Here is a 1,153,433-nt window from a genome sequence, read left to right on the forward strand (position 1 = left end):
AATAGCAAGACCGACGGATATCAGTGACGAGTAAACAGTGTTTTCAATATAAAAGCACAAAAATATCAATAGAAGTGACTCGTTGAACAAGCAAAAAATATGGAGATTATGAAGTCAACAGTGGGTACGAAATATTCTTAATGTTTCAAGAATAACTAATTATTTGATAGGATTGCCAATTCGGAGATAGTGAGTTAGATTTTTGGTCCGGTGTAGGATGTTTTCGGATGAGAAACAATCTCGACTTCCTAAGGCATCGATGTATCCATTGTGCTTGTCACACAACACATGATACATATCCATGCAGTGACATTCATAGAAAATCTTTTAATAAAAGGCTCCCCCAGACCTAAGTGATTTCATCGCCGCGACGGCTAGAACTAGTCGCCGCGATTCTATCGTTGGGTCGCTGCATGCAATATTGCAATGTTCCATTTACGCTTCCACATCAACGGCGACAGAATCGCAGTCGCCAAGCGATAGAATCGCGTCGCAATTGTCGTATCACGTGTGTTTGGGAGAACCTTAATATCTGTGCAAATGGTAGTAGAATACTCGATATATAGTAGAAGTCGAAATGCAGTAGAAGTTCCATATGGAATGTAAAGATATTGAAGTAGAAGAAGAAGAAGAAGAGTAAACTGTACAAGTCCGAAAAAAATCGGCCATTTGTCATGTGCAGAACCAATATTTCTTTAGGATATTGGAAATTTATTTGAGCAACTTTTCACGCTGGTGAGGGAGATACCGAAAACTTAGAATATCCTGTGCCTGTATTATGTGGATGAACACCCCTTTGGCTAGTATATTTATAAGTCATAAAAACTCGTATATGAGGATTGAGTGTCTTACTTAACACGAGTGATCAAATTTATATTCTACTAGGGTGAATATAGTTGGCAATTGTCGCCATAGTTAAGAACAACTATTTTCAAAAATATATAAAAGACATATGGGTGGTCCATCCATAATAGGAACCCATGTACCAGTTAAGGCACTATTCATCATTTTGGTTCCTATCCCATTGTTTTCTTATGTATGGGATTGGCCATAATAGGACCACTAGTGCGACAACTGGTGCAAAAGACGCTAAAAATTAGGCAAAATCATTTTTTTACAATTATGGTTTGTTTGATTTGGAGGAGATTAAGGGTTATTGTGTCATATGAATATGGTTCACTGATCAGAAAACGTTTTGTGGTGATGTGATGTGCCACTTGGTATATAATCCACTAGTGCGACAACTGTTGCTATAGTCACGACTAGTACATCTAGCCTAGCTTACCCGTCGAACGTCCAAAATTAATTAATAAATATAAACTTTTTTTTCACAATTTAAGTATGGACGTTTACCTTTCATTTGACTCTTTAGAAGCCGAGAAAACGTCAAAACTTCCTTTTTTCCACATATCAAATTTGGTGTCATTTGCTTAATAAGTTCTCAAGTTGTGCAAAAATGTGTGTATCATTTGTATGGAAGGCCGTTCAGAGAGAAGGGTTTCGACCCACCATATTCTTGTATAAACAACCAAACCATTCTTTTGTTTAAGTAAAATACTTCTGTGCTCTCGATAATGAGCGCGTCACAAAAAAAATAAAGACTTTAGTAGCTAATAAATTGTTCAATTCAAAACCTATTTTCACAAGAATTGATTATTTTAATCACGTTTTCATGGTTCTTCAAGTGTGGCCAGCAGGGACTATGTCCAAGGGCTTGACGACCTCTCCCCAGGACAACTGCGAGTTGTTGAGCCTGCCAAGGAGTTGGTAGGGTTGTACAGTGGGCTCTGTTAAACTTCTATATAAAGCTACATGCATCCGCTAGCAGGCTCCGCCAAAGCGACCGTGTGCTGCTCAAAGCACACAAGCTCAAGCCCTGGTGTTAGGTGGGACGTTAAACAGACATGACACGATGGCCCTCCGGCGAGACGTTTACGCATGCCCAATTAGCCACCTTTAAAAAGCAATCATTACGAACGGCATAAAAAATACGACTCGATACAATCGGAAACGACCAAGGCGACGAATAAAGGATCACGATTGGAAACTTGGAACATGGAACTGCAAGACGCTAGGTTTCGCAGGTTGCGACAGGATAATCTAAGATGCATTACATCCTCGCAACTTCGATGTAATCTGCAGGACAGAACAGAAAATGTGGAAAAGCAGGCATAGAGCTGTGGTACTACCTGAGAACCAGCTTCATAGTGCTGGACAAAATGCATGAAAGCGTGATTGACACAAGGAATTGCAAGCTGAGGGTAAAAGGCCCTTTCTTCCACTACATCATTGTTGCGATTGCGGAAGGTGCCGATAGACCTGATTCTTTCAGCAGACACAATGAGACACTTATTGGCCTGAGGGTTAGCTACAAAGCTTTAAAATATATGAATGTATTCATATTAAACCGTCTAAGACAAGTTTAGTATTTTCCTTTTAATTCCACTACGTTTTGTTATCTTTGCATTAAAGATAACAAAACGTAGTGGAATTAAATGGAAAGTAATAAACACGTCTCAGACGGTTTAAAAATATACCAAATTACAAAATAATGTATCATCAAATTTATGTCCAAATTGACGCGCATGATTATGCGCAACAAACATCATCAACGTGCACTGCCCACACGAAGGGAGACACGACGACGAGAAAGAAGCGTTATTTGCATAGCTGGAGTAGACATACGATGGATGCACAGTGCGGGACGTCAAAAACGTCATCGAACGACAACGGCCAACGATGCATCAAATTATACCGTGGAATGGTAGTCCGAAGCACTTTATTCCCCCACAAGAATATCCACAAGGCCTCATAGAAATCACCTAACCAAGAAAAGGAAAATCAAACGACGGTAATTTTTTCTCCGACATCACGAACGTCCGACCACAGGGCGAATATTGAATCCGACCACTACCTCGTTGCAGTATGCATGCGCTCAAAACTCTCGACGGTGTATAACACGCGTCATAGTCGTTCGCCGCGGCTAAACAATGGGCGGCTAAAAGACGGAAGACTAGCCCAAAGACTAACCGCAGCGGTTGAAAGTGGCACTCCCAACGGAATAGCAGCTAGGCGCTGCTTCTCTTGAAGATGGCTGGAAAGATATTCGATCCGCCATTGGAAGTGTATGGGCTCGTGGATCGAAAAAAAAAGACCAGCCGAATACGTTATGTAATGGTCTGGGACAAATCAGTGTCGTCCGTAATTAATCAGGGGAAAAACTTTGCAAACGTGTCATAGCCACAGTAACATTTTGGTTTTATAATGAAAATTTGTGCAATAGCCATTTGGAAAACATCACAAAAGCCGCACATTGTATCACATACAGAGAATCTGACAATAGATATCGGCAATGGATATTATGCATTGCATATTACACACTGCCAAACGAGAATTCAAATAACTATAAATTTATGGCACACAGGAATCACCATAACCGCTACACTAGGCACGGTGCCCCCCATTCAAAGAAACAACTAGTATGCCGGCGAATGTGAGCAGTTAGTTGAGGAGAGGAGAGTATGGGCAAGATTGCCACCGCACGAGGAAGAACGAGACACGATACAACCGGGCGCGGAACCGACAAAACTCGGTTTTTCGCCAGCAGGAAGATCGAGACCGTGAAGAGATGGAGCAACTGTACCGCGCTTATAACACACGAAAGCTCTATGAGAAGTTGAATCGTTCATGTAAGGGCCACGTGCCACAGCACGATATGTGAAAGGACATAAACGTGAACTTTCTTACGAACGAGCGTGAGATGATTCAAAGGTGGCCACACCACTACGAAGAGCACCAAATGGCGATATGGCAGACAAGGATGGTGGCATGGTGGTGAACCTGGGAGCATGCGCGCAGGACATACGAATCTCCATGAAATCCAGGATGATATTGGCCGGCTGAAAACAACAAAGCTCCTGGGGTTGACCAACTACCAGGAGAGGTATTTAAACTCTGGGTTGATTTTGGTTTTATACCAAGCAGAGTTGACCTGGTAGATTAATTGATCTGGGAGTTCAACAATTTAGAGAACCTAGAACTTCAACATCAAACTTTAGCTGGGTTTATTACGATTGGATACCAGGCGTAGTTTACCTGATAGACTAATCGATATGAATTCCAGGAAAATTTGGCAGTGGCGTCTGGTCGGCCTGTTCAACCTGTTCATTGCACAGGTAGGCAAACTAATGAAGATTATATTTTGATCTTGTGTTCAAAAATATAGTTGCACTGGTTGGCAGAAAATAGAGCTATTGCAATAGCTACGTTCAATTTAGTCTCTGAACCAGTCCACACATTTGAAACATAGGCAAATATGTAGCTTTCCTTTTTGTGTTCAGACGTTTGGTTGTTTGTATCATTCCAATTCACAAAAATAGACTCTTGCATCAAAACACGTGCTTTTTTGTCTCTGCCCGTCTACATGTAGAACACGAAGCAATGCAACAAACCTTGCAACGAAACGGCGTCGCAGTTCGTTCAAGTTTACGACGTGAACGAAGAAGCAAATATGAGAGAGAATTTTGAGTAAAATTTTCTCTCTGTTCGTCTGTTTGGGAACGAACCGCTGCAACACACTGCGAGCATAATACCGACGCCTTCTCACATTTTGTTCCAACTAGTTCAACTTCAAATTTGAACGAGCAAAAGACATATGCTTCTGTCGCTTCAACTAATATGGAATGCGCGGAATACAAAACTACACATGATACGGATGTCAGTAGTAACAACAGTACATATTTGACTTAGTTCGTGGAGAGCAGCTTGGTTCACCATAGTTATTTGAACGTAGTTAATTAAATTGTCTTCAGCATATTACGTGGCCGAGTTGTCACTACCACTGCTCTTCTATTTCAATATTGTTTGTTGAAGTTCATACATTTCGAGGATGTCTCTGGATGTGGAACATTGTTTTACTAATAATCTGCAATAAAATTGTATCTTGTTTAATATGTAGCTCAAATATAGCTGTAATTATCTGCATAACCTCACTTTTTCAATGACCGCGCACGTGCTGAAGGGTTAATAAGAATGTTATTTGATTATTGAACATTTTTGAACAGGTTCCCACTTATCCCACGCGACGCCCCTGAAATTTGGAGAGCCTAGAACAGTCGTATTGAATCAAACTGAACTGCATATAATACGCAACGGCTCTAGGGACTTGTACAGACTACATAACTTAATAAAACCATTTTTTTACAATGTTGTGAAAACTCATATGTGAATGTGTACATTATGTGGAAGATATTGATTTGGAAAATGTATTGGAGGTAACCACTTTCCCTTCGATGGGACTCGAACCCATCACCCTACAAGTACGCTAGACTGGTGCTTTAACCAACTAAGCTACTAAGGACCTCCGTCGGCCTTCGCAACCTAGCGGCTCCTGAATGAGCTCAAGATTCCCAAATTGGACGCATAGTCAAATCACTCGCAATCCATTTCTCAAGCCAACACTTCCACATGTGTATAGTACACTTTCACATAGAGCATGAGTATTCAGAATGTCTGGCGGCTATACACATTTTCATCGGCATCTGTGCTGAAGTTGTGTAAGCTATTTGCCAGTTGGTCGTCAAGCTCAGACCCGACCGCATTGCGTAGGCAAGAGCACGCAACTCAGGTTACAGCTACGTATTTCGAATGATCCAAGCATCCCAAAATAAATTATTTTTTCAAGTGATTTTTTGATTTTGGGGAAACAATTTGACACTTCCAAAGCGAAGCTAGGTCCAATCTGGGTGCTGGTATAGCGAATCTGCACCTGCGAAAGCACAATTGCTGGTTTTGGGGGAGTTGATAGTAACTATCAGTGCAGAACTGAGACCCATGTGGGCGAAAGCAGTGCGAGTCCGTACCTGCGGGAGCAAACAATGCTGGTTTTGGGGGAGTTGATAGTAACTGCTGGAGCTTTGAAAGACACTGTAGAAGTGTTCGGCCGTACGGCAAACTATTTTTGATTTACACGTTCACACATATCGCTCAGATAGATGAAAATATTTTTTTGCATTTGGTAAAAGCTTCTTAGTTGTCGACTAATCGTGACCAAGCAGGACGGCAGGACTGATTTTGACCTCAACAGTAAGACCGTCTTCAGTGTCTCGTGCTTGACTCGACTACGTAGGTATCTGTAAAGTTTAAATTAAATAAGATAGTATTATCTCGTCTTAGGACAATTGAAGACGTTCCACTAAAAAGCTCTATATAATTTTCTAATCAAATTTAATTTTCTTTCATAGCTGTTAGAGTGATAAAAAATTTCAATTATACCGAACAATAAAAATTGCAGAAAATGTTATAAATTACTAAATTTTCCTCAATAAACTATAATAGTTCTATTTCATCTGTTTTATTTTTTTATCTTTCCGAAATCCATTTTATGAGTTATCTTATAGTCTATATGAGCAACAATTGTACGAGAAACATATTTTCTACAATCGATAGTGTTGTTGTCATATATGCATATTTGTCCCATGTTTGCTGGGATTTCCTATGTACATGGGACAATTATGCGTATAACGGCAGTATGTATATAAACCGTCAATTCCTGCTTTAATTAAAATGCTTTTGATTATTTTAATAAAACGCGAATATACATTTGGTAACCCTAGACTAAAGGCTTGAAGGGCAAATATGGCGAAAAATTCTGAAACAAAATGCTCAAAGTTTATGCGATGATTTGATACATTCTAGTTGGCGCATGTAACATACAGTTCTATTATATATATGTTTACCAGAAATTCAAATCCGCAATAGATAATTTTTGTTATTCGAACTTATTATTTGAAATTATTAAATGAAAAAAAAAAAAATTATTATCACGATCTCTAATCCAACAGAAAAAAGATCCTGTTTAAAAAGGAGACGATTGTGACAGCTAAATTTCAAGTTTCCCTTAATACAAGTTGCTTGCACACTTGTCCATTTATTTAATTAAACGGATGTAATGAAATTATCATATAAAGTCACAAGTTTAGTCACAATATAAATTATCGCACAAATGTACCATGCGCCTCCATATGCTTTTTTGCTTATATTCTGCTGAACAGTTTTTAATATGCCTACCAATCGTTTCCCCTGGGAGACCAATTTTTGGCTGAAAAACACTCATGGGGACATTCAGAATCGTAATAGTTTAGATTATCGTAATTACTTGTAAACATGCAAGTAACTTCAACGCCATTAAAAGTAAAAACCCTTTCCTACTTTGTGACCTTTGTGAATAATCTCAGAATTTTTCTAATTTAACAACAAACGAGGTCGAGGTTGAAAACTACAAATACAACACATGACCAAAATGGCTGGTGTCGCCATTACCAAACTCTGGCTCTGTCAGTGAATACAGGATATGTTCATGGCGCATACCTACGCAATGATCAGACATCTGTATTCGAACTTTTTGTACACCATGTAGAATGTATATGAGTCATATACCTACGAATCCAAAATTTATGTTGAAAGTATCTTTAGAAATTAAACGCGAAATTCAGTTTTAAACAAAATATTATTTTTGCATTTTATTGATTTTTTTTCGTTAAATATGCAGTTGTTGAAATAAAAGACACTACACGTTTTAATGTTTTTATTGGGCATTTGAGCTCTTTGAAAGAAGCACCATACTAGACAAGGGACCAGCATGCAACGTCCATTGGCTCTGCCGAACATTTTTTCCTTATTAAAAGTTTTGCAACTGAGATGGGAATCGAACCCACACTCCGCAGCACAATGGGATCAAATGCCTTTCGTCACTAATCACACAACAATAAAGCCCGCAATTCATTCATTCGTAGCCACATTTCTTCTAATGAAATATTATCTTCTATCCCCGAATTCACTCACAAAATGGAATTACCACTTGTACATTGCAATTTCGCAGATAATAAAATTGTACTCGAGTGAATTTAATCAAGACCAAGAATAAATAAAATTGTCTAAGAGAAAGTAAAACCAGAAAGCGTGGGTGCTCTTTATTGTACGTGGTGCACGAAGCAAATACTGGCGCATCGTTCTCGGCATATGCCAAGAAGGGATAACAGTCGTCTTTTCTCACCATAATCAGAACGTCCCGTTCACACCCTCCCTCGACCGTTATTGAATATCAACCAAAGGGAAAACACGTCGGATTGTAATCAAACTAGAGACTACCCCAAGGCATATGAAATTCATTTGCTTCAATAACAAAGGAATCAGTGTTACTGCATGAAGTCTTGCACAAATATACCTTTATTGCATTGAGAAAAAGTAACAAAAAATTGTATTTTTAAATGGGGCATTTGTATTGGAAGGAGATATTTTTATCAATTCCTACTAAAATTTTTCTTTTGGTAAAAATAAAAATCAACAGATAGCAATATGGTTCAACAGATAGTTTAATGGTAACAATGGTTGCTAAAAGTGCAACACGACGGCCTCAAGAACATTTTTTTAATTTAAAATTTGAAGCAACCATTTTGAAACTAGATAGATAAAAGGCTATCACAACCTAATTTTGAGCGACCATAAAATGTTTAATCACTGACTTAAGGACATCGTAACCCTTGTTAGATATTCAGCCATCCTGTTCATCGCAACAATGCTCAGTAAAATTTTGTTTTTTTTTTGTCGCTGGAGCTCGCTAGTTTTGTTTTTATCCTTTGCCACTATATGGTTGGGGTTCTGCTAATCCGCATAAAGTGCCAATAAAGAGATCACCCAAGTGTACACACAGAATAACGTGCAGCGGTTCTAATAACCGTTTTGATTCATATTACGAACACTTATGCACATTTTTCACTTCTGAGGTCTTTATTTGATTAATTAAAATATATTATTAGATCTGTTGTTCCCATCGGGTAGCTTTCATATATGTGCTTGAAACACATTTTATTGATTGTAACTATCAATATTTTATGCTTGTCATAAGACGAGTTTGTACCTTCCCATTTAATTCCACCACTTGATTGTACCTTGACAGATAATTATTTCGACCTCAACAGTAAGGTCGTCTTCATTGTCTCGTACTTGACTCGACTTGTCGAAACTAAGACGAGTCAAGTACGAGACACTGAAGACTACCATACTGTTGAGGTCGAAATACGTATCTGTCAAGGTACAATCAAGTGGTTGAATTAAATGGGAAAGTACAAACTCGTTTTATGACAAGTGAAGACATTCCACTAAAAAGCTTAAAATAATTTTCTTAGCAAAATATTTTATGATTTTTGCCTTTCTCGTACAACTAAGTTGTACCGAAAGGCTATCATTTCACTCCGAAAAGGAACTTTTTATAGAAGCCTCTGAGACCCATAGTATTATATACCAATCGTCTCAGCTCGACGAGCTGTCCACATGTCTGTCTGTGTATGTGTTTGCACAAAAGCTATAAAAAACATTAAACAACTTTTCGTATAGTAATCCTTAACCGATTTTCTCGCAACAAGTTTCATTCAAAGCCTTGTTGATCACTATTGAATTTTATAACGATCCTTCATTGCGTTTAAAAGTTATGAAAAAAATGGTACAAATTCCGAACACCACATTAAATGCACTTAAATGCAAAATTTCAACGTTGTCTCATTGTTGGACTATTATGATGTCCTTGATCTATAATCCTGTTGATAAAATTTCTGTTGTGTATGTAGTAATAACGAACTGTTTCAGATCAATTTCCATGTAACGAGTGTTTGGAATATGAGTCTGTTCGGGATTTGAGTCAAAACGGTATCAACAAACCGTATCGAACATTTGTCGACTCAGTAATCGAGTATTTTCTTTATCAAATAAGCGCATACCTAAATGGGTATGAAAATACAGACTCTTGTACAGACTCTTTTTAGGTGAATAGATCACAAGACAGTTTAAAACCGCTTGGTGTGGTTTGGCAGAACCTCGACCATACGAGAAAAATCTTCCAAAATTAAAGAGACTCAATTAGATTTTCTAATAAATATGATTTTTGTATTTTCTACAGAAATTCCTTACAGATAATTATTACATATATTAACAATTTAGTTTTATTGTATTTTCTACTTTTACCCCACGATTCTTTCATCGTACCCATCTGAACGTTGATCCGACGAGTATCAGACTTACTAATATCACTAATCTATTTACAGCATTATCACAGCTACTGGAGCGTCCACTTCGCTCCCCCGTCAAACTTAGTGGCAGTTTATAGTTGTATTGTTCGTTGTACTTCTGCTTCACGGCATCGAGATCCTCCGGTAATGGTACGCACTGTGTGTCAAGGAAGTTGATCTCTTCGCTACTGCTCTTGGCCAACACACATAGCTCCAAAAGGGACGAACTCGGCGACTTGATGTCAACGCCCTTTATCGCCGTCAGACGACTACTGTAGGACACTACCCGCTCGAATATGATATTGTTCTGTTGGTCTCGAATGTAAACGTAGAAGTCACCAATGTCCTTCGTGGTGGCTACATACCAATGAACAATCAGTTGACCACGGAAGCTAAAACGATCAGATTAAAATTACGTCTGGAGAACTTTTCAGAATATGAGTTGAATCTTACTAAGAGACTTCGCGGAATCGTAGATCGGGCAGTGACTTATATATTTCCTTATCGGACGCAGGGACACAAACGAGGAGTTCATCACTGACGTTGGATAACGATGTACCGGAAACGGTGGCTGGCTCAGCACAGCGGATATTCTGATACTCTTCTGGGACTGATGGCAATGATCGTAAGTAGTTGAACATAGGACGAGTATAGCAATCGCATTGTAGAGGATTACCTGAAATAGATGAAAGTAGATTAATATTAATCAAATATGTATAGCCATATTTTAAGAAGAAGTTAGTATTTATGTTCCTTTTTTTATAAAGAAGTCCTATACCGAAACACAGTCACATTCTTTTGTCAGGCCAGGCAATATGCATGTACCGTTAATAGACCTTAAATTAAACCTTTTCGAACAGTTTTGTTTTGATCTGTAAATATGATAATAAATTCAAACTAACCTTCGAACAGCACCTTCAAATTAGACGTCTTTATTTTGTCCACCACTTCAGACTGAAAAGCCCGTATTTCATTGCCGCGCAAATCCAACATCGTCAAATGCTTTAGCTTCAGTAAGCTATCGTAGCTGACATTCCTTATCTTATTGTTGTGCACACTCAGTGCGGAGAAGTTTTCCGGCATGTTGAAAATGTTGCTCTCGAGCTTAACAAGCTCGTTGTGGGACATGTCCAGCGAGCGCAATGATGTCAAGTTTCCGAGCACTCCCTGACGGATGTCCTTGATGTTATTGTGCGACAAATCCAGATCCGTCACCGTTTTGGTGCCCACCTTCAAGTCGTTCGTCACGATCGACATTGTGTTGTAACTCAGATTGATCTTCTTCAGTCGATAGGGAATGTACGGGTTGGAGGGGAATGTCTTTTTAGTTATGAAACTGAAACGGTTGTGGCTTAGATTTACGTCTTCTAAACTTAAACAGTCGTCCAGTAATCCATTGGTTTTGTTATCCAAAGTGCTCAGCAGATTGTAGGAGACGTCCAACTTCCGTAGGGAAACCAACCCATGGAAAGCATCATTGGGAATCGATCTCAACAAGTTGTTCGACATGTTTAAATTCAATAGTTGCAAGAGGCCATCAAAAGCTCGTTCACTAACATGGTTTAATCCGTTGTTCATAATCTGTACTTCGAACAGAATTGGAAGGTTGCCGAAGGCCGCTTTCGGGAGAGTTGTGACGTTATTGTCTCTCATATAGAGATACTGCAAGGTTCCAACGTCGGCAAGACTATCGCGAGGAATTTCGGATATTTCGTTGGCCTCAAGGTTCAGGTGCTGGAGTGTGAGCAGACCGGAGAAGCTTCCGCGCTGCAGGTTGTTTTGAAGTTTGTTGTAACTGAGATCGATCGAGAGCAGTGAGTTCATGGTGGGCCACGTTTTGTCCGGAATTTCACTTATTTCATTATATGCTAGATTGAGGTGGTTTAGTGAGATCGGAATTTGGAAGATTTTTTCCAGTTTGTTGTGGGCCATGGTGAGGACTCGTAGTCCGCTAATTTTGGCAAGGGCTCCACGGGTAATGTCTTTGAGGTAGTTGTTGCTCAAGTCCATCTCAAGCATTGTATGCAGGGTTCCGAAAGTGGAGGGGCCTATCTTCTCCAACGCATTGTTACTAAGGTTCAGTATTCGCAAAGAAAATAGGTTTTGGAAAACAGCATTGTAAATGTGGGAGATGTTGTTGTGCGCAACATCGATTGTATGAAGTTCGTAGAGTTTGGGAAAAGTATTCTTTGGAATATCTATGATGTTATTGTATGAAGCGTTCAAAACTCGTAGGCCTGTCATGTTAGAAAGTGGAATCTGTGACATGTTCGTAAGAAGATTGTGTGTCAGAATCCATTCAGAAGCGTATGTTGTTTCGTCGAAAGCATTACGAGGAATGGATTTTATCAAATTGTGGGAGAAATCTAGCACAGTCATGTTCGCACAGTTAATAAAGGATTTCGATTCTATGGATTCCAATCGGTTGTGTGATATATTTATGTGTGTTAGATAAAGATCCTTGAAGGAATCTTTCTGTATTTCTACAATCTCGTTCTCAGCCAGGTTGACAATCTGTAATATAAAGATATGTTTATACTTATATTTTGCAGTTAAAAAAGTTTGTGTCTTTAATCAAATACTTTGGAACAATTATGAAGAATTTTATTTTGAATTTGGTTTGGAAGGAAGAATTTAATTTTTAGTTTACTTTAACATACTGGATACTATGTATCATTAAAACCAAATTATTAAAAATAATGCTCTTTCATTAAACATAACCTACGTAGCGTTAGCGTTGGCGTTGTTACGGTATACTTCGTAGATTGGACACTAGTGATACTCATGTTTCTTATGGAATCCTTATCCAGATTGCTATCGGAAATCAAGGTGGGGAGTTACCCTTGATTCCAATCTAAGATAAAAATGGCATAAGCATGAGGATTACTACTCCCGGCCACGCCCATCTTTACCGTAACTAGGGATAGGAAAGGAAATGTTGATTCATGATTGGAAAAATTATTCATTAAACATAACCTACGTAACGCTTAATTTGTAGGTATATAGGGGAAGCATTTTCATCACTGAAAACGTAACTTTCTTGCATCTTAGGATGCCCATAACAAGTAATTGTGACTAAGCAATCGAAAGTATTTTCGTAGACAATGAATACCAAGTAGATGCAGTTTTAAAGTTTGTTTACCTGACCGGATGTCTTTTCATGTAGTTATGGGTCTTGGGCTCAGGCTCGTAGAATCATAACAACTGAATCGATTCAATGGGATCTTAACAGTTTTGCTCCTTACAAATCTCCAGAGGAAGATGGCATCTATCCCGTTCTTCTTCAGAGGGGTTTCGAACATATCAAACATGTTTTGAAATTATTATTATTGTATTTATTTAAGAGGCTTTCAGCCCTTGGCTGGCTCACCTCTACAAAAAAAACTTTTAGTATGCAGTTTTGCTACTGGATAAATTTCCATATCCAGGTGGGATATTATCCAACAGTCGTACAACTTGCCCACAGACGGTCCGACTTCACTCCGACCGAACCAAATTTCGTGGAGGTGGAGTCAAAGTTGTACAACATGTCGGAGCGTGTATGGGGCCCCTAATGTTCCAAAGTCCCAAAAGGAGGACGTGCTTCGTATGGAGAAGCAAAGAGTTTTAGACCCATCAGTCTGACACCATTTCTTCTGAAATGCTTAGAACGTATTATCGACCATCATTTATGATGACTATTTGGCGAACATCTTAGATATTGATGGTGCTTTTGACAACGTGACTTTTGATGCAATATTGGAAGCCGCACGTCGTCATGGACTGCCTAATATAATAATTAAATGGATTCATCAGATGCTTAAAAATCGACATTTCTACTCGACATTACGTCAAGCAGCGATTAGGAAATTAAGTATCTGCGGACGCCCCCAAGGGGGAGTATTTGCTTTGTGGAACCTCGTTGCAGATACGCTATTGAGATTACTTAATAATGGCGGTTTTCCTACCTATGCATTTGCCGATGACTATCTAATATTGATAGTCGGTTTGTGTATTACTGCTTTATTCGACCTGATGCAAAAAGTTGGTGTCGCCAATATGGCCTTTCAGATAATCCGGATAAAACATCTATTGTACTTCTCACGGAAAAACGTAGTCGTCGTATTCGCCCATTACACCTTTTTGATTCTGAAATCAATGTAACGGATCAGGTTAAGTAAAATCTGAACTTTTGATTCGACGTCGGTCATACTGAGCATCACAGCGGTCAAATTTGTGAATGGGAAATCAAATCAAATTAGGATTTGCACAAAGCGATTTCTTCGAACTTCTCAAGAAAATAATATCCATCGACGAGCAGAAGGCGAAGGAGTTCAGACGTTCATGCCGATACGACAATGTTAGACTATGTTAGACGTCCTGAGGCAGATCGATGGTAAATCAATAATTATGTGGGCAAAAAGTATCTTGTCTTGTTTGTCTTAGCACATGCACAGCCAGTATTGAAAAGCATATCAAAGAATATTGTGGCCAAATTTCATAAAATTCGGTCGACAAAAACCCCCCTGCCAATAATAGAACAAGACTGCCAAAGCCGTCTGTTCCCCTATAACCGTTTGGAAAACTGGAAGCAAACTCGAAGGTAACATGAGATTGAAATTGATTTATTTTTAAATTTGAAGAATGAATATGGGAATCGCAATAAGAATTGGCATTTGGAGATTGGAATGGATTCGGATTGAATTTGGATTGGATTTGGATCTCTATTGGATAAAATTTGGATAGTGTTGGATTGAAATGGCTTCGGATTTGGATTCGATGGTAATAAGGTTTATGTTAAATTTGATGGAATTGGATTTGGATTGTATTAGGATTGTATTAGGATTGGACTTAGATTGGGTTTGGATTGGATTTGGATTGGATTTGGATTGGATTTGGATTGGATTTGGATTGGATTTGGATTGGATTTGGATTGGATTTGGATTGGATTTGGATTGGATTTGGATTGGATTTGGATTGGTTTGGATGGTTTGGATTGGATTTGGATTGGTTTGGATTGGTTTGGATTGGTTTGGATTGGTTTGGATTGGTTTGGATTGGTTGGTTGGTTTGGTTGGTTGGTTGGTTTGGTTGGTTTAGATTGGTTTGGTTGGTTTGGATTGGTTTGGATTGGTTTGGATTGGTTTGGTTGGTTTGGATTGGTTTGGTTGGTTTGGTTGGTTTGGATTGGTTTGGATTGGTTTGGATTGGTTTGGATTGGTTTGGTTGGTTTGGATTGGTTTGGATTGGTTTGGATTGGTTTGGATTGGTTTGGATTGGTTTGGATTGGTTTGGTTGGTTTGGTTGGTTTGGATTGGTTTGGTTGGTTTGGTTGGTTTGGTTGGTTTGGTTGGTTTGGTTGGTTTGGATTGGTTTGGATTGGTTTGGTTGGTTTGGATTGGTTTGGATTGGTTTGGATTGGTTTGGATTGGTTTGGATTGGTTTGGTTGGTTTGGTTGGTTTGGATTGGTTTGGATTGGTTTGGATTGGTTTGGATTGGTTTGGTTGGTTTGGATTGGTTTGGATTGGTTTGGATTGGTTTGGATTGGTTTGGGATTGGTTTGGTTGGTTTGGATTGGTTTGGATTGGTTTGGATTGGTTTGGTTGGTTTGGATTGGTTTGGATTGGTTTGGATTGGTTTGGATTGGTTTGGTTGGTTTGGATTGGTTTGGATTGGTTTGGTTTGATTGGTTGGATTGGTTGGTGGATTGGTTGGTTTGGATTGGTTTGGATTGGTTTGGATTGGTTTGGATTGGTTGGATTGGTTTGGATTGGTTTGGTTGGTTTGGTTGGTTTGGATTGGTTTGGTTGGTTTGGTTGGTTTGGTTGGTTTGGTTGGTTTGGTTGGTTTGGTTGGTTTGGTTGGTTTGGTTGGTTTGGTTGGTTTGGTTGGTTTGGTTGGTTTGGATTGGTTTGGTTGGTTTGGTTGGTTTGGTTTGGTTTGGTTGGTTTGGATTGGTTTGGTTGGTTTGGTTGGTTTGGATTGGTTTGGTTGGTTTGGTTGGTTTGGTTGGTTTGGATTGGTTGGTTGGTTTGGTTTGGTTTGGTTTGGATTGGTTTGGATTGGTTTGGTTGGTTTGGGTTGGTTTGGTTGGTTTGGTTGGTTTGGATTGGTTTGGTTGGTTTGGTTGGTTTGGTTGGTTTGGTTGGTTTGGATTGGTTTGGATTGGTTTGGTTGGTTTGGTTGGTTTGGTTGGTTTGGTTGGTTTGGTTGGTTTGGATTGGTTTGGATTGGTTTGGATTGGTTTGGTTGGTTTGGATTTGGATTTGGTTGGTTTGGATTGGTTGGTTTGGTTTGGTTTGGATTGGTTTGGTTGGTTTGGATTGGTTTGGATTGGTTTGGTTGGTTTGGTTGGTTTGGTTGGTTGGTTGGTTGGTTTGGTTGGTTTGGATTGGTTTGGTTTGGATTGGTTTGGTTTGGTTTGGTTTGGTTTGGTTGGTTTGGTTGGTTTGGATTGGTTTGGTTGGTTTGGATTGGTTTGGTTGGTTGGATTGGTTTGGATTGGTTTGGTTGGTTTGGTTGGTTTGGATTGGTTTGGATTGGTTTGGATTGGTTTGTTTGGATTGGTTTGGATTGGTTTGGTTGGTTTGGATTGGTTTGGTTGGTTTGGATTGGTTTGGATTGGTTTGGATTGGTTTGGATTGGTTTGGTTGGTTTGGATTGGTTTGGTTGGTTTGGGATTGGTTTGGTTGGTTGGATTGGTTTGGTTGGTTTGGTTGGTTTGGTTGGTTTGGATTGGTTTGGTTGGTTTGGTTGGTTTGGTTGGTTTGGTTGGTTTGGTTGGTTTGGTTGGTTTGGATTGGTTTGGTTGGTTTGGATTGGTTTGGTTGGTTTGGATTGGTTTGGTTGGTTTGGATTGGTTTGGATTGGTTTGGTTGGTTTGGTTGGTTTGGTTGGTTTGGTTGGTTTGGTTGGTTTGGATTGGTTTGGTTGGTTTGGATTGGTTTGGATTGGTTTGGTTGGTTTGGTTGGTTTGGTTGGTTTGGATTGGTTTGGATTGGTTGGATTGGTTTGGATTGGTTTGGTTGGTTTGGATTGGTTTGGTTGGTTTGGTTGGTTTGGATTGGATTGGTTGGATTGGTTTGGATTGGTTTGGATTGGTTTGGATTGGTTTGGTTGGTTTGGATTGGTTGGTTTGGTTGGTTGGATTGGTTTGGATTGGTTTGGTTGGTTTGGATTGGTTTGGTTGGTTTGGTTGGTTTGGTTGGTTTGGTTGGTTTGGTTGGTTTGGATTGGTTTGGTTGGTTGGGTTGGTTTGGTTGGTTTGGATTGGTTTGGTTGGTTTGGGTTGGTTTGGATTGGTTTGGATTGGTTTGGATTGGTTTGGTTGGTTTGGATTGGTTTGGATTGGTTTGGTTGGTTTGGATTGGTTTGGGTTGGTTTGGATTGGTTTGGATTGGTTTGGATTGGTTTGGTTGGTTTGGATTGGTTTGGTTGGTTTGGTTTGGTTTGGTTGGTTTGGTTGGTTTGGATTGGTTTGGATTGGTTGGATTGGTTTGGATTGGTTTGGTTGGTTTGGATTGGTTTGGATTTGGATTGGATTTGGATTGGATTTGGATTGGATTTGGATTGGATTTGGATTGGATTTGGATTGGATTTGGATTGGATTTGGATTGGATTTGGATTGGATTTGGATTGGATTTGGATTGGATTTAATTTGATTTGTATTGGATTTGCATTGGATTTTGATTGGATTTGTTTTGTTTTAAATTGGATTTGAATTGGATCTGGATTGGATTTGTATTGGGTTGAATTTGTTTTCGGCTTGGATTTTGATTTAATTGGATTGGGATACGATTAGGATTGACTCTGGATAGAATTTATTTTGGATTTTGATTGGATTTGGATGGGGTTTGGATTTGGAATAGTTTTGGAAAAAAATGCATTTGGATTGGCATTGCATAACATATCTCTTGAATTAAAAAAGAATTGAAAAAAGAGGAATAGATTGAAGTTGGATTGTATGTATAGTTTAAAATTGTTATTTATTTTACAAAAAAAAAAGAAAATGATTCAAGGACTTACAATATATAGCTATAAAGCCATTTTACGTCTATTACACATCGGAGAGTATAGGAGGAGAAGAATGTAGTAGATAAGATCAGGTCTATAAAATATCGAAAAAGTGGTCCACTTTACTCAGGCCTATGCTAAGAGCTCATGTTTAGCGTAGCCAACACCAACACCAACGCCGAGCAACGTACGTCAAATCTAAAAAAGCTTAACATCATAAAACATCCAAATTCAGCTTTCTTCAATATGCAACTTTAATTGGGAATATTCATTAAATATGACTAATGAGTTTAATTGATTCAAAACTTATCTACATGATCAATTTTGATTTTACTTACATGGGGAACAACAATTTGTCTTTTATTTCACCGTGAAAAGCTTGAGCAGAATTTAAAAATAAATCCTGCTCTTTTATTGATGTGGATATTTTTAATTATCAAGCTACAATCATTGGTGTTGTTGACGATTGTTGACATCTCATGCAACTGACATGGGACATGGTGGCTATTTTTAGGCTAAGGGAGTTAGATAGGGATGTTTATAGCCTGACTTTACTGCATTGTGATATTAGCAATCAGTAAATTTCTTATTATAGTATACTCTTTTGTTGTGTATTTATGTTTAATGTGTAGCGAGCTCCCTTGGTTTTAAGACATATTGATTCAATCTAACACGAAAACATTTTGGAATGATCGTGTCAAAAAAACGAAGTGAGAAACAGTTTGCTGAGTATTGTTGCGACGAACGGACGAGTCTAGAAACCTCATCTGGGACACGACACACGGGAGCACCAGTGCTTGCCAATACATTGACAGAGACACCGCCAATCCAATCATTCTTTCTAGGGAACATCATAGCGTCATCATGATAGTCGTTTCCCTTATCATAAGACTAGTTCGTACGATCCCATTTAATCCTACCACATGATTGTAACTTTTACAGATGCTTATTTTGACCTCAACAGTGAGGCCGTCTCAAGTCAAGAAAAGACACTAAAAACTGAACAAAAATCTAATCAAAATGCTCGTTGTGCTAGATGTCCATCAGAACCATAGTATCATAGTGATTTTACAAATCGATCCAGTCAAACTGCCAAGTTTGTAAGAACGAAAGAGCTCGTGTGCAACCACCGCTAATGGGTGACTTGCCACCGTCACGCCTCGTAGCTTACAGTCGGCCTTTCAGCCACAGGGGGGTGGATTATTTCGGACCAATGATGGTGACCGTTGACCGCCGAGTGCCTGCCGTACCTACCATACACTTGACAATATAGCACTCATAACTTACTCAAGAATCATGGCTCTGCGCAACATGATGAATAGAAGGGTCGTATCGTTACCATATGCAGCGTGGTAAAAATGTCGTGGGAGCCAATAAAGAACTGCTGAATGTCATTGAAGAATTTGAACAAACACGAAACTCGCAGTATTCACTTCACCACAAACAACATGGAGCTTCAATCCACTCCTATCGCCACATATAAGTGGATCTTGCATTCGTATGGTCAAGCAAAACTTAGGAATAATCCTAACAAGTTGTTTGCCTACTGACTTCCAACCACGTCATCATGGGACATGCTTCAAAAACAATACTGATCAACTTAACCAGTATTAACGCATGTTCCAGAGTATAACGAAACAATTCTGGAGGCAGAGCGAAATGGTTCACTAGGGTGAATCCTATTGAAGTCAACGACATCGTTGTCATAGCAGACTCAAAATCTCCACGCAACTACTGACCAGGTTAGCCCTGGATGGGAAAGTCCAGTGAGAAACAGAGCAAACTACTAATGGAATATGAGTGGTTAAGTTGGCGTTGACCGAAATGCGTCACAGGCAGATCATCGGCGCATTTAGCAGGGGGGGAAGGGGTGTTGAGTTTGAAACGTCGACCAGCCAATCTTGTCCTGAATCTGGTTAGATTAACTGCATATGCCAGCCACACCCAGTGACCCATTAGTCGTCAAGCTGCCATAGGATCAACTCTACTGCGGCTGAACGAGATTGAAATCCAAAGTATTATTCGTGTGAATTTCATATCCCTATTATTGTTAATCTCTAAATCTAGATTTCGATTATGAATGTTAAAATCAAATGCCTAGTTCTATGTCCATGGGACATACGGCTATATTGGAATTTCTTAAGAATCGTAACCTATTATTGTAACCTAAACATATAGGAAAAGGTTCCTCGATTTCCGAGAATTTGAATAGTATAATACAATGTAGACAATTTGCAAATTGTTAGTGATAGAAAACGGCACTTCAAAATTCGTGGAAACTCCATTTGTTTAGAATAAAATTTTAACGAACTTAGAAGTGTCGTTGTCTATCACCAACGACGTTTCAAAAGCATCGTACCTCAACATAGTTCAACTGGTAGAACATCTGGTAGTCAACCTTCTTGATTCGATTCCGGGCCAAGTCAATTGTTCCAATCCTCGTAACCGATCCAAACGTTCCCCGTCCAACGTCGGAAATCATGTTGTCGTTCAGGTACAACCGCCGCAGGAACCTCATCCCTCTGAAAGTGTTTGAGTCGATCTTCCTAATGCTGTTGTGTGCCATGTTCAACACCCGTAGCACCGCATTACGAGCGAAGGTGCCTCTCGTAATCTCCGTCAGAGCATTGTGCGAAACATTGATCCAGGTCATTTTGGTGAGGTCGGATACGTGCGACGCATCCAGCTTGGTAAGATTGTTATGACTCAGATCCAAGATTTCCGCTTCTCGAAGGCCTTTAAATTGTCCCTTTTTCAAGCTCACCAACCGATTTCCGCTAATATCCAAGGTTCTGATCTTTTTGAAGGACTGAAAAACAAAACAGTTAATGTCAGAAACATACAGAACTGTACATAAAATAAACTTACCATGAAAATTTCCTGACCCATTTCGCTTAACAGTCCATTGACGAAATGGAACTTCTCTAAGGAGCCATCGAAGGTCATCCCGCCGAACACACCCTTGGGTAAGTTCTCAATCTGGTGTCCATCGATGTTCAGCACTTTTAATTGCCCCAGAATTTTAAGTGCATCTCCGGGAAAGGCCGTCAACTCACTTTTTATCAAGTGCAACTCCATTAGCGTATCGTTGATTCCGTAAAATGCATGGTCTCTGATAGTGACAATCGGGGTATCAAGCACGTACAATCGTTTCACACTCAGTTTGTGAAGTAGAGTTCCGAAGAGATTTCCTGCAGAGGAAGTAAAGGAAAGCAATAAAAGATTGGCAATTGCTCATCGTGACAATAAACGATAGTAAACCACAGACATGCATCTTCAACTGGGGCATAAATAGAAACCATAAGACAACTGAAGCCAAAGGCGCACTCGAGCAAACGAAAGACAAAAGGAAAGCCTTGAACTTGAAAGTGAATTCAACTAATCAATTGAGCGGCGTGGATTTACAACTGCTGAACCAAATAGGTGTGCAAAGAGATGGGAAAAGCCGGCGATGTGTTATGCTCATACGCGGTTTAGCTTTTCCTGTACATATAGATATTGAGCAATTCCTTTGCGTAGCAATGCCGCCCGGAAATTAAATTTCATTTTTTCGTTTGTGGAATCTATAACAATTGATGTGTGAACTGGAGTAAGTTGCGGAACAAATCAATCAGCGGGGTGTGATGGTATGATTTATCATCATCATGTTTACCAACACAGTGTTTAGGTAGTGGTAATTACTAAAAACTGCTGCGGTAGGAAGTTGATGGATCCTTTATCAAGGTAATTTGTCCAAATCTGCGCATTTTTATCACTCCACGAGCAGGAGCGACGACCTCGATAACAGAAATTGCATAAGAGGTAAAATACCAAAAAATAATACCAAAAACTTATATGCAGAATACTTGAGGCATACCATGCTTAGGTATTCCAATACCAAACGAATAATAATTGGTTATGCATTTGGTATTATAATTCAATTTAATAACTGAGTTTGTTATGGCTTAAGTATTGTGCATATTAGTTTTTGGTATTATTCCTTTGGTATTTTACCTCTTATGCAGGGCTAGTTCATAACAGAGTATGGTATCAATAACAGAATTGAGTATTATTGAGCCAATTTCTCCTGCTCGGGTCGTGCTATCGTAGTCGTAGGGGCCCTCCTTAGCCGTGCGGCTACAAAGCAAGACCATGCTGAGGGTGGCTGGGTTCGATTTCCTGTGCCGGTCTAGACAATTTTCGGATTGAAAATTGTCTCGACTTCCCTGGGCATAAAAGTAGGTATCATCGTGTTAGCCTCATGATAAACGAATGCAAAAATGGTAACTTGGCTTAGAAACCTCGCAGTTAATAACTGTGGAAGTGCTTAATGAACACTAAGCTGCGAGGCGGCTCTGTCCCAGTGTGAGGATGTAATGCCAATAAGAAGAAGAAGAAGCTATCGTAGTCGTTGGCTATGTATCGCAATAAGGCTCCCCGAACACATGCGATGCGAGTCTATCGCTTGGCAAATGTGATTTTGTTGCCATTGGTATGGAAGCGTAAATGGAACATTATTGCCTGCAGCGACCCAACGATAGAATCGGGTGGCCACTAAAAAAACGGGAATTTCAATACTTTTCTATGAGAACATTAACGCTATCAGAGAAATATTTCCTTATGTGAATTTTAGAATATTCAGAAAATATCGGACTCACACTTTTACTCTTTACAGCTCAGTTGTTTGAAACATGCCGTCAAATCAGGAAGTACTGCCACACGTATTGCACATTTTTGCAAGCGATCAAATATCGTGAGGAAAAGTAAATGGTGCACAATTTTAAACGTGGAAATCTTTCGAAAACTGTTGCAGGTATGTTCCGTTTTTATCAACACGGTCCGTGAGTTTCAGTTGATAAAATCGGAACAGTGACAAAATCGGAATAATTTTCTTAGACGATTTTTTTAAGCTAAAATTTTAGCAAAAATGATTTATTGCTGGTAAAATGTGAGATTTTCAGGTTCTAACATTTTTAAATGCTAAAGGACTGTCCATAAACCACGTGAACATGCTAGTGGGTGGCAAGGGTTAGTGAAAAGACATAGGAAATATATATTTATCATCAATGGTGACTGGTTGAGGTTCCTGACAAGTAAGGAGTGCATCAAATCCCTCCTCCATTCGTTGTCCCACTTTTTGTATGAAATTTTATATAAATTGATATGAGTTGTCATACTTTTAGAAACCCTCTCCCTCCCTCTCCTCCGTGTGACGTAATTTATGAACGTTCCCTAAGATAAGGTTGCATCCATTGATAACTTTAAATTTGAAAATATTTGACCTCCTTAACCCTTTCAGGACGGATGTGTCATATATGCTCAGCGTTTGAGATTGGCAGTGAAAAACTACCGAAGAGAGCTAGGTCCCAGTTTCTTCAGCAAAAATGTTCATTAGGATGTCGGCTACCCAGGAAAAATATTGGAGGTCAAGTTTGACTTACCCTGAAGACCTAGATATCCAAAACCTTGGGAAGATTTTGCTTCTGACAGCTTGCAGATGAATCTGAAGTATTTGGATCCTATACCACATTGTTTAATAAATCAAGTTTAGTCATCTTGATCGTTGAGACAGTGATCAGTTTTCTAGAATACGAGATGTTCAAGATTCTCCTAAACGTTTTCGAATTCAGCTCACGGTATCTACCAAATCAACCAAGGCTTATGCAAAGTCATCATCGTCGTCATATACCCAATCCAGTCCAATAGGCACAAGCGCATAATTTAAATCCAGGTTCCTCAATGATGTTCAAGGTATTCCAAGACGTTCCCAAGTTCAACCCAAACTATCTACCGGACAACCAAGCCTTTAGGCAATGTCTTCAACATCGATATGTACCCAACTTGGTACAACAAGTATGTGCGTACCATGCAAACTCAATTCTCTTGAATTTGAGATGTTCAAGGTACTCCAAAACATTCTCGAGTTCAGCTCAAGGTATCTACCAGGTCAATCAATCAAAGTTTTTGCAATGTCTTTGGCATAAACTTAATATATCCAATAGGAATAATGTAAACACAATTTTCCGGAATCCGGTCCGGTCTAGAATATTTTTTGGGAAACATTCTAGATTCCCAGGGCATAGCGTTCCCTTTGTACTTGGCTTTGTACTAACTGAGGAAATGTTAATAAAATACTAGGTTGAAAAGACGGCCAAGCTCCAGTTGCAATGTAGAGCCATAGCAAAAGAAGAAGAAGAAGAAGAAGGTCCTCCAAAATGATCTTGAGTTAAGATCAAGATATCTATTAGAAGCACAATAACTAAGGAGGTGTTTGTGTTGAGCAACTTAGCTGCGGACTTTTTTGTTACAGGCGTATAACGGACTTGGATTATTACATAAAACAATACGACTGCCAGAATATATTAGCCAACCGTAAAGGCCTGCAATGGCTAGAACAAGGGATGATTGACGTCATATAAGCTAAATGGTTTCACTAGGGTATCATATCTAACATAATTCATAAGTTGGATCATTGGATAGGTCAAAGCCGTTTTGAAAATTCGATGTAATAAAGTCGGTATTGAAATGTGGAACAGAAATTCTTGGAAAATTTTTCGAAAAGACTATCAAAGTAACCGTGAAAATATTTTTGTATGGCATCATTTGTTCCAACGATTTGATATCGAGTCTTTGAACATCAACTGTAGCTGTCCTACCAGCTCGATGGAACTGCTGGAATGTTTGTGATGTTATGCACGGATATATCTTTTAGGACTTGGTTGAACGGGTAGATCACATGTTCGGAACTCCAGGACATTTTAGAGAACAGAAAAGACTTGTAGTAGCTTGTAAAAGTAATAAGTACCATTCTATCGGCTCGACGGACCTGCTGGGATGTTTAGCGATACACAGGTACATCTTTCAGGACTTGGTTGAGCAACATGTTCTGTACTCAAGGACGTTTCGAACAACCGAAAAGGCCTGTAGTAGCTTGTAAAAATAATGAGTGAAATACTATCGGCTAAATGAATCTGCTAGGATGTTCAACGATGCATGGATACATCGACCAGGGCTTGGTTGATCGGGTAGATCGCATGTTCTGAACTGATTTGAACTCAAGGATGTTTTGGAGAAACTAAAAGGCCTATAGTTGCGTGTAAAAGTAATGAGTGAAATCTTATTGGTTCAATGTACCTGCTAAGATGTTCAACGATGCATGAACACGTCGTTCAAGGTTGATCGGGTATATCACATGTTCTTAACTCCAGGGCGTTTTGGAGACCCTGAATTAGTTTACGTTTATTCAAAACTCGATCAATGTATGTCTTATGATCACATAAATATTTTTGGATATAAATTCCAGCTTAGGAGATTTTGTGTGTAGACATATTTCCTAATGCATTCGAGGATATGTACTCCAGAACAGTTTGGACGGCCTAGAACATCCGAAAAAGTTTCTCAACGATTTTTCGGTTATATCAGAACGCCAGATAACAATGTAATCATTCGTCCTGAAGTAATAAAGTGCAAACAAACCCGCATCTTGTCTCTTTTTTTCGATGGGGAGAAGTCGGTGAAAATAAACCTTGTCTTGTTAGTTACGGCTTTTTTATCGCTAGTGTTTGAAATACTATAAATACAACATTTGGCCAGACACTATACCAAGTTATTTAATTTTAAAAGCTAAATATCTAAAAAATGATTGAATTTTATTGTTGATAAAAACGGAATAATTTTGTTGACGAAATCGGAGCGTGATAAAATCAGAGCGTGACAAAATCGGAACGGGAGTATTGGTCAACTGAGCTCCGTTGTATACAAAGGTGCTTGAAACAATTCATCAATAGGATCAGAAGCATTATCCGGAAATGGCAGCCGTCCAGCGGTCATGTGATACCTGCAAGATTAAACTACGCCGCACGGACCACGGACCATATGCTATTATTCATTAATCTAAGTTTAAAGACTAAGCTAACTCTTTATATAACATATGTATATCAGATTGAACTGTACTGCTTTGTAGTTTTCTTCCCGAACCATTCTTTCCATTCTCGATTTTTAGTGGCCACCCATTATGAAATCGCTTAGGTCTGGGGAAGTCTATAATCCATTTCTTGACCTTAGCTGTAAAACCATTTTACCTCATCTTTTTACCTCTATTTGGAGCAAGGAGGACGTAGACTTTACCACCATTGTACTTTTGGAAAATTGGATCCCTTTATGCAAAAAAAAAACGTAGTAGTAGAGTGGTTTCAATACAGTACAAATCCTTAAGTAAGAAGATAAAAAGTACACTAATAGAATACACTAAAAAGCATTAAAAATCATCTACCTCGATGTTTTGCTAATTGTCCTCAGCCTTGTCACATCATTAGCATCGAACTAAGGCACATTCCTTTGTAATTTGTGTCGCCGCATTACAATCATCAAATTAACACTCACCAATGAGGCAAACTCAAATGACCGTTTTCCACAGTGACAGCCGCGAAAATACGTTCAACACCTTGAAAACACACCTACGGTTAATATAAAATTAACACCTCTATAAGTTTCGCTAAATTTGATCAAACACGCAAGAAATGAATATATTTCAATGAGGCGATCATCACGCTGCTCCAATGAAAGGGGTGTCCTCTATAAAATTAGAAAGGTGAATGTGCGCGGTCAGCAGCACACCTCCTTCGTTCACCTTAATTTGCCGCACATATGCATTTTTGCAGCAATTCAATTGGTGGTTTATTGCAAGTTAATGAAAAAGATAAATGTATCGTACACGAGTGCATATGAATCGTGCGTTTGAACCAATTCTACATGAAGTGACTTCAATGGTTTGCCAATTATAGTTGATCGTGAGTGAGCGATTGAAAAATTCTTAATATGTGCAAATGCTTTTTGCTAGCACGAATTGTTTGAATGAGTAAATCGCAGAAGGCATTTTTACAGAAGGTATCAAGCCAGTTACATTATCTTTTTCTTCTTCTAATTGGCATTACATCCCCCACTGGAGCATTGCCATCCTGCTGCTTAGTGTTCATTAAGCACTTCCATAGTTATTAATCGCGAAGTTTTTAAGCCAAGTTACCATTTTTTGCATACGTATATCATGAGGCTAACACGATGATGCTTTTATGCCCAGGGAAGTCGAGACAATTTCCAACCCGAAAATTGCCTAGACCGGCATCGGGAATCGAACCCGGCCACCCTCAGCATGTTCTTGCTTTGTAGCCGGCGACGAATGGCTGTTACTGATTCAAATCCTAAACTGAGTAAGGTTGGGCAGGTGAACCTGACCTGAAAAAGTCAAGCGTTGAAGTCCCGACACTAAATAAAGTATTTGAAATTCGCGGGAAGAACAAAAGAAGGTTGTCAACCCTAAGACGATGAATAGTGAGGTGTAAAAAGCCGCAAATCAGATGATCGATGAGGTGACTGCGGCCACCAAGGGGGGTTCTTGTAAGAACAAAAATGCTCCTACCAACTGAAGTACCAAACCAAAAGACTATGGTCATTGGCGTAACTAATGAAAAATTCTAGGGGGGGCTAACTTTTCAAAATGTTACTATTTTTACAGTCAAAGATGTTTTTAAACTTCATTCGAGTGATTTTTTTTAAGTTATAGTAAGTCTCTACAATCGACCTAGTAAAGCGTAGGTAAAAAACCAGTCTGTGGACTTTATAAATCCAACCGAAACAATTTCAAGTTCTGTCTAATTTAAATTAAGTTACCTTTTCTTAAAATTTTACGGTTTCGTCAAACATCTCTCGAGCCCCAAGAACTTTATCGTGTTTATTGGAAACTCAGAGTTTTAGGAAGACAGCATTTAAATCTCTTGACCACTTTAGCAGACAAATCTGCAGAAAGAACTTGACCATTTTATATTATTATTCTTCAATCAAATTATTCATTCAATCAAAATCACAGAAATAATATTTGGCTATTTGCCTGTAGCTTCAATTATTTATTCAATCAGCACCGAATAACAGATAGCTTCGCTTAGAATAAAGGGAGCGTAATAACCTTCGTGATTGGCATTCTTAGCATACGATATAACAATTATTCGAAGTTCGAAAACTTGATAAATATTTTCAACTTAGTGCTGTAGTGCTTCGAAGAAAGATGAAGAGAATCCATTCTCTGCAGTAAAGCCCACAAATGGTCAGAAAGCTAGATATGTATATTACTTAGGTAGAACAGCAAAACTTCTATGGGGGGCTAGATCGATCCTAGGAGGGGCTATAGTACCCCCTAGCCCACCTGTAGTTACGCCAATGACTATGGTGAAGCGATTATCGTCAAAGCTGACGGTAAGAACTACGCGAAAGTCATAAGGAATGACCATAAAGTCTCTGGTCTGGGAACGGACATAAACTGCATCAGACGAAGGGATCAGAAGGGCGAAACAAATAAAATGACTGGATCTGATGAAAATCGTACCCGGCTGTTAGACCCGGCTCTCCGCATGACTCATTCTAGCACAATGTTGAACAACAGGCACGAAAGTTCATCACCTTGTCTTAGTCCCTGGCGCGATTCGAACGAACTGGAGTGTTGGCCCGAGTTTTGCACACCATCCACCGTTGCTTTGATCAGTCTGGTAAGCTTCCCAGGTTCTCTCGTCCATAATTTTCCATAGCTCTACGCGGTCTATACTGTCATATACAGATGGTGCGTTGGGACTCGGTATTCACGGCATTTTTGAAGGATTTGCCGTACAGTAAAGATCTGGCCCGTTGTAGAGCGGCCATCAACGAAGCCGGCTTGATAACTTCCCACGAACTCATTCACTTTTGGGAACAGACGACGGAAGATGATCTGGGATATCACTTTGTAGGCGGCATTAAGGATGGCGATCGCTCGAAAGTTCTCACAATCCAGCTTGTCGCCTTTCTTGTAGATGGGGCATATAATTCCTTCCTTCCACTCCTCCGGTAGCTATTCAGTGTTCAGTTTCCCAGATTCTGACTATCAGTTTGTGCAGGCAAGTGACTAGCTTTTCCGGGCCCATCTTAATGAGCTCAGCTCCAATACCATCCTTACCTGCTGCTTTATTGGTTTCTAGCTGTTGGATGACATCCTCTACTACCCTAAAGGTGGGCGCTGGTTAGTTGCCAACTGACATAGTTCCCTCTTCCGCTGCCTTTACTTTCACTGCCTGTACTCTAAGTGCCATTTAAATGTTCCTTTTCACCTTCCACCTTTCGCTCACCCTACGCACGACCGTCAAGATGCTCCCATCCTTATCCCTGCACATCTCGGCTCGCGACACAAATTCTTCGCGGGATGCGTTGGGCTTCTTATAAAACTTGCGTGTTTCTTGAGAACGGCACAGCTGTTCCATCTCCTCGCACTCCGCTTCTTCCACACGGCGTTTCTTCTCCTGAAAAAGACGGGTCTGCTGTCTCCCCTTCCGTCTATAATGTTCCATGTTCTGCCGGGTACCTTGCTGCAGTGTGACCGCCCGCGCTGCGTCCTTGTCCTCCAAAATCTGTCTGCACTATTCGTCGAACCAATCGTACCGTCGACTTCATCCCACATCCCACATGGCTGCTTTAACTATATTCCAGCAGTCTTCAAGAGGGGCTTTGTTGGCTCTGAACTTACCAATAGTCGATCTAAACTTCTTCTCTTGGCCAACCTATGCGTTCAAATGTCCTATGTTGATTTTGACGCCATGGCTTGGGCAGCTGTCGTATTCACGTTCCAGCTGCGCGTAGAATCCGTCCTTATTATCATCCGTGTTTCCGGAGTGTGGGCTATAGACGTTGATTATGCTGAAGTTGAAGCACCGGCCTTTGATCCTCAACCGGCACATTTTCCCGGCCACCACCCGATCACGCGCCTTTGCATATCGCCCATCACTATGAAAGCTGTTCCCAGCTTGTGTGTGTTGCCGCAGCTCTGGTAGATGGTATGATTACCTCTAAACGTCCGCACCATTAATCCCTTCAAGCAAACCTCCTACAGCGCTACGATGTCGAATCCACGGTCCTTGAGCACATCGGCGAGTATGCGTATGCGTCCAAACGCTAGTCCCTTTTCGTCGTAGTGGTCTTCGCCGATGGTTCCGGTCCGTTCTCTCTTGTTGATTATTCGTTGTGTGACTTTTTTTTAAAGGCTGGCTTGCATGGCCTGACACAAAATCCCCTAATATTCCGGAGGACCAGTGCTCAAATCTTAATCATCAAACTGCGGGATTTGGTTTGGCGTGCAGTCATTAAATTAGAGGGAAACAGAAATTTTCTATTTTCCGACGTTTCGGCGCAATGTATTTTGCCTTCTTCTAGGGATCATAGATAACTGTTTTTTTGTCATTTGTACTTATCTATGATCCCTAGAAGAAGGCAAAATACATTGTGCCGAAACGTCGGAAATAGAAAATTTCTGTTTCCCTCTAATTTAATGACTGCACGCCAAACCAAATCCCGCAATAACACCTAACAGTCGATAAATTGAACTTAATCATCAAAGCCGCATGCGCGAGCTAACTTGTTGCGATTCTACAGGAGACCATCGCGCTTGAGTATTTCATGCTGAATCGCATCGTTTCGCTCATTCGCCAAAAAAATATTTTTCGCTCCAAAACGCGCCAAAACCTAATAGAAGCGATTTATTATCCATTGTTTTAAGCAAAGAAAGTAACAATTCGAATAATACAACGAAGAAAGCACGTAGAAATCATGCAATTATGCAAATCGTGAGTCGAATAATGAACGATTCTCTTGGCTTTATTCGGGTGGGGTTGAACTCGCGCTTTTTTTAATCGTGGGTGAGGTTTGAGAATTTCAGATTTCCCAACACTGAGCGGAATATGTACGTGGGTAGTGTTGCCATCAAATTTTTATTGTAAAATAATACCCCCTTTTTCAAAACTTCGGAATAGTAGAAACATAAGGGGAACTGTTTCGATCTCCATCTCACTGAAGATATAGTCATCGCATTGCGAAACAAAGAAATACAGCACCAATTTTGTCGCTTCTTTTTGTCAACATGCGTGCTCACTGCTGGAAAAAATCACAAAAATACGAAACAAATCAAATTGCTTTTGATGGGATGAATATCGGAGCCATGAGATGAATTCCAGGAGCAGTTACCCTACATGACAAGTTTGGATGGAAAAAAATATATTTCCGATACTTTACTTTTATTACAATTGAAAACAATTGGACAAACGAATTTTATGCATTATCAGATGGTTTAGGGTCATTTGGACGAATGCCGTTTGGCCGAATGCCATTTGGTCGAACGTCATTTGGCCGAATGCCGTTTGGCCGAAAAGTTAAAAATTGTTTCCTTATTATGTGACGTGAAAAGTAAGATATTTGAAGGAAGAAGAAAGGAGGAATGGAGAAGAAGGAAGAAGGATAAAGGAAGAAGGAAGAAGTAAGAAGGAAGAAGGGAGAAGGAAGAATGAAGCAAGAAGAAAGGAGAAGGAAGAAGGAATAAATAAGAAATAAGAAGGAAGAAGGAAAAAATAAAAATAAAGAAGAAAGAAGGATGAAGGAAGAAGGAAGAGAAAAGAGGAAGAAAGAAGGCAATAAGGAATAATTTCACAATTTTCACTTCTCACTTCTCGCTTCTCTACTCACTTTTCTTTACTCACAATCTAATAATTTTTTAAACAATTCGGCCAAACGGCATTCGGCCAAACGACATTCAGCTAAATGGCCGGACACCTATCAGATGTATTACATATAAGATTATTTCAATTCAAATCGTCAGTTCGGCAACGCGTTTCGACTGTAAACAAGGCGACGAAGAAAAAAAACGAAAGTTTAGAAAAACAGAATATTTTAAAGCTTGCCGGGAGTTTTTTTTTCGAATAATTGTCCACTCCATCAATGGGTATTGCTTTCATTTGGTGTTTAGTGGAAAAATAATGTGAACAAGTGTAGTGAAAGTGGGTGTATTGAATTGATTTTGATGACGATGCTACGTGCCTTTGCGAGAAGCAGAACATGATAGATTTTCTTAAAAAATATTTTAGTTACAAGATAAAGATTGTCGCTGTCGTCGCTGTCCGGAACATCTTTTGCTGGCGAGGATAGGGTGCTAAATGTCAATGAAGGAAAAATACATACGGTTTGATAGTTCAGTACCCAACATGTTTCAGACAGCAGAACAAAGGGAACCGAAACGACAATCTTTATCTTATAACTAAAATATCTTTTATTTTCTTTCGTCGTAGGGATAAAGCAGGAAATCGTGCAGATTATCTTAATCGAAAAGTTTGTTTGAAGTGCTTTTCAAGAAAATAACACTGGAATGTGATTTGATTAATTTCAGATCAAAGTATACGAATTTTTAAATCTCACCAGGTGATAAGTTCGTTGATTTAAATTATCATACGCGAGTATTTACCCAGTCAACACAAACTCGTATATAATGCAACATAAGATGCTAAAGTTGAGGCGATATACTCACATGTATGAGGAAGTACGTATATCACCTCCACTTTAACATCTTATACGACATCATTTACGATCTTGTGTTGACTGGGTAGTGAATTAGAATTTGATATGACGGGAATTAGCGCCATGGACGAATTAGCGCATGACCTAATCTGCCCTTCTACGCATAGTTGTCCCATGTTAGTTTTTGCGGATTTTGACTTTTCACCATAGAGCAGTCTATTTTGATGTATACTTTTAGAAAACGCTAACAGATTTCGAACTTTGTTCGGAAAATCATTGAAAACAATATCAAGTCTATTTGTCCCATTACTTAATTTCTACGCAAAATTGTCTCGCGGTGATTAAATTCATCATTATGGCGGATTCTGTTATTTTATGGAGCAACACACATTGAAACAACGTTTTCTGTTTAGATCTTGCAATCTTAGCCTGTTACACTGGTTTAATGGGGGCAATTTGTACAATACTCATTCTGAGCGACATAATCACTTCAACCACGTGGAAGGTTCACTTCCATAGATAAAGCAACCATAAAACATCTGCTCTATCTCTCGGCATAACTGTCCCGCCAAACTATTTGCATGATCGTTGTCGCAAATTCTATTTGTGAGTAAAAATAAGATTGATTTCAATGAAATTAAGACTTCTGAATGGTTCTGTGATGTAATAATCTTATATTGCGTTATGGTTATACTACAGCAATGAAAATTAGTGTTCAATTTCAAATGCCTTTTTCTCATTTGTCGTTTTTTGAATTTGGTACAAGCATGCGTAGAACGGCAGTAATGTCCATCAAACTATTTCATTTATTACACAACGCAGAGAACATACTATTTGAACACTTACTTAGGCTAATTCAGCAAAATGTAGTTATGTAACTACTGTTCTGATGTTTGTTTTTCATTATAGTTCCATTCAGTGTTATAATGGATTTTATGCAATTCCTGATCTTATGATCAGGTAACCTTATGATCACTGTAACCTGGTTTACAGTTGACGTTTGAGTGATAAAGCAGCCTACTTTTCCATACTAATGAAATGGGTACTTTAATGAACATTATGCAACTCAAATGGGTTGCATAATATCCATTATAGCACTCATTTGGGTGCTATAATGAAAAAACCAGCATAAGATCAATAGTTATATAACCAGATGTAGCTTAATTAACTTGGTTGAGTGTTCAAACAGTGTATTCTCTGTCTCACGTAATTAATGGAATAGTTATATGGACACGACATCAAATTCTCTAAACGCAGGTTTATCTATTGCTTTATGGTCTGTCGAGCATACAATGTGGCACGCAAGGATGTTATCGATCATTTAGTAATCTGCGTTCGATCATTTAGTAGTTTGTCAATAACTCATTCCAGAGGTCTAATTTCAAAATGTGTTGTATGGAGGACTTTTAGTGCTAAGGTTTTTCTCTAACTCTCCTTAACAGGTCGATGTTCGAATTCCACTATTAAAGGAGTTATGGTGCTAGTTGCTATACTTATACTAAATGATAACAAAATACGAAATCGTGATCATCGTCTTCGCCTATTGGCCCTTTTGATCTCGGCAAGCCTCGTTTGATAAACGTACAACTCGTGCTGAAAAAATCATCTTTTTGCAACTAGTTGCACAAACTACTATTATGCACCTGATTTGAGTTGCATAATGTTCATTAAACCACTCATTTCGTTTTATCATTCAAAGACGAACGTACATAAACCAGGTATTAAACCTTACAGTATCCTGACCTGATAGAGGCAAATATAGCTATATATTGTCAATCTGAACAATAGTTGTGCATCTGTTTTCAGAATATCAAGAGGCGAGTCGTACATCGATTTATAGTTTGGCAGCACGAAGGAAATGGAGCTAGAGTAGAGTGGGACAAGAGTGCGCGTGGGGTAAGCGTACGTTTTCCATTTTGTTAAGCCATAAAAAACAGATAAACTAGCAGCACCGCATCAGTTTGACAGGTATGCTGGCCAACTATTATCATGTGTAATTGTACACGAATTGAATAACAACAAGGAAGATATGGAGTTAGATAACTTTTGGTCATTTTGCTAAAAATAATTGGATTTCCGCAACTAGTATTTCATTACCATATATACGTTCAATCAGGTGAACATTATACCATTTCGATAACCTATTGTATAGAGTACTTTATGGTACAGAACACCAATCCGGTTGGTTTTCCAAGAAGTCAAAACCATTGCTTGAATCATTTTTGGGACTGTGGGGTAAAAGTACGCAGAAACCGGTGGGCAAGAGTACGCATATGAATCTTCAAGTTATGATGTCAAACCCGTATCTCCGGCCGAAATAAGACTTCTTCCAGAGTGTTAAGATCCACAACAGAATTCGAAATTATCACAAGTTTTTAGGATAAGTTGAAGTAATTCGGTGTTAGAAAAAACTTATCGAACGAAGCACTGAAGCGAAATAATGAAATTGTATTAGGACTTGTTGTACAGCTAAACATAGTACGAAAACACAATTTCATCTAAATGATAATTTCATTTAATCAAAAGAAACAATCATAAATTACGCAACGTTTAGCTGGGAGGAGTTGCGAGATGTGTGACGATCCATATAATTTTAGAGGATTCATACAAATAGTGTAAGATGAGGTGATGAAATAGCCAAATTTTACGTTACGTGATTGGTAGACTTTCTTTAAGAAAAATGCCTTTGTATACGCCACGCGAAACCTGATATATATTTTTACCTCTGTAGTTTTTTGTATATATAAAAAACAATGGTTTTTCGTATGAAAGTGCACATTTTTAGGACCCCCTCCCCCTTTGAGAGTTACGTAATCTTTAAACATTCCCTAATATATGCTCATTAAACATCAATTAAATGTTATTAAATCTTATTTGTGTTAATATATACTTAAAGCACATGATTGGATAAATGCGTACTCTTACCCCACCCAATGCGCATTTTTACCCCACCGGTGGGGTAAGAGTGCGTTTTTCACATATCTTGCGATAAGGGTTCTACTAAAACGAATCTCAATAATTTCAATATTTTTTCCACTGGGTAACATAAAGGAAGAGTATATGAATCATCGACATTGATTTGATATGCAGAAGCTTGCTTCATAAGGGCCACATGATCGATTGAAAACCAAGTGCGTACTCTTGCCCCACTCTACTCTACTGCTACTACTGGCAAACTACCGCCGCAGTAATTCTGGCCGTTAAGTCTACGACTATGTTTGCTCGCAGACGGCGGTAACATGCGCGGCAACAAAGCAAGACCATGCTGAGGGTGACTGGGTTCGATTCCCGGTGCCGGTCTAGGCAATTTTCGGTTTGGAAATTGTTTCGACTTCGCTGGGCATAAAAGTATCATCAAGATAGCCTGGCCGATGACATACTGACGCGTGTGCGTGCGCGAACGCGTCAATGACAAAATAATTTCTCTTGTCGATATTTTGCTTTACGAGTGCATGGACGCGTTCGCGCACTCACACGCGTCAGTATGTCATCGTCCTCATGCGTCGCGGTTGTTGCATGGGTGCTCTTATCCCAAGGGCCAAGATCAAAAGGGCCAATAGGCGAAGACGATGATCACTCACAATGCCCTGTTTTTTTTGACTTGAAGGAGCCATTCAATAGATTATAAAAAAAACCACATTATCTATGCAGCTTCCATTGGTTCAAGTGGAAGTTGTATAATAAGAATCATTCGCTAGTCATCACTTGTTTTTTCGTCAAAATTTCAATTAACTTAAGGTACACTAGCTAATTGCCAAAGTTAGCACTTCGAAATTCAATCACATTTCAACAAATCACCAGCTGCATTGTGGAGACAGATAATTTATGAGGCTTAACACTAGAAACATTTCCGTTAATTGTGTGTTGTGTTGTTGGAATGTTTCATTTAGCGTCATATTTTCGGTCATTAATTTTGAGCTATAAAAACTTATCGCTTTTACAGTAGACTGGCACCGGCCTATGTTACTTTTAATACGCGCATCCGTCTTGGGTAGAGGGTAAAACATTCTTCTCGATCACGAGCACCCTTTGCTCAAGTTCGTGAAGGTTTAATTGAATGAATGAAGTTAAGTATGCGTAACTAAAAGTAAGATAAATGGACTATCTATATTAATCAATACACACGCACGATACGTCATTACTCATTATGTAAGAGCATCGAATGTGTCCGATCTATCAATGCAAATAAAACGTATCGATTTAATATTCAGACCATGCAAACTACAAACCAATAGTTAGTGGCTCAGTGCTACCCACGATGGTATTATGTTTCTTTCTATTTTTCGTCTTGCTTGGATAGACTTGCTGTTGCGAATTAGATCATTTTTTCATCGCTGAGACGGACGGAGGCAATAAAGCTTCTTCGGAAAGTAGCAAGAGTAGCGGACTAATTCCCAACAGGTTGTACTTAAAAAAGATTATGTTGCATAAGCGAGCCGGAATTGGATACACTTTCGCTGCTGGGCCAAGCATAAGTTGGTACAAGTGGAGACAATTCCGGACGTGAATATATACGAAATTCGTTGTCGCCGTCAAGATCAGACGAGAACAGACTGCGGGGATAGTGATCTTATATGCTCTCTCAATGAGATTGAACAACGTAAATGAGCATTTACGCAATATCTCATGGACCAGTGCATAATTGGATCGACGAGTTTATTTTTCTCCATAATTGGACAATCATTGAAACTACACTCTTAAACACGCAATTAAATATCCACCGAAACCCAACATACATACACATATACACATAATCGTAATGCCAAATTTTAGCATACATTGACAGGATATTGAAAGCCGTCTTTTTATATTATAGAGTCTATCAATTTGACCTTTCAATAGTTATTGACAAAAACAGATAAGCATTTAAGATAAAGCATAACAGCATTTTTACCATCGTCCCCTACAACATGTTTCAATATCAAGCGAAAGTTTCGGCATTCAACAGGAAAAACATAAGCCAAAATTATGACGACTTCGCTTTTTATGTGAACAGGTTCTTCTGCAGGCTTTAATGAGTTGCGCTGCTCAGTGACCAAAAAAGTTGTTTTCATTTCGAAAAGGAGCCGCTCAGTTCATTTTGAAAAGAACTGCGCCCCGTAAAATTGCTTAAAGTGATAAAAACACGACACGACTTATTGTGAGAGCATTTTGTTAGCTGAAAAATACTCAGCTAGTTTGAGTGTTCGTTTTGTTCGAACCAATCAGTAATAAGTATACCTATATATACCTATATAACTATAGTTGTAATGACATGGCGGATTATTATTCAACTTTGGAAGCAAAATAACTCTTCATTAGACATAAAGAAAATTCCGCTTTATTTTTTATTTGTTTAGAATTACTAACATGAACCCATATTAATATCAACTTAAAACAAGGAATTGGAAAAGAAGAAATTGGGGCACAACTTGTTTTGTTTCTGATTTGGTAAAAAAAATCCATTGAAAAAATATAAACTTTCCGTCGTTTTCTAATTTCTGTTAAGGTTAAGAAAATGCTTAGATGTTACTTTTTGTTCCATTTTGATTATTCTGTTATCAATCTTTTAATTTTGTTTTAAACATGATTTATTTTCCATTAGTCTTTTTTTTCATTCAGACATATCAATTATGCTTCGTGGTAAAACATGCAACAACTACCTACTAAAATAATTCATCAACTTGTAGATGAAACAAAATTTTTGCAGTTCCACTTGCTCAGTAAAAAGGCCGCTGGTCCACAAGAGATACGCCTTTGAATCATTTCTCAATGGAAAAATGTCTGAATTGCTGCTCAAGTGTTTATTGGCATAAACAGAACTCGTATGTGAAAAGAAAAATTAAGCAACCGTACAAATGCGATGGGTCGCCTACATTATACTCACTGATCTTGCACCGCTTCAGATGTAGCTCTTCGATGGGCACATTCAGGTTGGCCAGATTGATAAACGCCACCGACAGGCTGGCCAGGTTGGAGTTTTCACAGTTGATGAAGATTCCATCATCCGTCCCTCGAGTGCATACGCATGGGTAGATGAGTTTGGGTCTGAAAGGTGTAAAAAAACAAAGGGGTAAGGAATTTGGGTTGTATTGTGTGCGATTAACAATTCATGTCAGTTTCGATATGAATGGGAAATAGAGATAACCGAATTCCGTCAAATTAAAATTGCCTTTACAAATAGTCAGATTGCTTTTACAAATAGTCAGATAGCTGCTTTGTTGTTTAAATTATACACAAATGGGCATTCAATTATGAAAGGATTAAATTCGTCTTTTTCTTCCAGAGTCTAGCTCATTTAACTTTTATGTTCAATTATTTCTGTCAGATTCAAAGTATTTTCAAGTCGATATTTTTTTTTGACTGCGTTAGCTGTTGGGAGAACATTTTTCACACCGCAAAAATCAGATAACTGTGGTGGACGGGGCACCTTACCTTACCTAATAATAACGTGCTCCATTATTCATCGCGCTGAATTGAAGTATCACAGTGTAATTAGAAATAAGTTAAATTAAATAACATTCATCACCCAATTAAATTACTAAACGACTAAGAAATCGGTAAGTTGACCAGCTATGTTTGAGCCGACTACAAACCGTAAAATAAAGAAGGAAGGGTAAATTTTGCTAGTATAGGGTAGAAGGTCTCGTAATTTGACACAGATCTGTTTGCCGAGGTTCTGAGGTGAAAACTAAATATTAGAGGTCCTATGTATATGTATATATATATATATATAGTTTGTGAAAACTATCTATCGATGGTCTTAACTCGTGCGTGCGACACGACGGTGGCACTAGGCAGTAGCTGATCTCAAGACAACTTGTCCAAGGGCTTAAAGAAGGATGCATCATTAGAAGATAAATTAGCTTTCATTATAAATTAGCGCAACTTGGCTGAAATAACAGCAGCTTCGTTGCTCAAATGGCAAAGAGCATGAGACACTGCAGTCAAATGTCGTTGGACCAACAGACTGATTCCGGAGGTATCGAATTGGATTAGTAGGAAGCATAGTCAGGTCAACTTCCACCTACCACAGGTCTTGTCTGAACATGGCTGCTTTAAAAAGTTCCTGCATAGGTTCGGGTTCGCAGATTCTGCGGAGTGCCCGCGATTCGATGTTGAACGCAATGCCATGCTGCTTGTCAGCGGCATTCATACAACTTCGGACAACCTCGTTCAGAGGATGTGTCGGGAAGAGGTTAAATGGAATGCGGTGAACACAGCGTCTCAACAGAACACCATGCTCGCTTACCCCAACAACAAAAACGTTGCGGGTGGGCTGCGGAGTCCTCCGTATATATATATATATATATATATATATATATATATATATATATATATGTCATTGCGGTTCACGCGTGGCGTTTGTTTTCGGGGTGCTCATCTTCTACGCGAGCTTATGATACAGACCGATAGGCTACTATCATAGCTTCCAATTGACGGGTGGTGAGGCTACCACCCTTGAAGTCGATATTGCGTAATAACGTCGAGTGCGTTAGCATAAGCGTGAGCGTTCTCAATAGTCCTCCCCTGATTTATTGCTTAATTGCGGGCCGGGGGATACGGACTGGCGAAAGGGTTTTGGTTTTAGTGGGCCTGGTAATCCCATCCCCACACTACCTGAGTTAACCTCCTCAGCTGGGTCTGTTTGCAGATTTCCGTTTACCCTTGCTCAAGAAAAAAAACAGTGATTGCATTGTATCTTGTATGGCCGTATTATCCATCGAAAGATACAATTTCTGCAAGAGGGGGCATGAAACAGTCAATTGCTTCAGATAACTTTCTACTGTTGGAATAAAGAGGTCAATAATTGGCCTCAATGAATCCGGAATATTGAATAGATTCAAAAAGCGGTCCACGAGGTCCTTAAAGGATATCAATCCTTTTTTTTCTTTTTTCGGAAGTGCGAGTAGCATTTTCCTTTTCATTGATAATCCTAGCAGGATGTTTCTTAAGAACTTCGTTTTTAGGCAATGGCGGGAATGTCTTAGTGCTGCAAGGATCTGAAGTGAAGACTGGTTGCTTTGGGATTTTAAATAATCCCCCATTACCTTCAGATTTTGCCAAGCCTTTATGGATGACTTTTGTTTTCTTACAACGCGATCCCGGGGAAGACGGTTGCTTCCTCTTTTCGGGCGCATGTACCTCCGAAGAATCATCCATATCGGCTGCGTCAGAGTCCGATTCATCAATGGAGCTGGAATCATAATAGTCACTTAATTGAACGGCAGCTGAAAAAGCAGTCTTTGCGGTGACAGTGGCGGATGTGTCTTGCACTTTAACCATTTCCGCATAAGACTGCTTGGAGCGCTGCGCTGTACCAACGAGCGCTTCACTTTTTGGGTGCGTCTTTTGTACACCGGGCAATCTTGCAAACCACAATAAGCACATTTTGTGGGTTGTCCCACAAAGTGGTTTGTTGTCACAAAACTAGGCAGTGTGACCTAATTGTTTGCAGTTGGTACAATTAAATACCCTTGGCGTTTGTTTGTAACGCACCGGAAACAACATATTCTCGATATCTACATATTTTGGGAGCATCGAACCAGCGAATGTCACCCGACGCGAGCCTGACTTAGCATATACCTTTTTGCCATCTACAGTGGTTGCTGTACGCTATTCCTTGCAGTCCAGAATAATCACGGAAGATTGCAGGGCATCCTTCAAGCGACCTTTTCCTGCAAGCATTTCATTTATTTAGTCTACATCTAAATAGATAACACTGAATCAACAAATTGACGCCACAATACACGGTTCGAGGCCGCATCTCTCCATCCTCGAATACGCCCCACGCTCGCCAAGTCGTTTTGCACCTGGTCTACCCACCTCGCTCGCTGCGCTCCACGCCATCTCGTACCTGGCGAATCGCATCTTTGCAAGGTTGCTGCCCGGCATTCTTGCAACATGTCCGCCCATCTGCCCTTCCGGCTTTAGCTACCTTCTGGATGACACATTTGGTGCGGTGGTGAATCGTTTTTGACCGCAGTTTCTTCTGGAGCCCGTATTAGGCCCGACTTCCACAGATGATGCCCCTTCGTATTTCATGACTAACATTGTTATCAGCCGTTAGCAAGGATCCAATGTAAACGAATTCCTCGACCATCTCTAAGGTATCCCCGTTTATCGTAACACTGCTTCCCAGGCGGGCCCTGTCGCGCTCGGTTTCGCCCACAAGCATGTACTTTGTCTTTGACGCATTCACCATCAGACCAATTTTTGTTGCTTCGCGTTTCACCTTTGCAAATGTTCGGCCGACAATGTCCATATCATCCGCGAAAAAAATCAATTGACTGGATCTGTTGAAAATCGTACCCCGGCTTTTCGCATGAAACTTTCTAGCGCAATGTTGAACAACAGGCACGAAAGTCCATCACCTTGTCTTAGTCCCCGGCGCGATTCGAACGAACTGGAGTGTTCGCCCGAAATCTTCTCACAGTTTTGCACACCATCCACCGTTGCAGTCTGGTATGCTTCCCAGGGAAGCTGCACTCGTCCATAATTTTCCATAGCTCTACGTGGTCTATACTGTCGTATGTCGCCTTGAAAACAATGAACAAATGGTGCGTTGGGACCTGATATTCACGGTATTTTTGAAGGATTTGCCGTACAGTAAAGATCTGGTCCGTTTTCGAGCGGCCGTTAACGAAGCCGGATTGATAACTTTCCATGAACTCATTCACTAATGGTGACAGACGTCGGAAGATGATCTGGGATATCATTTTGTAGACGGCATTAAGGATGACGATCGCTCGAAAGTTCTCACACTCCAGCTTGTCGCCTTTCTTGTAGATGGGGCATAAAACCCCTTTCATCCACTCCTCCGGTAGCTGTTCAGTATCCCAGATTCTGACTATCAGTTTGTGCAGGCAAGTGGCTATCTTTTCCAGGCCCATCTTGATAAGCTCAGCTCCGATACCATCCTTATCAGCTGCTTTATTGGTCTTTAGCTGTTGGATGACATCCTTAACTTCCCTCAAGGTGGGGGCTGGTTGGCTTCCATCGTCCACTGAACTGACGTAGTCATCTCCTCCGTTGCCCTGGAGAACAGACGCTAAGTAAAATTTGCACCCCCGGAGAGGAGCAAACCCTCCCTTCCCTGTCGACTATAGTTCCTACTGGGGTTGGTTACCCGATCTTCCCTAAGGTTGCTCGTATCCCGGCCAGTACCACGGGATAGGAGTTACTGGGTAAGAGGCCAAGGACCGCGAGATGGGGTCTATCTTATTCCTTCAGGTACGCGAAGTACCAATGGTATGCTTTACCCAGCATTTGCCGTGCCATCTGAACATCACTTTCTTCAAATGTCCAAAAATATTATAAATAAAAACGAACGAAACAATACTTCTTTTGTAATTTATTTTCTAGTATGCAGAGCCCCAACCTCCCCTGAAATAACCAAAATGTTACTTTTAAATATTTATTGTGTTCATTTTTAAAGTAATTGAAGCACAGAAAAAAATAATAATGAAAGCTAATCAGCACGTAAAAAATAAAGACGCGGAAAATTACAATATATGTGGGGCTTACATGGATCCTTTCCAACGAGTTCTCCCTAAATGTATGCAATTTCTACAGCATTATACCAGTGAATTGTATAAAAACCGACATAATACAATAGAAATTGCTTACAGCCAGGTGATAATATCGTTTAAATTTACGCTCATTCTGGCATTCCATTTAGGGTAGATCCATTAATTACGTAACGCAAAAATTGGCCATTTTTAACCCCCCTCTCCCCTATGTCACAGTTTTTGTATGAATCACTTAAAATTTTGGTATGAATTGTCACACTTCGGACAACCCCCCTCCCTCAAAGCGTTACGTGATTTGTGGACGCTCCCTATCTGTGTGGCTTGCTGCCTTGATATTTGTGTGATCGAATTGAAAGATGAAGTGACATACATAGATATAATATAAAACACGCGGATGAGGTAAGAAAAGAACCCCTTTTTTACAAGGTGCTTCTCCAAATTCATTGTTTTTCAAGGGTATAAATTTATTTAATTCGCCTACACAGATCAAACGTGCAGCGACACTAAAACAGTTTAAAAGACAATGTATTTCCCACATCAATGCTGCTTTTTGAATGGCTGCTCGGCATTTTTTATAATTGACAAATTTTAAATCTTGATGAAGTTGTGACTAACGGTCCGCGACGTTAGGCATACGTACGTTAGGTATAAGGACGTTAGGCATAAGTACGATAGGCATAATGGGCGTTAGGCATAACGGACGTTAGGCATAATGTACGATAGGCATAGTGGACGTTTGGCATAATTCTTATGCCTAACGTCTTTATGCCTAACGGGGTATATCCCCTACCTCACCATGTGTACCACTGCCCTCCTACGTATAATTGTCCCATGTTAGTTTTTGAAGATTTTGACTTTTTATCACAAAGCACTCTAGGGTAAGGGAGGTATTTTTGACCACTTTAGGAGATGGACGAACCATTTTTCGAATAAAAGTTAGATTTTGTAATAATTCTTGATAGTTCTTGATAAGTGATAAATGCTAGGTTGGATTTGTAGGTAAAATAAATGTTTCTAAATCCCACCGAAAGAACCAAAATGTCATAAATGCTGAAGATATGTAAGATTTAATTTTGGACCACCTATTTAACATATTTTGGACCACTCGAATAATTTTGAATTGCTTGCAAAGTTATGTTACTACATATTAGGTTAAATTAGTGATTTCCAGCATTTTTGGCGTTTCATCCTTAAAGTCTTTGTTAACCTATACATTTTTATAAGCACTCAAAAGCTTTGAACAATACCAATAGCTAAGGTATTGAAACTAATCAATTTCAGTACCACTCGGTACAGCATCATCAAAGCAAAACAAACGTGCGGCCCATGGCCGTGATGTAGGCACCTGGTCACTCCTACCCTGCCATAATTTTATGTAGTTTACCGATCTGTTCCATTTGCATCCTTGATAGTAGTGGGTTGCTCGGTTCTTCCTTGCTCCTTGCACATACTTTTTCCAATCGAAACATAATCGTAGAACACGGGACTCTGTTCCATTGGCAAGCAGAACGGACGGAGAGCTCTAGTAAAGTTTGGTTCTTGTCATGGAGCTTTCTTAACTATTTTCGTATGGAAATAATTAAAACAGTTACATGTTGGTTTAAACGACATTTTTCTAGGACTTACATCAATGAACGGTAATTTATAAATTCGGTATGAACTGTAATTAACCAATGGTTTGATATTAGAGAAATAAATGGTTGGTATAAACAAAAGTTATTATTATTATTATTTTCTTCATTTAAGATAAGAGGCCTTCAGCTCTTGGCTGGCTCACCTCTGGTAGCAAATAGGCAAAAATTTAAGAGATCTAGAACTTAAAAAGAAGATATGTCAAGGATATGTTCGGTTCAATGAATAATGAACCTATTTTGGACATGCCTCAAAATACTGTTTTTAAACTTGCAATGTTATGCTTCAGGTCTGAAACTGCTTCAATTAGGTTCTAATACGTCAACGACATCATTCACATGTTTTAAATCTATGTACAAATAAACTTACAGCTTTTGAAAGTTGAATTCCATTTTACAATATCGTCTTGGTTTTGCTCTAATCTAGCCGGAATGGATAAATACATGAAAATATTCTTAATAATGGCTATATTTTATAAGAAACAAATGTAGGAGATACCTTATGGATTGTTTCTTTTTGCAATAAAATTTAAATGTTGAATGTTTTATTTAGTTTTGTGTGATAAAAATGCAAAATTCAGCTAGGTATGGTTCAAAATATGAGCCCGATCCAAAATACAGCCGTTACCCTATTTCGAACGGCAAAGTAGATCTGTTCAAATTAAAAAAATTAAAATCGACCCGTCAACTGGTATAAATAAAAAATTTACAATCAAAATTTATGTTCAATTTCTATGGGATTCGATTCATGAGTTCAGTGCGTGTTGGCTCTTGTTTCGGACGGTAGAACGATCGCACGATTTGCCGAAATTTTGTGTTTTGCATTGCGCGGCCGGTATTAATAAAGTTAATCAATTCAGTGCGTGTTGGCTTTTGTTCGGACAGCAGAACGATCACGAGATTTGCCGAAATATTGTGTTTTGCATTGCGCGGCCGTCAGTGCCTGTTTTGTCGTGTTTCTGCTCAGTAAGCAGATAGTTCGCGCGGCCGAGTGAGTAAACAATTGGTGCGTGATCGGACGTGGTTCAGGTAGGATTTAGAACATTCGTAAAATCCGAGTTTTTGGTTCTGATTTTAATGTTCGGTGAATAATTGTGCGGTTGAACGTGTTTTGTTAATGCGAAACATTTGTAAAATCCAGGTTACTTTGTCCTCCTTTGGACGGTTCGTAAGTAAATTAATGAATATATTTTAATATTTTTTCAGCATGTACTATTATTGACAAACGCTCTATACTGTCGCATAGAGCTCCCCATTATTCAGCTTACACACTAACACAAATTTTCCTTCCCAAGACATCTATGAAGGTAGTATGAGGTCCCTGCATCTTCACTAATAGATGTTGAATTAACATTCCTTCTCTTCTTTCCGTGATTGTAAGGACGTGGCCAGGTATACAACTGCTATAGGAAACTGTATAGGAAAAGGTACTAATCCCAAGTACCAATTTGCGACAATATACAGTAGATTGCTCAATTGAGCATTGTATAGCCACCCACGATTTGTACAATCACATATGCTATGCTATGCTAATTTCTATTCGATTCGATTCATGGCGCTGTGTCTATTAGCCGAACTCCCTACCAACTGGCGAACTCTCTACCAACTGCACCAGATACGATTGCCGTTGCAGCATGATGTTACGGTTGAACGACATTCTACCAAGGCAGCAATGATTGCTTTGTCTCAACATCTCAGGTCTCAACCAAAAATATTTAACGACGATCATTGAAAAACAATGGTAACTTGTTCGATGGAAATGCTTGCCAGCGTGCAAGTCTTTAAAATAAGGCAATCAATTAAGGACAAACCTCACAGAATCCAAATTTAAAACTACTAGCGTTTTCAAGGGCACACCACTCAATACGGACGCAACGAACGACTGTCCTTTTTATTAGTTTAGCTTTGCTGCGTCGCAGCATGCGTGGAATATTAAAAATGACAGTTGTGCGTTGCTTTCGTATTTAGTGGTGTTCGCTAGAAAACGCGAGTATTGTTTTTGGATTCCGTGAGGATTGTTCTTAAGCAAATTAAAATGTGAATCCACTTCTAAATTTTCTACAAATTTTATTTGATACCCACTTAAGATTTATTACCGGACTAAAATGAATATGTAGCTGCAACTTCCCGACAAATTCAATCCAAAAAAAATATCTGGATGTAGATTTCATAGGCCTTTTATCAATGAAAAATATTGATAATCTGCTAAAACACATAGAAGATCTGTTCCGATTATAAAACAATGCAATGTTTTACAAAGTTTTCGAAGATAGGTATGGCTTTCATTTAGTTGTTGTTGCAATGAATTTTGTTCATCCCAAAATCATGCCGAAAACGCTAAATCGATTTGAATCACACCTAAATTTCAACCAATTGAGCAGAAATTTTCACCAGAAGTCTATCTAGGCATAAGAAATGTGAATACCAGTTGACCGGTTGATTTTAAGATATATTTTTTTGATTTGAACAAATCTAATTTGTAGCAATAACCACAATCTATGCACAACCTTCAGCCATGCCTCGGGGTGACCATATCGGTTACGCGCTACGACACTCCTTGCTCAGCACAGGCCGATCACTCACTCTTCTGTCGAAGCAGACCACGCGCTACCCTACCGAAGTAGGGGCGCTCCCCATGCACGAATTGTGCGTCACTGCGGGTGTGCGGATTCAATCCCCTACCACCCTGCCGCCGAAGCAGCTTCTCCAAATGGCACTCACCCTATATGAGACAAATTTTGGGTGCTCACTCTAACGCTCCACTGGAATGTCTCGAGGTGTTAATAGCGGTATTTAGGGACCAATCAACGATATTTACTACGCTACGACACTCCTTCCTCAGCATGCGCAGTTCACACCCAAACTTCTGCCGTGCTTCGAGTTGACAATAGTGGGGACGCCTCAAAACGAGCAGATCACTCGCTCTCTGCTGAAGCAGCATACGCATTACCCTACCAAAGTGGGGACACTCCCCATCCTTCTATGTCAAACTTTTTGTATGAAGCATCTGAAAATTTTGTATCGATCGTCACACTCCAGGCGACTCCCCTCCTTCATCTAAATGTTACGCAATTTATGGATGTTCCCTTACTGCTTCTTGAATTCATTACACTTGCCCATATCAATATCAATCAAAAACAAATAATTAGAGTGCACATTGCTTTGTTTCTCATATTTGTAATTTCTTCAGCAGTAAGCATGCATGACAGAGTTCAGTGCGTGATTTCTCTTGTTTCGGACTGCAGAACGATGACGCGATCGGCCGAAATATTTTGTTCTGCATTGCGCGGCCGGTAATAAAAATCAGTTCAGTGCGTGATTTCTCTTGTTTTTCGGATTGCAGAACGATGACGCGATCGGCCGAAATATTTTGTTCTGCATTGCGCGGCCGGTAATAAAAATCAGTTCAGTGCGTGATTTCTCTTGTTTCGGACTGCAGAACGATGACGCGATCGGCCGAAATATTTTGTTCTGCTCTGCGCGGCCGGTAATAAAAATCAGTTCAGTGCGAGATTTCTCTTGTTTCGGACTGCAGAACGATGACGCGATCGGCCGAAATATTTTGTTCTGCATTGCGCGGCCGGTAATAAAAATCAGTTCAGTGCGTGATTTCTCTTGTTTCGGACTGCAGAATGATGACGCGATCGGCCGAAATATTGTGCTCTGCATTGCGCGGCCGGTAATAAGAGTAGCTATCGAACAAGTAAGTGCAGTGCGTGTTTTAGTCGTCGGGAAAGAAATAAAATATCTATCTTGTGTTCTGTGGTTCATGCGCATATCACGCGCGGTCGAAAAAAGCGAGTTCTTCAATAGTTTGCTGTAGCCATCGAGCAAGTGAGTACAGAGTGCTGCGCTTCCGTGCGGTCGTCCAAAACGCGAATCTCCTTAGCTTTCATATGCCACCGGGCGTGCATGTTTTTTAGCTTTTAACTCGTAATAGTGTTATTTCCCATCCCATAGATCGCATCGCTTACCAAAGTGAATCCAGATAAATTATCCTTTGTAACTAAGACGATATCCTATCCCCAGACAATCGTGGAGATGCAGAGGTATACTCGGTCTCTAGTAGCAACGAGAGTCGGACTAACAATCCTTCCATTCCTATATGACCGTAAGGACGTGGCCGGCGCCGTTATTGACTTTGAATATTTGAGCTCCCGAAACGTGTACATTGAGAATGGGTAGCTAATCCCAAGCCCCATTCATTGTGTTCTCTGTACAATTTCGCAAGTTCAGTCAATCACGGAGTAGCAACTACGAATTGTGCGGTCATAATGCTCATGCTCATGCTCTTCAGCAGTAAGCATGCATGACACAGATCAAGTCGAAATCGTCCATTTTGCGAATGTATATCGTATATCATGAGGCTAGCCTGATGATACTTTATGCCCAGGGAAGCCGAGAAAATTTCCAACCGGATAATTTCCTAAACCGGACCGGGAGTCGAACCCAGCCAACTTCAGATTTTTCGGAGGGACGTTTTGATTAATTGTAACTAATTCATGTTCCTCATGTAAGTAGGAGAGGATGGAACCAAATCTGTATTTTATGGTGTTATTAAAGATGGATTTTTGTCCTGACAGAAGAATAAAAGGGCTGCTAAAAAATAGTTTTTCACCCTTTAAGCCACTATTCTATGCATTTATCTATTTCGCCAGATGCTATAGTTCCCATAAGCATAATATTTTATGTAAATATAGCGTTGTAGTATCATAACGATAAAAAATGTCGGCAATTAAATCTAATCATGGCGATACTCACTTTTCCGGGCATGTATACTTGGGTCCTGGTGGAATATACTCAGCACTGGTGAACCTCAGTACACCGATAAGGATGAAAACGATTGCTCCCAACAAACCCACAGCTTGTCGTCCGAGCATCTTGTACGACCAATTCAAGACACTCCGTTGCCGTCACCGTCCGCACAATTAGCCAGTTTCCTGCTGGTATTTTCCTTCCTTCTACTCTATCGTTAATTCACTTTTTATCCGTATTACTTTCATATAATAACACCACCACTTTGCACATTGATCAGCATGAGCAGCAACCGAAGCAACAACACACTGCTTAGGCGTAGTCTCTCATTTGAAGTCACTCTACGGTTCAACAGCAACCGGTCGTCGACGGGCGTCGTCAGTCATGCAGTAAATCGGTGTGGCGACCTTCAAGATCATGCTCGCAGAAGCAGCGACAGTCGCGCGCCGATGGGAAACGGCTCCCTGCCATGCGTCGCTACTCTGCTGCTGGCAGCGGAGAACAAAAACTCTTCCTAGTAGCACATTAACATGGTATGTAGTTTAACTACATGTAGGCACCATTCACTTCAGTTCCGAGAGGCACGTCGATTGGCGCTGAATTGAATCAAACCTCTTGCCCACGGTGACTATTGCGATGGATAATAACAACACGTATTTAGATACAGGTAAACGTTCCGTACAGAATTGAATGAAATTGAAAGTAACTAACCTTTTGTCGTACTATGTATGCGATACCAATAGTTATGGAAATAGTGAGAAACGGATTCTATACGTGGTAAAGTTTTATTCAAAATATGTACTGCAATTATGACGTGACTTAACAAAGCATTAAAACAAGTACTTTTCAACCATTTCCCATTTCTACGGAGGACTTGTTTTACGCATAATTGTCCAATATAAATTCTTCTGATTCAGTTTTCATAAAGAAACCAATTTCATTCAAACCAACGTTAGCTATGTAAGAAGTAAGTATGAATCTAACTCCACTCTATTAACATTGGCTGCCATCATAAATTAGATTACCGTCATAATCGGTCTATCGAACCAGTCGAGGGCGTTCACATGGCTTACTCAACGCTAGCTTTACAAAGGCGAGTACAGTTTGCAAATCATGTACTCCGCATGCCGCACTTCCGAACAAGCCGAACTACATCACAATTCCGACGCTTTCCTAGTGTGTAAGGCGTACTTTTACACAATTCCGTTTCGAAACGAGCCCATTTGCTCAATGGGTCGACTAAAAAACCACTAGGCGACTGTAAATGCATCTTGCTGAAAAGTGAAAATAAAATCTCCGTAAAGCTACTAGCATTTCTCGCTGCTTCCAAAATTAATCGTGCACCACATCGTAACAAGCCATGTAGTGTTTTAATTTTTAGCACCGAATCAATTTCGTTAAGGTCATATGTGCGAAACTACAAGAAGCGATTTTTTTCATCGCTTCCCTCTACATGCAAAATAATGTTGGGAATCAACTACTACATCGAAAATTAATTTGATAATATTCATCAACGATTTTTAGCTGATTATAATCATTTTATTACTAGTTGACCCGGCAGACGTTACTTTATAGTGGGCACAAATTCGCAATTTTAAGTTTTCACGATTAACTCAACTCAATAAAATATTATTAGACCCGTCGGAAACTATAAGTATAACGAACATATCTGTTGAACGAATGAAGAAAATCCATCCAGCCATTTTCGAGTTATACGGATACGAACACAGACCTTTTCATATTTCTTTATACATATATACAGATAATAACTATATGTTTTATTCCATCATATTTCCAGTTTAAACCACTATATGCCTTGTTCAAATTTTGTTGTGAAAGATGTCAAATACTGCTTTAACCAATCAGCTGTAACGCTTTTCGTGGAAATTTTTACCTCACGCAATAGTTAACAAATATAACAAGCTAACTGCAGAAAAACTCAATAATATATTGCTAATATTCACATTATGGGTAAATCGAATTATCATTGCGTTGCTCGGTTGCCAATGTTTTGGGTATGTTGGAGAAACAATTAGTGACTTAGTCAGCCTTTATCAAGCAGCCGCGTGTCTGTAGGGCGAGTTCCTCAAAACGTCACTATATTGGCTGCATATCCGATGACTGACGAGGGTTTGATGGAGGGACTAGGAATCCAGACCATGACCCAAATACGCTACAGGAGTCCTAAAAAATTCAATCTTGATACGGGAAGCTCTAATGCACGTATAAAGCATTGCCTACGATGAATGACCTCATATGTCCTAAGTACAAGAAAAGGTGCAGGTTATAATTCGCTTAAGGTATCGATTACAGAATACTTTCGTACATCCTAATAACTGAGGGAGACAATTTGAGGAGTTTTTCGTTGACGAAAGCCAACCCACGTAAAAAAATTTAATGTTGTTTATTATTAATATTTCTAATACTTTTTTGACAAAACTTATACATCGCATTAGTCACATACATTCGGAAACTTATACTTTTCATTAACATATGAATGTTATTAGCTTTTTGATATGGGATCATTCATTAGGTGGCATAATGAAGAGTATAAGTATTTTCGAATGGTTTTTTGTCATAATATATAAGGTTATTTTTTTACGTGCCGGCTTTCATAAGCAGATCATAAGTATAACACTATGGGTTGAAATCGAGTGTTGGGAAGCGCCTGTCTTGTTTGTGACTTTAGAGGGAATGAAGCAGGCTTTTAGGTTTTCTCTTGAACATTACACTCAACCCAGTCAACACAAAATCGTATATGATGCCGTACAAGATGCTAAAGTGGAGGCGATATACGTACATGTTGTATGGAGATGTGTACGATCTTGTGTTGACTGGGAAGGGTTTGATTAGCAGCGATTCTCAACATTTGTCTTTGATGGTACCCCTTTAGAAATTTGCATAGCTTGGGAGCTCTCTAGTTCATTTTTATTTACTTGGAAGAAGTGAGTTATCGCTTTCCATTGGTCTTCACGCTAACTTTCACCTTATTAGTGACTGAGTGAAATTGCCCACTCTTTCTTTCTCACGGAAATTTTACTCAATTTTTGTTGAAAGCAGGCCTACTCAAGTTTGAAAAATAGTTTAAACTATGAGTGAAATTTACAGTATCCCACCCAATTCAGTTCGAATAAATGCAGTTTAAAAATTTAGGGAGGCTTGATCCCCTTTCTATGATATCTTCGCAATAAATAATTTTTCCTGTCAACCCTTCATCATATCTGTCAAATCTACAAAGAATTAGAAGCTTGAGAACAGATTTATATTTCTTTGAATTTGTTCGCCAAATTCTTGTATGGATGACTAATGAGGGATCAAGTGTCCACATATTGAGGCAATAACTTCAAATCAAAATATCCTAAAACTTTGACCATTTGGTCATTGTTATGAAAAGTTGTTCAAATTTTGCGTGGCCAATAAAAAAATCTTTAGGAAGGTCAAAACATACAAACCGCCCTGCAGAATAAATAAGGTTGTCAATCCAAAAAAATAACTCACCACATAAAGGTCATTTGTCTAGAGCAGCGGTTCTCAACCTGGGGTACATGTACCCCTGGGGGTACCTTCGCTGGCCCTAGGGGGTACCTCGGACAAAAATGCGTAATGGCGGACGTATTATAAATTCAATCAAAACTCATTGGTACAGTTTTGATAATTGTGTATTTTTATTTCAAAAATTTATATTGTACATAATATGCAATGCGATCAATAAATTCCAATTGGATTCTGTCTTCTACAACCAGCACAATGTATGAAAGGCTGCGGAACAAAATATCGAACGTGCAAAACGTCGAATGAACAAAATAATTTTTTTTCACTAGTGTTCGGTTACTTCGTTGCAAGAGAAGCACCTTTCTACGCATCTTGGAAGCCTTCTTCCAAGCAGCTCGAAGGCCTCCTTTCAAGAGGCTCGGAAGCCTCCTGGGCACTTTAGAAGCCTCCTTTCAAGTGGATAGGTTGTCTCCTTTCAAGAGGCTCGTAAGACGCGGTAGTCTCCTTTCAAGACTTTTCAAGAGGCTCGGAAGCCTTCTCTCAAGAGGCTCGGAAGCCTATTTTCAAGAAGCTCGGAAGGCTTTTTTTAAGAGGCTCGGAAGCCCCCTTTCAAGAGGCTCGGAAGCCTCTTTTCAAGAGGTTCGGAAACCTCCTTTCAAGTGGTTACCCAATCAACACAAAATCGTTAATGATGCAAGATAAAATGCTTAAGTGGAAGCGATATACGTACATGTTGTATGGGGAAGTATCTATATCGCGTCCACTTTAGCATCTTATAAGGCATCATATACGATTTTGTGTTGACTGGGTAGGTTGCCTCCTTTCAAGAGGCTCGTAAGCCTTCTTTCAAGATGCTCAGAAGTCTACTTTCAAGTGGTTCGGAAGCCGCCATTCAAGAGGTTCGGAATTCTTCATTCAAGAAGCTTGGAAGCGTCCTTTTAAGATGAAAAGGAAGACTCCTTTAGAGTGGCTCAAAAACTGCCTTCCAGGCTCAGAAGCCTCCTTTCAAGAGGCTCGGAACACACTTAAAATAAATCACCGAATTCGGTAAAATTTTACCGAAATCTCAACAGCAGAACTGTTCGGTAAATAATTTTACTGATTTTTGGTGATTTTGACAGTTGAACAATGGAAAGAATTACAACAAATCTGTTAAATGATTACCCAACAGTTCTGATGCTGAGATTTCGGTAAAATTTACCGAATACTGTGAAATGAGTTAAGTGTGAAGTTTCCTTTCAAGAGACTCAAACGCATCCTTTCAAGAGGCTCGAAAGCCTCCTTTAAAAGGCTCGGAAGCGTCCTTTCAAGAGGCTCAGAAGTCTACTTTCAAGGGGCTCGGAAGCCTCTTCCTTTCAAGAGGCTCGGGAGCCTCCTTTCAAGAAGCTCAAACGCCTTCTTTTCTAGAGGCTCAAAAGCCTCCTTTTAAGATGCAAAGAAAGACTCCTTTTAAGTGGCTCAAAAACCTCCTTCCAGGCTCAGAAGCCTCCTTTCAAGATGTTCAAAAGCCTCCTTCTAAGAGCCCCAGAAGGCTCCTTCCAAAAGGCTCGGAAGGCTGCTTTCAAGAGGCTTGAAATCCTTCTTTCAAGAGGCTCGGAAGCTTCCTTCCAAGATGCTCGTAAGCCTCCTTTCAAGAGGCTCGGAAGCCTCCTTTCAAGAAGCGCAAAAGCCTTTATTTCTAGAGGCTCAAAAGCCACCTTTTCTAGAGACTCAAAAGAGGCTGCTTTCAAGAGGCTCAGAAGCTTCCTTTCAAGATCCTTTCATGAGGCTTCTTTCAAGAGGCTCCAATGCCCCCTTACAAGAGGCTCAGAAGCCTCCTTTCAAGAGGCTCGGAAGGCTCCTTTTGTGAGGCTTGGAAGCCTCCTTTCAAGAGGTTAGGTTGCCTCATTACAAAAGGCTCGTAAGCCTCCTTTTAAGAGGCTCGGAAGTCCCCTTTCAAGTGGTTCGGAAGCCTCCTTTCAAGAGGCTCGGAATTATTTTTTTAAGAGGCTTGGAAGCGTCCTTTTAAGATGCAAAGGAAGACTTTTTTTAAGTTGCTCGAAAACTGCCTTCAAGAGGCTCGGAAGCCTCTCTACAAGAGGCTCAAAAGCCTCTAATTAAGAGGCACGGAAGCCTACTTTAAAGGGATTCAAAAACTGAAAGGAGCTTCTTTTAAAAGGGCTCGGAATTATTCTTTCAAGAGGATTGGAAGCCTAATTTCGAGAGGGGGTACCTCAACTTATGCAAAAGTTCGAAGGGGTACCTCTCAAGAAAAAGGTTGAGAACCGCTGGTCTAGAGGATCTATACTAAAAAGTACGCTAGAACAAACCTGCTTTTTCGATAAAACAGGGGGTGATCAAGTCTCCCCAAATCTCCCCAACTTCCCCCTTGTAGATCCAGTCAGCTGTTTTGCTCGTGTTTATCTGCTTTAGCATTTACCGGGAGCCTGTTTGCTTCGCGTTGAACATTCCAATGTCGCATCATCAATTTTACCTGTTTATTTTTCGATTACTAGGGCTTAAAACAATTTTTTTCATATAATTTTCAATACATGTCGCTAGATTATTCATACTATTGCATTCCAAGCACAATATGCTGAAGAATACATGATTAAAAAGTAAAACGTCCGAACACATAACGTAGAATCCGTAGAATCATAACAAACCAAAACATTAAATGGCTTGTTGTTGAACAGGGTCCGTGATTGTTAGTGAAAATTTTGAAAGATTTTTATTATAAGACAAAATCCACGAAAATAGAAATAGAAAACATAAACGACAGTACGACACAAGACTACAGTGCAACAAAACAATATTGCGAGTGAATTGCGAGCCGTGGACCCCACGACCAACACTGCATTCAAGTATAACATCTATTTCAGCGGCGCAGAGAATGTAGTTGGTTTCGTAGTGATGGGCAAGCAGATGAAGCGAGTGATGCGGTGGAAACCCATTAGCGAACGAATCTGTATGTTGAGGATACGGGGCAAATTCTTCAATTACAGCCTAATCAACGTTTACGCACCGACAAACGATAAATCCGACGACGTGAAGGACACGTTTTATGAATGTCTTGACAAAGGCTATGGAGAGTGCCCAAAGCATGACGTGAAAATTGTTATCGGAGACGCTAACGCTCAGGTTGGTAGAGAGGACTTTTTCCGTCCCATAATCGGTAGGGAGAGCCTTCACCCGCTACCAGCGACAACGGCCTACGGCTAGTAAATTTCGCTGCTGCCAGAGGGATGGCCATCAGTAGCACCTACTTTGTACAAAAGAACATCCCAAAGCACACCTGGAGACACCCAAATGGTGAAACTTGCAACCAAATAGACCATGTTCTGGTGAATGGGCGCCATTTCTCGGATGTTATCGATGTGCGGACATTCAGAGGTCCGAACATTGACTCTGATCACTACCTCGTTGTCAGTAAAATTCGATCACGGTTGTCAACTGTATCGAACGAAAGATCGCAGCGAACTATGCGTTACAATATCCAGCGATTGTCGGCGGAAGGAGTATCGGCTGAGTACCGCCAGAAGCTCGACGAACGGATAAGTGCAATCAACGTTAGCGACAACATCAACGATCTATGGGAGTCGATCCATGGAGCGGTGAGCACAACAGCACGAGAAGTGGTAGGCACTGCACAGAGGCGACCCAGGACGGGTTGGTTCGATGTGGAGTATCAGAGAGTGACAGACGAGAAGAACGTTGCCAGAAGCCGGATGTTGGTGTTAGGTACCCGATCGAATAGAGATCGGTACAAGGAAGCAAGAGCAGCCGAAAAACGAACCCAGGGCAGGAAGAAAAAAGAGTACGAAGAACAAGTTATTAGTGAGGCGCAGGAAAAAATGGAGCCATATCCCGTCATGTGCAACGACCAACAAGGGAACTTGCTGACATATAAAACCGAAGTGGCTGGCAGATGGAAGCAACACTTCAAAATTTTGTTGAATTGTGGAAGGGACAGTGCATCGGTGAACAGAATAAATATTAGCGACGATGGACAAGCTGTGAAGTCACCTACACTAGATGAGGTTAAAAAGCTGTTAAAGAACTGAAAAACAATAAGGCTGCGGGGACGGACCAGCTCTCGGCTAAACTTCTCAAACATGGCAGTGAGCAGCTTAATGAAGTTCTGCACCATATTATGTCGACAATATGGGAAAACGAGGAAATGCCTGCTAGCTGGTTGGACGGCCTCATTTGCTCTCTCTTTAAGAAACGGCACAGACTGGAGTGCGCCAATCACCGAGGATTTACCCTCCTTAATTCGGCGTATAAAATTATGTCCCGTATTCTGTTCAACAAATTGAGACCGCTTGAAGAGTCCTTCGTCGGCGAATACCAAGCAGGTTTTCATGAGGGTCAACGATCAATGACGGATGTTTACCCTGAGACAAATCCTTGATAAATTCCGGGAGTATAACTTGCAGACACATCATCTGTTTATTGATTTCAAGGCGGCGTACGATTCAGTGAAACGGAATGAATTATGGCAAATTATACTTAAACATGGTCTACCGGCGAAACTGATACGGCTGATTCGTATAACGTTGGACGGATCGAAATCAAGTGTAAGGGTTGCGGATGATGGCTTAATGCAGGGTGATGCACTCTCGAATCTACTGTTCAATATAGCGCTCGAGGGAGCGATTAGGAGAGCTAGTATGCAAAATTAGCGATTTAACAAGATCGCATATACTCCTGGGCTTTGCGGACGATATCGATATTATCGGGATTAATCGTCAAGCCGTGGAAGTGGCTTTTGTGCCCTTTAAGAAGAAGACAACGAGGATTGGACTCACAATCAATACCAGCAAAACGAAGTACATGGTAGCTGGCAAGGGGGGAGATCCCCCAGCGCCGGACACTTCTTGTGTAGGGGTTATCACTCCTATCTAGAGAGTAGGAAGTTGAGGGTTCGAGTCCCTCCAAGACACGTGGATTCTTTTTCGCAAATTTCATATCAATTTGTCCATTTCGAAACATGTGCTGTGCATATGCACTTAAAAGATGACTTGACTTGAAAGATTATTATTCTTCCATTTACTTCCACTATTCATGGAAGAATAATAGTCTTTTAACCTTGTAGCATTTCCCCTAAGACGCTCTAAAATAATTAATCAAGGTGGGCTTGCTTGACTGTGGATATACAACAGTAAAGCACATGTGAAGATTGGACAAATCAAGCATCCGAAAGATATTCTATTTGCAAAGAAGAGCTAACCGCGGTGAAGGTTGGTACTCGGATTCTGATTGTTGGCTGATACCAAGACACGCTGGAATAGCATTTTATCCATGCTCAAACGATTTTATGAGTTGAAGGGGCCCGTTGAAAAAAACCTGATCGATTTGAAGCTTTAGCCCAAATTCAACATCAGTGATGATGAGCCCTCTCGTAGGCTGGCCCTCGAACCTGTTCAAGCTGCTGTGGAACTACTTTGCCGAGAGCTGCACTATGAAGCCGAAGTGCAGCTCCAATTTATGTTGGAGCATTTATCAAATTGAGATACAGAAATTGCCGTCAACTTATTCAAAGCTCTCAAACAACGAATCCAAGAATTGGAATCCAAAGAGCCGATCTTTTTGCTTTTCGAATAATCCTGCCGGTAAGCAATCGATCAGAAACGACATTTTCTTCAAGATATCCAGAGCTACATTGATTGAGCAAGCGGACGAGATCTTGAAGCGTCTAATCACTCCTGATGCGGTCTTTAATGCTAAAACAACGACCACACCTGACGATACGAAGAAGATGCCTCTATGTATGATTTTTCTGGCTTATCGGCTAAAGAACAACTCGTGAAGAGACTTCAGCAGATCAAAACACTTGCGTTTCCGGTGTCAACTACGTTGACGCCAGGACCCGTAAATCCGTAAATAATTCTGCTACAGTGAAACTGAAAGAATTAAGGGATGATACTGATTTTCGATGCTCTTGGAACCATTCCTCCAACTACGGTTGAACCAGAGCGAATTCCGATGCCAACAAAATTCGATGCGTATTGGGAGATAAATAGCTCAGTATACTGATTATTACATACAACTGTCAAAAATGCTTGTCATAAGACGAGTTTGTACAATCCATTTAATTCCACCACTTAATTGTATCTTGACAGATACGTATTTCGACCTCAACAGTAAGGTCATCTTCAGTGTCTCGTACTTGACTCGACTTCAAGTACGAGTCAAGTACGAGACATTCCACTAAAAAGCTCAAAATAATTCTTGTCAAAAATGGCCAATACCGGCCACCCTAGATACAACTCATTGCAAGTGCATCATATTACTACTCTGAATGATGTACATATCTACTAAAGTAATCGGAATTAGATCATATTTGAATATTTAAATATTTAAAGGGTTCACTTTTATGAACCATAAAATTTTGCACCAAAATTAAAAATGAAAATACTTCGTCAAAAAACTTGACCAATTGCTCAAATATGGTTCGTGTGAATCACAAACTTTCACATTTTATATTTGCGGTGTGCCAGTCAACATAACCCCGATAGATTAAGAGTTTTGCGTTATATGGCTCAGGTGTCCGTCACTGGGGGATCTCCCCCTAAAAGAAGAAAATCGTTCACGTGGCAGTCTGACATGTGTAGAGAGATAAACGGGAACATTCTTACGAACGAGCGTGAGGTGATCCAGAGATGTAGGCAGCACTACGAAGGATATATGAATTGTAATGTGGCATGCAACGATGGTTGTCTTGTGACGACCCTTGGAACACGAGCGCAGGACATACACGGTTAGCTTGACGTCAAGTTATGGTTACGTTGTGGTCGTTTCTATGTGCGGTGAATATTGTCTCATAATTAATGTTAATATCAAATGTTTAATGCAACTACAAGAAGCTCCAACTACCCAATAAGGTGGCTCAAAAAACACTTTTTCAAATTTTTTGATGGGCCGCCCTCTTTTTTTTTTTTTTTTACAAGGGAGAATGCATTTACACACTAACCCAGTACACGTGCATTGTAGTTGCCAAACTACCACACGGAAGTGTACTGGAGTGTCGGACTCGACCATACCGGTAATACCGACTAAACTCCCTTGGGCTCCACCATCGTTTCCCCCAGGAACTACCTCCCAGTACTACTTCTGGGGGATGGCAGTACTTAACGTACTCACTCGGTCTCGCTCACACAGGCACCCGTCCCGTGCAGAGACTGACTTGGGTGCTCGCTCTATCGCACCCTCAAACACACCCTACATACTCTGTTGCACCTCTGTCATGCCGTGCAGGTCTAACTTGTGTGCCCACCCTTCTCATGCCATGTGGGTCTAACTTGTATGCCCACCCAAACCCTTGATTCATGCTCATACACTCCATGCTTGCACACACGCTAACGCTCCTATGGGTCTGACTTGTGTGCCCACCCTTCTCATGCCGTGCGGGACTAACTTTTGTGCCCACCCTTCTCATGCCGTGTGGGATTAACTTGTATGCCCACCTTTATCGTACCATGTGAGACTGCTCACCTCTTTCATTCAGTTCGCGCTGACACATACTAATCGAGTCATTCGACCTAACACTCCCTCTAGCATCCCTTGTGGGACGTTTCGCTTAGGTTCCCACTTCTGACATACCATGTGAGTCTGACTCACCTCGTTCATGCCATATGAGACTAGTGAACGGCCTTGAGATCCTTCATCACTCCTCATATCGGATCACGGGATATATCGTAGGAATCTTTAAGCCAAACATAGAAGAAAGCGTAAAACTTAGAGACAGACTCAGCTGACCTATTTTCATGCGATCAGCTGATCCAAAACAAATTAAAATAAACGATCGGGCATACGAAATAATATACATACAAGAAGGCAGAAACATTGCCACTGGTTAGGGACCAACGCCCTGCGATTCACATACGGAGCATCATATTTCAATTTTATTAGTGGCAATTATTGTACGCAGGAAACGTTCATTACCTTTCTTAACGTAATGGAACGACAAGTACGTTATTAAGGGTCAATGTGACATAAAATCACTATTGACAGTATAATTCATGTTACTTTTGACCGTTAAATTGAAATGGTCGATATATTTACTCAGATTTTCCGGCGCAAACAATTGAGCATAATCTACTATATATGCTCAACTCGATGGGATGGAAGGATATGCACAGCCTTATGTGCCGACACCTTCCTAAAAACAATTTTAAATACTGATGGCAGTAAGATATTGTAAAAACAAGGCCGAATATATTCAATTACTCAACGCGAAGTAAGTAAGCAATCAATATAAATTAAAAAATGTTGCATGTAGCAATTGTTGGGTTAATTTACTTTTCATCAATTTAAAAGCTATGTGAAATATCGCATACCCTTATCACGGTTTGGCGAAACCGTCGAAAACAGCTTAGTCAGATTTACTTAACTGGAGCGCGGTGGATTGACATGTTCAAACGTGCTCACATATTGGACAGTGCACGATATAGCGGTACATAGCCGCGATCGTCATTGATGATGATGCATTGGCGCATATGTATAGGACACTAAGGAAAGAATTTGTTTGGGTGAGGAGCGCGGAATAATAACTTAGCCAAAATGATAGAGACAATAAGAGTCTTCATTGAATCTACATACACGTATACAGGTGTATTGATTTAAAGGGGTTTGTTGCCCAGTATGAAAACAGAGAGAACATGATTTTGTTCTTACCAATATAAACTTGAAAAGAAATATTGATATTGGGGTCTTAGTGGTTCGGGAAAAGGAAGAGCCGACCTGAAGGGGTAATGATTCTTTAGGGAAAGGGAATTTAATTCAAAGCTCAGTTGAAAGAAAGAAAAATATTGATTGATTGATTTTTAAGAGCATACTTAAAATCAAAGAGTAATACAAGCGGTAGCTGTTAATTGATCGGCGGTATGGTACGCTGTTTTACAAAGAACCCATGCTGGGTTCGAATACAGATTTTTAAGTGAATGTTTTCACAACTCCGTTGGTTTAGTAGTATCATGCATTATTAAACATTTGGGACTTGTTGAACATTACTCTGTGAGACAGCAATGTTCAAGTTTAAGTGTAAAGAAAGGGGCAGGACTTAGAGCTACTCATTTTTTACAAAAAATTATATGAATTAATACATTAGTAAATTGAAGTAGCCACTTGAATGTGTGCTCGAAATAAGTTTTAGAGAGTGAAAAGAGAACAGAATTTTTCCAAGAGAATTTCAAAGGGAACATCCAAAAAAGGGGGCAAAGTTTCGTAAAGGTTTCCCTAGCCGGCCTACCGAACACTCCAATTGAATCAGGGGGTCAGTCCCAAATATTCAGCAGCACCTTTATTGGAATTCGGCGCTTTCTAGGTTTCCCTAGCCGGCCTACCGAATACTCCAATTGAATCAGGGTTGTCCTTAGACACCTCGACACTCGTGACTAGTGCACGAATCGAGATCTAAGTTTAAATTAATTAACTTTGTGGAAAACATAATTGAACAGTTAAATGTCCGTCGCGGTAAAATCGAGAATCGGTGTTAGAGTCTCAGAATAAGTATCGATAAATAAAAGTGTTAGTATCTCTGGGAAAGACATTGTCATACGGGAAATAGTGCAAAAGTTTGAAAAACGAAAATATTCGAGTTTATAATTATACGAAGGTGTTAATTGTAATGAGTGTAATGAAAGTTTATAAATGTAAAGAAGTTTATAAATGTACAAACAAGTGATACATAAATAATAAAGTTTTATTCTAACTGCAATTGAGTGTTTGAACTAAAAACCCGAAAAACCAGTTCCGCGTCGTCGGCTTAGAACACTTCATATATCGTGGTAGAAGCGTCTTAATATTCCACTCCATTTCCACTCGCTTCATATGGTGACAGCGGAAAAGACTGTTTTCGCAACAGAGGAACGCTAATTTTGATTAAGTGAAAATCAGTGCCGAAGAAAATAAGAACAAACATCAGATAAGTAGAAGTGGTTTTGCGGAGAAAAATACAGAAAACGACCACAAGATCGAGCACCAGGTCTTAGATATGGAAACAACAATAATACATGGAATTTTAATATGGTAAGTAACAAACCTTTTTCTTTAATTTGAATGCCTTAAAACATGTTGGATATTATTTCTCATCATCAATAGTGAAAATATTTGCTGATTTTGACATTATTCAAATAAATGTCAAGTTTGGACGATTCATTTGAAAAGATTCTGAACAATTAGAACAAATTCAAGAATTCTTTTTAAGGAATTCGATAATTTAAACAAAAATAGAACCAGAACCAGGTCTTTACAGGGAATTTTCATAAAACAGAAATCTAAAAAGCGGCGTTAGAAGAATTCGAGAACATTGTCCAAAAATATGAACAATTAAACGAAACTGAAATTTGGAATGATTTAACAGATAAACTGGATATTGTGAAAAGAAATATGAAAATTGTATTCAAATATTAGAAAATACCAAAACAAAAAGAAATACGGAAAAGAACTCTGAAATTCAAGCAGGAAAATTTCATAATTTGAGGAATAGACGTGTGAGTGTTAGTGAAGATCATTTTCCAATTAGTATTGAGGATTTTTCGAATCTGAACGTGTCCATATCTGGCACAGATTTATATTTTGGACCAATACGTGATCCTAATCTTTTATCATCTACATTAAATAACGCTGATCAATCTGAAATCGATACCAAATCTTTGATATTAAACGAGCTACAAGAATTTAGTGTTAAATTTGAGCCGGTATACAAATCATTCTTGAACAAAATGGCTTACGAATTCCCCACAGAAAAAGCAATTAAATGCATTCCAGAATTTCGAGGAACAGCAGCTGAATTGGATGGCTTTTGTTCCAAGCAGACTATTTTGCAAAATTCATTCCACCAAGGAATGATCAGAATGAGATCCATGAAACCGAAACGGAACTCATTCATGTAATATTATCCAAATTGAAAGGACCAGCAGCATTGCATTTCAAACGAATACATGCCGATACTTGGGTAGAAATTAGAGATAATTTGCAAAGAGAATTCAAAGGAAAATTGAAATTAGAAGAATTGTTTCAAAAGATTGAAACGTTGGAACAAGGGAAAACAGAGACCTTTCAAAGTTACAAAGATAGGGTGCTTACTATGAAACAACACATTGATGAATATGAAGCGAACAGAGGGGGCGGCGAAAATTCATACGCTCTCAGAAACTTACGACTCCATTTCTTAGGAGGGCTTAAAAATAGAAACTTGAAAAACTTAGCCAAAGCACATAAGGAGGATAGTTTGGAAAACTTGATAACTTATCTGCAGGAGGAATGTATAGATGTGGAGCAGATAGAACAAATTGAGCATAGATTGCAGGATGCTCATAACAACCAAAGAAAAAACTTCGGAAATTTCAGAAACAGAAACAATTTTTACAGCAACAGAAACATTGACCATGACGACAGAAATGATCAAAGGAATAGAAATAATGACAGAAACCATTTCAATGGGCAATCTAATAACTACCAGCAAACTCAGAACTACGGATATCCGAATAATACTAGTTATCGAAATCGAAATGTTAACTATTCAAGAAATGACAGACATTACAATTCCCTCGCAACGAACGAAATAACTTTGAACAAAATTCTTACAGAAATAACGGTAACCAATATGACAACAATCATAGCCAAAACAATAGAAACAATTCGAATCAAAATTATAGGAATGAATCACCGCATCAAAACAACGGAAATAGAAATTACTTTAATACGAACGGAAATTCAAACTCTGAAAACAGAAGATTCGAACCATTACGTGAAGGAAACTGGAATAACCGAAATTTTAAATACAATCAGAAGCAAAAAACTAAACCATGGGGTTTGGATAGGAAAAAGATAGACGGATCCCACTGTTTTTATACACAAGTATATGATACTGATGCACAATACGAAGAAGAAGAAACAGGAAAATTATTTTGCAACAAGCCCTATGTATGGAGGCTTTTCAACCGGTTTTTATTGGAAACTGGCAACCGCAGAAAATCCACAATACAATGAGAGATACTACTTGGATACAAGTATCTGTTATAATTTCATTCATCAGAGCACCGCAATCAAAGTCGGAGCAACAAAAATAGACCGATTCAAACATGCATGGATATGCGTAAATGGTAAACAAGTGCCATCCATTGGAACAATATGGATTCATTTAACAATAGGAGAACTAATCATACCGACAAAATTCCACGTGGTGGATAAATTAGGAGTACCAGCCAAAATTGGGTACAAATTTGCTAAGGAGCATATCGAATCAACATACATGAATTTCGAGGAAACACGTTTTAAACTAAAAAGATCAGAGAACACTTCTCTAAATGTTTACGGATTTGTAAGCAAGGATTTAATAGAATATGAAGAAAGAGATAAGTACGAGAAAACATCGATTCGGTTATCCAACAGAATAAACAGAATTATGACTTTAAACGCGATATAGATTCCGAATCTATCACAACAGAATCTTCGAAACCCGAAACAACTGGATCATTCTCAGAAATAATTGAACCAATAATGGATGAATCAGGTAGATTTGAACTTTTTCCAAACAACAAGAATCAATTCGGAACCCACATAATGATGGTCTAGAAAATATCAACTTCAATGTCGACACAAAAGATAATACATGGAAAACATATCCTTACGAAGAGTTTGTAAAAGCAATGCCACAGCTTAGACAGAAATCAATAAGATTGACGACAAAAATACTTGAGGAATATGAAACAGATGCTACATTTTTAATAATTAACAGTCTATCAGCTTATAAAGAACTGAAGAATTTCATCGACCTTCCGTATGGTCTAAAACCACATTTAAATGGAAGAATTTTTTCATTTCCTAATAAAAGAACTTGGGGTATATTAATGAATGGTACTAAGGAAACAGATTTTAACTCGAAAGTATTTTCAAAGGACTCATAGATGGATTCCATAACGGTCCAGAATTTGCCAAGTTGGCGAAAATTATTCAAGTATTCTCCTTTAAAGATTTACTCGACACATTAAGTTTAGACATTTTAAGATACATAGCAGACACATTCAATAAGGAATTCATAGTGTACACTGCAGATAAAGACAACAATGGAGGCTATACTTACGACAGAAAATAAGCCAAACTAAACGAGGACATGGGATTTGTATTTGTAGCAAAATCAGATAAAACGTGTGGTCATATAGAAAAGCCACAAGACATTCAAAACTCAAACATTGCAGCTCAAGTTACAACGGAATTAACTTATGATAATGATAAATATTTCATGGAGTTGGCGTCAGTGGACAAGCCCATGAATAAAGTAAAATATTTAATAGATACAGGTTCTTCAGTAAACCTATTAAGATATGATTTATTAAGCTATGTAGGCGTTAAAAGTTTTAATACGGATGAGATAATTACACTAGTGGGTATAGAAAATGGTAGTAAAGTAACACTTGGGAGAGCAGACGTAGAATTACTTATCAATGGAATAAGATTTATAACTACTTTTCACTTAGTAGACAATTTAATAATGCCAGGTATCATTGGAATAGAGATCCTTAAACAATATGTATCAAACATTAGTGAAAACTTCAGAACAATTACTTTGAAAGCGGGTGCAAACCATTTCGATGTTTCGATATCAAGTAGAAACAACAATAGGTACGTGCATACTATTAACAAAATTCAAACAAGTACATTGATCAATCAAAACACGTATTTTAACCAATCCGAAAACGATTGGCAGCATAATAATGATGAGATATGTAAACCAAATCAAGTTATCAACAACATGAGTCCGGAATATGGATCGGATCATGCAGATGAACATTATTACGACGAAACTACAATGATTGAATCTTCAGAACAAAAATTGAATGATAATATGGGCGACAACGATATTGATGAATATGAAGAAAACGAATATCGGGAAGAGAATTCAGAAATACAATGGAAACCTGTGGATTTGGACTCCAACCAAGACTACAGCTTGGTAGAAAACAAGCATCGACTTCAAGCATTTAAAGAAACCTAACTTCAACGCGATAGAAGAAATTATGGCGAAATATAGCGACGTATTTTATTTGAAAGAAGATAAGCTTACAATTACGAATGCTGCAATGCATGAAATTGAAACCACAACAAATGTACCAATTAATAAACGACAATACAGATTTCCAGAATCTACCAAGAAGCATATTAATGAAGAAATTGATGAAATGTACAAGCAAGGCATTATAAGGCCAAGTAAAGTCCATGGAATGCACCTGTGTTATGCATTCCGAAGAAAGATTTTGATGAAGAAGGAACAAGAAATATCGAATTGTAGTAGATTTTAGAGCGTTAAACTTGATCACGAAACCATTTGTATACCCAATTCCATTAATAGATGAAATAATGGACAATTTGGGGATAGTGCATATTTTTCAACCATTGACTTAAAGTCAGGATTTTATCAGGTTCCAATTCACCCTAAAGATGCAGCCAAAACTGCTTTCTCAACACCAAGAGGACATTTTGAATTCACAAGGATGCCAATGGGACTAAGAAACAGTCCATCAACATTTCAAAGATTAATGAACACAATAATTTACGAGATTAAAGATGTCAAAGCTATTGTTTATTTAGACGACATCATTGTTTTTGGAAAAACAATAGAGGAACATAACGAAAATCTTATTAAAATACTTGAAGCTCTTAGAAGGCACAATTTGAAAATTGAGCCTACGAAATGTCAAATTCTGAAAACTCAGTTAAAATTCTTAGGACACATGGTAGATAAAAATGGAAAACGACCATTAAATGATAATATTAAAGTTATTAAAGAAATGTCTGTACCCAAGACAGTGAAAGGAGTAAGATCATTTTAGGAACTGTGAACTTCTATGGCAAATTCATACCTGAATAGCCGAGAAACGGAAACCCTTGAATGAATTATTGGGGAAAAATGTTAAATTTGTTTGGTCGGATGACTGCCAAAAAGCATTTGAGGAACTGAGAAACTTTTTAACATCGGACTCACTCTTATCCAGACCAAATTATAAAGACACGTTTGTTATTACTACCGACGCGAGCGAACATGGCATTGGTGCGGTACTATCGAATGAAAATCAATTGATAAACCCATAGCTTATGCTAGTAGGAGTCTTATAGGAGCAGAAAAAGGTATCATACAATCGAAAAAGAATTACTCGCAATAGTGTGGGCAGTTCAGCATTTCAGACATTACATATATCATCAGAGGTTTATTGTCTATACGGATCATAGACCGCTAATTTCATTATGGCATTTAAAAGAAACTTCGCCAATTGTCACACGCTTAAGATTGAAATTACAAGGATTAGAATGTGACATTAGATACAAACAGGGAAAAGAGAACATTGTAGCAGATTTTTATCTCGGCTTCCAACTGCCGAAAATCAATCTCTCAAAACACAGAATCAGAGGAACAAATTATTGCTGTTGTTACACGTCAGCAGCTTAAAAAACAGCAGGAACTCTACTTGTTTGAACCAGTAAATGCAATAAAAGATAATAATTCGCCTAATACAAACATAGACAACGACAAAAACTTGCCTATTGTAACGCATCAAAATCAAATTAATGATGATATGACTCAATCATATGATATAGACAAAATTGTGACGTTGAAGATTCCAATATGACCAACGCATACGAAGAATATTTGGAATCATCTAAAGAAAATTCAATTGACATAGAACAATTAGTAATTTCAAAATCACTAAAGGATGACTCAGCCGATATTAATATCGTTATTTTGAACAGTAGATCAAAATACAAATGAAATTTCACAAATCACCAATTTACCGCATGGAATAAAAGACTTTAGCGAAAACGGAATACTATCGATTCCACAGGAAAACATATTTGAATAATTGTTGACGGGAAAAGTAATTCAGCAATCAACAGCAGAAGGTTTTTCCAGAAATTAGATAAATGTTTAAGCGATAATGGAACTATGATTAAAGCTTCAAATAAAATTCATGTCACATCGTTTCGAAAAATAAAACAGTTTGATATATTAGAAATATTACAATTTCTAGCAACCAAATATGGCTTAGTTTTCAGCCTATATAACGCAGATTCCGAACGAATTCAAATTAATACTAATGAGATTGAAACAATACTTAGAGAATTTCATGATGCTCCCTTAGGAGGACACGTCGGGGCACGCCGGATGCGAAAAAGAATTGGATTAATTTTCGTGTGGCAAAACATGAGACGAGATATTGACAACTATGTTCGGCAGTGTGCCTCTTGTCAAAAGAATAAAATTGGTAAATCACACAAAATACCAATGAAAATTACTACCACTGCTTGTGAACCATTCGAAAAATTATACATGGATATTGTAGTTCTACCGGAATCGGAATGGGGGAACAGATATGGGCTTGTCATGCAAGATGACCTGACACGTTTTCTGGTGGTATCACCTATGAGCAACCAAGAAGCCGAAACTGTTGCAAGAACGTTTGTAGAAAATTTAATTTGCAAGTACGGGACACCCTTAGAATTGGTTACAGACCAAGGATCAAATTTTATGAGTAAATTTTTCAAACACATTTGCAAAATTTGGAAATTAGAAAGATTAATACTAGTGCTTATCACCCACAGGCAAATTTAGTAGAAAGATCTAACAGAGAATTGAAAATGTATCTTAGACAATTTGTAGGTGGTAATCTACAATTGGGATCAACACTTAAACTACTTCTCGTTTGAATATAATACGACAAACAACGGATCAACGAATTATACTCCGTTCGAAATTTAAAAATGGGGAAATGCAAGACAGAAAGAAGTCACAGACAAAAAGAAAAATTGATATATACTAATGACATAGAAACTGGGTTGAACAACCCAAAGAATACAACAACAATCGATGGAACGTTGAACAGAAAAGACACAATTAGCCAAATAAAAGAAGAAAATGAGCTCACTCAAATAGCAACAATAAACGAAGGTACCGACACTCAAATTATTTCGAACACTATGGATAATAAGTAGAGGAAAATTACGGAAAACAAACAGAAGACGAAACAATATTCATCAGCAAATATATACTGAATATGGGAAAAGGAAATGTATTAAGCAGTTTTCACAAATATGACGAAGTAATGTTACAGTTGCACAAAACCTTGAATGGACACCCATCAAAGCCTTAGCATGAAACAGAACGGAATTATTATCTTTGATTACTCTAAAAATATCATGGACTTTGAAAATGGAAAGTATTTCAGACATCTAATACGAAAAAATGGAAACATTAATTCAATTAAAGGTAATTGGTAATTATTGCTTTATTATGCAATAATCAAATAAATAAAAATAACCATAGGATAATTTACTAAATCATAACAAAATGAGTTAGGAACTTATAATTTTGCATACTAATATACATATGTTTATAGTACAACTAATAAATTTTCATTTGTTTTTTATTTTAAAATGTTTGTAAATACTATGAATTAATCGCAAGGATTGAGTATCATTTCAGAAGCACGCCTAGAGCCATGATCGATGAGGGGGGGGAGGTTGTAGCAATTTCACAACCAAAACCGCCCTAAATACTAAAGAAGTAAGTATAACACGATAGACGTAGCAACAAGTATTTTGCAGGAAGAAATTTTTATTGAATTTATACGTCCCCAAAAACCTGCAGAAGACATTCATTGCTACAACACAAAGATAAATTTAATGGGAATAATACTGGGAAAACAAAATAATCGAAAAAAATGATAATAATAGTAAGTAAGGTTCATAATAAAATGTGATAAATATAATCACTTAAGCATGTAAAAAGGTAGCAAGGAATTAATACCGAATCGAATAACTAAAGTATATATATAAAGTATATATATGACTGATTAGGCTCAAATTTGGCCTAAACATTCTTTGCAAATCAAAGAATATTGTGGCCAAATTTCATTAAATTCGGTCGACAAAAACCCCCCTGCCAATAATAGAACAAAACCTGCCAAAGCCGTCTTTCCCCTAAGTGAAAAGTAACAAAGACTGTAGGAGCAGGTCCTTATATTTGCAAAGTCTAATAAAAATTATAGGATAGTGAACTATTCACAATAATTTGAGAAAATTTAAATATGCACAACTTACTCGAGAGACGGCCGAGATAGCATCTATTGAAGACGAACAGACGACATCGGCAGAGAAGGAAGACATCAACGGCTCACGATATACATACCATAGTTAATTGGTATCACCGGAACGACGGGTCATACGGTGGGTTGAAGATCGAGAGTGTGGGGGATCAGGAGACGGAAGATGAAATATTCGGAGGTTATCAATGAAGGCGAACTCAACCAGGAAGTGAAAGTGTTAAATACATCATACGAAATCAACAATACGAATTAAAGTGACAAACAACAGACAAAGACGGATGTGCATCATACGAAAACAAAAAGGCGGATTCAACAAGGCGATTGGAGAAAAGTGAATGACAAGACATTATACAAAGCTGAAAGCAAGGACATATTCAGGATCAACATATACAATCGAAAGTGCAAGAAGAGATTTAAATTCAACCCCTGGAGATGATTTTGGAAGAGTTAAAGTAACACAATAATGACGGAACGAAGAGATACAAGTCGCCTCACAAAGATAAAAACAACGTTAAGACGAAATTTTAGAACAATCAACAATTCAACAGTGTTCATCAATTTAACCAGACGGCCCCAAAAAGTCAATTCAAAGCAGAGGTCCTAAAACTACAGCGGAGGCGGGTCTAACACAAAGGCAACTTATCAAGTAATCAAAATTTCCACAAGCTGAAGCCAATACACAGCAAAATTCAAAAAGCAAATACACTTCGAATCAAACACAAACAATGCGAACATCATGATAACGGTACAACATCTAAGAATCCATACATTTAAGCAGTGTGACGCACGTCAATTCATCACGACTTGCTAACTAGCAACTTATCTGAACGGAAGCAGCTTAAAACTATTGAAAAAGGCACTGTAATAACTTACAATGTTATGAAAACTCATATGTGAATATGTACGTTATGTGGAAGATATTGATTTGAAAAATGTATTGAGGTAACCACTTTCCCTTCGATGGGACTCGAACCCATGACCCTACAGTACGCTAGACTGGTGCTTTAACCAACTAAGCTACGAAGGACCTCCGTCGGCCTTCGCAACCTAGCGGCTACTGAACGAGCTCGAGATTCCCAAATTGGACGCATAGTCAAATCACTCGCAATCCATTTCTCAAGTCAATACTTCCACATGTGTATTGTACACGTCCACATTAGAGGAGCGTGAGTATTTAGAATGTCTGGCGGCTATACACATTCTTCATCAGCAACGGTACTGATCAAGTGAGGTTGTGTAAGCTATTTGCCAGTCGGTCGTCAAGCTCAGACCCGACCGCATTGCGTAGGCAAGAGCACGCAACTCAAGTTCAGTTCAATCAAAGGTAATTGCCTATTTCCGGGAATTAAACCACCCGACTTGGACGTTAATTTACAATGTTATGAAAACTCATATGTGAATATGTACGTTATGTGGAAGATATTGATTTGAAAATGTATTGAGGTAACCACTTTCCCTTCGATGGGACTCGAACCCATGACCCTACAGTACGCTAGACTGGTGCTTTAACCAACTAAGCTACGAAGGACCTCCGTCGGCCTTCGCAACCTAGCGGCTACTGAACGAGCTCGAGATTCCCAAATTGGACGCATAGTCAAATCACTCGCAATCCATTTCTCAAGTCAATACTTCCACATGTGTATTGTACACGTCCACATTAGAGGAGCGTGAGTATTTAGAATGTCTGGCGGCTATACACATTCTTCATCAGCAACGGTACTGATCAAGTGAGGTTGTGTAAGCTATTTGCCAGTCGGTCGTCAAGCTCAGACCCGACCGCATTGCGTAGGCAAGAGCACGCAACTCAAGTTCAGTTCAATCAAAGGTAATTGCCTATTTCCGGGGATTAAACCACCCGACTTGGACGTTAATTTACAATGTTATGAAAACTCATATGTGAATATGTACGTTATGTGGAAGATATTGATTTGAAAAATGTATTGAGGTAACCACTTTCCTTCGATGGGACTCGAACCCATGACCCTACAGTACGCTAGACTGGTGCTTTAACCAACTAAGCTACGAAGGACCTCCGTCGGCCTTCGCAACCTAGCGGCTACTGAACGAGCTCGAGATTCCCAAATTGGACGCATAGTCAAATCACTCGCAATCCATTTCTCAAGTCAATACTTCCACATGTGTATTGTACACGTCCACATTAGAGGAGCGTGAGTATTTAGAATGTCTGGCGGCTATACACATTCTTCATCAGCAACGGTACTGATCAAGTGAGGGAAAGTGGTTACCTCCAATACATTTTCCAAATCAATATCTTCCACATAACGTACATATTCACATATGAGTTTTCATAACATTGTAAATTAACGTCCAAGTCGGGTGGTTTAATCCCCGGAAATAGGCAATTACCTTTGATTGAACTGAACTTGAGTTGCGTGCTCTTGCCTACGCAATGCGGTCGGGTCTGAGCTTGACGACCGACTGGCAAATAGCTTACACAACCTCACTTGATCAGTACCGTTGCTGATGAAGAATGTGTATTCGCGACTACGAAGGTACGGTGTCGCCACCTACTTTAGTTTGGAATGTGCGTGACGAAAAAGTAAACAAACAAAGTTATTTTCGTAGCGTTTGAATTTGGTTTATTTTCAGTAAATTCAACTCGATCTAGTGGATTTTTGAGGTGATATCGATTATCTGAATAGTAAATTTACTGCCGGTAAGTAGAAACTTGTTCTATTTATTCGATTTGTGCATAGAAAAACCTTTCCAATTTGGGTATGTTTCAGTACCACAAAAAACTGTCTACTTTAGATAAAGCATTTTTTATTCTATTATCGATGATACGTTATGTTTAATAACTCTAGTGATAGAATTGGACTGAAAGAATAAATACCATAATCATTTTTTCGTTTGTACCTATTACAGAGGCCAAAATGAGCACCGAAAAGGCGAGTGTTTTTCCTGGAAATTTGGAGGTTAACAGTGTAGATGCCGGGAAAGCGAAGCACACTCAAGAAACAGCACCAGTTTTTCGTAACCGGACAATTTGCTGTGTTCCGGGTTGCAAGCAGCGATACAAGCCGGGAATATCTTTTCATGCTTTTCCCCCGATGAGTGATGAAAAGCGATATCGCGTTTGGACGAAGAACCTCAGTTTGAAGTATGAACCGACTAAGACGACTCGTGTTTGCAGTCTTCATTTCAGCATTAAAAACTTTATTTCGCCAAGTAAGTATAATGTTTATAATCAGCCTAATATAACATGAAATATATTCATTTTCATCCTTCTTTATTATAGCCGTTAATCGACAAACCGACCGCCTGATACTGAAACCATCTGCTGTTCCAGATTCGAGTTTACCCCACGTATCAGCTTCCAAGGAAGCAAGCATAAAGCGTCGCGCCGAGAGGGCTGAAAATCGATCGCTCCAAAAGGATTGTCACAAGAAGGATTTCGAAAATATTGAGACGTTCCAGTATTCCGTGCCCACTTTTATGGATGCCGGGATTCAGGTTGATACAACCGACATCGAGAAACGTCAAATGAAACGGTCATGTGCCATCTCTTTTGATGAGGATGAAGATGAACTGGTTGCTTGGACAGGATTGCAATCGAAGTCCATGTTGCATTTCATCGGCACTGTTATAAGTACATTGAAGGACTTTAAAAGAAAAAAGAATTCTACATTGACAATTGAAGAAGAAATTCTCATTGTATTTGTTAAGCTTAAAACTAATTTATCTTTTCGGTGTATATCGGTGCTGTTTCGTATCCATGTACAAACCGTATCTGCTTGCTTTCACCGTACGGTTCCAATTTTGTCCGCAGCCTTGAAGGCTTTGATATACTGGCCTACTACAGAACAAATTGCAAAAAACATTCCTCATTACTTCAAGCCAAAATTCGAAGATGTGGTTGTAGTTCTTGATTGCACCGAACTGCCAATCACGAAGCCCAAATGCTTGCATTGTCGCATAAATACTTACTCTCATTACAAGTCACGTGAAACAGCTAAATATTTGATTGGTGTTACGCCCGGTGGAAGTATTTCGTACGTAAGTTCTGGATATGGAGGAAAATCCTCTGATAAGCAGATCGTCATAGAAGAAGAAGTGTTGGATCGCTTAGCTCCAGGCGAAGCAGTGATGACCGACAAAGGATTCATGATAGATGAAGAATGTAAACGACGAAATGTGAAATTGGTACGTCCTCCATTCCTGAGAGCACCCCAGACACAGCTGAGCAAAGTGGAAGCAGCACAAAATGTATCTATTGCTGCAGCTCGAGTCCACGTCGAAAGAGCTATTCAACGAATTCGAATTTTTTCGTTCTTCAACAATAAAATTGATATTCGATTTTTGCCGATTCTCGACGATCTTATGATCATCGCTTGTGCCATTGTGAATATGTCCAGTCCAATTATTGCCAATAATAAATTTTAAGCAAAAGCGAAAAATTAAAAAAAATGAATTTCGAAAGTACTTCAATTCAAAATCACAGATCATATTCTCGAGATTATCACAGAAGTTGAAAACAAGGGTCCTTAATTATAAATAAATATATATTTTAAATTACAGAATAACAAGATAGATTTATTTCCAAAATGTCCTCAGTTTTTAAGTGTATACAGGTATTTCAAGTAAATGTTGAAATAAACTTCTTTGAGAGCGTTCAAAAGTTCGTACACGTACTCTTCTTCCAAATCAATCGTTGATATAAAACATTTATCCTCAAACTCTGAATATATGATGAAATCGGCTTTGGTACACTGAAGCACAAACATATTTATTTGTATTTGTGCAAAATACTGGTGTCTTCTTCGGAGTTGCTTAGATGATTTGGTCAGATACGGTAAATCCCCCAAGAAATCGTCGGTACTAGATGTTTTCCCTGCCAATGGACATTTCACTTCGATGATTTTTCGTTCGCTAATTATCACACCATCAGGAGAACATCCAATCCATGGTATTTGTGGTGGAATAACAAATCCACATCGCTCTACAGAGTATCCGGTTTGAGCTATGTAGGATTCGATCGCCATTTGCTCGCAGCGTCGTCCATGTTCAATGGCTGCTGTCTTAAGGTTTTCTGGCATTATCATCCTCACAACTTTGCGTTTCCAATCTTTAGACTTCTCCTTTCGGTCGCATAGTAAGTGAAGAGTGAGTATGCGTTTGAAGCCGTTATGCGCAAACTGCGTTCCTCAAGCCATTCATCCGAGTTTTGTGAAACCGTCCTTAAGCAAATGTCGGTGGATTCTTTCGCGGAAACGCATATTTTCATTTCATAATAAGTTGAAAGGTTTGTTTCCAAAGGACCAACAAAATATTTATAGGTAAGATCAAATTCAGGCCGAAATAGCTCTTGAACGAATAGTTTCAGAGTTTGCATAGAAAAATCTTCGAACGATATGATTGAGCATGACGAATTTAAAGACAACTTGCGTGTTGAAACTTCAATACATTGTAAATCAATGTTTGTTTCCGTTTCTGGGTTGATATCGTCTTGAACTGAAGGTCTGCCACAGAGTTCATATCCCAGTGCACTGTTCGGAAAACCTGTAACAAACGTGAAAATAACATACCGTTTATAGTTGATACTACTCTATATTTCAATAAGTGCTTAATTTTACACTTAGCACTTACTTTTTACAAATTGTTGCAGAATTTGCGATTGTTCTGTTTCCGACACCATGTATTGCTGATACTTGGTGTTTTTGATCGGTTTGTGGTTTTCAAATGGTTCTTCAACTTCAGATACGTTTAAACTATCCTGCATTGCTGAGCCCGATCTTTCACTGAAACACAGATCTTTCAGCCGCTTAGCTCTATACATGTCCGATGCGGTTTGAGCGGCAATTTTGCCCCATTTTTGTTGTAAATCGGTTACTGTAAGCAGAGGAACTGTTGCATCCCTTTTTGACGAAAAATCGAATTATTATATACATAAAATACAAATTGGATGAATACTCACTTCAACAAATGGTATAGTACGGCCATTTGATGTTTGCACTTTCCTTTCCCGGCTTTACAAGTACAAGAAAAAGTCCATTGCACTTGCGATTCATTTGTCCGGATCTTGATCACGTGTGGTGCAGAGCTAGGTGAAGATGACTGCAAACATGTTGCAAAAATGCTTACTCCATCCTCGTATATTTGTTCCACTCAACAATCAATAAATGGCCAGCGTTATACACTCTTTCCCCCTCACGGACTAGGCGACTTCCGCCAGCAGCAAAATCGAAGATGTAAGTTAGCTGCATGGGTACCTCATATGTTCCGCAGTCGAGGTTTGTCGAGTCGAGTTTTTCCTACAATCAATTAATTGAAACGATACAGTTTCTTCTCGATTCATAACAATTTTTCACCAAACAACTTTCACACCATATACAACTGATGTAAGGGAGATGTTCTATGCTTCAATAGATTATTTTCAATTAATTTTTCATTAATAATTTATCGTCACAAAAACGGTTACATTTGAGGTAAAAAAAAGTGGTACATTTTGTTGTGACGAAAAATCTATTTCACACTATTTCTATGGTTGATATGATGCAATATTTTGATAATTTATGAAATATTCTTGCACTCACTACTTACCATTGTTGATTAAAAACTCGTAAAATAACAAAATTGATTGAATCAAAAACTGTTTTTTTTTCTTACGTTTGTTTACTTTTCCGTTCACGCACACAAGCTGTCAAAATTTGCTTCGTAGTCGCGAATAGCCGCCAGACATTCTAAATACTCACGCTCCTCTAATGTGGACGTGTACAATACACATGTGGAAGTATTGACTTGAGAAATGGATTGCGAGTGATTTGACTATGCGTCCAATTTGGGAATCTCGAGCTCGTTCAGTAGCCGCTAGGTTGCGAAGGCCGACGGAGGTCCTTCGTAGCTTAGTTGGTTAAAGCACCAGTCTAGCGTACTGTAGGGTCATGGGTTCGAGTCCCATCGAAGGGAAAGTGGTTACCTCCAATACATTTTTCAAATCAATATCTTCCACATAACGTACATATTCACATATGAGTTTTCATAACATTGTAAATTAACGTCCAAGTCGGGTGGTTTAATCCCCGGAAATAGGCAATTACCTTTGATTGAACTGAACTTGAGTTGCGTGCTCTTGCCTACGCAATGCGGTCGGGTCTGAGCTTGACGACCGACTGGCAAATAGCTTACACAACCTCACTTGATCAGTACCGTTGCTGATGAAGAATGTGTATAGCCGCCAGACATTCTAAATACTCACGCTCCTCTAATGTGGACGTGTACAATACACATGTGGAAGTATTGACTTGAGAAATGGATTGCGAGTGATTTGACTATGCGTCCAATTTGGGAATCTCGAGCTCGTTCAGTAGCCGCTAGGTTGCGAAGGCCGACGGAGGTCCTTCGTAGCTTAGTTGGTTAAAGCACCAGTCTAGCGTACTGTAGGGTCATGGGTTCGAGTCCCATCGAAGGGAAAGTGGTTACCTCCGATACATTTTCCAAATCAATATCTTCCACATAACGTACATATTCACATATGAGTTTTCATAACATTGTAAATTAACGTCCAAGTCGGGTGGTTTAATTCCCGGAAATAGGCAATTACCTTTGATTGAACTGAACTTGAGTTGCGTGCTCTTGCCTACGCAATGCGGTCGGGTCTGAGCTTGACGACCGACTGGCAAATAGCTTACACAACCTCACTTGATCAGTACCGTTGCTGATGAAGAATGTGTATAGCCGCCAGACATTCTAAATACTCACGCTCCTCTAATGTGGACGTGTACAATACACATGTGGAAGTATTGACTTGAGAAATGGATTGCGAGTGATTTGACTATGCGTCCAATTTGGGAATCTCGAGCTCGTTCAGTAGCCGCTAGGTTGCGAAGGCCGACGGAGGTCCTTCGTAGCTTAGTTGGTTAAAGCACCAGTCTAGCGTACTGTAGGGTCATGGGTTCGAGTCCCATCGAAGGGAAAGTGGTTACCTCCAATACATTTTTCAAATCAATATCTTCCACATAACGTACATATTCACATATGAGTTTTCATAACATTGTAAATTAACGTCCAAGTCGGGTGGTTTAATCCCCGGAAATAGGCAATTACCTTTGATTGCACTGTAATAACGTCAAACTATTACAATGTTACATGCAGAAAATCATTGAAATACAACTAGAGCAGAGCTACTTCTACTCCGCTGGAGATATCACGTCAGATTAATACAAGTGGCCGGCACAACAGCAATATTTGCGCAGAACAAACAATAGACATCATTTACCAAAATATCATCATGGCTTGGCCAAAACAATTTCATCGAAGATTACCAATCTAGACGGCCGTACAAAGGACCCCACCCGAGAGGACCAGCTTAAGAGGCGAAACAAGTAAGGCATCAGAAAGCACAAGACGATACGGAAGAATCAAACAGCAGACTAGGAACACACCCTGCACTCGAGATCTACAAACAACCAAGTTATCAACAACACTAATGATTACGAGGACGCAAGAGCAACACCAAGTAAAGGCGAGGCGATTCGAGAAGGCATCATCAGGTAAGAAACTCTCGAGAAAGTTTATGTGCAAATATGAGAATACTTAAAAGATTGGAGGAAATAAAATGGTCACACGACGAAAGAAAAAAAAGGGATATAACAGGGTGATTTGATAGATTAGAAGAACACGTAATAGATGCAGTATGGTCAGAAAACAAACAGAAAACAATAATAATAAAATAAGTTGATATAACACTAAGATACGGGTGAAAAATAATTTTGAAATAATACAAAGAGTACGAATTAGGGCAAAATATTTGAAAAAATTGCCAAACGCATACAATTATATAGCATTAAAAGATTACAAGAAAAAAATGATTGTTATGATAAATTAGAAGAATAATAGGGAACATGAAAATTGCTGTGGAATAATTATATATATTAACTCAGAAACGTATCAATGTATTTAAATCTTGGTCAAGAGAAGTGTTGAAGAATAACAAAAAAAATGTTAGCTGAACCATATCAAAGATCCAAAAGTAAACTTTGTAAGAAATTATTATTAACAGAATTTATAAAACACATACAGAACGAATAACATCAAGAGATTCTAACACTAAACTCCACCGAAAGTAAAATTCAGATATGACAGATAATAGTTAATGATTGATAAACAACGGACCATTGAATGATTATATAATAGAAAAATATATATGTTTTTGGCCTACCCTAACAAGCGAAGGATCATTTTCTTAATGAACCTTCACCTCGTTTGTGTGGGAGGAGATGAACGGCCTTGAGATCCTTCATCACTCCTCATATCGGATCACGGGATATATCGTAGGAATCTTTAAGCCAAACATAGAAGAAAGCTATTTTCATGCGATCAGCTGATCCAAAACAAATTAAAATAAACGATCGGGCATACGAAATAATATACATACAAGAAGGCAGAAACATTGCCACTGGTTAGGGACCAACGCCCTGCGATTCACATACGGAGCATCATATTTCAATTTTATTAGTGGCAATTATTGTACGCAGGGAAACGTTCATTACCTTTCTTAACGTAATGGAACGACAAGTACGTTATTAAGGGTCAATGTGACATAAAATCACTATTGACAGTATAATTCATGTTACTTTTGACCGTTAAATTGAAATGGTCGATATATTTACTCGGATTTTCCGGCGCAAACAATTGAGCATAATCTACTATATATGCTCAACTCGATGGGATGGAAGGATATGCACAGCCTTATGTGCCGACACCTTCCTAAAACAATTTTAAATACCGATGGCAGTGAGATATTGTAAAAACAAGGCCGAATATATTCAATTACTCAACGCAAAGTAATTTAAGCAATCAACATAATTTAAAAATGTTGCATGTAGGAATTGTTGGGTTAATTTACTTTTCATCAATTTAAAAGCTATGTGAAATATCGCATACCCTTATCACGGTTTGGCGAAACCGTCGAAAACAGCTTAGTCAGATTTACTTAACTGGAGCGCGGTGGATTGACATGTTCAAACGTGCTCACATATTGGACAGTGCACGATATAGCGGTACATAGCCGCGATCGTCATTGATGATGATGCATTGGCGCATATGTATAGGACACTAAGGAAAGAATTTGTTTGGGTGAGGAGCGCGGAATAATAACTTAGCCAAAATGATAGAGACAATAAGAGTCTTCATTGAATCTACATACACGTATACAGGTGTATTGGTTTAAAGGGGTTTGTTGACCAGTATGAAAAACAGAGAGAACATGATTTTGTTCTTACCAATATAAACTTGAAAAGAAATATTGATATTGGGGTCTTAGTGGTTCGGGAAAAGGAAGAGCCGACCCGAAGGGGTAATGATTCTTTAGGGAAAGGGAATTTAATTCAAAGCCCAGTTGAAAGAAAGAGAAAATATTGATTGATTGATTTTTAAGAGCATACTTAAAATCAAAGAGTAATACAAGCGGTAGCTGTTAATTGATCGGCGGTATGGTACGCTGTTTTACAAAAGAACCCATGCTGGGTTCGAATACAGATTTTAAGTGAATGTTTTCACAACTCCGTTGGTTTAGTAGTATCATGCATTATTAAACATTTGGGACTTGTTGAACATTACTCTGTGAGACAGCAATGTTCAAGTTTAAGTGTAAAGAAAGGGCAGGACTTAGAGATACTCATTTTATACAAAAAATTATATGAATTAATACATTAGTAAATTGAAGTAGCCACTTGAATGTGTGCTCGAAATAAGTTTTAGAGAGTGAAAAGAGAACAGAATTTTTCCAAGAGAATTTCAAAGAGAACATCCAAAAAGGGGCAAAGTTTCGTAAAGTATGGAAGTCCAATATTAAGGCTGAATTGGGTAATCTATGACAAGAAATTAAATAACTGTTGAAAAATTTGAAATAAAAAGGAAGATGTTTCGGAATTTATGGATTTTTCAAATAAGTTGATTAAGCATTTCGTGAAAAAGAACTTTAGGGAGCATCCATAAAGAATGTAAAGTTGAGTAATCAATGGATGCTAAAAAAAAAAAATTGAGGATATTTACGAAGTTGAAATTAAAACCACATAGTCTGAACAGATAAATATGGGATGAAGAAAATGATTACGTTATTTAAGGATTCTTGGATCTTTCGTGGGGTCCAAAGTCCAGTCTGATGCAATTCATGAAATCATTATGAAATTCAGAACTCGGATTGACTATATATACCGTGCGCTTTTCCAAGCTCGGGGCCAGTCCCAAATATTCAGCAGCACCTTTATTGGAATTCGGCGCTTTCTAGGTTTCCCTAGCCGGCCTACCGAATACTCCAATTGAGTCAGGGTCAGTCCCAAATATTCAGCAGCACCTTTATTGGAATTCGGCGCTTTCTAGGTTTCCCTAGCCGGCCTACCGAACACTCCAATTGAATCGGGGTCAGTCCCAAATATTCAGCAGCACCTTTATTGGAATTCGGCGCTTTCTAGGTTTCCCTAGCCGGCCTACCGAATACTCCAATTGAATCAGGGTTGTCCCTTAGACACCTCGACACTCGTGACTAGTGCACGAATCGAGATCTAAGTTTAAATTAATTAACTTTGTGGAAAAACATAATTGAACAGTTAAATGTCCGTCGCGGTAAAATCGAGAATCGGTGTTAGAGTCTCAGAATAAGTATCGATAAATAAAAAGTGTTAGTATCTCTGGGAAAGACATTGTCATACGGGAAATAGTGCAAAAGTTTGAAAAACGAAAATATTCGAGTTTATAATTATACGAAGGTGTTAATTGTAATGAGTGTAATGAAAGTTTATAAATGTAAAAAACCCAGATTAATCCACCTAGCAGTGATGATGCCTTTCTCGTGCATTATAAAATATATTGAAAAAATCACATTAGAAAGGTCAAAAAAGCTCTTTGGGGGAATAGATCACATTTTTTCGATCATTTTTAATATTTTTGCCTTGCCACCATTCAAAAAAAATTGTTCTTTGAATTTTCAAGGGGGACCTTTGGGGAAAAACAATGATTTTTCAATAATTCCGAAAAGCAATGATCGGGCCCATTTCCAATAGCAAACAATTCCCCGTCGAATGCAACTTGTTGCGAGTAAATCGGATAATTCTAAGTTCTAAAAAGTGTGCCTACAAAATTTGTACACATACACAAAAAAACAGACGTCACCTCAGTTTGTCGAGCTGAGTCGATCGGTATATAACACTATGGGTCTCCGGGCCTTCTATCAAGTTTTTTTTTTTTTTTAGCAATCATATAGCCTTTCAAGCGGGCTTGGTAGTCATATGGCTACTGCTTCTGCCTCATACGCAGGAGGACGTGGGTTCAATCCCAGGTCCGTTCCATTTTCCTACTTTGTATCTTTCTCTATATTTCTCATGTTCTAACAATCGTTTCCATTACTATTCCAAACCGTTTCCATTACTATTCCTATACCTTCAACTTGACTATTCTAACAGTCATCTGCTAGAATTGGAAATGAACTTATAGAGCTCGTTTCCTACATCCAATTAGAAATTCCCATCAGTTGCTTTCTCCTATCTATCACATTGGCAGCTCGTTAACCAAGACGGACCTCTGCCTCTCGAACCTTACCCAAAAATTCTAACAAATTCCGCATGAACTCGTGGCAAGTGCAGAGGTATATTCGGCTTGTAGTGGGCGAGTGATTGCATCATCATTTCCTCCCCATTCCCTACATTGACTTGCATTCTGACGTGGCAGGCGCCAGTATGACCTAACAAATGAGATCACCAATACTTGTACATTGAAGATGTGTGCTAGTCCCAAGCAAACACCTGATGGTTCCCTGCGCAAGAACAGCTGATCTGGTCATAATGGAGTAGCAACTACGAGCAGTCAATCAAGCTCAAGCTCAAGCTCAAGCAATCATATAGCCTTTCGGTACAACTTTGTTGTACGAGAAAGGAAAAAATGCATATGTTACAAATATGCGATCGTGCGATAGTACAATGATTAGCGATAGTAAATACAATGATTAGCGCAACGGCGCGTTTTGAAAAATACATATGGATAAAAATTCGATATGTTTCCAACTTTCCTGATTCCCACGTAGTGTTTTTTCACCAATGTAATATTAAAGTTCAATAATACTAGTTGTATGTCATACATTGATTTTGCATCCCTTTGTGTAATAATTGTACAAGTACATTTGTGAAAATGAAACCAACAATTCACATAAATATAAATGAAAAAGCCGCATAATATGGAAATAAGGAGGTGTATGAAATCACCCATATGCCCAAACTACATCATCATTCCACCCAAACCAACCAAACCACCCAAACCAAAAAGCAGTGGCTAACTGCACGCCTCTTCTTTCCTTCCAAAGCATGAAACAAAATGGCAGCAAACGTAACGAGCGCACGAGAAAGCATGTACGTAGGTATGCGATTTTTATTTCCAACGATGAAACTTTTACAGCTGTGTTGATGCGAGCGGATGAAGTCATCGGCTTCGGGTCTCTAGCGCGTGTGTGGTCGTCCATTAGTTTTCGTGTTCAACATTTGAAGCTTTGGAAAACTTTGCATGAGAGGTTAGCATCATCAATAAAGCACGAAAGAAGCAACACAAACATTCATGCTGTCAGTTATATACACGGTGCGAAATTCATTCACCGCATGCAGAAATGCTACACCCTTAATTTGTTTTACTCAATATTGTGCGGCTACTTGCTAAGTTTTTTTTTAAACTTTATTAAAGTGTTATTTTAATCTCCAGATTATGTTCAACACCGTACTTGCTAAATGGACACGGTCGGTTAAAGTAGCTGTTCCTTAAATAGTTCGTTAAAGTAGTCGCTAGATTATTCGCTGTTGGTTTGAGCGAGACAGAGTATATGTCAAAAAAAATTAACCAGCAATCTGCGGTGTATTGTTCGAAATGAACGTTTATCAGCAATGGACTTTCTGTTGTACTATAGATCTCAGATAATTTATCAAAAGGACCTAAGTAACATTTTTTTCATGAATTAATTTGAGTACTGCAATCAACAGAACAACATGAAAGCTATTGATTGCAGTATTCAAATTAATTCATGAAAAAAAATGTTACTTACGTCCTTTTGAAAAGTTAAGCGAGAATTTATGATAAAAATTTACTTAGGTACTTTTGAAAAGTTATGCGGGAAATGTAATAAAATGCGTAAAGCCAAAATAGAACTTTTTGGGAACTTGCAAGTGTTCTGATTGTTTAAGTTGACTTTTTGTAAATTTATTGGTCAATATTTAAGAAGTGCAGTTAAAAGAAAAGTGCATACTTAGTTTTTTCAAATTTGATTCAGACTATCTTTTGAAAAGGGTCAAACTTGTTTTACCGATTTTTCAAATGGATATAATCGAAAACGACCCTTCCTACAAAAAGTTTTGTATGGGTGACTATCGCAAAATCAGTCAAACTTTCTAATAAAACTTTTGAAAAACTCAAAATTGAACCTTACACTAAAAAATCGATTTAAAAAATTAAAAGTCGATTTGCAAAAAACGCCCTTTTCGATTTGGACGAAATTTTGTCTCAAGATAGGTGATTAAGATCCCTACCAACCGTCCATACATCGCAAGCTGGGCACTTTGAAGGAAAAAATTCTTACAAAAACTTTTTCTTGACGGAATTGATTTTTCAGTGTCTTTAAGGGGTGGATTTAACATATGTATACAGTGTACCCCCGCTTATCCGGACCTCGCTAATCCGACGACTCGTTAGCCCGGATCTCGCTAATTCGGAATTTTCCGGATTAAAAAGTATCAACACCCATTTAAACACATTATGCTGTTAGTTTTCAAATTTGTGCTGTGATTTTGTTTTGATTCATTTGTATGGATTTGCCAGTCGGATTAACGAGAGCAACCCCGGTAGTCCGGCCATACATTTGTCGGATCAGCGGGGGTATACTGTACATAATATACTCATATTAAGTATTCATGTACAGTCAGGCAGAGTACAATGTTTTGGTCGTAACTGGTCGCAACTAGAAATACTAGAATAAGAGATCGGCGAAGACGCCATCTTGGTTCCAATCGAACCGTCAAAAGTGGTTCCATTTCGACTTGTTTACTTTTGCTTCCATAAGAAGCAAGCAAAAGTTCAAGTGCTGCCAGTATCATTGTCATGATTTCATGCATTTTCATACGTTGCCATTTCGACAGTTTTTCACTCCGCCGGTCTCTGGTTATAGGGTGGCTAGTCGCAACTAAAGAAGCTAATAATTGAATATAATATTTTTTTGAAGATATAAACCCTTCTTAATATTACTCTTAATTTAAAAACAAACTATATTTAGTGACTAAATTAGACAATGTATCATAAAAATAGATTTGCTTGGGGTTCTATAACGATGGCTTTCATTGGTTTAATTTCAGATGAAAATACACTGAAAATAATTCCGACAAGAAAAAGTTTTTGTTAGAAAACTTTTTTTCCTTAAAAGTGGGGAACATAATCACCTATCTTGAGACAAAATTTCATTTAAATAAAAAGGTCGTTTTTCGCAAATCGACTTTAAAATTTTTAAACTGATTTTTTTCAGTGTAGGGCTCAATTTGCATTGTTTCCGATATTTTCACTAGACATTTTGACTGATTTTGCGATGGTCACCCATACAACACTTTTTTTGTGGATGCTTCGTTTTTCTATTATATCCATTTGAAAATATTAGCAAAAAAATTTCAGCTCTTTTCAAAGGATAGTCTAGATTAAATTTGGAAAAACATTTTTGTTTTCATTTCGGATCATCTGGTGATTTTTCATTTCTCATTTTTTATTTCTTACTTCTTACTTTTCACTCCTCACTTCGCACTTCTCACGTCTCACTTTTCACTTCTCACTGCTCACATCGGCCCATAGGGGAAAGAAATGGCAGAAATGACGCTTAACTTTTAAAAAGAACATATGTCACCTTTTTCATGAATTAATTTGTGTACTGCAATCAAAAGCTATCATATTGGTCTGTTGATCGCAATATTAAAATTCATTCATGAAAATATGTTTCTTAGGTCATTTTGAAAAAATAAACGAGAATTTTCAGTGTATACATGAAATCTTAAAATAGGTACTTTTTAACTCATTAATGGGTTTCTATGTTTCTTTGTGAAGTTTTTTCTTCCGTGTAAGCTGTGTATTCTATGCTGTCAGTGTGCCGGTTTCGAATAAATTGTGTCTTGGGAGAACATAACCTAGAAAATCGATAGCTTATTTGTTACGAAATAATGATGTCTCATAACTCTTTGAATATTTACTATTTTTGAGAAGTGCCATCATTATGAAACTCAATAGTGAACAAGAAGAAAACATTCCCCATCGAATGCAACTTGTTGTAGCAAAATCCATTCAGGTTTAGTACTAGAAAAATTGGCTAATGTTTCAATGTGCACACACACACACGGACACACACACGGACAGACAGACATTTGCTCAGTTTGTCGAGCTGAATCGAATGGTATATAATACTATGGGTCTACAAGCGCTCTATAAAAAGTACGTTTTGGGAGTGAAATGAAAGCCTTTCTGGTACAACTTTGTTGTACGAGAAAGGCAAAAGTTTATAAATGTACAAACAAGTGATACATAAATAATAAAGTTTTATTCTAACCGTAATTGAGTGTTTGAACTAAAAACCCGAAAAACCAGTGCCGCGCCGTCGGCTTAGAACACTTCATATATCGTGGTAGAAGCGTCTTAATATTCCGCTCGGGACATTTCCACTCGCTTCACTAGCTCAACACGACTCAACTCATTCCTTTCGTACCATGTGAGACTAACTTGGATGCTCACCCACACTCCTCTGCCACGCCGCGGGGTATCAGTAGTCGTAGGAACCAACATTCCTGCGCTACTCCCAGCGCGGCGTGTGCAGTCCATACATACACCTATTCATTCACCCTTCTGCCATGCTTCGAGATGACGATCTCGGTTGCCACCCGCTGCGCCATTACCTCTGCATGGGCAGACCATCCACACACTTCTTCGCGTTCGGCACTTTCGCTCTAACTTACCAATCACAAGTTAGTCATGCTTGTCGATTGTTGCTCGGCGCGCCAGATTCTCTGCAAGCTGCAGGCAATCTGAGTGGTTGCAGTCGAGACTGCGTTCCACTTCTCCACCGCTTGACACATCCTTTGGATAAGATTATCCGGAGTTGTGTCCCGGCCGCAAACGTCTAGCATTGCTCTTCTTTCGACGTCGAAACGAGGACATACGAACAGTATGCGCTCTGCAGTTTCGTCAACACCTGGGCAGTCAGGGCAGACGGAGACCTCCGCGTGCCCAAACCTGTGGTGGTACTGTCGGAAACAGCCATGGCCTGACAGGAATTGTGTCAGATGGAAGTGAACCTCCCCATGGGGTCTCCCCACCCAGCTTGATATGTTAGGAATCAGCCGGTGGGTCCACCTACCTTTCGAGGAGTTATCCCACTCGCGCTGCCATCTGGCAACCGAAGTCACCCTGGTACGCTCGCGGGCTCCTCTGGTGCCACGTACGTCAAAACACTCCTCGTCCTCCCGGATGACCAGCCCGACTGGCATCATACTCGCTATCACGCAGGATGCGTCGCGCGATACCGTGCGGTAGGCCGATATCACCCTGAGACACATCAAGTGGTAGGTGCTCTCCAGTTTCTGCAGGTGACTGGTTACCCCCAGTGCTTTTGCCCAGGACGGGCCGCCGTACCTAAGAATAGATGCGGCAACGCCTGCCAGTAGCCTACGTCTACTGGCGCACACCTTGGAGCTGTTGGACATCATCCTCGATAATGCCGCCACAGCAGTCGAAGCCTTCTTGCACGCATATTCGACATGGCTACCGAAGGTAAGCTTGTCGTCTATGATGACCCCAAGAATCTTCAGACTCCGCTTTGAAGTGATCGCGACGTCTCCCACGTGTACAACTGCATGTTGTGCCGACTTACGGTTGCTGACGATAACCACCTCCGTCTTATGTTGAGCGAGCTCAAGGCCTCTCGCACTCATCCAGTCCGCCACAGTGCTGATCGCGTGTTCTGCGGTTAGCTCTACTTCGGGGATTGACTCCCCGTAGACCTCTAGGGTTACATCGTCAGCAAAGCCGACGATCTTCACACCAGGAGGGAACTTTAGCTTCAGAACCCCGTCATACATCAGGTTCCATAGTACCGGGCCCATCAGGTTCCATAGTGGGGGCAGCAGGGACAGCAGGAACAGCATGATGTCCAAGGGCTTGACGACCCTCCCCAGCTGTCTGCGAGTCAGGGAGAGCGGCCTAGGGCGTGGGGGGACTTCGCAGTGGGATCTGCTCAAATCCCTCCCAAAACCCCACACGTGCCCGTAAGCGGACTCTATCAAAGCGACTGTGTGCCGCTTCAAAAGCACAAGCCCAGGGAGGAGTGCCAACTGGCATGTGGAGTGTCCCTACTTCGGTAGGGTAGTGCGTGAGCTGCTTTGGCAGGAGTGAGTGATCTGTTTGTGCTGAGGCAGGAGTGTCATAGCGAGTCGCCGCCGCTATGGCCACCTCGAAGCGCAGCAGAAGTCTGAGTATGGACTGCACATGCTAAGGTAAGAGTGTCGTAGCGTAGTATCGTTGATTAGTCCCCACATACCGCTATCGACACCTCGAGGCATGGCAGTGGAGTGTTAGAATAAGTTGTGGAGTGTACCTACTTCGGTAGGGTAGCGCGTGAGCTGCTTCGGCAGGGAGTGAGTGATCTGGTTGTGCTGAGGCAGGAGTGTCATAGCGTGTCTCCGCCGCTATTGTCACCTCAAAGCGCAGCAGAAGTCTGAGTATGGACTGCACATGCTGAGGCAGGAGTCGAGGTATCCCATCGACACCTCGAGGCATTGCAGTGGAGTGTTAGAGTGAGCACCCGAAAAGGGTCACATGGAGCGAATGGTCTTTGGAGAAGCTGCTTCGGCGGCAGGGTAGCAGTGGGTTGTACCCACACACCTACAGTTGTGCACATGTGGTGCATGGGGAGTGTCCCTGCTTCGGCAGGGTAGCGTATGGTCTGCTTCGGCAGTGGTGTGATTGATCTGCTCGTGCTGAGGCAGAGTGTCGTAGCGCAATATCTGTAGGCCCAGGCAGTTACCGCTATTGACACCTCGAGGCATGGCAGCGGAGCGTCCGGGAGAGCATCCAAGTAAGACTCAAATGGAGTGAATGGGGTGCGAGCACCCAAGTCAGTCTCGCGTGGGACGAGTGCCTGTGTGAGCGATAATGAGTGAGTACGCTTAGTACTGCCGTCCCCCAGAAGTAGTACTGCGAGGTAGTTCCTGGGGAAACGATGGTGGAGCCCAAGGGAGTTTAGTCGGTATTACCGGTATGGTCGAGTCCGACACTCCAGTACACTTCCGTGTGGTAGTTTGGCAACTACAATGCACGTGTACTGTTTATAGTGTAAATGCATTCTCCCTTGTAAAAAAAAAAAAAAAAAAACAGTACCGGGCCCAGGATTGACCCTTGCGGGACTCCTGCGGTAATAGGAACACTTTTCTGACCGGCATCGGTCTCGTATAGCAGCACACGGTTCTGGAAGTAGCATTCCAAGATCCGGTACAGTCCCACCGGCAGGCTAAGCCGGTGTAACGAGAGCGCGATGGCATCCCAGCTTGCGCTGTTGAATGCGTTCTTCACGTCCAGTGTCACCAACGCACAGTATCGAATTCCTCGCCTTTTCCGTTGGATCGCTACCTCTGCAGTCTTGAGGACTGAATTGATAGCGTCCACCGTGGACTTACCCTTCCGAAAACCAAACTGGTTACTCGACAGGCCATCCGTACCCTCTGCATACAGGGTGAGCCTGTTGAGGATGATCCTCTCGAGCAGTTTACCCGTCGTGTCGATCAGGCAAATTGGTCTGTACGCCGATGGGTCACCCGGAGGCTTCCCGGCCTTCGGCAGCAGTACCAACTTCTGCCTTTTCCATCTCTCAGGGAAACAACACTCATCCAGGCATCTCTGCATAGCTAGCCTGAACATGTTCGGGTTCGCTATGATCGCTGCCTTAAGTGCACTGTTTGGAACTCCATCGGGGCCTGGAGCTTTGTTCATCGCAAGGGTGTTAGCAACTGCGAGTAACTCTTCGTTCGTCAACGGAGCCACCATTTCGGCCCCACTCCCAGCGCCTTGCAGCGCAGGAGGAGGCCAGGGACTTGTGGCTCAGGACGGGAAGAGTACTTCGATAATCCTCGCCAACCGGTCCGGTGACCGTTCGGGGGGTGAAGAGCCCCCTTTGGTCTTGGCCATCACGATCCTATAGGCGTCACCCCACGGATTCGCATTGGCACCCTCGCACAGGTTGTCGAAGCACGCTCTCTTGCTGCTCTTGATGGCCTTGTTAAGGGCCAGTCTCGCAGCTTGAAACACTTCCCGGCGGACCGCTCTTTCCTCCTCGGTGCGGGCTCGTTGCGTCCTACGTCTAGCCTTGAGGCAGGCTGATCGTAGGGCTGCAATTTCGGCACTCCACCAGTATACCGGGCGTCTGCCATTTCTTGGCAGGGCTTTCCTCGGCATAGTAGCGTCGCACGCGCGTGATAGGACAGCTATCAGCGCATCCCCGCTTAGACTGTCGGTGTTGGCCTCCAGTCCCAGGGCCGCGGTGAAAACTTCGCTGTCGAAGTGGTTGGTCTTCCACCCACGGACCTGACAGGGATCACCCGCCCTCGGACGCTGCACACTATAATTGATCTTGAAGCGAATTGCTAGGTGATCACTATGGGTGTAGCCCTCGTCTACCCTCCAGTCCAGGTCCGAGACCAGACTGGGGCTGACAAACGTTACATCTATCCATGACTCGACCCCATTCCTACGGAATGTGCTACTGGCTCCGTCATTGACAAGCACTGCGTCGAGTTTTGCAAGTGCTTCGAGTAACGCTTGTCCCCTCTGATTGGTGCAGCGGCTGCCCCATTCCACTGCCCAAGCATTAAAGTCTCCCGCTATAACGAACGGGCTCCGACCTACTAGGTCGGCCGATAGCCTGTCGATCATCTGGTTGAACTGTTCCATTGGCCACCTTGGTGGGGCGTAGCAGCTACAATAGAACACCCGTTGATCTTGGCTATCGCGACACCCTCCGCGGAGGAGTGTACAACCTCTTGAACGGGTACCTTCCCGTTGTGCAGGTTGCCGCCGACCCAGACCCGTCCGCCACCCAGTTGCCGTTGCCGGCAGGGACGTTGTACGGGTCAGACAGGAGGGCGACATCGATCTTCGACTCCGAGACCGCCTGCCACAGCAGTTGCTGGGCAGGTGCACAGTGATTCAGATTCAGCTGTGTTACTTGCACGGCTTTTTCCGATTGGCTTCTCCGAAGGGACACGCAGGCCCGCCCATAGCATGGTTCCGGGCCTGCTTCTTACTGGCGCAGATAAGGCATCTAGGTGCCTTGTCGCATTCCTGTGCTTTGTGTCCCTCCTCGCCGCAGCGACGACACATCTTGCTTCGGTCTGGGCCCTTGCAGTCATAAGACTTGTGCCCGGACTCAAGGCACCGGTAGCACCTGTCCACTGAAGGTGGCTGGAGCACGCTTACTGGGCATACTGACCAGCCGATCTTCAGCTTCCCTTTCTCGATGACCTTTTGGCGTCAGCCACCGGTAGTCTGAGATAGGCTACCTGCGTACCAAAGAATCCCCCTCTTAGACGTACAGAGGACCGCTCAACCTCTGTGCCGCACTGCTCTTTGACGGCAGAGACGACGTCTTCCGCGGTCGTGACCTCATCCAGCTGCTTACACTGGAGGGTCACTTCCGCACCCAACGACCTGACCTGAGCGCCGTCACCCAAGACCTCCTGGGCAAGCTTTTTGTAAGCCACCCCGCTGGATTGCGCGCCACGCTTCAGTACCAAGATCATTTCACCGTTCTTGGTACGTCTAACGCTGCGCACGTCCTGGCCCAGGGCCGATAGGCTATCGGCCGCTCGCAGCGATTTAAGGACATCGGCGTATTTGTCCTTGTCGGTTTCACCAACAAGGCCTCGCCTCTGTCTCTCACTTTCTTCATAGGTCGAGGGTGTTCGACTTCCGCGCCCTACTGACCAGTTGCTGGCGATTCGCATCCCTTCGGCGGGTACCGATGGCTGGCTGGGGCCAGCTTGTGGCTCAGCAACTTGTGCCTGTTTAGTGCCTTTCGCCTTCTTGGGCACACGCCCTTCAGGCTCCGGTGCACCATCCAGGCGACGCTTCGCCTTAATGGTAGCGCGTTTGGGTCGCTTCGTACTTGGCGTTTTCTTGCCCTCACTGGCCGTAAGGGCGGTCGCCTCTTTCGCCGCAGTAACACCGCTAGGGGAGGAGAGGGCCTTGGTCTGCGTACCTTTGGCTACCCTCTCTGCTTCCGCTACACGCCTGATATAAGCGACCTGTTCTTGTCTTGCGACACGAACAGCTCGCCGGAGCACCAACAGGCTCTGCTTAAGCTCCTTGTTGGTGTTCTGCCTGCCGCTTACGAACTCGATGATCTCATCGAGTTGCTCGGCCACCACCCGTATCCCTGGTAGTGGCTCGTCAGGCGTGCAGGCTTGGGCTACTCCCCACCACCACTGGAGACTCTTCGGTACTGCCAATGGCAGTAGCCGTCACTCCACTCGCCCCCTCTTTAATAGGGGACCTCGCTAGACCCCTTTTGGCAAAGGGGCATCTGAGCCTACTCCCACCCAGTAGGCAAAACTGGATGGCAGGATTGGGCAGCGTGCTACCAGGCCCGGCACGGGATTCTGGGACGGAAGCCAGCCCATCGATTAGCCCACTCGCTGTTTCGAGTCGGTGTCACCCGACCCTACTAAGAGAGTAGAATGTCAGACTGCCAGCCCTCACTTCACAATATAACAATATCCAAATACGAAACCAGTACACGCAACCAGTATGCCATAATCAGGGTCTTACTGATATCAATCCTGATGTGCCAGTGGCACTCCTTGGGCTTGTGCTTTTGAAGCGGCACACAGTCGCTTTGATAGAGTCTGCTTACGGGCACTTGTGGTTTTTTGGGAGGGATTTTAGCAGAGCCCACTGCTAAATCCCACCACGCCCTAGGCAGTTCTCCCTGACTCGCAGACAGCTGGGGAGGGGTCGTCAAGCCCTTGGACATGGTCCATGCTGTCCCTGCTGTCCCTGCTGCCCCTGGGCCTCCCTCTTATTCGGTTCTATTTGATGCCCTGATGCTCTGGACAAAATTTCAGCCAAATCGGTCAACGTTTGGGCAGTGCTAAACTCGTTGGAAGTTTATATGGAAAAATGTATGCAGAAACTGTACACCCGCCTGAAACGTGAAGCAACAAAAGTTGGACTGGTGGTGAATGCGTCAAAGACAAAGTACATGCTTGTGGGCGGAACCGAGCGCGACAGGGCCCGCCTGGGAAGCAGTGTTACGATAGACGGGGATACCTTCGAGGTGGTCGAGGAATTCGTCTACCTCGGATCCTTGCTAACGGCTGACAACAACGTTAGCCGTGAAATACGAAGGCGCATCATCAGTGGAAGTCGGGCCTACTACGGGCTCCAGAAGAAACTGCGGTCGAAAAAGATTCGCCACCGCACCAAATGTGTCATGTACAAGACGCTTATAAGACCGGTTGTCCTCTACGGACATGAAACATGGACAATGCTCGAGGAGGACTTGCAAGCACTCGGAGTATACGAGAGACGGGTGCTTAGGACCATCTTTGGCGGTGTGCAAGAAGACGGTGTGTGGCGGCGAAGAATGAACCATGAGCTCGCCCAACTCTACGGCGAACCCAGTATCCAGAAGGTAGCTAAAGCCGGAAGGGTACGATGGGCAGGACATGTTGCAAGAATGCCGGACAGCAACCCTGCAAAGATGGTGTTCGCTTCCGATCCGGCAGGTACGAGACGGCGTGGAGCGCAGCGAGCGAGATGGGCAGACCAGGTGCAGAACGACTTGGCGAGCGTGGGGCGTATCCGAGGATGGAGAGATGCAGCCTCGAACCGTGTATTGTGGCGTCAAATTGTTGATTCAGTGTTATCTGTTTAGATGTTAACTAAATAAATGAAATGAATGTATGCAGAAACATCCAAAAACAGTGATTTGCAGTTGGACGGGACAATTTACGATCAAGAACAATGATACTCATTTAATTCTTATAGCATTAAATACAGAATGTTATGCTGAAAACCGCGAGAAGATTCGAGTTTATTAGGCAAAGATATTAGCATTTTACTGGAGTGTTGTAGGGGTGAATTTATTTCTTTTCAAAGGTAAAAGAAACGAAATTTGCTCAAACCGCACTTCAGAGAAATGCTGATAACTAAGTCGGGCAAACTCTAATCTTCTCGCGGTTTTCTGCATAACATTCTGCATTAAATTCTTCATAATCTGAATGAGTATCGTAGTTCTTCTTCGTAAGTTGTGCCGTCCAACTGCAATTTACAGTTTTTGGATGTTTCTGCATACATTTTTGCATATAAACTTCCAACGAGTTTAGCACCGCCCAAACATTGACCGATTTGGCTGAAATTTTGTCCAGAGCATCAGGGCATCAAATAGAACCGAATAAGAGGGCGGCCCATCAAAAAAATTGGAAAAAGTTTTTCCCATACTAATTTGAGCCACCCTACTACCCAATTAAGGTATTTATTCTTTATTTAATAAGAGTCAGCCGACAGCGCTTCCCTTGAAAAAGGTCCAATACACGGGACTAAAACGTCGGGTAATGCCAAACTAGCTAAGGCGGCTTAAGGCGGCTAAGGCGGCTTAAATTAGATTGAGAAAGCCAATGTCAAAATATCAATTTTCAATAATTTTTCATGAATGTGTAGAATTTTTAAAATTTACTTTGAACCACATTTAAACATGCATTGAATTGCATGAATTATTATTCGACATCAAAAACTTTTCGAAATTTGAACAATTGAAAAATACAGAAAAAATCAGAGAACCCTGTCTAAAGGCGGTCTTGGGCGTTAGAGAGTTAAACTGCTGCTTTTATGTTTTGCAGTTGAACTAACGATGGGAATAAGTTACAAAAAATCTTCAAGCGAATCACCAAATAGTTCATTTATTGAGTGAAATTATCTTTTTTCGTTCGAGACTGCACTTTCATTCACGCACTTCAGTCTGCTGTTTAAATTTTCATTTCCCCGCTGTCTATGCTTGTCATTGCATAAGTTTTCATGTTGCACGGTAAGCGCAACAATACATGAATAACTAGTATTCTAGAATCTCTCCAACTCGAAAATATTCCAAACCGTATTGAGAATGTAACTCCGCTGTCTTCAGATTGGTAATCTAACGCTACTAGAAAAACTCAAGGTCGAATTTAAAACAATACAAAAACTTCACCCAAAATTTCGATCAGATCTCTTGTCTCTTCCTAACTATGCGAATAACAACACTATCGCATATTAAATACACCGCACATACTTCTACGCTACATTCAAGGTTCGTCGTCACTGAAGCTCAAGTCTCCCGTAATGTGCATGCGCACGCGTGGCTATTACCAATTCAGTCACCGAATCCGAACCGAACTATTTGATACCCCTACATGACTGATGTGATTCACATCTGCACTGACGGGGCTAAGTTACTGTGCAAACTTGGCTCCACCGTCGCAGCGTTGCAGCGTCGAAAACGAGCGAAAATTATTATTTGGATCGGCCTTTCCCTTTTGCTGATCGTCGACACAAATTATCCGTTTATGATCACCTAGCGTATATTTTCCTTCGCTCTAGCCACCATCGTCACGGAGCGCGAGTTTTCAAGTTGTCTTAGCATGATTTTCCAGTTTTACTTATGCTGTTTTTTGCAATTATTATGTACACAATTGAAACTTTAAACTAATTTATTCAAACAGTTTCGGTGGGTTCCTTTAATAAGTGGTAAAACCGATTATTACTATAAATTTGGATGAGAGGAATGCCCCCAGTTGAGCCTAAATCCGCCCAAAACAATCTAGAGATCGGTTCCAACACCTCCCATATATGCATCATGTATCGTGTCGGTATGCAATTTCCAATAAGTGGTCTCATTTATTAATGTCGTCCAAGTATTCGATCGCTACCAAGCTTCAGACATTCATATCCATTCGCTTGTTTCCCAATTTAGGTTAAAGGCACGCACGATCAATCCTTGGCCTTCTCCCACTATGCAATTATTAGAAACCCTAAATTTTGAAGCACATATTGTGTAATTGGGACCGTGCAATGATTGACCAGTGAGGCTAAGTACGCTGTCATATAAGTCACCCACCAACTAAGATGATCAACACCAAGAAACGAACACTCAAGAAACCGATCTGCGACTACTACCACTGTGAGTGGAACTAAGCAGAGCAGCTACCCCGGGAAAATCGACCGAACGCGACGAATGTGAAAGTAAGACTGAATATCTATGAATCAGTGGTCACTGAGCGAGTTTGGCTTCGAAGTCAAGAAGTTGTTATACCATTCCTATGGCTGTCTTTTAGACTCCACATTCATGGATCAGACGTGATGGTCTTGGTTTTTTAGCGTACACAAGCGTTATTTCTCGTTCATGCACACCTGAGTTTTATTGATGATCGCAATGTTACGAATGCAAGGAACAAAGCAGAGATCGCTCATGAGCATGGTTTTGGAGGATCACCGTTCGAGCGATAACATGTTGTCTCGATCATATTTCCTTCTTTTTCAAGTACCGTCGTCGGGGGTGACAATGGGTCAAATGGGGGTGAGAATGGGTCACTGTTTCAACCACTTAGAATGCTTGTTGAATAGATTGAATGTATCTGAGGGCAAGAAGGCTAAACTATAAGAGACCTTTATGAATGATTTTGCTCTACGATCTCCAGATTGCCGTTGAGAGCGATGACCCATTCTTACCCTCCAGACCCATTGTCACCCCCGATTGCGGTAACAGAAAATTTATTATTTAAATTTATTTATTAGATGACTGAAATTGAATCGAGACTTTGTTTTCATTTCAAATAATACACAATTGCTTTTCCCATTTCCTTCCACTACACATATTATATCATCAGATACATTTTTGGAGAACGTACAAACTTAATTTTTTTACCGGGATCTCAGCAACTTTTACCGAGTTCCGCACAGCCGAGCCCCAGCGAACATGTTTTCGCCTAGATATCTGTCAAAATTGTAGAAAATCAGCAAATAATTTGCCGAAACCCAGCTAACAAACCTCATTTTTGACGGGATATCAGTTTTTTTATTTTGCTGGGCACACAGCTGTGCGGAAGCTGCAGAGCTGCAGAAATAAAAACTCAGTGTGTAGGTATTTGTTGATACAAAAATTATGGTAGATGGAAGCTGGGTGCTGCGGATAGAACCACTTTTCTGCTCTTAAGCGAGTAGCGTAATACTTTGAAACCAATCTCATAAGCAAAATTATTTTGCAGTTACTTGGCTGTCAAACATTTCCCGCTCTTCGAATTTCTCTTTCCATGCTGCATGAAATGCGCGAGACTCTACATGACTTTACGATGGTTTACATACTTTTCTGCTCCAATCAGCTACTGAATCTCGTGAAATCTCGTAACGAATGTTATTTAAATGCATTCTTACTTATTTTCCACTCGAAATAGAATGTGAATATATTTGTTAAAAAGAATGCAAAACTCAAACTAAGTTAATTTTTATTTTTTCTATAAATAATAACAATACTTCCAAATATAAGATATAAAACGAACATAACCACAATCTTCAATGTTTGGCTCCGGCACAATAGAAAATTTTGGCTTCACTTTGACAACCGAATCGATTCTATCCGCACCACCCAGGATGGAAGTAAAAGAAGAAATTGTGATCTCATAAAAAATAGGGTAGAATACGGCATTGGCAGGGTGCGACAGTTGTTGGCACCCTCAACAATATTTGCATTTTCCAGAAAACATACACTATTTATGAACATAATTTTGATTCAATCACACAATTTCAAGTCTAAGCTTTCATTTAAATAAGTTGTTTGTCTAAAAGTAGCAAGATTTGATGAGTTAATCATCGAAACAAATTTGCACCTTCGAAATCCTTGCCATTATTGCATTGCCAAAGAAAGCAGCGCACGAATAGCAAACTGGTACTTACTTTTTGGATCGCCTGTTTCTCCTCTTTATTGCGTTTGACACGACAAATTAAGTACGTACACTACTTTTTACACTTTATCACCACTTGACTATTACCACAAAGAGCAAATTTATGCAATATTTGCTCTATGTTTCACTAAATAAAATCGGGACTGTTCGTTTTCTTTGACAGCAGCACACTTCGGAATAGAGCGAGAGAATGTGTTTGTGAGCATATCAAACACACGCTAAAAAGATTCCACGCACAATTCTATGTGATTTGATTTTAGCAAAAATACGAACAAAATATCCGGCGATGGCATTTATTTAAAAAAAAGTGTTAAAATACAAATGTTTCTATTCGGATTTTTACGCAGACCATGGATTATATTAAAAGTGATAGCAACACCGTAGTGTTTTAACCCTTATGTGGCTGACAGGACCGCTTTCCTTTTGCAACTTCAATACTTTCCAAGCTCATCAAAAAATTATAATCATTCCCGTTCCTACATAGCGCATTTCAACCATAAATAATTGCCTACTTTTAGGGTATTATCTATTATTCAACTGTGAAACGTAGTGTAAGAACGGGGTGGCTCCAGCGGCTGGATAGGACAGTGCTGTCAATTATTCAACATATGAAGACTCACGAGGTGGAATATATTGTTAATATACTATACTACCAGAATCGACGAGCTTCGTTTTACCTAAAATTGATTAAATATATACTTTTTACATTATTTAAAAGACGTTAAGTATTCGAAATTTGCAAATTTTGGATTCCATTTTTTAGATTAATTTTCGATTAAAGCAGCAATGTGTACTTCATTTGTATGAGAGTCCCTCTTCCAGAAGAGGAGGGGTCTAATATCATCATAAGAATCTTCATCGTTCGCTAAAACCTCTACATACAAATGTTCATGCCGTTTCCTAGTCTATAAGGGCAGACAGACAAATATTCATTCTTATGTGTATGGACTTGGTTTCACGTAGTTTACGTCAAGCGGTCGTGTCTTGTACACAACCACCATGATTTTTTTTATGAAACAAACATATCATGTAAGGACCGCAAAGAGCAAGTTGTATATTTGAAACAGGTTGATAGACTTTTGCTTACGTGACTCTAAGGCATTACAAAAGACAAAAGATGTAAATCTTGGCAGCGGACAAAAAGCATATAAGTTCCCTTCTCCTAAATGGCAAACATTATTCAAATAGGTTGAAAATGGTAAAAGTAATGAAAATTTCAATATCTGGGTACACGGGTACCCTATCTGCCATTCATGTCTGATTTTTGTTGGCTTCATAAGGGTTAAATTTGTTTTACAAAGTGTTTAAATGCTTTTGCCTATCTGTGTACATGACATAAAATTTATGCCAAGGCTAAAAATTAATGTTTTGTGTTAAGCCAGTTTTGATAAACAATAAAGTTTGTTCCAAAATTGAGTGAAGCGAGATGAGCGTGCGGCCGATTAATATGAATGAATTTTACTACTGGAGTATACAAACAACCAGCATTTGGCACCAATACATTGCCAGTTTTTCACTTCCATGTCTAGTTGCTAAAGGGAGCAAATCCATTGCTGATAATAAAATTGCTATGCCAATAGAAGAAATGTTGACCTGTTACTTTATAATAAATTTACTGAGTTTGTGGTAAAAGCTGTTATATTTGGTGAACACCAATCATCAAAGAAAGAGCATACAAATGTATACCAGTTAAGCTGTACCTGTGTTTTAGTGTAATTATTAATTATTTTTACCATTCAATTTGGCGAATGTCTTAGACTGCCAAGAATAGGTATTTTCCCCTAATTCAGAGATTACAATAATCAATAAAGAGATTTAATATAACGTGTACTAGGTGAATATGGCATCGATGTAAAAGAAACGTTTCAAAAACTGACATTTTCCTATTTTTGTTGAGGTAATGTGCCGTCTAGACTAGAAATGCTAGAATAAGAGATCAGCGAAGACGCCATCTTGTTTCCAATCGAACCTTCAAAAGCGGTTCCAATTCGACTTGTTTACATTTTGCATCCATAAGAAGCAAGCAAAAAGTTCAAGTGCTGCCAGTATTATTTTTACGATTTCATGCATTTTCATACGTTGCCATTTCGACAGTTTTTCTCTCCACTGGTCTCTGCATGGTTGTAGTGTTGCTAGTCCAGACTTGGTTCAGACCAGGGTTCTTATTTATATCAGGGTTCACTCACTTCAACAGTAACGCGGGGATGAAAAATTAATTTTCAGTGCAAAACATAAATAAGCTCAGTGGCTACACCATACAAAAATCCAAGATGGCTAAATCATGAAATTGGCATACTGCAACACCTGTTTGTATTAATCTTGATCCAGACTATAAGCTTGATTTGTTTATTTTGATCTTAATCAACAGGCTATGACAGCCCCAATGATTGTTTACTAATTCAAATAAAAACTAACAGCAAACAAGACATTTTTCATTTGTTTCCATGAAGGCAGAACAATAAACATCTTACACATTTACAAAAATACATTTACAAGTCAGCAATAAAACAGCAAATAATATGTTGTTTCACGGCACCCAATAATTATGTTCACGATTCACGAATTCTCTGAATAAAAAACCCTGTTGGCCACGTTGATTTCGCCAAAGCTTTGTCCTTATCTTCCCAAATTACACCAACTTTGAAAGAAATGTAACGCAGATCGTCCAGATTACTCCATCGCGGAACTATTTTAACGACTTCTGGTTGGTAGGTTGGTCTTAAAACATTCAAAACCATGCCATGCATTGCATCGGTGGAAACGTGTTTAGCGACTGGTAAAGTATACCCAACATTTCCTAGTACTGGTGGCGGCATTTTCCGAATTTGAGCCCCTCCACAGCGGATCCGAATCATTTGAATTAGTTGACCAATCATTGCAGTTGAGATTATTCTTAGGCGTAGAAGTGCACGGTTCTGCTATCACGTTGGGAATCGGTTGACGACCACTATTCACCGTTTGCTGCAGCTCTATAGATATGCATATTTTGTTCCAGGAAAACAGTTTGCTGGTTATAAACCAGCAATACAGTTGTTTGCTGAAATCCAGTAATCGTTCATAGAATTTACTGAAAATCAGCAATAGTCATATTATTGCTGGAAATCCAGCAAGCGTGTTCTTCTGTCAAAGAGAGGGGAGAGATAAACATTTGCGAAAATAGCACGTCCGTCATATTTTCTACGATTCCAAAAGTTCACGTGTAAGCAGCTATTTCTTTAAATTTGAAACATTTAAAATGGAGCCTGAACTGCAGTTTATTGTCCAGACGTTGAAATTTGAGAACTGTGATCTCGAAGAATTGTTTGGTAAGTAAAGTATTAATCACATTTTAAAGTGCTTTTTTGCAAACGGCTTGTGGAAGGATATGTTGACGGTTTTCGGCGACATATTAATTATCACAGCGACAGAAAAGACTTCAATAAAAATCTGGTACATTACACTTGCATGCAACCCGGGTGTAAGATGAGCTACAGGAAGTTTTTCAATCTAAAACATCATCTTATAACAAAACATCCTTTCCCTAGCTCATCAGAGCCAAGCCCCTCAAAGCTAGTTTCACAAGGAAATGTGGAAGCCTACGAAGCATACGACGAAGAAGCTAGCACTGGCCCTTTGTACAGACCCTGAAGAATACGAACCGGAAATAACTCGTTTGGAGTCATTGCGCCAGTTTGTTGCTATTTCCGTGTGCCGTATGAAACCTGACATTTCCCTAACTGAAACTAAAACCAGCCAAATTCTGTCCTTCTGTGAAGCGATAATAGGTCAAATAAACGAATATGTATCACACACGGTGACGGCATTCCTTGACCAATTTGCTACTCACATCGAATCAGAACAAGTTATCAAACTGCAGAACAACCTTATAATAGACAACATTTTACCGAGGTTTCTACTCCAGTAAAACAACAAGCTTATCTAAACAAAAAACAGTTGGATCAATTCCGGAGACAAGAACCATTATGCTGAAAGAACGGGAAGGGAAACGTTTTGTGAAAGGAAAAGAAGCTACCGTTAAGGTAAGGATATTTTAAATATAACCATAGTAAAAATAGTAATAACTTATTTTTTATATCTTTTTCAGATTTATGATACTTTTCAATACATCTCTATTATTGAATCGTTAAAACTGGCTCTGAGATTTCCTGAAAATCGCAATGTTTTGTCAAAGCAAGATGAAACTCTCCGTGAACCTGGCATTCCTCCAATATATGCAAGCTATACAGACGGATACGCCTATAGGAATAGTGCTTACTTTGAGAAACATCCGAATGCTTTGAGATTAATCATTTATGAGGACGACGTTGAGCCATGTAACGCATTGAGCTCCAGATCAGGAAAACAAAAGATTGCTCTAATTAATGATGTTGTGTGTGTTACTTCTACGTGAAGTTAAACGATTTACAATGATGTGGAAATGCTAATATCATCTTCCAAACTTAGACGTACATGTTCATGATAGAATTAGAGGCGAAAGTATAGAAAGTATCCCCTTCATACGGGAGCTTGACAGAAGAAAGGTAGGGCGATATGTGCCATCACAAATATTGCCCTCCGCTCGCTTTCAAATAGACTTCTATAAAAACATTCTTAATGCCTGCCGTATCCTAACGGAACTATCAATTCTATACTTTCGCCTCTAATTCTATCATGAACATGTACGTCTAAGTTTGGAAGATGATATTAGCATTTCCATATCATCAAAAGATTGCTGCTTTATATTTCAAAGTGCAGAACCTACCCACACAGTTTAATTCTTCGACGAGATCGGTATTCCCATTGATATATGCGAAGTCTGCGAATGCCAAACGTTATGGCTATAACAGAATCCTAGCACCGCTCATCGACGATTTAAAAAAAAACTAGAAGTTGGTTTGAAGGTATATTATGGTCAAGAGGAGTACTTCATGCGCGGAGCGGTCGTTGCTATAGCTGGCGATACATTAGCCATTCACGAGCTGTTCGGTTTATTGGGACCTTCCGCCAATATGTTCTGTCGAGAGTGTACCATAACCAGACCTGAATTCCATGAAGATCCAACCATGAACGCATACCCACCACGTGACGAGCAATGGTACAATACTAATCTTGATCTTCTTCGGCGAAAGAAAATTTCACCAAAAGAACCCGAGCACACGCAAAAAAAAGCGTTCCCGAATTCGTGAACCAGCAAAAATACACCGTGATTTAATTCATGGATTCGTAACACCAGTCACGTTTTCCAGAACGTTCCTGAAAACGTGACTGTATTCCCGAATCCGTGACTGTTGTTCACGAAAAAATACACCGTGAAATCGTTAGTTCACGAATTCATGAACGCTTTTTTTTGCGTGCAGGAGAAATTGGCTAAATAATACTTAATTCTGTTATGGATACTTTACTCTGTTATGAACTAGCCCTGCATAAGAGGTAAAATACCAAAGGAATAATACCAAAAATTAATATGCACAATACTTGAGCTATAACATACTCTGTTATTAAATTATATTTCAATACCAAATGCATAACCAATTATTATTCGTTTGGTATTGAAATACCAAATACCTAAACATGGTATGCCTCAAGTATTCTGCATATAAGTTTTTGGTATTATTTTTTGGTATTTAACCTCTTATGCAAGGCTAAATCATAACAATTTCTGTTATCGAGGTCGTCGCTCCTGCTCGGTAATGCGGACTGAAACCAGCAGAATGCATCTTAAATGAGCTTCAAGTTTTTCACATAGCTAAAAACCATTCATTCGATACCATGCTTGATCTGGCGGAAGGGGTGATACCAATCATGATACAGCTAGTTCTTTCTCGATACTATAAGGATAAGAATCTTGGATTTACTATAGATTTTATCAACCATCGACTAGCAACTTTCAATTATGGCTACCGCGATCGTAAAAATAAGCCATCATCCAACATAACAGCGCAAATGCTGCTTCAACCAAAAACTCACAGAATGCGACAAACGGCGTCTCAATATCTTTTTTTTTCTAAGAGCTTTTTCGTTTCTTTTTAAACACAAGGTAACAGATGATTGCCCATATATGCCTCTGATTAGTTACCTTATCAATATAACTCACACAGTGGCGCCGGGAGTGGGTGGGACAAGTAGGACATGTCCTACGCATGAGAATACCTGGGTAGGACAGTCGGAGCATTGTCCTACCCATGATTATGGTAAGAACATACCATGTGGATCACTAAAAGATCTAATGCTATCAATACCGTTTCAATTTATAGATCTAAAAACTATCATTATAACGGTTCAAAGAGAATCAGATGTTTGAGAGCTTATCAGAGGTTAAACTGACAATCGTGGAAGGTTCTGGGATTGTAAAGGAGAAATCTTTTCCGAAAGGCTTCTCAGAGTCTATGCGGAATTCTTTCCATTCCAAAAAGTGCTCAATGATGTATTGAGATTTTCCAAGAAGTCTTGAAGTTTCTTATAGATTCTGTTCTTTCATAAAATTGTTGAATATTTTCTGGAAGTACCTAATTATTTCTGCTAGTTCAGGAAGGCTCAGTGAATTTTAGACTGACGGTGAATTAATCAAAATTTGAATATCTAAACAAGGATACAGCTTAGCTTAATTTAACTTGTCAATAGTTACTTCTCTTGTCAAAACTGGTGTAAAAACTGTGTAGTTATTGTTGCCTCCTCCTCCCTATAATACCACGGAAAAGATATTTCGTTAACTCGGGAAGGTAGATGAACAGAAGTATAGATCGATGATTCGCTTAGAAAAGTGATGTAATCTATATCTATATTATATAATGTAGTCTTTGCCAGACTTCCTAGAAGCGGTAGTCACTAGACTGCCGAGATCATATTCAAACGTTGAGAAACTAAACAAGGATATGAGAGAACAATCGCTGAAATGTGAAGCAGTTTATGATGATGGTAGCATATCAGGATGTCTGGTAGCAATCCTATGAGAAGAAAAACTCTGAAAACTTCTAATAGTTTATTGAAATCTGTAGGAATTACAACTGGTCGGGGTTCAGCCAAACCGCACCGAGCGGCTTTTCGACTGACTTGTGATATTTTGATCGTACAAGGACAACGGAAATAGTTTCATATCAATTTAAGCGTACATTTGCAGTAGGATATCCTCAGTTATGGGGTTGAGGGATATCCGATACGATTTGCGTTCAATTAAATCTGCTAAACGAAACTTTTAGCAGAAAAATCGGTAATTTTTCGTTGGCGCTTGGTGCGATTTGGCTGAACCCCGAAATATACCTACGTTTGCATGGAATCTTAGAAGTTAAAATGAAAAATGTCTGAAATTCGGAATAACATTATTCTTGAGATTTCTGAAAAACCGTAAACAGTACTAAACACCCTTAAATAATCTTGGACGATCATAAGCTTTACTGGTAGATCGTAGCGATTGAAGATTTATAATGGTTCGAATTCCTAGAAGTTAGTGAAATTGCTTGAAACCATCCAATATTTTATAAATGATTTTTTGCAAATGTTCTATAAACACTAGAAATGTAATGATTGACTTAATAATCATAAGGAGTTTATAACTGATTTGAGGATGTCCGAAAAAAATATTTGAAACTCGAGAGGATTTCCAGAAAGTCTCTGAAATTCCATATAAGTATTCTATAGATTTGAAAATCCAGTTTTTGTCCTACCCACGTCCGGGAACGTGGCTGCGCCTCTGAACTCACATATCGTGTTCGTCAACAGTGCCGGATTTTATACTTGCGGAACTTGAAATTGAGATCAAAATATTTTACAACATGTTTTTTTGTTTGTTCAAACGACGACCGAACAAATTACACCATCTGTATCATTACGCACAATGCATAAAAGAAATGGGACCATTGCAACAGTACGATTGTCGTGTCTTTGAACAAAAAAAAACAAGAATTTTAAAACACAAATGAATATGTATACAATACTCGATAGGCGACTATCTAGCGCTCATTTTTTGTTGCCATTAAAAATAAGCGAACGAGTAGATTTTTTTATGAGCGGTAAAATACTAAACGCGTCTTATTACAGGTGAAGACATTCCGCACTAAAAGAGCTTACTATTTTTCTTTAGGTTATTTTATTGTGCCTTGCAACAAAATGACAACTTTCGTGATCATTTTCCAAGGCTCTCATAGATGTGAAAAATTTCTCCGCAGTACAAATAACAAATAGCACGTGCTATCCAAGCATTCACCGCCGGAATGCACCACGTCCAAATTTAAAAAAAAATCAGCTTTTTTTTGGAGGTATATTTTTCTTAGGCGACTATCTGGCGCGTATTTTTCGTTGAGACCAAAAATGAGCGAAGAGTAGATTTTTTAATGAGCGGTACTGCAGTAAATAATTTATTTTGACAGTCACCCTACTCTCTATGCAAACCCAACATAAATTTTCCATGTTTGTATCTGCCACCACCCACTACCCAAAACAAAAAAAGCCGTGCAGAAGTATTAGTGCAAGAAGTGCAAGAAACGAATGAGAAACCAGAAAACACATCAACACAATTACACAATCGTAGCTGTCAAACTACAATCATGTCAACAAAATGCTTTCGTTCCGTTCGTTTCATGCCGAATAAGTCCTCGTGTATTTCATCATTTAAGAAATTGAATTACATCCGAAATCCATAGGATTTATAAAAACTTAATCCCAAGGATGCAGTAGCAATACCCATCTGTTATGTTAATCGTGAAAAAAGTGCAGTTTGAATTATAAATCTAGTGAAAATGGGACTTGATGAAAAGCACTGGGAACCGGAGGGTAAGAACTTCAAAAAGGTCCAAAAGGCTCTGGAGGTAAATTTTGTTGGTTTTTAATTTAAGTCACATTTTTAATTAACCTGCCAACATTCGATTTCATATAATTATCCAATCATTTTGTCATCGCCAACAGGACAAATGGAAGCTGGTTCCGGCGTTTCTCCAGATCAAGGGTCTGGTCAAGCAGCACATCGATTCTTTCAACTATTTCATCAATGTGGACATCAAGAATATTGTCCGGGCGAATGATGAAGTGAAGAGCGATGCTGACCCGTGCTTCTACCTGAAATATTTGAATGTGAGCATCGGAATGCCAGATGTGGAAGAGGGTTTCAACAACACCAAGTCTACTACTCCGCATGAGTGCCGGCTGCGGGATATGACATATGCGGCTCCAATTACCGTCGATATCGAATATACGAGGGGAACCCAACGAGTGGTGCGGAATAATCTTCTGATTGGTCGTATGCCGATAATGCTACGGTCGTCCAATTGCGTGCTAACTGGGAAATCTGAATATGAGCTGTCGCAAGTTAATGAGTGTCCAATGGATCCGGGCGGTTATTTTGTTATCCGTGGCACGGAGAAAGTTATTTTGATTCAAGAGCAGGTCTCGTGGAACAAGATGATAACGGAGGACTATAACAATGTGATTCAGTGCCAGGTAACGAGTTCGACTCACGAGAAGAAGTCCCGAACGATTCTACTGTCCAAGCATGGCAAGTACTATTTGAAACACAATTCTATGACGGAGGAAATTCCAGTAGCCATCATATTCAAAGCAATGGGAATCGCCTCGGATCAAGAGATTATGCAACTTGTTGGTATTGATACGGAAACGCAAAAGCGATTTGCGCCTTCCCTGTTGGAGGCTGCCAATCATAAGGTTTATACTCAGCAACGAGCCCTGGAATACATGGGATCGAAGCTGATCGCGAAGCGTTTCACTACAGCGGCGACCAAGTACAGAACAACTGCGGATGAAGCAAGAGATTTACTAGCGACAACTATCTTGGCCCACGTCCCTGTACCGAATTTTAATTTTCAGGTAAGTAGCAGACACTATAAAAAAGATTTAATGTTTTAATGCTATACTCAAAATATGCTTCTTAATCTACTTTAGGTAAAGGCTATTTATGTAGCTCTTATGATTCGTCGCGTCATGGCTGCCGAAGTGGATAAATCAGCTGTTGATGATCGCGATTACTACGGTAACAAACGACTTGAGCTGGCAGGATCGCTGCTGTCCCTGATGTTCGAGGATCTGTTCAAGCGGTTCAATTGGGAGCTGAAGATGATCGCCGACAAGAACATTCCCAAGATAAAGGCCGCGCAATTCGATATAGTAAAACACATGAGAGCTGCTTTGATTTCAACTGGCTTGGAAACGGCAATCTCGACGGGAAATTGGACCATCAAGCGTTTCAAAATGGAACGTGCAGGGGTGACGCAAGTGCTTTCCCGATTGAGCTACATTTCTGCGCTCGGAATGATGACCAGGGTGAATTCCCAGTTTGAGAAGACGAGGAAGGTTTCGGGACCGCGTTCATTGCAGCCGAGTCAATGGGGAATGCTCTGCCCCTCGGATACCCCCGAAGGTGAGGCTTGCGGTTTGGTGAAGAATCTTGCATTAATGACGCACATTACGACGGAGGTAGACGAAGAACCGGTAATTCGCTTGGCTTACAATTCAGGGGTGGAGGACATTCGTCTGCTGGGAGGTGAAACCATAAATAATCCGAAGGTTTTCATGGTGTTCATCAACGGTAACATCTTGGGGGTGACGATCGGGTATAAGCGTTTGGTAGAGGTATTTCGGATGATGAGAAGAAGGGGCCTCATTGGATCGTTTGTTTCGATTCATACATCATTCACACAGCGTTGTGTTTATATCCACACGGATGGTGGTCGCTTATGTCGTCCATACATAATTGTGCAGAACGGAAAGCCCTTGGTGCAGCAGGACCACATCGAGCAGCTGAAGATTGGCTTGAGGAAGTTTGATGATTTTCTCCATGATGGTTTGATTGAATATTTGGATGTAAATGAAGAAAACGATTCATTCATTGCTTATCAAGAGACCGACATTGATCCGGAAAAGACTACTCATTTAGAGGTGGAACCTTTTACACTCTTGGGAGTTTGTGCTGGTTTAGTTCCGTATCCACACCACAATCAAAGTCCTCGTAATACCTACCAATGTGCTATGGGTAAACAAGCTATGGGGATTATCGGCTACAATCAAAAGAACCGCATTGATACACTTATGTATAACATTGTATACCCGCAGACTCCAATGGTCCGATCAAGAACCATCGAGCTGACTAATTTCGACAAACTTCCGGCTGGGCAGAATGCCACCGTAGCTGTTATGAGCTATTCGGGGTACGATATCGAAGATGCCCTGATTCTGAACAAAGCTTCCATCGATCGTGGCTACGGTCGTTGCCTCGTTTACAAAAACAGCAAATGCACCATCAAGCGCTACAGTAACCAAACATTCGATCGTATCATGGGCCCTATGAAAGATTCCTTGACCAACAAGATTATTTTCAAGCACGAATGTCTCGATACGGATGGAATCATTTCTCCAGGAGAAAAAGTCCTGTCCAAACAAACTATGGTCAACAAGGAGATGCCCGCAGTCAAATCGACAAATCCCATCGAGCAAAAAGAGGCCGGACAGCAACCCATTACGTATAGCCCGGTCCCGATAACCTACAAGGGAACCGAGCCCAGCTACATAGAGAAGGTCATGGTCTCCACCAACAACGAAGAGGAGTTCCTTGTCAAGATGTTGCTAAGACAAACTCGGCGCCCAGAAATCGGCGACAAGTTCAGTTCCCGTCACGGTCAGAAAGGTGTGACCGGTTTAATAGTCGATCAAGAGGATCTTCCTTTCAACGATTATGGCATGTCACCTGACATGGTCATGAACCCACACGGTTTTCCTTCGCGTATGACAGTCGGTAAGACCCTGGAGCTTCTGGGTAGTAAGGCAGGAGTTTTGGAGGGAAAATTCCACTACGGAACCGCATTTGGGGGATCCAAATGCCAAGACCTGCAGGATGAACTATTCAAGAATGGTTTCAACTTCCTCGGAAAAGATATCTTCTATTCGGGCATCACCGGTGAACCATTGGAAATGTATATCTACTCCGGTCCTGTCTACTACCAGAAGCTCAAGCACATGGTGCAGGATAAGATGCACGCTCGAGCTCGTGGCCCACGGGCTGTGCTCACCCGTCAACCGACGCAAGGTCGTAGTCGTGAGGGCGGTCTTCGTCTCGGCGAAATGGAACGGGACTGCTTGATTTCCTACGGAGCTTCCATGCTGATTATGGAACGGCTGATGATTTCTTCCGATGCGTTCGATGTGGACGTCTGCAATGTGTGCGGTCGGTTGGCTTACTCATCCTGGTGCCACAATTGTCGATCATCCGCCAGCGTATCGAAAATTTCCATGCCCTACGCTTGTAAGCTTTTGTTCCAAGAACTAACCAGTATGAACATTGTTCCCCGGCTTAAACTGAAGAACTACTAAGATAGATTAGAAGTTGTATGGATTGAATTCATTATTAATTAAAATACGCTGAAATATACTTTTCTTATCCTTTCATTTGTTCTAATTGGATTAGCAGTGCGTGATTTTCATCATCCGAAATAACCAAAAGCTACCAAGGGTCGCTTATGTCTCAGTGAATCGCTCCTTGGTTTCTTAATCAATCTTAAATGGTGCTCCCGCGTTTTCCATCGGAAACATGTGGAGAACATTTTCATAGTGCTGCTCTTTGCCATGCCATTTCCGTCGCTCTTAAACGAGGCGTGTTCAGAATTTCTTATTCATATATCATGGTGCTAGCACTGAAAAGTGTTCTACGAAAGGCAGAATAAGCGAAATGCGTAACTTCACAATCAAAGCAGAAACACGAAAGGTAGAATCACATCAGAAGACAGAGTTACATGGAGCTGGTTTAAGTCAGGCGGACATTTTGAGCCAGTAAAACAAACGGCCGGCCTATGCCTATCATATCATAAGATATCCTCTTACCTTAGACTGATCAGTTACATGCCTTTTTGTTTTATAGTGATCATGACATGAGACCTCCGCAATAAGATATAGGTATTGCTTTATGCGAAGCATGACATGCTGATGATGGCTGAGTTTGAATCTCCATGTGGTCTGAACAGTTTTTGGTTGGAAAATTTTCTCCAGTTTCAGAACAAAGAAACTCGCAGATGCGAGCTTTCAAAGAATAAAATTCCTCACTTCAAGCAGACGTCGGTCTAAGAAAAGAAGTAATAAAATTCTGCCCTTACAAATTCCGGCTTACGATATACATATTCTACATGTTGTGTAAGAAGGTTTTCCAAACTCTCATGAGGTTGAAAAAAAAGTTCTATACCGGATTTTTTTCTAAACTAAACCGGATTAAAGCTACGAATCTCACCGCCGAGCTGAAAAAAGGTTGCGCATGTAGAAATATTGTTGAAATAGTAAATATTAGTATTTTAGCCTGACACAGAAATGACTGTCTTTAAATAATAAAGAAATGTTAACCAATTTTTTATTCAATTGTGTTTCAATTTCATTTTTCTTCGTGCAATTGTGTTATTAATAATTCAACGAATAGCAGCCACCTTTGTAAAGTACTTCTCCTCAATATTTTTGCAAAATTTAGTTAAATTCTTAAACTGGTTTATCGTTACAGCCAGGACATTATTTGGGAGAGTCATAGTGAAAATGCTAAACAGATGTCCAAACACCAGAGCGTCCAATTCGGTTGGTCTGTAAAATATAACTGTAAGATAAATTTGCTCTTGTAGACTTTCTCCAAATAAGCTTACTCGTTGCCATAAAAGTACTGTTTATCATCCAACTGCATGCTCAAAGACGTGCACAGCTTCTGCACCTTTTCCACCACCTCTTCTAAAGTGATGTTTAGGAAGTCAGCCACACTGAGCTGTCGGCGAACAGCCATTTGCTTTCTCCAGTTCTGGATGTGATTCAGCGGGAAGGGATACACATATCCATTTCTCTGACGCGTGACCTTCTTCAGCACTTCCGGATCAACCCAGCTTATGTATTGCTAAAAAAAACATCAAAACTAATCTTAGAAGAAGAGCGCAGTCTCCGATGATGACATCATCATCCAGCTTCACACTCACCTCAGCGTTAGTGAAAATTTGCTCCACCAAACAGAGATAAGCCCTCATGTCATCTTTCTGTTCCGCTGTCAGGTTCTTGGTCAGCGAGAGCCCCTTCAACTCGACAAAGCTAAGGATGTGCTCGAACTCGGCATACGTGAAGTTCTCAACGCGTAGAACCGGTAGTTTTGTGCGCTTGCCTCCCGGCGACATAAACTCCGCATTCGCACGCTGATCAACCTTGAACGGTAGATTCAGCATGGTTAAATAGGTGCGTACGGCAAGACAACTTGCGTGCTCCGCCAGCAGAATTTGCTCCTCTTCGTATGGCTGGTAGAGATGGGCGACTTGGGGCCATGGCTGGGAAGCTACGTACGGAATTATTGGTTATTTATAGTTGCGTTAGACTGGCTTGAATAGCAGGCACTTACCAATAGTTTCATTCTTCAAATACTCGCTAGTGATTGCACTCATTTTGTTCTAATTACTGGTGAAATGCTGTTTTTAGTGAGCTGGTCAACAATCGAAATGAAGTTACATAAAGGAACTGCTTGCTTTAGAGATAAACAATAAACAAATAAAATTTAATAACAAACCTCGCACGAAATTCTGACAACATTAATGCTACACTTACACCAATAAAAATATATATAGCGCAAATAAAATCTTGCATGCAATTTTATAAGGGAAGATGGAGTTTTATGGAGTTCTCTGGTTTTACATCCATGGATTTGGCGGGGATAAACGAAAAACAAACCGTGCGTTTTTGCTTGAGCAAGAGTAAACGGAAATCTGACACCTGAGGAGGTTAACACAGGTAGTGTGGGGATGGGCTCACCCGACCCACTAAAACCAAAACCCTTTCACCCTTGCTTTCGCCAGTCCGCAATTAAGCAACCCGGATAAAAATGTACTATTGGTTCAATAGTGTAAACAATTGAATTACCATAAAATGTACGGTATACAATAGGATACATTGTTTCTTGATGGTTGCACAGATTGTATCAACACTGAGGATACAATACATCAACATATTTCTCTAATGTAACTATACTTGCAATTGTTTTTGGAACGTTCTTGTACATAAGTTTCATACATTGATAATTTTTGAAACGTTTCTTTACATTGGATATAAACTATATAAATAACAATATTTGCCTCATAGTGCCAAATATGCATTTTTTCCTTTTAAATTGCATTGTTGAACAGTAAAGCTGTCACAACTGAGAAATTTAAAATCGTATTGTTTTACTATTCAAATACAATACAATCCATTGTATTTTGAACAGTTTTGTTCGGATATTTCAACAATATATTAACCATACACTCTATTGTGTGACGAAAAAAATGTATGGAAAAATCTCAGATTTTGTATAGTTACGATACTTAACAACCCGTACATTCTATTGCGAAAACTTCATTTACATTTGAGTAAATGGTTCATAACAATGCATTCTAATGTATTTCTATGGTTACAATTACAATATAATCTATTGCCAATTTAATGTTATTAATAGTAGTGTTACAATAAATTGTATTGTTATTCTACTGTATTTTTTATTCGGGAATACATCAGGGGAGGACTATTGATAACGCTCACGCCCGAGCTCACGCCTATGCTAACGCACCCGACGTTAGAGCAAGATTACTGGTGGTGAATATAAGAGTGAAATCAGGAGCAGGGATGCCAGATTTGAAGACATGTCTTCAATTTGAAGACATTTGAATCTCTGTGAAGACATTTATTTCATGAAGACATTTTGAAGACTTTTCAAAATATTTGAAGACTTATCTTACTATTTAAAGGTACTTGAAGGCAATCAATAAGCTAGTGCTGAACCTAATTTTAAAATTCAAAAATCAGTTAAATAAAGGAGAAAAAAACAATCAAAAAGCTAGTGAATAGAAAATATAATTTCATTACTAACTTATAAATTCTGCGACTTCTATATGCAGAGAATATAAATATTACAAAAGTTATACATAATAAACTAATGTCCCGGGCTAAAAATCTTAAACGCCAAAACACATTTACACTAGCCCACAGGTTTATAACTGCAACACATTTTATAGACGTCAAACGTGCTTTTTTTAGTTGTGTGATGGTTCAAAAATTTGCGATTGCAGCATTCGTTTAAATTTTCCTAGGTAGCGGTGGCATTTTCGACGTGTATCTTAAAAAGGTATTTCGATCATTACATCAGAACGCAATGACCGATCTAATTTAATCTAAACGGCAAAAAGACAGAATTCTACAATCACTTGATTAAATCTATTCAACTGTTGAGCTAGAACATTTTTTTTTAATTTCTTCATAATTAATCTGATCTTTTCGGCACAGAGAAACAGACTCACATAGATCAAAATGCAATCAAAATCATCGTCACGGAAGCATTGCCTTTCAATGCTAAAATCACTGAGCGTGGTCAAGTCGCAACCAAATGGCGGTGGGGCGCAAAAGTCAAACACTTTCAAAATCCGTCGAAGTGCCATAGGGTGCCGATTAACCACCTACAAAAAAAATATCAACCGTTAAAAAGGTGAACGATGGAACGATGAGTAAGACGTATGTTTCTCTGTGTAATCGGTATTTCCAGAATACCCGTCGAGAATGAGAATAGATTTTGAAGAGCTCTTTGAATTTTCTGTGAGTCATAGAAATTATTTTTAGTGAAAATCGTTTTAAAAAATAATTTCTCGTGAAATAAGGAGAATTTCCCATGAAAGTCTGGGGAATTTCTCGTAAAAAGAAGAGAAACAAGAGAATTGAAATTGAAAATTCTTTTCAAATTGTTTTGGGAATTTATAATAATTTCCGTATGAGCAAATAAAGGAGCAAAATTTAAACGGAAGGTTCATCTCAATTTCCACAACATTTTGTCTAAAATCTTGCGGGGAAATCATCTGAACTCCCACAATGAATTCTTTTTCATTTCCACAATAAATTTATCTAAATTTTCGTGGGATGTACTCCGGATTTGTATTTGAAAATTTAGGGATGTCTCTTCGGATTTTCCATGTACCCACAGTTCTACAGAAAGTTGTAAATTTCAACAGAAAATTATTTTTTATTTTCTCAGTAATTTTTCTTCAGTTTCCAAGATCGAAAATTCTTACGAATGTCGACAAGAAATTGAAATTGTTCTGGTGTTGAATGGCTATTTCTCACAATTGCCACTTAAATAATTTGATGAAAAAAAAGAGAAATTTCATATAAAAAAAATCCGCCAGAGTTTTTTAAAGACTCAGTAGAAAGTTCAGGGGACACTCGTTACACTTTCTCGTTGAATTCTTCCTTGAATTCCTTTGGTATATAATCTAGAAATATCTTTGGAAACTTTCCAGATTTTTATCTGAGAATCCTTTTAAGAATTTCTCCAGTAAAGTCCTCTCTGGAATTCTTTCTGAAATTCATCCTGAAGTTCCTCCAGGAATTCGTCCGCAAATTCCTTCAGAGATTTTTCAGAAAAATTCTCCAGAAATTCGTTTAGAAATATTTCTAGGAGCTCCTCCATAAGTTCGTCCAGAAATTTCTCCGTAGGATCCTCGAAGAATTCCGTCGGAAATACCTTCAGTCGTTCCTCCTCAAATTGTTTGTTTCACCACTTCCTCCACTAGTTCTTCCAGAAATGCCTCTCGAAACTACTGTAGGCATTCGTTCAGAAATTCTTCAAAAAATCCCCTCGGAAGTTTCTCCAGGAATTCCTCTTGATGATTCTCCAAGAATGTTGCCAAAAGATTCTCCAATAATACCTCTGAAATTATACTCTGGAATTTCTCAGGTATTTCCTCCAGGAATTCTTTCGGAAATTCCTGCAACAATACCTCAGGAAGTTCCTCCTAAAAGTTGTCCAGAAGTTTCTTCAAAAATTTCTTCAGGAGCTCCACTGCAAATCCTTTCAGTAATTGCTCAGGAAAATCCTTCAGGAATTCCTTAGAAAAATCCTTCACGAATTCTTCGGGAATATCCTTCAGTAATTCCTCCAGAAAATCCCTCCAGAATTTTCACTCCTGCAATTCCTCCGCAAGTTCCATGCTTATGGAACTAGCATATCACCCGGAAGTTCCTTTAGAAGTTTTTCTGGAAGTTCCTTCAGAAAATCCTTTAGATGTTCCAGCAGCAATTGGGTTGTTTAGGGGTATATATATTTTTACATATTCTGAATCTGCATGAAAAACTAAGCCTAACCCCAATTTTTCAGAATTTTTGGAGTCCGGAACTATTTTTAATATGCATTTTAAATTTATATGTGACTAAACATTTGTTCTAATGCTGCATGGGCCAACTGTTATTTTCTAATGATTGAAATGGCTTATTGTTTGCTTTACAAACATGTAAATAAAAGGTATACAAACAAAATAAAAATATGTTGAAGATCAGAAAAGCATGCTTTTTATGTTAAACTATAAAAAAAAACCTAATATTTTTCTCTGCTCAACAACCCAATTCCTCCGTATCTTTTAGGAGTTTCTTTAGGAATTCTTCCGAAAAATCCATCAGGTATTTATCCTGAAGTTTCTTTACAAATTCTTCAGAAAATCTTGTGGAAGTTTCTTCAGGTATTTCACGGTAAATTCTTCCGAATCACTTCAGGGAATTCTTAAAAAAGAAACTCAGAAGAATTTCACATGGAAATTCAGTTAAAAAAATCCGCCCTTACTCGTGAAGATTTGAAGGAATATTCTCTTGAATTCTAACAATTTGCTCGACAATTTGAGTGTTAAAGAATAAATGCTTGAAATTACAAACCTGTTGGATTTTGAAATTTCTCACTGATAATCGTAATTTTGATATTGAAGACATTTGAAGACATTTTTACTCGACTGTGAAGACATTTGAAAATATCCCCTGGCATCCCTGATCAGGAGTGATTCAGTCCAGGGATGCCAGATAATATTTTCAAATGTCTTCACAGTCGATTAAACATGTCTTCAAATGTCTTCAATATTAAGATTATGATTATCAGCGAGAAATTTCAAAATCCAATAGTTTTGTAAATTCAATAATCTCCTTGTATTACTGATGTCGAATAATGTTTATTTTTTTAACATTCAAATTGTTAGAATTCAAGAGAATATTTTTTAAAATTCTTTTTTAAACGATTTTTATCTGGATTTTGTACTGAGTCGGATTTTTAAACTGAATTTCCACTTGGAACTCTTCCAAATTTCTTTTAAAAGAATACTCTGATGGTATTCAAAATTTACTGTGAAATACTTAAAAAAACATCTAGAGAATTTTCTGAAGGAACGTCCGGATAAATATCTAGATCAAGAAATTCCTGTTGGAATATCCAAAGGATTTTCTGAAGGAACTTCCGGAGGAATACTTGGAAGAACTTAAGAAGGAATTCCTGTAGAATCTTCAGGATGAAGGATTTTCTGGAGGAATACCTGAAGGATTTTCCTGATGAATTTCTGAAGGATATTATTGAGGAATTATTGAAACAATTTCCGGTGGAATTCCTGAAGAAACTACTGGAGAAATTCTTGGAGGTAGTTATGGATGAATTCTTGAAGGAGCCTCTTAAGGTATTGCTGCAGAAAATTCCGAAATACCAGGTAATACCAGATAAATTCCATAGTATACTTTCGGAGGCATTCTTGGAGAGTAATTCGGCACCATTCTTGAAGGATCTTCCAGAGGAGGAACTTCCGGAGGGATCCCTGGAGGAGAAATCCCGGGGGAAACTTTTGGAAGAATTCCTGGAAGAACTATTGGAGGAATTCGTGAAAGAACTACCGAAGACTTATCTACTTAGTTCTGGAGGAACTTCTGAAGGATCTACCAAATGAATTCCTGGAGGATTTTTAGAAAAAATTCCCTGAAACTTCCGGACAACTTCCTGGAGGAATTTCGGAATGAATACCAGAACGTATGTTTGTAGAAATTCTGAGAGGCATTCTCAGAGAAAATACTGGAAGAATTTCCAAAGATATTTCTAGAAGAATTACCAAAAGAATTCAAGGAAAAATTTAACGAAAGTGTGTAACAAGTTTCCTGTGATTTTTCTACTTAGTCTTTAATTAAAATTCCACCGATTTTTTGTGGAATTTCTCTGAATTTCTTTTAGGAAGATTTTCACGTAGAAATTTACCATGGAAATAATGAGAAATATTCATTTAACACCAGAACAATTTCAATTTCTTGTCGAAATTCGTAAAAATGTTCTATTTCTATTAAAATTAATTGAGACAATTTTCTTGTGGAAATTAAAATGGATTTTTTGTGGGAGTTCAGAAGAAGGAGAATTTTCAGTTTAAATTTTGGAGGATTTCCTTTATACCTTTTTATGGAAATTATTATCTCTTGAATTTAGACAATTCATAATTTTCATCCTTATTTTACACGAAAAATTCTTCGAAATTTTCACAGAAAATTCTTCTAAAAATTCACGAAAAATTTAAAGAGTTTCCCGACGGATGTTTAGAGAAAAATAACATGGAAATACCGAAAAGATCAAATGAATTCAGAAGGAATTTAGATAAAATTCAGGTTCTAGTTCAACGGTTTAATAGATTAAATCAAGTAATAGAAGAATTCAATCAATTTTTGCCGTTAATTTGATCGGTCATTGCGTTCCGATGTAATGATCGAAATACCTTTTTACATACACGTCAAAAACGCCGCCGCTGACAAGGAAAACTTAAACAAATTCTGCCATCGGGATTTTTTTAACCAGCGCAAAACTCAAAGTTAAGTGCGTATGAGGTCTGAAATGCGTTGCAGTTATCAGCCAGCTAGTGTGAAGGTATTTTTATGTTTGAGATTCAAAGCCCGAGACACAGACTTTAATAACATTTGTATTTTTTTTTGTATAATTTACATATAGAAGTCGCAGAATTTATAAGGAAAAAAATAAAATTCTATTTTCCACTCGCTGGCTTATTGATTGTCTTCAAGTATCTTCAAAAAAGTAGATAAGTCTTCAAATATTTTGAAAAGTCTTTAAAATGTCTTCAGGAAATAAATGTCTTCACAGAGATTCAAATGTCTTCAAATTGAAGACATGGCTTCGAATCTAGCATCTCTGATTTAGTTTCATTTCAAATTTTCGACCACTATTCTAGCACAGACAAACAGACGTAACACTAGAGAAATTACCATCGACCATCACTTCAACGATCAATTTGAATTTGATTGATTGCGAGTTTCACAACTAGAGGCGCTAGCGTCGTAATCCTTCGAGTTTGACATTTCACTTCAGCGCCTTCTGGTGACAATGTCATACGAAACATTGTTTCGTGTAACATGCTCGCAAGATGGTGGTAGAGGAGTTGAACGATGAATTTTTCAGAAAAATGTTCAAGCTGTTACGTCTGTTTGTCTGTGATTCTAGTTTGAATCTGCACAGAGCGAAAAAAAGTTGTGATTTCAATATTTTCTAATCTTATTTTGAAAGGTTGAAAAATTTGGTACTATTGAATGCTAAAATATTCAAATTAACAGAAAAATGGGTGATTCAACTATTTTTCTCTCATTGTAAAATTATTATTTTCACAGTGAGAACACTCAGATCAAAATTTGTAGAATAGTCAAACTTACCTTCATATTCCGTATTTCTGGTAACACGGACAACGAAAAATAAAGAAACTGGCAGCCGACAATGATCCGTCAAAATCGAAAATTAGAAATATGTATATGTTCTTGGCAATCCAAGAATTCCCTCGAGTTAAGGCTTTTGAGTCTATAAGCGTAACCGCCGATCCGTTGGACATTATTCGCGAGAAAGATTTTATCGCCAATGAAGCCATTTGGCATTGTTCGGACTACATTTTTTAGTATCGGAACCGTAATTTCAGCACCGACGAAGTTTCAGAGCAACTTTAACTAGAATGTATTTCGAGATTAGGTGTATGCTTAGCTCAAACAATGTGATTACACGGCGATTAATTAATTATTTTCTAATAGGCAATTCAGTTTACCTTACCCGTTCGTATATAGATTTTAGGTTATTAGTTTAGGAGAGCAGACACTCGTTGTTATCAACGTGCACTTAAGAAATCTGGAATTTCAATAGTTACAATAATTTAATTTAGCATATAAGGTATCTACTATAGGCACTATAGGGGTCGTACCAAGGGTCGTACACATATTACGTAAGCATTTTTTCTGGGTTTTTTTCACCCCCCCCCCCCTCTCCCTTTGTAAGATTTCATACAAATGATTTTTTCCTTATTTGGTGCCTTAAAAAAAGACCCCTAAAACCGGTGTTAACCTTAACACCCCTGCCCCTTCCGAGCAAGAAATCTCGCTTAACTTTTGAAAAGGACCCAAGTAACATTTTTTCTTGAATTAATTTGAGTACTGCAATCAAAAGCTTTCATGTTTTCCTGTTGATTGCGCTATTCAAATTAATTCATGAAAAAAATGTTACTTAGGTCCTTTTGAAAAGTTAAGCGAGAAATGGTTCGGCGTGAGAGACTCTTGATTTGCTGCCTCCAGTAGAGGTGTGCGCCGCCGCGCCACGCCGCCGCCGCCGACGGTTTTTGGCACGCCGCCGCCGCCGGTATTTTTGCATCGGCGCGCCGCCGGTTAAAATTTTGTCACGCCGCTGTCCTATATTTTTCCACGCCGATTCAAATTTGAAGAAGTCCGCAGAATATTCTGTGGAAATTTCGAAGATTCAGTCGAATTTCCGTAGAATAATCCGAATGATCCCCACATCAACACGTTGGAACCCCAGAGAATTTTTGTGAAAATACAAATGATTTCCTTGAGAATTACCGTTGAAATTCCGAAAACCTCTCCGTAAAACTTAAAAAACTGTGAGTGGTTTTCCGAAGATTTTCTCGCTGAAATAGAATTTTGTCGTTTGGCAGAAAGTAATTTGGCCGAAAGTTGTTAGGCCGAATATGTAGTTTGACCAAGCACATCATTTGATCGAAGTCCATCTAGCCCATAGTCATTTGGTCGAAAATGTCATTTGGTCGACGACCCTTTCCTGTTCTAAATGTTTTCAAATGGAACTTTTGAAGAATTTCTTATGGACAATACAAAGAACCGTAGAAATCCAAAATCCTTCCGGAAAAAGAATCGTTCAAATACTAAACATTTTCCGTGAAAATTCGAAAATTTCACTTATAAATTCTGAATTTTAGTGGAACAAGGTGCCCGACTAGAAGAGCATAACAGAAACTGAACACAATATTAACATATTGTGATATTTATAACTTATTTTGATACAAGTTTGTTTTTAATAGCTATAATCTTTCAAATGTTGTTACAGAATTTTATCATAATATGATTTAAAAATGCTTAACACCGAATTGCCCAACAGTAGGCAATTAAAATAGATGTAGCAAAGTCTCCCAGATATATAGATATCATAACGCTGATATAATTAGAAAATATTGCTTTATTTGTAATCTTGTTAGTTTCATTGCACAGAAACAATATGTTTTGTATTCAATTCTGTTATAAATTTCTAACAAAATATGTTATTTTTATGATAAAATTGTAACAAAATTTGATGGTTTTTTGTTTCCAGTAGTGTAATTTTTGATAGAAATTTTGATATTTTAACAACATCCTGCACCATGTTTTTAACAAATTTTGTTAGAAAAATTTAGTATAACATAATAACATAGGTTGATATAATTTCGATATGACCATCTAGTCGGGTGTCTACTCAACTGTAAAACAAAATTCCTGATTTTTCCAGTTTTTACAGGTACTCTAGATTTATTTTGTGGTAAAACATACGTGCCATATACAGATTTTTACAGCAAAATAATCAATTCAAACAAGTCAAACGAAACACGTTTCTCAAAAGAAATTATTGGTGGCCTCACAACATTTTTTTTTTCGTCATCTTTTTCTTCTTATTAGTAGAGGTTGCATATCCCACTAGCACATTGCCGCCTCGCAGTTTAGTGTTAAGTAAGCACTTCCACTGTTATTAAATGCACGGTTTATCTAAGCCGGGTTACCATTTTTCATTCATATATCGTGAGGCCAAAACGATGATAAATTTAAATGCCCAGGGATGTCAAAAAAATCCAACCCGAAAATTTTCTAGGCCTGATCGGGAATCGAACCCAGCCACCTTCTGCATGGTTTTTCTTTATGGCCCTGACTCGTAAATCAGTTCATCCAGAAATTGCTTCAATCATTCAATCAAAAATTCCTTCAGCTATTCCTTCGAAAATTCCTCCAGGAAATGAAATAGTAAATTCCTTCAAAGAGACATTCCAAGAATTGCTTCAAAAAAAAATTCCCTCAGGAATTCCTTCGGAACTTCCTACAGAATTTCATAAAAAAATCTTTTAGGGTATCCCTCGTAAAATACTTTGGAGATTTTTGCAGATATTCTTTTCAAATATCTTCGAAAATTCGATCGATTTTAATTATTAATTTATTTAGAGAAACTTTAGTTAACTTTTCCAAGAATTGTTCCGGAAATTTGTTTGGGACTTTCTTCAAGAATTACTTCAGAACTTCGTACGGATATTCCTTCAGAAAATCATTTGACGATTCGTTTGTAAACTCTTTTACGAGTTCCTTTAGCACATTCCTCGGAAATTTGATTGTCTTTATTAATATGGAACTATGACTTGGTATTTTTTGCACATACAATACAAAATCGCAGTTTTTATTATGATTTATGGAAGTACATAAGAAATAAACCCTATTCATTGGGCTCAAAAGTGACAAAAAGTCAAATGGGACTTTTATGCGATTGGGGGCAGTATTGTGCTCAAACATTGCAGCCAAAAAACCGGTGGTATAAGTATCAAACCGATGTTGTTGATGCAACTAATCATACACTACAACATGATAGATAGCATATGCCAAGTTAAATTTATTGAAGCGAAATAATTTTAAATGGCAACATAATCATAATGGTTACAGCGCTACTAGCTACGTACTGGGAATACATTCGGAAAATGCTTCGGATTTTTTTGAAATCCTTGCGGATTTTTAGGAATTCATTTGAAAATTTATTTACGAAAACTTTAGAAAACACCTTAAGGAATTGTTCTGGATATTCTTAGGAAAATTCCTTTAGAGGTTCCTTCGGAAATTCCTTTACGAATTTCTTTGAAAATTTTAATAAATTCCTTCAGGAATTTGTTTGGAAATTATTTCTAGAATTACTAGAGGAGATTATTTTCGGTATTTGTTTTGAGGAATTCCTCCAGTAACTTCTCCGTTAATTTTGTCCGTCATTTCTAGAGAGCTTCTCTTCTACAAATTCCTTTGAACATTCGGAAAATGTTTTCGAAATTCCTTCGGGAATCTATTTATAACTTCATTTTGGAATCCTTCTGAGAAATTCTTTATTTTTTTAAAGAATAAGTTCGAGAATACCTTTAGTAATTCTTTTGAAAATTCTTTTGGGAATTCCTTTGACAATCCTTTCGATATTCCATCCAAAACTTCCTCAAGCCGAAATCCTTCCCAATTTCCTTTAGTTTTTTTTCTTGATAATCTCTTTATGTTCTACCGCGGAATTCTTTTAAAAATCCTTTCAAAAATCCTCCTGAATTACCTTTAGAAATCCCTTCAGGAATTCATTCGGGGACTTATCTTGGAAATTCGATCCATACGTGTTCAATTCGTAAATTGTTAAATTTTTTTTTCATGTTCAAAAGTTCCCTTATTGTGTCAGAAATTCTCTGATAATTCCAGCATTTTTTCAGATTTTCCATGTAGTAGTCACCCTGTGGAAATTCTGGAAAATTCCGAAAAACTTAAAAAAAATCTAGTGCCAATTAGAATAAATTTCCTATGAAAACTCCTAACAATTTCCATTGAAATCAATTTTTTTTCTCATTTTGAAAAATTTCCCGCAGAAAATTTCTGGTGAAAACTCCAGCGAGTTTCCCGTAAAAACTTCTGAGCGTCTCCTGCTGACGTTCCGAAAAATGTTCAGTGTAAATTTGACAAAATATTTTGTTCAGTATTCTGGAGTACAGAATTTAGACCATTTTCACATGAAAATTATGAAAAGTTTCTCATGCAAATTTGTAATTATTTTCCCCTGAAATTCCAAACAATTTTCCTTGGGAATCACAAAGAGCTGCAAAGTAGTTCCTGTGGAAAATTTGAAAATAATTTACAATGAAAAAAAAATCTGGAAAAGATGCTTCCGTTGATGTCGAAATGATGATGATGAAGTCATCCCGAAAAAATGAAAAAAAAATCAGAAGGGTTATATACAAGATACGACCGCCTGACGTAAACTACGTAAAGCAGATCATAAGATAATAATTAATTTGCTAAGAGCTTAGAGTGATTGAAATTTTGACTTTTTCGCTCCCCTATGCTTGAACGATAACATTTGCTGTTTTGATGAACCTCCTAAATTTTCAACTGAATGAGTTGTAATTTAACTGAGTACGAGCAGTTTGAAGTTTGTATGGAAATCGCCCCGCATGTGAAAGATCGTTTCGTGCGGCGGCTCATTAACTATTTAGGGGGAGATCCCCCAGCGCAGAACACCTCCCAATACCGGACACTTCTTAAAACGATACTTACAGAGCTCCCTCATTCAACTTATTAAGTACAAAAGAAAGCTATCGAAAAGGCTTTTAACGGCTTGGGATATCAGATCTTCATGAGGTAAGCTTTGTACAAAATTTGAAATTGAATAAAAATGCTTAAAATTTTGATGTTTCGCGTTATTTTAGAAGGATTGAACCAACAATATTAAAATCAATCAAATGCATTCTGATTATGTGAAGATGGTCAATATTAGCCATATTTTAAATAATGATGAAGATTTGTTAGATGTTTTATGTAATTGTGGTGTTCGGACATTTAAATTTTTCATAGCAATTTTTTACACCTGTTTTGTTACACTTACTTTTACACTTATTTCAATTCAATTGTTTCTTCTTGCTGAGAAAACCACAGAAACAAAAATTGAAGCGGACATTCAAAAAGGTGAGAATTTGGATTAAGATGTAAAAAATTTAGCTGAAGAGTCAAATAAGCTCTACAAACAATTTTTAATATTTACAGCTTGAAGCACGTAAAAAATATGATTATTCTGAATGATGTCTTTACTCATGTAACAGGAACTTAGTCACATTTGAACAATTGAATATTTGATGCAATAGTGTCCGGTACTAGGAGACATTTTTCTGAACCGTGATTTTTTCTCCATTCATCGTCGTAAAACGTGTTCAAATGATCAAATATAGCTTGTATGAATCATCAATGGCCATATTTTATGTATAAGGTATAAAAGGAAACATAATCCGGATAGTTAGTTTTTTTTTGTCAAATGGCTTATGTGTCCGGCACTGGAGGATCTCCCCCTAAATATAATCAACCCGAAGACTTCGAAGAATATTTTCTAATCTGTAAGACGGTTGATGTGAACCGATCGATTTCGTAAGCAAAGTTATAATCAAAACAAACGTGCTCATTATTGAAATGTTATTTATTTACGTGCTCAATTGAATTTCCCACGATTTAGTATTTCCTTAATAATTTTTCTTGCAAGCAGCAAATTGTTTCGCAACAAAAATGATTTATTCGCTCGCTAAATTTCCCATGGTGCCAACGTACTCATATATTTTTATATATTAATGAGCAACATTGCATAACGGTTCTCCAAAAAAGTTATGTTTCGTTGTTGTCATAGTAATTCTCAAACTTCAAATCGCACGTGCTAAGTCAAATTACAACCAAATCTGCTAAAAATTAGGGAAGTTCTATAAAGACAACTGATGCCACCGTTTAAGCATAGGGGAGCGAAAAAGTCAAAATTTGAACCACTCTTATGAGCATGATTGACTGCCACGGTTGTTACTCTGTTTCTGCCAGGCCAGATGTAATTACAAAGAGAACCAGCAGATGATATTTGAGAATAATATAATTTCAATGTGTACAAACGGGTGACCCAAATTTAAGTAATACCGGCGCCGGCCGTGTCCGAATGCGGGCCCAATTAATGAATTATTAGGAATATGTTGACGTGATACTCTTATTAATAGAGGCCGACGAGTCATCTGCACTTCCACGAGTAACCATTGGGATGTTGGATATATGGGGTCGGGAGGTAGCAAGTTCGTTTTGGTAAACGTTTTGCCGCGTGTAATGTGTAGTTTTTCCGCAAATCATGTTCGATCTCACACCAATTCATTTGTGTTTCGAACAAAATTAGCGTAACTCAATATATGAAAATGGTTGGATATGACAATTTAAAATTTTCATTTAAAACCCCCAAATTTATTATTCCGCAGTGGTGCCTTTACTTTCTCCAACTGTTGTGTGACTTTTGAAGTGTTATTTTAAAGGGGTGCTGCCTAAATAGTAAGATAATATTGTTTATAGTTGATAATCAATTTGAATGATCACCTCTTGCTTACATCAACATATCCAGCATCTGTAGCACTTTTTCATAAACACTACTTTTTTGCTCCGACCGCGGTCATTGCTCTGGTTCTACTGTTGTACTTTTTGTGCGAATCACCGCACAAAAGTAGAGCGCAAGAACCAACGGCACCAGACGGCGGTCGTAACAAAATTTTACTGGGTTGGTAAAGAATTGGAATTTTCAATGTTTTTACATTGATAATCAATAGCTCCAATTAGCTTGAAAAATTGCTGGAGAGTTTCCGATTCCATTGATAATAAAATCTCGAAAATCCATTGAAAAATAAAGGAGCTATTAACGTTTGAAATCTTACATGATTTCGTGACGGTCTCGAATTTGGAAATTTTCATTTGTCACCCTGTATCCGAGTCTTCCCCATAGACGTAGTTTACGTCAAAAAAAAATTCGAGAACGTTATAAAAAAATCACCACGCCGATTCACGCCGCCGCCGCCGCCGGTTAAAATGGCTTTCGGCGTGACGCCGAAAACGCCGCCGCCGCCGACCAAAATTCTGACAAACGCCGCCGCCGTCGATTTTCGGACCGGCGCACACCTCTAGCCTCCAGTGGGATGTATGGTCAATGGTCGTGAATTTATTATTCCTTCTGCTTCAATTATTACGGTTTCTAGAGTCTCATCATCAGGCTTTCTGGTAGAGTCGAGAATTCCATCTATGGCTAGTTTTACTGAGCGAACCATTGGCGTAACTATAAGGAAAAATTCTAGGGGGGGCTATAATTTAAAAAAAATCCATATTTAAAAAAAAATTAGGCAAGTCACAGAAAAGTTATCGTTTTTGATCGATGCTCGACTAATGTATACTGTTCGCAAGTTTGCCTACGAGACACCTATTTCAATTCACTCATAATAGACTCGAATAAGTATTAAAAATGATGTTCATTGATTTCAGCCCTCATGATATAAAAAAAAAATCCCTGGAGTCTTGATAGGTTTGGAAAACAAGATGAGCTTAGCCAAACAAAAAAAAAGTCTGCAGCTTTATAAATCCATTCAATATAATTCAAAGTTCTCTTTTATTTAAAAGTAAGTCACCTCTTCTTGAAATTTCAGGATGAATAAAAGTTTCTAGAATATCAAGAAACCTAGCGATAATTGCATAATTTCTAGTACACTTGACCGGACAATTCTTTAGCAAGAAAATGCATTCAAAAGAAATGCTATGCATCTTTTCGAGAGATCGTATGGTTATTTGATACGCTTGTTTTAATTGAATTTCTTATATACGAGTCTCTGGAATAACTTAAAAACCCAAAAAATAAGGATTTGTTGGAAATTCTTCGGTAATCTAAACAATCTATGTCTATTTTAAACAAAAATAATTTTCCTTTACCTATAATTATTGTATCTCGTTTTATTGTCTCAGTCGATTCTTTGGTTTATTTAAGGTCATTTTTTCCAAAGAACCCATATTTTTTAAGCGTCTAACTATTTTTAAAATCGAAGACAAAAACCGAAAAAGTACTGCACGTGTGAACCGGCCTGAAAATTCATCCGATGTTCGTTCAAAATCGGGCAAATGTTAGGCCAATCTTAAAAAAACAGCACTTTTTCGATTTTTATTTTAAATTTTTATAATACGTAAAAAAACATGGGTTCTTTGGGAAAATTGATCTTAAATAAGTCAAAGAATCAACAGGGCGCATATTTTTTTTTGACGGAAAACGTCAATTTGTCCAAAACTCCATACTGCCTCAGTCTTTAGTATTTTAGTTGAATTTTCGTCTTATTATGGTCTGTTACTCTTATTGATCAGCAAGAAATCGCTGTTCCTACTTCAACTACTTTTAACAATGATACCTGGTGTTGAGAAACAAGGGAGCGTATTGTACTTCGTATTCAGCATTCTTATCGCAAGATATAACAATTGCTGTAGTGCTTCAAAAAGAGAAATGATTAAGAAAATTCATACACAAATGTGCAATGCTTATGCAAAGTAGCCAAAATTCTGGGGCCCTCCTTAGCCGTACGATAAGATGCGCGGCTACAAAGCAAGACAATGCTGAGGGTGGCTGGGTTCGATTCCCGGTACCGGTTTTGACAATTTTCGGATTGGAAATCGTCTCGACTTCCCTGGGCATAAAAGTATCATCGTGTTGGCCTCATGATATACGAATGCGAAAATGGTAACTTGGCTTTGAAACCTCGCAGTTAATAACTGTGGAAGTGCTTAATGAACACTAAGCTGCGAGGCGGCAATGTCCCAGTGCGGGATGTAATGCCAACGAAGAAGAAGAAGAAGCCAAAATTCTAGAGAGGGCTAATTTTATCCTAGGTGGGGCTAAAGCCCCCCCTAGCCCCCCTGTAGTTACGCCAATGGAGCGAACCATGCGTTCCCACGCCCCGCCCATGTGAGGACCATTTTGTATTACCATTGGTGAAAACTTCTGCTATCGTTTGATCACGTTTTTCTATTTGTTTTCTCAGTTCATAGTTGGCTCCGTGAAAGTTTGTCCCATTATCGCTGAATAACTCTGCTGGCGCTCCACGTCTCGTAACGAATCTGCGTATCGCCAATATGCATGACTCCGTCGAGAGGGTGTGCACTACTTCCATATGCACTGCACGAATGCTCAGGCAAGGGAACAGCGCGATCCATCTTTTGGCGTTGCTCCGACCTTGCTTCACGAGTATTGGACCAAAGTAGTCTACGCCAACGTACGTAAAAGGACGAATCAACGGGGTGAGACGTACCTTCGGTAACGGAGCCATTGCTGATGACTTAGGAGCAGCTTTCCATACTAGGCACCACATACACTGCCGCTAACCGCAAGTCAGACTTATCTGGATATGGGCGCCATATACAGATAAGTCTGACTTGCGATTAGCGGCAGTACATGTTTTTGACACTTTTGCTACCAATGCTCGCATTTTTGGGATTTTTACGCGCTTTCTCATCTCGTTAATATTTTTTCCCGATTTGCATGTTTATACCGACGATGATACCAATCTACCAGAAGAACCGTGATTGGAGATTGCTGTGGTAGTATTACTGGATGCTTTGCTTCGTATGGCACGTGTGTAGCTAACTCCAGGCTACTTCGCTACAGGCTACAGGCTACTTGTCCTGCATACAGTAGTAGACCCCTTCTCGTCGAGTTGTTCCTTTTCCGCAGTATAATATTCGTTTTGTGCTTGCTTCCAAAGGCTTCGCTCCGCAGTGACCAGTTCGTGTTTTGTAAGTGTTCCTAATTCTAGTGAGTATCCAAGCTTTTTCCGTTTGATGTTGTCGATAAACCGATGAACGTATCCTATCGTTCTAACGAGCCGCTCCCAGCGACTAAAACGAGTTGGCGCCACGAGGGGTTGGGAGATGGTGATATGAAAATTGCAGGTTCGAAATTCCTCTGTAGTTGAATGGAATGTTTGCTGTTGTGTTGGCCACATATTTTCCGGCTGACGCAGGAATTCTGGTCCACCATGTAAGGATTCGCTCGTACTATTAAAAGACGTCCTTTCAGATCCGGTGCAAAAGTCAAAGTGATTTATTACGCATATAAAAGTCTACTACGATCATCTACATATATTACAGCCTACTACATCTCTCCTTTACGTTAAAAATATTTTTATGATATTTTAATAGTTAAACACAATTTAACAAAATTATCTGTTTACATTAATTCATACGCTTGCATTTATAAAGAACATAATCTTTCAAGTATTCTGGTTTCCGATTCTTCCGACTACATCGATTCTCTCGAGTACACATTTGCTTCTGTTCCGATACTTCATGTTCTTGTGGTATTGGTTTTGGGTTGGATTTTGAATTCAAAATATCGTCGATAGGGGCTGTAAATCTTTGTGATTGTTCAAATGGGTTGCTGCATATTAACAGTTTTGTGTGATTTTGTCTGTCGGACCTTACACCGGTATCCATATTTTCCAATGTAAGGCGTGTTCCTTCTCTCTTCAAAACAACATGAGGTTGTGGATGAAAATTTGTAGTTAACTTATTACGTTTGATGAAATTTTTTACAATTACATGATCTCCGACATCAATTTTTGAATACTTGGTATTTCTCTTATGATCCGCATACTTCTTTCCTTTCTCCTTTCTTGAAAAATCTAGTTCTCTTACTGAATCGTTTCCTGCAGTGCCAACTATGTCTGGAAGTTTGTCTTTCAAATTTCGACCAAAAAACAACTTGGCTGGAGTTTCGTTAGTAGTAGAATGGGGAGTGCTCCGGTAAGCTAGAAGAAAATCTTGCAAGTCCGATTTCCAGTCACGGTTCATGGCAAAACTTATTTTTATTGTTTTAAGTAGTGTCCTGTTATATCGTTCTACCAGCCCATTTTGAAAAGGTGCATAAGGAATCGAATGTAAAATGATGATTCCATTAGTAGTACAAAATTCAGAGAATTCTTCAGATGCGAACGGTGGTCCATTGTCACACACTAACTCTTCTGGATATCCAAACCGTGCAAATATTATTCGTAACTTATAAATAGTAGCTTTTGCAGTTGTGGTAGTCATAACTTCTACTTCAGGATATCTGGAAAAATAATCGACGACTACCAACAAATGAATTCCATTAGTAACTTCCATAAAGTCCAACGCTAATTTTACCCAGGGCTTGCTTGGCATACAAATGCGTGTTATAGGTTCCACACTTGGTTCAGATACCAGTTGACATCCTTTGCATGTTTTCACATATTGTTCGACCATGGTGTCGATTCTAATCCACCAAACCTTTTCCCTGAGACGCCTTTTCATTGCTTGAATTCCCAAATGTGGTTCATGAGCAAGTTGTAAAATTTTGATTTGTAGGCTTCTTGGGATTATAATTTTTCTATTTTTCAAAATTATTTCACCATTCGACGAAAGATCATTTACAATCAATTTGTAGCGATTGAGAGTTTTTGGCCATCTCCTTGGTGGATATGGAATCCATTTCATCAGTTCTGTGAGTTCAATGTCTTTCTTTGTTGCGTCAATAATTTCCTGTAATGTGATAGCTATAGGCTTAATGTCATTAGATAATAATCGAATAATCCTTTCACATTCTTCATCATAACTTTCTGTACAGAGTGTCCCTTCCTGACATAATCGTGATAACGGATCTGCTATGTTGAATTTACCGGGCTTATATATCACACGGTAATCATATGACATTAACCTAAGCTTCCAACGTTCTATTCTTGTGCAAGGTTTGATTCTCCAAATCTCCAAATATTGTCACTAAAGGCTTGTGATCAGTGATCAACCAGAAGAACTTTCCATACAGGTAGAAATGGAACTTCTCTGGTGCCCAAACAACAGCTAAAGCTTCACGTTCTGTCTGTGCATATCTTCGTTCAATTTCAGATAATGTCTTGGAAGCATACGCGATTATTTTTACAATACCATCTTCATTTTTCTGAAATAATACTGCACCCAATCCTACTGGACTCGCATCGGTTACAACAAAAGTTTCCATGTTTGGATCAAAGAACGACAAGGTTTCATTGTTTGCTAGGGACGCTTTAAGTTTGTCGAAAGCTTCCTGGTGAACATTTGTCCATTTGAAATTTACACTCCTTTTTACTAATGCGTTCAGAGGGCTTGCTATGGTAGACAAGTTCGGTACACTCAGAAATAAATAAATACTAAATGGATTAAAAGTCATACTAACTGGCTATTCGCCTGGTTGACCCCGCATTAGTTTAAGCGTGAACAATGCGGAGATAGTATAAATTGAATTTATTAGCGCATAGTATAACATTCCAGTAAATGGAAATAGAATAACAGCGTTTTAATAATTTTGGTTTTGTTTTTGATCGGCCAGAAAAAAAAATTAAAAAAAATTGTTTCAATTTTTTCAAATCAAACTTTTATTATTTAACCTATTACATTAAATTAGATCAGAAGTTTACTGACTTTATAATTTTTAACGGGAATAATTTATATTGATCGGCAAATACGATTATTGTGTCCACGTCGAATTCCCGAAAAATCGATGATACCAATCCCATGCTGCATCTGTTACGCAACAAAGACATTTACCAGCACAATCAGGTCTACGGCATCTATCAAACGGTCTCAATTGACGACACCGTTAAACTTGGTTAAATCGTTTCAGATAACCAGAATCCTCGGGTCCTTCGTAGTGGACACATGTTGTACACTAGGTCTACTCCACTGAGAACCATGTCCCTCGAGTACAGCGCATTATCACCTAAAAATGTTCTCTTCTGGTCTGGCTCCAGTGCCGTCTGCTTGGGGGAAAACTCTGAGTTTCCTTTTGACCTCTGGCCGATCAGCTTAGGTTTTACGCTCCGCCACCTGATAGCTTTCTCGGTGGATTTTGCCACTTGTTTGAACCAGGTGCTAATTTTTGATTCGGCATCAATCCGCGTCGGTCACGGAAAAAACTCATAGTTTTGGTTTAACCAGCCTCGAATACAATGATTCCGGGTAAAGAATTCCGATTTTGTCCTGACATCCTGTGGTGACAATTTTTGCCTAGAAGCAACTGTAAAGGGAAATTACGCATGTTTAATTTACTCGATCAACTCACTCACCGAGTATTATTCGCACTAGAACTATATCGTTAAACTTACGTTCGAAAATTATGATACGCTGCAGAACTTCAATTTAATTGCAGCAATGAAAAACATGTCTCTTCAAACTATTCAGAGAAATTATAATGCAATTTTTAATAAACAAGCGCAAATCAGCCTTAGTATATATTTTGATATTTGACAGTATACTTTTTATACTAGGCTATGTTTAAATGAAACATATTACTAAAATGATTGAAATCTAAACTATTCTAGTTTATCTTCAATTCTGAGTGATCATGGGAGATACCCATTCCGATGCTTCGAACCTGAGATGAGATAAGACATCTCACTGTCCCTTTTTGAAACCATTTGCCTGTCAGAAAAGGCCAGTTTTGATTGGGAGATTTGACAGACGCCGGCAAGCGCAGCGTTGCTTTATTTTGCTGGTGGGTGCTTTGTTATTACTTTCGCGGTGTTGCTAGTAGTCGGAGATTTTCCAACTTCAGTTTCTAAAGAAACAAGTTAACACGAATAAACGTTTGTTTCATGAATTTCAACGTGAAATAGAATGGATAATAAAAATGTTGTAATCATAGTCAGAACTGCAATCTTGAAGTACAAATGAACAGCTCAGCATTCGGTAATTATTGATTGAACTTTATTCGTCTGGTTAATTTTCGGTTAGTTAAAAAAGTTGGTCACACTGAAGCTGCCCGTTGCGTGGATTGTGGATAATTTGTATGAGGGCATTCAGCTCTGAGATGTCTTATCTCATCTCAGCTTCGAACACCCGTTCAATTATGTCAAGATCTTCTAATTCTTTTAGTTTCAGTAATGTTAGCTCCTCTATAGAGGAATTGGAATTCGTCGATATGATTGTCTGACTGGTGGTATAGACTTATCTATTTTTATCGAAGCACACATATCTGGGTATTTTAATTAAACTATGCATTATACACGTCATATAAAGTTAAACAATACTAAATTTACCTTTGATGAAGGTCACCTCAGGAGTGAGCGTACGTAGGAACTTCACTATGCCTAGTTTTTCAGCTGTTTTTCCAGAGAGCAGCGAGCACCTGCCGTCCTTGATGACAAAAAACGTGCTAACACAGGATGCTCCGTCAATCGAAACTTCCATTTCTGCCTCTCCAAGCACCGTTAAAGGAGTTGTTGAACCATATGCCCGGAAAATTTTATCACTACCTTTCTTGATGGAGTACGCTCTGAAACCTAAGCGTTTCAATGTAGTCCAATCGTCCGTGCTCAATACGTCTTCGTCCGCTCCGGTGTCGATAATAAAGCGAAGAGTGACTCCACCGACATCAGCCATCACCGTTCGTTTGCCTTCTAGATGGAATAATTCTCGAATATCCACATTTTTGGTAACATCGTCGATCTCACGTACGAATTTCGGTTTCCTATCCGTATTCTGGTGTATTCCGTTGGCCACAGTTTTTACGTTGCTGAACCGGTGCTTTCGATTGTCTCTGCAACAACGTGCGAAGTGCCCAATTTTAATGCACTTATTGCAGCAAGAGGTTTTAGCGGGACAATGCTGATCGTTTGATATATGGTTCCCAAGACATCTGGTACACTTCGTGCTTGGTTTCTTGTTTTGATTGTTGGACATTTTATTGAAGGTGTTTAATTCGGCTGAAACATTTGATTTCCCACGGAACTCTTGAACCTTAATAACAATAGAAATATTTTTTTTTTTCAAAGAATTCCCTTTTTTATGTTTTTTTTTTAAGTTAATACCTGCTTGTTTACTGATTCATACGTCCTTCCGATGTTCAACATATCATCGAGGGAAGTATCAGCTTCGAGATACTTTGCTCTCAATTTATCATCAGTTGTAGCAAATATTATTTGATCCATGATCATATTCTCACTTTGGTCTCCAAAGTTACACAGCTCTGCTTGGGCCCGTAAGCGAATAAGGAATTGATCAAGCTTCTCGTTGGGGTTGAATTGGAGTTGTCTGAATTTGAATCGCTCGTACCGCAGTGACATACGAGGTGAATAGTAATTATCGAGCGCCTCTATTGTTACACGATACGGATTGTCCATCACAGTACTTTCATCCATCGACACTGTTTTGCCTATTTTCCGGACATCTGCACCTCCGAAACACATGAGGGCTTTATACATCTCATTATGGTCCTCAACTCCTTTCAATGAAAGATATGCTGTGAACTGATCCTTCCATTCTTCCCATCAAGAGCTTGTCGATCCATCACTTATCTCAACAAATGGCGATATGTTGAAACTCAGCTACGAAAATTGATTCATTAATGCATGAAACCACTTTTACATAAACAACTATGTATATTATTTTAGGAATATCGACTTGTTGATTGATTTGGACTCATTTTAATAATTTCAAAAATATTTCTTGGGTATCCATGACAACAGCTTTCTGTGAAAGGAATTTATCCCTTTTTCCAAACTGAGATTATTCATGATAATCTCCGCGATTCTTTCCACTATCATCAGAATTTGCAACTCATAATGGACTGAAAGCACTGGCAGTGTTCCCTACATTTTATACTTTTATTTATTTTCAGTAGACTGAGTTACCAAACTCCTATACTTATTAGAATCGACTGGAGCCACTCGTAGTGCTCCTACATTTTCCTCAGAAATTATACTGAATTTCTGAATCATTTCATTACATGCTTTAATGGGCTGGGATTACTCGAAGCATCCCCTACATTTCAGCATTCAATACTCAAAATGTCTGAATTTCCAACTACGTTACGGAATTCTTTAATGATCTATTTTTTTCCTTAGAATATTGTTAATAAAGCAATAGAAGTCATTAAGTTGACAATCAATCAACTTCTGATCTCGTAAAAAATAGAGATAGGGTAACCGTACCCTTAGTGGAGGTAGCACCAATAGTGGAGGTAGTGGGGTTTTAATGAGATTTATCATATTTATACACTTTACGATGGTTTCAGTTGATGCGTCGTGCTTTAAATATCCTGTTAAATGCAACTTATCTTAAGATTTCGCTTGAAAAACTATTGAAAACAATGATTTTCCTTAACAAAATTGACTTCCTTGCACCTATAGTGGTGCAACTGTACCAATAGTGGCGAGTCTCATAAGAAACCAATGGATAGCACCACTATGGGAACCAAAATTAATTTTTACCGCCACTAAAGGAACAGTGTACCCATAGTGGTGCAAGCAATGGTAATTGTTGATGTTAAATGACATCTATCTCATTTTTGTTAGCAAATTTATTAGTTTATCTATTGATTAAAATATCAAAGCTGTAAATTTCCCATAATTATCAATTTTTAAAAAATATTTTCTTTTGTCGATCTACTAATACCTCCACTATTGGTACCGTTACCCTATTTATTTTATTACCTTCGACATTTTAATAATTTCTTTTTTTTTCTATATTGTAATTTGTTGCTTCAAGTTTACTTCAGTTTCGCTAAGGATAACTTGAAAATTTACTCCCCGCTGATCTCCACGAAAAAAAATTTTTCCTCCCCGGTCCGTTTCGGCTCGTCGCCACTGTAAGGATTCGCTCGTACTATTAAAAGACGTCCTTTCAGATCCGGTTCAAAAGTCAAAGTGATTTATTACGCATATAAAAGTCTACTACGATCATCTACATATATTACAGCCTACTACACACCAAACCACACACTTTGTTCGCTAAAACAGGGACCCGATCCCCACTTCGTTGCGAAATCAGCTACATTTGATTTGGTAGGGATCCACCGTCATTCACTTACTTTCGTCGATGATAAGATTTCCGCTACACGGCAGTCTACGAATTGATGGTACTTGCGGTGGTCAGAGTTAATCCAGGCCAATACTGTTCGAGAGTCGATCCAGAGCACACGTTTGGTTACGAGAATACCATGTATACCGATGTCACTGTTCATGAATCGCGTGCCTAAAACAGCGACTTGGAGCTTTAAGCGTGGAATGGACTGCATTTTCAAGGGTGCTACTTTCGCTGGGGTTTCTACGCGAAAGTACACTACGCTTGCGTAGGCGGATTCGCTAGCGTTTACAAACACATGGACTTGTAGTGTCGTCGAAGTCCCTCGGTATCGATTCACCTTAACATGTGCTTGCGAGCCCATATAGCACAATAGCTTGGCAATGGCAGGCAAATCGGGATAAAGTGGACAAACCAAAACAACAACAGATAGATGTAGGTAGAGGAATAAACGCAATGAGTGGTTATTAAAACGTGCAGTTGGTGAGATTGCTCTAATCAGAATTATAATTATAATACCTATAATCCTAAATTTATCAAAACTAAATGCAATTTCGAATCGAAGGTAAAATTTACTATTCTATACTTACACACAAATCTGGCTTATGGCTAAAACATTAATTCAATCTAGATTCTATGAGTACACTTAACCTATAATTAGTACGGAGAGAAGAAATACGAAGCAGTACGGTAGATTGGGAAAAGGTGAGAAACAATAGAATACCTTAAGTAATAATTATTCATGCAAGTATAATATGACTAGGTTTGAGTGAATAGGCTGAATGCAGTAAACGGTGCTAAACTAAAGGAAGACACAAATGCACTAAAACGTAAGAAATTGAGTACAAACAGTAAAAAACATGCCTTAAACTTATCTATGTATACCATGCAGGAATTTAAAACGGCCAAACTTCGCACGAATAAAAAAGGTCGCTACGAAATCGGAAAATATAAGTCGTCTTTCTTGTTACCGCGTTACGCAAGTAACAAATTTTAAATTCGTTTTACCAAGGAAGGATGTCAGATCCAGGTATCGCAGCCGGCACTCAAGCCGATCCAGGTAAGAGCTTAGCTAATAATTTGTTAGGAGCGCAAGAAGACCCCCCTGTCGAACCCCTAAGAAAGAACCTAAATGAAGAACCCCTTCTCAAACCCTGCAAAAAGGTCCCCTCAATTAAGAGTAAATCGTCGCGCACACGAGAGCGTAAAGGTCAGAATTCGCGAACGAAAGAGCAGCAATCGGGCGGTTACAACTGTCGAACCTGTAAATCGGCCGACGACAGTCAAATGGTGCAGTGTGACGCCTGTGATAGTTGGCACCATTATAATTGCGTGGGCGTGGATGATCAAATCAAGAACAAACCGTGGCGGTGTGTGAAGTGCGAGAAGACTCTAAAACGACAAGTGTTGAAGCTAGCAAGAGAAGAAGAAATCAAAGGATTTGAAGGAAAATGTATCGAACGTTGGGACAAAGAAAAAGCAGCAAGATCTGGCGGAAAAACAACAGAATTCAGCAGCAAGCAACAGCTCTCTTGCCGGCAAAGCCCTCTAAGGCACAATCAGTGAAGTCGGCTACATCGAAGAAATCGTCAAGGATTCAACTAGAACTTCAACTGCAACAACTGGAGGCTGAGCGGACACTGTTGGACGACAAGAGGAAGCTTATCGAAAAACAATACAGCGTACTGCAGGAGCTTGCGAATCTTGAGGATGACGAAGACAAGGACATAGATAACGATGCAGTTGACGGTGATTCGATGGTGAAGGGTTGGCTGCTAGACGGAGTTAATCCAGATGAGGACGATAGTACGGACTCAAGCTACGAGTACTCAAGCACCGAAGATTCAGAAGAAGAAGAAGGCAGAACTGATGCATCAGAAGAGGAAGAGGAGGCAAATCCGCTAGCCAACACCAGTAATTTCAAACCAATACGACGGTCAACACCCAGGATTGATCTAGAAAGCCATCAGAGGAGAATCGTTACGCGCAGCAACCAGTTAACCTGTGGCCTGTCTCGTAATCAACTCGCGGCTCGTCAAGTTGTTGCAAGAGATCTTCCTATTTTCACTGGGAATCCGGAAGAATGGCCTATTTTCTTTTCCACTTACGAGAGCACGTCCCGGATGTGCGGCTACACCAGTGATGAAAATATGATTCGTCTAAGGAACTGCCTCAAGGGAGATGCATTCGCTGCTGTGAAAAGCTTCCTGTTCCATCCGTCTACGGTAAATAGAGCAATGGATGCTCTCAAGCTGAGATTTGGGCAGCCACGCTTTGTAATCCAGTCGCTGAAGAACAAAATACTCGGAATGCCTCCGCTGAAACCAGACTCAATCAACAAGATGATAGACTTCGCGTTAGCGGTACAAAATCTTGAAGCAACAATTGATGCCTGCGGTCAGAAGGAACTGATGCGCGATTCGTCTCTACTAAGTGATCTAATCGCCAAGCTTCCAGCTTCAACCAAGCTGGAATGGGCGCGCCATACTAGATGTCTGCGGAAGGTCAACTTGGCGGCCTTCAGCAAATGGATTTACGGCATGGCTGAAGATGCTTGTTTGGTAGCCGAGCCAGTCAAAAGTCAGGAAGTGCATCAGGAGGCACACAGAAGACCAAAAGTTTTCTTGAACACTCACACTGAGCAACACAAAACTTGGAGAAATGAGGATCAACAAGGTTCGTGGCGCAGCTCACCGAAATCAACTGGAGTGAAGAGAAAAGAGTCGCAATGTCGCAGAGGTGTTTGCGTTTCTCTTGCAAAATGCAAAAGGTTTCAGGAACTCTCATATGATGGAAAGTGGGCAGCGATTCGCGAAGCTCGAGGTTGTAGGAAATGTCTGAAGCAACACAAAGGAGGATGTGAATCGAAAGAATGTGGAGTAAACGGATGTACCTACAAACATCACCCCCTGTTACATAAGGAACTAAATGCAGAGACGTCGGCGACTGTGAAGCCTTGGCGGGACGTGCAGTACAGTAACACACATCAGTCAAGTTCAAGCTCCATTTTGTTTCGATATATTCCGGTCATAGTTTACGGAAGCGGAATCGTTGTACAATGCTACGCCTTTCTAGATGACGGATCCTCCAAAACATTCATGGACGAAGAGCTAGCGAAGGAATTGAATCTTTCCGGTGAGCGCTACCCGCTCTGCCTCAAATGGACTGGGGGTTTGCACCGTTCGGAGGATGAGTCATGTAGTGTGCAATTTGAAATGTCCGGATTGAAGGGGAAACGTTTTCACTTCGATGATGTCCGGACTGTGAAGGAGCTGCAACTGCCTTGTCAAACGCTCAACATGGAGCAATTGCAAACCGACTACTACTACTTGAAGGGAGTGCCTGTGCAGTCTTATCGAGATGTTCGGCCGCGTATCCTAATAGGCGTTCAGCACGCCAATGCTACCCTTGTAAGAAAGAGCCGTGAAGGAAAGCCTGGGCAACCGATCGCCATCAAAACCAATCTTGGTTGGACAATCTATGGAGGAGCGCCAACTGATCTATCCATAAACATGGTCCACTATACATACCACGTTTCCTGCTGTAATCATGAAGCGGGAATCAGCTCCGACATGGATTTGAATCACGCGGTAAAAGACTATTTTTCTCTAGAAAGCCTCGGTGTTGTATCGCCAGCAAAGCAGGTCCGTTCGCGTGAAGATGAGCGGGCCATGAACCTTTTACTAAAACACACCCATTACAACGGTTCCAAGTATGAATCGGGTTTACTGTGGAGACACGATGACGTGCATCTGCCAAACAACAAAGCGATGGCGCTGAAACGCTTCAACCACCTTGAACGCCGTATGGAACATGATTCCGATCTAGCTCGAACAGTGAAGGAGAAGTTGAAGGACTACATTGCGAAAGGCTATGTTCGTAAACTCACTACCGAAGAACTGTCAGAAAGTCATGAACGCATCTGGTACCTGCCGATCTTCTTAGTAACGAACCCCAACAAACCTGGGAAGTTGAGACTCGTCTGGGATGCAGCGGCGACGTTGAATGGAGTATCTCTGAATTCGGCATTGCTCACTGGACCAGATTTGTTGGAACCCTTGATACACGTTCTCTACAAATTCCGCGGGCGACGTTTTGCGATTTGTGGTGATATACGCGAGATGTTTCACCAGGTCGCAATCCGCAGGGAAGATCAGCACAGTCAACGATTCTTTCTGAGAGGACTCGTCTCATAATGAACCCAGCACGTACGTCATGCAGGTGATGACGTTTGGTGCATCCCACTCCCCAGCGACAGCTCAGTTCGTAAAAAACCAGAACGCAGAACGCTTCAACGAACAGTATCCCGAAGCTTCACGAGCAATTGTACGGTGCACCTATGTCGATGATATGCTGAGCAGCACAGAAACGGAGCAAGAAGCAATTGATCTGGCAAAATCCGTCTGGTTCGTGCACAATGAGGGAGGATTTGAAATTCAAAATTGGATGTCCAATTCTCCCAAAGTTCTTGAAGCGCTTCGTGGTGATTCAAGCACCGAGAAAAGTCTCGACCTGGCATCAACTCTTGCAACTGAAAAAGTGCTTGGTATGTGGTGGCGTACGCTAACCGATTCCTTCACGTACAAAATAAACTGGAGAAGACTCGGAGAGGACCTGCTAAGTGGCAAACGTTTTCCGACTTTTATACTTTTACTTAAGCGGAAACGATTAGCTAGAGTGGAAAAACGAGCGAAGAAGGTAGCAGACTACCTAAGGTTACCGTGATATTTAAAGATGACCAACTGCTAAGATTGAGGTTTCAAAGTGGACTGATCGTCCAGTGTAATCGTCGAATCATATGAGCCATTCGGCTATCCTTTCGTTTGTCTAATCGGCAAACGTCAAATGACACAGTGATAGGGATGTACATTTCAGATATAACAATTCTTCCCCCTTTAGGAGTTAAAACTACTCAGAACGCGAAAACTAATCGATCGCCAAAAAATAATACAACAAAAATAAACTATTGAAATAACAATTAAATCGATTTCAAATTTCATTGATTACCAAAACATGTTCGAAGATTTTAGAAATTCAATTGTAATAAAATTCATCACTGCGGTTAATTTTCTTCGGTCGTTTTGATCTACGTAGCTCCCCATGATTGCTGCCTGATTCTAGCCGCCTCCGTTTCGTCCCTCCCTTCGGAGCCCGCTCCGGTGTTCTATCGCCATTGGGCGGCTCGTCGGGAGTCCTCAAATCGTCATTCATCGTATCGCGCTGCTCATCTCTCGTCACCACAACGTTCGGTCGCTGCCACTGCGCTGCTTCCTTACAGACTCTCATCTGCTTTCTGTGAGCCATTGTGACCACGCTTCCAATACATATCTGGAAAACATTGTGAGAGTACTTTTTAATAAAAACGGCTTTAATCCATCTAGTCTGATGGTGGGGATTGTTATTCTTATACCACACTTCATCCCCAGCCATCAGATTGTCAATCGCATTGTTGGATTTCTGCAGAAATTTTCCATTACGATTTTCAACATGACCTTCATCATCTGACTGCGTTATGTTCATATGCTTTTTATAATTACTCTTTGGATTGATCAAATCTAACATAGTCTTTGGTTTGTAACAAAAGATTCTTTCAGAAGGATAATGTCCTTCTTTCGTCAAATTATTATTTCTAAAATTGAACAAAAACAAGTTTATCTGGTCTTCCAGATCCAACTCCGAGATTTCCGGATCTATTAGAAACTTTTTAAGGACTTCCTTTACTGTTCTAACCAAACGTTCAGCTTGGCCATTACTTGCGGGATTGTAAGGAGGACTTTTCATCACCTTAATGCCTTGCCTTTCCAAAAATCAACGAATACTCTGGAGTTGAAGGGGGACCATTGTCCGATACTAATATGTCTGGCAAACCGAAACGCGCAAAATATGCAATCATTTTCTTCAACACTTTATTACAGTCTGTACCCTGTTTCATCCACTCTACCTCAATCCATTTAGAAAACTATCAACAATCAACAAGTAAGTGCGATGTTCGAAGAAGAAAAAATCAATGTGGATCCGACTAAAAGGTCTCGTAGTAGGTGTCCATTTAAAAGATTCCTTGGATGTGTGTACAATTGCCATACTATTACAGGCTTCACATTGTGCAACATACCCTTCAATGTCAGCATTTATACCGAACCAATACACCGTGTTTCTTGCCAGTTGTTTCATTTTGATTATTCCCGAATGATTAGCATGGAGCAGTTTTAAAATTCTTTTTTGGAAAACTTTTGGTATGACCACTCTATCCATGAATAGAAGACAATCGTCCATCAGTTCTAAATCCAAATTATTAGAGAAAATGTCTGAAAATGGTTTTTCAAGCCTTTCAGGCCAGCCATTTAGCATGAAAGATTTCACTTTTTGTAATAACTCATCCTTTTTGGTTGCTTCAGCAATCAATGCTGCATCAATAGGTATACTCTTACTAAAATTAATACTTTTAATAACATCAGTATCAATCACTTCCGGAACACTTTGTTGTAGCGGGAATCTAGAGCAGAAATCTGCATTTCCTAATTTATGCGAGGGTCTATAAATTATGTCAAAATCATATATCGCTAGATCTAACACGAAACGCTGTAGCCTTGTTACATAAATCGCATTTTTGCCCTCCTTCCCAAAAATTCCAACCAAAGGCTTATGATCAGTGTAAACAGTGAACCGTTGTCCGTAAAGATATTTATGGAATTTTTGATGGTGCACACCAAAGCCAAAGCTTCCAAGTGTAAAATAGGGTATTTTTTTGTGCTGAGTTAAGTGAGAATGAAGTAAAACTAATCGGTTTTTCAACTTCACCTATAACATGCGCTATTAACCCCCAAGTCCGTAGCTTGAGGCGTCCGATATCACCACCAACGGCTTCTTTGGGTCAAAAACTCCAAAAGGTCTGTCTCCATCAGTAAATTTACTTTCCATAAAGGCTTTTTGACAGTTATCATCCCAAGCGAACTTCACATTATTCTTCAGTAGATTGTATAGAGGATATAATTTAGTCGACAGGTTTGGCAAGAATTTGTGATAGTAATTCAATAAGCCTAAGAAAGATTTCAACTCCGATTCATTCTTTGGGGCATTTGCCTTCTCTATGGTAGATATTTTGTCCGGACAAGGCCTCAATCCTTTATCGCTGATAATGTGCCCCAAATGTGTAAGCTCTGTAACAAAAAAATTGCATTTCTCAAAATTCACTTTTATGTTAGCTTTAGCTAATCGTTCTAAAACCAATAAAAGTTTGATCTTACAATCCTCGGTTGTTTTACCCGCTATCAGAACATCGTCTAAGTAGCATGAAACATTTTCAATTCCTTCCAATACTTTGTCCATTACCTGTTGAAAAATTGAGGCACTAGACGATGCCCCTTGGGGTAATCTATTATATTTATATAATCCTTTCATCGTATTAATAACCACAAACTTCTTGGATCTTTCCGTTAGTTCTAATTGGGTATATGCTCCCTCAAGATCAAGCGCACAAAAAACTTTACAGTCTGCTAAACTTGAAAAAATATCTTGTGATGTGGGTAATGGGTATGTATTAGGTATAATGGCCTTGTTTATAGACACCTTACAGTCGATAACTAAACGAATGTCATTGTTTTTCTTCATAACTATGATGATTGGTGAGGCCCATTCACTAGTACCAATTGGTGTAATAACTTTCTCCCGTTCTAACTTATCCAAATATTCTACTACCTTATCCTTTAATCTGTAAGGAACGTCATATGCCTTCTTGAAAATAGGCGTTTCATCCTTCATTACAAGCTCTGCTTTAAATCCTTCAATAGGTGACGAGAAATTTTTTGTAAATACTTTTTTAAAATCGCTTTTCAGTTCATCAACCACTTTTTTACCTGCTTCATTAACACTATTGATTTGCATAGAATTTGTGAAAAAATGTCTCCAATTGGGATAAAACACATCAAGCCAAGTTCGACCCAACAACGGATAAAAATCGTTTTCGCAATCAAGGACTAGTAGTTGCATTAACCCCTCTTTACCATTGAATTTGACGAAAACTTTTGCCTCTCCCTCAATTTTTAGTTTGGCTCCATTTACTACCATCAATGGCTCACTATATCTTCGTAAGGGTTTATTGAACATCGACAAATATCGCTTTTTACCAATAACAGACACAGACGCGCCACAATCAACTTCCATTTCCAAACAATTATTTTCAATTTCCACTTGTACTAAACAAGGATTACTTATTCTGTTGATCGATGCTACCAACATACATTGTAAATTACCTGAGTCTTCTTCTTCTTCGTCGTCGTCGTCGTCGTCGTCTCTTGTTCGCATTCGCTCCAATAGTTCAGTAATGCGTCTGTCTGATGAGGGCCCAGGTCTGTACGACTCCACCAGGTTCACTGCGTCCCGATTCAAGTTTATTTAGCTTATTCAGCTCAAATTGTTTGTTGGGAACTTGAAGCATTTCCTTCTTATATGGCCTTTTACCCCACAGAAATGGCAAATCATCTGAGAGTAATCCGGTTTCGGCCACTGTCGTTGTCCTCCCACTCTTCCTTCGTGTTGTCGAACATTCCTCATTTCGGATCCTTGTCCTCCTTTGTACACTTGTTGCCATCTCTCCAATGGCCTGAATCCTAACCGGTTTTTCACTGGCCTCCTATTACCCCCATCCCTTTCAGTACTGGCAAAAACCTGGTTTTTTTTTGAAAATTCATACACTTTAGCTAGTCTAGTGGCTGCTACTCCCAGAGGTTCGTTTGGTCTGTTGTTTATTGCAGCTATGAAACTTGAATGACCCGGAATCATATTCGGCTGATCAGCCGTACCTGCATTTGCCCGAGCCACTTCCCATGTAGCTATTAATTTTTCCGCATTAGCCAAAGTCAAATTATCTTCGCCTAGGAGTCTTTGCCGCAATTTCTTGTCGCTAATGCCGGCAATGAGACGATCAAGAATAGCGACTTCTTTGAAATTTTCAAAGCCGCAAAATTCGGCTTGAAGTTTTAAATTTAGAATAAAATCTTCCGTGCTTTCATCGAAAGTTCTGGTACTGAATTTATACCTCTGGACTAGATCCGGTTCTGTCTTGTCTAAACGATGTTTTAATTTAGACACGATGTCTTCCAGGGTTGCTTCCTCGAAATTTCCCGCCGGAAACAACAGCTTAATTTCAGAAAAAATTGCCTGGCCACTCATAGTAATAAAGTAGGCCATTTTGTCCTCTTCTTTTACCTTGTTCACCAAAAAGAAATATTTCAATCTGGTAAACCAGTCATTGAATGATGTACCCCTGCGGTATGGTTCCAATGAAAAGGCAACGCTGGTACTCATTGTCCAACTACGCAAAGAATAAGGCAATATATCACACAAAGGTATTCAATAATATAAAAAGGAATTAATTTTTTTTTTAAGCGGATCGAATATTTAGATAGAAGTATCGACACAATGCAATCAAAGGAATTATTTTAATAGTTGATGAAAAAAGAGCAAAGAAAAAAAAAGAACAAAGAATACTATGGATTAAATGAACCAGCAAAAAAAAAAACGTTTCGCTCACTTTCTGTAATTTTTTATGCATAAAAAAGGTAATATGTGACTCACCCTGATGTGCTGTGCTTTCGGAGATTTCTGGCAAACCGCCTTGGCAGCAAGTCTGATAATTTGCCGCTTTCGTTTGTTTAACTTTCGTACGACAAAGAAACTACGTCGCCGCCTGAATTCGGCCCTTTGATCTCCGTGGCACCACAGAATAGAAACGGTCTATTGACTTCCACACTTTGTGCTAAACCTTCATATAGTCCAATAAAGAAATGGTAATTATCAATACGATATACAATAAAGCAATATCAATGATTTGTTTTGTGATATATTAAAATAATAGTTTTGATACACCCTATTGTCTGTAAATGCTCAAAAGAGATGAAAAGGCCTTTTCAGTTTTCAACTGCAACTGCACCGCAATGACGCTTACCAACAAAATGGCGAAATCACGGTACTGCAACACTTTCTTTATCAATTCCTTTTCACTCGTTCTGTACTTACGATTTTCTGGTCACGCTGCTCAGTGACCTGATTATTCCCTGATACGGTCTTCAGCGAAACGGTGGATGTTGGATTTTCTTACTCCCTGATGTACACCATACGTCTCCAAAACGAACAGCTTTTGTGACTGCTGGAGTGATCGCTGCTCTACCGTAGACGTTGCTGGTGACCACAAAGAATGGACTTGGAGCAATGGATGAAAAAAAAATACACTCTTTTCACTTGCACGCGCGAAACCGATAAATCCGTTCCTCGTCGCCACTTTTATACTTTTACTTAAGCGGAAACGATTAGCTAGAGTGGAAAAACGAGCGAAGAAGGTAGCAGACTACCTAAGGTTATCGTGATATTTAAAGATGACCAACTGCTAAGATTGAGGTTTCAAAGTGGACTGATCGTCCAGTGTAATCGTCGAATCATATGAGCCATTCGGCTATCCTTTCGTTTGTCTAATCGGCAAACGTCAAATGACACAGTGATAGGGATGTACATTTCAGATATAACACCCACGAAGCGCGAAGTGATTCGCACTATGATGTCCATCTACGATTCATTAGGCTTAATTTCGCACTACCTCATCTTCCTGAAAGTGCTGCTGCAAGAAATTTGGCGAACAGGCGTAGGATGGGATGAGAAGGTGAGTCAGCAAATCTTCAACAAATGGCAAATGTGGCTGAAGCTTCTTCCTGGAATTGAGCGTTTACAAATTCCCAGGTGTTATCGACTTCAAACATCACTCGGACAGCACACACTAATACAGCTACACACTTTCGTCGACGCCAGCGAAAATGGAATGGCTGCTGTGGCGTACCTACGATTCGAAGAAGCCGGCACAGTCGAATGCTCGTTAGTTACCGCGAAGACCCGTGTTGCTCCACTTAAATATCTCACTATCCCCAGATTAGAGCTTCAAGCGGCACTTATAGGAGCTTAGGCTGGCGCAGTCCATCTTACGTGGTATAGATCTCGATGTGTCCCTGTTGTGTTTTTGGCCGGATTCAAGAAACGCACTCTCATGGATATGTGCAGATCACCGACGATACAGTCAGTTTGTGGCTGCACGAGTTAGCGAAATATTGGATCTGACGGCAGTTTCCGACTGGAAATGGGTTCCCACTAAGTGGAATGTAGCTGATGAAGGAACTAAATGGCAGCGACAACCATCTTTCACAAACGCTAGTAGGTGGTTTCAAGGGCCTGAATTCCTTTGGCAACAAGAAGCAGATTGGCCAATGATGCCTGTCCGTATTGCGGAGACTGCAGAGGAGCTACGTGCCAACGTTCACATTCATTATGAAACGACAAAGTTGGAGTTTCCATTCAACAATTTCCGGAATTGGAGAAAGCTGGCTCGTTCGACAGCATATATTTTTCGGTTTATCAGAAACACCCGTCCCAAGGAATTCTCTCGAATGGATGGTGGTCTGACAATGGAAGAAATCCAACATGCAGAGAACTTCCATATTCGCACCACCCAGCAAGATACGTTTCAGGAGGAGATATCAATTCTTCGTCGCAAAGGAAACGACGCTGCGCTTCCCAAACGAAGCCCTTTGTTCAAATTGGTTCCCTTCCTTGACGATCAAGGAATACTACGCATGAAAGGCAGGACAGGAGCATGCAAGTACGTTTCACCGGACGCAGTCAATCCCATCATCCTTCCGCGTGATCACCCGATAACGCACATTATCATACGGACTTACCACGATAAATTTCACCACCACAACCACGAATCTGTGATCAACGAGGTTCGTCAAAAGTTCTGCGTTGCACGGCTCCGTCAGATGTATGCCAAAGTTAGATCCGATTGCCCGCGGTGCAAATTGAGGGACGCTCGTCCTAACCCTCCAGCAATGGCAGATCTCCCTGCATGCCGAGTAGCCGCGTACAGCTGTCCGTTCACGCACACCGGCATAGATTATTTTGGTCCAATGGAAGTATCTGTAGGTAGAAGGGTCGAGAAGCGGTGGGGGGTTCTTCTAACTTGTCTGACAATACGCGCTGTCCATATTGAATTAGCTAGCTCTTTAACCACTAACTCATGCATTATGGCGATACGCAATTTCATTGCCCGTCGTGGAACTCCAGCTGCATTTTATAGCGACAGAGGCACCAACTTCATCGGCTCTGAACGTGAGCTAAAGCAGGCCCTAAAGACCATCAACCAGAACAAGCTGGCACAAGAGTTTGTGAGCTCAAATACTTCATGGAGTTTCAATCCCCCGGCTTCTCCCCATATGGGGGGAGTTGGGAACGGCTGGTACAGTCCGTTAAGCGAACATTGTATGAAGTTAAGCCATCATCAAGGCCGACCGACGAGGAACTGAAGAACGCGTTGATAGAAGTTGAAGCCATCCTAAATGCACGACCACTTACTCATGTTCCGCTCGAAGATGAAGCAGCTCCTGTACTCACTCCAAATCACTGGCTGTTGGGGTCATCCAATGGATTGAAAGCATGGTCTCTATTGAACAGCAACTCTATCGCATTAAGACGTGGTTGGCATCAATCACAAGCCTTTGTTAACCACTTCTGGAAGAGATGGATTCGGGAGTATCTACCGGACCTAACGAGGCGCAGCAAATGGTTTCAGAAAGTCGCACCCATCAAGGAAGGAGATATAGTTCTGATCGTTGATCCGGAACATCCAAGAAATTGCTGGCCAAAAGGACGGATCATTGGAACGGTTGACCGAGACAGTCAGGTACGTAAGGTTACCATTCGAACCGCGAAGGGCGTGTACGAGAGGGCAGCTGTAAACGTAGCGGTTCTTGATGTCCGAGGCAAGAAGTTAGCAGACTCAGAGGCGGAGTCAGCAAACTAAGGGGAGTGTCGTCGAAGTCCCTCGGTATCGATTCACCTTAACATCTGCTTGCGAGCCCATATAGCACAATTGATTGGCAAGAGCAGGCAAAGCGGGATAAAGGGGACAAACCAAAACAACAACAGATAGATGTAGGTAGAGGTGAGATAGCTCTAATCAGAATTATAATTTGGTCTTAAACCTATAATCCTAAATTTATTAAAACTTAATGCAATTTCGAATCGAAGGTAAAATTTACTATTCTATACTTACATACAAATCTGGCTTATGGCTAAAACATTAATTCAATCTAGATTCTATGAGTACACTTAACCTATAATTAGTACGGAGAGAAGAAATACGAAGCAGCACGGTTGATTGGGAAAAGGTGAGAAACAATAGAATACCTTAAGTAATAATTATTCATGCAAGTATAATATGACTAGGTTTGAGTGAATAGGCTGAATGCAGTAAACGGTGCTAAACTAAAGGAAGACACAAATGCACTAAAACGTAAGAAATTGAGTACAAACAGTAAAAACCCAGATTAATCCACCTAGCAGTGATGATGCCTTTCTCGTGCATTATAAAATATATTGAAAAAATCACATTAGAAAGGTCAAAAAAGCTCTTTGGGGGAATAGATCACATTTTTCGATCATTTTTAATATTTTTGCCTTGCCACCATTCAAAAAATTGTTCTTTGAATTTTCAAGGGGACCTTTGGGGAAAAACAATGATTTTTCAATAATTCCGAAAAGCAATGATCGGGCCCATTTCCAATAGCAAACAATTTCCCGTCGAATGCAACTTGTTGCGAGTAAATCGGATAATTCTAAGTTCTAAAAAGTGTGCCTACAAAATTTGTACACATACACAAAAAACAGACGTCACCTCAGTTTGTCGAGCTGAGTCGATCGGTATATAACACTATGGGTCTCCGGGCCTTCTATCAAGTTTTTTTTTTTTTTTTAGCAACCATTAACCCTTTCAAGCGGGCTTGGTAGTCATATGGCTACTGCTTCTGCCTCATACGCAGGAGGACGTGGGTTCAATCCCAGGTCCGTTCCATTTTGCTCTCACTTTGTATCTTTCTCTATATTTCTCATGTTCTAACAATCGCTAGAACTGGAAATTAACTTCAAACCGTTTCCATTACTATTCCTATACCTTCAACTTGACTATTCTAACAGTCATCTGCTAGAATTGGAAATGAACTTATAGAGCTCGTTTCCTACATCCAATTAGAAATTCCCATCAGTTGCTTTCTCCTATCTATCACATTGGCAGCTCGTTAACCAAGACGGACCTCTGCCTCTCGAACCTTACCCAAAAATTCCAACAAATTCCGCATGAACTCGTGGCAAGTGCAGAGGTATATTCGGCTTGTAGTGGGCGAGTGATTGCATCATCATTTCCTCCCCATTCCCTACATTGACTTGCATTCTGACGTGGCAGGCGCCAGTATGACCTAACAAATGAGATCACCAATACTTGTACATTGAAGATGGGTGCTAGTCCCAAGCATACATCTGATGGTTCCCTGCGCAAGAACAGCTGATCTGGTCATAATGGAGTAGCAACTACGAGCAGTCAATCAAGCTCAAGCTCAAGCTCAAGCAATCATATAGCCTTTCGGTACAACTTTGTTGTACGAGAAAGGAAAAATGCATATGTTACAAATATGCGATCGTGCGATAGTACAATGATTAGCGATAGTAAATACAATGAATAGCGCAACGGCGCGTTTTGAAAAATACATATGGATAAAAATTCGATATGTTTCCAACTTTCCTGATTTCCACGTAGTGTTTTTCACCAATGTAATATTAAAGTTCAATAATACTAGTTGTATGTCATACATTGATTTTGCATCCCTTTGTGTAATAATTGTACAAGTACATTTGTGAAAATGAAACCAACAATTCACATAAATATAAATGAAAAAGCCGCATAATATGGAAATAAGGAGGTGTATGAAATCACCCATATGCCCAAACTACATCATCATTCCACCCAAACCAACCAAACCACCCAAACCAAAAAGCAGTGGCTAACTGCACGCCTCTTCTTTCCTTCCAAAGCATGAAACAAAATGGCAGCAAACGTAACGAGCGCACGAGAAAGCATGTACGTAGGTATGCGATTTTTATTTCCAACGATGAAACTTTTACAGCTGTGTTGATGCGAGCGGATGAAGTCATCGGCTTCGGGTCTCTAGCGCGTGTGTGGTCGTCCATTAGTTTTCGTGTTCCACATTTGAAGCTTTGGAAAACTTTGCATGAGAGGTTAGCATCATCAATAAAGCACGAAAGAAGCAACACAAACATTCATGCTGTCAGTTATATACACGGTGCGAAATTCATTCACCGCATGCAGAAATGCTACACCTTAATTTGTTTTACTCAATATTGTGCGGCTACTTGCTAAGTTTTTTTTAAACTTTATTAAAGTGTTATTTTAATCTCCAGATTATGTTCAACACCGTACTTGCTAAATGGACACGGTCGGTTAAAGTAGCTGTTCCTTAAATAGTTCGTTAAAGTAGTCGCTAGATTATTCGCTGTTGGTTTGAGCGAGACAGAGTATATGTCAAAAAAAAAAATTAACCAGCAATCTGCGGTGTATTGTTCGAAATGAACGTTTATCAGCAATGGACTTTCTGCTGTACTATAGATCTCGCATAATTTATCAAAAGGACCTAAGTAACATTTTTTCATGAATTAATTTGAGTACTGCAATCAACAGAACAACACGAAAGCTATTGATTGCAGTATTCAAATTAATTCATGAAAAAATGTTACTTACGTCCTTTGAAAAGTTAAGCGAGAATTCATGAAAAAATTTACTTAGGTCCTTTTGAAAAGTTACGCGGGAAATGTAATAAAATGCGTAAAGCCAAAATAGAACTTTTGCAACACTTGCAAGTGTTCTGATTGTTTAAGTTGACTTTTTGTAAATTTATTGGTCAATATTTAAGAAGTGCAGTTAAAAGAAAAGTGCATACTTAGTTTTTTCAAATTTGATTCAGACTATCTTTTGAAAAGGGTCAAACTTGTTTTACCGATTTTTTCAAATGGATATAATCGAAAAACGACCCTTCCTACAAAAAAGTTTTGTATGGGTGACTATCGCAAAATCAGTCAAACTTTCTAATAAAACTTTTGAAAAACTCAAAATTGAACCCTACACTAAAAAATCGATTTAAAAAATTAAAAGTCGATTTGCAAAAAACGCCCTTTTCGATTTGGACGAAATTTTGTCTCAAGATAGGTGATTAAGATCCCTACCAACCGTCCATACATCGCAAGCTGGGCACTTTGAAGGGAAAAAAAAAAATTTTCTAACAAAAACTTTTTCTTGACGGAATTGATTTTTTCAGTGTCTTTAAGGGGTGGATTTAACATATGTATACAGTGTCCCCCCGCTTATCCGGACCTCGCTAATCCGACGACTCGTTAGTCCGGATCTCGCTAATTCGGAATTTTCCGGATTAAAAAGTATCAACACCCATTTAAACACATTATGCTGTTAGTTTTCAAATTTGTGCTGTGATTTTGTTTTGATTCATTTGTATGGATTTGACAGTCGGATTAACGAGAGCAACCCCGGTAGTCCGGCCATACATTTGTCGGATCAGCGGGGGTATACTGTACATAATATACTCATATTAAGTATTCATGTACAGTCAGGCAGAGTACAATGTTTTGGTCGTAACTGGTCGCAACTAGAAATACTAGAATAAGAGATCGGCGAAGACGCCATCTTGGTTCCAATCGAACCGTCAAAAGTGGTTCCATTTCGACTTGTTTACTTTTTGCTTCCATAAGAAGCAAGCAAAAAGTTCAAGTGCTGCCAGTATCATTGTCATGATTTCATGCATTTTCATACGTTGCCATTTCGACAGTTTTTCACTCCGCCGGTCTCTGGTTATAGGGTGGCTAGTCGCAACTAAAGAAGCTAATAATAAAATATAATATTTTTTTGAAGATATAAACCCTTCTTAATATTACTCTTAATTTAAAACAAACTATATTTAGTGACTAAATTAGACAATGTATCATAAAATAGATTTGCTTGGGGTTCTATAACGATGGCTTTCATTGGTTTAATTTCAGATGAAAATACACTGAAAATAATTCCGACAAGAAAAGTTTTTGTTAGAAAAACTTTTTTCCTTAAGAGTGCCCAGCTGGCGATGTATGGACGGTTGGTAGGGAACATAATCACCTATCTTGAGACAAAATTTCATTTAAATAAAAAGGTCGTTTTTCGCAAATCGACTTTAAAATTTTTAAACTGATTTTTTTCAGTGTAGGGCTCAATTTGGATTGTTTCCGATATTTTCACTAGAAAGTTTGACTGATTTTACGATGGTCACCCATACAACATTTTTTTGTGGGATGCTTCGTTTTTCTATTATATCCATTTGAAAATATTAGCAAAAAATTTCAGCTCTTTTCAAAGGATAGTCTAGATTAAATTTGGAAAACATTTTTGTTTTCATTTCGGATCATCTGGTGATTTTTCATTTCTCATTTTCATTTCTTACTTCTTACTTTTCACCTCACTTCGCACTTCTCACGTCTCACTTTTCACTTCTCACTGCTCACATCGGCCCATAGGGAAAGAAATGGCAGAAATGACGCTTAACTTTTAAAAGAACATATGTCACCTTTTTCATGAATTAATTTGTGTACTGCAATCAAAAGCTATCATATTGGTCTGTTGATCGCAATATTAAAATTCATTCATGAAAATATGTTTCTTAGGTCATTTTGAAAAATAAACGAGAATTTTCAGTGTATACATGAACTCATAAAATAGGTAATTTTTAACTCATTAATGGGTTTCTATGTTTCTTTGTGAAGTTTTTCTTCCGTGTAAGCTGTGTATTCTATGCTGTCAGTGTGCCGGTTTCGAATAAATTGTGTCTTGGGAGAACATAACCTAGAAAATCGATAGCTTATTTGTTACGAAATAATGATGTCTCATAACTCTTTGAATATTTACTATTTTTTGAGAAGTGCCATCATTATGAAACTCAATAGTGAACAAGAAGAAAACATTCCCCATCGAATGCAACTTGTTGTAGCAAAATCCATTCAGGTTTAGTACTAGAAAAATTGGCTAATGTTTCAATGTGCACACACATACGCACACACACACACACGGACACACACACGGACAGACAGACATTTGCTCAGTTTGTCGAGCTGAATCGAATGGTATATAATACTATGGGTCTACAAGCGCTCTATAAAAGTACGTTTTGGGAGTGAAATGAAAGCCTTTCTGGTACAACTTTGTTGTACGAGAAAGGCAAAAACATGCCTTAAACTTATCTATGTATACCATGCAGGAATTTAAAACGGCCAAACTTCGCACGAATAAAAAAGGTCGCTACGAATTCGGAAAATATAAGTCGTTTTTCTTGTTACCGCGTTACGCAAGTAACATGTAGCGTACAGTATGTTACTGATTCACCGCCAGCAAAATAGCAGCGAGGGATACGGTTTAATTAATGAAGATGTCCGCACCACATTTTCCATCGTCCATTGAGATCTTCACTGATGTTGTCGTTCCATTCGATGCTAGATGCCCATAAATCTTGCATAAGGATCCTTCCGTGGATTAAGAACGTGATCAGGCATAGCGGGTCGAAGAGACTCATGTCGACCCGAAGCACTTGCCGTTTTGTTGGAATGTGGGCATCGGATAAAACGTTCTGTAGATTATCTCGTGCCTCAAATGAAAAGGTAAAAGAATCACTAGCTGGTATCCATTTCATTCCCAGAACAGATTGGGAATACTCGTCCATTCCTGTTTGAACCAGCCTATCCATAGACGTTGATTGAGATCCGATACTATTTGCGATCTCACACTTATTTCACAGAAAATTGCATATTTCGAACCCTCCTCTTGCATCACTCAAGTAAAAAAGACCATTCGATTCATGTGCCCACCCACATGGATTTTTGCAATGGGTTTTACTCATGAAAGGTATGGATCTCTTTGACTTGTCGCCCGACCAGGATGGCTTCCTCCATCGAGCCAAAGCTGTCAAGATAGTCGTCGACATAATGATGACGAATAATTGCATCCGTTGCCTTTGGGTACATGTTCACGAACTCTCGTGCATTGAGATTTTTGACATATTGGACAACACTTGCTGTGTAGGTCCAAAGATCGCTACACCCATCACGAACGTCGAAGGCTTTAGTTCCGGGTGATCTCGCCATAGGAACCGTTCGAATTGTCGTTGAATAACGATTTTTTGAGCCTTTCGGTGCTTTTTGGAACGATTTCCTTAGGTGGCCCATATTGTCACTATCATATTTAGATCTCAAACAACGAGCTTCATCGTCGGTGTCACCAGATGCCGATAACAGATGGAATTCTAGAGCGAAAACGTGGCTGGGTCGGCCGAACTTCACATAGAGGCGGAAACGAAATTTGGACATAGGGGAACGGTTCGGCACTTCATCTCATAGCTCCCATTTCCATCCCATCAAAAACAAAGCAATGAAAAGGTATTTGATTTGTTATTTATTTTTGTGATTTTTTCAGCAGTGAGCACGAATGTTAGCAACAAGAAACGACAAAATTGGTGCTGTATTTCTCTGTTTTGCGATGAGATGAATATATGTACAGTGAGATGGAAAACGGAACAGTTCCCCTACCTAATATTGCGGAACTAGGAATTTCAAACTTTTGCACTATCTACAATTTTAAACTGATTTCTGTTTTGCCTTTCTCGTATACTAAGTAGGGGAAACTGGGGTAATATGCATCCCCGGGGAAAAACGACCCTTTGGCATTTTTGAGTACATTTTCGGCAGTTTTTCGAGAGTATTTACTACAGGGCATGTAGTTCGCATCTCGCAACTACCAGTCTAGTAGTAAAGATTTTTGGAAATGTCTCTGGAACACCGCTAAATATACTAAAAGGTCGTTTTGCCCCGGGGGTGCATATTACCCCAGTTTACCCTATACGTAAAGGCTACATGATCACTCCAAAAACAAGCTTTTGATAGAAGGCTCAGAGACCCATAGTGTTATATATATTTATAGAGATGATGTCTGTTTGTGTGTGTATGTGTGTGTGTGTGTGTTTTTTTTTTACAAGGGTTAAAGGCCATCAAAAATTTGCGCGACAGACACCTTAAAGGCAAACAGGGCTGGGCTCCTCCCGACCTGCTAAAAATGTGCCTCCCGGATGATTCCGGGTCCCTTATCCTCCTTGCCTCGATCCCCCCGGGACCACGGGATGCTGCGACTACTTCTGGGGAATGTGTGTGTGTGTATGTGTACAAAATTTTGTAGGCACACTTTTTGGAACTAAGCATTGGCCGAATCACAACAGGTTCCATTCGACTGAGAATCCTGTCCCATTGTTTGCTATTGAAAATTGGCCAGGACTATGGGATCAGAAGTTATGGCCAAAATACTATTTTCTATGCCCAACACACGCTAAAAAGCACAAATTCATATTTTTTAGATTTTTTCGCACGAGAAAGGCACCAACACCGCTAGGTGGATTAATCAGGGTTTTTGATGTGATTTTGATGGTATTAAGGATCATCCTTTAGGTAGCCTCACACCTTGGGAATTTGGTCCACGGATTTTCCCCATGGATTTTAACATATGCGATGTTTTTGGGATTTGGGCACGGAAAATCAAAATCCCCGCCCCATTTAAAACGCACGTGGACCAAAATTCGGTTCCCGATGTGTAAGGTAGCCTTTAGGGTGCTCGTCTTGCTCCGTCCTACCCTATACGTTTGTCGGCTGTCATCACAGAATGAATCAACGCAGTGTAATAATAAAACACCAACTCTATTTTTGTTCAAATTGTCCATTTACAAGTGTTTGCTTTTCAATAATAAATACCAGATTCTTACATATTGTTGGTTTCTCGATATTGGAAATGGGCTGTGTTTATCAATGAGGAATATCGCACACACATTCTATATATATTTCGTGTGGCTTATTCTTTCCATCTATTTTTTTTTTGTTCTTCATTGTGAGTACCAAGACAATGATGAACGATTCACAACACTCTGCCTACGCACCTCAGCTGCTTTTAGTGTTCGCAAAATTGTAAAAGTGATCTCCTCACTAAAATTAAACGATTTCCGATAATTTTCTCTGCAGTTTTGCATAGATATTTATAATTTATATACGTTTTTTCCGTAGAACAAATTAGTCTATATAATATGTATGGAGTGTATGCAGACGATATAATGGTTTATTCCCAAGCAAATATCAGGCATTCAAATCTCATTTAGCTACATATTATTTCTTGTATGGTTTTCTGTTCTTTTGTATGCTTAATTCCACCATTACTCCGCGCGAACGTTTACATTAAGTAGGTAAATCGAGGTATAAACTATTACGTAACTTTACTCTGAATTAAACCTAACAACAAAAGCATCGAAAAAATATCGAAGGGAAAATACCTAATTCTACGATTCTCTCTCTATTCGTTCCTCCGAGCAGATACTTATAAAGCAATCCGCTCGTGACGAACCAGGAAATTAACTTCGTTGGAACGTTCAGGTAATATTACCTGAGAGTTAGAGGCCGCACAAATGAGATACGTTTGCGTATCGCGGACATAAACGGAATATGGTGTGTTTAGATGGCTAGACGGTAGGCGGGTATCAAATATCAGTTTCCTTTTTCGATTCTGTTTTTTTTAATAGAAGATCAAAACACCGCATCTTCGCTTGTTTTAACTAATTCTTCCGTTTGATTTTATTTTCTTTACTGATATTTTTTTCTTTAGTTCTCTCATGTATTTTTGTCAATCTCACCATGCTAATCATACTCTTCCTTTCTAATTTAATTCCTGAACAGCTAACGTGTAGAAAGGATGTGGGTGGATGTTAAGTCCTTAAAATTTAATATCCCTTTACACAAAAAAAATGTAAATTGTTGTATTTTCAAAAAATGTTCTGCTGTTGCGGTGTTTTCTCAATCAGCTTAATTTCAAAATACCTTTAATCGTGTTTTGTTACTTTTATATTTTTGTTTCTGCATTTGAAATTTCTCATATGAACAAGCTAAATGTTTCAGGCTGTAGCTATATTCCGTCTTTATTTGCAAATTTCTGCTGACAATAATGAATATGTAGAAATATTGGCGGTTTTTGGCTGCTTGTTCATTTTTAGAGTATAGGTAGTTAAGTGTTGAAGTCATAAATGGAACGGTTCAATTACAGACAGCGTTTTAATCTTCTTCCTCGTATAACTCTGGAATCAGCGACACTGCATCGGCCGATGGATGATTTTCTGGTCCAATCTGCAATAAATGAACGACGAGATGTTGTTGAGAGCTACTATCAGAAAGACCTACTGCACTAATCACTTTCATGTTGGATATCGATAGGCAATATGTTGGAAAAGCTTTCAAAACCAGCCACACAAATAGACTCTATTATTTTTTTTTGGAAACAAGCTGCGATAACAAGCTTAGCGCAACCTGATACACGTGTGACAAAAATAGAATCGGAGAAGCAGTACTACCGATAAGCTATGATAAAACGCTTCGTTCTCGCTCATTTTCCGATGAGGATAATGTTTTTTTAAACAACTGTTGTAGTATAAAACTAAGAAAAATGCATCATCCGCACCGGCGACCACCGTAATTGGATTATTTTTCAAAGGAATTGATGATAAGTGAGATTTTTTTCCTTTCTTTACTTTTTGAAGCAAATTTATGATATGAAGCGAAGAACTAAAAAAATATTCCCTTTAGTAAAGGCTTAAAAACCATTTTATGACTAGAAATTTCATAGATCACCTTAGCATGAAGCTATTTCAGAATGGCTACTCACTAAACTGAACTTTAACGCATGATTTTATGATGGTGTCTTTGAGGAAAAAAAAAACTCGAGTAATTTCTCTCCATCTTAGAACTCAGAACACTTTTCCAAATCAATAGATGGGATATATTTTATGCTTCCAGGTTTCTTTAGCGTTATATGTACTTTCATCGTTTGTTTTTATCAAATTTAACAAGGTACAACTATGCGTAAAAGGGAAGCCAATTTAATGCCGTTGAAGTTAGAATTCCAAACAGTTATGTCTATGGGCGACTTTTACACAAATTGAATTCGGCCGCTCGAGCTATGATCGCATGATTTGACGCCATGGACTCGGGGAAATAGAGACAAAAATAGAGAGCTGCTCGCCGAATTCTGTCATATAGGGGTAGTAGGGGCAATATGAACATACGGGGCAATATGAGCCACCCTCATTTTGAGCTTATTGACTAGTTTTATCATGTAAAAGTTAAATGATCTTTAACAGGATGCTCCACATATGCATCAACGTGAAAACCGCATTAAAATTCAATCCAAACATGAAAATATACTTGAAAATGTAAATTTTCGCTGCATAGGCAAAATTATTATAAGATTTGAAGTTTATAAATAAGGTTTTGACACAAAACTGATTAAAATACAGGTCAAAAATACACCATAATCCAAAGATCTATTATAATTGAGTATTGTGCACACATGATACAAATATGAATTTATCATAAAACTTTTTTTTCTCAAAACCGATCTCTATGGGGCAATATGAACATTCCTGCACAGAGCAAGATATCAGGCCTTAAAATGCGAACAAGTTCAAATTTCAGTAGTCAAATACAAGAATACTATCATATATGTAAGATTCATTACGGAAAAATTACAACAGCGCATTACTGCGATTGAAACAGAAAAAATGACCATTGACCAATTGAAATGTGGCTGTTCAAACGGTGAAGAGTGACAAATCGGTTCAGTCCGCTGTTGTGCGGTTTTTTAATTTTATTTGGTATAGAATACTCACAACTATTGTAGGAATATCATAATCTTCCATATTACGATACTTTTTTCGCCTAAATAAAGGTTTTGGATGGGTGGCCCATACTGCCCCAAATGGTGGCTCATACTGCCCCGTATAGTCGGGAACACACATTGAAATCAATACATTTTCAAAAGTGCATTCCAACAATTTCCAAATGCATTTTTCGTCATTCATCGACGTAATATGAAAGGTAACATTCTCTAGTATAAGTCAACTACATTTAAACGATGTTTTTTTGAGTTTTTCGGCGCTTTTCGGAACGATTTCCTTAGGTGGCCCATATTGCCCCGATCACCCCGGTAGTAGGGGCAATATGAACATACGGGGCAATATGAGCCACCCTCATTTTGAGCTTATTGACTAGTTTTATCATGTAAAAGTTAAATGATCTTTAACAGGATGCTCCACATATGCATCAACGTGAAAACCGCATTAAAATTCAATCCAAACATGAAAATATACTTGAAAATGTAAATTTTCGCTGCATAGGCAAAATTATTATAAGATTTGAAGTTTATAAATAAGGTTTTGACACAAAACTGATTAAAATACAGGTCAAAAATACACCACAATCAAAAGATATATTAAAATTGAATATTGTGTACACATGTTTGAATTGATACAAATCTGAATTTATCATAAAACTTTTTTTTTCCCAAAACCGGTCTCTATGGGGCAATATGAACATACCTGCACAGAGCAAGATATCAGGCCTTAAAATGCGAACAAGTTCAAATTTCAGTAGTCAAATACAAGAATACTATCATATATGTAAGATTCATTACGGAAAAATTACAACAGCGCATTACTGCGATTGAAACAGAAAAAATGACCATTGACCAATTGAAATGTGGCTGTTCAAACGGTGAAGAGTGACAAATCGGTTCAGTCCGCTGTTGTGCGGTTTTTTAATTTTATTTGGTATAGAATACTCACAACTATTGTAGGAATATCATAATCTTCCATATTACGATACTTTTTTCGCCTAAATAAAGGTTTTGGATGGGTGGCCCATACTGCCCCAAATGGTGGCTCATACTGCCCCGTATAGTCGGGAACACACATTGAAATCAATACATTTTCAAAAGTGCATTCCAACAATTTCCAAATGCATTTTTCGTCATTCATCGACGTAATATGAAAGGTAACATTCTCTAGTATAAGTCAACTACATTTAAACGATGTTTTTTTGAGTTTTTCGGCGCTTTTCGGAACGATTTCCTTAGGTGGCCCATATTGCCCCGATCACCCCTACTATCCCATCTAATGCCACTTCCGAGCAAAGTCTGACATCATAATAAGGACAAATAGAAAATATATTTTGATATCGACATCAAATTGAAATCAAAATTTGTTTTCAAATTTTGGTCTTCGCGATTGATTACTTACCTATTTTAATTTCAGTTTGCTGCTGAATTCTAAAACATGTGATTTAATATCAAGCTGTTTATTTATTTCGTTATCAAAAACCAACATCGAAATCAATCTTTAATTTGCTATCATCGACATTAGAAATAGTTTTTAATTTGATGTCACAGTAAGATGTTTCTGCTGTAGATTTTGAATATCAATCTAAGTAATCAAAATCAGCGATTCCACAATATCAAAACAAGTTATCGATTTGATCTCAAGCTTTGCTCGGGTTGTCAGTACTTACTCTTTATATTTAACAAGTATTCGAAGCTGTTCGCGAAAAAATCAATGCTTAATCAATACCTACTATGCTGCGAGGCTGTAATATCCCAGTTGTGGGATGAGATCTGGATTAAAATTTGATGAATACATGCTTTGTTGGCTTACTACAAAGCAAAGTTGGCAAATGTCTCAGGGCATATTACACACTAGAGTTTGTGTAGTTCTTCTGGTTCAACTCAGAGTTTGGGTAGTTGAAACGGTTCTATGACACTAACCCGAATGTCACTATCCCGAACGCCAGTATCCCGAAAGGTCACTACCCTGAAACGTAATTTCTTGTTCTTCTTCTCATTGGCATTACATCACCTCACTGGAAAATTGCTACATCGCTGTTTAGTGTTCAATAAGCTCTTCCACAGTTATTAACAGTAAGGTTTCTAAGCCACGTTACCTTTTTTGCATTCGTATATCATGAGACTAACACGATGATACCGTTATGCCCAGAGAAGTCAACCCGACACGAAATTTTCTTAGACCAGAACGGGAATTTAACCCACCTTCAGCATGATTTTGCCTTGTAGTCGCGCATCTTACTTCACGGCTAAAGAAGGCCCCGCCTGCCCGGAATAACGTGGGAGAGTAATAGACACCTTTTAAAACACGCGCTTGCTCAGAATAAAATCCCGATACGTTGCGTTTGACACATTTCCCATAGGAAAACTGCCAAACGTATCCTATACTGCCGTTCTACGCATAATTGTCTCATGTACATAGGAAATCCCAGCAAACATGGGACAAATATGCGTATGACGGCAGTATACGCGGGTCTCAATACGAAATAGGGATTGCCTGCTCCTTTTAAAGCACGCATTTGCTAATGCGAAAGAGTAAATGACCCTTTTTTTAAGTACCTGCTTGTCCGGAATAATGCAAAAGAGTGAATAGGGTAACCGGCGGTAATGTTGGCCCTGGATGTAACATTGGCTCATCACGCAAATTAATCGATATTTCAACGATAATACGTCGATTTGTCGGGAGATATTTACCACTGCTTCTTTGAAAAAGTGTGCCAAATCCGTGCACTTCTTCAACTATTAAAAGCACTAGACTAGCGTGAAAAATCACTTTCTGCTTATGCAGAATACCAAGCAAATAATTGCCTAGGATACGTTTTATAATTAGCTTTCTTCAGTAGTGCGTTATACATCATCCCCACCTAAAGCATTGTTTACGTTGTGAAAAAAGTCTTTGAGAGTATCGCACTGCGAGAGCAACACAACTGCCATGGATTCAACTAGCATTAAATACTAGGTAGCCTTTTTGCAATTGCATTGCAGTTTTTAATTCAGTTTTCATTTTTCTGAACATCTTCACTTGCAACTATGGTAAATATTTGGAAAATAAATGAATCATATAATAGTATTTTCATCAGCATATCCCTGGTAAGCGTGCTATTCGGGGAATCTAGAACGCACTCTCACAGTCAGTGTGGTAGTATCTTACATGCAACCAATTAGATAGAATCCACGCTCAATAAGATGTTTTGATTTCCTCTATTTGTTTGCATGCTGCCTTTATTCAACGCAAGCAAAATGGCTTGTAATATAAACAGCAACCCATCTTTATCTTTCGTATGTTGGAAATCAACAATCACTCGTCCCAAGATGGTTGAAAAATCATCCACCAGATAGTGACAATGGTGTCCACATTTTGTCCATTTCGCTCGAGACTTTCGCTGGCGTGAATGAGATATTGGCCCGTTTGAATAAAAAGTAGTAAAATCTACAATATGTAGTTACTACTTTGAAGTAAGGTCCACATGTAGTAAAGTTGCTTTGGTATGAATAATAAACTTTTTCGAACATAGTAGTAAATACTAATTTCGAAAATAAAAAAGTAGTATTTACTACAAAATACATCTGTCAAAATTTGATTTGTTTATGTTTTGTTGTTGTAGTTGTTCCCTATATGTAGCATATTTATTAAAAGTTCAAATTTAAATTAAGTAAAAAAGCCTAGCATGATGAAAATTTTGATTCTGGGGCCAAGAATCTTGATATTTTTCATCGCATTGCTTGAGTTCGGGAATTGAATCCAACGATCAGTTTTTTCGGCAATTTTCCGACACGTTGACGCTTGCTCTGGTATGTGTATTACATTTACGCGTTTTATTAACGTAATTAATTTTTACGAAACTATTTTAAATTAGGGATCTTTGTGGGTTTTCACGCTGATTTTTTTGAAGTTATTTTACGCGGTTTTTTATTATAGTAAGGGTAAGTAAAAAACGCAAATAATCGATTATAGTTGAAGTCATTTCGACTGTGGTTTTTGGAATCTGCTGTTTTGTGTTACACGGATGTATAGATCGCATTTGCCGTTCGCCACTTCTCCTTGTGATTCGATTCAGTTTCGTCGAACATTTTACGTCCACTTCCAAAAATCGATACACTTAAGTCGGTTTTTACGTGGGGGACATTTTAAACAACCTCGTAAAAAAAACTTCAAGAAAATCCGTATAAAAACCCGCGTATGTCCCAAAATTTCGAAAATAATTCGTCGCATAAAAACGACCTGCGTAAAAAAAAACTAGTAGAAACCGACCCCATCGTATAAATTTTGATAAATAGCACTAATCGTATCGATAATTTAATTTGCGGTGGTTATTTCTATTCGTAAACATCTTTTACCATGTAGGCAAATTTAAATTCAGGCGATGGATTAACTTTGTAGCAAGCTCCTGAGCAGACTACAAATAATTTGAAGTATTTACTGCTTTTATTCATACCAATTGTCAAACAAGTTCCACAAAAGTAGTATGTTCGAAAATTGTAGCAAAGTACACGTGCTTTTATTCATACCGTTTTGCTACAAAAGTAGTAAATACTACATAATTTGTAGTAAAGTGAGGATTACTACTTTTTATTCATACGGGCCATTGCCGACATCCATCGTCGTTTTTTGCTGTTTGGCGTCAAAACCATATGGAGGCTGGTGGAATAATTCTTGTTGGAAATGCAATATACGAAGATTTATAACGATAAATGTACTCAACCGTAACATAAAAGGGCAAGGTTTGAGCCGTTAACCCTACTTCCTTCTTTTAAAGCACGCATTTGTCCGGGATGAGGCGAAAAGGTTTCCATCTTTTAAACCGCTTGGAATAAAACGGGATGGTAAGTGACTCGTACTTTAGTTATTTTGAATATGTTATTTTTGACAGATTAGTTTCCATTTTCAACTTCATTGTTGAAACGCAATCTAATAAAGTTATAAACTGCCGCGATTCTCATTAGTGTCCCATACCTTTTTTTTTACGATCATGATTTTCTTCCAGAAATAGGCATAACATAATCTCATCTTTAAGAAAAAATGTTAATATAATACTAATAGGATTTGTTCTAGAATTATGAAAATCAAAACACACTTGTGTTGTCCCATCTTGCTATTTACTCGCATAACAGTCACATTCCAAATTCTGATACAATTTCGCAAAAAAAATAACATAATTATGGTCTGTGTAATAGTTATATATCGCTTAACTTTTCAAAAGGACCTAAGTAACATTTTTTTCATGAATTAATTTGAGTACTGCAATCAAAAGCTTTCATGTTTTTCTGTTGATTGCGCTATTCAAATTAATTCATGAAAACAAATGTTACTTAGGTCCTTTTGAAAAGTTAAGCGAGATATATCCATGTTGTATACAGATAAAGAATTTTTTTTTTTATTTTTTTTTTTATTTTTTTATTAGCTTTATTAAGGAGACTTGCAGCCCCAGGCTGGCTCGCCTCCGACAGATAAAGAATATTATGCCGAATTTTCAGAAAGATTGCAGGTATTATCAATTTAATAGATTTTTTTTGTATTTCTCTATGTAAAACGAGTTTGAAAAATTCAACGACTTACTCAAGTTGAAGAAATTTAACATAGGACGCTTATGCGAATAGGGGCAGTAAAATAAGTACATGTTTTTTTTTAATTCGGGATGATGGCCATTCGGTGTAATGATAATTCGGGTAGTGACTATTCGGAGCAATAGCCTTTCGGGGTAGCAACATTTGGGGCAAAGTTATAGGATCGTTGAAACTTCAGTCAAAAAGCCAGCCCATGGCTGCAAGTCTCTCAAAGACAGAAAAAGTATTTAAGGTAGCCGTACCATTAGTAGAGGTAGCACCAATAGTGGAGGTAGTGGGGTTTTATTGAGATTTTTCATAATTATACACTTTACGCTGGTTTCAGTTGATGCGTCGTGCTTGAAATATCCTTTCAAATACAACTTATTCCAAGATTTCGCCCGAAAAACTATTGAAAACAATGATTTTCTTTAACAAAATTGACTCCCTTGCACCTATTATAGTGGTGCAACTGTACCAATAGTGGCGAGTCTCATAAGAAATCAATGGATAGCACCACTATGAGAATTAAAATTAATTTTTACTGCCACTAAAGGAATCGAATAGTGTACCCATTAGTGCTAGCGATATTTGGTAGTTGATGATGTTAAATGATCTCAATCTCATTTTTGTTAGCAAATTTATCAGTATATCTATTGGCAGAGGTATTAAAACTTTAAATTTCTCATAATTAAAATAAATACCGTGACCTGCCCTAATTCCGCGCATCGCCTAATACCGTGGTTTTCATAAAAAATCAGAACCTGGCTATCATGGACATCGTATTATTAGGTGAAATGTTCAAACATATTATGTATGAACATTTCACCAAATAATGTTATGTCCATGATATCCAGGTTCTGATTTTTTATGAAAACCACGGTATTAGGCGATGCGCGGAATTAGGGCAGGTCACGGTATTTCCTTTTGTTGATCTACTAATACCTCCACTATTGGTACCGTTACCCTATTACCTTTTCAAGTACCAATGAAGATGCAGATTCCAACTAAGAAATATGTAAAAAGCAATTCAAGGAGTATTGACCGGAGTCGAAGGTTACAAAGTAGTTAAATTTTCAACATTGCCCGATGTTCTCGCTTATGTTTTACTAACCACAGTTCAGCGAATCAGACAAAGTTTCCTAATTATAGAAAACCAATTGGCTAAATGGAATATAAATCAAAATTCGGTGCGAATGAGATCGATTCGGCCAAAGTAAGAGCTGCATGACAAAGCGTGAAGCAAGAGTAGTAGCGCAACTTTCGTATGAATCACTGAAAAATTCACAGATCCATAAAACTGTTTTCATACCCCGAACAGCATATTAGCAGGTTGAAAGGTCATTTTGCATGTCTTGGTAAGAGTAATCATCATGCTACTACCTACTCAAGTCAAGACGTTCCTAAACGTTAGATGAAATAACACTAATTTCAACAATGCTGTTCTTACGATTGACCCCATGCTAAAAAAGTAAAAATTTATTCGCTTCATTTGCTTGCTTCCGATATCTATCCAGCCTATTCTTCTTTACTTTGTTCCCTCCTACTTTGAGCAGTTCATATCGTACTCACCGATAAATGCCAATAAATCAATAATGATAGGATCAGACAATTGACTGCCAGTTTTGATGTCATGCATCAAATGAATTTTGAAAATAATAACGATTTCGACTGCAGCTATCTAAAAGCATTGTTCAGCAATTGAACTGTTCCATTTCACTTCTCTACTGCTTCTACCGCTCAATGATCACAATTACAAGCGTTTGACTCTACAATTTATTGTTTCATTAACAGTTATAGAATGACTTCCGTTCAATTCGTACGATTTGCGCCGTTTTTTTTTTCAGTACAATATAACCGTGGTAAGATCTATTACACTTTTTATACACAATGATTCGCTATACGAGACGTATTTCTCCAGAAAATGGAAACGTAAATTCGTGACAACCTATTAGCAGAAAACTCTGATTATGCTTGTGTACTGTTACATTTATATATAACTCTTAACCGTTACAACCCTGACCTTTTACGCACTGTTTCACTCTTGCTCGCGGAACAACGTTCATACTTCTTTTTCTAAGTTTTCTGTTTTGTTTTGCTTAAACATCTATACGCTCATTTGTTATTTCCGCTAAAAACTCGTCCGCCTCCCCAGGGAAGGCATACCACCTTTGCTGTTCCTGTCTCAACCTCGCCAGCCGCGCTACGGCAGCCGAGCGCGTTGTCCAGAAACCTCCGCTGCCTCAATAGCTACCCACCTCGCAAGTGTCCGCCAGTTTCGGGCACAGCTCCTTGAACACCTTCGACACGAATGAACACTTGGCATCGAGCCCACCGCCCGGTGGCAAGTCCGGGATGTGTTCCTCGCTCAATCGCTTCAACAGCAAACCGTACTCCACGTTGGGGCCCATTTCGGTGATCATCTCCTCGATCTTCTTGCGCAGTGCCGCTTCCAACTTTTCTTCTTTTTTGATAGCGTCTTCGTTGGGCACTGGAGCACCGGGGAATGCAATAATGATTATGCTCATATTGTCGCGACTGCCTTTGTGCAGACACGTGTCGATGACCTGGTTGGCGATGTCTTCCAAGCTATCGGTGATCTGCATTCGGCTGTGCACAAACTGGCAGATGTTGGCATTACTCATCACATCCCACACACCGTCGCAGGCAAGCACCAGAAACTCATCCGCTGGATCCCGATCTTGGCAGAAAATTTCAGGCTCGGGGGATACCAGCTGTTCACACTGGCCTAAATCCTTGGCATTTTTATAATCGTAATCACCTAACGCTCGTGACACTGCGAGACTTCCGTTTACCCTCTGGATCATGACGGACCCTCCGGCATTCTGGATTCGCTGCTTTTCACCCGGGAGTATCGGTTTGTGATCTTGGGTTGAGAATATCGGTGAACAGTTGCGACAGAGGATTGCCCGTGAATCACCACAATTTCCTATATAAACGTTTTGGCTGGAAATGAACGCACATACCGCCGTGGTGCCAGATTTATCCGCTCCGGATGCCAGCTCCGGAATGTCTCGCATGGATTCGTCTAATTTGAGGAACCCAGAGTGAATACCTTTTGTGATATCGTTATTGCTAAATTCCTGTGTCCGAACGATCGATTGGAGCAGATTCTTCGCACAATGATCTGCCACTTTGTGACCCGCATGTCCGTCGAACACGGCAAAATAATTCCAATCGTCCAATCCTTCGCCTAATCCAGTTTTAGCGTAGTGTGCATCTTCCATTTCACAGCGCCATCCCTGCATGGATCCTACACCGAAACGGAGTCCGTTGCCTTCGCCATGCTCGTTGTGCTTGGCCGTCATCGGTTTCTCCAGGAACGCACCCATCTCGCAGATTGTGAGTTGTTCAAAACCTTGCTGTTCGGAATTCACACCGCTAATACCATTGAATCAGACGACCGCGGTGTACGCAACACAAATGTCACACCTTCACGAAAATTGGGTTCCTCTACTGCCCGATACCGCGAATCTTAATCTGAAAGGAGAAAAAATAGAAAGAAGACACCGGTAAGAGACTGTTTGTACATTTTCTGATAAGAAGCTGAGAGGAGCTCCCAATTAATCCCATGTGCCTGTAGCCATCAATACAGCGTATCAGCATCGAGCGCCACCCCAATTGCCGCCTACCGGCCAGCATAGTGTTGTGTTGTGTGTTGTTTTGTTTCGCAAGCTCGTGGGAAGCGAACAGAAATAGAAATGACCTCATTGCGAACGCGAAAACCAATCACAATTCGCACCGCAGCACGGTGGTCCGGATAGATTATGGGAGGGGAAATTTTTCCGAGAACGAACTTAAGAGACGAGTTCCTGTAATTTTATTAATTCCACTGCTAGGAAGGTATCAAATATATCAACAGTTACCATTTAAAGCTGCAGTTCGAGATACTGACATTCAGTTGAGATTAAAACGCGTATCTGCTAAGAACTCGGGTTTTAGGCGTGTAGAAACGTGTCGTTAGATTTTCTGTGTTGGAGTTCGGCAGAAATATAAAGTATGTATGCATTTATTGAAATCAATTTCAATATACACTTTAAAAAAGTTCCGTTTTTGGCCTTTCTGGATCAAAGTGGCTTGTGTACTGAGTGACTTGCAAACAAGACTGATATCCGACGAAACTGCTCTGCTCACTGGCGAGCGTTTTGTTATTGTTTGATGCAACCCCATGATGTGTAGATATTAGGAACTAGAATTTAATTGAAAGTAGTTACAAAAAGTTACCGGTAAATTTGTCATTCACTTCAAGTCTTGAACTGGATGCCGAAAAAGTATAAACGCTGAATCGTATATTCTAATAAAATTAACATTTTTGGAACAATACTATAAGTCTATAACTGATAAAAAATCAATGTAAAATTGCTTAGTTTTATGTTATGTTTTTATTTGTACCATATGAATGGTACCGTGGTTCCACTTTCAAGTGTTTTGCTGGTTTTTAATAACCAGAAGTAGGGCAAGAACCCAAATATTGTGGCCCTTGTGAAACATTTAATTTCCTCCGAATACTACACATATCTAGGAACTTTTTTCAAATAGGCGTAACTGTATTTGACCTTGAAATTTGAAACGGTAAGTATTCTCTCAATTCAGCACATTTCGTTCAACAAACGTTACTACCAGATAGATCGGGATCTATTCTTTCTGTTAGGCACATAAGTTCACCAAAATAGTATTATTGAAGAGCACAGTCGCCGTTCCAAAAATCAAGGTCAGAATCATGTACGCCCATTTGAAAAAAGTTCCTAGATATGTTAATAAATTTATTTTTTCCTGGAAGTTTTTCCAAAGGTGCTCAATGAATTACCTTTAAATTCCCTTCTAAAAATTCTTGCAGAAAAAAGCATTAGGGGGAATGACGGCTTTGGCAGGTTTTGTTCTATTATTTTCAGAGGGGTTTTTTATGACTGATTATGCTCAAATTTGGCCTGAATATTCTTTGCATATCAGAGAATATTGTGGCCAAATTTCATTCCCCCCTGACAATAATAGAACAAAACCTCCCAAGCCGTATTTCCCCCTATGTAAAATGTTATTCTAAATCAGCGTCAGAAAATTATCAAGAATTTTTCAAGAAAGCGCCCAGGATTTATTTTTGCTACAGCCAATTCAGAAATAATTCAACATCTTCTTTTTTTCTTCTACAAATTGATTCAAAAATACATCTAGAATTTTGATCAGGAACTCTATTTTAGAAGTATATTATTTTTACAGAAATTCGGGGTTGTAATTCCTGGAAATTTTATTAGAACTTATTTATGGCACTCACTTTTATTCCTTTTGACATTTTGATTTATCATCAAATCTTTCCATCAAAAATTAGGTAGGGAACAGTTCGGCACTTCATCCCATAGCTCCTATCTCCATCCCATCAAAAACAAAGCAATGAAAAAGAAATTTGGTTTGTTTCTTATTTTTGTGATTTTTTTCACCAGTGAGTACGCGTGTTAGCAAAAAGAAGCGACGAGATTGGTGCTGTATTTCTTTGTTCTGCGATTAGATGAATGCCAGATTTGATTCCATTTGCTTGATTAATTCTCGAGTTATGACAAAATTGATGTTTCATTTGTATGGGATCCCCCCTTTCCAAAGGGGGAGGTGTCTTGAAAAATTTTAAGAACCTTCCCCGGCCCCAAAAACCTCGGCATACAAATTTTCACGTCGATCGGATCAGTAGTTTCCGAGTCTATAAGGTTCAGACAGACAGAAATTCATTTTTATGTATATAGAATTTATAGATATATAGTTTGTGAAAAAAGATTCGGCTACCGGTAGGACTTGAACCAACACTACTCCATTAAGTACATGTACTTATTACCAATCATACAACAGCTGCCCTTGAGAGAAGTTGTTCCATAACCGTATCCATCGAATCTGCATTGCACACCCTTTCTCTCATCCCAACTTTGTGTATCAGAATTGAATAACAGTCGGTGCTCCTATTTGTCGTATTAAGGTTCAAGTCCTACCGGCAGCCGAATCTTTTTTCGCAATATCTCATAAAAACACCTTAAATGGCAAACTCAGCTATGTGCATCAAAATAAACATTACAACTAATTTGAAAGCACCAGTCTAGTGTACTGAGGGTCATGGGTTCGAGTCCCATCGAAGGGAAGTGATTACCTCCAATACATTTTTCAAATCAAAAATTTACCCGAACAGAAGTTTTGCCTCTACTAGGACCAATACTTAGAAGAACTAGTCTATGTTGACCGCTTGAACACTATTTGTTTGAGTATTGTAGAAGGTAGTAGAATCTCAAAATTTCTGTTTTTGTATAGATTTCCCTTCTCCCTTCAGTCTATTTACCGTCAGCCTGTCAATAATTCACCAAACAAATAATGGAAGCTCTAAAGACATAACAAATGTTTTCTGAGAAGTAAAATGTTATATTTGTAGAGAATTTAAATATAAAATTGTGTTTAGAGTTTCTTGGAGCCGACATTCAATATCTAATAGCACTATTGATACTATTACCACATCCAAGTAACACTTAAGGGGCAGCAGGGACTATGTCCAAGGGCTTGACAATCCCTCCCCAGGCCATCTGCGAGTTGTGGCGCCTGCCTAGGATGTGGTGGGGTTTGACAGTGGGCCCTGTTAAACCTCTATAAAAAGCTGCATGTATCCGTAAGTAGGCTCCGTCAAAGCGACCTTGTGCCGCTTAAGTCAAGGTGTTAGGTGGGACGCTAAACAGCCCTCCGACGAGACAAGAGGTTTGCGCTGGTCCAATAAGCCGCCTTTAAAAACAACCATTACGAACGACATAGAAGATAATACGACTCGATACAATCGGCATCGACCTAGGCGACGAATAAAGGATCACGATTGGAAGCTTGGAACATGGAACTGCAAGTCGCTAGGCTTCGCAGGTTGCGACAGGATAATCTACGATGAATTACATCCCCGCAATTTCGATATCGCAGCGCTGCAGGAAATCTGCTGGACAGGACAGAAAGTATGGAAAAGCGGGCATCGAGCGGCTATCTTCTACCAAAGCTGTGGCACCACCAACGAGCTGGGAACCGGCTTCATAGTGCTGGGAAAGATGCGCCAACGCGTGATTGGGTGGCAGCCAATCAACGCAAGGATGTGCAAGCTGAGGATAAAAGGCCGTTTCTTCAACTATAGCATCATCAACGTGCTCTGCCCACACGAAGGGAGATCCGACGACGAGAAAGAAGCGTTCTATGCGCAGCTGAAGCAGACATACGATGGATGCCCACTGCTGGACGTCAAAATTGTCATCGGTGACATGAACGTTCAGGTAGGAAGGGAGGAAATGTATAGACCGGTCGGTCATCGGACCGGATAGTCTGAATACCGTATCGAACGACAACGGCCAACGATAACTTTGCCAAATAACTTTGCAGCCTCCCGCGGAATGGTAGTCCGAAGCACTTTCTTCCCCCGCAAGAATATCCGCAAGGCCACATGGAAATCACCTAATCAAGTAACGGAAAACCAAATCGACCACGTTCCAATCGACGGCAAATTCTTCTCCGACATCACGAACGTACGCACTTACCGCAGTGCGAATATTGAATCCGACCACTACCTCGTTGCAGTATGTCTGCGCTCAAAACTCTCGACGGTGTACAACGCGCGTCGGAGTCGTCCGCCGCGGCTAAACATTGGGCGGCTACAAGACGGTAGACTAGCCCAAGACTACGCGCAGCAGCTGGAAGTGGCACTCTCAACGGAAGAGCAGCTAGGCGCAGCATCTCTTGAAGATGGCTGGAGAGATATTCGATTCGCCACTGAAAGCACCACAACCGCTGCACTAAGCACGGTGGCTCCGGATCAGAGAAACGACTGGTATGACGGCGAATGTGAGAAGTTAGTTGAGGAGAAGATTGCAGCATGGGTGAGATTGCTGCAACATCGCACGAGAGCACGTTACAAACGGGCGCGGAACAGACAAAACTCGATTTCCGGAGGAAAAAGCGCCAGCAGGAAGGTCGAGACCGTGAAGAGACGGAGGAACTGTACCGCGCTAATAACGCACGAAAGTTCTATGAGAAGTTGAACCGTTCACGTAAGGGCAACGTGCCACAGCCCGATATGTGTAAGGACATAAACGGAACCTTCTTACAAACGAGCGTGAGGTGATCCAAAGGTGGCGGCAGCACTACGAAGAGCACCTGAATGGCGATATGGCAGACAACGGTGGCGGTATGGTAATGAACCTAGGAGCACGCGCGCAGGACATGCGACTTCCGGTTCCGAATCTCCAGGAAATCCAGGAGGAGATCGGCCGGCTGAAAAACAATAAAGCCCCTGGTGTTGACCAACTACCAGGAGAGCTGTTTAAACACGGTGGTGAGGCACTGGCTAGAGCGCTGCACTGGGTGATTACCAAGGTTAAAGGTTCCCGTACTCCGCCATACAAATACTGCCATAAAAAGTCTAGCTATAAATCATTTTTAAATGGAAAACACATTTTGAATACGAAAATTATTTTAAGCTTTTAGTGGAATGTATTTACTTGTTATAAGACGAGTTTGTACAATTTCATTTAATTCCACTACTTTATTGTACCTTTGACAGATACGTATTTCGACCTTACTGTTGAATTCGAAATACGTATCTGTCAAAGGTACAATAAAAAAGTGGAATTAAATGGAATTGTACAAACTCGTCTTATGACATTTTGAAACCATTAAGTAAGAGAGAAGTCTAATGAAGGCAGGCAGCCTTACTTTGTACCGTTAAATGCACAAAAACGATCCATAAATAACATCTGAATGTTCCATAAAACGCTACCTTAAATCCAAAAAATAGCTCAGGCGTATCCATAAAGATTAATTTTAAGATCCATAACTAAACATAACTAAGCTAAAAAATAAACCAAATAATTGGAAAATAAGTATGTACCTTTGAACATGATCAAGAAAAACAATATCATTCCTGCTATTTTCCCATCATCCATTTGGAAAATGATCCATAGAAAACTACATTTTGATCCATAAAAATACAATTTTGCGCAATTTTTATCGTGATTATAATCCAAAACTTCGGTAAAATGATCCATTGTTTTGGATATATGATCCATAATGTTGATCATTTGACAAACTTTCGAGTGTTTCTTGTTTTGAAGTCAGAATCCAGCTTAGGCTTCTGGCACCCATCAATAAGTTAGCCTTTTTAAAATTATTGTTTTGAATAGTATGATTCTTCATATAGATAAGAATTCATTTTTTGCTGATAGCAGTTCCGTTTTTGTCATTGACATTCAACCACTTTTAACTAAGATTTACGAATTTGATCCGACCTAATAAAATTTGAAGGGAATTCTACTATGGTTGCTTTTCTTCATATGGAGAGCATTTCGGAATGATTAACGGAAGGTTTTATTAAAATTGATTCATATTAATTTGTTTTTGTATATATTAAAATGAACTGATCTAAAATTATTTATCAGATCTCTCTTTACAGGTAAACTATCACTGTACAAAATCTGATAGATTACTCGTGACAGAGCTGGTGTTACCGAAATCAGCATACTTGGGCCAATAATGTCTAATACTTTATATCATACTGATTGCATACCTGATATTATTCTATCAGGAAATCAAAAATCGTTGATTGCCTTGAGTAATTTGTTATGGAATATAGCAAGGATGTTTTCGATCATTTAGTAATATAGGTTTGATAATTTAGTTCATTCATTTCATTTATTTAGTCTACATCTATACAGATAACACTGAATCAACAATTTGACGCCACAATACACGGTTCGAGGCCGCATCTCTCCATCCTCGAATACGCCCCACGCTCGCCAAGTCGTTCTGCACCTGGTCTGCCCATCTCGCTCGCTGCGCTCCACGTCGTCTCGTACCTGCCGGATCGGAAGCGAACACCATCTTTGCAGGGTTGCTGTCCGGCATTCTTGCAACATGCCCTGCCCATCGTACCCTTCCGGCTTTAGCTACCTTCTGGATACTGGGTTCGCCGTAGAGCTGGGCGAGCTCATGGTTCATTCTTCGCCGCCACACACCGTCTTCTTGTACACCGCCAAAGATGGTCCTAAGCACCCGTCTCTCGAATACTCCGAGTGCTTGCAAGTCCTCCTCGAGCATTGTCCATGTTTCATGTCCGTAGAGGACTACCGGTCTTATTAACGTCTTGTACATGACACATTTGGTGCGGTGGCGAATCTTTTTCGACCGCAGTTTCTTCTGGAGCCCGTAGTAGGCCCGACTTCCACAGATGATGCGCCTTCGTATTTCACGACTAACGTTGTTGTCAGCCGTTAGCAAGGATCCGAGGTAGACGAATTCCTCGACCACCTCGAAGGTATCCCCGTCTATCGTAACACTGCTTCCCAGGCGGACCCTGTCGCGCTCGGTTCCACCCACAAGCATGTACTTTGTCTTTGACGCATTCACCACCAGTCCAACTTTTGTTGCTTCACGTTTCAGGCGGGTGTACAGTTCGGCCACCTTTGCAAATGTTCGGCCGACAATGTCCATGTCATCCGCGAAGCAAATAAATTGACTGGATCTGTTGAAAATCGTACCCCGGCTGTTACACCCGGCTCTCCGCATGACACCTTCTAGCGCAATGTTGAACAACAGGCACGAAAGTCCATCACCTTGTCTTAGTCCCCGGCGCGATTCGAACGAACTGGAGTGTTCGCCCGAGATCTTCACACAGTTTTGCACACCATCCACCGTTGCTTTGATCAGTCTGGTAAGCTTTCCAGGGAAGCTGTTCTCGTCCATAATTTTCCATAGCTCTACGCGATCTATACTGTCGTATGCCGCCTTGAAATCAACGAACAGATGGTGCGTTTGGACCTGGTATTCACGGCATTTTTGAAGGATTTGCCGTACAGTAAAGATCTGGTCCGTTGTCGAGCGGCCGTCAACGAAGCCGGCTTGATAACTTCCCACGAACTCGTTCACAAATGGTGACAGACGACGGAAGATGATCTGGGATATCACTTTGTAGGCGGCATTAAGGATGGTGATCGCTCGAAAGTTCTCACACTCCAGTTTGTCGCCTTTCTTGTAGATGGGGCATATAACCCCTTCCTTCCACTCCTCCGGTAGCTGTTCGTTTTCCCAGATTCTGACTATCAGTTTGTGCAGGCAAGTGGCCAGCTTTTCCGGGCCCATCTTGATGAGCTCAGCTCCGATACCATCCTTACCAGCTGCTTTATTGGTCTTTAGCTGTTGAATGGCATCCTTAACTTCCCTCAAGGTGGGGCTGGTTGGCTTCCATCGTCCGCTGAACTGACGTAGTCATCTCCTCCGCTGCCTTGACTTTCATTGCCTGTACTCTCAGCGCCATTCAGATGTTCCTCGTAGTGCTGCTTCCACCTTTCGATCACCACACGTTCGTCCGTCAAGATGCTCCCATCCTTATCCCGGCACATTTCGGCTCGCGGCACGAAGCCTTTGCGGGATGCGTTGAGCTTCTGATAGAACTTGCGTGTATCTTGAGAACGGCACAGCTGTTCCATCTCCTCGCACTCCGCTTCTTCCAGGCGGCGTTTCTTCTCCTGAAAAAGGCGGGTCTGCTGTCTCCGCTTCCGTCTATAACGTTCCACGTTCTGCCGGGTACCTTGCTGCAGCGCGACCGCCCGCGCTGCGTCCTTCTCCTCCAGAATCTGTCTGCACTCTTCGTCGAACCAATCGTTCCGTCGACTTCGACCCATATACCCGACGTTGTTCTCCGCTGCGTCGTTAATGGCTGCTTTGACTGTATTCCAGCAGTCCTCAAGAGGGGCCCCATCGAGCTCACCCTCTTCCGGCAACGCTGCCTCGAGATGCTGCGCGTATGCAGTGGCGACATCAGGTTGCTTCAGTCGCTCTAGGTCGTACCGCGGCGGTCGTCGGTACCGAACATTGTTGATGACGGATAGTTTTGGGCGCAGTTTAACCATCACCAGATAGTGGTCAGAGTCGATGTTAGCGCCACGATATGTCCTGACGTCGATAATGTCGGAGAAGTGCCGTCCATCAATCAGAACGTGGTCGATTTGTGATTCTGTCTGCAGTGGCGATCTCCAGGTGTACCGATACGGGAGGCTGTGTTGGAAGTAGGTGCTGCGAATGGCCATATTCTTGGAGGCGGCGAAATCAATTAGTCGTAGGCCGTTTTCGTTCGTCAGCCGGTGAGCGCTGAACTTTCCAATAGTCGGTCTAAACTCCTCCTCTTGGCCAACCTGAGCGTTCAAATCTCCTATGATGATTTTGACGTCGTGGCTTGGGCAGCTGTCGTACTCACGTTCCAGCTGCGCGTAGAATGCGTCCTTATCATCATCAGTGCTTCCGGAGTGTGGGCTATGGACGTTGATTATGCTGAAGTTGAAGAACCGGCCTTTGATCCTCAACCTGCACATTCTCTCGTTGATCGGCCACCATCCGATCACGCGCCTTTGCATGTCGCCCATCACTATGAAAGCTGTTCCCAGCTCGTGTGTGCTGCCGCAGCTCTGGTAGATGGTATGATTACCTCTAAACGTTCGCACCATTGATCCCTTCCAACAAACCTCCTGCAGCGCTACGATGCCGAATCCACGGTCCTTGAGCACATCGGCGAGTATGCGTGTGCTCCCGATGAAGTTGAGAGATTTGCAGTTCCACGAACCGAGTTTCCAATCGCTAGTCCCTTTTCGTCGCAGTGGTCTTCGCCGATGGTTCCGGTCCGTACTCTCTTGTTGATTGTTCGTTGCTTATGATTTTTTAAAGGCTGGCTTGCAGGGCCTGACACCAAACCCCCTAAATTTCCGGAGGACCATTCCTCCTTATTTCCGGTGGACCATGGTGCACAGTTTCACTTAGAGTCCCTCGCTGGCACTCGGACGATGATCAGCCGCCCCTAACATGGGGAACAGACGCTGTTGTGAGCCGATCCTGACATGGAGAACAGACGCTCAATAAGATTTGCACCTCCGGAGAGGAGCAAACGCCCCCTTCCCTGTCAGCATACGACCATAGTTCCCACCGGGGTTGGTTACCCGATCTTCCCTAAGGTTGCTCGTATCCCGGCCAGCACCGCGGGAGGTAGAGATAGGAGTTGCTGGGTAAGAGGCTAAGGACCGCGAGATGGGGTCTATTTTATTCCTTCAGGTACGCGAAGTACCAATGGTACGCTTTACCCAGCATTTGCCGTGCCGTGATACTTTAGTAGTTTGTCAATAACTCATTCCAGAGGATAAATGTCGAAAAATATTCGCACCAGAAGTCCACCATAAAACACGTTTAAAATTTAACTTCTGGTATGAGTAATCGACAAACTAAATGATCGAACTTAGATTACTACATGATCCAAAACATGCTTGGATTGTAGAAAAGTTTGGATACATTTTCCATTGACTTGCCAAAAAGAAAATTTTTCTTCAAATCCTATCGAATCTCAGCTTCTCCCACATAATCCGAGTGCTATTTGAAATCTTCAAACAGATGTGTTGTCACTATGAATGGGGTTCCAATTGGTCTAGCGAAGTCCAAGATTTGGGACTTAAGTATAGCATGAATTAATTAACAATCAAAAACCACACCGAAGGTATGCAAGCGAAAAAGTACGAATATAGTAAGTATTTATAGAAAATCAAAACCGTTTACTAAAATAAATTGTTTTATTTACAAACTAATTGTTAGACCAGCCATGTTTTACATGTACTGTGCCAATATGAATTATTTGCTGCAACGCCAGGAAAAATGCATTGTAGTGGATTCAAAATAAATGTTGAAATTGATTCTGAAGTTGCTTCCATGCACACCAAAACATTATGAATATTAGGTGACATATTTGAATGAATTGACACAAAAGCACATGACGTAAACTCAATCGTATATGTTTTCAACGTCAGTTGATTTAAATATGCCACGGAACCTAAAAACATAGCACCAGGTGCGTTGCCGCACGAATGCACAAGCAGCCGATGATAAGTGCAAATTGCATATAACCTGTTATACTTCGATCACCACTTATCCAAGAAGTAAAGATAGCTGTGGGGTAACGTTCTAGCCTCTCACTCAGAGAATCTGTGTTCGACGCTCGTTCGATTCTCATTTTTTTTTTCAAAAACATATTTATAAACAATTTTTATTTTCTATAACTCAATACCACATTTTTAACATCGTTAACATTAAAACATCGATTCGTCAAATCTGAGAGGCGAGAGCACTCCCACGCAATCCAACACCACCAACAGGTAGCCGAAGTATTTAGGTAGCCGAAGTATAACATATACATATATGTTAGACTACATATCTACACATGTCTTTTAATCGAAATAATTAGACTTTCATGTTGCCAATCTAAAAGAAAATTAAATTTCAAACCCGAAAAATCTAACTATTTTCGGCTAAAATGTGTTTTAACATTTTAACAATCATTTTAAAATTGACGCCCTTCACCCTTGCCGGGGTGATGGGCCAATGAAACGTGTTGGTGATGCTTCCTTCTGCAATATTCATCCAACGGCAAGCGACTGAAGCGAATGCAGTGACGTTTTATTTTAGTATTAGCATTTATTTTAGTATTACAAAAAAATCCCGGGATATAGAACAAAAAATGTTTCCAGTTGGCAAACAGTCGAGTACTTCCCAGTTTGAAGTCAGAATCCAGCTTAGGCTTCTGTCACCCAATCAATAAGCTAGCCTTTTTAAAATTATTGTTTTAAATAGTATGATTCTTCATATTGGTAAGAATTCATTTTTTGCTGATAGCAGCTTCGTTTTTGTCATTGACATTCAACCATTTTCAACTAAAATTAACGAATTAGATCCGACCTTATAAAATCTGAAGATAATTCTACTATGGTTGCTTTTTTTCATATGGAGAGCATTTCACAGTGATGGTACGAAGGTTGAATTAGAACTAATTAATTTTAATTTGCTTTTGTATCCAAAATCCAAAAGATCCAAAATTATTTATCAGCTCACTCCATACAGGTAAACTATCCATGTACACAATCTGATAGATTACTCGTGACAGAGCTGGTGTTACCTAAATCAGCATACTTGGGCCAATAATGTATAATACTTTATATCATATACTGATTGCATACCGTCGTGCGGGGCTTCTTTTGAAAAATCAGGGGCTACTTTGGACATTTTAAAACAAGAATTATAACGAAAATTACTATAAAATTGTCATTATAACCAATCGGGTTTCTTGTTGATAGTTGGATGGCAACTTTCTGTTTCAAATTTGTTATTTTTTCCGTTTATTTTTTTCAAAAAATCAAAAATCCAAAGTAGCCCCCGGAATCAAAAGAAGCCCCGCACGACGGTACCTAATATTATACTTAATTAATTTAATAATTATCAAACCTATACATTTAGTAGTTTGTCAATAACTCATTCCAAAGGTTGAATTTCAAACGTGATGTCCACCATTTCTAGTGCGAAGGTTTATACAACTCTGCCTTATTGTTGTTTCTTTTGCACTAATAACAAAATGATAGCGCTAGTTGCAGTAACTTATACTGACTAATAATAACTAATAAAAAAAATTTTTGTTATCATTCAGTATAAGTTATTACAAACTAGTGCTTTAAATCGATTATTAGTTAAATTAAAACAACAAACTGTAGGGCAGAGCTGCCGAAAAATTTTCGCACCAGAAGTCCACCATAAAACACGTTTTGAAATTTAACCTCCGGGATGAGTCATCGACAAACTAAATGATCGAACTGAGTTTACTACATGATCCAAAAATATGCTTGGATTGTAGAAAAGTTTGGATACATTTTCCGTTGACTTGCAAGAATGGAACATTTTCTCCGAATCCTTCCAAAACTTAGCTTCTCCCACATAATCCGAGTGATATTTGAAAACTTCAAACATATATGTTATCACTATGAATGGGGCTCCAATTAATTGGTCTAGCGAAGTCCAAGATTTAGGACTTATGTATAGCATGAATTAATTAACTATCAAAACCTCACAGAAGATATGCAAGCGAAAAGGTAGGAATATAGTAAGTTAATATTTGTAGAGAATCAAAACCATTTACTAAAATAAATTGTTTTATTTACAAACTAATTGTTAGAAAAGCCATGTTCTACATAGACTGTGCCAATATACACCTGTGTTCAGAATAATAGCAGCGGAAGCCGTTTTTCATACAAAATGGTCAACTTTGACAAGCTGTAACTTTGTACTCCGATGACCGATTGAGCTGAAATTTTGGCAGTGAACTACAAATATGTTGAAATTTACACATACTAAGTATCATTTTTTTCGAATGACGCGTTCAAAAATTACGCACTAGGTCAAATTGTTCAAAATAATAGCAGTTTTTGTTTTGGAAATATCAGGAAAACAATTAATTGGAATGTTATCAATTTGATATCAGGTGATGCGCGACACTAAGTTTATAATTTAAAAAATACAAATTGTTGAATTTGACATTTGAATTGGCCAATATATCAAAAATAAAAACTGCTATTTTTTGAACAATTTGACCTAGTGCGTAATTTTTGAACGCGTCATTCGAAAAAATTGATACTTAGTATGTGTAAATTTCAACATATTTGTAGTTCACTGCCAAAATTTCAGCTCAATCGGTCATCGGGGTACAAAGTTACAGCTTGTCAAAGTTGACCATTTTGTATGAAAAACGGCTTCCGCTGCTATTATTCTGAACACAGGTGTAGATTATTTGCTGTAACGCCAAGAAGAATGCATTACAGAGGATTCAAATTAAACGTTGAAAGTGATGTTGCTTCCCTGCACATCAAAACACTATGAATATTAGGTGACATATCTGAATGAATTGACACAAAAGCACATGACGTAGACTCAATCGTATATGTTTTTCAACGTCAGATGATTTAAATATGCCACGGAACCTAAACACAGCATCCGGTGGGTTGCCGCACGAATGCTCAAGCAGCCGATGATCAGTGCAAATTGCGTATAACCTGTTATACTTCGATCACCGCTCATCCAAGAAGTGAAGGTAGCTGAGGGGTAACGTTCTAGCCTCTCACTCAGAGAGTCTATGTTCGACGCTCGTTCGGTTCTCTTTTTTTTTCGAAAACATATTTATAAACAATTTTTCTTTTCTATAACTCAATACCAAATTTTTAAAACGACTTCTCTGCGTTAAAGATTAAAACATCGATTTGTCAAATTTGAGAGCCGAGAGCACTCCCACGCAATCCAACACCAGCAACAGATAGCCGAAATCTTCACCTATATGTTAGGCTATACATATTTACACATGTTTTTGATCGAAATAATTAGACTTTCATGTTGCCAATCTAAAAGTAAATTAAATTTCGAAAAATCTAACTATTTTCGGCTAAAATGTGTTTTAACGTTTCAACAATTATTTTAAAATTGTCGCCTTATATCCCTTACCGGGTGAAATAAAAAAGCATCACCCGGCCCCCATTTTGTTTACTCGCTTCCGTCAGGGCCAAAGCGGTGTGTTGGTGATGCTTCCTTCTGCGATATTCATCCGACGGCAAGCGACCCAAGCGACTGAAGCGAATGCAGTGCCGTTCGCTCCCGAAATGTGCTTGCACAGCGTCCTCACGTACACCAGCTGCGCTCCCATACGCTGATTGAACGCCACAAAAATAGCTGCCACGTGAGAAGTTCACTCATATATAGGGTATGCGAGCGCATGATAGCAAAATAATAGAAAAAATGGGCCTGATTACGTTTAGTAAAGAGAAACGTTATTAATTATTGAACAGTTTTCTCTTCGTTCGAGGTAACCCAAATAAACACTTATAGGGCGATTATGCCTTCAGTGAAGACAATGGGTTCTTAATAATATTGTTCATCATTGCATTTCTTAACGTTTGCTTCACTTGAAGCGACACGTTGTAATTATGCCATTATGAATATTAACTGAAAACAATAATATCCCCAACAAATTGGCTTTCCTACCTATATACTGCCGCCGCAAGCGTAACTGTTCCATATTTTCTTCCATGCAAAATCAATATTGGACGATTATGCTTGCGACGGCAGTATAATGGAGCCCATTTTACCTCCAAGAAATTTAGATTAATTATCAAGGCGAAATGAATCCAATTTCATGTCTAGCAAATTCAAAGTTTGTCTATCAGTTAATGCATTAAAACTATCAATTTAGAACCACTATTGATTTTATCAAATATATTTTCTTTCATTGATTCAATAATACTTCCAATATCGGTACCGTTACCCTAGCAGAGTGAACTCTGTGGCTTTGAAAAGAAATGAACGTATACCAATTTGATGAATAAGTACTGTACAACTTATATTTACTCATACCATGTGTGTCCTGATGGTTTTGTGGTATAGCAAGCGCTTTCCACCCCAAAGGTCAGCAGTTCGAATCTAGAAAAATTCAGTGTAGAACATTTTGCTGTTTTTTTATACGCAAAAACGTTTTTTGGCCATAACTCCAGATTGCGATGAGCTATTGATCTAATTTTCAATAGCAAACAATGGGACTGAATTCCGCGTCGACTGCAACTTGTTCCGAGCAAATCGGACAATGGGAAGTTCAAAAAAGTGTGTCTACAAAATTTGTACACATACACACATACACACACACACACATACATCCACACATACAGACATCACCTCAATTCGTCGAGCTGAGTCGATCGGTATATAAGAATCGGCCCTCCGGGCCTCCTATCAAAATTTTGTTTTTGAAGCAGTATTATAGCCTTTACGTACACTTAGTGTACGAGAAAGGCAAAAAATCATGGATTTATATGGACTTTACGAAAAATTTCAAAATTTTGAAATACACATACCTTTTGAATAACTTTGTGAATTATGACCTGGGTGTCTTTGTTAGGTGAAACTTTATACTTTTATCCGAAAATGCCAAAAACGAAAAAAAATCGATTGTGCTCATACTCTGGATCAGGGTAGAAATATTTCACAGTCAATGCAGTGAAAAACATGGATCGCAGTCGCCTTCATCGAAAAATTCAATTTCGACCATTCAATTTCGCATTCAGCCACTCACAAGTCGCTCTGACAGGCTGCTCAGTTCGCGCCTTACCGTATGACTGTGAGTGGCCCATTTAAACGCGTGGAGAATTTTTTCAATTTGCTGGGTGAATGTGTACATTTTGCTGTGGTAAATTTCATCTTCGCGGCGCAATGTGATGTGAGTTCTGTTGTTTACTTTTCTGCCTCTCCGGGAATGTGAGGTTGATTTCAAAGCAGGAAGAAAATAAAAACATGATATAAAAAAACATCACCTTCATCCAGTGCTGCCGAATATTTACCTACAACCCTGCTCTGGATAGGATCTAATTTTACAGCTGAATTTTGCCGGATTCCAGCGAAAAACAATTAGTGCGTTAATCGTGTGGTCTCACTTAAGGCGAGGCCCAATTCGCGGAATGTCGACTCTTCAGCAGAATAAAACTTCACCAGCTATTTCTGTACGATAAGCAGTATCTTATCAATCACGGATCAAATTTGATGGCCTTTTGAGCGCAAACAATAATTGTATTCAATAAAAAAAAACCCAAATTGAGCCCCCAGTGGTGATGATCCATTTCTCGATCCAATATGTTGAATTCGAATTAGTGTTGTAAATGCAGCGCTAATTGCCTACATTTGGACGGTTAACAGATTTGGTGCAATTCTACCACACTGCTTTAACATTACTCAATTATGAGAGTAATGGGTTGCGCCATGGCTAAAATGATTAATGATTCAATGTGTGAATGTAAACAGTTTTTTTGTTGATTGAAAAATAAAAATATAATACAACTGCATGATTTATTGAAAAACAAAAACAAATAGTGCTCAACTAAGAATTTTGCGCCGTTGAATGAAACCAGTTGCACTCGAATCGGTCAAGTCCTTCTAAATGAGACGCCAAAAAAAATATTTATGGGCTACACACATTCACACACACACACACACGTACAGACAGACATTTGCTCAGTTCTTTGAGCTGAGTCGATTGGCATACAACACTATGGGTCTCCGAGCCTCCTATAAAAAGTTCGGTTTTGGAGCCTTTCGATACAACTTTGTTGTACGAGAAAGACAAAACGTATAATAAAACCTTAACTGAATCAAGATGCAAACCAATTAGTTTAAAATTTACATTCATTGTTTCGTGCTGTTATGCTTCATAAATAAATCTCAGTTTATTGATTGGGGGATTTTTGCAAATTACACAAATAATCCTGAGCAAGTATAGCTAGACAGCAGATTATATGAAGGAGTACATTGCTACAATGTAAGAATCTGATCAACAGATTGATGTAAATTAATAATGATATTTTTATCGTCAGTGCTAAACGAGATGAGGCCCTTCATTAGCTGTGCGGTACGATGCGCGGCTACGGAGCAAGACCATGCTGAAGGTGGCTGGGTTGGATTCCCGTCCCGTCTTTTTCAGTTTGGAAATTTTCCAAACTTCCCTTGACATAGAAGTACCGTAATCCGGGGGAACATTGATCACTTTTTTAATTGTTTTGTAAATATTTCCCCCGTAAGTGAAATCATAGCCTTTTCATATTTTTAAAATGAGTACTTTTCAATTTGGAGTAACTTTGATCAATCATATAGAGAAAGCGTATGTAAACGCCTAAGGCGAGCGTGGGGCGTATCCGAGGATGGAGAGATGCGGCCTCGAACCGTGCATTGTGGCGTCAAATTGATGATTCACTGTTATCTGGTTAGATGTTAACTAAATAAATGAATGAAACGCCTAAGGTAGGCAATTATAGTTGGAATCTCTTACTGAAATGGTTTTTGAACAATATAACTAAAAATTTCGAAACAAAAACTATAGAAACTAACTAACTAACCAAGAAAATAAGGCCAAAGGGACCACCGTCAGTAAAAAAATAACTGTAAAATTGTAATAACTAAGCGGGTGAAGAGTGGCGGAGCCTAATTTTGACGGGATTAAATTCCTGACAAAACAAGTAGATAACACATAGTTTTAAACATAATGAAGATCGGATACTTTCTACTAGATTAAAAATAATTTAAGAAAGTACAGGTATGGCTTTATCAGTATTAGAACCGCTCTTTGTAATGGTGCCAAAAGTTATAGGTTTGGGTGATGTATACGTTGTGACTACCATTTTGAAGCAACAAGATAAATGTTATAAGATTTAACAGAAATGAAAATCGACAACATGCTCAACTTGAATGACTGTAAACGTAAGATCCATTCGATTCAAATGACTCAAACCTATGTTTACATCATCGTCAAGTATCCTACTAACAATCAAAGGATCACTTTTGATCGCCTTTTTGAAGATTGGTCCCACTGTCCGTCGTACGCTAGTGTGCGCATCAGTCAATTGGTAAGCTGCGTCACTGCCCTCCGTGCATTGATTGCCATAACAATAATAGTGCCTACGTTTGAGGGTGAGGACGGTGGCCGCGTTTGATGCACTCGACGTTTGTCAAATGATAAGAGAACCACCGCGGTCAGCCGGTGTGTTTGATAATGTACATGTGTGGGTTGAGAGGTAGGCAGGAAAATGTACTCATTTCATTTAGCGTGCGGTCATGCTTATTTGTGACGTGGGTCAAGGTTGGATGCAAAAATTTACAGTCACCCATGCTTTATTACTCACTCATCAATTAAACGTTACGTTAACTTGGTCATATCACACAGAGAGAACAAGTACCCTCAAGTAGGGGGAGATCCCCCAATGCCGGACACATAAGGCATTTCACAAAAAAAAACTCTCTAATTATCTTGTATATCATTCATATACACAAAATATGATGATTCATACAAACTGTCGCTATTTGAAATATGAAATATGACTAATATTGACTATCTCGACATTATCAGAATACATTCGATCAATTTTAATATTGTTGATTAAAACCTTCTAAAGATGAAATATAAACATTTTTGACATTTTTGTTAAATTTAAAATTTTATACTATTTTACAACATGAGGATCTGATATTCCCTGCAGGTAAAAGACTTTTCAATAGCTTTATTTTGTACTACATAAGATATACTGAGAAAGCCTCCAGGAATTCTTCAAAATGCTTCTCTAGAAACATTTTCGAATACATATTCAGAATCTCTGATATGATTAATGAGATGAGTGTATTACTTCTGCGTGAAGTTAAACGCTTTTTACAATGTTATGGAAATGCATCTTCCAAATAAAGACGTACATGATAATGATAGAAATAGAGGCGAAAGTATAGATTTGATAGTTCCGTTAGGATACCGGCAGGCATGAAGAATATTTTATAGAAGTGGATTTGAAAGCGAGCGGAGGGCTTTCAAAGAAAGACCTGAAAGAATTTAAGGATTTTATAAAAAAAAATCCTGAAGTAATTTTTCACTGAACTCCGATGGAATCCTAATACAAAATAAAAAAAAGCCCAGAATAATCCACCTAGCGGTGATGGTGCCATAAAACAAGAAAACATGTGTCACAAGAAAAGCATATGAGAGAGGTCAAAATTGCACTTTAGGGAGATAGATTCAGTTATTTCCATCAATTCACATTTATTTGCGTTCATTTAAATGCATTGCAGCAGTTTTTGAAAAAAACAAATATTCTTCGATTTCGAAAAATTTTTTACATGGGGGACCTTTGGGAAAAATGAAAAAAAAAACAATGTTTTTTTGAATAACTCCGGAATGCAACGACCGATTGGTCCAATTTTCAATAGTGAAAAATTAGGATTCCGCGTCGAATGCAACCTGTTGCGAGCAAATCGGGTAAGGCTTAGTCCAAAAAAGTGTGTCTCACATTATACATACATACACACATGCAGACATCACCTCAATTCGTCGAGCTGAATCGATTGGTATATAACACTATGGGTCTCCGAGCCTTCTATCAAAAGTTCGGTTTTGGAGTGATCCTATAGCCTTTACGTATACTTAGTATACGCGAAAGGCAAAAAATCCATAAGGAGATTCTAAAAAAATGCCTAGAAGAGAAACTTTTCAAATGAAAATCTGATGGAATTCCCGGAGGATCTTCATGCGCCGCTTACTTTGTTGAACTCATGGTAAAACAATTCGTGGTCTCGTTGCTGTTTAATCAATTAACCTTCAAATATGTAATTCAATCATCTAAGAAATACAAATAAGTGTACGTACCCCATAAGTGTCATAAAACTGCAAATGTTTAATTTTCTTTACTTTAACTTAAGTTTGATAATTCATCTTTCTCTGCTTTAGATCGGCTCTAAAACCAATATTAATATAAAAAAATCTAGAACAATACCCTGTCTAGAAGCAGCGAAGCGTAATTTATTCGAATTTTTAACCACACTGGATGGAAGCACATTTTGCAGATGAAAGAAATACCAACTAATAATAAAGAATAAACAGCGCTCTAACGTTCCAATATTGATATGGTGAATATCCCTATGGATCGCTTTTGATGAAACACTTATGCAATTATCGGTATTATCGCATGGTTACACTAAAGAGGCAAACTACACACGGCATACAGAACAGAGCAGTGAACATAACACGAGTACGTGCTTCGATCGTTTCTGCTAATGCGAGATACGACGTGATGCAGTATGACGGTATGAAGTCCGCTCAATGGGCTGTTGCTTTTAATGTGGATTGGATACGTATGGTGAAGGTAGTGCTTGCTGCTAATAGTGCTACTGAGTGACCGACGATAGACGACCGATTACCATCAACATCCTATTAATAGTCTTTCTGTTCTGGTTATAAACAAAACTCAATAACACATTATTCGCACTTTTTTTTTCTTTAAACAGATAATCAGAAGAGAACGAAATGAAAGAAGTGCCGGAATTGAAGAAATCGTTTCCTGTGAAATGTATCTCGTCGATTTTATTTTCACATGTACAATAATAGAGATTCTGAGTACAACGAATTATGCTATCAATTTGTATTTCACAATAATCACAAATATTTGTTCTGTAGAAGATTCATTAGCACTGTACATATAAAATACCACCAAAAAGATTATAATATGTTTCTGCTTGATATTTAATGCCGGTAATGACATGAATATTCGATCTAACCACGCAATATGAGGTAGTTGCAGGCAACTCATACCCGAGCTCATACCTCATAGCAGAGGCGTCGCGTCCGCATGTGCAACCTGTGCACTGCACAGGTAGCAACTTTGTCCCTAACCTTTAAACTTTCGATAGATTTCTTGTCATTCTTATCCAAATATATATTTGGATTATGTAAATTTATCATATGTTTTGTACAAATTTGATGATTAATAAATACATAATAGTAAAATATGCACAGATTTTTCATAGGCGGTCTGTGATATGCATATGAGGCAACTGAAATGTTGCGATGGGGGCGCGTTATATGTTACTCCACGATACCGAAACGACGCACCGTCACATGTTGTCCAGTTGTCGTGCACTTCTAGCTCCAGCAGAGAACGGTTTGCCATGCATCATACACGCATTATTTTATATGTGTAAGTCATCCGCCCTAACTGCAATCGGCGATGTATAGGTAGTCAAAGCGTTCGTCGTTGACTGTGCACGGTTTGGTGCCGATAGAAAAGCACATTGGTTAGGTACCTACCGAGTAGGTAGGCCTTTACCACTTCAAACAGCGCATGCGCGATTGGGCGCAATCGCAATTCTATTTTGAAGAGCGCGCAATCGGAACAAAATAGAAAGAGAAAAGAGACTCTCTCAAAACGTCCCATCCATGTCCGCGGACTTTGAATAAGCACATCGCGATGCATCGGAGCAATAGCGTCTTCCACATTGATTGGGATTTTTGCCTATGAAGAATTTTTCGACATATCCAAAATATTTAGGAGCTATTCGTATACCATGTGGACAACTTAGTCGGTAGAGGGGTATGAAGAATGTCTGAATCTTTCAGACAAATAATTAATGAAAAAATGCATGAGCAGATGTGTACGCTGATGGAGGGAGGTACACATCTAAAACTTTTCGACTTCTGTCCACGTGGTATGAGAATAGGTCTTCTAAAAAAAATATTCATCAAAGGAATAAACTAAAAATAGAATAAATAATAATTGAGGAACCCCCATGTTTCAAATATGTATGACATACATAATATGTGTATTAGCCATCTAATCATTTTTAATATATTTCATTTTTCTGGTTAACGTTTCACAATTATTAAGACTCGTCTCATTCTACGAAATAACTTAAATTTAAATTAAAAAATAGATACCATTCCATTGAATAGATAGATGTCTTAATTGTCATATTGAGAAGCATAACGATTCCCATGGTGATATTTTTTTAAGGTTCAAGATGAAAGGAGCTTTCTAAATGATTTATCACCGTCTATAGTCTGTCTCTTTCTGTCCTTCGAAAAATTGTGATTGAGGTAGTGCAACATCTCGAAACAACACAAAAACTCAATCATCTTTTGTTCCCCTTAATATAACGCACTGTCACTTTAAGTTTAGTTTGAGTTTATTCCGATATTATTTTTATTACTTTATTTTCGTCAATTTTGATACACTTCTTCACTTTAATCGATAAATCGGATGTAGCTTAGAAGCAGATAGACGAAACATATGGAAAACACGCTTAAAGATGAATCGTTTATATTGGATGTGTCATTTCAGGTCCTTTTTATACGCGTTTTTCTCGTAATAGGGTAAAGTGTCCAATAGTGGACCCCCAACCAATAGTGGACCCTCCAGCCATTTTTGCATTATTACTGCACAATGTCAACATTTTGCTATGAAATTCTATCGGGAAAACCTACCTTACAGTCCTATGATTTGATTACATGCATTGGAAATGCTATGGAAAGTCAAATTAGATGATTTTTTACAATTCTATAAAAAATAAACACGAGAGTGTCCATTATAGGAATATTTTGGGGGGTCCATAATAGGGAAGAAGAACGTCCCGAAACGGGACATGAAAATCAAATGAAGTGTCGACTATAGGGAAGCAATTTCCTATTATGGACCCCTGGTCTACTATCCAGTATTTTGCGCTAGATAATGGCGGCCGAGTGAGTGCCTTTTTGACATTCAAGAGGTAGAAAATATTTACGTATTTCAATCACAGTAGGCTTTGATTTATTGAAAAACATTGGCACTCATCCGGTATCAACAAACAAACAAATATCAACTACTTCTTCTACGTTATTCAAGGATTTGGTACTTTTCCGATCGATTTTTTTTTGTAATAATATAATTTTATTTTCTAGGAATGAAGTCACAAAAAATTAACAAATCAATGATGATTAATCAGCATTTCTGGGTTCACTACGCTGGATGCATTAAAATAAACTTCGTTTGCCCTATCCAGCTGCCTCCGGCCCCCACATCACTACGAATATTCTTAAACCTCTAGCAGACAACTAAATGTGCCACTTACTGAATCTTAGACCTGTTAAAATTGACCGGCCACGTACCGTTATTAACTGTATAAAGTCAGTGTGTTGATATTTGTTAAGAAATCCATAAATTTTTTTTTCACAGATTACATAAGGCCTAAATTGGCCTTAAGGTGAGGTGCCTTAAGTCCGCCGATGCAAGGATACTTCCGTCGCTTTACTAGAGGAGTATTGTGGCACAGATGCTTCCGGAAGGTTATTGTGCAGTTAGTGGGAAAAGTGGGAGTACAATATGTGTCGATGTGCACGTAGAGCATTGAGCGCAATGCTTAACAGTCCCCTTAAAGTATTTCTTGACTGGGGGCCGGAGGCATCTGGATAGGGCAAACGAAGTTTATTTTAATGCGTCCAGCGTAGTGAACCCAGCCTGACACAACCTGGCTAACGCCTCACCCAGGTGCTCGGTTGTAAATTTCATTTCCCTTAGAAATATACTGATTACAATCATCATTGTTTTGTTGACTTTATGTGGCTTCATCCCTAGAAAATAAAATTATATTATTCAAAAAAAAAAAAATCCACCGGAAAAGTACCAAATCCTTGAATAACGTAGATAAATATTTGACATTTGTTTGTTTGTTGATACCGGATGAGTGCCAATGTTTTTCAATGAATCAAGGCCTACTGTGATTGAAATACGTAAATATTTTCTACCTCTTGAATGTCAAAAAGGCACTCACTCGGCCGCCATTATCGAGCGCAAAATACTGGATAGGGCGAATTCAGATAGACTTTAAAATGTTAATTTCAACGAATAATGTCGTGTATTTTGGTGTTTTATGTATGTATCGTGAAGAGGGGATGCAGAGCTTGTTGTTAGGTATCAACCAGATTTAATGTTGAAAATTTCTAAGCCTTATGACAGGAAGAGCAAAATTCCGCTACTAGGGGGTCCACTATTGGGTATTTTACCCTAGTTAACTTCAATCAAACGGTGAACATGTTGAGGAATTGATCACGCGACGCCTCTGCCTCATAGTTCAGGTCTTTTTACGTCAGTTTGACTCGCAGCACAGGAAGTGCATCATCCAAACAAGCGTTCTCACTATACAGTGAATAGCTAGCAGAATCGATTGTTTATATCTACTACATAGTCTGCATCTCAACCAGTTCATATTCTCTGGTACTGAGATTACCTTCTTACTTCGCTTCCCATATAAACAACCAAAGTACGCTAATGCCGTCACCTGTGATGCTTTTTGCTATGACTATCACAGAACATTACCCATTTGAAGCTTTGTACACTGAACCAAGATATCCTCCTTGGAACGACTGAATTAGCATTCCGTTATTCTGAAATATGATTCTTCTCTTTATCATATGCTACGCAAGCATATCTGACATATCCACTTGAAATCGAATGAAGATCATCCAGATAACGTACACTGCTCTTGATGTTTTGTCATTTCTTGCAAAAATTTTGATTGCGCCAACCAATAATCATTGAGAAGCGGATGACAATTGTTTTGATTCTGCCCGACTATGAATTTAATTTGATATCAGAATTATTTTTTACTCATCTGATTTTGCATTAGCATCTGCTGAATCGCCATTAATATTTTTCCGAACATGAAGTTCAACGTAGGGAAATGGTTTGGATAACGTTCTTGTCCACATATAAATTACAACCAAATGGTTACTAAACATTGTCGAGTTTGGTAAGTTGACGACAAATAATTAAATCATAGTTTAATTATAAATAATTTCCTTTTCATGGGGAAATGTTTTGATGATGATGGCGATAGTTCCGATGATCCAAATGCTATTTTTTTTGTTTATGCAGTCATATGGTTGTTGGATAATTCTCATATTAGAGGAGCGTGAGTATTTAGAATGGCTGGCGGATACACACATTCTTCATCAGCAAGGGGTGATTCAAAACTATGACGTCACTACTTTTTTCAGATTTCTAGACCCTCCCTCCCCCTCTGTCACGCTTTTTTGTATACCTAGCATATGTACTGTAACAAAATCTTAACCCCCCCCCCCTAAAACCTGTGACATCATTATTGAACGACCCCCAACTGTACTGATCAATTGAGGTTGTGTGAGCTACTGGCAAGGTCGTCATTCAGTAACCGCTAGGTTGCGAAGACCGACGGAAGTCCTTCGTAGCTTAGTAGATTAAAGCACTAGTCTAGCGTACTAAGGGTCGTGGGTTCGAGTCCCATCGAAGAGAAAATGGTTACCTCCGATACATTTTTCAAATCAATATCATCCACATAATGTACATATTCACATATGAGTTTTCACAACATTGTAAATTAATATGAAAATGGCCTACATTTAAAACGTAAACATTGAGAAAATGCCGTTTGAACCACAATTTCAATTCCCATTTCACAGGTTTATGATATTTCGATCAGCAAAAACTTCTATAAGCACATTATCAACATTGTTTATTCATCCATAACTTAATTTGCATCTAAAATAACCAAAAAAGTGTAGAAATCGATAAAAGAAAATTTTAGGTTTATTTTCATTTTTTTTCTCTGGAGTTGGCCTTCTTGATAAGCCACTCTGTGCTTGCTTGTCATTCGAAGACCCTTTGTTTATGGCATTTTTCAAACGTAAACATGAAAAAGCGGGACTGTTCTGCGAAATGCGGGACGTCTGGTCACATTAAATAAGGCTTTTCGGGAAAGAGAATGTTTCTCTCCGAAATCGGGCCGACGACGGTTAAACAAAAATCCCGTTATCGGCCCCGAAGTTGGAGAAGGCTTATTTCTGACAAAAAAACGAGTGGCTTGGCCGTTTTTTGGGTGGACCTACACATGTTTAGAAAATAACACGTTGTAGGTCCAATCAAAAATTATTTTTTTCTAAGTAATTTAATTGAAGATGCGCAACATTTTTATACGATTAGTAGGTATTAGAGGATGCTATCGAAGAGTATTAAAATTGAATTTGTTTACTTTTTATGTTACCGCCATCGGGGGTGACAATGGGTCTGGGGGGTGAGAATGGGTCATCGCTCTCATCGGCCGCCCGGAGGTCGGATTCAATCTATTCTACAAGCATTCTAAGTACTTGAAACAGTGACCCATTCGCACCCCCATTTAACCCATTGTCATCCCCGACGACGGTAGGCCCTTATCAATTGTTAAACGAGATATGTCTTATTTATCGACTAGTCATTATTCTTTGCATATATCTATTAAAATAATTTAGAAATTTTAATTCAGTGTAGGTAAGAAGACGCCACGTAGCACCGAACGATATTGATGATGATATGATGATGAAAGTGCGTGGGACGCGCTGCAGAATGATTTTGATGTTTTGTCAGGACACGATGAAACAGGAATATAACGTTTTCACGTGGCACATCATCTGTTTATATGAATTCTTATAAAGCACAGCACAATGGTGAATCACATTATTATTTCTTTATTATCTGAATGACAAATGTTTCTTTGCTTTTAGATTTACATTAGTTCCGCTAATTAAGAATTCGGTGATTTAACAGTGCTATCTGGAACATTTAGTTGTGTTTTTCACCTTTTTGTACAAAATGTACCAAGAAGCTAAGAAGCTCTGAACATGTTTTTTTTTATCAAAATATGCCAATCATTTTAATTCACATTATTCACAACTATTATTTAAAAGCTTTTTGTACCAGCAACCATTGCACGATGAGCCAAGCCAACTTAGAGACGTGACGAATCTAGACCAACATTTGAAAAGGGCACAATAGGCAACATTTATTCTTTCCGATTCTATGTCTATGTACACTGGTGTCGCTTTTCATACGTTTTTTAACGTGGGTCATTTTGTACGCGGATTTAGGGATTTACGAGGTCTTCGAAATTTACGCGCATTTTTCGAAACAGTCGTTTTTACGCGGTTTTTCAAAATATGAGATAAGTAAAATTTTGTCTAATTTTAAATCAGCATAACTTTGTTTAGAATAATCTGAGTTTGATAAAACCGGGACTATCGGACGCAAAAACTCCTCTAGTTTTCGTTCGTTATTCTGAATCCTAGATTGATCTACGGTCATCAGGGGGGTGTTGGATAGCAAATTCAGACGTAAATTTAAAATACACTTCGATTGAGTTTCGACGCTTTTAGGAGCGAAATCATTTTTCGGTGAATAAGCGTTGCGTTGCGATTTTGCGTGAAAAACTCACGCACGATGCTCTCCCTGCAGAATTGCTAACGAGTTGCCTCGAGCATGAGGACTAAAAATATAACATAGCAAATAAGGATGATAGTGTTAAGAAAACACGGAACACCTAGTCTAAGAAATGAATGCATGTATTAGATAATTAGCAAATAAAAAAAAAAAGGAAAGGAAGGAGGAAAAACATATTTTCACCTTGGAGATGATATTGGGACACCAAAAAATTTAGATTAGCTTACGGGCACTGAAAATGTTCCAGGTTTTCCGAGGGTATGCATTTTTTTTCTTCTGCTTTCCATTTTATCTCATGTATCATGTTTTATACTTTCCCAAGAAACTCATTTGCTGACCAATGCTGGCTGCAGATCAAGAATCTGACAGGATAACGCAGAGATATGGTAATTTCCGTGAAAACGGGGATTTAATCATACATCATTCTTGATCCGATGTCACTTACGCAGAACACCCGAAACCAGATAGAAATTGGCTAGTGAGTCTTACAGTCCTTAAAATGTATCTTTAAAATAAATTCTATATTCATCGTCGTCGAAAAAACATTAAATTTGACACCCATGGTTTCATGGGACCAAAACCGGACCCTTCCTCGGAAGCCCCTGGAACCTGCTATGAAGAAAGCAGTGGACACTATTATCCTGAAAATGTTTCAATAATCATCGTCTCGCAAAGCTATGAGGTTAGATACTCATAATCAGTGTTGGTAGAATCATGCTCAATTCTCACTAATCCTTCTTATATATAAAAATGAAATGGTCTGTGTTCGTATCCGCATAACTCGAAAACGGCTGGATGGATTTTCTTCATTCCTTCAGCAGATATTTTCGTTATCGTTTCCGACGGGTTTATATGATATTTCCCCATGCGAAAATCACGGGTAAGATGGAGTAAATCGTGAAAAACTAAAATTAAGAATCGTATGGAAATTTTGCATGGGAAGTTCACAACGCGCATTTTCGCCTACTATGCAGGACAACGTCTGCCGGGTCGACTAGTTATTAATACATTTCAATTGCCTCTGGCAGTTGGAATTTTTCCTCTGGTTGAATTAAACCATGTAGGAATTACAATGTTTTCTACTTAAACTAAACTTAACCTAATTTATACTAAGGGTACAAGGAGCTAATCGTTGCAATAGAAGATTGCAACGATTTTTGTCTAAAATTAGAAATTATTTTGTTGGACATTTGTTGCAATGTCTCAATATTAGAAACTAGTTTTTTGTGGACGCAATAGCGCCCGTGGCAAGTGTTTTTTTCCAATTTTAAGAGTGATAGATTCTTTTCTGCATTTAAAAAAATTAAAATTTTCAACGTCTGTTGTCTGTGATTTTTTTCATCAAGTGCTGTGTCTGGTTGTCACTGGTTTTGTTTTCTCCATCTGATAGTAAAAAAGAATTGAAGTGTCAAATATTTTATTTTTGTGAGAATTTCCCCGCGTGATGCGTCTGGTTGGCTAGTCACCGGACAGACAAACAGGGCTATTATATTTATGATTCTATGAAGTTCATTGGTACTATACCACGGAGTCAACTTCAGAATCATTTTCAAAATTTTATTTTGAATCCTCTGAAGTGCCTTCTTTCTGGTATTGCAGCAACTAGTCCATATTGGCACAGCATACAACATGGCAGGTCTAAAAATTTGTTTGTAAATCAAAAGTTTGTTCTTAAGGCAAAGTTTTGATTTTCTGTTTATAAGTGGATATAGACACTTAATATATTTGTTACATTTGGCTTAAAGGCCTTCAATGTGATTTTTAAAAGTAAATTTTTATCTAGCAGAAGTCCTAAATATTTAGCTTCGCTAGACCAATTTGTTGGAACCCCATTCATAGTGATAACATGTCTGCTAGAAGGTTTCAAATAAGAAGCTCTCGGCTTATGTGGGAAAATTATAAGCTGAGTTTTGGAAGCATTCGGGGAAATTTTCCATTTTTGCAAGTAAGTGGAGAAAATATCCAAACTTTTTTGCAATCTACTACAAATGACACGAAGGCTTCGCCCTTTGGCTGAAAGGCCCGTGTCATCTGCAAACAAAGATTTTTGACACCCTGGTGGTAAATCAGGTAAGTCAGAAGTAAAAATGTTATACAAAATGGGCCCCAGTATGCTGCCTTGGGGGACACCAGCCCTTACATGTAATCTATCAGATTTAGAATTCTGATAGTTTACCTGCAGTGAGCGATCTGATAAATAATTTTGGATCAGTTTAATAATGTACAGAGGAAAATTAAAATTCATTAATTTTACAATCAAACCTTCATGCCACACACTGTCAAATGCTTTCTCTATATCAAGAAGAGCAACTCCAGTCGAATATCCTTCAGATTTGTTGAGCCGAATTAAGTTCGTAACTCTTAATAACTGATGAGTGGTTGAATGCCCATGGCGAAAACCAAATTGCTCATCAGCAAAAATAGAATTGTCATTAATATGAACCATCTGGATTTTTGTCCGGCTTCAAAATAGGAACAACTTTGGCGTTTTTCCATTTATCTGGGAAGTATGCCAATTGAAAACATTTGTTAAATAAATTAACCAAAAAGGATAAAGAGCTCTCAGGAAGTTTTTGATAAGTATGTAGAAAATACCATCATCACCCGGGGCTTTCATATTTTTAAATTTTCTAGTAATAGATCTCACTTCATCCAAATTAGTTCCCAACGAAGGGTCAAAAACATTATCTTGATCGAGAATGTCTTCGAAGCTTCGTGTAACCTGATCCTCAATTGGACTAGTGAGACCTAGACTAAAATTATGGGCACTCTCGAACTGCTGAGCAAGTTTTTGAGCCTTTTCGCCATTTGTTAATAAAATTTTATTTCCCTCTTTAAGCGCTGGAATTAGCTTTTGCGGTTTTTTTAAGAATTTTCGTTAATTTCCAAAAGAGTTTCGAACTGGGATCCAACTTCAAGACATTATTCTCAAAGTTGGTATTTCTCAGAATAGCGAAACGTTTTTTATTTTCATTTTGCAAATCTCGCCAAATAACTTTCAAAGCGGGATCGCGAGTTCTTTGGTATTGCCTTCGCTCCCACATTTTAAGACGGATCAGTAGCTGAAGATCGTCGTCAATAATAATGGAGTTGAATTTAATTTCACATTTAGGAATTGCAATGCCTCTGGCTTCGACAATTAAATTTGTCAAAGATACGAGAGCATTATCAATATCACTTTTGGTATCGGTATTTTTTTCCTCCTAATTCCCCGGAGTGGCCTATCGTGCATTGAATTAATAATAATGATTGAATATGTATATTTTACGGCAAGCATAGTGCTGTAGGAGTCAAGAATGGTTTTCACCGGGAAACACCCTAGTTGGACCGTCGGATTGGCAATCCTATGCCTTTGCTGGTAAGGCTAACTGTACACCCAATTTCTACTGTTCCATAATTGTCAGTGTTTTAAAGTTCAAAAACTCTCTTCGTCCACAACATATTTTCCATGCACAAAGAATCTTTAAAGATCTTACTGAAACCAAACCTACCAAAATCTATAATTCTTTACAAACACGAAAAAAATGATTCCTCTTTGGCTCGAAAATAGTAGATGTTATTACATTAAAACGATAAGTCCAAACCCAAATCACCACAAATCAGTGTTGATGCTGTTCAACCGCGATGAAACAGTTATCAATTTGTTGGAGGTCGGCTATAGCCCCCCTAATATTTATTTACGAAACACACAAAAACATGCATTCACAACGATCATTGCACTCCCCGCGACTCGGTTACTAGTCAGTGTCAAGATCGGTCGTTACGTCGTGGTTAGCATTGTTTGCAAAGTGTAGTATAGCATGCGAGAACACACACTGACTGACTGAGCTGCTAATTTGCGGTGCCGTTGAGCACACTTGTCACGAGACCCCGTGCCGTTCGGCGGTGCATTCTTTTCTGCAGTTGCACAAAAGCGATTGGCGTTGATTTTAATTCATCCGTTTACCGACTGTCTGTTGGTCGAATGTTTTGAGAATTAAGACATGACAAGTGTGAGTACGCGCCAATTTTCGTTAGTTGAAAATGTAGGAATTCTCTCAGTAGGTAATTCGCTCACGATTAAGACACAACACGATAGATGGAACGAGAGAAGGTCAGCCGGATAGCACCAGCTATCCTTGCGCCTTTCGATCGAGCACTATTGGAAACCTATAGTGAATCCTTTGAGATTCGCCGTCACCAGTAGCAAAAACAGAGTGATCTGCGTTCAACGGATAGAATTTGTGCACAACAATTACCAATGCAATGCCAGCTAGTGACCGGGTGGACATATTCAATTAACGTGACATTGAACACGGTCAACATGTTGCAGCCATCATCGGTACTGAACACTGCTTGTTTTGACTGTGTGCTTATTATTACATTTGCAACGACTCTGGGGCTTTATTTTATAGTTATACTGTAGTAGACTAACGATAGTAAAGGATGACGACGGAATTCACAAGACAGCGCATCTGAATGCGAATTACACTTACACATCTTCCCGGGATGCCTTTCGAGTATGAGCCAATTCGTAAGCAATAGTAGAATAATTAGATTGACTAAATATAAGCCACTTAACTTCCTTTTTTGAAGATTTAAAATAAGAATATAAATTTAAATCGTGGATGATCATATTATTTTATTTTTCATCTGTTCTTAATTGTTTTATATCAGCACTACATGACGTGCTTCTGTCAATATTTTGACTTGTCATAAGATGAATTCGTACAATTCCATTTAATTTCACCACTTGATTGTACCTTTGGCAGATGCGTATTTCGACCTCAACAGTAAGGCCGTCTTCAGTATCTCGTACTTGAATTGACTTGGAGAAAATGATCGCAGCATATCCAATTTATACTAACCGTAATTTATACTGAAGTTATACTAAAGTATAAGTTATTATACTAAAGGTACAATCGTGGTGGAAGTAAATGGAATAGTACGAACTCGTCTAATGACTAGTGAAGACATTTCACTAAATGCTTGACATAATTTTCTTATCAATATTTTGGCTCCATCTTCTCCAACACACTTTCATGTCTTTCATTGTTTCTTTCCTGATTCTTAATTTTTTCACAATCTATTTTCAGTTCAGTTTAGACTTATTGCACCTTTAGCAGTTCTTTTGGGTCTTGTTAATTTTTGATTTATTTATTTCTACATATCCTGATCTCATTATGGCATCGTACTTGATTATTTAGTCAAGTCATCAATCATCATGCGGGTTTACGACCAAACAATGTTTTTTTTTTATATAAAACACTTCTTCAGTACAACGACCATGTGATAGAATCAGGATGTAAGCAACGAATGACCAAAGATAGTCGAGTTGTCTGCCTGGAGTTGAATAAAATTGCTCATACTCGACTGTTACTTTCCAACCGCGTCGAACGGACGGTTGACAAAAAGTTTTCCGACAAAACACGAGTTGCTTTCAAGAGAATATCTATTAGCTTTTGCTATTAGCTTTTTCTCGGAGATTTCCATGGTCTCAGAAACCCTCCGAAGCTTAGGTAGCATATTGCTATCTATTGGTGCCATTGATCATTTGTTTAAATTTACGTAAAAATAGGTCTATGGACACTAGGGTGGTTCAAAAAATCGATTTTGCTCCACAGTGCTCATCTGATTCTTCTGAAGGAATACTCTACAGCTTTCACCCAACGAAAACCGCATGTTGATTAATCGCCCCAATAATTAGTAATCGATTTTAGGACAGGTTGCGAATCTTTAGTCATGATCGTTAAACTTATTTGAGGGCATCACTGAAATGTGCAGTGGAACATAGTAGCCTGAATTTGTGTGTGCTATCTTTCGCGCCACGGGCAGCAATGTTGCCTGTTGATGAGTTATGCAATTAGCTCCAGAAAACCACGGTATAGATTAAATTCAATTACTAATTATTGGAACGATTAATTGAGATGCGGTTTTCACTGAGTGGAAGCTGTTGAGTTTTTCTTTAAGCTATGTAGGTTTTCTTTAAACCTGCGCTTGATGGGAAAGCGTCATTAACAGTATAATGAAAAAATAAATTTCCCCATACTAATTTGCATGCAAACTTGAAACGGCTTGTGCTAAATCAGTTTTAATCCAAATGAGCTCAAATTTTCAGAGGACACTCAGAACATGATAAAGAATCAGATGAGCGCTGTGGAGCAAAATCAATTTTTTGAACCACCCTAATGGACACCATTTATGTTAGAAAAAGTCAGTTTAGTACTTTTGAATTCAGTTGGAATGAACTTAATGTACGGAAAAAGTGAATGTTGACAATGCTTCGGTCAAAATCTTGGCACACTCTCATAAAAAAATGATTGACAAAATTGACTACTTACAAATGTTACGAAAAGCCCTATGCTATGGAAATAGTAAACCATTTTTTTTATGTTTTAGACTATAATAAAAATATGTACATGATTTATTAATATACCTTAATTCAACCAAAATCTAGATAAAAGTTCATTTATTCATCGTATAATGATCTGTGGAATTGATCTTTAATATATCAACTGCCTTTGTTGCAACCTTGAGCTCAATCGGGCATACCGAATCAATTTCCTGAACGAAATTCGACAACTTTGTTTGCTCCCCATACAAAGCTGAGCCAGTCTAAATGTCCAGCTATTACCAAGTTAGATTTCTGGACGACTTGCGAGAGTTTGAATGCAGCTCAATTCAAAACATTTTTGAAACCAAAGAGATAAATCGGGTGTTATTGTTTTGTAGATCCTTTCTATTTAAAATGAATAGGGTCGGTGTACCAATTGTCGCCATACATAAGAACAACTATTTTTAAAAAAATAAGTAAAAGGCATGTGGGTGGACTTTATATATCAAGCGAAAGGTTTTACTTCCTGTTCCTTAGAACAGCTGTGAAAACCACATTAAAATTTGTTATTATCCTCAAAATTGATTAATCCATAATAGGAACGCATGCACCAGTTGTGGCACTATTCTTAATTTTGGTTCCTTATTTGGCAAATCCCATTGTTTTCTTATGGGACTGGCCAAATTGGGACCACTAGTGCCACAACTGGTGCAAAGGACGTTAAAAATTAAGCAAAATCAATTTTTACAATTAAGCTTTCCTTGTTCTGGAGGAGATCAAAGGTTTTATCGTATCATATGAATATGCTTTATCGATATGAACTTGGTTTGCGGTGATTTGATTGGCCATTTGGCATATAAAGCACTAGTGCGACAACTGGTGCTATAGCCACAACTGGTACACCTAGCCTATACAATAATTTCCCGATTTTATCACCACTGGAGAATTTTAGGATGATAAAATAAGAAATGTGACTAAATCGGAAAAACATTTATTTTCACTTGTCATAAGGCTAGTTCGTAAATACTTCTTCTTCTTCTTATTGGCATTACATCCCCACACTGGGACAGAGCCGCCTCGCAGCTTAGTGTTCATTAAGCACTTCCACAGTTATTAACTGCGAGGTTTCTAAGCCAGATAGCCAGATTAATACCATTTTTGCATTCGTATATCATGAGGCTAACACGATGATACTTTCATGCCCAGGGAAGTCGAGACAATTTCCAATCCAAAAATTGCTTAGACCAGCACCGGGAATCGAACCCAGCCACCCTCAGCATGGTCTTGCTTTGTAGCCGCGCGTCTTACTGCACGGCTAATGGGGCCCCAGTTCGTAAATACTATCCCATTTAATTCAACCACTTGATAACTTTAACAAATACGTATTTCGACCTCGTACTTGACTCGACTTAACGAAACACGTATCTGTTAAAGTTATCAAGTGGTGGAATTAAAAAAAAAATTCTTATCATTTGTTTCAATTTTTTTATTCATTTTACAAACAAGAATCACTTAATGCCTTGGAAAGGAAAAATGCGTGTTCGGTTCCCGTTATTTCTTGTTAAAAAGGCTAAAAAATCAACGAAAAAAAAAAATTCAACATTTTTTAGGGTAGTAAAACTTGATAAAATCGGGTCAAAAACGATGATAAACTCGAGGGTAGACAAAATCGAGTCAACACTGTATTTGTTTGAGTTGTACGAGAAAAGGTTGCATTATTAGATGAAATGCACAACTTTCTTATGAAATCACTCAGCTTGATGAATATTTTTTTCAGCAGGATGGAACAGCTATCAGGCATGGGAAAAATCAAATTTTCAAATAATCGAGGATGAGCAACACTCTCATGCGATCACAAATCCATGAGTGAGAATCGTTCAACAATTGTATCTCGATTTAAACACTTACCGTTACTTTTTGAACTTATTTCTCTACATAACAATAAAACACAATGCCAAGCATCAGAATGACCTTCATTGTTGACATTAAATTTGTATTTAAAAAGTTTAAATTTAATTGATAATTTTGTGTTTATTATCAATTGATTCCAAAATTTGAAAAGTTATCGCCAAGGGAAACTCGCCTACTTTTCACACCTGAGATGTTATCAAATGATAACTCCAATCATTATCGTGTGAGAATGATTCAACACAACCCTGACAGCTATACCAAAAGTTTACGAGACGCCCCTGCCATGTTATGATATACAGATGAATATAATAGAGTATTTTTAATACACTTCAATGGTGTTTATTTGTCGTTACGTCATTTTTTTTTGTATTTAAAAAAAAATGAATTGATGTTTAGTTTCAATACAAAATGGTGAAAGTGTTAAATTCTGCTTAGCAATTATGGCTTGTGTCGGTGCTGCTGTCAGGGCTAATACTGTGTTTAGTGTTCCAAACAGGATACGCATGTGCAGTTCGAATCGCGTAAGGCCGATGACATAGTGACGCGTGTGCGAGCGCGAACGCGTCCAAGACAAAAGGAATCCTCTTGCTGATATTCTGCTTCACGAGTGCTTAGACGCGTTCGCGCACGCACACGCGTCACTATGTCATCGGCCTAAGGAGCACTGCCGTGGAACGTTATGATCCGGTATAATGAGCATCATGCTTCATGAGGAATTTAGTGAACAAGCTCTTCCAAGATTATATCAAGCCCCGTGAAATTCTCAATTCTCCGGATATGGATTAATTTGGCGAGATTGTTTCAATTTGTCTGTAACTACACACTAGGGAGGACTTGATCCCCTTTTTATGATATCTACGCAATAAATAATTTTTCCTGCCAACCAGGGCTGGGATGAATGAAGCAATGAAGAGCTCTCTCTGGTAAAAGGGAGAATGTCGCAAAAGAGAATTCTCTTCGTCGACTTCCCCTCTTTTGAATAAAAGTGACAAGCAGATGATTTATTTGCATTTTATCACCTCAGAATCCAAGTTCGCATTGTTTTCTATCGTTCTGAGGTGATGAACCTCAAAGAAATCAGGTTCTTGTCACTTTTACTTAAAAGAGGGGAAGTCGACGAAGAGAATCTTCTCTTGCGTCATTCGCCCTTATTCCAGATAGAGCTTGAGATGAGGACCGATGCTTCAGCACCAGATATACTCCCGAGGAAGGTAGCTTCATGAGAGAACAGTTTCAAAGTGCTTAGTGAAGAATGCTTCCTCGCTCCTTATGGAACTGCTGTACGAAACAATTGTAGAGAGAAATCAAGCACCCGCTTGTGCAGAGAACAGGGATTGCAGAAATCGCTCTCGATAGATAACAAACAACGATAAAAGAGAGGCTAAAACCTCTTCGAATCATAACAAACCATGAAAATAAAACTATCGCACTTGTATACAAGTAGTAAAAAACCTGATTCAGAAAGGCGGCTCCCACCAATTGACCAGTGCATGATGACGTAGGTTGACAGTTCACAGAGCTTGTTTACAGGGACTCTCAGTCTCTGGAGCGGCTTCCGGAAAAACTGTTTTGCGATTAATTAAGAATATTGTTGTCTGCTGTGGTGAATTTATGGTAGGAATCAAAGCATATCACTAGAATATTCGGATCAAAAAGATTTCGAACGAAAATTACGGATTTTTATTTTCAGCTAATCGATTTTAATTCTAACACCCTGTAAACAAGCTCTGTGAACTGTCAAATAATTGAGGTTAAGTCAAGATCTTGCACTGGTCTATGGGGTTTTATAGAACGTTTTGTTCTTGCTCATTGGGGCTTAGCCCCTCGAATCAGTTCATTATCGTAACAGCTACCAAAAAACGTTTCTCATGGTATGCCACCTATCGAGAGTGTACACAGACATAATAAGTGAGAGATTTTCTCATTCTCCTTTGGATTCAAACCCTGTTCTTAACATATTATTCAACATTTTGTTTCAATCAGGTAAAATGCATTGAAGATTTTTTAAATTTGTTTATTCGACGTTTTGTCCTTTTCATCTTTTATCCCGCAGACTTTCATACAGTGTGTGTGTATGTGTGTACCAAAATGTAGCAAAAGTGTCACTCATTTTTCGGGAACTTATCCTTAACCGGGGGCAGCAGGGACTATGTCCAAGGGCTTGACGATTGGAAGCTTGAAACATGGAACTGCAAGTCGCTAGGCTTCGCAGGCTGCGACAGGATAACCTACGATGAATTACATCCCCGCAACTTCGACGTCGTAGCGCTGCAGGAAATCTGCTGGACAGGACAGAAAGTGTGGAAAAGCGGGCATCGAGCGGCTACCTCCTACCACCAACGAGCTGGGAACCGGCTTCATAGTGCTGGGAAAGATGCGCCAACGCGTGATTGGGTGGCAGCCAATCTACGCAAGGATGTGCAAGCTGAGGATAAAAGGCTGTTTCTTTACCTATAGCATCATCAACGTGCAATGCCCACACGAAGGGAGACCCGACGACGAGAAAGAAGCGTTCTATGCACAGCTGGATACCCATTGCGGGACGTCAAAATCGTCATCGGTGATATGAACGCTCAGGTAGGAAGGGAGGAAATGTATAGACCGGTCATCGGACCGGATAGTCTGCATACCGTATCGAACGACAACGGCCAACGTTGCAAAAACTTTGCAGCCTCCCGCGGAATGGTAGTCCGAAGCAATTTCTTCCCCCGCAAGAATATCCACAAGGCCACATGGAAATCACCTAATCAAGTAACGGAAAACCAAATCTATCACGTTCTAATCGACGGTAATTTTTTCTCCGACATCACGAACGTACGTACTTACCGCAGTGCGAATATTGAATCCGACCACTACCTCGTTGCAGTATGTCTGCGCTCAAAACTCTCGACGGTGCACAACACGCGTCGGAGTCGTCCGCAGCGGCTAAACACTGGGCGGCTACAAGACGGTAGACTAGCCCAAGACTACGCGCAGCAGCTGGAAGTGGCACTCCCAACGGAAGAGCAGCTAGGCACAGCATCTCTTGAAGATGGCTGGAGAGATATTCGATGCGCCATTGGAAGCACCGCAACCGCTGCACTAGGCACGGTGGCTCCGGATCAGAGAAACGACTGGTATGACGGCGAATGTGAGAAGTTAGTTGAGGAGAGGAATGCAGCATGGGCGAGATTGCTGCAACACCGCACGAGGGCGAACGAGGCACGATACAAACGGGCGCGGAACAGACAAAACTCGATTTTCCGGAGGAAAAAGCGCCAGCAGGAAGATCGAGACCGTGAAGAGACGGAGGAACTGTACCGCGCTAATAACGCAAAGTTCTATGAGAAGTTGAACCGATCACGTAAGGGCCACGCGCCACAGCCCGATATGTGTAACGACATAAACGGGAACCTTCTTACAAACGAGCGTGAGGTGATCCAAAGGTGGCGCCAGCACTATGAAGAGCACCTGAATGGCGATATGGCAGACAACGGTGGCGGTATGGTAATGAACCTAGGAGCACGCGCGCAGGACATGCGACTTCCGGTTCCGAATCTCCAGGAAATCCAGGAGGAGATCGGCCGGCAGAAAAACAACAAAGCCCCTAGAGTTGACCAACTACCAGGAGAGCTGTTTAAACACGGTGGTGAAGCACTGGCTAGAGCGCTGCACTAGGTGATTACCAAGGTTGGGAGGATGAGGTTCTGCCGCAGGAGTGGATAGAAGGTGTCGTGTGTCCCATCTACAAAAAGGGCGATAAGCTGGATTGTAGCAACTACCGCGCAATCACATTGCTGAACGCCGCCTACAAGGTACTCACCAATTGCAAGAGAGTTCGTGGTTCGCTCTACCACAGACCAGGTGTTCGCCATACGTCAGGTATTGCAGAAATGCCGCGAATACAACGTGTCCACACATCATCTATTTATCGACTTCAAAGCCGCATATGATACAATCGATCGGGACCAGCTTCTTCTTATTCTTCTACTTATTGGCATTACATCCCCACACTGGGACATAGCCGCCTCGCAGCTTAGTGTTCATTAAGCACTTCAGTTTATTAACTGCGAGGTTTCTAAGCCAGGTTACCAGTTACCAGATACGGTTGATCAAGACGATGATGGATCGGGTGATGTGCGTATTTCGAATTTCAGGGGCATTCTCGAGTCCCTTCGAAACGCGTAGAGGGTTACGGCAAGGTGATGGTCAGAAAAATATATTAAGCTCTTTTAGTGGAATGTATTAAACCGTCTAAGACGAATTAAGTACTGTCCATTTAATTCCACCAGTTAATTATTAATGGTGATGGTCTTTCGTGTCTGCTATTCAACATCGCTTTGGAGGGAGTAATACGAAGGGCAGGGATTGACACGAGTGGTACGATTTTCACGAAGTCTGTCCAGTTATTTGGTTTCGCCGACGACATTGGTATCATGGCACGTAACTTTGAGAGGATGGAGGAAGCCTACATCAGACTGAAAAGCGAAGCTCAACGGATTGGACTAGAAGCTTCGATCGAATAGAGTTCGCCGCCGTACCAAACTGACTGTCTACAATACGCTTATAAGACCGGTAGTTCTCTACGGACACGAGACCTGGACGATGCTCGTGGAGGACCAACGCGCACTGGGAGTTTTCGAAAGGAAAGTGCTGCGTACCATCTATGGTGGGGTGCAGATGGCGGGCGGTACGTGGAGGAGGCGAATGAACCACGAGTTGCATCAGCTGTTGGGAGAACCATCCATCGTTCACACCGCGAAAATCGGAAGACTGTGGTGGGCCGGGCACGTAGCCAGAATTTCGGACAGTAATCCGGTAAAAATGGTTCTCGACAACGATCCGACGGAAACAAAAAGGGGAGGTGCACAGCGGGCAAGGTGGTTCGATCAGGTGGAGGACGACTGATCAGGTGGAGACTGCGTGGCTGGCGAAGTGCAGCCATGGACCGAGCTGAATGGAGAAGACTTTTATGTGCAGCACAGGCCACTCCGGCCTTAGTCTGATAACAAATATAATCCTTAACCGATTTGCTCGCAGCAAGTTGCATTCGACGCAGAATCCTGTCCCATTATTTCCTATTGAAAATTGGCCAGATCGGACTATGGGCTCGGAAGCTATGGCCAAAATATTATTTTTACAACACACGAGAAAGGCTCCATCACCGCTAGGTGGATTAATCTGGGTTTTTTTTTCAATAACTCTAGAACGCAATGGCAGATCGAGCCAATTTTTAATAGAACCTAGACAACTAGACCGCATTCCACGTCGATTGCAACTTGCTGCGAGCATATCGGATAATGCTAAGTATCAAAACCCAGAATAATCTAGCCTAGCGGTGATGGTGCCTTTCTCGTGTATTGTAAAATGTAACAAGAAAAGCACATTAGAGAGGTAAAAATTGCACTTTAGGGAGAAAGATTGAGTTATTTTCATCAATTCACATTTATTTGCGTTCATTTGAATGCATTTCAGCAATTTAAAAAAAATTGATATTTTTTTTTAAATAGGTCATAACATCAGCAGGGTCTACAGACAGCCCTGCGAGTATATTTTTGGTATCTCGATCCGTTGGGCCCATACTGCGTACCTCACAGTATACGAACTCACGAATAGTGATATAGAGCCACTGCAATTAATCACTGTTTAAAAGGTAATAAGAATATCGAGGTAAAATGTCGGCCAAGTATCAGTGGAGTTTTTAGCAACGAAGCCATTAAATCCTGGTTAAATCTATCTTTTAGACCAACAAGCTTTAAGCGGTCTTTTTTTCCTAGATCCGTAATATAACTATTGAGCAAAAAAACCATTCGACGGTAGGTGAAGTTTCACATTTTTTTAGATATTTTCTTAACATTCTACGATGAAGTACCCTACGAAACCTTGTATTTTGATCAAAATAGTTGAAAATATGGACTTTTTAAAATAAAAGTGACCTTAGTGGCTAGATCTAAAAAAAGAGACTTTTTAGTGAATGACCCGAAAAAGTGTCCAATTCACTAACAGAGGACCCGCTACCAGGTCTGCTTTATGCGTCTTACACTCTAATGAAATAGCAGTGTTGAGATAAAAACAATCATATCAATGGAACGCCCAAATAAGTTCAAATTTGTATTAGTAACATGAGCGTTCTTTAAGTAATCCTTTATTGCACAATCTAAAAAATGTATTGTCGCCAAAAGGAGAAGCTAAGGCGATGAAATTTTTAAACCACGTTAAACTCCAAGTAGCAGGATTGTATTGATTGGTGGCATGACGACCATTGCTATTGTCTGAATAATGAACATTTCAGTGCCATCACCACGATAGGAGAAAATAAAACGTCCTACAATTGAACAAACAAACGCAGTCAAAACAATTGAACGCAGTCGCGATTGAGGGGGAAATTCCAATTCGTCGCGGAAGCAGAAAACAAATGATCAAGACTCTATGTTCCGCCCTTTTTCTACAACTAAAAATAATATCTTAATACCTACTGTTTTTCATCACAACCGAGTTCTGCGGTAAACATTCGTTCAAAATGGTTCCAAACACAGAAATGAAAGAATTAACTCGATACTGTCCTCACTTAATCACTTCCCATCAGTATCAACACTCACCTGTTCAAAATACGTATTCCACTGTTGTAGTTGATGGCGAATCCTTCCCAATTCCGATACACAAGTTACCCGGCAGCAGTGTGTGACGCAGGGGGAAGCTCAACTTTGTTGTTTTTCGCACTCCCTGGTTCTTCTGTGGCGGTTTCTACTGTACTCGAACTTTTTACTTCCCTTTTCACTCACTATACTCTGATGGATTGTTACGAGATTACGTATACCGATGGCCACGACCACGAAACGGCAACGACGACGATGCAATTTTCTTTTTCGCCTTACTTGCCACCACTTGTGTTCGCTTCTCTTTTTGCTCTGGTATTGAACCACGGGATCAGGAAGCTTATTTTTAACAGCACCACAGCACTTCGCGTAACAATCTTCCCGTCCTCGTACGTAGATAGGAAGATTAGGTATGTATGTAAGTACACTACGAGCGTAGCAAGAACTAAGTTCTTCGAGAAGTACGTAGCAGCAGGTCACCAGCACACAAGTCCCCCGAATAACAATGTTATCGTCATCAAAGTTGTTGTCTTTCGATATTCAATATTCTCGTTTGGCCGTCTTTCTTTCACGCGTTTCTCCTGCGGTACTGTATAATGACAGCTATGGCCAAAGTTGAACGTGTTTTAGCGGGGCTCTTTCTTTCTATCAAAAGAACCGTAGGTTAGGGTGACATTGGACATAAAACTCACATTTGGTCAGCGAATGTAAAACTACCACAATGACAACAACAGTGTCCTTTCTAGTAAATGCTGGGACAAACTCAACTCGCAACAAGTGTTTGTCTCAAACTGCAACAGAATTGGACTGGATTGCCTGCCGTGCATTGGATTGGAATTTGATTGCCTGCCGTGCATTTAGGTTTTCGACGTTTTTGGTCAAAAATGTATCAATTCAGTCATAAACATAGCCATCTGTTAACATGATTTCTGTTTTACTTCTAAAATATACAAACTATCTGGGGTCCTACTTATCCATGCGGTAAGACGCGCGGCTACAAAGCAAGACCATGCTGAGGGTGACTGGGTTCGATTCCCGATGCCGGTCTAGGCAATTTTCGGATTGGAAATTGTCTCGACTTCCCTGGGCATAAAAGTATCATCGTGCTGGTCTCATTATATACGAATGCAAAAATGGTAACCTGGCTTAGAAACCTCGCAGTTAATAACTGTGGAAGTGCTTAATGAACACTAAGCTGCGAAGCGGCTCTGTCCCAGTGTGGGGATGTAATGCCAATAAGAAGAAGAATTCATTGCAGATCAAATGGAACGCAAGATTGTCTTTATCTTCTAGTAGACTTCTACAGAAGACTAGAAGAAGACTAGAAGAACTTTTACAGATGAGGACAAAATAATAATTATACCTATAGCTATTCTCTTTTGTTGCTGTTTTTTTTGTATTTTTCAGCGACAATTACACTCCTTGCATTTGATAGGTGGTCGAAATACACCTACATACACCATTTCAACTACATACAAGACAAGAGACAAGACATCTTGCACGCTTACAAAAAAGGATGAGATTGAGCAAAGATTGTTACGCGCACATAAAATTTGGCGCACGCGAGTCTCACGAAGCTTGTGTACCTCATATTAACATTGAGACATCTTTGTGATCAGCTCATGTGCTGTTTCCCTTTGCAAACAAAAGCGAAGGTGCGTAAAACAACTTGGGCGGGAAATTTTCATTCAATAATATCGTCACCTTAGTAACGCCAGCTATACATTCCTAGCGCATGAGATAAGTCTCAAGAGACGTACATTGAGACACGCTCACTCAGTTATTTTTTGCGCGCGCTAGCTTCTCTCGTCATACCGAATCGATGCTACGTGAGCTTGTATAACTTATGTCACAATGTCTCATCGATGTATACACGACACTTAAGAGTCTCTGTAACAACTGGAGTCGAATCAAGTATACTGTCGTTATATGGATATTTATACCTTATAACAAGACATTCGACAAGAGCTTTGGGATATTCAGACTACGAGCTATATCACTCGATAAAGTATATCAAAAAGCTTGTAGACTGGATAGCCCAATACAATTGAGGTCTAAATAAGACGATCTACATGTTTTTATAGAAATCAACAAATGTTAACCATCTTTATTATGTGGATTTTTAAATTTTAAGTTCTACACTCATTTTTAACTACGAGTTTACGAGAAATAAAGATTCTAATAAAGGTAAACAAAAACTGATATTATTGTACTCAGAGTGCTGTATGAAGTGTATTTTCACCGCACGCGCTCGTGTGGCTCTGGCGTGCATTTTTCTGATAGTTTGACATGACATTTTGAAAATTTAAATATCCCTCGTTGAATTATCACTGTTACTGAATTAAGATTACATAATCGTTGTAAAACAAGTGAAAATGCATCATCGCTGCCTCCACAATAGGAGCCTTTTCAGAGGAATTTATCATGTTACTTATCATATAACTACATCCAATCCGTTTATTATTGTGAGTGTATACGGAGATGCTCAGTTAGATTTTTTCATAGCTTAAAACGGATGGATGAATTTTCTTAATTCTTTCTGCAAATCTGTTGTATGTAAAAAATCGTGAAAAATTTGAATTGAATTTCTGCATGGACAATTGGACAAACAATACGCCTACATGTGCCCGATTCCGTTTGATGCAGAATACTCACTACCACACTTGCGAGGACATGCATGACTTATGATTATTTTCATTAAAAAGAAATTTGTTACATAAATAAATAAAAATTTCAATTTCGATTTCAATCAAATAAAAATTATTAAATCACTCTTCAATTCTTGCTCTTCGAATAAATTATTCCGGAAAATACTATTTTTGATCAGGCCTATGAACGTGATGTTTAAAATATGTGTAGGTCGAGACTTTTTCCGAACCATAAGCCGCTTGAGCTCGGAGAAAAATTCTCTCACAAAAAGCCTTATTTTCATGTTTACTTTTGGAAAATGCCATAAACAAAGGGTCTTGAATGACAAGCAAACACAAAACGACTTAACAATGGACTTAAGATTATGGATGAATAGAGTGTTGATTATGTGCTTTTAGTTTTTGCTGCTTAAAATATCACAAACCTGCGAAATAGGAATTGAAATTGTGATCCACGTTATGGATGTAGGCGCTTTCAAATTTAAAGCGAGAACTTCAATGTAATATGTGAAAAACAAGTCCAATGTCACCCCGGACTACGGTTTCCATACAATCCCTATCGACCAGTGGTTGTGTGGAGTGTTGCGATCGTGTTGGAATTTTCCCATAGAGTGTTTGCCATTCTACTAGTTTAATTTCACATCGATTACTAACAAATCGCAGCTATACATAAATTGAAATCGCTCCTTAACATCGGCAATTATCACCATTTTCTTTTTGAGCATTCCCCGATTGCAATTCCTGTGTCCTGATTACTTACTGTGAAAAACACACGACCGCCCGTAGTCTCCCTCTAAAGTACAAATTTCTCACCAAAAAACACACTTTAGTCAGGAACCTTTTAAGCCACCGGAAGTACCTCGTCAAGTGGCATCAATTTGCACCGTTTTTCGCTTCGGAATGTTCTGTTCGGATGCACTAAACACTGGCAATGAAAAATATGTAGGCAATGGACAACACTCTTCCGCCGTTGCTCTCAGTTCGCGACACGATACGATTTTGAGTTTTTCTCGTCGCGTAGTTTGCAAAAAGGGTGCCCCGCAAGTTGGGGCGGTTGACGTTTTGCTTTTAGATGAATGAACTGTAGGGATGCCCACCAAAACCTTTATTCGATCAAAATTTCCAGTGCTAAAAATTCATTGCGATCATGAAATTTTGGCTTCTTTTCGTTAATTGTATAAGCTCACTGCTAAATAAATAATTCCTATAGTTAAAAGAATCAATTTGTAAGAATGAATATGTATAGCAGCAATGTTAGCATTTTTTACAATTTTAATTTCTGTTCTATTTATCAATGGTAAAGAAAATAAAATCAGGTATCCCGACAAATTGCGAAAACAGGGGCACAAAGAAGAGCGTTTGTGAATGCGCGCAATTTTGACGTCTTTGTGTTGTTTTACGCTCATCGCTTATACAAAACGTCAAAATATAAGCGAATTTGAAATTCGATCGAAGCGTGATTTTTTCAGACCGATGGGGTGAATTTGCGTGCAAGTTATACACTTGGAAAAAAAAGTTACAAAATACAAAGAAACATATAGGGTAAACGGTCTAATGGTTGTGGGTGTACCAATAGTTGCGAATGCACTTTACGCAAAAACTGCGGATTTTAAACAGCATAACCTGCTACGTTGAATGAGCTCAAAACAATAAATTGCAGACGTTAAATTCGATATAAATCGGCAAACATCATTATACTTTATTATTTTACCACCTTTGCATCAATAGTCGCGGTAATATTGCGAGCTCCATAAGAAAACAATTGGATTTGCAAAATGCCATTGCCACACTGAGGATAATCCATACATATTTATCGACGCAAATCCATTTTAATCTTAGGATTGTAAGATTTTGAGCATAAATCAAAAAGATATTTTAGTTATCAGATAAAGATTGTCGCTTCGGTTCCCTTTGTTCTGCTGTCCGAAACATGTGTGGTATCTAACTGTCAAATCGTATGTATTTTTCCTCCATTGACATTTAGATCCCCTATCCTCGCCAGCAAAAGATGTTCCGGACAGCGACAATCTTTATCTGGTAACTAAAATATCTTTTATAAATCAGAGCATTCCAGAATAGCCGAAACTTCAGCTTGGAAAAGAATTGGCCACTTGCCCATGGAAATTGAGATATTTAGCACTGGGTCAGTCACGTCTGCTCCAACTTAATTGTTCAGCTTTGAATCGGTGTAATATACAATTGATTCTGAGAGAAGATTTGATTCACCATCTCCATATCTTCTTTTTCTTCAATGGCATCCAACTGGAACTTGGCCTGATATCGAGTTAGCATTCTATTAGCATTTTCTCAGTTATTAATTGAAAGCATTTCTGTGCCTGCCATTGCATGAGTATGAATCTTGTGTGGCAAGTATAATAATGGATACAATGTATGGTCCAAGGTTTAGAGAAAATTTCCAACCCGGAAACATCTTAAACGGGTCCGAGAATCGAACTCGCCATCTCCGAATTGGCAATCCTACGCATTTCCTCACAAGGCTACTGAAGACCCCAGCATTTCCATATACTTTGCTCAATACATCGATAAAAGTTGTATCTTCTCCTCATCCAGTCATTAATATGGATTGTGATCAGTTGATACTTATTCTGTTTAGGTTTTTTCAGGTCACCTTCGAAGAGGTTCTCTTCTGATCTACAAAGCTATTTTCCCATTAAATCTGTTTTGGCTTCAATTCCCACTTTTTATCGAATGTCGCTTTACTTATCCATAAACCAGTTGTAGTTTCATTTGCTAAGTGCTTCTTCAATATGTAAGTTTCAATTCAGCTTATTGATGAGGATTCCAAGATACTTGACTGACCTTGAAAGTCTGTCAAATCTGCTCCTTTCAATTTCATTATAGGAATTGAATTTGGTAATCTGGTAATATCAACGCACCCTCTGAATTCCATAATAGGAAACTGAATTAATTTAAAAATCCAAGCAGAAGAAGGATTCTCGGATTCAAAATTGTCATAAGGGCATTTCTTTCAAACAGAATAAAAAACGCAGTACTAGATTTTTTCATTACAATTTCAATTATGTGCTAGCATCCTATAGTGTACTCACAGATCTTCTAAGTTGTCTGCACTACCGCAATCTGTTCTAGACTTACACAAAGCACATTTAAAGTACACGATTCGAATTTATCATTTCCCGTGCAATATATACAAAAATATATCGTCAGTCATATCGATTACATACGGTTGTTCCATTTTGTTTGAATCTATCAATTTATCTGACTATTCTAGTGGACTACAATTTTATACCTATGCTACTATCCTATGTACACTTTACAAAATAGACGAAGAATGTTTTCATCATATTAATTGTTAATATCATTCAACAGTGTTGTGCAAAGCAAATTTCACCAGCAACCATCGATGGTGGCATTTCAAACAATTCGTTTATACTGCTTCGACTTGAAGGCTCTAAAGGTTTGAAACTCCTTTCGAAAAGTTAGTTATCGATGCTTCTAAGTCCTAATAGCACTAACACAGAAACTGTAGTACCCAGTAAGTGTGATACGAGTAAACGAGTGTAGTTAATAGTTAATGATAAAGAATAAAAAAAACATTAACGAGAAAACTGTTTGGGGAATCAAGAAGTGTTCGTTGTTTCGAGGAACGCTAAGAAGATTCATGTGAGTGGCCCCAGTTATTTCGATTACATGGGTCATTGCAAAATCGTATAAGGATAAAAGCTAATTCTGAACCCTCATATAGTGTTGCAAGTTGCAACGCTTTTTATATGGAAGATCTTCAATGGGCTATAACAGACAACCTTCGCTTCCTCTCTAAAGTTCGGCTTATTACAACTTCTATGATATTTTCTTACTGCAATTCAATTCACACTCAGGTTTCGTCGGATTTATAGAATGTCGCTCCTGTGATTTACTTCACTTTAGTTTCAACTCTTTCAGTTTAATAGTTGTTATATTTTAACTTGTTTCAACTGATATTTTTATAGCTTATTCATATAAAGAGCTTTAGAGTTTCTCTAAGCCATCAGGCATGCGTGGTTGCGGTATTTTTCTAGTCGCGGGATGGTTCAGGTGGAGTGCTCGTTGGATCGTGGGATTGTATTATGCATCGTTTCGACTGATAGAAGCGGCATCTAACACGGTTTTCAAAAGCCACTGGCAACGCGGATTCTAAGTAGTTCGTTAAAATCATAGAGAAGAATGAACTGGCATGCTCACATCGCCTATCATGGTGAATCTACATCCAACGATGTCTTCTAACTAACTAATACACCTTCCTGTGCTTTTTGGAGAAGAGACGCATGCGTATCATGATGATAAATGCGTGTAGATAATATTCTTTCCTTCCGTACAACTGAAGTTAGCACGAGCCCGCTGCCATTTTTTATATTTGAGAAACTGAAGTGGCGTTTAATTAATCCTGTTTCTTTCCCATGTCAGCATCATCAAGTTTTGCACTTGTCAACCTTCATTCATTTGTACAACAAAAAGCAATATGTGTTACATTTTTATGGTTTCATTAAACTGCTTATATAATCAATTTTGTGTAAAGTTATTAAAATTATTATAAAGTAATTGTTAATTAACAATGAAAAACAATTTCGGCAATGCCTAGGCTTTCACAAAGGTGATTCCTTTCTTATAAAATGTATGGAGAACTGTGGGGTAGTTAAGCAGTAAAATATTTCACCTATGTTTCTTATCCGAAACACATTAATAATAAAACAAGTGTTCGTCGAACAGTATGGAAATTGTTTGAATAAAACATGTTTACGTAAATACACAAATATAATTTAAACTGAAGGTGATAATGTACTGACTACCAAATATGGATGCAACAACATTTTTCAAATGCGGTTCATGGCAGGATTTTTACTTTTAATTGATCTAAATGAATATTTCAGGTGGTCCACCGAGCCTGAGACAAGACATTGAAACGCATTATGAAAAACAAAATTTGTGGCCCTGGCGATGAGCTGAACAAAGCCTGTGGTCCACAACAAGCAAGAATTCGGTTGTGATACATTTAGCAGTAATTCGTTTTGCATTTGCCCGATACAGGACAAACTATGCGGCTTTGTCTTCTTCAAAATTAGGCATTTGCCAAAATTGTATAAGGAAAAATTTTGGGTTCTGCATACTTTAAATTTACTCATTTGTTCCATAAACACTGGGGTCGTTTTTTACGCGAAATGGCATACAGCGTTGTTGTAAACCATGAAATAGTTTACTGCGAAATGGTCAATAGTCGGCGAAACGATATAAAAAACGTGATTAAAAAATGAGCATTAGCATGATGACCGTGCATTTCGTAGTTGCTACTCCGTGATCGACCAGAACAATTGCAATTGCACAGGGGAGCATGGGATTTGCTCTTCAACCTCAATGTGCACAGTCCGAGTATTTTGGATGGTCGATAACGGCGCTGGGACGACCTCCTGCGTATGAGGCAGATGCGGTAGCCATATGGCCACTAAGCCCGTTTATAAAAAAGTCAAAATCCAACGTACTGCTAGATCTTTTTGGGCCAATAAAATCCAAATTTAAAGGGGTTAAAAGGTCGATGCTCAAAATCACAATCAGGCATATTCGAATCAAGAAAAAACCAACTCGGAAGTGGGGCTGGCCATGGTTTGACACTACTCTATTGGACATATGTGGTTGGTTTAAAAAAATTCTAGTGAGGTGGTCGTTTGCCAGAATCGCTATCGGAAAAAAGTTAGTCTAAATTGGTTGAAGGCCGGGATCGCCATCGGTCCTTCTTTATCAAGAAAATTCAAAACGTGAGTAAGCCTTTGGATAGTTTGGAGACGCCACTGGACCTTGATTGATCGGTGTTCGGAGTTGGTCGGAATCGCTATTAGATTTCGTCGGATCAAGTGGGTTGGTTGGTGGAGGAAATTACCACCGGATCTATTCAGATACATGAAAATCCTTTTCTGGATTGGGTCTGTTGGTGCTCTGGAGGCTCTTATACACATAGTTGGTCGATAGAATCCAACTCTGGAGTGATTTGATCGATAGCCGGAAACGCCATCGGAAGCACTATTATACCAAATTATTGTATGCCAAACGACTTTATGCCAAACGGTGTAACCCCCTTTTTCATAACGGAAAAATCTCTTAATTTATAATAAGACAGGTTGCATGTTTTAAATAAATCTTATAATTTGATCATCATCCTTTTGATAATGTTACATTTAATCAACCTAAACTGAGACATTTCTATTTGAAACTATTCAAAATTGAGTTTTCACCTGATTTGTTGGTGAATCAAACGCGTTAGATATCGAGAGGCCATAAACTAGCCGGTTACTTCGAGAGGATTTAATTAAAATAAGTTCCGATGTTGCCTTACTTTGTCGGTACGACTAAAATTAACGTTAGCTATTTTTGTATTAAATATTCATATTATCACAAAATTTGTTTTCTCCTTCCTTCCTAACCGTTCACGGAATTCCGATTGATCTTAACTCCTAATGCCACTTTATTTTGTGTATGTGTTCTTATTAGGCAACTGCATATCTGCGCGCAGAGACCTACCAATCACTATCATCAGGTTGTTGCAATTACCTCATCCGATAGGGGACTATCTAGGGCCACTTCCTGCACCGTGCTGACGATTTCGGCCCGACACATTGGACAGAATTGCAGCTGTGCGGCACAGTTTGTACAGAACCCGCGATGCTTACAGGGCTCTATTCGAATCGATGCGCTCATATCGAAGCACAACGTGCAAGAGTCCTCCCGTACGCTCAGCTTCCGAAGCTGTTCCAGGAAAAGATGACGTGGAAGCACAATCTGCAATGTAATCAAAATAGTTACATTTAAAGATACACTGAAAAAATATCGCTGAACAAACCTTATCTTGATCATTCATTTCAGCATGATCGTTGAAACTCATAAACTGACGATTTTTCGGTGGATGCACGAAAGGCGTTGATCCAAAGTTGAACCTACATTGTTGGAACGACATGAATGACGCTGCCGCAAAGAAGCCATCCTTTGCGCTACCGAACACTTGCTTCAGTATTCCACCTTCCACTCCGTCTAAACTAAATATAACTTCCCGCGCATCCAGATCCAGCAGACAACCCAGCACCGAACCGCCCTTCCAGATGTGTAGATCGTGCGACATCGAACGCGCATTATGCCAGATCAGTTTACGACAGCCATCGAACGCTATCGAGTACGCATCGTCCCCGATGCCGTAGCCCTCGTGGCTCAGGAAGTTCGAGTCCTTGGTGGCCCAGCCGATTTGCATCACACCGGGGGTTATGATCAGTACCTCGTAGTACCAGCAGCCGGTGTTAACCTGGAAGGTGCAGCGGACGCTCTCGAAGGAATACGAATCGCAGCGCGCCTCCAGGCCGTCTGGTGAGATTTTCAGATACTCGCTAACGTCTCGGGTGTTGAGCATGACGTTCACGTTGCCGACGTCCGCTACCTCGTACGAGTACTTGCGGCCATCGATGAGGACTGGAAGAAAGGGTTGAGTGAAAATATGAGAATCTTTGTAGGTTATCTCGTATTAGATCCAATTATTAAGATTTACATAGACATTCGAGACCGACAATTCAATGTGATGTCAAAATCAAATTAAAAAAAAAAATCAATGGTTTCCATTCCTACTATACCAAATCTTAATGCCTAAAAGAATTACCGGGACTGTTGACATTTCGTCGATATTAGACAGGATACTATTTTAAATGATAATGCTGCTGAAGGGAAAATGTAGCAAAAAATGCTAAACTAGCTTATTTGTTAGCCTTAACGTTATGTAAACCTATGATTATTGCCATCGTTCATCGTTGTACCTTATAAGTTTTTGGTCTTGGAATTAATATACGTTCCTCGTTTCCGACGAACTTTTACTTCAGAACGACTATCGACTTTAACTTTGATTTCATTTATTTTATCATAATTGATTTTGATAAGAAAATTTTTGGCAGCTTCTAGTGGAATGTATTCACTTGTCATAAAACGAGGTCGTATGATTTCATTTAATTCCACCACTTGATTGTACCTTTGACAGATACGTATTTCGACCTAAATAGTAAGACCGTCTTCAGTGTCTCGTACTTGACTCGACTAAGTGATAATATTTAATTAGTAACTTAAAACTGATCAATTTGCTGATATTTTTTTTACGCACTCAATTTATCTAGGGGAAATTACGGCTTTGGCAGCTTTTGTTCTATTATTGTCAGGGGATTTTTGATTACCAAATTTTATGAAATTTGGCCACAATTTTCTTTTATATGCAATTTTGAGCATAATTAGTTATAGAGAACCCACCCTGACAATAATAGAACAAAACCTGCCGAAGCCGTAATTTTCCCTAACAAATAAACCGGTTATTCAACATATTTTCTTTTCTTTTACTCGACATTTTTATTATAACACTTTTTCTATTAATTTAGAAACCAATCAAAAATTAGCACAATTCGATCTTCCCGTTATCTGATGTCAACTTAGATGACTTGATTTGAAATTACCGTACAAAATGCACGACAAACCATTTTATCGGAGAGATTAGATTTTGATTTTCAAATTGTACGAAAAACCATTTCAACGAAAAGATTGAGCATCGATCTTCAGAGTATTCCAGTTTCATCATAACATTTTCCTCGTAAATAGAAGAAAAAAAGAAATATAAATAACCAAAAATTGGGCTGTCTATACTAGAGTGATGCGTATTCTTACAAATGCCAACGTTGTTTTATATATATAGAAGAAGATAAGATAATTTAAATTTCGTTTTCGTTTCAAGCTCCTACGTACTATCATTTTAAGGACACTCCTCTCATAATCCAAATTTCGAAATGCTCGCGTTTTCGGGGGCACCCCACTCGATACGGAGGCGGCGCACAACTGTCATTTTTGTTGATTTAGCTTTGCTGTGTCGCAGCATGCGTGAAATAATAAAAATGACAGTTGTGCGTTGCTTCCGTATCGAGTGGTGTGCCCTCGAAAACGCGAGCACTTTGAAACTTAGATTTCGTGAGGAGTGACCTTAAAGGAATGAATCGCCTGCTTTGAGCGTGCTTACAGCGGCACACTAGGAGTTAACTTTCTGAAATCAGTATGGCGAAAGGCATCTAAAGCTCTTTTCTCAAAATTAAGCACCTTCATCGAAAAATATTTGGTAGGCGTAGTAGCGGACACCTTCCTGCATAACCGGTACCAAATAGTTTCTCATGAAAAGATCCTAATTTTGAGAAAACCCGCGAGAGAAAACCATACAAATTTCTGGCGGTTAACTCATGCTGGCGCATATGCGATAGCGCCTGGATGTGGATGCGGCGGGTAGAAAATCAGCCACTGCCAATAATTCATTGCTTTCAATCAGTAACGCAATATTCATTCATGATCACACTTTTCATGCATGCTTTGCTTTATATGTGTTTTTGAAAGCTTATATGTAGTTTGACTGGTTGGATATGACGAACAGCTTCCGTTCCAATTTGCCACAAGATCCGGAAGCGTCGATAACATTTTGAAAGCATGAAACAATACTACTTTCAACATATTTAAGCAGACAATCCCAAACTACAATGGCATGCATGCATCATCGAGATGTCATCAGCGCGCTACCACCTTTATCTTCCTCATTCAATCGCGCCGCGCCTGTTTCTCAGAACAAAACGCTCGATCGACACATCGCAACGACACCCGGCAGTAGCACGCGATATGCATGGGAAACAAACGACATGAAAGCTATTATATTCGAAAAACTCGAGTGTAAGCAAGCTCTTATCCAATATATCACAGCACAACTCAAGTCAAGAGTAGTTGGCCGGTGATGACAGTCGTGGCATCGCGTCGCGATGCAAGTATGTAAGGTAAGTACTTACAATAGTTATCAAGGCACCATCGAGCACAGAAGCCGACCTGTCTGAGAATGAATTCTTTACTGTTCATGTGTCGCTCGAGCCGCGTCAGCGGATTCTCCGGATAGAGGGCCAACTTGCGCTGAAATAAAAACCGTCTGTTAGTGGTTGAAGCATATTTTGAAACCAATCGACAGAGAGGCAAGAAATACAATTGTTTTCTACGAAACTTAAATGTTATGTATTTACATGAGTCATCAGAAATGTTTCATGCTGAAATAAATGTGCATATTTGCCTCCCGTAAATGGATCGTAACTTACCTTTATCGTTGCCTTATTTTCACTTGTTTGTGCAAATTTCTCCAGTGCGATCAGTGAGAAGAGCATAACGTCCGGATTGATGCCTTCATCCTGTGTGATAAGGGGAAGGGGTTCGTTTTGAAACATTAATCTTTTATTATTGCAAAGAGTACGCGACTAGCGTGACTCAATCGCGTTTTCTGATAACACCACATGGCAGTAACAGTTTGCCATCAAGCAAAAAAAAATTCGACTTTATATATAATTACAAAATGTTAATCTTACCAGATTTCCCAGCAGATAACCCAGTGTGACGTCGGACAGTACCGCTATGCTGCTGGGGCCGGCCAGTTTCTCCGCTAGGCAACCGAGAATCACGCAAAGGTTTCGCTCACGTTTGGGCGTGCGTCTGATTGAGTGCGTTATCATGTCTGCCACCTGTGGAAAGCAAAATAATGATGGTACCAAGTTATAAAAATGTAACGGCTTTTGGCTGAATATAATAAACAGGGTTTCTATAAAAGTTCATGTAAGATTCGCGGCTACAAAGCAAGACCATGCTGAGGCCCTCAGCCTGAGGGACAATTTTTATTAGACAATTAGACAATATAGCCTCATGATATACGAATGCAGGAATGGTAGCTTGGGTTAGAAACCTCACAGTTATAATTGCCGAAGTGCTTAATGAACACTAAGCTGCGGGGCGGCAAACTCCTAGGGGGGATGTAATGCCAATGAAGAAAAAGACTTACGAGATGAGAAGGCCTTGGGCCTTTATTCATGAGATTCTCGATAAATAAACACACAAAAAAAAGTTCTTGATCTCATTTTATAAGTGGTAACCAGCTGGAGATACCAGGAAGCTTAATTTATCAAGATTGGACCCAGGAAGAAGTTCTGCTCTTTACAGGACTAGTCTATTTTGACCATTTCAGCACTATTTGTTTGAGTATTGCAAGTAGCCTTTCTGTTTTTGTATATAGGGAGTGAGTGCTAGTAATGGACCCCGTGCGTATAATGGACCCCCTGAACAAAAACCGAGAGTTTACGCTTGAATCTACAATTTCCTGCAAACTTCCATAGGATAAAGTTGTTTCACTTATCAGGGTAGTAGGGAGTGAGTGCTAGTAATGGACCCCTTAAGGGCGGAAACTTACTCCAATCGCTTCGCTAGAGTAAGACTCATGACAAATTGTCATTCAGCAGCACTAGATGACAAGCAACAGGTATCAGCATCGCGTTTCGTACATAACACATGGTAAAACATTCATTTTTACTACTAAAATATGAATTTTAAAATTATGTAGCCAGGTTGCCTATTATGGCCACCCCCCGGTCCATAATACGCAACATCGAGTTTGTTTACATACGTATTTTGGTCCCCCCATTTGATTTGCATGTTCCATTTCCACATGTTTCTGTTGCCTATTATGTACCCACCCTTCTGTGCTAGTAATGGACCCTCTAGCGCGTTTACATTCATAAATTAATTAATATAACTAAATTTCAGTCTTCCAGTGCAAAACATTTGTATGCAACTACCCTGATAAGTGAAGCAACTTTATCCTATGGAAGTTTGCAGGAAATTGTAGATTCAAGCGTAAACTCTCGGTTTTTGTTCAGGGGGTCCATTATACGCACGGGGTCCATTACTAGCACTCACTCCCTAGTTCCATACAATTGTTTTGCACTGGGAGACTGAAATTAAGTTACATTAACTAATTTATGAATGTAAACGCGCTAGAGGGTCCATTACTAGCACAGAAGGGTGGGTCCATAATAGGCAACAGGAACATGTGGAAATGGAACATGCAAATCAAATGGGGGGACCATAATACGTATGTAAACAAACTCGATGTTGCTTATTATGGACCGGAGGGTGGCCATAATAGGCAACCTGACTACATAATTTTAAAATACATATTTTAGTAGTAAAATTGAATGGTTTACCATGTGTTATGTACGAAACGCGATGCTGATACCTGTTGCTTGTCATCTAGTGCTGCAGAATGACAATTTGTCATGAGTCTTACTCTAGCGAAGCGATTGGAGTAAGTTTCCGTCCTTAAGTGGTCCATTACTAGCACTCACTCCCTATTTTCCTATCTCCCTTCACCTGTTTGTCAAATAATTTATATTCATCAGTTTCTCGGATGCTGATTGGTAATGCGATTCCTTAACCTCAACATATCTGTTCAACGAATTCAAATTAGCGAAATTTATGAGCGTAAATGCGTGGAAAAAGAAGATTTTCACTGGCTTAATCGACTTAATCGAATCTTTATTTCCTATTAGGCTGACAAAATATCGATTTTTTTTATTCTTGTGTCGTTGAACAGGATTTGAAGTTTGATTCAAGACACCATTGCTGATTGGCTTGAAAGCAGCGACGATCGAATGTTAAATAATTTGATACTGAGTCTATTACAGTTCACGGCAGAGGCAGAATTTGCAAATCTAACCACACAGAAGATCTTGTGGCTGGAGCGCTTGTCTAAATTCTCTCGGCAATCTACGAAATAAAGAAAAATCAGAAGGGTTGTGACACAAGACACGAGCGCTCGACGTAAACTATAGTATACGAAAAACCTTTTGGTGCAATGATAATTGTAGCGTTATATAAATATTAGTTTGAAGAAAACTAGTCTCGGATCAACTCTCTCATGTATAAAATCCTGTTGTCAACCAATTATTTTCAATAGTCCAATTTATTTTCAATAAAACGCATTTCCAATCATCAATAGCAACAAATCTAAAGTCAGAATGAATCTAGCGAGCAAATTTCCCTTTTCGACGCAATCATATTCAATTCTTGTCAACCACTTACCGACGGCCGCCGCTCGGACCAATACTGACGTCATCAAATTTCAGTCTCAAAGTCTTGCGAGAAAATTTCACTGGATGCCATGAATTTGCTACAGTCACTGTACAGCCTCTTACTTTCATCCAAATATAATAGTGGTCCTGACAAGGATCGATTTACACAGGATTTTGTTTTTACACGATTTTTTTTCGCTCGTATTTTTTATCGTGTGACTTCAATTTGCCACCAATACCTTCGCAACATATTTCAAAAAATCCTAAATAATTCAAAGAAAAATCACATGGTAATTAATATGCGTTAAACATTTAGGATGGGTACAAAATTGAGAAAATGTAAATCGTGTAAAAACAGAATCCAGTGTATTTTCAATCATTATCAGCAACCACTCAATAGTTTGACATCGTTGCTATTCTTCTGCAGTAACTATTAAACTGTGTTTTGTACATTGAAGAAATTTCCTCTTTCTTTTATATAGAAAGTTGGTTTTGTAAAGAACCGATTTATTTTCAATAATGCGTCTTCCCAATCATAAACAGCAGCAAAACGAAATGAGAATCTTGAGAGAAAGTTTCACTTGACTGCTACTGATGCCTCTGTCTCCCTCTGACGCGCGCTCGTGATTCCATTACAGACAGAAACTTTCTGTCGTCGTTAAGCAATTAATTTGTACTTTCAACAAAACTCGTCTCGGCTCAATCTTCCCATGTATAGATTGGTGGTCCTGAGAAAAACCGATTAATTTCCAATAATGCGTCTTTCATTTGAATTTGCAAGAAAACTGTGGCTTGAGAGCTTCCTCCACTGATTGCAACAGACGGCATAGAAGCGAAACATACAACCGATAGTCCGAATGTTGCGGGAAAATTTTATTTGAGTGCTGCTGATACTGACGACGACGCGACGATCACACGACCCGTACGCCGTCGGTGGTAATAAATTTTTTTCTCCGCTGATGCTGGGACCACTACAAACGTCCACTCCCCGTGCCCGCTCTCCGTGAATCCTCGAACAGAAAAGACACACGAGCGCGAAACACGGGTATTTTTATACCCAGATAAAATGAAACGGTGGGTCAAAAGGCCCGTCACTTACATCATTCTGATGTTCGTGTTGGGAATGCATGAAGGGAATTGGTTGGTTATGATATTTTTACTGGGACAAGAATTTTAATGTTCAATAGTTTTTCGTAAATGATGAAAAGTTTCAATGGAGTTGACAAATTCCTGGAGAGTTTCCGAGTCGATTGATATATAAATCTCCAAAATCCATTGAAAGGTAAAGGTTCTATTAACGTTCAAAATCTTCAAAAATAATTTCGTGACGGTCCCCAATTTTGGATTCTGATTTGACACCCAGTACCTTCGGGTAAGACGTTGTTTCAATTCCGAGCAGAGACCTTCGACGGGTGGTTGCTGCAAAAAAATCTCTAGGAACCACCAATACTGACGCTACAAAATTTTCTTCAGTCTTCGACACGTACTTGGGATTCTACTACATACGGCAACTTTGTGATTATATTTTGCACTTCGAATAAAGTTCATCTCAGAACCGATTTCATTTTTAATCACCAACAGAAAAAAAAAGTTAAAGTCTCGCGGGAAAATTTCATTTTGCGCCGAAGACATCCAAATCGTTGCAAACGCCACATTAGTAATTAAATTGCTGTTGCAACCATCCGTCGACAACCGATGCTCGGACTGGCACTGATGCTATGATTCCGCTACCGATGCCAAACAATTTAGGGATTTGTTTCAAATGGGCGTAATTGATTTTGACCTTGGTTTTTGGAACGGTGGTTGTGCGCTTCATTCAAAATATTTTCGTCTTCTAATGTGCTCAACATAAAGAATGGATAACAATCTATCTGGAAGTAACGTCAATTGAACAAAATATACTTAACAGAGAGAGTATTAGCCGTATCAAATTTGAAGGTTAAATACAGTAACGTATATTTGAAAAAAGTTCCTAGAATTATGTTCTATGAAGAAAGTTCGTCTAATATCAACTTTTTCAAATCACTAATATCAAATTACCGAACTCAGAACCCCGCTAGAAAATTTCACTGAAGAATTTTCCGGTTACTAGCGGTTGCACTTTAGAAAAATTATTTCAACTTAACCTTCTTCCTTAATTTAATGAAAAGAACCAATTCATTTCCAGTTATGTGCCTCACTAACAGCAACCACTGGACTGCGCGACCGCCATCCGATGATACGGACGCAGTTGTTTGCCAGATCCGCTGAAGATGCTGATTGGAACACGGGTGTAAATGATGTTGGGGTATGTATGGATTAACCAAGAAAATAAGATTGCTTATCACATAACTATAGGTACGAGCTTAATTTTTCTGTTATAATACTTGTTTTGAGTGCTTTTTTGGCAGCTTGCTGTGAGTTCAAAGTTTTGGCGAACAATAAATACAAATTCATCCGAAGGTTATATAATTCAGCAGCAAATTTAGTCACGATTAAGATACCTAACTCACAATAAGTAATTGTGATAACAGGAAATAATATTCAATTCATTTATTGAAAATGGTGGAACTGATCAATGTTACCCCGGATTACGGTATCTGCTAGTAATAATCGAGCAAAGCATCAATCCAGCAGTTCAGAGGTAGGAAAATGAAATTAAATGAGTTTTATAATTTTGTTTTTAATAATTTGAATCTTGTGAACTAAAACAAACAAACAAAATCTTAAATAACATTTCAAACATTGAAGAATGTGTTCCATTCATTATTAGTGTACATAAGGTGTGAGAAATTGTTAATAAATCGATTTTCAATTTGGTTTATCGATGGTTGAGATTAAAATATACGGGCTGTTATTAATATGGGTACATTCACTCTACCTTCTTTTAACGTTTCCAGACAATATGCTATCCAGAAATGTGTGCAAAAATGACTTTAATGAGAATCGTGTTTTTGCAGTTGATTACATATTTTTTAACGCGTAGTAGCGTCTCGTACCTAGCTATCATAGAAAAAAAATGATTTTTAGACAAACGGGACAAAACGGCCACTTCCAGTCAAGATTCTAAATAGTCCGGAATATGTAACAATCGTATTTTCTTTTAAATAAGCATAAGAAAACATAGAAACGCCTAGCCGCAATTGATGTTAAATCGTGGCTGTCATACAAAAATTGATTTTTTTTCGGGAAAAAGGGGCAAAATAGCGGGTATACCCCGTTACCCTCGTAACGCTGGGTAGACACCTTGGCGTGGTGTGTAGTGTGTTGTGTTACGGTGTAAACTCTACCACAGTCACATTGTCAGTATTTATGAGGGTATCGCTGAGTCGGGGGGCTCTTATTAAGTAAGTACTACATCAACACTTCCTTTCCCTTCTAAGTTACGGTGAAGATGGGCGTGGCCAGGAGTAGTAATCCTCATGTTTTTTTGTGATTTTTGTCCTAGATTGAAATCAAGGATCACACCCACCTTGATTTCTGATAGTAATCTGAATGAAGATTTCAAAAGAAAAACATGAGTATCACTAGTGTCCAATCTACGAAGTACATCGTAACTATGTTATGCTATGCGAAATAGCCGGTATACCTCGTTAGGGCGATGACATACTGACGCGTCGAGCGATGCGGAACGCGTCCAAGCACTCGTAAAGCAGAATATGAGCAAGAGAAATTCTGTTGTATTGGACACGTTCGCACACGCACACGCGTGAGTATGTCATCGGCCTTAGGCATAATGGACGTTAGGCATAAAGTGGCCCAAAGAACAGCCCATAACATAGAGAAGGCAGCATTATGCCAAATGTCAATTATGCCTAACGTACAGAGCTAGCCAGACTGTAGAATGTGAGTCTTGCATCAAAACCAGAAAAATATCATACGCCTTCTATGCACATCTTACTTACCATGCTCTAGAATGTGAGTCTTGCATCAAAATCAGAGAAATATCCGCCTTAATCGCACTTCGTCCTTTACATTTTCTAACTCGAGACGAGCCAGCTCGGGCTGAAAGTCTCGACAATAAAGAATAAAAAAAATTCTAACTCTACTTGATACTCACACACTGATCTTGTTTATGCAGTCATGGATAAAGCTTGCTAGGCTCTATAATGTGAGTCTTGCATCAAAATCATAAAAATATCATTCGCCTCCATCGCACTTCGTCCTTTCATATTTTTTAAAATCTACTCGCAACTCAAACACTGATCTTGTTTATGCAGTCATGGATAGAGTTTACCAAGCTATAGAATGTGAGTCTTGCATCTAAATCAGAAAAAAAAAAATCATACGCCTCCATCGCACTTTGTCCTTAACATTTTTAAACTCTACCCGCTACTCAAACACTGATCTTCTGTATGCAGTCATTGATAGAGCTTACTAGGCTCTATAATGTGAGTATTGCATCAAAATCAGAAAAATATCATTCGCCTCCATCGCACTTCGTCCTTTCATTTTTTTAACTCTACTCGCAACTCAAACACTGATCTTGTTTATGCAGTCATGGATAGAGCTTACCAGGCTATAGAATGTGTCTTATATCAACACTGCCAAAAATATCTATATATAATATACACCTGTGTTCAGAATAATAGCGGCAGAAGCCGTTTTTCATACAAAATGGTCAACTTTGACAAGCTGTAACTTTGTACCCCGCTGACTGATTGAGCTGAAATTTTGGCAGTGAACTACAAATATGATGAAATTTACGCATACTACGTTCAAAAAATAGCAGTTTTTATTTTTGATTTATTGCCCAATTCAAATGTCAAATTCAACAATTTATATTTTTAAATTATAAACTTAGTATCTCGCAGCACCTGAATTCAAATTGATAACATTCCAATAAATCGTTTTCCTGATATTTCCAAAACAAAAACTGCTATTATTGAACAATTTGACCTAGTGCGTAATTTTTGAACGCGTCATTCGAAAAAAAATGATACGTGGTATGTGTAAATTTCATCATATTTGTAGTTCACTGCCAAAGTTTCAGCTCAATCGGTCAGCGGGGTACAAAGTTACAGCTTGTCAAAGTTGACCATTTTGTATGAAAAAAGGCTTCTGCCGCTATTATTCTGAACACAGGTGTATGTGTCGCCGTTATAGATTTTTGCAATAGCTCCACCCTAATATAATCGATATTTGTATTCCATTCCATGGAATACAACATCGACTCACGGGATATTGTTGCCTTAATCTTAAATGAAAAATCTAAATTGATTTTTCCATTGCAAAGCGGATTTCTGTGTAGGCGATCAGAAGCCACCGGAACTTAAAAATCAACCCTTTATACTGTTACAGCCCTCCGATCAAATTCTGTAAATTGTAGATCTATGCTGAGAGGGAGCGCAAAGGTATAGCCACATAGCCTTTCTACGTCAATCTAGCATAGGGACGTTCCGATACTTCAAAATATCGATATTTGATTCGATACGATAATCAAATCGAAATATCGATATCACCGATATATTGGAATGCTGCGACAGCCGTTGTCGCTGAGATCGCTTTTGGAAACCCTGGTCAGCTCTCCGTGAAATCCTGAATGAAAATGACGCGCGCACGCGAAACACGGGTCTTTTTATACACAGGGAAAACGAAGCAGTGGGCCAAAAGGCCCGTACCTTACATCAATCTGATGTCCGTGTTGGGGATGCATGAACGGGATTGATTATTTCTGAATTTTTTACCGGGTTTGGAAAGAAATAACATTTTCAATAGTTTAACGTTGATAATCAATAGTATCGATGGAATTGGCAAATTGCTGGAGAGTTTCCGAATCGATTGATAAGAAAATCTCGAAAATCCATCGAAAGATAAAGACGCTATTAGCATTTGCAATCTCTCCTGATTTCGTGACGATCTCGAAATTGGAAATTTCCATTTAGGAAGTTTACGTTAAGGATCGACTAAGGCCAGGGTTCGGATTTCTCACTCACTCACCTCTCAACAGATTTCTCCACCATCCACTTTATCCGGAGAAATTACAGTGCGATAAACTCCGACACCAGCGATGGTGCGAAAAATTGTTATCCATCTTCGCATGTTTCGCGAAAAGCATATGCCGCTCAGTTTCCTCTTCAAACTGATTGCATCTGACGATGCGCCACGATAAGTAGAAGGTTCAATACGTATAGTGGACGCTCTATACATTTTAAAATTGTTTTGAGTTACATTGACCTACATTTTTGTAAATATGCTAGTTGAAATTATCTGGAGAAGGGGCGAGATGGAGAATTTGGAGGCGCAAAATTTTATTATCCGGCTAGCCGGCGCTCACGAGTTTATCACCCGTCTTTCTATCCGGATAAAATATATTTCGAGAACACTTTGCTCACAGGAGAACATGGAAAAATAGCATTCCGCTGTTTGGATCAATCCTGGGATTTTATTTATATGAGTGAGAAATCCGAAGCCTGACTAAGGCAGATATTGACCTTCTATAGCTTTCCATCAGTTTGATAAATAGTAATGTTCAATATGACATTAGAAATTACACACTACAAAACTCGATTTATAGTCGCGTAGCATCGGCCACTGAAATGCGCAAAGAATAATAACAATTTCAAAATTTGTAGAGTTTTGGCTTCGATTTCGACGAATGTGAAAAATTGTGCATTAAAAATCATCGAGTCGAGTGAGAAGAAGAGTAATAGAAGAGAAGATATGATGATGCACAGAATTCAAAATTGTATACTGTCAATGAGGGTGACATTGGGCCCAAATGTGATATGTTCCAAGTAAATTTTACAAAGCTCAACATTAAAATCAAGTTTTATTTAGTTTGGTTCGATCTTGAATAATAAATATACCACTGTGTGGGAAAAAATAATGAATGAGGCAAATTCTTCAAAAATATACATATATTTTAAAATTTCATAAGGGGTGACATTGGGCCAAATAAAATAGTATTCTTTTCTAGATCACGATTGAGAGGAAAGCATCCCTACATTAGATTTTCTGTAAGTAATAGAATTCGATATATTGTATTTATTATTATAATAAGATATTCTCTGTACACCGGTAAACAAATTTTTGTTGATAATCAGAATTTGCCAAATGTTGGCAATGTAACAATGATGAATTTAGCTCCTACCCAACATTACGGTGTAATTCTGCAATACTTTTGAGTTGATTCAACAAAAGAAAATTTTGATATTCCTTGATATATTTTTGGTATAACAATTTTATTTTGTTTGAATATGAGTAATATAGAGATAGAGTACTTGTCATAAGACGAATAAGTACAATCCCATTTAATTCCACCACTTGTAACAAGTGGTTAGTACTATCTCAAGTGTAAAGTTATAATCAAGTGAGGTAATAAAATGGGATAGCAATAACTTATCTTGAAAACATTCCAATTTCTAATCGACATAGAGTAGTCAAAAAACTTGCTGAACAAACTAAAAAAAACACAGGTCATTTGTTTTAAAAAAGTAGAAAACAAATCCAGAATGATAAAATTTCCTTTTGTTATTGAATGGTTCAACTTATGACTGGTAGCAACAGCAGCGCATGGAAGGCATTACTCATATATCCGAGGTTTACCTCAGCCAAGGTCGCATGTTATTATTTACAACCGGTTCGTTGCTGGTCGGTCGATATCATCTTCGGTGACTGGACGACTTTCGTCGCTTATCAATAGGAAACAAAACAACAGAAAATAACTCAGAAGTAAAAAGAGAACCAATGTCCATCGTAGCTGGGTTCATTTGTCAATCATTGGTCAATCAAATTGATCATACGGAAGGTAGGAAGTTCAATACTGGGGTCAGTGATCTACAATCATGCAGCGCGGAAAAGATTATTGAATTGCAATGAACTGTTGAGCTGAGCCCTGTTCCTGCTAATTATAGACAATAAAAACTCACCTCCAGGACCGAATCTTTCGTTGGTAGTGGACTGTCATCCAGCAGCAGTGTGATTACGCTTGGACCCATCGGATGCTCCAAAGGGACGACTCGTATTAGCGATTTGACTAGTTGAATCCACCCGGTGGGTTTGTCGGTAATATCATGGAGCATAACCATCGAGTTGGGAGGTTCCGGTTCACTGTAAAAACAACGGAAGAGAAACAACGGCCATACATTAGTGCTGATATAACGCTCGATGATGCATTACTTTGTACGATGGGGAATGTACACACTGCAATGACTGTACACGTAGACACCACTTCGCATGGTGGATCAATGCTGGTTGTTATGGTTTTGGGAGGAAATAATCAGTAATCGGTTCTTATTATAATTCTGCAGGAAGTAGTTGGAACCTGCAGTGGAGGGTGAGGTGTTTGTAATTTAATTGCTACTTTTCAATGGCAGAGGGATTGTATTTTATTTATCTCCTTTCAAGGTTCCACAGTATTCTGAGAATTGAGTTTTATAGAGCAATTCATGCATAAGAAATCTGGTTTCGGGCGCTAATTTTTTCAGTGCTGCTATTTTTCGTTCGAGACTATTACGACGACATCGTGACTGTCGTATAATTTTTAGAGTAAATAGGGTAACGGTACCAATAGTGGAGGTATTAGTAGATCCACAAAAGAAAATATTTTTTAAAAATTGATAATCATGGAAAACTTACAGCTTTAATATCTTAGTCAATAGATAAACTAATAAATTTGCTAACAAAAATGAGATAGATGTCATTTAACATCAATAATTACCAAATATTGCTTGCACCACTATGGGTACACTGTTCCTTTGGTGGCGGTAAAAATTAATTTTGGTTCCCATAGTGGTGCTATCCATTGGTTTCTTATGAGACTCGCCACTATTGGTACAGTTGCACCACTATAGGTGCAAGGGAGTCAATTTTGTTAAGGATAATCATTGTTTTTAATAGTTTTTCAAGTGAAACCTTAAGATAAGTTGCATTTAACAGGATTTTTGAAGCACGGCGCATCAACTGAAACCATCGTAAAGTGTTTAAATATGATAAATCTCATTAAAACCCCACTACCTCCACTATGGGTGCTACCTCCACTAAGGGTACGGTTACCCTAATGATTCTAATTATTCGAAACAAATGAAGCAATAAAAGCTACCAATAATTCTTACAATTCAGTTTAAAATGTTTGCATACGCAAAACTGTAATATTTCTGTACAAAAAATGTAAGCTTGTTATACGGATATATTAATATTGGAAATATATTTCAGTACTTTTAATAAAAAATTTGACTCCGGAAATAAATGTGGCCAGAAACGCATGTTAAAAAAATTGGGGGTTAACATAACCAGATGTGTGTTAAAGAAGCTATATCCGAAAGTTATCAACAACACTACGAATGCTTGGTCTAGCATTGCACGCAAGTATTTAATTCAGATTGAATAATTAGGCAAATGATTGTTAAATAAAACTGAACCTTGGAAACGACGACCAATTACATAAATCAGTAAACAAGTTCGATCGTTAAGAACGGTGTAGTATGGCAAAAAGCGCATACTAAAACAGTTCAGGGAGGACGAATCTTGGTGCTGGGCGCATTTGCATGAAAATGACATCTCGCCGTGCGTCACTTAGCAGCACCGCCAAGGTTCAAGATCAAGTTCCTCCTCCGACAGGAGGGCCCCGAGCGGAATCGATAATTACTGATACCAGCAAGACCGCCATAAAACTTTCCGGTAGGGGGATATTCAGTTGGCGACACCATCAACGATATAGTTTGTGGCCAGCCCACTACTGGCCCAGTACATATATGCACAGCTTGTACAGAGGTAGACGGACGGAAACATACACGCAGGAGCCCGGCTACAGACTACCGTTTAGTTCAGACAAGCAAGTGGCATGTGCTCGAAACAAGTTTTGCGATCGATGTAGGATTTATTAACGGATGTAGCTATCATGATGTTATTCTAATCGGTGCACTAGTTTCAGGCAGGTTCAACGGCAAGGTGCAGGTTAACTACCTTTTCAGCGATAAGGGGGTTTAGAAAGAATGTTGTTTATAACGGTTGTCAATTGGATTATAATACTAATTATTGATGGATACGTATGACTTACTATTCTCATAGATTAGTTAAAACTCGTTGATAGTTCAGCACCTTCTTGAATATAGAAATCATTGTTGAAGTTCAAATGTTTTTTTTGTTTTTTTTTTTTAATATTTTAAATTCTGTTATATATATATATATTGTTAGATACTTTTTGTTCTTTCAAAATCACATGGTTTATGAATGAACAAACCAAAAGTGCTATTGCTAGACCGGTCAATGATATGGCAGCGTGGTGACGCTGTGAGACTTAGGTTTTCTGTATGTAGTTCAATGATACAACTTGTCAACGTAGGCAATTTGTGTGCGGTCCAATGGTTCCGAATAATCTCGAATGGATGGTGATTTGCGAGTTGCGAAAAGAAATTTCTGCATAGTACAAAACACAATTGCTTGGCGACAGCAGAAAGATCAATCGGAATGATGGCCTTACGTTGTCCAACGTCTACCTTGCGGTCGTGTCTTGTACACAACCCCTATGATTTTTAATAGATTTTTGAAAAAATTAACTGCCAATGGCGTGCGGAGAAAGACAGCTCCATCATCCGTCATGTGCAATGACCAAGAAGGGAATTCTCTGACAGATAAAATCGAAAGTTTCGAGACTTTGTTGAACGAAGGATATGACGGTGCATCAGTGAAGAAAACAAACATTCGCAATGATAGACAAGCTGATAAGCCGCCTACACTAGATGAGGTTGAAAAAGCCTTTAATGAGCTGGAAGACAATAAGACTGCGAGAAACGATCAGCTTCTGACTGACCTTCTTCTCAAACATGGCAGTGAGCAGTTAAATGAAGTTCTGCATTATATTATGTTGAAAATACGGGAAGAAAAGGAATAATTCCAATTATTATCCGCTAGTTAGATGGACGGCCTCATTCACCCCTCCTTAAAGTAACAGCAAATACTGGATTGCGCCAATGACCGATGAAGATTATTATTATCATTATTTACACAGACTAAGGCCGGAGTGGCTAGTGCAGTACAAACGAAAACAAGTCTCCATTCAACTCGGTCCATGGCTATACATCACCACCTGATCCATCCACCAAAGCGATGTTGAATAGCAAGCATGAAAGACCATCACCTTGGCGTAGCCCTCTGCGCGTTTCAAAGGGACTCGTGAATGCCCCTGAAAGTCTAACTACGCACATCACTCGATCCATTGTTGCCTTGACCAACCGTATCAGTTTATTCGGAAATCCGTGTTCGTGCATTAGTTACCATAGTTGATATCTATCGATTTTATCATATGCGACTTTGAAGTCGATGGACAGATGATGTGTGGGCACGTTGTATTCCCGGCATTTTTGCTATATCTGGCGTACAGCGAACACCTGGTACTGCCCCACGAGCTCTCTTGCGATTAGTATTAGTCGACGGTATACAATTTAGAAGAGCACCTTGTATGCCTAATCGGAATACCATCGCTGAAACCAGCCTCAATCAATAAAATGATAAATTTTGCATTAGTGGAACAAAATCAACTATTGATACCAGGGCTGGTAGCATAGAATACCATTCAAAATAGTGACTTTAGTGACCGATAAATTTTACGAACGTCTAATGTCTAATATCGCTGTACTGTTCTCTGGTGCGCTCTTCATTAGAGTATTATTCGTCAGTATTACAACAACGGCGTAGAACGTATTCAACGGCCTTTTCTTGCGGTTTGCGCTTCGAATACTAAACTGCATCTTCCTAGTTACGAGGATCGCTCACACTTAATTTTTATTTCTGCAACTTGGCAAAAATCCGCACAGCCGTGCGCCAGCAAAATAAAAAAACTGATATTCCGGCAAAACGTTTGTTAGCTGATTTTCGGCAATTTTTTTGCTGATTTTCAGCAACTTTGACAGACATCTTGGCAAAAAACATGTTTGCTGGGGCACGGCTGTGCGAATCTCGGTAAAAGTTGAACATTGTGATGAGATCCCGGTAAAAAAAATAAGTGTGCTTGATTGCCTTAGAGCCACTGCGTATCCACCGGGATGTGAGCAGAGCCCTATGTGTAGCTGATGTACTTCAAGGAACAATAGATTGCGAAAGAATTTTACAACTAGTCAACATGAACGTCCAACCAAGACCGCTACGGAACAATTCTATGCTGAGGCTCCCACTTCGTCGCACTAACTACGGTGCAGAAACTGCAATCAACGGCCTCCACAAAACGTTTAATAGAGTTTATTCCTTGTTCGACTTCAACTTGACACAGAATGTCTTCCGTCGTAGATTTTTTTTCGTTGATTGTATGTGATAAGTCTGTATTTAATTTTTTTTTAAATTTTTTATCTTGCTTCTAAGCCTTTATGTTATATTTTCGTGACTATGTGCGTTTATGTCATTAGTATTAATTAATATTTACATACATCATTAGGGCCAATTGTAGTCTGTTGATGAAATCACACGATAAACAAATAAACCAACGTTGACGGAAAGAGACCAAATAGTGACTTTCGGTTAAAGAAAAAGTGACCAAATAGTGACTTTTGGATAAAATTAATAACTAGATAGTGTATTACAAGTTGTTACACTAAATTATGTTTATTATTTAAACTACCATTTTGCAGCAAGATCTGTAGCATTGTGGACATAATATTTAAGTTTGAAGTGATTGGTAAAACTGAAAATGGCACTTCTTATAGAAGAAAGTTATCTAGGTAATTAATTCCTAGACATAGAATTATTTCAACTCCCAATTTTAGGCAGAGAATTCAAAATTAAAGTCTTTTCCAGAAAATTTCTAGAAATAATTCACACTGATAACTTCTTCTTCTTCTTCTTTTTGTTATTGGCATTACATCCCACACTGGGACAGAGCCGCCTCGCAGCTTAGTGTTCATTAAGCACTTCCACAGTTATTAACTGCGAGGTTTCTAAGCCAGGTTACCATTTTTGCGATGATACTTTTGCCCAGGGAAGTCGAGACAGTTTCCAATCCGAAAATTGCCTAGCCCGGCACCTGGAATCGAACCGAGCCACCCTCATCATGGTCTTGCTTTGTAGCCGCGCGTCTTATCGCTCGGCTAAGGAGGGCCCCTGTGATTGTGATACAGCGGTTTAATAACAAATTAAAATAAATTGGATTTCAAATGCCGAGGAAATCCTTGGAGCCTCGATAAAATAGTACCAAGGGTTGCTTATTAGATATCCATAAATTCTAGAAAACTATAACTTCTAAACACGGATTCAACAGTCCTAGGTAATCAAAAGAAATATTTCAAGTCTCATTAGTAACATAGTGACTATCTATGATCGGGGCTCTGCCAAATCGCACTAAGTGCCCTTAAAAAATACCAGTTTTTTTGTCCAAGCTTTCGATTGGCAGATTTAGTTGATCACAAATCGTATCAGATATCCCTCAACTCCATAACTTAGGATATCCTACAACAAATGTAAATATGAATTGTTATGAAATGATTTCCGTTTTCCTTATACGAATAAAATATCACAAGTCAGTCAAAAAGCCGGGCTGAACTTCGACCCTATGTCAGTTGAATCTTGAACCTCATCTCAAAAAACGATATTTTCAAGAACTATATTATTTTAACCAGGAAGTTATTAATTTGGGATGGACCCGTAAAGCTCTTATAAATTAACTTCAAGCTTCATAATTTCAGAAATTCTTGATAAAATAGGAATGTAGAAAGAAACATAGGCCGTAGAGTAATCTTTTTGTTGACGTTCAGGGTCATATGTACTAAAACCAAAATTGTTCAGATTATTTACTGCATCTTAAAATTCTGATGTAGATCTTGAAATTTAAATAAAATTTTAATTAAAATTAAAATAAAATAAGACAAGACTAGCTGCGAGATGGATCTGTATAGGTCTCAGCCGAGCAGTTGTGAAGCAGCAAGCAAAGAAAAAAAAATTAAATTTTGATGTGTCAAATAATAGGTAACTTTGAAAATACTTTATAGGCATAAAATTATTGATTACAACATTTCATTATAAACCTTTAAATTTTTGCGCAATAATCGAAATTTTAATATATTTTACATAAAAATCATAACGTAACCCAGGAATCATATTGAAACAAAGAAAAGTAAAGTGGAGTTAAGAGTGCCTTAATATGGATTTCCTTTGGTATATTAATCAATGAATCAATCAAATTTAAAATAACATTAAAAAATAATGATCCGAGATTCTTTTAACCCTTTCCTTCCCATGGTAGCTGTAGAGCTTCATAAAATTTTGCAGCTTCCAACATTCAACAACAAAAAGCAATATTTAGCACAGCTTTATGGCTTCATTAGTCTGCGTATATAATCAATTTTGTGTAAAGATAGTGAAACTATTGAAAACAATCAAGTAACTATTGATTTATAATCGACAACTTTTGTTTTCGTTTTCCACTAATTTAAGCCATATCAAAAAACTTTCATTCTAGCATTTTTCTTAAAAGGTGATTTCTTCCTATTGAAATCTTTGAAAAAAAAAGTCGTGGGAAGCAAAGGGTTAACAGAAATCTCAAAAGTTTATGCAGTTTCAAATGTTAAAATCATCATCAGAAATTTTTTTGAAGCGGGTGGATGAGAGGGGAACCTCTTTGTTTTCTTTGTTATTTTATTCTCAATACGGGGATTTCTCTCAAGTAATGTACTGACCCTAAATTCCTTTGCTGTATCAATCAGAGATACAAAGTTCATCATTTTGATCCAGAAACAGATATATTTGTGTTACAAATTGATTAAATACCTATTTTGCAATTCCTGATCATAATCCCTGGTTTACAGTTCGTCTTTGAATGATAAAAACGTCTACTTTTCCATACCAACGAAATGGATGCTTTAATGACCATTATGCAACTCAAATGAGTTGCATAAAATCTATTATAGCACTCATTTGGGTGCTATAATGAAAAACCAACATAAGAACAGTAGTTACATGACTACAGTTTGCTGAATTAGCTTGGGTAAGTGCTCAAATAGTGTATTCTTTGCGGCGCGTAATAAATAAACAGTTTGATGGTCAAGACATCAGAATTTTCCAAAGGCGCTTCAAAGCTTGTCGAGCTATGCAATTTGACACGATAACATGGAATATGATTGTTCTCTGAAGCAACATGATTTATTGGTAAGAATGAACATGTGAAGTTAAATAGTCCGTAACATTTTGGTACAGATTTATCATATTAAAGCCCATTTTTCGTATGTTTTAGAAATGCACTAACGATTGGAGTTAGAAACATTATTTAATCTCTTTTAGTGGAATGTCTTCAACTGTCTAAGACGAGTTTAGTGATTTCCATTTAATTCCACCACGTTTTGTTATCTTTACAGTTGCGTGTTTCGACCTCAAAGTTGAGGTTGCCTTCAGTATATAGTACTTGACTCGGCCGTAGTGCTGGCCGGGATACGAGCAAGCTTAGGGAAGATCGGGTAATCAAGCCCGATGAGAACTATGGTCGTATGTTGACAGGGAAGGGGAGGGGTTTGCTCCTCTCCGGAGGTGCAAATCTTACTGAGCGTCTGTTCTCCATGTCAGGATCGGCTCACAACAGCGTTTGTTCTCCATGTTAGGGGCGGCTGATCATCGTCCGAGTGCCAGCGAGAGACTCTAAGTGAAATTGTGCACCATGGTCCACCGGGAATAAGGAGGAATGGTCCTCCGAAAATTTAGGGGGTTTGATGTCAGGCCCTGCAAGCCAGCTTTTAACATACGCAACGAACAATCAACAAGAGAGTACGGACCGGAACCTTCGGCGAAGACCACTGCGACGAAAAGGGACTAGCGATTGGAAACTCGGTTCGTGGAACTGCAAATCTCTCAACTTCATCGGGAGCACACGCATACTAGCCGATGTACTCAAGGACCGCGGATTCGGCAGCGCTGCAGGAGGTTTGTTGGCAGGGATCAATGGTGCGAACGTTTAGAGGTAATCATACCACCTACCAGAGCTGCGGCAACACACACGAGCTGGGAACAGCTTTCATAGTGATGGGCGATATCCAAAGACGCGTGATCGGGTGGTGGCCGATCAATGAAATAATGTGCAGGTTGAGGATCGAAGGCCGGTTCCTCAACTTCAGCATAATCAACGTCCATAGCCCACATTCCGGAAGCACTGATGATGATAAGGACGCATTCTACGCGCAGCTGGAACGTGAGTACGACAGCTGCCCAAGCCACTAGGTCAAAATCATCATAGGAGATTTGAACGTTCAGGTTGGCCAAGAGGAGGAGTTTAGACCGACTATTGGAAAGTTCAGCGCACACCGGCTGACGAACGAAAACGGCCTATGACTAATTGATTTCGCCGCCTCTAATAACATGGCCATTCGCAGCACCTACTTCCAACACAGCCTCCCGTATCGGTACACCTGGAGATCACCACTGCAGACAGAATCACAAATCGACCACGTTCTGATTGATGGACGTCACTTCTCCGACATTATCGACGTCAGGATATATCGTGGCGCTAACATCAACTCTGACCACTATCTGCTGATGGTTAATCTGCTATCTACTATCCGTCAATGCTAAAAACTATCCGTCATCAACAATGTTCGGTACCGACGACCTGATGTCGCCACTGCATACGCGCAGCATCTCGAGGCAGCTTTGCCGGAAGAGGGTGAGCTCGATGGGGCCCCTCGTGAGAACTGCTGGAATACAGTCAAAGCAGCCATTAATGACGCAGCGGAGAACAACGTCGGGTATATGGGACGAAGTCGACGGAACGATTGGTTCGACGAAGAGTGCAGACAGATTCTGGAGAAGGGCGCAGCGCGGGCGGTCGCGCTGCAGCAAGGTACCCGGCAGAACGTGGAACGCTATAGATGGAAGCGGAGACAGCAGACCCGCCTTTTCCAGCCTGGAAGAAGCGGAGTGCGAGGAGATGGAACAGCTGTGCCGTTCTCAAGAAACAAGCAAGTTCTAGCAGAAGCTCAACGATCTTGCAAAGGCTTCGTGCTGCCAGCCGAAATGTTCCGGATGGGAGCATTTTGACGGACGAACGTGTTGTGATCGAAAGGTGGAAGCAGCACTACGAGGAACATTTGAATGGTGCTGAGAGTACAGGCAGTGAAAGTCAAGGCAGCGGAGGAGATGACTACGTCAGTTCAGCTGACGATGGAAGCCAACCAGTCCTCACCTTGAGGCAAGTTAAGGATGCCATCCAACAGTTAAAGTCCAATAAAGCAGCTGGTAAGGATGGTATCAGAGCTGAGCTCATCAAGATGGGCCCGGCAAAGCTAGCCACTTGCCTGCACAAACTCAGCATCTGGGAAACTAAACAGCTACCGGAGGAGTGGAAGGAAATGTTTATATGCCCCATCTACAAGAAAGGCGACATGCTGGAGTGTGGAAACTTTCGAGCGATCACCATCCTTAATGCCGCCTAGAAAGTGATATTCCAGATCATCTTCCGACGTCTGCACCATTAGTGAATGAGTTCGTGGGAAGTTATCAAGCCGGCTTCGTTGACGGCCGCTCGACAACGGACCAGATCTTTATTGTACGGCAAATCCTTCAAAAATGCCATGAACACCAGGTCCCAACGCACCATTTGTTCAATGATTTCAAGGCGGTATACGACAGTATAGACCGCGTAGAGCTATGGAAAATTATGGACGAGAACAGTTTCCCTGGGAAGCTTACCAGACTGATCAAAGCAACGGTGGATGATGTGCAAAACTGTGTAAAGATTTCGGGCGAACACTCCAGTTCGTTCGAATCGCACCGGGGACTAAGACAAGGTGATGGACTTTCGTGCCTGTTGTTCAGCATTGCGCTAGAAGGTGTCATGCGGAGAGCCGGGTGTAACAGCCGGGGTACGATTTTCAACAGATCCAGTCAATTTATTTGTTTGGACATTGTCGGCCGAACATTTGCAAAGGTGGCAGAACTGTACACTCGCCTGAAACGCAACAAACAAGCAACAAAAGTTGGACTGGTGGTGAATGCATCGAAGACAAAGTACATGCTTGTGGGCGGAACCGACAGCGACAGGGCCCGCCTGGGAAGCAGTGTTACGATAGACGGGTATACCTTTGAGGTAGTCGAGGAATTCGTCTACCTTGGATCCTTGCTAACGGCTGATAACAATGTTAGTCGTGAAATAAGAAGGCGCATCATCTGTGGAAGTCGTGCCTACTACGGGCTCCACAAGAAACTGCGGTCAAAAAAGATTCGCCACCGCATCAAATGTGTCATGTACAAGACGGTTGTCCTCTACGGACATGAAACATGGAAAATGCTCGAAGAGGACTTGCAAGCACTCGGAGTATTCGAGAGACGGGTACTTAGGACGTAAAACGACTTGGCGAGCGTGGGGCGCATCCGAGGCTGGAGAGATGCGGCCTCGAACCGTGTATTGTGGCGTCAAATTGTTGATTCAGTGTTATCTGTTTAGATGTAAACTAAATAAATGAAATGAATGAAACTAAATGCATCACCTCGAAGAAGACTTACTCACATCGCTTATGGATTACAAGAACCAAGAATCTCATGCGCTGCAGTAATCCATAAATCGATGACCACCTCCTGGATGATGTTATCAGCGGCAATACCATGCAACAATCAACAAAACTAACTCCGCATCATTCTCAGCAGCTGGGAACGATTCCCCATCGCACCAGACCACTCAAGCGATAGCAAGTTTATATGGCCGATGAATAAACAAAACAAAATGCTATCGCAAGCACGCTGCATACGATCAAAATTGATGGCAGCGTGATGACGCCGCCGTGGTGGGGCTTACGCGTTTCATCCGTATATAACTGGATGATTCGATTTGTCGACGTGATTTATGTGAGGTTCGATGGTTTCGAATAATCTGTATTGAACGATGATTGTAGAGAAAAAAAATTGATAATCGATTGCTACTACGACTACGGGTTAGTCATTTCCAGGCGATAACTAAGTAATGTTTGAATCCATCTTTGTTCTTTTTTCAAAATATGGAATTATACTACATATTTTGTGTGACGAACTTATACTTCATAAAAAATCATATAAATAAAGCTTTAAAAAAATACTACATATTTACAAAGAAGGCAGAATATTCCGTCAACTGTAAGACAACATATTTCATTCCTTGTCGTGTTTTTGGACGAGCCGGACGTACAATCTTCCGTGTCTCATCACGTGGCGCGCTTTGATCCCGTAGAGTTTTTTTCCCTCAAGCGGAGCGGAGGGTCGTTTTTATATCTTTAAGTTCCCCACGCGAGTGATAAGTTGGGTCACAAGGTGATTGTCCAACCGACTTTTGGAAGCGAGCTGTTTTAGCAAAGCTATCGCAGTCTCGTGAGAAAGTAAAGTTATTTTTTTTCCTTAAAGCATTACGGTGACGACAAACAGCAGCAGAGTCGTCGTCACCTAAAAGCTACCTAATCGGGAGAGTAGGCAGCAAAAAGGCTAAGTAAAATATTGTATCCCATTGTCCCGTTGAATTAGATTCATACAAAAATCAGTGGTGCAGGTTTGTGTTCTGCCTATAGTTAGGAACAGTCGGTAACGGTGGATTATTTGCAGTGGGGCAAAAGCGAAAAAGTTTGCCTGAAATATTATTAATTAATTTCGCTTTTTCTGTGTTTGTGTTGTTGTTGTTGTTATTATTATTATAGTTAAATCTCATTAGTATTTTCTCATATTCTTTTTATTATTATTTTTTTGGGGATTTTGTGTTAATTACATGGACGAAGAAAAAGGAGGCGAAACGCCTCCCAAAGACAATATAATTCGCACGCGATTCTACCAAGCTTCTTCGCCTGGGCCGTGGGTTGTTTACTTTCGGCAGAAAGTGAAAAGTATTGATTTTCTAGGAATCAAACGTGACTTGACGCGTCGTTTTCCGAAAACTGATTTTCATCGATTAATCGGAACAAACTACGTGTAACTGCACCTACATATCAGGATGCAAATGCTATCGCAAAAGACCAACTGTATAATGTAGAATATTTGGTTTATGTCCCCTCGCGGGAGGTCGAAATCGAAGGTGTGATCAACGCAGCGAGCCTGACTTGCAAGGATGTACTTGCGGGAAAAGGCCGCTTAAAGAATGCAATACAGTCTACCGTGGATATTTTGGATTGCAAGGAGTTGCATTCAGCTGCCATGGTAGATGGTAATAAAGTGTATTCTAAGTCAGGTTCGCTTCGGGTGACGTTCGCCGGTTCGATTCTCCCAAAATATGTAGATATTGAAAATATGTTATTTCCGGTGCGACTTTTTGTGCCGCGGGTGTTCAATTGTACCAACTGCAAACAGTTGGGGCACACCGCCGAGTTTTGCGACAACAAGCCCCGTTGTGGCAAATGTTTTGAAAAGCACAGGGAGGAGTCCTGCCAACAACAAGTTACAAAGTGCGCTTATTGTGGCATGGACCCTCCCCATGGTTTGCAAGAATGCCCAGTGTACAAAAAGCGCACCCAAAAGGTGAAGCGTTCGTTGGTACAGCGCTCCAAGCAGTCGTATGCGGAAATGGTGAAGTCGCAAGACACATCCGCAACTGCCAACGCAACGGCTGCTATTTCAGCTGCCGTTCAAGTTAGTGATTTTTATGATGTCATTTCCATAGACGAATCGGACTCTGACGTAGCCGATATGGATGATTCTGCGGAGGTACACGTACCCGAAAAGAGGAAGAAACTGTCTTCCCAGGATTGCGCCGTAAGAAAACAAAAATCATCACTAAAAGCTTGCCGAAATCTGATGGTAATGAGGGATTATTTAAAATTCCGAAGCAGCCTGTCTATACTGCTCCTTTTGACCCATGTTGCAGTAAGACATTCCCGCCATTGCCTAAAACTGATGTTACAAAGAAACATCAGTCAAGGAATATCTCTCAGCAGAAAACTGCTACTCGCACTTCCAAGAAAAGAATCTCGTCCAAGCGAGGATTGATATCCTTTAAGGACCTTGTGGATCGTATTTTGAACTTATTCAATATTCCGAATTCATTGAGGCCAATCATTGACCTCTTTATTCCAACAGTTGAAAGTTATCTGAAGCAATTGACTGTCTCATGGCCCCTTCTTGCAGAAATCGTATCTTTCGATAGATAATACGGCCAATATAGAAGATACGATCACTGTGCTACAGTGGAACTGCCATAGTCTAAAAAATAAACTAGACGTGTTCAAGTTTTTGATTCGCAATTCTGATTGCGATATATTTGCACTCTGTGAAACATGGCTTTCTTCTGAAGATGAAATCAACTTCCACGATTTTAACATTATTCGCCAAGATCGGAATGATCATTATGGTGGCGTTCTTTTGGGGATAAAACAAAATGTTACCCTTTCTACAGAATTCCCATTCCGGTAGTTAATGGCTTAGAAATCGTCGCTTGTCAAGTAACTGTAAAGAATAAAGATCTTTGCATAACTTCAGTATATATTCCTCCTAATGCCTCACTTAATCGTCGGCATCTTTGGAGCGCAGTCTCTCTTCTATCATCCCCAGTTTTAATACTGGGTGATATGAATGCACATGGTATTGCATGGGGCGAAACCAGAGACGATAACAGAGCGCCCATTTTTTATGATTTGTGCGACGATTTCAACTTGAATATTTTGAACACAGGTGAAGTAACTCGAATAGGACCAAATGGTCAACAAAGCCGTATTGATCTGTCCTTATGCTCAAATTCACTATCATTAGATTGCACGTGGAAGGTAATCCAAGATCCCCATGGTAGTGATCACATGCCTATAGTCGCTACAATCAAAAGTGGCTATCAACGATCAGAGTCAGTTAATGTTCCTTTTGACCTCACGAGGAATATCGATTGGCAAAAATTTGCATCGGCGGTGAAAATCGGTATTGAATCAACTGATATACTCCCACCACTGGATGAATATCGATTCCTTACCGAATTAATTCATAAAAGTGCACTAGAAGCTCAGAAACGACGCGTTCCAAGTATATCTATCGTAAGAAGACCAGCCACTCCTGGATGGGATGATGAATGTACTAAGTTGTATTCCGAGAAATCTGATGCATTCAAGGCTTTCCGTAAACACGGAAGGTCTGAGCTTTTTGAGGAGTACCTGAGACTTGAAAGAAAGCTCAAAAACCTTCTCAAGGCTAAAAAACGTAGCTACTGGCGACGTTTTGTTGAGGGACTATCACGAGAAACCTCAATGACAACACTTTGGAAAACGGCCCGCAACATGCGGAACCGCATTTCCACCAATGAGAGTGAAGAATACTCCAATCGATGGATATTCAACTTCGCAAAAAAGGTCTGCCCAGATTCCGTACCAGCAGAACCGCTATTTCGAGAATCAGTCACTGATCCCGGTTCTTTGGGTGGACCATTCTCAATGCTGGAACTTTCTATGTCTCTTCTTTCATCGAAAAACTCAGCTCCGGGATGCGATAACATCAAATTCAATCTTCTTAAAAACCTCCCAGATATCGCAAAAAGACGATTACTTGACCTGTACAACTGTTTCATGGAGTACAACATTGTGCCCCCAGAATGGCGACAGATCAAAGTAATAGCTATTCAAAAGCCTGGAAAACCAGCGTCTAATCACAATTCATACCGACCGATTGCCATGCTATCATGCATGAGAAAGTTATTGGAGAAAATGATTCTTTCAAGAATCGACCATTGGGTCGAGCAAAATGCATTACTATCAAATACTCAGTTTGGCTTTAGAAAAGGTAAAGGAACAAACGATTGTCTAGCGTTGCTCTCTTCAGATATTCAGCTGGCCTTTGCGCACAAGGAGCAATTGGCTTCAGTGTTCTTGGATATTAAAGGCGCTTTTGATTCAGTTTCCATAGAAGTACTGTCAAACAATCTGAACAGTAGTGGATTACCCGTTATTTTAAATAATTTTTTGTACAATTTGTTGTCAGTAAAACATATGAACTTTACTCTCGGCACTCTGACAACTTCCAGAAACAGCTACATGGGCCTTCCCCAAGGATCATGTCTAAGTCCTTTGCTTTATAATTTCTATGTGAAAAATATTGACAATTGTTTGGAAGGACAATGCACGCTCAGACAACTTGCAGATGATGCTGTGATCTCTCTAAGAGGTCCATGTGCAAATGTCTTGCAAGGACCATTGCAAAGTACCCTGGATAATCTGACTGTTTGGGCCAGACATTTAGGGATCGAGTTTTCACCGCAAAAAACTCAATTGGTTGTGTTTACAAAGAAGCGGTACCCTGCTCAACTGAAACTAAAGCTGTTGAAAGATGACATCAACCAATCTTTATCCTCCAAATACCTTGGGGTCGTGTTTGATTCTAAATGTACCTGGAAACTTCATTTTGAGTATTTGATAGAGAAATGCCGGAAAAGGATCCATTTTCTACGTTCTATCTCCGGAACATGGTGGGGTGCTCACCCGGAGGACCTCATCAAACTCTATAGAACGACTATTCTCTCTGTTTTAGAGTACGGCTCATTTTGCTTCCTCTCAGCAGCTGATTGCCACCTAATCAAACTGGAACGAATTCAATATCGTTGTTTGCGTATTGCTCTTGGCTGTATGCATTCAACGCATAATATGAGCCTGGAGGTGCTTGCTGGAGTTACTCCTTTAAAGCACCGTTTCTGGGAACTCTCACTTAGAATACTGATCAAATGTGGAACAAGTAACACACTTGTCTTAGAAAACTTCGATAATATGCTTGACCTGGTCAAGTCAAGATTTCTGAGAGTCTATCTCAATTACATATCGTCAGATCTTTGTCTTCCATGTTATAACCCACCTCGAGTTAACTTCACCAACGACAGTTCCTCCATTGAATACGATCTGTCCATGAAACATGCTATTCAAGGAATACCAGATCATCTTCGAAATATTTCTACTCCCTTGATTTTCACTGAAAAATACCATCATGTCAATTGCAACAACAGATATTTCACTGATGGATCTCGCATCAACGGATCCACTGGTTTCGGTGTCTTCCACGAGAATTCAACCACCTTCCGAAAACTTCAAGAACCGTGTTCGGTTTATGTTGCTGAGCTGGCAGCAATTAGTTTCGCTTTGGGGATAATTTCCAATCAGCCCGTAGACCATTATTTCATCTTCTCGGATAGTCTTAGTTCTATCGAGGCACTCCGGTCGATGAAACCTGTTAAGCACGCATCTTACTTTCTTACAAACATAAGAGAGCAGATGCGTGATTTGCTTCGAAAGATCATTCAAGATTACCTTTGTATGGGTCCCATCCCATTGCCTAATCTATGGCAATGAGAAGGCGGACACGCTAGCAAAGGTGGGCGCACAGGAAGGTGAAGTTTATGCTAGACAAATCTCGAATAACGAGTTTTTCCCATTAGTCCGTCAGAGTACTCTTCAAAATTGGCAAATGAATTGGTCACACAATGAACTTGGACGGTGGCTATTTTCCATAGTTCCTAAAGTTTCTGCGCGAGCGCGGTTCAGAGGTGAGGACTTAAGCAGAGGCTTCATTCGCACGATGTCGAGGCTTATGTCCAATCACTATTCACTAAACGCACATCTCTATAGAATAAATCTGGTCGATAGCAGCCTATGTAGGTGTGGAGCCGGTTACGATGACATCGATCACGTAGTTTGGTATTGCACGGAAAATGACGCGTCAAGAGTGCAACTATTGGATACCCTTGTGGCCCGAGGTAAACAACCCTACAGGGAAGTAAGAGGTGTTTTGGGGGATCACGATGTGGTTTATTTGCAGGCCATCTATGCCTTTCTTTGCTCATCTGACATTAAAGTCTAATACCCCTATTTTTTTTCTTTCTCAGTTTTTTTTTCTTGTCTTTGTCTTATTGTTCCGTGTACCACGAAGCTATGGCCATCCGGAAGATGCTCCCTACAGAACTGAATCATACGAATCATAATTCGAGCACGAAGCTACGCCACACCAGTCACGACATCAAATACCTGGATTTGCAGCTGAAATAACCTAAACCTAAATCCCTAACCCGTCCGTTCTGAATGAAGTAATTTCTAAACTTGAGTCACCAAAAGTATTTTGGTCTTTGTCCAACTAACTGTTAATGATAAGATGATATATATTGTATTTATATCATACTCTAGAATTGCAGCTCCGCAAATTGTCACACACGACTGAGCCTACCAAATAAATGAAATGGTTAAAAAAAAAAGACAACATATTTATGAGTAGAAAAACTTGCTTTCAATTTATAGAAACAACATCTAAAAAAATATTTTTCCAAGCAAGCAAACTTCTTTACTAATCTACCACAAATCATATGAAGCGTTTTTCCAGTTACAGTGAGGCCTTTGATTTATAATAAGGGTTAGTATTATTTACTCATTGGCGTAAATGAGGGCGTATGTCAAGCAAGCTAATTAATTATAATATTGAATTTCAAATATAGTCCCCTTGACATTGAAACTAGTTAAGCCAAATTATTTACTATAACTGAATTCAAATACTAATAATTTCGTCTCAATCAGTTTTTATGCGAAGAAAGAACCTTTAAAAGTATCTTGTCTTTTCAAATGTTCTCTTCACGTGGGTTTGCCGTGAAAGTGGTTTCTTCAAATCCCCAAATAATGTAGTAAATACGGTTCAAGAAGAATGCTATCATCTAAATTTTTGTAATACTTTGGTATGTACGTATTTTTTTCATTTGAACTGATAACATTAGAAATACAGGACAATGATGTCATAAGAAAAAAGCTGATTCTACGAATATGAAAATTCCGCATGATCAATTGTGCAAATTGTAGCACAAACATTTCATTAACGATTGACAGCCTCAACTTTATCGTAATTTGCGCATTATCGCCCGACACGTTATTTACTCATTTGTTTATGACCCATCATCGGTTCGCCGTGAGTAATCCAGTGAGCCGGCTCCAACGAAAAGCTGAAATTGGTGTCTGCTCCCTGTATGCAGCAACAACGATGCCGCAAAAATGACGCTACCGAATAAACAATGCCACCTGCCCCAGTAGGGGGAATTCCTATTTTCTTCTATGATGTATTTCGTTTGCTCTCTACCTCTTTGTTCGCATACAGCACCAGTAGAACACGAAGAGTCATCTTTTACTGGACTGGAAGGCAGATATGATTGCGAGTCTACGTGAGACTCGCGAAGTTTATTATTCTTTCATCGGCGGTTAGCGGATTGGATGTAGGCGGGTCAGTCTACCTGACGGTGCTCCCTATGCGAGTTTCAAACAGAAGCACAGGATCTGATCTGGGTTGCGTCACTTTCAGTTGTCAGGAGGGGAAATTTTGTGCCATGGAGTTTTCCATGGTATGCAAAGTCGGTCAAGTGTACAATAGACCTACCAACCTGCAGAGTCCTAGATAGATTTTACAATGTGAAGTCAAAATCTGGATCAACAGCGATAGCAATTCATTGTAGGTGCAACAATTGAAGCGTTCGCTGAAACTTGACGGAATGGGGTCGATATGAAACGAAGGCGTGTTTAAATTTTCATGATATCAATCGTAGTTCCAAATCGATTGAGTTCGCGTTTCTGTTACAGATTATAAGCCAAGGTTTTCTCACTGACCTAAACAAAGTTCAAGCTCTTGCAGGGTTGTTGGTTGAAAAAGTGGTTGTTTTGAATATTGAAATTTGACTAGAGGCTTACATAGAAAGTTCATGAATTTAAATGAGTATTGAATATATTATGGTTTTTTATTGTTTTTATTAATGAGGTTTTCGGCATATATTATTGTTATATTCATACAAAATATCAAGCATAATTTTTCATAACGACGTATGTAACAAATATGAGGATTCGAGAAATCCTTTGCAGAAAGTTGGCAAAACTTTTTCTAAAACTGTTTTAAAACTAAATCTTTTTCCAATACTTTTTTCCGCTGGCATGCATCATTACAATAAGCGTAATAAGCGTGCTTCACAGTAAAGCTCAGTTCATTCAAATTCATTGTGAAAAATGATAAAATTATACATACACCGGTATGCTATACGTACGTCGGTGTAAATTGGTCGGTTTTCCATAGTGCACGATTGACGCAACTGCAGTTTTGTTTTGTTTTGATTTGTTTGTTACATAGGTCGCTCTTAGTTCCCATATGTTAAAGCGACGTATGTAACAGTGAGACTTCAAAAATAGAAATTCGCAAAAGATTGAATTAAAGAATTTTAAGATCTGAAATCAGTAAAATCGATGCGTATTATTTAAAGCCGCGTGTGATTGTCACGTTGTATCAAAAACCCCGTTTTGTTTACTTTTGTTACATACGTCGTTATGAAAAATTATGCTTGATATGATTATTTGAAGAAACATGAACATAGCTGAAATGGAAGGAACTGAAGTAGAGGTGCTCTCATCTTATTTCCATGAATCAATTATTTTCTCTAGAACATATCAACAAACTTTACGCTTCAAGAACTTTCCTCTCTTTTTCATCCATGCAATTACTTGATCGATTTCGGAGACGATCCAGCCTAGGGCTGAAAGTCTCCTTAACACTACGAATTCCGTGATAAAATTATTAACGCGGACTACCCTGCCGTCATACGCATATTTGTCCCACGTTTGCTGGGATTTCCTATATAATGGGACAGTTATGCGTATAACGGCAGTACGGTGATCAGAAAATCATGGGAACTAAATTTTCAAACAGCTGGTTCTCAGCCATCTTTAAACCGATTTTTACACTGTGCACTGGGTTTTAATTTAAGGATTTTGTGTGCGAAAATGCATAGAATCACTAGAATTTGATTAGCTTAAACGACTCTGATAATTTTATTTTCCGTTTGGGCTGTAAAAATATCAAAATTTTAATTTTTAGTGTCAGTGCACAGGTAAAAAGTGAGGTTACGCGACGCCACTGCTTTTACGGTCTTACCCATCTCATCTAGTTTCACCAAACTGGCGAGTTTTGTTTCTAGGGATGCTCATTTTTTACCTAGAGGGGCGTGAGTAAGGATGGTTTTGGTAAAATATAGTAAAATTTACTTTACATGATATATTTCAGTGTGAACAACACTTACAGGTTCCAAAAATGTTTTATAACACTATTCTAGCATCGACTATACTATATGTGAACAATATATTTCTACTGGACATCCCTAGCGACTCCAACCTCTGTCCTCTGTAACTGATGAAAGATGATATGCAAATTTTGCCGAAGAAAACTACGAAAACCCGTGCCAATGGAAACCCGTCATGTCTATACTAGTTCGTAAAGGCCATATGTACGATATTCCACTCAGATTTGCCTAAACCAGATATTCTAGGTTTTCCAAACTGTTATGGAGTTTGGATCAATTGGTCTACCAGGTCAACTGCTCTCGATAGCTATCCGAAATCGACCAGTCATCATACAAGTCCGTAGAGCCCACGCATATGATTTGCAGCTCAGATATACCCAAACCAGATGTTCTAGGCTCTCCAATGTGTTCTGGAGATTGGATCAATTGGTCTACCATGTCAACTACGCTTGATAGCTATCCGAAATCGACCAGTCATGTCCATACAAGTCCGTAGAGCCCATGCGTATGATTTGCAGCTCAGATATACCCAAACCAGATTTTCTAGGCTCTTCAATGTGTTCGGGAGTTTGGATCAATTGGTCTACCAGGTCAATTGGTAACTTACTTTACTTACCTCCGGTGGTGCAAAGGGCCGACTTGAAAGATCTCCATCCTGAGCGTTGCCCAGCTATCGCTTTAACCTGTTGCCAGGTTAGATTTCGGTCGACTTCTTTTATTTCTTTATTAAGGCTTCGCCGCCATGAGCCTCTGGGTCTGCCTCTGCTGCGATGTCCCGCTGGGTTCCAGTCTAATGCTTGTTTACAGATTTCGTTTCCGCCCCTACGTAGAATGTGGCCGACCCAGCCCCACTTCCGATCCCGATTTTTTTGGTGCTATCGGCCTCTGGTGACAACGACGATGGAGTTGTCGATCCAGTTGTGAGGCCACCAGGCCCGAATTATATACCGCAGGCATCTGTTGATGAACACCTGCACTGCCGCTAACCGCAAGTCGAGCACATATGGTGTTTAGATCCAACGATTTGGTTTTGTTTACGTTGATGACTAAACCTGCCGTATAGGAGCGCTCGGCAAGGTCATTGAGCTAACTCTGCATGTCAGAGCGCCGTTGAGCGAAGAGTGCAACGTCATCAGCCAATTCAAAGTCGCTTAGGTGTTCCATGGTTATAGGCTGCCATAGCAGCCCGCGGTTTGCTTCACGGTCAATCGCATCTACCAGAATCTTGTCGATTACGATGAGGAACAGTAACAGTGATAGAATACATCCTTGCCTCACACTAGCTACGACCCGGATAGGGTCGGACAAGACCCCATTGTGCAGTACTCTACACGAGAAGGCCTCGTACTGTACCTCGATGAGAGGCCGATGATTTTCTAAGGAACCCCCTGCGTCTCAGGGTGCCCCACATATTCTCGTGATTGAGACGGTTTTTCGTAGTCAATGAATGCCAAGTTGACCTGCTCCAAAATGGTACGGAGCGTGACAATATGGTCCACACAGGACCTTCCGGCACAGAATCCGGCCTGCTGCCGCCGGAGAGTCGCATCGATCTTCTCCTGAATCCGGGCTAGGATAATTTTGCATAGAACTTTGAGAACGGTACACAGCAACATAATGCCTCGCCAGTTATCGCATACAGTCAGGTCACCCTTTTGGGTACCTTCACTAAGATACCTTACATCCAGTCGACCGGGAAAGTTGCGGTGTCCCAGATATTACGAAATAAACGATGCAGTAGTTGAGCGGATGTCATGGGGTCAGCTTTGAGCATCTCGGCTGATATGCGGTCGACCCCTGGGGCTTTATTCGATTTCATGCTTTGGATGGCTGTTTGAATCTCTAGCAGTGATGGAGCTTCGGTATTGATGCGTGTTATACGTCGGATCCTAGGCAGATCATGCCGAGGTGGTGATGGCCTGGCTGGCACTTGAAAAAGTTGTTCGAAGTGCTCGAACCAGCGTTTCAGCTGGTCAGTTGTTGCATTCATCTTCGGCCTGCTTAAGCGTCGTGAGATATCGTAGAGGAGGCGAATGTCTCCGGTTGCTGCGACTCTCTCTCTTTCGTCGGCCAGAGAGTCTGCCCACGCTTGCTTGTCCCGTCGACATGAAAGTTTTACTTTCTTCTCGAGAGCCGAGTATCGTTGACGGGCTGAGACTTTGGCTCCTCTGGTTTTTGATCGCTCTATCGCGGCTTTGGCTTTTCTTCGCTCCTCTATCTTCCTCCAGGTCTCATCGGTGATCCATTGTTTTCTCTGGGTGCGCAGTTCACCCTGATTGTTCTCACTGGTGACGATGATGGCATTCTTCATGGCGGTCCATTGGTCTTCCACGCTGCCACCTTCCGGAATATCTGCAGCACGCGTCTCCAGTTCTTCAACGAAGGACCGTTTCACCGTGACATCTTCCAGTCGGCGTGTGTTGAATCGTCGTCCAACTCTTTCCTCCTGCCGACGAATCCGCGCAATGCGCAGGGGTATTTCGCCGATGAGGAGGTGATGATCAGACGCGATATCGGCACTACGTTTATTCCATACATCAAGAAGGCTCCGTTTCCATTTTCGGTTGATGCAGATGTGGTCGATTTTATTTTCTGTAAAGCCATCACGGGGCCCTCCTTAGCCGTGCGGTAAGACGCGCGGCTACAAAGCAAGACCATGCTGAGAGTGGCTGGGTTCGATTCCCGGTGCCGGTCTAGGCAATTTTCGGATTGGAAATTGTCTCGACTTCCTTGGGCATAAAAGTATCATCGTGTTAGCCTCATGATATACGAATGCAAAAATGGTAACCTGGCTTAGAAACCTCGTAGTTAATAACTGTTAAAGTGCTTAATGAACACTAAGCTGCGCGGCGGCTCTGTCCCAGTGTGGGGATGATGTGAGAAGAAAGCCATCACGGGAGACCCACGTGACCTTGTGAACCGGTCGATGAGGGAAGAGCGATCCCCCGATCACCATGTCGTTATTGCCACAAAATTCTGCGAACAGCTCTCCTCATTTCTCCGATATCATGGCGTCCCATAATGCGCTCATGATTCGAGTTGTCGGATCCGATCTTCGCATTGAAGTCGCCCAAACAGATCTTGATATCACCTTTCGGAATTCTATCTACGATGGCATTGAGTTGACTGTAGAAGTTCTCTTTGTCTTGCAGATCGGCAGCATCGGTTGGCGCATAACATTGGATTATATTAAGGTTTCGGACCCGTGTTCTAAATCTGGCAACGATTATCCTTTCACTTATAGGTTCCCACTTCATAAGCGCAGAATGTGCCTGAGCGCTTAGTAGGAAGCCAACTCCGCGATGCCGCAGAGCGTGTTCACCTCGTAAACCAGAGTATGACAGAACTTGTCCCGACAGCGTTCTGTGTTCTCCAAAGTTTGGCCAACGAACTTCACTCAGTCCCAGGATCTCAAGCTTCGGCGGCGCGCCTCATTGGCAAGATACGCCAATTTACCCTGCTGGACTAGGGTTACAACGTTTCATGTTCCTATTCGTGTCCGTTCCCGACCAGTAGATAGTAATAGATTTATATCAGGTCTTGTTATTCTGTTACAGCAGTTTTTTATAACAGCGGTTGTTATAAAACATGTACCATTAGTAGTTAAAATAACAAAAATTGTAACAAAATCTCTTCTAGTTTTAACAAAAATATTACTGAATATGTTATTTTTTTGAACAAAATTATAACACGTTGTGTTACATAAAAAGGGGTGAAAATAGCTTACACTATAACAAATTATGTTCTTCAAAAGATAATGATTATCCATAATGTAGGCAATTAACTTTGTCCAGCTGTTTCTACTTTGAATATAAGTTCAAGTTATACTGTAGGTGGTACCTTCGTTTTTTTCCAATTCCCATGTACCAAAATTGTTGGCATTTTTTTTTTTTGAGAAATAAACATAACGCATTATGTTATAATCATGATATGACGATCATAAAATTTTCTGTCCTCCATCTTTGACATTACAAACTTATTGCAAGTATTGTTATTTGTAACACACATTGATATAATTGTGATAAAATTTTGTTATGACTAACTGGTCGGGTTGTTTCACGTTAAGAGTCGTCGCCGTAAAATCAGTCCGTATTCTTTCGTTTTCGGATTGTCGAACAAATTCATGTTTCGGGAACAGCAGGTTGTTGGTCCAAGGTTCCCTATTCACCGGGATGGGGCTGCCATCTTAGGTAGAGCTTCCGTGGAAGCGTGAGTATTGGAACTTGTGAGGACCAGAGCTATGTTAGGCGCTCCTTCCCGGAGCGTTTCGTAGGTCAACTGGTAAGACATCCGTAAAAGAATGGTAAAAAACAGTCAAAAGACGGCTGAGAACCAGCGGTTTGAAAATTTAGTTCCCATGATTTTCTGCACGGTATTCGGCGTGTTAAAGACTCGATATTGAAAAATAATGATTTCAATTCCAGTGTCATTATATTTATATTATACATTATACTTATATTATATTGGAATATTAAACATTAAGCATTTTAAATAGTACACGGTGTTTCTTTATGTTTTAAAGTAACTAATTTAATGAACACCTGGTGACTTCTTTCCCGATTTTTTAAAAATAATGTCAAGAAATTCCCGACTTTTTCCCAAATTTTCCGCATGGAGAAGCGGGCTTGGTAGTCATATGGCTACTGCTTCTGCCTCATACGCAGGAGGTCGTGGGTTCATTCCCAGGTCCGTTCCATTCTCCTACTTTATATCTTTCTCTTTATTTCTCATGTTCTAGCAATCGCTAGAACTGGAAATGGACTTCCATACCGTTTCCATTACTATTCCTATACCTTCAACTTGAGTATTCTAACAGTAATCTGCTAGAATTGGAAATGAACTATAGAGCTCGTTTCCTACATCCAATTAGAAATTCCATCAGTTACCTTCTCCTATCTATCACATTGGCAGCTCGTTAACCAAGACGGACCTCTGCCTCTCCAACCTTACCCAGAAAATCCAACTAATTCCGCATGAACTCGTGGCAAGTGCAGAGGTATATTCGGCTTGCAGTGGGCGAGTGATTGCATCATCATTTCCTCCCCATTCCCTACATTGACTTGCATTCTGACGTGGCAGGCGCCAGTATGACCTAACAAATGAGATCACCAGTGCTTGTACATTGAAGATGTGTGCTAGTCCCAAGCAAACATCTGTTGGTTCCCTGTGCAAGAACAGCTGATCTGGTCATAATGGAGTAGCAACTACGAGCAGTCAATCAAGCTCAAGCTCAAGCTCAATTTTCCGCATGGAGATTCCCGCTTTTTCAGATTTCCCGACTCACTGGCCACCTTGCGTGTCGATTAATTATATCGCTGCATAAGATCGGAAAAGAAAATTCAAAATCAATACTATACTACAATACTCGATTAAATAAAACTTAATTGAAAAAAAAAGTGTACAGAAATTGTATCTAGAGATAATAATGAGAAAACACATTAGCGAGAAACTGTCTAAGACGAGTTTAGTAGGACTTTCCATTTATTTCCACTACGTTTTGTTATCTTTAAAGATACGTATTTCGACCTCAACTGTGAGGCCGTCTTCAGTGTCTCGTATTTGACTCGAGTGAGGTGAAAATAGTTCTTTAGGAAAACAGATTCCATTATTTTTCATCAATACAATTTATTTCCGATCGCAGTACATAATTTACAACACCCAGGGAAGACCCTTAGAGAAAACAATGTTTTGTTTGTAATTTCGGAACACAATGTCCGATTTAGCTGAATCCGCTCACTGTTACACGTCCCAAGATTAGAATCGGAAATATATGTAGCATTTATTGATACTCACTTGTCGACGATGGATCCTATAATATCGAGTGTTTCCTTCACCAAATCGTCCACCGTATCCGAGAGTGACGCCTTCCGGTCAGCCCTCAGACATCTTCCCCCATGGGACCCCGCCATCCGACCACCGCCGTGATGCGTCCCATCGTTTCCAAAGTCCGTCCCACTGGCCGTGTAGGAATCACGACTGTTCTCGTTCAGATACCCTTCCTCCACTTTATCCTTGCACAAACAGACCCCCATATCGGTGATGTGCTTCCTGGTTTGCGTTCTACTACCACCAGTACTCTAATCAACCAGGCAAACAAATAAACAAAGGCAATCGAATGCTGCGAAATCCACTTCATCCACCGCCGCAGCTAGGTACTAGACCGGGCCGAACGATCATCACTCGTCACGATTTCACTTTACTTTGTCGGTTGTTTGTCTTCTTCTTTTTTGGGTAACACTTTGTATCACTTTCTTCGCCTTTCTCTCTCTTCGAATTCAGCTGATATTTTTCACCTTAAACGGTGTTATGTGACTCTTCTGGTTTTCGTCCCGGACAGGCAGTCCTATCTGTCTCCGCATCCACCAATTGCTCTTTCTCTTATCAGTCAAACAACCATGCAATGGCTATTATTGAAACTGCTCATACTGATAACGAAACTATTTACGGCCTTTTGAGTTGGAAATATTACATTCACTTCCTAGCTAGCACTAATGTCCTCTAAACGGAATTTTGTGTGGATGTTCTTTCCTAGAAAATATATTTTAAAGCTCACATCACAAATCTTATCCCATCGCCTAGTTGAAATGTGTTTTAATCAAACACTTAAGACATAAGATTCGAGCACGAAGTTTGCATGGGAGTGTCGTTGCGTTTATCGAATTCTTTCCTCAACAAATTTAGTAGGTATTGGCAAACGTCCCTACTCTCAAACTGGCAAAAGCAAAACAACGTCACGTCAAACCTACATACTAACCAATATAATACTACTCTGGTCTACGACCATCTCGTAACTGGTTGACGGTAAACTTTTGCACGTCAACTCCACACCACACAATCACCATTACCATGCAGTAGTGCCGGTTGTGTGGTAGAAGAAGCGCAGGAGGAATATTCCTCCCTAGGGTGTGAATCAAAACCACAATTAACATTTTGAAATATAACTGTGGAAACTGAATAGCAGTTGGAATGTAGAGCAGAGCCAAGAAAAAAGGAGTCTAATAAAGTAAATATATTAGGTATCAAATATAAAATTGTTTGTTGTTTTTCACAACTGATTATTTTAGAGGCTTTATTCATGTGGCGTCTGAATTATAATTTTCAGTTCATCATTTATGTTTTGACTATTAATTAAACAGCAACAAAAAGGGATTCAATCATTTAGTCAGAATTTGACTCAGTTTAAAGTAAATCATTCTAGAAGCTAATTAATTTTAAAATTTTGTTGTACAATGGATTTGTGACGTGAAGTTTTTTTTCTTCAAATTCGTTTGATAGTACATTGTTTGAAATATAATATGCACAGCGTAAGATCACTTAATATACCTACTAATAATGATAATAAATCTTAGTGGTTTAGTATAAGTTCCAGGAGGAAACTAACTAAACGTGGACTATACTAATGTATACAAATCAAGCACATTTTTTTTTCTAGCCCTGAGCAAATGCTGTTTATTGGGTTTATTGCAAATTGTTAAATTATTACAATAAATTTTATACAATCCCAAAGAAATTAACCAGCGGCAGCAGATCGACAGAATTTATGGCCCACCCTGTTCATCACCAATCACGGAGAGGCGATGGGTGTCGAGAAGGGGGTAGCGATTAGCTCGTAGAAAAAAATATTTTCATCCAAGCAGCAAACTCAGATTACCACGCAACGTTCCGCATAATCCAATCAGCACAAACGTATCCAGATGACGAACGTTTCTTGTACAATTATTATACGTTGGAAATCCACTATTTCAAACTTCTTGCAGAGTCGAAGGAATTCCTGTCCTGACAATTTGTGCAACAGTTTAATATTTTACTTTACGCCTCACTTTTCGCCATATGCATGCACCAAGATTTACAGGAACGAATAATGCACTATAAAAATGAAATCACAACGACGACCACGGCGCGGCAATAATGGCAGAACCATACGTGACTTTTTCTTGAATGAAACTGACCAAAAGCGCTGATCTGCACTGCTTTTCCTGTGAAGAACGGTGTTGGCTCGCGACGTCGCGACTTTGTGATGATGATCCCGTTGGATGTATTTGTGTTGTCAAAATATATCATCATCGTCATTGTATGCACTGAGACAAAACTAGCTGTGCTATAAACTTGCTTTTATGACTATAGGCCTTTTCATGTGACACTGATGCCGAGACCGGCCGAGACTGCATTTGTTTACAACCACTAAATATTGTCGGCGTAGCACCAACTTAGAATTCGGAAGTCGGGACTTCCGAGCCGAACTTTCTTCCGAAGTTTTATCTGTCAAACTAATTGATGCGTTGTTTCGCGCATCTTTAGGCGAATCCAGCGCACTACTTCCGAAGTTGGGAAAGTTGCTTGTATATCTTGAGAAAAATCCAACTTCGGTATAAAAAGCGTTCTAATTTTTTTCCGGATAGACAATATGTCCGCAAACCCGTAGCTGTCACTTTCATATATAGCAGAATACTGTCAATTGATGATAAAATCCAGGCCTATGCTAAGAGCTCATGTTTAGCGTAGTCAACACCAACACCAACGCCGAGCAACATACGTCAAATCTAAAAAAGCTTAACATCATAAAACATTCAAATTCAGCTTTCTTCAATATGCAACTCTAATCGGGAATATTCATTAAATATGACTAATGAGTTTAATTGATTCAAAACTTATCTGCATGATCAATTTTGATTTTACTTACATGGAGAACAACAATTTGTCTTTTATTTCACCGTGAAAAGCTTGAGCAGAATTTAAAAATAAATCCTGCTCTTTTATTGTTGTGGATATTTTTAATTATCAAGCTACAATCATTGGTGTTGTTGACGATTGTTGATATCTCATGCAACTGACAGTGGTCTATCAGCACACTGTGCCCGGGACATGGTGGCTATTTTTAGGCTAAGGGAGTTAAGGTTGGTATCGTGTTCAAAAGAAATTTCTTTTTCTATCTCAATCACATGTTAAATTCCGTTCACTGAATCGGAAAAGTAAAGAATCGAAACAAAATTCTTACAGCAGTATCCACATGAAAAGAACCAAAAAAAAAATTGGCATTTGTAAGGTTCCCACGCAAAGTAATGGGAGCTGTCACTTTACTTTCGGAAAAATATTCTGCTCGATTATTCCGTAAGTAAAAGTGACAATTTGCTCCATGCAGATCAGTGTTGTCAAAATTCCTCTTGGTAATATTGAACAAAATTCCGTAACCTCTCTACTTTTTAAGTCGATACTGGCCTTTAGATAGGAATGTCTATAGCCTGATAAAATCAGCTGATTTTAAACGTCTCACGAAAAGGCCTATACCACAGAGAACAGACCGAGGAACAGACATCCAGTAGCGGACACCTTCCTACATGACTGGTACCAAATAGCTTTTCGTGAAATGTTTCTACTGTTGATAAAGCCCGCGTTAGATGTTTTTCGCCATACAAACTTTTTTGAAGCCTATAACTATTTTTAAAATCGAAAACAGAAAAAGTGCTGCACATGTGAACCGGCCTGAAAAATTCACCCAATGTTCGTTCAGAATTAAGCCAATCCTAAAAAAACAGCCCTTTTTCGATTTTTGTTTTAAATTTTAAAAATACTTAGAGGCGCCAAAAAGTATGGATTCTTTGGTAAAGTTGAGGGGCGATTCAAATATGACGTCCACTACTTTTTTGGGTCACGCTTGTTTGTATATATATAGTACATGTACTGTCACAAAATCTTAGACCTTCTCCCCCTTAAAACCTGTGACATCATTTGTGAACGACCCCTGACCTTAAATAAGCCAAAGAATCGATTGAGCTAAAGGTTGGTATCGTGTTCAAAAGAAATTTGTTCTATCCCAATCGCATGTTAAATTCCGTTCACTGAATCGGAAAAGTAAATAATCGAGACAAAATTCTTACAGCAGTATCCACATGAAAAGAACAAAAAAACAAAATTGGCATTTGTAAGGTTCCCACGCAAAGTAATGGGAGCTGTCACTTTACTTTCGGAAAAATATTCTGCTCGATTATTCCGTAAGTAAAAGTGACAATTTGCTCCATGCAGATCAGTTGTCAAAATACTTCTAGGTAATATTGAACAAAATTCCGTAACCTCTCTACTTTTTATTGTCGGCGTAGCACCAAGTTAGAATTCGAAAGTCGGGACTTCCGAACCGAACTTTCTTCCGAAGTTTTATTTGTCAAACTAATTGATGCGTTGTTTAGCGCATCTTTAGGCGAAGCACACTACTTCCGAAGTTGGGAAAGTTGCCTGTATCTGGAGAAAAATCCAACTTCGGTATAAAAAGCGGTATACATTTATTCCGGATACACTCGATACTGGCCTTAATTCGCGAATCGGACCAAAGAAAAGATATTTTAGTTACCAGATAAAGATTGTCGCTTCGGTTCCCTTTCGGCCCGCAAACCCGAAGCTGTCATTGTCATAGAAGAACTGTCAATTGACGATAAAATCAGCTGTTTTTAAACGTCTCGTGAAAAGGCCTATAGTGCCCCATAAATAAATTATTGAACAGAATTTTTTCCGAGTGTTATTATAGCAGTTGCAGATTTATGCCGGTCTACCATATTCCCCTTGTTATTGATAATTTACGCCGCTGTTCGCCAAGGAGCTAGACTTTACAAAGGTGGTGCAGATCAGCGCTGCGTGCCACTAGTTATCTCTTTCACTCTCCCGCTGTTCTTATGCAACGCAAATAGTGACGTCACTATTTGCGTTGTATAAGATCAGTGGGAGAGTAAAAGGGAGAACTAGTGGCACGCAGCGCTGATCTACGCCACCTTTGTAAAGTCTAGCTCCTTGGCTGTTCGCTTCGCCGGATTGTGTCAAAATTCTATTTCAAAAGTTTAGGAAATTTTGGGAAAAAACATAAAATACGTGGTTTATTGATATTTAAAAATACTAGTGTTGTTCGAATAGTGCACGTAGCTTCGATAGTATTTAAAAATGGTGGTGCGCGAGTATAACGAGGAGCTGAAGTACATCGAGAAAATCTCGCCCAATAGCTACCTCATCAAGAAGGGGTTTCAGCCTAACATGAATGTGGAAGGAATTTTCTACGCCAACAGCAAGCTTGAACGATTAATGTTCGATGAGCTGCGGAACTCTTGCCGGCCGGGTATGACCGGGGGATTCCTTCCCGGCGTTAAGCAGATTGCCAATGTGGCGGCCTTGCCTGGCATTGTGGGCCGGTAAGTTGGTTTGCATTGAATTAAGATGGATCAGGCTGTTCTGTACACATTGATTGTATCTCTTTTTTGTTCTAGATCCGTTGGTCTTCCAGACATTCATTCGGGTTATGGATTTGCAATTGGAAATATGGCAGCATTCGATATGGGCAATCCGACGTCGATCGTATCGCCGGGCGGAGTCGGTTTCGATATTAATTGTGGCGTCCGGCTGTTGCGTACAAATTTGTTTGAAAAAGACGTAAAGCCAGTACAGGAGCAGCTGGCTCAAAGCTTGTTCGATCACATTCCTGTGGGTGTCGGATCGAAGGGAATCATTCCGATGAATGCTCATGACTTGGAGGAAGCTCTAGAGATGGGCATGGATTGGTCGCTGCGTGAAGGCTACGTTTGGGCTGAAGACAAGGAGCACTGCGAAGAGTATGGGAGAATGTTGAATGCTGATCCCAGCAAAGTCAGTATGCGAGCTAAAAAGCGAGGATTGCCACAATTGGGAACACTGGGCGCCGGAAATCATTACGCCGAGATTCAAGTTGTGGAAGAAATCTACGACAAGTTTGCTGCTAGTAAAATGGGCATCGAAGAGTTGGGTCAGATTTGCGTAATGATTCACTCTGGAAGTAGAGGATTTGGTCACCAGGTTGCAACCGATGCACTGGTTGAGATGGAAAAGGCTATGAAGAGAGATAAAATTGAAACCAATGATCGTCAGTTGGCATGTGCTCGAATAAATTCAACGGAAGGCCAAAACTACCTTAAGGCCATGGCAGCTGCTGCGAATTTCGCATGGGTTAACCGTAGTTCCATGACATTCCTTACCCGTCAGGCATTTGCTAAGCAGTTTAATACCACTCCAGATGATTTAGACATGCACGTGATTTACGATGTATCGCACAACGTGGCCAAAATGGAAGAACATATGGTCGATGGTCGCCCCAAGCAACTGCTGGTGCATCGTAAGGGGTCAACTCGAGCATTACCGCCGCATCATCCGCTGATTCCCGTCGATTACCAACTGACCGGTCAACCCGTGCTAATCGGTGGCTCCATGGGAACGTGCAGCTTTGTTCTAACTGGTACCGAGAAGGGCATGGCTGCAACGTTCGGATCCACATGTCACGGAGCCGGTCGCAGTTTATCTCGCGCGAAGTCGCGTCGTAATTTGGACTATAAGGATGTCCTGAGAGATTTGGAGGCGAAGGGGATCGCAATTCGCGTTGCTTCGCCTAAATTGGTTCAGGAAGAAGCACCGGGTTCCTACAAAGATGTTAGAGATGTAGTGCAGACGTGTCACGATGTGGGTATCAGTGCGAAGTGCATCAAACTCAGGCCGATAGCCGTCATTAAGGGTTAGATAATTCTGAATAATAATAAAATACATACATTTCGAAGACGTATTTATTATAATATAAACAGTAAAATACATACTTATAATAAATGGAAATACATTGAAAGTGGTGTGATCTTACATCGTGGAAGAAATTTCTCTTAATGATATAAGGTAAAGTCGTGAATATAGGTATAACAAAACTATAATATTATTTTTTTTCTGGGATTCTAACCACCGGGACTCTGAGAGAATTTTGACATTCATTTTATTCATTCAGGAAACAATTAAAAATAAAAAAATCCTCTTAAGGTTTTTGTAAACTCCTAATAAAGTTTTGTTTAGAACTTTCATGGCTGAAAAGAAAAGTGTACCTAGAATATATTCTCAGTTAATTTTCGGAGCTATTCCAGAGCAACGAGATAAATAATTTGGATCATTGTTCATCCACTAAAATAGTTATATTACAAAATTTGACAGAACTTTTTCTGTACCGTCGTCGGGGGTGACAATGGGTCAAATGGGGGTGAGAATGGGTCACTGTTCCAAAAGCATAGAAGGCTTGAAGAATAGGTTTAATGTATCTGAGGACAAGAAAACAGAATTATAAGAGATCTTTTTGAACGATTTTGTTGGACGAGGTGAGGACGCTGACCCATTCTCACCCCCCAGACCCATTGTCACCCCCGATGGCGGTAATCAGTTTTTTTTTCAAAGTTTTCTAAAATCATAATGAAGGCTTTACCAGATATGACTAATACGTTTCGATGGTTATTAAAATTCTATACTGCCGTTCTACGCATAATTGTTCCTTGTACATAGGAAATCCTAGCAAACATGGGACAGATATGCGTATGTCGGCAGTATAGATTTGATAATTTTTTTCGCCAAAGACAGCATGCTCATAAAATTCATATTTTGTGGCATTTTAGTGAATTTTAGTGAATGATATGAAATCAACTAAATGGATTTTTTATGCATAAATAAGGCATTCAAGACTTGGTCGATAAAATATTTTGAACTCCAAAACGTGTTGGAGAACCTAGGGAGTTCTACGTACATTCAAATGTCAATAGTTGTTTTGTTGTATTCTTTTCAAATAGATCGAGGTTTTTTTTTTGCTGGTGCATCCCAGAATACGTACTTCAGGACAGTTTGGATGGCCTAGGATACCTTGAAAAGGATACCCAAAAAAGTACCTATTTATTGCGGCTACTTCAGACCGCATCGTGCTTTCGTGCTGTGCGGTTCTTTCTCTCTTTGCGGAAGGAAGTTTTTAATACTACCCGAAGCTATTTTAATTTCAACGGTGCTTCTTAGCGCTATTTGTACCCACTGATCCCGTTACGATCTTTGCAAGGACCCGTGCCTTCGTTTTACGTTGGACCCGTTTGCGGAAGTAAAATTCCGACAAGCGGTGGTAATCCTGCAGGGACACCGTTCTGGGAAAAAACCTCTTAGAAGGTCACATCTCCACGCTCAGCCATGAGCATTAATAAAAACAAGAGGAAGGGGGAGTCTCTGAATTCTCCACTTCCTTCAAAGAAACAAGGTTTCAAGACCGTCCTGCCAAAGCGCGGAAAAAATAGAAGGAAGCTGGGGAATTCAGATATTCCTTCTAACTCTAATATCTAATTCTTCTCCAATCGAACTGAGCAATCAGTTCGATGTGATTAATGATGAAATTGAGCAAATCGAATATACCTCTAGCCCAGGTGATTCGATTCATGCGAAAAAACAAAGGATTCCGCCAATTGTGGTATCTGTTGCCGAGTTTTCTGGCTTCCGGAATGAGATTTTGAGTAACCTTCAGGGGATCAAGGTTTCATTTCAGATTGCTAGGAAGGGTGACTGCCGTGTTTTGCCGGGATCCTTTGACGATCGCAAACGTCTTCTTCAGTATTTAACTGAGAAGCGCCATAAATTCTTCACATACGACGACAAAACTAAGCGATTGTTCAAAGTTGTCTTGAAAGGTCTCCCCAGTGATGATAAATCACTGGATGAGATTAAAATTGAAATTTCTCAATTACTTGGATTTGCGCCAGTCCAAGTAATTACGATGAAAAAGAAATCCCACTCTGGTACTTCCCAGAGGGGCATTTCTCAAGAATTTTATTTAGTTCATTTTAACAAAAGTGAACTAAATAATATGAAAAGTTTGGAAAAGGTCTGTATTATGTCTCATGTCCGTGTTACATGGGAACATTTTCGCAGGCCTGAGGGAAATTTCCAAAACCCCACCCAGTGCCGTAAGTGCCAAAAGTGGGGTCATGGAACCAAACATTGTCACATGGATGCTAAATGCATGATTTGTGGTGGAACCTCTCACGCCAAGGACGCATGTCCTGTGAGAGAAGATTCCAATAAATTTAAATGTACAAATTGTGGGGGCAATAAATAATAAATCCAATTTCTGGGAATGCCCTTCACGCAAAAAAGTTTTGAATTCCCGTGCAAAATTGATGACGGGAAATTCCAATCGGATCCCAGATTCGACGGGTAGAAATTTTTCAAACGCTCAAATTTCGAAACCAGTTACCGGTCGAGCAATTCATACCCACCACAATTCACAAACAAATTTTGCCGCTCGTCAATGGGTAGCAAGCACTTCAGTAAATTCCAATTTTTCGAATGTACCTACGTATGCAAACATCGCTGCTGGTAGACAAAATTTCTCTTCTCAAAATGAGGTTTATCCCATGTCCCAACGGAAAATAACGGTCATGTTGCCGATTCAGGTAGCATGACTGCTTCCGATTTTGATTTTTTAACTGAACAATTGCATCACATGATTGATGCAATGTTCAAAGCAAATACCATACCAGAAGCTGTTCAGGTTGGTATAAAGTACACACAAAAATTGTTATCGGACTCCGTTTTAATGGATCTAAATAATTGTGTGAAAGTTCTAAATTGGAATGCCCGCTCTTTAAAGGGTAAGGAAGATGAATTATTCAACTTCCTAACAGTTCATAATGTGCATGTTGCCATTATAACAGAAACTTATTTAAAGCCCGGACTCTCCATTAAAAGAGATCCAAATTATTTTATCTACAGAAATGATCGTCTTGACAGCGCATGTGGTGGGGTCGCCATTGTCATTAATAGACGTATCAAACATAAATTATTTTCTTCGTTTGAAACCAAAGTTTTTGAAACCTTGGGAGTTTCTGTTGAAACAAATTTTGGTCAATTTTCCTTCATTGCAGCCTACTTGCCTTTTCAATGCAATGGGCAGCAAAAGAATTTGTTGAAAGCTGATCTTCAAATTCTGACTCGCAACAAATCAAAATTCTTCGTAATTGGTGACTTCAATGCCAAACACCGTTCATGGAATAATGCTCAAAGCAATTCCAACGGCAAAATTTTATTTGAAGATTGTTCTGCGGGATATTATACTATTCAATATCCCAATGGCCCTACTTTCTTCCAGTCGAAATCCTTCTACAATTGATTTAGTTTTTAACGTATTCAAGTCAGCTGTGTGGCCAATTGGTAACTCATGCTGACTTTGACTCTGATCACCTTCCTGTGACATTTGAAATCACACAAGAAGCCATTTACAATCCAATCAGCTCTACTTTTAATTATCCATAGAGCTGATTGGGATTCTCTCAAAACATATATCGATAGGAATTTTGATGTTAATATTCCTTTGGATACCAAAAGTGATATTGACAATGCGCTCGTATCTTTGACAAATTTAATTGTCGAAGCCAGAGGCATTGCAATTCCTAAATGTGAAATTAAATTCAACTCCATTATTATTGACGACGATCTTCAGCTACTGATCCGTCTTAAAAATGTGAAGCGAAGGCAATACCAAAGAACTCGCGATCCCGCGTTGAAAATTATTTGGCGAGATTTGCAAAATGAAATTAAAAAACGTTTCGCTATTCTGAGAAATACCAACTTTGAGAATAATGTCTCGAAGTTGGATCCCAGTTCGAAACCCTTTTGGAAATTAACGAAAATTCTTAAAAAACCTCAAAAGCCAATTCCAGCGCCTAAAGAGGGAAATAAAATTTTATTAACAAATGGCGAAAAGGCTCAAAAACTTGCTCAGCAGTACGAGAGTGCCCATAATTTTAGTCTAGGTCTCACTAGTCCAATTGAGGATCAGGTTACACGAAGCTTCGAAGACATTCTCAACCAAGATAATGTTTTTGACCCTTCGTTGGGAACTAATTTGGATGAAGTGAGATCTATTACTAGAAAATTTAAAAATATGAAAGCCCCGGGTGATGATGGTATTTTCTACATACTTATCAAAAAACTTCCTGAGAGCTCTTTATCCTTTTTGGTTAATTTATTTAACAAATGTTTTCAATTGGCATACTTCCCAGATAAATGAAAAAACGCCAAAGTTGTTCCAATTTTGAAGCCGGACAAAATCCAGCTGAGGCTTCTAGTTATCGCCCAATCAGTTTGCTTTTTTCAATAAGCAAACTGTTTGAAAAGATTATTTTAAATAGAATGATGGTTCATATTAATGACAATTCTATTTTTGCTGATGAGCAATTTGGTTTTCGCCATGGGCGTTCAACCACTCACCAGTTATTAAGAGTTACGAACTTAATTCGGCTCAACAAAAGGATATTCGACTGGAGTTGCTCTTCTTGATATAGAGAAAGCATTTGACAGTGTTTGGCATGAAGGTTTGATTGTAAAATTGATGAATTTTAATTTTCCTCTGTACATTATTAAACTGATCCAAAATTATTTATCAGATCGCTCACTGCAGGTAAACTATCAGAATTCTAAATCTGATAGATTACCTGTAAGAATAGTGTCCCCAAGGCAGCATACTGGGGCCCATTGTATAACATTTTTACTTCTGACTTACCTGATTTACCACCAGGGTGTCAAAAATCTTTGTTTGCAGATGACACAGGGCTATCAGCCAAAGGGCGAAGCCTTCGTGTCATTTGTAGTAGATTGCAAAAAAGTTTGGATATTTTCTCCACTTACTTGCAAAAATGGAAAATTTCCCCGAATGCTTCCAAAACTCAGCTTATAATTTTCCCACATAAGCCGAGAGCTTCTTATTTGAAACCTTCTAGCAGACATATTGTCACTATGAATGGGGTTCCAATTAACTGGTCTAGCGAAGCTAAATATTTAGGACTTCTGCTAGATCAAAAATTAACTTTTAAAAATCACATTGAAGGCCTTCAAGCCAAATGTAAAAAATATATTAAGTGTCTATATCCACTTATAAACAGAAAATCAAAACTTTGTCTTAAGAACAAACTTTTGATTTACAAACAAATTTTTAGACCTGCCATGTTGTATGCTGTGCCAATATGGACTAGTTGCTGCAATACCAGCAAGAAGGCACTTCAGAGGATTCAAAATGAAATTCTGAAAATGATTCTAAAGTTGCCTCCGTGGTATAGTACCAATGAACTTCATAGAATTTCTAATATTGAGACATTTCAACAAATGTCCAACAAAATAATTTCCAATTTTAGACAAAAAACGTTGCAATCTTCTATTGCAACGATTAGCTCCTTGTACTTTTAGTATAAATTAGATTAAATTTAGTTTAAGTAGAAAACATTGTAATTCCTACATGGTTCAATTCAACCAGAGGAAATATTCTAACTGCCAGAGGCAATTGAAATATATCTAATCTAATCTAATCTAATCTCATACTTGCGCAGCCAATACTTGAAAGCATCCTGGAAAATGACGGTTTCTAAATTCCGTCATTTTTCTTTTCATACGGCCAGGCCAACTACGCAGTATGTACCGCAGAGATGATTTCTAGATACTGAGCGACTTCAGAATTTGTAAACCCTTAAAGTCGATCCATACCATGAAATCGAGGGGATAGGAAGAAAGCGTGGACCTCCCGTACCAAACGCTTCCAGTTAGTATAAATAATAATCAAATATTATATTAATGAATTTTTCGTTGGGAGCGAAGCTATTTAAAAGTTATGAAATGCTCCATTCGGCAAGTGATGGTTGACGTCGTGTTCAGAATAACTACGTTCACTATAAATAATAAAAGAAGAAGAAAATCATCATTAGTAGACGGTAACGTCAGCTTCTTTCCTCGGTAACAGATGTGATGACATTTCTGAAAATAAAAGAAGCGCTAGCACAACATTAGAAGATTGGACACTTTAATTATACTCATGTTATTTTTGAAATGCTTTTCCAGACTGCTATCAGAAATCAAGGGGGGTTAAATACTTGATTCCAATCTAAGAAAAACATTACAGGGACATGAGTATTACTATCTGCGGTTGGGAAGCATCTAGGAAGTTGGAAGGAAGGATTAGTGTAGTATTTACTTAATGACTTACCGACAATTTCATAAGCACTACAGAATTGGAAATTGGGGAAGGTTTTCGTTGGGTCAGGATTTGCCTGTAGCTGGCAATGTGACCGTGGTAGATCTTACCCCGTAACACACCACGTAAAGGTGTCTACCCAGCATTACGGGAACCAGAGGCAATTGAAATATATTAATAATAACTAAAAATGTAACATAGCAAATAAGGATGATAGTGTTAAGAAAACACGGAACACCTACTCTAAGAGATGAATGCATGTATTAGATAATTAGCAAATAAAATTAGCTAAAAAAAAAAAAATTGCGGCTACTTGCTGCACCGGGAAAATACCTTTTCTAAAGGCAAAATCCACGACAAATCGAATGGTGCTTTTTTAATTCGACCGGAAATTTTGGGAACTGGTCGTTTTGCCCCCATTACCGCTAGAAATTTTGTTTTTCTCTATGACAGCTATTATACTGCAGTTCTACGGGTGCTTGAACCGAATTCAAATAAAGACAAATGCAGTTTATATTAAGACCTAATTTTCATTCTTCACGCCTAACCGGTAGGAAATTGAAGAATATTACATTACAGGACCATTCAGAAAAGTCAGTTCTAATAAAATCATTCTAATTTTTCACCCATTCATGATTGTAAAAATAGTTTAACGGGACAGTTATGCCAAGCACTTATTTGTTGGTTTCTAAGCATATCAGTCCCGCTCAATGCATTACTTTGTAAATGATTGCTACGACTGACAAAATTCAATCATATTCATTATGTGTGGCACACATAAATTTTGACTATAGCATTTCCCACATAACGGCTATGTGAATTTGCATAGCATATATGTGGAAACACACATAACCCTTATTAACTAATAACCTTTATGTGGATTCTCCTATAGCGAGTGGTTATTAACGCACACATAAAATTTATTTGTAAATTTCTTTAGATTTTTGCCATTAAAAATGTGTGGATTTTTATTAGTGTATGTTTCTCCATGCTTCATCTATGGAAATGAACTGTCCACGTGGTTGTAGTGATTATGTCGCTTAGATTGCAACATTTTCAGATTGCCCCCATTAACTTCGGAAATATATTAAAATTGGAAGCTCTTAAAAGCATAAAATAGTATTCCAATGAGCGTTTCTCCATAAAATTACAGAATCTGCCATAATAACGAATTTAGTCATCGCGAGACAAAAGATAACGGATGATAATTTTTCTGATTTTGTTGCAAGACTCACATTCTAGAGCCTGGCAAGCTCTATCCATGACTGCATAAACAAGATCAGTGTTTGAGTAGCGAGTAGTGTTAAAACATGTAAAGGACGAAGTGTGATGGATGCGGATGTTATTTATCAATACCAAATTTTCAAAACGATTTATCTGCTTTTATAAACAAAGATTTAAACATCGATTTGTCGAATCTGAGAGCAGTTCCACGCAAACCAACATTATCAACAGGTAGCCAAAGTCTTCACCTAATATGTTATGGTGGTTGTACAATGTACATATTTTCATTTCACATTATTTTCGATTCTGTTGAGCAAATTAAAAAAACAACCTCTACAACGTTTAAAGTTAGATTTGATTTTCGATACTGTTTTTAAAATCATTAAATGACTTGGTGATTCCTCCCTCAGGTTGAAAATTGTTGTGCAATAAAATGTGCATTGCCAACCCAGAGACAGCAAGTGCAGTTCTTAGTAGAGATGGGCAAAACGGATCATTTCGATGAACGGATCAGGTCTGGGTCATTCATTCTAACTGGATCGGATCCTTAGAACAAAACACAAGAAGAATGCAAAGTAGTAGAGCGTTCGTCATTCAGGCTCACACTTTTAAACCGTACTGACAATAACTTCACCCTTTCTTGTTTACTAGCGGATGTAGCACAAACAATAAACTTTTCATTTTATTTATTATATCATTACAAACGGTGAAATAATTTGCTGATCTGGTGAACCGGATCATTCGAAAAATGATCCACGAATCTTTCACTCACTCCAGAGATCCGAATCACTTAAACGGTTCCGGATTTAAACGCCCATTTCTAGTACTTAGGCCATTGTACTTGTCACACAAGATATATATCCATTCAATTGGCGGGCATAGAAAAGCCGTTATTTAAATACTGTGGAAATGCGTATAGAACACTAATTTGAAAAGCAGGCCAAGTTGTTGGAATGTCTAGTGAAATGTAGATCCATTGAAAATGAAGAAGTTTTTGTGAGAAATAAATTTTGTTCTGCAATGTCCATAATCTATCAAATCTGTTTATTTCTGTAAAATCTGTAATCTGTACCGTCTAAGACGAGTTAAGTAACTCCATTTAATTCCACCAATTTTTTCGATATCTTTGCAGATACGTATTTCGACCACAAAAATACATTCCACTAAAAAAAGCTTAAAATATTTTTTCTGTAATCTGTATTTACAGATTCTTGGTCCGAAAAAGACTCTTAAATGTGTATCATTAAAGAAAAATCTGTATATGTGGCAACACTGGCTCTATCCATGACTGCAGAAACAAGATCAGTGTTTTAGTAGCGAGTAGAGTTAGAAAATGTGAACGACGATGTGCAAAGAAGTCGGATGATATTTTTCTGGTTTTGATGCAATATTCATATTTTAGAGCTTGGTAAGCTCTATCCATGACTGCATAAACAAGACTGTACGTTAGGCATAATGGACGTTTGTTGGCATAATTCTGCCTTCTTAATGTCATGGCCTGCTCTTTGGGTCACTTTATGCCTAACGGGGTATACCCGCTATTTTGCATAGCATAGCATAGCATAATTACGGAGTGCTTCGTAGATTGAACACTAGTGATACTCATGTTTTTCTTTCTTAATCTCCATTCAGATTACTATCAGAAATCAAGGTGGGTGTGGTCAATGCTTTCAAGCAGGGCCAAAATCACAAAAGCATGAGGATTACTACTCTTGACCACGCCCATCTTCACCGTAACTTGGGAGGGGAAGGAAGTGTTGATGTAGTACTTACTTAATGAGAGGCCCTCGACTCAGCGACACCCTAATAAGTACCACGGAATTGGATACTGAGGAAGGTACTCGTTCGCTGACAATGTGACCGTGGTAGATCTTACGGGGGTATCGGGGTATTCCCGCTATTTTGCCTCATTTTCCCATTTCTGTATGACATCCACGATTTAAAATCAATTGCGGCTAGGTATTTCTACGTTTTCTTATGCTTATTTAAAATAAAATACGATTGTATATATAAAAGACAGGAACACCGTCTTCGACCAGAGGTCGTACAGACTGAACACTTAACACCTAGCATTAGACAACGGACACATAACACCCAGTGGACCAGTGGAGAATTTTTCGATCACGAAAAGTTTCCTTCTTACCGGGGCGGGAATCGAACCCACACTCCATAGCACATGCGTCTAGACGATTGACGTCGCTAACCGCACGGCCACGAAGCCCACAATATTCCGGCTTAGGATCTTGACTGGAAGTGGCCGTTTTGTCCCATTTGCCTAAAAATCATTTTTTCTATGACAGCTAGTTAAAAAATACGTAATAAACTGCGAAAACCCACCCCCCTGAAATGAGAAGTAGTTCTTGAAGCCGTCTACCGATTGGGTGGCGCTAGTGTTGCCTCTCCTATTTTAAGCTCCGTTCATACTGCCGCGAGAGCATTAGCGATTGACGCTTTGATGTTTCATGAAGAGAAAGAAGCAGAAAGATGATAATCAAAAATATTCGCACGGGAAAACATACGAAGAAATTTTTGAAACACTTATTTAAAATTCTAGAAGCAATTTAATTTAAAACGGTAAGCAGTACGGGGTTAGTCTTGTTTTCTACTGCACAATAAACACAATATTCCAATTTTTATTTTGTGATATCATCATACTTAATACACAGTATAAGAAAAGTCCAACCCCGTACTGTTTACCGTTTTTAATCAAATTGCCTCTAGTATTTCAGAGAAGAGTTTCAAAAATATCCTCGTATGTATTACGGTGCGAAATTTTTTATGTCATCTTTCTGCTTCTTCTTCATACAACATCAAAGCGCTTACTAATAACATCGAAAATCACGCAGCAATGCAATACAACTCGTTGAATATAATTTAACAATGCAACACATACCGCTTATGCCGCTTACGCATCTGACTGTTTTGACTTCGTGTGTTTATCGCTTAACCGGCAATGTTTACATCCAGCACCATGTTGCAGAACCAAGTTTTTGGCTTCAGGCGAGTTGTTCGTGGATGACAGCCGTTTCATGGGGGTGCGAAAACCCGATATTCGTTAAAGTCATTTTTGTGCAGATTTCAGGATTTCATTTCACTATGAATATGGGAAATACCAACGCGATTTCCTATAGTTTGATATAGGTTTAATTTTAACAACGTCTCAAATATCCTTGTCCGTATTCCAAACTATTTACATGGCTTACAGTATCCTTTCATAGTAAAACTCAACTCTTATGTTTGTAAAATAAGGTATATCGAAAAGGGGTCTGGGTCATTTGGCATAAGGTAATTTGGCATAAAGGCCATTTGGCATAATGGTCATTTGGCATAATTTCGAATTTCGAAAATGTCTACTGATGGTAGACATTTTTCGGAAGAACGAAATAACAAAACGGCAGAATTACTTCCGAGGGCTGTTATGCCAAATGGCCTTTATGCCAAATGACCTTATGTCAAATGACTTTATGGGGAGCGGGCCATTTGGCATAAAGTCATTTGGCATAACGCCATTTGGCATAATGTCATTTGGCATAAAGGCCATTTGGCATAACGGTCATTTGGCATAACGGACATTTGGCATAATTGTAACCAACGTCAAAAGTGAGGGTCTTTTGGCATAACGGACATTTGGCATAATTTTTCTTTGCGTTCGCTAAATGGTGACTAAGTGGTGCGGGAAACACCCGGAATAGTAAATATAACAGCCGTCGTTAACAATATTAAAAGACATTGTCCTCTCGTGGAAAGAATGCATTTGCAATGCAATGCAAAAGTAGGCGCATGTCCGGATTAGAGCAGTGGTGGATATAATCTCCTCTTTAAAAGAAGGCGTGTTGCCGGATTATGGCAATGAAGGATGTGATCCCTTCTTTAAAAATAGGCGCTTGTCCGGATTATGACAATGGTGGATGTGATGCCTTCTTTAAAAGAAGACGTTTGCCCGGATTGAGGCAATGGTGGAAGTGATCCCTTCTTTAAAAGTAGGCGCATACCCGGATTAAGGCCATGGTGGATGCGATTTCTTCTTTAAAAGTAGGTACTTGCCCAGATTGAGGTAATGGCGGATGTGTTCCCTTCTTTAAAAATAGGCGCTTGTAAGGATTATGGAAATGGAGGATTTGATTCCCGGATTATGACAATGGTGGATGTGATTCCTTCTTTAAAAGAAGGCGCTTGCCCGGATTGAGGCAATGGTGGATGTGATCCCTTCTTTAAAAGTAGGCCCTGCCCGGATTATGGCAATGGTAGATGTGACTCCTTCTTTATAAGTAGGTGCTTGTCGGGAATAAATCAATGGTAGATGTGATCTCTTCCCCAAGTAGCACAATTGAGATTGATTTGGTTGCAGTTACTCATATGTGACTTGGTTGGTTTTAGTAACTCGTCTACGACAAGTGTATTGTTTGAGTTTTTAAAGTTAGGCGCTTGCCCGGATTAAGGCAATGGTGGATTTGATCCGGTCTTAAGGCGCATGCCCGGATTGAAGCAATGGTCGATGTAATCCCTAGTTTTAAAGTAGGCATGTGGCCGGAATAAGTCAATGATGGATGTGATCCCTCTCCGGAAGCAATTCTGCCGTTTTGTTATTTCATTCTTCCGGAAAATGTCTACCATCAGTCTAAATTTATCAAAAAACAGCCTCGACCTACTCTATCTACGCTAAACATTACATGAAATATCCCTTTCGCTTTCACAGTTCAAAATTATGCCAAATGTCCGTTATGCCAAATGACCTACTCTTTTCTTGCAGTTCTAAATTATGCCAAATGTCCGTTATGCCAAATGACCATTATGCCAAATGGCCTTTATGCCAAATGACCTTATGCCAAATGGCGTTATGCCAAATGACTTCATGCCAAATGACCCAGACCCGACTTTATGCCACCACATTTTAATCAATTTTTCAATGGTTAAATATTTTTTGATTTTTCTGTGTAATGAGTATCCTAGATGGTAATTCGGTTGGTATTATGCAATTATATGACACCTACAACCATTTAAATATCATAAAAATACAATATTTTTCGATGATTTTCGCTGAAAATCGCTTTGAGTAAAATAATTTTTTTTCATGCCTTATCAAGTATTATTCAGAAAGTGTTTTTTTATAATGGAAGTTTTAAAGAAAACAGATTGAAAAAATAAACTTACTAATAATTCTAAAAAATTTCTACAAAATTAGATTTTGAAAGCCTGACCGAGTCCCTAAGATTTGCTCCTTATTTGACGTAATGATCTTCCAGGATCTATTCAGTTCTGCGAAAAGGGTTCGAGAATAGGTAACCAATTTCAATACACCTGATTTCTAACCGTACTGAATTATTATCTCCAGGAACCTAACTAGCAGTGTCGATTCGTCACCTAGCATCCACGTGTGGGTGGGTTTGCTCACGGGGTTAGATTAAATCGGATTACGCCTGGGCTGCATTCAAGAGCCGATCATTTCAACTGGTGCAGTTCTCGTCAGATCGTGCAACCGATCACCGCGTACCTCAAGCCTTTCATAGTGCAATATATGCAAAAATCTTGAATGGTGGTGCCTAGATTAAAGACCCTCAGATGACTAAAACCGACCAAAAAGTGTAAATAATTCAGGGTTGATTTGTGCGGCCAGTCGACAGCAACTTGTCCAAAGTAAAGTGAACTCATATAGCAGAAGGAACCACGTACCAACGCCTTCTCCTCCCCCGTCGTTTTCATTCGTTGATGGTGTTTCAAGTTTCGGTCAAATGTTGCCCAAAAATGAAAGCTCGTTGCTCATATGTAGGTTTATTAAAAACATAATATTTTTTGAGAACTTTTTGCGCCAACGGCCGTCGTCCATTTGGTGGTCAGTTTTCACTTGGCCTCAGGGCGAATCGCAAGCAATTGGAGTCAATTTACGGAGACAATTTGGATTTACTGCATGATCGAGCTATCTGATGTGTTTCGAGTTTTAATTGCAAAAGCGCGCGCACCCCTTCAGATAGGGGCCGGTAATTTACGATACCGAGTCCACGCGATATACCTACGCCGTGTGTGAACCGAAGGGAAGTGCTCCTATAAACGTGTAATCGCGTGGTGGTGACATTTTCGATCGCGAGTGTGATGTGTGATCTTGTGGGCGCTGTTATCTGCTGAAGGCAAGGATTGTGAGAAGCTCACAGTGTTCAAATCTCGATTATAAATCGAGCTTGCACGTATGTATTTGTTTGAATTTCTGCTATGTTACAAAAAATGTAACTAATAATAAGATAAAGGAGTATATTCGGTTGTAGGCCTAGTTGCGTTATTAACTTTTTTCAAGGTTATATTATGCAGTGATACTGATATGAACACCAATGGAAAGCTCGATACCTTAGCTAACTTCCCCCGAAGCAACTTATTGTTTTATACTAACGTAAAAAAATACAGCTACCGTCAACTGGGGGGAATATGATCATTGAGGTGAAGATGATCAAGTGATGTGTCAGTCAAAAGTGCCAAATTTTTTTATGAAACGGTAGTCAACAATATTCTCCGTTCAAGTAATGTTACCGCTAGGTAGAATTCCGAGTTTTTCGATTATAATCATGAAAATGTATTTTGTGGAAGAAAGAGAGATAGTCATAAATGACGCTATTTTCGTTTCAAATATTGACTTCACAGACTTCTTTACGTAGTAAATTCAACATTCATACAAATAACCTAGTGTATTTTGACTACTAGGTCATAATAATTTTAGTAGAGCTGTCTTGATCAACTCCACCCCAAACCAGATTAATCAAAAAATGTGTGATAATTTAATTTATTTGATTAAATGCGAACGCATTTCAGAAAACTAAAGTTGTTGGTTATTGCAACGTATATCAGTACATGTTTTGAAGATATTTGTTTCGATTTAAAATGTAAACACACATTGTTATTGCATGTTTTGTCTTAAAATGATCATCTTCCCCGGTTGACGGTACTTATATCAATTGTTGAATTTTGGCCAATCAAAATTTGATACTCGATTGTGGGTCAACGTTCAAAGCAGCTATACAGCGATTCCATGAAAAAAGAATAGAGTCGAAAAAAAAGTTCTCCGATTTTGCTCAAAATGTGTGAAAATAATTAGTCCCGTATTTGTTTGTTGTTTCGCTCTTAGAGTGGAAATTTTCAGAATAGGGCGTTAAAAAACGGCATTTGAAAAAAATAAAACCTTCATAACCATAGAACAATAGAAACGATTGGCAACTTTTTGGCACGAATGAAAAGATTTTCAGTTATATGGGGCAGCAGGGACTATGTCCAAGGGCTTGACGACCCCTCCCCATGGCCACTGCGAGTTAGGGGGCCTGCCTAAGATGTGGTGGGGTTTGACAGTGGGCTCTGTCAAACCTCTACAAAAAGCTGCATGTGTCTATAAGCAGGCCCTATCAAATCCAGTCAACACATGAACGTATATAGTGTCGTGTAGGATGCTGAAGTAGGGGCGATAGAGGTACTTCTCCAAACAACATGTATGTATATCGTCTCCAATTTAGCATATCGTATAGCACCATGTACGATTTTATGTTGACTGGGAAGCGATTGTGTGCCGCTCAAAGCGCACAAGGCCAACACGAGTGCCAACTGGTACATCAGGATTAATACCAGTGAGATACTGATTACGGTGTACTGGTCACGGCAAGCGACACACACCCGCGCGCGAAAGTAATGCAAAATAAACGACATGTAACATGAACGTAAATTTACATTTTTATTTAACCTCAAATAGAGATAAAATAAGGGTTGCTGAATGACATTAGATTTCCGATTAATATCAATTATTTTCAATTTTAATCCCGTTTATTTTTACTTTTCTTACGTTAAAGAAATGATGACGCGGGCGCCTAATCCGTAATTCAAATGAACAATCGCTCACTTTGAGCGATTGATTGTTTATTCTCGCGAAGAATGAACAATTGAACAAATTAAGGAAATGCTAATACTGCTGTGTAGAAGTTGCATAGGTCACATCACTTTCCATGGTGAATCCCGATCTATGTTACAGATTACCCCACCCAACTAACACTACTTCCTTCCCGTGGTAATTGTGGAGATGCAGAGGTATTCTCGGTCTCTAGTAGCAACAATTACCACACACTTACATTCCCTCCCTTTCCCAACTGACTGTAAGGACTTGGCCGGCGCCGTTATTGATCAACATTTGCGAGCTGCTGAAACGTTCACTTCGAGAGTAGTTGGTATATCCCAACCACTATTCACTTGGATCGTAGTGCAATTTGCACCAGTTCTGATCAATCACGGAGTAGCAACCATTGATATGTACAGTCAGTCTAAGCTAAGCTAAGCGAATGAAAGGATTTTCAGTTATAGATTTTGGAAAAATATTAGCTAAGGAAAATAGTAAGCTTTAAGATGTTTAAGTAATTAAAATATCTGATTTCTATGATTTTCAACTTTTTGGACCACAACGACTATATTTTTTATTCTTTTAAATGAAAATTTCAACAGATACAGTCAACAAATTGTGAAGGTTCACCAAGCTACATTTTTTGGAAATTTCAGCTGGAAACGGTCAGCGTCTATCTTCATCACTTCAAAATGGCAGTTCCAATCAGTTAATCAAAGTTGTCGACCTTCCCGAGCAGCACATGTCAGGAAAAATGGTAGTGACCCATGTGGAACACTGACCAAACATAATAAAGTTTTTACTGTTGATTTTATGATAAAATCCGTCCGTCGAAAATACGTTGAGGAGTTGGATATTTAATCTCTAAGCTACACTTTTACAAGTCCAGATTTTCTCAGTTTTTCATGAAATAAAAGTCAACATTTGGTTTTGACAATATTTGAACTTGAACCAGCCAAAATGCAATATTTCGGACGACTGCTTCCAAATATAGAAAACTCTGATTGGAACTGTCATTTTGAAGTGATGGATACGCATGACCGTTCCATGCGTATATAAGCAAAAAACTGAAATTTTCAAAAAATAGTGAAGCTCAAAAACGGCTTGGTGGACCTTTCCAATTTTTTGACTGTATGTGTAAAAAGTTTAAAAAAAAATACAATCGTCGTGGTCCAAAAGGTTGAACATAAAAAAAATCAGATAGTTTGATTATTTTAACATCTTAAAGTTTACTATTTTCCAAAAATGATATTTTTTTTTTACAAAATGTATAACTGAAAATCTTTTCTTTCATGCCCAAAGGCTGCAAATCTTGGTTCAAAAGTTATGAAAGTATGGATTTTTTTTTAGAAAAGTTCTGTTTTTTGGACCGACTAGTTCTGATTTTTTTAAAATATTTTTTTTTGATTACTTTATTAACATGATTTTTATTTTCATCACGGAAACTTGTTCATCACGAAAAACTTTGAACATGTCTCGGGATATGGTCTCTGGTCTCCCATGTAATTTAAATGGGAGCGTTTGCTGTGACAGGAGAAGAAGTCTACACGTAAACATAATTTCCCGAAGTGTAAACTAAATCGCGGGAAAAATGTATGGTTAAAAATTTCATCTCTACACATGCAAATCCCGCAGAGATACAATTCGGTTTGAATTTATTCCGCACGGGAAATGTGTAATCTCTGACGGAAAATCAATATGGAAAGAACCTAGTAAAGTGGTTAGTGGAAAGTGAGAAGTGTAAAGAGAAAACTGAGTTATGAGAAACGTGAAATGAAAAATAAGAAGTGAGCAGTGAGAATAAGAAGTAAGAAGTGTAAAATTAGAAATTAGAGTTCAGTAGTGAGAAGGGAGAAATGAGTAGTGTATTGAGTAATGAGAATAATACGCGAGAAGTGAAAAATTAGAAGTGAGGTGTGAGAAAATAAAAGTGAAAACTGACTAATATGAAGTGAGAAATGAGTTGTGAGAAGTAAAGAAATGTATAGTGAGCAGTGGGAATTGAGAATGATAAGTGAGAAGTGTAAAGTAAGAAATGAGTAGTACGAAGTGGAATGTGAGCTGTGAAAATTTAGAAGTTTGAATGAGAAGTGAGAAATAGTGAGTAGTGAGACGGCCATTTCTCTCTCACTCACTCACTTTCTGTCACCCACTCTCTCTCACTTACTCACTCTCTCTCAATCACTCGCTCACTTATTCACTCGCTCTAACTCATTCTCACTCTATCACTATCACTCACTCCCTCATCCTCACTCACTCACTCTCACTCACTCATTCAATAACTCTCACTCATTTACTTTATCTCTACCCACTCACTCAATCTCACACACACACACATTCTCACTCACTCGCTCAATCTTGCTCACTCTTTCGCTCACACTCACTCATTCACTCTCTCTTCCACTCATGCACTCTCATTCACTCACTCAATCTCACAAACACTCACTAACCTAATCTCACACACACACACACTCATTCTCACTCACTTACTCAATCACTCGTTCACTCACTCACTCATTCACTCTTAGTCACTCATTCTCACTCACTCACTCACTAACTCAGTCACCCTCACTCACTTACTCACTCATTTCCTCTTTCTCTCTCTCTCACTCAATCTCTCTCATTCTCTCCTTTTCTCCCTCTTCTCGTTTTCTTTCCCTCTTATCGCTCGTGTGTGTATTTATGAAGAAAACCGAACTAAAACCCGGAAGTGTAAACTCAAGCACGGACGCGGATACGCAGATTCTCAAAATCCGAAACAAAATCCTCTCCACTGTCAAAACATTTTCCGTGATTGGGTTTACACTTCAGGATTTTGCTTCGGGATTTGAGAATCTGCGTATCCTCGCCCGTGCTTGAGTTTACACTTCAGGGTTTTGGTTCGGATTTGTTTATACAAGAGTTGGAAAGATAACGAGAAGAGGGAGATATAGCGAGAGAAAGGGAGAGAATGAGTGAGAGAGAGCGATTGAGTGGGAGAGAAAGAGGAAATGAGTGAGCGAGTGAGTGAAAATGAGTAAGTGAGAGTGGGTGAGTAAGTCAAAGTGAGTGAGTGAGTGAACGAGTGATTGAGTGAAAGCGAGTGAGTGAGAATTCGTGAGTAAGTGAGAATTCGTGAGTAAGTAAGAATGAGTGTGTGAGGTTGAGTGAGTGAGAATGAGTGTGTGAAAGTACGTGAATGAGGGAGTGAGTGAGTGAGAAAGAGTTAGTGAGTGTTTGAATGAGAGTGAATAAGTGAATGAGCCAGGGTTAGTGAATGTGAGTGAGTGAGTGAGATTGAGCGAGTGAGTGAGAATGTGTGTATATGAGTGAGATTGAGTGAGTGAATGAGTGAGAGAAGGTGAGTGAGAATGAGTTAGAGCGAGTGAGTGAGAATGAGTTAGAGCGAGTGAGTGAGTGAGCGAGTTAGAGCGAGTCTCACTATGCACTATTTCTCAATTATCTCTGCTCACTTTGCACTTCTCAATTCTTAGTACTCATTTCTCACTTCACTCTTCTCAATTCCCACTTCTCACTATTCATTTCACTTCTCACAACTCATTTTTTCACTTATCATTTTTCACTTCTCACTTCTCATTAGTCACTTTTCACTTTTCTTTTTTCACTCTTCATAACTCACTTCATACTCTTCACTTCTCGCGCCTCATTCTCACTACTCATTACACTACTCAACTCTCACTTCTGATTTTACACTTCTTACTTCTTATTCTCACTACTCATTGCTTACTTACTCATTTTTTTCATTTCTCGCTTATCATTCGTTAGTTTTCTCTTCACACTTCTTACATTTCTCACTTTTCACTATCCACTTCACTAAATTCTTCCCATAATAAATTCCCGACATAGATTACACATTTCCCGTGCGGAATCAATTCAAACGGATTTGTTTCCCCGCGGGATTTGCATCTCTACCCATGGGATTTTTAACCGTACGCTTTTCCCGCGATTGGGTTTACACTTCAGGAAAATATTTTTATATTTTTAACGTAAATTCAGCTCCCATTTAAAATGCATGGGAGACCAAATCCCGGGATACGTTTCCCGAACTGTAAACCAGCCTTAAGAGCGAAACAAAAAAAATATTTTCGGTACACTGACTGCCAAAAATACCTATGTATGATATATGTGTTGGCGATATAAATTTTTGGAATAGGAACTGGAGCACCATAATAATCGATATAGCACCACACATAAATTTAATAATTGCTGATTCGAGACCACACCTAAAGTTTTTTAAAGACAGGAACACCGTCTTCGACACCGTCTTGAACACTTAACACCTAGCATGAGACAACGGACAGGACACATCATAACACCCAGAGGACCAATGGAGAATTTTTCGATCACGAAAATTTTCATCCTTACCGGGGCGGGAATCGAACGCACACTCTCTAGCACATGCGACTAGACGTTTGACGTCGCTTACCGCACGACCACGAAGCTCTTTTGGATATATTTCTTATTAGTAAACGTGTGCACTACATTGATGCTGGGTACCGTGCGTGGACGCGGAGTGCACGCAGCTTGAAAAAACGCTACGTGGGCATCGGCCCTACATCTATGGATTTTTGCATATAAGAATGTGTGGATTTTTGGTAGTGTAGAGATTATTCATAAACATTTTTTTTATGGAATCGCTGCGTAAATGGAAAAATATGCCCATGAATTAATGAAAATTGAATGTTTATTTGTTTTAGAAGCCATTATTGACAAATATAAAAAGTAATGGCTTTCAATGAATAAGGCCGTTACAAATATTTAATAAACATTTTGTCCTACTAGTCTCCGAAAGATCAAGGAGAGGGGGTGATAATAAAAATTAAATATTAAAATGAAAAAGAAATAAAAAACAAAAAACTCCTCGGATTTGTTAAAGAATGTTTTGAAAATCCTCAAAATTATCCGAATTTTTTTTGTTGCCCCCTAAAAATATTATTTTTTTGCAAAAATCCGAGGGGGGGAGACATAAATGTTATTAAATATTTGTATCGGCCTAAATGAAAAAAAAATCTTGCTGGTTGTCATGCACTTTAAATGCACGAGACGATCACAACTATTACAATGGATTGAGTTTGCAGCAGCCCAGCCCACAACCTGGTATATTTTTGGTTCAAAGTACCCTTAATGTACTGAATGACAAAGTATTACACTCATTTCTTTCAATGTTTGAAAAAAAAAATAGAAACATTTTTTTAATGTTTGCTCGCCGAAAGAAACCATATGCGTGTGCAGTGCACGCTTCGGTATTGGTCACAAACGAGTTTGACAACTTTGTCTGACAACTTGACTTCAAACCACCAAGCTTTACACGTGTCAGCCCAATCAGTTTAGCTAAAGATCTCCATCGTGGGTCACTGCTCGCCTTAGCCTTGACTTGGGCCTAGGTCAGATTCCTGTCGACTTCCTTTATTTCTTTGTTGAGGCTGCGTTGCCACGAGCGAGCAGCTCTAGCCTTCTTGATCCGTGCTCCAATGTCGTTCTTGGTTTCACCAGGTGGGTGGCACGACGCCATGTTTTTGCAGCCAACATCTCAGTGTAAAATTCATGATAGTATGTGTTTTGTTTACAAACATCACATTTGATTCCCATTAGGATACAGAACTGTCAGTGGGATACGGTCGCGCAATGTTGGCTGCAAAACAAATCTATTGTGTGAGATAGGGATGCCACCGGGCTGGGTTTCACCTTCTAACGTTTCACCATGCTAACTGATATTCAATGTTTTCGATGTTTTATTCAATATTCAATGTTTTCGACATTCTCCACAGTTTGCCTGGCTACCGTACAGTTGGAGGGGTTGATCATGTTGACATCCATCAATTTGGTATTGTTGACATAATAGAGGTAATAAACTATAGAGGACGATTGTCGCTGCGGTTCCCTTTGTTATCGTCCCGAAACATGTTGGGTACCTATCTGTCAAAACGTACTGATTTTTCCTTTGTTGACATTTAGTGCCCTATCCTCGCCAGCAAAAGATGTTTCGCCAGTGACGACAGCGACAAGCTTCCTCTATAGTTTATTACCTCTATTGTTGACATTGACCCGCCGTAGAGGAGCGTTCAGTCAGAGTGCTGTTGCGTTAGTGGAGCAATACCATCAGCCAAATCGCTTCGATGCTCCTAGTAATAGGCTGCCAGAGCAGTCCACGGTTTGGTATACGATCAATCGTATCCACCATGATCTCGTCGATTACGATAAGGAACAGTAGCGAAGATATAATACATCCTAGCCTGACTCCAGCGACTACTCTGCAAGTAAAAGCTTTGTACTGCGCTTCGATGAGGCCGGCGATTTTGTTTGGAACTCCTGCCTGCTGCTGTCGAAGAGTCGTTCTATTTCATTCTGTATTCGACTTGCACATAATTTGCAAATAACTATGCACAGAACTTTGAGAACAATGCACTTTAACATGATGCCCCACCAATTGTCACACGATCCTCTTTTTTGACGCCCTGCAACCAGTTTGCCGGAAAAGATGCGATGCAACATTTGTGCACATAGCATGGGGTCCGCTTTGAGCATCTCTGCTGAAATGCGATCGACCCCAGGACTCGGGAGCCTTGTTGGATTTCATGCTGCGGATGGCTACTTCAATTTTCTCCATTGATGGAGCTTCGGTGTCTACGTGGGTAATGCGTCACACCCTTGGCGGCTCATGCCGAGATGTTGATGGTTGGTTGGGCGTCGAAACTTGAAGAAGTTGTTTGAAGTGCTCGAACCGACGTTTCAGCTGATCAGGATGATTCAGGATGGCTCTCTCTAGCAGCGTCCCAGCTGTGTCGAGTGGCAAATGGCTGTGGCAAATTAGTCTGTCTCTGTCTGAACAGTCTCCCGGTGGTTTGCCGGACTTCAGTAATAGCATCAATTTGGCGTGTTAAAGGACCAGGATTGAAATACCATCCGGACTTGGTGCCTTATTGAGCTCAAATGTTCTTGCAGCTACGATCAGCTCCTTATTAGTCACTAGCGGTATCACGGCGACTGACCTGTACGGTGTAGCGGGCCAGTTCGATGATTCATGCTTCGGAAACAACCGTTCGACAATTCTGGCTAACATCTACGGGGATTTCTCGGGAGGCCATACCTAGCCATACCCAGCCATAACCAACTTATACACGTCTCCCCATGGAGTGTCATTCACCATCCTGTACATCTGTTCGAAGCAGACTCTCTTACTACATTTGATTTCGTAGTTCAGAGATCTGCTCACTGTCTGGAACACCTGGCGTCTGACAACCTTTTCAGCATCGGTTCTAGCACATCGCAACCTTCTCTTTCCAAGATAGGTTCTACGAAGATCTGACCAATACACTGGTTGTCGATTTCCGAGAGGTTTGATCCTCCTAGGCATCGTCGCATCGCATGTATGAGTTAGTACATCGATTAACTCGTCGCCACTTGTTCCAATTGTTCGACGCGCCTTGTGGTTATGTTGGGGGTATGCCTGGAGTAAACTCCGTTTACCTTTGCTATGACAAAACCCTCATCATCAGGTGATGATATTATCTCCTGGATGGGGTATCGCCCACAAGCCCAGATGGCCACTATTCCGGACTTGTTCTCAATCCAGCTGCCGTTTCCAGCAGGGATGCGGTATGGATCGGACAGCAAGGCTACATTAGCTTTACACTCGATAACGGACTGGTGTAGCAGCAGTTCAGCTGCCTCGCAGTGATTCTAGTTTAACTGTGTTACCTACCTGAAGCGTATAGTTCTAGAGGGCTGACAGGCCTGAACACCGGTAAGGTGTCTGTTGTCAGCAGTGTTGTAAAATGTCATTTGCATTCTTTTTCATAATTTTTCCAGAACTTTTTTCAGTAGTTAGCTATCAACTATCAAGTATGGCGAACTTATAGCGCTTAAATGTGGCTACAACTTTGTCTAACAAGAAATTGCTGTAAATATGTAATCTGGGGCGTGGGAGGCAAAATGTCATTCAAATGACATTATGTCAAATGACACGTGACATTTTGGAGAGATTTCACTCTCTAGCCTCAGATGTTAAATTTAGAGTAATGTACCATTGGACAAAAATATAGCACTACTCAAGCGTTATGCGTGCATCTAAAATTTTGAAGTAAATTTAGCTTCCGAAGAAAGTTGTGAGCAAATTAGTCAAATGATATGCAAATGACATTTTACAAGCCTGGTTGTCAGTACCCGGGGGACAGATCAGATACCTTGGTGCGGCCTGGCAGGTTCGAGCTTGATGGCCTGCAACTCCATACCTACGGCATAGTTTACTGCTTCTGACATGTCGGTGGTGAATGATTAAACAGCAGGGCCCGAGGACGCTGCCCTGTGGGACGTTTGCAACGATGTCGTCGGCATTGGTACTCATTTCGCTGATTAAAGCTCGAAATGTTCTGGCATATATGTAGATAGTTATGGATAATTTTCACCAGGTCGATTTCAGCTATGGAATTCGTACACCAGGACATCAATCCACAAGTCGAGTCAAGTACGAGACACTGAAGACGGCCTTACTTTTGAGGTCGAAATACGTATCTGTCAAGATACAATTAAGTGGTGGAATTCAATGGGACTGTATTAACTCGTCTTATGACAAGTGAAGACATTCCACTAAAAAGCTCAAAATAATTTTCTTATTATAATCCAAACATTGTCAAATACCTTTTCGTCATAGAGTAAGGCCATAGCGGAAGTTTTGGAGACAAATTTGCTACATCAGAAGACGTTGGTAACCCGGGTCAGTTGGTGCAAGATTGATCGACTGGGTCGGAAACCAAACTACTCGTCGAGCAAAATGTTGGGAGTCGGATATCAGGTATCAGGTATCAGAACGTCGGCTCCAGGGGCACGTTCACCTCAATTCGGGAGATTTGTGCCATCGCCTTCACAGCCTTTCTCATCACGCACCTGACGGAAAAGGAAGTGAACAAAAAGGAAAGGAATATGGATGGGAGAAAATGGGAAGTTGAGGAAAGGTACCCTTGAAGAGGGCATACAACGTATAAAACACGTACAAAAGCTCATAGCTCCTTACCACAACGGGTTATGAACAACAGAATGCTTTGAAGGTTCAGGTTTCTGTAGTCAATTTCACTTAGTAAGTGTTTACCAAATATTTGGAAACGCAGTTGCGCATAAACTGGGCAGTTACATATCAGATGATAAGAAGTTCCATAATCGGATTCACAACCATCACAGACAAAGGATTCAACACGTTGAATATTTGCCATGTGATAGTTGAGTCGGCAGTGACCTGTCAAGGCCTTGACTAAGACACTGCAATTCTGTTTAGACAGATTAGCTAAATAGTTAGCTACTACCGGAGATGGCTCTCGGATATACAATTTTGTTTATCGACATGAATCCAAACTACTCCAATACCGTTTGTGCTGAGTGGAAGCCCAAGAGGTAATCAAACGCTTCACCCAACACTTAGATATTGGAATAGCTGGCTCAGGACCAAAAAAGTCTTGTGATGCTGCAGTGCGAGCTAATCAGCCAATTCGTTTCCAGCTATGGACGAATGGCCAGGTACCCATATAAGGTGCAATGTATTAACTGAATTCAGTTCCTCTATTTGAGTTCGACATGCGATTACTAACTTCGACCTTGAGTTGGCCGAAGCGAGGGCTTTGATAGCTGCTTGACTATCTGAACAGAAGTATATTACTTTGCCCATTATGTGTTTCTGAAGTGCAGATTGCACTCCACACATAATGGCAAATATTTCCGCTTGAAAGACAGTGCAGTGTCTACCCAGTGAGTGTGACTGTTCCAATCTTAGCTCACGCGAGTAGACACCTGCACCCGCTCTACCTTCGAAGAGGGAGCCGTCAGTATAACAAACAATGCTGTCCGACATACTTCTCTCCAAATAGCCAGATGTCCACTCATCCCGCGAGGGGAATTGTGTTGAAAATGTCCTATAAGGAAAACTACTAGCGAGTGTGAGATCACTTGGAGCAAGGACTGTTCTGTCCCAATCAACCATGAGTTGTAACAACGAAGTGTGTGTAGAACTGCGGTTTACAGGATTCTCTTCCAAGAAACCGAGAACCCATAATCGGTAAGTACAAGAAAGTGCTTCTTGTTTGAGATGTATGTGTAGTGGGACAACGTCGAAGGGAACCTCGAGAGCAGACGTGGAGTCGAAGAGAACGCACCAGTCATTGGCATTAGGCACATCCTTTGAAGATGGCCTAATTTAGACTGAATTTTCCTCACTTCACCCTTTTGCCACCACACAAGACATCCATAAGCCAAAATTGGTCGTACAACTGTTGTGTAAATCCATTTGATATATTTAGGTTTAAGACCCCAAGTTTTACCAAAAGTTCGTCGGCATTGGCCGAAAGCCATACACGCCTTTTGACTCTGAACTCAATGTTAGGAGTCCAGGAGAGCTTGGACTCAAGAATTAGTCCCACATACTTTACCTGATCCGTTACATTGATTTCAGAGTAATGTAATGTAATGTAATGTAAAGATGTAATGGGCGAATACCGTTACGGTTACGTTTTTCCGTGAAAAGAACAATAGATGTTTTATTCGGATTAACCGAAAGGCCATATTGGCGACACCAACTTTCGACTGCCTGAAGAGCGTTTTGCATCAGGTCGAATAAAGTAGTAATACACAAACCGACTATCAATATTAGATAGTCGTCAGCAAATCCATAGGTAGGAAAACCGCCATTATTGAGTAATCTCAATAGCGTATCTGCAACGAGGTTCCACAAAAGTGGAGATAATACTCTTAATTTCCTAATCGCTGCTTGACGTAATGTCGAGTAGAGATGTCGGTTTTTAAGCATCTGGTGAATCCATTTGGTAATTATATTAGGTAGCCCATGACATCGTGCGGCTTCCAATATTGCATCGAAAGACACGTTGTCAAAAGCACCCTCAATATCTAAGAACGCACCCAAGCATGATTGCTTTTGGGCAAATGCTTTTTCGATGTCGTAGACAACCTTGTGTAGAAGAGTCACGGTGGACTTTCCAGATTGGTAAGCATGTTGATTAACATGAAGAGGCATGTTTGCCAAACAGTCATCACGAATGTGATGATCGATAATACGTTCTAAGCATTTCAGAAGAAATGAGGTCAGACTGATGGGTCTAAAACTCTTTGCTTCTTCATACGAAGCACGTCCTCCTTTTGGGATAAACTTTACAGTGACATCCCGCCAGGATATGGAATATACCCAGTAGCAAAACTGCATACTAAAAGTTTTTTCAAAACATGTTTGATATGCTCAAAACCCTTCTGAAGAAGAACGGGATAGATCCCATCTTCCCCTGGAGATTTGTAAGGAGCAAAACTATTAAGAGCCCATTGAATCGATTCAATAGTTATAATTCTACGAGCCTGAGCCCAAGACCCATAACTACATGAAAAGACATCAGGAACATCCGAAGATGCAATATCTACACATCCAGGGAAGTGTGTATCAAATAAGTGCTCTAACGCTTCTTCGTCAGAAGAAGTGTAGTCGCCATTTGGCTTGCGAATTTCGCCAACTTGGAAATCCTTGGATCTCGCAAGAATTTTATTCAATCGAGTGGCTTCACTCAAATTGGAAACATTTGCACAAAGGTTTTTCCAGCCGAATCGTTCAGCAGATCGTAGAGCCTTCTTGTAAGCTTTGCGAGCCAACTTGAAAGAATCCGTCCCTGCTGAATGGCGTCTGTTCCAACTCCTTCTACACTGCTTCCTGAGCTTAGCCAAATCGGAATTCCACCACGGGGTTCCTCTTGAGGTTTTCACAGAACGCAAGGGGCAAGCTTCTTCAAAAGCTTCCACGATATGCAACGTTGTAGTATCAACGGCATCATCCAAGTCGGTAGGAGTTTCAATGGATGGTAGATATCCATGAAATTTTGTCGAGAGCAACTCTGTATAGAGATCCCAGTTGGTTGAACGGGGATTTCTAAAACGCAAGGTCTGCGAAGAAACATTCAACTGATCAAAATAGATGTAGCGATGGTCAGATATGGATTCCTCATCTGACACATGCCAATTCGTCAACTCGTGACTGATTCGATTGGAGCAGAGAGTTATGTCTAATACTTCTGCTCTATTAGATACCATAAAGGTTGGGCGATTGCCTATGTTAAGTAAACCAAGTTCGGTACTACTTAAGTATTCCATCAAGCTGGAGCCTCTCAGATTGATATCCGAGCTACCCCAGATGATGTGATGAGCATTAGCATCACTACCGACAATTAGCGGAAGGCCTTTTGACGTGCAATAACTGACCACTTGTTTGAGAGCATCCGTAGGGGATGGTTCATCATGTGGTAAATAAACCGAACAATAGACGTATTTCCTGACGGGGGATCCGCCAGTTGCATCAATTGTGACAGCACATACATCTCTGGTTGTTAGTTCAGAGATAAGTGTAGCAACGATAGCGTTGTTAACAAGTACACATGCACGCGGCATTGATCGAGAGTTTGCCATTTCATTACTGAAAGCAGCAAAAACCGGGTTCACTAGGTTACCTAGGTAAAAGCTACCCTTGCGAAAATAGGGTTCCTGCACCAAAGCCACTTGGGATTTGCCATTTTGCATAAGTCTACAAAGATTAATCGTTGCTGTTCTTTTGTGCTGAAGATTGATTTGAGCTATCCTAACTGTAGCCATTGTGAATTACGATAATACACTCCACAACTTCAACATTTATGTGAACAGCAACGATGAAACCAAGTCGGTATCGTATCAAGAACGTCAAAGACGAAACACAGAGTACACTCTTAAAAACGCATATAGCGAATCCATATAGGTGACAATTAGATGAAAAATTAAATAAAAACATACTCATAATCCCTCCCTTATTTAACCTCAAGTTGAGATTGAATAAGAGTAGCCGATTATTCCGGATCAGCAAAAAGTCAACTACGCCATAGCTCCGGTTAGCGCAATAAGGGCTCAATACTGTGAAGGGTGCCCTGGTGCTTCACAGGCTCCGTTAGCGGTTAGGTTCTTTTAGACCCCCTAACCATTCATTCATAGGCACGGTAAGCATAAAGCCGCATCACACCAAGAATTAGGGGTCACCTGTATGGTGGACTTTTACCACTGGAACAGGCAATCCGTAGCGTTATTCTTAGCCAGACAACCGGCTGCCGACACCACACGGCTATCTAGGCTGTTCGTGGGGAGAAGTTGACATTGACTTTACGTCAACTCTCAATGTGGCCGAACAGCCAGACAGTGAAGACATTCCACTAAAAAGCTCAAAATAATTTTCTTATTATAATCCAAACATTGTCAAATATCTTTTCGTCATAGAGTAAGGCCATAGCGGAAGTTTTGGAGACAAATTTGCTACATCAGAAGACGTTGGTAACCCGGGTCAGTTGGTGCAAGATTGATCGACTGGGTCGGAAACCAAACTACTCGTCGAGGAAAATGTTGGGAGTCGGATGGTTGTTGTTTGCACGCTTGCTAACGGCTGCTTCATGTTGACTGTTCTGATGCAATATGTCTAATCCTATGGGAGCTCACGAAGTGGCGACCTAATTCGGCAACTTTCTGTGCAGGAGTTGCATATTAAGCTATCCATAGAGTGAAGTCATTAACTGATAAGAGTTTGGAAAAACGCAATTAAAAACATTATGATTCTTGGTAGTCCAGAAATATTCCTGGAAACCACATTTTTTAAGTTCTTAAATAATTGTAGAATCAGTTGAAAAATAAATATAAATCTGAAAAGATATTATTTCCATATTTACAAAAATATTGTATTAGGTAGCTTATGATATTTTTAGCACATTCATGTGGATTATTAGAAGTCCACGGGGGAAGATTTTCTAGAATCTCTCCACCAGTTATTAGCTTATGCCTATTGGCTTCCATTGGTATGCAAATATCATTACATTGTGCAATTGTACGAACGTTATGAACCAAACACTAAAGGGTGCCGACAACCGACCACCTTCCCCTATGTATGTATGTCGTGCTTCTTGGAAATTCTTAATAACTCCTGGGAATACCAATCCAGCTTTTCGCGATCGGTAATGACTGCCAGTTTTCCTGCGGGTCTATATAGTCTCTGATTTGACGTTTGTGGAGGTCAACTACACCCACCGCTCCGAGCATTCTGACCAATGTGGCAAATAAGAAGGTGTCACGTTCAGATACAGAGCTATGAGGATAACTCCCATATCCCGGCACATATTGGAGGTTTCCAGATTAACGTGACTGCTATGTCCATCGACTATAAAAATGATTGGCTTTTAACTTGCTTTTTCTGGAGATACGGGTTCAAAACATTTCGGATGTAATTGCGAAATACTACTGTTGTCATCCAGCCGCTGTCCGACTTGGCGATAGCCCAGGAAGATGGAACGGACTTGGCAACATCTTGCGGAATACTTTTATAGGGGTATATGCTAAAGGGGGTACAGTTTCCCCTGCTGCGTTGAAAGTGAACATAACAGTTACGTTCAATTTACTGCTGTTTCGTTCCACATCATACACGTTTCGGCTTCCTCGTAGTGCTAATACGGCCTTGGATTTTGGATTCAGTTGAAAACTGGTTTCATCTCCTTTGAATACTCTTCGCGGATCGTCCAGTATATGCATCAAGTCCTTTTCAGCAAAATAAGCTTCCACTTTGTGGAACCAGGATCTGATATTATCCGATGAAACCTGCGCACTAGCGCTTGTAATAAACTCAGGCGTTCGGAGTACCACATTAGGTCGCCTCTCCATGAATATTTTCAGCCATTTTTTCCCTACATCAAACGAATGCATACATGAAATACATAGATGTACAATGGAATAGTTAGCAACTCAAACCTGGACGGTTATTGATGAAAGGATTCTCTCGTAGATTCCGATCGAAGAAGGATTCGATATTATCCTGCTGATTACTCTTTGTGACCGAAAAGCCTCTACGTTGACTGTCAAATATCCATGACTCTAATTCGCCTTCTTCCTCTGTCGTCAGTACCGACATTGGACCGGAGCGATTAACTTGACGTTCCTTTTTCTGTAGATGAGAACGAATCGTCGATCTCGAAACTCCGAAATGCTTGGCTGCTTTATTGATATCCATTTCCTTGCTGCGAACTTTCCGTACAGCGGCAGAAATTTCATCTTACGAGTACGAGAGTACGATGTACGGTATTTCTTACGCTGTTCCTGTATACAATAAGTGGAATGTACTAAACTCTTACGAAACCTGTTGAAATTTGAAGGCTTCTTACCATTTTTAATGTTCAAATCCACGTTTTCTAGAAGAAGTTTTAAAATTTCACCAACAAAACGAAAACTGGAGTCGCATGAAATTCCGAACTATATATGACAGTTCGCCCAGGACGAAATATGGGTCGACTGCTTAGATCAGGAACCAATTTTCGCCTACTAGATTTATTTAATTAGCATAACATTTAGTTACAAAATAAACTAAAAATAACATTCCATGAGTAATTATATATATGAGCATTCGTTGTTTTTTTCTCTTTTTCATGAGGGATACACTAAAAGTACCTTCATACCTACTAAATGATTTTCAAATATTGCTTTTTACAGATTCATTTTAGTAAGCAGTTCAATTCAATATACTATATCAAGGGGGTAATTAATTGTATAGAAATAAATTAATTTTACCAGGTTAAAATAATTGGAGTTTGCGGAAAATCAAAAGGATCCAATAGGTAGGCGAAAACTGGGGTCAGGGCGATTTCTGGGTTCACTACCCTATACATTAATAAATTTATCTGCAGAAAAGACAATAATGCAAGTACGATATCAATCATGATTTAGACACAGTGCGATTATGAACATTGTTGAATCCTACCACAAGTGTTGAACCCGGCGAGGATCTCATCGAACGTTGTCGCTCGAAGACACTGTTTCCCAAGTGCCATCTGTGTCGGTTCCGTGTGTGATGTGTCCGATGAGCTGAATTGAGTGTAGAATCGTGCATGAAAAGTGGTTTAAATAAATTTCAATACCTGCCTACCTTAAGGTAAATCAACGTGGTGCGGAACGAGTAGACTAATAGCTGCTGTTGTTGAAACGACATCAACGTCCGCCTGCCGTACCTTGGCCGGTGTAGGTACGCGTGGGTGTTCTCTCGAAGACCTTGATGGTGTCTTTAATGAGCACATGGATTCAAAGTTTACGCGATCTCTCACCTCTGGGTTTGTCACTAGCTGCTGTGTAGAGAATAATGCCTGATTCGAGAAGAGATACAAGGTAGGTTGTCGATATATGATTCGATAGGTCAAATTAATCAACCTTTGTCATATTGAAATTTGCTATTTCCTATAATTATCTAGATAAATAATTTTTTTTCTAGTTAGTTAAATGTTTGAAATCATTTAGAAAATTTTAATAATTTTACCTTACTTAAGCTTGGATCTTACATATGTACGCGGAGCATAATTCATTTTAAAGTAAAATTTACAAGTAACAAAAAATTGAGCTTAATTGTCTTATAGATCATATCCAAACAAAATGTTATTTTTAATTGTATTATCATTTCTACAGTGAGATTATGCAAAAATGGCATTGAAATTTACTTGAACTGTAGGGAAATCCAACGTGCCATCTCCGAGTTCATAGCTTCCTTTTGCTATTCAACTAGATCAGCTAGGATTAAGTGCGACAAAATGCATCCCTTTGCAAGTTGGTGCCAAAACTTAGGTAGACATGGTTCGAAACGTAGTTGGTTACGACAAAACCCTCACACCTTTTCATTAGAAGTGGATAATATCATATGTGGAGACTTAGATTAAAGCAACGATCTGCGAGTTTATTGGAACAACGTGTTAATGTTGCATATAACGTTTAAAGACGCCCACTCTGGAAGTGCGAACATTTGGTTGCAACTTGCAGCGCGGACGACTTTTCGATTCTCGGGCTTTGGTTGTGGCAGCCGAGGAGATCAACTTTTATTGAGGTTAACTGTCTGCGTTCAACCCAACCTGATATTCACCACTTACTATGGATGCAAATTTATGATGAAAATCATAGCTCCAAAAGCATTATGACGTACGACATGATTCGATGACGATTCTACTGTGTGGCTGGTCATTAGAACAGGGTCGAATTGTATGGAAAACTCTAGCATGTGTAATGCCAGGGAAACTTAATTCAATCAAGTAAAATCATTTTTATCTGAATCGGTTTGGGGCCCGATCACTCGTGCAAAAAATGGTCCAATTGATTATGTCCCTTCTTTCCACATCGCGTTCAAAGTTTTTATGGGAAGGATTTCAAGATTTCAAATTATCGTAGTGAATTATTATTATTTAATCAGACTAAGGCCGAAGTGGCCTGTGCGGTATATAAGAGTCTTCTCCATTCGGCTCGGTCCATGGCTACACGTCGCCAACCACGCAGTCTACGGAGGGTCCGCAAGTCATCTTCCACCTGATCGATCCACCTTGCCCGCTGCGCACCTCGCCTTCTTGTGTCCGTCGGATCGTTGTCGAGAACCATTTTCACCGGGTTACTGTCCGACATTCTGGCTACGTGCCCGGCCCATCGCAGTCGTCCGATTTTCGCGGTGTGAACGATGGATGGTTCTCCCAACAGCTGATGCAATTCGTGGTTCATTCGCCTCCTCCACGTACCGTCCGCCATCTGCACCCCACCATAGATGGTACGCAGCACTTTCCTTTCGAAAACTCCAAGTGCGCGTTGGTCCTCCACGAGCATCGTCCAGGTCTCGTGTCCGTAGGGGACTACCGGTCTAATTAGCGTTTTGTAGATTGTCAGTTTGGTACGGCGGCGAACTCTATTCGATCGGAGCGTCTTGCGGAGTCCAAAGTACGTACGGTTTCCAGCCACTATGCGTCTCCGAATTTCTCTGCTGGTGTCATTTTCGGCAGTCACCAGTGAGCCCAAGTACACAAATTCTTCTACCACCTCGATTTCGTCACCACCGATGCAAACTCGCGGTGGGTGGCTCACATTGTCTTCTCTTGAACCTCTTCCTATCATGTACTTCGTCTTCGACGTGTTGATGACTAGTCCGATCCGCTTAGCTTCCCTCTTCAGTCTGATGTAGGCTTCCTCCATCTTCTCAAAGTTACGTGCCATAATATCTATGTCGTCGGCGAAACCAAATAGCTGGACGGACTTATTGAAAATTGTACCACTCGTGTTAATCCCTGCTCTTCGTATTACCCCTTCCAAAGCGATGTTGAATAGCAAACACGAAAGACCATCACCTTGCCGTAACCCTCTGCGGGTTTCGAAGAGACTCGAGAATGCCCCTGAAACTCGAACTACGCACATCACCCGATCCATCGTCGCTTTGATCAACCGTGTCAGTTTATCCGGAAATCCGTATTTGTGCATTAGCTGCCATAGCTGGTTCCGATTGATTGTATCATATGCGGCTTTGAAGCCGATGAATAGATGATGCGTGTGTCTGGGCACGTTGTATTCGCTGCATTTCTGCAGTAATTGGCGAATGGCGAACACCTGGTCCGTGGTGGAGCGTTCGCCCATAAAACCCGCCTAGTACTGCCCCACGAACTCCCTTGCAGTTGGTGCTAGTCGACGGCATAAAATTTGGGAGAGTACCTTGTAGGCGGCGTTCAGCAATGTGATTGCGCGGTAGTTGCTACAATCCAGCTTATCGCCCTGTTTGTAGATGGGAAACACGATACCTTCCATCCACTCCTGCGGCAAAACTTCCTCCTCCCAAATCTTGGTAATGACCCAGTGCAGCGCTCTAGCCAGTGCCTCACCACCGTGTTTAAATAGCTCTCCTGGTAGTTGGTCAACCCCAGGGGCTTTGTTGTTCTTGAGCCGGCCAATCTCCTCCTGGATTTCCTGGAGATCCGGAGCCGGTAGAATTATGTCCTGCGCGCGTTCTCCCAGGTCCATCACCATACCGCCATCTTCGTCTGCCACATCGCCATTCAGGTGTTCTTCGTAGTGCTGCCGCCACCTTTGGATCACCTCACGCTCGTTCGTAAGAAGGTTCCCGTTTATGTCCTTACACATATCAGGCTGTTGCACGTGGCCCTTACGTGAACGGTTTAACTTCTCATAGAACTTTCGTGTGTTATTAGCGCGGTACAGTTGCTCCGTTTCTTCACGGTCTCGCTCTTCCTGCTGGCGCTTTTTCCTCCGGAAAATCGAGTTTTGTCTGTTCCGCGCCGGTTTATATCGTGCCTCGTTCGCCCTCGTGCGGTGTTGCAGCAATCTCGTTCATGCTGCATTCTTCTCTTCCACTAACTGCTCACATTCGCCGTCATACCAGTCGTTTCTCTGATCCGGGGGCACCGTGCCAAGTGCAGCGGTTGCGGTGCTACCAATGGCGGATCGAATATCTCTCCAGCCATCTTCAAGAGACGCTGCGCCTAGCTGCTCTTCCGTTGGAAGTGCCACTTCCAGCTGCTGCGCGTATTCTTGGGCTAGTCTACCATCTTGTAGCCGCCCAATGTTAAGCCGCGGCGTCCGACTTCGACGCGTGTTGTACACCGTCGAGAGTTTTGAGCGCAGGCATACTGCAACGAGGTAGTGGTCGGATTCAATATTCGCACTGCGGTAAGTGCGGACGTTCGTGATGTCGGAGAAGAATTTACCGTCGATTAGAACGTGGTCGATTTGGTTTTCCGTTTCTTGGTTAGGTGATCTTCATGTGGCCTTGTGGATATTTTTGCGGGGAAAGAAGGTGCTTCGGACTACCATTCCGCGGGAGGCTGCGAAGTTTATGCATCGTTGGCCGTTGTCATTCGATACGGTGTGCAGACTATCCGGTCCGATGACCGGTCTATACATTTCCTCCCTTCCTACCTGTGCGTTCATGTCACCGATAACGATATCGTAGTGAAACTGTTCGTATTTCCATCTCACTCAATATAATACTTGTCATAAGACGAGTTAATACAATCCCATTGAATTCGAGTCAAGTACGAGACACTGAAGACGGCCTTACATTTGAGGTCGAAATACTTATCTGTTAAGATACAATTAAGTGGTGAAATTCAATGGGATTGTATTAACTCGTCTTATGACAAGTGAAGACATTCCACTAAAAAGCTTAAAATAATTTTCTTTTCAATATAATAGTCATCTCATCGTTTAAGAAAGAAATACAGCACCAAGATCATCGACTCTTTCTCCTAACATTTGTGTTCACTTCTGAAAAACCTTCAAAATAGGGAACAAATTCTTTTAATTGCCTTGTTTTTGATGGGATTAACATAGGAGCTATGAGATCAAGTTCATAGCAAGAAACTCGATATGTGCAAATTCCTTCTTATTATTCTTCTTCTTCTTATTGGCATTACATTTCCCAGTGGGACATTTCCGCTTCGTAGCTTAGCGTTCAGTCAGCACTTCCACAGTTATTAATTGCGAGGTTTCTAAACCAAGTTATCATTTTTGCATTCGTATATCATGAGACTAACACGATGATACTTTATGCCCAAGGAAGTCGAGAGTCCAGTCTAAAAATTTCCGAGACCAGACCGGGAGTCGAGCCCAGCCACCTTCAGCATGAACTTGCTTTGTGCACGTGTATTTTACCGAACGGCTAAGGAAGGCTCCTTATGTGCAGATTTACAACATGTGAAGATTCAGTTTGAAAAATGGATTGGAAGCAGCCAACTTCCTTCGGTACGGTTTGAACTCACTACCCAAATGTGCTACACAGGTTCTTTCTTTATTGTGCTATGAAGGACCTCCGTCGTCTTTTATGCTACTTAAAGGGTACCGATGACTGATGAGCCCAAATTCCCAGCACAAGACACATGGCTCTACAATCGAAAACTATTTCTCTATTAGCAAATTAATTTCAGCTAATGGAATGACTTAACTTTTTATAAGACGAGTTAGTACAATCCCATTGAATTCCAGCACTTGATTGCAAATTTACAGTAACGTATTTCAACCACAATACGTATCTGAAAAGTTACAATAAAGTGGGGTATTGTGGTCTGGTTGAAGATTGACGATTAACTGACTAACAGCTTACGCCACCTCCACTTGATCAGAAGTCGGACAATTGGCGGAAAAAATGAGTTTAAAAACAAAAGGTTTATGTTACGACGCGTTAGTGGGAGGTCATTGGTCATAGGTCATTCATTTCATTTATTTAGTTAACATCTAAACAGATAACACTGAATCAACAATTTGACGCCACAATGCACGGTTCGAGGCCGCATCTCTCCATCCTCGGATACGCCCCACGCTCGCCAAGTCGTTTTGCACCTGGTCTGCCCATCTCGCTCCACGCCGTCTCGTACCTGCCGGATCGGAAGCGAACACCATCTTTGCAGGGTTGCTGTCCGGCATTCTTGCAACATGTCCTGCCCATCGTACCCTTCCGGCTTTAGCTACCTTCTGGATACTGGGTTCGCCGTAGAGTTGGGTGAGCTCATGGTGCATTCTTCACCGCCACACACCGTCTTCTTGCACACCGCCAAAGATGGTCCTGAGCACCCGTCTCGTGAATACTCGGAGTGCTTGCAAGTCCTCCTCGAGCATTGTCCATGTTTCATGTCCGTAGAGGACAACCGGTCTTATAAGCGTCTTGTACATGACACATTTGGTGCGGTGGCGAATCTTTTTCGACCGCAGTTTCTTCTGGAGCCCGTAGTAGGCCCGACTTCCACAGATGATGCGCCTTCGTATTTCACGACTAACGTTGTTGTCAGTCGTTAGCAAGGATCCGAGGTAGACGAATTCCTCGACCACCTCGAAGGTATCCCCGTCTATCGTAACACTGCTTCCCAGGCGGGCCCTGTCGCGCTCGGTTCCGCCCACAAGCATGTACTTTGTCTTTGACGCATTCACCACCAGTCCAACTTTTGTTGCTTCACGTTTCAGGCGGGTGTACAGTTTTGCCACCTTTGCAAATGTTCGGCCGACAATGTCCATGTCATCCGCGAAGCAAATAAATTGACTGGATCTGTTGAAAATCGTACCCCGGCTGTTACACCCGGCTCTCCACATGACACCTTCTAGCGCAATGTTGAACAACAGGCACGAAAGTCCATCACCTTGTCTTAGTCCCCGGCGTGATTCGAACGAACTGGAGTGTTCGCCCGAAATCTTCACACAGTTTTGCACACCATCCACAGTTGCTTTGATCATTCTGGTAAGCATCCCAGGGAAGCTGTTCTCGTCCATAATTTTTCATATACTGTCGTGTGCCGCCTTGAAATCATTGAACAAATGGTGCGTTGGCACCTGGTATTCACGGCATTTTTGAAGGATTTGCCGTACAGTAAAGATCTAGTCCGTTGTCGAGCGGCCGTCAACGAAGCCGGCTTGATAACTTCCCACGAACTCATTCACTAATGGTGACAGACGACGGAAGATGGATATCACTTTGTAGGCGGCATTAAGGATGGTGATCGCTCGAAAGTTCTCACACTCCTGCTTGTCACCTTTCTTGTAGATGGAGCATATAACCCTTCCTTCCACTCCTCCGGTAGCTGTTCAGTTTCCCAGATTCTGACTATCAATTTGTGCAGGCAAGTGGCTACCCTAGCAGCACAATTTACGTTGATTTGGTTGCAATAACTCATATATGACCAAAATCATCAACTGATTTACAACATGTGTGTTGCTCGGGTAGCTTTTCCGGGCCCATCTTGTTGAGCTCAGCTCCGTCCTCAGCTCCTCCATCCTTACCAGCTGCTTTATTGGTCTTTAGCTGTTGGATGACGACCTTACCTTCCTCAAAAAGGGGGCTGGTTGGCTTACATCAACCGCTGAACTGACGTAGTCATCTCCTCCGCTGCCGGCACATTTCGGCTCGCGGCACGAAGCCTTTGCGGGATGCGTTAAGCTTCTGGTAGAACTTGCGTGTTTCTTGAGAACCGCACTGCTGTTCCATCTCCTCGCACTCCGCTTCTTCCAGGCGGCGTTTCTTCTCCTGAAAAAGGCGACTCTGCTGTCTCCGCTTCCGTCTATAACGTTCCACGTTCTGCCGGGTACCTTGCTGCAGCGCGACCGCCCGCGCTGCGTCCTTCTCCTCCAGAATCTGTCTGCACTCTTCGTCGAACCAATCGTTCCGTCGACTTCGACCCATATACCCGACGTTGTTCTCCGCTGCGTCGTTAATGGCTGCTTTAACTGTATTCCAGCAGTCCTCAAGAGGGGCCCCATCGAGCTCACCCTCTTCCGGCAACGCTGCCTCGAGATGCTGCGCGTATGCAGTGGTGACATCAGGTTGCTTCAGTCGCTCTAGGTCGTACCGTGGCGGTTGTCGGTACCGAACATTATTGGTGACGGATACTCAAGGGCGTAGTTTAAACTTGACCAGATAGTGGTCAGAGTCGATAGTAGCGCTACGATATGTCCTGAGGTCGATAATGTCGGAGAAGTGCCGCCCATCAATCAGAACGCGTTTGATTTATGATTCTATCCGCAGTGGTGATCTCCAGGTGTACCGATACGGAAGGCTGCGAATGGCCATATTCTTGGATGCGGCGAAATCAATTAGTCGTAGTCGTTTTCGTTCGTCAGCCGGTGGGCACTGAACTTAATAGTCGGTCTAAATTCCTCCTCTTGGTCAACTTGAGCGTTCAAATCTTCTATGATGATTTTGACGTCGTGGCTTGGGCAGCTGTCATAATCCCGTTCCAGCTGCGCGTAGAATAATGCGTCCTTATCATCATCAGTGCTTCCGGAGTGTGGGCTATGGACGTTGATTATGTTGAAGTTGAAGAACCGGCCTTTGATCCTCAACCTGCACATTCTCTCGTTGATCGCCAACGATCACACGCTTTTGCATATCGCATATCACTATGAAAGCTGTTCCCAGCTCGTGTGTGTTGCCGCAGCTCTGGTAGATGGTATGATTCCAACAAACCTCTTGCAGCGCTTCGATGCCGAATTCACGGTCCTTGAGCACATCGGCGAGTATGCGTACCCAGTACCCAGCATTTGCCGTGCCAATAATGCGAATGCATGTAGGTGACAATTTGTTGAAAAACTAAGCAAAAAAATACATATTCATAACCCCACCCTTATTTAACCTCAAGTTGAGATTGAACAAGAGTAGCCGAAGTCGAAAGTCAATTACGAAACACAGAGTACACTGTGAAAAACGCATAGTGGGAATCCATATAGGTGACAATTTGTTGAAAAACTAAGTAAAAACATATTCATTATTATTATTTTATCAGACTAAGGCCGAAGTGGCCTGTGCGGCCTGCATCGTCGCTTTGATCAACCGTGTCAGTTTATCCGGAAAACCGTGTTCGTGCATTAGCTGCCATAGCTGGTCCCGATCGATTGTATCATATGCGGCTTTGAAGTCGATGAATAGATGATGTGTGGGCACGTTGTATTCGCGGCATTTCTGCAGTACTTGGCGAATGGCGAACACCTGGTCCGTGGTGGAGCGTTCGCCCATAAAACCCGCCTGGTACTGTCCCACGAACTCCCTTGCAGTTGGTGCTAGTCGACGGCATAAAATTTGGGAGAGTACCTTGTAGGCGGCGTTCAGCAATGTGATTGCGCGGTAGTTGCTACAATCCAGCTTATCGCCCTTTTTGTAGATGGGACACACGACACCTTCCATCCACTCCTGCGGCAAAACTTCCTCCTCCCAAATCTTGGTAATGACCCAGTGCAGCGCTCTAGCCAGTGCCTCACCACCGTGTTTAAATAGCTCTCCTGATAGTTGGTCAACCCCAGGGGCTTTGTTGTTCTTCAGCCGGCCAATCTCCTCCTGGATTTCCTGGAGATCCGGAGCCGGTAGAATTATGTCCTGCGCGCGTTCTCCCAGGTCCATCACCATACCGCCATCTTCGTCTGCCACATCGCCATTCAGGTGTTCTTCGTAGTGCTGCCGCCACCTTTGGATCACCTCACGCTCGTTCGTAAGAAGGTTCCCGTTTATATCCTTACACATATCAGGCTGTGGCACGTGGCCCTTACGTGAACGGTTTAACTTCTCATAGAACTTTCGTGTGTTATTAGCGCGGTACAGTTGCTCCGTCTCTTCACGGTCTCGGTCTTCCTGCTGGCATTTTTTCCTCCGAAAAATCGAGTTTTGCCTGTTCCGCGCCCGTTTGTATCGTGCCTCGTTCGCCCTCGTGCGGTGTTCCAGCAATCTCGCCCCTGCTGCATTCTTCTCTTCCACTAACTGCTCACATTCGCCCTCATACCAGTCGTTTCTCTGATCCGGGGGCACCGTGCCAAGTGCAGCGGTTGCGGTGCTACCAATGGCGGATCGAATATCTCTCCAGCCATCTTCAAGAGACGCTGCGCCTAGCTGCTCTTCCGTTGGAAGTGCCACTTCCAGCTGCTGCGCGTATTCTTGGGCTAGTCTACCATCTTGTAGCCGCCCAATGTTAAGCCGCGGCGTCCGACTTCGACCCGTGTTGTACACCGTCGAGAGTTTTGAGCGCAGGCATACTGCAACGAGGTAGTGGTCGGATTCAATATTCGCACTGCGGTAAGTGCGGACGTTCGTGATGTCGGAGAAGAATTTACCGTCGATTAGAACGTGGTCGATTTGGTTTTCCGTTTCTTGGTTAGGTGAACTCCATGTGGCCTTGTGGATATTTTTGCGGGGAAAGAAGGTGCTTCGGACTACCATTCCGCGGGAGGCTGCGAAGTTTATGCATCGTTGGCCGTTGTCATTCGATACGGTGTGCAGACTATCCGGTCCGATGACCGGTCTATACATTTCCTCCCTTCCTACCTGTGCGTTCATGTCACCGATGACGATTTTGACGTCTCGCAGTGGGCATCCATCGTATGTCTGCTCCAGCTGTGCGTAGAACGCTTCTTTCTCGTCGTCGGGTCTCCCTTCGTGTGGGCAGTGCACGTTGATGATGCTATAGTTGAAGAAACGGCCTTTAATCCTCAGCTTGCACATCCTTGCGTTGATTGGCTGCCACCCAATCACGCGTTGGCGCATCTTACCCAGCACTATGAAGCCGGTTCCCAGCTCGTTGGTGGTGCCACAGCTTTGGTAGAAGGTAGCCGCTCGATGCCCGCTTTTCCACACTTTCTGTCCTGTCCAGCAAATCTCCTGCAGCGCCACGACGTCGAAGTTGCGGGGATGTAATTCATCGTAGATCATCCTGTCGCAACCTGCGAAACCTAGCGACTTGCAATTCCATGTTCCAAGCTTCCAATCGTGATCCTGTATTCGTCGCCTAGGTCTTTGCCGATTATATCGAGTCGCATTATCTCTTATATTGTTCGTAATGATTGATTTTCTAGGCGGCTTATTGGGCCTGCGCAAACCTCCTGTCTCGTCGGAGGGCCGTCGTGTCAGGGCTGTTTAGCGTCCCACCTAACACCAGGACTTGGGCTTGTGCGCTTTGAGCGGCACACGGTCGCTTTGGTGGGGCCTACTTGCGGATACATGCAGCTTTTTATAGAGGTTTAACAGGGCCCACTGTCAAACCCCACCACATCCTAGGCAAGCCCCACAACTCGCAGATGGCCTGGGGAGGGATCGTCAAGCCCTTGGACATAGTCCCTGCTGCCCAAAAAACATATTCATATCCCCATTATTATTTAACCTCAAGTTGAGATTGAATAAGAGTAGATGATTATCTCGGAGAAGAAAAAGGTCAACTACGCCATAGCTCCGGTTAGCGCAGCGAGGGCTCAATACTGTGCAGGGGACCCTGGTGCCTCACAGGCTCCGTTTGCGGTTAGGTTCTTATTAGACCCCCCAATCCATTGATTCGCAGGCACGGTAAGCATGGTGTCAGGCCATTAGGCCGAAGGCTATTTGGTCGAATGGTCATTAGGCCGAATGGCCATTAGGCCGAATTAGTAAAAAGAAGCAAAAAGTGAAAATGCGAAGTTCTTTCTTCACCTTACCCCTTCTTCCTTCTCCCTTCTTGCATCTTCCTTCTTCTATCTGTCTTCTTTTTCCTTCTTCTTTCTTTTGTTTTTTCGTTCTTCCATCTTCTTTGTTACTTTCTGCATACTTCTTCCTTCTTTTTTCCTTTATTCTTTTTCTTTTTTTTGCTCTTCCTTCTTCTTTCTTTCTCTTCCTTCTTCCTTGTTCCTTGTTCCTTCTTTCTTTTTTTCTTTTTTCCCCACTCTTCTTTATTCTTTATTTACCCTTCTTTCTTTTTCTTTCTTTCTTGTTGCTTTTTCACTGCTGCTTCTTCCTTTCTTCTTGTTTCTTCCTTTTTTCTTCTTCCTTCTAAATTATTCCTTCTTTTTATCTTCATTTTTCCTTCTTCGCTTTTTACTCCCTTCTTCCTTTTTCCTTACATATTCTTCATTCTTTCTCCTTCTTTCTTCAGCCTTCTTTCATTTTCCTTCTTTCTTCTTCCTTTTTCTTTATTCTTTTCTCATCTCTTTTTTCTTCTTTTGTCTTCCTTTTTTCTTCTTCCTTGCTCCTCCCTCAGCCTTCTTCCTACTCTCTTCTTCCTTTTTCCTTCTTCCTTATTTCTTCCTACTTCCTTCTTCCTTCTTATTTCATCTTCCTTCCTTCTTCCTTCTTCCCTCATCCTTTTTCCTTCTTCATCCTTTTTCCTTCTTCTTTCTTCCTTTTTCTTCTTTCTTTCTTCCTTCTTCCTTCTTCTTTCTTCTTTTTTTCTTCTTCCCTCCTTTTTCACCCTTCTTCCATCTTCTTTCCTCAGTTTTCTTCCTTCTTTTATCTTCTTCCTTTCTTCTTCCATCTTCCTGCTTCCTTCTTTCTTCTTTCTTCAGTTTTCTTCCTTCTTTTACCTTCTTTCTTTCTTCTTCCTTCTTTCGTCTTCTTCCGAAAAACTTTTTAGCGGCTGTAGATAGTGGCTGTAGATAGTGGGGCGCAGTTGTATGGAAGGCAAACTTCGTCCGATCAAGTAAGATCAAGGTTTTTCTGAATAGTTTTGGGACTCAAACCAACTGTGCAAAATACATATGTGCTCGATTGGTTGCAACCTCGCATGCCGCATCGCGTTTTAAATTTACATGGAGATTAGTATGGGAAAACGTACTTTTTAACATTTTCTTAGCGGCTGCAATTTATCATCAATCACGTGACTCAATACGTTAGCATATAGTCTGGAAGATGCCGAAAGACTTTGCCGAAGAAGGTACGTAGCTGGAAGGTCTACAAAAAATGTTATTACGTTTCGAAAATTGATTGTTCAAACTAGAGGCCTGAATAAGAGAAACGCGGATAGCCATGTGCCGCCAATCGAACCGTCAAAAAATAGCAGCCAATCGAGCAGGAGACCTGTCAAGCAGCCAAAATGTTGGCTCAAATATTGAAAATGGCCAAATTCGATTTTATGCCATTTATCAACAAATAAAATTGAATGTATTTTACATTAGTTTGCAATAATATATGCAAGTCATTAATAGATTATGAAATGAAATTCCATTGTTTATTGGATTCAATTGTTATGTAATGTAGACACATAAAATAGCGGATTGTGAGATTTTATCTACATAAACCATTTCTTCCTTTTCATGTGTTGTTCTTTGATGAAGAAGATTGAATGCAGTGTTGGCAGAGTCATATTTTCTATCCGCGTTTCTCTTATTCAGGCCTCTAGTTCAAACCATATGCAAGTAATCAATGTTTCTGCCAGCACTACCGGACGACCTATGGTTATCGAAGGGCAAAACCCATCTCCTTTCTAGTCGGATTTTTTTCTTTGTAAAATGATTCTGGATAGCTCCCATTAGCTCAATAGCCCTATAAGATCAATTATTTTGAAAAAAAAAACACTCAGTTAAATTATTAGTCTACGTTGTACGGCAGTGCTGGCAGAATAAACGATTTTTTGCATATGGTTTGAGCACTCAGTGTTCGAACCGTTATAACTTTTTTTGTGGACTTTCCAGCAACGTGCCTTCTTCAGCTAAGTCTTTCGGCATTCTTTGGGTTATACTTTAACACAATGTGCCACTTGGTTTACGATGAACTGAAGACTACTAGAGGCTTGCAAAAATATACGTTCTCCCATACTAAATTCCATACAAACTTCAAACGCGATGCGGAAAGCGAGGAAGCAACCAATCGATCCCAAATTTTGCGCAGTTGTTGTCATATTGTGTTCGGGTTCTGATAAAGGCTTGTTGCGAGGTGCGTTTGTCAGTAACAAACTCGGTTAATGACAAAGGGTATATTGTTAGGCGTTGCTCGAATATTGATTCCCTGTGTAGAATATAAAGGACGAATGTGACTGATTTCCATACTACAAACGGATGAGCGGTTTTCTTTCAATTCCGTCAGAGAACCAGACAAAACCTGTTGAAAATCTTAGCATTACAAACCGCAAGGTTTTGTTATTTATTCGACAGAAAAAGCTAGGAAAGGAAATCAAGCTAATCCCACCAAGTATCAAATAATTACATGTGGAATAAAACGAATAGAATGGAATAGACTTCAAAATAATCCCTATATATTTTTCAAATTTATTTCAATCACAAAACATGCGCTCAGGCGCTTCCAGCCTACGCCCAAGAATCCGTCGATATAGTAAAGCCACCTCCTAGTAGCCGACCCGTAAATATGCCGATTTCGCCATAGAAAGGCGAGGTAAACAAAATAAACCTAGAGATTTTATCCACTTGATCATAATTATCATACTGTTTCGGCAAAATGGGATAAAAGTGGCATCCATTCGAGGGAGAGGATCGGAGATAGCCAGCATGACAGGTTGATTGACGTTAACTATAGGTGCAATCAGCTTTAATAGCACGTACCTATTATTCAAAAGTCGGTTTTGATGAAAGGATGTTAAAGTGATTTGGTGAAGTTTTTAAATAAGATTTGAACCAGCATTCATATTCACAGTTAAAGGGAAAAAATAACTTCTATGCTTCAAATTTGAACTTTGAATATCAAATAGACGTGAAATGAATCTTAAAAAAACAGCAAATTTGACAATCTATTAAAGAAAATAGATAGGGTAAGGGAGGTATTTTGGACCACTTTAGGAGATGGCTAAACAATTTTCCGAATAAAAGCTAGATTTTCTGAAAATGCTTGATCAATTTCCTATGCAACTAAAAAGTGGTGAATGCTAGGTAGGATTTGTAGGTAAAAATGTTTGTAAATCCCACCGAAAGAACCAAACTATCGGAAATTCTGAAGATATGTTAGATTTAATTTTGGACCACCTGTTTTTATTTTGGACCACCCATTGCACATATTTTGGACCACTCGAATAATCGTGTATTGCTTGCAAAGTTATGTTACTATTAGATTAAACTAGCGACCTCCATCATTTTCGGCGTTTCATCCTTAAAGTCCTTGCTAAGCAATACATTTTTATAAGCACTCAAAAGCTTGGAACAATATCTACTAGCTAAGGGTATTGAAACTAATATCAATTGCAGTACCACTCGGAACAGCTTCATCAAAGCAAAACAAACGTGCGGCCCATGGCCGTGATGTATGAACCTGGTCACTCCTACCCTGCCATATTTTTTTATGTACTTTACCAGATCTGATCTGTTCCATATGCGTCATTGATAGTTGTGGATTGCCCGGTTCTTACTTGCTCCTTGCACATTCTTTTTCCAATCGAAACATAATCGTAGAACACGGAACTCTGTTGCATTGGCAAGCAACACGGACTGAGAGCTCTAGCAAAGTTTGGTTCTTGTCATGGAGCTTTCTTAACTGTTTTCGTATGAAAATAATGAAAACAGTTACATGTTGGTTTAATAGACATTTTTCTAGTGCTTACATCAATGAACGGTAATTTATAAATGCTGTATAAACAGTAATTTATTAATTGTTTGATACTAGAGAAATAAATGGTTGATAAAAAAAGTTATTATTATTGTCATCATGGCAGGTTCACCTCTGGTAGCAAAAAGGCAAAAGTTTAAGAGATCTAGAAACTAAAAAGAAGATATGTCGAAAATATGTTCGGATCAATGAAAAATGAACCTATTTTGGACATGCCTCAGAATACTGTTTTTAAACTTACAATGTTTTGCTCCAGGTCTGAAACTGCTTCAATTAGGTTCTAATAAGTCAACAACATCATTCACATGTTTTAAATCTATGTACAAATAAACTTACAGCTTTTGAAAGTTGAATTCAATTTTACCATGTCGTCTTGGATTTTGTCTAATCCAGCCATAATGGGTAAATACATGAAAATATTCTTAATAATGGCTATATTTTTTAAGAAACAAATGTAGGAGATACTTTATGGATAGATTCTTTTTGCAATAATATTTAAATGTCGCATGTTTTATTTAGTTTTGTGTGATATAAAAGCAATTTTCAGCTAGGTGGTTCAAAATATGAGCCCGGTCCAAAATACAGCCGTTACCCTACATTCGATAAACTACAAAAATAGACGTTTTTCTCGGAAAAAGTTAAAACTCCACTGAACTCGAACAGACCGCGTTGCATATTAATCGCCGTAAAGTGCTAACGAAGTCTAAGAGCTCGCAAAAATCACCATAAAAAAGAAATAAAACCAAACCAAATAACTTCACAAAGCAGTTAAAAGAGATTCACACCTCTACAGGCCGCAACAATTGTCATTGTTGGCAATTAACCCGACTAGAATGATGTAATTCGTAATTTAACACAGTCGATTTTTAACGATATTGGGTGGTGGCCGCTGTCGGTTTCCTTAGTCGTTAGACATCGCGAATCGATATGAAAGACCGCCTGGGTGTTGATGTTTTGTCGATAAATTGAACCGATTTTATTCCATCGGTACGTATTCGGCTCACTTGCTTTCGTTTGAGCTGTGAGGTGATAGAAAGGTGTTTGCAAGAAGAAACATGACTTATTCTTTGTGTCGGGTTAGTGGGTTTTTGTGTTGTACTTTCTACTGTAGAATGTGGTTATTTTAAACATGTTGGCAATTGTATTTATTGAATAAAAAATATTATCTTATCATATAAGTCAAATTAATGTTAACATTTATCGTACTCTGAGTAATCGGATGATGTATCTCAGCTTCCTATTGCGTATATTATCAATTCAGTAGAAAATTGAAATGGGTGATTAGCGAAGTTGTATTTTTCTCACAATCTGTACGCTAAATCTAACTTCGGTGCGCTGTTTTCATTTGGTGATGCGCTATACAGCGCACCCCCTCCGAAATTAGATTTAACGTATGGATTGTGCGAAAAATCCAACTTCGCTGGCGGCTAATTCGGTTTTCTACTGAATTGATAATATCTATATGACATGTGCTGTTTTGTCAAAGCAATAGAATCGACGTCGGGGTGGCGTTTATATGATACTGTTAACAGTACCTCCGATAGCTTACGGTTTTTGTGATTAAGTAGCTGCATAATACGATGTTTCCTTAAACCATTCCTTGGACGATCAACCACGCATGATCAAGTTTATTGCCCGACAAAAAACAGACATGCTGTGTGTTTGCTAATTCGACTGGTGAGACATTTCCGTCATCATGTGCTGGGCGCACCAGCAGTAGTGGTAGCACAAGCTTGAAGTGAAGAATAGTGCCACCTTTGCGGTGAGTTTAATAAAAGTGATGATCTAATTACACTCAGCTTAACTGCTGGAAACTAGGAGATAGATAATCCCCGTGTTCGCCTCGAATTGCTAACAGGTTGAAGCATAGTGGCTGCAAAAAGTTGGCGTTTTCGTTTTTTCGCGTTGTTTTAGCATTGGTGTAGGAATATTAGCACTGCCACCCACGGCTCTCGTCAGGGCGTATGGTGCCTGAGAGATGTTTTAACGCGAATTACTTTATAATCAATTAATGGCGGTGAAGTTAGGCTGAGATGTGGTGCAAGCAGATTAGTTTTATTGCTCAACCCACCATCGACGAACTAACGGGAGAGGCAGTTTATATGCATCCGGAAGCAAAAGGTGTATCAAATAAAATAGTTATTATGAGTATGTTCGCTTAGTAATCGTAAGCTATACTTTTGTATTGCATAATAAACGATTATAACCTTACACAATATCCATCCCATTTTTGTCATTCCAAAACAATAGAACGAACCATAAATGAACTTGTTTCTAATTATTGGTTTTTTTTCAGTTTTTAGAGGGTTCTGATCAGTATGTTTAGCTCATGAAGAAAGCTGTTCTATGATTATTTTGATTTTATTTCTAACATTTATTTTTACAGACTACTTCACTTTGTTGTTTATTCTTTCTCTTTCTATCCGATCAAATTATTAAATGAACAATGTAGTATTCTCAGAACAATCATCGCTTTTTTACGGGAAATCCGAATCGACCATTCAATCGCACTTCTGAAAGCTGTCAACGCCTGCGATCAAGCCATAACCGTTCCTGATGACGATGATCTTGAAAATCCCAAACGAACAGGCGATGTCAATCATACCATATTGCCGGCATCACCTATCGACCAACGGAAAATGCGTCCCGCATCACCTGTGTGGCACGAGAGCGAATAGAATTATAAAGTTTGATGTGTTTTTTGTTCGCATCGAATTGACTAGTTGCCTATATCCGTTACATTTTTATTAACTTGTTATAACGGATTAAAAAGCGTGCAAGTACTGCTGCCGTATAGTTGCAAAAAAAAAACAGTAGAGAACGTGATTAATTCATCCACAGAGTTGCCTCCAGCAGACAGACGTAGGTTATTGAATTGTGGAAAGAGGGTGACTTGAAAGATTGTACCGAGCTCGGGGATTCAAGCGACGAACCATATCGTAGATATATGAAAATCCCTCATCACGTTCTTCGGCTGGGGGCAATCGAGCGGTTTTTCGCCGACCAATATGGCGATTTCCTTTTACGCAGAAGACAACATCTCCGTAGATCGATAACTTATATTTGTGCCACTCGTTCGGCAGCGTCATATCGATTGAATCGAAGCTGCGCGCTTGCAATTTATTCCGAGAACCCGCTCTGTCGAACTGCATGGGCGGTTTACAACTTATACAAATCGTGTACCTATCTAGCGAGTGTTAACTCTGGCGAATTTGTCCAGCTTGAGTTAGGCTCGTTAGGGTGCAAAAGCTGGGCTCATACCAAATCATGATAACACCCGAATCCCATTCCAGCGGCGCGGGCGGTCATAAATCTACTTACGTAAAACCCAAAGCGAGGATTGTGCTGGCTGACCCGAGAACGGGCACTGCCTTCAGTTGTTTTTGTTTTGCCTTGTGTCCGATAGGAAAAGACCATCAGCAAATCGCTGTACCGTACCGAGACTAGAATGAACGGGTAACCAATATGACGCATAGTGGCGGACCTAATCTAAAACTTTGAAATTAAATATTCTTTTTAAAAGGATCATAAGGATAGCTAAAGCAACCAATTATTTGGAAGTATTTTGCATAATGATAATAATTTCAGAGCCCTCAATTCAAAATGTTATAACACAGTTAAGTTTTTTCTACAACCCTGCTAAACAGATCGTTGCTTGCATACCACTAGTAACGGACGCTAGATGCAATAACTAATTTAAATATACTATTCAATAACAAAATTTTAATAACTTAATATAATTGACTTCAACTAGCGCTTTTACTCCATAAATAGTGGAAAGCAAAAATACATTGTTCTACAATGTTGTACGAAAAACATTTATAGTAGTTTTTTCAAACAAAAAACTACCAGACCCCCTTTAACGGTCTTCAGTTTAGCGAAGATCGCCCACTCAAAGCTTTCTAGAAAGCGCAGAACTAGTTCCCCTCAACGATGCTTCACCCACCTTTTATAATTATAATTTAGTAATACGTACTCCAAAGTGACCTTTAGGTCTTCAATGGCCGTCCTAAGAACATCTACATCTTCGTCTTCGCGGACGACATCTTGCTAGTGGTCGACGGCGACACTTAGGCGTTAACGCGTATCCGAACCCTAGCAGTTGTTAGTGCAGTTCATCGGTCGGGCCAGTAGAAGCATAAGTATTAGAACGCTAGAGGCGCTGTTATCCCATAAAGCATTTGTGATCACCATGGTTCAGCTAGTAGAAGCATAAGTACTAGAACGCTTGTGGCGCTGTAGTAATTAAAATTATTTTGCCAAAATATGTTTCTAGAAGCTTAAGTTGGGCGTTTATTATGCATCACGTTGTTGTGCATCTTTTGTTTCATCACCAATATCGGTTTGACAATTGTAGTACCGGTACTTTGTTTGCCAGATCAAAGTAAACTAGATGTTAGTCACGCGAACAGGAACGCCATTAGCAATCTTATATTTTTGCATCAACTATTCATGTATTGTACCTGGATTTCGCATAAAAGGTTCCTTTCGGTACCTTGAATGTCAAATTTATTGTTTTGGTTTGCTTCTTCTCAAGGATAAAATTTGGGTTTCTATGATGAAGGAAATGTACATCTGATACATAAATTACCATAAGCCTATCTGACGTCCAATAATCTGTCTTTTGCACGCGCACAGAAAGATTAGAATTTGTTTTCACAGGGAAGCGCTTAGGAAGCGACCAGACAGATGAATAAACGTCAGATAGCCTTATATTGAAGAAAACATGTTGATCATAAGATTTGATGCGCCACCCATTAGCAATCTAATACTGCATCTACTGTCGGGCTTCGTCATTTGGGTCCACCCTGTCTGCCAGGAAAACTACCCGAGGGCACAAGCGGAACCGTCTCCCCGGTCCTAGTCTCAGGATAATGGAAAACTCATCAAGTTCCTGGGAGTCTCTATCGACGGAGGACTGTTTCTCGTTTCTGCGTCATATTGGTCAATCAAGGATTAACCGGATTTTTTTTTTAAATTTTTCATCATTGTTTTTATGCCGTAGCAAATATTTATTAGTAATTATGTCCTAATGGTGTCCAAAGGTAAAGGAGGTGTGGGGAATATACAAATTTGGAAATAAATATTTATTTTATTTATAAATATTTTTTTTATTTATTATGTATATTAATGACATGGGACGGGTTTTACGATTTTGTAATATTAATCTATTCGCGGATGACACCGTATTATTCATTGCAGCTAGAACTATCGAAGATGCAGTTTCACGCTTGAATACAGATTTGTGTTCTTTAAGTAGGTGGTTGAAGTACAAACAGTTGAAATTGAATGTAAGCAAAACTAAATACATGGTAATTTCGCGAAATCGAGTCATTGGTAATGTTTCCGTTCAAATTGATGATGAAACACTTGATCGCGTTCGGGAAATTAAATATCTTGGCGTGATTATTGATGATAAATTGAAATTTGATTCTCATATCAACAATGTCATCAAGAAAATAGCCAAGAAGTATGGAATTTTATATCGATTAAAAAACGAATTAACTGTTGCGAGTAAAATACAGTTGTACAAGTCAATCATCTCTCCTCACTTGGACTTTTGTGCTTCCATTTTATTTCTAGCTAATGAAACACAAATATCGAGGTAACAGCGTTTGCAGAATAAAGTAATGCGTTTGATTTTAAGATGCAATAGATTCACTTCCTCCTCCTTTTTGTTGGACGCTTTACAATGGTTATCAGTGAAGCAGAGAATTGTTTATTTGACTATGGTGTTCATTTTTAAAATAATAAATAGATTGCTGCCACGATATTTGTGTAATCGAATTGAAATAGGAAGTGACATTCATGGATATAATACTAGAAACGCGGAAGAAATAAGAACAACTTATTTTTGCATGGTGCTTCACAAAATTCATTGCTTAATAAAGGAATAAATGTTTTCAATTCGATGCCTGCACACATCAAGCGAGCAAGTACACTATCACAGTTCAAGAGACTTTGCATTTCACACGTGAAAGCTGTTTTTTAAACAGCTATTTATTTAAGTTTTATTATTGACTAATTGTGTATCTTGACGAAGTTTGTGATAACGGATATTTTTGTTTGGACGAATGTAAATGATTTGTTATTTCATTAGGGCGCTTATAGACTATATTGTTCGCCTCGATGATGGTATTTTATTTGTTGATGTGTTTTAACTTTTATTCTTTATGTTTAGTCTACGAAAGTCTGAGAATCGCGTGCGTAATACAGGTATAAATGACTTTTTGTATTTATCACTACAATTTGAAATATTTTAAACTGTTTGAAAGATACTACAGAAAAGTAGGGAGCTCTCAGATAGAACGCGATTTTCTCGAAACTTTTGGTATCTACGGAGAGGTAACACAAGTTTTGAATGTTGTCGAGCTTTGTTCGGTAAATTGATTGGTACTAGCGAGAATATGGTTTGAATATGCGCTTCCTGACGAAACTTTTGGCATCATGCGAGAGGTATCACAAGTTTTGTATTTGTATCGGACTCGCTGTACCACTGATGATGCTTGCGAACATCTGCAGTAGAACTCAACGGTTCTTTTTACTTATTTATATTTTTTGCTGGAAAGCGATGATAATTTGTATTGTTGTTTATATCTGTGAAAATAATCGGATCGTTTATTGTTTTGCAGAATCTGATTAAATTGATCACAATTAAATATCTTAAAGATAAATCGTCTAGCTCAAACCTTTGTAGGGGTATGTGGCGGGACCATCATCATCATCATCATCATCAAAAAAATCATTCTCGGATTTGTTAAAGAATATTGTTTTTAAATGCTTTATTTGTCAGGAAAATTTATTGTTGCCCCCTCAAATTATATTTTATGGTCAAAAAAATCCGAGGGGGGAGACATATTTTTATAAAAAAATATTTGTATGTATCGGCCTTACTATTTTTAAAATTCTATCAAGACTGCATAGGACAAATAACAGGGCCTTTCGGCATTGTATCGGCCAAGCATTGATTGACAGCAGAACGCTGTACGGACTGGAGCTGACTTGGTTAGCACGTCGGGAGCTTGTCAGCATACTCTCCCCAGCCATCAATCAGTACCTCCGCATAGCTTCCAGACTTCTGAAGCTGCCTGTGCTGAAGCAGGAATCCTCTCAGGAATCAGGAATCCAGGTGCTAAGGTCCACTGGCATGGAATGTAGAGCTGACACTCCTCCATCCACAGCCAACATATCTACCTGGATACCTGGTTGGCTACAGCGTCGACACACCTATGCCTGGCGTATTGTAGAGCTCCAGAATCGTTGGTCTTGCTTGGGCGATATTCCTCCAGTTTCCCCGAACGTTCAGGGTCCCCAGGTCCGATTCCACCGCGTAGGGTTTGCAGAAATCGCTCTCAATAGATAACGAACAACGATAAAAGAGAGACATAAACTGTTCCAAATCATAACAAGCCATGATAACAAATTTTGTATACAAGTGCGAAAAACAGAATCGGATAGGCAGTCCCCACAGAAAAATGGTGATTTTCGCTTTGTTTTCGCTCCTTTCGTGTTGGTTACTGCACAGCTGTGTAGAACAAGTTGAAACCAATGCTGCCGTATTTTATACGATTCACAATATTTTCTTCTTTGTATACTTGACACAGCTCATGATTCATGCGTCTGCGCCACACACCATTTTTTAGTTTCCCTCCGAGTATTGTACGCAGCACTTTTCGCTCGAAAACCCCGAAAGCTCTCCGGTCCGCCTCTTTTAAAGTCCATGCTTCATGTCCATAAAGGGCCACTGGTAGAATCAGAGTTTTGGATAGAGCAAATTTCATTTCCGTCTGCATGCTGTGGGATCTAAGCTGGTTACGTAATCCGTAAAAGGCCCTATTCGCAGCAGCAATACGTCTTTTCACTTCACGGGAAACGTCATTGTCACATGTCACAAGCGTTCCAAGGTAAACAAATTCTTCAACAACTTCAAACACATCCCCATCAAGCACTACCTCTGCACCAACACCACTAGGTCTTCTCCTATCTCTACCTGCCACCATGTACTTTGTCTTGGTAGAGTTAATGGTTAAGCCTATCCTCGCCGTCTCCCTCTTCAGTGGGACAAAAGCCTCCACTACTGCTCTGCGATCGATTCCAATAAGGTCGATGTCGTCCGCAAAGCCCAGGAGCATATGCGACCATGTGATGATAGTGCCGTTTCTCTGCACGCCAGATCTCCTAATAGCGCCTTGGAGTGCAATGTTGAACAATAAATTCGAAAGTGCATCACCCTGCTTCAATCCGTCTAAGGTCACAAACGAAGTTGACACTTCGTCTGCAATCCGAATACTTGATTTAGAGCCATCCAGCGTTGCACGTACTAGTCTAATCAGTTTCGCCAGAAAACCATGTTCGGACATTATCTGCCACAGCTCATTTCTCTTCACTGAATCGTACGGTGCTTTGAAATCAATTAACAGATGGTGAGTCTGCAAGTTGTACTCCCGGAATTTATCAAGGATCATCCGTAGGCTAAACTGGTATTCGCCGACGAAGGACTCCTCAAGCGGTCTCAGTCTGTTAAACAGGATACGCGACAGAATTTTGTACGCCGAGTTCAGAAGGGTGATCCCTCTGTAATTGGCACACTTTAGTCTGTGCCCTTTCTTACAGTTTGGGCATATGAGGCCATCCAACCAGCCGGCAGGCAGTTCTTCATCCTCCCATATTTTCTGGATAATGTGGTGGATTGATTAATGCAGCTGCTCACTTCCGTGTTTGAGAAGCTCTCGTCGTTCCCAGCAGCTTTACTGTTTTTCAGCTCGTTTAGAGCCTTCTTAACCTCGTCCAGCGTTGGTGGTTCCACAGCTTGACCGTCGCCGACTTAGTCCATCCTGCTCCTTAATACACCCTCATTTTCACCGTTCAACAAATCTTCGAAGTGCTCCTTCCACCTGGCTGCCACCATAGTCTTGTCTGTCAGCCAATTCCCCTCTCGGTCATTGCACATGGCGGGCACTGGCGCAGTCTTATGCCGCGCGCCATTGACAGTTGCGTAAAACCTCCGCATATCGTTTCTATCCATGTTCTCCTGCGTTTCAGATATCACACTCTCTTCGTGTTGCCTTTTTCTTCTGCGGTGGATTCGTTTGTCTTCTGCCCTTGCTACAATGTACCGCTCTCTGTTGGAACGGGCCACACCCAACATAAACAGCTCCATTATGAGGTGCTTTAAAAGAGGGGACAACATCCCAAGTCTTACAGATTGGGCATATGAGGCCATCCAACCAGCTGGCAGGCAGTTCTTCATCCTTCCATGATTTCTGGATAATGTGGTAGATTGATTGATACAGCTGCTTACTTCGGTGTTGGAGAAGCTCGACCGGGATCTCGTCCTTCCCAGCAGCTTTATTGTTTTTCAGCTCGTTTAGAGCCTTCTCAACCTCGTCCAGCGTTCGTGGTTCCACAGCTTGACCGTCGCCGACTATGTCCATTGCTACTTAATACACCTTCATTTTCTCCGTTCAACAAATCTTCGAAGTGCTCCTTCCACCTGGCTGCCACCATAGTCTTGTCTGTCAACAAATTCCCCTCTCGGTCATTGCACATGGCGGGCACTGGCGCAGTCTTATGCCGCGCGCCATTGACAGTTGCGTAAAACCTCCGCATATCGTTTCTTTCCATGTTCTCCTGCGCTTCAGCTATTACACTCTCTTCGTGTTGCCTTTTTCTTCTGCGGTGGATTCGTTTCTCTTCTGCCCTTGCTACACTGCACCGCTCTCTGTTGAACGGGCCACACCCAACATAAACAGCTCCATTGTGAGGTGCATTAAAAGAGGGGACAACATCCCAAGTAACATTTTAAGCTTTATCATACTCTATTAGCAGTTTTGGAGAGCAAATTTTCAAGACTAGCAATAAAACTCAAATCTACATGACAACCTCTTGATGACCGCTACAAGATTATGTTATGACTAAGGGAACCACTCTTGAGATCGTCTTCAAAGCAAGTTTAATGTAATTCATAAGAGGTCCATAAAACCGCTGTCAAAAAAGGGAATTTATTTCCGTGTAGCTTTTTGTTATTGTTTTGAAGCAAAAGGATAATGATAGAAATGGAAGAATGAAATAAAAAACAACAGCACGGGACATTCAATTATTGGAAATTGGATGCCCAGAATTCGTTCGCGTGCTTGCAAATTTTTCTGCACGTTCGAATTTCTGGTGAAAACAGGTAAGAATCAGTTTTTTCAAGTGCACCTGCGTAATACTGAGATTCACGGCCAATTAGTTAGTGTAGATTATAACCGTGTTCATTGCACCAGTGGCGTAGCCAGAAAATTGGTCTGGGGAGGTTTTCTGAACATTTTTTTCGCTAAAAAAAATTTCTTCTGAAAATTTCGTCTCTTGGGGGAGTTTTATGTCCACCCCTCCCCCCCCCCCCTTGGGGCTACGCCACTGCATTGCACCATTCGTTGTGTATTCGCATTTATACCATTGTCATTTACCGGAAGTAGAAGGATATAGCTTGCTTGATTTTTATTATCTGTTTCATTTTTAGAAGTGGAATTTGACCAATAAATAACAAAATTTTAAATATGCGAATGCTCAGTTAGGAGCATTTTTGTGTTTATTGTTTTCTTTGTTTAAAATATTTGGGGAACATGTAACAGAAACATATGTTTTGAGCCATTCGATTGACCATAGTTCACGAAGTTCAACATAAACATTGTGTTCTTGTACAATACCATTATAAACCTAATTAAAACTACTAAGTTTAATTTAGGTTATGCGTAAGACAAGTCTTAGACCAATATATTCGGCTTTATGACAGTTTTCAAAATTGGTTTTATTATTGTCAGTTTCGCTGGTAACAAAACGCGCCGATCACTTTTTAAGCACCTTTAAAATCGTCGCCAATATCATTATTTTCAATCTGTGGTAGTTCAAAGTCAAATTATGAAAATATGCATGAAAAATAGTACTAAATTTCGGGAAATAATGTGATTATTGAAATCAAACAATTTTGTTCACAGTTGATCTGACAGATCTTTTGGCCATTTTTGCTGGCGACGATTTCGATGACGATTTGCTCTGCGACGATTTCAAATCGTAGCGGCCGATAAGGTGGGAAATTGATAATAGAGTTCTCATTAGAATCCTAATCATTAGGCCTCTAATAAGCTCATAAAGCATTTGACAGTTGTGGTTTTATTGAACGTTTTATTATGATTTTGAAGATAGCAACAAGTCTTCCAATAAGGCTAATCTCGCGGGATTGAGCAAAGCAGCGATAAAGCCGTTAAAAAACTTAAATAAATCTATGAAGCCTTGAAATTGTTACTTGGTCACGAAGGATCGGACGCCGAGATGCTAAACACCAAGTTTAGGAATCACGACCATCGCTATATTAACGGTTCTCTTTCGAGAAAAGGTTACTGGCGTCACTAGAGACAACATAACGGTGTCGGATAGCCTTCCTGTACAACGTCTTCTTGGTGGAAACCGTGTGGCAGATGGCGGACGGCACGTGGATGAGACGAATGAACCACGAGTTGCATCAGCTGTTGGAAAATCCGGTGAAATAGGTTCTCGACAATGTTCCAACGGGAACAAGAATTCGAGGTGCACAGCGAGCAAAGGGGATTGATCAAGTGGAGTGCGATTTGCGGACCCTCCGCAGACTGCATGGTTGGCTGCACCATACATATATGAGTTACTGCATTGGCTGCCATGGTTGCATACCAGTTTTTAAGACGTATCCAATTTGTTTGCACGAATCAAATAGGGCTTGACCGTTTTTTAAAAAGAGATAGCAGACCATTGTTTACGACCGTAGGACATAAACCATTTTTAAAAATTAGGTAACAACAGCACTTTGGTTACCTGTGTAGGGATTTCTTGGAAGACCTAGGACGGAACAGTTATTGGGGACGTATCCATTTTAATTCTACGGAATAAAAAGGGGCATGAATCATTTTTTTGAAATACATACCAGACCTTCGATTACGCACGCGTGTAGACCTTAAGGACTGTATTGCAGGGAGTTCTTGGATGACCTGGAACGGAACAGTTATTGAAGGCATATTCAATTTGGTTTAATCTAATGGATCAAATAGGACATAAACCAGTTTAAAAAAAATCTGCGTATTGATCATAAGACACTGCACAATAGGAAAAAATCCATAACACGAATAAAATCAATATCTCGGTTCGGTACGGGCGGATTGCGTGGAAATTTTGACAAAAATCGTAGAACTTTCTGGAGAATCATGCAGAGGTGGATCCTGAGTAGCACACATGTTGCACTAAGATCACAGTAGCATGAGTAGCATGAAAATCTTACATGATTTGTCGAGGAGCTCAGAAAAATCCCTCGCATAATAAACGTAGAAACGATGATTATATATTTGTTGATTTAATGGTTTCTATAATAAGGAAATTTAAATGCATTCTCGATTATTGTGAGAGTTTTATAAGTTTATGATCTTAATATTTTCATACTAAAGAATTTGGGCTTCGCAAAATGTCATACACGACTGAGCCTGCCAAATAAACAATTGTTTTTTAGTTCTCGAAATATTTTTTATATTTTTTTTTAAAAAGATTGAGATCCGAGCTTACTTTAGTTTTTAATTGGAACTACAATATTCTGTGAGAAATTCTTGTAAGTTTTCATTAGAGTTCAAAATTTCTGTAATTACGTATTAGTGGGAATTCAGGAGGACCCTAAAATGAACAAATCTTGGAATCATTCCACTATTCTATAAAAAAAAAAACTATTCTTCCTTATTCCACAACTTTTGTCTGCTCAGATCTATGTTCACCGATCTCAACAGTGAGACTGGGACAGATATATCTGTTAAGTTTTGTTGAACAAAGACTAGCCGAGTCAAGTACGAGACACTGAAGACGACCAAACAGGTGAACGAAATACGTATCTGCAAAGATATCGAAATAATTGGTGGAATTAAATGGGGTTACTTAACTCGTCTTAGACGGTTGAATACATTCCACTAAAAAGAGCTTAAAATATTTTTTCTAAAAGAAAACATATTATCTGGACTTGAAGGGACATTTTACTAAAAAAAAATCTTTATAAGGATTTGATCAATTACTTACCGTAGTATAATGTCCAATTGATTCTAATCTATGTTTTGGAAAGATTTACAAAAGAAATATCTTTTGAACTCCCATTTGTTGGATTTAGAGCATACAACCCGTCTCGTTACTTTCATCTTCTTCTTCTTATTGGCATTACATCCCCACACTGGGACAGAGCCGCCTCGCAGCTTAGTGTTCATTAAGCACTTCCACAGTTATTAACTGCGAGGTTTCTAAGCCAAGTTACCATTTTTGCATTCGTATATCATGGGCCTAACACGATGATACTTTTATGCCCAGGGAAGTCGATACAATTTCCAATCCGAAAATTGCCTAGAGCGGCACCGGGAATCGAACCCAGCCACCCTCAGCATGGTCATGCTTTGTACCCGCGCGACTTACCGCATGGCTAAGGAGAGCCCCGTTATTTTCATACTTTGTATTTCTATCTTAGTTCTTCCTGTGTTTCACGTTATATTAAAACGAATATTTCTACTACGATAACCTTCCACACAAACAATTTCAATAACCTACCGTGGCCACTATGAGAAGTAGAATTCTCTGCATCTTTTTAAGGTAGGTGTCTAACTAATTATCCTTATCCTTCCTCAGCATTCACAAGGAAGGACGTGCCCTGGATCAGATCTCGACTATTGGACTATTGGAACGCATTGCTTCCATCTAAGACAGTGGTGTAGCCAGAAAATCGGTCTGGGGGGGGGTTTTCTGAACATTTTTTTCCTACAAAAAAAAATTTCTACTAAAAATTTCGTCTCTTGGGGGGGTTTTATGTCCAAAACCCCCCCCCGTGGCTACGCCACTGATCTAAGAGATGGTGATTAGTCCCAAAACAATATCTGTGGCATAGCCGTAAGCATGGGAAGGATCCTTCCTCCCCCAAAAGTTATCCTCCCATCAGCCTTCTCTCAGGGTTATCCAAGCTATTCGAAAAAGATATTCATCACCGGTTACATGAGTCTGCAGAAAATCCCAACATCTTGCTCGAAGAACAGTTTGGATTCCGACGCGGTCGGTAAACCGTACACCAACTGATTCGAGTTACCCACGTCATCAGACGGAACAAGTTTGCCTCTAAGACATCCGCCTTGGCCTTACTCGATGTCGAGAAGGCATTCGACAATGTATGGCATGATGGCCTGGTGTTCAAACTACAACGCTACAATCTTCCCAGCTACCTGGTGAAAATTATCAACAATTACATGTCGGCAAGGATATTCCGGGTCTCAATCAGCGGAGCGAGCTCCAATGCGCACAACATCGTTGCTGGCGTCCCCCAAGACCTCGGGCCCCTGCTTTTCAATCTGTTCACCTCCGACATGCCAGAACCTCCAGAAGGCGGCATTCTGTCTCTGTTCGCAGATGACACCTCCATCGTCTACAATGGTAGAGTGATCAGAGCGCTAGTGGCAAAATTCTAACGAGGCCTGGATGCCCTGACATAGTACTTCACCAGCTGGAAGAGCTGTAAAAACGCGGCGAAGACCCAGGTCGTCAGTTTCCCCAACTCTATATTCCCCAAACTAGTTGGAGACTTAAAATCATCCTCATTGGTACGACTGTGGAATGGGCCAATGAGGTCGACTACCACACCTTCGACAGCAAGCTTTTTTTCCGCCAACAGGTTGACAAGACGGTGACGAAGTATAACGTTTTGTTGAAACAACTGTACCCTTTGATCAATCGTCGGTCGTCATTGTCCCTGAAAAATAAGCTTGCTGTCTACAAGCAAATCATCCTCCCTGTGGTCGAATATGACATGCCGGTCTGGGAGAGCTGGGCAAAAACTCATCATCTAAAACTCCAACGTGTTCAAAACAAGTTCCTGAGAATAATCATGAACACCCCTCCCAGGACACAAACTTCTGAGGTCCACCGTCTGGCCGGTATTAAAATTCTCGCTTAACTTTTCAAAAGGACCTAAGTAACATTTTTTTCATGAATTAATTTGAATAGCGCAATCAACAGAAAAACATGAAAGCTTTTGATTGCAGTACTCAAATTAATTCATGAAAAAATGTTACTTAGGTCCTTTTGAAAAGTTAAGCGAGAATTCTACACGAGCGCTTTGGTGAGTGTAAGAAAAGGTTTAGGGTCCGTTGCTTACAATCGGACGAGGCGACAATTGTGGGCGCTAGTTCCAATTTAGATTATCAAATTATTATTGTAAATATTAGTGTACTTATTCTATTCTATTCTGATACATAAGATAAACTTTATTAATTACATTTAAATTCTAACCATTGCTATTGAACTGAATCAAACATGAAGTACCAGGCCAAGTGGCCAACCACTTGAAATGTTAAAAATAATGTAACAAACAAAAATAAAAAATAAACGAATTTAAGTCAAAAAGCGTGTGCTCCAGCACTTTTTAATTCGACAAGTGTCGATATATCTATAACAAAAAAAAAAAGATATTTAACAAAAAAAATGGTTTCGTACGGCCGAGTTGCCGAATAATATGCAATTAATTGATTAAGAAAATGCTATTGTTGTAACATGTAGCAAATGTTAGGATTTCGGCCACGGGTCGAACATTGGCGTTATTGGACAATAAAGAAAAGAAATGCAATGGAGTGTGCAATTGAGCGGTGTCTGCACTCGAAACCCGAAAGAAATTCCTTGTGTACAGGAAAATATTTGTTCGGCATATTTTTTCCCCACATAAAGAGGCAAACGGTCGCGGAATTGATAAGAAGAATTTGCGCTATTTTTCCTACGAGTAATTTTGCGCATGGGCGCAAAGCAATTTATTACGAGAGCGGCGCTATAATGACAGTTCGTGATTAAGTAGTAGTCGGCGTGGAGCAACAGTTCTTTAGTACTTCGTAGTTCACGATTACTGGGCAGATTGTGGCAACATTGTTGGCTAGAGCACACGATTTTGGGCCAAGGAATGTATAGCAGCATACAGCTGCTAACGCCTTGGATTGAGGTATAATGATTTGCCCGAATTGGACTTGGATATTCAGAGCAGATGTTTTCATTAGTAATTACAAATACCTTGTTGGGCCAATTTTATACGATGACTGCCTCTTTCGATGTATCGAGTAAACATCATAAAAGATAAAATATCATTTTGTAAATATATGACACAAGAATCACGTTATAATGACCATAACCAGTGAGTTTCAACACAAATATTATGTCTTGTAACGACACGAACGACACCATGAAAATTTATCTCACATATTTTGTCAACCATTATCACCAACTCATTTGCACATCTAAACAAATGTGTCATCGCCGATATTCGGTCGTGTTGATCGTGATCCATGGCTTTTGTTCAGTCTAAGAATCTATCTCCTTCTGGTCATATTGCGTTGACCAATCCAGGACACATTATAAATTCATCCTACAGATGTTGTAAATTCACTAGTCAACCATTCAAGTCACCGCCCTCGTTCAAATTGGGCAATAAATACTTTTACCTCAGTTGCCAACGATTCCCATTTATTCCAGGACCGTTTTCGTAAATAATGCGACATTAATACATCATTTCAGACCTCCTGATGTGAGTTTCCTGAACGTGGTGGTTTCGCATTACCACCTCCAGGAGTGAACACGTACTCCGCGAACCGTACCGTCCCGTTACAAATCATCAAAAGCGATTCCATAAAAAATAAAATCAGCATCCCGATATGGTTCTGGTGAGCAAATCAAGTCACGACGAGCACACCCGCACGGCTGTTGCCAATTGACCAAAAAAGTTCGACCAGCTCTCCTGATGAAGTTGATTAACCACTATCATCACTCGTTTGTTCAATAATGGACAATGACCGACCGGCTGGACCAAGCTACCAGCTCTCATTAACATGGAATTTAGGTGAGAGCTTACCATTCCGATGTCCCAAGAAGAATGTAAAGTTTGAATGATTGCCTTTTTCTCATTTTATGTTTCTTAGGTTTTACAGTAGCGAATGAGGATTTCCACATGAGTTGGTTTGCCCATCATTCATTTTAATGTGTTTTATTTAGAACGTGTTAACGTAAGTTAAGTGGTATTCGATCCTACCCTCTGTAATGACTATTGGTATTATTATATTATCATTTTTATCCCAACAAACATTGAAAGCTGATTAAAGCCTTTTTTGTATTGAAATAGGCTTCTTTAGCTAAAAAAACTTGGAGAGGAGAGAAACTTTTGATTATTTTGTTATTTTAAAAGCAGTACATTTCTGAAGACTGTATTATCACTCCGAAAGCCTTTCTTAGCCGTGTGCTTATATGCGTGGTTACAAAGCTAGACTATGCTGAAGGTGGCTGAGTTCGATTCCCGGTCCGGACTAGGAAATTTTCTCGGCTTCCCGGGGCATAAAATTATCATCGTGTTAGTCTCATGATCGTACGAATGCAAAAATGGTAACTTGCCTTAGAAACCTCGCAGTTTATAACAGTGGATATGCTAAGACAAGGTGTCTATGAGAAATTTTATAAATAAATCAGAATCGCTGAAATACCCACTACAGAAAAGTGTGAGCTCTCCTTTTTTCATGTCCTGAGTAAATTAAAATTTTCTATCAGGGGATATGGAACAATTTTTATTTTTTTCCAGATTTTGGTACAGTTCTGTATAAGAACCTAACAGAATCTGTATGAAATTTTGACATAGACAATTACGGAAAATTTTAATAGAACCATTGTATTGGAATGTTACAATTTTGTATTATTTTAATACAGTATCTGTACTGCTCATGATCGCATATTAGTAACAATTGCATTCTTGTCGATTTTGAGATAAGCTTAAGAATCGTCTCAAAATTGTTAGTTCCTTAAGTTGACTCAGTGAAATCAGTAAGTTTGTTCTAGAAATCTCGAAAAAAGTACCAAGTTGTTTTGTAACATTGAGCAAAGTGATCACATGACAGTAACATTGCAAAGTTCTGTCATTGGTATGCCGTGTTCCTTGTCCAAAAAATGTCTCAAATAATTTGAGCTGAAGTAAAGTAATGTTATTGACGCTATGAAAGATTTCAACTAAAAAAGTTTTCTGAATTTGTTGTCGATTTTTAGAAAATTTATGAGATTTCTATACTAACACGTATCACCGTATCACAAACTTGAAACAGAAACAAACAGACATAACATTTCCCTGAAAAATTCATCGTGCAGTTACTTTGCCACCATCTCACGAGCATGTTGTACGAAATCGTGTTTAGTACAACAATGCGCTAGTGTGAAATATCAAGCACGAAGGTATACGATGCGCGTGAATTTAAAACGGCCGTTGAGCTCATGGTCGATGGGAATTTCATCAGTGTTACATCAGTTAGTCTGTGCTTAAAAGTTTTCTTGTCAATTGTCACAAATATACAATGAAAGGTAATGTGTAAAAATAATTATATATGCGTAGATTTTATACAATAATTGTATGATTTGTTTTTCTGGTATACAAATCATGAGTGATGGTCATTTTTAAACGTGCGGTTTTGATTTTCGGCGGCGGGCTGTTCGGCCACATTGAGAGTTGACGTAAAGTCAATGTCAACTTCTCTCCACGAACAGCCTAGATAGCCGTATGGTGTCAGCAGCTGGTCATCTGGCTAAGAATAACATTACGGATTGCCTGTTCCAGTGGTAAAAGTCCACCATACAGGTGACCCCTAATTCTCGGTGTGATGCGGCTTTATGCTTACCGTGCCTACGAATGAATGGTTAGGTGGGTCTAATAAGAACCTAACCGCAAACGGAGCCTGTGAAGCACCAGAGCCCCCTTCACAGTATTCAGCCCTCGCTGCGCTAACCGGAGCTATGGCGTAGTAGACTACTCTTATTCAATCTCAACGTGAGGTTAAATAAGAGTGGGGTTATGAATATGTGTTTTACTTAGTTTTCAACAAATTGTTACCTACATGGATTCGCATTATGCGTTTTTCACAGTGTACTCTGTGTCTCGTCTTTGACGTTCAGCTTAGGCTACTCTTGTTCAATCTCGATGTGAGTGTGGGGTTATGAATATGTGTTTTACTTAGTTTTTCAACAAACTATCACCTATATGGATTCGTTTTTTTTACAATGTACTTTGTGTCTGTCACCTATATGGATTCGTTTTTTACAGTGTACTCTGTGTTTCGTCTTTGATGTTCAGCTTCGGCTACTCTTGTTCAATCTCAACTTGAGGTTAAATAAGGGTGGGGTTGTGAATATGTTTTTTTTTACTTCGTTTTTCAACAAATTGTCACCTATATGGACTTGCATTATTCGTTTTTCACAGTCCACTCTGTGTTTCGTCTTTGTCGTTCGTCCATTGTTACGTCCTCAGTGATTTTGTGACACCGGCGTGTGAACACGTGAAAGCCTGTTCTAAGTCTCATCACGTTGACCGAAGTGAATTGTCCAATTTTTCGGTTTTTATTGTATGGTAAAAAATAGCAAAAATTCATCTACCTCATATTTCTATACAAGTACTACTACGCCGATACTATGCAATATTAAAAAAAATGCAAAAATACATGTTCATGAATGTCTTGAAAAAGGTCCCAGTAAACCACAGATCGTATATGAAAGTATATATTTGATTGTATATACTGCAGTTTTTTATCACACTCGTAAATTATAACTTATAAAAATTGCCCAAATATGATTTCTATCGTATGTAATACCTGCATATGGAATATTAACGATTGTTTTAAAAAAAAAATCGTAGAATGATATATACAATATCCGGTTAATCAGATTGAATCGCAAATATCGTATATCCACATACGTACTATCATAAAACTCGTATACAGATGTGCGTTGTACTTAAATAGTTTTACTTCTGCGCGTTGACCAAAGCCCACTGTATCTCAGCGATAAAATAAATTTAATTTATACTTACTTCAATCTATCCGATGTGATTTGATTTCTTAGTAAATGCTGTTATTTCCCGTTTTATGAATCCTGCCGATTTGTGCTCCGTATCAATGCTTAACATTAAAAAACACTTCCAAAGGAAGGGTCAAAACAACTTCAAACAAATGAAAATAACTCAACACTAGTGGTAAACACGGCGAAATGTTGATGTTGACATTTCATTATCGTTAATATGTTGGCAGAATCGTTTGAGATGCTGTGCAATCGTTTTATGTATGAACATTATCGGAACAATTAATATAAGATATGAACATTATCGGAACAATTAATATAAGATATGAACATTATCGGAACAATTAATATAAGATTCAAGCTACATTTGTACGTACAACAACAGTACTAGAATCGTATGAATGTGATAGACATCGTTTACTGTAATATCGTAGTCAACACTAGAGTTGCATCTAGATTATGATTGTCAAAAAGTTGCTGCTTTTCAACAGTTGCTATTTAGCACATCGGTAGAGCATTAGGCGTCGGATCTAAAGGTCAAATGTTCGAGACATGGTTGTTTACAATATTTTTTTCTTTGTGTTTGCTAGATCGTAATACAGGTATACCTCGATTATATGGACCCTCGATTATATGGACCCTCGATTATATGGACTTCGATTATATGGACTTTTTACCTCGATTATATGGACTTTTTTTTTCAGCTCAATTTTTTTTTCGTGTTTTGGGAGTTTGAAAAGCTGTTGAATATTCCACGTCATATTTTACATCTATCTATATATATATATAACTCAATGTTTGTATGTTTGTATGTATGTTCCAGCATAACTTCTGAACCCATTGACCGATTTCAACCAAATTTGGAACACACATTCTTCCTCTTAAGGAGACGACGATAGGGGGGTTGGGGATGCTCTTTGGACAAGGGGGAGGGTGTGGGGGGAGGAGTATTGCTTAGTTATTGATCAACTCAGTGTAACTTCTGAGCCCCTTGGCCGATTTCAACCAAATTTGGAACACACATTCTTTATCTTTAGGAGACGACGATAGCATGCTCTTTGGAAAAGGGGGAGGGTGTGGGGGGAGGGGTATTGCTTAGTTATCGATCAACTCAGTGTAACTTCTGAGCCCCTTGGCCGATTTCAACCAAATTTGGAACACACATTCTTTTTCTTAAGGAGACGACAATGGGGGGAGGTGTATCGCTTAGTTATTGATCAACTCAGTGTAACTTTTGAACCTCTTGGCCGATTTCAACCAAATTTGGAACACACATTCTTCATGTTAAGGAGACGACGATAGTGTGGTTGGGGATGCTCTTTGGAAAAGGGGGAGGGTGTGGGGGGAGGGGTATTGCTTAGTTATCGATCAACTCAGTGTAGTTTCTGAACCCCTTGGCCAATTTCAATCAAATTTGGAACACACATTCTTAATCTTAAGGAGACGACGATAATGTGGTTGGGGATGCTCTTTGGGAAAGGGGAAGGGTGTGCGGGGAGGGGTATTGCTTAGTTATCTATCAACTCAGTATAACTTCTGAACCCCTTGGCCGATTTCAACCAAATTTGGTACACACATTCTTTATCTCAAGGAGACGACAATGGGGGGTTAAGCATGCTCTTTGTAAAAGGGGGAAGGGGGTGCGGGGAGGGGTATTGCTTAGTTTTCGATCAACTCAATGTAAGTCTTGAACCCCATGACCGATTTGAACCAAATTTGTTTCAAATATTGTCTGTCCTAAGGAAACGATTGGAGTGGATAGGGGTAGGTCATTTTATTTTTATTTTGTAAACACGTATTCTCTACCCAAAGGAAACTATTATAGGCAGGCTGGGAGGGACTTTTGGAATGCGGGAGGTTATTGGGGTTGCTATTGTTTAGAAAACTTAATTTAAAATCCGTCTTATTTAGTTCATCCGAGGTTTTTTGACATTGTACAATGTTCCGAAAACAAATTGCCCGAATTTATCAAAAATACTAAGACCTCGACAATAACATTTTCCCGAAAACGATACTTCCCGATACACATATCCAAGAATATGACATTTCCCTGAATGAAGCTGGCCATTAACATAACACTATTCGGCCTAAGGTCATTCGACATGAAGGCATTTGGGATAATTGGGAGCATCAGTAAAATCTTTCATAGAAAGCATGCATTTGGGTATAAAGCAATGGTAATTGTTACCCTTCATCGGAATCATGGTTTGCCCAGTGAAAAGCAATGAATAATGTGTTTCCTTCTGAATGGTGGATGTGACTGCTTCTTTAAATGTAGGCATTTGCCCGGAATAAGACAATGGTGGGTGTGATTCCTTCTTTAAAATATTCGTTTGCCCGGAATGTGGCTATTCAAACCCACGATCCCTTTTTTTTCAGTCAGTGTTTCTAAAAGCCTCCTTTTAATCAAATGATGAAGTATCAATAAGTAAACACAATTACCCTGTTGACCAATTGGTTTTATCATTTTCCGATTGTGAAAAAAACTGCGAACCAAACTGGCAATTCCGAGCAAGGCCGGGTACATAAAGCTAGTTGATTCTATATTTATTAAGGTGCACTGGGGCAAATTAGGACCAGTATGGCATGTTTTCGAAGCTATATATTAAAGCGCATACTAAATCATATGGTCCGCTGCTTAGATTGATTAACCATTTTTACATTGCACTTTGATTGTAATTGTATATTTCATTCATCAACAAAAGCCACGGCCACGTCCTTACAAATATGTGGGGGGAAAGATAACACGTATTTTAGGTGATCTCTGATACAAGAAAACGTGAACCGGCTTGTCAGTCTAACAGTATGGGAAGCAAGTAATGAGATGCGATAGCCGTATTTAGCTGTTAGACCTTTACTTCTAACCTTTTTCTGCTTTTGGTGCGTGGAATTGAGTGTAGAAAAACGGATGACGCATTACCATCCAGCAAATCTTTCAGCAGTATGTCCAAGAAACTGAAAGAGTTTTTTTAATGACTGCTACCAGCGATCGTAATGCTCACTTATACACGGAAACAAATGCATACCCACAATCATGAATAAAAAATCATGAAATCATGAATCATGCCAGTTCATGAAATCATGATTATAATTCATGATTTCAGAAACATTATTCATGGTACTACGCAATCTTCAACAGTCGACAAAATGCATAACCGGTTATACTTCGAACACTCCCTTCCCAAGAAGTGAGAACGGCTGAAAGGTAGCACGCCGGGCTCTCACTCCAATGTACTCGAGTTCACCCTGTTGAACTTTTTTTAATTTTCGATCTCAATAACCAAATCGTAACGCATTGGCTGCGTTACGCGAAAAAAAAAAAATCATGAAATCATGATTTATATTCATGGAGTATTTTCATAACATGAGATTACGATGGATTGAAATCATGAATAATTTTATCATTTCCGGGAACGGATTTTTACCCGTGTACACACGAGCAGAAGATGCTCACTCACATGCATATTTTCGCCGAGAAATTATTTTGCGGGAAAGAAAAAAAGGCCTGGTGAGAGATTACTATTTTTCCCCCACTGTCAATGCCGCGAAAATCTACAAAAAGACTTTCAAAAAAAGTTATCGAATATCCCGGTATTTATGTTCGTTCAGCACAAAGCTTGCGCATTATACTGATTTTTAAAGGCAGGCAGAGAAATTGAATATCGGGAACGTAAGTTAGCAGTTCTTAATGCTGTTTAAAGAAGATTACAAATGGTGCAGGCAGCAAGAATTATTTCAATTTAATGATGAATTCACATTGATAGGAAGGATTCAATTGCGACAATATAATCAAGAATATGCTCAGTAAGATTTTCCAATCATTATAACCGTGACTTCTGGTTACGGTGTCCAGTTCTTCATTCCGTTGTTCAGTTAGAAATTGACTGCCAATAATAAAAGCACACAGGTACATAGTCCAAAATATAAACCTTGATATCCACTTTGCAGGTGTGGATGCGATTGACACTGGTAAAAAATGTCACTGACAGGCGAATGAGAATCCTTATTTACATGCATTTAAATTAATTGTAAGAATCCCCATCAACCGCAACTTGTTGCAAGCGGATCGGTTTATAAGTGTCAGACAAGAGTGATTGTTTATAGGCGTTTTTTTGCATATAAAGTATTTAGGCCATAACATCAGAGCCCATAGTCCGATCCGGCCAATTTCCAATAGGAGACAATGGGAAAAAATCTCCGTCGGGTTCAATTTGCTGCGATCAAAACGATAATGTATAAGTGCCAGTGCTTCCAGATAAAGTTTGTTTTTGAAGCATATAGCTTTCCGTACATTTAGTGTTTACTTCGTTTGCTAAAAGAGGTAGGCACTGTATTTAGAATTTTTAAACAAGTGTAATTTTGTGTCCACATTAAGCTTGATGAAGTTTTCATTACTTCTGTTTCTCTGTACCGTGTACCACGATGCCATCAAAAATATGCTCCCTGACAAACCAAAATTTAGCGTGATGCCACGCAAAACCGTTTATAACGTCAAACGCCCGGATGAGCATACTTGAGAATTGTGGCACCGCATATTGTCACACACGACTGAGCCTACCAAATCAATGAACTGGTTAAAAAAGTCTTCATTACTAACGTGATCTTAGAACGGTGTGCAAACTAGCGACTGAAAACAGTTACGATCTCATATAAAAACAAAATTTTCTGAATCGTCATAAAATGGGCCCAAACGTGCGGATTACACTTTAAGACAATAAATTGATATTTTCTTTTATTGTATTAAAACTATTTTCATAGTTGAAAAAACATTTTGAGATTTTTTTTGCTTCGATTATATGGAAAATTCGATTATATGGACATTTTTGTATCGAAAAAGTCCATATAATCGAGGTATGCCTGTAATGCTTACGAAAACTCAAGAAAATCGTTGTTTAGTACGCATATAGCCTCTATTTTAGTAGGTATATAGCGATTCAATGCATTGTATACAAGTTTACTTGCTCGTATAAGACAACTTATATCAAAAGCTGTTTGTATCAAAATGTTAACTGGGGTACTAATCAATAAAAATCCTTGAGAATGAAACATTGGTACTCCCTTTACTCAGTCAATTTTGTTATACCAAAGTTTGTCACATAAGTATGGTTAAATCTATTAAATTATGAATAGAAGGTAGATCTGTTTAAAAACCGTGAAAAAATAAAATTGGCACGATTTAGAAAACAAAAGTTAAGACAGGTCTGCTTAACCTTTTGCCTGTGCTCTAGGGTCAATATGACCCCAGGCCACTTTGAAAGGCTGCCATTTTTTAGTTTTCAATCGATTCTCCTTATTTTTGGTAGTTTGGTAAAACTCGCCGAGATCTGTCCCCTAGGTGCGCTTGAAAAATCTTGAAAATAAGCCCTACAGTGTACTTTTATTAAAAAAAACTTACGTTGTCTGTGCTCTGGGGTCAAATTGACCCCAAATTGGAATTGCTATAACTTTTTTAATGTTTGGCCAATTTTGGATTTTTGGAGATAATTTAATCATTTTTCAGGTCGTTACCAAAGATTGACTATAGGTGGGCGTGCACATCGCGGGGAGGGGTTTTCGTAAAAAAGGGTACAAAAACAGTGATTTTTCATGCTTATTTTACTTATATCTGAAAATCCTACCCATTTTGAACTGCAGCTTTTTAAAAAGGTTATGCAGGAAGGCGTGTGCTTTGACATGAGGCATTGATTAGTTTAGAGCTTGGTCACTAGGTGGCGGTATATTTGAATTCATTATTTTAGACTACTCAAGTAATTCCGATAAATGGAATTTTCCTCATTGTAAATATTCTTATCGCACAAATTTGAAATTTGTAAAGATGACGTCTTTAACAAAGTTCGTCTGGTGGGAATGGACTGTCATGTGACGGAATAAATAATTAGGAACATTTAAATTATTGCTTTAGCTTGAGATCCCTCATACCTACACCCAAGTTGTATTCGGCAACATTGTTCAGGATGTCCAGGACTACAAAGCGGTGCTCAATATAATGAGCACTTCTTCCAAGATGCGGCGCTAGTGAGCTGTTATATTTGAGTATATTGTTCCATGTGAGATCTGATGTATTTTGGTTTGTAGCATTTTTGGCAAACATGAATGTTGTGGTAGAGTTCATCAAAAGTTTTCTTTGTATTCAACCTGCTCCAGCGATGCTGCAAATAATAGAATGTGTTCACAGAATATTTTTTAGGTCATCCAAGAAACCCCTGGAATTAAAGCCTTTGTGTCTATATGCGTAACCAAAGATCAGCCAATTTGCCGCCTATTTGTAAAATTCCCAATTATTACTTTCGTCACGTCTATTCCAACTAGACGACCTTTGATCAAGACGCCGTTTTAACAAATTTTAAATTTGTGCGGTAAGAATATTTACACTGAGGAGAATTCTATATTTCGGAATGTCTTGAGTAGTCTAAAATATTGAATTCAAATATACCACCACCTGGCGGCCAAGTTCTAAACTTATCAACGCCACATTTCAAAGCACAAGCCTCCCTGCATAACCTTTTTGAAAAAGGTGCGGTTCAAAATGGGTAGGATTTTCGGATATAAGTAAAATAATCATGAAAAATCACTGTTTTTGTACCCTTTTTCACTAAAACCCCGCCCCGCGATGTACCCGTTCACCAATAGTCAATCTTTGATAACGACCTGAAAGATGATTAAATTATCTTTCGAAACAGCCCCAAAAATCCAAAACCGGCCAAACAATAAAAAAGTTATAGCAATTTAAATTTGGGGTCAATTTGACCCCAGAGCACAGACAACTTAAGTTTTTTTAGCACAGACAGAAGGTTAATCAGAACAGGAAGTCTACAGGTAGGATAACGACATCGTTAAACCCTTCAGCAAATTTGAGTTTATTAAACTCCAAAATTTTGAGGTCTTACCAAATTCCATTAAATGAAGAACAATGAACGTCATCGCCACCATCTACACGACCGAATTGTTCTGTTACATCCTGTAATCCGCATTCAAGGCCTGGTATAATGAAGAAGCGCTGCAGCCGACGTTGCATCCTGACATGGATGACATGTTGATGATTTCTGGTAGTCAGAACTTGAGTCTTTTTTTAATCTTGAATGAAATTTTTTAGCAAGCTCCATGTATGACGTTTCATATTGCTTGACCCTCCGGAGTAACGTTAATACCACGTTTTAAAAACTTTTCGATTCTAGTTTATTTTTATGAAAAAATCAACAGCGAAAAAAACATACGTCAGTTTGCTATCACTGTCTACTGCGATCTCCAGAACATACGGTCGAACTGGTGATTTGGCCGAAAAAGCCGTTTGCCCTAATAGGTCGTTAGGCCGAATAGGTCATGTGGCCGAAAATGCTGTTCAGCCGAAATGGTCATTTGACAGAAAGGACCGTTTTGCTGAAAATGTCTTTTGGTCGAACGGCTTTTGGCTGGAAATATCATTTTCTGAATGGTTAATATGGCCAAAAAAGTCAACCCGTTCTGCCAAATTACATTTGTGGTTAAATGGCTCTTTCTGCCAAACGACCTAATCAACTAAACGGCTTTTTCGGTCAAAGGACCAGTTCAGCCAAACGACATTTTTGGTCGTATGTCCATTTCGGCCAAATGACATTTTCAGCCAAATAGCGCTTTCTGCCAAACAACCATTTCGGCCAAACAACATTTTCGGTCAAATGACCAGTTTTCCATTTTGGCCAAATTACATTTTTCACCTGGTGAGTTTCGTTTAGTCAAATGACATATTAGACCGAACAACTTTCGGTCTTCTAACAGGTTATTTAGCCGAAAATATCGCTTGTCCAAAAGAGTCGCTGGGCCGAGTTTAAATCATTTGGTCGAAAATGCCGTTTAGCCGAAATGCTAATTTAACAGAATTTACTGAACGGATCATATGTCGACTCGTTTGACTAATTGGCCCTTTCGGTCAAATGACCTATTCGTCCAAATAACTTTTTCGCAAAAAGCCAAACGACACTTGGCCAAATCGCCTTTTATACCAAATGACCATTTCGGCCAAACGGAATTGTCGGCCAAATAACCTATAGCGCTAGACGACATTTTCGGCCATATATAAATTTCGGCCGTATGGCTTTCGCCAAGGTGGGTTTCCGCCTAATGGTTTGTTCGGGAAATATCAGAGTAGGCCTAAAAACATTCGGCGTTGTTGCCCTAGGCCAAACGGCCCTTCCCCGTTCAAAAATTTGATTTTAACGAGAATTTTTCTGGATTTCAAAGGGAAATTCTTGGGGAAATCTACGTCTGTACAAGAAGTTGTTCAAATTTTGTTTTGAGGATTCTTCTGAATTCCCTCGGACAATATTTTGGAATATGCACCATTCTCTAGAATTTGCACGAAAGGCTTTCAAATTCTCATGGAAATTGGAATTTCAACGGGAGTAATTTTTGGAATCTCGAAAAAAATGTCAGCGATATTGTCATATTGTCTGCCTTTATGGTTTTATTCAGCAAGTCAGCCGATTTGTTTTTGATGACATGAAGTGTAATATTGATTAATATTTGTTCCGAAATTCCGAGGAATTCAGTTTTAAATCTTTAAAACTTGAGTTTTTTCCTGGCTTTCACCAGGAATTTCGGAATTCTAAGAAACAAAAAGGTATCATAAATCCCATTTCGCCATGCTGAAATTCCGCAGATTCGTTTCGTATCCCCCGAAACTATTTTTTTTTCTTCGAAATACCAGGATCAGGAATGCATAACAAAATTATAACTCAATTCTATCAATTGTTGTTATTTAAAACAACGTGTGTTATAATTAGATTATTCGATAAAAATGTGTCTTCGGCCAGTTTTATTTCATATCAAAATTATAACAACATTAGTTATGAATATTTTCACAAAATAATTGCCTACATTTTTTGTAGACATTGGAAACAAAAATCGGAGGTAATCACCTTCAGTATAACTTGAACCCGCTTGATATTATTACATAGCTGGAACAAAGTTAATTGCCTACATTATGGATGGAAATCCGGCGTGGTAGCGTACCAGATTTCTATCCGTGATGTAGGCAATTACCTTGAAAGTGAATTTTTGTACAGAAAAATTATATCAACGTTAGTTATTATGTTGATATGAAGGTATCAACCTCTGTTTCAATTATGTTACGGCTAGAGGAATTTTTGATATAATTTTTGTTATTTTAACAACTAACCAGCAAAATTTATAACACATTTTGTAACATTTTGTATATATACCCCTGAAAATAAAGTTTTTCTGCTCCTCTATAGTTACATTACTTTCACATTACGCACAATTGAATGAAATGTTCCATATCGGCGATATGTCATATAAAAACACTTTGTTGCCTGTTATAATAAAAATTATTGCTTCATTGTCGATGTTCCAAATGATTCAACGAACACAACAATAGATTCAGATCATTTTCATATGACTTAAAATACTAGGTATAATTTATTGTATGGTTTAAAATTTTACATTGAATTTACAAAGTATTTAAAACGATAATAAAAATTCGATAATCAACCCATGCCCCATCCTGCGGTAATGTTTCATCATATCGTGGTCATTATTTACACACCTACAACCACTTTTCGTCAGACTTCACCGATCATGGCAAAAAAGCAATTTCTCTGTCTCATCAACCCAATCGCACAATCGTAAATCACACACCGCTTGATCGTCTTCGCCGTAGTCGTCCTGTGTCCAACCAGTAGCGCTTTGACAGTAGGGAAACTGGAGTAATATGCACCCCCGTAGTTCGGATATCGAACACTCAACTGAGCAGTAATAAACTTTCTTAGAAATAGGTCTGGAACACCGATGAAACGCCAAAAGATCGTTTTGCCCCGGGGGTGCATTTTACCCCAGTTTACCCCAGTTTACCCTATAGTCTTCCGAAAACGATGGCTCTGATTTTCTTTCGCGTCGGTTTAAAACGCCAGTCATAAAATAATAAGCACCATATTTTCCATCAACTATGGCTTTAGGATGCCATTTCACGCGCTGCTACTGCGCTGGTATTGGCCGATTTCCAGACGACAGACGACTCCTCCGGCAGACTTCATGTCCAACCGCCCATTTACAAGCGAGGCGGACACCTTGAATCAGGAACACTAAAGCGCGCCAAAGATGCAATTGTAAAAAAAAGGTTCATATTGCTTCGTTGTACCGTTCTGCCGGCTGATGCTGTCAACCGAGATGCATTTCATGTTGTCTCCGAGCGCAGACAACGACGACAGACGGCGCATTTCTTGAAGCCGATTGCGTAGGTGAGGCACGTCTCCCATCTGATGGGCTCTTTTCCCGAGGCTGGGTACGTATGCGGGACAGTGATTGGCAAGTTACCAGCATTATTGCTTTCTTTAGATTTTTGTAGTTACTCTTGATTTAGTCTGTGGTATCACGAAAAGCTTGTCCAGCTTGCTATTCATTATTTTATACCGTTTCGACTCAAATCCTGATCTCGAACATGACTCATATTCCGAATTCTCGTTTATCTTAATCCTTCGTACCTAAAACCGATAAAAATTTTAGCTGGAGGGTGCTAAAACGCCAATGTTCTTGAGTCAGAACGGTACAAAGAGTTGAAATCAGACAAAATTTCATGCAGTATGAACATCACGTGACAATAGCATTGCACACGAAAGATTAAGTGATCCAGAATTTGAAAATTGTGTCCACCTGGCTTTGAAAGAAAGAAAATCGTAATGAGAGTTCTCTGTTCAACTCGATCGCCATAAATGAAAAATGACTTCAAACGGCAAGATTTAATCACTTTTAAGTAGAAGTTTAGAGTGGGTACCATCAACGTCACCATCCCTGAAGGGAGTGCTGCGTGTGTTCTATCGTAAATTTCAGCTGGTTCGCAGTACCTACAGCGAAGAAAAATACAAGATAATGTACGGCTCATCATCATTGGAGAAGCGCACACGCGTGTGTGGGATATTTACCGGTAATGAATGCTCCGAGACCGTGTAGCACCTCAGCCTCTCGTCCCGTACCAAAAGTCGTCATGCGCCAAGAAGAGAGAAAATATCATTATCCGCAATGTAGTACTTATTGGTAAAAATAACCAGACAAGCAATGATGACGACGACGACGCGCCGTACAGAACAATGATCCATAAATCAAACTGAGTCACAGTTACACGATCATGTACCTTTTCGGGGACAATGCTCTCTCTTCGGCGCTGCTGTTGTTGGCCATGAATTTGAACTCGTACGCCCTTTCGACAGGACTAGAAATCAATCGGTATGACGATCAGGGTTGCCACATATACAGATTATTCTGTATTTTACAGATTTTTGGGGTAGAGCGGTGACCAAGAATCTGTATATACAGATATGCAGATTTTTAGCAAAAATACAGATTTTACAGATTTCTTGAAGAGTAGAGTATTAAAATTATAATAAAATTATATAAATAATTACTATTAGTAAATACCTGTTTTCTATGAGATTTGAGGCTTATAAATTTATATTCTTCGCCAAACTGATCTTATTGAAGGCTACCAAATCTTAAATCCAAAATCTTAAATTGAAAAGACAGAATATGTTGACTCTGGTTTTACTTTTTATTAATAAAATACAGGGGTCTCAGAAAAAGTTCAAGAAATAAATTAAAGAGAATCAGATCTAGATATCCAGATCAGATATCCAGAAACAATTAATCAATAGTTCTGTTTAGTAGGTTTAGTGTGATTAAGGTCATTTCCTGACGGAATCAAGTTTAAAAGTGCTAGCGTTTTCAGGGCACACCACTCACTCAATACGCAAGCAACACAACTGTCATTTTTATTATTTCAGGCATGCTACGATGCAGCAAAGCTAAATCAACAAAATGACAGTTGTGCGCCGTCTCTGAACGAGTGGTGTGCCCTGAAAACGCGAGCACTTTGGAACTTGGATTCCGTCAGGAGTGACCTTAAACAATGTGGTTGGTCCGCTAAAGTTGTTGCGTATATGGCTACAACAGTTAATGACGGACTTTTGACAGATTTCATTCACATATTATCGAATTAACATCTTTTTCAAAACAAAGTGTGTTCAAAAACCATTTTGACTTGGTTCAGATGGATACAGATTTACGATACAGATTTTTTGGCTTGAGGTACAGATATGAAGATTTCCTGGAGAAAATATACAGATTTAAATGTGGCAACCCTGATGACGATGCGGTACAAGTGTTTCGAAACATCTTGAAGAATATGCCGATGTAGGTACATGAAGATCGACTACACTAGTTTGGACGAACAATTAGTCTACATCAAGACCTCAGGAACAGTGAGGCAGGAACTGAAATATTGATAACGGAATACAACTGTTAAGTAGAAAATGAAGTACATTCATCTCTTAGACTAAAGGTGTTTCGTGTTTTCTTAACACTATCATCCTTATTTGCTATGTTACATTTTTAACTCTTCTTTTTGGTATTGCAGCAACTAGTCCATATTGGCACAGCATACGGCTGGTCTAGAAATTTATTTGTAAATCAAAAGTTTGTTCTTAAGACAAAGTTTTGATTTGTTACGGTTTATTTTATCTTCTGTGTTTGGGCCTGAAGATAGGCAATTAAAATTATAAGTATAGAGATTCCCAGACACAGACTTTATATTACTGGTGCTACATGGTACAGAATTATCGAGGTGCCCAAATAGGATCGGAATCCTACTGTAGACAAAATGCAAAACGCAATGAAAACACATTTGCGGAATTTGACTGATGGACCAAAATCTTATAAGGAAACCTCGTCACATCTCGCAATGGGCAACACATTGGACGTTTCTCTAGGGGCACAGAGAGATCGTCAGTCATTTTAATTTGTTGAATGTGTTTATTGTTTATTTTGTACATTTGTAAAACTTTTTATTGTTAGATGGCTCCCCGACGAAAACCATGTAACTCAGGTGTTGAGGACAAGATTCTTCACTTACCTAGATGTGAGTTAAGTAATTCAAGTTCTGTCACCAAGTTTGGTGTTATCTTCCTGTTTTCTGGCATCAATGTATGCGTGATGCGTCAGGAACTAATTTTGTATTATCGTTACCGTACCGTTTGCAATGCTCAGAGTTCCATCATTGCATGGATTGATTTGTTTGAGATTGCGTAATTTAAGTTAGATTAGGAAGTAATCGTCCTCCTCAACACCTTTCCTCCAATCAAATTGACGAAATTTTTGTGGATGCTTCTAGACCATCCACAAAAATTTCGTTCCCGTTGGTTGAAGGTTGTGTTACGGTTTATTTTATCTTACCTGTAAGTGACAAATGTCTGATTGGAATTGTGTATGTTCCGTTCCTGCATGTTATGTGTTTGGGCCTGAAGATAGGCAATTAAAATTATAAGTAGAGAGATTCCCAGACACAGACTTTATATTACTGGTGCCCAAACAGGATCTGAATCCTACACCAGATTGAGCTATGTATATAACGGCCTGGCTGTTGTAGACAAAATGCAAAACGCAATAAAAACACATTCGCGGGATTTGACTGATGGACACAAACCTATAATGAAATCTCATCATATCTCGCAATTGGCAAACACATTGGACAGATCTCTCGGGGCACAGAGAGATCGTCAATCATTTTAATTTGTTGAATGTGCTGTAAACAGTTTATAATTGTATGTTTGTAAAATTTTTATTGTAATAGATTTTCTGTTGATAAGTGGATATAGACACTTAATATATTTGTTGAATGCTAGCGGGCTTGGTAGTCATATGGCTACTGCTTCTGTCTCATACGCAGGAGGTCGTGGGTTCAATCCCAGGTCCGTTCCATTATCCTACTTTTTGTATCTTTCTCTATATTTCTCATGTTCTAGCAATCGCTAGAACTGGAAATAGACTTCCATATCGTTTCCATTACTATTCCTATACCTTCAACTTTAGTATTCTAACAGTAATCTGCTAGAATTGGAAATGAACTATAGAGCTCGTTTCCTACATTCAATTAGAAATTCCATCAGTTGGCTTCTCCTATCTATTACATTGGCAGCTCGTTAACCAAGACGGACCTCTGCCTCTCGATTTATTATTATTTCAGACTAAGGCCGAAGTGGCCTGTGCGGTATATAAGAGTCTTCTCCATTCGGCTCGGTCCATGGCTACACGTCGCCAGCCACGCAGTCTACGGAGGGTCCGCAAGTCATCTTCCACCTGATCGATCCACCTTGCCCGCTGCGCACCTCGCCTTCTTGTGCCCGTCGGATCGTTGTCGAGAACCATTTTCACCGGGTTATTGTCCGACATTCTGGCTACGTGCCCGGCCCACCGTAGTCGTCCGATTTTTGCGGTGTGAACGATGGATGATTCTCCCAACAGCTGATGCAACTCGTGGTTCATTCGCCTCCTCCACGTACCGTCCGCCATCTGCACCCCACCATAGATGGTACGCAGCACTTTCCTTTCGAAAACTCCGAGTGCGCGTTGGTCCTCCACGAGCATCGTCCAGGTCTCGTGTCCGTAGAGGACTACCGGTCTAATGAGCGTTTTGTAGATTGTCAGTTTGGTACGGTGGCGAACTCTATTCGATCGGAGCGTCTTGCGAAGTCCAAAGTATGTACGATTTCCAGCCTCTGTACGTCTCAGAATTTCTCTGCTGGTATCATTTTCGGCAGTCACCAGTGAGCCCAAGTACACAAATTCTTTTACCACCTCGATTTCGTCACCACCGATGCCAACTCGCGGTGGGTGGCTCACATTGTCTTCTCTTGAACCTCTTCCTATCATGTACTTCGTCTTCGACGTGTTGATGACTAGTCCGATCCGCTTGGCTTCCCTCTTCAGTCTGATGTAGGCTTCCTCCATCTTCTCAAAGTTACGTGCCATAATATCTATGTTGTCGGCGAAGCCAAATAGCTGGACGGACTTATTGAAAATTGTACCACTCGTGTTAATCCCTGCTCTTCGTATTACCCCTTCCAAAGCGATGTTGAATAGCAGACACGAAAGACCATCACCTTGCCGTAACCCTCTGCGGGTTTCGAAGGAACTCGAGAATGCCCCTGAAACTCGAACTACGCACAACACCCGATCCATCGTCGCTTTGATCAACCAGTTTATTCGGAAATCCGTTTTCGTGCATTAGCTGCCATAGCTGGTCCCGATCGATTGTATCATATGCGGCTTTGAAGTCGATGAATAGATGATGTGTGGGCACGTTGTATTCGCGGCACTTCTGCAGTACTTGGCGAATGGCGAACACCTGGTCCGTGGTGGAGCGTTCGCCCATAAAACCCGCCTGGTACTGTCCCTCGAACTCCCTTGAAATTGGTGTTAGTCGACGGCATAAAATTTGGGAGAGTACCTTGTAGGCGGCGTTCAGCAATGTGATTGCGCGGTAGTTGCTACAATCCAGCTTATCGCCCTTTTTGTAGATGGGACACACGCCACCTTCCATCCACTCCTGCGGCAAAACTTCCTCCTCCCAAATCTTGGTAATGACCCAGAGCAGCGCTCTAGCCAGTGCCTCACCACCGTGTTTAAACAGCTCTCCTGGTAGTTGGTCAACCCCAGGGGCTTTGTTGTTCTTCAGTCGGCCAATCTCCTCCTGGATTTCCTGGAGATCCGGAGCCGGTAGAATTATATCCTGCGCGCGTTCCCCCAGGTCCATCACCATACCGCCATCTTCGTCTTCCACATCGCCATTCAGGTGCTCTTCGTAGTGCTGCCGCCACCTTTGGATCACCTCACGCTCGTTCGTAAGAAGGTTCCCGTTTATGTCCTTACACATATCAGGTTGTGGCACGTGGCTCTTACGTGAACGGTTCAACTTCTCATAGAACTTTCGTGTGTTATTAGTGCGGTACAGTTGCTCCGTCTCTTCACGGTCTCGATCTTCCTGCTGACGCTTTTTCCTCTGGAAAATCGAGTTTTGTCTGTTCCGCGCCTGTTTATATCGTGCCTCGTTCGCCCTCGTGGGGTGTTGCAGCAATCTCGCCCATAACTGCTCACATTCGCCGTCATACCAGTCGTTTCTCTGATCCGGAGGCACCGTGCCAAGTGCAGCGGTTGCGGTGCTACCAATGGCGGATCGAATATCTCTCCAGCCATCTTCAAGAGACGCTGCGCCTAGCTGCTCTTCCGTTGGGAGTGCCACTTCCAGCTGCTGCGCGTATTCTTGGGCTAGTCTACCGTCTTGTAGCCGCCCAATGTTAAGCCGCGGCGTCCGACTTCGACACGTGTTGTACACCGTCGAGAGTTTTGAGCGCAGGCATACTGCAACGAGGTAGTGGTCGGATTCAATATTCGCACTGCGGTAAGTGCGGACGTTCGTGATGTCGGAGAAGAATTTACCGTCGATTAGAACGTGGTCGATTTGGTTTTCCGTTGCTTGGTTAGGTGATTTCCATGTGGCCTTGTGGATATTTTTGCGGGGAAAGAAGGTGCTTCGGACTACCATTCCGCGGGAGGCTGCGAAGTTTATGCATCGTTGGCCGTTGTCATTCGATACGGTGTGCAGACTATCCGGTCCGATGACCGGTCTATACATTTCCTCCCTTCCTACCTGTGCGTTCATGTCACCGATGACGATTTTGACGTCCCGCAGTGAGCATCCATCGTATGTCTGCTCCAGCTGTGCGTAGAACGCTTCTTTCTCGTCGTCGGGTCTCCCTTCGTGTGGGCAGTGCACGTTGATGATGCTATAGTTGAAGAAACGGCCTTTAATCCTCAGTTGCACATCCTTGCGTTGATTGGCTGCCACCCAATCACGCGTTGGCGCATCTTTCCCAGCACTATGAAGCCGGTTCCCAGCTCGTTGGTGGTGCCACAGCCTCTGCCTCTCGAACCTAACCCAAAAAATCCAACAAATTCCGCATGAACTTGTGGCAACTGCAGAGGTATATTCGGCTTGCAGTGGGCGAGTGATTGCATCATCATTTCCTCTCCCTTCCCTACATTGACTTGCATTCTGACGTGGCAGGCGCCAGTATGACCTAACAAATGAGATCACCAATACTTGTACATTGAAGATGTGTGCTAGTCCCAAGCAAACATCTGTTGGTTTCCTGTGCAAGAACAGCTGATCTGGTCATAATGGAGTAGCAACTACGAGCAGTCAATCAAGCTCAAGCTCAAGCTCAAGCTTGTTACATTTGGCTCGAATGCCTTCAATGTGACTTTTAAAAGTTAATTTTTGATCTAGCAGTAGTCCTACATATTTAGCTTCGCTAGACCAATTAATTGAAACCCCGTTCATAGTGACAATATGTCTGCTAGAAGGTTTCAAATAAGAAGCTCTCGACTTATGTGGGAAAAATATAAGCTGAGTTTTGGAAGCATTCGGGGAAATTTTCCATTTTTGCAAGTGAGTGGAGAAAATATCCAAACTTTTTTGCAATCTACTACAAATGACACGAAACCCCTTTGGCTGAAAGGTCCGTGTCATCTGCAAACAAAGATTTTTTACAGCCTGGTGGTAAATCAGGAAAGTCAGAAGTAAAAATGTTTCACAATATGGGCGCCAGTATGCTGTCTTGGGAGCACCAGCTCTTACAGGTAATCTATCAGTTTTCGAGCTCTGATAGTTTACCTGCAGTGAGCGGTTTGATAAATAATTTTGGATCAGTTTAATTATGTATGTACAGAGGAAAATTAAAATTCATCAATTTTACAATCATACCTTCATTTAATTGTTAATAACTGAAAAGTGAAAAGTGCTCATCAGCTAAAATAGAATTGTCATTAATATCATTCTATTGAAAATAATCTTTTCAAACAGTTTGCTTATTGAAGAAACAAACTTATTGGGCGATAACTAGAAGCTTCATCTGTGTTTTTGTCCAATGTAAATGGAACAACTTTGGAGTTGTTGTATCTTGACTGAGAGTGTTCTCGAAGCTTCGTGTAACGTGATCCTCAATTAAACTAAAAAGTTTTTGAGCCTTTTCGCCATTTGTTCATAAAATTTTATCTCCCTCTTTAAGCGCTGGAATTGGCTTTTGAGGTTTTTTTTTAAAAAAATTCATTAAAAGGGTTTCGAACTTGAGACATTATTCTTGGTATTTGGTAGTTGGTATTTCACAGAATAGCGAAAGGTTTTTTAATTTCATTTTGCAAATCTCGCCAAATAACTTTCCACGCGGGTTCGCGAGTTCTTTGGTATTGCCTTCACCTCACATTTTTAGGACGGATCAGTAGCTGAAGATCGTCGTCAATAATAATGGAGTTGAACTTAATTTCACATTTAGGAATTGCAATGCCTCTGGCTTCGACAATTAAATTGGTATTAAGAGGAATATCAACATCAACATTCCTATCGATATACGTTTTATATAAATCCAAATCAGCTCTATGGTAATTAAAATTAGAGTTGATTGGATTATAAATAGCTTCTTGTGCGATTTTAAACGTCTCAGACCAATTGGCCACACAACTGACTTGAATCCGTTAAAACTAAATCAATTGTTGAAGGATTTCGACTGGAATGGGTATAATATCCCGCAGAACAATCTTCGAATGAAATTTTACCGTTGAGCATTATTCCATTAACGGTGTGTGGTATTGAAGTCACCAATTATGATAAATTTGGATTTGTTGCGAGTTAGAATTTGAAGATCAGCTCTCAACAAATTCCGTTGCTGACCATTGCACTGGAAAGGCAAGTAGGCAACAATAAACGAGAATTGTCCAAAATTTGTTTCAACGGAAACTCCCAAGGTTTACAAAAATGTGGTTTCAAAAGAAGAATATAATTTATGTTTGATACATCTATTATTATGCCGCTGACTAACACCAATTGCAAGAGAGTTCGTGGGGCAGTACCAGGCGGGATTTATGGGTGAACGCTCTACCACAGATCAGGTGTTCGCCGTACGAAAGAGTATGCCCTCTTGTTTTAGTATTAGGATTTATTAGACCTCTTTTCGACCCCGGAACCGCTGGGCTCGATCAGAGGGAAATCGGCATCAAACCCCAGGCTGCTGGTCTAGAGCCAACGGCAATGCCCGGGATGGGTACAAAAGACCTCTTTTGGCTCCGGGTCTCAGGGTGAAATAATGCTAGGGAAGCTTTCGGAGTACGGTAACCAATCTTTAAAGTTTTTATTTACGGTCAATCCAATACTTTTATTTGTCCTGGTCGGTTATACACTTTTATGGAGCTCAGTTAGATGCACTATGATGAGGCTCAGAGGGCTTGGAGGCGACTCCGACGACAGTGGGTGTGGAGGTGCAGACGGAAGGCGATGATAGGCGATGGCCGTGGGAGGAGGTCTCGCAGACGGTTTGGATGTCCTGCTGTCGACCTGTGGCGGCGAACGATTAAATGGCAAGACGACCGTCAAACAGTACTGACGAAGCGAAATGATGGTTTCGGAACACACTGTCAGTTCAACGGGCACGTGGAAGGTGCGAACGGCCTGCTTGTTGTGAGGTGGCTGATCCCACTGGTCCTGTTTATCCCCTAGGCCACGTGTAGGTGCGACACGTGGTTTGGCGTGGTTTGGGGAGTTGCTTAGCGGGTTTTTCGGAGACGGGTCCACATGTCCTACGTACAAGAAAGGGGGCAGACTCGGTTGTGCTAACTATCGAGGTAGAACACTCCTCTGTACCGTCTACAAAGTACTCTCTCGAGTTCTATTTAGAAGACTGCTCCTATTGGCGAGGACCTTTGTCAGCGAATACCAAAGCGTGTAACCGTTTGGTTACAAATTGTTGATTTTTGTTTTGTTTTTATGATGTTTTGTCGGAACAATAACAGTAGATGCTACCACAGAAGCGTTAGGGATTGTGCCGCTGTAAAAGAATGAACATGCTACCAATTATTCAACATTACATCAAATGTCATATTGACGGAAAATGGTTAGAAAATAGCGGGAAAATAAAGTGGGAATTTGATATAAAAGAGTAGCCATTGCCCAATTTCGGCCTCTTAATAAAACAGGCGTCCGTGCTTGCGTCCGTGTGCTGACGACGTGAATTTCAAAGTGCAGTGTAATAAAGTGAGTGAACCGCCCCTCCCCTGCTAGTAAAGGCAGGAGCTAGATTTAATAGTTGAGAAAAAGTGTTCAGGACCGTTTTTTCGTCTCTTTCTCTACCTTTTGTGGTAGATACCGTTCAGCACACGGCTCGGCCCGCGAAGCTAATCGGCTTCCGCGCCTAACCGCAAAAGACCGTGGACCCTCAAAGGAGGACCTTTATCTCGGGCCAGAGGCCCTAAACGAAAAAGAGAATGGACAGGATGGCGCCTGTCCACCATCGTCCAGCAACGCCCGCTGGCCCCGTCGGACGAGAATCGTCCGTATCGACGCTCGCCTCGCTATTCCGGCGAGATTCCTGGAGTACAAGCGGTATGTACCGGTACCAACATTAAAATAGGTCACACCTAACAAATTTACACACAAATTTATTACACAGAACAACACGCAACAATTATTTAGGAAAAATAAAATTATACAAGTAAAGTGAAAGTTCCTGGTGTTAGTTTTTGTTTACTGCGAAAAAACCTCGATTACCCAGTAGTTAGCCAACCTTGGTATTGCCGGAGGGTCTCTTGTGTCCTGGTCTTGCCTAGGTACTGATTGTTGGAAACTTTAGTTTCAAGCGATTTTCAAGAAGGACGATCAACAACAGACTAGATGTTTATTCTGCGACAAATCCTTGTTAAACTTTGGGAAAAAAATCTTGCGGCCTCATAATCCGTTTGTGGACTTAACAGCATATGGTTCAATAAAATGAAACGAACTGTAGCATATAATGCTAGAACATGGCTTTGTGGCCAGACTTATTAGGCTGATTTGTGCGGCACTGGATGAGTCCTAATCAAGCGTCAGAATATTTGGTGAGACATCCGTTTCGTTTCTGACGATAGATAGATTGGAACAGGGCGATGTGCTCTCTAATCTGTTATTCAACATACATAGCTCTGGAAAGTGCAATTCGAAGATCGGATGTGCAAAGAATCACAACCATCATCAACTAGTCTTACATGCTCCTTGGTTAATGGTGATGACATCGACCTCATTGGTGAAGAACTCGTAGCAGTGGAAGAGCCTTTCTTGGCTTTCGAATAGGAGTCTGCAAGAATAGTGCTGATAATAAACTCTGTCAAAATGAGGCAGAGAACTGGATGGTCCAAACTATAGACACTGTAGATTCCATAGACGAGCTAAGGCGTAGGAGAGTGAGATATTATTGAGCTAATGTCTCCTGTTCGGGAACATGTAATAATGATGTAAGCCGTGAGGTGAAAATACAAAAGTTTCTCCCTTTTATGAGCAAACGGTTTCTAAGAAAGGATCATATTTTCCCTTGCATTGAACCGAGCGTACCAAATTCTTGAATTGAAAAAAGTAGTCATATTCTCTTTGGCTGGGCAAATGTCTCCTTTAAAAAAAGGGATAATTATTTCCTTTTCCCTAAGCCGAGTAAATACCTGAATTGAAGGAAGAAATCATATCGTCTCTTGCTTTGAAAGAAGGAAATATCTTCCCTTGTCTTAAACCAAGCAAATTCCTGGATTGAAAGAAGGAACCATTTCGACTCTATGAAATTACCCATATATCCATTATCCATAATGCCATTACCCCAAAGGCCACTACCACGAACGCCATTACCCGAATGAATGTCATCACCCATCACCCCGAGTGGGGCACTACCCCGAATAACCCAGTACCCCCAGTAGTCCTGATTTCAAGTTTATAGTTTATTTCAGTGAAAAAAAAATCAATAGAAATTTATTTATAATTCATGTGAATGATTATTACTTGTTTTACGACATTTTACGACAGTTGAGTAAATTACACAATTTTTACGAGAATTTTAATCGTGGATCCTTGCTTATTTTTCGATCCTTTTACAAGGTTCACCGTTTTGGATTCACGATTCGTTTCATCAAACTCGAACTGTTTGAAAACAGTATAGAACGATTAGTTCTTGGTCCAAAAACTCCCATTACATATCATGTGCTACCTTTGAAGATTGTTTAAGCTGAGGTGAGAATTTCGAGAAAATTTCAGCCCACGTCGAATGGGCTTGAGACGGCTCGCGAACATGTATTTAAACAGAGTAAAGGTGTAGAAAAAGTTGTTTCTGAAATTTGCCGAGGATAAACCTTACTGTGACAAGAAGGGCATGACGATAATTATCCAGGCACATCTGTATGTCAGTTGAGCATTTTCCTGTTTTAAGGTATTAATTATTTTGTTTTTCAAATTTGCCAAACGACTTAGATAGCCAATTAATTGATATTTTTTCCCATGGTTTCTAATTTTATCTGCCGAATTTTGGAAATCTAAGATTAGCACAGCCTACTTCTCGGATGACCGGAAAATCACGTTTAAGATGAAAATAATTATCTAGCCATCACTTTTATATTGGATTTCATATAACTGGATGGCTTTATAATAATTTCCAATAGAAACATGCCTTCCGGTCAACATACATAGAAATAATATATTCAAATGAAAATTCAGGTCATTTTGAGCTGGGTGGCAAAATATGCCCTCAATATAGTCGCTAGGGGTCTAGATTTTGGTCATGTCCATTTTGTATAAAAATCAGTGCTGGTGTTATAATTATTTGCGGAAGTGTAGCTTCGGCAATTATTTGATTGTATGTAAAGCCTGTCCACGTTAAATTTCGGACACTGATATAATGTTCAAATGATTTTTGGCCATTTTATAAATTTGGACGAGAATGAAAACATGCTGAATGTATCACATAAAACGGAGAGAGATTCAGCTGTGTGTAAATTGATCTTCTCTGTGGTTTGAAAATATTTAAAAAAAAGTCGCATTGGGAGATGGGTGTCCGAAATTTAACGTGGACAGGCTTTATTATCGTTAATTAGTCACACAGTGGTTTTATCGCATTTTCAAAGTGCATGCTAGAGAAGCTTCAGTAGTTTTTGCAGATTTCAAGTATACCGTTGAAAATGAATTTTGAAATATTGAATACACACAGTCGTGATTCTTTATCCTGTTTACTAATGGATAAATATGTGTCTGAAACGGTATAATGATCGAAATAGCTACTAATGGCTATAATCTATTCTCTTTTTATAACGATGAGCTAATATGTTCACCTATTATCGTAAATTGTAATCTACAGGCATCTGTAGTTGCTTGAGCAGAAAGCATGCAAATTTCTTATTCCTTTATTGAGCAGTCAAAATCACTCAACCATATACTTGTGGCTCGGACGGCTTAAGCGATGATATTTATGGCGGTTTTCACTAGCGTTTCCCGACCAATAGTTGTCGTCATTATCATGGAACGTCAATGCAAGCGGAGACCTCAATAGGTAATCACTGGCATAACTTTGCATTAATGCTAGGTGATCCATGCAAAAATCGAAATCTTTATATTCGTAACAATGCACAGAACCGGTGAGCATAATTTTTACCTTCATCAATGCTACCAACTTTTCAACCAACCGCGCCTGACTGCTTTCACGACCCGATTCCGTGCACTCCATCATCCATACAGCAGATCGGATCCCAATTTGGCAAGGTAGAGCACCGCGGGCATATTTAGTTACTATACCATGCGGGACTAGGGACTGCAAACCGTCCGACTTCTCGACCTACGCGTCCAACGTCGTCTTGGGACGCAAAGTCTGGTGCTGAAATGGAGCGTATCGGCGGCGACCAAACACTGTTGATGCAGCGGCAATTTTGCTGCAGTGGTCGAAATACCAAACAAATCTTGTCTTACTCGCGAATATTTAGAGGATTATTCCCAGTTTGTTGATAGATTACATGAAATGATATTGTCGATTTTGGACGAAGTAGTGGTCGTCGATAGTTCGATCCGATCTGTGTAATAATGCAGCGATTCCACGGGAAAAAAATAGAGTTGAAAAAAAAAGTTGTCCAATTTTGCTCAAAATCGCTTGGTATGTTCTTCTTCGAAAATAATTAGACCCGTATTTTTTTATTTTTTTATTAGGGTGACCATGTTCGATATAGGGTTACCAGAAAAATCGCTATTTTTCGAATTTTTTTATTTTAAAAAAATCATAATTTTTGAACCACTGGATCGATTTGCAATATTTTTTTATGGATAGAAAGGGTATTCTTCTAGTTCTTACTAAAATTTTTGGTTTGGTGTATTGGCGTACTCAAATTTGCTAAAATGGTCAAAATATTCGTATTTTAAGATTTATTAAATGTTGGACCACAACGACTATATATTTTTATATTTTTTTATGAAAATTCAAATATTTTTACATAACATATCAAAAAATTAGAAATGTTCATCGAGCCGTTTTTGTGTAACATTTTTTTGAAAATTTCAAGTTTTCTGAACATACACACATGGATTGAGCATAATTTTCCATCACTTCAAAATAACTGCGGGAATCATTCTGTTGAAGTTATCAAACTTATTCCTAATGAAATCATGATAACCATGTGTACTAATCTAGTTTTATTTGTGAAGTAATGTACCTATCAAAAGTAGGGGAGGCTTGTCCAATTCTGACCCCATTAAATGTAAGAATTATAAATCACCCTCACATTGTTTAAAAGCAGAGACCAACATTGCTAGGGTTTACTCAACCATGGTTTACGCTTTAACTGGAACCACAATGGTCCGTTAGCGTCCTAATTCAGCATGAGTGCTCATAAGGGTTGCAGAGGCACTCATGCCGAATTTGAGTGGTAGCGTAAACCACGACTGAGTAAACTTAACTATTTTGAATTATTCCACAAAAGGGTCATTTTGAGTGAACCGAACTGAAACTAGAATATATTTTTTTTTATATTTAGTGAAGTTGAAAAATCAATTTTGAAGTCCAAAAAACACATTTTTTCCGACCAATGAAATCTACGCTGAAATTCTTTGTGTAATGAATGCTTTCCATTTGTATTATTAAAAATTTGGCAACCAGCGCTGTCTGAGAGAATCTTAGCTCTGCTATATTGAGGAATGGTAGCTCAAATCTCAAAGCTATAGTCTACAAGCAATGGTTTTTTCTGATTACCTTCAAATAAAACTCAGCATTTAATCTGATTATTTTTATTTTTCATAATTCATCAAAAAAAATATTACATAGCAAAATTCTTACAATTTAACACACTTTTCTTCATCTGAAAACGAAAACCGTTTCACGATAATGTAATTTTCATTTTGTGGCTTAAAGTAATGAAACGATTGTGTCCCAGAGATTTGTTTTACACGAGTATAACGGTTCTTTATTTTCTTTTCCATTGCATTGTAATCTTTTCGGAGAAAACTCGTAATACATTTTGGAATCTACTTTAGAAACAGCCCAAGAGTAAAGTTCGTACGCAGTTGTAATATGATGGCCTTGTAAACTTGCCTTTGAAGCGTTTCGCTTTAGAACACCTCCTAAAGCGTCACAAAGCCCTTTTCCATGGCAAGTGGCAAAAAAGTTCCACTCTGCTTTAAGACCGAAGTCTTTGTACATGTGGCACAAATTGAAAGCAGTCATCTTATTTTTGTATTGACTGCCTGATCCATCAGAAAAAAAATGAATATTTTTCAGGTAAGGTAGCTTTTTTAATGAAATTCACACAATTTGTTATAAACAGCCGAACGGCAACATGGTTATGTTTAGTAAATTCTGCGATTGCTATGAAGCTTGTAAACTTTAAATTTTGTGCTTCATCTTTATAATATATGGCAAAAGATGGATTGTGCATTGAGCGTTTGCCCAATGAAAACCTTGTATAGCGTCCTGAATAACAAAAGAGTAATTTTCAGAGAAGTCAGCAATTATAATGCAATCAGTTGCTTCCAAATTAATTTTAAGTTGTTTTAAGTAGTTTCCTTGTTGCTCTGCAATAAAATTATGCGGAGATAATTCGCTTAATTTTTCTAAAAATGTTTCCACATACTCTTCTGCATCCATTCGCATTGAATTTAAATGACAACGATCTGTTTGCCTCCATTGTTTAAATTCTAAGGAATCGACATTTTCAAGAGAATTCATCAGGTCATTCTCTAGTGTCTGCGTACCAGGCAATGATCACAGGTTTTCAACCAACATTTCTCTGTAGGATTTTCACAAAGTATTTTAAAAACAAGTCATGATACGTTTTTAAATGGTTATGAATAAGTTTCTTGTCCTTAAGGGTTTTAAACATTAATTTAACATTCTGATGATAAATGCATACGCAGACAGTATGCGTTCCACTTGAACCAGCTAGAATACAATTTTTTGGGCGGCTGCTGGAAAACATTGAAAATCCAATTTTAAAAGTAAAATATTGCTCTTTGAAAATTGAATAAATTTCACGAAGGTTACATAAGAGTAACCTGCGCTGTACATGCACTTTTTCTCCTGCCATATTTTCAATAACGAAATCCCTTTTCCCAGGACATGCTCTGCTTATCTCGTCACTATTATAAAAGTCCCTAACTACAGTTAGAGTATCATCGCTCAAAGACAACATATTTACTCTGGTCTCCGGTGTGCTCATAAAACCTTTTTCAATCTGTAATTTCTTTGCACGTTGAGCAGTTCGTTGCGAAACACCGAATTCTTGCATCATTTTGTATGCAGTCCAGGATTTGGGAAGGGAAGTTAGAATCCTATATCGATCGTTTCTGTCAGATATTTCATCAAATTTTGCCTTCATTTGTTGAAGAATTTCCTGACCGTCTCCGGGTTTCTGGGCAGTAGCGCTACCAATTGATTCAGCACTCGTTGATTCCAAAGAAAACAAAGATTCTGAAAACAAGATGGGAAAATAATTATTAGTTAGTGTCGGGATTTTCTTTTAATGAACTCTAAACACAATACACAAGACATTTTTCCATATAGGTAATTATTTTTTTTTATTATTATTTAGGTTTTCTTTATACTTTCAATTTACACGATTTACACCCGCTATCTACGCCATTCGTCACAAAACTGACTTCTGTGCTTCTCAAGCATCCTCTCAACGTTGTTCGCATCTCACTCTCCCGCACTTCTCTCCTCTCTGGCCAATTCAATTTTACCAAATAGACACTTTCGATCGGACACTCTAATAAATTACTAAGCAGTTTGGAGTAAGGGCTATATTCAAATACTTTAACTAATATTTGGTATTCACGAATGAGGTAGTATTATTATAATGTCAATATTATTTTCTTATTCGCTGCAGTTATGAGCATGTTTCTTCATATAATGTAATACATATTGTATTCGATTATTCTATTTTGTTGCATGATAGGCAACAAATTGAGCTACTAGGTCGGATTAGGGAATATTATACGGAACTGATGTTTTTTCAATTTTCGGAGTAATTGAGTACAACTAGTATAACGTAGCAAATCGTGATGTCTGAATGAACAAAAGAAGAGATTATTCTACTTACCAACACTAGGAACAGCGTCAATTTCCGATGATCCAGCGGCATTGGGATCGATTATTTCGAAACCACCATTATTGATGTTTGCTGGTGCGGCGAAATTGTTCACTCTAGATGGTCCCGCCACGGCGAAATTATTGGTGCCTGATGGTCCGGCAACGGCGAGATCATCAAGTTTCGATGGTTCAGAAACGGTGAGTTCTTGATTTTCACATTCTATATTAACTGCACTTGGAGCTGCTGGCTCGTTTCCTTTCTTGATAATGCGATAAAGTCGGCAATAGCAGGTATTACAAATGTAGGAACAGCTTTTATCCAATTTTATTCTCCTTTCCGCTGCATAATCATACAGTTTAGGAGTAAGTTTCCTGTAACAATTACTCCAAACATGGCAATTTGAGCATTCGTGCTTCATTGTATTAAACGTTTCTTCAGTAAGGCAACTGGACAATTTCACTGATTTTCTTGACTGACATATACTTTATCTTATAGACCACTTTAAATAGTCCCTTTGGGTATCATTTAGGTAGAGTGAACAAGGAAAAGGAGACAGATGAATCATAATCAAAAAAGAAAATACAATGAATTACCTGCATCAAAAATATTGAAAACATATAAACAAAGCAGGTAATCTATTGTATGGATCGCTGAAAACCAACCTTTTTGAAAAACGACATATTGCTTTGCCGATTTTGGAGAACGAAGTCATCAATAACAACACCAGACTATCCCGATTGAATTATTTTGCGATTCGTAAATTCTTCTAATAAACGAGACCAAACAAACACTCTTGAATAACATTTTCATACTTTTGAAATAGTGGAGAATAACGTTCATTCCATGTGTGTATGGGCAGAAAACTTGAAATTTTCAAAAAAATGTAACTCAAAAACGGCTCGATGAACATTTCTAATTTTTTGATATGTTATGTAAAAGTATTTGAATTTTCTTAAAAAATATAAAAATATATAGTCGTCGTGGTCCAACATTTAGAAAATCTTAAAAAACGAATATTTTGACCATTTTAGCAAATTTGAGTACACAAATACACCAAACCAGAAATTTTAGTAAGAACTAGAAGTAATAAGCTTTCTATCCATAAAAAATATTGTAAATCGATCCAGTGGTTTCAAAAGTTATGATTTTTTAAAATAAAAATTCGAAAAATAGCGATTTTGGTAACCCTATATCGAACATGGTCACCCTAATAAAAAAATAAAAACATACGGGTCTAATTATTTTTGATGAAGAACATACCAAGCGATTTTGAGCAAAATTGGACAACTTTTTTTTTCAACTCTATTTTTTTCCCGTGGAATCGCTGAATGAATGTGTACAAATTCAAGGAATGAGTTTTGTTCTCGCCGCCACTGTGCAATGCAATCGAAATTACCTTGAACTGGTGCGGTTCAAGAATCGTTGATTTTGTGCTGTTTTGCATATCTCTTTCACCTCCACGCCCTGACCTGGAAACGTCGGACCTTAATCTGCGATATTGTTCGCATCGTTGATGGTGGAGTTGCTCGTTAATGCATTTTGAACATGTAGGTAGTTGCTGGAACAACGATTTCTTTTAAAATGACTAAATCAGCGAAACTATGAATAAAGCCATTATTAGGTACAATTGTAATACTTTCACTCAATTTTGAATCAAATTATTCACTTTATCGAGAATTTAAAAATTCATTTACGATGCAAATTGATATTTTTAACATCTCGCAATGATGAAAGATGATCTATACCTAGTAAGTAATTCGTAATTTCAATGACATCGCTCTTGATTTTTAAAGGTTGGGTGTCAATAGACAGTAAATATGCAGACAAAGTCGATGAAATGACTATTTTATAATAAGGTCAGATCAATATTTCTTGTCAGGTGAGCTTGGTACTACCTTTTGAAGATATTGAATGTGACTGCGCGTGCGTGGTCAACATGAATTACCTTTTAGAAGCTAGTGTGTGGCGGAGATGAATGCAATAAAGCAATTAAATGACTGCTTCTTCGTAATGTTCCGCACCACAAAGGTGAATGGCGATAACAACGTGGTGCGAGGACGACAATAAAAGTGAAAATGGCATGGCAGACAAAGCACCTACTCCATATTGATAGCAAAAAGCAGTCCAATGTTGACATAAATTTATGGATTTTTTTGTGCAATTGTACCGTTTTTGCCATTCTCATACACTAAGTGTACGTAAAGGCCAAAGATTTTTTTGTAATGTGATTAATTCATGCGAACAGTGTTGAAAAAGTGTTTTGTTTATATTACTATTCGTTCGTATTATCTTTTTTTTGTCTTTATTGAAGAGATTTTCAGCCCTAATAACCGTTTTTTACTACAATATGTATTTGTTAACTCCACTGGTGGCGCCAGAGCTCTGATAATGGTGGGGCACCAGCATTTTTGGACTCTATGACACTACCCATAATTCCATTACCCATAATGCCATTACTCCGAAGGCCACTACCCCGAATGAGTCACTACCCCGAATACCATCACCCCTAATTGGACACTATTCCGAATGAGTCAGTACCCCGAATCAGTCCTGAATTCAAGTTTATAGTTTAATTCAACGGAAAAAAAAATCAATAAAAGTTTATTTATAATTCATGTGAATGATTAATACTTGTTTTGCGACTTATTCAGTAGCTGGGCGACTGCAGCCGAGTAAAATACACAATTTTTACGAGATTTATCGTAGATCCGTACTTATTTTTCGATCCGATAGTCCTTTTACAAACTTCACCGTGTTGGACTCACGATTCGTTTCATCAAACTAGAACTGTTTGAAACGAATAATTCTCGTTCTATAAAATGCTCGTTACATGTCACCTTTGAAAACTGTTAAAGCTGAGGTGAGAATTTCTTAACACGTTCTCATGCTCAATGCAGGGAGCTGGAGGAAATTTCAGTCCACGGCGACTCCGCTTGAGACGGCTCGCGAACATGTATTTCAACAGAATGAAGGCGTGGAAATGTTGCTTCTGAAGTTTGCGGAAAGTCAGCATTTTCAACTCTGTTCGCTTTAAACCGGGCAAATGCGTTCATTAAAAGAAGGCATCATCTCCTGTGTTCGCTTTATATCTGGCAAATGTGTTCATCTAAAGAAGGCATTATCGACTCTGTTTGCCTTAAACCGGGCAAATGTGTTCATTTAAAGAAAGCGTTATCAACTCTGTTCGCCTTAACCTGGGCCAACGCGTTCGCGCCAACGTGTTAAGTGTTATAAAACTTCAGATTCTAAATGTATTCAGGGTAATGGCCTTTCGAGGTTATGGATTTCGGGGTAGCTTCCCATTTGGGGTGCTGTCCCATTCTGGATAGTGCCCTTCGGGGTAATGGCATTTCGGGGTGCTTGTATTCGGAGTACAGGGGTGGAGCCGCATTTTTGGCGTAATTGTTTTATTCATAATTTGGCGTCAGTATTAAGAACTACAATTGGAGGCGTTAATCAGTCAAGCGATAAATCACTTTACAAAATCAGACAATTTCAAATATTACTAAATTTTTATTTCATCTATAACAGCGGTTCTCAACCTTTTTCTTGAGAAGAACCCATTCGAACTTTTATATTTACGGAGGAACCACTTTAAATTAAAATAAGCATAACTCATAAGATATATGGAAAGCAAACCTGAAAACTAATGGTTCTTAAAATATTGTCTGAAATCTTCGTTATTTTGTGAAATTTTTCGATTCAAATTAAGCTTATACAACAAGCTTCCTGTAAGACTTTGATGACTTCTGGAGGTTTCCGAGCCTTTTGAAAGAGCTTTCTGAGTTTCTGAGCTTCATGTAAGCAGCCTTCCAAGCCTCTTTAAAGAAGAATCCTGATCCTCTCGAAAGAAGGCTTCGAAGCCTTTTGAAAGGAAGCTTTCGATCCTCTTATAAGTAGTCTTCCGAACCTTTTGAAAATAAGCTTTTGAGCCTGATAAAAGAAGGTCTCTAAACCTATTGAAAGTAGGTTTCCGAACCTCTTAAACGGTGGCTTCCGAGCCTCTAAAAATATGAGTTTTGCAAATCTTAAAAGGACGCTTCTGAGCCTCTTGAAGGAGGCTTCTGAGCTTCTTGAAAGTATGCTTCTAAGCCTCTTGAATGGATGATTCCGAGCCTCTTGAATGGAAGCTTCCGAGGCCCTTGAAAAGAGGCTTCCGAGCCTCCTAAAAGGAGGTTTCCGAGTATCTTAAAAAAATGCTTCCGAGCCTCTTGAAAGGAGGCTTCCGAGCCTCTTGAAAGAAGGCTTCCGAGCCTCTTGAAAGGAGGCTTCCTAGTCTCTTGAAAGAAGGCTTTCGAGCCACTTGAAAGAAGGTTTCATACTCAGTTTTTAATTCTGCAGCTCGGCAAAAATCCGCACAGCCGTCTACCCAGCAAAATAAAAACTGATATCCCGGCAAAAATGACGTTTGTTAGCTGATTTTCGGCAAATCATTTACTGATTTTCAGCAACTTTGACAGAAATCTCGGTAAAAACATGTTTGCTGGGGGACGGCTGTGCGAAACTCGGTTAAAGTTTAAAATTTTGCTGAGATCCCGGTAAAAAAATAAGTGTTTTCCGAATCTCTAGAAAGAAGGCTTCCAAGTTTTTTGAAAGGAGGCTTCCGAGCTTCTTGAAAGGAAGCTTCCGATCGTCTTGAAAGGCGGCTTCCGATTTTTTTGAAAGGAGGCTTCCGAGCTTCTTGAAAGGAAGCTTCCGATCGTCTTGAAAGGCGATTCCGAACCTCTTGAAAGGCGGCTTCCGAGCCTCTTGAAAGGCGGCTTCCGAGCCTCTTGAAAGGCGGTTTCCAAGCCTCTTGGAATGTGGCTTCCGAGCTTCTTGAAAGACGGCTTCCGAGCATCATGATTTAAGGCTTCCAAGCCTCTTGAATGGAAGATTCCGGACCTCTTGAAAGGAGGCTTCCGAGCCTCTTGAAAGAAGGCTTCCGAGCCTCTTGAAATAAGGCTTCCGTGCCTCTTGAAAGATAGCTTCCGAGCCTCTTGAAAGAAGGCTTCCGAGCCTCTTGGAAGGAGGCTTACTAGCCTATTGAAAGGAAGCTTCCGATCGTCTTGAAAGGCGGCTTCCGAGCCTCTTGAAAGGCGGCTTCCGAGCCTCATGGAAGGTGTCTTCCGAGCATCATAAATTAAGGCTCCCAAGCCTCTTGAATGGAAGATTCCGGACCTCTTGAAAGGAGGCTTCCGAGCCTCTTGTGAGAAGGCTTCCGAGCTTCTCGAAAGGAGGCTTCCGAGCCTCTTGAAAGAAGGCTACCAAGCATTTTGAATGAAGACTTCAGAGCCTCTTTGAAATAAGCTTCCGAGCCTCTTGAACGGAGGCTTCCATGCCTCTTGAATGGAGGATTCCATGCCACTTGAATGGAGGATTCCGTTGCTCTTGAAAGGAGGATTCCGAGCCTATTGAATGGAGGATTCCGAGCCTCTTGAAAGGAGGATTCCGAGCCTATTGAAAGGAAGCTTCCGAGCCTATTGAAAGCAGGCTTCCGAGCCTCTTAAAAGAGGGCTTCCGAGCCTCTTAAAAAAGGGCTTCCGAGCCTCTTAAAAGAGGGCGTCCGAGCCTCTTGAAGGAAGACTTCGGAGCCTCTTAAAAGATGGCTTCCGAGCCTCTTGAAAGAAGGCTTCTGAGCCTCTTGAAATGCGGCTTTGGAGCCTCTTTGAAATGGGCTTCCAAGCCTCTTGAACGAATGCTTCCATGCCTTTTGAAAGGCGGTTTTTGAGCATCATGAATTAAGGCTTCCAAGCCTTTTGAAAGGAGACCTCCATGCCTCTTGAAAGGAGGCTTCCATGCCTCTTGAATGGAGGATTCCGAGCCTCTTGAATGGAGGATTCCGAGCCGCTTGAAGGGAGAATTCCGAGCATCTTGAAAGGAAGCTTCCGAGCCTCTTGAATGGAGGATTCCGAGCCTCTTGAAGGGAGAATTCCGAGCATCTTGAAAGGAAGCTTCCGAACCAATTGAAAGAAGGCTTCCGAGCCTCTTGAAAGGTGGCTTCCGATCCTCTTGAAATGTGGCTTCCGACCTCTTGAAAGGAGGCTTTCGAGCTTTTAAAAAAGAGGCTTCCGAGCGTCTTGAAAGGCGGCTTCCAAGCCTCTTGAAAGAAGGCTTCCAAGACTTTTGGAAGGTGGCTTCCGAGCCTCTTGAAAGGCAGCTTCCAAGCCTCTTGAAAGGATGCTTCCGACCCTCTTAAAAGGAGGCTTCCAAGCTTTCGAAAGGAGGCTTCTAAGGCTCTTAAAAGGAGGCTTCCGAGCTTCTTGAAGGCTGCTTCCGAGCCTCTTGAAAGGAAGCTTCCGAGCCTCTTGAAAGAGAGCTCCCGAGCCCCTTGAAAGGAGGCTTCTGAGCATCTTGAAAAGAGGCTTCTGAGCATCTTGAAAGGAGGCTTCTGATCATCTTGAAAGATGGCTTCCGAGCCTCTTGAAAGGAGGCTTCCGAGCCTCTTGAAAGGAGGCTTCCGAGCCTCTTGAAAGGAGGCTTCCGAGCCACTCGAAAGAAGGCTTCACACTCAGTTTTAATTCTACAGCTCGGCAAAAATCCACACAGCCGTCTACCCAGCAAAATAAAAATTGATTTCCGGGCAAAAATGACGTTTGTTAGCTAATTTTCGGCAAATTATTTATTGATTTGCAGCAAGTTTGATATAAATCTCGGCAAAAAAAAAAGTTTGCTAAGGCACGGCTAAACTCGGTAAAATGAGGCGTCCAAGCTTCTTGAAAGGCTGCTACCAAGCCTCTTGAATGGAGGATTCCGAGCCTCTTGAAAGGAAGCTTCCGAGCCTCTTGAAAGAAAGCTTCCGAGCCTCTTGAAAGGAGGCTTCCGTGAGTCTTGAAAGGCTGCTTCCGAGCATCTTGAAAGAAGACTTCCAAGCCTCCTAGAAGGAGGCTTCCAAGCCTCTTGAAATGAGGCTTCCGAGCATCTTGAAAGGAGGCTTTTGAGCCTCTTGAAAAGTGGCTTCCGAGCCTCTTGAAAAAAGACTTCCGAGCCTCTTGAAAAAAGACTTCCAAGCATCTTGAAAAGCAGCTTCCGAGCCTCTTGAAAGAAGGCTTTCGAGCCACTTGAAAGAAGGCTTCACAGCAACTTTGACAGAAATCTCGGTAAAAACATGTTTGCTGGGGGACGGTTGTGCGAAACTCGGTGAAAGTTTAATATTTTGCTGAGATCCCGGTAAAAAAAATTAAGTGTTTTCCGAGCCTCTTGAAATAAGGCTTTCGAGCCTCTTGATCTTGAAAGGAGGTTTCCGAGCCTCTTGAAAGGAGACTTCCGAGCCTTTTCAAAAGAGGCTTCTGAGCTTCTTGAAAGGAGGCTTCCGAGCCTCTTGAAAGGAGGCTTCCGAGCATCTTGAAAGGCGGCTTCCGAGCCTCTTGAAAGGAGGTTGTCAAGCCCCCTTGGAATATTGCCTCCGAGCCTCTGGAAAGAATGCATCCGAGCCTCTTGAAAGGAGGCTTCCGCGAGCCTAATGAAAGGAGGCTTCCTAGCCTCGTGAAAGGAGGTCAGAAAGAATGTTTCCGAGCCTATTGAAAAGAGGCTTCTGAGCCTCTTGAAAGGAGGCTTCCGACCCTCTTGAAAGGAGGCTTCCGAACTTCTTGAACGGAAGCTTCTGATCGTCTTGAAAGGCGGCTTCCGAGCCTCTTGAAAGGTGCCTACCAAGCTTCTTAAAGGGGGCTTCCGAGCATAATGAATTAAGGCTTCTAAGCAGGCATTGCAATATCATCTGAGCACAGGATATTATCTTTCCTTGTGCAAAGATATTATCCCTAATCAAAGAGCACTCTGGAAAGATATTATCATTTGAGCATTTGATGATGATCCTGATAGCCAGCGCGGTTCGGGGTTTGTTCACGTTGCGAGGGCGTTGCTACAACAATAGCAGTGAAAAAACATGTCTCCATGGCGAGCATAGCACTTTGTTTACTGAGCAGATAGATAACTAAGATCGATATCCCAGCATATCATCAGTATCTTTGCTCAGAAGATCGAATGATGGGATGGATTGCAATGCCTGCTTCTAAAGAGCTGAGTAGAATGGATACGTTTGCGTGCGTTTTGACAGGTTTCCCATGGTAAAACTGTCAAAACGCACGCAAACGTATCCATTCTGCTCAGTTCTTAAGCCTCTTGAATGGAAGATTCCAGACCTCTGTAAAGGAGGCTTCCGAGGCTCTGGAAAGGAGGCTTCCAAGCCTATTGAGAGAAGGCTTCCGAGCTTCTTGAAAGGCAGCTTCCGAACCTCTTAAAAGTAGGCTTCAGAGCCTCTTGAAAGAAGGCTTCCGAGCGTTTTGAATGAAGACTTTCGAGCCTCTTTGAAATGGGCTTCCGAGCCTCTTGAACGGAGGCTTTCATGCCTTTTGAAAGGAGGTTTCCGAGCATCATGAATTAAGGCTTCCAAGCCTTGCGAAAGGAGGCTTCCATGCCTCTTGAATGGAGGATTCCGAGCCTCTAGAATGGTGGATTCCGAACCTTTTGAGAGGAGGATTCCGTGCCTCTTGAAAGGAAGCTTCCGAGACAATTGAAAGAAGTCTTCCGAGCCTCTTGAAAGAGGGCTTCCGAGCCATTTGAAAGAAGGCTTCCGAGCCTCTTGAAAGGCGGCTTTCGAGCCTCTTGAAAGAAGGCTTCCAACCCTCTTGAAAGGAGGCTTCCGAGCATCTTGAGAGGAGGTTCCGAGCCTCTTGAAAGGAGGCTTTCGACCCTCTTGAAAGGAGGCTTCCGAGCTTTTTGAAAGGAGGCCTCCGAGCGATTCCAAGCATATTTAATGAAGGCTTCAAAGAATTTGTAATTAATTTCCGGAGGAATGTCCTTAGAAATTAAAAAAAAATCCAAAGAATTGCTGGATAAAGCTCAAAAAAAATTTTGTTAGAACTCCAAAAATTTTCTTTCTATAGTTTCCGTAGGGATTTTTTAAAGAATAATGCATGAATTTTTTAAAGAAATTCCTAAAGCAATTTCTTTAAGGGGATTATACAATCCAGCCATATGGTGAATTTCAAATTCACCACACGATTTACTCCTATGATCAAAAGTTCAAATCCAGCGTAATAATTTTCGTACAATGCTGACATTAAAGTCGATTGTTTAGCATGAGTAAGCAAACGATCTACGGATGTTTCATCCCTATGAGCGTTGTGTTTCTCTCAATTCGTGCTCATGAAAAATCACTAGAAAAAGCACGTGGTTTCCAAGATGGCCGATTTGTGGCTTTGTTGTATGACCACCTTAAAAAAAGTTCGAAGAAATTCCTAAACAAGTTTCCGCAGCTATTTCCTAAATAAATCATAAATAAATTTATGAAGGAATTCTTCCAAGGGGATTTCGGAATGTTTTTCTGGAGCAATTTCCGTAGGTATTTCGGTAGGAGTTCCGACCAGATTTCCAAAACAATTTCCGATGGAACTTCAAAAATGATTTCCGAAGAAAGTCTTAAAAATTTAATTATGGAACTTCCAAAGGAATTTTTGGAAAAAGTCTCGAAATTTCCAAAACACTTTGTGGTCAAATTAATTTCCTGAGAAATTTGTGAAAGAATCGTTTGAGGAACTTCCGAGCAAATTCTTGGAGGAATTCACCTCCAGGAATTCCTTCGTAAATTCTTTTAGGAGTTCGTACGGAATTTCCTGATAGAAATTCCAGTGGAATTACAGGGGCCGATGGTATGGAATACCTGGAAAAATTTCTGAAAGTATTGCTAAAGGAATTCCTGAAGGAAATTTTGAAGGCGTTTCTAAAATAATTCTTAGATACATTTTTAAGGAATTTTCAAGAAGAATTCCTTAATAAATTTTCGAAGGAATTTGTAGATTAATTTGCGGAGGATTATTGAAGAAATTCCTTGAGAAAGAAAAAAAATCATGATGGAACTCCTGAAGGAATTTTCGAAGGTATGCCTGGAAGAATTTTTGGTTGACTAACCAAATTAATTCCTGGGGAGAATTTTAAGAACGAACTTTTGAATAAATTCACGGAGTATCTGATTTCTGAAGAAATTTCCTTAGTAACTCCTGCAGTAGATTCCCAAGGAATTCTCTAGAGTATCCGAAAAAGTATGATGATCGATTGATTACAATCGGCAAGTTTTTGACATCAGGGTTTTGTTTCAGTACTTTCGGAATTTTCGAAGGACTTCCTTCAGATGTTCCTGAAGGAATTCTTGTAGAAATCTAACCATTTATGAAAAAATCTTCCGGAAAGTATGAAATAGGTGTTTCTAATGGGAATTTCAAAGGCTATCCTAAAGAAATTTCGTAAGGAAATTCTAAAGAATTCTCGAAAAAAATCCCAAAATAATTTCCAAATACAATTCCCGAAGAATTCCTAAAAGAAATTTATAAAGAGATTCCCGAAAGAAAGCTCAAAGAAAATATCGAAGAAATTTCAAAAGGAATCTCCGATGGTTTTCGGGATATTTGTTTCAGGAATACCTTCGGAAATTGTTTTTGATGAAATCTTTGAAAATTTTTTTCAAGAATCTCTTGGAAAATTCACCTTTTTCGGAAATACCTTACGAAAAAAAAATCCTTCGAAAATTCCTTTAGAAAATTCCTCCGAAATGCTTCAAATGGAATCTCTCCTTCTAGAATTCTTTTACAAATACTTTTAAGAATTTTCTTCCGAAATTCTTTTAGAAATACCTTCGATAAATACACTTCCGATAATGCCTTCGGACATTCCTCCGGAAATTTATTTGATATTCCTTTAGAAATTCTTTTGGAAATCATTCAGACATTTTTCTAGGAATCATTCAGAAATTAGTTCAAGAGTTCCGTCGGAAATTTCATTTGGAAATTTCACTGACATTTCCGTTAAAAACCCTTCCGATAATTCCGTTAGATTTTTCTATTTCATTCTTTAATACAATTCTGAAAAAAAAACTTCCAACAAAATTTCCAGAATAATTCCTGCAGCATTTTCAGAAGGAATTTTGTATGATTTTACTAAAAGCAAAATGCAGTTCTGAAGAAATATCCGGAAGAGTTTACGAAGGCCTCTTAAGAGGATTTTTCCGGATCACGTGCCCCTATCGTGCCTCAGCTTAGCTCCGCCAGTGATTATAAAAAATGGCGGAAAATCAGTTTTTTTTCAGAACAATTTTGGCGTGTATAATTAAATTTCAGGGAAAATATTCGTTTTGATAGGTCACGTGCCCCATCGTGCCCCAGCTTAGCTCCACCAGTGGTTAACTCCCTTACGGCTTTTCACTAACCTTTTGCCTCAATTTTTCATGATATTAAATTTTGTTTGAAGAATATTTTTATTGGCTTTACTATGCTACGAACTTTTCACCTCGGAAGAATCTAGTGCGAAATAAGAATCAGATCGACAAAACTATCTGAAGAAAAGTATCAACCATCAAACATATGTTTTGCGGAGCAGCCAACTTGAAACACTTAAGTTGATTAAGAGCTGTACAATCATGTTAGAAACTGTCCTGTTTTTCTACTTGTAGTTATTAGCATTCCCAGCAATAGCACATTAGCATTTATATTTCTCCCATTGCAATGATTGCTGTCTTATGGATCATTTTGCCAGTGTGACAATGAAGAATCTTTACCACTAGCAAAGAAACTGTACTGAACCAAGAATTGAAAACAACGTTTTTGGATTGGAAATCATATATGGTACACGAATTGAACTTTCAAAATGCATTCCGATAATACATTTAACACCACTGAACTGGCACCATTCCTCAAGGGGGCAACATTGTTTACCCGATCGATCTGCTGTGAATCCAGTTGAACCCATTAATGGAAGTGGAAAGGAAATATCAAAGATTTCCTTTTCTTCTGCTCTACCAGCTTCTAGCAATGCAATGCGTTGATCTTCCATTTCGTAGCCTACCGATGATGATGATGATGATGATGATGAAATGTAGTTGTCGATCGTGTGACATTGTTGCAGTTCAAAATCACCACATCATTGCATGTACAATTCTCAGCCTGTTCAGCTTGCTGTTTTTCAGCGGTCGTTTCAATTTCTTCTTCCACCAAAATGGGCAGACATTTCGTGTCCTAGTTCAATTAGTAGCTTTACGTGGCTGGGGGACATGGCCGTAGTCCACCCACTTTCCATCATTTAACGTGCAGCCTGAGTGAAACATGCAAGATGCCAGGGCCATACCCTGCTTCTGGGTTTTGAAGTTTTCGTGTGCTGTCAGCTAAGATAATTGTTGGTGTTTAGGGAAATGCCTCCCAGAAACACGTATTTGCTGCTGCTACTGGTTTTCTGTGTTTTGTGGCATGGAATAGTTCGGCATTATCTGCGGTGGGAACTCTCTCACATGTGATGGATACCCGGCGCACAATCCGATAGCAGTGGAGTAGTGGTCGTTTAGTAGGAAAAGCGCAACAGTGGGGCTCTTAGGTTTGAATGACTGGTGGGTATCATTTATCAGCAATCAACTACGGTACAAACTAGGTACTTGAGAAATCATACACCGAAGCGCATCCGCGAATAAATGAGTCTCGAGACCAAGCTGGAGTGTGGCGGAGAGTTCCTTTGTGGGCAAATGTTTTGGAAAAGTTTTTAGATGGTGCACTTCGTAGAGTCGTTGCACCAAGCAATTGTGAGCACAGTGGATGTTTTTGGTCAACATAGTATTTAAACTAAATTTAATTTAGCTTAATTTAAGTTTCGTGTGATACGTACATGAGCGAAAAGTAAGTCCGTAAAAAATCACTGTTTCGTTTATTTAATTGTCATGAAACATGATGTGATGATGCCTTTTTCATGCATTGAAGAAGGTAGCGTAAACAATCACTCAAGAAAGGTTAAAATAGTACTTTAGGAAGGTGAATTTAACTTTTCCCATCAATTTACATATATTGCATTCATTTATATACATCACAAGCAAAAAAATATTTTTTTTTTCAATTTTGCGTTTTCCTTCTCAATGAGGGGTCCCTATGAAAATAAATAATAATTAGTCAACAACTTCTAAAGGCAATGTCTAAAAGGTCCAATTTTAAATGGCAAACAATAAGACTGAATTCCCGTCGAATGCAACTTGTTGCGTATAAATAGGTCAACGCTTAGTTACAAAAAGCGCATATACAATGGTTAGATGCGCCTAAAAAAAAACAAATAAATAATAAAACTTACTATTACAATAAATTATGACCGAATAGTTCATAGAAAATGCATAAAAACAGCATAAAAATAAGTTTGTTGGTATGTTTGTTGATAAACTCAGTGATATTTAACGGTTTGTCAATAAAAGAGGGTGGCAATATCCGAACCAACAAAAGTACCCACAACAGAATTTAGCATCGAGGTGAAATTTTGATGGCAATCGTTATTGAGCCACAAAATAGACTTAATTTACCGCATGAATACGCATTAGAACTCATCACATCCTAGATTGCAAGTCCATAAATACTGCACTATCATTTTCGCTTCAACGATGACCGGCGCGATGAGTCCCAACGGACCGTGCTATTTGAGATAGGGCACGGAAGAGAAAGAGGTCACGCTTCGGATCCCACAAAAATCCCAAAGCTTTAATTGCTTCGTCGCCGCAGTCGTGGATGGGTGCCAATGTTTCTCGATCCCTTTCTGGAACATCAGATAGCACTTCCTTCGAGTTGGAGCACCACTTCCTAACGGGAAAATCCCTTGGTCATCATCCGACGATAGGTTCGCTGATAATGTTCTTCGAAACTTCTTGCTTCTCGGTGGTGATCATGGCTGACTTAGAAGTTTCTTCCTGGTTGGAGAACCGTTGGAACATTCTTCCAACCCGTCAGTAACAAAAAGTAACAGTAATAAAAAAATGTGCTTAATTATTCTATTTTTATTTATTGTTATAAAAAAATTAAATAATTAAACAAAGTTTTATTATATAAATATATTAAAAATATTTAATTTTTAAATTTCCTTTCATAAATTTAATTTTTAATTTTATAATAATAATAAAATTACTATATTGGCACACTCTGGGTTATCTTCCTCCTGTTCCGCGTACGATCCGACCACGACCCATCCAAATTGGCTTTCCTACAAGGCTGGCAGACGATTAGCAGGCTTTATTTTCCCTTCTTTCAGCACATCGAAAAATAGTTCGGCGCCAATCAACAACTCGATTTCCCTTGAGTAGTGGAATGAAGCATCGGTCATTATTACCTATACTCGGATGAATGTTCCAGTTATCAATGTAGACACGGACAGGTGGAATCGTCCCTGTGATCTTCGGCGAAGTATAGCATTCAATGTTGGTTGCGAAACTACTGCACTTGGACGACATTGGTACCACCACCTTGTGATGGAGCTGGGATCTATTGCCGCCAACGCCAATGACGGGAACATTAGATGGGTACTTTGGTAATTTGAGCCTTTGAGCTGCAGATTCTGAACTAGAAGAGTAAAGGTTCCCCCAAACACACGCGATGCGACAGTCGCGACGCGATTCTAGTGCTTGGCGACAGCGATTCTGTCGCCGTTGGTATGGAAGCGTAAATAGAACATTGCCTGCAGCGACCCAACGATAGAATCGCGGCGACTAGTTGTCGCCGTCGCGGCGATAAAATCACTTCGGTCTGGGGAAGCCTTAATTTGGGATCCGGAGTCCAATAAGGCTCGCGCGTGATGCACTTGACCATTTTTTGCTGTCAGTTGAACCATCGCTGTCATCAGGAACACTTGTTTTCCCGGTGGAATGCTGCTACTTGAGCAAACGATGCGACGGATCGATTCACTTCGTGGTGTTTGGCTGTGTTGGTGGACTGTACCTTTGCCTTCTGTTGCTCGAAATGCACCAACGTATGGTGTTTTTACGAGCATTCCGAACACGATTTATCGCTGGAGCATCCTACGCTGCGATGGCCCTTCCTTAGGCAGTTGAAGTACAAGTACTAATCGAGGTCTTTAACAGAAAAATGGAAAACATGCATGTTGTAAAATGGTTGTTACATCACTTTTCCAGATTACGGCAGATGTGAGGTTTATGGTGGCACTGATTTTGGTGGAACAGAAATCTTCTGATTGGAGAATTTTGCATTCGATGGAACAGAAACACTTTTCTCACATCTTTCCAGAATAACACAACGCTGTTTTAGAAACTCGATTGTAGGTTCATATTCCGGCAGTTTGGTTTGATCGATGGCATTCCCACAGCTCTCGAGTCTGGTCATCTAATGCACGAGTTAGCACTGTCATCACAATAAACTCAGACATTCCCGAAAGCGGCTGATTCAGTTTGATAAGGTTGTCCACATGAGGGGTACATGCATCGACCAGGTTACGGAGGTCTTCCGATGAGCTCGGCGGAGGAGCGCGGAAAGACTGCGGCTAAACAATAACCTGCTGCGGACTGCCTTGCAATGCAGTTGCTTGAAGGGGGACACGGTTTTCCTTCTCTGTCATCTTGGTCATCGTTTCTATCATGAATGATGTTTCGTTTTACTGGCTCTCGAACTCGACATACTTCTCTTCCTGTTCGGTAATATTTTCCTCTGGGACGGATACCACCATCATGTCGTGGATATCATTATACTCTTGATAAATGACGCCCATCTGCTTGGTGTATACTCGGAGCTGCGGCAAGGATGGTCGCACATTGCGTTGGGATGCCGCATTGAATATCCGAGTTAGTTTGGCTTTAACTTGACCTCGCTCGATAGTCATCAACCTCACGTCTTCTAGGCTGACCATTTTGTCCGGATTGAATTTCTAGCGATTACGGATTGTAGACCTGCAGTAACGTAGCGGCAGGAAGTAATCACAAAACAACAAAATACCGCTACGATGGAAAACACACACATTCACTTAAAATTTTATGTTTACCGATCGCCGAGAATTCAACAGCCGAGATATTGTTAATAATTTCGACGAATTTCGGAAAATCATCGGTTTTGGTTTCAAAATTTCGAGTCATCGGTAATCGTTACGGAGATCTCGGCAAAAAATCAACTTTGCCGAATTTCGGTAAAATATTGACGAAATTTCGGTAAAGGAATTACCGAATTTCGGTAAAAAATATTACCGCTTATGGAATTAGGATTTTCACGTTGTTCAAGCCACGCGAACGCTTTTCTACTCACCTGCCGTCAGCTGCACCCTATCCGGGATCCGGTTCGTAGGACCAATTTATGTTTGGCAATGAACACAAAAAAAATTGAGGAAATGTGGGTGCCTATATTGCCGCTCGGAAGACTCGACGGGGGGAGGAATTGGTCATCATTCACTGTTAATTCTTCAAAACTGATCATGCGAAGAACCGTTCATGATGCCATCAACCGAGCCATCAACCAAGAATTGAAGCCGAAGAAAAAAAAAGCCAATGGTTACTTATTAGCTATGTTAATTTCTGTCTGACTGTTGCGGATCTTTTCAATTTTTTTTATTTTGCGGATTCCGCAAAGTTCTACCGTAGCTGTCAAAGTTCTACCGCCAGCCTGCATATCTTAAATACACTGAAACAAAAACTTGGTATTTGGCGTTGTTATCGTAAAATGCCATGCCAAATAGCAGAGAAAAAGTATAAAGTGACAGCTGCGGTGAAAATTGAACCGGAAAAGGGAAAGTTTTCTCTGGAACAGCAACATTATCGCAGCGGAAGTGCTGCTTCTTCTCTTCGAGATCGAAGTCACTGCAGCTGGTCTCGCTGCCACTGCTCCTGCTCCCGTTGCTGTGTAGCTGGATTGCTACTACGCCTGCTGCTCTTCCTAGGAGGGATGCGTCTTCGATGGTGGTCTCAAATTGAATGAAGGAACATTCTTGACACCCTCGCTTTCATAATGGATTGCCTCACGCTTGGAGGAAAAATAAAAAAAAGAAGAAGAAACACCAGCTTGCTGACGCATGCGCCGATGCATTGATGCGTTTGTGTGTGTGGGTGTTTGCACAGTTTAGAGACTCGTGTTTGATGCTTAGTGTGTGGAGAGTTGAATGGAAAAATAGGTGAATTTGGGGTTGGAAGCGCATGTTAGCGAACAGTCAGTAAAAGTTGTTTTAGAGTTCTAAGTATACTGACTCTTTTATTGAGATTTCTTCAAAAGATAATGACGATTAAGCATTTTGGCATCATGGCATGCCATTTCTTCCTACGCAAAGAAACATTTTGTGACGATTTGGAATACATTCATCGTAATCGAAGCCGAAAGTAATTAATTGTGCATTCTTCATTCTCATTTCTCACTTATCAATTCTCACTGTGAAAGGTGGGAAGAGCGAAGTAAAAGGGAGACGTCTTTCTTCCCACTCATCATTTCTTACTTCTCATTTCTCACTTTTGCAGTGAGAAATGAAAAATGAGACGTAAAATGACTCAATCGGCCGAACGACTTATTCGGCAAAATGACTTGTTCGGCCAAATGGTCTGTTTGGTCAAATTCGGTCAAATGGATTATTCGGCCAATTGACCTATTCGGTCAAATGACTTATTCGGCCAAATGACCTGTTCGGCCAAATTATCCTTTCGTCTGTATGACCTTTACGGCCAAATGACTTTCGGCCTAATGGTCTGTTTGGCAAATGGTGTTTAGCTCATTGGCCCCGCCCCTTCGTTATTTATTAAGGGTGCTCATAATATTTACACGCTTATTGGAAACTCAACGGATGGTGTTAACGGACTTACTTTGTTGAATACAAGAAAGCTGCTTTCTCGCACGAGCCATTTTTTTCGAGAACGAGGGGAACGATTTCTCATTTTGCAGAGAGAAATAAAAAATGAGACGTAAAATGAATCAATCGGCCGAACGACTTTTTCGGCCAAATGACTTGTTCTGCCAAATGCCCTGTTTGGTCAAATGACTTATTCGGCCAAATGACCTGTTCGGCCAAATTATCCTTTCGTCTGTATGAACTTTTCGGCCAAATGACTTTCGGCCTAATGGTCTGTTTGGCAAATGGTGTTTAGCTCATTGGCCCCGCCCCTTCGTTATTTATTATGGGTGCTCATAATATTTACACGCTTATTGGAAACTAAACGGGCGGTGTTAACCTTACTTTGTTGAATACAAGAAAGCTGCTTTCTCGCACGAGCCATTTTTTCGAGAACGCGAGGAACGGTTCTATCTTACATGACTGCTACTGGTGCATGCAAATCCTCGTTTTATTTTCGCTGCCTAGACACCGCCAGCCATGCCTCGCTTCGTTTTGTTTCTGTCCGGACCGGTGCGGCGCGCGTATAGTGAATAACTCGAGCTTAGGAGGCACTGCTTCTTTTTTATACCGTCGTTCGGGGTGACATTGGGCCTAGGGGGTAAGATTGGGCCAAAAACGAAAAATGTTTCAACTCCTTATATCTCAGAAACTGTTACGAATTTTGATCAAAACTTCAAACGGTTCGAAATTATAGTAAAATTCACGTCTAAGAAATCACAAAACAAATTCCAAGAACTAATTGTGCTCGTACCATAATGCTTGGAATTTCAATGTAAAACTATTGATCGAATGAACCCGTATTAAAATAGTACCAGTAATGCCCCACAAATCTATTACATAACTAGTTTTTAGATCGATGGATACCTGGTTATCATGTTACGATAATCTGTTGTTTTATCGAATTTTATGGATATTTATATAGCGATTCTGTTTTTTCGTAGCAACGAGCAATGCACGCTAAAATAGGGGTGAGATTGGGCCAAGTCTTTGGTTGATTTGCCATACATAGTTGGTAAGAGCCATAATGTAGGCAATCATTTTTAATGAACGATTGAATCGTTGCATCGTCACTGCTGAACTTTATTGTACTTGGCCCAATGTCACCCCTGTGAGGGGTGAGAATGGGCCCAATTTTAAACAACATATAACTTTGAAGAATTTCCCTCATTTATTATTTTTTCCCCACACAGTGGTGAACTTATTATTCAAGCTTGTACCAAACTAATTAAAAATTGAATCCAATGTTAACTACTAGAGCTTTGTAACATTTACTTGGAGCACACCACATTTTGGCCCAATGACACCCCGAAGACGGTACTTGTAGTGTACGAAAAGGCCCGTTACTTACATCGAACTGATGTCCGTCTTGGGAATGCATGAACGGCATTAGGTGGTTCTTAAATGTTTACTGATTATGGCAAGGCTTGGAATTTCAAATAGTTTATCGTAAATAATCTTGCGTATTAATGAAATTGTCAAATCGACGGATTTTTTTTAATTACTTTATTTTCGTGATACAAATTGCTGGAGAGTTTTCTAGTCGATTGATGTATAAATCTCTAAAATCTATCGAAAGATAAACACGCTATTAACGTTCAAAAGCTCATATGATTTCGTGACAATCCCCAATTTGAATTTCTGATTTGACATCCAGTTCCTCGAGTAAGACGTTGTTAAACAAAAAAAGACCAAAAAAAATTCGATGATTAAAGCGAGACGCGATTGTTCATTTCGACTACAATGATGAAAACACAGTATTGAATAATTTTCATCAGTCACAAGGTCAAGGTAAGTTTAATCCGTATAAAATCGGTCAATGTTGTTCGAAGTTGCAGCGTTTTTCTCCCATTGTGCCTACAATGGCATATCTCGGCGAAATGATCGCGTGTTTGTAGGTTGTGATGCCGATGCTAGCCGCATTACAGTGGTAAATTTTACCCTCTTACATCTTACAGAGATGCCCCAGCACTAGCTCAGTAACACAATGCTCATACTTGCCTGTCTGTAATTAAATCATGTTACTACACACGATCCGATTATCGGATAATTAGCGAACAAGTTTCGCTTTTAAGCTTCTCGCATGTGCTGGCACTTCATCTATCTTTTTGCTTCGTTGCAAAGCAGCTGATTTTCCTCGAATCACTGCTCAATTCCGTTTTGGCTCATTGGCACGAATATACACCAGAAGGTTATGCTTTTAGTCATAATAACTTCAATTCCGCTGATTTGTGCCGCTCGATAGACCGATATGGTACAACAATGAGTGCTGTTAACGTCAAAGCACATCTGTCACAGCTCGGGACGTATTCGTCCATTGTCGTCTCGTAGAGTGTTCATGAATTAGGAAAAGATCGCACCTTCTCGATCATCCGCGGTTGCAAATCTACAGCGAATCCAAACAATACTGTTATTATAGATGACCATATGTGGCGATCGCATGATAGCTGTACAAGCTTTGCCCGGAAACCCCCTTTGGATTCGAATCCCGTCTGCGTAACTTACCTCTTGGCTCATATTTCAAGTACAAGTTCAATCACGTTTTACCATATATCTCACTTGACTCATCTCGTACAGCTTCCTATTGTTCTCACCAGAAACGGTTGTCATATAAATTGTTGCTTTCGCTTTAACGCAAACGACGAGACGGCCAACGGTATCGGTCACGTACTTATTTCTAACGATTTCAGCACTACAATTTGGCTCGTGACTACAAAAAAAAACATGTTATATTCGAACGCGAGAAAACAGAGAGCCATCATCATTAATGGGCACAGTAAATCGTCATGTTAGGTTCGTAGTACAATAATATCTAGCCTTTGCGAGTTTGAGAAGCAAATAGGAAATGAAAAAGTAAATGTTGTGTATTCCGTATGTGGTGTGGCGACGTAGGAAAGTATTACTTTACAATGATTTATTAATCAAATTGTTTTTATTGCGCAGAATCTTTAATACTAGATCATCACTTTTAACTACCGACTTACAAGCTGTAATCAACAGTTCATTAGGCATAACGATCAATTTCAGGCTCGATAATGACCAAATGTTATCTCCATTTTTGGACAGGCCGACAAACTCTGGACAGCCCCACGGGCAACGAGGTGATTACTCACCCGTCATGTAGCAATACGCCATCATCAATCGATTTATAAGTCGTACAACTCGTTTTGGCTACCTTCCTATCCGGATGAAACACATCCATCGTCCCAGGCCATGGCGTATCCTGTGAGCGCCGCGAACGGAAGAACTCTAGCTGACGCACTGACCGACCTGTGCCCTAGTCGGTGGAGTCAGCATTTCAGGCATTCATTCAGCGATTGGCCCGTGAATGCCGATCGCGTTCGGTAAATTACAACGTACGTGCTATGTTCATAAAAGTTTACGTACGAATGTTTCCGCGGGCGTGTAAGTCGTGGAACGGATGACGGCGGCAAGGTGCCATCGCCGGTAATGGAACTTGATGGCGCTAAGTCGGGGTACCTTTACATACATATACGTATGAAGCGAAGAGGGCATTCGACGCGCGGCGGTCTCGCCGGTAGACACGCGAAAGCGCCTCGGCTCAGAATAAGTCATGACACGTTGCGTGTTTATCTTCCGGTTTAATAAAATACCTCGTAATATCAGGGTCATGATGCTGCTTCGCTTTGCGGTCGTTGCTGTTCGATTTGCAAGTAGTAGCGCTGGTAGATGGGCCGCAAAGTAGTGATTTAATGGACCAAGTACAGGAAAATATTGGCGATTGTTGAATAATATTTACATACAGACTCGGAGCTTCAACGATGTTTGGTTACGATCTCTGATACAAGGGACCCGCATGAACGATGCTTGGTAGATCTGAATTATGGCGGACTGGGATATTTTTCATCGTCTTTATAAGTATGTAGATTGAACTTTGCAGGCAAGCTCGACGGGAGCAAGGAGCTGTAACCTCCACAAGGATATACCAAGCGTATATCAAGCTATTTTGTGCGAAGTATGTTTTTAAATGAAAGAAAATAAATAAAAGAAGAACAACTATTGTTTGTTGAGAAAATAAATATTCCGGCTTCATTTAAACTCAAATGAGACAATGATTGTATGTCATTCATCTTCTGTGTTTATTGTAAGGTTTTGCGTTCCAACTAGAACTGAATTTGCTTCTATTTTATCTTATTATATGTCTTCTGCAATCAGTCCTTTATTAGTCCAGTAAAAAGGGCTAAATGGGAAGTAAACCTATTCTTAATTCCAACCTTTATTACTCGGAACAGAATGACTTGGTTTTAAATACATGGTAAGTATTTTTACGCGAGTAGAAAACTGTACATAACCTTAAAAAATCAGGATAATAAAGAAGAATAAAAGAATATCTTTAGTTTTCTGGTGTCCTACAAAAAATCAAGCATTGATTGAAATGCGCCCGAGTAATAAACGTTGGTGCCGGGAATAGGGCAAAATAAATTTACCATAAATAATTAGAAATGTTTCATAAAAAAATTAAATGGCCAATAATGAAATCAGGATAGAAGCAACAAATGAATAGAAAAATCCCCAAAATATGCAAAAATTTTCGTAAACAATTTAAAATTTTACACGAATATATTTTAGCACTTTCAAAAGTAAAAATTGTAATTATAATATAGGAATGTGAGCAATAAACACAATTTTTCACAAAAAAAACAAAATATAAATAAGTAGACGAACCGGCCCGATCTTTCTCGGTTTGTTTTTTTGTCGACCTATCTGTCAATTGATCGTCGCACTCTAGATCGATTTTAGTTCGAGATTGATTTTTTTTCAGAATTCATGAAAACTTATTTTGTTTTTACATTTGTTCACCTTTACCTAGGATAGGATGTGACAATTTAATTGAGACTGTCTTGTTGTTTTTAGTCTATTGCTCTGACGAGGTGGTCGCCAGTGCAGCCAAACTAATTTGGTACAAAAACTTCCAAATATCATGTATCAAAACTTGATGTTTTTCTTTCCGTTCCATCCATTAAGGCTCCCCAGACCTAAGCGATTTCATCGCCGCGACGGCTACAATTAGTCGCCGAGGTTTTATCGTTGGGTCGATTTTTAATGACTACTGGTGACAGAATGGCTGTCGCCAAGCGATAGAATCGCGTCGCGACTGTCGCATCGCGTGTGTTTGGGGGACCCTTTATCCATTAATTACGTAACGCAAAAATTGGGCATTTTCAACCCCCCCTCCCCCTATTCCTTAATATCAACTTTACAAACCAGCAACACGGCCAAACTAAAAACATGCTGCCCTACGAAAAATGCGCCGCCGCCAATCGAAGTAATCGATTGTCATTTCCAACCAATCAGCAACCGGTACGGTTGTGACAGAAAATCGGTACGTTTTTTAATGACTACTGGTGAAAACAAAAGAAGTTGGCTGTTCGGCCACATTGAGAGTTGACATAAAGTCAATGTCAACTTCTCTCCCGAACAGCCAAGATAGCTGTGTGGTGTCGGCAGCCAGTTATCTGGCTAAAAATAACGCTACGGATTGCCTGTTCCGGTGGTAGAAGTCCACCATACAGGTGACCCCAAATTCTTGGTGTGATGCGGCTTTATGCTTACCGTGCCTACGAATGAATGGTTAGCGGGGTCTAAAAAGAACCTAACCGCTAACGGAGCCTGTGAAGCACCAGGGCACCCTTCACAGTATCTAGCCCTTACTGCGCTAACTTGAGGTTAAATAAGGGTGGGATTATGAGCATGTTTTTATTTAGTTTTTCAACAAATTGTCACCTATATGGATTCGCTTTATGCGTTATACACATTGTACTCTGTGTATCGTCAGTGACTTTCTTGATAAGATACCAATTTGGTTTCATCGTTGCTGTTCATATTAATGCTGAAGTTGTGGAGTGCATTATCTTAATTTGCAATGGCTTCAGTTAAGATAGCTCAAATCAATCTTCAGCATAAAAGAACAGCAACGATTAATCTTTGTAGACTTATGCAAAATGGCAAATCCCAAGTGGCTTTGGTGCAGGAACCCTATTTTCGCAAGGGTAGCTTCTACCTAGGTAACCTAGTGAGCACGGTTTTGCTGCTTTCAGTAATGAAATAGCAAACTCTCGATCAATGCCGCGTGCATGTGTGCTTGTTAACAACGCTATCGTTGCTACACTTATCTCTGAACGAACAACCAGAGATGTATGTGCTGTCACATTTGATGCAACTGGCAGGACCCCCGTTAGGAAATACGTCCATTTTCGGTTTATTTACCATCCCCTACGGATGCTTCCAAACGAGTTGTCATATATTGCACTTCAAAAGGCCTTCCGCTAATTGTCGGCAGTGATGCTAATGCTCATCACATCATCTGGGTAGCTCGGATATCAATCTGAGAGGCTCCAGCTTGATGGAATACTTAAGTAGTACCGAACTTAGTTTACTTAACATAGGCAATCGCCCAACCTTTATGGTATCTAATAGAGCAGAAGTGTTAGACATAACCCTTTGCTCCAATAGAATCAGTCACGAATTGACGAATTGGCATGTGTCAGATGGTCAGAATCGATATCTGACCATCGCTACATCTACTTTGATCATTTGAATGTTACTTCGCAGACCTTGCGTCTTAGAAATCCCCGTTCAACAAACTGGGATCTTTACACAGAGTTGCTCTCTACCAAATTTCATGGATATCTACCTTCAATAGAAACTCCTACCGACTTGGATGATGCAGTTAATGTGGAGAATGCATCGATTTACCCATTCTTTATTCACCGTGTATTCTATTCCCACATTCCTGGTAACCCTGTATACTTCGTGCAGGGGAAAGAGTAAAACACATTTTTCTGTATTGTTAGTTACCGATCGCTTCTCGCGCTATAAACACGTTTGTTAATCGTTCAGCATAATAAAAGACATAGTGCATTCCGCGTGTGTTCTGTATTTATTCCACTGGTCACTCCGAATCCCCGGTGTCCATCTTATTCTGCTGCATGTTCGATTTCTGCCATCAGGTTGTGGTCCCAGTGACTAGCACCGGCGGAGATTTGCAGGAGTGGAGTGAAAATTTTTTTTGGCTGGTTGAGCCGCCATTGCTAGTGTTCCGCCCCGAGAGGCGAAGAGTGGAAAGTGAACATAAGCGAAGACCTTCCCAGTTCCGTGTGTTAGTGAGCCCATTCGTTTTTATCATCGTTTTGGTGTTGGTGAAAAGTGAACCGACAAAAACATGTCCGACGCGAAATTTTCAATCCCGAAACTGAATGGGGCGAACTGGGCGACATGGAAAGTGCGAGTGGAAAGTTTGCTGTGTCGCGATGATTTGTGGGATGTTGTGAATAATGCTCCCGACGACGACGATCTCGAAGATGATGACTGGAAAACCGCCAATCGGAAGGCGAAGGCGACGTTGGTGCTGCTTTTGGAAGACAGCCAACTCGCGATAGTGAAGAAGTGTGTGTACGCTCGTGACGTGTTCAATGCGTTGAAACTGTACCACGAGAAAAGTACTCGTTCGGTGCGCGTGTCCTTGCTGAAGAGACTATGTGCGATCAACCTCTCGGAGCGCGGTGATTTAGAACAACATCTTCTCGATATCGATGATTTGTTCGACCGGCTCGACGCTGCCGGAACGACTCTCGACGCGGATACGAAAATTTGTTTATTGTTGAGGAGTCTTCCACCCTCTTTCGACGGTTTAGTCACCGCTCTCGATTCGCGATCGGAGAACGATATTACACTGGAAGTGGTTAAATCAAAATTAGTTGACGAATACCAACGCAGATTGGAACGTGACGGTAATTCAGTGAAAAGGGAGAAAGCAATGAAGTCGGCCATATCGAAACCGGGCAATAGTGAAACGCGCGTGTGTCATTATTGTAAAAAGCCTGGCCACTTGCGGCGGAACTGTCGTAAGCTCGCAGAAGCGAAGAAAGAAGAAAGTTGTGTTTCGTCGGCTGGAGTGAAGCCGAAGAAAAGCGAAGAAATGAAAGCGAAAGCTGTACACAGTGACACCCGGGGAATCGCGTTTGTTGTGAACAACGAAAACAATCAATCCTGGATCATTGATAGTGGTGCCAGTGCGCACATGACGTGTAATAAATCGTTTTACACTACATTCGAGGAATCGCGCGGTGGATGGATCACTCTTGCCGATGGCAATAAAACGCAGATCCTCGGTGAAGGTGCTGGTGTTCTTGAAGGCATTGACGGTGACGGAAAAGTGATCAGGATTGACATTAGCGGTGTAAAGTACGTTCCGGGACTGTCGACAAACCTAATATCCGTCGAAAAATTAACACAGAAGAAGTTTGATGTGTGCTTTTATAGTGAAGGATGCCGAATAATCGATTCGAAAGGAAGTGTCGTTGCAACAGGTACACGTTGCGGCGGCCTGTATCATCTGTGTCAGGTGGAGTCTTCACTACAAGCTGCAAATCGGCAGCATAAGGAAAACTGCCAACACGTGTAGCATCGCCGGCTAGGCCATCGCGACTGGTGAGCTGCGGAGCGCATCAACAAGGAGGAACTAGCGACGGGAATGAAGGTGAGTGATTGCGGTCTTAGACTTGTTTGTGAATGTTGTTTAGAAGGCAAAGCAGCCAGGGCCCCATTCCCGAGCGTCACCGAGAGGAAGTCTACCAGGGTACTCGATATTATTCATACCGACCTCTGTGGGCCCATGAAGACGACTACGCCGAGCGGGAATAGATACGTCATGCACCTAATTGACGATTATAGTCGTTTTACAATTACGTACCTGTTAAAGCACAAGTCTGAAGCGTACCAGAACATTGTCGATTTCGTACAATGGACAGAAACCCTTTTCGGCCGCAGACCTTGCGTTATCCGGTCTGATGGCGGCGGGGAGTTCGACAACAAGCAGTTACGGGACTTCTATAAGGAAAAGGGCATTCGACCGCAATTCACGACCCCGTATTCTCCCCAATCCAACGGTGTAGCGGAGCGGAAAAATAGGTCCATTACGGAAATGGCGACCTGTATGCTATTGGATTCCGGATTGGCTAAACGCTACTGGGGCGAAGCTGTTTTGACCGCTACCTACATACAGAATCGCATCCCGTCCAGATCAGTTCCGAAGACTCCTTTTGAGATGTGGTGGGGACGAAAACCGGATCTCAGCCACATGAAGGTGTTTGGCAGCGAGGCGTATGTGCACGTGCCCGACGTGAAACGTACCAAAATGGAGCCGAAAGCGAAGCGGCTAACATTCGTGGGATACTCGATGGAGCACAAAGGCTACAGATTTGTAGATCAGGAAACTGACTCCATTGTGATCAGCAGGGATGCTCGTTTTATTGAATGCCAAAATGGGACATCGTCTGTTGAATTCCCAATTGCGGAAACAACGAAGAGCAAGGAGCAAGTAAAGGAAGACATTCAGCTAATCCCGTTCCAGGAGAAGGGCGTTTCCGAGGAAGAACAAGAAACAGAGGAGGAGGATGAGTTCAGTACTCCAGCCCGAGAGCCAAGTGAAGTACCGGGTACGATTCGGCGATCAGCACGGCGGAACCGAACGATTCCGAAACATCTTGAGGACTACCTACTGGAATACGCAGTTGGTATAGCGGCTTGTGCAGTTGAGGAACCGGACAACTATAAAGAGGCTCTTAAGGTTCCCAAATGGTACAACGCAATGGAAGATGAGATGCATTCATTACAGCGGAACGGTACTTGGGAGTTAGTAGAGTTACCTCCAGGGCGAAAATCTATCGGGTCAAGATGGGTGTTTAAAATAAAACGAAACCAAGAAGACAAAGTAGTGAAGTTTAAAGCCAGGGTTGTAGCTCAGGGCTACAGTCAGAAGGAAGGCATCGATTTCGAGGAAGTGTTTGCGCCTGTTACTCGACAAACTACCATACGAACACTTCTCTCTGTTGCAGCTAAAAGAAACCTAGTCGTACAACACCTCGATATTAAGACGGCATACCTCAATGGGATTCTTGAGGAAGAAGTTTTTATGCGACAACCACCTGGCTTCGCAGTCCAGGGCAAGGAGAAGTTCGTCTGCCGACTCAGGAGGAGCATATACGGTCTTCGGCAGTCTGCTCGCTGTTGGCATAAAAAGTTAGACGAAGTTCTGACTAAATATGGATTTAAACATTCTGTTGCTGACCAGTGTTTGTACACAAAAGCTACGGGCATAGACAAAGTGTTCCTGATAATCCACGTAGATGACATCTTGCTCGCAGCACCAGCGGAAGATACTCTGAAGCTTGTTTACGACAACTTGAGCGAAGAATTCGAATTGACATGCTTGGGTGAAATTCAACATTTCCTGGGACTTGAAGTGCAACGAGGCGCAGGAACGTTCAAGATTCAAGTTAAGCAGTATATTGATAGAATGATCAGCAAATTCGGAATTGAGGAGGCTAAAACAGCAAGGACTCCGATGGATGTTGGATTCTTGAAAGCGAATGAGAAAAGTGAACCTTTAGAAGATGCGTCCTTGTATCGCAGCTTGGTAGGTGGTATGTTGTACCTTTCAGTAGTTGCCCGACCAGACATTGCTGCCAGTACGGCGATTTTGGGAAGAAAGTTTTGCGAACCAACTCGAGCGGACTGGACCGCTGCGAAACGGCTCTTACGGTACCTCAAAGCAACTCGTGACCATTATCTTCGTTTGGGTGGAGCAGAAAAAGAACCATTACTCGGCTACTGTGATGCAGACTGGGCAGGAGACCCGGTTAGTCGTCGATCAACTTCTGGAAATACATTTTCTGTTTGCGGGTGGTGTAATTTCCTGGTCAAGCCGTCGTCAAACTTGCGTAACGCTCGCTTCCATGGAGGCGGAGTATGTCGCACTCTCCGAGGCTTGTCAAGAGACCATCTGGTTGAGACAGCTTCTGCTTGATTTTGATGAACCCCAACAACCAACCACAATAAGAGAGGATAACCAGGGATGTATTGCATTCGTCAACACCGAGAGATCAAACCGACGGTCCAAGCACATCGACACTAGAGAAAGATTTGTGCGTGAACTATGTGAGAAGAAGGAGATAGTGCTTGAGTACTGTTGTACAGAGAACATGATAGCGGATATAATGACGAAGCCATTAGGGCCACAGAAACATAAATATTTCGTCGAACAGTTAGGACTACTGAATCCACGATGAAGCGGGCAATCGCTGAGGAGGAGTGTGGAGAATGCATCGATTTACCCATTCTTTATTCACCGTGTATTCTATTCCCACATTCCTGGTAACCCTGTATACTTCGTGCAGGGGAAAGAGTAAAACACATTTTTCTGTATTGTTAGTTACCGATCGCTTCTCGCGCTATAAACACGTTTGTTAATCGTTCAGTATAATAAAAGACATAGTTAGTGCATTCCGCGTGTGTTCTGTATTTATTCCACTGGCCACTCCGAATCCCCGGTGTCCATCTTATTCTGCTGCATGTTCGATTTCTGCCATCAGTTGATACTACAACGATGCACATCGTGGAGGCTTTCGAAGAAGCTTGCCCTTTACGTTCTGTAAAAACCTCAAGAAGAACCCCTTGGTGGAATTCCGATTTGGCTAAGCTAAGGAAGCAGTGCAGAAGGAGTTGGAACAGACGCCATTCAGCAGGGACGGATTCTTTCAAGTTGGCTCGCAAAGCTTACAAGAAGGCTCTACGATCTGCTGAACGATCCGGCTGGAAAAACCTTTGTGCAAATGTTTCCAATTTGAGTGAAGCCAGTCGATTGAATAAAATTCTTGCGAGATCCAAGGATTTCCAAGTTGGCGAAATTCGCAAGCTAAATGGCGACTACACTTCTTCTGATGAAGAATCGTTAGAGCACTTATTTGATACGCACTTCCCTGGATGTGTCGATATAACATCTTCGGATGATCCTGATGTCTTTTCATGTAGCTATGGGTCTTGGGCTCAAGCACGTAGAATCATAACTACTGAATCAATTCAATGGGCACTTAACAGTTTTGCTCCCTACAAATCTCCAGGGGAGGATGGGATTTATCCCGTTCTACTTCAGAGAGGTTTTGAACACATCAAACATGTTTTGAAAAAGCTTTTAGTATGCAGTTTTGCTACTGGGTATATTCCCATATCCTGGCGGGATGTCACTGTAAAGTTTATCCCAAAAGGAGGACGTGCTTCGTATGAAGAAGCGAAGAGTTTTAGACCCATCAGTCTGACCTCATTTCTTCTGAAATGCTTAGAACGTATTATCGATCATCACATTCGTGATGACTGTTTGGCAAACATGCCTCTTCATGTTAATCAACATGCTTACCAATCTGGAAAGTCCACCGTGACTCTTCTACACAAGGTGGTGTACGATATCGAGAAAGCATTCGCTCAAAAGCAATCGTGCTTGGGTGCTTTCTTAGATATTGAAGGTGCTTTCGACAACGTGTCTTTCGATGCTATATTAGAAGCCGCACGTTGTCATGGGCTACCTAATATTATTACCAAATGGATTCACCAGATGCTTAAAAACCGACATCTCTACTCGACATTACGTCAAGCAGCGATTAGGAAATTAAGTGTCTGCGGATGCCCTCAAGGGGAGTATTATCTCCACTTTTGTGGAATCTCGTTGCAGATACGCTATTGAGGTTACTCAATAATGGCGGTTTTCCTACCTATGGATTTGCCGACGACTATCTTACATTGATATTGGGTTTGTGCCTTACTACCTTATTCGACCTGATGCAAAATGCTCTTCAGGTAGTTGAAAGTTGGTGTCGCCAATATGGCCTTTCGGTCAATCCGAATAAAACATCTATTGTTCTTTTCACGGAAAAACGTAATCGTAATGGTATTCGTCCATTACATCTTTTTGGTTCTGAAATCAATGTAACTGATCAAGTAAAGTATGTGGGTCTAATTTTGGATTCAAAGCTTTCCTGGACTCCTAACATTGAGTTCAGAATCAAAAAACGTGTATGACTTTCGGCCAATGCCGACGAACCTTTGGTAAAACTTGGGGTCTTAAACCCAAATATATCAAATGGATTTACACAACAGTTGTACGACCAATTTTGGCTTATGGATGTCTTGTGTGGTGGCAAAAGGGGGAAGTGAGGACAATTCAGTCTAAATTAGGCCATCTTCAAAGGATGTGCCTAATGGCAATGACTGGTGCGTTCTCTTCAACTCCCACGGCTGCTCTCGAAGTTCTCTTCGACGTGGCCCCACTACACATACATCTCAAACAAGAAGCATTTTCTTGTACTTACCTGTAGAGAATACGGTGATGTAAAATGTCAATATAGATATAAAAGCGATCAAACACGTGTCTTTCAATTAAAGTGTGCTATGTTCTGAAACTTGGCCAATAAAACGGACAGCTAATTACTCCTATGATAATTATTATGGTTTTTTGGTTTAAGAAAAATCGCGGTAAGCTATGATTAGCTGACAGAACTTGAGTTCAGTTTTGTGAACATTTTTCTGGCAGATAGATGCAAACATGATTTGGTCCTCAAACTCAAATTTTCAAGAACAGAAGATCTTGATGCTGCTTCGGTATTGGTTACCACATGGCGCAGTACAAGCTCCCAGAACAGTGAGTGTGTAAGTTCTTCTAAAAGACATTTGGGCTTTTCATGCGTAAGAAAATGGATTCGAGTAGAAGATCTACTTCGTTTACTATACTAAGTTACCAAAAATTGATAATTGTATTAAAGGCATATCCAGAGCGAAAGGACTCTGTGGAATATGAAATGACCGGAGCAAGAGGTCTCTGACATAAAAAAACAGAGCGAGAGGTCTCTGTGGAATGAAATTCGGAGCGAGAGGTCTCCAAAACCGAAAAGTTACTTAATGAAGGTTGTAGTTTTAAGCTGTTTCCGACATAGAAATTGTTTGGGATCCAGAGCGAGCAAGGGAGCGAATGGTGTCGAAACGAAAATGTATTGAGAAGTGTAGAAACGCCGATTACACTGTAACGTTTTTGGAATTACAATCTAAATTTGATATGGATTTCATTTATGATATCTTATGATTCACTATGCAACAGATGCTTGACACATCTGATTCGAATGAAAATATCATAATTGAATTTTCAGTATTCATAATTGAAAAAAAAATAGATTTAAAACATAACAAACGATTGGAACCTCTAGTTTGAAATAAATATGTAATCGTAAGATAAGCTTTGAACATAAAATGAATTTTATACAGAATTGGATTTAATTAGTATGAGAGTGAAAATTTGGTATTGACACGGATTTAAAGTGAATGCAAAAAATACTAGATTAGCTATTGATTTATATATTTTATTTCAAATAACAGATGCTTGACACATCTGATTTGAGAGAAAAGTATCATCTAATTTGGAATTTGATCGGATTGGGGATATCACTAGTTTTATTTAGTACGCAATCAGTAGATAACCTTTGGAAGGAAGCTTGCTCTTTGAGCATTTATTTTGATTGATTCTTGCGGTGCATCCTGGAACGCATGTTTGAAAATTGTGAAATCCTAAGAGGAAAGCAGAGTATGTGAATCGTTCCCCTAGAGAATCTACTAGTGGTGACATTTGAATGTTCGTTGAAACAGGTACCTATCCGGGATAAATGGCCAAAAATGATTCAATATAAAGATGCAGTAGTCGGCGACCCAGGCGTAATTGGGAATGTGGTGCATTTTATCTTAGACTATTTTTTTATCTTAAACTACTTGGTCCACCACAGAGAGCGGTATCAAAGACTGAAAAGAAAGTATTTCAAAGTTAAAATCCTTAAATAAATCTAGAACTAGATATGTCCGAAGAAAAATTTTACGATTGTTAATTTGATGATCCAGATAATCACTTGTATAAAGCAATATTAAAAAAAATTAATGGATTTATATTTAATTTATGTTCCCTTATTTGCAAAAAAAGTAAACGGATTGGAATTTGAACGGAATTTGGGATTTGATCCGAATCTGAAGTTTATGTGAATTAATCTTCTTAAAAAAAACAACGGTTCAAATTAGGTATTGTTAAGTATAATGAACTTTAATGGATAATGAGCAAGATTTGATTAGGATTTATGTTGAATTTGAATTGAATTTTGGTTTCATTTGGATCAGACCCAAATTGAACTCGGATTGAATTGAGAAAGGATTCAAATTTATTATTTATAATTCAATAAGATATGGATTGAATGGTTTTTATGTATGGGATTTGAATTAATTGTACTTGGATTAGATGGATTTTTTGAATAAATATTTTGTATAAGAATATCATCTGTGTAGTATGTCGACTGTGTTTGTAATTAGTTTTGAAAAAACTCAAATTATTATTAACCTAATGTGTATTGCTTTGGACAAAATTTCAAATAAAAATTGATCTAATTCTTTTTTTTTACACCTTAACAGAGTACAGAAGGGGAAAGATGTAGAGAATACGGTGATGTAAAATGTCAATATAGATATAAAAGCGATCAAACACGTGTCTTTCAATTAAAGTGTGCTATGTTCTGAAACTTGGCCAATAAAACGGACAGCTAATTACTCCTATGATAATTATTATGGTTTTTTGGTTTAAGAAAAATCGCGGTAAGCTATGATTAGCTGACAGAACTTGAGTTCAGTTTTGTGAACATTTTTCTGGCAGATAGATGCAAACATGATTTGGTCCTCAAACTCAAATTTTCAAGAACAGAAGATCTTGATGCTGCTTCGGTATTGGTTACCACATTACCGACTATGGGTACTCGGTTTTATGGAAGAGAATCCTGTAAACCGCAGTTCTACACACACTTCGTTGTTACCGCTTATGGTTAATTGGGACAAAATTGTCCTTGCTCCAAGTGATCTCACACACGTTAGTAGTTTTCCTTATAGGACATTTTCAACACAATTCCCCTCGCGGGATGAGTGGACATCTGGCTATTTGGAGAGAAGTATGTCGGACAGCATTGTTTGTTACACTGACGGCTCCCTCCTCGAAGGTAGAGCAGGTGCAGGCGTCTATTCGCGTGAGCTGAGATTGGAACAGTCACACTCACTGGGTACACACTGCACTGTCTTTCAAGCGGAAATATTTGCCATCAGTGCAATCTGCACTGCAGCAACGCATTATGGGCAAAGTAATATACTTCTGTTCAGATAGCCAAGCAGCTATTAAAGCTCTCGCCTCGGCCAACTCAAGGTCGAAGTTAGTAATCGCATGTCGAACTCAAATTGAGGAACTGAATTCAGTAAATACTTTACACCTTATATGGGTACCTGGCCATTCTTCCATAACTGGAAACGAATTGGCTGATGAGTTAGCTCGTAATGGAGCATCGCATGACTTTATTGGTCCTGAGCCAGCTATTCCAATATCCAAGTGTTGGGTGAAGCTTTTGATCAACTCTTGGGCTGTCACTCAGCACAAATGGCATTGGAGTAGTCTGGATTCATGTCATCAAACAAAATTGTACATCCGGGAGCCATCTCCGGTAGTAGCAAGCTATTTAGCTAATCTGTCTAAACAGAATTGCAGTGTCTTAGTCAAGGCCTTGACAGGTCACTGCCGACTGAACTATCACATGGCAAATATTCAACGCGTTGAATCATCTGTTTGTGATAGTTGTGAATCCGATTATGGAACTTCTTATCATCTAATATGTAACTGCCCAGTCTATGCACAATTGCGCTTCCAAATATTTGGTAAACACTTACTTAGTGAAATTGACTTCAGAAACCTGAACCTTCAGAGTATTTTGTTGTTCATAACCCGTTGTGGTAAGGAGCTATAAGCTCTTGTACGCTAATGCGTTGTATGCCCTCTTCAAGGGCCCTTTTCCAAACATTCCCTTTGTTCTCCCATCCACATTCCTTTCCTTTTGTTCACTTCCTTTTCCGTCAGGTGTGTGATGAAAAAGGCTGTGAAGGCGATGGCACAAATCTCCCAAATTAAGGTGAACGTGCCCCTGGAGCCGACGTTCTGATACCTGGTGAAAACAAAAGAAAGATGTGCAACAAATGTTGCGCTCTTGCTTCAAGTGCATTTTTGTTAGTGCAAGTGTCTCTAAAAAATGTGTTTTAATGGTATTTTTCGTACCTTACCAACCGCCTACCAAATAAGCGGTGAAACTGTAATCTTTAATGTGCCAAAAGTATTTTTTTTTTGTTTCAAAAAATAATCTCATCTCAAGTGATCCATGGAGTATTCTATTCCTTTTTTTTTGTTTTCGATATACATATGTCGCTGATTTAGTGTTGGTGATCCACCGAAAACTATTGTGCTCTAGTACTACGCTACTAACATGTGTATTTGTATTTAACAACGCTGATACGTCAAAAATTGATGGGTAAGGTCTGATTGTTTCATCGGAGATAAACAGGTAATCCATTCACAAATTCATATTTGTGACAAATGCTACTTATCTACTGTGTGTGTAAATGTAAGTAACTATTTGATTCCTTAATTCTGCTTTTTTATGGCCTATCAATACAACCATAAGAAATACAACATTATTTAACGAAATATTCCACTGTGATTGCCTATTTCATTGACGTAAGTATACACGGCTTCTGTTTTGGTCGACCATATGCCTATCAAACACTATCATCCTTCTGGTAGACGCCTGTTTGATTTCAACAGGGATTTCATGTTATGTCAATTCGTGTACTGATGGCTTTAACGAAAAGGCCTTTTGCATATGAAAAACAAGTGGAGCGAATACAAATCTAGTACTTCCTTCTCTTTTGTTTATCGGTATGCATATAACATCAGGTATGTAAGAAACTTCTTTTGCAATCTACCTCTTCGACGACATTGTTGGAAATTTTGCGTACGCTCCGTTGATTTTTATATTCCTCTTTCAAAAGAAAATTTGGTTTTCCTCAAGTGAAGAAGAGTACCTATGGCTACCAGCGGGTAAGTTTTGAATAATCTAATTTCTTTGAAATTAAAAATAGGAAACTATCTATTTGGTCTGATTTTAATTGTCTTTTTTTATATTTTTTTCCTATAAATTCTCAGGAATAACCAGGTTGACTCGTGCCCAAAGTCCCAAAAAGGTAGGGTCATTGATTCGGAAATCGGATCCGTAACCGTTGAGAGCGACATTGAAACTGGCTCCTTCGACGTCCTCACGTCTGTGGAGCGGACGTCCTAACGTGCCAAGCTAGCTCGCCTCGTTGGGGTTTCTCAGGGTCGGTTTGAACCTGCTTAGGGGACACACAGAGACAAAGGTGGAGCAGCGGACAACCACAATGAGCCAAGACAATCCCATGCAGTTCAGGACTAGTAGTTCAAATGAAGGAACATAATTGTTACATTTTACTTAATTTCATTTAATTTTCTTTTTTCATTCTTAGAATTAGTAGTTAGTTCGGGTTAGTAAGAATCGTTGCGGCCGTTTACAAATGTGAGCTCATACCTTGGATGTTTGGCGGGGATCCGCCGGCGAGATGATGGGAAGCGATGGTCTGGCCCATTCCGGCGTCGGCAGAGGAATGCCTGATTCCCCAGGTTGCTTGGTGCCTCACAAGGGGGGGGGGGTTCGGATTCGGCCGCGGAAGGGCTGCAACTTCGGCTTCCGTGGCGCCCCAAGGACGAGGGTCGATTTCGGCCGAGGTAGAGCTGGATCTCCGGGTCGCTTTGCGCTTGGCACGATGATACTGGGACTTCCGTAGGGTTCACGCCGGGGCTAGTTCCCACTGGGGTGACAGGATGTGCCCGTCCGATGCGGAGCTTCACCGTCGGCTCGAAAAGGGGTTTATTTACTCCGGCGATTTTACGAGCGGCCGGGCTGGAGATGAGTATTCCAAAATGGACGAATGGACGGTGTTCGTACTCGCAGAGGTTCGTTCCGCGATGGGCACGAAAGACCACGTGGCTAAGTGCGTAGCAGCGGCTCACTTTTCTTGGTGTTCGTACGCGGAAATGGGTGTACTCCTTCCAAAAAGGATCGGTCGGCCTAGGACCCACGCCGGGCTCAGAACCGTTCCTAGCGCTCACAATTAACTCGGGCCAACACTTTCACAGGGCTATCAGCACTGCCTCTTCGAAGGTTGCTTTCACTCGGTCGGTGGGTTTTCCGAGTCTCGCTGTGTCCAGTCGAGAAGGTGGTTTCGGTCACGGACGGCGAAATTTACCGTCCGGAACCAGTATTTTGGGATTTGGCAGATTGCACCACGTTTCTCGATGCTCTTCTCTTTTTTTTTCACGTTCAGCAGAAATTCACTCCTCTTTCTCGAGCGTTCACCAACCGACTACCCCGTCTATCGCCTTGCTTTCCTCCTTCCTCGCTCCCTCTTTTTCTTTTCGCCCCGGATCTGCTTCCAATCTTCCAATCGCCTCGATGGTAGGGGTGGTAGCAGCGTTAGTGGGTACACGATGAAGACGGAATACACAGGTAGTCGGCAATTTACCCGTGTATTCCGCCTTTTTGGGTACTTCATGCGTAGTCTCACAATTTTTGGGTTTTCTTTATTAGTTAAGGGTTATATGCATGGGTGTCTCATTGTTGACGCATTCGGTAACAACATGGATTGCGGCTCCACCATTGTACCTGGCACAGGTGGTCTGGAGTGATTCTGCAGCTCTCCCAGTGCTAGAAGAAGCACATGGATCAGGGTTATCCAACCTCAAAGCTGCCGAGTCTTCGAAAGTTCGGATATACGATGAACTCGATGATACTGCGTCTCGCTCTTCAAAACGTAAGCGTGATGAGAATATTCCCGATGGAAATAATAATGCTGACAGCAAAAGGACTAAAGGCGATGATCAACCGAAAACTAAAATTATGCTGGTAAATCGTGTTCGTGAGTTAACCATGGACGATTTGGAAGAACTTCTTCGAAACCTGTATCCTAGACATGATAAGATGCTCGCGAAGCCAACTGTGCCCAGATTTAATGGACGTGGTGTAAACTCAGGCAGGATATGGTTTGACTGTGCCGACATAGCAGGTCGTAAATGGCTAGAAAAACAAATCAAAAGTGTGACAGATTCATGGAGCCGAGGTAGCCTCGACGTTTTAGATTGGGTGGCAGCCCCTCCTCTAACCCGGATCCTATTATCAGTGCCATGGCTGACAAACGAACGAACATCGGCTCATCAAGTGATTTCTCGTTTGGATGGTCTCAATCCCGCCCTAGGAGTAAGCCGTTGGCGTCTGTTTAAGGCGGCGAAACCATGGGAAGGAAAGCGTCTCTTCATATTCGGATTGGACTACGAATCTTTATCCCTTCTCGAAGGTGAATTGTATTCATTATTCTATACGTTCGGTAAGATTACGGCTTTCCAATACACAGGAAAGTCTTTGAAACCTTGATTTGTTGAAATAAAAACAAAATCTGCTCCATAAATTCAGAAAATAAATGATCTTTTGAAATTAATTCACTTTGATGTACAAAATGTGCAGTTATTCCGCTTCATGCGTGTTTGATCCACTGATGTGTGTACTTCGGCACTACTCTGGTAAGTGTATGCTCTTCTATTCGCAATCACTTTGCATGCTAATGGATTGTTAAACTTACATTTTGATTCAACAAATCGAGTCAATATTTGTTCGTCAGGATTATGATGATTTTTAGGAGGTCTATGGAGCACAAAAGGCCCGCTTTGATTGGCTTACGTGCTCGTGCTAGTAAATCTAGCCCCTCTACCTTATTCTGAATCCTGAAAATATGCAAAATTTTCGTAAGCAATTTAAAATTTTACACGAATATATTTTAGCACTTTCAAAAGTAAAAATTGTAATTATAATATAGGAATTTTCCATAAAGAATTCTAAAATTTTTATTGGAAAAATTCAAAATTTTATAATTAAATTAATGTGAGCAATAAACACAATTTTTCACAAAAAAAAAAACAAAATATAAATAAGTAGACGAACCGGCCCGATCTTTCTCGGTTTGTTTTTTTGTCGACCTATCTGTCAATTGATTGCAGCGTCGCACTCTAGATCGATTTTAGTTCGAGATTGTTTTTTTTTCAGAATTCATGAAAACTTATTTTGTTTTTACATTTGTTCACCTTTACCTAGGATAGGATGTGACAATTTAATTGAGACTGTCTTGTTGTTTTTTAGTCGGTTGCTCTGACGAGGTGGTCGCCAGTGCAGCCAAACTAATTTGGTACAAAAACTTCCAAATTTCATGTATCAAAACTTGATGTTTTTCTTTTCGTTCCATCCATTAAGGCCCCCCCAGACCTAAGCGATTTCATCGCCGCGACGGCTACAATTAGCCGCCGAGGTTTTATCGTTGGGTCGCTGCAGGCAATGTTCTATTTACACTTCCATACCAACGGCGACAGAATGGCTGTCGCCAAGCGATAGAATCGTGTCGCGACTGTCGCATCGCGTGTGTTTGGGGGAACCTTTATCCATTAATTACGTAACGCAAAAATTGGGCATTTTCAACCCCTCCCCTATTCCTTAATATCAACTTTACAAACCAGCAACACGGCCAAACTAACAACATGCTGCCCTAAGAAAAATGCGCCGCCGCCAATCAAAGTAATCGATTGCCATTTCAAACCAATCAGCAACTGGTACGATTGTGACAGAAAATCGGTACGGTTTTTAATGACTACTTGACGCATCCTATCCTAGACCTTTACCAGCAGAGCCCATGACGAATCGATTGGTGAGAAAATCTTGCAATTCGTTCATCCCGTTCGTGAGTTACAAGGCCAAAGGAAATGGAATCTCATTTTTATATGTAGAGAAAAAGAGCAATAACAAAATAAGAATTTTTTTCTATAAAATTGAATACAACTTCCATGAACAATGAACGCTTTTAAAAAAGGAGTAATCTTTATGCTCAGTTTTATCGTTTTTATATTTTCCATGGATATTTCTTAATTTTTTATTGCTCTTTATATGATTTTTTTGTAGAAAGTTTTAAAGGCCGATACAAATATTTAAAAAACCAATCATGTCTCCCCCCTTGATTTTTTTTGCCAAAAAAAATATATTCTGAGGGGGCAAGATAAAAAAAATGGATTATTTTGAGGATTTTAAAAACTTTAAAAATAAATCCGAGGAGTTTATTTTTTATTTTTTCCATCTTAAAATTTATTTTTACAGGGTGGCCAGTGAGTCGGGAAATCGGGAAATGCGGGAAATATGTGGGAATTGAAAGTCCATGCGGGAAATTCGGGAAAAAGTTGGGAATTTCTTGAAGTTATACAAAAAATCGGAAAAAAATCACCAGGTGTTCTTTTCATTAAATCATGTATAACTATTCTAGAATAAAACATGAAAAAATATTGTTTACTATTTAAAAGGCAAATGTTTTTCCACGTAACGTTTGAAACTATTTGAGGAACTATCCGCTCTTGCCAAATCTTCTTTCTTCTTATATAAGGTACACTGGGGGGATAGTGCATGTTTGAATTAGTGTAAAACCAGTTTAAATGATCTAAATGCGTTCAATCAAAATGGGCTATCAAAAACAGTCAATTTTGTACTAACTGTGCGGTAATCAGAGCATTAATGATTAATCATAGATTTAATCATGATTAATGAATAATGGGTTATTTAATCATTATTCATTAATCATAATCATCCAAAAAATATGATTTAATCATTAGTCACTAATCGTCAATCATATAAATTTACATTCAATCATTGATCACTATAGTGATTATAATCATATTCATAATTGTTTTGAGTTTATTCATTAATCATCAATTTTAATCATTGCATTCATTGCTTTTATTCATTAATCTTTAATCATAATTATATAATGTTATACCTTTCAATAACACAATTTGAAAAAAAAAAGTTTCTTGACTATTGATCACTATGCAAATCATTCAATTTGATTATTCATTATCACTATTCATTAATCATATCGATCGTTAATCATTAATTTCACTATCACTATCACTATCACTATTCTGTCAACAGTTAATCACGATCGGTAATCGTTAATCATACTTCAAACGTTTTGTTCATTATTCATAATCGTTAATCATCGTAAAAAAAAAATATTCTTTAATCATAATCTGTAATCATTGTCAAAAATAAATAAATCATCAATCATAATCGTTAATCATAGATAATCATTACCAATTTAATCATTCATTAGAAGCTTTATTCATTAACGCTCTGGCGGTAATTCATACCATTTTGGTCGCTTGAAATTTATGGAAATAGATTTTAAAATTAGGAGTTGTTTTTCCACTTACCCTAGTGGGATGGGGTAAGTGGAAAACCCATGTTGCCTTGACCTTCAATAGTGATGAGTAGTTACATATAACTAAAATCAATACGATAATTGCTCTGAGTATCTTTTGTGGAATAATTTCATTACCTTAACGGAATAGAATCCTCAAGAAATTCTCGTAATAGCTAGGGGAGGGCTGGTTTTGCCTTCTCGATCACTAAGTGTTCGTAAAATCTATATGTTCGCCCCAAAGATGATCTTTTTAAAGGAAAAATGGGACTTACAGTGTTATAAACTAATCAACATAGTTTAACGAATTGAGATGATGTCAGTAAACGTATTTGTATGTATGTGTGTGCGCAAAGCCCGTACTAAATTATCAGCTATTCTTAAGCACTTGTCCTTAACCAATTTGTTCGCAAAAAATACATTTAACGGCGAAACACGTTATGAATATAAATGAATGTGAATTATACAATATATTTACCTATCAGTGCTATTTTTAACTTTCTTATACATTTTTTTGTGTTTTGTGTATACATGTGTAAAACATGTAAAACAATACCGATGAGTGGATTAATCTGGTCCTGGTGTTAGGTGGGACGCTAAACAGCCCTGACACGACGGCCCTCCGGCGAGACAGGAGGTTTGCGCAGGCCCAATAAGCCGCCTGGAAAACCAATCATTACGAACAATATAAGAGATAATGCGACTCGATATAATCGGCAAAGACCTAGGCGACGAATAAAGGATCACGATTGGAAGCTTGGAAGAGTGGATTAATCAGGTATTTTCTCATTTATATGAGCCCAATCACCACTGGAATTACAATGATAACAAAGAAGGAACATATTATGATTCACAGCTATCGAAATAAACCCTGGAGGGAAGAAAAAAATTACATAACTAGAATATTATCCACTTCCCTTATAGTGTTTGATACCTGGGGTAAGTGTAAAATCTTTGAATTATTTGCTTTCTTGGTACAAACCACTACCAATTGAATGGAATTAGTTTAATTGTATTATAATGGTCACCTGTGATATAAATAAACTTGAAAAAAGAACAATTGGTGCAAATAGGATAGGATTTTATGAATGCAAAAATCAACTTTTCGCGAAACCTAAAATTACAGTTCAAACGGTCAACGCTTAGTGTATGTATTATACCAACTTTAACATAGTATTAGTGTGAGCATCAAAGTATATTCTAACATAATGTTATGATGTGGTAAACACTGAAAAGTATGTACAATTCCAATTTTTCGAGTCGATTTTTACACTTACCCCCTTTTTCCACTTCCCCCAGTGTACCTTACCTTTATTTCTTTATTTTTTTATTTTATCAAATCAAGTTCTTGGAGAGGTGTCAATTCCCCCGATAGAGAAGGATGCTAAACTTTTCAAAATATCTTCAGGAATTTTTGATTCCTTAATTCCCACATTCTCTAGATTCTCCAAATTTTTCAAAAGGTTCATATTTCTAAGATTTCTGTGTTATCCAGAATATGACAAATCAACTGTTATTATTCCTTCAGAAACCCTAGAATCGTTGATACTTGTCTAAATTTTCCAGATTCTTGAAATTATTCAAACCTTCATTCTCCCAAGATCAGTAGACCCTCTTGACTGCCCAAGTTCCCTCTTTCTTCTAATTATCTGTTACATTCTATTTCTTACGGATTCCATGGATTCTCAAGACTTTACGGATTCATCATGGAATGCGGGACATTTTCCGGGACGCCTGGCAATACGTAGGCTGAATCCGGGTCTGCCCTGCATAATCCGGGACGTCTGGTCACTTTAACCAAATATACTCTATTACCAATGTAGTCCACTCTGGCTGATTTGAAGAGACAACGCAGTAGCGCCGCGGTGTCACAAAAGGCAAGCAATGTAGTGAAGAGACATTCCGAGTGGTGTTCATCACATCATCATCACATGACCCCATTTTGATATCTGAGTTTAAAAATAAAATTTTGAAAGATGTAAATCAATTTTTTTTTAAATTAAAAAAAAGTGTAATTTTTGCAATTATTTTGCACCCCTTGGCTATCGTTTTCAGGCGTTAGTTTCCTTTTCTGACGCAATATGGTGTGAATGTGCTGTCTCTTGCCTATTCATTTATTTAGTCTACATCTAAACAAATAACACTGAATCAACAATTTGACGCCACAATACACGGTTCAAGGCCGCATCTCTCCATCCTCGAATACGCCCCACGCTCGCCAAGTCGTTTTGCACCTGGCCTGCCCATCTCGCTCATTGCGCTCCACGCCGTCTCGTACCTGCTGGATCGGAAGCGAACACCATCTTTGCAGGGTTGCTGTCCGGCATTCTTGCAACATGTCCTGCCCATCGTACCCTTCCGTAGCTACCTTCTGGATACTGGGTTCGCCGTAGAGTTGGGCGAGCTCGTGGTTCATTCTTCGCCGCCACACACCGTCTTTTTGCAAACCGCCGAAGATGGTCCTAAGCACCCGTCTCTGGAATACTCCGAGTGCTTACAAGTCCTCCTCGGAGCATTGTCCATGTTTCATGTCCGTACAGGACTACCGGTCTTATAAGCGTCTTGTACATGACACATTTGGTTCGGTGGCGAATCTTTTTTGACCGCAGTTTTTGAGCCCACAGTAGGCCCGACTTCCACAGATGATGCCTTCGTTTTTCACGACTAACATTGTTATAAGCCATTAGCAAGGATCCGAGGTAGACGAATTCCTCGACCACCTTGAAGGTATCATTGTCTATCGTAACACAGCTTCCCAGGCGGGCTCTGTCGCGCTCGGTTCCACTCACAAGCATGTACTTTGTATTTGACGCATTCACCACCAGTCCAACCTTTGTTGCTTCACGTTTCAGGCGGGTGTACAGTTCTGCCATTTTTGCAAATGTTCGACCGACAATGTCCATGTCATCCGCGAAACAAGTAAATTGACTGTATCTGTTGAAAATCGTACCCCGGCTGTTACACCCGGCTCTCCGCATGACACCTTCTAGCGCAATATTGAACAACAGGCACGAAAGTCCATCACCTTGTCTTAGTCCCCGGCGCGATTCGAACGGACTGGAGTGTTCGCCCGAAATCTTCACACAGTTTTGCACACCATCCACCGTTGCTTTGATCAATCTGGTAGGCTTCCTAGGGAAGCGGTTCTCGTCCATATTTTTCCATAGCTCTACGCGGTCTATACTGTCGTATGCCGCCTTGAAATCAACGAACAGATGGAGCGTTGGGACCTGGTATTCACGGCATTTTTGAAGGATTTGCCGTACAGTAAAGATTTGGTCCGTTGTCGAGCGGCCGTCAACGAAGCCGGCTTGATAACTTCCCACGAACTCATTCACTAATGGTGACAGACGACGGAAGATGATCTGGGATATCACTTTGTAGGCGGCATTAAGGATGGTGATCGCTCGAAAGTTCTCACACTCCAGCTTGTCGCCTTTCTTGTAAATGGGGCATATAACCCCTTCCTTCCACTCCTCCGGTAGCTGTTCAGTTTCCCAGATTCTGACTATCAATTTGTGCAGGCAAGTGGCTAGCTTTTCCGGGCCCATCTTGATGAGCTCAGCTCCGGTACCATCCTTACCAGCTGCTTTATTGGTCTTTAGCTGTTGGATGGCATCCTTAACTTCCCTCAAGGTGGGGGCTGGTTGGCTTCTATCGTCCGCTGAACTGACGTAGTCATCTCCTCCGTTGCCTTGACTCTCACTGCCTGTACTCTCAGCGCCATCCAAATGTTCCTCTTAGTGCTGCTTCCACCTTTCGATCACCACACGTTCGTCCGTCAAGGTGCTCCCATCCTTATCCCGGCACATTTCGGCTCGCGGCACGAAGCCTTTGCGGGATGCGTCGAGCTTCTGATAGAACTTGCGTGTATCTTGAGAACGGCACAGCTGTTCCATCTCCTCGCACTCCGCTTCTTCCAGACGGCGTAACTTCTCCTGAAAAAGGCGACTCTGCTGTCTCCGCTTCCGTCTATAACGTTCCACGTTCTGCCGGGTACCTTGCTGCAGCGCGACCGCCCGCGCTGCGTCCTTCTCCTCCAGAATCTGTCTGCACTCTTCGTCGAACCAATCGTTCCGTCGACTTCGACCCATATACCCGACGTTGTTCTCCGCTGCGTCGTTAATGGCTGCTTTGACTGTATTCCAGCAGTCCTCAAGAGGGGCCCCATCGAGCTCACCCTCTTCCAGCAACGCTGCCTCGAGATGCTGCGCGTATGCAGTGGCGACATCAGGTTGCTTCAGTCGCTTTAGGTCGTACCGCGGCGGTCATCGGTATCGAACATTGTTGATGACGGATAGTTTTGAGCGCAGTTTAACCATCACCAGATAGTGGTCAGAGTCGATGTTAGCGCCACGATATGTCCTGACGTCGATAATGTCGGAGTTTTTTATTTTATTTATGGATCCTGTACACCTCCGGTGGTGCAAAGGGCCGACTTGAAAGATCTCCATCCTGAGCGTTGCCCGGCTATCGCTTTAACCTGTTGCCAGGTTAGATTTCGGTCGACTTCTTTTATTTCTCTATTGAGGCTTCGCCGCCATGAGCCTCTGGGTCTGCCTCTGCTGCGATGTCCCGCTGGGTTCCATTCTAATGCTTGTTTACAGATTTCGTTTCCGCCCCTACGTAGAGTGTGGCCGACCCAGCTTCACTTCCGATCCCGAATTTCTGTTGCTATCGGCCTCTGGTGACAACGACGATGGAGCTCGTTGTTTGAGATCCAGTTGTGAGGCCACCAGGCCCGAATTATATACCGCAGGCATCTGTTAATGAACACCTGCAGCCGTTGAGTGTTCTCCACTGATACACACCATGTTTCGCTAGCGTATAACAGCACAGTTTTCACGTTAGAGTTGAAAATTCGTATTTTGGTGCGTTCACTTATCTGCATGTTTTCCAGATATTTCTTAAACTCGCAAAGGCAGCCCTTGCTTTCTTGATCCGTGCGCCTATGTCGATCTTGGTACCGCCGTCTGACGCCATTTGGCTACCAAGAAATTGGAAGCTTTCAAAATTCTCCACTGGTTGCCCGGCTACTGTGAAACTGGAAGGAGTCACCGTGTTTACATCCAACGATTTGGTTTTGTTGACGCTGATGACTAAACCTGCCGAAGAGGAGCGCTCGGCAAGGTCGTTGAGCTTACTCTGCATATCAGAGCGCCGTTGCGCGAGGAGTGCAACGTCGTCAGCCAATTCGAAGTCGTTTAGGTGCTCCATGGTTATAGGCTGCCATATCAGCCCGCGGTTTGGTTCACGGTCAATCGCATCTACCAGAAACTCATCGATTACGATGAGGAACAGTAACGGTGATAGAATACATTCTTGCCTCACACCAGCTACGACCCGGATAGGGTCGGACAGGACCCCATTGTGCAGCACTCTACACGAAAAGGCCTCGTACTGTGCCTCGATTAAGCCGATGATTTTCTCAGGAACTCCCTTGCGTCTCAGGGCGCCCCACATATTCTCGTGATTGAGACGGTCGAAAGCTTTTTCGTAGTCAATGAATACCAAGTAAAGGGACTGGGACGCATGCTTGTACCAAATTCAAAAAACGACAAATGAGAAAATGGCATTTGAAATTAAACACTCATTTTCATTGCTGGCGCATAACCATAATGCAATATAAGATTATTACATCACAGAACCATTCAGAAGACTTAATTTCATTGAAATCATTCTTATTTTTCACTCACAAATAGAATTTGCGACAACGATCATGAAAATAGTTTGGCGGGACAGTTATGCCGAGAAATAGAGCACTTGTTTTATGGTTTCTACGCATATCAGCCCCGTTCAAAGCATGATTTCGTGAATGACTACTGCGATTGACATACGTCTCCACATGCTTTATCTATGGAAGTGAACCTGCCACGTGGTTGAAGTGATTATGTCGCTTAGAATGAGTATTGTACAAATTGTCCCCATTAAACCAGTGCAACAGGCTAAGATTGCAAGATCTAAACAGAAAATGCTATTTCAATGTGAGTTGCTCCATACAATAACAGAATCCGCCATAATGATGAATTTAATCACCGCGAGACAATTATGCGTAGAAATTAAGCAATGGGACAAATAGACTTGATGTTGTTTTCAATGATTTTCCGAACAAAGTTCGAAATCTGTTAGAGTTTTCTAAAAGTATACATCAAAATAGACTGCTCTATGGTGAAAAGTCAAAATGCACAAAAACTAACATGGGACAACTATGCGTAGAAGGGCAGTGAATCCGGGCTAGGGTAATTTTGCACAGAACTTTGAGAACGGTACACAGCAACATAATGCCTCGCCAGTTATCGCATACAGTCAGGTCACCTTTTTTGGGCACCTTCACTAAGATACCTTGCATCCAGTCGACCGGGAAAGTTGCGGTGTCCCAGATATTACGAAATAAACGATGCAGTAGTTGAGCGGATGTCATGGGGTCAGCTTTGAGCATCTCGGTTGATATGCGATCGACCCCTGGGGCTTTATTCGATTTCATGCTTTGGATGACTGTTTGAATCTCTAGCAGTGATGGAGCTTCGGTATTGACGCGTGTTATACGTCGGATCCTAGGCAGATCATGCCGAGGTGGTGATGGCCTGGCTGGCACTTGAAAAAGTTGTTCGAAGTGCTCGAACCAGCGTTTCAGCTGGTCAGTTGGTCATTGGTCTTCCACGCTGCCACCTTCCGGAATATCTGCAGCACGCGTCTTCAGTTCTTCAACGAAGGACCGTTTCACCGTGGCATGATCCAGTCGGCGTGTGTTGAATCGTCGTCCAACTCTTTCCTCCTGCCGACGAATCCGCGCAATGCGCAGGCGTATTTCGCCGATGAGGAGGTGATGATCAGACGCGATATCGGCACTACGTTTATTCCGTACATCAAGAAGGCTCCGTTTCCATTTTCGGCTGATGCAGATCAATTTTATTTTCTGTAAAGCCATCACGGGAGACCCACGTGACCTTGTGAACCGGTCGATGAGGGAAGAGCGATCCCCCGATCACCATGTCGTTATTACCACAAAATTCTGCGAACAGCTCTCCGTTTTCGCTCATTTCTCCGAGACCATGGCGTCCCATAATGTGCTCATGGTTCGAGTTGTCGGATCCGATCTTCGCATTGAAGTCGCGCAAACAGATCTTGATATCACCCTTCGGAATTCTATCTACGACGGCATTGAGTTGACTGTAGAAGTTCTCTTTGTCTTGCATAATGTCGGAGTGCCGTCCATCAATCAGAACGTGGTCGATGTGTGATTCTGTCTGCAGTGGTGATCTCCAGGTGTACCGATACGGGAGGCTGTGTTGGAAGTAGGTGCTGCGAATGGCCATATTCTTGGAGGCGGCGAAATCAATTAGTCGTGCTTCCGGAGTATGGGCTATGGACGTTGATTATGCTGAAGTTGAAGAACCGGCTTTTGATCCTCAACCTGCACATTCTTTCATTGATCGGCCACCACCCGATCACGCGCCTTTGCATATCGCCCATAACTATGAAAGCTGTTCCCAGCTCGTGTGTGTTGTCGCAGCTGTGGTAGATGGTATGATTACCTTTAAACGTTCACACCATTGATTCCTTCCAACAAACCTCCTGCAGCGCTACGATGCTGAATCCACGGTCCGATCGGCGAGTATGCGTGTGCTCTCGATGAAGTTGAGAGATTTGCAGTTCCACGAACCGAGTTTCCAATCGTTAGTTCTTTTTTGTCGCAGTGGTCTTCGCCGATGGTTCCGGTCCGTACTCTCTTGTTGATTGTTCGTTGCTTATGTTTTTTTTAAAGGCTGGCTTGCAGGGCCTGACACCAAACCCACTAAATTTCCGGAGGACCATTCCATTTTATTCCCGGTGGACCATGGTGCACAGTTTCACTTAGAGTCCCTCGCTGGCACTCGGACGATGATCAGCCGCCCCTAACATGGAGAACAGACGCTGTTGTGAGCCGATATTGACATGGAGAACAGACGCTCAGTAAGATTTGCATCTCCGGAGAGAAGCAAACCCCCCTTCCCTGTCAGCATACGACCATAGTTCCCACCGGGGTTGGTTACCCGATCTTCCCTAAGGTTGCTCGTATCCCGGCCAGCACCACGGGGAGGTATAGGGATAGGAGTTGCTGGGTAAGAGGCTAAGGACCACAATATGGGGTCAATTTTATTCCTTCAGGTACGCGAAGTACCAATGGTACGCTTTACCCAGCATTTGCCGTGTGAATTTGGTAAATAAAAATTTTCTACATTCTAAATTATAAGCATCCGTACTCCAGCTGATCCTGCGAAAAAATGCAAAAATGAGGGTCTCTTGAAACATAACATACTCAAAAAACTACAGGAAACAAGATGAAGTGGATAAGACGACCGCGAAAGAATTGTGAAAATCGCTTAGAAGACGCCCGGGAACCTGCTATTTGAAAAAAAATAAAAATGATTCTAGTGATTTCTCGATCGCAGTATTTGAAATATTAACGACATCGACATCTCCATTAACGACATATTAAGAACGTGTACTTCCCAACATGCAGGCTTAAGATTCCCTTTATACAATGCTTGCACACTTGTTCATTTATTTCATAAAACGGATGTGATAGAAAGTATTAAGGTTCCCCCAAACACACGTGATGCGACAGTCGCGACGCGATTCTATTGCTTGGCGAAAGCGATTCTGTCGCCGTTGGTATGGAAGAGTAAATAGAACATTGGCGGCAGCGACCGAACGATAGAATTGCGGCGACTAGTTGTCGCCGCCGCGGCGATGTAATCGCTTCGGTCTGGGGGACCCTTTAGTCATGAATCATCGCACAAATGTACCATGCGTCTCCATATGCTTTTATGCTTGTGCTGCTGAACAGTTTTAAGGTCACTCCTGACAGAATCCCAGTTTCAAAGTGCTCGCGTTGTCGGGGGCACACCACTCGATACGGAAGCAACGCACAACTGTCATTTTTATTTTTTCATGCGTGCTGCGACGCATCAAAGCTGAATCAACAAAAATGACAGTTGGCCGCCGCCTCCGTATTGAGTGGTGTGCCCCCGAAAACGCAAGCACTTTGAAACTTGGATTCTGTCAGGAGTGACCTTAAATATCCTTGCCAATTGTGTCCCCTGGGAGGCGCATTTTTGCCTAAAAACACCAATGGGGACATTTGGGTATCGTAATATTTTAGATTGTCGTAATAACAGTGGCGTCGCGTAACCTCACTTTTTACCTGTGAACTGGCACAATAAAATGAATATTCTGATATTTTGATAGCCCAAATGGAAAATAAAATTATCAGAGTTGTTTCAAATATAGCCTTTCTATGCATTTTCGCACACCACTTCCTTAAAAGGTTAGGGAGACGTCACTGCGTAATCACTTAGTTTTTAACTTATAATATAATAATAATAACTTAATAACTTATTAATTACTTTTATTATAAAAATAATAACAACTCACATTCTCAATGAACTATTTATCAAAAACTTCGCTTTAAATTGTTGATTAAGGTATCCATATCTATGTAGATCATTTTTTGACTTTCCAAACATTCTAAATGCAAAGAAAATGTCGGACCCGCTGTTGCTGAGCCAATAATTTAGGGTTTTGATATTTGACGTACGTTTTGACTTTGACCATACACATTTTCATTTACTCATTTTCCGAACCACTCAGGTCGCCTCATGCAGCTTGTTTTGCCTGTTTGCTTGCTTTCAGACTCGTGTGTCGTGTCGTTACCGTCTCTCCGTGGGTGACTACCGAAGAAGTACATTTTTGGTCATGCCAATAAAAACCGGCTAAATGGCTTCTCTCGCTGCCGAGCGAGGGCCGAATGGCTGACTGCACCTTTTCTTGAATAGCGACTACAACCCTTGCCACGCTTTTTGCGCTTCAAGCCCACTCGAAGTGCAGCTCCGCGCAAAACACGCGTGAGTACCAGGTCGTACCTACTTGTGAGAGACCTGAACGCGAAGCAAGCGACGAACCCGTGATAAAATGCAGGTCTCTCGACCAAAGCTTGGCTCGGTCGATCTGCTGCGAGCTGTGGCAACTGACTATGTGCAAGTTGCAATTTTGCGCACCACGCGTAGTTGTTTATTCTTTTTCGCTTCACTCTAAGCTTGAGATTAAGTCTGAGAAGTTTGTACTAGGGGTATGCGATACTAACTTTGAGTTTTTTCAAAGGGTGATTCCTCGGCAGCATAAACTCGACAAATCACGGATACTCTCGTACGTTGCATTACGCTCATAAAAAATGGAACCCCATGCCACCTGCGCTATAGGTATTATCGAAAGGGTTTTGACAAGAGTTTCAAATGGACGGATTCCTGACATAAGGAAATGAACGAATGCAACGGTTTAGATCTTTTAGATCCTCAATTTACTGACACGTTGACATTATGGGAAATAGTCTAAATAGCGGCTTAATTATATCTTTAATAAACTAGTAATAGGCTTGCAGCAATTACAAGCTATGAAATAATCATGTAGGAATTAAACATTTCCATATACATATAAATATACATACAATATCGTCAAAAATTCACTTTTCCTACAAATAAAAATAAATAAATTTTAACAATAAAAGACAATCAAATCGATCCATTTTTCCACAAACAGTAAGAAAGAGTGTCATTACTGGAGAAAAAATAAATCTTGCTCTTGACATCTTTTTTGAAAACTCAATTATATATAATTATTCTTACTTGCTTCACTTTGCTCCATTCCATTATTGTCTCATCATATCACATACCACAACGACGTACGCGGCACGTCTGAGAGCGGAGCAACAGCAACCCACTCGATTACTCCTCGCGATCAGCATGGTTGGTTGCTGCTTGGTGTGTTGGGTCGGCAAGCTCGATCGAGCGGCATTCGGGGCATGCGCGGCTTGTAAGTTTAATGTTTTCTTCGCGAGTCAGTTTCGCGTTGGCGGGCAGCCTAAACGGACCACGGATCTTTTTTTCTAGTGGATGGTTGAGCAAAAGTCAACAAGAACGGCACAGAGAAAAAATTGCGCGCGCGTCGCACTCTTGTGGAAAGAACACGTAATCACCGGTGTTGTGAATCCTCTCCAGTGTAAATCGCATCTCCAAATTCGCACGTCGAGTTTCGTATGCCTCGAGTACAACTTTCAACAAGACGAATCATAGTTCGATTGTAGCATTGAGTAGCTAAGGCACATTTCTCTGCCTGTGGTCTCAATTTGGTTCCGGTCTGTTTCTTTGACCCCAAATCCGGTGGCATCGAAGAAAGCCCAAGCGATCAATTCAACAGCGGGAAAGTGCACAAGAGTGTACGGCGCGACCTCCAGTCCCAAAAGGTGAAAGATTGAAGTGAGCGAAAAATTTGCATCTGGCGCAAAGAACGTTGAACGTTGTTGTGCAGCTGTTTGAATCGGATAGAAGACTAGCGTTGCTGTATAAGCGTGTGATGAGTTCATCCGACAAGAATTTTCGTTCGATTCCATATCCACCGCACAGCTGTTTGCGAACACGTTTGAAGAAGTCAGCTTAAGAGCTTGAAGCAGCATTTTACCCTGCCCTACGGAAGTTCTGTCTATCATCCATCTCACCTCTCGCAGGCAACTTTGCAAACTGTAAATAAACAGACTGAAACAGTAGCCGTGTGGCGAATTCCCGGCAGTCGATCTTGATCTTGTGAACACGTTTATTTTGTTCTGTTGCTCTTGTTCGGTTCGTTATTAGGTATATGTACCATCATCATTGCAGCTGCGAGCTCGGTCTTTGCCCTGCAGAGCTGTAGGTTTGCCATCCGCCCTGAATCGTTTGACAGGAAGGAAGGCGCAGAAGAAAGCAGTGTTGGGTATCGGTGACAGCAGCGCGGACTGTGTAAAGATCTCACACGGTGTGCAGCCGGTTGGAACATAACCAGAAAAAAAGTCGTCCAGGGGTTAACGAAACTCAAACTGCCGGTCGCGTGAAGATCAAAGTTCGTGGGTTGTTTTACTTTGTTTCGGAAATCAAAGATTGTATTTTGGCCGACAAAATTAGCATTTTGGCATAAAAAGTGTGCGGAAAAGCAGAGTCATTTGGAAACGATTTTAGGCTTTTGTGATAGTGAACTTGACAGAAAATCAAAAGGTATAAGAAAGGCGTGTGACAAATCCGATTATTACCGGTGATTAGCTACTGACGCAAATACAAGAGGATCTTGGAGAACGCCAGCCATCTATTCGCAAGGTAAATATTGAATTATGTGAATTTTGATTCTGATTCATTTTAGCAGTGCTATTTGGGTTATACAAAGCATTTTTGGGATGGTTTTCATATTTTTGTACAGCCATTCGTGACTTTCTATATGAAAGCGCAACACAAACATTGACTTTAAAACTTGATTTTGCTTCTAAAAATACTCTTAACGACAATTTTGCCTCATGCAGGCATAAATTTCTTTTTCCTGTGCATTTTTGACTTTCTTGTGTACGTAATGATCACTTAAAAACCGAATTCTTGATAGAAGGCTCGGGGACCCACACCCCGAAGTCTGTGTTGTGTGTGTGTATGTGCGAAAAATTTCACAAAAAATATAGCTAATTTTTTTGGCACTTACCCTCAACCAATTCGCTCGCAACAGGTTGCAACTGACGCAAAACCCTGTCCCATTGTTTCCTATTCGAGATCGGGCGGATCAGACTATGGGCTAAGAAGTTATAGTCATATAGTTGCTCGCAAAAAATTGCATTTGGTAGGGATTCCAGTTCATTGCTTTCTATTGACTAGGCTGATATGATCATCTATGGTCAAAATACATTTTTTACGTAAAAAAGACGTGAAATGTCTCGCCAATTTTTCGATCTGTTTCCATTAATAGGTTTTCTTGCAACAAATTGCGTTCGACATTGTTTTGCATTGTTTCCGATTAAAAATTGGGTTGATCGGACTCTGGACTCGGAATTTTTGGTCGATATACTATTGTTTACAATAAACCAACTTTTTATAGGAGGCAATTTTTATTCGTAAAATACATTTAAAAAATTGTTAGGACTCTTAGTGTTAACTAATTTACTCACAACAAGTTGTATAGGAGGGGGAATCATGTTTCATTGTTTCCTATTAGAAATGGGCCATATCGGACTATAGGTTCTGAAGTTATGGCCAAAATACATTTTTTTATAAGCAAAATGCGTTTCAAAAACGCGCTCACATTTTACGGGCATTTATCCCTAACTAATTTATTGTAAAAATTTGCATTTGACGATGCTGTTATTTTGTATTGAAAATTACCATAAAAGTTATAGTTAGAATATTAGGTGTTGAAAACTAACTCATTTTATGATCCCGATCAAATAGAGATCTGAATAGGCAAAACCACGTAGTCGATAGCAGTTGTAATAGGGTGTCACGTATTTTTCAATGAATTCTATACTCAGAAATAATACTAAAAACAACTAATGATTTTCATCGTCTGTTGCTTATAATGAATTATTTCAAGAATTTGGATGTCTAAAAAAGAAGAAAAAGAATTTATCCAAATGTTTTGGAAGTCTATATGACAGATGAAAACCATTAGCTGCTTCATATTTATGCTATTTTGACCTCTCTAGGAAACTTTTCTCGATAAATTTTATAATGAGCATGAGCATGATGATCGTGCATATAGTAGTTGCTACTCCGCGATCGACCAGAATAATTATAATTGCACAGGAAACCAATGGATGGAAGCATAGGATTTGCTCTCAAACCTCAATGTGCACAGTCCGAGAGCTCTAGTACTTTTAAATGGTCGATAACGGTGCTGACCACGTTCTCACGGTCTATCGGGGATGTAAAGGAATTTTTGATGCAATCACTCGCCCACTGCAAGCCGATAAAACCTCTGCACTCGCCACGAGTTCATGCGGAATTTTATTGGAATCTGGGAGTTTTTAGGTTCTATGGCAGAGGTTAGACTTGGTTAACGGTTGCCAATGTGATAGCATAGCATAGCATAGCATATCTGACCGCACACTATCCTGGGTTGGCTGTCGATAGGGACGTTAGATGCGCCAGAAAAACAGCCTGGGGCTTGGCATGTTTTTCATTCAACGATCCCTTTGTTCAACACCTGGCCAGGTCCTTACGATCAGTGGGGATTTGGGTGGGAAGTGTTGATTAGATACCTACTTAAGAAGATGCGGAGAACTCGCGCGACCTTCATAGGTATCTGGAGTTGGAATTTGGATGGGTTATTAAGGGGTGCTTTTCTTGGCGAATATTATATTTTTATTGGTATTGATATTGTGAAATGTGATGTTTTGTTCTTGAATGTAATATGAATGAATAGATTTTGGCAAAACAATTCCATTGATTTTGCATTCTGCAGCATATTTCTGAAATAATAAATTGTTGTAATATTAGAGTGTGATGTAGTGTGATGCGTCTTCAGAATCTACATCAGCACCCAATGTTTCTGAAAGTGAAGATTATTGTCATTTGGTTAGGTTAATCGTTTATGACAAGATGATTGTTTATAAATGTTTATGCGAGATTATTTAAAATATAAGGAGCTCCATGGTAATTTGAGAAAATGTATGGGAATATTAAAAATAAGTGTATAAAAAACGTTAAAATTTATGAAAATCAAAGGAGAGCAAATTGATCCTTGGTGTGAAACAAACTTCACCTGCAACACTTGTTTCAGCTGAAAAGGAAATACAAATATTTAGATCGGGATTATTTTGATCACAGTGTGTCAAAAATTATAAAAATACAAATGGTAAAAAATATTAAAATAAATATGTTTCTTCTATTGTATTGAAAATGTTACATTTCCTTTGTATCTTGTCAGCTCCTCCCGTTTTTCTAAAGTTTGATCATCGAACGTATTAAAATTTTGTCAGATAATAACGTCTTAGGCAAATGATGCCCTCTCAATCTTCCCGTATTTTTTTAGTAAATTTTTAATAAATATTTTAATGAAAATGTGGAAAAATAGATATTAGAAAATATGACAATAGGGTTTCTTACCCCATTCCCGGCCTAACATGCGCACGACTGCATTATTTAATTGATATTTATGACTAGGAGCTACTTTTCCTGAATTTTGAGGGCCATGTAATATTGCGATGGGGTTCACCTCTGCTTAAAAAATAGTTATTCTTGCTAAAAACCGCTCGAAAAAGCTTTTATTTGATTTAAATTAACATGGTGCAGCACTCATTTCAGTCATAGGCGATTGCTTATCTGGCATACCCCAAATCTCTTCGGCATATGCAATATTTTACTCAATCTCTCAACATCTTACTCTCAATCTCTCTCTCGGGACTATAGAAAATGAGACGTAAACAAAAATATGCACGTTCCACGATACCGTGATGCCAGATGGTATTATTCATAATAATTTTTAATTGGTTGAGAAGATATATGCACTCATCCAAATTCCTTCCAAATACTTGAACAAATATTGCTTTTAGTCTTTGAAATTTAGATAATTATAAATAACATAAAAGCGTCAACGTTTTAGACAGTTTTCCTATTAACGACGAAGGATTATCTTCATACTAAAATAAGACTCATGGCCTTTTGGCAGCACTGTACAGCTAGAAGTTCTTGGGCCGAGGTGATTTTTGTTAGGTTTGAGGATACATTTTTAAATGTATTCTAATATGTTTATATAAAATCTAGTGATACGAACAATTAGAAAAGATTTAAGTGCGCGATATTAGCATTTTGTGTGGTGATAAACAGCCTGAAGCAATGGTTGTATCGAGCACTGTGAAGATTTTCAGGTAGGTGTTTATTTGATGATACCGTTTTGTAAAAGAGGAAAGAATCACTCCGGCTCAGTGGTGTTGCAACGAAGAGCAACTATCTGAAATCTACATTTTTAATTTCTATAATTGGATCGATTAGGAGTGAAATAAATGGTTGAAAAATATTGAGTATTGTGCGCGACAAATAGGAGACATTTAAAAAAATATCAATCATAAACCTACGGCTACCAAACAGTATAAATAATTAGTTTTTTGTGCAGTGAGCCGGGAATGGGGTCCATAGGCCCAAGTAGTGATTTACCCTATGAAGGGATTAAAATATAAAATATAAAATATGTATATATGAAAATATGAGAATATGAAAATATTAAAAAATAAATATGAACATTTGAAAATATAAATAATAATGAATATGATAGTAAATAAAAATATCAAAATATAACAATGTGGATAGGGTGGAAGACGGCCCCGGCAGGTCCCGCTCCACTATTGGCAGGGGGGCCTCTGTCGACCATATTTTATGAAATTTGGCCACAATATTCTTTGATATGCAAAGAATGTTTAGGCCAAATTTGAGCCTAGTCAGTCATAAAAAAACCCCTGCCAACAATAGAACAAAACCCGCCAAAGTCGTCATTCCCCCTATATGAAAATATAAATCATGAATATATGGAAATATGTTATATAACTGAAATATGAAATATAAGAGGTAAACATTGAAACAAGCAAAATTATGAGAATATAACACGTGAAAGCATAAGAATAAGAGAGTGTGAAATATGAAAATAACTTCACACTTTCGCACTATTATACTCACATGCTATAAAAATGAAAATATGAGAAAACGAAAGTATGAAGATATAAATGTATATGAAAAAATAATATATGAAAATAAAAATATATGAAAATAAAGATATATGAAAATATTAATAAATGAAAACATAAACATATAAAAATATGAACGCACGAAGGAACGAAAATATGAAATTAAGATAAAATGGAAATATAAAAATTTGAACATAGGAAAATATGAATAAAAGATAAAATGAGAACGTGGTAGTATGAATGCATATTTGAAAAATATATAAATAGAAATATGAAAATATATAAGTCAAAAATATAGTTCCTCATCAGCAGTGTATGGCAGCATAAAAATACAACATAATGAAATTATGAAAGCATAAAAATAAAAAATAAAAATATGGAGATAAAAAAATAGCAAAATTTGAAAATATGGGAGTATAAAAATATGACATTATGAAATTAATTAAATATGGAACACATAAATATGGAAAATTGAGGAAATAAATATACGAAAATAAGAAATTATTCAAATTCCAAATTAATGAAAAAATGAAAGTGGAGTAAAACTCACGGTGTGTAGTCCTTGATTTCAATCTAAGACAAAAATTACAAAAGCGTGAGGATTATTACTCCGTACTACGCCCATCTGTACCACAACTAGGGGAGGGAAAGGAAATGTTGATGTGATACTTAAAGAGAGGCTCTTCCCTCAGCGACATCCTCATAAGTACCACGGAGTTGGATATTGGGAAGGTATTCGTTGGGTCAGGATTTGCCTGTAGCTGGCAATGTGACCGTGGTAGATCTTACCCCGTAACACACCACGTAAAGGTGTCTACCCAGCGTTACGGTTAAAGGTTAACGGTTGCCAATGTGATGGTGATGAAAGGGTGATATATTCTGATTAGATGCCGAACGAGCTTTTTCGCTCATTTAGAATTCTAACCTGCAAGAACTAATCATTTTATAATGAGCGAGGTTTTATTTTATTGGTTTTCTCCAACAATCAATTACACAAATTGCCAAAAATTGCACATATTGTCTTCTTCTATATCCACAACGTTTTTTTTTTTCAACTTGACTAACATTCTAAGATGGCCTTATATTCTTCGAAGCAATCTTCTTCCATTCCTATGGTGTTTACAGGCAATATGCTAATTCTAATAAGATTTTTTTTAAATAGAATTTAGGTGTGGTCTAATACGAGTAAATCTTTAGTTATGTTGGCATTCCAAATAAAACGAATTTAGTTGATTTTAATAAATCAGAAAAAATATTGATAAAAGAGTCAAAAACAAATTACCCCTGGTTTTCTTTCGTAGTGTATCTGCTTTTTTATTTCATAACATGTACCCATATTAATAGGAATCCATTAATCCACCTATCTGGGGTAGTACCTTTTTCGTTCGTTCAAAAGGATTGAGAAATATATAGGAAAAATCTAAAATAACAGTAATAAGAGAAAATAACATTAATAAGTGATGTGTGACCAAATCGTTTACCAATTATAAAGAGTACTCTGACGGACTAATGGGAAAAACTCGTTGTTAACAATTTGTCTATCAAAAAAATTTCCCTCCCTGTGCCCCCACCTTTACCAGTGAGTCCGCCTTCTCATTTCCATGAATTAGGCAATGGGATGGGACCCATACAAAGGCAATCTTGAATGATCTTTCGACCAAATAACGCATCTGCTGTTTGTGGGTAAGTAAGATGCGTGCTTAACTGGTTGTAAATGCGTTGTACGCCTCAAATTGTATGTCTGTCACCATTTACAACGCTAGAACCACGGAAGCAACGCGGTACCTTCGTGGTTTCTGTACCATCATCGCACAGCTTTGTATGTCTGTCACCATCTACAACCATCTAATAGGAATCATGCACTACAACCGTTGTACCCGTACCAACCGAATGCAAAATGGTAACTTGGCTTAGAAACCTCGCAGTTAATAACTGTGGAAGTGCTTAATGAATACTAAGCTGCGAGGCGGCTCTGTCCCAGTGTGGGGATGTACTGCCAATAAGAAGAAGAAGATTTTCAAGTAGAGAAAAAGAAAAGCACAAGAAATATGACGATTTAAATAGCCTGAGTTTTTCTGACCTTTCAGACCATTCCTACACAGCAAAAAAAAATCGTTGTAAAAAATACTATTTTTTTCCAAGTTCGTTTATTTGGTAGGCTTAGGCGTGTATAACACTTTACGGAGCCACGTTTCTTTGTAATATGCACAATAAAAAAAAAAAATAAAAAAAATAACAATGAGAAATACTATTTTGTAGACTGCGCTCTGTTTTTAAAACATTCATAAAATTTCTGTAAATTTTACCATAGTTTCAGAGAAATTCTCAACTGTTTCAGTTCATGTGACAACATTCCGCATGGGCCACAGTTCATTTTTACTGTGCGCATGGTAAAATCAAACGGGTTTGTTATCTGCTGAAAATCGTCGGTGCATATTTTTAAAGTAACCTTCGGAATGGTAGCTTCGACTGCATTTTTTTTATGCGTGTAGACAAATTCCATGCATGAAAATATGATGATTCCAAAATACAGAAAGTATCATTACTTACAGAAATATGTTTCCAATTTTTCATTTTCTTTTTGTAAAGCGGTCATAGAATCGAGACATGTTTTTAACTCAAGCATGTACTATTAGTACTCATGAACACGATTTTTCAAAATAATTCTTTGTAGGAGGGAAAATGAAATGTTAAAATAACTGGAACTAGACATAATCAAGACCCCCTCTCAAGCGTCCACAATGTAAATTGGACTGAAAGTTAATACAGATTTTGTATAGCCTGATATGACGATCCTTGCAAGTTTGAATCCTCGAAGTTATCCTGAATTAGTGTAAGCTATATAGCAAGAAGGATTTGTAGAATGCCGGATGTAATTTTGGACTTCTCTTCAAGGTTAATGTACATTAATCGCATCAATTAATCAACACGGAAATAAGGTTAAAAAAATCACATGATTTAAACATTGTCTTCCTACACTATTATGGACTTTCTAGAATTATTATCTAATATTGGAATTTGAGAAACAGGAAGATAAACATATTTTCAAAGAAATTCCTTCAGTTTCAGAAACAATCTACTAGACAAATTCATTGAGTACTTCTGGAAAAAAAGCTATCGAGAGAGCACTCGTAAATTTCTTGTGGATCAAGATGATTGTTTTTGTGAAGGGTTGTTTATATTCAGCAGAAAGTTTTGTAGGATCGTTGTATGACGTGAAAAATTGTAAATTGAAATAAATTCTGCCAACACCTGAACTAATCAACAATAGATATTTTTTAGACTCTCTAACCCAGAGCTGCCCAACGTACGGCCCGCGGGCCGGATGCGGCCCTCGGCTCCATTTTATGTGGCCCGCGCCGTGGCAGAAAATACTTCATAACGGGCCCCTCTATGTGGCTCGAGAAGCTTCTTTTTTATAATTTATTACTAAATACTACAGGATTTCACTGGTTTCAAAAAAAGTCTGTTAATCAAACTCACTTAATTTAATTTTTCATTATTGATTCAAATAATTGGAATATCGAAGCAACAAACTCTCTAAACTCTGACAAACACGAAGCAGGAAAATGCAATACGGGCCAGTTTTGCTGTTAGTGAGATTTTGGCGAAACAAATGAAACTATTCTAGGACATAGAACTTGTTAAGGAATTCATATCGGGTATTGTCGGCATCGTCCCTGAGGTAAAAGTCTTCTTGAGTAGCATTAGTTTGCTTCGGAACGCAAAGAAGAGTAAAAGTTCTTACAGAAAATTTGAAAACTACGTTATGTGAAAAAGCTACCTGCTTCCAGGTTGGTGTCATCCCTATCTCGCAGAATAGACTTGTTTTGTTGCCAAACTTACGCGAAAGGTCCCCACTAAGAAATGTCAATGTGAATGAAGATTTCAATGAGAATCAAATCAGATGTTTGTAAGCAAAATGAACACTACTATGAAATTTACTTTGAGATGTTTGATGCAAAACGTGGTATCATGCCATCCACCAGTTTTCTTCAGATTCTGCTCTTTCGTAATCTATAACAATATTGGTGTTAGATACATGGTGCTAATAGCTGTCTTCATAACGGGAGTTGATGATCATCTACGGGAAAAGACCTGAGGGAGGCTGTTAAGACCTATATGAAGGGACTTGAACTCTCCTTTGAAAATTTAAGTAGCCTTACATCTGTTGGAGACGACACTGGCAATAACGGGAAAGAACACTGGCATTGTGACACTTCAAAGGAAGGAAAAGCAATCACAGTGGTATGGTTTTATTTCCTCACACTTTGCATTACATATTTATCAAGAAAATCTGTGTTCGAAAACAAACTATTATCCTGAAGTTATGATGGTCGTCATTAAGCCAATATACTTTATCCACGTAAGGGATCCACCACCACCAATTCTAAATGATGTTGACGAAAATGGAATCAGATTACGGAGATTTGGTGTACCGTGCGGGACCGAAATCCGTACAGCACCGAAATCCGTCCACCTCATGAGATATCAATCAATTAAAGGGGGTTAAAGGTAATTAATGTAAAAATAATTTATCTTGTCTTGTTCAGGTACTTGGCAGTAAGCTTTTAGGGCATAGAAATGGAAAGAAGGCTTTGAAATTAAAACAACAAAAATCAAAAACAAATCGCCACCCATCAAACCAGAAGTTTTTGCCGCCATTTTGTTTTCGAGTAGAGCATTATTGCACCAAAAGTAACTGTGTTTATTTGCTAATTGCGAATCATTACATAAGATAAGCGGAATATAAATCGAAGGGATCGCTTCTCAAGGTGCGTATCGAACTATTCACAGTGGTAATTTAGTCAATCAGACTGTTTCAATTTAAATATTTAGTTTAAAAATAGGTGTACGGATTTTGATCCTTTGATTCGAAATCCGTCCACGGTGGACGGATTTCGAGTCAAGAGTAGTTGATTTTATTCATTATTTTATTATGTTTTTCGTAGTTTTTAATGAGTAAATGTGAAACACTTCAAAAGTAGAAGCCTTCATGCTCCTATGTCAATGAAAAACGTTTTATTTACATTCGATTCCTATTTTCTAATGACTTTTTCATATACTAAGGTGCTTAAGTGTACGGATTTCGATGCCCCACGGTATTATTGCAAAGTTCGTTGAGTAAGCCGTTGCACCGGCTTGCAAGATTTCATTCTCTTCGAAACGAAATCGAACTAGTGACTTAGCTTTTCTGGTAGTTATTACCAAACATCTCAATGTCTTGAACAAGGAACAAGGAACAAGGACGAGCTCATATCTAAATTTGAGATAGAAAACATCTCTCATAAGGTATCTTCTCTCTTCGGAAGCACATATTTATGAGAACAATACTTTTCAAGAATGGAAGCAGTAAAAACCTGTTAGCGAATTAGAGTCACCGATTGCGAAAACAATATGAGTTGATTATTAAAGAGTAGGCAATTATTCCATGTTTCTCATTAAATTTTCACACAAAAGACCAATTACGATTTTTTTATGCAAAAATATATTAAAATAAATTTGTCGAATATTTTCGGGCCCGCCAGCTGATGTTAATTCTGAAAATTGGCCCGTGGCTCAAAAAGGTGACGAGATAAGCAGAGCATGTCCTGGGAAAACGGATTTCGTTATTGAAAATATGGCAGGAGAAAAAGTGCATGAACAGCGCAGGTTACTTTTATGTAACCTTCGTGAAATTTATTCAATTTTCAAAGAGCAATATTTTACTTTTAAAATTGGATTTTCAATGTTTCCCAGCAGCCCCCCAAAAAATTGTATTCTGGCTGGTTCAAGTGGAACGCATACTGTCTGCGTATGCATTTATCATCAGAATGTTAAATTAATGTTTAAAACTCTCAAGGACAAGAAACTTATTCATAACCAGTCGGAGAAATTGTGTTTTTTGGACTTCAATTTTTGTTTTAAGTTTACTCAGTCGTGGTTTACGCTACCACTCAAATTCGGCATGAGTGCCTCTGCAATCCTTATGAGCACTCATGCTGAATTAGGACGCTAACTGACCATTGTGGTTCCAGTTATAGCGTAAACTATGGCTGAGTAACTCCTAGCAATGTTGGTCTCTGCTTTTAAACAATTTGAGGCTGATTTATAGTTCTCACATTTAATGGGGTCAGAATTATAACATAACGCTTATAACATTTTCAAAGGAAATCCATCGCATTGGTGGTGGTGCTCGATGTATTGCTGCATTCAACCTCAACGAACCAGCATATCATATGAAAAAAGGGTTGATCATAAAAATAGAACTGTGGCGACCCCGCACCGCCAGTGCCGATGCTGAAAATTTATTACAAATTGTGGTGTCAGTTAGTTGGAAAGGAGCATTGGGAAAAGAAAAATTGGTTCTTCTCAGGACCAACATTTTATGAAAAGAAAGAGTTGATTGCAAAAATGGACTGTATCGGTGGCATCGGGTTTGGCGTGGTAGCTTGGTTGCTGTTAGTGGTTCCATCCATTAAAATTTACTGCATCATCTCCCTCCGACGCGTTATCAAATTCGCTATTTACGATTGAGTTTTGCACTTTGAAGAAAGTTTTTTTCGGATAGTCGGTTCAACCTTCTTTTGTATAAAATGGTGGCTTTTGTATAAAATCAATGAAGACGCCACCTCAGTGAAAACTATCTACAGCAACCACCCATCGGTGAACGTCGCTCGGACAGACATATGTCAAAAGATAATGTTTTGTAATATGAAGAAACTTCGTCTTGAGTCGAATTTCTGTTGTGATTCCTCGCAACAATACGCATCTTAGATAAACAACATTTCCTAACCAATTTCAGAATCTTGCGAGAAAATTTCATGGTATTCTTAGAATTTTTCATTCTCCGAAAGGTCCGTTGTCTGCGGAATCCCGATCGAAATGGCTCGCGCGCGCCGAAAAGCAGCTTTCTTATATCTAATGAAGTAATTCTTTTAGCCCCGCCCCTTCATTAATCGGTATGAGTGCACATTATATTTACACCCATATCAGATCACAAAGGGGAGGGGCTAACGGGCCTAATTTATTAAATACAAGAAAGCTGCTGTTCGGCGCGTGCGAGCCATTTTGATTCGAGCAGCTCGACATTCGATGCAGCGGAGTGGACACAGCAGCACGAAGGAGTGGGTGGCAGTGTGGCAATGCTGGAAATTTATTTCAAATTTTGGAGGCTTAGCGAAAAATCATCAAGTGGTGGTCGGACAGTATCAACGCAAGGGGCCTTCAAGCATTTGGATGCAGTTAGTTATTGGAAAGACGCACTGGGAAAAAAAAAATGGTTCTTCTCAGGACCAGCATTTTATGGAAAGAAAGAGTTAATTGCAAAAATGGGTTGTTCCGGCGGCATCGGGTTTAGCGTGGTAGCTTGGTTGCTGTTAGGGTTTCCTCCGTTCAAAATATTTGCATCATCTCCCTCCGCTGCGCTATCAAATTTGCTACTTACGATTGAGATTTGCACTTTGAAGAAAGTTCATATTGGATTGTCGGGTCAACCTTCTTTTGTATAAAGACCTTTTTGGAGGACACCATCCTCAAAAATGGCCGAAATAAGCAGAATCAGAAGTGGCGTGAAACCAAACGCAAATATATTCATTTGCAACGTTCGGTTTTCGCCCGTAATGTAAGCGTACGTGGCAAAGTAAGTATTGTGATGTCCCCGACTGGAACCACTCGTCTTTCTTCAGCGGCCGATGAGTCATGTTAATTCCACGGTTAGAGACTCAAAGTCCATCCAACTGGGAACAACTATTCGACTTCTTGATTCAGTTGGCCTCCGAGCAGTTTGCTCAATGTTAATAAAACGACACAAATTATTATGGCAAATACCATAAATTTCAAATAGCTACGTAGTCCTACGTCTCCTTTGCATACAACCCGATTGGGCTGCAGCTTTCAGTTTTTTATATGTTATGTAAAAATGTTTGAATTTTCATAAAAAAATATAAAAATATATAGTCGTTGTGGTCCAAAATTCCAAAAATCTTAAAAAACGAATATTTTGACCATTTTAGCAAATTTGAGTACACCAATACACCAAACCAAATATTTTGATAAGAACTAGAAGTAATAAGCTTTCTATCCATAATGAAGATGATGAAGAACATACCAAGCGATTTTGAGCAAAATTGGACAACTTTTTTTTTCAACTCTATTCTTTTCCCGTGGAATCGCTGTATATATATATATATATATATATATATATATATATATATATATATATATATATATATATATATATATATATATATATATATATATATATATATATATATATATATATATATATATATATGTGATATCGTTGAACAAATTGTTTAAAAATAAATTTTGAACACAAAAAAATTACTTCAAAAATGCATAATTCCTTCGATACTGAACCTATTCCGACGAGTCACCCATCAATCGAATCGGTTCAGTTTCTAATTTTTAAAATTGGGAAGAGCTTTTGAATTGGCGACCTGGTTTCGAGATATTTCCGCGGTCGATTGGGATAGGTTTCTTTTGAAACCAAAAGTTCTTGTTGAATATCGTGAAACTAATATCACGAGACATTTTTTTATTATCTGGGCCGGTTCACCTCATCAAATCACGAGACATGTTCATTAGCGCCTAAGACATTTTTGGACCTGGTTCACCAGGTTCTTCCAGTTTTTTTTTCATATGTTCTGTAACTTATCATACGACATGTAATATTTGTTATGTGCAGTAAAGACTATTTCAAGCTTATTGGGAGATGATGGGTAGATACTATTTATTTATTTATTATCAGAATACGGCCGGAGTGGCCTGTGTAGTACATAAAAATCTTCTTCATTCAGCTCGGTCCATGGCTGCACGTCCCCAACCACCCAACCACTTTGCTTGCTATGCTCCTCGCCTTCTTGTTTCCGTCGGATCGCTGTCCAGAACCATTTTCACCGGATTACTGTCCGGAATTCTGGCTACGTGCCCATCCCACCGCAGTCTTCCCAGTCTTGAACGATGGATGGTTTTCCTAACAGGTGATACCGTCCGCCATCTGCACCCCTCCATAGATTGTTCGCAGCACTTTCCTTGGTAGATTCCATGGCATTCCGAAAACATGGTTCTCCCGATAAAGCGGTTACTTTTTGATGTATTCTGAAGACCATCTTGTGACCAGTGGTGGAAATACTCGCTTCACGAGTAAGAAAAGAGTGTAATTTGGCCTACCAAAAATGCCACACTCGCGTAAACCTACTGCATGCATTTTAAAAAATGAGCCTGGGGAAAAATGCCCGAAAGGTGGTGTCAAGTGACTCAACAGCATGTGAAATAATGGTGAACGCATGGTTGTTTTTTTATTTGAACGAGTTTAACGAAAATCTCATGGACGCAAATCGTAAAATTTGAGTAGAAATGAAGGGATTTAACAACTTATATTGAATTGTGATGGTAACATTCGTTCAGATAAGTCGTACAAAAGATTATATGAGTGAGGCCATTTTGCTCCATGGGTGCGTTTTGCACTGTTCTCCTCTATTCTGAATCCCGTTTAGCGACGAACTCCATCATCAAATTTCAAGGTTTCTTAAAATATGAACAATACATAATAATTCCAGGGCGGTAGGTTCCCGAGTTTGTGACCCACGGGTGTAGTTTTTGTACTTGTTAGGCTTCGAGATGAACCGGCATAAGGCCGAAAATATCGTAAATAAAGATAATTCAATTTACATGTTAGGCAAGTTTTCCATCCTGATCCACTACTCCGGAAATAGCAGCCATGTCAGGTATGATGCAGAAAAATGAAGTCCTTCGTCAGAATAACGGTAGGAACAAAGTATTTCCAATCAATCACCACTTATCCGCACTGACGCGAACGATGTCGTCAGCTTCATTCATAACTGAATATCCTTGATAATCGTACATGCAAGATCTTTTCACAGCACATTTAAGCCATTCGCTGACAGACAGATAAATGTTTGTACATCCGATTGCGCTGTTGATGGTTCCGTTGTCAGGCGGGTTGCAAATCGCTTTTTATTATTCTGCATTCTGGCTGATTGAGTGAAGTCCCTGACTGAGTGGCTGTCTGAATCCTTTTCGTCTTCTGAAGAGTAGGTTTGCTTTGCAGTTAATTTGATGGATGTTTTTTTTTATCGATCGAATATTTACACCGCATTTGTAAGCGGACTCTGTACAAACATGATGACTGGAAAAAAGCCTTAAAATCATTTTATTAATTTCTTTTTCTTGAGAATATGCATTTGTTTTGAAATATGTTTTTCTGCTTCTCAATCAGAAAAATTCCATTCTTGATTCATCGATAGCCTAAATGAACACTTCGAGTCCATCTTTAGCTACAACGAAAAAGGTCATTGTGAGTTGCATTGGGACTGATAATTGACAGCTAGTGACAGCTTTCCTTAGGCCATACGATCCATTAGTAATTGTTTGTCCCGAGCTAAGGTGCAACGCTGTACTGCAATCCTCACAAAAAGAGCCGACGGCAAAAGGTTACAATTCATGCCTTCGGAGCGTTGCATCGCAAAGTCAGAACGTTAATGCCGCGTGGAAATGGCTTTCTGGCTGATACAGCAATGCGACAGAACTGACAGATGTATTTAGCACGCGGTTGAGCTCGAGCCTAGTCAAGCCAGTCAAGCCACACATTACCGAGTCGATCCACGCGGCTTGATGGGGTTGGTCGCAATTTCGCAAGAGTTCTTTTTTGTTCACCACCGGACGGATTCGACTGCAAACAAGTCCACCTCCAGAAGCAGAAGTGACTGGCGGAGTATCTGGTTTCATACCTTTATTACACCCAAGAAGGATTAAAGAATTGGACATTCGAATTTTTGTCCTAGGCATAAAGGTTAACGTCTCATAATCAGTTATGTGTGACACAACTAATTATCAGACAAGTGTGATCCGTTTCAGGTTATATTACGATCTAATAAAATATTTACAACAGTTTAGTATAAGGGTGAGAAGATATCAGTATCTCCATAGTTGCATTAATTCAGATTCTTTAGCTTCAAACCCACCAGGCTGACAATGCTTTGTTTGTGGTCGACTGGAGGTTGAATTGGATATCATTGATGGACCATATGGCAGCGGCGCGTCTGTGACGCCGAACGACAGCACCGAAAATCGGTCAACCTCCAGTTTCGTAGGTACCGCTTCTTGCACAATTGTGCAAAGCGGAGATGCGAATGATAGCCAGCTCAGTCAGTGTTCGTTTCGAGTGTCAAGCCATCAACCGATCAATCAATTGCGAGTGGTGCGAGATCTGCACTCTGCCCGATGGAAAAGTGCACGCTCGTCGGCGGCTCAGGTCAGTACAATTAATGTGTCACTCCTGTGCCGAACCGAAGAAAGAAACCCCAGTCAGACGAAACGAATTAAGCGAACGAAACCAAAACGTTCCAAAGTGAACAGATTTCTTCTTGCGATAACGGAAACGTCGTTTATGGGCATAAGGTGATCGGATTTGGAAATGAGCTTTAAACAAGGTTGGATTGCTTGGTAATTGAATGTAAGATGATCCGATTGCACGGGAGATAAGTTGTTCGAATGAAACGCATGTCGAGAAGGCAGTGGTTAACATAAAAAAAACATAAGAAAATTATTTTGAGCTTTTTAGTGGAATGTCTTCACTTGTCATAAAACGAGTTAGTACAATCCCATTGAATTCCACCACTTAACTTACCTTAACACTTAAGTGGTGGAATTCAATGGGATTGTACTAACTCGTCTTATGACAAATAAAAAAAACAATAAAACATGAAATTGGCTTATCGGATTGAAAGAACTTCAAAATCCATGTCAAGTAAATTTCGTTCATAATCTGAAAAATAAAAACGGTTCCGTTAAAAACAACAATTTTTCTAAATTTTTTTAATGTTTTCTGATTTGCTTAACATTTTGCATGATGACTGAAAAATACAATTTACATTTAGAGGAAAATGCCTCATAACGTTCGAAGCAAAACGACTTTTTGATGTTTCTTTATATTCAACTCGTTTAATTACCCGTAACGCTGGGTAGACACTTTTACGTATGTAAGATCTATACCACAGTCACATTGTCAGCTACAGACAAATCCTGACCCATCGACCCAACCTTCCCCAATATGCAAATCCGTGGTTCGTATGGGACTGTCGCTAATGCGAAGCCTTTTGTTAAATAAGAACTACATCAACACTTCTTTCCCCTCCTTAGTTGCGGTGAAGATGGGCGTGGCCAGAAGTAGGAGTCATCATGCTTTTGAATCAGATTGAAATTAAACTATGCTATGCTTTATATTCATCTTGTTCAAGGTAGACGTTACAAAGCTAGACCTAAAATTGTATGTAGGTTGGGCCATAAAACTATTGAAATTGCAGTTAGGATGGAGTGAAAAAGTGAAATTTTTGTTTGATGGATGGATATGGATGAAACATTTAATAATTTGAGTAGTAATTTAGCTGTTTATAATACAGCGTCAAATATATGTGTTGTTTTTAAAATAGTCATTGTTTCACCCACCAACGCAATCCAGCGCCATTGAATAAAATAATGAGGATTCGCTGCTTCCGTGGTGCAGCTTTCTGGTGTTGGTAACTCCTCCTGGCTCCTTCATCTCACATCTTACGTGCCTAGGAAATAATTCAAAAACAAGGAAAATTTGTTCATCACAAGTTGAAGCCAAGAGACGTTAAACGTCGTTTCCCTAGCAGCACTTATGTTCCTCATTGGTTTCTGCAACTGATATGTGACCAGATTCACAATCATGTTGATGTAACCATTTTTGTCTGACTTGTGTTGCTCGGGGTTTTCGCCTTCAGCAACAAAAAGGAAAGATTTTCTTCATCACATTATAATGGGTTTTTGAAGAGAGAGATCGACAAGAAGATTTGTTCTGGATTTTTTTTTGCTTTCTCAGTCTTATGTATTCGAAACGATGTGTTTTGTTTTGCCCGACGTTTCGGCTTTTTATTTTGGCCTTTTTCAAGGGTGAACAGGGTAGGGTAGGATAGAGTAGACAGTTTCACCCTTGAAAAAGGCCAAAATAAAAGGCCGAAACGTCGGGCAAAACAAAGCACATCGTTTTGAATACATAAGACTGAGAAAGCCAAAAAAATCCATTATAATGGTTGCTGAAAAATGGCAACCCAAAGAGAAAAAAACACCATGAAGACTGCCGAGTCATTCTTCAACTTCGTCAATTCTGTCAAACATTCACGATAAATAGGTTATGCTGGCCTATTCAGTAAGCTGTTGAAACCGATGGGAATAGTATCTGCCTCAATTGATGCGTTGCGACACTATGGATCATTATATTGATAAGGTGGTCAAAAGGCTTGGTTCACATACTGCAGCTTCGGGTTGCGAAATGGTGAGTTGACATCTGGAAAGGATACCGACGACCTACACAGCTCTCACGCTTCCACGGGTCTTCCGATGACAGTTGACCGCCAGCTAATGGTTGCGTACTTAACTGGTAGTGCAGCCTGGGCACTGTTGTCCTTCTGACATCAGCTAGAGTGAGTGGGTGCGACCAACGGGACCATCGTCCCAAACCTCTAATCCCAAGGCGTTAAGCGATCCGTGCCGAGGGGATGCATGGCCAGGGGGGTGAAATAATGAGCTAGGCCTTTAACGGAGCCTGTGGGGTACCTGGGCACCCTCCACAGTAATTGTCCCTTACCGCGTCATGCTGGGCTATAGCGTGGTGGATCTCTTTTCCCGAGCAACTCGTGGGACCAAAATGGAAAAACAAGTCAATTCTTCAACTAGTGGTGTAGGCGACAACCCCTCCGCAAGAGTTGCGTTCTTCAGGTCTCCGCCTAGGAGGTAATCAAAAGTTCCTTTAAGAGTACGTTTTTCGCTTAATCAGCTTCACTGAGCTGCTTAAGCGAATAACGTACTCTTAAAGAAACTTTTGGTTACTTGGGTGGGCTTGGCGGCAATGGAAACGGTTTAGCGGGTCGGGTATGTATAGTCCTACCTCCCTCGTTTACATTACATAATTATAACACCATGTGATATAATTAATACGAATAGGAATACTTGTAACACAACCAGTGATAATTTAGTTTTTTTTTCAATAACAAAGTTTGTAACATTTTTTGCTTTTTCCATCATTTTTCATGTAACATTTTTGTTCAATTGGAAACATGTGTAGTAACCAGGGTTGTAAATATTCGGCAGCACTGGATGAAGGTGATGTTTTTTAATATCATTTTTTTTATTTTCTTCCTGCTTTGAAAATTGAAATCAACCTCACATTCCCGGAGAGGCAGAAAAGTAAACAACAGAACTCACATCACCCACTGCGCTGCGAAGATGAAATTTACCACAGCACGCGTTTAAATGGGCCACTCACAGTCATACGGTAAGGCGCGAACTGAGCAGCCTGTCAGAGCAACTTGTGAGTGGCTGAATGCGAAATTGAATGGTCGGTGTTGGAAATGATTTTTCGGCTGCACCCAGTCGCACTCACCACGGCGGCGATAAAGGCGACTGCAGATTATACTGAGATCCGTGTTCTTCACTGCATTGACTGTGAAATATTTCTACCCTGGTAGTAACGTTTTTGGCAACCTCTGTTATAAAAAAATTCTGTAACAGAACAACTAGTGTTAATATAAATCTGTTAACATCTATTGCTCGGGTAGTTCAATTGCTCATCTTTGAGCCAGTTGTGTTGGAAACAGAAGATCCTGGTTGAATTGGTGATTCACTAGATTCTAACATTCTATTTGGGATGAGCTTTTGTCCCATCCAGTTTTCGTTTTATGTCACTAACAAATACATAAAGCCGCTTTCATTTACTACATAACATAAACGTTTTGAAAAATTAAAACCATTGAGTGGAAAGGAATAACATCGAAATAGCCTAAAGTATTCATCAATTTATGAATTTCCTGCTAAAAACGGGTGTCGCCCAAATTGGAGATGTAAAGCCAAGCAGAATAAAGATTGATTGCTTTAATACCTATGCAAATTTCGTTGTCGCACCTTCGAAGGTTATCAGTCAATAATGCATATCTTGTTTTTGGATTAACCCCTCATAAAGTCAGCCATTCAAGATCACCAAAACATGTTCCCAACAATCCTCTAAAGACTAGCAAATCCTTTGCTGTCAACACTATCGCATTATCGCACCTCAAGGCCCTTAGCGTTCAGAGGACAGCTGATGGAAGTGCTGATTCGGACTCCAAGCTCCCCATGCCCAAATATGTCAATGAATTCGACTACGCTCGTATACGGGTTCAAATCTACGCAGGGGCACGGCCATCAAAACCAGTATCGAATACATTTCGTATTTACGATCGGAGAAAAAAAAACTGCACGACTCACTCGATCGTTCATGGTGTGATGAATGATTAATGTGCTATCAGTTGTACGAGCACGTGATTGCATTACTTAGATACGAGTCCGTTGGCGCCGTCTATTTATGGGCCGACCGGATCTCAGCATTATCGCACTTTGGCCGGGTTCGATACACATAAACAGACACCCACAAACGATGATGGGCAGGGGGTCGTTAAAACGCTAATCCCATCAACAACTAGTGGGGGATGACTCGCTTGGGAAACATTGGTTTTCCATTTAGACCGATGCCACCGTTTGATCGTTTTATCGACGTAATTATCGTAGATGTATGGTCAGTGGGGCTACATGATATAGGGCTCAAGAAGATAGCCAATATTGCGAAGATTTACATCGAAAGACCAACGCTTAAGGCTAAGGATATGCGATATTAAAAAAAAATCCAGATAATTCAAAACGAAACTACGCGGAATTTGAACAAGGAGATTTTTTAAATTTCGATTTCGGTTCAATCAAAGGTAATTGCCTATTTCCGGGGATTAAACCACCCGACTTGGACGTTAATTTACAATGTTATGAAAACTCATATGTGAATATGTACGTTATGTGGAAGATATTGATTTGGAAAATGTATTGGAGGTAACCACTTTCCCTTCGATGGGACTCGAACCCATGACCCTACTGTAGGGTCATGGGTTCGAGTCCCATCGAAGGGAAAGTGGTTACCTCCAATACATTTTCCAAATCAATATCTTCCACATAACGTACATATTCACATATGAGTTTTCATTTCGATTTCGGTCAATTCCAATAATTTCGCAATTAAAAATCGTTTTTACGAAATAGAACGGCATTCCGCGAAATTTCGAAATACATTACAACCTATTTAAAATTTAATTTAATCAAAAAATTTCGGCTGCACCGCTAATTAGAATCATCTTGGATATGAGATATACAAATTCTTTTATTCTACAACTGGAAAACCTTTTCAGCGTTTTTAGTAATGGGTAATCAGAAAACGAAGCACGCAAAATACGTATATGTTAATTTAATATTAATAAATAATATTGTGCAGATATTTGCTCCATCACTGTTAGAGATTCAAACAGCCATCCAAAGCATGAAATCGAATAAAGCCCCAGGGGTCGACCGCATATCAGCCGAGATGCTCAAAGCTGACCCCATGACATCCGCTCAACTACTGCATCGTTTATTTCGTAATACCTGGGACACCACAACTTTCCCGGTCGACTGGATGCATGGTATCTTAGTGAAGGTGCCCAAACAGGGTGACCTGACTGTATGCGATAACTGGCGAGGCATTATGTTGCTGTGTACCGTTCTCAAAGTTCTGTGCAAAATTATCCTAGCCCGGATTCAGGAGAAGATCGATGCAACTCTCCGGTGGCAGCAAGCCGGATTTCATGCCGAAAGATCCTGTGTGGACCATATTGTCACGCTCCGTATCGTTCTGGAGCAGGTCAACGAATTCCAAGAGTCCCTTTACTTGGTTTTCATTGACTACAAAAAGCTTTCGACCGTCTCAAACACGAGAATATATTGGGTGCCTTTAGACGCAAAGGGGTTCCTGAGAAAATCATCGGCCTCATCGAAGCACAGTACGAGGCCTTTTTATGTAGAGTGCTGCACAATGGGGTCCTGTCCGACCATATCCGGGTTGTAGCTGGTGTGAGGCAAGGATGTATTCTATCACCGTTACTGTTCCTCATCGAAATCGATGAGATTCTGGTAGATGCGATTGACCGTGAACCAAACCGCGGGCTGTTATGGCACCTAAACGACTTCGAATTGGCTGATGACGTTGCACTCCTCGCGCAACGGCGCTCTGATATGCAGAGGCAGGTTTAGTCATCAACGTCAACAAAACCAAATCGTTGGATGTAAACACGGTGACTCCTTCTAGTTTCACAGTAGCCGAGCAACCAGTGGAGAATGCTTCCAATATCTTGGTAGCCAAATGGCGTCAGACGGCGGTACCAAGATCGACATAGGCGCACGGATCAAGAAAGCAAGGGCTGCCTTTGCGAGTTTAAGAAATATCTGGAAAACATGCAGATAAGTGAACGCACTAAAATACGAATTTTCAGTGAAATCTGTGCTGTTATACGCTAGCGAAACATTGTGTGTATCAGTGGAGTACACTCAACGGCTGCAGGTGTACATTAACATATGCCTGCGGTACATAATTCGGGCCTGGTGGCCTCACAACTGGATGTCAAACAACGAGCTCCGTCGTCGTTGTGTTCAGAGGCCGATAGCTACTGAAATTCGGGAACAGATGTGGGGCTTGGTTGGCCACACTCTACGTAGGGGCGGAAACGAAATCTGTAAACATAGATTAGACTGGAGCCCAGCGGGGCATCGCAGCATAGGCAGACCCAGAGGCTCATGGCGGCGAAGCCTCAATAAAGAAATAAAAGAAGTCGACCGAAAGCGATAGCCGGGCAACGCTCAGGATGGTGATCTTTCAAGTCGGCCCTTTGCACCACCGGAGGTGTACAGGATCCATTACTAACTAAATATATGAGAATCAAAATATACATTAATATATAAAATATTACCATATTTTGACGTTGGCTTTCTCAGTCTAATTTAATTAAGACGGCTGGTTTGGCATAGCCCGACGTTTCGGTCCCGTGTATTGGACCTTTTTCAAGGGATAAGCTATCGGCCGACTCTCGTTACATACGGAATGAATGCCTTAACTGGGTAGTTGGAGCTTCTTGTAGTTGCATTGAACATTTGATATTAAAATTAATTAAAGACAATATTCACTGCACATAGACACAACGCATACAGCAACGGCGGTACTACGGTGGTACCGTCAGAGTTATGCAATATCGTGCAACGTCATATACAACTAAGCTGTCTTAATTAAATTAGACTGAGAAAGCCAACGTCAAAATATCCATTCTACCAGTCGCAATCTCCTACAATAAAATATTACCGACAGTGTCCGAAACCTCCTTTCAAGCAGGTCCGGAGTTATTTTAAAAAGGCTCGGGCACCTTCTTTCAAGAGGCTTGGAAGCTTCCTTTCAAGGGGCTTGGAAGTTTACTTTCAGAACACACCTTCCAAGATGCTCGTAAGCCTCGTTTCAACAGGCTCAGAATTCTTATTTCATGATGTTCGGAAGCCTTCGTTAAAAAGGCTTGGAAGCCTTCTTTCAAGAGGCACAGAATTATTTTTTTAAGAGGCTAAGAAGCGTCCTTTCAAGATACTCAGGCTCAGAAATAGGGAGGAAACGATACCACCTTAGTCGATACTAAAAGTATCGATGCATACTCATATCATATGAGTTCTCATATATTTGAAGTAAATTTCATAAACGATCATTTTGTCACTGACAAGTAATTATCCATAATTTATGCTGGATAACAACTAAATAATGGAAGAACTAAGCACTTCCTATCACTATTTGTTAATCGATACAATAGTTCGCTTATCTCAAAAGTTTATGAAAAGCTGTTTGAAAAAAAATCGCGGAACAAATTTTAAGTTTAAACAATGGTTACTTTTAATCATTACATTACAATATTTTTATTAATAACAGTCTTTTTTCTTTTTATGTTCCCATATTTGCAAATCTTTCCTTTCACATTTACGTTCTTCTATTTCTATTTAAAGTGAATAATACTAAATCTGTAAAGTAAATCTTAGTTCACTTTTATAATTTTCACTAATAATATGCCACAATTAGCACAAACGGCAAAAGATGAATAATTGGCTATGTAGGAAAAAACTCAAATTTTTAAACCTCATGAGCAAATTTAATCCAATCAGACTCGTGGCCCACAGAATTGTTCATGATTTGACTTGCGCATCATTGCATAATTTTTACGTATTATTTTTGATCGGCAATAAATAAAACGATGCGATTCTGCACGAAATCCTCGATCGTGATGCTCTCCTTATTTTATGTGAGTTAGCTCGCTTATCAATCTGAATGCTTTTCACAGCAAATAGATCCTTAATTTTAGTCCAATAATCATTCTCATAAAGCCGGTGTTGAACTTAGTCTGTAGATTAAAAAAAACACCTTAACAAAGATTAAAAAAAAATTCTCATAAAGCACTAAATATTAATCATTTCTTGAGTTGTTCCATTGTGGACGGAAATAATTCGACGCAACGTATCGCAATAGTATTCCGAAAACTCGCTTTTAAATGGCCGTTTCGACATTATTCGTGTAATTCTTTCCATAGAATCTTGAATTTAATCCAGAGTGGGGGAAACCGATGAAAATGTTAGATTGAGGGAGCTAATACGCCAGTGTTCGGAATATAAGTCATGTTCGAAATTTGAGACAAAACACGTAATTTATATTATGTTTCGTTTCGTTTGAAACCAACATGGACATTTCAAATTTCGTTTCGATTCACTAGGAAAAGTGTGTTATCGGATGCCCTTGTAATACCTGCTGTCACGTATTTCTTCAAAGAGTGGGAAATTATTGCAATTTTAAAATTTGATGTTCTAGTAAGAGTTCAAAATCGTAAATTTTGCCTCCAAATTAAATTATAGAACATATTCTGTTGCCGGAAAACTCACGAGACAAAACGCTGCATAGCTTGGCTTGTGTCCGCGACGTTAGGCATAATAATGGACGTTTGGCATATTTCTACCCTCTTTATGTCATGGGCTATACTTTGGGTCATTTTATGGCTAACATCCATTATGCCTAACTTACATTATGCCTAACGATTGTTATGCCCAACCTCCATTATGCATGACGTACTTATGCCTAACGGGGTATACCAGGCAGTCTTAAAGCAAGGCATCATGCGTCGGCTAATCAGAAACAATAACGCAACTGTGATATGGACAGTGCGTGGAGACGCTTAGGGGAACGGTTCGGCACTTCATCCCATAGCTCCTATTTCCATCCCATCAGAAACAAAGCAATGAAAAGAAATTTGGTGTGTTTCTTATTTTTGTGATTTTTTTTTTCAGTGATCACGTGTGTTAGCAAAAAAGAAGCGACGAGATTGGTGCTGTATTTCTTTGTTTTGCGATGAGATGAATATGTGTTCAGTGACGGAACAGTTCCCCTAGTAAATTGTAAATTAGTCCCACTAGGGAGTTTTTTCTCACCAACATGTTAGATGTTTCATCCAACATTTTTATATATTATTTCGACACTTCATTGCCTGACCTACCTATTGTTAGGTCAAGTTTTATTACGTCCACCTCAACCACGATGAATATGAGGGAATACCCTAAAGGCGTTATGGGGCATCTTCCCCTAGAGGTTATTGCACGGAAATAAATCCGCTCCCATAGTGATGAATATAAAAATCATGAAATCGTATAATTTGCCTGTTCATGTTAATATGACCATTTTTAATTCCAGGAGCATTATTCATATCCCGGTGCAATGTACATTAATTAATAAAATGCGTAGCCCGTCAAGTTTCGAACATAATGATGCCATTATGCCTAACGCCACGCTCCTATACTTCGCTAATGATAAATAATAGGGTCTCTTAATTTTAGATTACATTTTGGTTCCCTCGTTATATATGAAAAAGTATATTATCTGAGCTTCATTAGGTGTTGATCAAACAATCATGAACTAATTTTATTTCTCTCTTTTTCGCAGGTAACTCGCCAATAAACACATAGGATAATAGCTAGAATATTTGCTGGTATGTTTAATCTTGCTTATAATATGACATACATTTTTATTTGTTCTTCGAATAAAATTTGTTGCTACGAAATTGGTTAGAATTCTGCTTTATTAAACTGTTACTCTTAATCTTTTTCGTTATTTACTGCTATCATGCGCGCACTTTGCTGAAAAAATCATAAAAGTTAGAAAAACAATTTGCGTAATTCTTTGCTTTCAATTATTATTTGTTTGCGTATATGTTACGAATTCAAATAAAAGTAACATTAATTCATTTCTAAAAGCTTCATGTTTTCAAATGATTCATTTCAGAGACATAATGAAAATGTTTTGCTATGTCTCTGGAACTGGATCAACAACAAAAGAGACAAAATGTAGTGCTTACAAACCTCACACCACCCTTAATGTCGCATACTTCCTCGCACCATCACCACCACCATCGGGTGACTTTTATGGCTTGTAGTTCTTTCTAATTTTCATTTTTATTGGATCTTAATTAAATACAACATGGCACTTTAAAAGCGCTCAAACGTATAAGCCACCAACTGGCTGCCCATGGCGCACTATTTCGCAACCGGCACTCTAGCCAAAGCCAATATTGATTGGCACGCTAAGTGTGGTGGCTAATCGGCGCACCATCGTATCGACGCGACGACGTCCGCGTCGTACCGGTTTTTCAATAGTAGATCGAATCGTTTTCGAGAGTGCCTCCAAGGTGCCATATAGTAGCTGCTGCTTGTACGAATCTTAACGCGGCTGCTTAAATTAGCGCTACATTGTTCAAAGGCAATCCATCTGGCTGGCGATGGATAAGAGTTTTATGGGAAAGATAATTGGCTATTTTTATCGTTGCTATGAATAAGGAAAGAAAGATCCAAAATGGCGAAACTGATGAGACCTATTCAGGATTGCAGTTAAAAAGTTAACGCAGCTCTTGTTGTAGGCGTACTGCTTAAAAACAACAACTTGCTTAATATTCAAACTTGATGTCTTTGATACCGGTCGATTACGGAAAATGTTTTGAATAGATACAAAACTGGCAAGCGAAATAATATAGTAGGTAAGCTTGAAAGGCTATAATCATAAGAAAACTTATTAAAAGTAGGATTTGAGCTGTTGATGTATGTATCGGCAATTGATTGTATTTGAGTTTTAGAGACTATTATGAATACAAATTGATAAATTTTCAATATTTTTGCCCTTTCGTCCACTAAGTTTACGTGAATTTTCGCTTCAAATCAAACTTATATACGAGGTCCCGATACCTATAGTGATTCATATCGATCGACTTATTTCTTTTCATTTATTCAGCTTACATTTAAAAAGATAAAACTGAATCAACATTTTTACGCCACAATACACACACAGTTAAAAATTCTGAAAATTACATGCCATGGAAATATTTGAACCTTTTTTTTGTGTTCAATAACCTCTGATTTTACATCCAACTTTTTCTTGTACGCAATATTGAATACAAGCCCCATATTAATGACAAGCTGTATTTTTTAAAAGTGATGGAAAAATGAGTCGAATCGAATGGAGCCTTTTTGTTACATCATATATGCTGTAATATTTTATACTGTGCAGTACGAGGCCACATCTCTCCACCCTCGTCAAATCAATTTGTACTTGGTGCGCTCACCTAGCTTGCTGCACTCCACGCCTTCTTGTACCTGCCGAGTCATCATCTTTGCAGGGGTTATGTCCGGCATTCTGGCGACATGTCCTGCCCAACATTCCCTTGCAGTCAAAGATGATCCTAAACACGCGACTCTCGAATACCATATCAAGTCCTCCTCGACCATAGTCAAAGACTCATGTCGTTAGAGGACCACCGGTCTTATGAGCATTCTGTACATGGTGCGTTTGCTTGGTGCAGGTGTGAATTTTTTTTCGACCGCAGTTTCTTCTGGAGCCCGTAGTAGGCCCGACTTCTACAGGTAATGAAACTTCGTATTTCACGACTAACATTATTATCAGCCGTTAGCAAGGATCTAAGGTACACACGAATTCTTCAACCACCTCGAAGGTATCCCCGTCTACCGTAACACTGCTTCCCAAGCGGGCCCTGTCGCAATCGGTTCCGCTCACTGTCTGTACTTTGTCTTCGACGCATTCACCACCAGTCCAACTTTTGTTGTCTCACGTTACAGGCATGTGAACAATTCTTCCACGTTTTCAAATGTTCTGCCGACAATGTCCATGTCATTTCATTTATTTATTTAGTTAACCTCTAAACAGATAACACTGAATCAACAATTTGACGCCACAATGCACGGTTCGAGGCCGCATCTCTCCATCCTCGGATACGCCCTACCCTCGCCAAGTCGTTTTGCACCTGGTCTGCCCATCTCGCTCGCTGCGCTCCACGTCGTCTCGTACCTGCCGGATCGGAAGCGAACACCATCTTTGCAGGGTTGCTGTCCGGCATTCTTGCAACATGTCCTGCCCATCGTACCCTTCCGGCTTTAGCTACCTTCTGGATACTGGGTTCGCCGTAGAGTTATGTCCATGTCATACAAGAAACAAATAAATTGACTGGATCTGTTGAAAATCGTTCCCGGCTTTCCGCATGACACCGTCTAGCGTAATATTAAACAACAGACACGAAAAACTATCATCTTGTAGTAGTTCCCGGCGGGTTTTAAATAATTTAGACTGAGAAAGCCAACGTCAAAACATCCATTCTAGAAATCGCAATCTCCTATAATTATCAATAGCGCTACGTGGTCTATATCTACTATCGTATGCAGCCTAAAAACCGTTGCGTTGGCGTTGGGACCTGATATTCACGGCATTTTTGAAGGATTTGCCGTACAGTAACAATCTGGGCCATAGCTTCCACTCCTCCGACAGTTATTCTTTTCCTCAGATTTTGACTAGAGGAACGGTTCGGCACTTCATCCCATAGCTCCTATTTCCATCCCATCAAAAACAAAATAATGAAAAGGAATTTGGTTTGTTTGTTTCAGTGAGCACGCGTGTTAGTAAAAATAAGCGACGAAATTGGTGCTGTATTTCTTTGTTTTGCGATGAGATGAATATATGTTCAGTGAGATGGAAAATGTCCATCTTGATAAGTTTAGCGCCGACACCATCCATAACTTCTCTAAAGGTGGAGCTGGTCGTTTTTCATCGTCCGCTGAACTGCTGTCATCGTCTTTGCCGTTGCCTTGACCTTCTACTCTCGGTGCCATTTAGGTGTGCCTCGCAGTGCTGCTTCCACCTACCTGTCGATCACCACACGTTCGTCTGCCAAGATCCTTCCGTCCTTATCCCTGCACATCTCGGCTCGCTGCACGAAGTCTTTGGGAGATGCGTTGAGCTTCTGATAGAACTTGAATAATTCTTAATAACGGCTCAGCTGTTTTTTTTTTCATTTTTTCCAGACGGGGTTTCTTCTCCTGAAAGAGACGGCTCTGCTGCTTCCGTTTTCGTCTATAGCGTTCCACGTTCTGAAGGATCCCTTGCTGCATTGCCGTAATCTGAAAAAGTGACGTATACGCCATTTTCCAAAAATGGTGTTAACGAGTACTATTCATCGCGCTCTTTAACAGAAAAATGGAAAACATGGATGTTGTAAAATGGCTGTTACGTCACTTTTCCAGATTACGGCAGTGCAGCGCGAACGCCCGCGTTGCATTTGTATCTTCCAGAATCTGTCTGCATGTTTGTCAAACCAATCGTTCCGTCGCCTTCGTTCCACATATCAAACTTTGCACTCCTCTGCGTCGTTAATGGCTGCAATAACTGTAGTCCAGCAGACCTCCAGAAGGGGCCTCATCGGGTTCATCCTCTTCCGGTAATGCTGCCCTGAGATGCTACGGGCATGCAGTGGCGACATCAGGTTGCTTTAGTCGTTCTAGGTCGTAACGTGGCGGCCGTCGCTACCGAACATTGTTGATGGCGGATAGTTTTGGGCGCAGTTTAACCATCACCATGATATGTCCTGACGTCGATAATGTCAGAAGTGCCGTCCATCAATTAGAACGTGTTCGATTTGTGATTCTGTGTTGGAAGTAGGTGCTGGGAATGGCCATATTCTTGGAGGCGGCGAAATCAATTAGTCGTAGGCCGTTTTCGTTCGTCAGCTGGTGGACGTTGAATATTTCAATAGTCGGTCAAATCTAAACTATGATAATTTTGACGTCGTTGCCTGGGCAGTTGTCGTACTCTTGTTCGAACTGCGCTTAGATTGCACTCTGATCATCATCAGTGTTGATTATGCTAAAGGTGAAGAACTGGTCTTTGACTCTGAAACAACACATTCTCTCATTATTGATCAGCCATAGCACCATATCATGCGCCTTTAATATCGCTCATAACTATGAAAACTATTCTCTATTCGTATGTGTTGCCGCAGCTCTGATACATGGAATGATTATCTCTACACGTTCGCACAATTGATCCCGCTTAACAACCCTCCTGCAGCGCAACGATACCGAATCCTCGGCTCTTGAGCACATCGGCATGTATGCGTGGGCTCCCCATAAAAAAAAATTCTGAAGGAATTCTCCTAAGGGAGTTTCGGAAGGTTTCCCTGATGCAATTTCCGTAGGTATTGCCGAAGAATTTTCCGAAGAAATTCCTGAAGGAAATTCCTGAGCAGTTTCCAGAAAATTTTTTAGACAATTTAGTAAAGAAATTTTCGATGTATTACTAACGATGAAGGAATGTTTGAAGATATGCCTGAATGAACTTCTGGATGACGAACGGAATCAAATCCTAGGGGTATTTTTTTTTTCGAAAAAATGTGTGGAGGACGTTCCGAACGAACTTTTGGATTAATTCATGCTTTATCACCTGGATGAATACTTGTGGGTATTTTTGTGTTTATTTTTATGGCATTAAGTCTTAATTCCAGATTCAAATCAGAATTTTTGACGGAATCTCGGAAAAATTCCTAGAAGAATTAACGAAGAGATTCCTTCAGATATTTCTGGAGGAAATCTTGCCGGAGTTTCTGAAGAATTTCCGAATGAATCCCTGTAAAAACCCAGTAATTTATATGAAAATTCCAATAGATATATGCTTGAAAATTTCATTTGAATTCATTTGAAATTACTCCTGAAATTTTGTTAAAATAATTCTCCCGGGAAATTATTGAAAGTCGAAATTGGAAATCGTAAAGGAACTTCCGGAGGAGTTTCTAACAGAAATTTTAAAGGATTTCCTGGAGGATTTTCGTAAGAACTTTTTAAACGTTTCTCGAAGGAACTCTCGAAAGGATTGCTAAATGAAATTTTCGAAGGATTCCTGAAAGAGTTTCTGAAGGGTTTTCTGAAGGGATTCCTGAAAGAATACTCAAAGTGAATTCCGGAGAAATTTCAAAAGGAATGAGCGAAGGGGTTGTATGACATTCGCCAGAAAGTCATTTGCCAGAATACTTTTTTCCAGAATCAATTTACCAGAGTGGACAATTCCCCAGAAAGCCATTCGCCAGAATGCAGCATTCCCCAGAATTGGTCATCTCCTATTTGCCATGCACGCGTTTGCCCAGCTTGCGCAATAATTTATAACACCCTGAGCTTTTGGCATAACTGTGAAAAGCGTCAAAAAGGAAGGGGGTAATTCAGCAATGGACATTTCCCATAATTTTTTGTTGTTATTTCTAGTAAGGAATATAACACCGCACCGGTCTATAATAGGATTGAAAAGACGTAATTCTTTCGAAGAAAGCATACTTAAGCCGGGTATAACCGCTTGTCCGGATTACGGCAATGGCGGTTGTGATCCTTTCTTTCAAATAGGTTTTAGCCCAAGATTAAGGCAATGGTAGGATTAAGGCAATGGTGGATGTGATTCCTCCTTTAAAAATAGGCGTTTGCCACGATTAAATCATTGGTGGACAGGCATTGAAAAAAATCAGATCATTAGTAAAAATCGGCTAAATTCATGCCAACTTGATGCTATCCTACGGTCTAATTGCTGATGCTTTCTAGATCGTTCAAATTTGGCGTTCGTTGATTCAATGTTTAAAGATCTTCATCGCTCACCAATGGGAGACAACTGAGCGAGGCAAATCACTTGGTAACTTTTCAGACATTAGGAAAATTAAGTCCGATATGAGAATGGAACTATTATACACTGCATGGGAGACTTTGATACTTTCTCTCCTCCATCCTAGTTATTGAAAGCAGAGTGAATAAAGCAGAACACCTGATGTGTTTTGGTTTTATTCTAGTAGAGCAAGCGTAACACAAATGCTCCAGTCGTAGCTTCCCTGGATACCATACCAAGTTTGGCTTGGCGAACTATGTTGCTCGTTGTTTACGCAGCAACGATCGCTCATAATCGTTGTTTGGTATCCATCTGAGCAAGGCTGTTCACTTACTGCCATTGAATGCTATGATTGAATTAGATTAATGCTCGTCCGCTTCACTCACGCTTTCAATGCCTGTTGGTGGATATGATCCCTTCTTCAAAAGAGGCGCTTGCCTGGATTAACGGAATCTATACCATTTCGTCGAATGACATTTGGTCGAAAGGACACTACGTCGAATGAACATTTGGTCGAATTGATATTAAGTCGAAATCAGATTTTAGAATGAAGAATCTTCGTACATTTGGTCGAATGACGTTTGGTCGGAAGCGGATTTTCGAATTAAAAATCTTGGTACATTTAGTCCAATGACGTTCCGTCGAATGGCTTTTTAAAAAAGACCTTAGGTCAATAACAATTTAAAAATAAATGATTTATTGTGGTGTTTATAAAAGTCACATAATTATTGCTCCAATATTGTCCATATTGGGTTCATGAAAAAATTAAAAAAAACGAAAACGGTGAATAATCCGAGAATACTCCCGACTGAATCTATACCATTTCGTCGAAAGACATTTGTTCGAAAGGACATTACGTCGAATGGACATTTGGTCAAAAGGACATTACGTCGAATGGACATTTGGTCGAAGGGACATTTAGTCGAAAATTATTTTTTAATCCACTAGAGACGTAGGAAATTTGGTCGAATGGCATTTGATCGAAAGGACATTACGTCGAATGGACATTTTGTCGAATGGACATTTAATCGAAATCAGATTTTCGAATGATGAATCTTGGTGCATTTGGTCAAAGGACGTTTGATCAAAAGGACATTTAGTCGAAAGCAGATTTTAGAATGAATAATCTTGGTACATTTAGTCCAATGACGTTCCGTCGAATAGATATTTGAAAGATAGGAAAGTTCCTATTTTTTAAGTGTTATTGAGTAAAGTTACTCAATAACACTTAAAAAATAAATGATTTATTGCTCCAATTGTCCAAAGAATGATGGGTTCATAAAAAGAATAAAGAATACAAAAATGAATGGTGATGAATGGTGAATGGTGAATATGCCGAGAATATTCTCAACTGGTTATTGACTTTGGTGAACCTCTCCAACCGACTAACATAAACCTATCCCCCTTTGTCAAAAAAAATTTAGTCGAATGATGTTTTGTCATTAGACATGACGTCAAATAGACATTAGGTCATGTGACCATTTCGTCAAAATTAAATTTTCGGTCAATAATTAACGAATTTTGTTTGGAAGTAAATTTTATACTGAGCTAATTTATTTTTAATTATTGTATACCTAATTGTTGTATAAACATAAATTATTGTGAATCATTTGACTAAATGTCATTCGACTAAATGCCAATCAACGGAATGTTCCAAAGCCGACTACGATGAAGTATTGGCAAAATAACATTGATATTATTGATTGTTGACCATGTGCCGAAAAATAGAATAGAGAATACAGTCGACTTTTTACATCTCGATGTTCTATATCTTGATATCTCTCCCTATGTCGATGGTTCCCTCAGTCCACTCAATCTACATACAGTTGGGCTTTCTGCATCTCGATAACCTTCCTATCTCGATGTGTTCTGATCATATTTTGTTCAGGATTATTTTTTAGGCTTTTAGACCATCTTTAGATAATAAGAAACACATCAACAACAGAAAGCGTAATTTGTTTCGTTGTCTTTTTTCATAGCAACAAGCATTTTTCTCGAGTACTCATTTCAATTTTCCTTCCATTCCTCAATATCTCCCTATCTCGATGGTCCCTTCAATATCGAGATGTGCAGAGGCGACTACATTTCACCATCAGTACTTAATATTTAGCTATTTCTGTAGGTTTTCAATTTTTCATAATCCACCAGGGTCTCCAAAAGTCATCAAAAGTCATCTCTCAAGTGAAAAATCCTCATTGGCTTACGTATTCGTTTCTTCCGCTGCTGATTGAATTTTTTCACGTCCATTGAATTTCTCTAATCCATGTATTCTGTCGATTATTTATTCAAATTTAATTTAAAATCTATTGACGATTCATTCATTTAACTGATTATCTATTAGCGACTAAACACTTTCAACATTCGATTGAATTTCTATTCGACTAAATGTCCTTTCGATTAAATGTCTATTCGACCAAATGTCCATTTGACTAAATTTCCATTCGACTGAATGTCCATTGGACCAAATGTCCCCTCGACCAAATGTCCTTTCGACTAAATGTCATTCGGCTAAACGTCATTCGACTAAACGTCATTCGATGAAATATCATTCGACAAACTGTACCAAAGCCCTCCCGACTGGATATTGACTTTGGTGAACCCGTCTAACCGACTACGATGAATCTATTCCACATGATGAAAAGAAATTCAGTCGAATGATATTTCGTCAATAGACATGACGTCGAATTTTTTTTGGTCGGAATTGAATTTTCGGCCAATAATTAACGAATTATGGCTGGAATTTTATTCTGAACTAATTATTGTACAAATATTAAGTGAAAGAAAGAGTTTCAATGAAAAGAATAAGGAAACCATTTCCATTCGACTAAACGTCCTTTCGCAAAAATGTCATTTGACCAAATGTCATTAGACTAAATGTTCCAAAGCCAACTACGACGAGATATTGGCAAAATAACGTTGATATTTTTAGTTTTTGACCATGTGCTGAAAGAAGTTTCTGTTAGCTCAGGTGAAAAATCCTCCGCTGCTGATTGAACTTCCTGACCGGGTATTAAGCCACCCGGAGTGGAAATTAATTACTATGTCTGAAACTTGATTATGCATATGTACAACATGTGATAGATTTAGTTCGGAAAAGGTATTGGAGGGTAACCGCCCCTTCGGTGGGGTTTGATCCCACGACCCCAGTTCGCATGACAGGTGCTTTCCCTACTAAACTACGAAGGACCTCCGTCGTCCACCGCAGCTTAGCGGGTACTGATGAAACCAAATTCCCAGCACCAGGTACCAGCCGATCTCTCGCAATACATTTTCAGAACTAACTCTCTCATATGTATTTTTGTACACATGCCAACCAAGTAGGATGAGTATTTAGTATTGTCCGGCTCCTACACACTTGCTTCATCATGGATGGATTATTTATTCAAATTTATCCAAAAATCTATTGCAGAATTATCCATTTAACTTATTACCTATCACCGATTAAACACTTTCAACATGCGACTAAATTTCCATTGTTCTAAATGTCCTTTCGACTTCATGTCCTTTCGACCAAATGTCCATTCGACTAAATGTCCATTTGACTAAATTTTCATTCGACTAAATGTCCATTCGACTAAATGTCCATTCGACTAAATGTACTTTCGACTAAATGTCATTCGACTAAACGTCATTCGATGAAATGTCATTCGACAAACTGTCCTAAAGCCGGATTAACGTTATGGTGGATGAAATTCATTCTTTAAAAGGAGGCGCTCGCTCGGATCAAAGTAATGTTGGATGTGATCCCTTCTTTTAAAATATACGTTTGCCAGGAAGCAGCAATGGTGGGTATGATCCCTATTTTAAAAGTAGGCGTTTGCCGTGATTGATATAATGGAGGATGTGATTCCTTCTTTAAACATAGGCGCTTGCCTGGAGTAAGGCAATGGTAGATGTAATTCCTTTTTTAAAAGTAGGTGCTTGCCCGGATTGAAGCAATGTCGGATGTGATCCCTTCTTTGAAAATAGGCGTTTGCCAGGATTAAAGCAATGGTGGAAATGATCCCATCTACCAAATAAGGCGCTTGCCCGGATTAAGGCAATGTGTATATTATTCCTTCATTAAAAGTAGGAGTTTGTCCGGATTAAGGCAATGGTGAATATGATCCCTTCATTGAAAATAGGCGTTTGCCAGAAATGAAGCAATAGTGGATATTCATTAGCATTTCGCAGTTCGCACAATTTCGTAGGTGGTACAAGCCAAGACTGCGGTAAGACGCGCGGCTACAAAGCAAGACCATGCTGAGGGTGGCTGGGTTCGATTCCCGGTGCCGGTCTAGGCAATTTTCAGATTGGAAATTGTCTCGACTTCCCTGGGCATAAAAGTATCATCGTGCTAGCCTCATGATAATACGAATGCAAAAATGGTAACCTGGCTTAGAAACCTCGCAGTTAATAGCTGTGGAAGTGCTTGAATGAACACTAAGCTACGAGGCGGTTCTGTCCCAGTGTGGGGATGTAATGCCAATAAGAAGAAGAAGAAGAATAAGCCTGGACTATTGTATGATAGTAGCATGACTTTCATCCGTTACCACAGATATTGATTTGGAACTAATTACTATTTCTTAAATGGTATCAATGCACTTTCCAATAGTCGAGATCTGTCCTGGTCACGTCCTTGCGAATGCTGAGGAAGAGGAAGGATGGTTAGTTGGACACCTACATAAGAAAGATACAGAGAACTCTACGACCACTCATAGGTTCCACGGGAGGTTTTTTGGGATTGTGTGGACGGTTAAAACAGTAGGAATCGTTTTTTGGTATAACGTATAACACAGAAATACAAAGTAGGAAAGGAATCGATCGCACGACACGAATCGATCACACGACCTCCTGCTTATAAGGCAGAAGCGGTAGCCACTAGAGCACCGAGCTTGTCCAAATGAAGCAATGGTGGATATGATTAAAAGAAGGCGATTGCTCAAAATAAAGGCAAGAGTAGATGTTATTCCTTGTCTAGAAGTAGGCGTTTGCCCATCCCCGTGTTTGAATATGGCAATTATGGGTATAATTCCTTCTTTTAAAGTAGACATTTTGCACAAAACAGATAGGAATCATAGAACAAACTGCAAGTTTCGAAGTAGGCCTTTCGTGTATCAACAATCGACGAACGGCTCTCCAGTGTATCCAAGCGAAAGAAAGAGACAACAAAGCATGCGATGCTGCTCTATCTTATGCGCGTTGTTCAGTTGACTTTTACCCCTAGCCCGAGCAGCACAAGTCAGACAAAAATGGTTGCAGCAACTTGATTGTGACCGAATCTGGTCACATATAAGTTGCAGTGACCCATGTGGAACAAGTGTGCTGCTAGGGAGGTTCGCTAGCGTTTCAAAATCCTGGAAGGACCACTTTTCACTGCAGTGATGCCTATATGTTATGTACATTTTCCCTAGACTATAACTTCTTCAATGAAAGCAAATAGCTGTCTAGTATGACTTAAAGTGATATTGTCCAATCGTAGATATGATTCAATTTTTGAAATGAAGTCTGCGTCTGGAATGAGGTGAAGAAATACACTGCCAATAATATTTATATATGATATATGTGTCGCCGTTATAATGTTTTGCAATAGCTCCACCCTAATATAATCGATATAGAACCATACATAAATTAAATAATTGTTGATTTCAGACCACACAAGGTGTATTTAGATATATCTTTTATTAATAGCTTGCGTGGAGAATGGTTATGTGTGCTATGGGTTTTTGCCAATAAAAATGTGTGGATTTTTGGAAGTGCATGATATCCATTCCTAAAAAGTTTTGTTTGGTGTTAGGCAAATATGAATGTATTTTTTGATAAATAGCACCCATCTTTCTGAAAACTGTCTAATAGGTTAAATATTCCCTTTTATGAAAATTGATCTTACCGAGAATCCCTTAATTAATAAAAATGCGAAATCTCCGTTATGCAAAATTACCTTCTTTATATAATTCTTTTTCTATTCTTCATTATTGGTGGAATAATCGTAGTTTCCAGTTTTACTATTTCGGGGGAATGGTACATTCTGGTAAATTGCATTCTGGCAAATGGTCTATTCTGGGAAATGGCTTTCTGGCATCTGGTCCATTCTGGCAAATGGGTTTCTAGAAAATGTCATACAATCAGCGGGGTATACCCCGTTAGGCATAAGTACGTTAGGCATAAGGACGTTAGGCATAAGTACGTTAGGCATAATGGACGTTAGGCATAACGGACGTTAGGCATAATGTACGTTAGGCATAATGGACGTTAGGCATAAAATGACCCAAAGAACAGTCTATGACATAAAGAAGGCAGAATTATGCCAAACGTCCATTATGCCTAACGTACATTATGCCTAACGTCCTTATGCCTAACGTACTTATGCCTAACGTCGCGGACCCCAATCAGCGAAGGAGTTCCTATAACAATTTTAGAAGGAATTCCTGAGGGAAATTTTGAAGAAACACCATGAAATTTTTATTAGAATTTCCGGAAGGATTTCGTGAGAAAGTACTGGCAGAATAATGAAAACATATTTCGAAGAAATTCCTGAAAGAACTTGTAAAGGAATTTCGGAATGACCTTTGAAATTTTCTTATAATTTTAATGGAATCCTCTAATTTATTTTAGGAATTTCAATTATTTTTCAATTTGTCTTCGGAAATACCTTTCGAAATATCCTCGAAAATTCCTTCAGAAATTCCTTCGGAAATTATTCTAGGGATTTCTTCGAGAATTTATTTACGAATTCTTTAAGGAATCGGCTATTCATTTGTATATTCCATTGGACATTTGTTTGGAATCCCAACGAACAACCTTTCAGGAGTATTCCTTTTCCTGCGAAAATTGAATTAGGAACCCTTGAAATATTTTTAAGCAATTGCTTCAGCAATTATTTCAGGTTTTTGACAAATTCTTCCAGTAATTCCTCAAGAAATCCCTTCCGAAACTCTAGGAAGAAATTCTTGAAATTCCTCTGAAATTTCGCTTAGGAATTTATTAAGAACTTCATCAAGAAATTCTATTAAAATTTTATTTAGGAATACCTTCGGACATTCCTCCGAAAGTTTAATCAAAAACTCCTCAACATCTTCGGATATTTATTTAGAAATTCTCTCGGTAATCTATCCAGAAAGCTACTAATAAATTTGTTTAATCATTTAGGAATTACGAAAAAATCATCTAAAATACCTTTAGTATTTCCGTTAGAAATTCTTCCGAAAATTCCTTTGGGATAGCCTATTTCATTTTTTAATAAATTTCCGAAAAAAATCCACCAGCAAAATTTACGGAATGAATCCTACATGAATTTTGTATAGTTTTACTAAAAAAGGGAAGTTCCGAAAAAAATTCTGTATGAAAAAACGAAGGCCTTTCGAAAGGAATTTTAGAAGAGGTCCTTGGAGATTCGGCCAAGGAATTTTCAATAGAATTTTCGGAGAAATGCCAATTGGATTATGCAAAGAAATTCTTATAATTTCTTCTAAAATTCGTACGATAATAACTAAAATCAGTTATTTTTCTCAGGACAATTTTGGCGTATATAATTTATTTTCAGAGAAATATTCGGTTTGGTGCCCCAGCTTAACTCCGCCAGTGAATCTTTTTCCAATTCTGACACTGTCGACACTTTGTATTACACCCACTTTACCTTAAACACAAAAATAAATACCAAAGTCTCAAAACGACTTATCTGCTTTTGTAAACAAAGATTCAAAAGTCGATTTGACGAATCTGATATCAAATCCATGCAATCCAGCACCATTAGTAGCAGAAGCTTTCACCTGTGTATTGATGGTGTTGGTTTGCGTGGGAGTGCTATCATATTCTTCAAATAGACATTTGCATCATTGTTTACAAAGCGCGTAAATCGTTTTAAGAATTTAGTATTGAAGAATGATAGGGGAAGTGCACCGGTTTTGGCCAACCCTAAAATTACATATTTTTTCCAAAATAATCGATCAGTTGAAAGCAGCGTTGAAGCGTAAGTGATATATCTCTTGTTGGAACTAATAAAACCCTTGCGAATTGCTTTATTTTTTGAGTTATACGCAAAATTGGCCAAATTAGGAACATGGCCAAAACCGGTACAGTTCCACTAGTTATTAATTATTAAACGTATAAATTCCTTAAAAATGCAAATTGAGCCAAATTTATAAATTGGAAGGATTTCGATCCGTATTGAGTATATGAGCAAAAGACCAATTTAGGCAATTCTGGTCTCGTTGTTTCTTTTTCTCTACTGACGGATTCGTGAATATGGAATATATTTTATTTTTCCTTATAAGTATTTCGCAATGCTGAAAACCGCTATGCAATCAGCTACCGAAAAAAGCACAAATTGAAAACCTGATCTACGGTGCAAGTGACCATGACTCATTTACAAAATTCATCACGCTGGCGCTGAGCTGGTACCGACAGGCCACCGCTATCCAGTGTGGCCTTTTGTAACCTTACCACCAGATCTAGAAACTGAAGTGGTCGGTCAGTACCGACGATGACGGGCGATCGAACGAGAAGGCGACGTCATCGGCCAGAGATAATACTTTCGCTTCTCATTACCGACCGGCGCGCGTTCCCGGGCGATCACGATCGACGACCACTCAAGTCCTAACTGTTTATACATCATACATACTGCACGCGGCTGGCTCTGAGGGGTTGACCATAACTGTTGGTTGTTTTTATTTCATCATTCATAGCGTGATTGTATTTATGTCCATTGGTCGGCTAGTTTTGATCTACTCTGTACTGGCACGATTTGGAACCGGCGAGTAATTTATATCGGTACTATATGGGTGGCTGTTGGGTGTCGATGGTTTCTTGTTCGCTCTTGAGGGGCAATTCGATCTACTCCAGTTCTTTCGATATCCAATTCAAATTGGAAGTAACAAGCGGACCAGCACAATTGCGCTTTGTAACGGTTGGGAAGTTTATAAAAATGCATAACGCTTCGATTGCATATAGAAGGTTGAACTTGATTTCTAGTTTGATCAACAGTATCGATTAAGGTTCCAATTCTTTTTTCCAGCATTCTAGAACGCGCGCCCAACGAATAGTGAGATTTGTTATTCGGTATTCGAGGCATCAAGGGCAGCATTAATGCTATGAACAGCCAAATATCAAGTGCGAAAGTATCTGGGAACGTCAGTGAGATAATTTTCCAATCATCGAATATCTTGGATAATCGAAGAGTTTTAATAGCATGTACATAATTGTAAAATTTAATCGAGCAATTGGTCACAAACTTATGACTACACACGCCTGACCTTCAGCTTCTACAGAAATATTGAGACATCTGCTGTTTTTTTACCTGAATGGACCGCAGAATCAATAAATCGCACCGACCAAACAACCTCATGTCATACACAAGTGACGACGGCTCGATGGATACAAATCAATCACGTTCCTGGTCCTAACTTGAATCAGTTGGCCCCTCGTTAACCTTCTGGCGGGATTGTTCGGATCGTTTGAAGGGAAATAAAACTAATCGAACATTGCTGGCTATGGGGAGCTTGAACTTGGATGCTAAATGCAAAGGTCGTCTGCTTCAATCAGGCTCTAATTCCATACGTGAATGTCCATGTTTGGGCATGTATGTAGCTAGGGGTTCATAACTTTTGCTTAGCGAAGTGAACAGGAAGCGTTTGGTTTATGCTGCTTTTGGAAGTATAAGACAATGAATTTATGAAGCTGCAAAATTGTACCCAGTCAGGATCCGGTGTCCAAAGTGACAATATTTAATAAATTGATCTACGACATCCTTCTTTAACAAACTTACCGCATGGTGACATTTTTTCGCAACCGCATGGCGATCAGGAAATGAGCACAACTTGCTCTGAAGCTCCAGTATAAAATGTATTGCTGAACGACGAACGTCATTAGTTTTTTCATTTTTAATTGTTGTTTTTCCTCTTTCGACTTACGAACGTGAGTTATAGTCTTGTGATCCGGAAATTTAGACCACGGCGGCTAGGGTAAGGTTAAGTGGCATTTTTAGAATTTCAACCTAAAATGCCACTTAACCTACCTGGTTGGCTACATCGTGGGTACACCTATGCCTGCACAACGGTCGGATTCGTCAAATTTCACGACATAAATCGATAACTCGAAAACTATCGGTGCTAGAGTTTTGACGTCTTCAGAAGAAATGATCTACAAGAAAATATTTATTTTTGGTGTTAGTTGCCATTAGGGTGGCCCTTTTCTATTTTTTCTTTGTAAATCTATTTTTGTAACCTTATGAGTTAGGAGATTATATTATTCTACAAAGTTATAGAGAATTTAATTCTAAGCATTTTTGCTTAATAAATATATATTTTATCTCATATAGGTAATGTTTCATGTCAAAATTACTAAATTTAGATAGGGTGGCTCCGAAAAAATAGTTTTTAGCTTCCATTTTCACCAATTCAAAATATTTTCAAAAACTGTCTGAGCATCACTTCACGGTCTTTGGGAAGCGCATCTTTTGGTTACATAAGATGGTTGATAGCTTCATTTTCAAGCATATTATAAGCGTTTTTTCATGAAAAAGTGATATTTTTCTGAGCATTCTACTGCAGTTAGTAGCAAATATTAGCAAACATTTCAATCGTATTCTGAAAGTATACATGCAGGCCCATCAAATCCATGGTATTTCATTTGTCCATCTTTGTCCACTTTTGTTTGAAAATTATATTGATTTTTGTATGAAAAATAAGGAATTTCATGTGAACACTTATACCATCTTTAGGGTTTTCCCAATATTCGGTAGAATAAAAGACAGAAACACAGTCTTCGACCAGAGGTCGTATAGACTGAACACCTAGACAACGGACAGTATGTGTCCCCCCTAGACTCAGTGGACCGGTGAAGAATTTTTCGATCACGAATAGTTCCCTTCTTATCGGGGTGGGAATCGAACCCATGCTCCATATCACATGCGTCTAGACGATTGACGTCGCTAACCGCACGGCCACAAAGCCCACGAAGAATCGTTCTTTATCTAAAATATTTAAATCAACTCGTGTGGAAAAGTAGTCGAAAAAATCATTTTGATATTTTAACAACTGGACCGATTTTCAAGATATATAAGGTACATAAAATAAATGCTTAAGAGCGCTACTTTTGTGGCAAAAACCAAAACCATAAAATTCAAGTTGATTCGCAGAACCATTCCATTTTCGCAGTTTCTAAGTGAGGGTCTCCAATGACTACAGGTGATTCCATGAACATTGATAATCGGTCTAGTAGTTCAAAAATTATATTTAAAAAAATATTTTTTCAAAAATTTTGATTTTTTTGACCACCCTGGAATGAGATTTGTGTATCGAACAAAACAAAAGATGTGAGTTTATTCATTTTCGAAAAAGAATGTTTCTACTAAATATTGCGTAAATGAGATATGGTATATGTGTTTTCCATGGAACAGCAGATTTTTCATACAAAAATCAATATAATTTTTAAACAAAAGTGGACAAAGATGGACAAATGAAATATCATGGATTTGATGGGCCTAAATGTATACTTTCAGAATACGATTGAAATTTTTGCTAATATTTGCTACTAGCTGCAGTAGAATGCTTTAGAAAATATCACTTTTTCATGAAAAACGCTTATAATATGCTTGAAAATGAAGCTATCAACCATCTTATGTAACCAAAAGATGCACTTTCCAAAGACCGTGAAGCAATGCCTAGACAGTTTTTGAAAATATTTTGAATTGGTAAAAGTGGAAGCTAAAACTATTTTTTCGGAGCCACCCTATCTAAATTAAGTAATTTTGTCATAAAACATTACCTATATGAGATAAAATAAATGTTTATTAAGTAAAAATGCTTAGAATTAAATTCTCTATAACTTTGTAGAATAATATGATCTCCTTACTCAAAAGGTTAAAATAATAGATTTACAAAAAAAAATTACAAAAGGGCCACCCTAATGGCAACTAACACCAAAAGTAAATCTTTTCTTGTAGATCATTTCTTCTGAGGACGTCAAAACTCTAGCACCGATAGTTTCCGAGTTATCGATTTATGTCGTGAAATTTGACGAATCCGACCATTGTGGCCTGGTGTATTGTAGAGCTCCATAATCGTCGGTCTTGGGCGATGTTTCTCCAGTTTCAGGATCCCCAGGTTTAATTCCACCGCGTGCAGCGTGTTCGTTGCCTTCAACGAAGTCGCCGGCCTTTATTCGGTTCTCTTTTTAATATTGTTTTCGCTATTCTTTCTTCCAACATTCGCACTGAGTGACCAGCCTATTGAAGTCTGCTGTATTTTACACGATTCATAATATTTTCTTCTTTGTATACTTGATACAGCTCGTGATTCATGCGTCCACGTCACAAACCAATTTTTAGTTTCCCTCCAATTTTGTACGCAACACTTTTCGCTCGGAAATCCCGAATACTATCTGGCTCGCTGTTTATATGTACACGTTGCGTGCGTTGCGTTGGTAACGGAGTATTTCGAAGATTACATACTGTACTGACAGCTGTCATGTATATCTTTAACATTCTAGCTCCAAATGCTTGTGGGAGGCTATTTGGGAGTTAATAGCAACTCAATTGGAGGTTCAAAATGAGAAAGTATGAAATCTATCATTACTGGCCAGGCCCATCTTCTCCGTTATGAAGGAACTGATGATTTGACAAGAGGCCAGCGACTTACCGATGCCCTCATAGATGTCAAGGAGTTGAAAGTTGGGAGGTTTTTTTAAAGGAATTATCACCCTATTTTTTTTACTTATTATCAGACTAGGGCCGGAGTGGCCTGTGCTGCACATAAAAGTCTTCTCCATTCAGCTCGGTCCTTGGCTGCACTTCGCCAACCACGCAGTCTGCGGAGGGTCCGCAAATCGTCCTCGCCTTCTTGTTCCCGTCGGATCGTTGTCGAGAACCATTTTCACCGGATTATTGTCCGACATTCTGGCTACGTGCCCGGCCCACCGCAGTCTTCCGATTTTCGCGGTGTGAACGATGGATGGTTCTCCCAACAGCTGATGCAACTCGTGCTTCATTCGCTTCCTCCACGTACCGTCCGCCATCTGCACCCCACCATAGATGGTATGCAACACTTTCCTTTCAAAAACTCCCCTAAGCGAGTGATAATATAATGTGTTTCAATCGTTGGGAGTTATTTTGCTAAGAAAGTTAGGGTAATTCCTTTTTCCTTGGTGTCCTTTCTCTGGGATGGGGTAAGATATCTAACCGGCGCCCTGGCTACTAAGCCTAGATTCAAGCGCCATTACTCGCTCTCTAAAACAAAATAAATAAATAATTGGCAAGACAAATCCGCTACAATAATATTTGTTTTTTTTTTAATATTTAGATGAAATCAGATATATTTGAAAAGTTGCAGTTATGATGATTTAAAACATAAGCCTTTTACGTAGCATGCATCAAGAATACAGAATTATCGTCAAACTATGAAATTTATCGTTGTGACCGTAGCAGTGCTACTAGTCGGTTCCAGAGAGGTGGAGGTACACTAATCACACTTCCAGCGCTTCCGTTGAGCTTTTTTTTTATTGTCTTTATTAAGGAGACTTTCAGCCCGAGGCTGGCTCGTCTCCGAAACCGTTGAGCTTGATAGACGCGATTCGCTTGAACAAGTTTTCGTAAGGCTCTCATTTCCGTCTCCCAACGTTTACCCGAAATCTTCACAAAGTTTTGCACACCGTCCACCGTTGCTTTGATCAGTCTGGTAAGCTTCCCAGGAAAGCTGTTCTCGGATAAGGGTAAACATTCAATACAGCAAAAATGGTACCGGCAGAAAAATGCCAAAAGTTGAAAAGTTTTCTTGAAGATTCTGAGCAGTTTGAGGTATCGGAAGACTGATGAATTTCGTAGTTCTATGTTGGTATTTTGTTCCGGAAATTTCGGGTTTTCAGAAACTGTTCTGTGACCATTCAGAGACCAACTTTTGTCTAGATGGCTATTGTTGTCGTTCATTCGCATACTAAAACACTTGTTATACTCAACGCTGAAACATTTTTCTTTTGGCTCCGGGGGCTACAAATTTGAAACAAAAAGTTGCCATCCAACTATCAACAATACACTCGAATGGTAATAATGGCAATTTGAGAGTAGTTAACGTTTTAATTCTTGTTTCAAAATGTTCAAAGTAGCCCCGATTTGTCAAAAGAAGCCCCGCACGACGATACAGATCGTTTGCTCCAAAAATGATTTATGCCACACTTCAAAATCCTCTAGAAGAGGCTTGGCCATTCTGAGAATTTCACCTTTCGGGAAATGCTATTCACCTTGAAACCTCTAGCATCTTAGTTGAATATTTGACTGAGAATGATCCGTTTCAAGTTGTTATGTCGTCCCGGCAGTTAAATTTGTTTCTTTCAATAATGATTCCGTATTGAAACCGTGCTTGGTTGAATGACGTACATACATCAGTTCGGTAAGCGTGTCTCATATCAAAACTTACACCGGCCCTGAATATGTTGGAAACATCACATCCGACAGCCGGTCAGAAGTGGCGCAAACATCGTCGAAAGTTTTACTTTTTTTCCTGCGTTGAAGTTCGCTCGCGAAGATGGTCCAAAGCGTTTTCCGGTTCGTCGCTTTCCGTGCCCAAGTCACTTTTACTTGCGGAGCGTACTTTGTGTTATGTATAGGAAATGCTGTTGAGATACCTACCTACTAAGACAGTGGGAAAATTGCGGCGGTTGAAATTCAGCTAAAGGCGGCTAAACTATGCCCTAGCAAAAGCGTACAATTGAGGGAATGGGCCCGCAGAGTGGAGAAAGGTGATCAAATTACACTCGGTAAGTGGTGTTATTAGACTAGCAACAACATGTTGAACTTAACGAAAAAGAGACGATGCTGTTGATGAGAGCTAGCGTGGAAACTATGGAACGGTGGTTTAGAAGATGTAAATCGCAACAGAGGGTCATTACATTAATGAGAATGTTTTTGTTCAGCTCAAATCTTATCCATTAATCTAAGCTGGTTGTTGGAGAACATGTACTTTAGGATTATGTTCGTCAAGATGCTTCGTTATTTTGGTTTAGGTTTCGATACTGTCCATTTATCATGATTTGCTTGATTGTGTTGATAGCTATCAATTGGAGATGCTTTATCTGAAAAGTAGCACAACTATACGCCTGTTTATCTTCCCCGTCATCCGCCTCGTTTCTAAGTAATATTTTTAATTTTATGGGACACGAGTGAACGGCGCAAAAAAACATCTGTTGGGTATATGACTTTATCAAAGATTCCTTTATTACGTTACACAAAAATTGTCACTTTTCATAACCCGTTCCCACATTTCTGTATGGATTGTCACAAATCGGAAGCCCCATCATCTTAAATCGAGACGTAATTAACGGACGATGGTTTCTCTGCACGCACATGACCAAATGAGAATCCGTTAGCAATGGCAGACTGATTCCTAGGCGGGATGGTATCAGCTCTCGCTCACACCTCACAAGCCTCAACCGCAAGCACCTATGGGCTAGTCGAGTGTTACAGTTTACCGCAAGCCGGCCATGCAAAGAAAGCACACGATTCTAGTGCGCTCATCTCGTTGACCAAGCACTTGATCGTGTGGAATTCGAGAGCGCTTCCCTCTAGAGAACACTTCGCTTCACGTGGAACGGGCAGACGACGTAGGGTGATGCGAATTATCGTAGTTACTCGACAAGTACATCGAAACATGAACGAATTCGAGGTGTGTAGACGTTTGCACAAAGTATTAGCATAGCTTTCCGATCGCAATCAGTCGCGGGTTTATTTTCCGAGTAGGGAGGAGTACAATGTGCGTTTATATTATTGTGTTAGCAATCGAGGCTTAAATTTAATCAACGCCGTTTTTAAGAGTTTGTGATTCCCGTAGTTTTGTGAGCAGTGCTAACAACAGGGATCGTGGGTCGCTGAACGTAATGATTGTAATTGCTGATGAGCTGCCTTTCTCGAGTCATGGAGTCGTGCTTTGTCAAGTGCTGTTGATTTTTGAGAAACTTTATTTATAAGTTGACGACTTATGGTGTCAGCAATGTGGCTCGTGGAAGTGTACAAAATAGGTAGGAATATTTTGTAACTCACACCAGGGGCTTATTTTAATGGCTTGGGATGGGTCACAATGAGTAATTCTACATATTTTACTTTCGTTTCTAATTAAGTAATATTTCACTATTGTTTGCATTTATTTTGAAGCTTTCATCGCCGTGAGAAACTTGTTGATGAAAATGTGATTTTAGGGATAGTATAAAGACTCCTTCATTAAAAACCGTATCTTTCTTTTGCAAAGAAAGCAAAGAGGGGCAGAGAAAGAGGCAGGAAGACAGGAGAACACTGGCCATCCTATAATAACATACTCTGACCATGCGGTTAATTATTTAAATACGGTGATTAGTCACCGATTAGAATTCTTTGCTATATATTAGACCTGATCATTATTTTTAAAAGTATTCTAAAGTGCCACCGCTCTATTTCAATGAGTATCTTAAATAGAGTCTCCTGACCAATTTTCAGCCAAATCCATGGATACTTAGAGGTGCATCAAACGAGGTTTGTGATTTAACAGACTTTTTCATAGAAATGCGATCTGAATGCATCATTTCACTCCATATAATAGAAGCACTAGGCAGCCCTTACTTTGCACTGTTAAATGTGTAAAAACGATCCATAAAAACCCAGATTAATCCACCTACAGTGAGATTTTGACCCTTCCTTAGTCGTAAGGAAATATTGAAAGAAAGAAAACGAGCAATTTAGTTTAACTTTTGAACCCTTTGACTGATTTCTACCAAATTCGGAACACGTAATCTTTATCTTAAGGAGACGACGATAGGGGGGTTAGGAATGCTTTTTGGAAAAGGGGGAGGATGTGTGGGGAGAGGCAGTGTTTAGTAATCGATCAACTCAGTGTAACTTCTGAACCCCGTGGCCGATTTCAATCAAATTTGGACCACACATTCTTTATCTTAAGGAGACGACGATAGGGGGGTTAAGGATGATATTTGGGAAACGGGGTAGGTTGTGAGCTGGCTGATATTGTTCCGCTATCAATCAGCTTAGTGAAACTTCTGATCTCCTTTTAGCCCATTTCAGCCAAATTTGGAACACACATTCTTTATATTAACCGTTGTGTGACCGGCAAAAAAAACACCCTTAACAGGCCGGCAGGGTACCCGGGTACCCACGAAACTGAAATGCTTATATCTCTGGAAATTTACAACCGATTTCAACAATTTTGGGCTTATTCGATTCAGAATTTTCTCTTCTATAAAGATGTTACAAGGATGAACCGATCCGGTCAATTAAATTCCTGGAAAATCCGGATTTCCAGGGACATGTCCTGCATAGATGATACTGATCGTGGATTTCGATAGCTAATCAGCTATACGGGTATCAAACTTCTAGAAATTTCATCAGTAGATTGATTCTTATCAATTTGGGTCCATCAGAAGTGCAGATTTTTGATTGGCCATTCCAGAACAGGTTCCTCGAGGGGTCATAGGTGGCCATGAACATTGTTCAATGGAACATCAACAATATGGGTATCAAACTTCATGAAATTAACTTTTGCGTATGTCCTTAATGATCCTAGGCTCATCAGACAAGTTGACTCAGGAGTGACCATTCTGGAACAGGTTCTCCGGGAGCCGGGGTTGGCCAAAATTATTTCTCATTGGAACCCCAACAATATGGGTGTCAAACTTCTTGAAATTGTCTCAAGCGTTTATTTCTGATCTATTTGGGTTCATCAAACAAGTTCACCCCGGATCTCCAATTCCGGAATAGGTTCCCCGAGGAGTCAAGAATGTTCATTATCATTTTCAGAGCTCATTGTTTTAAATCAATGTATCTAGCAATGTGAGTGCTAAATAAATGCAAGGACCACTCATTGACGCCGGCTGACCAGCAGGAGACCCACCACAAGATTCCGGACACTCGGAGATATGATCGATTCCAGAAATTCTTCTAAACAGATGTGACTTTTCATAAACCGTTTGTTATAACATTGTCACATCAAAACCAATACATGCACTACTCTTCGATCCTAGGTGGCCTCTATCTGGTACTACGAAAGTTTGTTCTAGAAATTTGCGCCTTTTCTTATAAACAATCCGTTGTAAAGTAATGTCCAGGGCCATTAATTTACTCCAGGTAGACACTAAGTTATCCTTGGGAAGCTCCGAATCATCCGGAGCAGTGGTTAATTCTTGAAATTCGTCATTTGTTGTGAGAGCAAAATTAATGCAAGGGCTATCTGGTGGTCCCCAAATAGTGCTCCAGAAGTGCAGAGGCATCCAGAGCAGTGGTCAATTATTGCAGTTCGTTCTAGAAACTTTCGAAAATCGTTTGTAATAGCAGTATAGAAGCAGAGTCTTTGCTCGCGCTTAGAATCATAGGGGCGTAACTGTATTGATCGATTTCTCTTCATCGATTTTATATTTGCTTCAGGTAGAAGATGCAATCATCCTTCATTACAACCATGAACCTTCGGCAAACTACCGCAATTCACTACATTGATAAAAGGAAAATATCGTCTAAGATAAATCCATCAATACAGTTACGCCCTTATGATTCTAAGCGCGAGATTGCGAATATCATTCATTGATCCCGAGTGGCCACCAAGAAGTCCTCCTGAAATACCGGAATTCCCGAAGCAATCGTCATTTCTTACATTTTGTTTTCAACAGTTGCGTAATCGTGAACAATTTTTTTGTAACAAAGTAAAAAAGAAGGAGAAGAGAACGGGCTTGGTAGTCATAAGGCTACTGCTTGCAGACTCACCATCTGTCTATTGATTTCAAAGCAGCGTACGATTCAGTGAAAAGAAATTAGCTGTGGCAGACATGTCTGAACACGGTTCTCCGGCGAAGCTGATTACGTGCAACGCTTGATGGCTCGAAATAAAGTATTCGGGTTGCAGACGACGTATCAACCGCGTTTGTGACCGTGGAGAGATTGAAGCAGAGTGATGCGCTTTCAAATTTATTGTAAATATTGCACTCGAGGGAGTGATTAGGAGATCTGGTGTGCAGAAGAAGGGCACTATCATCACATGGTCGCATATGCTCCTGATCTTTGCGGATGACATTGACTACATTGGTAACGATCACAGGGCAGTAGTGGAGGCTTTTGCCCCAATGAAGAGGGAGCAGGCAAAGATAGGCTAAACCATCGACTCTACCAAGACGGAGTAGGGGAGAACGGTCCAAAATGCACCCCTTAAGCTTTTTCGATGTTTTCGCCCATATAAACAAAAATACCCAACGATTTCAACGTATAGGTGCAAAATTTACAAACCCAGCTACATTTCACAATGATCTCCTATTCAAAACAATAAGGTTTTCATGACTTTCTAACGCATTTAAAAAATGTTTTAAAAATAGGCCTGGGGCAAAACGCCCGAATGGTGGCTTAAAATGACTCAATTGCATGTAAAATGATGGTGAACGCATGGTTGTTTGTTTTTTCTTAATGCATTGAACGAAAATTTTACGGATGTGGTGGAAGAATAGCAAATCGTTAAATTTGAGTAAATATGAAGGGATTTTGCTTAATTTTTCCAATGGAGCTCAATGATGGATAACTAATTATGAATTGTAATGGTAATATTCGTTCATAAATGTACTACAACAGATTATATGAGTGATTTTATGAGTGAGGCCATTTTGCCCCAGGGTGCATTTTGGACCATTCTCCCTACATGGTTGCGGGTAAAGATAAAGGTAGGCCTATTGGTGTTAGTGCTGAGGTAGTGCTTGATGGGAAAGTTTTTGAAGAATTTGTTTATCTTTGAACACATGACATGTGACATGTGACAATGACGTTTCCTGTGAAGTGAAAAGACGTATTGCTGCTGCGAATAGGGGCTTCCTCGAATATTCGAAACGAAATTTTCTCTGATTCGTAAGGATGTAAAAAGAGGTGAACCGGAAAGCTTTTGGGGTTTTCGAGCGAAAAGTGCTACGTACAATTCTCAATGGGAAATTAGAAACAAATGTGTGGCGCAGACGCATAAATCACGAGCTGTATCAAGTGTATGAAGAAGAAAATATTGTGAATCGTCGAAGTGAATCGAAGAAAGAATAGCAAAAACAATATTCACCAGAGATCCGGATAGAAGCCAGCGACTTCGTGGTTGCTGCACGCGGTGGAATCGGACCTGGGAACCCTAAACATTAATGAAAACTGGAGGAACATCACCCAAGATTGACAATTATGGAGCTCTACAATACGTCAGTCAAAGATTGTTTAGAGCATCTAGTGGAGTGTCTTCACTTGTCATAAGACGATTTCGAACTATCCCATTTTATTCCACCACTTGAAGTGAACGAACGATTTATTGAAAGTCGCAGCATTATTGGATGTATTGTGGTTATCCATTTAGTTTGCATCAATCATGCTCTCACATTTCTCAACAAGCGATTTCTAAAAACTCAAAACTTTCTAGGACGACTTCAAAATTGGCACATCTTCGAAAGTTCCGATGCTTCCAGATGCTTACCTAACGGCCACACTTTGTCAATGAATGATCCTCGAATTGATTTTGATCGCACACAACTACAAAAAAAAAGTCGCAGCTTTCTAGGGCGAGTTTCTAGAATTGATTACCTTTACGGCTATTCCGGAGCTTCTGGAACACCACTTAGTGGCTTCCCGGGGTCAACGTTTGGTTCTTGAAATAATATTGCTCTCATTTTGATGCATAAATCGTTTTGTGAAACAGTACGGTTTATGAGGATGAATTTAAAAATTGTCCCTTTTCTCAGAATGTTCCGGAGTTCCCGGAGGACCATTTAGCGGAGTTTTGCTCTCACATTCATAACAAACCACTGTATTCTAGGACGATTTTCAAGAATTTGTTTTTACTATGGGTGTTCCGGACATTCAGCGCCAGATGACCAATGGTGGTCAATGCGTTGGTCATGCAATGATTTTACTCTCACAATGCTACAACAAGTAATAGTTTTTAGGATTTCCAGAATTGGCATTACGCCAATAATAGATTTATAAAAAAAATCGCAACTTCAAAATATAATCTTCTACACCTGGTCATTTCTTCTGATGTTCCAGAACTTTCTAAAACCACTTAGTGGCCATCCGGGATGAATGAGTAGTCTTTGTATTGATTTTGTTCGCTCATTGCTACAACACTAAAATTCTAAAAAGTTTCAGTTTTCTAGGATAAACTTTCAGAATCGGCAACTTCTCCGGATGTTTCGGAGCTTTCGGCAGTCCACTTAGTTGCCTTCCGACATAGACAAACAGACATAACACTCGTCAAATTTCCATCGTTCACTGATTTACTGGTCGATTCAAATAATAATTAGTTGGCCAATCAATCGCTCGTGGCGCGCGCATCGAGTTTGCTCGAGTTTGACGTTTGTTCACTACCGCCATCTGGTTTGTGATTTGCCCAACTAACTGAAATCAACAGATGTCGTTAGTGTTCGGACGACGATGAATTTGATGGGTGAATGTTCAATGTGTTTTGTCTGTTTGTCTGTGCTTCTGGTGTCAAAGGGTGGTCCTTGCAATGATTTGGCTCTCAACACACGGATTACAAAAATACTGCAGCTTTCTATTTTTTTTATTTATATTTATTTATATTGAAAAGTATTTATGGCCACTTAACACCCTACGGGGCTCTGTTCTGCAATGGAAACTATAAAGTCAGCACGTCTGGTGGCACTAAAACAATCAGAAACAACTGCTGAGGCAATTTCAAGAAGTTTGATGCCCATATTGTTGAGGTTCCATTGAAAAATGTTTATGACTATTTCTGGCCCCACTGGGAACCTGTTCCGAAATAGCCAACCTTGACCAAACCTCCCCCCCTGGAAACTTGTTCCAAAAAGGGCCACTCCGGACTCAACTTGTCTAGAACACACGTTAGAAATAATTTCAAGAAGTTTGATACCCATATTGTTGATGTTCCCATGGCCACCTATGACCCCTAAAGGAACCTGTTCTGGAATGGCCAATTGAAGATCTGCACGTCTGATGGACCCAAATCAATAAAAATCAACCTGCTGATGAAATATCAAGAAGTTTGATACCCATATTGCTATTTACCTTTCGAAATCCACGATCAGTATAATCTATGGAGGACGTGTCCCTAGAAATCTGGATTTCCCGGTGGTCCGAAGGACCGGACCGGTCCAATCCTAAAACAGCATAATAAAGGACAACATTCTGAATCGAATGAGCCCAAGATGGTTGAAAACGGTTACAAATTTCCTAAGATATAAGCGTTTTAGTTTCATGGGTACCCGGGTACCCTGCCGGCCATTTAAAGGGTAAAAAAATGTCGGAACCCCCCCCCCTCCACCCCTCCTTAATCAAAATTTCAGTTAACCCGTACAATCGATTCTGGCCGTCATTATTGTGGATATGACAGAGTTTCAACCTCCTACTATGAAAATTCATTTAGATATCGCGAATTGAATTCCAAAAAGGTACCCGGGTACCCAGCCGGCCACACAAGGGTTAAGCAGTTGACGATAGTGTTTAGTTATCGATCAAATTAATTCTTCATCGAAATCTTGGTTTGCCCAGTGAAAATCAATGATTAATGTGTTTCCTTCTGGATGGTGAATATGATCCCTTCTTTTTAAGAATAGACGTTTGCCCGGAATAAGGCGATTATGGGTTTGATCCATTCTTCAAAAGTATCAATAAGAAAACACAATTATCCTGTTGGCCAATTGGCTTATTATTTTTTTTCCGATTGTGAAAAAAATGCGAATCAAAATGGCAATTCCGAGCAAGGCCGGGTACATACAGCTAGTAATTCTTTAAAAAATGATCCATAAAAAACTATATTTTGATCCATAAAACTTCAAATTCGCGCAATTTTTATCGTGATAATGATCCATGGGGAAGCCATTTGGCCGAATGCCACTAGGGCGAACAGACCATTAGCCCGAAAGTCATTTGGCCGAAAGGGTCGTTTGGCCGAAAGGGTCGTTTGGCCGAAAGGGTCATTTGGCCGAAAGGGTTATTTGACCGAAAGGGTCGTTTGGCCGAAAGTGTCATTTTTCCGAATGGTTCATTTGAAAAGTGAGAAATTAGGAATGAGAAGAGAGACGTCTCACTTCTCACTCTTCATTTTTCTCTTCTTACTGTAAAAAGTGAGTCGCGCGAAATGAGTAGTGAGACGTCTCATTACCTCCTTCGCACTTCTCACTTTTCACAGTGAGAAGTGAGAAATGGGGAGTGAAAAGTGAGACATCTCAATTCTCACTTCTCGCTGTCAAAAGTGAGAAGAGCGAAGTGATTAGTGAGACGTCTCACTTCTCATTCCTCATTTATCACTTCTCGCTGTAAAAAGTGAGAGGCGCGAAGTGAGTAGTGAGACGTTTCTCTACTCACTTTGCGCTTCTCACTTTTGACAGCGAGAAGTGATAAATGAGGAGTGAGAAGTGAGACGTCTCACTTCTCTTTCCTCATTTCTCACTTCTCACTGTGAAAAGTGAGTAGTACGAAGTGAGTAGTGAGACACCTCACTACTCACTTTTTACAGCGAGAAGTGAGAAATGATCTATTCTGCCAAATGACCTATTCGGCCAAATGTCTCATTCGGCCAAATGTCCTATTCGGCCAAATGACTCTTTTGGCCAAATGACCCTTTCGGCCAAATGTCCTATTCGGCTAAATGACCCTTTCGGCCAAAAGACCGTTTCGGCCAAATGACACTTTCGGCCTAATGACCGTTTCGGCCAAATGACCCTTTCGGCCAAACGACCCATTCGGCCAATCCCCGAGTAGGAGAAATTGGCTAAATAATACCTAATTCTGTTATTGATACCATACTCTGTTATGAACTAGCCCTGCATAAGAAGTAAAATACCGAAGGAATAATACCACAAACTAATATGCACAATACTTAAGCCATAACGAACTCAGTTATTAAATTGAATTTCAATACTAAATGCATAACCAATTATTATTCGTTTGGTATTGAAATACCTAAGCATGTTATGCCTCAAGTATTCTGCATATAAGTTTTCGGTATTAATTTTTGGTATTTTACCTCTTTTGCAAGACTAGTTCATACCAATTTCTGTTATCGAGGTCCTCGCTCCTGCTCGGGACGACCATTTCGACCAAACGACCATTTCAGCCAAATGACCCTTTCGGCCAAATGACTTTCGGTCTAATGACCCTTTCGGCCAAACGACCCTTTCGACAAAACAACCCTTTCGGCCTAATGACCCTTTCGGTCTAATGGCCTGTTCGGCCAAATGGTATATTCGGCCAAACAACTATCGGCCTAGTGACATTCAGCCAAATGGCTTTCGGCCGAATGGATTTCGGCCAAATTACCCTTCCCCGATTTGATCATATGATCCATAACGCTTGGAAAGAAGGCCAATGAAACTATGTTAATTGATCCACATTTTTTTCTATCATATTGCCAAATTTATGGACCACATCACCAAAAATTATGGATCATTTGAACACATTATGGATCAAATGAACAAAATTATGGATCATATAACCAAAATTATGGACCATATGACTGAAATTATGGATCATCATCACGTTAAAAAATCTAAAGACACCATATAGAAGGACTTGACAGATTCGAATGCAACTGGTTTCATTCGACGGAGCAAATTTCCTAGTTTTTATTTTTCAATAAACCAAGCAGTTTGGATTATATTTTTATTTTTTTAATCATCATGCATTCATACATATTGAATCATTTATCATTTTAGCCTCATTGAGTTATTATTAAGCAGCGTACTAGAATTGCACCAAATCGTTTAACCGTCGAAATGTAGGCAACAAGCACTGCATTTACAACATTAATTCGAATTCACCATATTGAATCGAGAAATGCATCATCACCACTGGTGGATAAATTCGGGTTCTTATGGATAATTTTCTAAAGATTTATGGATTATTTGTCATACGTTCATGGGAAAATAGCAAGAATTTTATTGTTAAGGATAACATTTTCCCACTAATTGTTAAATTTTAGCCTATTTATGGATCATAAAATTATTCTTTATGGGGGTTCCCGCACTATTCTATGGATTTATGGTAGCGTTTTACGAAACAATCAGGTGTTATTTACGGATATTAGCCTCATAGTGCTGGATAAGATGCGCCAACGCCAATCAACGTGATGATGTGCAAGCTGAGGATAAAAGGCCGATTCTTCAACTTTAACATCATCAAAGTGCACTGCCCACACGAAGGGAGACCCGACGACGAGAAAGAAGCATTTTACGCACAGCTGGAGCAGACATACGATAGATTCCCACTGTGGGACGTCAAAATTGTCATCGGCGACATTAACGCACAGGTAGGAAGGGAGGAAGTGTATAGACTGCACACCGTATCGAATGATAACGGCCAACGATGCATAAACTTCGCAGCCTCCCGCGGAATGGTAGTCCGAAGCATCTTCTTTCCCCGCAAAAATATCCACAAGGCCACATGGAGATCACCTAACCAAGAAACGGAAAACCAAATCGACCACGTTCTAATCGACGGTAAATTCTTCTCCGACATCACGAACGTCCGCACTTACCGCAGTGCGAATATTGAATCCGACCACTACCTCGTTGCAGTATGCCAGCGCTCAAAACTCTCGACGGTGTACAACACGCGTCGTAGTCGAACGCCGCGGAAAAAACTGGTAGATTAGCCCAAGACTACGCGCAGCAGCTGGAAGTGGCACTTCCAACGTAAGAGCAGCTAGGCGCAGCGTCTCTTGAAGATGGCTGGAGAGATATTTGATCGGCCAATGGTAGCAACGCAACCGCTGCACTTGACACGAAGAATGCAGCATGGGCGAGATTGCTAGAACACCGCACGAAGTCGAACGAGGCATGAATAAACGGGCACGGAATAGACAAAACTCGATTTTCCAGAGGAAAAAGCGCCAGCAGGAAGAACGAGACCATGAAGAGACGGAGCAACTGTACCGCGCTAATAACACACGAATGTTCTATGAGAAGTTGAACCGTTCACGTAAGGGCCACATGCCACATATGTGTAAGGACATAAACGGAAATCTTCTTACGTACCGTGACGTAACGAGCGTGAGGTAAGAAGAAACCCTGAATGACGATCTGGCAGACGAAGATGGTGGTATGGCGATGAACCTGGGAGAACGCGCGCAGGACATAATTTTAGCGGCACCGAATCTCCAGGAAATCCAGGAATAGATTGGCCGGTTGAAGAACAACACAGCCCCGGGGGCTGACCAACTACCAGGAGAGCTGTTTAAACACGGTGGAGAAGCACTGGCTAGAGCGCTGCACTGGGTCAATAACAAGATTTGGGAGGAAGTTTTGCCACAGGAGTGGATGGAAGGTGTCGTGTGCCCCACATACAAAAAGGCCAGTAAGCTGGATTTTACCAACTATCGCGCGATCCCATTGCTGAACGCCGCCTACAAGGTACTCTCGACTAGCACCAATTGCAAGAGAGTTCGTGGGGCAGTAGGGGAGAACGGTCCAAAATGCACCCCTGGGGCAAAAACTCATATAATCTGTTGTAGTACATTTATGAACGAATATTACCATTACAACTCATAATGAGTTATACATCATTGAGCTCCATTGGAAAAATTTAGCAAAATCCCTTCATATTCACTCAAATTTAACGATTTGCTATTCTTCCACCACATCCGCAAGATTGTTGTTCAATCAATTAAGAAATAACAAACAACCATGCGTTCACCATCATTTTACATGCAATTGAGTAATTTTAGACCACCATTCGGGCGTTTTGCCCCAGGCCTATTTTTAAAACATTTTTTAAATGCGTTAGAAAGTTATGAAATCCTTATTGTTTTGAATAGGAGATAATTGTAAAATGTAGCTGGGTTTGTAAATTTTACACCTATACCCAACCATATTTTTGTTTATATGGGCGAAATCATCGAAAAAAGCTTAAGGGTGCATTTTGGACCGTTCTCATTTATAGTGATAGTTATAAAGTTAGGGCGTTCTTGGGGCAGTACCAGGCGGGTTTTATGGGCGAACGCTCTACCACGGACCAGGTGCTCGCCATTCGCCAAGTACTGCAGAAATTCCGCGAATACAAAGTGCCCACGCGTCATCTATTCATCGGCTTCAAAGCCGCATATGATACAATCGATCAGGACTAGCTATGGCAGCTAATGCACGAACACGGATTTCCGGATAAACTGACACGGTTGATCAAAGCGATGAGCGTAGTTCGAGTTTTAGGGGCATTCACGAGTCCCTTCGAAACGCGCAGATGGTTACGGCAAGGTGATGGTCTTTCGTGTCTGCTATTCAACATCGCTTTGGAAGGGTTAATACGAAGAGCAGGGATTATCATGAGTGGTACAATTTTCAATAAGTCCGTTCAGCTATTTGCCTTCGACGACGACATAGATATTATGGTACGTAACTTTGAGAAGATGGAGGAAGCCTACATCAGACTGAAGAGGGAAGCTAAGCGGATCGGACTAGTCATCAACACGTCGAAGACGAAGTACATGATAGGAAGAGGTTCCAGAGAAGACAATGTGAGCCACCCACCGCGAGTTTGCATCGGTGGTGACGAAATCGAGGTGGTAGAAGAATGTGTGTACTTGAGCTCACTGGTGATTGCACGAATAGCACGTAGCCAGAATGCCGGACAGTGAAAATGGATCTCGACAATGATCCGACGGGCACAAGAAGGCGAGGTGCGCAGCGGGCACGGTGGAAGATGACTTGCGGACCCTCCGTAGACTGCGTGGGTGGCGACGTGTGGCCATGGACCAGGCCGAATGGAGAAGACTCTTATATACCGCACAGGCCACTTCGGCCTTACACGTGCTGTATTTTCACACTTCATATTTTAAATGGAGGACAACAAAATCGGGGCAACATGGGAATCGAACTCCGGTCCGCTGAGTGAGAGCCTCGTTAGCCACTCGGGCATTTCCAATCCTTGAAAGCGTTTTAGCCTATTTATGGATCATAAAATTATTCTTTATGGGGGTTCCCGCACTATTCTATGGATTTATGGTAGTGTTTACCGAAACAATCAGGTGTTATTTACGGATATTAGCCTCATAGTGCTGGATAAGATGCGCCAACGCCAATCAACGTGATGATGTGCAAGCTGAGGATAAAAGGCCGATTCTTCAACTTTAACATCATCAAAGTGCACTGCCCACACGAAGGGAGACCCGACGACGAGAAAGAAGCATTTTACGCACAGCTGGAGCAGACATACGATAGATGCCCACTGCGGGACGTCAAAATCGTCATCGGAGACATTAACGCACAGGTAGGAAGGGAGGAAGTGTATAGACTGCACACCATATCGAATAATAACGGCCAACAATGCATAAACTTCGCAGCCTCCCGCGGAATGGTAGTCCGAAGCATATTCTTTCCCCGCAAAAATATCCACAAGGCCACATGGAGATCACCTAACCAAGAAACGGAAAACCAAATCGACCACGTTCTAATCGACGGTAAATTCTTCTCCGACATCACAACGTCCGCACTTACCGCAGTGCGAATATTGAATCCGACCACTACCTCGTTGCAGTATGCCAGCGCTCAAAACTCTCGACGGTGTACAACACACGTCGTAGTCGAACGCCGCGGAAAAAAATGGCCGGCTACAAGTGGCACTTCCACGTAAGAGCAGCTAGGCGCAGCGTCTCTTGAAGATGGCTTGATATTCGATCTGCCAATCGTAGCACCGCAACCGCTGCACTTGACACGAAGAATGCAGCATGGGCGAGATTGCTGCAACACCGCTCGAGGGCGAACGAGGCACGAATAAACGGGCGCGGAACAGACAAAACTCGATTTTCCGGAAGAAAAAGCGCCAGCAAGAAGATCGAGACCGTGAAGAGACGAAGCAACTGTACCGCGCTAATAACACACGAATGTTCTATGAGAAGTTGAACCGTTCACGTAAGGGCCACATGCCACATATGTGTAAGGACTTAAACGGAAATCTTCTTACGTGACGTGACGTACGAACGTGTGGTAAGAAGAAACCCTGAATGACGATCTGGCAGACGAAGATGGTGGTATGGCGATGAACCTGGGAGAACGCGCGCAGGACATAATTTTACCGGCACCGATTCTCCAGGAAATCCAGGAAGAGATTGGCCGGTTGAAGAACAACTAAGCCCCGGGGGTTGACCAACTACCAAGAGAGCTGTTCAAATACGGTGGTGGGGCAATGGCTAGAGCGCTGCACTAGGTAATTACCAAGATGTGGGAGGAGGAAGTTTTGCCACAGGAGTGGATGGAAGGTATCGTGTGCCCCATATACAAAAAGGCCAGTAAGCTGGATTGTACCAATTACCGCGCAATCACATTGCTGAACGCCGCCTACAAGGTACTCTCGACTAGCACCAATTGCAAGAGAGTTCGTGGGGCAGTAGGGGAGAACGGTCCAAAATGCACCCCTGGGGCAAAATGGCCTCACTCATAAAATCATTCATATAATCTGTTGTAGTACATTTATGAACGAATATTACCATTACAATTCATAATTAGTTATCCATCATTGAGCTCCATCGGAAAAATTTAGCAAAATCCTTTCATATTCACTCAAATTAAACGATTTGCTATTCTTCCACCACATCCGTAAAACTGTTGTTCAATCAATTAAGAAATAACAAACAACCATGCGTTCACCATCATTTTACATGCAATTGAGTCATTTTAGACCACCATTCGGGCGTTTTGCCCCACGCCTATTTTTAAATCATTTTTTAAATGCGTTAGAAAGTCATGAAATCGTTATTGTTTTGAATAGGAGATCATTGTGAAATGTAGCTGGGTTTGTAAATTTTGCACCTATACCCAACCATATTTTTGTTTATATGGGCGAAATCATCGAAAAGGTTAAGGGGTGCATTTTGGACCGTTCTCATTTATAGTGATAGTTATAAAGTTAGGGCGTTCTTGGGGCAGTACCAGGCGGGTTTTATGGGCGAACGCTCTACCACGGACCAGGTGCTCGCCATTCGCCAAGTACTGCAGAAATGCCGCGAATACAAAGTGCCCACGCGTCATCTATTCATCGGCTTCAAAGCCGCATATGATACAATCGATCAGGACTAGCTATGGCAGCTAATGCACGAACACGGATTTCCGGATAAACTGACACGGTTGATCAAAGCGATGATGGATCGGGTGATGAGCGTAGTTCGAGTTTTAGGGGCATTCACGAGTCCCTTCGAAACGCGCAGATGGTTACGGCAAGGTGATGGTCGTTCGTGTCTGCTATTCAACATCGCTTTGGAAGGGGTAATACGAAGAGCAGGGATTATCATGAGTGGTACAATGTTCAATAAGTCCGTTCAGCTATTTGCCTTCGCCGACGACATAGATATTATGGCACGTAACTTTGAGAAGATGGAGGAAGCCTACATCAGACTGAAGAGGGAAGCTAAGCGGATCGGACTAGTCATCAGCACGTCTAAGACGAAGTACATGATAGGAAGAGGTTCAAGAGAAGACAATGTGAGCCACCCACCGCGAGTTTGCATCGGTGGTGACGAAATCGAGGTGGTAGAAGAATTTGTGTACTTGAGCTCACTGGTGATTGCACGAATAGCACGTAGCCAGAATGCCGGACAGTGAAAATGGTTCTCGACAATGATCCGACGGGCACAAGAAGGCGAGGTGCGCAGCGGGCACGGTGGAAGATGACTTGCGGACCCTCCGTAGACTGCGTGGTTGGCGACGTGTGGCCATGGACCAGGCCGAATGGAGAAGACTCTTATATACCGCACAGGCCACTTCGGCCTTACACGTGCTGTATTTTCACAATTCATATTTTAAATGGAGGACAACAAAATCGGGGCAACATGGGAATCGAACTCCGGTCCGCTGAGTGAGAGCCTCGTTAGTCACTCGGGCATTTCCAATCCTTGAAAGCGTTCTGGTGATACAATTATTTTTCATCATATGAAACGATAGCCTAAATTTTCATGACACGGAAAGTAGGTACTTCAAGATGAGAGTGTTTGAAACTCAGTATGCCGATAGTATCACAAAATTCTCGATAAAATGTTTGAAAAGCATAGAATTATAGCCATAAAATGCTGCCGAATATATCCATTTGTTATAAGCTTTTACGAATATGTTTTAGCTGCAATTAGGTTCCAGCTGCGGTTTGTATGAAATGGAATGGGTTTTGTTTTAATTAGAGCCACGTACTCGCACAATAAGGTTTCTGCCAGAAGCTTGTAAAATAAAGTCATATTGAATTGAAATATCAATTATTTTATCATTTACGTCACAAAAACTTTAAATTATGATCTGGTAAACATACTGTTACCGAATTTTACATTCATTGTGGCGAATTTTCATAATATTTTAGTATTACTGACTGGTATTTCCGAATCCGTGATTAAAATCTTACTTGTTTTTGCGTTCAACAGTTTTGAATTAGTGAGCCAGCCTAGGGCTGAAAGCCTCTGAAATAAAGACAATAATAATAATAAGTCTTAGATTCAGCAAATTTTTTATGACCAATCTTTAAAGAAATAATGCATTTTCAAATGCATACAAAAAACTTACAATTATCATTGTTATTTACAATTACAACCAAACATAGAATTCCATTCTTCCAAATTAATGCAGCAGATAAACTGTCCCACCTACTAGTAGTGCTGTTAGTTCTCAATAACTCCCTGAAACTCTGTGTTGTGGAGACTATAGAGACTGTTTACCGGACGCGAAATAAAATATATGCAGGGGAGAGTGGAGTAAAATGCACTCATGGAACAAAATGTCCCAACACATAATCACTTGTAAAACCTCAGTGCAAATATTTTCTTCACAATTAGTTTTTCATGATTTACTCAACCTTACTCGTGATTTTAGCATGTGGAAATATCATACAGATCCGTTGGAAAGAATAACAAACCTATCTGCTGAAGGAATGAAAAACATTCATTAAGACGTTTTCGAGACCATTTCGTTTTTTGTTTACACAGATAATGAAGTTATCATAAAAAGATTGAGAAAAAGATATATTTGTTTTCACTGAAATTCAACGATTTTCAACCATTATTTCTCAAGCTAAATACTCTTTCAGTGAGTTAGAAAGTCATAAAAACCTCGTTATTTCGAGTAGAATATCATTTTAATATATAGCTAGTCTTAGAAATTTTGTGTCTGTACGTTGACATGATTCGGTATTTCAATTAACACTTACGTACCAGACCCCCATTCAATGGAAAACTAAATTTTAAAAATGATGGTTCTCAGCAGTCTTGCATCAGAATTTAGTTCTGTTTTCTACAATCGATCACAAAATTCATATAGTTCTTGGGACACTATTCATGGTTTGCAAACTGTCCATGGTTCCGGAGATATTGATGGGAGTACTGGGGTAACTTTTTGATTTTTCAAAAGAAGTTCATAAAAATGCGTTCTGAAGGCATTTGGTCCATCTGGAGACATTCCGGGTCATCCAGCAACGCTGGACGACGCCCGCGGCGTGAATCGATGTAGCTACATTTTTATTGCATTTGTTTTTCCGTTTTTAGTTAATGGAATTAAATTAATTATAAAAACATCTCCATTTTGTTGAGGAAATTCTTTCGATATTATCCCAAAATTCTACGGAATTTCCTCAGGAAATCTTTTCGAATTTCATCAGAAAATTCTTAGCAATTTCTTTTCCGAATGTTCCGAAAAAACTCCTCTTAATTATCTAGGAAATTCTCCCGAATTTTCTTGAAAAAGCTTTTTCCATGAAATTCTTTGAAATTTCCCTGTTGGAATTTTTCTTGGATAATTTACTCGAAGATTTTTAAAAAATTTCCTTGGCGATTTGATTCGGCATCGCATAGGAAAAATCTCTGGAACTTCTTTATAAAATTCCAAAAGGTTTCAGAACTGTTCAAAAAGTGGGCACTTCCACCAGGGAATCAGTATTCATAGTGTCCCAGCATGCGGCCACATGCAATATCAAAATGTTTGACACGACGCGTCATGTTTCCAGTTCGATGAGAAAGGCAATTTTTCCGACACGGGTTGGTACTCCAGTACTCCCATCAATATATCCGGAACAATGGCCATTTTGCAAACAATGAACAGTCTCCCAAAAATATGAATTTTGTGATCGATTGCAGAAAACAGAACCAGATTCCAATGCAAGATTGCCATCATTTTGAAAATTTAGTTTTCCAATCATTTGGGGGTCATGTGATAATATTAGTTAAAACATCGAAAAATCACAATGAGAGGCATAATAAACCATTCTCCCCTACCGTGTTTCCTCCGCAAAACCTCGCCCTCTCATTTTCACCATCTTGATTGTTGTTCCCTGTTCACCCGCAAACGTCGGCTCACCGCTAACGACGATGGCCCTCGACCAAGTCGAAGTCAACTTTCCATAAAAGGATGCCTGGAGGTCAATAAATTTCATAGGTTTTAAATGGCGCGCAAGCATACAGAGCGTAAAGGTCCTCATCAGAATGCCTGTCGATGCCGTTGATTCCTGGGCTGAGAACGATTTCTTACTTTCTGCCTAAGGGAGGGAAGCTGTGACGATGTGCTCCGCAAATTTAAATTCCGTCAGATCTACAGTCATGGTTTGCGCTCCTACTGGATGGTGCGGCGGGCGGAACGGTGATGTCACGGTAATTACGCTAAGCGACGTGACGATAAGGATCTAATTGGCTCCGGAGGCAGGAGATCAAGCGGTGTTGCTCGCTCGGAGCCGGTAATTGCGGAAGATATTTTCATGTCATCAAAATTAATCGATACCAATCATTATGGCCACCACCGTCGTGGTCTACTACCGTCACAGGATGTTCTGAATGAAAAAGGATCAGAGATAGGTGGTTATTGCTAGCGAAGCTGGAATAACGATTTCTACCGGAAGGTCAAGGTTGATGGTGGTACATTGCGCGTGGAATCTTCGTCTGCATCAGCACAGTAAAGGTTGACGTGTAATTTAGTAGCTGAGGATAAGTTTTCACTGTTATTTGGCCCATGGCTGAGAACGTCAATAACAAAGAAAATAGTATGATTCATTATTTTTATAGATATTGGTACAGTATTGAGTAGAAATAACGAATCAAGTAATTTTAAAATTTTTATTACAAACATGAGCTCATGGTGATGATGAGAGATAATGAAGTTCGAGATTAATTGAGCGCCTGACGTTACAACATCAGTATTATGATTAACTGCAGTTGGAGAGCAATCCAATATATACATAAGTTCTATCGATTTAGACATGATCTCCATTGTTCAAAGACGCCATGTGTGCACTTTCTTCCAACTGAAAAATAGTCATTCGCCTAATGCTACTCTAAAATAATAGCTAGACTTGAACTACTACAAATTTATTTAGCTGCGTAATGTCAATAGTTTTTTTTTTAAATAAAATCTAATAATATTTCCATTTTCTCTTTTTATTCAAGGTACTATACGGAAAATAAACGATGCGATGCTTGGAAAAAAATCTCATTTGATTTTGAGAGAACAATGTTATCGTTCACCTGCTCTCTCATCAGTTAGCTGGCTTTGCTGTTCGTAAACAATCCCATCGAGACTTTCAGCTTGCAGGTAATATCAATGATTTACCAATCTGAAAATTCCACCCCATAATAATATTCGAAAAGTTGAATATCTGTACAAGACAAGTGCTTTTTAATTTGCATTGAAGACATTTTTGCGTGCGAATCCGAATAAAAGCTTGTTCTCATTTTTTTTTTTAACAATATTTTAAAACAACATTTTTTCATCACAAATTCAAACGATGTTTAATTACAAATTAGGGTGTAAAAAGGGTAAAAACTTATCTCGCTCCAAACCCAGATCTCATAGAAACGCATGCTGTTTTCTGATTCCAGTTTCATCCGACCCGTGCAGCCGTCAAGCGATGAGGATATTGTGCCTTGCAACAAAATGACAACTTTCTTGATCATTTTTCAAGGCTCTCATAGATGCGTAAAATTTATCCGCAGTACAAATAGCACGTGCTATCAAAGCATTCATCGTCACAATCCACCACGTGGCGACCCAATTTTCAAAAATATCAAAGTAGTTTGTAGTATGTTTTTTAAGGCGGAAATCTGGCGCTGATTTTCCGTTGCGATTAAAAATAAGCGGTGTAGATTTTTTATGCGGGGTGCAATACCATTAAGAGAAATTTTGAAGAATGCCGCCCAAGTTGGCCAACCAAGGCCGAATTGGAAATCAAAGTAGGTTTCCAATTCTTATGAGGCAAACAAATGATTCCGACGAAAAGAACTGCACCAACACGTACCAACCATGTGGAGTGAGCTATACAAGAACGCCAGTTTAATCGAGAAACCAACTGAAATTGTTGACTGTCTAAATTTTAAACAATGACCCATCGAGTCAATCATCCGATGTCATCTGCAACAAAGAGTCATCATTCATCGAGAAAGTAAAGCTGGCCTTGCAAAGTCGATTCCTTGTGAGTTGTGTTCGAAGTCGAGTGTCTGCAAAACTTTTGTTCAAGCGAAAAGGAATCGAACGTGGAAAGCAGTAAGTATAATCCTGTTCAGTTGATTGAAACACATCCGGACCCATGAAACTATGAAGTACTAGCTGATGATTCCGACGTATCTGGCAATGAAAATGTCAGAATTTCTAGAACAACCCGAAATTTCATGTCTTCTATTTCTGAGGTGACGCAGAAGCATCAACCCCCGATACTACTGCCACTCATAGCGGGACTTTCGTGTCCCCTAATTCTGAGGTGCCTCAGAGGTATCTGCCTCTCGACACTCCTAACAGGCCTAGCTAGACTTCATACAATCAGTCCCTGGCAGCCGGATCACACTACTGCCTAAGCAGTCACTCTGACCCCACGTACCATGCGAGTCTAACTTGTGTGCTCGCTCATACATTCAGTCCCTATCGCTTGCACCACTTGTGCACCACTCTCTTGACATTCAGTCTCTCACTCAGTGGGGGTTGTAATACCCCCATCTCCCATTTGTATCCACTCTGTGCACCTCCTGTGCATCGTTTGAACGTGGAACACCCGGCACGTCACGCGTGCCTAACACTCACCTACCCGGGTTTTGATACTGCCAACAGGGTATCGGGCACGTACTTTGCAGGCAGTACGAACTTGTTGATATTTCGAAGCCCAGATAGTCCTCAATCAGTGTGGTGGTCACCCCATCCTGCAACGAAGTGGCACGACTTACCTTACACGTCTCCAATTTCTGAGGTACCGCAGAAGCATCAACCCCCCGACACTCCTGCCAGGCCTCACCAGACTTCAGTCATTCTAACACTACCGACCAGGCGTACCATGCGAGGCTTACTTTTGTGCTCACCCATATACTCGGTCCCTCACTATGTACTCACGAGTAATACCCCCAGCTTCCATTCGCTTGCACCACATGTGCACCACTTGGGGGTGTGTGGGTACTACCCACTGCCACCCGCTTGCCGCCGAAGCAGCCCTCACTCTGTGGAACCTCCACAGGCTCCGTTAACGACCTGGCTAATTGTTTCACCCACTAGGCCATTAATTCCCTCGGCACGGGTCACCTGACACCTTGGGACTCGGAGTTAGGGACGCCATATTGTCAGCTTTAGTGTTGTACTGAGCCTGGCGATACGGCCGAATTTACACCGTTACGCACTACTTCCGAGTATACATATCCCAACGTAACGGGAAAACATAAATTCAAGCTCTATCTGGTAAAAGGGCGAATGTCGCAAGAGAGGATTCTCTTCGTCGACTTCCCCTCTTTTAAATAAAACTGACAAGCAGTGGAGTTCATCGCGGTTTATCACCTCAGAATGCAAGTTTTCAATGTTTTCTTTCGTTCTGAGGGGAAAACCGCAACGAAATCATCTGCTTGTCACTTTAATTTAAAAGAGGGGAAGTCGGCAAAGAGAATTCTCTCTTGCGACATTCGCCCTTATTCCAGATAGAGCTTGAATTATCTGATATCTTTGAACTGAGCAGGGTGTAAACCTGAGCTTGGTTTGAAACACACATTATGTTTCTATCAGTCATAGATCTGACGACCTGAACTCAAGAACGTATTGGATGGCCTTGGGTGTGATGAAATGCAGCAATGTGTAACATATTTTCACAGACATCTAAGGATTTGTTGGGAAAAGTATAGCATAGGCGGGGCCCTCCTTAGCCGCGGTTCATTCAGACATATTTTGGGATTTACGCGGTGTTTTACGTTGTTTCAATTTACGCGGCCCATATCCTCCGCGTAAAAACCGACTCTAGTGTGTTACAATATCTGTGTATGGTAATCAGGGCCTGATTTAGGGGGCGGTGGGGGCATGGCCCTGGCCCCACAAATCTTATGTACCAAAACCAACCTATTTTGTACATTTTGGGGCCCCACATACTGTCGGCCACGGGGCCCCTTCCGGCCAAATCCGGCCCTGATGGTAATATTTACTATTAAAAACTTGCTAACAGATTAGCACTCGGTTTCGGTGAATCAGTCAATCTCGTAAGTGCAATGCAAGTTTCTTCCTCCATAACATTCCAACTAGAACTTGGCCTGTTTTTTAGCTTGGTAATCTATAAGCATTTCTTTAGTTATTAATTGAAAGTTTTTTATTTTATGTCTGCCATTGCAGGGCTTTTAGCAGGTGCAGTTTGTTTATGCTAACTTAAATGTGCGTTTTCCTTGGAAAGCTTGGGGGCGTTTGACGGTTAGCTTCTTGCTTACGTCTGTTGATGCCAGTAGAGGGGCTCGGAATCTTCATCGCTGCTACAGTGAATGCGTTCTGGTAAACTTTTTTTGGCTCGGTTTTGCTGATTCGTAGGTTTCTACCGGAGTAAACGCTAAGTCCGACGCAATTCACGTGTAGTTAGCTAGGGTTGTGTTTTTCAAATTTTGTAATCGATTATCATTTAAATGTAAACCTAACTAATACCAATTCAATGTCAACAATGAAGTTCAATCAGATGTTTGGTATTGTGTGTTGGTGTTATGTGGGAAAATAACTTAAAAAGTAGCATTTACCAATGCTTCGAATCGAGATACAATTATCGAACGATTCTTACTCTCTAGCGAGGATTTATCAATTGGTAATTTGGATATGTGAACGCTTGAGAGTGTTGTTCATCCTCGATTATTTGAAAATTTTATTTTTTTTCTTCCTTTTCAAATGTTGGTCCAAAAATTATTTACATCACCAGTTTTCGTAATGCTCATTCAATCTCAGGAGCATAGGATAAACAACGAAAGCAGATACAGCTACGTAGTTCAACGTCACCTTTGCGTACAACCCGATTGGGCTGCACCTTTGAGTTTTTATACAAAAAAATCAAGTAATGAGTAGTGAAAGTCCAGTAGTGAACGTCCAAACAGCATCACTCTGTACCTCAAGAACCTGACTAGTTAGCTACATGGAGTCTTCAGCAAAGTTGTTCAGAGGACCTCGGCGGCTCAACAACTGATCGAAATAATTCTGAATTTTTGCATGAGGTGGCGTTAGTGAGCATCCAAACTTCTGCTGCATAAAACATCAATCTGATCTCAAGAACCTGATTAGTTAGCTAAATAGAGTCTTCAGCAATATCCTTCAAAGTACCTTGGCGGGTCAAGAACTGATCTAAATAATTCTGAATTTTTGTACGAGGTGGCGCTAGTGAGCGTTTAAATTTGTTTCGCATAAAACATCAATCTGTATCTCAAGAACCTGACTAGTTAGCTATATGATTAGTCTTCAGCAAAGTTGTTCAGAGTATCTTGGCGGTTCAATAACTGATCGAAATTATTCTGAATTTTTGCATGAGTTGGCGCTAGTGAGCATCCAAACTTCTTCTGTATAAAACATCAATCTGCATCTCAAGAACCTGATGAGTTAGCTACATGAAGTCTTCAGCAAAGTTGTTCAGAGCATCTTGGCCGCTCAAGAACTGATCCAAATAGTTCTGAATTTTTGCTTTTGGTGGTGCTAGTGAGCGTTTAAATTTGTTTCGCATAAAGCCATATGACCAAGTCATGAACGCCATGGCCGTAATAAAACCAAACAGTGCAGTATGGATCGTTATGTAGAGAAGAAATCTTTTTCAAAGTGTCAAAACGACCACCAATGAAGTTTATTCCGAGTGATCCGTGAGGGTCCGCGACGTTAGGCATAACGGACGTTAGGCATAACGGACGATAGGCATAATGTACGTTAGGCATAATAGACGTTTGGCATAATTCTGCCATATTTATGTCATAGGCTGTTCTTTTGGTCATTTTATGCCTAACGTCCATTATGCCTATCGTCCTTTATGCCTAACGTCCATTATGCATAACGTACTTATGCCTAACGTATTTATGCCTAACGTCCTTATGGCTAACGGGGTATACCCGAATGAATTTGCTCCTTTAGGCAATGTGCAACCAAATGTTGTAGGGCAGCGGTTCTCAACCTGAGGTACATGTACCCCTCGGGGTACCTTCCCTGGTCTCAGGGGGTACCTGAGACAAAAATGCATAATGGCGGATATTGTATTGAGCATGAGCATGAGCCATGATGACCGTGCATTTCGTAGTTGCTACTCCGTGATTGCTCAGAACAATCGCAATTGCACAAGGAACCAATGGATGGAAGCATGGGATTTGCTCTTCAACCTCAATGTGCACAGTCCGAGAGATCTAGTATTTAACATAGTCGATAACGGCGCTGGCCACGTCCTCACGGTCATCGGGGATGGGGATGGAATTGATGATGCAGTCACTCGCCCACTGCAAGCCGAGAACACCTCTGCACTCGCCACGAGCTCCTGCGGAATTTTATTGGAATCTTGGGGTTAAGGTTTTATGGCAGAGGTTCGTCTTGGTTAACGGGTTGCCAATGTGATAGTTATGAAAGGGTGGTGAGTTAAACGAATTACTATCCTAAAATAACTTTATTCACTTATTAATCCTACTGTCCTAATCCTAAGCTAATCACTAACTGACTATGTCCTAAGCTAATTGCAAACTGACTGTTACATTCCGATAGTTGCTGATATTTATAGATGGTGAAAAGTGTTTTCTTCTGACTCCTTGTTTTGATTCGATAATGATAATTATCGATTGTTGATGTTTGGTCTCCGTGTGGCTCGGTGATATCGTTGACTGGATCGTATGTCGGGTCGACGTGTTTTGTATTTGCAATTGTTTTGAATTGGCGGTAACTGTGTTTTAGATTGGCGGTAACTGGTGGTATTGCATGTCGAAACGAACTTTTTCGAATTTAGATTTCGAATTCTAACAGTAACCTGCTAGAACTAGGTAGGTATAGGGATAGAAGATGGAAACGGTATGAAAAGCCCATTTCCAGTTCTAGCGATTGCTAGAGCATGAGATATATATGAAAAGATACAAAGTAGGAGAAATGGAACGGGCCTGGGATTGAACCCACGACCTCCTGCGTATGAGGCAGAAGCGGTAGCCATATGACCACCAAGCCCGTTACATAATGGCGGATATTGTATTGAACTTAAAAAAAAAATGATGAAAAAATCTTAACACAGTTGTGATACAATTGCATATTGCTTGTTGAATAATTCACATTCCTAACTGTTGAATAAACTACCAATCGAAGGGCTTGTTTTGGTATTTTGAGAGATTGTTTAGCATAATAAATAAAATGTGTAGCACAACGCGGGTTTTCTTCGAAATTAAGGCATTGTCACCCACAACACATTTTGGTACAAAGATGATTCAGTTCAATCAAAGGTAATTGCCTATTTCCGGGCATTAAACCACCTGACTTGGACGTTAATTTACAATGTTGTGAAAACTCATATGTGAATATGTACGTTATGTGAAAGATATTGATTTGGAAAATGTATTGGAGGTAACCACTTTCCCTTCGATGGGACTCGAACCCATGACCCTACAGTACGCTAGACTGGTGCTTTAACCAACTAAGCTACGGAGGACCTCCGGACCTTTGGGAATCTTGAGCTCGCAAGGGAAAGTGGTTACCTCCAATACATTTTCCAAATCAATATCTTCCACATAACGTACATATTCACATATGAGTTTTCACAACATTGTAAATTAACGTCCAAGTCGGGTGGTTTAATCCCCGGAAATGGGCAATTACCTTTGATTGAACTGAATCATCTATGTGCATTTTTCAGGTTTGGCCAAATTCCGACTAGGAAGGCAAAACAAGATTATAACATGATTGTAACAACATCAGTTAGGGGCCCTCCTTAGCCGTGCGGTAAAACGCGCGGCTACAAAGCAAGACCATGCTGAGGGTGGCTGGGTTCGATTCCCGGTTCCGGTCTAGGCAATTTTCGGATTGTAAATTGTCTCGATTTCTCTGGGCATAAAAGTATCTTCGTGTTAGCCTCATGATATACGAATGCAAAAATGGTAACTTGGCTTAGAAACCTCGCAGTTAATAACTGTGGAAGTGCTTAATGAACACTAAGCTGCGAGGCGGCTCTGTCCCAGTGTGGGGATGTAATGCTAATAAGAAGAAGAAGAAGAACAACATCAGTTATTTGTAACAACCGTTGATACAATCGAGTTATGATAAATTATTATCACATTTTTTTCTTAACAAAATTATAACAGAATTAGTTATGTTTTATTGTTTTGTTAGAAAATTTAGTTATTTTAACAACATCCTGAATCAAGTTTATAACAGCCTATGTTAGAAAAACTGTTGAACTCAGTAACACAATATGATATAAATTTGTTATTCTCTCCTGATTGGGTACCCGACTAGAAGAGCATAACAGGAACTGAACACAATTTTAACACATTGTGATATTTATAACTTATTTTGATACAATTATCTTTCAAATGTTGTATCAGGATTTTATCATAATATGATTTAAAAAATGCTTAACACCGAATTGCCCAACAGTAGGCATTTAAAATAGATGTAGTTAAGTCTCCCAGCTATAGATATCACAACGCTGATATTATTTGAAAAGGTTGTCTTATTTGTAATGTTGTTAGTTTCATGTTCTCGAAAAATATTCTTGCTTAGAAAAAAACAAAAATTTCTGATTGTTGATAACAATCTGGAGACCTATCATGAACTATAAAAATTGCAAGTGCACAGAAACAATATATTTTATATCTGATTCTGTTATAAATTTCTAACAAAATATGTTATTTTTATGATAAAATTGTAACAAAATATGATAGTTTTTTGTTTCCAGTAGTGTAATTTTTGATAGAATTTTAGATATTTTAACAACATCCTGCACCATGTTTCTAACAAATTTTGTTATAAAAATTTAGTATAACATAATAACATAGGTTGATATAATTTTGATATGACCTTCTAGTCGGGTAGGCACTAAGGTGGCCAAAACCAGTACATTTTCCCTATATAAGAAAATAATTTCCACATATAAAATATTTACAAAAAAATGGTAGGATTGTTCATTTTTTTTGTGTGTGACCTTTAGGGACTACTAGCAGACAGCGCAAACGGATTCAGAATTTATAAAAAGGTGATTTTTTTTTAAAAGGCATTTCAACTTAGCCCGGTGTACCTTAATAATGATTAAATAAAAACGTTTCTTATCATTTGAAGGTACGAAAACTGTGGATGTTGTATTAGATACGGCCACACATTGAATAGTAAATTTGTATTCTACGTCTACAGTTCGTACAGCCAATCATAGGGCTGTCTCTTGTAGTTTTATTTTACATTCCCATATCCGCGCGTTTTTTTTAATTGTCGTGAAATCCATTTTTCGCTAAGATTTCAAAAACTATTAGTCACTATAGGTCTTTAATTTAAGTGCACTAATCGATTCTGAAATAAAGAGGGATTCATTTGAGGAATGGCATGCCAACGTTTTTCATTTATTCATAATTATCAATTGAAAACATTTCTCCACCAACATTACCAGTTTATTCAATAGCTGGACAATATATCCTCGGGAAGATCGCCATAGAAATAGTCCTCATTGGGCTTGTCGCCGGATGCCTCCAAAATCGGCTTCTCCAATTCCATATCCTTCGATTCACCATCTGGTTCCACATCAACATTAATTTGTTCCTTGTTTTCCTCGCTGTACAAGCATCGTTCAATCTCTAGGTGCAAACTGTTGATCAACGACAATCCTTCATTTCCGCGGGACTCCAAACAATCGCCTAAACGGAACCTGTTGCCTTTTACTTCCGTTTGGAACATCTCCAGTACAGTATCGAGCACTTGGCCTGTTACTTGCTGGAAGCTTTCCGCGTGGCTGAGCGTCTAAAATAAACAAAACGATAAAATTTTGTATCTTGATAATTTATAACAGCATACCGTATTGAGACAAGAAAGCGCTTGCATATAGACTGCAGGTGAGTTTGCAAAACCCGAGTACGTTGCACAGGTGGCGATGTTGAAGCCGAAATCCTCCGCGTTGGCATCCGTTTGACGGAGGAACCTATCGATAACGTCCGGTAATCGTCCCTGGCGGTTCCTCTCTCTATTTAAGCAATTGATAACGGTGTTGGTGAAGGTGTTGACAGCGTTGAATAACTGGTTCGGATGGTTGCTGAAGCAGTAATCGAAGTTTGCGTTCTGGTTGAGATACTGAAAACCGAGACGAATTTCCAGTTGCTGCATTTCCGCGGTATAATTGGAGTGAAGATTTCTCGTTTGCTGTGTCATGTTGGATATTATTCCAGTGTAGGCTTTTTGAATGTACTCTACATCGGTTTGCTCACGATTGTATAGAAAGTAATATATCTTCGTATAGGCTTCTGAAAAACTATCAACTAGATTGAGCAGCGTTCGATTTGATTGAAATACGGCTAGCTTCGCGACAGAGTTGCTGAGTTCAGTCTTGATATTGTTATGAAATATGCTCAATCTTCTGACAATAAAGTCAGCATCGGCACGATATGGTTGCTCCAGGTTCAATAAGGTTGCATTAATTTTTTGCTCCATATTTAAGGCAGTAGCATTTACCTTAACCATGTGGGAATCAAGAACAGCAATATTTTTCAGCATATAGTCGATTGTTTTGGAAAGAATGGAAGTTTGCTCTTTCAATTGTTCGAGAGATTTTGACATCGATACTATGAGACCAGGAGGGATGTTTGCATTGACGGTGACGCGAGCCACTGGTTTTCCTTCGGCAGTTTGTAGCGTTTTACTAATTGCGCGCGCAAAAGTTTCTGTTATTGTAGTCACATTTGCCATAGCTCCGATAACCCCATCTAATGCATTTTCCAAACCATTAGTTGCGACACTATCGTTGAGCGAGTTTATTGAAACTAGCGCTTCCGATTTCAGATACCGATTCATTTGCTTATATGATTCATGCAATGCGCTGAACAGATCATTGACCGGTGTGATTCTGTCGTTTGCCGCTTTAGTGACGTTAGATGCAACAAGCTTTCCTAGGTCTGCAATCGTTTTGGCCATCTGTGCAATCTTCTCACTAGAGGATCTGAGGGGCCCGGTTTGTTTTTCTAGATTATATCTTCGCAGATTTAAACTCATTGCATTGAACACAATGTTGATGCTTTTGGCACTGGATGCTATCATGGCTCCTCCAGTAACTGGCGTTGGTAAACCGAAATCTGCCGAGACTATATTAGTCTGAAAACAAGTGTAACCAATTAATTGAAATCAAAGTTGAAATTAATTCGATTTAACATACCTGAAGGAAAGCGACCAGAATTAGTGGCACAATGCCACTGCACTTTCGTGTCATGACTGACCTGCTGGATACTTCTTCATGGACTGAATTCTCTCCGAGCAGACGAGCAACTTAATAGTCCAGAGATACCTATCGTACTCCTTAGGGTTATAATCGTCTCATGATACGTGAGTCTCATCTGTGCAGCTAAAGAAACAAGTAGAAGATTCGTGGTTGAAGAAGCTAAGACGCCCAAACCCGTGGGTAATCAATTAATGTAAGCAAGACAATAAGAAGAGAATCACATTTTTATATTTACCCTGGTCAAACCAGTTTCATTTTCTTTCGGATTACCTTTATCGTTGATTTCGGCTGCTGCAGCAAAGTGAAAACAACGACAGCATGCTATAGTTATTTAGGTTTGTTTAGTTAATATCGGAGAAAATGAGAAAGCATAAATTGACATTGATCTGGACAAATTACACATGGAGTTGAATATTTTGACATGGGAGACAATTTATGTTTGGCAAGATGAGGACTAGCGATGGTTGGGTTTCGCGATCTCGACCTAAAATAATATTTCTCCACAGCCGAACTGATTTTTTGTACGCCATATTCAAATTAAATATTTCCCATTCTTTCCTCCCTATTTCTTCTTCGAAATCTGACAAAACACCCTACCTCACCTTGAATTTGATTTACCAACCAGACACGATCCTATCGGGTTTTTGCCGGTCTCTGTATGGGAGAGTAGGGATAATTTTTAAGTCAAATATAGTCCCCTTACAAATTGCAGTCAAATATAAAGAATATGACGCGGTTTTCGCACAAACGCTTAGAAATATGTTATTTATGTCTGAAGATGGCTGTAAATGGTTGTTAATCGATTTTGATTGTTTTTTTTTAATATTTTAAATGTAAAAAAGGGTATTGGCAGGTATTCCCGGCAGACTATTGCGCTTCGACATACTCCTCTAAAGCTGCAAGTGCAGCTTTGAGCTCAATTTCAACTAGCTGTATCGTTAATTCTCAAATAAACACAAAAGATTACAGAGGATTTGTTAGCAAAATAATGTTTCTATCTAAAGTTTTTGAGCCTCTGTCGAGCATAGTTCTGGACCAACAATTGAAAAGGGCGTAACAGCCAAAATTAAATCCTTCTGATTCTACGTTCACGTATATAGCTATATATGTAGACAAAGAATCAGAAGGAATAAATTTTGGCTCTTACGCCCTTTTAAAATGTTGGTCTAGAGTTGTTAAATTCGGCAGTGTATGCAATCAGACAATTTGGGGAGACTTGATCTCCCTTTGTTGATCTATACAATGGATGTTTTTGAGCCACTCTTTCATCTAATTAGCTAAATATACCAAATATAGACAACTCAGAACAAATCTACACAAATGCAAAATTTTGCGATAGGTAGGATAACTCAAACGTTCAATAAGGTCTCTGTTACATATCTTAGTTTTATGTGCTTCGATAAATTATTTTTCCTTTAATTTTTTTTAAATCTTCATTTTTGAGAATTTTGAAATTGTTTCTGTTATCCATTTGTCGTTAATTTCGCCAGTGTTAAGGAAGCTTCTGGTGCGGGAAGGGAGCTGAAAAGTGTTCCTTATGTCAAACCTGGGACCTTCCACAAGCATAACTAATGAATACACCGAATTCTATTTTCACATATTTTTTTTACATAATTTCATTTTACACGAGATTGTTAGATTGGCATAGAATACATTCATGGCATATGATCATGGTCATCCAAGAATTCTCTGAAGTAAGGCCTTAAAGTCTACACACGTAACCAGATTTCTATTGACCAGCTTCAAATGTAGAACATGTCTTTTATGGTACATAGAATAGAATGCATTCATGACATATGGTCATGGTCATCCAAGGAATCCCTTGAGTCAGGCCTTGAGGTCTACATGCGTAACCAGAGATCTATTGGCCAGTTTTGTATGTGGAACATGCTCTTTATGGTACACAGAATAGAATGCGTTCATGATATGTGGATATTAGGGTGGTTCAAAAAATAGATTTTGCTCCACAACGCTCATCTAATTTTGTATCATGTTCTGAGTGTCCTCCAAACATTTTAGCTCAATTGGATTAAAACTGATTTATCACAAGCCGTTCCAAGTTTGCAAGTTTGCTCGATTACTTAATAAGGAACGAACGATTAATAAGGATGCCGTTTTCGCTGAGTGAAAGCTCTTGAGTATTCCCCTTAGCTATGTAGGTTTTTTTTTAACCTGCGCTTAATGAGAAAGCACCATAATCAGTATAATGAAAAAATAAATTTCCTCATACTGATTTGCATGCAAATTTGAAGCGGCTTGTGCTAAATCAGTTTTAATCCAAATGAGCTCAAATTTTCGGAGGATACTCAGAACATGATACAGAATCAAATGAGCGTTGTTGAGCAAAATCGATTTTTTGAACCACCCTAGTGGGTATGGTCACCCAAGAATTCCCTGAAGTCATACCTTAAGTCAACCAGTAACCAGAAATCTATCGATCAGTTTCAAATGTAGAACATGTCCTTTATGGTATATATAATAGAATGAGTTCATGGCATTTGGTTATGGGCATTCAAAAATTCTCTGAAATCAGGGGTTAAGGTCCACACGCGTAACTAGAGATCCATCGATCTGTCTTAAATTTGAAACATGCTCTTTGTGTAACATAGGACAGAATGCGATCATAACATATTGCAGTCAGGCCTTAAAGTCTACACGCGTAACCAGAGATCTTCAGACCAGTTTCAAATAAGGAATATTCTCCTTATGGTACGTAGAATAGAACGCGTTCATGACATATGGCCATGAATATCCAAGTAATCCCTGAAGTCAAGCCTTAAGGTCTACACGTGTAACAAGATATCTATTGACCAGCTTCGAATGTGGAACATGCCCTTTATAGTACACAGAATACAATGCATTTCCGACATATGGACATGGTCATCCAAGAAATCCCTGATGTCAGACCTTAAGGTCTACATGCGTACCAAAGATCTACTGACCTGTTTTTAATATGGTACATGCCGTTTGTGGTAAACGGAATAGAATGCGATCATGACATATGGGTATGGTCATTGGTCATCCAATAAATCAAGGCCCTCAAGTCTAGACGTAAAATCAGAGATCTAGTAGTCTGTTTCAAATATGGAATATGATGATGATGATGATACTACCATCTATTGTAGCAAGGCACCTGCCGATAGCACTGGCCATATCTGACAAACGATTTGATCATGATTAAACTATTGTATGTATTTCATCAAACTCCTGTATGAAGGGCCAAAATGGGTGGGTGGTTCCTTAAGCACAGACGATTATGCAAATCCACGGGATAAGTAGAGAATCTCCTTCCAGAAGAAAGTTCGTACATACACTAATACAATCTAGCCCTCGTTTTTCAGATTGACCCAATAGATGGGGAGAAGAGCCCGCCCTTTATCCACGAGATGTTAACAATAGGAAGTTGGCGATTCCACTCTTCCTATCCAAATCGCTTCAATCGGGTGCCCTGATGGTTATTTTATATATTTATGGTATCATATAATGGTTTCATAATCAATATCAAGTATAAATTGTTTAAAAGATATATTGGAATTAGCTCACCAAATTTCCTTTCGATGAATATCCTGAGGGTATATTTCATTATGCGTTGCGTTGCGTTGCGTGGTAACGGAGTATTTCGTAGATTGCATACTGATAGCTGTCATGTATATTCTTTACCTTTCTTACCCCAATTGCTTATAGATTACTATTTGGGATTTGTAGCACCCAATTGAAGGTAAAAAATGATGAATCATGAAAGCTACCATTGCTGGCCACGCCCATCTTCTCCGTTACTAGGGAAGGGAAGGAAATAAAGATATGACATCTACTTAACGAGAAGCCAGCGCCTCACCGACGCTCTCATAGATGTCAAGGAGTTGGATATATGGTAGGGAATATGGTTTAGGAATATCATCATAAGCAAATAATATAATAAGTTTGAACAAACGATGGGAGTGACCATGCTTAGCAATTTATGTCATTCTGTTCTCCATGGTGTTGCTTCTTCTTGGGGTGGGACAAGGTATTAGACTTGCCCTGGCTAATTAGCCTAGGTTTAAGCGCCAATACTCGCTCTCTAAAACAAGAAAGAAAAAAACAAATAATAATTGCCCCACCCACCTCCCAATACATGTCAATAGTCACTTCCCTTATTGGTTACAGAAGAAATTTCGGCAAAGATAAAAATCATAACCGCCAATAGGCGGTAGCGATGATCTTTTCCTAATGAATATGCGTGAGTACTCTACAAGATGGACAAAGTACATGCTTCCCGTAAACTAAATTGACAAAGAATGAACAAATTGTTATATATGTAACTTGTAGCTGCTATAAAAACCCTAATTTTAGTAACAAATTGATTGCTATGGAAAAGTATCTCATTCTTTCGGATCGTACATTTAAGGAAGAAAGAAAATTGGCAAACAGCCACTGAGAATATTAGGGCTATCGCTGAGAGTTGCACTAATACTTTTGCAGAGGATAAAAGAGACAAACGACATACAATCGGTGGTGATTAGATCGGAAAGCTCTTTCCTTCGTTAAAAAATTCTTGCATCTTAAAGACTATAGAATTGATTTGTTTAATCGCTGACAAGAATTAAGCCAAAATTAACATGGGCCTTTCCCCCAGAACGTATATAAAGTTTCAAATATGATACAACACATAAGTGTAAGAACAATATGAATCAGATTTTGGATATTTCATGTAATACTTCCCACTAATCGGAAATACATCAGAAGGGTAAAATATTGAATGTATACCCGTGTAGAGACGAAAATCAAACTAATAACATAAAAATAATAAGCTTTGCTGTGACATCAGGTTTTGCTACTTGTATGCTATTCATGAATAACATAAAATAACAAACACACTTTCTTATTTTATCAAAATCCGTTATTCATGTGTTGTGTAAGGAGAGCAGCACAACAAATGAAAATAAACTTTGCTATCACAACAAATTTGTCATTCAATCATCATTTGGGTTTTCAACATATCAATAATAACTGATTTTAGTATTTTCTTTTTTGCAAATATTTTGCTATTAGTTTGATACTACAATGCCAAAATGAGTCATTCATAAGTTATTCGCTCGAACAATCTCTGTCATTACTTTTTCTATTTTAGCAACTATATCAAACAACCTTATATCAAATTTTGCTATTCAGTCATGCATATAATAAAAGTAACAATTGTTATTGTTTTGCTGTCCTCCTCTACCCGGGTAGAATTTCTTGAAAACTATTTTCAAACACTGTGTTATAAAAGTTGTTAAAGCATCTTGTTATTTTTAATAATTAATTTTTCAAATGCCGAACTCAATATTTAGACATAAAAAAATAAAACCAGAGATTAACTAGTTGGGTGAACTACAATCTATTTGTGGTGCAAACCATTAACAAATCTACGCATATCCTTTCAATACAGAACGCTCATGCAAGCTTGTTCTTTCTCTGTATCGAAAGCGATAAAATCAGAGTCAAGTCATTTAGTCAATAATCCCAACTAAATATTAGCCTAAAGGCACTATTATATGTTACAATGATTTAATAATTATAAAGATGCACATAATAACACAAAAAAGAGATAAAATTGGAACCTCTCACCGAATGTATCCGAAACCTGGATGAATGGGTTGCAACCAGCGTAGGCACCACATCACTGCACTTAATATTTAAAATCACACTTAATATTTAAAAAAAAAAGTAGTTTATACAATAACATAATTATAAAATAACAAAAACGGGTGAAAAAACTTGACAGCAAAATTTAGCAGCAGCCGTCCGCGCGCAGTGATTGCTGTGATCATTGAGGGACCAACCGGCACAAATATAGAACTCTATCCTGAGGGTATATTTCATTATGAACCATATATCCGAAGTCGTTCAAGGATAAAAAATCTTGAATCCTGAAAGGATGGGGAAAAGTGGATGGCAGTATCAAACATAATAACAAGCATGAAATGTACATGAAAATAAAACAATGAATGATAATCAAAATAAATGTATATGCGAAAAATTATTATTAATTATTAACATATAACCTATGGTTATGTTGACTATTTAGCTTAACGAAAATCGTTACTAGCTGTACAGTGTGTACAACTACCATTCGAGCTTTAAACAGAGCTCATCGTTAATAAGCTTAAGGAAGTAGGGGAATCCGCCGAATGTCACCTCTTGTTGAACTCCCATAAAAAATGCACGTGTGTTTAACAATAGACGAAGAAATTAGCCGTTCATCATTTGGCGAATCACTCAAAATATATATATTATCAATATTCGGGTTCTCTGTCTTGATCAGGATTTTTTCAGGCCAAACATTCTGGGCATAGCGTATTAAAAAAGCTATAAAAAGAATCGATATAAAGAATGGATATGAGAACAGAATAAATGGATATGAAAAAGAATTTGTATGTTTAGTATAATAGCCATATTGGAAACAATTATTGGGTTATACATAGTGTAGGTACAAACGTTTCTTTTATACTGTATAATGTTAAACATAATTTTTATCGTATATGAAAATAGAATAAATATAGAGAAACATAATCACCCCTATTCTTGTTTACGGACGAACGAAACTTTCGAACGAATACAGTTCGTTCGAATCGTTTCTCCATTTGATTTTGCTGGCGTAAACGAGAATGCGCATTAGCTTTCGTTAGAAAGCGCGTTCGTACGTAAACAATAATAAGGGTGAATAACAGAAGCAAATTCCATGTAATTAAACGGATGGTAATACGCATGTCATTTTTTGCTATATTTGTTAAATTTGTTTTTTAATATTTCATGTGATACAAAAAATAGATTTATTTGGCAAGATAAAACCACATATGACATATGACAATTTGATCATTTTTTAAAATAAGATGCAACGTAGGGTAAGACACCCAATCAAGAATCTTCATTGCCATCGCGAGAATTGAAAACCCTAAAACAGGTGGGCGAAAACTGGAGTGACAGCGTTTTCTGGGTGCCGAATCAAAAAGTGCTCGGCTAAAACTGATTCTATTGTAGGTGCTGCCGCTGCTACTGTGGATGTTACTTATTTATTTGACGAAGAAGGTCAGGTTGCTGGAAGTGAGCGTCGATCTACTCTCGGCCTCTCGGGTGAAGTCTTCAAATCTTCTTCGCACCGCATATTAAATATTTCAAAGGCTTTGGCTATAACTTTTAACGGTAATATTTCATTGGTAGTAAAATTCTTTCATTTCACACTATTTTGGGATTTTCACTGTCACACTATGGTTGTAGACAAATTTTAGTGTAAGAAAAACTTTCATCAATAAAATTATTATTCAATTTTGAAATCGAGAAAAATGACACAGCGACTTTATAGTTCTTGAAAAATCGGATCAAATATTTGTCCGAAAAATGACGGACGTAAATTTTTGCGTCTACTTTGAAGCGCAACCTACTACGTTTTCCAGTCTGTTTCAAATATGGAATATGCCCATAGAATAAAATGCATTCACGATACATGGGCTTGGGCCACGGCATACAAAACAAGGCAGGCCATCACATATGTAAACATTCAGTTTGAATGTAAACATGTGACGTCACTACTATCTTCGCCCAAGCTGAACCGAGACGATGTTCTACGGTGTCAGCATGCTTACATTTGTACTCCAACATGTAGCGATAAAATATGCGTCACATTCAAAGTGTCATCTTCCTAACGAGCCTACCTTGTTTTCTGTATACCGTGGGCTTGGGCATGGTGATCCTAGAAACCCTGAAGTTATTTTCCCTGAAGTTACGCGTAACTAGAGATCTATTGACTAGTTTTCACTGTGAGATATGCACTTTGTGGTACATAGATTTAAATGTGTTCATGACATATAGATTTATAGCGTAACTAGAAAACTATCGGTTTGGTTCAAATGTAAAACATACCCTTTGTGGACATAGAATAAAATGCGTTCATGACCAGGGATGCCAGGGGATATTTTCAAATGTCTTCACAGTCGAGTGAAAATGTCTTCAAATGTCTTCAATATCAAAATTATGATTATCAGTGAAAAATTTTCAAAATCCAATTGGTTTATAATTTCAATCATCACCTTGTTTATCGTTTATTTTTTAACACTCAAATAGTTAGAATTCAAAAGAATATTTTTTATTCTTCATGAGTAAGGGCAATCACTTTCCCTTGGATTTTTTTCTAATGAGTCTTTAAATATAATTCCAACGGATTTTTCTAACTGAATTTCTTTGAGGAATTCTTCTGAATTTATTTTTAAAGAATTGGCTGTAGGGATTCGGAATATATATACCTGAAGAAGCTTCCACAAGATTTTCTGAAGAAATTTCTGGAGAAACTTCAGGATAAATTCCTGATGAATTTTTCGGAGGAATTGCTGTTGGAACATCCAAAAGATTTTCTGAAGGAACTTTCAGATAAATTTCTGGAGGAACTTCCAGGTGAAATGCTAATGGAACTTCCGGAGGAATTACAGGAGGAATTCCTGAGGGATTTTCTGAAGGATTTTCCTGAAGAATTCCTGGAGGGTTTTCCTGAGCAATTACTGAAAGAGTTTGCAGTGAAGTTCCTGAAGAAATTTCTGAAGAAACTTCCGAAGGAACTTCTGGATAACTTTTTGGAGGAACTTCCTGAGGTATTGCTGCAGGAATTTCCGAAAGAATTCCTGGAGGAAATATCAGAGAAATTCCAGAGTATAATTCCAGAGGTATTATTGGAGAATCTTTCGGCAACATTCTTGGAGCATCATCAAGAGGAATTCCTGGAGAAACTTCCGAAGGGATTCTTGGAGGAAATTCCGAACGAATGCCTGGAAGAAGCAGATGAATTCCTGGAAGAACTACTGGAAAAGTCGTGGAAGAAACAAATTAAGGAATTTCTGGAGGAACGACTGGAGGACTTTCCGACGGAAATCTTGAAGGATCCTACGGAGAAATTTCTGGACGAACTTATGGAGGAGCTCCTAGATGTACTTCCAAAGGAAATTCTGGAGAATTTTTTTGAAAAATTTCTGACGAATTCCTGGAGGAACTTCAAGAGGAATTTCAATAAGAATTCCAGAATGGATTAAGAAATTAAAAAAAAATGGTTGTAGCCAAAAAGTCATAATAGAATTCTGTTTTTTTTTTGGCGTTTGAAATAAATTAGAGCAGCCATTGCGTTCTGATACAATGATCGAAATACCTTTTAACCAGACACTTCGAAAACGCCATGCTACCAAGGAAAATTTAAACGAATACTGCCATCGGGAATTTTTTAACCAGCACATAACGTTTGACGTCTAAAATGTGTTGCAATTAACAACCTTATCAACCGGCTAGTGTAAATGTGATTTTACGTTAGAAATTTTAAGCCCGAAACATTAGTCTATTATGTATAACTTTTGTAATATTTATATTATCTGCATTTAGAAGTCGCAACATTTATAAGTTAGTAATCAAATTATATTTTCTATTCGCTGGCTTACTGATTGTCTTCAAGTAGGGGAACAGACGGCTTTGGCAGGTTTTGTTCTATTATTGGCAGGGGGTTTTTGTCGACCGAATTTTATGAAATTTGGCCACAATATTCTTTGATATGCAAAGAATGTTTGGGCCAAATTTGAGCATAATCAGTCATAAAAAACCCCTGACAATAATAGAACAAAACCTGCCAAAGCCGTCATTACCCCTATCTTTAAATAAGAAGGTAAGTCTTCAAATATTTTGAAAAGTCTTCAAAATGTCTTCATGAAATAAATGTCTTCACAGAGATTCAAATGTCTTCAAATTGAAGACATGTCTTCAAATCTGGCATCCCTGTTCATGACATTTGTTTGTGGTCATCCAAGAAATTCTTGTAGTAAGGCCTAGTAGTAGTAGATTTACACGCGTAACCAGAGATCTATCGGCCTGTTTCGAATGTGGAACATTTCTTAATCGTTTGAAAGGTTGGAAATTTTGTGGATTTTTGAACTAAGTTTTCTGAAGCTTCATCAGCTAGATCTGAGTTGACAGAAAATCTCTGGGTTCGAGGAGAGCAACCAAAATATTTTTCTTTATCTTCTGCCTGTCACATGTTAACTTCTGTTCGTTGTCTCACTGTTATTGGTTTTGTTTTGTTAGTTAATCTTTCGGTTCAGATCTTCTGCAATATTTAACATCCACTATATTATAGTTAACATTTAAAAAATCCTGAAACCCTTATTTTTCATATTATTTATTTGTTATATTTGATCTCGATTCAGTCTCGAGTCACGAAAACTAGCCATCAATATCTCCCAATGGCAAATGAGTCTATCAAATCAACGAATGAACAATTTAAACACAGGAAAACTTCATGAAAATAATAATGTTGTTTAGATTTAAAACATATTGATATTTTTGTTACTGGAGGATATACAGACCTCATTCGATTTTGACAACACGTTCGGAATATTTATGTTGCCGAAATCGAGGATTATAAGATTTACGCGGTCTATATACAACTTCAAAAATAAAAAATAAAATCAAAATTGTTTTGGCAAATTCGAATGGTTTAGTGCCAAAATGAAATGGCTATTTTGTCAAAATGTAATGGGGTTTTTACTACAAGCCTACTCCCAGGATTTCTCGGATGATTAAGAACATCAGTTGTGAACAAATTATTTATGCCACAGAGAGCAGGTACCTGTTTTAAAACAAAACCAATGATCTTTGATTACGTATATGGACAATCGTGTAAAAAAAATTGAGTAGAAACTTGCAGTTCAAATTATTATATTTGGGAGGCCGGCTATCGTGCGCAGGATTTGATTGCCTTCAATAAGAAGAGGGATCCTTCAAACTCCAGATGTGGAAAAGGCGAATGTGGCAGGTTTGCGGTAGGCGGCTGCCAGCACTCGATGGTGGAATAATAGGATGCCAACCTCGGTACAGGCTGAATTGGCAGGTGTTGAGGGAGCAATCCAGAAGCTGCTGGTTGAAGGGTTGCGATAGGATATCGATGAGGTTACGGTGGTCAAGGCAGGTTATTTCCTACCTCTAGAGCCTGTCCTATTTGCAGGCGTCCGGCGTTGGTCTTGTAAGGCTTGGACTGAGTTTGGATCAAATTATTCCTGGTTTTATTGCTGACTTTAACCCCACGGCAGTGGGGGAGGAATTCTAGATAGACCGACGATTGGGAGTTCCCCTAACTTGATGCTCTGGTCTGACAATTGGGGTCTTCTACGACAGACGCGCTTAAGGACGCACGTTCTGGTAGTCAAAGAGAACCCTACCGAAGTGGTCCAACGAGGTACGGTGCTAACAGTGGATTATTTCGGAATCCGAATCCGTCCAAATGTGTTTCCGGCATCGTCCAAAGGGATCTCGTCGGCGGATATAAAGGTGTAAATTTTGGGCGGTAGAAATTGAAACATCACGCCCATTGCGACCAAGAAGAGTGTGACTGCTAGGACCGACTAGGGTGGTCTAACCGGTAGTACCGAAACCGGTAATACCGGTATTACCGGCCAATTTCGGGTACCGAAAATACCGGTATTAGAAACGAAAAAAACCGGTATTTTCGGTAATTCAAATTTTGCTGTCAGTATAGAAAATCTTGAATAATTTTCACCTACATGTATCAGCTGAACTGCATGTAATCGCATATCATATCTAAATCCATCATTAGTTGAGTGAATTTGATGAACTCCTGCACAGGTCTATTAATTATACCTGTTGCTTCATTCTCTTAGCAATCTGTCAAACTGCGAATGACTTTTTGTTTTCTCGTACAACAAAGTTGTACCAGAAAGGCTTTCATTTCACTCCCAAAACGTACTTTTTATAGAGCGCTTGTAGACCCATAGTATTATATACCATTCGATTCAGCTCGACAAACTGAACAAATGTCTGTCTGTCCGTGTGTGTGTCCGTGTGTGTGTGTGCGTATGTGTGTGCACATTGAAACATTAGCCAATTTTTCTAGTACTAAACCTGAATCGATTTTGCTACAACAAGTTGCATTCGATGGGGAATGTTTTCTTCTTGTTCACTATTGAGTTTCATAATGATGGCACTTCTCAAAAAATAGTAAATATTCAAAGAGTTATGAGACATCATTATTTCGTAATAAATATGCTTTCGATTTCCTAGGTTATGTTCTCCCAAGACACAATTTATTCGAAACCGGCACACTGATAGCATAGAGTACACAACTTACACGGGAGAAAAAAAACTACATTCACAAAGAAACATAGAAACCCATTAATGAGTTAAAAAGTACCTATTTTAAGATTTCTCGCTTAACTTTTCAAAATGGCCTAAGCAACATTTTTTCATGAATGAATTTTAATATTGCGATCAACAGACCAATGTAATAGCTATTGATTGCAGTACACAAATTAATTCATGAAAAAAGGTGACATATGTTCTTTTTAAAAGTTAAACGGGAATTATAATCATTTCTGCCATTTCTTTCCCTATGGGTCGATGTGAGCAGTGAGAAGTGAAAAGTGAGACGTGAGAAGTGCAAGTGAGGAGTGAAAAGTAAGAATAAGTAAGAAATGAAAAATGAGAAATGAAAAATCACATGATCCGAAATGAAAACAAAAATGTTTTTCCAAATTTAATCTAGACTATCCTTTGAAAAGAGCTGAAATTTTTTTGCTAATATTTTCAAATGGATATAATAGAAAAACGACGCATCCCACAAAAAAGTGTTGTATGGGTGACCATCGCAAAATCAGTCAAACTTTCTAGTGAAAATATCGGAAACAATCCAAATTGAGCCCTACACTGAAAAAATCAGTTTAAAATATTTAAAATCGATTTGCGAAAAAACACCCTTTTTGATTTGAATGAAATTTTGTCTCAAGATAGGTGATTATGTTCCCTACCAACCGTCCATACATCGCTGGGCACTCCTAAGGAAAAAAGTTTTTCTAACAAAAACTTTTTCTTGTCGGAATTATTTTCAGTGTATTTTCATCTGAAATTAAACCAATGAAAGCCATCGTTATAGAACCCCAAGCAAATCTATTTTTATGATACATTGTCTAATTTAGTCACTAAATATAGTTTGTTTTTAAATTAAGAGTAATATTAAGAAGGGGTTTATATCTTCAAAAAAATATTATATTCCATTATTAGCTTCTTTAGTTGCGACTAGCCACCCTATAACCAGAGACCGGCGTAGTGAAAAACTGTCGAAATGGCAACGTATGAAAATGCATGAAATCATGACAATGATACTGGCAGCACTTGAACTTTTTGCTTGCTTCTTATGGAAGCAAAAAGTAAACAAGTCGAAATGGAACCACTTTTGACGGTTCGATTGGAACCAAGATGGCGTCTTCGCCGATCTCTTATTCTAGTATTTCTAGTTGCGACCAGTTACGACCAAAACATTGTACTCTGCCTGACTGTACATGAATACTTAATATGAGTATATTATGTATACATATGTTAAATCCACCCCTTAAAGACACTGAAAAAATCAATTCCGTCAAGAAAAAGTTTTGTTAGAAATTTTTTCCCTTCAAAGTGCCCAGCTTGCGACGTATGAACGGCTGGTAGGAAACATAATCAGACAAAAGTTTGTCCAAATCAAAAAAGAGCGTTTTTTGCAAATCGACTTTTAATTTTTAAATCGATTTTTTTAGTGTAGGGTTCAATTTTGAGTTTTTCAAAAAGTTTTATTAGAAAGTTTGACTGATTTTGCGATAGTCACCCATTCAACACTTTTTTGTAGGAAGGGTCGTTTTTCGATTATATCCATTTGAAAAAATCAGTAAAAACAAGTTTGACCCTTTTCAAAAGATAGTCTGAATCAAATTTGAAAAAACTAAGTCAAGACAAAATTTTCAAAACGACTTATCTGCTTTTGTAAACAAAGATTCAAACGACGATTTGACGAATCTGATAGAACTCCCACGCAAACCAACACCATTAATTGGTAGGTGAAGGTTTCCGCTACCTGTTGATGGTGTTGGTTTGCGTGGGCGAGCTATCAGATTCGTCAAATCGTCGTTTGAATCTTTGTTTAAAAAAGCAGATAAGTCGTTTTGAAAATTTTGTCTTGAAGTATGCACTTTTCTTTTAACTGCACTTCTTAAACGTTGACCAATAAATTTACAAAAGTCAGAACACTTGCAAGTTCCCAAAAAGTTCTATTTTGGCTTTACGCATTTTATTACATTTCCCGCTTAACTTTTCAAAAGGACCTAAGTAAAATTTTTGCATGAATTCTCGCTTAACTTTTCAAAAGGACGTAAGTAACATTTTTTTTCATGAATTAATTTGAATACTGCAATCAATAGCTTTCATGTTGTTCTGTTGATTGCAGTACTCAAATTAATTCATGAAAAAAATGTTACTTAGGTCCTTTTGATAAATTATGCGAGATCTATAGTACAGCAGAAAGTCCATTGCTGATAAACGTTCATTTCGAACAATACACCGCAGATTGCCGGTTATTTTTTTTTTGACATATGCTCTGTCTAGCTCAAACCAACAGCGAATAATCTAGCGACTACTTTAACGAAATATTTAAGGAACAGCTACTTTAACCGACCGTTTTCATTTAGCAAGTACGGTGTTGAACATAATCTGGAGATTAAAATAACACTTTAATAAAGTTTTAAAAAAAAACTTAGCAAGTAACCGCACAATATTGAGTAAAACAAATGAAGGGTGTAGCATTTCTGCATGCGGTGAATGAATTTCGCACCGTGTATATAACTGACAGCATGAATGTTTGTGTTGCTTCTTTCGTGCTTTATTGATCACGGAAGCTTGAAGATACCCATTAAAAGTCTTTAATTTACCCATTTTTTGGAATTGTTCTGAGATGTCAAAATATGGGTATTTTTTCGAAAACACAAAAAGGGTATTTTTCTACCATTAACGAGATCGATTATTAGTACTGAAAATGGGTAAATTGTACGCACAGAAAAACTTGAAACGCGAAATCGCCATCTTAACTATTCCATTCAGAAAGTAGTAAAACTTAAAAAAATGTATATATCCGGCATTTTTTAATTTCCTTGTGTTCTTGAATCATGATAATAGTGTTTCATATTCACACAAGATACAGAGGTAAGTAAAACAAGGCACTCTTTCAGTTCTGGTTGGCTGTGACCTGTTGTGACCGTACTTTTCAGATCACACAACGCAGTGCCTCCCATGCTGCTGTTCCTCCATCACAAGACCCATTGGATGAGGAAGGCACAACATAGGGAAGCAGGTGCTTAATGGATAAAGCCGGTGCATGCCACTTTGAGCGGTTCAGATAGGATTTCACACGAGGACTTTCGTTTCCAGGCGATCCGCCACATCCCGGGATACCAAAACCAAACTGTGCCAAGTAATTTGTAATCAGGTGCTCCGTAGGCTCGCCGTATAGGTTAACTGTTTGTTTGACATGTAATTATGTTTTGTGTTGATAGAAATAAATAAAATGTTGTTCATTATTTGAGAAACTTAATTCGGGTTTGTTTTAAATTATTTTAGATTTTCACATCCTAACCTCATTTTTTCGTTTATATAAATGTGGGTTTTTTACCCATTTTCTACAGAAATACCTAGGGTTGAAAATACCCATTTAATGAAGTTTGTTGGGAGTACTCATTAATGAGTAAACGCGATATACTCATTAAATGAGTTATGCCGCTTTTCTTCAAAATGGGTACTAGAATACCCATTAATGGGTATTTTGAGGCTTCCGTGCATGCTGCTAACCTCTCAAGCAAAGTTTTCCAAAGCTTCAAATGTGGAACACGAAAACTAATGGACGAACACACACGCGCTAGAGACCCGAAGCCGATGACTTCATCCGCTCGCATAAACACAGCTGTAAAAGTTTCATCGACCCGGTGACAAGCGCGGTGTCATCATCATCAATAGACATAGACCGCTGCCATCATTGAAACGCAGTATGAAAAAAAATTATAGCCCAGGACATCCTGGCTATGATCTGGCGATGGGCTAAACAATAGGATGTCAGTAGCCTGAGTTTCATCGTTGGAAATAAAAATCGCATACCTACGTACATGCTTTCTCGTGCGCTCGTTACGTTTGCTGCCATTTTGTTTCATGCTTTGGAAGGAAGAAGAGGCGTGCAGTTAGCCACTGCTTTTTGGTTTGGGTGGAATGATGATGTAGTTTGGGAATATGGGTGATTTCATACACCTCCTTATTTCCATATTATGCGGCTTTTTTCATTTATATTTATGTGAATTCTCGCTTAACTTTTCGAAAGGACCTAAGTAACATTTTTTTCATGAATTAATTTGAATAGCGCAATCAACAGAACAACATGAAAGCTTTTGATTGCAGTACTCAAATTAATTCATGGAAAAAATGTTACTTAGGTCCTTTTGAAAAGTTAAGCGAGAATTGTTGGTTTCATTTTCACAAATGTACTTGTACAATTATTACACAAAGGGATGCAAAATCAATGTATGACATACAACTAGTATTATTAAACTTTAATATTACATTGGTGAAAAAACACTACGTGGGAATCAGGAAAGTTGGAAACATATCAAATTTTAATCCATATGTATTTTTCAAAACGCGCCGTTGCGCTAATCATTGTATTTACTATCGCTAATCATTGTACTATCGCACGATCGCATATTTGTAACATATGCATTTTTCCTTTCTCGTACAACAAAGTTGTACCGAAAGGCTATATGATTGCTAAAAAACTTTCATAGAAGGCCCGGAGACCCATAGTGTTATATACCGATCGACTCAGCTCGACAAACTGAGATGACGTCTGTTTTTTGTGTATGTGTACAAATTTTGTAGACACACTTTTTAGAACTTAGAATTATCCGATTTACTCGCAACAAGTTGCATTTGACGGGGAATTGTTTGCTATTGGAAATGGGCCCGATCATTGCTTTTCGGAATTAATGAAAAATCATTGTTTTTCCCCAAAGGTCCCCTTGAAAATTTAAAGAACAATTTTTTGAATGGTGGCAAGGCAAAAATATTAAAATGATCGAAAAAATGTGATCTATTCCCCAAAGAGCTTTTTGACCTTTCTAATGTGATTTTTCAATATATTTTATAATGCACGAGTAAGGCATCATCACTGCTAGGTGGATTAATCAGGGTTTTCTTCAATAAACATTTTTGACATCGTCGACCATTTTCCGCAATGTATGAAATTATGAAAAATGTACGAGGACGAGCCGTAATAGTTCTTTTCCGGCGATCACATGTGAAAACGATTATCTGCAAAAATATGTTAGTTTTAAATTTGGAAAAGAGAATTAGTGGCTGATGCCAATGCACGCTGGTATAACACGTTATCTATGCTCAAACGGATCCAAATTTACCTTCAGTGATGATTGTTTGGCGGTTGGTGAAATAATTTAACCCCTCGAACCTGTTCAAGCGGCTGTGAGTTCAGCATTCTATATGAAGCAGACGGGGCGCTGCAATACATGTTGGAACAATTATCAAATCAAGCCACAGAAATATCCACCACTTATTTGATGCTTTTGAGGAATGAATCCAAGAGAGACGATCCAAATACGCCGATCTGTTTTGCTTTTTTGAATAAGTTTGCCGTGAAGCAATTAATCAAAAACGATTTTGGCATTTTCTTCGAGGCATCCAGAGCTACTTTGATTAATAAAGCGGATGCGACCGTTGAAACTGTGACAACGACCATACTTGACGATCGGAACGAAGAACGAAGAACGAAGAATATGCCTCTATGGATAATTTTTCTAATTTATCGGTTAGAGGACAACCTGTGAAGGGACTGTAGCAGAGCAAAACACTTGCGTTGCTGGTGGCAAATACGTTGTTTTCATTATCCTTGCATGCAATCTGTAAGGAATTCCCCTACTATGAATCTGAAGGAATTATGGGCAAGCATTTTGACGGTCTTGGAACCATTCGTCCAAATCCGGAATCAGAGAGAGCATTCTCAATAGTTAGAAACATTGCCAACAAAATCCAATGCGGATTAGGAGATGAGTCGCTCAGTATATAATGTCTACATAAGTTTCGCTTAGCCCAGCTCAACATGCAATGATTTTAACATCTAAAGTTTGTCAACAAATATTGTTTTTCATCCAAAATCCAAATCAAAAGTTTTCCTTTTAATACGTGAAATTTTAACAAAAACCGGTATTCTACCGGTATTACCGGTATTGACTCCACCAAATACCGAATACCGGTATTTGTCAAAAATGGCCAATACCGACCACCCTAGGACCGACCGATGGGGCATACGGGGTAGATCTCCGAAGACTGATTGCTGATAAGGACTTTGAACGAACGTTCCATGAGGACATTTCGGACAAAAGCCAAATGTTGCCAGAAAACCCCCATTCGCTCAGCTGCTTCAACACCAACGGCGTCCACGTACGGTTGAAAGCCTTCGATGTATCGAGGGATACTAGGTTTGCGAGTTTCCCTGCTCGAAGGCGTTCTGAAAGACGTCCCCTAATCCGTCTTCCATCAACCAACCATCAACCGTCTTCCGGCCTGTCATCAATCTTGGATACCCCGGGAAGAGACGCTTCTAGTTGCGATAGGAATGTCATGGCTGAGCTGCCACTGGTCGGGAAAGGTTTGGTCGGCTTGATTCTCTAACGAATTGGAAATGGTATGATTTTGCAGGTCAATTGTTAGCCTACGTTACAGAGAACCGACCTGGTACCTCCCCAGGCGTTCATGTTTCCCAGTAGAAGGAGCAGAGAAAGGGCCGATGATGTCACTCATGGAAGCATTGCATAAGACAGATAGACAACCATCATTTAAATAGGAATGCTAAGTACTTCTGAGATGGGTTTCAACAAATAGGATGTCTTCGCTAAACTGAAGGATCCCGATTGTCACGAATTTCCGGATGAACTTACTTCCTAAGGAACGATCCATAGAGGCTGATAAGATACGGTTGAGCGCTGGTGGGCTACAATCTAGAGCCAACAGTCAACAGTTTCAGGTTGGTTAGGTTGTTTCAAAAACCAGGAGGTTGTTTCATCGAAGGCAGAATTGGATATCCAGCGGAAGCGAAAGTAGCCTTGATCCATCCCTTGGGTTAGGATGGTGGCGTATCAATTGCGCTTCGCTGGTCAGAAGAGAATAAGGCACGTTAAGAGTCGGAGTGTAAGGGACTGCCTTAGGTGGTCAATCCTGGGTGATATTTGGGCCATCAGACAGGGAGAAATGCTAGCAGTAGTGGAAGTTGTCACCCGCTTTGGAGTGGCATTAGCCCCTGAGATGGCGGGTCTGTTGGGACTTATAATCCAGGTCGGTGTCACCGAGATGCCCGGAATACGACCGAAGGGGCTTACCACCCGGTTTAGAAGACCTGGGGCGCCAATGGAAGCTCGTTGTACTCATAGCATCCGGAGTTCTGATGCGTTCCGATAACACCAGACACATATTCTATCACAAAATCCTCCGGAAAAACAGTGTATTGGAACCTTGCGTTTATCTATTACTATTGCAGGATGATACATGCTTCTCTTTTTTTCTATCTCGCCGGGTGGTGTTCCCCAGTTTCGGTGTAGGTATGACGTCTTCACTGCAATAATAAACTTATTAAAAAAATAACAAATACCAGGGATGGGAAAAATCAAATTTTCAAACAATCGAGAGTGATCAAAGCTCACCCGCGATCTTACTTTTTAATTATCAAGTGATAAAAACTCGCCAGTGATTAAGAATAGTTTAAAAATCGTTTCTTGATTTGAAGCATTTACCGTTACATTTTGAACTCTTTTTCCTTACTACCATGAAACTATAACGCGAAATAGAAGATATAACTGGACTGATGACAATTAGCTGATATTAGTAAAGAATAATATTTGAATGAAAATTCTGTGTTTGTTATCGTTTGAGTATAAAATTCGAGAAGTTGTCGCCGGCGCCAACTCGCCTACTGTTTTCACGTGAAAAGTTTTCACATGAAAATTGCAATCATTATCGTCTGATAATGATTCAGCACAACACTGACAAATACACTTGAAAGCTATAAGGGGACAGTCCTATGATCGGCTGTACGAACTGTGGGCGTATGAATACGTAGATAAATAGGACCCATCACTTTTAAAAATGGACTCAACAACAAAACTTACAAGACTGATCGCATATCATATTGTTATTTCACTCAAAACAATAAGTAACCGTTCCTTCATTTGCTTAGCGTTGTAATATTCGCTTAAAATTTGTAAAATCAACTTCATGACAGATTTTTTGGGGGAAGGGTCGTTAGGCTGAAAAACATTCGGACGAAAGCCATTTGGCATAAGGCCACTAGGTCGAAAGTTATAGAATAGATAATTTGGCCGAATAGGTCATTTGGCTGAATAGGTCTTTCGGCTGAACAGGTCATTCGGCCGAATAGGTTTTTGACCGAAAATGCCATTAGGCCGAAATTTTTTTTTAGCCGAATGGCCGTTTGGTCATTTAGCCGACCACGTATATTGCCTGAAAAAGTCGTTGGCCGAATAGGTGATTTAGGCAAAAACACCGTTTGGCCTTGATGGTCGTTTGATAAAAAGGACCACTGTTAAAAGTAAGAAATGAAAAATGAAGAGCGAGGGTAAGGCCTTACCTTTCTAATTCTTCTTTCTACCTTTCTAACTTTGCACTTATTAGACGTGAGACACTTCTCACTCCTTATTTCTTACTTCTCATTGAGAAAACGGAGAAGTGCGAAATGAGATGTGAGAAATAAGAAGTGAGAAATATTGTGTGAAAAAGGAGACGTGTAATGAGATCTCTGTGAAAAGTGAGTGGTGTGGAGTGAGAAGTGAGACGTATCGCTACTCACTTAACACTTCTCACTTTCACAGTGAGAAGTAAGACGTCCCACTTCTCACTTCTTATTAATCATTTCTTACTTCTCACTGCGAAAAGTGAGAAGCGCAAAGTGAAAAGTGAGAATTGAGAAGTGAGAAATTGTGAGTTGGAAGTGGAACGTCTCATTTCTCACTCTTTATTTTTCCCTTCTCAATTCTGATTGTAAAAATGAGAAGAGCGAAGTGAGAACTAAGAGGCCTTATTTTTCACTCATCATTTGTAATTTGTGACGCTGTGAAAAGTGAGACGTTCGAAATTAGAATTTTGAAATGGAAATTTCGATATGAGAAATGTTAAATGAGCAGTGAAAAATAATGAATGAGAAGTGAGACATCTCACTTCTTATTTTTACTCCTCGTGGTGAGAAGTGAGAAATAATGAATGAGAAGTGAGACGTTTCATTTCTCACTTTTCACGTCTCACTTCTCATTTTTCACTTCTCACTGTGAAAAGTGAGAAGGAAGTTGCCTCTCTTTTCAATCGTTATTTCTTTCTTCTCATTTAAACACATAAATATAAACAAAATGTCATTTAACTCTTTTCGGATTGGAAAGATGATTGAGAAGTGAGAAGTGATACGTCAAAGACCTATTTGGTCAGATGCATATCCGGCCAAATGACGTATTCGGACGAACGACTGATTCAGCCGAATGACCTTTTCTACCAAATTACCTATTCGACTAAATGACCTATTCTGTCGTCTGACCCGTTCGGCTAAATGGCTATCGGCTGGCCAGAAATGACTTGCGGCCGAATAGCCAAACGGCCCTTTCTTGATTTATTGTGTCATGTCATTTTGCCCTACAAGTGCGTTTAACACTTTTCTCTCCTACCATCTACCCCATTAAATCAATTCCGCATTTGAACATATGCCATAAATGAATCTAATGAATTGGTGTGAACTGATTGAGAGAAGTGAAATCATGCGACAGCTGACTGATTGCTGTGAAAAAATGTGTTTGAAAATAGAGTACAAATCAATAGTTTACTATTGAAAATTATTAGATATCAATGATGATTTGGAATCTTAGCTAATTTTGCAATTGATCAATGACAAAGTCATGAAAATCCATAGAGGACGGGTTCTGATAACTGGCGAATCTTCGTCCAATGGATGCCGAGGTCTATTCGGTCGTTCCGGTGGGGTCACGGCGTACACTCGTACAGTCTACCAGTGCCCCGACGATTCTTGTTCGCCCGAGGTCATCCTTGGACGCCGAGATTGGCCCAAAAGCTCCGGGTTGGGTTTTAGCTTTCGATCCTTAGGCGCCGGATGACTGTCTGGATCAGGTGACGGTTCGAAAGCTGCAGTTATTTTTTTGGGTCGTTGAAGGCGGCAGTTCAGTGTAATTGGATTAGGTGAAGATTTGGTTAGTCTCCTTCTAGGAGTGTTTTTGGTAGTGGTACCAGAGTCGGATGGAGAAGACCTAGATAAAAACTAGGATGTTTGAAGTGCGGGGGAAGCAGCCCTGCTGCCCCGTTACTCTTTTAAGAAGTTGTTCTTGATCCTTAACGTCTGAATCTCAAGCCAAACGGACTCCAGCATAGCTCTTTATCATCTGAAGGAGATCAGAAACGTCAGTATGTTGGTTGAGTAGACAGACTTGTGAAGACCTGAATCCATTGCGTAACTTTGGCGAACGGCTTTCAACCATTTTCTACGACTGGAGGATTCTCCTCGTCTTCGGGCAGGTAAGTGCAAGAGTAGTCGAGTTTTATTTTTTGCACTTCATTCTCTCCTCGGTATCTAGGACACCCTCGGCTAGAGATGCATTGCTGCTCACTATTACATTTGCTACCACATTTTAGATGGTCGCACTATTTGTCCTCTGCGATCGGGAAGATTCCTGAGCAGTTTTTACAAACGCTGTTAGTTGCCTTGCGGCGAGTTTTACTATTACAAAGGTGATGAAAATATCGCGTCTTTTGGATGAATTCGAGATCGAGATTATTCGGATGTATACCCGACGGCCAACAAACGTAACATAAGGAGCTAAATTGTCCTCTTTCTGAATGGACAATTTTTTTCCTGGACAATTTTATTTGGTGATGCAATACTTGTTTTAGCGCGTCCATACTTTTGGCTGGTAATGTGTAATAAGTATCTACTGTTGCTAATAAATACCTATACAAAATGTAATACATACCGTTCGGTTCAACCTCAGATTCAATTAACATCGGTCACCGCTTTGCATCACTTCTTGCGATCTTCGATCCCATTTCGAATGGAAATATATTCCCGCGGTCCATTAGTGTTAGACACTCCTGCATACGAAACACCCGCAACACCATAGACAGAAATGCAATTTTCTCATCAATCCGTCACTCCCTAAAGTGATTCGCAATCCCCACGGGTGTAGTTTTTCTATTCATCGGAATTAATAGTGCATTTGTCACTGCCAAGGCAACTGGGTCCGTGAGCTGTTTTGATGACAGTTTGATTGGCGATTAGAAGCGCGGTAATAGTGCACTATTTGCACCATTCAATTGATAAGTCGGGAATTTTCACCGATACATGTTTTGCCGCCGACACATATTTAAGAGAGGAACTCTATGAGAACCGGATTGTGGCTGGGGAAGTTGATTTATTACGAGTATTTAGCAGGGCAATGGAAACCTTTATTCCTGTTGATTTTTTTTAAATAAGCTTGAGCAACGATGTTTAGCATACAATTATTTTTGATTTCAATTAAGAACAGGTATAAGGCCAGCAGTGTGAGGAAAAATTAAGCCCAACATATTAATAATTCATCCAATCATTAGGACTGTCTATATGCAGCTAACTTATTTATTTATTTTTATCCCTTCTAGTGAATGCAGCTAACTTGTTACACGAAAATTTTCCAAAATTGCTACAAATTACATAAGTTAGTGGATTATATAAAACAAAATGAAAAGTTGATATCCTTTTATAAGACGAACTAACACAATGATTTAAAGTAGGATAAAAACTAAAAATCAAAAATTCCAGGTATTAATTTGAATAGCCTTTCAAAGCCTTTTAAAGGTCTATTGCTTGGTTTTCAACACGATTATCCATGGTATAATTTGCATCCTAAAATATTAAACTTTTACATGTTTTAGGTAACCCAAGCGAAAATCGACAGCTGCATTTTATGGCCAATTAAACCGTGACCTAACGTGCCGCAGTATCATAGTCGGAGTAATTGTTGTTAATGTTCCTATTGTTCGCCCAAAGCTTATGCGTGGGACTTTAAGAAGCTCAACCAAAATGCTTCTACACGGAATGTGCGATTCAATCACCCGGGTAGTTCATTATAGATTGCTTTATAATGGACTGTGATGCAGCATTTTGACATTTCTGTTTTTTCATTTTATGTGATTTCCACACCTCACGGCCCATGTTCGCGAAAGGCGCACCTAATTGTTCTGTCAGCAATTTACAGCGCTTCCTCATTGAGGCAAATTGAAACAAACAATTTCCCCGTAAATATGGGTAGGTATGCATAACCTCGCTGACCGACTCAACAGCATACAAAAAAAGTTAGTTTAAGTGAAATGTTTGCATAAATATCGTTATTATCTCAAAGGTACAACTGCCGACGCATGCCATGCCAAACATCGGCCAGCAGGAAAATGGGAAGGGCTTTCGCTATTTGCGAAATAAAAAGACGGTGCGTTTTGGTGCAACCATGTGTTGCACCGCGCTAGACCAACTACGTACCGACCGGTGACGTTTGAGCAGACATTTATGATAACTCTTGCGCAACTGGGCACAACTGCACAATTGCCAGGAAACTTCACAGCATACGCTTGTAATGTGCACCCATGGTTGTGCCCATTCCGAGAAGTTCGTCAATTTGAAAGAAATTTGGATTTGCATTTAAGTCGAGGAAATTGGAATAGCAGACATTGTTGCAGTTGCGCAGCATGTGGCAGCTGTCTGAACCACTTCGAGCATTTGCTTATAAATAAATCAATTTGCTGCTCGAGTGTGTCGAGGTTTAATCAAATCATGTGCTATTAACTATGGAAATCGTACCCATGAAATAGTGAAACGACTTCCAATGAGGTGTTACGGTTGATGTGTTTAACATTTTGTAGAATCGTCATTTGGAAGTGCTTTTTAAAATTTTAATATTAATTAGTATTTAAAAACAAATGCTTTAGGCTCTCACTGGCGGAGTTGATATCAACTTCACCTTCATCTTTGCCTTTAAACATTAATTTCGGGTGGATTTTTAATTAAGATATGGATAATCGGGATCAGAATTATTCGAAATTTTTATTAACTTTATTCAGGATACTTCCAGCTTTCGGGTAACAAAGTTTGTGAAAAAAACTCTTCTGGGGCTTTAACTAAATGGTATAACAAATCAATCACGGCTCCTATGATTTTACAGCCATGGCACCAACCCAATTATGTTTTCTAAGTATACACGGTTTACTTATTGTCCGTATCCAGGTGCGTGAGATGCTCTAAGGTCCCCAAAATTATCATGGAGTTTGAATCGATTGATTGAATCGTTTTATTGATTTTTTTAAATTACTGTTCAATTACTGTAAAAGATCAATGTTCAAACAAACATTTTGAGTTGTTGTTGATCCTTTTCAAAAAATAAATTTGCTTTACAAAAACGAATTATACTAATTATTTCTGTCTAACTTAATAATTCAATACGCATCGCATACATACTATTAGTATGTATTACCAATATATATCATACGGAAACCGTCACAAGCTTTTCCAATGCGCATCCATCAAAGCTGCGATCATAAATTTCCACGTCAACGCCCACTTTCAGCTGAACGCACCCACAGCAAAACGTTGATGATCATTATCCTCATTTGCATCTACGCGAACGGTAACTGTCTGGGCTGGCTGACGCATGTGTACTCACTGCATACTGCTGTCCTTAAGCTCTAGAGCCACCTGAACCATTCAATTTGAAGGGGTTTATTTATTGATCGTTTACGATAATCAATAGATCCAGTGCGATAGCAAACATGCTACCGGTCTCCAATTCGAGTGTGCTGCTGCAGTGTGGAGCTACTGAGGCTGCACCTCCAGCTCACCGTCGTCGTGTGTGTATTGAAACGTATCTAGACATTCAATTTCCAACCCAACGAGCCTCGAAATGTATGCTAATCGAAACTGAAAGTTCGTTGGGTAAACAAACGCAGTTTTAAACCCGGACGACGACCACGTTACGGGGTGGATCACGATCAATCGTCCATCGTAGTCGTTGAATCGAGGCAGAACCTCGTCGGTATCGATTTCCGCCCCAGAAATGGAATTGAAGTCATAGTTCGTAGCAAAAAGGTTGGCAAATTAGCCGGAGCCGATGGTTATTAATTATGAAGCTGTCCCTCATGCGAGTCCAAACTGTCACTCCGAGTGACATATGAGTGTGTTTTTGCGCTGAAATTGTGAGCTGAAAGTAAATATCACCCGGCGTTGATGGGGTCGGGGTGTTAATAGGTTCAATGTGAGGGGTTTATGTTGCGTTGTGCAGGTGTAACTACACTGTCGCTAACCGCAAAACGGACCCATCTTTGCTTGATTTCGTTTGAAGATAATACTGGCTTGCGGTTTACAGCAGTATATCGGTTGAAAATGAAAGTGGTAATTTATACGTCTATGGCAGGTCGAACCTATCAGTGATGTTTGAAATAATTCCGTACATCGCACTGGTACAGAATTGAACGAAGCTTATGAAACTAAAATTAATCTTCATTTGAAATGCCTGCACGATGTTCGTTAATTCGAAATGAACAAAACGATTTAATCTATCGTTTAATTTTTAATGTTTCGTCGAATATGAATATCGTCAAAGATATAGACAAAGACAAAGACAAGACTTCTTCATGTGACCATTTAAAAAAACTCCACAATAAACGATGATAGCGCAAATGGTGTACGCCTGATACATATCAATATGTTACGGAAAAAAAATCAGTCCTCTTAATTTGTTTGCGAATTCGACAACTCGCCCGCAGTGCGACCAAATTCGTTTATGATTTTGAAAGAAAGAATTTCATTTGACTTATGTAAAACTACATCGTTTTACGAATTTGCCGAAAATAGTTTAAAATAAATCTGGCGCAATTTATTGTTTACTCATGCAAGAATATCTATTGGTCTTTGTTATGCAGCAAGTGAAATTGAAAGCTTCTTCTTCTTCTCCTTATTGGCATTGCATCCCCCACTGGGAAATTGCCGCCTCGCAGCTTAGTGTTCATTAAGCACATCAATGTTTGTTAACTGTGAGGTTTCTAAAGCGAGTTACCATTTTTGCATTTGTATAACATACGTGAGTCTCGTCGCGTCGCAACGCACGTCGCGTTTACTCTGGTGGCCACCAGGCAATTGAAAGCTGCGTGCTTCAAATATGTGCACGAAAATACCTTTAAAATTACAACATATTTTCATTCATGCATATAAACCACTAAGACGATAAGAAGTTTCTTTCCAAAATAACAACAAAGCAATGATCCAAACAAATGTAAGTTATTCACTATGTTATGTCGCATTGTCTAACTCAGCCGTTGGTATATTAGAGTCTATTATTCTTCCGAATCCCCGTGATCAAACATCTGTCGAATCGGCTCTGTATCAACCGAGCATTATCTGCTATGTCGGCGGTGATGGCCTTCGTACATGCTCCAATACGATGCTGAATGGTTAACGTTTCGCGAGCTATAGTTTGAACGTTTACTTTCAGCTTCTCGTTAACCTGCTGTGAAAGGTTACCCAGATATCCAAAGTACTGAAATTAGAAGAAAACATTTAATCAGCTTAATTGGTTTTCAAAATATGTTGCAGCTTAATTGAATTAGGGGAACTGTTGCTTCTTCCGTCTCACTCGATCAAATTGTAATTATTGTAGAATTGACAGACAGGCAGCTTTTCCTTTGAAAAGAACCCAATAAACGGGCCGAAACGTCAGGCAATGCAAATGTGGACCCAAGACAAGAAATTATTGAAGAATTTATCAGGCATCAGAACGTCGGCTGAGGTGGCACATTTCCCTTTATGTTGGAAATTCGTTTTTCATTTCATTTCATCATCAATCTCAACCCGAAACCCGGGTAAATTTTTATATATGAAATGATAATTATTCAAATAACGGCGCTTTTATAATTATATGATATAAATGAAAAATGTCAAACTATTTATTATTAAATTTCGATCATACACCAAACGATTATTATTCGAACAATCATCAAATGCATGATAAAGTGATTATAATTTCAATGATACAGAAACTTTTTTGTTCGAAAAGAGGGTTATTTTTGAATGGTAATGTTACTTAAGGATAAGATTGCAGGAATCCAAAACTAAATTCACTCGCGTTTTCGAAGGTACCCCAATCGATACGGAAACAACGCACAACTGTTATTTTTATTTTTTCAGATTTGCTGCGTCTTAGGGGTTATGTACAAAACACGACCGCTCAACGTAACCTACCTAAAATACTATAAAGTCTTACTAAGCATTTTCCACATTGTGTGTTATACTAATGGCAAAACACTGGAAACAGAATAAACTTTTACAATACCAGACGCAATATCTATTTATCTATATAAAAATGAGTCATTTCCTTTGAGGCGATATAACTCACGAACGCATTTCACGACCGATTTTCGAGATTTCCTCACTGATCGATTCGTCTTGGGATCAGATAGAGAAACATAAAAAATCGATGGGATAGTTTTAAAACCATGAAAATATCCAAAAAAATATATAAAGCTCTTTTAATGGAATGTATTTAACCGTCTAAGACGATTTAAGTACCCTACATTTAATTCCACCAATTAATTTTCGATATCTTTGCAGATACGTATTTCAACCACAACTGAGTGGTCGTCTTCAGTGTCTCGTACTTGAATCGACTCGACTCGACGACAAGTCGAGTCAAGTACGAGACACTGAAGACGACCACTCAGTTGTGGTTGAAATACGTATCTGCAAAGATATCGAAAATTAATTGGTGGAATTAAATGCAGAGTACTTAATTCGTCTTAGACGCATGAATTTTTTTTAAGTTGGTGGGCTGTGAAAAAAATCAAAACAATCTAGTAAAAATCGATCTAGAGTGTGGCGCTGCTAACATTCTTTCATTTTTGACATTTGAAAATCAACTGACGAACCCGGGCAAGGCAGGGTCTGATCAGCTAGTATTTCATATAATAAAAATAGGACTAAGTTTAAGACAAAACGTTTTTTCAACGAATTTTCAAATTGTTGGGCATTGTTTAGTAACACACATGATGCTACTCCACTTGTATCAACCAATCACTAAAGATCCATAAAATTTAGTAAATGTCGTAATAACATTTGAATCATTTGTTTGAGAAACTGCATAAGTCCATTTTACACTATTTCAAAAATGTTACATATGCAGTTTCTCAAACAAACGGTTCATTTAGGAGGCGTAATTTGTAATTGACTGGTAGCTCTTCTAATTTGAATGCACCAAACTGTTTCACGTAGTTTCCGCCAAAGGGTCGTGTCTTGTACATAACCCTTCTGATTTTTGGTCTAAAATCAAGCAATATTTCAATAAGCCTAGGAAGCTTCACATACACCACATGCCCAACCACTCTCACTTGCCAGAGCACCGAGAGCCCAGCAGCCCTTACAGGAGGCATCCCATTGCTGGGCCCTCGACGCCTCGGCAGTGCTCATGCATTATGGGAACCTTCTAGACCTGCAATACGAATAAAGGATCGCGATTGGAAGCTTGGAACATGGAACTGCAAGTGGCTTCGCAGGTTGCGAAAGGATAAGTTACGATGAACCACATCCCCGCAACTTCGACGTTGTAGCGCTGCAGGAAATTTGCTGGATGGGACAGAACGTGTGGAAAAGCGGGCATCGAGCGGCTACCTTGTACCAAAGCTGTGGCACCACCAACGAGCTGGGAACCGGCTGCATGGTGCAGGGCAAGATGCGCCAACGCGTGATTGGGTGGCAACCAATCAACGCAAGAATGTGCAAGCTGAGGATAAAAGGCCGTTTCTTCAACTATATCATCATCAACGTGCACTACCCACACGAAGAGAGACCCGACGACGCGAAGAAGTTCTATGCACAGCTGGAGCAGACATACGATGGATTCAAAATCGTCATCGGCGACATGAACGCTCAGGTAGGAAGGGAGGAAATTTATAGACCGGTTATCGGACCGGAAAGTCTGCATACCGCATCGAACGACAACGGCCAACGATGCAAAAATTTTGTTGCATCCCGCGGAGTGTTTGTCCGAAGCACTCCCCGCAAGAATATCCACAAGGCCACATGGAAATCACCTTATCAAGAAACGGAAAACCAAATAGGCCACGTTCTAAGCGACGGAAAATTCTTCTCCGACATCACGAATGTCCGTACTTACCGCCACGTGAATATTGAATCCGACCACTACCTCGTTGCAGTATGTCTGCTCTCAAAACTCTCGACGGTTTACAACACACGTCGAAGTCGTCCGCCGCGCAATCACATTGCTGAACGCCGCCCACAAGGTACTCTCCCAAATTTTATGCCGCCACCTAACACCAATTGCAAAAGAGTTCGTGGGGCAGTACCAGGCGGGATGTATGGGTGAACGCTCTACAACAAATCGATCGGGACCAGCTATGGCAGCTAATGGACGAAAACGGATTTCCGGATAAACTGATACGGTTGATCAAGGCAACGATAGATTGGGTGATGTGCGTAATTCGAGTTTCAGGGGCATTCTCGAGTCCCTTCGAAACGCGCAGAGGGTTATGACAAGGTGATGGCCTTTCGTGTCTGCTATTCAACATCGCTTTGGAGGGAGTAATACGAAGGCAGGGATTGACACGAGATGTACGATTTTCACGAAGTTCGTCCAGTTTGGTTTCGCTGACGACACTGTTTTTATAGCACGTAACTTTGAGAGGATGGAAGAAGCCTACATCAAACTGAAAAGCGAGGCTAAACGGATTGGACTAGTCATCAACACGTCGAAGACAAAGTACATGATAGGAAGAGGCTCAAGAGAGGACAACGTAAGCCACCCACCACGAGTTTGTATTGGTGGTGACGAAATCTTTATGGTTGAAGAATTCGTGTACTTGGGTTCACTGGTGACCTCCAATAATGATACCAGCAGAGAAATTCGGAGACGCATCATGGCAGGCAATCGTACGTATTTTGGACTCCGCAAGACGCTCCGATCGAATAGAGTTCGCCGCCGTATCAAACTGACTATCTACAAAACGCTTATTAGACCGGTAGTTCTCTACGGACACGAGACCTGGACGATGCTCGTGGAGGACCAACGCGCACTGGGAGTTTTCGAAAGGAAAGTGCTGCATACCATCTATGGGGGGTGCAGATGGCGGACAGTCTAGTGAGCAGCCCCTCGCTAGCTCTTACAGATGTAAACAAAAACTCGGAAGCTGCACCAAAGCAGCAGCAAAAGAGTGGAAGCATATTTTTCCCATTTTTCCATGCTTCTAAATTGTTGATGAGGATGATTTTAGGTACAAAAAGGTAAGTAAATGAAGTATGAACGTGCGCATATGTGAAATCTGGTAGTCTAATGCTACCAGAATATGAATATTGGTAGAATTGATAGGGAAATATTATTAGCGGCCGAACCAAAACAATAATATGTATGTTTGCTTTAAACAATCCGCTGATTGAAACAACTGGAAATGTATATTTGATTCAAACATAATTTACGTTTGTTTTGATTGCGACAATATGTTTGTTCATAACCATATTTATGTTTGATGCCAGAACAAACTGAAATTTTGTTTGATTTTACCTAGAATATGTTTGAGTCTACCGTAATTTTTCTGCGTGTTATTCTCACAGAAAAAAAAAATCAGCAGATTCACTTTGCACACGAACTTTTTTCACTTAACATAATGCAACCACTCGCTCGTTTGTTACTGACATTACTGAAGCTTGATGAAGAGAGAAAGTGTAATGTTTGCCGGTGATGAGTAGAAGAATGATATTAAACAGAGATGAGCCAGTCTAAGCCTGCAAAGTGTCTCCAATCAATGATATGGAAATGCTGCAATATTTGTGATGATTTAAACTCACGACCTTTCTTCTGCCAAACTCCCGTATGAAGCAGGAGAAAAAAGTATCAGTGTATTATATCTCTACTGACTTCATATTATTTAGGCCGATACAAATGTTGAAAAAAAAATTATTTGTTTTTGTTCAAAAATATAAATTTGACAAAAATACAATTTTCGGAAAATTTTAATGATCTTCAAAACATTCCTTAGCAAATCCGAAGAGATTATTTATTTTTTTCATTTTAAGAGAACAGCAGCACATTTTTTCTATTAAATATTAGATTCCATCCAACACAGATATAATTTAATTAGATGCTAACTATGACTCCTTTTTATGTTTTTCAGGTAATTTCATGATTTACGATACAAATGGATCAGTAATCATCGTAAGTACAATTCCACCCGGATTGAAGAATAAACATGTGGAATAGAGCCCAACTTAACTACTTACCGTAGCTACACAATCGGTCGTTCCCTGAGTGCACTGTCGGCCCAGAACCGTTGACGCAACGGAGCTGCCCAGCGTACGGGTCTGGTCCAGCAGTATCCGGTATAGTTGATTGATCGCATTGAAACCTCTAACCTCTGGTTGCAAGCAACCGCTCAGCCGATTCGTCAACAGCGGATTCTGAGTCAGCTGGCCCGTGTACTTGGTGGCACAACGTTCACCATCCTCACTATTGAAAGAGTAGCCGGTGTTCGTTATGTAGGTTGCAGTGTCCAAAATGATCTTCGATACTCTATCCACTTGACTGTTCAGCAAAATGGTCACGTTATCTCGGAGGTGGTTGTACGTATCCGACATATTGCTGGTGAACTTATCTACGTTATCTTTCACTTCCGTGAGATAGTTAGTGACTTGGGTGACGTCTCCACCATTGAAGTTCTGTGATCGTTCCGTAATTGGCGTGTAAACCTGTTCAATGTTTCCGTACAGACCGTTTGCGTTAGTAGAGACAAAGCTACCGGCATCGTTCACTGACTTGTTAAAACTGGCAACTGTTGTGGCAAGGCTTCTCAGCCCAGTGTTAACAGTTCCGTTAATGGAAGCAATAGCATTCATCGACGCTGTTTTATCTTTCACGACGTTAGTTACGACTTTGGCCAGTCCGTCAACTCCTCGTGTGATGTTCAACAACGGGTTGATCAAGTCGTTGAGAATAGATGCTGTGAAATAATCTGACACATTGTCGGTGGTGACTGGTTCTTTAGAATTCTGTACGACTGAAACGGTGGTACTTAACACTGTAAATGATTCTTGAAGCGGTGGAAGATTCGATTGGATTAGGGAAACATTGCTGCGGATCTCATCATATTGCGTCGGTCTCACTGTTAATTTGAGATCATCCGTCGCTTGTAACGCATTGTCAATAGCTGTTTTCGTATTAATCACGTGGGTAGATAATGCTGCAAACAATTCCTGACTGTTCGACTTCTTGCTTGAACTTCCTGCCAAGGTAGCTCCTAGAAGTTTGTTAAGTGGGCTGGTAACATCGTTAACCACGTTGATCAGCGGAACTAATGCTCCGGAACTGTCCATTTCAGCTTCCACTTTTATTGTTCCATTAGCTTTGATCAGATTTATCATTCCCTGACCGATCGCTCCAGAAACTCCACTCGCAAGACCAGGAATTGTAAGATTCAATCCCAAATCTCCTCGCACAATCCCATAAGTACTGAAAACAATACACAGCGTCAGAAAACGTCCCATCATGAATGGGAAACTAAGTCGCGTCTAGTCCCGCGATAGGTTTGAATAAGACTGATTGGACTCTAAATTAGTCAACAGCTTCTGTGTACCTTTCGGTGACTAAGCAGAAAAAGTGGAGAAAACGGTCGAAATGCATCATCAATCTTCGCCCGGTCGGATGACCTGTTAAGCAAAGCCGCGATAGAAAGTGGTCCGCTAGAGAAAAGAGAGAGCCTGTTTACTCGGTTTATACTTCGAAGAACGTGCGGAAGAGTTATGGTTCTGATTCCAGTTTTCGAATTTTGTTTGTCTCTGCGCTGCGTCGTCGCTGCTTGGGCGATGATGTGACTTCGCTGCATTCGGTCAGTCGTCAGATAACATCTGAAATAACGGAAAATCGATCCAGAAAGGTGTCATTGCTCTGCGGCCTATATGATCGTATATGAATTTGTGTTTTTCAAGATATAGGCGCTTGGAAGGATAAAAATAACTTAGATTAAGTTTTTTCACATGCAACTGTTTGGAGCTTGACAATATGCGCTAAATTGAAACAAGCTTGTATTTTGCTTGCTTTTTTCGGCATACTATCTTGTAATACTCGAGCTTTTTTCCTGTCTTACTAAGTGTACGTAAAGGTTATATACTGCGCGAAAGAAGTATAAGGACAAGAGTCAAATGGCCAGTTATCCGTTGATCATGCCGGTACCCAGAGTCAATCATTTGGAGTGTAATAAAGTATACGTGAAATGCTGCTAAATTGGTACGAATTTAGTTTTTTGTATTCTAGACTAATAATTAAAAACAGGCTAATTTTTTTCACAGGAAATTATTATGAGGACAGGAAACAGTTATAAGACAAATTACTCAACAAAAATGATATTTATTAATTGACATTCACATTGATTAATAGGGAGTCACTCCTCTTCTGTTTTAATGACTTTCATAAATCGTCTCGGCATAACATTTATGTAGATTACAATTAATTGCATATTATTCGGCAACTCGGCCGTACGAAAACCATTTTTTTTGTTAAATATCTTGGCTGTGCATATGCACAGCATATGTTTCGAAATGGACAAATTGATATGAAATTTGCGAAAAAGAATCCACGTGTCTTGGAGGGACTCGAACCCTCAACCTCCTACTCTCTAGATAGGCGTGATAACCCCTACAACAAGACCACTTAAAGGTCACGTTTGCGGAAAAAGCCATCAGAATCAGTACCAACCTCCACCGCGGTTAGCTCTCTTTTTACCAAATTGAATATCTTTCGGATGCTTGATTTGCCCAATCTCACATTTGCTTTACTGTTGTATATCCACAGCCAAGCGAGTGCACATTGTTTATTAAACGAGAGGATCGCACTTTTTCGCAAATTTCATATCAATTTGTCCATTTCGAAACATATGCTGTGCATATGCACAGCCAAGATATTTAACAAAAAAATTTATGTAGATTTCGATTCAATATTGTTGCATTGATCCATTTTCGACAAAGCAGTTCGGAGTCGAAGGACTATGTGTCAAACATACCCTCATTTTGTAAATCTTTTCTAGAAAATAAGCCCCAAACATTCTCAGTTGGATTGAGATGTGAGCTACATGCCGTCCATTTCGTTACGTTACGAAAATGTTACTGTTCACCAGAAAAGATTTAGTGTTACGAGCAGCATAACAAGAGGAGTTGTCCTGTTGATATATTATGTCATCGCTTTTCACACCTTCAGAAAAAAAATAATCAAAACTTCTTGCAGAAACTGTATAGAACTCCATTCATTTTCATTTATTTAGTTAACATCTAAACAGATAACACTGAATCAACAATTTGACGCCACAATACACGGTTCGAGGCCGCATCTCTCCATCCTCGGATACGCCCCACGCTCGCCAAGTCGTTCTGCACCTGGTCTGCCCATCTCGCTCGCTGCGCTCCACGCCGTCTCGTACCTGCCGGATCGGAAGCGAACACCATCTTTGCAGGGTTGCTTTCCGGCATTCTTGCAACATGTCCTGCCCATCGTACCCTTCCGGCTTTAGCTACCTTCTGGATACTGGGTTTGCCGTAGAGTTGGGCGAGCTCATGGTTCATTCTTCGCCGCCACACACCGTCTTCTTGCACACCGCCAAAGATGGTCCTAAGCACCCGTCTCTCGAATACTCCGAGTGCTTGCAAGTCCTCCTCGAGCATTGTCCATGTTTCATGTCCGTAGAGGACAACCGGTCTTATTAGCGTCTTGTACATGACACATTTGGTGCGGTGGCGAATCTTTTTCGACCGCAGTTTCTTCTGGAGCCCGTAATAGGCCCATATAGAACTCCAGAATTCTGAATTTTGGTTGAAATGAAACTGGAGGAACTTCCGGAGGAACTCCTGGAGGAACTTCCGGAGGAATTCCTGGAGGAACTTCCGGAGGAATTCCTGGAGGAACTTCCGGAGGAATTCCTGGAGGAACTTCCGGAGGAATTCCTGGAGGAACTTTCAGAGGAATTCCTGGAGGAACTTTCAGAGGAATTCCTGGAGAAACTTCCGAAGAAATTCCTGGAAGAACTTCCGGAGGAATTCCTAGAGGAAGTTCCGGTGGAATTCCTGGAGGAACTTCCGGAGGAATTCCTGGAGGAACTTCCGGAGGAATTCCTGGAGAAACTTCCGGAGGAATTCCTGGAGGAACTTCCGGAGGAATTCCTGGAGGAACTTCTGGAGGAATTCCTGGAGGAACTTCCGGAGGAATTCCTGGAGGAACTTCCGGAGGAATTCCTGGAGGAACTTCCGGAGGAATTCCTGGAGGAACTTCCAAAGAAATTCCTGGAGGAACATCTAAAGTAATTCCTGGAGGAACTTCCAAGAGAATTCCTGGAGGAAATTCAAAAGGAATTCCTAGAGGAACTTCCAAGGGAATGGCTGGAGGAACTTCCAAGGGAATTCCTGGAGGAACTTCCAAGGGAATTTCTGGAGAAACTTCCAAGGGAATTCCTGGAGGAACTTCCAAGGGAATTCCTGAAGGAACTTCCAAGGGAATTCCTGAAAGAACTTCCAAGGGAATTCCTGGAGGAACTTCCAAGGGAAGTCCTGGAGGAACTTCCAAGGGAATTTATGAGGGAACTTTAGGAGAAATTCCTGGAGGAACTTCCGGGGGAATTCCTAGAGGAAATTTAGGGGGAATTTCTGGTGGAACTAGGAGGAATTTCTGGAGGAACTTCAGGGGGTTCCGGGAAGGGAATTTCTGAAGGAACTTTAGGAGAAATTCCTGGAGGAACTTAAAGTGTTATGCCTTGAGAAACTTCCGGGGAACACCTGGAGGAACTTTCGAGGGGATTTCTGAAGGAACTTTAGAAGGAATTTCTGGAGGAACTTTAGGAGGTTCCGGGGGAATTCTTGAAGGAACTTCCGGAGGTATTCCTGGAGGAACTTCCGGAGGAATTCCTGGAGAAACATCCGAAGGAATTCCTGGAGGAACTTCCGGGGGAATTCCTGGATGAACTTCCGGAGGAGTTCCTGGATGAATTTCTGGAGGAATTCCTGAAGGAACTTCCGGAGGAACTTCCAAGGGAATCCCTGGAAAAACTGTCAAGATAATTTCTGAAGAAACTTTAGAGGGAATTCTTGGAGGAACATCCGGAGGAGTTCCTGGAGGAAGTTTTGGGGAAATTCCTGGAAGAACTTCCGGAAGCATTCCTAGAGAAACTTCCGGATGAATTCTTGGAGGAACTTCCGGAGGAAATCCTAGAGGAACTTCCGGAGGAAATCTTAGAGGAACTTCCGGAGGAAATCCTAGAGGAAGTTCCGGAGGAATTCCTTGAGGAACTTCCAAGGGAATCCCTGGAAAAAACTTTTCAGAGAATTTCTGAAGAAACTTTAGGGGGTATTCTTGGAGGAACATACGGAGGAATTCCTGGAGGAAGTTTTGGGGAAATTCCTGCAAGAACTTCCGGAAGCATTCCTGGAGGAATTCTTGGAGGAACTTCCGGAGGAATTCCTAGAGGAACTTCTGGAGGAATTCCTAGAGGAACTTCCGGAGGAATTCCTAGAGGAACTTCCGGAGGAATTCCTAGAGGAACTTCCGGAGGAATTCCTAGAGGAACTTCCGGAGGAATTCCTAGAGGAACTTCCGGAGGAATTCCTAGAGGAACTTCCGGAGGAATTCCTAGAGGAACTTCCGGAGGAATTCCTAGAGGAACTTCCGTGAGGAAGATGCTGGGTCATTAGGTCGAAGGCCGTTAGGCCGAAGGTCATTATGCCGAATGGTCATTAGGCCGAACGGTCATTAGGCCGAATGGCCATAAGGCCGAATGAGAACTGTGGAGTGAGAAGTGAGCAGTGCGAAGTGTCGAAGAAGAAAATACGAGAAAGGCAAAAAGGAAAACGGAGGAAGAAATAAGAAGGAAAAAGGAAGACGGAAAAAGAAAGAAGGAAGAGGATTAAAGAAGAAGAAAGAAGAATTAAAGAAGCAGGAAGAAGGAAGAAAGATGAAGAAAGAAGAAAGAAGGAAGAAGGAAGAAGGAAAAAGGAAGAAGGAAGAAGGAAGAAGGAAGAAGGAAGAAGGAAGAAGGAAGAAGGAAGTAGGAAGAAGGAAGAAGGAAGTAGGAAGAAGGAAAAAAGAAGAAGGGCAGGATTAAAGAAAGAGGAAGAAGAATTAAAGAAGCAGGATGAAGGAAGAAAGATGAAGAAAGAAGCAAGATGGGAGTCTGAAGAAAGAAAACGGAAGAAAGAAGAAAGAATGAGGAAGTTGGAAAATAAAGAAGGTAGAAGGAAGAGGGAAGAAGAAAGAAGGAAGACAGAATAAGGAAGAAGGAGGAAGGAAGAAGGATGGAGGAAGTAGGGAGAAGAAAGAAGAAAGAAGGAAGAAGGAAGAAGGAAGAAGGAAGAAGGAAGAAGGAAGAAGGAAGAATAAAGAAGGAAGAAGGAAAAAAGAAGGAGGAAGAAGGAAGAAGGAAGAAAGAAAAAGGAATAAGGAAGAAGGAAGAAGGAAAAAGGAAGAAATAAGGAAGAAAAAGGAAGATGAAAGAAGAAGGAAGGAAGAATGAAGAAGGAAGAAGGAAGAAGGAAAAAAGAAGGAGGAAGAATGAAGAAGGAAAAAGGAATTTGGAAGAAGGAAGAAGGAAAAAGGAAGAAAGAAGAAAGAAGGGAGAAGGAAGAAGGCAGAAGGAAGAAGGAAAAAGGAAGATGGAAGAATAAACAAAGAAGAAGGAAGAAGGAAGGAAGCAGAGGCAGAAGGTAGAAGGAAAAAGTAAGATGGAAGAATAAAGAAGGAAGAAGGAAGAAGGAAGAAGGAAGAAAGAAAAAGGAAAATAGAAGAAGGAAGAAGAAAGAAGGATGAGGGAAGGAGGAAGAAGGAAGAATGGAGAAAACAGTTGGAAGAAGGAAGTAGTAAAAAGGAAAAAGGAAGAAAGCAGAAGGAAGAAAAAAGAAGTATGACGGGAGAAAGAAGGAAGAGGGAAGAAGAAAGAAGGAAGAAAGAAGGAAGACAGAAGGAAATAGAAGGAAGAAGGAAAAAGGAAGAAGGGAGAAGGAAAAAGAAAGAAGGAAGAAGGATGAAGAAAGAAGAAAAAAGACAAAGGAAGAAGGAAGAAGGGAGAAGGAAGATGGAAGAAGAAAAAAGGATGAAGGAAAAAAGGAAGAAGGAAGATGGAAGAAGGAAGAATTAAGAAGGAAGAAGGAAGAAAGAAGGATGAGGGAAGCAGGAAGAAGGAAAAAGGAAGAAGGAAAATGTAAGAAGGGAGAAGGAAGAAGGGGTAGGGTGAAAAAAGAACTTCTAATTTTTCACTTTTTGCTAATTCCTAGAGGAACTTCCGAAGGAATTCCTAGAAGAACTCCCGAAAGAATTCCTGGAGGAACTTCCGTAGGAATTCCTGGAGGAACTTCCGCAGGAATTCCTAGAGGAACTTCCTAGAGGCGGTTCAGCCAAATCGCACCAAGTACCAACCAAGAGGCATCCTAGTTCTGTGTACGCATTCTTGACCGATAGGTCGGAGAAGACGCTGGCCTATGATCAAGTATTGAAACAGCTAGAGGTGGCTCTGAGACTCAACCATTGTGCCTTCAGTGGACAGCGAATGAAAAAAACTGAGAGCTGAAAAGAGAACAAAGTTGCAGCTATTATTTCCATTTACTTACATGCTTGATGACAGCACAAATAATGTTTTTTTTTCGCCTACTATATCGATTGTCAAGATTATTTTGGTAATTTGATCAAATTTTCCTTGACCGTTTTTCTTGAGATCTGCGTACTAAGCTTTACCGTGGAATGACCCTGCAAGTTTAACAGACTATCCTGCTCGCTGTCAGCTAGTGGATCTTGAATTGTTGTCAAGTAGGCGGTTGAAACTGAAAGGGTTATTGGTCCACGACATCCTCAAAGGATACATTGATTGCTCGTATCTTCTCTCGGGAACCCAACTCATCGCTCTTAGTCGCAGGCTGCGGCACGCTTCTCACATATCCGTCCCCATGCACTCGACAAATTATGAGTAATATAGCCCTTTAAGTTCCTGTTTGAGAGATTTTAACGCTGTGTGTGATATGTTTGATTTCAATATTTCTAAGCATTGTTTTAAACTATTAGGATTAAAAAATTTAGCGTTATTTAAGTCTGTATGATACCATCGAAGACGATTCAATATATAAATAAATAAATAAAAACAAATATTTATAGTTAAAAACAAATAGATGATACGTGACAAGGGTTATGGCAATTACTTCCGTATGTGGTCTAATTCTGGCAATAGACTCTAAAACCAATTAAACCAACGTCCGTTTGCTATAGCGCTGCAAATCCGATACCTGTCCGGCCTGTACGCTTATCAATTTAAATTGGGAGTACTGAAAGTTAAAAGTCGATGAATGGCATTCATCAACGCACAGATAACGTTCATGCTAAATTTGAGTAGGATAAGTCCCACAAAATTTCCCTGACAATAATAAAACAAAATCTATAACACTAGTCAATATGAATAGTCATTCATCCTACTACATTTTTTATTCCAATTTAGATGGGATATGTCCAGGTAAAAGTAAGGCATTAAAATCAGCTTAAAAGTTGTATACTCTTCTTCACTTATTGCAGTTCAACATGTTATGTCCATTGCTTATTTGCTGCTCCCTTGTCCGAATTAAATATTCCAACCACACATTTACACTCCTACTGTCAAGCATTTTTCAAATCCTTCTAGCATTATGTTGACGTTGTCTAAAATATCTGCAGTGGTCGCTTCGGTACACGTTCGGAACCGTGCCTGCAGGATGTCTGCTTCCTTCCGCAAAATACGTTGGGCCACTTCCAACAACATAGGCGTTTGAGAATTCAATTTCTCAAATGCTTCGGCATACTATAATAATAAAAAAGAATAACTTTCATAACATTTCGAGCAGCTGTTTAAAGACATATAGCTTACCACAGCGGAGCAAGGTCCATTGAAACTAGTGCAGGTCGATAGGTGTTGCGAATTAACCGATGTGAGATCCTTCAGTTGCTGTTCCAGTAGGGGAGATATCATTGGACTTAAATTGAGTATCGTTGATGTCTCTGCGGACAGACACTCCGACAGTCGATTCACCTGAACCGGCGCTTGGATCAGCTGGGAGGAATACTTCCACGAGCATGATCCCACGAACTCGCTACTATTGGTAAAGGTAGCGTAGATTATATCCCGGGAGAGATTGTAGAGGGCTCCAGCAGATATCCGCGTCTGATTAACTAAATTTTGCATAACATTTTTCTGCAAACCAAGAAAAACGCCTGAGATGTCCCGCAATGTATCGCTTCCTGGGGTAAATGTGTAACTGGTTGCGAAAAGGTTGTTTATTGGTGCAACCGCTGAAGCGATGCTCGATGCCCATGATTGCACGTTACCAGTTGTATCTTCCAAAGCTTTAGATATACTTGAACTGTACATGGAAGCTTGTCGCGTCAGGCCTTGGAACGCAAGGTTAGATGATGAATCAAAACTTCTAACCTGATTAGCGATTGCAGATTTTTCTCTAATAATGGGAATGAATAAATTTGCCAGGTTATCTACAGCAACGGTTATGCTTTCCAGAGAACCCACCAAAACCGAAATGATATCAGGCTTTACAATGTCCAACACATTTTTGCTTGTGATTGGCACTGGTGACAGCTGAACATTATCGATGGCGATGGCAAACTCGGAGAAAACCAGAATCAATCCACAAGCCTCCTCCTGGAGGGTTGTTACGTTGCCAAGTATCTCGTTGTAAGTTGTAGAGCTCACGGTCGAGTGGAAAGCTCGTGTCCAAGTTGCGGCAGTCACGAGATCCAAAGTTGCCGCAGTGATATTGCCAAATAGTCCAGAAAACAGTACTACTGAATTCGCATTTGTGTTGGAAACTGCATCCTGAGTTACGCTGTAAATTTTGGTCACACTTGCATTGATGCTGTTTGTGATGGCTACAACCGCTTCCAGGTTTCCAGTTACGTCCGAATCAGTGTTCAGCGTGATGGTTGAGTTGGCTGCCAACAATCTCGTCAGTCCTGTTCCGATTGCGTGCGTCACGCTCTCTCGCAGGTTGGGAACAGTTACGGGAATGCCAAAGTCGGCTCGGCACAATCCGATAGATAGACCGAAAACGATCCAGAGAATGCAGACTGATCTAGCCATGATAACGGTTATGCTAACGAACCTGAGCTTGCTTGCTATCCGAGTTGAACTGAGACCACGTGGGGAAGTGGAATGCATCTTATATTAGTCATTCCAGAACGATTGCATGTCGCTGTCGGAAAAGGGTTATGTTGAGGGCTGTAGGAACGATGCGCTGCATAGAACCTGTTCTGGATTTAATGTTCTTCAATCATCTCATCTCGATACAGTCGTTTCCATTCTTCTTTTATTGACGCATTATTTTGATTTTCATGGGAATTTTATGACATAAAATCTTCGAAATTTTAACGACAATCTTTTGATAATTGTCATTTCATAGTTCTAAAAAAAATAACATAAGAAGTCATTAGAGCGATTTAATTTGAATTCCAAGGGTAACATTTGTTTGTATTGTTTTTGTTTAGGGCATTGGCAGTTAGCAGACCCAATAATATTCGATTATCACTATAAAGATCAAGTATTTGCCTTAAATTTGAGTAAATAAAATCGCTAAATAAAAATAATTATTGATTTCATTGGGAGCAACACAGTTCAGAATAAATCGTGCGAAAAAAATTGTGATCTTATTATATTAATTAATTAATTTAATCAAAAGTGATAGCCACATTTTAGCTTATACCTATTTTGAATTTGTTTCTTTTCCTTCCCAATATAAGCGCAGTTAAGCTACAAATTGTTTCACAAAGTCTATGATAATTATGTTCTTTACAATCAATTTGTATCATTACTGTTGACATGAAAAGCTATCTCAGAGAGCCTATGATATTCGAAACAAATCTGAGTATCTGAAGCATCTAAATGACTCCTCTTAAAAATTGCCAACCTCCCCAAATCTTTATGTTTTTTGGGAAGATTGAAGAAAAATGCATTTGGCTCAAAATTTAACAAATATTTATGGAGTATACACCAAGAAGAAAACCACTAATGAGCTTTTGATTTGATTAACTTTCTTGATAAAGTAGAATCAATATGCTAGTTGAAATCAATCTTCCCGAGCTCATCTCTGACGCACAAAGTGTGGAAGAACTAACTAGATAAAAAAGGGTCATTCACGTCCAGCATCGGAAACTTGAAATGCAGAACGGGTTTTTTTGATATGTTGAAAAGAGTTTGATGCCCTTTCGCCCAAAGTCAACATAATGGATGGTATAAAATGCATATTCATCTTCGATGCGTTCCCAGTTTTGTGCTAGACGCTAGAAACAGTTCTACGCATTAGATAACCGGCATGGCTGCCTCTCGCGGAGGTGTGTTATTAATCGTGGGAATTTTCATCGCTGCATGCCAAGCTGATTTTGGTCTCAGTGTCGATGTACCGAATTTAAGGGACCACGTCTCACAGGCAATCGGCTCGGGAGTAGAACCGTTATTGAAGGCAAAGTTGACTTTAACATTCGATACTAGTCTGGACGAAAGTGGATCGCTTGGTGCTGTGGTGAGTGTGATTAATGGAGTCAGTGCTAGTGTTGGGAGGGTGTTCAACGTGACTCAAACTGTAGTATTGGACTCGAGTACCCCTGGCGTCACCTTGTTTACCGAATTGTTCGATTCATTCAAACAAGCAGCCGATGATCTGGAGAACGCTGTATCTGCTACTAAAGTGTTTAAAAATTGCCTTACTGTGCAAGCAATTAATTCAAATATAAACACAATTAAGTATCAAGAAAGGGAACTGTCCAGAGTGTTTAAAAGGATTTCTAACAAACTGGAAGAAGCACAGAACTCATCAGCATTCATCGGAAATGACATCGTTGGAAATTATGTAACACCAGAACTTGTGGATTCCTTGACAAAATGCCTAACTGCTGTTAAATCTAGAGTGGATAATTTGGCGGATCTTCTCAGCAATACAGTGCGAAAAAGAGTGGAAGTCATCTCAAATATCAGCACCGTTAATGCCACTGCAAATGAAGCACAGAGATTGGTTGTTGAGGCACTGAGTACATTCTATACAAACACTGAAACATCTTCAAAAACCATAGTACAAAACTTAGAAAACTGGACCTCCACCGTGGAAGCTTCATTTTCTCAAATCATAAATTCTTCTGCCCACTATAATAGAGGCGATATAACAAATCTGTTGTCTTATTTGGATAAGCTCAACAATTCCAGAACTGATTTCGTTGGATCTGTTACACGGTGCTTCAGAACTTTACAAACAAAAGTTTTTGGGTTGTTAAAGTTGCAAACAGCCATCGCCACGGATGCTCTCTACAGCACAACGAAAACAGTAGTCTACACTGATTTAAGCGCCGTACAATCCCAAAACCCTTCCACCTGCCCAACTGAGTACGTCGACAAACTAAAGTTGCCACTCGTTCAGGTCAGTCGATTCACCAGTTGCCTTTCGTCGGAGGAAACCACAATTCTCGGCTACTACACGGTTCTGGCGCCTTTGCTACAACAGCTGCAAAACAATGCCGTTGCCATCAATGTTCAACAGATAGGGACCTGTATTAGACGCGATGGACCATGCAGCTCGGTGTACTTCGCCTCATACGAAACTCTGTCGCAACAGGTTGCTGAACAGTTAGACAATTTGAAGGATGTTCTCAAAAAAGAGCTTCAGTTTCTACGAGACCGAGTCGACACGTGCATCAGGGCAACAACGGCTGACATCGTGGATAATTTGAGAACACTTACGGTAACGTACAATGATTGTCTGAATAAGCTGTACTGATAAAAATAATGATAAAAAAGGAAAGCAAATGGCTGATTTATTTCTCATTTTGATGACCATTCCAAAAGATAAAACTTGTGTATTATAAAAAACCGAAATATTTGAATTCGTTGATTTATTTGTCAAGATATTTCTATGGCTTATTAGTATTTCAAAGCATTAAAAATAATAATGTTCGTTGTTACGGATTTAATAGTTTGAATAGGTTTGAAAAATCTTATCACTCAAGATTCAGAGTATCGTCGGATCACTTTACCGAACTAGCTTTTTGCTTTGTGTTTTAATTTAAACCAAAAAACTTATAAAACATTGTGACTTTATAGCTTTTAACTTCTTGTTGACTTTTTTGCACTCGTAATTTCAACCAACACACTGAGCACATACATATGGGTAATGTTATAGCAAATGATCTCATGGATACGGATGTTGACCACTTCACAACCAGACGCTTGTAGACACTGGAGGCTGACTGAGCGGTTGCTGATGTAAAATGGAAATCCCTAAATTGGACTCTTCTTTTTGATCAACAGTACCGGGATGGTTTCGAGTCTGCAACGATTACATAGTTTTCGACAACGATGGGTTTGATTAGTTAGAGCCATAAAACTTTTTCATTTCCAGTACTGATTTGTCAGGATCGGGGAAGTACACGAATTCTACTTCAGAAAAAAGCCGATGTTATCGATTTGGTCAAGTGGTTTCAATTTTAACAATTCGGATAACTGACCGTATGGCGCATACTGTCTGCATATTCTTTTCAATCGTTCGCAATAAACGCTTTCAACTATTGTCTATATACTGAGTTAGGGGAGGATCCTGGCCGAAAGTCATTTGGCCGAACAGGTCATTTGGACGAATAAGTCATTTGGCCGAATAGGTTATATGGCCAAATAGTCATTTTGCCGAGTAGGTCATTTCAGCTTAGCTTAGCTTTGACTGACTACACACGCAAAAAAAGCGTTCATGAATTCTTGAACTAACGAATTCACGGTGTATTTTTTCGAGAACAACAGTCATGGATTCAGGAATACAGTCACGTTTTCTGGAACGTTCTGGAAAACGTGACTGGTGCTCCCGAATCCATGAATTAAATCACGGTGTATTTTTGCTGGTTCACGAATTCGGGAACGCTTTTTTTTGCGTGCATATATCTGTGGTTGCTGCTCCGCGATTGACCAGAATCAGTGAAATTGTGCAAAGAATTTACTAAATGATCGACTGGGATTGTGCAAGCTTTCTCAGTGCGCAAGTTTCAGTAAATCAAATGCTTGAATGACCAATGACAGCGCCAGCCACGTCCTTGTAGTCAGTTAGGGAAAGGGGAGGATTATTAGTAGGTGATTGCTATTCGAAGACCGTGTTTACCTCTGCGTCTCCACAAAAACCACAGGGAGGATTATCAGTTAGTGAGTACCGTCGTGCGGGGCGTCTTTTGACAAATCGGGGGCTACTTTGGACATTTTGAAACAAGAATTATAACGTGAACTACTCTCAAATTGCCATTATCACCATTCGTTGATAGTTGGATGGCAACTTTCTGTTTATTTTTTTTTATTCTAGATTTTTTTAGAAAATCAAAAATCCAAAGTAGCCCCCGGAGTCAAAAGAAGCCCCGAACGACGGTAGGCATCGTTGGGACTGGATTCACTGTGATAAGCGATAACAAAATTTTAACTATGATTCCGCCACACAAAGTAGTGCAAACTAACTACCTGCACACCGAGCAGGAACACGATCATCCGCGTATCAATTGATTTACTTCTCGATCGCACAAAGCACAACTGAACCAAAACGTTCGAAGTGTCGACGCCTTACCATGCATGCCCGGTGGCATATGCAAACCGTTGAGGATCGCGTTCTGGACGACCGAAACGACGCGCAGCACTAACACACGATCATTATTTATTTATTTATTCAGACTAAGGCCGAAGTGGCCTGTGCGGTATATAAGGTTCTTCTTCATTTGGCTCGGTCCATGGCTACACGTCGCCAACCACGCAGTCTACGAAGGGTCCACAAGTCATCTTCCACCTGATCGATCCACCTTGCCCGCTGCGCACCTCGCCTTCTTGTGCCTGTCGGATCGTTGTCGAGAACCATTTTCACCGGGTTACTGTCCAACATTGATTATATCGAGTCGCATTATCTCTTATATTGTTCGTAATGATTGGTTTTCCAGGCGGCTTATTGTGCCTGCGCAAACCTCCTGTCTCGTCGGAGGGCTTTGAGCTTTGGTGGGGCCTACTTGCGGATACATGCAGCTTTTTATAGGAATTTAACAGGGCCACTGTCAAACCCCACCACATCCTAGGCAATCCCCACAACTCGCAGATGGCCTGGGGAGGGATCGTCAAGCCCTTGGACATAGTCCCTGCTGCCCAACACACGATCATCCAAGAATTAATTATTTACCTATGCTGTCCATCGACGAGAACAAAAATCACAGTATAAATACCTGGTGGCGTATCCAAACTGTGGAGGTCCAAAGCGCGGACGACGCGTACTTACTTGCCCGATGGCTATGCAAACTATTGAAGATCGCGCTTGTTTCGACCGGAGCAAAGCGCAATACAAGCGCATGAGCCACCGAACACCGTATCGATAATTTACCATTTTCGCGACACTAAAACACGCCATGTACTCACTTGCTCGATGGCTACTCTTTGCCGAATAGGTCATTTCACTGAAAAAAGTGCGAAGTGAGGAATGAGATGTCTTACTACTAACTTCGCCTTTCTCATTTTTTACTATGCAAAGTAAGAAATGCGAAGTGAGTATTGAGACATCTCACTCCTCAATTTTTACAGTGAGAAGTGAGAAAAGATTAGTATCATTTCTCGCTTCGTACCACTCATTTCTCACTTCTAACTGTGAAAAATGAGAAGTGTAAAGTTTGTAGTGAGACGTCTCACTTGTCACTTCGAACTACTCACTGTTCACAATGGGGAGTGAGAATTAAGATATGATGAATGATAAGTGAAAAGTGAGAGGTCTCACTTATCACTTCTAACTTATCATTTTTCGCTTCTCAATTATCACTGTAAAAAGTAACAAAAGCGAAGTGAGGAGTGAGTTGTCTCACTACTCACTTTTCAGTCCTCACTTTTCACAGTAAAAAGTGATAAATGAGTAGTTTGAAGCGAGAAAATAGACGTCTCACTTCTCACTGCTTATTTTTCACTTCTAATTGTGGAAAGTGAAAAGTGCGAAGTGAGTAGAGAGGCGTCTCACTTCTCATTTTGCACTACTGACTTTTTACAGTGAGAAATGAAAAATGAGGTGTGAGAAGCGAGACGTCTAACTTCTCCCATCTCATACATCATTTCCAATATCTCACTACTCACTTCTCATTGTGAAATGTGGGAAGCGCGAAGTAAAAAGGAAGAAAAGTTCTCATTCATCATTTCCAACTTCTTATTTCTCACTTTTAGTAGTGAGAAGTGAGAAATTATTATTGAGAAGGGAGATGTCAAATGACCTATTTGTCCAAATGACATATTCGGCTGAACAACTTATTCAGTTGAATGATTTGTTCAGCCAAAAACCTATTCAGCTAAATGAGCTATTCAACCAAAAAAAAAATTTCGGTCAAATGACCTGTTCGGTTAAATGACCTATTTGGCCAAATGACTTTCGGTCAAATGGTCTGTTCGGGCAAATGGTATATTCGGCAAACAATTTTCGGCCTAGTGGCCTTCGGTCAAATGACTTACGGCCGAATGGTTTTCGGCCAAATGGTCCTTCCCCGTCCATGGTATCGAGCATCCGTAGTTTTTTATACCTTAGCTTCAATTGGTACCTTAGCTCAATTGAATAGGTATTGTTGAAATTTGAAAAAAAAAATAGTGTTCGTCGAGCCGGATACTTCGTAGTAGGTAGATATTCGACCAACCAAAAGTCATGACGATTTTCGTAGTCACTTCTTCGCATAATTGATCGCACGTCACTGGTTGCACGGGCTGGTTAAAAACAGCATGATGTCTTAAGAAAACAAATAGTTGGAACTGGGAATACCCCATTAGGCATAATGTACGTTCGACATAGGGACGTTCCGATACTTCCGATATATCGGAATATCGATATTTTTGTTTCGATATCGATATATTGAATAACACAACATATATCAATTGCAATGTATTCCGTGAAAGAAAATACTTCAAAATAAATCTGAAATGTCGTATTTTTAATGGTAAAGATTATTTTTCTCGGTAGCGCGGATGGTATGTAGAGATGTCGCAAATTAATCGATTACTTCGATTAATCGATTCATCGTTGTGATAATCGATTAATTTTGAATCGATTATTACCCAACGATTAATCGATTCAATAATCGAGATGAATCGTGAGTAATCGATTGGTTACTAATCGATTAATCAGAATTTTACGACATCATAAGGATAATTAATTATTTTAGAGCGTCTTAGGGAAATGCTACAAGGTTAAAATACTATTATTCTTCCATTTACTTCCACTATTAACTTTTTATGTATCAACAAGCAGATACGTATTTCGTTTCCTACTTGGAAACTTCTTCAGTGTTGTTATCGACTGAAAAAACATTGCTCATTAACTTTAAATATGGTGTGTAGGTAGAACTGTAGGTAAAAATTAGGGCACGTCCTTGGACCGATTCGTCGTCGTCCGTGGGTAGTAATCTAAACAGCCAGGTATATCCGTTTCCTTGATCTTTGTTAAGTAAGTTTATTTGTTTTTGTTTGTAAATTTCTAAGCTTTCCGCTACGTCAAGTTTCCAAGGATTTTGTATTTGTCTGAGAAGTGATATGTTGTCTTTGGTTAATTGATGATCTTCGTTAAATATATGTTCGGCTACTTTAGATTTGAAATGATAATGTATACCCTTTTCAGTGTCTTTGTTTGCTTTTGTTACTTCTGCCAAATGTTCTTTGAACCTCGTGTCTAGTGTTCGTTTTGTCTGTCCTATGTAGATTTTGTCACAGTGTGGGCATGATATTTTATAAACTCCAGATTTTCCCAAGGCGTCAACGGGGTCTTTTGTGCTTCCAAGTAGTGTCTTCAGTTGGTTGTTCCTGCTACTGAAAACTAATTCGATACCAATTTTTCTAAATTTTGAGCGTAATGGTCTGGTTATATTATGGTCAAAATTAACGGATACTCGTCGCAATTCATTTGTTATTGGTGATAATGTAGTTAATGATTTTCTGTACTGGGTTTTTCTATGTTTGTCTATAATAGCTTGAATAGTTCTAGTTGAGTATCCGTTTAGTCTAGCTGTTTCAAAAATGTAATTTAATTCTTTCTGTTTCCCTGTGACGCTAAGTGGAAAAGTCTCGAGTCTATGTATCATGTGTTGGAATGCGGCTGCTTTGTGTCAAACCATTCTCACCAACACAAAGCAGCCGCATTCCAACACATGATACATAGACTCGAGACTTTTCCACTTAGCGTCACAGGGAAACAGAAAGAATTAAATTACATTTTTGAAACAGCTAGACTAAACGGATACTCAACTAGAACTATTCAAGCTATTATAGACAAACATAGAAAAAACCCAGTACAGAAAATCATTAACTACATTATCACCAATAACAAATGAATTGCGACGAGTATCCGTTAATTTTGACCATAATATAACCAGACCATTACGCTCAAAATTTAGAAAAATTGGTATCGAATTAGTTTTCAGTAGCAGGAACAACCAACTGAAGACACTACTTGGAAGCACAAAAGACCCCGTTGACGCATTAGGAAAATCTGGAGTTTATAAAATATCATGCCCACACTGTGACAAAATCTACATAGGACAGACAAAACGAACACTAGACACGAGGTTCAAAGAACATTTGGCAGAAGTAACTAAAGCAAACAAAGACACTGAAAAGGGTATACATTATCATTTCAAATCTAAAGTAGCCGAACATATATTTAACGAAGATCATCAATTAACCAAAGACAACATATCACTTCTCAGACAAATACAAAATCCTTGGAAACTTGACGCAGCGGAACGCTTAGACATCGACAAACCAAAACGAATAAACTAGCTGAACAAAGATCAAGGACACGGATATACCTGGCTGTTTAGCTTACTACCCACGGGACGACGACGAAGCGGTTCAAGCGACGTGCGCTAATTTTTACCTACAGTTCTACCTACACACCATATTTAAAGTTAATGAGCAATGTTTTCTTCAGTCGATAACAAACACTGAAGAAGTTTCCAAGTAGGAAACGAAATAATACGTATTTGCTTGTTGATACATAAAAAGTTAATAGTGGAAGTAAATGGAAGAATAATAGTATTTTAACATCATAAGGATGTCGAAAATTAATTGATTATTTCGATTAATCGATTCATCGTTGTGATAATCGATTAATTTTGAATCGATTACTATACAATGATTAATCGATTCAATAATCGACAAGAATCAAGAGTAATCGATTAGTAACTAATCGATTAATCGGGATTTACGACATCTCTAATGGTATGATGTGTGCGCTGCCATCACAAATACACAGATAAAAATATGTTGTGATTTTAAATGTATTTTCATGCACATATTTGGAGCATGCAAATAAACGTAACATTCAATCGATCTCACTATTCTTTTAAATCGGAATGAATTTAAACGGTGCTTGCTTGTAAAATTCAATTAAATTTAATTGAATATCAAATATTAATTCGTTTGATGGGATGACCTGCAATTTTACACGTCGTTGAATTTTCAAAATTATTTGCTGTGTAGTTTTAACAACTCAACACTTTACATTGACGCGCCGTTGTGCAATATCTGGCATACCTTCCTTATGCGAATTCAATTATATATTAGACGTGTTCCAATGATAGATTAGATAAATAAACTTTGTTTAGTCATTAGAAAAAGATTTGTGGAAATGGGAATTTCTAAGAACTGGAAAACGTATGATAATTTCCTTCCAAAACTCAAAAGATTATCCCGTAGGAATTAAAGAGAATTTCCTCAGGAAGTTCAAAATATTTCTATGGGATTTTGATGAAAAAAATTTTGAAGAATGCCCGTGAAAATCTAAGAGAATTTTCTGCCGAAATTCAAAGGAATTTGATGTGAAACAAAATGATAATTTCCGTGAAAGCTTAAGAGAATTTCCTTTTAAATGTCAATGGATTTTCTCGTGATAATTCTGAATTCTTTGAGAATTTATTTGAAAATTAAATTTGATTAAAAAATTCCGTGAAAATTCTGAAGAGAAAATTTCTCGAAACTTCAGTTGACTTTTCGAGCGAACGGGAGATAATGAGGCAGTATCATGCCGAAAATGCCTCCGCTATCAGTTAAAACTACGACGAACGCCGCCGCTGATGATTGTTGGACTGGCACACTCTAGATTGGAAGTAATAGAAAATAAAAGTCATTTCTAATCATTATTGTAAAGGGGTAATATGGTAATACAATAGTAATTAAATAACTAAAACAAATATATAAATATTCTCATTTATGAAATATCATGTGATTTTCCGATATATCGATATTTTCATTCTAATATATCGGTGATATCGATACTTTGATTCGATTATCGTATCGAATCAAATATCGATATTTTGAAGTATCGGAACGTCCCTAGTTCGACATAATGGCATAAAAGGACCCAAAGAATATAAATGTATCGAAAACATTTGTAACGTCTTTGTTTCTTACCTCCAATTCATTAATTATTACAAAGATTGATCCAAAAGAATCTTCTTGTGACAGCTGCCACTGAAGCTTTCGTGCTTCGATGACCTCATGACGATTTGATTGCACGATAAAAGCTAATGTCATGGACATCAACGATGTTGTGCCGAGAGGCAGTGAAGACACTATAGCTTGTCTAGTGACTGTGGCATTTCGGGCTGCGACGATGACTATTGTCAGCCCTGCCCACAGTTTCATGAATTCAAAACCTGATAACGATACCGGCTGAGGTCTCCATTTAGCCTTGCGAGCAAAGACGTAGGATTGCCAATACGGTGATGGACAGTGAAGAATTCCCTGTCGTGAAAGTCTGACGTGCGTTAGAATGAAACACCCCTCTATCGCTCTCCAACTTCTTTAAGGTCGTCCTTGACTCCGCCGGATCCTCAATCTTTCAAACCAGTACTCGACCTGGAAGCTCAACATTAGTGGTCGGGTGAGACGCGCCGAATTATGAAGGAAAGTCTAAGTACACGCAAAAAAAAGCGTTCCAGAATTCGTGAACCAGCAAAAATACACCGTGATTTAATTCATGGATTCGGGAACACCAGTCACGTTTTCCAGAACGTTCCAGAAAACGTGACTGTGTTCCCGAATCCGTGACTGTTGTTCATGAAAAAATACACCGTGAACTCGTTAGTTCACGAATTCATGAACGCTTTTTTTTTGCGTGTACTAAGTGTAGATCTTCCCTCATCCACGTCATCAATCTGTAAAACCTTTCCCCAACCGCAAAAATAGTATTGTTCGGGCTGGTCTGGGCCAGTCAAACCTTTTTCCGATGAGTGACGCCCCATCCACGTCATCTTGATCCCTATAAAGAGTTTCTTCTCCTGCGACACCACTGATTATCTGCCTATTTTACTGACCTGTGTATAAAAGGTTGTCGAGAGGTTGGAAAACCGTAGGCTACGTGAAAAGCTTGAGGATGACGGGGGATTTGTTTCCTTTTCAGCTTTTGTTCACAATTTCCTCTCCCGCCGGTCCCTCCGGGTGTTTATTCCCAACCCCGTCACCAGTACCTACCAGGAGAAAACTTAGGTCTTGCAGGGTTCTGGCGGATGATATTTTGCTTGTGGTCGACAAAGACATTCCGGCGCGAACGCGTATCCGAACCCAAGCAGCGTTTTATACAGTTCATCGGTGAGCTTCATCGATCGGCTTCATCATGTCGGCCGGGAAAAATATACAACGGAATGTGTGCAACGGGCGGCACCGTCTCTCCTGCTTTAGTCTTAAAAATAATTGGCAGTCGATTGGCGCTTTGATGTTGCATGAAGAAGAAGAAGCAGAAAGATGATCGAAATCGAAAATCGAAAAAATCTTCACAGGAAATACGAAGAAGTTTTTAAAACTCTTCTCAAAAATTCTAAAAGCAATATAATTAAAAACGGTAAGCAGTACGGGGTTAGACTTTTCTTCTTCTAATAAACATAATATTTCTAGTCGAAATTTTACTTTGTAATATTACATTTAAAACACAGTATAAGAAAAGTCCAACTCCGTACTGCTTACCGCTTTTAATTAAATTGTTTTCAGATTTTTTGAGAAGAGTTTTAAAAACTTCTTCGTATGGTTTCCCGTGCAGATTTTTTCGATTATCATCTTTCTGCTTCTTCTTCTTCGTGCAACATCAAAGCGGCAATACCAAACTGCAAACTTGTCAAGATCCTCGGAGTCTCCATCGACTGTCTTTCGTCCCTCATTTCCAAGCTGTCAAAACCGACTACACATCGAGAATTAACTACAGCTCGGTCGCCGAGCTGCTAAACACCGTGTTTAGGAATCATAAGCACAACTACACTAGCGGTTCCCTTTTGAGAGAAGGGGTCACTTACCCGTTACCGGGAACAACCTAACGGTGTCGGATAACGTTCCTGAACAATGCAGCGATTTCTAGGAAACCTCAGCTCTTTTCATTGTCGTAACCACTCCCTCTGACAAACCGGTGCTAGTCCTGACTGATTCCGCCAGTGCTGCACTGCAAAGCAACCACCCGAAACAATGTGGTGTGATGGTGTGCTACATAAAGTGATTGCTGGAGTCGGTCACCAAAGCCGGTGTTTCAAGGTATCGAAACCCCTGGCTTCCAGAACCACGCAGCTACGGAAAGTCGAAGCATCCACGGCACCCTGGAATAATATGCCCAGTAATTCTTTGGATTCGAATTTAAGACCGTCATGAAAGTGGTCAGGAAGTAAAGCCAATTGATCGACGAAATCTTTAGAATTTCGCCCAACTATTGAAAACTTGAAGTTGAAGGCGCTAAACTATTGAAAAAAATGGTCACGAACTGTCGGTGAACCAACCACTTTCGTACCCGTACGTGCATCGCAAACACAGACTTCAAAACCGTGAAACTGGCTGGACCCTAATACTCAGTTCAATCAAGACATCAACGGCACAGCAGGGGAGGGAGCGATTTAATCATCGATTGGCCATTGCCTACAGCAACAGCACTCAAGACAAAATTTCACGCTATTTTCGGACCTTCGTTTGGTTGCTGTTAGTAATTATATAAGCGCATTGTGAAAGGAAAATTCGTTCTTTTCTGGACATAAGATTACGTAAAATGTAGTGTATTCAATTTTGAAAAATTCAATATGTTTACTAAAGGTGATGATAAGCAGCTTTGGCCGTTACCGACAGCATCACTGCAATGAACGGAAGTCATCAGGTAATTGTCGTTTGCATTTTGAAGAAAATTCTCCTCGGATTCACTTTCTATTGCATAAAATTTTGGCTTCGAAAAAAACCGATTCATTTTCAATAACTGCAAAAAAACAAAATCTGAATCTTGAGAAAAAATTTTACCTGACTGTAACTGACGTCAACATCAGCAACTCGACGAAACTCGATGGGCGCCATTTTGCAGCGTCTCCCAACGACGAGTGCTTGCGTTGTTACTGACGGAAAAATTCTGTTGTCGCCAAGCAATTAGCGGATAGGACGCTCACGTTAAGGAAAATACCGTTTTTATCAATGAAAAACACCAGTTCAGCGTGTTTTCACCAGCGCAAACTGAAGAACAGCTTATCTGCTACTGACTACCGATGACAGTTATCTAATTTAGCATTTTATTGTACAGAAATTTGATTTTTTAAAAGCACCCGCAAAAAATGATTTTGAAACCATGCGGGGTGAGATGCGCCAGTGGATGGGTTTAAACGCGCATGTTTGCTCTTCGTACTGATTTTCATTTTAGTTGCCTACATTAGGGCAATTAATCAATGTTTCAGTTGCTTTGGTCATACGAAATTAGCCTGGGCGTACTACCTCACACCGACCTCAGAAGTTTGAGAGCCTATAAAATCGTATCAATACCAATTTTGACGACAATTTCGTGTAGAACATAAATATTACGAGTAAGTAGCGTGCTCATCGCTTAATTTTTAATTTATCAATGTATAACAGTGACAGACAGACTAAATGCCAACGAGCCAAAATTGCATCAAAACATGCAAAAATCGTTTTTCGAGTTTTTCGTGTATAATTAGAGTAAAATTATAAAATTGTGTATCTAATGGCAATATTTTCCATTACTTTATGGTATAGACTATTGAAAATAATCACAATGAGGATATTTAGCAAAATGATGGTTCTGAAAAGAACCCCTAATTGTTTTCAATAATGCGCCTTTTCAATCACAGACAGCAACAAAACCAAGATCAGAAGCTATTGCGAAAATTTCGCTTAACTCTAACTCGATGATTTGAGACGTCTTCCTTGCGAATAAACTTTTGGAGCGTCTCTTTCCGCCGAGCGCTTGCGCAGCTACCGACGAAGAATTTCTACAGTCGTCATGCGATACTGATTCGCACTTTGAGGAAAATTTTTCTCGCCCCTACTTTTTCTTGTGTAAAACGGAACGGAGATTCTGAAAAGAATCGATTTTCAATCCACAATGCGTTTTTCTAATAACTCACGCATCCAAACCTAAAGTCGAGTCAAGTACGAGACATTGAAGACGGCCTTACTGTTGAGGTCGAAATACGTCAAGATACAATTAAGTGGTGGAATTCAATGGGATTGTATAAACTCGTCTTATGACAGGTAATCTTATGGCCAATTGGCGGTCTTGTCTCGGATACAACCTTCTACTTTTTTTTGGCTTTTTCAACAGCGGAGACAAAAAATAAAGTGGAATAAATGATATAAAAAATTAAATGCAAATATTTGTTTGAGTCAAATTTGTGCTAATCGTTTTTATGAATTATTAGTATGTACTTGTGTTTCGCTTTTTCCTGGGTGCTATCACTCCAAGCTCAAACAAATCACTGAAATCTCATCGATGTGTTGTGCTTAACCATAAGTGTAACACATGATACAACTGGCATTCTGTAAGAAAGTCATGCTTATGTGCTAAATAAGAAAGTAAAAGGCATATTCCTTTCTCCCATTTGGTGATTGATCATTCCGTCACAGACACGATGTCTCCCATCATTCTCTCTTTCTGTGTTTAACCCAGCAGATTGTTTTCCTTTGGGACCCTGTCTCGCTCGGGTGTGTGGGGGCACGATAACCACACAAAAACGAACTGGAAACGACTGGGGTCGTGTGCATGGATTATCATCGCACTCAACCATTCGGTTCCAGTACTTGCCTTGAAGCAATGGAAGGCATTTAGGAAATACCAAGCTACGAGTTGGTTTTGTTCCAACAGGAATGTAAAGCCAAACAAATGGTAGTTGTTGAAAACGATAAAACAAAATATTGACCAATACTCAAATGATTGGTGCGATCGACTGCTGGACTCTTATTTTTGAAAACCTGTATAAAGACTGCCGGCAAAAGATTTTATCAAACAGTTTTCATTCAATCATCGAAGGGATGATGAAAAATTGGATACTTCCAGGGTGTGCCTTCATGGCAATCGCCATAAATTTTTGTAGCTGTGACCTTGGTTTAAACATTTCTATTCTGGGAGTGCCTCTGTCAGTGAGCAGAGCCATTGGTGCTGGGGTGCAGCCTGTGATTTCCGCGAATTCGACGATTTCCACTAACGAGACGGTCGATTCTAGCGGTGTGTTGACATCACTACAATCGATCGTAAATGACGTCGTGAGCCCGTTGAATGCATTACTGTCAGACACCGTGAACACTGCATCGGATAAGAGTGGTGATCCAACGAAACTATTCGCGAACTTGGATGATTTAGCGAAAGCTACTATTTCGGCAATTGATGATGCACAGACAACTTCAGCTGATATTCAGTCGGTGATAAGCCCTTCTACCTATGCATTGTTGAATGGAAGTTTGGAACAGCTTGCTGTAGATGTTAGCGCACTAACGACTGTTCAAAATACGCTGGTAGATGCGTTGAATAATGTTACAACAGCAGATCCTCCATTTACAACACGAAACATTACTACGGTTATCACAGCGTCGTTGATTTCGAACTATACTTCATCGTTAAAGAGCATCAGCACTACCTTATCCACATTGGGAAGGGTGATAACCACTGCGGCAAAAGATAAACAATCAACCATTATGAAAGAACTGACCCTCAACGATACTATCGATAGTTCACTCAGCAATTTGATTCAAGTAGTTACCAGTTTCAACCGAACCAGCTACGGAGTCTTCAATAGTGTGATTCGTGCTTCCGACAATAGTCTTAGATCCTTAAACCAATCATACACTACGATTATATCAAAAGCTTCAAATTATAACCATGGAGATATGACCAACTTAACAAATTTCCTGACCAATGCCAGCGCGATCGTTTCAGCTGCTACTGCAAAGATCGAAAGTAACACAGCTGCAATTACTTTGCAGCTTGCCTACACTCTCGGCAATCAAACTACCAACATATCGACGGTCTTGTACAACGCAGTTAAGAACATCAGCAGCTTGGCCACCACCAGCACTAGTGCCTACTCCAGCGCGTGTGAACGGAAATACGTAGGGCTGTTCCAGCAACCTGGGCTGTCGGTATCGCGACTCAATAGTTGCATCCAATCGGAAGGACCCGGTCTTACGACTTTCGCGCAAATTGCAGTACCCGGTTTATATAACGACGTGCTGCGGTGGGTCGGCCCACAAGTGGTACGGCTCAACTTGTGCAGTGTACCGAATGGGAATTGTAGTGTAGTGGTGAGTAAATTTGAAACACAATTGAATTTGTTCATTGTGGCAAATTTCAGCGAAATGGATGACTTCAATGAGATTATTTCGTTTTAGGCTTTCTCTGCCTTTTCGGACTTATATTCCCAACTGGAAATCAAGTACAACCTGATAAGAGATTCGGTACTGTCCGAACAGAACATAGTCCTGTACCGAGCTACTAGTTGCATCAATGCCGTTTCCAGTGATCTCCAAGATGTAGCTTCTAGTATTCAGGACAGGTTTGGAAATTGTTTGACGACAGGTAATTAAAGAATGTGACAATGCTTGTAGCTTGATTAAAATAATGAATTTTACCACGTGTATCTGTATATTAGAGAAAGTCCTTGGATATCCGAAAATGAATTTAGCGCTGCTATGAAGTTCTCAACTGGCTTTTAGTCCAAAGATGTATCTTTTACTAATTTCGGTATTAGGATTGTTCAAATCTTTTCGGTATCCGACCAACTGTTTGAGTGTTGAGGTCTTAACTTGATTCTCAATATGTTTTTGGTGCGCCAAGAAGTCTTGAAATAGTATTAAAGATGTAGCAACTGGTAATTCATGTGAAGTAACAAGAGCAATAGATCCATGTTGATATATAAATACAAAATAAGCAGGAAAACAACAATAAAAACAAAATTGGCATTTGTACGACCGCGCATGACTTAATAATCAACAGCCTAATTTTTGCTAATTTATATTTTACGAGGAAAACTGCTATGATGAAATTGGAATTCTTTGAAAATCCAAACTCAATTTTGTTAAGAAAATTATTTTGAGCTTTTTAGACTTGTCGAGTCAAGTACGAGACACTGAAGACGACCTTACTGTTGAGGTCGAAATACGTATCTGTCAAGGTACAATTAAGTGGATGGATTAAATGGGATTGTACAAACTCCTCTTATGACAAGTGGGCAAAACTCAATGTTTTCGACGAAATTGTTTTTCGTACAATTTGCATGGAATTTCAAAATTTTGACCATCTATATACAAAACAAATTAAGGATCATTCTGAAGAACCTATTTGTTTTCTAGAAAATTGTGGACGCATAAAATGTATCAAAAATTGATCAATTTTGGGCGAGACAAGGTTTGCCGGGCCAGCTAGTTTTCATATATTTTAGGTCATCTGAGAGCACCTTGGAGTTCGGACCTCTTATCTACCAGCTAAAACAGAAGGCATTTCGGCAAACTCATAGGCGCTGTAGCCCCATATGAATGTGTTGAGCATAATCAGCTGTTCTTTATCATTTTTTGTAATTCTAGATTATCCGAGAACTCCATGGAGTTAGGACCTGAGATCTGCCAGCTCAACTGAATGTGAGTTTAACAGTGCTGTAGTTCCATGTTTATTCATTAATAAGCAGTTCTTCTCCAAGTATCTAATGTTTTCGAGGACCTCCTGGAATTATGAACTGTCTTTTGTTATACAGAGACATCTAGGTAACGATCGCTAGGTGTGATTGTTGTTGTCGGTCGTTGTCTCATCTTCAACGATCAGATCAGGAATGATAAGACACTTCAAGATCTCGTCCGCTTGCTTAATCAAAGTAGCTCTGGATATCTCAAAGAAAATGCCAAAATCGTTTCTGATCAATTGTTTTACGGCAAAATTATCGAAAAAAGCTAAAAAAAACAGCGTATTCTGATCGTCTCCCATGGATTCATTTTTTGAAAGCATCGAATAAGTTGCACTGCAAAAAAAAAATGACTTTTACTGGTAATGTAATCAACAAAACTAATGTAAATGCCGATCATGTAATCGTTTTCTCAATGTAATTATGTGTTGAAAATCATGCACATAAACAGAGCATGAATTAAACCGTATAAATACATCACCTTACCATTATTACTACACTCTATTGAAAACAATACTTTAATCACCCTGAAAATTAATTTTTGGGTTTATCAAGTTTACATGATATTATGTGAACCGAAACTAAAGATGGCCACGCTTGGGACGATCTCGGTAGAATGTAAACAAAACAAACAATTCCATCAAGGCAGCTACAAATGCAGTAAAGTGAAGATTTTTCATTACAACTACAAAGCAGCATTCATGATGCTACATTTCATCGGTGTACTTCATCAGGCGTTTACTTAAATCGATGGAAAAACTTCAAATTCTTGCACTTTATCCAGATAGATATTTTCCCTTGACGATGCGCATGCGCTTACTCAGAGCATGTAAATTTACATTACCTAGCCAGAACCCGATCACGACGGGTTCGATACTGTATGTTTGAATCGCCATAACTCAGAACCTGTTACTCTTCGGGCAACATTGGTTTCAAGAAGTGAAAACGGTAGAGTGGTGTCAGAACGGGCTATCACTCTACGGACCTGAGTTTGATTCTCATGTTAACCGTTTTTTTATTTATATAGCATAAAATATTATTTATTATTATTTATTCAGACTAAGGCCGAAGTGGCCTGTGCGGTATGTAAGAGTCTTCTCCATTCGGATCGGTCACGTCGCCAGCCACGCAGTCTACGGAGGGTCCGCAAGTCATCTTCCACCTGATCGATCCACCTTGCCCGCTGCGCACCTCGCCTTCTTGTGCCCGTCGGATCGTTGTCGAGAACCATTTTCACCGGGTTATTGTCCGACATTCTGGCTACGTGCCCGGCCCACCACAGTCGTCCGATTTTCGCGGTGTGAACGATGGATGGTTCTCCCAACAGCTGATGCAACTCGTGGTTCATTCGCCTCCTCCATGTACCGTCCGCCATCTGCACCCCACCATAGATGGTACGCAGCACTTTCCTTTCGAAAACTCCGAGTGCGCGTTGGTCCTCCACGAGCATCGTCCAGGTCTCGTGTCCGTAGAGGACTACCGGTCTAATGAGCGTTTTGTAGATGGTCAGTTTGGTACGGCGGCGAACTCTATTCGATCGGCCGTCTTGCGGAGTCCAAAGTATGCACGATTTCCAGCCACTATACGCCTCCGAATTTCTCTGCTGGTATCATTTTCGGCAGTCACCAGTGAGCCCAAGTACACAAATTCTTCTACCACCTCGATTTCTTCACCACCGATGCCAACTCGCGGTGGGTGGCTCACATTGTCTTCTCTTGAACCTCTTCCTATCATGTACTTCGTCTTCGACGTGTTGATGACTAGTCCAATCCGCTTGGCTTCCCTCTTCAGTCTGATGTAGGCTTCCTCCATCTTCTCAAAGTTACGTGCCATAATATCTATGTCGTCGGCGAAGCCAAATAGCTGGACGGACTTATTGAAAATTGTGCCACTCGTGTTAATCCCTGCTCTTCGTATTACCCCTTCCAAAGCGATGTTGAATAGCAGACACGAAAGACCATCACCTTGCCGTAACCCTCTGCGGGTTTCGAAGGGACTCGAGAATGCCCCTGAAACTCGAACTACGCACATCACCCGATCCATCGTCGCTTTGATCAACCGTGTCAGTTTATCCGGAAATCCGTTTTCGTGCATTAGCTGCCATAGCTGGTCCCGATCGATTGTCGATGAATACAGTCGATGAATAGATGATGTGTGGGCACGTTGTATTCGCGGCACTTCTGCAGTACTTGGCGAATGGCGAACACCTGGTCCGTGGTGGAGCGTTCGCCCATAAAACCCGCCTGGTACTGCCCCACGAACTCCCTTGCAATTGGTGCTAGTCGACGGCATAAAATTTGGGAGAGTACCTTGTAGGCGGCGTTCAGCAATGTGATTGCGCGGTAGTTGCTACAATCCAGCTTATCGCCCTTCTTGTAGATGGGACACACGACACCTTCCATCCACTCCTGCGGCAAAACTTCCTCCTCCCAGATCTTGGTAATGACCCAGTGCAGCGCTCTAGCCAGTGCCTCACCACCGTGTTTAAATAGCTCTCCTGGTAGTTGGTCAACCCCAGGGGCTTTGTTGTTCTTCAGCCGACCAATCTCCTCCTGGATTTCCTGGAGATCCGGGGCCGGTAGAATTATGTCCTGCGCGCGTTCCCCAGGTCCATCACCATACCGCCATCTTCGTCTGCCACATCGCCATTCAGGTGCTCTTCGTAGTGCTGCTGCCACCTTTGGATCACCTCACGCTCGTTCGTAAGAAGGTTCCCGTTTATGTCCTTACACATATCGGGCTGTGGCACGTGGCCCTTACGTGAACGGTTCAACTTCTCATAGAACTTTCGTGTGTTATTAGTGCGGTACAGTTGCTCCGTCTCTTCACGGTCTCGATCTTCCTGCTGACGCTTTTTCCTCCGGAAAATCGAGTTTTGTCTGTTCCGCGCCTGTTTATATCGTGCCTCATTCGCTCTCGTGCGGTGTTGCAGCAATCTCGCCCATGCTGCATTCTTCTCTTCTACTAACTGCTCACATTCGCCGTCATACCAGTCGTTTCTCCGATCCGGGGCACCGTGCCAAGTGCAGCGGTTGCGGTGCTACCAATGGCGGATCGAATATCTCTCCAGCCATCTTCAAGAGACGCTGCGCCTAGCTGCTCTTCCGTTGGGAGTGCCACTTCCAGCTGCTGCGCGTATTCTTGGGCTAGTCTACCGTCTTGTAGCCGCCCAATATTAAGCCGCGGCGTCCGACTTCGACGCGTGTTGTACACCGTCGAGAGTTTTGAGCGCAGGCAAACTGCAACGAGGTAGTGGTCGGATTCAATATTCGCACTGCGGTAAGTGCGGACGTTCGTGATGTCGGAGAAGAATTTACCGTCGATTAGAACGTGGTCGATTTGGTTTTCCGTTTCTTGGTTAGGTGATCTCCATGTGGCCTTGTGGATATTTTTGCGGGGAAAGAAGGTGCTTCGGACTACCATTCCGCGGGAGGCTGCAAAGTTTATGCATCGTTGGCCGTTGTCATTCGATACGGTGTGCAGACTATTCGGTCCGATGACCGGTCTATACATTTCCTCCCTTCCTACCTGCGCGTTCATGTCACCGATGACGATTTTGACGTCCCGCAGTGGGCATCCATCGTATGTCTGCTCCAGCTGTGCGTAGAACGCTTCTTTCTCGTCGTCGGGTCTCCCTTCGTGTGGGCAGTGCACGTTGATGATGCTATAGTTGAAGAATATATAGAATATATAAAATAGAACATGTAAATTTAAAACAACGTATGATAAGTGATGTAAAGATAAAATGAAATGTAAATTTCTATCGTTTATCATGCTCCAATGTGCATGATATTTGATGTAAATGTACATGATTCGTTCGAACAGTGTAGGATAGAATGCCTTCATGGCATATTTTCATGATCATCCAAAAATCCTTGGAGTAAGAGCTTAAAGTCTACACACATAAGCAGATGTATATCGGCCTGTTTTAAATGTAATACATGCACTATATCATCTAAGAAAACCCTAGAGTAAGGTCTAATGGTCTACACGCGTAACCAGAGATCTATCGGTCTGTTTCGAAAGTGGCACATGCCCTTTGTGGTACATATGGCTTAGTATGAGCATAAATGACTGCTCGCCACTAGACCAAAAGTTGTTTGGCCGAATATACCAATGGATCAATCAAGGTAACTCATTTTGCACTCACCACATCAAAACAACGGCGGCACTGTATACGCATATTTCTATTCATGTGTGTTTGACATAACATGTCTACGGTGGCGCAATCTCTTCATTTCATAGCGGCAGTTTTTGCTTATTGATTGGTCCATTGGCCGAACAGAACCATTATGACGAAAGTCGTTTGGCCGAACAGGTCATATGGGCGAATAGCTCATTTGGTCAAATAGATCATTTGGCGGAAAAGATCATTTACCCAAGCAACACACTTAATCATACTAAGGTATACCTGATAGAATTACAACAAATTTGATCGACTGATTTTTGATTCAAAAATTTCTGTATAACTCATGTATAACGAAAAAAGCGCAAGAGGTGGAGTCAATATAAAACATATCCAAGTTACATTTGATACATTTTTGGAACACATTTCAAACCATTATAAAACAATGATCGAAATGTAAATAAATCGGCCGTGACACATTCATCGCCAATTTGGAATCAATTTGGATTATTTTGTTTTGGATTATTCATGATACTAACTACCAAAAAGTATACATAATCATAGTTCAGATTCGGTGTTTGATTAACGGAGTTACGTCTTGCGGTTCTAAATTTATGACAAACCTTAATATTCTAGTTCTGTATTTTTCATGCGCCACGTATAAATTCTAATACTGATGCATTAGATTTGGCAATTTTGTTTCTAAATCTAAGGCCATATTGGTTCACGAGTCATCATGTTTAGGGTTTCCAAATATGTTTTCAAGAAGAATGTTTTATTCTGATCTATTTGGGATTCATGATGGCTCTGTTGAAGCTTTATAACAGAGCTATTTAAAACTTTAGTAATTAGTATAGGGCATACAGATTCACGCCAAATATGGTAAAACATACTTTCAATCTAATATTATGAAATACATAAAAAAAATCAATTTCACTTTCGTGAAATCCAAGTGTTTAGTTCTGTATTGAGTGAAGAATTGGTTGTGTTTTGATTGGCAAGCAGTAAAGTCGCGCGATCCGAGATTTTGTCCAGAAAATAAATTAGTTATTGTGCGCTTTTATTTTGCATTCAATATTCCAATAGATCATAACACATACCAAGGAGAATCTAAATAATTCTTCAAACAATCCTAACACCATATCCCCAGACAATCGAGAGTAGGACTATCAATCCTCCTTTTCCCTTTTGACCGTGAGGAAGTGATCGGCGCCATTAATGTCTGAAAATACGTGACCTTCCAAACGTGTAGGTACATTAAGAATAGGCTCAATAGGGCTTTTTTTTGCTGCAAATAAAGAAATAAAGAAAATGGATAGCTAATCACAAGCTCCATTCTGTACAATTTCGCAAGTTCTAGTCAATCACGGAGTAGTAACTACGAATTGTACAGTCATAATGCTAATTAGTTAGTATTGCGAGTAAAAGCGTAGGATTATTGCCAATCCGAAGATGACGAGTTCAATTCTCAGTCCGGTCCGACCCCTTGGGAATAGTGTATCCATTGTATACTTGCCACATGTACTCATGCAATGGCGAGCTTAGAAAAGCTTTCAATTGATAACTGAGGAAATGTTAATATAATACTAAGTTGAAAATCAGGCCAATTCACAGTTGGCATGTAGAGCCATAAAAGAAAAAGAAGAATGCGCAAGCTCAGTAGCAAGATTCGAGGGCATCGAATGTTTTATTCACATTTCAATCTGTACATAATATGGAAAAACCATTGTTTTTTGAACTTATAGAAATCGGAACATGTGTACAAAATAATCTTCTTCTGAAGTAAATCCTCAAAAATTCTCATCCAGAAGAAATAGATTTTGTACAGACAGATTGTTGGTGGTATCAGGCTTGAAAATTATATTTACTTATTATATTTTACTGATGTGATGTTAATTTAAGAATAATCAAATTGTTTGTATTGAACCCGGATAGAGGTGAGAAGCAAACTATTGTTATTATAATGTTTTTATAATGCTAATGCTAGAACAATTTAATAGTAGTTTGAGCAACTAGTGATGATTTTTTCAGAACGACTTGTACGTTTATCCAACGAGGCTTGCCGAGTTTTCTTCTACCCGGATGGAAATATTAGAAATAATTTTAAAAAAATCTACATATTTTGAAGCGGATTTTACGAAACTATGATTATGTGCATGGCTTTGAATGATTATTTCCAATACGCTTTTTGTCAATTTTCGGCATATGGGAACCCTATCCATGTTTTCGGATATTTATTTCTATGTTTTAGAAAAGTTTCCTAACCAACGGATTAATAACGCCCGATTGACGACAGCTACGATTGAAAGTATTAGATAAGTAACATTAGTGTTTTTCTGCAACAATAACAAGTCGGCAGTGTTTTATGACTGATGTCTCTCTTCACTTCACACTACTCATTTTCACTTCGTAAAATTGCCTATTCGAGCAAATAACCTGTTCTGCCAACTGACCTATTTGCCAAATAACTTGTTCGGCCAAATGACCTATTCGGTCAAATGACCCATTCGCCCAAATAACTATCGGCCAGATGAGTTTTGGTCTAATGGTTTGTTAGGTCTAGTGGCATTCGGCCAAATGTCTTTCGGTCAAATTACCTTTAGCCAAACGACGGATTAAATCCCCAAATTTTTTGAATCTGCGGTAAATAGATTTTTTGACGTTCCCGCATTAGAATCTGTAAGGGTCTTATATTCATCATGATCATAGCACCGACAAACTGACGTGAATCTAAAATACCAACCCTGACCGAAAATGTGAAACGGTCGATTCGAATATCGAGTGATCGCTAATGTCAAATTGATTGTGACGTTTTGCGAAAGGTGGTTAAGTCTAGAAGAAGAAGGTGCATCCTGCAGGAAAACTCAACAGCTGTTCGATGTAAACATAATATCAAAATATTTCACTCAATGGCAGATGCAAATAACTGCAACTTATAAAAATGTCTCAGATCAATGGAAATTAACATTCAATTCCTCATACTTTCCAGATAATATTTAATATGTGAGACATTGAATCAATTGAAGTATTAAGGTCCTCCATTTTCGTAATGAACTCCAATGGGATTGTTCAAGTCATTGAGTGATGACTTACTCAGAATTGAGTGAAGTTTTTAAAATGTTTTCTTGCACACACATACATTGAACAGACGATATGTTAATCATTATGTAGATGGAGTTAGTGGTTGGAAAATGATTACTGCGGTAAAAAAAATCAGTACACATGTATGGGCATGCACGTCAGTTTGTCGGTGATCATAGTATTATCGAATGCAACTGTATTGTTAAATGGGATAGTTTGTTCTGGAAAGGACGAAAAAAATATCAAGAAGAAAATGATCGCATATGAGTCCCTTTTACCTTGATAATGAGGCTCATGTGCGGTAATTCTTAAGTTGGGACAAGTGCACTTGATATTTGTTACTCATTTTCCACATTTGATGTTTTTGCCTTTCTCGTACAACTACAACATTTCACTCCGAAAATGAACTTTTTATAGAAGCCTCTGAGACCCATAGTATTATATACCAATCGACTCAGCTCGACGAGCTGAGCACATGTCTGTCTGTCCGTGTGTATGTATGTGTGTGTGTGTGTGCACAAAAGCTATAAAAAAACATTAGACAACTTTTCGTATAGAAATCCTTAACCAATTTTCTCGCAACAAGTTTCATTCGACAGGGGACAAAGCCTTGTTGATCACTATTGAATTTTATAACGATCGGTCATTGCGTTTTAAAGTTCTGAAGAAAATGGTACATCAAACCACATAAACCCCATATAAGGTTGGTGTCTTAACTAAATGCGAGAAAGGCATCACCAACGCTAGGTGGATTAATCTGGGTTTTTCATTTGGGACCAATATGTAAGCATTGGTAGCATAGGTTGCTTGAAACTCAAGTTAGCTTCAAGAAAACTTAGAGATATCAAAGAAGAATTGGCTAAATATCCTAATTGTGATTATAAGGAATAGAATTCTAGGACATATCTGCTTTTTTATATCTATTCTTCTTCTTCTTATTGGCATTCCATCCCCCACTAGGACAGAGCCGCCTAGCAGCTTAGTGTTCATTAAGCATTTCCACAGTTATTAACTGCGAGCTTACTAAGCCAAGTTATCATTTTTGCATTCGTATATCAAGAGGCTAACACGATGATACTTTTATGCCCAGGGAAGTCGAAACAATTTCCAATCCGAAAATTGCCTAGACCGGTGCCGGGAATCGAGCCCAGCCACCCTCAGCATGGTCTTGCTTTGTAGCCGCGCGTCTTACCGCACGGCTAAGGAGGGCCCCTTTTAAAGACCAGATCATTTAGAAATGGGGAACTTTCAAATGCGTGTATTTTTTTAACTTTTAGATTGATCGAAAAACTTTCTAAGATGGAACAAAAGTTATTTCATAAGAATGACAGAAACGATTCATGAATCGTTATTTCGAAGATATTCTCGCAGTTCTCTGTTGATGCTGCTTGTCAGTCGGCGCACACCTTCTTCAGTCATGATATTGGCTAGTTAATTCCACCAACTCTCCATACATCCAATGGCAGTGGTGACTGCTCCCTTCATCTTCAGTTTCTGGTTAATAATCACCCAAAATGACTTTATTGTATGGAACTGAGGACAATTTGATGGACTCAGATTTTTTGGGATAAACTGAACTCCACTATTGTAGTACCATTGTAGCACTTCCTTGCTACAATGGCAGCTGGCTAAATCAAGCCAAACGTAAATGGGTCATCATTGGACTGAATGAAGGGTAAAATTCGGCTTTTGACGCAGATGGAGGACTGTACAAAATTATGTTTCATTTCTTATACTACATGGTGAATATTTTGAAACCACGTTAGTTTCAAACTGTGAGAAGAAATAGACCGAAAAGAATGGTTTACTAATTATGAAACTCTGTGAAAAACTTGCAAATATCCGACCACTAGGAACGCCACTATCTCTAAAATGAAGTGCCTCATTTTCAAATGATCTAGGCTTTATATCTATTATATTGCGGTATTTAACCAAAATGTTGGTTTACCATCTATTTTTAGATATATCATAAAAGTAAAGAGTATCTATAGCAAAACGGAAACAAATTGGTTTTACCGATCATTTGAAGCATCCCACTACCAGGCCTAAGGCTTTAAATATTGCTTTCGCTAGTGAGTCGTTACTTAAAGGGCGGTTAAAAGGCATTTGCGTCCAAATGGTGCTTTCTGCCAAACGAATATTTCAGCCAAACGGCTTTTTCGGCCAAATGACCTATTCGGCTAAACGTCCATTTCGGCCAAATGATCTGTTAGGGCAAAGGAATTTTTCGACCAAATTGTCGTTTCGGTCGTATGATATTACGCTTACATTCGAATGACATTTTCGGCCAAACCATTTTCGACCTAATATCCATTTCGGTCACACGTTAAATTCGGCCAAATGACCTTCGGCTTAACGTATTATTCGGCCAAATGACATTCGAACAAATGGTTCATCGCCGAATGATTTTCGGCCAAACGACGTCAAAGGCGATGAACGTCTTCGCCGAAAACTATTTGGCCAAAGTCCATAAGGCCGGAAGTTGTTAAATTCAGCGTTTGGCCGAACTAACCATTAAGCTGAAAATGTCATTTGGTCAATAATAGGTCATGTGGCTTAAAATGAAATCGTGAAATGGTCGTTCGGCATAATTAAATCGAACGGATCGACAGTTATGGCAATATTACCAATTCAACGAATGACGTTTTCGGGCAAATTGCTCTTTCTGTCAAACAGTGCCATTTCGACCAAACGTACATTTCTGCCATACGACCAGTTATCTTTGGGGATTCTTAAGACCTTCCCTTGGGAATTCCAAATAATTTCCGGTGAAATTGTCAAATAATTTTGAAACTTCAAAGTGTGGAGAAAATCAACCCTATATTGTCTCAAATCAACAATATTTTTGCATTTATTTATGAATAACAATATTAATTGTGGATACAATCACAAATAGGGTTGAATCGAACATACGTGATAGTCGATTCAACTCTCGTATAGATTTGTTACAACCATGGTTTCCAGCCATATTCATGGTTGTTCTTTCTTTCGAAAATGCTGCAAAACTACTTTATCGCAAATACGATGACATGACAAACAGGATCGAATTAGTTACAAGCAGAGTGAGAGTCATCTACCTTACATCTGCTCCATGCGCACTTCATGTAGAAAGGATGATGTATCTTAATCATTTTATACAGCTAATCCATATCATGAGATGGAGGTCAGAAGATCGATATTATTATTGTTTCAATCATATTTTGGAAAAATGTCATTAGATTTCTTTGTTAATTTCACCGGCGATATTCAAAAAAATCTAAATTTCTTTAAAATTTCCCGTGTCTTTAGAGGAACCTTTAAGCGTCAAGCCTTAAGTTTTTTCATTCAATTATAGTCGAGTCAAGTACGAGACACTGAAGAAAACCTTACTTTTGAGGTCGAAATACGTATCTGTCAAGATACAATTAAGTAGTGGAATTCAATGGGATTGTATAAACTCGTCTTATGACAGGTGAAAACATTCCACTAAAAAGCTCAAAATAATTTTCTTATCAATTATAGTTTGTTAGATTTGATTGAATTTGATTACAATAACTACTTTTGAATTCAATATGTTTATCGAAAGAAAAAAACTTCACATGTAAAATCATGCAAACTTATAAAAGAAAAGAAAAATTGCCACACTTTTAATATTTATTATCTCTTAAAAATATCATCATCGACAAATATAATCAAACAGTATTCACGATCCGGAAACCAAGCAGGTGCCATAGTTTCGCTGAACCACTGCTATCACATCCTGGATGTCACTGGAAACGGCTCGCACGCAGTCCGTCATTCGCCCTTGGATGGTGTACATACCGAACGAGATCACCTCCGTAGCCAGCGTCAGTCCATTGGCCAACCGAACCGTATAATCATCGAAATCGGTGAAATACTTTTAGAAACAAAAGAAAGGGCGTCATAAAAAAAACTATTTAATTTTTAATACACGCGGTTTATCTTACCGAAACGGTGCAGTTTCCATTAGGAATCGAACAAAAATTCAATCGCATAGCCGATGAGCTGACTGAAGTTCTCACGGCACTGAATCGAACTGTGGCGGCTTGCGTTATCGGTAGAAATCCTCCAAGCTCCAGCTGGATACATGGCAAAAAGCGAGTCAACGATGAGTAAGGTCCCGTCAGTTCCTGGGCATAGTTCTGCAGGCACGTATCCGCAAATGGACTGCTGCTTATGGACGTAAGGTTCGTCAGATTCTGAATAGCTGCATAGAGGGTGGCGCCCAATCTATCCGTTTCCTTGTTGACTGTAGAGCTCACGTTTCCGATCAGAGAGTTTGTTGCATCGATCACTTTGGCAAATGCGGTACTATTTAGTGCGGTCACATTGGCAAGGAAAGCATTCAGTTTGGTAAGGTTTCCATTGTTGTAATTGGAAGGCGTTGCTTCAATGTAGGTGTAGGATTGGGTAATTCCCGCTAGCGCGATGTTTGCCATTTGGATTGCGGATTTCAGGGTGCTAATCGCTGTTTTGTTGACCGCTACAACGTACTGAGTTAAGGTGGCATTGTCGTTTGCCAATGTAATGTTGATGTTGTTCGAGTAATAAATAGCATTCTGTCTATCTCTTCCGATGGATAACACATCAACTGTCACGCTGACCAAAGTGTTGCTCAAATTTCGCAATGGTGTTGTTACGGTGGAAATTAGGCCGGGTGTTATAATCATAGACACATTTGCCGTCGTGAAAGGAGGGTAAGCGGTGGAAATCGTCAGGAATGTTGTCATTAATTGTTCCAGAGCCAAACCCAAATCTGTTACCTGGTTGGATAGCATTGCTAAACTATCGGTTATATTTGAGTACAGCGTAGATGAAATTGTTGTCTGTAACTTGGTAGCAGACTTCTGTGCACCGGCAATGGCCAAAGACGTGCTTGCCGACAACTTTTCCAACGTTCGAAAAACGTCAGTGACGTTTGTAACGGAATTACTTGACGAACGCAAAATCACTGTCAGCAAATCTCCTAACGGATATGTCACATTGCTCACGATGGTTTCAAGCACTGGAAGTACGCCACTAGGATCCACACTGGCATTCACATGGATGGCATTTTTCACGAACATCACTGGCTGCACTCCTAATCCAATGGCTAATCGTATTCCAACGGACAAGTCAGGCACACTGACCGGTACACCGAAATCACAGTACACGGCACCGCTGACCGAGAGCAGACCCACAAAAAGTGTCCACTTGTTCATCTTCGAAGAAAAACCAACGAACCGTATCAGTTGAATCCAACTGAAAGTGTAAGTGGTTCTGAACGGGATAGACGCTATTTATAATTTCTCGCGTTAGATAGTTCTTTATTCGGTTCGACTAGTTCTACATTTACTTCAATATTGGAAATGAAAAGACTACAAAACCCTAAAGGGTGATGACCCTTCGTAAGGTGGGATGCAGTTCTAGTATGTGATTAACGCAGCATTAGGGCCATGACTCAGCACCGTTGAAGGTGGGAGAGGCTTAGACATCGGAATAGATAAATTTGAATTATGTTTGCTTCAGTTAATAAACATACGGTGTATTCATATGTGTTGCGTAATAGAGGAAACCACTTTCTTCATTTTTTTCGAATTCAAGGGTTTAATTTTATTTTCAATGGCATTTAACCACAGGTTGGCTATTTGAATTTCAAACATCAAAGCCCATTTGACAGTCTAAGCTTCTTGGCTTGTACAAAGATATTAAGTATCCCTAATCAAAAAGAAAGAGCGAAAAGATATTATCATTTAACCATTTGATGATGATCCTGATAGAAAGAGCAGTTTGGATTTTGTTCATGTTACGAAAGTGTTGCTACAACAAAAGCTATGAAAACATGTTTCTCCATGATAAACTGATAAATCGAGATCGATATCCCATCATTTCACGAATATCTGCACAGAAGATTGAGAGAATGGCCTAATTTTGTGCCAATGTTCTTCTACAGCTCAAGAAGGAGAGCCGTAAAATATAAATAATGAATAAAATTAAAAAAAAAAAACTCATTGTATTTAGGGGAACTGTTCCATTTTCCATCTCACTGAACATATACTCATCTCATCGCAATAGAAATAAATATGGCATTAATTTCGTCGTTTCTTTTTGCTAACATGCGTTGCTCACTGCTGAAAAAATTACAAAAATAAGAAACAAATCAAATTCCTTTCTTTCAAATTAAAATTTTAAATTAAAATTTCAAATACAAATTCAAAATTTTTTCAAAGAAAAAATCCTTTATTTTTCGTGGGATGAATATCGGAGCTATGAGATGAAGAAGGAGCAGTATTCCTATATAGCTGGCCAAAATTTGAAAATTCTCTGCAAGTTGTATGAAAAACCACTTTTCAAAGCATTCCAATTTCATTACATTTTTCCTCGTAAAAAGAAGAAGAAAACGAATATAAATTAGGGTTATGCGCTAATTCGTCCATGGCGCTAGCATTCGTCATATCAAATTCTAAATCACCAAATACTCGCGATTCGTAAACTAAAATAATGAACTAATCATCTGGCGAGATAGAAAAAAGTGTACACTACGATCTGCATTCATTAAAATTATATTCCGGTGTTACTTACTTGAAATACAGTTAAATTTAACTTTGCGGCTGTGACTTTTGCACAATTTCTTACGTTAACCGTGCGACGAAGGAAAATCCAGTTCATTCACTGCTGTAGAAGACGCGCAACACCGTCACCAAAATCCACGTAATTCACTGATTTTCACCGCACTTTTTCACATAAATTTCTCACTGCGCACTAAATAAAAGCAATGTTTATTGCTCAAGTGAATAATAATTGCAAAATAACTGCCGGAAGGCGTTCAAATGATCTGTTTTTTCAAACTTTAGAGCGTTTGAAATTTATTTTCTTCGTCGCCTTGTTTATAGTCGAAAAACGCGTTGCCAAACTGGCGGTTTGAACTGAAATAATCTTATGTTACACATCTGATAATACATCATGCAGTCAATAAAAGTGGGTTTTTCAATTATTTTCCGCTAGTGTAATAAAAGAAAAGTCTTCCAAATAAATGTTTTTCATACACACTCGTCATTCACACTAAAATTTTCCACTATTCCAAAAGTTTGAAACTGGAGAAATAATTTCATATCAGAAATCTGTTGGCAGCACTATTCACGTATATGTTAAGCTTATGTGTTAGTTGTTTGACAGACTGAGGCATTTTACTGAATGGCAGCACAATCGAAACCATTTTTATGCGGTCGAAATGGGATTGCAATAGGAAATTTTTGTTAACTGGAACCGAAAATAAACTTTTAAGTTTGACTTTCAAAATTGACCGAAATGATAGTTATTCTGCATAAAGTCACAGATAAGTCGTCCAGTTATCCAAGAAATGGCTTGAGCTCAGGAACAAAGATTTGCAGTCCTGTTTTAAGTATAATACATGCCAGTGGCGTAGCCACGGGGGGGGGTTTGGACATAAAACCCCCCCAAGAGACGAAATTTTTAGAAGAAATTTTTTTTGTTAGAAAAAAAATGTTCAGAAAACCCCCCCCAGACCAATTTTCTGGCTACGCCACTGGTACATGCTCCTCGTGGTACAGAGAAAGAATACGTAGATGATCAATTTTCCGGTTTCAAATATGGTACATGCTCTATGTAGTACAAAGAACAGAATGCGTTCACAGCATATGTTCTTGGTCATCCAAGAAATCCCTGGAGTAAGGCCTTTCGATCTACACGCGTAACTGAAGATCAATTTTCCGGTTTCAAATATGGTACATGCTCTCTGTAGTACAAAGAACAGAATGCGTTCACTGCATATGTTCTTGGTCATCCAAGAAATCCCTGGAGTAAGGCCTTCCGATCTACACTCGTAAGTGAAGATCAATTTTCCGGTTTCAAATATGGTACATGCTCTCTGTAGTACAGAGAACAGAATGCGTTCATTGCATATGTTCTTGGTCATCCAAGAAATCCCTGGAGAAAGGCCTTTCGATCTACACGTGTAACTGGAGATCACTTTTCCGGTTTCAAATATGGCACATGCTCTCTGTAGTCTAAAGAACAGAATGCGTTCACAGTATATGTTCTTGGTCATCCAAGAAATCCCTGGAGTAAGGCCTTTCGATCTACACGCGTAACTGAAGATCAATTTTCTGGTTTCAAATATGGTACATGCTCTCTGTAGTACAAAGAACAGAATGCGTTCACAGCATATGTTCTTGGTCATCCAAGAAATCCCTGGAGTAAGGCCTTTCGATCTACACGTGTAACTGAAGATCAATTTTCCAGTTTCAAATATGGTATATGCTCTCTGTAGTACAAAGAACAGAATGCGTTCACAGCATATGTTCTTGGTCATCTAAGATATCCCTGGAGTAAGGCCTTTCGATCTACACGCGTAACTAAAAATCAAATTTCCGGTTTCAAATATGGTACATGCTCTCTGTAGTACAAAGAACAGAATGCGTTCACTGCATATGTTCTTGGTCATCCAAGAAATCCCTGGAGTAAGGCCTTCCGATCTACACGCGTAACTGAAGAGCAATTTTCCGGTTTCAAATATGGTACATGCTCTCTGTAGTACAAAGAACAGAATGCGTTCACTGCATAGGTTCTTGGTCATCCAAGAAATCCCTGGAGTAAGGCCTTTCGATCTACACGTGTAACTGAAGACCACTTTTCTGGTTTCAAATATTGTACATGCTCTCTGTAGTACAAAGAACAGAATGCGTTCACTGCATATGTTCTTGGTCATCCAAGAAATCCCTGGAGTAAAGCCTTCCGATCTACACGCGTAACTGAAGATCAATTTCTTGCATACGCAGATTCTGTTATATGTACTACAATGGGTACATTACATTTACAAAACAGGCCTGTAGATCATTGGTTACGCGTGTAGATCTGAAGGCCTCCACTTCAGGTTTTTTTTGGATAACCGTGAAGATCTTCCATACGCAGATTATATCATAGGTACCACCATGGGTATATTGCATTTACAAAACAGGCCTGTAGATCATTGGTTACGCGTGTAGATCTGAAGGCCTTCACTTCCGGTATTTCTTGGATAACCGCGAACGTCTTCCATACGCAGATTTTGTTATATGTACTACAATGGGTACATTACATTTACAAAGCAGGCCTGTAGATCATTGGTTACGCGTGTAAACCTAAAGGCCTTCACTTCAGGGATTTCTTGGATAACCGTGAAGATCTTCCATACGCAGATTTTATCATATGTACCACAATGGATATATTACATTTACAAAACAGGCCTGTAGATCATTGGTTACGCGTGTAGATCTGAAGGCCTCCACTTCAGGTATTTCTTGGATAACCGCGAACGTCTTCCATACGCAGATTCGGTTATATGTACTACAATGGGTACATTACATTTACAAAACAGGCCTGTAGATCATTGGTTACGCGTGTAGACCTGAAGGCCTTCACTTCAGGGATTTCTTGGATAACCGCGAACGTTTTCCATACGCAGATTTTGTTATATGTACTACAATGGGTACATTACATTTACAAAGCAGGCCTGTAGATCATTGGTTACGCGTGTAAACCTAAAGGCCTCCACTTCAGGTATTTCTTGGATAACCGCGAAGATCTTCCATATGCAGATTTTATCATATGTACCACAATGGATATATTACATTTACAAAACAGGCCTGAAGATCATTGGTTACGCGTGTAGATCTGAAGGCCTCCACTTCAGGTATTTCTTGGATAACCGCGAACGTCTTCCATACGCAGATTCGGTTAAATGTACTACAATGGGTACATTACATTTACAAAACAGGCCTGTAGATCATTGGTTACGCGTGTAGACCTGAAGGCCTTCACTTCAGGGATTTCTTGGATAACCGTGAAGATCTTCCATACGCAGATTCTGTTATATGTACCACAATGGGTATATTATATTTACAAAACAGGCCTGTAGATCATTGGATACGCGTGTAGATCTGAAGACCTCCACTTCAGGTATTTCTTGGATAACCGCGAACGTCTTCGATACGCAGATTCTGTTATATGTACCACAATGGGTACATTACATTTACAAAACAGGCCTGTAGATCATTGGTTACGCGTGTAGACCTGAAGGCCTTCACTTCAGGGATTTCTTGGATAACCGTGAAGATCTTCCATACGCAGATTCTGTTATATGTACCACAATGGGTATATTACATTTACAAAACAGGCCTGTAGATCATTGGATACGCGTGTAGATCTGAAGACCTCCACTTCAGGTATTTCTTGGATAACCGCGAACGTCTTCGATACGCAGATTCTGTTATATGTACCACAATGGGTACATTACATTTACAAAACAGGCCTGTAGATCATTGGTTACGCGTGTAGACCTGAAGGCCTTCACTTCAGGGATTTCTTGGATAACCGTGAAGATCTTCCATACGCAGATTCTGTTATATGTACCACAATGGGTATATTACATTTACAAAACAGGCCTGTAGATCATTGGTTACGCGTGTAGATCTGAAGACCTCCACTTCAGGTATTTCTTGGATAGCCGCGAACATCCTCCGTACACATATTCTATTCAATGTTTCACAATGTACACATATCATATTCAGAACAGGCCAATATGAATTGAATTTATGTTTTTTTATTAACACGGTATGATACCGCATAAAAACTAATTTGGTGTACTTGTAGAAATCGCACACCAATACCAACAGATTTATTTGACAGCAATCCATCGAGTTTCAGACTGGACGAATGAAAATTATCATGGACGTAAACAGATTTTCATAAGACAAATTTGAAAAATTTTAAGGGTATTTTTGATTGCTGATTATCAATAAACTATGATTTGTTCAATGCGCTAATAGTACACAATGAAACTAGGAACCCTAAAATACGTGCTACATACAAATTAGTTAGAGTCAGTAGTTGGGCTAGCCTATAAATTAGATTTGAAAACCAAGGACTACCTCCTACGACGGGAATTAGCTCACTACCCTAGCAAAAATTGGGTTGTCTACCGTGTGGGACCGAAATCGGTACAGCACCGAAATCCGTCCACCTCATATCAATAAATTGAAGAGGGTTTAAGGAGAAATAATTTATCTTATCCTGATCAGATACTTGACAGTAAGCTTTCAGAGCATTGAAATGGAAAGTAGGCTTTGAAATTAAAACAACAAAAATCAAAAACAAATCGCGAGCCTCCAAATGCGGAGTTTCCGCCGCCATTTTTTTTGCGGGTAGAGCAGAATTGCATCAAAAATAACTATGTTTTAATTGCTTATTGCGAAGCATTACTTAAGATATGCGGAATACAAATCGAAGGGATCGTTTCTCAAGGTGCGTATTGAATTATTTACAGTGGTAGTTCAGTCAATCAGTTTGCTACAATACGTCCGCGGTGGACGGATTTCGATTTAGGAGTAGATGATTTATTTCATTATTTTATCATATTTTTCGTAGTTTTTAATGTGTAGATGCGAAACTCTTCAAAAGTAGAAGCCTCCATGCTTCTGTGTCAATGACAAGCGTTTGTGTTTTTCGATGATTTGATATTGGCCGTCAATTTGCCATCTGTGATCCCCAACTCATCCGTGAAGTCGTTGGGAATAAAATGGATGTTGTTAGCATGCTCTCTAACGGCTGCTTCGTGTGGACTGACGATGTTCTTTCCAAGATTGTGTGAGCTGACGAAATGACGACCTATTTCGGTAACCTTCTCTGCAGGAGTTATCAAGCGATCCCTAGAGCCATTGCTGTCCAATGGGATCAAAGGTGGAATGGGTTGAGGCTTAAATTTTAGAATTTTGGTTAGCTTCCAGGACGGCTTACCACAATCCGGGAGAGCGCGGATCTTTGGAGCTTTAAGCCCGACAGTAGGGGGTAGGCGATGTTGCTCCGCAAGTTGATTGCCACTCCTCCCCCTCTGGAGCTTGTTCGATTGAAGCTAGACCGGGATTTGCAGCTTCGAAGCCGAGCCGTAATTTGGCTGAATATTGGAGCCAGCTGCTCCGGGGTGTAGAGCGGAGCGGAATCCTCCGGGGGTAGAAGGCTCCATCCTCCAGGGAGCGGGAGGATGGAGCCTGCAATGCTGGAACTTGAACCGACGCAGCTGCTGCTGCCAGTCGCTTGCACGGTTGTAACGGTTGGAGGATTGGAATCGCTCGACGGGGAGCCGCGTTGGCCGAATAGTTCCCCTCGTTGACTACTGAAACACGGTTCTTCTTCGGTAGGGTCCTGGTAGAAGCCTTCTTCCGGATTTCCAGGAACTCGGCTCGCTTTGAACAGCCCTTTGTGGTGGCTCGATGTTTGTCACCACAGTTTGCGCACTTGGGATCGGCCAGCTCCATCTTGTCGCACTCGTCAGTCGGATAGGGTTCGCCACACTTGTTGCAGCGTGGCTTCATGCGGCAGCTTGTGGTTCCGTGCCTGAAATTGAAGCAGTTGCTGCACTGCGTGACGTCGCGGTGCACTGGCCGATATCGCTTCTAGTCAACGACGGTGTAATTTATAACGCCAACCAGCTTCAGGTCCATCCAGGTGGTGGAGCCGTGCTCCAGATGGATCAGGCAAAACTGGTCGCGATATTTTCTCGCCTTGTCGTGACGAGCGATCTTGTGCACGGCTACTTGAAGCCAGTAGTCCGCAACTTTCAAGCTCTGCTTAGAGCCCTTCGTCCTTCGGAGTCCTCGCAGCAAAGCCTTGAGCCAAGGGGTGGGTCGCTGAGCACAGTTCAATTTGTGTTCGTCACATTCCTTGTGACTCTGTGTGCCACAGTGTGCCATAAATTGTGTCTCACCTTAAGTATGACACATTGTCATGATGACAGTCAGAAATATCTGGCAACATCAGCTAGACATCAGCAGAGTTATGAGCAGAAGGAAAACAAACATGTTTTTACACATGACGAATTGCACATTAGTGTGCGAGCGCTAAACGTCACTCATCTCTATGGCACTCCTCCCAACATGGGAGGGGAAATCGGAGTTCAATGCACTTCATTAGCATCGGGTGCATTATATCCATAGACAAAGTAAATTCGCATGATTCGGTGGTGACAAAGATATAGAGTAGATGGTTCGAAAGAAGACAGTTATTAAATCAAGGGCTACTTGAATACACATGTTTTTGCTTCCTATTGGGGAAGATCCACAAAGTACGTCACGCGATTTTTGTATTAAACTTCTAAATTTTTTGAATGAATCGTCACAATGCTCGGAGCTCTTCTTCCTCCTGAAATCGTGTCGTACTTTGTGGATGGGTTCAGAAAAAGCAAAGAAATTAAGACAAACAACAATTTTCTTTAAAAAAAATCAATGATTTGCATGATCGACTAGCTATAACAGCCTCTCCGAGAGACACATAACGATCTGCACTATCTTTTACTTCCTTTCATTTTATCCATTTATTTAGTTAACATCTAAACAGATAACACTGAATCAACAATTTGACGCCAAAATGCACGGTTCGAGGCCGCATCTCTCCATCCTCGGATACGCCCCACGCTCGCCAAGTCGTTTTGCACCTGGTCTGCCCATCTCGCTCACTGCGCTCCACGCCGTCTCGTACCTGCCGGATCGGAAGCGAACACCATCTTTGCAGGGTTGCTGTCCGGCATTCTTGCAACATGTCCTGCCCATCGTACCCTTCCGGCTTTAGCTACCTTCTGGATACTGGGTTCGCCGTAGAGTTGGGCGAGCTCATGGTTCATTCTTCGCCGCCACACACCGTCTTCTTGCACACCGCCAAAGATGGTCCTAAGAACCCGTCTCTCGAATACCTGAGTGCTTGCAAGTCCTCCTCGAGCATTGTCCATGCTTCATGTCCGTAGAGGACAACCGGTCTTATAAGCGTCTTGTACATGACACATTTGGTGCGGTGGCGAATCTTTTTCGACCGCAGTTTCTTCTGGAGCCCGTAGTAGACCCGACTTCCACAGATGATGCGCCTTCGTATTTCACGACTAACGTTGTTGTCAGCCGTTAGCAAGGATCCGAGGTAGACGAATTCCTCGACCACCTCGAAGGTATCCCCGTCTATCGTAACACTGCTCCCCAGGCAGGCCCTGTCGCGCTCGGTTCCGCCCACAAGCATGTACTTTGTCTTTGACGCATTCACCACCAGTCCAACTTTTGTTGCTTCACGTTTCAGGCGGGTGTACAGTTCTGCCACCTTTGCAAATGTTCGGCCGACAATGTCCATGTCATCCGCGAAGCAAATAAATTGACTGGATCTGTTGAAAATCGTACCCCGGCTCTCCGCATGACACCTTCTAGCGCAATGTTGAACAACAGGCACGAAAGTCCATCACCTTGTCTTAGTCCTCGGCGCGATTCGAACGAACTGGAGTGTTTGCCCGAAATCTTGACACAGTTTTGCACACCATCCACCTTGCTTTGATAAGTCTGGTAAGCTTCTCAGGGAAGCTGTTCTTGTCCATGATTTTCCATAGCTCTACGCAGTCTATACTGTCGTATGCCGCCTTAAAATCAACGAACAGATGGTGCGTTGGGACCTGGTATTCAAGGCATTTTTGAAGGATTTGCCGTACAGTAAAGATCTGGTCCGTTGTCGAGCGGCCGTCAACGAAGCCGGCTTGATAACTTCCCACGAACTCGTTCACTAATGGTGACAGACGACGGAAGATGATCTGAGATATCACTTTGTAGGCGGCATTAAGGATGGTGATCGCTCGAAAGTTCTCACACTCCAGTTTGTCGCCTTTCTTGTAGATGGGGCATATATCCCCTTCCTTCCACTCCACCGGTAGCTGTTCGGTTTCCCAGATTCTGACTATCAGTTTGTGCAGGCAAGTGGCCAGCTTTTCCGGGCCCATCTTGATGAGCTCAGCTCCGATACCATCCTTACCAGCTGCTTTATTGGTCTTTAGCTGTTGAATGGCATCCTTAACTTCCCTCAAGGTGGGGGCTGGTTGGCTTCCATCGTCCGCTGAACTGACGTAGTCATCTCCTCCGCTGCCTTGACTTTCACTGCCTGTACTCTCAGCGCCATTCAGATGTTCCTCGTAGTGCTGCTTCCACCTTTCGATCACCACACGTTCGTCCGTCATGATGCTCCCATCCTTATCCCGGCACATTTCGGCTCGCGGCACGAAGCCAGGATGCGTTGAGCTTCTGATAGAACTTGCGTGTATCTTGAGAACGGCACAGCTGTTCCATCTCCTCGCACTCCACTTCTTCCAGGCGGCGTTTCTTCTCCTGGAAAACGCGGGTCTGCTGTCTCCGCTTCCGTCTATAACGTTCCACGTTCTGCCGGGTACCTTGCTGCAGCGCGACCGCCCGCGCTGCGTCCTTCTCCTCCAGAATCTGTCTGCACTCTTCGTCGAACCAATCGTTCCGTCGACTTCGACCCATATACCCGACGTTGTTCTCCGCTGCGTCGTTAATGGCTGCTTTGACTGTATTCCAGCAGTCCTCAAGAGGGGTCCCATCGAGCTCACCCTCTTCCGGAAACGCTGCCTCGAGATGCTGCGCGTATGCAGTGGCGACATCAGGTTGCTTCAGTCGCTCTAGGTCGTACCGCGGCGGTCGTCGGTACCGAACATTGTTGATGACGGATAGTTTTGGGCGCAGTTTAACCATCACCAGATAGTGGTCAGAGTCGATGTTAGCGCCACGATATGTCCTGACGTCGATAATGTCGGAGAAGTGCCGTCCATCAATCAGAACGTGGTCGATTTGTGATTCTGTCTGCAGTGGTGATCTCCAGGTGTACCGATACGGGAGGCTGTGTTAGAAGTAGGTGCTGCGAATGGCCATTTTCTTGGAGGCGGCGAAATCAATTAGTCATAGGCCGTTTTCGTTCGTCAGCCGGTGAGCGCTGAACTTTCCAATAGTCGATCTAAACTCCTCCTCTTGGCCAACCTGAGCGTTCAAATCTCCTAAGATGATTTTGACGTCGTGGCTTGGGCAGCTGTCGTACTCACGTTCCAGCTGCGCGTAGAATGCGTCCTTATCATCATCAGTGCTTCCGGAGTGTGGGCTATGGACGTTGATTATGCTGAAGTTGAAGAACCGGCCTTTGATTCTCAACCTGCACATTCTTTCATTAATCGGCCACCACCCGATCACGCGCCTTTGCATATCGCCCATCACTATGAAAGCTGTTCCCAGCTCGTGTGTGTTGCCGCAGCTCTGATAGATGGTATGATTACCTCTAAACGTTCGCATCATTGATCCCTTCCAACAAACCTCCTGCAGCGCTACGATGCCGAATCCACGGTCCTTGAGCACATCGGCGAGTATGCGTGTGCTCCCGATGAAGTTGAGAGATTTGCAGTTCCACGAACCGAGTTTCGAATCGCTAGTCCCTTTTCGTCGCAGTGGTCTTCGCCGATGGTTCCGGTCCGTACTCTCTTGTTGATTGTTTGTTGCTTATGATTTTTTAAAGGCTGGCTTGCAGGGCCTGACACCAAACCCCCTAAATTTCCGGAGGACCATTCCTCCTTATTTCCGGTGGACCATGGTGCACAGTTTCATTTAGAGTCCCTCGCTGGCACTTGATGGACGATGATCAGCCGCCCCTAACATGGAGAACAGACGCTGTTGTGAGCCGATCCTGACATGGAAAACAGACTCAATAAGATTTGCACCTCCGGAGAAGAGCAAACCCCCCCCCTTCCCTGTCAGCATACGACCATAGTTCCCACCGGGGTTGGTTACCCGATCTTCCCTAAGGTTGCTTGTATCCCGGCCAGCACCGACTTTTACTTCCTCATTTCTTTAATTATTTTGTTCCCAAAACTCCATATAAAAAATATAAACATTGCCCCCACATGAAACATGTAAATATTGTCCGCGGTCGGAAACATGTAAATATTGACTTGTCATAAGACGAGTTTATACCATCCCATTGAATTCCACCACTTAATTGTATCTTGACAGATACGTATTTGACTCGCTCGAAAGTCGAGTCAAGTACGAGACACTGAAGACGGCCTTACTGTTGAGGTCGAAATACGTATCTATCAAGATACAATTAAGTGGTGGAATTCAATGGATGGTATAAACTCGTCTTATGACAAGTGAAGACATTCCACTAAAAAGCTCAAAATAATTTTCTTATCAAACATGTAAATATTGTCCTAATATGATGTCAGATGTCGTCATGCTCCATTCGTTCATAAGTCGAAACAAAATTTAATAAATTTAGTTCTTATCACTTTAATGTAAAAAGTGCCGCAGAGTGTGCCACCACGTGCCACACTTGTGAATAAAATCCTTAAGGTCACTCCTGACGGAATCCAAGTTCCAAAGTGCTCGCGTTTTCGGGGGCACACCACTCGTTTCAGAGGCGGCGCACAACTGTCATTTTTGTTGATTTAGCTTTGCTGCGTCGCAGCATGCGTGGAATAATAAAAATGACAGTTGTGCGTTGCTTCCGTATCGAGTGGTGTGCCCCCGAAAACGCGAGCACTTTTAAACTTGGATTCCGTCAGGAGTGACCTTAAAATGTGTGCTTGGAACATTGTGCTCAGCGTCCTACCCCTTGCCTTGAGCGGGTTCATGCCGGAACATAGAGGAACTCCACGACGGATTGATGAAGGTCCTTGTTTGCCGGCATCGCTTTCACGCCCTCGCTGCAGAGCCGAAAAGTACATTTCAACCCCTTTGCGATCAGCTGGCGAATTTTTGGACTCAAATCCGGCGTATCGCCTTTCACAAACACAAGCGGGTACTTCTTCTTCCGCTCAGGTTGCACCTGCGGCAGCTGCGATTGCTGCTTCTTTCGTTTTTTTGGCGGATTGCCGGTATCGTCGATTGGCAACGACGAATATACATTGCTTTGCAAAAGCTGCTTGGAAGGGTTACCCGCGCCTCCAAAAGCAGTGCACTTAGGCACCTTTCCCGCGTCCGATTCGGCCACCGAATCTCCCATAACAAGTCCGGGAGAAAATAACGCCAACGCGACAAAGCTGAAACGTAAACAGCGAACGTACGAGGAAAAACACTTGGAAAAAATACGCGAGCAAAAAGCAAGTCCGTGCGCGCTGCTGTCACGAACTGGAATGCTGCTCGCATGTATATTCCATCTGTACACGGAAGAAAAGAAATACCCAAAATTGAGTATTTTTAACCTTACTTTTGAGTTATTTTTTCTCTTCTCTTTCAGCCAAACAATCCAACGACGCCAGTTTAATACGGGAAGCCAGTTTTGAGTTTTATTACCTGAGGTCGAAATTGAGTGAATTAAACTTACATTTGGGTAAATAAATTTTCCGTTGGGTACTTTTTTAACATGGGAGTAAAGGCAAACTACTTCGACCCTACTTACTCAATTTTGGCTTCCCGTACGGATGTTCGAGGTTGGGTGAATTAAACTCACTATTGGGTAGTTTATTTCTCCCGTGTACTGTATCTGAGCTGATCTGTAGATGAGCTAAATTAGCTACACCCAAATTTTGACCGATTTGACTGAAATTTTGTTCAGAACATCAGGAGAACAAATAAAACGGATTAATAGGGTGACCCATCAATATATATATAAAAAGTGCAAAAGTGCAGCACTTTCTTTCGAAGATTATTTTCAACAGTGCGTCGGTCCTCCATGAGCATTGTCTTGATCTCGTGGAGGGGTTTTTGGACAGAATGTCGAAAGACAAAAGGTCGAAGAGACAAAAGGTCGAATGGACAAAAGGTCGGAGGCCCAAAATTCAAAAATCTATAATTCTGTATAAATGAAAAAGACAAAATATGCGACAACAGTTTCAAAAACATGTTTCAGAAGAAAAATGTAGCTAATTATATTTCCCAGAGATTTCTCCTTCTTTATTTCTTGGGCAGTTCTGTAACCAATTTACAGTTAATAAACAGCAGCCAGGGCAAGCATTGTATGATTTTTATTTGTTCTCGGGACGATTAAGCTGAATATAGACTGGACTTGTTGGATCGTGCTCTTGTAACACGTGTCGCTTCAAGTGCATATTTGTGTGAAACACGTTGGTTTTGGTATCTTTGAATCATTGTTGTATAATGAATTATTTTTCAGCTGCATTTTTCAGCTCAAGACCAACGGAACTTTCTATACATTCCAATACATCACATAAGATTGTTAGTTTCTTGTAGCAATGTGTGTCAAATTCATTTTCCACTCCTAATCATGTATTAGATGGGGATGTTTTTTGTTTTAATTCAAGGTGACGTCGTTATTGGTTTTAATTAAAAAATAAACACTGAAGCATGAACACTAAGACTGGCCTAAAGCTGTACATAACAGCTTAAATAGCATATTACTCGGTGATTCAACCGTACGAATTTAAAACATTCATTAACATTAACAACATTAACGAAAAAAAAAATCTCTCATGGTACACAGCATGAACGAGCCTGCATGAGTGTTCCAAGACCGGGCACGTCCCGAACGGTTTATAATTATTATAGTGCATATGCAATATGCATATTGCATATTGTTGGTAGAGTTTTGTGTAAAAATAATAGGTTGTGGGTTCAAGTCAAGACTGGGCCATCGTTCTCACGAACAGTCTGAAAGTCGGCTATCTAAAACGCTCAAAAAGATATCTTTTATTACAATTTCCTTGTGCCCAGATACATAAATTTCATTATTAAAACATTAAAATTTGTTGAAAACATGGCCCAATCATGGGCCGTGCGGTAAGACGCGCGGCTACAAAGCAAGATCATGCTGAGGGTGGCTGGGTTCGATTCCCGGTGCCAGTCTAGACAATTTTCGGATTGGAAATTGTCTCGACTTCCCGGGCATAAAAGTATCATCGTGTTAGCCTCATGATATACGAATGCAAAAATGGTAACTTGGCTTAGAAACCTCGCAGTTAATAACTGTGGAAGTGCTTAATGAACACTAAGCTGCGAGGCGGCTCTGTTTCAGTGTGGGGATGTAATGGTAATAAGAAGAAGAAGATGGCCCAATCTGAACCCTATTTGGCCAATTGTCACCCCCGATGACGGTGCCTACATCATAGTTTTGCTTTGTATTGTTCTCAATACTATGGATTTTAAATTTTAACCAATTTTATAATTTCGACCTTTAGTTCATTTGACCTTTTGTCCATTCGACCTTTTGTCCCTTCCGGCCTCTTGTCCATTCGACCTTTTGTCCATTCGACCTTTTGTCTGTCGTCCTTTCGTCCTTTGACCTTTTGTCATAGATTCCGTGGAGGAGCGTTTTGTATAAAGTCAGTTTGGTACGGCGGCGAGCTCTATTTGTGCGAAGCGTCTTGTGGAGTCGAAATTAAGTACGCTTTCTTGTCAGGATGCGTCTCCGAATTCTTCCGCTGGTGTTGTGGAAATTTCCTCAATATTCCCATAGTTAACAATTTAAGTATTGTATGCTCGGCCATTGCATTATTTTTCCTTTTGTGTTTCAAGTACTATGCCGATGAAGATAAAAATCTTTCCAAATCGTTAGGACCCATAATGTTCATAATTTATTATTTCTATTAAATTTTTTATTTGAACCATTTCTATGATAACATTAGACAATCCAAAAACTTGCTGTTGATTTCCCGAGCATAAAGTACAATAGACCTTCCGACTTGGTTGAAGCAATCAACTATTCTCCATCCCATAGCGCGTTCATCACTGACGAACATGTCGACTGTATCTGACATTTTTCTGCTTGCATATGCAGTGACGTTCAGCGAAAACTGAAAGAAATAAACATTTTAAATCATTTTACATTTTTAACCCCTACCAACAGAGATTTACAACTTACAAGATTGCTATCGAAGCACTGTCCGGAAGCCTCGGGGCATGACTTCATGGACAGTAAATCCCCGGTAGAGAAAGCGATGCGACCTATGGCGTTCCACAACTGTCTTTGAATAGTGCTGCTAGTCTGGTAGAATTTAGTCAATTCTGTAGTTATACAACTACCCAGCTGTTGCATACGTGTCGCACTCTGAAGAAGCTGTCGTACGGAATCTTGCGTACATGAGATAGCGTTGGCACGGGATTCTACTGCAAACTTGCTGGTGATGTTATCCATAGATTTGACCAGTTCGTCTGTGACATTGTAGACATGATTTTGTAGATTTTGTGACCTCGTTAATAGTATTGTTCGTAATATTATTCACATTCTGCGATGATTTTTCTTTTTCGGTCGTCATGTTGGACAAGGCTCTCAACAGGCTGCTGTTATCGATTCCAAAGTTGTTCACCTGCTCTAACACATATCCATGCGATTGACCGTATATATCAAATGTTAGAGTCAAATTTTCTATGAGTTCATTTTGAGCTTTCAATGTTGTTCGGTTGAAGCTAATGAAGGCATTTGCTATATTTCGAGTAGATCTGTTAACAGTTTCATTCAATTGCGCCTGAAAGTTAATGATCTGCTTTCGGTCTGATGCGATTATTTTAATGGTAGATGCAATTGAATTCATGTATGCGTTTATGGCTATCAAAGAATTTGTGACATTCTGTAGGATGGTGTTATCGATATAAACGGTGATGTTGTTTGTGCTAACAGGATATTCTGCATTTCTTGTTTGTTTGAGACTTAAATATAAGAATTTCAGACCTTCCAGTAGATATCTCATCGCGCTTTTGTTCAATACTGTTAGGTTTTTATCCAGATCGTTATACAACTCTATCTTCGTTGAGTTTTCCAAAGCTCCTGTTGCCGAACTTGATCCTTTGACAGCGTAAAATGACTGTCTCAATAATGCAAATATAGAACGAAACCATTTATCCATTTTCATGCTGTTATTACTGGCTCCTCTGTAAATTGTATCCATTAGAGGTATCATGTGGTCACTAATATTTTTCGATATATCAAGAAGTGCACCGAGAGTTCCACTGCTATCAATGGCTGCTTCAATTTTTGTAATTGAATTCAGAGGATCATAAGTCCATTCTGCCGTTGAGTTCACTGCTTCAATAATCTTATCGCTGATGTTCGGTGCATCAACTTTTAAACCGAATATACACCAAACTCCACTGATGACATTCAATAAAAGCACCACGATTAGCACCGATCGAACCATTTCCGTGGAATAAAACCGCTTCCACTTATCTTCAGCTGAATCAAATTTGATCACGACGTAGACTGACTAAAGTCGTTCAGCGTTTCAGTATATGTATTTATACCTTGAACTTGAATATGCTAAATATATGAGAAAATCATAAACAAAACCTGGAACCAAACGAGATCAAGACAAGGAACCAACCAGTGAAAGGGTTTGATTTTGTCCTAACGGCATAAAAGAAAGCGACGCAAAGCTTCGCACATAAATTACGTAACGTTGTGAGGAGTTATGCACTCTATCCAAATGGTACGATCCGTAAAACATTGGTTTTAATTCAATAGGGTGTCATTAAGGGAGGGAAAGCTGTCCCGCGATAGGAAAGTTACGTATTTTGTGTACGGTCCTAAATGGCGAATGTCGAAGAGTAGATCAACTTAACCTTGCAAAGGTGGTGGAGTCGTTTTAGACTCACGCTGATATGGACGAACATATCAATATGATTTCGTACAGTTATGAAGGTGAAAAGCTGGATAGAGCAGATATTTGAAAAACGAACCAATCCAAAAAAGGTAACGCGTAAAATCAGCACAGAAAACAGTTCCATTAAATTTGATTGCATGTTTTCCGAGTAATGACCACCCGACACGATAATAGTCGTATTAAATAATTAATATTATTTACATAATAAATTTTACGTTAAGCTCCGCACACCCTGAAATGGATATTATTCCCTTCGAATAAAAGTGGTTACCTTCAATACATTTGTCGAAATATACATTACAATTTTTATAAACTTGATGTGTATATGCACATCATGTGAAAGATTTAACTCGAGACATGCATTGGATGTAATCAAGTTCCTCCAGTGGTATTCGAACCCACGACAACAGACATAACACATGAGATATACACTCATAAAATTCATATTTGCATAAGCACTAATATATCTGTTGTTTTAATTTTTTTGGGCATATTACGAACCAGATGGCGGTAGTGAGAAAAGTCAAGCAAATCCGAATTGCTCGCCACGAGTAAATGATTGGCCAACTAACGAGTATTCAAGTTGTCCAGTAAATCAGTGTACGATGGATATTTCTCGAGTGTTATGTCTGTGCCACGACCTGAATTTTTCTCATATTGCAATTGGTGTCTATATCAGTGACTATAGACTCCCTTGTGGGGCCTTCCTTGGCCGTGGGGCTACAAAGCAAGACTATGCTGAAGGTGGTTGGGTCTGATTCCCGGTCCGGTCTAGATTATTTTTGGAAATTTTCTCGACTTTCCTGGGCATACAAGTATCATCAAAAACTATATATGATATGATAGATGCAAACATTTTAACTTGGCTTTGAAACTTTACAGTTAATAACTGTGGAAGTGCCGAATGAACACTAAACTGCGAGGCGCCATTGTCCCAATAAGAAGAAGAAAAGGATCAAGTATATAGACTTCCTCAGGCTAGCAGCCACCGACTAAAGCCAATTGCAAGAGAGTTCGTGGGGCAGTACCAAAGTAGATGAAGATGGCGGTATGGTGATGGACCTGGGAGAACGCGCGCAGGACATAATTTTATCGGCTCCGGATCTCCAGGAAATCCAGGAGGAGATTGGCCGGCTGAAGAGCAACAAAGCCCCTGGAGTTGACCAACTACCAGGAGAGCTATTTAAACACGGTGGTGAGGCACTGGCTAGGGCGCTACACTGGCTCATTACCAAGATTTGGGAGGAGGAAGTTTTGCCGCAGTAATGGATGAAAGGTGTCGTGTGTCCCATCTACAAAAAGAGCGATAAGCTGGATTGTAGCAACTACCGCGCAATCACATTGCTGAACGCCGCCCTACAAGGTAATTTTCCAAATTTTATGCCGTCGACTAGCACCAACTGCAAGGGAGTTCGTGGTGCAGTACCAGGCGGGTTTTATGGGCGAACGCTCCACCACGGACCAGGTGTTTGCCATTCGCCAAGTACTGCAGAAATGCCGCGAATACAACATGCCCACACATCATCTATTCATCGACTTCAAAGCCGCATATGATACAATCGATCGGCTATGGCAGCTAATGCACAAAAACGGATTTCCGGATAGACTGACACGGTTGATCAAAGCGACGATGGATCGGGTGATGTGCGTAGTTCGAGTTTCAGGGGCATTCTCGAGTCCCTTCGAAACCCGCAGAGGGTTACGGCAAGGTGATGGTTTTTCGTGTCTGCTATTCAACATCGCTTTAGAAGGGGTAATACGAAGAGCAGGGATTAACACGAGTGGTACAATTTTCAATAAGTCCGTCCAGATATTTGGCTTCGCCGACGACATAGATATTATGGCACGTAACTTTGAGAAGATGGAGGAAGCCTACATCAGACTGAAGATGGAAGCTAAGCGGATCGAACTAGTCATCAACACGTCGAAGACGAAGTACATGATAGGAAGAGGTTCAAGAGAAGACAATGTGAGCCACCCACCGCGAGTTTGCATCGGTGGTGACGAAATCGAGGTGGTAGAAGAATTGGTGTACTTGGGCTCACTGGTGACTGCCGAAAATGATACCAGCAGAGAAATTCGGAGACGCATAGTGGCTGGAAATCGTACGTATTTTGGATTCCGCAAGACGATCGAATAGCGTTCGCCGCCGTACCAAACTGACTATCTACAAAACGCTCATTAAACCGGTAGTCCTCTACGGACACGAGACCTGGACGATGCTCGTGGAGGACCAATGCGCACTTGAAGTTTTTGAAAGGAAAGTGCTGCGTACCATCTATGGTGAGGTGCAGATGGCGGACGGTACGTGGAGGAGGCGAATGAACCACGAGTTGCATGAGCTGCTGGGAGAACCATCCATCGTTCATACCGCGAAAATCGGACGACTGTGGTAAGCCGGGCACGTAGCCAGAATTTCAGACGGTAACCCGGTGAAAATAGTTCTCGACAACGATCCGACGGGCACGGGCAGCGGGCAAGGTGGATCGATCAGGTGGAAGATAACTTGCGAACCCTCCGTAGACTGCGTGGTTGGCGACGTGTAGCCATGGACCGAGCCGAATGGAGACTCTTATATACCGCACAGGCCACTTCGGTCTTAGTCTGGTAATAATGATAATAATAATGAGGTACCCCATATATGTGTCCCGTATCATGTGATCAATACCCGAAAATGGATAATTTGTATAGCAGCAATCACATACGGACAGACATTTCACAGTTCGTCCAGCTGAGTAGATTTGTACATAATCATATGGGTTCCCGAGCCTTTTATCAAGAGTTCATATTTCGAGTAATCCTATCGCCTTTGCCGCTCCATACCGTAGCTACTTTCAAAACCATTTCATCAACTTTCATTCAAAACTATCGAATTGAATTAATTTGTTTATTAATGCAATACGATAGTTTTGAATGAAATGTTTTTCTGAATACCAAGGGAAGGTTATGTGGTGAACTTGATTGGAAATACCAATCCTCATAAAATCGATGCCTTGTTTCAAACTCAGTTTGCTAAACTAATACATCTATAGAAGAGTCTAAAACCTGTTGCTTTAAAATTTCAAACTTCTAATTGACTGTCCCACGTCCTATTTTTCTACGTTATTGAGTTTTAAAGAATCTTGACATACACACAGTGAACAAAACAAATGCACGAATCATTTCAGAGATTCAATATCAAAACGAAGCAGCTCTTAAGCTCCCATCACATGCAATTAATTGTCCTGCAAATTTGCATTTTTGGGTCTACAGTTGCTCAGAGGTTAGATGTGCGGCTACAAAGCAAATGAGGCTACAACTATAGTTGAGATTCCTTTATTGTGCCACATTCTCCTGTCTCTCATATCCTGTTTATATGGCATTGGGTCATCTGCCCATTGCCATTTAAACACATGCATGCGTTTTTTATTTGGACTTAAACTCAAGCAGCATATTTGTAACCAAAATTCCTGTGATTTATATACGGTTGAATAGAGTCATATAGGAGTTGCCGAATCGCTCAGAATTGTATTGGGTTAAGACGGTATAATATGACCCTTCTAAGGCAATTCTTAAATATCTTATAACCTTTCAACGCTATTTATGCAAACTCCGTGTTATTTGGTAGTCGAAGGTCAAAAGGTCAAAAGGTCGAAAGGACATAAGGTCGAACAAAAAATCTGAGTCAAAAGGTCGAAAGGACTACAGGTCAAAGTGTCAAAAAATCGGAGTCAAAGGGCCGAAACAAAAAATCGGAGTCAAAAGGCCGAAATACAAAACGTTGAAGATCAAAGGTTCGAAAGGGTAAAAGGTCAAAGGGTCAAAAGGTCGAAGGGTCAAAAGGTCGAAGGGACAAAAGGTTGAAGATCAAAAGGTCGAAAGGACAATAGGTCAAAGGGTCAAAAGGACGAAGGGACGAAAGGTCGAAACAAAAACTATGAGTCAAAAAATCAAGTCGAGACAAGTACAAGACACTGAAGACGACCTCACAGTTGAGGTGAATCAAAAGGTCTAAGGACAAAAGGTCGAAGGTCAAAAGGTCGAAAGGATAGAAGGTCGAAGGGTCAAAAGGTCCAAGGGACATAAAGTCGAAACAAAAAAATCTGAGTCAAAGGTCGAAGGACAAAAGGTCGAACGGACGAAACGTCGAAAGAACAAAAGATAAAACTAACGATTGTAGGACAAAAAATCGAAATTCAAAAGGTCGAAGGTCAAAAGATCGAAGGTTTGAAGGTGAGATGGGATAAAATGTCGAAAAATGAGGCAAAACGTCTAGTATGGTTGAATATCTTTCGCATATTTATGATTATTTGTGTTTCATCTGATAGGGTAAAATGCCTAATAGTGGACCCCCTAGTAGCGGAATTTTGCTCTTCCTGTCATAAGGAGTAGAAATTTTCAAAATATTAATTCTGCTTGATATCGAACAACAAGCTCTGTATCTCCTCTTCTTGATACATACATAAAACACCCAAGTACACGACGTTATTCGTCAAAATTAACAAATTAAAGTCTAACTGAATTCGCTCTATAGTAGACCCCTTGGGGGTCCATAATAGGAAATTGCTTCCCTATAGTCGACACTTCATTTGATTTTCATGTCCCGTTTCGGGACGTTCTTCTTCCCTATTATGGACCACCCAAAATATTCCTATAATGGACACGCTCGTGTTTATTTTTTATAGAACTGTAAAAAATATCTAATTTTACTTTCCATAGCATTTCCAATGCATGTAATCAAATCATAGGACTGTAAGGTAGGTTCTCCCGGTGGAATACCATAGTAAAATGTTTACATTGTGCTGTAATAATGCAAAAATGGCTGGAGGGTCCACTATTGGGCGCTTTACCCTACTATGAAGTTGTAGATTTTTTCCTTATTTTAATTATAGGCTTTTCTTTCCGAAGGAATTCCTGGAGGAAATTTCGGAGAAATTTCGAGAGGAACTTCCGGAGGAATTCCTGGGGGAACTTCAGCAGGAATTCCTGGAGGAACTTCCGCAGCAATTTTGGAGGAACTTCCTCAGGAATTCCTGGAGGAACTTCCGCAGCAATTTTGGAGGAACTTCCTCAGGAATTCCTGGAGGAACTGCCGCAAGAATTCCTGGAGGAACTTCCGCAGGAGTTCCAGGAGGAGCTTCCGGAGGAATTCCCAGAGGAATTTCCGGAGGAATTCCCAGAGGAATTTCCGGAGGAACTCCCAGAGGAACTTCCAGAGGAATTCCCGGAGGAACTTCCAGAGGAATTCCCGTAGGAACTTCCGGAGGAATTGCTGGAGAAACTTCCGGAGGGATTCCGGGAGGAACTTCCGAAATAATTCCTGGAGGAACTTACTTGATTTGTCTTCTTTGTCGTATTTATCTCATTTGTTTCATTTGTCTTATTTACAACAGCACCACTGTTACCACCGTAATCCGGGGGAACATTGATCATTTTTTAATTGTTTTGTAAATATTTCCCCCGTAAGTGAAATCATAGCTTTTTTCATATTTTTAAAACGAGTACTGCTACATGTAGAACGTATAAGGTTGTTGTTCTTGATCATTTGATAATTTTAAACTTGTTTTAAAAATGTTTTTTGTCGAGTTTTTTGGTGTTGCCTTTTTTTCCCAAGTTAATTTATTTGGTAGGCTCAGGCGTGTATAACACTTTACGGAGCCATGTTTCTTTGTGATAAATACAATTATTGTCATTTTTTCAGTTAGTAAGAGAGGGGTAGGAGCCAGCGTACTCGTAGTGACTCGAGGTTAGTTTACAATATTTAAGGATAGACGGGGCTTAGGATTCGGGATCAAGGAATTTCGGCTGCTCATCCGGGCATTTGGCGTAAGGGACGATGTGGCGTGTCGTCGTGCTCGAGGATTGGTTTACTGGGAGCGTCTTCCGGATGGCATGAGTAACGGAGATCTACGGAACATACCGCAGACAGAGACAGTACAAAAAACTTTGACAGAAAAAATTAGATTTTGATGTCAGAATCACAAATGAAACTATAAATGGCCTGCATATAGACCGCATCACGACCCCCAAAACACCTCGAATTTCCCTGAAGGGTTGTTTATCTCGGGTCACTAGGGTATCCAATAGTCGCTCTCTGGAGGCGTCATTTTCCGAGCAGAACCAAACTACGTGATCGATGTCATCATAACCGGCTCCGCACCTACATAAGTTGCTATCGACAAGATTTATTCTGTACAGATGTGCGTTTAGTGAATAGTGATTGGACATAAGTCTCGACATCACGCGAATGAAGCCTCGACTTAAGTCCTCACCTCTGAACCACGCTCGCCCAGAAACTTTTGGAACTATGGAAAATAGCCACCGTTCAAGTTCATTGTGTGTCCAATTCCTTTGCCAACTTTGAAGAGTACTCTGACGGACTAATGGGAAAAACTCGTTGCTCGAGAATTGTCTATCATAAACCTCACCTTCCTGTGCGCCCACCTTTGCCAGCGAGTCTGCCTTCTCATTGCCGTAGATTGAGCAGTGAGATGGGACCCAAACAAAGGTAATCTTGAATGATCTTTCGACCAAAACACGCATCTGCTCTCTTATGTTTGTAAGAAAGTAAGATGCGTGCTTAACAGGTTTCATCGACCGGAGTGCCTCGATAGAACTAAGACTATCCGAGAAGATGAAATAATGGTCTACGGGCTGATTGGAAATTATCCTCAAAGCGAAGTTAATTGCTGCCAGCTCAGCAACATAAACCGAACACGGTTCCTGAAGTTTTTGGAAGGTGGTTGAAGTTACATTGAAAACACCGAAGCCAGTGGATCCGTTGATGCGAGAACCATCAGTGAAATATCTGTTGTTGCAATTGACATGTTCATATTTTTCCGAAAAAAGTGAGGGAATAGATATTTGTCGAAGATGATCTGGTATTCCTTGAATAGCATGTTTCATGGACAGATCGTATACAATTGAGGAACTGTCGTTGGTGAAGTGAACTCGAGGGGGGTTATAACACGGAAGACAAAGATCTGATGATATGTAGTTGAGATAAACTCTCAGGAATCTTAAACGACAAGTTAGTTCAAGTATATTATCGAAGTTATCTAGAACAAGTGTGTTACTTGTTCCACATTTGATGAGTATTCTAAGTGAGAGCTCCCAGTAACGGTGCTTTCAAGGAGTGACTCCAGCAAGCACCTCCAGGCTCATGTTATGCGTTGAATGCATGCAGCCAAGGGCAATACGCAAACAACGATACTGAATTCGTTCCAATTTGATCAGGTGGCAATCAGCTGCTGAGAGGAAGCAGAAGGAGCCATACTCTAAAACAGAGAGAATAGTCGTTCTATAGAGTTTAATGAGGTCTTCCGGGTGAGCACCCCACCATGTTCCGGAGATAGAACGTAGAAAATTGATCCTTTTCCGGCATTTTTGTATCAAATACTCAATGTGGAGTTTCCAGGTACATTTGGAATCAAACACGACCCCAAGGTATTTAGAAGATAAAGATTGGTTGATGTCATCATTCAACAGCTTTAGTTTCAGTTGAGCAGGGTACCGCTTCTTAGTAAACACAACCAACTGAGTTTTGACGTAGGACTTACGTCTCTCTTTACTATACCGGGTGTAATTTCAAAATATTCAAATCGACCGCGTTACGCTGTGTTGAAAGATTTTAAACGTTAATAGCGTTCGTTTCAGTGGACGAATTTCTGCGGTAAGCCCCTCAATCGACAGATTTCAAGTATGCCTTCCATGTTCATGCTTTATAAAACCCGAAAAACTTGTTTCAATAGACATGAAACTGTTTTCAATGAAAAACATTAAGATCAAGGGAACCAATAAATATGGGTACCGCATAATTCTTGCATCATTCCATTACCACGTTCTGATTGGTGCAGACACCAGCGAATGAGCAGCCGCTGGTTCTGCCGAGAAGCCATAAAATAGCGCAACGCGATTTTTTCCTTTCATTCTGACCGGGACAAGCGAAGCAACCGCATCATCGATTGAACAGCACTCACACCTTTTAGCAGGGAATGAAGTCTGCACCGACCGCTTTTTCGGCTCGACACCGTCGAAGCGACCATCATCAGCCGAAACCTAGCCAGTACAACAGCAGTCCACCCTACAGACCCGACAAAGCAGCAATGCTGAGCAGATACCGGCAGCAGCAGCAGAGTCGAGCCGAGACCGGCCGGCATCGGTGCTGAGCCGAGACAGGCTGAAGAAAAGCCACATGATGCAGCGTGTATGTCCAAAAAACAAACGGTTCTTCAGAGAGCCAATAATAGAGATCAATATCAATGCTTTCAATACCCTTCGGGATAGAAATTGTACTTGGGTGCCAAATCCAGTATTCCAGAGTTAAAATTTTATGCGCTTATTATATTTTCATAAATAGTTTTGACTAACAGTGGATAATTTTTCTGATTTAACCGCGAAGTGGACGAAGGACTTCGCTTGACCATGCCTTTTAAGATTCATAAGATGTTCAAATCTCTCACATAATCTTATTTGGATAAAAAAACACCGATAACAGCTCAAACATTAATAAACTATCAATCGATTTTTCATCAAATGTCGGATTTTTTGGCATTGATAAAAAAAATATGTAGATAAACATTGTTTGATACTGACCGCACACAAAGCGAACGTAATCGAATGATCGTCCCATGTTATTAATTCTAAATCTTATCACCCGAAATCCCATGTCCGGGTGTTTTCTTCCATCTACTACTAACAATGTTGTCTCAGAAAGAACACGTACTTCCCACCTGAACTGCAATTCTAAGCTCGCTTGCCCGGCTTATTGGCCTGTATCTAGCGAAAAGTCCCGTTAGGAAATAGACGCCAGCAGCGGGCAACAAGCGTAAAAAAGAAGAAGCCCTTCTCGAACGCGTTGATGATGATGACGCTTTGGCTGACAAAGAAGCGGGATACAAGACACTAGCTGATTGGCCCACCAATTGGGAAGCATAGAAGATTCAAAATAAGGTATAAAAGAAAAGTGCATTCGCTCGCAGAGCATTTAATCTTTTTTATACCATCACTAGAAATTCGCGGTTATTTGAAAAGATCGTTTTCTTACTTTTTGCACTTAGCCGAAGCAAACAGCCTTTTTCAAGGCTCTAAGAGTTAAAAATAATGTTCTCCTTCAGTCGCTATCGCATGCACGGATTAGAAGGCTCTTCAGTGGAAGGGCTGAGATACAGCCTGCATCCCCTGCTGAGCCAACTTGTGGCTTATTTCAGGCAGTATGTCAGTGGGAAGGTTGCCACTGTCGAGGCCAATATTCCGTGACCGGACAGATACTTCCTGAATTTGTTTGTTTGATGATTCTTGTTCGAGGTAGATTTGATTTCTGTGTCGGTTTGATGAGAAGATTTTGCCAAGGAATGGTATGCAACGCCGATTATTTATCCAATATAATTGATGTGAGAAATCTGGACATATTATGTATCTTAAAGGCATGGTCAAGTCAAGTCCTACGTCCACTTAGCGGTTATGCCACAGACATTACCCACTGTTCGTTTTTTTGCGGTGAAAACTCGATCCCTAGATGTCTGGCCCAAACAGTCAGATTATCTAGGGTACTTTGCAATGGTCCTTGCAAGACAGCTGCACATGGACCTCTTAGAGAGACCACGGCATCATCTGCAAGTTGTCTGAGCGTGCATTGTTCTTCCAAACAATTGTCAATATCTTTGACATAGAAATTATAAAGCAAGGGACTTAAACATGAACCTTGGGAAGGCCCATGTAAGGTTTTTGCCTTTCGCGTATACTAAGTATACGTAAAGGCAATAGGATCACTCCACAACCGAACTTTTGATAGAAGGCTCGGAGACTCATAGTGGTATATACCAATCGACTCAGCTCGACGAATTGAGGAGATGTCTGTATGTGTGTATGTATGTATGTATGTGTGGTCCCCCCTTGGAAAAAAATTCAAAATCGATGCTGCAATGCATTTAAATGAACGCAAATAAATGTAAATTGATGGAAATAACTAAATCTATCCCCCTAAAATGCATTTTAACCTCTCTCATGTGATTTTCTTGTTTTAAATATAATACACGAGAAAGGCACCATCACCGCTAGGTGGATTATTCTGGGCTTTTCAATTTTTGGTAACTTTGATCAATCATTTATCTATAGAGAAAGCGTATGCAAACGCCTTAAGGTAGGCAATTATAGTTGGAATCTCTTACGCTGAAGCGATGTGCATCGATTGTTTCGAGAAAAACATCATCACCGCTGGTGGAATTATCTAGTTTTTTTTAACAATTAACAAAATTTCGAAACAAAACTATGGATTGAACGAGATAATAAGATTGCTTATCATATAATTATAGGTACGAGCTTAATTTTTTGGTTATTATACTTGTTTTAAATGCTTTTTTGGCAGCATGCTGTGCGTTCAAAAATTAATGTTGATTTTATGTTCAAATTTTTGAGGTTTATATCATTCACTCACAATAAGTAATTGTGATGACAGGAAATAATATTTTATTCATTTCTTGAAGGTGGTGAAACTGAGCAATGTTACCCCGGTGATCAATGTTCTTCCGGATTACGGTACCCAAATCCTTTTCAAAGCTTGTGTGGAAACCTTCTACAGAAATCCTCTCACGATATTTTCTAATGTTGTTCTAGAAACGGCTCATGTTTTCATTTTCCAAAACCAGCTGGGGTTTATTTATTTTGATCTCCTCATTGCGTGAATGATCGGCGCTGCTCGCCGAACCACTGCATGAGTGATAAATTTCTTCCCCATTTGTTGCCAATTCCTTTTGTTCTCTGTTTACGGCAAATTCTAAAGCGTAAACTGCATAATGATAAAATAATTTTGGCGACACTGACAGCGTCATTCTGGTGGGCCAAATTGGGCAATTTTTTCTCTCAGAGAGTGCTACCACGTGCTTTTTTTAACGGAAAACCCTTCCCTCAGACCTTAATGAAGTTAACGAGTAAACTTCTAACGCACAAGACCGCCTAATTTTTGAAATTTTTAATTGTTCAGGCTTCAAAGAGTTTTTGATGTCGATCAATAAAAGTTCACTTCACAAAGTACTTGTTCAAATCTGGTCAAAAAATAATTCTAAGCTAGAAAAACCAAACTCTAAAAAGGCAAAATTGATTAGATCGTGATTTTAAATTTTTTTTTTTCCTGAAATGTATTCAGATCGGTTTTAAAAAACAAAAAGTTTTGGTATTAGAGGGTTAAGTAAACTCTAAAGAATAGCGTCTGTTTAAAATATAAGGTATAACTCGTAAGAACACTCAATGATTAATAGAATGAAACCTCCGATTTTTGTCTATTCGACAATTTGTTCTGTCTACCTTTTGTCTCTACGACTTTTTGATCCAGTTATTTCTTCCAACCCTCTTTTTCTTTCGACCTTTTGTCCTTCGACCTTTTGTCCTTTCGACCTTTTGTCCTTTTGACAGGGTTTGCGAAGCGGCCATGTTTTTGATGCCATTCGATTAATTTAACACGAAGGCGTAATTATAGTCATCGAAAACCTCCCACGGAAAATATGTTTCAAATACCGTGATATTTTGGCGAATTAGAACGCTTGGTACCAATCGAAATATGAAAATTTATTAAAAGCATCAATATTCTTGTTGGGGGCCCTCTTTAGCCGTGCGGTAAGACGTGCGGCTACAAAGCAAGACCATGCTGAGGGTGGCTGGGTTCGATTCCCGGTGCCGGTCTAGGCAATTTTCGGATTGGAAATTGTCTCAACTTCCCTGGGCATAAAAGTATCACCGTGTTAGCCTCATGATATACGAATGCAAAAATGGTAACCTGGCTAAGAAACCTCGCAGTTAATAACTGTGGAAGTGCTTAATGAATACTAAGCTGCGAGGCGGCTCTGTCCCAGTGTGGGGATGTAATGCCAATAAGAAGAAGAAGAAGAAGAAGAAGAATATTCTTGTTGAAACACACCTCGCTTTCATACTTTCGCACAAGTTCTCGAAAAATGGTGAAAAATAATTACGTCTATTTGGAAAAAATCAGTTCGGAATAGTGGTTTGTTTACCAAATAGAATTGTCAGTGGGAAACCCAATTTCAACCGAACAATGGGAAACTCAAAGATGTTGGCTATTGTCAAACGTAGTGGGTAGGATTGGGGGTGCCAGATACCTGCCTTTTGACCTCTTGTCTTTTCAACATTTTGTCCTTTCGTCTTTTTGTCTCTTCGACCTTTTGTCCTTCCGAACTTTTGTCCTTCGATTTTGTCCTTCGACATGGTTTGATTTTCAGTGACAATTTGTCCATACTCGTTGGAACAATGAAGATGCATTGCAAATGGATTTCTTGAGAATCTTCTTCAAATGAATTAGAACATAACACACGGTGTTGTAATTAAAACCTTCGATCTAAAACATAAATATGATATTAGTTATTAATGCAATAAAAGATTGTAATGAGAATAAAATTTTCTTCAAGTATAACCGCCCTCCAAAAAAAATAAATAAATAGTTAATGTGAAAACGTTGACGCTTTGAAACTACGTCGAATGCAGACCAGCGTCGGAAGCAGTTATTGTCAAATTTATTTATGGCAGCCGCCATTATGGCTATCGTGGAAATCTGATTGGTTGTGGGTTTAACTCCAGGTTTCTCTGGGTTTGTGGGTTCATCTCCACGTTCTACCAAAACGATTCCTACTGTTTTATCCCTCCACACTAACAATTCCAAAACCTTCTGTGGCACCGATTTATGAGAGGTCGTAGAGCTCTCTGCATCTTTCTTAAGTAGGTGTCCAACTAATCATCCACTTCCACTTCCTCAGCATTCGCAAGAACGTGGCCAGGGCAGATATTGACTATTGGAGAGTACATTGGTTCGATCTAAGAGATAGTGATTATTCCCAAATCAATATCTGTCGCAGGGATTAATCTTATCATTTCATTATCATTTAGTATTCAGCCAATAACTTATTCCAGAGGCGGTCTTCTAGTACTGTTTTCCGTCTACAGCTTTGTCTAAGGGTACATTGCTCTATGGCTAATATTTACAGCTTGAAACGCTTGTATCACTTAATAAACTAAATGATAATAAGTGTTATTATCATTTAGTATATTAAATGATAGGGTAAAAGTTCCGATAGTCGTGGGTGCTCCTATAGTTGCGGTAGTGTAGTTTTGAGCAAATCTACATATCAAATGTAGCAACCCACATTGTTGATCAATTAGGTTTACTGTCACGAAACGAAACAAACGACAACAGCTCAGAAATGCACTTGAAATCGGTAAATAAGCCTGAAATACCTTATTTTTACTGGCCTTTGCACCAATAGTTGCGGTAGTGTTCCTATAGTTGCGAGTCCCGTAAGAAAACAATGGGATTCGCAACTATAGGAACACGAAATAAAAAATTCCACAACTATTGGAACATTGTACCAATAATTGGAGGATTGATTTCAGGCAACAATGATAGGCTTCCTTGCGATCGGAACATATTTCTCATAAAACAAAGTTGACGAGGTTTTGGACACACTCTAAAGGTAAGTGAAATGAAATATCGTTTAGATGTGAGTGATTACATAGTGATGGCGCGTGCTTATTACCTCCACTATTGGGTCTTTTACCCTACTAGTGTTTCACGCTGTAAATATTTGAGATAGAGCAATGTACCCGTAGACAAAGTTGTAGAGGGGAAACAGCGCTAGAAGTCCGCCATACAACACTTTTCGGAGCTCCGCCTCTAGAATGAGTTATTGGTTGAATACTAAATGATAATGAAATTTTAAGTTCAATCCCTGATCTGGATGAAAATAATTCTACTCTCATACAATAGTCCAGACATGTACCACCTACGGATTTCTGCGAATTGCTCACTATAATGTGTTCATTACTCAACTTGCTCGACAGATGAGTTTGTACCTGGACAGTTCACTAATTCGGTCAGATGGCAATTTTCTGTTGAGAAAACTCGCGTTAGATGTCTTTCGCCATACAAACTTCAGGTGGTTAACTCATGCTGGCTATTATCACATATATGTTAGCGCCTGAAGCTGGCAATGGCGTGTAGGAAACCAACCACTGTGTTTGATTCATTACCGGTCATTATGCACAGTAAGAAATCCCGTTGGTAGGGATCGGAAACCTATTCCATCTATCTTGATTGCATCTTCGGAGCTTTGGACATAATACGTCGCAAATTTGCAGATTTGCTGAAAAAAATGAAGAAAATCCATCCAGCAGTTTTCTAGTTATGCGGATATAGAAATATATAAATACATATAAGGCATAGCATTTCATTATACGTATTTCATTTGCCAATCAACTCCTTCTGCTGAACTGTACCCTTTTGGAACAAGGTGCTCATCGCAGGGATGGTAGCGATAAATGCCCTTCAAAATAGTGACTTAGTGACCAACGATGACGAAAAAAGTGACCAAATAGTGACTTTCAGATGCAGAAAAAGTGACCAAATAGTGACTTTTCTATGAAGTATTAACTAGGTAGTGAGCTGAGTTGCATTTACATTGTCACTGTGTAACTCGTAGTAGATTGTAAGCTAGTGATATCATGTTTTTCTTTTGAAATCCTTATCTAGAATGCTATCAGAAATCAAGAAAAGACAAAAATTACAAAAGCATGAGGATTACTACTGCTGGCCGTGGCAATCTCCACCGTAACTAGGGAGAGGGTGGAGATTAGCAAGAGGCAACCGACTAGGCAACACCCTCATAAATGGTCGGGGTTCTGCCAAACCGCACCAAGCGGCTTTTTAACTGACTTGTGGTATTTTGTTCGTACAAGGAAAACGTAAATCACTTCACATCAAATCACACGTTTATTTATTGTAGGATATTATCAGTTGTGGGTTTGAAGGATATCCGATAAGATTTACGAACAATTAAGTTTGCTAAACGAAATCTTGGTCAGAAAAATAAGTAATTTTTTGCTGGCGCTTGGTGCGAAGTGGCTGAACCCCGACCAAATATCACAAAGTTGGATATTTAGGAAGGTATCTATTGGGTTAGCTAGAGGCTAGCAATATGAACATGGTAAACCTTGTTCCGTGACACACCACGTAATGGTATTTACCCAGCGTCACGGGAGCACACTAAACCATGTTTATAATTTCAACAACGATTTTGAAGATGTTTCCGTGAAACTGCAGCTTGTGTATGAAAATGGCAGAATGATATATTGCTAATTTTTTCGCCGTCTTTTACTACCGTCTAAAAATATTGTCTCACCACCAGTTTTACCATTTATGGATGATTGGATGAGCTGCAAAAAAGTGTGAAAGAGTGCAAGAACGATGTTTTGGATTGTATCTGGAGACTATCCAGATTAGGGCTGAAAGATGATAAAACAATGGTTTTGATTGTGCTTTCGCTATTTTCTATGCAGTTAGACGTGTGAACATTTGTGTTGGCACGTTAAAAAATTAGCACGGTTCTACGATAAAAAACTAATAAAATGATCTAATTAATTACTAGACAGAGAATTATTTGGAATCACAAAGCTTATAAATCTTTATCAGCACATATAGTTTCAAAAAACCTAAAGAATTCAAAATTATGATGACATTTTTTTAATACAATTTTCAATAATTATTAATAACATTTTTTAATAATAACAAATTTAAATGCAGTGCAAATTTATCACTTTTTGAGCTCCTAGTCTCGGTTGCGCGTGAACCGATTTGACTAAAAATTTAACCAGAACTCAGATATAACATGAATTTGACCATACCTAAGTTTCGACCGGCGCGAAATCCGCGCCAACTAAAATCAAATACGCGACATTTCCGCGCGACATGAAATCCAATTCGCGCCAACTACGCGCGAAATATCAATTTTTGTTATTACAATTTACAGAACGTGTTCTCTTTCAGTACGTTTCAAATAACTGATTTTCTATATGATTTCACCACATTGAAAAGGAACAAAGAAAATATCCTTAAGTATCACATCTATTCTGGATGGTCCTGTTCACCAACGTTCTACAAACTAAGCAAACAAGAATGAAGCAGTCAAAATTATTTCTATAATCAACGTTTCATAGAGAAAATGATGGTTGCAGCTTTGTTGTAATTGTTGTTCATAAGCCAAACTTACGTAAAAATTAGGTAATAAAATAATGTTAATTTGTTTTTCGAACAAAACTTCTGTATACAAATTATTTGAATTCATATAAAAATATGAAAATTATTTGGATTTACATCCAGAGAGAAATAATTCAGAATCTTACAAAGTTGTCAAGTTTCGTAAAAAGTGATCCGTGGTATTCCATCCATCCTGAAGATTTTTTTCAGAAATTTCAAATGAAGTCGAATTTCTGTGAAAAACCTTGTGGAAATTTCTATGATTTTTTAAAAGACATTGTGCGGAAATTGCTTCAATTCTTGTGAAATCTTTGTCCTGGAGTTCGGACGGAAATTCCAACAGAAATCCGATATCAGCACAAAAATTTCCGGAAATTCTTTCATATCATACATTTAAAGCGGATTATATTGAAGATATTCCTGCTGCATTTCAGGAAATCGCAACGTTAATTCATGTAAAAACTTCTCCGGCAATCCATGATAAAAAATCTTCCTCAAATACAAGCGCATTTGGAAATGATGGAAATCGCTTTGAGAATTCCTTGTTTAGTGAACAATTCCTAAGAAAAACCTTCCGAAAATTATTTCCCAAATTCAAGACGAAATTTTACACAAAGATTTATGCAGTCATCGCTACACAAATTACAATGAAAGTTCCTCCAAGAGAAAAAATCTATTTTTTTGGAGCAAAGTTCAGCAGACTAAAAAATAAGACTCTTTTTCGAATTGTTGAAAAAAAGTTTCAACGGGAATTACTTTCAGAATAATCAGAAAAATCCTATTTCTGTTTCTTTCTAGATGAATGCTATGAAAACAATATAAAACCTTCAAAACTTATTCCTGACAAAAAAAACGAGAAATGATGGCATGTTTCATGCTGAGTGGTTCGTCGCGTCGCAGAGGGGTTAATCAAGTAGAAACTAAGAAATATCTCGGCAATATGTCAAAATTGACGTGACAAAAAATGGATATTTAGAAACGATGATACGCTCCTTATTTATTATATTTCCCTCCAAAACTAAATCCGTACGAAGCCTTAAAATCGTTATGTTATTCTGCATTAAATCCGCGAAAACTGAAAAAACTGCGAAAATCGCAAAATCTGAGTAGTCATAACAATCCTGCGCTTTATATACGGAGTTGCCTAAACGTATGTCCATTGTCCAAGCTTCGCTGTGTGGTCTGCATACAGCTTCTCGATCCCGACGATCCCACTCTGATGCCACATTCGTACGTCCAGTTTCCTCAGTGCAGAATTACTTCTGACATATCTTGTTTTAATTTAAAAGCCTGGTTCCAGTACTCCTCAATTTTGTTCTCAACACTTCGTATTTTAACAACCTTTTTTCATGGACAAGAAGACCATGAATTGCAAGCAACTTGGCGATTTCCACAATTCACTTGGAGCTTTTTCAAGTGCAATTTCTCAAACTTTATATATTTTGCTAACAGATTTACATTTGATTTGATTGATAATAATGGTAGATACAAATGGTTTTTATTTTTTAACTTTTTTTACAAACAACGAAACGATACGAAAATAGTGACTTTAGTGACCATTTTACGAAAAATAGTGACTTTAGTGACTTTTGGATGCAAATAGTGACTTTTTAGTGACTAGGCTCAAAATAGTGACCAAGTCACTAAAAAGTGACTCGCTATCAGCCCTGTCATCGTATCCAAAATTCAATTTTGAACAGTTCAGTGGAAACACAACATGTAAACAACATTTGATGCATGGCCAATCAGAAAAGAAATGAGCAATAAAACCACTCAACTACATTTTTATATGAACTTATTTATTTCATTCAACTGTTGCTACCTTTGAGGCACTTAAACATTCCTCAAACTTGCTACGAATATTCTGCGCATTAACCACAATATCAGTGCCAACTCCCATTAGGCAATCGACAATCCGCCCGGTGACCATGTGCTCATCGTTGCTAACTCCTCCAGCCACGACGGAAATCTTATTTTGAACCCGTTGCGAGTGATCCGGGAATGCTGCGAAAAACTAGAAAACAGATCACAATATATACTCGTCAATAAATGGACCAACATGATAAATATTGATTTTATAACTCACCGAGGAAATACAGGGCCCAGTTTCCCGTGCACATATCCTGGACATTTGAGCACCCAAAGAAGCCGCCGAACTCTTAATGGCTTCCATCTGCGTCTGAACAAACTGTGTAGTCGTTCGAAAGCTGTTGGTTTCCGACTGAATACAACTACCCAGGCGGTTCATGGAAACTGGATTCTGCTGTAATTGCTGTACGGCTTTCTGACTACAGGACGCCGTATTGATGCTTGCGTTTGTAGCTGATTGAGCCGTTACGTAGTTAATAACACCGAAGAGAGTGTCCGTAATGGAGTTGTTCTGATCCTGGAGAGATTTAGTGACCTGCTCCATACTATAATTGGTGCTTAGTTCGACAAACTGCGTAAAACTTGCGTTGGCTGTCGCCATGTCGGACAGAAACTGCGTGAGATTACTAACGTCTATCTTGTAGGAAGCAGCGCGGTTTAATATTGTCGTATATGTTTGATTGATTGTTTTGAAAGTATTTGCTTGTTGTTGACCGATTCTATGATAAACGTCTATAACAGTGCGATTAAATGCCAACGCGGTACTTTCGATACTCCTTATCGCTGAGGTGATAGATTCGTTGAACTGTGTCTGGAACCCGATGGCTTGACTCCGTTCTTGTGCAATGGTACTGATGGTAGATGCTATTCCCACGATATGTCTCCTGATAGCTCGCAAAGGAGTGGTAAGATTCGCCACCACGGTTTTGTTGAAATATGCAGTAATGTTCAGAATGGTCGGTGGATACTCTGCATTGGCTGCCAATTGCACTTGCGATTGAACAATTTCTAGACCACTAGATAAGTTACTCAATGCATTGTCCAACGCAGTCAAATTCAACATTATTTGATCATACAAGTAAATCTTCGTAGTGGAATTCAATTTTTCTGCGGTTGAATTTGCCGCCACGATCGCTGCAGAAGTGTTCTTTATCAGTGATGTAAAATTGTTGAACATATCCTGAGAGTTCGCGTTTCTGCTGCTGGCTCCAGCCAAAATGCTACCCAGCAGCTTGTTCATCGGATTGGTCACATTGTTTGCAATAACGATTAGTGAGTCAATAGTTCCACTACTATCAGCACTGGGCTCCACCCTGATCGACGCGTTCGCTCTAACCACAGAACTTATCCCACTTCCGATTGCAGTGGCAACTGCAGCAGTAACGGTTGGTGCCGAAACATCTAGTCCAAACTCACAACGAACTCCACTAATGGCACATAGAGCCAGCACCACGATCGGCACCAACTGGACCATTGCATCCAAACCTGTGGTCGGTGCAACTTTCGAAACCGCACCTAATCAAACCCTAATGGAACTGAATCGATGGGTCACTAGAGCAGGAGCCTTTATACCTTCACAGAGAAATTCAAATCAGCCCAAAATATCTGAAAAATCATCAATCATCATTGTATGACTTCTAACCAACACAGAAAGCATGAAAGAAAGTCTTTGTTATGGCAAATTACTGCATGGCATAAAAGTATCTGCTCAAAAGGAAATCGTGTATCTCTTCAGAAGCTTTTATCTTAAAATGCTTGAGCCACAACCACCTAGGCTGGCAAATCATTGCTACTGCAAAGCACTCACTGTATTGATTATTTGCTAATCATCCTACTTGCTTGTTCTTACCTTTCCAGGCTTATCAAGATTCCAATCATCACGTTCTATCAATAACGGAACCACATCTGATTCTGCGGAGAACAAATCGAACGGGTCACCCACTTAACAAAAAAAGAAAAGCAGAAAACCAGTTTCCAGAGCACTCCCGTCGCGGGAATTTCGGTGAACGCACGCAGCCCTCATCATCAACCCGTCAACAACTTCCCAGCCCAAAGTGGAAAAAATAGATCAACCAACATGGAAGTGGCTGCAGCGGCATCTTCGGCCCCGTCGTCAACGGCCATAACTGGCCCGACGGCTCTGCGAGGCGGCCCCTTTCAGCGAGAGGTACGCGAGTGGCAGCATGTCGATCCAAATACGGGAGCCCTGCTGACGGGCCGGCTCGAGGCGGACCGCTGGGTCAACGGACCCTTGAACAGCTATGGAAAGGTAGGTTTTTTTCTTATGTGATCCAACCGATCCAACCTGCAACGGTGAAAAGATGAAACCACGACAGGAATACTCTTCCAATGGCGCATGTGTTGATGGTTGGTAGCAAAATGGAAATATCATAATAAATTGCAATTACTTATGTGCCTTCACCTGTTCGCACTTATTCAGGACTCAGACGATCAGCATATTTTATTACTGACTGCAGTGGTAGTTCACTCACTTTTTCATTACATTTCATTCATTACATTACGTAACCGATGATCAGATTAAGTTTCAAGAACAAATGGTAAAAATCGACAATATTTGCAGATCGGAATCGGTAACGGAATGTTAAGTTCAATAATCTACCTATGATCAGCATTATGTTTGAAACGTCATCCGATGTAACGGCTTTGAAAATAATTGGCAAAAAGTCACTTTAATTCATCTTGCCATGGCTTACATGTGAAATTGGTCCCGACCATACTTAGGGGCCGTACACTAATTACGTAAGCATTTTTTCTGGGTTTTCCGACCCACCACCCCCCCCCCATATAAGATTTTTCCCATACACCCAATATTTTTTTACACGGTTGGTATTCTTTAATTTCTCGATTAACCTGATTTTTCGCAGCTTTTTAAATACCACTTGAATTTTCTTTGATATTTTGTGATTTTTTTTCATGGGATTAACTCATAGTTTCATTAACGCTAAGGGTCGTAATCAAATAAAACCCACCCGTGTAAAAAAAGAAGCGGGTGTACAAATATTTTTTTTTATTTATTTTATATTATCACATTTAGAGCTAAACTAAACTTGTTCAACGTATATTGTTTTATTCTGAAAAAATATTGAACAGGCTGTGGGCACAATGACGATCTAGAGCAGCGGTTCTCAACCCTTTTCTTTAGTGGTACCCCTTCGATTTTTTTCATTTATTGAGGTACCCCCTATATTTTTTTCGTAAATAAAAATTAGCGTAGCTCTCAAGATATATGCAAATCGGACCTGAAAACTTACTAGATGGCTCTCCAAAAAGTTGTCTGAAATGTTCGTTATTTCGTGGAACTTTCCAAGTCAAATAACGTTTATACATCAAGCTTCCTACAATACTTTGAAAATTTTTGGAGCTTTTCGAGCCTTTCAAAAAAGGCTTCTAAGCATGTTGAAAGGACGCTTCTCAGCCTCTTGAAAGGTGGTTACTCGAAAGAATAATTCCGAAACTCTTGAAAGAAGGCTTCCGAACCGTTTGAAAGTATGCTTTCGAGCCTCTTTAAAAGAGGCTTCCGAACTTCTTGAAAGGAAGCTTCTGTTTCGAGAAAGTTTTCGAGCCTCTTGAGAACTCTCCGAGCAGCTTGAAAGCAGACTTTCGAGCCTCTTGAAAGAAGACTTTCGAGTCTCCTAAAAGGTGGCGTCTGAGCATTTTTAAAGGAGGCTTCCAAGTCTTTTGCAGGGAGACTCCCAAGTCTCTTGAAAGTAGGCTTCCGTAATTTTAGAAAGGAGGCTTACGAGCCTCTTGAAGATAGGTTTATGAGCCTTTTGAAAGAAGGCTACCGAGCCTCTTGAAAGTAGGTTTCCGAGCCTCTTGAAAGGAGCTCTCCGAGCCTTGAAAGCTGATTTCCGAGTGCTTTGAAAGGAGACTTCCAAGCCTCTTAAAAGATGGCTTCCGAGCTTTTTGAAAAGAGGCTTGCGAGCCTCTTGAAAGGAGAATTCTAAGCATCTTGAAGCGAGCCTATTGCTTCAGAGTCTCTTAAAAGAAGTCTTCCAAACCTCTTGCAATGAAGCTACTGAGCTTTCAAGAAAAAAGCCTTAATGTCTCCCAAATGGAGGCTTTTGTCTTTAGATTCATGATTTTAGTTCAGAAGTATATTCTTAACATATTTTTAAACTTTTGTCTCGATCAGGTAGATTGCATTGAAGATTTTTAAAATTTGTTTATTCGACGTTTTGTGCCTTTGATATTTTGTCCCACAGCTATTTATACACTGTGCCGCTTGGAAAAAGCAGGTTTCAAAAGTTTTTGATTCACTGAACGCCATGCATGTTATGTATATTACAAAGTCTTAGAATAAAAATTTATCAGAACTTTATCAAAAAGTTTTTATTGAAATTTTTACACATCCGCCATTATTCATTTTGGTCCGAGGTACCCTCTAGGGCCAGCGAAGGCACCCCCAGGGGTACATGTACCCCAGGTTGAGAACCGCTGATCTAGAGCATTCCAATTATCCTTCTGTATTGATCTTGACAGAACAAAAACGAGGCTTTGGTGTGCTCTGGCCAAATTTTATAATCTCTTTTTAGGCCAATACTTTCTTGTTTCAGCAGTTTTTCAGGTCTCCCACAATATCTACGGTGCCCTAAACAGTCGTTGAGGTCAGATCTTGATGTTCTTCATGATCAACAACATGATTTAACCGTCTAAGACGAATTAAGTACTGTCCATTTAATTCCACCAGTTAATTTTCGTTATCTTTGCAGATACGTTGACTCGACTCGAGTCAAGTACAAGACACTGAAGACGACCACACAGTTGTGGTCGAAATACGTATCTGCAAAGATAACGAAAATTAACTGGTGGAATTAAATGGACAGTACTTAATTCGTCTTAGACGGTTAAATACATTCCACTAAAAGAGCTATATATATTTTTTGAACATGATTTACTCAGATTGATTCACGGGCACCGGAGATATTCTGGAGTTTTTGTGACGGTAACTTTTATTAATATTATTATTTATTCAGACTAAGGCCGAAGTGGCCTGTGTGGTATATAAGAGTCTTCTCCATTCGGCTCGATCAATGGCTACACGTCACCAACCACGCAGTCTACGGAGGGTCTGCAAATCATATCCCACCTGATCGATCCACCTTGCCCGCTGCGCACCTTGCCTTCTTGTGCCTGTCGGATCGTTGTCGAGAACCATTTTCACCGGATTACTGTTCGAATTTCTGGCTACGTGCCCGGCCCACCGCAGTCGTTCGATTTTCGTTTTCTGTTGAAGTCGAAATACGTATCTGTCAAGATACAATTAAGTGGTGGAATTCAATGGGATTGTACAAACTCGTCTTATGATAAGTAAAGACATTCCACTAAAAAGCTCAAAATAATTTTCTTAACAAAACAAACAATGTTTTGTGGATTCCTTAGAATGCAAGTGTCTCCTGAACTAATTTCCTTACCTGCTAGAGGAAAACCTATTCTATCGGATACATACCGTTGTTTTCTCCGGAAATGCTTGATTTAGCAGAAATTCGCCTTCCAATATTTGTTTACAAAATAAGTTACGCCCAAATCGCCAATTAGTCCCGATATCTAATACTACCAAAAGGTATTGAGCTAATAATAATGGAGCTGAATATCTTCAAACGTTGCTTTTTCGGACGCATACAGTAGATTGCAAAGATGTGTTTGCATTTTCGGGGAATTGTTACTTTCGGGAAATTGTTACATTCGGGGAAATAGCATTTGCAAAATTGTTACATTCGGGGAAATTGCATTCGGGAAATTGATTTTCGGGGTATTGTCGTACAATCGTTATCGCCATATGTTCCCGGTCTTCCAAGATTTCCCTTGAGTTTGGGCTTTCATGCCTACACGCATAAACTAATAAATATCTTCCGGCCTTTCTGATATGGTACACATGCTCACAACGGTCCATATATACACAGTCCACTTTCTACATCTCTATATCTCGACATCTCTCTCTATGTCGATGATTTTATCGGTCCCTTCATCCTACATACATTTGGATTCGCTCCCCATATATCCATATATTTGAACAATAACAAACACATTAACAATAAGAAATGACATTTGTTTTGTTGGTGTTTTTCATAGCAACGAGCTTTTTTGGATCTAGGGGAACTATTCCGATCTCCATCTCACTGTACATATATCCATCTCATCGCTAAACAAAGAAATACGGCACCAAATTCGTCGCTCACTGCTGAAAAAAATCACAAAAATAATAAACAAACCAAATTCCTTTCCATTGCTTTGTTTTTGATGGGATGGAAATAGGAGCTATGAGATGAAGTGGCGAACCGTTCCCCTAGTACCCATTTAAATTTTTCTTTCATTCCTCGATCTTTCCCTATCTCGATGGTTCCTTCAATATCGAGATGTGGAGAGCCGACTGTATCAGTATTCCTAGCGATTCATGAATCAAATTAGGCATGCCTTCAACATGTGTTCCATTCTAGGTAACCCAAGAGCATAGGTTTGAGGGTCTATACGCGTATTGAAATAGCAGTTAGCTCCTTTTATAAATGAAACATGCTCTTAGTGATCATTCGAACCAAATTGATTTTGAGCTGAAGGCATGTTCCATTCCAATCCATCCAAGAACACCAAGTATTGGAGTTCAGCCAGAAACAAAAATTGTTTTGTCTCCTTTTAGAAATGAAGATTCTCTTAGTGATCATTTGAATCGAATAGGATTTGACTTCTTGTTTCATGCTTATCGAATTTGGTTATATGGATTACATAGTGCATGAACCATTTTTGGAAAAATCTAACAGCCATGCTCGGAAGACTTGAAATACAATATTTTTTGATGGCATATCTAAACTATTTTGAAAAAAAAAGATAACAGCCATTTGGGAACACGTGCTGACCTTGAGGCCTAAACTCCAGCGAGTCATTGGATGAACTGAAATGGAAAAATTGTTGAACGCTCATCCAATTCAATTCTTTGAATCACAATTAGCATACTTAATTGATGTAAAAAAACTAACAGCTCTTAAGAAGGTCAAGGCCTAAAGCCTGTCCACGTAAAATTTCGGACACCCATCTTCCAATGCGATTTTTTTAAATTTTCACAAACCGCAGAGAAGATCAATTTTCGTATAGCTGAATCTATCCGCTTTATGTGATGCATTTAGCATGTTTTCGTCTTCGTCCATATTGATAAAATTGCTGAAAAACATTTGGACATTATCTCACTGTCCGAAATTTAACGTGGACAGGCTTTATACTCCTGGGAATTATTGTATGATCTGGGATCCAATAAATGTTGAATAAACAGGAAAAAAGAATAAGTTTTCTCTAAATATTCGTGAAAATAAAAAAAAATGATCCGTTGCGTTTATTATGGAACTTGCTCGAAAAAAGCTCAGAACACAAGAGTAGGACAGAAACATAATTCTTAGTTACTTAATCAAACTCAATACAAAACACCCTTCCCACACTACAAAGTTTTCTGGCTATGCCACTGAATTTTTCCTCCCAAGTTAGGCTCAGGCGTAGGCTCAAGGTAGGCTCAGGCGTATATAACACTTTACGAAGCCATGGTTCTTTGTGATATGTACAATCAATATCATTTTATTATTTATATATTATCATTTAGTATAAAGTTAGTAACGGAGGGGTAGAAACCAACGTACTCATGGTAACTCGAGGTTAGGCTTACGCCAATGATTTACCGGATGAGCTATTTTTTTTAAAGTAATCTGACTTTATTACTGATGACAGACATTTTGATGTAATGTGCCATAAGATGGTGCATTACAGTGATCAGCATAGTTTTTCGGACAATGGCAAAACCATACACAAAAGAGCTAGAAATATTAGCGAACACCTTTATATTATATAACTGGTACCATACCAGGAAATCTTTCTGGTACTATTTTTAGGAAACCCTTCCTGAAAAATTTCTTCTCCCGGAATTTATCCTTCAAGAATTCCTTCTACAGAAATTCTCCGGAATACTCTTTCAGGAATTTTGGGGAATAGCCCCTCCAAAAGTTCAGGGCAATTTCTTTTGCACGAATTTTGAGAAATTTGTCCCCAGAAATTAAGAGGAGTTCCTCCTTCATGAATTTTTAAGAATTTCAATCTGGGAGTTTTAAGGGTTTCCATATCTTATTATGAGGAATAAATAATAATAATAAATAATGTCCTAGAATTTCTGGATGGGAAACTCCCAAAAAATCTTCTTTATCAGTTTCAGAAATTTTTTGTAGTTTTTTCACGTATCTTCTTCGTTGGCACTACACCCTCCATTTGAGAATTGCCGTATCGCAGTGTTCATTGGGATGCAAGAAAAGTTAGACGTAGGAAAGAGGTTGAGCCATCACCGATGGTGTGTCGTTTGTCTCTTTACGTCTTCCCCAAAACTATAATTGTGGTAGTGCAACACCGAATGGCAGCACAAACATTAAACACTCGCTTAACACACGTGGTTGTTGGTTGCCATTTTTATTTCCTGCTTTAGCATCCAAGTAACACAACCCACACTGATTTGGTTCCATCAACTTGAATGTGACCAAATTTGGTTGCATATGCGTTACTGAAACTTCTCTGCAACATGTGTTGCAACAGTTATTAACTGCGAGAATTCTATGTCGATTCACCATTTTCGAATTTCTTGATTTTTTTTCAAACTCACACGTTGGTGTTCATAGGCATAGAGAAGTAAAAAAAACCTACACCATATCATGAATTGATTTCACTCACCTCCTGCATGGTCTTGCTTGCTGTTAGAGAAATTCCTGAAATGTTTAAGGACTTTTGAGATGATTGACTTCATGGTATTCCTGGAGGAATACAATATAAATTATACGTCTTATCATACTCGAGAAATGCAAACATTTTAAGAAGGTATTATTCGTCACCGGCGAAATGTTTGAACGATAATTTTGAACCGTGCCAATCGAGACACGTCGTCGAGAGCAATCGGCGTCACACCGTCCGCCGGTTCAAAGTAGATCGGTGCACAGGTCTGGCAAAAACACATAGGGTAAAGTGACCAATAGTGGACCCCCAACCAATAGTGGACCCTCCAGCCATTTTTGCATTATTACTGCACAATGTCAACATTTTGCTATGAAATTCTATCGGGAGAACCTACCTTGCAGTCCAATGATTTGATTACATGCTTTGGAAATGCTATGGAAAGTCAAATTATATGATTTTTTACAATTCTATTAAAAATAAACACGAGAGTGTCTATAACAGGAATAATTTGGAGGGTCCATAATAGGGAAGAAGAACGTCCCGAAACGGGACATGAAAATCAAATGAAGTGTCGACTATAGGGAAGCAATTTCTTATTATGGACCCCCAGGGGGTCTACTATAGGACAAATTCAGTTAGACTTTAAAATGTTAATTTCAACGAATAACGTCGTGTATTTGGGTGTTTTATGTATGCATCGTGAAGAGGGGATGCAGAGCTTGTTGTTAGATATCAAGCAGAGTTAATATGTTGCAAATGTCTAAGCCTTGCGGCAGGAAGAAGTAAATTCCGCTACTAGGGGGTCCACTATTGGGCATTTTACCCTATTATGGCAAAAATACGAAAAAAAAACAATTTTTGTTAAGAAATGTATGATTTTTTTTCGTTTGGTTTTTTTTTTTTTTTAAACTAATTTTATTTGCTAATTATCTAATACATGCACTCATCTCTTAGACTAGGTGTTCTGTGTTTTCTTAACACTATCATCCTTATTTGCTATGTTACTTCTGTAGTTATTATTGATACATTTCAGTTGCCTCTGGCAGTTAGAATTTTCCTCTGTTTGAATTGAACCATGTAGGAATTACAATGTTTTCAACTTAAACTAAACTTAAACTATTTCATACTAAGGGTACAGGAGTTAATCGTTGCAATAGAAGATTGCAACGATTTTTGTCTAAAATTGGAAATTATTTTGTTGGACATTTGTTGCAATGTCTCTATATTAGAAATTCTATGAAGTTCATTGGTACTATACCACGGAGGCAACTTCAGAATCATTTTCAAAATTTTATTTTGAATCCTCTGGAGTGCCTTCTTTCTGGTATTGCAGCAACTAGTCCATATTGGCACAGCATACAACATGGCAGGTCTAAAAATTTGTAAATCAAAAGTTTGTTCTTAAGACAAAGTTTTGATTTTCTGTTTATAAGTGGATATAGACACTTAATATATTTGTTACATTTGGCTTGAAGGCCTTCAATGTGATTTTTAAAAGTTAATTTTTGATCTAGCAGAAGTCCTAAATATTTAGCTTCGCTAGACCAATTAATTGGAACCCCATTCATAGTGACAATATGTCTGCTAGAAGGTTTCAAATAAGAAGCTCTCGGCTTATGTGGGAAAATTATAAGCTGAGTTTTGGAAGCATTCGGGAAATTTTCCATTTTCGCAAGTAAGTGGAGAAAATATCCAAACTTTTTTGCAATCTACATCGCCCTTTGGCTGAAAGGCCCGTGTCATCTGCAAACAAAGATTTTTGACACCCTGGTGGTAAATCAGGTAAGTCAAAAGTGAAAATGTTATACAATATGGGCACCAGTATGCTGCCATGGGGACACTAGCCCTTACAGGTAATCTATCAGATTTAGTATTCTGATAGTTTACCTGCAGTGAGCGATCTGATAAATAATTTTGGATCAGTTTAATGATGTACAGAGGAAAATTAAAATTCATCAATTTTACAATCAAACCTTCATGCCAAACACTGTCAAATGCTTTCTCTATATCAAGAAGAGCAACTCCAGTCGAATATCCTTCAGATTTGTTGAGCCGAATTAAATTCGTTACTCTTAATAACTGATGGGTGGTTGAATGCCCATGGCGAAAACCAAATTGTTCATCAGCAAAAATAGAATTGTCATTAATATGAACCATCATTCTATTTAAAATAATCTTTTCAAACAGTTTGCTTATTGAAGAAAGCAAACTGATTGGGCGATAACTAGAAGCATCAGCTGGATTTCCGGCTTCCGGCTTCAAAATTGGAACAACTTTGGCGTTTTTCCATTTATCTGGAAAGTATGCCAATTGAAAACATTTGTTAAATAAATTAACCAAAAAGGATAAAGAGCTCTCAGGAAGTTTTTTGATAAGTATGTAGAAAATACCATCATCACCCGGGGCTTTCATATTTTAAATTTTCTAGTAATAGATCTCACTTCATCCAAATTAGTTCCCAACGAAGGGTCAAAAACATTCTCTTGACTGAGAATGTCTTCGAAGCTCCGTGTAACCTGATCCTCAATTGGACTAGTGAGACCTAGACTAAAATTATGGGCACTCTCGAACTGCTGAGCAAGTTTTTGAGCCTTTTCGCCATTTGTTAATAAAATTTTATTTCCCTCTTTAAGCGCTGGAATTGGCTTTTGAGGTTTTTTAAGAATTTTCGTTAATTTCCAAAAGGGTTTCGAACTGGGATCCAACTTCGAGACATTATTCTCAAAGTTGGTATTTCTCAGAATAGCGAAACGTTTTTTAATTTCATGTTGCAAATCTCGCCAAATAACTTTCAACGCGGGATCGCGAGTTCTTTGGTATTGCCTTCTTCTCACATTTTTAAGACGGATCAGTAGCTGAAGATCGTCGTCAATAATAATGGAGTTGAATTTAATTTCACATTTAGGAATTGCAATGCCTCTGGCTTCGACAATTAAATTTGTCAAAGATACGAGAGCATTATCAATATCACTTTTGGTATCGAGAGGAATATCAACATCAAAATTCCTATCGATATACGTTTTATATAAATCCCAATCAGCTCTATGATAATTAAAAGTAGAGCTGATTGGATTATAAATGGCTTCTTGTGAGATTTCAAATGTCACAGGAAGATGATCAGAGTCAAAGTCAGCATGAGTTACCAATTGGCCACACAGCTGACTTGAATCCGTTAAAACTAAATCAATTGTAGAAGGATTTCGACTGGAAGAAAAACAAGTTGATCCATTGGGATATTGAATAGTATAATATCCCGCAGAACAATCTTCAAATAAAATTTTACCATTGGAATTGCTTTGAGCATTATTCCATGAACGGTGTTTGGCATTGAAGTCACCAATTACGAAGAATTTTGATTTGTTGCGAGTCAGAATTTGAAGATCAGCAAGTAGGCTGCAATGAAGGAAAATTGTCCAAAATTTGTTTCAACAGAAACTCCCAAGGTTTCAAAACTTTGGTTTCAAACGAAGAAAATAATTTATGTTTGATACGTCTATTAATGGCAATGGCGACCCCACCACAGGCGTTGGCAAGACGATCATTTCTGTAGATAAAATAGTTTGGATCTCTTTTAATGGAGAGTCCTGGTTTTAAATACGTTTTAGTTATAATGGCAATATGCACATTATGAACTGAAAGGAAGTTGAATAATTCATCTTCCTTACCCTTTAGAGAGCGGGCATTCCAATTTAGAACTTTCACACAATTATTTGGATCCATTGAAACGGAGTCCGATAACAATTTTTTGTGTGTACTTTATACCAACCTGAACAGCTTCAGGAATGGTATTTGCTTTGAACATTGCATCAATCATGTGATGCAATTGTTCAGTTAAAAAATCAAGATCGGAAGCAGTCATGCTACCTGAATCGGCAACATGACCGTTATTTTCCGTTGGGACATGGATATAAACCTCATTTTGAGAAGAGAAATTTTGTCTACCAGCAGCGATGTTTGCATACGTAGGTACATTGGAAAAATTGGAATTTACTGAAGTGCTTGCTACCCGTTGACGAGCGGCAAAATTTGTTTGTGAATTGTGGTGGGTATGAATTGCTCGACCGGTAACCGGTTTCGAAATTTGAGCGTTTGAAAAATTTCTACCCGTCGAATCTGGGATCCGATTGGAATTTCCCGTCATCAATTTTGCACGGGAATTCAAAACTTTTGCGTGAAGGGCATTCCCAGAAATTGGATTTATGATTGCCCCCACAATTTGCACATTTAAATTTATTGGAATCTTCTCTCACAGGACATGCGTCCTTGGCGTGAGAGGTTCCACCACAAATCATGCATTTAGCATCCATGTGACAATGTTTGGTTCCATGACCCCACTTTTGGCACTTACGGCACTGGGTGGGGTTTTGGAAATTTCCCCAGGCCTGCGGAAATGTTCCCATGTAACACGGACATGAGACATAATACAGGCCTTTTCCAAACTTTTCATATTATTTAGTTCACTTTTGTTAAAATGAACTAAATAAAATTCTTGAGAAATGCCCCTCTGGGAAGTACCAGAATGGGATTTCTTTTTCATCTTAATTACTTGGACTGGTGAAAATCCAAGTGATTGAGAAATTTCAATTTTAATCTCATCCAGTGATTTGTCATCACTGGGGAGACCTTTCAAGACGACTTTGAACAATCGCTCAGTTTTGTCGTCGTATGTGAAGAATTTATGGCGCTTCTCCGTTAAATACTGAAGAAGACGTTTGCGATCGTCAAAGGATCCCGGCAAAACGCGGCAGTCACCCTTCCTAGCAATCTGAAATGAAACCTTGATCCCCTGAAGGTTACTCAAAATCTCATTCCTAAAGCCAGAAAACTCGGCAACAGATACCACAATCGGCGGAATCCTTTGCTTTTTCGCATGAATCGAATCACCTGGGCTAGATTCGATTTGCTCAATATCATCATTAATCAAATCGAACTGATTGCTCAAAATTATTTCCGACATTAGAGTTTGAAGGAATATCTGAATTCTCCAGCTTCCTTCTATTTTTTCCGCGCTTTGGCAGGACGGTCTTGAAGCCTTGTTTCTTAGAAGGAAGTGGAGAATTCAAAGACTCCCCTTCCTCTTGTTTTTATTAATACTCATTGCTGAGCGTGGAGACGTGACCTTCTAAGAGGTTTTTCCCAGAACGGTGTCCCTGCAGGATTACCACCGCTTGTCGGAATTTTACTTCCGCAAACGGGTCCAACGTAAAACGAAGGCACGGGTCCTTGCAAAGATCGTAACGGGATCAGTGGGTACAAATAGCGCTGAGAAGCACAGTTGAAATTAAAATAGCTTCGGGTAGTATTAAAAACTTCCTTCCGCAAAGAGAGAAAGAACCGCACAGCACGAAAGCACGATGCGGTCTGATTTTTTTTCGTTTGTTTAATATGTATTATGGCAAGTGCATAACAGATACAATATGCTCATGAGGATCGAGAATGTTTCCCACCCGAAAACATCCTAGACCGGATTGAGAATCAAACTCGCCATCTCCGGATTGGCAATCTCACGTCCTCTACGCCTTCGTTCCTCAACCGGTGGACTCTAAATAAAGTATTAAAAGCGTTATTACCACTTACCGCACCCAACCTTCCATCAATCTTTATCAGTTACCGCATGCAATAACTCGTTGCAAGTTGTTCACATGAACATTTTTGACCATAATTACATTTTCCAGCAGCCTTCAGTTTTAATATTGCCATTGATTCCACCGGTGATAAACCACTTTACATTCCCTCGTGTCGGTCCAGTGGAACAACAAGCCATCCGATTCAATCTGTCGACTACATTGTATGCCAGCTTCCTTATGAACCTATAAACAAGTAGCGATCGGTTGAAGGGCAGCCGATTAAAGACACCCAATTGAACTCTGCACTGCACAACGCAAGCGGGGAACTGTCGTCGTCAGTGCATTCATCGCGGTACCCATGTAATCGCTGGCTGGTAGACGTTCATTGTTCACTCATAATCTTACCTTGATTGTTCACCATGTCGAACACGTTTCAAGTGTTTGTTAGAATAAATGCGCAACTTCTCAACTACCCAAAAAATGAACTAGTGATATGTGATATGGATCACAATTTCGGAAACAAAGTAATTGCTGTTCATAAAAACCTGAGCTACAAATCAACGAATTTATCAGTAAACTAAAGGATAATAAATACTTCAGTACCTTTGGTCAACCATGGCTTTCGGATTAAATGGAACATTGTGTTGACCCCACAAATGAATTCTAAATAAACAAAAGAATAACAAGGTGAAATTTGAAAAATTATGGAAATCCATGTATACCAAAACATCCGCATGTATAGTCAGCCCATTGTACTTTATGTTCGATCCTTTTGATTTTACCACATTGATGATTGGTCTAATGACATCACTATTTCATTTACCAACTTTTCACGATTCGATTGCCGATTCCAAGGAATATTCAATAGCCAAGAAGGTAACGTGCAAATTTATGCATGAACAATTAGCATGTCCAAATACCGTTTCAACAAACTATGACTGGTATTAATGCGTTCACTAATCAAGGATATTTTTTCCGCAAGACCATCGGTTTCGATATTTGTCCCTTCGATAACCGGCAGCACTATTTCCAACTCATCGTCCAAGCTGGAGCAGGTATTATGGATTATTCTAATAGCAGCTGTCATCGTTCGGTATTGCGCAATTTGAGGTGTTTGTAACAAGATCTCCGTTGAGTTTGTGATGCTCCAGAGCGTTTGAATAGTTTGATTTGTTTCCTTCGCAGTTGTTTGAGCGTTTTGAAAGAACTTCTCGTGCAATGCTTTGGTGAACGTTTGGTCCAAATTGTTGAGAGAAAGTAGTAATTCACCTACAATTCTTTGAAGATCAAAAATTTTACCCATCAAGTTTGGATCCGCTTCCAGGCTATCTGCAATGGTGACCTGAAAACAGGAGGAAATCATGATTCGAATTTTAGCGTGATTAATGAAAAATAATAACATCGACTGCAGCAAAAGCAACTAATAAACACAGTATGAACGATCTCATCGTGGACAAATCACTGAAACGATCAAAATTCTGATTGAAACGAATCACCGTTACAGCTATGATATTTGTACAAATGTTTAAACGATACGCAGACAATTTGTTTTTTCAGATGTTCCAAGATGAGGCATACAATAAACAAAAGTAAATATTCCGAAAATATTATAGAAACTTAAAAACACGTCAATTGAACATCCGTTTCACAATTTTGGAAGAGTTATTAACAATCAACATGTAGAATGTAGTCAATCGTGTAGTCAGAGTTTGACTCGTGTGTTCACTATATTTTTCCAAAACCTTGGTTTAAAGTTGCGAATTTAAGATCCTATGTAACAAATAATTAATGAAGTCGAGATAGTCTTTAAGTGAATGTGGATAATAAGTCCCATTCCGTACAAAATCGTATTCGGAGTAACCAGCACCCTCTCAGATGGCAATGAAACTTCCTGAGCATATAGACTTAATCTCAAAAAGTCAATAGTTTTTCCAAAATTGATCTAGTCTGTCTTTTGAAAAGGGCCAAACTTTTCTAATCGATTTTTTTTCCAAATGGATAAAGGGTCTCTGCTCCTGGATCTCATCTCATAGCTCCTACGTTCATCACATAAAAAACCAAAGCAATGAATTGAAATTTCATTTGATTTTTATGATTTTTTTTCAGCAGTAAGCACGCATGTTAACAAAAAAGGCAAAAAAATTGTTTGCTGTATTTTGTTTGATTCGCGTTGCGATGAATAAATGTTCCATGAATTTTCGAATAAAAGTATTGGAAAAAAGTCTAAATTTTGTCCTACACTGAAAAATAAATTTAAAAATATAAACTGAGGGTCGTGGGTTCGAGTCCCATCGAAGGGAAAGTGGTTACCTCCAATACATTTTTCAAATCAATATCTTCCACATAATGAACATATTCACATATGAGTTTTCACAACATTGTAAAAAAAATATGAAGCCGATTCGCAAAAAGCATGTTTGGTATGAATGAAATTTTATCTCATGACAAGCGTCCATTTAATCGTATATGGTTAGTAGCCTTCCATATATCGCAAGATGGTCACTTTTAAAGGAAGCGATCAGTAATTTTAACCATATTACGGATTTTATTCAAATTTTTAGTCAATAAGTCGTGATCTATATTCTCATTTTTGTTTCAAGAAGAAAAATCAAAATGTCTAATATGACCCCCGTCCATAAATATCTTTGTGTTCTGAAGGTCGCAAAAAAGCTCGCAAACACTGTTCTACGATTAAAATAACAAAATTTACAACAGAAAACTCTTACTGTGACATCAAACTATTTCGGCTATCGATGATAGCAAATTGAAAACTGATTTTGATGTTGGTTTAGCATAACGAAATAAGTAATCAGTTCATATAACTTAGAAATCAACAGCAAATTGAAATCAAAATAAGTAATCAATCTCGAAGACCATAATTTGAAAATAAATTATGATTTCAATTTGATGTCGATATCAAAATGAACCGTTTGTTTGAGAAACTGCGCATGTTAAATTTTTGGCCAAAATTAGATTTTTATATATTCTAAATCCTCGTCAAAAAAAGTACTCTAGCAAAAACACAATTTTTTAGTACATTCAAAGTGAATTGCCTATATGCCGGGTATTAAGCCACCCGGAGTGGAAATTAATTACTACCTATGTGTGAAACTCGATTATGCATATGTACAACATGTGATAGATTGAGTTCGGAAAAGGTATTGGAGGGTAACCGCCCCTTCGGTGGGCTTTGATCCCACGACCCCAGTACGCTAGACAGGTGCTTTCCCTACTAAGCTACGAAGGACCTCCGTCGTCCTCCGCAGCTTAGCGTGTAATTTTTTAGGAATGTATGAAGTTTTTTTTTTCGTTTGTTTGAGAAACTACATATGCCCACCTGAAGAGCAATTATGGAGTACTGCTTACAGTTTTCGCACTAGAAGTGTCCCAGGGTGTTGAGTTTTGCCAAAAAAAAAAACTATTGATCTGTATCGAAGAAATCGAAAGATTCGGTGCCAAATTGTACAAGCAATGCGAGCAATGTTTTTCTTCAGTCTATAACAAAACACTGAAGAAGTTTCCAAGTAGGAAACGAAATACGTATCTGTTTGTTGATACATTAAAAAAAAGTGAATAGTGGAAGTAAATGGAAGAATAATAATCTTTTAACCTTGTAGAATTTCCCCTAAGACGCTCTAAAATAATTAATCAGTTTTTTGTTGTTTTTTCGAAATTGTCTAAAATGGATATATGCAGTTTCTCAAACAAATTATTCAAATATGTTTTCTATTTGCCCTCAATGTGATGTCAAACTTTGCTCTTGAACTATCACGAAGATGCTTATCGATGTCGAAAAAAAAATCAATCCGAGTCGAACCCAGGACAGGGGATCGTACCCAGGCACATTCAGCTTGGGTTTGCTTTGTAGAAGAGCACCTTACAACACAGCTAACGAAGGCCCTTGTGAATTTTACTTGCCCCTTACTAACTCTTTATTATACCTGAACCTGATAGGCGGGCTCCTTTAATAAAGGGATTATCTTTCTTTTCGTTATTATGAGAGAAAGTGTTTTGCCTTAATGGATTAGGCCTCTTCGCGTCGCGTTATACTGGGCAAACGTGTTAACTAAGTAGGAAAGAATAATATATTTATATCATTCTGTGATATTTGAGTTAAGCAATTTTTCAACAGTTGTAAACTTGGTTCAGGATGATGTTGAAATAATCAAAAATCATAGCTTTTAATTTTGCATAATTTTGAAAGGGAAATTTCTGAAAGAAATTATCATAAATTACAGGATGTTGTAAATTACTGAACATGTTATAAGCTATTTTTTTGTTAAATATCTTGGCTGTGCATATGCACAGCACATGTTTCGAAATGAACAAATTGATATGAAATTTGCGAAAAAGAATCCACGTGTCTTGGAGGGACTCGAACCCTCAATCTCCTACTGCAAATTGAATATCTTTCGGAGGCTTGATTTGTCCAATCTAACCAATCTGAGTACACGTGACCGCTTACGTAAGGCAATCAAACTCATCAAATGCTTTAGCCAAGCAAACATTGTCTTCTTCCATCGCTTTATGCTGCAATCAAATTTAATTTAGACTGGATTGTAAAACACGGGGAAGGGCCATTTGGCCGAAGGCCACTAGGCCGAAAGTTGATGGCCGAATATACCATTTGGTCGAAAAGACCATTAGGCCATAGAGCCGAATAAGTTACTTGGCCGAATAATTCACTATTCCGAACAAGTCATTTGGCCGAATAGGTCATTAGCCGAATACGTAATTTAGCCGAACAAGTCATTTGGCCGAATAGGCGTTATACTTTGTTACACTAAAAGGTTGGGGAGGGGTGTGTACTAACAAATGTTACTCAGATCGCGAATAAGTGTTTTTGAATTTGGATGAATGATTGAAGCAGTTGCTGACATGTCTTGATCAAGACGATGAATCCGAAAACACCTAACCGCTCAACTGCTCAAAGTTGTCTATTTTGATATATATTTTTCAAAAATCTCTAAACATACCGAACTTTGTTCGAAACAATATTGAAAATAACGTCAAGTCTGTTTGCCACATTGCTGAATTCCTGCGTCTCGCGATGGATATTCACCATTTCTGCATATTATGTTCTTTTATGGGACGACACTTATTAGAATATTGTTTTCTGATTAGGTATTCCAAACCAAGACAGAACACAGCAACCATTGCGCGCGGACGGCTGCTGATAAATTTTCCTGTCAGGTTTTAACGTGTGATTCCGCTGATTTTTGGTTTTTAATCTTTTGGTTTTTAAACAATTTTGAAGTGTTTTTTTTTAATATTGTGTGTATTAGGACAGTGAAGTAGTGCCTTTGCTGGATCCAGTTTTATTTGATGCAACATACCTGCAATGAAATTCCGGTGAGAAGTTCCAATTTTAACTCTTTTTGCTATTCTGTTCTGTATTCTGTAGGCTGTGTAATTTTTAAGATCAAATAGTTTAATCGTATTATTGTGCGTTTTATATTATTGGCTTATTATTCCCAAAATAAGTAAAATCTCTCCGGCACCTGCTTTCTACCTATCCTTTCTCTAAAACGTGATGTCGCTTTCTATCAGATTCTAAATAATTTGTTCAATGTTATCATTTCGACTATGTTAGGCATGTTGAAAAAGTGAAATTATGCTCGTTTTGGACTTAGATTGGACTTGGAAATATACAGGGGATTAGATAATATTTGCAATACTAAAATCTTTTGCTTATATTTGTTTTTTGGTATGGTTTTTGAGCCATAGTTCCCACTAGCTGTATAGAATATTCGGATGACTTTCCGTCGGTCATGTGTGATATAGAATTTTAAGAAAATTTGAATAGTGTTGACTGATAATGTGTTAAGTCTCACTTAAAGGAGGCTACGGACAGTAAGGTCAATAGAACAGATATGTGGCTTTTGTTTCATTATTCATACTACATATCTAAAATATATTCTAGCTACTTACATATTCTCATACACTTGGAAGTGAGTTCCCTCCAAGGACAAGCTTTTGTTTCATTCACGCAAATATTATTTGAATAATTGTCGTATAATTCACTAAAACCCATGTTTTCATTGAAATCTTAAAATACATACAGATAATGCATAAATATAAGCTTACTATTCAATTTTTAATCAAGCTTTTAATCAAGTGCATATCTGTTTTAGTAAAACTATTGTTTTTTCCTAATTACTGTTTTATTCATTATAAAAAGGCATTTTTGCATGTAGCTATTTAATCTTAAAATTGAAATTAGATTTGAAAGGTTGAAAAAAAACCGTATAAAGGAGAAAATAAAACATGTTGTTACTTTGAATAGTTTGCTTCGGTTTCCTGACTTAAATTCTTAAAAAATTAGGTTTGTTTTTTTACGCATTCCAAATCTTAAGAAAAAAACAGAGCACCCTTTATTGATACTCTTCGCATTTATATAATAGGTGACCGAAAATTTAAAGTTTCGTGTTACCTTTTTGACATTTTATTTAAAAATTTTCATTGTAAATTGAGTCGCCCCTGGAGAGAGACCATGAACTATATTTTGGAGAATTATGACCTTTAAGAGTATTATTCCCTGCAGAAGACAAGCTATGTCATTTTATGAATTAGAATTGGATCATATATTTTGCATCGACTATATGTACTTGATCCGTATATTATTTCTTACGCCCAACTTTCCCTATTCTATGATTTCTATTATGTAGTTTGATCGGTACTCCCTGTGTAAAATTCAACATCTGTTATAGCAATGCTATAACTCGAAATAAGTAAAGTACTTGTTTCTACAGTACATAAAGCTGTATATTATTGATTCTATCCTGTTCCAGTAGTTTATGTAATTTTAAGATCTGTAACAATTAGTAGAATAGAAGTTGCATAGATCACATCACTTTCCATGGTGAATCCCGATCTGTTCCTGATTACCCCACCCAACTAACTTCCTGCCCGGGGTAATTGTGGAGATGCAGAGGTATTCTCGATCTCTAGTAGCAACAATTACTACATACTAACACTCCCTTCCTATCCCAACTGACTGTAAGGACTTGGCCGGCGCCGTTATTGATCAACATTTTCGAGCTGCTGAAATGTGCACTTGGAGAATATTTGGTAAATCCCAACCACTATTCATTTGGATCAAAGTGCAATTTGCACCAGTTCAGATCAATCACGGAGTGGCAACCATTGATATGTACAATCAGTCTAAGCTAAGCTAAGCTAAGCTATTGTTTTCTGGTTAGGAATTCCAAACCAAGGCAAAGGTAGTAGAGGCGACTTAGATAGTTTCAATTCTAAGAGTGGTTACAGTGGATACCACGTGGAAATAAAATAATGAGTCATTATGAGAGATATGTTTATTGCATTAGTCATTGGGGGCCTTCTTAGCATAGCGGTAAGATGTGGGGCTATAAAGCAAGACCATGCTGAGGGTGGCTGGGTTCGATTCCCGGAGCCGGTCTAGGCATTTTTCGGTTTGGAAATTGTCTCGACTTCCCTGAACATTAAAAGTATCATCGTGTGGCCCATGATATACGATTGCAAAAATGGTAGCATGGCTTGTTCAAACAAATACCAATGGGGATTATGCTCCATAAAAAAGAAAGAAGAAAAGCCTTCAAATTTTTCACAGTTACGCGTTATATAGGGGAGGGAGGGAGTACAAAAAATGTTACTTTTTGTTACGAGGGGGAGGGAGGGGTCAAAAACTCCGATTTTTGCGTTACGTAATTTGTGAATAAGTCCTTAGAATTATTTATTTATTACCAGACTAAGGCCGAAGTGGCCTGTGCAATACATAAAAGTCTTCTCCATTCAGCTCGGTCCATGGCTACATTTCGCCAACCACGCAGTCTGCAAATCGTTCTCCATCTGATCGATCTACCTTGCCCGCTGCGCACCTCGACTTCTTGTGCCCGTCGGATCGTTGTCGAGAACCATTTTCACCGGGTTACTGTCCGACATTCTGGCTACGACATCCCGGCCCACCGCAGTCTTTCGATTTTCGCGGTGTGAACGATGGATGGTTCTCCCAACAGCGAGATGTAACTCGAAACCAAACCAATTCGCGAAAATCGCACCACTCGTGTCATCCCTGCCCTTCGTTTTACTCCCTCCAAAGCGATGTTGAATAGCAGACATGAAAGACAATCACCTTGCCGTAACCCTCTCCGCGTTCCGAAGAAACTCGAGAATGCCCCTGAAACTCGAACTACCCACATCACCCGATCCATTGTCGCCTTGATCAGTTATATCAGTTTATCCGGAAATCCGTTTTCGTGCATTAGCTGCCATAGCTGGTCCCGATCAATTGTATCATATGCGGCTTTGAAGTCGATAAATAGATTATGTGCGGGCACGTTGTATTCGCGGCATTTCTGCAATACCTGACGTACGGCGAACACCTGGTCTGTGGTTGAGCGTTCACCCAAATCCCGCCTGGTAACTGCCCCAAGAACTCTCTTGCAATTGGTGTTAGTCGGCGGCATAAAATTTGGAAGAGTACCTTAGACCCCTAGAATGATTGTAGAATAGATTGAATTTATAGGAGGGTTTGAAAGCGAAATTATAGCTAACCTTTTTGAACAATTTTGTTATCCGTGAGAGCGATGACCCATTTTCACCCAGCAGACTCATTGTCACCCACGATGATGGTATATAAATTTGTTGATGAACCACTTTCTTAATCCGTGTGGGTCTACCTTAGCCATGCGGTTAGATGCGCAGATATAAAGCAAGACCATGCTGGATTTGGCTAGGCTCAATCCTCGGTTCGCTCAAGGAAATTTTCGGATTGGAAACCTTGCAGTTGATAACTGTAAAAGTGCTAAAAGCTGCGAGGCGAAAATGTCCCTGTGGGGGATGTAATGTCAATAACAAAAAGAAGAAGCTCTCGTACTTCATTCTATTTGATGAACTGCTGCTCTGGACAAAATTTCAGCCAAATGGGTCAACGTTTGGCGGTGTCAAATTCAGTGTAAGTTTATATAATCGTATATATGGATAAAAATTCCACTTGGCATTGCGAGCAAAGGCGTTGGATTGTCAATCCGGGTGGGATTTACGGGTGGGAAACATTCTCGGCTACCAGGGCATAGTGTAACCATTGTATTTGCTACATAAGATACATACGATGGCAAGGCGAGCATAGAAAAGCTTTCAATCAATAACTCAGCAAAAGCCTATAGCAGATTAATATGATTGGACCCTCCTTAGCCGTGCGGTAAGATGTGCAGCTATAAAGCAAGCCCATGCTGAGGGTGGCTGGGTTCGATTCCCGGTCCAGTCTAGGAGATTTTCCGTTTGGAAATTGTCTCGACTTCTGTTGGCATAAAAGTATCATCGTGTTAGCCTCATGATATACGAATTCAGAAATGGTAACTTGGCTTAGAAACCTCACAGTTAATAACTTGCTTAATGAACACTAAGCTACAAGACGGCAATGTTCCAGTGCTGGATGTAATGCCAATAAAGAAGAAAAAGAGTAATATGAAAAGCAGGTCAAGTTCCAGTTGGAATGTACCGCATAAAAAATAGCTTCTCCCTGCTCTGGGATGGTAATTCAGCAAAACTTATTCATGTCAATCAAACTTCTGACGATTAACTTAAAACTACTTCTTGCGCATAGAAGCAAGCACCTGAATTTCCAACGGTAGGTAGGAAACCGGCCTTGCTTTCGATTCATTGATTAAATCAAGTCCTAGGAAAAATTTTACGTGTTTCTCAAGTAGCATAATATCATCGAAAAAAATTAATTCGCGATAAGTTCATGTTTCACAATCCAGTCCACCAATCGATGAATTTCACTGAATGGTAATAATGGTCTATTTTTGTCTTTTCGTCAGTTTTGATCACTCGTTAGCCTTAATTTCAAGTAGTCATCATGCTGGCAATAAACCTGAAAATACTCACGAATCATGATTTTATTGAACAACAGATATTTATGGTAGGCAGAAAACCAGAACCAAAAATAAGCATGCACCATCCCACGCATCTGTGCAACATATTTGGTCTACTTCGGTGTTCGTTTTTGGCTCCGGAGTACGATTGAAGAGGAAGGTGCAATATGCACCCCTCAAGTTTATTTGGATCGAGATCAATAGGGCTCCAAGCCACAATTTTAGTTTGTGCAAGAATAAAATACATTCTACTATAGAAACACTGAACATAATTTACCTTGTATTTTACAAACTTTGAAAATCTAGTTCGAAGCACGTCTCTTGATACGTCAATATTAAACTCTTATGCAAAATGGTTAAATGTCCTCTATAATGGCGTTATTCACTCCGTAATTAGTACACGATAAAATTATGGTCGCTGCATCATATTGTTCCAGACAGATTTTGGTCTTTCAAGGATTACAGTGTTTGAGAACTCGATGTGCATATACAATCCATATTCCAAAGCATCAGTGCATCAAATAAAATATGATAACGGGGCGGCCCATTAAATAATTTGAAAAAGTGTCAACCGTCTAAGACGAGTTAAGTAACTCCATTTAATTCCACCAATTATTTCGATATCGTTGCGGAAACGTATTTCGACCAGAACTGTGTGGTCGTCTTCAGTGTCTCGTACTTGACTCGACTTTTTTTTTCAAGTGTATTAATGCCTATCTATCACTAATGGCATAATGTGAAATTTGAGCTACGGAATCCACATTCCTTTCGTTCAGTTCAATGTTTAAAAGATATGAACCGTTTGTTTGGTAAACTACAAATGTGAAATTTTTGGGCAAAATGATGTTTTTAATGGCTAATACTTTTAGACTTCTGTTATTTTCATTCACAACGTGATTGATATGTTGAAGTGTGGCAGAACTGAAATTGTCGAGAAAGCTTGTCGTGCATGAGCGAATATTGAATAATCTGGATATAATTTTTCACCCATGAGCTTTTTAAAAACACTATTAATTGAACCTACATAAGTTTAGACCTAGTTTCAATACTTCTACCTAAATACAAGACGTGCGTTTTGCCCCCGGGGAGCGTTATGGAACCATTTCCCACACACCGCCCATACCCGATAGTCATTCGTAGGCCTGTCATCGACGACAATAACAACAATGCGGTTATATCTATCGAGGAGAGGTAAATAAATTATGACGTTTCTTGCCCTCTAATACCCAACCGAATAAATTGTTCGTGTGTTCTTCCGCTTGAGGTCCACGCTCGCCCCAATAGGAAACTTGCGTCGACGATAGATTCGGCCGCCCATATTTGGCTGATCCAAGTTTGTTTTCATTACCATTAGGAAATGTTTTGCTGTTACGCTACTGCTGGTTCCGATGGACCGATTGGTTTTTATTATCGATTCAGTTCAGAAAGATGATGCTGTGCTGATTGTTCACTCCACCACCTTTGAATTGTGTCGCGTCATGAACGCTAGACTGATCCAGTATACATCGATTATCTATGAATCTTTCTTTACACGAAGCGCTTTCAAAATTTACACTCAAAAATCTGGCGTATATGTATTTGAGTAGATCGATAAATTTAATGGCGCAGTATTTGATTGAAACGGTTTTAAGCTTTTTAAACTTTTTCTCTCATCGTTTATTACATGCTAAGTTCAAGTTTTGTTCATATAATGTCAGTTTATTTTTTCACACAAAATTTATTCCCACTGCGTAACGTACAAATTTAATTCTTGAACCAGTCTGCCACACACGTTTCAGCGAAAATACCGAATTTGATTGATGGGCTTTGTCATGCAAAATCGTTTTCTATTTTCGGCTGAGTTGTTTCGTGATATACCAATATGGTTTACAGAAATTATATATTTTTTGGCAGATATGTCCAATTGGGAAGTGGAATTTCTACCGGTTAGTTGGCTAAAAATACCCACATGAAGATATTTTATTCAGTGGAACCTGACACCCTGTGTTCGACTCCCCCATAGCATGTGGACCGACATAGGGAGACAATAAGACCGTCATAAAGTGTAGCCTTGACATTGGACATACTGAATAATATGTTACACGAAAACCGAAATTTATTAAAATGTATCACAACTGGGAAATGATTACTATACCTACTACAACTTGTGCCTTGTTTTGCTCAAATGATGCCCTCTGCGACTCTGAGTCAAGGACAGTTTTAATGTTTGCCTCGACACTCGCAGTATGTAGCTTCGTCTACGACTCGTGTTTGTTTCGATCAGATGCTCGAAAATTTACTTTTTTGTTGATCAGTTTCGGGTTCGATGTAGCCCATCTACAGGGTTGGACCACGTCCTGCAGATGGGCAACATCAATCCCGAAACCGGTCGACAAAAAGGTAAATTTAAAAAATCTTTTTTCGTTTGTAAGAACGATAAGTGTTGTGTCCAGTCTCGTGTCGCGTTTTGTGTATGTTTCTTTCGTGTTTCCACCATAAATATTTATGAAGCTGCACGAAAGTTCTTGTGAATTTCCACGGGAAAATCTTCAGCAACGAAAGGAAACACGACTGCCACCAAGTATACATTGCAACGACCTGTACATGGTTATTTTATGTGCGGATTATTGCCTAATTTTTTGATTCTCAAGACCCCGTTTGGTCCTCGGACACGAAGTGTACCGAAAGGCTATTGGGGCGAACCCCAAAACATATTTTAGATGGCTCGGAGATTCATAGTATTATATACCGACACTCTATTGCCGAATTGAGGTGATGTCTGTGTGTTTGAGTGTACAAAATCTAACCAATTTTTTGGCATTTATCTTTATCGGATTTGCTTGCAACTGGTTGTATTTAATGGAAAATCCTATTAAGGTTTTCCCAAACACACGCGACCAAACAATCCGACGCGATTCTATTGCTTGGCGAATGCGATCCTGTGTGTGAAAACGTAAATGGAACATTGGCTGCAGCGACCCAACGATAGGATCGCGACGACTAGTTATGACGATTGCGGCAATGAAATCTCAAAAGTTTCTTTGCTTTCTGTTGAAAATTGCCTAGATCAAACTTTAAGTTCAGAAATACTGGCCAAAATACTATTTTTTGTACAAAAAGCGCTTAAATAGCCCAGCTACTTTTTTTCACCTATTCTCAACCAACAACTTGCATTTAAATGGAAATCCTGTCCTATCATTTCATATTAAAAATTGGCTGGATCGAACTGTGGATTTAAAATACTATTTTCCATAATACACCAGAAAGTAACCGATACCGTTAGGTGGATTAATCAGTGTTTTTTCAAAATAATTTCTGACTACACCACTGCAAACCAAATAAAAAATAAGTTTTTCGTTATTTTATTGCAGATTCATTTTTTTTCTGGTGATTCGATTATCCGAAGGATTCGATTATCCTGAGTGTGTGTGTGTGCCATCCTCTATCCCTCACCCATCCGGGGGCGTTGATCAAGTAGCACTACGAATAATTTGATCAAATCTCATGCTCCGTAATGGTGCCCTTTTTATTGTGAATACTAGTACTGTAAAAAAAGGAATCACTTATGAAGCTAAAAAGTTGTCCTCATGAAGTGTAGGGAATGGGGATGTACTAGCTATTCACAACAGGTGCAGCAAAACATCACAAGGACGCCCTTATTCGTACTGACTACTCAGGGAATAGAAGGTCGAGAAGAGCCACCGTTGTTAACTAAAGCTTGAACCGGATACCTGGGACTCCCACAATATCCGCGGCAATAGTAGCAAACGATGCCCTGTACGTATTTAGTTTTCAATAATATCAATAATTGAGCATTGAAGTAGATAACTGGAACATTCTCACCGATTTTATCTGCCGTTTTGCTGTTCATATCCCATTCAGATTCGGGAGTAATTACTGGACATCGCTATCATCTCACTAATTGAGGGCCGTTTATTTTGTTTCCCTAGATATTGTCAGTCCACGGACGGCGTTCATGGAGCCCAGATTTTGTAGCAGTCAAAATTTACACCAATGCTGGCCCATAGTTTGGGTCGTAAATTAAATCTTCTGCACCTTTTTTTCACTACAAACACCACAGTGACACTACCAATTCGCTGAGTAAAGGTTTTACTCACTATGGACAGGACAAGATACGCTAACGCTAGGATGTGCTAAGTGTGCGAACTGAAGATCACTGACCGTTTCTTTAGCTTAAGAACACCAAACAATAAAATATACACTTAATCTATTTGAAAATTTTCAGCTGGAAATCCGCGAAAAAATCAAGAGAAACGTCAAAAAAAACACAACCGATTGCTTTGGTTACTACGACCGAACTTCTGAGGATTCGATTATCCTGAGTGAAAAAAAAATCTATATTCCAGGTAATCGAGTCCGACCTGTGTTTTATTTTATATAAATAACTGAATTAAGTCATGCATCATTATTTCGAAGAAAGACTCGCCCTTTACTGTTGATACCACTTGTCAGTCAACGCACAACTTTTTCACTCATGATTTGGGCTAGCTGTTTCCACCAATTCTTCATTTGGCCAATGTCACTGATTATTACTGCTTCCTTTGTCTTCAGTTTCTGCTAAATTATCGCCCAACATCTCTCTATCGGATGGAACTGAGGACAATTTGATGGATTCAGATTTTTGGGATGAACTGGACTCTACTATTGTTGTACCACTGTATCACTTCCTTGCTACAATGGCAGCTGGCTAAATCTAGCAAAATGTTAAATGGGCCATCATGGGACTGAATGAAGGGTAAAATCCGATTTTTGACGCAGATGAATTTTCCAGGACTGGGCATAATTATTTTTCTTTTCTCTTCCTGCATGGTGAGTATTTTAAATCCACATTAGTTTCAAACTGTGAAAAAATAGACCGAGAAGAACGGTTTACTAATTATACAACGCTGTGAAAAACTAGCATATCCGACCACTTCGAACGCAACTAAGGTACACCGGGGCAAGTTGAAACGGTTTTTTTCAAAGTTGAACTTTGAAGTGCTGTAAAAAAATCTCCCTTTGATAAATTTTGAATCCGTTTGCGGTGTTTGCTAGTTCGGGTCAAAGATTTTGCATAAAAAATAAGCAACCTTACCAAACTTTTTTATAAAAATTGTGTATACTAAAATCATTTTTATATGCATTGCTTCAACTTGCCCCACATATCGGGGCAAGTTGAAACACTGCGCTATATACAGACATAACCTTATTTTGCCGTATTAAAAAAAATATATATGTACTCAGTGAGACTTAAGATGCACAAGGTTGTAAAGGTGACTATACTGCTAGGATTCGCATAAGGGGCAAGCCAGAGTAAACGCGACGTGCGATGCGACGCGACGTGCGATGCGACGCGACGCGACAGTGCAATTTGACAGCCTGTTGATAATGATTGTTATTCTTTTACGTGAGTCGCGTCGCGTCGCATCGCTCGTCGCGTTTACTCTGGCTTGACCCTAAGAGTCCAATGTAAATTTTTGACGGTTTTGATTTTCTTTCACAAATTAGTTCAAAATTGTCTCCTGTTTAAGAACAACTAATAAAATAGTAGGCTTTATTCTAGAAATTTAAAAATCAAGTTCCACTTGAGTTATCTCATTTTGAGTTACCTATCTCGCATAAATGTCACATTCCAGCTCTTGATACTCTTTTACAGAAAAAAAAATATGTTCAATTAAATTTTCCCATAGCAATATATACAGATAAAGAATACAGTAAAATCCCGATTTCATCACCCCTGGTGAATTTTGGGGTGATAAAATCGGACATGTAATCAAATCGATTTTTTTATTTTCGATTTTTTATTTCATTTCACAAATAAAGCCTGTCCGCGATAAATTTCGGACACCCATCTCGAAGCGCGATTTTTGAAAAAAAATTAAAACCACCGAGACGATCCATTTCCATGACAGCTCCATCTCTTCGCTATACGTGCTGCCTTCAACATGTTTTAGCTCTCGTCCAAATTGATGAAATGGCGATAAATCAATTGAATATTATCTAAGAGTCCGAAATTTAACGTGGACAGGCTTTATGAATCAGTTTGTGCCTTGGAAAGGCAAAATGCGTGCATAGTACCCATTATTTCTTGTTGAAAATGCTTACAGAATCCTCCACAGGTACTCAGAAGTCAAAATTTATTTCATGAAAGTCGTTGTTGTTTGTGGTATTATTTACGGAAATGAAAAGAACGACTAAAATTTTCAATTTTTTTTGGGTTGACAAAATCGGTTGAAAACGTGATAAAATCGGGGGTAGACAAATTCAGTGAGTAAAAAAATCAAGTCAACACTGTATAACGTCAAATTCTGTTTTACAATCTTTAGATTTTTTTTGTATTTCTCCATGTGAAAAAGTTTGAAAAAGTCAACGGCAAATTACTGAAGTCAGAGAAAACTAATTTTCAGGGTCCACTCTCCACTATGAGGAGAGGTAGATTAAGAATCTCAATACTAGACCATGCATCCTATTTTTTGTTAAAGATTGTAGGAAGGTAGCATTCACGGGATGCGCGGAAATTTACTAAATTTATTTTCAGAAGTTTGGACTTTTTTTTATAAATTTATGTTCTCCGAATGTATTAACGGACTATGTTGAATTCTGAAAAAAAAATATTACTTTCAATTGCGAGGGTGACGTTTTGAATCATTGCCCGCACCACGCATTTCTTGCCCCGCACCACGCATTTCTATTTGCCCCGATGAGTTAAAAATGCGGAGCAATTTCAAACGACCATATTTCAAAAACTTAAACGGGTCTTCCATCGATTTTTTATAATCATTTTACTTTTTCAACACTGAATGATTGCCTACCATGCAAATTTGATGAAAAAAAAAACTCAAAAATAGTAGTTTGTGCAACAAGTTGCAAAAAGATGATTTTTTCAGCACGAGTTGTACGGTTATCCAACGAGGCTTGCCGAGTTGGATAAATACTACGAGTGCTGAAAAAATCGAGTTTTGCAACGAGTTGCACACGCTATTTTTTGCCTTGACGACAAATTGATTTTAATTTGATAAATCTGTACCACAATTGGACAGCCTTATTTACTCCACATGATCATTCTTGCCAATAAATTATGTTGCTGCAGAGAACAATCGAATTCCATGTTACCATGCCACATTGCATAATTCGATAAGCTGTGAAGCGATAGATGTACTTGCATTTGGAAATTGTTTATGTCATGTCCATCAAACTATTTCATTCATTACGCGACGCAGAGAATACACTATTTGAACACTTACCCAAGGTAATTCAACAAAATGTAGTCATATAACTACTGTTCTGATGTTGGTTTTTCATTATAGCACCCTAATGAGTGTTATAATGAATATTATGCAACCCATTTCAGTTGCATAATATTCATTAAAGCACCCATTTCGTTGGTATGGAAAAGTAGGCCGTTTTATCACTCAAAGACGAACTGTAAACCAGATATTATGATCAGGAATTGCAAAAACATCATTTTGACACCTGTTTCATTGGCACGTCAAATAGTTGGTTTGGAGTTTGCAAAGGGCGAAAAATAAACAATGGCTGGGATTGCTTGTAGTAGCTGCAATCTTCCGGGAATGGCAGTCTGAAGGTGCGCTTAGAGGAGTAGTTTATTGAGAAAAATAATCAGGACATTCGATCATTTCAGATCTAAATTACAGCTTCCGTTTCAACTTGCCCCGGTGTACCTTATCTTTAAAATAAAGTGCCCCATTTCTAAATGATCTAGGTTTCAACTCCAATGTGAACCAAATTTACACCAATAAAAACAATTCCAAAGCCTCACTGTTGTCCCAATAACCCAGGCGAATGATGTATTCTTCAAAACTGGCCTAAGCAGATGTTCTAAGTTTTCCAATTTGCTCTGGAGTTGAGGTCAATTGGTCTGCCAGGTCAACTACGCCTGGTAACAAACCGATATCAACTCAACAAGTCCAATCCAGTTCTCAAAGCCTATATAGGGGAACGGTTCGGCACTTCATCGCATAGCTCCCATTTCCATCCCATCAAAAACAAAGCAATGGAAAGGAATTTGATTTGTTTATTATTTTTGAGATTTTTTCAGCAGTGAGCACGTATGTTAGCAAAGAGAAGCAACAAGATTGGTGCTGTATTTCTCTGTTTTGCAATGAGATGAATATATGGTCAGTGAGATGGAAAATGGAACAGTTCCCCTATACTGCACTATTTAAATAGAAGCGTAACTACGTATCCCAGATCGTTTTTAATTCAGATCAATTGGTTCATTTGTTGATTCAAATCTTCCAGCATATAAGTAAGTGTCTTGAGCTCTTACGAATGCTCTGTTATCCAAATAAGTTCATGACAGATGTTCTAGTATATAGTATAGTATGATTTACGACTCATGTTAGTTTACTGTAATTTTGTTGCGTTCTCCAAATTGTTCTGGAGTTCAGATTAGTTGATCTACTAGATCACACTACTGCTGGTGTCAAATCGAAAGTAATCCAGCATGTCCAGACACGACCCTATCGTCCCTGCGTATGATTAGTGATTCAAATCAATTCAATGCAGAAGTTCTAGGCTTTCAAAATTGTTCTGGAGATCCGAGCAATTGGTTCACCAGGTTGACTAGTAGACCCTGGTAGACCCAGTGAAACGAAGTGGAATCGATAATAGACGTAACATGTCGCATTTCAATTTTGGCCGATTATCTGCAGTGGATGGTTGACGATAGTTACACCTATAGTGACCATTTGGCTATTCGATACAGGGTCAGCAGCAATCCTCTTCGACAGTGGTACTTTAAGTGAAGCTAATATTGGTCTGCGAGGAAACACGGGATGTCTGAGTATGTTTCTCAAAATATCAGGCCAGATGGGGCAAGCAAATTGCAGTTCTTCGAGCAACCTGCCTCAGGGCTAAAATACTGTAAAGAGCACGCTTGGCGGAAGGGAAGGAAGAACGCATCGAACTATTCAAAGTTTCACGGCAGGCGCTAAACATGGCCATCATATTCTATAGAAAGCAAGAAAGCTTACTTTGACAGACTGTGCCACATCGTCAACTCGAACCCATGGGAAGACGCCTATCGGTTGGTAATGGCCAAAACAAGAGGAGCACTCCCAGTCAACATGCATCATATACGATTTTGCGTTGACTGGGCTGGCTACTCCCGAGCGATGTCCAATGGGACTGAAAACGATAATTGAAGTACTAAGCACGGCCCAACCCAGCGTGGGGAGAAGTAGATGATGAAGATATGGCGAGGGTGACGGTGGAGGAGCTAGAGGTGGTGGCAAAGTTCCTCGGCAAAGTTCCTTGGAGATAGCATGTCTCTAGAGCTTATTCTCTCGACAGGTTCGCGGCACGATCAGATGATGCGGTGTCAAGTGACGTTGTCCCAAGAGGACAGAAAGGGATCCCAGAACCTTGTTGGAGTTTCTTTCAAAGTTGTGTCCAAACATCGTATCTCAAAATCTGGGCAAGAAAATGCCAAAATAACGTGAAATGGGGTAATCTTTAACCTTTTGAGTTTCGATATATATCCTGTAACTATTTCTCGACGACATAATATAAAGTCTCCCAAAAATGAGTAAGTTTTTGAAACGGATTTTGCGCATAAAAAATGTATTTTGGCCATAGCTTTCGAGTCCATAGTTTCCTCGTGGAATGCAACTTGTTGTGAATAAATCGGTTAAGGGTAAGTGCTGGAAAAATGAGTGACAATTTTTGCACACAGGCATCACCTCCATTCGTCGAATTGAGTCGATTGGTATAACACACTATGGGTCTCCGGACCTTCTAAAAAAAGCTTGTTTTTGGAGCGAATATATAGCCTTTACGCATACTTAGTATACGATAAAGGCAAAAATAATTTGTTTCAGAAAAATCTTACATGGAGGGAGTGATGATTGAAAACTTCAGAAAATCCCTTACGACCCCTGATGCCATAAAATAAATAATAGATATCCATTAGCCATATTGAGCGGCATAACCAATCCTAAGGTCTAAGAAATCTTTCAGATTGGAAAATTTCCCGTCTTCTCTACAAATTTATGCATTGATCGGCATCTGTAACACTGTAACTCTCAACCAATGAAATTTTTGGTTGTTAATGTCCTTTACATGGAATACAGTATTATCATGCTAGTATCATGCAATACAATAGAATTATAACTTGGCTTAGTAGTTTTTTTCGTGCTATTATTCTAAGTAAACTTCAGAATTTATCGTTGCACCGGCTCCGATTCTGTCATAAACAAACGAGCAAACAAAAAAAGCACTAACATGCAATTCTTATGCCGGGATCAGTGACAATCTAATCGCACCGCAGATGCCTTCGTATACGCTAGATAATTATAAATAAAGTGACGTGCTGGCTGTTAAATTATGCAAATCACTACTACCACAGCAAACGACAGCCTGTTTCAAACGTATTAAAGATTGAGTACGGCAGTTAAGTTGGTTTGAATTGCTCGAACGGCGCCTCCAATCTGCTTCCACTTTTTCCACTCCTAAATCATTTTCTTTCCATGAGAAAAGTATAGTTATTTGAGAAAAACGATGGATTGGTCAATGGTAAATAGGAAAATTTGTTTTTAAAATAAAATAATCTGTTCCAATGGTTCTTTCTACTCACCTTTTACTGTATTATCTTATTTTTAATCCAGTATTTCCGTCCCCTTCTTCTTATCTTCCATATATCCTAAATCTATCCTATTTCTTCGTTCTACTAAGAAAAAAAGATTGCATTCAAATATCAGTAAGCCAATATTGGTAAAAGCTTCATATGCCAATAAGCTAACACCCATAGTTCAAAAAGTGGATTCACTAAATGTTTTCCTTCATACCCGAGTGTTTTTGATACACTTTAACTCAAATCATGTATACACATAATTGTTACGGCTCAATTTATGAACCTAAGATCCATGCAACACATATGAGGACAAGAAAGGAGACGAGAGAAGGGTTTACATGCTTACATGCTTGTCTATTTGAACAATTTCGTGTAATTTTCCAATCATTGCGCTTGACTCAAGTGCCGCCCAATGGCTGTACCGGGGCGGCTAGAAATCGGTCAAGCGATCTCAAATTACCAGCTTACCGGTATTTCCCTAACTGGAAAACAGCTACCGGTCGATAGATTTGACGTTACGGCGATGGATTTGAGCGATTATAATCTTTGAACTAGCCGCAATTTGAGCCGCGTGCATACTAATGTGCTATTTTATGCTTAATTAAATTATCTGTTGTAAATGGCTTCAAACACTCGTTAGAGCATTGAAGATGTTTTCATTGCGATCTGCATGTCTGTTATAAACTTCGCTTAAGGAATCGTCCTTCAAAATCTTAAATAGTTTGTGATCATCAACAATAGTTGCAGCCAGATAATAAATTAATTCAAACCTCCATCCGGAAGGTCAGTCCACTCAAAGCATATAAACATTTTTATGACTTGTTCAATTATAAAAATTGATTTATTGCAGTAATATTCATGTTTTCCCCTCCCCCTCTCTCCGCCAGATGGTTTCACACAACCTGTCCACGCCGGACGGTAGCACCCAGCACACACAGAAAAAGCAGATGGAAATCCTTCAAGCCCGGACGGCGTCCGGTTCGCTTCAGGTGGTCCGCGCCCAAACCGTTCAGACAACCTCGTCACGCTGGTCCTCCTCCACACTGCATTCCGAGATTTGTAGCAATGGTGTCAGCACGAGCACCAGCACCACCGCCAGTAGTAGTAGCAGTTTCAGCAATGGACACCCCATTCCAGCAATCACCGCCAACGGCAGCAGCAGTACAAACGTTGGTCACAGAACAAGTGCACTAACGACCAATGGATTCTCGAATCATCACCTGCAGCAACAGTTCCACCGACCGGCGGTCATAAATTCCAGTAGATTACTGGTGAGTTGTAATGTTTTTTCGCATATGTTCGATACTTTGTTGCATTATCGTTCTGAAGGATGGAATTACTTCAGTCCCTTAGACTTTTCTTATACTTCTTGACAGAAAAGAGAAATTTTCGGATGTAATTTGCAATTCGTTACGTCATATGAAAGTAAGCCAACGCAAAAGAAAACTATGGATCCGAACATTTGACAAGACTTTTATCGGTACAGAAACCCAAACATAAACACAAGCTTTTTTTGAAAATCGATTGTTGAGTTTCATCGTTCATAACTTTCTCCCTTGTGAACGTTCAGCGAGCTTTGCCTACATTCCGGACGTTGATTGGTTTAAGAACTGGTTCCAACAGCCATTTTGAAGTGATGGAGACGCATGGCCAGTTCATGTGTGTATAAGTATAAGCAAAAAACTTGAATTTTTCAAAAAACTATTTACTCTCAAACGGCTTGTGAATATCATCATCATCTTCTTCTTCTTCAATGATTCTACATTCCAACTGGAATTTGGCCTGCTTTTTAACTTAGTATTCTATTAACATTTCGTCAGTTATTAATTTGAAGCTTTTCTATGCCCGACATTGCATGAGTATGTATCTTGTATGGAGAGTACAATGGATACACTATGCCCAGGGTGTCGAGGAAGTTTCCAACCCGAAAACATCCTAGACCGGACCGAGAATCGAACTCGGATTGGCAATCCTATGCCTTTGCTCGCAAAGCTACTGGAAACCCTTATGAATATCATGGTAAGATGAAATTTGAAAATTCAAATACGCAGCGCATTTGTTAAAGAATTTATTGAAAGCTGATGGAATCTTATTTTTGCACCTTTGGAAGATAAGTACTTGCAAATATAGGACACTTTTGCAAATATCACTTTACTCACAAAAATAAGATATATACTAGTACTCATATGTTTAGTACAAAAAATCATGGACAAAAAATAATCCATACAGTATTTACATAACTAACTTATCTCCATTCTCTTCTAGGTCGATACAAATATGTTTTTAAATACTTCCAAAAGGGAAATAATAAAATTTCATCAGTTTAGCCAAATTTCATCAGTTTTCAATAAGAGCGATGCGTATTTTAGTTTTGTTCATTGTATTATGTTGTTTAATTACTTACCACTCTGACTAATCGAAAATCATTAGGAGACATTTTTGATTAGCATTTGAAATGGTTTTCTTAAGAGATGAGCCAGCCTAGGGCTGAAAACCTTTCAAATAAAGACAAAAAAATGGTCTACAGTAAAATTAAATTTTGAAAAAAATCATCGAAAATCATGTTTTTGGGATAGTATTTGTAAGAAAGGACATGAGTGTTTTTCTGTTCATTGCCGATTAAAACGCCTACCCGACTCTGCCCCATCGCATAAACGAACTTTGTGGAAAATACTACAAATTATCTAACTGGATCACCATTACGAATAGTGTATTTTGCTATTATTCTTGATTCTGAGTAATATTAAATAGTAAAAATGTTGAAAAAAGTTCAATTACTGATCAAATTTCATTGTTTGGTCTTTCTTTTCAAAATAAGCAAATAAATCATCACAGCAGGCTTTGCAATTTTGATTTTTTTTAAACAATTTTTAACGAAATTAAGTGACAAACAACTTCTCTGAAGAAATCACACTTTAAAAATGCTGTTTGGCCGAGTTGCCATATGGGACTTTTATGCGAATATCTCTAAAAATTGTGAATGTTGACCAAAATGTCGGCATTAATGTATATTGAAACTTCGCTGAAGACACGCATGGTCCATTTCATCATTTCAGTTACTGAGAGGTTTTTTCCATGTTTGGTCGAGGGCTCCCCCAGTGTGCGTCGTGGGTGTATATTGTTACAAATTGGTGCTATTTACCTTTTCCTATACATAAGCAGTTCAATACCTAGCCACGTCCTTACAATTACGCTAGGAGGGGAAGGCGTGTTAGTTCAAATTCTACTACACTACTAGTAAATATGAAGGGAAGCCATACTATCTTCATTATTCATAGATGTCTCAGGGTATAGTCCAACGTTTGATAATTATATATAATAAAAATTGTCATTTTAAATAACTATGCATTTTCATTCAAATTTTTTTTATTTACTTTATTCATGCAATTTTTAGAATATATTTTGAAGTTTAACTTAAGAATGTGTACATGAGTTTTTCTAGAATCTAGTACTAATAATCTCTTAATTCATGTAAAAAATGTGAATCAATCCATTGATGGCTCGAAGGTTTATTTTTTAATTGTCATTTGCAGGGTTTTGACTTTTCATTTCAAAGAGACCAAAACAAGCGTTTTTCGGGCCAAGGGAAAATCTTGTTTCGTTGTTTATGTTGAGGTTCATCTTTCACCCATCAATCTTTTCTCTAGAATTGGCATTGGAAGATAAACGAAAATCTTGTCTGTTAGATGAAAATCCTTTTTCGTTTAATTACTTTTACCTCTCACTAACTTTTCGCGAGAATTATCGCAGAACAATTTACAAAATTGTATGGCCGCGCCGGGATTCGAACCCAGAATAGTAACAACAATAACTGTGGGGATGCGCTTACTTTAGCCAGACCACCACACTATCTGTATGAAAGTGTTAAGTTATTTGTTCCACATAAGCTACTACCATTTGCATTGATGATGCCACGAAAAGACTCGAATATGAAAGAAAAAGAGCAAACCAACGTTTGGCGGCAATTGAAGTGAGCGAAAAATTGTTTTCACTTACCAGGCTGTTTTTCTTTCCCGAAAAGCGATTTCTCCCCAAAAACTTTCGTGAGGGAAAATCATGTGCTCCTGAGATTGAGTGAGCATTACGAACCCTGGTCATTTGTTAGATCATCCTTTTCCGAAAATGGCCACCATGGAAGCAAAAAAAAATACGGGTCTAATTATTCTCGGTAAAGATTCCTAGCACTTTTTTTTTCGAGTCTATTATTTTTTCGTGGATGCGTTGTACATATTATTATTTATTAAAAAAAAAGCCAAAACTACCTACTTTTATTTTTTTTTCTTCCTAAGCAATGAAGGGGGAATCTGCTCAACAGACATCCTGGGTTGTCCAGGAAGTGCGGGGTTAGGGACCACCTCCAACAGCAAACGAGGGAGGAGGACTACATCCCCGACCCGCTAAACCGTTTCCATTGCCGCCAAGCCCATCGTCCCTTCGGTACAACCAGAAAGTAATCTAAATTAATGATTTCGTGTGTGTTACTTCTACGTGAAGTTAAATGATTTACAATGATATGGAAATGCTAATATCATCTTCCAAACTTGGACGTACATGTTCATGATAGCATTAGAGGCGAAAGTATAGAATTGATAGTTCCGTTAGGATACGGCAGGCATGAAGAATGTTTTTATAGAAGTCGATTTGAAAGCGAGCGGAGGGCAATATTTGTGATGGCATATATCGCACGACCTTCCTTCTATGCCAAGCTCCCGTATGTGGAGATATATCAGATTCACACTGATATTCTTCCTCCCCTTCATGCAGGAGCTTGGCAGAAAGTAATGCTTCAAAGGGGGGCCAGTGCACAACGCACCCTCAAGGTTAGCTGCGAGTCCTTGCAGCACCGAACATCGTGACTCGCTTTTTTTAGAAGAACACCATGGTATCGTGCCAGCGCATTGCCGGCTTTCCTGGTGGCCTTACCACGCCCTATGTCCTCGGAAGGTGGGAAGTGTCGACTTTGCGCCTACTTCCCTCTGCACGGCTGGTATCAATAATGATGATGCCGCGTGCACCCCAAATTGACCTCTCTGCGATAGAGCCAATTCGCCAACACACAGAGGGACTTGTCGACGCGGTGCCTAAGCCTTGACGAGGACCCCTTTCCGTCCTCGGGCTCGGAACCCGCCCGGTTGACCGACGCCGCGAAAGCGACGATACCATGTTGTTCTTTGCGCGGCCACTTGTTCGATTAAAGGAGTTCGACCACAGGGCACCGGTATGACCCATGAAGCCGGCTCCGAGCTCTTGGACCACCTCTTATTAGCGCCTGAACTAGCCATTCCTCGTGCCACCTTCTGTGTAGCTCCGAGACGATTTGGACGATAGCCGATAAAACGGCGTTCCACCCAACTTCATCTTTACACATCCTCCGGCCTAGGTTGTCCGGGGACCGGGGTAGTGTCCAGACCACATGTGGCAAGCATGTGGTCACGTATTGTGCGAAAACGCGGGCACACGAACAACACGTGTTCCACCGTTTCCTCTAAACCTGCGCACACCGAACACTCGGGCGAGGCCGAGTGTCCGAACCGGTGTAGATACTGTCTGAAGCAACCATGGCCTGTAAGGACCTGGGTCAGGTGGAAAGTGATTTCCCAATGGCGCCTCTTGACCCACGTACCTATCTCCGGTATCAACCTATGTGTCCATCTTACCTGCACTGTGATTTTGCAGTACGCTTAAACGCCGGGCACTTCGAACGTGCTTGCTGTTCGCAGCTTTGCGGGCACAAATCAAACAATTTGGAGGGTTCATGCAGCATTGTGCCTTATGTCCCTCCAATCCGCAGCGTCGGCAGAGCTTGCTTCTATCAGGGCCTTTGCAGTCCCATTGCTTGTGCCCCGGTTTCAGGCACTTGAAGCAAACTTCGGGTTGCTCGTATATGCCCACAGGGCACACCGACCATCCCACTTTGACGCTCTCTAACTTGACTACCTTGGAGGCGTCCTCTGCAGTTAGCCAAACCAATGCTACTTGCGTCCTTGCCGGACCTTTCCGTAGCCGAACGGCTGCGGTGCACAGTGTTTTATTTCGTCATTTGCACGATCGAAATTCAAAAACTCGAAAAGTGTTGATTTTGGATATAGGGTTTGTTCACAGATGTTTCAAGATATTTAGGAGCGCATCTTTCGATAAAAACAGTTTGATGATTAATCCCCCTAAAAGTGAGTTGAGAAAATTATTTTTCCACCAGAATGAGATAGACACATAGTGTCTTCCGCAAAGTTGTAGTAAATGTTAATACGAGCAACTTTGCTGAACATCCCGAGTTTCTATCTCTTATATATAACAAACTTAAGTTGTTTTATGTAAAAACCCCATTAAAATCTTATTTTTCATTCTAACTCTTTCCAATGATTTTTCCCATTTTCCGTCTCTTCTACAAAGTTGTTAAACAAGCAAAATTACATGTTTTTGCTAAACATTTTAACATTCCATCTCACATACAACAAAAGTTATCTTTAAATTATACATATTTTTAGAGGTATTTCCACCTGTGATTACTCCCTTAATTGCAAAAAGTCGCAAATTTCTTCACGATATGCTGAAAATCGCTTATTTCATTTTCATACTGACATTGAAAACTTTTGTCGACAAGAGTCTTCTCGAATTCTGTGTTAAAAATTTGTAATCCTATGAAAAATCATAATATTTGAATAACTTTTGTTTTATAAGAGATAGAAAGTTACAATGTTCAGCAAAAACATGTAATTTTGCTGGTTTGACAACTTTGTAGAAGATACGGAAAATGTAAAAAATCATTAGAGTTAGTTTAAGTTAAAAGAATGATTTCTAGGGGATTTCCTTATAAACCATGTTTAGTTTGTTACATCAATAATATAGAAACTAAGCTTTATCGCCACATTTGTTTTAACGTGAAATGCAAAGTTTGCAATACCAAAGGAAAAGTTGTTTCTAAATTCAACAGGATTTGTATTCGTTGTTCTCTTTGTAATCGCTTTCACACTTTCAATAAAATAGTTTAGTATCTTCTGGAAGCACCTTCCTTCGACTTCTTGGCTTTTGATTCAACGGGATCCAACGATATCAGTGATCAATGCGTCAGTTCCTCGTTTGTCCTAAAAATTACCTGCAGCAGATGTTTCTGCTGTTTTAATCAAATAGAAACGTTTCGATAAACTTAACACGGTTTATGTGGAAATCCTCTTAAAATCATTCTCTTAACTTAAACTAACTCTAATGGTTTTTCACATTTTCCGTCTCTTCTACAAAGTTGTCAAACCAGCAAAATTACATGTTTTTGCTGAACATTGTAACTTTCTATCTCTTATAAAACAAAAGTTATTCAAATATTATGATTTTTCATAGGTTTACAAATTTTTAACACAGCATTCGAGAAGACTCTTGTCGACAAAAGTTTTCAATGTCAGTATGAAAATGAAATAAGCGATTTTCAGCATATCGTAAAGAAATTTGCGACTTTTTGCAATTAAGGGAGTAATCACAGGTGGAAATACCTAAAAAAATATGTATAATTTAAAGATAACTTTTATTGTATGTGAGATGGAATGTTACAATGTTCAGCAAAAACATGTAGTTTTGCTTGTTTAACAACTTTGTAGAAGAGACGGAAAATGGGAAAAATCATTGGAAAGAGTTAGAATGAAAAATAAGATTTTAATGGGGTTTTTACATAAAACGACTTAAGTTTGTTATATATAAGAGATAGAAACTCGGGATGTTCAGCAAAGTTGCTCGTATTAACATTTACTACAACTTTGCGGAAGACACTATGTGTCTATCTCATTCTGGTGGAAAAATAATTTTCTCAACTCACTTTTAAGGGGATTAATCATCAAACTGTTTTTATCGAAAGATGCGCTCCTAAATATCTTGAAACTTCTGTGAACAAACTCTATATCCAAAATCAACACTTTTCGAGTTTTTGAATTTCGATCGTGAAAATGACGAAATAAAACACTGTGCGGTGGGCGTCTCCACTTCACACTGTCGCTGCAGTGCCGTGACAAGCTCTTCGACTTCGGTGATCTCGTCCAGGTCTTTAACCCTTAGATTCACCTCCGTCGTGAGTGCCCTCACCTTGACCGTCTCGCCTAGGACTTCCTCCACCAACTTCGTGTAGGCAGCGCCGTTTTGCGAGACGCCCCGCTTCAGCTCGAGGATCATTTCCCCTTCCATCTTATTCGACGTACGTCAGTGCCGGGTTCACCGAGCTTGACGTCACTCCTCATCGCCTTCAAGACGTCCAAGTACTTAGCCTCGTCCGTCTTGATGACTAGGGCATCGCCCCTGGAGCGATTGGCGCCTACCCTAGACTTCTTGCTACCCTCATTCGCCTGGGCCTTCTTTTCGGCCCTTGACGTCTTCGGTCTCCTCTTGTTCTTGACCAAGGTCCAGAAGATGTCATCCCCCTCTATTTCCCTGGTCTGGTGCGGCTGAGAGCTCTCAGCCTGCCGTAACTTCTTACTACCGTGTTTCCTGGGTGAACGGACCTTTCCAGGTCCTTCATCCCCCGGTTTTGGAGGTACCTGGCCGGGGTTCAGCTGCCGAGCCCCACTACCCTTGTTCGGGGTAGTAACCCTCCGCGCTTTGGTGCTCATCCCCTGGAGACTGTCTCCCCCATTTTTGTGTCTGCTCCGAGGCGAATACTTGAGCCTCAGTCTGGGTAGACTTTGGCACCACCGTCTTTCCTGGCACGCCCTCGGTCGATTCGACCTAGCTCGAGTCCGCGAATCCTTGGGCCTCAGTCTGGATAGACCTCGACTCCACGGATTTCACGGGTTTGCACTTGACCATCCCGACCGCCTTCGCCAGTTTGGCGTCCAACATCGACTTTCGAAGTTTCTGCAAGCTCCGATGGCGTCCATGATGGCGTCCAGCTGTTGCGTCGCCACCTCGAAGGCTGAAAGCCCATCGCGTTTGCGGTTCATCGCCCTTACAAGCCATGGGCCGTCCATAACCACTACCGGCGTAGCCGGGGAGAAGGTTAAAGTGACCCACGCTGGCGCTGCGCACCGAGCTGCCGACTAGGCGGAGACCTGAACAACCCACCTCTTGCGAAGGGGTTGTCGCCTACACTACTACCACTAATTGAAGAATTGACTTGGTTTTCCATTTTGGTCCCACGAGTTGCTCGGGAAAAGAGGTCCACCACGCCAGAGCCCAGCATGACGCGGTAAGGGATAATTACTGTGGAGTCTGCCCAGGTACCCCACAGGCTCCGTTAAAGGCCTTGCTCATTATTTCACCCCCTGGCCATGCATCCCCTCGGCATGGGTCACTTAACGCCTTGGGATTAGGGGTTAGGGACAATGGTCCCCTTGGTCGCACTCACTCACTCTAGCTGATGTCAGAAGGACAACAGTGCCCAGGTTGCACTACCAGCTAAGTACAAAACCCTTAACTGGCGGTCGATTGTGATCGAAAGACCCGTAGAAGCGTGAGAATGGACTTTGTGAGGACCAGAGCTGTGTAGGTCGCTTTTTCCCAGACGTCAACTCACCATTTCGCAGCCCAAAGCTACCTATGTAGCACATATAAACTGTCTTAGTTATCTCGGTCCTACATGTAGCAGTTTATGAAGGGTTTGCAAATGTAAACCATAATCCACCTTATTTGCTGTGACCCTCGTCTTTTTGAACCAGTTGTATTACTTTTTTTTCCGGACGATTGGTAACTAATTTATTTGATACTCAACCAGCTGATCTACTTGATTTTCTGCATCTCTAAGGTCATTGTGAGTTTGATCAACCACCGGCGCCAGCTCTGTGGGTCCTCATGGGAACCATGCATCGAGTTCCTGCTAAGAGGAAACGGGTAAACCACTGCCTGGTGGTCACGGTTTTTTCTAATCGCCGTGGATGGGGTTTTCGTTTTAATTTACACTGATATTTCGTTAATCGTCGTAGATTATATACCAGGTTGCACGCAAATCTAGGTTCAATCCATGACCAGTGCAGTCCTCCGTTGAGCCATTTCGGTGGATAACCTGTATTGCCCGCCGGATCCTAACCGACATCCTATCGCCGACTCTCAACCAGTATGTTCTTAACGCATTTGCCCAAAAGTACACACGGCGATCCCCACAGGAAACGACGCACCGCGCTTTTTGCTGCCCGTATACTCGATTTTTATGGGGAGATAACATTGCGGCGTTTCCTAGGGTGCGGTTGTTCCTTTCGAATGTGAAACGCCGCGTGGAATATTGTGCAAATGCGCTTTTGGAAACATTACAACAGCCGCGCGGTGTATCGTATTGACAGCACCCTACAATAGTGTTGCACTTGGTTTATTTTTATCAACACCAGTCGTTTGCGAGTCTGCCAGTGCAGAGATGGCCAGCTTGCCTTTTCACCATCGTGTGATGGCTGCTATTGAGCATGAATGGGAAGCGCCGTTGGGCCAAAAGTCATACCGCCAAAATACATTGGGCCGAAGGCCACTAGGCTTAAAGTTGTTTGGCTGAATATGTCATTTGGTCGAACAAACCAATACGCCAAAACCCATCTGACCGAAAATGTCGTTCGTCCAAATATGCCGTATGACCGAACAGGACCTTTGGTCGAAAAACTCGTTTAGCTGAAAATGTCATTTTTGTCGTACCCCGTTCGACCAAATAACATTTTCGGCCAAATGGCCCTTTCTGTCGAACGGGTATTTCGGCCAAGTGGCCTGTTCGACGAAACGACATTTTTGTCCAAGTAACCCTATCTGCCAAATGCACATTTCGGCGTGTTATTCGTTTCCAATCAACATTTACATAACTAGTTCGGTCAAACAAGATTTTCAGCCAAATGGCTTTTTCTACCAAACTGTACTTTCGGGCAGATGACCGGACACGTAGCATGTCATTTGGCATAAAGGTCGTTTGGCATAATAGTCGTTTGACATAATGATCATTTGGCATAATAGTTGTGTATTCTCTGATTTCGGATATAATGTAAAATATTTTCAATTCTTTATAATTATTGTCGCTCGAACATCATAAAAAAATGGTTTCTAACTGGATTCTATTTTATAGCTGCTACTCCGTTATTGACTAGGACAATCGTAAATGCATAGGGAACCAATTAATGGGACATGGGATTTGCTTCTCCATGCTCAATGTGCATAGTCCAACAGCTCGAGTATTTTTAAAGATCAATGATGGCGCTGGCCACGTCCTTACGGTCAATCCGGGATGGGAGAAATCGATGATGCAGTCACTCGCCTACTGCATGGCAAGAATGCCTTTGTACATGCCACGATTTCATGCGGAATTTCATTGGAATTTGGGGATGAGGTTCGATGGCGGAGGTTTGTCTTCATGCCAACATGCCAACGTTATGGGAATGAAAGAAATATAATTGGATGAAATAACGAACTATCAAGATTGAATTTTTTCGGCGATAGCAATCTTAATAAGTAGCAAATACATTGTTGCTCTTAAAGCTCGATCCACTTAGTATTTGGCCGTTTCTTTCCAATTACTGCGGCGCCTCTGGTGGCCGTACCAAGAAGTAAAATACATCACATCGTTGCGGAAGGTTTGTTTAATTTATGTTGAAAGTTTCATCAGTATTGATGCTCACGTTCAAAAGTTATCGAAAATGGAACGCGAGAGATGGGAACAAATTTTGCACACTCACGTTGGAAATCCAACATAGTCAGGAGGAATGATTTCAAAGTAACTAAAATTAACGAAATTGACTGTAAAAACTGTCAAACGTTATCGGGAAACACTAATTGCTGGATCGCGTAGAACGAAACAATCGTAAAAGTGGAACATATGATCAGAAACTACAAGTGAAAGTCTGCAGAGCAGTTCGGAACCATTTTGGGTTTCCTTGCGTGATTTAGCGAAAAGGTTCATTGCGCCGTACAGCACAGTTCAAATAATCTGTCAGGGCGAAGAATTCCAGTCGCGTGATGGCAGTAAGCGTCCCAACAGGACCCTGAAACAGAACCTGGTTCTAAACATCGCGCAAACGAAATACAATTATGTATTTTGATGGGCGATAAAATTAATATTAAAATTGACTTTCGATTCCCGGGACACGAGTTTTACCTTGCCAAACGAAAGGGTAATGTCCCATAGGAAAATTCAAATATGTTTATGCATGCAAGATTGCCCACAAATTGATGGTATGTCAAAGCATCTGCAGTTGTGGAAAGAAAACTAAAGTTTTCATCACTGGAGCGACCATAAATGTGAAAATATACAAGGAGGAGTGTCTTCAGAAGCGATTTTGCCATCCATTAAATCATTCGACTGTCCGGTGTTGCTTTGGCCTGACTGAACAAGGTGCCATTACAAAAGGGATGTAATGGAATGGTATGAACCGAATGATAATGGCGTTAATGAAAAAACTATCAACCCACCAAAATGCCCAAATTTTCGTTCCAACGAAAAATATTAGGCAATTATCATAGGGAAACTTGAGAAATGGTGCAAAACAATCAGAAAACCATCTTAGGGTAAGACGGTATAATGCGCCCCACCTGGCCAAAACGCCCCACTTTGATTTCTAGAAAACTATACCTATCTAAGGGTCAACATCAGTTGATACCTATAAATGTTTGTAAAACCATCATTCTATGTGAATATGGGAGTATTTTCGTTTACGTAATAAAAATAATAGCAAAATACGAAAAGTTACAGTTTTGATGTAACTTTCAATGTTTGTTTGCTCAACATTCTTGAGCGACGTTTGCATACTGCCCGCAAAACTTGCACTGGAACACTCAGTTGGGCAACAAAATAACATTTCTCAGTGGTTAATATGATATAAAATTGCTTCCATCTTCAAAAATGTAACGTTTTTCAAAAATATGTTACACTGGTCAAAACGCCCCAGTGTATGCAGGACGATATGCCCCTACCAACTGGTCACAAGCGCGGCGAGCTTGCAGCAGTTGGTACCAAATTATATGGAAACTATTGAAATGTAATTCCAACCTGCTTAAATGGACTTATGTTGGTTTTTTAATGTCAAGCACATAAGGATTTGTAACCTTTTTATTATGGGATTGATAAAATACTAATGAAGGGCTATGAAACGTCTTTGGTTAAGGTGGGGCGTATTGCCCAGGCACTTTATGAAATCCATTTTTTCACGACTTTTCAAAAAAGCTTTATCACGTGTTATCTGTAATATTTTTATAAGACTACTCACGGGCAATACATTTGCGACTTCCTGGACTACCAAATAACACAAAGTTTGCATAAATTACGTTGAAAATTTAAAACTTAACAAGAAGTTGCCTTAGGGGGGCATATTATACCGTCTTACCCTATATGGAAAAGTGGTGTGAAAAAATAGCAGATTAAGTTGGCCATTCTACTGTGCAAAAAATAACGAGTGGTATTCAGAGAAAAGTCCGAGAATTCATCCGAAATGCCAATAAATAATTTTTCGATATTGTTTCCTTCAAAGTTTACTAAATTCCCTGTATAATAAAACCTGAAACACCTTTTATGTACTTTTTTGGCAAAAAAATGTCTAATTTCGTGCGGCCAAATACTAAGTGGATCGAGCTTTACATCCGACGTTTCGGTTAATTTATTTAACCTTCTTCAAGGGGTTAGGAGCATTTATTTTTGTTGCTGTATAATACATAATACATACTCCTAACCCCTTGAAGAAGGTTAAATAAATTAACCGAAACGTCGGATGTAGAAGCAACAAAGTATTTGCTACTTATTAAGACTGCTATCGCCGAAAAAAATCAATTTTAATAGCAAAACTTCAGTCGTCAACTCCCAGATAATAACGAACTATCATTCGTTTCGAATTATAGCAGTTACTACCAGAATAAGTCATGTAGTAGGAAGATGAAGTTAAACCCCCCATTGAACATCCTTATGGGCCTTATGTTCAGGACCACACATTTCCAACCTTTCTTTCATGCTCTGTACGATAAGGTCAACTGAGAAGCTCTCATTTTCCCTACATGCGTTTCCACCATATTCATAGTCGACCTTCTTAAAGCAGAGGTTCCCAAACTTTTCGGATATGCGACCCACCTAGCAGAATCCCATACTGCTTGCGATCCACCAGGTACCGAATTTGGATTAGATTTGAATTTGAATTGAATTAAATTTTGATTTAATTTAGATTGCATTTGGATTTGATTAGCATTTAATTAGGACATGAATTGGATTTTAATTGTATTTAAATGGATTTGGATTGGATTTGAACAAGATTTTGATTTGGATTTAGATTGGATTTAGATAGGATTTGGATTGAGTTTGAATTGGATTTGAATTAGATTTGGGTTTAATTTAGATTGGATTTAAATTGTATTTGAATTGGATAAGAGTTGGATTTGATTTGGATTTGGATTGGATTTATATTTGAAAAGATTCGGGTTGGATTTGAATTTAATTTGGACTTGATTTGGATTAGTTTTGGATTAGATTTGGATTGTATTGGACTTTATTCTATTCGCTCAAATATTGTATAGAAAAAAATGACCATTGACCTCGTAAAGTTTGTTGTCTCTAATCTTCCAATCACTACTTAAAAAAAAAAATAATAAAAAAAATAAAAAAAATTACTTAGATCCTAATCTAAAAGCTGGTATAGATTTGTGGGACAACAAATCGACAAAAATATGAATCAAGATTTGTTTCCCACGACCCCCTGGGGGTCGCGACCAACAGTTTAGGAACCCATATCTTAAAGGTTTATACAAGTAGAGTTCCTGTAAGGCCAAGGATGGCAAAATTCTGTCATATTCTCATGGCCTGTACGCCGGCTTTTTGCTCTTCATCTGCCGTTACCCTGAAGTTCTTGTTTTCTTCTGCTTAGGTTTCTGTTAAGATTGTCCAGTATTTTATTCCCTAATTTTTCTTTTAAATATTTCGAAGATAAAAAAGGCACACTTAGTTAGCCTGAAAATATTCAATCAACTATGTTGATCATCCGAAAACCTTTTGAGTATTAATGCCTGAGGTTCAAATTTGTCATATCACATAAAAAGTGACAAACTGTCCATTAGCACCAAACCGAATGAATTCGTTTTCCAATTTGCAATTCAACACCTTTCATGAGACCGATCAACTTTGCATGAGAAATCATAAAAAGCCAAACTAAGGTCCATGATCATTTAATGTACCGCGTCATCGTCAGCGTAAGTGAGCGACGTGTCACGTCACCGGCTGGTAATTGATCTTCTTTTATGGTGTCTGCCTGCCATCAACATTGACTAAATATGCAACACCACACCGGTTGTTCACAGATGCCGCCATACTGTTGTGCTGAACAGTAGCAAAAATGAACACGTTATTGGCGTGCAGTCAATGGCCATCGGTGCCATTGAAGTTCAAGTGTACTCCATTGAGCTACGTTTAGAGTAGCATTGCGTTCGAATAGTGGAACCAACCCCTACGCAGGTTTTGTACCGAGGATTACCAAACAATCCGCTCATCGATTATCAAAGGGAAACAGCTATTTCACGGTCAAACTTTGAATGTTATGGGGTTCTGAACAGGCAAACGGAGTACAGCCTCCATACGTAGTCGTAATGGCCTTAGGGATGTTGTGAACTTCAGCCAAGTTGCAAAGTCGTTACGAAGTTATGTACTTCATTCATAGAAAGTTTTTCAAAAATTAAATAGATTTACGAGAAACTTCTGAATATATAATTTTGCTCACCAAGCAATTTGTCTATAAATTATTTGTAGATCTTGCAAGTTGACACTGACATAACTCTAAATTATCGAATAGGTCCATAAATTACATTCCACTCGATTATGAATTCGCTCAAATGAGGCTTTGTAGAGAAAATATATGAACAAGGTTTAAATATTCCACCAATATATTGACATTTTTGTATTTAAAGTATGTGTATAATGCCGTCATACGCATATTTGTCCCATGTTTGCTGGGATTCCAATGTACATGGGACAATTATGCGTATAACGGCAGTATAGGATTTCGACACTTTTCAATGTTTTCAGTATTCAGTACTAAATGAGAATTAATGCACTTTTGTCTTCTGTGTTCTTTTACTGTTAGTCAGAGTCAAGATGAAGTATCGAAATTAAGAAATAATAATCTAACGGTATTCCATTGCCAGCTGGCAATGAATAATTTATAAGATTATTACGCCACACCTTATACGAATGCAACAATATTTCCCCGTCGTCTCAGAATGCATGCAACGATTGTACAAAAGCTTTTTTTTATTTGCCCCTCAGAGCTCGACATCATCCGCCACCAACACCAACAGCAGCATCCTACACAGCACTTCTCAGCATCAGAGCCCTCAAACGCTTACGCCATCGAACGCAACTATGGCCGCATCGATGGCGACAACAAAAATGTCATCTTCACTTGCATCCCCGTTGCTGCTGCAGTCGAATGGGAATGCGTCGGGCGGGTTTGGTAGCAAGCCAACGGCGCTCAACGGTGGTCAACCGGACATGCAACGAGGGAACAGCTACAGCCACACCCGCCGGCAGCCGCTGGATTGGTTCGACAAATTCAAAGATATCAGCGTGAAGGAGGAACCGGCTGATGCTGACAGGTAGGAAAATATTCGGGAACAGTTGTTGCTAGTCCGGAAAGTGCAATTCGTTGTTTTTCAACCGGCTCTAATACTAAACTATAAGAAAATCTAACTTTATCATTGATGAATGATAAAATCCGTAAAAAATGTATGTGACGGTTTAAAAAAAATTGAAAACGAGACGACTATAATATTTTTTTAAACATGCCTGGTTTTGATCTATTATACAAATCATAATTGACAAAACCAAATTACTTATCTTAATTGAAAATCGTTATCTTTTCTCGCTAAATCAGCTGAGATTTGTTATTCATTTAACATGCAACACAAACCCGCAAATAAGTAAAATTTCCGGAACTTGGGGAAGCTACTGATGAATCAATTTATTTCATGTTTGTTCGCGAGACTCAATCATTTTATGCAGAATTGACTCACCGGTACTCATTAACTATTGTGACGGCTGTCATAACATTAAAAAAAACACCTCAAATTTGCACTATTCAGTCCCATTGCTGCAAAACTCATAACCGAAGCCACAACTTGCCATAAAATCTCAATCACATACATGGAACGGAAGCTGTGCATTAAGGGTGTAAATCGAGACCAATTTCTGCAAGGCCAAGCCACGTGTGTGCCACAATGTTAAAAAAATGTCGTCGAGTTTTGTCTTGCATGTGGCCTCCGCGAAGAGACAGGCACAGGCTTCGCTTCACCCTGTCTCGTCTGTTCAACTTTTGCGAATCTGAGCAGCGATCGAAGAATGACGACGTCGACGACGAGGACGGCATCGACATCGCTGACAAACAACATCAACTAAATAGGAGTCCGCCCACTCGCTCACGAATGGGTAACTTCGTTGCCGTGGATGTCGCCTTAGCCGTTCGATTGGGCGTTGGAGTTTTCGTTCGAACTCTTGTGGCTCTAATAAGAACAATCTGCATTCCCATACATTTTTTTTTCGATGGAATAAACTGCGCTCCGCTAAAACGGCGATTGGAGTGTTGAAGACGGGTTGTCTGTTGTAGTTTTTTTTTTCGGATTGCAGCGTGTCTTCGGGTAGGTTGGATAACTTCTTGTATATAGCTAGAAGTTCTACACACTTTTATGTTATACCCAGAAGCGTACAGGGGGATGATTGTACATGGTTCAACAGCAAAAAAGTATTTTAATTGCACAGATGTAGATCATTCAGCCATTCCGTGTGAAACTGATAAATGTAATTTTCAGTTTGCTGTTAGTTTTCAAAATTTGTTTTTGAATTTTTATAAATAAATCACGATTGGTTTTCCTTGATTTTCATTGCAAGCTTCAATGGCTCCTTTTTCATTTTTATAATAGATAGATTTTTTAATTTGCAAAATATATAAAAAATAAATTAAAAGTGTCGAACAAGTAGCAGTAGGCATAGACATATTAGACATAGTTTTCTAAAATAAAAATAAAAATTTGTTGATATATAAATGCATGGAGACGCATGGTTGTTTACCATGGTGTTTGTAAGGCGAATGAATGACTGAGCCGGTACCAGTGAAAGTGGTACATGTCACATCAAGTAAATTTTACAGGAGACGCATTTTCCCAAAAACTTAGAAAATAAAATTCAAATTTACAATTTTCTGTAACTCAACTGTACCAACGTGTTATGACTGATGTGCCTAAAGATAGTAATATGAAATATGCGAAGTTTCTTGGCATATTTCAAGTTTGTTGGAACAAAATGCACATGTACCACTATTAATGGGAACAAAATGCCACAGAAACCGAAAATCGTTGACAGTAAAAGTGGTACATGTACATTTAAAAAAAAATTAAACGGTGGTGAAACATCTTGAAATTCAAAATAGGGTTAAAATCTGTTGCGGAAACATACATGTTGTTAAAATTTTATTTAAATAAGCTGATTTTAGTGGGTAGAGGTGTACAATCGACTCTCTACATCTCGATGCTCTATATCTCGATATCCCTCCCTATGTCGATGGTTTCCTCTGTCCCTTCAATCTACATACATTAGGGCAATCTACATTAGGGTGGTTCAAAAAATCGATTTTGCTCCACAGTGCTCATCTGATTCTTTACCATGTTCTAAGTGTCCTGTGAAAATTTGAGCTCATTTGGATTAAAACTGATTTAGCACAAGCCGTTGCAAGTTTGCATGCAAATTAGTATGGGGAAATTTATTTTTTCATTATACTGTTAATGACGCTTCCCCATCAAGCGCATGTTAAAAGAAAACCTACATAGCTAAAAGGAATACTCAACAGCTTTCATTATGTCTATGGTAATATGGAAAACGACATTCTAAGTTCTCCAAATCTTTGCATTTAAGACCAATTAGTCTATCATTGCAATAACGCTAGGTACAAAACCGATAACGGTATGGTAATGAACCCAGGAGCACGCGCGCAGGACGGCTCCGAATCTCCAGGAAATCCAGGAGGAGATTGGCCAGCTGAAAAACAACAAAGCCCCTGGAGTCGACCAACTACCAGGAGAGCTGTTTAAACACGGTGATGAGGCACTGGCTAGAGCGCTGCACTGGGTGATTACCAAGGTTTGGGAGGATGAGGTTTTGCCGCAGGAGTGGATGGAAGGTGTCGTGTGCCCCATCTACAAAAAGGGCGATAAGCTGGATTGTAGCAACTACCGCGCAATCACATTGCTGAACGCCGCCTACAAGGTACTCTCCCAAATTTTATGCCGCCGACTAACACCGAGAGTTCGTGGGGCAGTACCAGGCGGGATTTATGGGTGAACGCTCTACCACAGACCAGGTGTTCGCCATACGTCAGGTATTGCAGAAATGCCACGAATATAACGTGCCCACACATCATCTATTTATCGACTTCAAAGCCGCATATGATACAATCGATCGGGACCAGCTATGGCAGCTAATGCACGAAAACGGATTTCCGGATAAACTGATACGGTTGATCAAGGCGACGATGGATCGGGTGATGTGCGTACCCTAGCAGCACAACCCAGACCAATTTGGTTGCATCAACTTTAATGTGACTAAATTCGGTTGCATATGAGTCACAGAAACTGTTGTGCAACATGTGTGCTGCTTTGGTAGTTCGAGTTTCATAGGCATTCTCGAGTCCCTTCGAAACGCGTAGAGGGTTACGGCAAGGTGATGGTCTTTCGTGATAGCAGCAATAGCAACATCGCTTTGGAAGGAGTAATACGAAGGGCAGGGATTGACACGAGTGGTACGATTTTCACGAAGTCCGTCCAGTTATTTGGTTTCGCCGACGACATTGATATCATGGCACGTAACTTTGAGAGGATGGAGGAAGCCTACATTAGACTGAAAAGCGAAGCTAAACGGATTAGACTAGTCATCAACACGTCGAAGACGAAGTACATGATAGGAAGAGGCTCGAGAGAGGTCAATGTAAGCCACCCACCACGAGTTTCTATCGGTGATGACGACATCGAGGTGGTTGAAGAATTCGTGTACTTGGGCTCACTGGTGACCGCCGATAACGATACCAGCAGAGAAATTCGAAGACGCATAGTGGCTGGAAATCGTGCGTACTTTGGACTCCGCAAGACGTTCCGATCGAATAGAGTTCGCCGCCGTACCAAACTGACTATCTATAAAACGCTTATTAGACCGGTAGTTCTCTACGGACACGAGACCTGGACGATGCTCGTGGAGGACCAACGCGCACTGGGAGTTTTCGAAAGGAAAGTGTTGCGTACCATCTATGGTGGGGTGCAAATGGTTGACGGTACGTGAAGGAGGCGAATGAACCACGAGTTGCATCAGCTGTTGGAAGAACCAACCATCGTTCACACCGTGAACATCGGATGACTATGGTGGGCCGGGCACGTAGTCAGAATGTCGGTTGGATGGTTCTCGATAACGATCCGACGGGAACAAGAAGGCGAGGTGCACAGCGGCCAAGGTGGATCGATCAGGTGGAGGACGATTTGCGGACCCTCCGCAGACTGCGTGGTTGGCGAAGTGCAGCCATGGACCGAGCTGAATGGAGAAGACTTTTATGTGCAGCACAGGCTACTCCGGCCTTAGTCTGATAATAAATAAAAAACAAAACCGATAGCAAGCTATTATGGCCATTAAGGTCCCTGAAGACCATGCATATGATTAGAAATTTAAATATGTTTTTATACGATAAACTGAGAGTAAAAAAACATCCTATTTGGACGAACATAGATCTAAAATCGCAAGCACGGCCGGTAATAGCCTGATTATGGTGGTTTGCTATCGGTTTTGTACCGAGTTGACTTTGTAAAGCAATTCATCTGATTGATTTCGATTTTGACATATCTACAACATGAGTTACTATTGGTTTTGTACCGAGCATAAATAATATGATATTCCAGTTGATCTGAAATCTAGAATGATTTGGAGAACTATCCCGTTTGGACATATCTAAGTCGTAAATCTTGCGCATGGCTTCAAGGCGGCTACATGAACATCATGGATTGCTATTGGCTATGTATCGAGTCCAGTTACCTTGGTAGACCAGTTGGTCTGAACTCCAGACTGCAGAATAATTTGGAGACATTAAAACATTCGATTTGGATAGATATAAATCGTAAACCGTGCGCATTATCTCTGAGTACCAGTATTGGATAGCTACTTATTAGCTTAGTATCAAGCACAGTTGATTTGAAACAAGGATGTTAACGGGGCCCTCCTTAGCCGTGCGGTAAGATGCGCGGCTACAAAGCAAGACCATGCTGAGGGTGGCTGGGTTCGATTCCCGGTGCCGGTCTAGACAATTTTCGGATTGGAAATTGTCTCGACTTCCCTGGGCATAAAAGTAGCATCGTGTTAGCCTCATGATATACGAATGCGGAAATGGTAACTTGGCTTAGAAACCTCGCAGTTAATAACTGTGGAAGTGTTTAATGAACACTAATCTGCGAGGCGGCTCTGTCCCAGTGTGGGGATGTAATGCCAACAAAGAAGAAGAAGACGAAGATGTTATCGATCATTTAGTAATCTGCGTTCGATCATTTAGTAGTTTCTCAATAACTCATTCCGGAGGCCTAATTTTAAAATGTGTTGTATGGTGGATTTTTAGTGCGAAGGTTTTTCTACAACTCTCCTTAACAGGTCAATGTTCGAATTCCACTATTAAAGGAGTTACGGTGCTAGTTGCTATACTTATACTAAATGATCATAAAATATGCAATCATTTAGTCTAAGTTACTGCTACTAGCGCTATAGCTCCGTTATTAGTGAAATTCAAACAACGAACTGTTAGGCAGAGGTGTAGATAAACCTTTGCATTAGAAGTCTACCATACAACACATTTTGAAATTTAGCATCTGGAATGAGTTATTGACAAACTACTAAATGATCGAAGGCAGATTACTAAATGATCGAAAACATCCTTGATTTGAAAGATAAATTTGTTTGAACACCAGAATGATTTGGAGAACTTCTTCTTCTTCTTCTTTTTCTTCAATGGCCTCAAATGGCTTTTCAATTTAGTAACCGAGAATCGAACTCACTATCTCCTGATTGGCAATTCTACGCTTGTGCTCGAAAGGCTTCTGGACCACGCCGTAAGTGTGATTTTTTTAGCACTGTAGAAAGGTTAACAGAACCCACAGTCATATCCCGCTACATCCCACAGAAACCTTTATAACTCGCAGTAGCACTGGGAAGAGTCGTGGAGCTCTAGTCCATGCTGCCTTCTGAAATTCAACAAGTCTTAATCGTAAATACACATGGTCTCTAGGTGCCTATATATTAGAGTGGGACATTATGGTCATTTTTCAAATCAATGGTTTATCGATACTGTTTGGAGCCCCTAACAATTGTGCAAAATTTGAGCCCGATTGGTTGCTTTCACACTTTCCGCATTGCGTTCGAAGTTTGTATGGAAATTATGGAAATCGTAGGGGAACTGTTCCGTTATCCATCTCACTGAACATATATTATTCTCATCGCAAAACAAAGATATACAGCAGCAATCCATCGCTACTGTTTTGCTAACAAGCGTGCTCACTAATGAAAAAAAAAATCACAAAAATAAGTAACAAACCAAATTCCTTTTCATTGCTTTGTTTTTGATGGGATGGGAATAGGAGCTATGGGATGAAGTGCCGAACCGTTCCCCTACATATTTGCATTTGACTTGTAGTGTTAAAGCCGAAGGATACCGACAAACTTTGCTGAAGAAGGTAGGATTTCAAAAAGTGCCTGGGCAAAACGCCCCACCGTAGCCAAACACGTTTTATAGCCCTTCATTAGTATTTTATCTATCCCATAATAAACAGATTACAAATCCTTATGTGCTTGACATTAAAAACCAACAAAGGTCTTTTTAAGCATGTGTGAATAATATTTCAATATTTTCCAACAATTTGGAAGCAACTGCAGCAGGCTCGCTGCGCTTGTGTCCAGTAGGTAAGGACAGGTAAGGGCATATCTTCCTGTCTACACTGCACTATGGTCCAGGATACAGACCTAAGGACGACTTTTTTGAGAAATTCAAAACAAAAAAAGTAGATCAAAAATACTGTTTTTTGAGGTACACCCTAATCCAATTAGGTAAAATTGCTCTAAATCAGCCAACTTAAGAGCTATAACAGAAGTTTTTGATTGGAATATACTGCGCTACAACTGTAGAACATAACATGTCAATATTCTGAGAAATAAAAAAATATTTTCTAATTTTTTTATATGATGGGCCACCCTATTTTTTTGTAGCACCATAATGATGGCCTTACTCTTTCGAATAATTTTGTAGAATAACAGTTTTTTTTCTAAAAATATATAGTTTTGGTGTAAAATGCATCTTTCCGCGTAAATCTGTATCCTGGACCATTGTGCACTGGAGCGTATTGACCAGTAAAACATATTTTCGAAAATCGTTACATTTTTGAAGATGGAAGGAATTTTATATCATATTAACCACTGAGAAAAGTTATTTTGCTGCTAAACATTGAAAGTTATATCAAAACTGCAGCTTTTGGTGCTTTTTGCTATTATTTTCATTATTTAATACAAAAATACTTCCACATTCACATAGTATGATGGTTTTACAATTATTTAAAGGTACCAACTGATTTTTACCATTTTTACCATTAGTTAGTTATAGTTTTCTAGAAATCAAAGGGGGCGTTTTGGCCAGGTGGGCGTCTTACCCTACATATGGTTCGAACAATCAATCTTCAAAGCATTATAAAAAAAATGTAAACCTTCCAGCAAAGTGTTTCGGCATCTTTCAAACTATATGCTTACGTAATGAATCTCGTGATTGACGATTAATTGAAGTCGGTAAGAGCCAAAAAGTAAAAAAAAAGTGCGATTTTTCATACTAATCTCCATATAAATTTAAAACGCTATGCTGAAAGCAAGGACGGAACCAATCGAGCCCAGTTGATCGGGGTTCCGAAATGATTCAGAAAAAAACCTTGAATGAAGATTGCGTTTTTCCATACAACTACGCCCCACTATACTATAAATATATAAACAATGGGTTGCTAGAAATAGGTTTGAACTCCAGAATAAGTTGGTGAACTTAGAACTTCGTATTTGGAAATATCTAAATCTCAAACCCTACACATGGTCTCAAAGGGTCTATGTATATGAACATGATAGGTTGCTATCGATTTTGTTCCGAGCCCAAATGATCAAACAGATCCATTGGTCCTTCATTCAACTTTCCCAGTAAATTGTACCAACTTTCCATGTATATAAACCCAGTTGATTCCAAGACAAGACGAATCGATTAGTGAAGAAATGTTGCAAATCGATCCATACGTTTATGAGTTTTTATTAGAGAAAAGGAGAATTATATGCTTATATAGAGAATCCAAATATATATACATATATCCTTTGTGTGCAAGCAGAGATTGAATCCAAACGAGAATGTAAAAGTATCTCACTTATCATCTCTGCATACATATCGAGACCGATATGCGATTCGGGCGTAACTTATTTTGTAAACTAACATTGTGTTATGGATTCCGTGGAATGCAACCGCTTTTCTCCAAAACTAATTTCCTTATCTGATAGAGTGAAGCTTATTCTGTCAGATACATACCAGGAAATGTATGTAAGTAAATGTATATTTCCCAGGAAATGCCTGATTTCGCAAAAAATCGTCTTCCAATGTTTGCTTACAAAATAACTTATGCAAAAATCGCAAATCAGTCCCGATATGAGATATGTAGCAGAAATTTTTTTCGCAAGCTGTCACGATAAAGCACTGGTTCTGTGGATGCATTTCAAGTTGTTCTACACAGTTGTGTAGTACTCAACACAAAATGATCGAGAACAAAGCGAGAATCAACACTTCTCTGTGGGTGCTGCCTATCCAGTTCTGTATTTTCGCACTTGTATACCAGTTTTTATAAAATTGTTATCATGGCTTGTTATAATTCGGAACTGTTTTTGCATTTCCCTTATCGTTGTTCGTTATTTATTGAGAGCGATTTCTGCAAACCCTGAGTGCAAGTTCAAGTTATTCTACCACATTTATGAATAGATACTAATAAATGTATAATTTTGTTTATTGCGTAGTGAACGAAACTACTCTAAGCCCAGAGAAGTCGAGGTAGATAATATCGCAAAATTTCTGTACCAGGCAGGGAATCGAACTCATCACCTCCGGCTTGCTTATATCGTGCCTTTACCGATTAGGCTATGGGAGGCGAAGTTTAGTCGATCAAGCTAATCAAATTCTACAAATTTTGCATTAACTAATTTAGCTTAATATGCGAACTTGAATTCATTTGGCAGTTTCTCTATTCCGCCACCTTCATGCCGTTGTGAATTTCTTACTACATCACCGCTTTATCCACAGTTCCGTGGTACATATTACTCTCATTTGGATACGCACGACCATCGTATTAAGCCACCATCAGCTACTGCTGAGTGAGCCAAAAAAAGCCATATATGCGTTTAACCACGCCAGTAAATGGGGAAACACATCGCAAACGCAGACTACCCAGTTGCATGCTGTCAGCAAGTATTTTCGCGAACCGTGTCACTTTCAGGTTCCAAATCACGTCTCGTCGTCTCGGGAAGAGATCATTCGTCAAACTGCGTTCGTTTTGTAAGCAAGCAGTGTGCACCGCGTCGTGCTTTCAAAGCCGCGTGTATAGTCCTAAAAACCCTCTTAACGGTGCAACCCACAATACGGAAGGTGTATAATAAAAGAAAAATCGCGAAAATTTATTACACATCGCGATAAAAGGAAATGTGTGGAGCATAAAAATTAATAAACGTGAAAAAGTCAACCGCCGCATTTCGCGTTGTCGGTATAGTGCGCGGTACAGTGAACAGCAATCAACTTTCCCCTTCGTCGTCGTCGTCATCTGATTGTGATCGTCCAAATCGCCAGTCGTCGTCGTCACGCTTTGATTGGAAAGGTTGCGAGCTCGCGGCCACAACAACGTGCACCCGAAAAAGGGAACAAACCAAGGTACCTAATCAATAAGGCCAGTTGGTTGAGCGGCGACGAGAGGAACCCTTTGGGTGCATACTCTAGGACTTCCAACCAAAGCAGCATTGACGAGCTTATGGCTGGTCGCAGTCAAAAACCGTCAACTGAAGGAGTTGTGTGGATTATATTGGCCTGCACAGTCGCATTAAACAATCGTAAAGGCAAATTATAATAAATCTTTTAAAACCAAGTACGCGGTTCTGAGTTGGTGGACTGTAATGCACCGATTTTTTGCCACTCTTTTTGTGCAAAGATAGAAAATTTGAATTAAGACCCCGCGGCAAAAGACTGTTGGTGTGGTAGATATGGCGTGCTCGAGTGCAGCCCAGCGCAGTGATTCATTGTATCCGAAGAACATCTGGCTGCGAGGGTTCCGTGCTGAAGTGTTGGCAGACTGAATGATTGTCTAGTCATTGTGACTAATATGTTGTCATTTTGTCAAGTTTATATTGATAGTTTTCAAAACCGAGAGAGAACGAGTTACATTGGCATAAATAATGGGGGCCTGGCCCTTCCAGACGCGTTTGTGCCCCCCCAGAAAATTTGAAAATTGAATTACAAAATGGTAATCTTATAAATATTTCCTCATTGCTCGTTGCATCGCATGTCTTCTTTGATAACTTTTTTGACAAAGTATCGAACTTGTCGTTGCAAAATGTCCAAGTAATATAGATTTGTCAGACTTTTATTGCAAATCATTTCCTTTGCCAATAGTAAATTAAGTGTTTGCAGAGCGTGATAACATCCTAGTTTATTATTTTAACCAGGGTCCGTAATGCTCACTCAATCTCAGGAGCACATGATGCACCCTCGCGAAAACTGTCTGGAAAGAAAAACAGTGTGGAGAGTGATAACCATTTTCCGCTCACTTCGATTGCTACCAATCGTTGGTTTGCTCTGTTTCTTTCATATTCGAGTCTTTTCGTGGTAACCATAAATGCAAATGGTAGTAGCTTATGTGGAACAAATAACTTAACGCTTTCATACAGATAGCGTGGTGGTGTGGCTAGAGTAAGCGCATCACCACAGTTATTATTGTTACTATTCTGGGTTCGAATCCCGGCGCGGCCATTCAATTTTGTAATTGTTCTGCGATAATTCTCGCGAAAAGTGAGTGAGAGGTAAAACTGAGGAAACGAAAAAGGATTTTCATCTAACAGGCAAGATTTTCGTTTATCTTCCAAGGCTAATTGTAGAGAAAAGTTTGATGGGTGAAAGATGATCCTCAACATAAACAACGAAAAAAGATCCTCCCTTGGTCCGAAAAACGCTTGCTTTGGTCTCATTGAAACGAAAAGTCGAAACCCTGAATTTAACCAAATTGGTAAACAAGATTGTTTGAAAAAAAAATATACATACCTGTTCTGACATCCAACTACGGTTAGATTTAAACGAAGCTGAAACATTTTTCGATCACAATTTATAGAATACTGTCGTGACTGTTTACACATATTATTGGCACACATAATTGTAAGTTGCTAAATCTAGCCAAAAATAGTTCAAACGATACTTCTTTTGAAAACCTTTCCAAAATAGAAATTAGAGATTTGAGTCAATTGGATATTATTCATGTATGCCGCAAAACAGTAACCAAGGTGAATACAAACAGGTGCAGCAGTATGCCAATTACACGATTCAGCCATCTTGGATTTTTATATGGGGCAGCCACCGAGTTTGTTTATGTTTTGCACTGAAAATGAATTTTTCACCCCCGCGCTAGTCTCTCCCAAGGTGAATACAAACAGGTGTAGCAGTATGCCAATTTCATGATTCAGCCATCTTGGATTTTTATATGGGGCAGCCACCGAGTTTGTTTATGTTTTGCACTGAAAATGAATTTTTCACCCCTGCGCTAGTCTCTCCCATCTACTGTAGAAGTGAGTGAACCCTGATATAAGAACCCTGACAGTAACTTGATTAACTGTGGATCAAATGCTTATAAAGTTTTTTAGTAGAATGTCCTTCTTCACTGCTCAACAAAACTCGGCCTCTTGTTACTTAACAGCTATGCTTTTTCCAGTCGTACTGTAGACATCGGAGAACGTAGATCTGAACAGATATAAAATTGCGGAATAAGGAAGAATAGGATAAGGGAGGTATTTTGGACCACTCAGTGCAAAATCCTCGTGGTTTTCCAAAATAAGAGCCCCCGTAAGGGTGTGTGTGTGTGTGTAGGAACTAACTTCCACTGTCTGGCAGTGATATTATGGAAGAAAGCTGTCTGTTTAAACAGTCAGATTTAATCCGGGAGTTAGAAAGTGCTAGCTCTATTGCAGCTCTAGTGACCCACTTCAGACTGCCTGGTATTTCATGTCCAGTCCGAGGTCACTTTTGCTTACAATAAGCCCCGCCTGTTTATGCTACCATTATCAAATGGACAATGGATCCATAAACAAACTTCCGGATTATCCAATCCAGCGCGTATTTAGTTTTTTATTCAATGAAATAAGAGTGCAAATTGAAACAATCTCACCAAATCTGTAGCATCAGCAACTATCTGGAAATCGGCTTCGTAGCGCTATAGAAGATGCGCGTGAATTTATTTCCCACTGCGATCCTCAGTAAGCAACGCGACCTGTGGTTAAATCACTTTCGGAGCCACTGATGATTGTGTTCCGTTTCACTCATTGCGGATTATAAAATTGAAGAAAATCTGGAGAATATCTGTGGTAATCGGTACTGACTTTAACCTCCAGCAAAATGCAAAATGCTTTGCACCAAATTTCATTATACTCATACTCATACTCATACTCATAACAAAACACACGTATTTAACGTGGACGTCATCCGTAGACCTCACAGAATGAAAACCGAACTACGTTCATTTTGAGCTTGACGCACTATTGACCTCGTCCGATCAGCTTCCAGGAGCCGTCCTTTCTCCAGCACATAATTAACTTCCCGATCACAATTACGCGATTCATATTTTTAAAAAGAACATAAAAATAATACAAGGGTACTCTGACACACAAGTCTCTGGCCATTTATTTCATTGACCGGCCGAAACAATAAAAAATGACGTGGCGAAAATATAACACGTCCACCCGCGAGCACGGCACACTTCGATCCTCCACCCTGCCACAATACCTACTCAAAATAAGAGCCCCCGTAAGGGTGGTCCAAAATACATCCTTTACCCTTGTGGTTTTTAGTGACTAGTTGAAAGAACAGTAACGAACTGATAAGTTAATAAAAAAAACTCTAATTATAAATTAATAGTTGAATGTTTCCAAGATTTGTCCATTTTAGGGTCCATTTGAATTCCCACTAACTATGCGTAATTACAGAAATTTAAAACTCTGAGGAAAACTTACAAGAATTTCTCACAGAATATTGTAGTTCCTGTTGAAAACCGTGTGTGGAATAAAGGTTCCCCCAAACACACGCGACGCGACAGTCGCGACGCGATTCTGTCGCCGTTGGTATGGAAGCGTAAATAGAGCATTGCCTGCAGCGACCCAACGATAGAATCGCGACGACTAGTTGTCGCCGTCGCTGCGATGAAATCGCTTAGGTCTGGAGGAGCCTCAAATGTTGTAAATGCAGGTAATGCTCGTGTCTCAGTGTAGGTTTTTCCCAGTCACCCCGCTGTAGTCCCGGGCAGAAACCAAACAAAACATGATATGGACTTGATTGATATAAGAGATAAAATAACAGGCAACAATATCAAAAATTTGCACCGAAATATCATTTAAATATCAAGATATGCTATGGATAACAACAAACTAATGGCACTTGATATCGATCACTTATTACAAATAACATATCTTGATATCCTTATGATATTTTAGTGCAAAATATTGATATTGTCGTCTGATCTTTTATCTCTTATGTCAATCATGTCCATATTTTATTTTGCTATCTTATCAACATTTGATATTATTGAGCTATTTTCGTCTACTCGGGTAGGCTAGGTCTTAAATTGAGCTTCACCACCACCCTACGTAGCCAACCACCCACTGAACTACAGTGTCCCACCACCAGAGGACCGGTTAAAAGCCCTTTGGGCGGCCATTAAGGGGTGGCGTAATGTGGCCATTGGGTTACATGGAAGTTCACTGACCGAGGGACGAGGTCATGAACCTTATTAAGCTTTATAAAGATTTCCCTGTCCAGAATTCTCCACTAAACACCTTTCTATCGAGAAAGGTGAAAATCCAGAGCTAGTAAAGTTATTTGAAGTGGAAGATAAAGTGGACAGTGGAAGTAGAGGAAGTGTAGAGGACATCAGGTAATCAAATGTGACATCCTAGTGGCGAAACCTAATTCCTGTATTTCCAAAATGATCAGAACCCTGTTTTTTGGAATAGGATTCCCGAAGAAAGCCGTTCCGAATTTGGAGGCCCTACGTAAGCCGTCGTGCACCGTCCTCGGCTGAAACCGGCATCGTACCCGCCGAAGGCCAATCCGTCGCCATATTGGCAGGTCGAGAGTGCGCGTTTTCGACTCGAAAGTTACGATGGACACCCAAGCCACCCCGGAAGACAGTGAGACGCCATCGCTAGTCGTCGGCGTTCATTGAAGGAGAGGAAGAAAGGGAAGGTGTGGTGGAGCTGTGGAAGGAAGAAGGGACCCCGAAGAAAAAGGTCAGATTAGTAGATAAGGAGTTGGGAAGAGAAGAAACGGAAGAAGTGATAGAAAGAGGAAGAGAGTGAGAAAAGCTAGGCCGAATAAAGTGTACTGTCCTGTTTTCCTATTTCGAGTGCGAGAATTACCTGTCCGCAAGTTATTAGAAGTGAGCGTGCTGATCCTGAGGCCGTTTGATTCAAGGAGTCTTTGTATTGCTCAAAGGATTCTTACCCATTAATTAAAAAACACTTTCCAGATCTCAATGAATTTTCTTTAAAATCTTTAAAATATTTCCAGAATTATAAAACAAAGAAAAATTTGACAAAAAATTCACATAATCTCAAAAATTATTGCAAATATTAGGATTTTTTAACTAGTTCTTTTTGGATGATATGGAAATGCTAATAGGGGAAATCGCCAAATGTTGAACAGCTAATTTTTTCGCCTATTGTTGAACGCCCATAAGAAATGCACGTGCGTTCAACAATAGGCGAAAAAATTAGCCGTTCAACATTTGGCGAATTACCCTATCATCTTCCAAACTTGGACGTACATGTTCATGATAGAATTAGAGGCGAAAGTATAGATAGAATAGTTCCGTTAGGATACGGCAGGCATGAAGAATGTTTTTATAGAAGTCGATTTGAAAGCGAGCGGAGGGCAATATTTGTGATGGCACATATCACACGACCTTCCTTCTGCCAAGCTCCCGTATGAAGGGGAAGGGAAGAATATCAGTGTGGAAGCTGATATATCTCCACTGGCTTCTCCATCAGCTTCCACACTGATATTCTTCCCTCCCCCTTCATACGGGAGCTTGGCAGAAGGAAGGTCGTGTGATATGTGCCATCACAAATATTGCCCTCCGCTCGCTTTCAAATCGACTTCTATAAAAACATTCTTCATGCCTACCGTATCCTAACGGAACTATCAATTCAGCAAGACCTTTTAAGATAAAGTTTTTTTTTTATTTCAAATTTCTGATATTCTATCTTAAAAATCTTTGATTACAACAATTCTTTCTAAACTATTCAAAAGGACCTAAGAAACGTTTTTTTCATGAATTCATTTGAATAGCGCAATCAACAAAAAAACATGAAAGCTTTTGATTGCAGTACTCAAATTAATTCATGAAAAAAATGTTAATTAGGTCAAGTTAAGCGAGAATTCTACTAGCCAAATAAGCATAAAGGTATTCGAAAATACCTCGAACAATAATAGATAAACCCCTGCCTAAGCCGTCATTTCCCCTTTTTTGACGCGGTTGTATTTTAAACTCTAACCCAAAAAATAAATCTGACAAGTATTGTATAATATCTTGGCAAGGTTTCAAAACAAGAAATGTAAACTATTTATATAGATACTGCTTAAAAATAATACAAAACTGTAAGGCTTCAATACAATGCACAGTGGCTAAAATCGTGATTTTAGCGCGATAAATTAATAGTACCTTAATTATGTGATTTAGCGTAATGGCGTGTTCGAGACATTTTATCAGTAAGTCGACGTGTTTCTTTGGAGGTATTCAGCCTTATGAGCAATCCCCCTAAAAGTGAGATGAAAAATAATGTTTTCCACTTTTCAACATGGAAGGTATATGTCTTCGCGAGAGTTGTAGCAAAGGTTCTCCTGAAAAACTTTGTTGAAGACACCAAGTTCGTAATTTCATTACTTTTGGAGATTTATTGCATTTTATGCCAATAAGTTTTGGAGGTTTTGGGTCATTCGTTTGGCCGAAAGGGTCATTTGGCCGAACGCCATTTGGCCGAGTGCCGAGTGTTTGGCAGAATAGTTGAAATACGTTTCCTTAATAAGTGTGTGAAGTGTGAAGTAAGAATTAAGAAAGGTTCGTAGTGGGAATCAAGATAGCGATTAGAAAGGTAGGAGGAAGAAGGAAGAAAGAAGAATAAAGGAAGAAGAATAAAAAAGGAAAACAGAAAAGAGAAGAAGGATGAAGGAAGAAGAAAGAAGGTAAAAGGAAGTAGGAAGACAGAAGATGGAGGAAGGAAGAAGAAAGACGGAAGAAGTAAGAAGGAAGAATGGATAGAGAAGAAGGAAGAATGGATAGAGAAGAAGGAAGTAGGAAGAAAGAAGAAAGAAAGAAGGGGGAAGGAAAAAAGAAGTAGGAAAACCAAGGAACAAAGAAGGAAGAAGGGAGAACGGATAAAGAAGAAGGAAGAAAGAAGAAAGGAAGAAGGATGAAAGAAGAAAGAAGAAGGAAAAACAAAGGAAGAAGGAAAAAGGAAAAAAAACAGAAGGGAGAAGGAAGGAGGAAGAAAGAAGGAAGAAGGAAGAAAGAAGAAGAAGGAAGAAGAAAGAAAAAAGGAGGAAGAATGAAGACGGAAGAAGGAAGGAAGAAGGAAGAATGAAAAAGAAGAAGGAAAAACAAAGGAAGAAAGAAAAAGAAAGGAAGAAGGAAAAAGAAAGGAAGAAGGAAAAAGAAAGGAAGAAGGAAGAAGGAAGAAGGAAGAAGGAAGAAGGGAATAGGAAGAAAGACGAACGACGAAAGAAGGAAGAAGGACGAAGGAAGAAGTTCTCTGTTCTCAGTTCACTTTTCTCTTTTCACTTACCACTTCTCATTTATACTTCTCATTTCTCACTATTCCCTCCTCGTAATCTGAGGTCAATTTTTCAAACTTTTCGGCCAAACGGCATTCGGCCAAATGGTCCGTTCGGCCAAACGGCATTCGGCCAAATGGCGTTCGGCCAAACGGCATTCGACCAAACGACATTCGGCCAAATGGCCTGACACCGCTTTGAACACGTTCGATGTATAAGCACACAATCATATGAAGACGCATGGTGCATGGACGCATGGTGGTTCAACTCCCTGGTAGTGGGTGATTGATTTCTACCTTGCAAAGTAGGAAATGGGTTTTGAAGAAACATTACTTTCGTTCGCTTACAACAGTTCAAATGTTTATTACCAGTTCATTACTTTACTTTGTTATGCGTATGAGATTGACTGCCACAATTTGCCCGGTGTCAAGTAGCAGTTAAATCAAATACGACTAAAAAATCCAATAAAACTGTTATAACTCTTTTATTTTTTAAGTTTTCAAGTCACAATAGCCACCCAACGACGTATTTTTATATTATCTAAAACTTTCTAGAACATGCAGAAAATGTAGAAATGAAAGTGAAAAAGATATGATGAAAAACCCATTTTTAAGGGGTTGTTAGCATAAAACGTAAAAATTCTACAAAAGTAACGGAATTACGAACTTTATGTCTTCGACAAAGTTTTTCAGGAGAGCTTTTGCTCCAACTTTTATGAAGATTCAAACCTTATAAAGCTATGTCTATTTAGAATCCGGAATAACAAAACATCTGTATCTAGATAACGGATTGGCATACAAATAAGGTTAATACATCGAAACGGTAATTTACTGTACTTTAAGAAAAAAAAATAAATGGAAATTATTTCTAGTTTCCTAGTGACAATTTGCCCTTTCTTCCTTTTTCCTCTTATCAAACGCTGCACACCTCCGGAGACAACTTCCTTGACACATTTGTTCCACATTTTGGTCATCTGAGTCGAGCTGTTTATCGACTTTTATTAGGCTTCCGCTTCATTATTGCCCAAAATGTCTCGATGGGCCGGAGCTGCGGGCAGTTGGGTGGATTATGTTTTTATTGTTGAAATCTACGTTATTATCGTGGTACAACTGGATGACTTCCCGGCTGCAATGGCAACTTGCCAAATCTAGCCAAAACTTCACGGGACCTTCATGGGCTTTCATGAAACTTAGTACGTGGTTTTTGAGACATTCTTCCTTGTACAGCTTAGAGTCCATCGTCTTATTCGCCACGAACACTTTGGTCTTTGCTCTGCAGCTGCATATCTCTCGCCAAATCATCAGTTTTTTGGCAAATTTGTCCATAAAAGCAAACTTAATCTCGCAGGAACAACTCCTCGTGCCGTCGCCATGCAGATTTTTTGGCCGGGAAGCTGTCCTAAATCCATTTTGAGGTAGGTGCACGACGGTGCACGATGAGCAGGATTATCAACGAAGGTGTGCAGAATTTTTTCTCTCCTCTCGGCTTCACGAAACACCATGAAATTTATACCACAGAAAGTGGGTGCCGACATACCGCTGTAAAATAATTCTTGCAGCGGTCACTTTTCGTGCCGCTGAAATACAATAAATGATACCGGATTCTAACTGGACAGAGCTTTATGTTGTGAAGTGAAAAAAATAAATTTTTCATCTCACTTTTAGGGGGATTGATCAGTTAGCTGAATACCTCCAAAAAAGCACATTAACTTACTGATTAAATGTCTCGAAGATACCATTACGCTAAATTGCATAATAAAGGTACTATTAAATAAACGCGCTCAAAACACGCCTTTAGCCACTGTGCAATGGTTGTATTACAATCTACCAAAATTTTACATGCAAAATTGTTTTATACACCCATCCAGAGGTGTCCGGCAGAAACTATGAACATATTAACAAAACAGGATATAGACTTAATTGATATAACAGGCAACAATATCAAAAATTTGCACCGAAATAACATTTAAATATCAAGATAGGTTATAGATAAGAACAAGCTAATAGCACATTTCGTGTGTCTTTATTAGAGAGATTTGAATCCCTTAGCTGACTCATCTCTCAACAAAGAAAGTGGACGAGACCCATCAAAGAAGTTTGAGATGTTATATTATTAGTGTTGCTTTTTTGCCGTTTTGTATTTTCCATTGATCGACTTTTCTTGAGCTTTTAACTGTTCATGACAACAGATTCTTCTCCGGGAGATTCTTTCATACAGGTACAGTTTCATTTGCATTTTACGTGATTTTTTTCAGCTCATTCCGGAGGCTTTAAAATTAGTAACTTGGTAGGCAAGTATTTCCTGAACATCAGGTCACGCCTCAACGTCAATAAGCTCTATAGATAAGCCAGCCGTGAGCTGAAAATCTCAGCAACTCAAATGTAACTAAATTCTCTTGTATAGGGCTTACAGTTACTTTTGTGCAACATGTGTGCTGCTCGGGTAGTGCGGCGATTGCGGTGCCACTTTCGAGAGTTTTGAGCGCGGGCATACTGCAACGAGGTACTGATCGGATTAAATATTCGCACTGCGGTTAGTGCGGACGATCGTGATGTCAGAGAAAAATTTGCCGTCAATTAGAACGTGGTCGATTTAGTTTTCCGTTTCTTGGTTAGGTCATCTCCATGTGGCCTTGTGGATATTCTTGTAAGGGAAGCACTATGAAGGCGGTTCTCAGCTCGTTGGTGGTGCCATAACTTTGGTAGAAGGTAGCCACTTGATGCCCGCTTTTCCACACTTTGTGTCTTGTCCAGCAGATTTCCTGGAGCGCTATATCGTCGAAGTTGCGGGGATGTAATTCAACCTGCGAAACCTAGCTACTTGCCAAGTCGCCTGGGTCGTTACCGATTGTATCTAGTCGTATTATCTTCTATGTTGTTTGTAATGATTGCTTTGAAAGGCGGCTTACTGGGTCTGCGCAAACCTACCGTCTCGTCGGAGGGCCGTCGTGTCAGGTCTGTTTAATGTCCCACCTGACACCAGGACTTGGGCTTGTGCGCTTTATGTGGCACACGGTCACTTTGGCGGAGCCAGCTAGCGGATAAATGCAGCTTTTTATAAAAGTTTCAGAGCCCGCTGTGGAACCCCACCACATCCTAGACAGGCACCACAACTCGCAGTTGGCCTGGGGAGGTATAGACATAGTCCCTGCTGCCCCCAAGAACCTTAACCAGAGCATATTCCTTCCCCTTCTTTATACCTAGTTGTAAATTAATGATTAAAATTAACATCTGAATGAAAATCGAGAGATCGAAGTCCGTACATCTATTGTTTTGACTGAACACATTCCACATCTCGATATTGTAGAGACCATCGAGATACGAAGAGATCGAGGAATGGAAGGAAACTTGAAATGAGTACAAGCTTGAATAAAGCTCGTTGCCACGGTATACAGAATATATGTGATCAGAATATAAATATTCAATGCATATGATATCGCATAATGTTGAAGTAAAAAAGTAGGCATACTGAAACTGAAAACACCAAATTGCTCCCCTTAAGGTCACTTCTGACGGAATCCAAGTTTCAAAGTGCTCGCGTTTTCGGGTGCACACCACTCGATACGGAAGCAACGCACAACTGTCATTTTTGTTGATTTAGTTTTGCTGGGTCGCAGCATGCGTGAAAAAATAGAAATGACAGTTGTGCGTTGCTTCCGTATCGAGTGGTGTGCCCCCGAAAGCGCGAGCACTTTTAAACTTGGATTCCGTCAGGAGTGACCTTAAGCGTTTTCGACGTTTTCGCCAATATAAACAAGAGTAGGGTTAAGGCAGGCATTTTCGTCTTTTCGTCATAGTCTCGAAAACCAATAAAGGAGACACTTTTTGCCAAACTCATCCGTATCAAATCGTAAGCTCAGGAGAAACGTTCTGCTATAGTGGAACTCTAGCGAATGGATGTTGCTTTTGATGTTTTTAGCCCCTATGACGACGGACGGAAATACCTGCCGTGTCCCTATCGAATCAATTCAACAAAGCATGAGCATGAGCATGATGACCGTGCATTTCGTAGTTGCTACTCCGTGATCGACCAGAACAATCGCAATTGCACAGGGATGGATGGAAGCATGGGATTTGCTCTCCAACCTCAATGTGCACAGTCCGAGTATTTTGGATGGTCGATAACGGCGCTGGCCACGTCCTCACGGTCATCGGGGATGGGAAGGAATTGATGATGCAGTCACTCGCCCACTGCAAGCCGAGAACACCTCAGCACTCGCCACGAGTTCCTGCGGAGTTTTATTGGAATCTTGGGGTTAAGGTTTTATGGCAGAGGTTCGTATTAGTTAACGGGTTGCCAATGTGATAGTTATGAAAGGGTGGTGTAGTATTCTAATTGGATGCCGAAAGGAACTTTTTCGCTCATTTCGAATTCTAACATTTACCTGCTAGAACTAATCAAGTTGTAGGTATAGGGATAGAAGATGAAAACGGTATGAAAAGCCCATTTCCAGTTCTAGGAGAAATGGAACGGGCCTGGGATTGAACCCACGACCTCCTGCGTATAAGGCAGAGGCGGTGGTCATATGACCACTAAGCCCCCCAATTCAATAAAGCTTACAAAACTAGCTACATTTCACAATGACTTCAAATCTCTATTCAAAACAACATGGTTTTCATGACCTTCTAACGCTTTTAAAATAAGTTTTAAAAATGTGCCTGGGGCAAAATGCTCGAACGGTGGTTTAAAATGGCTCAGGTGCATGTTAAAAAATGGCGAACGCATGGTTGTTTGTTAATGCTTTGTTAATGCATTGTTAATGTTAATGTTAATGCATTGAACGACAATTTTACGGGTGAGGTGAATAATTCGCAAATTATTAAATTTAAGTGAAAATAAAAGATTTTTTCTCAGTTTTTCTTTTTAGCTCATAATGAATTAATAACATTGAATTGTAATGGTAATATTCGTTTATAAATATCCTACAAAATATTATATGAAGGATTGGATGGCCATTTTGCCCCGTGGGTACTGTTCTCCTCTACGTGCTGAGTCTGCATTGTTTACTGTATGCATGTTCGTTGCTATGAAAACCCAAATTTATCCCCAAGTGGTGATTATGCCTTTCTCGATTCGATATGTTGGATTCGAATTAATGTTGTAAATGCTGTGCTAATTGCCTACATCTTGGCGGTTAAAATATTTGATGCAACTCTATCACGCTGCTTATAAATTACTCAATAATTGAGTAATTTTTAAGCAATTATTATGAGAGTAATGGATTGCGTCATGGCTAAATTGATTAATGACTTAAAGTGTGCATGTAAACAGCGTATTTGTTAAAAGAAAAATAGAAATATTATTCAAATCGAATGAGTTATTAGCAAACAAAAACAATAGTGTCCAACTAGGAAAGTTTCTCCGTCGAATGAAACTAGTTGCACTCGAATCGGTCAAGTCCTTCTATATGAAACGTGTTTAACAATAAAAAATTCCCGGGGCTACACACACACACACACACACACACACACACACACACACACAGTCAGACATGTGCTCAGTTTTTCGAGCTGAGTCGATTGGTATATAACACTATGGGTCTCCGAGCCTTCTATCAAAATTTGGCTTTTGGAGTGAAATTATAGCCTTCTGGTACAACTTTGTTGTACGAGAAAGGCAAAACGATAAAAAAAACAAATGTCATATCTTGTTTTTGAAGTGATTGTTAATGTTCAAAGATGGTCTAATATCCCACAAATTGAATAAGGTAAAAGATCCGTAAGTGGAGGAACTAAGCACGTTCCTACACTAATTTCTCTAGTACACCTAATCCATACTTCATTTTCCTTACCTTCAGGGTGCATCCGGAAACTCATTATCTCTATTTTATTTAAAGCATGTCATGATTACATCAAAATTATTTATTGTTACCAAAAATCAGTCCTAGGGATTATTGGTGCAGTGTTCCAAAAGTTTCGGTATTTTGTTATTCGTGTTCCTATAGTTGCTAAGGTATTATAAAAATAAAGAATTTAAAAGATACTTTACCAGTTTAAATGAAACTCCAAAGTTATTTTTATTTCCAACGTGTTATGGCATGTCAACTAATTGACCGGTGATGCGGGTTACTGCGTTTAATTTGATAATTCCCTGCAACCGTTCTACCGCAACTATAGGAATACCCACCCACGACTATCAGAACTTTTACCCTATATTGACATAAGAAGAGAGAATCCTGAACAAAATATAACCAAAATACATCGAGATAAAGAGATATCCAGATAAGGAGGTTATTGAGAAGAGGATTCGCTGCTTCCATCAGTGGTGTCGGATTTCGTGGGTGGACAAAATTAACCCACCAGCGACGTGAGAAGCTCTTGTTGACAAAAACAGTTTCACCCTTTTGAAATCTTGGTGCTGAATTATCTCTCTTTGGCTCTTATTAATTATGAAACAGAGCCCGTATAACAGCTATCAAAATTAAATGATTCGCAAATGGATGCTGGAAAGTACTCTGGCACCGCTGTTCGTCGTGTTCTTATGGTCGCTCGCCGACGGCACATGCCACTTTGCTATGCCTTGGTTACCCACGAGCAAACGATCCTATCGAAGTGAATGGTTTATGACCCACACCGCTGCCGCACGCCTCCCCAAAAGTTCCAGACCAGGCCAGGTTTGCGGTTTTGTCTCCCGCGATCGCGTGCGCTCACTCACTCATTCGCTCACTCCGCTCATCTGGGCCGGGGCCGGACGGGTGTCATGTTGCACAGTCGCCGGAGGTATGACCAAATTTGGAGTCAATCGTTTGATTACTTCTAAACTCAGATGCATCCAGAAAAAAATGAAAGATTTTTCGATGAATACATTATTTTCAAACTTCATTTTGCAAAATATAGGATTCAAAACCTTAAATATGACTACGTATGCTTGAAAATGTTCTTGGTTTGAAAAACATCATCCTATCCCGCAAAAGTTTGTTCTAGTTAGCAAATCCGGTTTTTCTTGATTCGCCAAGCTTTAGTAAGGAAGCCCCCCACTTTTCGATGGCATGCGCCTACTCACTTGAGTTGGTTCTTTCCGATCGAAGCCAAAGCCGAGGAGACTTGCATGATCGCGCGAACAAGGTGCCAGCCCCAGTCAGTTTGCAGCGCAACCATCCACCCGTTTAGATCGTCAACTTTTGATGGCGTTCAGCTGTCGCTAATGCAGCCCTGCAGGCACACTTGGTAGAATAATTAGCATCTGTTTAAGTACCTTCTCGGCGCTACGAAGTGTCGGTATTCGATGCGAGAAAGCAGAACGTGTGAGTCAGCCTGATCTGATATTGACACTAGTTTCTGCGCTTGAGCGAAACCGTTCGCCTGTTGGGTTATTTGAAGCACAATTAATTTGAAAGTTGATCCAATCTGGAGGTCTCCTAATTTTAGGTCAGTGATCTTAATTATCATAAATTGGAATTGAAAATGTCTTGCCGAGTTGGGTTGTTTTCATGCTTTCGTTAACTGGATTTTGTCCCGCATTCTTTCTTCTTCCAGCTTTCTGACCCGAGGCAAGAGCGTCTCGATCGAGGACCTATCCACAGAACGTGACGAAACCAACTTCGATGACGACGTCGAACCCACGCAGTGGAAGCGAGTCAGCAAAATCCGGCGTTCACTGCAATTCCCAAGGAAAACCGCACCGAAGTAAGTGGATGATATTTTATGTTATTTTTAGCTCTGTTTACCGCGCTCGCAATTACATCACACGTTAATCATCACCGACAGAGTCAACACACGTCCGGCAGACCTTCCAGAGAACTCCGTTAGTGTTTGGAAGATACGACAGGAATTAGAAAACGGTCGCCGACTGAATACCGCCATGAGGAACAATCACATAGACTTCGTGGCCCTGGACAATATTCTGAACAGCGTGTCGGAAATGTGTCCTTCAAAAACTGAGGCTTCTCGAACGCCCACTACTTCAAAATCTAACGGTTCGTCTTTCCTTACTGCCGAATCTTTGAAAGAAATTCGTGGTAAACTGAGGAGACTGAGCAATGAGTCCCTCTACCGGGATGATATGAGCCCTGGCGAAGACCGCAAGGAGAACGATGACTCAGTTACGATCACTGAAGTTGAAACGAGAATGGGCAATCTGCAGACAAGCAGTTCATCAGATTCGTACAAAAGTAACAGTTTGGAATCTACGAGGAAAGGATCGACCGATAGTAATTCGGATGATTGGCACTCGAGACGAAAGTCCTACGGATTTGAGAGGATGCATCCCCCATCTGGTTTCATGGCCAAAATGGATTCATCAACCGATAGTGGAATTGGAAGGTCGACCGATCTCAGCTCCAGTTGGTCCAGTGGTGGCACTGAAACCGCATCTGCTCCAAGAGGAACAATTGTTACGTTGGGTGATCAAAAGGATAAGTCAAGCAATCAAGCAATGGTAATAAAAATAACGAACGAAAGCCAGGAAAGTGCCAAGACGAATCATCGAGAAGAAGAAGTGAAACGGCACTCGATCGCTGTCGATGAAACGAGTTATGTACGAGACAGCTTGAAAACGATATTCGAGAAAAAGACTTCAGTTAGTGTGAATGGTTTTAGTCAAATCTTTCTCGATGATTTAAGTAGGAACAAGAAAAAGGTTGAGTTTTGCAAAACAGAAGTGCATTTCACCGCTGATTCTGGTCGGGTGAACATAGTTGAAACTGATGAAAAACCTCCACCAACGAATAACTTCCGTCGCAGACGGAGAACTTCAGGTGGCTCAATAGGGTCATCATACCTTCAGGCTATCAGCTCCGGAGCTCCCGTAACGCATTTTGGAGACTTAGAGAAGGGAATCAACGAGGCAGATCTTAAAGAAAATCCGGTTTATACCGCACCAAGAGTAATTACTACCACAGTTAACCCTCCAGAACCTACCCCTCGTAAGACATTGACCACTTCCGATGATAGCGATGGACAGTCTGGTGATGAGATTTCTTTGCGCGGTATTTTGAAGAATAAACCTGTTATCCCAAAACCTTACGTTCTTGGTGAGAACATGGAGAACAGTGAGAGCTTATGGGGAGTGAAACTAAGACCTGTTTCAACGGAGTTGAACTACTGGAATGGAGAATCAGATGAAAAACCTCAACCTGCAGGGGACAAGGAAGTGTCATCCAGTGGTAGCTTCTCTACCAAAATAAACCTTTCCCAGCATGAACCAACCTGGAAACCTGAAGGTAAGTTTCATTAATTATTGTTTTGTTCGTAGAATGCTTTGCATCTTCGTTTGGATGAACTATCGCAGCACCCCGTACCTATAACACAAATTTCTAATGCCTCAATTCGCACGCATAATTGGACCAACTCAGAACTAACCTTGTAATAAATTCATCTACGCTGGTCTAAATCAACCATTTTTCTCTTGCACCATGTGTCTCCCCTTGCTGCAAATTTCAGAATCCCTCGAGTCAAACCCGAAGTCAACCACCAAAATTCGTATTGATATGACAAAGCCATCCAATCACTCCGAACAAGCGCCCAATCAGCTCAAATCCACTTCGCTCATAATGCGCACAATGCGTTCGGCAAATCAGTTTGACGAAGCTATGCGAAAACTTGAAACCGCGCGACGCGAATCTCTAGACAGCAATGGTGGAGATGAACAACGCTCGGCTTTTCAGTTGATCTCAAGCACAATTACCAAGTCAAACTCTGCCAGCAGCATCTTTAAGGAAGCTCCGAAGCTTAGAGTAGCAAAATATGCAGCCTCTCTGGATGGAGATATCGACGACGATGAGTCTCGTTATCAAGTGCCGAAACCTGCGGCCAGACGTAGTTTCACTAACGAATCTCGTTTGTTGGACTTCGAGGCGTACATAAGCAAGAATAGTGTTCGACGCTCTAGTGTTGATGAGTTCTCATCGGTCAGTATGGTCTCGAGTGTCACCGCTAAACCAGTGGCAGCACCAAGGATGAAGAAGCTTGGTTCGAACGTATTGAGCCATCAATTAACACAGCTGAAACGGCTATACGATGCTGCCGAACAGTACGACAGCGATGATAGCGCTAAAGCCGACGCAGAAGTTAAACTCTATTTAGGCAATCTTGCTGGAAGCAGTATCGGCGAAGAGAAAGGAGGCAGCGAGCTGTCTGGCAGCTGGAGCCGTATCAAAGCAAAGCGAAACATTCAAAAGTTCCGAGATCAGGACATCAAGATCACCGTTAACTCGGCACCAGGTAGGTTCCCTTGAAGCACGCACCACTTTTCCTGATAGTTCATCCTTCGTCTGTACATACATATGAGAGAAAAGAAGTTTGTCAGGTTTATGCAAAACCTATAACTACTTGATCTACTTTCAGAGTTTGAAATCGTTAAGCCTTCATCAAATGGAGTTACTACAACCACAATTACCAGCGAAAAACAACCGAAAACTAGTAACATCATGTCTATTGCTCTGAAAAGTCCAACGCCAACCAAGAAACATTCAAATCCTAGTCCAGGTAAGTAATCTCCGTAAGCAAACCAAGTTCTAATGTGTAACAAACCCTTCCAGTGAAAGCAGCACAATCGCAATCGACCGAACCGCTATCCCCGCACTTCAAGCGATACATTCCGAACGCACCTAGCGATACAACGAACGGCACAGCACGAAACGAAGAACGAGCCTCACTTCGACTGTCGTCCGGTGCACGACAGCTCCGTGAGCACGAGTTATCGTTCTTCGGTGTCAACACGAGCCATGGGAACGGAAATCATGAATCGACAAAATCATCGAGCACGACCACGTCGAGCTCGCTAAAATCCGCCACGAACACTACCTTTACGCGATCGACGACCCTGACTTCGTCGTTCATCAAACGAAACTCGATCAACATGAACCCACTGTCAACGTCCACATCTGCGGCATCTACTTCATCCAACTCAACTACTAAACAACTGTCTTCAACAGCATCGACGGCGTGGCAGTTAACGAACGACAAACCTGATTTGCTGCGTCATAGTCAAAGGGCGGACGCCATCAAGAAAACTACCAGTACCTCATCGACCGCAGCCAGCCTGGAAACCAGTACTTCTACAATGTCCTCCTTAGATCCACACTATGAGAACCTAGTCAAACCGGCATTAGTGGCAAGCGTTCCATCCTACGATCGCAAACAAGATCTGAAGCGGGACGAGCAAATACTCGAAGAGCTAACACGTGCAGCTGATGAGATTCTGAATGTATGTGCTTTGGAAGTTCTCCTCCAATGATATCAATGTACGATTGTTCTAAATTTACAGGTTGTCAACAACATGTCGAATGCTGAAAGCACCGAAAGTATTCTCAACGAGCAATATCGAAACGGTTCGAGCGGTTCCGGTGTTACGCTGGGCACAATACGCGAGTGCTCCACTACTAACAAGGTCATGCGGTCTCGTGGCGTTCAGGTATCGAAGAATTTCGATGACAGCCTGAAGCGTCATCAGCGGTCCACTAGGGGTGAGTAAGAATTTCACAAATATCCACTTAATAAATCACATTTTTCCTGTATTATCTTACTCCTAACTCCATTCCAGTGTCTTCCGCTTCCTCAAACGAAAGTCTTCCTCGGCCATCTCCTACCCGATCCACCACCGCAAACTCTTCCACGCGTTCCGCCCAAATTCCGGAATCTCGCAATAGTTCATCTAATAGCGGTCGACGTAAGCTGACCAGCTCAGCGACAGAGTCGCGGCGACTCATACGAATGTGCAGTAAAGAACGCCTGCAACAATCGAATGCCAGTTCCTCGGAAGATCTGCCCAATACTACAACTGTGGAACCACCACGAAGGCCTCGTCGCACGCGGTATCACACCAGCCAATCGGGAGATAAGGTTGAAAAGGATAGTCCAAAGCTTAGCTCCACAAAGATTCAAACCGCCGACAGTCGCCGAAGCGATGAAAGGTTATCGAGCCGGTCACATCGCAGCGACCGATCATCTACAAGAACAAGTAAAGGTAAGCACTCTGTCTTAAACTCCTCATTGTGTTTCGTAATCTAACCGCCCCCACATTTGATTCACCTAGCCCACACTACCAGTGGCGGCACCCTCACTTCAAGGGACGTCATTCCAGCGACTACAGCGACGACAACAGGCGTTGAACAGCAGCACCGAATCCGCAGCAAATCCGGTGCCTCCGTTCTGCAGACTACGTACGTATTGCAATCGTTTATCGTTCCACCGCCTCGACGCCGGCGCAGGCGCGATCAAGCTTCGAAAGCTGTTGTGCGCCGGCATTCCTCACGCTTACGAAATATGCAATCTGCCAAACGTGCCAACGATGTAACTAAAAAATCGCTTTCCCGAGGACATAGCCATCTAGAACTGTGCATTTGCTCGTAAATAGTGTGTGTTGTGTGTTTTCCGGTGACTGACCTGGGGGATCCCTTCTAAGCTCTCGCTAAGTGTTTTTTAATCTTTATGTGTTTGTAATCAACTGAAAGCGGCTTTCAACAACGCGCGGCTCCTCAATCGCTAGCTTTGCTACCAAGTGGCAGATGGACATCCCCGATTGCATTGACCATTATTTGTGATTAGAAATTCTAGGTGAATGATTATTATTTTTGTAATTTTAATTTTCATTTATCGAATCATCACCATTCTTTTTGAATTAATATTCTTTGTATGTTCTGCGATGTATTGGCTTCTTTGGAAATATTTGGATAACTCCTCTGAATCAACTTTTTTGGTATACTAAGCCTTTTCGGAACCTAACCATTTCTTTTCGCAAATAAATAAGCTTGAACCTTACGTTAAGTTCTCCTGTGGTGATTCAAATTTTTATGACATTGGCAATGGTGTGAATAGGTTATTTGGAATGCATGTAAATAGAAAAAAAATAATTAAAGGAGGGACTACATTTCCCATTAACTTTTTTTCTGGACAATTAGTAAAATCAAATACTTCATTGTATGCTAGTGATATATAAAATAACCCTTCTACATTGTTCCAGAAATTTTACCGTTAACCGCTGCTCTCTTATAATGTTTGACGATGTTTGCTAAGTTTTTTTTCGATCATTGATAACAAACTGAATAGTCTGTCCAAGCATGCAGCCCAATCGCATTCTTCCTAATATACATATAATTGTCTGAATGTAAGCTGCTGGGTCTGGTTTCAATATTTTGCTTGCACTGCTAGCGTATATATCAACGATTGTATGACAAATTGCGGAATGTCATTCCACGGAATTCCATTTCGCGAAGTCCCACATTGCGGAAGCCCATAAACCCATTCCCGGAAAAACCCATTCCGCAGAAACATTAAATACACTATTGTTTTAATATAATTTGGAATACTTTTAACTACTACTATTTAAAAAAGGTAGCATACTTATAAGCATAGAATCATGCAGGAAATACACCCTTCCTTGAGTTTTAACGTTTTGGTATATTGTAAAAGAAAGTTTTGCTAGCCAAAAATGTCTCCTTTGAAATAAAAGATTGGCATGTATGATACATTTCTACAATGTTGTGTAATACTTACCCCATTCGCATTCAATAATCATTGAATTAACAACTTATTCATATGAAAAAAAAATATCATTGAACGAATGCTATCTATTGAAATCATCCTTCTTGTACATTGTTCATAAATTCATTCGCAAACATACAGCTTTTAGTAGTCCTGTGTACAAGGAAACTCGAATACTCGATCCCAGGAAAAATGTGTGCATTTTAAGAAGGCAGAGCCCCTGTTTTTGCTTCATACCGGGATGACGCGCGCATGTAAGGAAGGCAAATTCAACTATTTTTCAATATACCGGGCAAATGCGTGCAGCTCAAGAAGGCAGAACCCAGTTTTAGCCTAATACCTAATATAAAGAAGGCCAATCCAACATAAATAATACGTGCATATAAAGAAGGGCAATCCAAAAAAAAATCAATGTACTGGGCAAATGCGTGCATTAAAGTATGCAGAGCCCAGTTTTTGTCTGGTATCGAGAAAGCGCGTGTATGTAAAGAAATTCAATACAAAGATTTTCAATACACGTGGGCTTCATAGCCGTGCGGTTAGCGACGTCAATCGTCTAGACGCATGTGTGTTGTGTAAATGGTCCTGTCCGTTGTCTCATGCTAGATGTTATCGTGTTTTTTGTCCTAAGTCGGTAAATTGCATGTATGCTAAGAAGGCAAAGAGACAAAGTTTAAAGTCAGGTTCGCTTTATCACTTATATTCTGTAATGTGCCGCCCAGACAACGAGCTATATCACTTGATAGAGTAACTTGATGTAAATGTTCTTCTTCTTACATCTCATTTTCAAGGTTTCACTGGAAGTGATCCATATGACATCTAATGTTAACATTCGGTAATAAAACACTGTGAAAAACCTCGACAGCTGTACATACAAAATACGAACGAGGTGGCATTTGCAACTCAGCTAAAAAAAAATATGTCCCAACTAAATTTTCGGCAAAATGGATCATTCCGCGGTATGGAATTCCGCAAAATAATCAGTTTCCGCGCAATGTATATTCCGCAAAATTATTTTCCGGGATATGTCACATTCCGCGTAATGGGATTCCGCAAAATGGAATTCCGCGGAATGGCATTTTGCAGTTTGCAATACAACCACATCAACTGTTGGCAAAAGCATAATCTGAATAAAAAAAAATCTCCCGGAAAGCATGTTGTTTTTCCTATCTTTAGTATTTTTCAAATCTTCTTCAACATAATTTTGAGAATGCAATTTTTGATATTAAATATAAATTTTATAAATATAAATATAAATTTTAGTAGAATTGCTAATGTATTGTCAAGCGAATTGCTAATGTATTTCACTCAGACTAAGGCCGGAGTGGCATTTGCAGTACATAAAAGCCGTCTCCCGTGGAGCCCTCCTTAGCCGTGCGGTAAGACGCGTGGCTACAAAGCAAGACGATGGGTGGCTGGGTTCGATTCCCGGTGCCGGTCTAGGCAATTTTCGGATTGGAAATTGTCTCGACTTCCCTGGGCATAAAAGTATCATCGTGTTAGCCTCATGATATACGAATGCAAAAATGGTAGCCTGGCTTAGAAACCTCGCAGTTAATAACTGTGGAAGTGCTTAATGAACACTAAGCTGCGAGGCAGCTCTGTCCCAGTGTGGGGATGCAATGCCAATAAGAAGAAGAAGAAGAAGAAAAGCCGTCTCCATCCAGCAAGGTCCATGGCTGTACGTCGCCAACCACGCAGTCTACGGCAGAGGTGTTGCGAAGAATTGACGACGGTGCACACTGGGGCAGGGATTGCAGAAATCGCTCTCAATAGATAACGAACAACGATAAAAGAGAGGCTAAAACCTCTTCAAATCATAACAAGCCATGAAAACAAAACTATCGCACTTGTATACAAGTTGGGGAAAAATGATTAGGATAGGCGGCCCCCACCAAAAGGGGGTTTGATAAAACGCTTTATTCTCGCTCATTTTATGTTGGGGACCACATTTTTTACGCACAACTATGTAGAACAAGTTGAAATGCATCATCAGAACCGGTGCCCCCGCAATTGGGGCTTATTAAAAGAAATTAATCATGGGTTGTAGCCCCCCGAATCAGTTCATTATCGTAACAGCTACCGAAAAACGTCTATCACGGTATGCTTCCTATCGAGAATGTATAAATACATGATAAGTAAGAGATTTTCTCATTCTCCTTTGGATTCAAACCCTGCACTGGGGAAAACCGATTTCAAAGGTGGAAAAATTGATTACTTTCTTTACAAACAACTTACAAAAGAGATCAAGGGCTTATTCGAAAGGAAAATGTCCAAGGAATTCAGTGAGTGCTGTTTCGTGGACGTGGAGCACTTTGGTATGTAGTTATTGAGCTCTTCTTCTTCTTCTTCTTCTTCTTCTTCTTCTTGGCATTACATCCCCACACTGGGACAGAGCCGATATTGACCTCATGTTGTCTCAATATCACATAAATTACGATTCTTAATATTTCTCGTCATTTATCTGTAAGATATTGTTCTAAAATTGTGTTCATCTATTCATTGTCTGCTCACAGAATGGCATTAAACAAATTTTGCTGGTAAAATTTGGAATTTTAAAGGATGTTGGGGTCAAATAGTCATAAAAGTGTATTTTATGTTCGTAATTTGCTCGAAGTTTTAGAATTTCCATGGAAAAGCCATCGGGAAACACTTCAAAGTTTTCCCCAGAAACTCTTCAGCTTTATTTTTAGAGAAAATCCTCAAAGACACTTCTCACAGAATCCAGATTTAGAAGTGCTCGCGTTTCAAGGGCACACCACTCAATACGGAAGTAACGCGCAACTGTCATTTTTATTATTTCTATTTTTCTACGTCGCAGCATGCGTGAAATAACAAAAATGACAGTTGTGCATTGCTTCTGTAAATAGTGGTGTAGCCTTGGAAACGCGAGGACTTTTGAGTTTGTATTCCGTGAGTAGTGTTCTAAGAACATTTTCGGGAACTTTTTTTTTTAATTTCATCGGAAAAATCTTTAGAATTTCCTCGAAAACTCCTAAAAATTTCCTTGGGAAATTTTTTGGAATTTCCTCTTGCAAACTTTCTGGAATTTTATCGGAAAATTGTTTGAAAAAATCTACGGAAATGTTTTTGCAATTTTCTCGGAGAATTGTTTGGAATTTTCTCCTTCTTAAGAAAATCTTCGGAAAGCTATCTCGAAACTCTTTTGAATTACCCCAGGAAATAGTTTGCAATTTCTTCGGGAAACTCTTTTTTTTAGTTTGCAATTTCCTCGGGATATTTGGAATTTCCGCAGAAAACTGTTTCTAGTGATTTTGTTTTAAATTTCCACGGAGAAACACCTTTGTAATTAAGGGGGTTAGAAGCAGAGGGATGTAAGTGACATTTTGGTCAAAATTGAGTTGACCACAGGACAAAATGCTTTGGTTTTAAAGCTTTGCGGCAATATGTTGATACAGCTTATACGTTGTTTTGAAAAAATGTGAAAATTCACTGAAAATTAGTATTTTTTTAACTTCCATACAATTTGTATGTAGCGAAAAAATATTGAAAAACTTTGCACCCGTTTTTCTCGAAACTAACTTTTTGTCACTTACACCCCTTTGCGTTTGACCCCCTCAATTCCTCTGGAAAACTATTTGGAATTTTTCGCAAAAATATTTCGAATATCCTTGGATATTTTTAATTTTTTTCGAGGAACTCTTTATAATTTCCTCGGGGAAATGTTTGTAATTTACTCGGGTGATACTTTGATTAGATTGTCCTCAAACTTTCCTCCAACAAATATAAGAATTTTCATAGGTATTTCCACTGAAGATTCTTTGGCATTTAATGTGGTATTTTGAGGAATTTTCATTTTACGCATAAATGAACCATGTTGCTTTTGACGAAAAAAAACTCAAACTCGAGTAAATTTATCCCACTGAAAAAAAATGAAGTTGTAGTTTCATGATAAGAACGATACAAATCTCTATATATAAAAATGTGTTTGCATTTCCTTTGAGGCAATATAACTCACGAACGCATGGACCGATTTACAAGATTTTCTCACTAATCCATTCGTCTTGAGGTCAGTTGTGTTTATATATACAAAAAGTTTGCTAAATTGGCGGGGAAATTTGAAAAATGTCAAAATAAAATATTGGGGCGAGTTGGTGGAAAACCCAATGCGGTTGCACAAAAAAATGATCTAGAGTGCGGCGCTGCAATGTACTCAACAATAGACAGTTAGTATGCAAAATAATACAATCCCGAGCAAGGTCGGGTACGTTTAACTAAATAACAATTCATTCCGTACACACACTCTTCATCATGATGCAGCAATTGTACTCACGCTCCTCTAATGTGAACGTGTACTATACACATGTGGAAGTGTTGGCTTGACAAATGAATTGTGAGTGATTCGACTATGCGTCCATTTTGGGAATCTCGGGCTCATTCAGTAGCCGCAAAGTTGTACAGGCCGACGGAGGTCCTTCGTAGCTTAGTTGGTTAAAGCCCCAGTCTAGCATACTGAGGGTAATGAACAGGTTCGAGCCCCATCGAAGGGAAAGTGGTTGCCTCCAATACATTTTCAAATAATAATCTTCCACATGTACATTTTCACATCTAAGTTTTCAGAACATTGTAAATTAATGTCCAAGTCTAATACCCGGAACATAGGCAATTAACTTTGATTGAACTGAATAATTAATTATTAAAATTATTTAATTTTATTAAATACTAGCGAAAAACACCCAGCTTTGCCCTATGTTGCAAATGTCACATACCGAACTATTTGCAGCATCGAACTATAGATCAATTTCCATGCGATTGTTTTGCTTTCCTCGATAGCTGACCCAAAATTGAATTCTAATGGTTTTTCTACGTTTCTCGTTACATTCACTCACATTTTGTATATATATACCTTGCTGTCCCCAAAACGAATCGATCAGGGAAGAAATCTTACAAATCGATCATCCCCTTCGTGAGTTAAATCGTCAGGAAGGAAAACTCAACTCATTTTTATTCATCCATCGCTCATCCAATAATTCCATAAAATTTATGAAATATTTGCATTACATGCATGGATGAATGATGGATGGATGAAAATGAGTTGAGTTTTCCTTCCTGGCGATTTATTAAGCGTTCATATCTCTGGCGTAGGGACACGGCAGGTATGTTCGTCCATCGTCGTAGGGGCTAAAACCAACGAAAGCAACATACAATTGCTAGAACACCACTATAGCAGAACGTTTCTCCTGGGCTTACGATTTGGTACGTATGAGTTTTACAAAAAAGCGTTTCTTTTATTGGTTTTCGAGACTATGACGAACAGACGAAAATACCTGCCGTGTCCCTATTCTAGATAGATAATAGCTGCCTCCCCTTGGCGAGCCTACGCCTAATGGAGTACCATTGCCAGCTGCATAAGCCATCTTCGGAGTTATCTTCTTCTTCAATAGCTCTGCATTCCAACTGGAACTTGGCCTGCTTTTAAACTTAGTATTCTATTAGAATTTCCTCAGTAATTAATTTAAAGCTTTTCTATGCCGCCATTGCATGAGTATGTGTCTAGTGTGGCAAGTACAATGGATACACTATGCCCAGGGCGTCGAGCAAGTTTCCGACCTGAAAACATTCTAGACCAGACTGAGAATCGAACTCGCCATCTCCGGATTGTAAATCCTACGCCTTTGTTCACAAGGCTACTGGAGACCCAGAAATTATCTACTCTCTATATTTTAACATTCTCTTAACGCTCGTTTGAAATTGGTATCCAGTTCATCAAAGTCTTCCGTGTATTATAAGAATAATTGAATTTAATTTATATTTTCAAGTTGGCTTTCTCTGTCTAATTTAATTAAGATGGTTAGTTTGGTATAAGCCGACGTTCCGGTACCGTGTATTAAACCTTTTTCAAAGGATAAGCTGTCGTCCGACTCTCATTGCATACAGAATGAATGCCTTAATTGGGTAATTGGAGCTTCTTGTAGTTGCATTAAACTTTTGAGAGCCAGAGATGAGCCAACCGTGGGCTAAAAATCTCTTGTTTTTTTTTATGATAATGCCGATGATCAATTAGGACAATTTATTGTTTTACTTAATAATGTACCGTCGTTCGGGGTGACATTGGGCCTAGGGGGGTAAGATTGGGCCAAAAACGAACTCCTAATATCTCAGAAACTGTTACGAATTTTGATTAAAACTTCAAACGGTTCGAAATTATAGTAAAATCCACGTCTAGGCAATCACAAAACAAATTCCAAGAACTAATTGTGCTCGTACCATAATGCTTGGAATTTGAATGTAAAACTATTGATCGAATGAACCCGTTTTAAAATAGTGTCAGTAATGTCCCACAAATCTATTACATAACTAGTTTTTAGATCGATGGATACCTGGTTATCATGTTACGATAATCTGTTGTTGTTTTATCGAATTTCATGAATATTTATATAGCGGTTCTGTTTTTTTCGTAGCAACGAGCAATGCACGCTGAAAAGGGGTGAGATTGGGCCAAGCCTTTGGTTGATTTGCCATACATAGTTGGTAAGAGCCGTAATGTAGGGAATTATTTTTAATGAACGATTGAATCGTTGCATCGTCACCGTTGAACTTTATTGTACTTGGCCCAATGTCGCCCCCTGTGAGTGGTGAGAATGGGCCAATTTTAAACAACATATAACTTTGAAGAATTTCCCTCGTTTATTATTTTTTCCCCACACAGTGATAAATTCATTGTTCAAGCTTGTACCAAACTAATTAAAACTTGATTCCATTGTTAGCTACTAGAACTTTGTAACATTTATTTGGAGCATACCACATTTTGGCCCAATGACACCCCCGTTGGCGGTACCTAAATGTTCTAAATGATGCTAATAAGCATAAATTACAAAGAAACCCCAGACGGAGTATGAAACTTAGTATATACATAATTCTGGAAATTTCTTGAAAAAGCAATGTTCATGCAAAAAAATTTTAGGCTTTAAAAATCAATCATTGATTGGAAAAGCTTGAAATGCACAAAATTCTGGTAGTGCGTATGACATAGAGAAGCTTGCATTTGAAAAATCAACATTAAATTTTGAATACACCCAATATTTATTTTTACACGGTTGGTATTTTTTAATTTCCCGGTTAACCTGATCTTTCACAGCTTTCTAAATACCACCTGAATTTTCTTTGATTTTTTGTGCATTTGTTCATGGGGTTAACTCATAGTTTCATTAACATTAAAGGTTTTAATCGACTAAAACCCACCCGTGTAAAAAAAATTGGGTGTAATAATAATGCTTTTTAAATTCGTAAAAGGGTTTTAGAACTAAGGACTGTATATTCCTGCGCTATGAAAAAAAATTGCAGTGTTCCAGAAAAAAACACTCAAATTCCTTATTCAATGTAGGTTTAAAAATTGTTTTAAAATAACGATTGAAATTGTATTCCAAAACAAATCTCAACCATTTCAGGACGGATGGGTCATATATGCTCAGCGTTTTAGATTGTGTAAAATCACAGAATAGCTCTGGCCACCATTTTCTCAGCAAAACTGTTCGTCAGATTGTTGGTTTGACAGAAAAAATATCGAAGGACTTGCAAGTTTGACTAAACTCTGAAATCCCAGATATCCGAAACCTTGGGAAAATTTCGCTTCTAAAAGCATATGATCCTAATTTCCATTAACATAAGATCCAAGGTCCTAGGCCCAAAAATGATCTTTAGTCAGCATCAAGATGCAAATGGCAACGAGGTTCACTCGCAAACTTTTTTGCTGAGCCTTAGAAGCACTGGATCAAATAGTTCAAACATTTTTAAATGTAAGACGTTTTTGATAACCTAAAAGAACTGTAAAAGCTTGTATCAATAATGATTGGAATAATATCAACTCAATGGGCCTACTGGGATATCATATCATACATCATTCGTAAGTTGATTCATTGAATAAACCTAATGTTTCGAGCTTCAAAAAGGGTATATAATGCATTAATTCCTCTATGAGTCGCTAATGAAAGGACCATTGACTCAAGCATATTCCAGATGGGGAATAGAAGTTCCTTGGATTTTTTTGGAAAGAACCATTAGAGTAACCGAGAAAATATTTTTAGTGTGGCACCATTTGCTTCAACGAGTCGATATCGAGTCTTAGAACATCGATTCATGGAAGGTCTATTGTCGCTTGTGAAAGTAATAAAGCTTGATCCACTTAGTATTTGGCCGCATGAAATGTGACATTTCTTTGCCGAAAAATTACATACAAAAGTGATTTAGGTTCTGTTATGCAGAGAATTTAGTAAACTAAAATATTGGAAAATTATTCATCGGCATTTCGGATGAATTCTCGGACTTTTATTACAATACCACTCATCATTTTTTGCACAGTAGAACGGTCAACTTGATCTCCCATTTTCACACAATTTCTCCATATTAGATGATTTTCTGATGGTTTTGCACAATTTCTTAAGTATACCTCTGATAATTGCATAATATTTGTCGATGGGATGAAATTTTAGGCATTTTATTGGGTTGATAGTTTTTTCAATAACGTCAATATCATTCGGTTCATACCATTCCATTACATCCCGTCTGTAATGGCAGCTTGCTAAGTCAGGCCAAAGCATCACCGGACAGTCGTGTAATTGAATGAATGGCAAAAATCGTTCTGAAGAAACTCCTCCTTGTATATTTGCCCATTAATGATCGCTCCAATGATAAAATCTTTAGTTTTATTTTCACAACTGCAGATGCTTCGCCATACCATCAATTTATGGACAATCTTGCCTGCATAGACAAATTTGAATTTCCTGGGGCATCATCCTTCCTTTTAGCAAGGTAAAACTTGTGTCCCGGACCAGACCATTTTAATATTTATTTCATCGTCCATCAAAATACATCAATTGTATTTCGTCAGAACTTGCTCATACAGCATTCTTGCGCGACATTTGGCAACCAGGTTCTGTTTCAGGGTCCTATTGGGATGTTCATCTAGTCACTGGTGGATGTGTAGACGCACGTCTAGTAGCCAGACGATCAGTGGGTCCAAGGCGAGGCGAGGATCCACAGGAGTGGATCCGAAGGAGTTCCCAATGACATTACGATGGTGAGTAAGCGGGTGGCACCGCCCTCTGCCAATATAGGAATCCGCTGGGTCACCATACTCGTCTAATCGGAGTGTCGATGAACGTCAACAACATGGACACAACGGCCAGTGACTAGGGCCAGTCACGACAGTCCTGAAAGGGTTAAAAACTAAAATATAACAAAAAATCAATAATACCACAAGGAACCCAAAATATATTAAAGACTGAAGATTTAAAATGAAAACTAGCTTCCTAAGCGAAAATGCATAATTCAGGCAAATGGAATCAAGGACATTGTGTTACGGTTCTGATTAGAATCATAGAATCTTGACACAATGAAGAAAGTTTTGAAATTCTAAATAAAACTTGTATGCCCTTAGAAAATCCTTATACCTTAAGAATTCCCAGTTCCTCCAGAGCTACGGAAGGTTCTAAATACTTGTAGGAATGTATAGGGAAATTTCGGAAAATTCTAATAAATTTATTATTTGGTATCCTGATGCATCGCAGGGGTGTGCGAGTTCTAAATATCCTAATACCGCCATCGGGGGTGACAATGGGGCTGGGGGATGAGAATGGGTCATCACTCTCACCGGCAGTCTAGAGGTCGTACAGCAAAATCATTCAAAAAGGTCTCTTATATTTTAGTTTTCTTGCCCTCAGATATGTTCAATCTGCCTGGCCCATTCTCACCCCCATTTGACCCATTGTCACCCCCGACGACGGTACCTGATACACATTACAACATGATAACATTATAAAAAATTTCGAATTCAAGACAATTTATAATCTCCATGGTGCGTTCAGTTTGATTTTGAATCAGTTTAAATTACAGTTTATGTCCATCTTCAAAATTCAGCGTGTTAACCTTGACAATATATTTTTAGTAAAATAAGGTTTTTTATTTTATTGCACTTGAAAAAAATAACCACATGGTCATAAGGTGGGTTCGCCAAATTACCACAATAAACCACATGGGGGGAGGGGTTGTTTAAATATCTTCAAAAATATAACCACGGTGTTTCTGGATGGCCCCTTATCAACAAGACACAAGCGCAGCGAACCTGCAGCAATTGCTTCCATATGATATGGAAAATATTGAAATGTAATTCACACCTGCTTAAATGGTCTTATGTTGGTTTTCTAATGTCAAGCACATAAGGATTGGTAACCTCTTTATTATGGGATAGATAAAATACTAATGAAGGGCTATGACACGTCTTTGGTTACGATAGGGCGTATTGCCCAAGCACTTTTTGAAATCAATTTTTTACGACTTTTCAAAAAGCCTAATTACTGGCTACCAAATAACACAAAGTTTGCATAAATTGCATTGAAAAGTAAAAAGTTTTCATAGGTATTGCTACACAAGATAAATACTTATGCAATGGCGGGCAAAGAAAAGCTTTCTATTAATAACTGGGGAAACGCTAATAGATTTTTTTCTTCTTATTGGCATTACATACCACCCAAAAATTTCCTAGGCTGGACCGGGAATCGAACCCAGCCATCTTCATCATGGTCTTGCTTTATAGCCGCGCATCTTCCCGCACGGCTAAGGAAGGCATATATAATACTAAGTTGAAAAACAGGCCAAGTTCCAGCTGGAATATAGAGCCATAGAAGAGAAGAAGCATTTGAAAACAACTTTTTGATACGAGAAAGAAAAGAAATGTTTGTCGGAATACCATTTGGACTGTTCCATCACTTTGCGATCATTATCTTGTCTTCAACTCTAGGAGATAAAGCTGTCAGAAAAGTGTTCAACCGATTCTATTAAACAGTCCTTCAGCAAAAAAAAATCTATTCCAATTGATGGACCCCTCATCGCCGATTGCAGTCTTATCAGCGCTGGAAACAGATGTATAAACTGTAGCTCGTACTGAAACGCCAACTCATCCGTGTCTTGATGCGGATGTCGTATGCCCTTTGAACAGCTGTTTCGACTGCCAATCTATGGAGCGCTAGTCATAGCAGAGGACTTACTTGCCATCACTCGCCATCGCTGTAAACCTTTCCCTTTCTTTTGCGTTTTGCTTCCATACTTTTGCAACTAAAAAGTAAAGGCAGATCCTAGATGAAGATCTTCCGTTTAATATTCCGATCGGCAAGTGCATTATATGCATAAGCCACCCGGCGCAATTAATCTGAATCGAAACACATTTCGCCACATGTGAGACGCGATAAGCATGGCAAAATAATTGTACCCAGCTGATGCAAAACGTACGGGGCCGGTTGAAATCGACCGATTTTCTTACTGCGTACTTAGTTTATTGCACAGAAATGGTGCCTTTTTGTGAACTCTGTCTGTTCTGAAGCAGTATGTTCCGGTCGGGTTACGATGATTGTGATTAACCCCCGGCGCTCCGACTGGTTAGAAGTTGTGCGAAGTTCCAGTCTTATCTGGTATAGGTAGAACAAATGTGCAGCAAAAAGTCACATGCATGCGACGTGATAGGTTGCATAACGTATAGGTAATCGAGCTTGTCCTGGATGGGTTTTCTGCATCGAGCCCAAAAATGCCTGCGAAATGATGCACAAAATTTATAGCATTCGATCTACTGAACCGACAACTTGTTGTCACAAAATAAACGCTAAAGAGGGCTAGTTTTAAGAAATAATACCTTGCGATTTATTTGATTACTTATATATGGATAAATTACAAAGCAACATATCTTTCTTCTCGTATAAATCTTCTTCATATTGGCATTACATCCCCCACTGGGACATTGCCGCCTCCCTGATCACTTTCACAGTTATTATCTGCGAGGTTTCTAAGCCAAGTTACCATTTTTGCATTCGTATATAGACAATACCATTCACAATACATCACGGCATGGAGACGCATGGTTGCGTGTTTGTATGATGAATCCATAACTTTTATTTTTTTTAAATTCTATCTCCAGCTTTTTGATATGTCTTCCAAAATTGAAAGATCAATCAAATTACAATATAAATCAAGAAGTAGCACATAGGAGTATGCAGTGTGATAGCCAAAATGGTGATGGTCAAAACTAAACATACCATTGTATCATCTGTAAATAAGTTTAATAAACAAAAAATGTATTTTTTTGTTTTTATGCTCTCTGAATTCACCTAGCAGTGAAGTATGACCACTGACGACGTTAATCATTGTTGTTTGATAGAGCACTACTTGGCGCAAGAACGCTGCCTTTGAGAACTACAGCGTGCTTGTGGTAAGTGGTGCCCACCTCTGGCTCCGCCACTGAGTATGATCTTTCTTATGTTAATCTTCCTTCTTTGATTATTACTTGCTAAATTTTCCAAATAGATATACTATGTTTGTTTACTTCAACTACATACATTTGTCATTGGATAGTATTAAAGCCCCTAGATAAGGTTTTGTATTATCAAATGGAGCAGATGCAATAAATACGAAATGCAAATAAATCGCTTTATTTCTTACTGACCTTTTCTAAACTTGTTTTCGTATGCTTTATTATAGATTGGTGTGTTTATCAAGTTCTTACTACTCGTTGAAAGCGTAACGTAATGTGAACTTTGTCGCTCAAAACCATGATTTAGTCTAGCTATTTAAGATTTTTTTTCGCTTGGGAGGGATTGTAACCTAATCAAAAGCTTTATTTTGTAAAACTTTGCTTTATTTTGTATTTAAAAATTAATATCATAATTTTGGATCTCCTGAAAACCGTTTTTGATCGAATCATGCTTCATTGCTTGATGGATTTGACGAAAAACACGATAAGATGTGAATATTTTTGATAAATTGTGATAAAACAAGCATTGAAATGATGGTGAAGTTTTGACAGCTATCATTGCTTACAAGTAACTAAACAATATTGTTTCAAAAATTCAAGGGTAAATTAGTAACACTATTTGAGAGTACACAAACGAACGAAAAATAATTCAGTTTTCCTTACACCTCGGAAAAATATTCCGCCGGATTTTGATCCCCGTGAATTTTAAATGGGGCAGGGATTTTTTTTCCGCGCCCAAATCCCGAAAACATCGCATATGCAAAAACACATGGGGAAAAAATCCGCGAACCAAATTCCCGAGGTGTGAGCCTTTAGTTTCTGATTTGACGTTTCTGGAGGTCAACTGCACCCACCGTTCGAGCATTTAGATCAATGTGGTATATAAGAAGGCTCGAATTCACTTAATCAGCACCTTCTTATATGCCACATTGGTCAGAATGCTCGGAGCGGTGGGTGCAGTTGACCTCCAGAAACGTCAAATTAGAGGCTAACCCGCAGGCTAGCTGGCGGCCATTACCACTCGCGGAAAACTGAATATGGAAAATTTTGACCAGGATTTGGGCTGAAATTCTCCTCAATGAGTCGTTGAAGGAACTCCCAATTAATATAATAAATATTTTTTGATAATGTGATTTTTATTACATTAATAAATAAATAAATATTTTTTGGTAATGTGATTTTTTATTATATTTATTATCTACTAGTTGACCCAGCAGACGTTGTTCTGCATAGTAGGCGTAAATGCGCATTGTAAACTGCCTATGTGAAAATTCCATACGAATCCTAATTTCAGTTTTTCATGATTTACTCGACTTTTCTTGTCACTTTCACAGGAGTAAATATCATATAAACCCGTCGGAAACTATAACGAATGTTTCTGCTGAAGAAATGAGAAAATCCATCCAGCCGTTTTCGAGTTATGCGGATACGAACACAGACCATTTCATTTTTATATATAAGAAGAAGATTAAGAAATAGACATTTCATGATGTATCCATCTAGAATCAAACAGAATCAAAATGTTAATGATAACACAGCTCAACAAGATTTTGTCCCTAACACCAAATAATGTGTCCCTAGTAGATTTTTGCTCGCTGAATCCGAATCTGACTTCAGATTTTCTCTAACACGTCGAGATTTTGAGATATACCTCAATACATTTCGTAAAATCAATGATTTTGAGCATTTTAGAAAAGCCATCGTTAACCCTATAGAAAGAATTACTAGTCAATCAAGGTCCAAAATAGATCATAAGCATCTAATCTTTCGAAATGTGGTGCATTTTGAACAAGTTAAACATAATAAGTGTGATTTATCTACAATTTTAGTAAGTGAGTAAAATATGTTTTATGCAAGCTACCTTCGAAGACTTGTATACAAGCCAGGTTATTTTCTGTGAACGATTTTGAGAGGAAAGTAACGAGAATTCAATATAATAGTTTGCCCAAGCAAAAAAATAATATGTTTTATAGAAGTAAGTTCTATTGAATGTAAATATGATATTGTATTTCCTCTGGCGCGATAAATTTTCAATAAGTGCTCAAGTGATATGGTGCATTTACTATCAATTGAAGCTCCTTTATTATGTTTTTTTCGAATAAAGCAAGTACGAGAACTGTTCGCAGTTCTGTTTATTTTGATTATTCCTGCTATTTATGATCATTTCAATATTCCTATGGTAGAAATTTAGACCGAAAATTATCAATTAGCAAAATCAATCAACGAATCGATAAGTTGCATTCGATCGTTCTTGTGTATGATTGCATACAAACTGAAGAGATGTTGACGGCTACGCAACAGAAACTGGAAACGTCAACAACCTACTTGTGCGTGGGGACTTTTTATTTGATTCGCGTTGAAAATGTGCATGGATGTTGCAATTATTCCAATGCAATTTCTTTTATCTATGGTCAGTTTATAACAGTGAAACGGGAAAAAGTTCACTAGTTTTATCAAGCTTGGTTATGTGCTAAGACGCAAAGTAATGCGCCAGAAAAAAAAAAACACGAGGGCTCCGCTCCACTTGTGTGCTGTCACTGGCGGAGACAGAGGTGGGGCACCACACGATGCAATCACACCATTGTTCTTATAGGCTATTGTTCTTGCGCCAAGTGGTGCCCCACCAAATAAAGGTTCCCCCAAACACACGCGACACGATAGTCGCGACGCGATTCTATCGCTTGGCGACAGCGATTCTGTCGCTGTTGGTATGGAAGCGTAAATAGAGTATTGCCTGCAGCGACCCAACGATAGAACCGCGGCGACTAGTTGTCGCCGTCGCGGCGATGAAATCGCTTAGGTTTGGGGGAACCTTAACAATAGCTGGCGACGCCAGTGTGTGCTGTTCAACATGTTACAGTTACCCGAGCGTACACTCTGAAAAATCTTCACGTCATTTTTACCTGAAAACAAATGTGGTTCTCATCCACCATACTTTTCACGTAAGAGTAACCTGAATGACAAGTAACCTGAACAAAATTTAGTTTCCTTGAGTTACGTGATTTATCCGGTGATTCTGACTGGATCTTCCAGTACTAATGACGTGAAGCTTGAAAGAAGTTACGTGTTTGATCAGGTGAACCTGACGTGATTTGTACGTACTGATTACGTGAAATTTTAGTGAAAACTACAAAACATTAGACAACTTTTCATATAGTAATCCTTAACCGATTTTCTCGCAACAAGTTGCATTCGAAAGGTGGTAAGGGCTTGTAGATCACTATTGAATTTTTATTTAAATTATTAAAAAAAGAATGTGAGAATACCATTGAACGTGGAACGAAGTGAATGCATGTTTGCATGATACGAAGATATAATAAATTTATTTTTTACTGCATATCAACGGCACATATTTGGTCAACCTAGTGTACCTACTGAGCCGATTGTGCGTTTTTTTTTTTTTTTTCTGCCAGTGTGAAAGATAAACACTATATGCTTTGAAATGTATTGCAATATAGTGAATTTGGGATGAATTCAAAAATGAAGAGGGACAGCCCATAAAAGGGAATCTTTTTCGCGTTGTTGATGCATTGATACAGGATGGTCATTGCGCTTTGGAGTTATGACAGAAACACTGTTGAAGAAAAAACAAAGCTATCGGCGGATGTTGAATGAACTTTATCAGATTTGTTAAGAAATTATGCCAATGAGAAATGCTGAGAATTTTAAAACCAGTTTCTTGCTCGAAAATTGCTAATATTGTGGCTGTTAATTAACCAAAAAGTAGTGGAACCTAGACTATAAATTTTATACTAATGCGACCAAAAAACTGTAGCTCTAGACATCCATGCAGCTTCCTTTTCTTTCACATTATTTTTCAACGAATCTAATAAATTTTATCCAACCTCCGTTGATTTTTTTTTTCAAGTAGGAAATATACAGGCACGGAAAATATCCGCCTAGATGCACCTAAAATATCGCCTCCACGAAGCCTCATTACGTTTAGGTTATGTATCATTCATTCTTGTTTACAATGCAGGTCTTCCGCAAATTCCGAAGCTGCAATCACACTAACACAATCTCACTTAAATTGTTTACGTGGGTATACAGTCATATGCATCGTGATTTTTAGTAAAAGTTACGTGAATTTCAAGTGAGCATTACTAACGTCACGTAACAATCGTCATTTGTTCAAGACAGATCAATTACGTGACTTTCACGTGAATATGACGTGATGATTTTTTAAAATGTATGGTTAAATGATCCACCAATTCTGCACTCTGATATTTCTCTAGAGAAACTATAGTTTAACAAAACAACGGTATGAATGAGGAAATTTACGATGTAGTAACAAAATGTTTAAGTTTCAACTTTCTTTCCGAGTGCTGGAATGTATTTTATTAGTCAATGTGGGATGTGACTTGAATGCTCTGGTAGGGGATCTAGTAGAGGATTTGAATTTGTTCAAATTGCAATCCGATCTGTTTCCTTGTTGCTTAAAAGAAAGGAACTTTCTGGATCATCATGTTCGCACTATATTCTAGCACAACACAATTTCAACATGATAACGGATTACGTGTGGTTGTTGTGGAAGTTGATCGAAAAAAAAACAACCCGAAATCGAACGGAATAATATTTTAAGAAGATTGAGCAAACAATGAAAAAAAAAGTATATTTTATTAAAAGTCGAATGAAACATATATTTACAAACTGACTAGTATCTCTATACTTCATTCAACATTTTCATATCCCAGTTCCTCTGGCCGCATGTTGTTGAATAATTCAACTTGAATTGGCTTCAAACTTGTGAAGATGGCGTTTGCATGCAAGTTTTGAAACGGACTTGCATGGAATGTTTTTAAGTTAACCTAAATTCAAAGAAAACCGAATAGAAAACAATTGTATCGTGCAAAGCTGATGGAAATTCATTAGATCAGATGTGCTTATACCGTTTCGGTTATTGATTGACCTAAAATTATGTTTATATGCTTCATGGAAGTCCTTCGAAAATGCCAATTTCTTCAAATATGCGATATTTATCTGGCTATATCTCAAGAGTAGGACGTGTTAAAGGATATCTGAGGACATATTTGGATTCAGCGAGCCAAAAGCTACTGAAGACACATCAATTGGTTCTGATGATAAGCAAAAGGTTAAATTTTGTTCCCCTGTGTAATTATTTTTTGAGTGTTTCTATAAATGTTCAAATCTAACATATCTTAATAGGGATTTTAGGATTATAAAACCCTTTTTTATTATTTTTATACCATCATTTGAGACAGACCATTCCAATAAGTCAAATCAACTCGTTTGCAGGAAACGTGAGTAAATTTGATCAAGATTAAACTGTGTATTGTTAATAATATAAACATTATGAATTGATACTAAAATGTAAAACGACACAGTTTTCCCGATGAAAAAAAAAGAAATACGTAAATCATATTATATTATGAATGCTTTACTTTGTTAAAATTCAACAAAATCTTATCAGTAATAATCTTACAACAACCATTCGAGCGACTGACGCACGCCAATTCATGATTTTACCAAGTGAAAAAATTCCCCTTGTGTACTGTAACAAAATAACTATGCATAGTCTAAGCAAACAGACTTAGTTGATCCCTCCATTGTGAGTTATTCCGGATCAAGCTAGCTTCAACTTGTTCAGCGGCTAATAATCATAATCTCATCAATCTCTTATCAGTACTGCTGAATACAAACTTAAATCACAATGGTTACTAATGCCGATTAAACAGGAATCAACGGGATTTTGCTCATGATCCTGAAACTTCAAATAAATCGGAAAAAAATATCCGGTAACCATTATTGGAAAGCCGCCTACTTCGTCTGTAATGCATGTCACACTTTCGTTAACTGTTTCCTATGTTATTATTGTTATTGTTTGTTAAAACTAATATAGAGGAATGACTTATGATATGCGTACAATGGTTATTATTATTTATTCAGCTTACATCTAAACAGATAATACTGAATCAACAATTTGACGCCACAATACACGGTTCGAGGCCGCATCTCTCCATCCTCGAATGCGTCCAACGCTCGCCAAGTCGTTCTGTACCTGGTCAGCCCACCTGCGTTCTACGCCTTCTTGTACCTGCCGGGTCTCAAGTGAACACACTCTTTGCAGCGTTGCTGTCCGGCATTCTTGCAACATGCCCTACTAGAGTGATTCAAATTTTGACTTTTTTGCCCCCCGATGCTTAAACGATTGCATTTGCCATTTTAATAGTTCTCCTAAATTTTGAGCTAATTTGGATCTTATTTGAGGGAGCACGTGCAGTTTGAAGATTGTATGAAAATTACTATGAAAACAGTAACTTTTATGCAAAACCGTTCTCCAACGCTTTCCATCAAGCTCTAAAAGCCTACACGGAAACAAATGCATACCCACAGGCATGAATAAAAAATCATGAAATCATGAATCAGGTCAGTTCATGAAACCATGACTATAATTCATGATTTCAGGAACATTATTCATGGTACTAGGCAATCCTCATCAGTCGACAGTATGCATAACCGGTTATACTTCGAACACTCTATTCCCATGAAGTAAGAACGGCTGAGAGGTAGCACGCCGGACTCTCACTCAGTGTACTCGAGTTCAAATCCCCTGTTGAACTTTTTTTGTATTCTGTCGATCTTAACAACCAAATTGTAACGCATTGGTTGCGTTACGTGAAAATAAATCATGAAATCATGATTTATATTCATGGTGTATTTTCATAGCATGAAAACACGACAGATTCATGGAATCATGAATTATTTTCTCATTTCTGGGAACGGATTTTTACCCGTGTATGAATACATAGAAACACATAGAAAATTTTACTAGAAAACAAGTCGTCTTTGTTGCGAAATGATTTGATGCATGCAAGAAAAGTTAATAAGGGAATACTGCAAGGATGTTAACGATCATTCAGTAATTAGCGTTCGATCATTTAGTAGTTTGTCGATAAAACAGTCCAGGCGCTGAATTTCAAAATATGTTGTATGGTGGACTTCTAGTGCGAAGGTTTTTCTACAACTTTGCCTAATGGCTCGTTATTAGAATTCAACTAATAACGGAGTTAGAGCGCTAGTTGCAGTAACTTAAACTAAATGATTGGAATTTTGTTATCATTTAGTCTAAGTTACTGAAACTATAGCTATAACTCCGTTACTAGTAGAATTCAAACAACGAACCATTAGGCATAGTTGTAGAAAAACCTTCGCACTAGAAGTCCACCATACAACATATTTTGAAATTCAGCTTCTGGAATGTGTTATTGACAAACTACTAAATGATCGAACGCAAATTACTGAATGATCGTTAACATCCTTGGAATACTGAATTGTGAGAAATTCAATTTAACACGTAAAAGAATAACATCAATATTTGTTTTCATTTTTGTTTTCTTCATAACTTTGCTTCTAAACGACAAATTGCTTTGCAACAACAACTGCCTTTCAGCTTAAGAAGTATTCTATGTAGTCAATGTGTTGATTATATATAAATAGTTCATGGGCCACCTCACGGAACGGTATTTCACATAAGGGTCGTTTTTCACAGTAATTTCCATACAAACTTCAAATGACGTGTGCACAATCAAATTACATCCAAATTTGTTAAAAATTTAGGAGGATTATTAAAATGGCAAATGCAAGTGTTTAAGCATCGGGGGCAAAAAAATCAAAATTTGAATCACTCTAATGCCCTACTCATCGTACCCTTCCGCTTTAGCTACATTCTGGATATTAGGTACGCTGTAGGGCTGGGCGTGCCCGTGATTCATTCTTCGCCGCCACACACTGTCTTCTTACACATTGGCAAAGATGGTCCTAATCACTCGTCTCTCGAATACTCCGAGTGCTTGCAAGTCTTCTTCGACCATGGTCCAAGTTTCATGTCCGTAGAGGACTGCCGGTCTTATAAGCGTTTTGTACATGGCAAATTTGGCGCGGGTGTGAATGTTTTTTGACCGCAGTTTCTTCTAGTGCCCGTAGTAGGTCCTACTTCCACAAATGATGCACTTTTGTATTTTTTTTAGCTCTACGCGGTCTATACTGTCGTATGCCGTCTTCAAATCAATGAACATATGGTGCATTGTGACCTGGTATTCACGGCATTTTTGAAGGATTTGCCGTACAGTAAAGATCTGGTTCGTTGTCGAGCGGCCGTCAACTGATAAACTGAAAAAAAAAAAGGCGGGTCTGCTGTTTCCGCTTCCATCTATAGCGTTCCACGTTCTTCCCGGTTACTGCCCGCACTACATCCTTCTCCTCCAAAATCTGTCTGCACTCTTCGTCGAACCAATCGTTCCATCGACTTCGTCCCACATACCCGACGTTGTTCTCCGCTTCGTCATTAATGGCTGCTTTAACTGTATTCCAGCAGTCATCAATGGGAGCCCCATCGAGCTCATCCTCTTCCGGCAACGCTGCCTCGTGATCAGGGAATCAATATTCGTGCAACGCCTAACAATATACCGTTTGTCGTCAACAGAGTTTGTTACTGACAAACGCACCTTGCAACAAGCCTTTGTCAGATTCTCGAATATTTCCATGAAAGTAGAAACTACGATAGCCTAAAACCGAAATTTGCTCTAGAGAGAATGCAAAATAACGAATTGAAAGGTTAGCAACAAAATTGTCTTCTTTTTTGTCGTGGACAAAATTTTTCGGATCTTCGTCATTATTATCTCCGACAAAAACAATGCTTTGTCGTTTGTTTCTTTGCTCGAGATGCTGCGCGTATACAGTCGTACCGTGTTGAGGATGGATGGTTTTAGGCGAAATTTATCCATCACCAGATAGTGGTCAGAATCGGCGTTAGCGCTACGATATGCCCTGACGTCGATAATGTCGGAGATGTGCCGTCCATCAATTAGAACGTGGTCGATTTGTTATTCTGTCTGCAGTGGTGATCTCCAGGTGTACTGATACGGAGGGCTGGGTTGGAAATAGGTGCAGCGAATGGCCATATACTTGGAGCCGGCGAAATCATTTAGTCGTAGGACGTAAGCCTTTCTCAATAGTCTGTCTAAACTTTTCCTCTTGGTCAACCTGAGCGTTCAAATCTCCAATTATGGTTTTGACGTCGTGACTTGAGCAGCTATCGTACTCATGTTCCAGCTGCGCGTAGAATACTTTCTTATCATCATCAGTGCTTCCGGATATGGGCTATGGACGTTATGATTAATGCCCATCACTATGAAAGCTGTTCCCAGCTCGTGTGTGTTGCCGCAGTTCTTGTAGATGGTATGATTACCTCTAAACCATTGACCCCTCCCAACAAACCTCCTGCAGCGCTACGATGCCGAATCCACGGTACTTTGAGCACATCGGCGAGTATGCGTGTGCTCACGATGAAGTTGAAAAATTTGAAGTTTCGTCGTCTTCGCCGATTGTTCCGGTCTGTACTCTCTTGTTTATTATTCGTTGCGTGAGTTTTGTTAACAGCAGGCTAACACCAAACCCTCTAAATTTACGGAGGGTCATTTTCCTTATTTCCGGCGGACGATGATCAGCCGCCCCCAACATGGAGAACATACGCTGTTGTGAGTCGTCGATTCTAACATGGAGAACAGACGCTCAGTCAGATTTGCACCTTAGCCCCCTCAGAAAAGGCGTACTTAGCCAACTTTCCCGACAGCAACAGGCGGAAAGCTTTTTGGATTTCACTAGAGGTTGTTGTTACTTAGCTGCAATCCGTTAGAAGATATTGTTTGCGAAGCTGTTGAAAATATTCCTGTCCTTCGACGACACATCGGAACACATGATAGACTTGTTTCCGCACCTTTTAGGTGTAGATAGTGTAGATTTCTGCAGTTCTTCTGAGACGCGATTCTCCAGAATTCTTCTCAGATTTTCCAGTGGGTTTTAGTAGTTCCGAACGATTTGTTCCGGATATTAATCACAAGATGTTCTGATCACACTTGAGAATTTACCGAATTTACGAATCACTTCGAAACTCCAGAGAATTGGTAATAATATCAATGAATTACTTTCTGTTAAACAGCATTTTCGACCAAATGAATTTTTCGGTTCAACGACATTTTCGGCCAAACAACCATTTCGGTCAAACGACAATTTCGGTCAATCGGCATTTTCAACCAAATGATCTTTTGGGGCAAACAATTCCAGGGTGACCACTCTAGTCGACAAAATAAATTCCCGGGTTTTTCCCGGTTTTCCCGGTAGGCTTTTCAAAATTTTCCCGGAAATTTTTAAAAGTTCCTGAGAGGGTTTTGATTATGTAAAACAATGTATAAAATGTACGACATTATGTTTAAGTATCAATTCAGTTATTTAATACTAAGCATTGAATTCTAACATTCTAACAGGCTCTTGACTTGCTGTAAAAGACATCAAGTTCCAACTGCTGTTTTGTCCGAAAAACTTTTGAGATATTGATTGCACTCTAGAAACTATGTGGCAAGAAAATAATGAAAAAGGGCACACAACGCACAGTGGTGTGTTTGGCGAAAATCGTGAACTTTTTTCTTTACCACTTTAGGGTGTGATTTTTTTGGCATAGTGTCTTCGGGAATAAATTTTACAAAAATATGGCGCATCGAATGATGAAAACTTTTAGTTCGAAATTTCACCACAGGTGGCGCTGCAAAATCTAACTTTTTTAATTAAAGGTTTTCGAATATGGTGTCTTCGGCAAAGTTGAAGAGTAATTTATTACGAATTTTTTTGTCGAAGACACCAAGTTTCTAGCTATTACCGTTTTTGAGATACGGGTGTTTTTATAAAAAACACCTGAAAAATCAATTTTTTTATGAAATTTTCGAAGATAATAGTTTTATGTGAATACGATGTTCTACAAAAAAGTATATATAAGCAAAATAGATCTTTTTCTAGAAGATACTAGGTATGTTTTTGAGACATATAACTTGTTATCGGTGATTTAAGGCCTGAAATATCGATATTTGAAGACTTCATATAACAGAGTGGGGCAAATTGGGGCAAGGAAACTACCATGCGTATTGAAATATATGCCTTGATGTTTGATATGCGTATAATATTGTTTGTAGCCGCGTGTAGCCAAGCAAGTATTTTATTTTTTTTATTGCGACCTTTTGGTCCAATATCTATACGATTAATGAGTTCCCATCGCCTATACCACGCTGTAAACGTCAATGGCAAAAGATATTTTATGGTGAATCTAGCTGTCTCTTTTACTCTAGTAAAAATTGTATGTGAGCCTCATTTAAATTGAAAATTTCCTTCATTTATTTAAAAGTATATAACATTCAAGATTCACTCATCGTCGTCACTCTCAGATAAAATCGAATCATCTTCTTCTTCTCTCAAAATCAACAACTCTCTTGCATCCTCAGTCAGTTCCTTGCCTGGTTTGCTAGCTGTTTTCCGAATGCTGCTCAGGTACGGATCAGACGATTCCAATAACCGTTGCAACAGATCTTTATTGACTGTCGTTCTCGAACATTTTCTCGTGTGCTCTCTACGGTATCTACGAAAAAAAATGAAATTTGATTAATTCTGATTGATAAACTGGGAGTAGTTTACCGCTTTAAATCCTTATTGCGGCTCTCTTGAGCCTCCTCCGATAGTTGCCCAATAGGAACGATAAAATTCTCGATTACATGTGATCCATGAATTAAAACTTTATGTATTGTTACAGGCATGTAGTACCACCCATACTCGTCTACTATCTTCTTGGCAGTAGTCTGGCAATATTCATGAAACTTTTCAACACGAATTTCTATACCTGAGGCCATGGTTTCCAGAACTACAGCGCATCTCCTAATTATCTCTTCGCTAACTCCAGTTATTTCGGCAGATTTTTTCGGATCTTGAAAAAATTTTCTAGCCGTGTTGCCATCATTGGAATTGCCTGAGCCACCTGATCGAGGTTGGTCAACATTTAGTCCCATTTCAACCTTGAAATTATGTTGAACTTCCTTTTTGTGATCTTCCACGATCTTAACGTGCTCATTCGAGACTCTCCATTTTTTTACGGGTAGTTTGTATGACAAATGCAAGAAAAATTCTAGGAATTTTATCCATGCATGAAGAGTTGAAAGACCGTATTCATACGTATTTATATCTACCACCTTGCTGTAGATGCAATCCAGCTTGTTCATTTCCTTCGGCGTAGCGTTGCACACATAACAGGTTTGTGTAGACCTGTTAGACGTTATAGAGTTGATTGCTTTCCCATCAACCATGGTTAAATGCATCTTAAATTGCATTTTGATAGTTCGACCATTATTGGTTTGAAAAACGATTGGAGTTAAATCGTCAATCTGCTTTGTTATATACTGTTTCTCCTGTACCGTGACCGAAACAGTTTCTTTCAGATATTGAATTCTTATTGGTCTGCAATATCTAGTAGATGATGGACGCGTATTCTGGAATATGACTTTTCCATTTGCAGTAGCTTTTATGGGCACAAGTGAAGTTACGAACACACTTTTATCTGAAAATGCTCCATCATCTCCTTCAAATTTCATTTTGTGTTCGCTCAACCCAAAAGTTCCATCAAATCCCCATTTGGCGGTTAGCTCCACGTTCAATAACTCATGATCTGAAAATTTTCCCAGTACTTCTGCATTGGCTTCCACTATTCTTTGACCAGTATGCTTTAGAAGCGGTCCCAGTTTAACTTCGGCTAATGATTCGGTTACTATAATTGAGCTACTTTCAGGGTAACACCTTTTCTTAGCCTGGAGGATTTTAAAATATGATGGATATAGAGAAGTATTCCTGAAAAGTGCTCCTCTACGCAACAGTTCATACTGTACATTCAAAGTTAATTGCCTATATGCCGGGTATTAAGCCACCCGGAGTGGAAATTAATTACTATGTCTGAAACTTGATTATGCATATGTACAACATGTGATAGATTTAGTTCGGAAAAGGTATTGGAGGGTAACCGCCCCTTCGTTGGGGTTTGATCTGGGGTCGTGGGATCAAACCCCACCGAAGGGGCGGTTACCCTCCAATACCTTTTCCGAACTAAATCTATCACATGTTGTACATATGCATAATCAAGTTTCAGACATAGTAGTTCATACTGGTTTTTCGTTAAATTCAGGTCCAAAATTAAAGCAAGAGCTTCATCTTCGGTATATGGCTCACACGGTTTTATATTAGAGCGTTGCAAAGACAACAACTGTGTCGCGTTCGAAGAGTCATCTTGTGTAACGGCTTTCACAATAGAAGCGGCATCCTTATTGCCATCTGCCCTAAGCTTCATCTGAGTGGCGTATGCTAATTCAGATGTCTGACACTGAGACCTTAGATCAGCAGTCTTCCTACGCTTGACTGCCTCGCTGCTGTCATCAAACGTTAACAACTTTCTTCCACATTTAACGTTGGTGGATGTTGTTGGAATTTGGTTTAAAATATGAGAAGGAAGCTTGAACGGGCTGTTAAAAAAGTCACTCTTACAAACACGATCGTCAGTTCGGTTATGTTTAAGCCAAAGTTTTTTGAAATATTTGCAAGTCCTATTTACAAAAACATGAACTTCTGAAGCAACATCTTGCATGTATCCCGGTTGGATTCCATAATGAGAAAAAACTTCTTCACATACTAAATTTAGTTTCTCCTTATTTTCTCCCGCGTGTTTTTTCCACATAAAATAAAGCTTCAGCTTATCAATTCCATCTGAATCTGAAAAATTTAATTTAAAAAAACATAGTTTCCTAATCATGTCATCCCACATGTAATTTATGTTGGAATATTGCATTACGATTATTCAGTAGAAGAATCACTAATGTTGTTTTTATAAGATTAAGTAAATTTGTTTTAAGTATATTGATTCAAATGTGATAAAAGGATTTATTTAAATTAAGTCAGTTGCTCAGTTACGTTTAAACTCACCTGTTCGATTGTCCATTTCGGCAACTGTAGTTCTCGATTCAGCCATTATAGTTTCATAGAATCAAAAATGCACATCTATTTAACACCAAGACTATTTGAGAAGAGAAAAGTCTGGCTGTATGAGCACCCTACTTGATTCACGAGGTCTGGCTTGTTGCACAAAGAATTTCCAACATCTCAATGTTTCATGTTAGAATGTCGTTTTCAAAAAGTGAGTAAAATTTCAGTGGGAAAAAAGAGACGGCAATAGAAAAACTATTCTCCGGTGAGTAAAATCAAAATAATCGTGCGTTGCATTCAATTATAACTAGAGTAAAAGAGACAGCTAGATTCACCATAAAATATATTTTGCCATTGACGTTTACAGCGTGGTATAGGCGATGGGAACTCATTAATCGTACAGATATTGGACCAAAAGGTCGCAATAAAAAAATTAAAATACTTGCTTGGCTACACGCGGCTACAAACAATATTATACGCATATCAAACATCAAGGCATATATTTCAATACGCATGGTAGTTTCCTTGCCCCAATTTGCCCCACTCTGTTATATGAAGTCTTCAAATATCGATATTTCAGGCCTTAAATCACCGATAACAAGTTATATGTCTCAAAAACATACCTAGTATCTTCTAGAAAAAGATCTATTTTGCTTATATATACTTTTTTGTAGAACATCGTATTCACATAAAACTATTATCTTCGAAAATTTCATAAAAAAATTGATTTTTCAGGTGTTTTTTATAAAAACACCCGTATCTCAAAAACGGTAATAGCTAGAAACTTGGTGTCTTCGACAAAAAAATTCGTAATAAATTACTCTTCAACTTTGCCGAAGACACCATATTCGAAAACCTTTAATTAAAAAAGTTAGATTTTGCAGCGCCACTTGTGGTGAAATTTCGAACTAAAAGTGTTCATCATTCGATGCGCCATATTTTTGTAAAATTTATTCCCGAAGACACTATGCCAAAAAAATCACACCCTAAAGTGGTAAAGAAAAAAGTTCACGATTTTCGCCAAACACACCACCACTGTGCAACGGTTTCGTGCGATACTGCAAAGCACAAAAAACAGTATAAAGTTTCACCTGTCAAAGACCCAGGTCGCAATTCACAATTCATCAAAAGTTGCTTATTTTGATATTTGACGATTTTTCAAAAAAAAAAATGTGTACCTCAAATTGATTGCCTTTTTCAAGTTTTTCTTATTGGAACACATAAAAGTAATCCTAATTACACATGCAAAAATATTCATGGAATTCGAAATATTCACAAAAACATTAAAGTTTATTTTATTGAAAATTGTTAACGTTGTTTCTGAACATTCTCAGATTTCGAGTTGTGCCTGTATTGCACGAAAACGTTGACATCTGGAAAATATATTTAAACAATTACAAAATGGTTCATTGATGACCCATTAAAAAAAATACCTGAAGAATGTTCATATGTTTAATGTTGTCTCTACTTCCTCGCATTAAAAGTCTAACCACGTCTAACAGCACCAGTTCGATCTAACAGTCTTTTGCTGTAAAAGGCAAGCTAAGACTTTATTGGTTTATGGTACCTGGAAATCTGCGTAAATGCAGGAGGCTCCCAAGGAATTCCAAAAATTCGAATAGACTTCATAAAAGTTCCTAAAAATATGGAAGCAGAATATTTATTGTAAAATCAGTATGGTTTGCTGATAAAATTAAAGAAAATTATTTAAAGCTCGTAAGACTTTTTTGAACAAACACTTTAAAATAAGCAGGAATTTGAAAAAAAGTAATAAAACTTTTAATAGCGATTGAAGACCTAGCATTACCGTAAGTCATTACCAAATTCCAAAGAAGCTAAATGTTGGTGAAAACTTATAAGAAAGTACATAATTAAAGAAATTTTAATGAAATTATACTACTAATTAATTTAATCAAATCAATATTTACTTAATCAAAGCATTTTTCGGGACTGATTTGCGATTCGATTCTGTAGAATGCAAACGTTTCCCCTGAAACTAATTCCCATTTCTGATAGAGAAAAGCTTATTCTGTCGGATACATATCGTTAATTTCTCAGAAAATGCTCGCTTTAGAGTGAAAATACTCCAGCACTCCTGCGGCTCTGGCGTGCTTCTATTTGACAGATTGGTATGACCTTTTTAATATTCAAATATCTCTCTATTAGTTGCACTGAATGAATTAAGAATATATAATCGTTTAGATGGTGCAAAAACAAAGAGAAGAACTTTTTGCACGAAATGTAGGACAACATTGTTTGCCTTCCAAGGTTTATTTACAAAATAAGTTACGCCCAAATCGCAAATCTGTCCTGGTTTGTAGATGCTTTTTTCAAGTAATTCTCATAATTCATTTCAAATATACAGCCTCGAATTCAAGAATTCAAGTGTTTTAAAGTTATAATCAGATCAGCTATATCATAAAATTAACATATAGGTACTTTTGGATTATAAATTTTAAAAATTTGAAAAAAATGCCTGCGACTTCAACAAATTCCCGGGGTTTTCCCGGTTTTTCCCGGTGATTTCAAATTCCCGGGTTTTTCCCGGTTTTCCCGGATTCCCGGGTGAGTAGCCACCCTGCAATTCATTCGGCCAAACTACATGTTTGGCCAAATATCCCTTTCGGCCGTCGCTTTCGGCAAAATGATATTTTCGGCCTAACCATTTTCGACATAATAAACGTCTCGGACAAACGTTCAATTTAGCCAAATAAAATTCGAATAGTTGACTATCGACTTAACGTGTTACTCGACCAAGTGGCGTTCGAACAAATGGCTTTCCGCCGGATGACTTTTTGCCTAACGACGGGAAGGACCACTCGGGCGGAGGCCACAAGGCCGAAAGGTGTTCCGAATTTATCATTTGGCCGAAACTCATCTGGCTAAAAATGTCGTTCAGCCGTAATGGACATACAACGAAAATGTCGTTCGGCCGAACTAGTCATTTGGTTTTTGGTTGTCATTTAGTTGTTTGTCCAAATAGGTTATTTGACCGAAATTGTCGTAAACCGAAGTGATACTTTGGCCGAGATGGCCAAAACGGTCGATTGGCAGAAAATCCAAACAGGTCGAAATTTTGGCCAAATAGCCCTTTCCGTCAAACGACCATTTCAGCCGATCGGAATTTTGGCCAGACGAATTATTCGGGCAAACAACCTGTAGGGCAAACGCTTTGACCAAATGAAATGTTTAGACAAATCGTTTTCTATCTAATAACCGTATCGTTCATTTCGGACAAATGAAATTCGGTTAGATGACTGTCGACTGGATGTTGAGTTTTGCCAAAAACTATCGATCTGTATTGAATAAATTGAAAGATTCGGTGCCAATTTGTTAAAAAACAGTTTCTTGTTGTTTTCTCAAAATTGTGTAAAATGGATATATGCAGATTCGCAAACAAATGATTCAAATAAATCCCTTTGCATAGTTTCTTATTTTTGCACCGGTAAACATGCATCAGAAAGAATTATTTTGCTATGGTGAAATGGAAAATTGTACAATTCCCATAGTGATTTTGATTTGTACCATAAAAAACGCGAGGCTCAGTCAGCCTTTTTTGGGCTCCGTCGTGCTCGTAATCAAAAAGCTTATTCAGCTCGGTACTCAGTAGCATGCCTATATTATACTTATTTCTAATACAACGAAACAGGATTCTCAGCTTGATAATATAAATAAAAGATTTCCAGTCCTATTTCGAGGACAATGAGTAGTGCTTACCCTTTTGTTTGAAAAACCATGTCATGTGTAATTCTGTTAAACCGTTTCTGAATCCTCTTTTACTTACAATTGCAGATCATCTAAAAAGCACCATCGGTAGGATAGGAAAACGTCCACTTACCCATTACGGATTGCACATAGCGAGTGAAGCCAAGTATACTGTGCACATACGCAAACTAACACGGATCTCGACAGGAAAATTAATGGAGTATGTATAATTAATCAACGATTTAAAATGCGAACCCGATCGAACCCCGCAGAACGCAGAAACTTCTTAATTTTTATTTTTTGCATTACGAAAGCATTAGAAACATGTTGCTTGTGTTCCTATTATGGTTTGTTTGTTTGATTTTGATTTGCGCTGAAATAAGTCGAATGGCATGGGCCACTCTCGCGCTCGACTTCGGCTTGTTGATAAGAATTGAACTAAAATTGCTTTGGTATTCTCACGAATGGTTTTATTTTCCACATTAACGCGCTACTAATAAACAAAATTTAATGGCTATAATTGGCAGAAAGGAAAGTTCCAATGAACTTTGGTCATAGGCTTATGTATATCACGTTATAAAAGAAAGGTGTTTATTAGTCACAGAGCAGGGAAACATAGCACAGTTTTTTTTGTTTTGCAGTATACATAAACAATTTAACATTATCTCACGATTATACTCTACAAAAAAGTCATACGTTATATTTATACAGATTCAACAAAATAAAACAAAATAATCTTAATAGCTAGATTACAAGTTCAATCGCTTTTCGAAAGAAACACCTTGAGCAGATTTATCTGCTCCTGCACTGAGATTCGGGACGTTCCCCCAACAACGGTGTACTGTTCGACGCTGTTTTCGTAGTTCCACAAAGCACTAACGGTCTCGTCGAAGCACGGGCTTATTTCCTTCAGGTCCTCCAATGTGAGCTTGTTAATCGGGATTTTAACCTTCTCAGAAAACGCCACAACCTCTCCCGAAATATGATGGGCCTCTCGGAATGGAATTCCCTTGCGCACTAGATAGTATGCCTATAAACAAATCGAAAAATAAATACACATTTCGTTAGTGGTCTTATGATTATCAAAGGTCAGCGCCAGGTTAGACAATCTCACCATGTCGGTCGCCAGCATGTCGTAACTGAGAGCACTCAAACAGCGTTCCTCGTCCACTTTCACAGTCGTTATCACTCCGGTCGTCAGCGCCAGGGAAAGCAAAATTTGATCGTAAACAGCAAACATTCCACTCTTGTCGCACTGCAAATCTTTGTTGTACGTCGAAGGTAAGCCTTTCAATGTCATCAGCAGCCCGCAGTGCTGGCCAAAAATGCTGCCTGAAATTCCTCTGATCAGCTCCAAACTGTCCGGATTGCGCTTTTGGGGCATCAAACTGCTACCGGTTGTGTACTCCTCCGACAGCTCCAAGAAATTATACTCCTTTGTGGAAAACAGGATCAGATCTTCGGATAATCGGCTCATGTGAACTCCGGTCAATGTGCAAAGAAAGTTGAACTCAACCACAAAGTCTCGATCACTAACGGTATTCATGCTGTTATACGAAACTCCATTGAAGCCCAAGTCATCTGCCAACTGATAGCGATTTATGTTGAACGGATTACCGGCTAACGCCCCACTGCCCAAAGGTAGCACATTCATCCGCTTCAAAAACTCCGAAAACCTCTGGTAATCCTCTTTGAAGTAAAATGCATAGCTCAGGAGCCAGTGGCTGAACCGTACCGGTTGGGCCTTCTGCATGTGCGTATATCCCGGCATCAGGACATCGATATATCGCTCAGCAACCACATTGATTCCCTTGATCAGCGCGCTCAAATGCTGCATCACCTCTCGAACGGAGTTCCTCATCCACAGTTTCATATCCACCACAACCTGTTCATTCCTGCTTCTGCCAGTGTGCAACTTCCCGCCAATCTGCAACCCGATAATCTCGATCAGTCGCCGCTCGTTCACCGTGTGCACATCCTCATCCCGTGGCATCAACTTGATCGTTCCCTTCTCCCATTCACTCCGGATGGTCTCCAGTCCGTAGCAGATCACTTTGAACTCACTCATGGTCAACAGCTTAGCATCGGTCAAACTTTTCGCATAGGCAATACTGCCATCAATATCCTCCGAGAACAGCCGCTTATCGATCGTCAACGAATTATTTACCTTCGATAGGACATGATCGGTTCCTTTCGAGTAACGGCCACCCCAAAGCTTAAACGGGGTAGCCACCATGTCATCCTGGCGAGAACTCATCTTCTAGACTGATGTAGGTAAGAACGTGCTGGACTTCTACTCAACTCCACCTCTGAAATAGACTGAACCAGGCCTGGATGGAAGCTGCGTCTTAAATAAGGGATCGCAAAGTAGGTGAACATTATCTCTGCCTTTCGCCGGTGAGAGTCTCCCTGATTGAATGCTCTGAGCGTGATCAAGTGGAGAGAACCAGCTCTTATCAGTACCAAACAAGCATGATTTTTTTTAAAAGGTCCGTTATCAGTGCAACTTTTGCTAGTCAATGCAGAATTAATCACGTCAAAGGGAGTAGTGCAAGAGATTGATCTACGTAGGTGATCCTTATTTACGTTGAGGCGTAGAACTATCTGGTCCCTGATAATGAGCAAGCAGAATTCCGAATGTAATCAACAGATTGTCTGTATGCTACGTGGCATAAAACATCGTACCGTAAAGCAGGTACAAGTTGTTCGTTTTACTAGATTTTATTAATTACTAAATCAACATCTAGCTTCTGGGATTCTATGGATATAATTAAAGTTAATATTCTTAGAGTTGGAATCTATTTTGTCTACTCTACCCAACAGTTGAAAACTTTAAACTCCTACAGGAGACATCCTAAAGTTTTTTTTATCGGCAAAATATTAAATCGCTTCAAAAAGTTGCTAGAAAACCAGCTAAAATGAGTGACGTTTTGTTCTACAGATTGCAAAATAATCTTGATACTATTCTGCGCAACAACGTATAGTTCAGGAATGTTAATAAGCATATGAACCTTCGACTTCGTATAGTAACATGCTGATCATTGTTTACAGAGAGATTAGATTTTCTTTTTCTCTTGGAGACAGCATTAAGTGAAGTACTTGGTAGATTATGTTCTTGTGTTGCGCGTTTCTTCGGTCGAGCATGGTGATCACGATAAGTGATCAATTGCTTCATGTAGTGGAAATTAAGAATTAATCAGATTTATGGAATGGAATCTTTCCAAATCGTAAAAATAAACGCGTACAATTTACTTATCAGTACCAATGATGACTACCCACTAACTCATATATTATATTTGATTTATTTGTAGACGCAGAGGTAAACAAGGTCTGTACCCAGCAGAAGCAGCTTCTTATTCCACCTTTCGAAATGACTACAAGAACGTGGGAGCCGTTATCGATTATTTGCTGAAACTCACAAATTAAAAATATTTGACCAATCCCAGTCGGTCAGTCAGTTGATTCATTGAATTGAATTTTACTGATCCTGGTCAATTACGGAATATAAACCATGGATATTATGTGACAGGATTTGAATCCAGAGAGAAACCAAACAATCTCACACTTATCATCTCTGTGATTTTTTGTCAACTGTGTAGGACATCCCTGCTGAATCACTCAGGACTTAGTGGCATGCTTCAAAGACAAATTTATCATTGATGAAATATATTGAATTGAGCTTTCACGTCAAAAACTGTATCTCATTTTTTGTCTCAGTCGATTCTTTGGCTTATTTAAGGTGAACTTTTCCAAAGAACCCATATTTTTTGAAGCCTTACTATTTTAAAAATCGAAAACAAAAACCGAAAACAGATTACAGGCTTCCTTCCAGAAAATATTCGGTACATAACTTTTTAAATATTTATTTTTAAAATTATCAGTGTTTTTTTTCATTTTTTTCAACCTTTTTTGTTTATATTGTTTTCGAAAATGGGAATTTCATTACATTACCAGCATATTGAACAGATTTGGATGAACTGTTTTAAACAGGATGTACCAGATCAAGGTGAATATAAGAACCCTGTACCAGATAATGTACATACCAGATCTCAGCAACCCACTGTGTCAAAGTGCTTTATGTTCAAGTCATTGAGATGTTTGGCGACATCTGCTAGAAAAGCCAAGCCACTCATCTATTCAGGATCATTCAGCTCGAGCAGTAGTTTTCCTTTATCTTGTAAAAATAGTGCCATTTTCTTTTCGAAAAAAGAATCTCTCAAGCATGGTACCAGGCTTAGTCAATGAACTTCGCAATATTGTCAGATTTTCTGGATATGATACACTGCGCGGCGTTTGTAATGTTCCCAAATGGGTACTTGCACAAAACTTCACGCGGCGAATGACTGTCGAAAGGTACGGCCGCGACAAACGATACACCGCAATGCTATTCATCCATAAGAATCAAGTAAACGGGGTGCAGAAAGCGCGGCGGTACCTTTCATGAAAGGTTCGCCGCGTGCAATTTTGAGAAAATCAGGCAATAATACAGCAAGTCTCCGTATTCGTCATTTCCGTCAACATCATTTCTAGACCAACATTTGAAAAGGGCGTAACAGCCAAAACTTATTCCTTCTGATTCTTCGTCTACATACATAGCTATATATGTAGACAAGGAATCAGAAGGAATCAATTTTGGCTGTTACGCCCTTTTCAAATGTTGGTCTAGATTTATAATATTGGTGGTGGTTGAGTTCCTTAATGCTGATAAAGTTGATTGTCTTAATAACAAGCGTCAATACTTGAGGAATATTGATCGTTTTCGCATATCGATTCTTTTCGTAAATATGCAATATGGCAGAGAAATATGGCCATACCTTTGTGATTGCTTTTCCATGCTTAGAATTGTCACAACGCCATTGTATTTCCTATCACTGTTTGCAGGTGCTCAATTAATCGTAAGGTCACTTAAGTTTTCGAAGGAGTAAAAAATTTCTTCACACATGTCTTATCAGCCCTCAGGTTTTTCCCGTTAGTTGCTCCCTGCATAGGGATCAAAGCTGCCAATTTCTCTGTCATTGGAAGATGACCATCAATTCCTCTTATGAAGACAGCTACCTTTGCCACGTTTTTCACATCAGTATTTTCATCGTTTGCGAGAGAGTAGAATATGAACCAGCCGGCTTTTTCTCGTAACGTAGCTTTCAAATCTTCTGCGAGAACTTGTACTCTTCACCGTGTTCCGCGCAAAGGGTCGTACACTTATTACGTAAGCATTTTTTCTGAGGTTTTCGACCCCCCTCCCCCCATGTAAGTTTTTTTTTCATACAAATGATTTTTTATTTATATGGAACGTAAGATGTTGACCGACCCCCCTCCCCCCTTAAGTGCTTACGTAATATGTGTACGGCCTCCAAACTAGTGCTACTGAAGGAGGCTATTTCCTTATAGGACACACGATGTAAATAGAGATGTCGTAAAATCCCGATTAATCGATTAGTTACTAATCGATTACTCTTGATTCTTGTCGATTATTGAATCGATTAATCATTGTATAGTAATCGATTCAAAATTAATCGATTGTCACAACGATGAATCGATTAATCGAAATAATCAATCATTTTGGACATCCTTATGATGTCGTAAAATTCTGATTAATCGATTAGTAACTAATCGATTACTCACGATTCATCTCGATTATTGAATCGATTAATCGTTGGGTAATAATCGATTCAAAATTAATCGATTACCACAACGAAGAATCGATTAATCGAAGCAATCGATTAATTTGCGACATCTCTAGATGTAAACAACAACCGAAACGCTTTCCTTAACAAGCTCTCCGTCCTGGAAAGGTTTCACCCGTTTTGCCAAAATATTACTAACAGCAAAACTGGCCCGTACTGCATTTTCTGACTTCGTATTTGCTCGAGTGAAGGGGGTTTTGTTGTTTCTATATTATATTCCACTGTAATTTGATTCTCAATTTGATTCCATTTCCATTTGATTCCAAATCCAAATGGAGATATAAATTAATTGAGCATTTGAAGCTCTACCAACTTTTGTTTCCTACCTGAGCCTTTCCAAATATCATATTTCATAGAGTGCTTGGATTCAGATTTTATTCCTTCAATATTGCAAAACTTTCTGAACAAATGAAGCAAACCGGCTTTCCTTTTTTGAACGTGAACGTAAACTACTCGTGTCAATCTTTTTGAAAACGCGATGTTCCACATCAATTTTTTGTGTCTTGAGATCGCTCAATGCAATCATTTCAAATTAGGGGAAATGACGGCTTTGGAAGGTTTTGTTCTATTATTGTCAGGGGGTTTTCTATAACCTTCTGCCCAACAAACATTCACTAGTTTAACAAACATCAATGTGATGATTCAATTCAGCACTGTGTTGAATAATGTCTAATGTGACCAGACGTCCCGCGTTTCGCGGGACAGTCCCGCATTTTCACTATTTGTCCCGCATTGAAAAGCGTCCCGCGAAACGTCCCGCATTTAGCTTATTTCTAGATAATGTCTCGCGAAATAAAGAAAAATAGAATCCATAATTAGCTTTTCTCAGTATTTTCAAAGGTTTTTACTGAAGCAAACGTTTTGTAAGGCAATCATCTGGATCATGGAAGTCACCAATTTAAGTATCAATTTAACTTTCTTTGTTTGGAACAATGGATAGTAAATCCATAGCTGAACATGAAATAATCTTCGATCGGATTTTGACGCTTTTGGGAGCGGAATCATTTTTCGGAAAATGAGCGAAACGACGTGATTCTGTGTGAAAAACTCAAGCGTGATTCTCTGCCTACAGATCGCAAGCGAGTTAGCTCGCGCATGAGGTTTCGATGATTGATAATTGAATAAGATTCTACCATTCCACCAACATTGGCCTTATATGTTCCCTGGAAATCTTGAAAGCAGATTTTGATTACATGTATTCCTTGCTGCGTGATTGCGGAACCTGGAAATCTTGAAAGCAGATTTTGATTACATGTATTTCTTGCTGCGTGATTGCGGAACGTCCAAAATCCCACTTCATTTAAATTTCATGCAGACCAAATTGTTGCGGAAAATTTATCCCAGTTGGAAGACGACTTTTATAGTGTTGATATTGGATATCGATAGTAATATATCCTACAGTTACGTCGAATAACTAGATGCTAAAAACTGCTCTAAAAATGAATATGGTATGTTCTAGGTAGCCTCACATTTCGAGAAAATTTAAGGTCGGATTCTGGTCTACAAGTAATCTGAAATTGGACGGGGTGTTTGATATTCTGAGCTGAAATCTATATTCCTGGAGGTGGAAGCTTCAACCAGAATAGACTTTTAGATAATATGATCTTATTGATTCATAATCACAGTATCTTTTTTTGTTAGGACGTTCAGAAAATAATTCTCGATATTCGTTACTTAAAAATAACATTCTAACAAAATTATACATAATAGACGTTCAACAACTGAAGGTTATTTAACTGCAATTCAATAGTTGCAACAGTTTTGCAGTTATCGGACAGGGGTCCGCTAAACTTCAAAACGATGTGAAACTCTCTGACACCAACATTGCGCTGAATATTCAACATTTGAAGAAAGTTTTTGCTTCTAAAATGGGTTAACGTTAGAAAACAGTTAGAAAACTAAGCCTTGGTAATAAATAAGTTCTGAGCGTATTTTCTAAACATATTACTATGAATTTTTTTTTGTCCCGCGTTCACACAAAATTTATCTGGTCACATTAATAATGTCTGTACTATTTCTTATCGCAACTTCTGTTCAGGCTTTGTTCACACAATTTTGGAAAAGTTATACAGCTACAACAGCTTATTTTGAAAAACAACTTTATTATCTGATTTGTTAAACCTTTAATAAACATTTTACTTAGCCTTAATTCAGATACATATAAATTTTTCGAAAATAATAACGCATTGAGTGTAACATCATCAAGATCTCCATTGAATGTATGTTGAAGAAATTGCTATTTTCATATAATCATTTTGAAATTTTCCTAAATCGGGTCTCGAACTGCTGACATTTGATCATCCGCCGGTAACGTTGTCATCCGCGCCATCCTTGATTTGTAAGTTATGGCCTACTCGACGCATAACATAAATAATCGTTTGGCTGAATATGAATCATTATTGCAGGGTAACCGTACCCTTAGTGGAGGTAGCACCAATAGTGGAGGTAGTGGGGTTTTAATGAGATTTATCATATTTATACACGTTACGATGGTTTCAGTTGATGCGCCGTGCTTTAAATATCCTGTTAAATGCAACTTATCTTAAGATTTCGCTTGAAAAACTATTGAAAACAATGATTTTCCTTAACAAAATTCACTCCCTTGCACCTATAGTGGTGCAACTGTACCAATAGTGGCGAGTCTCATAAGAAACCAATGGATAGCACCACAATGGGAACCAAAATTAATTTTTACCGCCACTAAAGGAACAGTGTACCCATAGTGGTGCAAGCAATATTTGGTAATTGTTGATGTTAAATGACATCTATCTCATTTTTGTTAGCAAATTTATTAGTATTTCTATTGAATAAGATATTAAAGCTTTAAATTTCCCATAATTATCAATTTTATAAAAAATATTTTCTTCTGTGGATCTACTAATACCTCCACTATTGGTACCGTTACCCTAGCACATATATTCAGCTTGAAGCCGTATAAACGAGTTGAAATAACATTTACATTGATATTAAATGTTAGTTGGGTAGTTAGGATCTGGAGAACTTATTAACTGGCATTTTGAGATAAAGTCTCACCAGTGATCAACATGGTTTGCGTATTTTAGTATTGGGATTCAGTCCCCTTTGACAAACATATGGTTTCTTTCCCTCGAGCGCTATGTTGAACCACGTTCAACAGTACATTAGAACATAAACAATTACTTTTATTAAATGTCCAGATAATGAAAACGTGAATAAGTCTACTGTACAACGGTTATTACGTCTGATTTCGGCTTTTCGAATTGATGTAGATGTACGTAGAAAAAACATGTGGTGTATTAGAAAATTTGATTTAATTTAAAATGATAACTGAAATTAAAGTCGATTGCTTAGCATAACTAAGCAAATGATTATGTTCAACTTCTGGCAAGTCACTCGATTCAGCAAACCACGTTGGATAAACGTATATGCCGTTGCTAAAAATCTTCTGTTCAATATCAGTTCGTAGATATAATCAATGAATCGCCTGCTTCGAGCGTGCTTACAGCGGCACATTAGGAGTTAACTTTCTGAAATCAGTATGGCGAAAGGCATCTAAGGTTCGATTTCTCAAAATTAAGCACCTTCATTGAAAAAATATTTGGTAGGCGTAGTAGCGGACAGCATCCTTCATAACCGGTACCAAATAGTTTTTCATGAAAAGTTCATAATTTTGAGAAACCCCGCGTTAGATGTCTTTCGCCATACAAATTTCTGGCGGTTAACTCTTGCTGGCTATTTTGTGCATATACTATAGCGCCTGAATGTGGCTGCGGCGAGTAGAAAATCAGCAACTGCCAATAATTCATTAGTGCGGAAAACAAGGAAATTTTCATATCAAAATCATTTTAAAAGGCGAGGAAGGCATCATCACCGCTAGATGGTTTATTTTTTTTATTTTTATAGAGCTCAAAACTTATTCTGAAAATTACAAATAATAAGCTGAATATATTGAATATCTTATGATTAATTAATTAAAACTCTTAGAATATTAAGGAAATGAGATAATGCTTATTTATAGATCTATTGTTCAGTCATTTTGCTGCTGACTCTTTTCGAACTCTATCCGTTCTTGGGAAACAAGCGTTTGAATCTTCTCTTGCAATATAAGAGCCCTAAGCTTGGGAAGCTCCTCAAGCTGCGAAGCCAACATCAATCCAAAATAAAGAAATTCATCCCGCACAGGTTGGGTGATTGCTGAGTTTACGCTGTCTCGTTTGTTCGGCATCTGTTGCATATGGGAATGACCACTCTCCCCTGTAACCCAGCTGTTTCCGTTCGTATGATACTGGTATTGAGGACGTACGGCTTTCTTTGTGGATATCGCTGCAAGGTTCGTCGGTAACGATTCAGATGAACGTTTTCTGCCGGTACTCGAACATGGACTATCGGTACCAGCTTGGAACTCATCTACGTATACCCCGTCATACTGCCATAATGGATCAGGTGAATCCTGTTCTTGCAGTTCTGGGAAAGAAGCACGATCCTCCTGTTGATTGTTTGGTGATTCTGACGCATAGGCACCTTCGGACGCCTCGTTCTATGATATAGGTAAAAGTTCTAGAATTATTGATATGGTCATCATTCTTATACGAAATATACGAAAGGCATGTAAGGCATCGATTAAAGTGGCCCAGCTTATATGTGTTGTGTAGGCTGAATTTGTATGTGAATAACAGATTTAAGAACATATTTCGCCACGACACATTTTTTAAATAAACTACATACTTAAAGGTTCCCCCAAACACACGCGACGCGACAGTTGCGACGCGATTCTATCGCTTGGCGACAGCGATTCTGTCGCCGTTGGTATGGAAGGGTAAATAGAACATTGCCTGCAGCGACCCAACGACAGAATCGCGGCGACTAGTTGTCGCCGTCGCGACGGTGTAATCGCTTAGGTCTGGGGGAGCCTTAAAATGAATCGCAGATTTCTATGGATTTTGCCGAAACCTCAACAGCAGATTTGTTTGGTAAATAATGAATCGCCTGCTTTGAGCGTGCTTACAGCGGCACACTAGGAGTTAACTTTCTGAAATCAGTATGGCGAATAGCATCTAAGGCTCGATTTCTCAAAAATAAGCACTTTCATCAAAAAAATATTTGGTAGGCATGGTAGCGGACACCTTCCTGCATAATCGGTACCAAATAGTTTTTCATGAAAAGTTTCTTATTTTGAGAAAACCCGCGTTAGATGACTTTCGCCATACAAATTTCTGGCGGTTAACTCTTGCTGGCTGTTTTGTGCATATACTATAGCGCCTGGATGTGACGGCGGCGAGTAGAAAATCAGCCACTGCCAATAATTCATTTCACATATTTTCGGTAGTTTTGATAGTTCAACAATTCAACAAGGAAATCAGCAAAATAATTACCGAACAATTCTGCTGTTGAGATTTTGGTGAAATGAAGCTAAATGCACCGAAATCTGCTAAATTCTTCAAGTGTGTTGTTATAATTTTGTTATGCACTTTTGATCGGGATATCATACTAAAATCGAACAAAAAGAAAACTATACTTCGCTACTCGCCACTAGGAGCGCTGTTTTATTTACATTTTGATTCTGGTACCTCCTTATACGAGATCCTCAGCATAAACTAAGAATAAGACCAGGCCAAATTATGCGCCGTGTTTTGATCCGCATGATTTTAAATAGGAACAAAATTCGCGAACATTATTCGTGTCTTATTTTGCTAATCGATAGTTCAAACCATGTTTATGGATACACTCAATCACACATATTCATACTTACTTTGATATTCTGCGACCTATCGCACTTTGATAAGAACTCGTCTGCCGTCCGGAACCACCTTATCTTGGTGCTGTAGTAACCATTGGGACCCGGTCCCGACAGGCGTGACTTCCTCATTTTGTTCTTCTCGATATTGTAGGTGTCCCGAAGGATTTTGAGTCTTCGTTTCACCTCGTCCACCGAGTCAACGTTCGTTTCAATCAGAATATTAATGAACGCCTTACCCCTTTCTTTGAGATTTCTGTAATTGCAGTGAGAGTGGTTCCACAGGCACTCATTTTCCCGATAGGATTTAAGCAGGAGCATGATTTCCTCATAGGTCATTTTCGGATTTCGTTCGGCCATGGTCGCGAGACGCACTTGATACTCGAGGTCTGAGGTTTAAATCGGTAATTTCGATTGCACGTTCGACTATTCGTTGGTCGACTAGCTGCTAATTTTGTATTATATTTGGCTAATGACAGTAACATTACGCTACTTTGCGGATGACATGTGCCGATGACAACTCGTTATCTGACAGCGTTAGCAGCGCGCACAGGGTTTATCTATATGTTGTCTTGGATGCATCTGTGCAGCAAAGCAACGCCATTTGATATGGCCGTTACCCATCCCATCATAGAAAGATAGGCATTAGGCAGGTGACTCCAGCGTGATACATAAGTGCTTCCTCACTATTTGATAAATACCTATAGATACTAATCTCAGACTACACACAAGGAATATACGGGAAAGACAAGAGTATGAAGGATTCTGAAGGAAAGATGTCTTTTTTATTATCTTGTAGATGATGCGAAGGTATTAGAGGCCAGTCAGAGTAGATAATACGAGAGACAACAATAAAATTTAACAATTTATTGATAATAATTACTATATCTGAAACTCGATTATGCATATGCACAACATGGGATAGATATGCATAATCGAGTTTCAGATATAGTAATTAATTTCCACTCCGGGTGGCTTAATACCCGGTATATAGGCAATTAACTTTGAATGTACTGATAATAATTGTTATTCCTGCGCGTGGCTTTACATTGATTCTTGCAGCCACTAAGGTTAGCATCAATCAGTAAAGATTTCAATAAATGCGTATTGGCGAGGAGATGGGTATTTTTCGTTGTTTTAAATGCAATACAGTGGATCACATAAAAAAAAGGCTCTCGGGCATCTGTATAAATAATGAACGTTTTATTTTTTTTGTTAAATATCTTGGCTGTGCATATGCACAGCATATGTTTCGTAATGGACAAATTGATATGAAATTTGCGAAAAAGAATCCACGTGTCTTGGAGGGACTCGAACCCTCAACCTCCTACTCTCTAGATAGGCGTGATAACCCCTACACAACAAGACCACTTAAAGGTCACGTTTGCGGAAAAGCCATCAGAATCCGAGTACCAACCTCCACCGCGGTTAGCTCTCTTTTTTGCAAATTGAATATCTTTCGGATGCTTGATTTGTCCAATCTCCACATGCGCTTTACTATTGTATATCCACAGCCAAGCGAGTGCACATTGTTTATTAAACGAGAGGATCGCACTCCATGCCCCCAGTAACTTAACTGTCTGGGCGGGACGGTATAGAATGCGAATTCAATCGCACTCTGCTGTGCCAAAGGCTTGCTTGGCTAAAGCATTTGATGAGTCTGATTGCCTTTTACGTAAGCGGTCGCGTGTACTCAGACGACTAATGACGGTGAAAGACCGACACTTTTGATTACAATTAATTGCATATTATTCGGCAACTCGGCCGTACGAAACCCATTTTTTTGTTAAATATCTTGGCAGTGCATATGCACAGCATATGTTTCGAAATGGACAAATTGATATGAAATTTGCGAAAAAGAATCCACGTGTCTCGCATTCTATACCGTCCCGCCCAGACAGTTACTGGGGGGCATGGAGTGCGATCCTCTCGTTTAATAAACACTGTGCACTCGCTTGACTGTGGATATACAACAGTAAAGCACATGTGGAGATTGGACAAATCAAGAATCCGAAAGATATTCAATTTGCAAAAAAGAGAGCTAACCGCGGTGGAGGTTGGTACTCGGATTCTGATGGCTTTTCCGCAAACGTGACCTTTAAGTGGTCTTGTTGTGTAGGGGTTATCACGCCTATCTAGAGAGTAGGAGGTTGAGGGTTCGAGTCCCTCCAAGACACGTGGATTCTTTTTCGCAAATTTCATATCAATTTGTCCATTTCTAAACAGGTGCTGTGCATATGCACAGCCAAGATATTTAACAAAAAATGGTTTTCGTACGGACGAGTTGCCGAATAATATGCAATTAATTGAACGTTTTATTTTAATTCGTTTAGTTTTTTTCTAGAGCCTTTTTAATAAAATTAAGTGCTTAGGTGTACGGATTTCGATGCACCATATGATGCGACAGATTTTAGTGAAACATACCCAAAAGTGATTGCTTTGCAGCTCCATGCTGGTATGGAAAATCATACCACAGATATTGAAGCTAGAACAAATTTTATTGAAAATCCTGTGTAAACTTTTGAATTGATATACGTTGGCCCACTACTGCCATCTACTCAAGTGATTGCGGCAGTACCTAAGGATGCAGCTGAATTACAGCCGTCGAACGCAGCCAATGCATTTGACTGCTGCATTCGGGCTGAATTTTCAATAACAATGATCTTTGCGCCATCTCCAATCGATTGCCAAACGCGGTCCCAATTTAAAATACATTTGAATTAACGGTTGCGGATGTTTACACACGTATGTGATGCCAGCCTCAATATCTGTTATCTGTGATCATACCATGATCAAACATTGATTATTGACGCCATCAAACCGATCAACAAAGCATTCGTTCGGGTTCCACATGACAGAGGATAAAACTATAGATACGCAACATACATTTTCATTGTGAAGTTACAATTATATACAACTTACAATAGTTGTAAGTTTTTGTTTTGATTTACCTTATAGATATGACCGCATCGGAGAGACATTGTCCTCTTGAATTATGACCAATCTTCATACAGTGGGTCCAAAAAGTATTCGTCTAGCTGCATATTCTTTAGTAAAATGTAAAACTTAGGCGTGATAGAAGTGAAATCAAAAAACTTTCTTCTATATTTGGTAGAAAACTTATCAACACATGATTATTATTCAAAAACAAATAGAAACTTCAATCATTTTTTCTGGTATGTATAGAAGATCTAAATTTCGTCAATTTCGCTCGCTCAAAAAGTATTCGTCTATTCAGAAAATAATCCAGTGAAACACGAATATAACAGTTTTATTCGCATGTAGTTACACTAGCACATTCTAGTGATGTCTAGCAAACATTTTTGTCAATATTCAATGACAGATCAAATAATGTTTTTGTTTTGTTTGAACTTGGCGCGGGAAATAGAAGCACCATGGGTGGGAAAAGTAAAAAGATTAGTCCAAATGAAAAAAAATTCTACGCCTGCATAATTAGTGCAAGTTGATTTATGACTTTGCAAGAAATGTGAGTAGACCAAGGGTAGCAAGAATTCAACCATTTAATTGGTGATTGATCGCATCAGCGCCACAAAAATCTATCAAAGTGGTCGTCAGCGATAGTAAACTGATAACGATGAGCGATTTATTGCGCGGAAAATTTAAAAAATCCTTAAAATCGAATTCCCCCATATAGGCAAGTGAGTTGGAGAGAAGAAGTGCTCAGATATGAACCAATACGAACAGAAATACACACTTAATTTTTTTCGCCGAGGCCGGTAAAATATATTACCGAGAATCCAACAGCTGAGATGTCGTAAAAATCTCGGTAAAAGTTCGAATTACCGACTGGTCGTAAAATGTGTGAAAACATCTAACTGTCAAAATTTGCCGTGCTGTTCGGCAATAGGTTGCCGAAGTGTTCGGCAAAGTGCTTTACCGAAATCTTGTAAATTATTGCATTCTTTTGTTGGTTTTTAATGAAACATAATTAAAAAAAACAAAGCGTAATGCAGCAGGAAATCAAAAAAATATTTATTCACGAATAATATGGACATAAAATGAATTTATAAAAAAAAATATTTTTTTACACAAAATACGAGCTTTAACGATGGCGAGCTGGAAACCTCTTCCATGTCACGAAAATCATTGAAAATTCGTTTTCAATCATTTTGATGGTATGTCCTAAAAAACAAATATTTAAGCCCGAATAAGTAATAGTAAATTTAGTAAAAGTAAATTTAGATTTTAAGACTTACTTGGAGATATTTTTAGCAGCCGTTGTCGGAAAACCATTCAAGTTGTTTGTTTTTTTTTGTTCAACACGTGCTTTTGCGGCGTTTTGACGTTTGACAAATCTATTTCTCCGAAAATCGGTAAAGTGGATGGTTTACCGACGATGATCGCAAAATATTCTGCCGAATTTCAGTAGTACATTTAACTAGCTGATTTTCGGTAATTAACTTTAAAATATTTCGGTAAAACAATATGTTTTGACGATATTCGTTAAATGATTTTACCGAAATAAAATCTGGCTTTTTAAGTGTGTACCTGTGAAAAGTATGGGTATATTTGGCGAGTATCACGGAAGAAAATTCAAGTGAGCCATCAAATTATCAAAACAGCTCGATTGCCGCTAAAAGTATCGCTGGAAGAAGAATGACTTTCGGAATCAAGTCATGTTATCTGACGAAAGCAAGTACAGCATATTTGGATCAAATTGCCGATGTATGGTATGGCGGAAAAGCAATATTGAGATACAGCCGCAGAATCTCTTTTGAGCAGTAAAGCATGGTGGGGGCTCCGTCATGGTCTCTGAGGTGCTTGAGCGCAACCGGTGTGGGAGAATTTCACATTATTGAAGGAATTATGTATTACAAAATATTCATCCGCATTTTGAAAGAAAATTTGAACGCCAGTTTTGAGAAATTGGGCTTACAGGGAACATACATCTTACGGGGTGATAATTACCTCAAGCACACAGCCAAAAGTATTAAGCTGTAGCTACTCTATAATACCCAAATCAACTCAAAACGCCTCCTCAGATCCCAGATATAAATCCAATTTAACTCTATTGGAAGGTTCTGGACGGCAAACTTTTCGTGAAATTCGTGAAAGTCATATTCGAACAACAACGAATTGAAATTAGTGTTGAAAGAAAAATAGAAGAATATTCCGTCCCCCATTACGGCTAATTTGGTCAGTTCCATGCCACAAGAACTACAGCCCGTCATAGATACACAGGGGAATCCAACGAAATATTGAATCCCATTCTACAACTCCTGTTTTCGTTTCAAAAGCGTGCTAAACCTGACTAGACGAATACTTTTTGAGCCCGTTTTTAATGAATTGTTATGTTTTGTTACCTTTGTTTTCGTTATTGTTTTATTTTTCTGTTTGATTTTTAACAATAAAGATGAATTGATTAATTTACTACACTATGTAATCGATAGTTTTATTTTTTTAAGCTTACTAGATTTTATCTTTGATATTTTCTAGAAAACATACAGCATACGATTACTTTTTGGATTCACTGTATTTCCACCGGTACTGGTGGTTTCCAACGCTTGGTTCTGTAACAATAAAAGTTACAAGTTGGTCATTGTAAAAGAGAAAATATTTTACTTGCGATCTTCACTGCTTGGTTACATTGTAACCGTTTGGTTACAAATTGTGGATTTTTGTTTTGTCATTATGTTGTTGTTTCGGAACCTTCACGTTTCTTGTGCAATAACAGTAGATGCTACCACAGAAATGTTAGGGATTGAACCGCTATAATTACATGAGGAAGCTACCAAAATCCAACATGGCATCATGCTTGGAAAAATGCCATGTTTAATGAAATGACGTGCAAAATAGCGGGAAAATATGGAGGGAATTTCTTCTAAAAGAGGAGCCATTGCCCAAATTCGGCATCTTCAATTCGCGAATACGAAAGTAATGCCTCTACTCACTCTTATGGCAAAATCTCATTGCTATCTGTCAGACTGTGCGTGAAACATGGCCGCCAATCACCCATTCTTGTTCCTCCACAGTAAAATCCCATAAGGAACTGTCAGACTGTGCGTGAAGCATTTACCTTCGTAGTCGCGAATATCAGGAGTTAGTGTGCTGAAGAAGTGTTTTTTAAAAAGAGCAGTTGAAACAGTGTGTGAGAACCCCCCTCCCCCCTTCCTAGCAGGAGCTAGATTTTATAATTGGGGAAACCTGTTCAGGACCTCTCTTTTGTCTCTTCCTCTACCTTTTGTGGTAGATTCCGCTCAGCACATGGCTCGGCCCGCGAAGCCAATCGGCTTCCACGCCTAAACGTAAAAGATCGTGGATCCTCAAAGAAGGACCGTTATGACAGCGGTGGGTAGAAAATCAGCCACTGCCAATAATGAATTATTGGCAGTGGCTGATTTTCTACTCGCCGCTATCACATCCATGCGCTATAGTATATGCTCAAAATTGCCAGCATGAGTTAACCACCAGGAATTTGTATGGCGAAAGACATCTAACGCGGGTTTTCTCAAAATTAGGAACTTTTCATGAAAAACTATTTGGTACCGATTATGAAGGATGGTGTCCGCTACTACGCCTACCAAATATTTTTTTGATTACGGTGCTTTATTTTGAGAAATCGAACCTAAGATGCCTTTCGCCATACTGATTTCAGAAAGTTAACTCCTAGTGTGCCGCTGTAAGCACGCTCAAAGTAGGTGATTCATTCATTAGGAATCAAATAAATTATATGAGTGAAGTGAAAGTTCCTGTGTTGTTTTTGTTTACCGCGAAAAACCCTTGATTACCCAGTAGTTAGCCGACCCTGGGATTGCCGGAGAGTCTCTTGTGTCCTGGTCTGGCCTAGGTACTGATTGTTGACGATTCAGGAAACTCTAGTTTCAACATTCGGAAAAAGGGCTAGGTTTTAGAACCCTATCCACGTGTGGCGTTGCTACTAATTTGGACAGTAAATAAAATAAATCTTTCGGTGGATGGACTTTTGGTAGCGACGGGATGACAAATCACGGGTGCGATGGATGACGGAAGGAACGTGGAGGAAAACGGATCGATCTGGAGGATTCGCACGAAAAAATGAGGGAAAAGAGGTCTTCGATCATAGACTGTACGCCCGAGCAGATCGTAAAAAGTGTTCCTGAAAAATCGAGTGATTGATCCAAATGAATAAGCTAAGAGCCATACGATACTGGACCAATAATGTGGTAGTACAGAGGACAGACATTGAGGCTCGAACAAAATTTCGAGCAAAACATGTGTAAAAAATCAGACCGAACCTCAACGCCATTGCAACTCACAAACTCTGTTTCACATCACGATGGCGCTGGTGTACTCTTGTATGCAAAACGACACTAATGCAACGTACACACCAGTCAAGCAGTTCGACGAACATTGACTCCACCCCCAAGAAAACGCTTCGGTTGCTGCTTTGTTCGAACGTGTGTGAAGTTGATCGAACAAACATTTGACAGTTGTCGGCTCGATTGAAAAAAATTAAAACGGTTTGATTTTGGTTTGAGTTGGCGGGGGTGGAATCAAGGTTCGCCGAACATGTTTGAGCATTTATAGTAAAGTTGCACAAACCCCCATATATTTTTTGATGGTTGGTGCTCAAGTTGGCACTTCGGTCGTTCATGTGTGATATTGTTGGTCGGATAAATTGATTGTTCGTGCCGCTGTTGGTAAAACTTGATGGATGTTTGAAGAAACGAGAGGTGGAGTCAATGTTGGTCAAACTGCTTGACCGTGTGTACGTTCCATAACGCACAGCGGCATTTTTTGCGACGCATGGGATAACGGCGACATTCCAAAGTTATTTCAAAATGAACAGTAAGAAGTTATCACAACATAGCGAGTGCAGCTTCAACGTCTGTTCTCTGTGGTGGTAGTGCCGACAGAGTGCAGCAGTTTTTGTACGAGAAAGGATCCGGCTCCGGCTTCCGGTGCCGGAAACAATTTTGTTTGACCAACTTATTGCTGTGTGGGGCGAGACAGCCCTGTTGTATACCACTCTATATTATATGCTGCTTATGCCGTCTTGGTGTTGGTGACGAGCAAGCAGCCAAGCATCGTTCTCCCTCAGTCAGAGTCCAACAGTGATCCGAGTAAAGCGATACCTTCGCCGAGTGCAATAATGTGCAATGGGTGATTTCCTGGCGCAGCAGCAAGCTACACAATTGCCATTCTGTGTGAACGCCTTCCACGCAAGGCCCTCCATTGGTGAATGATTATCCTTCTCTACAAGACGCGATTGAGTGTTCCGGTCGCAACATGCCTGCCACCTTTTCATCGTCGTTACTATCGCAGTGTCCCGCTTCCGCCGGTCACCCCACGTCGCCGACGTGCTGCCCTATCCGTTCGACCCCAACCGACCAACTGCGCGACTGTTCATCCTTGTTCCTCTGTCATCCGGCGGGATCGACCTACTGTTCAACTATAGATCGATTTCGTAAGTGAATTTAAATTCTAACCCCCGAATTTCTTTGTTAACCAAGTCCAGCACACATGTACTCATTGGTTTCTGCAACTTATATGTGACCAGATTCAGTAACAATCAAGTTGCTGTAACAATTTTTGGCTGGCTTGTGCTGCTCGGGCCGTTGGATACAGACCAGTAGTCTGGGGTTTAGGACGGTTCCTCTTCTAGGACCTGTCGACGGTTCCTCGAGATCAAGAGACCGTACTAGAAACGATATCATTTCCTGCTGGGGGTTGGCATAAATATTTCCGGCGTCATCTGCGCCAGAAGTGTTGGAGCTTTCGTTACATAAGCGTGGGCCTCATTGTGCATCTCCTTTCGAAAGCTCTTTCGTATGATAGTTTGCATGGTTTGCTCGTTTCGAGTAGAGATGCGCAATGCCACCCCTGGTATTTATCAAGCCGATTGAGAGCAATGTCTTCGATATTGGGCTCGAGTATTGCTTGGAGCGACGTTCCAACAAAGAAATGCGAGGGAGTCATCGGTTCCATGTCATCGGGATCCTCCAGCATAGGGATGAATGGTCGGCAATTCAAACACCCTTCCATCTGGACGAGAAGTGTTGTGAAATCTTCGCCGAAAGGCCTCCCAGAGGCCTACAAAGTGTCTCTTGCTCTGAACACTCCTTGGATAAGGATCCTTCAGCTGTTTTAAAATCTCCCGCAATTTATTTCTGGTTCCTACGAAGTTGGTACCGTTGTCGGAATAAATATCGTTGCATTTTACTCTTCTTGACACGAACCGTCGTAGAGCTTAAAGGAAACGTTCAGTGGACAAATCTGTTACCAACCCCAGGTGCTCCACCTTTGTACACATGCATATGAAGAGGGCAAGGTAGGCCTTCAATGTGGGTCGTCGTAGGGATGGCCAGATGTAGACGGACCCGAAAAATACACGCCTGTCCGGGAAAATGGCCTCGGAACCGTTACTCGAGACGCTGCGCTGGTAGATGGCCCATGAATTGCTGGATGGCAGTTGGTTGTGAACGGTAGAATTTCAAGCATTCGTGAACAATTTGCCTGGTTACAGTTCTTCTTCCGAGCGATAAGAACCGTAGTCTGACTACTAAAGCCAGCATAAGCTGCGGACCAGCACGTAGAAGCCTTTCGTGGTAATGCTTCAGCAACAAGTGTCGAGTTGGTAATGGTATGGGATGTTTGCTCCCTTCGGCTTCTTGGGATTTGTTCAAAATTGCTTTGTATTAGGTGTTCAGTCTGTGCCACCTCTAGTCAAAGTCGTTGATTCTGTCTTTTTTAAATCCCCAACCAGATATGGAAATAAGCTCTCAAATTAGCCCAATTCGGCATGCGTGCGATTGCGTGCTCATATAGTTAAAAACCAAGTTGAACAACTTTATAATTTTTGCTATACAACTATGATTTACTATTGGATCGACTTATATATGTCAAGGAATTGACTGAGACAATAAAACGAGATTAAATTGCTGACGAGAATTGTCGTGGGATGAGGCAAGCTGAGCTCAGGATAGAGACTCGCACAGCTAAATCCGTGAGTTCATTGAAGCATCTGGTCGTGATGATTGACGAAAATTTGAAATAACCAGTCCCAACAATTAAGCGTGTGAAAGGACACCGCTAGCAATAAGATCCTTATCGAATAATGTTTGTCATCCAGCGGTTGAAAGTCAGACACGTTGACTGCGTGCTTTCTCCATAATCTCCATATTTCTGGCATGGGCGATGGCACTTGAGGTCCCGTACAATATCAAGAAAACCAACAAGGTACATGTGCCTGATGGAGGCAATCGCAGCCCACCATATCATATGAGGTCATTGCCGGGATGATGCCGATTGGAGGAAGATGTTGAGTGTTTCAGGGATAGAGACACGAGAATAGTGCGACGCGTAAAGTGAGTAACTTCGTTTCTCAAATGGCAACGCACATGGAATATCTCGGTAAAGGTTCTTTGGACCAATAGACGGTGTGTGTCAAATTGGATCAAAAGGAAACATTGTCATATTCATTTTCACTCTAAACAGATGTTGTCTGAACATTGATGTTTTAAAAGTTTTTGCATTGGTTCAGGTGTGAAAATCCAAACCCAATGAATGTACGAAGTGCAGAGGTAGAATCGGCGGAACATGTAATATTTGCATGCCTGCGATTCAAAATTGAGCGAAACGCCTTGCTGTTTGTCAGCGGCATGGACAAGACTCATTATAGGATCCCTAGATACGACATCGGACAACCAGACCGAGAGGATGTGCCGGGTCGATGATAATTGGAATGCGGTGAACACGGCTGCTCTACAGATTATGTCGAAGCTACATCGATGGTGGCGAATTGAACAACAAAAGCTGCATTAGAGACTAATTTAAAGTTAACAAACATGCTGCTAGGTCCTCTGTATAGTAATGCGGCTCTCACAGTGGCAAAGGGGGCAATTGTAGCCTGGTCGATCATCTCCTGACTGAGTTAGCGACAGGGGCCGATACCGTTTTCGTGCGATAGTATAAGACGTGGAAGTTATTCTATATAGTACCCTCCCTACTGAAGTATTGCTTTATTGCGGGCCGGGAGATAAGGACTAGTGTTAAAGTTTTTGGTTTTAGTGAGTCGGATAGGAGCCGTTGACTTCTCATCCCAAGTACCTGAATTTACTCCTCAGGTGTCAGTTTGCAGATTGCCGTTTCCCCTTGGTAAAAAAAAGTATAAATGGATAATAATTCAAAAGTTCGTATTTTGCAAATACAATTCCATTCACCTGGTTTGGTCTGTAGAGTTTTCCAATCTTCATGGTTTTACGATCGTAATGCCAATATGCAATTGATCGGAATTGATCGCCGTGCCGTGGAAGAGGCTTTTGCGCCTTTTAAGAGGGAGACAGCGAGGATTGGACTCACGATCAATACCAGCAAAACGAAGTACATGAGTTCATGGGTTCAACGTGGGTTCAACGTGAGTTCATTAGTGGTGGTGGTAGCGAAATGGTGCTGGATGGTGAAAATTTTGAAGTGGTAGAAGAATTAGTGTATATTGGAACATTAGTGACGTGCGATAATGATGTTACCCGCGAGGTGAAAAGGCGTATTGCAGTTGCAATTAGGGCTTATTACGGACTTCGTAACCAGCTTAAGTCCCGTAGTCTGCAAACGAGAACAAAACTGGCGCGGTATACTAATCTGATTCTTCCGGTGACTTTATACGGCCATGAAACATGGACGTTAAAGGAGGCTGATCGGAGAGCTTTCGGAGTGTTTGAGCGTAAGGTGCTGCGGACAATACTCGGCGGTAAACAGGAGAACGGTATCTGGCGGCGTCGCATGAATCACGAATTTTACCAGGTGTATAAAGGGCTGGATATTATTAAGCTTATACAACACGGCAGACTACGGTGGGCTGGTCACGTTGTTCGTATGCCGGAAGAACGTCAAGCGAAGATAATATTTAGTAGAGAACCCGGAAGAGACCGCAGGCTTCGTGGAAGGCCGCGTACACGATGGCTTTTTGCAGTTGAAGAGGACCTGAGGGCGCTCAATGTTCAGGGCGACTGGAAGCGATTGGCCCAGGATCGAGTCCAGTGGAGAAGGATACTCCATTCGGCGTAGGTTCATCGAAGAGCTGTAGCCCATCAAGTATCAAGTAAGTAATGCCAATATGCAAACTATAATTTTCTGACCAGAAACTTTAAGGTGTAACATGACAGAAATGGGTCAGCTTTGAAAATATTTAAACAGCACAGTCGCTTGTGATAAGAACAAAAGATAACTTAGAACGAAAACAAAATCGTAATCGTCTAGACGAGCCACAGACAACAAAGAAAATAAACACTGATTGGTATTTTGTTACAAAAACAACACTTTATTTGGGTGGTGATATAATACAACATCTTACAAGACATGTTAGTAGGTTGATGTCGCTTGACCGGGCATCGCTTCTGCAGTTTGATTTCCCTATTGAAAGAGTTTGAAACGATGTTCTTGACTTACAGCGATTTGTTTTCAGTACAGTAAAATTTTATGATTCACTATTTACAGTGTATTCCGTATCTCAAAATGAACAGTATTTGTTTTCCCAGAAGCTCGGTTTTCGCTTAGTACCAGAGTTCATAAGATCTGCTTTCAATGCGTAAGACTCTGCATAAAGTGTTGCTATGTGGGGAAGAAAAAAGATCAACCGAAAGCTCAACGTAACATAGTTAGAGAATAGTTTTAAAGCACTTCCCGTAATAGTTTCCTGTACAAAATACATCGTCTTTATTAATATTTTTCTTTCCTGTTCTGCAATTTGGGTTTAAGCAACATTTCATCACGCTTCCTATCCATTTTTTAGCTTCTACAAGTATCCTAAAATCAGAAAAGGTAACGGAAATAAAATAAAACAGATTTAAAAGTTTGTTCATTTCTATTCAGTTCGTATATTTAACGTTTCACGTTCACATCATAAAATAAGTTCAACAGTTCACTTTCATTCCATTTTATGAGCAAAACATACAATATATAAAAATATCAGAAATAAAAGATATTTCAATTAAAGAATACTTTTCTAAATTAAAATAGAAAGTTTCATCCAAGTGTTTAATATTTTTTTAAAGAACGAACTGATATTACAAATCACTTAGCATTTGATGACAAAAAAATCCTAACTCAAAATAAAAGATAGCTACAATTCCCTACGCCCTAAAATACTTTCGATAAATGGAATCACATAGAAAGCCCAACATCTCCACATTGGAGCAAAGCTAACCTACTTTAGATATACACTTTAACGTATAGCCCTCTGCTTTAGATTTGGGTTGAGAACTTAGAAACCGAAAACTATTTAATACAGAGCAAACCTAATGGACCGGATTGTGTGAGCAACTAATCCTTTTTTCTCACTAAGAAATTAAGTCTATTCTCTATTGTGTATGCAAGTATGCCAGGGGAACAAATACAGTTTACACATAAATACAACTTCTGGCAATAGTATGATGAATATCAGAAAGGCAACGTAGAAGAAACTGCCGGTTTATGTTGTTTGTATTACAACTTTTATATTGATCTGAATGAACTGAGTTTGCGTTTTTGCAGTCACAGTATATTTTTACCTATCTCGCACCATTCAATTGTTGATAACCCTTGTTTTAATGTATAGGAATACGCAGTAGATAAATTGTAACTAATAGCATAAAATGCGGTATTTAACCACAGAAACCATTCACATAATCACCCTTTTCTGTATCATTCGTTAACGGGTAAACACATGCTCTGTCTATGCTGGAAAATTCTAAGATCTTAGATCTACGCAAACTGGTCATCACACTCGCTGATTGGACTAATCACTTGGACTAAACGAGTGATGATGACAACGAAGAAGATGAGTTTTAAACAGTTTTGTAGTAATAACAGCAACAGTAAGGCGGAAGATAAAGTCATCATTACTATAGTATAGAGTGGTGCTATGGCGGTTGTTTCTGTACTAAGAAAATATGTGGATAGTGCGATCGATTGGTTAGTGATCAATGAGAATAGATACTAAGGTGAGGAAATCTATATTTAGTGTGCGTGACATTTGTGTATGACGATGAGCTCCCATAAGTTGCCGTGCTATTACGTACGTGTCCATTTTTTGTTTACATTTTCTATCATACACTAAAATACGCTTGAAGTTCGTCTATTCCTTACCTTAGTATCTATGCTCTTTGGTTTGCGATCATGACTGTAGCATTAATTCATCTCCCACAATAATCACAATAAAAAACCAACCGATACGCGGCATACCATCGTTTTTAAAGATTTGCAAAGAAATTGTTCCGCCGTTTAACATAAACAGGAACCAAATTGTAAGGCAATCAACCAGCATTTACATACTTTTAGATTTTATCCATCCTATCTAACAACGCAAGCTTTCCCATCGGATGACAAGTTTCTCGCTTCAGAGTTCCGAACATTTTATCCCAAGGCCCAACGGGTCGGATTTCCAACCATTTACTTTTATAGATAGGCAGTTTTCAACGGCGTCGGTAGACTTAGAGTTAGAGCGTGGATCTAGACGTGCCCTTACAAAATCTAAACAAAAACTAACCTCTATCAATTTGATTATTCCCTAGACATATACAGTTCTATAATGTTTAGTTTTTAATTTATATATCCATTTCTCTGTGTTCATTTCATTCTTCGACCTTCAACATTTTCTAGTTAAATTTTTCTACTCAGAACATTTCTTCGCTCGACAATCGGATGCAAAAATCTCTGAAGATTTTCCATTTGTTCTCATTTTCGCTTCAATCTCAACAACTTCGGTAACAGTTCGCTGTTTGAATTTCTACTCATAAGAATAATTCCATCTTCTTCGCGAGATGCCTATTCGCAATCCTCACAGCGATTGATTGTTTATTCGTTACAAAATATTTCCCCTTTTCACACAAGGTGCGTATTGGTATATAACTCTACTAATGAAAGATTCTCCCAACAAATTCTCTCGCGCGTATTCCTCATTCCTATCAAATATATAAGTTTCGTTATCTACAGTTCTGCTGCTCCCGTCTGATCTACTAACCCCTAAACAGCTCTACTACAAATAGTGAACATCTTCAAGGATAGGAATCCACTTCACAAAAGTCGTTATGATTCTCTTCGGTTCAATGCGAATTTGGTGAAAATGATGTTGATGAACCAGCGTCAACTAATCCGATCGGTACAAAAAAATATAAGATCTTTATCATCCGACTTATCCACTCCTATAAATAGCACCTAAACTACTGAATCCGTGCTTCAGTCAAAGCTTCACTCTGTAGCTGCAGTCACCACTGATTTGTCATCGAGAATCACGTGTTTCTCATCTACGGCGGTGCTCGAGGAGGGCACTTTCTTTCGCGAGCCATGCTTCTGGGATGACCCAGAACCGGAACCGGTGGACCCCGTGGGAGACGTACCGCCTACAGGTCGGTGCGTGTGGCTTCGTTTACTGGTTGATGGTTGCAGAAGAGGTTCGGTAAGTTGTTCTGAATACGCTTCCGAATGGACGAATGCTCGCGTGTCGTGTTGGTAGGGGTGGACTGGGTGCTGCTGCTGATGGTGTCCGTGGGTTCCACCGTCGTAGAACGGTTGTTGCTGTTGTTGTTGGTCCAGAGCCGACTGCTGCTCTCGTCGTTCCTGTTGCTGCCAGTGCTGCTGTGGCTGGTAGAAGTACTGGCCTTGGTAGTTCTCATCTTCATCTTCGTCATCATCATTGTTCTCAGTTTCAGCGTGGGGGTGGCGGGCGGTGACGTCGTCTGTGGAACGTCTTCTGCGGTACATCACGCCTGGCCGATTGTTAATAGAAGAGTGTGTTCAGAAGGAAAAACGTGTTAGTGTTGTTTCAGATGAGAAGGATTGAGAAGATTTCATCAGAAGCGGGTAAACTCATAGCGGGAAACCCTGGCTGATGAAAACTTTGCAGTCTGGGTGAGTGTTTTACTAGTTGAATGGGTGCCCGTATACCGAATTCATAGGCACACAGAAAGTGTAAAATTAGGCGAAAAAAGCTATTAAATTATTAACAAAGCATTCACCATTTACCATAACGGTTATTATATCCTAAACTATATGTAACTTGTATGAGCAAAGTTAAAAATAGACAAGAATCCACAAAAGAAGAGTAACGGGTGAACCCACATGTAGTACCTACAAATCAAGAATGCCAGACTCAAAAATAATCGTATAAATGTCGCAGACTAGTACTTAGCTATGCGTTTCATCCCTCACGAAAACGTTGAGCGCAGTGCTGTTTGATTTTAGATTAAAATGGTTCATTTTCCCTGAGTATGACTCAGCTCAGTTAAATATTACCTATTAATGTATTGGAAATTTTATATAATTCAATTATTAAAAAAATAAACGATAGGTGTAAGTATGTACTAGTAGAACTTAGTAGTTTACACCATCATGCATAAGTGCTGGCCATTAATTTTATGATAAAAGTACAAAAAATACTTTTAAGGAAAAATACTCTCGATTCCTTCTCGATACTTTTCGTGCATATAAACCAGTGGTCCCCAGCATGCTTACTATCAAGGGCCGCATAGCAATATTGAACTGCTAAAGCGGGCTGCAGTTCATTTACAATATTTGTTTTTCATTTCATGAATTTTAAAGCCTAATCAAAATTATTGTATATACCTATCTATTTCACATTTGAATAAAATTTGTTGCGATGAATCTTCTTCAAACAACATACTAAGTCTTGGAATCACATTTTAATCTACGGATTTCATTGCCGTAGCTGATACTAATAGAAACTTTTGTGGTAGCCGGACTTGACACGAGAATATTCTTTTCGCAACATGTTTTCAGCATAGTTTGCAGAACATTTTTATGATATCAAGCTATTTTTCGTCATAAAGTCGTCTGATTCTAAGATTTTAAAATTTGGTATTTGGCTTCAATGTTGCTCGGAACACGATATTCAGCTGAAAGGCAGTTCGAATTATAAATTTTTGACATTATCTTTGCCTATACACAACACGTCCTCCGATTGTCCGCCTACTGCAAAGTTTGAAGGGCTGTTTCCGTAGACACTCAACCACCTGGTCCTGCTGACGTTGAACACCCGCCGCAAAGAAGCATACGGTCAGCTCATTGAGCCTACTCCGCATGAAAAAGCGTCGCAGTATCAATATAGCGTCTCGTGATCATTAGCCAAATCAAAGTCGTTTAGATGTTCCACAACACTGCCAAAGCAGCTTAAGGTATGGTACACAGACACAGTCAATCGCACCCACCAAGATCTTACCGATGATTACGCTGAGATGTAACGGTGGAGATGAAACGTATTCTTGCCTCACATCAGCAGACTGGGGTCAGACAAAGCTCCGACCCTATCTTAATATCTTTTCCTTCCGTGGACGCTACACAGATTTCCGTGATTCAGGCAACAGAAATCCTTCCGTAGTCAATGAATAGCAAATTAAGGGACACTTCCAACTTGTTAACCTGCTCCAGAATGATGCGGAACGGGGAAAAATAGTGCATAATAGTTGTTACAACTTTTGCACAGACAGCAAAACACCTCCGCCGACAGCCAATCGACCCTGGGACCCTTTAGATATTATGCTTCGGATGGTTACTTTTGAAGAATACTGGTTGAGACTTGAAGAAGCTGTTCGAAGTTGTCGAACCAACATTTCAGCTGTCCAAGTCAGTGAGTAATTAAAGGCAATAATCTCCGTTTGCTGTAGTAATTTCTTCATCGGTCAAGAAGTCCACCCATGCCCACCTGTCCTGTCTGCATTAGCGATCGACTCCTACTTATAGAAATACATCGGTTGACGGAACTCGTACTCTATTCCTTTGATTCTTCCCGTTCCCCAGTCCTTGCTTCTCTAAGCTCCTCAATCTTCCGTCGGTAATCCATCCTTTTCACTAAGTGTGCACCCGAGCAAAGTCGGTTAACAAAATGCGAGCAAATTGATATTAAGCTCTGTTGTTGAGATTATATTGAAAACAAAATTTGATGTCAATTGTTAGTTAATACAAATTAATATCGCAGCATGTTTCCAAAGTGCATTCCTCAGTTATCATGATAGCAGCTTCACATCAAATTATGCTGTCGATTATCTAAAGTGTGTTTTACGGAAAATTAAAAGCAATCTGCAAACTGTTGTTGTTATGAATGGTCATAAAAATAATCTAATTGAATACTCATTTTGATATCAAATTAAAATTTTTATGATATCAAATGTGAGCACATTTTTTCATACGTGATGAACTTATCTGTAAATCTGTGTTAACCGTTAATCGATACAAAACGAGATCAACTGGAGTAATCAAATAGCTGACATCATAAAAGCAAATTCTGATTTCAATTTGATTTCAAACTTTGCTCGGGCAGCTTACCCAAGTTGTGCTCGCCGGTTTTGATAAAAGCATTCTTTGCCGCCCACTTCTCTTCTATGCTGCCCCCTTCCAGAACATCCTCCACCCGAGTTTCAAGTTCTTCAAAGAACGATCTCTTCACAGCTGGATCTTCTAGTCGGTCTATGTTGATTCGTCGCCCGAACATCTCCTTCCGCCGCTGAATCCGAGCAATGTGTTATCGGATCTCGCCAATTAGAAGATTATAGTCAAACTCGATGTCGGCGCTGCTTTTATTAGGGACTCAAGAAGGCACTGTCTCCTTTTTCAGCTGATCCATTTCCAGAGGAGTCAAATACTAGTCCTGCCAACTAAAAGCGGCTCTAGAGCAGTGAGTCAAACGCTGCTGGTTGCGGACGGGAGTAGGGAGCGCGGGTGGGCTCTGCGGCCAACGATAGGAGGAAAGCAGCAACAATTGGCAATAATCGCGATATTTCATGACGCTTGATTGAAGCAAGGGCAAATCAGCGAATGCCTGAGAAAGACACGACATGTCAGTCACTCACCGATCCAACTGATCAGCTGAACAACTTCTTCAAGTTTTGACGACTGAAGTATAGTAAAAGGTTGACAAATCTCCGATGGCAGAAAGGCAGAATTCCGCCCGGGTCATCATTTGAGAACCATCTGATTGACCACGGAAAAGCCTCCAATCGCCTGAATCACGAAAAACTGTGGGGCGTCCTTGAAAGCAAGGGAGGTCTAGACAAAATCCAAAGTCCTGCTCAATGGAATCCCTAGAATTAGGCAAGGATGAATGTATTATATCTCTGTTGCAGTTGCCCACGGTAATCTACGAAATCATGGGCCGCACGAAATCTAGCAGCCCACACCATAAAGCAATCGAGCGACCTCGACCCGGATAATAATACTTCTCTACCAACGCAACAGCGCTCTATCATGTAGAATAAGGTGAGGTGATTCAGACCTCGTACGCCACCACTCATCAACGTCAACAATATCAAATAGTTGGATGTGAACTTGTCCAACTCCATTGTAGTCGGGCCAACAGTGGAGAAGGTCAAAAACCAAAGCCAGCCAACGTCGGGAGACGAACCAAGATCAACATAGAACATGGAAATCTAATCGATCTAGGCAATGCACCAAACCTCGAATACTCTAACGTGAAATGTGTGATGCTATACGTCGGTGCGACTTGGTGAGTATTAGCAGCGATCACATAGATTTGCAAGTATTTATCAACCGATGTCTACGTTTTACAGCTAGGGCCTGGTGGCCTCGTAACTGGATCCCGAATACTGAGCCCCATCGAAATGTAATATCAACAGCAACTCCACGGTGTGAATTGACGTATGCCGGCCTCACACCACGTAAGAGCGGATACGAAATCTGCAAGCAAGCGCTAGACAGGAATCCGGCAGAACATCGTAGCAGAGGCAGACCTAGGATCTCCTAGCGACGAATACCCCAACAGAGAAATAAACAAAGTGGATAGGAATCAGACCTATGTCCAATTCAAGAATGGAACACAAGAGTGAGTGTAAGAATTAGATCACACTTAATGAATGCCACATGTACATGAGTGCTGAGAAGGAAACCAATCCCAGTGCTGTATAGCTTATGTACTGTGTAACTTTGTTTAGCTATTTTTACAAAGTAATAGAGATTTATTTTAGATCTTGTTTGGATGAATGTTTTTTGGTTTTATTTTTCATAAAACAAGTGGAACTGTAGCTCTCAAAAAGCAAGGTTGTGCAAATATATCGTACCTTTGCATGAAGTAAGGATAACAAAAATCTGCAATCAGACACATGAGAAGACATCTCAGATCGTGTAGAGGGGCTTGGTAAGCGCCCAGGCAGCAGCCGCCGTGCATGAGCCGTAATGACTTTCTTAATACTATAGACTCCCACGCAGCTCATTCGCGCATGTTTCTTGTATGGGTGAGTGGTGCGTCCGAGCCCAAGTAACAATTTCCATGCTTCTTGAATTTATTCAATTCTTATAGCGGATTTAAAATAGCAATCAACGTAGCCCGTTGCTCAGTTTTATTATCGCTTTTGTTGTTATCAATTATACCTCTCATAAACATGCTCAAAAAGCTTCAAACGTAAAATGCCTATTGACCTTATGTTCAGCTCCACGGTTGTGATAAAGAGTGTATTAAATCCTATTTTCAAAGCTCAATTAAACTAAAATTTTTGGTCGTAATGTGGTCAAACAAACAACTCCAATAAGAATATTTGCATTGCAAAGAGTTTATAACAATAGAGATATTATAGATCAACATTTTTCTGAACGAAATTTATGATGGCCATATTGAAAACAAGCAAGCATTTTCAAACCAATGAAATTTATCACTGAAATTCATGATTAGACGATGTTTTCACCGCATAATTTACGGTTTTGCCTTTCTCCGTTGTATTTAAGGCGATAGGATTACTCCAAAAATAAACTTTTGATAGAAGGCCCATAGTGTTATATACCGACAAGTTTTTTAGATCAATTTACTCACAACAGGTTGCATTCGACGAGGAATGCGGTCCCATTGTTTGCTATTGAAAATTGGTCCGAGCGGACATTGCATTTGCGTGAGAGTAAATCGTCGATTTCCCCTCTTGGGAAAAAATGTTGCAAAAGGCAGTTTTTTTTTGAAAACTAAAGCGAAATACAACCAAATGAAGCATCCACCGGATATAATTCTGTCTTCGCAATTGGATGATGTAGTTTTGAAACAAAAATACTTCTCCCATCCAGCTGGAGGTTGCTTTTTCTCTTCGGTGGGTGGTTTTATTACTGGGGGGTGGTACGAGCACGTGGCTGCCTTTCTCGTCAATGACTGGATGACGGTAATTTGAGCCTTAATAAGCATCCTCATCATTATTTTCATCAACAATTTATTTTCCTATTATTATTATTATTATTATTATTTTTCCAAAGCGACATTTTTGACAGCTGCCGCAGCTTGCTGGCGGATTAAAAAGGTTTTCTAAAGACTCTTACTCTTATAACAGGTTTATAGTGGTAATCTAGAGAGGGCCACTTGGCTATATCTTGCTCTTATAGTGGTCATTAGAAGATTGTCGTGTGAAAGTGGCTTTTATTGTTAGATCTAATAATTGAATCCTGGAAACCATTCCTAGAGCGGAATAAAGCTTGACATGTTGATATGACGTGCTCCACCTATTCTACTTAGGACAATGTAGGACAATATCAATGTATTCTGTATAATCCGGGAAGTCTGCAATTCCGAGCCTATGCAAGAACGTCAAATAACATCAAACATGCTTCGGAGTCAGGTTAACTTGCCAGAAATTTTGAATAGAAATTGAATTAATCTGAATTCCACACTATTTCCGTGTTGCCAGATTTCCGATCAATTGAAATTTACTGAAACCTTTAATGCATCATGGACAAAATCTTGACTTTGTTAAAAAAAATGTAGGTATCAATGGGCCATATGTAGTGTATATTCTGAAATCGTTCGCGGCCGCAGCAAAAGGCATCGAGGGCCGCATGCAGCCTGCGGGCCGCGCTTTGGAGATCACTGAATTACACCATGGTCCTTTTTTAAGGTGACTTTATTCGCGAGCTTTTTTCATACGCACATGTTCTTTACAAATCCTTCCCGGAGTAAGGATCACTAAATTATAGTAAAAATGAACACCCTCGTTAGCAAAAATGAACGGCGTCGTCTCATTTTGTTTTTCCTTCTGAAGAAGCCATTTATCAAGCTTGTTTTTTCTATCATGACACCTGCATATGATCCGCAACTCATTTTCGCAAAGCCTGTTTTCCATCTAGCCTGGGTTTGTGCTAGAATTACTTCTGACCAGGGTTGTAAATATTCGGCAGCACTGGATGAAGGTGATGTTTTTTTATATCATTTCTTTATTTTCTTCCTGCTTTGAAATCAACCTCACATTCCCGGAGAGGCAGAAAAGTAAACAACAGAACTCACATCACCCACAGCGCCGCGAAGATGAAATTTACCACAGCAAAATGTACACATTTACCCAGCAAATTGAAAAAATTCACCACGCGTTTAAATGGGTCACTCACAGTCATACGGTAAGGCGCGAACTGAGCAGCATGTCAGAGCGACTTGTGAGTGGCTGAATGTGAAATTGAATAGTCGGTGTTGGAAATGATTTTTCGGCTGCACCCAGTCGCACTCACCACGGCGGCGATGAAGGCGACAGCAGATTTTACTGAGATCCATGTTTTTCACTGCATTGACTGTGAAATATTTCTACCCTGCTTCTGACATAACTTGCACCAAAATTTCTTTTTCGAGACTTATCCTTAAGGATCCGAAGGCGGATTTAACAATCTTAAACGGATTTAACAATCATAATGTAGCTACTTTCTGTCATCGACGACCTTATCCCTAACATTGAGAAACATCAAATATCATTGTCATGTGATGAAACTGAGTCACCGGAGGGTAAAACCGCTCACCAACAGACGTGGTTCTAGTTCCATTAGGGTAAATGATATATTTTGGACATGTACATATTTTGGACAAGCCTGAGCTTCTTCGATCAATTTTAGATAATGTGTAGGAATTTTTTTATCGAAAGTATGATCATTGCATACTTTTACCTCAACTCTAGCGGCTCCTGATGAGAATTCACAAATTAACTATTATTTATCGTTAAAATTATCTAAAATGTAAAGCTTTCTACCAAAGTGCCTGCTGGACGCCAGTATGCAGGAGAACATGCATTATAGGACTCTTCGTAACATGGACCTGAAACACGTTTAAATTGGTTCAAACGGCAATCTTGAGGTCCTGCGGCCAAAGTTTGATTGTAATTGAGATACTAACATATTCCAATCGCTTAACATGAACTTGATTATGCATTAGACATTTATTGGTTACCCGATGTACAGTACATGGATGAACCATTAATTGCCAACTTTCAGGCTGTTTTCAATGATATCGATAAGATTGCGAAACAATGTTAATTTCTGGTTTAATCTATGTCAGTTAAGCACATAAATGCATTTAAATGAATGTGGATACGTGTAGGTAAGTCATACCATTGAGATCTGTAGGTGGCCATTTTTAAATAAGGAGAAAATGACTCTGTCCAAAATATATTCATTTTCCATGTCGAAATTATATATTTGATGTCCAAAAAGAAAATATTTCAGTTCGCAGTATATCACAGTTTACACCTAGTAAACGTAATTTACTCAAAAATTGAGCAATGGAGACACAAGACTAATCATAGGTTATGTATTTGATTGAACCTAGTGGTTTTCAATTGGTTTGTACTATTCAATCTCGACATATTTTCTAATGAATGTCCTGCGCTTGTCCAAGATACATCATTTACCCTACTCCTCAATTCTGTACTCTATACTCGAGATCAACCTTTCGCATTTTAACAAAATCCATTCGCGAGGAAAAAGATCATAGTCGACATGAATCGGAAATAACCTCACGATTTTCACAACACACTTGGAACTTGTTTAGTGCATATTTCTCAAATTTTATATAGGCTAGGTGTACCAGTTGTGGCTATAGCACCAGTTGTCGCACTAGTGCTTTATATGCTAAATGACCAATCAAATCACCGCAAGCCAAAGTCATATCGATAAAGCATATTTCTATGACACGAAAACATCTTTGATTTCTTCCAAAACAAGCAAAGCATAATTGTAAAAATTGATTTTGCTTAATTTTAAACGTCCTTTGCACCAGTTGTCGCACTAGTGGTCCCAATTTGGCCATTCCCATAAGAAAACAATGGGATTTGCCAAATAAGGAACCAAAATTAAGAATAGTGCCACAACTGGTGCATGCGTTCCTATTATGGATTAATAAATTTTGAGGATAATAACAAATTTTATTGTGGTTTTCACAGCTGTTCTAAGGAACAGGAAGTAAAACCTTTCGCTTGATATATAAAGTCCACCCACATGCCTTTCACTTATTTTTAAAAAAAATTGTTGCTCTTATGTATGGCGACAAATGGTACACCGACCCTATTGCTCCAGATTCACATTTAATTTAGTTGATAATAATATATAATTTTTTTTTCAATCGGCAATGCAAAAATAGTGAATTTAGTGACCATTTTCCGAAAAATAGTAACTTAAGGGACTTTTGGATGGACGTTTTAGTGACTAGACTCACAATAGTGACCAAGTCAGTAAAAAGTGATTCGCTATCAGACCTGGAAGTGTTGCCCTAATTTGACCTAAATTGAAAATAGTCAGGGGGAATTGATCCTCTCCAAGAGTTTGGTTTGATAAAAGTAGAAAGGTGCCCTTTTTATGAAATCTAATCAATTGTTTTGGGTATTTTCTGCGATCTATTTTTAATGCTATGAACGCTCTAGATATGGTTTCGCCTAGTCTTAGCTAACATTTGAACTGTTTGTTTGAGAAACTGCATATGTAACATTTTTGGCCAAAATGAGATTTTTTATACACTCTGAACTCTTCAAAAATACGTATCCCGGCAAAAATACCAAAAAAAAAAAAAATGTTCAGGCATGTATGAAATTTGTATCGTTTGTTTGAGAAACTACATTTTTTTTTAAATCTTTTATGTGTTTTTTAAATTCTAGATTAAGTTCAACACAGGGGAACTACATATGTACAAGCACTTTGAAGAGCAATTATGGAGTACTGCTTACAGTTTTCGCTTTGGAAGTGACCCAGGGTGTTGAGTTTTGCCAAAAACTATTGATCTGTATCCAAGAAATCGAATGATTCGGTGGACTTTATTTTCTACATAAGTTATGGCTCATTTCTACGTACGATACTCTACATATGATTAGGGGTTCAATGCATAGCAAATCTCAGGCTTCAATGCAAAAATCTCATCTTATCTCTGTATATACACTCACGAAATGTACCATATTGTGAATTGATAGGATAATGAACGGATTCCAGGAGATAATACTCCATACTAAATTCCTTTAAACGTTCCAAATGCGGTAGGGGGAGGAGAGGACAAGAGTTTAGCGAAAAAACTTTTGTTTTCAACGGAAAATAAGTGACAACGAGGCGTTTTATCATAGCTTTTCTGTGGAACTGGTTCTCCGACCCAATTTTTTTTCGCACTTATTATGTCTATTTTCCGTAATAAATATGATCCCAACCCCTTGTTAGTACAATTATTCTAAATCATAGGGGAACTACTCCTTAAATTCATACCATGTACCCAAATCAAATCATTCGAAAACAAAGAATTGGTGCGCATTTTTTTTACTTCTATTTTTGTGTTTTTTTTCAGCGCTCACGCCGGATAACAACAAAACACGACACAAATTAATTTGAGCCTAAATTGCCTGTTTTGCAAATGTTATTGATATAAGAGCACGTAATTAATAATAGAAGAGTTACCCTATGTAGGAAAAAAGATAAGTTTTAAGATATATATACTGCCGTGAATCGCATATTTGTCTCATATGAATAGGAAACACAGCAAAGATTGGACAGATTTGCGATTCACGGCAGTATAGTAAGACATCTTTGTTTAATACTATATCTTTCACGTAAACAAGAAATCGTCATTCAGGGGAACCGCGTAAATCACCAAGATATCAAATCGATTATCTAAAAGCTTGGAATCATATTTACAAGTGCGTTGGTTAGTACCGCTGATGTATTGCTATGGCTCGTATAATCTGCTCCTACTTCTATCTACTGAGAATAATGCGTACCAACCTGTTGATCAAATAGAGGCAAGCCACGTCACAAGTTTCTCTTGTCTGTTTCAGACTAATATTACATTTTCATATACAATCATACTGGTTCGGCGAGTGGACGCATATTCTTTGGAAGCAACTATTTCTTCACGGAAGATAGCGAAGTCAACCCACAAGTCAGTGCCAGTTGTTGTCTATCGCATTGTTACATTTATAACATGTAGATTACATTACATTCTAGCTGCGGTGCGAATGTGGCATCCTACGTATTCTCTAGACGTATAGACAACATTGCGGACGGGGGACGTATTTATTGGTATTGCGCTACGTATTATCTACAACATGGATGCTACTGTACGAGGTATACTTATTAACCATGGACATCGGCTTCGACTTGGTCGAACACAAAGATTCTTCCATCCCTTGGCTGTAAATGAAAAGAAAAGAACAGAACAAGACAAAATGCGAAATACAAATCATACTGAGGACGAGAAGGGCAGGGGCTGTATAACTGCGCTAGCTCGCTATCGGAATGAATCACTATAAACCTAACTTGCGTGATTTTTTATTAGTGGTCCGAACTGCGGTACTAGAATGTGCAAGTGAGCGCATTGTTGTGCAATGATTATGCACGGTTCTTATTAAATTATATGATAATAGCTTCTCATTTGGTGAAAATCTTACTAATAGAGATAAAAATATTATGTTGGTATAAGTTTTATGTGCTGCTTCAAGCAGTGTCTATGCTTATGTACATTTTCTTTTGTCACAAGGAATGCTTTGTTGATAATTCAATAGATTAGACCTTTACCTCAATGCCCCAAATCAATAAGTAAGGAAATACTTCTGATAGAGTATTAAAAAAGAAGGAAATATGCCATATAAATGTCAAATTAATTGAAAGGAAACACCCAAATAAGCTAATCAAAATACCAAACAATCCGAAACAACATCAAGCCAAACTCTGTTCTATTATGAATATGTGAGTTGAATAGAAGATAAGTTAGTGCTTTTATTTGTTGGTAAGAGAAGTTAGTAGTGTCCCATTTAGTTCCACTACTTGATTATAACTTTACAGATACATATTTCGACCTCAAGGGTAAGGTCGTTTCTGGTATCTCAAACTTAACTCGACAAGCCTGGTCAAGTATGAGACGCTTGATACGAACTTACTGTTGAGGTCGACATACATATCTGGGAAGTTAAAACCAAAGGATGGTATTAAATAGGATAGCACTCAATCGTCTTATCCCAAGTGATATGTGAGTTAATGTATGGCCCATGAGAAACAAATCGATAGAGAATCATGCAAGACCCTGTTAGAAAGTTAGAAATAAAAAACGATAACGATTACCACAATGGAGTGAATTCTATTCTAGTACTTCAACACTACACACTAGTTTATGCATAATTAAAGCTGTAGAGTGGCCCCAAGGTAGTAGTCCGGGTTCGAATAGTTCGTATTGTTGTTCGCTGGTTGAAAAGAATTCCCGCCCCAGCAACGCACCATCCTCTGCCAGAAGACTACAAGCCCGTTCCGAGTGTTACCGTTCCCTCTAGTACTGCGCGATGTCTTTCTGTGTTTGTGATTCAAATCGCTATGCACAGACAACGTCCCGAAGAAATACCGCCGACGTTGATCGTGCGGATGGGGACTACTTCTAGGGGTAAGTGCCAGAAAGATGCTCTTCATGCTAATATTATCGCTAATGGTGGCGGTGCAGTCTAGTACCGAATTGGTGGTGCACTCAAGCATTATGTCCGTCGCCGAGGACGTTGTGATCGGATGGAGGGTGATGGATCTAGCACAACAATCATAGCAAGAACAACTAGAACTAGAACGGATCGGTTTGCTTACGGTTGAGAGCGATGTTTCCTGGGTGTCCTGCAGTGCCTGCCGTCGATGGTTGGCCAGTTTTACTTTGTTGATAGGGGCGCCTGGTTGGGGTCGCGTTGAATAAACCCGGCATGTGATGAGAGCGCAATTTGGTTGTTTTCGAATTCCCCACAATATGATGAAGCGAAATTTTACCCATGATTTCGATTGCGATTAAGTTTTAAGGTGGGTTGGGGAAAACGCCAGAAAAAGAATGAAAAGAATGGGATAATTTTAATTCAGGTTGGTGTGAAATTTAAACTTGTGGTGCACCACTGCAAAACCGTTTTCATCGTGCTATACAAACATACAACAAAAAGGATACTATCAAGGTATATTGGGTTCAAAACGTTATTAAACAAGACGTGTGTATGTGTGTTTTTCATTACATGAATCAACCATTTCGAATACATACACGAAAGATAGTGCTAGATCTGGTTTCTACTCTCGGTTAACTATTCCAATCGATTAGATAAAACGACTATGTCTAACTTTGCTATTCCGAGCATTGCAATGTATTGAACTAGAACTAGCATAACTAGAAAGCTGATAAGCAAATTATTTTGAGCTTTTTAGTGGAATGTCTTCACTTGTCATAAGACGAGTTTGTACAATCCCATTTAATTCCACCACCTAATTGTACCTTGACAGATACGTATTTCGACCTCAACAGTAAGGCCGTCTTCAGTGTCTCGTACTTGACTCGACTCGAGTCAAGTCAAGACACTGAAGACGGCCTTACTGTTGAGGTCGAAATACGTATCTGTCAAGGTACAATTAAGTGGTGGAATTAAATGGGATTGTACAAACTCGTCTTATGACAAGTAGAAAGCTGAGTCTGACTGGATTGATTTTTTCTGTTCAGTTTTCAGAATGTTAAGTCTTCAGATATCCGGTGCTACGGAATAGCATTTTTATTGCACCTAATTTGTTAAGAAATTCAATAACCTGAACCATAAATGGCATTTATTATGATGAAAATTACCCTTTCCTGTACTATCCATTCATCTGTATTTTTATTAGCAACACATATTTTCGTCTTCCATCCATACACACATCTGCGTCTCGCAAAAACACTCAACCCTTACATGAAAACAAAACCGGGATAGATTCTCTTGCATGCAATAAATGAAACACTGTTAGTCATCGATACGAACTGGCATGAAAGAATGGTATACTAAATTTTATGACGAGTTAGAGCCGTAAAACTACACGAGCGTTCTCTCAGTGACATTTATATCGACACATTTTGGTTGGTTTTAATTTCAATTTGGAAAACGTTTTATTCTACATGTTTAAGAAATTGTGTACAAAAAATAAAATTAAAAGGACGTTTCACTAGTTTAATACAACATAAACAATAATAAAATTTAGACTACGGGACAATACTTGAACATCAGACATTCACAAACATCTAGGTCTCCGCGCCTCGAACTTTGTCACACAGCTAACATCCTTCCACTACTTACCGATATAGCTCAGCAGTACCGGCAGGAACACGAGACCATGGGCGGCACCGTACAGCACAATGCCAAGATACATCCTAAAGTAGAACACCTGGAAGATCTGGCTCTTGGCGAAACCCAGGACCAGAATTCCACCGAATTTGGTCAGCGTGATGCCGGAGAACACCGAGCTGCCCATTTTGGTCAGTGCGTCGGCTGCTCGCTTTTCCCGTGTTTCCTCCAGCGACACGGAGAAACTGTGCACCAAATGGGAGCAGAACTCCACACTGATACCGACGGCCATCACCAGGTTAACCAGCGATACCGCATTCAGGGAAATGTTCCAGTGGTACATTAGGCCGCCGATGTTGATGACAATCATCGTGATTGTTATCACGACCACCACCGACGAATGGATGTCAAAGCCCATCAATAGGAATGTAACGATGAAGATGGCCAGTACCGAAATTCCCATGCTCTTGAGCGTGTCCGGCCACATGGTTAAATACTGTTCATAGAACACGTAGAACACCGAATATGGGAAAACTTCGACCTGCTGGATTTCAGATTCGCTGCGACCTTCCAGGCGTAGCTTCGCATGGATGGTGCTGGTGATGTTGGCAGAAACTTTGCGGGCTGAGCGTAGCGCTTCGTAGTAATTTGAGGATGTCTTCAGTATGGTGTGATATGCCATGAAATAAGAAGCGCCAACATCGCTGTACACACTAGCCGGTATCGATTTGAGGTTCACTGCAGTTCCATACGCGGCGTGACCAGCCTTAGCACAACTAGCATCAGGGTTGTCTTGCAGGAAGAAAGATACGTATCGTCGAAAGCTGGGTTCGTTTGGCCGATTCAAGCTTGTCATGTTTATCGAACACTTGTCGCAGTTCACTGGGGGAGAAACATTGTATGGATACAGATTACAGATTTTAAAATCTTAGCATAACAATGTCTATTTATATATTAACCTTTCGAGACTTGCTGATCAAAGAGATCAAAGTGAAGAGAGTAGAATGAAGAGATCAAAAGTTTACTTACTGTCATGAGGGCAGAAAGATCCGTTAGGGAACTGCCCACAACAGGAATCCGACGCTGCAGACCAGTCAATGTAGTCATCCAGCCACGATGCAGCGGGCCTTGCGATGTAAGTCTCCTCCGGCCGTTTGCTGGCGATGTACACCTGGGTAGATAGACTGTCCAGATTGCAGTTCTGCCCACCGCAAATCAAATTCTGATCATATGGTTGCGAATAGTTCAGCCCACTTTTTACCACAAAGTACATTGGTGGTCCGATGCTTAGATACTGGCCCAGATAACGGAAATACTTTAGCACAAAACTGTCTCCCGGCATCGAAAGTTCCTGATCCAACCCGATATCGATGTGTGGCGCCACGGAAATACTCCAACACAGCCATCCAAAGAACACAACCATCACTCCCACCCGGATTGGCTTCTGCATGATGAAAGGCACGTAGATACTCTTGAAGAACTTGTACAATAGGCCCTCCTTGTTGGCGTTGACTGGCACGTCCTTCTTTGATCCTCGAAGGAAAAACAGCACGTCGTAACGATTGTCAGCTTGCCTGGCAGTATCCAACGCCAACAGACTCACGAAGCAGGTGATTTGCAAGAAAAAGTCGATCAGTAAAGCCATACCTGCGTACAAGGCGAAGGCACGAACTGCAGGCATATCGGAAAGGCCACCCAAGAAGAAACAACAACTCTCACTGACCGCCGTCAACAGAATAGACGGTCCTACTCTACCGAGAATACGCCCGATATGCTCAGCATGGGTCTCGGTCGGCTTCTTAGTGTCTCTCTGGTGGGTCTGTACTAGAATAAATATATTATCTACGCCGACGGCGAGTACCAAGAACGGAATGACTTCAACGATAATCAACGTCGCCGGAAGTCCTATGTAACCGAAGATTCCTACGGAAGCAACTACAGATGCTAGAACAATCACAACACCACCGAGACCTAGCGTGATCTTTGAATCGATCAGTGCACGACTCCACTGGTTCACGTGTCCCAGCGAAACTGCAATGTAAGCGAACATGATAATGTAGGAAACCAGAATAGTCGAGACATCGGACTGGGATTCTCGTCGCAACTCATCTTCTATCGATCGCTCAGAGGTGAACGCAATGCTCATGTTTGCTCTGGTCCAATTCTTCATGAAGGCCACGTAACTTTCCTCCCAAGTAAGGGCAGCTGATAGTTTACTCTTGTCATGGTAGTTCTTAACCAGGAAGGTCAATATGACGGCATTTGCATTCTCATACTTTGGTTTAACATCCGCTGATGAAGGTTGGGGAATACCACCGAGTGCGATAGCGGGATCTACTGGGCCTCCATATGCAGCCAAACAATCCGGATTGTACGGGTTTCCAAAACATTGCGTCAATTGATCGAGGTAGGTTATCGCGAAACCTTGTGGGTCTTCACTTTCGTAATCGAAGGTGTCCATGTCGTCTTGGAAGTAGCCCCACAGCGATTGCACCACGCAGTCCTGCGTCGTCGTTGGGCCTCTGTAATCTGCCGTCAGTGGGGCGAAGCAGATGTCCTGCAGCCCGATTGTGTTGTTGTTTTTGTCGATTGCTTCAATCTTTTTGATTGATTCCTGCAGCTCGAACACGTCCAGCAAGAACTGCTTGTTGAACACTGGTCCGAACTCGATGACCCCGTTGGAAGTATTGTGGATCACGTTGGACAGGTTCTCCGCCTTGATGATGAGCTGCTCGATTCGATAAAATGGTTGAAAGTGCGAGTCGAAGTATTCTCGCTCGACGCGGGATCTCGAGTTGGGCGAAGCCCACAGTTCGACCGGATTGGTGGTGATGTGCAGGAACTTGATACCGAAACCCATGGATATTATGAACAGGATACCTAAGAGTGCGGAGTAGAATAAGACATTTAGGGGGATATTAGTTTCAATGGAAATTACGAATAATTGGTTAATCCATACCGAACAGTAGGACGATCCACGGATGTTTAGCACAGGTGGTACCCCAAATGGTGAAAAACTTTTCCAGCGCGGTTTCCGTCTTGGCTCCGAGCCGTTCAAAGTAGCCCGATTCGGTTTCATCTTCTCCGTTGATGGCAGTCGGGTGCGGTCGCAGTTCCTGTTCGCCATCCCACGTGGCACCTGTAGATGTTTTTTTTGTTCGACAAATGCAGAACGGGGAAAAAACAGATAAATCAGTGAATGTTATTTGATAGCGAGAAACAGCGTTACTTTGGTCGGCGAAGATAGGTTCAGAGATAGATGACATCTTACGTGCAACATACTGAGCTACGTGTATCGAACAATCGTCTGTACAGCTACTATCTACGAACAGCGATTAGGATGCAGTTAGGAAGTTGGGTATTAGATATACAAAATTGACAGTTAGTATTACATGGCGTGTACAAAAACAACTACTTTTTAGGCTAGAATAGATACATGCATAAATAAAGCGTGATTGCGTTAAATCTCGGACACCTTAGTAGCAGTACAATTTTGAAATTTCGTACCAATTATAAACATAATAGCAAGATCAATCCTTTTTAAATTATGCTTTCAGAATGATTCAAACTGCATCTATATTAATTAATTGGACATTATTAAGTGTCAGAAATTTATCGTGGAGGGGAAAGTGGGGCAAGTTAGCCACCCTTAGCTCTGGCTCTAGTGGAACATTCAAAATCCTCCGCATACTGCAGATTTGTATCTTAGTCATCTGTTTAGGATCTTTTCTATAATATTAGCATGCAGAAATTGTGATTATTAAAGTTTAAATTCTTATACATTGGTTTTAAAAAAATATGTTGGTGCTTATTTACTGTACGGGGCGAATTCTTCACCCCTTGGGGTAATACGAGCAAGATCCATAATATATTTTTGAACTGTTATCATTTTTGCACTTCAGGGGATTCTGCACGAATGATGTTACTTCCAAAATTGTTCTTCTAAATTGTGATTTTGTGGTCACTGGTCATGAATTTGACTGAAACTAATTTTTGGTGGTTAACTTTTTATACGTTGTTTTAAATCAACTCCAACTGAACCCAAATTAATCTGGTTCTTTTGTGGATGCATTTAAGATTTGGATTGCTGCGTGCTGCGTACCATATATGGTGGGGTGCATATGGCGGACAGTACATAGAGGAGGCGAATGAACAACGAGTTGCATCAGCTGTTGGGAGAACCATCCATCGTTCACACCGTGAAAAACGGAAAACTGCTGTGGGCCGGGCACGTAGCCAGAATGTCGAACAGAAATCCGGTGACATTGGTTCTCGATAAGGATCCGACGGGAACAAGAAGGCGAGGTGCACAGCGAGCAAGGTGGATCGATCAGGTGGAGGACGATTTGCGGACCCTCCGCAGACTGCGTGGTTGGCGTCGTGCAGCCATGGACCGTGCTGAATGGAGAAAACTTCTATGCACTGCATAGGCCACTCCGGCCTTAGTATGTTAATAAATAAATAAACTGATTTAAATTAAGTGATTACCAAATTAAAAAAAAAAGAGTTTTCACTTAACCAATTTCTAACAAATATTCCAATAGTTATTTGGGTTGAAAAAATGTGTTTTCCAGTTTCATTACCCGTATGGTGTTCTTGCCCCACTTTCCCCGACAGACATCAGAGTGCTGGTAGTTAAAAAATAAGTTATTTGAAACTTGACACAATCGTATCGCTATTCATATAAATATTTAAAGAAGCATATAATCTGAAATCTACCAAGAAGAAGATTAGACCGTCCCCAGGAACACCTCCCCAAAGATTCCGACCATACCTGTACCTTCCTCCAGGGCGAACGTTCGTATTCTCAAGTTGTCCAGGGAAACCTGTAACCCTGTTCATCAAACTTGTTTACCCTTAAGGAATTCATGTACCTTGATGGTGAGCGATGAACCAGATTTTCGAAATTCCAATCGAAGGCAATGCAATTGCTTGTCCATGACTAGCACATCATCAAGTACGTTTAAAATGGCAAATCTTAGCTTCTTCAAGATGGTGGATTGGGATTGATGTTCCATTCGGAACGATGGTGAAATTTTTCATCTTTCTCGAGACCCACAAAATCGACATCATTGAAACCTGGCTGCAATCCAATACTTCAGTTTATTGTGAAAGCTTCTTCATTGTGAGAGAGAATCGAAACTCGCCAGACGCCACCCGTGGGAGAGAAGTGGCAATTCTGTTGACAAACGGAACTTCTAACTTTAAACAGGAAACATCGACGCGAGCAATTGAAACTATCGGGATCACAGTCAAGACAGATCCAATATCAGTGAATATGGTCGCTGACTACTACTCCGACTAACATGGCAACACTCCGCCAGTTCAGACGAAATATCCGCCTGTTTACCAACATTGCCGGACCCTTCTTCTGGTAGGAGATATGAATGCGCAACATATGTTGCGGGACAGCACCAGAGCCAATAAAACAGGACGAATACTGCACTAAGAGTACGAGTCCATGGATTTCTGCATTCCGCTCCTGAGACTGTCGTTGTCAGAAAATCTGTCTGTAACCCTCACCTGCAGTGTAACCTTCACAACCTTCGATGCTTCACAACCAGTAGCCCTGGCTAGTAACTTATCATCTGCTTCGACAAGGCGTTTCTTCGCCTGAAAAAATGATCAGGAAATTGACCTCACTGTATATTGGATCAAAGAAGAATCTTTCCAAACAAGGACAACCCTGACGAGTTGAAGCTGCTACTTCGGCTGAAAAACGTGCGTCGTATGTAGACCGTCGTATGCAGGCAGTCGGGCGGGACTCATTGATTGATGCGGTGGCGGTGGTTGAACATCTAAACATTGTCATCAGTGCGAAATTCAGCAGCTTTGTGTCGATGCTGAGGTTCCTGATTACGACAGCGATGCAGCACAGTCGCCTAACAACAAAACTAGACCAACATTCGAAAAGGGGGAAACAGCCAAAATTTATTCTTCCCAGTTCTTTGTCTATGTATATATGGCTTTGTTGTAGACGAGGTATCCAAAAGAATAAATGTTGGCTGTTACACTTTTTTCAAATGTTGGTCTAGAATGGTAATCTAGCAGTGAGATTATATCACAGAGAACATTCATTCGCAACAGCGTATGCTGCTGTACACAACTAAGAAGAGTCGGGCGATTCTGGAACGTCGACATGCAATGGATCAAATTTGTACTGCGAGCCCTTCAGTTTCGAATGCTGCACTGGTAAAACGTCAATCAATTGCACGCTGAAAAAAAGGATATCTCTCGGTCAGGACTAATTCGGAACATCTGCAAGGAGGGGCTGATCGTCTTGAACAAGATCTTCAACGCGTGCCTGGTATTATGTTACTTTTCGACCACATGGGAAAATGCCAATTATAGTCACCTGGAAGTCATTCAACCACCTTGCTCGCATGAAGGTGAAGCGCGGATTCCTAACGGGAATCCTGGTTAACTTGGTATGGTTTGGATCACCGTGAAAATTTATATCTTTAATTTGCTAATATCTATCGGTGGTTAAGATCGTCCAGTCGCTCCTTTCGAACCAAACCTTGACGGTGGCAGTAAAGGGTGAGAACTCAAGTTCGCCTTGGAGTGTCCCATGGTTCAGTGCTGAGTCCAAATCTCAATAATGTTCTCACTTCTGATATATTGATGAATAACCTACGCATGCTGGGCGAATAAAGTGGCATTTCAAGCTTTGAAAACCCAACAATTTTTTTTTTCACCAGGAGGCGCCGACTATATGGGACGACTATGTCAAGTGTCTGGAAGTGGTGTTTGGCAAAAAGCTGAAGTTGGACAAATATGTGAACTAATATGTCGCCGTAAAGATGAATCTATCTACCAAGCGCTGTATTCCCTGCTGAATCGCTAGTTACACATCAAAAACAATTTACTGGTGGTCAAGTGCATCATCCGGCCTACGCTAACCTATGCATCGGCAGACTGGGGCAACTGCGCTAAATCTGCAGCCGAAGCAGAACAAGCTGCTCAAGATGGTCCTCAATTGGAACCCCTGGTATCGTACCGACGATGATCTCCACAAGTTGGCGGGTGTCAACACTATGCGCTCATCGAAGCACTCTTCCATTAACACCTGTGTGTGATATTAGCTTTAAGACAACCTGAAATCTAAGTTTTTTGCACTCTTTCTCTGAGAAAGCTAATCGTAGCTAGCAAAATTCTTGTTCCATGCTATTTATGTCTCTTCTAATGAAATTCAGCTGCTCCCAGCTGGAAAGTAATATCTGAGCTGTAAAAATAAATATTGTAATCGTACCGCTGAATTGTGGAGATAATAAAAACCATTAAAAATGGACAAAATCAAGGACATTATTTTTAAAAATCATTTTCAAAATGATCAAAGATGGGGACAATCGAAGATCCAAAAAATGCAGTACAGTATACACAAAAATTCACATTTTCTATGTTAAAAAAATCTTTTGAACAGACTTGACCGAGCCCCCTTCATATACGATGCGGGTTTAACAATGCTAGCCAATAGGAAAAAATCTATAAAAAAAAAGTACAGCGTAGTTTGCTATAGAATCCGGCACTGGGATTTTTTTTAGACTTTTCAGCCACTTCAGCAATGGAAACAAAAGTTTTTCTCCTTTGTTCAGAATTTAGCGCAGCATTAACAAAAAACTGCCTCGCTCCCTTTGAGTTGTGCTTCTTGAAAATTTTGTGGCCGTTTAAAGTTTGTAACGATCCAGCAGAAAAAGTTTATAGCTTGTAAAAATAGTGAAAATATTTAAATACGAATCCAATTTTATTTTACCACAGGATCATTTAAAAAAATCATAGAATTCCATTCAACGTTCTAGATTGTTTCTGTACAACGATTCAGAGTTTGAGGAGATGCCTGTTGAGAATTCCGTACAGTCAAGGATGGTTTTGATCTTTTAGTTGAAGTTTAACTTATTTCCAAATGTGATGTACAGTGAATTCTTAAAACGAAGTTTTTTCTACAACTTTGTCGAACAGAACATTGCTCGAAGTATAATATTCACAACGTAAGAACGATAGTGTCACTTATACTGCAATAAAAGTTTACACCCAAAAGACTTAGTATTCTCTTTTATTTATAGTTAAAATACGTTCTTTCGTGGGAGAACTACAAACAAAAGAGAATAAATGATATGGGCGAGTATGACTATTAGGGTGTCCCAAAAAACACACTATGTTCGAAAAGTCATGGTGCTCAAGTCTTAGATGACAGATTTTTGCATTCGGAGCATTTCTGTAGAACAACCCAAAATTCTAAGAAATAGTTTAGAGGTTCCGACGAAGTAATTTTTGAAAAAAGCTGTTTTTTGTACTTGGTGTCACATATTGCTAATATTCTCCACATTTTAATCAATTTTTCAATGGTCAAATATTTTTTGAATTTTCTATGGACCATAATGAGTATCCGACATGGTAAATCGGTTGGTATTATGCAATTATATGATACCTACAACCATTTAAATATCATAAAAATACGATTTTTTTCGATGATTTTCGCAGAAAATCACTTCGTATACGTAAAATAAATTTATTATAAGTATTATTCAAAAAGTATTTTTCTATTGAAAGTTTTAGAGAAAACAGATTGGAAAAATAATCTAACGGGACTGAGATATTGAAATTTTAGTATACCTTAAAAATCACAAAATTGGCTAATCTACAATTATTTGTCGGGGCTCAGCCACTGACATGACTGACATGCGATACTTTGTTCGTAGAATGAAAACGGAAATCATTTCATATCAATTAAATCGTTGTTGTTGTTGTGGGATATCCTCAGTATCGGGTGGAAAGAAATCGATTACGATTTGTGGTCAATTGGATCTGCTACACAAAAACGGGTAATTTTTCATTGGTGTGATTTGGCTGAACCCCGACCAACTTATTGTCTAATGGTTATTTCTTAGTATTATTGTCTAATGGTAATTTTGACGTTTTTGACATTACATAAATCCGTCCGTTCAACCCAAGGCTAAATCATTTAATATATTCTACTTTTAACACGTGGTTTTGAAAAGCAGTCAGTTTAAATTATGCCACTTTTGTGATAATATATCATGATCTTAGCATACTGAAGAACAATACTGGTAGCCATAGTTACTAGTGTGTGCTGTATTATTGGCATAGTTTTATTTATTTAAGATGTGTCATACCTACTCTTTTTCCATAGGTTGTTTCTTTGTTACCACCAAAATTAAAAAAAAAAGTCGGTAGTAGATTTACCCATTACTTGCTTATTACTAGTTGACATTTTTGAAACAAAAACTGCAAAGAAACTGGTTGGTTTTAAAATAAAGTTATGCCTTTTCAAAACTCTGATACATTCACACTTTCCGGATATTGTTCTTCGTTCGATTAGTTAAAGCAAATTGTTTCTTTAACAAAACTATGAACCCAGCTGGTCATTTCAACCAAAATACGAGAGCCGATTAAATTAGAACAAAGTTGACATATTCCATAACATAACACACTACTAGCTAGAATACTACCAGCATGTAAACCAAATGTAATTATAATTAGTAGCATACATTTGTTTTGGACAGAATTGGAAACTGTAATTCAATCTAGCGAAAACAGGATTTACTTATCACAACTACTTAAGAAGTTTGCAAAATGGTGCATGTCAGTGTTACTCAAGACAACTGGGAATGGATGACTGCATATTGAAAATAAATTCAATGCATTCATGTTACACAAAACTTTACCCTGGACTCGTATTCTAATATTTGATGTCAAAAACGTCAAAATTGTTGAAATACCACCAAACTATTGTTGAATTTTGAAAGTTTAGCAAAAATTCATGGTGTTTAAGGTTTACTAAAACTTTAATATCTCAGCCCCGTTATAATATTTTTTCGATCTGTTTCCACGAAAACATTCCTTATTAAAAATACTTTTTGAATAACGGTTGACAAAGTAGGAGAAAAAAAAATTATACGGATACGTGATGAATTTCTACGAAAAATATCGAATAAAAATGCATTTTTGTGATATTTAAATGGTTTTTGAGATCATATTATAACATAATACCAACCGTATTACCATGTATGACACTCATTATGGTCCACAAAAAATTTAAAAAATATTTAACGATTGGAAAAATGATTAAAATGTGGCAAAAATAGCCAATATATGAAAATAAGTGCAAAAACAGTTTTTTTTAACCACTCTGTCGGAACCTCTAAACCACAGACAAACAGACGTAACACTAGAGAAATTATCATCGACCATGACTTCAACGATCAATTTGAATTTTATTGATTGCGCGTTTCACAACTAAAGGCGCTATCGTCGTAATCCTTCGAGTTTGACATTTCACTCTAGCGCTTTCTATTGACATTGTTTCGTGTGACATGCTCGCAAGATGGTGGTAGAGAAGTTGAGCGATGGATTTTTTAGAAAAATGTTCAAGCTGTTACGTCTGTTTGTCTGTGTCTAAACTATTTTTTAGAATTTTGGGTTGTTCTACAGAAATGCTCCAAATAGGAAAATCTTTCATTTAAAGCACCCTGAGCACCACGACTTTTCGATCAGTCTTTTTTTTAGGGACTCCCTAATGACTATCTTCTATTCATAAATAATTAAATTCTATGCATGGAAAATTGAAGGATGTGTTAAACTTACTTTCATGCAGTACATTTTTTTATCCATTCTCTCTCAAAAGAGCATACTTTTCCCCGGAAGAGCGTACTTTCAGTTTTGCTGTGTAACGTACTAAATGATAAAAACTTCAAACCATTCAGTATAAGTTAGTATAACTAACTAGTTCTTTTTTTCTTTGCGTTTGTCAGAGTTGTGGCAGCCTGAAGCCCGGGATGGCTCATGTCACCTAACTGTTGTTTTGCATAGGTTTTTTGTAGCATATTGTATGTTGGTTTGATTGTGTGATTCAAAGTTGAATTTTTACCTCTGTTGTCGTATTTGATTTTTTTTTTGTTTTCTTTTTCCTAGTGGTGCCTAATACTCTAAGGCTGGGTATTTGATAATAACTGTGTTGTGTTTTAAGCATTCGTATACGATATCTTCTATTTTGTCACAGACATTTGTCGGATCTTCCTTAGCCGTGTGGTAAGATGCGCAGCTACGCAGAATGACCATGCTGAAGCATGTGACCCGATCGTATTCTGTTCAACTTCTTGATTTCCTTGGCATTGAAGATCAGATTTTCAAACAGTCCTTTCTCATGGCCTATTTCCTCAAAGTAACGCTTTTAGTTTTCCTCTTTCGACAACAACATGGTATTGTTGAGCTTCAACGAGTTGTATTTAGTTTGGCTATCTAACATGGCGTTGAATGCGACTTTGTCCGTCAAGCCATTCCTTTCAATTTAGCTCTGTATCATAATTTTTTTGACTTCCTCACCTCGTAACAATTCGTGATTTGAAATAAAAACTTCCCAAAAAAATTGAATTTTTAGGAATTTGCCAATAAAGAAATCAAGGTATGAGTAAAAAATAAATGTAAAAACTTCCCTAAATAGAGAAAACGACGGCTTTGGCAGGTTTTGTTCTATTATTGTCAGGGGGTTTTCTATAACTAATTATGCTGAAATTTAGCCTAAACGTTCTTTGCATATCAAAGAAAATTGTGGCCAAATTTAATAAAATTAGGTCAACAAAAACCCCCCTGACAATAATAGAACAAAACCTGCCAAAGCCGTCGTTTTCTCTAATAATATATCATAGTCATAAACAATTAAAAATCTTCCACAAAACAAAAAATAAATTAGCACTTTTATAAACAAAAATTGCGATCATAAAAGAAGAATTTTCCATAAAGAAAAAAAAAAGTTTTCTTAATATAATAATTAATATTGTCAATATACAATTACAAAATTCTCTACAAAATAAGCATATAAAAAAATTAAAAAAATTCCACAAAAAATCAATAAAGAGCATAAAAAAAACTAAGCATTGTTTTCCATAGCTGACCTCCTATTTAAAAGCATTTATTGTTCATGGAAAATTTAATCAATTTTATTGCTTTTTTGTATGTTTTATGTGGAAAGTTTTTAATTTTTTATGGAAAAATTTTACTTTGTGGAAAATTGTGTAATTGTTTATTGCTAATATTGATTTATTTATGGAAATTTTGTGTTTTTTTCAATGGAACATTTTGATTTCTTTATGCAAAATTCTTCTTTTATAATTGCAATTTTTGCTTTAAAAGTGCTAATTTATTTTTGTTTTGTGGAAAATTCTTAATTGTTTGTGGGAATTTTGCATTATTTAGGGAAACTTTATATTCATTTATTGCTTATACCCTGATTTCTTTATTGGCAATTTCTAATTCCTTATGGATTTCATGCTCATTAACTTCCTTTTAACTCCTCTTGGGCAGCTAATCGTACGCGTACTTTTCTTCGAAGTAGTAATCCATGAGGTTGACTCCAGCTTCGTCGTTAAGCGTTTGGATTTTTGTCGATTTCCAATAAGCGAGTAGTCTATTCCTTTTATGATATCCCAAACTTGTTTGGGGGTTTGGTTACGTCAATTTTCTCCGAGAGCTCTCTGATATAGGCCCTAGCTTTTCGAAAACCGCTCTTCTCACCTGCAGCTCCAGTTTTGTTCCGATTTGTTGCGATTGTAATTTCTCTGCGCTCTCCTTTTAGGTTTGTAGAGTTCGGAAATGCTTTCAGTCCACTATTTTGGGCACTTTTGTTTTGTTTTTCACCACGTTCGAAGCTTCTTCTATCACCTCCTTAAAGATATTCTCCATTTCCTCAGTGTCGTAAAAGAACTGGGGTCTCCTTTCGTTTGGGAGGTCAATTCTTGGTTTGGTCTTGGTTTGCTCTCTTTCAGGAATGCCGAATGACTGAGATATCATCTCCAATTGCTGTCCGGATTGACAGATGTGCGCAGATGAATTCTTTATCAAGAACCTTCCACCTAGCTATTTTTTGCCGTTCCCTCTGTAACTAGAGTCAAATGTATTGCTGAGTCGCGATTGTCGGAAGCCAGGCACATTGTTGGACTTTTATCGTTTAAAAGGATCATTTTGTAATCAGCTGATTAAATTCTCTCTCGTACACTTCTGGTAATTCGGGCTTCATATATTGTGGTCTACATCGAGTACTATTTTTCCTTCCAGTTGTTCCAGTCACAGAAAAGAGTTGTTTTAGATCCCCTGTAGCTTGGTTGATTGGGTCTGCAGGTATGGTACACTGAGATTAGGTTGACATGGTCACTTCCATTGGTGATTTTTACTCCGAGGGCTTCAAGAACATCCGCCATTCTGATGTTTTTGAATTCCATTTCTTGTTGATTCAGTATCCCCACACCCTCGTGTCCTTTTGGTCTTCGTTTATAATATATGCAAACTTGAAGTTTCTCATTCAGAAAGGCTAACCCTTTTTGAACCAGATTTCCGGCAGGATTACTACAATTCTTTGCTTTTGTTGAGTTCCTGGGTTGTAGTCGATTATCTCGTTGATTTTACTTGATACAAGAAATGCCTTGTGGACGTTCTTCCGAACCCTTTTTGCATCTGACCTCCCCTTTGCAAACCTTCTACAAAAAAATACTGCCACGCTCTACGCTGTTGTTCCTAGATCACACTTAACTAGTTTTTTTTATTTCTGTAAAGCTATGTCCATTTCGAGTCCGGAATAATAAAATCATCTGTATCTCGGTAACGAATTGACGTACAAATAAGTTTACAATGTTATGAAAACTCATATGTGAATATGTACGTTATGTGAAAGATATTGATTTGAAAAATGTATTGGAGGTAACCACTTTCCCTTCGATGGGACTCGAACCCATGACCCTACAGTACGCTAGACTGGTGCTTTAATCAACTAAGCTACGAAGGACCTCCGTCGGCCTTCGCAACCTAGCGGCTACTGAACGAGCTCGAGATTCCCAAATTGGACGCATAGTCAAATCACTCGCAATCCATTTCTCAAGCCAATACTTCCACATGTGTATTGTACACGTCCACATTAGAGGAGCGTGAGTATTTAGAATGTCTGGCGGCTATACACATTCTTCATCAGCAACGGTACTGATCAAGTGAGGTTGTGTAAGCTATTTGCCAGTCGGTCGTCAAGCTCAGACCCGACCGCATTGCGTAGGCAAGAGCACGCAACTCAAGTTCAGTTCAATCAAATAAGGTTAATACATCAAAACAAGGGTAATTCACTGTACTTTAAGGAAAAAATATTGATACAAATCATTTCTTCTTCACCTGTCATAAGACGAGTTTATACAATCCCATTGAATTCCACCACTTAATTGTATCTTGACAGATACGTATTTCGACCTCAAAAATAAGGCCGTCTTCAGTGTCTCGTACTTGACTCGACTTTTAATAATTTTCTTAGCATTTCTTCTTGTTTCTAGTGAAAATTCGCACCTTCTTCTTTATTCCTCTCATCAAAACACGTCTGGAGTCAACTTTCTTGGCACATTTGTTCCATATTTTGGTCATCTGAGTCGCGTCCCGAGCTGTTTTTCCACTTTTCTTAGGCTTCCGCTTCATTACTGCCCAAAATGTCTCGATGGGCCGGAGCTGTGAGCAGTGGATTTATGTTTTTATCGATGAAATCCTCGTTATTATCGCGGTACCACTGGATGATTTCCCGGCTATGGTGGCAACTCGCCAAATCTTGCCAAAACTTCACGGGACCTTTATGGACTTTATGGAAGGTAGATCGTGGTTTTTGAGACATTCCTTCTTGTACAGCTGCGAGTCCATCGTCTTATTCGTCATAAACACTTAGGTCTTTGCTCCACAGCTGTATATCCCTTGCCAAAGTCATTTTTTTTGCAAGTTTGTCCAAAAAGCAAACTTAAACTTCGCAGGAACTACTCCTCGTGCCGTCGCCATGTAGAATTTTTGGCTAGGAAGCTGTCCGAAATCCATTTTGACGTAGGTTCCATCGTCGATGAGCAGGATTATCAACGTGGGTGTGCAGATTTTTTTCTCTCCTTTCGGCTTCCATCTGGAATAATTTTTGACTCGCTGCACGAAACATCGTGAAATTTATACCACAGCAAGTGGGCGCCTAGGTAGACAAACCGCTGTAAAAGAATTCTTGCAGCGGTCACTTTCCGTGCCGCTGCAATACAATAAATGATTCCGGATTCTAAATGGACATAGCTTTATGTAACGGAATTCATACAGGGCACAGTTCAACAAAGTTGTAGGCATAATACAATGCTACAAATCCACCATCCACTCATTTTATGTTGTAATGAGTTGTTGACAAATGAGTCAAACTCTGACTAAATGATTGGAAACATCCCTGCTGACAGATTTTGGGAGATTTAAGATGCACACTTTAAAAAATCAAGAAGATCACTGTTGAGGATTTCGTTTCCAAGTGATAATAAACAGCCGATCCAGCAACAACTGAACTCTGTTCTAAATTGCTGAAAATCGTTTGTGCGCTTTTGAGCATTCCATGTTTAAAACAAATTCAATATCTCAGGACTCAATAAACATCTGGATAGACCAATAAAAACATTTGTATACATGTGAAACAAACCATCGTCTGTCTGAGAGGCTCTATGATAAATATTGAGAATCATAACTTTTGAATAAAAGTTCGTATTGCTATTCCTAAATAATCAGCATCAAGTCAAGATTTCCGAGATTTCTAGAGCATGTTAGAAACAAAATTCAAAGATATAATAAGTAGCTATAGTTACTACAAACACATAACCACTAAACGTAACAATAATCTACATCTACAACATTTAGAATGCATTCAAGATACGATAAACACAATAAACGAGATTATGAAGAAGATAAGCACGCAAAGTAAGTAAGCAAAGTAAGTGGATGATGAGGCGCGTGCATGATGGATGAGTGAGTGAATCTATTTCCCTCCTGTTGACGAACATGTAATGGTAACTATTCGACGACCATCGAACGTGCATAGATATACGATTTGGAAGGAAGCTTGTTTTGAAGTCTCCGCGTAAATAAGCGCGCGGATATGTGCTGCTGTGTGATATATACAAGGGGTAAACTCCCTACAATTGCTAATCGGATGATGATTTCGTGACGGCATGTGTGCAAGACAGACAGAAACAGCTTGAAACGAGATGGATGATTTACAGGTGCGAAAATGTGATATCTTCTGTTAATCTAACGTTTGAGAAACTTAATTAAGCTACACAATAAATGTGATGAGAATGTGTAATTCGTGTTGTAATTTTCCCAAGTTAAAGGGGTTATTGAATAATGAGTGTGAACTGATGGGTTAGGGACGAACGCGTTGAAGAATACAGAATCAACGAGATCATCCCTTTGGTTGAGTGAGATTCGTAAATGATCCGGTAAACAGTGAAGTTCAAAGATAAGTGGTAGGTTTTGGAACATGATGATGAGACTTATAAAATACCAGCTAAAGCATTACAACAAGAACATAACAGGTGAGTAAATTTGTAAAAACTGACAAATGAACTCAAACAAACGGAAATGTAAACCAAAGTACGAAGAACATCAAGTGCATACGTAAACAGCGAAACAAGGCAACAGAAACAGGAAATAATAGTTTGGAAAGAAAAACGGCAAAAACCTACTCGATCTTTTCGATTGTAGGGGCGAATCTTCGCGATCGGTACCCAAATCGCCACTGTTAGAGAGCCCACCGGCCAAACGGCGACCCACGGTCGAGCGCAGGTCCGAGTGCAATGTGTCGCCAGGCACCAGTAGTTCTGTGTTTTTTTTTTATTTTTGCAATCGTTATGTATGTAATGATGATACAGTATCGCCAATGATGCGTAATTGGAGTTTGGAATTTTGAAATCGTTTTTTACGAATTGAGTAAACGATTTTTGCACCAAAGCATCATCCAAAAAGAAACCAAAAAATAAAGAGAGAAAAAAAAGATAAAGATAAGATTTTCTGCAACTCGGCTTCGCTTAAGATTAAATGATGATGAATGATGGGTTTATAGAAATTGGATTCTACGTCGAAGAGACCCTTCCAAGTTAGTCACATCGCGAGACCAAGAAACCAGCAGAATTCGACCGTAATTGTTGCCACTTGACTGTTGACCCTGACCTTGGGTGTGCGTGTTTGCATGTGTTTGTGTTGATGTGTGTATTAATAATGATGGATAATCGGATGGGGAACTATAATAAACTGCACTTGTATACTCGGTTTCTCTATCGTTGTGTAAGCAAAGTGGAGGGAAGAAAGGAAGAGTATGGTGACGCAGTATCGTACAGCTCGTACATCCCCACGTAACTACCTACGCGGTTGCCGGTGAAAACAATAATGAATCGGGGCAAAGTGAGATTTTAATTGCGCTAATAAAAACCTAAACACACTCGCTGATTGGCGTCGCTCGCAAATGGGGGATCCAGGCACTTGAAACATCGTTAGTGAAAGATGAATCTTTGATCAATTTCAATTCGTTCATATATGTACTCTATTACGAAACAAAAACTAAAATAAATCGAAAACAAATGACTAAAGAAATGATTTAAATGATTCTAACTGTTATGAACCTTTTAAATCATTGTAAGATTTCATAGGAGCAATAAGGAATTTTATTTCATATGTAATCTGAAGAAAAAAAACAGAGGGATGTGTAGCAATAAAGTGCATTTATCGATGCTGCGTGGTGAGTTTTGTCTTCAACATTTCCTCGAGAAAAAAGCTACTAAATTTACAAGGTTTATAATTAATTTTTCCCATAAAGGTCTTTAAATATCTTCAGGAAATTCATCTGAATTAAAACAACCCAAACTCTATCCTCATAATTTGAGTCTAATGGAATGGAAAATAATTCAATTTTTCTAGCTGAGTCGATTAGTACAAATTATTTAATAATGTTCAATCGTTCATGAATTTGTGCTCCAAAATAAATGGCCCAATCTAACATTTCATTATCGTTTGACATATGATATCGCAAAATTATAAAACATAGATTTTTCACATGAGCTCCCATTTTAATTGGCTAGGCAGGAAGCATTTAGAAGGTTCCTCTAAACGAATCATAGCCACATGCAAGGTTAATCAATTTTCCACCACGAAACCACCGCGGAAGCACTACACACTGGTGTCATCAAATAGTTACGCGAATTTTATGCTCCGAATCACATCGGAAATTTGACGACAACGGCTCATGCGTCATAATAATTAACTTTATCAATTTCCTGCGGTGTCATGTAACTGGTCCTAATCGAATGGGAAGCTCTGCGCTAGGTGAAACCTGGCAAAACTTTCCCAGTGGCGTTGCCTGCAATGCAACATCGAATCAAAGTGACCTTTGTGAATCACTAGTCGATGAAAGTTCATCTCTTTGTTGTACGAAATGTCAAATTAAACATATTGCAGTGAAGACGATCCTGCAACATGCCAATTTGATGCATTGCACTAATATACGACCGACCATCGTCATAGCAATTAGAACGACCCAAAACTGTACAGTGTGAACAATAAAAATGTAAAACATTTTGTGTTCTAGTTCAGGTATCTTCTATTATCATATTTTAAGTACATTATTCTGAAAGAAAAAAAAATCTTGAACTTATTTTCGCTACAGTAAGTTTTTGTACTGTTTCGTATTTGTTCAAAGTGTAAGATTTTATGTTGTGTAACATGATTGCAATTTGCACATGTCACAGGAAATGTAACTCTTACAGAAATATGATGCACAAACATATGGACTAAATCTAACACAGATTTCTTAGCTCATCCTGTATGCCTCTATTTCCTTGAACTTGAACTGCCTGCAATTTCGTTCTCGTTTTATGCAATACATCATGTGGCGTTTCTTTGCTTACAACTGGGTCTCCAGTAGCCTTGCGAGCAAAGGCGTAGGATTGCCAATCCGGAGATGGCTAGTTTGATTCTCGGTCCGGAATAGGATGTTTTCGGGTGGAAAACATCCTCGACTCCCTGGGTATAATGTATCCATTGTACTTGCAACACAAGATACATACTAAGCTGTTAATTATTAACTTAGGAAATGCTAACCAGAATACTTGAAAGTTGAAGTTGAAAAGCAGGCCAAGTTCCAGTTGGAATGTAGAACCATTGAAAAAGAAAACATACAACTGTTGTCGTCCTTTCGGCTTGACTGCCATCAACCTGATAAAGACGATAAGACATACAAGATACACAACTAAGCTGCATCGATTTAACAACGTTGCATGTACAAAAGCTCCAACATCCTGTTGGAAGTTTGCGCTATAGAAGAAAAAAAATAGAATTTCACTTTTATCCAGCACGATTCAAGTCAGACATCCTTTGTCCAATTTATCGTTTTATTCTTGGCAGCTTTTCCGTGTCGTTGCTTGTTGATGGTAATTCGTTTCACAATAGCAGTTTTCAACTCAAAAAGTCAATTAATCATTCGATGGGCGAGTTCGTCACCGGATGATGGCCAGCTCTCGAAATTCATTTTCACTCGAACTCTATATCCCGGCGCGCATTATTTGACACCCACTTAAATTTACAAAGTGCTATTTTTACATAAATGATAAATATTTATACGATTTTACCCTTCGGCGCGTACCGGGCAAGAAGCCATGACCGCAACCAGAAGGTGCATAACGAAATGTGTTTGTACCATTTGGGTTTGGAGTATGGTCTGAAGTGACTCTTCGAGAATGATTCTGGTTTTGCTTTCAATCATCTCTTTATTCGGACACATCACGCGGATCGATTTCTCAATTTGACATGTAAATTTTGATACCTTTCAGTATGGTGATATAAACGGCGGGCAAGCGATAATTAACGAATTGCTGATTCGCAACAATCGAGGTCACCTTGAACTGCGGGGGTTCGAACAGTAAGATTGAAAGCTCTGGATCAAAGCAGAACAAAGAATAGATAGCTTCTGGTAGATCTGTTTCTAACGGAAGAAGTCTATTTCCATGTAATTTTTTAAATTGGTCGTGTTTGATGTTTTAAATTATAAGCTGTTGACCATGCGACGAGCTTGTAGAAAATGAATGTGAAATATTTTGTGCTGCCCATATATTTATCCTGTCTTCCTTCCGGTTAAAATTTCTTAACCGAATAGGAAAAATAAAAAAAATAACGTGATTAGAAGAAGTATATCCAACTCTCTATTAATCGAATACAAGATGCTTCAATGTGTAAAGATTGTGTAAAATGCATAGGAAACTATAATATTAACTCTATTATAGTAGATAGATAGTACTTCGAATCTCTTATTCTGTCATTCTCAACGTTTTCTCAGGCCGAACCTTACAAACAGTATCTTGAATACCAAGTAAGAACCAACGTGACCCATATAGGTGTTTACACAACGTCTAAAATGTTTGAAATCGATAGCGTATCATCGTTACTTTCCACGCACTGGTCATTTTCTTAGAAAGCCTTTGTGCACAAACTGAAACAGACGCTCTTATCGGGTTGTTTGATTTTTTTGTTTTGCGATCCCAGCGTGAATGGGTCACCGCCCAGCACATGTTGCAGCCGGTTGCAATTTTATCAGAACTATGACTCATTTGAAAAATTTATTACGATCCTGGCAAAAGCAACGCCTTATGTCAGCGAGTGTGTCTCTTTTCTCTACTATGTTTAATCAGTAATGGATTCACTCACGGTTCTATATCAACTACCGATAAGCAAAAACCTTAATCCGAGACAACGACGAACCTCTTTGCGACTAAGTAAGGATTCATGCAATAATTACGTAAGAATATTAAGGGCTAGATGGACGGGCAAAAAGGATCCGATATATTTTTTTAATATGTCTAAAACAATTTTACTGTCCAAGTATTTGTTACGTAATTGAAGTATGGCCCCTTACTGTAACTATTTTCTACATCTAGATTTAACTCTCCCAACGAAAGGCAGTAATAAAGTTAGCACACGTGTCATTCTCGCTAAACCAAACCGATGCAAACGGAACAAGAAAGAACAAAATTATCCGATGTCGTAAAAGTTATCGAACCGGGAATCACTACTATTACAATGGAACTTTATTTTGCGGAACAAGTGTTAAAAGGGAGGACAAAACAAAAGATTTTACGATTCAAATGCTAGTCAAACACAAAGTTAAGATAAGAAGGCGGATTGGTAAATAAACGGCACACGTGTGTTGTCCGTTTCAATTCATCGAGTTGAGTAATTATTTGTTAAATGCGAGAAGGGAAAAAATGACCAATAAATAAAAAAGGGTACCCTCAAGACCGAATTGGAAAACGTGCATTTTTTTATGGGAATGAAGAGAATATGGAAAACACGCGCGCACACGCTTAGTATTAAAATTGTGTCTTATAAACCATTTTCCTGAATGTAACTTTAAAACGCAAAAAATATTATGGAGGCGATCCATGGAGATTTTTTTTATATGGAATGAGCGTGCTTAAAAAAATGACAAATGGAAACTTACCGGCTCCGTTGTTGTTCCCAGATTGGCAGAGGCATGCGCCGATAACAAAAAGTCCACTGCAGACTAAAAACACGAAGAACATAACCACAGCATAGCCATCGAAACCGTAGATTACAAAAGGCTGTGGGGGAGGTGACGGGGCTGGTGGGCGCGGACAGGATGCCTCGCAGTCAATGCACGAACAGGCAGGAGTTTTATGCTGTCGATAGAAAATGACAACATACAATATCAGTTAGGTTGTTGTTCCGGCCGGAAAAGCATGCCAATCTTCGTTCGCGTTCCTAACTTACATCGAGCTTCTCGCTGCACGGGACAACTCGAGGATCGAGCGGTGCAAAGTCGCTGCCGTTGGTACTCTGATGGGCGATGTAGTTAATCTGGAACGGGACGTAGTAGTTGCCTTCCTTGGTGCCCATGTATGTGAACCATTTGCGGGCACTGCACCGAGATGCGCCCCATTCGCCGCACATCAGATCCAGCGCCAGCTGACCGGTCGAGGGAACCGCCACCTGACTGCACGAACCGTACGTTCCGTTCATGTACTGCTCCATGATGTGCAGATCGATTTCGGTGATATAATCTTTGTCTGTAATTGAAGCGTAAACAGGATTTGTTTCAATTTAATGAGCGATCTGTTCAGGGAGTTGTGCATCGGTTGATTGATCGATAATATAAAAGTTTACTTACTGTTATTCTCATTTAATTCGGTTGCCTTTACTTCCATGAAAGTGGACTGCTTAGGATGGCACGTGAAGTCGCACATGTGCCGTACCAGGTTGGCCATACACGAGGGACATCGGGCAAGGAAGTTTGCCGCTATTTTCACGTTGTTGTTGAGGATTTGAACCTGAGTTTGGATTAGGTTAGAAAAGAAGACGAATTTGTAAGTAAATAAATCTACTGTAGCGAAAAAGTACTTCGAAAAACTAATCGAATCAGATTGACTTTTATGAAAAATAAATTTCACTCTATGGTGAGAGGTCTTTTCGTAAATTATAAGAAGCACTAACAGAATATATATTTAAATTATTACTGATAGAAGATTATCGCATCCAGGTGGCGGCAAGCTTGTTATCAAAATGGTGAAGTAATTAAATCATCATAAATTGAAACTGTATTAACAAAAAGTAGGCTTGCTGTCTACAAACAAACGACTGATTAACAATGGCATGTCCGTAGGAGAGAGTTGTACTAAAACACATATGAAGTGGCAGTGCGTTTGGAATAAATTCCTCAACATAATTACAAATAGCGAATTTCAAGGAACTCGAAGGCCTTTTGGGTGAAAAAATTAGGATAATGATGGGTTGAAGTAAGGTTCAGATTTGGAACCGAGTCGACATTAATACAAAATGTAAGTGAATGCGAAAATGTCGAAAAAAAAAATGGTTAACATTATTTGTACAGAATGAAAATTAAATAATTGTTTTTGTTAAATATCTTGGCTGTGCATATGCAGAATCATGTATGAAATTGATATACAAGAGCGAAATCAGAACCATTAGCTCTTGCAAATTGCAACAATTTGCAAAAAAGAGCTAACCGCGGTGGAGGTTGGTACTGGGATTCTGATGGCTTTTCCGCAAACGTGGCCTTTAATTGGTCTTGTTGTGTAGGGGTTATCACGCCTATCTAGAGAGTAGGAGGTTGGGGGTTCGAGTCCCTCCAAGACAAGTGGATTCTTTTTCGCAAATTTCATATCAATTTTTCCATTTCGAAACATGTGCTGTGCATATGCACAGCCAAGATATTTAACAAAAAATGGTTTTCGTACGGCCGAATAATATGCAATTAATTGTAAATAATTGTGTTTGTTCTTCATAGTTAGAAAGTGTGTGTATGCGTTTGTTAAATTACTTTGTTTTCCTAAGTCTAAATTATTGGTTTTTTTATTGTTTTTAAGCAATGGCAAAACTAGAGATAAGTCAACTATAGGATTAACTTTTCGATGGCAAAGTAAAGCTTCATCACGCATATTCTTTATCTATAAAGAGTAAACATTTATCGATAACGAAACCGTTACGAGATAGTTCGTATACCATTATTATAATCTGTGGTATTTTTTATTATGGCTCTTAGGAACGAGACATAACAAAATAAGCATAAAAGAAAGGTTTTAAAGTCAAGCAGAGATCACACATCTGACATCATTATAACTGAGTAGTCGTAATACGTTTGATAAAAAATTAAGATAAAACATTGTTGAAATTAGGGGGTTTCATAAACAGTTACAAAGTGTTTCCAGAAAATAGAATTTATGACATGACACTTTGCAAACTAATGCAATTCCCAATTATTTTTTCCGTCACAAGACAGCCCATTCCCACTAGACGACCATTGCTCAAGACGCCATTTTAACAAATTTTAAATTTGTGCGATAAGAATATTTACAATGAGGAAAATTTGTTATATATCGGAATATCTTGCGTAGTCTAAAATAATGAATTCAAATATACTACCATCTAGCGTCTAGTTCTGAAGTAATCAATGCCTCATGCCAAAGCACACGCCTTCCTGTATAACCTTTTTGAAAAGGTGCAGTTCAAAATGGGTAGGATTTTCAGATATAAGTAAAATAAGCATAAAAAATCACCGTTTTTGTGCCCTTTTTCACGAAAACCCTTCCCCGCGATAGCCAATCTTTGGTTATGATCTGAAAGATGATTAAATTACCTTTCGAAACAGCTTCAAAAATTCAGCTTCAAACAATAAAAAAGTTATAGCCATTTCAATTTGGGGTCAATTTGACCCCAGAGCACAGACAACGTAAGTTTTTTTTAACACAGACAGAAGGTTAATTTTGATACACATAGTTAAGTTTGCCATTTTAAGGTGTTTTATGAGATATTGCGAAAAAAGATTCGGCTGCCGGTGGGACTTGAACCCACACTATTCCATTAAGTACACGGACGTATTACCAATTATACAACAGCTGTCCTTGCGAGTTGTTCCATAACCAGCTAATACAAGGTGCGGCAGAAAATAATGCGAAAATGTTTAAACTTGAATATTGGGTTAATTCGAGTAGCTAGTGACTAACTTCTGTTGAAAGTATATTTGTTTATGTTAAGAAAATTATTTTGAGCTTTTTAGTGGAATGTCTTCACTTGTCATAGTACGAGTCGAGTCAAGTACGAGACACTGAAGACGGCCTTACTGTTGAGGTCGAAATACGTAGCTGTCAAGATGCAATTAAGTGGTGGAGTTCAATGGGATTGTACAAACTCGTCTTATGACAAGTATTTGTTTATGTTTACTTTCAAATGCTGCACCAAGAGATTGTAATTGTTTTATTGTAAATTTCTAAAAATGTACGCAAAAGAATTGGTTACTAGTTTGTTGCTCGCCCAGAAGACGCCGAATGAAATTCCTATGGTGGTAGGATGTCTTTTGGCCTTAGTTTATCGCCCTGAAACGTCCCTGCAGGATGGGTCTAAGCAGAGGAAGCCGGGAAGTGGACGTTCATGCTTTGCACGCATACCAAACGTGATCAAATCGGCTCGTGGAAAGATTACTCGCATCCTGGTGCGTTCCATGAAAAAAATGCCAAGGAAGTCAAAATTTCTGAGAAATCCGTGCGAGATCCATCAAACAAGACTTGTATGTACCTTCCAGAGCTTGAGTGAAACGCCACTTGATTATGGACCGGATATAGGAATTACGAGTGACTCGTTCAAAATAATTGCTTTCTTTGTTGATGAAGGAAGAAAATAATCCGGTTCTCCGACGTGAAAAGCTTTTCAGCATCGATGCTGAAGCCAACGGCCGCATGAACCGGTTCATACCACCGAAGAAAATTGTGCATGTTCTGGAGAAAATGAAGTTTAAATTCCAACCTATCCGGCTGATGTCATGATGTTTGGCTTGCTGGCCACAACGGTTTGAAACTGCCGCCAGTTTTCGTTTATGTTGGGTTTAAAATCAATACCGAATTATTTATCGGTATTTTAAAGGACCAAGTGCTTCCCTGGATGAAGGCCGAATTCTCTGATAATCATAACGTTGTCCTACGGCGCCATGTCACACGTCCAATCGACCCAACAATGGCAGAAGAACAAAATGAAATTTTGGTCGAAAGATTTGTGGCCCCTAGCAGTCCGGATCTTAATCCGTTGGGTTATACGATTGGGGCGTATGTTGAAGCACGAGCCTGCAAATCATCGCACCCTTGTGTGGAGACACTATCGTCAGCCCTAACATGCACATGGCAGTCGATGTCGGAGGACTAGGTTCGAAAGGGGTGTTTTAGCTCCGGCGTCGTCTTGAATCGCGTCATCTTCCATCGCGATTTTTGAAAATAATTACAAACCACTGAGACGATCCAATTACAAGACAGCTAAATCTCTTCGCTCTGTATGCTGCATTCAGCATGTTTTTGGTCTTGTCCTAATTGATGGAATGGCGAATAATCAATTGGACATTATTTAAGTGTCCGAAATTTAACGTGGTCAGGCTTAACTATTTAGGGCTTCAAGAAAGGACGTCCGTTGGATTACATCCGTAAAATCAGTGCGTCAATGCCAGATTATATGTGACGCGGCATTAAACAAAAATTGTCAATATGTGATACCACCACGACAGGATATGTCTTTGGTTGCCATATAAGTGCCAATGACCACCCACAAGAAAACATATCCAAGGGGAGGGATAGCCCAAAGCTTAAACTTGGGTACAAAACATTTGATTCAGTATCTATAAAATTGTCGATATTGTTAGACACTGGATAGCATCTAAGAAATGTTTCAAAATTATTCTAATTCTTGTCTGATGAGTATCATCATAGAATTAAGTAGTACTTAATTCTTGTGGCATTGAGATCTGAAGTATGCTTTATTTACCAGTACAGGTTCTTCCTTTTTTCGAAGTGACTAATAATTGTGTGCCCCATGATTGTGGGGCAATAGTACATTTGAAGTGGCCACTTGAATTCCAATCTGGGATTGCCTCTATGAATTATTTCCTGATTCTTTTTAATATGGGTCCAGGGCCGAGTCATATCGTGATCGACATACTTTTTTTTCGGTCAGATTGACAGCAGTGATAACTTCTTCTCGTTATTATAGAAGGACGAAATTTCGTCACGTCACGAAGGCAGATATAAATTGGGAATGAAATGCATTCCCGACAGGCTATTTAATGTCGTATGCAGGCAGACATACAAAACTGTAGTTTAGGTAGCACTATTTTAGCAAGCCAATCCAACGGTTTTCAAATAATTAGGTAAAGTATTCACAAAATAACATTGCTATAATTAGTTTTCAAGCCAATACCTCAGATTTAAAAAAAATATCAGGAATGAATGAAAAATCTCGTTGAATTTACATAAATTTAAAACAAAATGTTACAAATGTATTGTAAAATAAGCAAATCCTCTACTACTAATTGGCATAACTCCTACTGGGATATTGCCACCTAGCAACTTAGCACTTCCACAGTAGAGAACTGCGAGGTTTCTGAGCCAATTTCTCTTCTTTGTATTCGTATATCATAAGGCTAACAAGATAATACTTTTATGCCCAGGGAAGTCAAGAAAATTTCCAACCCGAAAATTTTCTAGGCCGGACCGGGAATCGAACCCAGCCATCTTCAGCATGCTTTCTGGCCACGCATCTTACCACATAGCTAAGAAAAACTCATTATTAGACTATTGGATTTATCTGAACGTAATTGTTGCAAAATTATACAAGGTGCTGTTCTTCGATTACAATCAAACCTCCCTAATCAATCAATTATAATTGTATTGGTACAGTAAAACGACAAAAAATAACGCTCACAGTGTTGTTGAACTCATATGATGCACAATAAATTTCCCGATCATCAAATATAATCAAGATTTATCTACCGATTCTCGTTATTCGAATCCCATAACAATTGTTTCCTTTGTCCTAATGCCATCATGCTTACTGCTTGCCCAGCGGCATGTGCTCAATTAGTAGGGCTAGCCCACTTTCATCGACAAAGTATTTAGAACCAACTACGTAGGAGGCGGAAATGGTAGTTTACATTGACGAGGCACGGCTCATGCCCACCGTCGGTCATTGTCGTCGTCGCCGATCGAACGTTATAATCATCTTAATGTTGCTAGGATAGTGTTTTAATCGTGTCTAGTAAACATGACCAGCGTTTGCCTCTGACCAATAATGTGTACGTGTGGGTGAATTTAAACTAACTTTTTCTTGGTTTGAGTAGTATTACAAATACTTACACAGATATTCATAAACAATGATTACGATTCTGGTAATACAATCATTGTGATTCGATTAGTCTACTAAGCTGATAAAAAGGCACTCACCTGTTCCGAATCGCAGCATGTATCGATGGAACCATTTCCGTCCTCATCGACCAGCAGATGTTTACACCAAACCTTAAGTAGGTCCTTCGTTTGGTCGCTGACCGGCTTTGGTGGGCCACTGTAGTTGCAGTACTGGGAGGTAAGTGCGGTTTCGTTGTTGCACACCCCGTACCAAATACACTGACCATCTGCTCCTCCTCCTCCTGCTCCCCCTCCACCATCTCGTATAGGTGATAAGGGTGAGCCGCTGGTGCCTCCTCCGCCGGTATCTGCCGCCTGTGTGGTGCTCTGTGCCAGTGACTGCAAAGATGCGGAAAAAACGTGACGTTAGTTGATCATTGTCATCTCTTCAAGTCGTCAAGTGTTTAGCGATGAGGTAGTATCTTATCAGTTAGGTGCGTCAGCGAGAATTATTCAAATCATGCTAGTAGCGCCGCCACTGTGGGCAAGAAATAGGCATGCTAATTATGGACATATTGTGAAGTTTTGCCAGAGAAAGATAATTATAGAATTTTAACGCTGAACTTATTGCAGAAGGTTACAAGTGCCACGTAATTGGTTTGTTGTTGATGAAAGATCGCAGTATCGGACACCCAAACTATAGAACGATAAAATGATGTAGATTACCTGTTTACAATTAATTGAAAGTAGCTATCGTCACCGTTGACTGTCCTTTGACGCATCGGAAAGAATCCGATGAAATGGTTAATTGCTTCACGAAGCGAGAGGTATGTACAACATCTCGTCTGAAAGAGCATGAGTTTATTGCATTTTTTGCGTCTTGATCTAATGCACAGATGAAAATAAACGGACAGGTATCCGGTTATGACGCTATTGCCGGCACCGCTGCAGATTTCTGTTGGCTTCTGTTCAAAACCTGTGGTTATTTTTGGGAAATTGAATACGAAAAGAGGAGATAAACAAAAATCATGCAATTGCAATCGGCCGTGTTCGGTAATGCACACATAGTGGCAATTTCGTTGATATTAGATTTATATTAAATGAAAGAAACGTGTTTTGCTACAGAATATGATAAGAACTTGCTTTTTATAGTAGATCAGTGGCATAACATATGAATGTATATGGAATACAAACACATTCAGGCAACACTGATGCAATTCATTTATAATATAATAAAAAAATATTAATGAAAGTAGAGATCATGTCTGTTCCGGTATTGAAAGTAATAAAACTTTAACCTATTCTAAGAAATAAATGTTTTGTCGCAACTGAACAGCAAGAGAAACACAAAGAAACTTTAACTATTACCACCATATTTATGATTGAAAGCTAAAGACATTTGACTAAATTGTGCCTTAAAATAGAAAAACAACTAAATTATGCATAGCCGATAACACTATGAGACCCGACTACAGCAGTCGTAGTTTAATAATTTCAATGAATCACGAATCGAATATTCAATCCCAGGCACGACTCAGAGTGCCATCAGTTGATCCCTCAAGTGAAGAAGCCATGTGAAAATTAATTTGATAGCATACTGTTGCGTGCCTATTTGCTACCCGGTTGTGTAGTTGAACCCATAGGGTTTCATTTCTGGGTTTTAAGCCTGTGCCCTAAGCATGTATTGCAAGAAAATGCAATTGAGCAAGTATCAAAATTAAAATCATCTGTCGGAAGTATGTATGCGGGACTTGTCCTCTGAACAAGACATAATTAAAGAACAAACTGTAAGAGTCAACTCAATAAAACATGCATTTTGCGTCATTTGGAACGAGGATGTCAACCAAATGGTGTATCGCACTTGTTTTTTTGTTCCAGATTCCTGCCTTCAATGTCATTCTACTACACACATATTTATAATATCTGAGAAGTCACATCGAATGCGCAGCGGTTGCATTGCGGCGCTCAAATCTCAAACTCACGAGTCATGCTGAGACGACTCAGCGGACATAGGCGAACAGAAAGGACGGGAGTCAGACATAAATAAAACTGACTGATTAGAGCGTAATTGAATTAAATTAGGCGGGAGCAAAAGTATGATAGCTGCCCGCATATGCCGCATGATTTGTTTGGAATCGATGGTGGTCGATCGATGGGGGCGTGGTGACTAATCTACAATGTATACAACACGTTCATTACTTTTCAAAGAGAAGTTAAATTTTAATGAAACTTGGAATTGTGATATTCTAAAGAATTGTGATAGTTCTAAAGAGAGGTAATGGAAAAAAAATCGATTTGCTTTAGCACACTTTTGAGAAATAGACTGAAGGTAGATACTACGAAGTAACCAATTGCAAGAAAACACCGCTTGAATCAATCATCTAAGGTGGACAGAAGTAGGAGGGGCTATGGAAGCAGTGAGTGTGGGATTTAACCCGTATCAATGGTATGAAACTTTAAAGAAACAAATGAGGGTGACGATGCTGGTAGGCTCCCACCGGAGTTATACGAGAGTCAGAATGGCAGAAACGTTTTTAACCGAAAATATAGTTAACCAATTTATGATGGGCATTGAGCTATGCCAATACAAATTACTAAATAGTGAATAGTTATAATGATAAGCGGGGGCCTTCCTTAGCCGTGCGGTAAGACGCGCGGCTACAAAGCAAGACCATGCTGAGGGTGGCTGGGTTCGATTCCCGGTGCCGGTCTAGGCAATTTTCGGATTGGAAATTGTCTCGACTTCCCTGGGCATAAAAGTATCATCGTGCTAGCCTCATGATATACGAATGCAAAAATGGTAACCTGGCTTAGAAACCTCGCAGTTAATAACTGTGGAAGTGCTCAATGAACACTAAGCTGCGAGGCGGCTCTGTCCCAGTGTGGGGATGTAATGCCAATAAGAAGAAGAAGAAGAATGATAAGCGGTCGTACACTAATTACGTAAGCACTTATGGGTGGAGGGGGATCTGCCATTTTCTTACGCTTCATATAAATAAAAAATGATTTGTATGGGAAAAAATTTACATGGAAGGAAGGGGGATTGAAAAGCCCAGAAAAATTGCTTACGTAATAAGTGTACGACCCCTATGTGACTAATGCATTTGATAACACCCTTGTTGAGAAAGACTCGTTCCCCAAAAGGTACTAATTATCCGAGATTTTTGCTACAATATTTGTACGAACCACTGTAAAAATATTGGAAACAAAGACTTTAAACAAAGACAAAGTTCTAAACACAATCCAATCAATTTCATAAAACTGTAAAATCGCGATTTTCAAAAACGTGCAATAATCCATTTTTTTTTTATAATTACTGCTTTGATGCGTCACAGCATGCGTGAATAATAAAAATGACAATGAATCGCTCACTTTGAGCGTGCTTACAGCGGCACACTAGGAGATAACTTTCTGAAATCAGTATGGCGAAAGGCATCTAAGGATCGATTTATCAAAAATTGAGCACCTTAATCGAAAAAATATTTGGTAGGCGTAGTAGCGGATACCTTCCTACATAACCGGTACCAAATAGTTTTTCATGGAAAATTCATAGTTTTCAGAAAACCCACGTTAGATGACTTTCGCCATACAAATTTCTGGCGGTTAACTCATGCTGGCTATTTGCGCATATACTATAGCGCCTGGATGTGGCAGCGACGGGTAGAAAATCAGCCACTGCCAATAATTCATTGTGCGTTGCTTCCGTATAGAGTGGTGTGCTCTTGAAAACGCGAGTGCATTTAGTTTTGAATTCCGCGAGGGTTGTCATTAAAGGAATCGTGATTTTCGCGACTGGAGGAGCAAATCCCGGTACGAAAAACTGGAAAATCGCGAAATCCGCGACTGTTGTAACAGCCCTGAAAAACCTAAAATTTGTGTAGAAATCTTATTGGTGCCCCCTCACATTATTATTATTGGTAAAAAAAAAGTTTTTTAAATATTTATAAGTGCAATTGGGTCAAACTTGGCAATTCGTTTAAAACGGGAAATCACGCAAAACCGCCAAATAAGACGAAATATTGGAATTGAGCGAATTAGGAAAATATGGACGAAATGCTATTTCGGGAAAATCTGGCAGAATGGACCAATTGTAAACATTTTGTAGATTGAGATAATTTTGGCAAATGCTAACCTATTCACAGGATACTGGAACAAAATAAGTGTAGCTTATCGGTTATCGGTAAGTTCTACCGAATTCAATTAACACAGTTAGACAAATAAGATTATTTTGAAAATTTCTATAAATCAGACAAGATAAACAAATAAATTCAACAAATTAGACAATTATACGAACTAAATGGTATTGTATGATTTGAAGGTATAAATATAGATTGGATCTGGAATACACTGTATCTGTGTAATAAGAATAAAAACATTCTAATATATGCACCTAATAAGTCAATTTTAAAAATATGTTAACAGTTTGACAAACCAAATAACCTGAAAAGCACATTACCGAGTAAGTCATAAATCCAAACAAATCAGTAGATCGGATGTCGTACTCGACCAAATAAATGTAACTGGCTTAAAAAGTCATCTGACATGCCTTATTTGGTTTTGTTTATTTGTATCACTCATCGAGAGTCAACAGGGATTCCTCGTCAATGTGTCATGTGTCTCTATACAAAGACATACCTTCATTTTTTTCATAGAGGCGTAGCAAATCTGGTGGCTATATAAGTATACCATATGTTCGTATCGTCGTCAGGTGCCGTGGATGTGGATACGGTCTTCGAAAGTGTTAATTGTTTTGATTTGCGTTTGGATTCCGTAAAGGTCTGATGTGTAAGAAGGCAGTGTGGTGAAATAATTCAATAAATAGCAGACCAGAATCGTTACTGGTTACAAAAGACACACTCTCGCAAACTACCCGAGCGGTATACATGTTTTAAATAGATATGGTGGCACTTGTGATCTTGTGATCTGATCTAGTCACAATTAAGTTGCTGCTACCATATTGAGCTGCTTGAGTAATATTATATGTAATAATCAAAAGAAAATCCAAAAAGTTGTTGGCGATAAATGCGCACTTTTGACAAAACAAAAAAAATAATACCAGAATATTAAAACATATTTTTTAAACACACGTGCTGCCATCTTTTCATTCTAGTACTGAGCAGTTCTGTTCTGTTCTTTTTTGGCTGCCATGACCTGTAGAAGGTTTAAAATTTTATTTAGTGATATTGCGAGTTAAGAAATTTCCGACCTCGCACTGCTAACCGTTTTGAATTAAATTGCTTCTAGAATTTTTAAAAAGAGTTTCAAAATTTCTTTCGTATGCTTCCCCGTGCATTTTTTTCGAATATTATCTTTATGCTTCTTCTTCATGCAGCATTTGTTCGCCAATTGCCTGTCGGGGTAAAATCGGCTTCGGTGAAATTTGTTTCGCTTGCTGATGATCGAACAGAATTAGTCTAGTTCTGGTGAGTCTCTAAGCAGGTTTCTTCTTCTTCTTATTGGCATTACATCCCCACAGTGGGACAGAGCCACCTCGCAGCTTAGTGCAAGATTTTTTTATGTACAGGTTATCCGACTTCGTCAGTAGATGAGAATATCCAGCGCGGGGGGAAACATACATTTGGTTGGGGATATTGACAAGTCGGATAACCTGTACATAAAAAAATCTTGGCTTAGTGTTCATTCAGCACTTCCACAGTTATTAACTGCGAGGTTTCTAAGCCAAGTTACCATTTTTGCATTCGTATATCATGAGGCTAACACGATGATACTTTTATGCCCAGGGTAGTCGAGACAATTTCCAATCCGAAAATTGCCTAGTCTGGCACCGGGAATCGGACCCAGACACCCTCAGCATGGTTTTGCTTTGTAGCCGCGCGTCTTACCGCACGGCTAAGAAGGTGGTTATTATACAATAAGAAATTTCCGCCCCGTACTGCTAACCGTTTTTATTTAAATTGCTTCTAGAATTTTCAAAAAGAGTTTCAAAATTTTCTACGTATGCTTCCTGAGCAATTTTTTTCGAATATCTTCTTTTCTGTTTCTTCTGCTTCATGCAACATTAGACTGTCAATAAAGATACGTTATCATCGCTGACCGGCGAGTGTGAAGATGTGCCTACCAGTTACAAACATACACGCATCGAAGACAAACGCGAAACAGACCACAAGAGCGTTGTATTAAGACCTTGCAGAATTTTATATGCCAAGATTTTATGCAAAAATTGTTAGATTTGTTTTTTGGGTGTACTAAATCCAAATTTCAAGCTAGATCAACGCTTTCTGGCGCTCAAAGGGTTCATCGTATTAAGTCCTAGATAACGGTAACAATTTCTTCATTGATTTTTTTTTGTTTGTCAGGCTTAGTCGTACTTAACACTTTACGGAGCCTATTTCAGTATTCATTTTTACAATATTATATTGTATCGCTCATAAAAAATGGGCTGCTCCGTATCAAGGAAGGCGCCAGATAAACGCCTAAGAAAAACATACCTGCAGAAAAAATGCCACTTTGCTATTTTTAAAAATTTGGTCGCACGTGGTGGAATACTTTACCATATATTGTCATAACTGGTTAGGTCGACATCGCTATGGTTTCAAGTTGTATAATAGAAAGAAAGTAGCTTTTCGTTTTTTTCTCAGGCAAATATAATAGCTTCTCTGTATTTGAATTTTGAACCTCCTTCGCCTCCAAAATGTTGTCGACCGAGTTCATCATATCTACCAATTTTCGTTGGGCACCATCTCCAGGGAGCACGAAAGACTGCGTATTTTTAACCGCGAACTCGTTCGTCATTTTGTACAGACGATCAAACATAGAACCGAAAGCGAAACAGCGAGAAACACAAACGTCTGTTCTGTTCTATTCGAGATGTCAACTTTACTTTGCATTCGGTGGAAAGATTCAAACTACGCTTCTTTGCACACCAGCTCTCCTAATCGATCGGACCCACGTTACATGAATCAGCCGTAGTAGTTTCGTTGGGAAACCATGTTCTTGCATAAATTTCCATAATTAGTTTCGTTTCACAAAATCTGACGCTTTGATATTAGTAAAAAGATGATCTGACTGCAATTTTCAGGGAGTATACATCAAGGATTTGTCTCAGGGTAAATATTTCAATTTGATCCGTTGATGAAAGTCCTTCACGAAAAGCTGGTATTCGTCTGCGAAGGACTGTTCAAGCGGTCTAAAACTGTTGAACAAACTACTGGTAATAATTTTCTACGCCGAGTTAAGGGGAGTTATCCCTCGGTTATTGACGAACTCTAGTATGTGCCCTTTCTCAAAAAGGAGGCCATTGAGGCAGCTAGCTTCTTCCCATATTTTCGACATAATATGGAAGCTGCGCACTGCTTTGTTTGAAAAGCTCAGCCAGGAGATGGTCCTTTCCGCAGCCATATTGTTTTTCAGTACTCTAATGATATGGAAATGCTAATATCATCTTCCAAACTTGAACGTACATGTTCATAATAGCATTAGAGGCGAAAGTATAGAATTGATAGTTCCGTTAGGATACGGCAGGCATGAAGAATGTTTTTTATAGAAGTCGATTTGAAAGCGAGCGGAGGGCAATATTTGTGATGGCACATATCGCACGACCTTCCTTCTGCCAAGCTCCCGTATGAAGGGGGAGGGAAGAATATCAGTGTGGAAGCTGATATATCTCCACTGGCAAAAGGAAGGTGGTTTGACTTGCTCATATGCCATCGCGTGCGGAAGGATTTGCTATCGACGAGTACTGTCTCCAAATTTCTAATATGACATCAGCATTTAGTCGAATAGGATTTTTATTGCACAGTTCTGTTTTCTCATTGCGTCCGTCTCGTCGCAACCAACTTGGCTGCCTCGGAGAGAACAAAGCAGAGAAAGGCACTGCTGCTGTACCGTCGACCAATTGGTTGCGACGAGACGGACGCAATGAGAAAACAGAACTGTGCAATAAAAATCCTATTCGACTAAATGCTGATGTCATATTAGAAATTTGGAGACAGTACTCGTCGATAGCAAATCCTTCCGCACGCGATGGCATATGAGCAAGTCAAACCACCTTCCTTTTGCCAGTGGAGATATATCAGCTTCCACACTGATATTCTTCCTTCCCCCTTCATACGGGAGCTTGGCAGAAGGAAGGTCGTGCGATATGTGCCATCACAAATATTGCCCTCCGCTCGCTTTCAAATCGACTTCTTTAAAAACATTCTTCATGCCTGCCGTATCCTAACGGAACTATCAATTCTATACTTTCGCCTCTAATGCTATCATGAACATGTACGTCCAAGTTTGGAAGATGATATTAGCATTTCCATATCATTGTAAATCGTTTAACTTCACGTAGAAGTAACACACACGAAATCATTAATTTAGTACTCTAATGTTTATTTCTAACCTCATCTAGTGTAGGCAGCTCCACGGCTTGTCTATCACCGTTAATGTTTTCTGTTCATTTCACTGTTCTGTTTACTGATACACCATCACATCCAACAAAGTCTCGAAGTGCTCCTTCCACCTGGCAGCCACTTCGATGTCGATAGGCTTTATCATAACATTCATAAAACCTGTCCTTCAAGTCGTCGAATTTATCGTTTGTCGATGTTTGATGTTGATTAGGCTGTAATTGAATAATTTGTCCCGTATCCTCAACATACTGTTCCAACTCCAAGCTCTGCTTCTTCGCCGCCGCTATAATAGATGTCGGGCCTACTACGGGCTCCAGAAGAAACTGCGGTCAAAAAAGATTCACCACCGCACCAAATGTGTCATGTACAAGATGCTGATAAGACCGGTAGTCCTCTACGGACATGAAACATGGACAATGCTCGAGGAGGACTTGCAAGCACTCGAGGTATTCGATGGACGAGGTACGCTGGACAGGACATGTTGCGGACAGCAATCCTGCAAAGATGGTGTTCGCTTCCGATCCGGCTGGTACGAGACGGCGTGGAGCGCAGTGAGCATGGTGGGCAGACCAGATGCAAAACGACTTGGCGAGCGTGGGGCGCATTCGAGGATGGAGAGATGCGGCCTCGAACCGTGTATTGTGGCGTCAAATTGTTGATTCAGTGTTATCTATTTAGATGTAAACTAAATCAATGAATGAATAATAGATGTAATAGTGTTTGGAGTGTAATTTACTGCTCTGAACTCACGATCTCCGGATCTAGGCCTTCAAACTTCATGGATAGCGGCCACGTACACTCCAATCTCCTGCAGTTCTCGAGCCAGAAGGCTCACTTGTTCAGTTTCATTTAGGGCTTTGACATTCCAGGTGCCAAGTTTCCAATTGAAGTTCTTATTTCGTTGGCGGGTCGGATGCCAAAGATATCATTTATGTTTTATTCGTTTTTAATTTTTTCGTAGTTTTTGAAAAGCTTCAGTACCTTAACGGAGTCACGTTACCTCCACTTAGGTATACGTGACGCAATACAGCATTTCGTCAATCTGCCGCTGGATACCAGACAGATGCTGTTTGAGCAGCACCTCATAGTGAACAGACGTCCTAGCAGAACAACTGACCGATTTTGTTGCGGTGACTCATGTATGACTGAATTTGATTGTATATAACCAATAGTAACTTGTTTACAACATGTGTGCTACCTGTAAAAAGGATAACAGTGTCCAAGCTGCACTATCAGCTAAGTACGCAATCCTTATCTGGTGATCTTTTAACATCGTATGCCCAGTGGAAGCATTAGATAGGAACTTGTAGGAGCCAGATCTGTACCAGATCTTCTTTAATACCAACCCACCGTTTTGCCACCAGTATTCTATCATAAAAGCAACAAATAAATGGAAGGGTTGGTTTACGATAAAAAGATAATATTAATATTTTTCCCTTATTATCATAAAATATAAACATTACGCAGATTTTCGCAGACTTTGCGAAAATTCCATCATTTAGATATCTAATCGAAAATAATGAAGCCCAGGATAAATAATGTTACTTAAATAAAAACGTGACTAAATCCAAACATTCTTATCAACTGGTATTGCGATTTGTGACCGTGCATAGTACATAGCTAATTTATATTATGAATAGAATCGCATCGCTCTCTGAAAATTATCAAACAAAGACATGTCGCATTGCGATGAATAATGTAACGTGATTATGAATTACGCTGTATTGAGGAAACTCTTCGTTTATTCGCAATAGTAACCTTTGATGTTGTTCCACTTAAGTGACGCATCATAGCTGACCGCACTAATCCTCCTCGCGGAAGCAATTCCGTCTCAGTCATCAACGCATAATACAGAACAGTTACTGAACCATTGGAGCTCACGGATATCGTCACGCAGCTGTTCACATTTGAAAGAATTTTTGTAAATCATGGCATTATAAAAAGGGTTATGTCGCAACAAAGACCGAATTAACAGCACCTGTCTGTCGGTTCCACACGTATTGCCTACATTGTGGTGGGGCCATTTCCAACGTTTCGCTGATAAGGCTGCTTGTTTGACTGACATATCATGCCGGCTCACTCATTTACTCACTCGAGTCGTATGATTTATGGGTGGGAAATGCGATAAAGGATTGTATTCAGGTCCAGCACGAGGCAAAGCTCGATTAGTGTCCGATGAGTTGCGTTTGATTCAACCTGCATTGCAATCGGAGCTAATTGAACCAGTTCCTGGGAAATGATTCACTAATTGTGAAGAAGCTGCGAAATAGGAACCAGAAATCGGAACAAGTATCAAATCCAGCTGGTTCGAGCCGAAACTGGTTGGGTTTTTGGGTATTTGTATACCATTTAGAATCTTGTTTACGACACAATATATATTAGTTGATTTAGTCTGATCGGCAACGTTCGATCATTTTTTTTTCACTGAGCTCGCAAATCAATTTAATAAACATATGACAACGCGACTTTGTTGGATCCACTGAACTTCATTGTAGAAAACTTCACTTTGTGGGCTTCATCACTGAAATGTCGCTCGAAAGAAACCACTCATCTGCTACAATTAATAGGCGACGCTGTTTCGAAGAATAACAAAACGTGACCTGAAGTAATCATGCGGAATAATCGCGACTGTCCGGACCGTGCTGAAACCTGCCAAAAATACTAAATGCTATCATTCACGGTCGTTCAGCAAACCTATAAAGGAATATCGATTTTCCCGTGTGCCATCATTGCTACTTGTCACCACGGAATTCACAGAGACGACAACGACGATGACGACGAAGTTTGAACGGAGGCATCTTGCTTCTGACAGAGTCCAAATCACCATTGTTTATGACATTTGGGAACACATGTTCGCAAATGTGACCGACAAGGTCTACACAAGTCGCATGACATCGGAAGATGTGCTACACCTGGTAGCCCCATTTCACATTTATTGTTCTTATTGCAAGAAGTGTGCGTGTATTTTAATTGAATTACTGGAGGAGGTTTGCACGAAGGCGTCAGATTACCAAAACTGTGAGGAAGTGGGTTCGATTAAACAAAATGTACCAACAACAAACGAAACTGCTGCGCAATGTTATGCTTGATAAAATACTAGAAGGAAGTAAGAATTAAGATTCAGGTAAAACAGAAACAAGTAGCCACAAAGACGATGAACGGCAAACGAAAAGCGTAATCAGAAAACAAACAACTTGTGGACTAAATGAGAACGGCTACATTGTGCCTGTTGTTCTAATATGGCCATTCCACGTCGCCGGTGAACAGTGCTCAGGGGATAAGCTATAATACAATGACATCATGCTTACGGGGTTCGCGCGTCAAGATTGTTGTGATGAATCACTTTCCCGCGGAGTTTGCCTTGAACTCGTCGCAATTTTATTCGCGCAAATCATTCATAAGAGGGTATATGTACAGAACGAATGTCGTTTCTAGTTTGCAGAAATGTTTGCAGCCACACTAATTAAAATCAATATCCGTACGATTGTTTTGTTTTACTTAACAGCTGACCCAAAGTTGTATTTTAACAAGACGCGAAAACATCACAGCATTTTTACAAGGTTTTCTAAATAACTTCAATGTACCTCCTAAATCTGGTATAGTGGACAACAATTTTCGCAAGTCTAATGAATATTTCATATGACTAGCCGACAACATCTACCACTTTCGTACGTGCTGACGGCAGCCCCCCGGTCAGCTCGCTCTTTGCTCTATGGATAGGCCTAGGTCTAGGTGACGCCGAATGCATGGTCAACTGCACAAACAACAATCGGGGATTTATCGATCCGCTGTTTATGGCAGGTGGGTGTATACCCCAAATACAACCGACAACACGTTGCGTTCGTGGTGGTGGTCGCCGCAGTTCTCGTTTTTATCATCGCATGCAGCCAGTGGCGATATCATGACAATCTCCGCACGGTAGGATCACGGACGCGGACGTGTCAACGTGAGGGGGAGGGGCTTTGATGAATTCCATTCACCCGAATTTAAAACAGCTGAAAAGATTTCTTGTAATAATGGACATACGGAAACAATACAAGTGTTTCCTTTTATCGGGTAATATCTTCTTACTAGATTTCGGAATGCAGACTCTACAAGTTGTCCTTGAGAACAACTCATGAAGCTCTTGTTGCTCGACAGAGTCTTTTCTTGATTGTCAAATTGGTGCCAATCACTGTAAATTATTGCAACGGAGAGCAAAGCGGGTTCGTTTTCGTTGTTGTTATTTCATAAACAGTTGTATGTCAATAATTTAACATCAAAAATTCAGAAGTTATCGTGAAATTTCCCTCAAACAGTAAAATTTTCGGGTATTTGCATTCTGACAAATGAGAACCGAGTTTCACCGGCAAATTATAATTAAACACGTTACGCGGCACCTACCACACCTGCGTGCGCTACGTCCTGTGTCCTTTGACCGAAGTTGCTGGTGTAAAGGACATTGAAAATTGTAATTGTTCCGTACTTGGTTGCACATGGTCACGCAGTCAGCCTTGCGCCGGCAGAGTGTAATCACTTTGGGTTGGATCACGGATGTTGACAACACGTGCCACCGGCCCCAAAGCACTCAACAGGGCAGAATCGTCCCCATTCGTTTTTTATCGCTTCGGTGATTCCGTCTACCGCACTCTATCGGATGGCATGCCGTGGAGCCAAGCGAAAAATAGTCCTTTTGGACCTGCCCCGGAACTGGAACGGCACGGGTTGCATTGCAATCCAATTTGGGTTAATGCTATTCCCTTATCCGGGGGAACTTCTCTGCTGGACTCGAAGAACAAACAGAGAAGCGTCCACGTCAGCAAATTCGGGAGTGAGATTTTAAAAGTGAAAATTGAATTTGTCTTCCAAGTGGGACTCTGGCCAGGCTCCAAAGGATGAGAGTACAACCGGAGTTGTTTTCCCTGCCTCTGTATGGTAGTAGTGGGTCAAGGTTTTGACAGCGTCGCCAACCGGGCGTCACACACTGGTTCAGAAGCCCCCAAAACGTGCGTTTTTTAGTTTTCGACCTGAAAACTACATTTTAGAGTCATGATGTCTTCAGAAGAGTTGAAGGATATTTCTTGGGCTTTCTTTTGATAAGAAAATATCAATGATCTATCCACCTTGAAGGGCGGTATGGAATAAAAAAATTACGCAGATGTACAAAAGCAGTGGTTGTTCTCTGCAATGTTATGAAGAATGTGAATTGGATCATCTTTTCTGAAGACACAATATTGGACAAACGGTTTTGTAAGGAATTATAGCACGTGATTCAAAACAATAGTGGAACACGACGGAACAAAACAAAACATTGTGCATTCAGTAGCTAAAAACCGAATCTTTCAGATGGTGGCTGTTTGGCTTGCCGCCTCTTGCCGCTTTTCATGGTGTGTTGATGTGAAAATTGACTATTTTTTCTAAAGATTCCTTAATAACTTTGACAAGTTTCAAGATAGATCAATGTAGTCTTCTAGACAAACATGTTTTTTGTCATTATGCACAACTTTCTAGAATAAACCATAGTGCTAAAATCATTTCCAAAAAAGTTATGCTCAAAATATGATTTTTGGGGGTCATTCATACAAAACGTGCTCTAATTCCTTACAAAACCGCTTGTCCAATATTGTGTCTTCAGAAAAGATGTTCCAATTCACATTCTTTATAACATTGCAGAGAACAACCACTGCTTTTGTACATCTGCGTAAATTTTTTATTCCATATGCGTACTAGAACTATTTTTATTTGTTTCTTTTTCATCAAACTACATGCACCCTAATTGGACTTTTCAAGGCGTTCCCATTTAAAATAACAACTACCTTCATTACAATAGCAAATTGAAATTTCGACCATGAAATTGTTGAAAGCCTGCAAGAAAAGACGATGTACACTCAACCAGAAAGTGAAAGATTCTAAGACATTTTTGAATTAATTTTTAGGTTCTACACAGCTTGATATGCGAAGAAATGTAAAATGTTTTTTTCTCATGTGACACTTCCCAAAACATGTGTTTTTCTGTCGTGTAATCAATGAAAAGTGTTCTTATAAAATTGAATACCTATGCAATATTTAATTAAGCCGGAATTTCATCAAATGCTTTCACTGGAAACGTTCCCAATATGAATGTCAAGGAATAGTTTGTATACCGGCTTATTGCAATAAATATATGTTTTTCGGGTGTTTTTTCATTACCGGTACGATCAAAATTTCTCCAACCTTCATACTCCTTTGGGCCAATTTTACCCCTTCCTTTATCGTCGCCGCAAAAGCACATGTATCATATAGTCGTACCCTTTGCAGAAACCCAACGACTATAGTTTGAGCGATTGCACGCCACCAATTATAGTCAATTGGGCCCAACTGAACTGAGGCAAGGACTTCGGAGAGGGAGCAAATACAGTTCACCAAGTTGCGTGACAAGTATGATACCCTCGTGTGCCCATGGTTCATGCTGATGCCGAGCATGGATGATTCGGCAGAGTAATTTTCCTTTCAGTACGGAACACCACTGGTTAGGCAGCATTGTTGTTCACAGAATGTTGTCAACTGTAACAAAGAACGGTCAAACAGAAGCGTCATTATCCCGTAATGGATTCCGACTGGGCCAGCGGAGAAAAGTCGCGTGATGCTACCAAAAAAAAATCGGCTATATAAGCAAAGTGAATGCTGTGAAGAAAATGTTATTCGCAATTGCATATGAATTTCAATAAAGCATTCAAAACTTTATTCAATACTTTTTTTTGATGTTTTGAACCCCGGTTTGAGATTCGAAAAATATTTTTTAGATTGTGGAAGGTTGTCAGAGTGTCGAATCAAATCCGGGAAACAAATTCCCTGACTCTCTAGGATATTATTCCGGAAGTTGACACTCTAGTTACATCAATCAAAACTTTTAATGCCTACCTTTCAGTAATCGTGACATATTTCTAGAACATACGCAAACTCAATAAGCATATGAAGAACTTCCTCCGCAGCCTAGCGACAAAAAAAGCAAACGTCTTGCGTCCTGTAAGTTGTCAATTAGACTCATACCGAAGAAAGCAGTTGTATTGTATTGGAGCATCATTTAAATTTTGATTTTGAAAACACTTCAAATAAATGGCTATCCAATGAACTTCTGAAGCATTTTCAAATTGATTTCTAGGATTTTTTAATATTTGTAGAAATTTAAAAAATATAGGAGAAATATAACAATTTAGTCAAACAGGTTTTGTTCTGTCATTGGTAAACATTCTGAATATGTTTGGTTAGTTTTTTTTAGTATGTTCTTTAGATTTTGTCCCCTGTCACACTCGTAACAATTAATAAAGTGTCAAAAAAGGTAGGGGGGTCGGTTGCCGGCATTTTTTTGTTTTTGATTCATAGCTTTCGTTTAATTAAAAAAAAAAAAAAAAATGGTGGTATTTGCATGCTAATAGAAGCCTTTAGGCATAAGCTAAAAACTGATGAAAAAAATTGATTTTTCTATGTATTAGAATTTTTGTAATAATAATTTTGTTAGGAGTTTATGTCGTTTAGAAAAACGTGGTCGGGTGTCGGCTCCCCAAAAACCCAATAAAACGGAAAAATATGAGCTGAGAGCTCTAAAAATATGAAAACATCGTGGCTAATAACCTGAAATTAGCCAATTAACTTTAATTTGTCCGAATACTTCCCTTGGAAAATGGGGTGCCGACAACCGACCATGTTTGGGTGCTGACAATCGAAATAAGCAACTACTTTGAAAAGTGAAAATAAAAGTTTAGTTGCAAACGCTGCGGTGGCATTCAATATTGGATCATAAATTGAGTAAATTTACTTTGAAAATATGTAATAAATTTATCTTTTCGATCGTTTTACTTCGACCGAAAAAAAATTTCCTAGTAGGTTTCTACTTGATAAAAATGTTTTCTTTGTTAAACGAAAAATAGGCAGTCGGCACAAAAATATCGTGCTTATATAGCGCATGCATGAGATATTGACATACACACTCAGTTTTTATTTCTGCAGCTCGGCAAAAATCCGCACAGCCGTGCGCCAGCAAAATAAATAACTGATATTCTGGCAAAAAATACGTTTGTTAGCTGATTTTCGGCAAATTATTTGCTGATTATCAGCAATTTTGACAGAAATCTCGGCAAAAAACATGTTTGCTGGGGCACGGCTGTGCGATTCTTGGTAAAAGTTCAACATTTTGCTGAGATCCCGGTAAAAAAAATTAAGTGTGTATGTCAAAATGTCCGTCCATATCTGTTTTCTGTCAAAAGTTACGTCGGGGTGTCGACACTCGACCAGTGCCGGCAACCGACCACTTTCCCCTAATTTTATTGGACTACTGGATTCCTGCATAAATATAAATTAATGTTAGTTTCGTATCGGACTTCTAGCGCGTTGCGCTTTTCGGTACGTACTGGAATTTGGTTATTATCGGAGTCAACGAAAAGGGTTTCTGCGGCGCTTTCGGCCGCCTTCAACTTTTTGGACGTTGGACGATGGTCCAACTACGTTCCAAACTCAAAGAGCCTACCGCCCTGCCGGAGTGGAACAAAAGGCAAGAGTTTATCACGGATGGTCATAGCCAAAACAATTTCGGTAAAATCGTGTGGAGATACGTTGGACCATGTCCGGAGAGGAAAATCATTCCGAAAAGTGCGACATCTGTCAACGCATCTCTCTCGAGCAGATCGGAGGCCTTTCGTCCAGCCATCACGCACTTTCCAAATTCAGTTCGTCCATAATCATTATCAGCTGCGCGTTATCCTGCAGCTAGGCGATTCTTCGATTCGCCGCTATCGTCAAGGACAGCTTCGACGCCATCATCACGCCTGCCCTGCGTAAACCAATAAGCTAATGAAAAAATCAGCATAGACATGGTCATGAACTAGAGACATTTCAGTTAGATGAGCTGAGCAAGATTACCGTTCAATTCGTAGTTGCTACTTCGTGATTCATCAAACCGATCGAAATTGCCCACGAAATCAATTGAAAGTCATCGAGGAAGGGAAGGTATATTTGTTTGACATTCGTTGCTAGATATCTGCATCTCCACGATTGTCACAGAAGATGGATTTCGTTAGAGAGGTATGTATTAAATATACATACACTACTACATCGAGCATAGAATTATTAAGTTACAGTTACATGTAATACAGAAACGAGATTTTTACTGATTTGTTGTTCTAGCTTTGCAAGAACATTCAATAAATATCATCCTAGTCAACACAAGACCGCACACGATACCATACAAGACGTCAAAGCGGAGGAGATACACGAATTTCTTCCGGATTTCGTTAGTGGGAAGAGTTGAAGGAAGAGTTAATCGTAACTTAGGTTTCAGCTCGCGACCGTTCGACCCCCGAGGAGAAAAGTCGAGAAGTCTTCCCAATTCTGGAAGTGGCTCTTAAGCGAACGGTTAATAATATTCCTCGAGCTGTAGCTACAAAAGGGTAAAGTTTCCATCAAATCGGGTAACACGTCACCATTTCTACCCATTCCTTTATCGACTGGGGTCATATTTAAGCGGATGCTGGGATTTACATGGTATCTATAACGCGGAGTTTTCACCAAGTTTTTCAGAGCGGTTCGGGAATCCATGGAACGTATTCGGCGCTGGTATTACTAATTTTTTAGTCACCAGTTTTTACATATTTAAAAATATCATTTATAAGTCCTGAGCGTAATTGCAGTTGATTTAGCAATAACAGAATGACAACTGTGGGCGATCAATCATGCTCATTGTTCATACTGAATAACATTTTGGCAATTGAGAAAATGAATCCGAATGGGTATTTGTTTCTTTATTAAAGAGATTTTTAGCCCGAGGCTGGCTTTTCTCTAGAATCTGCATCGGACAGCTGGAATAATAATTACAGGTATATGTTGTGCTGTGAAAACGTTACCATTGAGCAATATAGATTTTTTTTTTAAATAAGGGAACTGTTCCGTTTTCCATCTCACTGAACATATATTCATCTCATGGCGAAACAAAGAAATACAGCACCAATTTCGTCGCTTTTCTTTCGCTAACATGCGTGCTTACTGCTGAAAAAATCACAAAAATAAGAAACAAATCATATTTCTTTTCAATGCTGTGTTTTTCATGGGATGAATATCGGCACTATGAGATGAAGTCCAGGAGCAGTAACCCTACCTCAAAAAAAATTTTTTTTCAAATAATTTAGAAGGGGGATGTTTCTGAAGGTCTTAAACTATATTAATCGTCGATCGAGTGTTCACTTGTTGCAGTAATTGGGGCTTCAACACACTTCCGGAGCGCACGTCAGATCCTAACAATATAGCCTGGATTCATTTCTCTTCGAAACGGGTTAATCTTTAACTGTACTCGGGTGGCGTTTAGAATAGGTCTTGGCCTTCTTGAAGCGCCATTTGGTCGAATGAATAACTTGGCCGAATACCGTTTGGTAGAACAGTAGAAAAAATCCTTAATTGCGAGTAGTGAAAAGTGAGTAATGAAAATGAAAAGTGCAAATTTCATTAAGTGTATAGCGAGAAGTAAGTAATGAGACAATTCTCACAACTCATAAGAAATACGAAGTAAGAAGTGAGAAGTTACAAATCAGTAGTGAGAAATCACAAGTGACAAATGAGAAGAGACAAGTAAAAAGTGGAAAGTGAGAAATAAGAAGTGAGAATGGATAAATGAGAAGCAAGAAGCGAGAAGCGATAAGCAAGAAGTGAGGAAGTGGGAAGTTCCTTCTTTCTTCCTTTTTGCTTTTTAATTTTTCTCTTTCTTTTCTCTACTTCTTTCTTCTTCCTTCATCCTTCTTCTTTCTTTGTTCTTTCATTTTCCTTTTTCCTTTTTCCATATTCCTTTTTCCTTCTTCCGTCTTTTTTCTTTTTTCTTCTTCCTTCCTCCTTCTTCCTTATTCTTGCTTCCTTTCCTTTTACCTTCTTCCTTTTTCTTTCTTTTCACCACTCACTTGTCAACATCACGCTTCTCACTTCCCAATTATCATGTCTCCCTTCTCACATCTTGCTTCTGTTTTTTTCAGTACTCCCGCTTTTTATGTCTCTACAATCACATATCAATTCTAAGTATTCATTTCCATTTCTCACTGCTTATTTCTGAACTCACTTCGAACATCTAATTTTTCACTTCTTAGTTCTCACTTTTTACTATTAACTTTGGACATCTCATTTCTGACTTTACTTGATAAGGAACCAAATTTCAACTATTCGGCCAAATGACATTCGACTAAATGGCATTCGGCCAAATGACCCTAAACCGTGAAGGTGAAGGTGGGTTGAATACCAAAACAAAGCTTTGAAAGTATTGGTACAATAAATAATGTCATATATTATAGTAGTATTGGTGTCGTATTTATAAAATAACAAAGAATATTAGTAGGGTGGTTCAAAAAACGACCCAGCTCCACTACGCTCACTCGATTCCGTCCCATGCTCCGAGTGTCCTCAAAACCCGATTTGAGCAAAAACTGATTAAGCGCAAGCCGGTTCTAGTATGTATGAAAACTAGTATGGGAAACTAAACCTTTTATTACACTGGCTACGTCGCCTCCTCTCCAAAAGCTGGCGAAAAGATAACCCACATACGGGATTTACAAGTTTTTAAGAGGTACATATTCCCCGTGTAAAACCAGATTTCAGTGTAGTTTAATGTTGAGAATCGAAACTTTTAATAAAACTGGCAAATTGGTGGAGAGTTTCTGTATCGATTTATATATAAATCTCAAAAATCTATCGAAAGATAAAGGCGCTATTAACGTTAAATATTTTACATAATTTCGTGACGCTCCTTAATTTAAAAATTTTCCATTTTACCTCCTAAAACGCAGTTTACGTCAAAAAGCCTGCCTTCTAGAATAGATTCAACTTAATTTTTGTGGGAAATTTCTGGGAGGGACTCGTTAGAATTTTTGGCACATGAATTCCTTTTTAATTTCCTGAAATAGTATAGTTTGGCGAGCTGGAAGACATTCATGGAAAATAGAATACATGAAAAAAAGTCATGGGAAAAAAATAAAAACGAACTTCTGTTTTTCTGAGTGAAGAGTATCGGTAATTCCATTCAGGAATTTATTTGGCTTCCTAAATATATGAATTTGCAAAAGAGATTTGTGTGAATTTTCAAAAATAAATTATTGGTAGTGAAACAAATCGTTTGAATTTTTGGAAAGATTTTTTCGAATTCCTGTATAAAGTTTGAATCAAACCTTGCAAAGAATTCGTCTGAATTTCAAAAAGATATCCCAAATTGTTCCGAAAAACAATGCTTAATTCTTCCTACACACATATATTTTGCTTCACCGACCATAGTATTACAACCACAATCGATTAGCCATTATTGTTGTCGACACTTCCGCTAGCTAGCTAGGGTAAATATCCGCACCCACTCGTAGCAGACCCGACGCGCAGCAGATCAAAACAAAATCCACATTCATAAGTAGAACTGGTAAAATACACCGTGCACCATGTTTATGCTTTATTTATAGTATGCAAGTATAATTTATTATTACGCCAAACATTCGTTCTGATTATGACGGCCGCCGAAATAAAAGACGCTGCAGAAAAACACGAACATTTGGCTTAGGGCAAACGATGCAATGCCGGTCGACGGTCTCACATAGAATAAACCGACTAGGTCTAGTAGCGGTTGCAGTGAACTTGACGGATTTTTAGCATTTACACAAACTTGAATACAACAACAAACCGCCCATTGAATTCGGCGTTCAGCGAAGGAGAGATGTCGTGCGGCGCCAGGAAAGCAGAACGACCGGAACAGAGTTCATTTTGCCCGGCTCAATGTCAATGATGCGGCGGTACCATCATCAATCAGCTATTCTACACAGCTAGAAAGCGCCACGTAAAATTAGGATCTGCGGGACCGGCATGAAATGCAGTCATAATAAATGTAAAAATCAGTTTGGTTGATTTTATTTTAGTCATTAATTTTGAGGTCCACTTTTCTATAATATCAACATTTATTAGCGTGTGCAACTTAAACTTAGCGAAAACGAGAATTTCATGAGTGAATTATTGGTCTTTGTGAACAGCGCAAAACAAAATTAGAAATCAATAAACCTACTTTCCGGTACACAAACTACAATCGGTTTCGGTCGACGACGACCACCTTGTAATAGTTCGATGACCAACAAGCATAAGTGTCACTATAAGATCCATCAGGAAATCTGCACTGCAGTGCCGGAACTATGCGATGCCGCATTGCGTAAATGAATCCGTAAAAGAGCATGATGTCGCTGTTCAGTTCGAGCAGAAGTTGCGTAGCGCGACCGGTTCGTTGGTAAGGTACAGCATTCTCCACTGGAATCAATTAAGGTCAAACGGTATACGGTTCTTTGCAGCGCGGCAGAACCAGACGTGTGTGAACAGCCGTAAGCCGACACCAATCAACCTTTAGTAGATTGATTGAATTAAAACACTGACTGGTGATTTCATCTCACACCAGTATGTACAGCGCAAGAGATGCTGCTTTCTAACTACTCGCTGCCTGCTCGAGTAGTCATTAGGGCAATATCATAGTGGCGATAATGGATAAAGCCTTTATACAATAGTTGACTTTGCTTGGAATCCCACGTGATACGAGAATTATCTGATTAATTTAACTTCACCGGGCATTCCCGACATAGTTTGAGTATAAGTATTGTTATGATCTCTAAACTAGCCGCTTGTAATCGGTTCACCTCGTGATTCGTTCGTAAATTGATATTTCTATAAACATCGACTGTAGACAGTCGTGATGAAAACGCAAACAAGGTTTGGGGATTCAAGTGCAAATGTTATGATTGACTGCTGAACAGCTTCGATGAGAATTTGTGGACAGACCTTACGATGCAAACGTGGTTGTGCTACCGTTGGAACAACGACCCTTGTGGTACTTGAGCTGTTGTCAAGTGGCATTTTAGTATCATCTAAAATTACGCTTCGTAGACATAATATTTTTGGAAACCGATTTTTGGTATGGAATGCAATAAATCCTTTTCTCTTTTAATAAGCAAGTCGTTCATCATCACAGTGTAAAAATCTTACAAATGTGGAATAATCTTAACAAACTTCATCAATTTTTGGGATGTTCGATTCGATTAGATTCAATTTTGTGTATGCAGGTTTAAACTTCACATCCCAACAGACTCTACGTAAGAAACCGCATTAAATCCGATATCCTACAACATCGGAACCTTCGTGCAAGAATTGCACTAAAACCATCGGATGTTGAAGCTGCTCGACTAACATTTCATAGCTTCAACCGGGCATGAAATACAAATTGCATGCGTTGAATTTGGTTGTCGATTGCGTTGTTGGTGGTAAAACGTATACGGCGTTCCTTCCACACTACTAAGCAACAGCAAAACCACTACCATAATTCGATTTGTATAGCAGCTTGACTGCTAGTTGGATGGAACACGCACCCAGTCTGGCGAGAAAATTAACACTGAGCTGCCTGCTGCCTGACTGATGGCGATGACTTGAAAGTCACGAGCACTGCATCGGCGGAGGTGTTCCAATCGACAATTTTTCAAAAGTGCCGATGAACATGACCGCCATAATTTCATTTTATGGTTCGTATGACAAAGTAGAAGCACATCACACGGCTGAATCCGACAAACGCGAATAATTGATTTGGCTTTCAGGGTCAAGGTTATCGACTGAAGTTAGGGACGTTCGAGAATGTGATAAGAATGTTCATACAATTGTCGTCAAGAAAGATTTCAATCTAGACATCTCGTGATCCTTATTTTCTGCATGTAATACGTCCTTCTAAAAGTACATGCATATATGCAAGTCATTCAGCTCAGTAATGTATCTCGAGGGCAACACGTTCATACAACGACATTAGTTACTAAGAAAATATGGCAATGATAGATGTTGTTAGTCTTATAGTTATGCAACTAATTAGTTATGGCTATCAGTGACCCGGTCAGTTCGCAGCTTAAAGTAATTGTGCAAAACAGTACACATGAAACCAGTAATGGTGCCCATTACCATTCGAGTAGCAGCTTCGCCGGTGGCATTCATTGCTCGATTCTGTGCCTTGGTATGAGACTGATGCACAACGCAATCGCGCCTCAAGTCATCGATATCTAGACACAACAGTTTGAAATTGGAAACTATGAGTATCGCCAGTTTCAGATTACTGTGCGAATAGATTTGAGATTAACCTAAAAAGGGTTTATAATTGATTCTGCTTTTGATTGAGGACTGATGACCAACAATTGCAGCATTGTTACATACCTCGCCGCTTATTATTCGTTTAGCATTACAGCAAGTATTGACAACAAAGTATCTATACAAAGAATAATTTTTACTTGCGCAAAAAATCTTATACCTCGCAAAGTCGAAAATCTCCTAAACCGGAACATGAATCGATTCCAGCATATCCAACTAAAATCGATACCGGAGGAAGAGCGTTGACCGCACTTCTTCCCAAACTTTTGTTGGTTCCAAAATAAACTAGCTTTGTATGTGACGGTGACATGTTCAAATGAGAATAAAACAAAAATTTCCCTAACATCAATAGCTGACATCGCTGTGACACGATTGCGTTTTATTCACTCTTGTTAGGCGCCACGAAGGGGAAAAATTAGAGTAATCGAGACGAACACATCATTCGAATCGAAAATATTCGACAGCCGTAATGACGTAATTGGATTTGTGTGTGAAGGCAGAACTTTTTATGGTAGTTACGCTAATAGAGACTGGCGGATATATCCCATCAGCCGAATTATTATTTTTATGATCAAAAGCTCCATGCGAAAAAGAAGATTGTTAAACTCTTTCATTCGTAATTTGCCGAACGCCAATTACCAAATTCGACCCCATTCACCTTTATGTTACGCTTTTATTGCTCAAAAAACTTCCTACTGCTAAGACCCAAAGGACAAGTACTTATGTTGAAAGTGTTTCGATATGTAAATCAGAAACGATTTATGTTTTGAAAAAGAGTTTTTTAATTGATCTGAACTATAAGCTCGCCAGACTATAGTAAAGTAACTATAAAGAAAAAATGTTTTGAATAAAGCATTATAAACGTAGAAGCCTCGCGTGACATTTTAAAAAGGACTACACACATTTTGTTTCGACTTTTCTGCGATACTAAAAAACAAATTTAGTAAATAAAAAAAGTGCAACACATCGATCAAGTAATATTTTTTGAGTATATGAATAAAACTTGACAAAAAGTTGATTGAAGCTAGCGAAAAGTGTAATGTTTGCGCATGTAGGATTTTATCACAATCGACTGACCGCGATTAGATAGCAATAGCAAGAGCAAATCCACTTATAATTGAGAAAAATCTCACTGAGTCCCACTGATTCCAAAGCTGTTCAATAATCATTAGTCAAACACTTTAAAACCAAGCAATATATTTCTGGTAACCATTTCGTGTGTCTCATTTATTGCGTAGAAAATTATCTGTTCTATTGAGCAGCTGACACATTTGGCTTTCTATTGAATTTAGTAAATAAAAGGATTTGATGTCATGTGAATACACTAATGATGCTAATTTCACCACTAATTGGTTTTGGCTGTTCCAACTACAAAGAAAATAACACGCAAAACCACTGCAGCAATGCGAAATTAGGATGTGTTAGCAAAATCTAACAATACGTAAGTTTATACCATAATTGGTTATTGAGCCTTCGAATAAAGGTATCGAACTCAGATTTTTATTTTCTTTCATACGGTCTTTTCTGATGTGACGCTACAAGTTGGCTGTATTCCACATAACTGCTGAGAAACAGCAAGTGTTTCAAGTGGCCGGAAGAAATGTGAAACTTAACGATATTGCTTTCGTGAGGCAATGACTATCATCGGACGATGATATGCGTTTGGAGCAAACAACATTTGATGTTTGGGAAACATATTTCTTCGTTGTTTCAAGTGCTTCCAAGAATGAAACCCGTTCTAATATATTACGTCTCAAAGACAGATTCAGATGTATAACGGGCTATCTATGATGTAAATTTTTCAGCGTAGAATGAAAGGAAAAACATGATTTATTCACCCCTAGAGATGATATTGCCTTTCACGTTATAAGCCAGACTTTGCGGTTTATTATACCGTTTTTGTCATAACATGAAATGGATTATGAACACATTTAGAACACTAATGAAAATAAACATATCGATTTATTCAAAGGGTCATGTTTGGGGATCAAAATTAGACCTATTATTGTATAGCTTGATTTGTGTGAATTTTTCAAATATATTTACTTGTAGTAATGCCAATGCTAGATAGCTTCTGGCCAGGGTTCGTACTTTTCGTTTCGGTGAGACGAAAACAAGCGATTATCGGGCCGAAGGAAAATATTTTTTGAAGAAATATCTTTCACTCGCTACATTTTTTCTCTAGAACAAGCCTGAAAAATAAACGATCGTGCCTACTTCATGGAATTCTTTTTTCGCTTCATCACATACAAGATTCAATTGATGGAATACACATTGGAAAAAAACCTTTAAATTTTTGTTAGGTGATAAAATCTATCGTCCATATTAACATTGGGACGAAAAAACATCAGATACGGTAGGAAGGGTTGTCATTCAATTCACGTTGATGTCCATCATCAGTAGACTTAGAATGGATGGCCTGTTATGGTATGTTATGGTATCCGAGCCTTTTGAATGGAGGCTTTCCGAGCCTTTTGAAAGGAAGCTTCAGAGCCTCTAGAAAAGAGCCTTTTGAAAGGAAACTTCCGAGCCTCTTAAGAAGAGGCTTCTGAGCCTTTTGAAAAGAGGCATTCGAACATTTTGAAAAGAGGCATTCGAGCATTAAAAAAGGAGGCTTGCAAGCCTCTTGAAAGGTGGCATTTGAGCCTCTTAAAAGGAGGCTTCCAAGCCTCTTGAAAGTAGGGATCCGAGCCTCTCGAAAAGAGACTTCCGAGCCTCTTGAAAGGAGACTTCCGAGCCTCTTGAAAGGAGGCTTCCAAGCCTCTTGAAACGAGGCTTCCGAGCCTCTTGAAACGAGGCTTCCGAGCCTCTTGAAACGAGGCTTCCGAGCCTCTTGAAAGGAGGCTTCCGAGCCTCTTGAAAGGAGGCTTCCGTGCCTCTTGAAAGGAGGCTTCCAAGCCTCTTAAAAGGAGGCTTCGGAGCCTCTTGAAAAAAGACTTCCAAGCCTTTTGAAAGGAGACTTCCGAGCCTCTTGAAATAAGGCTTAAGAGCCTCTTCAAAGGAGTCTTACGAGCCTCTTCAAAGGAGGCTTCCGAGCCTCTTGAAAGGAGGCTTCCGAGCCTCTTGAAAGGATGCTTCCGAGCCTCTTGAAAGGAGACTTCCGAGCCTCTTGAAAGGAGACTTCCGAGCCTCTTGAAAGGAGGCTTCCGAGCCTCTTGAAAGGAGGCTTCCGAGCCTCTTGAAAGGAGGCTTCCGAGCCTCTTGAAAGGAGGCTTCCGAGCCTCTTGAAAGGAGGCTTCCGAGCCTCTTGAAATGAGGCTTCCGAGCCTCTTGAAAGGAGGCTTCCGAGCCTCTTGAAAGAAGGCTTCCGAGCCTCTTGAAAGGAGGCTTCCGAGCCTCTTGAAAGGAGGCTTCCGAGCATCTTGCAAGAGCACTACTGATTCTCGTGAAAGGAGAATTCGGAGCCTCTCGAAAGAAAGACTACGTGTTGCATGGAAGGAGGCTTCCGAGACGCTTCTAAGGAGGCTTTCAATCCTCTTGCAATGAAGCTACTGAGATTTTTCGGAAAAAAAAAACTTTATGACTCTAATATGAAGGCTTCCGAACAGAAATTCATATTGAGGGCCCCAGCCAATTACATGATCAACGGAGTTTTGCACTTCACCGATTTCGCACATTGCGAGAATCTGGTGTGGCCGGTACAAATTCTTTGCTGATTAAATCGTTCCAGAAGTCGTGGTTTTTTTTAATCCAACGAAGTTGGGTGGTGTTGCAGGCACCCCAGTCCTGCTTGACTATCTTTATTACCCAGGCCTTGATATCGGACGGGGAGACCGAAGCAGTGTACCGTCGGCCTTGATAACCAACCCTAGCTAACATGTTCGCAGTGACGTTTCCTGGTCACACAAAAATGGCTTGGATTCATGGATGATACGTTTTTTTAGCGCAGCGATGGCTTTGACGTGGTCTTTAAGAATTATGGTCGATTTATCCGAGGAAGAAGATACGGCAATAAATAAAATAGAATACCAGTTTCCGCCTAGAAACGTTGTATCATCCGGGGAAACTGTTAGAGATTGTTATTCTATTCCTAAGACACCTAAACAGACCACTGGTCTTGAGACAGATCTACTACTGTGGTGAGCTGCTCTACGACTGATCTTCGCAGGGCTTCCGAGTTCCGAGTTACCGTCGTGCGGGGCTTTTTTGACAAATCGGGGACTACTTTAGACATTTTGAAACACGAATTATTACGAAAATTACTGTCAAATTGCCATTATCACCATTTGGGTGTCTTGTTGATAGTTGGATGTCAACTTTCTGTTTCAAATTTGATATTTTTTTTCGTTTATTTGTTTTAGATAGCCCCCGGAGTTAAAAGAAGCCCCGCACGACGGTACCCCTCTTTTGAAACGCATCGCGATAGAGCGGTTTACGTCTGCTATAGGGAAGTGCCAGCTTTTCGCTCAATGCAAGTGGACCCTAGTCACTAGGGGGAGACTGACGCCGACCATCGTTTACAGAATCCAATCTCCTTGAATTAGGGGAGGGATCCTGTGGTCTCCGAATGTAGTGGAAACAAATATGCCAGCTTTACATTTGATAGCTGTCGGCACATAATGACAGAATCTTATAGATTACGATGAGGACCAGAAGCGGTGACCCGAATGAGGTTTCTGCACTAGAAAACCTTATATAGTAGATCAATGTGACCGATAATTTTGTCAGCAACTCCCTAAAGGCGCCAACATATTCTTGTGATTGAGACGGTTGATGGCTTTCTTGGTGAGCGCCATTGTTTGACTAACATTTCTCCCCAACACGGATGAGCATTTCGAATGAAATGCACCACCTAATTGGAATTTATTCTACCAACCTCAAGTGGTTCTATAAGCCCCTTGGTGAAGAACTTTCGTTTTATTCGAAAAATTATCGGACAACGGCATTAAAAATGTTCCGAATCTTCTTTTTCTGTGTCATAGAAGCGACACATATTATTTTGAAGTTTTCCTATAAGCTTTAAATGATATCGATTTGGACAATGACTTGTAATGAGACCCGTATATGAGCTTAGGTTTTTTTTAGATATTTCTTTAATGCTGCAAGTCATGGAAACATGTGGCGTGTGGAGTGATAAAACCAGTCTTGCAAAATGTCGTGACCATCACCAGATGATCAGATATGAAAACAAAAACCACCACGCTTTTAAACGATGTTCTTTACTGACAATCACTGCAAGCGCATCGTGACATGTAGAAGCTGACACGTGAGTACCTTCGGTAAGCGTGACACCCAGATTGACAACCACAAGCTGAGAGCCATAAAGAGCATCAGGTCGGTCAGCTGACAAAAGTGCAGGTGAGCACCGTTATTGATTGATTTTGTTGTCGTTTGATTGGACTGACGTCGTTTTTAATTGATAAATTGGATAAATCAATAGTTAAATTATGGGTTCATTCACAAATTACATAACGCTAAAATGGACCTGGGGGCTGAAAGCCCCCACCCACCCTCTCGTAGCGTATTTTGTTAGGGAGGGTTCTGAAATTTGTATGGGCCGTATTTGAGAATGGCTCTAACTAATGTCGTTTTCGTTTTTGCGGTGTAGCTGCACCGGGTGTACACTTTCTGCACTGCAATTGTTCGTTTTTGGTTTTCGCTCTACACTCAAACCCAACTTTTTCGTGCACCGTACGGAAAGTGTAGCACGCATAAAATCGAGAGTGTAGCTTGTTCGAATGGTGGTGTTACCAATACAGCCGCATGCCACGTGCTTGTTGCTGTCAAATTCTGTTTTGTTTTGGCTTCGGTTTTGATGTACCGGGTGCGCGTTGGAGTTAGATTTTTTTAATAAAGTGGGAATGGTAATTGCGCGTTTTAATTCTATTTATCTAATACAAAATAAATAAAAATGTAGTTTTATGTATGTCATAAGAGAAGGATAATTAAAAACAGTGAAGGACATTTACTAATCGATTAGTTTATAAAAGTTAGGCGATGAATCAAGGTAAAAGAAATTGCTTACATTCAACCAGTTGTATTGTATACTAATTCATGTTCCTGCTATTAAATTTTATCTTTCGTTACCTTGACCATCGGTTTGAATATATTATTAGTCATGAAATTATTCTAATAAACAAGTTTTTTTGTGGAACTTGAAAATAGTTCCAAAATTTTGAACCAACATCAGAACTTGTTCTTCGAAGTATCTTTTGGAAAAATCAACTAGCTTGAGGTGAAGAATCATTCCATAAACTCTTTTGAAATCCAAGCTTTTGGTATTTGCAAAGGATTTTTACAACCTTTTCAGATTTTGAATATTCAGCTTTGATCTATTGAGATTTTGTTAATTTTTATTATCTTAAAGAATCTAATGACTCAATAGCAATAATTACAGTCTTGCTTTGCTAGCTCACATTTTATTACATGGGCCACCTTTTAGTTGAGCCTTTGCTGATTAATCCATGGAATTGAAAACGTAGTTGAGCATATTTAGCATAATTGAACATAATTTGTGAATTGTAATGTTTAAGTCGCAGTACATATGTTCAAATGGCTGACAGGTCACCTTTTAGAAATAAAATTCAATGGATGAGGCGATGTGTTATAGCCTATTCAGATTACGCCATTAATCTTAATAAATATCGTGTACAAGTGGAATTGAAAATTGAATGTATGTGGATGGGCACCAAGATACTCTTTATCATATTTATTATAATAAATGGCGTAATTTTAAACGGCTATTAGCTCAATCAGCATATCACGAATGTACATGTATAACAAGATTAGTTTAGAATCGAGCTTAGAATGTATAAACTGATTCGAGCTTTTTTAATTCGTTTAATAAATATCTTTGCAAAGCAATATTTTATAAAACTGGAAAACTTTGGAAACCAATTTCATTTATAACACATTCTACTTTCCACTTAATTTGTGAGTGCTAAGAAAAATGTATGTCTCTTACGAACCGAAGTTCGCCGCATTGTTATATAATAGAAAATTAAAGATTAGTACAAATAAACGTTTCCCTAAGAATCCAACATTCTTCTCAAAAACCTGAAATGGCCCAAGAATTCCCAATGAAAACCCAAAAATCAATCTACTTGTAGTTTTGTATTGTGATTAATTGGAATATGCTTTTGCATATTTTAATACTTCCATCAGAAACAAAGAAGCTCTTAATGAATCAATGGCCGTGAAATTTTGCAATACTTGATTCGTTTTGAAATATCATGCATCGTTTTCATGATCTGTCAGACAGTGAGTACTGTGTTCAGCTTTAGATAATCGATGCAATTAAACAGAAAGTAAAATGTCTATAAGAGTGACACTATTCATACAATTTCAATTTAATCCCAACAAGAATGATTGGAATAACAAAAGATATTTTAGTTACTAGATAAAGATTGTCGCTGTCGTCGCTGTCCGGAACATCTTTTGCTGACGAGGATAGGGGAGCTAAATGTCAAAGAAGGAAAATCCATACGATTTGACAGGTATGTACCACACATGTTTCGGACAGCAGAACAAAGGGAACCGAAGCGACAATCTTTATCTAGTAACTAAAATATCTTTTGGAATAACATACATATTTCAAAGCAGGCAGCAAGAACAAAAACAAATATGACAGAAGCATGGAAGATGACCGATGTCACACATACTTTCGCAATCTTATTGGGACTGCACTGAAAATGTTCGTTTATGTGGTGCAAAATTATGCACTTTCCGGTGTAGCTACACCACAAAAACGAAAACGACATAAGTTTATACACTCAAAATAATTCACACGTCCATGCTACGTGGAAAATCACTTAGATTGCAGAAAATGAACTTCTTTACAGTTTTATCTGACAAAGGTAGCCATTATCGGGCAAAATATAGACGTTACACGAACATCCTGTCGCTTTTACGGTTACGGGTTCATCACTGTTACGTGAAAATCACGTACACGACTGATGGTCATTTTGACCTAGATTTTGACAGGTAATACTTGCATTCATTCTAAAAATGTACTGATCAAGCCTCGCGCCAAAATAGATTTGTTGCTTCCTAATTTTAAAGTTAAACACAGTAACATTAACTCTACAGTTAAACACAGTAACTCTATGGAAATATCGTAGATATAAATAAAGGTAAATTAGGGATAACCAAAAATGGTAGCTAATTTTTGTGTTTCATGTGTATGACAATCGGAGCTAGCGAAGCAAAAAAAACTACGCCCGTGAGAGATTATTTTCTAAATTCTGCTTGAATCAAATCGTACATAAATGTTTGCTTATATTTACAGGGAATTAATTAAGTCGTGGAATCAACTCAGATGGCTGCCCAGAAACCCATGCAAAAAATTGAAGTCAATTCTTGTATACACATCCACTATCAAAAGTTTTTTTTTACAAACTCTTTTGGCAACGACATAATGAATCGAGTTAAAAAAGTTGTGAACTATTTTCAATAAATATAGTAAAAATATCTAAAAAGCTCGAGAAGTTTTTATTTTTTATTTCACTAGATGAAATATTTGGACTAATAATAGTCAACGAAAAATAACTTGTATTTTAATCAAAATATTTATACATTTCACTGGAGTATAATTGAAAAGCTACTGCATCATATCGTGTAAGTCACCAAAAAATCACATAGCTGTCACGTGACACTCAGGTGCAGTGAGTGTTCAGGAGTTCATTTTTTGTTTACTTACGTTTCACGTAGCACTTACGTGGAAAAGGTGATGGAAAAAAGCCACCTATGTTTTCACGTAATAATGACGTTTGGATTATTTTGAGTGTACCAATTTGATCCAGACTATCTTTTGAAAAAGGCCAAATTTTTTTTATTGATTTTTTCAAATGGATACAATTAAAAAACGACGCATCCTACAAAAAAATGTTGTATGGGTGACTATCGCAAAATCAGTCAAAGTTTCTAATAAAGATATCGGAAACAATTCAAATTGAGCCCTACACTGAAAAAAATCAGTTTCAACAGTTTCAAAATTAAAACTCGATTTGCGAAAAAACGCTTTTTGATTTGTATGAAATTGTGTCTCAAGATAGGTGATTATGTTCCCTACCAACCGTCCATACATCGCAAGCTTGACACTTTTAAGGGAAAAAAGTTTTTCTAACAAAAACTTTTTCTTGTCGAAATTATTTTCAGTGTATTTTTATCCGTTGCGATTAGTTACGACCTAAATATTGTACTCTGCTTGACTGTACAGGAATATTTAAATATATGTATATGTTAAATCCACTGGCACTCCTTGACACTGAGAAAAAAAATCAATTCCGACAAGAAAATTTTTTGTTGGAAAAACTTTTTCCCTTAAAAGTGTCAAGCTTGCGATGTATGGACGGTTGGTAGGAACATAATCACCTATCTTGAGATACAATTTCATACAAATCAAAAAACGTTTTTTCGCAAATCGAGTTTTAATTTTGAAACTGTTGAAATTGATTTTTTTTCAGTGTAGGGCTCAATTTGAATTGTTTCCGATATCTTTATTAGAAACTTTGACTGATTTTGCGATAGTCACCCATACAACATTTTTTGTAGGATGCGTCGTTTTCTAATTGTATCCATTTGAAAAAATCAATAAAAAAATTTGGCCTTTTCAAAAGATAGTCTGGATCAAATTTGGAAAAACTATGTATGTACTTTTCTTCTAATAGCACCTCTTCAAATATTGCACAAAAAGTCAATATAAACAATAAGAACACTTAAATGTTCCCAAAAATTCTATTTTGGCTTCATGCATTTTTATCACAGCAAAAATCCATTAATTCCGCTAAGTGGATTATTCCATTGCTGTCGAGCGTTGATTTCGAACCAAACACCGCATAGGTCAAGTGATCATCACGATAGTCAAGATGACATGGATATGACAACCACAACATCAGGAAAGTTTTCCTATCATTCATGCTGGTGATCACAGGCAGAAGAAGTGAAGACATGGTGAGTGACCAAGCGCTAGTTGCTAAAATGACACTTTCATGGTGATCGTTACACCAAGCATGTGAGATCCACATTGAGCATCACAATTGAGTACTTGACACATGACCTGGATTTTGTTATTGTCACGCTTTGCGTGACTTGTACGGTGACACTTTGCAGCACTGGATAAAACGTTTCGATTGCCTACTGTTCCCGAAACTTCAATATTGTTCAAGTATACAAAACAAACACAGAAAGATTTAGAACAACACTGCGTTTGAAGACATTATTTCAGTCATTAAACTGAATCGATTAGTCTATAAGACATGTCTCCCTATGTTCCTATTAAAACTATGCTCTATTTCTCTTACTACTTTTTATTTAAGTATGTATTGACATGAACGCGTTTTTTTGCGGGGAATTGGTTTTCTAATAGTTCTGAGCATTGTTTGTAACTCTTTGTAAGCATCTCGAAAATAAAGAAAATAAAAATATATCTTTGATTCTTAACTTCTCTTCTTAATAAAGACATGCCCAGAAATCTTTATTACTTTTACACCTGCTCTAGGGCATTTGGTTCATACTATACTATATTTTCGTATACCACTGGCAGCATCCACAAAAATGTAGTTCCATATATCGGTACATACCTGCAAGAAAAAACATAAAAGAAATCCATTAGTAATGTGGATGCCAACATACATGTAAAAACATATCGAATCTGAAATATCCTATTTATTCATGCTGTTGATATCATTGAAGCATAAATCCCCTCTAACGTGAGGATAAAAACCACTAATAATGAATCGCCCATCATCCATCAACAATTCAGCATCTTCTTCTCCTAAAAGGAGCTCTCTGTTCTCGAGACTTGACAACATGACGTCAGCGCCAGCACCAAATATGTAGGGCATTCCCTGGTAGAAAGGACAACCGTCATGGGCAGTTAGGCTAGTGGGGCTATATTCCTCCAATATATCATCGCAGGCAGTGAAAAGCAGGTCAAGGATTCGGATTGTGCGCGCATAGGAAATCAAAGCCGCTCGCTACCGCTGGATTCACGCTATCTGGTCATGTAATCATTGGGTTGTCATATATCAAACGGAATTGGTAGAACCTATTCCTCCGCTGTCGGTTATGTCAGCGTTGTGTTATTCCATTCATGTGTGACTGACATGGGATCGATTACATTACTGTCAGCAACCACAAAGACTGTAAACGGCGACGAAGCTTTACCTTTCCAATCAAGTCAATCAAAATAAATTATTTACTATATGCGCTTATAGTTTTCACTACATTATCCGTGTTGGTTGATGTTCAAACACAAAAAAAAACATACCCCAAAGAACGTCCAAGTGTCTTAACTTAGGCATTTTGAAAAGGAAAAGAACGGAAATATAAGCATTTAATTTAAAATTGTTTATACTCAATTCCAATAGGAAGTCACATTCTAATCTTCTGCGAATACACACCATTTCGTATCGTGCAAGAAGTTCCACAAACATATAATATTGCAAAAAGAAACGAAAAACGCTAATTGCGGGTCCGCCAAATTGACGGTTGTTCGAGAGTCTCGACCAAAAAGGTAACTGAACTAACTAAGCATCAACGAAAAAGAATTATTCTCAGACCCCAGCATGATGCAGATTCTTCTTCGAAACACTTCGACCTTGATGCAACCGCACAGTGACCCTTGCAAGGCAAACGCGCTCCAGACTATAGGCAATCTGTAATACCGGCGACTGTGGTAGGCGGAAGCCTCCAAAGCAATCTGTCGATGCAAATCGAATTACGGATCGGACGACTACCAACACTATAGGGTCGTCGTCGTCGTTGTGGTTGGATGATAGTTGGTCTGCCATCCTGCATGGGAAATATTTACCGAAAGAACGCGTGAAACACGTGATTGGGGTCTCAGTGGGACGTCTTCCATCATACTGCCGGCGGCGAATCGATTCGTGTAGAATGTACGTGCATGTCATGCACTTTGAAGGATTCGCACGGTTAAATTGATCTAAATTGGTCGACCGTTCCGTGGTGAGTCCAGTCTTTCAGCTTTACGTTGACATAATAATTCATTGGCTGTAGTTGTGTGCGAAGGTGCCAACCAACTCACAGCCATTATGTCGTCGTTCTAATTGAATTTAGCAGTCTGGCCTCGGCGGCGAATCAAAGTCCCAATATGGAACGACGTCCAAACTAAAGGAACGTAATGAATGCATGATTTTATTTCATTGCTTTTCAGGATAATGAAGTAAATACAACTGGTGGAAAAAAACCTGAATGACTAAGCAGACGAACTGTCGTCGCAGCCAAAACAAACACGAATGGAATGCATAATAGGGCTTTAGCAATGTGAAAGATGGTCGATAATAATTGAACTATACATTTAGTTATATTTCTTTGCGGGTTCTCTGAAGCTCAACAAAGAGTGGTTCCCATGAAGTAAACTCCCTGACCGATGATTGATCGTTTAATTCAGCAAAAGTCCACTGAATTGTATGGATTTTAAAGAATGGTGATTTATATTGGCTTCGTTTAGTGATTATGATATGGTATATGATATCAAATGGAAGTGGATTAACTTTATGATTGTAAATAATCGAGTCGAAGTATATGGGTTCTGTGCATGCAATCCATCGCCATATAACACTCGTCACTCGACTTTGAACAAATTTCAATCGATTCGTCACAAGGTTGTTCTACTTTGCGTTTCCATCGTAAATGACTAATTTGAGAAAAATGATGACAATTGTGGTTTCCAAATGTGTGTTTGTTTTCTAATTAAGTACGAGACAGTGACGACGTATATTGCGTATATTGTATATATTGTAGAGATGGTCGGGTTTCGGGTTTTCAAACCCGAAACCCGGCCCGAACCCGAATCCGACGGGTTCGGGTCGGGTTCAGGTTTGGAAAATTAGAACAATGTCGGGTTCGGGTCGGGTACGGGTTTGTGAGATAATAAAATGTCGGGTTTGGGTCGGGTACGAGTTTAATAAATAAAGTATTGAATATTTATAATTCGCTTCTGGTAATTTGAAGGCTTGTTCGTTGTTTGGGCCTATACCCTTTTGAGTGTAAAGAGAAATATAAAATATCTAGTTTGAGTTTTCCGGCAAAAAAATAGTTCGGGTCCAGTTCGGGTTTAAGACTGCAAAAATTGTCGGGTACGGGTCGGGTTCGGGTTTGATAAGATTTTTCATTCCGGGTTCGGGTCGGGTCCGGGTTTGAAAGGAATTTCTAAATCGGGTTCGGGTTTACAAAATGTGAAACCCGACCATCTCTAGTATATTGGACTAAAATCATACATATGCATAGTTCGAATAAGTAAATTGGATGAATAAATCTCATTAGTTTTAAAAAAACGACCAATTTAACAATATAACATCAAATAACGTTTTCTCCTCAGACTTCTGCATTTTTTTGACCCTTCCTTCGGAAGTGTCTATAATTTCACTTTGTATGCGTTACGCAGGCGTGTTATGTATTCTCGCGTGATTTTTGAAAACGTCGTAAGTCCAAAAGAGAGGCTCTCTTTGTTTACTTTCTCTTTCGATTATTACAAAGCCATATTAACATTTACATTGGATTTTCCAGTACCGATCTGAAGAAAATAGCTTTGTCTTGTGTGCTGAGGTGAAAATATTGCAACAAATTTTAAACTAGCCTAGAAATTAGCAAAAGAGAGCGTAATGAAAGAGAGTCTCTCATTTGGACTTACGACGTTTTAAAAAATCACGCGAGTATTAATCTATGAATAAACCTCTTGAATTATGAAATAAAATGTATGGCAATAGAAACAAATTCACTTTAATATTGAAAATATAATTACAACAAGTGATATGATATGAAAATATGCTTATTTTTTGGATTTGTTTCAAAGAAACAATTGATTTTAATTGAGAAACATATAGAAGCATGTACCACAAAACCTTCTCAGAAAAGCAAAAACGTATAAATTTGAAGGGATTTCAAAAATTTCTTTGGTGGAAGCTAGATAACAAATGTGAGCAGGTTTTGTGATACTAATAGACCACTTATATGCATGTATGAGTGCGTATGTGTGCAAATTAAAAAAAATACTACTATTTAAATCTCGCTCATTTATAAGGTATTAAACATCATTAGTTTTACAAAATTAGGCAGCCATAAGGCAAAATATATGTTATTATTGAACGCTATTGAGTTTCGTTCAGATCAATGACTGATTAAGTTAGTTCTGGATTAATTAATATCAAGATCTCTGGAAATTAAGAGTATACATGCTGCCAGCGTTACGATAGTTTCTAATCAACCATGTTACCACATGTTACAATAGCTATTCAATCCGATGAGCGCCTGATAGATAGGCAACCTGACGTACAGTGCGGAATCATACGTTTTGTTGTCACTCAACCCATGGAATCCGCCTTTTGGTAGTCAATTAATTTGTCATTTACACTTTCTATCGCCGTGGGAGGTTGAGTAGTTTTATCTTGTTTTAAATACTGGAGTCTGAAAATATTTCCTTTTAATTAAGGAAGGGTCAAAATCTCACTGTAGGTGGATTAATCTGGGTTTTTCTTGTGCGTTTATTTTCCGTCGGCCTATTTCCTCACGAGTGACTACCGACGGACGCCAGGTACACGACATAGGTGTTTCATTTATATTCCACTTTTTTTTTAACTCAAAATAATTCTGAAAATTTAAATTAAAAAAATATATTCAATTTTCAAAAAAAAAGGAATCATGAGTGATCATACAGTGAACTCTCCCTTATTCGATATTGAAGGAACCATCGAGTTAGGGAGGTATCGAGATAGCGAACACATTTCTCGGGTACTTATTCAAAACGACGTATGTGATTTTGTAAACAAAGATTCAAACGTCGATTTGTCCAATCTGATGGTACTCCCACGCAAACCAACACCACCAACAGGTAGCCGAAGCCTCCCCCTATCTGTCTATAGTGATGGTTTGCGTGGGAGGCCTCTCAGATCGGACAAATCGACGTCCTTTTGAATAAGTACCCGAGATTTGTATTTGGCCAAATGCCATTTAGCCGAACAGTTTGTAATTTTGTTTCCTTATTAAGTGAAGTGAGAAGTGAGATGTTCGAAGTGAATGGTGAACAGCAAGAACTGAAAAATAAGATGTTCGAAATGAGTACAAAGGTAGTGAGATGTAAGTACTGAGAAACGGAAGTGAGAATTGAGTAGCGAGATGTGTGCAGTAACATGTGAGTAGTGGAAAGTTAGAAATAAGAAGTAAGAAAGTGGTGAGAAGTGAGATATGATAGTTGCGAATTGAGAAGAACGATGTGAGTAGTGAGAAAAACAGAAGCAAGGAGAGAAGGAGAGGTGATAATTATGAAGTAAGAAGCGAGATGTTTAGTAATGTGGAAGTGAGTAGAGATTAGACTGGCCCAGCTTAGTATGGGGAGAAAAAATGTTGTCGAATTCCACGAGGCACCCCTCAGGATTGTGTCTTTGGATGAGAAAATCAATCTCTCAAAATTTCAGCTCATTCGCTTGTTGTATAAGCTGGCGCAATTGATTTGAAGTTTGTATGGGGATTTCAGCCAAAATATGTAGGAAAATGCACCTCCGTCACTCATTCGATCTGGAAATTGTTTCTGATTGCTCGATTGAGCTCAGAATTGCAAAAACGGCAGTTGGAATGCTACAGAACAATTTCACAGAATGTTGTACGTTGATTATATGAACTTTTACTTAGCTTTCGGCTGATTTATTGAATTGTGTATTTATGGATTTAGTGATCAAATCGTATCAGCCGAAAACTATATAAAAGTTCATTTAATCATCATACAATTTTCTGTGGAATTGTTCTGTAGCATATCAACTGCCGTTTTTGCAATTCTGAGCTCAATCGAGCAATCAGAAACAATTTTTAGATCGAATGAATGACGGAGGTGTATTTTCCTACATATTTTGGGGAATTCGACCACTTTTCGTTTCCTGGGCCAGTCTAGTGCAGTGTTGGTAAAATCACTCATAAATCTCAATCAACGAGCCCTTCCGTGCGAACGAAATCGTCTGCGATTTTAAAGGAATGCATCACGCTTGAATTTTTCATGCTAAAACGCATCATTCCATTCATTTGCCAAAAAATCATTTTGGTTTAAAAACGCATTTGAAATCAATTTAGGGGCAATTTATTGCTTTTACATGGAAGAGTGTCTAATATTTTATGCGACAAACGTCAATTCACTGTTTTTAACGAAGGAGAACAAAAGAAAACCTATGATGATTCAAATGGTTGATTCAACTCATCTATGAGTTTTTAGGTGCTGAGTTGGGTGCGTTTCAACTCACGCTTGATTTGAATCATCCATGAGTTTTGAGATTTTGAGTTTTTACCAACACTGGTCTAGTGGAAGGAAGACCGCAGAAGGAAGAAGAAAAAAGAAAGGAGGAAATAATCTCATTTCTAACTTCGTGTTCCTCGGACTTCTCCCATCTCACAACTCACTTCTCACTCCTCATTTCTCACTTTCCACTTCTTACTACTTACTTCTTGCTTCTCTCTTCGCACATTTCGCTTATCACCTCCCTTTTCCCACTACTTACTTTGTACTTCTCATTTCAAACTATTAATTTTTCACCTCTCACTTCGCACATTTAATTTCTCATTTCTCACTTAAAACTTCTTACATCTCACTTCTGATTTCTTATTTCTTACTTATCGCTTTTCACTTCTATCTTTTCACTTCTCACTTTTCACTACTCGCTTAGAACTTCTTACTTCGCACCTCTCATTTCTCACTTACCACTACTCATTTTTAACTTCTTACTTCTCACTTCTCATTTCTCACTTTTAACTTCTCACTTGGAATTTTTACTTATCACTTTTAACTTTCAATTTCTCACAACTTCTTCTTTTAACTTTCAACTTCATTACTCATTTCTTACTTCACACTTTTCGATTTTTCACTTATCACTTATATCTCACTTCTGACTACTCATTTCTCACTTATCACACTTCATTTCAAACTTCTAACTACAGAGAAACAGACGTCTCACTCAATACATATTTCATCGTCCACCTTTTCAACGGTGGATTCAATTTTTTGTAGTCGATCGGCCTCCGATGATGCTTCCATCAGTTTTGTTTGTGTTTGACGCTTTCACAGTACCGCCATCTGGTTGCCGATCGTCCGGCGTAGTCGTAGGTTACATTTTGTTCTAAAGGGGGAGGGGGGGTTGGGTCCCGTAGCGTAGTTGGCTTCACGTTCGCCATACAAGCGGATGATCATGGGTTCGATTCTCAGCCCCTGCACCAAACCCTAGTCAGTCACCAGATCCTCAGTCCATACTATGGCGTTTGGTATACGCGCCTTACGGTCACGGCTGCCAGATGACGACTGACAACTTGTTCTTCTCGGAGGCATTCCTCCAACGTTACCCGGATAAATGGCAACCGAACAATGCAACGATCATTGGATTCACGACACGGACAAATGGGCTCACGGTGAGATGGACTGGCAACGACAATAACAATGAATAATGGAAAATCTAAAAATAGATTCTATGTGGATTCCTGGCAGCAGAATACCACAGTAGATCTCGGCACAGTAGCGGTTAAGTAACACAGAGTGCCTACCAAGTAAAGAAAGAAATAAAAAAAATGTTCTAAGTGAGACATCTGTTTCTCTGTGTTCTAACTTTTCACTTCTCCCTTCATACTTTACACTTCTCACTGCTCAGTCTGCAATTCGAATTTCTCACTTCTAATTTTGTATTTTTCACTTTCCATTACTCACTTGGCTCTTCTCATTTCCCACTTTCCACTTTCCTCTTTCTCACTCCTGACTTTTTATTATGAGTTTCTCACCTCTCACTTCGCACATCACATTGCTCACTTCTCCCTTCTCATTTTTCACTTTTCCACCCATAACTTCTTATATCTCTTTTCTGACTTCTCAATTTCTCACTCATCACTTTTCACTTCTAACTTCGAACTTTACACTTCTCACTACTCGCTTCGATCTTCTCACTTCTCACGTTTATCACTTACCCCTACTCACTTCTCTCTTCTTATTTCTTACTTTTTACGTCTCACTTCGAATTTATTGCTTCTCACTTTTAACTTTCCACTTCTCCTTATTTATTACTCACTTCTCACTTATCGCTTCTCATTTTTCACTTATCTCTTCTCACTTATAACTTCGTAAATCTTACATGACTTCTCATTTCTCACTAATCACATTTTATTTCTAACTTCTAACTTTTCATTTCTACCTTCATACTTCTCACTTCTCACTGCTCACTTCTCAATTCGAATTTTTCACTTCTCATTTTATATTCTTCACTTTTCACTACTCACTTCGCACTTGTCATTTCTCACTTTCCACTTCTCACTTAGAATTTCTCACTTCTAAATATTAATTTCTCACCTCTCACCAGTGTTGTGCTGAATCATGATCAGACGATAATGATTGCAATTTTCATGTGAAAACTTTTCACGTGAAAACAGTAGGCGAGTTGTCGCCGGCGACAACTTCTCAAATAGTGTACTCAAACGATAATAAGCACAGAATTTTCATTCAAATATAATCTTTACTATAATCAGCTAGTTGTCAACGGTCCAGTTATATCTTCTATTTGGCGTTATGGTTTCGTGGTAGTAAGGAAAAAGTGTTCAAAATGTAACGGTAAGTGCTTCAAATCAAGATACGATTTTCAAACGATTCTTAATCGCTGGCGAGTTTTTATCATCTGATAATTTAAAAGTAAGCTCGCGGGTGAGTTTGATCATCCTCAATTTTTTGAAAATTTGATTTTTCCCAACCCTGCCTCTCACTTTGCACATCTCATTGCTCACTTCTCTCTTCTCATTCTCACTTATAACTTATTTCCTTACTTCTGACTGCTCATTTCTCACTCATCACTTTTCACTTCTAACTTGGTCGGGGTTTAGGGTTGTTTGTAGAAGAAAAACGGAAATCATTTCATGTCAATTCATACCTACATTTATTGTAGGATATCCTCAGTTATAAGATTGAGAGATATTCGATACGATTTCTAATCAATTGATTCTGCTGCTTGGTCAGAAAAACTGGAAACTTTTGGTTGGCGCTTGGCGCGAATTGGCAGAACCCCGGCCACTTCTAACTTTACACTTCTCACTTTTCGCTTAAAACTTCTCACTTCAAATTTCTTACTTCTCACTTTTAACTTCTCCCTATTCACATCTCACTTCTCATTTATCACTTTTCACTTCTCACTTATAACTTAAAATATCTCACTTCTGACTTCTCATTTCTCACTTATCACATTTCATTTATAACTTTTTACTTCTCACTTCTCCCTTCATAGTTATTACTCTGCACTTCGAATTTATCAATTTTGTATTTTTTACTTCCCACTACTCACTTCGCACTTCTCTTTTCTCACTTCTCGCTTGGAATTCTAACTTTTCACCTTTTCATTTCTCAGTTCTCATATCTCACTTCTAACTTCTAATTTCTCACTTCTCGCTGATCACTTTTCTTCTCACTTCTAACTACATGCATGTACTGTTTCTGTCAACATCGAGTTAGCGAGGTGAAAATGCATTGGAAAATTACTTCGACTTAAAGAATATCGAGTAAGGGAGATATCGACTTACGGAGGGAGCTCAATGAATATGCTAGATTCAAGGGACTTTGAATTTCATCGAGTAAACGGAAAATATCGAGTTACAGATCATCGAGTTAGGAAGAGTTCAATGTATTTTATTTTGAAAGTGCTTTTAATTGAAGTTTCCTTAACAAAAAATATCTTTTTTTAGTTTTTTGAGTCAATTCTTTGATTTATTAAAGATCAACTTTTGCAAAGAAACAAAAATTATATTTTTTGAAACCCCTAATTACTTTAAATATCGAAAGTTAGCTTTAAATAAATTAAAAAATCGATGGAGTGAATGAACATTTTTGCATTTTTCAACATCCGCAAAAAAAATTCATGTCCTTCATTGTTTTTTTCTGATCCTTAATTTATTTATGGCATCGTACTTGTTACATGGCATTTAGATATACAGGGGTTAGACAAAAAGGTTGAGATAGATAAAAATAAGTCGAAATTCAAATCAGCATAACTTTGCGTATAATAATCCGATTTTGATAAAACCAGAACCATCAGAAGCGGACACTCTTCTAGTATACTGTCCTCCTGCAAAACCTGAGATTGGTCCTTGGCCACCGGAAATGTTCCGGGTTTTCCGAGGGTATGTTCAAGATTCATTTTTTCCACTGCTTGTAATTTTATGTGACGTTAACTTTCATCATGTTTTATACTTTCTCCGAAAACTAGAACTAATATGCCGGCCAATGGTGGCTGTAGATCGAGAATCCATCTAAACTACACAGAGATACGGCCATTTCCGTAAAAACGGTACCGGGAACATGATGAAATGATAACAGATCGGAATAATGCAAATATGAGTATCTGACTTCATGGCTTTGCGAGACGATGATTACAGAAACATTTCCAGAATGATAGTGTCCACTGCCACCCTTATAGCAGGTTCCATGGGCCTTCCATGAGGGGCCGGTTTTGGCACCATTTGGAACCATGCATATATGGGTGTCAAAATTCATGTTTTCCCAAGACGATGAATATAGGATCTTTATTAGAGATATATTTTGAGAACTGTAATACTCTTTGGCCAGTTTGTAACAGGTTCCGGAAATTCTGAGAAAGTGACATTTTTTCAGGGAGTATGGCCAATCCCGTACCGTTTTCACGAAAATGGCCATATCTCTGCGTATATCTAACGGATTTTCGATCTGCAGCCAGCATTGGTCAGCATATTAGTTCTAGTTTCTGGGGAAAGCATAAAACATGATGGCAGTAAACGTCATATAAAATGACAAGCAGCAGAAAAAATGCATTTTTAACATACCCTCGGAAAACCCGAAACACCACCGGTGGCCAAGAGCCAATCAGAGGTTTCGCATAGGGCCAGTATACTAGAAAAGTTTCCGCGTCCGATGGTCCCAGTTTGATCAAAATCGGATCATTCTACGCAAAGTTATGCTGATTTGAACTTCGACAAATTTTTGTCTATCTCAACCTTTTTGTCTAACCCCTGTATTACTGGCAACATTGTATGCGGAAGGTAACAGAAATGGGGGAAATAAGAATTATCTCAAGTACAAGGGGTCACAACAGTACTTTATTATTTATGTCACTCTTTCCTTAATCCTTATCCAAAAACTGTTAATTTAAAGCAGAGCAGCATTACCATGTGAAAGGATCAAGATTATAGCAACGAATGCCAGATATTGTTGAGTTGTCTGTCTGGTGTTGAACATAATTGCTCTTATACGACTATGGTTGACAAGTCCCCAGAGAAGACGAATCGCATTCAAGAGAATTTCAATCAAGCATCTTCTTTAGAAAATCACAAGCTGCAACGAAACGTTAATAATAAAAAAAAACCCAGATTAATCCACCTAGCGGTGATGGTGCCTTTCTCGTTTCTTTCGAGTGAGTAATTTTTACGCACTTTTGGTGACAAAAAAGTATTTTGACCATAACTTCTGAGCCTATAGTCCGATCCGGCCAATTTTCAACAGGAAACAATGGGACCGGATTCTGCATCGAATGCAACTTCTTGCGAGCAAATCGGCTGAGGGTACATATGTGATTAAAATGAGTGAGATTTTGAAAAATGTATTTTGGCCATAACTTCGAAACCCATAGTCCGATTGGGCCAATTTTCAATACGGGGCTGTCCACAAACCACGTAGACCGAAATTTCACTTTTTCGAACCCCCTGTCCCCCTAGTCGACTTTCGTAGACTTTTTCAAAACACCTCCCTCCCCCCTGATGTCTACGTAGACTTTACCAAATTTTACAAAACACCATATGTGATTGGAAATATATGGAAATCAACCACGTTTTAAGCAATTCAGCTATTCAATTCCATTTCCATGAAAACATTACAACATAATTCGAATTTCAAACTTAACAAAATCACACTGAACAAAATCCAACAAAACAAAAATCAAATTGAAACGAAATCAAATTTAATCCTCTGTCCATAACTCCTGAAATCAAATCTCAAAGCCAATTAATTTAAATACTGTTGAATTCAATTCCTCCTAGAGGTGTGCAGCATCGTCCACATTTTTGCATCGGCGCGCCACTGATAAAATCTGTCACGCATCTGACCTATAATTCTCAACGTCGGTTCATAATTGTGAAAATTGTGAATTTTCAGAATTTAGAAAAAAAAATCGAGTTGAAATTTTGAGAATGTTAAGTCTACATTCCAATAAATTTTGCGTGGAAATTTCGTAGAATTTCCCAATTGATAACCTTGAAATACTCCAAGAACTCTCCGTGATAATTCCGATGCTTTTTTGAAAATTCCATGCAATATCCCGCTGAATAAGCATCTGTTGAATTACCAAGACTATTCTTCTAAATTCTAAAAGTTTCCCCGTTAAAAAACCCTAGTAAATTTCCTGAATTATTTCCCGAGGTAATTTTTAGTTTAAACGGACATTCCGAAATATTTCCCGTGGAAATTTAGAATGGTTTCCTACGATATTTCTTAATTTCTCTTGCAAAATTGGAGCAATTTCTTGAGGAAATTTAAATAAATCTTATGGGCATTCCAAAAAATATTTTCTGAATAATTTTCGGTGGAAATTATGGAGAATTTTTAGCTGAACTTTTTGTGAACTGCTCGTAAAAATTAGAATAAATTTTCATGAAAATTAGAAGGGCTTTTTTACAAAAATTGTAAATATTTTTTAGTGGAAACTCGATCTGTTTTTGGTGAGAAATTCAAATAATTTCTCGTGGAAGTTTTCAACAATTTATTTAGAAATTCCCAAAATTTTCCATCGATAATTCCAAAGAATTTGCATTAGAACTGCCGAAGAAATTTACGAAGGAGAATTTTCCACGGGCATTTAAAATAATTTTTCTTATATTTGCAAAAAATTCCTCGCGAAAATTCCAAAGAATTTCCGAAATTAAGCAAAAAATTTCGGGGACTTCCCAGAAAATCTCCAGTGAATATTCTGAAGGGTTTCTCGCGGAAATTTTGTAGAATTCCCTTTACAAGTTTCAAAGAATATCTTTTGGGCATTCCAAAGACTTTTTCTTGGATATTCCAAAATGCTTCCTTTGTAAATTCCCAAAATAAATCCGTTGAAGTACGACATAATTTCCATAGTTTGCAAAGAAGTTCCTGCCGAAAATTAAACGAAATTCTAGTAGAATCTGCAGTAAAATCCAAGTGAAGATTTTGAAAAAAAATCGAAAGTTTTTATAGAATATTTTGCAGAATTTTCCTGCTCATCACAGAAGAATTTCCTGGTGAAATCCATGATAGTTTTGAGCCGCAGCTCAGACTTTTACTTTAGTGAAATTCATTAAATTTTCAAGGAGAAATACAAGAGATTATTTCGGTAAAGTCTTGAAAAAAAACCGGAACATCCTAAAAAAATCAAACAAGTGACCTTCGCACGCAGCTACTGTATAAATCGCTTTTAAAAAACATAAAACCAAAAGTCTACGTAGACTTTCGGTATACCCCCGTCCCCCTTCGTAGACTATCGTAGACTTTTTCGAAACCCCTCCCCCCCTCAAGAGTCTACGTGGTTTATGGACAGCCCCTACGAAACAATTGGACAATATATATTCTACGTCGAATGAAACTTGTTGCGAGTAAATCAGTTAAGAGTAAGTGCCTAAAAAGTGAGTGAGAATATTTCTTATAAAAAAATATATGTTGGCCATAACTCCGAATCCCATAGTTCGATTCTGCCAATTTTCAATACGAAACAATGGGACAAGATTCCGCGTCGAATGCAACTTATTGCGAGAAAATCCGTTTAAGATAAGTCCCTGTTGAATGAGTGAGAATTTTGTACGTGTTTCTTATGTAAAAAAATGAATTTTGGCCATAACTTCGAAACCCATAGTCCGATTGGGCCAATTTTCAATACGAAACAATTGGGCAAGATTCTACGTCGAATGAAACTTGTTGCGAGTAAATCAGTTAAGAGTAAGCACCGACGAACCGACGTGTCACTCCATGGAAAATAATTCAAATTTGCTGCCCTCGACGCCATGATGAAAAATCATCGAACACTACCGCCACCCCCATAATGGCTCGCGAAGTTTTCATAGCTCAGCCACAAACCTACGTGTATTAACATTGCAGCGGAGTTGTGTCTTAGCTCATTTGACAGGAGCGATCGCCCACAAAAGCGAATGACCGTTAAAAATCGTGAGACAATCAGAGAGCGCCAGTGACACGTCGGTTCGTCGGTGGAGTAAGTGTCTAAAAAGTGAGTGAGAATTTTTCTTGTAAAAAAATATATTTTGGCCATAATTCCGAAGCCCATAGTCCGATTGGGCCAATTTTCAATACGAAACAATGAGACAAGATTCCGCGTCAAATGCAACTTGTTGCGAGAAAATCCGTTAAAGATAAGTTCCTGAAAAATGAATGAGATTATTTTGCGCACACACATACACACACACATACACATACACATACACACACACATACACACACACGCACACACAGACATCAAATCAATTCGTCGAGCTGAGTCGATCGGTATATAACACTATGGGTCTCCGGGACTCCTATCAAAAGTTCGTTTTTGGAGCGAACATATAGCCTTTACGTATACTTTGTATACGAGAAAGGCAAAAAGGCAAAAAAATAAACTTTGGCCATATCTGTTTAATACCGATCTGTTTAATTTTCAATACGAAACAATGGAACAAGATTCTGCGTCGAATGCAACTTGTTGCAGGCAAATCGGCTAAAAGTAAGTGCCTATAAAATGAGTGAGAATTTTTCTTGTCAACAAATGTATTTTGGCCATTACTTCGAATCCCATAGTTCGATTCGACCAATTTTCCATACGAAACAATGGGACAGGATTTCGCGTCGAACGAAACTTGTTGCGAGCAAATCGGTTAAGAATAAGTGCCTAAAAAATGAGTGAGAATTTTGTACGTGTTTATCATGTGAAAAAGTGGATTTAGGCCATAACTTCGAAACCCATAGTCCGATCTGTCCAATTTTCAATACGAAACAATGGGACAAGATTCTGCGTTGAATGAAACTTGTTGCGAGTAAATCAGCTAAGAGTAAGTGTCTAAAAAGTGAGTGAGAATTTTTGTTGTAAAAAATATATTTTGGCCATAACTCCGAAGCCCATAGTCCGATTCGGCCAATTTTTAATACGAAACAATGGGACAAGATTTCGCGTCGAATGCAACTTGTTGCGAGCAAATCGGTTAAGCATAAGTGCCTAAAAAATGAGTGAGAATTTTTGCTGTAAAAAAATATATTTTGGCCATAACTCCGAAGCCCATAGTCCGATTCGGCCAATTTTCAATACGAAACAATGGGACAAGATTCCGCGTCGAATGCAACTTGTTGCGAGCAAATCGGTTAATGATAAGTGCCTGAAAAATGAGTGAGATTATTTTGCGCACACACATACACACACACATACACACACACATACACACACACATACACACACACATACACACACACATACACACACACATACACACACACAGACATCACCTCAATTCGTCGAGCTGAGTCGATCGGTATATAACACTATGGGTCTCCGGGACTCCTATAAAAAGTTCGGTTTTGGAGCGAACATATAGCCCTTACCGTATACTTTGTATACGAGAACGGCAAAACCCAGATTAATCCACCTAGCGGTGATGGTGCCTTTCTCGTTCGTTCAAAAGGTTTGGAAAAATCTCAAATAACACCAATATGTGGATTGGTCTTATTTTTCATATTTGTTTATATGCATAAAAAAATTCTCGCCAAACGCAAATCGGATGAGCATAAAAGCAAAAAATGGCATTTTATTTAGTAGTTTTAAAATTAGTATTTTCGCCATAACTTTTGACCCAATTGTACGATCCGGCCATGTTTCTATAGGAAACATTGGGACAAGATTCTGCGTCGAATGCAATCTGTTGCGAGCGACCTGAGAAGCACACATATTGCACATCAATCACAGTAACTTATATATGACCGGATTCAGTCACAATATGGTTGCTGCAACCAGATTTGTTGAAATTGTGTTGCTTGGGGAATAGATGAAGTATAAGTGCTAAGAAAGTGAGCTAGACTTTTTTGAACTCTTTTTCACAATAAATAGTAATTTGACCATAACATCTAAGCCCATAGTCCGATCTGGGTAATTTTCAATAAGAAAATATGAGACATTCTGCGTCGAATGCAAATGCGAGCAAATCGGTTGAGGAAAAGTGCCTGAAAAATGAGTGACATTTTTTACGCGATTTGTTCGTATGAATTTGTATTTTGGCCATAACTTTCGATCCCATAGTTCGATCTGGCCAATTTCAAATAGGAAACAATGGGACAGGATTCTGCGTCAAATGCAATTTGTTGCGAGCAAATCGGTTGAGGCTAAGTGCCCGAAAAATGAGTGACATTTTTTACGCGATTTTTTCGTATGAATTTGTATTTTGGCCATAACTTTCGATCCCATAGTTCGATCTGGCCAATTTCAAATAGGAAACAATGGGACAGGATTCTGCGTCGAATGCAATTTGTTGCGAGCAAATCGGTTGAGGCTAAGTGCCCGAAAAATGAGTGACATTTTTTACGCGATTTTTTCGTATGAATTTGTATTTTGGCCAAAACTTCTGATCCCATAGTTCGATCTGGCCAATTTCAAATAGGAAACAATGGGACAAAATTTTGCGTCGAATGCAACTTGTTGCGAGCAAATCGGTTGAGGATAAGTGCCCGAAAAATGAGTGACATTTTTTACGCGATTTTTTCGTATGAATTTGTATTTTGGCCATAACTTTCGATCCCATAGTTCGATCTGGCCAATTTCAAATAAAAAACAATGGGACAGGATTCTGCGTCGAATGCAACTTGTTGCGAACAAATCAGTTGAGGATAAGCGCCCGAAAAATGAGTGACATTTTTTACGCGATTTTTTCGTATGAATTTGTATTTTGGCCATAACTTCTGATCCCATAGTTCGATCTGGCCAATTTCAAATAGAAAACAATAAGACAGGATTTTGCATCGAAGGCAACTTGTTGCGAGCAAATCGGTTGAGAATAATTTCCCGAAAAATGAGTGACATTTTTTACGCGATTTTTTCGTATGAATTTGTATTTTGGCCATAACTTCTGATCCCATAGTCCGATCTGACCAATTTCAAATAGGAAACAACGGGACAGGATTCTACGTCGAATGCAACTTGTTGTGAGCAAATCGATTGAGGATAAGTGCCCGGAAAATGAGTGACATTTTTTACGCGATTTTTTCGTATGAATTTGTATTTTGGCCATAACTTCTGATCCCATAGTTCGTTCTGGCCAATTTCAAATAGGAAACAATGGGACAGGATTCTGCATCGAATGCAACTTGTTGCGAGCAAATCGGTTGAGGATAAGTGCCCGAAAAATGAGTGACATTTTTTACGCGATTTTTTCGTATGAATTTGTATTTTGGCCATAACTTTTGATCCCATAGTTTGATCTGGCCAATTTCAAATAGAAAACAATGGGACAGGATTCTGCGTCGAATGCAACTTGATGAGAGCAAATCGGTTGAAGATAAGTGCCCGAAAAATGAGTGATATTTTTTACGCGATTTTTTCGTATGAATTTGTATTTTGGCCATAAGTTTTGATCCCATAGTTCGATCTGGCCAATTTCAAATAGGAAACAATGGGACAGGATTCTGCGTCGAATGCAACTTGTTGCGAGCAAATCGGTTGAGGATAAGTCCCCGAAAAATGAGTGACATTTTTTACGCGATTTTTTCGTATGAATTTGTATTTTGACCATAACTTCTGATTCCATAGTTCGATCTGGCCAATTTTAAATAGGAAACAATGGGACAGGATTCTGCGTCGAATGCAACTTGTTGCGAGCAAATCGGTTGAGTATAAGTGCCCGAAAAATGAGTGACATTTTTTGAGTAGTTTTGCGCACACACACACACACACACACACACACACACACACACACACACACACACACACACACACACACACACACACACACACACACACACACACACACACACACACACACACAGACATCACCTCGATTCGTCGAACTGAGTCGATTGGTATATAACACTATGGGTCTCCGGGCCTTCTATAAAAAGTTTGTTTTTGGAGCGATCATATAGCCTTTACCGTATACTTAGTATACGAGAAAGGCAAAACATTGATTTATATAGTCTCAGAAACCTTCCGCAGAATAGGTGGCATGTAGCTTTTCATCATTACTACCGAGAAGAACTGTAGACTCAAGATTAAAGGATTCTGGTTTCAATACCACTTTTATTATACTTTTGATATACTATTCATTATACTTCTGGATACTTTTAAAATCAGTTGCTTGAAATAAACTCGATGTAAGGAAAAGTGTACATATTAGTACTGCTCGAACGACAAAATCTTCGAAAACTCAGTACATTCAAAGTTAATTGCCCATATGCCGGGTATTAAGCCACCCGGAGTGGAAATTAATTACTATGTCTGAAACTCGATTATGCATATGTACAACATGTGATAGATTTAGTTCGGAAAAGGTGTTGGAAGGTAGCTGCCCCTTCGGTGGGCTTCGAACCACGACCCCAGTACGTTAGACAGGTGCTTTCCCTATTAAGCTACGAAGGACCTCCGTCGTCCTCCGCCGCTTAGCGGTACAGAAATTATTTCAAGATTCAAAATCAGTAAAATCGATGTGTATTATATAAAGACGCGTGTGATTGTCATGTTGTGTTAAAAACCTCGTTTTGTTTACTTTTGTTACATACGTCCTTATTAAAAATATGCTTGATTTAATGGAATGTTTACCTGATGACTTTTTTCCCCGATTTTTGTATAAATAATTTCAAGTAGTTCCAAACTTTTTCCCAGCTTTTCCGCATAGACTATTTAATCCCGAATATTTCCCGCATTTCCCGACTCACTGGTCACCCTGACATACGAGCCGGGACCTATGGTTTTACTTTCTATCCGAGGAAGACGTGACCGGACATTTCTCGTCCTAGAAAATATCAACGGCGCCTTCAAAACTTGTTAAAGGCAGATTAAAGTTAATGCAAGGTAATTCAAATAACATAATGTGACGACGAAGCTAGAAATAATTTTAAAAAAATCACGTCATACCGTTCCGATTCCGACAGAAATGTTATCAAATTCCTTGCCTATCTCTTCAAATACGACGGACAAAACCATAACAAAAACAAACCAAATTTTTGGCAACATCGAGCCCGCATTTGGCTGACCCTCCTAGCATTGAAATTGATTATGCGTATAAACGTAACTACGCAACAAGCGCTCAACGAATCCGGTGTCACGCCGCACTATTTACAGTAGTTTTGCCGGCAAAGTCAAGAATTTCAAGGATAACCAGTTTCCCTTTACATGCCTCCTACTACAGCCGTTACTGGTCGTAGCCTCTGAACGACAAATACGGATAGTGCTTTCCTAGAAGAAAGCCACATTCCGTTGCGTTTGAGTCGTAACACCGAGGTGGCTTACCGGATTGGAATGGATGAAACATCATCATAAAAATGCTAAACTACGCCATAGTGAGCTTAGTTCGTTCAGGGACGATCAGGAAGTGGTCGATATAATGGCACTGACTACATAAAGCACACCGTCTATATCGATGCCGGTGCGATAAGGACACACCTACTGGAGTACACAGGAGGGGCGACTACTCCAGTGTCTCATATTGGCTAGTTTTTCGCTCAGCGCCATCCAGAAATATGTACCTCCAACCAGCTGCGGTGGGATGATTTATTGGCTAGCGAATGGGAACAAAAATAAGCAAAAATGTTTCTGGACCATGGCAAAAAGCAGCGCGCTGCTCTTCAGCACTGTTCACTTTTTTCGTCTCTTTGTGCAATAAAAGCCCTTGATGACGTCAATCATCTTGAGGAAAACGGCGAAGGATGGGATAGCGACGTGAAGCTGGGCGCAAGGTGTGCGTGTTTACAAACAAACACAACCACTACTGAACGAAGTATGCATTCTGTTTTTTTTTTTTTGTTTTGCACAAGAGTTGTCAAATGGACTGTGCGCGGTGTGGAAAATCACGCGAGCGAGGAACTCATTCAATCAACGTTGTCTGTGCTGTCATCAGGCGGCCCCGCTTCTACAATAACGGATCCACGGCGTACGCGAGTGTGGCTGCGGACTGAGAAGCAGAGGTTGGTTGTATGAGTGGACATCATCAGCCGACTTCGGCTCAGTTTGCAGCAACACGGTGGCCAAATAGACCAATGCGAAGATCTTTTAAATACCTCGGATGATTCTATACTTCTAATGTGAATCATTGCTGAGTTGTATGAATAAAAGGTAAATATATGTATGTAGTAAGTTTGAGTTTATCACATTTTTAGAATGTAGTAAACTTGTTAAACATCAAGATATATCTGAGATCTTTGGTTGCCTTGAATAACAGAGACTTCACTTCATTATCAAAATGCAAACAACTAATTCGGTATGAATTGAGATATTAGTGATTCCAGGTGATTCCTACTCATGTATAGGATGCAGATTATCAATCAGATTCAATTTAGATGAGATACCGTTCCACTGCAGAGAATGGATATGAAAACATCATCGTCATCATCAAATCCCATTTTTACATGTAGTAAATGCACAAGTTTGATTGCAGTGCAGTATGTACAAAAAAATCTACAAGCGATGGGGTTTATTACTTTTTACTCAGTTGGATGTTACTGAGTTCTCCAATTAAATATGGGTTATTTGGGAAAGTTGACCTTAATTAAGTCAAATAATCGAATAATAGGTAGGTAATCGACTAAGACAAAAGATTCAAAGTAGAAAAACATAACGAGCTCGGTGGTCTAGTGGATACCGCTTCTGCTTTTGCAGGAGGTCGTGGTTTCAATTCCAAGCTTGTGCCTTTTCTACTTTGTATTTCTAACTTAGTTCTTTCTGTGTATGACGTTCTATCAACACGATTCTTACTGTTATAACCTCCCAAAGTAGAGATGGTTGGATTTCGGGTTTTCAAACCCGAAACCCGACCCGAACCCAAACCCGATGATTAGAACAATGTCGTGTTCGGGTCGGGTACGGGTTTGTGCAGAGCAGGCTGTGGTAACCAATACCGAAGCAGCTTCAAGATTTTCTGCTCTTGGAAATTAAGGTTTGAAGACCAAATCATTTTTGAATCCATCTGCCAAAAAAATGTTCAGAAAACTGAACTCAATTTTTGTCAGCTAATCATAGCTTACCGCGATGTTTCTTAAACCAAAAAACAATAATCATTATCATAGAAGCAATTAAAAAGCAATTGCAAAAAATCAGATCATGAGTAAACATCAGCTAAATTCATGCCAACTTGATGCCCTACTGCGGCCTAATCGCTGATGCTTTCTAGATCGTTGAAATTTGGCGTTCGTGTATTCAACGTTTAAAGATTTTCATCGCTCACCAATGGGAGACAACTGAGCGAGGCAAATCACTTGGTAACCTAACAATGAGTGTTGTTACCACACGCTGTTAGAAAAATCTTTTCAGACGTTAGGAAAATTAAGTCTGCTATGAGAATGGAACTCAGATACACTGCATGGGAGGCTTTGATACTTTCTCTCCTCCATCCCAGCAACTTGAGAGCAGAGGGAATAAAGCTGAACACCTGATGTGTTTTGGTTTTATTCTAGTCGAGCAAGCGTAACACAAATGCTCCAGTCGTAGCTTCCCTGGATACCATACCAAGTTTGGCTTGGAGAACTCTGTTGCTCTTTGTTTACGCAGCAAAGATCGCTCATAATCGTTATTTGGGATCCATATGAGCAAGGCTGTTCACTCACTGGCATAGGATGCTATGATTGAGTTAGATCAATGCTCGTCCGCTTCACTCACGCTGCCTGGTGCAAAGATGATAAAATGTCGGGTACGAGTTTGAGAAATAAAATATTCCATTTTTTTTTATTCGTTTCTGGTTATTTTAAGGCTTGTTCGTTGTTTGATGTTTTACCCTTTTAAGTGTAAAGAGAAATATAAAATATCTAGTTTGAGTTTTCCGCCAAAAAAATAGTTCGGGTCCAGCTCGGCTTTAAGACTGCAAAAATTGTCGGTTACGGGTCGAGTTCGGGTTTTTATAAGATATTTTATTCCGGGTTCGGGTCGGGTCCGGGTTTGAAAGGTATTTCTAAATCGATTTCGGTTTACAAAATGTGAAACCTATGACACCTCTGCATCTTTTTTTAAGTATGTGTCCAACTAACCATCCATTTCCTTCCTCAACATTCGCAAGGACGTGGCTAGGACAGATCTCGACTATTGGGGAATACATTGCTTCCATCTAAGATATAGTAGTGATTAGTCCCAAATCATTAACTGTGGTAATAGATGGAATTGATTCTACTCTCATACAATACCAATAGTGCAGACTTGTATCACCTACGAATTTGTGCGAATTGCTCAGTGCTAATGCTAATGAAAAGATTGAAAGATGTTGGTTCAGGTCTTGTACAAAATCTTATGAGAAGAAGAAATTTTTAAGTTTTGGATTTGTTGAAAAATTGAAGGGAAATACTTTACACGTAAACCAAGCTTACACACTGTATTTCATTCCCTAAAAATTCCGTGACGATCGGTGGAGAGCGAGAGACAATGGAATCTATCTTCAAGGTAAAACGACCTATTATGGACGGGTTAAGCACCGCGTCAAAACGAAATATTTTTCAAAAATCTTTAATAATGAACTGTTTATCTACATTGCAGTAGTCGAATAGGATGCTCATTCACTCTAGTTTCGTAAAATATTACGTCAATTGTGCTACACTGATTGTTGATTTGTTTTTATAACCACAATAAAAACAAACTGTCACAATAATAGAACGCAGTAACCTATCGTTGCTTTAGTTTTTGAAGATCAGTCCTATTGTTGCGGTATTGCCTGTATTTATTATGGAGAACAATACCACAACAAAAGGATCTTAGCACTACCGCAACACAGACCCCATTCCATTTTGGCAGCATTCGATTTTGGCAACAAAATCATTCGATTTTGGCAATACAAAATTATTGTTTTATTATATTATTTTTGAAATCGCTTTATGAAAAGAAAAGTGGCACAGTATGTCTAAGGCAAGTGAAGAAATGTGAAGAATCATTAGAAAAAAAAACCATTCGATTTTGGCAACACAAATGTTCCGAACTTGTTGCCAGAATCGAATGGAGTCTGTAAAAGGCATTTTGAACATCATTTTGAACAGAATTTTGTCAAACAAAAGGCGTTCTAGTGACTGATTCGAAGAGTTTTAGTGGATCCACAATTAATTTTGAAGCCATATATCCAGAATGGACTATTTCAACACTACCGCACCATTAAGACATACCACAACGATAGGACGTTTTACCCTAGCTGTATTTTAAGTCTTTTATAATACATATGTTGAATGAGGGAGGAATGAACACCACTAGCTTTATATGCGGTTCTATTGCAAAATATTCCGAATGTGAAGGGTGTGCCATTAGGGTGGTTCAAAAAATCGATTTTGCTCCACAGTGCTTATCTGATTCTTTATCATGTTCTGAGTGTCCTCTGAAAATTTGAGCTCATTTGGATTAAAACTGATTTAGCACAAGCCGTTTCAAGTTTGCATGCAAATTAGTATGGGGAAATTTATTTTTTCATTATACTGTTAATGACGCTTCCCCATTGAGCGTAGGTTAAAAGAAAACCTACATAGCTAGAAGGAATACTCAACAGCTTTCACCCAACGGAAACCGCATGTTAATTAATTGCCCCAATAATTAGTAATCAATTTTAAGACAGGATGTGAATCTTTAGTTATGATCGTTAAACTTCTTTGAGGGCATCACTGAAATGTGCAGTGCAACATAGTAGCCTGAATTTGTGTGTGCTATCTTTCGCGCCACGAGCAGCAATGTTGCCTGTTGAGGAGTTATGCAATTATCTCCAGAAAACCACGGTATAGATTAAATTCGATTACTAATTATTGGAAAGAATAATTAAGATGCGGTTTTCACTGGGTGAAAGCTGTTGTGTATTCCTTTTAGCTATGTAGGTTTTGTTTTAACCTGTCTCTAATGGGGAAGCGTCATTAACAGTACAATGAAAAAACAAATTTCCCCATACTAATTTGCATGCAAAGTTGAAACGGCTTGTGCTTAATCAGTTTTAATCCAAATGAGCTCAAATTTTCAGAGGACACTCAGAACATGATAAAGAATCAGATAAGCACTGTGGAGAAAAATCGATTTTTTGAACCACCCTAGTATGCCATGTTCTGGGGATGTGAAAACGGGCCAGAGCGAATTGTATCACAAGAGCTAGTTAGGTAATTTTTAGAATCTTGATTGTCCTTACCAGCACTGCAATTTCTCATTTCCTATGAGAGATGTAACGCGATGTTTACATATCCGCCCTTTCCATATCTATAAAAACCGAGCCTGTGACAAGCGCGGTGTAATCATCATCAATAGACATAGACCGCAGACCGCATCGTGCTTTCGTGCTGTGCGGTTCTTTCTCTCTTTGCGGAAGGAAGTTTTTAATACTACCCGAAGCTATTTTAATTTCAACGGTGCTTCTTAGCGCTATTTGTACCCACTGATCCCGTTACGATCTTTGCAAGGACCCGTGCCTTCGTTTTACGTTGGACCCGTTTGCGCAGAGGCGTCGCGTCCGCATGTGCAACCTGTGCACTGCACAGGTAGCAATTTTGTCCCTAACATTTAAACTCTCGATAGATTTCTTGACATTCTTATCCAAATATATATTTGGATTATGTGAATTAATCATATGTTTTGTACAAATTTGACGATTAATAAATACATAATCGTAAAATTCGCACAGATTTTTTCACGGACGGCCTGTGATAGGCATATGAGGCAACTGAAATGTTGCGATGGGGACGCATTATATTCTACTCTACGATACCGAAACGACGCACCGCCACATGCTGTCCAACGCGTGCACTTTCAGACGAGAACGGTTTGCCATGCATCATACACGCATTATTTTGTATGTGTAGGTCATCCGCTCTAACCGCAATCGGCGATGTATAGGTAGTCAAAGCGTTCATCGCTGGCAGTGCACGGTTTGGTGCCGATGTAGAAAAGCGAGAAAAGCACATCGGTTTTGTGCCTACTGAGTAGGTACCTTTACAACTTCAAACAGCGCATGCGCGATTGGGTGGAGAGCGCGCAATCGGAACAAACTAGAAAGAGAAAAGAGGCTCTCTCAAAACGTGCCATGGCGAAAGTCCGCTGACTTTGAATAAGCAAATCGTGATGTATCGGAGCAATAGCGTCTTTCACATTGATTGGGATGTTGGTCTGTGAAGAATTTTTCGTTATATCCAAAATATTTTAGGAGCTATTCGTATATCATGTGGACAACTTAGTTGGTAGAGGGGTATGAAGAATGTCCGTCCATCTTTCAGACAAATAATTAATGAAAAAATGCATGAGCAGATGGAGGGAGGTACACATCTAAAACTTTTCGACTTCTGTCCACGTGGTATGAGAATAGCCCTTCCAAAAGAAAATTATTCATCAAAGGAATAAACTAAAAATAGAATAATTAATAATTCAGGAACCACCATGTTTCTAATATGTATGAACTGCTAATTACATAATATGTCTATTAGCCGTCTAATCATTTTTAATAGATTTTTATATATTTAAAAATTTTCTGGTTAACGTTTCACAAGTATTAAGACTCGTCTCATTCTACGAAATAACTAACATTAAAATTAAAACATAGATACCTTTCCATTGTATAGATAGATGTCTTATTTGTCATATTGAGAAGCATAACGATTCTCATGGTGGTATTTTTTAAAGGCTCAAGAAAAAATAGGCGATGAAAGGATTTTCCTAAATAATTTACCACCGTCTATAGTCTGTCTCTTTCTGTCCTTCGAAAAATTGTGATTGATGTAGTGCAACATCTCGAAACACCACAAATACTCAATCATCTTTTGTTCCCCCTTAATATAACGCACTGTTTATTAAATTTATTTCTATATCTTTATTACTTTATTTTTGTGAATTTTGATACAGTGATCAGTTCTTCACTTAACTCGATAAATTCGATGTAGCTTAGAAGTAGATAGACGAAACATATGGAAAACACGCTTGAAAATTAATAGTTTATATTGATGTGTCATTTCAGGTCCCTTTTATACGCGTTTTTCTCGTAATACTTCAATTAAACGGTGCACAGGTTGAATAATTGATCACGCGACGCCTCTGCGTTTGCGGAAGTAAAATTCCGACAAGCGGTGGTAATCCTGCAGGGACACCGTTCTGGGAAAAAACCTCTCAGAAGGTCACGTCTCCACGCTCAGCAATGAGTATTAACAAAAACAAGAGGAAGGGGGAGTCTCTGAATTCTCCACTTCCTTCAAAGAAACAAGGTTTCAAGACCGTCCTGCCCAAGCGCGGAAAAATAGAAGGAAGCTGGAGAATTCAGATATTCCTTCTAACTCTAATATCGGAAATAATTCTTCTCCAATCGAACTGAGCAATCAGTTCGATTTGATTAATGATGAAATTGAGCAAATCGAATCTACCTCTAGCCCAGGTGATTCGATTCATGCGAAAAAGCAAAGGATTCCGCCAATTGTGGTATCTGTTGCCGAGTTTTCTGGCTTCCGGAATGAGATTTTGAGTAACCTTCAGGGAATCAAGGTTTCATTTCAGATTGCTAGGAAGGGTGACTGCCGCGTTTTGCCGGGATCCTTTGACGATCGCAAACGTCTTCTTCACTATTTAACTGAGAAGCGCCATAAATTCTTCACATACGACGACAAAACTGAGCGATTGTTCAAAGTCGTCTTGAAAGGTCTCCCAGTGATGATAAATCACTGGATGAGATTAAATTGAAATTTCTCAATTACTTGGATTTTCACCAGTCCAAGTAATTAAGATGAAAAGAAATCTCACTCTGGTACTTCCCAGAGGGGCATTTCTCAAGAATTTTATTTAGTTCATTTTAACAAAAGTGAACTAAATAATATGAAAAGTTTGGAAAAGGCCTGTATTATGTCCCATGTCCGTGTTACATGGGAACATTTCCGCAGGCCTGGGGAAAATTTCAAAACCCTACCCAGTGCCGTAAGTGCCAAAAGTGGGGTCATGGAACCAAACATTGTCACATGGATGCTAAATGCATGATTTGTGGTGGAACCTCTCACGCCAAGGACGCATGTCCTGTGAGAGAAGATTCCAATAAATTTAAGTGCGCAAACTGTGGGGGCAATCACAAATCCAATTTCTGGGAATGCCCTTCACGCAAAAAAAGTTTTGAATTCCGTGCAAAATTGATGACGGAAATTCCAATCGGATCCCAGATTCGACGGGTAGAAATTTTTCAAACGCTCAAATTTCGAAACCGGTTACCGGTCAAGCAATTCATACCCACCACAATTCACAAACAAATTTTGCCGCTCGTCAACGGGTAGCAAGCACTTCAGTAAATTCCAATTTTTCCAATGTACCTACGTATGCAAACATCGCTGCTGGTAGACCAAATTTCTCTTCTCAAAATGAGGTTTATACCCATGTCCCAACGGAAAATAACGGTCATGTTGCCGATTCAGGTAGCATGACTGCTTCCGATTTTGATTTTTAACTGAACAATTGCATCACATGATTGATGCAATGTTCAAAGCAAATACCATTCCTGAAGCTATTCAGGTTGGTATAAAGTACACACAAAAATTGTTATCGGACTCCGTTTCAATGGATCCAAATAATTGTGTAAAAGTTCTAAATTGGAATGCCCGCTCTCTAAAGGGTAAGGAAGATGAATTATTCAACTTCCTTTCAGTTCATAATGTGCATATTGCCATTATAACTGAAACGTATTTAAAACCAGGACTCTCCATTAAAAGAGATCCAAACTATTTTATCTACAGAAATGATCGTCTTGACAGCGCCTGTGGTGGGGTCGCCATTGTCATTAATAGACGTATCAAACATAAATTATTTTCTTCGTTTGAAACCAAAGTTTTTGAAACCTTGGGAGTTTCTGTTGAAACAAATTTTGGACAATTTTCCTTCATTGCAGCCTACTTGCCTTTCCAATGCAATGGGCAGCAAAAGAATTTGTTGAAAGCTGATCTTCAAATTCTGACTCGCAACAAATCAAAATTCTTCGTAATTGGTGACTTCAATGCCAAACACCGTTCATGGAATAATGCTCAAAGCAATTCCAATGGTAAAATTTTATTTGAAGATTGTTCTGCGGGGTATTATACTATTCAATATCCCAATGGACCATCTTGTTTTTCTTCCAGTCGAAATCCTTCTACAATTGATTTAGTTTTAACGGATTCAAGTCAGCTGTGTGGCCAATTGGTAACTCATGCTGACTTTGACTCTGATCACCTTCCTGTGACGTTTGAAATCTCACAAGAAGCCATTTATAATCCAATCAGCTCTACTTTTAATTATCATAGGGCTGATTGGGATTTATATAAAACATATATCGATAGGAATTTTGATGTTGATATTCCTCTCGATACCAAAAGTGATATTGACAATGCGCTCGTATCTTTGACAAATTTAATTGTCGAAGCCAGAGGCATTGCAATTCCGAAATGTGAAGTTAAATTCAACTCCATTATTATTGACGACGATCTTCAGCTACTGATCCGTCTTAAAAATGTGAGAAGAAGGCAATACCAAAGAACTCGCGATCCCGCGTTGAAAGTGATTTGGCGAGATTTGCAAAATGAAATTAAAAAACGTTTCGCTATTCTGAGAAATACCAACTTTGAGAATAATGTCTCGAAGTTGGATCCCAGTTCGAAACCCTTTTGGAAATTAACGAAAATTCTTAAAAACCTCAAAAGCCAATTCCAGCGCTTAAAGAGGGAAATGAAATTTTATTAACAAATGGCGAAAAGGCTCAAAAACTTGCTCAGCAGTTCGAGAGTGCCCATAATTTTAGTCTAGGTCTCACTAGTCCAATTGAGGATCAGGTTACACGGAGCTTCGAAGACATTCTCAATCAAGATAATGTTTTTGATCCTTCGTTGGGAACTAATTTGGATGAAGTGAGATCTATTACTAGAAAATTTAAAAATATGAAAGCCCCTGGGTGATGATGGTATTTTCTACATACTTATCAAAAACTTCCTGAGAGCTCTTTATCCTTTTGGTTAATTTATTTAACAAATGTTTTCAATTGGCATACTTTCCAGATAAATGGAAAACGCCAAAGTTGTTCCAATTTTGAAGCCGGACAAAAATCCAGCTGAGGCTTCTAGTTATCGCCCAATCAGTTTGCTTTCTTCAATAAGCAAACTGTTTGAAAAGATTATTTTAAATAGAATGATGGTTCATATTAATGACAATTCTATTTTTGCTGATGAGCAATTTGGTTTTCGCCATGGGCATTCAACCACTCATCAGTTATTAAGAGTTACGAACTTAATTCGGCTCAACAAATCTGAAGGATATTCGACTGGAGTTGCTCTTCTTGATATAGAGAAAGCATTTGACAGTGTTTGGCATGAAGGTTTGATTGTAAAATTGATGAATTTTAATTTTCCTCTGTACATCATTAAACTGATCCAAAATTATTTATCAGATCGCTCACTGCAGGTAAACTATCAGAATACTAAATCTGATAGATTACCTGTAAGGGCTGGTGTCCCCAAGGCAGCATACTGGGGACCATATTGTATAACATTTTTCTTCTGACTTACCTAATTTACCACCAGACTGTTTGCAGATGTCACGGGCCTTTCCGCCAAAGGGCGAAGCCTTCGTATCATTTGTAGTAGATTGCAAAAAGTTTGGATATTTTCTCCACTTACTTGCAAAATGGAAAATTTCCCCGAATGCTTCCAAAACTCAGCTTATAATTTTCCCACATAAGCCGAGAGCTTCTTATTTGAAACCTTCTAGCAGACATATTGTCACTATGAATGGGGTTCCAATTAATTGGTCTAGCGAAGCTAAATATTTAGGACTTCTGCTAGATCAAAAATTAACTTTTAAAAATCACATTGAAGGCCTTCAAGCCAAATGTAACAAATATATTAAATGCCTATATCCACTTATAAACAGAAAATCAAAACTTTGTCTTAAGAACAAACTTTTGATTTACAAACAAATTTTTAGACCTGCCATGTTGTATGCTGTGCCAATATGGGCTAGTTGCTGCAATACCAGAAAGAAGGCACTTCAGAGGATTCAAAATAAAATTTTGAAAATGATTCTGAAGTTGCCTCCGTGGTATAATACCAATGAACTTCATAGAATTTCTAATATTGAGACATTGCAACAAATGTCCAACAAAATAATTTCTAATTTTAGACAAAAATCGTTGCAATCTTCTATTGCAACGATTAACTCCTTGTACCCTTAGTATAAAATAGGTTAAGTTTAGTTTAAGTTGAAAACATTGTAATTCCTACATGGTTCAATTCAACCAGAGGAAAAAATTCTAACCGCCAGAGGCAATTCAAATGTATTAATAATAACTAAAAGCGTAACATAGCAAATAAGGATGATAGTGTTAAGAAAACACGGAACACCTAGTTTAAGAGATGAATGCATGTATTAGATAATTAGCAAATAAAATTAGTTAAAAAAAAAAAAAAAAAAAAAAAAAAGACATAGACCGCTGTCATATTGAAAAGTAGTATGAAACAAAATTTGTGCCCGGGACATCTTGGCTACGATTTGGCGATGGGCTAAACAATAGCATGACACTATTTTTGTGATTATTACCACTTTATTTTCTTTTAACATCCTTTCATGACTGATTTTCATGCAGAATTGATCAAAGAACCCACAATTCTTTCATTTGGTCGCCACTTTTCTCTCTGTCTTATGAATTTAATCATATTCAGTACTGGTCCTTACTGTCACTCCTTGGTGCAAAAAACTTGAGTAAATATACTCTATAGCCAACTCTGGAAGAATAAGCGGGCTTGGTAGTCATATTGCTACTGCTTCAGCCTCATACGCATAAGGTCGTGGGTTTAATCCCAGATCCGTTCCATTCTCCTACTTTGTATCTTTCTCTATATTTCTCATGTTCTAGCAATCGCTAGAACTGGAAATGGACTTCCATATCGTTTCCATTTCTATTCCTATATACCTTCAACTTGAATATTCTAGCAGTAATCTGCTAGAATTGGAAATGAACTATAAAGCTCATTTTCTACATCCAATTAAAATTCCATCAGTTGCTTTCTCCTATCTCTATCACATTGGCAGCTCGTTAACCAAGACGGACCTCTGCCTCTCGAACCCTACCCAAAAAGTCCAACAAATTCCGCATGAACTCGTGGCAAGTGCAGAGGTATATTAGGCTTGCAGTGGGCGAGTGATTACATCATCGTTTCCTCCCCCCTTCCCTACATTGACTTGCATTCTGACGTAGCAGGTGCCAGTATGACCTAACAAATGAGATCACCAGTACTAAGTACTTAGTACTGGTGATCTCATTTGTTAGGTCATACTGGCACCTGCCACGTCAAAATGCAAGTCAATGACTTGTACATTGAAGATGTGTGCTAGTCCCAAGAAACCAACTATTGATTCCCTGTGCAAGAACAGCTGATCTGGTCATAATGGAGTAGCAACTACGAACAGCCAATCAAGCTCAAGCTCTATAGCCAACTCTGGAAGGATGGTCGTTTAAAATCTACAACGTATTTTCGGCTGGATAGCCACCAGAAATTCAACATTGACATTCCTTTTTCGTAGTCCTAATCAGCCTCGTAGTGTGGCCCCCAAGCGCCCTTGGCAAAACCTTCCTTATTTTTTAGCAGATGTTTAAAACAAAAAGCGCGATAAAAGCAGGGAAATTTAATTGTTTTTAATCAACTACTGTCTGCGTGGTGCAGAATACGAAATGGCACAGTAGCGACGAGTTGTAGTGTTCTTCACTGCTACTCGTCGCATCGTCGTTGACGCGCACGACATTAGCTTTCGTCGTGCAACCAAATCGTCATGATGACATCGAAGCACGACGATTTCATACATTGTTCTTGCCACACGTAGATTTTTTTCAAACCTTTAAAAAATTGAATTTGAAGTAACGTACAAAGGCGTTATAAATGTTTCGATATATTTTTAGTTCCAGATTTCCTACAATTTGATTGATATGATATTTGATGATGGTTTGCGTGGGAGTGCTATCAGATTGGAGAAATCAACGTTTGGATATTTGTTTACAAAATCGCATACGTTCTTTTGAATAAGTCTTCATCGAGAGTCAGGTGAAGAAGTGCCTGCGAAAATCGTTATTACTTTCGATTGCGCAACTATCATTGTGGTTGGCGTGCGCCACGAGAAACCGCATAGGTGTTGCGTTGTCCAATGTTATGACGAAGACTATATTATTTTCGATTCCTTCATACGACGAGAATGACTACTGTCAGCCCTGAAGTGGTGTACCTAATTTTTTTTTGAATTCCTCAATTCCTGAAGCCTAATATAGCCTAATTCATATGTTCCAATGTAGAGGTAGCCATAAAATCCTTGGAAATCAATTTTCATGAAGAAAACTTCGAATCTAGAGTTGCTTAGTCTGTAGTTTGAAGGAACTAAAGGACTTTCAAATTTGGAGTGAATTGGCAACTTTGGAGTGATTGGACCTAGTCGTGTCAAGAAACACCACCTAAGTCTGAAGTGAGTTGATCAATGGCCCGAATAGCCACCGGGTATGTCTGTAATTTGACGGCACTGGCGAAATAGCTTGGACCAATAAAATTAGGTCAGTTGCCATCATTTTTGAAATACCTCTTGTATTCAGTATGCTGTTAGATGAGCGACGGCATTCCAAATACTCATCCTCGTTTAAAGTTTGACCAGTTTATATAGACCTGAACTGCCGCTAACCGCAAGTCGAGCACATATGCGATTAGCGGCAGTGAAGGAAAAAAAACAGGCGGGTGCTGAGCTGTCAAATTTTTGTTGCCACCAATCGAGCGAATGCCGACGGCACTAACACCAAGCCATAGTCTATGAAAAATAAACACTGTAGTGAGTGATAATGTTCTGAAACGCACAAAGTTTGGATAATGCAAGAAACAACTGTTTCTGCTCAGCACAGATTTTCTTCTACCAACATAATTATTTATCTGCATATTTCGCGTAAGGAATAAAGTGAAAACACTACATATTTACGGATTTGGGGTATTTTTGTTCTTGCGATTTTTAATTTAATATGTGCTTTCGACACCACTCTCTCTTGTAAAAACGGTAAACAATACAAATTTTTACAAATACCACCACAATTTATGATAGTATATGAGCATTTTGACATTGGAGTATAAATTTATGCGCCAAATAAGAGGGTACTGTCATACTTGCCAAACTCCATATGAAAAAAATCCGTTGTCCCCCCTCTGAAAAAAAATCACAATGCCCATCGAATATTCAACGTCTTCACTTTGTCTTTTCACCTTTGAATTCATACAAGTTTTTGGTTTAATGCATAAAACGAGTTAATTTATTTATAATTCACACAAACTTTCTATCACTATTTCCGTGAATATGTCTTATACAGTCTACTCGGTGTTTCGCGTATTAAAAAGTCCCCTGCTGGAGCTTCTTCCCCAGAAGCCTGTTCCATGCTCCTTGCCATTTGTATTTCCTGTTCTTATCTTTTACTTTTATTTCTTATTCGTCAAGCAAATGATGAAAAAGACAGCGAAGGCAATGGCACAAATCTTCTAAATTGAGAGAAATGTGCCCCCTGAGCCAACGTTCTAATATTTGTATTAAAACGTCGGCTCAGGGAAAGGAAAAGGGCTCTCCGGATACTGGTCAAACGGTTGATTACGGAATCGTTGATTACCGAGTAAATCGTCTGATCTCTTGACGCTAAATCACTCCGAACCAGTGAATTTGAATCGACTAGATACTGATGTCATATTAGAAATTTAGAGAAAGTACTCGTCGATAGAAACCCTTTGGCACGCGTCAGTATATGAGCAAATCAAATTACCTCCCTTTTGCCAGTGGAGAGATATCAGCTTCCACAGAAGGAAGGTCGTGAGATTTATACCATCACAAATATTGCCCTCCGCTCGCTTTCAAATCAACTTCTATAAAACATTCTCCATGCCTGCCGTATCCTGACGGACCTATCAAATCTATACTTTCGCCTTTAATTCTATCATTAACGATTCCTGTGTCGACAGTGGCGCAGATCCTAACATTTTCTAATCGGTGTTTGCTCATGGGGTTTCAGTCATTTCCAATGATGTCGAACTTCCATTCATCACTGGACAGAACTGTTCACCATTTCTGAATACTCCAACCAATAAGAAATTGAGCAAACAGAAGTGTTTCTATTGCTTCTTTGCTGGACTCAGGAAGAACAACCACACTACTGCAACAACTCGTTTTCTAATTGTTCAATTCGAAACAAACAAATTCCCTATGTATTCTTCAAAATGACTTTTAAGGATCATTTTTACACACTTAGCTATCGAAGCGCCTAAGTGATGAACTTTATAAATAAGTTAAAAAATCACTAGTATAATAAAGCAATTAAATAAAAATATATCGAAGACCCTGTCCAGGAGTGGCGGAACTTGGCTTGCCACCTCTCTGATTTATTGCACTCTTGTTTTTAAAATAACACATTTGTAACTTTGATATCAAAAACTTTACTTAACTTCACGCTCGAAAAATCGTAGAGATAAATTTGTTTTGACCAACAAAAAATTAAGCTTGTCAAGAAATGTTTTTCTGTCAGTGGATTGTAATTTGACAAATTATTGCTCATGTAAGGTGACGATAATTGCTGACGATGGACTGAAATATATGTTTTGTAGAGATTTTTGTTTTAAGTTTATGTTGCATAAGTTTTGTCCAATACTGTAAGGCATTGGCGTTTCCCTAACCTCAATTTACCTGTGCACTGGACTTAAATTTAAGAAATTGTTCTGCGGAAATGCATTGAATAACTAAATGTTGATTAGTTTAAACGACTCTGATAATTTTATTTTCCATTTTTGCTGTCAAAATATCAAAATTTTCATTTTTTGGGTCAGTGCACAGGTAAAAAGTGAGGTTACGCGACGACACTGCTGTAAGAATTATACTTAAAAGTGACAGTTCAAAAATTCAAAAATCAACCGGTCATTAAAAGTGGCTGGTACTACCTAGCAATTCCAATACATCGATGAAAAATGATTCGATATCAGTCAAAAGTAATCTTGCTCTGCTCTGCTCAGAAAACATAGGACAAATATGTCGTTTTACAGTTTTCATGTTCTACGAAACTTGGGCAAGTTTTGTCGAATGTTATTCAAGTTTTATCAACGTATAGCTATATTTCTATAATAAATAAGCCTTTCCAATTATGTCTCTGACTGTTCCATCTCATTTCTTATCAATCACCGCAAAAACCGATTTATTCACCTTCGCTTACGCGTAAAGCCCAGTTTAATCGTAAGGGAAACCACCGATTAAGAGTTAAACTTAATTGATGAAATTTGTCCTGAGATAGACAAATCAAATTATGATTACGAAACAAAATGATGCAAAACATAAAAGTATAGAATAAAAAGTGCAGTTATTTCTCTTGGTAATACTAATGTACATGTATTGACTAATTTCTTGCTTTCCATTTTCTACGAAAGCTGATGCGTCCTGACTTGGAATACTTCCGCTTGATTGTTCAGCATGTTGGTGGAAACACAATAAAACAAGCTTTCCTACCAAAGAGTGTCAAACAACATCGGAACTGTTAAGAGCCGAGTCGAGCGGTACAAATCCATTTTCGCTAAATGTTTGATTTTGGAACGTTTTCACGTTTGCTTTCGTAGCCGTAGGGCCGATTTCTTCACATCTGATCAGTGATGTATTACTATCAAAATCCAATTGAATAACAGAAATTAGTTTAAAATTTAAAAGAAAATCCTAGCTCTTTTTTGTGGAATGTTTTCACTGTCATAAAACGAGTTTATTACTTGAAGTCGAGTCAAGTACGAGACACTGAAGACGACCTTACAGTTGAGGTCGCAATAAGTATCACTTCATTACGAAGCTCTACAATAAACCTAAGATTTTCATCAAGTTACCAAAGTCGAACATTTTGAAATATTGTACGTATGATAGTTTCAATTCGGGTTGTTTGTTAATTTGCTTCCTGAAGTTCTTGTCCCACACAATCAGTGGAAATAGTGAAATTTCGAAATTATGCTTCTCCTGAAGAATAAATCTTAGTACACTTTAGAACTATTTTAATTGGAAAATATTAATTAGTAATTTATCTCGGAACTAAATATTAGTAAGTATTCTTGATGAATCTCTATTCGAAACTGTTTTCCAGGGGAATAACGAGTTTTATGCCAAAAAAATTAGTGGTCAAAAAAGGAACTTTTCATAGGAAGAATAAATTTACCAGTTTGCAGTTTTATAAAATTTACATTGTTAAGAACCTAATTTGACCTGTTCTAAAGTTTTACAATTGGCAGGCTACCGTTGATCAAAAAAATTACATCAAAAGTGAAAAAGTTTTAGAAATAAATTTGAAAAATCTGGCACCATTGCGATTACCGTCTAGCGCATCCCCAGGATTACGAAGGGTGTACGGACAAAGCCAGGAGCGGAAACGAAATTGCCGTAATTCAATCGATGAAAAGGGCGAACAACTTACCAGTCTAAACACCGCTAGCGCCAGAACTGTGACGGCAATAAATCCTTTCCAGCTGGGCGACATTTCTCGCGTTGTAAATAATTTCCAACTCGGGAGAACAGCTCCGCTCGGACGGAAAAACGAAAACAATGGAAAAATCACAGAACCGAAATCTTCGCACTCTTCTGACCGCCCCAAGCACCCTTCACTCTCCTACACGGTCGCAAGGGGGGACACCACAAATTTGCACAAAGCCTTTTCCACCTCGGAAAATTATCATTCACAGCTGCTGCGTCATTGCAAATCGGATGGAAATCGATCAAATCACTAAACAACACCACCGCAACTAGTAGAATTTTGTTTTTGAGGTATTTTTGAACCGCAAATTCACTTTTTTCTTCACTGTTGCCACAAGCTGTTAGAGGAAGTAATTCCTACGCACAATCAAACCAGACGGTCGCGAGACTTTCCTTCCAAACCATCTACTCGACACGAACTCTGAAAAGAAACTGAATCGAACGACGAGAAGCAACACACACGAATAAAACGTAACGGAACGAGGAGAACTCAAAAGCACTCACCGTTGCTGTCAAACGAAGTTTATGTTTTAGTACAAAACAAGGGACCCAACTCGAACGACTCGAACGGTGGACTAATGTACATGGAGAATCCCAATCATTTTGTTTGGGTGCTTTTTCTTCAGTACCAAAAATTCACACATTTTTATTGGCAAAAATCTATAGATTTAACTTATGATGTATATCAGCGCACACATAACCATTCTCCACGCAAACTACTAATAGAATATATGTACAAATAAACTTTATGTGTGGTCTCGAATCAGCAATAATTTAATTTATGTGTAGTTCTAGGCAGGGTTGCCACATATACAGATTATTCTGTATTTTACAGATTTTTAGGGTAGAGCGGTAACCAAGAATCTGTATATACAGATATACAGATTTTTAGCAAAATTACAGATTTTACAGGTTTCTTGAAGAGTACAGTACCGAAAACTATAATAAAAAGTATATAAATAATTTGCTATTAATAAATACCTGTTTTCAAACAGATTTAAGGCTTATAAAATTGATTTCTTCGTCAGACTGATCTTATTACAGACCATTATCATATTAGCAAAATTTAATTTTGAAAAGACAGAACATATTGGCTCTGGCCAGTATTAATTTTTATTAACAGTTTATGCCAATCAACGATTTTGAAACCAGATTATGCTCCGTAAAATGTTCAGACTATATTTGAATAAAGTGGTCTCAGAAAAAGCTCAAGCAATAATAAAAGAGAATCAGATCTAGCCTTTATTCACATATCCAGAAACAGTAGTTCTGCTCAGTAGGTTTAGTGTGACTGAGTTGGTCCACTAAAGTGGCTACAATAGTTAAAGACGGACTCTCGACAGATTTTATCCACAAATTATCTAATATACGTATTTAAAAACCAAGCTTGTCCAAAAACCATTTTGATTGGATTTATATGGATACAGATTTTAAATACAGAATTTTTGACTTGAGATACAGATATGAAGATTTTCTTAAGAAAAAATACAGATTTAAATGTGGCAACTCTGGTTCTAGGGTAAAGTGCCCAATAGTGGACCCCCAACCAACAGTGGACCCTTAGCGATTTTCTCATTATTACAGCACAATTGTTATGACATTCCATCGGGAGAATCTACCTTACAGTCCAATGCGGTCCTATGACTTGATTACATGCATTGGAAATGCTATGGAAAGTAAAATTAGATGATTTTTTACAATTCTATAAAAAATAAACACGAGAGTGTCCACTATAGGAATATTTTGGGGGGTCCATAATAGGAAAGAAGAACGTTCCGAAATGGAACATGAAAATCAAATGAAGTGTCGAGACTATAGGGAAGCAATTCCCTATTATGGACCCCCAGGGGCGAACTCAGTCAGACTTGAAAATGTTATTGTCAGATTTTCTGGATATGATACACTGCGCGGCGTTTGTAGTGTTCCCAAATGGGTACTTGCACAAAACTTCACGCGGCGAATGACTGTCGAAAGGTACGGCCGCGCCAAACGATACGCCGCAATGCTATTCACCCATAAGAATCAAGTAAACGGGGTGCAGAAAGCGCGGCGGTACCTTTCATGAAGGGTTCGCCGCGTGTAATTTTGAGAAAATCAGGCAATAATTTCAACGAAAAACGTCGTGTATTTGAGCATGTTATGTTTGTATCGTGAAGAGGAGATGCAGAACTTGTTATTAGATATCAAGCTGAATTAATATCTTCTATGTCGTTCGTAATAGTTGTTTTTAAAGGCGGCTTATTGGGGCCTGCGCAAACCTCCTGTCTCGTCGGAGGGCCGTCGTGTCAGGGCTGTTTAGCGTCCCACCTAACACCAGGACTTGGGCTTGGACAGACTGCGTGGTTGGCGAAGTGCAGCCATGGACCGAGCTGAATGGAAAAGACTTTTATGTGTAGCACAGCCCGGATAAAAATGTACTATTGGTTCAATAGTGTAAACAATTGAATTACCATACAATGTACGGTATACAATAGGATACATTGTTTCTTGATGGTTGCACAGATTGTATCAACACTGAGGATACAATACATCAACATATTTCTCAAATGTAACTATACTTGCAACTGTTTTTGAAACGTTTTCGTACATAAGTTTCATACATTGATAACTTTTTAAACGTTTCTTTACATTGCATATAAACTATATAACAATATTTGCCCCATAGCGCCAAATATGCATTTTTTCCTTTTAAATTGCATTGTTGAACAGTAAAGCTGTCACAACTGAGAAATTAAAAATTGAATTGTTTTACTATACAAATACAATACAATCCATTGTATTTTGAACAGTTTTGTTCGGATATTTCAACAATATATTAACCATACACTCTATTGTGTGACGAAAAAAATGTATGGAAAAATCTCAGATTTTGTATAGTTACGATACTTAACAACCCGTACATTCTATTGCGAAAACTTCATTTACATTTGAGTAAATGGTTCATAACAATGCATTCTAATGTATTTCTATGGTTTCATTTACAATATAATCTATTGCCAATTTAATGTTATTATTGTCGATCCAGTTGAAAACCGAACTGAGCTCTCGCGACAATCGCATTTTCTCCCATTTCCGGATGTCGCAACTGCATCGCGAATAGTGCGCATCTATGCCATAGCCGTGCGCCATCTTGCGCACCACTCGCGATGCAGTCGCGACATTCGGAAATGGGAGAAAATGCGATTGTCGCGAGAGCTCAGTTCGGTTTTCAACTGGATCTACATTAATAGTAGTGTTACAATAAATTGTATTGTTATTCTACCGTATTTTTTATTCGGGAGGCCACTCCGGCCTTAATCTGATAATAAATAAATAAGAATTAATATCTTGAAAATTTCTACTCTTTATGACAGGAAGAGCAAAATTCCGCTACTAGGAGTCCACTATTGGGTATTTTACCCGATTATATTAGGGTGGAGCTATTGCAAAAATCTATAACGGTGACACATATATCATGTATAGATATTTTTGGCAATGTTTAAAGGCATCTATAATCATTTATGAGTAGTCACGACACCAACAGCGTTAAAGTAGTTCACTTTCTGCATTGAACAAAGGAAAAATTTGCACACCAAAATGTCTTAGTCCGTCTTAGTGCCGGGAAAAGTGAAAATGAAAAGTCATTTTAATGTTTGGTAGCCGGTAGCCCCAAACTATAGCGAACCCTCGACTAAAAAGCGCCCTAACTGAAGACAAACCGATAAGCGTCGTCTATATTTCTATTAAAAATAAATACAGTATTTAGAGCAAGTTCTTTCTCCAATTGGGTCCTAAAATGAAGAATCTATATTCGATTTTCTTTCAGGGAACGATGAAGGTAATCATTCTAAACGTGTCAGTTTTTCTTTAGACTCAAAAATCGAAAAGAACATTGTTTTATTTGAAATTGAAAAATAGATAAAAAATGCTTCCTCGACATTTTCGGTCTTGTTTAACGTACGGATTCGAACGCACTAACAAAACACCGCAGGGCACTTTATTCAACCTTTGACAGTTAATATATGGGGCTGACGTTTTGGGCTGATGGTTCATTCGTTCTGAAATGTTGCACAGCCCAAAATTTGCCTTTAAATGTCTTAAACACAAAAATATTATTTTTACTGAATTATAATTTTACCAGAATTTTTATAAGATATATGTGTCGCCGTTATAAATTTTTGCAATAGCTCCACCCTAATATAATCGATATAGAACCACACATTAAATTAAACAAATTAAATAATTGCTATTGTGGATTTACTCGATATCAAGATTTTCCCGATTACTTTCACGGCTATTCAGAGTAAGCGCAAAAAATCGAGGGGAACGGCAATGTAAATGTCTTATAAAACTTAATTTAATGATTACGAATATTTCTCGGGTACTTTTTCAAAACGACGTATGTCGCAAATTGTAAACAAACCCGTTTTCAACAGCATATGGCATCAAATTCATCTAAAAATGTGTATATCTTCAAAGCTACATGAAAATGTGTTTTTAAAAATGTAAATCAATATTTATTTTAGTCAAATGAAATCAATTTTTCAATATTACAGTCGCAGAACTTTATGAAATTTTTTTTTGTGGTTTTTGGGGCAAGTATTAAACATTTTATATCTCACGATCAGGTAATAAATATCATATACATCTAACTGCCCCTCACCTACTGGAACACGTGCTCATTCTTTTGTCCGCCAAAAATGCAAATGCCAAAAAGCACGTGGTTGCCGGTAAATAAATATTCTCTCTTTCACTCAGATTGCTGGTTGGAAATTTTTTGACGTTTACTTTGTCTCGCTCAAACCAACAGCGAATACTCTAGCGACTACTTTATCGAACACTTGGTGGAACGGCTACTCTAACCAACCGTGTCCACCTAGCCGTGTACGTTTACAATAATTCGAGACCACACATCTTGCCACACATAAAGTTTATTTGGATATAATATATTTTATTAGTAGTTCGCGTCCCGGCTAACCATTCGTCAAACTCCTTCAAAGTTATTTATCTAAAATTAAATGATTTTATCGGTATTTCTTTACACTAAATTATTCACAAAAAAGATATAAATCTTAATGAATCGTTATCACAGTTCATGTAAAGTATGATATCAAAGCAATGATATACTTCGACAAAGTATTTCGAATATGAGCATCGCTACATCTTTACCACTAAATAAATTGCAATAACGATATAAATATTCATGAAATGTTATCAGATTTCTGATGAAGTACCATCTCAAAGTTATGATACATTTTGACTTCGAATTTTACTGTTAAACATCTCTGCACCTTCATCACTTTTTAGTTCATCGATTCATATCGTTGGATACCAAAACATCGATGGACATTTTGCGGTTTGTTTATATCCCAGAAGATTTAGAAATTTTCTGAAAAATGATTAGAATGAATGTTGAATGGAACGACATTCGGGTTTCAATTGTAAAAGCCATAATATAGATCCAATTTATGAACAAATTACCCGCAGTAGTCGTTTTATATGTTTGCATTTAAGTAAATAAAATGAAAATGGTAAAGTGAGAAATAATTCCTCTATATGCAAGTGATATTCGAATAAAAATTTCAAGGCTTAGAATGCTAATGCAATTTAGCTACTTACAGTCATCACTTCTTTGTGGGCTAGTGGTTAAGTTCTCTGGGCAAATTTATAATATCATCACTTCAGGTTCGATTCCCGATTAAGCAAATAAATGGAAAAAATGTAAAAATGAACCTCTGAAGAACCATTTTTTGTTTGTTTTTGTTGATAATTTTGACAGGTCGATAAAGTAGAAGTGTGAAAAAATATATCTTTTGGCGGTATCAATTGGTATCGATATTTTGGAAAAGAACGATAACAATTTTCCGTGTTTGATGAAATGGCATCGATCGCTATCGACGGTTGATATGAAAACCTTTAAAGATCTAAATGAAGAATTTTGAAGAAAATTGAAGAAATGGTTGGTCGGGGTGGAGAATGGTTATGTGTGCGCTGATATACATCATAAGTTAAATCTATGGATTTTTGCCAATAAATATGTGTGGATTTTTAGTAGTGTTGACAATTTGAAGGTTATTGATTATTCCCTTTGTGCACTGTGGCAAAAACAACACTCTTCTCTGGGGCATGGTAAGGCTTGACAGTAGGTAAACTACGTTAAACTTTGGTCATATAAATTATTCATGCCAAATCCATTTTGATCCACATAAATGTTGATCGTTAAAACACAAATGGGCCGCCTTTGAAGTAAAATTTTAAACATGATGCAAAAAATGTTGTGCTATTGGGAAAACCACGCTTTGGACCACGCTGCATCATTGCAGCCGCACTGTACTAAAACACGAGCGCTCCCGTTATATTGTAACGTAATTTATGGATGCATTGTTTGTTTGTTTTTCCTGCATTTTCCACCCATTCTTTAGGGGGTGGTAAATAATGGAATAATCAAATCAAGAAAACTCCATCAGATGCTGTGTGGTTGTGTCTGGGTGGGAGTTTCTTAAGCTAGATATACCTACATCGATTGGAAAACCGATTAGTCAGTACTTTGATGGACACCGCCCCGTTGGACGACGGCATTAAATTGCACGACCTGCATCTTCGTGCCACCCAAACGTTGCAGCTGATCGGTCTGGTTGAAGCCAACCGTGTCCTGTACGACACAACCGACAAGCACTACAACACCAAAAAGGTAAAAAGCGCGGCTTGGAAGCAGATTACGGCCACAGTGCTGGGCGTCAAACCGGATCAGGTCACACGGTATCATTCGGTGCAGATCCAGCACAAGTGGAAAAGTCTCCGAACGGCGTACGTGCGCCAGAGGCGAAAAAACAATCCTGCCATTCCGTACCGGTATGCCGATTTGATGAGTTTCCTTGATCCCTATCTGCGACGGGATGAGACAGGATGCGTCGGTGCTGCAGCTGTACTTACATCCAATAGGTTTTCTGCTCCTTTTGAGCTCGATTTAAACGGCGACGTCGAAAAAAATATTTCTACTTCAGGTGAGTCGTACCATTAAGATGAAGATATCAAACTTTTCATCCATATAAAATAAAACAAAATCATCTGAAAAGTGTTACTTTCATCAAATGATTTAAACAGTAAGGTACAACATATGCTTACAATTACTTACCAATTTATTGCAGATATCAAATAGAAATAAAAGAACCGTTTAATGTCCCATCTTTTCTCCTCCAGCCATACAAGACGCCTGCATCGATCTGTTCGACCCCATTGAAGAGGATCTCACATGCGACACTGAGGTACATATGGTGCAGAATCTCGTGGTGACACCCGGGTCGGTTTCATCCGCCGTGTCTTCGGCATGCTCGACAATGGCAGAATCAAACAATGGTGCTAGCGGAAATAGTACAACGTGTGCAGGCAGCACACCCCAAATGAGCCCCAGCCAAATGACCGAGCTGGATGCGTTCTTTATGCAAATTTCGCGTACCGTTCGAAAATTTTCGCCTCGTAAAATTATTGAACTGAAAATGCAAATATTTAACCTGGTCTCACAGGCAGAACTGGATGAGTTGGATGCACTCAATAAGTAGAAACTTGATTTATTACATTGAAACGTTTAGTCAGACTTTATTTTATAATAATATTTATTTAGATATTTTTACTAATTAATTTCAAATTTTTTTATACATTTTTTGTCTTTCCGTACAACAAAGTTTTTTAATATCACATGACACAACTAAAATATAAAGTGATGAATAGAATATTAACTCAATAGAAATAAATAGTAAAAGCTAATAAAGTTTAACAAAACGTTAAAGCAATGAAATTTTATACACTTGATTTTCTGTATAAACAAATTATGGGCTTTTAGAGAGGAAAAAAAAGCTACATGCAAGCTTTACAAAATAATTTATAATTATCAATGCAATTATTCTTAGCTAGTCATTGTCATTATTAACAACCTGAAATGTACTTGAATTATTGAATAAATTACCCAAACCCTGCCAAATTACCAAACATCTATTATTGTCGTTCATTTTTTATGCACCTATCAAGAGTGTATAAGATATTGTGGGTTCAAGATCATTGGCGGCGCTAGAGTTTTGGTAATGGTGGGACACCAACTTTTTTTGGCATTATTGGTTCAATTATACTCAGGGCTGCCCTAATTATACTCAGGGCGGCCCTTGGCTCCATTTTAATACAATTTCTCAGAAAATGAGAAACAAAGAAAAAGATAAAGTTTATTTAAATATTCTTCTGGAAATTATTTTTTGCGGACTTTTTTAAAAGATTTACATGTAATACAGCGAAATTTTCTAATCTAAAATGGATATTAACACTATTGCTGATTGTGCATCTTTAATTGCTAATGCCTTCTGCAAATAAATGAAAGTCATTATTTTAATCAAATTTTTATTTTCATCAGTGTAGTTGATTTTTTTTTGCTGGGGAATCAGAACTGTTATAGTATAACCATGTTTTAATGTACGTGTCGTTTAGTACCAAGCACAACTTTACATATGGTCAGTCATATGACATGACTCGTACCCATCCCGGGATAATGTGGATTATGAAACCAATCACTTTTGGTGGATGAGCAGACTCTAATCTCTCTAATTTTCTTTTTCTCCTTCCACCACCGCTGCCCCCGCTGCCTCAGCCATCATCGGCCTCTAGCCGTGAATTGCATCCATCGCAACCGACACCACTGCATCCGACCATCATCAAGCACAGAATGACAAAAAAATGCACCCATTTCTTTCATGCATATTCGCAGACCCATCGGCAGTTCTACCGCTGGCGACTGCATGCTGTTGCTGTGTAGTTAAACAGCGAACGAACGAAACAATGCGCGAGTAAAAAGCACGTCAGTACGCGCTGCTGTCACAAATTGTAATTACTCGCACATGGCAGGCACTGCTTCTTTTATACACAAAGAAAATCTTGCGGTGGACCTAGAGATGTCGCAAATTAATCGATTACTTCGATTAATCGATTCATCGTTGTGATAATCGATTAATTTTGAATCGATTATTACCCAACGATTAATCGATTCAATAATCGAGAGGAATCGTGAGTAATCGATTAGTTACTAATCGATTAATCAGAATTTTACGACATCATAAGGATGTCGAAAATTAATTGATTATTTCGATTAATCGATTCATCGTTGTGATAATCGATTAATTTTGAATCGATTACTATACAATGATTCATCGATTCAATAATCGACAAGAATCGAGAGTAATCGATTAGTAACTAATCGATTAATCGGGATTTTACGACATCTCTAGGTAGACCCGAAGGCCCGTGACATACCGCATTCTGATGTCCGTGTTAGGAATGCACGGGATTGGTTACATATGAAATTTTTACTGGCTTTGACAAGAATTGAAATTTTCAATAGTTTATCGTTAATAATCTTAAGTTTCAATGAAATAGGCAAACTGCTGGAGAGTGTCTTAGTCGATTGATATACTGCCGTCATACGCATATTTGTCCCATGTTTGCTGGGATTCCCTATGTACATGGGACAATTATGCGTAGAACGGCAGTATATAAATCTTAAAAATCCATCGAAAGATAAAGGAGCTAGAAGCATTCAAAATCTTCCCTTCCAGCGTAACGCTATCGATTTCCAAAAATCTAAATGACACCCAGTATAGTAAAGAAAGACGTAAGTCCTACGTCAAAACAAAATCTGGGTAATAAAACCTTTCCAGGACGGAGAACTTGTTGGGGAATACATATCGGCTGTTGTTGATATGGTGTGCTCTAAAGAAAAGGCTACTTCAGTAGTATTGGTTTGTCGTAAAGCACGGCGAAGAATTAGAGTTTTCACAGAAGACTTGAAAACTACGTTACGTGAAAAAGCCACCTGCTTCTGAATCTGCCTGCTTACAATCGATGAAAATACTGAACGTAAAAAACAAGGCACAGGTAGCTGTCTTCATAAGGTTACCAGACTAAGGCCGAAGTGACCTGTGTAGTACACAAAAGTCTTGCCAACCTCGCAGTCTGCGGAGGATCCGCAAATCGTCCTCCACCTGATCGATCCACCTTGGGGAATTGATGATCATCTTCAAATTACAGAGGAATTAGCTGCTTTGATCTCAATGAAGGAAACGACTACCACAGGTATAGACCTGAGGAAAGCTGTTAAGACCTGTATGAAGGAGCTAGCTCTTCTTTGAAAACTTAACGCCCAGCAACTGATGGTGATCCGGCAATGATGAGAAAGAACACAGGCGTTTTGACTCTTGAAAATTAAGGCAATTAATTTTGTTTATCTGTTAATCGATTGTTAATTAGTCACAAAAGTTTATGTGTCACCACACATCTAAATGACTTGAACTGCAAATCAGAGATCATCAAGAGAACACAGGGAACCAACAGATGTTTTGCTTGGGACTAGCACACATCTTCAATGTACAAGTACTGGTGATCTCATTTGTTAGGTCATACTGGCGCCTGCCACGTCAGAATGCAAGTCAATGTAGGGAAGGGGGATGAAATGATGATGCAATCACTCGCCCACTGCAAACCGAATATACCTCTGCACTTGCCACGAGTTCATGCGGAATTTGTTGGAATTTTTGGGTTGGGTTCGAGAGGCAGAGGTCCGTCTTGGTTAACGAGCTGCCAATGTGATAGATAGGAGAAAGCAACTGATGGAATTTCTCAAAATCTCATCAATAATAAAAGCAGAAAAAAGTAATTGTTGATCTTCATTATCTGCTTACGAACTTCGATCACCTATCATTAATATGCGTCGAGTATTGGAAGGAAGCCAACAATTCCATGTTCTGTTACGTAAAAAGAAAAGGAAGATAAGCACACAAATAGACTGTTCAAACGCAATTAAATCGTGTTTAGTTTATCTTAAAACAGTTTAAGTCATTATGTAACAATAGATGCCATTCTTAAAAAAAGTATTTTACTTTGGTTATTTTGAAATTTTATAAAAAAATATGTACCGAATATTTTCTGGTCCGCCTACTAGTGGCCATTCTGAATTTTGGGCCGTGGCTTGAAAAGGTTGAGCAGACCTGAATTATAGTTTGGCTTCAGAATTAAGAACTACAATTGGAGGCGTTAATCAGTCAAGCGATAAATCAATTAAAAAAAATGTCAAGCAATTTCAAATATTACAAAATTTTTATTGCATTTTATCGTCTATATAATGCAATGCAGTCGTCTAATCTAATGTATTGAAAAGGTCTCTAAAAATTTTTTGGGGGTCGTTCAACAATGATGTCATAGGTTTTAGGGGGGGAGTGGGTCTAAGATTTTGTGACAATGTTTTTCCAGAAACTTCCAATTCAAAAATTATTTCAGATATTTATTCGGATACCATCGAAAATTCCATTCCAACGGAACTCCTCAAGGCATTTCTGATATTAAATTTGTCCAAGAATTTCTTTGCACAAATCTTCGAAGTGCTACTTCCACCTGGCTGCCACCATAGTCTTGTCTGTCACGCGCCACGCGCCATTGACAGTTTTTCCCACAATCTGTTGACGTCGACAGATCCGGTGGCATCTCCTATCCGATCTTCCAGTTTCTGGTGGTACTGTTCAGCAACTCCTTCAACTGACAAGCTTTGGATATTGAAAAACATCGTTCTGTTGTTTCGTGAATTCGTGACGCTGGAAAGTTGCGCCCGAATTTTTGCAACTACAAGATAGTGATCCGAGTCAATATTTGGGCCTCTGAAGGACCTTACATCTTTAACATCCTAGAAATGCGGTCCGTCGATCAGCACGTGGCCTATTTGTGAGCAAGTCTCTCCACTCGGATGTTGCCAGGTGTGTTTGCGGATATTCTTAAGTGCGAAGTAGGTACTGCTGATTGCCATCCCTCTGGCAGCAGCAAAGATTACATGTCGCATCGTTCTGTTACATTATACGTTATTTTGCTGATATTATAATATTAACTAGTAGATTTCTTCTTAACTTTTTTATTTTTTAAGTTTTTAAGTCACAATAGCCACACAACGGCGTATTTTAATATTATCTAAAACTTTCTAAAACATGCAAAAAATGTAGAAATGGAAATGAAAAAGATATGATGAAAACCCCATTTTAAAAGGATTGTCAGCATAAAACGTAAAAAATCTGCAAAAGTAACGGAATTACGAGCTTGGTGTCTTCGACAAAGTTTTTCAGGAGAACTTTTGCTACAACTCTAGAGCAGACATGTACCTTCCATGTTGTAAAGTGGAAAAAAAATTTTCTTCTCACTTTTAAGGATTGATCATAAGGCTGAATACCTCCAAAGAAGCGCGTCGACTTACTGATAAAATGTCTCGAAGACACCATTACGCTAAATTACATAATAAAGGTACCGTCATCTGGGAGGAAGATGATCATTTTTAAGACAAAACATGCAATAACAATGGGTTCTTCTTCTCTCCCCTCGGATATGTGATCTTGCCGCGATGGGTGGGCTTACGCCATTAGCACTGATATGGCAACCAAAGACATATCCTGTCGTGGTGGTATCACATGTGGACTATTTTTGTTCAATGCCGCGTCACAATTTGGCATTGACGCACTGATTTTACGGATGTGCATGTGATCCAACGGACATCATCGTGTCTTGGAGCCTGGAATAGTGATGCAGTGAGGTGGGCTTCTTTCCTCAGTAATAATGAAGTGAGATCTCCTCCTTTTTTGCAATACTTTTCTGATGTGTTCCCTGAAGATGGTGAGTCGTAGCTACGCTTAAATCTAGCTAGATAGGTATATATAGAGAAATTGTAATCAACTTTATCGACATTAATAGGAAATTGACATTAATAGGATTCACTGAGTAGAAGTTTTTTCAAAACTAGGAGCGTGGCGCTTCTTTTATTTTGTTATGTCCAAATTAAAGAGCCATAATATAAAATACCACACTTCACAACAATGGTATACAAACAATCTAATAATGGCTTCATTCTCGATAAATTTTATTAACAGATAGGGAATAGGCGTGATGAAGCTTTATTTTGCCACCGAAAAGTGAATCCTATAGCTGACCACGACTTAGATAATGATAGTTATTTTACTTGTAAGGATTTAAGACGATTAGATACGGTAGGGCAAATTTCATTATCTTCGCTCAACTTTAAAGCGATGCTCTTTCAAACTTTAAAACTAGGTTTTCCATCTATGCAGAAACGACCCTGGGAGATTAGTATTAGACAAATAAAATGAAGGAACGACGCAACATAATCTACAATGAGTATCGACTTAAACTGAATTACGTAGAAAACAAAAAACTAAGAAAGACAATGTGATAGGTGAATTAAACAAGATAAAACAAATGACATCTTACGAAATACTTGACAAAATTAGAAGTAAACTTACTGTTTGACTATTAAAACTTGTAATACCAGACATCACCGCAATTGGCAGAAGACATAAAGATAGGCACAATTCTCCAAACTACTTCTTTTCACACATCAAAATGTGTGAGAGAATGTATGTATGTTTTTGTGAGTGTGTGTATATATCATCATCTGAAGAGTGTGTTTAATCTGTGAATCACACTATGAAGAACTGAATGTTTAATACGCTCATCAAGCTAGTTATCATTTATTAATTGTGTTCTCAAATATTTGGACCTGCTTCAAGAACAATTGCATAAAATTTGATTTAGGAAATGAGTGGAAAATTATGCTGAAGTGTTTTGGGTAATGACTGAGAAGTGCAAAATCTAAATAATGTAAAAATTGATGAATCGATGTTAGATGGTGTTGGCAATCATGGGTGTACATTAAGTGAATCAACTCATCATTAAACACACGACTGCAATATATGTTCAACAAAATAGTAAACAGGGACTTATATATTTATTAAGGTGTGACGTGAATTTGAAAAGATTTAGTAATTTGATTTCGACCGTTTGGTGATTATTAGGTGACCCGTTTCTGAGGATGGTTTTACTGCCTAAGAGAGTTATAATAGTGGAGAAGTTGTGAAAGTGAAGAAATAACGATACGGTGATAGTGACCGCAATATTGTTGGTGATCACGATGACTGTGCCAAGATTTACGTAATGATAGTAGGTGAATAGGATGAATGATTTCATTGCTTATACTGAGTGAAGTGACTGAGGTGATTAGTAGTGTCAGAAAAACTTATATATTTTTTAAAGGTAAAAGAGAAGAAAAGAGTGATGTTGATGTTAGTGATAGTAGTTTGACAATACTAAGTGCTTATAATGATGGGGGTGGGCTGTTAAACAAATCCTTGTTTTCATCAACACGGCCCACAACAGTGACCACATGAGCAACATCGCTTAGGAACGTCTGTGTGGTGATGAAAAACGGGAGGCTCATAGAAGCCAATATGGGCGGGGTACAGTGTAGATTAATAGCAAGGGACAGCTGCCATTGTAACCACAAAAAAAAAAAAAAAAAAAAAAAACAATGGGTTCTTCTTCCTCCTTCTTATTGGCATTACATCCCCACACTGGGACAGAGCCGCCTCGCAACTTAGTGTTCATTAAGCACTTCCACAGTTATTAACTGCGAGGTTTCTAAGCCAGGTTACCATTTTTGCATTCGTATATCATGAGGTTAACACGATGATACTTGTATGCCCAAGGAAGTCGAGACAATTTCCAAGCCGAAAATTGCCTAGACCGGCACCGGGAATCGAACCCAGCCACCCTCAGCATGGTCTTGCTTTGTAGCCGCGCATCTTACCGCACGGCTAAGGAGGGCTCTAATAACAAATAAAAAACAATGGGTGTTTACATTTTGAATCGACACAAACAAAACATGTACTGCTATACGTTGCAATAATCAACAACTTTAATTTTCTGAAATGCGTTCGCATTTATTAAAATAAACTAAATTATCACACATTTTTTGAGTAATCTGGTTTGGGGTGGAGTTGATCAAGACAGCTCTACTAAAATCATTTTGACCTAGCCGTCAAAATACACTAGGTTATTTGTATGAATGTTGAATTTACTACGTAAAGAAGTCTACGAAGTTAATATTTGTAACGAAAATAGCGTAATTAATGACTATCTCTCTCTTTCTTCCACGAAATACATTTTCATGATATAATCGAAAAACTCGAAAATCCTAGCGGTAACATTACTTGAACGGATAATATTGTTGACTACCGTTTCAAAAAAAATTAGGCCCTTTTGACTGATACATCAAATGATCATCTTCGCCTCAATCATCATCTTCCCCCCATATGACGGTACTATTAATTAAACGCGCTCAAAACACGATTTTAGCCACTGTGCAAACTCAAGACGCAGGCAGACTCAAGATTTTTTTATGTACAGGTTATCCGACTTCGTAAGTAGATGGGAATAACCAGCGCGGGGGGGGGGGGGAACATACATTTTCAGTGCAAAACGTAAACAAACGAGCATAAATTCTATACAAAAATCCAAGATGGCTGAGTTGGGGATATTGACAAGTCGGATAACCTGTATACATAAAAAAATCTTGGGCAGACTGTCTTATAAATACTATATATATATGTTCGCACTATAGACACTATAGTCTATAGTGTCTATAGTTCACACTAGGGCCTAGTAACATATGTTATTCGGCTATCTTGATGAGCTTTCTTTCGTCGAGAGATCGCAGAGTGCCTTGTGCGCGGACGGAAGTGTTTTGCATTTCATCCGTCATATTTTTGATTTTCTTAATGAAATAATAAAAGATTTTTTTTCAAAAAATTGATCGGGCGGCATACTAATAAGAGTGGTTCTTAATAAAAAGAATAGTGTAAACAGGAGTGATTGTCTTTGTGCCAATGGAGTTTATGTGAAGTGAGCAGAAGAACCTCCATCAAGAATTGATTGGATTGAACTGGATTGGATCGCTGGATTGAACTTTCGCTGCTCTGTTTTTTGAGAAGGTCGATCCCGCTTTGGCCAATCGACTATCCAAAAGAGTTTCAGATAGTGTGATAGATGACGCCGAGATGGAAATTGACGAATCAAGCACATGAATTCGGTGAGCTAGTTCCAGTTGTTTTCTTTGACTTTCTAAGACCCAAATTTTCGTATTCGCTTAAAAGAACTTCTTTACTGAAAAAGTTTAATGAAAGTTCAAACTTTTTGAAATTTTTAGCTAATTTTTAAATGTCCGTATTTTATTTTCCAACGTAATATAAACTCAATTTTCCTCATTTATTTAAACATTACTGAGATTTACTTTAATTACCAATTTAGTTTTAAATTACATAGGAGCACGCATGAATGCTAGAACACCAACACGTCCTTATTAGCTGCTTAACACTCTAGCACAAATATCGAGTAGTGACGGTTAACTAAATCAAGTCTTAACAAAACCTTACTCCTGTTCCAATGAATATTTATCAAAACTCGTATCTTAAAGCGTTCCATCCATGTACAACTTCTGTGTTACTGTCAGTTCCCTTCAAAACTTAATATCCATTGCTAAATAGGGGCCCTTCTTAGCCGTGCGGTAAGACGCGCGGCTACAAAGCAAGACCATGCTGAGGGTGACTAGGTTCGATTCCCGGTGCTGGTCTAGGCAATTTTCGGCTTGGAAATTGTCTCGACTTTCCTGGGCATAAAAGTATCATCGTGTTAGCCTCATGATATACGAATGCAAAAAGGTAACCTGGCTTAGAAACCTCGCAGATAATAACTGTGGAAGTGCTTAATGAACACTAAGTTCGAGGCGGCTCTGTCCCAGTGTGCACGGGTAAAAATCCGTTCCCAGAAATGAGAAAATAATTCATGATTCCATGAATCTGTCGTATTTTCATGCTATGAAAATACACCATGAATATAAATCATGATTTCATGATTTATTTTCGCGTAACGCAACCAATGCGTTACAATTTGGCTGTTAAGATCGACAAAATAAAAAAAGTTCAATAGGGGATTCTATCTCGAGTACACTGAGCGAGAGTCCGACGTGCTACCTCTTCGCCGTTCTTACTTCTTGGGAATGGAGTGTTCGAAGTATAACCGGTTATGCATACTGTCGACTGATGAGGATTGCCTAGTACCATGAATAATGTTCCTGAAATCATGATTTATAATCATGGTTTCATGAACTGACCTGATTCATGATTTCATGATTTTTTATTCATGCCTGTGGGTATGCATTTGTTTCCGTGTGGGGATGTAATGCCAATAAGAAGAAGATCCATTGCTAAATAACCTTCTGCACAAAAAGCGAACTTAAACTATAAGTAATTACCGCAATATAAAACTAATATAAAACGACTGGCCTGGTAGTAATTTTAAATCCATTTTTACCCAAGTTGTGTACTCTGTTTTTGCACTCTGCAAACAGTTACCTTCACATGATATTTCCCAATTCGAGAAAAATATAGTGCCAAAATGTAGTGGATTATTGAAGATGAATTGGAGTAAGACAAATCCGATTTACGAAGGTAAATTTCACAATACATATACATTTGTTCTGCCCTTTGCTTGCATTCTATTTTGACTATATTCAAATCTTTCTTCTCAATGCCTATTTCAAATATATCTCTTTTGTCAACTATCTACCTCGCTTTCCATTTTGTTAGAAAATACATTTAAGCCTAAAACATAGCTGATTCATTGAAGAGTGGTAGAAATGCTAGTACCTATTAGGTTGGTAAGAAAATAGATCAGAGTGTGTTTTTATATGATATGCAGATTTTTCGCGAGAATCAGAAGCTTTTGATCTGCTTGTGCGGTCGATAGGTGAATAGATTTAATTAATCGCAATGCTGTATTTGAAAACATGCCTCAGAGACGTTTATTAGGCGTATCAAATTTTCTGTCGGAATTGGGTGAAAAAAGTAGATAATGTTTGTTTGTTGCTTGAAAGACAAATGTACAGCATTCATTGGTCACGTACAGTCGTGATTTATTTAGTAGGCAGAACAGTCGTCCGGTCATCACAAGATTTGTTCTGCTTTGTGCGGTTAGCAGAACGATCGCCCGATCATCGAAATGTTGTACTGCTTTGTGCGGGTGAGTAAATTAATTAGAAAGTGAAGATTCAGTTCGCGTCAGTAAGCAGAACGATCGGCTGGTCATCGAAAAAGTTGTTCTGCTTTGTGCGGTTAGCAGAGAGATCGGCTGGTCCAAGATTTTTTTATGTATACAGGTTATCCGACTTGTCAACATCCCCAACTCAGCCATCTTGGATTTTTGTATGGAATTTATGCTCGTTTGTTTACGTTTTGCACTGAAAATGTACGTTTCCCCCCCGCGCTGGTTATTCCCATCTACTGACGAAGTCGGATAACCTCCTGTACATAAAAAAATCTTGGGCTGATCATCGACAATTTTGTTCTGCTTAGTGCGGTCGGTAATTAAAATAATTAGTGTTCGTTCGATTATGTTTTGAATTGATTAAACTACACGCTATACACGGCATACCGTTTACCAAAACGAACCCTGCCACAATACCTACCCCATATACCCAACATCCCAGTGATTTCTCGTGGAAGTGCAGATGACTTGTCGGCTTTTATCAAAGCGAGTATCACGTCAACATTTTCCTACCCATTCCTTAATTGACCTGCATTCGGACACGGCTTATTTTTGGATCACCAGTTCTTACACATTGAAGATGATGTTAGTCCCAAACTTCATCTATTGGTTCTCTGTGTAATTACCAGGGGGGTAATATGCGGTGCATCGCGCCTCCTTTGCATGTAGTATGAAGCAAATGTAAATAAACAATCCCACAATTTTTTTGTTAGTCAGCAGTAGTGTAAGTTAACCAATATCCTACAAGATTCCAGTTCGAAAAATGTTACACTTGCCAAGCGGGGTGGCCCAGGGTGGCCCGCCTTTTCCAAGCGGCGAGGCCCGGATAATACATCTTAGGTAGGCTTGATTTGTTCGTGGATGACAGGCTTACTCCCCCCCCTGGTAATTACAGTCGACCTGGCAATAACGGAGAAACAACCGTGGGCGGTCAATCATGCTCATGGTCATGCTCATGCTATCTTGATGTGCTTTTTTTCTTCGATAATTTGAATAACATGTTATTCAGGCTGTAGTACGAATATAGTATTAGACTAAGTTCAGACTGGTGATATAGCTACTTGATATAGAGTGAAAATAACTTTGATGTCAGGCTACTCTATATCAAATGATATAGCTCGTAGTCTGGAAGGCACATTAGCACATTAGGCACACTGCAGCTTGCCGGGTGGTGGCGGGACGGTGTCATTTCAGTTGGTGGAGGCGCATGATCACTGATGATTAGGGTGGCTCAAAAAACACTTTTTCAAATTTTTTGATGGGCCGCCCTCTTATTCGGTTCTATTTGATGTCCTGATGTCCTGGACAAAATTTCAGCCAAATCGGTCAACGTTTGGGCAGTGCTAAACTCGTTGGAAGTTTATATGGAAAAATGTATGCAGATACATCCAAAAACAGTAATTTGCAGTTGGACGGTACAATTTACGATCAAGAACCATGATACTCATTCAGTTCTTGTAAAATAAAATACAGAATGTTATGCTGAAAACCGCGAGAAGATTAGAGTTTATTAGGCAAAGATATTAGCATTTTACTGGAGTGTTGTAGGGGTGAATTTATTTCTTTTCAAAGGTAAAAGAAACGAAATTTGCTCAAACCCCACTGCAGAGAAATGCTAATAACTTAGCAGGGCAAACTCTAATCTTCTCGCGGTTTTCTGCATAACATTCTGTATTAAATTCTCCAAGATCTGAATGAGTATCATAGTTCTTCATCGTAAGTTGTGTAGTTCAGCTGTAATTTACTGTTTTTGGATGTTTCTGCATACATTTTTCCATATAAACTTCCAACGAGTTAAGCACCGCCCAAACGTTGATCGATTTGGCTGAAATTTTGTCCAGAGCATCAGGGCATCAAATAGTACCGAATAAGAGGGCGGCCCATCAAAAAAATTGAACAAAGTTTTTCCCATACTAATTTGAGCCACCCTACTGATGATGGTGGTGGGACTGTCGGCGAGGGGCGATGATGACTGCACCTAAGTGACGATGGACGCCGATGAATATTGCAAAACATTAGCGTTTCTTGCAAAAAACGATGAGGCACCTCGCTGATGGTCACACATCCACTCTAGCACTTCGATATGAAAAGTTTCGATAAGAAACCATGATTTTTAGGAAAAACCCGAAATATAAATCGACCGTATGTGAACTACGAACTGTCTCGCACGGATGCTCAACCCTCGACATGGAATGAGAATAGTTATTATAGAAGATTATAGATTATAGAAGAATAGAAAAAAAATATTTTGAAGAAAATTTGGTTTATTGTTCATATCTAATATGGATTTATTTAGGAAAATTTTGTATTTTTTCCGCGGAACATTTTTTGCTTTTGAAAGTGCTATTTTTTGTTTTGTTTAAAATTCTTCATTTATTATGAAACTTTTGCCCTATTTGTGGAAATTTTAAATGAATTTATTGCTCATACCCTGATTTCTTTATTGGTAATTTCCTATTTTTTTTATGGAATTCTTCTTTTTTACGAAGGATTTCTTAAAAAAATCTAAAGAATTTTCTGAAAAGATTCCCAAAAAAATACTCAACGGAAATTTCGAAGGAATTTCAAAAGAATCTTTCGAAGGTCTGGAGAAATTTCTGCAAGAATTGCTTAATAAAATCCGGAGGAATGACCGAAAGAATACCCAAACCAATTTTCGTAAGAATTCCTGGAGGAAGTTAATTCTAGAACAATATTTGTAGATGTTTTAGTTACCGAAAAAAATCCTAAAATAAGGATCTGTCGAAATTTTCTTATGATTCCTTTTTTGAATTTTCAAAGGAATACTAAGAGGAATTTTCAAACAAATTTCTGCATTTATCTACGAAGTAATTTCCGGAGGACTTTTAGAAGAAAAAAATATAAAGAAATTCCGAAAGAATCCTTGGAGAATGTCCAATGGGAAATTCTTGCAAAATTTTACCAGAATGTCGGAAATTCCTTCAGAATTTATTTTAGAAATTCCTTTAAGAAATGCCCTTAAGAATTCCCTTGGAAAATTCTTCGGAAAAACCAATGGAAAATCCTTTCGCCCATTGCATTCCAGAGTAATTGAAAAAACATTGTTTTGTTTTTGACAAAGTCCCCCTTGGAAAAATAATTTTAAAAGTTTTAATCACAAACTGCTGCAATGCATTCAAATGACCGTAAATAGAAATGAATGGATGGAAATATTAAATTATATCCCCCTAAAGTGTTTTCTCTTATGTGTTTTTCTCATTTTTATAATGTGCGGAAAAAGCGCCACCACTTCTAGGTGGAATAATCTGGGTTTTTGGCTAGGCTTCGTTTTGGTTGAAACAGACCTCATAAGCTTTCATAACTTAAGTATTGGGTCATTGGGTGCTGTGCATTGCATATACAATGTGAGGTAGTTCAACAACAAATTAGGGAATGTGATAAGAATGAAAACCACACCAAAATCCATTTCGATAAACATTAACCCTCTTTTAGTTTTCATCATTATATTTCTCTTCTTCTACAACTCTATATTGTTCACTTTCATCGTTTTCGCTTGGTGTGTAAATTACAGTTTACAACTTAGACTCCATTGTTTTCTTATCTGATCTTGGTACGTACGTTGTAGACTCAATACATGTTTAAATTTTTGCTTTTAGCAAAAACATCTGGTTTCTTGTATTTCTCCTTTTAGATGCTCGTTGCAATTATCAAATATGTTTTTTTAGTTTTGTCTGTTTTTTTTTCGTTTAATTTAAGTTTTTAGCCACGTCTAATAGGTAGTCCTATCTTCCAAACATACAATTTTGATGTGTAGGTGAATTTATCCATTTTTCGTATATGTGTCTCCCGTTGAAACTCTTTCTATCATTGATAGTTTTGTTGTTTAATTTTATTTATAACTGTGCTATGCAAATTAATTATAAGTATAATCCTTCTTTGGTGACCCAATAGCTGGCGTCAACTATTTTAAAGCATAAATGCTTACGCATTTTGCAAAATATATATCTATCATTATGATAAAAGCGTCTACTAATCGTTTTCTTTTTTTGCCAAGAGTGTAAGCATCGAATTGATTATATATTTTCATATCTATTATTTCAAATAACATTTTGCATGCTCGTTTTAAAAATTGAAAAAGGAGGCTGCTAAATTCATGATATTTGCCGCAGTGATTTTTGAATTCCCTGGGAAGGGCTATAAAAAGTCGGACTTTTCTACAGACAATTGAAAAGCAAAAACAAAATGTGAAAGTTATCGAAGAGACATTGTGTACGAAGGATTGGAGGATTAAAAGATCGAATCAAATATCAAGCAGAATGAGTTTCGGGTGATAAAATTAGATAGTTTGAGCATCGGAACAGTTACATTGACCACAGTTTGTTTGACAAACATCCACAGCTAAGCTTAAGTGTTCAAGCGTTCATATATAGTTTTTTTTTCTCTTTTTATCCTTCTTCCTCAAAAGATTTTTAAAAATCTCAAACTTTCTAGTATTTGGTTTAAATATTTCCTACTCTCCGCTACTTTTGGTATTTAAAACACGTGTCTGATCTACTCTCACTTAGCTTGGCATCCCCTTGTCACGTTTTCGTGTCGAACATAGAGGCAATTCTCTTCGCTCGAAATCTTCTTTCCGCTATATAAATATAGAACCTCCTTTCATTGGCGTAAAAGTGTGTTTATTGCTATTATTGAACAGAAAAGGGAGAAATTGAAGAGGTGGGTTGTCTCTGGTTGGTGTGAGTTGGGGCAGGATCACAAAAAGTATCGCTTTTTGGTCGCAGGACAAAAGCATAATATCAGCTCACTGTAGATTGGGTTTGGTACCTTATTTAAAGAGCACGTGTGTATTTAAAGCAAACGTTGAAAAACTGCTGATGGTTAAAATGTAGTTATATTCCTGCCGGGATCCTAAGTGACTTAAATTAATAAACCATTTGATTATGATTCGAGTTGTTTAACGTTCTATACTTGTTGTCATCCGAAATATGTTTGTCTTTTATTATATGTGTGTATTTTCTATTGGTACTGTTTAGTTCGTTTTAACATATGATAACCACGTGTTAATTGAATGCGTGAATGATAATGATTATGACTGAGAAGATTGCTTAGTATTGCGCCGCGTCGGTTTATTACAAAATCTAACTATCGAGAAATCGAAGTATCAAAATTATTGGTTGACTGCAGTTTGCATATCTATGGTATTTATTATAAGAATGTTTATATTGGTGTAATCAATATTTTGCGTACGATTTATATTTGTTAAATTATTGTTCAATCAATACAGTAGTAAAAACCGTAATCCGACAAGAATCGTTTTGATATCGTTGATGTTACTTGCACCCACAAATAAGGGAAAACGCATACTCGCATATCTCACAGGCACAGTGAAAAAAGAAGATCTAATCTGATCCAGATCAGTTTTGTCAAAAACAGTTGAAAGTGAAAAGTATGATCAGTTAGAGTTCAACTTATCTTAAATAGCTGTTCCAGCTTAGTAGCTTAACAAAACAAGAACAATGTTAATTTTTTTTCCAAATACTCCTGCATAAAAAAAAACCTATTTTGTTTAGCCATTATCAGACAAGTATATCAACGGAAGCATTTCCAATTTTATGTGAGAGTGAGAGATTTTTTCATTATCTTTTGGAATCAATCACATGATTCCCAAAAAGACTAATTGATAAATATATTGCGAAAAAGAATCCACGTGTCTTGGTAGCACTTGAATCTACAATCTCTTACTCTCTAGATAGGCGTGATGACCTCTGCACAACAAGACTACAGAAAGGTCACGTTTGCGGAAAAGCCATCTGACTCCGAGTACTATCCTCCACTGCGATTAGCTCTGTTTTGCGAAATAAATATCTTTGAATGCTTGACGAATGAACCATAATTCCAAATACGTATAGGACTATTGCAGCGTTATGAGTTATGAGTTATTTGCGAGGTTTCGGCATTCATGAATTTTCCCCTGATGAAGGCAACAAAAACTTGCCGAAACGTTGGGACAGATCTCAAACTGTTGTTCTAAAAACAGAACAGAACAAAAAACCAAAACCTTGCAAATAGCTTAACATAAGCAGTCGAACTCTCAATCTACCCAATAAACAATTTAGGAGCAGCAGTTGGTCTTTCGAGTCTGCTATTCAACATCGATTTGGAGGGAGTAATACGAAGAGCAGGGATTGACACGAGTGGTACGATTTTCACGAAATCCGTCCAGTTATTTGGTTTCGCCGACGACATTGATATTATGATACGTAACTTTGAGAAGATGGAGGAAGCCTACATCAAACTGAAAAGGGAAGCTAAACGGAAGATGAAGTACATGATAGGAAGAGGCTCAATAGAGGACAATGTAAGCTAACCACCACAAGTTTGTATCGGTGGTGACGAAATCGAGCAGATTGAAGAATTCGTGTAATTGGGCTATGTTCCGAAGAACAAAATTCCAAAGAATTTCCAGACAAAATTCCAAAGAATTTTCAGAGAAAAACCTTTAAAAAAATCGGGGAAATACTGAATATTTTCATGAGAAAATTTCAAAGAACCTACCCTCAGAATTCCGGAAAGTTTTTCTTAAAATTTCAGAGAATTGTTAGAGAAATATCTGAGAATTTCCCGAGGAAATTTTGAAAAATAGTGCGTTAATTTCGAAGAAATTTCCCTTGATAATCTGAATATTGGCTCGTGGAAATTTTAAAGAGTTTCCCGAGAAAATTCGGAAACCCCGCCGCTGAGCAAAATAACAACAAATTACTTTGTTCCAGCGATGACCTCTACACTAATCCAAACATGGACTAAATGGTCCATACATGCGCTAAATAGACATCAGAGATCGTAGTAGTCAGCGGCAGCGAACGGTTAATTTATTGCAAAGCGCTGTCATTTTTTGTAGACTTTTTGATAAATATAGAAAAATAAATACATAGAAAAGTGAAGAATTTTGAAATGAAATTATGTACAAAATGAGTAGTATAGTGCTTAGTTTTAGAAAAAAGTTAAATGAATATTCTGTGATTGATGTGAAGTGTATGAAAAAGAAAAAATCTGAGCACATTGAGGAATTTGTTATATGTTGGGCCCTTGATATTTATCTAATCAACACGCGCATTGGGCAGTTGCTCCAGACGTGGATAATAATTATTAATAAAGGATTTGTGCCGACACTTTCGATTATACGTGGTACTTCGAGGAAAGCTGAGTTGACGTGACGATTGATTCAAGATTGGAGATCCAAAATGCGTTGGAGTTCGATAAGTATAATTATTATATGTTTGATCCAATATTTAGTATACATCTGCCAGATAGGTTCGGTTTGCCTACATTTATCATATAAGCTATACAAACTTTGTTAAAGCGTGACGTATCCAAAATCAATCCAAATTTCCGTCAAAAATAGTATCTCGTTTTATTGTCTCAGTCCAATTTTTGGCTTATTTAAGGTCGACTTTTCCGAAGAATCCATTTTTAACCCTATGACTATTTTAAAAATCGAAAACAAAATCTGAAAAAATACTGCACGTGTGAACTGGCCGGAAAAATTCACCCGACGTTTATTCAAAGTCGGGCAAATGTCAGGCCAATCTTAAAAAAACAGCACTGTTTAGATTTTTTTTGTTTTCAATTTTAGAAATACTTTAGGGCGTCGAAAATATGGGGTCTTTAGGAGGGTAGACCTTACATAAAATTAAGAATCGATTGAACAAATTAAATATTTCGGACCGGAAAGGAATTTGTTTAAAGACTAAGTACCATCACAAATGGTCAGGGCTCTGCGAAAGCACACCAAGCGCCTTTCCGAATGACTTGTGATATTGTGAATTAAATGATTTCGTATGAATTTTTGCGTACATTTGTTACCGGATATCCTAAGAAATTGAACAACAGTCGATCGCGTTTGAATCACAAACCTGTGCTTCTGCCTGTCGTATTTAGGCGGGTTTGCTTCTGCTACGACAATAGAGGCTTGTTTGCAGCCGTTTGATCATTTATTCATCCACTTAGAATTCATTTGTTGATCAAAATCATTATCATATCAGGGGGGAAGGGGAATTTAATTTCTTTTTGCTCGAGAGAGCGAGCAAAGGCGCTTAAACCTAGGCTATTAGCCAGGGCAAGGCTAATACCTTCGCCCCATCCGAGGAAAATCATCGGCAAGGATAATGGAGTGACATAAATTTCTTAGCAAAGTCACTCCCAACGTATTTCCACAAATTTGCTATCATTTGCTTATAATGATACTCCTAAACCACATACCCTACCCACCATCCAATTCCTTGACATCTATGAGGGCGTCGGTGAGTCGCTGGCCTCTCGTTAAGTAGATGTCATATCATCATTTCCTTCCCTTTCCTAGTAACGGACAAGATGGGCGTGGCCGTCAATGATAGCTTTCATGTTTTATCATTTTGGACCCCCAATTGGATTTCCATTGAATCCCAAATGGAAATCCATAAGCAATTGGGGTAAGAAAGGTAAAGAATATACATGACAACTATCAGTATGCAATCTACGAAATACTCCGTTACAACGCAACGCAACGCAACGCATACATGCGCTAAATAGACATCAAAGCGCGATACCATCACTGGTAATTGGCATATTTTTCGGGTATTATTCAAGATTGAATGCTCAATAATAGATAATTGCCTACTTTCAGAGAATTGCCTACTGTAACAGGACGGGGTGTTTACCACAATAATTGAGGACTACCTGGGTGGCAGGATGACAGCATGGAGTACCCCCTGCAGGCAAACATTGGTCTGTCTATTCTTGACTGATGTGCGGTCGTACAAATGCTAACTTTGTTTTATATATATACATATAAAGAAAAGAAAGGGAAAAGATGTAACTGTATCTGAGCACAAGGAATTTGTGTAAGATATTGCCAGATTTTCTCAAAATTGCACGCGGCGTTTACTTGATTCTTATGCGTGAATAGCATTGCGGTGTATCGTTTGGCGCGGCCGTACCTTTCGACAGTCATTCGCCGCGTGAAGTTTTGTGCAAGTACCCATTTGCGGACATTACAAACGCCGCGCAGTGTATCATATCCAGAAAATCTGACAATACCTTTTTGAGTGATTTAGATATTAGACCTCCAGACTATTCGTGAGAATGATGGCCCAATTTTGACTTGAACCCACTACCTCTTATTTATACACAAAATCCTACCACCAATATGCAACATTTATAACCATGATTATAAACAGTTCCAGACCCGCGCGGTCCTTTAACGCTCATGCAGGTTCGTTCATGTTGTGTACCATGAAAGATATTTTTTGTTCAAGATATTTTTTGTACAATATACAACAGCACGCGTGTTTGAGCTAGGCCTGTGCGCCGGTCATATAATCGGCGGCGGCGGCGTAGTGGTCACTTTTGCCTAAATTAAAACTATTTTATTATTCTCTGATTTTGATTAATCAAAATTTAACAACGAATCCTGCTTCACTTTTCGTAACCCTTGAGCAGTATTGAGAATTAGACTTCGGTGTCATAGGACTAATTTGTTAATATTTTTTCCAAAAGTTTTCCCAATTTAGGATTATGATAAACTCCAGTCGATTTACTTCTCAATATATCTAAATTTCACAAAAATTCTGACTACTATTCTTTGAGTTATATATATACAATTGGGCAATTTTTGAGCGGCTGCATATCTAGTATATATTTAGAGAATTTGCAGTGCTACTTCGTTCACCTGCTGGGACCCTTGGACCCTAGAAGGGCATTCACCATGGAGTCCACTAATGACAATCACAATGAACAGTTTACTCCCCACCTCGCGTTCTGGTATGCACACATCTCAATAGATGATCAACATAACAAAAATGAGCTCTGGCTGAGTAAGACTGGGGCACGATGATCAACAAAATTGAATATTTTCCTCAAAAGTTGGTAAAATATGACAAAAAAGTTCTTGGTGGAGTTCCTGAAGGAACTTTCGGAGGAAACCACGATTTTTTTTACATTTTTTTCATTAGAAATTCCTTTGTAAAACCCTATAAGAAATTCTGCGGCAAACTCATATAGGCATTTTTTCAAAAACCATTAAGGTTCTCGTTGGGAAATTCCTATAGTAAAACCACAGGTAAAACCGTAGACTATTCTTTCAGGATTTCATTCGGTAATTTATTAAGGAATGAAATAGTTTCCGAAAGAATTCCTAAAACAATTTCCGAAGAAATTGCTGAAAAATCTTCGAAGGAGTTCAGAAAGGACTCTCCGAGGGAATAGCGAAAAGAGTTTATAAAGACATTTCTGGCAAAATTTTTGAAGGAATTTTCGAAAGCACTTAGTGTAAAATTCACTATTGATCAAACAACTCACTTCCCATAAATCACACCAAGGAAATACAAAACCTTCCTTAATGTAGACTCGTTTATTCGTCATAAGGAACAAAGGTTTGGGCACGCAGGCCTTGCTTACTATATGTATTTTATAATTTTGCCCGGAAGCACCGACTTCAAAAATAGTTTACATTAGGGAACCAAAGGAATTCCCGCAGAAAAATCAGAAAGAATCTTTTCAGTAAATTTCGAAAAAAAGTTCTAGGGATTTTTTAGAAGAATTTCCGAATGGTTCCCAAAAGCAATTTCCGAAGAAATTTCTTTGATCTAATTTCTGAAGAGATTTCCGAAAAAAAATCAAAAGATATGGAGAATATTGCGACGGAACGATTGAGGGAAATGTCCAAGAACTTCTTCCTAAAGTTACCAAAGAATTTTCAAAGGATTACCCGTAGAAATTCCCAAGGAATTGTTTAAGGTAGTTCTGAAAGTATTCCTATGGGAATTTCAGGAAAAGTTGTTTAAGAACTTGCTAAGGAACCCCTAGAGGAATTTCTATAAAATTTCCAACGTTTTTTTTTCTTTAAAAAATCCGAAGCAATTCTTAAAATAATCCTCCGTATTAATTTCCGAAGAAATTCCTAAGCAAACTTTCAATAACTAAACATATTTCCGAAGGAATCTGTAAATGAATTTCTGAAGGAATTTTTGGAGGAATTGATTTTCGGAAGGAATATCCGAAAGAGTTTCTATGGGAATTACGAAAGAATTCCTGAAGGATTTTATGAAGCAATTCCTTAAGCAATTTCCTAAGAAATTTTCAAAGGAATTTCCAAAAGAACGAAATTTATCGAATTTCCTAAGGTTTTTTTAAACAAAGGAATACGTGGAGGAAATTCTGACGTAATCCCTGAGGTAAGTTTTAAGAAATATCCGAAAGAATTCCCGAAGATCTTTCTGGAATTCGTTTACGGAGGAGTTTTTGTAGAACTTTTAAGGAATTTCTGGACAAATCTTCAAAGGAATCTCTGGAGGAAATTGCGAATAAATTACTGAGAAAAATTCCAAAGGAATTCTTGAAGAAACCAAGGAACTACATCAGAAAAACCAGTAGGCATTTTCTCTGAAATTCTATTAGGATTTTCTTCGTAATTTCCTTCGGAAATTCCATCATAACATCCTTCAAAAATACCTTCATCGATTCCAAATTTCAAATTCTTTATAGAAGTATTTTACCTTCAAAAAATCTTTTAGAAGTTCCTTTAGGAATTATTTTCGAAAATCCATTCAGGTTCTCTTTTGGGAATCCTTCAAAAGTTTATTTGGAAATTCCTGTACTAAACCCAACACAAATTTCTTTAAAAACGCTTCCAAAAATTCATTTGGGAATTCCTCCAGAATTTTATTTCTTAAATAATAAAAAAAATACCGCCAGAAATTCATTCGGATATTCCTCCAGGGACTTCTTTAAAAGAATATTAAACCTCCGAGATTTTCTTCAGAGATTTCTCCATATTTTTTTTCGGATGATCTTCCAGGAAATCCTTTGAAATTTATTGAAAATTAAGTTGTTTGCGATGTAGTTACGTATTGAATTTTCGAAAAAAAAATCCAAAAATAAACAACAAACAAACAAAGACTTTAGGAAAGATGAAGGCATTTTCGAAGAAATTCCTGCAGGAAGTTCCGGAAGAATTCCCGAAGAATGTTTTAAAGGAGTTGCTGGAAGAAGTTCTGAAGAGTTTCACAGGAATTGCTAAAGAAACATCAAAAGGAATTTATCAAGGAGTCTCCGAAGGAGATTGTAGGAATTCGTGGAACAAAATCCGAAAGCATTCCTTAAGCAATTTCCGAAAGAAATTCGTAAAGGATTTTCTGAAGAAATCCGTAATGAAAATTCTTATGGAATTTTCGGAGAAATTTTGTAAGGAATCTCCAAAGGAACATTTATGAACTTCCATAAGACTAGTTTAGTACTATCCCAATTAACTCTACCACGCTGTATTTCTTCATGGATACGTATTTCGACCTCAATTATTAGGCCGCTTTCAGTGTCTCGTGCTTGGCTCGACTCGACTTAAGGTAATTGATTTTTTATTGCGATTAGTCACCGGCGTGGCAAAATTATGATCGGCGACGCGCCGACCCAAAATCGTCGGCGGCGGCTTGGCGTATCAAACTCCATGATTTTGAAAGACAAGCTCAATAGATGAGTTTTTCAGAGGTTTTGGACACATTGGCCTCATCCGAAAGTGTTCCCGGGAACCTGATTCCCTCAAGAAAGTGGACAAATCTCGTCTACCACCAAAACCCATCTTGCCACATATCAAACTCCATGATTTTGAAAGACAAGCACAATACATGATTTTTTGAGAGATTTTGGACACATTGGCCACGTATGGGAGTGTTCGTGTGAACCTGATTCCCTCAGGGGACCGGACAAATATCGATAAGCTCCGAAACCTTGTCTTTCAAAATCATGGAGTATGATATGTCGCAAGATGAGTTACTGTTCGGTACTGAGGTACTGATCGAAATTTGTGTACTTTTTCGAGGGAACCAGGCTCCCGGGAACACTTCCGGACGTGGCCAATATGTCCAAAATCTCTAAAAAATCATATTCAATTTGTCTTTCAAAATCATGGAGTTTGATAAGTCGCAAAAGAGGTCTATATGCTAAACGAAATTTGTCTGCTTTCGAGGGAACCAGGTTCCCGGGAACACTTCCGGACGTGGGTATTGTGTCCAAAATCTTTCAAAAATTCATGTATTGTGCTTGTCTTTCAAAATCATGGAGTTTGACATGTCGCAAGATGGGTTTCGTTGCTAATCGAAATTTGTCCGGTCTCCTGAGGGAATCAGGTTCACACGAACATGGAGGATCGTGTTTCTTTTGACAGAACCAACATGTGGTACAAGTGCATGATCTAACAAGTACTAATCATTCATCTACTACAAGGACGACTCGACTGCCCTTCTCTTCTGTTACAAATCAACTAACACGTGCAACCCCGATCCCTTAAAAATAATTCGATGTTCAGGGTTCCTACACGTAAAAAAATGTTATGGCAAAAAACCATTCGAAAATACTTATACTCTTCATTATGCCACCTAATGAATGATCCCATATCAAAAAGCTAATAATATTCATAAGTTAATGAAAAGTATAAGTTTCCGAATGTATGTGACTAATGCGATGTATAAGTTTTTTCTTATACATGTCATTAAGCGCCTGCTTTGGCAAAAAAGTATTATAAATATTAATAATAAACAACATTAATTTTTTTACGTGTATGCACAGAACGAACTACGGTAAGTTGCATCTCTTTTTGATGTTAACTTGTCCTGTCAACTAATTCGCCAAAAAACCAGTTCTTTTTTAGGAATTAGTTGATAAATGATACTTGACCATATAACGTAATTTCGCATTTTGTAATTAATTATAAGTATCATTGGGGCCACTACAGCCTGTTGATATATCATATAAACAAATAAACAAATTCAGCTAAACCGTCCAGAGTGTGGTAAATATCTGCTAAAATCATAAAATGTTCGCCCGGTGTCTGCTGCATGATCACTGTATGTATATTGATTAAAAAACTGCCCATAAAATAGAAGAAGGAATCCCTGGGAAATTAGAAAGCTTGATTTTGCTTTAGAAGCCTGTCTCCAAACTTGTTGTCGTATATTTTGTCTCTTGCATGAGTACAGAATTATAAGTTTCTAAATTTTGGGCTTTCGAACTTTTGTCCCGTCGACCTTTTGTCCCTTCGACCTGATACCGTTTCTGGTACGGCCTCTTGCCCTCGAGGAACTATGAAACTGAACCCGGAAGGGGCTCAGTCCTAAACCCCCGGTAGCTGGTCTATAGCCAACGGCCACCTATGGGGTGGGCCCGCAAGGCCTCTTTTGGTCCTCGAGTCCCAGGGTCCGTAGAGGTTATGGGGAGGTTTTCGGACCTTGCTAGTAACTGGAGTCCGGGAGGTTAGCTTTATAAACTCGACGGGCGACCGGCCGAGCGATAGAGCCTCGGACGGGCGAAATGCCGGACGAGTGATGAGGCGTCAGCCGGGCGAAATGCCGGATGATCGATGAAACGTTGGCCGGGCGGGATACCAGAAGCCAGGAAATGGAAAACCGGCGGGAGATAGGTCGCCGAAAGGATGGCGAATTGTGCGGGGCGATCGGGCGCCGACAGGGTGCACTACGGAATTGAAAGCGCAATATTTTGCAGGTTAGCTGCCGGTTCTAGTTAACGGGAGATAATTATCTTGACACAGGCGTTCGGCCGGACGTTGACGGGTTGTGTGCACGCTGCTGAATAATGGGGCTGGCCGACAAAACGTCGATTTGATACTTTGGCTTGCTTCCTCAGATGGCGACGAACATTCGCCGGGCGATAAACTGTACGCACTGCGGAGGGGGATCCGCGACGACTACCGGTGCAGCTCTTTGACAGTGAGCAGTGGTGATAAATATCACCCTGGGCAAGACCGATCCTTGTCGATTAACCAGCACCAACTAGTGGGACTAGTGATCGGGGCTCTCCAGCCAGTTGGACCGTCCCAGAAGCACGTGTAAATTATTCTCCACTTGCACTTCTCAAAATAAAACTTTCCGTTCACGCGATGTATCGACATCCACGGTCGGAACTAAAGAGAGCGAGACTACCTCTGGCAGACTGGCGGGAACCTCCAATTCCACTTTTCGGCATGTTCCATCGATTGCTTTGGTAGCCATCAGTTATCCGGTTGAAACAATCGGTAAGCGAAGGGCACTGCTATCAATTTGATCTACTTCTGCCAGAGTAATAGAGTTCTGCGCCGCCCAACCTAGCTCTGTCAACCAGCAAAGTGTGAAAATCGCTTTGTATACATTTCTCTTTTATTGAAATTAATTAATTTGTAACACTTAACGGTTACAGACCTTTTGTCCTTTCGACCTTTTATCCCTCTGACATTTTGTCTCTTCGACCTTTTGTTCTTCGACATTTTGTCTTTCGACCTTCTGTCCTAAAGCCCGGGAGTGGTAATCCCATTGTAAAATCAAAGAATATCCCGTAGAAAGCAGCAACAGGGCGAAAGACGTTTGCGAAGCGTACTCTCTTACCCCATTCCCAATGTGTAAAAAAAAAAATGTAAGTTTTAGAATATACGCTGGAGACATGGCCCAGCGATTCTCTTATCCATCATAAAAATGAAAAACAGTATCCATAAAGTTTTAAAGAAGATGATAATAATAATGAATTCTTCATTCAAACAAAATAAGCAATGACAGTTTTCTTCTTTTTTTGCTATGCCGCGGAGATTTTTTTTAAATTATAGTCCATAGAATGAACATTGACGAAAATTCGTGTATATGAAATACTCTACAGAATCTGAATATATCTCTTTCTGATTCAATCACCTTATAGTTTGAAGACTTTCACCGCACCTTGGCAATATATATATGTAAAATTGTCTTTTCTTCGTTTATGTTCTACATGGGCAAACTTCACATTAACAATTTTATCTACACTATTTTCCGGAATAAAATCATCATAAGCCTTACCCTTTTCATCTGGTTAAAATTGTGCTTCCTCCATCCCCAAGCGATCAGAGATCAACTTTGTCCAAATATGTGTTATGCGTCGGGTTTTATCTGTTCACAATCGTTTTCGAATTGATTTTTTCCACATTCTATCACTCTACCATTGAAATTAAAATAATCCTAATTGGGTTGTCATCTCCAGTAAAAATAAAGAAAACAGAAAAAATAATGCCTGTGCGATTGCTTGCCAATTTCTTTTGCTTTATTCTTCCCTCCAATAGGATAAATACTACCACTAGATAATGGTTCTATATAAATTATATAACAGTTTTATCTTTGTATATTACTATCGCTTGTTCTGCACACTGCCCCGCAATAGTGGACATAGATCACACTTTGTAAAAACAATATAATATCCTAATAACATAAAATAACACTGTTAACACAAAGAAAACCGGACTAAACGCAATGGGAAATACTATTCGTCTGTATCTTGGATATATTTAGTTCGTCTCAAAAACTCAAACCAAGGATCGAGAGATGAAACCTAAAATGCGCATACCTATTGTCTATTGGCATATATACAATACATCCCACCTACTTACAACGGGCCAACCGACGGTTTTACCTCAGTCGAAGGTGGTCCAATTGCCGGGCGCCGCCTTGCTGCTGCCCCCTATCGAGGACGTGCTCGTGGTGCTGTTGCTGCTGGCGTTGCTTGGCCGCCCATTTGCAGTGCCGAATTGTTTCAAACTGCTACTGCTGTCCCTCTGACCGTTGACCGGTAGTAGCTGGGTCCCGTTGCTTCGAAGACTTGCCATGTGATGTTGTTGTAGTTGCTGTTGTTTCCCAACGATGTCGGAACTGTTGGCGCTATCTAGGAGCGAGAACTTATCTAAACCGTAGTTTCGTAACAGCTCGAAATCGTCCTGTGCGCTGTGATTGGGGATCTTAGCGGAACTGCTACCAGGACTAAAACCCCGCGTTCCTGCTCCTGGCCCGGGGGTGGGGAAGGTTCCTTGCGAGAGCGAGTGTTGATGGTGTGCGTGGTGGTGATGGTTGTTGAAGTTGTTTTTCAGTTGTGTCGTGGCATTGAAGGACGTAGAGAGTGGCGACGCGGCGGTCGTCGATTTAGTGCCATGAAGGAACGGTGGTGTGAAATAAGGGTAAACGGGATTATTGAAACCGTACGTGGCCGTTGGGATCGGCTGTGGTGATGTGGCGCCCGGGGTTAGTGCACTAATGTTGCGAGCCGGTTTCGTACCGGCGGGGATGGGTTTAGCCTTTTCGTTTAGCGGATCAAAGTCTTCCAGCTCGAAACTGGAGTTGGTAGTGTCCAGATTGATTAGGTCACCGGAGCTATTGGCGCCGTTGGACTTCCCTTCGGGGGAATGCACCGTTCGAGATGATGCAGGATGTGCGGATGATGAGGGGGCGTTAGCGTCAGCCACATCGACGTTAGACTGGAAGGATATGGTAAATCGGAGTAAGCGACAGGTTTCATGAAGAAGACACTGAGGGAGGGACAGGTTACAGGCGTAGATAGAGAAGCAGCAATTAACGTTTGAATTGAATTTATTTTATAAATAAGCGCAAATTTACTCTCACCAGCGAATGTAACGACAATGAAGGTTCATATATCCATGAAAATGTTCAGGGATTGAAATACAATGTATATTTAAGTTTGGTTCACGTATACATGAGGAGGTTTCTTTTATACGTTTTTTACGCGTTTTTTTCACACGGATTTTTTTAATTAGCGTTATACCTACGTGACAGAACACAAAGCCAAAGGTATAGACCCGTCCAAGAAAGCGATCGCGAAGTTAGATCAGCATTTTTCCCCGAAGCAGCATGATTCGTTTGATCGCAACGAATTCTGTAAACTTGCACCACTCAAACACCCAGATGGAGCATGTGAGCCGTTAACGAAATTTTTAATGAGCTGCACAGATCAAGCTAAAAAGTGTAATTTCGGAAAAACTCAAGCAGAGTCGCGATTAGGATCATCAATAAAATTGTATACCATGCGCCGGTAGAATTGCGTGAGAAATTGCAACAAGAGGAAACCCTTACTTTGGACAAGGTCGTTCGAATGGTGAATTCGTTTGAGTCTATTAAGCACTAGACTTAAGTAATAACGGAAGCAGGAAGACCAAATGTAGTACATGGAGTAAATATGGACTCGAAGTCTGCCGTTATTCGCATTCAGGGAACAGGTAAAATGATATCAAACATCACTAGTATGTGCTACAGATGCGAACAAAAAAATCATTATGGATTTGAGATGCCCGGCACGTGACAAGATATGTGACCAGTGTCACAAAATCGGGCATTGTTCTAAGGTATGTCGTTCAACTATGAAACGTTATCACCAAAAGAACTGCTTTGGAGATAGGAATTCTGGAAATCAATCTAAGCGGAAGAAACATGAGAACGTTATAACGATTACAGCAACTGAGGATTTCGGTGGCCAAACAAGCTTTATCTATAACGAAACGATAGAGACGAGCTACTATGGGTTAAAATAGGTGGCGTTATCGTTCAGGTACTTATAGATTCCTGTAACAGTAAAAACATTATTGATGACGCCACGATGAAGTACATGCTAAGACAAGGTGTCACAGCACGGACATAAAGTAGAGAGAACCGAATTACGCTTCGAGGAAGTGCTTTAGATGCAAAGCTGTTGACAGTATCCAAAGTATTTGAATCCATGAGCGCCATCAATGGAGCTAACATGAGTAAAGAACAAGCTGCAACTTTCTACGTAGTGGTGGGAGCTGGGAGGTTCGCAACTGCTGCTCGGAAAATACATTGCTAAACAATTGGTGCTGAAAATTGGTCTACCTGCCATGTGTTTATCGGTTAACTCTTTCGTTCCGGTAGACAAGCGAGTTTTTTTTTCTAAAAATGAAGCATGTGAAACATAGAATACCAATGGATACAAATTTGGTACCTGGTGCCCAAAGAATGAGACGACCACCGATTGCATTATTGCAAATATCGAAGAAAAGTTATCACAGCTTCATTATAACGACATCATCAAACCCGTTACTGGCGGAGCTCCTTGCGTATCACCATTGGTGACCGTCGTTAAGGATAACGGTGAGCCAGACAATACAGAGGGGTGCCGACATTCGAAGATTTCTTACCTCGCCTGACTTCGTCAAAGTTTTTCAGCAGACTAGAAATTTCGTGAACCTAGAACACCAGAAGAAGTACGGACCTTCTTGGATCTAGCAACTTATGTTGGCAAATTTCTTCCTCTTAGGTCACTGATTTATATTCAAAATAAGTTCAAATGAAAAAATGAACATCAATATTGCTTTGAGGAACTTAAGAAAGCAATTTCCGATGTAAAAACGCTTTGCTATTTCGAAAACACTTTATGAGCTAGAGTAATAGCTGATGCATATCGTGATGCACTTAGAGTCCGATCTTGAGCCGTGAATAATTTGCTATGCTAGTAAAAGTTAAGCTTGTACTGAAAAACGGTACTGCCAAATCTAAAAGGAAGCACTAGCTTTAGTTTGGTCGGTTGAAAAATTCGCAGTGTTCTTAATTGGAAGAAACATTGAGCTTGAAACGGATCACAAGCCCTTGGAAATCATATTTGCACCAACTTCAACTCCTTGCGCTCGGATTGAAAGGTGGGTTCTACGACTACAATCGTTTAAATTTACCGTAAAATACCGGAAGGGTAGTAGAAACGTAGCGGTTTCCTTATCCAGAATGGTCACCTGTCCTGAAAATCACAAAGTAATTTTCTGGTTCTAGCCATTCAAGAATCAGTTGTGATTGACGTAGTAGAAATTGAAAACGCGTCGCATGATGATTTAGAACTTGTTGCTATCAAAGAAAGTTTGAATTCTGGAAATTGCGGAAATTGTAATGATCTCACTCTCTGAACCATTCAAAAACAAGTTAGGATTTGTAGCAGGCACTATGGTTCGAGGAAATACACTGGATTCTGTTTTTACACGTTTCCTCAATTTTGCACTCTTGTTGAATAGTTAAATATTAAATATCAAGTGATTTTTCTTTGATTCATTCAGGATTTTTTGAAACATATTGCAAAGATTTTGGAGGTAAATTGAGGCCACACGATCAAAAATACGAACGGAAAAAATATCGTGTAAAAACAGAATCCGGTGTAAACTAGTAGTACCAATATCTTTACGATACAGAATGATTCAGCTTGCGCATGAGGGACATCCTGGGGAGTCAGTTATGAAAAAACGTTTGAGGGATCGAGCATGGTGGCCTTCGATGGACAAACAGGAAAAAACTGTATTGTCAAATGCGAAGGATGTCAATTGGTTGGACTTCCGAGCAATCCTGTACCAATGAGTCGGCGTGAACTGTCATCGAAACCGTGAGTTGATATTGCAATTGATTTTATGGGTCCGCTTCTATCGGGAGAATATCTGCTAGTAATAGGGGGAATGCCGGCTTTGGCAGGTTTTGTTCTATTATTGGCAGGGGTTTTTTTTATGACTGACTAGGCTCAAATTTGGCCTAAACATTCTTTGCATATCAAAGAATATTGTAGCCAAATTTCATAAAATTCGGTCGACAAAAACCCCCCTGCCAAGTGCCAATAATAGAACAAAACCTGCCAAAGCCGTCTTTCCCCCTATTTAATTATTTTAGCAGATACAAAAAACTTCTTCGGACACCGTTTAAACGCTTAATCGATTTTTTTCCAGGCTTGGCTGTCGCAAAACAATAACCCTAGATAACGCCAAACAATTAATCGGAAATGAATTCGAAGAATAGTGTAAGGTACACGAATTTGTCTGAATCATTCCACTCCGTATTGGCCTCAAGAAAACGGCCTGGTGTATGAACAGAACCGATCGCTATTTAGACGTTTGCAAATTGGCCACGCCCTCCTTAGCCGTGCGGTAAGACGCGCGGCTACAAAGCAAGACCATGCTGAGGATGGCTGGGTTCGATTCCCGGTGCCGGTCTAGACAATTTTCGGATTGGAAATTGCCTCGACTTCCCTGGGCATATAAGTATCATCGTGTTAGCCTCATGATATACGAATGCAAAAATGGTAACTTGGCTTAGAAACCTCGCAGTTAATAACTGTGGAAGTGCTTAATGAACACTAAGCTGCGAGGCGGCTCTGTCCCAGTGTGGGGATGTAATGTCAATAAGAAGAAGAAGATTAGCCACGCTCTGGGAAGAAACTGGAAGAAAGATTTAGAAGATTATTTGATAATGTATTACACAACTCCACATTCATGTACCGGAAAGACGCAAACAAAATTGTGCTTCGGCCGAACGATCCGCTCTAAGCTTCCATCTATTGACGACATTGAAACGTGTGTACCGAAGTCTGACTATCGGGATCGAGATTTGGTTCAACAGAAAAAAAAGGAAGGAGTGCGAAGATGCAAGGCGACATGCGAAACAATCTAATATACACGAGGGAGACACTGTAGTGATGCAAAACTTAACACCATCGAACAAATTGCATACAACATTTGATCGCAACAGATATACTGTATTGCAAAGATCCGGTCCTAAAGCAACAGTCGAAAATCTAGGAGCCGGTAAACAGTTTGAAAGAAATGTCGATCATTTGAAAAAAGTACAAGATGTACCTTTTCTACGGAGTCCAACAAATCAAAAAAAGGCTCATCATCCGGAAATGAAGCCATTATTTTGTGGTATTCAATGACGAAGAAAATTATATTGTAGTAAAAGAATTGTCAACCAACGTATTTGAGGAATATCTAAATGTTATAAAGATTATGTCATGTAACTAAATTTAAAAAAAATAATTGTAATTCATTTGTATTATTATTTGTATATGAACAGTATGTATTTCAACAAAATTATATAAAAAGAAGGATGTGATGTTCATGAGAGATAAACAAGCTACGAAAATTTTGAATTTGATCGGCAAAATAAATCTAATATTTGAAGTGAACGGTAGTGATTTTATTAACTTAATTATTCAAGTAAACAAATTGTGGTTTTACGCTGAGATGAAAATAATTTCAGTGAGATGGAAAATAGAACAGTTTTCCTACCAAACTCCATACAATATGAGTATTGCCGGAATGGGTTCGATGCGTGAAAACCGGAAATCGATGTATGACGCCATTTTGGAATTCAAGATGACCGGCTTTCGATTTGCTAAAATTACCGGAAACTTGTGCAATATGGGAATTGCCGTAATGAGCTCAATGAGTAGAAGTGATGTATGACACCGTTTTGGAATTCTAGATGGATGACTATAATAACCGCTATATTGAATTGCTATAATGACCGAAAACCCATGCAATATGAGTGTTGCCGGAATGGGCTCGATGAGTAGAAGCCGAAAATTAAAGTTAGGCGACATTTTGGAATTCAAGATGGCCGATTTCCGGTTTGATGAAATGACTGGAAGCCAATGCAATACGAGTATGGCAGGAATAAGCTCATTGAGTGGAAGTCAGAAATTGGTATTTATCGTCATTTAGGAATAAGTACTGCCAAAACGGGTTTGATAAGTGGAAGCCGGAAATAACGTTTTCCGACATTTTGGAATTCAAGACGGCCGACTTCCGGTTTGCTAAATTGGCTGTAAATCCATGAAGTAAGGGTGTTGAGAGGTCGGTGAGTGGAAGTCGGAAATCGATGCTTGGAATTCACTTATTTTTTTATTGAGAAACTTTTTAATTACACAGGGGAACAAAATTTAACTTTTTGCGGGTTCTCAGAACTAATTGATGTGTCTTCAGTAGATTTGGCTCGCTGAATCCGAATCTGTCTTCAGATATGCTCTAACACGTCCAAATTGCGAGATATAGCTAGATGAATGTCGCTAATTTGTAGAAATTGGCATTTTTCGAAGAACTGTCATGTAGTATATAAACATAAATTTAGGTCAATCAATACCCTAAACAGTATAAGCACATCTGATCTAATTATTTTTCATCAGATTTGCACGTAACAATTGTTTTCTATTCAGTTTTCCTTGAATTTAAGTTCAATGAATTTTAATTTAAAAATGTTCCATGCAAGTCCGTTTCAAAAACTTGCATGCAAACGCCACCTCAACCAGTTGGAAGCCACCAAAAATTCAACAACATGTGGACAGAGGAACTGGGATATGGAAATGTAGAATGAAATATAGAGATTGGTACTAGTCAGTTTGTAAATATATGTTTTAATTCGACTTTTAATAAAATATCCATTATTTTTCATTTTATGCACAATATTTCTCCTTCTCTTAAAATGTTATTCTGCTCGATTTCTGGTTGTTGTTTTTTTTCGATCAATCTACTTCCAATGACCACACGAAATCTGTTATCATGTTGCAATTGTGTTGTGCTTTGTACCGTTGTGGAGGAAGTGGGTCTTCAGCGACATAATGCAGTCCGTCGAACGGAAGCCTTTTTAGATACTTAATTAAAGTATTTATTTGTTTGTTTATTAATTTGAACACCGTCTTCAATGCGTAAGTACGGCTTGCCGAGACCTGAAAAAAAAATCCTCACAAGAGAAGCTTTCTAAATTTGGATGCTTTCTCTGGTGGAATATAGTGCGAACATCATGATCCAGAAAGTTTTAATCAACAAGGAAAGATCGGATTGCGATTTAAACAAATTCAAATCCTCTACCAGATCCCCTACCAGAGTAATCAAGCTACATTGACTCGGAAAATAAGTTGAAACTTTAAAATTTTCTCATTAATGCCGTTGTTTTGTTAAATTAGAGCCGTGCGGCCCAGGGCCCCACAAATCTTATATACCAAAACCAACATTTTTTATACATTTTGGGGCCCCCACATACTGTCGGCCCCGGGGCCCCCTTCCGGCTAAATCCGGCCCTATATTGAATTCATGTTACTTTTTTTCTCAAAACCGTTTACAGAAAATAACCAAGCTTGTATAGTCTTTGAAGGTGGCTTGAATAAAACATATTTTTAAATGACATTCACTTACTAAAATTGTAGATAAATCACTCTTAGGGCCAATTTCTTCACCTGCGCTTAAGCTTTAAGCCTGGTTTAAACGTATGGGTAAGCACCGCTTAAGAGTTAAGCGAAGGTGAAGAAATTGGCCCTTATTATGTTTAACTTGCTCCAAATGCACCACATTTCGAAAGATTTGATGTTTGTGGTCCATTTTGGACCTTGATTGACTAGTAATTCTGTTGATAGGATTAACGATGGGCGTTCCAAAATGCTCAAAATCATTGATTTTACGACATTTATTGAGGCATATCTCAAAATCTCGACGTGTTAGAGCAAATCTGAAGTCAGAATCGGATTCAGCGAGTCAAAATCTACTAGGGACACGTTATCTGGTGTTAGGGACAAAATCTTGTTGAGCTGTGTTATCTTAAAATTCTTCTAAGTCTCGCTTATTAGGGGCTGTCCATAAACCACGTGGACTCTTGAGGGGGGGAGGGGTTTCGAAAAAGTCTACGATAGTCTACGAAGGGGGACGGGGGAGTTATACCAAAAGTCTACGTAGACTTTTTATTCGATTTTTTTTTATGAAAACGATTTATACAGCAGCTTTGTGCGAAGTACACTAGTTTGATTTTTTTAGGATTTTCCTTTTTTTTTGCATAACTTTACCGAAATAATCTCTAAAAATGTAGTGAAAAAACTATCAAGTATTTCACCAGGAAATTCTTCTGTGTTGAGCAGGAAATTTTTCCAAAGTATTCTATAAAAACTTTCGAAAAAATTTCAAATTCATCACTTGGATTTTATTGCAGATTCTACTAGACTTTCTTTTGATTTTCGGCAGGAACTTCTTTGCAAACTATGAAAATCATGTCGTACTTAAACGGATTTTTTTTTTATTTACAAAGTAAGCATTTTGGAATATCCAAGAAAAAGTCTTTGGAATGATATTCTTTGGATCTTGTAGAGGGAATTCTCCGAAATTTCCGCGAGAATCCCTTCAGAATTTTCGAATATATAGAATATCGGAAATTATTCAGAATTTTCGCGAGGAAATCTTTGGACATATAAGCAAAATTATTCGAAATTCCCGTGGAAAATTTCTTCGACAGTTTCAATGCACATTCTTTGGAATTATCGATGGAAAATTTTCGGAATTTCTAAATAAACTGTTGAAAACTTCCATGAGAAATTATTTGAATTTCCCACCAAAAACAGTTTGAGTTACCACAAAAAAAATGCAATTTTTGTAAAAAAGCGTTTCTGATTTTCATGGAAATTTATTCGAAGTTTTTACGAGAAGTTCACAAAAGTTTCAACTGAAACTTCTCCATAATTTCCACCAAAAATTATTCAGAAAATTCTTTTTGTAATTGCTCCAAATTTGCAAGAAAAATTAAAAATATCGTGGAGAACCATTCTAAATTCCCACGGAAAATATTTCGGAATGTCCGTTTAAACTTAAAATTACTCGGGGTTTATTAACGGGGAAACTTTTGGAAGAAAAATCGTGCGATTTCAACAGATGATTATTCAGCGGGATATTGCATGGAATTTTCAAGAAAAGTATCGGATTTATCACGGAGAGAAGCTTTTTAGGTTATCAATTGGGAAATTTTACGAAATTTCCACGCAAAACTTTTTGGAATGTAGACTTGACCTTCTCGGAATTCCAACTCGAATTTTTTCGAAATTCTGAAAATTCTTCCGTTTTCACAATTTTGAACCGGCGTTGAGAAGACCTCTAGGAGGAATCGAATTCAAAAGGAATTAAATTAATTGGCTTTGAGATTTGATTTCACCAGTTATGGACAGAGGAATTAATTTGATTTCGTTTCAAATTGATTTTTGTTTTGTAGGATTTTGTTCAGTTATGTTTGAAATTCGAGTTTTGCTACAATGTTTACATGGAAATGGAATTGGATAGCTGAATTGCTTAAAACGTAGTTGATTTCCATATTTTTATTTCCATTTTTTTATGACATATGATGTTTTGTGAAATTTGGAAAAGTCTACGTAGACTTCAAAGGGGAGGGGGATGGGTTTCGGAAAAGTCTACGAAAGTCTATTAGGGGGGACGAGGGGGGGGGTTGAAAAAGTGAAATTTCGGTCTACGTGGTTTGTGGACAACCCCTTACTTGATAACTGTCGCTGCCTATCCAGCTTTCCACGTTTACCACAAAACAGATAGGCATCATAGAACAAACTGCCAGTTTCAAAGTAGGCTCTTTGTGTATCAATAATCGACGAACGGCATTCCCGTATATTCAAGGCGAAAGAAAGAGACAGCAAAGCATGCGATGTTGCTCTATCTTATGTGCGTTGTTCAGTAAAGCTTGACTTCTACCACTAGTTTCGCTAGCGTTTCAAAATCATTGAAGGACCACATTCCACGGAAAAGATGCGTTTACCAATGGCGGATGTTATATAAAGTTTGACAATAACTGCTCTTCTAGACTCTGAAATTCTTCCTCTTCTAGGCTCTGAAATTATCGACTAGCAAGCATTGTTATCATTGATATTTTTCGTTGCGAACGACTGCACAAAACTAGTTTATTATTTATCTACATAACATAGCATAGTTACGGTGTACTTCGTGTTTATGTAGTACTTACTTAACGAGAGGCCCCCGACTCAGCGACACCCTCATTAGTACCACGGATTGGATATTGAGGAAGGTATGTATTCGTTGGGTCCGGATTTGCCTATAGCTGACAATATGACCGTGGTAGATCTTGCACCGTAACACACCACGCAAAGGTGTCTATCCAGCGTTACGAGGGGCAGTGGCGTAGTCACGGGGGTGGTTTTGGGTATAAAACCCCCCCCAGAGACAAAATTTTTAGAAGAAATTTTTTTTTTCGAAAAAAAAATGTTCGGAAAACCCCCCCCAGACCAATTTTCTGGCTACGCCACTGACGAGGGGTAAACTAGTTATTTATTTATCTACAAGCGATTTATTTGGATTTCAACTCATCATTGTCAAAGTTCCTACAACTCAGAGGTACACGACACAGAACCATATAAGTATTTGCTATTCCTCACTGATTTCTTCAAATTGTACAATAATAAAGAATGAGCGTTTACTGAAAATTTCAATTGTTCTATAGTTTAATCCTTTTTGCATTTGTTAGAAATGCCTTGGAATTAATAAACGGAAATTAGCATCTAATCTCGAATATGATCTAATTACTGATCAGACTATAAAAATTTTTCCTGCACAGTTTATGAAGAGAAGAACTAGTTAGTGTTCTATAACCGGTATTTCCGAGTGAAAATTTACAAAATCTGCTATTTACAAAGTACACCCGATTATTTTTTTACACGGAGAATGCGTGCCGTGTGAAAAAAAACCGTGTAAAAATAATCCGTGTTATTTCGAGAATCCGTGCAAAAAAAATCCGTGCTATTTCGAGAAACCGTGTAAAAAACGCCGTGCAAAAAATATCCGTGTAAAAAAGTAACCGGGTCTTTGTTAATCTGGGGGATGCGTTCCGTGTAAAAAAACCGTGTGAAAAAAATCCGTGTTATTTCGAGAATCCGTGTAAAAAAAATCCGTGCTATTTCGAGAAACCGTGCAAAAAAAAATCCGTGTTATTTCGAGAATCCGTGTAAAAAAATCCGTGTGAAAATAATCCGTGTAAAAAAAGAATTTGGGTGTAATAGCATTTCAAATCTACAAGCTCGTAGCGTTTTGATCAGTTCAAATAAAGTTAAACATGTGTGTTCTGTGTAATGGTAGTATGCGTCTTTTCGAATCCGGTTTACCATCTATCGGGAATCGTGCCCTAATCCGAGAGGTGTATTCGAAAAAAAAGGAATCTCGGAAAAAAAAAACATTCTTAAAAGAATTTACAAAGGAATTCTAGAAGGAATTTCTAGAAGCATTTCAGAAGGATTTTTCGAAGAAATTTTGCAAGGTATTTCCGAAAATATTTCAGACTTTTCAAGGATGAAGAAATTTCTGAAGGATTTCTCCTAAAACAATTTCCGAAGGAATTCCTAAAACAATATCCGTAGGTATTCCTGATAGAATTCCCGAAGGATTTTTCATAGGTATTTCCGAAGAATTTTCCAAAGGAATTCTTAAGGGAGTTTCCCAAAGAATTTCTAAAACAAATTTGAAACGAAATTTACAAATTTCTGCTAGAATTTCTTTGGACATTCCTCTGGAAATTGCAACGGTGATAAACCCAGAATTTTCTTTGGATATATTCCTTTGAAAATTTAAAGAAGAAATTTTAGGAAAATTTCGATCCTTCATTTAGGATTATTTTAGTACCAAGGGAACTGTTCCGTTTTCCATCTCCCTGAATTCATCTCATCGCGAAACAAAGAAATACAGCACCAATTTCTTCGCTTCTTTTTGCTAACATGCATGCCTACTGCTTATAAAAAAATCACAAAAATAAAAAACAAACCAAATCCTTTTTCAATGCTTTGTTTTTCGTGGAATGAATATCGGAGCTATGAGAAGAAGTCCAGGAGCCGTAACCCTATAACACCTACGGAAATTGTTCTAGGATTACCTTTGGAAATTTCTTTAGGAATTTCTTCGGAAAAAAAATTAGGAACTCTGCCAGGGATGAAATTCCTTCGTAATTTCCTTCGCGCATTATTTCGGGAATCTCTTCAGAAAACCATTTAGAATAATTATTTCTTTTAAAAATCCCTCGTAAATTCAATTTGGATTTTTTTTGGGATTTTTTTCGAAAATTCTTTAGAAATTTCTTCAGGGCATCCTTTGAAATTTCCGTTAGAAACTCCTCCAAAAAATCCTTAAGGATTTCCTATTTCATTCTTCCATAATTTTCCGGAAGATTTTTTTTAACAAAATTTCCGGAATAATTCCTGTATGAATTTTGGAAGGAACCTTACATTGGAATCTCTGGAGATAATTAAAAAGGTCTTTCGGGAGGTTCCAATATCCAAGTATCCAAATCAACTACAGGGGGAATTTTCTAAATTATTCCTGGAGAAGTTCATGAAAGAATTTTTGAAGAATTTACTGGAGAAGTTTAGAAGAAATTCCTGGAGGCATTTCCAAATGTATTACAGGAAGAATTTCCGAAGAACAATCTGAATAGATTTGGGAAAAGAATTCCGAAGGATTTTCCTAAAAAATTATTTAAAGAATCCTCGGAAGAATTTTCAAATTTCTAATGAAACTTTCATATGAATTTTTAGATGTCTACAAGAATTCCTTCTGGAACATCTGAAGGAACTCTTTTGGGAATTCTGCCAAGAATTTCTCCGGGAAGTCCTTTTAAAATTCGGACCGAAGTAAAACAAAATGCTGTTTGGAATCTGAAATTATGACTTGCTAAAAAAAAAAAAACAAAAATTTCGGGATTTCAGTCGATCCATCATCATACTTCTTCGGATATTCTCGAGAATTCCTAAGGAATTTACTTCAGGAGTTGCTTCGAAAATTTCTTCAGTAATCATTCAGGTGATATTTCATGAATTTATTCAAAAGTTCGTTCGCAAAATCCTCCCCCAGGATTTAATTAAATTGGTGACCAGTAGTTTTTTTAGGTATGCCTTCGAAAGTTGCATATTACCTCAGTTTCCCCTACCCGAGAAACATCTATTCGGTGTTCGGTGGATTATGCGCATGTATTGCGCTTTGCTCCGGTCGAAACAGACGCGATCTTCAATAGTTTACAGTAGCCGTCGAGCAAGTAAGTACAGTGCGTGTTTTAGTCGTCGCGAAGTAGTTATGATATCGAATCAGTCTTTGGGAAAATACGTAAGACACGCGTTGCTTATCCGTCTTTGTATCATGATGAATATGGCGTCGTTCAAAAGAAGGCTTACCAAGACGATTTCCAATATATTTCCTTCCCAACTAACATACTATTCCTTTCCAGTGCGCTCATGGAGATGCAGAGGATTCCTCGGTCTCTTATAGCAATGAGTGTCAAACTAATTCCCCCCCCCCCTTATCCTAATTGACTGTGAGGACGTGGTCGGCATCGTTATTGTTCTTGAATTAAAGAAACTCCGAAGCATGTACAGTGAGAATAGCTTTCTAGTCCCGAGAAAGCTATTCAATTGGTGAGCTGTGCATTATTTGTTGTTTCTATCTATTAGAATGCCTGAAATAGTATATTATATAATTAATAAACATTCAAAAAAGTAAAAGATGTATGAATTGGAGTCGATTTCCTTGTTGATGAAAAATAACAAATTTGCCCCGTGTTTGGTAACGAAACATATCAATGCTTAGTAGACGAAAATTTCAGTTAAATGTCTGGAAACAGTTATTGTTAAAATGAGCGTGGAAAGCTGTATAATGTGTTATTTTATAAAATATTTTCAGGGCCACCTTAAAAACCGGCCTCTAACTTTCTAACTTTCGTCTGCTCGGAGAGAGAAAAATTCTCTCTCCCAAAAAGCCTTATCCATGATAATTTTTGGAAAATGCCATAAACAAAGGGTCTGTCAATGACAAGCAAACACAGAATGACTGATCAAGAAAGACTTTTCCAGAGAGAAAAAAAATGACCTTACAATTTCTTTTATCGGTTTCGACACATTTTTGGATATTGTTTATGCAATTAAGGTTATCGATGAATACACATTGCTGAATTTGTGCTTTAAGATATTTAGAAGTTAAACGTGCGAAATAGGAATTGAAATTGTGGTACATTTTTTTCGAATGGCCTTTACTTAAAGTTTACGTTTTGCTCTTTTCAAATGTTACACGAGAAGACTTTTTCACTGAAATTCCATTTTCAAATTAACGCGTTTTTATAATAAGAAGGTACGTTTCCTTAAGGTAAATAACGTTACAATCCAATTTCAAAAGTACATTACGCTTTCAGAGGCACAAAAACTCCAAAAACAGGCGACAGACTGAAGTGAAAAACAGTTTTCCATGTTTGCTCGGCTTGAGCATACAAAAAAAAAAGATTTTCAGATGCGCGATTCGCCTATTAATTGAATTTTGTGCCGTCAAAAACGTGGGCCGAGGGCAAGGTCAGCCATTGTAGTAGCCATTTTTGGACTCTGTCCTTACTGTCCTCGAATCATCTTCTATGACGAATGTTTCCCTTCATAATGAGTTATTGACTAAAATTTAGTCAGTGTTTGGCTGCATCCTTGTTTTAAGGTGAAGCGTTGTGACACTCAAATTTGTATGTAATTGTGCCATAAGAATCATCAACTGTGGATTTGTAGTGGTGGAAACTTCCAATACCAATTCAGTATGCATACACGTGGGATTAATTTTTTGTTAACATCCGACAACAGTAAACATTGCACGCATTCGCAAGAATTCAACCCAATTTAGGCGCAGTAATAATCAATACAGTCTAAGTATGGGATTCGCTGATGGAATTTGTTAGAAAAGCATTAGTTTTTCTTTGATTTAGGTGAATTATCATGGATTATGTTTTCACGATGCTGGCTGTTTATGTTTACATCCTCAACCGTTGTTGCCATCTGCTCAAACGCACCAATAACAAGATCATTTTTTGCTCCGATTTTTCAATTTTTACAGCGCACTTCAAAACAGACTCAATAAGATATTATTATTGCATCAATACCTAATGCATTAGGAAAAGATTGATTAATTTAATCGATATTTTACATGTTTCTGCTATGATTTCACAATAGTTCATATCGACATCACTGTTTGCTGCTGATCAATGATTGCTTGCATACGACGCTACCGACGACGTGCCGAGTGTTGAAATCGGCGACGTCGTTGGCATGGTGCGTTACTGGGGGGAATTTATTCACTTTGTTAACTTGGTTATATATCTTCCCTAAATTAGCGCTATGTGATAATATCCTTATATCGCCGCATAGATTGAACTTAGAACTAATTCCAGATTTACTTTTTTAGTGAGAAGATGGTCAGGTATGTTGGCAATATATGAATTAAATTTATCTGTGCATATCGGGGTGGGTGGGGTAGGTGATTGTTTGACTGTGTTGGTAAGCCGCAAGGCAGCCATTCTGAATGACATGTCATGAAGCCAGAAAATAGTGCGATGGCCACTTTCAGCCTGTGCTTTCAATAAACCGTTTTAAAACCTGTAATATTACATGTACTTTTAAGTAGATCATTGGATATTTAACCTTTCATTGTCGTCACATTATTATAAGGCTGATGAAGTTTCGTTCAATTTTCGGAAAACTACGCTGAAATGGTAACGATAACATTATTAGTAAAATTAATCAAAACATTCTCATAAATTGTTATTCAAAACAAAAATAAATATAAAACGGCTAACAAACAGAGTGCAGTATTGTGCTCGGAAAAATTAAAACTAACATGATTATTTTTGCATTTCCAAAAACTCACACAATCTCGTAAAAACGGCAACAAAATTTAAACAAATGGAAACTTACACTTATTGAAGCGAAAATAAATAATAAAACAGCAAAAAGCCAACGAAAAAAAAAAAGAATAACGCTAGCGGCGATGATAATCGAAGTAAGAAAAAAAAGTTTCAAATGACCAAGGTAGACCAAGACGGTACAATATGATCCATGATACCAAAAGTGGGTTTGTTGAGACAATGAACGAGCGGCGGGTGCATCGAAGCGTATGTTGAACTGAACTGAACACCATCAACGAGGTATGTACGAACGATTTGTGAAGATGAGTGTTCGCGAACGATGGGATCCGTAATGAGAATGAGTTTCTTTATGATCGACGTTCATCGCAACTACACAATGAATGAATGATGCGATGTCTTGCTGGTTGAAACTGTGATGATGAACACATCTAAGCCTAGAGATACTAAATTGCACGCACAGTGAGAGAACGCTAGAAGCTATTATACAGAAGAGAAAATCAAGGTCTTACTCAAACGTGTGATATGTGCTTTTAGTAGGTTGTTTCGATACATTTGCAATGGCGGTTGCAGGGCTGGATGTTAGTTTGGTTCGTTGCCGACGTTTCGACGCTGGTTGGTTACGTTTTCGTTGCTACGATTCGATCGATCTAACTTTGCACCTCTATTGGTTATTGGTCGCAGCGGCGGTGGTGATTGTACGGTTGGCCGTTCGTGTGGCCTTTGGCATCTTTGGCAATTTCATGATCAGTCGTTGAATTGAATTGGCGAGGGGTTTCGCGAATGGGTTTAGGAAATTTTATACACATTTTCGTTGGGAACGAAGAGTATTGAAACAACGATATAGACATATGGATACAGAAACAGAGGTATCGTTAGGTTAGTTCGGGTAGTATTTTTCACAAGGTTGTCTTGGCAAAAGATTGATGGAGTTGGTTTCAATTGTTCAAACGTCGTGGTTTGTGACGGTCTGCATGCTCAGTTTACGCTCAATGCGGAATCTCCCCTAGATATATTGGAAGTGTGGACCATTCGGGTTTGGGGATATTATGAGAGAGGTTGTAGTGACAAACAAATCATAAAAAGAAGAAAAAAGTAAAAGGTTAGCTATAGAGAGACAGCCGTGATGGTTCTAGCCTAGTAGCGTCTGCTGTAAGCACTTTGTGGATATAACGAGCATTGTGTTGAAAATTTTGGAATTATAATTTTTATCATACGCACATACACACATCTGAATACAATAATTTTTAAGTCCCTTCGTGAAGGAGTTTTGAAGGCACTCGAAACGTTGTATCACACTCTCACATTCGCTCCGGTATTGCCAATTGAATTGGGAATCAGGGGAGAAAATATCCAATAGGAGGCAGTCAATACCAATACATGAGCAAAAAGTACACTAGCAAGCAATGGATGAAGTAGTAAAGGTAGTAGTAGTAGAAAAGCGGCGTTACCTCTTTGCGGAAGGTGGGCTTCGGTGCCAGCGGAGGTCTCTGCGGTGGCTGCGGGGCCGGTGGTTTATGATGGCTGTTAAGATGATGATGGGAAGAGGGAAGATGCGGTTGTTGTACGATTGCGTGATTCGGTATCGCGGTGGTACCGTTGGATTGCAAGTGACGGCTACCGGCAATGTCGGTTGGTCGATTCACAGTAGTACTAGATTCGAGTACAATTTGGCTACTAGCGTGGTTGGTGGAACTATTTGGCGTTAAGGTAATCAGTTCGTCGTCGTCAAACTGCGTCACCAGCGGATCGTTCCGACTCGCTTTCAGCGGCGGCGGAGGTGGCGGTGACGGGAGTGGGGGCGATTGACTGACGACCGATGACGGCGATCCGGTCGTGTTCGGATGCGAGAATTTATTTGGCTTCGATTGCATCATGGCAGCGTGGTGTAGGAAGTTGTTATAGTTTCTATAGGGCGAAGCCGAAGTCGACGAGGAAGACGAAGGGGGAGACATTGGCGGGGGTGAAATCTGGATGGCGGCCAGGGCTTCGGCAGCCGTTTGGAAGCGCCTCGGAGGCACCGGCGGACATGGCATGTCCGGCGAAAGATCGAAGTTGTTATCGTTGTTGTTGTTTTCTGCGTTGTGGAACATTTGTTGGCCATTCTCCCCGGATATGCCATTGGTAAGGTCTAGGAGCGGCTGTATGGAACCTTCTTGTATCCGGGGCAATGCAGAGCCCGCTCCGGGGGGACTCACTGGCGCTCCGGTTCGCGATGCAGGCCGATTCGGTGAGTCCAGACTTAACGTCGGTTTGAGCTAGAGGGGAGTTGAGGGAATGTGTGTTTGCGCATGATTCAGTTGATGAGGCACGGACACAATACATGAACGTGGATTGAACGTGAATGCATGTTACACGAGTAATCGAAATCGAGTAATGGTAATAATGTGATGGAATTTGATTTCATGAGGACACAAAATGTGTTTGGAGAAAGATGGAAAGCAGAAAGTATAAAAATAAGATTTAGACACACGAAAAAGTAGAAATGGTTTTTGTGTGAATGTTAGGTTTGTATATCCGAAGGATGTTGTTCTATGTTCTATGTAGTAATTTTGAATTTTGAGAGCATCAAAACAGTTTGAACAAGGAAGAGACTATTCCATAACCACATAACCAGCACCATTTAACAATAAAAAAGCAAATATACCGTTACCTGATACATATTTCCGTACTAAAAGCTTTTGTTTTATTCCTTTTAACAGGTGAATGTTGATTTCACATAAAACTCAATTAAAATATCGTATAGGACGCAAATAAATTAAGGATTGGGGATGATGGAACAGCACTGACGAAGACAGGTGAGGCACCGTACGATGCAACCATACCATTGTTATAAAAGGCTATTGTTCTTACGCCAAATGGTGCCCCGCCAATTACCAATAGCTGACGCTGCCAGTGTGGACGAGTTGTGGATCCACACACACTAGAAAATCATTTGCGAGCTAAAGGACGGTATACCACTGTGAAAAACGAAATCCCGAATATTGGTTTATTCTCTTTCTCGGGGTTCAAAATTCAGAAAACTTTTCCATGGGAATTCAAAAGAATTTAGCATAGAAATTTAAAATGATTTCCCCTTGTGGGCTTCGTGGCCGTGCGGTTAGCGACGCCAATGGGTTATGGTGCGTGGGTGGGTTCAATTCCCGCCCTGGTAAGGTAAGCTTTGAGAGATCGATAAAATCCACTGGTCCACTGGGTGTTATGTGTCCTATCCGTTGTCTAGGTTATCAAGTGTTCAGTCTGTGCGACCTCTGGTGTTCCCGTCTTTTAGAAAATTAGATTTATCCTTGGAAATTTAGAAGAATGTGATCCATAGATCTGATTCCTTCCCATGTCAGCTTGTCGCCCTTCCCATGTCCTATCCACTAGATCAGCGTTTCGCAATATTTTTCTTCAGAGGTACCCCTTCGAGCTTTTACATATATTAAGGTACCTCCTATTTTTTCCGCTGTAAATGGAAATAAGCATAACGCATAAGTATGAAAAAGGACCTGAAAACTAACGTACATGGCGCTCCAAATTGTTGTCAGAAATTTTTGCTTCTGCGTGAAACTAATTTAAGTTCATACTTTGAGAGCTTTTGGAAGCTTCCGAACCTTTTAAAAGAAAGCCTCTTGAAAGTAGTTTGCCAGCCTCTTGAAGGGAGACTTCCAAGCTTTTTGAAAAGAGGTTTCTGCGGCTATTAGAAGGAGCCTCTTTAAAGTAGGTTGCCAGCCTCTTAAAAGGCTCTCGGAAGACTCCCTCCGAACCTCTTGAAAGGAGGGCCTCTGCGGCTATTAGAAGGAGCCTCCTTAAAGTAGGTTGCCAGCCTCTTAAAAGGCTCTCGGAAAACTCCTTCTGAACCTCTTGAAAGGAGACTTCCGAGTCTCTTGAAGGAGGCTTCCGAGTCTCTTGAAAGAAGGCTTCCGAGTCTCTTGTAGGAGGCTTCCGGGCCTTTTAGAAAGAGGTTTCTGAGGCAATTACAAGGACGCTTCTGAGCCTCTTAATAAGGCTTCCCGAGTCTTTTGGAAGGAGCCTCCGAGCCTTCCGAGCCTCTTGGATGGAGGCTTCAGAACCTCTTGGATGGAGGCTTCCGAGCCTTTTGGATGGAGGCTTCCGAGCCTCTTGAAAGGGGGTTTCTCACGGTGTTGAAAGGAGGCTTCCAAGCCTTTGGAAGGGAGGCTTCCGCGCCTCTTGGAAGGAGGCTTCCGAGCCTCTTGGAAGGAGGCTTCCAAGCCTCTTGGAAGGAGGCTTCCAAGCCTCTTGAAAAAAGGCTTCCAAGCCTCTTGGAAGGAGGCTTCCGAGCCTCTTGGAAGGAGGCTTCCGAGCCTCTTGGAAGGAGGCTTCCAAGCTTCTTGGAAGGAGGCTTCCGAGCCTCTTGAAAGGAGGCTTCCGGGCCTCTTGGAAGGAGGCTTCCGAGGCTCTTGGAAGGAGGCTTCCGAGCCTCTTGGAAGGAGGCTTCCGGGCCTCTTGAAGGAGGCTTCCAGGCCTCTTGGAAGGAGGCTCTGAGCCTCTTGGAAGGAGGCTTCCGAGCCTCTTGGAAGGAGGCTTCCTGAGCCTCTTGGAAGGAGGCTTCCAGGCCTCTTGGAAGGAGGCTTCCTGAGCCTCTTGGAAGGAGGCTTCCAGGCCTCTTGGAAGGAGGCTTCCGAGCCTCTTGGAGGAGGCTTCCGAGCCTCTTGGAAGGAGGCTCTGAGCCTCTTGGAAGGAGGCTTCCAGGCCTCTTGGAAGGAGGCTTCCAGAGCCTCTTGGAAGGAGGCTTCCGGGCCTCTTGGAAGGAGGCTTCCGAGCCTCTTGGCAGGAGGCTTCCGAGCCTCTTGAAAGGCTTCCTGAGCCTCTTGGAAGGAGGCTTCCAGGCCTCTTGGAAGGAGGCTTCCGAGCCTCTTGGAAGGAGGCTTCCTGAGCCTCTTGGAAGGAGGCTTCCGAGCCTCTTGGAAGGAGGCCTGAGCCTCTTGGAAGGAGGCTTCCAGGCCTCTTGGAAGGAGGCTTCCGAGCCTCTTGGAAGGAGGCTTCCAGAGCCTCTTGGAAGGAGGCTTCCAGGCCTCTTGGAAGGAGGCTTCCAGCCTCTTGGAAGGAGGCTTCCAGCCTCTTGGAAGGAGGCTTCCAGGCCTCTTGGAAGGAGGCTTCCGAGCCTCTTGGAAGGAGGCTTCCAGGCCTCTTGGGAGGAGGCTCCCGAGGCTCTTGGAAGGAGGCTTCCAGGCCTCTTGGAAGGAGGCTTCCAGGCCTCTTGGGAGGAGGCTTCCGAGCCTCTTGGAAGGAGGCTTGAGCCTCTTGGAAGGAGGCTTCCAGGCCTCTTGGAAGGAGGCTTCCAGGCCGCTTGGAAGGAGGCTTCCGAGCCTCTTGGAAGGAGGCTTCCGAGCCTCTTGGAAGGAGGCTTCCGAGCCTCTTGGAAGGAGGCTTCCGAGCCTCTTGGAAGGAGGCTTTCGAGCCTCTTTGAATGAGGTTGAGCCTTTTGGAAGGGGGTTTCCGAGCCTCTTGGAAGGAGGTTTCCGAGCCTCTTGGAAGGAGGTTTCCGAGCCTCTTGGAAGGAGGCTTCCGAGCCTCTTGGAAGGAGGCTTCCGAGCCTCTTGGAAGGAGGCTTCCGAGCCTCTTGGAAGGAGGCTTCCGAGCCTCTTGGAAGGAGGCTTCCGAGCCTCTTGGAAGGAGGCTTCCGAGCCTCTTGGAAGGAGGCTTCCGAGCCTCTTGGAAGACGGCTCCCGAGCCTCTTAGAGTACGGCTTCCGAGCCTCTTGGAAGACGGCTTCCGAGCCTCTTGGAAGACGGCTTCCGAGCCTCTTGGAAGACGGCTTCCGAGCCTCTTGGAAGGAGGCTTCCAAGCCTCTTGGAAGGAGGCTTCCGAGCCTCTTTGAAGGAGGTTTCCGAGCCTCTTGGAAGGGGGTTTCCGAGCCTCTTGGAAGGAGGTTTCCGAGCCTCATGGAAGGAGGTTTCTGAGCCTCTTGGAAGAAGGTTTCCGAAAGGTCATTCGTCCCTCCAGTTTTCTTTACTCCCAGGGAGTCAGGAGTAAAAGAAACCCCAACCGTTTCCATGGTTTCATCAGCCAATGCTATCTGTATGTGAGCACTTATAAGAGAAGCTTAACAAACACATCTGTCGACTCGAAAGACAGCAAGATGAGCGGCTATCTCCTTGTCAAGTAAAGTCACATTTAACTCTATCATCAGGAACCTCAACGTACCAAAACGTAACAACGCTACCATCTACATCGAGCAGACGCTTGATACGGGCAGACTTATCCTATCTCAGGCCTGCCCAATCTTTTCAAACCACGGGCCAATTTTCAGAATTATCATTTGCTGGCGGGCCAGGATAAACTAATCATAATTTGATTGCGTATAAAGTTAATATTTTTTGTTTGATTTCGTTTTTTTTTCTATGCAGCAGATCTTTTGGTTGGAAATTAATTGGGAAACATAGATTTGTTCACTACTCTCCAGTAATCAACGCATATTGATTTCGCAGTCGATGACCGAAATTCACAAGCAGGATTTCAAGTTTATGCTTTTGCATAGTAGTTATTTTTTATTCTTCAAAAGAACAGTACTTTTGAATAGAGAAAATCTTATGAGAATTGTTTCTTTTTGAAGTTTGAAATATTGTTCACATCAGTAAACGGTGTTGAGAAGTTTTGTTACTGTGTTCTCAGAAATCAGCGAATAGGCTTGAAAATTTCAGTGAACTGTTTCCAGCATGAACTATTTTCAACAACATGATTTCCTTTCGAAAAAATATAATATTTCAAGCATTGAACTACGAAATCAAATGTAGTAAGAGAGCCTGCTTTGAAAAGCTGTGTAGAATGGCCAATAATACTCCATGGGGGGATGCATACAGGATAGTGATGGCTAGGACCAACAGCACACCTCCTGAGAAATTCCCGGAGATGTTAGCCAGGATCGTTGAAGGTTTGTTCCCGAAGCAAGACCCTTCGGACTGGCCCTTCACATCGTACGAGTCAGTGAACGTGGTACCGCCAGTGACTAACGATGAGCTTATTGCCGTTGCAAGAAAACTTAAGCCAAATAAGGCACCAGGTCCGGATTGTATTCCTATCCTGTACCTTAAGTACGCGATTCTTGCCACTCCATATATGTGCAGGAGCTGCCTCCGACGTTGCCTGGATGAAGGAAATTTCCCAGAACGTTGGAAACGGCAGAAGCTGGTGCTATTGCCCAAGCCTGGGAAATCCCCAAGAGAGCCATCGGCATACAGACCTATTTGCCTACTCGGCACAACTGGTAAGTTGTTAGAGAGGGTGATCTTGAATAAATTGAAGGACTGTACGGAGTGTGTACGGGTTCCGCAAAGACCGTTCTACCATCGAAGCAATTCGGCCGGTAACGGAAACGGCTAAGATAGCGCGTGGTTTAAATAGGAGAGGTATTAGGTACTGTGCGTTGATTACACTAAATGTAAAGAATGCATTTAATAACACTAGCTGGGCAGCTATAGCTGATTTCCTGCATCTTTTGAGAGTCCCGGATCATCTGTGCAGGATTCTGAAAAGCTATTTTCAAAACAGGATATTGTTAGTCGACACAGACGCTGGGCAGCAGTCGATTTAAGTGTCAGCAGGCATTCCACAGGGATCGATCAACAGACCGATTCTTTGGAATACCATGTATGACGGAATATTTAGCTTAAATCTCCCGGCTGGTGTGAAAATATAAGGCTTTGCGGATGATGTAATGCTAGAGGTCACAGGCGACACTATCGTTAGCAAAGTCGAAAATGGCGAATTGGATTAGTAGGAAGCATGGTCAGGTCAACTTCCACCTATCACAGGTGTTGTCTGAACATGGCTGCTTTAAAAAATTCCTGCATAAGTTCGGGTTCGCAGATTTTTCGGAGTAGGTGAGGTAGAATTGGCAGATCATGTGATGTTTGCGTGCCCACCATTCGATGTTGATCGCAATGCCATACTGCTTGTCAGCGGCATGGATACAACCCCGGACAACCTCGTTGAAAGGTTATATGGAATGCGGTGAACACAGCGTCTCAACAGATTATGTCGAAACTACAGCGCTGGTGTCGTCTTGAACAATAACAGCAGCTGCAGAAGAGACTACTGTGGCCTGCGGTGACCTCCGTATGTAGATATAGAGGTCATTGCGGTTCCTGCACGGTGTTTCTTGTCGGGGTGCTCGTTTCCTACATGAGTTTATGATAAAGGCCAACAGGTTACTATCATAGCTTGTGATTGACGGGTTAGAAGTATAATAATGACATCATTGCCGGTTCCGGCGCCATCGGATGGAAAGCTATGTCCATTTAGAATCCGGAATCATTTATTGTATTGCAGCGGCACGGAAAGTGACCGCTGCAAGAATTCTTTTACAGCGGTTTGTCTACCTAGGCGCCCACTTGCTGTGGTATAAATTTCACGAAGTTTCGTGCAGCGTGTCAAAAAATATTCCAGATGGAAGCCGAAAGGAGAGAAAAAAGTCTGCACACCCACGTTGATAATCCTGCTCATCGACGATGGAACCTACGTCAAAATGGATTTCGGACAGCTTCCAAGCCAAAAATTCTACATGGTGACGGCACGAGGAGTAGTTCCTGCGAAGTTTAAGTTATATTTTTGGACAAACTTGCAAAAAACGGATGATTTTGGCAAGGGATATGCAACTGTGGGGCAAAGACGTGTTTGTGTGTTTGTGACGAATAAGACGATGAACTCGAAGCTGTACAAGGAGGAATGCCTCAAAAACCGCGGTCGACCTTCCATAAAGCCCATAAAGGTCCCGTGAAGTTTTGGCCAGATTTGGCGAGTTGCCACTACAGCCGGGAAGTCATCCAGTGGTACCGCGATAATAACAAAGATTTTATCGATAAAAACATAAATCCACACAACTGCCCACAGCTCCGGCCCATCGAGACATTTTGGGCAGTAATGAAGCGGAAGCTTAAGAAAAGTGGAAAAAATGGAAAAACAGCTCGGGACGCGACTCAGATGACCAAAATGTGGAACAAATGTGCCAAGGAAGTTGATTCTGGAGGTGTGCAACTTTGAGAGGAATAATGAACAAAGTGCGAATTTTCACTAGAAACAAGAAGAAATTATATGTATCAATAATTTTTCCTTAAAGTACAGGGAATTACCCTTGTTTTGATGTATTAACCTTCTTTGTACGTCAATCCGTTACCGAGATACAGATGATTTTATTATTCCGGATTCTAAATGGACATAGCTTTATAAGGCCAGTAAAGTTTTTAAAGCAGAGTCCAAGCTGCTTCATACAGATCATAACAACTTACCTCAAGTCTTTTCCGGTAGTCGTGAAGATCGTGAAGATGATCTACAATTCTCGTGTGATTTTTGAAAACGACGTATGTCCAAAAGAGAGACTCTATTTGTTTACTTTCTCTTTCGATTATTACAAAGTTATATTAACATTTACATTGGATTTTTCTGCACAGATTTGAAGAAAATAACTTTGTCTAGTGTGCTGAGGTGAAAATATTGCAACAAATTCTTTTTTTGCTCTTTTTTTATCAGTGTTCTGTAGTTGAATTTAATAATAAAATGAAGCTCTAAGGTGGGCCAGAAAGGCTGCCATATAGCTCCTAACTCTAGTGAAGAACTGGCCAAGTGCCAATATTCATAATTCATTATTTTTAAAAAACTAATAAAATGATTTTCATGGATAGTCAGGAGAATTTTCCACGGAAAATCTGAAGATTTTTCATGGCAACGCAAAAGAGTTTTCCATGATAATACAGAAAAATTTAATTGTAAATAACGCGGACGTAAGAATAGAAATTCAAAATAATTTCCCGTAGAAACAAATTTTTCGAACACTTTCCCGGGAAAATATTGATAAGCTTCCTTGGAAATTCAGAAGAATTGTCTTTGGAAGGTAAGAAAAAATCCTGGTTAACGTCAGAAAATTTGCCGAGGATATTCAAAAGATTTTTGAAAATTAAGAAACTTGATCCGAAAAAAATAAAAATAAAAACCCGGAAAAGTTTAGAAACAATACATGGAGAATTTAACGCAAGCAAAACAAATCGTTATGTCGATTCACGAAAATTACTCTCGGAGTGACACCGAGAACCGGTAATCTAGTGTAAATATAATGTTTCGTTTCTAGTGAATCGGGTGGAAGTGCTGGATTTTCTATTCACATTCCATATTGGACAAATATTTGATTGTGGGCAAAACCTATCACCACACTAAATGAATTACCTACTTTCCGAACTTTCTGTTTGAACATTTCTGCTTAACCGATCATTTTGTTACAGAAATTTAATACTCGATAGAAGGCTTTATTTACTTTTGCCTTCAAACCACTAATCACGCTAATAGCCTGTTTAGATTACGAGCTTCATAACATGATAAAGAATATCTTGATTCACGCATAAAACTGATTAATCTGAAAAGGGTATAAGACAGTTTTTGAAATCTACTCGATCATCGTTTGAATACTTTTTAAAGATATTTCCTCTATTGTATACTTCATCCAACGCTACTAGCATGCATGTGAATTGCTTTTGAAAATAATGGAATAAAATTTAAATATTTTTGCGGAGAATATTATATTTTATTCGCTGAAGTTGCACATTCGATCCTAAAGCAAGATGCAGTTTTCTTTATTAGTTTGCGAGAAAAAATAAAGTCAATATACTGATTTGATGCTCTTTGTGTTGCCAAAGCTATTATTTCCGATCAACATATGTTATTCTTATGGAGTTGCTGTAATGTAGGAATTAGGTGTACAAATTGAAAACAAAATAAGTGTAAATATCAACTTAAGTCACTATGCTAACAAAACTAAAATGGATAGTTTTTTTCCTTCTAACAAATCAAACCGAACCAAAGAAAGTCTTAAACCAAGCAATCATCATTCGCAAAACAAACCTAAAAGCGAAACTCATCCACGGTGGTTCTACTTACATTCCGGTTGACCGCCGGGGACTTGAACAGCGCCAGGTGCTGCAGTTCCTGCATCAGATTCATCTCCGACGACGAGTTCGAGCTGGTCGGGCTGAGACTGAGCGACGGGCTCCGCACGTCGCTGCTACTGCTGGTGTTGTAGCTGCTGCCATGCAGCAGTTGGTGATTGTTGTTGCTGATCCCTGCCCGGAAGTTGTTGTTCATGACACTGCTGCCGCTGCACCCGGTGATAGTGTTGTAATTGTTATGGCTGCTATTGCTCATGGCGATGTGCGGCGAGTTGTACAGCGACGTACTGGAAGGGGTGAGCATCTGGTTGGTGTGATGGTACGACGAGTCGTCCGGCAGTGCGATCGTCTGGGGCCGTTTGTTAAACACTGGTGAGTTCGGAGCCGACTGATGGCCCACATCGTACTGGGACATGTGCGAATGGATGCTGCTGTCCAGCTTGGATTTGGGTGGCGTCGTTTCGCGAAACTTGGACCGGAGGCCCTTGTACGCTGTTTTGACTCCTTTGCCGCCCTCTTTGACCTAACGGGGCGGGATGATTAAGGAATTATGATATATTCAAGTATATTTATTACTAAGAGAAAGAAGTCAGACGTTCTCAGGGCTTACAGAATGAATTAAAGCAGATTGTTAGTTAAATCGAGTATACCATGGAAACATAACTACTAATTGTTTGATTTGATTCAAACAGCAATAGTGAAAAATCTTTGAACATTTGTTGTTTATTGTGTCAAATTTATTAATATGTTAGGAAACTGTACTATTCTTCATCTCATTGTAAAATAAACGTTTTATCTCTAAACAAGAGAATTATTACGCCGGTTCGTCTCTCTAACATGAATATCTTCTGTTGAAAAAAAAAATCATAGTTATACTTTTAGAAGAAATTTAGAAATACTTTTATCTTTTATTTCTTTCGGTTTGATGATAATGGAATCTATGAAATGAAAAATGGAACAGTAACCTTTGCTTTTTATAGAATGATGTTATAGCAACACCTTTGAATAAAGAATGTATTAAAATAATACGATGTGCTTTCATCATATACTTGATTAGACAATTGGAAAATGTACTTTTTGGGTTACCAATTTGTAAAATGAGGTTTTCAAGCATTTTGAAGAAAAAACCCACTCACCGATTTGACAGCGGACCGGACAGCCGGGTTGGTCTGCGATGAACCACAGCGCGAGGACAAAACAGGATGAACAAAGAGAGGCACACAGGCGCACATGATGGGAAGCCAGGCGATGGTGGTTGTGGTGAAAAGCGCGCAGCAGCAGATTTTCAACAAGAAAAACAATAGGTTTCTCGCATTAGCAGCCAAAGTTGGGGATGAGTTTGAGTGTGATTTTCGTTTTCGTGATTCATGACCGACAGAGTGGTGCCCCATGGCCGCGATATGAGGTGAATATGAAACGATAGTAAAAGTAATATGAAAATTTTTGTAATGGGATTTGCCGAAGATCAAGGTGAAGTGATTGATGAAATAAACATAAAAAAGTTAATAGAAATAATTTATTGAACATAATTTTAATTTACTTATACTAAATAGATCACAACGATACATGAATACTGATTTGAAGTACCTAAATTTCAAATATTTTTGTAATGTTTTGGCCAGTAGTTTGATAATTTATCCCTACTTTGTTTACAATACAATTTAAAAACTGCACAATACAACCTTTTAATTAAAAAAAAAGATATGTGACTAGCATTATTGGAATGTCTATCTGATTGGAATGCGTTTTTCGTGAAATTGTTAAACTAAATTTAAAAAGAAAGTGGGACAGATTTGGTGAGCGATTGGATTAGATTATGATGATATAATGGTCTCTCAATCTGATCAACAGTTGATTGACAAGTTGGTTTTAGGGAGTGATTATCTTTCAGAATATTCTAGATCTTAATTCCGGGAGCATATTTTTGAAATCTCAATTTTTTCATTTGGGATTGCCGTGACGTGACGTATTGTTATCGCGAGCATAGCTTTGTGTAGCCAGCTTAGGTCTGCAACTTTCAAATTGACTAAATAGTCTTCCGCGGTATGAAGGTTATTATCATAAAAAAAAAGAAAGAAAAGAGTGGGGAAAATTTTGAAAACTTTCGTGGGAAATAATAAAAAAAAATTGGGAACATACACATAAGTCAAGAGAATAATAAGTACTCGAAAATTTACCGAATTTGTCACCTAGTGAGCATTTTGCAATTGAGCAAAAAAAACTGTGTATCCCAGTGAAGGACAGTTATATGGTAGTCAGTCACGAACAAGCTGACTGCACGCAAAAATATGGACTATATAGAAAATATGAACTGAAGGACACCACCTAAGGCCGGCTAAGAGGGCGAACAACCATACATACGGTGCTGGCGTAATGTTCGGAAAACTAGATGATGACATAGTCGTATACTCCTGATCAGAAATAATCATCTCAAAAAACCAAATGAAGAAAATAAAACTATGCAGATGAGATCGACTATCATAAATCAAGCTAATTGAAAAGCAAAGGTAGGCAGTTTCGCTGAAATCAAACAAACTCAATCACAACGATGCATTGATCAAATCATAATACCAATCAACTTCGCAACTACTGAGGAGATCAAAATACCGACAATACCTTGTCTTTGAAATTTTTCAACAGGTCCTTGTATTGTTTCACTTTGCGTCCGGATTTTTCCGCATAGCGGAAACACTCCACTTCGAACTCGTCCGAGAAGCCCTGCCCGGTGTTCAGCATATCCAGTCGCTCTTCGATGAACTAAAATATTGAGCAATAAATTATTAATTTCATCAAGTAGAGGACCAAGGAGAATTTTCTTTACCTGCTGAAATATCTGCAACTGCAACATGTTTGCTAGGAATGGCCTCAGATGCGACGGCCGGGTGTCGATAAATGTTTCCGGATCGAATGTGATCTTGTCGTTGAACTTTACCGCGTCCCGGTAGCCGCCAATTAATTGCACTAAAATACCTGCCAATGAAGGTGAGAATTAGAGTTCAACCTAGCTAAAAGTACCTGCTCCTGATTACAAACCTAAAAATATCTTCGACACCCGATCGCCCCGATGTTCGGTCGAGTTGGCCAGGTGTTTCTTGAGCGAGGCGACCAGTTCCGGTGGCATGTTTTTCACGTCGTCGAACGGCGTCTCCAGGGCGTCCGGCGTTCGCTTATCACAGTTCAGTATGACGACGTCACCGATCTCCTCCTTGCGCAGTGACTTGTACACCGCCTCGGGGATGCCTATCAGGAACGGCATCGGGGCCCCGAGGATGTCCTTCATCTTCATCGGCAGAACCGGTATGAAGATGTGCTGCCACACCATCGGGTAGAGGAATGCATTCGCCGCCTGGATGCAGGACGAGAGGACGTCCAAGCGGCGCGACATGAAGATGATTCGCCGCTCTGCCAGCATTGCGGCGAACACACCGATCATGGCCTTCGGGTCCACAAAGTTGTAGTACAGGTTGAGGTTGTGCTGAAATTGGATTCGATTTTGATTTAACGGCTTAAAATAACTTACTCAATAGACTAACATTCTCTGGTATGCTGGGTAGGAGGAACTGCTGGGGCCTCTGGAAGACGAAGGTCTGCACGGGGCGGTCGTACTGCAGCTTCAGACATCCTCCCGGTTCCGGGACGCCTTTGTTGTACGCTTCCGTTAGAAATGACTCGAATTCATTCTGGGAGTTTTTCCGCACGTCGGCCAACACATTCAGGAAGCGGATGAAAGTGTCGTGCCAGGGCAGGTATGTGACGATGACCATCGCCGTCGGCGACTTCGGATCATGCCTGCAGAATCCGAACCGCCACTTGGAGTCGATGTTGGTTAGAACGAACGAGTGCACCTGGATTGTCCGACAGCTGATTGGGAGAAGGGAATACAAATTGAGTGAATCATTCTGTATAAGTGTAAGAGTCTGTTAGTTCGCGAATATGAATTTGCCATGCGACAGAGATAACAGCAGCGCGGGTTGGAGAACCGGTTTAATGATATCAATTTATGACTCACTATGCTTGCCCTATGAAATGGGTTGGTCACTGGCCATTTCAATAATACGAAGGCCAATCAATCAGATTGCTTATCGTACTCGTTACAATCATTGATTCAGTAAATAATTGAATGCAATGCAATGTTTGTGATAGTGATAAGTTTGTTGTCTTTTGCATGATTTTGATGTTGCTTCATAATCTTCTGATACTTTTTATATTATTCTGGGAATTAGAAATAGCGGTAAAACTAATTTGCGACAGTATGTCTAAGGTTCATTCACAAATTATGTAACGCTAAAATTAGAAACTTTCAACCCCCCGATTTCGAAAGTTTGTAAAAACGCTCTGACAGACTCTCTTTTACGGTGTTCTTCTTTGATGAATTCATCAAATGAATTTTCTTTGCTTATAATAATGTATAATAAATCCATATCTAAACATTCGATTGGGTTTTGACGCTTTTTGGAGCGAAATAATTTTTCGGCGAAAGAGCAAAACGATGCGATTCTGCATGAAAAACTCAAGCGTGATGCTCTCCCTACAAAATCGCAAGAGAGTTAGCTCGTGCATGAGGCTTCGATGATTGAGATTTGAGCATGATTTAACCAACAATGCTTGTAACTACGTTCGAAATAGGGATAGAATCACCGGAAATCTGGCTTACGTCCATGCGCATTCTGGTTCCCACAAGCAAAATCAAATGGAAAAATGGAATGAATGAATTCGATCGAAAAAAAAAATCGCAACGTACAATCATCTGTAAACAAAAAAAAGAGTTTTTACCACCTAAAGGATATGCGAAATACTTCACCAAAAAATGCACTGAAGTAATGTGCTTTGTAGTCATGTGATTAGTGTCAACACTCAACAGGCACACAGTTGCTTTGTGTTGGTTCAATTTCAACTCCAGTTGCAAAACTTTTCAACAGAGCCAATGAAAGGAACGTTGCATGTTCTGCTGGTACTCGCTTAATACTATGTTCACACTACAGCCTGAATAACATGTTATTCAAATCATCGACAGAAGAAAGCTCATCAAGATAGCCGAATAACATGTTACAAGGCCCTAGTGCGAACATAGTATAACAGTCCCATTGCATTTTTCGTACTTTTGAGCAGGCATTGCAAATCATCCCATCATATGATCTTCTGAACAAAGATACTGATAAAATTGAAAATAACAAGTCAAAAAAAGTATTATCAATTCAGTGCAAATCCGAATTATAGCCGCTAACAAAGTTGGATTTTTCTCACAATTCGTACGTTAAACCTAACTTCGGAAGTGGTGCGCTGTTTTCATTTGGCGATGTGCTATACAGCGCACTACTTCCGAAATTAGGTTTAACGTATGGATTGCGAGAAAAATCCAATTTCAATAGCGGCTATAATTCGATTTTCTACTGAATTTATAATATAAGATTGTATCAGAGACACGACCGCAAAATCAACGTAGAATTACGTATTAGAGTGCAGCGACTCAGAGCATTTATTATAGGTTTCTTGCCTTTAATCATTTTTCGAATTTGATTTTTTACATTTATCAATTCACGCGTCAGATGACAAATAGTTGAAATGTAGGCAATTAACTGTATAACAAGTTTTCACCAGTGCCTGACGACAATTTTTCAATAGTTTAGCGCGTTTATTCAATTGCTTTTAACAGTTGTGCAAAATCTTAAAGAGTTTGACGATCGATTGATACAAAATCATCAAAATCGGTTGGAGGATGGCTGAGTTATTAGCCCATAGTTCCTGACCACTTTTCGTGACGATCTCAAATTTGTTTCTGCAGATTGACCCCCCATGTTTTCCCGAAGGACGTATTCTACGTCAAAAAAACAGTTTGGCAGAAATAGAAAAACGATTAAATTTATGAGATTAGTTCTGCTTTTGTCTTTTGTCTCAGAAAGCGATAAAACAATATGGGCCTGACTTAAAAGTACCGGTCATGATGGCCTAGTGTGGCGGTTCTTTGAAATAGCATAATGCTCACAAAAAGGATCAAAAAGGTGTAGTGTCTTTGAAGACAACATTTAGAATCAAAGGACCTAATGTCAGATATAAAATATTAAACGATAGTTCGTCGGTTTGAAAGCGAGCGGAGGGCAATATTTGTGATGGCACATATCGCACGACCTTTCTTCTACCAAGCTTCCGTAAACAAATTGTTTATTCGATGACACTTTTCTTAAAATCTGTTTCATACAAATCTCAATAATGCTGTCCAATGAGAGCTTAAAGTAGCTCGAAGTTTCTCCCTGTCCTGCTTATGCCCATTTGTTGACAAAAAAGAACGGGAACAACTTCGATCTGCTCATTGGACAGCACTAATAACTCTCAATCTGCAACAATAACAATGTTCATTTGGCTCACGTTTTGACAGTTCTCAATGCTCGATTGGCTCACAATGGCCGCTTTCGCATATCTCTCATTATAGGATCCCTAGTTCGCACTGCAATACTTATTCTCTTTTCCAATCAGTTCACTATGGAGAAAAAGCTACTTAAAGCAAGCAACTAAAAATCTCTGTTTCGCAAAGCAGTTTAACATCCCGCCAATCATTGCAGGGTTGTTACGGAGATCCTGAAATATTTCCACGCGACATGAAATCTCCCAACGTCTGAGATCTCCCAACGATCTGTGTAACTAGTGCCTCCCTCGGAAAACATGGCGACGAATACATTTGCTGGCTGTCACGACGAATACGCGTATATTAGGGTGTGTCTTTGACGACGACCAGTAGAATGCCGTCGGGTTAGATGGATATTGACAGGTAGGGTCGCCCAGGGTGAGCACAGAGGTGCAAAAATTTCCTGAGTGCGTTTGTAACCCCGGAAGAATCGAAGATAGTACGACCTTCCACATAGAGATGTATGGGGGCAGATCTACGCTTGCTACTAAGTACGTTGACCTTGCCTCATAGTTCCGTGGCGAATTGGGCCGGATTGACAGATTCGAGGAAGTACTCCCAATGTTCACCCTTGGCTCACTTTAATCACATCGCATTAATTGCATATAGGCACAAGATTATTTATTCGCATGAGCTACTCTTTTTGCCTTTGAGCATGAGATGACCATACAATTCGTAGTTATTACTCAGTGATTGAACACACTAATTCAGTGCTGCTCAGCACTTTGGGGTTTTTCCCCTAACTTGTTTCTTACACAATAAAAATGATCTTTGGCCTTACAAATTAGCACTTGCTCGAAAACTTTTAAATATATCTATCTACTGAGGGTAATAAGACGGATATTGGTGTCAAATTCAACGGCTTGCGGGCCGCACTGTAATTTTACTTTGATCAAGTCGTACGGAATGATTTTAACACCGATTCGGTTTAATATTCTCAGCTGATAGATTTTTAAGCTAGATTTAAAAGCTTTCGACCAGGTACTAATTTGTAAGGTGAAAGCTAATTCTTATTGTGTGAGAAAAAATTAAGGAAAAAACGACCAAAATGCTGAGCATCACTGCACTAATTGTACAAGACACCAACCCTCGAATCAAAACTAAGTCAAACACGGCTAAGCTCGTCTTAACCTTTACCTAAGAAGTAAAAAGGAAGCGTTGATGTTGTAGTACTTACTGAACGAGAGGCCACAGACTCAGCGACGCCCTCTCAAGTACCATGAAGTTGATTATATTGGGGGAGGTATTCGTTGAATCAGGATTTGGAAAAATATGTCTACCAAGCGTTAGAGATGACAATCATTGGAGGTAAGCCATTGTTCCTTAATATTCAATTGAAATGTCTGCTAAACAAAGCATAAACAATTCTTCCGATACACGATACTTCCGACTGCACTTGCGTGCCTAACTGACTGATGATATTAAATTACTGTTTAAGAGTAAGGGAGCAACTCTTCCGCTCTTCGCAATCTGCCTATACGAATCGGCACGCTAATCGATGGCACGTTCCAACACGCATTTATTAATCAAAAGCTCTGGTAAACAAATGGTGAGTTGAGTACATCGCGATCTACCCAACCGAAAACCTTCCTCCACCCGCAATAATTGTGTATGTCCAAATTATAGTTAGTAGAATAATAGTAGATTTGATTCGAAGCAGAAATTATTACCCAGCATTTGCGGTTTTTCCATTCGAACTCAATACCGTTGCCAATGTTGGCGACATTTAAATATTAAGCGAACAATAATTAGCATCACCACGTCAAACGATTTCTCGACGATTTTTTTTTCATTTTCAAGCATGCTCTGTTCTTGAGAAAGTTAGATTTCTGATTCCGAACAGTTAAAAGGGCTACATGAATTCTGCTACCAAAGGGAAGGGCGATTATCTCCCCAATTTGAGGAATAATAGCCGATTTTTATTGAATTTGACCTTGAATTTCCAAACATCGATTTCCGTGCTGTATTTTAATATTATTATGTGTTATGTTATTTAAAAAAACCAGATCAATCCACCTAGCGTTATTGGTGCCTTTCTCGCGCATTAAAATAATAAGAAAAACACATAAGAGAGGTCGAAATAGCACTTTAGGGGGATAGATTTTACTTTTTCCATCAATTCATATGTATTTGCGGTCATTTGAATGCATTGCTGCAAACTTTGCAAAAAAAAAAAATTTTCGTTTTTGAATTTTTTTTCCCAAGGGGGGACCCTTGGCAGAAAAACAATGTTTTTCCAATAACTTTGGAACGCAATGACCGATCGGCCCATTTTCAATAGGAAACAACTAGACCGCAATCCGCGTCGACTGCAACTTGTTGCGAGCAAATCGAATATTGCTAAGTACCAAAAAGTGTGTCTCACATTTTTGTACACACACACACACACACACACACATACATACACACATACAGACATCACCTCAATTCGTCGAACTGAGTCGATTGGTATATAACACTATGGGTCTCCGAGCCTTCTATCAAAAATTCGGTTTTGGAGTGATCCTATAGCCTTTACGTATACTTTGTATACGAGAAAGGCAAAAACTTCTTTTTCTTCTTCTATAGATCTTCAATCCCACTGGAACTTGACCAGCTTTTCAACTGAAATACAACAAGTATTCTATTAGCATTTCCTCAGTTATTAAATGAAAGCTTTTCTATGCCCACCATTGCGTGAGTATGTTTTTGGTGTGGCAAGTACAATGGATACACTATGTCTAGGAAATCGAGAATATATTTCGCCCAGAAACATCCTAGGTCGGATTGAGAATCGAACTCGCTATCGCCGGATTGGCAATCCTACGCCTTTGCTCGCAAGGATAACTTGAGGCCCTTGATAGGTAAAAGAGATTCTTATTCTTCTTCAATGGATCAACATTTTAACTAGAACTTGCCCTACTTTTCAACTTTGTGTTCTATTTGTGTTTCCACAATTTTCCAATATTTCCAAACATTTTCCATATCTGTCATTGCATGAATATGCATCCTTTGTGACCAGAACATTCAATACAATATGGGCTGAGAGAATGTCCTAGATCCTAGATCGGAAACGAAAATATAACTCACCATTTTCCGATTGACTAGCCTAAGCCTCCCGGTGGATTCATTATGACGGTGAATGGTTTCGAGGAAATAAGAAATCACCAGAAACGCATATCGTAAAATAGTTGGGCTGAACGAACGTGACCGGTAATAACAACTGAAATATGTGAATCATCAACCATAGTAAAAATGATTATTCGACTCAAATAGCCGTTCTAGGGACCTTTAGTAACTCAACGGTAAGATACACAATGGAGACCATACTAAACGTGATTGATTTTGAATCTCGGTACAGTCCTACAACATTTTAACAATTTTATGAATTTTCTCATAGTTCAAAATTTCATAAATCTGATGGTTCGGAACGTGGTGAAATTAAATGGAATAGTATACTAAACTTGTCTTATGACAGGTGAGGACATTCCCATAAGAGCTTAATAATTTTATCATAAAGATAGATTCTACATAACTATCTTTCAAGTATTACATCATGTACCTACCTGTGCGAAATTCAGATCAACCTGCAATCGGTTTACGTCGATATTATTCACACCACCTGAAAGGCGAATTTTTTTTTCTTTGTCCACAATGTCCACTCAGCGTCACATCGCCATGTGATTCCATAACCATTTCATTTACATCGTTCATTAGTAGTGCCGTCGTGTTGGTTCTGGTTTGGGGGTAACCGCTGTTATACCGCCGCCCGTAGTACTTCCAATGCCACAATCGCGCCAGCCAGCCTTCAGTGTATTTATATTTCCATTTCTTCGCAATATTTGTTTTGTCCACCGTCTTCCGCGCCGTGGTGCCCCGTTCGTTGCCGGGGATCGTTCCGGCCGGTCGTCACTGTGCCGTGATATCATCGACCATTCATTCGCAGAACAACATCAGCAGCGCCACTGTTTCAGCCTGTTGCTTGCGGATGGACGCCCCGCCCGTCGTCGCTCGCAACGCAACCATCGACGCTGCTACTTTGTGCTGCTACTGTCCTGTCTGTGGTGTGGTGGATTTTTGTTTTTGTTATCGCAAACTTTGCGTCCGATCCGATCCGCACCTCGCTCCACTGCATTTGAAACTTGAATGGTTGAGTGGTGCCGGTGTGTTGACGTGATTATGCAAAAACTTCATTCCATGCTAGTTTTTCGACTATTCGATTATTCACGCATTTCAGCAATCGCATAGCAAGACGACCCGTCGTCGTACCGGTATAGCGCTCCAACGTGGGTATCTGTTTTCAAATGGTGGTAGTGGTGGTATTTATTTTCGCAACCATCATCGATAGCCGTATTTAGGCACGTGGTGGATTCCCCGAATCGTGTCTGAGTGATAGGCTGCACGCTAGCTTTATACTCTGTACTGACTGCATTTAAATACCTAGGGGTATATAAAGTTTGTGTACCGGCATTTGGCATTGCGTTACGATAATGCAACTGGATGCCAACTTTGGTAGAGGATCTAAAATGGAGTTGTTGATCGCAAAAGGATGATCAAATCGATTGCAATAGTAGCTTAAAATTCGAACGAGTTGCATAGTAACGATTAGAGATTTTAGGTGGCATTTAAAAATTAATAAATATTTAATAATTAGTTTTACGAATCCGGAAGAAAAGCCAAAAGGAACTCATTCGGTAGTTCTAGTAAACATATCCGAGATTTCTGGAGGAATTCCACTGCAAACACTGGGAAATTACTATGAAAAGACCTCAGTAATTTCTCTGGAGATTCTGTGGATATTTGGTAGTGATTCGACTAGGAACGCTGAAAGAAATCCTTTGGGAGAACTTTGTAGTAACCATGCAGTGAATTTTTAAAGATTTTCTCTAGAAATTCTGTAGGAAATCTTCCGATGGTTATCGAAAAATTCCTTTGGCAATGCTAGATGATATCAATTCTGAAGGAAATTGCTCTGAGAGTTCTTAATGTATTCCAATTCAAGATGAATTCCTCTTAGATCTCTGGACGAATTCTCCTGGAAATACTGATGACTTTTTTTTGGTAATTGTAAAAGCTTAGCTTTCATTAGAGAATCTTGTAAGAGTTATAGAATAATTTCTTTGAGAATTTAGAATACAATGAAAACTATCCTATGGGGATTCTCAAGAATTTTTACTGAGGATTCATTTGAACTTTCTTAAATTTGTGGATTTTCCTCTGAGATTTTTTATGGAGAACTATGAAAGAACGACTCTAGGAATACATTAAGAAGTTTGGAAGGAACGTATCGGACATTCTGGTAGAGTTTCCCATTGATTTCTTCTCGAAGTTCTGAAGAATTTTCCCTAGGATATCTAAGGAAAATCTAAAAGTAATCCACCGGCATTTTGAAAGGAATTCTTCTGGAATATCTTGAGAAATCTCTCTTGAAATTCGTTTGTAAGTTATAAAAGAATTTCTTAGTGAGCTCGTCAGAAACCCCTGTATCTATGGGAATTTCAAATGAACAGGTCAGAGAATTCGGGAGAAACTCTTCTTGAAATTCTACAGGAGTTATTTATCAGAGAATTCTTCTGAAAGAGAAGCTGGAAATTAAACAACAAATTTTCAGCAAGTTCTGGAGAAATTCTCATTGATTTCGTCTGTAAGTTTTGGAGAAATTGATGAGAAATCACTAAGAATGCTAGCGGAACTCGTCTGGGAATTCTGGATTTTTAAAAGAGATTCTTCTGGGAAATTTGAATGGACTTCTTTGGAAATTAGGATGGAATTCTTTTTACAATGATATGGAAATGCTAATATCATCTTCCAAACTTGGACGTACATGTTCATGATAGCATTAGAGGCGAAAGTATAGAATTGATAGTTCCGTTAGGATATGGCAGGCATGAAAAATGTTTTTATAGAAGTCGATTTGAAAGCGAGCGGAGGGCAATATTTGTGATGGCACATATCACACGACCTACCTTCTGCCAAGCTGCCGTATGAAGGAGGAAGGAAGAATATCAGTGTGGAAGCTGATATATCTCCACTGGCAAAAGGAAGGTGGTTTGACTTGCTCATATGCCATCGCGTGCGGAAGGATTTGCTATCGACGAGTACTGTCTCCAAATTTCTAATATGACATCAGCATTTAGTCGAATAGGATTTTTATTGCACAGTTCTGTTTTCTCATTCCTTTTGCCAGTGGAGATATATCAGCTTCCACACTGATATTCTTCCCTCCCCCTTCATACGGGAGCTTGGCAGAAGGAAGGTCGTGTGATATGTGCCATCACAAATATTGCCCTCCGCTCGCTTTCAAATCGACTTCTATAAAAACATTCTTCATGCCTGCCGTATCCTAACGGAACTATCAATTCTATACTTTCGCCTCTAATGCTATCATGAACATGTACGTCCAAGTTTGGAAGATGATATTAGCATTTCCATATCATTGTAAATCGTTTAACTTCACGTAGAAGTAACACACACGAAATCATTAATTTAATGGAATTCTTCTTTTGAAGGGATGATCCATGGGGATTATGGAGGAGTTTTTCGGGAAATTATGGCGAAATTCGTCTAGATTTCTGGAACAATTCCTTCGAGAGTACGGGACGAAATTTAGAGGAATTCTCGTGGAGAAATCAAATGAATTCTTCTGGAAATTTTTTAGGATTTTTTTTGGGAAATTTTTAAGATTCCTTTGGGAATTGTTTTGAAATCATCTAAGTTTCTTTTAATTTATATTATTCTTTGGTTTGACAAATATTTTTACATTTCAAGTGCTCATTTTTTTAATATAGACCGTTCCGATAATTATAATTACACTTTGTTTATAAACCGAGGGATTTCGCGCCAACTCGAACAAATGTTGGGAGCACCCTCTCAGATTTGAATGAAACTTTCTGGACATGTAAACTTTGTTACAAAAAGCCACTTTGCATACTTAGTTTTTCCAAAATTGACCTAGACTATCCTTTGAAAAAGGCCAAAGTTTTTTGACCGAAAAAAAAATATTCGGCTGTTTGGCCACATTGAGAGTTGATGTAAAGTCAATGTCAACTTCTCTCCACGAACAGCCTAGATAGCCGTGTGGTGTCGGCAGCTGGGTATCTGGCTAAGAATAACATTACGGATTGCCTGTTCCAGTGGTAAAAGTCCACCATACAGGTGACCCCTAATTTTCGGTGTGATGCGGCTTTATGCTTACCGTGCCTACGAATGAATGGTTAGGGGGGTCTAATAAGAACCTAACCGCAAACGGAGCCTGTGAAGCACCAGGGCCCCCCTTCACAGTATTTTAGCCCTCGCTGCGCTCACCGGAGCTATGGCGTAGTTGACTTCTCCGAGATAATCGGCTACTCTTATTCAACCTCATCGTGAGGTTAAATAAGAGTAGGGTTATGAATATGTGTTTTAATTAGTTTTCAACAAATTGTCACCTATATGGATTCGCATTATGCGTTTTTTACAATGTGCTTTGTGATTGTCACCTATATGGATTCGCATTATGCGTTTTTCACAGTGCACTCTGTGTTTCGTCTTTGACGTTCGTCCATTGTTACGCCCTTTATGTTTTGTGCCACCTCTCTTTAGTCTCTAGCTGAATGCGTGTGAGTCTACATAATTGGCTTTCCTATAAAATCCTCATCTCAGAATTCAATAAAGCTCTATTTATTATAGTATTTTATCTGATTTAACAACCAAGTGTACTCCCATTTGACAAGGGTTTATATCTTTAAACAAATATTATATTAATCCATTAAAGAAACAAATCCGAAAGATCATCCCAGGAATTCCTCTAGAAATTCCTCCGGAAGCTATCCTTTATGTTGTACATAATTCCGACAAAAACACACAAATAAGAGTCCTCCGGAAATTCCTTCAGAAATTATTTAGAAAGTTTCTCCAGATTCCGTCGGATGTTACTCCAGGAATTTCTTCGGAAGATCCTCCGTAAGTTGCACTGAAAATTCCTCCAGAAGTTCTTCCTAGCATTCCTCCGCAGGTTTCTCCAGGAACTCCTCCAGAATTTCCTCCTGGATACCATCGGAAATTCCTCCAGGAATTCCTGCGCAAGTTCCTCCAATAATTCCTTCAGAAACTCTTTCGTAAATTCCTCCAAGATTTTCTTCGGATATTCCTCCAGAATTTCATTCGAAAGTTCCAACAGGAATTCCTTCGGAAGTTCCGCAAATTCCTCTAAGAATTCTTTCGGAAGTTCCTTGGGAAATGCCTTCGGAAGTGCCTTCAAAAATTCCTTCGAAAGATCCTCCAGAAATTCCTCCGGAAGTTCCTCCAGAAATTCCTCCGGAAGTTCCTCCAGGAATTCCTCCGGAAGTTCCTCCAGGAATTCCTCCGGAAGTTCCTCCAGGAATTCCTCCGGAAGTTTCTCCAGGAATTCCCCGGAAGTTCCTCCAGGAATTCCTCCGGAAGTTCCTCCAGGAATTCCTCTGGAAGTTCCTCCAAAAATTCCTCCCCAAATTTCTCCAGAAATTCCTCCGGAAGTTCTTCCAGAAGTTCCTCTAGGAATTCCCCTGGAAGTTCCTCCAGGAATTCCCTCGGAAGTTCCTCCTCAAGTTCCTCCAGGAATTTCTCCGGAAGTTCCTCCGGGAATTCCTTTGGAAGTTCCACCAGGAATTCTTCCGGAAGAGGCTCCTGGAATTCCTCCGGAAGCTCCTCCAGAAATTCCTCCTGAAGTTCCTCCTGAAGTTCCTCCAGAAATTCCTCCAAAATTTCCTCCAGGAGTTCCTCCAGAAGTTCCTCCGGAAGTTCCTCCAGGAAGTCATTAAAAAGTTCATCCAGGAATCCTTCCGGAAGTTTATCCAGAAATTCCTCTGGAAGTTCTTCCAGAAGTTTCTCTAGGAATTCCCCTGGAAGTTCCTCCAGGAATTCCCTCGGAAGTTCCTCCTCAGGTTCCTCCAGGAATTTCTCCGGAAGTTCCTCCAGGAATTCTTCCAAAAGTTCCTTCAGAAGTTCCTCCAGGATTTCCCCGGAAGTTCCTCCAGGATTTCCCCGGAAGTTCCTCCAGGAATTCCTCTGGAAGTTCCTCCAAGAATTCCTCTCCAAATTTCTCCAGAAGTTCCTCCGGGAATTCCTTTGGAAGTTCCACCAGGAATTCTTCCAGAAGAGGCTCCTGGAATTCCTCCGGAAGGTCCTCCAGAAATTCCTCCTGAAATTCCTCCAGAAATTCCTCCAAAAGTTCCTCCAGGAATTCCTACGAAAGTTCCTCCAGAAATTCCTCCAGGAACTCATTCAAAAGTTCATCCAGGAATCCTTCCGGAAGTTTATCCAGAAATTCCTCCAGGAATTCTTCCAAAAGTTCCTTCAGAAATTCCTCTGCAAGTTCCTCCAGGCTCTTTTCAAAAGATAGTCTAGGACAATTTTGGAAAAACTAAGTATGCAAGGTGGCTTTTTGTAACAAAGTTTACATGTATAGAAAGTTTCATTCAAATCTGAGAGGGTGTTGCCCCGGCGCGAAATCCCTCTTATTAAATACTTCCATTTTTTTTAAAGTAATTTACTGTTTTATGGTTACATATAGCCTAATATTCTGTTAACTTTCATAGTTTTCGAGTTTTCCAGAATGTTTCGAATCTTTGTCATGTTCTATGATTTTTTCCTTCTCAGTGTTACGACGATTTTGCACATTATTTTTGATATTATTTTTTGAAATTGTTTTATTTTTATTTTTTGTAGTCATTTATACAAATACCATATAGAATGGATTAGCTCCAAATGTTGATGAAAATAAAATAAAATAATAGCTGAAAAACATCTATTATTTTAAATTTTTCATCAATACTCGGACCTAATTCATTCTATCTGGTATTTGTATCCATTTAACAAGAATTAAAATAATTTCAAAAATAATAGCGACCTGCCCCAAGAAGCATTGAAAATGATTTCCATCACTCCTTTTTAATAATGCAACCATTTTATACTTTTGCTATCTTCAGCTGCTTTTTTAAGCTCGGCAGCGATTTTCTCGAATGGGTACGAGTCGAGTGTTGTTAAATATCCTCTGCATGTCATTTTACTAATTTGTTAACGACTTTTTTTGGAAGCCTATTCCACACCATACTTTTTATGAAGTCATAACGCTTGAGTGGCCCCATATTTTTGTTCAGAGGTACAATGTTCTGAATATGAAATTAGAGGCTACACCCAATAAGCGGATGACAGATTTTAATACAGTTCTGCATAAGAACCCTACGGAAACTGTATACAATTTTGGCACATACAATTTCTAAACATTTAAGCCCTATGTCCAACTGCATAAAACCAAAAGTGAGCAGCAGAATTACGACGTGGAATTTGTTTGTTACTTCTGAAGAAATGATTCCGTGACTAAGTTTCGGAGTGAACCGGTTTAGAATTTCAGAAGATTTCATCAATAAAAAATCCATATGACATCGGTTGTCCGATATTGGTAAAACTTCGCTCTAAATAGCCAGTGCACACATTTTTAAATCAGCCAAGATAAGATTGGTTACGTATCGCATGTACTTTTGATGACGTATCTTCGAAGCTATTCAGACTTCTATGAGACATGACCTGCTCAAATTCCATCAGTGAAAACTCATTTGGACCTGATGCAAAATTGTGTGACGTAGCAAGTGCGACTACGAAAAATGCTCTCCGGGTACTCGAAACCGGTTCATGATCGGCTGTTGCTGCCATTTTCTAACATTTGTCCTTCTTAGGTTATAAAATATGATTAAATGGGAAAACTAATAATGTGCAAACATATGTGCTAATGTGTGCAAACATGTGAGATTTTTCTCGAAGGTATTGCGCTTTTCACTTGTTGGTGCCGATACAGATGAAATAAATCTTCCAACGCTTATTAAAGTTCAATTTGATAGCAATATTCCAATGATCTGAACTATTCAATCCTATCGATAAAAGCAAGCTCTAATTGCCAGTTGAACCATCACGTCGCGCCGTTGTTGTCCAGCGGGAGCAAAACCTGCTTCACAATCACTGACCGGCTGATGTCGGCTGACCTTCCAAAGCCATGAATCACCTATTAGCACATCATCGTGCAATACACACACGCCCCTCTGCTGGCGGGGGATCTTAGCTTCAAGGAATTCATTTGTTTTACCGGCTTCGCGGTTAAATTTATATAAACTAGACGGAGGGCTAGTGGCGAGTGAATGATTTTGTTTGTTACTTATTGTGCCAAAAGAACTGAACCAAGTTGGTGCTTTGTTCAATTCTTTAAAACCCAATTGCAATTAAAGGAAAATAATTTTCTCATGGCTATTCAGGTTTTATTATGTTATTAAATAAATTTATTCTGTAAACACTAAACCGAACTAAAAAGTGGCCAAAAAGTGGATCACTCCCGTGTCTGTAGATGACCATTAGTGGTCTATGCGAGAACACGCGCTTCCGCTCGGTACAATGATTTCTACAACTTTTTGTTAATTACTTTTCGCATGACTCAATCCATCACTCATTCAAAGGTTGACACGTTTGCGGTGCAAATTAGTTAATTAGATACTACCCTATTCGACATATAACCAAAACAGAGAACCGGCCATAGCCCCTCGTAGCGCACAATTCATTAATGTGCCAAATTGGACAAATTGTTAAAATTAATCAGCTCGTCACGCAAACTGCCTGTTAAGGGTAATGATGTGGACTGGCTTCGTTGCTACGGAAGCCGGGATGAACCGGGCGAAATCCCGTTTTGGTCTACTTTCTACGATGGCGGCGGCCCACAATAACGAGTATGTGACGCGTGAAAAAATGACTCAAGTAGCCTCCTATCCTATACCTAACTCATCGAGCAGCAACGCCACACGCCATTCCATTCAACAAGTAGGACTGACTGTACACAAAGGAAGGTGTGTGTGAAGTTCCAGAAACAGGAAACTTCGCTCCAATTTGATACGTTTCCTACTTGGTCGGTGGCGATGGCTTCATAAACAGCATTTGAGATTCAATGGCTTGGGTCAGATTGATGATCATTGGGCCGGTCGTTGTCGTCGTTGGCGGCGTCTTCGCTCCGTCAGTACGGGCGCTGCTCTTCCATTGTTGGCTTCAATAAAAATTGAATTAAATTATTAGTGGGTATTATAGATATGGCCCAGGCGTTGTCCAGTTAACCCGCATGGAGTAGCTGTGTTTCAGTTGGTACACAAACGGATTATCGTATCTGTTTGTACCGCTTTGGTTCAAGGGGCTTGCGGGTAAGATACGGTTGACATATTGTAGGTCGCACGAGGAAGTGCGACGAGAAAAGAGTGCCAGTCGTAGCACAGATGTAGGAACTGATAGTGCACAGTAATAACAATAATTAACACTAATGAAATCAAAGCGTCGATGGGTTTCATTCGTGTTTGTTGCATTAATAATGCTGGGTAAGTGCGGAATTGAATTTTCCCCTACATGCTGAGGAGCATTCTGTTGAAGTATGAATTATTCGGTTAGAAACGAATCGAATACAGTTTTCCAATTCAACGAATGTGGTATGTATTGAGAAATTTTTGTTAGTTCATGCAGTAAGTTACTTTGGACCTTTCCTTTATTTGTGTTGCCATCAAGTGTACAAGTCAAAAGATGGTTCAAATATTTGGTAAACAAATCATCCTTTCCGACAAGGCTCTGTTTGCTACCAAGCTACCCTCGATTATAGAAAAAACAAACCATTATAAGTAGTAACAATTATTCAATTTCGCGTGTCTTATTTTTTTCTGATTCACCTCTTATTCATAGATAAAGCTTAAAGTTTTGTTTATCTTTATAGCGAGATTTCCAGCCCGAGGTTGTTTTATCTCGTTGGAGCTTAAAGTGAAGGCAATATTTCTTGTCATAAAACGAGTCAGTATTAACCCATTTAATTAATATTTCGACCCCAACAGTAAGGCTGTCTTCATTGTCTCGTACTTGACTCGTCTAACTCCTGCATCTCCTAAATGTGATGGTGTTTTAAGACCATTGGCATATTTATGAGAATTTGAAAGATAAAGTTGGAAGATGGCTTTATGCAACATACCAAGCCTTGCCTAGAATTTTGAATATTAATTAGTTATTTATATCAGAGGGCTAAAAAAAATACAAACTTAAAATAGCTTGCAAAGTTGGTTACAATAATATCTAAAATATTTCCAATATAGATTAAGAACTGGTTTGGTTCCACCTTATCCAAAATTCACATAAATACGGTTTAAAAACAGTTCTTCTAAACGATTATCTCATTCTTTTATAGGAGTATTAGAAAACCACTTGGTATCAATTTTCTTCCAGCAATTTCTGTTCATTTCAATGTCCGAACAGCAGAGTCTGGAGATCCCTTCTCAGGCCACTGCGTGTTGTAGGTATTGTGTAGCAATTAGTGCGATTTGACAGCGGACTTTGTTAAACTTCTATAAAAAATTACATGCATCCGCAAGCAGCTCCCACCAAAGCGACCATGTGCCGTTCAAACCACAATAGCTTAAGCCTGGGTGGGTGGGACTCTAAACAGACCTGACACGACGCCATCACAGGAAGAATAAGGAAGAAGAAAAAAGGAACAAGTAAGAAGGAAGAAGTAAGAAGGAAGGAGGAGATAGAAAATTGAAGATTGAAGCAGCAAGAATAAAGAAGGAACAAGGAAGAATGAAGAGAAAAAAGAAAGACGATGTAAGAAAGAAGAACAAATATGAAAGGAGAAAGAAGAAAGGTGGAATAAGAGAGAAGAAAGAAGGAAGTAGAAGGAAGAACAGACTTGGCACTTATCGCTACTTATTTCTCATTCGGGCTAATGACCATTCAGACTAATGACCTTCGGCTTAACGGTTTGGTGTCCCCAAAACTACGCGCAGGAGCTAGAAGTGGCATTTCGGGGGGAAAACATCTAGGCGTAGCTTCTCTTGAAGATGGTTGGAAAAATATTTGATCCGCCATTGGCAGCACCGCAACTACTGCACTAGAGAAACACTAGAAACGAATTGTACACGCAGAGAAATGTTTTTTAAACTCAATGATATTATGTATAAAAACAACAAAAAAAATTATTGTTCCCCGGCTAATAATTTTATTTGTTGAATTCAACAAAAAATCATATTTGATTAGACGAAAAAATATTGTTGTTTCTACAATGTTCCAAAACAGCACTCAAAATAAATATTATTGAATTTACAATATATTTTTTTGTTTGTACAAAAATATTTTTAAATCAAAAAAGAAAAGTTTTGCTTTCAACAATATTTTTCTTGAATCAAAAAAAAATATATTGTAATCAAAAATTTATTTTAAATGTTATATAAAATTTCTTGTGATTATCAATTATTTTATTTTTGGCTAGGCTTCGTGTGGAAAATATAACCACAATAATTATATTTACATTTTTTTTAAAATATTGACTTTACAAACTAGTTTATAATATACTGTAGTAATTTATACTGGATTGCAGTAGAAACAACAACAAAATTTTTTGAATTCAATATATTTTAGTTTTGATTTTAAAAATAAAATATTTGAGTTTAAAAAATATTTCAATAATTTTATTTTTTAGTTCAAAAAGGTAGACTTTCTCTGCGTGTATTACGGCAAATGTGAGGGTTATTGGAGGACAATAATGCAGAATGAGCGAGATTGCTGCAACACTGCACGAGGGCGAACGTTGCTCGATACAAACGGGTGCGGGACAAATGCAACTCGATTTTTCGGAGAAAAGCGTCAGCAGGAAGATCAAGAAATCGAACGAAGCCCCAGGGGTCGATCGCATATCAGCCGAGATGCTCAAAGCTGACTCAACTACTGCAACGTTTAATTCGTAATATCTGGGACACCGCAACTGTGTGCGATAACTGGCGAACACATCACTTCCAGCAGCATCCATACCAGTTCAGCCAGGAGGCTGAGGAGGCAGCTACGCTGCGATGGTGAGCAAGTAGGTGAGACCGCCATCTGCCATTCGGGACGTCGGTAGGTCTACAGTTATCCCGACGAAGAGCAGCGGACAGCGCTGATTCCAATTCGTCACGACAATGACGCAGACGCTAGGATGAGAATGGTAAGTTTGTTAGCATATTCTATTGGATGCAGGCCATGTCCATAAATGTGCGTTGTTTTTGTTTTTGGAGGCATGATTTGAAATTATTGAAGGAGTAAGAGGACTCCAAAATTTAAAATTATAGAAGGGGCAAGAAGACTCCAATGAATAGAAATTGATGCCGGAGCGAGAGGGTTCCGAAGAATTGAAACTTACACGCAACGCCAATGAACGTGACACATTCACGCTCACAATGCAACATTCATGTTGTGCGTTTATTTAACAATAATAATGATTCTATCGATAATGGATTTAAAAATGCATGATTCATTGAACAGATATTTATTACAGAAAATTTTCAACGAACTTAGTTTTCAGAAAGAATATAAAATAGGCTATAACAATTTTTATAAAAATCCTGCATTCTTCCATAAGTTTTAGAAAACTAGAACCATACATCTGAATTTCTAAACAAATCATCTCTGAAATAATATTTATTATAAAATAAGCAGAAAAAACAATATGAAACCATTCTCCAGGAATTTCTTCGACAATTTCTCCAGGCATTCTATCGGGGATTCTTTAGGAATGTCTCCAGCAACTTTTTCGGCAATGTCCTCAGGAATTGATCCGAAAATTTCACCATTATTTACTCCAAGAAAACCTCCACGAACTCCTTCATAAGTTCTGCAGGGATCAGATAATTTTTTCTTGCTGTTTCTCATAAAAAAATGTGAAAAACTGCACCGTGGAATTCCTAATAATACTCCGGAGAAATTTCGCAGCATTGCCAGTAAACATTCCTGACAATTCCGCGAAAAATCTTCGAATTTCTTGTGTAAATTCCATAAAATTTTCAGTGAAAGTTTCGAATAATTTCTTGTGAAAACTTTAAAGAATTCCTCCAGGAATTCCATCAATTTATACATAAATTACACCGAAAATTGAATTATCATTGGAATTTTCGGAGAAATTTCTAAAATCATTACCGGGGAGATCCTGAAAGAATTTCGGAGGAAACTTCAAGATTTCCACTGAGAGATCCTTCAGGAGTTTCTCCGGTAATTCTTCCAGGAGTTCCGCCGGCAGTTCCTCCAAAAAAAAATCCTCCAGGATTTCCTTCGAGAATTATTCCGATAGTTCTATCGGCAGCTCCTACGAAGGTTCCTCTGAATTTCTCCAGAATTTCCTCCGAAAAATCATCAGGCTTTCTTTCTGGAATTCATTTAGACTTCTTCCGGAATTTATATAGAAATTCCTCCAGAAGGTCCTCCGAGAATTTCTCTGGGAGCTCCTCAGGGAATTCTCCGGGAGATCCACTGATAATGATGATGATAAAACAGCTACATACTCTCAAAAAGGTTTCAGCTAGACGAGATTTAACTATAAGATGAATTTTCTGGTATTCTGGAATTTTTCTGGTAGTTCCACTGACAGTTCCTCTGAAAATTCTTCTGGGAGTTTCTTCACAAATTCCTCCAGGAGTTACTTCGAGAGTTCCTCCAGCAGTTCATCCGGATGTTTCTCTGCAAATACCTCCGGGAGTTCCTCCAGTAGCTCTTCCAGGAAATCATTCAGGCTTTTTCAGGAAATCATTTAGGCTTTCTTCAGAAATTTAGCTGGAAATTCCTTCCGAAGTTCTTCCGATAGTTTCTCTGAGAGTTCTTCCGGGAGGTCTTCTAGGACTTCCTCCTGAAATTCTTCCGGGAGTTCATCCGGCAGTTCCTTAGGAAATTCCTCCAGGAGATCCACCGGCAGTTTCTACGAGAATTCTTCCAGGAATTTCACTGGTAATTCCTCCGGGTGTTCATCTGAGGAAGAACTCCGGAGGAATGTCAGGGGTAATTCTCAGAGGAATTCTCGAAGTACCGTACTTCTAAAGGAATTTCTTGAAGAACTACAGGAAGAATTTCCGGAAGAAATCCTGGAGGAATTCCCATTTCCCGTAAAATTCCTGTCAAATATCATCCAGGAATTTGTTGTGAAGTTCCTGGAGGGATTCCCGGAGGAACTCTTGGAAACACTCCTGGAGGAGCTCTCGGAGGAACTCCCACAAGCACTTCCTGAGGAATTCCTACAAGGAAGTCCTGAAATAATTATTGGAGAAGTTCTTGAAGGAATTTCCGGCGAAATATCTGATGGAATTCCAGGAAAAATACCAGGAGGAATTAATAGAGAAATTCCCGGGGGTTTGTTCTAAAGAAATTCCTGGAAGAACTCTTGGAAAATATCCTGGAGGAACTTTCAAGCTATTTACCGAATTGAGTAAATTCCGAGTGAAGTCCGGAAAGAGTTGCAGGACAATTCCGCGGAAATTTTTTTGGAGATATTCCTGAAGGAATTCATGGAGAAGTACCTGAAGGAATTCCCGGAAAAATACCTGGAAGAATTTCCGGGGAAATACTTTGACGAATTCTTGGAGAAATTCCTAAAGAAATTTTTAAAGGAATTTTTGAAGGATATTCTGAAGTAATTGCGAAAAGGATTCTAGAGAATTTCGCTATATAATTTATGTAGGTGTTCCCGGAAAAAATCCTGCAAGTTCTTCCACTGGAAATAAAGGAAGAGTTCCTGGGGGAATTCTCGGAGAAGTTCCTAGAAGAATTTTCGAAGGGAATTCTTGAAGATTTAAAATTGAAATTATGGAGCGAAATCGGAGGATTTGCGTCATAGATTTCTGAAAAAACTTCTGGAGGAATTATGGGAGGTAATTCCGTATATATTCTTGGAGGAGAACTCTCGAATGCATTCCGGCAGGAAATGCCGGAGATTTGTCTGGAAGAATAGCCGAAGAAATGTCTAGAAGTAAAACTTGAACAGAAGAAAAGAAATCATCAAGGGATTTCCTAAAAAAAATTAGTGAGGGGTTTCTAAATATTTTTTTAGAGGAATTACAATTACATGAGAAGGATTTTCGAACGATTTTCAAAGGAATTTGTGGATAACTTTCCGGAAGAAATTATAAAGTTCCCGGGAACCTTCATAAAGGATTTCTGGTAGAACATATTATTTTGTAAGGAGCAGAGAAAAGGAAAATATCACATCAAGTATATGAAATCTTCCTTAGCCGTGCGGCTACAAAGCAAGACCATGCTGAGGGTGGCTGGGTTCGATTCCCGGTGCCGGTCTAGGCAATTTTTGGATTGGAAACGTCTCAATCTGAATTACATTTCTGACGGATTTGTATTAGTTTTACGTTAGTTATTCGTTTAAAATTAAATTTGGTTTGAAATTTAGATGGGATTGTTTGTAGGCAACTTGAATTGTATTTGAAAGGTATTTCAGATCTAAATTTGGCTGCATTCTGATTGATTTTGAATTCAAGTAGTTTAGACTGCGATGGGAATGAATTCAATCGGATGTCACGTTTGGTTTGATTTGGATTTAATTTGGGTCGGTTTAGTATGGATTAAAATTAAAGGCAAATTGGTTTTGAAAAACAATGTTTATTCAATTTAGAATGATTTTGGTATTGATAAAGATTGATTTTTTTTAATTTGAACGAACAAGCATTGGATAGAAAATGTAATTAAAAATTTATTTCTCATTGGATGTAGAAGAGATTTGAATTGAATTCGAATAAGAATATAATGCAATTTGGATCGAATTTGAATTTAAATCGGGTTGTAATCCAATTGACCTTCCCCGTCAAAACTTGTATTTCGTTCTATTGTATCATTCGATTCTTCGGCTTATTGGAGGTAAACTTTCCCAAAGAACCCTTATTTTTTTGAGCCTCTATTTTAAAAATCGAAAACAATCTGCCAAAACACACCAAGCGCCAATGAAAATTTCCAATTTTTTTTGTCAAATTTTTCGTGTAACCGATTCAATTAATCACAAATCGCATCGGACTTCGTTCAGCGCCATAACTGAGGATATTCTACAACAAATGTACGCATGAATTGATAAAAAATAATTTTCGTTTTCCTTTTGCGAACAAAATATCACAAGTCAGTCAAAAAGCCGTTTGGTTGTAAATAATCTGAATTGTGATTCATCATCTATATTATATTTAAATGAGGATTTTTGCCATTCTCGTACAACAAATTTGTACCGAAAGGCTATCATTTCACTCCAAAATCGAACTTTGTATAGAAATCTCGGAGACCCATGATGTTGAATACCAATTGACTCTGCTCATCGAGCTGAACAAATGTCTGTCTGTCCGTGTGTATGCGTGTGTGTGTATGCACACGAAAACCGAAAAACATTAACCACTTTTTCTTATAGTAATTCTTAACCGATCTTCTCTCGACAAGTTGCATTCGACAGGGGACAAAACCTTGTTGATCACTATTGAATTTGATAACGATCGACTATTGAATTTGATAACGATGGGCTGCAAAATGGTGGGTTGACATCAAGGAAGGAGCGCCCAACACAGCTCTGGTCCCCACAAGCTCCAATCTCACGCTTCCACGGGTCGTCCGATGACAAAAGACCGCCAGCTAAAAGTTGTGTACTTAGCTGGTAGTGCAGCCTAGGCACTGTTGTCCATCTGACATCAGCTAGAGTGAGAAGGTATGTCTCGAGCGTCTGTTCACCAGGAGGTGCTGCTCAAACAGCGTCTGCCTGGTACCTAGCGACTGATTAACGAAATGTCGAAAATATGGCAAGACGAGGAAATGCCTGCTAGCTGGTTGGACGGTCTCATTTGCCCTCTCTTTAAGAAAGGGCACAGACTGGAGTGCGCCAATTACCGAGGAATAACCCTCCTTAATTCGGCGTACAAAATTATGTCCCGTATTTTGTTCAACAGATTGAGACCGCTTGAAAAGTCCTTCGTCGGCGAATACCAAGCAGGTTTTCGTAAGGGCCGATCAACGACGGATCAAATGTTTACCCTGAAACAAATCCCTGATAAATTCCGGGAGTACAACTTGCAGACACATTATCTGTTTATTGATTTCAAGGCGGCGTACGATTCAGTGAAACGGAATGAATTATGGCAAATTATACTTGAACATGGTTTTCCGGCGAAACTGATACGGCTGATTCGTATAACGTTGGACGGATCGAAATCAAGTGTAAGGGATGCGGCGGATGAAGGCGGATGAAATATCGACGTCATTTGTTACCTTATATGGATTAAAGCAGGGTGATGCACTCTCGAATCTACTGTTCAATATAGCGCTTGAGGAAGCGATTAGGAAAGCTGGTGTGCAAAGAAGCGGTACCATTATCACAAGATCATTTTTTTTTTTTTTTTCAACGATCACGAGCGTCTCTGATACCGTACGGGCTGTTTGTTGCTTCCTCTATAACGCTGAATTAACGTGTTGAAGACGTTTAAAAACTAGACAATCTGTGTTAAAGTCAAGTCCATTGAACGTTTTGTCAAAAAGTGTCATCATTAATTGATTATTTCACGTTTGTGCCCGTTAATTTCACAAAATATCCGTTTCTGAACAGCAGTCGCGTCGACCATTGTTTAATAAAACCATGACAATGCATTGTGAGAAATGCTCTCTCGCTATCACCGAGACTGATCTCCATACGGTGTGTGAAGGGATGTGTGCTAAGAAGTTCCACGCTGACTGTGTTGGAGTAACAGAAACTGATCTGTATGCTTTATCCACAAATATAATTTGGATGTGCAACACCTGCATGGATATGTTCTGCAAGATCAGGGAGCGAAGAAAATTGGATGCTGCCACTATAACCGAACCATACCGCTCATTGGAAAGCGAAATTGATCAACTGAAACGTACCGTCGCTCATGTGGTCCAAACGCTTGCTGACATCGTCGAGAAACCAGCTACCGCCGCTCAGTGTTTGCATTCCACACCCATGTCTATTGTCTACCTATAGCCATCATGAATGTTCTAATGAGATAGCTTGCTCATCACAATGTGCCGAGAAGGAAAGTGAAACGTTCTCGCTGTACTTATCTAACATCGATACTTGCGCTACTGAAAACGATGTACGGCTAATGGTATCCCGTTGCCTTGGCACTTCAATGACGACTTTTCATAATGTGGTTAAGCTTGTGCCGAAATGGAAGAATTTAAGTGAAATGGATTATATATCGTTCAAGGTTGTTTTGACTATGGAACAAAAAGCATTGGCACTAAATCATTCAACTTGGCCCAAAGGTATAAATTGCCGCGAATTTGTGACTAAAGTGAACGACACTTAGAAACTGTAGAATTGTAATTGTTAAATTTTCTGTATAAATTATGTAGCATGCAAAAAGGAGAATGAAGTTTTGTTTTTGTTGTTGTTTGTAAGTTGCTCAAAAATATTGATGTTTGTGTGATGTGCAATTATGAAATCTGTTATTAATCTGTTGTTATTGAGTTGAAGAAATCAGTTATTTATGAATGCTATTATTTCCTAGTTATAAGATGTTCAATAAGACCATGTTCGGTCAGTTGGATCTAATAAAATACAAATACAAATACAAATACATATGTTCCTGGGATTTGCAGACGATATCGATATTATCGGGATTGATCGCCGTGCCGTGGAAGAGGCTTTTGTGCCTTTTAAGAGGGAGTCAGCGAGGATTGGACTCACGACCAATACCAGCAAAACGAAGTACATGGTCGCTGGCAATAAACGTGGGTTCATTAGTGGTGGTGGTAGCGAAATGGTGCTGCATGGTGAAAAATTTGAAGTGGTAGAAGAATTTGTGTATCTTGGAACATTAGTGGCGTGCGATAATGATGTTACCCGCGAGGTGAAAAGGCGTATTGCAGCTGCAAATAGGGCTTATTACGGACTTCGTAATCAGCTTAAGTCCCGTAGTCTGCAAACGAAAACAAAACTCGCGCTGTATACTACTCTGATTCTTCCGGTAGCTTTATACGGCCATGAAACATGGACGTTAAAGGAGGCTGATCGGAGAGCTTTCGGAGTGTTTGAGCGTAAGGTGCTGCGGACAATACTCGGCGGTAAACTGGAGAACGGTATCTGGCGGCGTCGCATGAACCACGAATTGTACCAGGTGTATAAAGGGCTGGATATTATTAAGTTTATACAACACGGCAGACTACGGTGTGCTGATCACGTTGTTCGTATGCCGGAAGAACGTCAAGTGAAGATAATATTTAATAGAGAACCCAGAAGAGGCCGTAGGCTTCGTGGAAGGCCGCGAACACAATTGATTTTTGCAGTTGAAGAGGGCCTGAGGGCGCTCAATGTTCAGAGCGACTGGAAGCGATTGGCCCAGGATCGAGTCCAATGGAGAAGGATACTCCATTCGGCGTTGATTCATCGAAGAGCTGTAGTTCATCAAGTATCAAGTATCATTTAATTAAATCCGCAAGGGTACTCGAGAGCCATGTTTTGACTTCTAAAATAAAACTTTGGCTTCTAGGCTATAATACTCTTGTGTTTCTTTTTAGCACTATAAAATGGAACGAACATAAAACCAGCGAGAAAGTTATCAGAAAAGTAAGTCATAGAAAAATATTCATTCATCAACTTGATGTGAAAATTGCGTTCCTATACGGTGGATGGGAGAAGATGTCTTTTCAGCCACACCTGAAGATGTTGCTGCGTTATCAAAGCTGAACGATCGCTTGCAGCGGTTGCGGCGCTATCAATGGCAAATCGAATATAATCTCCAGCGCCTAGTTTCTCTTCTGTTGGGAGTGCCACTTCTAGCTGCTGCGGGTAGTCTAGTCTAGTCTACCGTCTTGTAGCCGCCCAATGTTAAGACGCGGCGTTCGGATTCGACGCGTGTTGCACACCGCCGAGATTATTTTTAGCGCATGCATACCGCAATGAGGTAGTGGTCGGGTTCAATATTCGCACTGCGGTAAGTGCGAACAGTCGTGATTTTAGAGAAGAATTTGCGTCGATTAGAACGTGGTCGATTTGGTTTTCCGTTTCTTGGTTACGTGATCTCCATGTGGCCTTAAGAATATTCTTGCGGGGGAAGAAAGTGCTTCGGAATACCGTACTCTCGTTACTCATAACATCAAAAGGAATACTCTACAAAGTGGAACATCCTTTGTAGAACAAAAAACTACAAAAGGAGGTTGGTACTCGGATTCTGATGGCCTTTCCGCAAACGTGACCTTTGAGTGGTCTTGTGTAGGGGTTATCATGCCTACTTAGAGAGTAGGAGGTTGAGGGTTCAAGTCCCTCCAGGACACGTGGATTCTTTTTCTCAAATTTTATATCAATTTGTCCGTTTCGAAACATGAGCTGTGCATATGCACAGCCAGGATATCCAACAAAAAAAAAATGATTTTCGTACGGCCGAGTTGCCGAATAATAAGCAATCAATTACAAAAAGTTGCTGTGCCAGAATCCTGGGATGCACTTTGGAACATAGCATTTGTTTCCAGTTCTAGTCTCAAAACATTATTCTACTCTGAATGTCGGTATGAATTTATTACTTACGGTATTTGAATATAGCTAAGAAAAAGTAAATCCTTTCGAAATATTGGATTGTATGTAGGTCGTAGAATTGTATATTGTCGTAAGAATGTTCATTGGACGATATCATCCAGTCAACCTAAATGACATCATGAAACTAATTACCCGCTCAATTCTTATGTAACAACGCGCACAATTGTTATCTTCAACTCGGATCTCCGCTTCGCTGCCAAGCATATTTTTTTTTCGCATTCCATATCCGCTGTGATATGACTATCCGGTTGTGTGTGATAGATTGTAATAGTGCTTGACAGGTGCAAGCCCCCAGCTTACCTTTCTAGAGAGCAGGGAAACGCAAACGCCGGTATATCGGCAATCACCTTGGCATCCTTGAACGACTCCGGAAAGCTCTGCACGGTATAGCCTGGGTTTTTGCCACTGCTGTCCCCATTAGCAGGTGATAGGCCTCCCGAGGTTGGGGAGGACGATTTCGGTGTGGTTGCTGCAGTTCCCGGAGCAATCTCGCACCAGTACTCAAACAGGCGGCTGACATCCTCCCTAGAAGAAGATGAAGAAAAAAAAAACATGAGAACAAAAAAAAACAGAAACAGAGATACATATAGGTAGTGCAGGAAACTAATGTTAGTTTCAATTTGTGTCATGTTGAGGAAGGTTTCGTCCGTCGTTAGTGCCGTTTTAGCAGATATCTGGAGCACCGAGACAGCTGGAGCTGGAATGAAATCGATTTCCCTGCATCCAGGATTTTCCTGAGCTCCCACGCCAATAGAAGAGATTTTTAATCGTTCGAGCATTTGAGTTCGAATGATTGAATGATCAGTATTAGCAATAAACAATGCGCACGTGATTTCCGTCCATTACCACAGATTCAAAATTCAAAATAACCGTGATTAGTTTTGTGCACATTTTTAAAAACACCGAGGAAGTAGATGGGCATTTAGTTGGCACCACATCAGCAAATCAGTCATGGCCGACAGAGATTGTCCAGATTATGATAGGATGGGATTAGTGTTTTGTGTTTTCTTTAAAATGATTGACGATCTTTTCACTAACAGTCCCAATGAAGAGTTACATATGTTTGTATGTGATCCAAAGTTCATGAATTACTAGAATTCCATAAATCTACTTTAATTACAAATTGTTAAGAATATCAAATATAGACTTCTAGTGTTCTTAAGGCAAAAGTTCAAAGTTCTAGGTTCTAGGAGTTTCTTAAAGTATTTTAGATCAATGAAAAAGTTTTTGATGGAATTAGAAAAATACAGTTTACTAATATTGTGGTAGGGTCACCAAAAAAAACCAAACACATCCCTTGGGAGTGTTGACCACAGACCTACTAATTCAAAATGTTCGATGTTTCTTGTCTAGTATTGGCAAAATGCTTCCACACTAATTTGTAGAAAAGCAGAAAAAGGGCCAACACATGGTTGTAGCAGCTGAACCTGAAATTTCTATCCAGGGCACACCTCGCTTTTCCTTATCCCTATTACATTGCCATCGCTGCAAGTGTCGTAAATGGAGCCACTATATTAAGAAAATGTGTATTGAGAGGATTATAAACTCGCGAGCTGCATGCCGACCCAGATGGGAAATAGAGGTAGAGTAGACGGAGCGCGTGGTGGCAGATAGTGGGTGGATCGGAATCAATTTGCAGCCTTCTACCACCACATAAAAATCCTTTCGCGTTCGCACACCGTTCGGGTTGTGTTGTGTTGCGATAAAATGCGCAATCCTGTTTTTATGGCGAACTCTCAGCTGGTTGACTTCCGTCCCGTAGGTGTAGATCTTAGCATAACTATCGCTCGAACTCGCAACTAAACTGGTATAGAAGGAAGCTGAGTTGGATTTTCCAACTCTGTGCGCGATGTGGCGTGGCGACTATGGCAAGCCGAGGCTTGGTTGCCTTTTTTCCAGTAGGTATGTACGCCTATTCATTCATCCAGCAAAGGCAATCGCATTTTGCTTTGTGATGGCTATTCATGACGGGGCCGATTTCCCGTTGTAAATGACCGACAACCACAAACTAATGTTCTGTGGAAAGGGTCACCGTCCCACTACACAGCCACGGACCACTACTGTCGCTCGACTTGTTCGGGCAGTGGTGCCGGTTGGTTGAACATGTACTCTATTTATATCATAATTTGGATATGATTTAAATTGTGTTACGAAGCTATATTGTTGATCTGCGTGATCGTCATAATGTCATACACAGAGCTGTTGCAAACTGACCAAATTTCAATCCGCGATATCCGCGACTAACAAAATGAAATCCACGAAACACATTTCAATGCAAAATTTCAATGCTGTTGTCTTCAATCTATCGATACTTTGATCAATAGAAAAAATGAAATAACTGATGCCGCATGATGTTTTGAATGGTAAAGCAGAAATAATTCCATGGTTTATAAATAAATACATCCTTGCATTACTAATAGTTTTTATTCCGAAGTTCACAAATTTCACTGAAAACAAAGAATAAGATAAAATATTATCAATGTTCACATTTCTAGGACCCCCCCTGTGGTCTTTTTCGGAACGTTCGAAAACGATTTATATCGAATCACGACGGTTTGGTCGAGCATGAATTTACAAGTCGTAACGGAAGTTCTTCTCCCGCTTGCAGAAATCCTAACGGATACACATAAACGCAGAGTGTCAAAGTGACAGCTTGACGCAAACAAAATTTTTGAGGGGTAGTACTCTTCTGAGGTTGAGGATTGTATACATCAGGTTGCTGCAGCACGTCCATCCTGACACTGCTGTCGGCCGCGACAGTTTAGATAAAAGCTTATGTTCTAATATATTGTTTACATTTTTTCTTATAGCTATTTCATCACCAATACTAATACAGCTTGTGTTTAGATCTATCGGAGTATAATTTGGTCATTGGAATTCTTTATCTAAGAATTCGACTTCTTCATACTCGAACTCTGAGTCTGTAAAATCGTTGACCTCATCATTGTCGGCCTTTTGGTTATGGGATCGAATATGCCTTCAAAACGTCGGTTGGATACCTGGTATCCGTCTAAATCGGAGATCAAATAACGATTGCGATCAAGAACCTTCCTGATAACGTAAGAGCCTTTAAACTTCGGTTTTTTTCCTCTAACACCTACTTGTTTCACGTTACGAATCGACACAAGATCGCCTTCGGAGTAACGAGTTCGAACCTTACAACGTTTATCGTACTGCTGTTTGTTGTAATTCTGCAGCTTACTAATTGATCGCGATGCGTTTCCTTGGATTTCGGTCAAATTCCGATCGTATTTTACATTCAACTCTTCCACGTATTTAGTCAATTCATCAGAAACATGGCGCTTCTGAAGCACACCAAATAGCAAACGCGATAGTATATCACCAATAGAACGATTTAACGTATTGTTCAGCAGGAATTCTGCCTCAACGAGAACAGTATCCCATTGTTGCTAAGAAAATTATTTTGAGCTTTTTAGTGGAATGTTTTCACCTGTCATAAGACGAGTTTAAACAATCCCATTGAATTCCACCACTTAATTGTATCCTGACAGATACGTATTTCGACCTCAACAGTAAGGCCGTCTTCAGTGTCTTGTACTTGACTCGACTTAGTCGAAGTCGAGTCAAGTACAAGACACTGAAGACGGCCTTACTGTTGAGGTCGAAATACGTATCTGTCAGGATACAATTAAGTGGTGGAATTCAATGGCATTGTTGCTTCCGAGTCTCGACGAGTTTACTAAGCAAAGGAATAAGAGTGCGATTATAGCGTTCGATTTGGCCGTTCGCCTGCGGACAAGCTGGTGCCGAAATCCATGGTCGCTAGCGAACGATTTGAATAGTTCCGATGTGAACACGGAGCCTCGATCCGACACGAGGACTAATGGAGTCGAGTAATTGATGAAATGCGATTTAAGATGCTTCAAAGTTTGTTGTGTATTGTGTATTTGTCGTCTTTACCGGATACAGTTTTAAAAACTTCGTGAACGCGTCGATCACTGCCAGAATGTGCTCATTCTTCCCTTCCGTCTTGTCCAATGGACCCAAGTGATCTACATGGATCGTCACGAATGGATCGTTTGGCTTGTCAACAATATGTAACGGGCCATCTAGTCTTTTCTGTTTCGGGTTGAACGAAATGCACGTCACACTTTACACTCAAACCGGGGAACCAATACGACCGTTTGATAAGCTCACTAACCTTATCTATACCGAAATGTCCAAGATTATCGTGGTATTTAAAAATCACCGAATCTTCCATGTTCCCCGGAAAATACAAGAGGAGTCGGTTCTTGTATTTACGGAAAAGTAAATTATCGCGTATTTGGGGAAATGATTCCGCTCCACCAACTTCATTTTTCATTTATTTAGTCTACATCTAAACAGATAACACTGATTCAACAATTTGACGCCACAATACACGGTTCGAAGCCGCATCCTCGCATACGCCCCACGCTCGCCAAGTCGATTTGCACCTGGTCTGCCCATCTCGTTCGCTGCGCTCCACGCCGTCTCATACCTGTCGGATCGGAAGCACACCATCTTTGCAGGGTTGCTGTCCGGCATTCTTGCAACATGTCCTGCCCATCGTACCCTTCCGGCTTTAGCTACCTTCTGGATACTGGGTTCGCCGTAGAGCTGGGCGAGCTCGTGGTTCATTCTTCGCCGCCATACATCGTCTTCTTGCACACCGCCAAAGATGGTCCCAAGCACCCGTCTCTCGAATACTCCGAGTGCTTGCAAGTCCTCCTCGAGCATTGTCCATGTTTCATGTTCGTAGAGGACAACCGGTCTTATTAGCGTCTTGTACATGCCACATTTGGTGCGGTGGCGAATCTTTTTTGACCGCAGTTTCTTCTGGAGCCCGTAGTAGGCCCGACTTCCACAGATGATGCACCTCCGTATTTCACGACTAACATTGTTATCAGCCGTTAGCAAGGATCCGAGGTAGACGAACTCCTCGACCACCTCGAAGGTATCTCCGTCTATCGTAACACTGCTTCCCAGGCGGGCCCTGTCGCACTCGGTTCCGCCCACAAGCATGTACTTTGTCTTTGACGCATTCACCACCATTCCAACTTTTGTTGCTTCACGTTTCAGGCGGGTGTACAGTTCTGCCACCTTTGCAAATGTTCGGCCGACAATGTCCATGTCATCCGCGAAACAAATAAATTGACTGGATCTGTTGAAAATCGTACCCCGGCTGTCACACCCGGCTCTCCGCATGACACCTTCTAGCGAAATGTTGAACAACAGGCACGAAAGTCCATCACCTTGTCTTAGTCCCCGGCGCTGCGTCCTACTCCTCCAGAATCTGTCTGCACTCTTCGTCGAACCAATCGTTCCGTCGCTAATGGCTGCTTTGACTGTATTCCAGCAGTCCTTAAGAGGGGCCCCGTCGAGCTCACCCTTTTCCGGCAACGCTGCCTCGAGATGCTGCGCGTATGCAGTGGCGCCATCAGGTTGCTTCAGTCGACCGCGGCGGTCGTCGGTACCGAACATTGTTGATGACGGATAGTTTCGGGCGTAGTTTCACCATCACCAGATAGCGGTCAAAGTCGATTTTAGCGCCACGATATGTCCTGAGTCGATAATGTCGGAGAAGTGCCGTCCATCAATCAGAACGTGGTCGATTTGTGATTCTGTCTGCAGAGGTGATTACCAGGTTTACCGATACAGGTGCTGCGAATGGCCATATTCTTGGAGGCGGCGAAATCAATTAGTCGTAGGCCGTTTTCGTTCGTCAGCCGGTGAGCGCTGAACTCTTCAATAGTCGGTCTAAACTTCTCGTCTTGGCCAACCTGAGCGTCCAAATCTCCTAAGATGATTTTGACGTCGTGGCTTGGGCAGCTGTCGTACTCACGTTCCAGCTGCGCGTAGAATGCGTACTTATTATCATCAGTGCTTCCGGAGTGTGGGCTATGGACGTTGACTATGCTGAAGTTGAAGAACCGGCCTTTGATCCTCAACCTGCACATTCTTTCATTGATCGGCCACCACCCGATCACGCGCCTTTGCATATCGCCCATCACTATGAAAAGCTGTTTCTAGCTCGTGTGTGTTGCCGCAGCTCTGGTAGATGATATGATTACCTCTAAACGTTCGCACCATTGATCCCTTCTAACAAACCTCCTGCAGCGCTACGATGCCGAATCCACGGTCCTTGAGCACATCGGCGAGTATGATTGTGCTGTGCTCCCGATGAAGTTGATAGATTTGCAGTTCCACGAACCGAGTTTCCAATCGCTAGTCCCTTTTCGTCGCAGTGGTCTTCGCCGATAGTTCCGATTTATACTCTCTTGTTGATTTCCGGAGGACCATTCCTCCTTATTCCCGGTGGACCATGGTGCACAGTTTCACTTAGCTGGCACTTCGCTGGCCCTCGGGTGATGATCAGCCGCCCCTAACATGGAGAACAGACGATGTTGTGAGCCGGTCCTGACATGGAGAACAGACGCTCAGTAAGATTTGCACCTTCGGAGTGGAGCAAACCCCCCTTCCCTGTCAGCATACGACCATAGTTCCCACCGGGGTTGGTTACCCGATCTTCCCTAAGGTTGCTCGTATCCCGGCCAGCATCACGGGGAGGTAGGGATAGGAGTTGCTGGGTAAGATGCTAAGGACGGCGAAATGGGGTCTATTTTATTCCTTCAGGTACGCGAAGTACCAATGGTACGCTTTACCCAGCTTTTGCAGTGCCGTGCTCCACCAACTTATTCAACGGTTTATAGTTCACGCATAGGCGATACTCGTCGCTTTTCTTACGAGTAATAACGACACGACTGGAATAGGGAGATTCACCTTCGCGGATAATACCGTTCGACAACATTTTTTGTACGATTTTATTTTGTTGCTTACGTTCGTAATCACTGAGACGCAGAGGAGTTGCATTGTAGTAATGATCTTCTTTTAACTTTATCTCCATGCAGTGCTTTATCAAAGGCTCAAGGGGTTTCGCGCGGTTCAAATAATCACGATTGAAAAGTTCATAAACGTCACCTTCCAACGATCTGGTCTCGACTGTATCACCGATGTCGAGCTCAACATTTGCATCGACAAAAAAAAATGCTTTCATCTGCTAAGTCGCCATTAAAAACATTCCTCTTCGCATCGACATCATACGAACAATCATCGGAAAGAAAAGCTAATCCGCGAAAACAATAAGGCAAAGACAAAGGTGCTGTTTGAACGAGATGGCGCCACAACATTTAAAGTAAAATAAATTTCCTTGTATGGACAAATCATCCGTTCTCATTAACTACGCATCGCATCAATATGAAACCTAGGTCAAAAAGCAACAAATAATTTTTAGATTTTTTGTTCCCACGACTTGTTTTACAGTTCTAAACAATAAAAGAGATTTCATTGTACCTCCATACTAAATTCTAGCTGTATACTTTCAATTTTTTCAAGACTGTTCTCCACCTCGTGTATGTGGAAGGAACATTGAAAGCTTACGATATCGAACAGATGTCACTAGTGTATATGCAAAATTACATTGATACAAACACACAGCAACACCACCTGTCGCCTGATAATGGAAATATTGCAATTATACCGTCAGGTGTAGTGGCTGTTGTTAAAAAAAACGAGCAATGGGTAATGTTTTCAACATAACCGCGAGTAGACGTAGGACTTGTATAAACGTAACGTATTTACATTAAACTTCTATCTTTTGGATCTATGGAGTTTGATTATAGTATTGCTATTGGAAACGACAACTTCCATGCTGTGTAGAATTATTAGCAATTTGTTTATTCAAAACTTCTGGAAATAAAACTAATAAGTAAATACATAATTAGAATTGCTTCGTTTCTAACTATTAAGCCCTTATTTACTCAAGCTAATGTAGGGCATTTATAGATTTCTTATTGATGATAGTATTTGAAGTTTGAAAATTCTATTTATAAAATTTTCAAACTTGGGCAAAATGTGCTATTTTAGGGGAACTGTCCCAAACAAAGAAAAACAGCACCAATTTCGTTACTTCTTTTTACTAACATGCGTGCTTACTGATGAAAAAATCATAACAATAAGAAACAAGTCAAGGAGCAGTAACCCTACTAAAATAGAGGAGTTACTGCTAATACATCAACGAAAAACCGACGCAACCGACACCACTGCATCCGACCATCATCAAGCACAGAATGACAAAAAAACGCCCACTTCTTTCATGTATATTCGCATACCACCGGCAGTTCTACCGCTGCGGTAGTTCTAGCGACTGCATGCTGTCGCTGTGTAGGTAAACAGCGAACGAACGAACGAAACAAAAAATGCGCGAGCAAAAAGCACGTCAGTACGCGCTGCTGTCACAAATTGTAATGACCCGCACAAGACAGGCACTGCTTCTTTTATACACAAAGAAAATCTTCCGGTAGACCCGAAGGCCCGTGACATATCGCATTCTGATGTCCGTGTTAGGAATGCACGGGATTGGTTACATATGAAATTTTTACTGGCTTTGATAAGAATTGAAATTTTCAACAGCTTATCGTTAATAATCTTAAGTTTCAATGAAATAGGCAAAATGGTGGAGAGTGTCCGAGTCGATTGATATATAAATCTTAAACATCCATCGAAAGATAAAGGCATTAGTAACGTTCAAAATCTTCCCTTCCAGCGTAACGCTCTCGATTTCCAAAAATCTAAATGACACCCAGTATAGTAAAGAAAGACGTAAGTCCTACGTCAAAATTTAGGAAGGGCCTCAAGCGGAATTTTTGCTAGAACGCAACTGACGATCTCCTATTATTGGTACAATGTTCTAACCACAGACAAACAGACATAACACTTATGAAATTCTCATCGTTCACTGATTTACTGGTCTATTTAAAAAATCATTAGTTGGCCAATCGGTCACAAGTGGCGCGCGCATCGGATTTGCTCTAGTTTGACGTTTGCTCACTACCGCCATCTGATTCGTGATTTGCCTAACTAAGTGAAAACAATAGATGTCGTTAGTGTTTGAACGACGATGAATTTGATGAGTAAATGTTCAATGTGTTATGTCTGTTTGTCTGTGTTCCAACAGTTGTGGTATTTTTTTTTTCGTATTCCTATAGTTGCGAATCCCATTGTTTCTTAATACGAAACTCGCAACTATTGGTGCAAAGGCCGGTGAAAAATTAGGTATTTGACGTTTATTTACCGATTTCGAGAGTATTCCTGAGCTGTTGTTGTTTGTTTCGTGTAGTGACAGTTTGCCTAATTGATCAACAATGTGGTTTGCTACTTAGATTCGCCAAAAACTACACTACCGCAACCATAGCAATACCCACGACTATCGGAACTTTTACCCTAATGGTTATCTTGTTCAAATACTTGGAAGCAAGCTTCTGGACCATTAAAAGAAAAAAGGAAAATTTCCATCAGGTGTAGTGGCTGTTGTTAAAATATTTAGGAAGGGCCTCAAACGGAATTTTTGCTAGAATGCAAGGCTCGGTAATGGCGGCTTGGCGATGTGTAAAAATCAATCGGTAACTGTACTTTTTGACGCTAGCTGGAGGAAAACTCACTGGCGAAAAGGCCTTTTTCCCTTCCCCTCACCCAGGAACGCCAGTGGGCTTTCCTCCAGCTAGTGTCAAACAGTACAGTGACCGATTGATTTTTACACACCGACAAGCCGCCATTACCAAGCGTGGAAAGCTGGATTGCCTTGTAGAAATCTTCGTCCCACGATTAAGCCAACTTTCATGGTGTTATTAGTAACTACATAAGCTGACCAGATCATTTCGGCGAAAAAACGGGACAAACGCGCTTGCAAAACGGGACCTGTAAAAAAACTTGTCTACATAAATACATACATGTATATACATAGACAAAGAAGTGTAAAAAAAATTGTCTGTTACGCCCTTTTCAAACGCTGGTCTACAAATAGTTTTAAGAAAAAATGTTAAAAGATTAATGAGAATAAATGTGAAATCTGATCCATTCATCGTCCTTTTTGATCGGAATTGATTTAAATGACGCTAAAAGTCGCCTCACACTTCGGAAGTCTTGTCCATTGATTTTATTCCCATGTGCTCCCAGAAAAAGCGGGACTCATGCAATTTTGCCGCGATAGATAAAAAAAATCCTGACCAAGTAATAGTCTGATTCACAGCTCGGACTCTCGGACATTTCCGCCGGATTGTGTTTTAAATCGGGCCGAATTTTTAATTTTTCATAACGGAATCCCATAAATCCCGTCTTATCACATGGGAGCGAAATTTGCAGACAAGCTCCTGATGTGTAAGCTAGCTTTAAATCACGTGAGAACCTTAAATCTATCCTTTAAACCGAAATAGCCTTTCCCTTGATTTGAAGCAGCCTTAAACTCAATTTTGTTTAGTTGATTTATGAATTATTTTCGTTTTTTTTCACATTGGATGATTTTGAAATTTAAGAATTATTCAGAAAGCCTCTGAATGATTCTCAATCTTTCGAAAAGAATCAAATGATTGAAAAATATGTGGTAAAGAAGTTTTGAAAAAAAAAATGAATTACCTTCTTCGGAAGATTTAAAAGGAATAATCGAAAGTGATTTTGATCTGAAAATCAGAATGTCCCTGCGCTTCAATTTATTGATGTTGAGGCGTGACCTGATTTTCAGGAAATACTTGCCTCCCAAGTTACTAATTCCGTTGAATCTACTGATGAAATTGGCTAAATTTTATTGCCTCTGGAATAAGCAGAAAAAATAATTGTTATGAAACTGTATGAAAAAATCTTTCTCGGAAAAGCTGTTGTCATTAACTGTTAAAAACCTTAAGAAAAGTCGATCAATGGAGAATACAAAATGGCATAGAAAGCATTGTTTTGAAAGCAACACCATAACATAACAACACATAGGGACACGGCAGGTATTTTCGTCTGTTCGTCATAGTCTCAAAAACCAATAAAAGAGACGCTTTTTTGTAAAACTCATACGTACCAAATCGTAAGCTCAGGAGAAACGTTAAGCTATAGTGGAGTTCTAGCAAATGTACGTTGCTTTTGTTGGTTTTAGCCCCTACGACGATGGACGGAAATACCTGCCGTGTCCCTAACATTTCACATTTTTGTTTATTGGTTGACAGATGAGCCAGCCGAGGGCAGTAAATGTCTCTAATAAATACACAAAAAAAAACTTTCTATTTATTTGATTTTAGATTCCTATTTTAGGCAGGAATTGAATTTGTTTGAATAATATTTTGGAGCTCTTTGGAAGACTCAATGAAAAAACGGGACAAATTGAGGATTTTTCAGATTACGACGGGACAGCACAATAAGGTCCAAGGGACTGTCCCGTTAAATACGGTACGTATGGTCAGCTTATAACTACAGTCAAGTTAGCTACATATACAGACATATCAATCAAAATGGTTGTCTAGTACGTCCCTACTATCTGTACCTTCGAATCATTCACGCCAACTAGATCCCTATCCCTACGCCACTCGTTTTCGCTAGATTTCTCGCCGATTTCGCTTGACGGAACTTCCCGCTGTTGGATCCCGGTAAACATGTTGGAATCCGCAATTTTCCTTTCGGATCTCGACCGTTCTCACTCGCGCCACTGTCAAGAGATTTCTACGATAACGCGCCGATCATAGCAAATTCGATTAAATCCCACTTCTGAAAATACTGTGGTCTTTTTTTCGGAACATTCGAAAACGATTTACAGTCACTCTCAAAATTGAGCGTACAGTATGGATTAGTTGACTACATTCGAAAATTTCAAAGGAAATCAAATGGTTGGCTCGGTTGTTTTCAATGCATTTCAATATTCATCCCTTCCTTCAATGTATGCGTACATAAAATTGTTGAAATTTTTTCTCCAAAGTTCATTTATTTGAAAATAATCTCAAAATACGCCTATTGGAAGTGACAAAATTGAGCGTACAGCGATTTTTTTTCTATAAAATTTCTTATTATAAACACGATTGATGTATTTTAATATTGTTTTTTCATGATTATATTTATAATAATAAACATCCGCTACTTAAACATTCAATGTTTTGAAATTAAACCATGTTTCAATCAAAATGGCGAACAAGTAAGATGTATAAACAATTTTATTTAACAATTCAATGCTGCTGGGCAAAATAGATGCTTTAATTTGTATGTTTCACCGGCATCGTATCTTATATATGATAGATAATCGAAATCAAGCGAGACATACGATTAATTTGTCAAAATTCAGTCGGTAAATGATGAAAACAGATGTAAACATACAGAGAAAACGACAAATGTTAGGAATGACATAATTCAAATTTAGTATGCCTTTAACTTAAATTTGTTTTAAAGTTCGATTATTGTCTCAGGTCTATCATTAAGAGTAATATTATTGAATCCAACCATTCACAGTCAAATTTTAAAAGTACAAGGTGCATGTTAAGGTACTGAACATAAAAACAGCTTTTCAACCCTGTAGAGCATTTCTGATTGAATGTTGAAAAGATAGCTTAAAATCGTAATTTCATAATTAAATTTGGATTGAACTCCACGATCTGTTACCATAAGGAATACAATTGGATGATTTCCATGTGGCGAGTAAAAATAAACTTTCTTAAGAGTTCGGCAGCTTATTTAATGATATCTTGGTGAATTTAAATGTTTCAACCAAATTTGTTCCTACGGTGACTGAGTCTTAAAATATAAAATGACATCTTATAATTTATCTGTGTGCTGCTGTTTTATTAATATTATTATTAATGAGTATCCTGAGCTTATAAGCTACCTATACATCGACTTTTAAATAAAGTTATACTTAATTTGAAATATGTCATTCCCAACATTTGTCGTTTTCTCTGTACGTTTACATCTGTTTTCATCATTTACCGACTGAATTTTCCCAAATTTATCGTATGTCTCGCTCGATTTCGATTATCTATCATATATAAGACACGATGCTGGTGAAATCCATATCTTAAAGCATCTATTTTGCCCAGCAGCATTGAATTGTTAAATAGCATTGTTTATACCAAGATGAATACACAGCTAGGTGTTGCAATGTGCTTAGTTTGTGGAAGAGAAGAAGGCGGGGGTGAAAAATTCATTTTCAGTGCAAAACGACAACAAACCGGCTGGCTCTCCCATACTAAAATCCAAGATGGCTGAATCGTGAATTTGGCAGATTGGAACACCTAGTGGTGTATTCATCTTGGTTTATACATCTTACTTGTTCGCCATTTTGACCAAAACATGGTTTAATTTCAAAAACATTGAATGTTTAAGTAGCGGATGTTTATTATTATAAATATAATCATGAAAAAAACAATATTGAAATACATTAATCGTGTTTATAATAAGAATTTAATAGAAAAAAATTCGCTGTACGCTCAATTTTGTCACTTCTAATAGGCGTATTTTGAGATTATTTTCAAATAAATGAACTTTAGAGAAAAAATTGCAACAATTTTATGTACGCATACATTGAAGGAAGGGATGAATATTGAAATGCATTAAAAACAACCGAGCCAAAAATTAAATTTCCTTTGGAATTTTCGAATGTAGTCAACTAATCTATACTGTACGCTCAATTTTGAGAGTGACTGTATATCGAATCACGTTTTTAACTAAACAAAAGTAGACGTGATTAATGCGCGACGGTTTGGTCGTGAATGAGTTTACAAGTCGTAACGGAAGTTCTTCTCCCGCTTGCAGAAGTCCTAACTAACGGATACACATAAACGCAGTGTCAAAGTGACAGCTTAACGCAAACAAATTTTTTAAGGGGTAGTACTCTACTGAGGATGAGGATTGTATACATCAGGTTGCTACACTCCCTCTTTCAGAGTTACGTAATCTTTAAACATTCCACAATATACTTTCAGTAAACATCAATTAAATGTTATTACAGTAAAACCTCCATGAGTCGATGTTCTATGACTCGATATCGACTCATGGAAGCAAAATATGCCATATTAAAAAATGTTTTCTGGGTTACTGTGATGGTCCCTTCAAACAACTTTCTATAGATTTCCTGTTCCACATATCGATATTTCCATGAGTCGATGGTCCCTTCAATATCGACTCATGGAGGTTTGACTGTAGATCCGTTTTGTGATAATTAATACTTAAAACACATTATTGGAAATGTGCGCACTCTTACCCCACCCAATGCGCACTCTTACTCCACCATTGGGGTAAGAGTGCGTTTTTTAGGTGTCTTGCAATAAGGGCACCGACAAACCGACGGGCCTCTCTGATTCTAAAATTGGCAAAAAATAATACAATCGTTTTACTCCGAGTGTAGTAACTCCAGTAACTCGTTCTGTCATTACTGAAGCTATCAGTACACTGTTTGTCATAATGACAAATATTTGTCAAGTCAGCCTGATATCCATATCGATTTCTAATCGGTTTGATAGATGTCCGGATCAACTTGACAAATATTTGTCATTATGACAAACAGTGGACTGCGGGCTTGACATTAACGTTCATTTGATAGAAAAAGTCGAGAAGAAGAAAAAACAAAATGCGCGCAATTCACCAGCTGTTCGACGTCAACATTATATGCACGTTTCGAACAATCTACACAGCGATGTAGATAAAAATAACCAAGAAATAAAAAATCTTTTTTGATGCTTAAATCGACATTGAAGACTTTACGATCATTACACACATTTTCGAAAGTCGAATGTTTTTCATTTGGCGAACGAATCCTATCATAAAGTTCTCGATATTTATAATATCGAATATTGATTATTATGTGGGAGCTGATGAAATAAACCAAAGAGTGCATGACCAAGTTTGCCCGCACACTTGTGAAAGCTGTTGTGTAAACCATCGCGTAGATGGAGCTAGGTAATGAAAGAAGAGTGATTGCCAAGACATTTGAAGAACTGTATATGGGAAGGCACGTCGGTTTGTCGGTGATAAGGGTTCTGCTGAAACGAATTTAATTATATCTATTTTTTTCCACTGGGTAACATAAAGGAAGAGTATACGAATCGGCGACATTGATTTGATATGCAGAAGCTTGTTTCATAAGGTCCGCATGTTCGATTGAAAACTAAGTGCGTACTCTTGCCCCGTACTCTATTCTATCGAGAACGAAGCCGTCATAAAAATGATCATGTATGCACATATGTGGTATTTTTTATTATGTTTCTTTAAATTTAAACATAACAAAATAATACTAGCGCCACGTTCCCAGTTTTGATAAAACTCAGTGAATCCAACACATTTTTAATCAACTTATCTAGCTAGTTTTAGGCGTAGCTACGACTCATAATCACAGGGAACGCATCAGAAAAGTATGTTTTGCCGAAAAGAAGAGATCTCATATCATTATCACTGATTAAAAAGGCCTCAGCCTGACTGCTGAGGCTCCAAGACACTATGTTTGCCGGATCACATGCACACGCGTAAAATAAGTGCGTCAATGCCAGATATGTGACGCGGAACCAAACAAAAGCCAACATGTGGTACCACTTCAATGAATCGCCTGCTTTGAGCGTGCTTACAGCGGCACACTAGGAGTTATTTTTTGGAAATCAGTATAACGAAAGGCATCTAAGGTTAAATATTTCAAAATTAAGCACCTTTATCGAAAATATATTTTCTCCGACATCACGAACGTACGCACCTACCGCAGTGCGAATATTGAATCCGACCACTACCTCGTCGCAGTATGTCTGCGCTCAAAACTCTCGACGGTTATCAACACGCGTCGGGGTCGTCCACCGCGACTAAACATTGGGCGGCTACAAGACGGTAGACTAGCCCAAGACTACGCGCAGCAGCTGGAAGTGGCACTCCCAACGGAAGAGCAGCTAGGCGCAGCATCTCTTGAAGATGGCTGGAGAGATATTCGATCCGCCATTGGAAGCACCGCAACCGCTGCACTAGGCACGGTGGCTCCGGATCAGAGAAAGGACTGGTATGACGGCGAATGTAAGCAGTTAGTTGAGGAGAAGAATGCAGCATGGGCGAGATTGCTGCAACATCGCACGAGGGCGAACGAGGCACGATACAAACGGGCGCGGAACAGACAAAACTCGATTTTCCGGAGGAAAAAGCGCCAGCAGGAAGATCGAGACCGTGAAGAGACGGAGGAACTGTACCGCGCTAATAACGCACGAAAGTTCTATGAGAAGTTGAACCGTTCACGTAAGGGCCACGTGCCACAGCCCGATATGTGTAAGGACATAAACGGGAACCTTCTTACGAACGAGCGTGAGGTGATCCAAAGGTGGCGGCAGCACTACGAAGAGCACCTGAATGGCGATATGGCAGTCAACGGTGGCGGTATGGTAATGAACCTAGGAGCACGCGCGCAGGACATGCGACTTCCGGCTCCGAATCTCCAGGAAATCCAGGAGGAGATCGGCCGGCTGAAAAACAACAAAGCCCCTGGAGTTGACCAACTACCAGGAGAGCTGTTTAAATACGGTGGTGAAGCACTGGCTAGAGCGCTGCATTGATTGATTACCAAGGTTTGGGAGGATGAGGTTCTGCCGCAGGAGTGGATGGAAGATGTCGTGTGTCCCATCTACAAAAAGGGCGATAAGCTGGATTGTAGCAACTACCGCGCAATCACATTGCTGAACGCCGCCTTCAAGGTACTCTCCCAAATTTTATGCCGTCGACTAACACCAATTGCAAGAGAGTTCGTGGGGCAGTACCAGGCGGGATTTATAGGTGAACGCTCTACCACGGGTTAGGGACAAAAGGTCGAAAGACAAAACGTCGAAAGGACAAAAGGTCGAAGGACAAAACGTCGAAAGACAAAAGGTCGAAGGGACAAATGGTCGAAAAGGACAAAAGGTCAAAAGGGACAAAAGGTCGAAAGGACAAAACGTCGAACGGGACAAAACGTCGAAGGGGACAACAGGTCGAAAGGAACATAAGTTTGAAATTGACAAGAAACTGATACGGAGAGAATCAATCTCGCACCAGAGCCAGAGTTGACCTACACAGTTAGCAAAAACTCTGCTATTTTGTTTTTACAATTTTTAACAATTAAATAAAATTTATTCAATAAGTATCACTAATAGATGGATGTTTGAGTTTTCTAAATGACACTTCGATCAAATACACCGGCGTGTATTATACGCCGGTGTATTTTCAATGCGTGCGCCTGCGTAGTATAGGACAACTCTGTCTCGCGAAATGCAAGCTTTATTCATTTCTTATTAACAATCTTTTAATAATTATTTGCGAGCGTCTTATTTAGGGGAAAATGTTACACGGTTTAAAAAAAAATGTCTTCCTTTTACTTCTACTAATTCGTTTTTTGGTAACCATCATGCATCATAATATTGTCTTATAGTAATTACTCCTTCTTAGAAAATTGCTCATTCTTCAACTTTGATTGATTAGATGAGTGCGTTATTTCTGCTTAAAGTTAAATGCATTTCATAAATTCATTTGGAATACACCCAACTTGTTATTAACTTGTTCTTGATAGACCTTTTGTCCCTTTCGACGTTTTGTCCTTTTCGACCTTTTGTCCCGTTGGATTTTTTGTCCCTTTCGACGTTTTGTCTTTTCGACCTTTTGTCCTTCGACCTTTTGTCTTTCGACCTTTTGTCATTCGACCTTTTGTCATTTGACCTTTTGTCCTTTCGACCTTTTGACTTTCGACCTTTTGTCATAGATTCCTCTACCACATACCAGGTGTTCGCCATACGTCAGGTATTGCAGAAATGCCGCGAATACAACGTGCCATCATCTATTTATCGACTTCAAAGCCGCATATGATACAATCGATCGGGACCAGCTATGGCAGCTAATGCACGAAAACGGATTTCCGGATAAACTGATACGGTTGATCAAGGCGACGATGGATCGGGTGATGTGCGTAGTTCGAGTTTCAGGGGCATTCTCGAGTCCCTTCGAAACCCGTAGAGGGTTACGGCAAGGTGATGGTCTTTCGTGTCTGCTATTCAACATCGCTTTGGGGGGAGTAATACGAAGGGCAGGGATTGACACGAGTGGTACGATTTTTACGAAGTCCGTCCAGTTATTTGGCTTCGCCGACGACATTGATATCATGGCACGTAACTTTGAGAGGATGGAGGAAGCCTACATCAGACTGAAAAGCGAAGCTAAACGGATTGGACTAGTCATCAACACGTCGAAGACGAAGTACATGATAGGAAGAGGCTCAAGAGAGGTCAATGTGAGCCACCCACCACGAGTTTCTATCGGTGGTGACGAAATCGAGGTGGTTGAAGAATTCGTGTACTTGGGCTCACTGGTGACCGCCGATAACGATACCAGCAGAGAAATTCGGAGACGCATAGTGGCTGGAAATCGTACGTACTTTGGACTCCGCAAGACGCCAAATCGAATAGAGTTCGCCGCCGTACCAAACTGACTATCTACAAAACGCTTATAAGACCGGTAGTTCTCTACGGACACGAGACCTGGACGATGCTCGTGGAGGACCAACGCGCACTGGGAGTTTTCGAAAGGAAAGTGTTGCGTACCATCTATGGTGGGGTGCAGATGGCGGACGGTACGTGGAGGAGGCGAATGAACCACGAGTTGCATCAGCTGTTGGGAGAACCATCCATCGTTCACACCGCGAAAATCGGAAGACTGCGGTGGGTCGGGCACGTAGCCAGAATGTCGGACAGTAATCCGGTGAAAATGGTTCTCGACAACGATCCGACGGGAACAAGAAGGCGAGGTGCACAGTGGGCAAGGTGGATCGATCAGGTGGAGGACGACTTGCGGACCCTCCGCAGACTGCGTGGTTGGCGAAGTGCAGCCTTGAACCGAGCTGAATGGAGAAGTCTTTTATGTGCAGCACAGGCCACTCCGGCCTTAGTCTGATGATGAATAAATCAAAAATATATTTGGTAGGCGTAGTAGCGGACACCTTCCTACATAACCGGTACCAAATAGTTTTTCATGAAAAGTTCCTACTGTTGAGAAAACCTGCGTTAGATGTCTTTCGCCATACAAACTTCTGGCGATTAACTCTTGCCGGCTATTTGCGCATATACGATAGCGCCTGGATGTGGTAGCGGCGGGTAGAAAATCAGCCACTGCCAATAATTCATTGGATATGTCTTTGATTGCCATTGCAATGCTATTGGCGTAAGCCCACCATTCGCATCAAAATAACATATCCGATGAGAGGGTAATAATTCGCGATTTTCGCTACATTTATAGGAATCACTGAAAAAATATTAGAAACGAAGACTACACTTAAAGAAAAAACCTTATAAGATTTGGCAAAAACCTATTCGAAAATGCTAATTCACTTCATTATGCCACCTAAGGATTGATCCCATACCAAAAAGCTAATAATATGTATCATTAAGCGCCTGCTTTGGCAAAAAAGTATCAGAAATTTTATTAATAAATTACATTTTTTAATTTTTTTTTACCTGTGAGTTCTAAACATAATTATAATTTCATAAAATTCGAAAGTCGCAATTTTTGAAAAAGTGCAATAATATAAATCCGAGATTTTTGCGACAACATTTTAAGGAATCGCAATTTTCGCGACTGGAGCAGCAAATCTGCGAAATTCTCAAAAATAGCGAAATTTGCAACTGTTGTTGCAGTCCTGAAAATTCTTAAAAATAAAGGCACAGTCTGCCATACAGCCGATGCACTGTGAATCGTTGGAGACGCACAGAAAATATTCAAACCAAAACAAAATAAACGGCCCACAGCACTGGCATCACTGCCATCTGCTCAAGGTCTTCCACTTTTCAGCCGTTCTGCTGTTTCTACTGACGATGATGACGATTGTGTCGTCCGTCAACCGTCGCCCATCTTTCCACCCACACCCTTCTTTGTATAACACCAGCAACACTCTGTTCTGTTGTCGTAGTCGTCATCCATCAGCAGAAGTAGTCTTTTTTAATTACGCTCTCCTGATGGAATATCCCGCATGATCAACCCCCATAGCAAATAGCTACAGATTTTGCGGGTTGGAGGAGGATGCAGCTTTTCCATTAGCACTTCCTTTGATATCCAGGAAGCTGGGAGGAATGTTCATAGACAATCACATTTAAACAAGACATAGTTATTTATTATCATACATAGTTATTTTTATTCTATCCACTGAAAGATACTCACTTTATTCGGGAGTTCATGACACTTTCTGGGATCCGAGGAATTTCTTGCTCTGCCAATGGTGCTGCGAAGGGCAATATTTTTCTCCGTAAGCAAGGATGTGCGAAAATGGGGCGTAGACCACTGCGCCTCCGATGGCTGGCAAGTGCCCTTTTTCTTCTGTTTCAGAAACACTTATCGCACTTGGCAGGATAAAGCTTTTTCAAAGATTATTTTCTGATTTATTCACAAAACAGCCCTTACTTTTTATAACATTTCTCTCTATTTCTCAGATTATCACTCACAAAATTGATTGGCATTGGAATGGCTAGAATAGGATCACTTTTTCGACTGCTTTCTTCCAGGATTTTCACGATAAGATTTCACGATTTTTGGATTACCGGACACGTAGAACCAAATTATCCCCGTTGGCAAATGATATCGCTAGAGCACTTCCATATTTTTCCTTCCGTTCGATTACAAAAACGCGAAAATTAATATCAGCAGTCCGACATGGAACACAGAGGGCCAGACTATGGGCTACAGATTGAAATTCAAATGCTTATTAGGTATTCATTAATGACATAAAAATAAGATAATCATTTTGAATTACATAATAATGTATGACATTGCGATAATGCTAATTCAGATCTTTTATATCGTAACAGTTTAGTTATATTATCACAAATATATTTCAAAAATTTGAGTTACTTTACATGAGGTAGCGCGTTCGTATTCGTATACCTATAGGTACTGATTTCGGTACTTCTAAAATAATTTTAATGCTTAGGATTAATGCACAGACAATGAAAGTGAAGGTTTCGCAACTGATGTCAGATAGCACTTTTCATAATTGATTTTAATTAGATAGGTACAGAACAACCACAGCGTCGTAAGCAGATTTATACGGTATCCTGAACTGATTTTTACATTGTTCCAAATTAAAGGGCATTGTGTTTTGCTTTTCGACAGATATCGATTTTATCTCCAGATCTTTGTTTTAAAATCCGTCGAGCTGCATGTAGCACTATACAAATTTTCGCTCGAGATAACAATCTGTGACCCACAGTGGACTGAGCATCCAAGAAACAGTGCAATTTTTTTCTACACACACAACACAGCAGCCCGCAGAGCAGCTCCAAAGGTGGGTACCGAGTTTTACTACACACTGCGATCGACCGTCCTTTTACTACGAAAACGAACTGCGTTCCGTCGCGTCGCGAATCGCAGAACTGAATGAGTGAGTGGAACGAAAACAACCGACCGACCGACAAACGAGTGCACAGTTTACTACTACGAGTACGACACGACGACGAAAATGGTAGTGGCCGACTGGGGACGTTAATCACGATTCGCGACTACGAAGGTAAATGCTTCACGCACAGTCTGACAGTTCCTTATGGGATTTTACTGTGGAGGAACAAGAATGGGTGATTGGCGGCCATGTTTCACGCACAGTCTGACAGATAGCAATGAGATTTTGCCATAAGAGTGAGTAGAGGCATTACTTTCGTATTCGCGAATTCACGAATGCGCGAGAAAAACAACGCGAGATGATGCTGTGCGACTGTCAGTGGAAATTATATTGAGGGGTAACACACTAATTACGTAATACATTTTTCTGGTTTGAACCCTCCCTCCAAGGACCCAACCTTAGCCTAGCGGTAAGATACGCGGCTATAAAGCAAGACCATGCTGATTTCGGTTTGGAAATTGACCCGACTTCTCCGGGCATAGAATTATCATCGTGTTAGCCTGTGTTAGAATGCAAAAATGGTTACTTGGCTTCGAAACCTCGCGGTTAATAAACTATGGAAGTGCTTAATGAACACTAAGCAGCGAGACGGCAATGTATCAATGAGAGATGTAATACCAATAAGAAGAAGAGCCCCCTCCCTCGTACTATGTTTGTACTAAGGATTAAGGATCTTTTTAAAATAGTTTTGTATAAACAATGATAAAACCATTTTACCCCTTAGTTTATGGCCCTGAGAAGAATAATTCTTGTCTTTTATATTAATAATCATTTCCATTGAAATTTCTCAAAAGCATTCTGCTATCTTTTTCCTATTACAGAAACATTGAAAATTTAAAAAAATATATATTAATCAAACACGCCTGCACCCTCCCTACAAAATGTTGAAGTCAATCATGGACGACCCTCACGTGACGAACTGTCAGGCGACAAAAAATGCGTGATTTTTCTCTCTTTTGACAATAGAGGTTGCTGACGTTCAATCATCTCTCTCTTTCAATCGCCTACGAAGGATAGGGTTTGTTTTCATCGGGAAACGTTTCCCGATGAAAACAAACCACATCTTTTCAATGCGCTTGAAAGAGAAAGGTGATTGAACGTCAGCAACCCTTATGTCCATTTTCGGAACCAAGAGCTGGTGCGCGTCGTAATGCAGTACTAGAATGACAGACGACATCTGCATTTGATAAATTGAAACTATAAAACGACATCTATACGTGGTGGAAACGATTTTGAAATGACTGTTGGTCGAAATAAAAGCACAGAAAACAGACGTTCATCTTAGGTCGCGAAGTTGTGTAAAACTTTGAACTGGTATTTTTGAGGTATGTCGTTATACCTCCGTTGCGCGGTGCTAGCACAGAGAACAGACGTTGAAGCTGCACTCGCCATGTTGTCACAGAGAACAGACATGGATGCTCGAACAAAATTTCGGTAAAAACGTGTGTAAAGATTTAAATCTCACCTCAGCGCCGCCAACGCCGGCTGCCCGACACAAGAACTCAATCTCACGAAGTGATAGCGTTGGCATACACTTCATAAACAATGTAGTGCTGCCACCTTGGAGCGAGCCTAGGAGCAATTCGGAATGAGCACTAGCGCTAAAAAGTAAAACACGGCAAGTTTTTACCATATTTATCAGCACACTAGCACCGGGCAACGGGGGCATAACGACATACTTCAAAACGACTTCAAGAAATTTTGTTCGAGTCTCCATGTCTGTTCTCTGTGGTGCTAGTGTGCTAAGAATGCTATTGAGAATTTTCCGTATTTTACTTTTTAGCGCTAGTGTTCATTCCGAACAGGCTCGAACAAAATTTCTTGCAAAACATGTGTAAATAAACACACCGAACCTCAACGCCATGGACATTGCAACTCACAATCTCATTTTGCCAACTCGATGGCGCTGGTATGCTCTTGCATGCATAACAACACTAGCGCACAGTGGCATTTTTTGATGACGCTAGCGCTGATTATGCACGGAATAACCACAGACAAACAGACGTAACAGCTTGAACAATTTACTAAAAAATTCGTCGCTCAACTTCTCTACCACCATCTTGCGAGCTTGTTACACGAAACGATGTTTCGTATGACATTGTCACCAGAAGGCGCTAGAGTGAAATGTCAAACTCGAAGGATTACGATACTAGCGCCTCTAGTTGTGAAACGCGCAATCAATCAAATTTAAATTGGTCGTTAAAGTCATGGTCGATGATACTTTCTCTTGTGTTACGTCTGTGGAATAACGGCGCCATTCCAAAGTTATTTCAAAATGAACAGTAAAAAGTTATCACAACATGGCAAGTGCAGCTTCACCGTCTGTTCTCTGTGGTCTAAGGCCAAAGTGGCCTGTGCGGTATATACCCAACAAACATTCACTAGTTTAACTAACATCAATGTGATGATTCAGTTCAGCACTGCGTTGAATTATGTCTGTACTATTTCTTATCGCAACTTCTGTTCAGGCTTTGTTCACACAATTTCGGAGAAGTTATACAGCTACAACATCTCATTTTGAAAAACAACTTTATTACCTGATTCGTTAAACCTTTAATAAGCATTTTACTTAGCCTTAATTCAGCTACATGTAAATTCTTCGAAAATAATAACGCATTGAGAGTAACATCACAGAGAACAGACATGGAGGCTCGAACAAAATTTACTGCACTGAAAATAATCCAAACGCTCGATCCAAGATTCCTTGCACTTGAATATCAAAGTACAGTGGAGAATCAAATTTCGGACGCACTCAAACTTCGGACGCTTCAATTCGTATGGGAAATTTTCTGAAATATTTCATCGAAATGTTTCGTCAAGCTGGGTAAGAAGGACTAATAGTTTTAGCTTGTTTTAGTATAGTTACATTCTAATAAGACATGTAAAAACAATACAACGAAATAATTGAAAGACAGTCTGTGCTATGCAGTGGGAATTGTTTTCAATTATTCTTACCGGTACTGTGTAATCTGGTGTCCGAAATTTGAATCTTTGTGTCCGAAATATGAATTCAACCCCGCCGGTGTCCGAGGTTTGAGTAAAACAGAAGCCGGACATTTTCATGAATTGCAAACATTCTTCGCAATATCTTGCACATATTAAACACGTAGTCCAAAGATGAATACTTTACATGATGATTGCAATGGTGATTTAAACAATGTGATTAAAAATGCGAGTAAACTGGATGATTTTATATCAGAAAGTGCTTAAGCGTCCGAAGTTTGAGTTTGCACGGTAGGTCCACAATTCGATTCAAAATGTATAACTTTTCAAATTAAGCTTTTTCACCCTTTGATTTCAAGAGGTATTACACTTGAGAACTCAATTTCCAGTCACTCTTCGACATCAACTGTGTTGATTATTTAATTAAAGTGAAATACACTTGGTTTTGCCCTACTGGTCAGTAACAGTGACTTCGAAGTGTAAAACACTTTCAATTCGATAGTATTGTTTTTGACAGCGAAGTGTATTCTGAGGAGACACTGTCAAAGCAAAATCCACGAAGTTTGAAGTGCTTAACACTTTATTAAACTATGTTCACCTTTGAAAAAATATTGAGCTTGTGTTTCGGCAGTTGAGGAGCAAAACGGCGTCCCACGTTCCCAGCAAACAAGGTTTACTATCAGAAAGTAAGTATAATTGATAACATTTAATTCAGAAGAAGTGATTCATATTTTTTTCTTAATATGCATTGCTATTATTTTCATTATATACAGGAATCGAATACTAATAGGAAATAATTTTCTAAGGGCCATAGTTAACCTGGCACCAGAGGCATCACCTGGGTCACCTGGAACCCAGATCAGAGGATCTGTTAAAGGTATAGATACAACTCACTTAAATGACACAGGCAATCATCATATGTATACATTATACAAATTTTCTATCCCTTTATAGAACCCGGAGGAATTATTAACATTAACATGACAAATGTTTGAGAATAACACACAGGCGGAAAATAGCAGGTGGTTCAATTATGTAAACTTATGATAGATAAACATCTAAAAATGTTAATGAATAAAATTTAATTTGAATAATAATACACGATTTTTATTTATTAACGAATATGAATTTAATTGGAATATTGAAAACGTGGCAAACGAAAAGTAACAACCTTCACTTTCAAAGCTTTTTCCGTTGCAAATCAAACATAATACTTTTGGATTTCAATAGAATACCATTTTGAATACAATGCAAAGAACATTTTTTCTCAAGTATAAAACACTTCTGAAGAAAGTGTTTTGCTGTTCAAAGTAATATCACAGAGAACAGACGTTGAAGCTGCACTCCCTATGTTGTAATAATTTTTTACGGTTCATTTTGAAATAACTTTGGAATGTCGCCGTTATCCCGTGCAGAATCAGCGCTAGCATCATCAAAAAATGCCGCAGTGCGCTAATGTCGTTTTGCATACAAGAGTACACCAGCGCCATCGTGATGTGAAACAGAGTTTGTGAGTTGCAATGTCGACGTCGATGGCGTTGAGGTTCGGTTTGATTTTTTCACATGTTTTGCTCGAAATTTTGTTCGAGCCTCAATGTCTGTTCTCTGTGGTAATATGTGAAATGATGAGTTACTGAAAGCACAGACAAACAGACGTAACACTAAGAAAATTCCCATCAACCATGAGCTCAACGGTCGTTTTAAATTCAACTGCTTGCGAGTTTCACGTCCAGGGGCGCGCGCATCGTATACCTTTGTATTTGACATCTTACAGTAGCGCCTTCTGTTGACATTGTCGTACTAAACTTGGTTTCGTACAACATGCCCGTTAGGTGGTGGTAAAATAGCTGGGCGATGGATTTTAAAACAAATTGTTCTAGCTGTTACGTCTGTTTGTCTGTGCTGAAAGTGTTTTGCATTAGAATTTCACAAGTTTGACCAGTAGGGCAAATCAAAGTGCAAAACACTTTATAGTAGCGTGTGTATTTTTTTGAGTGTGCAAAACATGTGTGAACAAACAAAAGATATTTTAGTTACTAGATAAAGATTGTCGCTTCGGTTCCCTTTGTTCTGCTGTCCGAAACATGTGTGGTACATACCTGTCAAATCGTATGGATTTTCCTTCTTTGACATTTAGCTCCCCTATCCTCGCCAGCAAAAGATGTTCCGGACAGCGACGACAGCGACAATATTTATCTAGTAACTAAAATATCTTTTGAACAAACACACCGAACCGTGTCGCCATCGACGTCGACATTGCAACTCATAATCTTATTTCGACAACACGATGGCGCTGGTATGCTCTTGCATGCATAACGACACTAGCGCACAGTGGCATTTTTTGATGACGCTAGCGCTGATTCTGCACGGGATAACGGCGACATTCCAAAGTTATTTCAAAATGAACAGTAAAAACACAGACAAACAGACGTAACACTAGAGAAATTACCATCGACCATGACTTCAACGATCAATTTGAATTTGATTGATTGCGCGTTTCACAGCTAGAGGCGCTAGCGTCGTAATTCTTCGAGTTTGACATTTCACTCCAGCGCCTTCTGGTGACAATGTCATGCAAAACATTGTTTCGTGTAACATGCTCGCAAGATGGTGGTAGGAGTTGAGGAGGAGGAGTTGAGCGATGGATTTTTCAGAAAAATGCTCAAGCTGTTACGTCTGTTTGTTTGTGGTAAAAAGTTATCACAAAATGGCGAGTGCAGCTTCAACGTCTGTTCTCTGAGGTAACATGATCAAGATCTCCATTAAACGTATTGCAATTGCTATTTTCATATAATCATTTTAAAATTTTCCTAAATCGGGTCTCAAACTGCTGACATTTGATCATCCGCCGGTAACGTTGCCATCCGCGCCATCCTTGATTTGTAAGTTATGGCTTACTCAACCCGCATAATTAAAAACGATTTACAGTACTCTTGTTACTGTTCATCTTCATTAAGGAATACTGTTACTAATTGTATAATAGTAGCTTTACAATGTAACTATACGTTGAAGTAGAATAAATACTATACATCATGTTTAATCTACAATACCATATGCAATAATCTCATAATTCATTGTTTATTTATACTACTTTATCTTCCATCCTTTCGATGAAAATGCCTTTGTTTTTGTTGTGAAAAAAAAACTGGTTGACTAGAACCAGATTGATTTTGAATCGTTGTTTCTCCAGTTTTAAATAATTTCTCGTGCTGAAAAACAGGGGTAAGTAATGAAAATTGCATATTGTGTTCAAATACTGTTGCATAATAAAATGTTTCAACAGTTCTCAACAGCTATAGCGGAAGAAAATGGAAGAAAATACCTTTTGGAGAACCGACTCAATTTTTCTTGGACATGATTTGGTAAGTATTTTTACATATATTAGATATACTCTTCATATTTAATATCCAGTGGTTGCTCTTCTGTGTATTCTGCAGGTCAGTATCGTATTCTCCTTCGATGCGGCTTCCCGGACCCGGATGCTCGAGAAAAATCATAAACGATGCAGAACTCGCTGATATAAATGTTAAATTATACGTAAAATTAACATAATTTTTCACGGAAAACATGAATTTAATGTGGAAATATACAATGTGAGTGTAAACTACAAGTGTTTTCATTTAATATGTGGAGTAATTTACAAATGTTTCCTTCTGATGAAAGATATGGGATACGGTGCGTTATTTTTTCATATATCATTCTATGGTTAACAAATAACAACCCCTACTGTTCTTATTTGAAACACGGATTATAAATGAACCATACCACATGATGTATCACGAAAATAATGTACTGAAAAATATCCTTTTTTATACAGTAATTATACTTAACCGCCTATTACTCATATGGTCGATTTACCAATAACAACAAACCATACGGTAAATACCATTTATGGAGAGGTTGGTGTATCTTAAATATGTACAATAAACAGAATAGTAGAGTCAAAGTTTGTTATAATCATGAATTATTTGAGAAATAATCCACTTACGGTTCATGATTATGCGGGAATGCAAAACATAAATAATCGCATGGCTGAATATGAATCATAATTGGACTCTTAAGCCCCAAACGCAATATAACGGAACGGCGACGGAAACGGCAAATTTGACAGAAAATATATGGGCTAACTGTCAAATTTTCCGTTTCCGTCGCCGTTCCGTTGTATTGCGTTTGGGGCTTTAATCAACAAGTCAATCTGTCAAACTACAGTTTGGTAATATTATGCATCCCATGATAAACACTCGGATCGTGATCATCTCATTCAGCCTCCGTTGAATCGCGCCGGAGTGCGCCCATTTATTTTACACACGGTGGCTATTCAGCTATGGCAACCCCATTCGGCGGCTTAAAAAATCAAACAGCTCAGACTCGCACCCTGTGGTAAAGCTTATGAGCGCGCTGCTGCGCAATCTTTGCTTGCGCGTTACCACCGCGAAGATCTGAGCGTTTGAGAAGAGCGCGACAATAACTGTGCAAGATTTTTTTTTCAACCATTGTTCAGCCAGTCATAACCATTCAACACTGGGAAAAAAATATAAGAAAATAATGTCAAAACAATAAAATAAAATTCGTGTCCAATGATGGGGTTTATGAAAATTTAATGAATTTATGTTCGACCTTTCTCGGATACTCTGAATAACCGGTTGCGATATTATTCTGCCATCAATCCAGTTTTCTGCGAGCGGTAATGGCCGCCAGCTTGCCTGCGGGTTGATCTCTGATTTGACGTTTCTGGAGGTCAACTGTACCCACCCACCATTCGAGCATTTTGATCAATGTGGTATATAAGAAGGCTTGAATACACTGAATCAGTACCTTCTTATATGGCACATTGGTCAGAATTCTCGGAGCGGTGGGTGCAGTTGACCTCCACAAGTGTCAAATCAGAGACTGACCCGCAGGCAAGCTGGCGGCCATTACAGCTCGCGGAAAACTGGATACACTCTGGAAAAAATCTATACTATATAGATTAAAAGTCATTCTAATTGACTATTCGCCTGGTTGACCCCGCCTTCGTTTAGGTGCACACTATACTCCGTTAGTATAAGTTTGATTTATTGGGAGTATAGTATAAGTTGACTTTAATCTACATTAGTTTTACCTCATTCGGTTGACATTTTAGATGGATTCTGCATTGATCGGTTGTTTTGTTTCGCTTTGTAGAAATGAAAGAAAATGGAAAAGTGATCTCCGATAAGCTTTATTTCGTGTTAAAATATTTTTTGGAAACAATTTCAACATAAATCTCACAATAACACAATAAAAAAATTCGGGCCCATCATCACATTTCTCTTATAAGTATACTTAAAGCACAAACATAACTGAAAGTCGCCATAAACTGCCGCTTCCATTGAAGGCACCGTTATCCGCCGCGTTTCGGGATCTGAAGCATTTTTGCATACCATGCATGTCAATCATGCCACGCTATTAGTAGTCCTATTTTATGAAAAAGCGTTCTGTTTACCTCATTTCTTGTTTTTGGAAGCAGCATCTTTAATCTACCAGACGAGCTTCCGGCCTGGCACCCGGCATTACCTGCAAAGAAATGTTTCTAAGTTATGTTCTGCGGAATATCAATAAGTAGTGGAATAGTATGATAACATTTGTTCAGAAATCTTACCTTTCATGCTATTTGCGTTATTCCTTATATAATTATTTATTTGCAGGCAAAACATAAGTTTTACTTTTATGTTTTCGGATAGTCCAGATTTTTTTCACAAACTGGAGTGGAGGCAAACTGTCAACACCTTATACAATGGAGCAAATACTTTAATGTTAATCGGTGTCAGTTTATTTTTTAATCTATGATAGTATACATTTTATACTAAGCAATGAATAAATTGCATAAATAAGAAAATAGTATAGATTTTATTCCATCGATGGTTTCTTAAATTTCTGAGTGTACAACACATGCAGCGAGTGAATAACTACACATATTGACATTTACAGGGGTTAGACAAAAAGGTTGAGATAGGTAAAATTATGTCCAAATTCAAATCAGCATAACTTTGCGTAGCATAATCCATTTTTGACAAAACTGGGACCATACGAAGCGGACACTTTTCTACTATACTGTCCTCCTGCAAAACCTGAGATTGGTCCTTGGCCACCGGAGATCTTCCGGGTTTTCCGAGGGTATATTCAAGATACCTTTTTTCAACTGCTTGTCATTTTATGTGACGTTTCCTTTCATCATGTTTAATGCTTTCTCCAAGAACTAGAACTAATATGCCGATCAATGGTGGCTGTAGATCGAGAATCCATCAAAACTACGCAGAGATGTGAGCATTGCCGTAAAAACGGTTCCGGGAACATGATGAAATGATAACAGATCGGGATAATGCAAATATGAGTATCTAACTTCATGGCTTTGCAAGACGATGATTACAGAAACATTTCCAGAATGATAGTGTCCACTGCCACCCTTATAGCAGGTTCCAAGGGTTTTCCAGGAGGGGCCGGTTTTGGCACCATCTGGAACCATGCATATATGGGTGTCAAAATACATGTTTTCCCAAGACGATGAATATAGGATCTTTATTAAAGATACATTTTGAGGACTGAAAGACTCTCTGGCCAATTTGTAACAGGTTCCGGGTGTTCTGCGAAAGTGACATTTGTTCAGGCTGTATGGCCAATCCCGTACCGTTTTCACGAAAATGACCATATCTCTGCGTATACCTAACGGATTTTGGATCTACAGCCAGCATTCTCTAGCATATTAGTACTAGTTTCTGGGGAAAACATAAAACATGATGGTAGTAAACGTCATATAAAATGACAAGCAGAAGAAAAAATACACTTTTAACATACCCTCGGAAAACCCGGAACATCTCCGTTGGCCAAGGTCCAATCTGAGGTTTTGTATAAGGACAGTATACTAGAAGAGTTTATGCGTCCGATGGTCCCGGTTTCATCAAAATCGGATCATTCTACGCAAAGTTATGCTGATTTGAACTTCGACAAAAAATTTCCTATCTCAACCTTTTTGTCTAACCCCTGTATTTACATATAAAAAACAACTAGTATATAGGAAATCTGTAACAGACATGCAATATGGTCGATTTTGACGTAGGACTACGTCTGTGTTTTCTATATTGGGGTACACTTTACGATTGCGAAAATCTGGGACCGTCACGAAAATATGATAGACTTTAAACTTTAATATCTAAGCCATTTATCGATGGATTTTCAATTTTTTTGGACCATTCGATCAAGGATGAGTCAACGCTTCTTTGTATTTATTTGAAAATACTGAATTTTAACTATTTATTATTGATAATTGATAAAAAGTTTAGAAATAGGTAAACTAACCAATCACGTACATGCATCACTAGCACAGACATCAAAAATCAATCACTTGCGGGTTTGGATCTAATCCTCAGTTTGAACAAGATTTTACGCATAGCAGACGCAACAAAGCGATCTTAGCGGAGAGAACACAGCTTCACGGAGACGCTAATAACATTTTCAAAGAAAATCCATCGCATTGGTGGTGGTGCTCGATGTGTTGCTGCAGATCATTCAACCTCAACGAACCAGAATTTCATATGAAGAAAAGATTGACCATAAAAATAGCACTGTGGCGATCCCGCACCGCCAGTGCCGATGCTGAAAATTGATTACAAATTGTGGTGTCAGTTAGTTGGAAAGGAACATTGGGAAAAGAAAATTGGTTCTTCTCAGGACCAACATTTTATAAAAAGAAAGAGTTAATTGCGAAAATGGACTGTTTCGGTGGCATCGGGTTTGCCGTGGTAGCTTGGTTGCTGTTAGTGATCCCATCCATTAAAATTTTCTACATCATCTCCCTCCGACGCGCTATCAAATTCGCTATTTACGATTGAGTTTTGAACTTTGAAGAAAGTTTATTTCGGATCAACATTCTTTTGTATGAAATCCATGAAGACGCCACTTTTGTGAAAACTATCTACCTACAGCAACTACCCATTAGTGAACGTCGCTTGGACAGACAGATGTCAAGAGATAATGTTTGGTAATATGAAGAAACTTCGTCTTGAGTCAAATTTCTGTTGTCATTCCTCGCAACAATACGCATCTTAGATAAACAACATCTCATAACCAAATTCAGAATCATGCGAGAAAATTTAGTAGGATTTTTAGAATTTGTCATTCTCCGAACGGTCCGTTGTCTGCGGAATCCCGATCGAAATGGCTCGCACGCGCCTCAAAGCAGCTTTTTTTATATCTAATGAAGTATTCCCATTAGCCCCGCCCCTTCATTAATCGTTGTAAGTGCACATTATATTTACACCATATCAGCTCACAAAGGGGCGGGGCTTACGGGTTTAATTTATTAAATACAAGAAAGCTGATGTTCGGCGCGCGCAAGCCATTTTGATCGGAATTCCACAGAAGGCGGTTCGACATTCGATGCAGCGAACCGGACACAGCAGCACGAAGTGGGTGGCAGTGTGGCAATGCTGCAAATTTACACAAGCGATTGGATGCCGTTAGTGATTGGAATGGGAATTGGGAAAAGAAAATTGGTTCTTCTCAGGACCAACATTTTACGAAAAGGAAGAGTTAATGTCGAAAATGGACTGTTTCGGTGGCATTGGGTTTGGCGTGGTAGCTTGGTTGCTGTTAGTGATCCCATCCATTAAAATTCACTACATCATCTCCCTCCGACGCGCTATCAAATTCGCTATTTACGATTGATCTCATAACCAAATTCAGAATCTTGCGAGAAAATTTAATAGGATTCTTAGAATTTGTTATTCTCCGAACGGTCCGTTGTCTGCGGAATCCCGATCGAAATGGCTCGCGCGCGCCGAAAAGCAGCTTTCTTATATCTAATGAAGTAATTCCGTTAGCCCCGCCCCTTCATTAATCGTTATGAGTGCACATTACATTGACACCCATATCAGATCACAAAGAGGCGGGGCTTACGGGTTTAATTTATTAAATACAAGAAAGCTGCTGTTCGGCGCGCGCAAGCCATTTTGATCGGGATTCCACAAAGAGCGGTTCGACATTTAATGCAGCGAAGCGGACACAGCAGCACGAAGGCGTGGGGTGGCAGTGGCAATGCGGAAAATTTATTCCAAATTTTGGAGGCTGAGCGAAAAATCATCAGGTGGCGGTCCGACAGTTTCAACGCAAGGTGCCGGCAAGCGTTTGGATGCAGTTAGTTATTAGAAAGTCGCATTGGGAAATGAAAAATGGTTCTTCTCAGGACTAACATTTTATGATAAGAAAGAGGTTATTGCGAAAATGAATTGTTTCGGTGGGATCGGGTTTGGCGTGGTAGCTTGGTTGCTGTTAGTGATTCCATCCATTAAAATTTACTGCATCATCTCCCTCCGATGCACTATCAAATTTGCTAGATGCGATTGAGTTTTGCACTTTGAAGAAAGTTCATATCGGATTGTCGGATCAACCTTTTGAATAAAGGCCTTTTTGGAGGACATCATCCTCAAAAATTGACGAAATAAAGGAGAAATAAGCAGTGGCGTGAAACCAAACGGAAATATATTCATTTGCAACGTTTGATTTTCGCCCGCGATGTAAGCGTACGTGGCAAAGTAAGGATTGTGATGTCCCCGACTGAAAGCCAGTCGAGTGGCTTTAGCGGCCGATGAGTCATGTTCATTCCACGGTTAGAGACTCAAAGTCCATCCAACTGGGAACAACTAATCGACTTCTTGATTGAGTTGGCCTCCGAGCAGTTTGCTCAATGTTAATAAAACGAGACAAATTATTATGACAAATACCATCATTTTCGAATAGCTACGTAGTCCTACGTCACCTTTGCGTACAACCCGATTGGGCTGCAGCTTTGAGTTTTTTTATGAATTTGTTTGTGTTCGTTTCCTTTTCAACTTTACAACAACTGCATGAATTTTATTCATTGTACCAGCAATTTTGTTCGTTATAATCTCCAACAGCTTTATCCTAGATCAGGAAAATATTATGTATCGCGAAACAATTATGCATTGCCCCACGAATATAAAAATCCTGAGCATTCTTGACAATAAATCCAACAATGTTTTGAAAACAAATTATTATATCATCAATTCAAGCCATCACGATTTTCTTTCAAACGGAAAAAGCATAAACTATTATCATGCTTTCTCCCACTGTGCGATAGATCCGGTAAAGGTGAAATCCAATGGTTAAGAAGGACAACGGTTAAGAAGGATTTCTAATGCTTGCTTATTAATCTACTATTCAAACTCAATTCGATCATCCTTTTAGAGCATCACATCACAGTCGAACAGAGAATTTTGAAAATCATTTGTTCAGCACATTGATGAACTTCCCCAATGTGCTGAAATGTGATAAAACTAAAACGTTAGCTCGACCTCAAATAAAGGTGGTAAACAAATAAATAGGCCAAGTCGAATATTAGTTGGATCAAATGCTGATATGAAATCTGTCTAGCGAATTATTCAGCATCCATTTTATTCAGCTATGAAGATTACAAATAAACAATAATTCGACTTAGACTACGTTCAGATTATGAGCTATATCACTTGATATAGAGCATCTTGACATCAGTGTTTGTACATCTAGTTTTCACTGGAAATAATGCATATGGCATCTCATGTCAAGATTCGCTATATCAAGTGATATAGCTCATAATCTGAACTTACTATTAGATGCTTATTTGTAGCTTGTCGTTGTTTGTTGGGTAATAGTACGTTCAGATTATGAGCTATATCACTTGATATAGAGCATCTTGACATCAGTGTTTGTACATCTAGTTTTCTCTGGAAATAATGCATATGGCATCTCATGTCAAGATTCGCTATATCAAGTGATATAGCTCATAATCTGAACGTAGTCTAAGAGTCTCCTCCATTCGACTCGGTCCATGGCTACACGTCGCCAACCACGCAGTCTACGGAGGGTCCACAAGCATCGTCCAGGTCTCGTGCCCGTAGAGGACTACCGGTCTAATGAGCGTTTTGTAGATTGTCAGTTTGGTACTGCGGCGAACTCTATTCGATCGGAGCGTCTTGCAGATTCCAAAGTACGTACAATTTCCAGCCACTATGCGTCTCCGAATTTCTCTGCTGGTATAATTTTCGGCAGTCACCAGTGAGCCCAAGTACACAAATTCTTCTACCACCTCGATTTCGTCACCACCGATGCAAACTCGCGGTGGGTGGCTCACATTATCTTCTCTTGAACCTCTTCCTATCATGTACTTCGTCTTCGACGAGTTGATGACTAGTCCGATCCGCTTAGCTTCCCTCTTCAGTCTGATGTAGGCTTCCTCTTCTCAAAGTTACGTTACGAAGCCAAATAGCTGGACGGACTTATTGAAAATTGTACCACTCGTGTTAAACCCCGCTTTTCGTATTACCCCTTCCAAAGCGATGTTGAATAGCAGACACGAAAGACCATCACCTTGCCGTAACCCTCTGCGGGTTTCGAAGGGACTCGAGAATGCTGAAACTCGAACTACGCACATCACCCGATCCATCGTCGCTTTGATCATGTTGTAGTGCATGTTTTGTTGCATCACCAACATCGATTTGACACTTGTAGTACCAGTACTTTGGCACTACATGTTAGTCATGCGAACAGTAACGACATTAGCAATCTTATACTTTTGAATCAACTGTAAAAACGTTTCCGAATCATAACAAATTTATCAAACTTGTATACAAGTGCAAAAAAACAGAATCGGATAGCCAGCTTCCATGGAGAAGTGATGATTCTCGCATTGTTCTCGCCAGGGTTTGCAGAAATCGCTCTCAATAGATAACGAACAACGATAAAAGAGAGGCAAAAACTGTTCCGAATCATAATAAGCCAAGATAACAAATTTATCAAACTTCTATACAAGTGTGAAAAAACAGAATCGGATAGGCAGCCCCCACAGAAAAATGGTGATTCTTGCTTTGTTTTCGCTCCTTTCGTGTTGGTTTCTGCACAGCTGTTTAGAACAAGTTGAAATGCACATTAGAGCCAGTGCTCCCCGCGTTTGGAGCTTTTTAAAAGAAATTTATCAGGAGGTGTAGCCCCCCGAATCAGTTCTTTATCATGACAGCTTGCAAAAAAAGTCTCTCACGGTATGCTGTATATCGTATATGTATACAGAGATGACAACTGAGAGACTTTTTCATTATCTTTTGGATTCAATCCCTGGTCATGTTTGATGTGATCGTGCTGGCTGTCCAAATTTTTGGTATCTACATCCCTTGAAAAAAAAAAAAACTGGCGACCAAATCGTGACATACAGAATCTTATCGTATTTTATTTATACAAACTAAGAAAAATGAAATCATTTTACAATGTTAAGTTTGAAAACCAAATTGGTACTAACAATATTTAAAAAGAGTGCATATTAACCTTTTCTCCGAAAAAGAAGAGTACATAATTTTTCTGCCTCAAAAAGAGTACATGTACTCTTAAAAGAGTACGTCTGGTAACACTAGGTGGTGTCAGAAGGATAGCAGGTCCCAGGCTACGCTATCAGCTAAGTACGCAACTCTTAACTAACGGTTGATTGTCAGCGGTAGACCCTTGGATGCGTCAGATTGGATTTTATGAGAACCAAAGCTATGCTGAACCCTCCTTTCTGAATCCTAACTCATTATTTCGTAACCCAAACACAAATTCAGCTTCTGATTCATTTCAGACAAACTACTAAATTAGTTAGAATAGGAAATGAAATATGATCAAGTTCAAATTGTTTTGGAAGTAAATTAATATTTCTGAATAATTTGCTGACCAAATTCAATTGTGTATGGACTAAGAAACTGTTGATAGTCAACTTTCACAACGATCAATTGCATTTAATTGAAATTGTATTCCGCTTCACCGACCAATCCTGCCTCTCGTTTCTTTCCTGTTACTTCAACAATAACCTGATATAAATTACGCATACTCATATTAAAAATTCTTCGGTGAAAAAATATTCACAATGTCAAATTATAATGGATTCCATTTTTATTTTTCCTTCACTCGGAAAAGTGTCATTATCACATTTTTTTATCGCAAAGCTTAGGGCAATCTAAATAAAAATCTATTTGTTTTATAATACAGAATGACTATTGATACAGGGCTAATGCATACCACGATCTGAGCAACTTCTTCTTTTTCTTCTTATTGGTATTACATCCCTCACTGGGACATTGCTGCCTCGCAGCTTAGTGTTCAATTAGCACTTCCACAATTATTAGCTGTGAGGTTTCTAAGCCAAAGTACCATTTTTGCATTCATATATCATGAGACTAACACGATGATACTTTTATGTCCAGGAAAATTGAGATTATTTCCAATCCGAAAATTGCCTAGACCGGCTCCGGCATCGAACCCAGTAACCCTCAGCATGGTCTGGCTTTGTAGCCGCGCGTCTTACCGCTAGGCTAAGCTGGCTTGGTTCGATTCTCGTTCCGTCTTTTTCGTGTTGGAAATTTTTCCAACTTCCGTTGGCATAAAAGTATCATTGTATTATGCTCATGATATACGAATGCAAAAATGGTAACTTAACAAATGTGGAAAATGCTTAATGAATACTGTGAGGCGGCAATGTCCCAATGAGGGATGTAATGCCAATAAGAAGAAGAACCCTCTCGTGGCTATCGTTAGTGTCAGCGTGTATGTAATTAAGAGTGGCGACATGTGCCGCATTTGAGAGGTCTCCTGCTCGTTTGGAACACGATTTTGTATGGAAATGCCAGATGAATTTTGTTCCAATTCTGACAGTGTCGCCACTCTCAATAACATACATTGGCTAGTGTATACAGCGATGAAAAGTATCTTTCAAATTTGTCTTAGTCAATTTAAATAACACTTGTTAAGAAAGTTTCAATCGTTTGCTTAATGAATCAATTCAGGTGGTCGAACTAGCACCGGTCGCTATATTGAACATGAAATTTCCACTTGCTTACACAATGTTTCTCCTCTGCTGTTTCCCCCCATAGTGACACGTACTTTATGAACGATGGGACGTGAGGAATGAAAATTGTTCGGCATTTTTATTTCTGTTTAATTTTCCCGGCAAGGGAAATTAAGAACCTTATGGATGGGAAATTTCATCACGGGCAAAAATGACCTTTGAAGAACAATCGCCTGTTGGAGTGGACAGACAACGAGTGCTTTATTGATGAGTGGGACTTATTGGTCTAACGAGAACTGACCGTTAAGTTGTCGAAAGCCAATCCTTCATTCAGATGCACTATAATTATGGTGATACTTGCACATTTCCTGTTTAATAAAAATCGATCCTTTGGGATAAGACTTCATTATAGAAAACTTTAAAACGATGTCATAAATTAGCAGTTTTATTAAGTGGTGCAGAAGCTATCAGCTATCAGTAAATCATGATTATTCGTATCTGATGCAGCGTATGAATAAGTGTGTTGAAAAAAACTAGTAGATACAAGATGATACATTGACAACTGACAAGTGTGCTAGTGTAGAGAATGTGCTTTGCCTATACCGAAAATTTAGTTTGCATAATTAATATTTGAAAGTCAAAATATAAATCCATCATAAATCTTCTTCTTCAAATGGAACTTGGCTTGCTTTTCAACTTAGTGTTATATTTCCATTTCCACAGTTAATTATTGAAAGCTTTTCTATGCGAGTTATTTCTCGCTTAACTTTTGAAAAGGACCTAAGTAACAATTTTTTCATGAATTAATTTCAGTACTGCAATCAAAAGCTTTCATGTTTTTCTGTTGATTGCGCTGTTCAAATTAATTCATGAAAAAAATGTTACTTAGGTCCTTTTGAAAAGTTAAGCGAGATTTGCATAATTATGTATTTTGTATGACAATCAGAATGGATATACCATGTCCAGGGAGACGAGAATGTTCCCCATCCGAAACCATCCTCAATTAGACGAAGTATCGAACTTCCCATTTCCATATTGACGGTCCTACGTCTTTTCTCGCAAGGCTAATCTGTTTAGTGCAGTAGCTTTTAATTATCAACCGACAGGTTCTTGCCCGAATGGCTTTTCCTCGAAAAAGCAGCTCGTTACATATTCACCTACGTAATATTGCCCCAAACGAGACATCAGTTCCCTCGGATCAGTCCTTAAGTTTAAAAATTCCACGTAGGTAACTTACAAAACAATAAACAACTTCGCCGAAATTGGCGCCCACTCGTTTCTGTTTTATTTTCTCGATCGAAAATGATGGATGCAACTACTCATGGCACCCGGAGCAAAATTCTCCGAAATCTTGGCACTGCTGGTGTCGGACGCAGGCAGGCGGGCATAAATAAATTGCAAGGTGCCATGGTCGAATGTCACATCCAATGAATGGTTCGAATAACACATGTTCCAGTGGCTCACGTGCTCGGAATATGCATGCAGGCAGGCCCTTCGAGTTAGCGCAGAAAACCACGGCCGACCATCGGTATGGACCGATAAAGTGGACCGAAGAAGAATTAATTATTCAAATTAATTATCTCGATTTAATTTCTTTGTGTGTCGTTCCTATAGCGTGACTGTCCACTGTGAGCCGACAGACGAAATTTTGCAACAGCAAGTGAATAAAAAATATTTGGAATTGGCGATACTGTAGGATAGGTCTTTTGAACTTCTGATTAAATTACCATTGCTGCGTTTCGCTCATTTCATCAAACAAAATTCTAGAACTACTAGACAAAAATAATGGTGAACCGATCCATTATATTTTTTACGAAGGACTTCAACTGTGTTTTGTATACTAGGGCACAAAGGTGTTAACCTCAACTCGCGTAATAAAAACTATTCTAGTGTTTAAATTTTTAATCTACTTAACAATTACATTTCCAGCTGGCTTAGTAGAACATTGAACGTCGTCAAATGAACCCAAGACGTTCCTGGATCAGTGATGAAACTAGGGAAATTTACATGAAACGGTTTTAGATGCAGTAAAATATAATCCTGAATAGGTTGGGTGTACCAATTATCGCCATACATAAGAACAACTTTTTTTTTTAAATAAGTAAAAGGCATGCGGGTCGACTTTATATATCAAGCGGAAGGTTTTACTTCCTGCTTCTTAGAACAGCTGTGAAAACCACAATAAAATTTGTTATAATCCTCAAAATTTATTAATCCATAATAGGAACGCATGCACCAGTTGTGGCACTATTCTTAATTTTGGTTCCTTAGGCCGTTACAAATATTTAATTAAAAAAAAAAAACTCCCCGGATTTGATAAAGAATGTTTTGAAAATCCTCAAAATTTCCCGAATTTTATTTTGTTGCCCCCTCAAAATATTATTTTTAGGCAAAAAAATCCGAGGGGGGGAGGGGAGGAAACAAAATAGATTTTAAATATTTGTATCGGCCTTATTTGGCAAATCCCATTGTTTTCTTATGGGATTGGCCAAATAGGGACCACTAGTGGGACAACTGGTGCAAAGGACGTCAAAAATTAAACCTTAATTTTTACAATTATGCTTAGCTTGTTTTGGAGGAAATCAAAGGTGTTATCGTATCACATGAATATGTTTTATCGATCTGAACTTGTTTTGTGGTGGTTTCTCGCTTAACTTTTCAAAAGGACCTAAGTAACATTTTTTTCATGAATTAATTTGAATAGCGCAATCAACAGAACAACATGAGAGCTATTGATTGCAGTATTCAAATAAAAAAAAAAGCACTAGTGCGAGAACTGGTGCTATGGCCACGACTGGTACATCTAGCCTAGTTGACTCTTCGAGCTGAACAAATGGCTTTCTATTCGTGTGTGTGTGTGTGTGTTTTTTTTCTTCCTAAACAATGGAGGGGGAATCTGCTCAACAGACATCCTGGGTTGACCAGGAAGTGCGGGGTTAGGGATCACCGAGGGAGGCAGGACTACATTCCCGACCCGCTAAACCGTTTCCATTGCCGCCAAGCCCACATTCCCTTCGGTACAACCAACCAGAAAGTAATGCTTCAAAGGGGGGCCAGTGCACAACGCACCCTCGAGGTTAGCTGCGTGTCCTTGCAGCACCGAACATCGTAACTCGCTTTTTTAGAAGAACACCATGGTATCGTGCCAGCGCGTTGCCGGCTTTCCAGGTGGCCTTACCACGCCCTATGTCCTCGGAAGGTGGGCAGGGTCGACTTCGCGCCTGCTATCGCGCCTCTATTCGCGTGTGTGTGTGTGTGTGTGTGTGTGTGTGTGTGTGTGTGTGTGTGTGTGTGTGTGTGTGTGTGTGTGTGTGTGTGTGTGTGTGTGTGTGTGTACGAGAACCGAAAAACATAAGCCAACTTTTCATATAGTAATTTTAAACTGATATTCTCGCAACAGGTTGCATTCGTTGCAATTAGTTGATCACTATTGAAAATAATCAACAGCTTTCGAGCCTTACAATCAACCTTGCTTCGCTGTACATCGGAGAGGTGGATACGCCGGAATTACGAATTACTTGCAGATTCTTCAAGGAAGGCTTTCGGCCGAACCGTTTCTCTAACGGCGTCCATGTGACCGATCGCGACGGTGACCAGTTCTGGGGGTACACCGCGGCCATAATTGCTTGTTGACAAACCCTGCACCTCCACAACTGAAACTGATTTTACTTCTAAATACGTTCCAACACTACTGAATTCCGGTGGTTGAACCGGCGGTCATGACGGTGCGGTGGCGTGAACTAATTTCAAGCATAAATAAATTTCCGGAATTTCTTCAAAAATTGAACAACGAAGTTCACGCGATAATTGGGAAGTTCTTCAAGATATTCTTCCGGAAGTTTATTCAGGAATTCCTCCGGAAGTTCCTCCAGGAATTCCACCAGAAGTTCCTCCAGGAATTCCGCCGGAAGTTCCTCCAAGAATGTCGCCGAAAGTTCTTCCAGGAATTCCTCCGGAACTAGACGAGTTTATACCATCCCATTGAATTCCACCACTTAATTGTATCTTGACAGATACGTATTTCGACCTCAAAGGTAAGGCCGTCTTCAGTGTCTCGTACTTGACTCGAGTCGAGTCAAGTACGAGACACTGAGACAATTATCAGTCTGGAATTCATGGATAAACTCGTCTTATGACAGGTGAAAACATTCCACTAAAAAGCTCAAAATAATTTTCTTATCATTCCTCCGGAAGTTCCCACAGAAATTCCTCCGGAAGTTCTCCCCCGATTGCCAGCGGAATTTCCTCCAGGAATTCCTCTGTAAGTTCCACGGAAGTTCCTCCAGGAATTCCTCCGGAAGTTCCACCGGAAGTACCTCCGGAAGTTCCACCGGAAGTACCTACAGGAATTCCTCCAGTAGTTCCTCCAGGAATTCCTCCGGTAGTTCCTCCAGGAATTCCTCCGGAAGTTCCTCGAGGAATTCATCCGGCAGTTCCTCTAGGAATTCCTCCGGCAGTTCCTCTAGGAATTCCTCCGGAAGTTCCTCTGAGAATTCCTCCGGAAGTTCCTCTAGGAATTCCTCCGGGAGTTCCTCTAGGAATTCCTCCGGAAGTTCCTCTAGGGATTCCTCCGGAAGTTCCTCTAGGAATTCCTCCGGAAGTTCCTCTAGGAATTCCTCCGGAAGTTCCTCTAGGAATTCCTCCGGAAGTTCCTCTAGGAATACCTCCGGAAGTTCCTCTAGGAATTCCTCCGGAAGTTCCTCTAGGAATTCCTCCGGAAATTCCTCTAGGAATTCCTCCTGAAGTTCCTCCAGGAATTCCTCCGGAAGTTCCTCCAGGAATTCCTCCGGAAGTTCCTCCAGGAATTCCTCCGGAAGTTCCTCCGAAAGTTCCTCCAGGAATTCCTCCGGAAGTTCCTCCGGAAGTTCCTCCGAAAGTTCCTCCAGGAATTCCTCCAGAAGTTCCTCCAGGAATTCCTCCGGAAGTTCCTCCAGGAATTCCTCCGGAAGTTCCTCCAGGAATTCCTCCGGAGATCCTCCAGGAATTCCTCCGGAAGTTCCTCCAGGAATTCCTCAGGAAGTTCCTCCAGGAATCCCTCCGGAAGTTCCTCCAGGAACTCCGTATCTTATCTATTTGAACAGTACTTTTCAGCAGCGTACTAGGCTTTAGATGAAACGTTTCGAATAATCGTGTTAAAGCTAAGTGCGAATCAGTTTGCAGAGTATTGCGAAGATTGGACGAGCCTTGTAACCTCGTCTTGGTCACGACAATGGCGCAGTCGGTAGATTTAAATTGGAACCTCGGTTTTTGCATGATTTTTTCTAAGTGCTCCGGGAAAATATGTGATACGTAGTGAAGGATGGAATCAGGTAATAGTAAGGTAAAAAAATAAAAGATACAGCTGAAAAATACAGAATCGATGAAAAAATCGTAACAAGGGAGCAAATATAAAAAAATATGTATGAACAGTTATTTCCCCGGTAGGCTCGTTGATGGAAGGACAGAGGAGTAGGCCATGTGACAAAAAAGGTGCAATAAGATAGCAACAAATCAAAATGCTAATGATAAATGCTGGCGTCTTCGGTAGGCTCCCAGACGAATGGAAGAGGAATAGGCCGGGTAACACAAAAATTTTAAAAAAGGACGGCATCCAAAACAAAAAATGCAAATGACGAAATCTGGCGTCTCCGGTAGGCTCTCTGACGGAAGGGTAGAGGATTAGGGCGGGTAACAAAAAAAGTGCAAGAGAAAGATGAAAGTTAAAGAGCAATGCGTTTTCAAAAAAAAAAGATGAAAAGTAGAAAAAAAGGTTATAATTTAATAATGTTTAAACAAAATGATGAGTTGGATTGTTTGTTTGATACAAATGTAAAGCTTTGAAACGAAATTTCGAGATTGGATGAAAGGATTGGTTTTGGAATTTGCTTTCAAATATGTTGGCAGAGCTCTTATTTGAAAAGGTTCCTAGATATGAATTACAATTGGATTGGATTTGTATTAGATTAAGACTTGACCTGAATTAGATTTGGACTGGATTGGGATTGCATTTAGATAAGATTTAGATAGGATTTGGATTGAATTTGAATTAGATGTGGATTGAATATGGATTAAATTTGGATTTTGATTGGATGTTAATTGAATTTGGATAAGATTTAGAAAGGAGTTGGATTGAATTTAGATTAGATTTGGAATAGTTTTGGATTTAGATTTTCTTTGGATTGGATTTGAACTTGACTGGGATTGTATTTGGATTGAATTTAGATTGGATTGGATTTGGATTTGAATTTGGATTGGATTTGACTTGGATTTGGATTTGATATGCACTGGATTTGGATTGGATTTGGATTGGATTTGAATTGGACTTGAATTGAATTTTGGTTTAAAAATCCAACACTTCTACGGCATGATTGTATGTATTATATTATAAATCTTTTTAAAAATTGAGAAGGCAGTTTTGAATTTTGACTGTACAAATAAAAGAGTATTTAGTAAAAAAAATTGATATGGATAATATTTATTTAAGGTCACTCATCACGGAATCCAGGTTTCAAAGTGCTCGCGTTTTCAGAGGCTCGCCACTCGATAAAGAAGGAGCACACAACTGTCATTTTTATAATTTCACGCATGCTGCGACGCAGCAAAGCTGAAATATTAAAAATGACATTTGTGCGTTGCTTCAGTGTTGAGTGGTGTGCCCTCGAAATCGTGAGTACTTTGAAGTTTGAATTCCGTGAGGAGTGGCCTTAAGGATCGTCGTTTATTTAAGGTTGCAGTAGATGCGATCAGGTCTGTAAAGTATCAAAAAAAGTTATTCACTGAACTGCATTTTGGTATTGGCAATCAGTTCAATCAAAGTTAATTGCCTATTTCCGGGGATTAAACCACCCGACTTGGACGTTAATTTACAATGTTATGAAAACTCATATGTGAATATGTACGTTATGTGGAAGATATTGATTTGGAAAATGTATTGGAGGTAACCACTTTCCCTTCGATGGGACTCGAACCCATGACCCTACAGTACGCTAGACTGGTGCTTTAAGTGCGAGCTTTGGTGCGAGTGATTTGACTATGCGTCCAATTTGGGAATCTCGAGCTCGTTCAGTAGCCGCTAGGTTGCGAAGGCCGACGGAGGTCCTTCGTAGCTTAGTTGGTTGAAGCACCAGTCTAGCGTACTGTAGGGTCATTGGTTCGAGTCCTATCGAAGGGAAAGTGGTTACCTCCAATACATTTTCCAAATCAATATTTTCCACATAACGTACATATTCACATATGAGTTTTCATAACATTGTAAATTGGCAATCAGTTAATTTAAAATTTGAATACACTCTTTTGGTGCGCTTTTTTTAATTTTATTTATTTTATTTTACAATAATTCATAACTACATAAGTAATCACATAATGCTTTTCAATGCAAATGCTGTTATGACTAACTATGCTACGCTTAATTGTCGTTTGAATCGGTAGCAAGCCACCTTAGACGAGACGAAACATTTCGAATGATCGTGTCAAAACGAAGAGCGAATCGGTTTGCTGAGTACGTACGAGCCTTATAACCGGGTCTGGGTCACGACACCGTCCAAACATATTCAAGGCGTGTATCGCCTTATAGTTAAAATTTCGTAATATTTTTCGTCTTACATTAAAATATTCGTAAAACTGCTTTATAATTGAAACTTCGTAATATCAAATCTTCATAGTTCCAGAATTATTGTGAAATCGCCTTATGTGAAAACAACGTTTCAACTGATTATTAGCTAAACTGAGTTTCACCAATTATAGTTCTGTCTACTGGTGAGGCCAAATTATCAATTAGCCGATTATGCCAAAATCACCAGAAACCTGGCGGAGTTTTGTCATAAAATTCCTATTCCCGATTCATAGTGCAAGCGAGGAATGAATTGGGCTCCAAATTTTCCAGTTGAGATGCAAGTTATACATATTTGAAACATTCCATGCCACAATTTTAAAACAACCTCGCTATCCGCTATTACAAATTTTATTGTTTCCGTTCCTCCGAGTAAATAATTGTGAGTAGCCGAAAATAAACACACTTCACGCCTAGTGCTTCCTGTTCCGTGCTTGCGCTCTCGGTCAATAACAACTCAGTTCAGCAGGTCAAACGACTTGATCCCTGTAATTACTATCCCATGACGACAACGACCATGCCGCAGTAGCACTTCTGCACAGGTCGTAAAGTCGCTTGTTTTCCTATGGTTCACTTTCGCTCTCAGACACTACAGTGAAAAGAGTTCCTGCCTACAGAATTTATTCTCCACCTGATTGTTGCCTGATAAGAAGAAGTTAATTCTTCATTTTGGCTTGTGTTGCAGTACAAAGCTATGCCCGACCCCCTACCGCTCTACATATGTTAATTTTACGATCAAGCTAAACTTTTATGCTGTTCTCCGACCTGGTCCCATAATTACTGATGGTGTTGCCGCAACGGTATTTCTATTCCACCTCAGACAAAGCCAAACTCCTAGTCTAGTTGCCAGAACGATTGTCCTCTTTGTTGTTTTTTTTCGGTTTTCCACTTGAATTTGAACCAAACCGTACGTGATATGATGATGATTATAATAATAAACAGCGCGTTCCCAACCAATTGCACTGCTATTATGATGATGGCGCTAAACCACTCATTCGGATTATATGGACGAACAACATACACCCGGTTGTAACCAGCGTGTGTATGCGGTGAGCTGTTGGATACTTATCTAATGGAAGGACTGCCATTAAAATTTATCTAGCGTACCCACTGAGAACAATTCCTCGAAGTACACTTGGACTATGGACCAGAAACGATGTGGGGCATTAAAAGTCGTTTTAATTAGATCGAATTGTTTTTCATACGAATTATAGTTACACAAGTGGCACAAAAGAACCACGTTAGATAGCAGGAAATAGCCAATAGGAAAACGTCAATGTTTTTTTTTTTCATTTTAATTAAGGTAATTGTAGAACCGCATTTACCATATCTCATATCTAACATTATAATTTGGTTTTCAGTGAGAAGCAGGAATTTCATCTATCTAAGAAGTTGCCTCATTACGTTATGCCAATACTCCGAGGAAATCAATATTATATTCAACTGAACACTAAATGAGCGAACGGATATCATGAATATGAATGGTGCCCAAAGGGACAGGTGTTAAAAACAGTCTGCGAAACAGAAGTTAATAACTTTCTGCCTATGCTTCTCAAACCAATAACGCCATATCTAGCGAACGTATCGACGCTCCAGACCCATTCATATTATAACTCCGTGAATATTATGCTTCTGTCGGTATAGTCATCGTCGTCAAAGCCCACGACTGAATCGATGTGCGATGAATATGGTGCGACGTAGGCACCATCCGCCTCACCGCACTGTCCGACTTATGCATGGGTCTAGGAGGCAGAACATAACTAGGAAACGATCAACTTGTAATTGAATGGGAGTCAATTTGGCCCCGCAGGCAGCTCCACCATTCGTCAGTCAGTTGCAGATTAACCCTAAGCCATTGGTTTCCAAACCGTGATTTTTATTATATTTTTGTTATCCAGTTGTATTTAATTTTCGAAGGATGTTCATTTTTTCTAGTTAGAAATTTTCTATCAAACTAAACCACGTCTATTTCTGATATTTCTGTGCAAAAGCTTCAGATTGGAGGGAATAGAAAAAAAATCGTATTGTTTTTCCGATAATTAAGAACATATTGAATTATTGTAAAAATGTAGGCAGGTATACTGACCATTGATTGATTTAAATAATACTACATTGTTGTCAACATCATAGTAGGATATTTTTTTATGTATGTATGAAAGTACGATTCTAGGGAACAATATTCTGAGCAACTATTCTCATGAATTCTCTTTTGGAGATGCAAATTATGTAATAATTGTATTAATTTCCACGGAAAATTCTTTCGAGTATCAACTTGTTTTTTCCAAATTTTTTGAAGAAGTTTTTCCGATTTCCAAGGTGGTTTGTTCCGAATTTCCACTGGAAAATCTTTCGAATTGCAACTTTATATATTTTTGAATTTCTTTCGAGTTTTAACTGGAAATTCTTCTGAATTTCCATTTGAATTTCGTCATCACCGATACAATTTCATTGTTGGTGGCCAACATTCCAGGGGACTTTCAAAACCGTTCGGGAACCCCCTAGCAACAAAGTTAGTCAATCCTGTTTCTGGGCGTTCGAATGTTTTGTTTAATATTGTCAACGACTATATGGAACTGAGCGGAAAGACGCGGAGACTGCCCAAGGCGGAAGAAAAGACCGATGACAATCAAATAATGGCATAACGGACTGTGAAAAACAGGTCGCTCGGAAATGGTAGCGAACCATTGGACCTATCATCGCGACCGGAATTCTATTCTGCTAGGGGAATGTGGCGTTAAATGCGAGTGGTATCATGCTGGTAAGATGACAAAACACTTTCAGCCCGAGGCTGACTTGTCTTTAATATTCTATCCATTTATAATATTGTTCTTATAAATTCGTATATTAATAAAAATATCCTAAAATAGTCGCACCATGTCTCATCACCCCCTATTTTGTAGGACGGAAGGAAGGAAGGAAGTAGTCTTCCCAGCCCATACGAAGTGGTGCTTCCAGTGCAATGGGGGGAAATGGGAACTTCAAATAGATTAAAAAACCAAATTAAATGGATGTGGGAAATTGCAGTTCGGGTCGATGCATATTGGGGCTAGGCCCAGTGCAATAGCAAACAGTCGCGTGCATGCGCAGCATTGTGGTACAGTCCAATAGATTTACTCACATTTATTGGAACTGGCGTGCCGGCTGAATTGGATGGTTCCAGAGTGGCCACAAACCGGGGGGGACTAGTTTGGAAGTTTGTTTTCCTATTTTTACGCTGTTCCATCGTACGATACGTTGGCACAATGAGAACGAGAGGCTTAAGCTTTTGTTTGCGTTTCATTTTGCAAATGTGGACCGATACAATCAGAATTTTTGCATTCAAATCAGCTGTAGGTTCGTGAGGCTGGGCGAGTGTGCACTTGGTTAAACTTATTTGCGACGGATTATGGGCAAAAGCATTTCCGGGTGGAGAAAAATTAGTCGTGCCTCTATGAACGCTGACGGGGCCCCGTGTTTTATTCTTCAATATTTTGGGTCTCGATTTATTTTATTTGGCCCGGAAATTCTATTCGAAGCATCCCCGGGCAGAAGCTATGAACAGAATAACAAAACATGATATGGACTTGATTGATATAAGAGATAAAATAACAGGCAACAATAACAAAAATTTGCACCGAAATATCATTTAAATATCAAGATATGCTATGGATAAGAACAAACTAATGGCACATGATATTGATCACTTCTTACAAATAGCATAACTTGATCTTCTTATGATGTTTTAGTGCAAAATATTGATATTATCGCCTGATCTCTTATATCAATCATGTCCATATCTCATTTTGCTATCTTATCAACATTTGATATTATTGAGCTATTTTCGTCTACTCGGATCTAGTAGCATAGTTTGGAAAGTTTTATGTAGAAAACCACCTATCACATTACAAACAACAAGACTATGCTGCCGTAATCTGAGAAAGTGACGTAAGCGCCAAATTACATCATGCATGTTTTCCATTTTTCTGTTAAAGAGCCCGATGAGTACTACTCGTTAACACCATTTTTTTTAAAAATGGCGTTTACATCACTTTTTCAGAGTACGGCAGTATGGTAATCGTTGTTGAGATCTCAGTAGATCACACTGGTAAAGACATAAAGAAATTCTGGGATGCTCATGTGGCGCACTTGTAGTTCACGATCACAGAAAACGACTCGTGACTACCGTGAGTTAAATGATTGGGTGGCTGTGTATGAAAAATTTTTGAAAGGAAATTTTCATAATAATACAGACCTAATTCGATTTTGTCAACACGTTCTGAACATGTATGTTGCCAAAATCGAATGATTTTTGTTTGCATCATACTTCACATTTCTTCACTTAATATGACAATTGACAAACTGTAACACTTTTTTTTACGCAATATTGGAAATCTAAGTTTTTTTCCGTGTAAAGTTTATTACGATTTTGTTTACGTCGGTTTCGGAGTCTAACCAGTTTTAACGCGGATTTTGGAATCTAAGCGTTTTTCTTGGAAATTTTTTTACGCGATTTTTTGTGAACAGCGTCGGTTTATAGGGATCTATAGGGATCTAATTAGTCGATTTTACGACGGTTTAGGGGTCTAACCAGTTTTTTTTACGCGGATTATGAGACTTACGCGGTTTATAAGTAGTTTCGGAAATGAAAAAAAAAAAAAAAAAATTTCTGCTTAGCTTAGACTGCTGTACATATCAATGGTTGCTACTGCGTGATTGATCAGAACTGGTGCAAGTGATTAGTGGTTAGGGTTTATCATCTATTCTCGAAGTGCAAGTTTCAGCAGCTCGCAAATGTTGGTCAATAACAGCGCCAGTCAAGTCCTTACAGTCAGTTGAGAGAGAAAAGGAATGTTAGTGAGTGGTTATTGTTTCTACTGGAGACCGAGAATGCCTCTGCATCTCCACAATTAATACGGGAAGGAAGTTGTGTTAATTGGGTGGGGTAATCAGAAGCATAGATCGGGATTCATAGTGGAAAGTGATGTAATCTATGCAACTTCTACTCTATTAACTAGTACAGATATTTTAAAATATTAAAAAATGGCATTTTCTTATCTGGTCTTTTAGATTAAGTTGATGATTATAGTTATTATAAGTCAACTGATATTTGAATATTACTTATTTCAGGGAGATTCGCTGCCATACAAAAACTTGTAACGATATTCAATTATTTTTAGTTGAATGCCGTTTGGCCGAATAGCTAAAATTTGTTTCCTTATTAAGTGAAGTTAGAAGTGAGATGCGAGAACTGAGAAGTGGAAAATGAGATGTTTATTGAGCTTAGGTAGTTCGATCTCACCGATAAAAGCCAATGAAAATTAATCAATAAGTTTCTCGCGGTAATGAAACCTCATAAGCAACGAAATGAGATGTTCGAAATGAGTATAGACTAGAGAGAAGTGATTACTAAGAAACGTGAGTGAGTATTAAGTAGTGAGATATGTGCAGCAACATGTGAGAAGTGGAAAGTGAGAAATGAGAAGTGAGTGGTGAGAAGTGAGTGTGAAAAGTGTGTGATGAGAAGTGATAGTTGTGAAGTGGGTGGGTGAGTAGGTGTGAGTAGCGAGAAAAACAAAAGCAAGGGGTGAGAAGTGAGAGATGATAATTGGGAAGTGAAAAACGAGATGTTGAGTAGTGAGAAGTGGGCGGAGAGATATTAGTCAAAAGGAAGAAGGAAGAAGAAAAAGGAAAGAAAGCGAAAGAATCTTATCCCTCCTAACTTTCTACTTCTTACTACTCATTTCTCACAACTCACTTCTCACTCCTCATTACTTACTTGTCACTCTTCATTTCTCACTTCTCACTTCTTACTTCTTACTTCTCTTTTCGCATATTTCGATACTCACCTTCCTCTTCCCACTACTCACTTCTTAATTCTCATTAGTCAGTTCCCACTTATAAATTCTCCTATTTCACTTCTGACTTCTCATTTCTCACTTATCTCATTTAACTTTTAACTTCAAACTTTTCACTTATTACTTTTTACTTCTCACTACTACTTCGCACTTTGAATTTCTCACTTCTTATTCCTCATTTCTCACTGCTCATCTCGAATGGCTCACTTCTCTCTTTTTACTTCTCATTTCTTACTTATCACTTCTCACTTTTAATTTTTCACTTCTCACTATTAATTTATCTCTTCCCAATTCACACATCTCACTTCTCACTTCTCATTTTTTGCTGTTCGCTTCTCACCTCTTACATCTGATATCTCACTCATAACTTCTAATTTTCACTTATCACTTCCAATTTCCAACTTTTTACTTTTCATTTCTTAGTTTTCAATTCTTACTACTCACTTCGCTCTTGAGCGATTCCAAGCAACAGCATCAAAATTTAAGAAAATTTTTAATTCATGATTTTCTATTGAGTTGAAACTTTGCACAGTTTTTCAATTTCATCTAAATCGTCATTTTTCGATATCAAATCTTCATATTGAGTCACGACTAACTTTTCAAAAGGGTGTATGTGAAAATGGTTCAAAAATATTTAAAAAGCTGCACAGCAAAAACGGAATGTTCGATTGTTATGATTTTTTCAGCAAAGTTAGACAACTAAATGGTGATTCTTAAGAAAATGTGCACAGTAAAAAAAAAATTTTTTTTGCCTTTAAAAATATCATTTTGTCACAAAAACTCAAATATCTCAAAACCCTATCTTTTTCGAACGTAATTTTTTAGGAAAACGGTCCATTATATTAGCTATCTACCATAAAAATTTGGTGATGGTAAACTAATAAACAAAAAGTTATGACATTTCAAACATTTCACAATTTCCACAAATAGTAAACAAAAAAAATTTCCGTGTATTTTTTTTTTCAAGAATCGCAGTTTGATGCTGATTTTATTGTTAAGGGCCTTGCGTGAGTTAAACAAGTTGTTTGTATGATATTCCATATTTATGTATTCATCGATATTATGTATATTATATGTATAAATATTATATATATAAATAAATAAAAATGAATTAATATTATCCTAAGTATTAAATTAAATGTGGCAGTTACACAATGTTGTTATAGAAACTCTAAGAGTTTTGGGTTTGAATTTTGGTATGGGTTATGATATCATGAAAACAGTTTATTAATACTTATTTTTTATTTATTTTTATTCAAATTTTTTAAAATATCGAACACTTTTGAATTATTATCAGCACAGTTTGAGTATAGTTTTGCTTTAATTTTATTTTCCGACAATGGAATGAAACAGTGAAATTTTTGGGTTCCTTGGATCGTTTTCGCGTTATTAAATTGCTCGCTGAGCTCTGAAGCCTTTATTTCGTACTCTTCAGTAGTAGTAAAACAAAATGATAATTTGGTTAAATCTTTTTCTTTTCTACGATTTGCCCAATCAAAAGTTCTTTCGCAGTTTTAATTGGATGCTCACGTTCTTTGGCTAAACTAGCTCTTGTGGCCATGCGCTTTATTGTTCCTCCAATAGCATCACAAGGACCTTTGCCATGTGATGTAGCAAAAAATGCCATTCTGCATCAATTCCGTACATTGATTTAAATTGACATAGGCTCGAAAAATTCTTACGATTTTTGTACTGCGACGCTGCTCCATCAGACATGAAATATATCTTTTTGACTTCTTTATGCTTATCAACGCGTAAAAAGTTAATCATTTTTCAATGAACAAGTTTACGGATACTGAATCGTGTCTTAAATCTTCGGAAATTATAATAAAACTTAAGTGTTCAATTTGCGTACTTCCATTAAAATAAATAACGAATGGATGAATTGTAGCTTGTTGTACGTTCCAGTGATGGGACTGCACTTCATCTTGCAATACAAAGCTGTAATTTTCAGAAAAATCACAAATGACTAAAAATTCACCATTTTGTAATGTATTTTTCGTATTTTTAAAAAGCTGGATTGTTCTGTTTTAATGAAATCGTGAGGGATTAAACTTTCTAATTTCAAGCAAAAATATGACACAAACTCATCTACAGGTTTTACAATAGTTTCTATGTCACACCTATCCGTGGTCACCCATTGCTCAAATGATAACTGATCAATATATTTTTCTTCAAACTCAGCGAATAAAGTATTTTCCAATGATGAAGAATCTGGACAATCCGAACAAGATCGTAGATAGCAATTTGATGTTGTATTTTCACACAAAAGACTACCAGTTAACATTTTAATATCCTTTGTTAAATTGATTCTTTTCAAACTATGTAAAATAAGATTAATATTCTCATGGGTTGTGCACACACACACATTATGTGTTCCTGAATTGGAAAGAAGCTTACATTGCCTTGGCCGAAGGCTTGCAAATGAGGAAAACCTATTTTAATATTATCGTGAATTTCCTTGAAGCGTGTGTACGCTTCTTTCAAAGTCGTCATCATTAATCGTTTTTGGATTGCTTGACGCTTTCCATCTTTTTACTGATACATAATCTTTTGACCAGGCATAGCTCGACTTACTTCATCATCTTCAAAATATTGAACTACTATTTCTTTTGTCTCATCTGTTAATGCAGTACTAGACCTAGTATTTTTGGTTGAAAGACAGTTATTCTTCAATTGTTTTGCCTCTTTTATTGTATTTCTATTGGTTTTGAACTCATCAATGGCATCCTGAATAGACCACGAACTTGGCAGCATCGACAAAATCAATAATTTTTCTTTCCTTGTCGTGGCTGCATTCGAGAACCTTTCCTTCATATTTATAATTACCTCATCGTAGTCTGTATTTTCCACATCATCAGGTCCTAATTTGAAGAGGTTTCTTCGTACAGCTTCGTTTATTTCACGGTATTTTTTCTCCGGGTAATAAACGTAGTCCATCTTACTCCATTTAATCGGAGTCACTTTTATCCCAGCTATGCCCTCGTTAAAGCGTTCGATGTTGACCTTTTGGATACACTCATCTTCCGATTGATTTGTTGAAACAGATTTCGCTGATGGTACGGTGGCAAGGCTCTCAGCACTTAATACTTCTGGTAATTTCTCAGTTGTTGTCGATACATCTGGCAATTCCTCAGTTGCTGTCGTTTTCGAACTTCCTGCGCTCTGCTCAACCGATGATATACAGATTGCTCTTTTGTCAACGTTTAGACGGCAGGACGTGCAAATGCGTAAATTAGTATTCAATGTGGACATTGGAGCATAACCAGTCGCTTTCAGTTTATCTATGGTGCTTTCGGTGAGATTTCGTAACTCTTTTGAACACTTATTTCCATCAAACGGCCTACAACAGTTGAGAAAGCGGCTACTCATGTTGTTCGTAATATTTCAATAAACAAAATCACTTTTAAGTTTTTACTGACTAGTTTGGTGTCATTTGCTTGACTGAAGAAAAAATTACTATAAGATCTTTAACAACCTTAGTAGTAGTATTTTTTGCTTTTTCGTGAGCATTGTCATGGTATGTACCTATCATGCATTTGTTGTTGTTGAAGATACCCGTTTCCTCCCGATCATAAAGTCTATTCTCTAAGAGGTATATTTTTTGCAGGTAAACTATAGACGTACACGTGTATATAAATCTTTGATTTTGCAGCTTTTGTCTTAAAAATAACATTTCTGATATGTTTCTATCAACGTTATTATCAACAGGTTTCAACACTATTAAAAGAATTTTTCGCCAGTCACGTGCAATGAAAATTATGACACTATCAATACTTTTGATCAAAACACTGGATCGTGTCTAAGTTTCTTATAGATGCTATGAATAATTAAATCAAAATATCATGAAAACAACTTGTTTAAATCACGTCCCTTAACAATAAAATCTGCATCAAACTGCAATTCTCGAAATAACTTACACAGAAAAAATTTTTTTACTAAATGTGAAAATTGTGAAATGTTTGAAATGTCATAACTTTTTGTTTATTAGTTTACCATCACCAAATTTTTATGGTAGATAGCTAATATAATGGACCGTTTTCCTAAAAAATTACGTTCGAAAAAGATAGGGTTTTGAGATATTTGAGTTTTTGTGACAAAATGATATTTTTAAAGGCAAAAAAATTTTTTTACTGTGCACATTTTCTTAAGAATCACCATTTAGTTGTCTAACTTTGCTGAAAAAATCATAACAATCGAACATTCCGTTTTTGCTGTGCAGCTTTTTAAATATTTTTGAACCATTTTCACATACACCCTTTTGAAAAGTTAGTCGTGACTCAATATGAAGATTTGATATCGAAAAATGACGATTTAGATGAAATTGAAAAACTGTGCAGAGTTTCAAATATTTTCGAAATGGTCGCTCAGGATCGACTGACATGCCCCCGTGGAATGCCTCTCTTCGAATTTCTCACTTCGAATTTCTCACTTTTCACTTCTCATTTTTCTTATGTAACTGTTTCTGACAACATCGAATTAGGTAGGTAAAATAACTTCGACTTAGAGAAAATCGAGTAAGGGATCGTATACTTATTACGTAAGCAATTTTTCTGGGTTTTTGACCCACCTCTCCCCATTTTAGATTTCTTTTCATACGCATGATTTTTTATTTATATGGTGCGTAAGAAAACGACAGACCTCGAGTAAAGGAAAATATCGAGTTACAGAACATCGAGTTAGGGAAAGTTCACTGTATAAGCGCGTTTTTTTTTACTCTGAAAAGATTAAAATCTGTCAAGCTCATAAACAACACGTTTTGCCTGCTCAATGCCTAATTTGCTTCTTTAAAAAATTGGAAAAAAATAATTTAATAAAACTCTTGATGATTTGGAAATGCTAAAATCATCTTCCAAACTTAGACGCACATCCCGGGCAGAAGCCATGAACAAAATAACAAAACATGATATGGACTTGATTGATATAAGAGATAAAAGAACAGGCAACAATATCAAACATTTGCACCGAAATATGATTTAAATGTCAAGATATGCTATGGATAAGACATTTGATATTATTAACCAATTTCGTCTACTCGGGATGTTCATAATAGAATTAGAGGCAAAAGTTCCGTTAGAGTAAAATCAGCAGTGATTCAAATCGTTCGGGGCTGTCAGTTTGAATATGAATCTAAAACATTAATTTTCCCAGCAGCTGTTCTAGATTCAGCTTTTATACCAGTCAACTGTCAAAAAAAATAAAACTGGTATAACGCTCCGTTCTATTTTTTGCAGATTTGAACCACGATTGAATCACGAGATTCAAATATTTTTCAATTGTTTTGGTGTATGGATGCGTCATTTTATCTACGGATCAATCCACTTTGCCATTCCGGCGCCTTTCTTGGCAGTAACATAATGATTTCAATTAGTTGAAAATTTGAAAAACATGAATAGAACACTGCTGATGAAACCAGCGAGTTTGTTCTATTTTGCTCCAGATTCAAACTAGAATAGTGGTCGAAAATTTAGAATGAAACTGAATCACTCCTGATTTCACCCTTAGGATACGGCAGTCAGGAAAGCGAGTGGAGGGCAATATTTGTGATGGTATAAATCTCACGACTGTCTCTCAATTTCTAATATGACATCAGCATCTAGTCAAATAGGATTTTTTTTATTGCGCACTTCTGTTTTTTTTTTCTATGCGTTCGTCTCGTCACAACTTACTTAGCTGTCTTCGAGCGAACAAAGCAGAGTAAAGACACTGCTGCACCACTGCTGTTCACTTTTGATGCAAATTTAAAGTCTTTTATTGTAAAAAATAATTGTCAACATTTGTATGGCAACTTGTATTAAGCAAAACCTATTTCATGCTGAGTAGTTGAGCAAATCGATGAATTTTCTAATGCGTCAATTCACCAATTCGTGATGTCGTTAATTCGTTTAATCGATAATTTGTGAATTCCTCAATTCCTTAATCCCTTAATTTCTCAATTCTTCAAATCACAAATTCCTTAATTTCTTTAGTTCGTAATTTCTCAATTCTTCAATCCATTATCCCTAATTCCCATATTCCTTAATTTCTCAATTCCTTAATTCTTTGAATCCGTAATCCCTAGTTGCTTCATTCCTGAATTCTCTAACTCCTTAAATTCTCAATTTCATAATTCTTTCCTTCCTTAATTCCACATTCCTCAATTCCCTGATTACTTAATTCCTTAATTGTTAAATTCCTTTATTTCCTAATTCCTTTATTCCATTATTATTTGATTCCTGAATTCTTTAATTCCTGATTTGATTAACACGCCGAATAGCGTAATCAGAAAATCATGGTAACTAAATTAAAAAAAAGTTGGTTCTCAATGGCTCTAAGGACTTGTATGGACATGACTGGTTGATCTCAGATATCTATCGAGTGCAGTTGATCTGGTAGACCAATTGATCCAAACTCCAGAGCAGATTGAAGAACCTAGACCATCTGATGTGCGTATATCTACAAGCTTATTTTTTTTTCAACTTTTACCGAGATTCGCACAGCCGAGCCCCAGTAAACATATTTTTCGCCGAGATATCTGTCAAAGTTGTTGAAAATCAGCAAATAATTTGCCGAAACCCAGCTAACAACCCTGATTTCTGACGGGATATCAGTTTTTATTTTCCTGGGCACACGGCTGTGCAGATTTTGCCGAGCTGCAGAAATAAAAACTGAGTGTGTAAGTTGCAAAGCATACGCGTGGACTCTGCGAACTTGTATGGACCTATTTGTTTGGAGATAGCTGTTGAGCGCAGTTGACCTGGTAGACGCATTGATCCAAGCTCCAGAACAGTTTGGAGAACCTAGAACATCTGGTTTGGGTATATCTGAGTTGCAAATCATATGCGTTGGCTCTACGGACTTGTATGGACATGACTGGTCAATTTCAGATAGCTATCGAGCGCAGTTGACCTGGTAAAGCCTGTCCACGTTCAATTTCGGACACGTGGGTAATGTCCATTTGATTTGTCGTCATTTTATCAATTCGGGCGTGTTTAAAATATGCTGAAAGCAGCACATAAATCAGAAAGAATCAGCTGTCATGTAAATTGATCTTCTCAGTGGTTTGTGAAAATTTTGAAAAATGGCTTTATAAGATGGGTGTCCGAAATTTAACGTGGACAGGCTTTAGACCAATTGATCCAAACTCCAAGACAGTTTGGAGAGCCTTGAACATCTGGTTTGGGCAAAACTGAGTCACTTGCCATAAGACGAGTTTGTATAATCCCATTGAATTCCACCACTTAATTGTATCTTGACAGATACGTATTTCGATCTCAACAGTAAGGCCGTCTTCAGTGTCTCGTACTTGACTCGACTTTCGAGTCGAGTCAAATACGAGGCACTGAAGACGGCCTTACTGTTGAGGTCGAAATACGTATCTGTCAAGATGCAATTAAGTGGTGGAATTCAATAGGATTGTACAAACTCGTCTCATGACAAGTGAAGGCATTCCACTGAAAAGCTCAAAATAATTTTCTTAACAAAACTGAGTGAAATATCGTACATATGGTCTTTATGAACTGGCATGGACATGACGGGTTTCCATTGGCATGGGTTTCCGTAGATTCTTTGGCAAAATTTGCATATCATCTTTCGTCAGGCTTAGAGGTCATTTTGGAGTCGCTAGGGATTTCCAGAATAAGCATATTGTTTACACACAGTATAGTCAATGATAGAATAGTGTTATAAAAATATGTCATGTAAAGTATTTACTTTACTTTACTAGATTCTGAATAAAACATCCTTACTTACGCCCCAATGGGGAAAAAATGAGCATCCCTAGAAACACAACTCATTAGTACGGTAAAACTAGGTAAGGTTCATTTTTCATTTATTTAGTTAACATCCTCCATCCTCGGATACGCCCCTGGCTCGCCAAGTCGTTTTGCATCTGGACTGCCCATCTCGCTCGCTGCGCTGCACGCCGTCTCGTACCTGCCGGATCGGAAGCGAACACCATGTTTGCAGGGTTGCTGTCCGGCATTCTTGCAACATGTCCTGCCCATCGTACCCTTCCGGCTTTAGCTACCTTCTGGATACTGGGTTCGCCGTAGAGTTGGGCGAGCTCATGGTTCATTCTTCGCCGCCACACACCGTCTTCTTGCACACCGCCAAAGATGGTGCTAAGCACCCGTCAACTAGGTAAGATAAGACATCCGTAAAAGAACTGTGGAAATCGGTCAAAAGACGTCTGAGAACCAGCTGTTTGAAAATTTTGTTTCCCATGATTTTCTGATCACGGTAGCCCGCGTTAGTAATTTTTTCACGGCATTCGTAGTGTTCTCCATAATTGTTTAATTCCTAAATACCGTAATTCCTCAATTCCTTAACTCCTTAATTCCTTAATTTCTTAAGGCCTTAATACCTTTATTCCTTATTTCCTCAATTCCTTAAATCCTTAGTTCCTTAATTCCACAATTTATTAATTGCCTAATTCCTTAATTTCAAAATACTTAATTCCTCAATTCCTTAATTCCTTAATTCCTTTATTCCTTAATTCTTTAATTCTATAATTCATTATTTCCATAATTCCTCAAATCCATCCCTAAATCCTTAATTCCTTTATTCCTTAATTCGTCAATTTCCTAATTGCTTAATTGTTTAATTCCTTTATTTCTCAATTTCTCAAACCTGAATATCTCAATTCCTAAATACCTTTGTACATTAATTCTTTAATTCATTAATTATCTAAGTCTTTAATTTCTTAGCTTCTTATTTCTTAAATTCCTGATTTCGTGACAGGATGCTTTGTCATAATTATTGTTCATGTCGGGGGTTGCTAGCCTGGGATGTAACGTTGGCTCATTGCAAATTAATCAATGATTCAGCAACAATACATCGTTTTGAAGAGAGATATTTATAATTGTTTCTTTAAAAATGTGTATCAAGCTTATTTTATTTATATCACGCTAGATTCATGCACTTCTTCTACTGATAAACGCTTTAATCCTGCCTAAAAAATCGCTTTGTCTCGGTGTTTTTAGCAGCCACTTAAGGAATATCCTCACGGAATCCAAGACTAAATGTACTCGCGTTTCAAGGGGCAATACTCAATATGGAAGCAACGCACAACTGTCATTGTAATAAATATGATTTATTCTGTTAAACTAGCAACACTTCTTGACCATTATTAGCTTAGATACAGTACTGTATACCAGTGGTAACTGAACCGTTAAGTAGTGAGGATCAAATAAACCTGTCTACAATTATTTCAAATTAAACTACTTTTATTCGAATATCTGATACTTATTACATGGTGTCAGAAGTAGTAGGAATGTCGTAAAAAAAACGGAGGAATCGAGAAAGTGTCGAAAAAACGCGAAAACAAACCACAATAAAAGCCCGATTTGTTTTGTCGCCGTCGGAAGTGGCCACAAAGAAACCGAAAGAAAAAACCACATCACACCACCACATTCTTAATCGGTCGGTCGTCCGTCATCGTAGTGTACGATTGTGAAACGGAACGTCGTGAGTGTAAGCTAGAAACGTGTGCACTCACACAGTGACAACGAAACGTCTAGAGACAGAGAGGTGATTCAATGTGAATTGTGATCATGGCTACTAGTGCAGATCGTTTGCCGCAGCCCTTAGATTGCACCAATCTGGCGAAAGAGTGGCCTCGGTGGAAGCAGAAATTCAACATTTACATGATCGCGAACAACAAAACCGGTGAGACGGAGAGGAGTAAAATCGCTTCATTCCTATGGTTGGTTGGTGAACATGGTGTGGAAATCTACAATTCTCTATTTCCTAATAACGGTGATGTGGAAACTATGTTTGGAGGAGTCGTTGCTGCTGCCGATGAAGATGACGACAACGACGATCCAGCACAAGAGCGTACACTTGCAGATGTGATTAACGCTTTTGACTCATATTGTCTTCCCCGAAAAAATCTGGCTGTTGAAGCGTTCAAATTCAATTTGATCGTTCAGAAGGAAAAGCAGCCATTTGCGGAATTCGAAACGTCACTACGTACTCAATTGGCGTACTGTGAATTCGAATGCGAATCGTGTCGTGCGTCGTATGCGGAACGAATGTTACGTGATCGGATTATCCTTGGCATCCAGGATAAAAAACTACAGCTCAAGCTATTGGACGGAAAGAATGAACCACTGGTAAACATCGTGGAAATGTGCAAAGTTTATGAAGCCGCTGCGGAGAACAAGCAATTACTGGAGCGTAAGGAAGTGAAAAATATCATCGATAAAACCGTAAAGGAGAGCAGTGAAATCGCAGTTTTGAAGTCACCAATGTGCTACAATTGTGGACAACCATTCAACGGGCGCCACCGTCGCTTCTGTCCGGCAATTGATGTTGTCTGCGATGGATGTGGCCGTCGCGGTCACTTCAAGAAGTTCTGCAAGGCATACAAGTACAAAAGCAGCAATCAGATCGGAGACATCAAGGGTCACAACCATACAGGGGGCACGTCGGTTGGAGCTTCAAAACGAGCAGTAGTCACCAATAAAACCCATGTGCTGAATTGGGCAGATGCAGGTAATATTTGCGAAAAGGGTTTAAGTAATGAGCATAATGAAAGTAGGCATTTGAGTACATTCGATTCTTATTATAGAATAAATACGAATACCGTGTCAAGTGGGGGTGCGACCGAAAAATGGACCAAACGATACCTGATCCAGGACATGCCTGTGGATTTTAAACTTGATACCGGCGCAGACGTCAATTGCATTCCGTTAAATATTATTACTAAAATGAATATTCCGTTTTCGAATAAACGATCTTTCAACGTAGTTGATTATAGTTCCAACAAAGTCGAAATACATGGCCAGGTCAATCTAAAATGTCTGGATGAGCGTAAGGGTACAATTCATTCTGCCGAATTTCTCGTTGTGGATAGTTCGTGTGAACCGTTACTGGGTCTTGAGTCATGTGTGGATTTCGATCTTATTGATCGTTTACATCGTTTGAAATCATCTACTTCTTTCCCCCTGGAAGAGAACAGTTCATCGCAGCTGACATGGATGTTTTTGAAGGGTTAGGGAAATCACCGGGTGCTTGTACCATAGTATTTAAAGAAGATGCTGTACCTTCCCTGCATTATAAGAAAATGAATTCCAATGAGTTTGCACGATCGTCTTAAAACGGAACTACAATCCATGGAGGCAGAAGGCATAATTAGTCCGGTAGATTACCCCACAGATTGGATCAACAATATGCAGATTGTAGAAAAGTCTGATGGTTCATTGCGCATTTGTCTGGACCCAAAACCACTGAATGCGTGTATCAAAAGGGAGCACTTTCTAATTCCAAAGTCAGAGGATCTTCTAAGTCGTATGTCAGGGAAAAGGGTTTTCACTGTTTTAGATCTTCGTCATGGTTTCTGGCAAATGGAACTAGATCGTAAGAGTTCGGATCTAACTACATTCATGACGCCGTTCGGCAGGTTCCGGTGGAACCGTCTACCTTTTGGGATAAGTAGCGCACCGGAACTATTTCAAAAACGCATGGTTCAGCTATTTGGAGATATCCCAGGGGTTGAGGTGTATTTCGACGATGTCGCGATAGCAGGAGACAGTTTAGAAGAGCATGATCAAATATTAGCAATCGTACTCGAACGGGCACGGAAAAACAACATAAGTTTAACTCAGCTAAAACGCAATATAGAAGTGGGAGCGTCAAGTTCATGGGTCATGCTATTTCTGACAGCGAAATTCGACCAGATCAATCGTACATAAGTGCAATTACCGACATGCCTAAACCAAGGTCAAAATCCGATGTTCTTCGACTGCTTGGACTACTAAAGTATATAGGAAAATTTATTCCTAACTTATCAAAGCGCACTGCAGCACTAAGAGAACTCTCACGGAATGATGTCATGTGGTCGTGGACCGAAGTACATGATCATGAACTTGAAGATCTGTTAAGCTCAATAACTACAACACCAGTTCTAGCAATATTTGATCCAAAAAAGCCTGTTGTTGTTCAAACCGATAGCTCGAAGGATGGTCTGGGAAGCGTACTGATACAGGATGGAATGGCCGTGGCTTATGCATCACGCACATTATCCAAGAGTGAGCAAAAGTGGGCTCAAATAGAAAAGGAGCTTCTTGCTATTGTGTTTGCTTGTGAACGGTTTCATTACTTCCTGTACGGTCGTGTTTTTATGGTGCAGTCAGACCACAAGCCCCTCGAATCATTGGTAAAGCGTGACATCGACGATGTGACACCTCGTCTTCAAAGAATGTTTTTACATTTGTTGAAGTACCCCGGAATGTGCATAAAGTACACTCCTGGAAAGGATATGTTGATTGCTGACTGTCTTTCCCGTGCTCCGATACCAGGTAATGATTGCTTAAGTAAGGAACTCTCTGGTATGATCCATTCTATACATCGTAAAGCATGCTTGTCACCTGATAACTATAAGTTATATGTCGAAGCATTGAACAGTGATGAACGTTATCGTCGCATCGTTAACTATACGGAGTATTGCTGGCCATCCTACCATCAATTAGATGATCTTTCTCAGCTATTCTATAAGCATCGTCATCTACTACATTATGAGAACGGTTTGCTGTTTAAAGAGCATCGTCTGATTGTCCCAACAACGTTACAAGCAACCATAACGAAGTGGTTACATGCACCTCAGTTCTTTTGGCCGGGAATGACGACTGATATCACTGAACTTGTAAAAGGATGTAGTGTTTGTGAAAAGTTCACGCGTAATGTACAAAAGAACCTCTCTACCAAGATTCCCCTCAAGTTATCCCTTTGAGCGTGTTGGAATTGATCTGTATGAGTACGCTGGTCAAGACCATGTTGTGATCGTCGATGCTTATTCAGGGTATATAATTTCTAGACGGTTGAATGAAAAGTCTGCTCGCCATGTAGTCGATGTTCTTGATCGTGTTTTTTGTGATTATGGCTATCCCACACAAATCAGATCTGACAATGTTCCTTTCAACTCATCTGCGTTCGACACATATGCTAACAAGTGCAATATTGAGTTTGTATTTTCCAGTCCTCGTTACCCGCAAAGCAATGGGCTGGCAGAAAAAGGAGTAGCCATTGCAAAGAACATTTTAAAAAGATGTTACGAAACAGGTGACATTGAATCTTTTCGGTATCGTTTGCTTGAGTACAATACTACCCCTGTAGCAAGTATGGGTGTGTCTCCAACTCAACTGTTTTTTGGACGCCAGCTTAAATCACGGCTTCCTTCTTCTGGTGCTTTGCTGTTGTGCAATAACTTGGATGAAGACCACGTTACAGACAAGATTGAACGGAAGCGCCGATATCAAAAGCATTATTATGACCGTTCATCGAAGCCCTTGCCTGTCCTGGATATAGGTGATAAAGTAATTTTCAAGAAATGTGGGAAAGAGTGGCATTACGGTCAAATAGTACGAATGGTTAATAGTCGATCATACATCGTCAGGGGTAGTTTCGGGAACCATTTCCGACGAAACAGGAGATTCATTGCTAAAACAAGAAATGAGAACCTACCCAGTAGCGAGTTACTTTATGAAAATCATATTGATAATAACCTAAACCGCTGCGATCGACCCACGAGAGTAGTTGTACCGAATGCACCGCCCGCGCTAAATGATAGGAATCGTTACTCGGAACGACCTCCTAGCAATGATCAGGATTTGACTTTACAATTAAATACAGGAGATACTTCACTATGCCCTGAAACAGATTCTGATAGTTTTTACTCAATAGGCGATTCTGATGTATCAGTTAATGATGAGTTGAGTAATGCCACATCTGACCTAAATAAGTCCCCTAACGATGTACACTATAAGACGCGAAGTGGACGAGTTGTACGCCCACCACAAAGGCTAGATATTTGAAAAAGTAAGGTACCATTTCTAGAAAAGAGAAAGCGTGTAATAGATATGATTTATTCTGTTAAACTAGCAACACTTCTTGACCATTATTAGCTTAGATACAGTACTGTATACCAGTGGTAACTGAACCGTTAAGTAGTGAGGATCAAATAAACCTGTCTACAATTATTTCAAATTAAACTACTTTTATTCGAATATCTGATACTTATTACAGTCAAGAGCTGAGCAGAATGGATACGTTTGCGTGCGTTTTGACAGTTTTGCCATGGGAAAACTGTCAAAACGCACGCAAACGTATCCATTCTGCTCCGCACTTCATTCTTATTATTTCAGCTTTGCTGCGTCGCAGCATGCGTACACGGAAGAAAAAAAGTACTCAAAATTGCGTATTTTTAAACTTACTTTTGAGTTATTTTTTCTCTTCTCTTTCATCCACTCTTTCTTTTGTTGTCAAAAACAAAAGATCCAAACAATCCAACGACGCCAGTTCAATACGGGAAGCCAATTTTGAGTTTTATTACCTGAGGTCGAAATTGAGTGAATTAAACTTACATTTGGGTAAATAAATTTTCCGTTGGGTACTTTTTTAACATGGGAGTAAAGGCAAACTACTTCGACCCTACACTGCCAAAAAAATCCATATTCAATTTATGTGTGAGCTCTATAGATATTTGCAATTAGACCATAACAATAAATTTTATGTGTGAGCCTCATAAATACATGTATAAGTCTCGAACATAAAATTGATTTTTGATTGCAATATACCTTATGAGATTAATCTATAAACTCTAAAAAAGAAAATGTATATATATTATCAGCCTTTCTTAATGAAACATATACTTATAAAAGAATCATATTTAAATCATGAGAATTAGTTTTTTTTTTCAATTTAGTTTGGATTTATTGCCATAAAAATTGTAAATTATTATATACTACATTACAAACTGTTTTCATAAATTTGGGGTTACAATTGAAATTCACAATAGCGTGCTCCTTATGAAGTACTATTGGAGTATTCAGAAAATCATTTGCAAAACGTCGAACATATAATACGTCAGTTTTCGAAGCTGTGTCGGTAGCATCAGTTGTGTTGATTTCGATGGTGATGAAAGTTGTCTTGCTTGTATCGAGTTCCTTAGAAAGAACAGCATCGCCCCAAAGTGTTGTCCGAGTTCTTCGGGTTGATAGCCAACGCCAACGCCAACGCCGGTCGTGCAGCTCTGCCAGAGTGTACCAAACTTGTTTGCTGGAGTTGGAGAAATCTCACCTTTATTGTGCGAAAGAAAAACTTGATCGTCGTTTCATGTTCTTTGTGAGCAAAAAATCGGAGTGTTTTTGTCTTGTGCCCTAATATCCTGAGCCAGAACAGATGCACCCATACTACGGTGCGTAAAAAGTTACTGGGTTGCTGGATCGTAGCGCTGCAGAGTCATGATCAGTGCACTATTTATGCTATTATTCATGAAAGTCTTTCCACTGTGCGTTTGCTCGCTGATTTGATTTAATCCCGCTGCCACCGGTTGAAAACTTCCGCTCGACGGTCTATACAGCAGATTTACGGTATACTGCTGCTTAGGTTTATTAGAGATTCGCTGCTTTGGCTTGCTTGGCAGAGATCTAGATGCCACCAACTTATTCATCAACTGGAGACTTTTGACAATATCCTTGACGAAGCAATTGGGATGGCGCACATATGACGATGTTTATATTGGAAGACTCGTGTCTGATGCCATGCCTGGCTATAGAGATTTGGTTTCGTGTTTGCAAATAGTTTGGTGCTGCAGAAGCATCCTCGTTGCCTAAAAAAAATAATGTGTTGTCATATGCGGTTGAAAACTGGTCAATCATGTAAAAAACTGCTTTAAATTTATCATGGTGAACAATATACTTACCGTCGTACCAGTCGTATGACTTTCCAGCTGATCAATAAATAATATTCCGACGCATCTTCTTATTACTGGTCTGCTGTTCAGTCGGTACCTGCTGCAACTACGGATAACCCGTCGCACTACTGTGGCGATGGTATCATTATACCAACGCATATTGATCATGCCGAATGGGCTTGTATAATGCGAATTCCAGGGCAATTTCCGTTTCCCAAATGATGAACCAGTAAGTTGTATCGCCGCCATCCACTCTCGCCCGCTCGGTACTTGACTTTTGGTGCAGTAGTCGGATACGTTCAAGTTGCATCTATAATGGATGTATAAGTAAGAAAATCACAAATTAAATGGCTTTTCAGTATACATAGCAGATTAAATTAATATTACTCACGTTGGTTAAATTTTCCGGATGCAAAATTTTGGAGCAGCGAATACCTCACTGTTGGACGAGTTTAGCCATTTTGATTTTCTTCCGCTCTGTCGTGCTCCCTCGCTCAACTCGTATGCGTATTAGTTATATGTTCATAAATTATTTATTTTATGTTTGAGACGTTATGGATTTTAACCATTAGTCTATACACATATTTTCGAAACGGATTATTCATGAAAACAATTATTGTTGCTTATTAAGGGTATGTGTGTGGTTTTGTGATCCATAAAGCCCAAATAAACTTTATGGTTGAGGCGTTTTGGCTATTTTATGTGTCGTTACAAATATAAAAAAATATTGGATTTTTTGCAGTGTACTTACTCAATTTTGGCTTCCCGTACGGACGTTCGAGGTTGGGTGAATTAAACTCACTATTGGGTAGTTTATTTCTTCCGTGTAGAATAATAAAAATCTCGCGCTTAGTTTCATAGGGCCGTAACTGTATAGATTGATTTCTCTTCGTTGATGTTTTCTTTTTATTATTGTACCAAATTGCGCTAGTTCATCGATGATTTAATGGTTTGGCGTGTGAAGGATGATTGTATCTTGCACCAGAATCGATAATCACGGTTGTAGCTTTTGAAACAATTGAGTTATTAACAAAATATAAAATCAATTAAGAGAAATTGATCAATACAGTTACGCCCCTATGAAACTAAGCGCGAGAAATGACAGTTGTGCGTGGCTTTCGTTTTGAATGAGGCGCCCTTGAAAACGCGAGCGCTTTCAGTTTTGGATTCCGTGAGGATTGTCCTTGAGCAGGCAGGCTTTGTAAGAGTTTTTTCTTTCTTTTGCCCAATAAGTTTTCTGAACGGGCTTAATTATGTTTGCACATTAGATGAACGGATAACAATCACACTATTTTACTATGTTCTGAACACTCATATGTGAATATGTACATTAGAGTAGAGTGGGTAAGAGTACGCACTTAGTTTTCAATCGATCATGTGGCCCTTATGAAGCAAGCTTCTGCTTATCAAATCAGTATCGATGACTTGTATACTCTTCCTTTATGTTACCCAGTGGAAGAAGTCTTATTTCGGCCGGAGATACGGGTTTGACATCATAACTTGAAGATTCATATGCGTACTCTTGCCCCACCGGTTCATGCGTACTTTTACCCCACAGTTAATCAAGTAATGGTTTTGACTTCTTGGGGAAAACCAATCGGATTGGTGTTCTGCACCATAAAGTACTCTATACAATACGTTATCGAAATGATATAATGTTCACCTGATTGAACGTATATATGGTAATGAAATACTAGTTGCGGAAACCCAATTATTTTTAGCAAACTGACCATAAAGTTATCTAACTCCATATCTCCCTTGTTGTTTATTCAAATCGTTTACAATTACACATGATAATAGTTGGCCAGAATACCTGTCAAACTGATGCGCTGGTGCTAGTTTATCTTTTTTTATTTCTTAAAAAAATCGAAAACGTACTCTTACCCCACGCGCACTCTTGCCCCACTCTACTCTATGTGGAAGATATTGATTTGAAAAATATGTTGGAGGTAACCACTTCCCTTCGATGGGACTCGAATCTTGACGACCCTCAGTCACTATTTTAGCATTCAAAATTCGCAATTTTCATTAGTACAGCCGATTAACCAAAACTTTTTTGGACAATATTTGAAGCACTCGTTGCCAAAATACAGCTTAAGATTTTTATTTTGGCTTTTACAATCGATTCATAGTGAATAATGCATCAACATTTCATGGGCTGAAAAATCATGGGCTGATTAGGAAAATTTACCAATCATAAAATACTTTTCGCTCGAATCTTTTGATGGCATAAATAAGAGATTGTGCACAATTATTGTTGTTTTTGACTACTTGACGTAATAACCAAAAGTAATCAAGCCGTCTGGTGGCATGATTATTACTTCAATATAGGTATGAAGATTTACAACGATAAATCTAGACTAACATTTGAAAAGAGCGTAACAGCCAAAATTTAATCTTTTTGATTCTTCGTCTACATATAAAGCTATATATGTAGACAAAGAATAAGAAGGAATAGTTTCTGGCTGTTACGCCTTTTTCAATTGTTGGTCTAGGAATGTGCTTAACCACAGCACTGCCGGTGAAAGCATAATTGTCCTATATTTGCTGTAATTCTTTATATACATGCACGCTTAAAATCAATAACACAGATATGTGTTTGCTTCACACAAAACGGGCCTAATGCAGAACAACACCTAGATGAACGACAGCTACACAGGGACAAAAATGCCTCGTACGGTCGTGATAACGGTCCTTTTTAACATGTAAACATTTGTACAGATTCCTTGTTTCATGAGAAACCAAATACTGTTGAAAATATTGAAATCCAAGCTTCAATAAAACTACACGAGCTATTTTTGTGTCTGTGTAACTGTCGCTCATCTAGGTGTTGTTCTACATTAGGTCCGTTTTGTGTGAAGCAAACATATCTCTGTGTTATTGATTTTAAGCGTGTGGGCAATTATGCATCCACCGGTAGAGTATGATAGGCTAAGGTTCTAGCCATATACCATACCTACCCAGAATTTGATTTCAAGATTTATGCATTACGAATATGTATGATGAATTTGACCACATCGCACTGCTTATAAGAGAAACCAATTAATCAAAACTTCTAAGTTAACTGACAGCATTTTTCTGCGCTCCTCTCAATCTCTAATTACAAATGATTCTCTCCCATCATCTACAACTTCCTCTCACAATGCTCAATTCTATGTTTTTCATTTCCTCGTCCACCCACCCACAACCTCTTCTTAATCCATTTTTGTTTTGGTCTCTCCATTCGTTGAGCATACTAGAAACACCTTCAGTGGGGTTTTTCATTCTCCGGGCCCGATTGCACAGAGGATATCCTGACCTAGGTGTAGACTCCCCATTGCAGCAATCTCTCACCATCGCATCGGTCTCGCCATGCTGCTCACTCACTGCACCACGTGGAGGAATGCAAGGTCGCTCTCCTTCTCCGAAGGCGGCGCGCATCACATGTCACCCCAGCGTGGATGAGGCGGATGATGGTGATGATGATGGCTGGCTCCCCACTTGGATGAACCCAATTGGGCTGGAGGACTATATGGGTGCGATTCATCTCAGTCAGTAGCTGAACAGAGCGGAGCATTTTCTCCAGCTCGAATCTTCAGCCAGGCCACTCGACAGTTGTGGGGCACCAGGACACCAGAGTCAGTGTCTAGTGTCGACTCGATCGGTGCGGTTGGACTAGGTCAACATTTTCATCTTTTGTATTTCTTTTTTGCGGAAAACGAGTACGAAACGAAGTTGGGCGTTTTCCACATCAATTGACGAGTAGGTATCTGGAAATGATTCCAACTGATTGAAATCCGATGGAAATGATGATGCGCGGTGCTTTGTCGTATAACCGTCCTTACCATCGTAGCCGGGGTTGGTTGGTTGTAGCCCTCAGCGAGGACAGTCTGCGTATTTTGGGGTGGACTTTTCCGGCATAGGCGTAAGCCTACTCGATTGGAGAGTGCCGGATTGATTGTTACTACTGTGGCGTTGATTGTTTTTTTCGTTTTGAGAACGTAGGCTTGATTTATGCATGGGAGGACGATCGGGGCACCGAGTTCACTGACTGTTCACAGAAGAGGCGAACATGGGTAACGTTGGCCTGGGGGCGACGTTCGATTTAATTACTACGGATGATATCCCGTTAGTTAGCTGTCGGTGCAAACAATTGAAAAGTTGTGTGTGTGTTTTTTTTGTCTAACTGCGGGTGAATGATTCGTTGATATTGGAGAAGTATTTACCATTTATCGGAACTAAATGAAATGAAAACGAATCGCTCTACCTGGTCCGCAGCAGTTTGGGGCAATTAATTTCACGGGAGAAAGCATCCCACGTATCAATGTGTATTACTTTTTATTTATATACGTTTTGTGATTTGTTTGGAATCTGATTGTTTCTTGATTTGGATAAGAGAGTTATGTTTTATTTGGAATGAATGTTTATTTCCTAGTTTTATTTAATTGAGCTTTCGTAGTTCGTATCAGTATTTAACGTACTTCAGTTCGTATTCGTATTTCACGGCTAAAGTTGTTAGCCGACCACTTGCATATATTTTGTCTTTGAGTATTCACCATCAGTCGTCAGTTCGACTTTTGTTTCCTCACGTTTCAGGCGGGTGTACGATTATACCACCTATTCAAATGTCCAACCTACAAAGTTTGTATCATCATTAAAGCATACAGATTGGAAGGATCTGTTGGGAATCGTACGCATGTTGTTAAAATGGAATCAGGGATTTTTTTCCTCCCGAAGACATCCCAACCCAGATCAGGAATTGAACTCGCCATTTCCAGATTGACAATCCTACGCAGTGCAGCGAGCCATAACCGTACCAATCACTATGTCACTCATAGCAACCGAAAATGAATCGCTATTTTACTTCGTTTTTTGTCTCACCCTTTTTTGCTGATTGTCACGGATTACACGATAGGAGCATATTTGAATTTCATGACAATCGTGCACAGCTGGGTATAGAGAAAACTGCACCATAAACTCCATAGGCTCCATAAACTATGCATTTGTTTTGCATCATCCCTGCAATGCAACCTGGGATGCCAGATGATATTTTCAAAAGTCTTCACAGTCGAGTAAAAATGTCTTCAAATGTCTTCAATATTAAAATTAGGATTTTCAGAGAGAAATTTCAAAATCCAATATGTTTAATAAATAAATAAAAATAAAATCATCTCCTTGTTGTATTGATGTGGATTTTTTCTTTTTTTAGCATTCAAATTGTTAGAATTCAGGAGAACATGCTTTCTACAATTTTTTTAAACTGAATTTCCGCGAGGAATTCTTTCGAACTTCTTTTCAGAAGCATTCCCTGTAGGGATTTGAAATTTACTTTGAAATACTTGAAAAAACTTCTAAAGGATTCTCTGAAGGAACCTTCGGATAAATTCCTAATGGAGCTTTTGGAGGAATTCCTGAAGGATCTACTGGAAGACTCCTGAAGGAATTTCCTTCGGAGGAATTCCAAAGGATTTCCTGAAGGATCTTCTACATAGATTTCTGACTGAACTTACAGAGGAATTTGAAAATCAAGTCGTTTTCGGCCGTTGCAGTCTTGTAAAGTAGCAAAAACAGATTTACTTCTGCATCCGACGGTTTCGGTAATTTATTTTACCTTTTTCAAGGATTTGAAGCTTGTTTCGTTGTTAGAATGGTAGTGTTACACACACGACTTGATTTTCAAATAAGTTTTCCACAGTCGCCAAGAGTTATTTCCTTACAGAGGAACTTCAGGAGGAATTTCAGGAGGAATTCCTGGATGAACTCAAGAAAAAAATCATGTAGAAAGGATGAATTCCGGAGATTTTTTTTGGAGAAATGCCTAAAGGATTTTCCTGATGAATTCCTGTAGGATATTCCTGAGGTATTATTGAATGAATTTCCAGTGGAATTTCTGAAAAAAATATGAGGAAACTTCCGAAGGAATTCTTTGAGGAAGTTCTGGATGAATTCTTAAGAACATGGAACTTCTTGAGGTATTGTTGCAGAAACTTCCGAAAGAAATCCAGGAGAAATTCCGCAGAGTATACTTCAAGAGGCGTTCTTGGAGAAACTTCCAAAGGAATTCCTGGAGAAACTTCCGAAGGGATTCACTGAGCAATGTTCAGAAGAATTCCTGGAAGAACTGCTGGAGAAATTCGTGAAGGAACTACCGGAGGAATTTCTGGAGGAACTTCTGGGGGAACTTCCGAAGGAATTCTACGATAAGCTTTCGCAGGAATTTCTGGACGAAGTTACGGAGGAGCTCCTAGAGGAAATTCTAAAGGAATTCCTGGATGATTTTTCGGAGAAATCCTTGAAACTTCCAGACAAATTACTGGAGGAACTTCAGGAGGAATTTCAAAAAGAATTCCATAACGGTTTTCTTGGAGTAATTCGTAGGAATTCTGTTTCATTTGGTGAATTAAAATTTAAAGTGACAATTCGAAAAAACAATCCCCCGGTCATAAAAATGCCTGTCACTTTTAAGTTTAATTTCAGTTTAATTCTCCAAATGAGACAGACCTCAGAGAAAATCCTCGAATGTTCAAAGATATTTCTTGAAGAATTACCAAAAGAATCCCAGGAAGAATTTAACTAGATTGCATAACTATAAGTTTCATCTGAATCTTCTACTGAGTCTTTTATTAAAATTCCACCGGATGTTTTGTGGAATCTTTTTTTTTCAACTTCTTTTGAGAATATTTTTTTGTAAAAAATTGCCGTGGAAATTTTGAGAAATATTCATTCAAGAACAATTTCAATTTCTTGTCGACATTCGTAAGAATTGTCTTTAGAAATTAATTAGGCAATTTTCTTGTGAAAATTAAAATTTTGGGAGTACAGAAGATTTGCTCGCAAGAACCTAGTAAAAAAACTTAAGAAATTAAGAAGAATTTCCCGTTCCAATTTTGGAGGATTTCCTTTGTTTCTCCATACGGAAATCATCATAAATGTCCACGATTGTATTATAAATTCAGTAGAAAATCGAATTATTGCCGCTATCGAAATTGGATTTTTCTCACAACCCATACGTTCCTAATTTCGGAAGTGGTGCGCTGTATAGCACATCACCAAATGAAAACAGCGCACCACTTCCGAAGTTAGGTTTAACGTATGGATTGTGATTATTTATACGAGAAATTCCTTATTATTTTCATCAAAAATCATCCTTATTTTATACGGAAAATTCTTCTAAATTTATTCACTGAAAATTTTTCAAAAATCCACTAGAAATTGAAAGGAATGTCACATGGAAATGTCGAACAGATCACATGAATTCAGAAAAAATTTAGAAAAAAAAATTTAGCTCAACGGTTGAATGGAATAAATCAAGTCATAGAAAAACTCAGTCTATTTTTGGCGTTAAAAATAAGTTTGATCGGCCATTGCGTTCCGATGTAATGATCGAAATACCTTTTTAAAGGTACGTTGAAAACGCTGCCACCGCCAAGGAAAATTTAAACGAATTCTGCCTTCGGGATTTTTTTAAAACTTCACCCAACTAAAAGTTAAGTTCGTTTGTACGTTTGTGTAAGTTTATTGGTTTTGTTTGAGTTTTTATTTAATCCCAAGACAAAGACTATTATAGCTTTTGTAACATTTCTATAATTTGCATATGAGAGTGGCACAATTTATAAGTACATAATAAAATTGTATTTTATATTCACTGGTTTATTGTTTGTCTTCATTTATATTTTATAATATTGGTAAGTCTTCAAATATTTTAAAAAGTCTTCAAATATTTTAAAAAGTCTTCAAAATGTCTTCACAAGCAAAACCGTGGTTACTCTAATATGGGTAAGGGTACCTGATTCAAATCTGGGTAACAGTACAAGCGAAAATCTGGGTAAACAGTACCCAGCTCTTTTCGCTCCAGAAAATTATTATTGTGTAATAAATATTAAATAAAAACAATTTTTTCAACCACATCATTTGCCGGCTGTGCCGAAAATGTTCCGCAATGATAAATTCAACCATTCTCACCTGTTTCCTGCTGCATTCATCGAAAATCATCAACATTTACTCCGGCATGCGACTTCGACGCCGGACAAAATCGACCGACCCATATTTCGGGTTCGTCTGACTCAGATCTATTATGTTGACATACCCAGATTTTGACAACTGCTTATATTGGTCTCCAGTAGCCCTGCGAGCAAAGGCATAGGATTGCCAATCCGGAGATGGCAAGTACGATTCTCGGTTCGGTCTAGGATGTTTTCGGGTTGGAAACTTTCTCGACACCCTGGGCATAGTGTATCCGTTGTACCTGCCACACAAGATACATACACATGCAATGGCAGTCATAGAAAAGCTTTCAATTAATAACCGAGGAAATGCTATAACAATACTAAGTTGAAAAGCAGGCCAAGTTCCAGTTGGAGCTCGGAGACGAGCCAGCCTCGGGCTGAAAGTCTCTTTAATAAAGATACAAAAAAAAAAAAGTTCCAGTTGGAATGTGTAGAGCCGCCGAAGAAAAAGAAGAAGAAAAATAATATCGGAAAAAATCCGGGTACAAACGACCCAGCCACTGGGATGTTTCACTTTAGCGTGTACTTTATGCCGTGTCACAGTGGGGAGTGATATTCGAATTCCACTTATATTAAATACACACTTGTGGTACAGGGGCCCTCCTTAGCCGTGCGGTAAGATGCGCGGCTACAAAGCAAGACCATGCTGAGGGTGGCTGGGTTCGATTCCCGGTGCCGGTCTAGGCAATTTTCGGATTGGAAATTGTCTCGACTTCCCTGGGCATAAAGTATCATCGTGTTAGCCTCATGATATACGAATGCAGAAATGGTAACTTGGCTTAGAAACTTCGCAGTTAATAACTGTGGAAGTGCTTAATGAACACTAATAAGCTGCGAGGCGGCAATGTCCCAGTGGGGGATGCAATGCCAACGAAGAAGACTTGTGGTACAAGGAGGGGCAATATGCCCTAGTTAAGCATAGACTGCTTTTATGCCTCAGCTATAACAATTTTCATGGGTGTTTCTAGCTCACGCAACAGTTAAACAATATAGCCAGCTGATGCCATATTAAAATTAGAAAAAAAATCTCAATCATATTGATAATATTCACATTTAAAAAAGTGGTGATGTTTCGTTGCCGGAAAACTCATGAGGCAAAACGCCTTTTAGCAGGCAGCTCTTAGGGAACAACGTACCATGCGTCGGCACATCAGCATTCTGGTATGGACAGTGCGTAAAGACGCGAGTACATTGTAGGATAGTTCCACTAGGGCGTTTTGCCTCGCCGAAATGTTAGATTTTTCATCAAAATGTGGAATCCTATCTTTTATTTTGACACTTTTTATGTAGGCCTATCCTACATAATTTCACGTCTAGTTTTATTACGGCTATCTCAAACATGATAAATATAAGGGAATATCCGAAAGTCGTTTGGCCCGGGGGGCGTTTTGGGGCCTCTTCCCCTACCGCAGTAGTACCACGGTGCAGAATACCACCACTGTGTCATTAGTATTAGGTGACTGTTGGCTAACATTCACGACATTTCGCGGCACTGATCCTACGCCTTTGCTCGCAAGGCTGATTAGAGATCCCTATGGTTACTGTATTTTGTCAAATAATTGCCAGGATGACCACCAAATACCGTTGACAGCCGATGGACTTTTCTATTATGAGCCATGAGGTTTAGACTGACTTAATGGCGGGTGCTTCTTCGTCGGAAATGGTTGAAGCGGTAATCTATCAGGAACGGTTTCGGTCGTCGGAGGCGATTGCTGCAGAAAATTCATTCGCAACAAATCAAGAGAGAATTTTCTAAATGTCACTTCGATCTGTCAAAATGGTGCACTCCGGAGCCAAGCGGGCGCACGTACACCGGCGTGCTTAATTGTTAAAAATTGTGAAAAATAAAAGAATTGATTTTTTTGCCAACAGTGATCTGGACCAACATTTGAAAAGGGCATAACAGCCAAAATTTATTTTTTTCGGTTCCTTGTCTATAAACATAGCTATATCCAATATTATCCTATGTCCTTTTCAAATGTTGGTCTAGAAATAATATACAATACATACAGCTACGTATCTCAACGTCACCCTTGCGTACAACCCCATTGGGCTGCATAAAACGTGATATTGATAACAAAACATGATATTAGGTTGTATGAAATAAGAGTAAAAATAACAAGTGAAAATAACAAAAAATTGCATCAAAATATCATAAAAATATCAGGATTTACCATTAACAAGAACTTATCAATATCTTGAGCTATTAGTTTGTTCTTGTTAATAGCAAATCCCGATATTATTATGATATTTCGGAGAATTTTTTTTTGTTATTTTCGCTTGTTATTTTTACTCTTATTTCATACAAGTTAATATCATGTTTTGTTATCAATGACACGTTTTCTATCCGGGATAAATCATAACGTGCTTCGTGGCCGACCGGTTAGCGTCGTCAATCGTCTAGACGCATGTGCTAGGGAGTGCGGATTCGATTTCTGCCCCGGTAAAAAGAAAACTTTTCGTGATCGAAAAATTCTCCACTGGTCTACTGGGTGTTATGTGTCCTGTCCATTGTCTAATGCTAGGTGTTGAGTATTCAGTCTGTACGACCTCTGGTCGAAAATGGTGCTCTTGTTTTTTTAATAGCTCCATGAACTTTTGGCATAACTGCCAACACCGTCAAAAAGGAGGGTCATTTGGCATAAGGGATATTCTTCATAATTTTGCTTTATTGTTGTTTTATAGGTGTTTTCTAGTTAAGAATATAACACCACACCGGTCGATAATGGAATTGAAAATACGTAATTTATACATAAGACGTAAGCAAGCATATACATAAGCCGGGTATAACCGCTTGCCTGGATCAAGGCAAATGCGGATGTGATCCTTTCTTTCAAATAAGTGTTTGCCCGGATTAGGTCAATGGCGGGTATGATTCCTTCCAAAAAAATTTCCAATTATCTGGATTAAGGTAATGGTGGATGTGATACCCTCTTTAAAAGTACCGTAGGTGCTTACCCGGGTTATGACAATGGTCGATGTGATCCCTTCTTTAAAAATAGACGTTTGCCAGGAGGCGCTTGTCTGAATTAAGAATGTAATCTCTTCTTTAAAAGCAGGTGCTTGCCCGGATTAAGGCAATGGTGAGGTCTGAGGAATGAGGTCTGCATTTGGAATGAGGCGAAGAAATATGAGATCCATACGTAAACAGTTTTTTGGGTATTAGACAAATGTGAATGTTTTTTTTGATAAATAGTATCCATCTGTCTTCCTTTCATGAAAATAATTATATCGAAAATCCCTTCATTAGTAAATAATGCCAAATCTACGTTATGCAAAATTACCTTCTTCATATAATTCTTTTTCTATTCTTTAGCCACCAATAATAATCTAAATTTACAGTTTTACTATTTCTGGGGAATTGCAATTACATTCTGACAAATTACATTCTGGTAGATTACTTTCTGGCAAATTGTTTATTCTGGGAATGGCTTTCTGGCATACGGTCCATTCTAGCAAATGGGTTTCTGGCAGAAATCATTCTGGCAAATTGATTCTGGTAAATGGTTTTCTGGCAAATGTCATACAATCCCAAAATAGTCGTCAGCTTATAAATTTCTCGGAACTCACGGAACTGATTGATGACCGATCACACTTACATTCAGTAGTCGACGGTGGATGAGTCAAAAGTTGGCCCCTTTTATATGGGTGGAAATTGCATAAAGAACTACGCGAAAACGATTTTATATCTGTTTTCTGGAAAATGTGTTTAAACTGTGATTAGCGAGGCGCAGGAAAAAATGGAGCAGAACGATATGGGGAGATTCTATGAGTCTGTCAATGGCGTGCGGAGAAAGACAGCGCCGTCTCCCGTCATGTGCAACGACCAACAAGGGAATTTGCTGACAGATAAAACCGAAGTGGCTGCCAGGTGCAAGCAACACTTCGAGACTTTGTTGAATAGTGGAAGTGACGGTGCATCGGTGAACAGAATAAATATTAGCGACGATGGACAAGCTGTGGAGTCGCTTACACTAGATGAGGTTAAAAAAGCTGAAAACAATAAGATTGCGGGGAAAGACCAGCTCCCGGCTGAACTTCTCAAACATGGCAGTGAGTAGCTTTATGAAGTTCTGCACCATATTATGTCGAAAATATGGGAAAACAAGGAAATGATTGCTAGCTGGTTGGACGGCCTCATTTGCCTTCTCTTTAAGAAAGGGCACAGACTGGAGTGCGCTAATTACCGAGGAATAACCCTCCTTAATTCGGCGTATAAAATTATGTCCCGTATTCTGTTCAACAGATTGAGACCACTTGAAGAGTCCTTCGTCGGCGAATACCAGGCAGGTTTTCGTGAGGGCCGATCAACGACGGATCAAATGTTTACCCTGAGACAAATCCTTGATAAATTCCGAGAGTACAACTTGCAGACACATCATTTGTTTATTGATTTAAAAGGCGGCGTACGATTCAGTGAAACGGAATGAATTATGGCAAATTATGCTTGAACATGGTTTTCCGGCGAATTGTAGCTGCAAATAGGGCTTATTACGGACTTCTTCGTTGATAGGGCTTATTACGGACTTTAAAACTCTCGCTGTATACTAGTCTGATTCTTCCGGTGGCTTTATACGGCCATGAAACATGGACGTTAAAGGAGACTGATCGGAGAGCTTTCGAAGTGTTTGAGCGTAAGGTGCTGCGGACAATACTCGGCAATGAACAGGAGAACGGTATCTGGCGGCGTAGCATGAATCACGAATTGTACCAGGTGTATAAAGGGCTGGATATTATTAAGCTTATTCTACACGGCAGATTACGGTTAGCTGGTCACGTTGTTCGTATGCCGGAAGAACGTCAAGCAAAGATAATATTTAGTAGAGAACCCGGAAGAGGCCGCAGGCTTCGTGGAAAGCAGCGTACACGATGGCTTTTTGCAGTTGAAGAGGACCTGAGGACGCTCAATGTTCAGGGCGACTGGAAACGATTGGCCCAGGATCGAGTCCAGTGGAGAAGGATACTCCATTCGGCGTAGGTTCATCGAAGAGCTGTAACCCATCAAGTATCAAGTAAGTAATAAACAATTATAATATTCTTTTCTTCCATTTACTTCCAAGATGATGAATTTTCATTCATTAATCATAGTGTAAGTGAATGTAAGAAAAGAATCTTAAAATTGTTTAAAATTTCTTTCAAGACGCTCAGAAATAATTTCATCAAAATAATAAACTTTAAGTAAAGGCCATTTCGCCACGCTTTTAAGAGGGAGGAGGGTTCCGAGAAGCGTGAAGAACCATACATTTTTTTTAGAGAATTATTATAAAAATCGTGAATATTACCATTTTTTGGGTGACGTACTTTATGGATCTTCTCTAATAAAAAGCAATATTTTCATTCACATACATAATTGCCGGCACTATAAACTGTTGAAAATCATTTCAAAGTTTGTCTTATTTATTCAAGGGTAGAGCACTGGATACAAAATCCCTTCATTCATTAAGTTACACCGGCGCAAGTATATACCGGATTGAAGATTGTGAAAAATAAAGAAAATCTCCTCACTTTTATCCTACCCCTATAGCATCAAAGTTGGAATTTTCCCTAGAATACAGATGGAATCAGCACAACCGGAAACGTCGAAAAAAGTGTTACCCGATTTTCCTAGACAAGGGGATTGTTCAACACAGATCTAGATTTGATGGGCCGTGGATACATCTGAAGTCGTCCACCCACCCAACCGGTAGGTTGGCATACCGTGCCGTAGCGAAATTGTGTATTAGTTGGGGCAATCTATTGGGGGATAAGGTTATTTCTCGAAAATACATCGCACGGGTGGGTTCGATTGGAGGGCAGTAGTCCGTGTGCTAAGTGGCTACATGGCAGATCGACCAAAAAAAAAAGGGTTCCTGTGTTTATTGTTTGTCCAGTGGGAAAGGGTCCGCCGGCACAATTGATTGGTGTTGGTGGCTTTTATAGCTCCTGTTGGAAATTAGGTGGCAGCCGAAAGCGCTCTCAGTTTCATTCGTTTCCAGTTAATAGAGCGATAAATCTTGGGCGCTCGTCCTCGGTAAACGTGAATGTGCTGCTGCGAAGGATACCCAGTGAAGAATGGCAACACCGGAAAAGTGATAGCAGCCAGGAAATCAGGTAAATTGCAAATTCGAAGAAATTGTCGCTCCTTGTGTAGTCTTCGTCGGCATTTCGATCGACTTGGAGATGTCTAATTTATATGATAATGAGGTCGTTGTCGCGACGGTTATTTCCAAGGAGATGTTCGTATTACACATCCGATGACCTTGAACTAATTTATGGGAAACGGAATAGACTTGGGTTGTTTTTAGACATCTAATCGATATCGATTATTTCGATTCGATTAGATTAATGCTTTGTATTCAGAAGTAAAGATTGTTTATGAATTACAAAACAACAATCAGCAGAATACTCTTTTGTTGTTCTATATTGAGTTGGCAAATCCCAAGAGCATTTGGAATAATGGTACCGTTTGCCCTCCTAATCGCTCATCAAGTGTTCTAGTGAAAAATAAATTGGAATGTGCACCGCCTTGCTTCCGTCCATATAGGCCTAAGAAGGCTGTCGAAACGATTAGTATTTGTTACGCCAGAAAACCGGTTTCTGGAATACTTTGAATGCTTTTTTTTTGGTTCCACTGACAATGCCGAGGTACTTATTTCATTCGATGCAGTTGACAACCGTACATGAAACTCGCTCACAACAAGGATGTGATCGGAATTAAAGTTCATCGCTTGTGAATTAACGAGGTTAGCACATTGATGTCATTCGCATGTTTTATGTTCATATAATGTATAATACCATGATTTCAACAGTTCAATATGTTTGTGTCTCATCTAGTGTTTTTCAAGGAAACTTGTGACCTCCACAGAGCAGGCCAGGTAGGATTATAAAAACTGTTCATCATTGGTGAATCACCAACAGACACGAAGGACGCAGATGGAGACGCATGGTTTGTTGCTTCATCAACTTCTTTTCAATTAACGTTTGGAAAAAATATAACAAGGAAAAAGTATCTGTACTCTTTTAAAATCTACTACAAACTGCATATCGTCCTTTAGCGAAAAGATCCACGACATCTGCAAACCGTAATAATTAATGACAATGTGATTGTATAGGAAATTAGAGCGTCTTGAATTTAAATTTTAATATTGCTCTTTTAGAGAAAAAAAAGCTTCCAAGTGACGAGCGTGTTTATTAACGTGTATTAACTTCAATCGTTTTGAACGCATATGGACCAGTATGAACTAAACTAGATCTCCAACAAAACATAGTTGTGTAACATTTCTTTAGGCGTGTGCTGATTTGCTTTGATTTGGTTAATTTTAACTTTAAAATCGTTCAAAAATAATTAAGTTGTTCGCGGATTGCGTACTTCTTCCGCTCTATATATCATCAAATCCCGTGAATCAACCCCAAGAACAGCAATGGGATTAGGAAGATAGATCTACTTATCAGACAGAGTGCATCAGTCTTCACATTATTCAACTCACCACCAGCCGAACCGATGGACTAGCCACCCAACCTAACCACGATATCCAGCAAATCTCTGGTGCTAAAAATATGCAGACGACGACGACGACGGGTGGTGATCCAGACCGATTGGTGCACTGTTGGCCAACAAAAGAATTTCCCACCCGCTGCCACTTCTCGACGACACGATCCGATGCGATGAGAATGAGGAATATACCCGTCGTCGTCGACGTTGTCGCCATTAGGGGTCCACTTAGCTCCCGGCAGTACCGCGTCGCGTCAATTGATAATAGAGAAACGCTCCACACCGATACTACTGTCCTGGTTGGGTTCTTCAGTTGCTGCTGCTCCTGCTGCGGGTCTGATATTCCACCGGCACGTATAATGTAATCAAGCTGGCTCAATCTATTATTCAATATTTTATTAGCTGCTGTTACTGTCTGGTACTCACCTCCAGCTGTTGGTGAATGGTGGTATGTACAATGCTTACTCGAAAAGAGAGCATCCCGTCGACACGGACGAGCGTTGTGCTACTTACTGTTCGAAGTGTAGGTGCAAGCCACGACTTAGCTATGAACGCTCAATTCTTCCATCGACAGCTGAGGAAACTGCTTCCTATATACGTGGCGGGGCCACATCCAACTGTGTGGTGCTTGTGCCTAGAAAAATGGAAAACAGGAAGACGACGAGGAGTATATCGGGGATAGTTGATGCCATAATTCATTTTTAGAAGAGCAAGTTTTGATCGTTCTATGGTGTCTTAAATCAGGATTGATAGTTGAACTAGCATGTCTCCAATAGTTGTAATATTAAATCGTATATTTGTTTAATCTTGAAACGTGTTGTACGCAGACTTCCACTGCTGTAATTCAGTAGATGCGACATTGAAGTAGTCTAGAGGAAAATTATTACAGTATTCGAATTTTCCTGGGTTCTTGCGTACCTATTAAGTTTCGATTTCTGCTTTTCTCCGACTAAGTGTACGTAAATATTATAGTATCAACAAAAAACAATCTTTTTAAAGGAGAACCACAGAAATTCACTCATATTTTTATTGAATATCTAACGTACGTGGATTTTAAAAGTTTTTTTTTCTAAATCAGCAAAATCGATCGATAAATATCAAAATTGAACTTCATCATGTAATATGTCAGCCGATTTTCAGCAAACTACTTTCCGTCTTACAGCCAAGCTTACTGAAATTTCAGAAATCTCCCAGCAGACTTCAACGCTATCGAATAAGAGAAAGATTTGTTGAGTGGTTCTTCCTGGATTTGTTCATTCCGATAGAATGCGCGGAGTAATCTTGCAAACATTGATGAATCTTCATGATTCAAGTATGAGTCCTTAAAGGATTCAAAGGAAAGTGCTTCTTAAAACTCGTGGTGAATCCATCCAGGATTCGTGGAAGAATCCTTCCAGGATTCGTTGAAGAATCCTTGCCAGGATTCGTTGAAGAATCCTTGCCAGGATTCGTTGAAGAATCCTTGCCAGGATTCGTTGAAGAATCCTTGCCAGGATTCGTTGAAGAATCCTTGCCAGGATTCGTTGAAGAATCCTTCCAGGATTCGTTGAAGAATCCTTTCAGGATTCGTTGAAGAATCCTTTCAGGATTCGTTGAAGAATACTTTCAGGATTCGTTGAAGAATACTTTCAGGATTCGTTGAAGAATCCTTTCAGGATTCGTTGAAGAATCGTTTCAGGATTCGTTGAAGAATCCTTTCAGGATTCGTTGAAGAATCCTTTCAGGATTCGTTGAAGAATCCTTTCAGGATTCGTTGAAGAATCCTTTCAGGATTCGTTGAAGAATCCTTTCAGGATTCGTTGAAGAATCCTTTCAGGATTCGTTGAAGAATCCTTTCAGGATTCGTTGAAGAATCCTTTCAGGATTCGTTGAAGAATCCTTCCAGGATTCGTTGAAGAATCCTTCCAGGATTCGTTGAAGAATCCTTCCAGGATTCGTTGAAGAATCCTTCCAGGATTCGTTGAAGAATCCTTCCAGGATTCGTTGAAGAATCCTTCCAGGATTCGTTGAAGAATCCTTCCAGGATTCGTTGAAGAATCCTTCCAGGATTCGTTGAAGAATCCTTCCAGGATTCGTTGAAGAATCCTTCCAGGATTCGTTGAAGAATCCTTCCAGGATTCGTTGAAGAATCCTTCCAGGATTCGTTGAAGAATCCTTCAGGATTCGTTGAAGAATCCTTTCAGGATTCGTTGAAGAATCCTTTCAGGATTCGTTGAAGAATCCTTTCAGGATTCGTTGAAGAATCCTTTCAGGATTCGTTGAAGAATCCTTTCAGGATTCGTTGAAGAATCCTTTCAGGATTCGTTGAAGAATCCTTTCAGGATTCGTTGAAGAATCCTTTCAGGATTCGTTGAAGAATCCTTTCAGGATTCGTTGAAGAATCCTTTCAGGATTCGTTGAAGAATCCTTTCAGGATTCGTTGAAGAATCCTTTCAGGATTCGTTGAAGAATCCTTTCAGGATTCGTTGAAGAATCCTTTCAGGATTCGTTGAAGAATCCTTTCAGGATTCGTTGAAGAATCCTTTCAGGATTCGTTGAAGAATCCTTTCAGGATTCGTTGAAGAATCCTTTCAGGATTCGTTGAAGAATCCTTTCAGGATTCGTTGAAGAATCCTTTCAGGATTCGTTGAAGAATCCTTTCAGGATTCGTTGAAGAATCCTTTCAGGATTCGTTGAAGAATCCTTTCAGGATTCGTTGAAGAATCCTTTCAGGATTCGTTGAAGAATCCTTTCAGGATTCGTTGAAGAATCCTTTCAGGATTCGTTGAAGAATCCTTTCAGGATTCGTTGAAGAATCCTTTCAGGATTCGTTGAAGAATCCTTTCAGGATTCGTTGAAGAATCCTTTCAGGATTCGTTGAAGAATCCTTTCAGGATTCGTTGAAGAATCCTTTCAGGATTCGTTGAAGAATCCTTTCAGGATTCGTTGAAGAATCCTTTCAGGATTCGTTGAAGAATCCTTTCAGGATTCGTTGAAGAATCCTTTCAGGATTCGTTGAAGAATCCTTTCAGGATTCGTTGAAGAATCCTTTCAGGATTCGTTGAAGAATCCTTTCAGGATTCGTTGAAGAATCCTTTCAGAATTCGTTGAAGAATCCTTTCAGGATTCGTTGAAGAATCCTTTCAGGATTCGTTGAAGAATCCTTTCAGGATTCGTTGAAGAATCCTTTCAGGATTCGTTGAAGAATCCTTTCAGGATTCGTTGAAGAATCCTTTCAGGATTCGTTGAAGAATCCTTTCAGGATTCGTTGAAGAATCCTTTCAGGATTCGTTGAAGAATCCTTTCAGGATTCGTTGAAGAATCCTTTCAGGATTCGTTGAAGAATCCTTTCAGGATTCGTTGAAGAATCCTTTCAGGATTCGTTGAAGAATCCTTTCAGGATTCGTTGAAGAATCCTTTCAGGATTCGTTGAAGAATCCTTTCAGGATTCGTTGAAGAATCCTTTCAGGATTCGTTGAAGAATCCTTTCAGGATTCGTTGAAGAATCCTTTCAGGATTCGTTGAAGAATCCTTTCAGGATTCGTTGAAGAATCCTTTCAGGATTCGTTGAAGAATCCTTTCAGGATTCGTTGAAGAATCCTTTCAGGATTCGTTGAAGAATCCTTTCAGGATTCGTTGAAGAATCCTTTCAGGATTCGTTGAAGAATCCTTTCAGGATTCGTTGAAGAATCCTTTCAGGATTCGTTGAAGAATCCTTTCAGGATTCGTTGAAGAATCCTTTCAGGATTCGTTGAAGAATCCTTTCAGGATTCGTTGAAGAATCCTTTCAGGATTCGTTGAAGAATCCTTTCAGGATTCGTTGAAGAATCCTTTCAGGATTCGTTGAAGAATCCTTTCAGGATTCGTTGAAGAATCCTTTCAGGATTCGTTGAAGAATCCTTTCAGGATTCGTTGAAGAATCCTTTCAGGATTCGTTGAAGAATCCTTTCAGGATTCGTTGAAGAATCCTTTCAGGATTCGTTGAAGAATCCTTTCAGGATTCGTTAAAGAATCCTTTCAGGATTCGTTAAAGAATCCTTTCAGGATTCGTTGAAGAATCCTTTCAGGATTCGTAGAAGAATCCTTTCAGGATTCGTAGAAGAATCATTACACGATTCGTTTCAGAATCCTTTCTCGATGCATTGAAGAATCCTTTCAGGGTTCCTTCCTTCTGGATTTGTTGAAGAGTCTTTTCAGGATTCGTGAAAAAATATGTTTAGGATTCATGGGAGAATTTACTCTTTTGATTATTATTTTCAGACAAACTTCAAATAGCGTATAAACAGTCAAATTTCCATAAAATTATTTCGCATTTGGGAAAGGTTCCTAAAATTGCAATTGTAATCGTTTTAGCATAGTGGAGATAAAACTTCATCATTCCACTGCTCAGTCAACAAATGGTGATTGTAAAACTTTTTAAATATGTGTCATTTGGTCTTTGATTGTTTTTTTTGCATTCATCTGAAATATTATGCAACTGAAACATACTCGTCCAATGCTTTGGAATCAAAATAATAAATCCCGTGAATTTATTTACCGGCAGCATTGATGATACATTTGATTTTGTTGCTATCGCACAGATAATCTTAAATACAGTTTACTGAATTGACTAAAATTATGGACATCAGGCCTGAACATAAAGCATATCATTTGCAATAAATATTAACTTTTATGGAAGTCCATTTGACCTGAAGTAAACCATACAGGATTCCGTATCCATTTCATTCAAAAGGCTGTTGACCACCCCTTCCGAATGGCCATCACATAATGGTGTGCCGCGTTCCACCGATCCAAACCCCTAAGTGAAAGTCCGTCAGCATGCCATTTGATCCAACATTCCTGGCCAACAATTTTGTGAATGCGAAGAACCATGATTTACATTCATTTCATTTCCATTCATATTGCAATCACTCGGGTCAGCCGCGACCTCTCTTCCCTCTCTCTTTCTATGCAGTGGCAACATTTCCAGATAAAAACCATTCAGTGACCGACAAGTTTTCCCACATTTCACAGTTCCGCTCGCTCATTCGCTCGACGGTTCCGTTCTTATGTCCATCAGAGTTGATGAAGAGAGACGAGAGCCAGCTCCCAGAAAATCCTCACTACTCAAAGACCCACGTCGAAATCGCGTTATTATTAATGTTTCCGAAATGGCAGTGGGTGGGATTCGTGCTAAGTTCTATTGAACCAAAATGAGAAAAACATTGAGGTCAACCTCGTAAAAAGATTGTTGGTGGGTAACGGTAACGGACATAAACGGTGCTCATGGGTGGTATTCTGGTCGAACCGTAAAATTGTGTTCCGTACAAAACAGCTTAGAAGGGGGCAGGAGGTGTCGAGCCAAACTGTCACTCCACTCAAGCCAAGAGTAATACAAAGACAAATTGTGACATTACATTCGGTGACAGACAAAACGCCAGATAGTTACCTAAATACGACAGCAGCGTCATTTGGGAAGAGAGGCCGCCACCTCGACGACCTCGGTGACCACCGGACCAAAAACCTTAACCTGCCATAACGAACAGAACCCACGTGCCGGCAGAGTCCGGTAGTAAATCATCGCTTTTTGCACCGAATTCATTCAACTGTGCTTGTTCTTGTGGTAGGGTTAGCTACCGTCCCGCCCGGCAGATAGTTTGAACTCGATGGCTGATGGCACTGCGTTTCCGCAGCGTAATAAAAGAGTTTGAGCATCGCCAGAGCCGCTCAGTTGGGTAGCCCGAGATATTATGGTTGAGTGCGTTTGAACAAGAGGAGAATTTCACGGTACTGTGGCTCACTGGAGTTCATGAAATGATGTCTAACCAAAATTTTGGAGCGAAATGAAACTGTCATTTGGCCCAGTTTGTGTTTTATACACTGGGGGTTTGACAAGAAGAAAATTGTGGGAATTCCCGGCAGACTATAGCGTTTAAAAAAATGCTATCAAGTTCACTTTTCGACCAAGCACGAAGATTATGGATAAGTGGGTTATTAAAGCTTTGATAAATGATTAATCAGTTCAAACATTAAAGTGACAGTCCCTATTGATCAGAAAAGAATTTAGTTAACATTCAGTGCGATAAAAGAATAAGAGAATACGAATACAGAGCAGTGAACAAATTAACAGATCTATAAATTTATTTAACACAGTACCAGGAATTTGCGAATGTCGAAATATCAAAACACTTAGGGCCTTCAACCTTAAACCGAAAGCTCCGTTTCAAGCTGCGAGGGTATGGACCGTAAAATATATTACAAGAAATTCCAATCTTCTCCGATAACAAAAGCGGACACAATATAAAGAAGAGTAAGCTATCTAATAAACGACTTGAACAACCATCAGTTGTTCGGAAAACGGAGCCTAGCAGCAGACTAAGATAAACCCGCACCCGCCGGATCGATCCGAGCCGAAATCCGTCGTAAAAAGAAATAGAGGATGTATAGATAGAGTCCCGGAAAGTGCAAGAATGAAGTAAGAAAAAAATAGAAGCATCAAACGATTCTATTGCTGGTTATCGTGGATAAAAGCATCGAGCAGCAGCCGGTTCGTTTCGATTTTCCGCGAGTTCTCCTCAGATATTACTCTTATTACGTGGAAGAAAAAATGTTGAGTCGATTGGAATATGCACGCATGAAATAAGATAAAAAGAAAGTACAGCACACCATCCGGTCATATTTCATTGGAGGCTTTTTCAGGCGACACCTACCTGACGCTGGTGTCTTTCGTTTTGTGCACGTGTTCATACTTTATTTTTATTAACGATAAACGAAGTAATGTAGAATTTTAAACCATTTGCTTACGACCTACACCGATTTTCAAAGGCTTGAAGGCTGATTTAATGTTGCCTTCTTAGCTCTTAGACAACTAGACTGAGATGATTCTGATTTTATCCATGAGTCAAGTGTTGAATTCAAGGATCGACGTTGTCTTTTTTGTCATATTGTATTTAGTTACACTCTTAAAATAAATTGAAAATAGCGAAGGTTTCCAGTAGGTCCACTGAATTTGGAATCGCAGAAAAGTTGTCAAACCAACAAACCAACAAACCAACGGTGAAAGTAATTGTAAAAAAATTGAAATTGTTCATTGATGTTGGTTGTTATTTGTAATTGGATAACACCAGGATAACACCATTGCTTCATTTCGTGTTGATGAGAAAATCGGTGTCTAACTGTAGGGGTATCAATGCGTATCACTCTTCCACCACGAAACGCAACTGTTGAGTGGGCGTATTTTCTAGTGGGTGAATCGATGAAAGGACGATTAAGCTTTTCTTTTACGGGCAATAGCTTTCCGTGGATTCAAGCTGGCTTGGGCGCCATATCAATATATACTGTTGCGTGCCAGGCAGCTCTTTAGTGCACTGGCAAGGGGCTAAAAAGAGATAACTTTCCAGTTGATGGTATAAATCACGACGATCGCAGCCTCGACGGTTACGACGAGGAGACTTAATACTCGCGCCGATATTGCGGTAGCGGCGTGCCGACTGAATTTGTTCCCTTTGAAGGAAGCAGCATCAGTTCAGTTCATGTGGATTGCAGTATCCCATAAAACATTGGAAGCTGATAAAGTGCTTATTAAACCAAAAATAGTCTTCTTTAGCTAAAAAACTAACTTATTCAGCTTAAATTGTTTGTTGGGGTGGCACATCTCCATAGAAGCAGGTGGACACAAATATTGTCTTTTTTTCGAGTTTGTACGATATTTTTGATGTTCTTTTAACAAAAACGCATGGTTAAGAAACATTTTCAATCAATTCTCGATATACTTGAATGATCAATAGAGCTACAATAAATAGCAACAAACCTTCCTCAAAAATTTGAAGCTTCATTTAAGATTGTAATATTAAAGTTCATTTAACTTTACTGATGTTATGTCATAACGAAACGTTTATTGTCTCAAGTTGGTTTGGAAATTGATAAATAAATTAAAGTTTTATCACTAATCGAGTGGCCACTGAATTCATGAATTTATGTACTGCATGCGAGTACTTTGAATTTTTATACCATATTTTTTATGAGGATAGAGGAGATAAGAGATAGAGGATTCCTCCGGGAATTTCGCAGGGATTTCTCCGGAAGTTCCTCCTAGAATTCTTCAGTGAATTCTTCCGGGAATGTCTCAGGGAATGTTTCACGGAATTTCTCCGAGAACTGCTCTGAGAATTCCTCAGGAAATTCTTCGGAGCAGTCCTTTTAGAATTTCGCTAAAAATTCTTTGGTTAAATCTTCAGGGATTCTTCTGGGAATTATTCAGGGATTTCTCAGAAATTCATCGCGGAATGTCTGATGGAATTCCTCAAGGAACCCCTCAGGGAATTCTTTCGGAATTACTTCTAGTATTTTTTGGAAATTCCTCCGGGAGTTCTTCAGTGTATTTCTCCGGAAATATCTCAGGGAATTCCTCTGGGAATCTTCATGGATTGTGCAACATTAAGCATTATAGCTAGTGTATTTTGACTGTGAAGATGTAACTTAATTTTCGGATTGGCGTTCATTTCCCGGATCGAAACGTTGGTGATGAAGTAAAATTGTCAACGCTATTACCCGTGACGGAAAGCCAATCCGAAAATTAAATTAAGCATTATATTTCCTAAACTGTAAAACATGTACGTAATTCATTCTCCTGTTGACACGATTTTGATATAAGACTACGGTATCGTTTTTAGAAATTCGTTCTTGAATTCCTCCTGAAATTCTTTAGTGAACTCCTTCGGGAATGTCTCAGGGAATTTCTCTGGAATTTTCCGGAAGTTTTTCTCAGCGAATGTCTCCGGAAATTGCTCAGGGAATTCCCACGGGAATCTCTGGGACTTTCTTAGGAAACGTTTTAGAGATGTCCTTTTAGAATTTCGCCAGGAATTCTTCAGTGAATTCCTCAGAGATTCTTCAGGAAATTTCCCAGGGATTCCACCTGGAATCTTTATGAATGAATTCCTCCTGGAAACCCTCAGGGATTCATCGCGAAATGTCTCATGGAATTCCTCAAGGAACTTCTCAGAAAATTTCTCCGGTAATCTCTCTAGGAGTTGCTCAGGGATTTTTTCCGGTAGTCCCTCAAGGACTTCTCCGGGAATTTCTCTGGGATTTCTCCGGGAACACCTTCTTGAATTCTTCAGTGAACTCCTCCGGGAATGTTTCAGGGAATTCCTCAGGGAGCTCCTCCGGGAATTGCTCTGGGAATTCCTGAGAATTTCTTTCTGAGAAAATCTTTGAGAATTTTGCCAGCGTAACTTCAGTGAATTTCTCAGGGGTCCTTCCAGTAATTTTAGAGGGATTTCTCAAGGATTCATATCGAAATGTCTCATGGAATTCCTCAAGGAACTCTTCAGGAATTTTTTTTGAGGGTTTCTCCTAGATTTTCTCCGGGAATTCCTCCTGCAAATTCCTCCAGTGAATTTCTTCATGAATGTTTCAGAGAATTCTTCAGGAATTTCGCCGGGAATTTTTTAGGAATTCATCGCAGAATGCCTTATGGGATTCCTCAAGGAACTCCTCATAGAATTTCTCAGGGAATCTCCCTGGGAATTCTCCAAGGTTTTTTTCCGGGAATTTCTCAGGGATTGCTCCGGGAATTCCTCATGGATTCCCCCGGCAATTTCTCAGGAATTTCTCCAAGAATTCCTACTGGAATTCCTTTTGGAATTCTTCGGTGAATTCCTCCGTGTATTCCTCCAGGAATGTCTTCGGAGCAATTCCCGGTGAAATTCCCTGAGAAATTCCTGGAGGAACTCACTGAAGAATCCACGGAGGAATTCCCGGAGCAATCCCTGAGAAATTCCCGGGAAAAATCCTTGGAGAATTCCCAGAGAGATTCCCTGAGAAATTCTATGAGGAGTTCCTTGAGGGATCCCATAAGGCATTCTGCGATGAATTCCTAAAAAATTCCCGGCGAAATTCCTGAAGAATTCTCTGAAACATTCATGAAGAAATTCACTGGAGGAATTTGCAGGAGGAATTCCCGGAGAAAATCTAGGCGAAACCCTCCAAAAAAATTCCTGAAGAGTTCCTTGAGGAATTCCATGAGACATTTCGATATGAATCCCTGAGAAAAACCCTCTAAAATTACTGGAAGGACCCCTGAGAAATTCACTGAAGTTACGCTGGCAAAATTCTCAAAGATTTTCTCAGAAAGAAATTCTCAGGAATTCCCAGAGCAATTCCCGGAGGAGCTCCCTGAGGAATTCCCTGAAACATTCCCGGAGGAGTTCACTGAAGAATTCAAGAAGGTGTTCCCGGAGAAATCCCAGAGAAATTCCCGGAGAAGTCCTTGAGGGACTACCGGAAAAAATCCCTGAGCAACTCCTAGAGAGATTACCGGAGAAATTTTCTGAGAAGTTCCTTGAGGAATTCCATGAGACATTTCGGGATGAATCCCTGAGGAATTCCCGGATGAATTCCTTGAGAAATTTCCAGAGAGATTTCCGGAGAAAATCTTTAAGGAGTTCCTTGAGGAATTCCGTTTGACAATCCGCGATGAACCCCTGAGGAATTTTTGGAGGAAGTCTGAAGAACTTCCGGAACAATCCCTAAGGAATTCCCTGAAAAAATTTTGGCGAAATTCCCAGAAGACCTCGTCGAAGAATTCGTTGAGGAAATCCCAAAGCAATTCCCGGAGGAATTCCATGAGAAATTTCCTGATATATTCCCGGATAAATCCCTAAGGAATTCCCGGAGAAATCTCTGAGTAATTTCCAGAGGCATTCTGCATTGAATCCCTGAGGAGTTCTCGGATAAATTCACTGAAGAATTCCCGAAAAAATCTCTTAAGCATTCCCGGAGGAATCCCTGCAGAATTTTCTGGGAATTCATGGAGAAATTTCCTGAAGAATTATCGTAGGAGTTCTTGGAAGAATTACCTGCGAAATTCCTGAGTTCTCTATGGAACTCACAGAGATATTTCCGGAGGATTTCCCTGAGGAATTTCCAGGGAGATTTCCGGAGGAATTCACTGAGGAGTTTCCTAAGACATTTTAAGCAAAAATTCTCATAGGATTTCCGGAGGATTTGTCATAGGAATTCCCTAAGGAACTACCGAAGACATTACCTGAGAGATTTCTGGAAGAATCTTTTGAGGAGCTCCCGGAGAAATTTCCAGAATTCTCAAAGGAATTGTCTTAATAATTTCTGGAAGAATTCCTTTAGAAATTCCCGGAGTAATTACCTGAGAATATCCCGGAAGAATACCCGGAGGAATTTCCAGAAGAATTCTCTGAAGAATTCCCGTAGGAATTTCCATAGGATTTCTCGGAGGAATATATGGAGGAATTCCCTGAAGAATTTTCATAAGAATTCACTGAAGAATACCTGGAGGAATCCTCGAAGAAATCCCTGAGGAATTCCTGGAGGAATCCCTGAGAAATTTCCTGAGTAATTCGCTGAGAGGTTTCTCTGAGGAGTTTCCTATGACATGCTAGGAGAAATTCCCTGAGGACTTCCGGAGGAGTTGCCTGAAAAATTTCCGGATGAATTTTCTGGAATTATCTAGGAATATCTAGAATTCTCAAAGGAATCTGGAAACATTCTTCATGCCTGCCGTATCCTAACGGAACTATCACATCTATACTTTCGCCTCTTATTCTACCATGAACATGTACGTCTAAGTTTGGAAATGGTGTTAGGTGACGATTCAGATGCACGATTAACGATCTTTCAGAATTTTGCATTTTGTTATTGAATTGTTGAATTGTTCCTCTACGAAAATAAATAGATCCGTTGTTTCATTGTTTGACCAATTTTGAGATAGTCTGATAAAAATATTGACATTATCAAAAATTTACTTTTATCAAGAATCTACTGAACCGATTTTCAATCTATTATTATGAAATGAAAGCTTAAGAATGCTACTTTCAAGAAAAAAATGTGAGATCCTATGATTCCTTTGATTTTGCTTGAATAATTCACGAAACAATTTGTTTTTTTTTTTACTTTTGTGACATTTAAAAATAACAATTGGATGAAATGTGCCATATGAGACCCGATAATCCTTCATCCCTTATCTTATTCTAGACATAATAGGCTAACAAATTATTAAAAATTTAGGTGCCAAGAAGTGCCAATTGGAAAAGTAAACATTAAATAAAACAGTACCTGTTTGACTTATTAATCATAATATCATCACAAATCCCCAGTGTATAATGCTGGAGTCTCTTTAAAATGCTTTATTTTACTTGTATATACAAGTAAACGGAACATACTGAGTCGATTAATTGATACTAAAACATGGAAGAGCAATTTCTCCTTCAAATGTTAGTCCAAAGTATAAGGTTTATTCAGGAAAGATGTTCAAAATAACTCACTCTACAACTTTGTTGAAGACATGAAACCTCTAAAAAAAATAATCTAAATTTTTTTTGCTCTAGTATCCATGTAAATTGACCCTTGAAATGACTACCCTAGGAAGATGCTGGGTCATTAGGCCGAAGGCCGTTAGGCAGAAGGTCATTAGGCCGAAGGCCATTGGGCCGAATGGTCATTAGGCCGAAAGGTCATTAGACCGAATGGCCATTAGGCCGAATGAGAACTATGGATCGAGAAGTGAGTAGTGCGAAGTGAGGAAGAAGGAGAACGGAAGAAGAAGAAAAGAAAAAGGAAGGAAGAAGGAAGAAGTAAGAAGGAAGAAGGAAGAAGGAAGAAGGAAGAAGGAAGAGGGAAGAATGAAGAAGCAAGACGGAAGAAGCAAGGCGGAAGAAGCAAGAAGGAAGAAGAAAGAAGGATGAAGAAAGAAGGAAGAAGAAAGAAGGAAGAAGGAATAAGAAAGCAGGAAGCAGGAAGAAGGAAGAAGAAAGAAGAAAGAAAGAAGATAAAAGAAGGAGGAAAACGGAAGAAAGAAAGAAGATAAAAGAAGGAAGTAAGCGGAAGAAAGAAGATGGAAGAAGGAAGAAGAAAGAAGGCAGAAGGAGGAGGTAAGAAGAAAGATAGAAAAAAGAAGAAGGGAAAGGAAGAAGAAAGAAAGAAGAAGACAGAAGGAAAAAGGAGGAAAGAAGAAAGCAGAAAGAAGAAGGAAGAAGAAAGAAGTAAGAAGAAAGAACGAAGAAGCAAGATGGAAGAAGCAAGACGGTAGAAGGAAGAATGAAGAAGGAAGAAGGAAGAAGGAAGAAGGAAGAAGGAAGAAAGAATAAAAAAAGAAGAAGAACGAAGAAAGAAGAAGAACAAAGGAAAAAGAAAGAACGAAGAAGCAAGATGGAAGAAGCAAGAAGGAAGATGCAAGAAGGAAGAAGAAAGAAAGAAGATAGAAGAAAGAAGAAGGAAGAAGGAAGAGGAAGAATGAAGAAGTAAGAAGAAATAAGGAAGCATGAAGAAAGAAGAAGGAAGAATGAAAAAGGAAAAAGGAAGAAAGAAGAAGAAAGAAGGTAGAATGAAGAGGGAAGAAGAAAGAAGGAAGAAAAAAGAAGGAAGAAGAATGAAGGAAAAAGGAAAAAGTTAAAAAGAAGAAGGAAGTAGGAAAGAATAAGTAAGAATGAAAAAAGAAGAAAGAATAAGGAAAAAGAAAGTAGGAAGAAGGCTGAGCGAGGAGAAGAAAGAAGGACGAAAGAAGAGAAAAAAGAAAGGGGAAAGGAATAAAAAAGAAAGAAGTAGAAAGAAGGAAAAAGAAAGAAGGCTGAAGGAAGGAGGAAGAAAGAAGAAGGAAGAAAGAAGAAAGAAGGAATAAGGAATAAAGAATAAGGAAAAATTAGAAAGTAGAAGGGAGAAAAAAGCGAAGAAGGAAAAAATGAAGAAAAAAGAAGAAGGAATGATTGAGAAAGGAGAAGAAAAAGGAAGAAAAAAGAAGAAAGAAAGAAGCAACAAGAAATAAAGAAAAAGAAAGAAGGATAAAAGAAGAAGGAAGAAAGAAGAAAGGAAAAAGAAGAAAGAAGAAGGAGAGTGGGTAAAAGAAGAAAAAAGAAAGAAGGAAGAAGGAACAAGGAAGAAGGAAAAAAGAAGCCAAAGAAGGAAGAAATAAGAACAAAGAAAGAAGAAGAATGAAGGAAAAAAGAAGGAAGAAGAATGCAGAAAGTAACAAAGGAGAAGGAAGAGCGAAAAAGAAAAAGGAAGAAGAAGACAGATTGAAGAATGAAGATGCAAGAAGGTAGAAGGAAGAAGGGGTAAGGTGAAGGTGAAGAACTTTGCATTTTCACTTTTTGCTTTTTTTACTAATTCGGCCTAATGGCCATTCGGCCTAATGACCGTTCTGCCTAATGACCTTCGGCCAAATGGCCTTCGGCCTAACGGCCTTCGGCTTAATGGCCTGACACCCCTAGGAATACACCGCACCGTGGCGAAAAAATGCCGTCTAGGGGGTCAAAACATTTTCGATCGTCTATTGTCAGGATGATTGCACGCAAATAAAAGCGTTCCCGAATTCATGAACCAGCGAAATACACCGTGATTTAATTCATGGATTCGGGAATACCAGTCACGTTTTCCAGAACGTTCCAGAAAACGTGACTGTGTTCCCGAATCCGTGGCTGTTGTTCACGAAAAAATATAGCGTGAACTTGTCAATTTACGAATTTATGAACGCTTTTTTCTGCGTGTGTGCGGCTATGTCCCAGTGGGGGATATATTGCCAATAAGGACTAATACAAAGTGTGATGAAGGCCTCCCCCTTCGTAGAAAATCGCAAATTTTTGCTTGACGTATTTTATGGATCGTCCCATAGTGCTATTTCTTGTTAGATTCTGTAATCTGTAATGTTACGTGGATTAATGATGGTTGTTTTTGTTTTATATAGGTAATTTGACGTTTCTATTCATTCATCACTGTGCGTACATTCAAGTTTCCCGACCGGGATAACCATGCGCAATGTGAACTGGTAAAAATTCCAGTATAAAAACGAAAGTTTGCTGAACACGCTCTCGGCCTGGGCGCAATGAGAATAGGCCTAATAGCAGTCATTACTCAAACTTCAATCCACTTTACCTGCAAATGATGTGCTATTTGTTATACTTACAAGTTTCACAGTTCTAAGTGAAGCAAGCAAGATTTTGAGTTCAGTTCTTAATAAAGTTTGATGTACAATCCGATGAATAGTTGACATTTGAATGACTAATTGTAGGCATCACGTCTGTATACCGTGGTAGACATGTTGAAGGTTACATGACTCTTGAATGTTTTCAAATAAATATTTTGTCGATGCTGTCATTGGGCTGAATACCTCTTAGATTAAATCTAGATAACCGATTCTCCAGTTCTGCGGTCTTAATTCGGTTCTAAAAGTAGATATTCCGGATAGGCAGCAAAATAAAATTTCAATGAGAATTAGAAATTTTCCATAAAAAATTAGGAAATTGTCAATAAAGAAATCAGAGAATGAGCAACAAAAAATGTAAAATTTGCACAAATAATTACCATAAACAATTGAGAATTTTCCACAAAACAAATTAGTACTTTTAAAAGCAATTGCAATTATAAAAGAAGATTTTTTCATAAAGAAATCAAAATGTTTCACGAAAAAAATTCAAAATTTCCATAACTAATCCACATCTTGAACTGAAATTTCAGTAATTTTATAATTTATATCACAGAAACTTATAATTATGATCTATAGTACACATTCTGATACCGAGTTTTACATTGAATAATGAATTCTGCCATGGATAATTTTCAAAATATTTTACTGTGCACACTTCAAACGAAACCTGTAAATTTCTAATCGAGTAGATGTAACAAAGTGACCTCCGTGTTTAACAACATAAAGTTATAGGTTGATCGAAATTTTGAATGAAAAGTAAAAAAAATAGGACATGGGGACACGAACCTCGATCTGCAGAGTATGCCACTCGAGCATTCCCATTTCTCGAAAGCAAGCTGATCCATGCATAACAGGAAAAGCGTTCTAGGGATTTAATTATTCTTCATCAGTCTCAAGGATAGCTTAAATTTACATGGCACGAAATCTCTTTCGAGACTGATTGTGTTTGCACGAAAGCATCACAGATTTCTAGTCGGAAAAAGCAAAAACATAGAGTTACAGCGAAGAAATGCGACATCATAAAGGCTGCTTTATCTTCATTTGCTTATTGAGTAAAATAGGTGGCAGCTGCGGTTTGTAAGAAATGCAATGAAGCTTGTTTAGATTTGTTCTGACAGCCAAGTGCTCACTCATCAATGTTTCCGATGGAATCATGTAAAATCAAGATATATTGAATTTAAATTTCAATGATTTTATTATTTACATCACAGAAACTTTAAATTATGATCTGGTGCACTTTCTGTTATCGAATTTGACATTCAATTATAAATTCCGTCGTGGCTACTCTTAATAATGTTTTACCGGGCGCAGAAAGTTCGATCGATATGGTGTTATTCTGCTTTCTGCGGTGGACAAAACTGCTACGGTCGCATCACTTATCAGAGTGAATCCAAATCCAACTTTGCCTGCCAACTTGTTGTGGGAAGGCAGAGGTAAACACGGTCTTCAAATAAAAAGTCGTAATATTCCTTCCATCTTCCTAAAGGACTGCCAGCGCCTTTGTCATTTGAGTCACTCCTTTAATAATGCCAGTCAATCATTCAGTTGATTCTTTGTGCAACTTCACCGATTCTGGTCAATTACGGAGTATCAACCATACTTATGTGTAGTCAGTCAAAACTAAGCTGAATTATGGAATCCAAGGATATATCAGCCATAGGATAGTCTTCGCCTTCAGTACCCTCAAGAGTATCGTAATATTCGTAAATAGATTTTTGAAACACTTCTGAAGTTAATCTAACTAAACACAAGAAACCGCAGGCAAGCGTATTTTCCTTGAAGAACCATTCAGAAAGTAATTTATTCGCATGACGGCAAAAGTTTATATGAATCTTACAGGGAGGCCTTCCTTTACAAAGTTGTTCATAGGATCGAATATGCTGTAGACCTTTTTAGGTTCAAATTCATCTGCTTGATGAGATGTAGAATGTTGCCATCATTGTCGTGGAAACACTAACCACAGATGTTGTTCACATCGACTTGGATCAATTTTGAAACACGTGGTGGTAGAGCGCATACGTCCAACTCGATCAAAATAGATTCGTTCACTACAAGTGGCAATTTTGCCAACTGATGGTTGAATCAATGAAATTCTCAAGTATGATGCCTGTTTGTCTGTGAGCGCACAGCTTTTAGACGAAATTTAGAAATTTTATCATCTCAGATCATTACCTTAAAGAAGTTGAAAAAAGTTGCTAGGGGACAAATTAAGGAATTAACATTTTTAAGAATATTCCGGATCTTCCGTGAAGCAATCGCATCGTATGGCATCTTGGAATCATAGTTAAGTAATATGCGCCATTTTTACGGATAATTCAGATCTTCAGGAAGGCCAACGAATGGTTATCGGCGGTCAAAATATGAATAACAACTGTTTTAGGTTTTGCAGCTACTAGATGTGAGAAATGAAATAGTCGCACTAATGGCGAAGAATAAAATATAGAAATTTATCATTTCTTCAAATGTTCCTGATCATTCAGACTATTGACTATTGAGTGGTCCCCAGGGATCATCAAATTACTTTGAAGAAAAAATCACGTTGCTAAAAAAACGAAATACATGAATGAATTATTTTTACGGAAGTTCCGTTAGGCACTTTTTTCAACAGGAAAGTTAAAAAATATCTCCAGAAAAGCACGTTTGATATTTTCCATTTGTGGATATGGTATGTAAAAATGAATGATTTTTTATTCTAAAATTGAAGTGAAATTTGGAAAAACTAATTGTTTCGATTTTTTATATGTATTCAAATATATAGATCGTTTTGTTCTGTATTTTTCCTAGAAAGTAGTACACTCTAGGTTGTTTGATTCGAGTTGAGTCAAGTATGAGGCACTGATATCGAAATACGTATCAGTGAAGTAGCAATCAAGTGATGGAATTAAATGTGGTACTCGTTTTAGGACAAGTGAATACATTCCACTACAAAAGCTCTAAATAATTTTCTAATCATACATTTAATTTCCCTATCCTCAAACTAATGGTACCTAGTTCATTGATTTTATGTGCAGAGCTTCATCTTTGTTCAACAAGGCTCATTGGCTTTTTCAACAAGAGATTTATTATCGAATTACACTTTTCATCCCTTCTCTAGTTCCATCCTCATTCTATTGTGCAGTTGATAGATATTTTCGTTCATTACCGGTCGGCATAACACGGCCATTGTGTGTTGTGATAAATCAGCATTCGAATTAAATTCCAACATAGAATTCAAATCAACGCAATCGATTTCGCCCGACTCGAGCGGTCGGTTTTCCACACATCCTCAATTACCGCTCGCATATTGTCCAATTAATAATACTCTCATCCTCCAGGAGTTCCACCGCCATCCCTAACCGTAGCTGGGGCTATCACCCCGTTCGGTTCGTGCGGTGCCGTCAAACGGTCTCGGTCGTTCGCACTCCGTCGAGCAGGAGCAGAAAATTAATAGTCGATACAGATACCTGATACATGCCATGACGACATTAGTGGTTGGCACGAGTTCGATTTGTTTTAGATAACTACGGCTACCTATAGGTCCTCGTCCGTGAGAACGTTCGCTGGAGTAGGTACCTACTGCTGGCAAGTGGCATTGACACGTGCACCTACAACGGGAGGAACCGATGTTTGGTCTGGTCTTGTCTGGTTGGTAGCGTTGGCATGTTCGATTGCTGAAATCAGAATCAATTATGCTGATTTATGTCATCGAAGTCGGTGCTGGTTGGCCGCAGGCGAACCGTTTAGCGGGGAGAGATTGGGAGCTATAGGAACCCCGAATAGATCGATGAGCAAGCTACGACTTATTTCCCCTGTGGATTGTGGGGCCATTTCCACGTTCGAACGATAAAGTTTGTTTGCTTCTTTTTTGTGTTCTCATGCCCGATAGTAAAAATCTTTCTCCAGGAATGAATATTTTATCGTTCTTCTTAGAACGATAACGCACACTTTTACCGGGGATAAGCGACTGAAAATGTGTCGCAAATAAACATTTTGGTCCGGTGAGAAAGGTGGATTCCACAAATACCGTCAATATGAGAAACTTTGATCTTACAAACCGATTCTTTGTTGGGGTACGGACGGATGGCTCTCGCATATCGCAGTTTTATTTTTTTACAGCTTGGCAGTAAGCACAACCAAATTTAGCAGAACAATTCGCGGTATTATGTGGGTTACATGGCTCAAACTTTAGCTTAATATGCTTTGGTTGAGCACATTTATCGTTGTAAATCTTCATACGGTAAAAAAAAAAGCAAAAATCTCAAAATTTCGGTTAAATTGTAACAGAGCTACAAGACTACTCATCTTGCGTTGGTGGTTCCACAGCTTGACCGTCGTCGGCTATGTTCGGCCATACTGCTCCTTGATAGATTTTATTTTCACCGTTCAACAAATTTTCGAAGCGCTTCTATCACCTGGCTGCTACCATAGTCCTGTCTGTGAGGAAAATTCCCCTCTGGGTCATTGTCTTATGCACCATTGACAATCGCGTAAAACCTCCGCATATTGTTCTCCTACGCTTCAGCTATCATATTCTCTTCGTGCTGCTTCATTCATTCATTTATTTAGTCTACATCTAAACAGATAACACTGAATCAACAATTTGACGCCATAATACACGGTTCGAGGCCGCATCTATCCATCCTCGAATACGCCCCACGCTCGACAAGTCGTTCTGCACCTGGTCTGCCCATCTCGCTCGCTGCGCTCCACGTCGTCTCGTACCTGCCGGATCGGAAGCGAACACCATATTTGCAGGGTTGCTGTCCGGCATTCTTGCAACATGCCCTGCCCATCGCACCATTTCGGCTTTAGCTACCTTCTGGATACTGGGTTCGCCGTAGAGTTGGGCGAGCTCATGGTTCATTCTTCGCCGCCACACACCGTCTTCTTGCACACCGCCATAGATGGTCCTAAGCACCCGTCTTTCGAATACTCCGAGTGTTTGCAAGTCCTCCTCAAGCATTGTCCATGTTTCATGTCTGTAGAGGACAACCGGTCTTATTAGCGTCTTGTACATGACACATTTGGTGCGGTGGCGAATCTTTTTGGCAAAACATACTTTTGCATATAAACCATAAAGACGGATCCATAAAAAACTGAAAAACGATCCATAAATAACATCTGAATGTTCCTTAAAATGCTACCATAAATCCATAAAATAGTAAATGAGATTCCATAAAGAATAATTTTTCGATCCATAACTAAGCTAAAATTTAGCAATTAATTGGGAAATATGTTCCATTAACATGGTCAAGAAAAACAATACAATTCTTGCTATTTTCCCATGAAAATATGACAAATGATCTATAAATCTTTGGAAAATGATCCATAAAAAACTATATTTTGATCCATAAAACTTCAAATTTGCGCATTTTTTTATCGTAATAATGATCCATAATTTCAGTAATATGATCCATAATTTTAGTCATATGATCCATAATTCTGGCCATTTGATCCATATTGTCAATTGTTCAAATGATCCATAGTTTTGGTGATATGATCCATAAATTTTGATAAATGATCCATAGATTTTTTAAAATGTGTGGATCAATTAATATAGTTTCATTGGCCTTCTTTCCAAGCATTATGGATCACATTATCAAAATTATGGATCATATGACCAAAATTATGGATCATATGGCAGATGGATGGATCATCATCAGGATATAAATTGCGCAAATTTGTATTTTTATGGATCAATATATAGTTTTAATGGATCATTTTTCAAAGTTTTATGGATCATAAAAATATTCTTTATGGAATCTCTCGAACTATTTTATGGATTAATGGTAGCGTTTTATGGAACATTCAGATGTTATTTATGGATCGTTTTTCATTTATTTATGGATCGTTTTTCCACATTGAACGGTGCAAAGTAAGGGCTGCCAATCTTTTTCGACCGCAGTTTCTTCTGAAGCCCGTAATACGCCCGACTTCCATAGATGATGCGCCTTCGTATTTCACGACTGACATTGTTATCAGCCGTTAGCAAGGATCCTAAGTAGACGAATTGCTCGACCACCTCGAAGGTATCCCCGTCTATCGTAACACTGCTTCCCAGGCGGGCCCTGTCACGCTCGGTTCCGCCCACAAGCATGTACTTTGTCTTTGAGGCAGGGTGTACAGTTCTGCCACCTTTGCAAATGTTCGGCCGATAATGTCCATGTCATCCGCGAAGCAAATAAATTGACTGGATCTGTTGAAAATCGTACCCCGGCTGTTACACCCGGCTCTCCGCATGACACCTTCTAGCGCAATGTTGAACAACAGACACGAAAGTCCATCACTTTGTCTTAGTCCCCGGCGCGATTCGAACGAACTGGAGTGTTCGCCCGAAATCTTCATACAGTTTTGCACACCATCCACCGTTGCTTTGATCAGTCTGGTAAGCTTCCCAGGGAAGCTGTTCTCGTCCATGATTTTCCATAGCTCTACGCGGTCTATACTGTCGTATGCCGCCTTGAAATCAACGAACAGATGGTGCGTTGGGACCTGGTATTCACGGCATTTTTTGAAGGATTTGCCGTGCAGTAAAGATCTGGTCCGTTGTCGAGCGGCCGTCAACGAAGCCGGCTTGATAACTTCCCACGAACTCGTTCACTAATGGTGACAGACGACGGAAGATGATCTGGGATATCACTTTGTAGGCGGCATTAAGGATGGTAATCGCTCGAAAGTTCTCACACTCCAGTTTGTCGCCTTTCTTGTAGATGGGGCATATAACCCCTTCCTTCCACTCCTCCGGTAGCTGTTCGGTTTCCCAGATTCTGACTATCAGTTTGGGCAGGCAAGTGGCCAGCTTTTCCGGGGCCATCTTGATGAGCTCAGCTCCGATACCATCCTTACCAGCTGCTTTATTGGTCTTTAGCTGTTGAATGGCATCCTTATCTTCCCTCAAGGTGGGGGCTGGTTGGCTTCCATCGTCCGCTGAACTGACGTAGTCATCTCCTCCGCTGCCTTGACTTTCACTGCCTGTACTCTCAGAGCCATTCAGATGTACCTCGTAGTGCTGCTTCCACCTTTCGATCACCACACGTTCGTCCGTCAAGATGCTCCCATCCTTATCCCGGCACATTTCGGCTCGCGGTACGAAGCATTTGCGGGATGCGTTGAGCTTCTGATAGAACTTGCGTGTATCTTGAGAACGGCACAGCTGTTCCATCTCCTCGCACTCCGCTTCTTCCAGGCGGCGTTTCTTCTCCTGAAAAAGGCGGGTCTGCTGTCTCCGTACGTACAACTCGTGCTGAAAAAATCATCTTTTTGCAACTAGTTGCACAAACTACTATTTGCTTTCTTTGGGGCATAGATGCTGATTGCTGATCAGGCTCCAGAGGCTGCTCTACTCTTGCTCTTATTTCTTGGTAACTGTACAAACTTTGGTAGGCTAGCTTACAAGACTAATGTTCCCAGAGTTTGGTTCCAAACGGAATTCTTCTGAGATTCCTAAGGCAAGCCTCTGCAGTACCGAACGGAATCCTTCGATTATTTCGAACGGAACCTTCTACGGCGAATAAAATACTTCCGTGATTCCGAACGAAATCCTTCTGCGATTGCCAATAGAATTCTTTTTAAGATTTCGAAGCGATTTCTTCTGCGACTCCGAGATAATCCTAAATAATGCAATTTTCATGGGAGTCCTTCGATTATTAACGATTTCCCGCTGGAACTCCGAACAAAACTCTTCCAGAATTGGAAATGAACTTATAGAGCTCGTTTCCTACATCCAATTAGAAATTCCATCAGTTCTTCTCCTATCTATCACATTGGCAGCTCGTTAACCAAGACGGACCTCTGCCTCTCCAACCTAACCCAGAAATTCCAACAAATTCCGCATGAACTCGTGGCAAGTGCAGAGGTATATTCGGTTTGCAGTGGGCGAGTGATTGCATCATCATTTCATCCCCCTTCCCTACATTGACTTGCATTCTGACGTGGCCGTGAGATCACCAGTACTTGTACATTGAAGATGTGTGCTAGTCCCAAGCAAACATCTGTTGGTTCCCTGTGCAAGAACAGATGATCTGGTCATAACGGAGTAGCAACTACGAGCAGTCAATCAAGCTCAAGCTCAAGCTCGAACGTTCCACTATGGACCAGGTGTTCGCCATTCGCCAAGTAGGTATTGCAGAAATGCCGCGAATACAACGTCACGTGCCCACACATCATCTATTCATCGACTTCAAAGCCGCATATGATACAATCGATCGGAACCAGCTATGGCAGCTAATGCACGAACACGGATTTCCACATAAACTGACACGGTTGATCAAAGCGACGATGGATCGGGTGATGTGCGTAGTTCGAGTTTCAGGGGCATTCTCGAGTCCCTTCGAAACCCGCAGAGGGTTACGGCAAGATGATGGTCTTTCGTGTCTGCTATTCAATATCGTACCACAAAGTGGTACAATAAGTCCGTCCAGCTATTTGGCTTCGCCGACGACATAGATATTATGGTACGTAATTTTGAGAAGATGGATGAAGCCCTACATCAGACTGAAGAGGGAAGCTAAGCGGATCGGACTAGTCATCAATACGTTGAAGACGAAGTACATGATAGGAAGAGGTTCAAGAGAAGACAATGTTAGCCACCCACCGCGAGTTTGCATCGGTGGTGACGAAATCGAGGTGGCAGAAGAATTTGTGTACTTGGGCTCACTGGTGACTGCCGAAAATGATTCCAGCAGAGAAATTCGGAGACGTATAGTGGCTGGAAATCGTACGTACTTTGGACTCCGTAAGACGCTCCGATCGAATAGAGTTCGCCGCCGTACCAAACTGACAATTTACAAAACGCTCATTAGACCGGTAGTCCTCTACGGACACGAGACCTGGACGATGCTCGTGGAGGACCAACGTGCACTCGGAGTTTTTGAAAGAAAAGTGCTGCGTACCATCTATGGTGGGGTGCAGATGGCGGACGGTACGTGGAGGAGGCGAATGAACCACGAGTTGCATCAGCTGTTGGGACAACCATCCATTGTTCACACCGCGAAAATCGGACTACTGCGGTGGGCCGGGCACGTAGCCAGAATGTCGGACAATAACCCAGTGAAATTGGTTCACGAAAACGATCCGACGGGCATAAGAAGGCGAGGTGCGCAGCGGGCAAGGTGGATCGATCAGGTGGATGATGACTTGCGGACCCTCCGTAGACTGCGTGGTTGGCGACGTGTAGCCATGGACCGAGCCGAATGGAGAAGACTCTTATGTACCGCACAGGCCACTTCGGCCTTTTTTTTTGTTGGGGCGTAGAACCACTGCGTCCATTGAGTTGAACTTTTGTGGTAAAAATAATTCGGCCTTAGTCTGAATAAATAAACAATAATGTCGGCTAACCTTCCAGGAAATGTTATACTGGCGGTTACATAGTTGAATACATACAAAAAAAAAATGTGACGAAAAAGGCTTTTTAGTTGCAGCAGTCCCGAACTCAAAGACAAGTTTGATGATCTATAGTATATCCAAACAATCACCCGATACATACAAGGATAATAACTTCCAAGAGATGTAATGAAAATGGTTTAACACGTATCAAGATTATGAGAAAAATTTGGACATTCCAGAATATACTAATACCAGGTCCCAACGCACCATCTGTTCGTTGATTTCAAGGCGGCATACGACAGTATAGACCGCGTAGAGCTATGGAAAATCATGGACGAGAACAGCTTCCCTGGGAAGCTTACCAGACTGATCAAAGCAACGGTGGATGGTGTGCAAAACTGTATGAAGATTTCGGGCGAACACTCCAGTTCGTTCGAATCGCGCCGGGGACTAAGACAAGGTGATGGACTTTCGTGCCTGTTGTTCAACATTGCGCTAGAAGGTGTCATGCGGAGAGCCGGGTGTAACAGCCGGGGTACGATTTTCAACAGATCCAGTCAATTTATTTGCTTCGCGGATGACATGGACATTGTCGGCCGAACATTTGCAAAGGTGGCAGAACTGTACACCCGCCTGAAACGTGAAGCAATAAAAGTTGGACTGGTGGTGAATGCGTCAAAGACAAAGTATATGCTTGAGGGCGGAACCGAGCGCGACAGGGCCCGCCTGGGAAGCAGTGTTACGATAGACGGGGATACCTTCGAGGTGGTCGAGGAATTCGTCTACCTCGGATCCTCGCTAACGGCTGACAACAACGATAGTCGAGAAATACGAAGGCGCGTCATCTGTGGAAGTCGGGCCTACTACGGGCTCCAGAAGAAACTGCGGTCGAAAAAGATTCGCCACCGCACCAAATGTATCATGTACAAGACGCTTATAAGACCGGTTGTCCTCTACGGACATGAAACATGGACAATGCTCGAGGAGGACTTGGAAGCACTCGGAGTATTCGAGAGACGGGTGCTTAGGACCATCTTTGGCGGTGTGCAAGAAGACGGTGTGTGGCGGCGAAGAATGAACCATGAGCTCGCCCAACTCTACGGCGAACCCAGTATCCAGAAGGTAGCTAAAGCTGGAAGGGTACGATGGGCAGGACATGTTGCAAGAATGCCGGACAGCAACCCTGCAAAGATGGTGTTCGCTTCCGATCCGGCAGGTACGAGACGGCGTGGAGCGCAGCGAGCGAGATGGGCAGACCAGGTGCAAAACGACTTGGCGAGCGTGGGGCGTATCCGAGGATGGAGAGATGCGGCCTCGAACCGTGTATTGTGGCGTCAAATTGTTGATTCAGTGTTATCTGTTTAGATGTTAACTAAATAAATGAAAATGAGAATAAAACTATCTTACAATGTCTTTTGGTCTTACATTTATCGAAACTTCAAGCAGCAGAAAACGCCTTCAAAGCAGCTAAACTCCTAAAAAGTTAAGATGATGCAGCATTTATAAACGTTATCTTAGATGTATATTGACCACCCAAGAGGTGTACTGCGCATGGTTAAATAGAATTAGATTTTTTGAGTGACGAAAGAGCACTTTCGCAGCTGTAGATTTGAAGTCTCGAAATCAAGGATAGTTCGCATGACTGGTGATTGCATATTGAAGCTTTGAGTACCGAAAAGAGCTTTTAAGCAGCTGTAATTCTCAAGTCTCGAGCTCAAGGACAGTTCGGATGGCCCAGAATATCTCAAAACTATCCTACGATATCCTTTGTCCTTTTGGGAGCAATAGTAGATATAGATAAATGCTTGGATGACGCAGAATATCCCAAAACAATCTTACGATATCTGTTGATCTCTCAAGAGATGTAATGGATATATTGGAATGCATATCGAAGCTTTGAGTACTGAAAAAAGCTTCAAAGCCGCTGTAGATCTCAAGTCCTGAACTCAAGAATAGTTTGGATAACCTAGAATTATCTTGCGGTGTTTTAATCACCTTCTATAAGATGTAAGGAATACGGTTGAGTACTCAAACAAACTTTGATAACCGAAATAAAGCTATATTGCAGTTGTAGTCCTGAGCTCAAGGAAAGATTGTCGTAGGGCCTTGATCTCTCCTGCCTGATATTTTTCCCCGATAGGGGAGTTAATTTCAAGCAATTTTGCTGAAGATAGTATTCACTTTTATCCACCGTGCGATTTTATACATCCATTTTTCTATTGGGGTCATTTACTACCACGATTCCGAAAATAATTCAAAGAGAATCTTTTTGGGGTTCTGATAAAAATTCGATAGAGATAGAATTCCGTCGAGAGTCCCTTGGGGCTGTCCACGTAGATCAAATTTTCACATTTTCAAACCTCCCTCCCCCTAGTAGACTTTCGTAGACTTCTCCGTGGAAAGATATTCTTTTTGAAATCAAACAGTGTACCTACTTTGATATGCACGTTACACCCGGATGGCCGCCCAAGCCATCCATGGCAACAACACACCCGGACTTCGACCCGCTGACCAGGCAGAACAGCAAAATCGTTCGATACGCAATTGTTAACGCAGCAGTATCCAAACCGAGGGCAACGGATCGACGATCGATGAGGAATCTGCTGACGATAGGCTTAGAGTTAATAAAAAGTGTAGAACAGTGAGACAGGAATTCAGTCTTAGTTTGTACGTTGAAGTGTAATTTAACTTAGTGAAATAAAATTTATATTTTTTTATTGCTCGACACACTCTTGGTCTAGCTGGCGCAGTCTTGGAAAGTGGAAATAGTGCAGTGAAGTTAAACAGTTAAGTGAAAATTAGCTACCCTACGGAACTTGTGCTAAGTGTTCGAGGACCATCAACGTTGAAAGCTGCTTGCCCGGGAAACCATCCATGAGGGAATATCATAGGACTTGAGGAAGCTGCTGGATTTTCGAACGCCCACAACACACACCTTCGCTCATCAACCTGCAACTAGGCTCCAGGATGAAAATAATATTCCTGTAAGTAAAATCTTTCCTTATTACCTAACAAAAGTGAATAGTGCTAAAAGTGCTAACAAGTGAATAATAATACTAGTAATTGAAGTGCAACTGAATCATTTGTTTGAGAAACTGCATAAGTCCATTTTACACTATTTCGAGAAAACAACAAAAAACTGTTTTTGAGCAAACTTGCACCGAATCTTTCGATTTCTTCGATACAGATCAATAGTTTTTGGTAAAACTCAACACCCTGGGGCACTTTCAGTGCAAAAAATGTAAGCAGTACTCCACAATTGCTCTTCAAAGTACGTGGACATATGTAGTTTCTCAAACAAACGAAAAATTCTTCATACATTTCCGAACACAATTTTTTTTTCGTATTTTTTGCCAGGATATGTATTTTTGGACGAGGATTCAGAATATATGAAAATCTCATTTTGGCCAAAAATGTCACATATGCAGTTTCTCAAACAAACGGTTCAACTGTTTTGAAGAGCGCATATCTCACATTCCGTTTGACTTCCATTCGCTAGTGACACCAAAAGCGATGCAAGTAAAGCAATATCTTATTCGCGATAACGGTTATTCTATTTTTACCACACATATCAACCTACAACAGCGAGTGAGTGAACCATTCCGGTTTCATCATAAGTGAAATACAAATCCGTTCATACGTATCAACCATGAGTACAGAAACTAAAACAGAAGCAGTCGATATTACTAAGGAACAGCTGATTTCACAGGTCAAGAAACTGACCGATAATCAGAATTCTTTAATCGACACAATAAATGCATTGCAAAGAAAGGCAAATGATCCAGCCTTTTATTTCGCAACGCCAGATCCGATTAAAAATATCCCCACTTTTTCTGGAAACAGAAAAGAAACATTAGCATGGATCGAAGACACAGAGCAAACGCTCGAGCTCTTCGAGCAATACGAGGACGATCTCCCGAAATACCGCCAAATCATGCGGGTCGTCAGATCAAAAATTATAGGTGACGCTCGAGAAGTTTTAATAGCTTCGGGCAATCCTAAGGAATGGGACGAAATTAAGCAAGTTTTGCTCAATTCGTTCGGTGATAAACGGGATATCACCTCACATATCCAAAGCCTCTTTTACATTAAGCAAGGCAAATTAAACCTTAACGAGTACTACCATAAAGTGAAAGCAATTGATACTGCCATTAAAACTTCAGCAGGGCATATGAAAGAATACAAATCCTCTACCGATGCTGTGAATAAATTAATAAGCCTTATGACGTTGACACGTTATATTGACGGCTTGAACGGGGAACATCTTTCAATGTTCGTTAGAAGCTATAAACCACAATCATTAGAGGAAGCGCATGATGTTTCTATTCAACATTCAAATGCCGCTTTTAGACAGAAAATTGACAACCGACAGGTTCCGTCAACAAGCAAAAATCACGAAAGCAGAAATTATTTCGAAAAGTCGAAATTTGAACCTAAACCTAACCAAAGTAATAAATCAGATAAATTTAGGGCTCAAAGGAAATTAGATGAGGATGTCTCAATGCGAACATATCAATGTTAGATGCAGGTTCATAATCACGAGGCTCAGGAAAAGGAACCGCGTATTGAGCAACCACCTGAAGGAGACAATTCTTTACTGGATTCCGAGGATGATGAATATTTCGAAGGAGATGAGTTAAATTTTCTTCTGGCCATAGAGGAAAAACAAAAAACTTAAAAAATAATAACTTCATTCCATATCTAGTAGTTCACACTACTAAAGGCTCTTTAAAATTTTTAATGGACACAGGTGCCAATAAAAATTATATATCGCCGAAACATACAAATCTAGAAAATTGCAAGGATGAAACAGGAATTTATGTTACAAACATCAGCGGGAAACAGGAAATAAAGAAGTCAGCCTCATTTGACATTTTTCAAATAAAGAAAAAAGTTAAATTCTACATATTTGAATTTCACGATTTTTTCGATGGGTTGATCGGATACGAGACCCTAAGAGACCTAAACGCCAAATTGGATATAGGTAAAAATACGTTGAAAATTGGCAGAAAAACTTTCAACTTAGAGAAAAGATTCCCTCAAACTCATAAAATTAATCTTTCTGAGCAGGAGTTTCAATTCGTGCAAATCCCAGTAAATAAAAAAGGTAGCTTCTTAGTAGAAGAAGAAACAGCACTCAACCATTTTTCAATACTCCCTGGTTTATACGAAGGCAGAAATGGAGCAGCTATAGTGGCCGTAAGAAATCAAACCCAGACGAACTTACAGCTTAATGTAAACGAAATGGAAATAGGTACTGATTGCTTTAGACTGAAAAAAGTACCGAAAGTTACACCAAAAATAGGTTCCAGTCAAACATTCTGTTTCAGAGACGACCATATGAATGATGAAGAAAAAAGAGCTCTCAAAATGGTAATCGATGCCAATAGAGAAGTGCTTTATTCCGATTCAGAAAAACTAACGTTCACCCATAAAATAAAACACAACATCAGAACCACAGATAACATACCAATACATACAAAATCTTATAAATATCCGCAAATTTTCGAAACTGAGGTCCAAGAACAGGTGAAAAAGATGCTGAATGATGGTATTATTAAAGAATCAATAATACCTTACACGTCACCGATATGGGTCGTTCCTAAAAAGAGCGATGCCTCCGGGAAGAAAAAGTTCCGTTTAGTGATAGATTACCGAAAGCTAAACGAGAAAACCATCAGCGATAAATATCCCATTCCCGACATTACCGACATCCTCGATAAACTGGGCAGAACATGCTATTTTTCTACGATTGACTTGGTATCTGGATTTCACCAAATCCAACTAGCCGACGAAGACACAGAGAAAACAGCATTCTCAGTTACTTCAGGAAAATATGAATTCACTAGAATGCCATTCGGGCTGAAAAATGCACCAGCTACTTTTCAGCGCGTGATGGACTGCATTTTAAGAGAGTCCTTAGGAAAATGTTGCCTCGTCTACATGGACGACGTGATTGTTTTTTCGAGCTCCTTAGAGGAACATAAAAAGGATCTCATGAAAATTTCAAATAAGTTAAAAGAAGCTAATCTAAAGATACAGTTGGACAAGTGTGAATTTTTCAGAAAAGAGGTTCAGTATCTTGGACATACTGTTTCGGAAGAAGGCGTTAAGCCGAACCCCGACAAAATTGAAGTTATCCAGAAATGGCCTATGCCGAAAAATGAAAAGGAAATCCGTCAATTTCTTGGCACGTTAGGGTACTACCGAAGGTTCATTAAAGATTTTGCGAAACTGGTGAAACCTTTAACCGCCCTACTTCGTAAAAATGCAGAGTTCATCATTTCTCCAGAAATAATAGAATGCTTCGAAAAATGTAAAAAGCTCCTTACAATGGATCCTATACTCATTTTTCCCGATTTTTCAAAAGAGTTTATTCTGACTACTGATGCGAGCGATTATGCCATCGGGGCAGTACTTTCTCAAGGTCCAGTGGGAAAAGATCGTCCAATAGCATACGCGTCCAGAACCCTGAACATGACTGAAGAAAATTATTTTACTACGGAAAAGGAGTTTTTAGCCATCGTTTGGGCAGTGAAGATTTTCCGATCGTATCTTTGGGGAAGGAGGTTCAAGCTTTTCACAGACCACCAGCCACTGACTTATTCCATAACAGATGCAAACAAAAGGATCGTCAGGGGAAAAGTTGCCTTAGAAGAATTCGACTATGAGCTCATTTACAAGCCCGGCAGTCAAAACACAGTAGCGGATGCATTATCAAGAATAAAACCAGAGGAAATGAACATTAATGAACAGGAACTCGATGATCCTTCGACAGAAAATGATAGCGATTTTGAAACAGTACATTCAGCAGAAACAAGCGATGACTTCTTCATATGGTGTACCGAAAAACCCATTAACTGGTTTAGAACGCAATTGATCTTCAGAATAAGTCACATAGACTCAATCGTATACGAAGAAATTTTTCCAAAATATCATCGATTTATCGCCATGAAACCCAATTTTACTGAAGCAGATATTGTTGAAATTTTTAAAGGATACCTTAATCCAAAAGGAGTCTCTTGCTTAAAAATACCAATCTCATTAGTTCAGCTCGTACAAGAAACATTTTACTAATACCCGTTTCAAAGTTTTCATTTCAGAAAAGATGCTCGAAGATGTTAGAATGGATGAGCAGAAAGATGCTATAATTCGAGAAACACATGAGGCCGCACATAGAGGAGCAAAAGAGAATAAGATGCAAATCCTCCAAAAAATTTTCTTTCCAGAAATTGATCGAAAGTTAAAAACGTTCATAAATTCCTGTCACACTTGCAAGAAAAGCAAATATGACAGGAATCCGCCAAAATTAATTCAAAAGTCTATTTTCGGTTCAAAACAATTCGAAAGAGTCCACATTTATATCTGTTTCATGGAAGGCCAAAAATGGATGACAATTGTGGACTCGTTTTCAAAATTCGCCAATATCATCCCACTACCAACAAGAAGGATCGTAGATATAAAACGCGCTTTTTCCGAGCACATCAGGCACTTCGGGAGACCACAAACGATAGTATGCGATCAAGAACCCGGATTTAAATCAATCGACTTTATCGGATTTTTAAACGAACTCGGTATTGAGATCCATTTCGCTAGCAATTCAGGATCTAATGGAATAGTTGAAAGATTCCATTCAACTCTAATAGAACTCTACAGAACTCTTAAAACCAGATATAACGATCTCCACATTAACGACAGAATGAATATAATTACAGATATTTACAACAATACGTTCCACTCTGTAACAAAACGGAAACCGCGCGAACTAATATTTAATACAACAAACATTACTAATGCTGCCGATCTAATCGAACAATCCAATAAAATCCAAACCGCTGTAAAACTAGAGCTAGATAAACGGAAACAAATTTATGAACAAAAGTTTGAAAACCGGGAAAACCCCAAACCAATTAATCCAAACGAAACTAAATATATCAAAATTTCCCAGAGGTTAACTAAAGACAAAGATGTTTATAAAGTTGCAACCATCCAAGAAGATAATGAGTTTACCTTTAAAGACACAAATGGTGTTAAAATTCACAAAAACCGTATAAAAACATAACTCATTAAATTTTTCAACCCCTTTTTGAAAATAATAATAATTAAAACTAATAAACAATATTACTTAAATCTTTTCCTTTACAGAATAATCCTCATCAAATCAATAAACGCCACCACATATAAAGAAATACCCAATAGCAATGGACTAGTCGCATTCAAACTGAAAAAAGCAAGAATCAGGATAGGATATGATAGGATCATACACAAAATAAATCTTAAATCCCTTGAAGACAACATAGAGTACAATTAAAAAATTACAAGATCTTTTAAAACTATCGAACACTTAGAACAAACTCTCCTAGATAAAATTAAATTAGCAAAGGATAAGCTTAACAGTCTAATACCCCATAGGACAAAAAGAGGGCTAGTCAATACATTAGGAACAGCCATTAAGCTGATTGCAGGGAACCCTGATAACAACGACCTTGAACTTCATACTCTGAGAGTTAATGGTACTCGTATCGACACATCTCCAAATGGAGAACGTCACGAATCAAGAAGACGAAGACTTCATGCTAGAGCTTCAAGAACTCAGCAAGGTTCAGCTATCCTTGGACCATCTTAGACATGGAACAACAATTGGAGGGACAACCCTCCTCGTAATAATTTTTCTTTGCCTTTTTCTCATTTATCATTTCAAAAACATAAAACCAGCCGTGGATAACATAGCAGGTGACTCTTTGCCGGAACTTCTCACGGCTAAGCAAATGGACGACAAGGAAAAGTTACCTGTATCAGTTATTATTGTATCTAATTGGTAAGATAGGCCAATAATAGCTGCCGAACGATATTAAGTCTTACGTGGTCTTACCATAAACTTCCTTCTGAAAAGGAACAAGGATACATGTTAACCAAAATGTTCCGAACTGCTTCGGCGGTGGAAATTAAGAACCCCTTCCTAAAGGTACTTTAAAAAGTTCTCTCGCATCAAAATCATTCGGTATTATGATGTTAACATTATAGATACTCACCACAATACAGCAGCCTATGATCCGCCGCTTGCCCACTCCCAGAATCCGTAATGAAGGGACACTTCCTGCACCACAACATCAGTTTCATTTTTTCATTCCACTAATCATAAACAAAACGTACACGCTCAAATAAATCCAGCCAATCTCCGAGTAAAATGATATGCAAAAGTTTTCGTTCCTTTTTATATTTTTAATTCAACCTGGTCATAACATGAATATTTCAAGACCTGAAATAAAAAGTATTCATTTAAAAATCGATAAAACTTTTTTTTCATTTAATAATTAAACCTTTTGTTACTCTATTGTATTCAATTGTTCATTAATACAATAAACAAATTAAATGTTTAAAAATAATATAATTTTTTCTTCAAGATGGATTTTCTGATCACCCAGTTAGAATACTTGTATAATATGTTTAGTTTTGGGATGAGCAATACAAAACATAAGCGAACAATAAAAACAAGATAGAATGTATTGGTAACAGTTAAATTTATTGTGTATTTAAAATAAGCACAATAAAAGATTTTTATGACCGTGAAAAAACTACAATAAACGTACAATAGATTATTTTGTTTACCATACAATCTATTGTACTTCAATGGATTATGTCATACGAGGTACTGTAAATTTTTATCCGGGAAGTCAACGGGAGCAGTCCGTCTACCAGAACAAATCTCGAAGAGGCAGAGCGGATATTCAAACCAACATTAAGGATCGAGCTACCAGAACTTCAAACGGTGACGCTTGAAACTTAGGGGGGAGACGTTACACCCGGATGGCCGCCCAAACCATCCATGGCAACAACACACCCGGACTTCGACCCGCTGACCAGGCAGAACAGCAAAATCGTTCGATACGCAATTGTTAACGCAGCAGTATCCAAACCGAGGGCAACGGATCGACGATCGATGAGGAATCTGCTGACGATAGGCTTAGAGTTAATAAAAAGTGTAGAACAGTGAGACAGGAATTCAGTCTTAGTTTGTACGTTGAAGTGTAATTTAATTTTAGTGAAATAAAATTTATATTTTTTTATTGCTCGACACACTCTTGGTCTAGCTTGCATGTGTAAACAGTCTTAAATTGAGCGTTTCGATTATTTTGCATGCTGAATTTCAAATAATTTTTCGGAGCTTGCAGTTGTGATGAGAATTGTGTTCTGGAATTGGAAGAGTTCTCTTTGGTCATCTCAGTGTCCAATTATCGCTTCAGACTTTTCACTTCCTACTTTTCGTTTTTTTCACATCTGATTAATTACTTCTCATTACTGGTTTCACAGTCCCTACTTTTTGACTTTTTTACTTCACTCTTGTCAATGGTTTATTTTCACTATTCTTTTTAAAATGTAACTGATGATGGATTGTCGTTTCATCTTTTTTTAATTGTGTTAGTTCTAACACTTTTCGTGACAAATGTAGGTGTACTTCCATAGTTTAAATTTTTCTTTCTCAATGATACAGTATGCTTGGAGAAGTCGAGAATAAAATCCAGCTGGAATAGATCTTAGTCGGCAATCAGATAGGAGTTTAAAGACAAGTCTCCCGGAATCCAAATTTAAATAAACTCGCGTTCTCAAGGGCACATTACTCAATACGGAAGCAACGCACAACTATCATCCTTTTATTTCAGTTTGGCTGCGTCGCAGCATGCGTGAAATAATAAAAATGACAGTTATGCTTTTTCTTCGCATATTTTGTGGTACGCCCTCGAAAACGTGAGAGAATTTAGCTTTGGATTCCAGGTGGCTTGTCTTTATTACTAAGTCATACATAGAATAACTGGACGAATTCCGATTGAAGAGAAGTTGATCAAAATTAAAAATATTTGAATAATGTAGTATGATAAGTGGCCAAGGTATACAGATTAAAGTACGTTCATGTAATGTAGAAATAATGGGAAACTGCACTGAAAGTGCATTATAAAGATATTTGTCTGACTTGGGGTTCATTGCTTTCCATTTTTTTAACGGTTGACATCTGTTGTACATTTGTTAAGCATCTGTAAGTTCCACTTATTCAGTAGAATAATGTGCTCAACTTGAAAATTTAAGGAAGCAAGCAGCAGCTTGAGAAAATATTTATTCTTATATTATTAGTAAAAATATTAACATTGCGTAGACAATCACGGAGACGCATGGTACTGGTACAAGGCACAAAATTTCCATATTTATTTCTTTATTTTCGTTGATTCGAAATTAGAAGGATTTCACCTAGATTTCACTACGTTTTCAAATTCGAAAAATTATTAGCTCACCTCCACGAACGGTACTTGCTGTGATTCGCTACCGTGTACCCACCACGCACGAATGGGCTCTTAAATTGATAATGTGATCAAGGTGTGTGGCCCACCATTTTTCTTCGGCCTCGGATCCATGAAATCCCTCGCTTTAAATCCTCCAGATCGGATACACCGGCCCGTCCGTGTCGCTATGAATGTTGGGGAGGGAGGTGGTTTTTTTTCTTTCCCGCTAGCCTCCGGAAGGAACGTTCTTAAACATTGTTAGTCTTGCTCAGCTACATCGTTGCGAGATAAACTGCTCCGACTGAATTTCGAGCCATGTTCAGTTCTTCCGACAATTGAACCGAGCTGGAGCCGGGGGTACAGAAGGACAAACTTTCGAGTGGTACACAAACAAAATAAAAATTAAATGGAAAGTTTCGGCGTTGGCGGTGCTGATGATGTGTGGGTGGTGATGCCAAGGTTCAAGTTTCGTATGGTTGCATTAGAAGCAAAGGCGGCTGTAGTTTACCGACATGGCTAAAGTTTGTAGATAAGAGATTAATGCACTTTCTCTTGGAAATTTATTTGATTTTTTTTGCTGTTTTGAACTTTTTTTTCCTGACATGGGTAGAATGAAGATGAGGATGGGACTGTTTTTCTCTTTGGCCTTGAAATATTAGTACAAATGTGATTCAATATTGAGTGCTATGCGTTTGCATAATATTGAATGGTTTATCGTCTCACGCAATAGAATAGTTGCCAAGGTAAACACATTTGCTAAATACATCGTTATCGTTGGAATTTAATTCAATTTATTACTTAAGAAAACATACATTTTACTGTCGTGTAAAATAATGACGATCGATTATTGGATGCTAAATTTATTTTATTTGGACTAAATGTAGATCTAAATTAATATAAAATACAGTAAATCCCATTCCTTGCTCATAATTCAAGTCAGGCAAAGCATTTAAATTTACAGCTCTTATCTGCCTATAAATATGTTTATCGAAACAAATAAATCAACCCTCCCAAATTGGCCTCATTCTCTCCTTCTGATAATTCGCAACAACAACCGATTCGTTGGAATCGCTCAACACGTTGAAGAAGATGACTGAATTTTTCCTTTGAGGGCCATTCGTTTATATACGAGTGTATCAATTTACAAAAGTAATGCACATTAATCCTCAACATCGGATCCCGAACGGATGAATACTCAAACGAGCCTCCACATTTCAAGCAAGAAAAAATAATAAATGATACGAACCATCATCAGCAGCATCATTCCAACTTAAATTCGATGAAAACCCCAATCAACAATCAACAATTTTCCCGGACATATCTCACCTCGAGAGCGGGAAGGTAGTTATCCGTAACTCACACCCCTCCTTCTCCTTCAAGGGCAATCAGCCAAACTCCTCGAGGTCTACAACCATACCCACAACGACAGAGAAAAGCTCGCTGGCAACTGGGAAGATATCTCATGATGATACTCGTACAACCTGTGGCCTTCTCATCGCGGCTGTGACCATGGGTTGGATCCACAATCGCAGAAAAGGAAAAACGTGTCGAAAAAAATATCGCAAAATCTCTTTCCTACCACTCATCGCAATCATAATCAAATTATATTTTTATCACGCCTGAATATTTAAATCAATTATATCGGGAGCGTGGGATTTTTTTTCTCCCCATGGGCGTACGTCCTGTTTGGAGTTGTGAGTCACTTCACCCCATCTTCAATATTGAACAATGAATCGAATTAAAGATGAAAGTTTCAAAAAGTTAGAAAAACTCAAAGGTTCAGCCCAATCGGGTTGTACGCAAAGGTGACGTTGAACTACGTAGCTGTATGTAATCTACAGGTTTTCGACTATTCTGTGCGATGAGACCAAAGCAAGCGTTTTTCAAGCCTGAATCTGCTTTAGATGTGATGTATATAATTTTTGGACCAACATTTGAAAATGAAGATAATAATAAAATTTTCAAATAATCGAGGATGAACAACACTCTCAAGCGTTCACATATCCAAATTACCAATCCAGCTTTCCACGCTCGGTAATGGCGGCTTATCGGTGTGTAAAAATCAATTGGTCACTGTACTGTTTGACACTAGCTGGAGGAAAAACCCACTGGCGTTCCTGGGTGAGGGGAAGGGAAAAAAGGCCTTTTCGACAGTGAGTATATTCCTCCAGCTAGTGTCAAACAGTACAGCGACCGATTGATTTTTACACACCAACAAGCCGCCATTACCGAGCGTGGAAAGCTGGATTGATAATTGTATCTCGATTCGAAGCATTGGTAACAACACCAAACTTCCGATTGAACTTCATTGTTGACATTAAATTGGTATTAATTAGGTTTATATTATTTTAAATGATAATTGATTACACAATTTGAAAAGCACAAGCCTGGCTGATAGTGTACAGCTGCAACCATCACCGACGCAAACTGCTACAGAGACTTACCACCCATCGCTAAGTCAGTCTAAGCCCCTGGTGGCTCATTACAGAAAAACCCATTGCGAAAGCTGGGCTGTCAACGGCGTTATTGATAATAATAATTATTCCCCCGAGACAAGCCAGCCTCGGGCTGAAAGTCTCGATAAAAAAAAATTATTCCTTCACGTGAATTGCGTCGGACTTAGCGTTTACTCCGGCAGACACCTACGAATCAGCAAAAACGAGCCAAAGAAAGTTTACCAGAACGCATTCACTGCATCTGGTAAACTTTCTCTACTGCATCTACAAACGTAAGCTAGAAGCTATCGTCAAATGCCCCCAAGCTTTCCAAGGAAAACGCACGTTTAAGTTAGCATAAACGAACTGCACCAGCTAAAAGCCTTGCAATAATGGCGGACTTAAAAAAAACTTTCAATGAATAACTAAAGAAATGCTGATAAATTACTAAGTTGAAAAACAGGCCAAGTTCTAGTTGGAATGTAGTGCTATGGAAAAAGAAGCTTGCGATGCACTTACGAGATTGACTGATAGTGCTAAACTGTTAGCAAGTTTTTAATAGCAAATATTATCATACATAGATATTGTAACACACTAGAGTCGGTTTTTACGCGGAAGATATGGGCCGCGTAAATTAAAACAACGTAAAAAACCGCGTAAATTCCAAAGTATGTCTGAAGGAACCGCGGAAATCCAACAACTCGCGTGAATAAAAAATCGCATAAAAAACGATTCCTGTAAAAAAACCGCGTAACAAACGACTTCAGTGTACATGGGGTATGAAGCGTTGACTCTTCCTTGATCGAATGGTCCCAGAAAATTGAAAATCCATCGAGAAACGGCTGAGACATTAACCATCAAAGTCTATCATATTTTCGTGACGATTTTCAATTTTTTGCAATCGTAAAGTGTACCCTAATATAGAAAAGACAGACGTAGTTCTACGTCAAAAAATTTCTTCGAGATACGATACATAGGAACCATTATTTGATTAATTGGATTGGAGTGGATTAAAGCATAAATTTATAGCGCACTTCTGTTTTGTTTTTTTATAAATCCTTTGGAAGTGTTGCACGAAGTAATCTTACAAATTTCATGAATGCTTTTGTATATTAACATCGATGTGGCTGAGCTATAGATATATGTAAAAATAAAATATTCTACACTTATTATATTCTGACGGCTAGTCCAAAAAATAAAGTAATCCGAAAAAAATCGAAACTAGGCTCCGATACTAAGCTTCAATCATGTGCAATGTTTGTGCATTGTACTTCGATTTTTTGTTTTAGAGGATCGTAGTAGACCGCGCTCATATACAGACGTTGAAAAATTATTATCCGTGTTTTTTTGCTCGCTTCAAAATTGTTTCGGCTGGTTATGGCAGCTCGGACTGCGGAACAAGAAAAATAACCAGGTTCATTCGTGTTCGATAGATTCGGTAGAATCGGGCTCCGTAGGCCGTGTGGTTTTATGGAAAACGTGTGCGTATCGATCTGTGTGGCAGCGGATTAGTGACAAACTGTGAGGAGACGAGCCAGTGTACGGTACGGATCTGCGGGTGATGACAAAGGACGGTCCAAAGATAAGTTTCAATTTACTTCATTTAAAATTTTATATGTTTCCCAAAATATTATATTTAATTGTGATGTAAATTACATGGGCAGCTTGTTTTGTTCACAGGTGTGTGTAAATTACTTTAGAAGTGAAACGGTCGTTTTAGTAATATTGTAGGTAATAATCAATATTAATATAAGATACCCCGGGACACGTGAAAATATGGGGTAAGTGGGTAGTATGGCTGCCGATGAATCGATGAACGTTTTTAAAAGTTCCAATGTTCTAGAAAGATGAAGCAGAACTATCTACGAATTCACCCATACGCCTGATCTACTTCCACAAACTTACTTCACTACAACTTCATCTAATCTGCTTACTTTGGTTATTGGAAAATTTAACATCCGTTCACTTCGAAATGCGTTGGAATAGTGAACGATTTTGGGCTTTCCAGGTCAGTCACCTCGCATCATTGCATCAACCCGATTACGCCACCCCTTCATGACTGCTTGACGGTGGTGCTTCTGGACTTCTGCTGTTGGGTTGGAGGACTATGGTGAGTGATTGGCTGCGGTCTTATAGGGTGGTGGATACTAATCACGCTTGCTCTACTGCAGTCGCTACTGAACTGGGAAAACCTACACTTAACGAAAGGTTTACCTGCCATTCACAAATAATTCACGCTTAAAACTACAATTCCCCGAATTTCTCGGAAACACTCATCACATAACACAACCAACACTTCAACACATTCAAATGTTTTGGAATTCATTAATTTCTCGATTAGCCTAAACTTTCACAGCTTTTTAAAAACCCCATTTTTTTTTATTTAATTTTTCCGTGGAGTCGACTTCTTGTTTCATTGACGCTGAAGGTCTTGAACAACCCAAACCAAACAGTGCGAAAGAAAACCCGGGTGTATATAATAATGACACTCCGACTTTTCGCTAACTAGATGAAACACATGATCACGATCACAAAACAACAATCTACTAGGGGAACTGTTCCATTTTCCATCTCACTTAACATATTCATCTCATCACAAAAATAAGAAACAAATCAAATTCCTTTTCATGAATTTGTTTTTCGTGGGATGAATGTCGGAGCTATGGGATGAAGTCTAGGAGCAGTAACCCTATTATCCGCAGTATTTAACAACCAAAAATACACCAAAAACAAATCTTACAATTGTATTGTTTATCGCTTAGATATTGATTATTTTTCCTCGCGTTAGAAGAATATAAAACAATCACGCTAGCTGATTATCACGAACAGTAGAAAGATCAATAACAGTAGCTCTACCGGAGCAATTGATTTTCTGCCCTTACGTTAGGTGAACAATGACAAAATACGTCGTAACCGATCTATACTTTGTTCTCGCGTCAACATTAACATGCTAGTTACTTGGATTACATCACTTACCAAAGTGAATCCTGATCTAAGTAATGACACTTCCTCTCCCTACTTACAATACTCCTTCCCGTAACAACCGTAGAGATGCAGACGATTCGTCGGTCTCTAAAACAACGGTTGTTACACTAACATTCCTTCCCTTCCCTCGATGATCGTAAGGACGTGGCCGGCGCCGTTATTGACCCATAAAAAGTTGAGCTTTCGAAACGTGCACATTGAGGATGGAGTGCTAATCCCAAGTCCCATCTGTTGGTTCCCTGTGCAATTCCGCTAGTTCTGGTCAATCACGGAGTAGCAACTACGAATTGTACGGTCATCTCATGCTCATGCTCATGCTCATGTACTTCGATTTTTTGTTTTATATTTTTGATAAAGCTTTAAAATGATCTTCCTTTGTTATGAGATTGAAAGCTGTCAAAACTGAAAACCATCAATTGCTTTTTTTTTTCTTTATTCAATTTGCATTGTTACAAAATTGTTAAAAAGATAATTGATATTTCAACATCGCAGGTGAATGTTGTTTCGGTGGAAAACCGGAAAATTTTCGAACATCAATTTCAAAAGCTGATAATGTTTGAAGCACATTTCCTTCTCGCATGATTACTAGTAGCACGCACACAACAGGGTATCCGATTCAGTATTCAATTACTTTATTCAATTTAACTTTTCTTCTCCCTCTCCGGCCGGGCACCTGACGTACCTACCTACTTTGAAACGGCTAACCCTATAACAGACTGTAACCGAAGATGGGGCCAGCATACAAACGAAGACCGTTTACGAGGCAATAAAAGGAAAACTTTAGCATCTCCTTCGACGGGCAGCTTCTCAACAATCTTGCGATCTTACTGGCTCCCTGACTGGCGCGACGTGGATGGCTCAGCAACAGCCACTTCAGTCAGCCGAATGACTTTATTGTTTTTTCCTTTCTTGCAAACTCAAGCTCAAATCTCACCGCTCGCTCCTTACAACCCACCTCCGTGTGCATACGCAAAGTCAAACGAAGAAATGAGAAAGTTTGATCAAATTAAGATTATCCCATCATTCCGCACGGCTTGGGTTGGCATTTGAGGTTGTTGCGTGTAATGGCGTACACATGTCATAGGACCACTCACGCAGCAAACTTCTTGGATTTTGGGGAGGTGGGTGCTTCTGCTACTCCAACGTAGGCGGTTTTCGCACTTCCCGTGTCGCGTTATTGAGTAGAGTTTCCTCTTGGTGTCCATAGGTCCATTAGAGCGGGTGGTTATTATTTTCGGAATGACTTTGTTTAATTGAAAGTAGCTAAGGGAGATCATACTTACATCAACCTGTTGATCATATTATAATGGAACAAAATTATTAAGCTCTTTTGGTGGAATGTCTTTACCGCCATAAGAGCATATTATAATGTAAGATCGAGCTAAATATGTTTAAAATATTTTAAAAAAATGCTTAAACGTTGAACATTCTTTGCTTAATGGTTTTGAACATTTTCATGCTATCTGAATCCCAAAGGAGATGGAATGAAAAGAAAGATAAAAGAATTGATAAAAATGTCTAGCATCACTGAACGTTGCTTCGTGATTCCGGTAAGCACATGTCGAGATTGCTAAACAAGAGTATGTGACTCGATTGTTATTCAACACAAGCATCTACGGAACGATAATCTCAAGACTGGCATGGAATCGTTGCATTAGCAATTATTGATGGTAAAGAACGGAGTACACTGATGTCAATATCCATGAAAGGCATATGAATTAAAACCGTGTAAATCCCAAAAACCACAAGACAAATGATTTCAGCGTGAAAATCAGTAATAAAAGTCCGGGCAGCCTTGCATTGTGTCATTAGATGAATGAAATAGATCCATAAAATAAACAGATTAAACCACTTGGCGTTGGTGGTGCTTTTCTCGCACATTATAAAAAATGAGAAAGAACACATGAGAGATGTCAAAAGAGATTTGGATTGGTTTGGGATAGTTTGGATTTAGATTTGGATTGGATTTGGATAAGAAAATTATTTTGAGCTTTTTAGTGGAATGTTTTCACCTGTCATAAGACGAGTTTAAACAATCCCATTGAATTCCACCACTTAATTGTATCCTGACAGATACGTATTTCGACCTCAACAGTAAGGCCGTCTTCAGTGTCTTGTACTTGACTCGACTTAGTCAAGTCAAGTCAAGTACAAGACACTGAAGACGGCCTTACTGTTGAGGTCGAAATACGTATCTGTCAGGATACAATTAAGTGGTGGAATTCAATGGGATTGTTTAAACTCGTCTTATGACAGTTGGATTTGGATTTGGATTGGATTTGGATTGGATTTTGATTGTATTTGGATTGGATTTGGATAGGATTTGGATTGGATTTGGATTGAATTTGGATTGGCTTTGGATTGGCTTTGGATTGAATTTGGATTGGATTTGGATTGGATTTGGATTTGATTTGGATTGGATTTGGATTGGATTTGGAATGGATTTGGATTGGATTTGGATTGGATTTGGATTGGATTTGGATTGGATTTGGATTGGGATTGGATTTGGATTTGGATTGGATTGGATTTGGATTGGATTTGGATTGGTTGGATTGGTTTGGATTGGATTGGTTTGGATTGGTTTGGATTGGTTGGATTGGTTTGGATTGGTTTGGATTGGTTTGGATTGGTTTGGATTGGTTTGGATTGGTTTGGATTGGTTGGATTGGTTTGGATTGGTTTGGATTGGTTTGGATTGGTTTGGATGGGATTTGGATTGGTTGGATTGGTTTGGATTGGTTTGGTTTGGTTTGGATTGGTTTGGATTGGTTTGGATTGGTTTGGATTGGGTTTGGATTGGTTTGGATTGGTTTGGATTGGTTTGGTTGTGTTGGATTGGTTTGGATTGGTTTGGATTGGTTTGGTTTGGTTGGTTTGGATTGGTTTGATTGTGTTTGGATTGGTTTGGATTGGTTTGGATTGGTTGGATTGGTTTGGATTGGATTGGTTTGGATTGGTTTGGATTGGTTTGGATTGGTTTGGATTGGTTTGGTTGGTTTGGATTGGTTTGGATTGGTTTGGATTGGTTTGGATTGGTTTGGATTGGTTTGGATTGGTTTGTGTTGGTTTGGATTGGTTTGGATTGGTTTGGTTTGGATTGGTTTGGATTGGTTTTGGATTGGTTTGGGTTTGGTTGGATTGGTTTGGGTTGGTTTGGTTGGTTTGGATTGGTTTGGATTGGTTTGGTTGGTTTGGTTGGATTTGGATTGGTTGGTTTGGATTGGTTTGGATTGGTTTGGATTGGTTTGGATTGGTTTGGATTGGTTTGGATTGGTTTGGATTGGTTTGGATTGGATTTGGTTTGGTTTGGTTGGTTTGGATTGGTTTGGATTGGTTTGGATTGGTTTGGATTGGTTTGGATTGGGTTTGGATTGGTTTGGTTTGGTTTGGTTTGGTTTGGATTGGTTTGGTTTGGTTTGGATTGGTTTGGATTGGTTTGGATTGGTTTGGATTGGTTTGGATTGGTTTGGTTGGTTTGGATTGGTTTGGATTGGTTTGGATTGGTTTGGATTGGTTTGGTTGTGTTTGGATTGGTTTGGATTGGTTTGGATTGGTTTGGATTGGTTTGGATTGGTTTGGATTGGTTTGGATTGGTTGGATTGGTTTGGATTGGTTTGGTTGGTTTGGATTGGTTTGGATTGGTTTGGATTGGTTTGGATTGGTTTGGATTGGTTGGATTGGTTTGGATTGGTTTGGATTGGTTTGGATTGGTTTGGATTGGTTGGATTGGTTTGGTTTGGATTGGTTTGGATTGGTTTGGATTGGTTTGATTGGTTTGGGTTGGTTTGGTTGGATTGGTTTGGATTGGTTTGGGTTGGTTTGGATTGGATTGGTTTGGATTGGTTTGGATTGGTTTGGATTGGTTTGGATTGGTTTGGATTGGTTTGGATTGGTTTTGGATTGGTTTGGATTGGATTAGATTTGGATTGGTTTGGATTGGTTTTGGTTGGTTTGGATTGGTTTGGATTGGTTTGGATTGGATGTGGATTGGTTTGGATTGGTTTGGATTGGTTTGGATTGGTTTGGATTGGTTTGGATTGGTTTGGATTGGTTTGGATGGGATTTGGATTGGTTTGGATTGGTTTGGTTTGGTTTGGATTGGTTTGGATTGGTTTGGTTTGGTTTGGATTGGTTTGGATTGGTTTGGATTGGTTTGGATTGGTTTGGATTGGTTTGGATTGGTTTGGATTGGTTTGGATTGGTTTGGATTGGTTTGGATTGGTTTGGATTGGTTGGATTGGTTTGGATTGGTTTGGATTGGTTTGGATTGGTTGGTTTGGATTGGTTTGGATTGGTTGGATTGGTTTGGATTGGTTTGGTTTGGATTGGTTGGATTGGTTGGTTTGGATTGGTTGGATTGGTTTGGATGGGTTTGGATTGGTTTGGATTGGATTTGGTTTGGTTTGGATTGGTTTGGATTGGTTTGGTTGGTTTGGATTGGTTTGGATTGGTTTGGTTGGTTTGGTTGGTTTGGATTGGATTGGGTTTGGATTGGTTTGGATTGGTTTGGATTGGTTTGGTTGGTTTGGATTGTGTTTGGATTGGTTTGGATTGGTTTGGATTGGTTTGGATTGGTTTGGTTTGGATTGGTTTGGATTGGTTTGGATTGTGTTTGGTTGGTTTGGATTGGTTTGGATTAGATTTGGTTTGGTTGGATTGGATTGGTTTGGATTGGTTTGGTTTGGATTGGTTGGATTGGTTTGGATTGGTTTGGATTGGTTTGGATTGGTTTGGTTTGGATTGGTTTGGTTTGGATTGGTTTGGATTGGTTTGGATTGGTTTGGATTGGTTTGGATTGGTTTGGATTGGTTTGGATTGGTTTGGATTGGTTTGGATTGGTTTGGATTGGTTTGGATTGGTTTGGATTGGTTTGGAATGGTTTGGATTGGTTTGGTTTGGGTTTGGGTTTGTATTGGTTTGGATTGGTTTGATCGGTTTGATTGTGTTTGGATTGGTTTGGTTGGTTTGATAGGGTTTGGATTGGTTTGGATTGGTTTGATTGTATTTGGATTGGTTTGGATGGGATTTGGAATGGTTTGGATTAGATTTGGATTGGATTGGATTGGTTTGGATTGGATTGGTTTGGATTGGTTTGGATTGGTTTGTATTGGTTTGGATTGGTTTGGATTGGTTTGTTGGTTTGGATTGGTTTGGATTGGTTTGGATTGGTTTGGATTGGTTTGAATTGGTTTGGATTGGTTTGGGTTGGTTTGGATTGGTTTGGATTGGTTTGGATTGGTTTGGATTGGTTTGGATTGGTTTGGATTGGTTTGGATTGGTTTGGATTGGTTTGGTTTGGATTGGTTTGGTTTGGATTGGTTTGGATTGGTTTGGATTGGTTTGGATTTGGATTGGATTTGGATTGGATTTGGATTGGATTTGGATTGGATTTGGATTGGATTTGGATTGGATTTGAATTGGATTTGGATTGGATTTGGATTGGGTTTGGATTGTATTTGGATTTAATTTGGATTGTATTTGGATTGGATTTGGAATGGATTTGGATTGGATTTGAATTAAATTTGGATTTGATCTGGATTGTATTTGGATTGGGTTTGGATATTATTTGTTTTGGATTTGGATTTTATTTGTATTGGATTTGGATTGAATTTGGATTGAATTTGAATTATATTTGGTTTGTATTTGATTTGGGTTGGACTCGAATGGTATTTGGATGGGATTCTTATTAAATTTTGACTGGGTTCTGATTGCATTTGGGTTAGATTTTTTGAATGGAATTGATTTGTTTTGGGTTTAAGTTTGGAATGAATTGGATTTGAAATTAGAATTTTCGATCAGATTTGTATAATGTTGAATTTTGATTTGATTTGCTAATAATTTGTTTGGAATTGTATTGATTGGCATTTGGATAGGATTCTTATGGGTTTTCGATCTTCAAAATGGAATCTAATTAAATCAGAATGGATTGGATTGCACTGTTGTAGAATTTCTTTAGGACTTAAAATTTTATTTCGATTGGATTCGGATTACTTCAAATGCCGTTTAGATTTGATTTTTATTTTGATTTTGTTGAATGTTTTGAATGTTTCAACTAGTTTTCTCAGACCAGTTGTGTCAAATCTTTGTGATGGTGATCCTTCCTTTCTGAATTAACAAAAAAATGTTCACCAAAATTCCCCGATAAACCGTATGAATAGAATCTACCCTCCATAATGTTAAGAAGTACTTCGTCTGTCCAATGCCAACCGTCATAATGATTTCCCAAAACATGCGTAAATTGACTTTTAGCACGCTGTAAATAATAATCAACTCCTATTATATAGTCTGGTAATCCTCGTATCAATTGAAAAGAATGAAAAAGACCGCCGGATTAGAATTTTATTATATATGGATTTGCAACAAATATATTTTTAGGCTCTGATTGTTGTAAAGAAAAATTCACATTTAAGCGTACAACGATCTAGTTGAAAATTCGTTAAAAAGTTACATCAGACAATTGCCAAAACCGTTTATAACCCCAGCAGTTCAGCTAGACAATAATCGAATCAAAGTCTCAAATTTCAATTCGTATTATGTTCCTCATTACACTCCACTGTTTCCGCCGTTAAACATTGAGCAATTTCATGCGTACATATTATTCAGTAAAATTGAGTTCCTTTTATTGCTTTTCAAGCACCCTTCGAAGGGAGATGACAAATTCAAATTCAACGCAAGTGCGTTTACGTTCGGCAATGTTCTGTTGTAAAAATCACTTTTTTATTGACACTCAAACTCAAAGCCATAAAAATCCATCGCCGTTCAGTTCTGTGAGAGGCACCGAATGCGCTCATCTGGGCAATTTAAATGCCTTTCGCTGGAGCGTACTCTTCTCAGAACCATCAAAATTTGTTTCCAATAAATTAGAAATTCGTGTGCCAAGTGCACCGATACAGTGAATGGTAATTGGATCTTACTTATATGTGAATTTATGGAGTAGTTGACATTATGAAATATAAACCAGCCTGTTACTATTGTTCAATTGTTCAACTGTTGTTTATCGCATATCACTCATAGGTGGATTGTCCTCTATTTTGCAGCAGCGCGAGTCAACGTTGACGCTAGGCATCAATTAATTATTTTCTTTTTCATTTTCACTCAATCTACATAACAAGAGCAACAGCAGATCAACATGTAGTCGAGCCATGCGCACGCTAGCTTTTAGGCATAAGGCTGCTAGAGCATCGCTTGAATTTTAATGAATTTTATTCCAAACATTGTTAGGAAGCCGCCACCCATGTTACCGATGTAGATTGATATGAAATGGATGATTCCGGGCCACTGTCTGGTCATCGCCGTTCGTCTTTTCATTTTCGTTCTCCCAGGCCAGCTCGACTAGGAAGGGGCGCTTCTCCCAGATTGGTTCTAATCGTTATATACTCTTGCGCCGAATAGGGTCATTCGAGTATAGCTGTCTGGGTTCCAATTTGCGGCAAAAGCTTCTTAGCATTTTCGATTTGTTGGACGTAGGAAACCAGAATTTGGACGAAACATTTGACCTTACCCCAGCCGTATAAAGCTGGTACGCATAGCACATCTCCGCCCTTACTGTTGCCAGCCCATCGTTTAGGTCATACCTGCTAATCGGCTCAGGGGAGCCTTAGCGGTCATTGATAATGCACAAATGTGCCTGGGGGATGCCGCTGATATTGGGAAATCTGGGCCTGTGTGATTGATGTGGGACAAGTAATGCGGTCGAATAATTATTGATTGATGGATTGATAGCACCGCTGGCTGGTGGCTGCTCAGCTTTGCTCAAAGCTTTGCCCCAAAGCGTAATAACCGTATCATCCAACAGATGATTAGCTACTGATTGTGAAGATAAAATTCAATCTGGACGCGTGGTGAGTGTTTCGTTTGAAGTTGATGGCAATAAAAATTTGTGCATTTACAATATTCTACTGAAAACCGTTGAAGCATGTTGAACGGAATACGGACTAATTGAACCCATCTGCGTAGTTTAAACATATGCAGCACATTATTTAGCGAAGCTTGTCTACCACAAATTTGAGCAATCTGAACAATAATGCTTAGATTGACAGAACACATTTCATCCGAAGATGGATAACTTCATCCACTACATGAGTTGAAAAACTGTAAAGTTCAATGGTTTCAGTCTTTTATTGCTAACTGCTAGGATTTTTCATTAACTTTCAGAAATGTTTATGGATCTAGCGATCTGAAGCGAACTACCAAGAATTGGTATGACTATCTAAGAATATTTTTGGGAGTTCGGAATCCCTAACGGACCAGGTTTCAAGCGGGCTTAGGAATGTCCGTAGTTTCATAGAATTCCTTTTTTTAGGTTTCTTTATAACCTTTTTTCCGTGGACTTCTAATAACCCATTTAAACGTGCTATATTTATCATATACTTTTAAATTATTTGTCATTCGCATTTGCAGATTTCAACAACTTCTATTTAACTCTGAAAAACTTTTAGCCCGTTAACAATGAAAATGATTCATACAATGACGCGTCCGCACATAATTGATTACGAGTGCGCCTCAGTGCAGAGCACTACCAGCATAGGTCAGTTCGATTTGTTTGTGCTAGACTCAGCAGCACCACGTTCTGAACGCGCGCATTGAGTCCATACGGCGGCTCGACGGGCGCGGGCAAAACGGCAATAACCAAAAATTGTAGAAATGTAGAATAAGCAAAATTCATGTATATATTGAAACTCCCCCTTTTTCTAATCGACAACTAGCAATAGCGAGCACAACCAAGATGCAAGAGACTCTCCGGCAATCCCAGGGTCGACTAACTACTGGGTAATCAAGGGTTTTTCGCGGTAAACAAAAACTAACAACACAGAACTTTCACATTACTTGCACATAATTTTATTTTTCCTAATTGTGGTGTGTGCGTGTTGTTCTGTGTAATAAATTTGTGTTAATTTGTTAAGTGTGACCTATTCTAATGTTGGTACCGGTACATACCGCTGCTGCTGTTGGTGACGGGAGTAGAATGGCCGACACAGCGACTCCTGTCGAGCTGTGCGACCAGAAATCTCGCCGGAATAGCGAGGCGAACGGTGAACGGACGGTCTTCGTCCGACGGGGCCAGCGGGCGTTGCTGGACAATGGTGGGCAGGCGTCTTCCCTCGTAGGCGCGATCGGCCGGCCGTGGCTTAGCCACCTTGGACGGCCGAGAGGGGAAATCCTCCTTTACGATTAGGGCCTACGGCCCGAGGAATCGTCCGGTGAAGGACGTTAAAATCCTTGACGGATTAGGCGCGGAAGCCAAATGACTTCGCGGGCCGAACCGTGTGCTGAGAATCTACCACAAAAGGTAGAGGAAGAGACAAAAGAGGTCCTGAACAGGTTTCCCCAATTGTAAAATCTAGCTCCTACTAGTGGGGAGGGGGGGGCTCTCACACACTGTTTCAACTGCACTTTTTAAAAAAACACTTCTTCAGCACACGGACGCCTGATATTAAAGAGGCCGAATTTGGGCAATGGCTCCTCTTTTAAAAGAAATTCCCTCCATATTTCCCGCTATTTTGCATGTCATTTTATCCAACATGGCATTTATCCAAGCTTGATGCCATGTTGGATATTTTAAAGCTCTCTCATATAATTACAGCGGTACCAAACCCTAACGCTTCTGTGGTAGCTCTGCTGGTATTACACGAGAAACGTGAAGGTTCCGATACAAACAACAATAAACCTAAACAAAAATCTACAATTTGTAACCAAACGGTTACAATCATACCCTGAAGAATCAATAAAGTTTGAAGTTTTCGATTTAGTCTAAAGACGACTGTCCGTTGATTAAGACCGAAAATTCCCTGGCATCCAGTAAGGAAAGACTGTTTTAACGCTTTAGTAGTGCCTGGTACACAGGCTACAGGATTAAGGAATCCGAACCCGGCCAACTGGCCGGGGTATAAGGAAAACGATCCGATCCACTTGATGATTTATTACGAACTAACTTTTTCTACATAGTACGGTGTCTTATTTATAGTAGCTCTACCCTATGGAATGTTGCAGAATTGTATACAACTATTATCTGTCTAACCTATTGTATGCAAGCTCTATTATTGTACTAAAGATATTGTGTCTAGTGTTTGCTTGCCTGACTGTTCTGGAAGTGTCAATAACAATGCATTGTACACAAACAAATGTAGTTGAGCTTCAGAAAGATTGTAAGGTAAGTAATTTACATTGATTATTGTGTTATATTTGTTAATGTTATGGATTTTGTCTCGTTTCAGGTATGTTATGCAATGCTCCAAAGCTGGAGTAAGGTATGCGAAAAAGGGTAAGTATTCAATGAAATTTAAAGTGGCAAATAAGTGATGTGTTGGGGCCTCAGCATGAGGCATGTCGTCCACCGGCGCGGTGTGATGAAAACACCCCGGTGGCTTGCTGATGGCCTTAACAGACTGACTTCCACTCTTCTGCTGCATAGACTTTCTGAGCAAAGTATACTAGCGGGAAGATTAGGAAGGAAAGTATTTCCACACGGTAGGGTATCTGTTCCTATATCAATAACAATAGGGCAATGCCCATATGAAATGCATTGATTTCTCACCCAATAATCAAGAAACATGAGAATAATTTTGCTCGGCTCATGCAATTTTTAATTGAAAACAATTTGTAAACTTCAAAAATGAAATATTCATCACATTATAGAAGTATTTAGCTAAAAAACATCATCACCGCCGTGCACCTATTTCAATAACATTCAAAAACAGTTGATCCTATGCCTGTACCTATATCAATAATACTGTTTCCAACATAAAATACGCACACTATTACTTATGTGTATACGTAACGATATGATTGCAGTGATGCCGAATTCTTCAATGTTTTGTATTTGAGTTGGAATATAATTACAAAATTGCTGTTTTTGTTGCAGTTTCCCATCTTATCAGTTCAATTTTGTGTTTGTCATAATTTATCTTTTCGATATAATTTATTTGACAAACATAAGACTGGAATTTCACAGTGAAAGTACATTCAAGCGCTTTGAAATAAAAATCTAAGTCTGCAACCCTTGAGAGTACTGCAACAGTTTGTAAACAGTTTGGAATACGGACAAGGATATTTTTGAAGTTGTTCGAAATAAACCTATATCAAACTATAGGAAATCGAGTTGGTTTTTAAAATATAATTATATTCATAGTGAAAATGTGATGTGCTTTGTGTGAAGTGTATTTTGAAGGGAAAGAATTGTTTTAGCTTGAAATTGAATGGAAAACAGTGAAAACAGATGAATCTGCTAGTAGCAATCGAGCAATGCATCAAATTATCAGTTCAGAGGTAGGAAAAGAAAATAAAAGTGCTTTATAATTTTATCTTTTAATAATTTGATTCTTGTGAATTAAAACATCACTTAAACAACATTTTGAATAATATTCCAAACATTCAAGAATATGTTCCATCCATCATTGTGTACATACGATGCGAGCAATTGTAAATAAATTGATTTTTTATTTGGTTTATCGTCGGTTGTGATTAATATACGGGCTGTTATTAATATGGGAACAGATACCCTAGTTCAGTCTCGAGTAGATGAAACTCTCTTCTTGATTCCAGCTTTCAGAGCAAGGCAACTAGCTAGGATCGAGAATCCCGAGTGAAATCTATTAGAGTTGGTCCGCTTCGACACAAGTCTTTGCTAATATCCCGTTGCGTGCGGAGAAAAGTCTCGTTCAGCATGGACCTTCGCACAGGGAGGCAATTCGCGCGCGTCACATTGGTTGGCTCCACAGAGAGGAAAGTGTGAATCGCGTAAAGTTCGTGTCGTCGCGGAAATATGAAAATGAATCTGTGTTACATAGTGAATATTCATTATTTTTATCTTTCAGTTTGGCGAAAGGCTTAGCTTACCAACAATTAGAACTTGGCACTACATAATACTGAACCGAGAAAGTACACCACGCAACAAACAAATTGGCATCACTGCTAGTTATTTGTGTTATTGTAATTGAGCTATTGCTTTTTATGTTTTTTACGTGATTTTTTATAATTTGATTACATTTTATGTGTTTGAATGTGAGCTTCCGTATCAAAAAACTTATACGTCGCCGTGAATGTTAATTATTTTATTGTGTGTATTCGGACAATTCGTACCAGTATTTTGTGAAAGTGAATTGTTACGTACCACAATCAGTCTGCCAAATACACCGATAAGCACTAATTACCGACACCCATTGAGAGCTTGTGAGCTTTTTGCAATATTACTGCTTGGAGACTGCCTACAATTCGGCGATCATCTTTTCGTTGTGTTCACACCGTCAGTTTGTGCTACGTTGATTTTTCTACTGCACAAAATGAGTACACTCTGTCACTCTTGTGCAAATGAAATCCACAAAGAGCCTGTCTCTTGTCGCGGTTTTTGTACTGCCGTTTTTCATTTGAGATGCTGTCGCTTACCGGGTAAATTATTGGATGAAATCAATCGACACAGTCAAGTCTTCTGGATGTGTAACGCTTGTGCAGCCATAATAACGGACATTCGCCAGAAGAAGAATATCAAAGCTGCGTATGAAGCCGGTCTAGAGAAACAGCTCAGCACCCATACCGAATTGCTGGGTAGACTAAAACAAGAAATACTCGAAATGCTAATATCATCTTCCAAACTTAGACGCACATGTTCATGATAGAATTAGAGGCGAAAGTATAGAATTGATAGTTCCGTTAGGATACGGCAGGCATGAAGAATGTTTTTATAGAAGTCGATTTTGAAAGCGAGCGGAGGGCAATATTTGTGATGGCACATATCACACGACCTTCCTTCTGCCAAGCTCCCGTATGAAGGGGGAGGGAAGAATATCAGTGTGGAAGCTGATATATCTCCACTGGCAAAAGGAAGGTGGTTTGATTTGCTCATATGCCATCGCGTGCGGAAGGATTTTCTATCGACGAGTGCTGTCTCCAAATTTCTAATATGACATCAGCATTTAGTCGAATAGGATTTTTATTGCACAGTTCTGTTTTCTCATTGCGTCCGTCTCGTCGCAACCATCATCTCGGTGGGGGCATCCATCAATTCAGCTGTTATTGGTCGACGGTACAGCAGCAGTGCCTTTCTCTGCTTTGTTCTCTCCGAGGCAGCCAAGTTGGTTGCGACGAGACGGACGGACGGACACGGACGTGTTTCTCCAGTAAGCGGATCGGCCGGTCGTCGAAGTTTAGTTTTGCTTTGTGCTGAAGGCAAAACGATCGGCCGGTCGTCGTAATTTTGTTCTGCTTTGCGCGGGTGAGTGAATAAATCAGAAAGTGGAAGTTTCAGACAGCGAGAGTGTTATTTCCCATCCCATAGATCGCATCACTTACCGAAGTGAATCCAGATAAATTATCCTTTGTAACTAAAACGATATCCTATCCCAAGACAATCGTGGAGATGCAGAGCTATACTTGGTCTATAGTAGCAACGAGAGTCGGACTAACAATCCTTCCCTTCCTATGACCCTAAGGACGTGGCCGGCGCCGTTATTGACTTTAGATATTTGAGCTCCTGAAACGTGTGCAGCTGTGTGTGCAGCTGGAGCTGTGTGAAATGGACACTGCTGTCAAAACTGTTTCTTTTGAGCCAGAAAAAATCCGTCGCAACAGCAAGTATGTAGCTTTTTCGTCCATTTCTGCTCCTGAAATGTAATTATTTCCAGTCGTACCTCAACCGTTTCCTACCACCACATCGATGGATCGACCACGGGATGCATATCTTCCACAAGCATCATGGAAGACCTCTATCCTCCCATTGCAGTCGAGTGCTTCCTGTCATCGCTCACCAGACGTCCCGTTCCTGCATATGGGTACGGGGATGAGGTCTTCCTCAATTTCATATTGGGCAAGTACGATGTTTCCTTGAATAATTCGCTACCTCATATACACGATGCTCCTAGCCGTTCATCACGAGAAAGATCGACACTCAACTTATCAAGTGGAATTTGGTTGAATTATACTTCGGATCGACAAGTGCCTTCAAACCCACATCTGTTGACATTGAAATCACCTGCGGTTATCATCCCAGAATGCCTTTGCCTGCTGAGGAAATGCTGAAAATGCAGCGAGATACCATGGAGGCTCTCGTGAAATCCATTCAAGGGATTAAAAATAAGTCGGCCCCTGGAACAAGTCAAACCGGGGCGACTGGGTCCAACCAAGGGGATTGGACAGTTTAATTAAAAAGGCAAGCTCTAGCAGACTTGCCGAAGTTCGACGGCATACATTTCAAAAGGCAATTACGATGAAGGATCGTGAAATCGCGGAATCGTACTTATATCGTAAAGCTCAATGGGATATGTTCCCAAATAAAATGGCTGACTTATTGAAGTAGAATAAATTGAGCGAAAAGGGGAAGCTATCTAGCCTCAATCCGAAACTCGACTATTTAGGTGTTATGCGTTCGGATGGGCGTTTAGAGAATGCAATAATTCTACCATTGGCCGCTCGAAGACTCATAATTCTACCGCAAAAACACCACATAACACATCGTTCCATGAAAAATACTTACACCACGGGGACGAAACAGTAATAGGAGCTCTTCAAACAAAATATTTTTTTTCCAATTTCGTTTATTTGGTAGGCTCAGGCGTGTATAACACTTTACGGAGCCATTGTTCTTTGTGATATATACAATCAATATCATTTTATTATACGGTTAGTAAGAGGGGGGGTAGAAGCCAGCGTACTCGTGGTGACTCGAGGTTAGTTTACAATGTTTAAGGATGGACAGGGCTTAGGATTTGGGATCAGGAAATTTCAGCTTCTCATCCGGGCATTTGGCATCAGTGACGATGGTTCGACTGGGAGCATCTTCCGGATGGCAAGAGCTATGGAGCTCTACGCTTAGCTTAGCTTAGCTTAGCTTAGACTGACTGTACATATCAATGGTTGCTACTCCGTGATTGATCAGAACTGGTGTAAATTGCACTACGATCCAAGTGAATAGTGGTTGGGATTTACCAACTATTCTCGAAGTGCAAGTTCAGCAGCTCGCAAATGTTGATCAATAACGGCGCCGGCCAAGTCCTTACAATCAGTTGGGAAAGGGAGGGAATGTGAGTGTGTGGTAATTGTTGCTACTAGAGACCGAGAATACCTCTGCATCTCCACATTTACCACGGGAAGGAAGTAGTGTTAGATGGGTGGGAATCAGTAACATAGATCGGGATTCACCATGGAAAGTGATGTGACCTATGAAACTTCTACACAGCAGTATTAGCATTTCCTTAATTTGTTCAATTGTTCATTCTTCGCGAGAATAAACAATCAATCGCTCAAAGTGAGTGATTGTTCATTTGAATTTCGGATTAGGCGCCCGCGTTATCATTTCATTAACATAAGAAAAGTAAAAAAGAAACGGGTTTAAATTTTAAAATAATTGATAGTAATCGGAAAGCTAATGTTATTCAGCAACCCTTATTTTATCTCTATTTGACGTTAAATAAGAATGTAAATTTACGTTCATTTTACATGTCGTTTATTTTGCATTACTTTCGCGCGCGTGTGTGTGTCACTTGCCTTAACCAGTATACCGTAATCAGGATCTCACTGGTATTAACCCTGATGTGCCGGTTGGCACTCGTGTCGGGCTTGTGCGCTTTGAGCGGCACACGGTCGCTTCCCAGTCTACATAAAATCGCACATGGTGCAATACAAGATGCTAAATTGGAGACGATATACATACATGTTGTGTGGAAAAGTACCTCTATCGCCTACACTTCAGCATCCTACACGACACCATATACGTTCATGTGCTGACTGGGTTTGATAGGGCCTGCTTATGGACACATGCAGCTTTTTGTAGAGGTTTAACAGAGCCCACTGTCAAACCCCACCACATCCTAGGCAGGCCCCCCAACTCGCAGTGGCCTTGGGGAGGGGTCGTCAAGCCCTTGGACATAGTCCCTGCTGCCCCTGGCAAGAGCTATGGAGCTCTACGGAACAAAAAGGCAGAGACAGAACAAAAAAAACTTTAAAGATAGAAAAAAAAACAAAATGTTAGATTTTGATGTCAGAAGCACAAAGAAAACTATAAATGGCCTGCATATAGACAACATCACGATCTCCCAAAACACCTCGAACTTCCCTAAAGGGTTGTTTACCTCGGGCCACAAGGGTATCCAATAATTGCTCTCTGGAGGCATCATTTTCCGAGCAGGACCAAACTACGTGATCGATGTCATCATAATCGGCTCCGCACCTACATAAGTTGCTATCGACAAGGTTTATTCTGTACAGATGTGCAAGTTCGTTGTGTGTCCAATTTCTTTGCCAACTTTGAAGAGTACTCTGACGGACTAATGGGAAAAACTCGTTGCTCGAGTATTGTCTATCATAAACTTCACCTTCCTGTGCGGGACCCAAACAAAGGTAATCTTGAATGATCTTTCGACCAAAACACGCATCTGCTCTCTTATGTTTGTAAGAAAGTAAGATGCGTGCTTAACAGGCTTCATCGACCTCGGCCTCGATTGAACTAAGACTATCCGAAGATGAAATAATGATCTACGGGCTGATTGGAAATTATCCCCAAAGCGAAGTTAATTGCTGCCAGCTCAGCAACATAAACCGAGCACGGTTCCTGAAGTTTTCGGAAGGTGGTTGAAGTTACATTGAAAACACCGAAGCCAGTGGATCCGTTAATGCGAGAGCCATCAGTGAAATATCTGTTGTTGCAATTGACATGTTCATATTTTTCTAAAAAAAAAAGGGAGGGAATACCGTTTCGACTCGAAGTCCGGACACCTAAGCACTGCTAAATTTTCAGTTCAATATTACAAACGGAATTAAGTACTTGACACTGAGTGATAACACACACTCTCAAGATTAACTTATCGAATTTGCTGTAGTGTACTGAAAATGACATTTTGTATGCACGAAATAGCTAATATAATCGAAAACATTGAACATCGCGTGCTTCAAATTCCGGACACTTTTGTTTCGAATTTCCGGACACTTCGAGTTTGGCTATATTGATCTTTAAATAGCCAATTCAATCCGTTCAGAGACAACTAGGATACAGCATTCATATTTCTCGATTAATATAAATCCGTAAGGTAAGGTTTCTATACAAATTTATGGAAATCTGGCATCCCCCGGTTGTGTGTACCATCCAAAGTTTCTGCTCCGAGATTGACCAGGACTATCAAAAACAGCATTTGAAACCAAGCGGGAGCATTTAACAGCAATATACAACTTTGGGAATCTAATAATTTCATACAATTTCCTCCCTCTTCCCTTTCAAGGTAGAACGCTTTTTTGACATTTGACGTGTCTGTGAGTAATGAAATATTTTCTTCAATACTACCTCTAAAATTCAACGTGGGTAAGCTGCAATTAGTGGTATTTATGTGTTTTTTGAAATCAGTTTCAGTTTGCTTTTGGAAATCAAGGATTGAAAGGAGCGATTGGAATAGGGGAAGGGGGGGCAATATGCCCTAGCTAAGCAAACAAAGCTTTATTGTCTTATTTGTAACACTATTCATGGGTATTTTTACATATGCATCAGTTAAACAAGATAGCTAATTGATGCCTAATTGAAATTCAAAAATTGTCAAAAATCTCAATCATATTGATAATATTTACATTTCAAAAAAGTGGTGATATTCTGTTGCCGGAAAACTCATGAGGCAAAACGCCTTTTAGTTAGCAGCTCCTAGGGAACAAAGCACCACGCGTCGGCGAATCAGCATTCTGGTATGGATAGTGTGTGGAGACGCAAGTACATTGTAGATTAGTGCCACTAGGGCGTTTTGCCTCGCCAAAAAGTTAGATGTTTCTTCAAAATGTGGAAATTTTCGGTTTTTCCGACCTTCCCATACACTATTTTGAAACTTTTTTCGCCTTACCTACATAATTTTAGATCTAGCCATCGGCCATCTTAATGACGGGGGGGTGGCGTTTTGGGGCCTCTTCCCCTAATGAATTCATGCGGATTGATAAATCCGGGCGTGTCCGAGAAATGTTGAGTTTTTTTTATTTGACGGGAGTCGTTCACAACGCGTCTTATTATACAATTCTGTTAAAAAAGCTAGTTTTACGAACTTGTTTTTTTTTCTACAAAAATGTGAATGGTTTAAAAAAATACATTTGAAGACAACCTTTACTAGAAACTGTAGGCAAGTTTTGCTACTTGTGTACAATTAATAAAGTGATACCATTTACAATATGTGTATAAGTATATATCGATAAGCTGAGAGCAAGCAATGTTCCTTTTGGGGTGTAGCAACTCAAATCTAATGAAATTGTAACTATGATTGCTCATTACGAATCATTTGATTTCAATTAACTTAACTGATGAACAGTTATTTAACATCATTTCAGCATGTCCGGAAATCGAAGCAATTGTAAAAACTTGCCTCGAAGTCCGGACACAAAGAAAATGTAATAAAAATTAAAAGGCTATGAATTCCCAAGCAATGTCTCTAATTCATGACAAAGAGTGCTGCCATACTATGTTAATAAATTACTAATACCCCTTGCAAATGATAGAATATAGAAAATATGAGCTTAGTTTTTCTAATGTTGAGTCTTAAGCTTCATTCTAAGAAAAACAAAATTCACCGTTGATTATGACATGCTTTCAACTTTTACCTCTAATTTTCAAGTTTTTACCACAAATCACGAATTACTTACATTTGTTAGAATGGTTTCAAGTCCAAGAATCGTTCCCTGCATTGATAACCCAAGAAATACTTGTTGAGATGGTAAATAAAGTCAAATAACAATTGAAGTGTCCGGCTTTCGAAGCGTCCGGCAATTCGAAGCAAAACGGTAGATATTTGTCGAAGATGATCTGGTATTCCTTGAATAGCGTATTTCATGGACAGATCGTATTCAATTGAGGAACTGTCGTTGGTGAAGTGAACTCGAGGTGGATTATAACACGGAAGACAAAGATCTGAAGAAATGTAGTTGAGATAGACTCTAAGGAATCTTGAACGACAAGTCAGTTCAAGCATTTTATCGAAGACAAGTGTGTTACTTGTTCCACATTTGACGAGTTTTCTAAGTGAGAGCTCCCAGTAATGGTGCTTTAAAAGAGTGACTCCAGCAAGCACCTCCAGGCTCATGTTATGCGTTGAATGCAAACGACGCAAACAACGATATTGAATTCGTTCCAATTTGATCAGGTGGCAATCAGCTGCTGAGAGGAAGCAGAAAGAGCCATACTCTAAAACAGAGAGAATAGTCGTTCTATAGAGTTTGATGAGGTCTTCCGGGTGAGCACCCCACCAGGTTCCGGAGATAGAACGTAGAAAATGGATTCTTTTCCGGCATTTTTGTATCAAATACTCAAAATGGAGTTTCCAAGTACATTTAGAATCAAACACAACCCCAAGGTATTTAGAAGTTAAAGATTGGTTGATGTCATCATTCAACAGTTTTAGTTTCAGTTGAGCTGGGTTCCGCTTTCTAGTAAACACAGCCAGCTGAGTTTTTTGTGGTGAAAACTCGATCCCTAGATGTCTGGCCCAAACAGTCAGATTATCTAGGGTACTTTGCAATGGTCCTTGCAAGACAGCTGTACATGGACCTCTTAGAGAGACCACGGCATCATCTGCAAGTTGTCTGAGCGTGCTTTGTCCTTCCAAACAATTGTCAATATCTTTAACATAGAAATAGTTCTGGAAGTTGTCAGAGTGCCGAGTGTTGGGCCAAACACAATTGATACGTTTGCGTGCGTTCATGTGAAGTTCATTTGTTTTTCTGACAACAAATTGTACAAGAAATTATTCAAAATAACGGGTAATCCACTACTGTGCAGATTGTCTGACAGTACTTCTATGGAAACTGAATCAAAAGCGCCCTTAATGTCCAAGAATACTGAAGCCAATTGCTCCTTGTACGAGTTAACACATAGCGACGAACGACATTAAACTCTACAAGCAGCATCAGCACTTCTCAAGTGGGTCACGAACGCCGGGACAACGAACGCCGATAAAAACAATCACAACATTGTCGAGGGCACCGATCGATCTATGCTGAGTGGGCTCAACCGCCGCGGGACCGTCATCGCTGAAATTACATTTTGAGTTTTGAACCTTGAATAAAGTCTGTTCTGTTTTTACCATCGACCGACTCGGATCATTCTTTTAAAAGAACCTCCCGGTAAAAAGTTAACTGGCGCCCGAATAGGGACCTTGCCAAAAGTGGGAATTGTATAAGTTACAAGTGGTGAAAATCGTTAATTGTTAACAAGTGGAAAAATCCTAAGTGGATATCACAAAATCCGAAAGTGGTTCAAGGAGCCAGTTCACCTGTTACAATCCGGTTCAACGAGCCCCATCACGACAACGAAAGCGAGAGCCAGGACACCGAAGCTGAGAAGCTCGATCGCTACTAGGACCCTGAGTAGCAGCACTGCAGCGGCAAAAAGGAATCACCCTGAAGTAGCTGCCTGGTTTTCCCCACCGAGCGAGGCCGCCCTAAGTTACAACCCAAAAAGTCCAGGAATTTCATCATCGTACTGGCATTAATGTAAGTAATTTTATCATTATTATCTAAAAGTGTAAGTGACAAACCAATTGAAACCAAGAAAAAACATTTTTCTCCATCGTCATTACCCATAAGTGAATATCTTTATCCGATCAATTGTGACAAAATTTCGTTCTACTGAGTGGAAACAAAACAGTGCGACGGTCGAAAACAGTGCGACGGTTTTTGATTTTTTTACCTTTTGCTTTCATATGAGCAAGAAAATCCAAGTAGAAGCATAAAAGTGTTACTGTGACGAGGAGAGTTTATTTCACTCTTCCTAATTGCTAGCCTCACTAATTGATTAACCATCAGTGAATACAGCTAATTTGCTTTTCAAAATATAATTGATTAAAGATCATACAGAATTCCTTCAAAAAACCTAGGTGGACATTTACTTCAAGAAACATAATGGCCACCAACAACGTAGTAAATAATAACATGACTGCAGACGACTTTATCGCTATTGGTAGAGTCCCTGAATTTGTACGGTCAGTCAACTCATTCAGCGGTAATCCTACTGAATTAGTGGACTGGTTGGCCGATGTAGATTCCATTTTTCGCACTTATAATGCCAGGAACGCTACAGCTGATCAAATCAATCTCCTTCAGAGAGTGATACGGCGAAAAATTACAGGCGAAGCAGCCGACATCCTAAACGCAAATAATATTACGTGTGATTGATGAAATTAAAACGACACTTGTTCTCTATTATAGAGACAAACGTGACGTAAAAACTCTAGATTTTGAAATGACTACAATTAAAAACTTCCCAACGAAAACATCAGTACTTATTATAGCAGAGTAAATGATGTTTTGACCCACATAATTGCTCAAATTCATACTGATGATAAATTGAAACTTAATGCAGCAGTACACATAACATACTTTCGGGACAAAGCTCTCGACGCTTTTATTAGAGGATTGGAAAATCCTTTGAATATTTTATTAAAAAGTACAAATCCGACATCGCTCGGACAAGCATACCAATTTTGCATGGACTATTATAATATGAACTTTAGGTCTGCACCTTTCAGAAACGAGTTGGGCAACCAACCAACACCTAAACCTAATGAGCCACCAAAGATAAATATTTCCAACGCCCGATCAGGTTTACCACCTCCGCTCCCGCCAAAGTATTTCTTCAAACCAAACCAGCCTCAACCAAATCGTTTCAGATTCATGCCACCGCCGCAAAGAACATTTACTTTCGCCCCACCGCAAAGACCATTTCCCTTTGCTTCACAGCAAAGAACATACCCTTTTGCTCCGCCACAAAGAACATTTCCACCGGAACCAATGGAAGTCGATCAAAGCCTACGATCGCGAAATTTAAATTATGGAAATCGCCCTCCAATGAACATGAAACGTCCTCACCCTCCTTCCCAACAACATACAAATTTCAAAAGACAAGCATATCCACTTGAGGATACATACCAAACGTTTGAAGAACAGTATGACTACTACGATTACGACCCATACTATAATTATGACACTGGATACGACCTGGGAGGGAGAAACAGATTCAAAAAATGTATGTGTCAAGCCGAGCCGAAATCTAGCTGTCATGAAATGTCAGTGCGAGCCGAGAACAAAACTCTCGACAAGAAAATTTTCTAAGGCAATATAACAACAATAACACACAAAACAAAATTTGGTCTTTTTAGGTGCGCCTACGTTGATTGTTTATTCTTGTAGAAAATTTTCTTGTTGCCTGACGACAGTATTTGTTTATTTGATGTGTAGTATCGAGAGCTCCCTCCCAGGATACGACTCATATTACAACGAAGAAACACAGCAAGAAACAGAAACCCAAAACATACTCGACGCCAACGTTCCGTTAAGTGACGAAAATAGTGCTGTTCAAAATGATAGTAACCTTGCATCTACCAATTTTTTAGAATGGACCCCAGAGTGGTAAGTATGCCATATATAATGCTGAAAACCACTATCGGAAATTTTCCTTTTTTAATTGATACAGGCGCTAATATTAATATTATTAGTCCCAAATTAGCTTACACTTTCAAAATGCGAAACCATATAAACTACATGCAAGAAATATTTCTAGTGCAAATGGCAACTTCAATACTTCTTCAGCAATTAATATTAATTTTTTTTCACCAAAAATTGACCATACGGCACAATTCATACTTCACAATTTTCATAACTTTTTCGAAGGAATCATCGGAACCGGCATACTAAATACATTAGGTGCAATTGTTGACTTGGCAAACAAAAATTTAACATTACAATTAGGTGAACAAAAACTGACCATACCACTCCTGTCCTACATTCCCCAACGACAAGCATCGAATAGCTTAACTGTGACGACACCCGACACCTTTTACGGCGACAAAATTGAACTCGAACGTACTGACTGCAACGCGAATATACAAAGCAATAATGCATTAGACCCAACTTCATTCAGAACAGCTCATCTTTCAGAGAACCAAAACAAAGCATTGCTAAATGTACTCCAAAAGCATGACTACGCTTTTCATAAGCCTGATAATAAACTTACATGCAGCACGGTAGTTGAATGCTCTATCAACACCATCGACGATATCGCGGTTCACCAAAAAGTTTATCCATATCCAGCAGCGTATGTTGACGAAGTCAATATACAAATAAATAAACTTTTAAATGATGGGATCATTCGTCCCTCACGCTCTTCTTGGACGTCACCCGTTTGGATTGTTCCAAAGAAAACGGATGCATCGGGGATAAAAAAATTTCGTATGGTAATCGATTATCGTAAGTTAAACGAAAAAACCATATCAGACCGTTATCCCATGCCGGAAATTAATTATGTATTGGACCAATTGAAAGGCCAAAATTTTTTTACAACTCTTGATTTGGCATCTGGTTTCCACCAGATCAGAATGAAAGAGAGCGACATCGAAAAAACAGCGTTTTCAATCAACAATGGCAAATATGAATTCACAAGAATGCCATTTGGATTAAAAAATGCGCCGGCTATTTTTCAACGAGCCATTGATGATGTGCTCCGTAAACACATTGGAAAAATCTGCTACGTATACATGGATGATGTAATTGTATTTGGCAGAAATTTTGAAGAAGCCTTGACAAACCTTGAAACTATTGTCAAAGCATTGAACGATGCAAATCTAAAAATTCAGCTAGATAAGTCTGAATTTTAGATCAAGAAATCGAATTTTTGGGATATGTGATTGGATCCACAGGAATCAAGGCCAATCCCCAAAAATCGAAGTAATTCGAAGATACCCAATTCCTAATTCGATAAAGGAATTGAGATCTTTCCTTGGCATGATGAGTTATTACAGAAGATTCGTAAAGGATTTTGCAAAATTGCTAAACCCCTCACGAACCTTCTAAGGGGAGAGAAGAACATGAGTTCAACAAAAAATCAAACTCGACGAAGCTGAGACAAAATGCTTTGAAAAATGAAATCAATACTATCATCTTCTGATGTGTTGGCATATCCAGACCATTCAAAGCCCTATATATTGACCACAGATGCATCAGACTTTGCGATAGGCGCTGTACTTTCACAAGGTGAAATTGGGAAAGACAGACCGATCCATTTCGCGTCACGGTCTTTAATAAGAGCAGAAGAAAAACATTCTGTTCCTGAGAAAGAAATGTTGGCCATATTTTGGGCTCTTAAAGTATTCCGAAACTATTTATACGGAGCCAAATTTAAAATTTTTACAGATCATCAGCCTTTGACATTTGCATTATCACCTAAAAATACAAACACCAAATTAAAAAATATGAAATCTTATCTTGAGGAACACGATTACGAGATTGCCTATAAACCAGGTAAATCGAATGTCGTTGCGGATGCTCTTAGTCGCATCGCATGCTCTATGACTTGTACCCAACATTCAGCTGACGATAGTGATGATATGTTCATCATATCTACGGAAGCACCCATTAATGCCTTTAAACACCAGGTAATAATAAAAGAGGTCCAGACAAAATAGAAACTACTCATCCTTTCCCTAACTATACACGAATTTTAATTCATATAAACGATATTAATGAAAACTCTATATTTCAGGTTCTGAAAGAATACGTTGATCCGACCAAGTTAAACGGATTATTAACTGAGGAAAAAATCATGGGTCAAATACAAGAAGTGTATAAAAACACTTTACTCAAGAAAACATGTTAAAATCCGTTTTTCTCAAAAATTCCTCATCGACGTACCGGAAGAAGATGTTCAATGGAGAATTATTGAAAAGAGCACTATAGAGCACACCGCGGTTTAGAGGAAAACAAAGCCCAAATCCTCAGGAAATATTATTTTCCACAATTGAATAGTAAGCTTCGAGAATTCACGAAGAACTGTCAATTGTGTCAAGAAAATAAATATGACCGTAATCCTATTCATTATCCACTTTAAAGAACCCCTATCCCGAATACACCTTTCCAAATTGTACACATTGACATAATGTTTTTAGAAAATTAATGTTCCTAACGTGCGTCGATAAATTTTCCAAGTTCGCTCAAGTCCAGCTAGTAGAATCAAGAGCAACCGTTGACATAATGCCTGCTGTAAAAGAAGTTCTCACAAAATTTAAATTACCGGAAATTGTCGTAATGGACAATGAAAATCGTTTATTTCTGGTGAATTAACAAATTTCTTTAATGAAAACAAAATCGCTTCTTATATAGCAGCAACTGGACGAAGTGAGATGAATGGAGTAGTCGAAAGATTTCACTCCACTTTACAAGAAATTTACTGAATCACGAAGGCAGAAAATCCACGAAAAACCAAAACAGCTTGTCGAAATGTCTTTGATTAAGTACAATTCCACTATCCATTCTTGTACTAAATTCACACCCTTTGAAATCATTATTCCAAGCTCCCAAAGTTCCAAAATTATCGAAAACGTTTACCAAAATCTGCAGAAAAACAAAATCGAGACCTAGAATACCATAACAAAAAGCTGACTCCAAAACACATAAACGAAAACCAGGAAGCCTTTGAAAAGACAAGAAGACGGATAAAAACCGTCCCACGTTATAAAAAATAAAAATCAAAAATGTTCACAATAGCACTATAACAACTTCTGATAACAGACGAGTCCACAAAATGACCTAAAATTCGATACACTTAATTTCGTTTTAGATTTTTACTGTTACAACTCTTTGGAGGCGGTACTCAACAGACGATCGCCATACATAAAACGGACAAATTACCTCTTTTTCCTATATGATAAAGGCCCTGGACGTATTCAAATAAGTTCTCATTACTACATCCACCACTTTAATTTGGAGTCATTCAAAATTCACATACAAGATTTAAAATTAAAATTCAAACAAATAGAAGAAAATCAGTTTACTAGTCTCATATTAGATGAATTTAACGAGTTAGATACCAACTTAAAAATTTGTTACCAATCAGAAGAAGAAAAGATGGAATCAGTTAGGAACAGTATGGAAGTATATCGCAGGAAGCCCTGATGCTACAGATCTTAAAATTATCAATAGTTCGATTAATGGCCTTGTTAGCAACAATAATGAACAGATTAGAATAAATAGGAAATTTCATTGCAAATGAAGGAAATAGTGTATAAAACAAAAGAATCCATTGACTTGCTTAACTCAAAATCATCTGAACTATATTCTGTAAACATATTTTTGAATCTTAAATTCCTGAATGATAAATTAGATCACATTATTCAAACAATTGCTTTAGCCAAAGTAGGGATACTTAATGAAAAGGTATTGAGTCAGACAGAAGTCGAATTACTTGTTAAAGATTTAAGCAAAGAAAACTTGACTGTTTGGAACACCGCCGAAGCACTTACCTACGTCACCACATCAATAGTCACCAACGAACTCGACATCGCCCTTTTACTTAAATTGCCCAAACTAGACCCGGGAGTTTTAGAAAAATCTTCGTTCTACCAACTTGGTTTAATCGTCAACAAATCCATATTTCCAACCACAATTATCTACACCATGGAACTCAATACTACATCGTAAACAGCCTACAGCCAAAGATCTTTGACGCTAAGGACGCTACACTAGATTCTACAGCCTGTGTGTCCAACTTGTTAGATGGGAAACCAGCCAAATGCGATTATCTAGCCAACCCGACGGAAGAAATCGTAGCAATCGACAACCAACATCTTATCACCAATGTGTTAGGAAATTTTACCCTACACACCAACTGTGGTTTGTCTGAAAGGAACCTGTCTGGAACTTATCTGATTTCGTTCAACAACTGTGAGGTAACGATCAACAATCAAACATTTTCGAACTACAACCAGAATATAACAGGTAAACTGATCCATGTACCGATGTATGGCATTCCATCGAAAACAACGTATTGTTGTTAATTTGAGCCTACATCACCTGCACAACCTGCATCTAGAAGCTAGGAAGGAGATGGAGCAAATCCGTTTGAACACTACAAGTATTCAATGGCCACATTGGACAATCTTTGGGGATTATCATTCTCTCCCGTCATCATATGTGCTGTTCTCTTTTGTATATCTTTCGTAACAGAAAACCAGAGGTGGAAATTCAAATGAACCAACAGAAGACGACGCCGGAGGAAACAAGGACATTTCAAATTTTGCTGCTGAGTGAAATTGTTCGTACGGAGCCGCACACTGAAGGGGGGCAAGTTAACACATAGCGACGAACGACATTAAACTCTACAAGCAGCATCAGCACTTCTCAAGTGGGTCACGAACGCCGGGACAACGAACGCCGATAAAAACAATCACAACATTGTCGAGGGCACCGATCGATCTATGCTGAGTGGGCTCAACCGCCGCGGGACCGTCATCGCTGAAATTACATTTTGAGTTTTGAACCTTGAATAAAGTCTGTTCTGTTTTTACCATCGACCGACTCGGATCATTCTTTTAAAAGAACCTCCCCGGTAAAAAAGTTAACTTGCGCAAAGGCCAGTTGTATATCTGAAGAAAGCAACGCTAGACAATCGTTTGTTCCTTTCCCTTTTCTAAATCCAAACTGAGTATTTGAAAGCAATGCATTTTCTTCGACCCAATGGTCGACTCTTGAAAGGATCATTTTCTCCAATAATTTTCTCATGCATGATAGCATGGCAATCGGTCGGTATGAATTGTGATTAGACGCTGGTTTCCCAGGCTTTTGAATAGCTATTACTTTCACCTGTCGCCATTCAGGTGGCACAATGTTGTACTCCATGAAACAGTTGTACAGGTCAAGTAATCATCTTTTTGCGATATTTGGGAGGTTTTTAAGAAGATTGAATTTGATGTTATCGCATCCCGGAGCAGAGTTATTCGATGAAAGAAGAGACATAGAAAGTTCCAGCATTGTGAATGGTCCACCCAAAGAACCGGGATCAGTGACTGATTCTCGAAATAGCAGTTCTGCTGGTACGGAATCTGGGCAGACCTTTTTTGCGAAGTTGAATATCCATCGATTGGAGTATTCTTCACTCTCGATGGTGGAAGTGCGGTTCCGCATGTTGCGGGCCGTTTTCCAAAGTGTTGTCATTGAGGTTTCTCCTGATAGTCCCTCGTCAATCCGTCGCCAGTAGCTACGTTTCTTTGCCTTGAGAAGATTTTTGAGTTTTCTTTCGAGCCTCAAATACTCTTCAAAAAGCTCTGACCTTCCGTGTTTACGGAAGGCCTTGAAGGCATCAGATTTCTCAGAATACAACTTAGTACATTCATCATCCCATCCAGGCTGGTCTTCTGATGACAGATGTACTTGGAACGCGTCGTTTCTGAGCTTCTAGTGCGCTTTTTTGAATCAACTCAATAAGGAATCGATATTCATCCAAAGGTGGAAGAGTATCAGTTGAGTCAATCCCATTTTTTACCGCCGATGCAAATTTTTGCCAGTCAATGTTCTTCGTGAGATCAAAAGGAACATTAACTGGCTCAGATTGTTGATAGCTACTCTTAATTGTGGTGACTATCGGCATATGGTCACTACCATGGGGATCTTGAATTACCTTCCACGTGCAATCTAATGATAGTGAATTTGAACATAAAGACAGATCAATACGACTTTGTTGACCATTTGGTCCTATTCGAGTTGCTTCACCTGTGTTCAAAATATTCAAATTGAAATCGTCACACAAATCATAGAAAATAGGCGCTCTATAATCGTCATACGTTTCGCCCCATCCAATACCATGTGCGTTCATATCACCCAATATCAATACTGGAGATGATAGGAGGTAGACTGCGCTCCAAAAATGTCGACGATTAATAGAGGCATTTGGAGGAATGTACACTGAAGCTATGCAAAGATCTTTATTCTTCATATTTACTTGGCATGCGACGATTTCTAAGCCGGGAACAGTCGGAATGGGAATTCTGTAGAAGGAGTAGCATTTTTTGATCCCCAAAAGAACGCCACCATAATGATCATCCCGATCTTGGCGAATAATATTAAAATCGTGGAAGTTGATTTCATCTTCAGAAGAAAGCCATGTTTCACAGAGTGCAAATATATCGCAATCGGAATTGCGAATCAAAAACTTGAACACGTCTAATTTATTTTTCAGACTATGACAGTTCCACTGCAGCACAGTGATTGTATCTTGGGTATTGGCCGTATTATCCATCGAAAGATGGGCCCTCCTTAGCCGTGCGGTAAGACGCGCGGCTACAAAGCAAAACCTTGCTGAGGGTGGCTGGGTTCGATTCCCGGTGCCGGTCTAGGCAATTTTCGGATTGAAAATTGTCTCGACTTCCCTGGGCATAAAAGTATCATCGTGTTAGCCTCGCAGTTAATAACTGTGGAAGTGCTCAATGAACACTAAGCTGCGAGGCGGCTCTGTCCCAGTGTGGGGATGTAATGCCAATAAGAAGAAGAAGATCCATCGAAAGATACAATTCCTGCAAGAAGGGGCCATGAAACAGTCAATTGCTTCAGATAACTTTCCACTGTTGGTATAAAAAGGTCAATGATTGGATTGAATGAATTCGGAATATTGAATAAATTCAAAAAACGGTCCACAAGGTCCTTAAAGGAGATCATTCCTCGCTTGGACGGAATACTTTTACTAGAAGTGCGAATTACTTTTTTTCTTTCGTTGATTCTCCTAGCCGGATGTTTCTTCAAAACATCGGATTTTGGCAATGGCGGGAATGTCTTACTGCAACTAGGATCAAAAGAAGCAGCAGGGACAGGTTGCTTCGGGATTTTAAATAAACCCCATTACCTTCAGATTTTGCCAAGCTTTTATGGATGATTTTTGTTCTCTTGCGGCGCGATCCCGGGGAAGACGGTTGCTTCATCTTTTCGGGCACGTGTATCTCCGCAGGATTATCCATATCGGCTGCGTCAGAGTCCAATTCATCAATGGATATGGAATCATAATAATCACTTACACGAACGGTGGCTGAAATAGCAGTCGATGCAGTGGCTGTGGCGGATGTGTCTTACGACTTAACCATTTCCGCATACGACTGCTTGGAGCGCTGTACCAACGAGCGCTTCACTTTTTGGGTGCGCTTTTTGTACACCGGGCATTCCTGCAAACCATGGGGAGGATTCAAACCACAATAAGCACATTTTGTTGCCTGTTGCTTGCAGGACTCCTCCCGATGCTTTTCAGAACATTTGCCACAACGTGGTTTGTTGTCACAAAACTCGGCAGTGCAGTGTGACCAAGTTGTTTGCAATTGGTACAATAAAATACCCTTGGCACAAAAAGACGCACCGGAAATAGCATGTTTTCAATATCAACATATTTTGGGAACATCGAACCGGCAAACGTCACCCGAAGCGAGCCTGACTTGGAATATACTTTCTTTCCATCTACCGTGGCTGCTGAATGCAATTCCTTGCAGTCCAGAATATCCACGGTAGACTCCATTGCATTCTTTAGGCGGCCTTTTTCCCGCAAGTACATCCTTGCAAGTCAGGCTCGCTGCGTTGATCACACCTTCAATTTCGACCTCCCGCGAGGGGACATAAACCATGTATTCAACATTGTACGCCCTGTCGCCAGCAATTTCATTCGCCACCTGGTATGTAGGTGCGGTGATGCGTAGTTTGTTCCTGTTGATCTGATTGAAATCAAGCTTCGGAAAACGACGCGTCAAATCTCGTTTAATGCCGAGAAAATCTAGGCTTTTTACTTTCTGCCGAAAGTAAACAACCCAAGGCCCAGGCGAAGCCGCATGGTACAATCGAGTGCGTCCTCCATCTTTAGCAGGCACATTGAATTCTCCAGTCCCCGCCTCCATTCTCACCCCGCAAGGTGGAAGGATAATATTGCTTATACTAACTTAAAACTAATAGCAAATTAGAAAAAAATCTAAAAAAAAACTAATTTGATTAATTCTAAGCAGTCCCACTCTGTATTAAACAGAAGGGAGAACAATAAAAATATTTGCCACTTATCTGCCCCTGCTGCTGTAGGTAGCAGCAGTAACAATAGCCTGTTTCACTGGCGTCGCCAGAAGCAGCTACTTCACTCGCCGATAGCGATCGCCTTGGATCCGTAGGTAGGAGCGCACCACACAATAGCCTTTTCACTACCGAACACAATCCGCGATGAGACACAGCACACACGTCTGGCTCGTTCAAACTATCGGCACGGAATGAAAAAAGAAAACCAAATATTGGATCATCACAGTACGTTCAGTACTGAAAAACGTTAAAACATACTGTCAGAAATGTATAATTGATAGAGCCAGGCCAAAACCACCGATGATGGCTCCATTACCTGAATTCAGGATTAAGCCATATCTATATCCATTCAGTCACACTGGAGTGGATTACTTTGGCCCGTTCGAAGTACGTGTCCATCGATCAACGGAAAAAAGATGGGGAGTAATATTCACTTGCCTATCTAGCAGAGCAGTACACCTGGAAATGGCGAAAAAACTTGACACCGACAACTTTCTCATGTGTTTCAATAATTTTCAAAATCGTCGGGGAAAAGTAACACACATGTACAGCGACAACGGAACAAACTCCATAGGAGCTCGAAATGAAATCCGTGAGCTATAAGCATGGGCGAACAAAATCAACCCACACATGGAAAACGGAAAAGCTGCCGCGCTAGAACTCCAATGGACCTTCAACCCACCCGCAGCACCTCATTTCGGAGGTGCGTGGGAGCGATTGATACGATGTATACTAAGAAATAGGGGCCCTCCTTAGCCGTGCGGTAAGACGCGCGGCTACAAAGCAAGACCATGCTGAGGGTGGCTGGGTTCGATTCCCGGTGCAGGTCTAGGCAATTTTCGGATTGGAAATTGTCTCGACTTCCCTGGGCATTAGGTATCATCGTGTTAGCCTCATGATATACGAATGCAAAATGGTAACTTGGCTAAGAAACCTCGCAGTTAATAACTGTGGAAGTGTTTAATGAACTAAAAGCTGCGAGGCGGCTCTGTCCCAGTTTAGGGATGTAATGCCAATAAGAAGAAGAAGAAGAATACTAAGAAATGTATTTAAAAATAGCAAAACACCGGAACCCGAAGTTCTCAGAGCGGGACTCATCTATGCCGAATTTATGCTGAACACGAGGCCATTAACCCATATCCCGCTAGAAACCATTGACGACGAAGTATTGACACCCTTTCGCATGTTAATTGGCAGAGCAGGGGAATATTCATCTCCACTTGTGCCATCGGATGGTCTCTCAAGGGCTCAATGGATGCAAGCCGTTCATGCGGGGAAACTATTCTGGGACCGTTGGAAGGAGTATCTTCCGACTTTAATTAAGCGCAACAAATGGACCGAAGAAGCAGTTCCAATCAAAGTCAACGATGTGGTAATTATTACCGACGATAATGAAACCCCCCTAGCTCGGGTACCTTAAGGTTAAGGATCTACAGGGTCGTTATCGTTATTACCAAACTCACTATCCGTCTTTCTGGTGTCAGCTGGTGTCACAAACGTGAACAGGAACCGATGGTAGAATCCTAGACAAACTGGCGTGGAACATGTAAAGCGGAACAAGGCGAATTAGCATGCATATTAAAAGGGGGGGGTGGTACTTAGAGAAACCTTCCATTCGACGGACTACCGGAACGACGAGGCTTGAATGCTCCTTTCAAGCACGGGAAAAACGAAACAAACGACAACCTTGTGGAAACGATAAGATACAGGGCTGATTCCTAAATAATGATCACAGAGGTTTTCCTTAATTACTATGTACAATATTTATTTGTATGACGTCACATGTTTGGTTAGGGTACTTGCGCATAATTTGTATCGTTGCTGATGTTCGGGGTAGTTTTCAATTTGGACGAGGAACGCTTCGAGGAACTGGGATTCGTCCGGGATTCGAAGGACGATTGAAATCTCCAGACGGTTCCGGAAACGGGATGCCGTTCATGACACCGGATCGGGCTGGAAAATGATGGAAACATGGCGTCGCCGAGGCTTTGGTCGACGTCCAGAAAGTGGCTACTCTGATCCCACAAAATGGTGGACCACCGACGGTTCCGGAAAGCATTCCGAACCTGCTGCAAGGATACCGCCCTTGCGTGTTTCTTCCGCTGTTCCCCTGGCCACGACGCGCTTCACTCCAAGGTCTTGATTTCGCCGTAAGTTGGCCACTTGTCGAGCTTTACTGCCGAGTAGAAGAAAAAGGCCCACTTCTTGGGCCTAAGCACACTGTTAAACCCCTGTGTTTGTCGTTATGGCCTTTACACTTTTTAACACCTTTCTTTTATAATTGCGCATTTACCTTTTTCTCACAAGTTTCTCTGTTTAGTTTTAGTTTCACTTTTCAGATGCAGTATAGTAGGAACCTCTAGCTTTTAACAAATAATTAACATTAGGATAGGTTTTGATAATTACTAACACTACTAACCGTTTCAGTTTTTACAGATTAACACTAGTTTTAAGTTACTAACAAACTATCTGTACAGGTGCTGAACCTATTTTAAGAAAATAACACTGAATTATACCATTTCCACAAAAACGAGGTATCACAATCTAACCTCAAAATCTTGGAGTATGCTACACACGCGCCCACTACTAATCGGTCGAGGATCACAAGCGAAAAGAGAGCGTTTCCACATCAGAACCCTTCTTTTATAGGTAAATGCATTAAAAAAAAAACATTATGTGTGGACAATATTCGCGGCTAATGCACCCTATTCATCATCTCACATGCGCTCCATCTGTTTGTGGACGAGAAAGGGCCAAGTAAAGATTTGTCCCTTTCGTTCAAACTGGTCTACATATGTGTCAACCGCTGACAGTGACATTTTAGTACGGGATTACGACACTCAATTGCTGAGAAATGTGAGAAATATATTTCTCACTGATTTCATTAAGTTTGCAATAGGGGTGTTTTAGGATTATTTTTAAGGATTTTGTTTATGTTTTATACTTGTGGTGGAGCTACAAGCTTCTAATGGAACCTAACGGTTACATTAAGGTACCATCAGGGAAATGGTTAAAAGGCCGGATAATTCGGGCATACCCTGGCCAAGATGGCCAAGTAAGAGCAGCAGACATCCAGACGGTTAAAAGAATCTACAACGGAGCTGCCACCAAGATAGCAGTCCTAGATGTAAACCGAGGAACACCAGCGAAGATCAACACACAACCCCAGCAAACAACTGCATACAACCAGGAAGCCATTCACCATGGCATGGTTATTCAAGGTGAAGACGAATTAAAGAAAGTCGATATTTAGGGCTAGAGAGCAATCAGCCACCCAGGATGGTGAACTTCTTCTTGGGCACTATGTACCCACATGGGTGCTCAGGATCCATGAATAAGTGAGTGACATTTACAAAACATTATGATCGAGCTCTCCTTAGCCATGCGGTAAGACGCGCGGCTACAAAGCAAGACCATGCTGAGGGTGGCTGTGTTCGATTCCCGGTGCCGGTCTAGGCAACTTTCGGATTGGAAATTGTCTCGACTTTCCTGGGCAAAAAAGTATCATCGTATTAGCCTCATGATATACGAATGCAAAAATGGTAACTTGGCATAGAAACCTCGCAGTTAATAACTGTGGAAATGCTTAATGAACACTAAGCTGCGAGGCGACTCTGTCACAGTGTGGGGATGTAATGCCAATAAGAAGAAGAAGAATGATCGAGCTGTTGTTGAAACAGAGCTGGTCTTCTGGCCATCTGACCATCTACCATTAGAAAAAAAATACTGGTTTGGGTTTCGCTTTGGTGAACCAGAAAAGCAAAAACCAAGACATGTGATTTCAATCATTGCTAAACAAAACTCATAAGCCCAGGAACTCAATCAATCCTCTTGAAATGTTTTCCATCCCGATGAACAGAGGAAAAAAACCAAACCTTCCTCAACATCATCACACTTCCGATCGTGTTCTCTGGAATTCCTTTACGACTGTTCGCTAGCTGTTGCAGTCGTAAAAGTGCGATACTGTAGTGACACTCATCGAGAATCGGCTGGAGGAAGGAAGCGCCACGCGTTCGTCTCGACGATTTATTCATAATCTTTACGAGCAACTGCGGCAACCACACAGCAGCAGCAGACAGTTTTTCGCTTTGAATTTAAAAATTAAATCGTCAAGTGGATCCTCCCCCGCCGCATTGGCATCATAACCGCATCGTGCTTATTTCGATAGTAAGGATGTGTGGTATATTGAATAGTTTTGTCGGTATGGGTACAAAGATATCGCATACCCTCATTAGTCGCAATTTCAGTTGGCTCCGATCTGGGTTATCTGGGATGATGAAAAATCGTATTCATAGAGGCTAGTGAAAACCAGTATTTTTTCCTATCCTCCAATGCACAATCTGGCAGAGGTGCTGAGACAACGGAGAAAAAGAACACTTAGGCAAGGCGCAATCCAAATAGCAGACTAATGAATCACAACTAGTCGCTTTTATGATTGCGCAGTGTTTCGGTTTTCCACTCCTTGTGCGCTACTATTGCTGGCCGGATTTCCTCCTACTGTTTCCTGAGCGGGCGTTGCGAGTTTTGCTTTTCCCATCCACAATCATTAAAATTCAAATCCCGGAATGGAAACCGAAATGTACTCGGAAAAGGCAACTACAGTGAACGGCTGTGATGGGGGGAGAACGGGGGGTAGCGATGATTCCCCTTTGAGAGCACCAGCTAGAAGCATATTTTGCTGAGGGGAGTAATTGCTTCCAATAGATTTACCTCGATGCATGTTGAGCTATGCTGAGTTGAGAGAAGGGCAGATGCAGAAAGAACAAGTTTCCACTTTACCCAGTGACCTAGTTTTTATTTTTCAGCATTTGGAGTTCCATTTGCAGCACATAGTCCATCTTTTGCATATAACATTCATAGCTTTGAATTGCGTGAAAAATAACATAACAATGTAAAAAAAACCCTTTGCCGTAACAGACAATGTTTTCGAGTGCATCGATCAACTGGAAATGATAAAAGTCAAGTTTATCCGAAAGGACTTCAATTTCGATTAATTTTCTTCCTTGTTTTAACACATATCCAAAGGAACAATGTGCGATGCCTGTAGGTGGGAAGGAATACCCCAACTAGAAATCTTACATGTTGATAAGACCTGAAGTACACACGTCCGTTCGAAGGAAGCAGCTCATATCCGAATCGGTTTATCGTTAGTTCCGATCAATTGTGTATGCTGGGAAGAGATGGCTTCAGTGAGGCAGGTAGTACAAAGTTTGATAAAAAACAATCAATTAAGCTAGAGAATCATGATGGTGATGGTAGAAATAAATACTTTGGTATATATAATTGGGGGATGGGATAGTAAAAGGAGCAATGATATAAGAAGAATATCACTAAGAGGAATTGAAATTAGAAAGAAACATGAGTAGTAATTAGACCTGCGCGTCGATTTACTTCGAACCGGCAGCGACGTGGATGCTATTTTCTAACGGCGGCGCAACGGCTGCGTAGGTCGGCGCGGAACAAAACTGTCAATCAAATATTTTCTAAAGCAATCCCGTGTTTCAAATGTTGTCATTTTTTATGTTTTATGGCGGCAAACATCAACGGAAATAATATCTATAAGGATCTCTGAAAATCGAAGTTTTATTTTAGTACTTATAGCATTCACAGAAAAAAATAATGAAAAATAAACAGCGCGTAAAACTTGACTTGTGGAAATTTACGCTATAATACGATGAAATTGTCCTCTTCCTAACAAGATTGCTTACAATTTGTATGCAATATTGACGATTCACGTCAAATATTGTATACATTTAGGCTATATCCCGTGTGGAATTACGATAATAATGGCGTTCCATTTATGTGCATGATTTTTAGCGTAAATTTCAGTGAATTTTTATATCTGTGTTGGGAAACTCGCAGTTAATAACTGTGAAACTTCACGAAGTTTCACTCGCAAATTCCTAAAAAAAACTGGTAGAAGAAACTTCACAGAACTCACTTCACAGAGAAGCAGCGGCAGCTCAGAACAAAGAATTTCTTAGAAACATGAATAAGGCATTCCCCAGAACTCGAAAAGGAAGTTTTCCTCACAATTTAAAAGGGAGAAATCCTAAAATGAAGAATCGATATTTGATTTTTTTTCAGGGAACGACGAAGTTAGTAATCCTGAACGCGTCAGTTTTTCATCAGACTCAAAAATGTTTAATTTGAAATTTAAAAATAGATAAAAAATGCTTCCTCGACATTTTCAGTCTTGTTTGACGTACGGAATAAAATGATTCAATCGCACTAGCAAAACACCACAGGGCACATGATGATGGTTGATTCGTTCTGAAATGTTGCACAGGCCAAAATTTGTCTCAAAATGTATTAAACACAAACATATTATTTATACTGATTTAGACTTTTACCAGAATTTTTATAACAACCATAAACGAGGTAGGGCTTTAGGACCCAATTCCCCAGAGTTCTCGATAAAGGATTTGTTCAGAATATCTGGGCAGATGTAAGTAATTCAACAGGATCCTCCAATTTTATGAGGGAGGAATTCCTCAGAACTTCTGGGGGAGGGGGGGTCTTCTTCTTTCTTTGTCGACATTACATTCTCTTACTGTGACATTGTCGCCTCGCAATCTGAAACGAACCCAGCATCCCTCAGCATGGTCTTGCTTTGTAGCTTGTAGCTCCTAAAATTCTTTCCCGAGTATTCCTGTAGCTTAGCTTGGCTTTGGCGTACTGTACATATCAATTATGGTTGCTACTCCGTGATTGATCAGAATCAGTGAAATAGCACAATGAATCAACTGATCGGCTGACTCATTCTCATTGTGCAAGTTTTAGTAGCTCAACAAATACAAAGATAGGGAAAGTTAGGGAAAAGGTTCCTCTAGGTGATTTTTGCTATTTGGAGATCGTGTTTACCTCTGCGTCTCCACAACAATCACAGAAAGGGACATTTGTTGGTGGGTAAGTATCTTTAGGACTGGATACACACTCATAAGCGATATGATTTTCAGAGCTTTTTAAGCATTAACATGAACACTAATAAATGCGATAAATCACGTCATAAGTCGATTTACCGGTGGCACAAAGCAGAACCAAATTATGTTTATAACGATGATCGCGTGGTCGTTCAATTTATATAAAACATGGGCAAATGCGCACTGGAACAGGTTTCATCACGTACTAATCGATTTACTTTCCGACCGCACAAAACAGAACAGAAACATACAGGTCAGCGTTCAGATACGAAACGCGATCAATCGCGAACTATTTGATTTACTTTTCGACTGCACAAAACAGAACTGAACACCCGCGTCCGGTACGAAATACGATCAATCGCGAATTTAATCGGAGTGGATCAACAGTAACGGGTGGCAACTAAAAAAATGGATTGATTTCTATACTTTTCTATCAGAATAATAGTTCAGAAAATTATTTTGAGCTTTTTAGTGGAATGTCTTCACTTGTCGTAAGACGAGTTTGTACAATCCCATTTAATTCCACCACTTAATTGTACCTTGACAGATACGTATTTCGACCTCAACAGTAAGGTCGTCTTCAGTGTCTCGTACTTGACTCGTACTTGAAGTCGAGCAAGTACGAGACACTGAAGACGACCTTACTGTTGAGGTCGAAATACGTATCTGTCAAGGTACAATTAAGTGGTGGAATTAAATGGGATTGTACAAACTCGTCTTACGACAAGAGAATAATAGTGCTTTCACAGAAATATTACTTTATGTGAATGAATGCTTAGAATGAATCCTTAGAATTGTCGCACACACATTTTCACTCCAATATCGCTTACATCATGCCGTCGACGAAACAGGAAGTACTGTGGCGCGCATTGTAAATTTTTCAAGCAAACAAAGATCATGGGAAAAGTACACGGTAAAACATTTTAGGCCTGAAAATGTACCGTAAACTGTCATAGCATTTTTTGGGCTACTGAGCTCCAATGTATACAAAGGTGATTGTGAGGCCAAATACACGGAGCACCTCATAAGCAGGATCGGAAGCAGATATCTGGAAATCGAAATGGCAGATCCGTACAGTGGGTATGTCATACCAGCAAGACTAAGCTACGCCGCTCGGCGAATCACGGACCATATGCTAATATTCATTAGTCTAAGTTTATATAATGGGTTCTTTCTAAAATTACGTAACGCTAAATTTGGTGATTTTGGACTCCCACCCTCCCCGTCGTAACACTTTTTGTATGGAAGGTTTAATATTTTTGTATGGATCATAACACTCTGCTTGACCCCCTCCCTCCCCCTACAGCGTTACGTAATTTGTGAAAGGCCCCATAAGATATATCAGATTGAACTGTACTTCTTTGTAGTTTGTTTCCCGAGCCATTCGATTCTTTTATCCCAATTTTTTAGTTGCCACCCGTTAGTACTGAACAACGATCTTGTCAAAGCTGACTCGGCAGCTTCGGTGGTACATCATTCCCGATGTCTTATATGCGAAGCATTAAGATTTTGGCAATAGTTTTCGCAATAAGATGTACCTAACCGTTCATGAAAACGCTCCGAAGAAGTGCGATAAACGCAGTGGCTTATGCGCCCACCAAGAGACCACTGGTCGTGTTAAGAATTGCCCGTCTAAGCTGTTTTAAGCATGAGCGCAATCTTCTCAGGATTATCGAACTGTTGTTAATTTGATTCGATTAAATGTTATTTAAATAGTCTATAGAAATACAATAGCAATACAATACAGTGGAGGTATGTAATAATAGATAGCGGAGAATAGAAACGTGCTTAAGATCAACGTAAAGTGGAACGCAATACGAAAGACACCCGGGCTGACAAAATTACCAAAGGGCTCAGCGCGCAAAAATTAAACAGAACATAGGGGAAATGTTCCGATCTCCATCTCACTGAACATATATTCATCTCATCGCGAAACAAAGAAATACGTTCACCAATTCTTAAATAGTGGAAAGAAAAAGCACTATCACTGAAACTAACAGTCCGCACTCTAGCCGATATCTAATGCCTGAGTTGAACATTTAGAAAAAGTAAGAAAGCTTACAAAAATATATCCTATATGTATTTTTAACTTTTACAACTCTACGATGTTTTAGACGAGTAAACCACAGTTTATTTCATTGCAGTTTATTTCCGCAAAGTATTCATTATTTCGATATAAATATAAAGCTTTATCCCAATCAATAAAGCTTTTTTATAACAGGCAAAATAGCATTTAATTGTGATGTATTGTAAATATTTCTTAAAATAAATGGTTATTTTTGTTTCTAATTTAGCTTGTTTTTAATTGTTACAAAATCCACCTGGCGGTGATGGTGCCTTTCTCGTGTATTATGAAACAAGAGTAACAAGAAAAGCACATAAGGAAGGTCAAAATTAAACTTTTGGGAGATAGATTCAGTTATTTTTATCAATTCACATTTATTTGAGTTCATTTGAATTCATTGAAGCAGTCTTTGAAAAAAAATGTCGGGTGCCTTGGGAAAAATGGGAAATAACTATGTTTTGCCTATCGCGTATGCTAAGTATACGTAAAGGCTATAGGATTTTAAATAACTCCGGAACGAAATGGCTTATTGGGCCAATTTTAAATAGCAAAAAATGAGGAAGGATTCCGCGTCAAATGCAACTTGTTGCGAGTAAATCGGATAATGCTAATTGCCAAAAAGTGTGTCTCATATTTTTTGTACACATATACACATACACACACACATACATACAGACATCACCTCAATTCGTCGAGCTGAGTCGTATATAACACTATGGATCTCCGAGCCTTCTATCAAAAGTTCTGTTCTGGAGAAATGTTATAGCCTTTACGTATACTTAGTATACGAGAAAGGCAAAAAGGGTTGATTACAAAAACGGCATCTGTTGCGATTCCGCACCACCGATGCTGAAAATTTATTTCAAATTGTGGCGTCTTAGCGAAACGTCATCAAGTGGCCGTCGGACAATAACAACACGGAGTGAAATTTCAACGCATGGTTCCGACAAGCATTTGGTTGCAGATAGTTATTGGAAAGCCGCATCGGGGAATGAAAGTTGGATCTTCTCAGGTCCAGCATTTTCTGAACAGAATGGGTTGATTGGAAAAATGAACTGTTTTGGTGGGATCGGCGTTTGGCGTGGTAGCTTTGTTTATATTAGTGATTCCATTCCATTCGAACAAATTTATTGCATCATCTCTCTCCGACGCGCCCTTGTGATGCTGCTACCGAAGGGCAACTTTCTGTTGCCCTGTTGCCAAACGAATGACTTTGAAGAAAAATTAATCTCGGATCGACCTTCTTTTATATAGCCAATAGCTAACAGAATCAAAACCGCTTACCGTCTATCCTAAACCATAAACATATTAAGCGCTGATCTCTGGAGATAAGGAAGCGTCGATTAGGGTAAAACCTGTCCTTCATCTGCCCTGCTCTAAGCACTATGTTTGATTGATCGTAAAAAAATATTAAAACGCGGAGTATGCTGGACGAGTCGCGAGGTCAAATATTGGTAGCTTCTTAAAATTCTAGTCATTTTTAATGCTTGGTTAAATATTCGATTGCATATTGTGTATTGGCATCAGAAGAAGTATCCTTCAGAGTAAAACTGTCTTGAAATAGGGCTAGCAAAAGTGTGGGTCAAATCAAACAATTCATGTGAAGGGGATGTGAAGCGCAAGTTTAACAAGGTTGAAGCCTTCTCTCTAGCTGACCATCAAACTGTAGTTAATCATTGTTTGATCACTGGGAAAGGTGAATCTTAAGATCTCTCTCGTCCTAGGGGGTGCGTCTCACGCCCGGGAGGCTCTGGATAGTGACTAATTTTGCAGATACAGCCCTCCGTCTTTGAGGAAACAGACTAGGGCTGATAAACTGACATTATCGTCAGCCAAGACGTCTCGAATGTTAGCAGGGATTCCGTTGCTGAACGTGGAACGGAATACTTCGGTTCGGACACCGGAAGATAACGTGTTCGTCGCCGTTCAGCACCCCACATATTTCGCTAACAATCCGGAATGGACTACCACCAAAATTATACGAAAATCGGGTGTGGAGTGATCCTTGCGGCCGGGCATATCGTTCCTGGGTGCGGTTTTTTCCTTACTTAACTGAGTGATAGGAGTACCGAAATGGTAAAAAGTCGGCCGTGGCGAACAACTCCCGTCAGAATGTTCGCTGTTACGTTTTCTGGCATCCCACAATGCCCCGGAATCTTGGAGCATTTTCGAGAATTCCTCTAGAAGAAATTCGCAAACGAGAAATTCCTCAGAATTTTTTTTTGTGTCTTTATTTAGGAGACTTTCAGCCCGAGGCTGGCTCGTCTCCGGACTCCTCAGAATTGCTAAAGGAGATATTCTCCAAGAATTCTGATTGAGGAATAATCCAGAATTTTTAGAGAACGGGTTTCTACAAATGCCGGTGAAATGATTTCCGGAAATACCATAGGGAAAGTTTACTGAGAATTCAAGAAACAGGAATACCACAAAAAAGGAGGAGGATAGACTGAGGTTCTTTAGAATTCTTGATTCTTGGACAAAGATTACTTCATAATGTCTAAAGTGATAAGGAATCAAAACCCCTGAGGAGGAAAACTTTTGTGTGTTGAAGATCTTAATGGTGCTTCCTTCACGAAAAAAAGTGTAACCTTATTTTAAACTCATCACCTGTTCCATGACTTTTCCTTATTTTTTGACGAAGTCACTCGCATCTTTTGTAAGTAAGACGAACTCGGTGGTCTAGTGGCTACCGCTTCTACCTTATAAGTAGGAGGTCGTAGGTTCAATTTCAGGCTCGTCCCTTTCCTGCTTTGTATTTCCAGTGGAGATATATCAGCTTCCACACTGATATTCTTCCCTCCCCCTTCATACGGGAGTTTGGCAGAATGAAGGTCGTACGATGTGTACCATCATAAATATTGTCCTCCTCTTGCTTTCAAATAGTAGCAGCATAAGTACTAGAACGCTAGTGGCGCTGTAGTCATTTAAATTATTTTGCCAAATTATACTTCAAAAAGCTTCAATTGGCCATAATTTATGCATCATGCTGTAGTTTGGTTTGGTGGCATGTTTGGTTTCATCACCAACATCGGTTTGACAATTGTAGTACCGATACTTTGGCTGCCAGGTCGAAGTAACCTAGATGTTAGTCACGCGAACAGGAACGACATTAGCAATCTTATACTTTTGAATCAACAGTTACTGGTGATTCAAAGTGACAGATACTGTGTACATTTTTTTTAATACCTGCATCCTACACCCAAAATAATCGTAACGTCATATCTACGTGAATATATATACAGTGAGTCCAAAAAGTATTCGTCTAGCTGTATGTTTTCTAGAAAATGTCAAAGATAGAATCTAGTAAGCTCAAAAAAATAAAACTATCGATTACATTGTGTAGTAAATTGATCAATTCATCTTTATTGTTAAAAATCAAACAGAAAAATAAAACAATAACAAAAACAAAGGTAACAAAACATAAAAACTCATTAAAAACGGGCTCAAAAAGTATTCGTCTAGTCAGGTTTAGTGCGCTTTTGAAACGAAAACAGGAGTTGTAGAATGGAATTCAATATTTCGTTGGATTCCCCTGTGTATCTATGACGTACTGTAGTTCTTGTGGCATGGAACTGACCAAATTAGCCGTAATGAGGGGCGGAATATTCTTCCATTTTCCTTTCAACACTAATTTCAATTCGTTGTTGTTCGAAATATGACTTTCACGAATTTCACGAAAAGTTTGTCGTCCAGAACCTTCCAATGGAGTTAAATTGGATTCATATCTGGGCTCTGAGGAGGCGTTTTGAGTTGATTGGGGTATTATAGAGTAGCTACAGCTTAGTACTTTGGGCTGTGTGCTTGAGGTAATTATCACCCCGTAAGATGTATGTTCCCTGTAAGCCCAATTTCTCAGCACTGGCGTTCAAATTTTCTTTCAAAATGCGGATGAACATTTTGTGATACATAATTCCCTCAATAATGTGAAATTTTCCCACATCGGTTGCGCTCAAGCACCTCAGAGACCATAAGGGAGCCCCCACCATGCTTTACTGCTCAAAAGAGATTCTGCGGCTGTATCTCAATATTCCTTTTCCGCCATACCGTACATCGGCCATTTGATCCAAATATGCTGTCCTTGCTTTCGTCAGATAACATGACTTGATTCCGAAAGTCATCCTTCTTCCAGCGATATTTTTAACGGAAATCGAGCTGTTTTTGATAATTTGATGGCTCACTTGAATTTTCTTCCGTGATACTCGCCCATTATACCCATACTTTTCACAGGTATTTCTGTTCTTATTGGTTCATATCTGAGCACTTCTTCTCTCCAACTCACTTGCCTATATGGGTGAACTCGTTTTTAGGGATTTTTTTTATTTTCCGCGCAATAAATCGCTCATCGTTATCAGTTTACCATCGCTGACGACCACTCTGTTATTTGTTTTGAGAGATTTTTGTGGCGCTGATGCGATCAATCACCAATTAAATGGTTGAATTCTTCCTACCCTTGGTCTACCCACATTTCTTGCAAAGTCATAAGTCAACTTGCACAACTTGCAGGCGTAGAATAAGTTTTTTTTTTCATTTGGACTCATCTTTTTACTTTTCCCACCCATGGTGCTTCTATTTCCCGCGCCAAGTTCAAACAAAACAAAAACATTATTTGATCTGTCATTGAATATTGACAAAAATGTTGTTAGACATCACTAGAGTGGGCTAGTGTAACTACATGCGAATAAAACTAATATATTCGTGTTTCACTCGATTATTTTCTGAATAGACGAATACTATTTGAGCGAGCGAAATTGACGGAATTTAGATATTCTCTACATACCAGAAAAAGTAATTGAAATTTCTATTTACTTTTGAATAATAATCATGTGTTGATAAGTTTTCTACTAAATTTAGAAGAAAGTTTTTTGATTTAACTTCTATCACGTCTAAGTTTTACATTTTACTAAAGAATATGCAGCTAGACGAATACTTTTTGGACCCACTGTACGTGGATTTTTTCCATAACACTTTTCACGTAACAGTCAAGTGACTCCTGTTAATCACGGCTCGTGCCCCACGTGCGTTTTGACAGTTTTCCCATGGGAAAACTGTCAAAACGCACGCAAACGTATCAATAAGGCAAAGACAAAGGTGCTGTTTGAACGAGATGGCGCCACAACATTTAAAGTAAAATAAATTTCCTTGTATGGACAAATCATCCGTTCTCATTAACTACGCATCGCATCAATATGAAACCTAGGTCAAAAAACAACAAATAATTTTTAGATTTTTTGTTCCCACGACTTGTTTTACAGTTCTAAACAATAAAAGAGATTTCATTGTACCTCCATACTAAATTCTAGCTGTATACTTTCAATTTTTTCAAGACTGTTCTCCACCTCGTGTGTGTGGAAGGAACATTGAAAGCTTACGATATCGAACAGCAGATGTGACTTACAGTGACTATAATAACAGTGTCGTCAAGTGTCAGAATTGGAACAGAATCGTCTGTCAGTTCCATACAAATGCGCGTTCCAAACGAGCAGGAGACCTGTCAAACGTGGCACATGACGTTACTCTTCTTATAGGACTCTAATGTGACTAGTGCATATGCAATATTACATTGATACAAACACACAGCAACACCACCTGTCGCCTGATAATGGAAATATTGCAATTATACCATCAGGTGTAGTGGCTGTTGTTAAAATATTTAGGAAGGGCCTCAAGCGGAATTTTTGCTAGAATGCAACTGACGATCTCCTATTGTGTTTGGCCCATCACAGCTATTTTTATACATCGTCTATTTGGCGTCGTTTGCGTACTCATCGTATTTCATCATCAGACGATAACACGATGCACTTCGGTTCTTAAGGCTTCGTCAGACGTTGCAAGCAAATCACTCGTGCGAGCGAATGATTTCTAAGAGCAATCGCAACGCAATTGCAGTCACACATAGCAGCTTTTCACTTTTGGCAAATGTCAGATTTACTCTCATGCAAATATTAACAAAAACGAAAAAGTTGTTTCTCGGCCAGAAAATCTAATTTCATTCCTATTTTTGCAGTGCAACTCTGCCTCCTGAAAATGTTCTCACTTTTGCGAGCGAAAAATGTGCTAGTGCTGCGTTTGCTTGCGAGTTGTCATTTGTTTGCCTGCAATCACTTTCAGTGCACGGACATTTGGAAGTACCCATTTAATGGGTATCAGGTACCCATTTTTTCGAAAGGTTCTGGAATGTCAAAAAATGGGCATTTTTCTGATGACACAAACTGAATATTTTTATCCCATTATGAGATAGCTCTTCTCGCATAAAATAATGGGTAAATTTGGCCCATGCTTGTTATTTATTTACCGCCGGCATATTTTTTCCTTCAGTCGAAGTCTGCGCTTAAGAATGAAAAAGTAAATCCACAAATAAATGTTTTATTAGAGATCCCCCATCCATATTCAAATGTGTGATATTCCGGAAGATACTGCAGTATTGTAAGGTAATGATCCGCAAGTTAAAGGAATAACGGAAGACGTCGCCAGATTAGCCGAACAGTAAGTTTGTCTACAATTATTCATTACTTTTCCTTTTGTAATACATAACACTTTTTTGTAGACTGTTCTACATTCGTACAATTCCCAAGTGGATCCAGGTTTGCATCTTTCGGTGCACAAAGGATTTCTACCTTTTCTCGGATATTCATCTCACACGGAGAAGTTGGCCGTATGCGGACAGTGAAAAATTAAAGCAATCCCCCAAGGCGGCTCAAAACTTTTTCATTCGACCAGCTTAAATCCGACTACATTTTCAATCATTGCAATGAATATAATAAATTTATTGCTTAATTTCCTATATTTATTCTTTTCTCAATTCCATATTCTTCCTGAAAGAACACAAAATACGCATTACATAACCTCAATTTAATGAAAATAAAAATGGGGCTTTTTTACTCATTTCAACAATAAAAGGCAAGTGTGAAAAGTACCCATTGTTTGAAGTTTCGGTAGAGTACCCATTAATGAGTAAATGGGATTTACCCATTAAATGAGTTATGCCGCTTTTCTTCGAAATGGGTACGCATTTGACAACTAAATTTTCAGCTAAAAGCTCTATTTTTTGACACCGGGGCACTCACACAACCAATCGACATCAGTTGTCAAAAAATCAGGAGTACCAACTTGACCACTATCTCCTTGTCGCCGAGTCTGGCGCTGAGTGCTCGGCGCGGAAACCCAAAGGTGGGAATAAAATTTTGGGGCTTATGCGCAATAGTGATTTGCTTGCAAAATCTGAGGGCATCTTTAAATTTCGCTTTTCCGTCAGTCTCTTCTCCGAGTTAGGTACAGGTATGCCAGGGGATATTTTCAAATGTCTTCACAGTCACAGCCCACAGTCACAGTCACAGCCCGAGGCTGGCTCGAAAATCTTCAAATGTCTTCAGTATCAAAATAATGATTAGCAGTGAAAAAATTTCAAAATCGGAGGGATTTTCTGGAAGAATTACTGAAGGATTTTCATGAAGAATTCCTGAAAGATTTTCCTATGCAATTACTGAAAGGGCTCCTGAAGGAGGAACTTTTCGGAGGAACTTCCTGAGGTATTGATCAGGAATATTGCGCAGGAATTTCCGAAAGAATTACTGGAGGAAATAACAGAGAAATTCCAGAGTATTGTTCAAGAAGTTTTATTGTAGAATCTTTCGGCAACATTCTCGGAGTATCATAGACCTGTGCAGGAGTTCATCAAATTTACTCAACCCATGGATTTTGACATTTGAGCGGGTCGTCCACTCGAACAAAAGTTCATTTTGCGTTCATTATGCGACCCGCTCAATCGTCAAAATTTCTTGGGGGAGTTCATTTTGCGTTAGTCTATCCAGAGGAATTCCTGGAGAAACTTCCGAAAGGATTCTTGGAGGAATTTCCGAACGAATGCCTGCAGGAGCTTCGAGATCAATTCATGGAAGATCTGCTGGAGGAAGTCGTGAAAGAAACAAACTAAGGAATTTCTGAAGGAGCGACTGGAGGAATTTCCGTCGGAATTCTTGGAGGATCTAACAGAGAAATTTCTTGACGAACTTATGGAGGAGCTGCTGTGCCAAAGGAAATTCTGGAGAAATTTTCTGAAAATCTGAAGGAATTGCTAGACGACTTTCTGGAGGAATTTCATGGTAAATTTCAGAAAGAATTCCAGAGATGTATGTATTTACTGTAGAAATTCTTAGAGGGATTCCCAGTTAAAATACTGGAAGAGTGCCCAAAAATATTTCTTGCAAAAATATCAAAGGAATTCAACGAAGAATTCAACAAGGAACTGCAACGAGTTTACTCTGAAGTAGAAAGACTGAGTTTTTAAAAAAAAACTCTGGCATATTTTTTTTTTTTGAAATTCCTACACTACTAAAAATCCACACATATTTATTGGCAAAAATCCATAGATTTAACTTATGATATATATCAGCGCACACATAACCATTATCCAAGTGAACTACTAATAAAATATATATCCAAATAAACTTTATGTGTGGTCTCGAATTAGCAATTATTTAATTTATGTGTGGTTCTATATCGATTATATTAGGGTGGAGCTATTGCAAAAATTCATAACGGCGACACATAAATCTTATATAGATATTTTTGGCAGTGTATGATTTTCAGAAGATTCTCCGGAACAAATTAAATTCATTTGATATCCATTTAACTCCAAAACAATTTCAATTTCTTGTCGACATTCGTAAGAATTTTCTATGGAAACTAAAGAAAAAATTTCTGAGAAAATAAAAATAATTGCCTGTGAAAATTTTCGTAAAAATGTGGTACATGGAAAATTCGAAGAGACAGCCCTTAACTTTCAAATACAAATCCGGAGTACATCCCACGAAAATTTAGACAAATTTCTTGTGGAAATAAACATGAATTCTTTGTAGGAGTTCATATGGTTTTCCTGTAAGAAGAGATAATTTTGTGAAAATTAAGATGAATTTCCCGTTTAAGTTTTTGGGGAATTCCTTTATTTGCCCATACTGGAATTATTATAAATTTCCAAGATTATTTGAAAATAATTTCCAATTTCAATTCTCTTGAATTTTTATGAGAAGTTCCTCGTAGTATTAATGAGAAATTCTCTTTATTTTACACGATTTTTTGGGTCCCAAAATGAAGAATCGATATTCGATTTTCTTTCAGAGAACGATGAAATTAAAAAATAGATGAAAAATGCTTCCTCGACATTTTCGGTCTTTTTTGACGTACGAAATAATATGATTCAAACCAGAGCGTTAATGAATAAAGCTTCGAATGAATGATTAAATTTGTTATGATTAAATCATTCAACTCTATGATTAAAGATTATGATTAATGATTTAATCATTTTTCACAATGATTAATGATTATGAATAACGATTCAATTAATTTTTGACAATGATTAACGATTATGATTAATGAATAAAACGATTGGAGTATGATTAACGATTACTGATCGTGATTAAATGCTGACACAATATGTGTATGATTAATGATTAAAGATCGGTATGATTAATGATTAATGATTATGAATAATCAAATTGAATGGTTTGCATAGTGATCAGTTATCAAGTAATATTTTTACCAAATTGTGTTATTGAAAGGTATGAAAATTAAATGATTATGATTGAAGATTAATGAATAAAGGCGATGTATGCAATGATTAATATTGATGATTAATGAATAAACTCAAAACAATTATGAATATGATTAGTGATTAATGATTAAATGTAAAATTCTATGAATAACGATTAGTGATTAATGATTAAATCATATTTTTTGTATGATTATGATTAATGAATAATGATTAAATAGCCCATTATTCATTAATCATGATTAAATCTATGATTAATCACTAATGCTCTGATTCAAACACCGCAGGGCACTTGACTCAACCCTTTTAAAAGATAAAATATGGGGCTGATGGTTCATTCGTTCTGAAATGTTGCACAGCCAAAAAGTTTGCCGTTATATGTCTTAAATAAAAATATTATTTTTACTGATTAAGATTTTTACCAGAATTTCTATAAATTCGGTTCAAGTATTCCTGACCGATGCACTATCGTTTGCAAACATAAACGAGGTAGGGCTTTGGGACCCATGTCTCCTTATTTTACACGAATTAATAAGCAAGTCAGTAAGAAGTTAGTAATCAAATTATATTTGCTTCCGATTCGATGGCTTATTGATTGTCTTCAAGTATCTTTAAATAAAAAGGTAAGTCTTCAAATATTTTAAAGTCTTCAAAATGTCTTCATGAAATAAATGTCTTCACAGAGAGGGGCCCTCCTTAGCCGTGCGGTAAGATGCGCGGCTACAAAGCAAGGCCATGCTGAGGGTGGCTGGGTTCGATTCCCGGTGCCGGTCTAGGCAATTTTCGGATTGGAAATTGTGTCGACTACCCTGGGCATAAAAGTATCATCGTGTTAGCCTCATGATATACGAGTGCAGAAATGGTATCCTGGCTTAGAAACCTCGCAGTTAATAACTGTGGAAGTGCTTAATGAACACTAAGCTGCGAGGCGGCAATGTCCCAGTGTGGGGATGTAATGCCAATGAAGAGAAGAGAGAAGAGAGAGAGAGCAGAGATTCAAATGTCTTCAAATCTGGCATCCCTGGTTAGGTATCCCAATTCACTGGTCGAAACGATTTTCCTTTTTTTCCTTTCTGTCTTTCCGGGAACTTTAATCGTCCGTGCCAACAGTCTCTCTCCAACTCCTCATTGTTTTCTCCATCTTCTCTATTGTCCTCCTCCTACTTCACCACACACTCCTTCTCAGAGCACGAAGAGATGTACGTCGTTGCGTCAAAGTTGTAATAGTTTAAGAAATTCAAATTCAAATACTATGCAATAGTATTTTTTCATTACAATAATCAATCCCGACCAGTTAGTCATAACAAAAATTTATCGCAATTTTATCAATACCCGGGTAGAAGCCAAGAAAAGAATAACAAAACATGATATAAAGATAAAAGAACAGGCAACAATGTTCAAAATTTGCACCGAAATATTGTAACCGTTCGCGAATTGTTTCGAGGTGATTTTAAAACACGGTGGCTTAAGCGCCACTCTCGAAGAGAGACCACCGGTCGTGTTCCCTATTTGCCCGACTTTTACAGACCCTTTACCTCTGGGGACTCTCGAACGGTCGCTGGCTCCAAAATTACTTACGCTTAATATTCTTTCCCCACTTCCCACCTACCTGAACTCGCTCAACCCACTGAAAAAAGAACGGAAAGCAACTTTCGAAGACAACTTTAAACTGTAGCCACGGCAAACGCAATGGGAGTGAATTTTCCCAGCCCCGTGAAACGCAATACAACTAAAAACTCAAGTTAACTTCTTCAAATCACTTAACGACATTTATTTTCTAATTCGGGTTGGACTATTTTTAACGGTACGGAATTGAGAAAAAGAGCTAATCATGGCCATGAAATTACAAGCTCACATAACTGCGCAGGTTTTTACTTCTCGATGGACTGATGCGTTGGAAGTACTCCGCCGAGAAGATAACGACGATGTCTTCCGACAAGGTTGTGGCGATGGCGGCCGATTGGCTTTGCCGCAGATGCTGCAGATTGGCGCGCAGCGATGGAGGTCGAGCTCGAGCGATATGGCCGAAACTAAAGATGCGGAGGGAGTAACGGCTGGACGGAAGGCTTCCGATTTCGGAATCGAGAGTGGTCCGGAATAACCGTTCCCTCAAGCTAGTAGCTTCCTTTCCCTAACAACCCGGCTTCGCGTACCTTTCCGGCTCACCGAGCGAGGACTAAAAGGAAGACTACTAACCGTCGGTTCGGGTTCGGTCCAGCGTACGATTATTGACGACGTACGGGGACCGCACTCTCGGGAATGATCCACGGGAATTGGCTTGGGGATCTTACCTTCGACGGTTGATTGGCGACCGCCGAGTTTTCGCTTTTAGACTTCACTCCTCCTCCGTTTAACTACCTTTACAGGCGGGCCTTAACGCACGCTCGAGCTCTCGATGTCCGTTGGACGAAATGGCGGGCCCTGAAGACGCCACACGTATTCCCGTACCCGACTCCGGTCGAATACACAAATTCCAGCCCGTACCAAAAAGCGCAATGCGCTGGAAAGTCCAACGCTAATTCGTTTCATTAACAAAAACTTTACATTAAACATTGAAATTCGTTTTACCTTTTTGTACGTTTCACTTAACTAACTCGGTGTTCGCGGAATTCAAAAAACACGTCCTAATGACGTCTGCTACGTTAACTGTTAATTTTAGAAATTTGATTAAAATAGACACAGAATAATTCACTCCAATCACACTTTACCTATTAGTCAAACTAGCCAAACTCAACTTAGAATACTGAAAAAACTTCGTAGCCTATTCACAAACACTTGTAATCACCAGCCGTTCACTTAGCGAAATGATCGAGTTCTTGTCTGAATCTTAGAAACTTATCCTTTGAAAAGTCGTCAATTATTTTAAATTTGCGCCAAATAAATTTGAAAAGGCGACAAAGAGTGCGTGCCTTTGGTGAGTCGCTAAAAAACGAGCACATGAGAACACTACAACAGTACATGGTCAATTTCTATTTGGATAATAATTTAGTCAAGACACAAACCTCGTAATCGACATACAAATAAAAATTCAAATTTCTTTTCGTCCGGTTTGCAAATTATTTACATAATGTAATGTTTCACTATTTAATTAATTCCAAATAATTTTAATTTATGATTTTACTTAAAAAGAGAAAAACGTCATAAACGTCATATATCATAAATTGATCGCAAAAACGTAAAACGTTACAATATCATTTAAATATCAAAATGTGCTGTGGATAAGCGCAAGCCAATAGCACATGATATTGATTAGCAACCGAATAATTAAAGACCGGCGAAGTGAAAAACTGCCGAAATGGCAACGTATGAAAATACACGACAACGTGAAAACAATACTGGCGGCACATGAACTTTTTGCTTGCTTCTTATGGATGCAAAATGTGAACAAGTCGAATTGGAACCGCTTTTGACGGTTTGATTGGAAACAAGAACAAGATGGCGTCTTCGCCGATCTCTTTTTCTAGTATTTCTAATATTGATCACTTCTTACAAATAACGTAACTTGATCTCCACATGGTATTTCAGTGCAAAATATTTATATTGTCGTCTGATATTTTATCTCTAATATAAATTATATCTATATCTCATTTTGCTATCTTATCAAGATATGATATTATTGAGCTATTTTCGACTGCTCGGGTATGTGTTACTAATAAATAACAATACAATAATTTTGTTATACATTCTCTGTCAAAGATGGAGGAAAGAACATTTCATGATCGTCATAATATGATTATAACATAATGTGTTATGTTTATTTTACCGAAAAAAATTGCCTACATTTTTGCTAGATAGGAATTGAAAAAAAAAAAACCCAGACTAATCCACCTATCAACGATGATGCCTTTTTCTTGCATTGTAAATTTATTCAAACAATCACAAATGGCACAAACAAATGGGATAAATGGTCGAAAAGGACAAAAGGTCGAAAGGGACAGAAGGTCGAAAGGACAAAACGTCGAACGGGATAAAAGGTCTAAAGGAAAAAGGTCGAAAGAGACAAAAATTTGAAAAGAACAAAAAATCGAAATAGACATGAAACTGAAACGGAGAGAATCAATCTTGTACAATACAAGTTTAATTTATTTTTTTAATGAATACCTATCTATTTCTAACAGAACTATATGGTTATTCATAATATTGTTTCATAGTAATTACACCTTCTTCGAAAATTGCTCATCCTTAAACTTTGATTGATGAGATAAGTGTTTTACTTCTGCTTGAAGTTAAATGAACTTCATAATTTGTCCTTTCGACCTTTTGTTCCTTTCGACGTTTTTTCTTTTCGATCTTTTGTTCTTTCGTCCTATTGTAATTTCGACCTTTTATCATAGATTCCCTAATTCCCTGTCGACCTATCGACGCTGTTGAGTGCATTGTTACACTCTAGATCGATTTCAGTTCCAGTTTGATAAACTTCTTCAGAAATTACGAAAACGTTGCATTTTGGCTTTTTTTTCTTTTCATTTATATTATTACAGCTGATCTCCAGACGAACCGATTAGTGAAAAAATGTTGCAAATCGGTCCATTCGTTTGTGAACTATATTTCCTCAAATGAAATACAATCTCATGTTTATAAATAGAGAAAATATACCCCCAAATCTCCAATTTTTCGATAATTTTTGCTAGCAAGCGTGTTTAGGATAAAAAAAATTTTTCTTTTAAAACAAATATTATGAATTTTTTATCATGCACTACAAGCTCCAGACATTTACTAAATTGGTTATAATGGAGTTCTTTTTTTCTGGTGAATACATCCAGAAATCTATTCTTGGCAATTCTGTGCTCCATTTGTTCGGCAATGGAGCTATGAAGAAGAGTATTCCACTTTCTAGGTATGACTTTCGCGCATTAATAAATTAGAAAACTTTTCCACTTACGTCGACTCAGAGCTTGACACACAGCGACTAAGCAGCCCACTCGCAATTGTCCTCCGGAGAAGTGTGAGAAAGAGTGAAAGTCAACTCTGAACTTACATACTTACATACAGGGCGTATTTCCACATCGGGATGGAAGACACCTTGATGACATGATTCCTGATGTTTGCTCGAGGGATTATCGCGAACACGTTGCACTTGATTTCACCGCTGATAAAGATGACAATTTCTTAAGTGAGGACAGATGTGGAAATTTCCTTACAAGCTGTTCGAGGACGATTTTCGAAGACAGTTAAGCATTGCGATAGCAGCGCAGTTATCTCTTCCATAGAAACGATTGCGAAAATCTGCTCAGCTTGAAGTAATGCCACCAAGAATAAAGAAGGAAATGGAGCCTGGTAATCCTGTTTTTATTGCCAAAGTTGGCCTTCCTCCAGTTGCTGAGAGTGCTTCGTAGTAATGACCTTTGAATGGTTTATTGCTTTCTCGAGATACCTTTATCTACTGGCCCAAATCTTGTAAAGGTGTTTGAACGAGAAAAAAAAGTTGAATAATAAAGCGACAAAATGTTTACCGGAGCGACACAAGCAGAGCGACATTTGTACGGTGGATCGTTTATCTTGTGCGAATTGCCAGAAAAGAGATAATCATTTATTTTCCACACTTCGGCCCGGGTGATTAATTTTCAGGAGGCGACAACTTTTCTTACGAAGTTACAACCAACCATGCGTTGGCGAATACAAAGAGATGATTGTATGTAGATGATCTAAATTTTGGATTTCGGAAAACTCCTTCCTGTTCCGGTGTGGAAACTTCGCGTTTAATGTGATATTTTTAGTGAAAATGATTTTCTTACAATAAGAAAAAACAATCTTGAAGCTGCCCAAACAATTACCGAAAGCCAGCACAAATTCGACTAAAAGCAAACTTGTGTCGCATTTTTATTCTGTTCAACTATGAGAAATAGACTCTCTTTTGGCAACGACCACTTTATTTGGATGGTTTCTCCACTTGGGAGTATGAATCCGGTGCTTACCGGAATCTAGATCTAGAAGAATAATCTGTATGAGAAGCCTTAACAAAGCAGGATGGATGGAACCGACATGGCAATAAGTGGCAAGACGAGATGAAAATTACTGACCCACATACGGTTCCTGATTTCATTTAATTAATTGCTTTTACTTACTTCCATGAATGGAAGTAGGACTTGAGGTGTTTCGGTGGAAGCTGTTCTGAGACGTGTATATATCTAGGTTAGAAGCATAAGACGAGATGAACCTTTGTTTGAGTTTTTTGCGCTCTCATGAGTACATCATTCATTAAATAATTTGAATTAAGCGTTTCAGTTCTAGGTACTGTAGGTTGATCATAAATAACAGATTGCTTATTTCACTTGCTGTTTAAAAAAACAGTCGATGAAGAATCCTGTCTTATTATTTATTGTTAAAAGTTGGGTGGGCTCGGCATTTATGGTCAAAATACTTTTATTCGAAAACATGCCAACAATTTGTTTCTGATTTTTCAAGCAGTTATATTTATTCGATTTGCTCGCAACAAGTTGTATTAATCTCTCTCAACTTCTGACGATACATCTGAAAGCTAGAAAGTTAGAAATTTGTATGCTGATTTATTCCCAATATGAATTTTCATTCTTATCTCATGTTGCTCTCCTTCAGTTTGGTAGATTTGTTGTATTTGTGTGGATTTATTAATTAAGTGTGCGATACATTAGCATGGACACCAATAAAACGAGGAAATTGATCCAGCTCGGCGCAATTCACCAAATGGAGTCGTTATGGGACTGGTCATTTGTTGCACAAATGAAACCAAACGAGCAAAAGCGTAAAAATCAACGACACCACAACCAAATGGCACACAAACGACCATCCCACAACGATCGGAGGTGTCAAACCAAACAGGCCTGCCGGGTTTCACGATTAAATTAATTTTAACGACTGAAACCCCGGAGAGGTAAACATTAAACATTTCTGAAAACACTATTTGGCCCGGTCGGTTCGCCAAATATCAATTGCAAGTTTTTTATGGCAATCGATGGGATGGCTCCGATTATGGTTATTTATATTTTGGAAAACGCTGATGGGGACTATCGTAGCTCAGTGGGAAAATACAAAATGCATATCAAGACCATGTTGAAGCAGGTTGGGTTCGAATTTCGCCTTTCCTGTGCCTAAGATGTTGCACATTTTTTCTGCTTCTCTGAGTATTTCTTGGATTAAAAGTGCTACATAGAAAATGCGTAAAGAATGATGATCTGCGAAACTTTCGTTGATAGCTTGGGTTATGCAATACCAGTAAAGATAGAAAAACAGCAGCTGTAATGAGCATCATCAATTGGGGGATAATTTATTCTAGGCATTTCAATAGTTGATTATAGCAGGTAATTTTTCCTGGATTATGAACCACCACCTTGGTGTGATTCATTTAGTGAGAATCATGATAATGTTTAATTATATTTATTTTTAATCATTGGTACCTACATGAGGTTTCGGGGCTCTCTGGGCTGAGCATAACCGAAATTGAAAATTCTTAGATAAGTTAGTACAATTCTACAGCTTTGAGTTCGGTTATAACGTATTGCATCGCGGTAGCGAAAATTGAATTTAGTTTATTCATCATTCCAAAATGTAAATTGCTGAATTCCTGGAGAAACAGTCAGTGTGACATAAGAATTCGAGCCATATTCATGAAATATTACGCATTGGTGAAAGGCATTGCATTGAAGTTTGGCACCCATTTCTCAATTGGAAAACCGCCACAAAAACTGCTGACTCTTTGGATCGCTGCTTCCATGGTGTCCTGTTCTTTTCGGATACGCTCCCCGAAAATTATTGGTCGACGACTGCTCGGTCGCCCTTTCAGTGTTGTTGTTTACACTGTTATCATTTTTAGGATTTGGTTTTTCTTTCTTATTTTTTCCGTCGATAAAATAATCTTGGTGTTTCTGAGCCTTCAGCTGCTGAGAACTATCTTGAACTATCTTTCTCGTATACTAAGTATACGTAAAAGCTATATGATCGCTCCAAAAACAAACTTTTTATAGAAGGCCCGGAGACCCATAGTGTTATATACCGATCGACTCAGTTCGTCGAATTGGGGTGATGTCTGTGTGTGTGTGTGTGTGTGTGTGTGTGTTTGTGTGTGTGTGTTTTTTTTTTATAATCGTTAAAGGCCATCAAAAATCTGCGCGACAGACACCTCGAGCATCCACACTGTGCTCGAAGGCGAACAAGGATGGGCTCCTCCCGACCTGCTAAAAATGTGCCTCCTGGATAAACCGGGTCCCTTATCCTCCTTGCCTCGATCCCCCCGGGACTTCTTCTAAAATTCCGGCCCCTAGCTTAGGCTAGTTCGCCGACTGGCTTGCTGAGATCCACTGCTACGTTGTCTCGATCCCTCGGCGGTCGTGCCGCAAACTTCCTCACTCGAATCCTCCTGACTTCCTCCGGCGTCGAGGGTGGTCCACCAGTTCCGGTGAAGGAAACTTCCGCACTGATGGTGCCCCGACTACCGGCGGCTATCGCAGGGGACGCTTTCGCGCATTGCGCCGGCTTCGTCTTCGGGTTGCAGAGGTGGTCCGACAGTTCCGGTGGGGGATAACGTCCGCACTGGCGGTGCCCTACATACCCAAAGCACTTCCTTCTTCTTTCTTCAGCAGGTTGACGGTTCGAGTGCCGAGGTCGATCCGACGATTCCGGTTGGCAGAAGACTTCTGGTTCGCTGGCGCCCCTACGACTCGAGACCAAACACTGCTCACTGTGCTGGATTTTCCTCCTAACCGACGCTTACTTGCTGGTCCCTTATCCATCTACGCTGCAGCTCTGACATTATTTGTGTCACGACTCTGGTTACCGCATGCCACGTACCTTCATCGCGACACATTTGATTTGCGATGTTGTCCGCCCTTATGACAGGCATTCTTCTACGTGCCTCCGCAAACCTCGGGCAGTTGAATATCACGTGCTCTGGAGTCTACTCTACGTTGATACACGCTGGGCAGAATGGCGATGACGCATGGCCACACCGGTGCAAATATTGGCGGAAACAACCGTGTCCGGACAGGAACTGTGTGAGGTAAAAGTTCACCTCACCATGCTCCCTGTTCACCCACGTCGACACATTGGGGATGAGCCGATGGGTCCACCTTCCATTATCTGCATTGTCCCACTCCTGCTGCCACTTCACCATAGAGTCCAGTCTCACCGCCTTCCTCACATTCCTGATATCCCTCCGTTGGTAGCACTCGATGTCCTCTGCTAGGGTTATGCAGACTGGAATCATCCCTGCGATAACGCAAACTGTCTCCGACGAAATAGTTCGGAACGCACTCGCGACTCGAATGGCCATTAGACGAAACACGCTATTCAGCTTCCTCCGGTTACGTTTCGTCTTGAGCGCAGCTCCCCAGGCTGGAACTCCGTACCTTAGTATCGAGGATGATACTGTCGCAAGAAGACGCCTACTGCTGCCTTTCGGACCGCCGACGTTCGGCATGATCCTTGCTAACGCACTGATCATTTGAGCCGCCTTTTCACAGGAATAGTCCACGTGGGTGTTGAAGTTCAACCGGTCATCAATCATCACACCTAGATGTCTCAGAGTCCGCACCGACGGGATGTCGTGCCCTCCGATGGTAATCTGCATCCGCTGGATTACTTTGCAGTTGCTGACCATCATCACTTCCGTTTTGTGATGAGCCAGCTGCAGCTTGACTCCATTCATCCAGGTTTCAACTGCGTCGGTCGCTTCCGCCACCAGCATTTCCACCTCCTCCAGTGACTCACCGGATATCGTTAGGACGACATCATCCGCGAATCCGTAAATCTTTACACCTTTGGGAAACTTCAGCATCAGCACCCCGTCGTACATCACATTCCATAACTTCGGGCCTAGTATGGACCCTTGTGGAACGCCCGCCGTAACCCTGATCGACTTCTGCCCCGAGTTCGTGTCGTCAACCAGAATCCGGTTCAGGAAGTAGCTCCTAAGGATCTTACACAGGAAGTCGGGGATTCGCATTCCATGCAGCGCTGCGGCGATGGCCTCCCGGCTGGCACTATTGAACGCGTTTTTGACGTCAATCGTCACTACCGCGCAGAACCGATTGCCGCTCTTCTTCTTGGACGCCCTTTCTGCATCTTCAATGACTGCCCTGATTGCATCCACCGTCGATCTGCCTTTTCAGAATCCGAACTGTTTTTCCGATAAGCCAGTCTCACCCTCCGTGAACTGTGTAAGCCTATTAAGGATAACCCTTTCCAGAAGCTTCCCCCGTGTATCCAGCAGACATATGAGCCTATACGATGCTGGATTCCCCGGCGGTTTTCCTGGTTTCGGCAGCAGCACCAGTTTCTGGATCTTCCATGTGTCCGGAAAATTACCGTCTACTAAACACTTCTGCAGCACCATCCTGAACAGATCCGGGAACGCCAAAATCGCGGATTTTAGAGCCACATTTGGAATTCCATTCGGACCCGGAGCTTTTTTCATCTTCAAACCTTTCGCCACTGATAATAGCTCGTCATTGGTGACTTGCATACCTGCAGCGGTTACTAGGTCTTCATCTTCGTACAGCGTACGCGGCCACGTCGTAGAACCATGCTGCGGGAAAAGACCGTCCACGATGATCTTCAGCTTGTCCGAATACATTTCGGTTGGCGTCGCTGGACCCTGATCTTCTTTGTCACAACTCGATAAGCGTTACCCCAAGGATCAGCGTCAGCTTCCCGGCACAATTCCTTGAAGCAGTTAGACTTGCTGATTTGGATCGCCCGTTTGAAAGCCGCTCTAGCTTCACGGAAAACTATCTTTCGCTCCTCTCTGACCATTTCAGACCGTACTCTCTGAACGTGTCTCCTAGTTCTGAGACAGGCAGCGTGAATGTTGGCAAGATTTTCGTTCCACCAGTAACTTGGCCGCCGGCTATTCGTTGGCTCCAATTTCCTCGGCATCGTCGCATCGCAAGCCCTCGCTAGCGTTTCCGTCAGCTGGTCTGCGTCAAGGTTTGTAGCGTCGCTGTCCGCTCGAAGTGCTTCGATAAAAAGATCCTTATCGAAGTCCTTCGTCTTCCATCTTCGCCAACTAGACCTTATCTCCGTCGTACCGTCCTCGTACCGTCGGCGTTCGCGTTCCAACACTATATCGGATCGCCTGGTGATCGCCATGGGTATATTCTTCACAGACTCTCCAGTTCATGTTCCTCGCCATCGACGGACTGCAGAACGTGACATCGATGATGGACTCCCTGCCATCTCTGCGGAATGTACTAACGGTACCTTCGTTGCCCAATCTGACTCCCAGCTTAGCCAGTGCCTCCAGCAAACTGTAACCTCTGGCGTTAGTCAGTCTGCTTCCCCAATCCATTGCCCAAGCATTGAAATCGCCTCCGATGATCACTGGTTTTCGGCCGATCAGCTTCTCCGTGAGTGAATCCAGCATCCGGTTATACTGCTCCAAAGTCCACCTTGGGGGTGCGTAACAGCTACACACAAAGATCCCGTTAATTTTGGCGATTACGAAACCCTCGCTTGAACTGTCTACCACCTCTCGCCGCAATCCCCGTAGCATCCGCCACCCAGTTGCCGTTGTCAGAAGGAATCCAGTACGGCTCAGCAATAATTGCCACGTCGCACATTGCTTCTGTTGTCGACTGCCACAACAGCTGCTGTGCGGTGTCGCAATGGTTGAGATTCAACTGGATGATCTCCAATAATCTCGGCCCGCCATCACCTTCTTGTAGGCAGGGCATTGGAAGCCACCCGTCATGTGGTCGTTTCCATCCTCCGGTTTGCAGAGCAGGCATCTTGGTTGCTTCGTGCAGTCCCTAGCAACGTGTCCTTCTCCACCACATTTCCTACAAAGACCGGATCTGTCTGGGCCACTGCAGTTTCGCGCCTGGTGTCCAAATGCCATACATTTGAAGCATCGCTCCATCTGTTTGGTGATTCGAGGAGCGAATCTCAACGGGCACATCGACCATCCTACTTTCACCTTGCCTGCCTCCACCATTTTGTTGGTAGCCTCTGCTGGTAGTCGTATCGCTGCTACTTGTGTGCCACCGTACGCTCTCCTCAGTCGAATCGTCATTTGCACTTCCCCCAGCTTGCATTGTGAGACCAGTGCATCCCTCAGTTCGTCTTCCGTCGTGATCTCGTCCATGTCTCTACCCAGACAACCACACATCGCATAAGAATGTACGATTAAAATCGTTTACCGATCCAAATTTCATCAAAATCGCATTGTGGTGCGAAGCTCATCAGTTTATTTATAAACTTTCCCGCACAGTAGGCTATTTTGCGAGTTTATTCCAGCTTTATATGTTGACATCGCATATCCCTGCAAACAGAGTTTGTTATCATAAACTACATCGCAATGTATAACGAACAAACTCGCATGAAAATCGTGCATATCGCACACACTGCCGTGCAACGTCGGATAAGAAATACACATATATTGCCTCCACTTTTGTACGCAAAAAGCGTTTTCGCGACTGGTAAGCGATGAAATTTGTGTGCATGGGCATCGCATAACAGAAAAACATTTCTATTATGCATGCATTCTGGTTGTCTGGGTACACTCGACCACTGCTTCCTGCGTTAGAGCTCTTACGTTACCGTCACTGCCCAATGAGTTGGCAATGAGCTCCCGGAAGGCCGAGCTATTGATCGTGGGATCCTTTTTCAGCTCGAACAGCAACTCCCCCTTCTGGGTACGCCTAGTTCTCACCACTTTCTCACCCAAGTCTTTTAGCTCCGGGTCCTCTCTCACCTTCTTCAGGATCGCTGCGTACGACGTTTTATCGCACGCTTCTACGATCAGTGCATCACCTTTAACTCTCTCCCGAGGAGAACGACGTTTTTATTTTATCTTCTGTTCCTTCCTCTTTTCTATATTCTCCTTCTGCTTCTTCCTCTTCTCCCGCTGACTTTCCACGATCTGCCACTCATCACCTTTGACGCGTTCCTTCAGCACGCTGTCAAAGTCCTGCACATTCCGTTGTTTTTTCGTCACTTCCTGCTCTCCAGGCGAATCCCTTCCTCGCTCTCTCCCGAGGAGAACGACGTTTTTCTTTTATCTTCTGTTCCTTCCTCTTTTCAATATTCTCCTTCTGCTTCTTCCTCTTCTCCCGCTGACTTTCCACGATCTGCCACTCATCACCTTTGACGCGTTCCTTCAGCACGCTGTCAAAGTCCTGCACATTCCGTTGTTTTTTCACTTCCTGCTCTCCAGGCAAATCCCTTCCACGCTTTTGATTCGGGGACGGTGCGAGTGATTCGGGGACTTTTAGGTGCCTGCTGTGTCTCAACTGCTGTATGATCCGCCGCTTCTTTCAGCTCCTTTTCAGCTGCTTCGGCTCTCTTTTTTAGCGCGATCTGTTCGTGTTCGGCTGCTTTTACGGCGGACTTGATGCTCGTCACTATAAGCTTGATCTTCGTGTGAACATTGTCCTTGTCCTTCACGGAGTCATAAAGCTCGTTGACTCGCTTCCGCATCTCCATCAGGTTGGTCCTCTCAAGTTGTAGCTCCTCCTGAATAGCACCACTTTCCGATTTTTGGGTGGACACCCTATTCCCGGGTCCTAGCTCCTGTTGGCCTGCCTGGTTCTCAGCAGTCTTAGCCGTACTACTGGTACTCGCTACTGCTGCCTGCGACATCACTGGAGATCGCTGCAACTTCCCACTTTTTGCGAAAACATTCGCTCCGCTTGCTCCTTCGTTGTTTTTTGTATTCGTTTCCATGTTAAAAGGGTCCCTCCTCCGGGCCGTTATATCTAACTGTTGAAGATAGTCGCCTTTTGTGATCCCATGGGTGCCTTTGTAAACAGTGAGGTCCATGCAAGGGATGACTCCGGTGCCTTATAGCACCGTGTTCAGAGCCGGATCGGCGTAAATCAGGAATGGTGCATCTGAACGTACTACCCACCAATATAGGTGACAGGTTTTGAGCGTTACCGGAGGCCTGCCAGGTTGTTTATCGGGACGGAGGCAGACGAACCATTAGCCTGCTTTCCATTTCAAAGAGATGTCACTCTTTTTTACTCAGGAAACAGAATAGCTCGACTGTCAGCCCATATACGCCTACCCGGATAAAAATTTACAGTTCCTTGTATGGTATGATCCATTGGAATTCAATTGGTTGTATGGTAAATAATACAATCTATTGTATTTTTATTGTAGATTTTTCAAGGTTGTAAAAATCCTTTATTGTACTTACTTTAAAAGTACAATACATTTAAATGTGACCGATACATTCTATAATATTTTAGTTGTTCGCTTATGTTTTATATTGCTCATCCAAAAATTAAACAAATTATAAAAGTATTCCATCTCGGTGATCAGATAATCCGTTTTAAAGAAAATAAAAATATAATTTGAGAATATTTCATTGATTCATTATGTTGATGGAATAACAATTGAAAACAATAAAATAACAATAACTTTCATAGTTACATGAAAATTCTACCGATTTTCAAATATATGTTTTAATTGCAGGTCTTGAAATATTCATGTTCTGATCAATTTAAATTTAAAAATTCAAAGGAACAAAATCTTTCACTTTTAATTTTACTTGGAGAATGACTGGATTTAGATGAGCGTGTACAATTTTGTTTGTGATTAGTGAGAAGACGAAGTAAACGAAGTGTTCCTTTTATAATCGTCTATCCGGTACAAAGTTAGTACGCTTTTTATATCGAAGTTGGATTTTTCTCCAGATACAGATCCAGATACAGATTTTCTCCCAACTTCGGAAGTAGTGCGCTGGATTCGCCTAAAGATGCGCTAAACAACACATCAATTAGTTTGACAGATAAAATTTCGGAAGAAAGTTCGGTTCGGAAGTCCCGACTTCCGAATTCTAAGTTGATGCTACGCCGACAATACTGATTCTGCGAGCAAGCAACGGCCGATCATTTCCCGCTGTACCGTGGTGAGTATCTATCAAGGTATCTATATATACCGGATCATTTTGAGGTGGGATAAATCTTTCAACACGTAAAAAAAAAACTTATAAATTAAAACCTTATAAGCAACAACTTATTCGAAAATATCAATACACTAATTCATTATGCCATCTGATGAATGATCCCATACCAAAAAGCAATAACAATAATAAGTTAATGAAAAGTATAAGTTTTGGAATGTATGTGCCTAGTAACATTATTGTTTTTTACGTGAAAGACCTTCAGGAAGGGGTCCCTTGATTTACACCGCCGAAGCAGTTCGCAGATTTTTTATTAACATGTATCCTTGTTCCTTTTCAGAAATTGAATTAATGATAAAACACTGCTGCATGCCACCATCACTGATGATTCAATATCGTTCGGCGACTATCATCGAGCTATATCACCAACGGGATACAATAAAAAATTAAACAGGTAACTTTTGTTTTTCTTCTCGGCTTATACTTTTTGTAAGAAACCTGACATGATCTTATAATTTACGTCTTCCACAGGAAAAAATGCGAGCAGCATTAGTTACAGCGGCTTCAGTGAGTATAGCCGGTTGCATCATTGGCGACTGAAATCTACGTTTATGAATCCCGGTCTGAATAGCAGTTAACGCACTTAACAATACCAATACCAATATAATTTTAATTTTAATTCGAACACAAATTGAACTAAAGTCAAATTGAAATTAAATTAAAACTGAATTGAATTTAATTAAAACTGAAGTAGAATTATCCTTAAAATATATTAAAAATGAAACAAAATTTAAATTTACTGATTACAAATAAAATTTAAAACTAAATTGAAATAGTACCAATAAAATAAATTGTACATCATTAAATTGAATTGTATTTTTATTGTAAAATTGAAGTCGAGATTGAAGTGAAATTTATTTAAAATCCCATTGTATTTCTACTGTAAAACAATAAAAAAAATTTGAGAAAAAACATTTGAAACACATTGTTTTCTATTGTTTTGGCCTTCGAAATCATCCCATTGAAGAACCGTTAAATCAATTGTTTTGCTCTGAATTTTGTATGAAATTTTTTCGATTTTTTTATTGTAAAGATACATAACAACCCCCCTTTTTTATTGTAAAAGTCCCATTTACCATTAATTTAATCGTGGAAAACAATTGTCTCTGATGTGATTTAGTTGTTAAAGTTCCATTACATTCAATGGTAATTTCTATGTTTTACATGGTGATGTAACAGTAAAATTTATAATATTCTAATCATATTTTTTATCCGGGTAGTCCTATCCATAACCGAGAATCGTCCAATGTCGTTTGCCGTGACCAGTATACCATAATCAGGATCTTACTGGTGTCCTCTTGGGCTTGTGTGCTTTGAGCGGCGCACGGTCGCTTTGATAGGGCCTGCTTGCAGACACTTGCAGCTTTTTATAGGGGATCAACAGAGCCCACTGTCAAACCCCACCGCATCCTAGACAGGCCCCCTAACTCGCAGTGGCCATGGGGAGGGGTCGTCAAGCCCTTGGACAAAGTCCCTGCTGCACACTGTGTGTGTGTGTGTGTGTGTGTGTGTGTGTGTGTGTGTGTGTGTGTGTGTGTGTGTGTGTGTGTGTGTGTGTGTGTGTGTGTGTGTGTGTGTGTGTGTGTGTGTGTGTGTGTGTGTGTGTGTGTGTGTGTGTGTGTGTGTGTGTGTGTGTGTGTGTGTGTGTGTGTGTGTGTGTGTGTGTGTGTGTGTGTGTGTGTGTGTGTGTGTGTGTGTGTGTGTGTGTGTGTGTGTGTGTGTGTGTGTGTGTGTGTGTGTGTGTGTGTGTGTGTGTGTGTGTGTGTGTGTGTGTGTGTGTGTGTGTGTGTGTGTGTGTGTGTGTGTGTGTGTGTGTGTGTGTGTGTGTGTGTGTGTGTGTGTGTGTTTTTTCTTCCTAAGCAATGGAGGGGGAATCTACTGTTGTCCTGGGTTGTCCAGGAAGTGCGGGGTTAGGGACCACCTCCAACAGCAAACGAGGGAGGCAGGACTACATCCCCGACCCGCTAAACCGTTTCCATTAGCGCCAAGCCCATAGTCCCTTCGGTACAACCAGAAAGTAATGCTTCAAAGGGGGGCCAGTGCACGACGCACCCTCGAGGTTAGCTGCGTGACCTTGCAGCATCGAACATCGTGACTCGCTTTTTTAGAAGAACACCATGGTATCGTGCCAGCGCGTTGCCGGCTTTCCAGGTGGCCTTACCACGCCCTATGTCCTCGGAAGGTGGGAAGGGTAGACTTCGCGCCTGCTTCCCTCTGCACGACTGGTATCAAGAATGATGATGCCGCGTGCACCCCAAATTGACCTCTCTTCGATAGGGTCTGTTCGCCAACATACAGAGGGACTTGCCGACGGACGCGGTGCCTACGCCTACCCTAACCTTGACGAGGACCCCTTTCCGTGCTCGGGCTCGGAACCCGACCAGTTGATCGACGCCGCGAAAGCGACGATACCATGTTGTTCTTCGCGCGGCCACTTGTTCGATAAAAGGATCGAGTTCGACCACAGGGCATGACCATCGGTATGACCCATGAAGCCGACTCCGAACCCTTTGACCACCTCTTGTTTGCGCCTGAACTAGCCATCTTTGAGTCCACGCGCCACCTTCTGTGTAGCTCCGAGACGATTTGGGCGATAGCCGATAAAACGGCGTTCCAGCCAACTTCATCTTTACACATCCTCTGAACTAGGTTGTCCGGGGTAGTGTCCAGACCACATGTGGCAAGCATGTGGTCACGCATTGCGCTAAAACGTGGGCACACGAACAACACGTGTTTCGCCGTTTCCTCTAAACCTGCGCACACCGGACACTCGGGCGAGGCCGAGCAAGCCAGTTGTGTTACCTGCACTGTGATTTTGCAGCACGCTTAAACGCCGGGCACTTCGAACCCCCCATGGAGTGCTTGCTGGAATTGCTTCGCTGGTACAAATCAAACAATTGGGAGGGTTCATACAGCATTGTGCCTTATGTCCCTCCAATCCGCAGCGTCAGCAGAGCTTGCTTCTGTCAGGGCCTTTGCAGTCCCATTGCTTGTGCCCCGGTTCCAGGCACTTGAAGCAAACTTCGGGTTGCTCGTATATGCTCACAGGGCCCACCGACCATCCCACCTTGACGCTCCCTAACTTGACTACCTTGGAGGCGTCCGCTGCAGATAGCCGAACCAATGCTACCTGTGTCCCTGCCGGACCTTTCCGTAGCCGACCGGCTGCGGTGGGCGTCTCCACTTCACACTCTCGCCGCAGTGCCGTGACGAGCTCTTCGACTTCGGTGATCTCGTCCAGGTCTTTAACCCTTAGATTCACCTCCGTCGTGAGGGCCCTCACCTTGACCGTCTCGCGGCGCCCTTTTGCGAGACGCCCCACTTCAGCTCGAGGATCATCTCGCCCATCTGGGTACGTCTTATTCGACGTACGTCGGCGCCGAGCTCACCGAGCTTGACGTCACTCCTCATTGCGTTCAAGACGTCCGAGTACGCCCGAGTACGCCGAGTATCGCCTTCAAGTAGTTCGTCATGATGACTAGGGCATCGCCCCTGGAGCGATTGGCACCTACCCTAGACTTCTTACGGCACCATCACCGCTAAGTGGATTAATCAGGGTTTCCAATAATGTAAAAAATAGAACACTACTGGGTAAACCATCGACTGTTTCTATTCAAATACATATTACAATAGTGTTCGAGAAATGAATCACTACTGATATTACTCTTACACCTCGAAACTGAGACATTATCCCATCACTGAGTAGCCATTAAGATCATCCACCGTTACAGGTTTGCAGGCCACGTTGCAATAGAAAAATTAAAATTTTAGAACATGCTTATACCAATGAATGAATTTCCTTTAAACTTAATAGTATTTAGAAATTCGAAAGCATCTCACTAAAAAAATAATTTCAGAATAGTCTGTCATTTGGCATCGCGTTACTACGGAAGTTCACATTTCATTATTATATAATTTTGGCCGTCATTTGACATGAAAACTCCCCATTGTGCAAAAGCAGCAATAGACGTAAGTAACACTGAATTTCTATATGTGTTTCGAATATTGAATCGCAAAATGTGTTTATGTGAAATAGGATCCAAGTTGTCAAAATAAAACAATGATTTAGTTTTCGAACCAGTTTGATTGCCGTATAACTTACAACTAACCACTGACAAACAGGCGTAACAGCATGACCATTTTTCTAAAAAATCCATCGCTCAACTCCTCTACCACCCTCTTGCGAGCATGTTACACGATACACTATTTCGTGTGACATTGTCACTAGAAGGCGCTGAATTGGAATGTCAAACTCGAAGGATTACGATGTTAGCGCCTCTAGTTGTGAAACGCGCAATCAATCAAATTCGAATTGATCGTTAAAGTCATGGTCGATGGTAATTTATCTAGTGTTACGTCTTTTTGTATGTGAACTAACTATCATATTTTGGCGGCGCGCCGTATTAAATCATTTTTCTTACCCGATTTCACCAGAAATGAACGAATTCGGGGGCATTCAATTTTCCAATTATGATCGACTCTCTACATCTCAATGCACTATGGTCCAGGATACAGATTTACGCGGAAAGATGAATTTTACGCCAAAACTATATTTTTTAGAAAAAACTGTTGTTCTACAAAATTGTTCGAAATAGTAAGGCCATCATTATGGTTCTACCAAAAAATAGGGTGGCCCATCATTTAAAAAAAAATAGAAAATATTTTTTTTATTTCTCAGAATATTGACATGTTATGTTCTACAAAGTTGTAGCGCAGCTCATTCCAATCAATTTTGCTAAAAAAACTTTTTCTGTAGCTCTTAAGTTGGCTGATTTAGAGCAATTTTACCAAATTGGATTAGGGTGTACCTCAAAAAAACAGTATTTTTGATCTAATTTTTTTGTTTTAGATTTCTCGAAAAAGTCGTCTTCAGGTGACTTTTAGAGTTCAAAAAAATGCAACTTTTGATGGGTAAATATGCTCAATATCTTTTTCCGATCAAAAGTTATAATCATTTTTCTGTCAAAATTACATTTTTTCATAAGTTGATATCACCAGTTAGGGCAGACCAAAAATATGTTTACACGGCATCTAAAAGAAAAATTAATATTCTTTATTATGTCAAAAAATTGCGGATATGTTATTTTTTTATCTCAAGTTTCACCAATTTTACTAAAATCATGTTTTTTCAAATAAATTGATATAACTCGACAACGGAAGAAGATACAGACGATATTCTTATAGCAAAACACGCGTTTTGAAAAGCTCCAAAAGTCTTCAGAAGATGACATCCGTGAAAAATAAAAAATGAAATGACCAGATCATAAATCTTGTTTTTTGAGGGACACCCTAATCCTGGTAAGTAAAATTACTCTAAACAAGTGAGCTTAAGAGCTACATAAAAAGTTTATATAGCAAAGATGATTGTAAAAAGCTGCGCTACAACTTTGTAGAACATTTTACCTCAATATTCCGCAAAATAAAAAAAAAATTTACATTTTTTAAAATGGCCCACCCTATTTTTCGGTAACTCTATAATAAGGGCACAAGTATCCAGAACAACTTTGTAGAACAAATTTTGTTTCTTAAAAGTATGCTTCAGACCGAAAATGCATCTTTTCTCGTAAATCTTGCAATACGATGATAATGATAAAACTTATAAAAAGTGTTAGAGCTGTAGATTTTTTATTTTTCATTTCTCACGAATGTCATCTTCTGAAGACTTTTGGGGCTTTTCATAACACGTGTTTTGCTATAAGAATATCGTCTGTATCTTTTTCCGTTGTCGAGTTATATTAATTTATTTGAAAAAACATGGTTTTAGTAAAATTGATAAAACTTGAGATAAAAAAATAACATATCCCCAATTTTTAGGCATAATGAAGAATATTAATTTATCTTTCAAATGCCGTGTAAACATATTTTTTTGGTCTGCCCTAACCGGAGATATCAACATATGAAAAAAATGTAATTTTGACAGAAAAACGATTATAACTTTTGGTCGGAAAAAGATATTGTGCATATTTACCCATCAAAAGTTGCATTTTTTGAGCTCTAAAAGTCACCTGAAGACGACTTTTTCGAGAAATCTAAAACAAAAAAATTAGATCAAAAATACTGTTTTTTTGAGGTACACCCTAATCCTATTAGATAAAATTGCTCTAAAACAGCCAACTTAAGAGCTACAGAAAAAGTTTTTTTAGCAAAATTGATTGGAATAAGCTACGCTACAACTTTGTAGAACATAACATGTCAATATTCCGAGAAATAAAAAAAATATTTCCTAATTTTTTTTATATGATGGGCTACCCTATTTTTCGGTAGAACCATAATGATGGCCTTACTATTTCGAACAATTTTGTGGAACAACAGTTTTTTCTAAAAAATATAGTTTTGGCGTAAAATTCATCTTTCCGCGTAAATCTGTATCCTGGACCATAGTGCAATGTTCCATATCTCGAAATCACTCCCTATGTCGATTCCTCAGGTCCTTCAATCTAAATACATTTGGGGTTCCTACATCTCGATAACCTCCCTATCTCGATATCTCTCTATCTCCGTGGGTTCTGATCATATTTTGTTAAGGATTCACTCTTGTTATGTCGATATGTTCAAATTTTCAGGCTACTAGACCATCTTTGGACAATAACAAACATATCAACAACAGGAAAAGACATTTGTTTTGTTGTCTTTTTTCATAGCAACGAGCTTTTTTTGGATCTAGTACCATTCCATTTTTTCTTCCATTCCTCAATCTCTCCCTATCTCCATGGTCCCTTCAATATCGAGATGTAGAGAGGCGATGTATTTTACATTAGCTTTCATTAGTGTCCATAAACGTTTGTTGGGTGTTTTTTTTTTTCATTCTTCTGTTTCTCCAATTTTCATTTTACTCCAAAGCTTTTGTCCTGGCTGCATTCTAAGTGACGCGATTCATCTCTAGCTTTCGTCTAATCTGCGAAGCATGTGAGGTTACATCCGAATTGTGATGATAAGAGCAAGCTACATTTTGTTCGCTAGGTGATCTGTCTGCTTCTCTTCTTTCCCTGCCCTGCGGAGCTCCAGACTACTGGCGGGAGGCAGAATGTGTGTTTGTACCTGATATGTCAAACACTTGATTAGCTTCAGTTTAACAACTGTCGAGTTTTCCTCTCTACATCGTAACCAAAAACAGCGCTTGCTCGGGCAGTTAGCCCCCGCTGTTTCATCGAAGATGTGACTGAAAACCAGGAAAACTTCAAAGGATTTTTTTTGGAGTACAGACTATAATTCCGTGAAAATTCATATCGCCTGTACTGTATGCTAAGCACTTTATCATCGCTAAAAACACGGCCTTGAATAAAGTTTAAAAGACTTTCGGCCTATACCTGATAGATAAAAGAGCTCTTAAATTTATCTACCAGAACTATTCTCATGCTTCTCACAAGCACGCTTCTGAGAAATGAAAGATAACTCAATTTGTCTCAGTAAACCATGCTTACTGTGTTAATGCATTTCTATAGGTTGTGAAATAAAAAAAACTTTCCAAGAATTCTCAAAATTAATGTGAATATGTTAGTGCTTGAGTTAATTGAACCGGTGCCAGCGAATGTGGTACATAAAACATTTTTGTCAATTTTGGGTTTTTTACACCAACGGATTCTATTTGCAAAGATCTAGTAAGGGAATAACGAAAAAGTGATTTTTGGCAACTAAATTTCGAGATATGCACATTTTATTTTCTGGTATATATCACAATGGCCATTTCGTTGCCCGAAAAAGTGGTACATGTACAGTTCCACTCACTAAAATCAGCTTATTTAAAAGAAAGTTCAGCAACATGACTGTTTTCACAACAGATTTTAATCCTATTTTGAATTTTAAAATAGTTTACTGCTGTTTAAGTAGAATGATTTTAAAAATATACATGTACCACTTTAACTGTCAACGTTTTTCGGTTTCTGTTACCTTTTGTTTCCATTAATAGTGGTACATGTGCAATTTATTCTAATAAACTTGAAATTTGTCATAAAATTCGCTTATTTTTCACTACTATCTTCAGGCACATCAGTCACTACATGTTGGTACAGTTTAGTTGCAAAAAATTGAAAATATAAATTTATTATTCGATGTTTTTGGGAAAATGCGTCTCCTGAAAAATTTACTCAATGTAACATGCACCACTTTCGCTGGCACCGGTTCAATTATAAAAAGACAGGGACACCGTCTTCGACCAACAGAGGTCGTACAGACTGAGCACTTAACACCTTGCATGAGACAACGGACAGGACACATAACACCCAGTGGACCAGTGTAGAATTTTTTGATCACGAAAAGATTCATCCTTATTGAGGGGGAATCGAACCCACACTTCCTAGCACATGCGTCTAGACGATGGACGTCGCTAACCGCACGGCCACGAAGCCCACCCGAAGCCCAATCATGAAATCTTTTTGTAATAAAGCAGATTTCATTATCTTCCATCTAAAAATAAACTTAAACTCTGAAGACACCCAAAATATATTTTTAAAAACTTTTTTGTGTTTCCAGGACACAATTCGTGTTATCACAGCTAGCGCAGGTTCTATTATACCAATAAGGTTCCCTTCAGGGAGCACTCGGCGCGACAATGATACCATCACAAAGAAGCAACCCACCGCAGTAGTTCATGAACAAACATCGTAAAATCTACCAACCCTGCCTTCCCACAGACAATTTGAAGAGAAGATGGACAATTTTACGCTCTGCACCCCAGACCAAGAGCCGTACTTTATCGACGGTGGTGGAAACGTATTGCATAAATATTAAACAAGCGCTGAAGGAACGACAAAGTAAGAAAAGGTATAACCTTTCTAAGTCTTGAATGTTGACTAGTTGCTTTGGCAGCCCGCCGCACTACTGTTGTTCATCATTGCGGGAAAGGACGTCGACGTGTCATCCAGCATCGTTTGGACCGAAGTCGTGCCGTGCGTTAGCAGCCCAACAGCACAGCAGCTTGAGATGTTTGCAATAAATCTTATCACGTTTATGGTTACTCCTTGCAGATAGAGTTGTTGCTTGATGCCAAAGTGCAGTGTTGCAAGATTTTTTGCAATTAAATACTTGAATTACAAAATCAGTAGATATCACATTTTTGTTGTTGCAGAAAGTGAAAGGAGAAAAATCTATAAGATGTGGTCAACAGTAAGTACATTTTTAGAAACATTTGGCAACACTGCTCACAGATGTCAGATTTCCCCTGCGATACACATGAATACACAATGCTGCTGGGTGTCTCTGGTGACTTTGTCATGACGATGGCGACAGGATCACTTGTAACAACTATATATCACTTTGTATTCGTAACCCCATCTGTCTACCCCAAGAAAACCTGCGATTTTGTGAACCTGAAAACAGTTTTCTTCCGTGCCACGATGCACGTCACGTAGCATCAGTGATGAGTGACCGCACACGAATCCTATTTGGTATTCATAGTTGCACTTAGTGCTGGCTTACATTATTTGATGAAACAGAACAGTAGTGCAGACACGACAGGTTGCAGCCGCTAACGTTTGAGTGACCGAGAATATGACCTGATAAGACTGTTGTTTTGTTTGATTTGGTGACCGGAACTTAGCAAACATTAAGTTATGAAGTTATTTACCTGTCTGCTAGATTGTGGTGATTGAACGAGACTCGTATCGACCGTTCAACGAAGATGGAACTCGAGAAATATTTCATACATGCGAAATAAAAGGTGAACGCATGGTTGTTTGTGAACGGTAATCGTTTGGTTACAATCGCGAAATTTAGTTTATATATGTGTTGTATAATTCATACCCTTACGATTTTTGTTAAAACACAGCAGAATACCACATGAGTGATTGGATTCTGTCATACTGTAGCTATAGCTAGTCCAGAAAATAGTGGTGAGTTATTGTAGCATGCGACAGTCTCAACAGTCATCATCAGAGTCTGGACTCGAGAGAAAAATTATAAACAATAGCAAGTAGATATAAATAGCGTTTTTGTAAATAAAAAGTCGAGTCGTATTTTGAACTTGAGTTACCAAGTCGAAAGTGAATTGTTCGTGTGTTTTTCCCAACATTGATGACCATTTCCAGTAAATAACCGCTTGGTTAGTGCACATAAAAAAAACCTGTGAGTTCATTCAAACTTGCTCCATACATACAAATGCTTGACATTACATACAAATGCTGCGAATCTGTCCTTAATCAGATTTACCATACAGATTAGGATTAAGATTAATTCAGCTTTCCGTTCTTTTACAATGTTGTGAAAACTCATATGTACATTATGTGGAAGATATTGATTTGAAAAATGTATTGGAGGTAACCACTTTCCCTTCGATGGGACTCGATCCCACGACCCTCTGTACGCTAGACTGGTGCTTTAACCAACTAAGTTACGAAGGACCTCCGTCGGCCTTCGCAACTTAGCGACTACTGAATGAGCTCGAGATTCCCAAATTGGACGCATCGTCAAATCACTCGCAATCCATTTCTCAAGCCAACGATAATATATAATAATATTGACTATAAAAAGGCATACGACTCAGTACCTCACTCGTACCTTCTTAAGGTACTGCAGTTGTATAAGATAGATGGTAACGTCATCAGGCTAATGCAGCACGCTATGGGGATGTGGAGCACATCCCTACACATTACCGATGGAGAAAAGGTGTTACGGTCCAGGACTCTCAGTATCAGGAGAGGCATATTCCAAGGCGACAACTTTAGTCCTCTATGGTTTTGCCTTGCCATGAACCCTCTTAGCAGAGCACTCAACCAACTCAACTATGGCTATCATTTGAAGAGTGGGGAAAGAAGTACAAACGTTACCCACACCTTCTTTATGGACGACTTGAAGCTGTTTGCGGAATCTGTGGAGAAGCTGCACCAATTTCTGCGGCTTGTAACGGTATTCAGCAACGACATCCGGATGGAGTTTGGTATCGATAAATGTCGATCCATACATTACACCAGGGTCACCTAGTGGATGTTGACAGTTTCCGCGTCTACGAACAGGAGGTGATTCGTTACATGGTTGAAGGTGAAACGTACAAGTTCCTAGGTTCCCTGCAACTGAAAGGAATTCGCCATACGACGATCAAGAAAGAGCTGCAGGAAAAGTTCTTGCATCGTGTCAACGGTATTTTGAAGAGCCTCTTGTCGGCCGGCAACAAGGTGAAGGCGATAAACACGTATGCTGTGCCATTGTTGACATACAGTTTCGGGGTGGTGAAGTGTTCCAAGACGGGAGGCGTTAGAACGAGCAGTACGAATGGCGTTCACTAAGCATCGCATGCGCCATCCAAAATCGTCCATTGAGAGAGTCACCCTGCCACGTACAGTAGGAGGAAGAGGCGTCACCGATATACAAACACTATGTGTTTCCCAGATCCAGCAGTTGCGAAGATACTTCGTGGAAAGCCAGAACCGCCACGAAATCTATCGCGCTGTGTGTGAAGCTGACCACGGATTCAGTGCCCTGCATCTGGCGCAGGAGGACTATCAGCTGAATTGCGACATCAAATCGGTTGACGAGATGATCGCATCGTGGAAGCAGAAGGAGTTGCATGGGACGCACCCCTATCAACTGGAGCTGGAATATATCGACAAAGCGGCGTCGAATACGTGGCTGGTGCGGGTTGAACTCTTCTCAGAAACAGAAGGATTCATGGTAGCCATCCAGGACCGGGTAATTGTGACGAAGAATTATCGGCACTATATATTGCACGAAAACGTGGAGGACCGCTGCAAGAAGTGCAATTCAGTAGGAGAGACGATCGAACATATCGTGTCCGGGTGTTCAGCCTATCTCGGTCGTCATAACGAAGTAGCCAAGATTGTGCACCAACGGCTTGCTTTAAAGCACAACTTGGTTAACCAGTTTGTCGCCTACTACAAATATGTGCCTGTCCCGGTTCTGGAAAATAGTTTCGTGAAGCTGTACTCGGATCGCGAGATCATAACGGATGTCCTCATTCGGCCCGATATTGTGGTCTACGACAAAAGGATGAAGCGGGTAACCCTCATCGACATTGCTGTACAGCTAGACCATAATGTCCAAACAACATTCTCCAACAAGATAACGAAGTACCGCGACTTGGCGGAGAAGTTGAAGCAGATGTGGCACCTGGAGGACGTGCGTATAATTCCGGTTGTTATCTCAGCAACCGGAATCGTCCCGAAATCTCCTCTGAGATCCTTAGGAGAGCTGGAACTAACTCATAACCTCCATAGCATCCAAAAGACAGTGATTCTTGGAACTTGCAACACCGTAAGAAGATTCCTGAACCACCATAACTAATACATCCAGTGCAAACGTTTATTATAGGATTTTAAGTCAACCGACGAATGAGATCCACAGAGCCTAATCCCCTTTGGCATTCAGATTGCTCGGGGTAGGTGAAAATTCCCAGCACGCATGCTGAGGAAGTACCAAAACTCTATAATAATATAATATAATAATATAATAATATGTAATAATATGTAATAATTTGTAAGTGGGACCTCAGGTGAAATACCCTGGGCGTCCATGAAAAACCACCATTTTGAGTAGGTGGGAGGTGAAGGCCCAATTCCTAAGCACAAATGAAAAACCACCCTCGGGCGAGCACTGGCGCTTGAACTTAGCTATTTAGCACTTTAAAGAATAAAATAACTTTACAGAACCCGTAACATCCGCGAATGAAAGCACACCCAAATATAGAGTTACGCTCAAGAAGAATACCACCCATGCAATTGCCCGAGAAGGGAACCCGCGTGAATGCGACGTCTGGAGACTCGCATCGCCACACTGCGGTCAAAGGTTGGTCAATAAACACAGGTAGGGGAATCGATCAACTAGGCTAGTTCGGAATGTTGCTGAAATTGTGAAACCCACAGAACTCGATCCTCGTCACCCATGTACAGCGGATGAGTGCTCTTTCTAAACGACGACGACTATGGAGAATGTTCGAAGAGGAAGGAGCAAAATCGAATGCTCAACATCAACGAAAGGGAGTTCTACAACCACATCCGAAACGCGTTATCGCGTCTGATCATCAGCTCTTTTTCGGCGAAATACACCTGCGCATTACAAAGATGAATGCAACAATGCCTGTGAAAGACGAGAATGATCAGTTATTGACCGACCCAACTGATCAGCTGCCACACTGGTTCGAGAACTTCGAACAACTTTTTCAAGTGCCAGCCATGCCACCACCACCTCGGCATGATCTGCCTAGAATCCGGCGTATAACACGCGTGAATACCGAAGTTCCATCACTGCTAGAGATTCAAACAGCCATCCAAAGCATGACGTCGAATAAAGCCCCAGGGGTCGATCGCATATCAGCCGATATGCTCAAAGCTGACCCCATGACATCCACTCAACTACTGCATCGTTTATTTCGTAATATCTAGAACACCGCAACTTTCACGGTCGATTGGATGCAAGGTATCTTAGTGAAGGTGCCCAAAAAGGGTGACCTGACTGTATGCGATAACTGGTGCGGCATTATGTTGCTGTGTACCGTTTTCAAAGTGCTATGCAAAGTTATCCTAGCCCGGATTCAGAAGAAGATCGATACGACTCTCCGGCAGCAGCAGACCGGATTCCGTGCCGGAAGATCCTGTGTGGACCATACGTATCATCGCTCCGTATCATTCTGGAGCAGGTCAACAAATTCCAAGAGTCCCTTTACTTGGTATTCATTGACTACGAAAAGCTTTCGACCGTCTCAATCACGAGAATATGTGGGGCGCCGTGCATCGTTTTGTTCATTTTCTGTTCTGTTTATTGTTTCAACCTGCGCGCCAACACTGATCGTTTGGCGCGCAGATAGTAATTGTAATTGTAATTGTTTTGTAATTGTAATAATAACTGTAATTGTTTGTAATTGTTTAATAACTAATTAGATTTAAATTTAAATTGTTTTGCACACGTCCCCAAATTATTGTATCTTTTTGCCGTACTAAGAGTCGCCTATAAAAGGCGACTCTAGACTCAATGTCTAGTACAGTATCGTTATCGTAACCTCCGAGCTGGCACGCTTTCTCTCGGAGGTAATAAATCAACAGTTGAAGTTCAGTCTGCAGTCGTTTCTACTTGATCGCCGCCCGGAAACCCAATAGAAGTGAAACACAACGTAGGGTCGTCCCACCCTGGACGAAACACATACTATTAAAAAAGTTGAAAAAATAACTTTTTTCACCAACGTTTTAGAGCAACAGTTTCTTCAGCAAAGCTGTAGATCCAGTAAAAACGTGATATTTTTCTATATAAATTTTTATTCTATGATGAATACTTTCGGAGATATGCGCGTTTTTTATAAAAACACCCCTAAATTTAGCTTTTTGAATATAACTTTTTTTCTAATCAAAATCCAAGCTCGCGATGTTATAAAAAAATGTGAGGGCTAAAAAACTACGCGTTTTGGTAAAAAAAATACTCAGCTACGATAATTATTATTTGCAAAGTTATGGGATTTTTTAATTCAATTTCAAGCTGATTTCAAATGCATATAGGGGAGAAGGTGGCAAGTCGAATTACAATGTCAAGTACTCTTCTGAAAGCTTAGACTTAATTCTATAAAGTAGTGAAGGATTCGTGAGTGCCAATTTATAAACAAAGCATTGACGTGAGCTACAATTGTTGTTATTTTCCCAAGAAAAATCTTAACTTTTTACTACGTTGCATGTAAAAGAGTGGGTTGCACACCAGGACATAATCGCAAAAGTATTTTCAAAAGATTATACTATATTGTAGTAAGGTATGAAGGTTTAGTGAGGTTTATTCACAAATAAACAACTGAAACGTTTTACAATGATATGGAAATGCTAATATCATCTTCCAAACTTGGACGTACATGTTCATGATAGCATTAGAGGCGAAAGTATAGAATTGATAGTTCCGTTAGGATACGGCAGGCATGAAGAATGTTTTTATATATAACTGAAACGTGCTTTATATTCATTAATGTTTAGTATATACGAAAGTTGCAAGCTTAATCACAATACACCCGTACATACTTTTCTTCGATTCCATAGCATTAAGGAGAGAGGAAGATGATCCCATAAGAACCCTACACATAGTATACCTTTATGTTGCGTTTGAAATTTTTCCCAAATCTGTCAAACACAATGCAAACGTATCCTACATGCGGTACTATGACTGTTGTTTACATATTACATCAGTGTTCGTTTAAATATTACATGAGTGTTCGTGAGATTCAAATAGGCACTCAACTTAAAACGCGCTTAGTTTTGTTCTTGTTTTGATTCTACTTTGCTTGAGTGAAAAGTGTTTTGCGATACGTACAGCTATCTGTTGATGTGTAATTTTATTTGACAATCGTTTCGGCAATTTGTGATAAAGGTAAACTGGAACTGGAACTTACCTGGAACATCAGGTAAGACAAAAATATGAAAAACTTAAATCTCGAATTGATACGATCTTATTCAAATTTAACATAGTTTCGATTACGAAGCTTGAATTATTTACAATATGGCGGAATACCACTAGAAATTTGGCTTTAAAAACCAGAACAGTATGTTGTTATGTCATGGATAAATACAAGACAGAATCGGATATCATGCCGGATGTGTCCAAGGAGGTTGAAGATGCGTCCGAAACATAAGCAGACGGTTTCATAAAATATGGTTAAAACATAACCGTTAGCAAAGTTTTGAAGCCCATAAAGATTTCATGAATGGGTCGTTTCAATTACCCCTCCATGTTCTGATGAAGTTACCTTGTAGTTCATTGAATGACTCACAGCAACAGGAGCGTGGGCGTAAAAAGTTATCCTTCAAGGATAGTTCTGAGGCTGTCAAACGAAGGAAAACTTTGAACCTTCGATCGACCTACAACTCTGATGTTTTGCTATATGCTGCTAAAATGCAAATATCGGACTCTAGACAGAAAAATATAGCAAAAACCTTGCTACATGAGATGACGGAACCACCCAATGCAGCGGAGTAAACCAATTCATCAAATCAGTTGCACTGATTGTCGACTTGAGTCTTAACAAAAATGACTACAATCATTTACGCAGACAAGCCATGAAGCGAAATTCTAACCTCTATCCATCTTATGAAAAAATTCTTGCGGCGAAGAAAACTTGTTACCCACCTGAAGATTCAATGCAGATTGGTGAATCGGTTGCTGAAATTCAGTTGCAATCACTGCTTGATCATACTGCCAAAAGAATTATGGAAGCATCACAACTTGAAAGATTCTCTGATACAGAACTTTCGAATGTGATATTAATTGTGAAATGGGGATGCGACGGAAGTACTGGTTCATTTCATTTATTTAGTTAACATCTAAACAGATAACACTGAATCAACAATTTGACGCCACAATGCACGGTTCGAGGCCGCATCTCTCCAACCTCGGATACGCCCCACGCTCGCCAGGTCGTTCTGCACCTGGTCTGCCCATCTCGCTCGCTGCGCTCCACGCCGTCTCGTACCTGCCGGATCGGAAGCGAACACCATCTTTGCAGGGTTGCTGTCCGGCATTCTTGCAACATGTCCTGCCCATCGCACCCTTCCGGCTTTAGCTACCTTCTGGATACTGGGTTCGCCGTAGAGTTGGGCGAGCTCATGGTTCATTCTTCGCCGCCACACACCGCCTTCTTGCACACCGCCAAAGATGGTCCTAAGCACCCGTCTCTCGAATACTCCGAGTGCTTGTAAGTCCTCCGGTCTTATAAGCGTCTTGTACATGACACATTTGGTGCGGTGGCGAATCTTTTTCGACCGCAGTTTCTTCTGGAGCCCGTAGTAGGCCCGACTTCCACAGATGATGCGCCTTCGTATTTCACGACGAACGTTGTTGTCAGCCGTTAGCAAGGATCCGAGGTAGACGAATTCCTCGACCACCTCGAAGGTATCCCCGTCTATCGTAACACTGCTTCCCAGGCGGGCCCTGTCGCGCTCGGTTCCGCCCACAAGCATGTACTTTGTCTTTGACGCATTCACCACCAGTCCAACTTTTGTTGCTTCACGTTTCAGGCGGGTGTACAGTTCTGCCACCTTTGCAAATGTTCGGCCGACAATGTCCATGTCATCCGCGAAGCAAATAAATTGACTGGATCTGTTGAAAATCGTACCCGGCTGTTACACCCGGCTCTCCGCATGACACCTTCTAGCGCAATGTTGAACAACAGGCACGAAAGTCCATCACCTTGTCTTAGTCCCCGGCGCGATTCGAACGAACTGGAGTGTTCACCCGAAATCTTCACACAGTTTTGCACACCATCCACCGTTGCTTTGATCAGTCTGGTAAGCTTTCCAAGTAAGCTGTTCTCGTCCAAAATTTTCCTTAGCTCTACGCGGTCTATACTGTCGTATGCCGCCTTGAAATCAACGAACAGATGATGCGTTGGAACCTGGTATTCACGGCATTTTTGAAGGATTTGCCGTACAGTAAAGATCTGGTGCGTTGTCGAGCGCCCTTAACTTCCCACGAACTCATTCACCAATGGTGACAGACGACGGAAGATGATCTGGGATATCACTTTGTAGGCGGCATTAAGGATGGTGATCGCTCGAAAGTTCTCACACTCCAGCTTGTCGCCTTTCTTGTAGATGGGGCATATAACCTCTTCCTTCCACTCCTCCGGTAGCTGTTCAGTTTCCCAGATTCTGACTATCAGTTTGTGCAGGCAAGTGGCCAGCTTTTCCGGGCCCATCTTGATGAGCTCAGCTCCGATACCATTCTTACCAGCTGCTTTATTGGTCTTTAGCTGTTGAATGGCATCCTTAACTTCCCTCAAGGTGGGGGCTGGTTGGGTTCCATCGTCCGCTGAACTGACGTAGTCATCTCCTCCGCTGCCTTGACTTTTACTGCCTGTACTCTCCGCGCCATTTAGATGTTCTTCGTAGTGCTGCTTCCACCTTTCGATCACCACACGTTCGTCCGTCAAGATGCTCCCATCCTTATCCCGGCACATTTCGGCTCGCGGCACGAAGCCTTTGCGGGATGCGTTGAGCTTCTGGTAGAACTTGCGTGTTTCTTGAGAACGACACAGCTGTTCCATCTCATCGCACTCCGCTTCTTCCAGGCGGCGTTTCTTCTCCTGAAAAAGGCGGGTCTGCTGTCTCCGCTTCCGTCTATAACGTTCCACGTTCTGCCGGGTACCTTGCTGCAGCGCGACCGCCCGCGCTGCGTCCTTCTCCTCCAGAATCTGTCTGCACTCTTCTTCGAACCAATCGTTCCGTCGACTTCGACCCATATACCCGACGTTGTTCTCCGCTGCGTCGTTAATGGCTGCTTTGACTGTATTCCAGCGGTCCTCAAGAGGAGCCCCATCGAGCTCACCCTCTTCCGGCAACGCTGCCTCGAGATGCTGCGCGTATGCAGTGGCGACATCAGGTTGCTTCAGTCGCTCTAGGTTGTACCGCGGCGGTCGTCGGTACCGAACATTGTTGATGACGGATAGTTTTGGGCGCAGTTTAACCATCACCAGATAGTGGTCAGAGTCGATGTTAGCGCCACGATATGTCCTGACGTCGATAATGTCGGAGAAGTGCCGTCCATCAATCAGAACGTGATCGATTTGTGATTCTGTCTGCAGTGGTGATCTCCAGGTGTACCGATACGGAAGGCTGTGTTGGAAGTAGGTGCTGCGAATGGCCATATTCTTGGAGGCCTCGAAATCAATTAGTCGTAGGCCGTTTTCGTTCGTCAGCCGGTGAGCGCTGAACTTTCCAATAGTCGGTCTAAACTCCTCCTCTTGGCCAACCTGAGCGTTCAAATCTCCTATGATGATTTTGACGTCGTGGCTTGGGCAGCTGTCGTACTCACGTTCCAGCTGCGCGTAGAATGCGTCCTTATCATCATCAGTGCTTCCGGAGTGTGGGCTATGGACGTTGATTATGCTGAAGTTGAAGAACCGGCCTTTGATCCTCAACCTGCACATTCTTTCATTGATCGGCCACCACCCGATAACGCGCCTTTGCATATCGCCCATCACTATGAAAGCTGTTCCCAGCTCGTGTGTGTTGCCGCAGCTCTGGTAGATGGCATGATTACCTCTAAACGTTCGCACCATTGATCCCTTCCAACAAACCTCCTGCAGCGCTACGATGCCGAATCCACGGTCCTTGAGCACATCGGCGAGTATGCGTGTGCTTCCGATGAAGTTGAGAGATTTGCAATTCCACGAACCGAGTTTCCAATCGCTAGTCCCTTTTCGTCGCAGTGGTCTTCGCCGATGGTTCCGGTCCGTACTCTCTTGTTGATTGTTCGTTGCTTATGTTTTTTTAAGGCTGGCTTGCAGGGCCTGACACCAAACCCCCTAAATTTCCGAAGGACCATGGTGCACAGTTTCACTTAGAGTCCCTCGCTGGCACTCGGACGATGATCAGCCGCCCCTAACATGGAGAACAGACGCTGCTGTGAGCCGATCCTGACATGGAGAACAGACGCTCAATAAGATTTGCACCTCCGGAGAGGAGCAAACCCCCCCTTCCCTGTCAGCATACGACCATAGTTCCCACCGAGGTTGGTTACCCGATCTTCCCTAAGGTTGCTCGTATCCCGGCCAGCACTGCGGGGAGGTAGGGATAGGAGTTGCTGGGTAAGAGGCTAAGGACCGCGAGATGGGGTCTATTTTATTCCTTCAGGTATGCGAAGTACCAATGGTACGCTTTACCCAGCATTTGCCGTGCCAAGTACTGGTTACAGCGAGTACAAACAAAAGTTCAGCAACGATGAAACCTGTAATCAAACAGATGCAAATTTTTGATAAGAAAATTATTTTGAGCTTTTTAGTGGAATGTCTTCACTTGTCCTAAGACGAGTTTATACCATCCCATTGAATTCCACCACTTAATTGTATCTTGACAGATACGTATTTCGACCTCAACAGTAAGGCCGTCTTCAGTGTCTCGTACTTGACTCGACTTCGAAGACTCGAAGTCGAGTCAAGTACGAGACACTGAAGACGGCCTTACTGTTGAGGTCGAAATACGTATCTGTCAAGATACAATTAAGTGGTGGAATTCAATGGGATGGTATAAACTCGTCTTAGGACAAGTGCAAATCTTTTCCTGACATCAATTGCACCTATAAGAGCTGCAGCTGGTGGAAAAGTTTTGTTTCAGAATCCCACACCATCTTCAATCAGACCTGTTCGATTCTAGTTTGTTAAAGAATCGACTGAAGACACTCTCAGGGAAAAGACCAATATGGAGAATCAAATTCGAGCACTGCGGAAAACAGAACTTGGCATTAATGGACGCTCAATATTTGTTTATTACAAATTACATATGACGATGATTGATAAGAAGGTTATTAATGCTGTAACCGATACGAAATCAGCTCAGACCTGCAATATATGCAAAGCAACACCAACCCAAATGAATAATTTTGATAATGTTCTTTTGCAACCAACTGATGAAGACGCGTTTCAATTTGGATTATCTGTTCTGCATGCGAAAATAAGGTAGGAAGATAAGAATCTATTTTAACAAATTTATGTATCCAGAATTTGAAATTTTTAAGGTTTTTCGAATATTTTCTGCATTTGAAGTGAATGGACGTCAAGAAATGTAGATGCTCTGGAATGGACTCCACAAAGGTTAAAGAACGCTAGCTGCTTATTCAGCAACGGTTCAAGAATCAATTGGGACTTATTGTTGACATGCCACGTGCTGGCGGAGCTGGTACATCAAATGATGGAAACACAGCGTGACGATTTTTGAAAAAAGCTGAGTTTCTGCAGAGATCCTAGGCGTTGACCGACAGGCAATAGTGCGTTGTTCAGCAATTCTGCAGGTTATCTCGTCTAGTCAAATAACCAATACCACTAAATTTAAGAGCTATTGCTTTGAAACTGCAAAATTACTAGTGTCATTATACCCTTGGTACTATCTACCGGCCACAGTGCATAAAATATTAATGCACGGTTCGGACATAATACTACACTTTAATATTCCCATCGGCCAATTATCAGAAGAGGCTCAAGAGTCGCTCAATAAGGTAATCAAGAGGTTCAGATTAGACCATACACGAAAAACATCAAGAGCTGTAACTAAAGGTGATCTCATGCGTAGACTGCAAATTTCTTCTGATCCGCTTATTACAACTTTGCGAGTAAATCCGATAGAGAACTTTCCAAGGATGCAAAAATATTGCTAGATTTGTCAGACAGCGAGAGCGGAACAGATGAAGATTAGTCAGTTTCTGTCATCGGGTTGTAAATAATGCATATCAACTGTCCTTTTTTATGAAATAAACAATATCGGTACTAACGAAAATTTTTTTTTATACTACTTGATATCGAATGCTCTTCTAAACTCAACATAGTGACAATTTCCTTATCTCCGAATAAGCGGTGCTCATCCGTAAATACAAACATAAACTAAGCGGGGTGATTTGGAAAAAAAAATTCAAACGCGACATAAACGTATCCTATGTGTAGGGTTCTTAAGGGATCATCTTCCTCTCTCCTTAATGCTATGGAATCTAAGAAAAGTATGTACGTGATAAGGTTTGCAACTTTCGTATATACTAAAAATTAATGAAGAATTAAGGACGCTGGCACTCAAGAATCCTTCACTACTTTATAGTATTAAGTCTAAGCTTTCAGAAGAGTGCTTGACATTATAATTCGACTTGCCACCTTCTCCCCTATATGCATTTGAAATCAGCTTGAAATTGGATTTAAAAGTTCCATAACTTTGCAAATAATTATCGTAGCTGAGTTATTTTTTTTTTACCAAAACGCTTAGTTTTTAAGCCCTCACATTTTTCTAGAACATCGCAAACTGCATTAGAAAAAAGTTATATTCAAAAAGCTAAATTTAGTGGTGTTTTTATAAAAAACGCTCATATCTCCGAAAGTATTCATCATAGAATAAAAATTTCTATAGAAAAATGTCACGAATGATTGCTGGATCTACAACTGAAGAAACTGTTGCTCTAAAACGTTGGTGAAAAAAGTTAGTTTTTCAACTTTTTCAATAGTATGTATTGTTAAAAAATAGTATACACCAAAATATGGGCAATATTTTTGTGATTTTTTTCTCTGAAGACACCATTCTGATCAAATGAACCGTTTGGGCGCAAAATAATTAAGTTCATCAAATCACGGGTTTCGACCTTTGTGCAACGGGGTCTTGTCCGACCCTATACGGGTTGTAGCTGGTGAGAGGCAGGGATGTATTCTATCACCGTTACTGTTCCTCATCGTAATCGACGAGATCCTGGAAGGTGCCATTAACCGTGAACCAAACAAGCATTAGACTGGAACCCAGCGGTACATCGCAGCAGAGGCATACCCAGAGGCTCAAGGCGGCGAAGCCTCAATAAAAAAAAAAAATAAAAGAAGTCGACCGAAATCTAACCTGACAACAGGTTAAAGCGATAGCTGGACTTCGCTCAGGATGGAGATCTTCAAGTCGGCTCTTTGCATCACCGGAGATGTACAGGACCCATGAACAAACAAAGTATTTAGTCAATAAAGTAGTGGAATTAAATGGAATAGTACAAACTCGTCTGATGACAAGTATTTTTTTAAAGCTAAATTTGATAACGTATTTATATACTTTCATTCATTCATTTATTTAGTTAACATCTAAACAGATAACACTGAATCAACAATTTGACGCCACAATACACGGTTCGAGGCCGCATCTCTCCATCCTCGGATACGCCCCACGCTCGCCAAGTCGTTCTGCACCTGGTCTGCCCATCTCGCTCGCTGCGCTCCACGCCGTCTCGTACCTGCCGGATCGGAAGCGAACACCATCTTTGCAGGGTTGCTGTCCGGCATTCTTGCAACATGTCCTGCCCATCGTACCCTTCCGGCTTTAGCTACCTTCTGGATACTGGGTTCGCCGTAGAGTTGGGCGAGCTCATGGTTCATTCTTCGCCGCCACACACCGTCTTCTTGCACACCGCCAAAGATGGTCCTAAGCACCCGTCTCTCGAATACTCCGAGTGCTTGCAAGTCCTCCTCGAGCATTGTCCATGTTTCATGTCCGTAGAGGACAACCGGTCTTATAAGCGTCTTGTACATGACACATTTGGTGCGGTGGCGAATCTTTTTCGACCGCAGTTTCTTCTGGAGCCCGTAGTAGGCCCGACTTCCACTGATGATGCGCCTTCGTATTTCACGGCTAACGTTGTTGTCAGCCGTTAGCAAGGATCCGAGGTAGACGAATTCCTCGACCACCTCGAAGGTATCCCCGTCTATCGTAACACTGCTTCCCAGGCGGGCCCTGTCGCGCTCGGTTCCGCCCACAAGCATGTACTTTGTCTTTGACGCATTCACCACCAGTCCAACTTTTGTTGCTTCACGTTTCAGGCGGGTGTACAGTTCTGCCACCTTTGCAAATGTTCGGCCGACAATGTCCATGTCATCCGCGAAGCAAATAAATTGACTGGATCTATTGAAAATCGTACCCCGGCTGTTACACCCGGCTCTCCGCATGACACCTTCTAGCGCAATGTTGAAAAACAGGCACGAAAGTCCATCACCTTGTCTTAGTCCCCGGTGCGATTCGAACGAACTGGAGTGTTCGCCCGAAATCTTCACACAGTTTTGCACACCATCCACCGTTGCTTTGATCAGTCTGGTAAGCTTCGCAGGGAAGCTGTTCTCGTCCATAATTTTCCATAGCTCTACGCGGTCTATACTGTCGTATGCCGCCTTGAAATCAACGAACAGATGGTGCGTTGGGACATGGTATTCACGGCATTTTTGAAGGATTTGCTGTACAGTAAAGATCTGGTCCGTTGTCGAGCGGCCGTCAACGAAGCCGGCTTGATAACTTCCCACGAACTCGTTCACTAATGGTGACAGACGACGGAAGATGATCTGGGATATCACTTTGTAGGCGGCATTAAGGATGGTGATCGCTCGAAAGTTCTCACACTCCAGTTTGTCGCCTTTCTTGTAGATGGGGCATATAACCCCTTCCTTCCACTCCTCCGGTAGCTGTTCGGTTTCCCAGATTCTGACTATCAGTTTGTGCAGGCAAGTGGCCAGCTTTTCCGGGCCCATCTTGATGAGCTCAGCTCCGATACCATCCTTACCAGCTGCTTTATTGGTCTTTAGCTGTTGAATGGCATCCTTAACTTCCCTCAAGGTGGGGGCTGGTTGGCTTCCAACGTCCGCTGAACTGACGTTGTCATCTCCTCCGCTGCCTTGACTTTCACTGCCTGTACTCTCAGCGCCATTCAGATGTTCCTCGTAGTGCTGCTTCCACCTTTCGATCACCACACGTTCGTCCGTCAAGATGCTCCCATCCTTATCCCGGCACATTTCGGCTCGCGGCACGAAGCCTTTGCGGGATGCGTTGAGCTTCTGATAGAACTTGCGTGTATCTTGAGAACGGCACAGCTGTTCCATATCCTCGCACTCCGCTTCTTCCAGGCGGCGTTTCTTCTCCTGAAAAAGGCGGGTCTGCTGTCTTCGCTTCCGTCTATAACGTTCCACGTTCTGCCGGGTACCTTGCTGCAGCGCGACGGCCCGCGCTGCGTCCTTCTCCTCCAGAATCTGTCTGCACTCTTCGTCGAACCAATCGTTCCGTCGACTTCGACCCATATACCCGACGTTGTTCTCCGCTGCGTCGTTAATGGCTGCTTTGACATATACTTTATATATGTCTTATATACTCTTCAACAAAAGTAATTTCTTCCATTTAATACTACAAAGGTGCTTTTCTTATGTTTTATGGTGGCATTTTGAAGATCAATTATACTTAACCATAAAACTATGTGGTTTCCGTTGGGAGAACGAGTAGTTGTGTAATTTATCAAAATTACCAGTTTAAGGTGGACTGGAAGCATCTCTTAAAACCATTATAGGAGAATGTAGCATTGAGGTAACTTGAACTAGACGAAAACTATGATAAACCCTACAGAATATGCGATGCCTTTATAAAACTGTAATAAAACTTGAATAAATCCAAATAGGATTGAAAATGTTAGTTGAGTCAAGACCACCTCTAGACGGGGTACTTATTTTGAATTTTTTTTGTAGATTTCAACATCTGAACATATAAACTTCAATGCATGTTTAAATGTGGTTCAAAGTTATTTTCAATATTCTACACATTTATAAAAAAATGAAAATTGTGTAATTTATTTGTTTCTCCGTGTTTTTTTGTATACCAAAGTTGCAGAGTGAAATAGTTTTAGTTTAGTATTTTTCCACAGAAAAGCACATGTGTTGAAGAAACAAAAAAGTAAATAGGTTCTAGACATTATTGGATGAATAACTCGAAATTCTAAAAATTCAAAATGTGAAATTGATGAAATCACGAATTAAAAATTTTAATTGCCCAAAGCGTGTTCAGATCGATTTTAGAAATCAAAACAGAGATTTTATATATTTTTAATAAGTTCATCATTGAAAATTCTTCCATGAGCTCCCCAGAAAATGCCTTCAATTATTCCCTTGATGGTAGCGGGCTTGGTAGTCATAGGGCTACTGCTTCTGCCTCATACGCAGGAGGTCGTGGGTTCAATCCCAGGTCCGTTCCATTCTCCTACTTTGTATCTTTCTCTATATTTCTCATGTTCTAGCAATCGCTAGAACTGGAAATGGACTTCCATACCGTTTCCATTACTATTCCTATACCTTCAACTTGAGTATTCTAACAGTAATCTGCTAGAATTGGAAATGAACTACAGAGCTCGTTTCCTACATCCAATTTGAAATTACATCAGTTACTTTCTCCTATCTGTCACATTGGCAGCTCGTTAACCAAGACGGACCTCTGCCTCTCGAACCTACCCCAAAAATTCCAACAAATTACGCATTAACTCGTGGCAAGTGCAGAGGTATATTCGGCTTGCAGTGTGCGAGTGATTGCATCATCATTTCCTCCTCCTTCCCTACATTGACTTGCATTCTGACGTGGCAGGCGCCAGTATGACTTAACAAATGAGATCACCAGTACTTGTACATTGAAGATGTGTGCTAGTCCCAAGCAAACATCTGTTGGTTCCCTGTGCAAGAACAGCTGATCTGGTCATAATGGAGCAGCAACTACGAGCAGTCAATCATGCTCAAGCTCAATTATTCCCTTGATGGTCAATGATAGTCCAAATAAAGCGCCTTAATATTAGTTTGTGTGCTCATTATACGCCTCGTGTAAGGTATGACGGACGTATAGAGAGAAGTCGTTTGAGGCATTTAATAGGAACAGTTTTAAACAATCCATTTGTACGTTAAAGGTAGGCAAAGCTAAAGTAAGCCAAGATAATAAAGGTTTTGTGTCTGAGCATGTACATGATATAACGTAATGCGTGACAGAAGATACTACGGGGGGGATGGAAAATTCAATAGAATGATGGCAGTGAGTTTGAATCACTTTTGTATCCTGCCGGCTGGCTTCAATTGTGTTTTCATTCGGCTGCCTCGTCAGCACTGTATCATATTTCCACTCTGCTACTTCTGATGTGTTGCATTGCGAAAAAATAAGAATAATATACCTAGCGAAAGTGTTGCTTTTCTTTACATTTGTTACCACTTACTTAATTACAGAATCAATACCAGCAACTAGCATGTTTACCATATTTACTATCAAATGGCCATGATAGTTCATCTTGCATTTTGTTTAGGTAGTTGATCTGCTCCTGGATATGTCTGAACATTTTGCGATTTGTCTAGCTAGATATTAAAACTAGGTCATATGAATATTTCTTTTCGAATCGATTATGCACCCTTTCATCTAAACGTATGACAAAAACATAAAGCCCTTGTCTCGAGCCAAGTGCATACTTTGCCACCCACGACGACGACAACGGTCGGTCGGATGGTGATGACTCTGGCTAGGAAGTAGCTTGGCGGCTTCCGCGGATGATGATGTTTCTGCAGAAGTGTGTGGTGCATGCATGTCTACGCGATGCACTCGTTTCAGTATTGTCTTCATTTGCGAAGCATAAGAACGATCGAGCGCCACATCATCAATCATCCGACTGTATGGAGGCATGGCATCAACTTGCTTAGTTACAGGCGGCAAACGTAGACCAAGCGAGTACCATCGCCACCCGCCAGTCCGTAGTCGGATGACGACACCATCGATTGTCAACGCCTTTTGTGTTGCTGATTGTTGCGATACAGCAGCGGTAGCACCAAGCACCTTTATGTGATGCAGTTCATCATCACGCCACACGGTTCGGTTGTTGTTCTGTTCTGCATACACGTCGAGTGTTGATCGGCAAACTCACGTTTGTGCCACTCTGGTGCCAATGACAAGCACCCACTCCCGCAGCAGAACTATCATAGTAATGCATAGCTAGAGGGTAAAGGTGGGGTACGTTGGAGTCAATTTGATGCACTTTGTTCGGGGGGTCGTACAAATGGGGCGGGAGTACCTGCACACCTATCGAGTTGCTATCGGCTTTTGCTTCGGTCGTTTCAGTCTCACCTGTCTGCGTGGTTTCTGATATGATGAGGCGCGGTGTAGGATGATGGTCAAAGTGATGTGCCAGGTCCTATCGGATCGTTCATATCAGTGATACCATAAGGTACTTTGTGAAAATTGGTTGAATAAAATCATGTACGTGGACGGATCAATGAGCTTTACATCGATGATTTTTACCTGCATAAAATGGGGAATGGTGGCTCACTTGTCTGCTGAAGGGTAATGATATTTTAGCGATATATTGATGCAGGGTAGTAAATGTGAGCAATATATTCGTTTCATGTATTATTTTTTTTTATGGTTTTCAAGTTTTATTTGAAATGAAATTCAAAAGTTCGCTAAAAAAATCTACACTCTTAGAATTTCATTATGCTGAAGGTGACTGGATTCGACTCCCGCGCGGTCTAGGAAATTCTTGGGTTGGAATTTTTTTTTTCCTTACCCTAGCGGTAAGATGCGTGGCTATAAAGCAAGACCATGCTGAGGGTGGCTGTGTTCAATTCCCGGTGCCGGTCTAGGCAATTTTCGGTTTAGAAATTGTCTCGACTTCTCTGGGCATAAAAGTATCATCGTGTTAGCCTTATACGATTGCAAAAATGGTAACTTGGCTTAGAAACCTCGCAGTTAATAACTGTGGAAGTGCTTAATGAGCACTAAGCTGCGAGGCGGCGACGGTCCCAGTGGGGGATGTAATGCCAATGAGAAGAACACATTTTCTGACTTAAACAAGAAACTTTCACTGCAATCACAATAACACCACCAACGGCAAGTGAAAACTACGATATAAATCATCTCGCCTACCGTAGCAATATCGTTCGTGACGGTGAAAATTGCCGCGCGTTCCTCCATCCTTTTTTTTTCGCCCGCATTTTTTTCTTTTTTGAGTTTGACGGTGAAATTCTTTTTCCAGTCGGGTAAAAACAACACATTCCACTTCCTGTTCGAGCATCATCAGCTGGAAAATTGAAACGAAGAACAAAGGCTCTGGTGATCATGAACGGCCGGAATGGAGGAGGGAAACAGTGACTAAAAAGGGGAAGCTGCTACTACGTGTACAGATTTTCTGCCGCAGCCTTTCGCTGAAGCAATTATTCTTCCCCTAGTGGATCGCGATGGTACTTTTGGAGGAGCTGCGATTTAACCATTGCTCCATACCTGATTGCTGGATTTTCATCAGCTTTCCTGTAACAGTAGTGGTTGTCCATGGGAAAAATCTTCGAGACTGGAGAAAATAGTTTAATGGATCATGGCTCGTTGATTCGGGTATCCAGCCAGTATTACGAGTAAAGGCGTTGGATTGCCAATCCGGAGAAGACGAGTATGATTTTAAGAGCGGTCTAAGATGTTCCAGCAAAGGAAACAAACATTCTCAACTTCATGGGCACAGTGTATCTATTAGTGCATGCAACACAAGTTGCATACTTAAGAAATAGCGAGTATAGAAAAGCTTTCAATTATTTTGCGAAAAAGATAATACAGAACACTAAGTTGATGAGTAAGGCCTAGTTACTTTTGGAACCTAGAGCCAATGAAGAAAAAGGCAACTCATATTAAAATGCGAAATTATCTTCACACTTTAGAAGAATAAGTTCCCAAAAAATAATTTTCCATTTGCCGCTCCTTCACCAACACGCTAAAAATTGCTTTCATTTACTCTACCGCTTAATCAACGAATCAATTTCGGAAAAGAAGTCGAAAAGCTGTTTCCATAAAAATATCATAATTAACCATAAAGCTGATGCAAAGATCCCTCTTTTCAATATGAGAGGCTTCCCGCGCCTCTTTAATGTTCTTTTCCTTTCTTTTTCATAAATAATAAGCATGACGAAGGCTATTCCTTAGCGCAAATTTTCCACTCAAACACCTCAGCGCCACGCCGCCACCAGCAGCCACCACCACCGTCATCGACAACACCTTAAATAGGCTTTAAGATTTTCCAATTACCGTCATCGTCGTCATCAGCGTTCTTTTCCTGGCGTTCTTCTTCAATAGATGAATGAGGCTTCAAATTTTGTCCGTCACCT

General features: G+C 39.6%; 25 protein-coding genes, 3 long non-coding RNA genes and 1 other non-coding gene across 75 annotated transcripts; 12 read left to right on the forward strand and 17 right to left on the reverse strand.

The window, feature by feature from the left end:
• Positions 1-9,912: 9,912 nt before the first annotated feature.
• LOC134213244 (chaoptin) lies at positions 9,913-97,133 on the reverse strand. Of its 5 annotated transcripts, XM_062692039.1 has the most exons (9): positions 97,010-97,127; positions 49,994-50,050; positions 49,289-49,910; positions 38,252-38,412; positions 20,923-21,245; positions 20,414-20,863; positions 10,964-12,575; positions 10,515-10,737; positions 9,913-10,453 (listed from the first exon to the last, which is right to left on the reverse strand). In XM_062692039.1, the coding sequence occupies exons 3-9, from the start codon at positions 49,405-49,407 to the stop codon at positions 10,030-10,032; spliced, it is 3,312 nt and encodes a 1,103-aa protein (XP_062548023.1). In that variant the 5' UTR covers positions 49,408-49,910; positions 49,994-50,050; positions 97,010-97,127; the 3' UTR covers positions 9,913-10,029. The 5 variants fall into 5 exon arrangements, with proteins under 5 accessions (XP_062548023.1, XP_062548024.1, XP_062548027.1 ...); XM_062692040.1 differs by lacking the exon at positions 49,994-50,050 and having other exon boundaries at positions 97,010-97,133; XM_062692043.1 differs by lacking the exon at positions 49,994-50,050 and having other exon boundaries at positions 49,289-49,767.
• Trnaa-agc (transfer RNA alanine (anticodon AGC)) lies at positions 72,812-72,886 on the reverse strand. The gene has a single exon. It is a non-coding gene; the product is annotated as a tRNA-Ala (tRNA).
• Positions 73,451-75,261, forward strand: LOC134210228 (uncharacterized). Its single transcript, XM_062686272.1, has 2 exons — positions 73,451-74,046; positions 74,117-75,261. Exons 1-2 carry the CDS (start codon positions 73,752-73,754, stop codon positions 75,259-75,261), a joined length of 1,440 nt encoding a protein of 479 aa, XP_062542256.1. The 5' UTR covers positions 73,451-73,751.
• On the reverse strand, positions 75,923-76,955 carry LOC134210229 (uncharacterized). The gene is made up of 3 exons (XM_062686273.1): positions 76,793-76,955; positions 76,465-76,733; positions 75,923-76,377 (listed from the first exon to the last, which is right to left on the reverse strand). The coding sequence occupies exons 1-3, from the start codon at positions 76,816-76,818 to the stop codon at positions 75,923-75,925; spliced, it is 750 nt and encodes a 249-aa protein (XP_062542257.1). The 5' UTR covers positions 76,819-76,955.
• Positions 97,134-107,368: 10,235 nt separating the features above from the next.
• LOC134213245 (DNA-directed RNA polymerase III subunit RPC2) lies at positions 107,369-111,222 on the forward strand. The gene is made up of 3 exons (XM_062692044.1): positions 107,369-107,629; positions 107,727-108,641; positions 108,717-111,222. Exons 1-3 carry the CDS (start codon positions 107,561-107,563, stop codon positions 111,135-111,137), a joined length of 3,405 nt encoding a protein of 1,134 aa, XP_062548028.1. The 5' UTR covers positions 107,369-107,560; the 3' UTR covers positions 111,138-111,222.
• Positions 111,223-112,130: 908 nt separating this feature from the next.
• LOC134213246 (metaxin-2-like) lies at positions 112,131-113,331 on the reverse strand. Its single transcript, XM_062692045.1, has 4 exons — positions 113,173-113,331; positions 112,763-113,109; positions 112,442-112,683; positions 112,131-112,382 (listed from the first exon to the last, which is right to left on the reverse strand). Exons 1-4 carry the CDS (start codon positions 113,213-113,215, stop codon positions 112,217-112,219), a joined length of 798 nt encoding a protein of 265 aa, XP_062548029.1. The 5' UTR covers positions 113,216-113,331; the 3' UTR covers positions 112,131-112,216.
• A 25,450-nt stretch (positions 113,332-138,781) lies between these two features.
• LOC134210230 (uncharacterized) lies at positions 138,782-141,526 on the forward strand. The gene has a single exon (XM_062686274.1). The coding sequence runs from the start codon at positions 138,782-138,784 to the stop codon at positions 141,524-141,526; it is 2,745 nt and encodes a 914-aa protein (XP_062542258.1).
• A 7,053-nt stretch (positions 141,527-148,579) lies between these two features.
• Positions 148,580-150,168, forward strand: LOC134210231 (uncharacterized). The gene is made up of 3 exons (XM_062686275.1): positions 148,580-149,291; positions 149,364-149,533; positions 149,611-150,168. The coding sequence occupies exons 1-3, from the start codon at positions 148,580-148,582 to the stop codon at positions 150,166-150,168; spliced, it is 1,440 nt and encodes a 479-aa protein (XP_062542259.1).
• Positions 150,169-157,966: 7,798 nt separating this feature from the next.
• Positions 157,967-215,494, reverse strand: LOC134213247 (protein phosphatase 1B). Of its 20 annotated transcripts, none has more exons than XM_062692063.1 (4): positions 215,301-215,494; positions 211,797-212,179; positions 168,798-170,040; positions 157,967-159,452 (listed from the first exon to the last, which is right to left on the reverse strand). In XM_062692063.1, exons 3-4 carry the CDS (start codon positions 169,890-169,892, stop codon positions 159,381-159,383), a joined length of 1,167 nt encoding a protein of 388 aa, XP_062548047.1. In that variant the 5' UTR covers positions 169,893-170,040; positions 211,797-212,179; positions 215,301-215,494; the 3' UTR covers positions 157,967-159,380. The 20 variants fall into 20 exon arrangements, with proteins under 20 accessions (XP_062548047.1, XP_062548044.1, XP_062548040.1 ...); XM_062692060.1 differs by having other exon boundaries at positions 211,797-212,396; XM_062692056.1 differs by having other exon boundaries at positions 211,797-212,438.
• A 5,077-nt stretch (positions 215,495-220,571) lies between these two features.
• On the reverse strand, positions 220,572-263,282 carry LOC134213249 (RING finger and SPRY domain-containing protein 1-like). Of its 7 annotated transcripts, none has more exons than XM_062692072.1 (8): positions 263,206-263,282; positions 261,050-261,784; positions 235,224-235,404; positions 224,842-224,994; positions 224,578-224,667; positions 224,281-224,398; positions 221,286-221,902; positions 220,572-221,224 (listed from the first exon to the last, which is right to left on the reverse strand). In XM_062692072.1, the coding sequence occupies exons 2-8, from the start codon at positions 261,286-261,288 to the stop codon at positions 220,979-220,981; spliced, it is 1,644 nt and encodes a 547-aa protein (XP_062548056.1). In that variant the 5' UTR covers positions 261,289-261,784; positions 263,206-263,282; the 3' UTR covers positions 220,572-220,978. The 7 variants fall into 7 exon arrangements, with proteins under 7 accessions (XP_062548056.1, XP_062548052.1, XP_062548057.1 ...); XM_062692068.1 differs by having other exon boundaries at positions 263,077-263,215; XM_062692073.1 differs by lacking the exon at positions 263,206-263,282 and adding an exon at positions 263,077-263,201 and having other exon boundaries at positions 261,050-261,693.
• Positions 263,283-266,030: 2,748 nt separating this feature from the next.
• LOC134217495 (RNA-splicing ligase RtcB homolog) lies at positions 266,031-267,875 on the forward strand. The gene is made up of 2 exons (XM_062696263.1): positions 266,031-266,424; positions 266,500-267,875. Exons 1-2 carry the CDS (start codon positions 266,180-266,182, stop codon positions 267,773-267,775), a joined length of 1,521 nt encoding a protein of 506 aa, XP_062552247.1. The 5' UTR covers positions 266,031-266,179; the 3' UTR covers positions 267,776-267,875.
• A 12,900-nt stretch (positions 267,876-280,775) lies between these two features.
• LOC134213250 (serine-rich adhesin for platelets) lies at positions 280,776-708,450 on the forward strand. 4 transcript variants are annotated; one of them, XM_062692076.1, is made up of 15 exons: positions 280,776-281,458; positions 438,811-438,856; positions 479,154-479,298; positions 598,624-599,035; positions 632,363-632,746; positions 647,644-647,972; positions 671,995-672,144; positions 672,226-673,679; positions 673,900-674,679; positions 674,803-674,943; positions 674,997-675,664; positions 675,725-675,923; positions 676,001-676,423; positions 676,493-676,619; positions 707,789-708,450. In XM_062692076.1, exons 4-15 carry the CDS (start codon positions 598,844-598,846, stop codon positions 707,811-707,813), a joined length of 4,872 nt encoding a protein of 1,623 aa, XP_062548060.1. In that variant the 5' UTR covers positions 280,776-281,458; positions 438,811-438,856; positions 479,154-479,298; positions 598,624-598,843; the 3' UTR covers positions 707,814-708,450. The 4 variants fall into 4 exon arrangements, with proteins under 4 accessions (XP_062548060.1, XP_062548061.1, XP_062548059.1 ...); XM_062692077.1 differs by lacking the exons at positions 280,776-281,458; positions 438,811-438,856; positions 479,154-479,298 and adding an exon at positions 298,878-299,325; XM_062692075.1 differs by lacking the exons at positions 280,776-281,458; positions 438,811-438,856; positions 479,154-479,298 and adding an exon at positions 412,299-413,589.
• Positions 487,494-489,449, reverse strand: LOC134217497 (uncharacterized). Its single transcript, XM_062696268.1, has 3 exons — positions 489,320-489,449; positions 487,972-489,258; positions 487,494-487,917 (listed from the first exon to the last, which is right to left on the reverse strand). The coding sequence occupies exons 1-3, from the start codon at positions 489,371-489,373 to the stop codon at positions 487,576-487,578; spliced, it is 1,683 nt and encodes a 560-aa protein (XP_062552252.1). The 5' UTR covers positions 489,374-489,449; the 3' UTR covers positions 487,494-487,575.
• On the reverse strand, positions 516,585-522,914 carry LOC134217498 (uncharacterized). Its single transcript, XM_062696269.1, has 2 exons — positions 521,604-522,914; positions 516,585-516,858 (listed from the first exon to the last, which is right to left on the reverse strand). The coding sequence occupies exons 1-2, from the start codon at positions 522,864-522,866 to the stop codon at positions 516,646-516,648; spliced, it is 1,476 nt and encodes a 491-aa protein (XP_062552253.1). The 5' UTR covers positions 522,867-522,914; the 3' UTR covers positions 516,585-516,645.
• LOC134217499 (uncharacterized) lies at positions 529,770-531,498 on the reverse strand. Its single transcript, XM_062696270.1, has 2 exons — positions 530,231-531,498; positions 529,770-530,164 (listed from the first exon to the last, which is right to left on the reverse strand). The coding sequence occupies exons 1-2, from the start codon at positions 531,452-531,454 to the stop codon at positions 529,970-529,972; spliced, it is 1,419 nt and encodes a 472-aa protein (XP_062552254.1). The 5' UTR covers positions 531,455-531,498; the 3' UTR covers positions 529,770-529,969.
• Positions 546,531-548,212, forward strand: LOC134213252 (uncharacterized). Its single transcript, XM_062692079.1, has 2 exons — positions 546,531-547,921; positions 548,009-548,212. Exons 1-2 carry the CDS (start codon positions 546,554-546,556, stop codon positions 548,201-548,203), a joined length of 1,563 nt encoding a protein of 520 aa, XP_062548063.1. The 5' UTR covers positions 546,531-546,553; the 3' UTR covers positions 548,204-548,212.
• Positions 560,118-561,741, reverse strand: LOC134217503 (uncharacterized). The gene is made up of 2 exons (XM_062696274.1): positions 560,446-561,741; positions 560,118-560,375 (listed from the first exon to the last, which is right to left on the reverse strand). The coding sequence occupies exons 1-2, from the start codon at positions 561,697-561,699 to the stop codon at positions 560,181-560,183; spliced, it is 1,449 nt and encodes a 482-aa protein (XP_062552258.1). The 5' UTR covers positions 561,700-561,741; the 3' UTR covers positions 560,118-560,180.
• On the reverse strand, positions 576,832-578,467 carry LOC134217504 (uncharacterized). The gene is given in 3 exon segments (XM_062696275.1): positions 576,832-577,082; positions 577,151-577,469; positions 577,471-578,467. Coding segments are annotated over 3 exon segments (1,455 nt in total). The 5' UTR covers positions 578,424-578,467; the 3' UTR covers positions 576,832-576,899.
• LOC134217505 (uncharacterized) lies at positions 596,676-598,285 on the reverse strand. Its single transcript, XM_062696276.1, has 2 exons — positions 596,984-598,285; positions 596,676-596,911 (listed from the first exon to the last, which is right to left on the reverse strand). Exons 1-2 carry the CDS (start codon positions 598,238-598,240, stop codon positions 596,702-596,704), a joined length of 1,467 nt encoding a protein of 488 aa, XP_062552260.1. The 5' UTR covers positions 598,241-598,285; the 3' UTR covers positions 596,676-596,701.
• LOC134213253 (argininosuccinate lyase) lies at positions 708,150-710,035 on the reverse strand. The gene is made up of 2 exons (XM_062692080.1): positions 708,816-710,035; positions 708,150-708,731 (listed from the first exon to the last, which is right to left on the reverse strand). Exons 1-2 carry the CDS (start codon positions 709,956-709,958, stop codon positions 708,459-708,461), a joined length of 1,416 nt encoding a protein of 471 aa, XP_062548064.1. The 5' UTR covers positions 709,959-710,035; the 3' UTR covers positions 708,150-708,458.
• Positions 710,036-717,222: 7,187 nt separating this feature from the next.
• LOC134217506 (uncharacterized) lies at positions 717,223-719,607 on the reverse strand. The gene is made up of 2 exons (XM_062696277.1): positions 719,114-719,607; positions 717,223-717,901 (listed from the first exon to the last, which is right to left on the reverse strand). The coding sequence occupies exons 1-2, from the start codon at positions 719,456-719,458 to the stop codon at positions 717,392-717,394; spliced, it is 855 nt and encodes a 284-aa protein (XP_062552261.1). The 5' UTR covers positions 719,459-719,607; the 3' UTR covers positions 717,223-717,391.
• An 11,729-nt stretch (positions 719,608-731,336) lies between these two features.
• On the reverse strand, positions 731,337-846,345 carry LOC134213254 (NPC intracellular cholesterol transporter 1). Of its 7 annotated transcripts, XM_062692082.1 has the most exons (12): positions 845,855-846,344; positions 775,941-776,240; positions 770,336-770,495; positions 769,939-770,234; positions 769,649-769,847; positions 764,850-764,984; positions 751,295-751,474; positions 749,365-751,215; positions 748,348-749,217; positions 746,861-746,940; positions 745,378-745,429; positions 731,337-734,781 (listed from the first exon to the last, which is right to left on the reverse strand). In XM_062692082.1, the coding sequence occupies exons 1-12, from the start codon at positions 845,915-845,917 to the stop codon at positions 734,264-734,266; spliced, it is 4,704 nt and encodes a 1,567-aa protein (XP_062548066.1). In that variant the 5' UTR covers positions 845,918-846,344; the 3' UTR covers positions 731,337-734,263. The 7 variants fall into 7 exon arrangements, 6 of the variants coding, with proteins under 6 accessions (XP_062548066.1, XP_062548070.1, XP_062548069.1 ...); XM_062692086.1 differs by lacking the exon at positions 764,850-764,984; XM_062692083.1 differs by lacking the exon at positions 745,378-745,429 and having other exon boundaries at positions 734,642-734,781; positions 746,400-746,940; positions 845,855-846,345.
• Positions 846,346-852,274: 5,929 nt separating this feature from the next.
• LOC134217507 (uncharacterized) lies at positions 852,275-853,872 on the forward strand. The gene is made up of 2 exons (XM_062696278.1): positions 852,275-852,893; positions 853,090-853,872. Exons 1-2 carry the CDS (start codon positions 852,440-852,442, stop codon positions 853,446-853,448), a joined length of 813 nt encoding a protein of 270 aa, XP_062552262.1. The 5' UTR covers positions 852,275-852,439; the 3' UTR covers positions 853,449-853,872.
• A 25,992-nt stretch (positions 853,873-879,864) lies between these two features.
• Positions 879,865-957,758, reverse strand: LOC134213255 (uncharacterized). Of its 9 annotated transcripts, XR_009979424.1 has the most exons (12): positions 957,534-957,757; positions 956,446-956,961; positions 936,775-936,999; positions 910,285-910,612; positions 909,785-910,226; positions 909,573-909,721; positions 909,368-909,508; positions 907,888-907,920; positions 906,744-907,274; positions 897,326-898,132; positions 896,387-896,880; positions 880,963-881,101 (listed from the first exon to the last, which is right to left on the reverse strand). XR_009979424.1 is itself a non-coding variant. In XM_062692093.1 (11 exons), exons 2-11 carry the CDS (start codon positions 956,460-956,462, stop codon positions 880,268-880,270), a joined length of 3,507 nt encoding a protein of 1,168 aa, XP_062548077.1. In that variant the 5' UTR covers positions 956,463-956,887; positions 957,574-957,758; the 3' UTR covers positions 879,865-880,267. The 9 variants fall into 9 exon arrangements, 8 of the variants coding, with proteins under 8 accessions (XP_062548077.1, XP_062548075.1, XP_062548078.1 ...); XM_062692093.1 differs by lacking the exon at positions 896,387-896,880 and having other exon boundaries at positions 879,865-881,101; positions 956,446-956,887; positions 957,574-957,758; XM_062692091.1 differs by lacking the exon at positions 896,387-896,880 and having other exon boundaries at positions 879,865-881,101; positions 957,574-957,758.
• Positions 957,759-963,901: 6,143 nt separating this feature from the next.
• LOC134217508 (uncharacterized) lies at positions 963,902-964,229 on the forward strand. The gene is made up of 2 exons (XR_009981065.1): positions 963,902-963,981; positions 964,057-964,229. It is a non-coding gene; the product is annotated as an uncharacterized LOC134217508 (long non-coding RNA).
• A 32,848-nt stretch (positions 964,230-997,077) lies between these two features.
• On the forward strand, positions 997,078-998,600 carry LOC134217509 (uncharacterized). The gene is made up of 2 exons (XM_062696279.1): positions 997,078-998,336; positions 998,413-998,600. The coding sequence occupies exons 1-2, from the start codon at positions 997,394-997,396 to the stop codon at positions 998,415-998,417; spliced, it is 948 nt and encodes a 315-aa protein (XP_062552263.1). The 5' UTR covers positions 997,078-997,393; the 3' UTR covers positions 998,418-998,600.
• A 317-nt stretch (positions 998,601-998,917) lies between these two features.
• LOC134210232 (uncharacterized protein K02A2.6-like) lies at positions 998,918-999,535 on the forward strand. Its single transcript, XM_062686276.1, has one exon. It carries the CDS (start codon positions 998,918-998,920, stop codon positions 999,533-999,535), a length of 618 nt encoding a protein of 205 aa, XP_062542260.1.
• Positions 999,536-1,002,527: 2,992 nt separating this feature from the next.
• Positions 1,002,528-1,004,003, reverse strand: LOC134217510 (uncharacterized). Its single transcript, XR_009981067.1, has 3 exons — positions 1,003,925-1,004,003; positions 1,003,543-1,003,843; positions 1,002,528-1,003,449 (listed from the first exon to the last, which is right to left on the reverse strand). It is a non-coding gene; the product is annotated as an uncharacterized LOC134217510 (long non-coding RNA).
• Positions 1,004,004-1,123,604: 119,601 nt separating this feature from the next.
• Positions 1,123,605-1,124,844, forward strand: LOC134217511 (uncharacterized). Its single transcript, XR_009981068.1, has 3 exons — positions 1,123,605-1,124,056; positions 1,124,391-1,124,504; positions 1,124,582-1,124,844. It is a non-coding gene; the product is annotated as an uncharacterized LOC134217511 (long non-coding RNA).
• The last annotated feature ends 28,589 nt before the right edge of the window (positions 1,124,845-1,153,433 follow it).

Source organism: Armigeres subalbatus, chromosome 2 (assembly GCF_024139115.2).
Source record: "Armigeres subalbatus isolate Guangzhou_Male chromosome 2, GZ_Asu_2, whole genome shotgun sequence".
NCBI classification, from domain to species: Eukaryota; Metazoa; Arthropoda; class Insecta; order Diptera; family Culicidae; genus Armigeres; species Armigeres subalbatus.

Excerpts from the sequence above, each read along its gene's own strand:
- LOC134213244 (XM_062692040.1), bottom strand. The coding sequence starts at position 49,407 with ATGCTCGGACGACAAGCTGTGGGTTTGTTGGGAGCAATCGTTTTCATC. Across the intron at positions 20,864-20,922 it reads TGGGTCAGGAAATTTTCATG|TCCTTCAAAAAGATCAGAAC; the intron begins GTAAGTTTATTT and ends TTTGTTTTTCAG. Across the intron at positions 10,738-10,963 it reads TTTGAAGGTGCTGTTCGAAG|GTAATCCTCTACAATGCGAT; the intron begins GTTAGTTTGAAT and ends CATCTATTTCAG.
- LOC134210228 (XM_062686272.1), top strand. The coding sequence starts at position 73,752 with ATGAGCACCGAAAAGGCGAGTGTTTTTCCTGGAAATTTGGAGGTTAAC. Across the intron at positions 74,047-74,116 it reads TAAAAACTTTATTTCGCCAA|CCGTTAATCGACAAACCGAC; the intron begins GTAAGTATAATG and ends TCTTTATTATAG.
- LOC134210229 (XM_062686273.1), bottom strand. The coding sequence starts at position 76,818 with ATGGCCGTACTATACCATTTGTTGAA. Across the intron at positions 76,734-76,792 it reads GTACTATACCATTTGTTGAA|GGATGCAACAGTTCCTCTGC; the intron begins GTGAGTATTCAT and ends TTCGTCAAAAAG. Across the intron at positions 76,378-76,464 it reads TCTGCAACAATTTGTAAAAA|GTTTTCCGAACAGTGCACTG; the intron begins GTAAGTGCTAAG and ends CGTTTGTTACAG.
- LOC134213245 (XM_062692044.1), top strand. The coding sequence starts at position 107,561 with ATGGGACTTGATGAAAAGCACTGGGAACCGGAGGGTAAGAACTTCAAA. Across the intron at positions 107,630-107,726 it reads AGGTCCAAAAGGCTCTGGAG|GACAAATGGAAGCTGGTTCC; the intron begins GTAAATTTTGTT and ends CATCGCCAACAG. Across the intron at positions 108,642-108,716 it reads TACCGAATTTTAATTTTCAG|GTAAAGGCTATTTATGTAGC; the intron begins GTAAGTAGCAGA and ends AATCTACTTTAG.
- LOC134213246 (XM_062692045.1), bottom strand. The coding sequence starts at position 113,215 with ATGAGTGCAATCACTAGCGAGTATTTGAAGAATGAAACTATTG. Across the intron at positions 113,110-113,172 it reads TTTGAAGAATGAAACTATTG|CTTCCCAGCCATGGCCCCAA; the intron begins GTAAGTGCCTGC and ends TTCCGTACGTAG. Across the intron at positions 112,383-112,441 it reads CAGTACTTTTATGGCAACGA|ACCAACCGAATTGGACGCTC; the intron begins GTAAGCTTATTT and ends TATATTTTACAG.
- LOC134210230 (XM_062686274.1), top strand. The coding sequence starts at position 138,782 with ATGTATCGAACGTTGGGACAAAGAAAAAGCAGCAAGATCTGGCGGAAA.
- LOC134210231 (XM_062686275.1), top strand. The coding sequence starts at position 148,580 with ATGCCTGTCCGTATTGCGGAGACTGCAGAGGAGCTACGTGCCAACGTT. Across the intron at positions 149,292-149,363 it reads TCCAATGGAAGTATCTGTAG|CTAGCTCTTTAACCACTAAC; the intron begins GTAGAAGGGTCG and ends ATATTGAATTAG. Across the intron at positions 149,534-149,610 it reads ACAAGCTGGCACAAGAGTTT|TCCGTTAAGCGAACATTGTA; the intron begins GTGAGCTCAAAT and ends CGGCTGGTACAG.
- LOC134213247 (XM_062692063.1), bottom strand. The coding sequence starts at position 169,892 with ATGGGTGCGTTCCTGGAGAAACCGATGACGGCCAAGCACAACGAGCAT. Across the intron at positions 159,453-168,797 it reads AACTGGCGGACACTTGCGAG|ATTGGACCAGAAAATCATCC; the intron begins GTGGGTAGCTAT and ends CATTTATTGCAG.
- LOC134213249 (XM_062692072.1), bottom strand. The coding sequence starts at position 261,288 with ATGGGGGTCTGTTTGTGCAAGGATAAAGTGGAGGAAGGGTATCTGAAC. Across the intron at positions 224,668-224,841 it reads GTTATCTGCTGGGAAATCTG|GATGAAGGCATCAATCCGGA; the intron begins GTAAGATTAACA and ends CTTATCACACAG. Across the intron at positions 221,225-221,285 it reads AAATGAATGATCAAGATAAG|ATTGTGCTTCCACGTCATCT; the intron begins GTTTGTTCAGCG and ends ATTACATTGCAG.
- LOC134217495 (XM_062696263.1), top strand. The coding sequence starts at position 266,180 with ATGGTGGTGCGCGAGTATAACGAGGAGCTGAAGTACATCGAGAAAATC. Across the intron at positions 266,425-266,499 it reads TTGCCTGGCATTGTGGGCCG|ATCCGTTGGTCTTCCAGACA; the intron begins GTAAGTTGGTTT and ends TTTTTGTTCTAG.
- LOC134217497 (XM_062696268.1), bottom strand. The coding sequence starts at position 489,373 with ATGACACGAAAGTGCAGTGGCATTGTGCCACTAATTCTGGTCGCTTTC. Across the intron at positions 489,259-489,319 it reads TTCTGGTCGCTTTCCTTCAG|ACTAATATAGTCTCGGCAGA; the intron begins GTATGTTAAATC and ends ACTTGTTTTCAG. Across the intron at positions 487,918-487,971 it reads CGCTTTCTTGTCTCAATACG|ACGCTCAGCCACGCGGAAAG; the intron begins GTATGCTGTTAT and ends TGTTTATTTTAG.
- LOC134217498 (XM_062696269.1), bottom strand. The coding sequence starts at position 522,866 with ATGATGGGACGTTTTCTGACGCTGTGTATTGTTTTCAGTACTTATGGG. Across the intron at positions 516,859-521,603 it reads CGACCGATTGTGTAGCTACG|TACTTTGGATATCTGGGTAA; the intron begins GTAAGTAGTTAA and ends TTCTAATTTCAG.
- LOC134217499 (XM_062696270.1), bottom strand. The coding sequence starts at position 531,454 with ATGGCTAGATCAGTCTGCATTCTCTGGATCGTTTTCGGTCTATCTATC. Across the intron at positions 530,165-530,230 it reads ATGGACCTTGCTCCGCTGTG|TATGCCGAAGCATTTGAGAA; the intron begins GTAAGCTATATG and ends TTATTATTATAG.
- LOC134213252 (XM_062692079.1), top strand. The coding sequence starts at position 546,554 with ATGATTGGTGCGATCGACTGCTGGACTCTTATTTTTGAAAACCTGTAT. Across the intron at positions 547,922-548,008 it reads ATGGGAATTGTAGTGTAGTG|GCTTTCTCTGCCTTTTCGGA; the intron begins GTGAGTAAATTT and ends ATTTCGTTTTAG.
- LOC134217503 (XM_062696274.1), bottom strand. The coding sequence starts at position 561,699 with ATGAACAAGTGGACACTTTTTGTGGGTCTGCTCTCGGTCAGCGGTGCC. Across the intron at positions 560,376-560,445 it reads ATGGAAACTGCACCGTTTCG|TATTTCACCGATTTCGATGA; the intron begins GTAAGATAAACC and ends TGTTTCTAAAAG.
- LOC134217505 (XM_062696276.1), bottom strand. The coding sequence starts at position 598,240 with ATGGTCCAGTTGGTGCCGATCGTGGTGCTGGCTCTATGTGCCATTAGT. Across the intron at positions 596,912-596,983 it reads CTGGGCCCTGTATTTCCTCG|TTTTTCGCAGCATTCCCGGA; the intron begins GTGAGTTATAAA and ends TCTGTTTTCTAG.
- LOC134213250 (XM_062692076.1), top strand. The coding sequence starts at position 598,844 with ATGGAAGTGGCTGCAGCGGCATCTTCGGCCCCGTCGTCAACGGCCATA. Across the intron at positions 599,036-632,362 it reads CCTTGAACAGCTATGGAAAG|ATGGTTTCACACAACCTGTC; the intron begins GTAGGTTTTTTT and ends TCTCTCCGCCAG. Across the intron at positions 675,924-676,000 it reads TCATCAGCGGTCCACTAGGG|TGTCTTCCGCTTCCTCAAAC; the intron begins GTGAGTAAGAAT and ends ACTCCATTCCAG.
- LOC134213253 (XM_062692080.1), bottom strand. The coding sequence starts at position 709,958 with ATGAGTTCTCGCCAGGATGACATGGTGGCTACCCCGTTTAAGCTTTGG. Across the intron at positions 708,732-708,815 it reads ACATGCTGGCGACCGACATG|GCATACTATCTAGTGCGCAA; the intron begins GTGAGATTGTCT and ends ATTTGTTTATAG.
- LOC134217506 (XM_062696277.1), bottom strand. The coding sequence starts at position 719,458 with ATGGCCGAACGAAATCCGAAAATGACCTATGAGGAAATCATGCTCCTG. Across the intron at positions 717,902-719,113 it reads ATAGGTCGCAGAATATCAAA|AACGAGGCGTCCGAAGGTGC; the intron begins GTAAGTATGAAT and ends CCTATATCATAG.
- LOC134213254 (XM_062692082.1), bottom strand. The coding sequence starts at position 845,917 with ATGTCGCCCAGCTGGAAAGGATTTATTGCCGTCACAGTTCTGGCGCTA. Across the intron at positions 770,235-770,335 it reads CGAATTAAATGAGAATAACA|ACAAAGATTATATCACCGAA; the intron begins GTAAGTAAACTT and ends CTTCAATTACAG. Across the intron at positions 751,216-751,294 it reads GTGGATCGTCCTACTGTTCG|GTATCCTGTTCATAATATCC; the intron begins GTATGGATTAAC and ends CCGCACTCTTAG.
- LOC134217507 (XM_062696278.1), top strand. The coding sequence starts at position 852,440 with ATGGACACCGCCCCGTTGGACGACGGCATTAAATTGCACGACCTGCAT. Across the intron at positions 852,894-853,089 it reads AAAAAATATTTCTACTTCAG|CCATACAAGACGCCTGCATC; the intron begins GTGAGTCGTACC and ends TTTCTCCTCCAG.
- LOC134213255 (XM_062692093.1), bottom strand. Across the intron at positions 907,921-909,367 it reads TGAAAAATTTCAAAGACAAG|ACCAACCCGGCTGTCCGGTC; the intron begins GTATTGTCGGTA and ends GGTTCATCGCAG. Across the intron at positions 881,102-897,325 it reads AGCCCACCTTCCGCAAAGAG|TCTAACGTCGATGTGGCTGA; the intron begins GTAACGCCGCTT and ends ATATCCTTCCAG.
- LOC134217509 (XM_062696279.1), top strand. The coding sequence starts at position 997,394 with ATGGCTACTAGTGCAGATCGTTTGCCGCAGCCCTTAGATTGCACCAAT.
- LOC134210232 (XM_062686276.1), top strand. The coding sequence starts at position 998,918 with ATGAGTTTGCACGATCGTCTTAAAACGGAACTACAATCCATGGAGGCA.